Genomic DNA, 1,050,276 nt, shown 5'->3' with positions numbered 1-1,050,276 from the left:
AACCCAACTGTGTGCATCTTGTCCCAACATCACTTTTAGTGACATCACATTGGTATCTTCATATTGGCCATGGTGGGAGTATTTACGCCATGGTGACTGGGAAATACTATATATACCAGAAGACTACCCCATCCCCCCCGGAAAGCCAGTTGTTAAACATTTACCAGGATACCACCAAGTCCACAAAGAAAATAGGAAGTTGTGATGAAATATGCAGCAGTGGAGGAGGCTACTTTAGAATGGTCAGAAAACAAATCACATTGTACATGATAGAAAAAAAGAATTAAAATAACAAATCTACACTGTACTTGATGGAGTACTGACTAGGATACTGGACCTGAGATGGAATTAGAAGAAATAAAGATGTTCATGTTTTTTTTTGAGGAGTATATAAAATATTTGGGAAGGAAATAGAAGCATCAATGAAAAAGCATATAATTAATTATAAAATGTATCAATAAGAATAAGTGATATTATAAATGTGTATGTGTTAAAGGTATACAGGAAAGAAGGAAAGTCTGGATTCTGTGAAGGCTTGCTGGAGGCCCTTTATGTTCACTTTTAGGAGAAACTTGGAGATATTTCTTTCCTGTATGTAGATAATAAAATATTAAACCTTTTAGCAGAAAGCTACTCTTTGCAGTTTTGCATTGAAAGATTGCTAACTGGTGAACCAGAGTCTTCTAAGAGATTTCATGAGAAACTAAAGAAAAAGGAGGGACATTATCATTAAAATTGAGTATCTATTTTGCTATTACCTTGACCTTGAAAAAAATCACATTGTTCATTTGTTTGGGACTTTAGCTTCATTTACAATATGGATTAAGTGGCTTTTTAAAAAAATCACCTCAATTCCTGACTTTATATTTTTAATCCAGCTAAACTTATTTATTTCTAATTCTAGTACTATGAAATTGATTAAGGATATTCAGGAGAAATAGATGAAAAGGGCACCTTCCCAGGTTATGACATAGGACAGGAATTGAGGCTAGTAACAGAATTTAGTTGTGCTGAGGGACATGCATGTCAGTAATTAGCAAGTTTAAGAGCAAAATGCATCATTAGTATGGACAGCACATTCAGAATAGACTTCCAGACTCCTATTTTTGTGTCTTCTGATGCTCTAATTTAAAGCAAAGACTACTACAATTTTAATTAGTTTGCATTTAAGTTTGATATGCTGGGCCCAACCTGAAGCATAAGTTATCTTTTTCTTAAAACTTATCAGTGGGATCAAATTATGCTGTTAAAATAAGTTCATCACTCTCAGATTCTCTGCCTTCCCTGCCTTTCTGGTCCTTAACTCCTTATATAGGTAGATGAGACTTTCTGATGCTTATAATCTTACTATGCCATCCCCCAAATCTACCGTTAGGCAAGGTACACCTGCTTCCTGAGGTGCACTGTCTCTGAGAAGTTTCCTCTTTGAAAGATTTCTTCATTTTACTTCTTGCTCAAAGCATTTACTTACATAATAAATAACATTATGACTTTATTTTGGCCTCTTGAGAATTTTACTGGGATGAGTAAAGATGGCTTTAATTCTGAATCTCTTCAGGTTCCTGTCACCTGGATTTTGCATAGATCAGTAGAAGTTAATCAAGCCAAACACATGTTTTTATTTAACCCCTAAGTCAAAGCAATCTCAAGCAAATGAAGAAAGCAAGCAAATCTCTGCCATTTTTATCTAGGATCGGCAAGTAAAGTATTCTATTTAATATTTGATACAGTTTATATGTTCTCTTTTTAACAGGATTTTTGTTTAGATATTTTGAGTGTAAAATAATGCACATGGAAAACAATTCCCAAAGGGCATTACAAAGGCCCACCCACAGCATGTAACCAATGTTAAGAGGGTTCCTTCTGGCCCTGACCGGTTTGGCTCAGCGGATAGAGTGTCGCCCTGCAGACTCAAGGGTCCCTGGTTTGATTCCAGTCAAGGGCATGTACCTTGGTTGTGGGCACATCCCCAGTAGGGAGTGTGCAGGAGGCAGCTGATCGATGTCTCTCTCTCGATATTTCTAACTCTCTATCCCTCTCCCTTCCTCTCTGTAAAAAAATCAATAAAATATATTTTTAAAAAAATTCAGATTGTTTTCTTTTTAAAAAAGAGGGTTCTTTCTGTGTGTGTATTCTTTCAGAAAATCCATACATACACACACATATCTTTTCAAAAACTCAGATAGCATTACTATACACCATATTTTACACCTGGGTTATTGTATGTAGTGATATCTTCATGTCAACACATATAGATTAAATAGTCCTTCTTAGCTTCATAATATTCCATTCGAATTATTTCATGTAGATGCACTTTCAGGTGTTTTTGGGTTTTCGCCATCTCAAACAGTGCTACAAATGAAACATTTTTCTTGTTTAGATCATATTTAAAAGCATGAATTCCATTCCGTTATGGCCTTGTACTTTTGTATAATATGGCCATTTTCAGTGATATGCTTCCAGGTTATAATGACTGTGGCCATTTTATTTTTGCTTCGTTTATGCATTCTATCACATGACAATTGACAGCTCAACAGTAATGTGATATTTAATTGAGTTTCTAAAACCGAAAATGCCAAAGTGATTGGGAAAACAACAACTAGTTGCCATAGGCCATTTAATTCTGTTTAAAATATGTGGTATGATACATCATCCAGCAATTCAGTAAATCAACAATGATTACCATATTTTTCAACTAGGAAGCTCCCAGCATATATGTCTAAAGCAAGTTAAGAATTTTTTAAAGCAAAAAACTAAAAAAATCTACTTTTAGATATTTGATTGTCTTTTATTTTCACCAATAAAATGAGATAGGAACACAATAAAAACACAAGGAAATGTTTAAGTACTTTTTTCAAACAAAATAGCACATTGATTCTAATTGGTGAAAAATATAACTAAAAATTAAAATGAGAAACATTTTTTTCATTAAATGTTGTTACAACTAGTTAGTACTTGAAAGAATATTTTTAAAGTGCATGCAGTGCTCTCTACTGGTGTTATCTTTATTGCAACTAAATCAATGCCAAATTTGTATATGCAGGGGGGTCCATGAAAATCATCTCTACCACAAAAGACTACCAGTATTTTTATTTCTATTTGGCTTTTACTTTAAATGTGTGTGTGCATGTGTGTGTGCAGGTATGTGCATTTGCACAAAAATATTCATTTCTGAATTTTTATACTGGATTCAGTTTTGAATTCTGCAAATGAATTGTTGCAATGTGCTATGACAAGTAATCTATATATATAAAAGGATAAGTGACTGATTGTACATGCACCTGACCATCTGACCGACCGACTGGCCAGTACATATGACACACACTGGCAATTTAAAAATAAACATTGACTCGTGCATGCACAACACATACAAAGCTCTCCCTGATGCCAATCACACATGATGCCAGAATGTATCTGAAGACCAACTATTGGCACTTTTTTGTTGTTATATCATGTTGTTGTTGTTTATTTATTAATCAATTTATTAATCATTATTTTTATCAATGTTGTTATATCATGTTTTTGTTATTTTTATATCATGTCTGTCATTTTTATATCATGTTGTTATTGTTAATTTATTAATCAATTTATATATTATTTTCATATACATTTTACTAATTTTCTTTCACCTTTGATACTTCTATTATAGAGAGAGGGCAAATAGTGATATAAAAATATTTTGTATTTTAATTTTATACTACACTAGAGGCCAGGTGCACGACATTCGTGCACTGGGGGGTGTGGGGATCCCTCAGCCCGACCTGCACCCTCTTCAATCTGGGAGTTTCTGTCTGTCTTAGCAATCATATGAGTGAATTGTCTGAGACACCAACTCAGTTTGATTTGTTGCTCACAGAATAATAGAGGCATTTTTTTTTTCTTTGCTTCATTGGTGGAGATTTCCTGGAAGCTTTAGGATATCTTCCCTTTAATTTTTCCTTAGAAACTCTGATTTTACTTATGTCTCTCACCTTAGCTTTCCCTCTACCCACCACAGAAATAGTAACTTGCTCCAGGATCACTTTGCTCTAGTGTCTAGGAGATCTGTCTGCCACCAGAACTATGATTACCAGCATTCCTTGTGCTCCTTGCGCTCTGAGCTTCTGCTTCTGCTGGGAGTGACCAAGGGAGCCACATCCCCCCAAGCCTCTGGCTCTCCCGCTCTGCTCTCCACCTGGCGCCTGTGTATGCAAATTAACCCACCATCTTTGTCAGGTTAATTTGCATACTCACTCCTGATTGGCTGGTGAGTGTAGCAGAGGGACAGTCAATTTACATGTTTCTCTTTTATTATATAGGATTATATATACTATTTTGATATGTAATTTTTTGCAGTAACATAATTACTGCACAAATATTTCTTCTAATTAATTTTCTTTTAATGTGCACAAATCCATGCACCAGACCACTAGTTACATAATAAAGTGATAATACAAGATGGATGTAGATCTTTAATGTAAGGCATAATGTTTTTCCATTCAGTTAACAAGCAGTGGAAGCATGTAAGGTTGTTGCTTTCCCTGGGCCCTCTAGATGACAGGTGAAGGCCTACCAGAAGGAGAATGGGTGGCTGTGTATACTCTGCCATGCTTAGGAGACAGTGACTACCATCATGGACCCTCTCTTTTTTCCTCTCTGCCACTCCTTCCTGCACCACTCCCCAAATAATAAAAAATCACCTTACTGCTGCTGCTTCTTTTAAAGCTAAGCAGGAAATTTTGTTACCAATAGTTATGAAAGCCATTTTTTTAGAATAGTCTGTGTGGGAGGGGAAAGGAGGAAAGGAGGGAGGGAGAGAGAGAGAGAAAGAAAGATAGAATATATATTCCTATACATTCATTCATTCATTATATGGTTTCATGTCAAGTGGCTACTATGTACCAAGTACTGTGTTTGCTAAGCACTAAAGATAAAACAGTATTCAAGACCAACAGAACCCTACTGCAGTTATTGGTATTTGTGGAACTATTTCTAAATTAAAATAATTATAAACACTATGAAGGAAAGTACATGATGCATAATTGAGGTATTTAAACTAACTTGGGAATTCCAAAAATACTTCTCCAAAGATGTATTATGGTGTGTTAAGGAGACTTGAGCATGTTTACATACTGGGGAGAAGTAGCTAGCAGAGAGGGAGGGTTGAAGATATAGTAGAAGCTGTAAGAGATAGCATATGGTTACCGGGAAGGCAGGTGAGGGTAAGAGGGATTTGGAGAATAAGTGGCAAGATAGACTTTGGTGAGAGAAGGATACTTCCTTCCTTGGAACCTGAAGAAGAAATGATGGACACCATTTCAGGTAGGTTTGTAGAATCTGTGAAGAGATTGAGGGAGATTCTGTTGGAAGGCTTCCATAATTTTGATAATGTCCTACATGTGCTAGGACCAAAGAACATCTGAAAGGAGTAGAGAGTTTTTGAAATAACTATCAAATAGGGTTGACAAAAGTGGATCAAGGTGTACATTTAGTCAGTCTTTCAGGGATTTTTTCCTCCTGAGGTAATTGATAATGCTTGGGTCATGCAATTCCTGTTCTGGAATCCCTTACATACTGAACTATGGAATCTGTGAGTGGCTTTGTGAATAACTCTCCTTAATATTTTTCAAAGAAAAATGACACTCTATAGTTTAGCCATTATGTACTGTCTTCACTTTCTTCCGAGAGCACTGTACTTATTGCAGGAAAGTACTCTTCTCCATCATGACAGCCTGATGGAGTAAAACATGGGTGGAGAAAGAACTTACAACTCTGGGGAAATCCTGTCCAGGATTTTCCAATACGGTCATCATTTACCCAAAGCAGAGATTGTCCACTGGTGTGCCCCAGCACACTGATGTGCCACAAGAATTTTTAAAACATGCAATACCTGACTATTTAGCAATTGGTTTATGTCTGCCAGAAGATGAAATAAGGTTGGAAATTGCTTATCTAAAGCAATGCATACTATTCATATGTTTTTTATTATTAACTTTTAGTAAATTATACTAGGCCTACTAAAATACTTGTTTAGAGCTTATTTCTATTTCTTTATGACTATTCTATAATTACTTAGTAAATACCTACATGTATGTGTTTGGTTTGTGAAGAAAAAAAAACCCAACAGCATGGATATTGATATTATTGAATAAGTTGCATCCACTCAAATAATGATTTTTCTAGGAGCTCAAACTGAAACCCAGGCCACAATTAGACAGTGCTTTATATATTACACTATATTATAATACTAGATTGTAAATTTCATGAGCAAAGTGACAATGTTGTTTGCCACTATATACTCATTGCGTGGCATGTAATTGATGGTTAGTAAACATTAACAAATTAAAGAATAAGTAAAAGAACCATACACCTAGCATTTTACAAAGGAAAATTAGTTCAACTATATATATATTGATTGCTTGTTTTATATACAAGCATATTTGTATATTCTTTTGAGATCTATATATATATAAAAGCCTAAGCGACCGTTATGACCAGATGACTGGATGGTAGCTAAGACGCACAATGACCACCAGAGGGCAGACACTCAATGCAGAAGCTGCCCCCTGGTTGTCAGTGCACTCCCACAGCCAACCTCCCATGGCCAGCCAACCTCCCACAATCCCTCCCCCCAGCTGGCCAGCCCCAATCGGCCCGATCACCAGCCAGGCTGAGGGACCCCACTTGTGCACAAATTTGTGCACTGGGCCTCTAGTTTATAATAAAAGGATAAATAACATTTAGAACCAGACCTACATGAATTTATCTGCAAATTAGGGTAGGCATGTTAAATTCCACGACATACAGACTTATGAACAAAGTACTACGTGGAATATGGAAGTCATCATGAAAAAGATGGCATATACTGAGTCTTTAAAAACAGGAGGATTTTTTTAGGGGAAGGTTGGGTTGAACTGAATGGGATGTGTAAATGTATGGAGTCAGGAAACAATGATTTTTACTTTATTTTTGAAAGAGTCCACTTGACTAAAAAATGGGAAACATGAGGGAAGTAACAAAATATGAACACGAGAAAGAAGCTGGTAAAGAAGGGGAATGGTGAGCACTGTAGGAGGTTCGGATCCACCTTACAGAGTTTAGGATTTATTCAGAAGACTTTCCAGGCTTTCTGGGCTGGAAGGTGATGTGAGGTTACTTTAGAAATAGCACATTAAAATCTATTCTAGAAGAATGATTGCAAGTTTCAAACATATATTAATAGGTCAAAATTATTCATATCAACTGATGATGTTCTTGTCACATCTGAAAAGAACAATCCATTCTGAGGCCAGAGAGACAGGCCTTCGCAGCAAAGCCTTGGTTCATTGTTTGGAGGCACTGTTTTCTTCAATGTTTATCATGGTAGATAAGAAAACACATATATTTTTTTTTTTTGAGGGCTGATGATTTGGGCTGTAAAAGAATTGTTAGCATACAAAGAAAAAATACACAGTGGCTTAAGTTTGAAATTCTGAGGACTCAAGATTCCTTAACAGCCACATTCTTCTTAACATGTCATGTAGATGCCTTCAAATAGCCCTGCTCATTTCTTAAATAATAATCATAGTAGCTTATTTTATCTCTACATAGGATAAAAAGAGCAACACTCATATAATGGGGAAGAGAAGAGAGATTTTTATGCAGCTAGGATATAAACAAACACTGGTATTACATAAAGGATGATGTGTCCATTAGGGGGAGGCTTTCAGGGATTACTGAGAAAACCTCTTCATTCTAAGATGAGTTTTGAAATAATGATGATTAGATAATTCAGTTGAAATGTTTTAAAGGGCATGAACTAGACAAGGAGAGAGTGGCTACAGACATTTAAAAGGTGCGCTGAGTCATTTCTGTTACAATCACTAGTAAAAGCAATTTTAAAATTAAAGATGAAGCTTTGAAAATGGAAAATGTCGCTGAGCCTATAGTAATTATACAGGGGATTGGCAAAAGTAGGTTTACAGTTGTGAGTGCAAGAAACACGTTTATACAACTGTAAACCTACTTTTGCCCACCCTGTATTATCAGGCAAAAGCATCTTTCTCGTTGTACCGCAGGCCTTACTGTGGACAACATTGCTACCATACATTTTCAGCATCATAATGTGTTTATACATAGTGACTGGTACTTTTATTCAGACTAGTGGGTATGTAAGACAATGATTCAAATGTGTGTAAGACATTTTAATCATAGATATGAGATTTATCTTTCATGTTCATATGGGATGTATATAGATATTATAGCTCTTAAGCCAAAGTATTTGCATTTGATGTCAGTGGAACTTTCACGTTAGTAGATGAGATAAAATATTTAGGGAATAGGAGAGACGGTAAATGAGCAAGTTAACAATTTCGTGTTATGTGCAGCTCATAATTGTAGCTCTGTGAAGAGCTCCCACTGAGCCAATGAAAAGTGTGGGTGGAGGTTAGTGCCAAGTTAATTGTTGCATTCAACATCATTCAGGAGAAAAAGTGGAGCTAAAATTGCAGCATTTATATTTCTGCCCTTCAATTTTCCTTCATCTCTATACTTGTTATACTTTCTTCACTGGCTGTTATTTATATTCCATGTCTGATTTTTTTCCTCCCCTGACTCCTTGGGTTATTGAAAAAATATATTCTATAAAGTTGACTTCCAAGGCATTTTAAAAATAAAGAAACAACCATTCATCTCTTCATTTTCAATATAGAATAAGATATATAGTTCCATGGAAAATATTACCAAGTAACCTCATTGAAATATAGATTTTTGTGAGGAAAGAGGCATTTTACTAGATGTCTCCATTGCATGCAGGGGATTGTGGTACACCACCAATACTAAGCCTGCAGGTAATTTTAATTATCACCTGACAGGTCATTTTTCTTTTTTAGTAGTCTTCTAGTCCTTTGGGAACCACTTCGTCATTGACTATAGAAGTTTTTTTTGTTTTTTTTCTTTTTATGTAAGGAAAGAACTTCTGACTCCAAATATGCAGCTTCAATAATTTGGTTTTTATATTCCCTTGGGTCCTCATTTTTACAATGTGATTTACATGTGAGATACAGTTTAGTAATGTGTCAAGGTTGCTACTACCTAACTATCATCAACTCCTGGTTTAAATTCTCTTTACATTTGAGGCTTCAGAATACTATCAACACTTTCTTAGTAGTTTGTTAATTCAGAAAGTTAATATTTGTACATTAAAGAATGCTTGTATTTTGATTTTCATCTACTAATATATTCTTTTCTTCATGCTCTAATTTGTCAATTTTTCTACTCCTGTATTGGCTTTTACTTTCATCTTTTTTATCAATATAAATATTGCCTTTCCGATTATCTTATTTTTTGATATATTCCTTTGCTAAATTTGGAAAGCAATTACACAAATCACAAGGGAACTGAAGGTAGCAAAGAGAAATATAAAACAACTTTTTGTGGACTGTAAATTATCTTCCTTATTAAATGAAAAATTCCTCTTTTTAAAGGGGAATAAATAAAACTTTTCTCTTTTGTCTTCATCTTTCAAATAGAGTTCTAGAAAACAACCTTCATCAGGTTACACATTTTATTGTATAGTTTAGTGAAACAAATACAAATTAAATTTGTAAGCTTTTGAATCACATATAAGTTTAAAATTGTGGGCAAAAGTGGGGATGGGGACATCTATAATAGTGTAAAAAATAAACTTTAAAAATGTCATTGCCTGGCTTACCTCACAATTAAAATTTTTTTTATTTAAAAAGTCACATAATATTGTCTTTTAATTTTTACAAACCCAAGTGCATCCTATGTTAGAGAGGATTATATAATTATGTTGTTCATAGGCTTATTTATGGTTTTGATTTTTCTTTTATTTATATGGAAACCATGACTCAGACATTTATTTTCCTGGGCATACAAAACACATTTTTTATAAAATCTAAACTGACTGCAACATGTTAAGATGTCTTTCTAAAACTTGGCAACATCCTTATCTCCATCAGATAAACTCTTCACAATGGACATTACTTTAATGCACTGAGGGAATAGAAATGTTTCCTTCAGAATGAGAGGTAGGTTGAGCTTCTTCATCTTCTTGGCCTGGAATCTCTACCTCCTACACTATTCATCGAATAATATCCTGATGTTACTCATGACTTAGACATTTTCATTTAGATAGTGCTTAGGCATCAAACTGTTGTGTAATTCTATTTGTATCATTGGATCATTTAAAAGTTAAAGTCAGGAACTCTTTTAAAGAAAATATTAAATGTGGAAATATAAAAATAGAATATAGACCACTGAAATTTATCCCCCAGCTTTTGCCTAGCAGCAAAAGAAAGTTTCACATCCACCAGAGTGGCTCAGTCTGATGCATTGAAAGATTGCCTGTTCAATCCCTGGCCAGGGCCTGTGCAGATTTGGGTACATATGGAAGGCAAACGATCAGTCAATGTCTCTCTCTCACATGACATCTCTCTATCTCTCTCTCCCCCTTCCTCTCTCTAAGCATGACCTCTGGTGAGGATTAAAAAAAAAAGAAAAAGAAAAAGAAAGTTTCACAATGACAAACAAATGCATTTACCAAATTCAAATGAGATTTTTATAAACCTCATCTTGTGCCAGAATTGTATTCATTAGAATTCTAAAGTGTAAATAGCAAGACATAATTCTATACACCTTAATTTTTTTCTATGGTTTTAGGCAAAAAACCTAGTTCCACTAATTAATGTTTAGCCTGCTGCTGAGAGTTAAACCAATACTGGAAAATATGAAAGTTCCTTACTCATTTAAAGGACAAAAACTAAACATGGACAAGACTATGTTTGGGTTTTGTTTTTATCTTTTGTCCCCACTCTAGCACATAAGAGTGGTTAAATAATGAATAAATGGAAAGAAGAAAGGGAAATAGGAAATAGACAAATAAATGGATTCATGAAAAGTGATTAAGGTTTGTCTGAATAGGCAACTACACTAATAAAATTATGTTCCTAAATACATATTTATTTTATATCTTAAATCGTGTGTACTAACTGCACTACAGCAGGCAGACTAGTCTTATCTAAAGCTTCTGAGTGCTAATGAATAGGTAAGTTATCTGTATTTGGCACATTCAAGCACCCTGCGAGGGAGGGTGGACTTCTGCTTACATTGCCTCTGCTTTAAGGCTGGCTGTAATTTTGCAAATCACAGTGAGACTGCTTCTTCCCAGGGTTAAGTTGTAAAGGCAGCTGGTAAGGCAAAATTGCCCTTGAAATCCTTTATGTCATTCATAAAACTTGACTGAGGGTCTATGCTTGTGTATAGTAATTCGTAAGTGCATTAAAATGTGAAGAGTCCTGTGCTAAACTTAAAACAAAGTCTAAATCCTTGGCAGTGAATGGCCCAGTGCTCAGTGACGGGGTGACTTGGAGGCTACGAGTTCCTTCTGCGAAATCAGTCTGTGAAGGTGGAATCCTAGATCCATTGCTTACTACCTGTGTGGCCTTGGCCAAAGGACCTAATGTCTCTTGCTCTGTTTCCACATCTGTAAAACTGGATTATAATTGTACTGATGGAATAGGTTGTTGCGAAGATCAAATGAGAGAATCTGTGTAAACTGTTTGAAACAGTGTCTGGATCATAGTAGTTGTGTTTGCTATTCCTCCTGGCTTTATGTTGGCTATAAAGTTCCTAGTAGAGAACAAATGATGGATGAGAATTGTAAAATGTTTCTGTTTGCCTGGAGGATTTACTCCATTCTGCTTTAATAAATCAGCTTATGTAACTTAATAAATATAAATAAATTGTTCACTGGGAGGAGGTAATGAGATAAAATGGCACCTGGCACACAGTAGGTAATCCATGCTGGGTTTTCATCTAAATCATGTAGGAGCAGATGGGTGTGCATACTATTCTTGGGAAAAGATATAGAAGTGACCTCGACTTCCTGCATCTATCTTCTTAGTCTGTCAATATATTTTGAGGCCTCACTAAACAGGAATCAGTCTTATGTTCTTAAGCATTAATTGCATATTAAATGGGGGTTAGGTTATAAATCCAGCTGAAAAGTTAAATGTATATATATATATAATATACATCCACTGCACTAAGATCTACCAGTTTACTTCTACTGCATAAAATTTTTCACTACTTGGCCAAAAAGAAACCTCCCTGACCATTATACCTATCCAAGTTTCAATCACATATCCTCACATATCCAACCCAGATAAGCTAGAATTCCAAAAAGAATGGTTTCTCTAAGTACTCTGCCCTAAAACCACTAGTTCTGTTATCTACACACACACACACACACACAACACACCACACCTCTGTAAAGTCCAATTACTTAAACTTGACCCCTTTGTCGCCAGCCCCTCCATTGAGCTTTTGTCTAGTAGAGACATCAGATAAGTGGTTGTCCAACTCTCTGTTGTATAAGGGCAAGTTGTATCCTTTCCTACTGAAAAGTGGTGGCAGATGGGTTCCTCGCATACTCAGTCTAAATATATCAATTATCCAACCAATATTTATTCAGCATAGCTGAGATTATGTGGTGCACTTAGGATACTAATAGGTGAAGATACACTGATTTCATCACATTTCTGAGTTGGCAGAAAATTATACTAATGAAAATTTGCTGTGATATAAGTCACCAGTGCAATTCTGTAGGTAACTTTCCTTTGTAGGATGGCCAGACCAGAATGCTTCCTACATCAGATGAAAAACCAGTGAGCATTCAGGCATATACACTATTTGTATTTGAGTGGCAAGTACAGTTATTTGAAAAACAATCGGGTGTTTGTTTGTTTTCCTGTTCTACTTTTCATCTGTGAAGGAGAAAAGAAGAAAAAGAGTCTGACATTTTTTCATGTTTCTCCTTCTACCACAGTTGTTGTATGATCTCATTTGAGGTTAATCTTTCATTTTTATTATAAATTAGACAATGAGGATAGCACTGTTTCATAGGCACTGCATCTGTGTGCCATATTTAGGTAGAGATTATTATTTTTATCACCTTTTCTCAAAGCTTATTACAATGATTTGTAAATATCTGGACATTGTATAATGTCACAACAATATTTCTTCTGCTGCTGCTTTTCATTGTTATAACATAAAGTAAAATTCTATAATCACAAATAGAATGATAGCTTCCGTAATTGAGGGCCTATTATGTGCCAGGTACACAAAGAGTGTTTACTAACATTTTAAAATTTAATCCTTCCCTCATCTCTATGAAGAAGATATTATTACTCTCTATTACAGATAAATAATTCAATACGCAGAGAAGCTAAGGAATATAACCACTCTCTCTCATAAGCCTGATTTCAAAGCCCACCTTCCTTTTACTCTGCCCTGCTCATACCTCTCAAAAAACTACATTTAAAAACCCACCATGGACCATATCAGCTTTTCATCCACTGCTCAAAAGCTAAGTCATCTATCACTACCCCAGTCTGTTCCTGATTGGTAGTTCTGATATCAGTATTCAAGGTTGGAAATTGTTTAAATGTCATTGGACCAAGATCACTTCTTTGAATAAGACTCTAATGTGGACAAAGCAAGATAGAGAGAATATAATAATATAAAACAAGAGAATCAATGAGGAGATTGATTTCTTTGATGCTACAATGTATTTCTTGTAAAAAACTAACACACCCAAAATTCTTGCTTTAGTTTTTCTTGCAAATGCATTTAATTTGCCCTTAGGATTGAGTAGTGATTTGAATGGATCACACATGTGAAATAAAATGTTTTATTTTTCATTTAAATCTCTTTTTTTTAAATCATACAAACTGTGCACATCTCTAGTTCTTCTTGAAAATCCTTGAAGCATTCTCAAGGCACAGAACCAATGCCTTAAAAACTATTTGCCTTTTGCATTTGGCTATTTCAATGACTATGAAGTGCTCTCTTTAGTTCTTGCTGTCTTAATGCTTTGTCCTGTTATCCAAATGCCTCTGAAAAGTTTAGTAGTTTGGGAAACAACAAAGGACCATATGCTTTAATCTTCTTAGCTGGCAGCTTTTCACTTAATAGTATTTCTTGACTGCTTTAAAAGTAACTTTTGAATATTTATGTTCTCTAACATGAGAACTTTAAGCCAGTGTGAACCAGGGGTATTATGTAATACCTCTAGGATGTTCCCTGCAATCATTTCCTAATGGCATCCTGGACCCCACATCTCTCCTACTTTATTTTTTATATTCACTTTTAAAATTGTATTCTGTAATTTTATTATTGCTATGGATGCATTGTCTCTCCAAAATTCATGTGTTGAAATCCAAACCCTCCAATGTGATGGCATTTGAATGTGGGGCCTTTGGGAAATGATTAAGTTATGAGGATGGAGCCCTCATGAATAAGATTAGTGCCCTTATAAAAGAGAGCCTAGAGAGCCCCCTCACCCCTTCCACCATGTGTGAGAACAGAGCAAGAAGATGGCCATCTAAGAACCAGGAAGCAGACCCGCACCACACAGAGAATCTACTAGTGCCTTGAACTTGGATTTCCCAGACTTCAGAACTGTGAGAAATAAATTTCTGTTGTTTATAAGTCACCCAGTCTATGGTATTCTGTTATAGCAGCCCGAACTAAGACACTTATAAAGCTTTTCTATTTCTCAACATATTTAAAATAGTGACAGAAAACTTTTCTAACTTGTGTCCAAAGTTATTATACTTTCTTTAAACACCAAACATTCAGGATTACCTTTCTATGTTTTTTATTTTTAACAACTTTATTGAGATAATTCACATGCTAAAAATTCATCCACTTAAAGCACACAATTAAGTATATTTACAGCCATCACTGCTATATAATTTTATAATATTATCATCATCCCTAAAGAAAACACCATACCCTGTAGCAGTCATTCCCCATCTCAGCTTCCTCGAATTCCTAGCAACCACTAATCTTCTATTTCTATAAATTACATATTCTGGAAATCTAATATAAATAAGATCATATAATACGTGACCTTTTGTGTCTGCATTATTTTGTTCACTTACCATGATGTTTTAAGGTTCATCCATATTATAGCAAATATCAGTACTCCATTCCTTTTTATGGACAAATAGTCCCTGTATAGATATATTATAATTTTATCCATTCTTCAGCTGTTGTGGGTGTTTCTGCTTTGTTGCTATATGAATAACGCTGCTGCAAATATTCATGTATGAATTTTTGTGTGGACATAGGTTTGCATTTCTCCTAGGCATATACCTAGGAGTGGAATTGCTGGATCTTCTGGTAAATTCATACTTAACAATTTTAGGATCTGCTGAAGTGTTTCTAAAATGGTTGCACTGCTTTAAAATCCCACCAGTGAAGTGACTTTCTTGGACTAATTCAGTGTGTTCTTTGTTGTGCGCAGCCAGTGAAGTCTCTTCTCAGTTAACATATGGATCAGCTAATGATAAGACGGAGATTTTCTCAAAGGCCCTGAACCAATAAGTCTCCCAGTCTTTGCTGAGGGCCCTGCTTGAATGTTAGGGTATGCCTTCAATGCTCCAGCACACAGTGAAAACTGCAACTTAGTCTTCACTTTCTACTTCGGCACAACATCAGTCCAAAGTGAGAAATTAGGGCCTTCTCAAGTCATTCCAGGGTAGCGGTTCTCAACCTGTGCGTTGCGACTCTTTGGCGATCGAACAACCCTTTCTTTTTTTTTTTTTTTTTTTATTGCTAAAAGTATTACAAAGTGTATTGCATATGTGTCCTTTTTTTTTTTCCTCTGCCCTTGACAATCCCCTGGCCTCCCCTACCTCCCAGTGTCTTATGTCCATTGGTTATGCTTATATGCATGCATACAAGTCCTTCAGTTGATCTCTTACCCCCCCTCCCTCCTGCCCCCCAAACCTCCCTGGCCTTCCCACTGCAGTTTGACAATCTGTTTGAGGCAGCTCTGCCTCTGTATCTATTATTATTCAAAAGTTTATAAAGGTCTCTATTATCCATGAATGAGTGAGATCATGTGGTATTTTTCCTTCATTGACTGGCTTATTTCACTTAGTATAATGCTCTCCAGTCGAACAACCCTTTCACAGGGGTCGCCTAAGACCACCCTGCATATCAGATATTTACATTACAATTCATAACAGTAGCAACATTACAGTTATGAAGTAGCAACGAAAATAATTTTATGGTTGGGTCACAACATGAGGAACTAACTGTATTTAAGGGCCAGAAGGTTGAGAACCACTGTTCCAGGGCATATGCACAGCCCTGCATATGTGTATGACCACCTACATTTTCAGGAATAAACTGGATCTTTACAAATCCCCCCATGGATATCTTGTTCTCCCATTTCCCTTTCCAAGATTTTTGATCGACCTCTTGTTAGGTGCAGCTAGCATCCCTGCTTTAGGCAGCAGCAATGTTGGACAATTAGCAATAAGACACACAAGGGAGTTTTGAGTTAGGTCAAATAAAGGCAAATCCTAAAAATGTAGCTTGACTTTTAGCAGCTGCTAAGAAATTCAAATAATAGCACTTCTCTGGAGATGGGGCTTTAGGAAATGCCAAACCCACTCTGTCCCAGCCACTGGCTGCTAGGCTGCTGCTGTTTCAGCTGTATAGTGTGAGCCTGGTGTTTTCAGTGCTGCTATGGAGCTAGGAAGAGGGTGACGTGAGCAAGGCAAGTTGAAATGCCACAGAACTCATTGTTCTTGCTGAGATTTAGCCATTTTTCTTTCATAAAATAGTCTGTCATTGTTGCAAGCTTTGGTTAATTTCCAGGTTAAAAAATGTTGATTTGAACAATTATTGCTAGTATTTTTCAGAGATTCTTATGCTGCCATTCTGATAGTGGGTCATCCCTTCTTGAAGGGCTCAGTTATATCTTTAATCAGCATCCCAAAATTGACTCATTCTCTTCTACATCATCTTTCTCCACATTTTAATCTTATTTTCTACTTTGTTTCAATGAATAGCCCCAAGACCCTTCAGGCTGCACTATTCAGAAATCCAGAGACTAATTTTTATGCCTGTTTCTCTTTCTTTTATTCCCCATCACCAAGTTCAGAGCATATTACTTCCTAAATGGCTCTCAAATGTATCTACCTTTTAGCATCTTTAGAAAAAACAACAACACATCTATTCTCAAAAACTGATTCCTAGATTTTATAATAACCCTTTAACTAATCAACCTGCATCCAGGTCAGACCTATCTGATAATTTATCTATATAATAGACTGCATGACACTCTTTAAATACAAAAGTAGTTATATCACTTTTGCTTAAAACCCTTCAATGCTTCCCTGTGCTCTTAAGTTAAAAGCAAGCATTCTTACTATGATCGTCAAAGTTCATACCATAATCCCTCTACCTGAGAAATTCTCCCTCTTCTCTTGGTCTAGTGAACTTTTCCTTACTCTTTAGATATGATCTCAAGTGTTACTCTCAGAGAAGCTTTTTACAACTCTTGCTAAGTCACATAGCACCAAGCACTTGTCCTTCCCAGCAATTTCTACAAGAGCAGTTCCACATTTGTTTATGTGATTATTGAATATTTCTTCCTTCTATCAGCCTATAAGTTTTTTATAAATAATGTTTTTTCTTTATTGATTAAGGTATTACATATGTGTCCTTATCCTCCCCCCCTCCACCATTAGATCCTTTCTGATTTTGCTCATGGTTGTATCTCCAGAGTTTTAGCACAATGCCAGGTACAAATTTTGTGATCAATAAAATTTGCTAAATATAAATGAACCTTGATAAATGATCTGTGCTAAAGTTATAATGGGAAAAGCAAAATTAACTCCTTACCTTTTAGCCAGGACATTAGACAGCATAACTATCAAGCAGTCAAAGGAATCAGTCTGTCTCTTTCAACTTTACTGTTTTACTCTTCATTGAAATAAATATTAGTTGCTTTGAAAAAATATTCAAACTGTAGACATCAGGCCAAAGCAAACATGTGTAGAATTTATATACTCAACTTGGAGTTAATTGTTATAATCAGATTTTGAAAATTATTTTGACAATGGAATTCCTGATAGCACATTGTATAGATTTTCTATATTTAAGTATTAACATAGAGTACCAATAATCTAATAAAAAATTTTCTATTTAGCCCTGGCCGGCTTGGCTCAGTAGATAGAGCGTCAGCCTGTGACTGAAGGGTCCCAGGTTTGATTCTGGCCAAGGGCACATGCCTGGGTTGTGGGCTCGATCCCCAGTAGCGGGTGTGCAGGAGGCAGCCAATCAATGATTCTCTCTCATCATTGATGTTTCTATCTCTCTCTCTCCTTCTCCATTCCTCTCTGAAATCAATAAAAAAGAAATATATTTAAAAAGAAATTTTCTATTTAACATATATTCTCTGATCTAGCATCATAGGCTAGATTAAATTACTTTACTATCTTTAATTATTTGAGGACTGTCTGTTTAAAAATTATTTTCTGGACAAGGGTAGGGTGATTCTTAATGTTTTTTTCTATTCTATCAGGGTAAGCCATTGAAATAATTGATTTGTGGTTAACTCATTTGCAATAATATGTCTTTGAAGGGAATATCATCAGTCTTCTAAAATATTGCATTGCTTCCTTAAATTTAAATAGATTAAAAAAATATTTCCTGAGGATTGAATCAGGGTTTATTAATTTGCTTCTAGAATCAGAGGCCCAGTGTATCAATGATAACTTATTCCAACATGACCTTACCTAGCCCTTGTGAAATGTCAGTTTCCCTTTCAGAAGGATTGCCAGTATGGCTTAATTTGGCTTAGAATCATCATTTTATAACTAAGCATGTCATCACAAATTTAAAATGTTTCTGATGACAGCTTTGAATTTATTTGCTTAACTTTTTAAAGCATTCAAACTTGAATGATCTCTAGAATAAATGGTGTGTCAATTTTAGTTTCTTTTTGGCATAGACTTGCCCTTGCAGTATAAGCTGCACATTTTTCTACCTAGGGATAGTTTATTTCTTTGGGAAATATGTTTGTGGGTTAGAGTATTTCTTTTTCCTTTGAATGACAGAAAAACTTGTTTTTTTTCTTAGTATGTTGATTTTCCCTTCCAACTATACAATGAACTGCCATTCTATTGTATTACTCACTCTAATTTCCCAAATGTCATGCTAAATCTTACTGTTTTGGGATAGTTTCCAAAATACAATGCCTGAATTAAATATGTCTCCAGTAGATTTTACCGTTTAACTGTACCCTTCTCTCCTTTGTACTGCTATTACATATAACATCTGAATGACTTTATTATATTTCAGAGCATGACTATTATTTCCTGCTATTTTGTCTTTTCTACTTGAAATAGAGTTTCTTATTTCTCTAGTATTTTTAGGATCAAAGCCCATTAGTTACAAATTCAAAAGCTGAATCAATTTTCAAGTAAAAGTACAGCATATTACTGTAAGGGAATAAATACATTTGGAGCTCTTTTGTTCATTTTAGTCGGCTTCGTTAGATCCATATGGTGAAGTAATTTCTACATCTAAATGTGTAAGATATGGCCATCTAAATACAATAACTGTTCAAGTGTTTTCTGCCAAATCTTTTAATAAACATTTTATTTTAGAATACTTTTATGTTTACAGAAAAATTATTAAAATAGAACAGACAGTTCATATATACCTAAACCTAGTTTCCCATATTATTTACAACTTACATTTGCATATTGGTTACAATAAATATAGCAACAATATTGATACTAAAGTCCATAGTTAATTCATATTTCCTCAGTTTTCACCTAAGGTCCTTTTTCTGTTCCAAAATTCCTTCCAGCAAACCACTTTATATATGGTAGTTATGTCTTCTTAGCTTCCTCTTGCCTGTTAAGGTTTCTCAGATTACCCTTCTGTTTTGATGATCTTGACAATTTCAAGGAGTACTGGTCAGATATTTTGTAGACTGCTCCTCAGTTGTGTTTGTTTTTGTTTTTTTACATTTTTCTCATGCTCAGACCTGGTTTACATATTTTGTGGAGGAAGACTACAAAATTAGCTTTCTCACCCCATCATATCAAGAGCACATACTCTCTACCTGACTTATCACTGTTGATGTTGGTCTTGACCACCTGGCACAGGTAGTGTTTGTCAGGTTTCTCCACTATGAAGTTACTCCTTTTCCCTATTTTTCATACTGTACTTTTTAAAGGAAGTCACTATGCACAGCCAAACTTAAGCAGTGCACTGGTATGTTTCACATCCTTGAGGGCAGAATATCCATAAAAAGTATTTGGAATTCTTTACTAGAGATTTTTCTATTCTCTTCTGTTATTTATTTATCCAATCAGTTATTAGTGTGGCCTCATGGAGACTTATTTTGGACTTTGAGTTATAATCCAATACAATTATTTATTTATTCACGTTGTTTCAGCTTTAGCCATCAGGAATACCTTCATTTCTTCTTGTTATTGGTGTTTTTTTTTAAGCACTTCTTTACTTTCTAGCACTATAGATGCTTCAGGCTCATCATGTACATTTTCTTCCCCGGCCATAAAATGAGCCATTTCTCCAAGGAGTCGTGGGTTCCTTTTTGCTGGAAAGGGGTATTAGAAACCAATATCTGGGCACTAGATGTTCTGTCATATTTTTTTCAAGCTAAAGGGATGGAACTAATATTTCTTGAGCTTCTACTATAATCTAAGTCAGAGATTAGCAAATGCTTTCTGTGAAGGACCAGAGAGTAAATATTTTAGGCTTTGAAACTATATGCTTTTTCACTTTGAAGTGAAAAAGCAGCCATAGACAATATGTAAGCAAATGGGTATTGTTGTTTACCTGTAAAACTTTATTTATTAAAATAGGCAACAGGCTAAATATACGCCATATGTGTGGCTCCTGTATATGGGAGGGGGCCTATCAGGAGAGAGGGAGAGAGAGAGAGAGAGAGAGGGGAAGAAAGAGAGAGAGCACGCACTAAGAATTAAATGAATTAATCCTTAGAGCGAAAGAGTCAGGAATTGAGCTCAACTGGTCTGATTATAAAGCCAGTGTTATTTTTATTTCACCTTAGTGTCTTTCAGTTGACTCTGCAAATTATATCCCTGCAATTCTTTGTGTTTTCTTTTTCCAGCTTTCAGAAGGTAGCAGACTGTTTCATGTATAGACTAATCAGATGTCAGAAGCGATATAACTGTAACAAAGAGGTTGGTTCTACATGCTGTACTTGGATGTTAATCTTATTTACTTTTGGTCACATGTTGTACAGTTATAAACTCCAAGTTATTGAGACAGGTCAACCTAGACACAAAGCTGTTTGCTGAAATATTCTGTTGAAAAGAGTCATTCAAAGTAAAGACATTTTCTGGCTAACATGGTTTTTGGCCAGTTAGATATCACTGTAACTGTTTGATGAGGAGCTGCTCATCAATAGTCCTCTCCAGAGACTAGCAGAGGAAACAATGAGGAAAGATGAATATGACAATTTCAAGATGGACTTAAACTGCCAAAGAAAGGTAAGAAAGAGAACCAAAGAAAAATGAAGACACCCTAATGTGAGCCAAATTGATTTCTTAGAACATTGTAAATCCATTGCCGAGGCAGATACTTTCCCTGTATATGTTATGCCATTTCCAGACCATTTTTCAAATTATTCTCCAGTGGTAAGCCCTCACATTCACAAATCCTTCCATGAATTCATAATTCTAGATGCAATGTTCCTCTTACCAAGGAAATCCAGCTACTGGAAATCAACAGCATTTGCTGCAGCTGTGAAACAAAATTACCTTTGTGGTGCATATTTACTCCCTCAAGCTATTATAAGTCATAAGTAATCAATAAAGAACTGGAGAAAGATAATGTATTAAAGGCAAATCACATAATAATTCTAGATGCATTAGCCTTATGCAGGACATAAAAATTCTCCTATTATTGATTATACATTTTTCTAATTGTTCAAAACCTGTTCTCCAAAATACCAATGATTTTTCTTAGACTGCTATCAAATGAAACAAATTTCTCCTCCCACTAGGCCATTAATCAGTGATAGATATAAACCTATAGTGGTGTATTTAAATGAGACACCAGCTCATGTAACTATTGATCATTCATTATATATACCTCTGGGTCAAGGACAAAGTCTGTGGGGAGAAGGACTAGAATAGAGGATTAGAAAAGATGCATAGGAAGGTCACATGGTTAGATTTTTTTTTGTTACTAGATAGTGTTTCAGAGAACTGATATTAATAATATAAATGATATAATAAAATATAATATCATAACATATGAAAAAATAGTAATAGATGCATTCAATAGTCAGAAAAGCATAAACTACTCCAGGCTTTTCAAGTGCAAAGGGATTTGTGCATTGAATTAGTTACAAAGTTGTTGGAATGGAGGAATGAACAAAATACAAAGGTTTACTCATTGATCCAGAGTTGGTGCCACTCTTGGGCCATTACTTTGTTGGAAGCTCTGTCCCTGGAGTTATTACAACTGATTGGGAACCTGGGAGCCACATTCCCACAAAGAGCTTGCATGATACTGCTGCTACCACTTCCGCTGAAGGCATCTCCAAAGGTGCCTCTCTTCCTCTTGTTTTCCAGTCTTCTGAACCCAACTAGCAAGGAAAATACAGTTTGCAGGCTACCACTCCTCCAATTCAAAATGGGTATAGGAAGGCAAATTTAGAGTTATGCCTGCAGAAAATAACCAACATGCATACAATATGATATGCAACAATTTAAGTATTTTAAGATGATAGATACATAGATGATAGTTAGATAAATAGATAGATAGATAGATAGATAGATGATAGATAGATTCATTTAGTTCTTATAACAAATCTGTGTTGTAGTTATGTTTTATACCCTTTTCACCAGTGAAGAAACTGAGGCATAAAGAAGCAAATATATAACAAGTTCACATAACTATTAATAACAAGTTCACATAACTATTAAGAATTGAAATTTAGATTTGAACCCAGGTAATATAATTCTAGAATTCATACTGCAATCATTCTATTACAAACCAACAAGCAAGGTGCTTTGGAGCCTCATTCATTCGCCCAAGGAAAATAATCCCCTTTCTGAGGATTTCTGAAACATACCTGTCCAGGTGTTACGTATGACCCGATCTTCATGTACCACCGTCATCAGCTAAATTTGATCTATATAGCTCCTCCTCTTTGTATAACCAACAATCTCAATGGTAAGCAATTTCATATGGTTCTCTTGCCAGTTCACCTTCCCTTGAGCGCCTGCTGCTACCGCTACATTGGCCTCAGCATGAGGAAAGAAAAATGTTCCTTGCCTTTCTCATATTTAACATGAATAACTCCCCCCAATATGGAGCAGTTCCTCTCTTTAACTTCCCACAACAAAGCTACCAATGAGACTATCACTTGGCAGGATTTTATTGTAAACTGGACATAAAGAAAAGCTATCAAAAAGCAGGATAAATTACAATTACAAGGAAATGAGACTGCTTTTGGAGTGGACTAGTCCAGGCCTATCTTTAAAGAGTCCCAGTCACAGGGCACGCCCTGGCCTGGTTTCTGACCTGCCTCTCAATAGCCAGGGACAAGTAATTCTTACCACACGGTATGCTTCTGAGTCTATCTCTATTCATCAGAGCCCTGGGCCACGGCCTAAGCTCCAGTTAGAGAAGGAGTCCCCCTCTCACCCAAATTTAAGATTGAATTTGCTAGTTTTTATTTCCCTTCCCTTACTAAGAAAAGATATCCAAAACTTGGGATGCAAAGGAATAACTGCATGGCCTTTCTATGTCACAGTCTAACACTGTCCAATGGGTCTGTGCAAAGCTTACCTAATTCTCTAAGATGATTCAATTTGATTTACTATTGATAAGGTTTCATCCTCTGTGCAGTTAGATGTTAACCTTTAGAAGATTGTTAAATTGCAAATGAATTTTGTCCAGTTTAGACACAAATGATTTCTGTCTGATAGAAAAAGATAACCCCAAAGGTTACTAGTATGTTTTATGGTCTTGGAAGATATTAAGTAATTTAGTATTTCATCTAACAATGCCATGTCAGCCTTTTTTCCCTTCCTATTCGTATACATACTTTGACCTTTCCTATACTCCATTGGACCAGTTTAACCTCTGGGTTAATCTTTAAGTTAGGTTTTCAACATGAGCTTACTTGATATGTTTATGAGTTCTGCTTGCTTTGGCAATACATATACTCTTTTTTATGAGCTATATTTTTAACTTTTAGAACATTATATTTCCATACTTTGATTGATTTCTAACATGATTAATAAAAATAGAAGTGTCCACTCCCTTTACCAATTATTAAGACAAATTCTTAATAATTTGGGCTTTCTATAATTAACTTCATTTAATAAGATAATGGTTTGGTGTAATATTTGGATCTGTGAAATACAGAAATTCCACAAAAGGTTCCCAAAACAGAGCAAGGTCTTTCTCAGCACTCCTTGAGCTTAGAGTGTGGTTTCATCATTTACTTCTTATTGGAGAACCTCTTTATCTTAACTCCCCTAATGTGTCTTGTTTTAACAGCATGTGAAATGTGTATCCCTCTCAAGCGCTGCACCCACCATTTAATTCCTGGTTAAAGGTCAGATACTCATAATCATAAGTGACTGAGAATCAACTCTTTTTATTTATGAGTAACTTCCCAAAGAAGAATACACAATCTTTACAAATGCAAATACTTTGCCATTGCATGACATCCTTTGTGACCATATGGAGAGAGAGAGAGAGCAAGAGGGAGAGAGAGAAGACATTTTGAACAAAGGAACAAATATTTAAATAGAGCTCAAAAGATCCAAATAATTTCCTCAGTCTCTGTCAAGAATAAAGAAGAAGAGGCAGAGTACTTGCATTGTTTATGTTTAACTAAATAGCCTGATAAGGTGTTCCGACTTTCTAGCAAAGTGGTCTATGCAAGGACTACCCGAATTCCACCATTTTCTCCCAAGTTCCTTTCTAAGCCCGTTTTTCTAATTTCCTCTGACCTCAGAATACAAGTGACATTTTTCAAAATTGAGATCTAAAATGGTTAACGAGTATTTTTTCAGGTCATTCATTTATTGATGTAAGCTTAATTTACAGTGCATCTGTTTCATCCCAGCCACTATTATAGTTGCTGGGAGCAAAAGTGCACAATTCATGCTTTTGGTCTTTTAAAGGATCCATGCAATTGTCTGGCTCATTTATTTGTCCAAGTGAAAATATTTCTGTAGGCAAGGTGCCTTGGGACAACAGGATAAAGATCTATTGGACAAGCAGGCAGAGTAACCATTCCCAGTGCTATTTCTCTAGAGTAATGAGAATTAAATTCAATTCCCAATATTAATCTACATTCATTTTCTGACTGGTCATGACCTTGAAACCATGAATAGCCACAATTTAACTGGGGGGCTGGAGAACCCAGCTGGGACTCCCCTCCAAAGATACACTAAAGCCATAGAAAAAATAAATTCAACCCAGTTACAGACACATTTTTTTCAATCACCACTACTGTCCCCACCCATTGCACATAGCATAGCTCATTCTGCTGGAGGGATCAATGGATTATCTGTTGTTTCTAATAACTTGCATCATTGCTCCTCTCTATTGTGGATAAAACGGAGGGCTGAAAATAGCACAAGTAAGGCTGAAGAGAACACAATGGCTTTTAGAAATTAATGTGAAGTTAATAATTTGTTAACTCTAGATAGCCATTGACTTAACAGTTTGTAGTTGTAACACAGGGTAGAAAGGTGTGGGTGTGTTTCTGAGTTTAGCAAACAGGCCAGAACATACGCCAGTGAGTGCTGGCCCATGAGGAGTTACCTGAGTGATCAAAAATAGTAAAGGCAAAAGAAAAAAACATCAATAGCTCTTATTCTAAATCACCTGAATCAGAAGATGTGATAAATCACTGATTCTTGTATTGAAAATATATAGAATATGTTTATGAAATTTTATTTAGATTAAAGTTTAAAATATTAAATATTCATTGTACAGTTCCTAAGAAACAATTAATGTAAGCCAAATTTTAATTTATATGTAATATATTTGTATTATTTAAAGTCTCTCTATATATACTCTTTCAGGTAACCCAAAGCATACTCACATATATTATCCCATTTATCGTCATAATAGCCCCTATGAGATCCCAGGAGTTATTGTTATCACCAGCTTGAAAACGGGAAAGTGAGGGGACAATAGGTTAAATGAGTAGAGGCAGGCATCAATTCAGTTATAGCTTCAAAGCCCTGCAAAATAAAGCCATGCTTAGCTTACAATTTATTTATTTATTTAATTATGGTTTCCTAGCTGTTTTAAAGGCAGTATTCATTACCTTAGACTTCATCTGGTAATTGTAAAATGCAGTGGTTTTTCAATTACCCTACAAGCTCATATTTTATTTCTGTAGTTATAGTCCACATAAGAAAAAAATAATAATGCCTGAATGATGTGTATCTAACCATTCATAAGATTTTGGTCAATAATTAATATATGAAGAAAATTCAACAATTTCTACTTATGCACAAATGCTTGCGTAGTTAATTTATGGATAAATGTGAAAATGCAATTCACATTTTCCTGTATGGGCTTTCCTACTCTAAATATGCCTCAGATGATTATTCACTTTCAAATGTGTCACATTGAGAGATTTCATGAGGATGTAAAATGGCTAATAAACAATTCAGATCACTTTTATAACCTTGGTTCATATTAAAATTTGGGGGGAAAGTCCAATATACTTTAGTTACAAAAAGGAACAACAAAAATCCAGACAATAAGAATCTCTAAACCTTGCCTTAACATTCAGTCTGCTATTGTGCACCAACTGTGGGGAATGGCTTAATTTATGTTCTTGCCTAAGGGGGTTTTCCACAGAGGCACTCGACCTGTGTTCCACTATTTGGCTCTTCCCTTCATCTCCTTCCAGTATTTACATTATCTTTTCTTCGCTGATCTTACCATAGAAAAAGCTTTTATAAAAACAGAGGCAAGAGGTTAGAATCCTTTATTTACTTTCGTTTCTTTTTTTTTTTTTAAATGAAAGGGGTTATGTATGTATAGTTCGAATACGATTATAGCATAGCATCAAATATGGTTATACCATTTTCTGAATACAGTTTCTAGAAGGGGATTCAGTAAATGGCACCTTTAGCCATTTATCAACTTGTATTTACTTCTTTTCTGAGGATATGCACACTGCTCTCTTGTACTGATGACTATACTTAGAGCCGTGGGGCCTCCGTCTATATATCCTGGTAAATGCTGCAGAATGACTTGAACAGAACTGAGGAGTGTATGTCAGGGCAGATGTTGTTGCCCTGGTGAAGTATTCCAATTGGAAATGAAGGGCACCTGGAACAAGGAAAAACACACAAAGGAGCCAGCACATTGCCTGAGCAGCCATCAAAGACACTAAATAAACCTGGTTACCCTTCTTCCTTCCTTTTCAGATCATAGGTGGCAGCTAAGCCACTGTCCAGTTTATGGAGTGTCAGCCTCTGCACGTGTGAAAATCTCAGATGGAGAACTTTTAGATTTCTGTGCACTGAGGCTCAATAATGGCCCTTCCAGGTGGCAATGAAAGACTTAAATCCACTGTGCATTTAGTCGTGCTGACCACTTAACCATGCACTAGTAGTTTCTCTAAATGACTGTTTCATTTGCTGTCAACAAAGAACAAAATGTCTTTGGGTCTACAAGGCACTTGAACTTCTCATGGACCCTTTTCGAAATTTGGTGTTGATAAGAATAATTCTCTTTTTTCATCTATGTCAATAAAATCACTGTGGTAAAAATGAGCCTATTTAATGAATACAATAGTAATGATATTTTCAGCGCTGAAATGAATTGGCTCTACATCTCTTCATGCCTGGAGCGTCACTCAGAGCCAAATGCAGAGAGTCAGATGGTGGTGTGATTGACCGCATTCATAAATCCGTCTTACTCTGATGTTTGGGCTGGATTTGGACGAGGCCTGAATAATGGGAGGGGGTTATGGTGTGAGCGGCAAAACAGAGGGAGTGGATCAGGTCCTCTGAAATCAATCTGATCATCTTCCTTCTCAAATTCACTAATACCTTTGAGGGAAATTTTCTATTTTCTGCTACTTTTGTTTTTGTTTTGCACAGTGTCCAAGGCAGTGTGAGCTCACCTGGAAGAGCACATTGTGCTCACACTAATAAAATAAGGAGTCTCCCCTGACCACCTAATCTAAAGTGACCCACGTCGCAGGCACTGCGGAGCCCAGACCCCTATTTAATTTTATTTGTAGCCCTTATCACTATCTGGCATGTAGAAAACTGCCTGAACTACTATCGTCATAAAATAAAATTCTGTTCAATGAATACATAACTGAAGAATAATAAGGTTTTTAAAGTTTTCCTCATCAGGAAAGTAATTGTTGTTGTCAGACTGACCTGTTTAATTTTGTGTAGAACTATAGACACATCCCTGGGAAATAATGAGACAGTTTTGTTCTTATCACCCTTAATTCCCTGAAATGAGAAAAAGCAAACCAGAATGATCCAGCCTCCTACATTTCTTAACATCTGAGTACCATAAAACCAAAGGAATTGGACTGTGTCAGAACTCAGACTGGGACTGAGTCAAATCTGGAACATAATGAACCAAACAAATTACTATTAATAGCAATTATTTTGAAAAGGTAGAACTTATTTTAAGAAGGGTACTAGCCTAGGTAAGGATGGAGTCATTAGAGTCCATCTTTTATCAGTATAAAAGTCAAATAGAAATAATGGGTGTTCTCCTTGTCATAGCTATGACTCAATTCTTTCCTAATCCAGAACCCTTCTTATAAATAAGTTCTACCACCTCAAAATAATTGTTATTAATCATATGTCTACTAAGTTGTCTTTATCTGTGGTCTAGTTGATATAACAGAATCTTTTATTGAACTAAAGGAGTAATGTCTCTTTCCATGTGTATAAACAAAATGTATGTCTATTATCCAGAATATGCAAGGTTATGTTGCAGTAGTAAAAAGCACTAAAATTGTAGTCACTTATAATACCTTTGAACACTTACTTATATGTGAACATGAGTTGGCCTAAGAGCTGAGCATAACATGAGGATCCAAACTGAGAGATGTTCTGCTAGCTTACAAGTCAAGTCGCCCTTACAGCGTTGCTTTGGCAGGAAGAAGAGTGCTAACGTTTGCTCCCCACTTTGAAATGCTTCTATCCAAAAGAGACAAAGACACTCATTACTGTTGCTCACTTTTAATGTATTGAGACAGTCACATGGGCATTCCTAACTTTAAGAGGATATAGTTTCTTCTTGACCATCCATCTATAATAATAAAAGTGTAATATGCAAATCGACCGAACGACCAAACAGCAGAACGACCATTTGGACGACCTGTCGACGACCATGCTATGACACCCACTGTTTCTAGGCCAGCCAAGGTGGATGCGATGCAATTGGTTGGGGGCCCAGCCATCGCCCCAGGATCGCCCTGCAGAGGGAGGCCCAGGCCACTGACTGGTGGGCTGCAGTGGATGGGCAGGGCCTCCCTCTACAGGGATGATACATCATGGAGCCCTGGCTAGATGCTCAGGGCCTGCCTCATTGAGGTGATTGATGGCGGAGCCCTGCAATCAATCACCCCAAAGAGGGAGGCTCAGGCTACCCAGCCAGCAGCACTGCGGTGAGTAGCCTGGGCCTCCCTCTGTGGGGGCAATCCATTGTGGAGCCCCGGCTTGGTGGGCAGGGCCTCCCTCTGTGGGGGCAATCCATCAAGGAACCTCAGATGAATGGGCGGGGCCTACCTCTTTGGGGTGATCGATTGCAGAACTCCTGGACTGTGAAAGAGCACAGGCCGTGCTGAGCAGCAGCCCCATCTCCATTGCACAAATTTCACGTACCAGGCCTCTAGTCTATATCCTATCTAATAATAGACAAACATGGTAATTAACCGTAGCTCTGACACGCTTCCCATTGGCTAATCAGGGAGATATTCAAATTAACTGCCAACCAAGATGGCGGCCGGCAGCCAGGCTTGCTTGTTCCAGTGACGGAGGAAGCCAAGGTTCCCCGCCTGCCACTGCCGGCCTCTGAACTGCAGTCTAAGCAACTATGTTGCAATTATAGCAGTTAAACAAAACCCAGAAACCTGCTTTCAGCCGTCAGAGCTGGAGTGAGCAGGACCAAAACAATGTTGCAGTTATAGAACCCAAACAAACCCTAGATTCCTGCTTTCAGCACCCGAGGCCTCAAGCTGGAGCCAAGCCTCAGAGCTAAAGCTGGCTCTCAGCTCCAGTGACAGCCATAGAAGGTAAATAAATCCCAGAATTTAAAAAAAAAAAAGGAGAGGTTGGGAGCTTCAGTCGGCGGTCAGCCTGAAAAGGGCCCTCGGCCCCTCACCCAGACTGACCAGGCACCCCAGTGGGGACCCTGTCCCTGAAGGGGGTGTGAACAGCTGCAAACAGCCATCATCCCCTCATCCAGACTGGCTAGGCACCCCAGTGGGGACCCCAACCCTGAAGCAACAAGATGGCGGCTAATTTGCATACTGAAGGCGGGCGGCAGTGGGCAAGGCTGTCCGCAGTCCTGGGACCTGGATCTGTGACCCTGCCGGGTGGGCCGCAGTGTTTGAGGCTGTCCGTGGTCTGGGACCCGGACCCATGACCCGGTTGGCAGGGGGCACTGCGGGAGGCTGTCTGCAGTCTGGGACCTGGATCTGTGACCCTGCCAGGCGGAGGACAGTGCTTGAGGCTGTCCGCGGTCTGGGACCCGGATCCGTGACCTGGCGGGTGGGGGGCAGTGCTTGAGGCTGTCCAAAGGACCAAGACATGGATCTGTGACCCTGCCGGGCGGGGGGCAGTGCTTGAGGCTGTCCACGGGACCAAGACACAGATCTGTGACCCTGCCGGGTGGGGGGCAGCGCTTGAGACTGTCTGTGGTCCCGGAACCTGGATCCGTGACCCTTCATGGCAGGGAGGCAGCTCACACAGGGTGGATCGGCCAGGGTAGGGCAGGGCAGGACACCTGGCTTCTGCCCAGCCCCAGTCACTCTGGGCAGGTGAGCAGCTAAGAGAGCCTCTGGACAGGGGAGGCAGGTCAGTGGAGGGCGGCCTGTACTCCCCACATGGCGGTGGTGACAGCTGTGAGCGCGCCATGCAGAGCCTGCAGACTGAGCTGAAGTAGCACCTGCAGGCCATCAGCTCCCAGGAGTGGCTGCGCAAGATCTGCCTCCTGGCCCAGAAGGTGCAGGATCGCAGGGACAGCCACCGTGGTGGGCCAGACTGACGTCCTCCTGGCTGCACCACGGGGGTTTGCGGATCTGCAAAGCCAGAGGCCTCCGGTGTGCACATCCCTCCCTGGCATGCGAACATACCCCAGCACACTGTCACCCTCCCACGCCTGCAACAGTTGCAAACCAAGGCGTGCACAAGTTCCCCCCGCCTCTCCACCGCACTTCCATCAACCCAGCATGCCTAACACCCCCACAGGATGTGCACACATCCCTTCTGATGCGCTCACATCCTTTGGAGAGTGTCTGGGTGTTCTGGGTACTGAGAGTGGGCGCCTGTGAGATGAGAGTGAGAGGGCGGTGTGGTGATGCCCTGTTCCCATGGAGGCCAGTGCAGCTACGAGATCACCTCTGGGGGGTTAATGCAGGTGCTGAGGCAGGAGCAGGTGCAGACAGACACACCTGGTGGGCATGGGCTGCCCTCGCTGAGGTGCCTTCGGTCAGTGTTCAAGATCAAGAACCCAGAGGCGGAGAGAAATTCCGTCCTCTCAGTGAAACAGTGGCATAGTCGGGGCGATTTTAGAGGTGGAATGTGCACTTTGGGTGCCAACACCCATGAGCGAAGGCTGCCCTGACTGAGCCCTGCTTGCTTGGGGCCTAGCGCACTCCTGCCAGGCAGCGGGTGACAGGACGTGCTTTTCCAAATTAATGAGAGAAAACGTTGATTCTCCTGCTGCCCATGAAGTGGAGTGGGGAGACATGTGGGGAGTGAGCAAGGTTCCCTGTGTGGGGGTTCCAAATCTGCTGCTGGTTTCTTTCACCGCTGACTAGAGATATACAGGGTGTCCCCCCAAAATATATACACACTTTTAATACCTACTAATTCCAATGGTTTTAAGCATAAGAAAGAAACAACAATGGAGCTGTTATCTGTTAAAAGTGTGGGCACAAACAGGTAGTTGGACATTCTCTGAGGGGTCCCAGATTGGAGAGGGTGAAGGCCAGACTGAGGGGCCCCTTTCCACCCTCCCTACCCCAGTGCACGAATTTTGTGCACTGGGCTACTAGTATATATATAAAAGGTTAATATGCAAAGTGTCCCCTCAGGAGTTGGACTGGAAGACTGGGAGTTTGATTGCTTGCTATGATGTGCACTGACCACCAGAGGGAGGGGTGGAATGAAGGAAGGCCCCAGCCTATGGCTTGCAGCCAGGGAAGGGAGGTCCCGGCCGCCAGCAGGAAGGTACCAATCAGCCCTGATTGCAGGCTAGGTCTAGGGACCCTACCCATGCAAGAATTTCATGCACCGGGCCTCTGGTGTCTCCCATAATAGCTTTTAGCATAAAAGAATGGTTACAGTAGAAACTGGTTGTAGCAGGGCAATGCAAAAAGATGTGGAGAAAAATAAACCTTCAGCAGGAAACAATTCAGAGAAATAGGCAGCAAGAAAAATGGGTATGTTGCAGTCAGTAAAAATGAGAAATGTTATTTCCAATCCTCCCTTCCTTTTGCTTTCTTCTCCTTTCCTTGTTTCTCTCCTTCCATCTCTCTTCTTCCTCTTTCTCTCTCCATTTCCTTCTGCCTCTCCTCTTCTCTTTCTTTTATCTTTCCCTCAATGTCTGGTATGGGACAAAAAAATTGTTAATAATTTGTAGTTACAAAGATAAAAAGATAGTGCATTACTAACACCTGAGGTCATAGACCTCACTCCATGCCTGTCTTGGGTTCTTTTATGTTTTAGGATGACGATGAGATGACATGATCACATATACTCACTTTTAGCTTAAGAACGTGAGGCCTCTTTAGCATTGGCTCTCACTGAGGTCATACTGCATGACTTCCCTAACAGAAGGACTAAGAATTAGATGTGTGTTTGGACAGTCTGGGAGTCCCTACTGTATTGCCTCCCTCCTGTCAATGAAGAGATGGCATCTTCATCAGCACACCGTGGCAGCCAGCAGAGCAGGTAAAGTGTTGGTGTGGTTCTATCACACTGTCCCCAAATGGAGGCCTAGTACCACAGCCAGTTAAGTAGCTGAGCGACTGAAACGATGGTTCCTCTCTGTCATTACCAGAGATGCTTAGCTGGTTCATTTCAATTCTTTGTAATTAATCACACTAAATACAAACCAACATATATACCATCATAAAATGTATTTTTATTTGGGGGTCTAAAATCTTATAAATTTTTTCACTTCCCAACTAGATAGTTTCAGCAGCAGGTAAATATTAACCTAGAATAGTCCCAGGATTTTTTTTCTGGCATAAGCACACACACTATGTAGAGCATCTACAATATAAAAAGTAAAACACTAAAAAATGGAAAACTATAATAAATATAAAGTTATGAAGTGCTAAGTTCATATATTTGTATAAAGCTTAATAATACAAGTAAAAAAATAATAGCTACCATTTTGATGAGCATTCCCTGTGTGCTAGGCATTCTACCGAGTCTTTTACAAGGACAATCTTGTTTAATCTTCACAACACATCAATGATGGAGGCAGACTTAGAACAATGATGCAAGAAGCAATGAGAGTAGAGGCAAAGTTCTGCCCAAGTCTTCCTGAAGAAATCAAATCAACAAAATCTTCTTCAAATATGATGTGTGGAGGCAAGACTTGAAGAATGATTAGAAGTTTGTCATACATATAAGCATTCCAGGCAGTGGGGAAAACAAATTTGATAAAGATAAAATATGAAGGAAATAGAGATACTAAGACTCAATCGGTTTAAATGATCAAATCACAAATACTTTTTGAGCCATGCTAAAAAGTATAGATTGCATAGTGTAGGAAACCATCGAAGAATCATGAGCAAAGGTGACTGTATTGTTTGTTTATATAAAACATACAGACAACACCCCGTGGTAATAGAGGACAGATTGAAATAATACAGGAACGAATTACAAACTCCTTTAATATGTGCACAAATATAGGTCACAAAATTGATTGCTATATTAAAAAAAAAAGATGGACTTCAGGGCCACACAGAATTGGATTTGACTGCTCTGCTACCTAGCAACTCTGTGATCCTGGGACTATTATTCACCCTTTTCGAGTCTGTTTCTTCATCAGTGAAATGGAAATAACAGTACCTACCTCATATACCTGTTTAATGATTTAATAAGATACTGTATATAAACTCTTTAACTTAATGTCTAAATATAATATGCACTAAGAATAACTCTTATTATCATGTAAAATGCATCATACAGTATCTGACACATAGTTAGTTCTCAGAAAATGGTAGTCTTTGCATGTGCATTTAGAGACATCAATCAATTTGTCTACAATTGATAGATCTCTATCAATCTATTTGTCTACATGCCTCGATTATAGAAACAGAATGTACTATAAAAAATGGGCACCTGGGTGAAACCAAAATGAACAGAAAATAATGCTTTGGCAACTCTTTTTCTAAGTTGAAAAATAGAAACTAGGACTCTATTTTCTACATACACTCTCAGAAAGACTCAGTCCTCCAATAAGAAATCAGAGAAGTCCCACAATTGTCCATGAAGAGATATCTGGTGAAAGCAGAAAGAAATTGGTGGGCTGTGGTTCTGCAAAAGATAGAGAGTAGAGTCCATTATGCCAGAGGCATCGAGACAGTGATTCTCAGCAAGAAGCACAGGTGGGAGACTTCCCGTCTTTTGTAGGTATCCCAGGTAAAGCTACGGCAGCACCAAGGCAAGGAGACGCAGCATGAGAAAGCTGCTCATAATAGTTACTGTTTCAAAAGAAAGTCTCTTAAATGTGTGAATACAATTTTGATCCCACAGTACTTGAAAATATGCGCATGGCATATCCCCCAACATAAATATATCAGTTAAGTTTTTTAAAAAATATGTTTATTCATTTCAGAGAGAAAGGAAGGAGAGAGAGATAGAAACATCAATGATGAGAGAGAATCATCTATCAGCTGCTTCCTGCACCCGCTACACTGGGGACCTAGCCCACAACCGGGACATGTGCCCCGACTGGTATTCGAACTCTGACCTCCTGGTCCATTGGTCGATGCTCAACCACTGAGCCACAACTGCCAGGCTATATCATTTAAGCTTTAATAAGAGAAATTAAAAAAAAACTATTCTAAGTAATCCAGGAAGGAAGAGATTTAATACAAGGAATTAGAAGCTTAGAAAACTTTTGGGTATGTTGGAAGAGTAAAGGTCAGAAAAAACAAACAAACAAACAAAAAAGCACCGTAACTCTCAGGTTCACTGCTAGCTTTCTGAGACTCGGGCAATTTCAGGAAATGAGGGATCCACTTATGTAAGTTTATAGCTACCTGTAGCCCTAAGGCAGATAATCTGCAGGGGAATTCTCAGAGGCTTCACTTCTGAGAATTGCTGGCGCTCACGTCTATCTCACTATTGATTCAGAAGCAATGCTTTTCATTTCTCACATGAGTGCTTTTTATTGGTAAATCTAGGACATAATTCTGTTGGCAAGGGAAACAGACAATGGAATGATTCAGGAATGGTGCTAAGTTACTAACAATCAGAGATAATAATGGAAAATAATTTTTATATTGGTTCAGGTAGGTATAGACTAAATGAGACAAAGATATTCATAATATTTTTGGCTTGGCTTCTTTTTATTTTTTTAAAGAAGGATGGAATTTATTTATTCTGATATAGGTGCTTTTAGTATATTTATTCATACTTATATGTTTTATAGATGAATAACAAGCAAATAAAATACTAGTTATAGACATCAATAACTTGGATAGTTTTATCAACAAACAGTGCTGGGAAACTGGATATTTACCATAAAAAAAATGAAGTTGAACCCCTACCACACACCATATACAAAAATTAACTCAAAATGGAGCCAAGACTTAAATGTAATGATTAAAACTATAAAACTCCTAGAATACAAAAGCATAGATCTTTATGAATTTGGATTAGAAAATGGTCTCTAAAATATGATATCAAAAGCACAAGCAGCAAAAACAAGAATAGATACATTCATTTTTATCAAATTAAAAATGTTTGGTTTCAAAAGACAGAATCAATAAAGTAAAAAACAAACAAACAAAAAACAAGCACACACACACAAAAACAGCAACAACAAAACACCCAAAGAACAAAAGATAATATTTGCAAATCATATATCTGAGAAAGAACTGTATCCAGAATTACAAAGGACACTTAAAATTCAACAATAAAAAAACAAATGATCTTATTTCAAAATGGGCAAAAGATTTGAATAGAGATATTCCCAAAGAAGATAAATGGGAACCTTGCAACTTAACAACACCAGATATTATCTTTTTCCATTACTCTCAGTATGTAAACAGAAAATAGTATCCAATTTTGTCTAATTTTATATTAATTTGAATACTAATAAAATTGAATTTTTATATAAAAAAGAAAGATATGAAAAGAGGCTCAATATCATTATTCACCAGGAATATACAAATCAAAACCACAATTAGATATCACTTCACACACAAATCAGAATGGCTAAAACAAAGCAGACAGACAATACCAAGTGTTGGCTAAGATGTGGAGAAATAGGAACATTCATACATTGCTAATGAGATTGTAAGATTGCACAATCACATTGGAAAACACTTTGGCATTTTCTCAAAATGGTAAACATGGAGATACCCTATGGCACAGCAATTCCACTCCTAGGTATATACCCAAGACATCTGAAAACGTATGTCTCATAAAAACTTATATTTGAATGTTTATAGCAGCATTATTCATAATAGCCAATATGTGGAAGCAACATAAATATCAATCAACTGATGAATAGATAAAATATATGGTATATCCATACAGTCCTATTTGTCCATCTATATATATAAAAGCCTAAGCTAGCAAATGACCAGATTCACCGGAACAACCCGCCGCTGTGATGCGCACTGATGACCAGGGGGCAGACACTCAATGCAGGAGGTGCCCACTGGTGGTTAGTGTGCTCCCACAGCAGGAGCTCTGCTCAGTTGACCGACCTGTCCTGGCAGCCCACCTGCCCAGCGGCAGCCACTCACTCCTTCAGTAGTCCTGCAGGTCCAATCTCTGGAGAATGGGCCAGGCACCGACGGACCATCGCCGGCATGATCCTGACAGTGCTGCTGGGCACCATGGCAGCTTCCCCTCCCTAGACACTTCGCAAGGAAAAAACAATATAAAAGTGGCCAACAGGTGGCTCCTGACAACCAGCGTGAATGTCAGCAGGACAGATCCAGATCCCAGGTGGGTAACGCTGTCCCACTGCCGGCCCAGAGTGCCAATCGCGTCCTGCCCCCCACAACCTCATCTCCCTCGAGACCCCACCCATGCACGAATTTGTGCACCTAGTAAAAGAATAGGCCTCTAGTAAAAGAATAAAGTACTGGCACATGCTACAACATGGATGAATCTTTAGAATATCATGGTAAGTAAATGAAACTAAATAATGTTACATTGGAAGACATTTGGGGGAAACATAAATTTTTATAAATATTATGTTTCAAGCAAAGAAAATTATTTCTAGAACCAGAAATATTGTTCTAATTCATAACAGTAGCATGAAGGTGACTAACTTTACCAGGAAACAATAATGAATTATTCAAGAGAAATACATAATTTTTCACAACAATGGCAACTAAGAAAACAAAAATAATGAATCAGCATTTAGAATTTTAAACATTTACATAAAAGTGAACATTGGACACATTTAAATTACAAATGAAATCTATGATTTTCTTGCAAGATCTCATTTTTCATATACACCAGTCATAAATGCTTTCAACACTTAAGATATTTTCCCTTTCATAGTTGTTAATTAAAAAAAAAATAATTAAGGTAGATAGAATAACTCATGTATAGATTACTCTAGCATTCTATATCATTATCTCCCTAAAATTTACTTAAGTTCTTACTTTTTCTATCCTATGATTCCATCTTGCTATCTTTTGCATGATTACTTGCTCTTTTTACATCATAATTCTCTTCTTAGAAATCACTTTTATTCATCTGCTTTGTTTTATAAATCTGCTTATTAGATATAAAATTATTTTTCTTTTCACCCAATTTTATGTTTTCTTAGACCACTAATTCACACAAATAAAAAACCTATAGCTAGTTTTTGAAGTTAAACCTAGTAAAGAATATACTAGTAGAAGTTTTATTTTACTTACCAGTTATTTTAATATTTCTGCACAGGAATCTTAATAATTTCTCCAACACATAAGATTTGGGGTTTACTACATGAATGACATCCTCTTTGGATCTGGTGGGCAAAAATCAACAAATGTCCTAGATGCCTTGGCATGTCACATAATATGCCAGAAGCTGAAAAGTAATCTTTATAAAAATTCTGGAGCCTGTTACCTCAGTGAAGTTTCTGATGTGCCAGTGACCATGTCATATTAACGTACTCCCTCCAACGCAAAACATGCATTTCCACACCTTTTACTCTGCCACCATTGAGAGAAAGGCCTCTTTAGATTCTGTAGGCAACAAGCATCTCCACCTCTTCCTCCGCCTGTACTTATGACCTCATGGGGAGATTTTTATGACCAATTGTATGAGAAAGGAAAATTTCAAGGTTGGTTTACACATTAAAAAAGATTTGCAACCAGTCAAAACTATACAATTATAGCATAACTACTCCACTCAATTGGGATCCTGAAAGACTGTGGGAAAGAAATCTTCCTGGTGGGCAGAACTTTGAGCAGTGCATACATATAGTGTTTCATTTTGCTGGTAAAGGAGACGACCAGTTATATGGATTGGATACCAATTAGAATATGATTTCGATAGATTTACTGAATATTGATGAACATGGAAGGGATTTGACAAGGAAGTTGGAGGAGGAAGTAAATGGGAGGTGAATAGAAGAAGAAGAAGAGGACCTCTTAGGTCATTCCTGAGTGTGAGGATATTTGTACCCCATATATATACACCCTCAGTAAAGGATATACACTGCAAAAAAGACTCTTCATAATAAGGTAGACAAGATGACCCGATCTGTGGATGTTAGTCAGTCTCTTTCAACAACTACCCCATTGTTTGCTCAGTGATTTCAAAAACAAAGTGGCCAAGTCAATTCAGATGGAAGATATGCAAAGTTAAGCCATATGGTGTAATTCCTCCAAGATGAACACTGTTGGCCAGTGAACACTTGCTGTGTACACATAGTTTATCAGGGCTGACATAAAAGCTGAGTCCCCAGTATGACACATTCCCTAGGACCAACCACTCACCTGGTATCAAATTGATATATTAAATGTTTATATGTTATTAAAGGGAGCAATTTGCACTCTTTGGAACTGTGGATATGTATTTTCCTTCTAATTCCCATAAACTTTTGCCAGCAGCATCAACTGTGGACTTAGGGACAACTGTCATAGGGTACCCAAAATTGTTTCTGACAAGGAACTCAGTTACTGTGCTACAAGTGAGGGAGTAAACTAATATCCATGGGAGTCCCTGCTCTTATCCTGTACCCAAGCATCTAGAAATATAATGAGAACACATGCGTCTAGAACTAACCAGAGAGGCTCATCTCATCACCGATGTGCCAATTCCTGTCCTACAACTTTGGCTTTCTGGTTCCTAGGGAGGAATGCTTCTACCAAAGGAAAAAATGAAATTTCTATGAAACCAGAAGTTGAGCTTTCCAATGAAATAACAGACAAAGAAGCGGTTTACTGGACAGTTTGGAGTGAATGGTCTTGATTATTAAGGAAAAATAAGGTTTCTGCTAACCAGTGGGTATCATGTGAAATAGAAGGGATTCTCTGGGAAACTCTTACTGTGTCCATCTGTGGTGGGAGGCGTTCATGGAGGACCTACAGCAATCAAATTCAGGTGGGACCATTAAGGTTTTGGGCACTCTCCAGGTAAAGAATTACAAGCTAACTGAGGACAAAGATGACATCAAACAATTAGGAGAAAAAAAATAAGTTATTGATATTAATTATTGGTTTCTATCTAAGTTAAGGGCCCAGAAATACTTTCTTGATTAATTTGTTATAAATATACAGGGTTGGGTGGAAGTAGCTTCACAGTTATTTGTATGGAAATAATACAATAATTAATAAATAATAATACAAGAATAAACTGTTTCATGTACTCACAACTCTAAACCTACATTTGCCTCACCCTGTATTTGTATATATTAACTTATATCATTTTTTTTTCTTTCTCATACTATTTTACTAAAAGTATTTTGGTGGTGGGATTATACTTAATCAAGTATAATTGATTAAGTTAAAGTTTATCAAAAACATTGTGATCAAACTAGAAAGATAAGTAATATCCTGATTTGGATAAAGTAACTAATAGAATTTGGGATCTTTTCTCAGGGAGAGAGTGGGTCACACCTGCAATTGAATAAGAAATAGTTGCAATATGTTAGATTTAAGAATGCTGTTATTTTATTGTTTTTAATGTTTTTAACTTTAAATACAGGTAGGCAGTCTACATGGCTGCTGAATGGGCAAAGGAGTGGCTGCATTGCATATTAATTTTTCTAGAGCAACCAGCAAGCGCCTTTACTTCCTTTTCTTGGTGTCCTCATACCACAGTGACTGCAAGTTTAGAAAATACACTTCCAAGAATTTTTTGCCAGCATGCTTCTGGTTTAGAGTCCGCCAAGCAGAGGCCACAGAATTTGAAAGAAGCAGAAACAATTATTCTTAGTCCAGGAAGGATAATGCGTGACTTTCAACAGATGCAACGCTTTGCAGCTCCTTCGTATGCCCTGGCACGTGTCCATCTGTGTATTGTTGGCTGCACTCATTAGTGGAAGTTTCCTGCTATTCCTGGAACATCCTCATCCTATCAGGCTGGTGATAAAACTGAGAAACAGTGAGTAATCGTTGGTGTTTTCCCTAATTGCTCTCCTCTCACCCTAACTATATATGTGTAAGCCACTAGTTCACAGTGTTAAATTTCTTTCTGCTTGAAATCCCAAAGTGGCTGCTTTATTTTTCTGATTCCTAGCTGATACCATGAAATTGTTGAAATCAATCATGAACATTTGAGATTTGCCAACATTGCTTATTTTAGCCTGAGATTTTTCAATTAAATGTGATCAGCTTTCACCACACTAAGCAGTAGTCTTAAATAGGCATTACAGAATAAGAAAGAAGAACCTATTAATTTGGGGGAAAGGACATCATAAATCTCTGATAATGTATAATAATTAATTTGAGCTAATATTTCTTGAATGCTCATCTTGGGCTAGACTCTGTTCGGAGAACTTTCTGTACCTTATTTCACTTAATTCTCACATCTCTATGAGGAGGCGCTATCATTGCCCCTATTTTAAAGATGTAAAAGCAGAAGCTCAGCGAGGTAACTCGCCTGACATTGCCCAGCTCAGAAATGGAAAAGATAGCAGTTGTCTCCAGGCATTCTGACTCCAGTGACTTTATTCTTACACATTACAATGTGCTGCTTTGTAATGCAATAAATAAAGGTCAATCCGAGCACACATCATCAATAAAAGTGGTTAAATGAATAATGTTAAGGGTGTCCCCAAATTCATGCAAGAAGTGATTTTGATAGAAAACACAGGTTTATAATTAAAAATTGTAAATTTTTTATTGATTCATAAAGTATACAGTATAAGGTTATGTATGGAATAGCATATAGCGTAAATGACCTCCACGGCTTTGCTGGCACATACGCACTCTTTTGTTATTGCCTGAGCAGCCACATTTTCTAAGAAGAATGGTTCCGATGATGCCTCTAGCCCAAAATTCTCACCAAACAGTGACACGTTGTGGATGCATTTGTTTCTCAACAATCACTCGTGGATTTTCTAAACCCCAAATGCGACAATTTTGTCGATTAACCAAGCCATCGAGATGAAAATGAGCCTCATCGAAATTCAGCCACATTTATGCAAAATGGTCATGGAAAACTTCAACAAACCTGTGTTTTCTATCAAAATTACTTCTTGCGTGAATTTTGGGACACCCTTTAGATGAGTATAGGTTCTATATAAATTATAATGTTTTCGTAGTCTGCCTGTGTAACACGAATATGCTCCTTTCTTCATCTATCTGTCTGTGCTTCCCAGTGTCCACGCTATTCTGATATTGAGTACTTGTTAGAAATGTAATGACGTGCCCTAGCTGGTTTTGTTCAGTGGATGGAGTGTCAGCCTGGGGACTGAAGGGTTCCAGGTTTGATTCTGGTCAAGGGCACATGCCTGAGTTGTGGGCTTGATCCCCAGTGTGGGGAGGCAGCCAATCAATGATTCTTTCTCATCACTGATGTTTTTCTCTCTCTCTCTCCCTCTCCATTCCCCTCTGAAATCAATAAAAATATATTTTTTAAAAAAAGAAATGTAATGACATATATATTAATAGCTAACATTTATTGAGCAGATATTGGCTAGACACTGTGCCAAAAACTTCACAAATGTATTTCATCCACTCCTCACCAGAATCTTATTATTGCTCACATTTTACAGACTGGAAAGTTGAGGCCTAGATGATTAAGTGATTTTTCTATGTAGTGTTAATACAAACAATAACCTAGCCTACTCACTCCAGAACCTGGCACTTAGCCACCAGGCTGTCATGTCTAGGAAGCTGGTACTATGAAGAAAATGCATTCATGGTCCATAGAGAGAGTCCTGATATCTTGAAGGCATTGGAGAAATTCAAATCTAAACCTCTCTGTCTTTCTTCTTCTTCCTATAAATATCTCTGTGAAAATAAACTCATGCGTAGGACCTAAATTAAACTAAAGTGGCAAAGAAATGAGGCCACTAGTCTAAAAGAAAATCCACTTCTTGTTTTGTAGAAAGTGGATTTGTATGGGCCTCTGCTTCTGAAGGAGAATTCTGAACTGATTTCCTGAATGTTCAAAATTTTATTCTCTTAGTTTAAAAGAAAATGGAACTAACAAGGAGAAGAAAAGGCTGTGCACATGTAAGGCAACACTTTGAAGATATCTTGATGTTTGAAGCAACCAGAAGACATTTAGTTACCTTTTCATCACTCTCTTTCTCAGGAGACATGAAGATCTACTTCGGACTGGTGAGGGGATGAAACCTGGATCCAAGGCCTTTGAGGGTTCAGGCTCCAGAACTCCAAGAAGAAACAAGGATTAATAAGCGTTCTGATGCCAGCAGGCTGGCACACCATGCTTTATCCTGTGCTTCAGTTTGATCTGCATGAAACACATCAGCTATAGACCAGCCCAGTGCGCATCAGCTGCCAGACTTAATGTGATCCAGATCCCATCTCTAACACACCTCTGAAAAATACATTACTTCTCTAGAGGCCATTACCTGCCAGGTGTCTTCTTTTGTATTCTCTTAGCATCCTATTAAACTTTGTGGCACTAAACACAAAGATGATATATTTGTAAAATTATTCCTTTTATACTTGTCTTTATCTCTGGCCTGAGGATTATGTTTTATTATAGACTAACTAGAGGCCCGGTGCACAAATTCATGCACCAGTGGGGTCCCTTGGCCTGGCCTGTGGGATCGGGCCAGAACCGGCTCTCTGACATCCCCTGAGGGGTCCTGGATTGCGAGAAGGCACAGGTCAGGCTGAGAGACCCCACCAGTGTACGATCAGGGCTGGGGAAGGACGCAGGAGGTTGGCCAGCTGGGGAGGGACTGCAGGAGGGCTCCAGGGCATGTTCGGCCCATCTCACTCAGTTCTGATTGGCCGGACCCCAGAAGCAAGCTAACCTACCAGTTGGAGCATCTGTCCCCTGGTGGTCCATGTATGTCATAGCGAGCAGTTAAGTGGCCTTAGCATTCATTAGCATATTACACTTTGATTGGTTGAATGGGCAACTGGACGACCAGACACTTAGCATATTAGGCTTTTATTATATAGGAAGAGGTTGGCTTAGTTGTAATTATTATAAATTAATAATCAAAGGCTATAGCCACATGGTTTAAAGAAAATAGGAAGAAGCACATTTTCAAGAGATAAACTAGTGAATGTAGTTTTATGTTTTAGGATTTGGATGGATATATCACTGAACAGGAAAATAAAATTAAAAAAACAACTCAGGTTTGGAGCAGGCTTTGTCAATAATTCTAATTCTGTTATCGCATGGATATTTGGGCTGGGAACTGTCAAAACACTGGGTTAAAGATAAATTTAGTTTGGAGACACTTATAAACATATTCAGTTATTATATAAATAATCAATCCAAATAACACTCAAACACCCTAATTTTACAAGTGAAGAAGGTGAATGCTCAAAGTCAGACAATTATTTAGTTTCATAGCCTTGATTAAACAGGCATATTCTAATCAAGACCAGCAGTACCCTTTTCAGATAATGGAAGACATTACTAAGTTTCAGAATATATGTCAACCAATGAGTGCCCTCTATTGTGAATAATAGAAATGAACTCTGGTTAACTTCAGCAAAAAATGAGATCTACAGAATAATTTCAGGAACTCTGAAATAAAATCTCTACAAATTAGGCTCCCATTGGGCAGATTTTTGTCAGAACTCCACCAGCTTTTTGACTACAGTGAACTCTCCAGACCGCAGGGGCACTGTGGGATACTGGGAACTAACTGGACTTGCTTTACCAATTCCCTGAAAGGTCTGGAGAAGTTATATAGGTAACTAGTCACAAGTCACTTTAGGAAAGCAAGTAATTAGACACATGTCAGCTGGTTGAGGTAACACACTGAATCGGGATCCATGGGAGGTGTGCTCTTATTGAGACCTGCAGCCCAGTTTCAAATTATATCACTCCCTCTTTTGTTGAGCAACCTTATCATCTATTTCAACTCATGTCCTTACACATTTACAGGCATACATATCAAAGTTCTGAAATTCGTTTAGCCTATAGGAACCATGTTGATACGTGGTTCTAATTGGAAGCCTGGAGACCATGAAGGATGGACCACTGGCTATGAAGGAAATTGGGTTAACTGTTTATGTAACACTCTTATAAAAGAAAGTTATAATGTTTTAGGCAGGTTCTTTATCTGGCAAGAGAAGGTTAGTGAGACTGGAGAATGAGGTATTACAAGTCTTCCCGGATCTCATCAGTATAGCCATTGCTATTTTGTCCTCACTCTTTTACAACAAGTGCCTTAATTTGTAAGCCAGAAATGTTTCTTATGCAATTTAATTTTTTCTAGTATCACATTTTAAAAAGTCAAAAGAACCAGATGAAATTAATTTTTATCCTTTATTTAACCCAATACACCCACATATATTATATTTTAGCATATAAACAGCATACAAATTACTAATCAGATGTTTTACACTCTTTTTAAAAAAGCACTAAGTATTGAATGTTCAGGCTTTATTTAGCTATATGGGGCTAGTGGTACCATAATGAACAGCACATGTCTTACTCTTTTTCTCTTTCTTTAAGCTTACCAGTGTAAATAACTGTAGTCATCCCACCCTACAGTCTTGAATTCCTCATGCCTGACTACATTTGTTGCCAGATTTCTACCTGTGAGTAGAAAGAGGAGATTTTACTCCCATTGAGCAGTCTTTATTTAGGCCATAACCAATCCAAGAATCCTCATTTCTCTAAGCATCTGCTGTCTACAATCCATTTCCAAAAAAACAATTTCTTCACCAGCACTTTTGTCATAAGCAACAACACCAACTCTGGGGAATTTAAGAAGAAAACTTTAAAGATTCCATAAAAAAAACAACTAGAGTTACTAAATGAATTTATCAACCTAGCAGGGTACAAAATTAACATCCAGTAATCTATGGCTTTTTTATACACCACTAATGAACTAAAAAAAAAATAAACTAAACAAACAATCCCATTTACCATTGCAATGCAAAAATTAAGGTACGTAGGAATAAATTTAACCAAGGCGGTAAACAACCTATACTCAGAAAACTACAGGATGTTGAAAAAAGAGATAGAGAAAGCTATAAACAAGTAGAAGAATATACTGTGTTCATGGATTGGTAGAATTAACATCATTTAAAGGTCCCTACTACCCAAAGCAATCTATAGATTCAATGCAATCCTTATTAAAATGCCAATGGCATATTTCAGAGATATAGAACAAACACTCCAAAAATTTATATGGAACCAAAAAAGACCCCAAAAAACTGCAGCAATCTTGAGGAAAAATAACAAAGTTTGGAGGGATCACAATACTAGATATCAAATTATTCTACAAAGTCACCATAAACAAAACATACTGGTACTGGCACAAGAACAGGCATATAGATCAATGGAACAGGATGGAGACTCCAGAAATTGACCCCAGCCATTATGCTCAATTAATATTTGACAAAGGAGGCAAGAGCATACAATGGAGTCAAGACAGTCTCTTCAATAAATAGTGTTGGGAAAATTAGACAGATAAATGCAAAAAAAAGAATGAAACTAGACTACCAAATTACACCATACACAAGAATAAACTCAAAATGGATAAAAGACTTAAATGTAAGTCATAAAACCATAAAAATCTTAGAAGAAACCATAGGCAGCAAAATCTCAGACATCTCTCGTAGCAATATGATTACTGATACATCTCCTAGGGCAGTGATGACGAACCTTTTGAGCTCGGCGTGTCAGCATTTTGAAAAACCCTAACCTAACTCTGGTGTGGTATCACATATAGAAATTTTTTGATATTTGCAACCATAGTAAAACAAAGACTTATATTTTTGATATTTATTTTATATATTTAAATGCCATTTAACAAAGAAAAATCAACCAAAAAAATGAGTTCGCGTGTCATAGGTTCGCCATCACTGTCCTATGGCAAAGGAAACTAAGGAGAAAATAAACACATGGGACTACATCAAAATAAAAAGCTTCTGCATAACAAAAGAAACCATCAACAAAATGAAAAGAGAGCCCACTGCATGGGAGAACATATTTGTCAATGATACATTCAGTAAAGTTTTCATTTTCAAAATATACCGGGAACTCATACAACTTAACAAAGGGAAGACAAACAATCCAATTAAAAATGGGCAAAAGACCTGAATAGGTATTTCTCCAAAGTGGATGTACAAAAGGCCAAGATACATGAAGAAATGCTCAAAGTCACTAATCATCAAAATTAAAACAACAATGAGGTATCTCCTCACACCTGTCAGAATGGCTATCATCAACAAAGGACAAGTGGTGGCAAGGGTGTGGAGAAAAGGGAACCTTAGTACATTGCTGGTGGGAATGCAGACTGTAACAGCCACTGTAAAAAACAGCATGGAGTTTCCTCAAAAATTTAAAAATGAAACTCCCATTTGACCCAGTGATCCCACTTCTAGGAATGCATATATACTAAGAAATAAAAAACACCAGTCAGAAAGAATATATGCATCCCTTTGTTAATAGCAGCATAATTTACAATAGCTAAGATTTGGAAACAGCCCAAATGCCCATCAGAAGATGAGTGGATAAAAAAGCTGTGGTAGGAGAACCAAGATGGCGGCATAGGTAAACAACTGAACTTGCTGCTGCGTACAACCACATTAAAACTACAACTAAAAAACAAAACGAATATCATCCAGAACCACCATGGGAAGGCTGGCTGAGTGAAAATTCTACAACTAGAAGAAAAGAGAAAAGTGCATTGAGTCCAGCAGGAGGTGGAAGTGTGGAGGTACGGAGGTGGGCTCAAAAGGAGCTGGCAGCTGGGTATGCTGTTGTCTTTTTCAATCAGGAGGGAGATACAAGCTCCCTACTGCTCTGAACTCCAGCTGCGGGCAAAAATTTGGAGACCCAGACTCATACGGAGAGAAACTGAGAAACTGTACTGTCTGGCATCTGGCCGGAACGTGAGGGCAGCTTCCTTACAGAAGTGCTTGCAGTGTTCATTGTTCCTGCATGGGGCCGTGGGACACAGACGACAGGACCTCTCTGAGACAAAGCAGACTGGCAGCCTTTGCAGTTTGCTCCACCCTGGTGATTCCCTGAGACCCCACCCAATTTAAATCCCCACCCAAGCTGTGCACAGAGGCTTTTGCATACTAATGTCCTGGCCTTTCTCCACCTAAAAGCCTGTAAAACTGCAGCTGGGTCATAGAAACCCAGAGATTCCAAAAGAAGGCCTAAGGCTCGTCAGCAGCCTGCATTACTTCACAGCTGCACCTCATCTGGGCACCTCTAAACCCCAAACAAAGAGGAGGAATCTGCAGATCTCTCTGTAGCTTCTGCTGGGTAGCCTGAGGCAGTGGTTGACTTTGCACCTCATTGGAGATCCAAGAGCCAGTCTACCCAGTAGTCAGAGGGAGACCATCCAAATTATAACTCTTCACATCCATAAGAGACACACTCAGGGGGCAGACTCAGTGAGTGCCAAAGCCCCACTGAAGCAAGTCTTGCCCCATAAGGGTGTCTTCAGCACAGAAGTTCTCCCATTGTAGACACAACTGGTCCTCACAGCCAATTGACCTGGTCCTCACAGCCAATTCCTCCCAATGATACCAACAGCAATCAAGGCTTAACTACAACAAGACTGTGCACACAGCCCACAAAGGGGTGCACCAAGAGTGTCCACCTCAGGTAATGAGGGAGGCTGAGCCAATGGGCCCAATAGGACACCTAACACACAAAGCCACTCTACCAACACAGGGAAGCAGCCAAGATGCAGAGACAAAGAAACAGGTCACAATGACAGAAATGGAGGAAAGCAAACTACTGGATATAGAGTTCAAAACCACGGTTATAAGGTTACTCTAGAATCTTCTAGAAACCTCTGAGAAATATAGTGATACCCTGAAGGATATGAAAAAGGACCAATTAGAAATTAAGTATACACTGACTGAAATAAAGAATAATATACAGAGATCCAATAGCAGACTAGAGGATCCCAAGAATCAAGTCAAAGATTTGAAATATGAAGAAGCCAAAATCACCCAACTGGGGAAGCAAAAGGAAAAAAGAACACAAAAATGTGAAGATAGTGTAAGGAGCCTCTGGGACAACTTCAAATGTACCAACATTCAAATTATAGGGTTGCCAGAAGAAGAGAAAGAGAAACATATTGAAAACCTATTTGAAGAAATAATGACAGAAAACTTCCCCTACCTGGTGAAAGAAATAGACTTACAAGTCCAGGAAGCACAGAGAACCCCAAACAAAAGAAATCCAAAGAGGACCACACCAAGATATTTCATAATTAAAATGCCAGAGCAAAAGACAAAGAGAGAATCTTAAAAGCAGCAAGAGAAAAACAGTTAGTTACGTACAAGGGAGTACCCATACTACTGTCAGCTGATTTCTCAACAGAAACTATGCAGGCCAGAAGGGAGTGGCAAGAAATATTCAAAGTGATGAATAGCAAGAACCTACAACCAAGATTACTCTACCTAGCAAAGCTATCATTTAGAATTGACGGTCAGATAAAGAGCTTCATGGACAAGAAAAAGCTAAAAGAGTTCATCACCACAAAACCATTATTATATGAAATGCTGAAGGGTATTCTTTAAGAAGATGAAGAAGAAGAAAAAGGTAAAGATAAAAATTATGAACAACAAGTATATATCTATCAACAAGTGAATCTAAAAATCAAGTGAATAAAAAATCTGACGAACAGAATAAACTGGTGAATATAATAGAAACAGGGGCATAGAAAGGAAGTGGACTGATAATTCTCAGCGGGGAAGGAAGTGTGGGGGGTGCAGGAAGAGACTGGACAAAAACCGTACACCTATGGATGAGGACAGTGGGAGGGGTAAGGGCAGGTAGTGGGGTGGGAACTGGGTGGAGGGGAGCTATGGGGGAAAAAGAGGAACAACTGTAATAATCTGAACAATAAAGATTTATTTTTTAAAAAGCTGTGGTACATTTACACAATGGAATACTATGCTGCTGTAAAAAAGAAAGAACTCTTACCATTTACAACAGCATGGATGGACCTGGAGAATATTATGCTAAATGAAATAAGCCAGTCATAGAAAGATAAATATCACATGATCTCTCACTCATATCTGGAACTAATGAACAAAACAAGCTGATGAATAAAATAGAACCAAAGACAAAGAAGCATGGAACAGACTGATAAATTTCAGGGAGAAGATGGGGGTAGGAGGATGGGAGGGAAGTGAATAACTGGGGAACTTATATGCATATATGCATAAACCATGGACACAGACAATAGCCTGGTGAAGGCCTGGGAGAGGGGGGTACAGGGTGGTTGGGGTCAATGGGGAAAAAAACACAAACAAAAGTGACATCTGTAATACTTTCAGTAATAAAGATAAATTTTCAAAAAAGAAGTTATTTTCCTGAACCAATAATAATTAGTTCAAGAATGTATAGAAAAGCTAGAGAATAAGTATCAGGGGAAAATAGGTGCTAGAACGTTAGGAATCAGGGAATACAGTCAATGCTATGGATAGCATTCCTAGCACTTCATCAAGACTCTAAGTGCTGCTTGGTTAAAGTCTTTAACTGTATCTGCATCTTTGCAGATTCAAGATCAAAACTGAAGAATTTCACTGGTGCAGCATCATGAGCTGACACTCCAAGAAAGTCGGGGAGAGGCGATGTTTGAAACCTTCATCTTCTGTGGTAGATTGAACTCTCTCATCAACTGAATCAGGAACATTCTTCACAAATAAGATGGACTGTAGCCTAATAAATGGTAGGATAATAGCAGTAGGGTAAAGATATAAAATGTCCACTGTTACTACCCAAGAATAAATACAGTACGATAAGTGTATTTTCTTGTTTACAGCAAAGATATTTATGACTCATAAATGTGCTCAATAAAAACTAAGGGCTTACTAAATAATTCAAAGTGAGAGTTTATTATTTTGTGATCAAATTTATGTTGCATATTTTAAATTTCAAAAAGTAATATTTCTGGTCTTAACAAGTCAAAAAATTTTTAAAGGTAAAATCTGTTCTAAGATAGTCATTATTAATAGTTTAAAGGATGTTTTCAGTGCCAGAAGTGACATTTTAGAGCCTTCACTGACTAAAGTATTTTGAAATGATAAGAAAAAGCCTCCATCAACAATTTATACTCTTAATTTTGATGTTGTCAATGTATTAACATCTCTAAGAAAGGAAATCACTTAGTTCTGAGAACAGCTTTTAAAAAGCATAAAAATATTTGTTATAGTGTCAAGGCAGTAATATTCAACCTTTATTTTTAATAGAATAGAAAGACGGTCACTGCACTCACTATTTACATTACTTTTAATATTACTATACTAAGATTTAGGAGGAATTTTTGTTGTTATTTGCCATGTCAGCAGTTTCAAAGGTTAGAAAAATGATATATACTATGCCCCACTCCTGCCTGTCTTTCATTTTCTCAATGTAATGAAATGAGAAAATGGCAAAGACAGGGAACTCTTTGGGATCAAGGGACTGTGTAAAACCACATCACAGCCAACCAATAAAGCCTCCTAATAAAGAGGAATGTGTGCAGGGCACAGCACAGATGAATTGTGATCCAAGAGCTGGCAGACACATTAGCAACGGAGAACTACAGAAATTTAAAAATAAGGTACAATCTAATCTTGATTGACTCTTAACGGGAGAATGACACAAGAAAATTCAGTGTTGAATGTTATCAGTTTCAGACCATTTTTCCTAATTTTCTCAGCGAATACCTCAGTATAGATTTTTAGACTAATCAAAAGCATTCATTGATAACTAACAGTTTATAGTTAGTATACTATTATAGGGTTAGAATGTAAAAATACATAATATTACCAAAAAATTTCAGTTGTGATTTTACTTGTTCTATTTTTCCTTCCATATATAATATTTTTATTAAGTGCCTACGATGAGCACATTCAGAATACATAATATTAAGCCATATAACTGGGTAATTAATTCACCTTCTTTATAATGATTTTGAATGCCAATTTGACAAATGTGTCCTGGCCGATTATATTGGAAGCAATTTGATGTAATCAGCCAGCTAAGTGACTTATCTCCACCTGGCATATTGCTACTTTCTTCATCCTACATTAGGCACTAGTGCCAAAATGAGCCATGATTGCAGCTGCTTTGATATTGATATCCATAGCTACTCAGTCATAGAATCCTTTGCTCCATTAGACACTTAGAAGCACCTTAACTGGTAGAGAAACCAACTATATTGGGAGTCTTTATTTCCCAGAGTACTATGTATGCCAGCCAGAAGATTGGGGGGAAAAATCAAGAGACAAAGCTGTCTGTCTAGTGTTTTACATGCAGAGTAGTCTTGGCAGTGAGAAGCAAGTCACCATGAGGGTGGCTTAATGACACAGCATTTGAGGGGAAATGGAGAGGCAACCTACCACCAGCACATCTGGTTCAGTTTTCTAGCTTCACAATATCTCAACCCCTCACAGCAAATGCTTAGCTCATCATTTAATATCTTCATTGTAAACATGATTCCAGAGTACTGAGAACCTCTTTCTTATTTCCTGTCTCAAGATTCTGCTAGATATTATGGCTCTGTACAACTGTGCATTACAAGGGAGTACAGAAACTCCTATATACTGACTTTTGTTGTCAAATATTATTAAAAATATTAAACATCATCTATATATATAAAAAGTCAGCGACCAGAATGCCATAATGACCAGAACGACCAGTTACTATAACACCCACTGTGACCAGCGAATCGGCCAATCAAGGGATGCCTGGCCAGCCCCACCCCCAATGGGCCCCCACCACCCCGATCGGCCCACAGCCCCTCCCCTCAGCTGGCCCCGCTCCTGATCTCCCCCCACCCCAATAGGGGGCGTGGCCAGCCAACCAACCTTCTACAGCCCCTCCCCCCAGCAAGCCCCACTCCCGATTGGCCCCCACCACCCCAATTGGCCCACAGTCCCTCCCCCTGGCTGGCCATGCTCCTGATCCCCCCCACCCCAATAGGGGGTGAGGCCAGCTGGCCAACCTCCTGAAGCCCCTCACCCCACCCAGACCCACCCCAGATCACCCCCCCACCCCAATCAGGGGCAGGGCTGCCAGGCCACCACTTGTGGCCCCTCGCCCCGGCCAGCCCCAACCCAGATGGGCCCCCTCACTCTAATCAGGAGCAGGGCTGGCTGACCAACCACCCATGGCCCCTCCCCCTGGCCATTGGCCCCTGATCAGCCCCCCTCCACCCCATTTGGGGGTGGGGCAGCCAGCCCACTGCCCACAGACCCTCTCCAAGTCCAGCCCCAACCCTGATCAGCCCTCACCACCCTAATCTCCCGCAATCTCTCCCAACAGCCAGTTCCGCCCCCAATTGGCCCCCCACCCCAATTGGGGGCAGGGCCTGCTGGCCAATCTCCCATGGCCTCTCCTGCAAGCCAGCCTGACCCCAATCTGCCAATTGGGACCAGCCAGACCCCACCTGTGCACAAATTCATGCACCGGTTCTCTAGTATTATGTAATACTAGTGGCCCGGTGCACGAAATTTGTGCACGGGGGAGGGGGTGTTCCTCAGCCCAGCCTGCACCCTCTCCAATCTGGGACCCTTCTAAGGATGTCCTACTACCGGTTTACAGGGATCAGGCCTAAACCGGCAGTCAGACATCCCTCTCGCAATCTGGAACTGCTGGCTCCTAACCGCTCACCTGCCTGCCTGCCTGCCTGCCTGATTGCCCCTAACCACTCTGCCTGATGGCCTGCTTGCCCCCAAATGCCCCCCCCCCCCGCCAGCCTGATCACCCCCAACTGCTCCCCTGCTGTCCTGATCACCACCAACTGACCCCCCAATGATGGCCTGCTTACCTCCAATTGGCCCCCCTGCTGGTCGGCTTACCCCCAATGGCCCTGCCCCCCACCAGCCTGATCACCCACAACTGCCCTCCCCTCTTGGCCTCTAACCACCTCTACCTTGGCCCTGCCACCATAGCTTTGGGGCATGGGGTGGCCTGGGCGAGGGGCCTGTGGTGGTTTGCAGGCCGGCCATGACCCCAAGGGGTGAGAGTCACCACTGGGGGGGGCGTGGCCAGCCTGGGTGAGGGGCTGAGGGCTGTTTGCAGGCTGGCCACACCCTCTTCAGGATGGGGGTCCCCGCTGCAGTACCTGGCCAGCCTGGGTGAGGGGCTGAGGGCTGTTTGCAGGCTGGCCACACCCCCTTCAGGGAGGGGGTCCCGCTGGGGTGCCTGGCCAGCCTGGGTGAGGGGCTGATGGCTGTTTGCAGGCTGGGCATGGCCCTGGGCAACCCAGGCTCCCAGACCCTCCTTGAGCGGAGGCCACAGCGACTGGAAGCAGGTATCTGGGATTTATTTATCTTCTATAATTGAAACTTTGTAGCCTTGAGTGGAGCCCACAACCGGCCAGGGCAGGTGGGAAGCTTGGCTTCCTCCATTGCCAGGGGCAACCCAAGCCTCCTGTTTACTCCAGCTCTGTGGCCGCTGCCATCTTGGTTGGGTTTATTTGCATACCCAAATAAAATATTTGTGTGGCTGGTGAGTGTAGTGGAGGTACGGTCAATTTGCATGTTTCTTTTTTATTAGATCAGATAATTAAACAGTTTTATTGAAAAACATCCTCCATTACTTCCTGTAACAACTGCACTTTTTATATGTCTTCACTTACAATGTCCTTATCATTCTGGATTTTGCTTTTTTTTATTCAACAAATATTTATTGAGAACCATTACATTTCAGGAACTATTCTGGTAGCAGTTATTAGAGCATGAACAAGGGCATATAGCATCTCTGACATCATAAAGTTTAAATTTTAGAGAAGGGAGACAGATCATAAACAAATAATAAAATATCAGAGGATAATAAATGCTCCAGCAAATAATCAGGTTGGAGGCAGAGGACATTGGAGGTATAGTTTATACAGGAAGAACAGGGAAGGCCTTGCCAAGAAGATAACATTTTAGTTAGGACCTGAAAGAACAGAATGACCAAACTTTGAAGTAATCACAATTAAGTTATTGATAATAAAATGGTTTGTACAACTGGAGGTGAACTACATAAAATGCAATAATGTAGGGATACTACAATAACCACAGTATTGTTGTCATATTTTGACAGGAGTATTCAGTTTACTCTTCAAAGCAGATTCCATATAGCACCTATAAACTATTAATCAAATAACAATAAAACTTTGAATTAAAACTGTGAAATAAGAGTGTAAAAAACCCCTCAATATGCTGAGTTCAAAATTGTAACCAAAATTAACCAAACAGAAGGTATCAACATTTAAAGGTAATGATGTAGGATAGTTGAAATATATATACAGTATACTATTACTAGACAGGTTAGTCCTAAATATAAATATTTGAGACAGTTTTGTTGGAGGAGAGACTCTGCAGCTGTGACAAATAATAAGTTTAAATATAGAAGGCTGACATGTGGCTTGGATAAGAGTGGATCTTGCATATTGATCATTATTTATAGCTTAAAATAAAAAAAAACATGAAAATTAGAAACCTGATAATACTCTTTTAATTGAGCTATTTTATACCTACAATAATAGATATTAATTTCCTCTCTCATTTAAAAAAAATGAATAGCCTTTCATACACAATTTTGATTTGACCATATTCATAAAACTTAATCAGACCAATCTCATAAAAACATCAAAGAATAGGTCATATGAATAATAAATTCATGATAAAAATAGATCATTTTAGTGATTTACATAGTTTTATAAATATTAAAGATATTCAAGTAGAGAACTCACTGTGTTTTTCTTTGGATTCATTTTACTTTTATCATTAGCCACCAAAGTACCTTATAATCTAGCTACCACTGTTCGTACAATTCCCTAGGTGTAAACTCAATTTAGCTTTTAAAATGTTAATCACACATTCTTTGAATAGACACAGAATGCCTGAACATTAAATAACTTAAAGTTAGATTAGTTGATGAAAAAGTTTAATTTAACATTAACTTTAGTAATGATGAAATGCTATAAAAAAGTGTATTAATATATTTAATAAGCAGAGATTTTAGTGGAGAAAAAAGATTCATTCTGTCATTGCAGATTTATTAAGTCACTATAAATATTTTATAAATTCAGTCTTTGAAAAAAGGAGCAATGGCTTATTACTTATCTTCTCATTGCTCTCCTAGAAACAATATAAAGAATCAAGGGGAGTGAGAAGAGAAAAGGGAAATTCAAACACTCTATGTTCTACAATACTAGAAAGCATGGAAATTCTGGAAACTATCATCCTATATAATAAGAGAGGAATATGCTCATTAGCCATTACACCCTGAGGTGTAATGACCAAGTGTGTCACAACCAGATCACGGATCAGCAGGAGGGTGGGCCAGCAAGGTACAAGCGGGCTGCAGAGAGAGCTACAGGAGGGAACAGGGCAGCAAGCTATGAGGGGGGGAAGGGGAGAAGGGGGCAGGGGGAGCTGCAGGAGGGCTGCAGAGACCTACTGGCTACAAGTAGGTGGTGGAGAGTTACAGGATGGGGCAGGGGACCAAGCAAGCGGGAGGCAGAGAGCTACAGGAGAGGGCAGGGCAACAAGCTATGGGGTGGTGGGGGGAGCTACAGGAGGGCGGGGCAGCAGACAGAGAGCTACAGGAGGGTGGCAGCAACCTACTGGTGCACGGATTCGTGCACAGGGCTACTGGTATATAATAAAAGGCTAATATGCAAATAGACCAAATGGTGGAACAACCAGAACAACTGAACAACCAGTCGCTATAATGTGCGCTGACCACCAGTGGGCATGTACAGAACATGGCAAGCGTTGGCCACGGCGGGATGGTGGAGCAGGTGAGCAGGGGTGCCAGACCAAGGCAGGGCACCAGTTGCTGTCATCGGGGCGAGCATCTGGTTGTTATTGAAAATTCTTTGCTCCTGTGCACCGTGGTCCTGCCCAGTGCTTGCACCCACTGCCAGCGCCAGCCCGTTGGCACCTGCAGCTAGTGCCAGAGCCACTGCTCACACTCGCTGCCAGTGCCCAGCACAGATCCCAATCACTCAGTGCCATCAACGGATGCGATCAGCTGCTGGCCCTGATCGCACCTGATGGCTTCTCCACTTCCTCCTGCTCCTGAAGGATAATTGGGGCAGCAGTCGCTGCTCACACCCACTACTGGCACTGGACTCAATTGCTCTGCGCTGTCAGCGGTGCGAGTGGGACTAGTGCCATCAGTGTGTGGAAGCAGCGGCGGTGGGAACAGGGCTGCAGGCAGACAGGGGACAGGGTCTGCGGTGGGAGGGGCCAGGTGGGGGTGCGGAGGATGGGCTGAGCCCCGCCCCTGTGTCTACCACAGCCTTGTGGCCCACAATTCCTTTCAAGGTGCACGAATTTGTGCTCTGGGCCCCTAGTATGTATATAAAACAAAAGCATATGAGATCCGTGGAACTTGCAGGAGAAACTGTCTTTGCAGGATGTTAGGGAAAACTGGGGCCTTATGATGGGAAAGTACCAGACATTAATGGGAAATAATCTTTCTCAGAAGGAGGACCAAAGGATTTTATTCTATTCATGAGAAGTTTATATTCTTGTTTGGAAAATTAAGGTAATTAAAATACAGAATAGAAAGTTTAGGATTGTAGTAAATTTTTGTCCTTACAAAAAACAAACCAAAACAAAACAAACAAAGAAGCATACAAAAAATCATACAGCAGTTCCAGAATATTTCCAGTAATATTTTCTTGCAGGCCATAGTTTAAACCATATGCCAGAAAAAATGCATGTTAATGCTTTTTAAGTTGTGTTGTGTCTGGAAAACAAAGGTAGCAATATTCAAACAAATTATACCAGGATGATGTTTAAGTCTCTAAACAAAAGGCAATTACTTGGGCGGTTCAGGCAGCACTAAAAGGAAACCATAACCCTGTCAAGGAAAATAGGTGATTATTCAGAATTGCTATTTCGATAAAAGAAGTTCTCATTTGCTCTCTAAATATTGGCCAAATTTTAGTTAAATTTCTAGAGAGTACTGGTAATCTTTTGTCAGAATTTTCAATTGCCAGGAAAAACAGAATATGATTCATTAAAAAATAATTGCAAAAATAAAGTTGGAGAATGAGGTGTTGATAGCTCTGATAACTGGTCCAAAAGCACATTTTAATGTTAATTAATTACTAACATGGATTTTGAAAAGAAATTATTGAGCACTATCTTGTAAAAGGTATTGTGATGTGCAATGAGAGGAATACAGAAAGGAACAAGAACAGTCTGCCCAATTGTCTTCAACATTTCTTGAAATGCAGATCTCTGAGATGAATTCTATGAGTCTGGGCTTATCTGAAAAATGTCTTTTATTGTATCTTTATTGTTAACTAACATTTATGGAGACATAGAATTCTGATTTGTATTAATACATTAAAGGTGTCATTTCATGTTATTCATTATTTTCCTAGTGAGAAATCAGTCCACTTAATTCATATTGTTGTTCCCCTGAATGCAATACATCTTTTTTCCCCCTCTGGCTACTTAAGACACTATTTGCCATTGATATTGATTTGTGGTTTGATTATGTTGTCCCTCAGTGTACTTTCTTAGCATTTATTCTGTGTGGAGTTTAGCTGAATTTCTTGTTATTCACTAAATTTGTAAAAAATTTCTACAAGTATTTTCTGCTCTATTCTCTCTCCTCTTTTTCTAGAACTCTAGTCACAGGTATGCCACACCACTTTTTTTCTTTAACTCACAGTTTACTAAATGTCTGCTCATTCTTTTGTACACGTTTTTCTCTATCTTCAGATTGAATCATTTCAACTGATATATGTTCAAGTTCACTGACACACTTCTATTGTCTCCAGTCTGCTGTTAACCCCACTGAACAAATGTCCTGACAATGAGTCATGTTCCTGCTTCTGTTAAGTCTAGTGCTTTTTATTACATGTTAGACATTGTGAGCAAAATTTGTAGAAACTACACTCTGCTATTTTCCTCTGAAAGTGTTTCTTTTTTGTTCTAACAGTTAAATTACTGGCCATTCTTCTTGACCTTGTGGAGGCTTGGTTTAATACTTTGCTACATCGTTTTAACATCTGAAATTTACTGTTTTAATAACTGATATTCCACTAAATCTAGCTGAGATGTTCTTGGGAGTAAATATAATGACAACAACAACAAAACACTAATTAATTCATACATAGATTTAAACAGTAAGAGAGAAGAAGAAAGCAAGCCAGCTTGCCTTACCATTGCCCATAGGATTAAACGCAATATCCTGGGATTAAAATACATTTCCCCTTCACAGTAAAATCCCAGATGAAATTACCAGTTTTCTCATTTCTGCTATATTCTATTAACATCCAGCAGTAGAATCTGACTCAGTACAAGACTCAGAGCTTTTTTCAAATGCTATTTTCGATACCAGGGATACTTTATAACTAATATCTTTTAAATACTGTATACATGTTACTCAGAAAAGCTGTCCTAATTCTATTAGGCAAGGTTAGGTCCTGCATCCTGAGACCTTCCACAATACTTCTTTTCAAGTCTCAATTACAGATTCTATCTCTGCATATCACTTCTCTAGAGGATTTCTTCCTGAGTAGCCTTTCACTTATTCAACAACAGCTATTCTGCACATAAAAGGGGCCAGGCATTGGTTTGGATACTCAGGATGAAGTAATAAAAACAATACAAATGATTTGGGGCCTCAGAGTTTAGTGGATGTTTTATCTGGATTTTATCCTGAGAAACATTCGAGACAGTGATTAAGGGAAAGGACTTTGGGACTAGATTGTATTGTTTGAAGCCCATCTTTACCATTTATGAGCTATGTGCCCTTGAGTATGTTACTTAACTTCTCTGCATCTCATTTTCACCATTTGCTAACTAATTATCTAATATATCATAAGTTTCTTGTTAGCATAACATTAATTAAAATGTGTAAAATATTTAGAATTGTACTTGGCATATAAGAACTCAATAAATATTTGATATTATTTTTGCCTTTCATACCTAGTGTTATGTCTAAAAATAATAGGTACAAACCACATTCTGTTGAATGAATAAATGAATGAATATCTATGCTTCTGGATTAAAAAATATATCAGATATTAAAGACATTTTATATTGCTTTTCTCTTTTCTAACTATGTTGTACATAAAAAGCTCTGGCTAGGAAATGTTCTAAGTATTAAAGCAATAACTCTATTTGCACCTTCCCTACAGCTACTTCCATTTGCTCATTCATTCCTTCTAATTAATTAAAAACAAATAATGTGACATTCCTTTTCCTTTGGCATTTACAAGCTAGATGGAAAAAAATGATATGTATATAATTACATATAATAAAATGCAATACACAATGAGTACACGAGGGAATTAAATAAATCACACATTTGAAAGCATACACTAACTGGTTGCCAAATGTTAATTTGAGTTATATAAAATTACCAATATTTTGATGGCTTTCATTATCCAAATGGAAATTTTCTATGGCTCAAAATAATAGCAGATAATAAAAATATATATTCCATGCATGCAAATAATATCAGTTCAGAGGAGAGGAAACCTTTTAATCAGGATGACTATATAAAACTTAGAAAAATAGGCAAATATAATTTGAAGAAAAGGTAGAAAAGAGTCAAGTGGTTCAAAGCAGTGATTCTCAAAATTTGGTCCCACAATTTTATGTAAGCATAGAAATTAGTGATCAAAATACAGCTAACCTGAAAGAATAGTTTTTTTAAGTAGTTCTTTCATGTAATTTACTTTATTCTTCATATATATTTCTTTTCTGAAGTTGGAAGGTTGAGAAAAAATTGCTCAAAACAGAATATTGTTCTATCTCTAATAAACATTCTTATAATTACATTTTACATATATAATTTCATAGATCTAATAATTTCAAACATCTGAGTCTATGTACAATATAATAATACTCCCCCAAGTATTTTTTACTCGATATAACTTTTAAAATTCCAAGCGACTAAGCTGTTTTTCAATCCTCTATTGTGTAACACTAACATATTCTCTGTTAAATAAATAAATAAATAAATAAATGGCTCTCCTTAGACATTTACTTAATAAAATGCAGCAACATGCATTTCAAGGAATCAGCTTTTTGTTCAGAATTATTTATTGAATGACTAGAAGGACACCAGAACTGCAGGACACACAATATTAAAAACACTGTGTCAATTTTAAAGAATAATTTTCAGTAAACTTTTGTTTTTAAAACTGTAAGTAATTTAAACTCAAATAAAAGATACACTGTTTATATCTCTCACTTGAAGACTTAAGATTGTGCTTTTATAAGAAGAAATTTTCTGCCCAGCCAGTGTGGCTCAGTGGTTGAGCATCGACCTATGAACCGGGAGGTCAAGGTTTGATTAACCATCAGGGCACAAGCCCACATTGTGGGCTCAATCTCCAGTAGGGGGAATGCAGGAGGCAGCCAATCAATGATTCCCTCTCATCATTGATGTTTTTCTCCCTTTCCCTGCCTTTCTGAAATATATATATATATATATATATATATATATATATATACACACATACACACATATATATATACATTTTTTAAAAGAATAAATTTTCCAATCATGTGTGTGCATTATTTATGATAATGCCAATTATCCAAGGAAGAATTTTGAATAGATTTCATATAAATTTTTATTGTTTTAAATACTGATAATATTATTTCAGTAACTTTAAATGACATAAAAGTAAACAAAATAGCTATTCAGGTTTTGGAACAAAATGTTATACTAAAACAATGTGATTTGTCTAAAGTACTATTCAAAAATTAATATGCTAATTCAAACATTATTCTTTTATAGATCTCAGTTTCATTCCTGAAATAAATAAAAACAAATATGGAAGGAGACAATGGCATTTTACTAGTAATGTTGTGGAATCACCTCTGATTTAGATCTAAGTTGGGATTTAGCTCTTTGTTCATCACCTGGGGAGTGAAAAAAATTAGATTGTCTTTATCAGCTCTAAGGTTCATGATATTAAGATTAGAGTCACAAAGAATTCTGAAACTACTGTAACATTGACTTAATAGAAAATGCAAAAGATTTGCCAGAAGATAAGCTATGTGCCTTATCTGTTTCTTTCACATAGTTTAATCTTAGTCTGTAAACATCTCTTGTGTTTAGAGGAAAAATCTTTTATACACATAGAAGAGATATTAATTTACCAAAAACCCTTCCCAAGACAGCAGAAAAGAAATATAACTCTCCTCAGCATTTAAATAACCTGTGTGAAAGGATTAAAAATGTAGTCTTTAACTTTGATCCAAGTATTTATTTTTCAGTTACTCCCACCTGCAAAATAAATATGATTTTATAGAACCAACCTTAAGCAAATCTGTGAAGAATCTATAGGAGGACATCTTCCTGCATCCCCAACATTTACTCTTCATGCTGGACTCCTCCTTCCATTATTCTGATTATCTTTCCTAACCTTGGCAGTTGTTCTTTTTTCCCACCAGTACTGAGATTAGTTTCCCACTGATTCTTCCCTTTATGGCAGGCAGGCAGCAGTTTAAGGTGTGTCTACATACGAAACATCCAATCACATAAATAATATTTATGAGTTTATTTGAGCCAAACTGATAACAATGGCCAGGAAGCAAAATGTCAATGGATGAAGAAAGTGCTCCGGAGAATGGCAGCTGTACAGTTTATTTTACACATGACAATAAAAGGAGGAGAGGTAGGGAAGATTACATAAAATCCATTGGTGGTAGATTAAAGGGGCTGGAGAAAGCAAAGAGGGGAAATCTCTGAGATTGAATAAAAGTAAAACAGAGAGACACACCTTTTTCACATTGGTGGGTATAGGATAGCTAATGATTAACACTTACAGCACATAGCGAGGGCATGTGGGGAACAAGATGACAATGAGAGGGTCTGTGCTCTGGTCTCATGCTCAGGTGAATGTGCCATGGGGGGTCTGGAAAAGGAGAGCACTCTCACAATAAGGTCTGATGCCAAAAGACAGTAGACAGACTCACGATAAAGATTGACACTTTGTCAAGGAAGCTACAGGTCTAGGACATGGCTACCCATCACTGACCTGCGTTTAGTTAGAAATCTTTATGTTCAAACCATCATGTGTGACTACTTTTGATAAGGAAAATGAAAGGCTCATCATGCTGACCTCCCCTGAGCTAGCCAGGTTTAGTATGTGGCCCCTTTTTTATCCACAGGCATGATGCTACCCAGTGAAAAATACATGGATTTTAACACTGAGGATCCAAAGAAGTGAATATCTAAGTGATGAAATCTCAATATTATTGTGTATGTAAGCAGAGTTCTCTTCCATTAGACCACCAAGAAGATACCTCCAGGGAGAGCTGGTCATATACATGCACTCTGTATTAATTACTTATAGCTCTATTTCCTTGGGTATTAGGCATAAATTAGCACTCACGTTGGATAAGAAAATAAATGCTTTACAGGTTAGAATTATGGGTAATAAGGGAACTGAAGTCTAGAGAGAGGCCACCAGAGGGATATTTGGCAGTAAGAAGAAAGAATTTATTATGCCAATCAAGCATTAACAGGAACCTACCCAGGCAGAGCAGGGGAAAGCATGAAAATACATAAGGGGCAACCTTCTGCTGGGTTTCAGAGTGAACACGTGATATCTGGTGTGTTAAATACTAGTGATGCATATCAAGATGTAACACATATCTCAGAATATTCAACTTATATCTTGTGGAAGATGATTCTTATCTAAACATCTATGTCCTCCATTTGACTCCTCACTAACACCTCCAGTAACATCCTACACCCTTCCAAGATAAAACAAGAGAGCAAAAACACCAATTAACCAACAAACACAAACAGGAAAAGAATTTTTTAAATATATTTTTATTGACTTCAGAGTGGAAGGGAGAGGGAGAGATAGAAATATCAATGATGAAGCTGCCTCCTGCACACCCTACACTGGGAATCCAGCCTGCAACCCAGGCATGTGCTCTTGACCAGAATCGAACCCTGAACCCTTCAATCCGCAGGCAGAAGCTCTATCCACGGAGCCAAACTGTGCCTGATTTTTTCATCACTTTATAGATTGGTATAAAGTGAAATCCTTATTTCTCTATACTTAAAATAAATATCTCTTTGGTTGATTAGACAAAAACATATCGCAGTATTTCTAAGGCTAGTTTCAAATAAGTACATTTTTGGTGCAATTATAAGTGTTGGTAAGAGATAGAAGTTATCTAAGACATAATAAAGAAATAAAAGTCATAATTCCCAAGTGTTTAGTCTAGTACTTCTAGTTCACAAATACAATAATTATTCCCAAGATCTTTCTAAAATGTTTAAACAATATGTGTACTTTATATAAGCATTGTTTAACTCTATTGTAATGAATTTCTCATTTCTCAAAATTGAGGTATATTTGCTATCATTTTAGTACCCACATATTGAAGTGTCTTCAGAACTACTTAAAATTTATATCCATATAAAGAACAAAATAGTAAACAAAAATGTATTTTAGGTGCAAGCTATAAAAATCTAAATGTTTACTTTGATTTTTCACATTATATAGGATATTTTGGCATTAAAGTTAAAAAACTCTTATTTTTATAAAGTTATGAAAACACCCTCTTACTTTTAGTATGAAGTATAGCCACACTGTGCTATGTTAACCGCTATTGAGGAGCTGTTTAGATAACCACTCAGCAGCTACATTGCAGTGGATGGAGGAGCATGCAGCAGAGTCTTCAGCCCTTTCAAGTGTTTTGCTCTCTCACTTCAGTTACTGAGACTTCACTAACAACATTTATAGAAACAAAGAAACCTTTTAGAAAAGACACAAAATACAAACAAAAACTCTTTCACTGTTGTTTATGATTAATTGGTTATGAGAAAGATGAAAAATAATTAAATATATCATTCATCTATAGTTGGTAAACTTACCTAACAGCTTCAAAAAAATTTGTCAATAATTAACGTACTCTCTCATTGGTAGTTGAGTGGGAGTGGGAAGTCTGGAAGCCTGGAAGCCTAGGCTGAAAATACTATACAATAAACAGAAGGAATAAATGACAGAAAGCATTCTTTAAGACAATTTACCAAAAGTGACAATAAAAATAGAGTCTGAACAGTCCAAATCTTTTGAAGAAATTGAATCTGGCCCATCCAGCATGGCTCAGTGGTTGAGCATTGACCTATGAACCAAAAGGTCACAGTTTGATTCCCGGTCAGGGCAAATGCCCAGGTTGTGGGCTCCATTCCTGGTATGGGGCATGCAGGAGGCAGCTGGTCAATGATTCTCTCTCATCATTGATATTTCTCTCTCTCTCTTCCTCTCTGAAACCAATAAAAATATATTGAAAAAAGAAATTGAATCAGTGTTGGGGTCCAACCCCAACGGGTCCAGGGGTCCCCAAAGGTGTGGACGGAGTCGGCGAAGAAGGAATGACATGGAGACAGCGTTCAGTTGATCAGCAGCCTAGCCAGGATCTATAGCCAAGTTCTGTGTCCATGTTCTCTCGCTAGGTTCTGTAGTCAGGTTCTGTTGCAAGGTTCTCTAGCCAGGTTCTCCAGCCAGGTTCAGTCACCAGGTTCTTTAGCCAGGTTCTATCCAGGTTCTTTTGCCATGTTCTATCTAGGTTCTCCAGTGAAGTTCTGTAGCCAGGTTCTGTCCAGGATCTTTTGCCATGTTCTCTGGCTAGGTTCTGGTTAGGAACTGACGATTATTGTCTTGTTACATCCGTATTTATACCAGCCGATTTTAATCCTGTCAATTTCTATTACAAAGGTTAGGGCGTTTCTTATCTCCATTCAAGGGAGTAAAGATTATGTAGCTTAACTACCCGCCTGGCACTTAATTAAGGGGTTGTATCCCCTCCCTAACCTCAGGGAAAAATCCCCACCTGGGGAAACAACCTTTCTCGGAGAGGTGACCTTGCTTAAAACACATGGCGCTAAGGAGAGCAAACATATTAAGAACAATATGCTATATATGCCAGGTCCCTTGAAACATATGCTGTGCAGATGTTTCTTTCCTGCAGCGACTGTGTCAAGCAGCAAGGATGGACCGGCTTCCGGCAAATCAGTAACTTAAAATCTTCACAAAAAAATAAAATATCAGCCTTTACTGGTAAGTTCTTCTAAACGTGTTAGGAAGAAGTAATACCAATTAAAATAAAATTTTATTGGAATATAAAAAGGGACTACTTCCCAATGTGTGAGGACAGAATAAATCTGATATTGTTGCCAGAGAATTGAATGGGTGGGAGTGGGGTTCTTGCAATATCTTGAGAATAATAATTTTCTGACTGATATAGGAGAATGAGTGGTTATTATTTGCATAGAGTTATATTCTTCAGTTTGCAAAGTCCCAGAATATATATATATATATATATATTTCAGAGAGGAAGGGAAAGAGAGAGATAGAAACGTCAATGATGACAGAGAATCATTGATCAGCTGCCTCCTGTATGTCCCCTACTGAAGATCGAGCCCACAACCCTGGCATGTGCCCTTAACCAGAATCGAACCAGGGAGCCTTCAGTCCCTAGGCCTACACTCTATCCACTGAGCCAAACCGCCTAGGGCAGGGGTGGGCAAACTTTTTGACTCGAGGGCCACAATGGGTTCTTAAACTGGACTGGAGGGCCTGAACAAAAGCATGGATGGAGTGTTTGTGTGAACTAATATAAATTCAAAGTAAACATCATTACATAAAAGGGTACGGTCTTTTTTTTTTTTTAGTTTTATTCATTTCAAACGGGCCGGATACGGCCTGTGGGCCGTAGTTTGACCACGGCTGGCCTAAGGCAAGTCTCATGTCTTCTTAAAAAATGTCCTGGAAAAGGTGTCCTGGGGGTCAACGGAGCTAGAAGCAAAGCCAGTGTCCAGCGTTTCTGTTCTATGGTGGAGTTGAGTCAGGCAGAGCATTGGGCTAGATTTAGTCCATTAGTCCATTGTGTGGGTCCCACATGGCCATGAGAGAATATAATGTGGGCAAATGCAGGGGAGTGTAGTCCCTGCCACAAGAGAGCAAGAGGGCCAAGAGCACAACAGAGCAAGAAAGGGCACTCCCTTTGTTTAGGAGTTTAAGTAGCAAATCTTTTTGAGTTTGCAGTGGCCACGCCTATTTTGTCCCATGACTTGTTCCCAGGTGTGACTGACAAATAAGCATCTTTCCATGTCATCCAGACCTTACTGGGCATGGATCCGTTGTCCAGTCCCTTCCCCCAACAGTCTATGGGTAACAAATTTAAAGAGTATTAATCTAGAGCATTCTGGCAAAGCTGTACAAATGGCATGCCTTTCCTTCATTTCTTTTCTGTTCACTAATAACCAGGTTATTACAATTATATCAATATCAACACCTGACAAAGATAATATAAAAAAGAAAAATTGCAGGCCAATATCTCTCATGACATGCAAGCAAAACCCTTAAATAAACATTAGCAAATTAAATAAAGTATGATATAAAATATATTATGTATTATCATGAAGAATAATGCATTTCAGTAAAGTATGGTTGGTTTAATATTAGAAAAGTTATCAATATCATTAACCACATTAAAAGAATAAAGAATAAAAATATAATATTAATATATGCAGAAAAAGAATTTGATAATATGAAATAGTAGGATAAACAAACAAAAACTTCACAAATTGCAATGGAAGGGAAGTAAACCTAGTCAATTGGTAAAGGACAGTTTCCAAAAAACCATAGTTAGCATCATAATTAATGGTGAATTTAACATTTTTCCCCTTAGGTCAGGAATAAAACAAGAATGCCACTATTACCACTTCTATTAAACTTTGTACTGTATGTTCTTTCTCATGAAATAAGCATAAAAAAAAAAATAACAATTGGGGGGAGAGAATTAGCTAACATGATTTTGTATGTATAAAATCTAGTAATATTTACAGATAAACTAGTAAAAGTATCTGTGTACATTTAGCAAGATTGCTGGATTCAAAGTTAATATGCAAAAGTACATTTTATTTCTATATGTTTAAAATAGGAATTAAAAAGTAATACTAACATATAATGGTAAAATACAAAAAAATATATAATTCCTAATAAAAAATCTTCCAGTAGATGTGCTAAACCTCTGAAAATAAAACTACAAAATATGGCTGAGAAAATTTGAAAATGGCATAAATAAATAGAGAGAATATAATGCTCATGGGTTGGGATATTTACTACTTCGTACTGTGCAAAACTTAAAAATGAGCCCTAATGATTCACACTTTTCCATAATCTCCTCCTCATGACTGTGGACAAGATCTTTAACTTGCTTCTCCCTTAGACTATGTCAAAGGTGAAGGAATTTCACAGATATAATTAAAGTCCCTTAATTTGTTAAAGTTAAGAAAAAGGCATATAGCCTAGGTGGGTCCAACTAATCACATGAGCTTTTAAAGAGGATTTACAGTAGAAGCAAAGAAGGAAGAAATAAGAGATCCTCTCTTCTGATCTTAAAGAAGTAAGCTGCCCTCCATTCTACATAGTCAAAAAACAAATACTGATTTCTGACCTCTGACCCAGGCCTTGGTTAATTGGATATAAATCACATAACCAATGAGCTGGTAAGGATATTCATGACACTTGCCATGTTTAATGCAGGTCAAGGTAAAGTTATACCCAGAATGATCCAAGCCACAACGAACTCCAGGATTCACCTTACACCGACAGTCCAGGAGACCCCAGAGCTCCTCAAGAACATCGAGGCTGATGACTACATCCAGTTCCACCTGTTGAGTGCCTCTGACGCCTGTCTGTCAGCCCCTCTGACAATCAGGCCTTGGACTGCCAGCTACTCCATCAGTCATACAGTCTGTCTTCCTGGAAGTCAATATTGTTCCCCAGGTGTTTCTATTGGCAACACAGACAGCAAATCCTATGTACTAGTAAACTTCACCACAGGTGTTGATCGGTCAATTCCATTTACTTCCAGTGTCAAGCCTTCAGCAACATTAAAGGAATCAAGGAGAAATTCTCAGTCCAAGCCTACAAGACACAGGTGAATTACACCTTTGAGTTTATCCAGATGCTGACACAGATGGCGGCCAGTTTCTCACCTGCACAAACTGTGAGGTGGAGCCAGCTGGATTAGGTGTGCCTGACCTTGGGCCAGGACTCACCCCAGGGGAAAGCCAGTGTTGATGAACTTTTGGTCAAAACAGCATTGTAGTACATCCACCACCCACCTTGCTCACTCATACACTCACCTAAGAACAGGGCCAGGTGGTAAGAAAGAGCCAGCAGGAATCTGGTTCTCCCTTCCTCCCAACATCTCCATCTTCTTGTCCCTCCTATCTTAGAGGGTATGTCCTGTACAATTTATTTAAGTATTCCTCCCTGCAGGCCTGACTTACCAAATGCAGATTTAAGAAATCTTCATCAGGTTTTACCGGCCAGAGGTGTTTAATTTAGGGCTGCCTTCCCCGGGACTTATATATTTCTTCTTGCTCTAACTTCCTTTCCTCCTTCTCACCCTCCTCTTCAGCTGTCTCTTCATCTTCCCTTTTCTGTCTTACATCCCTTTTCCTAACACCAACTTATTTTACATCTGGAGCGGGACATAGTCAAATTGCCGTGCTACCATAATTTTCACAACAATTAGTCAAGGTGATTTATGCAGAAAGAAAAAAGGAACAAATACTTGGAAGCAGACCCTGAGCCTCAGATCAGATATAAGACCCCGCCAATAGTTTGACTGCAGCCTCGTGAGCCTTGGCTCTGGGCAGAGAACCCAAAAATACCATGCCCAGACTTGGCACTTTGGAAAATTAGATAATTAATGTGTTGTTTTAATTCCCTACGTTTGTGGTAATGTGTTATGCAGCAATAGAAAACTACAACACTAAAGGTCTTATACCCCATCCAAATTAAGCTATCGATTAAACAAAATCCCAATAAAAAATTGAGCATATTTTAAATGAAAATTAACAAGCTAATTTTAAAATTTATAAGAATATGCAAAAGATTTATATGAGTCAAGGAAATTTTAAAGAAGAATAAAAATGGATTAATTATCCCATATAATAAAAGGCTAATATGCAAATTGTACCTTCGACCAGGAGTTCTACCAGGGGCGGGTCTGCTGGCCAACCACCTGTGGCCCCTCCCCCAGGCCAGCCCTGCCCCTGTCAACCCCCACCACCCCAATCGGCCCTTTCCCCAGGCTGGCTGGCCTGATTGGCCCTGATCAGGGCAAACTAGCCGGACCCCACCCATGCACTAATTCATGCACCAGGCCTCTAGTATTACTATATATTAGACATATAAAGGTACAGTAATTGTGAATTTGTGATATTGTCACAAAGATAAATGTGTAGATTAAGGAAACACAATAGTGGTTAGAGATAGATTCCCACATATTTACTCATCAGTTTTGTGATAAGAACAACATTGAAGTTTGTGATACAAAGATGGTCTTTTCAATGAGTGCTGCTGGATATTTATAATTAATATGAGTAAACATTGATCCCAAAAAAATAATTTGAGATGGATCATAGATATAAATATTAAAGGTAAAATAATAAAGCTTCCAGGAAAAAGTAGAGAATGTCTTTATATGCTTGAGGTATGCAAAGATTCCTGAAACAGTTCACAAAAAGCAAACTATAAAAGAAAAGATTGATAAGTTGATTTTTATGAAATTAAGAATAGCTATTCCACAAAGGACACAGTTATAAACCAGTGATTGTACCAAGATAACTAATTTACATACATCCATCAAAAAAGTTGTCTTCACAGTATTTTTACATAGCCTCAAAGTATCTCCCTTTCCAAATATTTATTAATATTTAAGGGAAAAACAGTAACATTATATTGGAGAAACATGTCAGGCACTACCTTACCCAAGTGACCAAGATTAGCATCCCCAGTAACAGGGGACAGAGCAACATCATGCATATACTGATATGATCCACTGAGTAGGGCACGTAACCTTTGTGGTGGCCTTCCCCAAAACCCATAGCTCAGACCTAATCATGAGAAAATATTAGAAAAACCAAAATTGGGATTCTACAGCATACCTGACAAGTACTTCTCAAAAGCATGGAAGTTCAAAAAAGACAAGGAGTGACTGAGAAACTATCACAGACTAGACATGACTAACTACAGTGTGGTATCCTGGATTAAATGCCAAAAGAACAAGAAAAGGGCATATTAGTAGAAAGTCTGGGTAAATCTAAACAAAATCTGTAGTTTAGTTAATAGTATTGTGCTAAGGTTTACTTTTTATTTTTGATAGTTGTACAGTGGTCAGGTAAAGAAAGCTGGATGAATGGTAGACATGACCAATCTATATCTGTAATACCTTTGTAAGTCTAAATTTTTTTCAAATTGAAATTTTAAAAATAAAGAAAAAATGTAAAAAAGAAAACTTGTCTTTAGAATATGAATCTTATTCATACCTAATTAGTAAATATATTGAGAAAAAGCAATCAATAAGAAAAACATAAATCTCAAGTTTATAAATGAACTTGTCATATAAGGCTTTTATTTGTTGAAGTATGTTCCCTCATGTTCCTACTTTGCTGAGAGTTTTTATCAAGAAAAGGTTTTAGCTTTTGTCGAATGCTTTTTCTGCATCAATTGATATAACCATGCGATTTTTGTCTTTCAATTTGTTTATGTGATGTATCACGTTCATTGATTTGTGGATGTTGCAAAAACATCCTAGTACTGACACATTTTTGCAAAAAAAAATGAAACTAGACCACCAACTTACACTGTACACAAAAATAAACTTAAAATAGATTAAAGACTTAAACTTAAGATGGGAAACAATAAAAATCTTAGAAGAATCCATAGAAGGAAAATATTAGATGTAGCTCATAGCAATAAGTTTACCAGCACATCTCCTAGAACAATGGAAACTAAGGAGAAAAACAAATGGGACTATATCAAAATAAAAAGATTCCACACAGCAAGGGAAACCATAAAAAAATAACAAGAAAGCCCACTGCATGGGACAACATATTTGCCAATGTGACATCTGATAAGGGTTTAATCTCCAAAATATATAAGGAACTCATACAATTTAACAAAAGGAAGAAGCAATCCAATCAAAAAAATGGGCAAAGGACCTAAATAGACACTTCTTGAAAGCGGACATACAGAAGGCCAAGAGGCATATGAAAACATGCTCTAAAGTCACTAATCAAAACAATAAGGAGATACCACCACACACTAGTCAGAATGGCTATCATCAACAAATCAACAAACAACAAGTGCTGGCAAGGATGTGGAGAAAAAGGAACCCTCTTGCATTGCTGTTTGGAATGTAGACTGGGGCAGCCACTGTGGAAAACAGTATGGAGTTTCCTCAAAAAATGGAACTCCCATTTGACCCAGTAATCCCACTCCTAGGAGTATATCCCCAAAAAATCAGAAACACCATTCAGAAAGAAAATATGCACCCCTATGTTCATAGCAGCACAATTTACAATAGCGGAGATTTGGAAACAGCCTAAGTGCCCATCAGCAGATGAGTAGATTAAAAAATAGTGGTACATCTACACAATGGAATACTATGTTGCTGTAAAAAAGAAAGAACTCTTACCATTTACAATAGCTTGGATGGACCTGGAGAGCATTATGCTAAGCAAAATAAGGCAGTCAGAGAAAGATAATTATCACATGATCTCACTCATTTGTGGAATCTAATGAACAACACAAACTGATGAACAAAAATAGATCCAGAGATATAGAAGCATCGAAAAGACCCTCAAACCTAAGGGGGAAGGCAAGGGAAGGTGGTTGGGGTGGGGGGAGACTTCAGGGGTAGAGATCAACCGAACAGCTTGTATGCATGTAGGCATAACCAATGGACACAGACAATGAGGCGGGGGGACGGGATTGGTGGCAGGCTGGGAAACGACAAATGGGAAAAGGGGTACATGTAACACTTGCAATAATAAATAATTTTTAAAAAATGAAAACATGTTCAGGAACATTAGCATCAGGGAAATTCAAATTTAAACTGTAATGCAGTGTCATTGCACAGAAACTTAGATTGTTAAAATTAAAATAATATCAAATGCTGTCTTCTTCCAATTTTCCCTTTAAATGTACCTGTCAATAATGTGCAATTCAGATTCCTGATTTGAGATTAAGTTTGAGTGGATAATGCAGGTTCTATTCTTTCCTTCCTCTCCATGTCAATATTTACAGTGGAAATTACAGATACGAACTGGTTAGCTTCTTGAAATAATGCTGTGGTTCTTCATGGTAATGAATAAAACTGTGGTGCTCTCCAGGACAGTGGAGAGGAAGATCAGACATGCTAAGAAGAGAGAAAGAGCATTGACAGCTGCTGCCTTGAACTCAGAGTGTCAGCTACTCTCTAATGAAAAACACGTGAAGAACTGTCTACAGACATCGTGTCCAGGGAAACGATCACTGCACTACTGAGTATGAGTCCTTAGTTGGTTTTGTTTTGCTTTCTTTCTATATTTGCTTTTACTTCTGTGTTTGTAAAAACATGTTTTGAAAGAATAAGGATAATGCAAGAATACTCCCACACAGCAATATCTTATTACTGCAGTATTCTGTAAGGCTTGCTAATTAATCAGGTCTGCCCTCTCTGAGTATAAGAATCTTAAGTACAATTGCTGATGGAAGTTCTTATTCCCATAATAATGTTAGGAAGATTTCTTGGACTCAAAATACGAAAAACTGAATGAGAATGATTCAGCTCACACTACAGAGAAAACGGAGTGTACCATGAGGTTAAACACAATTAAGTAACTATAAATAATTCACAAATGTTCCATGTTCATCACTAAAGCATTTCCTCAGACCCTTAGACACAAAGCGAAGGAACTGTCTCTGTAGAGTATCTTTTCTTTTTGTTTGTCCAGCCTCTGCTGATTTTTGTACACCCCCAACTCCTCCAATTCCACTAAGCACCAATATAATGCGGCTCCCTTTCATCCGGAGATATTTTTTAAATATATTTTATTGATTTTTTACAGAGAGGAAAGGAGAGGGATAGAGAGTTAGAAACATCAATGAGAGAGAAACATCGATCAGCTGACTCCTGCACACTCCCTACTGGGGATGTGCCCTCAACCAAGGTACATGCCCTTGACCGGAATCGAACCTGGGACCCTTGAGTCCGCAGGCCGACCTTCTATCCACTAAGCCAAACCAGTTAGCGCTGGGAGATTATTACTAACTAGAGGCCTGGTGAACAAATATTTGTGCACTCGGGGAGAGGGGGAGTCTCTCAGCCCGGCCTGTGCCCTCTTGCAGTCTGGTACCCCTCAGGAGATAACGACCTGCTGGCTTAGGCCTGCTCCCGGGTGGCAGAGGCCAGGCCCAATCCCTAGGTGCAGCCCCTGGTCGGGCTCAGAGCAGGGCCGATTGGGGAGTTGGGGCGCTGCCCCCTGTCATGCACAGAGCAGGGCAAATTGGGAGGTTGCGATGCCACCCTCAGTCATGCTCAGGGTAGGGCCGATTGGGGGGTTGGGGTGCCGCTCCCTGTCACACTCAAGGCAGGGTCGATAGGGAGGTTGCGGCGCCACCCCCTGTCACGCACAGAGCAGGGCCAATCAGGGGGTTGGGGTGCTGCCCCATGTCATGCACAGAGCAGGGCCCATCAGGGGGGTTGGGGCTCCATACCCTGTCACACACAGAGCAGGGCCGATCAGGGGGTTGAGGAGCTCCCTGCTGTCACTCACAGAGTAGGGTTGATAGGGGAGTGGGGGCACGGCCCCCTGTCACACACAGAGCAGGGCGGGTCAGGTGGTTGGGGCGCCTCCCTCTATCACCCACAGAGCAGGGCCGATCAGGGGGTTGGGGCACCGCCACTGTCACACTCAGGGCAGGGCAGATGGGGAGTTTATGGCTCTACCCCATCACACACAGAGCAGGGCCCGTGGGGGGGGGTTGGGGTGCCGCACCCTATTACACACAGAGCCGCAGGGCAATCAGGGGGTTGGGGAGCTCCCCCCTATCAGGCACAGAGCAGGGCTGATCAGGGGGTTGGGGCACCTTCCCCTGTCACGAACAGAGCAGGGCGGATAGGGAGGTTGTGGCCCCACCCCCTGTCACACAGAGCCGCAGGGCAATCAGGGGGTTTGGGCGCTGCCCCCTGTCATGCTGATCCCGGTGCTGGGAGGCATATTACCCTTTTATTATATAGGATAGAGGCCTGGTGCACAGGTGGGGGCCGGCTGGTTTGCCCTGAAGGGTGTCCTGGTTCAGGGTGGGGGTCCCCACTGGGGTGCCTGGCCAGTCTGGCTGAGGGGCTGAGGGCCATTTTCAGGCTGGCGGGTGACTGAAGCTCCCAACCTGTCCTTTTTTTCTTTTTTTTTTTAATTCTGGGCCAGCTTTAGCTCTGAGGCTCGGCTCCAGCTCTGAGGCCTCGGCTGCTGAAAGCAGGTTTCTGGCCTTTGTTTACCTTCTGTATTTGAAACAATGTTGTGGTCCTGCTGGCTGAAGCCTGGCTGACTAAAGCAGGTTTCTGGGGTTTGGTTTAGCTTCTATATTTGTTACAATGTTTCTTAGAGTTGCAGCTCAGAGGCCAGCAAGGCAGGCAGAGAAGCTTGGCTTCCTCCTTCACTGAAGCAAGCAAGCCTCCCTGTTCTTGTCAGCTGCCTGGCTGCCTGCCACCATCTTGGTTGGCTGCTAATTTGCATATCTCCCTGATTAGCCAATGGGAAGGGTAGCAGAGGCATGGCTAATTACCATGTTTCTCTTTTATTAGATAGGATAGCAAAAACTGATAGATTTAATCCTTCTCCCTTCCTTCCTCCATTTTCCTCCTTCTCCTCCTTCTTTTAACCTATAGGCTTTAAACTCCTAGATATAGGTGAATGAATCATTTATAGACGTTTAACCCTTGCTGGGCCAATCAGATTTCATCTTTCAGGAGTGTGAAACAATGATTCAGAAACACATGAGCAGCCTTTGTGTGTACATGAATATGAAGCTGTAATCTCAGGAACTGTAAAGTTCCTGTGCATGAAGACCCATGCTAGTTGAAGAGCTCTAGATATATCACATAGTAGTGATGTGTGTGTTTGTGTGTGTTGGGGATGGCAACATACGCATTCTTTCTTGTGGTGATCTATTCAAACTATAAAAATAATTTCTTGAAGCATAGATTTCTGTAAGGGAGACTTATTCAAGGATTCGCCATAACGTGTGCTACTACATGAAGGAACTTAATAATCCTTCACAAGGAATGTCACCATTTTGAGGATGAAAAGAGTTAATGCATATAAAAAGTTTAGAACAGTCTCTGGGAAATAATAATGACTCAATAAATTTTACCTATTATTATAATTATGAAAAGCTGGGTTTGGTGAAGCAACAGAATGTCTTACAATGAAAAGAGGTGTGGGGGAAAGGAAAGTGAGGAAAAGAGGAATGACAGGTTTATCAGAATATGTGAAATCTGTCTTGCAAGTTCAGGAGTGTGGTCAGAATAGAAAATAACTACATAGTGGCTCAGTTCTGAAGAGGAGAGTTGAGTAACTGCAATGAGGAGTTTTAAGCTCTTCAACTTCATGAAATGAGTTTCTGAAAAATCATCCATTTTCTTTCAGTCCTTTAAAGTATCCAGCCAAAATTGTTGCATTTGAAAGTGTATCACAAGTACATGCAACTTGAGAACCAATGAACTAACTAAAAAAAAAATAATGAAGTTTTTGTTGCCAAATCAACCATTGCTGAATGATTAATTTAATTTATAAATACTTTTCATGGAAAAATGGGGTAGGGCAAGAGCAAAAAATGTTTGAATCAAATTTTATGATTTGGCTCTCTGTACAGGCAAATTCATCACATAAAATAACAACAGTCCAATCCAGACCTGTCTTTTAAAAATTATTTCCAAGATACTATATATAATCTTGCATTATATTTCATTTTTCCTGCTAATAAAATCATCACGTGAAATGAAAATGAATTAGTAAAAGTATTAGAATAATATTATCTAATGTTTATGTATCTTTTATTGTGTGTCAGAAGCTCTGGTGGGTGTGTTACAGAGATTATTTCTTTCAATTCTTCTACCACCCTATCAGGCAGGCTGCAGGAGACATTGATTCTGGCATCCCCAGCCACTATTCCTGTTTTTTTTCCTCATTGTGAAATCACTACGTGGTCTGTTTCAGATTGAGCCTACCCTTAAATCAACACATTGGCTTAAGTCAGTAAGAGTACTCCTTCCCATTCTTTGAGTTAAAAGTAATTTTAAAGGGTAGACATGGGCACCCAAGCTAATAAAATCTGGATGAAGCCTGAAGGGCTTGTATCTGATGGTTATGAGAAGAGAAAGGCTCTCTTATTCTGGAGTGAGCAGTGTGAGATGGGAAGCTTACAACTAAAGCAGCCATTTGGTTACCCTGACGTAAGCCAACATTGGCACAAAACTTAGGAAAATGGAGCCAAAGCTGTGAGCAAAGCATTCCTGAAACCTCTGAACTCTTAATTTATGTGAGCCACTACATTTGGGTTTTTAAGTTTGTTTTGAGTAGTTTTTTGAAACTTACAGTCAAGCATCCTAACCGAGTCATGCGCACATTATTATTCCCGTTACATGGGGGAAATTAAATTTAGAAATTAAATAATCACAATAATTGTTCCACTTATCTAACTTTGAACCACTGTTAGACTCTTAAGTGTCCTTTATCCTGATGTACTGAACAGTCTATGTCAGGAGTGGGCAACCCCTGGCATGCGTGCCAAACATGGCATGCCAGTAACTTTTGCTGGCACGCGAAACCCTCCCTTATAATCTTCCATTTACAATTTTTTTCTTAATATTGACTTTTTTATTTTTCAGATAAATTCAGTGTAGGTGCATCTTAGATAAATAAATAATTTTACATAACATGTGTACATTAAAAAATAAATGTATTTTTCATCATCATATACTGTGTTTTTGTCGCTCAAATAAATTTTATTATTTCTTCAAGGTTCTTCACATATGTACACCTTAAGAGATATCAAGTAGGCGTAACATGTTCTCAAAAAATTAGGGTTGGCACGCAGAAGAATTTTGAGTCAGAGATTTTGCTGGTTTTGGCACACATTCACAAAAAGGTTTCCCAACACTGGTCTATGTGGAGTAGTGGGAAGAGTTAAAAATTAAGGAATTAGGAGTTTGGAGAACTTTTATTAAATTTGGGAAGTCCTATAGGACTCTGTATATTAGTCAGTGTTTAAACCTCAGTGTTTTCTATAAAAATTGGCTAATAATACTTTCCTTGCTGGCTTGTTGAATAGATGAAATGTGATAATAGAACCATGACTGGCAGAAAGCAATCCTTCAAAGAATGAAATCTAAATCATATAATATATTTTGCAAATTCTATAGCATTATAGGTCCTGTTAGTAGAAATATCAAATGTTTTTTAATTTTCTAAAAAAATGCATTTCTTAGATAAATGGTGTTGGCAATACATACATTCCTCCCTTACAACATAGAAGAGCATTAAGAGTAAATTCATAATTTTATTGGACACACTTTCACATCTTATTAGCCTTAGTCAAAATTCCCTGTTTATTTCTTGATGGATTGTATGTTAGACAGGGTATTGACTTTATAGTCATAGAAATTATAAAGTTCAAATCCTGACCCTGCCTCTGTAACCATGCAAATTCATGTTAACATCTCTCAGATCATTTGGCAAAAACAAAGAACACTTTTTCAAAAACAATGAAATAGCCCTAACCGGTTTGGCTCAGTGGATAGAACACCGGCCTGTGGACTGAAGGGTCCCAGGTTCGATTCTGGTCAAGGGCATGTACCTTGGTTGTGGGCACATCCCCAGTAGGGACTGTGCAGGAGGCAGCTGATCGATGTTTCTCTCTCGTTGATGTTTCTAACTCTCTATCCCTCTCCCTTCCCCTCTGTAAAATATCAATAAAATATATTAAAAAAAAACAAAAAACAATGAAATAAATGAGTGGATTATGAGAGATAGCATCAATCACAATGATAATATAAATAATATATGTAAAGTGTCCATATAAATTAGTGATTACAGGTTCATTGCCATTTGTCTCTCTTGCCTATACCCTTCCTCATTGTCACCTGAGCACCAGAATGTCAGAGTTGTGTGTGTGTGTGTGTGTGTGTGTGTGTGTGTGTGTGTGTGAAGGAACCAGCACCTTTCTACTTTAATGACTAAAATTTACTCTCTTTGAAAGCTGAGGAAATTAAGAAATTTAGAGAGTACCCATTCGAAAATTCTGAATATAGTTAAAGTGAAATTTAAAAGCAAATCAAACTATATTTTCCCATTGCAGACAAGTTAATGAAATCCTTCTAAATACCATTAGAAAATATTGCTTTATAAACTTCACCTGACTTAAGAAACATAGAGTTCTTCAGAAGTCTTTTTTTAACTTTTACTGTAAAATAAAGACCAAATTTTTCATGAACATTAGAATGTCTTATAATTCCATGTATTTTGCTGTGCACACACACACACACACACACTCACACACAGAATCCATACACACAATAATGTATCTATATTATACAGATTCAAAATCTTTCTTTTTATTTATACACTAGAGGCTCAGCACATGAAATGTGTGCACTCGGAGAGGGTGTTCCTCAGTCCAGCCTGTGCCCTCTCATAGTCTGGGAGCCCCGTGATCAATAGCCCCAAATAGGTAGGCCCTGCCCACCTGGCTGGGGCTCCCTGATGTATCGCCCCCACAGAGGGAGTTCCCCTGCCCCCGCTGCAGCCGGCTGTTTGGTGGCCTGGGCCTCCCTCTTTGGGGCAATTGTGGAGCCCCCTGATTGATTGCCCTGCCAGCCAGTGGCCTGGGCCTCCCTCTGCATGGCGATCATGGGGCCGATGGCCAGGTCCCCAACCAATCGCATTGCACCTGCCTTGGCTAGCCTGGCGCCAGAGGGTGTCATAGCATGGTCGTTGGAAAGTCATCCAGACAGTCATTCTGCTGTTCGGTCGATTTGCATATTACACTTTTATTATAGACTAGAGGCCTGGTGCACAAAAATTTGTGCACTTGGGCGGGAGAGGGGGTCCCTCAGCCTATCTGGTGCCCTCTCGCAGTCTGGGACCCCTTAGGAGATAACGACCTGCTGGCTTAGGCCTGCTCCCGGGTGACAGAGGGCAGGCCCAATCCCTAGGTGCAGCCCCTGGTCGGGATCAGAGCAGGGCTGATTGTGGAGTTGGGGCGCTGCCCCCTGTCATGCACAGAGCAGGGCGGATCGGGAGGTTGTGATGCCACCCCTAGTCACGCTCAAGGTACAGCTGATTGGGGGGTTGGGGCATCGCCCCCAATCACACTCAAGGCAGGGTCGATAGGGAAATTGCAGCGCCACCCCCTGTCACGCACAGAGTAGGGCCGATCAGGGGGCTGGGGCTCCGTACTGTGTCACACACAGAGCAGACCCGATCAGGGGGTTGAGGAGCTCCCCCCTGTCACACACAGAGTAGGGCCGATAGGGGAGTTGGGGCACCGCCCTCTGTCACACACAGAGCAGGGCGGATCAGGGGTTGGGGCGCCGCCACTGTCACACTCAGGGCAGGGCCACTAGGGAGGTTATGGCTCTACCCCATCACACAGAGAGCAGGGCCCGTGGGGAGGGGGGATTGGGGCGCCGTACCCTGTCACACACAGAGCAGGGCCGATCAGGGGGTTAGGGTGCTGCATCCTGTCACACACAGAGCCACAGGGAGATCAGGGAGTTGGGGAGCTCCACCCTATCAGGCACAGAGTAGGGCTGATCAGGGGGTTTGGGCGCTGCCCCCTGTCACGCTGATCCTGGTGCCGGGAGGCCTCGCTGCTCCACTGATCCTGGTGCTGGGAGGCATATTACCCTTTTACTACAGGCGGGGGCTGGCTGGTTTGCCCTGAAGGGTGTCCTGGATCAGGGTGGGGGTCCCCACTGGGGTGCCTGGCCAGTCTGAGTGAGGGGCTGAGGGCCGTTTTCAGGCTGGCTGGTGACTGAAGCTCCCAACCGCTCCTTTTTTTCTTTTTTTTTTATTCTGGGCCAGCTTTAGCTCTGAGGCCTCGGCTGCTGAAAGCAGGTTTCTGGTCTTTGTTTACCTTCTGTATTTGATACAATGTTGCAGTCCGGCTGGCTGAAGCCCGCTGACTAAAGCAGGTTTTTGGGGTTTTGTTTAGCTTCTATATTTGCAACATAGTTGCTTAGAGTTGCAGCTGAGGGGGCGGCAAGTCAGGCAGGGAACGTTGGAGTCCACAGTCACTGGAGCAAGCAAGCCTCCCTGTTCACTTCAGTGCATGGCTGCCGGCCACCATCTCCCTGATTAGCCAATGGGAAGGGTAGCGGCCATACGGCTAATTACCATGTTTCTCTTTTATTAGATAGGATTATTATAGATATATTGGAATTTTTAACCTGAAAAGCATGAATAATTACTTTAGTTCTCTATTTTTCATAGATCATAAAATTTAAATTTCACTTCTTTAAATTAACTTTGCTTGCTGTCCCAATAGACTAGCACTGCAGAGCATAAATTAAACATGTTTTAAAAAGTTGCTTTATAATGCATTATCTTCACAAAAGTAAATTAAGGGTTTCTTTCAAAGAAAAAGAATGTCTATGTAGTATGCTAAGTTAAATGTTTATTTTTATGATGTCCCATTTCTATTATAAATAACAATGGCTCTTTTTAAAAAAGAAAAAAGAAAAGCAGAACAAATTAAAAGTCTAAAATAAAATCTGAGCAACTACAGAATAAGGCAGTATTTGGGATAGAGTAATGGCAATCTCTGCTTTTGGGTATTTGTTGCTTATGTTTAGTATTTGTACAGTGTCTGTAGATTAATTTATACAAAGTAAACCAAATCGGAAGTACAAGCCTCTCTAAAGGAGCTGTATATTGTGTATGAACTATCTATCATCTTGTGCCCCTGAAATTGGTTCTAACAAGGGACCATATTAGTATGCAGGCACTTGTGTTATATTCCTTTTCCAGTTTTTGTTCTTGGAATGAGGTATCCCCATGAAACTCATTAAACCTCCTATTTCTGCAGCTGACACTCCACTCAGGCATGAATAATCTAAGGGATAAACAGAAAGTTGATATAAATATGCAGGCATTTTTGATGAAACATTAAATAATAGGTAACTAAATAATTGAAAGTGACTCATCGACACAAAATTTTTTTTTACTTCTATTATGTTTAGTTATGAGAAACTCTAATCAGGGTTTTAAACACTGAAATGCATGTTAAAATTAAAATTGTCAAGTGTTCATACAGACCTAAGATATTATTAGTATTATGAATATTTAAAGCACGGTGATGAGAAAATTCAAATGGATAATGGTAAGTTTCTTTTCCTTGATTATCTTTAAGATCATATCTTAGATACAAGGCAACAATGGGAGAAAGGGGTCATTATTTAATAAGTTCTTTGTGCATATTTGATTACCAGTCTGAAAGAAATAATCTGGGATTTACAAATCATGCAAACTCAGAAAATAGATCATCCACTTTGAACAAGTAATTATGTAATATATCCCACGTAAACAAACTGAAAGAAAAAAATGTCTTTGTAAAAATGACTACTGATAGAGCAATTAACATTAATCAGATTGGTGCAGATTAATATTTGATGACATTCATAGAAAAGTAGAACTCAGACTTCATTAGTGATAGTGTCAACTTGAAAATTTTCTTAGAAAAATAATTTGGCAATAGCTAATGAATACAATAATGAGCACATGCTTTACTCCAGTACCTGCACTTCTAGGTGAGCACAGGATGCCATTTGCAGTATTGTTCTTATGAGTGAACAACTGGTTTCCATGTGGTTATCGAAATACTAATTAGAACCATACCTCACATCATACCTCATAAAATCGAGTCCACATGGATTAAAGACTCAATTATAAAAGCAAAACTTTATAAAATGTTGAAGAATGTATAGGACATTTATTTTTCTTATTGGGACAGGATAGAAAAAAAAAACACAAAAACATAACACCACAAGGCATATATAAAAATTTGTTGAAATGTATGCTACATAAAAATGGCACTGAAATTGAAAATAAATAAATAAAATAAGATACTTAAACATGCATATAGCAGAGTAGTGTTTTTCAGAAAAGGTAAAAAAACTATTACAATCAAGCCCTGGCCTGTGTGCTCAATGGTCAGAGTGTCAAACCTCACACCAAGAGCACATACCTGGATTTCGGGTTTGATCCCACCCTTTGTCAGGGTGTGTGTAGAAGACAATCAATCCATGTATCTCTCTCACATTGATGTCCCTCTCTCTCTCTTTGTCTCCCTCCCTCTCTCTCTCTTTGTCTCTCTCTCACCCTATCCCCCTCCCTTCCACTCTCTCTAAAAATCAATGGGGAAAAATCCTCAGATGAGAATTAACAAGAAGAAGAAGAAGGAGAAGGAGAAGGAGAAGGAGAAGGAGAAGGAGAAGGAGAAGGAGAAGGAGAAGGAGAAGGAGAAGGAGAAGGAGAAGGAGAAGGAGAGGAGGAGAGGGAAGGGGGATTATTATCAATGAGAAAAAATGCAGAAGAAAATAGGTAAAGGAGGTAAGTAGGTAATTCAGAAAGAAATATGATTTTTTTCTGAAAAAATCGTATTTAAAATGCTAAACCTCATTAGTAATCACAGAGATAAAAATGTAAATGTTTTGATACAATTTCACCCAAAATATACTGGCAAAATTATAACAGTCTGACCATAAATATGTGGGTATTATAAGTAGAAATTGTTGAATCTCCTAACATATTGGTGTGAATGTAAACTAGCATAACCATTTTAGATAACAACTTGGCAATATTTAGTCAATTTAAAGATGTGCACACACTTTGATGAAGCAATTTTATATCTAGGCATATACCTCAGTGAAACTCTAGCACATATGTTCCAAGTTATAGGCACAAAATATTCATAAGAGCATTTAAATAATAAAATATGATTTTTAAAAATTCTGTTATCTCATTTCTGAATTTTTTGAAGTCTGATTTTATGTGGTATTTTTATGCGTTTATTTCTTACATAATTTTCTTGATACTTTTATCTCATTCTGAGATAGTAGGTTCGATTTTAATATATATTTGTTTATTTGTCTACCTATCGATAGGATGTCTTTTCTGAGGTCCTTTCACTGAATGGGTGTGCTTTTGTTCTTTATTCTCTTTTTACTCAATGGGATTCGACCTTAATATTTTTTGCATGCTTATTTTTGTGTGAAATTCGTTTTCCCAACCTTTCAAGGGAAGACTTGACTCAGATACTCTTTCTAATTTCACAGAGCTTTCTCTTCTGTAGCTTTTTGTAGCACCTTGCTTCCTGATAGTCCTGGCTCTGTTCTCTGTTCCGCCTTTTACCTGGAGAGACCCTTACCTTCCTCTCTGCTACCTGTGCCATGCTAAATCTGAATTCCATTGCCAACAGTCACTCCCTGTGATCCTGTCATGAAAATTGGCCTTGGCAGGTCGTGCTTGAGCCTTATTAGAATATTCCTACTCCTTTAAGCTTCCTACGGCAAACCCTGCCATTTACCTACATTTGGAATGGGCCAAAACTCCACCTCCTGTCAGTTCCGGTTTTACTGTCTCACAGTGCTTCTCAGTGAACATCTGTTGGCTGCTCTAGTTTTCTATTTTCACACCGATGCTTGTGCATCTATTATTTTATTTCCTATTCTTTGTAGCTCTCTATGTATTTGGCATTATTTCTCTTGTAGAGTCCTTGCTGTGGAAGAAGCAAGCTGCCATATTGTAAGTTGCCCTATGGAGAGGCCCATCTGGCAAGGAAGGGAGGAAGGCCTCCAGCCAAAAGTTTGTGAAATGAAACATACATAATGCTATACTAAGAAAGAATAAAGGATGCCTTTTATGCACTGATATGAAAAGAAAACCAATTTATTGTAAGCTTTAAAAAGCAATGTACATAACAGTGCATACATAGCATAATACCATTTATTTATACATCTAAGACATTTCAGGAGGGCTACACAAGAAACTAGTAACCATGGGTACCTATTTTTGGTGACTGAGGTGGGTGGATGGAAACTAGGTGGCTAAAGCACAGAGGTAAGAAGACTTTAAACTCTGTAAGTAGTGTTTCATGCTTATTGACTTTGGTTGCATATGAATGGATTACCTATTCTGCAAATTAGTTAATTGTTTAAATGCTTAAAGGAAAAATAAAATACATACCAGAAATGCATGTACTTTATTGAAAACAAAACATAATGTCGAATAAGAAAAGCAAATTCAATTCCATGTGGTGCATATATATGTTTTTTAAACAGGCAAATCAATTATATATAGCTTATTAATACTTGCTTATCTATAATAATAAAAGGGTAATATGCTAATTAGATTGGACATCTTCCGGACGTCCTTTAGGACGTCCTTCCTGACCAAGCCGGACGTGGGGGAAGCCAGCCAGGGTCCTGGGTGCCTGCGGGTGGCTGGAGGAGGGAAGCAGCCCGGGTTCCGGGTGCCTGCTGGCAGCCAGGGGAGGGAAATCGGGGTCTCAGGTGCCAGAGAGAAGCCAGCTCCGGCAGCCAGGGGAAGGATGGCCTACTCTTGCACAAATTTTCATGCATTGGGCCTCAAGTATAGTAATAATTCAAAAACATGCATAGGAATGATACAGTCCCAATTGTAGCTAATGGTTATTTCTGGAAAGAGGAAGAGGTGAATAGAATTGGGGGAGGGGGGTCCTGCTGTGTGGCTCAGTTGATTGGAGAGTCGTCCTGTACACCAAAAGTTTGTGGGTTCAATCCCCAGTAGGAGAGTGTATGGGAGGCAAGGGAGGCAATGGATCAGAAGGCAACCAATCTCTCTCTCTCTCTCTCTTTCTCTCTCTCTCTCTCCCCACTCTTTCCCTTTCCCTTTCTCTCTCTCTAAAATCAATAAAAACCTATCCTCAGGTAAGGATTAAAAAATAATAATAAACTTAAAATTGGGAAAGGGGAAGTCAGGTAACTTCATCTGTATTTTTTCGTTGTCATTTCACAGTAGGTCATATAGATTTAAAAAATATAAAGATGGGCAGAAACATGAAAATACTTGGTGTTTTTAAGTAAAGGAATATTTCAGGAAAGTCACTAAATATATTTTAATGATATTAACATTAACTGAGATTCTGTAAAAAAATGTATATAATTTAATTGAATAGTCATTGGATCTATTAAGAAGATTCATATTAAAAAAGCTCATGCATCTATCTTTAATATTAGAAACTATAAAATAAAAATGCTCTTATTAATTATGCCTATTGATTACTAATTATTTTACCAAGGCAATTTCATTTTGCATTCATAACAATCAATCTGTAACATAGCTGAAGCTTACTTTGAAAGCAAATCATTGGAAGCTCACTGCAATAGTGAAAACCAAACCACAACAAAACAAATATTGTATTTCAAAGAAAGCAGAGCCACTCACATATACGATGAATAATTTTTATAACACCAACTTAATAAAATCCAAGAACTTTTCTGGAATTCAGAGGTCTTTTAGTTCAACCTAGTAACCCAATGTAACTCTTCGAATGATGGAATTTCAGTTTGTATTTTTATCCAATTGGTCCTAATATACCCTCAAGAGCAATGGAGAGCAAACTCAAATTCTCACTGCATCAACCCTTTCAAATATTTGGAAATTGTTTATAATATATTTTAAATCTATCATTTCTAAGCTGTACATTCATTCATAATTCCTTCAGGTGTTTTTAATTACACGTAATCCAGACCTTGGTATATTAATTTTTAAGTGCTTCAGTTTGTCAAATTCCTTTTAAATTTGGTCCTCGAAACTCTCTACATTACTAATCTAGATGCATAATTTGAGTCATAATGTCAACTCCTTACCAGAAGTAGGAAGATAAATCAGGCTTGATGGAGATCATGGTGAACTAGACTGCCTACTACTGTCTAAAGTGGGTGTTTTAGTCAGGTTAGGTTAAATGATGTGACAAACAATCCCCCAATTCCTATGGTTTATTACAACAAGGTTTATTTATTGCTTATGTTATAGTGAAAATTTGCATGGGTACTCAGCTCTAGGTAGTAGTTCCGGGATCTAGGCTTCTTCCAGGCAGTGCCTCCCTCATCTCTTATGGCCTTGAAGTCTTCCAACCATATCCTCTGTATAGTCAGACATACAAGGTAAGAAGTTGAGCATTGAGCATCATATATAGACAACTTTTTCAACAATCATACCTTGAAGTGACATAAATCACTTTTAACTATATTTGATTTTTTGAACTCGATCAAACATGCATACCTAATTTATTGAGAAATATGGCTTGGTTGTATGCTCAGAAAAAGAAAGAAAGATAGAAAGAAAGAAAGAAAGAAAGAAAGAAAGAAAGAAAGAAAGAAAGAAAGAAAGAAAGAAAGAAAGAAAGAAAGAAGAAGAAAGAAAGAGGAAGAAAGAAAGAAAGAAAGGGGGAGGGAGGGAGGAGGGAAGGAAAGGAGAAGGGAAGGAAGGAAAGGAAAGGAAGGAAGATTGACTTAGTGAACACATAGCATTGTCTCTTCCAAACAGATGACAGATACTCAGCTGATGCCTATTAATAACATGTGAGCATGTTGAACCAAGTTGCCAGATCTTTGAATTTTCAGGAGAACCTAGAAATTCAGTTTGTTTTTTAACATGACATCTCCTGATTTTTAAATGTTGACTACTAAATCACTCTTTTAATGACCTTGTATGAACCAAAAACTATATATCTAAAACTAGATCCAGTCTGTAGGCCAACAATCTGCAAACTTTGACTCTATTAAAATATCATATGATTGAGCACTGAGGAGAGGATTAAAATTCAAGATGTCTTCTCCTGTGCATCATGGCTACAGTGTTCCAATACTAACATGTTAGTTGGCACTCTTAAGAAGAGTTGGTTTGTAGTTCTATAGGAGGCAGAAGGTGGGATGAATTTTTGTAAATTAGTGTGTAACAAGGTTACACCCAGTAAACCAGAATGAAGACTCACAGGGCATTCTATCTAGCAAATCACAAACTAGGGACAGCTACAAGCCAGTAGTAAAGTTGCGCTCCCTGGCCTCTTGAAATCTGCAATGCAGGTACAGAAAGACGGCATGCGAACAGAAGTCAGTGTCTGCAATACAGTGTAAGCTGGAATTTGTGGTTTGACTGAATACATCACAATTCAAAGAGCTAACTCATCATTCTGAGGCAGGGTAGTTAGGAAAAGGTTTGTGAGGTAGGGAAGACTTGACATAGAACATGACAGATTTAATAATGAAGATCTTGAGAATATTCACATAATTAGTGGAAATGTGGTCAAGAAGAAATAGACAGGAATTTTAAAGAGCCAAATTAACTTTAAAGTTCTGTCTTAATTAGCTTCCCAAGTGGCAGAAGGTGCTAATTATCTCCTAATCACTCTTCTCACTTTCTTCTCAATTTTTACCTGGGCACACAACTTCCTTGCCTTGAGGTTTGATTATGTGTCTAAATTTTAGCTAATGAATATAAGGAGAGCAGGGTGTGCAACTTCCAGAAAATGCTCTTAACAAACATCCTTTGCATCTGTCCCTCCTTGTCACTGTTTAGAAGAAACACCTGAATGCTAAAACTACATGCCCTAACTGGTTTGGCTCAGTGGATAGAGTGTCGGCCTGCAGACTGAAAGGTCCCAGGTTCGATTCCGGTCAAGGGCATGTGCCTTGGTTTTGGGCACATCCCCAGTTTGGGATGTGCAGGAGGCAGCTGATCGATGTTTCTCTCTCATTGATGTTTCTAACTCTCTATCCCTCTCCCTTCCTCTCTGTAAAAAATCAATAAAATATTTTAAAAAAAATAAAACTACAGTAGCTTTCACAGGACCATGAGGTGGCCTTGGGAATGGAAGCCCTTTAACATGTCAACAAGACAGAAGCCTGGGTTGGAAATCTTTGGGCTCCAAACATGAGAGAGAGAGAGAGAAATTGTCTCATTTCTACCACAGGTATTCTTTTTGTTTATGATTGTTTTATCTTATTTTTTTGCTTCTCCCCCCAATACTCAAACTTGAACATATTATTTTACCTCCTTGAGCTGGAATTTCCTTAAAATGAGGGAGGTAAATTTATGAAATGGCTCTATTAACATCTTCATACTTTAACATACATTGATTCAGCAGGAATTTTTTAACAATCAATTTAAACAATCGTACCATGTCACAATTCTCATCAACACATCTCATATAGAAATGTAACAAATTTAGTCATTTACTTGGGTATTTTTAAATGTATAGGCATTTCTCTTTGAGAAAATGCATAATGATACACATCACATCTAAAATAGACTGTTTTCCAATCGAAATTGGAATAGAAAAATATTCCAAATCTTTGCATTCATTGATATGGCACACAAAGCAAAAACACGCACCATTAATGATAGTATTGAAGTTTTTGTAATTAATTTTTTAAAACAAGTGGTTACCACTAGCTTCTACTAGGCCAACATTCCCAAAGTACATCTGGTTGAATATAAATCTTCACAAGAAATCATCAAAATATGTATGCTGGGGTGAAATAAAGTTCACACTGGTTTTATCCATATTTCCTTTTGAGGCATTTACCAAACATTAGAATAGGAAAAGCTCTGGGCCATCTCAAACAAGCAGATAAACAAAAACATTTATCTTTGTTTAATCAGTTACTGTATTTCTACAACACATTTGACCCCAACAATATTTTTCTTCAGAAGAGGGCAAGGGAAGCAGTTCTAGAAGGTATTCTTTTCCAGAATTCTCTCTTTATATCCCACTGCTTCTCCATTTAGGGAAGTAAACAAAGCCCCAAGGTAACAGATAAGTTAAAATCCATTTGCTATTTCACAGCACATTCTGCAAGAAAGCTCTTTGTAAACCACAGCTTGAGGTTCTCAGAGAAAAACAGGAATGATCAGGGAGCTCAGCTTAGAAATTGTACATATAATTTTGCCTTATGGGCTGTGCCTTTTGTAGCAAAACAGCTTTGATTTTGAAGACTCATTACCATGTTATGAGAATCAGTCAGGCATTTGACATACAACCCTGGACTTTATGTCCTTGGAAAGAGATTTTAAGAAGAGAATTTTAGTGCTTGCTTCTAGGCCTTGCTTGGTCATAAACCCTATAGTTCATATAGGCAATAAATATTTGAGTTTTTAATATAGGTAAAAGTGGAAGCAAGGGACTAACTTCAATGAGAAAAGTACAATACAAAAATAAGCAGCTAGTACTTAGAAATATCTCCATTTTTGGTGCAGATTAATTTTTGGTTGTTCTTTTAAATGTTTTGTCTACCAAGAGAACAGGAATCTTCTACAAGGACTAGGGGATGCCATCTGGTGATTTTATACAATATTACTATTTAAAAAGCTCTATTTTTCCCAATTGGAAAACATCTAAAGACTCATTATTTTGAGGTTTTGTGATTATGCCAAGGTATACAAATTTTTCTTTCATTTCTTTTTAACATTAAAAAAAGCTAAAAGCTATTTTCATTATTTAAAACACCTCAATAAATTTGCAATAGAAAAGTAAGAAATGGAAAGAAAAAATGATACATATCAATAGTAAATCGGTGAAGGTGCTGAGAGTCCAAAATACATATTTTGAGAACTGCTGTCAAAAATTATCTTAATATATTTCTCCTGGAATCATAACTATTAAAAGGCTACTGAGGACCATGTTAAAAACATTTGGATTTTGAATAACAGAACAGATGATAGGTTTTTATTTTACTTAATTGCTTTACGAATGTATGAATCAAACATTCGGTAGAATTTTTATTTTTATTTCGTTTGCACTTATAAATATAATTACATAAAATGGGGTGCTAAGAACAGTTAATAGAATACTTTTTTAGAAATATAACGATAATGTAGGATTAGTGACTTAAAACTGCCATTCGTGGGGAAAGCTCAGAAATCAGTAAAGAACAAGTAAAACATGAAACATTTGCTCAGAAACAATGATCAACTTTACATTTCAAAATATAGAGATGGTCCCGCAGAGCTGTTTTGGGTAGGGATTAGCATTGATGTATGCTGACAGGTTAAAACAAAGGATAGATTGTACAGGGAAGAAAGAACATCTGTAGGAGATCAGACAGCAGACTGCCAATTTTGGTTTTTAGCCAGATTGAATTTCACTGGGTTGTTAATAACTTGATCGGAGGTGACCACTTGTGCTTATTTTTGGAACCTATGCATTTTGTATAATGACAAAATGTGATGGTGCATATGTAACACAGACTGGAAAATACGTTCGGTCATAGACCTGAGGATTTTATTTTCAAGTTTGACTGGAATGTTGACCTGCCCACAGCAGTATTTCATGAAGGCCTTGAACTTATGAACCCATGGCATTCTACATGGCTGGTTTAACATGTGCAATGTTTGATTGTTTTCTCTGACTAACCGCTGATATTAATTTGTGTACATAATTCACGATATTCTATTTTGAAATCCAGCATAATATTTCATTTCAATCTACGGATTTAGTCCTCCAGGGAGGACAGAGACCATTAAATTTTTTAAAACTTCTCAGTGCTATTCCTGTACCTAATAGAAATAGCCAACTGAAAATAACCAATGTGGTTTCTCCCGGGAATCTTACTGTGCCTTATTACACAATGTCCATTTTCTGAGACATAATGTAATTGTAATTAATCTCCAGCTTATTAAATTGCTGTCCTGGCCTTTAGAGATGACTATTTTTTATGAGAATAAATTCTAAATGTTTCTAAAGAAACAGAGAAGCAATGACTATTATTATTGCCATATGCCTGCTGTGATTGTAAAATACATTGCTTCAAAAAAATAAATTACTGATAATTTTTTTTCTTTAAGTATCAAAAGTAATATTTTCAACAATATGTATTTTTATGTTACAATCCTATAAAAAGAAAATAAAAAAAGCTTACTAAAATAAAAACACTTACTTGCTTTCAGAAATAAAAAATATCAAGCATAATTTGGCTCTTCTTTTAACATTTCAGAGTCATTTTCATTAACGCCATTTTAATCCATGGCTTTAGCATGGTTATTTTTCTATGTCTTCCCTTACTATTATTTAGTTATAAATGATTTTAGTTTGCTGAGCACATGGGAAGTTTAAAGAAAATACTTGCATGCATTCTCAAATGAAACTTTCAATTCTACTCTTGCTTATTTTGTTACAGAAAAACTGGAGAAGAAGTTACATTTATTATTATTACGTGGGGGCCCAAAGGAAAATGTCTCTCAAATTCTGGGTGAAATCACACAGGAAGTTTCCCGTATTTATACTATTTTACCTTCTTTGTCTCCCAAATATTGGGTTTTCCCGGCTCCCTTTGCAAGTCCTTAAAGAGCCCCTATGAGCTGGGGCTTTGAGACCTCGACCAAAGGCTTGGCCTGACGCCAGCACTGATAACTTCATCTGGAGAAGGTTTAATGGCCTCTCTGAAATGGGAGTAGTCTTATTTTCCTTATTATTTAAGCCATCAAGCATTTTCAGAAGCCATATGCAGGGTTAAAATTTCAAACAGCAGTTTTTATAAAAGATGGATGCTTCATTGCCCACTGGTTTTATGTACATGAGTCAAATCATTGACTCTTTTTGGTCATTGTTGGGGAGGGAGCTATATTGTCCTCAAGGATTTTATGTGGGCAGAGAAATAAAATAGCAAAGCTTGTTGGAAAAGTGCATTCATTGAATCATGGATCTAGCCAGTGGTCGGCAAACTCATTAGTCAACAGAGCCAAATATCAACAGTACAATGATTGAAATTTCTTTTGAGAGCCAAATTTTTTAAACTATAACAATGTATATAGGTAGGTACATTGATATTAACTTTGCTTCATTCTGTGTGTGGGTGCTAAATGTTGATTTACTTATTAATAGTCTTCAGTTCAACAACTAATATTCAAGACCAAGAAAAAAGGAGGATCAATTCCCTACATTCTAAAGAATGCTAAAAATAAGCCTTAGGTACTCCTAAGGCTTAGGAAGAGCCACAATCAAGGGGCCAAAGAGCCGCATGTGGCTCGCGAGCCGCAGTTTGCCAACCATGGAATTCTAGCCAATAAACAACATTGCTGAATCTTATTTTTTTTTCCTTTTTTTTTTTTTTTAAATCTTTATTGTTCAGATTATTACATTTGTTCCTCTTTTTTCCCCCCATAACTCCCCTCCTTCCAGGTCCCACCCGACCCTCCACCCTCACTCCCCACCCACTGTGTTCATCCATAGGTGCATGATTTTTGTCCAGTCACTTCCCGCATCTCCCACACCCCTTTTCCCCCCAAGAATAGTTAGTCCATTCCCTTTCTATGTCCCTGATTCTATTATAATCACCAGTTCATTCTGTACATCAGGTTATTTATTCACTTGATTCTTAGATTCATTTGTTGATAGATGCATATTTGTTGTTCATAATTTGTATCTTTACCTTTTTCTTCTTCTTCCTCTTCTTAAAGGATACCTTTCAGCATTTCATATAATACTGGTTTGGCGGTGGTGAACTCCTTTAGCTTTTCCTTATCTGTGAAGCTCTTTATCTGACCTTCAATTCTGAATGATAGCTTTGCTGGATAAAGTAATCTTGGTTGTAGGTTCTTGCTATTCAGCACTTTGAATATTTCTTGCCATTCCCTTCTGGCCTGCAAAGTTTCTGTTGAGAAATCAGCTGACAGTTGTATGGGTATTCCCTTGTAGGTAATTGAGTCTCTTTCTCTTGCTGCTTTTAAGATTTTCTCTTTGTCTTTTGCTCTTGGCATTTTAATGATGATGTGTCTTGGTGAGGTCCTCTTTGGATTCCTTTTGTTTGGGGTTCTCTGCGCTTCTTGAACCTGTAAGTCCATTTCTTTCTCCAGGTGGGGGAAGTTTTCTGCCATTATTTCTTGAAATAGGTTTTCAATATCTTGCTGTCTCTCATCTTCTGGCACTCCAATAATTCTGATATTAGACCGCTTAAAGCTGTCCCAGAGGCTCCTTACATATCTTCACACTTTTGGATTCTTTTTTCATTTTGCTTTTCCAATTGGGTGTTTTTTGTCGAATCTTTGGTTTGATTCTTGAGCTCCTCTGGTCTGCTATTGGGTATAATATTCTTTATTTCAGTCCGTGTATGCTTACTTTCTAATTTCTTTATCGTAGCATCGAGGGTCTCATTAGTTTTCGTGAGGCTCTGCACAAATTTATGGCAAGCCCTCAAAATTGCGATTCTTAGCTCCATATCCTCCATTTCTGTCATGTTTTTTTGTCTCCGCATCTTTTATGCTTTCTTGGTGCACCCCCTTGTGGTCTCTGTGCACAGTCTTGTTCTAGCCAAGCCTTAATTGTTGTAGTTAACACTAGAGGGATTTGACCACCAGGCCGACTGGCTGTAGGAATCAGCTGTGCGGAAAACGTCTGTCTTCTGGGACGCGCTAATCCAGCCTTTGCCTGAGGCTATCGGCAAATGGCTGTGCGCAGGGCTTTGGCGGGCGGGATCAACAGGGCGGGGGGAGGGAGCCGCTATGGCCGCTCTCAGTCTGTCCCCAGGGGTTCTGCCTCTCTGTCCCAGCAACCGCTGCAAACCTCGGAGGGGCCGTAGCCAGACAGTCCCGCTTCTCCCGTTTGAGTCTGGGTCCCTAGAGACTCGCCCGGATCTGTAGCCCAGAGTCTGAGACTCACTCCTGATTGAAAACGACAACCGCGCCCTCAGCCGCCAGCCCGCTTTGCGCGCGCACCACCTCACCACCGCACCACCGTACCTTTAAATTTTCCACACTACTCCTCCTCTGAGCGTCGGAATGCTGTTGTTTTTGCTTCTAGTTGAAGAGTCTCTCCTCAGCCAGCCTTCCTGTGGTTCTGGTTGATGTCCGTTCTGACTTTTAGTTGTATTTTTGAAGTGGTTGTTTACGGCGGCAATCTCCGGTGTTTACCTATGCCGCCATCTTCGATCTCCTCTTGCTGAATCTTAGAATACCAAATGTTTCAAAGGATCAGAACTTTATCCACTTATTATCAGGTTCTCAGATTTGTTACAGATGTTGAAGTTGCCAAAAGATTGTCCACTACAAAAAAATCAATGTTATTATCAATGAGCAAATGACAAAGATAATAATGCATTGTGTTCTTGGGCAATACTGTATGTTAATAAATGTAAGCATTATCTTGAGAAGTTTTTATATTTATTTATAATATAGATGAAAAGTCACATATAAACTTCAAAATCTGCTATCTTTCCACATGTAAGGCCACAATCAGTCCTACATAATAGTATTCTCAGAAGATAATAATTGAAAACTGCAAGATTAGTGAGCATTCCCTTAGGAACTCTCCAAGTTACATTATATAATCCCAAACTTTAATCTGTGATTTTATTCTTACCAATCTTACCTGAGTTGACTATATTGATACTTGGTTACATCTACATTATAGAGAACTAAGATTGTCTCTAAAATTCATTTGTTTTCATGTACTAAAAGCCTCTTCCCAGCCCCCAATGATGTTGAATTAATTAGGTCAGTGATAAATTATAGAATGGTGATCAAACAGAAATAAAAAAAGAAGCAATGTTGTTAGATAATCACTTTTAGAGATTATCTGGTTACTGGGGCAATAGTCTTTACATCTAGATTGTTGAAGTCCTTATAAAAATAATATAATTTCATTGGTACAATTATTGTATTTTTTCTTGTGTGTTTTTTTCTTTTCTTCTAGTTTTGATAATTTATTCTGTAATAAAGTTTTAAATAATTGATACTAAAAGACTAAAAATGGTTTTTAATTTTAACCTACAATGTTGATGGTAATAATCTTAATTTTATTTCATTATTTTTCCTGAAATTTCTAAATAAAATGACAGATAATTTAGAAATGGGTATATATATTTTTTTATTTTTAAGTAGATCTCAGTGAAATATGTTTTATGAAGTATAGTATAGACATTCTGTGGTGCTGATATAATCTCCATTTGACAGACTGTCTTGGATTTATATTAGCACCTGTCTAAAAGCTAGAAAGCATACTGTTTATAGAACCTCATTTTGGTGTCCTCGGCCCCCCGAATCTGAGCATGTTTCTACCCCTTGTACAAAATCTGTGCTTGGGGGGAGAGGGGCTAGAGGGGGTCAATGGGGAAAAGAGGGGACATATATAATACTTTCAACAATAAAGGTTAAAAAAATCTTTGCTTCATTCTGTGTGTGGGTGCTAAATGTTGATTTACTTATTAATAGTCTTCAGGCCGAACCGGTTTGGCTCAGTGGATAGAGCGTCGGCCTGCGGACTGAAAGGTCCCGGGTTCGATTCCGGTCAAGGGCATGTACCTGGCTTGCGGGCACATCCCCAGTAGGAGATGTGCAGGAGGCAGCTAATCGATGTTTCTCTCTCATCAATGTTTCTAACTCTCTATCTCTCTCCCTTCCTCTCTGTAAAAAATCAATAAAATATATTAAAAAAAAAATAGTCTTCAGTTCAACAACTAATATTCAAGACCAAGAAAAAAGGAAGATTAATTCCCTACATTCTAAAGAATGCTAAAAATAATTAAGAGGTCATGAACTCCCTGACAGCTTATGACAATGCAAATAACTCAGCCATTCCAGATCATTGCTCTGGTGTCTATCCCAACACCAAGTACTTTTAAGTGGAAACTTGGAGAGTAGGGAGAGCCAGAATTAATCCAAGTTATGCGTTATTAATCCAGGGAAGAAGAAACTGTGAATTTTCACTTCTTTGCTTTAAGAGTAAAGAAATAGTGCTCATCAAATCCAAGAGAGAAGGCCTGAGGAAATGCCACCCCCAGAAATTAAAGAAGTCAACAGGGTATCTTATACAACACTTACTGATTTATTCCTAACTGTTCAGGCACAAGATAATTAGGTGATGGATATAAATTGAATTGATCTATTAAAATTTATTATAATTATATATTTAACTAGTAGCCTGGTGCACAAAATTCATGCACATTAAAAGGGAATTAATTGCCCTAACTGGTTTGGCTCAGTAGATAGAGCATCGGCCTGCGGACTCAAGGGTCCCAGGTTTGATTCCGGTCAAGGGCATGTACCCTGGTTTTGGGCACATCCCCAGTAGGGAGTGTGCAGGAGGCAGCTGATCGATGTTTCTCTCTCATCGATGTTTCTAATTCTTTATGCCTCTCCCTTCCTCTCTGTAAAAAAATCAATAAAATATATTTTTTAAAAGGGAATTAATTAGCAGAGATATTTTAATATTGCTATTTGCCGTTTCTCTATAATAGAAGTGTGAGAGATTAAAGTAAATTAGTAAAATGTATATGAAAATAATATATAAATTTATTAATAAATAAACAGTAACAAAAGGATATAACAACAGAGGCATGATATAAAAACGACAGAAACATGATATGAAAACAACAAAAACATGATATAAAAAAAACAGTGATGCAAACAATGACTGATAAAATGATTCAACTTATTCTAATATCTCCCTGTACTCCACATTAAGAGTGAAAACACTTTCAGAGTGCTTGACTAATTTCCCTTGTGATGAAGTACTTAGAACTTTAACTGTAACATCACATGCTCTTCAAACTCGAGAGAAAGCAACATATAACTGACCATGTGCAAAAACGGGTTCAGGTAGGAACATGCCTACTCTGTCTAGAATTTGTCCTTGTGATTTATTAATAGTCATCACAAATGCTGGCATCACGGGAAACCATCGTCAAATCAATTTAAATGGGAGGCCAGTGTCACATGGGGACAAATTAATTCTTGGAATCAGAACAGCCTCTCCCTCTGCAGATCCTCTTAATACTTCAGCTTTGATAACGTTAGGTCGTAATCTTTTGATAATAAATCTGGTACCATTACAAAGACCCCATTTACTATTGAGATTTCTCAATAGCATGATGGTTGCACACACTTTCAATTTTAATTTATGACACGGCATTCCCAAAGGAGTAATACTATTCAGAAATTCGATGGGGAAATTTTCCTTTGTTTCTTTGTTATGGGGTGGGGTCACAACATTAGTAACAAAGAAACAGAATTAAAACTTTATTGTGGGGAGCCGCTACAGTGTTTTGGACAGGTTCAAGCCTTGGACTGATGAGAGGGCACAGTCCTCTCATTGCCACGTGCAAGTCCCAGCTTGGAGGGCAGGGCCCTCCCAGCACAATTATAGCCAACAGCTGTAGTTGTAAGCTTGAACCTATGGTCGGAACACATGGCCCCACGTGCCTGAGTGATGTGGGCTTGATATAGTTCAGGTGCATGTAGTTGAGTAGGATTGAAACCCAGGAGAATGTAAACATCTTGGTCACGCCCTTACTTTGCCTCATAGCATCTGCTATAAACTAAAGGCATGGCTGTGGGCGTGGTCACTGTCTCTCAGAGAAACAGTGTCCCACCAAGACCCGGCTTTCATTCTCTTGTCTGTCTTTTTTAAGTCTTTCAGCCGCCCCACTCAGGTTCACCCCATGCTGGGGCACACTTTAGAACAGTGATGGCGAACCTTCTGAGCTCGGCGTGTCAGCATTTTGAAAAACCCTAACTTAACTCTGGTGCCGTGTCACATATAGATATTTTTTGATATTTGCAACCATAGTAAAACAAAGATTTATATTTTTGATATTTATTTTATATATTTAAATGCCATTTAACAAAGAAAAATCAACCAAAAAAATGAGTTCGCGTGTCACCTCTGACACGCGTGTCATAGGTTCGCCATCACTGCTTTAGAAAGATCTGCCTCCACGCTCCCAGGGCGGGTTCCTGCCTCAAACTCTGCCCTTACAAAATACAGCTCTGGGAAACAGCTTGGGGGAGGGTGCAGCCATTGCCAAGACAACCCCTGTAGGACTGACTTCCTTCTGCTTGGTCTCTGTTCATCTGTATGTGACGAACACCACCCATGGTTTTCATATAAGTCCATAGGCATTTTTCTGAATTGAGCTATTTCAATATGATATAAAATTCATCATAAACAACATATTCAGTAAATGTTATCCCAAAAAAATAAAGGAAACTTTTATTATAAATTAAAATATTTATTAGAAATGAATCTGCTAATGAGATTAAACTATTTAAAAATATTAATATATGCAAAGATATATATTACTTAATGTTAGACTGCAACAAGTTCAGGATCACCTCTATTTTGATTTTTCATTTTTATAATTGTACAGACCAAAAAATTGGTTTCATTAATATATTGATGGGAATGACAGTATTTTTTAATATAACTCAATTACTTGATTTTTTTCTGTTAGAAGTAAACTCATACTAATCTATCATCAAAAATCATTATTAATAACCTATTTATGCCCAGCTGGCATGGCTCAGTGGTTGAGCATCCGACCTATGAACCAGGAAGTCATGGTTCTATTCCCAGTCGGGGTGCATGCCTGAGTTGTGGGCTGGATCTCCAGTAGGGGTGTGCAGAAGGCAGCCTATCAATGATTCCCTCTCATCATTGATGTTTCTATCTATCTCTCCCTCTCCCTTCCTCTCTGAAGTCAATAAAGATATATTTTTGAAAAAAAAAAATAACCTATTTACTAGTAGGTCATTTAGTTCCTACTTGAATTTTGTCAAAAGCAAAGAATTTGAAAACCATTAACTTCAAAAGAATTTGTTACCTAGTGGTCAAAATCATTTACTTTTCCTATTTTTGGAAAGTACTCTGCAATGGCTTTTCCAAGACTTATGAAGCAACTATTATCTGTAACTGTTACTCTCATTAATGGCACCTAGTTTAACTGAACAAGAGCTAAGAATTCTACAGTATAGTCCTCACAATTTGTTCTAAGAACTTGATTAGTTTGACCATGTGAAACCACTGTCTCTAGAGGTTAAAAATGGTTGAACATGGAAATTTTATTCAGTTTAACCTAACTACTAACCACTCAATCCTCATCACAACTTTAGGTCCTGCTGATATCCCATTTTAAAGATGAAAATCAAAGTATAGACAGGTTAAGTCACTTACCTAAAATCTCTTGGCTAGAAACTAGTGAATTCAGGATTTGAATTCAGGTCTTATTGCTCTGGTTTGCTCTCTTATCTACTAAATTATAGCTGTCTCCCCCCTCCCCCCATATATTCAGAAAGCTTGGGAAAATAAAAACATTCTTAATTTTAACACATATTTTCCAATATAATATTTTTAATAATAGGTTTTTATCTTGCCATGTGCTTTAAATAAAATTTATAAAACTTTGGAGTTGCACATTTATCTAAATTTAATTACCAGGCAATTTAATTGGTAAAGCCAGTTCTCATTGTCAAGCCAAAAAGCCATTAACGAAAATACATTCTGACAAGGAAAATCGAACTTCATTTTTTTATTTAATTAAGAATTCTAATACTCATTTTGAAAAGTATTTAAAAAACCACTGAGAAATATGATACAGAATATGTCTTCTTAATAAGAGGATATAATAAGTCCTCTTAATCAAGACCTCATTTATTCATATAATTTTATAATATAATTTTATAAAACAAAATTATAAATCAATATGATATTTATTATTGCTTACTAGAGGCCCAGATTTGTGCACTGATGGGATCCCTTGGCCTGGCCTGTGAGGATCAGGCCTAAACCAGCTCTCTGACATCCCCCGAGGGGTCCTAGATTACCAGAGGGCATAGGTCAGGCCGAGGGACCCCACCTCGATCAGGGCCAGGGAGGGACCACGGGAGGGCTCCAGGGTGTGTCTGTCCTGTCTCGCCCAGTCCCGATCAGCCAGACCCCAGCAGCAAGCTCACCTACCAGTCAGAACGTCTGCCCCCTGGTGGTCAGTGCGCTTCATAGGTACCGGTCGAATGGTTGAACGATCTAATGGTCAAACGGTTGCTTAGGCTTTTATATGTATAGATTTTTAATAAAGTAATGTAATATGCAACTCAGGTCATAAATTATTTATTTACCCAGAAATAATTTTCTTCCTAAATGAGTGTACATACATGTATCAATAACTCTGATGCTTGGCTACTGAGAGTAATTAAATTAAAATCTATAATAATAAAAGGGTAATATGTTAATTAGAACGGACGTCCTTCTGGACGAAGCCAGGGCTGGAGGGAAGCATAGGTCCCTGGTGCAAGAGGGAAGCTGGTGCCGGCAACTGGGGAAGGAAAGTCTACTCTTGCACTATTTTTGTGCATCGGGCCTCTAGTAATGTATAAAGACGGAAAGAACTCTATTAATTTTATTAGCATGATGATTAAATTTTCTTGTATCTAAATAAAGAGAAACTTCTCTATTACTCAAAACTTAGCAGTCTGGCAGCTAGCACAAGCACACACACACACACACACACACACACATATTTTTTAAGTATATATTTATTGATTTCAGAGTGGAAGGGAGAGGGAGAGAGAGATAGAAACATCAATGATCAGAGAGAATTATTGATCAGCTGCCTCCTGCACCCATGTTTGGCACATGTTTAACTTCTCTACACAGTTGCCAGAATTCATGTGAAAGGGCAACTGGAGTTTATCCCCCTGGGATTGAGCCCACAACCTGGGCATGTGCCCTTGACTAGAATCAAACCTGGGACCCTTTAGTCCACAGGCCAATGCTCTATTCACTGAGCCAAACCAGAGGGCAATATATTTTTACTTTTGTTAATAAAATGTAGAGAATATAGCCATTTTATAAGATAGAATAAAAGGAAGAGTAAATAATTAGAGTATTTCATGATATGACTTGTTACAATTTCTTAACTATTTTGTTGAATAATATATACCAATTCAGAAAGAAATTATAAAAATTTTATCCATAGGTTTTATCTAATGTCTCTTGAAAATTTTTGGTAGTCTCAAAATATTTTCCAATTATAGTAAAAAGGGTATAATCCATTAACCTATACTGCTTCAACTCTTCAAAGTTGTTCTTTTTTTCTCCAGATAATGACAAGTTCCAGGGATACATCTTGAGAATAGCTGAAAGGAACTGCTTATCTATATTCATATATATAAAAGCCTAAGCGACCATTATGCCAGGTTGACTGAACGAATAGTCAACTGGTTGCTCTGATGCTCACTGACCACCAGGAGGCAGATGCTCAATGCAGGAACTGCCCCCTGGTGGTCAGTGCACTCCCACAGCCCAACCTCCTGCAGTCTCACCCCCCAGCCAGCCGGCCCTGATTGGCCCCCATCAGGAGTGGGCAAGAAGGGCCCTATCAGTCCCAATCACTGGCCAGGCCGAGGGACCCCACCCATGCACCAATTCATTCACCAGGCCTCTATTATTTAAATAAAATTTAAATTCATGTACAAATCTGTTTCCAGTAGGAAATATTTCTTAACTATATGTTATTTGTTTTGCTATTGTGGAACTCCCTCAAAATTGATGCATTCTTTGACAATAGTGGGGAGCTGGAAGAGGCGAGATCTTTAAACCACAATTACCAGTCTCTTTTAAATGCCAGTTTTTCACCTTTAACAGAACTATCTATAAGACCGGAAAAGACACAAGTTCTAAGATGATTTATGTTTCCTTGGTTATTTATTGACAGTGATTTGTTTTCTTGCACTGATATTCTAAAGTCACTTTGATGTTCAGAGAGATTTTTGAGGTGAGTCTTTCTTTTGTGAAGCAGGAGAGAAGAAATAGGCAGAGGGAAGGGGATCGGGGAAATCTGCTTTAAAATTTCTTTCACAGATTCACTCTCAGCTGGGTCACTCTTAGAAAAGGACACATATGAAATTGAGTAAATGGATATTGATACTCTTTAAACTGTCCTTGCTCCTTTATTTCATTTAAAGTCTTGGTGTTATAATGGTTTGCATACCTAGGTTTAAAGACTGCTTTAAAGAGTATTGCAAAGGCAGTGTTTAGAGAAAACTAAAGCTCTACATGTACCCAGCCAAGTCCACACCCTTCAATAACTGAATAAATAGTTAAATAGATATGCATGTGTGTATTAACACATTTTAGATAATCTAATAGATTCTTTTATTATCATGCTACATATAAATTAATCATGTCTTATAATTTCTATGTAAACTGTTTATGGTTTTATTACAGCAAAATATGACACGACACAATAAGACAGTGTTCATTAATTGTATATTTCCCAACCTAGGATTCACAGACTTTTAGGGACCCACAGATACAGTTTCAACTGTATATTGAAACTGTATCTGTGGGTCCCTAAGGGTCTGAGAAATTCTGATTAAGGAATTTAGTCATTAAGAGCTTAGGCCATCAGAGACCATCTCATCTGGGTTAATTACAGCTTCCCACTTACTAGCTGTGGATCCTTGGGCAAGTTAACTTCCTTCTCTGAATCCCAATTTTCTTATCTGTAAAATAAAAAATATATAATTTAATGTAAATGCACACTTTCTCTTAGGTTGAATTAATTAAGAAAAACACTTCATTCACCCATAAAATCAGTAAGCAAAAATGTTATCTTATATAATAAAGAGGTAATATGCAAATTAACCCTCACACCCTCACAAGATGGCTGCCTACAACCAGGCCAGCAGGGGGGTTAGTGAGGGATGACCAAATGACTGAACAGCAGGCTGCGTGGGGCAACCAAACTGGCAGGGTGGCCATGAGGGGCAACTAGGCTGGTGGGTGGTTAGTTAGGGGTGACCAGGCTGGCGGGAGGGGCAGTTGGGGGTGACCAGGCTGGTAGAGGGGGCTAGTGGGGGGTGACTAGGCAGGCAAGCAGGTAAGCGATTAGGAGCCAGCAGTCCAGGATTGTGAGAGGGATGTTCGGACATCCCCCAAGGGGTCTGGGTTGGACAGGGTGCAGGGTGGGCTGAGGGAATCCCGCCCCCCTCCCTGTGCATGAATTTCATGCACCGAGCCTCTAGTTTCAAAATAACAGAGACTCCTTGCAATTCTGATGTTTGGATTCTGGGTGTAATTCAATAAAAATAATGTACAATACTTTCGAAATAATTGTAAGTACTTTTGTTGTTCATTATGATTGGACTTTTTCTATGCATTTAAAGAATCAGAAACTTTATATTGCTGAAAACTAATTAGTCTGGTAGCTAGGATATGATTTTGGTTTTTAAAATCGAAAGCAAAAAATACTCTTTATATTATTATATAAGATCAAATACAATGGGGATTAATTCTAATTGGAATGGTATCTCCAACTTTGTTCTTTTTTTTCAAGATTGCTGAGGTTATTTGGGGTCTTTTTTTGTTCCATATAAGTTTTTGGAATATTTGATCTAGAAGTATGTGAAGTATGTCAATGATATTGTAATTGGAATTGCATTGAATCTATAGTTTGCTTGGGATAGTATGGGCATGTTAATGATGTTAATTCTTCCAATCCATGAACATGGCATATGCTTCCACTTATTTGTCTTTTTCAATTTCTTTCTTCGGTATCCTATAATTTCCTGAGTATAGGTCCCTTATCTCCTTGGTTAAATTTATTCCTAGGTACCTTTTATTTTTTTGCTATAGTAGTTGCAAACTCTTTATATCCCCTATGGGTAAAACATCACACAGCGTTTTTATCTTCTTTCTTTCTTTTCTGCATGCTCTTGAGGGTTATTGTTGTTGTGTGTTTTTTTATTTTATTTCTGTGTGTTTTGTCATATGCACTCATTCATTCACTTGCTCATTAAGGCAATTGATACATCAGATACAGTCTCCACCAAATATTTATTTATTTATTTATTTATTTATTTATTTATTTTTAATTTTTAAATTTTTTTTCTATCACCACTTGTTCCCTCTATACCCTCTTTCACCTCCACCAACCCCTGTGCCTTGTAATCACCACACTGTTGCCTGTGTCAGTGAGTTCTTTCTTTTTCTTTTCCATTTTTTGGCTCATCCCTCAAACCAAATATCTATTAAAAACCTACTATATAACAGTACTATGCTAGATATCATGGGTACAAAGGTAAGTCAGATCCTTACACTCACAAGTTGAAGTACAGGGTAAAGTGTGATAAATGTTAAGTGAAAGAACATACACAGAGGCACCTACTAGTACTTACTATATTTAGAAAAAGTTTCCTGGCAATGCAAAGTACCAGTAGCTATCTGAAGGTTGTAGAGGAACTGTCCAAACAAATAAGTAAAAAATGCTGTAGCAAAATGAAAACAATGTATATAAGCAGAGGGGAATGACAACTAGCCATAAAGAGAATGACTAGAGATGAAGAAGAGAAAAGCACATCCATCTGAATCTCTGGAAAAAAAAAAAAAATGAGTGCCATTTTATATGCTGTTTCCTCTGTTTGGGACACTCCTCTACCTTCTTTCTTGCCCAACCCCTGTCTATTCCTGCATTTCTAAGCTTAAAATGTATCTTCTCTAAGAAGCTTTCTCTTGCTTACCTCCCTTCCCCACCCTTTTCACAGTAGTTTCTTATAATTAACTAGTGACTCAGTGCACAGATTTGTGCACATTAAAAGGAAATTACTTAGAAGGTGGCCAGTGGGGTGGACTGGGTGAGATGGGCCAGACATGCCCTGGAGCCAGTCTCCCATGGTCCCCTCCCCGGCTGGCCGCACCTGGGGCAGCACTGTGGTTGAAGGGCATCTGCAGAGTGAGTGGGGTCCCTCTGGCAGGTGGGGTCCCTCGGCCTGGCCTGTGGGGATCGGGCCAAAACCAGCAGTCCAACATCCCCTGAAGGGTCCCAGAGTGTAAGAAGGCACTCTGCAAAGTTGCTATTGCTCGGCAGCTCCTGTATTGAGCGTCTGCTCCCTAGTGGTCATTGCACGTCATAGCTACGGGTCGGACAGTCGTGCAGTCAGACGGTCACTTAGTCTTTTATATATATACTAGAGGCCTGGTGCACAAAATTTGTGCACTCGGGGGGAGGGCGTAGGGGCGTCCCCAGCCCTCTCGTAGTCTAGGAGCCCTTGGGTGATGTCTGACTGATAGATGTCAGTCGGACATCCTTAGTGCTGCTGTGGAGGCAGGAGTGCACTGACCACCAGGGGGCAGCTACTTTGTTAAGTGTCTGCCCCTTGGTGGTCAGTGCACATCATAGCAACTGTTTGTTCCGATGTCTGACCAATTTGCATATTAGCCTTTTATTATATTATATTATATATATATATATATATACATATATATATATATATATATAGTTATTTGTTTATATTCTCTCCTTCTTAATAAACTATAAGTTCTAGGACAAAAGTCTTGTTCTTGTTGTGTTTCTATTAGCCAGCAGAATGCTTGGCTTATACTTGGTGCCTAATGTACATGTTGAATGAATGAATGGAAATGACCACTTGTTTAATGCCAAGTATGCATAAAGCACTGTACCAAGTACTTTATATGCATTATCTCACTTAACTTTCCCAATGGTATTTCCATTTTACACACAAGGAAACTGAGTCTAGTGATGAGAGATTTGCCCCAAATCACACAGCTAATAAGAGACAGAGGACTAAAACCAAGGATTGTCTGACTCATGAGCCTGAACTCCTAACCTCTGTATTATAATAGTTTCTCCCTGGTCCTCCCCATTGTATTACTCTTTTGTTTTTGATATCTGGGATTTGCAATTTGTTTGGCCCACCTGAAATGTTATAATAGTGAGTGGAAAAAAATCATACAACTGTAAATGTTCTTCAGTTTCCTTTATTTCTCACATGTGCTTTGACCAGATGAATTTTCAAAGTGTTGTTGATTTGACCCTATGGTATGGTTAAAAATCCACTTGGCTTGTTTATTTAATAAGAGGTGAGCTTACAGATAGGTTTAAAGTATAGTTGAAATAGTTATGCTCTGTTGTTCTTCATAAATTTGTTTTGATTGCATGACAATGGAATGATTGGGGTTTTTTAAGTCACTTTTTTAAAAAATATATATATTTTATTGGTTTTTCTTTTTACAGAGAGGAAGGGAGAGGGATAGAGAGTTAAAAACATCGATGAGAGAGAAACATCAATCAGCTGCCTCCTGCACACCCCCAACTGGGGATGTGCCTGCAACCAAGGTACATGCCCTTGACCAGAATCGAACCTGGGACCCTTCAGTCCACAGACCAATGCTCTATCCACTGAGTCAAACCGGTTAGGGCAAGTCACTTTTTTTTTTTTAACCTATGTTCTATCTCTAAATAGAAATTTGAAGTGGGTGTGTCCTTTTCTTTGTAAGCTTACTGATTGTTCTCTTTCTAACCTAAGGTGATTAAGTGTATTCTTTGAGAGGTGGAGGAAGAATATTGCCTATAAAACTCAAATCTCTTAAATATAGATCTTGTACAAAATTTTGATTAAATTAACAAAAGTAAAATTGCAGCTATCGGTTAAACATTCACATGCTTTTTTTAAAAAGCAACAACATTATTTTAAATATCTATTACAAGTAGTGAATTATATGTTATTTCCTAATAATATTTGTAGAGAAAGAAGTCAACTTGTGGGTTATCATAGCAATCATGAGTGAAATTTGATTACTATTCAGTTATATACAGCATAACCAAATGTCTAGGTTACATTTAATTTAGTTTTTACTATAATATACAACACAACCAAATCTCTAGTAATTTAGTTTTTACTATAATAGCCTTTGCTTTGGTCTAAATACTTATTTTGGCTTTCATAGACATTTAAGAATTTTGTTACATATCCTAATTACAACTTAATTATAGCAGTTTTGTCTTTTTAATTGACAGAAATGCATTTACAATGGTGAGGCTTAAATTTATCGTCCTTCTATAGAGTCTTATAGAGTGCTAATATGTGTAGCACTGTCAAAATCAATGGGCAATGCACATATGGTAGGCAATAAAGAAGTATATAGGGGCAAAGTTAGTCACTTTTCTATGAGTGTTTATCTAAACCTGACAAGAAAAAATGTTCATGTGTAAGAAAATTTTGGCATTTTAAACTAAATCTTAAATTCAAATATTGATTGTGGGTTAAGTGTCAATATTGAAGTTCCACGCAATGTTAACACTGTAGATAAAAGCCATGGTACACCATCAGCAAATACAAGCCACCCCTACATTTGGATTCTTTCAAGAACTTTTGTCACAGATGTCAGATTCAGGAGCTAATGATTATAGTAGTGATTATCAACCTTTTTCATCTCATGGCACATAAACTAATACCTAAAATTCTGCCACACACCAAAAATATATTTTTTGCTGATCTGACTAAAAATTGATATAATTCTGATTCATTCGCACTGTACAGCTATTATGTTGGCTATTGTAATTTTTTTTTATTATTTTGACAATATAAGGGAAGAGAGATCAGTGTCCCTGACTGAATAGTCAGCTATTGCATGTTTTAAAACTTCTTGTGGCACACCAGTTGAAAATCGCTGGGTTATAGTAAAACCAGAATAGAAGTGTCAACACTTAAAAACTTTATAAGCATAAATCAGATATCACTTTTGTTTTTGAAATTTATTCTATCTCTGTATTTAGAGTAAAATCTAAACTCCTTTCCATAGGCTATAAGGTCCTTCATGATCTAGCTCCTCCCCTCATTCTAAATCTCTCAACCTTTTAAATTTCTTCAACATTACTGGTCAACTTTCTAACTCCCATATATTCCAAGCTTGTCCCAACCACAGAGACCTTGCATTTGTTGACCTCTCTGTTCTTCTATCTAAAGTTCTCTTCTCACAGGTATTCACATGGCAATTTCCCCCCCCTAAATTCAGGTCTTAGTTTTAATATCACCTCTTAAGGGATGTTATTCACTCACCCTTTACTTTGTTTAATTTTAATCATAGGCCACATCTATATTATAAAAACCCAGTGGCCCTAATGCTGTAATGACCAAAGACCCATCACCAGGAGGCTGCGTGCACGGTGAGTGTGTGCAGGTGGATGGGGACTTGACTCTGGGTCCAAGGGTGTGGCGGGACTTGACTCTAGGTCTCATGGTGCAGCAGGACTCAGGTAGGTCCCACGGCAGGGCGTGGCGGGGTCTGGGGTCCCAGGTCTCCATAATTTCGCACGCTGGGTCACTAGTACTTATATAAAGTAATATTTATGTATTGTTATAATGTGTTAGGATATAAACATTTATTTTTAAAAGTTTTTCTGAGGTGGGAGTTATGATATGAAGGCGGATTTGTACCTTAATAAGAAACAATAGAACCAGCAGAATCTGGGTTAAAACAGAGTAAATCAAGCTTTCACATTGTACAATTACCTCTTTAAAAGCACGATCCTGCCCTAGCTGGTTTGGCTCAGTGGATAGAGTGTCGGCCTGTGGATTAAAGGGTTCCAGGTTCGATTCCAGTCAAGGGCACATGCCCAGGTTGTGGGCTCGATCCCCAGTGGGGGGCGTGCAGGAGGCAGCCGATCAATGATTCTCTCTCATCATTGATGTTTCTATCTCTCTCTATCTCTCCCTTCCTCTCTGAAATCAATAAAAATATATTTTAAAAAAGCACAATCCTGTACATACACATTCATAAACAGACAGCATGCCACTAATTTGATTATTCATTCAACTAACTTGTATTAAGACATGTTTACTATGTGCAGGGACTGCGTAAGGTATGAGACACTGAGATTAAACTAAGATTATAAAACATAGTTGTACAAGGGGTTAACAGCCTTCTGCGGCAGAAGGGTTGGTAAGGGAATAATTACCGCAGCATAATAGAGCTATAACAAAGATATGAATAAGGCAGAGGGAAGCAAGGGCTCATCTGCTTAATGTGATCAGGGAATGCATTCAGGAGATGAAGATATTTGTACAAAATCCTGAAGAGAGTGTTTGAAAGATTGCCAAGGCGAAGAAGGCACTGGAGCCAGAAGGAAGATTTGTGGAGATCAAAAAGAATTGCATTTTACAGGGAATTGGGAGAAGCCAGACACAGATAGAGCACAAACGTGTACATGTAAAAAAAGATAGGGTATGCAAAGTGTAGAAGGGCTATTTGGCAACACTGTTGGTAACTTGATGAGGGACTGCAATTCTTTATTGTGCAAGACTTTAATATCCTTGGCCCTTTCTCTTGCTAGTAGCAATCTCCAGTCATTATGACAAACCAAAAGTATCCAAGCGGCTTGCCAATCATACCAGACTCTTGCTATTCACACCCTTGCATAATCTCCTCCTACAGTATACAAGAGTTTGTGTGACCAACAGCATAAAACAGAAATGATAATTTGCCATTTAGAGACTGCGTTATAAAAGATTTTTGGGTTTCCCTTTCTCTCTCTCTCTCTCTCTCTCTCTTTCTCTCTCTCTCTCTCACACACACACACACACACCTCAACCACTCATGTCACTCTAGGCCAGCGGTTCTCAACCTGTGGGTCGCGACCCCTTTGGCGGTCAAACGACCCTTTCACAGGGGTCGCCTAAGACCATCCTGCATATCAGATATTTACATTATGATTCATAACAGTAGCAACATTACAGTTATGAAGTAGCAACGGAAACAATTTTATGGTTGGGTCACAACATGAGGAACTGTATTTAAAGGGCCAGAAGATTGAGAACCACTGCTCTAGGCTTTAGGGAAAGCAAGTGGTCTGGAACTATAGGCTCCTGCCAACAGCCACATGAGTGACCATGAACCAGATTCTCCTGCCCATTCAGATGACAGTAATTCTGACCAACAACCTGACTGTTCTCATTAGAGCCAGAACCACCCAGTTAAACCATTCTGATTCCTGATCCACAGAAGCTCATGTGAGATAACAAACAAACATGTTGTTGTAAGCTGCTAAAGTAGGCTATAATTTATCAGACAGCAATGTATAGAAATACACTACTCACTTCCAAAGGCCCCCTAGTGGAGTAGCATAAATACCAAGTGAAACCAAAGGTCTATGCTCAGGGCTCTGGACTTTTCACTATTGGAGGTGGGGAGTTGTGGATACATTTTAAGCAAGAGATGTTGATTTATGCTTTAGAATGATTCCCTTTGCCTTGAACACAGTGTCTTCCATTCCATTCCTTGGCCCTCCACTACTGCATTTTCATCTACCTCTGAAAAGGCTTTGCAAACCACATGGTAATTGTTTATTTGTTTCACTCCTGCCTAGATCTTGAGCTTCCTGCAAACAGAGTTGGATTCTTAGTTATTTATAAACCATCCTTTGTGTGCCTGGAAACCTGCCTGCTGAGCATGTTGAGAGGCACTCAGTATTTACTTGTGATTAATTGAATGATGGGAGGTAGGTGAACCTGCAGAAAGGGAGCTGGGTTCGCAGGCTATTGTATTAGTTCACTGGAGAAGTGATAAAGAAATGTACCGTAGAGGTGGTAAAGAATAAGAAAGTATAAATTGGTCATTTTACATAAACACACACACACATTTATAGTAAGTTTTTCAGGTGTAATTCTCTATCAAAAAACTTAAACCTTTGTACTGTCTATTTGTGTTGTCATAGCTCTTAAGCAGAGATAAAATAAGGAGATACCAGTAGCTGAAATAGTCTGGAAGAGCTCAGTAATATTACTTGAAGTTTGTTGTTACGAAACAACAATACAAAAAATGATGAAAAAATTAAATTAAATAACCAATACATTTTCTCGCTTTTTCAATTGTGATGAATTGGTTTATACTAGGCTGATACAAGTTTCAGGGGGAATAAGCAATATAATGTTTTACATAAATAGACTCCATATCTACATAGAGTTATAAGTACACTAGAGGCTCGATGAAAGAAATTCGTGCAAGAGTAGGCCTTCCTACCCTAACCAGTTTGGCTCAGTGGATAGAGCATCGGTCTACCTATGGACTGAAGGGTCCCAGGTTTGATTCCGGTCAAGGTCATGTACCTTAGTTGCAGGAACATCCCCAGTAGGGGGTGTGCAGAAGGCAGCTGATTGTTGCTTCTCTGTCATCGATGTTTCTTACTCTCTATTCTTCTCCCTTCCTCTCTGTAAAAAATCAATAAAGTATATTTTTTAAAAAAGAGTAGGCCTTCCTTTCCCCAGCTGCTGGCTCCAACTTCCCTCTGGCACCTGGGACCCGGGCTTCCCTCTCAACCCCGGCATTGTCCGGAAGGTTGTCCAGAAAGACTTCCAGTCTAATTAGCATATTATGCTTTTATTGTTATAGGTAGCTATAAAGAATGAAACCTTATATTCACGTCAAGATATAGGAGTATCTGAATTAAACAAAAAGAAAGTGCAAGCAAATAACAAAGAGATGTCAATTGGAATTGTTTTATACACAAAATTCTGAATACACTCTGGAGCACTCGATAAAATGTACAAAAATCTCTTTTAAAGTAACTATCCTAAGCAAGTGTAAATATGTACTAGTTCAAATCTAAAATCAGTTAGGAAATGGTATCAACAGATAGAACATAAAGATACCACAAGAGTCATCTAAGCATCTCATCATTCAAAATAATGGTTGCAAAAAGGTGTCAAAATAACCAATACATATTCCATGCTTTTTTTTTTTTTTTTTTTATCTTCAGTGCTTGAAATAAATAAACGAGACACCTGGTTTCATGATCTACCTAATGCTTATCTATATATTTCATTCCATTTTATACTAGTACTACAGTTGAAGTCATTGTTTTGTTTTAAAATCCCAAAATTAATGACCACTTCCTTGTTACATACTAGTAACAGTAGCTCTTGTTTTGGCAAACTGGCCTTGAGTTTCATTTTCTTTTTTTTTTTTTTTAATATTTTTATTGATTTTTTACAGAGAGGAAGAGAGAGGGATAGAGAGTTAGAAACATCGGTGAGAGAGTAACATCGACCAGCTGCTTCCTGCACACCTCCCACTGGGGATGTGCCCATAACCGAGGTACATGCCCTTGACCGGAATCGAACCTGGGACCTTTCAGTCCGCAGGCCGACGCTCTATCCACCGAGCCAAACCGGTTTTGGCAAGTTTCATTTTCTTATTTAATTTCATATCCTCCCACCACACACACACACACACACACACACACACACACACACACACAACTGGCAACTTAAGGTGATGTTAACAATCAACTACACTTTATGAAAAATATTATTACAAAGGATATTTTTTTCTTTTCATTGTCCTCTAATAAGATCATTTGCTATATTTAAAGTATTATTACAAATACTTAAATGCCATATAGTGGTTTTAGTTTAGGAATATGAAAGAGAAAAGGGGAAATTTCTTAGGAATTATCTATGCAAAAGAATTAAAGTGATCTCTCAAGGATTTTTCTTATCTGATTAAAATATTAGTAATTTATTGGATTTTTTTTATCACAACTGTAATGATGAGATATTTTTTTCCTCAATTGCTATGCAGATGCATAGAGAAAAAACAAACAAGAATTTGAAAACATGATTAGAAATCTTTGCCTAGGTTGTTCCTTTCCAGTGCCGCCCCCCCCCCCCCCCGCCCCCAAAATATAATCAGCTACATACTTTTTGTTAGCTAGAAATAAATTTTGGTTACTTTTCTTTAAAATCAGAAATAACAATAAAGCTGATGGATGAATCCCATGACTTATTTTATTTGGTTATTAGAATGAACTGGAGTTGTACAGAGTCTTCCCTTTGATTGGAATGTTATTTGTTTTATTAAGACAATTTTTTATACACATGCAATTTAATTTATTTATTTTACAACTTATAATTCCAAAGGCTTAACTTGTTTGTTGGTATAACAGCTTTAAAACATCACATGTTCTAACCCAGGGGTGGGCAAACTTTTATACTCGAGGGCCACAATGGGTTCTTAAACTGGACCGGAGGGCCAGAACAAAAGCATGGATGGAGTGTTTGTGTGAACTAATATAAATTCAAAGTAAACATCATTACATAAAAGAGTACGGCCTTTTTTTTTTTAGTTTTATTCATTTCAAACAGGCCGGATCCAGCCTGCGGACCGTAGTTTGCCCACGGCTGTTAACCCATCATGATGATGCAACATAATCTGGCCCTTCTTTGTAGCTGGAACTCAGTAATTTGTTTCATTCCAGTGATTTCTGGAACTCTTTTGGATTCCAGTGCCTCCTGCTGGGCCATGGTATGTTGTGTTTAGAGCTTGCTATAAATGATTTCACAGTCCTCCTTTCTCTTCAACATACAAACCATGTTGAAAGGGATGTTCTTATATTCAGCATACTTATTATTATTGTTCTTATTTCTGGAGGGCCAGATAACTTAGGGATAAAGAGAGCTCTCCAAACAGCCTAGTTGCCCTGTAGGCCTCATGATAAAACCTTTCTTTAGAAATCAGACTACTAACTTCTTCAAAGGGCCACTCTACCCCATACGCTTCCTCTTCCAACTCACAGTTGCCTGAATCATTGGGAAGAACAATGTTTCAAGACAGCATTTTTCTTCAAAAGCACTGTCTTACGATTTAAAAATATGTTCCAGGCCTGGTCACCTGAGTTTAATGTCACATTCCTGGACTTTTTCCTTGATCTCTTTGTTGTGCAGTGATGACTCTTCATTTACCAAGGGCATTTACTCAGAGGATTTCTCAAGCTCTGCATCTGGCCACCAGCTCATATCACACGGGGCGCCTTCTTCAACTTTGTTAAACTGGGCCAACAGGGAGGCGGAGAGAATGGCCCACTTCCTCTTCATACACTTTCCCAGGGAAGCGGTCTTCACTGTCACCAGGGTTATCAAGTACACCTTTCCTTTCACATGAACTCTGTTGTGAAAGCCCATGGTGCTGCACCTGCTGAAGTTCAGTTTAGTCCCTCGGGTTCTTATCTGTCTCCATAGCCACTACAGTCCCGGCTCATAACATGTAGGGGACATAGGTCTTTAGTGATGTGTAGTGGGCAATGGTGATTGAGGTACCAGGAAGGCCCAGTACTCATTGGGCATCAATAAACATGAAAAATACAGATTTCCATTTCTGAATCTAGGAAATGAGAATGGATTATAGGCAGGATTCTGGTACCATGCAACCAAGGGGCCTGGAGTTACTTTCCTCAGAATGTGTGTTTTTTTCTCAGAGTTCATTTTCTAGGCTGTTCTAGTTCGAAATCTGCAACTGGGAGTGTCTACAGTGGCACAGCGACCTGCTTCTACTGACCTCTGCAACCTGGAGCGTCTACCGGAGTGTCAATAGTTTTAAGACAAATCTTTCATATGCCTCTTCTCCTTGCCTTTATTGCAATCACTATGTGGGCAGAAAGAGAGTTTTGAAATATGAGTTTGTAATTACGTTACTGTGTACCATATCACTTTGGAAGTTTTAAAGATATTTTTTAAGCTATGAACATCAGCATAGTTTCCAGAAACTCTTTGCTAAATCGGAGTCCATGAGCAGTGTTTCTGAAGCCTCAAATTTCAGCTCAGTTTGCTTTTGCTGCAGGGATAAAGTACTTTGTGCAAACGTTTCCATGTTTACTTGACACACTTTCACACTAACCAAGAAATTAGATCTGTAGGAACATTCTTGTTTTTGTCACAAGCAAAATTTCAGTAGCTCTAATATATACCTACTTACCCAAAGTCAGACATTTGACCCTTCACAAATTTGAATTATAAATATGAATTACATGCTAGCACAAACATGAACAGAGTAATCTACCATTCTTTTCAAATTGTGTTCTCTTTAATAACTTTTCTTCTCTCTGGTAAGGTTTGCAAGTACTAGGGATGACCAAATGTAGTAAAAAATTGTCAAGTGGGGTAAATGATTTGTAGAATTTCTGTATCTCTTTTTCCCTTTCAATTCTAACTTCACTCTGCTTTCTTTCTGTTTTATTATTATTATTTTTAGCATCATTGAAAATACACCCTGCGTATCAGATATTTACATTACGATTCATAACAGTAGCAAAATTACAGTTACGAAGTAGCAACGAAAATAATTTTATGGTTGGGGGTCACCACAACATGAGGAACTGTATCAAAGGGTCGCGGCATTAGGAAGGTTGAGAACCACTGGAGGTATTTAAATGTCATCTTAGATAGCATATTAATATATACCACTTATTGACATACAATAAAGTAAATATTGTGTATCAGAAAGCTGGAGTTTTAGAGTGTTTAAACTTTAGAAAGATTGTCATTACCTGTCCCCAAATTATTTAAAAATGTAATTAAAAAATAGTACAGATACATGGTTAAATTAAAATAATTTCTTTAGAAATTATCTGATTGTACAATTTTAAGTATGGTAATAAAGCCAGAGTTTTTTGGGTTTATTTTTTTGGATTGATTGTTTATTCACAGGCTTTGCTGCATTCTTAAATTAGTTTGGTTTGCTACTGCCCTGATGCTAAACAGTTTACACATATCTAAACTTCAGAATATAGATACTAAATTACAGTGTAGGGAATTAATATTTTATTTTAATTTTTGTTAATTCTCAATGAGGATATCTTTTCTATTGCTTTTTAGAGAGAGTGGAAAGGAGGGAGGGAGTGGGGGGTATGGGGGCATTATGAGAGAGAGAGAGAGAGAGAGAGAGAGAGAGAGATTGATGCGAGAGATACATCCATTGGTCACTTCCGGCATGCACCCAGACTGGGGACCAAGGATTTAACCTGCAAGCCAGGTATGTGCCCTTGACCAGGAATGGAAACAGAGACCCTTAAGTGTATTGGGCTGACACTCTAACCACTGAGCAATACGGGCCAGGGCAGTCTAGGGAATTTACATATTTTCCAAGTTTTCCAACTTATTAGGTACTAGGATTCAAATTGAGACTCAATTGAGACTCATATGCTTAGTGACCAGTCAAGAAGCTTTTATTATCTTGTATAATAAATGCTCAGTGACCAAATGGCGGAGCGACCAAAGTGACCGGTCAACCAGTCACTATGATGCGCACTGACTACCAGGAGGCAGATGCTCAATGCAGGAGCTGCCCCCTGGTGGTCAGTGCACTCCCACAGTGGGAGCGCTGCTCAGCTGACCAGGATGAGCAGCGGCTCCTGCAGCAGGCCAATCCCCGCAGGTCACCGCCCCTGCTCCACCAGTGCATGAATCCCGAGCACTGGCCCTTTAGTCTTAATATAAAGGCCAATGGTCTACCCTTAGGCCCTGAACTGCATTTGACATTATTTCACATTTCCCTATCTGGCTCCAGTAACTGTTTCTAGTCTTCCTGCCCACTCCTGCTCCACCCGTACACTACACCCTAGCCTTTGTTGGACTCTGCCTTCACTCATGCTCTTTCCTTGCCCTGTAATGGAACTTACATTAACAGTCTATTTTGTACAATTACTCAAAACAAGACAATGGACAGTTGCCACTCCCCACTCCCCACCCCATCTGTGGTTTCACTTTCTGCAGTCTGTTACCCATGGTCAACTGCAGCCCAAAAAATATTATATGGACAAGTACAGAAAGAACAATTACAAGTTTTTTCATTACGAGCTGTTTTGATGAACTCTCACACCGTCCAGCTCCATCCTGCCTGGGATATGCATCATCTCTTTGTCCAGAGTATCCAAGCTGTACATGTTTCCTGCCCGTTACTCATTCACTTGCCATCTTGGTTATTAGGATTGTCTTGATATCGTGGTGCCTGTGTTCGAGTAACCTTCACTTTATTTAATAAGGGCCCCAAAGTACAAGAGCAGTGATTCTGGCAATTCGAATATGCCAAAGAGAAGCCAGAAAAGTGCTTCCTTTAAGTGAAAAGGTATGTATGTATAGCAAAAATATCGCACATTTAGGTTTCGGTACCATCTAAGGTTTCCGGCATCCCCTGTGGGCTATTGTACTGCTGAGCCTAGAGAAGATGGTTTCATCTGGCAATGTGGGGGTCTAACTTCACCTCGCACAATCTTTTAAGTTAACCCTTTTGTTTTTAACCCCTTAACCTTCAGTTTGAACCTTGACAGAAACCCCGGGCCTCCATATCATGAGAAAATCATTTTCTCCTCTAAAAGCAGTTAAATTCAGCACATGCTTCTCTTTTTAAGTCACAGACGAAAAATCCGCCTTTCTTTTCCATTCTCCCATTTGATTTATTCTCTTCTGCTCTCTGTTTTTGTGGGGTTTTTATTCTTTTTCAGTAGGGCTTCTAGATGAAGAAAAATACATCTGGACATTCAATTTGTCATATTTTATTGGAAGTCTAATTTTTTTTTAAATAAAAAGAAAATCAGCCTGGTGGTAAAATCCTGGACTTTGAAATCAGATTCCCCATCTTATTAAAGTCAGAGACCACAGAGAAAATGGTAATATTTGTACAGTGTGCTGGGGTGAGTGACAGGACTGAAGTAGACCGTCCCTGAGCAAGCCTCCACCTTGAGACAGTGGTGATCCATCTCATGGCACACATGCCTCACTAGGTGGCTGGGTTGCTCTGCGCATCAACAGGTTTGAATCCTGTTTGGCTTGGTAGCTGCATGACCTTGAGCAGGTTAAGCTCCATTTGTAAACGTGGGGGTGAGGATTATAGTTTCCACTTCTTTTTTTTTCTTTAAATAGATTTTATTGATTTTTTTTTACAGAGGAAGGGAGAGGGATAGAGAGCCAGAAACATCGATGAGAGAGAAACATTGATCAGCTGCCTCCTGCACACTCCCCACTGGGTATGTGTTGGCAACCAAGGTACATGCCCTTGACTGGAATCGAACCTGGGACCCTGGAGTCCACAGGCTGACGCTGTATCCACTGAGCCAAACCGGTCAGGGCTAGTTTCCACTTCTTAGTACTCTTTTGAGAATCAGAGGGGCTAGCATATTTGAAAGTGGGAATCCAGTGTATACACACAGTAGGTCAATAATTGTCTACTCCCTTCCTTGACAGCTCCCCCAATCAACCTTACCTTGCTGTGTAGGTGCTCACATATTTGTTAAGCAAATGCTAAGGTGGACATCATTGTAATACAATAGGGAATACTTTGGCGTCAGGGGATCTTGTATACCAGAGAGCAGCATTAAGCAACTGGGCAGAGGAAAGGAGGGAGCCAGGAGGTTACAAAGCTTTGTAACTTTCTCTGGATTCATGTGGTGACAAGTGTCTTTTGTTATTGGAAATCATTTTGATTTGAGGCTATTAGAAGGAATAAAGTACTCTGTAGGAGTCAGGAAAGTCTAGTGCCTGGTTTCTCAGTTGAAAGGAAATAGCCCAGGTGGCTAAAGATTCTTATTTATTTTGCAATAGATTTATCTCTGTTCTGCTTAACCCTTATCTTTTCCTACAGAATAATCTGTTTACCACTTCTCAGGTTTATAATCCTTTCTAGGGCCAGGGGCATTCCACTCTTTCTCACTTCAGATTTGGAAATGCACATCTTTCATTTAAAACAGAAAATAAATGCCACACCAAAATGGAACGTGTTTGGCATACTCCCAAGGCAAATGAGACCGCACATGAATTTCGCTAACATGTAAAAAACAGGGAAGGAGCCTGAAGAATGGTAAACCCAGATACTACTTTATATCGCCTTTCTCTTAATTTTCTTCAGCTCCCTCTTTTTCTCTTTTCATCAGGTCTTCATTTTTTTTTTTTTTCCTTATCAATAAAAGGTCCACAGAAACTCCAAAGAGGCAAATTGGTAGGGAGGAAATGTAACAAGTCCATTCTTCTTTTTGCTTCTGGTCCGGTGGGGAGTGAAGCCCTTATCTCAGTGGGGTTAACTACCCCAGAGGCCTGTCATTCACCCCCAGGAAGCATTTCCCAATTCTGCCCGCAAAACCTCCTACCACTCCTCCTACTCTCTCAGCTGCTAGGAAATCCTGGAGCAGTCTTTGCCCTGGAGCCGCTTGTGTTGTTAATAATCAGCGATTGAGTTGAGTTGAATCAACACATAACTAAAGTGCACACTTCAGGGGCCTCGCCGCATACCCCGGGGTTGCTGGTTTCCGCTGCAGGCCAGCGGCGAGGCCGCCTCCAGCACCAGCTCGCTCTCCAGAGATTTGCCCAGAGACGCTGGGCACAACTTGTTTGCCTGAAAACTGAGAGTGGGATGGGCCCATGGGCCTCATCCCAGGGGCTCTGTGCGAGAGAGAAGGGAGGCCGTGCTGCAGTTTGAGGGCGCTGTTCCTGGGAACCGCGAGGTGGGCAATGCTTGGAGAGGTTGGATTTCTTGCAGGGCCGCCTCCCCTCTCCCCCCATCTCACTCTCCGACCCCCACCCCCACCCCCACTCCAGCCTGTTGCTTCTTCCGCGGCTCCAGGTCGGTTTTTCCCGGCGACTCTAGTGTGACTTCCAAACTCCTAGGCTGCGACTCAACTCGCCATTAGCCCCCGCCTCCCTCCTGCTGCCCTCGGGCCCCAGGGAGCCTCCAGCACCCCGATCGTCGCCTGCGAAGTGCATTCGGGGGCAGCAGATCGCAGGTCCTGCAGGGGGCGGGGCAGCTAGCGGCGATGAAGCCGTCTTGGCTGCAGTGCCGCAAAGTCACCGGCGCCGGAGGGCTCGGGGGACCCCTGCCCGGGTCCTCCCAGGCTCGGGGAGCCGGCCCGGCCCGCAGGGCGTACGTGGCCCCGGGTCCGCGGAGCGCCCTCGGGGGCCGCGGCTGCCGCGCGCTTTCCTCGGGCGGTGGCGGCGAGTACAAGACCCACTTCGCGGCCTCGGTGGCGGACCCCGATGGGTTCTGGGGCAAAGCCGCGGAGCAGATCAGCTGGTACAAGCCCTGGACCAAAACGCTGGAGAACAGACACCCTTCCACCAGCTGGTGAGTGACTCCTTTGCCCACCGGATCTCTGGCCTCGACGTTCCCTGCACGGGGAACCTGGAGTTCTATTAGGGGTGGAAATCGGGACTGGAGATATGTGCTCAGACCCTTCAGTTTGTGTTTAATTTCAGTTTCACAGCTTTCTTGCCTACTCTTGAGGAAGTCGGTTATCTATTGTGAGTCCAGTTTCCTGTAGACAGTTTACCTGTATGGCAGGGCTCTGCGCGGCACTGGGGTGTTAAACTGATTAAATCAAGAGCCTGTCTCCAGGAACAGCGCAGCCTAACATGGGAGAAAGCCATGTAAACAAATGCAAGCACTCTATTAAACTAGGGACATATGGCTAAGTAGCCGTGGGAAGAAGGGGATAGTCATTCAGTAAATTCACACCCAAGTAGGGTTGGGTGGGTATGTCTTCTCAAAGTCCTCAAGTATCTAAGTCTTAAAGACCAGGAGCTGGAAATCAGGTTGAACTTGGACTGCTTCTGACTGTGTTAGCTGAAGAGGTGGGAGAGGGGCTGTCAGTCAGGGCTGGGTCGGGAAGGGTTTTATGTGTCATGGCCAGGAGCTCCATAGCCCTGTTCTGTGTGTGAAGCTGGAGTATGGGAGTGCCCAGAAAGAATGCAGATAGAGGCCAGGTGGTGCTAGAAATCATGGTAGGAGCAAAGGCTTTTCTTCTAGAGCGGCAATTATAAGTAGTTATAAACATTTTTTTATATTACAACAATCAGAGATACTTTATAGAATAAACACGAACTTGCTAGAATAGTAAGGGTGAGACACAGACTGTGAGAACTGAGAGTGGTGGTTAACTTTTGGGATATGCGCCGCACCGGTATGACTGTGGTTGCTCTCCTCTGCCAGCCATGAGGGAGCAATGTTTCCTGAAAAAGTTTTAGAAGCACTGCAAGAAGGTTTCCCATGTCCAAGTTCCCAGCAGTGAGATGGGGAAAAGGACATGGTCAGGTTTGCATCTGACAAATGTCTCCTTGTTGAAGGCAGGGGACCTGGAGTGGGGAAGGGTAAGTGGACCAGGGCAGATCTGTGTTGCCACCCTACCCTGTCCTGTCCTGTTTGAAAATGTTTGCATGGTTTTCCCTTTAGAATCTGAGGGCCTTTCCTCTTCCAGTTCTTATTTTGACGGTAGTGTTTGACTCATCCTCTTTTACATGCCTGGCAATGACCTATACACCAATGAGTAATACGTGGCCCCGCTTTTTGGGAATCATGATGATTGAGAGCTGGAACCAGAATATTGGGTTTGAGTCCTGGCTTTTGCAGTTACTGGCTGTGTGTTCCCAGGCATGTTACTTAATCTCTCTGTGCTTCAATTTTCATATATATAAATGTAGAAATAGTATGAGGATTAACTAAATAAAGAATTAAGACCCTGACTTGAATGAAATAGACCAGGGGTCCTCAAACTACAGCCCGCGGGCCACATGCAAATACAAATATTGTATTTGTTCCCATTTTGTTTTTTTACTTCAAAATAAGATATGTGCAGTGTGCATAGGAATTTGTTCATAGTTTTATTTTAAACTATAGTCCAGCCCTCCAACGGTCTGAGGGACAGTGAACTGGCTCTCCCGTTTAAAAAGTTTGAGGACCCCTGAAATAGACCCTGTAAAAGTTAAAGGAAGAATAGGTATTTTGCACTCATACCACAATTATTTTAGGAATGTTTAAGAAACATTCTAGTGTTTCTTAGATCAAAACACAGATTATTTCCTCTCCTAAGAGTGTGTTCTCAAAGTTCTGTCATAACGCATGGTACTGAAATGATTTATGTGACCATCTCTTCCATAACAGTGCAAAGAACTCAAGAAGTCACTGGGACAGTCCAAACAAAAACAAGGGCCAAACATAAGGCAGTGGCCAAGCATACATGGAGGAGAAAGGACGACAACTGAATGATGTTATTTAGTCAAACAATATTATTCTAACACTACTATTCAGTCAAACACTACTGAAAAAACTGAGTCTTGAGGAAATCTTTAAAAGTGGTTCACAATGAATAATAAGGATTAGATGTGAGAAGAGGGGAGGACCATTCCAGACTATGAAAACAGCATTGGCAAAGCCCTTGAGTTATATAATAGCTCAGTAAATTCTATAAAACTGAAAGCAGGCTAATGTGGCTGAGGCTTAAGGAATGACAGGAAAATTATCAAGAAATGGAAGAAGAGAGCCATATTCCTAGTGGTCTAAGGAGTAGTCTTAAGGATTTGAACATTTTTTTTTTTCCTCCCACGTAACGCATGTCATATAATGTGATTAAAACATGAGTGTCCTACTCTTTTTGCACTAGAACAAGGCAGCTTTTAGTTCAACCCTGTTACCAGACTAAATGGGCCTATTTGAGCACATTAAAGCGCAATCAAACACAAGAGGAGTTTGCAGCCAAGAAAGTAAAGTATTAGTTGAGGAAATGGTGCCAAGCGTGAGTCTCAGGTAAACTAATGTTCAAAGATCTGGCTCCCCAGTGGCTTCCAGGGCATGGGTGATATAGGGGGAAAATCATTAATCATGGTGGTTAAAGGAGTTGGGATCCTGGTTCTACTGATTGGCGGGGACCAGGAAAGGGAGGAGGTGATCATTGTGTCAGGTGCTGATGTTCTGCCTGGTTTCCTGAGGCTGTGGTCCAGTTAGGATAGGGTCTTTCTGCGTTCATGGGCCTGGGACTGAAACTCAATGAAGTCAAGATGCTATCTTTACTTGGAAGGAAACTCTGTTTTGTGGTCAACAGACCTGAGGCTTTGCTCTTAAGACACATTAATACTGAACAGAATGTGATGTCCTAAGGACTTAATGATTAAAGAAGGGAGTGGACTTGGACAGAAAGGAGAAAAGTTTAAAGGAGAAAGGATCGTGGAGTTTCTGTGAAGTTACAACCCCAGCTCTGCCACTTACCTTGGGCCTTCTTCAATGTTTTCATAATGTTAGTATCAATTTCTTAGGATTGTGTGGGGGAAGGGAGCTTATAAAATGTCCAGGGCTGTGCCTGGCACACAGTACTGGGTATTAATGTCTTTAGACTATGGGAGAGATAGTCTCATAAGTTGATGTGGTTCAGGAAGTTTTCAGAGAAATGGTAGCTTTTGAACTGATCATAAAGCGGGACTTAAGGAAAAAAAAAAATTTTTTTTTAATGTGGGGAACAAACATGGCAAAGGCATGGAGATATGAAAGAACCAAGTGTGCTTGGAGTATATATAGTATACCAAAACAGTTAGCTTGTAGTGGTTATTTTGAATTACTGGCAATGGAATTGAGAAGGTAGTTTCAGGATGGTTTAAGAAGACTCAGAAAGCATGCTAAGGCATTTGCATTCACCCTCAGGCTTTAAGTCACAATCTGACAGACTGCAGATAGGTTTTGTTTGATCCAGATGCTGGATATTTTTTGTTTGTTTATAAAAATTAGTTATCAGTATTTAAACATTGGAAGATCTCATCTAAAATTTAAATTTCCTTTAACAAGTCACATTTTGGACTTCTGAAAAGAAAACAAAAAGCGGACCATCTGTCAGCAGTGGGTCAGCATTTTTCTGTGGTAACACTTGGCTGGAACTGAGTAGCTGCTGTTCCAGGGAAAATTAGACATAGTGACTGGCTGGCTGGGGTACAGGGAAGAAAAGAAGTTGTGGTCACTGCAAGAATATGAGTCAAAAGTCAAAGTGGAGGAATTGATTGCGAAATTAAAGATAATCAGTTGAAAATGTAAGAGGGAATTGATGTAGAATTTTGGTTTTGACTATAAATTGCAAAGAGATGAGAGTTAAAGCCTGGTGGATGTTGAGTGTAAGGAGACAAAGAGGAGGAAAAATACTGTGGAATGGGTGGGACTTGTTCAAAGAAGTAGAAGCAAGAGTAGGGTATTTTTGTGTCATGGAGTATGAGAAAGAGGAGAGGTAAAAGTAGGGGAAGTCCATAGAGGTCATGGGCTCTAGAGTTGTTTTGAGGCTATTGAGGATTGAAAGATCAGTTTTGACTCAGAAATCATCAGTGACTTTTAATAATGTGATATCAATGGAGAGATGAAAGCTAAAGCCAGAACAGTACATTTCAGAGTGAACTGATGATAGGTAAACACATGGATGTATTTGACAGTGACCTAAGGGAAATAGAATAAGAGATTGTGAAGGTGCCCAGGTTCCCTAAAAGATAGTTTCCTCACTCTCTTTACTTTTCTCCTCTGCCACATTTAGGAGAAACCCATGTTTAAAGGCAGAAGTGAAAAAAAAATCTGTGAAACAGGAATAAAGGGAATTTTGCTTATTTGAAACTATTCCTCATCAGCAGGGCTCCCTGTTTTTGCAAGTTGAACTTTGTGGCTTATTATTATATTTTTCTTTAGATACTAGAAGTTCATGAAAGAAACAAGATGGACGTTTAAAAGATGGAATAAAGAACAACTCAGCAGATCTATATGCTCCTGTTATAGCTATTCAGCTAGATAGCTAAACATTTGATTGTGAGATTGACAGGGAAGAAGAGACCGTGGGAAAGGGATGAAATAATATTTGTTCAATTATTCTAAGGTTGCCAGGCAACATGTTGGTAAGTTGTTCAGAGGGGAAAACTTCTTTATCTTGTACTTGGAATTTTTCTATGAGTTTGACATTGTTCAAAAGGAAAAAAATAAATAAATAAAACATAATGTGAATTTTATATAACCAGAAGTAATTTAATTCCCCTACTGAATTTTGGTTCTTTGGCAAACAATTACTCAGGCACATTCAACTGTTAGGGAAATTCGGTCTTTTTTAAAGTCTTAGTAAGATTCTGAGAAATTTCCTTTATATGATTCAGATTTTATATAGTTATATTTAATTCTTTTGAAGGTCAGAGTTTTATCTAAGGATGAAGACTTGCCCCTTTTTGACAAACTCTAACAGTGGTTCTCAACTTGTGGGTTGCGACCATCGGAAAACACATATAGCATATCAGATATTTACATTACGATTCATAACAGTAGCAAAATTACAGTTATGAAGTAGCAACGAAAATAATTTTATGGTTGGGGGTCACCACAACATGAGGAACTGTATTAAAGGTTCGTGACATTAGGAAGGTTGAGAACCACTGCAGGAAATGAACTTATTCATAATATTATGTACAGTATAGGTATATCTAAACTTAAACATAACATTATTATATTTTTAGAAGACACATGGTCAGCATGAAAATGGCCTGTTGGAAATACACTACTCATCAAAAAGACCAGTTGTAAAAGACGGGCCTCATTTTGTTTCTGAAGGTCAGCAGCTTTTTGCTCTGCTGTATCTAATTTTCTCAGCCTGTCCTGCATCTGAGCCTTCAGGACAGAACAGAGCGAACTGCAGGAATGCTGCAATTACATAAGCAAGGATGGATTGCCTGACAAAGGCCACAATCAATGGACAATGGAAATTCAAGCAGCTGCCACCAATCCACGACCAGGTGTGGGGGAAAGCCAAGCTCTGAGCACCTCCTGGAAGGTGGCTTACTTTTCCTTTGTTCATGCCATATACTGTCATTGAGAAAGAAATCCAGTGGTTCGAGTCATTTCCTCCCTCTCCTTCTCCTCTTCCTTCTTCTTAAAAAAAAAAATAAAATAAAATTCCACTTTCATAAGCAAAAAGCAGCAACTTCATGAAGGAGAGCATTACTTTTCAGTGTGGTGTTAACATTTGCAAGAGAAACGTGTGGGAAACCAAGGCATCTTTGTGATAATATATATAAATATTGTAATAACTTCTTAAAATTATGGTTTTAGGAAGCATATCTGAACGTGGAACTCAAATTCTTGATCTAAACTATGCGGATAGAGAACTTGTTATAAAAGGTTTAATTATATTTGCTTTCACTGGCATTGTGGCTAACGGATGTAGGAGACAGTGTACTAATGTAGCAAGGAGAGGTACTATTATAATATCTAGGGAAGTTGAAGTTGAAGTTGGAGTTTTGAGTTTGAAATAGTCCAGTTGACAGTCTTAGAATAGCTAAAAAAGAAACTCTTTCAAATCCTAAGTTAGAGTTTCATTTATTACTTTTAAGCATTAAATAGTGAATTTTATTAATTCAAAATACAAATTGCTCTAAGCAGGAGAAGAGCAACTAGTTTGTAGGTGTTTGACTTCAGAGCTAACTCTGGACAATCGGAGCACCTTCTCCTTAGGTTTTGATGTTAGAATAACATTTCCCAAGTATAATCTTTCAAGATTTCTCTCCTAAATGGATACGTCAGTTAAGTAAAATAAGCTTGGGAAGATTAAGAATAAAGAAAGAATGCTAAGTCTCTACTGTGGACATGACCAATATAGGTATTTGCAAAAAAAATTTAGTATGATAGATTGATAAAATTAGGAGCTGGAGGAACATATAATCGGTATTATTGACTTTTAGCTAAATAACTAAGTGAAAGTATTGGAGCTTAGAAAAGTCTACTTTTGCACTAATCTCACTTGCTTTCTCTACACTTTTTCTTATTTTTATAGAGCTTCATTGATTCTCAGTTGAGAGTTAAGTGCTTTTCTAACCACAATGCCCTGGCTTAGCCTTCCTCACAACTCTCCCCTTATCAAGGCTGAATAAAGTTTGCCACTGTTACTTACCAATGGAAATTTGTCAGATAGCCTGTTTTGGTGAGTGAAGAAAAAGGTTGAGGATCATTATTTGTGGAGAAAATCTGATTTGTTGGTTAAAATGTTGGCTCCACTCTTTGAACTGCACCTTGCCTCAAATAATCATAAAATACGATTATAAAATTCGGGTTGTGATGGGTATTATTGTTCAGCAATATCTGTTTTCCTCTACTTCTGAGCACAGGAGAAGATAGAATTTCCCCACATCAGCATGGTTATGTGATTAGCTTAGCTATGGCCCTTAAAGGAATAAGGCATGTCAGTGCTTCAATGCTTAGTGCCCTCCATTCTGTCACAGTCATTATGGAAGCATGTGTAGCAGAGAAGTAGTCTGGATTGCTGAGCAGAAATGCATAGATGACAATGCTTTGGGAGTCCACTTGAACCTGCAGTGAAGCATAAGTGAGAAATGAACATCGTTTTTTCAAGTTACAGAGTTTGTAGTTATTATTGTAGTGAATCTAACTGTCTTTATTGATTGAGAAGAAATAACAACTGTATAGGCTATTTAAAGTGATTAAGTGTGCTAATAATGTACAGAAGTAGCATCTAGCATATAGTTAAAAGAGCTAAGTTTTATTTGTATCCATGCTATGAGCCAGGTACAATGCTAAATGCTTTAATTTATTTAATATTTATAACAACCTTGCCGGTTTTTATTCTAATGTAATAGGGGTAAAAATAGAGATGCAGAGACTTTAGGCTATTTGCCTAAGCTCATAAAACTATTGAATAGCAGATCTAAGATTTCAACCCAGGCAGCCTGAATTTGTATCTAGATTCTATCTAAGTACTACATTATATTGTGCTATAACAATAGCCTCAGTTAATATTAGTTTTTCTTTCTTTTCTTACTCCTTCTAAAACCACTAAAAGCAACTTTAAAAATCCAGATCTACATCTTAGTAACTTTTGGAAAATATCACTATTAAATATAGAATAAGAGGTTTATGTGTATGTTTTTTTGGAGGGAGGGGGGAAATTATATTTTATATACAAAATATTTAAAATATGTACAATAGTCCCAAAGGTAAGGGGAGGAAGGCTTTATACTAATTATTACCTACTTTAGAAATATTTCCTGGACAGTAGAAAACAATATTATTCTCCTTTAGTAAAAATGCTCTGTTGGCCCTAACCAGTTTGGCTCAATGGATAGAGCATCGGCCTGTGGACTGAAGGGTCCCAGGTTCGATTCCAGTCAAGGGCATGCACCTTGGTTGTGGGCACATCCCCAGTAGGGAGTGTGCAGGAGGCAGCTGATCGATGTTTCTCTCTCATCATTGTTTCTAACTCTCTATCCTTCTCCCTTCCTCTCTGTAAAAAAGCAATAAAGTATATTTTAAAAAATGCTCTGTTGGTTTTTTGGCTTAAGGAAAATGTGTAATGACCACATTATTCATTGCTTACAGTATACTGTAATATTATTGTTATGGGAACATGGTGATAAATAACCTAATTAACTCATCTACTTATGAATATTTGAAATTTTTCCTTTCTTCCAATCTGCTAATAAAATAAAATATTAGAACTTGTTGAATTTTATAATTATGGAAGTTAATGAGTTTGTTTATTTTTTAATGCATTCACGTATAATATTCTTTCCTGTTTTTCTTTAATGGCTTTTCATCTTGATTCTAGTGCAGGTGGACAGGCTTATTTATATATGTTCAGTGCAGAGATGAGTTTCTTAGGAATTATATTGCATACAGCTTTCTTAGTTTGAATATGAACAGCTCATTTTTTTGAAATTCAGTGTAAGGACAATGACTTGCGGGCTCTCTCACTTTCCTGTATTGCCATTGAGTGTTTAGGAGGTCAGCCACAAAAGACTTGGTACATTTACAGAATCTGTACTGGATTAGGGAGGATACTTGTATGTGATTATTCTCTAGCTGATGACTGAGCTATTCCTTTCCTTAAAGATGATGCCTTGTCTCTCAATAATGATTATGACAACAACAGTAACAACCATGCCAATGATAACAGCAGTTACTGATTATTGGGCACTTGCTCTGGGTTAGGCCTTATACTAACATTATATATGCATATTTCTTTCAATTCTCCCAACACCTTATCAGATAAAAATGCATTTTTATAGCTGTGTTAACTAAAACACATGTTGAATAGTGGTGGACTTAATTTTTTAACCTAGTTGGGTCACATCATATAGCTTAATTTCTGTATTTAGTTGTAACTACACTTTTAACTTCTGTCTGGTGTCATGACTGTTTAGATGTCAGGACCTAGAGGGTCCAGAAGAATGAGAACAATGTAAGAATTCTAAAAATTTTTTGTCAGAGATGTAACTTCCCTTCTTCTCATTTGTTGCTTATGTTTCTATATGTCTTCCACCCTCCTCTCATTTTAGAGGAATATATCTTCATTGTTTTCCCAGAGTCAACTTGCACATGTCTTCTTGACAAATGCCTCTTTCGTAAAAAGCACATCACCTTGAATCTTATTTCCCTTTAAGCTAGTTTAGCAAAGAATGCTCAATACGCATCTCCATGTTGTCACTATACATCCACTGTAAATGCTCACGTTCCACAGTGCTTTGGTCTCACCAGTAACTTAACAAGTCCCCACGAGTTCATGGAAGGGCAGGGATCAGTCACCTCTGTTATCTCTATAGTGGAATGCACATAACTGTGTATATCAATTGAATTGATTTTAAAACTTTAACATATGCAGATTAACCTTCTTTTAAAAAAATTTTTTTTATTGATTTCAGAGAGGGAGGGAGAGGGGGAGAGAGATAGAAACATCAATGATGAGAAAGAATCATTGATCAGCTACTGCCTGCATGACCCCTACTGGGGATTAAGCCCACAACCCAGGCATGTGCCCTGACCTGGAATCAAAATCTGATCTCCTGGTTTATAGGTCTATGTTCAGATTAACTTTCTTAATCCATTTCCTTAATCTTGATTTATACATATATTGCATTTTATTACTTGAATTATCCATCCCACCAGAACCCAAAATGACCCATGAATAAAAGCATCCTAGGGTTGGAAATTCTCTTTATCTTCATGGCTCTAAGTTTTATTACGAGGCAATTGTATCCCTTTGCTCCTTTTTAGCTAATTTATATTTAAGTTGTAGTAGAGAATATTTTACATTGGCATAGGTTCTTAGTCATCAAGCCAAAGACACTTATATTGCAAGGAGGGAAATACTTTACTTCTGTGGTACAGACCAAGTACCCATATGAGTATTGATTGGAAAAGTTGTCTCTTTGGCACATATTAGACCCTAAGAATTTCAGATTTAAGATCTGGATCAATATTATGTTACTAGATTGTCATTGTGTAGTACATATGTTAACCAAATATATCAAATTTTATTGACCAAGTCAAAATCAGTGGATAAAAGTGATAAAAGAAAGACAAATATCATATGATTTCACTTATATGTTGGATCTAAAAATTAATCAAACCAAAGTAAAACAGAAAAACACACACAAGTTTACAGATACAGAGAACTGATTGGTGATTGCCAGAGGGGAAGAGGGATCTGGGCTGGGTGAATTGGCTGAAGAGATCAAAAGGTTCAAACTTCTAATTATAAAATAAATAAGTCATGGGAATGTAATATATAACATGATGTTCATATTTGAAAGTTGCTAAGAGAGTGAATCTTAAAAGTCCTCATTACAGGAAAGAAAATTGTAAGGAGGTATGATGATGGATAGTAACTAGACTTATTGTGGTGATGATTTAGCAATTATACAAATATTAAATCATTATATTTCACACCTGAAACTAATATAATATTATAAATAAATTATTCTTCAATGAAAAAAGAAAAAAATGGGTTAGCAATCAGATAATAAAAATATTATTTCTTTTAGGACACATTTAGGTACTGCCACAAATGACAACACTCTTAATATTTACGTTATTTGGAATAAAAGCTGATTTTATTCTGATAAAAGCTTGAATTTAAAAAATGTATATATAAAGCTGAATTTATTGTCAGTTTAAAATGTTGGGTCCTAATTGTTCAAGGTCTTGTACATATGTTTACTATAAATATCTCATTATTTAAATAGTTCAAAAGCTGTTTGAAATATGACTGTAATTATAGGCTTAGTGGATATAATTTGATAAAAATTGTATCTTAATTTAATGAAGTTATAAAAGGATTAATGTTCATGTTAAGATAAATTTTATATTAATATATTACTTAATATTTAATATAAAATTTATAATTAATAAAATACCTTTAATCAGGAAGATTTGCTTTTTCTTACTAAGTATCTAGTTAGTTGAAAAACTGTATTTTATGGAAATAATAATACTGCTGCATTAAAATCTCTTAAATCCTCAAGGCTGATCTTACTCTATATGTATATGTTTGGGTGTGTGTGCATATGTGTGTGTTTGTGTGTTAAGGTGTTATAGGAGACAAAATATATTATTATGATAATAATAACTACAATAATATCCCTTACCATAGTTTTTAACTTTTCAAGAATATACTTCCTTTAAAAAATTTTATTTTTTTATTTTTAATCCTTTCCTGAAGATATGTTTTTATTGATTTATAGAGAAAGGAAGGGAGAGGGGCAGAGAGCAAGAGAGAAACATTAATGTGAGAGAGAAACATCAATCAGTTGCCTCCAGTAAGCACCCTGACCAGGAATCAAACCCTTGACCTTTTGGTGTATGGATAATACTCTAACCAACTGATCCACACTGGCCAGGGCAAGAACATCATTTCTTAAAGAAGAATTTAGGGAGGGTTAAGTAACTTGCTTGTGTTCACTTGGCATGCGGGTGGCAGATCTGGCATGAAAAAACAGACCTGTTAGACTTCGGAGTACATAATCTTCCAATTATGTCACATTTCCTCTCTAATCCTGTTTTATCCTCATAATACCGGTGTTACAGATTTAAAGTCAAGTCATGTGCATACATACATACATACATGCATATCTATTTGTTGACCTCTTATATTTATAAAAGTAAAGTTTTTTTGGTTCTAAAATGTATTCATTCATTAACTTATTTGTTCCCTCATTTATTCTTTCCTTCTTTCTCTTGCTTATTCAGCAAATGTTTATTAAATGTCTTCTGTGAGCCAGGCACTAATCCAGGCATTGAATGAGAGTCTCCAGACAGTGTATAACTTTGAAGAACAATGTCATACATCAAAGGAAAAACGTGTTTCTGCTTGTAATAACATAGTTTTCATTTACCTGCTTAATAAAAGAAGAGTACTCATGAGTGGTATGGACCATTTAGTTGGTGAACAGCAGCCGTTCTCTAACTAATGAATCCTTTAACAGATAAAAGACTCCACCAATTTAATTTTATCCCTTTGTGTAGCCTCTCATTTTTCTCTTAGATGAGGAAAAGACAAATAAGAAACAAAAAGAGAATAAAAGAAACAAAAAGAGAATAAAAATAGATAATGAACTTTTGGATATTTGAGCAGGCTTCACTGTATTCAAGTTTCAAATTATTGAATGTTAATGGAAAATTATTTATTTACGAATATGTAGATAGTAGGGGAGTTGGCAAAGAGAACAAAGATGTAGTTTGTGACATTGTTCTCAGATTATTTTGAGGATAAAGCTAGGAAAAATGGCATAATACATTTTTTGTCTACTTTCCTTAACATTTTTAATTTATGCTCAATAATATCTAGTTAGTTATGTTAGGTTTATCTTTGTAGGTATGTCTATGTTATGTTTGTACCTGTGCGTCAGGCTGTTTTGGTGAGAGGTGAAGGTTGGAATTCGGATGAAAGATACAGTATATTTTAGTTAAAAGAGCAGAGATTTTATAAAGATAAGGTTTGAGATCTAGGTTTAACTAATTACTTTTCATTGATATTTCTTTATTCAAAAATAATTCTGATTGAAATTTGGGTTTATGTTTTGTTTCACAAAGTATTATTTTACATTTTATTTAAATGTAGAAAAGCCAAAATAGGTGGAAAAATCAGCTGTAGTTCAATATCTAAATATATCCTCAGTATATATATCGGTATATTTCCCTTCAATCTTTCATTTCTTTCCTTTAAAATTTTTATTTTGGAATAATTACAGACTCACAAGAAGTTGCAAAAGTAGTACAGAGAGGTCTTTTGTACTCATCACTCAGCTTCCCTCAAGGGTAACATCTTATATAACCATAGGACCTTATCAAAACCAAACTTGATATTGGCAATACAATTCACTAGACTACAATGCTTGTTCAGATTTACCATTTTTTGTATGCACTCATATATTTGCTTGTGTACATGTTTGTCTTTCTAAAAAAACTATAATCTATGCATGTTTGTTATTCTGGGCTCTATTTTTCTTCTTACAGAAAAATCCTATATAGTAAAGAGGTAATATGCAAATTAACCATCACACCCTCACAAGATGGCTGCCTATGACCAGGCCGGCAGGAGGTTTAGTGAGGGATGACCAAACAACTGAACAGCAGGCTGCGTGGGGCGACCAGGCCAGCAAGGGGGGCAGTTAGGCGTGATCAAGCAGGCAGCCAGGTGAGCCATTAGGAGCCAGTGTTCCAGGATTGTGAGAGGGATGTCTGACTGCTGGTTTAGGCAAGTTCCCCCTAATCAGGCCTAAACTGGCAGTCGGACATCCCCCAAGAGGTCCCGGATTGGAGAGGGTGCAGGCTGGGCTAAGGGGACCCCCCACCCCTGTGTGCGAATTTTGTGTACTGGGCCTCTAGTATAATTATATTACCCATACTACTTGATATTTCATTTTTTTCAGTTATAGTAAGTTGTGATTTTTCCATTCCTCTATTCTATTTCACCATTTTCAATGTATGCAGAATATTTTAACATATTGTTGGGTAAATGTAAAATTATTTCACAATCCCATTATGTTGGTATTTAAGTGGTTTCTCTGTTTGTGCTATTATGAACAGGCAGATACACTTGTATTTTTGGACAGAATTCCAAAGATTTCGCTCTCTCTGTCAGTTTGCCTCTTCCTATTTCTTTCTTTTCTTCCTTCCTACTGAAGAATTGTTAGATTTCTGAGTCAAAGAGAATTTATATACTTTCTGATGTACTTTGTCAAATTTTTTCTCAGAACAGATTAATATTGTGAATAAGGTCCCACAGCCTTTTCCCTTAGGAAATATGTAGAGAATAAATAAAGGTAATAATTTAGTGGACACTGAATACTAGGCTCTGTAAAATCTCAACATTGTGTCATATTTGCTTCAGACCTTTTTATTTAAGCAATAAAACAAAATTGATGCTCCCTTTGTATTTTCCTCAATTACATAGTCTTTATAGAAACAATGTTTGAAGAATTTTAAAGGCTCAATGGGAAAAACAATTTCTTCTTCGATATTCTTAAATGATTGATTGTGTTCCTCCTCTTTAATAAGAGCTTGTATTAAACACCTGTCTGTGGACATGAGCTGTGTTGTGCAGAATGAGTTAATAAATGTGGTGTTGGCCTTTTGGGACCCTCAGCGGCAGACGAGTTTCATCAGAACAGAAGTGTGCCATAAGGCATGAGTTACAGCCTTAAAGAGAAATAAGTGGACAGCTAAGACAAAGATGTAATATGGAAACAGAAAAATATGCAGTCCTAAAGTCCTAAGGTTTAGAGCACGTTAGTTTCAATCTTGACATATTTCTCCCCTCTCTTCTTTCCTTTTCTCCTTGACCAGAGTGAGGTAACACCATGTCAGAAAATTGGCTCACTCCTCCCTGCATGGTGCTGGGCTGCAATCTCTTCTCCTCTCTCCCCATCGCCCGTTCATTTTTGTTCTTTCTCCACCACTTCATTATTATTATAATCAGTATTAGGTGCTGACTGACATGCATCTTCTCTTCTCTCCAACAAATACCAGTTGATAATGGAAAATGTGTCTCCTCTTCTGCCCCCTCCTGGTTCTCTGGATAGCTTTGCGGTTTGCAGGGTTCCTTCTTGGGCCTCTGTGGGCATCCTGGTCTGTAGGTGTGGTTTTCTGAGAATCTGCCCTGATTTGGAGTTTGTTTCCGTATCATGACTTATTTTTGAATTCATTCCTGAGGACTACTGCCCCTAAGAGTGTGCTAAGTGCTCTCTTGAAAAGGGCTGTCTAATGAAGTTTACTTTTCTTGAAAATGTACTTTTACGTGTATATGTATTTAGGATTATATTTAAATTTTAATAAATTTATGCTTGAAATTTAAAGGTGTTTTGATCTTATTTTTTTACATTGACCTTTAGTAGTAATTTAATTAATTATAATTTTATCTTTTTATTTTCTTATATTAAACCAAGTCTCATGTCCTTTTCCTTCAAATCTCTGTTTCCTGCATTCTCTCTAGAATAAAAATAAAACAAGATAAAAGGGTGTCCTCACCTTCTGCTTTGAATTTAACTGTCAAGCATGACTCACAGCCGGAGGATCTTTAAGATGATTCATTTATGCCTTTTCTCTTCGTTGACAGTGGATCCAGTTCAGATAACAGGTATTGATTTCTTGAAAGCCTTTCTTTCCATTCTTTTTCCTGTTGGCTGCATGTCTCACCATTGGCAGTTGACGCAGTTTTAATCCGAGATGATCTGGCCCCGGTGCAGATGTCTGGACTGTCCTTTCATGTCGAGATGGGGCAACCTGTGGCCAGAGCTGGTGGGATGGGGCCGGGTCCTGAGTGTGTATACTCATGGCTGCAGGATCAGTAGGGCTACAGAAGTCTCTCTCTTTGTGTTAGGTTTCTCTGTTAAAATAATTGTCCTATAGAGATATGTGTGTTCCAAGTACTTTTTCAAAAACAATATCTCTAGTGGCTAAATTACCATAAGGTTATTATGCTGCCCAAGTAAGCAATTACCCAATTTGGAGGGTTTCCTGGAACAGTCAGTTGATACTGCTGAAGGCCAAGTATCTCATTTAGATGGGATGTCACTGTGTGACTAAAGCAATATGATGCCCTCTTAAAAATGCTTAAAGCCTTCTCTGTTTGTGGGCAATAGTAGTCTTTTGAGCTCGTCCTTGTTTCTGCTGAGCGTTTACCTCATGAGACTCTTTTTCTTATTTGTGTTAATGTGTCAGAGGAGTACTGCTTCCATTCGCATTCATTCACACCAGAAGACATTTATTTAAAAACAATTGTTGAGCATTTGTTGTGTGCCGTTAATGAGGTGGCTCATGGTCTCTGGCCACAGGATGTAGTGTCTAGTGAAAGTACAAGAATTACTCAAATAAGACCAGAGTCATATAAAATCAGAGATTCATTACATTTCCCTAGGAGTTAGAAAGCACTAGGTTCCGTCTGCCGTGTGTGAGTTGTATAATTCTGGGAAGTTACTTGACTACGCTGAGCTTCATTTCTTATATGTAAAATGGGAGTAACATTGTTTTCCTCAAGGGATAGTGTGTACATTGAATGATTTGATGTATGTCAATTACCAAATTCAGAATCTGGCACATTATTGGTGATTAAAAAATGTTAGCTGGCTCTCCTACTTCAAAACTTTTTTTTTTCTTATTCGAAATTTACCTTAAAGAGAACATATATTTGGCACTCAGAGATGAAAAAAAGCCTCCATTTTCTTTGATAGCATCCTTCCTCCTACTTCTAGTTCCTTTTGATTTGTTGCTACAATAGTCCTCCCTCCCCACCATTTCTTTACTTATCATGACGTCCTAGGCTTCTCAATAGTTCCTAACTGATTCCATTTCCTCATTTGCCTCTGAGATGCCTCTCAAGGCTGATCTGAAATCCATGTCTGAGCAAGCCATTCCCCTGCTCACAATCCTTTCATGGTCTGCCCTTAATAAGGCATTCAAGGCTTTGAAGACAAGGCTTGAACTGGTCTTTCGTGCCTTAGCTCATATTATGCTCCAAACACATCTCTTATTTCAGCAGCGCTCATGAACCTGGACTTCCAAAACAGAACCTGAACTTTGCCTTACTTTTGTACTTGTCTCAATTGTCCTTGCCATTGAAAAAAACAAACAATATTCTCATTAATTTACCACCCCTCTCCCCTTTGCTACCTACACTTTTTATCTTTTTCTTTTAATAAAACAGTTGAAAGATTTGTACAAGCTAAAGAGAAATCAGAGCATCTTCCTTCTCTTTCATCCTTTTTAAAAATATTGTTTTTATTGATTTTAGAGACAGAGGGAGAGGGAGAAAGAGAAGAAGATTGATGTGAGAGAGAAACATCTACTGGCACGCCCTTTATTGGGGATCAAGCCCATAATCCTGGGCAGAATTGAAGTGGTGACCTTTTGTTGCATGGGGCTATCCCCAACCAACTGAGCCACACTTGCGAGGGCTCCTCCTTCTCTTTCTGTCCTAACTTCTTGGCCATGTTGTCTATACTCCAGGTCCTCCTCTCCCTTATACTTCTGCATCCCTGCAAGGTGGGCCCAGTCCTCATTGCTCCATCCAAATTGCTCTCCCAAAGATCATCGATACCTACTTGTTGCTTAACTCAATGGATTGATTTGAGTCCTTACCTTAATTTATTTCTCTTTAGTATTTGACTCTGTAGACCACCTTTGTGTCTCTGAAGTTCTTAAACTATACTCACTGTCCTGTATGGTAGCCGGTAGCCAATGTGGCTATTGAAATTTAAGTTTAATTTAGTGAGAATTAAATAAAATTGAAAATTCAATTCTGCAGTCACATTAGTCAAATGTGGCTATTGAACACTTGAAAGGTGGCTAGTGTGATTGAGGAGCTAAATTTCAAATTGTATTTACTTTCAATTAATTTAAATTTACATTTAGCCAGCCATCTGTAGCTTGTGGCTACCCTATTAAGCGTGGAAATAGAGAACATTTCCATGATCACAGAAATTTCTATTGGGCAGGCCTTATTTGAGAGTTTTTAAGAGGCCAAATAGTAAATAATTTTGGCTTTGTGGGCTAGATAGGCTCCATTGCAGCTCTCAGTTCTACTGTTATTGAGCAAAAGCAGCCAGAGAGAATATGTAAACATCAGTGTGGCTGTGTTTCCATAGAACTTTTCTTTTTTAAAAAATATATTTTATTGATTTTTTACAGAGAGGAAGGGAGAGGTAGAGGGATAGAGAGTTAGAAACATCAATGAGAGAGAAACATCAATCATGCTGCCGCCTGCACACTCCCTACTGGGGATGTGCCTGCAACCAAGGTACATGTCCTTGACCGAAATCGAACCTGGGACCCTTCAGTCTGCAGGCCAACGCTCTATTCACTGAGCCAAACCGGTTAGGGCCCATAGAGCTTTTCTTACGTACATAGGTGGTGGGCCAGATTTGTCACGTGTCTGTAGTTTGCTGACCCCCTCATAGAGCCCTGGTTGCTTCATATATACCTTTTAAAATTTCTTTCTACTTTTCTCTAAAATGTTCCTTTTTCAGTCCCCCTATTTCTCAAATCCCTCCCTCCTTTTCACCTTTATCACAACTTTATTGTGAAAAAAATCTCTAAACAGTCACCCTCTCTTTGTGTCGTGCTCCTGTCCATTGTATGCATTGCCATACAACTGTGCTTTTATAACTTATCTAAGCCAGTTTCCTCATATGTAAATGTGTCTAAAGTAGTAAATACCTCAAAGGATTATTATATAGATTATACCTACCATGAGTACAATTTTACACACAATGAAATGTGTATACGCAATGAAATGTGCATAAAATTGTGCCTATGTAGGTATAAAGTACTCTCACATTATGAAAACAGAATAGTGGCTGAGACTTGTAGGCTGACTGGTTGACATCCAATCCCAGCTGTGACACATCAGTGTGCATCTCGGGTAGGCCACTAACCTCTTTGTACCTCAGTTTCCTCATTGGTAAAATGAGGATCCTATTAGCAGACACAGATTTGTTATGAGAATTAAATGAATTAATCTGTGTTAAATGCTTATAACATTGTCTTGTTGCAAAGTGCTGTGTTGCTGTTTTTTATTTTATTTTCCTGGTTTTAAAGATGAGGGAGAAAGGCCTGGACATGTTAATTTGCCTGCAATCATGCAGCTAGTAAATGACATGTCTGAAATGTGAATTCTGGTCCTTTGACCTTAAAGCTCAGGCCTTTACACTCTACTATATCCCTTTCAACATCTACTGGCTCCTTACCATATTCCATTAGTTGGAATTAATCCCTTTTTTGCTCTGTGCTTTCATTATACTTAGTTTACATCTGTATAAGGAAAGTTGCCACATTTTACGTTGTATTATAGTTATTACAAATTAGTGTACCTTTTGAGAGTGAAGAACATGCTCCCAGTTATATTTTTCTTCATTTCTTCACAGTCTCAAGTCTAATCAACAATAAGTTATTATTAAATTTGTTGAGTAGAAAAACTTTTAAAGAGAAAATTATTATTGATAGAAAATTTATCACTAGGATAGGTGGTTGAAGTCTTTCAATAGAATAATGAATTGTTTCTTATAAAGGTTATACATTTATCACTAGTATGTGGATTTAATATTTTATTATATAGATAATGAAATGAACTCATCTTTTTCCTTGATTTATTAAACTTTGAAAAAGAATGTGACTTTATTTTTAATGTAATTATGATTAAACGAAGACCCAAATAGTAGGTCATCAATGAAAGAAATTGTAATATGATCCAGAGAAGGAAGATCATATCAGAAGGTTAATTTTGAGTTGGACTTTCCAGTTATTTAACAATGAATATACGCAGACTACGGAAGTCAGTAGCTGAGCATATAGAGAGGGTTGTGACATTATGATTACTAAATGTGGTTGTGCTGGAGGAAGCTTTAACAGTTATTTCATGCAAATTGCAATATGACCCTTTGTGAGTTACATGGGTCACACTGTTTGAAGTACATTACATTTTATTCTTGAAGTGGGTGGCAGCGGTTGAGAGCGGCATTTTAGATTTTATTAATTTAACTTTCCATCGCTGGGTAATCAAATTCACAGAGTAAATGCTACCAATTTTCCCCTCTAAAAGAAGCAATGCTTTTTTGAGTGTCAGGTTTTATTTCCTTTTATAATGTTTAAAAATTGCTTTAATAAATGCATGCTTAAATAACAAAATTTTAGCTCTCAATAAAGGGTAAGTTGGTGGTAATCTCTGGGAATTGATGGGGCCCAGAGATCAAGACTGTGGAACTTGTTAGGCTCCCAGCCTCTTAAAAATCCTTCAGACATCTACCACATTCATTGACCTAGCCCATTGTGTAGGCCAAATACACACTCCAGTAGGTCATTTGATGAGCAAGGCCAAAGTGAAACACAGAATGGGCTGAAGTCTGGTATCAGGTGCTCTGAAGTCTGATTCAGGTTAGGCTGTGGTGAGGAAGAAAAGAAATCAAATTCAAACAAGATTCTCTTCCCTCCAAAGAGCTGAGTCTAAGTTTTTATATTAGATATAAGTAGGGGTTAGTGAGGAAAAGGCAGGGGAAAATAGAAAATTATGTGCAAGAACAAATTCATAAGGAGTTTCAAGATCTTTCTTCTTTCGGAGCTCCTTCTCAAGACCCTCAGCGATGCCTTTGTCAGTTCAGACCCTGATGACAGCATAGCTTGACTCCTTTGCAAGGGCATCTAACGTTACTGTAGTGACTATATAATTATACTAGTTGAGATTCCTTGTATTTTGGTGGCTCTGGAATGTATCCCGCTGCTTCTCAAATTTTGAAATATGACAATTCTAAAGTTTGTTTCAATTTGCTAAAATTGATGGATCTTAAGACTTTTGTATCAGTCAGGCTAGACTAGATTTTGCTGCAGGAATAAACAACTCTCAAATCTCCCTGGATTCAAAAGGCCAGGTATGTGTCACTCATACGAGTTTATCTTAGGTTACCTGGGAGATTTGCTCCATGCCATCCATCCTCACTCAAGGATACCAGCTGAGAGTTACCACTTGGACTGTCACTCGTTCTTGTGACCGAAAGAAAGAAGGAACTGTAGTAAACATACATTGGACCTTAAAAACTTCCTTGATTATTTCTGAGGCCATAGCAGACTTCATGGCCATACCTCATTTTAAGTGGGTGTGAAAGGGCAGTCTTGTAAGTGGCTAGAATGAGGGCAACCAAAATCATAGTGGACAGTAGGAACGACAATGACAGATTTATAGCAAATCAATGTGATTTGAAGGTTCTATGTAGCCATTTATTATGACTGCTCAGCTGCCTGAGGTTGATTTTGATGACAAAAGTAAATAAAAAGAAGGAGCAAAAATTTTTATGACCCAATTTTTAGTTTCTTAAACCCAAGTTTAGATGTTGTCATAAGAAATGATCCTTTTTACTAGATGAAGTTGAAAAGAGATGCTTTTATTTCATTAAAACATTTTTTATTAATGCTCATTTTACTGATTATAAAGTTGATGATTCAGTAAAACCAAAGTCAAGCAATCTTGACTGTTTTAATTTATATTTTTATTGAAATGTATTTAAATAACCCATTCAATATATAAATACATGTTCATAAAAATTAACACAAAAGTATCTATATATATAAAGAGCCAGGGGCTGTCACATCTGAAACAACTGAACGGATGACCAAACAGGCTGAGTGGGGCGACCAGGCCAGCAGGGGGTTAGTGAGGGACAACCAAATGACTGAACACCAGGCTGTGTGGGGCCACCAGGCCGGCAGGGGGGTTAATGAGGGATGACCAAATGACTGAGCAGCAGGCGGCGTGGGGCGACCAGACCAGTAGGGCGGGAAGTGAAGGGCAACCAGGCCAGCAGGGGTGCAGTGAGGGGTGACCAGGCCAGTAGGGGGGATTTGGGGGTGACCAGGCTGGTGGGGAGGCAGTGAGGGGAGACCAGGCCGGTGGGGAGAGGCACTTGGGGCAACCAGGTTGGCAGGTAGAGTCAGTGAGGGTCGACCAGGCTGGCGGGGGGGGGGGGGGCAGTTAGTGTCGACCAGGCTGGCAGAGGGGGGCTGTTGGGGGTGACCAGGTTGGCAGGCAGTAAGTGGCGACCATGCTGGTGGTAGGGGCATTAGAGGCGATCAGGTTGGCAGGCAGAGGCGGTTACGGGTGGTCAGGCTGGCAGGGTGCCAGTTAGGGGTGATCAGGCAGCCAGGCAGGTGAGCAGTTAGGAGCCAGCTGTCCTGGATTGTGAGAGGGATGTCCGACTGCCGGTTAAGGCCCGATCCTGGGGGTCTGGTCTAAACCAGCAGTTGGACAAAATTTGAATATAAAAAAAAGAACATTATAGAGGTTCGTGGAAAAAGAATCTTTGGAAAGGAATTTATGCAAGGCCAAGCTCATTAAGATTGAAATAAATTTATTTAAATATCAAAAGTACACTGATACAAAATTAGAATTGGTCTTCTCTCTGTTGAAAGGTTAAAGTTTTGTTGGACTTTTCGTCTGCTTTTGAAAACAAATGGAATGTTTCATTATCTTTTAAGTTGCTGACCTAAAAAACAAAGGTGTGTTTTATCAGAATAATTTCTGTGCTTCATGGTATCTCTAGCATCAGTCTTTGATTATTTTAGTAAACATAGTCTCCTCAATATTAAAGGACCTAAGTTTTGCTAACAATTGTGTAATCTCCTGTATTTACCTTTGAAATCTTTTGTCACTTTGGTTGAGTAAATGATTAGATACGGGTTCATAATGATCTGTGACCCTACTTAGCCAAGTGTCATACCATTTCATATTTTTGACAAACTTCCCAAATCAAATTTTAGATCAAGTCCTCTTGACTTTTAGCTAACTTTGGGATTTTTAAGAAGCTCCCTAGAACAGTGGCTGGCAAACTGCGGCTCCCGAGCCACATGCGGCTCTTTGGCCCCTTGAGTGTGGCTCTTCCACAAAATACCACGTGCGGGCGCACATGTACAGTGCAATTGAAACTTCATGGCCCATGTGCAGAAGTCGGTATTTTGTGGAAGAGCCACACTCAAGGGGCCAAAGAGCCACATGTGGCTTGAGAGCTGCAGTTTGCCGACCACTGCCCTAGAACATTCCAAAAGGTTTGTTCCTTCTCCTTATAGAAGAAAGATAATAAACTAGTTAGGCTTACTTGATATATTAGATTACATGACATTGTCAAATAAATGATGACTCACCTTACTAGGTTATATTGCATGGCTGAGTATTATTAATATATTAATGTATTCCCAACATTATATAACAAGGGAAAGGAAAATTTTCTCCTTGCCCCTCTTGAGTTAATATGGCTGGATTAATAAAATTGACTTAAAACAGATTAAAAAGAGAAAAGTCAATTTAATTTTGTGCATACAGGAGATGTTAATTAATGCTCAGAGAGTGACCAAAAAGCAGTTAGCTTTTATATCTTTTTACCCAAAGGAACAAAAATTTGTGGGCATTTGAGAGGACAAAAACAAACACACACACACACACACACACACACAAAAGCTACATACAAAAAAAAAGACCCACTTAAGTTTAAGTGCTCATTTGTGAGGAATATAAGCAAAGGTTGGGCTTGAGTAGTAAATTACTAAAAAACAAAAGAAAGAAAGTAGCAAGATATGTTTATACTAGAGGCCCGTTGCAGGAAGATTCCTGCAAGAATAGGGCTTTGCTCCCTTCTCTGCGGCTCCTGCCCCCCCCTTCTCTGCCACTCGTACCCAGCTTTTCTCTGCCGCTCCTACCCCGCCAGTCTCTGCCGCTTCTCTCCCGTCTGTCTCCGCTACCTCAGATCCGTTGCTTGGTTTCCTTCTATGGTGTCTTCAGTCTTCGCTCCCAGCCGATATATGCAAATTAGCAGCCATCTTTGTTGGCGGTTAATTTGCATATCGCTCTGATTAGTCAATGGTGGGTGTAGCGAAGGTACGGTCAATTTGCATCTTTGTCTATTATTAGACTAGAGGCCCGGTGCACGAAATTCGTGCACTGGGGATGGGTAGGGGGTCCCTTAGCCCAGCATGTGCCCTCTTGCAGTCCGGGACCCCTCCCTTGTTACTGCCCACCTGCTTGCTGCTTCCTACGGCTTGGCTTGCTGCTCCTTAGTTCTGCCATGAAGGCCTTGGGTCTGCTGGGTGCCAGGCCTGCGGGTTTGTGTCTCTGATACCCCCAGCAGCCCCAGCACCAAGGTGGCGGACCTTGGGGCTGCTGGGTACAGGCCCCCCATTGCATGTTTGTGTCTTCTATCAGGCCCCCAGCAGCCCCAGCAGCCCCAGCACCACCTAAATAACTTAAGGGAAACTTTATTTAGTCTTCTTTTTAAAGCAGTCTAGTTTAAAAATGAGTTGCAGTTAAGACAGAACAAAGAACATGGTACCTAAGAGTGAGATAGACTGACAGATGAGAGGCTGGGCACTGGTCAGGGGCTTACATGCCAACTGTTCTCCACCTGAGAAATGATGTAAAATCGGTTTCTTTAGTTTTCTGCTTAATGGTCTTCTCCAGCACTGAGGTCAGAGGAGCCGCCTTCCAGCCCGTAGGCTGCTTCTCAGAGTCGAAATTTTCGCCATAGGCCTCTGCCTAGGACAGGACCTCTGCACCCCCAGGGTGCATAAACACACAGGGCTTCCATCAGGCTTCGCTGATCCCAGGGCCGGAGGCCTCTTGGCTCCGCTGATCCCGGGGCCGGGAGGCCTCTCGGCTCCGCTGATCCGGGGTGCGGGAGGCCTCTCGGCTCCGCTGATCCCGGGCGGGAGGCCTCTCGGCTCTGTTGATCCCGGCCGGGAGGCCTCTCGGCTCCACTGATCCGGGGCCGGGAGGCCTCTTGGCTCCAATCCCGGGGCGGGAGGCCTCTCGGCTCCGCTGATCCGGGGTGCGGGAGGCCTCTCGGCTCCACTGATCCCAGGCGGGAGGCCTCTCGGCTCCGCTGATCCCGGGCCGGGAGGCCTCTCGGCTCCGCTGATCCAGGGGCTGGAGGTCTCTCGGTTCCGTTGATTCCGGGGCCGGGAGGCCTCTCGGCTCCGTTGATTCCGGGGCCGGGAGGCCTCTCGGCTCCGTTGATCCAGGGGCCGGAGGCCTCTCGGTTCCGTTGATTCCGGGGCCGGGAGGCCTCTCGGCTCCACTGATCCAGGGGCCGGAGGCCTCTCGGTTCCGTTGATTCCAGGGCCGGGAGGCCTCTCGGCTCCGCTGATCCTGGCCTGGCTGCCGCCACCATCTTGGCTGACAGTTAATTTGCATATACTCACTGATTATCCAATGAAAAGGGTAGCGTTCGTACGCCAATTACCATGTTTCTCTTTTATTAGTGTAGATAGGATAGGCCTCTCAGCCTTCACTTCTCTGACTCTGGTGATATGGATATTTCTTTCAGTCTCCAGGTGAAGGGAAAGCACCTTTTATAGGGGAGATGTATTTCTTGCTTCCAGGAGACAAAGGATGGTTAAGGTGTCCTTATATTTGCTGCTTTTCAATTAACTTTGATTCTAAATAATCATTATGCCAATGTGCTTGCTTTATGCCTCAACTTTCCTAAATTCTGATGTGACTTGATATAATATCAGTCATAATTCCAATTATCTCTCATAATGGGTATATTACAGAAATCACAAAATCTTTTTGCTCAATTTAATTTTGAAAAATATATACTTTTATTGATTTTAAAGAGGAAGGGAGAAGAATAGAAAGATAGAAGCATCAGTGAGAGAGAAACATCAATAGGCTGCCTCCTGCATGCCATCTCCTGGGGATGGAGCCTGAAACATAGGCATGTGCCCTGGTTGGGAATCCAGCTGTGACCTCCTGGTTCATGCCCTGATGGTCAACCACTGAGCCACATAAACCGGTCTACTCTGTCAATTTATTTGTGATAAACACTCATTTATCTTTAAAAATGGGCATTTTTAAGTTTTGTCATTTATAGACAGTTACTATTTTACTTTGATGCTTCATCTTTAGAGAAATTCATTGGAAAGGACTGACAAATACTTTAGAACACAAGTCTCTGATAACGTTCAGGTCATACCACTGAATTGCATTTAAGGAAACTTTTTCTTTTAAGCTATCTGTGACTTAAAAACAGTTTGGTAAAGTATATCTTTGTGAACAAAAGTGAAACAGTAACTTTTCACTCTACCTTATCCCTCTGGATTTCAGAAACTCAATTAGTATTCTTATTTCAATAGCAATGCTGTTATTTGAATGAATTCAGTAAGCATCTGCTCTCTTTGTAGACAGGCTACTGCCTTGTCTTTAGCTGAGATTCTAATACAGAAAAGTATCTCTGTTATAGGGGAACCCCTCTTGAACTTCATAATGACCGGGGAACTCATTTCACCAGTGAGGTGATTCAACAGGTCTATGATGTGTGGCTGGCTCTACAACAGTTGCACTGTGCCTACTCCCTTCAGACCCTTACTTCAGTCAATTTCATTATCATAACTCCATTATCTGTGTCCCATTAGGATTTATTTTCACTTGTACTTGGCAGAAAAATCTATGGTGGAGTTGCTTAAATTCTTACCTACTGGGAAGTTACTGCACAGTTGGGTTACTGGTTACATCTATTTCATTATGTAGTCAATCAGAGACTCAGGATTGGTCATCACATTTAAGTTTACATCACAGAACAAAATGAGAATTGCCAGGTGATGTCTCTGATAATGAAGAAATAAGATTCTTGAGAATTTTATTTCAATGGTGGTGGTATATTGGCATAATTGAATAAACGGACAAAAATTTGCCTAAAACATTAGGACTTTAGGGGATATTGCTGAATCTATCGCCAAAGCCATGGCTGCTCTAGAAATATCTTTAAATTTACTTTCTCAAGTTGTTGCACATAACTGTATTGCTTTTGACTATATTCTAGCAAAATAAGGTGGTGATGTCTGTGTCACTACCTGTGTGCTTGAATAAATTCTTGAGGATAGATTGAAACACAATTGCACAAAATCAGAGAATAAGTCTGGTTATAGGTGCCTCTAGAAAGCTTTTGGGTTTTTGACCTGTTTAAAAAGGATAGCTTCATGGTTTAGAATTATTCTACTATTTAGAATTCGTGTCCTGTTTTTAATTTTAAGAATAATTGCTATTATTAAACTTACTAGAGGCCTGATGCACAAAGATTCATGCAAGAATAGGCCTTCCTTTCCCTGGCTGCTGGCACCGCCTTCACTCAGGCCGGAGCCGCCTTTCTGCCTTCATTCCAGCCTGGAGCCACCTTTCTGCCTTCCCACACTGCCCAGAGGCCCGGAGCAGGCTTTCTGCTTTCGTTCCTCTGCCTTCCCACGCTGCCCAGAGGCCCACAGCAGCTGGGATGGTGTGGAACGCCCCAGGCTGCTTGGCTTCTGCATATGCAATTTAACTTGCCATCTTTGTTGGCTTAATTTGCATACTCACTCCTGACTGGCTGGTGGGTGTTGTGAAGGTATGGTCAATTTGCATCTTTCTATTTTATTAGTGTAGATATCTACTATCTTTCACAATGCTATAAGAACTTCACAAGAATAATGACAACACAAAATTTTGAACTGATTTTTAATCCACATAAAATCTTAGATGGACAATTAAAAGACAAGATTGAAAATGATTTGACTACCTTATGCTGAATTTTGCTAACTTGTATTTCATAGAACTGGATGGCAAGCCTTCCTCAGTTTGGCACTGCTATTGCTCAAATGTGGTCTAAAGGCTCTGAAGAAAACCAGTTTCTCTCCTACATGAATATGACATACCAGATATGAACATTTCTGGTGACAGGAGATCACAATATGAACATATGAGGAAATTGAGAAAATCCACTCCAATGGTTAATCTGTGATCCTTTTGAAAAAAATACCTTGATCAGAAGGGGGAAATGTGAAAGTTGACATAAGTGAAGCCATTTTAAAATGGAGCCGGAGCAGCCATTACAGAGGAACTCTCTTGTATGTCCTGATTTCTGAACCTTTGAATGGGGCCAAACCACCCACATTCCATGTCGGCAAGAGTGAGAATTTTTTGTTGACAGGACTGACAAAGGTGAAATTTTACCTAGTGACAATTTTACTTGACCAATCAATGAAGTACAAATCTAGCTTTGTTAGTACCAATGAACTCCTTTAAAACCAACTTAACCTCATCTTTCTTTCTTTCTTTTTTTCATACAAAAACATGATTCCCTCTTCTGTAATCTGGACACTCTTTGGATTTCTATCTAAATCTGTTTACCCTGAAAATTGCCATTCTTGGATTCCCAAATAAATACTTTTGTGTCTTGAACTGGTTCTTGAATTTTAGGCTGACAGAATGGGTTATGGGCTGGAGGCTGGCTGAAAATGATTATAATTGGACATATTTTTTCAAGTATAAATGTCCAGAAGGCTATAGGTTATAGTGTATGGAACTCAGAAAGGGGATCAGTGTTAAAGATCGAGGTTGAAACCATAGGAGTGTAGATATCCCTTAGAGAATGTATATGGAGTGAGTAAAGGGATGGATATAGAATGTTAAAGCTTACTGCCATTTAAAAATTTGGCAAAGGAAGAATATTCCATGAAATATATTGTTGTTTTGCAAACTGACCCCTACCCCCACATACACACACAAAGGCAGGCCATTCCAGACTGTTAGGTTGTAGGTTTAATAAGCAAGAGAACTTATATACCAGGCTTGTCTTGGATAGCTGCAAGATACGTAGATCTTCACATCCACCCACAAGGATCTTAAATGATTATATTGAGGCCTTAACTGGGTTCAGTCATATATTCAGTCCAGATGGTCTCAACAACACCTTACTTCCTCAGGTTATTTCTTTGAAAAGGCTGCTAGTTTGGGAATGAATGTGGAACCACCAATAGTCTGGGTCGAGCTCAAGGGTCTTATCCTCTTGATGACCTCCTCCAAAATATATTGAGAAGGAACAAGAAAAGAGATAGTAGATAAAGTGAATTTTCCATGAGTATTTGGAATTGAGAGGCCCCTTTTTTTGTGATATGTCATAAACATGACTAAATATTGAGCACAAAAGTTGGTAGAGAAGATGCTGTAGATAAAGGGAAAAAGAATAATGACATCAAGACATGTTCCAGCAAGTCAATCTTCCATGTGCCTAAAGTGTATTTTCAGAAACAAAAGCAAAAATAACAACAAAATACATAAATATCTTGTAGGGAATTTTTATAAAACATCTCTTCTTATTTTTGCCACAGATGTTGAGTAAACTTTACCTTTTGTTTTGGTGTATTCGTGAATTATGGCTGCAATTATGCTGCATATCAAATAACCATAAAAATCTCCAAATCATGAAATGCTCAGCAGTTATTGCTAGTGTCTGTAGGTTGTCATGGGATTAGCTGATCTAGGATGTGTGTAACTGGAAACATTGCTCCAAGACATGTATCTGGCTAGATTGGGCTTCTTACTTCTTTCGGGCTCTGTTCCCACCTGCAAATATTCATTCTGGCTGAGGAAGAGGCAGTGGTAATACCTGGAGGCTTTCAGGCCTCTACTTGTATTGTGTCTGATGATTAACCAAGACAAGTCACATGGATGAGCCCAAAACCAAGGGAGTTGTTCTTCACGTCAGGAAGTGGGGAGAGGGAAAGACAATAAACAATGAAATTATATATATATATATATATATATATATATATATATATATATATACTAGATGCCCAGTGCACAAAATTCATGCGGGGGGGGGGGGGGCCTTCAGCCTGGCCTGTACCCTCTCCAATCCAGGACCTCTTGGGGAATGTCTGACTGGGATCAGGCATAAACCAGCAGTCAGACATTCCTCTCCCAATCCGGGACTGCTGGCTCCTAACCACTCATCTGCCTGCCTGCCTGATGCCCCTAACTGCCCTTCCCTGCCAGCCTGGTCACCCCTAACTGCCCTCCCTGCTGGCCTGGTTGCCCCTAATTGCCCTCCCCTGCCAGCCTGGTCATCCCTAACTGCCCTCCCTGCTGGCTTGGTTGCCCCTAACTGCTCTCCCCTGCCAGCCTGATTGCCCCAATCACCTCTGCCTTGGCCCCCTCCACTGTGGCTTTGTCTGGAAGGCTGTCCAGTCTAATTAGCATATTACCCTTTTATTAGTATATATTAATACAGATATTAATTTTATTATATCTCACCTGAAGGTATTTTTTCCATTGATGCTTAGAGAGAGATAGAAACATCAATGTGAGAGAGACACATTGATTGGTTGCCTCCCACACACTCCCCAACCTGGGCAGGGATCAGCTTGCAACCGAGGTACACACCCTTGGCTGGAATTGAATCTGTAATCCTTCAGTCCAAGGGCCTGAGTTCTAATCACTGAGCAAACTGGCTAGGTCAATATTTTTGAACAAGTATTAAAGCTCTCACACTTGGTAATTCAGAGTGATTATATTAACCACTTCCTGTGCTATGCTGTAAGGTAGTCAAATTCAGTATTATTGAAGTATTTATCATTGTTTGATTGTGATGAAATGATCCCTCCTGCTGCTGCGTTCTGAATCTGCTCCTTCGTAATGCTGCCACTGTATCTATAGCTATTCTTAATTTCTGCTTAATTTCACAAAAGGCACTTTGAGTGAAGACTTGAAGGTGAAACTCAGCTATTTAACAGGACTTTTTCTTGTTGCTTCACTATTCCCGCCCCCCCCCCCCCCCCCCGTTATTTGGCATTGTTATAATGTTTGCTAGTCTGACAAATGGAGCATTTTTTGTGCTTGTATTTTTATTTTCATCCCTTCCTCCTCAAAAAGTGGTAAATGATTAGCCTTTTTTAAAAAAATGAGTTGTATTTTCTTATAAAGTATCTTCATCTATACATGATGCCTGTATTTTCATAGGAAGATCAACTATGAGGTGAAAAGTACTTAATTGCAAAAGTTTTTAAAAATTAAAATTTTATGTGCATGCCCATTTTTTATTCAAACGATGAAGCATTTCCAACATGTGGAAAGAGCTCACCTATTTTTTATGCAATTGGAGATATATTTAACTGAAACTAATGTTCTATCTATCTATCTATCTATCTATCTATGTATCTATCTATCTATCTTTCTATCTATGTATCTATCTAAATATCTTTCAAAGAAGACTTGAGTTTTCCAGTAAGTTTGTTTTTTTACAGCCCGTACCCAGTCTTCAGTCATACATCTACCATTTGTTCCCTCAGCCTATTGTGTCTGTGCTGCACTTATATACAATTCCTTTCAACCACGTAGATTATTTTATTGCTCTATACTCTAGTTTCATTCTAAGCAATACAACCCACAAAGACATCACCTAGAAGTGCGAGGTACTTTTTTAGTGCACATCAAAATAAATACACAATCATTAAAATAAAATAAAAATGCCACTCTGTGTCATCTTGCATATCCAGTTTATAGCTATCATTACCTAGCATAACATGCAGAGGGAAGCAGTGTTTTAAGGGCAGCTCTGCCAAACTAGAAATGTACAAAGCTAACTAAGCAACAATATCTTTTGAAAAGAGTCATTTAATTTTACTTTCTAATTATTTTTCAGGTTTGTGGAAGGCATGCTTAACATTTGTTATAATGCCATTGATCGTCACATTGAAAATGGCAAAGGAGATAAGATTGCTATCATCTATGACAGTCCTGTTACAAACACTAAAGCAGCTATTACCTATAAAGAAGTCCTGGAGCAGGTAATATCATACATTTTCTGTATATGTTATTTAGAAGTCATAGGGAAATTATTCAAATAGCTTACAAGATCATTGTATAACCTTTACTTCTCTTAATCCATTGACGTGTTACCATACTTTTCCTTTGATGCACAGTGGACATAGAGATATGTTAACTCTTTTAAAGTGTTTCTATCCCTTAAAGTTCTATTTTACAGAACTGGAAATCCCTAAGAATAGATTTAAATCCTCTCTGGTCTTTGTTTTCCATCTCCATTGCCATCACCTCCATCCAGCTATTCTAATTTTAGCTTTTGTACTATTGAGGCCGTCTCCTAACTTCCTTATTACCAGGTCTGCTCATGTCAGATCTTCACCTAAACTGACACCAGAGATTTTTTTTTCTAAGAAACAACATATTTCTTTACCCCACTTAAAATTTTTTTCCTTAAAGATTACTGTTATTCAGAAAGGAAAATATGGACTGCTGTGATGTATAAGACACATTGGATTCTGATCACAGCATCCCTCATAGTTTTATTTCCCAATATTCGTGGCCATGAACACAACTGTATTTTCACCCTGGGTGTCCTATCACTCCCTCAGGCACTCCTGGCCTTTTACAGCCCTTTGCCTGGGCTCATTTCTTTCCCCTATTGATTCTTTTTCAGTTTTTCCCCACCTGTGTAGTTCTTAGGTGAATCGTGATATTGACAGATGAGTTTTGAGACTTTCTTTGAACATTAGGATAGAAATGAGGTTTCAGAGGCAATCATAACAGTGTCTGGGTATTGTGGACTGGGGGAGAGTTATTTTAGCTCTGTGGGGCATTTATATCTGATTTAAAGGGAAATAGTAGTGTAGGGCAGGGTATCTCAATCTTGACACTATTGACATTTTAAACCAGAGAATTCTTTGTTGTGGGTGCTGTTTTGTACATTGTAGGATGTTTAGTACCCCATTTTCTACTCATTAGATGTCAGCAGCACCCCTCCCGCCCACTGTGATGGTCATAAAGGACTCCAAATGCTGCTAAATGTCCCCTGGGTGTCAAAATTACCGCTAGCTAACAACCACTGGTTGAATAGTCTGTCGTGCCAGGGTTTTCAAGCAATTTGCTTTTAAATTAAGGCTTTTTGAATAACATTTTCTTCTTTTGCTTTTTTTAAACCTATTTAGGGCTTCCATTCAGTTTTTAGAAAGTTTGCTCAACTTTCTCTGACTCTGAAATTATATCCTTTTGCGTCCACAATGTTCCTGTTTAGCCTTCTAAGAGAATTCAAGAAAGGCAACTGAGACAAAACAATGAACTCCCCATCCTGACTTGTCGCTGTCAAGAGAAAAAACAGAAGCTAGATTTCCTCAGACTGGGTGACAATCCCAGCTTCAGCTGATTTAAACAGTGAGAGATTTATGAAAAGGAAAGAACCAGACTCAGAAAAATGGCACATCGCAAGGTAGAAGAGGCAGCAGTGGAGAGTTAAAGAGGGCCCACAGATTGTCTAAAAATTAGAGTTGCTGACTTGAATCAGTTTCCTTGTAGATTGACAGAGTTGGAATTGGGGCCCTGCCTCCTAGTACTTATACTTGGGGAATTCCAATCTGATAAAAAGTAGATAGCCCATGACAGAACAAACAAAATAGTTCTGTAAATATACTATTGGTTACTTTAGATTGGTCTGTAAGCTGGAACTGTGTATTTTCAGAATAAATTATACAGAGACAGAGCTTCTCTTAGGGCTGAGGAGGATATGCACGCCAAATGAATGACTTTGTTATCCATTTGAGGCTCTGCCTTAATAATTCAGCATCAGTTTCTTGATAACCTATTAATTCCATATTTTATTTTAGGTTTGCATTTTTAACTTATAGAGAAGGTTTATTCTTTGATTCAAAACTTACTCCTCTTTAGGCATATTGTCACACTCCCATTTTATATTATTAGGCCTTATATACTAGTAAATTTTAATTGGTATACAGATTATGAATCTAATTTACATATTAGAAAAATGTTATCTATATCAACATATTATATTTGATACATAGCCAAACATCAGAGTCAAAGAAAAAGCTTCAGAGAAACCTAAAAACAGAAGAGTTAAATAATGATTGTTGCTCTTCTCATTTTGTTTTCTTTTTAACCAATTACATACATATATATGATAAATACATGTCCACATTTGACTTAGAAGCTGTTTTGCTTACTCATCTTGATTTTCCAATATTAAATGTAGCTTCAGTTCCTTTTGAGGTTTGTACTGGTTTATTGGTTTCAGTTCAGCACTTAAAAGGTCTGCTTCTGTCCCCTGCTGACAGCCTGAGTCCCCAGGCTTTGCTTCTCCAAAGAACTGAAGGAGGACCTGCTCGGAAAGAGGGACACATTGTGCTGCACTTTGATTACTAGCTCCTGGTTGCCTGTGGCCTTTATTTTATTAAGTAGAGAAGATGGAGAAGGATTTAATGGGTAATGCCATTGCAAACAAACAAAAAGAAGTGTCTTTGCACTCTACTTGTTTTAATCTCCCCTCTCATTTCTACTGGGAGCTTCTGGCAAGGTAAAACTGCACCTAGTATTTCTTATTTAATTAGTGAACCAACTAGTTGAAGGCTAAATTGGTTCAGAGACATGAAGGAACTGGAGATTTTACAGAATGATTCAGAATTAGAGCTTTTTCCAAAATCGCCATCTTTATGTAGATCTGATAACGTAAATAACTCTTTAAGTTTTCTATAGAGAGATTTGAGCCTGGTTTAAGATCCAGCATTCATTCAACAAATATTTATTTTATATGCCAAACCCTGTTAGGAGCATAAGATACCAGGCAAATGGACCCATCCCTTATTTTCAAGGGGTTACAATAGCCTGTAAACACAGTAAAGAATATGATGGGGGTAATGTTATATTCTGTGGAAACACATGGGAAAACCCTCAGCTCAGCCAGGAGTTCATGATGTTGGCGGTGGCAAGAACAGCACCAGGTGTGAGACCAGAGGGGTAAGACAGGACCTGGGTTCAGCATCCTCAGTACTTAAATTCTGGCTAAGAAAGAATTCAGAGCCAAGACCCAAACTATAAAAGAACATTTATTTAGAATATCACATAGGTGGAAGAAATGAGTGGTAGGAGAAATGGGCTCAGGAAACAAATTACAGAGGTAAAAGAAGGGACCTTGGAGCTTAGGAGAGAGGAAGGTAAAGGTAACGTGCCTGGGGGGAATAGGAGGGGGATAAAGCGGGGGTGGGGGAGCTCCTGGGAGGAAAGAGTGTACTAGGTCCTCTGTCCTAAGGGTTTTAAGGGTGGAGATTTTAGGGGTGATCCCGGGAGAGGATCTCAATAGAATATTCAGCAGCTTTCCAGGTGTGTCCTTCAGGATCTGGGTCTCCGCTGATTGGTCAGCACCCGGGCAGAAGGGGTCATTATTCATTACAGCTGGTCCTGACCTTAGCCATGGAGTCCCTTGTCTGGTTCTGTTGCTTTTCTGGGTCTGTAGCTGAAACACAACTGAGGCCTAGATGTTATTTCTAGGGAAGAAAGGTCAGGGGGTCTAAACCGAATGAACAGTGATATGAAAGATCAGAGGATCCAAACCCCATGACCAGCAATATGCTAGGGGAGAGAAGGTTACCCTGGGAGTGACGTTCTTGTTTTTCCAGTTTTGTCCTGGAAAAACTGGCACCCAGGGCTTTCTGTCCTGTCAACCTTCTGTCCCTGGCCCATCACCCGTGCTCAGCTTATGTGTAACTGCCTACCACAATAGGCCACAAGAAGGCTTTCTGGAAGAGTCAATACCTAACATTAGCACAGGGGACCAAAAGTGGGAAGGGAAAACGGGGGAGAAGTTCTTGCAGCTGAAGGAACAGGACATACAGGGGTACTCAGGGAAGAGAGAGCCTGGTGCCCACAGTGGATTTGGTAAAGTGCAGCACAAGCGATTTTAGGGAGCGAGGAGGCTGGAGTGAGGCAGACTGGAGGACTGAGAGTGCCACACTCTGTCTTTGTACTTTATCCTGAAGGCAGTGGAGAGAAGAGAACAAAATCCAACTCTGTGACCTGTGGTTCATTGTGATCTGGCTCCTGTGAACTACTCCTGTGGCCACCACGCTGTCCTGCACTCCCCAGCTGCCTGCCTCCTACAGCCAGCTCTCCTGGCCTGCTTCATGCCCCCTGAGAGCCTTTGTTCCTCCCTGCCATCTGCTGGAAGTAGTTGAGTGTTGTTTTCTCTTGTAGGATGTAAGTTGCATGAAGGCAGGGATTTTTGTTTTGTTTACAGGAACAGTGCTTGGTACATAGTAAATATTTGTTGAATGAAGAAGGAATGGATGAATGAAATACCATTTGAGATTTCTAAGTGACTCTAATTTCCTTTATTGCAGAAAATTCTTATCTTTAAATTGCATCAGTAATAGAACTTGATCTTTCCAAGTAAATTCTAACTTCTTAATATCTGTAAAAGATTTTAGCTTTTTTTATATTTGGCTTGGCAGTTAAGGATGAATATTTCCTCTTTGAATTTCCCACCTACACAACTCAGATCTGCATTCCAGGAGATGGGTATATGTTTGTTGTGTCCTCTGTTCAAATTAGTAGCTATATCAAATCTCAGTGAAATAAAAGGTGTGCGTATGTGAAAGTTTCTTTGTATGTGTTTGCATATATCATATACAGTGTTTATCATTTTTAGAAATTCCTACGTTGAATTTAATTTGTTCAACTCTGATTTTATTTCAAATTTACCTTTGTCTCTGGTAAATTTGTTTTATTTATAGCAATATAATTATACATTTTTTATACATTTATTCACTAAAGGAGAACACAATCTCCTAAAGGGCATTCGAGAATTTTTTTTAAATATATGTATGCAGGAGAATTTGATGAAGCCCAGTGTGTGCTAAATTTTCCTGATTTAATTTAAACTGAAAGTGTCTGCTATCTCTACTAAAAGTAATTTGGGAAATATAATTACAGCAGTGGTTCAATTATGAAGGTTGAATAATTTAGAGGAGACAACTACTCTGAAATCTAGGGTCATGTCTCATGAGAAGTCCTCCTTCCAATCTCTGCCCTTTGGGATGCTCTCTTCAAAGTGTGGATCCCACTGTCTCAGAAATATGTCAGGGTGAGGTAATATGATATCCTTTTGTCTGTCACATCATCAGTACTTCCTCAAGTAAAAACCTAAAACACAAAATCCAGACAATGCAGAAAATCAGTCCTGCCAGTGGTTGCCTTGTTGAGGGGAAAGGATACAACAGTGCCCATTACCAGTTTCCTTTCCTTAAACTTCCTAAAAAAGCAATAACAGCTTCATTTGTGTAACTGTCAGCTCCACTGAAAACTATCTCTGTAAGGTAAATCACCCTTTGCATTCTTGGTAAATAGGTGGGTGATGCTAGTATAAGACTGAACTCTTAGAGTGTTTAATGTATGATTTTTCCTAGCATGTAATTTGTAAAAACCTTTTATTGAAATGTAACATACATTCAGATTAGTGCATAGATTATAGCGGCAAAGCTTATTAGATTTTCACAAATAAAACATGGGCATGCAAGGAGATCTGTCATATAACCAGAAAGAATATTCCCAGTCCCTTAGAAGCCCTTATCAGGCGTCCCCTTAGTCATTCTCCCCTCCCACCCTCACATGATTATATCCAGACATTAAAAGTCCACCTATGATGAGGTTATCCTGTTTTGAACTTTGAATCTATCTATTATCTATCTATCTATCATCTATCTATCTATCTATCTATCTATCTATCTATCTATCTATCATCTATAAAAGGCTAATATGCAAAGTGTCCCCTTGGGAGTTTGACCAGGGGCCAGGAGTTTGATCACTCACTATGAAGGGCACTAACCACCAGGGGGCGGCATGGAACATGGCTGGCGGACCGCTGAGGGAGTGAGGGAAACAGGAGTGGGGGGGATCCGCACAGTGGTGGTGCACGGGTGGTGAGGGAAGGAGGAGGCCAGGAGGCAGGGAGGCAGTGAACCTGATCAGCTCTGATAGCTGGCCAGGCCTAGGGACCCTACCCGTGCACGAATTTGATCATTTGGGTAGTGACTAGTTTTAGGCTATTATAAATGCTGCTGCTGTATATATATTTGTGCACCGATTTTTGTGGCAAAATGTATGCATTTGTTTGGGACTGTTTTCAAGAGTGAGGTGGCTGGTTGATGGAATGTGTATGTGTTCAGTTTGAGTAAATAATGTCAAACAGTCTTCCAGAGTGGTTGTACCAATGTATATCCCATTTCTGGTATATGAGCATGCTGGTTGTCACACTTAGCATTGAGAATCCCAAGTCTTAATTTTGGCCTTTCTGATGAATGTGTAGTGATATTGCATTATGTTATTATTAGAGGCCTGGTGCACAAATTCATGCACCAATGGGGTTCCTCGGCCTGGCCAGCTCTCCGACATCCCCTGAGGGGTCTCAGATTGCGAGAGGGAGCAGGCCAGGTCAAGGGACCCCATCGGTGCATGATCAGGGCCAGGGAGGGATGCAGGAGGTTGGCCAGCCAGGGAGGGACTGTGGGGAGGGCTCCAGGGCATGTCTGGCCCCTCTCGCTCAGTTCTGATCGCCGGACCCCAGGAGCAAGCTAACCTACTGATCAGAGCGTCTGCCCCTTGTTGGTCAGTGCACGTCATAGCAAGTGATTGAGCGGCCTTAGCATATTATTAGCATATTTTGCTTTGATTGGTTGAATGGACGACCAGACACTTAGTATATTAGGTTTTATTATATAGGATTTGTTAAAGAATATTTTACTGATTTTTAGAGAGAGAGGGAGGAAGGGAGAGGGAGAGGAAGAGAGAAACACCAGTGCGAGAGCTAACATCCATCTGTTGTCTCCTGCATGCCGCCTACATGGGATAGAGCAGTGATGGCGAACCTATGACATGTGTGTCAGAGGTGACACGCGAACTCATTTTTTCGGTTGATTTTTCTTTGTTAAATGGAATTTAAATATATAAAATAAATATCAAAAATATAAATCTTTGTTTTACTATGGTTGCAAATATCAAAACATTTCTATATGTGACACGGCACCAGTGTTAAGTTAGGATTTTTCAAAATGCTGACACGCCGAGCTCAAAAGGTTCACCATCACTGGGATAGAGCCTGCAACCAGGGCCCCTGACTAAGAGTCAAACCAGCAACCCCTGGTGCACTGAACTGTGCTCAGTCAACTGAGCCACACTAGCCAGGGCTGCATTGTGGCTTTAAGTTGCCTTTCCCTAATGTCTAGTGAACTTGAGCTCCTTTCCCTGTGCTTCTTGGCCATTTTTGTTGCACTTTTCTCAAAAGCCCATTCAGATATTTTGACTATTTATTCTTCTATAGAATTATTACCATGTTAGCAAGCCACGGGGAACCAGGAGATGACTAAGGTCCAGGAGAAAAATGAATAGGCACCACTTAGTTTAAATCCCCTTAACAGTAGCAGCATTTGCTGATCTGTGGGCAATTAAAGGAGAGGATGTGGCTTGTGCCACGTGGGAGCTATTTCATATATGTGTCTTGCCTTGGATCTCTGACTGCACCTACTGGGTTTGAAAAAAGTCTGATTCTGCCCAGCACAGTAGTCACTGTAATGCCCTGCTTGCTCCCCATCTTTTGCAGTGTTTCTCAGGTTGCACCCCAAGGAATGCATAGTTTTCACATAGAATCCTGGGAAAAGTGCTTTAGTTCTCTTTCTTTCAGTTATATTACATAAAACATCTACTTGGGTGATTTTCATCATTTAAAATTGCCTAATAACTGACATAATTTTTTTAAAAAAATTCTTAAATGTTAGGTTGAAGGCTAAGCTGCTAAAACAAAAATACTCAATAGTATAGTGGCTAAAATTTTTTTAAAAAGCATTTCTAATGCAAAAATGATGAGGGCCAGTTTGGCATGACCCAGATAAAATCTTATTGTCCCTTCATTCCCAAGTTCATTGCCTTCATCTTCATCTTTGAAGCTGAGACAAAGGTATGGGTCTCCCAACACTTGTGATGGCAGAGGTGGATGCAAAGAGTCTGACGTGCTGTTTTAAGGCCTGTACTCAGAACTGTCATATATGACCTCCTGGCACATCCCATTTGGCCATTGGCTGCAAGAAAGGCTAGGAAATCTAGAGAAGTTGGACAAAATTTGATGGACAACTAGGAGTTTCTGCCACAACTATTTTTACATTTTTTAAGGCAAAATAAATACCAGGTCTTATATATAAATGAGTGTAACCCATTAATGTCAATATATATTGAGCTCAGGAAAACAACAAGAAGGTAAAAATAAAATCTCAATAGGTAGTGTGCTAGAGATAGAGGAGAAGACATCTTCAGTGATATGTACTCCTCAGACACGTATTGAATGTCTATGATGTGTCATTTCCTGTGGTAGGCAGTGGGGTCAGAAAGATGAATAAGATAATTTCTTCATTTAAGGAGTTCATAGTTGGCGTGGTGAGAAAAAGACAAGACCAGTTCTATATAATAAAACGCTAATATGCAAATTATCCCCTCGGGAGTTCGACCACTCACTATGATGTGTGCTGATCACCAGGAGGCGGCACAGAACGAAGGAAGACCCTAGCCAGCAGCCAGCAGCTGGGGAAGGAAGGCCCCGAACAGCCCTGAATGCCAGCCAGACCTACGGACCCTACCTGTGCACAAATTTTGTGTACCGGGCCTCTAGTTGTATGATAAAATAGCAAGAAAGCTTTGTGCATTCGTAGCACAAAAGAAGAAAGGACCAACCTGGCCCTAGCAGGTCAGAGAAGCCACTGCTGAGGAAGTGATGTATTAGCTAAGTCATGATAGAAAGATAGAAATATGAGCTGCAGACATAGGGGGTCTGCCTACAGGTGTCTCTGAAGGACTGCAGGAGGTGTGTTCATTCAAGAGTTGGAGTTGACATCCTTAATGATGAAGCTGTGCACTCTGAAGACAAAACTGATTGTCTTTTCTGGCCCAAGTTCTTGGCCAGCAAGATGAATTAAAGGGGAAACAAAACAAAAAGATTCTCGAAAGGCAAAGGAGGGAGACAGGCAGTTTTTAAATTCAAAAAGGAGCAGAATAGAAAAAGAAAAAAAATTGTTCCTACAAGTGGAAGTGGGAGAAATTAATAACATTTATTTTCTTATGTATTGACTAGCATGTCTGCACCTGTAATATAGTCAGCAACTTTACGACAGCTGAATGCATAAACACTTTTAGTTCCTGACCTTTGATTATGCATGAAACTGTGAAATAATTTGACTTGACATAATTTTTACAGCAAGTAGAGGATAAAGCTAATTAACATAAATTAAAGACATCGAGTGGCTCGAGTGATGCGAATAAAAATATAAGGATAGAATCACATTTTGAGTGTATGAAACAACAATATTTTATTTTAAACTTTGAAATCAATAAATATGTAGATACGAGAAGTGATGGTGTTAACATTATTTTATTTCATTTGGCAGTTTTATGCTCACATATGTGCATTTGTAATAATTAAGTAAAATAAATTTGAATAAATCAATGGAAGGTTACATTCAATAGAATTATTGTCAAGATTAGAGAACTTGGGTAAATTGATTATTTATTTTCTCATGCCATACTTGATTTAAGATAATTTTGTTTCCATTGCAAAACTGAATTACATTAACTTTATCATATATAGTCTTTATGAGAAATTTGATCTATTTTTATATGTATTTATGATAAAATCTTGGCATATGTGATGAACTATGTTTGCTTTGTTTATTAGTTACTAGAGTATGCATTATATTGGGGAATTTTTCACTTTTAAAAGATGTATGGCTCCTTCTGTTGAGTGATGTTAATGCTATTGGGACAGACCCAGCTATTGCAGTGATCGCGCGTCCTTGACCCTCCAGGGTATTTCACAAGTTCCCTCTGAGCCCTTCGTATATATTGATTGACTTTCAGGATGTATTGACCAACAAAACCATAAAGGTTAACAGGAACATAGCTGAATGCTGGGAAGTGTGGTTGATGCAACCCCGGTAGTTGTCATGTTTTATGTACTGTCTGTAAAAATGCCAGAAGTGTTTGCTTAATTAAAGCTTTGATTAAATAATCAGTGCAGGATTGATGCAAATGGTGCAAGGTTCCTGGTCACATCTTCTGCTTTTTCATATGAGGAAAAACTCAAGGAAACCATATTTTTCTCAAAATTGTGACATGTCCAAATACTGTATAAGGAAAAACATTCTCACATAGTTTTTGTATTGGCTTACGTTATTTTTACTTTAAGTTATAACTAGGCCTTGATATTCTTTTTAAACTCTATACATATACAAAGCCATATCTGACTTATGAACAGGATAAAAGCAAATCTAGAAAGTCAATCTTTGTCAATAAAGTAAAAAATTGACAATATTAATTTCATATAGTGAGTGATGTTTTGCTGGAACTAAATGACTTTTTGAAAGGTGCTTATGGTTCTGAGGCTGCAGCCCAAATCCTTTAAGTTTGGCCACATGTTTCCTGTGATGCCTTAATTCTCTTGTCATAGTGCCAGGGTGTTCCTCAGCATCTAGAAGGGTTCAGGAATCTGGAGAAGGACTGTGAGTAAATTAATAAAGAGACTAGACATGAAATGTAAATTTGGGAGGCATTTTTCGGGGAAGCCAGAAGAGACCAAGCTTCAGTAATCACGTGCTCCCTGAATCTCTGGACCCCTCGCTTTTTATTAACACAAACTGCCCTAAAGCAAAGCAAACACACATATTAAAGGTAAAGTTTGGTAAACAGTAAAATTGTCAGGTTGGGGGAACTGCCCTCGGCTGTTGACAGCAGGCAATAATATATGCAGATTTTTAGGTTTGGGGAGATGCTTTCAGCTATTTCAGCAGCAGGTAATATGATTCAGCCCTGCTGAATATAGAAGCCCATCAACCTTCTGAGGACTTCTTGCATTTATGACCTGCTAGAATTAGGCCCTAGCATCACAGTAGTAGTTATAAAGTCTTTTATTACATAACTAGAAGCCCGGTGCACAAAAATTTGTGCACTCGGGGAGGGGGTCACTCAGCCCGGCCTGTGCCCTCTCGCAGTCTGGGACCCCTCAGGGGATAACCTCCTGCTGGCTAAGGCCTGCTCTCCGGGGGATTGGGCCTAAGCTGGCAATCAGACATCCCTCTGGCAGCCTGGGAGCCCTCGGGGGATGTCCACGTGCCAGAGGGGAGCAGACCTAAGCTGCAGTCGGACATCCTTAGTGCTGCTGAGGAGGCGGGAGAGGCTCGCACCACCACCGCTGTACTGGCAGCCGTCAGCCTGGCTTGTGGCTGAGCAGAGCTCCCCCATGTGGGAGCACACTGACCACCAGAGGGCAGCTCCTGCATTGAGTGTCTGCCCCCTGGTGGTCAGTGTGTGTCATAGTGACCAGTCATTCCCAGTCCTTCTGCTGTTAGGGTCAGTTTGCATATTACCCTTTTACTATATAGGATAGAGGCCTGGTGCACAGGTGGGGGCTGTCTGGTTTGCCCTGAAGGGTGTCCCGGAACAGGGTAGGGGTCCCGCTGGGGTGCCTGGCCAGCCTGGGTGAGGGGCTGATGGCTGTTTGCAGCTGATCACACCCCCTTCAGGGTGGGGTTCCCCACTGGGGTGCCTGGCCAGCCTGGATGAGGTTTGATGGTTGTTTTCAGGCTGGCCACACCCCCTTTAGGGTGGGGGTCCCCACTGGGGTGCCTGGCCAGTCTGAGTGAGGGGCTGAGGCCCATTTTCAGGCTGGCTGGCAACTGAAGCTCCCAGCCTCTCCTTTTTTTCTTTCTTTCTTTTTTATTCTGGGATTTATTTACCTTGTATAATTGAAACTTTGTTGCCATCCTGCTTGCTCCAGCTCGGAGGCCACAGCCTGCTGAAAGCTGGTATCTGGGGTTTGTTTAGCTTCTATAATTGAAACTTAGTTGCTTTCAGAGCTCAGAGCCGGGCCACAGCAGGCGGGGAACCTTGGCTTCCTCCATCACTGGAGCAAACAAGTCTCCTGCTCGCTTCAGCTGTGTGGCTGCCGGCCACCCTCTTTGTTGGCGGTTAATTTGCATATCGCCCTGATTAGCCAATGGGCAGCATAGCTAAGGTACGTTCAATTACCCTTTTTATTTTTTATTAGATAGGATGCACTGTGACATCATCTGGCCTTTATAGGTGATTATGAAAACAAATACAAAAATACAGTGAAATTGTATGTGTGCTCAAATAATCCACAATATGCTGTATTAATTTTTTAAATTGTTGTCAAATGAAAACACAAAGTTACACATTCTCATAGAGAACTCATGGACCCTGAAAATATCTCCATACACCCCAGATTCAGACACACTACATTAAACAATTTATTAGATAAAGTGAAAGAAATCTGGCTTTAATTGACAGCGTGAGTTTTGCTACTTTGAAAAGAATATTCTCCATTAGCTATTTAATGTAGTGTTTATAGCAACTGCACTGTAATTTTTAAAAAATAATAACTGTTTTTCATTTTGTGTGTTTATTACTGTATACAAAAGTATGTAGGGAAATATTAATTACCACAGCCTTTATGTTTATTGAAGGAATATAGCCATATTTAGATGACTTACATAAATTTGTACTGAATTGAATGCTCTTTATTAATAATATGTAGAATATCCTGTAACTTTTTAAACATAAATTTGGAAAAATTTGCATGTTAACCATGTTATGCTAATTTTTTTCAGATATCTATATAAACATTTTTGAATGCAAAATTGTGAAAGTGACTTCTCTGGTAGTTGAATTTTATGTTTCATTTTAGTCCAGGTGAGCTATATTTTAAAAAATGTAATAAAATTTGCTTCAGGACTTGGAATATTTTTTAAGAAACTCCCCAGAAATCATCCAGAAAGTAATCAACTTTGAAATGAGCTATATTTTAAAAATTCATTTGAGAACTGTTAAATTAGAATTTGTACTGTATTTCCCCATATATCTATGAATAGTACTTTTTTGCGTGGTGCTTGGGTTCTAATCTAGCCACCAAAGTGCTTAACACATAATATAGCTGAAATAGAGTGCATTCACAGTGAGAAAAGTAATAAAGTTAATATCCTTGCAATGCTCATAAGTAAGGGACAGAAATAAAATGAATACAAATTAAAAATATTGGTGCTAGAGAAAACCAGGTTTAGTTAGAGGTACGTGCATAGTTAAATAGAGACCAACAAGGAAGTTTGGAGAGGTCTTCCTGAGCATTTTAGTTAAAGATATTGATGTTCCTGTGAAGGAGGTGAGTGGAGGTGGTCTATGCCAAAGAGATTGCCTGAAGTGGGCTAAGCTGAGCGATGGGGTGAACAGCGGAGGAGAAGAGGAATATCATAGTACTAGTGGCCCGGTGCACGAAATTCATGCATGGGGCGGGGTGATCCCTCAGCCTTGCCTGCACCCTCTCCAATCTGGGACCCCTCAGGGGATGTCCGACTGCCTGTTTAGGCCCAATCCCACTGGCAGTCAGACATCCCTCCTGCAATCCTGCTGGCTCCTAACCTCTCACCTGCCTGCCTGCTTGATCACCTCTAACCACTCTGCCTGCCGGCCTGCTCGCCCCCAACTGCCCCCCACCGGCCTTCTTGCCCTCAACTGTCCCCCCTTGCTGGCCTGATTGCCCCCAACTGCCCCCCTGCTTGCCTGATCACCCCCAACTGCCCCCCCTGCCGGCCTGCTTGTCCCCAACTGCCCCCCTGCCAGCCTGATTGTCCCCTACTGCCCCCCACTGACAACCTGCTTGCCCCCAACTGCCCTCGCCTGCCAGCCTGCTCTCCCTCAACTGCCCCTTCACCGGTCTGATCACCCCTAACTGCCCTGCCTTCCTGGCCTGATCGCCTGTAACTGCCTCTGCCTTAGCCCGCCACCATGGCTTTGTCCGGAAGGATGTCTGGAAGGTCTCCCGGTCTAATTAGCATATTACCCTTTTATTAGTATAGATAATTTCCCCAGGACAACAGGAGGATATGTGAGGATCAGCTGGACACAGATGCATGAAATAACCCTGGAATTTGGCCTTTTTGGTAGATGGAAGGGGCAGGGGGTGTGGAGTAAAGAACATATGTAAATTGGAGCTTATAACTTTCAGAGTATGTATCTATTTTAAAACTCTGGTATTCTTGCACAATCTAACAAAAACACATTTTCAGATAGTTTGCAATTTTAGACACAATTCCATTTAAATACTATAGTTTTAAATGGTTCTGACTTTGTATAGTCACCCACTAAGGGTCCCTACTTATACTGTTAGATTCTTCAGTTTTACCCACAGTTTTCATCATACCTCCCTGGTAGAGCTCCAGACCTGGATCAGTCCAATTCCTTACTATCTTCATTCCTGTACTGTCCATGTAAGAAACATTCAAATCTATAGAGAATTTTCTGTGAGTTTATTTGAGCCAAACTGACGACAACTGCCAGGAAGCAAAATCTCAACGGATTGAGATAATGCTTCAGAGGACGGCAGTTTTGCACCTAATTTTATACATTACAATCAAAAGAGCAGATGCAAGTGGGTTACGTGAAATCCATTGGGGATTAGATTAATGATATGGGAGAAAGCAAAGCTGGGAAACATCTGGGATTGGGTGAAAAGTAAAATGATAGACACATACATTTTTTAATTAGGTAGGTATAGGACCATTAACAATGAACATGGTAACAATAACAGTGAGAGGATTTATGGTCTTCACCCTGATGTATTGGCTGTCCCCTGAGGGGTCTGGCTAAAAGAGGAGTTGCCCTGGCATTCCAAAGGTATGTTATTTTTACCCTAAGAAACATTCAAACCAGTAAAGAATTTTTGTGAGTTTATTTGAGCCAAACTGTTGACAATTGCCAGGAAACAGAATTGCCAGGAAGTGGAATTTCAATGTATTGAGATAATGCTCCAGAGAATGGCAGTTTTTTACCTATTTGTATGAATTATCATCAAAGGAGGAGACATAAGTGAGTTACAGGAAATCCACTGGTGATAGATTAGGGAGGTGGGAGAAAGCAAAGCAGGGAAACCTCTAGGACTGGGTAAAAAGTAAAATGATAGACACCTGTGTCTTTTACATAGGTGGGTGCAGGATAGTTAACAGTCAACACTTAACAGGATAACAATAGCAATGAGGGAATTGTCTCTGCCCTGGCACTGGTTGTGCCCTGAGGCGTCTGGAAAAAGGGAAGTTACAAGTTACCCTGGCATTCCAAAGGTATGTTAACATAGATGCAAAAAGGCTATAGGCTCAGTTAAGAGCAAAGTTAATCTTTGTCAGAGAAGATACCAGCCTAGGACATGACTACTCACTATAAACTGCTTTTTAATTTAAGAAGTTTTATTTTCAGACTATCCTTTGTGGTTACTTTAGGTCTCTGAGTTTGCAAGGCTGCCATGCAGGCCTTCCCTGAGTTAGTCAGGTTAGCATGTGGGCCGTTCCACACATCCCTTTCTTGGTCATAAATCAATCCAAAGGATGCGCTGATGACCAAACTTTTGGTTGGATAATGGAGTCCCACAGGCTAGGAAGGCTCATTCCTAGGTAGTCTCAGTGTCAGCATTTGTCTTGCTGAACAGGGTCTACCACTAGGGATGGGGCAAGACTATAACCTTAGATGGTATTCAAGGTCAAATTATTATTATTCAAAATAAAAAGACAGGTGAATGGGAGGTAGCCAGATCCTATATGTCCTTGTTAAAAAATATTCTGGATCATTTCTAATTTTTGAGCTACCATGATTCGAGTCTTTTTGCTGCTTGTCTTAAGTTTTGTTTTTTTTCTGCATCTAATATAACATTTACATACTTACCAGGAACAAAAGCAACAATATTAAACCAGTAACACTGATTAGGAACAGAAAATGTCTAATATTACGGAAGGATCTGGGGGGAACAAGCATCACAGCCAAATAAAACCCTTTATATGTATTATTATAATTTTTATTAAGATAATTATATGTTTTCCTCCTTTACCCACTGTCACTTGTATCTTATAAGTTTGGCCAGATGAATTAAGACTTTCTACTATTTTATTATCCAGAAGCTCTAAGTTTTCTTCTGGGCAGTTAGTAGTTTCATCCACTCCTATAGCTAGACAATATTCATCTAAAATACTCATCTAGATTAGATCTATATAAAATTCTACCTGGGGAATTATTAGCGAGGTGTTCTTAGAGGGCTTTGCCCAAGATGGGCCCTTTATGATACATATAGTCAGAAAAAATGTACCAAAGCTTACATTGATAGTAGAAGAAGATCTGTGTGTGGCCAACAAAACATTAACTTCATTATCATAGCTTATAATCAGAATGTTATTGTCTAGTAGGTAGGAAAGATTAGCAGGTACTTACGTTTTTTCATATCTAATAAAGGAGGGGGATCTGGGGAAGCAGATACTGTTTCCACTAGGAAACCATAAGGAAGATAATAACAATATAAAATTGTTTTATATACATTCAATCACTAACAATTAGGTGATATAAAAACAAGGTTGAAGCAGCATCAATTTGTGAGCATATAAACCTTGTTGACGTCTTGGGAAAGCTGCAGTCAGAGCAAAGTTTCTAGGGATGTTGTGTAATGGGTTGAAGTGTGCTGCTTATGGGTGGAGCTCCATGAGACTCTCAGCCCTTGAGTCTCATTCAACCCTTTTATGTGCCTCAGTTTTTCTCCCGGCTGTCTGCAACAACGAGAAGGGCTTGGGGCCCTGGCAGACCAAGCCTTATGGTGACCTTTGGAGGAGCAAGTCAGTTAATTACAGTTGAGTTAGGACTTCCCTATGGGGCTCCTGCACGTCATAAGGAATTACCTCTGACACCTCCACAAAGATTCTTAGTTGCCTAAGAACACTGAGATTTGGGCTCTAGGGAGGTTATGCCCCTTTATCTTTGGAGCTGAGTGAGTTCAGCTCTCATTTATATGAGCAAGGGTTTTTTGTTTTTGTTTTTTTTGCTCAGACTCTCAGAAAGCAATTGCAATTGAAAAGCCAAAATAAAACTCAGCCACCCAATTTTTTTTTCTCCAGTCTCGCCTTAGCCTGGGTTCTGTAAACCCTTAACCTTAGATCCACCTTGAGGATTTTAAAAATAAGCTCAAATAAAGGCAGACCCTCTACCAAAAAGCAAGGGAAGGTCCTGGATCCAAGAGACAACTCACTCAAGTTCACCGAATGGACAGGGAACCAGCATGCTCAATGGGCCCTTTGCTGGATCCTAGCACCAGGTCTGGGTCCATGGGATAGTTCTGAGTGAGATTCTTTGGAATCCTGCTGACAACACCAAGTAATGTTAATGTAAGAAACACTCAAACCTGTAAAGAATTTTTGTGGGTTTATTTGAGCCAAACTGTTGACACTTGACAGGGAGTATTAAGATTCTGCTCAAATAAACTCACAATACTTCTTATAGGTTTGAATATTTCTTACAGTAACACTATTATAGATGCAAAGGACTATAGACAGGCTTAGTTAAGGTAAAGATTGACTTTTATCAGGGAAAATTCTAGCTTAGGACATAACTACCTTCCATAAACTGCTTTTAGTTAGAAAGTTTTAATTTCAGGCCATCCTTTGTGGTTACTTTAGGTCTCTGAGTTTGCAAGGCCTCCACACAGACCTTCCCTAAGCTAGTCAGGTTAACATGTGGCCCTTTTTGTCCACAATCTTAATATGGTAAATCCTCTTAGAGAAAAAAAAATCACATAACTCCAGATATTATGGGTTTACTATAAATTCATGTTTCTCAGTATCCACTGGGATTTCAATGCTGCATTTTCATTTTTTTCTTTAGCATGTCTTTAATATGTTTTGTGTCTACCCTCCAAAGTCTAAACTTCTGACCCTTCCACCTCCTTGCTTCAAGCTTATCAGGGAACATTAATTCAAACCAAGGAACCAACATTATGAATGGCATCACTTTGTAACCAACCAGTTGCTAAAACCAAAAACCTGGACCCATTCTTACTAGTAAACTTCCCTTCAACCTCCTCCTTCCCTGCATCCATCAATCACCAATACATCCTACACTAAGTATTTCTCAAATCGTGTCATTTCTTTTTATCCCTATTGTCACAATCCTATTTCCTTAAATAATCATTGCATTGTAAAAATATGGAAAGTGCCTACTTCTAAAGAGGATTTAACACTTTCAAATTTTTACATAGTGTTCTTAGGCTAAATCTATACTTAACTGGGCTTAATAGAGTTCTGAATGATATGATATTGAATCTCTATATTTCTTCAGCCCATCTCACTACCCACTTCATCCTGAATTCTTGATCTATCCTTTCTGAACATCCTTTATTTTCTCAGGCAAATACCTGATTTAAATGACAAATGCCATGAAATTTAGGAATTTGGCAGAAACTAGCAAATGAGTAAAAGCAGGTGTAAGTCATTATTACTTGACCATTAAGGCCTAGAATAGAAAGATGTAAAATGGTAAAAAAAAAAAAAAAAGGGAAGGCAATCATTAACTATTTCCTATTCCTTTTTATTACATATACTGTACTATTGTCGTGTATTAATAAGCATCAATTACATTTGTCATTTCCAGTCTTTTAGACCTTGGACTTCTCCTTGATGTAGGATTATTTTCTCTGTCAACAATAGCCAAATTGTTAAATAGAAGTACATTTTAAAATTAACAAGATGTCCCTTTCAAGATGTGATAAATTCTGATGACCTATTTATAAATCACAGCATATGAATATTAAAGAAATGGAAGAGCACATTCTTTATCAAGCCTCTGAGCTCATATGCACAGAGAAATGTTGGATCGAACTAATTTTCTATGAAATATAGTCTGAAAATCACATTAGTATTGAAAGCATACAGATTATTGAAATTGTGGTTATTTTGAGCCTGAACTAAATGGATTAAACAGTTCGTTTTCATTTTGCTTGCAAATACATAGTCTTAAAATGACTAAATATTGCTTGAAACCTCCTCGAAGAAAATGGAAATGAGAAAAACGATTATTCTGAGTAAAGATATTTATTTCTTTATTTGGAGAAAATCATTTGAGGAGACGTATGTTAGTAAAATGTCTTCTAACGCAGTGCAGATAACGGTTTTGAACATAAGATTTTACAGTTTTTCTTCCAAAACTTCATAGAATTCCATTTTTAAATATAAAATATATTTTTCTCTGTGTTGTCGATAGTGATAATAAGAATTTTCTGAGACTTGCACGGGAGGATGAGTGATTTTCCTTTGTGTGGAATTATATTGCTGGGTTTCCACAGTCCCATTTCCCTTCATCCAGTCCTGGAAGAAGTGTAACTGGGGCTTCAGCAGAGCGAAAAGCAAAGCCAGTGTCCGGAGTTTGCTTTCCATGTTGGAGCCGGGTCCAGTTCAGCATCCGGCTAGTGCCATCCATTAGTCCACTGTGTGTGGGATCCACATGGCTGTGGACCATGTGGGCGAATGCAGGGGAGCCAAGAGAGCATGCCCCCTTACACAAGAGTCCTACGAGTCCTAAAAACAACCCAGCAAACTTCTTTGTTGAGAGGGTTAAATAATCCAAATCTTCCCATGCTTGCAGTGGCCACGCCTACCCTGGCCAATCACCTGTTTCCACATGTGACTGACAGACAAGTACCTTCCCTATTTCACCCAGACTTGACTGGGCATGCATCTATTCTCCCCCTGTCAATGCCTTCCCCCAGCGATCTGTGGAGAGCAGACCTGGGAGTGTTAAACTGCAGCTTCCTGGCAAAGCTGCACAAATGACATGCCTATCACATGTGGCTTTCCTTTTGCTCCTTTCCTGTTATTAACAACTAGGTAAATTACAATGGTATCAGATTCACTATAAATTTTTATCTTCTGTATGTGTGTCCAAGCAGAAAAACCAAAACATGTGTATGCCGTGTGTGTGTGTGTGTGTACATGATTGACTTAATATATTTAAAAGTAAAATGCAAGCACTTTAGATAATCATCTCTTTCTGTGAGAAATCCTATAATTCTGAAAAGCAGCTCATTTATCCCTAATTTTAGTAAACTGTTTTCTCAGATATTATTATTGGTTTTTAAATTAGTTCAATTTCCAGTGATTAGACCAGGGTTTGCAGTGTGACATCATTGCAGCTTGAAATATGCTTTCTCTTGTCTTCTCTTTGTATAGATTTCTTTGACATGGTTCTGAGGTTGCCCATGATTGTTGCCTGTTTACTATAATTTGGACACCAACACTATCTGTGTCATATAAACAGGATTTTCTTTCAATGGACACATTGGCTGTTTGTGAAGCAAGTGCTAATATACTCTTTAGAACACTGATGGCGAACCTTTTGAGCTCAGCATGTCAGCATTTTAAAAAAACCCTAACTTAACTCTGGTGCTGTGTCACATATAGAAATTTTTTGATATTTACAACCATAGTAAAACAAAGATTTATATTTTTGATATTTATTTTATATATTTAAATGCCATTTAACAAAGAAAAATCAACCAAAAAAATGAGTTTGCGTGTCACCTCTGACATGCGTGTCATAGGTTCGCCATCACTGCTTTGGAACATAGTGTTTGGTTGGTTTCCACTAATGTTTATATTTGTGTTATGGGCATTTGCTCATGAAATTATACTAACCCACAGGCTTCTTTTGAATGAAGATTTTTCAGAGTGAATAAATAAAAACTTTATTGAAATCTTTTTCATTATTTGTACTAGTATTTTTTTTACTTTATAATTCTACTAGAGGCCCAATGCACAAAATTTGTGCAAGAGTAGGCTTTCGCAGCCCTGACTTCGTCTGGAAGGTCATCCAGACGGTCGTTCCGCTGTTCAGCTGTTCAGTCGATTTGCATATTATGCTTTAATTATTATAGAAAATTTAAAGTTTTACTTTGCGGGTAAAACAAATATATGTGTATACTATGTTACATTACATGAATATCTGTTGTTGCATTTTCTTATTTTATCATTACTATTTATGTATGCTATTGCCAACATAAGAAACATCCAAACTTCTATGAATTTTTATGAGTTTATTTGAGGCAAACTGACTACCATTGCTGGGAAGCAAAAAAGAAACATCTAAACCTGTAAGAATTTTTATGAGTTTATTTGAGGCAAACTGACTACAGTTGCCAGGAAGCAAGATGTCGAGGGATTGAGAAAATGCTCCCCAGAATGGCAGTTTCGTTGCTTATTTTACACACCAGAATCAAAGGAGGCTGTCTAAGGAGGGTTACATGAAATTCACTGGGGGTACATTAGGGAGGTGGGAGAAGGCAAAATAGGGAAATACCCACTTTTGATTACCCGCTTGACTCGCTTTTAGGTAGGACATTTTAATTTTAGACCATCCTGTGTGGTTGGGGTCTCTGAGTTTGTAAGGCCACCATGCAGGCCTCTCCTGAGCTTGTCAGGTTGAACACTTGGCCCCTCTTGGGGCCACACTCTTTTCTCCTGGACTCTGAATGTATTTGCTTTAATGACCATGACTTCCTCATTTTTGCATCTGCAGACTTGACTTTGTATAGGACACATACTATATACAAAATGGAATCAGTGACAGGACACTTCACATACTCTTAGTGGAAAGAAGCGAGCATTGTCGTATCTAAATTAATATATCGTGTGTTTTGTGTCTCCAGCCTTCCTTCGCAGCTCCGTTATCCTCACTCTGGCAGAGGAGCACAGCCTGGCCATGATTGCATGGGATATGCACTGTCTTTGATGTCGGCATAGAAACCAAATTGAGTGGTGTATGCCTGACGTAAAACTATTGAGTTGTTGATAAATTAAAACACATATTTAAGAAGGTGCAAAGATGAATACGGATCGGGTGAATTGCAGATGATTTAACTTTTTCCTCAGTTGAAAAACAATAGGTTATACAAGATATGCGTGAACATATTTTACCTTTGGAAAAATAATAAAAATTATCTGTATACTGAGACATCTATGGTACGATAAGAATATAGATGCAATTGAATAAAAATAATATCCATTTTTCTTCTCTTGATAATTTTTTTTAATTTGAAAGTCAATAAGAACAAGGTGAACCCTGAAATAGCAATCATCAAATTGCCCTTTGTGTTAAAATTTCATAGCACTTTATTTGTTGTGAACTCCTAGGTGACTGGGATTTCTAGATTTTCCCTCCTATCGCTCACTGTAGCCTACGCTTATCTTCAAAATGATTTTATTTGCATCTGAGACAAGACTATTAAATATTTTTCTCTGGGGCTCTCATATTAACCAACTCTTGATTTAATATTCATAAGGAATATTTTTAATGAAACATCAAATATTTTTAAATTAAATCAATGTCCATTTATTTTTTTTCTTGCTGTGAGCTACTGTTTTATTTTTCATAAGCCTATTTACTAGAAGTCTCATCAGAAACATATTTTCCCATTCATTTTCTCATATATATACATATATGTTTTAAATTTAGAAGTTACAATAGATAATTTTACTGGAGTGACATTTACCCCTAACAAGCACTACAAAATAAATATACTCTACTAGAGGCCCGGTGCACAAAAATTTGTGCACTCGGGGGCGGGGGGAGGGGGGTCCCCCAGCCAGGCCTGTGCCCTCTCGCAGTCTGGGACCCCTCGGGAGATAACGACCTGCTGGCTTAGGCCTGCTCCCGGGTGGCAGAGGGCAGGCCCAATCCCTAAGTGCAGCCCCTGGTCCGGCTCAGAGCAGGGCTGATTGGGGAGTTGGGGCACCGCCCCCTGTCATGCACAGAGCAGGGTGGATCAGTGGATTGGGGCGCTGCACCCTGTCACACTCAGGGCAGGGCCAATGGGGAGGTTATGGCTCTACCCTGTCACACATAGAGCAAGGCCCGTGGAGGGGGGGTTGGGGCGCCATCCTCTATCACCCACAGAGCAGGGCCAATCAGGGGGATGGGGCGTCACCGCTGTCACACTCGGGACAGGGCCGATGGAGAGGTTATGGCTCTACCCTGTCACACACAGAGCAGGGCCGATCAGGGGATTGGGGAGCTCCCCCCTATCAGGCACAGAGCAGGGCCCGTGGCGGGGGGTGGGTTGGGGCGCCGCACCCTATCAAACACAGAGCCCCAGGGCAATCAGGGGATTGGGGAGCTCCCCCCTATCAGGCACAGAACAGGGATGATCAGGGGGTTTGGGGGCTGCCCCCTGTCACGCTGATCCCGGTGCTGGGAGGCATATTACCCTTTTACTATATAGAATAGAGGCCTGGTGCATGGGTGGGGGCCGGCTGGTTTGCCCTGAAGGGTGTCCTGGATCAGGGTGGGGGTCCCCACTGGGGTGCCTGGCCAGTCTGGCTGACGGGCTGAGGGCTGTTTTCTGGGTGGCGAGTGACTGGAGCTTCCAACCGCTCCTTGTTTTCTTTTTTTTTTTTTTTTTTTATTCTGGGCCAGCTTTAGCTCTGAGGCCTCGCTGCTGAAAACATTGATACAAAGTTTCGGTCCGGCTGGGTTTCAGTCCGGCTGTTTTCTGGTGTTTTGTTTATCTTCTTATTTGCAACATAGTACATAGTTCCTTAGAGTTGCAACTGAGAGGCCGGGAGCGGCAGGCGGGGAACGTTGGAGTCCGCAGCAAGCAAGCTTCCCTGCTCGCTTCAGTGCCTGGCTGCCGGCCGCCATCTTGGCTGACAGTTAATTTGCATATACTCACTGATTAGCCAATGAAAAGGGTAGCGGTTGTACGCTAATTACCATGTTTCTCTTTTATTAGTGTAGATTGATTATATAAAACTTTTGTCTTTAGAGCATCTGTGATGTGATTAGCAAAATATCAAAACACTGAGGATTAGCTGCAAGAAGCAAGGTAAAACTAAGCCAAATGCCCGCCCTCTAGCGGTTATAGAGATCTGGTGCAGCCTAATTTGACAAGGGTTGTCTTCTGGGCAGTGGTTAACAACTCATGCCTACAGGAGCCAAGCAGACAGTATAAATGGAAGAAGTGAGTGGGAGAAAAATCAATTATTGGCATATATCATATTCTGTGGTTACGAAAGTCTGGTGTAAGCACATAACATAAACAGGATGTAGACAATACATTTTAAATTCAGAACGGAAAGAAAAATGCAAGCTCCGTGATAAATAGACCCAGGGAATGGCGAGCTGTATGGCAAACTGAGCAGGTTCAATCGATTGTTGTCATTCAAGAACAGGAACACAGTGTTGTTAGACCTTCCAATTTTTCTAGAGAAACTAGAAAGCTGGGTTTGTATATGAAACTGTCTAATTTTAATATGTTGGCTCACATGTATTTTTGGAATAACATTTGTCCAGTTTTAGATCTTTCTTTCAAAATAGATCTTGAATTTATTTATTTATTTGTTTGTTTGTTTTTTTTGTTTGTCCTCACCTGAGGATATTTTCCCATTGATTTCTAGAGATAGTAGAAGGGAGAGGGAAAGACACAGAGAGAAACATCAATGTGAGAGACACATTGATTGGTTGCTTCCCACCCCTGACCGGACTAGGACCAGGGATCAAGCCTGCAACCTAGGTAGATGCCCTTGACCAGAATCAAACCTGGGACCCTTCAGTCCCAGGGCGGATGCTCTATTTACTGAGCCAAACTGGTGAGGGCAGTCTTGAATTTATTTATTTTACTTCTTTTAGAGAACAGAAAAAAATGTTGGCATCTTTCAACAACATTATGAAGTGGAACTGGAATATAAAGTTGCTGAATTATTGCTAGCTTGAGTCTTGTTGAATATTATATTTTATTCATCAACAGACACTATGGAGATGTTGAGGTTATAGCTGTAAATAGGACAAGCCCTTCTTGTTGGTCTCTCCCGCTGCTGTGCCTTAAATGGGAAGTGCAGTAACATCATCACGGAGCATGGCCACTTTCTGCAGAGATTGCACACAGATGTTTGGATATGACTTTTCAGTGTTTATCTTGGTTCTGAATTCCACATAGAATTTAAGTGCATAATTTATATTATTTTGATGTGTCCTTCTTGTAACTTTCTATGGGGCAGCTTTGAGTTCTTAAAAAGTAGCACTGAATTATAGTTTGCAATGTAGCGGAGAATAAGATGCTTAGATAGTTGTTACTTTCTTTCACCAACATTCTTAACCTTGACTACATCTTTCCCCATCTGAACAGAGGAAGTAAATCAAAAGAAAAAAATAATTAAGAATGATCAGGATTCAGATCCTTTAAACTTGTTCAAAAAGTAGGAGTGCAGAGTGAAGTGAAAGGAACCACAAATAGCTGTGTGTCCTACTTCTTTCTTTCAGGCCTTCTCTGCTCATTATCTTGAACATAACATATTCCTCCCAGTCACCCACCGGATCCCTGCAGGCCCTTTTAGCTGTCTGACCTGATCTACAACCATATTTTTCCTTTTTTTTTTTTTTTTTCTGATCCAGATCCCCTACTCTCCCTGCTGTTCCCTTTTGTCATTACATCTGACCACCCTGACACCTTTGGACTGGTGTTCTCTCTGCCTGAAATTGTAGACTTACAGATACACACTTATTCTCAACCTGCCACATGTCTTGGCTAAAATGTCACTTTCTTAGTGAGGTCTGTTCTGTTTGTCCCATTGAGAATTATACCCCCTGCACTTCCAGTCCCCTCTACTTTGCTCTACTCCCCTCTACTCAATAGCACTGATTACCTCTAACATAATGCATAATTTACTTATGTTTATTATAAATATTTCTTTTGCTAAAACATAAGCACTCTGAGGATAGAGACCTTTATCTAATTTTGTTTACTAATGTTTCAATAAACAGTGTCTGGCATATATAGGTACTCAATATATATTTTTAAAATAAAGAAAGGGTGAATGTCTTATTCTGTTAGGTCTGGGCATACCTCCCAAGGGAGGAAATTGCCCAGGGAAAGGTTTCTTGCAATAAATTATATCATGTATGGACTTATGATCTGTTTTGTTTTTATTACTAGAAATTGCAAAAGCACATGTTAAGAGAATAAAGACATTTGTATATTTGGTCTCAATATAGAGGGCTGTCACTTTGTATAGATAATTAGCATAAAAACTATGAAGAAAAATAATTGGCTTGAGGCAAAGAGCATGAAGTCAAAAGAAATGTGATGCTATCTTGGCTACACCAGTTTCTAGCTCTCTCACCTCTGATTAGCTATTTATTATCTCCGAGCCTCCGTTTCCTTATCTTTAAAATAGAAATAATAATAAGAATGCATTTTGTCCTTTTACCTTATAAGTGTATAAGTGATTTGTTTTCTTTTATAATACATACTTGTTTTCTTCAACAGTTAACCCAACATATATCTAAATCTATAATCATTTTAATTTTCTATTCATGTGACTGATTTACCTTTAGAATAAAAGCTCCACCGGGACAAGTTTGTCTTTGCTTTTTAATGCTGTGTTCCCAACTCTGCATACAACATATGACATGTAATAATGCTCAGAATACATGTTGTTATATGAATAATTAAGCCATTTAGGCCATGAAGTTCATATGGTCTAATAATAGTAAGCTGGTTTGTAGTCAATTGTTATAATACAGATGTCTGTTATTATTGTCACTATCTAAACCATCATCATCATCATCAAAAATGGATCTCAGTTTTCTTTAATTCACTACCAAGAGGGTGATCATCTTCTTGTGTTACCTACTTAACTTTTTAATAAAAGAACAGAGAAAACACTTCGCTGATCTAATTATTTTGTTACAGGTCTCTAAGCTGGCTGGTGTTTTGGTCAAGCATGGTGTCCAGAAAGGTGACACTGTGGTTATCTACATGCCCATGATCCCTCAGGCAATCTATACCATGCTGGCATGCGCCCGGATAGGAGCCATCCACAGTCTCATATTTGGGGGATTTGCATCCAAGGAACTAAGTACCCGCATTGATCATGCAAAGGTAAGTGCTTTATTTGGAGAAATCAAGCAGTAGTGTGTATAGGACAGCCATATCTGCGGATGAATCATCCAAGAGTGATCTGTACTTATAGATCCTCCTTTAATACAGGATACCCTAAAGTTTACTTTTTCTTTGGAATATATCTGTTAATCAAAATTTTATTTTTGCGTCAGTAGTACATGAAAGGCATTTTGCTAGGTGCAGTGAAGAATATAAAATATAAGTTAGGCCAAAACTGGTTTGGCTCAGTGGATAGAGCGTCGGCCTGCGGACCGAAAGGTCCCGGGTTCAATTCCGGTCAAGGGCGTGTACCTGAGTTGCGGGCACATCCCCAGTGGGGGATGTGCAGGAGGCGGCTGATCGATGTTTCTCTCTCATCGATGTTTCTGACTCTCTGACTCTCTCCCTTCCTCTCTGTAAAAAATCAATAAAATATATTTAAAAAATAAATAAATAAAATATAAGTTAGTGTGACATATATTTGAGTGTATAAGACAAGTAAAATAACTAATAACTAATTTATTTATTCAACATATATTTATTAAGCTCCCACTATGTGCTTGGTACTATCCTTGGAACAGGATAATAAATGATACTTATCCAATGGTGGGGACACATAACTAGTTTTATACTCTATGCTTCCAGAAATGGTGGGGTTGCATGGAGGATAAGAGAGGGTGTCAGTGAGGAGTAGAGTGGCAAGTTTAAATTGGATGCTAAATAAACTTGATAAGGGTGTCTGACATAGAGGACTCATAAAATAAACCTAGCTATTATTATTTTATTAATTTAGAGCAGCGGTTCTCAACCTGTGGGTCGCGACACCTTTGGCGGTCCAACGACCCTTTCACAGGGGTCGCCTAAAACCATCCTGCATATCAGGTATTTACATTATGATTCATAACAGTAGCAACATTACAATTATGAAGTAGCAACAAAGATAATTTTATGGTTGGGTCACAACATGAGGAACTGTATTTAAAGGGCCAGAAGGTTGAGATTTAGAGCATTGATCAGAAAATTTTTTTTGTATGTTACAGATAGTAAACATTTTAAGCATGTGGGTCACATGGTTTCTGTTGCAACTACTGAGCATTTCTGTTGTAGCACAAAAGCAGTCTTAGATGCTTCGTAGAAAAACTCATAGCAGTGGGCAAGGTGTGGCTCTCAAACCATAGTTTGCAGACCCCTGATTTCTTTCAGTTGGATGGTCAAAGAAGTGAGATTTCTTTTAGTTGGGTGGTCAAAGGACGTGAGATTGTACTTAGATCTTGGCTAAAATTCAGCTAGTTGAAGAGAATGACCTCATGGGATCCAAAAGGAGAGAAAAACAATATAAGTCTAGCATTAGAGGTAAGAAAGCGTAAAATTCATTTGGAGGCTAGTGAATAGACCAATGTGACTGAAGAGGGACAGAGGTGACCTTGCAAAGGCAGTTTCTGTCTGAACTGGATCCTGTAGACCTTGTCCAGTCAAAGGTTTTGAGCAGACAAGTGTCCTGTTTTAAGCAATGTTAGGAGGCAAGTCTTTCCATATGGTGAGTGGGATAGAGGTGAGAGGCTGGAGGTGGACTGTTTGTGAGGCAATGGGCGATGTACAGGCGAGTAATGGCAGTGGAGAGATGAAGAAAGGAAGGTTGTTTGTTATAAGACTAAGAGATGACTGCCCTGGAGCATGTGGCTCCGTTGCTTGGGCATTGTCCCGTGCACGAGGAGGTTGTCAGTGCCATTCCTGGTCAAAGGTGCATGCCCAGGTTTTGGGCTCCATCTCCAGTGTGGGGTGTGTGGGAGACGGCAGATTGTTGTTTCACTCTCTATAGATGTTTCACTCTCTCCCTCTCCCTTCCTCTCTCTCTAAAAACCAATAAACTCTTTTTTAAAATAAAGAGTAAAAGATGATTTACCTTAGAGCAGCGGTTCTCAACCTGTGGGTCGCGACCCCTTTGGGGGTCGAATGACCCTTTCACAGGGGTCGCCTAAGACCATTGGAAAACACATATATAATTACATATTGTTTTTGTGAGTAATCACTATGCTTTAATTATGTTCAATTTGTAACAATGAAAATACATCCTGCATATCAGATATTTACATTACGATTCATAACAGTAGCAAAATTACAGTTATGAAGTAGCAATGAAAATAATTTTATGGGGGGGATTAAGAGATCAACCGAAGGACTTGTATGCACCCATATAACCATAACTAATGGACATAAGACACTGGGGGGTAAGGGAGGGCAGGGGCTTGTCAAGGGCGGGGGGGAAAAAAGGACACTTATGTAATACCCTTTGTAACACTTTAAGCGAAAAAAAAAAATAATAATAATAAAAAATAAAAATAAAATAATTTTATGGTTGGGGGTCACCACAACATGAGGAACTGTATTAAAGGGTCGCGGCATTAGGAAGGTTGAGAACCACTGCCTTAGAGTTTTATAAGCCCAAGATGAGACATTCTTAACAAGGAAGGAAACTAGTGTATACACACAATGTCTGTAGATTCTATTACATTTTGAAAATGAAATGTCTTTTAATAACTACTGCCTTTATAATTACTCAAAGTATGTATACACTTTGGGGACACCCTGTGTATTGAAGGTCCCCTGAGTGCTAGGCATACAGTGAAGTTTTGCATGTCTGACTTCATTTGGAACAGATCATTTATTAGAACTAGAAGCTGGTTTGTGGATTAACTGGCTGGATTTCTCTTTCTCTCTCTCTTTTTTAAACATGTTGAGTTAGTGCTTATGAAGGGAAATCTAGAGGGAAATATCAGTCAATCACTGACCTGCAAATCAGTGGGCAGTGGGGACCTCTCTGAGGAAGGTATAGACTCCAGTTTTTTACCTGCAGAAGTCTAAACACCATTTGGATAAAGGTATGAGATGTATTCTTTCCTTCTTGTAAAATTTCATATGACGTGGGGAAATTGAGATGTATAAAAAAATAAGTATTTATAAAATGTATGCTGTACCAGTGGAGGAGTTGTTATCACACACACACACACACACACACCACATTTTAAGAATTTTATGCAATAAATGCATTATTTTATGGGCAAGACTTTTAATCATGTCAAATTAAAAGCAAGAAGATGGAGATAGAGATGTATATCTGAGGTATTTTGATACAATTAATAGTTGAAATCAGGGATGATTTTGATGTCATGATTTTCAAATAAATAGGCTGAAGAGAAAGTTATATTTTAAACAGAAGATGGTAAGAATATATTGCAGTAAGTCAGTCAAGACCAAATAAAACTATTAGTGGCTCTCAGTTCTTGAGCTTGGCAAAGAAAGAATTCAGAACCAAGAACTCGAGTGCACGAGGAAGTTCATTTAGCACGCAAAGCAAAAGTATTCTGGAAGAGAAGATTAGAGCGGGTTGCTCAGAGAGATGCGTTGGCCATTTAGAAAGAAAGTCACAGAGGCAGAAGTGTGGCCTCAGGAAACAAATAACAGAGGCAGAAAGAGGGCCCTTGGAGATGGGTTCAGGGGATTAGCCCGGGACAAGCTGCCACTACCCACTGCTTCCCTGCTTGCAAGTCTCATGGGGACCCTTAGCGCTCAGGAGAGAGAAAGCAAAGATACATGCCTGAAGAGAAGGTGCAGCTACTTGTTCAAGAGAGCAAGTGCCCACTGGGTCCCTTGTATTAAAATTTGTTTAATCTACTTTCTAAAGACTAGAATTTTAGGGGAACTCTCCAGTGAGGATCTCAATAGACTATTCATCAGCTTTCCAAATGTGTCCTTTCATATGCTGATTCATCAAAATGAGTGTATCAGGGTCATTCTCTGGTCAGTTCACCTTCAAAGAATGTCACTAAAGAGGGACCGGGACTGAGGGAAGTCTGCCCTTGCAATTTATTATCTGGCTGTAAATTGCTCAGCCAGTTGTTCAGCTATATGTCTCAGTTTCCCCATTCCACTTGCCAAGGAATTTTCTTAGTTTCTTACTATCCTGTCTCAAAACTTCCAATAAAAGACTAATAGAAATGTGAAAAAGGATTATTTTTGTAGAGGGAGAGTCTAATTTTGACTTTATTAAATTATTCAAGTTTTGATATATTCTAGATGTTTTTAATTTGATGTGTAATTTTTATTTATTCAGAATTCTAATCTTAGGGAATGTTATCTAGAGTTATTTTTGTTAGTAGTAAAGATATTAAAATGTGAATTATATTCAAATGTCTGACCTTTAAAAATATAATAAAAGGAAATAAGACTTACTTTTTTTTTCCTTTTAAAGGCAGCTTGATGTAGCAAAAAGAGAATATTTCCGTAATCAGACAGAATGGGCCTCTCTCTCATTTCACCACTTATAACCTGGGGCAAGCTATGTAACTGCACGCAGCCTCAGCTCTGTGAATATTAAATGATATTCAAAAAGCAGAAAGTACTGTATATGCATATATTGGGCATAATATTACCTTCTCTAGATGAAATGTGTTGTAACCAGAAATTAGAATTCAGGAATAGGTTCACTATCTCTGATTGATTATCTATCTCCTGAATCATTTATTATCTGTTTGCTTTGTATTTCTTGGTGAAGAAATAGTGTATGTAAAAGGATAATGACGTGTTTGTTTTTGCAAATTAAGGAGAGTTTTGGTTCAGCTCCACAAATATTTATTCAGAGCTTATGGTATGGCAAGCATTGTGCCAGACATAGCAGACACGGAGGTGAAAGGGACCCACATGTGGCCTGGGGGGGCTTCCTGTCCAGGGGTGGGGATGAAGGAACACTGACATAGTTGGACACCTGAGGCTTGCCCAGAGTGTACTGAGGGAGGGAGAGTCACCTAACTTCCGCCTCTTCCAGGCATGCCTTTTGGCTCCATCTATGTACATCTTCAATAACTAGCACGTTGTCAGGTAAAGAAAAGTGTCGCGTGTGTCTTAATGACAGAGGCAGGATCAGGCTTTGTGGGGTTGAAGCCTAAATCATTTGGGGGCTCTTTTAAGAAAACAATACAATAAAATTACAAATATTTATAGAAAATGAATATGTATTTAGAATGAAAAAAGAATCATAAAGGAATTATCAGAGATTTGGTTTCCTTCCTTCGGTGGTCTCTAGGCATTTAAGCAGAGATGCTTACATAAAAACAAAACAAAACAAAACCAGTTAAAAATACTTCCTGATAGCAACTGGGCTGTCCTCTTACCCCCACCCCCTCCACCTAAGAAAATGCTCCAACTTCAGCCACAGCCAACTGTTATGGGGCCTCTGCAAGTGAGGGGGGCCCTAAGCTTGCATTTTACTGGTTCATGGCCAATCCACTGGCCTGATGACTTCTTTGGAAAGCATTTTTGCAGCTCATACTTAGTAGCTGAAAGCATGTTGATGTGTAATTTTGAACAGGTAAGTGAGATTTATGTGGAAGTGGTTAGGTTTATAACATTTAAAAAGGGCTTATTGGTTTTTAGATCATTTATTTAGTCAATAGAGAACAAAATTATTCAAGCATTTCTTTAGAAATGTTAAACTGCTTGCCTGCACCTGAAATACTGTGATCACCTTAATTAGGGTTGTTAAGCTTTCTCATTTTTTATTTTTATTTTTAATTGTAGCCCAAGGTGGTGGTTACAGCATCCTTTGGCATTGAACCTGGAAGGAAGGTAGAATACATGCCACTTCTAGAAGAAGCGCTGAGAATTGGACAACACAAACCAGATAAAGTTCTCATTTATAATCGTCCAAATATGGTAATCTGAATATTGAATTTGGTTCTTGCTTATAACAAGTGCTAAGGATGATTCTTGTTTCGATCATTTCATACAAACCCTTTAATTTATGAACTATTAAATATACTTCTGAATATACTTTCTATTTTTGGCAAAAAAAAAGATATTAGATATGAGTGATACTTTCTCTCTTTATAAAAAAACTAGCTTAAAATAAAAAGGTGGAAACACAGAAATAGCTATATTATTATTGAGTTCATTGTCTGTATAGTCTACTGGGATATCATTTATTAATATAAATTATAGCCATAATAATAGTGCTAGTAACACTTACTGACTGCCTACCATATGATTTTTAAGACACTCTACTAGTGAATCATTTAAAAAAATCCTCTGGGTAACTGTGACCTAGGACTAGGTGATAGCATTATTCTTATTTTAAAGAAAAAGAATTGGATGAAGAGAGAGAAATGTACTCAGTTAGTGTCAGGGTCATGACCTGAATGCATGCACTCTGACTGCCTGCCTACTCCCTGAGCTATCCTGCCTTGTGGAAAGATATGATCATTGTGTATGTAAATTATTTTTTAAAACTTTAGAGAGGTATTTAGTTCAGAAGTAAAAATTATATTTAGGAAAACAATATTTGAATATTCTAAACAGATACCTTATTCTGTGTTCCATGAAGGAAAAAAACCAGTATAATACATCAATGAATATATATTGCAATTGCTTTTCCTAGTAAATTGGACCTTCTTTTTGCATTCAAGCACATATTTAGGTATTTATAGTAGGACCAACTTGGGTTTCTAGCAGATTAAATTTTTTTGCATAAGAAAAATTACTAGAGTGGAACTCTTGAGAGCTTATCTGCAAAAAATGCTTAAATGATAAGATGTAAGAACAGAGAGCAGTAAAAATTATGTCATTTTGATTACCACCTAGCAATTCTCTTCACCACATTAAATTCCTGTGTAAAGTTTTAGTTGTCTGTGGCTCATGAATTGCTGCACTCAATGATTTTAATATTCTTACTGTGTCAAAGAAGAATTTTAAGTTTCTTTCAGATGACCTCAAGCATATTTTTAAAAAAGGTTTGTTGCTCTAAATCAGGGAATGCAATGTCAGCAATAAAGAAGTCTTTGGGTGAGAGAAGATTAGAGAAGGGAAGGAACACACACACACACACACACACACACACACACACAAGCATTTATGTGGGTATGTGTGTGCTATTCACACATGTACGAATTCATGTAGAATTTATAAAGAACTTATGCCAGGTCTGATGCTGAGTACTTTCAAATACTTCTTATTTAATTCTCACAAACGCATAAAGTAGATGCTATTACTAGCCTCACTTAGCAGATGAAGAAAGCGAGTCATGGAGAAATCATAGCCCAAAGTCATACCTAGTAAGGTGGTAGAGTCAAGATTTGAATTCCAGTTAAATAACTTTTAACCAACATATTTCTTTTACTTTATAACACACCAGATTTTTCTAGTGCAAATCTCTTTCCTCTTAATGAGTAGAGATACATTCTTCCTCTCCCTCTCCCTCTCCCATACATAACTGTCTCCCTTTCTTTTCCTCTCCCTTTTTTTAAAGACCCCTCCTTCTATTTTGACATACCTTTATTTTAGATGAAGGCTTTGGATATCTCTTGTTCTTCATATTAGAACTGCTGTGTAGGCAGTAATTAAGCCCAATGGACTGGCTTTACTTTGACTTTAGGGAGACACAAATTGAAGCTTAGTGGAGTCTTTCATTAACCAGATTTGCTTTTTTGCCAGGGGAGATAAAAACCTGGCTGACCCTCCTAAGCCTCAGGCAAGCGAATCAAAAGAATATACTAGCAGTCAGCTCTACTGTTGTCCCAATTATTGCCTTTTAAGAATGTTAACAACTAAGAAGGCCTTGTGTATAGAGGTAAATGTATATATGTAAAAGCTAGTGTTGAATTTTTTCCTCGCTTCCTTTTATCATATCTGTTTTACACACATGCCTGTGGTTCTTAGCCTGAAAAATAACCACTCATTCAAGTCCTCATTTCACTTGATTTATAATTATTTTTGTGATGACTCAGTTGGCATTTTTAATTGTGCACTGTGATTTTTTTTTTAAAGTTCTGTAATATGATGTCAAAGGCTTGATAATTTGAAATTTGTTATGTTTGTCTGATGCATAAAAACAAATGAAAAAATATACAATTTGGTCACTGTTACTATTTTCACTTATCTAAGTGACATACTAGGGTTTTTCAAAGTGAGGCTGGAGGTGCCTAAAACTTCACCTTCATGAAAGTCAATTTAAATTGTTATTTATCAGTGTGTTTATTCATATAGGCATTGCAGTTGTGATCTTATATTGAAGCGTTAATTCGTAAATGTTTGCATTTAAAGATAATGACCAATTTAACAACCCTGATCAAAACACTAAGGAGCCCCCCAAAACAGAAATGGCCTGGCTCTTCTAAATCTCTCATAGTCTCTGGGTTTAGCTTCACCTTGATGAATGATGATTACCTATAGTCTAGGCAGATCTTACTAACTTTCACCAAGGAATGTGTAGCCTTGCCTTGTGTCTATACTAACAAGTTTACCAACTGTAAGCTTCCTGATCTTGTGTTTAGTTATCATTTCAGAAAATAACTTGACATGTGCTGGATCTTAACTCTACTTAAATAGATGTAACTCTCCATGAAGGTAATTTTTCCATAAGCCACTTCCTTAGTCTTCACCTATCTGGCCTATTTCACTAGCACAAGTTGTAAAGAGATCTGCCTACCTTCTTTTAAGGTATATGTGTCTAACTCATGACTCTGATATCGTAAAGTTTATAACACAGAGCTTGGTTGTAAGAACAAAAAGAAAAACTCAAACATTTCTACCATGTGAATCAATGACATAGATGGAGGGAAACTTGGAGAGCATTTTAGATATATCACATACCCTCATTAATTTTCAAGACTGATTTTTCTTCTTGAAAAAACAAAAGTAGATTTTCCCCCTACCCTTAAAAAGGATTTAATATTCTCTCATTTTGAAAGACAGTCACAATATTATTCCTAAATGACCCTTATATAAAGAGAAATCTTAATGGATTAGTTGACATTTGATTATAAAGATGATAGTTCCAAAGGAAAAGAAATTGGTTACAAAAAAAGAAATTAGTTTATAAAGTTAATAGTGAAAACCCATTTATGGAAACATGAACCTGTGTTAGTTGTTAAGCTTTGTTGATGAAAACATGACTGCATCACATTGAGTTTCTTAAGGTTAGCCCCAGATTCGAAGCCAGTGGCAACTGTTGGACTTTTTATGAACATTTATCTGAGATATTTATAAATCTGATATTTAGAGCTTATGTAGACAGCCCAGATTGTAAGTCAGATGCTCAGACTAACATTGTTCTCTGATTTTAATCTTTGTTCAATGCCTGTTCCCAAATTTTTGCTCCCTAGGAGACAGTTCCTTTGGCTGCAGGTCGTGACCTTGATTGGGATGAAGAGATGGCAAAAGCACAGTCACATGATTGTGTACCTGTTCTTTCGGAACATCCACTATATATTCTTTACACTTCTGGAACAACAGGTTTGCCGAAGGTATTCACTCTCTTAGGGATAAGTATACAGTGGCAGACTTTCGTTGCACAGGAAATATTTGTTTACTAGCTGACAATGCTTGCAGACTATACCTTGAGGTTTAGGCTTAGGTACTTTATAGTTTAAAGAAATGTTGTGTTTAAAAACAGAAAAATATGAATTATATTTAAGGTCAAGGACTTTGCCTCAATTTTTTCCAAACTCTTCACTTATATCAGCAATATACAATTACTTAAGCTATTAACATTAATAGAGGTTTGGCTGAATATCAGTTGGTTTAATAGAATTTTATAAAAAAGATAGTTTAAGTGAACTATTTTTTAAATTTATGTATAACTTTTATACAGTATGGGATTGATTTTTGATCTAGGGGAGTGTAATTCTTTGTTATAAATACAAGTTCAAGAATTGGTCTAGAGAGTTTGAACAACAAGCAATTTATCCTGAGTATTGAACTCTTTGATTTTTAGTACTGAAGACACTCAGGATTTTTAAATCTGCTTACCATGAAAGGTGTCTTCACAGAACAAAGTTAAAAGCATCAATATTTATGAAGATGTCAGATAACAAATTCCACTTCTGCCTGGTATTGCCAAATAATACTGCTTCTTTATATAATTTCATAACAGCTTGCAATATCATCTTCCTATTCATCTTTATTAGAGGGTTCAACGTTCATTGAGTCATAGCATTTTAGTGGGGTAAGGGACGTTCACAATCACTCACATCCGAGAGGACAGTGGCCTTTTGGTTAATATTAGTTCTCTATAGCATCACAGTTATAAAAACATGAATGGCTAATCTTAAAAAGGAAAATTAAGATGTTCCATATAAACTCACTTGCTGTGAATAAGAAAACAGTTGGTAGGGGAATATAATCTTGCTGAGGAGAGAGACCATGTTTTATGACATTTTAGTCTGTCATTGTCTGCTTTGTGTGTAGTTGCTGCTTATAAATGTCTGTTGAGTGCATAAATAAATAAAGGCATACACATAAAGTTATTTGTGTCATTGTAAAATCAAAGCCTTAGCATTCTTTTCGAAAACAACTTTGGTCATTAGAAAAATAAATATTTGTTATACTGAAGACTCTTAAGGCTATACAAAGTCCTCACCCTTCACTTTTTGCAATTTTACATTATGTGCCAGTCACATAGAGTCCAACTGACTGCTTGGCTGTAAAACAAAAGCAAGTTTTAATCTAATATAAAATTTTCAAAATAAAAGGAACCCCTGACCCTGAAAACATAACCAAAAACAAAACAAAAAGAAACAGAAAGTCATTTTAGCTCCTTAAAAGCCATAGGAGGGTATGTGCATGAGGCAGCCAATGGATGATGTTTCTAACTCCTTCTACCTTCTTCTCTGAAACAATAGGAACATATTTAAAAAAATAAAATAAAAGCCTGAAGTAATCTTATAAGAGCATTTGTATCACCTCAATATTTTAAATTATTCTGAAACTCACTGTGGCCTCTTCTGATCCTTTGTGGGAGGATCAGAAGAAGAACTTAGAAACTCAAAACGGACTCAGCCAGTATAGTAGAAAGAAAAGAAAACAATATAGAGAGCATTAAATCTAACAAGTGGTGGTTCCAAATAAGGACATATCCTAGTTATTACAGGGTTTCTCTGGGTCAAGAATTTCTCTTCTAGATTTCTAGATGCTCAAACTGAAGATCATTTGAAGTTCTAATTATTCTCATTTACCCTTACTGAAGATACTGAAGATAATCTGTTTCAGTGATTGGCAAAGGCTTTAATTGTTTGGTGATCTTTAGTGACATTGAATTTAGCTCAATTCAATATACATTCATTGAGTTTTCATTCTGGACTAAACAAGATAAAAACATGAGTAAACCACAGTCCCTTCAGTCTAGTGGGGTTGAAAAAATATATATATATATACGGATAATGAAAGATAGACTGTATTTTTTTAAAGAAATACATTTATTTTTTTAGAGAAAGAGAGAATGAGCAAGAGAGAAACATCAATTTGTTATTCCACTTATTTATAAATTCACTAAAGGCCCAGTGCATGAAATTCTTGCACTGGATGGGGGGTCCCTCAGCCCAGCCTGCACCCTTTTGCAGTCTGGGAACCCTCAGGGGATGTCCAACTAATGGCTTAGCTCTGGGGAGCAGGCCTAAGTTGTCAGCTGGACATCCTTAGTGCTGCCACGGAGGCAGGAGAGGCTCCCACCACTGTTGCTGCACTCACCAGCCATGAGCCCGGCTTCTGGCTGAGCAGCGCTCCCCCTGTGGGAGTGCACTGACCACCAGGGGGCAGCTCCTGCATTGAGCATCTGCCCCTGGTGGTCAGTGTGTGTAATAGCAACTGGTCGTTCCACCGTTCAGTCAATTTGCATATTAGCCTTTTATTATATAGGATTCGTTAATTCTTGTATGTGCCCTGACCAGGGATCAAACTCACCACCTGGGCATATTGGGACAAGACTCTAACCAACTGAGCTACTCAGCCAGGGCTGAATGGTGCTCTTGCTCTGATAGGACAAAGCTGTTTCTTTCCAGTAAAAGATGAAATTCAATGGTACCTGAAAGATCACATTCAATTTATTTATCAAATATTATTGAACACACACATAGGTGTTTGACTCTCTTTTTAGAAGTTTATGTTCTCTAACTGGGACACAGGCACTAAACAAAGAGCTCTGCAATATAAGTGTTATTAAGAAACATAAAGTGGGGTAAGGGGGCAGAGTGATGGGAGAAGTGGGAGTACATTTCTATCAGAGAAAGCTCTTGATGAGGTGACATTGGAAGGATGAATAGAACTTCAGAGAGTGACATCACAGCGAGGAGGGCATCCCAGGCAGAGTGGGGCAGCATAAGCAAAGGCAGGAGTGTGTAAGGGAGCTTTCAGATGGATAGTGCCGGTGGTGCAAGGGAAGAAGAAATGGCTAGATATATAGGTGAGAGCCAGGCACCCTAAGTAAGAAGTTTAGGTTCATATTCTGTATGTAAGGGATGGAGGGCACTAATATTTTTTAAGCAGGAGAAAAAACACGAAGGAAGGTAATCCTTGCAACATTTTATTGGAAATAGAAGCACATATAAACAACAGAGGCAAGGAAATTCCAGGTTGTTTTATTAGTTTAGGTCCTAAACTTTAGGACTTTACTTAGGACAGCTCACTTAATAGGGAAGGATCAAATTTGGTTCAAGGATAGGACTGGTGCAGATGAGGAGTCCAAGACTTTGAACCTGAGAACATGGGATAACTTTTGAACATTTCCTGAGCTAGAAACACAGGAGGATGGATTAGGGCTGGAGAGAGTTTTTGTTGTTGTTGTTGTTTTTTAACATATTGAGTGTGATGTGTCATTTTTAACAAGAAGATGCCTAGTCAATAGTTGGAGGTGAAGATCTGAGTCTAAGAAATACATCTGAGTTTGTAGATAGACCCTTGTGGGTCACCAGTATGAAGCCTGGTGTTTACATCATGGGAGTAGGTAGGTTTTGGAAAGTCGGATGTGTAGGATGGCAAGAGAAAATAATCATCTCTCAAGATCACTCAGAAATACTTCTCTCATCTCTCTAACGAACTTTAGAATTTGAAATGCCTTGAGATTATACATTGCCAAAAATCATTTCTTAAAGATAAATATCACATGATCTCGCTCATTTATGGAATATAATGAACAACATAAACTGATGAACACAAACAGATCTAGAGACAGAGAAGCATTGATCAGACTGTCAAACCTCAGAGGGAAGTAGGGGAGGGTGGGGGTAAGGGGGAGAGATCAACCAAAGGACTTGTATGCATGCATATAAGTCTAACCAATGGACACTGACAACAGGGGGGTGAGGGCATGAGTGAGGATGTGGGGGGCGATGGGGGGATAAGGACACATATGTAATACCTTAATCAATAAAAATAATCATTTCTTTTTTTATAAAGTTTTTTTTTATATTTTATTGATTTTTTACAGAGAGGAAGGGAGAGGGATAGAGAATCAGAAACATCGATGAGAGAGAAACATCGATCAGATGCCTCCTGCACACTCCCACTGGGGATGTGCCCGCAACCAACATACATGCCCTTGACTGGAATCGAATCTGGGACCCTTGAGTCTGCAGGCTGACGCTCTATCCACTGAGCCAAACCGATTAGGGCAAAAAAAAAAAATCATTTCTTAAATGATCTCTTACTCCTGCAGTTAGCTCCTTCTTAAGATTCTCACTTCATTTTTGGTAGGTATAATCAGGATTAATGGGATCTGAAAATTTAATATTTGGGTTCTCAATAGAAGTACAGGAAAGATGAGCCCACATTCATTTATGCAGCATTTAGATATAAATTTTATGTCATCATATAGTTTGATTTTTCAATCTTTAATCTTCATGAAGAAAAATAATGTTAGCCCATACAAACATTCTGCTTAAAAATGCTCATTTCTCCTAGGCACATCTAAGATACACATAAGACAGTCTGTTCTTTGGTTAGAATTTGCAGTTATATTTAGGGCATATTTGCATCTCTGCATCTGCCAGCCCTGGATTTGTCAGGTTGCTCTATGACAGGTTAATCTGTTAGCTGCTGCGAATATTCCAGCAGCCACAGCCAAGCTGCTTTGCATACATCTCAGTCTTGTGGGCCTCTATCCTGTTTGGTTAGGTTGCCAGCATTCAAGATACTTCAAAGAGCTTCATGATAGAAGAATTCCTCATCTGGATGGGGTGCCTTTTGGGAAGTGAGAGATTTAGTGACAGTCATATTTATCTTCTTTTTGCTTGATATCACAGAGGGATAGTGAAACCTATTCTATACACTACCTCCCCCTGCCAAAAAAAAAAAAAAGTAAAAAATAAGTTCAGTGCCAAAGGAGAACAGAGGAAAAGAAACCAAAAGGAGAAGCTTGAAAGGAAGGCATGCCAGGAAGGTGTAGATAAGGGCTTTCGTCCTGATGTGCATTTACACAGCTTATGTCACTTTATTCCTGCACCTTAGGAGACTTATTCATATTCCCTACCCCCCCCAAAAAATTAAAAAGTCAAATATAAAAGCAGTGGAGTTTCTTATCTGTGTTATAGTTCTTGTAGTAAAAATGCTGGACTTGTTACACCGTTCGTTGCCCATTACCTCACAGTTGTTCAGATCAACAAAAATGTCTACTGCTCATAGAGGCAGCATCAGAGATTTTATGTTTGATGGAATATCCTAAATGGAACCATTCCATTTCTACTGATATGCTTCACTAAGTTCTACAAGTTTCAAAGGTTTTCCCTGAACCAAGAAGAGTATTTTTAAGAAGATTTTTCATACATGTGCTCATTCAATTAACGTTCAGTCATTTAATCTGTGGACAAATGTATTGAAGTACTATTCTATGCCTGACACTGTGCTGAAAGACAAAGGCTTCACCTCACAGCACCAGCCTGGTGGAGACCCAGCGCTAGGTCGGGCTGCCAGTGCTCGGAGGAGGTGTGCAGGCCATGGGGCCCTGGAAGCGGATGGGACGCGGTTACTGTGGGATCCTGGACAACATCCAGCAGAGGTGGCAGCACTTTTGCGAGGGCTTTCAGAGCTTGTGTGATGAACTAGGAGCTAACCAAGTTCAGAAGAGGGGTGGGGGTGGGGACTTACTGTAGGAAGAGGAAATATCATCTGCCTAGCCATTATAAGAAAATAATAATGTTGATGTGTTGGATTTTTTTAAGTTATCAGAACCATACCTTTTTTCTTCTCAATTTGCTGACTTCAACCATTGCTTAGTGATTGATTTTCTTTCTTCAGGCAAAATATTTCTTTTTCTTCTTGCTTTATTTTTTTCCTCAACTTGTCAGGCTGAAATTAATATATATGAAATGGATATAAACATGCATAAATAAAACATGTAAACACACAATACGTATAGATACACACATTTACATATATATGTATATATATAATATATTATATATTATGTATATTTGTAATATATTACAAATATACATAATTAATATATCTTAAATATATATATCTCATGTAAACATGTCCATTTTCCTTGTATAAGCCTTTATCACAGAGTTGGGTGACAGAGGGGCTCAATTTAGGAAGCGAAGTTTTGTCACATGTTCCAGAATTCTCTTACCTGAGTATTTTGAGATTTTCCCCTTATTTTTATAGATCAATTTAAAAACATGTCTAGAATGAAGAATTTCAAGCTCTTATTCTTATCAAACACCTCAGTCTTCCTTCCTCTTCTGCAACAACACATATTGTTCTAACTATTTTAACTTGCAACAACCAAAACTGCATAACACTTGATATTTACCTGGTTTCTATGTTACTTTAACGGTCCTATTTATGATGTTTTGTGGCTGTCCTTGTCTTCAAAGACAGCTCATTAAGCTGGGCATTGCACGGAGCCATCTGTGACAATTCTCTGGTCCCATTCCTGGGTAATTAATGGTTAGCCTTTCATTTTATTTGTACAGATTGAATTTTAAAAATGCCCTTCTATTGAAAGTGGGTTTTATGATTTTGTTCTCTTTTCTTTTTTTAAAGAGCACATTCTCATTGTCTCCTTTCCTGTTTCTGAGGTAGAATTCATTTTTATGTCTTTATTTGTGGAATGGAGTGTTATTCTCACCTGGCTGTCTTTCAAGTTCTGCAGAAGACTAAGTATAATGGCCAATTCCACAGAAAACAGAGCAGTACATTGGCAGGTTACAGAGCTTTTCTGAGAATATATTAGGTCATCTACTGTCTTTACTTTTAAGGAATATAGAGTGTAAGTACATAAAAAAGTAATAACAGAGACTCAAAAGGGTAAAATGCAGTGTGCTTATGTTTCAGGGTTAAGCATTGGTATTAAATAAGTATTTTTACCTCATACTCAGGTTTCAAATATATGTTCCGATTCCATTTTTAGTTTTTGATCAATTTGGTGTACTTAGGATATGATGATTTTTTAAAAACATAATTTATGTGTCTTCAAAGGCTTAACAAGATTTCTCTTTTGCATTTTAATTATCATTACCTGGAAAGTAGAATTATAAACAAGAAATAAAAAAATACTTTCTTTTTAGTCACATGTTAATAGCAACATTATAATGAACTCTTTTTTAACATAATCTTTTAATTTTTTTAACTTTCAAACTTCTTGTAAAAGATCTACATAGAGAATATGAAATGATGCAGTTTTTTTTCCTGCACCATATTAAATACTCAGAAAATTGCAAACTATTATCTGAATATTTTGGAGGCAATATCAAATTTCAGATCTAAAGTCTAAATTAATGAATGGCAAAGTGATGCTTGATGAAAATTATTTCACTATTTCATCCTTTAACAAAATAAAAATAAGTGGATATCAAAGACCAATAAAAAACAAATATGGATTTTCTCTCTCCTTTAGCTCCATTTTAATTATTTTTAATGAGAATCTTTGAAGGTAAGCTAATTATTTTGACATTTTTGCCTTTTGGGTGGGATTAGCACAGGGAGAAATAAAAATCAATAATTACCAACTAAGAAAATATTTTTTAATAAGATTTTAAATTTTATGTTTTAAAATTTTTGCTTTTATAATTTTAAATGCTTTACCATGCATGATCTCATTTTTAAGCCTCACTTTTTTGGGGGTCAAATGAATTAAATATCTACCATTTTACAGGCAGAACAGCATTGGTAAATATACTTTAAAAAGTAATCACTTGAGAAGTAAATAGAAATTTTGTAACCTATTCTTTAAGTTATCTTCTAAATTTCCCAAATGAATTGCTATTTATTTGTTACCCCCAAGCCTTTAATTCCTTTTTATCACTTCCAGTTGATTTACCTTACCCTCTGTATTACGTAATCTAAAATTTGACCCATTGTAATATTTATAAATGTTGATAAAAATGAGCTCTGGATGCAGAGACAGGAGGTGTAGAGAAAATTCTAAAACATTTTGAGTGAAATCATTACTGACATTATCACTGTCTACTGTAATGTATGGATAACATATTTTCTATGAAAAAGTTCACTTTTTTCTCCACAAAATGAACACAGTGTTTTAGAAAAGAGCGTTTGCAAGTTGATTACCATCAAATTCATCAAGCTAGTAAACCATAGGAAAAGACCTTCTCAGTAGGACAAAGGAATTAGCAAAATACATGAAAGATAATACAGGATAAATTGGGGAAAGAGCTGCCCGGTTTACATGGGGAGATGCTTGGGATTTCTAATTCTCCCAAGGTGATCAAGAGAGCCAGCTGCATGCTAACTATGGCATACAACCCACAAAGTAGCTGTCAAATGTCAACAAAGTGATATTTGCTAAGAGACCAGGTGTTGCTGCTGGTAGATAAAATGTGTTCCACAGCTTGGTACCTATGTTTTATTAGTGGTACCCCAGGAGAGCAGAAATTTTAGTAACTGACAGAAAGCCATTTTCTTTTGTATTCCACTCATTTATGTATGTGTGTTACAGTCGCAGAACAATGCCAGAGAGGTGCAATTAGGTACACTAGGACCACATGTGCCCTTTGGGTAAAATAATTATTTTCTGCGCAGAGTAATTATTATTGCTCTACTAAAAATGCTTCATAATGCATTTGAGTGAAATATTGAATATTTCTTAGCAAGCATTCAACTTCCTGCTCTAAATATTAACATCAGGTCTTTTTTTTGGAGCCAATGATGATTAATCTGTATAGTGAAGGAATAAACAAAATTAATTATTAAATTTACCATCAGTTCTTATTTATCATGAGACTTTGCTCAGGTTTCAAGTATGACTCTGTATGAAAGTTGCATATGTTCAGTGTTGTGGATAGCTGCTAGAAACTGGTTCAATCCCTCCTGCTGCCCAAATGTAATATAAGGCAAATCTGTCAGCCTTAGATCCAACCCACCAGGGTTGATTCCTCAGAGTTTCAGAATTCATCACTAAAGAATTGCTCAGCTCAGTACTGGGCTAGCATGATCCCCAGTGCAGCATTGTAATGAGGCTCTGGTTAAAATATATCTTTTTTCTTCTAAGCATACTAAAATTTAATAATATTAGGGGCTAGACATCCTACTATAGTCTTTATTCTAGACACACAGCTACCTTTGGTCTTTCTGTGCACTTAATTTTGAGTTTCCATTTTTGTTCTGGAAATATATCTGAAAATGTAATGTTGTTAACTTATGTTACCACCAGAATACTTTTTTATTGCATGTGATTCTGTGAAATCATAAGTTTTTCTTTAGAAGGTCAAGAATGATGTGTGAGAATGGATTCTGCAATTGAACTGATGTGGACAATTTATCCTGTGCTTATTATTGGAGGAGCCAAAGAAGTAATGACTCAGAGACAATTATATAAAAGCCAAAGTGATTTGTAGCTTATGAAAGATGAAATACTTTAAACAGAAACTTTTGTTAGGTAGATCCTAGGAAGACAGACACTCTTTTAACGCACTATTAATTTTTGTTTTATTTTTTTTCTCTCATTTAGGGTGTGGTTAGGCCCACTGGGGGGTACGCTGTAATGCTAAACTGGACAATGTCTTCTATCTATGGACTTCAACCTGGAGAGGTAATCATGGATGTCAATTCACTTTACATGACATTTCTCTGATTAAGATACATGCATTTTATTATGTTTTTGTTTGTTTGTTTTGTTTTGTGTTTAGGTGTGGTGGGCAGCTTCTGACTTAGGCTGGGTTGTTGGACATTCCTATATCTGTTATGGACCTCTTCTTCATGGGAACACAACAGTTTTATATGAGGTAATAAAATGAAATTAATGAAACATATACATAATAATATTTTACTGAAACATTTTGGGATGTAGTTCTACGTAAGAATAGAAAAAATAGAATTGGGACAGGGGGCGTTTTTATATCTTTATTTGTGGAACAATGCCATAAAAAGTTATATTCTGAAAAACATACACTAAAAACCTGATGTCTATCCCTAATAGATTTCTAGAAAATATTATATTAATACTGATTTTAGAATCTTAGTAAAGAAAATAGTTATCATAAAACAAGCAACAAAGATTCACCTTTTTGTTCTTATAGGATCAACGGGTTTCCAAATGTATGATGTCTTGATTTTAGGTAGATGTTTTCACTGGTTTCTGATGATGGATACACAAACATGGAAGAAAATCATAGGCTGACCAGATTTATAGCTAAATAAATTTTTGCTTTAAGATTCTGTTGCATGGATTAATGTCACCCAGGAATAAGATTTCTGTGTGTATACTAGAACATTTTGCTCATATGCTCATTATGTTTGATTTTATCTATGCCTTTTATGAATACTTAAAACACATATTTAGAGTTGTTGGCCAAAATTTAGAGGAATAGCAAAATGGTAGTTTACTATATCAGTGTTGAAAATGAAATTGGACTTTTGGTACAAAAAGCACAAGATAGGAAAATAAGGAAATCTTTATCTTATTTTTATATTAAAAATAACTGCAGTTGGTTGCAGTTTATGTGGTTAAGTCCCTGTGCATTATAATGCAGTTTATGTGGTTAAGTCCCTGTGCATTTCACAATGCCATACTAGCATATAATGTTATGATCTTATTTAATTCTTTCACATTTGGAAATTTGTGTTCAGGTTAATGGGGAGGAGAAAATATAATTATTAGAAAGCATCTGGAGCCCTAGCCAGTGTTGTTCAGTGATTAGAGCATCAGCCCAAGTATGGAAGGGTCATGGGTTCAATTCCTTGTCAAGGGCACATACCTGGTTGCAGGTTTGATCACCTGTGGGGTGTGCGTGGGAGGCAACCAATCAATGTGTCTCTCTCACATGGATCTCTGTCTCTCTCCATTCCCCCTCCCGTCCACTCTCTCTCAAAAAAAAAAAAAAATCAATGGAAAAAATATTCTTGGGTGAGGATTAACAAAACAAACAAACGAACAAAAAGGCATCTAGAAGAAGGGGACTAGGATGAAAATAATGTCATATGAGAAAGAAATGAAGGAATTGTGAAAGGTCGGTTTGAAAAATAATATATTTAGTGGGTATATATGTTCAGTATCTTTTGATATTTAAAGACTTGCTATATATAAAGGAAATAGTGTAGTAATACAGAGTTACAGAGGCCAATATTTTGGGAATAATTAGAGATAAATTTAATTGTCCAGTATTAGAATAGGCAACTTCTTAAATAAAAGGTTCTCTTTTATATAAAGTCTCTCAATATCAGATGAGGAATGTGGAGAAGGGAATTTTCTATGTGGGATGTGGATAATAGTATTAGACCATGTCAAGATTCTTTACAACCTTAAAACCCTGCAATGCAATGATTCTGAAAAAAATTAGAGACTATTCTCTATATTTGTGGTCACAATTTGAAGATATTAGTGTTCCTTCGTTTTTACTTGGCTGGTTTTCTATCTCTAAATGGTTGGGTTATTAAGTCAGATTTTGACCCATTAAACCACTTCTAAAAGAGTCTTGGTTGTTTGTCTTTATCTAGAACTAGAGGCCTGGTGCACGAATTCGTGCATGGGTGGGGTCCCTCTGGGTGGCCTGCAGGGATTGGGCCAAAACCTGCAGTCCAATGCTGCCTGCAGCTCCTACCTGCTGCTCCTGCTCATCCCAGCCCCACTGTGCCTACCATGGGCTCATGCCCAATCAGTCCCAATCGGGTGAGGTCCCGCTGCCTCTCACCAGCCATGAGCCCTGCATCTGGCGCCTTCCCAAGGGGAGTAGCCTGCAGGATCGGGCTGAAACCGGTTCTCTGACATCCCCCCAGGGGTCCTGGATTGAGAGAGGGTGTAGGCCAGGCTGAGGGACCCCAGCTGTACATGATCGGGCTGGGGAGGGACTGTGGGAGGGCTCCAGGGCATGTCCAGCCCATCTCACTCAATCCCGATTGGCCAGACCCCAGCAGCAAGCTAACCTACTGGTCGGAGCATCTGCCCCCTGGTGGTCAGTGCACATTATAGCGAGAGGTTGAGCAGCCTTAGCATATCATTAGCATATTACGCTTTGATTGTTTGTTCGGTTGTTCTGCTGTTCGTTCTAGTTGCATATTACCCTTTTATTATATAGGATGATGTACTCAAGAACAGTGTAGATGCTCTATACATACATGTTTTTGCAGAAGAGTGAATGAAGTAAGCTATATTTTTTAAACTTTTCTTGGCACTCTGGTTTTTTTCCTATGACTTGTAAACATACTCAATTCTCTGTAATCACAAAACTAAGCCTTTTAGACAATTTCCCACTTCTAGCTTGCCTGTCTTTATTTTCTTCTGCACTAAGATCCTTGAAAAAACACTCTACCCACACTTTCTGAACATATTCTTCATTCCATGGGAGTCCAAGTTCTGTCCACATCACTTCATAGAAGCTGCTGTAGCAGAAGACAACAGTGACTTCCTAAGTCAAAGGGCCTCTTTGATCTGATTTTATTTTCCTCTCAGTGGCATCAACCCTGACAGTTCCTTGCAGGTAATTCTCTCTCCACTCTTGTGCTCCATGACCTTTTCTGTTGTTCATGCTGTTTCTTTTGCCTGGCATGACTTTCCCTCTGATTTTTTCATATCTTGTTAATTCCTACTAACCTTGAAGACCCTGCTTATATGTTATCTCTCCAGAGGTTCCTCTCACAGTCTTTGGCTGTGCTCAGTGCCTCGTTCCATGGTTCTGTTGTCCATTGAGCATATGTCTGTCGCTGAGATGACCACATTGTACTGAAGCTATCTGTTTATACCCTGTATAGTCTGAAAACCTCAAAAACTAGTCTCTTGTCACAATGCATAGCATGCATATAAGCACTCAATAAATGCTTATGGAACCAAACTGAACTCTACTCTTTCTAACTTTTGACAGTTTGTCTCCTTTTGCTGTCTTGGTTTCTCTTAAACTGATCGTTAATATGGGGGTTTAGTGGGGTCTTGTTCTTTCTCTAGTTTCTTGAGGTGTAAAATTTTGTTTATTTAATATCTTTTTTAAAAATGTCAGCATTTATCACTATAAACTTTCCTCTTATTATTGCTTTTGTTGCATTCCCTAATTTTGATGTCGTGTTTTCATTTTTATCTGTCTTGAGATACTTTAAATTTTTTTCCTGTGATTTCCTTTTTAACCCAATCATTATTAAAGAGTGTTTTGTTTAGTTTCCATATACATATAAATTTTTCTGTTTTCTTACTATTACTAATTTATAGTTTCATTCCATTATGGACAGAAAAGATACTTGGAATTATTTCTATTTTCTTAAATATAAGACTTGTTTTGTGACCTAACATGTAAGCTGTTCTGGAAAATGTTTCATATGCTCTTGATAAGAATGTGTATTTTTCTGCTGTTGGGTAGAAAGATGTTGGCCAAAAGGTACAAAATTTTAGTTATTTACTGTGAATAGATTCTGGAGATATAATGTACAGTAATGTGGTATAGTTAACGATAATGTAGTATATACTTGAAATTTGCTAAGAGGGTAGATTTAAGTGTTCTCACCATAAAAAAAAAAAGAATGGTAACTATGTGAGATAGTGACAATATTAATTAGCTTGATAGCAGTGATTATTTCACAGTGTACACATGTATCTAAACATCAAGTAGTACAGCTCAAATACAGCCAGTTTTTATTTGTTCATTATACTTCAGTAAAACTTGGGGGAAATGATGTAAAACTGCTCATATATCAAATGACACAAAAATGTATTTTATCTTAAATTTTTTAAAAAGAAATCATTGTACTCTTTTTGGGCTAAGTTATTACTTAGAGTGGAATATTAGTTATTTGTCACCTTAAATCTAGCTTGGCATTACATCATAAACTGGTTGGCATACTTGATCTTGATATGGCAAATGTCATGTTTGTGTGATAACATTCTCTTTAAAAGTTTTCAAGGAATGAAGTTTGCTCTTATTTTACATTTGTTTGCATTTCACAAATTGTTAACTTCAAGTAGCAAACTACTTTGATGACTCTTCAGAGTATGCTCACTAGATTAGCCAGGGCAGATGGTTGTCTGTTAATAATTCAATAATTAACTTTGAAGGTGTGTACTACATCTGCCTACTCGGGCAATAAATTAGTTAGAGGAAGTAGAGGATTTAAGATTCTGAACTGTGGTGTGGGAGCATAGTTCCTTGTCTGGAAATGTGAATATCTGTGTTATTTGTCTTGCTCTGCCTTTATTTGCCTATATAACTTTAGGCGAATTAATTCAACCTCTTCTAGAATCAATTTCTTCATTATTAAAATAGAGGGTGGACAAATGTTCTCCCAGTTCTGTACTTCTGTGAATCTGCTTCAAGTTCATTGTTTTTCTTTTTCTAGAATAAGTATATGATTTGATAGCATGTTTTAATGTTTATGACTCTGGAATTTATTCCAATTTATATTCATAGTGAGTAAAGCTGACTCTTCAAATGCCTTTAGTGAAGAAATGTTTCATTTTAAATTAGTGAAAAATTTTAGTGTTTGAGAAGAAGTATAGCAGTTAAGACTTCCATACAATGATTCCTGAAATGTCTACAAATTGTTTGGCCTCAGACAAGTTACTTAACTGCTCTCAGCCTCAATTTTCTCCTGTATAAATATTGATATTAGTTGTACTTTTCTTATATGGCATTAAATTGGTGAATCTATGAAAAGGCCTTAGAATAGTTGCCAGGACATAATAGTACAACAAATGCTATTATGAGCTACTGTTGTTATTTATAAATAGGAATTTATTCTTTTCCCAGAATAGAATTATACAATATAAACACCAACCTTCATTCCCATGTGAGCCCGTCACTGTAATGTTTGAATTTTCAGGTACTCGACATTTCTTCTTTCAGTCTGGTTGTCCGCACCACTCGAAGCAGTCGTCACAGCACTACAGCAGCTCCCCTTGGAGCCCATTAATTCTCTCTAAGCACCTGCAAAGGAATCAGCACACAGGGGTGTGTTGATCCTGCTACCACCAACTTTGAAGAATGAGAGGCAGATGTGGAAAATAACCCAGTGGTCTCTCCCTTCAAGAGTCTGTTCTTTTAGAGTAGAACTTGTGAGAGAAATAAGAGTGGCCTTGAAGTCTTTCATCTGTGAATAATGCATTTCATGGTTTACCATTACCCATACATTTATAAGCTTTCCTTTTTATTTTTTGATGGGCTTTATCATTACTAATTTTATACTGTCTATATATCTATATCTATATCTATATCTATATCTATATCTATATCTACTTCAGAATATTAAGTTTGATAATCTCTTATTGAATGCTCTTTTCCTGAATTCATAGGAGGAAGGAATAGTTTAGATAATCTTGTCTTTTTTCTCTTTATGAATGATTACTGTGAAAATTAGCTCTACTCTCTCCTTTATTTGTATAGGAATCAAATAAGATAATGTATGTGAAATGAGTTTGAAGTCTTCAAAGAAATATGATATATATGTATATTATATATAGTAAGATATAACAGCATTACTTATACACATATATTTTACACATATTTTCAAAATATTAATAACTATTCCGCTGTATATTCACGGACAGAACTTTAAACCTTCTCCAAGTTTGAACATTTCATATTTCAAATACTGAGGATAAGAACTACTTCCAGATTGCTTTTGTATTGAACAGTCTTGTGGAATTATCCCCAGTGTATCTTTAATGCATGTGTCATCTACTTCTGTCAATGCTGCCCTGGACCCTTAGTCTTCGTGTAGTCATCCTATAGTGTATTTTCCTCACATGGACCCTCCGAATGCTTGGCCCCTTCCAGCCTTCATTTATCAATATAATCTTACCGGTATTTATTGTAGTTATCTTCTTTTTATAAGAACTTTGCCATCTCACTTATATTAATCTGTTTTGTCTAATTTGATTATCCCTATTTCAGGGAGAGAGATTTGCTTCTTTCAGGCAGAGGGACATGTTATTTCATTATAAGACTAGTAGCCACAGTGTTGCTAACTAGTGCACTCAAGTAGGCACACATCATAGTCCTTTGTTTTCCCCGTCATGTAATGGAAAACGATAGTCTTTTGATGTAGTACATCACCAATGTCCTTTTCTGTATCTATGGAATGAGAAAAAACGATGACTCGGTTTTTCCTCTGATTCAGGCCATATTATGTGATTTTCTCAACTGGGAAAGACTGTAAAGCTGATGCCAGCATCTTTTAGATTTCTCTCTCACTCGACCAAGTTGTACAAAGATAGTTATTATTTAGTTTATTTTTCTCTATGTGCGCCTGTGTTTTATGTTGGCGCAAGCAAGTTCAGCTATTGTCATAGCTCCATCAACAATATTTATTGGTGCCTATTGTAGCTCAACATCTTGCTAGGGGCTGATAGGGAGACAGAATAAACATCGGGTGCACTCCTTGCACTGAAAATCCAGACAATATATTTAAAGAGGATAATACAGAGAACAGAAAGCAAACAAATCAAGACTAAAAATTTTTTTTACTTTATGTAAAATATATGAAAAAGATGTTCAGAAACTATAATGAGCCATGGCTTGTGATAAATACTCTATTTAATTCTTATACCTGTTTGGATGCAGTTTTCTGATGCTAGAACTAAAGGAGGATCAAAGAAATTAAATAAGTTGCTTTAGGTCACATAGCTTGTAAATGGCAGAGTTGGGATGCCTCTCTGACTCAAAAATATATCCACCAGTCCCTTAAGGGAAGCTTATGGACTATAATAGACAGAGAAAACTATGGAAAAGACAATACAAATCATAATAGTAGCTACTATTGATTGAATATTGGGTAATAGGAACTCTTCTAAGCACTTATATACAAGGTCTTAATTAATTCTCTCTCTACAAACCTATGGGGCAAATATCTTGAGCCCCTATTTACAGCAGAAACTGAGGATCAAAGACAGTAAATAACCAGATAGAGCTAGGATTTGAAACAAGGTTTTCTGGCTCCAAGGTCAGTGCTCTCTTGCTACATTTTAAAGACAAACGATTGGGAAGCTGTTAAGTGCAAACTGCATGGCCAGAACCAGTGGTATGAACATTAAGAAGGCAGGATGACAGGGATTCGGGTGGATATTACAAGAAAGAAGTAAACAGGACGTTGAGCATAGCTGTGATGTCTTCAGTTAGGACAACGTACATAATGGCAGTTATCAGCTGAAATACTGCAGCAGAGCCACGGCTGTTGTGCTGGGGAAATGGTACTTTCGAGTTTGGTAACGTTGAGTTTAAAGGTGCTACTCAGACATTTTCATGCTGCTGGGGACCAGGTTTGAAGCTCAGAAAAACGTTCAGAATTAGAGATGTAGAAAAGTTATTCATTCAGTCCCTAAGGTGATGGAGATCCTCAGAGAGGTGAAGATTTAGAAAGGGGCATGATGTAAATTGAGAATGAAAAATTGGAGAGGCTGTAGGAGAATCAGGAAAGCAAGGTGTCCTGAAGACCCGTGGAGGGGAGGTTTTTCAGAAGATAAGGCCTCAGCAATGTGAGTGAGAGAGGTCTGGCCAGGCAGCAGCTGAAGAGAGCTTTGGAGATTAGGTGTCATTAACCACCTTTATGAGAGCAAATTTATAAGAAGGTTTATTGTGTTTATTTTGTTTTGCTTTTTAACATGGGGACATATGTGCATGTTTCAGGGCTTTTTTATGTAAAGGATTCAATGGTATGGAGGAGCCAGGCTTTGTACAACCTCAGGTCGAATTGCAGTGTACATACATATGGAATAGCCACCCTTTATTTTCTGGGTAGAAATCTGGAAGTGTAAGAAAGCAAGACTCCATTTAATTTCTCTGCTTACAGCAAAGTCTCACTATTCACCATAAATAAAAAACAAAACAAAACACACCTTAATTGGTCCCTCTAGTGCAGAACAGCAGAGTGATTGTACATCAGCACGGAGGAATTCAGAGATGAAAGCTAGAAGTCACTAGCCACCAGCTCTCCTAGTGATAAATGCTCCCTCTGACTGCTGAGAATGGTAAATATGTCAGAGTCCCTAATTAGCACAGTACTGGTCCTGCAGAATTACCAGTTCCAGCGCTCTGCTTTGTTTACCTGGCATCAATACTTCAGAGTTAAGCATCTTTTTAGTGAGACAGATAGACTCTTATGACCTAGGTGGAAGCAATGGCCTGTTCACTGGCCATACATGGCCAACTCAGAGCTGGGAGAAGGCAGGGGAAGAACCAAACCAAAAGGGATAGATACATTTTTCAAAACATTATCAAGGTATAATTGACAAAATATTGTAGGATATTTAAGGTGTATATTGTGATGATTTTAAACACAGGTAAATTGTGACAGCATTGCTCCTACCTAGTTAATTAAAACATCAATCACCTCATTTATTTATGTTTGTTTATTTTTGGTGAGAATATTTAAGTTCTACTCTTGAAAGTTTTTTTTTTTTAAATATATCTTATTGATTTTTCACAGAGAGGAAGGGATAGAGATAGAGAGTTAGAAACATCGATGAGAGAGAAACATCGATCAGCTGCCTCCTGCACATCTCCCACTGGGGATATGCCCGCAACCAAGGTACATGCCTTTGACTGGAATCGAGCCTGGGACCCTTCAGTCCGCAGGCCGACGCTCTATCCACTGAGCCAAACCGGTTTCAGCGAAAGTTTTAATTATACAATACAAATCTTATAGCTGAAAGTTTGTACAAAAGGATGGTGCTGTCCTCACCTTAGAACAGTGGTTCTCAACCTGTGGGTCACGACCCCTTTGTAGGTCGAACGACCCTTTCACAGGGGTCGCCTAAGACCATCCCGCATATCAGATATTTACATTACGATTCATAACAGTAGCAAAATTACAGTTATGAAGTAGCAATGAAAATAATTTTATGGTTGGGTCACAATATGAGGAACTGTATCTAAAGGGCCAGAAGGTTGAGAACCACTGCCTTAGAACATGCTTTGGTAACATTCTCAGAAGAGTTCTAAAAAAAGATCAGGTGTGTTTTTAATCCTGCTACAAAAGTTTTATGTCAAAATTTGAGAAACCACAAGTAGCTTTGACTGCAAGCTCTAGATTAATGGAAATCATGGGGTTATTAATGAAGTAAGTGATTTTTTGCTCAAAGGTGTAGCTCTAGTGTTTTTTATCTTTGTTTTGCTAAGTTGCTATATTCTACTACTGTCCTATGTTGAAAATGTAACCTCATTGGGAATTATGTGAGAAGTCAAGACATTACCTGGATTTTTAACTCAGGACTTATCATTTCTTGTCCATAATTATTAACACATTGAATCATAAGTAGTAGAAAATTGTAAGTGCACATTAATTTCAAGATATTTGGTAACTGGCTTGTTTTCAATGCTTTGTAACATTCCACTAACCACATTATAAATATGGGCAATTGATTGTCTATGAACCTCTGATGTAAAAATTTCATGATTTATAACAGCTGAAAGCTTATAACCACTGCTTCGCCACTGGAGAGATTGCTTTTTGCCTTTGTTTTCTGGGCAGCCACCAACAGCGTAGACTCTAGGTTAGGGGAAGGAAATAAAAGCAAATGGTAAGGACATAGATTTGAGTTTTGAAGAATTTTTAAATTACTTTAACCTTTTAGGCATATTGCTGCTTTTGGTGTGTATGTTGTTTGTTAAAAATCCCTATAATCTTAGAATTTTCTCATTTTAAATTTGAATAGTATTTGGGCTCCTGCCCCTTACTGAATACAAGTTCTGAAATTAGCGTCATTTTTCCTCTCCGGCAGTTCAGCATAATTAGTGTGTTACTGGTTACTTTAAAAAAGCATTGTAAAGGGATGATGTTGCCTATCTGTGCATGTGTGTGTGTGTGTGTGTGTGTGTGTGTGTGTATGTGCATGTGTACCGGAGCCTGTGTATGTGCAGGAGGGCAGGAGAGAAGATTGTTCAATAAAATCAGTAAGTTATGGAGTCACTTTCATTTAGAGCTCATAATGAAAGTGGCTTACAGGCTTTGCTTCATTTTTCTAAAGCTCTAGTGGTGATAGTTGTTGAGAACGTATGGGTCCTATATTTATTACTTTATTCCTTCCCTTGATTAGACACAAATAGTTTGTACCATCTGCTATGTAATTTTTAATAATGTTACGTCACACAAACACCTATTATTACCAGAATATAAGTCCCATTAGAGCAGAGCCTTACCTAGTTTGTTCATAAAATTATTCCCAGCATTTAGAACAGTGCCTAACCCATAGTAGGTGCTCAATAAATATTTCTTAAGTGAATAAATATATTAGCACTACCTAATTTAGTATGACTTGTTTTTTTATGTGGATGATGGTTCTGATGCAAGATATTGCTCAGTGCTGCATAGTATTACCTGAAGTGTTTACATCATTCAGAACCTAATGTTTGTATTAATCCGCAGCTGTTTTGGGGAACAGTAAGTTCTTTACTATATCATAATATGTTTTACTTAAGATTTGAGATCAAATGGAAATTCATAAGAAAATAAAAGTTTAAAATATATAAATAGTAAAGCAATTCTAAAATAAGGAAACATCATATTCCTTATGATGTTCAAATGATCTTGAATAATCTGGGAATGGACAATAAAATGCAAAATATCTGAACCTATTGAGATCAACTAAAAACATTATAAACTTTTATGTATCCATCCTTCAGTGTCCTAATAGTAATGGTATGTTATCTGATTTTTATACTGGGTAAATATAATATTAATGAAAATTTGGCACAGTGTCAGAATTGCAACAATTGTTATAATTCTATATTATTTATAAAAGTATGGTAATGTTTCTAACTAATATTTTTAATACTTTAATCATTGTTATCTTTAGACATAATTAATTAAAGGCATTGTAAACTACATCAAATTGTGCCCTCTATGTAGGTAGTCATTATGGGATAGCATTTTCATTATGATGCTCATATCATCTTTTAGTAAGTATATTATTGTCGCATGAACTTCGATTGGATATAAAATATCTTTCTTCATTGGAGGTCAAACTACTTTAAAATATTATCTCAGTGCTTTTAGCTTATTGAGGAAATATTAGATCAGTGATTTATTCTGATTTAGCAGGCAAGAAAATGAAAAGTCAATTGCATAAGGTCAGCTGACAAATCATTTCTTATGGGGTTAATATCAAGTTTCTCAAAGTCACAATCTACTGCACAAGGAGCTGAGCAGTGCTTAAGACAGATCAAAGAAGTAAAAGTCAAATGCTTACCTTGTTTGGTTAGAAAGAATAAAGCTGCTGGCTCATTTTTAGATCGCTGTGCTTAAGGCTTCAAAATGTGTTAGTCAAATTATGTACATGAGTTGCCAGATTGTATACTGTGTCAATGTGTTATATGATGTGGTAATGAAATAAAACGCAATCAAGTTTTTTGGGATAGCTGGGATAATAAAAAATAAATTTCTAGTTGCAATAATACTTTCTTTTGTATTAAGAGAGTCCAGCCTGTATGACTCAGTGGTTGAGCGTCGACCTAAGAATTAGGAGGTCATGGTTCGATTCCCGATCAGGGAACATGCCTGGGTTGTGGGCTCAATCCTCAGTAGTGGGCATGCAGGAGGCAGCCGATCAATGATTCTCTCTCATCATTGATGTTTTTATCTTTCTCTCCCTCTCCCTTCCTCTCTAAAATCAATAAAAATATATTTTAAAAAAGGAGCAAGGAAAAAAACAATAGAATATAAGGAACTCCTTAAGAGTTTTTTTTAATTAATGTAATTTTCATTAAAGACTAATAAAAACAACTATAAAAAAATAAAAGTAAAATCGAAATCACGCCCTATCAAAGGTCCGATTAGAAATGGATAGTAAATCTATATTATAGATCAGTTATGGTCTACCTTATATTATTGTCTTTCGTTTATTATTCTCTGTGGGGAGATCTCTAAGTTTACTGCCAGCAAATTCTTCCCTCCTTTATCTTAGTTCAGTGTTTCCCCAGTGAGTTTTCCAGACCATCAGATCCTTGGGGTGCTCAGATGGGACATGTGGTCAAAGAAGTTTAAGAAATGGTTCATAAATAACATATATTAACATTCCAGGCACGTTGATTTAGAAACACAGAAAAAGCAGCACAGATGAGAATGGAATGAAGAATAATGGGTGTGGCAGAGCCAAGATAGATTTTTGTGGGTCATTTGAGCTTTTTACAGAATTATTTATTTGTTTAAATGCCATGCTCATTTTCCACTTTGCAGAAACATCAATTAAAAATGCTTTATGTTCCTTTTAATTGCATAGTTTGTCATAATTGTTAAATTTTTATGCATGCATTTTGATTGAACGTGTATAATGTCATTTTGAGGCTGTGGGAAATATGCGTTTTGGGATGTCTTATTGGATTTTTAAAAAAATTCATAGAATTTGCTATCCTTGGAGTGAGACATTTAATTGAAAAGCTCATTGCTCAGAAATCACTGTGATTCCAGATTTTCCTCTCTTCTCAGATATTTTAAGATTTACTATTGTCGCTTGTAATAGTGATCATGAAAAAAAGATAAGTTAGCAATGTAGTTCTCTTTCAGCCTACCATACAAAACCGTCTAATTAATTTCTTATAAAATAGAAAACTGCTGGGTACTATTAGTTTGAATTATAAAACTTGAGAAAAGAAACATCGGAGTTTGAAAAGCTTTTAGGTTGTTGTAATGGAACAAACGACCTCTCCGATGGCATTTGGTTTGTTTTATTTATGATAGAACACGGGAATGTTTTACAAGTAAGACTTGTTGAGAGTCCCAGCTTATTAACGTGTCTGTGTTAAATGTGTAAGTGTTGACCCGTCAATGAAATATGAGGCATTTTACCCAGTGACATTTTAAACGAATCTCATTGTAGGGGAAGCCTGTGGGAACACCAGATGCTGGCGCTTATTTCCGCGTGCTGGCGGAGCATGGAGTAGCTGCCTTGTTCACAGCGCCCACTGCAATTAGAGCAATCCGTCAACAGGACCCTGGGGCAGCCTTGGGGAAGCAGTACTCGCTAACAAGGTGAATGGGATGCGCAAGGCAAATTACATCAAAAACCGCAATCTGAATGAATAACTGAACGTTTTATTTTTTCTGGCACTGCAGTATCTTCTATGGAGAGAGCCCAAAGATTCCGAATGATAGTAAGAATGACTCTTCTAAACATATCTTTGAAATACGTGGAATTATTTTAATTACACCATGGATATTTTTAAATACCACATCATGCTTATGTCAGTTCAAATATTACCCAAATATTTTTAAAACTACGCTGCTTATATTTTTCTTAAAGTGCTGACTATCAATTAAAATGCATACATATATGCATTTTATATGGATGTATACCTGTATAATCTACATCTATATCTCTGTATATACCTGTCTTTTGAAAATAAAATAATGGTTTTAATAGAAGAAAATATTATTTTATTTTACATATACAGATAAAATATGAGTTTTATAGCTCAAATTACCTTTGTTGAAAGAGTGAAGGAAATTAATTTTATTATTTTATAATAATATGCTGTGAAGAGTTTAGATATTTTTATGCTGGCTTATTGACATCCTCTTTAGCTTAATGATATGTATATCCAAAGATAATTATAGCAATTTGTATCTTTAAGGCAGTTTCCAGCATCGATTCTCATCGAATCTCTTTAAAATAGGTCACTGCTATCATAAACTAAAGGAAGAGATTTTATTGTTTTCTCAAGTCAGAACGTGTGTTTGCATGAAGTTGGTTTGAATTTTTTTAAGTTAAAAGCCAAATGTTACTAATTTTGTGTTGCTATGGCCCAAAGAAGGAGTTAAAAATAGATAACACACACCGATTGCAGATGTAAGCAATCAGTTTGGGCAGGGTCAGTGGTTTTATTTGTTTCTTTTTCCTTTTTTATTTTATGAAAAAGTACATCTGTGTTTACATCCAAATTTACTTATCATCCAAAGAGTACTTTCTTATTAAGATAAAAGGTGTTCATAAAATGAATCTTCTATTATAATATTTATATTAATCCTCTATTTATTCATTCAATTGTGACATTTCAATTAAGTTTCCTGCATTTTAGTCAAAAGGATAGAAATAAAAACTTTGCAAATGCATTTGAGGCTGTGTATAATCTTCACATCTTAAGACAGTTCCAGGGCTTTTGGAGAAGCAGTGATTGTGGTTTCTTGCAGTGTCTCTTTACTGACAAACGCATTCTGATTGCAGGGCATTCAGTTGTGTGACCAGCAAACTAAGGTTGCTCATTTGCTGCATCGTCTTCTTTTTCCGTTTGTATGTGGGCTTTAGATGCCATCTTTTCTGTGAAGGCAGGAGCTGTTTCTAATTCGCCTAATGTTTAAAGCATCAAACAATCCTAATTGGCTATTAAGTCATCGTTGACCAAAGAATACATAAAGATACGGAGTCAGATTTTAGCGTAAAAGAAATTGCAGTAAGTTCCTCCTGATCATGCTCCTTTGTCTTTAGGCAACTAAATTATTTATGATTATGTGCACATATGTTTCTAATAGGTATTTAGGAATGAAGACTCTGCAAACACCTTCAATTATTCAAGTTACTACTACTAATAAGTGCAAATACTCAAAATCTATGTGTTAGCCATAAGTAGCCTACTTTTATCTTGCTTTGTCATCATAATAAATAGGAATTGTGATGATCTTCATTATACAAATGAGTAACACTGGTCCCAGAGCATTTAAGTAACTCTTGAGAAAGAAAATAATCCAGGCAGTTTGACTAGGCCCCATACTCCTAACTAAATACCGCAAACATTCTTTTACTATGAGAGGTAAAGTAAGAACCTCACAAAGCCTAGAGATTTTTATCATTTGTGGGATAAAAGCAACTTTCACTTTTCATATATTTTTAGTCTATTCAGAGATAATATCTTCACTGAACAACTTTAATGGATTCTCATTTGTGGACTAGGAGAATGTTAGAAACAGAAGGGACTGTAGAAATCCAGCTATCTCATTTTAAAAACAAGGAAACTGAGGTTCAAGAAAGGTTAAATTTGGTTTAGAGACAGAATAAATACCAGAATTCAACTCTTCTCATACAACTATACTTTTATATTTATGTTCAAGACCTTTTGTACTTACATAATCAGAACTATATGTTCATTTGATCATAGTCGACTAGAATTTGGAAAAATAGATTAGAAGTCGTCTAATGGAATCATTTCATTTTACAGTTGAGAAAATATTGTCCTTGAGAGGTGAAATAGTATCCCTTGGATTTTGCAACTACTCTGGGGCAAAGCTGGAACTAGGCAGTACAGTATGGTAGTTAAGATTCTGACTCTGCAGTTAGACTAGCTGGGCTCCATGTACCATTCACTGGCTGTGTGAGGCCTTGGATGCGGCACCCCTCCCCCACCTTTATTCACTGTAAAGAGTAATAGAGCAAGAATATAAGGAAAATAAAAGGTACCTAAGTCATGCAAAGCACTTGTAACAGTTCTTAACATGGACTAAGTCTTAGATCTTATTATCTCCTGCTTTCTAACTCATTTCCCTTTTACATCACATCTTAATAGTTTATTTTCCTATGATTTTCGAGTTCAATCTTAAGTTAGTAAATGCAAGAGTGGGCAAAAGTAGGTTTACAATTGTTTTTGAGTATAGCAAGTAGTCTACAAGAATGTGTAAATAACGAAGGCCAGCAGTTGGAGCACATATGAGATTATGTGTAAGTGTACTTTGCCATTGTGACATTCCTTTGAGTTAATAAAGCTATTGTAATATTCATAACCTGAATGTCCTTTTCCATATGAACAACTGTTAACCTACTTTGCCCACTCCTGTCTTCAGTGCTGGGATTTCCATTCAAGATATCACAGTACCTCTTACTTTATGCAGCCTTTCTTTCCAATTACTTAGCAATGAGAGCTAACACAAAAGAGAAAAAGCTTAGCATCAGAGATGAGCTAAAAAACAAAAACATTTCTAAAGACTGGAAATGACTGGAATAGAAAGTGGTAAAGCTGGTTTCATTCAGATGTATCCCAGATGGAAGTGCCGTCCAAGTACTAAGCAGGTTAGATATAAGTAAATTTTCATTGGGCATGCCATTTGGAAGTTGTAAAACATAAGCTGAGGCTATAGATAAAATCCATAAGCTACAAGAGAGAATCAACAGAGCACCAAAGAGGAAAATCAAACTGATGCTAATAGATTTCAGATGACAACTGTGAAGGATCTTCAAAGTGCTGAGGGAGAATTGTCAAACTATTTTTTTTTTTTTATTAAAGACTGAGGGCAAAATAGACAAATGTTCATATGGACAAAGCTAAAAGAACTTATTGTCCAAAGACTTTAGTAAAAGAAAAAATACACATGGGGGAATGGTATGGGTTTAAAAATACGTAGCTGATAAAACCAATAAAATATTTTGTTGAATGTATATATTTGGCATAACAATCATAATAGGATATTGTGGTTAAACAGAAGCCAAAATTAATATGGTAAATAACAATAACAAAATGGTGGAGAGTTTTTTCAAAAAGTACTTTGAGTTTTCTCTTGAAAAAGTAATTTTCTTCTACTGGGGAAGAGTAAGAGAAAATAGAATGAAGGAAAGATGGAGATAACCGCAGGAACACTGATGGCAAAAAATAATGATGTTTGTCATGTGAACGAGGAGTTGATGCGGCATCACTGAAATAATCTATCTTTAACTTCTTTTGGCATAAATAAAGAGTAATTTTCAGTGGTTTGGTAGTTTATGGACCTCAAGTAAGACATCCATTTTCGTTTTCTTCTGTCCCTACTTTATTACCTGGAAATTCTTCACTGGAATTTATCTTTTAGCTCTTTATTCATTTCAGTGCAGCTTCCTGTCCATTTTGGACTACAATTAATTTGATAACACTACCATTTTTCTGTTTCCTTTTTGCTTAATTTTCAACTTTATTTTAATCTCAAATTGTACTGTTTTACATAAAGTTGGGGGAAGGTGTGTAGGTCTCCTTCCCATTAATGCCCCCCCTCCTTTTTCCTACTCTGAATATTGCATATTATCTTTTTTGTTTATATTTTTAGTATTATAAATTTGGAAGTAGATTCATTTTTTGTGTGTGCTACCATCAGAATATCATCCAGATAATTAATCTATATATATAAAAGCCTAAGCAATTGGACGACTGGTTGACCGGTCGCTATGACATGCACTGACCACCAGGGGGCGGACGCTCAATGCAGGAGCTGCCCCCTGGTGGTCAGTGCGCTCCCACAGCAGAAGCCCCGCTCAGCGAGCTTACTGGGTGGCGGCAGGCACAGCAGGGCCAGGTTGAGCAGGAGCAGTGCATTGGTTGGCCTGGGCTCGGGCTCCTCCCCAGCTGCCTGCTGCTTCACGCACTACTACATCCCCCAAGGGGTCCCGGATTGCGAGAGGGCACAGGCCAGGTTGAGGGACCCCACCGGTGCACGAATCCGTGTACCAGGCCTCTAGTTAGTCTATAATTATCTAGGGTAGCACTATCTAATAAACCTGAGCTCTATACTAAGGTAGGTACTAGCCACATGTCGCTACTAAACTCTTGACAAAGGATTAATACTGCTAAAAATATGATAGTTTCAATTTTTTTCAATTTTAATTGATTTAAGTTTTAAATAGCCACAGGTGAATGATAGTTTGTAATGTATCCAGGGAAAGGAAATGTCTGTACTACTTTTACATTTTTCTAAATCACCAATGATTTCAAAATTGTGGGCACCTTGATTTTAATGAAAATGAAAGGATTCTCTAACTTGCAATGAAGCTAGCTGTCACTTTTACCATTTTTTATTGAATATCAAATATTTCTATTTTGCTTTAATGCCAGCATAAAGATTACTACCATAATATTAATGTAATTCATATCTAAGAAAAACAATAGAATTGTAATGGACAATTATAACAATAAATACTCAGTTTTAAGATACGTAATGCTAAAATTTGCCATCAGATAAGAATTCATTGCTAGTGCATGGCTTATTATTGTAATAATTTAGTTATTTCATTGTAATATACTTGGCTGGGAAATAATGCCAAAAATTAATAAAATAAACAATTATGATAAAACTTGTAAAAATGCTGGTAATATCAAGTTATTGTTTCTTCATTAGCCAAAAATTATTTTGTATTTTGTGCTAACATTTTTAATTGACAGTGTTTAGCATCATTTTTATTAATAAATACTTTTGAAGTTCTAGATCTTCAGTTTTATATATAAGCTAAACATACAACTATCTGGAACATCTAGAGCTCTTTGAAGTAATCTGTGGTTTGACAGATGATGGAAATGCTGCCTTTTATAACTATAAGTATCTTCTTTTTTTTTCTTTATATTGTTGGCATCAGCCAAACCTATCATTTTATATATTTTAATACAAATGATCTAGATGCATAATTTTTTAAAAATATGTTTTTATTGATTTCAGTGGGAGGTAGAGAGAGGAGAGAGAGATGTAAACATTAATGATGAGAGAAATATCATCAATTAGCTGCCTCCTGCAAGCCCCCTACTGGGTATTGATTGAGCCTGAAACTTAGGCATGTGACTGACCTCCTGGTTCATGAGTCCATGCTCAACCACTGAACAATACCAGCTGGGTGAATACTGTTTACTTTTTCAAACAGCAAACTATTGAAAATTAAATTCTGTTCTTAAAGAAAAGTTTTAGACTAATACATTTATTACACATATATTATTATAAATATACTAGAGGCCCGGTGCACAAAAATTTGTGCACTGGGGGGGGGGGGGGGGGGGTGGGTCCCTCTGGCCAGCCTGCGCCCATTTGCAGTCCAGGACCCCTTGGGGGATGTCCACCTGTCGATTTAGGCCCACTCCCCGGGGGATCAGGCCTAAGTTTGCAGTCAGACATCCTTTTGATGTCAGGGAGTCCTTGGGGGATGTCTGACTAAAGGCTTAGGCCCCCAAGGGAGCTGTGATGAGGAAGCTGGGGTGACAGAGGAGCCACGCTGTCCCGCCCCGCCACCCTGGGTTGGGTCGCACATGGGACGCCCGGGCGGGCCAGCCTATCACTGTTGCCCCGCCCCGGCACCCCGGGTAGGGTTGCACACGGGATGCCTGGGTGGGCTGGCGGATCGCTGCTGCTCTGCCCAGCCGCCCCAGGTCGGGTTGCACACAGACGCCTGTGCAGGCCAGTGGATTGCTGCTGCCATGCCCGGCCGCCCCAGGTCAGGTCGCATACGAGATGCCTGGGCGGGCCGGCTGATCACTGCTGGCCTGCCCGGCCGCCCCGGGTCAGGTCGCACATGGGATACCCGCTGCCCCAGGTCACAGATAGCAGGCTTGGATGGGAGCAGGGCAGGTGGGTTGGCGCTGACCCTCCCTGCCTGCAGTATGAAAATTAGCCGCCATCTTTGTTGGCGGTTAATTTGCATATCATGCTGATTAGCCAATGGGAGGTATAACGAAGGTACTGTCAATTACCATGTTTGTCTATTATTAGGTAGGATTTTTATTGATTTCAGAGAGGAAGGGAAAGGGAGAGAGAGAAACATCAATGATGAGAGAGAATCATTGATTAGTTGCCTCCCACATGCTCCCCACTGGGGATCCAGCCCAAAACCTGGGCATGTGCCCTGAGCGGGAATCGAACAGCTACCTCCTGGTTCATACGTCTATGCTCAGCTACTGAGCCACACTGGCTAGGCTACACTTGTATTATTGATGAAAAAGGAGGTAAAAAAGATCAAATATGCTCTAGAAAATGATTATATTTTCTTTCCTTTTATTACATCTTCAATTAAGTACAAAGAATAGTTCTTTGATCAATTGGAAAACTATGTTTGAAACTTCCTGCAGTCATAAATGGCAAAATTACAATAAAAATCCTAATATGTACAATAAAATATGTGTATTCTTTTCATTCCTCAAATTTCCTATGATATACAAAAATAATATACTTTTAACTTAATCTAAATTTTAAATCATGTATCAATTGTCAGTCTCAAAAGTGTATGTGATACAACTTGAAGCAGCACAAAAACAATGCAACTACATTTCCATTCAGTCTTTTCTGCTTTCACAATTTGTCATGATTACCTGTGTTTTCCTCCCAATTATGTTTTCTTACATTTTACTTTTATTTAGGATTAAGTATTTGAGAGGGTTTTGTTGTTGTTTTTTTGGTTTTCTTCTTCCAATAACATCCAATGTCTTCTAAAAGGATTTTAAAGGAAATGAGAATGGTCTTGTAGTGATGAGTCTGTTTGCTCAGACCTGAATAATTCCATGTCTGCCTCCTCTCCCAGGTCGGCCTGGGGTTGGGTCCTCACCACTTCTTCACTCGGGGCAACAGCTGCCCACAGCAGACAGCTGGGGCTCCTGCCCTGACCTTCCTTCCACTCCAACACTGCTGATGGAGTGTTCCTAAAGCAAAAATCTCCCTGTGCCATTCTCCTGTTTAAAATTGTTAATTGGCTTTAATTAGCTTCTCACTTCCTTCATGATGAAATCAAAGTTTCTTACATTGCTCTACAAGCCCCTTCATATGAGGCCCAGGTCTGACTAGTGGCTAAGTAGTTGGAAAATATGCCACTAGGCAACTACTGAAACATTAATTTTGAAAAGTATATTTTTATTGATTTCAGATAGGAAGGGAGAGGGAGAGGGAGAAACATCAATGATGAGAGAGAACCATTGATCTGCTGCTTCCTGCATGCTCCCTACTGGGGATCCAACCCAAAACTCAGGCATGTGTCCTGGTCAGGAATGGATTCATGACCTCCTGGTTCATAAGTGGACGCTCAACCACTGAGCCACACCAGCCAGGCTCAAACATTATTTTTGGCAGTGCCTTGCACCATGATATGAAATCCTGTAACTGTGACAAGTTATTGAGTCAAACCAAACCAAACCCAAAATTTTGCAAAGCTGTTGTGATGACGACAGTCTTCTTATAGAAACATTAAGTAACAGATTGTCTTTGTTGCATTTATTGTCACTTGCACACCCACACATGTACATGCACTGATACAAATGAAAAAAATATTGACATAATGGTTTGAGGAGGAATTGTGTATATAGTGTTAACTAAGAAAAATTATCATCCTGGCTAATGTAGGAATTCTGCTGCTGCTTCAGAAAGTCATGATCTGACTGCATTATTCCATTTGGTGGCCACTAGCTAATGTGGCTGTTGAACATCTGAAATGTCTACATTGAGATTCTTGAGGCCAAACTGCATCTTTAGGGTCATGATTATTTATAAAAGTTAAGGAGGATATTAAAGTTGACCTCATGAGAGTTTGATCATTCTGTTCTTTAAATCTTCTATTAAACCTCTTGCAATTTATGTAACCCTCTATTCTCTTCAGATCTCTCTTCAGCAACTTTAGTCAACAAGTCATGGACTTCCTCTCTCCTCTTGACTGTTACCATCCTTGAGTGATTTTAAATATCGTGAGGATAAATTTCTCTTTAATACACTTATTTTATCCAGTGTCTTTCAATGTTAGATTCTCTCTGCTACCATAAACACTGTCCTCTCTCAGAACAGACACATTGTGAAGATCTCAAAGTTTGAAATTCCCCTTTCACAACTATATCCTCTTTTTTTTTCTGATCCTATAGTGCCTTTGCTTTTACTGATTTTTTAAAATTTCTTCTGTGACCCCATTATTTTTCCTGATAATTTTCTCCATCATGGCTATTCCTACCGTGTTTCCCCATTTCCCTTGTCTTGTTTAGATTCCCAAACATTGATTTGCCATCCCTTCTTTTTTGTACTACACTCAACCTGTGCTGTGTCGACTTAGCCTCTTAGGTTACTGATTGAGTTTATGAAAGCCAAGAAGCTGCTCTTTAGTTCTTTCACTTTTATGTAATACATTTAAAATTCCCCAAAATAACCAAGACTTTTCTTTCTTCAAACCATTGTTCCTTTGTCAATTTCCATGCTCTTACAAAATAACATGCCTCTTCTTTTACTCAATAGAATGAGTCAAGCTGACATAAACTTTGCCAACTCCCCACCTCTGTACTTCGTCTTTCTAACCTTCTAGAAATGTTTCAGTATCTGAAATTCCCAGGTATTTTGACTGGTATTGAGGTATAAAGATGACTGATCATAAGGGGCTCACAGTGCACTGTGGGAAATTGATAAGAAACAAATAATTATAGAATGAAATGTGTGTTTATAGCAGAGACAGGAAATGTATGTTATTAGAAAGTAAAGATGAGAATATTTGAATCTCCATGAATCTTCATGATATGATATAAGTTTAGGGGATGACAATAAATCTCCTGTGGCTGTATTACATTGGGTAGGCAGGTTTTCATTTATTTGATTGTTCTTTTACTTTGATGATATAAATTAACTCTTCATGCACACATTCCTTTTCTTGACAGGTCATGGGCATTGAGAATGGAAGAAAAATAGTCATTCTCTCAATGAACCAGCAATAGTGTCAAATCAATTCTATTTTTCTATTTCATCCTTTTTATTTTGTGGCATGGTGCTCCCTGCCAAAGATTCTTCATTTCTCAGTCATCATGTATTCCTTTCCATAAGAGCCTTTTTAAACTTTGAAGGCCATAATGGTATTTACTTTTTACTATCTTTCCTATATATATGTCCTTGGAACAGGGGAAATATGTGCTTGAAATCAGAGTACTCGTTACCAAAGGAACTCATAAGAAGAAGCACATGCATCATATTTATGAGCATAGTTGTTGTCTTAGCTGATACCTGAGAGTGTATTTTGTGTGTAGACCTAAGTAGAACATAACAATCAAAAATGGAGCTAAAATTAACAGGGATAATGTCAAGGGGGAAAGGGGTTTTCATCTTTAAGCATTAGATGAAGATGACAGATACGTGATAGAGATCAGCTTGATTGCTCCTTTCAAAGCTGAGAAGCTGTAGCTGTGAATTGTACTTTTGAAATACCTCTCTCCAATGCCATTACATTTGGGTCAAAGCAAATCATGCCTCTCACCATTTTGCAGTATGATATACTGGTAATATGGCTGCTTTCCTCAGAGAAAATTACTGTGGTTAGATTGTACAATGTTTAAAAGAATGTAGATAAAGTTATTTAGATTTATTTTCAAGGAATAACTTGAATTCACTCTCCCTCTTATATTTAGGTTTAAAACATTATTTGTGGCTGGAGAACGATGTGATGTTGAGACTCTGGAATGGTCCAAAAAGGTCTTCAGAGTACCCGTCTTGGACCATTGGTGGCAAACTGGTGAGAATTTTCTAAATATGTACATAAATATTGCAGAAATGCTCAAAAACACTGCAAGAATTGGAGGAAGTTCTAAATTCCAACCATCAGGCACAAACTCAGCATTCAGATGGTTCTGGTTTCAGCAGAAATAAGCAATTGTTTGATTATTCTATTGCTAAAAATGTCTTCAATAAATTACATTGATGCCACCATTCTCTTGGTCCCTAGGTGTAAAGCACCGAACACCTGTTTTACTTCTCCTCCTCTTTATTTTCTATATCCAGTAAGTCACTAACTCTCAGATTTTTCTTTGAAGTGTCTGTTGCATTCATCCTATCTTCAGTACTCCCATTGTCTTTGAGCTGTGGAAGCCTCATTATCATCTGACTGGATTTAAATTACTCTCATCACTCATCTCTGTTCTCTCTGCTTTCCTATACACCCTGCACACTGCTCTAAGAGGTTTTTTACTGTGTGTGTGTTTTTTTACAAGCACTGTTTCTCTCGTAGGATTTCTTGTGGTTGTCTGGCTCTCTTCTTGTGCTCTATAAAACTGAATATTTCTGCTTAGCATTCAAGGCAGAAAAATGTATTTTTCATTAACACACACACACACATATTATATATAATTATTTATTAACTTATTTGATTTATTCTCGATTTTCCTTCCCCTAAGTGACCCTTGGAAAACAAACTGTCATATTAAATAGATAGAATATAAGCTTTGGTACAAATAAAAAACCCCCACACACCTTTCTGCTGCTTCTTTTGAGGAATAATTGTGTACATTTGTGAAAGTCAGTAGATTATTTGGAATCTGTTCTGCTCCTCACTGAGTGTAGGGATTTTGTTGGGTTTCCCTCTGAGCTACTGAGAGTAACTATGAGCTATGAGAACCTTGTAGCTTTCATATGTACATATTTCAGTTCACTTCTACTTAAACCAGTACAACAGATCAACCCTTTTATACTAGTGTTTTCAGAATCTCCATCTCATGAGCAACTAGGGAAGAGTATCAAATTTGGATTAAACATTAATAAAGTTTCTTTGCAAAAATTACATCTGATTTTAAAAATGTTTATAATCTAAAGATCAAGTGAGTGACTAAAACTTAATTTCAGTGTTTGTCATTTTAGAACTCTGATTCTGATAAACTTTAGCTTTATATTATCTTCTTGGATATTTCTTGTAGGAAAAAAAAGTATGTTTTCTATATCCTTTGTAATATCTAATGTAAGATAAATAATCAGAGCAGAAAAGGTGTCCCTTAAATAAAGCGAAAATCAGAGTTTCTATTCCTTTTTGCTAACTAAAAGAGGAACTTCTTATCTAAATTTAGATTTGTAAAAAAAGATAACATTGAATTTGGAGAAAGAGCAATGCTATGTATAGAAATACATAAAAACAAGTAAAGAGTTATTGCCTCTCTAAGGAAGAGTATTTATCGAATTGATGCATCTCCTACTTACCAGGAGAGTTTAACAGACATTTAAGCTGAAAGAAAAGAATATCCTGTCCCCTTTGAGATGGCTGCCCTTTGGTCTAATGGAAGTGTTGTTCCCAACGCTGAAGTGACTTTACACAAATGCTTACAAAGAGGTTTTTTGTTTTTATTTTCTCCTCCTTAAAGTTGACTACGCCAAAGCTTGCTGAAAGAAAGCAACACATTAATAAATATAATTATAATTATTTTACTTTTTATTGATAGACTTGTGTACAACAGCCTGTGCAGATATAGATAGTTAGGGCATTCAGGCATACAGAAAAGCTCACTGAAGCCTGAGAAACAAGCATATGAGGTCCCTGGTGGGTACTGAGTTTCATGTGAATTCCAAATTTTTCTTTAATGTATTGTTCAGAGAGAATTAATAGCCACATTATGTCAGTGTACTGTCACTTTAATCATATTTGAATGGCTGCTCATTACTGTGAAAAACAGAGTGGATTTCTGCTAATAATGACTGATTCTTTCCATTCCCCTTCCAGTCAACTGCACAGCATTTGATATTGTGTCCAATTAAAGCACACAAATACATACATATGGACAGGTAGTTAGGTAGCTTACTAACTAACTAGGTAATTTTGTACTTTATAAAAGAAATTCCTCTGAGGTGATATAGATGTCAGCTACTAACAAAATGTAGTTAGTATCTTATCTCATTTGTGTTGAAAAAAAATTATTTTCAAAGTTGTATGTTGTGGAAAATAATTGTGGAGTGACACTGAAATTTACCTTTGGTAACCACTCACATTTACTAAGGTGATATCAAATTGATCTTAAGGTGACTTTAATTTAATGTTAAACCACCAAAGGGAAAAGACAAATACTTTGTGGATTACACTTAACTCTTAGGAAAAGGAAAAATAAATTCAATATTTCTAGCATATTCATGAATTTCCTAATGTTTTTAATGTCAAATAGATGGTAGAACACTTCTGTAAGAGGTATGCCAGTAAAAATTGAATAACAGGTGAGGGAATGTTAAGCTTTTCCCAAAGGATTTTTTTTTTCTTTATTTTAAATTCCAAGTTTTTCACAAGGTCTCTATCTTTATAATTGCATACTTTTATGAGCCTTCCATATGATGTATAATTTATGAATTTGCTCTCTGATTACATTAATATGTGTGTACACATGAGCTGTTTAGAAACTTGGATGTGTAATTGGAATTAGTAAAGGATATGTTAAGTAACTAAAATGTATGAATAAAAATTGATTGGTTTCTGTGACTTGGTTTATAAGAAGGCACACACAGTCAATCTACTTTATTACCATGTAGGTTTTGTTACACGTGAAATTTGTATTAGCAACAACACATTTTCAGTGACTAACATCCTCTTTTGGCCCATTAATACCAACTTTGATATCTGATTTGAATAATATCTAAGATTCTAAATTGAGAACTAATCATGGAAAATTCAAGAGCAGATCAATTTTTCATAGGGGCATTTAAATAAAGAATTGTCTCAGTTCAGCACTACTGAAGCATTAAGCCCTTGTTTTGGATTCTAATGATGTAAGCATTCCATGCTCTCATGAAGTAAATTGGTCTTGCTACGTGTAGAAAGGTGAGTTGTATCTATATGATAAATGAATCTGGATAAAAGATGAATTGTTGTCACTCACCTAGATGTTTAATCTTTACAGTAACTTATAGTTAAGGTGATTGAAAGCATCTGGATCATTGAAAAGATTTTTCATTTTTTTTTTTTTTTTTTACATAAAGATAGAGAAACAGGGATGCTATAATCATAATTTAAAAAGGGAAAATTAAGAGAACAGATAATTGTTCCATCAAGATATGGCAGTTCATATGCCAAAAAATAAACGGACAGAATGTCATTATCCTCAGGTGTGCACTGTACTGTTATAGATCATTTTTAGTACTATGAGCAGCTTTTCCACAAATCAGACAGGAAGCACAGGTTTAGAAGAAAAAACTGTCAGTTCAGTGCACAGTGTCCTTCAAAAGGATTTTTTTTCTTATTCAAGATGACTATAAAGGAATTGTTTTTCTTATGAATGAATGACCAAATACAAAAAAGAATTAAATTTCAGAGACTGACTACTAAAACCCAAAACAAATTAGATTTTATTTCTTTCAGAGGTTTAATTTTTCTTCCTTCCCTCCCCTCCCCTCCGCTCTCCCTTCTTTTCTTTCATGATACTGGTTTAGAAATGATTGTAACAAAACAGTTTGACATCCCACTTTTAAAAAATATATATGTTTTTATTGATTTTTAGAAAGAGAGAAGGGAAGAGGGAGAGAGATAGAAATATCAATGAGAGAGAAACATCATCCTGCACAACCCAGCCCATAACCCAGCCATGTGCCCTGACCGGGAATCGAACTGGTGACCTTGTGGTTCATGGGTCAGTGCTCAACCATTGCAGCACACCGTCTGAGATGACTTCCCACTTTTTAATGCTATTTAATCCTAGGTAGAAACACTTTATTCCTTCACTTGCTATCAGTTAATCAAAGGCAACAGCTACAAAGTTAGAATATTCAAGTTCCATAATGGTGTTTATAAGGGACAACTTGGTAAATGGTTTAGATCAAAAGAATCCATGATTCTTTCTACCTGCTGGCAAGACATATCTATGTGTTCCCATGAGAAGATATAGAGCTTATGTTAAAAGTGTTTCAGGTATCCTTAGGCCCAGGAACTTGAGCAGCACTTGGTGATTCTGTGGCTGGTTTATTTGTTTTGTTTCTTTCACTTCAATGGAGTACTAAACTTTTTCACAGAATTTTTAAAACCCCATGGAGGGATTTCAATGGGAAAACACAGTCACCTAATGGATTGAGACATTGGTGACGATTGAAGTTATTGATCTTATTTTATCTGCCTTGAGCCTTCTTTGCTGAGTGCCTACATCTTGCAGTAATCACAGTATTTCTCTCCCTGTTTGATTGACCTGCTGCAGTTTTAATTGCAATTGCTAGTTCTGAAGTAACTATATTCTATATATAGTCTAAATCCTCCTCCTTTGAGGAGGAATCTGATAATTCTGCATTTTATTAAAGTAGACCCAAAGGCACCAGCAAATTCAATCATGCCAGTTTTATATCAAAATCGTTGATCCTCAAAGCACACACATCCTAATACTGTGTTATTAAAATGTGTCAAGGTTACTTGATGTGGTAATCCTTATTTTTGCAGTTTGGTCAGACATATTTCCTGAAAAAGGACAACTGGGACAATAGTTGTGAACTCAAAAATTGGTTAGGCTAGCTCAATTTAGTCCTCATACTTTGGTTTATCTGGAAAGATCCATTAGCTCATGATATTTTAAAAAGACAGTAATACATTTTATTTACAAGAATCAAAATACAAAATGGAATAAGTCACTAGAGTTTAATGGTAATTATCCTGGGTAGAGATTTCTATAGGAGATGGTACAGGCTCAAATATAGCACTGTCTCATTCCTCCTAAGTAGACTAATTGTGAATACAGCCAGGATTTGAACATTTCATAGGTAGGGTATCAAAGTTTAAGCCACTTTTTTTTCCTGAATCATCCTTTTCCTTTGTTACCCTTGCGTTCTCTAACATTCCACTTTTGTGCATCAGACTTGATGAACTTATTGCAGAAAGGTTTCAATCTGTCAGTCTGTAGTTCTAAGTTCAGCTGATAATAGGCAATTTTCTCCATGTCTGGAATTCAACACCGGAAGCTTTATGACACTTGTTATTTCTGCCTTTTAAAAACATTTTACAACTATGTGCCAGCTATGAGCGCCTTTCTTCTAATGAATACATACTTAGCTCGTGCCCCCTGCAAAATCCTGTATATTTTCCTGCAAAATTCCTTCCTAGGGTGAACACATAAGAGGCTCTTTATGACTGACAAGACAATGAGGAAAACATCTTCTTGGTGACTTTACCTTGAAGACTCAATCTTGAACGATTTAAAACCTTTACTCTGTGGTTTGGGAACCAGTAGTCACTAGCTAATGCTCCTCTGGCAGCAGATCTTGGAGTAAAATATTTCTTGTTCAATGAAATGCTGTCTTCCTAGGTTTTACTTTTCAACTCTTTGTCATTCCTTGCTTCTGGGTTTTACTTAATTTCTGAGTCCAACAAATTTGGGCTATGGTGAAAGTTTTCATTAAAGTACATTTTTGGATTTTCAAAGATTTTCAAATGGGTTGAAGCAGACTCTGAAATGCACACTGTGGACATCAAAGGGCTGGGTTGGCCTGAACTGGCAATGCCATTGCCTCACAGACTGGGTTGTTCAGTATATACCTCATGCTGCTTTCTAATAGTACAATGCCGTCTTTGGTAATAGGAATGAATCACTGCTGCATTTTTCCTTTTCTCAATGTAATGGTCAAAAAGAAATGTATATCATTTTCATTCATGGAAAAGAAAATCTATATAATCTAGCATGAGAAGTTGTGATTGAGAGAAAACCAGTTATATCGACACAATGCTATCTCAGCAATGTTCAGCTAGTGATGCTGATGGTATCCATCTGGTGAGAGAAAAAAAAAAAAAGACCTGATGTTATCTTTGTTGCCTGGCAACCACTTTTTTTTTTTTTCATTTAAAGCAGTCTTCTTTACTTCAAAGTAGGTAATTTTTACTGATAATTTGAGAAGCAGGGGCTTAGAGGTAAACTACGTGAATTTGGTTTGTAGAGGGAATAACCTTTTGCCAAATGTAAGGTGGGCTTGATGAGACTTTCTCTTTTGAAGGTGAATCACTGTTTACAAATTGTTAAACCATCTGAAAATAATGCCCCAAGTCAAATAGCGGTCATTGAATCAGACATTTTCATGTTTATAGCATTAAACATAGAAATAGCTTCAAGTCAGGTATTTTTCAAATGTGATTACTATGCATGAAGCAGTTAGGATAGGTAGAATTGCTTTTAAGAAACCCTATTTGTGCTCATTATTATATCGGACACGATACTAAACACTGGGAAATCGATGAATAATACAAAGTTGGTTTGGTCTTTGAAATACCATCTATTCTAAATCTGCCCTTGGCAAGAATCACACTTAATCTGATCTAGAAAGGTGAAATACATCCTGTGTTTGTACATCTAACGCGTTCTTAAACCCTTCCTAGACAAACCTTACTGTCTGCAAATCTGCATATAAATTCCTGCACTGGGGGTCTATCGGCCCCACAATATAGCTACTGATTCTTCTTTTGCTGTTAGTTCTTATTTGGAAAACAGCATATGATTATTCTTGGAAAAGTGAAAAGGTAGTGAAAAGTGATGCGAAATCCTAATAGCACTGTGTTCAAATCCTGTTTCGGTCACTTGGTCTGTAGCTACAGGCAAGTCCGGGGTCTGCTCCGGCTTTTTCACAGGGGCCTGTAGAAAGCTTGACATGAAGTGAAATATATACAAACAGTGCAACAGAGTTGCTGGTACACAGTAACCCTCAATAAATATGTTTTTTTTTCCTTTCCTCTCTATAAATAACCCTTCATGAATGTAAAGGCCGTTTTAGCACCCTGGCCTATCCATAATCCAGACTCAAGAAAACTTGGAACCTAAGAGTTCAATTTATAGATGAGGAAAGTAATCACAGATCAATTTCCCAAAGTCGACCAGCCAGTTCCGATTAGATCCGGAACTCTCATTGTCCTGTGTTGTCCAGACTTCTCTCTCCATATGCCTTACCTTACACCTTCATTAGTTCTGTATTCTTATCTAATTCAACCGCAGGTTATTTATGAGTTTCTCCACAGCCGGAGGCAGCGGGCTGGTAAGAGTGTGGGATAAGACCAATGTCTCACAGTTTGAATTAATGAGCCGCTTCCAGTAGGAAAAGGTAGGCTGCTTTGAATGAAGTATTTTAAACTATAATCCTACCATCTCGTGAACACAAAGATTAAATTGATTTTCTTTCACGGGTACATCTCATTTTTCTGCTTTCTTTCCGATACCACCATCCAAGTTATTTATGGCTCACTGTATAGATTCCGAGGTGGAGAGAATGGTTTCTTTACACACTGCTTCTCTGCCCATCACGATGCTTGTGATTAATATGCCTCCGTGGTACTAGGTTGCTGAATTAATTTATTTCCAGGACGTCAGTTCTCTGCATGGGCCACCAGCTTCTCAACCCATATTGCTTAAACGTAGTGTTTCTAGAACCACAGTGGAGGCAGGATGGCAGGGTTCCGTACGCGCAGGAGCTCTTAGGTGCAGAGCTGGACGTGCAAACCTGCCACCGTGTTCTTCTTAACCCTCACTCACACCTACTCTTCTTTCTGTGCTAACTTTTATTTGTGAACCAAATCCTGGGGCTGTCTTCCCCTACCCCCAACCATCACCGAGAGCTTTCGATCCTGAGTGTGCCTCAACTTTAGTCTCATCTTCCAGGACATCAGAGCAGCAACATGTAACTGATTTCCTGCCCTGGGTTGGGATTGTTGGTGCAGTGCTCCACTTTGCTACTGAAGAGATTTTTGTAAAATGCAATTCTGAGCAAATCGCTTCTGCTAAATTCCCCTGTGTCTCCCAGCGTTCCTGGACTTATATCCAGATTCCTTAACATTGCACAGTGAACACGTCAGGATCTGCCTCTGCTCATCTATCTCACTTGTTTCTTATTATCGCTTGTCCACCCACTACCCCCAAGCTCCTCGCAGGCATTCCCTACATTGTCTAACTTCTCTACCTTTGAACATGCTGCTATTTCTGTTTACCACGTCTTTTCACCCTGGACACTCCCTTTTCCCCCAAAATGCTTTTCACTGAATGGAATGTAGTTAATAAATATGTATTGAAGGACTGACTTCTAATGATCATTCTTGGAATAAGAAAAGATTGCATCAGAAGTATAGCTGTAACATACAATATTTTTCTTTTCCCCTGAGTCCTCTGTTTCTTCTGTTCTCTCATTCATTATGGGATTGCATTCTGTGATTTGCTTTCTTTTTTTTTTTCAAGTATTCTGATCTCAATGATGGGAACTGGAGCCTAAAATCATGTAAAAATGTGTATTTACTTGTCAGCAAACAGTTCCTGAGGATGAAATGTCCAGGACTGGACTGTGTTTGGTCCTGCTGACACAATGATTTTCAGGCACACAGAAAATATCTGATTCCAACTGTAACAGGCTAGCTAGGAGAATGTTTTCATATAATTATGTGCACAATTTTTTTGAGAATTCCACTCATTCTCCTTTGGAAGATTTTGTAGTATTTTTAGTGGTGAGTGTTCTAAGAGTTTATTACTTTGTAAAAAAAGAAAAAATTCAAAACCTAGTGGCTTAAAACAACAACCATATATCATGGTTTTGTGTATCAGGGCTAAGGGCAGAGATCAGCCAGGGAGTTTGTGCTCAGGGTGCTGTTGGTTGAGACAACTTACAGCAGTGATGGTGAACCTATGACACGCGTCAGAGGTGACACGTGAACTCATTTTTTTGGTTGATTTTTCTTTGTTAAATGGCATTTAAATATATAAAATAAATATAAAAAATATAAGTCTTTGTTCTACTATGGTTGCAAATATCAAAAAATTTCTATATGTGACACGGCACCAGAGTTGTTAGGGTTTTTCAAAATGCTGACACGCCAAGCTCAAAAGATTCGCCATCACTGACTTAGAGGTATTTAGTGTTGAATGGGCTGGGCTGGTGCGTCCAAGATCACTTCATTCTTCTGCCCGGGAATGGCTGGAGATTGTTGATAGAAACACTTGCCTGTGGCATTTTTTAAAAAATACATATTTTTATTGATTTCAGAGAGGAAGGGAGAGGGAGAGAGATGGAAACATCAATAATGAGAGCGAATCATTGATTGGCTGCCTCCTGCACGCCTCACACTGGGGATTGAGCCCACAACCCAGGCATGTGCCCTGACCGGGAATAGAACCCCGACCTCCTGGTTCATAGGTTGACACTCAACCACTGAGCCACACCTCTGGGCTGCCAGTGGCATTTTTGTCTTGGAGGATTTAGAGTGGGAGGCCATCTTACATGCTGCTCACAGATTCCAGTAACAGTGTTCTAAAAGTCTGAAGGCCTGTGCCTAGAAACAAGGTATCATTTCCATTTCTTCTCTATCTGTCAGAGCCTTCAAAAGGTGACCCAAATTAAAAAAGAGAGGCCATGGGTCCTGTGTGTTAGAAGGGGTATCAAACAAATTGCAGCCTCTTTTATCCCCACTGTGGACAAATTCCAATGTTACGGATGGAACCTTTTGAACTCTTCAACATAATATCCCTTTTGCGCACCATTCAGAAGTAACTTCTGTTAAAATGTTAATGTGTCTTGCTCAGATGTATATTACAGGTATTTTTTTAAAAAGATTATATTGGGTATTCTGTTTTACAAATTTTCTAAACAACATTTTGTGAGAATTATTTCCCATCAGATATATCTTAGTGTGTTTGAATGGCTTTGCATTACTACTTGATATAGACCTTTCCATATTTTTGGATAATCTTCTAAACTTTAATATAAATAATATGTGATGAATGTCTTTGTTGCTGAATATTTGTTAACTCCTACAAATATTTCCTTGTATATATCCCTTACCTAGAACAACTGGGTTAAAGGGTATGTGCATTTTTAAGTATTGTTTAAATTGACAAATTGCCACTCAGAAATGTTGTATTCATCTGTATACACACTAACACTTATATAACAAAAGTGATCATCTTGCCCTAGCCGGTTGGCCTACGGACTGAAGGGTCCTGGGTTTGATTCCAGTCAAGGGCATGTACCTAGGTTGCAGGACCATCCCTGGCCCTGGTCAGGGCGGGTGCAGGAGGCAACCAACTGATGTGTCTCTCTCGCACTGATGTTCTCTCTCTCCATCTCTTCCCCTCCCTTCGACTCTCTCTAAAAATCAATGGAAACATATCCTCGGGTGAGGATTAACAACAAAAACAAAAGTTATCATCTTTGGTTTGTATGGGCTGTTTCCCATATACCATGCAACTAGGCCTTGGCAGTGAATTCTTCTGTGAATCGGTTCCTGATGTTGAGGAAGCCACAGGAATCTCTACCATTAACCAGCTAGTCTCATATAGCTTATGTCTGTCCATGTACTTCTTCCCATGCATCTCTCCAAAACCCCAAATAAAATAAACTTGTTAATAAAACCTAAATGATGTGCAAATGTGTAGGTAAATCTTATTTGCATTGTTGTGATTCATTAGCATCTTTGTTCAAACGCTCTCATTAGCTTGCAGCATTACCCAGACTTAAAGCTTAAAGCCTTACAAGGACTTTGAAGTAGTTGTTTTTGTTTTGAACATATTTGTGTTGATTTCAGAGAGGAAGGGAGAGGGAGGGAGAAAAACATCAAAGATGAAAGAGAATCATTGATCGGTTGCCTCCTGCACACCCCCTACTGAGGACTGAGCCTGCAAGCCGGGCATGTGCCCTGACTGAGAATTGAACTGTGACCTCCTGGTTCAACGACTGAGCCACGCTGGCCAGGCTGAAGTCGTCTTTATGATCTGTCTCCTCATTACCTCTCTGAGCTTCTTTTCCATTAATACTTTACTCATTTATTCTGCCTCAATCACACTGGCTGCCTTACTGCTTCTCCAACCTTCTAGGAATAAACCTATCTCAGGACCTTGGCACTTCTGGTTTTTTCCACTTGGATTCTTTGACCCTAGATATGTAAATGACACAAGTCCTTATTGTTCTTTTGGTCTTTACTCAAATGTCACCTTCTCAGGGAGATTTTTCCTGGCTGCCCAATCTAAACTTGCAGTATCTCTCCATTACGTCTCATACCCTGCCTATGCTTTCTTCATATTCTGAATGCATATCACTCTTTAACAGGCCTTATGTTTCACTTTTATAGGTGTTTCTTTTTTGTCTTCCCAACTAGAATATAAGTTCCATGAGACTAGGGATTATGACCCCTGCTTTTGTTTATTGATGTATCCCCAGTTCTAAGGACAGAACCTAACCTATAATACTTGCTCAATAAATATTTGCTAATAAGTGATATATACCACCATTGCTTTCATTTGTGAATGTGAGAGACTGGGTTCACTCTCTGTCACGAGGATTTTTGTTTCTCTGACACACAGTGTGGGTGATTTCTCTTCCCTTCTAATTCTCTTCAGAGAACTTCATGAGGTACCTTGTCTACTTCATTCTCCTCCTTCTCCGAAAGAACTATGCAAACCAGGGTAAATTTTCTTGGTAGGCCTCAGTATGTGTTTGCATGTATACACACATATGTAAACACACAAAAATTAGCATGGTACACAGCATAGTTTCTCTTTGAAAATATAATGTATGTTACTTCTCTTTCCTTCCTTTAGAGCAGGGATGGGGAACCTTTTTTCTGCCAAGGGACAATTGCATATTTATAATATCATTTATGAGCCATGTAAAATTATCAATTTAAAAATTAGCCTGCTATATTTGGTCAAATATTTAATTAGCTCAACCCTAAAATGATTTATTGGGCCTTATATGGCCCACTGGCTGGAGGTTCCCCACCCCTGCTTTAGAGTGACACGTGTTAAGGAGAATTCATTTAGGTAACAACTCACTAATGCAGTAGAGCAGAGTGAGGCAGTAAAGACACACACAAAAAGGGAAGTGTCTGTATTAGCTTCTAATGCAGTATGAATATAAATGTGCCAAGGTAACTTATCCTTCACATTCTTCAATTCCCTGCCATCTTCTTCCTGGTTGTCTCTTATCTAAAGAAATTGTGCTGTTGAATTGCTAAGCATCGTGTGTTTCTAAAGTTAGGGGTCTTTGAAAAGATTTCTCCAAATGTAGTACTGTATTTGCTTCTTCAAAGAAAATGATCTGTATTGTTTAATGTAGCTGTTTCTCAGTCACAATGTCACGCCTGGATTTCCTGTCTCCCTGGATAACTGCTCGCCTGTTCATTGTAGCCTGGATGGTGCGAAGCAGAGGTTTTTAGAGCATCTTTAAAATGGGGCTGGAAGAGGCCCTTGGAGTTTGGTTAAGGGCTGCAGCAGCCTGGGGGCTTTCCCTAACCACAGCCTATTCTGCACGTGCACCAGCCTGAGAGCCAGGTGGTTATGAGGTCTGTGCCCACACATGTGCATGCTGGCCCTACAGGCCGTTCAGTTTTGGGGCCTCAGGAAAGTGAGAGATATAAAGTTTCTGTAACAACCATTATGGTCTTTCTCATCCCACTTTTGTCCTAAGAATGACTCCTTATTACGCTTAGAGTCCTAGGAACTGGCACTTTGTCCGATGGCATCCTTTTCATGTAACTACCATCCGTGTTTTTTTTCTTTCTTTCTCATCCCCTAAATGACTATCACAATAAGGTCAATGAGATACTCAAATTGCTAATGTTCAAGGTATAAAGTCATATCGTATAGTTTAAGTAACTGACTGGATAATCCTTTTCACTGCCTTTAAAATTCATTGAAAATAATCATTTAAAGCTATGCTTTTCATAGTCGTCTTACAACTATGAACTATAACAAAACAGCTGAAGGTTAAAAGGTTATAAATATGTGATCACTATACAAAGATGCTGAAGAATCTCAGGAAGTCTGTGTAATGTTAGCTTATTTAGGCAGTCAGTATCGACAGTGCTTCACTAATCCTTTCTTACGTCCTTCCTTAGTAAGACGAGGTTGTATTCTCCCCCCTCCCCCTACACTCCCTGATCTTACAGCAAGAGCAGAGTGCTGGTGTCTTTTAAAAGAACCCACAGTAAGATGAGTTGAAATGGGGTGCAGGTAGAGTTTGAATGTAGTGGTTCTTTTTTTTTTCTTTTAGGTGGCGGGAGCTAGGCAGCCGTGGGCAAACTACGGTCTGTTTGAAATGAATAAAACTAAAACAAAAAAGACCGTACCCTTTTATGTAATGATGTTTACTTTGAATTTATATTAGTTCACACAAACACTCCATCCATGCTTTTGTTCCGGCCCTCCAGTCCAGTTTAAGAACCCATTGTGGCCCTTGAGTCAAAAAGTTTGCCCACCCCTGAGCTAGAGCCATAAGCAGGTACTGTGTAGGGTCGTCAGCCATCTGTTGACGAGTTGCTGAGAAACCTTATGTTGTTAAGAAATGTGGTGAGTTTGAAACTCAGATGATTGGAGTACCCCTGTTGGTAAACTAAACTTGGTAAGATTTCCTTTGTTTTTATTATCTTTTAAAAATATTTTTTTTATTGATTTCAGAGAGGAAGGGAGAAGGAGAGAGATAGAAACATCAATGAATAATGAGAGAGAATCACTATCTGGTGCCTCCTGCACGTCCCACACTGGGGATCGAGCTCGCAACCTGGGCATGTGGCCTGGTCTGGAATCGAACTGTGACCTGGTTCATAGGTGGACACTCAACCACTGAGCCATGCCAGCTGGGCAAGATTTATAATAGCAGATTTACGTTAGCTTCCCACAAGGGTAGAAGGGGGAACAGTAGCATTTGAAGGGGATATCTCCTTTCCTAATGTGCCCCGGCATCTCTCTTCCCTTTGACGCCTGCTCTGTCTGTGCACCTACCTTTAAGAACCTCACTCCAGACCTAACCGGTTTGGCTCAGTGGATAGAGCGTCGGCCTATGGACTGAAGGGCCTCAGGTTCGATTCCGGTCAAGGGCATGTACCTTGGTTGCGGGCACATCCGCAGGAGGGGGCGTGCAGGAGGCAGCTGATCAATGTTTCTCTCTCATCGATGTTTCAAACTCTCTATCCCTCTCCCTTCCTCTCTATAAAAAAACAATAAAATATATTTTAAAAAAAGAGCCTTACTCCACGGGGCTGCTTCCTGTCATCACTGCTGCCATTGTCTCCCCCATCAGTTTTGAGGGACAGCTGAGGTGAGCACTTAGTTGTTAAAAAGCAAAGGGGAAAATGCTGTCGACCCTTCTAAACCTGGGGATCTCCTCCCCTGCTTTGACCGTGCTGGAGGAAGAATGGCCAGGAGACTGCATGGCGGATGAATTCCATTTCATAAGATACATTCCCATTTTCTGTCTTGCTATGAGAAAATATTTGAGAATTCTTTTGTTAAACATCAAAAATGTCTGCTCTGGGTACTTGCTGCTCCTCCCCCGCAGTGGCCATATGGCTTAGCACCGTAAGCACCGGGCTGTGACTTAGGGACTGTGTTCTAATGTTCAAGAGTCCATCTCCCGTTATTGATGCCAGCTGAGCCACCATCCGTAAACTGTGAATAATAAACTGAATGATGCTGGAAAGTAAAGAAGAGTAATAAATTCTTCCCATCACTCTAAAGTGATATAAAACTGTGTGATAAATTATGGTAGGGCCCGTACTGGAAGGAATACATTCTGAGTACTTAGGAAGATGGATATTTTTAATACTTTAGATTACTTTGGATCTGATTGAGTTGGCAACGAGTCCCTTGGGTGTATGTATGTGTGTAATGTTAAGCGAGTAGTTCTGAAAATTTTCACTATCAATACCCTCTTATCCTGCCCCTTCACAGATACAAAACTCATACCTAAAAGGTTCTGTTAAGTTTAAACTTGTATTTACTAATAGTAACAAATGAACTCTTTCATAAAACGAATCACTTTCAGAACTGAGTTATAATGTAATAGCTGCTATTTTTCTGAGTGTTACAATTGGAGACAAAGAAATTTAACATTTTTGCTTGTCAATGCAGGCTAATTGTCTCTGGTCTTGCTGAAATAAGCAGCACAGTGTAAATATCTTTCTTTCTATGTTTTGGGCCTTCTAGAAGCCCGGGAAAAACAGACTCAGAGCACTTTGATAAAGCATTGGTAAATGTAGCTTCCGAGGCCAGTGTCTCCAGGCAAAGGCAGTTCTAAAAAATATTAGAGTATGATCTTGTTCATATAGTTTTAAAAATGGTTGGGTTTCTTATTCCAGAGACTAAGCTATCAATAACAGAAATATTTTTCACATTACCATGATAAAATGAGAAAATGACTCTAGATGAGTTAAGAGCATCTTTTCCAGAGATCTTTTCACTTATTACATGTGTTGTAAACCTCTCCCGGTCACATTCTCCATTCTTGGCGCATGCCATTCACAGCCAAGAACACTAGTGAGAACTTTTTTTTCTCTGAAAAAAGCATGATTATATGTGTTATTCTATGTGTCCTCAAGTTTTTAAAATGTCGATATAGCATACATTACAGGATATTTTTCATTTTTAAATAATGCAGTGGCACTATTGATCCTCTTCTCATGCATTTAAATTCGGTGACAAACTTGGTGGAGAAGGACAGAGAACACACTGAAGAAATCATGATCTCAAGCTGAAACATTAAACGATAAATATTTCTTTTCCCAGAAACTGGATCCCCCATTACAGCGTCCTGCATTGGATTAGGCAATTCTAAAACACCTCCTCCAGGGCAAGCAGGAAAATGTGTTCCGGGATACAATGGTGAGAAATGGCCCTGATTTTAAAAAATATGTGAGGTTAATAAATTTGGTATTTTCTCGTGTATAGTGTGAATCAGATTGCATGAAATATGCTAGGTGCTTAATAAGTATTTGAATGAATACCTGTATTAATAAGGAATGCCTTAATTTTTATTGAACCAATTTGATACAAAGTAAGATTATAGACTTCCACTAACATGTTCTAAATGGCATTTTAACCAAGAAAATAATATCATTTATAAGGCCTGTTGAGGATATGGATGTGATACAAAGAATAGACTGATAATTGCCAGAAGGGAGGAGGGTTGGGCGACTGGGTGAAAAAGGTGAAGGGATTAAAATGTACAACTTGATTGTTATAAAATATTCATGGGGATGTAAAGTACAGCATAGAGAATATAGTCAATAATATTCTGATAACTAGGTATGATGCCAGGTGGGTATTAGGAATATCAGGGGAACACTTTGTAAAGTATATGATTGTCTAACCACTATGCTGTACACCTGAAACTAATAAAAATAATATTGAATATAAACTGTAATTGAAAAATAAGTTTTAAATTAAAAAATATAAGGATGTGAAATTACTGTATATGAAACCTGCTAGGTACCCAGGGCTTTATATACATCATTTTATTTCATGCTGAAGTATATTTAATTCAGAGATATTAGTACCATTTTAGAGATGAACTAACTGATGCCCAGAAAGACTAAAAACTTTCCGAAGGTAACATAGCTGGTTAGCTCCTGAAGACAATGCAAATCATTGTGTTTTACTTATTTTTGTTATAAAAGCTGCAGTTTTTTTTTTTTTCATTATGCTACTTTTTTAAAATTTAGTAATGATGATCAGGCTTTTGAACCGTCTGGCTAATAATGCATTTTTGTTTTTAAAGAATAAGGACTCTAAATATAAAAATCTCTTCATCCACAATATCCTACAGTATTTGTTGTTAAATTGTTGGTAGTGATTATAATAGTTCAGTACATTCCCTTGGGCTCCATTCCCTAGTTGCATAACTAGGGATATCATCTAACTTTTCAGACCTTCCATTTCCTTATTCCACCTGCTGCAGAGGGCTGCTGTGCTGCGATATAACAATGAAGCATTAGCACAGCGACCACCTGTGGAAGGTCTGCACTAAGTCAAAGCTGGGAACGGGACAGATATCTAGGGGCAGCCAGGTGGACTGACTCGATGTCGACTCATCCATTCATTTCACAGACAAGGAAAATGAGGCGCACAAGTTGGTATTTGCATAAGCTCACACGATTTAGCTTAATAGATTTATGAGGAAAACCAAGCTTTGTGGGACCAAGTATGATTCCTGCATATAGTTCCTATTTGCATGTAAATTATAAAATTGAGAGATTTGTCTTTTGCTTCTCCAACCTAAAAACACTGTATTTTCCTCCTAGGACAATGACTAGTTAAGATAATGTGGATCATTTGGTTTAACCCAGCAAGTATATTTATAAAAAGACACTTAAGATTTCTTTTAGAGGGCAGAAATAGTTATTCTCTGAAGTCAGTGATATCTCCAGGCTTGGAAAGGCAAATCCAGTTTTAGTGAAATCCTCCCTTCAAACAGTTCTGTCATCCCTACTCCTTTTGTCAGAAAAATTGCTTCAGTGCTGAGCCATTTTTAGGCACTGAAGATGTGGGAGATGTTGAACACATTTCCCGTCAGTAGTTTCAGTGCCATTTTTATATCCAGTTGTAAGGACGAGTTAAGCTTTGATGCCTCATGGAATTTCAGTACAGACATTTTTTATTGTCTGAAAGCCATTACAGGTTAAACATTAGAACTAAAATATTTATAACCAAGGAAATAGTGACTTTATGACTCATGATCTTTATATGTTTTGCGTTTTTTCAGAGATTCAAAAGAATAATGTAACATTCAATATTAGAATAAAAAGCATTCTCTTGAGAAAGGAAAGAATACCATTTTTTTTTGGTGTGTGTGTGAAAAACATTCAATATAATATACACATTCATTGAATACCTTATACAAGCGTGTCACTTTATTCCCCCCCCCCCCCCCCCCCCCCCGCAAGTAATTCTTATACCGACACTATGAGAAAGGAATTACCCTCACTTTTTAGATAGGGAGATTGAAGGGGTAATAGAATATGCTCAGGGACACACAGTAAACTGGCCACTGTACTGGGATTCCGGGAAACAAAGATGAATTGGGCTTGGCCTCTACCCTTAATGAGCTCACAATCTAGTGAGAGACAGATAGCTACCCTGCTAATAATTGTCAGAATGGAATTTTAAAACAAAGTGCTCCGGGCACACAAAGAAGGGAGTGATTAATTTTTTTCTGGGGATAATGTCCTTCTTTTCTCATAGCTTCTTTCAGTAGAATAACCTGGCTGGATGAAGCTACATAAAGAATCTGTTAAAGCTTAAAACATGATGATATATCCTCATTTCCAGGTTCTACTAAGGTTACTGAAAGTGGATAAAGCTTTGATCTAAAATCAGTCAGGATTTTAACAGTATCACACAGAAAGCACTGGGATAATATTTGGGAAGGTTAAATTGATCTGTAAGGCTTGTAAGTAGATATGACGCCTTACATCAGAAAAATAGGGTTTTCAGGCTTTTAAGTACTTACTGTGAGTGCTTGAAATATTTCTTGGTATATTTTAATATACCAAATATTTTTTGGTATACTTTACTTGTTTCCTTTAATTTTTGAAAAACTGAACATATATTTAATGTTTTTTTATAGAATAGAAGGATATGTTTAAATGGATATGAACATAAATTATGAAATTGCTAGTATGTTTGCAATATAATGTCTTTATGGAAGAATCTAAGAAAAATTCATGATTTTGTCAGCGACATGGTGCTGACTTGTATGGGGAAAAATGTTGTGGGTAGCAGGAGGGCTTGCTAAGGAATTAATCAAAAGCATGTATTCTACATTTTTTGTGAGACATTTTAGCTTACTTATATGTATTAATGATCTCAGGAATTAAAAGATGCCTTTTTTTAAGCTACAGTGTTGAGTGTTGAATATAGAAAATAGGGAAATATTTATGCTTTAAGGTCATGCATTTTTAGTCAAAGTATTTATTTATTTTTTAAAAAACTATATTTCTTTATTGATTTCAGAGAGGGAGGGAGAGGGAGAGAGAGAGAGAAACATCAATGATGAGAGAGAATCATTGATTGGCTGCCTCCTGCACGCCCCCTACTGGGGATCGAACCCACAACCCGGGCATGTGCTCTTGGCCAGAATCGAACCTGGGACCCTTCAGTCCGCAGCCGACGCTCTATCCATTGAGCCAAACTGGCTAGGGCTCAAAGTATTTATTTATTTGTATTTTATTTTGCAGTTATGATTTTGGATGACAACATGCAAAAACTGAAGGCTCGGTGTTTAGGAAATATTGTGGTAAAGTAAGTAAAATGTAATACTACTATTTAAAAGAGCAAGAATTGAAATATAATTTTAATAAAATGAAATGCTTGCAATGAATGATGTTATTAGTGGGGAGGTTACAGAATGAGCTTGAATACTGTTTGAAAATAGACAGGGCCAATACATATAATTTATACATGTAAGTCCCATAAGTTAGAACAAATTTAGATGCAATTTTTAAAAATTGTATCTAAAAATTGTTATATATATATATGACTTTCCTCTTTTTGACAAACATTTTAGGTTGTTGAACCAATTTGGTTTATTCTTGTGTATCGCTGTTTTTCCTTAACCCTGTTTCATGAGCATTTTAACTTTTTCTCTGCTTCTTAAAAATGTTTACCCCCATTCTAAGCCTCTTAGTCATTTTTTAATGCTTATGTTCATAAATAATTCTGAATGAACATCTTTGTGTTGCCTTTTCTCCCTTTCTAATAATTACTTAGTATTGAATAGTTTTCTAAAAGTGTAATTACTGAGTCAAACACTAGCATAATATAAAATTCCTGACTCATCAAGTATAATTTGCTGCTAACATTTTTTGTCATTGTTCATTTGATAGACAAAGTGCTAAAATCTGAAAATATTTAAATGTGCCTTGATTAAATCAATACTTTAAAATTACTATGCTGATGGAAGCTGAAGTAGAAGTTGACTAAGCTGGGAGACACACAATGTGTCGTTATCTGTTCTTTTTTAAAAACAATTTTTTAAATTCCCACCGAGAATATGTGTTTTTTTTTGTTGTTGTTGAGAGAGAGAGAGAGAGAGAGAGAGAGAGATTGGTTGCCTCCCATTCACCCCCTGACCAGGATTGAACCTGCAGCCAATGTATGGGCTCTGAACAAGATTTGAGCCCACCACCTTTTGGTTTACAGGACGATACTCCAACCAACTGAGCAACCTGACTAGGGCAGAATGTGTCATTTTAATAACTGACACTATTCAACATACTTCATAGGTTGCTTTAGTGCCTCTGATTTTGGAATTTTCACTGAATGGTTTAGTAAATTTTAATGATATGGTTTAAGTAGAATGAGCTGCTATAAATAAAGAACATCGCATGTCAAGTCTTCTAACAGGTTTTCCCATTTATTTGGAATAATTTTTTTACTTGGCATTCTCATATTGGTAGCAGATTGTCTCAGGTTAATAAAACATTTCAAATTCAGTGAAAAGTAAATGAAAAAATATTAATTTAAAAAATTTATTGCTTCATATAGAAATACTTTAATTTTACAAAACACTAATAAAGAAGATACACATTCTGATGCAGTTCTTTTCAGATTCTTATGTTATCAGTAAACATGTAAGCACTATATCACTTTTATTAAAAGTTTAAATTTTAAAACATCTTTTTGGTAAATGGAAAAGTTAAATGTTGAATATACTAATTGTTGTCATATTTTTCTGAATCAGAATGCATGTAAACATAGGGCTAGTTGAAATTTGACCTGTATGGGGAAAAATGTTGTGGATAGCAGGAGGGCTTGCTAAAGAATTAATCTGAACAAGATTGTCAGTGGATGTTTAGCTTGCTTAGGGAAGCACATGGTTTTGAGAGCCTTTAAAAGCACTCCAGCAGCATACATCTATATATATAGATATATATATATATCTATATATATATCTATATCAACAGGTAATATGCTAATTGGTCCTAACGGTGTCACAGTCACGACTGCTAAGGAGGAGGCTGCATGCATGGTGGGGTGTTGCTCCCAGAGATGGGGTGGAAGTGGGAAGGCGCCCGAAGGAGACCCGTGCCTGGGAGGGCAGGGGTGAGAGCCCATAGCGCCCCCCTCACCAGTCCTTTGCTACCCACCACTCGAACTCAGAGCGCCCCGCCGCTCACCTGCCTGGGGAAGGAGCACAGTGCAGCAGGCGGGAGGTTTCCACGCTCTCCTCTGGTGCCATGATGGGGCGGAGCCACTGCATTGCTCCAGAGATGGGGTGGAAGTGGAGAGGTGTCCAGAGAAGGTGGGACCAGCCCTAGGCAACTCGAGGGACTGAGGGTGGGGCTTGGGCCAGGCGCACTGGAGCTCTGTGTGGAGAGGTTCGGGTGTCAAGGCAGGGCGGTGGGTGGGTGGGCGGGCTGCGCAGTTTCACACGCTGAGCTCCTAGTTTTTATATAATCTCCCAACTATAAGTGAGTCACCTATTTCATAAAGCAACTTTTGCAAGATCTCAGTGGTGGCATTTGATACCAGCACAATTTTAAATCCCTCATGTGCTCTGCTCTCTAATTATCAGTGGCTTTGCCCCATATCCATTCAAAAATAATATCCGCCCTGACTGGTTTGGCTCAGTGGATAGAGTGTCGGCCTGCGGACCAAAGGGTCCCGGGTTCGATTCCAGTCAAGGACATGTACCTTGGTTGCGGGCACATCTCCAGGAGGGGGTGTGCAGGAGGCAGCTGATCGATGTTTCTCGCTCATCAATGTTTATAACTCTCTATCCCTCTCCCTCCCTCTCTGTAAAAAATCAATAAAATATATTTAATAAAAACAGAAAACAAACAAACAAAAAAATAATATCCTATATAATAAAAGCCTAATATGCAAATTGTCTCGACTGAAAGTTCCACCACTTGCTATGATGTGCACTGACCACCAGGGGTTGGTGCGGAACATGGCAGGTATTGGCAACACGGTGCTGGCAGTGGGTGGCAGTGGAGGCACTGTCGGCCCCGATGGGCCCAGATGAGAGCCGGACCACAGCAGGATGGTGGAGCAGGTGAGCAGGTGGTGCTAGGCCAAGGAAGGTGCAAGCAGGGGCCCAATCACCCTGCCAATCGCCCCACAGACGGTGACCAGCAGCAGCGGTGGGGGTGGGGGAGGCAGGTCTGCTGCTCCGCTCCCAGATGCTGAAGGAGCTGGTTGGGGGGGTCCAGCCCTGATCAATCACCCCGCAGGCAGGATGGTGGAACAGGTGAGGGGGCGAAACTAACACTTCCATTACAGAGAAAGGGCAAATAGTAATATTAAAATATTCTAATTATTTCCCTTTCAATGTGCACGAATCCATGCACCAGGCCACTAGTAGTATAATAATACCCCACAGAAACTACAATTTTTTTTTTCTTGAAGCCATTAGTGTTACTTCAACTAATTGAAATAACATGACTACAGCCAAAAGCATTCTAGGCTTAGATTGCTGCCAATTCAGACTAATTTTCTTATCTCTCTATTCCTAAACAGGGAATTTTATTGTTCAGATCTGGGATTTTTGAGATTTCATTATAAATTATTTGAGAATACAATGTATAATGATATGCAGGAGACTTTGATTCTTTCCTTAATTTAATGGTGAAACAGGTATTTGAAAATATGTCTAATATAAATATATAATTATATTTAAAAGGTAAGGTAAAAATATTCAGAAAAAACTTATTACCAATATCTCCTTTTTAATAGAACAGTTTTAGAAACGTTATTTCAGGAACTCATTTTTGTCTGTGAGAGCAAGGATTTCCTTTTGAAACTCACACATCCAGTATCCCAGTCTAACTGACAATTATCCCTGCATTCCCATGGCTGCTTGCAGTATTCATAAGATGTTCTCATATTTAGCATCTAATCTATCAAGAAGAATTGTTTGTGTCAGTCCATTAGTTGTCTGGTGTGCTTTTTCTAGAATGGATAAAAGTCAATGAATTATTTTTAAAAGTGCATAATAAACAAATGCTTAATTGAATTAAGTGAAAGGAAAAAAGCACATCTTAACGTAATAAAAATTATTATGATTTTTAAAAAACACTATGTAATTTAGAGATAATCATTCTTTCTCTGTGGACCGCACTTTATTTGTTTTTAATTAACTTATTTTTCTTTGTAGAGAACATTTTAAAGAAGATCTGTGATCTGGGAGCAAGGTCCTCTCCAGAGACCAGCTATATGGCCGCTGAACCCCTTGGTGGCCTGTAAATGGTGTTCGATTAGGGATTATATACAGTGTCCAAGGTCCACTAAATATCTGAGATTCTGAACTTTAAGAAATGTATAGATCCCCAAATTTCAGAAATACATAATCAACATGTTTAATTAAATATCTATAAAATTTTACATTATAACAACTTCATTGTCAATTTAGTCTTCATATTTTATTTTATTTGCAAATAATTTTTAGGCTGCACTTTCCCACTTCTCATGATTCCTGAATATGTACAATGGCAGCTGGGAAATAATAACCAATGGTAAACTATGCATCTGACTTCTTGTCAAGGGATTTCAAAAGCAAATTTACAACTTATTATTTTTTAGAAAATGTTCCAGTTTATATGGTACATTGTTATATTTTATTTTATTTTCATGGATGAGGGGCAAGGCGACTAGTAATAAAAAGGATTCTGTCCATGAAGACCTTAAAACTGAGCTGGCATCAAAAGCTACTGCTGGGCATGCTCTGTATAATAATTAAGTGGGATAGCCTTTGAAAGAGCAATATTTCCTAATGCCATTTATGTTCATTAATTATACTTACAGTGATTAGGAAGAATAGAGGGAAAAATTTGCATGGAATATTTGAAAAATATGGGGCTCAAACTATATTAAAATAAGTCAATAAAAATAATGAGATTGTTTTAATCCTAACTTTGTTTGCTTTTTGTAAATATTCTTGTTTTACAATAAAATCTATTGTAAATAGTATAAAAAAGATGGAAACTATTTTTGGCACTTCTTAAAAAAATTGCAGCTATAGTGATATTTCCATACTTTATAAGATACTAAAATGTAATAATTCATTTTATTATATTAAGATGACTCATCCTAAATCACAAAAGTGATATGTAGTAATTTTAAGAAAAATACTTGATCCCCTTTGGTATTTCAAATTCCTTTGTTAAGGCTTTCTAGAAATCTCAGCTTTGCTCTCCTGGGGATTCCTTAACTGGAAGGTAGGCGTTTTAGTGATTTCTAAACCATGCAGACTTTAGAGTGCAATGAACATGAATCCTGCAGTTTTCATAGATTACTTGCATTTACAGGATTAACCTTTCTCGTAGAAAATGACATGTCTGCATAGTTATTAGAAAATTCCTTTGATTTTGAAACTTACTCCAGGCAGTTAATTTTGTGGGAAAGTTAAGATATCTGAATTTCTATGAATATAAAATGTTCATGAATTTTAGAAGGTGCCCCTGCAATTGCATCCAGTACTCTAAATTGAGAAATAAAAATAGGAATCAGTAATTTCCAGTCAACACAAAGCAGAGCATGAGAGAACATTTTAACTGTAATTGCTTTCCTCAGTACCACAGAGCTCACTGTTATTAAAGCCATAGGTCTCTGGCTTTTCCTCTCTCATGGGCAGACATTTTCTCTGACTAGATCCATTGGTTGCTATTGGAAGTGTGGCTTGTTTGCCTCCTGCTGTTTCCATGGCCTGTGCCCTGAAGGTAGTGCTGGGGTGTGAGAGAGCTGTATGGCACCGTCCCAATGCTTCATACTCTGGTGTTTGCCAGTCTCTCAGCCTCCAAATACTGAACTCTGGGCCCTTAATGATGTTAGTTTACATCTTTACAGCTTAGAAGAGTGATTTAGTCATTGTGTTGCTGTCTTGGGGGAGGGTCAGGACAGCTTTCTTCTTATCAGTGTATCCTTTGAGCAAAATCAAGAATGTCATATAATTGTAATGCTGTTCTTTTCTAAATCTCATTGACAGATTTTAGTAAAATTGTTTAAAGCCTTATAACAACACTGTTATGTGGGCAGTGGGACAGGCATTATCTTCATTTTAAACCTAGGAATCTAAACATCATTAGTAGTTATATAGCTAAAACTCACATTTATTACTTTCTCATTTGTCTGCCCAGAGAGAAAGAAATTATGGCCTAGTTAGTTTCTCCTGGGAAGATAAAAAGCAGTTTCATATGAAAACCTTGAGTAAAGCCTATAGAAACCATAGAAAATACTGGCAGTGCAAAATTGCAAGCTAACTTCAGATTCTCTAGGGAACAGGAGTTATATTTTCAGTTTACTTCTGTTACCACATGGGTTCCTGATGGAGCAATGTCTATAGACCAACTTTTATCTGGCATTGATGGCTGCTTCTTGTATTGGGTTAAGAAGAGCCCAGGGGAGGCCCAGCTGTGAAGCAAGGCAGGCTGGTGCTAGTGCCAGGTCTTGGGCCTTTGATTGATAGGTTTGAGGCATGATGACTTCAGCTGCTGCTTGTTTGAGAGATTTTAGCAAAGTCTGAAACCTGAGCCAGGACAGGCCATTCAGATGGAAAAGCAACTGCTAACAGCCTGGGTGGGGCTGCAAATTGGATGGGTGGGATCTCAGAGAATCACCAGGGCAGAGGGAACAGTGTGAGCCAGGCTGATGGAAACTCAGACATGGTAGCCAGTCAGCTCAGGGATAGGGTAGGATCTCAGCATAGGAACAATAACCCATATGAGCAGCCCTGTCTTGGAGAAAGCTGCCACCAAGTTCTTGCTCTGATGCCATACAATCCAGTTCCTCCCGGTATGTCCCTGGCATCTCCCCGAGTTTTTGCCCCAAAGCTGGAACTTAGAGGGAGCATGTCCATGTAAGTTCATCTGCTGGTCCTTTAAGAGGAATTTCCTGGGTCTCTGTCAGGCTCCTTGTCATTCAACCACAATTCCTGCTGGTTTTTACAGCCTGAAGTTACGGGGACTTCTCTTCCCAGCTCTGGCACTCATGGGATGGAGGTCTGGTGTGTGACTGGAACCCCTTGCTCCTCACCGGAGGCCTCCTCAGCCAAGATATCTCTTCAGGTTAAAAAAAAAAAAATCACATGTGGATGTTGCACCAGCCTGTTCTGCACCTCCCACCCTCCTACCAGTCTCAATGTGTTTTTTCTTTACTTACCTAGTTGTAGGACTTCCATTCAGCCAGATTTCAGGTGGTTCTAAATGATGGTTGATCTGTATTTTAGTTGTAATTTTAATGTGGTGTGAAAGCCTGTAAGAACCAACGTTTACCTACACCACCATCTTGGTTCTCTCAAGCTTGATCTCTTTGGAAAGTACAAACTCTATGAGGAACTCCTGATTCACAACTTGAAACATTGTAACAAACCTCTTTTCACTCTGCTTGAAAGATTGGAAGAGTTGGGGAAAGTATCACAGGGTGGTAACTTTTGATTTTGGATTTGAAGGATGAGTATAGGCAACAACCAGCATATTTGTTAGTATTTTCATAAATTTTTCTTCCTTCTGCCAATCTAATGTATTTTTGTTATTATAACTACACACACACACACACACACACACACACACACACACACACAAATGTCCTTTTTCTATCACTTCAGAAAAAGAGTCCCAGTGTACCCTCTATTCCAGAAGGAAGACCTGAATGTAGTATAAAATGATGATTAGGATGGCAATGAGGAAAGGGATAATTTGAAATACTCTAAAGAAGTTCTGTTCTCTCTGCTCTATAGCTCATACACACATCACTTCTGTCTGGAGGTTATTGCTTTTCTCACCTTTTTTTTTTTTACTTCATTGATATATGTTCACAAATTCTGGAACCCTAGCTTTTCTACTTTTCTTAAGGACTACTAAATTGCATCTTCCAAGATTCTTTCTTTAGAGTTCCTTTTTAATATTCAAATAACAATATCCGAATATTTAAAGATAACAGAATTTATTAGTGAAGAACATAGAGCACTTATTTATTTTATACTACTAATTACCACATGCAATTTCTCATCTTGCTTTTTAGCTTGTTCCTCAGTTATACCTGGCAACAATGAAGTAGTTTTCTGGGATAATCTTAAAAATCCTTGTGATAGACACTTAATGCCATTTCCAGCAGGTCTGTACCTTGGCTAGTGTTAAAAATCTTTTCTTGCCCTAACCGGTTTGGCTTAGTGGATAGAGCATCAGCCTGTGGACTCAAGGGTCCCAGGTTTGATTCCGGTCAAGGGCATGTACGTTGGTTGTGGGCACATCCCCAGTGGGAAGTGTGCAGGAGGCAGCTGATCGATGTTTCTCTCTCATCAATGTTTCTGACTCTCTATCTCTTTCCCTTCCTCTCTGTAAAAAAATCAATAAAATATATTTTTTTAAAAATCTTTTCTTCTAAGTAGATCTCCTAGCAGTATACGGTAACCACTTGCTGTGAAAACTTTCCTGAAAAACATCTTAAATGTGTACATATTGTCATTATTTCATTTACTTGATGGATAGACATCATTCATGACAGCCTCACTATTGTATTCTAAAGAATACTCATTTCTTATAGTGCACAATAATGCCAGGATCTTCTTGAGTCTGAAGCCAGAGTTTATATCTTTATATCCTCAGTGTCTAACACAGTGACTGAGGAACACCAAGCACCCAACATTATTGATTGAATCAAGAAAATAAATGCATGGGTTAATGCATGTATGTATGCATGAATGGATAAATTAATAAATGAATGAACACAATTGAATAACTCCTCTTCTGTTTTCTTCTCTAACTTTAATATTTTCACCTTTTTCCCATTGGCCAGTACTATTCATCCTAAATCAGCCTGCCTCTCTACATTAAACCACTGATTCATATCTCTCCTTCCAGTGACCCACACATTGAAAAAGAATAGTCTGACCTCACTGCCTCCACTTACTTCCTGTTTACTCCTTAATCATTCCAGCTATTGCCTCCTTCACTCTATTGAAATGGAAATCCTAAGGATACCCAAAATATCTTAATTACTGATTCCATGACCTCTGTTGAATCCACTTTCAAACATGTGCACTTCATTTAACTATGTTGATCACTCAGGCAATATTAACACTCTGCCCTGGTGACTCCTAAGGTACTATTTCTCTTAGTTCTCATACATCTCTTATTTTTACTTTACTTTGTTCAATGGTCTTCTTTTTTAAAAAAAATATTGATTTTAGAGAAGGAGGAAGGGCGAGGGAGAGAGAAACAATGATCAGCTATCGCTCCTGCCCATATCCTACTGGGGATCTAGTCTGAAACCTAGGCATGTGCCCTAACTAGGAATTGAACCAGTGTCCTCTTAGTGCATGGGATGACATTCAACCAACTGAGCCAGACCTGGGGGTTAATAGTCTTTTTCTTTTGGTCCTTCTTTTTTTTAAAAATATATTTTATTGATTTTTTACAGAGAGGAAGGGAGAGAGATAGTTAGAAACATCAATGGGAGAGAAACAACAATCAGCTGCCTCCTGCACAGGCCCCGGTGGGGATGTGCCCGCAACCAAGGTACATGCCCCTGACTGGAATCAAACCTGGGAACCTTCAGTCCGAAAGCTGACACTCCATCCACTGAGCGAATCCGGCTAGGGCTTGGTCCTTATTTAACACAAGTGTTTGACCTTGAATTTCTCCTTCTTATTCTGCACTCTCTCCCTAGAACTACCTGAGACCCATTATTCTTAATTTTAAAGTTCTATAGATATAATATCCTTATGTAGACCTTTCTCACAGGAATGTGGAGAGATAGTATAAAAATACATACTGTTCCCATTCTTCAGAAAATTTATGCAAATATTTAAAGTTTTGTGAACCAGCTAAGATTATCAAGGATCTTTGAAGAAATAGAGATGGTAAATGTATTCAACTTCTAGGAAGCATAAGATGTTCTCTTTCTTGCCAATTGCATTCGTATTGAAAAATGTGTAATTATTGGTCCCATCTACACTCATTGAATTAGGTACATATTAAACCACCAGGGAATATTCAGTACACTACATATTAACTCATTTGGATAATTATTGTAAACACTTAGGTATCTCCATTTACTGTGAGGCGATAGTGTTTAGATGCTGGTGGACCAAATCTTGAATTTGAGATAGATAAAATTATAGAGATGCTTGTTTAACAGTGTGTCCTTTTATATGCATCGTTCTTAGTATGGGCAATGTTATGTGCTTAAGAATTTGGATCAGAATATCTGTATATCACCAATCAAGTGGGAACTAAAAAACAGCTGCTCTCATTAAACCTGACATGTGCATTCTAATTTACCTCAGACCCCACTACTCTCTATTGTCCCCAATTAAGCCTGAATGTCAGTTGCCACTCTTTATTATAGTTACCTTTTACTTTTCTTATTGTAGGGATATATGTTCTTATACCGATGTATCTGTTTAAAAATGTCATCATGCCCTGGCTGGTTGGGCTCAGTGGAGGGGGTGCTGGCTTGTGAACTGAAGGGTCCCGAGTTCAATTCCGGTAGGGGGCACATGCCCAGGCTGTGGGCTCGGTCCACAGTGGCGGGTATGTGGAAGGCAGCCAATTGATGATTCTCTCTCATCATTCATGTTTCTATCTCTCTCTCCCTCTCCCTTCCTCTCTGAAATCAATAAAAAAAATATATTTTTTAAAAAGTCACCAAAAGAGAAAGAATGGACTATGCATCATATTTAGAATATCCTCCCCCCCCCAAAAAAAATGTATACATACTTAACAGCTGATAGCTCAATTGATGTTTCTTTTCAGATTTAACCCATTGGAATTAATAATTATTCAAAGTGTTTATATATTTTTGGGGACACACTGTATTTCTTTGAAACAACTAAAAATTACTTGTCATTTAATGTGCAAGCAGAATGCCTCTCCATAAGGTTTATTGTTGTTGTTTACATTTAGTTGGCTTCACTCATGAACTATATTTCTTTTGGTCCCTATTGGATTTTGATTCATCACCTCTTCTTATTGTCCTCTTCACTTCTTTATCCTTGAAAATGTTGCTAGTACATTTAGAATGATTTTTAGTGGTTACCATAGTCCTGTTTTGAACATAGTTGAATGTGTAATAATTAATAATTTTACACTGGGTTGTAAAATATTAACATGGAAACTGATGAAGTAAAATTATTTACGTGATGGTTTAGAAGGATTAGCATAACAAAATCAGTTAAAAGGACCTGAGGGGATTACCTGCTTTCTCCTGCTGACTTCACTGGAGTTTCTTGATGAACAATAATAGAAACAAAGGCAACAGCAAGAATATAGCAACATCTCTGTAGTTTTTTTTTAAAACAGATTACAAAATGCTTTCACATACATTTTAAAATATTACAAAAAGTAGATCTAACAAGGGAGGACCTATTGGGAGGCTGGAGTTGGTGGAAATGGGCAGTTGCAGCTGGATCCCACTTGTAACCTGATCTCATTTTTTGCCTGACAGAAAGTGAGATTACAATTCAGCACTTCCCATTTCTAAGGTTGGGGTGAAGGGTGCATGAAGTTGCTTCATGTGGGCAATAGCCATGTCTACTTCATGTTCAGCCCTGTGAAGTAACTGTTTCACTTAGTATTTTTATTGTGTGAATACAGGAGGATAGGTTTTTGAAAATCCTTAAGTTTTACAGTATCTAAACTTCCAAACTATACAACATCTAAAATGTTTTTGTATCCAGAAAACACATTAGGTGATTATTTTTGTTAGGTGGCACTTCCTATAGGGAACTGATATAAGAATCTATTAATTTATTTATAGATAGATGGTACGTAGATGATAGATAGATAGATAGATAGATAGATAGATAGATAGATAGATATTAAGCCCTTGCTATTCGTATAACACCTGTTTGGTCATATGGAGGAAAGAAGGAAATATAAGAGTGTTATTGATGGAAGTGGGGTTCTTAGGATGCTGCTGGACTAAGAATTTCTGGAGGCCTCCATGGGAGGGTGATAGAAAGCTTTATTTCTGTGGAATTACACCCCTGAATTCCCAGGTCCCATTTCCCTCAGTCCCATCATAGAAGAAGTGCAGCTGTGGCTTCAGCAGAGCTAGAATCACAGCCAGGGTCCAGAGTTTCTGCTCCATGTTGGAGCACACATCCAGTCCAGTATCAGGCTAGCTTAGTGTGTGTTCCCCACTGGAGTTCATCAGTCCATTGCATGTGGGGTCTGCAGGGCCATGTGGCCATAGGGGAACACAGGCAGAGCAAAACCACAGTAACCAGACAGCTAACAGAGTGGTGAGCCAGGAGCCAAGAAGCCACAGGAGCCACACAAGAGAACAAATTTCTTTGTCTAGGTCAGTGGTTCTTAGCCTTCCTAATGCCTCGACCCTTTAATACAGTTCCTCATGTTGTGGTGACCCCCAACCATAAAATTATTTTCGTTGCTACTTCATAACTGTAATTTTGCTACTGTTATGAATCGTAATGTAAATATCTGATATGCAGGATGTATTTTCATTGTTACAAATTGAGCATAATTAAAGCATAGTGATTAATCACAAAAAGAATATGTAATTATATATGTGTTTTCCAATAGTCTTAGGAGACCCCTGTGAAAGGGTCGTTCGACACCCAAAGGGGTCGAGACCCACAGGTTGAGAACCGCTGGTCTAGGGATTATATATTCCTAAATTTTCATGGGCTTGTAGTGACCCTGACCCCTCTAGCCAATGATCTCTGTTCCAAGGTTTGACTGACACTCATCTTCCCTATGTCACCTGACTCACTGTGCTTGCACTCACCTGTGGTGAGCCGGCATGGCCATGGCATACTCAGCCCCACGTTGGGTGCCATATGTGCCGAGACATCTCAGCCAGGTTTGGTGAGCCTGAGAGGGGGTGGTGAAGGATTGAGAAAAGACAGGCAAGAGAAATAAGCTGGGTCTGGGTGGGATGCTGTCCTCTCTGATGGAGAGCTAGCTACAGCACCACAGCCTGAAAGCCGTGTCTGTATTTTATAGCCAGATTCCACGAGGCAAAATAAGGGCGTGGTCAAGATGTTGACAACATTCTCCTGGGTTTCGAATCTACTCAATTACATGCACCTGAACTCTATCAAGCCCATATTACTCAGCCACGTGGGACCACAGGTTTGGACCATAGGGTCAAGCTTACCACTATAGCTTTTGGCTATAATTGTGCTGGGAGGGCTTTGCCCTCTAAGCTAGGACTTGCATGTGGTCATGAGAGGACTGTGCCCTCTCATTAGTCCAAGGCTTGAACCTGTCCAAACACTGTAGCCGCTCTCCACACTCACCTCCCCTTTGTGGGACCCTTTCTCCCAGAGATCTGTAGGAATGGGCCTGTGGCTCCCTGGGGAGTGTGAAATTGCAGCTTTTTGGTGAAGCTGCCCTATAATGTTTGGCCTTCCTTTTGCTCCTTTCCTATTTAATAACTAACTAATTACAATGATATCAAGAGGAAACTGATTGGAAGAAAGAGATGTTTACTACCTTCTATTTTATTCTTAGGAGTGAGATATCACATAGGTTTGTATGGTCATGAAAGGAAATAATTGAAGAGGGAGGAGTAAGAGAGAATTCACAGATGGGGGAGGCACATTGCTTGTGAACAAGATTATTCATGGGATGTTTAATTGGAGCATTCAAAATACCTAAAAAAGTGAATTGATTTGACCATGGTAGAAGGATATTTTTCTTAAAAAGTAATTTAGTGATGCATTTTGGCTTTTTAAATAAATGTTATACTTTTTTTTTGAAACAATGGTTGCTGCTAATAATGACTCAAATGCCAAATGTGTGCACCTCGTGTGCCCTTCCCAGAAACCACAGTCATCCCTCAATGACTCTGCTATGTAGAGGTCAACTACTTCAGCTTCAATTAGACATGATCTATCCAGCAGATTTAAGGGTTCCGTCTTACTTATAGGACTTGAATTGTAATTGTCCATCACACTAGAACATTATTAGTTCTAATCAACCCTTTCCTCTTTTACTGCTTTTATAATAATTCTAACTGCTCTGTTTTTATATAAGGTTGCCATTACCACCTGGGGCTTTTTCAGGACTCTGGAAGAATCAGGAAGCGTTCAAGCACTTATACTTTGAAAAATTTCCTGTAAGAACTTTATTATACTTTCCTTTAATCTTCTTATAGACTTCTCTATAGTTCTTGGCAACTTGCTCCTAAGAATGTAGATGACAAAGCAACCTTGAAAAGATGTCTGGACCAGTTTCCAGATTTCAGGGATAATAATGCCCAAACTACATAAGGAAGTCATTTTTATATTTATTTTTATTACTCTCCGGACATAAATTTTCTCAGTTTGTTTTAGAAACTTCTCCTGCAATTTAACAGCCCTCAGTATCAGAAAAGTTTTTGTGAGAGTAAAACTTATTTGGGCTCTCTACTAGTATATTATTTCCTCCATTGGACTCCGTCAGAGATTGAAAGCACCTGATCAGAATTGTACACTATCATTTAAGACCCCTTCTGCTCCTGGTTATTGAGCAAAAAACAATTGACTTGTCAGAAGTTGTATCTTTCCATCTCTTTTCGTATTTTTGACATTCTTTTCTGTGTGTTCCCTGAGTTCTTTATTTTAAAATCACATTTAAAAATACAGATACAGGATAAAGACAGTGTTCTCAACAACCAGCACCCAGTGACCTGGATAACAGAAAGTGTCTTCCTGTTTTCTGTTTTACAATGTACCTGTTCCTCTGTGCCACAGTCATGTGTTTTATGTCTATAACAGAACTTTATTGATAATACACTTCAGGTCCCACAGTCATCTTTTTGCTGTCATCTCATTTCTCTTTCCTTCCTTGAGAGAGATACGTGGTCCTCACGATGCACTAGGTAAAGAGAATATTCACAATTTCATTAAAAGGAAAAGGTGAATCTAGGTATTTAGCATTCTATCTTTTTTGTTTGTGAGTGAAGGACAGCTAACCTAATCAACCAGACAAATGACAGAAATTAAAATAGCTTCCTTTAGAAAGAGACCTCACAGGCAAATGGCCTCAGTAGCCAAGATTAAACATACCCCTGAGGGACTGTGGCGAGGAAGATCTGTGAGTATCAGTCAGTCCAGTAGATCAGTCCAGTCATCAGAATACTGGTATGGTTAATTCCAACCTGCCAAAAGCAAATACTCTGTGCATGTGGTTTTAACATGCTCACCTTTAACACTGAAAGCTTTTTCAATGTCCCAGTTTATGTTTAAACTATGGGTAGTGAGTCTGGACCCTGTCTTGTTATCCTGATCTCAAGTCTCTCATGTAAGGGGTTAATAACAGCACAGAGGACTGAGTAACTTGACCATAGCTTAGAAGTAACAGAGCTTACATTTGAACCCATGTAATCTGGCTCCAGAGTACCTGCTCTTGACCTAATTCTACAGATTCCCTCTCTAATAGTAATTGCAGTCATTTTTGCAATTAGTGCCAATTATTGAGGACTCATGATGCGCCAGGGTCTGTCCTCTTTACACGCACCATCTCCTCTGTGCCTCACAAAAGCCTTATAAGATGAGCATACAGAGTGTGAGAAAGATTAAGAAACACAAATAGTGACTCACTGGGATCAGTTCCAAAGCCCATGCTCACAAACATAGGTATCAAGATAACTCAGAGGCATTAGCGACATAATATTTATTTCTTTATACGTATTCTTCTTGACTCTTCATTCTACATGACTTCTGGACCAGTGAGGATGTACTGCTCCCTTGAGTTGATTAAAAATTTAATTTCCTTCTGACTACTTTACTATGTTTCACTGAAGCGAGATTTCAATCCTAATCCATGTTAATAAACTGTGCTCTGTTTTATAATTATTCATGGAGAGATTTAAAGCTTTTAATTATTAGCACAATTAGAGAATAAATCTGCCAAAGAATTACTTGGCAATACCAAATTGGAAATACTGAGCTATGACTTTTCACTTTAAAAAGAGAAATTTGGTTCATAAGCTTTACAACTCTAAGTTCAAAAGCTTAACTCAAACACATATAAGAACATTTTAATTTATTCCTGGTTATTAGTGGAGCAAAGAGTTTCTATTAAGCTTTCAACAACCAAAAGTAATTTAATTTCATAGGCATTTGAAAAAAGTCAAATGCATACAATAAATTAATTTTGTGACATTTTATATATTATATCAGCCTTAAAAATGATTATTTTACCCAATAGTATATGTTAATTGGAGATTATTTATTCTGATTTTCAGGGATATTATGACACCATGGATGCTGGTTACATGGATGAAGAAGGTTATTTGTATGTTATGTCACGAGTTGATGACGTGATAAATGTTGCAGGTCACAGGATTTCTGCAGGTGCCATTGAAGAGGTATTGATGAATGTTGGTCTTCTTTGCTGGGTAATGTTTAGGAACAGAGCTGAGCCAAAGTCAGTATTGAGTTTAAATTATTCAACCTGGAAAATCACCACACCCTTCATTTGTAGCAGAGGCTAGGTTACTCTATTATCTCACCCTACTTCCTCTCCTGTGGTTTTTCATGTTCTCCATACGCACCCCCACTCCTGTCTGAGTGACAGTACGAATCTTTATTTATATTATTTATGGGGCAGTCTATATACACTTGTTTTTTGATACTTGCTCTTTGATTGCTTCTAGCTTCTTGATGTTTCTCCTGCTTCATAACCAGGTTTGTGCTTAGTCTTAAAGTGGTGCAAATTTCAACATTTTATTATACTCTTAAATCATGAGAATTTTCTGCCAATATAAGTTACACAAAGTACCCAGAAGAGATTTTTTTAAATGTTTTTAATTTTTCACCTTTACATAGAGTAAAATCCACTTTTTGTTGCATAATAATATGAGGTTTTTTTTACTTGTATATATTCTTGTAACCACCACCATAGAAGGGATACAGAAAAATTTCAACACTATCAAAGAATTTCCCTATGTCGTTTTCCTACTCTGACCCTCTCTATTTCTAACCCCTGCCTGGTACCCATTGAATTTTTTGTTTCATTGTTTATGCATTCTCTAGACTGTCCTATAAAGAAATAACACAGTATGTAACCTTTTGAAACTGGGTTATTTAATTTAGGAAAATACATTTGAGGTCCATCCCAGTAATTGTGTATATCAGTAATCTGTCCTTTCATATTGCTGTGCAGTATTCCATCATATGGCTGTGCCAACCAGTTTATGTACTCATTCACCCAGTAAGGGATATTTGGATTGTTTCTAGCTTGAGGCAATTAAAAATAATGCTGGTATATATATTCAAGTATAGGTTTTTTTGTACAAAAATTACTTTTTACTTATCTATACTAATAAAAGGCTAATATGCTAATTAGACCGGATAGACTGGACGTCCTTCTGGACAAAGCCACGGTGGCGGGGGCAGAGACGGTTAGGCAGGCAGGCAGGCAGAGCAGTTAGGGGCAATCAAGCCGGCAGGGGAGAGTCGTTAGGGGCATCAGGCAGGCAGGCAGAGGGGTTAGGGGTAATCAGGCAGGCAGGCAGGTGAGTGGTTAGGAGCCAGCGGTCCTGGGTTGCAAGAGGGATGTCTGACTGCCGGTTTAGGCCTGATGCCTGTGGGATTGGGCCTAAACCGGCAATCAGACATCCCCTGAGGGGTCCCAGATTGGAGAGGGTGCAGGCCGGGCTGAGGGACCTTCCTTGCCATGCATAAATTTTGTGCACTGGGCCTCTAGTATATATATATAAAAGCTTAAGTGACCAAACGACCGAACAACAAAACGACTGGTCGCTATGATGCGCACTGACCACCAGGGACAGACACTCAATGCAGGAGATGCCCCCTGGTGGTCAGTGTGCTCCCATAGTGGGAGTGCCACTCAGTTGACCAACGGGCGGCAGGCAGAGGCAACGGGCCAAGTGGGGCTGGGATGAGTAGGAGTGGCGCGGCACCATGCCCCAGCTCTGGCTCCTCCCCTGCCACTTCGAGCACTACTACATCCCTCGGGGGTTATCAGACTGCTGGTTTCCGATATCCCCCCGAGAGGTCCCAGATTGTGAGAGAGGGCTCAAGTCAGGCTGAGGGACCCTACTGGTACATGAATCTGTGCCCTGGGCCTCTGGTTTATGATAAATACCTATAGTTTACTAGGTTATATGGTAAGTGTATGTTTAGGTTTAAAAAAAATTGCTAAACTGTTTTCTAAAATGGCCATGTCATTTTTTTTTTAAATACATTTTATTGATTTTTTACAGAGAGGAAGGGAGAGAGATAGAGAGTTAGAAACATCAATGAGAGAGAAACATCGATCAGCTGCCTCCTGCACATCTCCTACTGGGGATGTGCCCACAGCCTAGGTACATGCCCTTGATCGGAATCGAACCTGGGACCTTTCAGTCCGCAGGCTGACACTCTATCCACTGAGCCAAACCGGTTTCAGCATGGTCATGTCATTTTACATTCCCACCAGCATTGCCAGGGTTCCTCTTTCTCCCCATCTTCATAAACACTTGTATTTGTCATTATTTTTTATTTTCACCATTTGAATAGACATGTAAGAGTATCTTATTGTGCTTTTAATTTCTTGGTCCATAATGGCTAATACGTTGGACATCTTTTCATATGCTTATTTGCCATCCTTATATCTTTTTTGTTGAAATATTTGTTAAAATCTTCCACCCATTTTTTAAAAATTGGGTTGTTTTATTATTGTTAAGTTCTGAGAGTTCTTTAAATATTCTGGATACAAGTTCCTTGATATGAGATGTGCAAATATTTTCTTCCAGTCTGTGACTGGTCTTTTTATTCTATTGAAAGTGTTCTTAACAGAGCAAATGTGCCTTTTATATTGATACTAGAAGCCTGGTGCATGAAATTCGTGCCCTGGGGAAGTGGGGAGGTCCCTCAGCCGGGCCTGTGCCATCTCGCAGCCCGGGACCCCACGGGGGATGTCCTGGATCCCTCATTCCTTACTGCCTGCCTGCTTGCTCTTTACCACTTGGCTTGCTGCTCCTAAGTGGCAGGCTCCTTACAGCTTGGCTGGCTGCTCCTTAGTGCTGCCACGGAGGCGGGAGAGGCTCCCACCACTGCCGCTGCGCTCGCCAGCTGGGAGCCTGGCTTCTGGCTGAGCAGCCGGTCCCCCTGTGGGAGCGCACTGACCATGAGGGGGCAGCTCCTGCGTTGAGCACCTGCCCCTGGTGGTCAGTGCACATCATAGCAACCAGTCATTCCGGTCATTCCGCCTTAATGGTCACTTAGGCTTTTATTATATAGATGATCTAATTCACCAATTTTTTTCTTTATAGATTTTGATTTTGATGTTGCATCTAAGAATGATTTTCTAACCCAATATCATAAATAGTTTTTCCTTTGTTTTCACCTAAGAGTTGTATAGTTTTACATTTAGTTTTATGGATTTGCATTTTATATTAGTTTACATTTATGTTTTTAGGAATTTTTTTGTGTATGATGCATGACGTACATGGAGGATTATGTTTTTTAAATATGGATGTCAGTTATTCCAAGCATCATGTGTTGCAAAGACTGGCCTTTCTCTGTTGAATTGCCCTTGCATCTTTGTCAAAAATCAGATGACAATATTTGAGTGGGCCTATTTTTAGAGTATCTCTTCTGTTTAATTGATTTATGTGTTTATCTTTATCATCAATACTATTTTGTATTCAGACTGTAGCTTTAAAGAATGTCTTATTAAAGTTGAATAATATCCACATTTGCTTTTTCTTCACAAATGTTTTGGGTGTTCTGGCTTTCTTTTTTTTTTTTTTCTATATATACTTTAGAATGAGCTTTTGGATTGTTACAATAATTCCTGCATGAATTTTGATTAGGATTATGTTAAGTCTATATAGATTGATTTGGGAAAAATTGTTATTTTAACTACACTGAATCTTCCAATTCATAAACTTTGTATGTCTCTCCATTTATTTAGGTATTTTTGATAGGTTTTATCAACATTTTGCACTTTTAATTTACAGAGTCGAATCATAGTATGTTAGATTTATACCTATGTACTTAATATTTTTAGCTATTGTAAATTAAAATTTTGGGGGGTTTTCAAATTTTCATAGCTAGTCCATAAAAACACTATTGATTTTATAAACTGATATATATCCTGTGATCTTATTAAACTCATTACTTTAGGTTGTTTTTGTTTTGTAGATTCCTTTTAATGTCCTGTGTGGACATTAATGTCTGTGAATAGAAATGGTTTTAGTGTTTTCTTTCCAATCTGAATGTCTTTTATTTTTCTTCCTTTCTTGAAAAGGCTAGAACTTCCATATGATAATAAATAAGAGTAGTGAAAGCATACAGCCTTGTTTTATTCATTATCATAGGGTAAAATAATTTAGTGTCTTGACATTAAGAATGTTATAACCTATAGGTTTTTCTATAATAAATGACCTTTATCAAATGAGAAAGTTCCCTTCCATTACTAATTTGCTGAATTTTTAAAAAATCTTAAATGAATGTTGAATTTTGTCAAATGCTTTATGTGCCTGTATAGATATGAGTGTGCAGCTTTTATTTTTAATCCTGTTAACATGGTGAATTATATTAATTAATTTTCAACTGTTCAGCCTTTCATTGCTGGGATAAACCTCACTTAGTTGCAATGCGTTATTGTTTTTGTATATTGATTTAAAAAGGGTAATATTAATTGTTCGGAAGTTAGTTTTGTTTGATAATTATATAGCAACTTTATCTTTTATGGATAATATTTATAGAATATTGTCATATATCTTTTTCCATTCTTTCATTTTTAATCTGTCTGGATAATTAAGCTTCCTATGGATTTCTTGTAGATATGAAATAGTTGGATCTTGTTTTTATCTTTATCCAATCTTGTAGTATTTATCTTTTAATTGGTGTCTTTAGATCATTTACATTTTAATTAATTATTGATATATTTATGTCTACTAGTTATTAGCTGTTTTTGTTTGTTTGTTTTGCCTTTTCTCTTTTCACTTCCCCCATATCAGCTTTTCTCTCTTCTTTTAAGTCATTTGGTTCTTTCTGTAACTTCTGTTTTTTTTCCTAAGAAATTTTGTTTCCATTTATTCTAAAAGTGTTTGCCCATACTTCTTGGGCCATTTGTTACTTTTATCCTGAATGTGCAAAGATATGCTCTGGATAAAAGACAGATTTCTTAATAATAAGTGTATCATTATCTTCTTACCGCAGATCTTAATCCTAGGTGACCCATGAGAGCTGATGGGAAATGTCCCTACATGAGTAGCCAGACACTCCCTAGATGAGAAATAAGGAGAACGATTTTTCTCTGCTTATAAAGAGGAAGGAGGCAGCTACCTTTCACCCTCCTGGAAGCGTCTTCTTGGAAATCTAAGGGCCTGAATCCAAACTTCAACTCTTTGATATGTAAATAAAACCTCTCCTGGAGCAAAATAACCCCTTGTCTTCAACCTTTGCAACCTAGAAATGCTTCTGAGGCTTCATCTTTTTGACATGTAAATATCTAGGAAAAGAGTGAGTCAGTCTCCCTTGCACCTTGGAAGTTTAACCTAGGGATTAAGCCATAATCATTTGGCCCTCTCAGGGAAACTAGAAAAATGGTATTATCCTGTTAGATCAGGGCAATTAACTAGACGAATATCTGCAACTCTAATTCTCATGGTATTTTAAAATTCTCGGGAGACTACAGTTTTTTACAGGAGAAATTCATGCAAGTTTTATTCCCCCACAGTTGTAAAAGCTGCATTAAAATATTTGTCTGGTGATTCTAATATTTGGGTCATCTTGTCTTTTTTCTTAAGCGGTATTTTGTTTTTCCTCGTTTTTTTTTTTCTTTTTCTTTGTTTTTAATTTTTTTCTATATTTTTAATTATTAATTTCTCCTCATTTTTTTAATGTCCAGTAATTTTAGATTTTATCCTGGATATTTTGAATATTACATTATGATATTCTGGATTCTGTTTAAACCATCTGGATTTGTGTTCTTATGATTTTTTATTTTAGCAGGTGGTCAAGATCAGACCCTTCTCCTTACCCACTTTCTGTGGACTGTGCTTTCAACATCAGTTTAGTTTTCAAAGCCTTTGCAGTGCTACTCTAGTTCATCTCATATGTGTCTCTTTCAAAGGTCAATCTGAAAGTTAAGTGTTCAGAATCTTCTCTGTGCTGAATCTGTTACTGAACTGAAGGGGGTTGCTCGCCTGTGCAAATCAAAGCCCGAGCAAGTGTGAACAGGAGTTTGCAGCCAAGAAAGTAAAGTTTTATCTTTAAGGAAATGGTGCCATACCTAGAGTCACAGGTGAGCTCATGCTCAAAGACCTCTTTTGATGGCTTCCATGGGATGGTTATATAGGGGAAAAGCATTAATCATGGTGACTAAGGGAGTTAGGGTCATGGTCAGGGCATGGTCTCTACTGTTTGATTGTTGCTAGGGTAGGGGGTAGCTGATCAGTGCATCTAGTCCTGATCTCAGCCATGGGTAGCTCCATCTGGTTTTGTAGGAATGTGGTCATTCCACATTTCTGGGTCTGGAGCTGAGACACAAGTGAGGCCTAGCTGTTACCTTTAGTTTGATTGAAACTTTCTCTGTGGTCAATAGCCCAAGGCTTTGTTCCTAAGATTGTTTAATGCTGACCAGGGTCTCATTGTCCTGAGGGCTTAATGAGGAAGGGAGTGGTCCTGCAGGAGAAGGAAGAAGCTAAGTCAGGATCCTGGATGAGGCCACTTTGAGTTAAAAGGCAAGATAGGAGAAAAGATCCTATTAAAGAAATGAAGTTTCTGCATGGTTACAATAAAATATCCTTTTCTCTAGCTTCCTGCCTCTACACGATCTATTCCTCAGTCTTTGATTCCCAAGGCTCCTGTTTCTGCTCTTTTGTAAAGAGAGCTGGGGCTTTTGTGCTCAGTCCTGCAAGGTCTCTCTGTACAGTGGCCCTGGGGAGAGAGGGACTCTGCGTCCTTGCTAGCACTCACCTGGTATAGAGCAAGGCAAGTCAGCAGGGATCCGCTCCCAGGGACTGGCTGGCTGCTGGTGGGAGGCAAGTGGCACTGAATCTCCCCAGGCTCTCTAGGTGCAGGGTGTGTGGAGACAATATACTTGCTCCAGTTCTGTAGGGAGAAAGAGGGTGCTGCTTCTTTGCTGGTGTTCATTGGGAGTAGGGAGGATAAAAGTAAAAAGATTATGTGTCCCAGCATCTCTGCTTCTTTTTCCTGGACCCCTGGCTAGACACAGTATGCATTTCTTGGGCTTTTTTGTCTGTATTCATTGGCACATTTGGGGTTACTCTAGCACTCAGGCCACAATATATTGGAGGCAAACCCCACCAACAAACAAACCACAAAAAACACAAAAATGTAAAACCCTCCAAGCCAACCAAGCAACCAGTAAACCACTGAACAAAACAGGAGACTCACTATCAGGCCGTCTCTCATGTTTGGATAGAGTTTTCTGATCTGTAACTTACCCCAGAGTTTTTTTCATTACAATTAGTGGAAGTGATAAGGTGGAACGTCTTTATTCTGTCTTCTCTAGAACCAAACCGAGGGTAGTTTAGACAGAGTGGGGCAAACTGCAGTTTAAATGAAAGCAAATATCTAAAGTAGTGTGATTAAAATGCAGTGGGGTCAGAGTATGCAGATTCCAAGCTTAGTTCCCTTCCTTTGGTTAAAAGATGATCACCTTATTTAAAGGACATACTTATCTTCAGCCTAAATTTAATAGCTTACTTCTTGTCAAGTGATTTTTTAAAAAAGTGACAATGAGAAATTACAGTGAAAGCTCCATATAATGGACTAATTCTGGCAAGGGGGTGTCCATTAAAGCCAAAATCCGTTATATAATAGAGTAGGTTTTCTGAATGCATATGTTAAAAAAATTGATAGATGAGTTAGTTTACCTGTTTTTACTTATGTAGACACATTTGTGTAATTAAAATTAAGTGTGTATGAATAGTTTAATTCCACAGGAAAGTTTCCTATATGCATTATAGTAATTTTATTTTTTTTTTATTTTTATTTTTTTTTTTCGCTTAAAGTATTACAAAGGGTATTACATAAGTGTCCTTTTTTCCCCCCCGCCCTTGACAAACCCCTACCCTCCCTTACCCCCCAGTGTCTTATGTCCATTAGTTATGCTTATATGCATGCATACAAGTCCTTCGGTTGAACGCTTACTCCCCTCCCTCCTGCCCCCCAACTCTCTCTGGCCTTCCCACTGCAGTTTGACAATCAGTTTGAGGCAGCTCTGCCTCTGTATCTATTATTGTTCAAAAGTTTGTAATGGTCTTTATTATCCATGAATGAGTGAGATCATGTGGTATTTTTCCTTCATTGACTGGCTTGTTTCACTTAGCATAATGCTCTCCAGTTCCATCCATGATGTTGCAAATGGTAGGAGTTCCTTCTTTTTAACAGCAGCATAGTATTCCATCGTGTAGATGTACCACAGTTTTCTAATCCATTCATCTACTGATGGGCACTTAGGCTGTTTCCAGATCTTAGCTATGGTGAATTGTGCTGCTATGAACATCTGGTTACATATATCCTTTCTGATTGGTGTTTCTGGTTTCTTGGGATATATTCCTAGAAGTGGGATCACAGGGTCAAATGGGAGTTCCATTTCCAATTTTTTGAGGAACCTCCATACTGCCTTCCATAGTGGCTGCACCAGTCTGCATTCCCACCAGCAGTGCACAAGTGTTCCTTTTTCTCCACATCCTCTCCAGCACTTGTCGGTTGTTGATTTGTTGATGGTGGCCATTCTGACAGGTGTGAGATGGTACCTCATTGTTGTTTTGATTTGCATCTCTCGGATGATTAGTGACTTTGAGCATGTTTTCATATGTCTCTTGGCTTTCTGAATGTCCTCTTTTGAAAGGTGTCTATTTAGATCCTTTGCCCATTTTTTGATTGGATTGTTTATCTTCTTTTTGTTAAGTTGTATGAGTTCCCTATAAATTTTGGAGATTAAGCCCTTATCAGATATGACGTTGGCAAATATGTTTTCCCAAGAGGTGGGTTTTCTTGTTGTTTTGTTGATGGTTTCTTTTGCTGTGCAGAAGCTTTTTATTTTGATGTAGTCCCATTTGTTCAGTTTCTCTTTAGTTTCAACTGCCCTAGGAGCTGTATCAGTGAAGAAATTGTTTTGGCATAAGTCTGAGATTTTGTTGCCTTTGTGTTCTTCTAGAATTTTTATGGTTTCCTGTCGTACATTTAAGTCCTTTATCCATTTTGAGTTTATTCTTGTGTATGGTGTAAGTTGGTGGTCTAGTTTCATTTTCTTGCATATATCTGTCCAATTTTCCCAACACCATTTATTGAAGAGACTATCTTGGCTCCATTGTATGTTCTTGCCTCCTTTGTCAAAAATTAATTGAGCATATTGGTTCGGGCTAATTTCTGGACTCTCTATTCTATTCCACTGGTCTATATGTCTGTTCTTGTGCCAGTACCAGGCAGTTTTGAGAACAGTGGCTTTGTAATACAGTTTGATATCTGGCATTGAGATCCCACCTACTTTGTTCTTTCTCAGGATCGCTGCAGCTATTCAGGGTCTTTTTTTATTCCAGATGAATTTTTGGAAAGTTCGTTCTAGATCTTTGAAGAAGGCCATTGGTATTTTAATGGGAAGTGCGTTGAATTTATAGATTGCTTTGGGTAGTATGGACATTTTAATGATGTTGATTCTACCAATCCAAGAACATGGTATGTTCTTCCATCTGTTTATGTCTTCCTCTATCTCTTTTTTCAACGTCCTGTAGTTTTCTGAGTAGAGGTCTTTAACCTCTTTAGTTAAGTTTATTCCTAGGTATCTTAATTTTTTTGGTGCGATGGTAAATGGGATTGTTTTTCTAATCTCTCTTTCTGAAAGTTCACTATTGGTGTATAGAAATGCCTCAGATTTCTTGGGGTTAATTTTGTATCCTGCTACATTGCCAAATTCATGTATTAAGTCTAGTAGCTTTTTGATGGAGTCTCTAGGGTTTTGTATGTATAATATCATGTCATCTGCAAATAAGGACAGTTTTACTTCCTCTTTTCCAATTTGGATGCCTTTTATTTCTTCTTCTTGCCTAATTGCAATGGCTAATACTTCCAGTACTATGTTGAACAGGAGTGGTGAGAGTGGGCATCCCTGTCTTGTTCCTGTTCTTAGGGGAAATGGTGTTAGTTTTTGTCCATTGAGTATGATGTTGGCTGTGGGCCTGTCATATATGGCTTTTATTATGTTGAGGTATGATCCTTCTATTCCCACCTTTCTGAGAGTTTTTATCAAAAATGGGTGTTGGATTTTGTCGAATGCTTTTTCTGCATCAATTGATATGACCATGTGGTTTTTTTCTTTCAATTTGTTTATGTGATGTATCACATTTATTGATTTACGGATGTTGTACCATCCTTGCATCTCTGGGATAAATCCTACTTGGTCATGGTGTATGATCCTTCTGATGTACTGCTGGATCCGATTTGCTAAGATTTTGTTGAGGATTTTGGCATCTATGTTCATGAGGGATATTGGCCTGTAATTCTCTTTCATTGTGATGTCTTTACCTGGTTTTGGTATTAGGGTGATGCTGGCTTCATAGAATGAGCTTGGAAGTGTTCCTTCCTCTTGAATTTTTTGTAGTAGTCTGAGGAGGGTAGGTTTTAGTTCTTCTTTGAATGTTTGGTAGAACTCCCCTGTGAAGCCGTCTGGCCCTGGGCTTTTGTTTGCTCGAAGCTTTCTGATGACTGCTTCAATTTCTTCCATAGTTATTGGCCTATTGAGGTTTTTAGATTCTTCCTGATTGAGTTTTGGAATGTTGTATTTTTCTAGGAATTTGTCCATTTCCTCCAGGTTGTCTAGTTTGTTGGAGTAGAGTTGCCCGTAGTATTGTTTAACAATCATTTGTATTTCTGTGGGGTCTGTTGTTATTTCGCCTCTATCATTTCTGATTTGGTTTATTTGGGACCTCTCTCTTTGCTTCTTGGTGAGCCTGACGAGGGGTTTGTCAATCTTGTTTATCCTTTCAAAGAACCAGCTCTTGGTTTCATTGATTTTCTGTATTGTTTTTTTGGTCTCTATGTCATTGATTTCTGCTCTAATCTTTATTATCTCCTTCCTTCTGCTCACTCTGGGGTTTTCTTGTTGCTCTCTTTCTAATTCTTTGAGTTGTAGAGTTAGATGATTGACTACCATTTTTTCTTGTTTTTTGAGATAGGCCTGTAGAGCTATAAACTTCCCTCTCAGGACTGCTTTCATTGTGTCCCAGAGGTTTTGGATTGTTGTGTTTTCATTGTCATTAGTGTCCAGGATGTTTTTAATTTCTTCTTTGATGTCATCGGTAAGCCAATCAATATTTAATAACATGCTATTCAGCTTCCAAGTGTTTGAGTATTTTGGGTTGTTTTTATTGTAGTTTATTTCTAACATTATGCCATCGTGGTCTGAGAAGATGCTTTTTATGATCTCAATCTTCTTGAATTTGTGGAGACTTTGCTTGTGACCCAATATGTGGTCTATTTTTGAATATGTCCCATGAGCACCTGAGAGGAATGTATATTCTGCAGCTGTGGGGTGTAGTGTTCTGAAGATGTCAATTAAGTCCATCTGATCTAGTGAGTCATTTAGGATTGCTGTTTCTTTGCTGATTGTTTGTCTAGCGGATTTATCCAGTGATGTCAATGGTGTATTAAAGTCCCCTACTATGATTGTGTTATTGTCGATATCTCCCCTGATATCTTCCAGAAGTTTTCTTATGTATGTGGGTGCTCCTGCATTGGGTGCATATATGTTTACCAGGGTTATATCTTCTTGTTGTATTGATCCCTTTAGTATTATGAAGTGGCCTTCCTTATCTCTGGTTATGGCCTTCACTTTGAGATGTATTTTGTCAGATATAAGTATTGCTACCCCAGCTTTCTTTTCCTTTCCATTTGCGTGAAAGATATTTTTCCATCCCTTCACTTTCAGTCTGTGTGAGTCCTTTCCAATGAGGTGGGTCTCTTGTAGACAGCAGATGTATGGGTCATGTTTTTTTATCCATTCAGCCACTCGATGTCTTTTGGTTGGAGCATTTAGTCCATTTACATTTAAAGTTATTATTGAAAGGTACTTGTTTGTAGCCATTTCTTTTGTGTGTGTGTCTGTGGCTGTTTTCTTTCTGAGCTTGATATTTCTTCTTTTACACCAGTCCCTTTAGCATTTCTTGCATGGCTGGCTTGGTGGTGATAAACTCCCTTAGCCCTTTTTTGTCTGTGAAGCTTCTTATTTCCCCTTCAATTTTGAATGATAGCCTTGCTGGATAGAGTATTCTTGGATTCAGTCCTTTGCTTTGCATCACTTTGTAGATTTCCGTCCATTCTTTTCTGGCCTGATGTGTTTCTGTTGAGAAATCATTTGATAATCTAATGGGAGATCCCTTGTATGTTACTTTCCGCCTCTCTCTTGCAGCCTGTAAGATTCTCTCTTTATCCTGAACATTTGCCATGGTAATTATGATGTGTCTTGGTGTGGGTCTTTTCGGGTTCACCTTGTTTGGGACTCTCTGGGCTTGTGTGACTTTTTTCTTCCCCACCTCAGGGAAGTTTTCTGATATTATTTCTTCGAATAGGTTTTCTAATCCATGTTCATCTTTCTGTTGTTCTGGCACCCCTATTATTCGTATGTTGCTTCGTTTCATGTTGTCCCAAAGTTCCCTTAGGCTCTCCTCCTGTCTTTTAATTTTTTTCTCCATTTGCAGTACAGTTTGAGTGTGTTTTGCTTCCTTGTCTTCTAATTCACTGATTCGGTCCTCCGCTTCTCCCAGTCTACTGTTGATACTTTCAATGGTGTTTTTTATTGCAGCTAAGTCGCTCTTCATTTCTTCTTGGGACTTACTTAAGTTGTTGATTTTTTCATCTGTTTCTTCTAGCTTCTTGCATACGTAGTTGAGTTTTTCATCTGTTTCTTCTTGCTTCTTGAACATCCGGTGCATGTACTCTAGGAACCTTATTCTGAATTCTTTTTCCGTCATGTTGCATATCTCTGTCTCACTTAGCTGCTTTTCTGGCGAGTCCTCCTTTTCTTTCCTTTGGGGGTTTCTTTGTCTACCCATGTTTGATCTCACTGACATTACTAGTTGTTGAATCGTTCAGTGGCTGGACCCTGGGTGGCAGTGGCTGCTCCCTGGGTGGCAGTGGCTCCTCGGTCTGTGGTTGCTCCTTGGGCGGTTGTGGTAGCAGCGGCTCCTCTGTTGATAGCAGGGCCTCTGATGGGTGCTGTTCACAGTTGTGGTGGCTCTTCTGGCTGGTGGAGGGAGGCTTCAGACGCAGCAACTGTTCCCCAGGCAGAGCGTGTGGTGATCAGGAGGCCGCTGTTGCTTGAATCTGTTGCGTTGATTTAGAGGCACAAAATACAACACAACAAGGCACAACGTACCAGGCACTGAACACTATTGTATTTACGATATTACTAACCCCAAATAAAGGTGGCCACCCGAGCTAAGAGAGTTGGGAGATAAGGGGGAAAGAAGAGAAAAAGGTAGAAGAGAAAAAATAAAGAAAGAAAAAAAAAGGAGTGCAAAAATGAGATTGGAAAAGGGAGGGGAAAAAGAGGAGGAAAAAAAGAAAAAAAAAGAAAAAAAAGAAAAAAAAAGAAGAAGAAAAAAAGTAAGAGAGAAAAGAGAGTGAAGTGTAAAAGGGGGAGAGACTATTTATGTGAGGAGAAAACTCCTATAGGTCCGCCACTAATAACAACAAATTGCAGCAACAGATTCCTGGAGATGAATACAAACTACAAACAACCAATAATATCAAGCGACGCAAGGGGACAGAGAAGCGCAGAAATAACCAGGGGGGCGGGGGGGGAGGAGGGGGGCAGGAAAATAAAAAGAATAAGCAGTCTAACCTCACAAACGATCAAAAAAAGAAAAAAAATAAAGAAAAACAATATACTCGTCAATCAGGCAAACAACGATAAAACAATAGAGAGAGAAAAGAAGAAGAAGAGAGAGAAAAAAAAATGGATAGTGAAGGAAGATAAGGGAAAGGTGTATAAGGATTTAGAACAGGGGATTGGACATAGGATATTTAAGCAGGGTTAAATTTTGACAGAGGGTAAAAAGAATAGGGAAGATCTAAAGCTGGAGTAGGGTAAGAGAAACAGGACAGCAAAAGGGAAAAAGTGGGGAAGACTGTTTAGCACAGAGGCAAATTGAGGTAGAGAAAAATGTTGCTAAAGGAACGATGAAAATAGAATGGAGAACATTAGTCCCAAAATAAAATAAAGACAAGATAAGATGACTCTTTAAAAACTGGTAAAATGGTAGCGGTAATAATACTAGTTAAAAATAAAAATGTAGTAGCTGAAAGGGCAAAATCGGGTGATGGAGAAAAAGAAAAAAGAAAAAGAAAAAGAAAAAAAAAAAAAAGAAAAATGTTTTCTTAGTTAAAAGGAGAAAAAGTAATTTAAAAAAATAAAAATAAAAATGTGCATTAATGCAGGTGCTTCAGATCTTCTACTCTTCTTATTGGCATGCCCGGAATTCAGGAGAATGTTGACTTTCCCTCTGATACACTGTTCCTCCTTGATGCAAGCCACAGTCCTTAATGCCTTATCTGTATTTATAGAGGAGTCAGTTCGTGGCTCTGCCTCTGGGTGGCAGTGTGTCTGGGTTGACCTCCGAGGCTATAAGTTCTCTCCGACCAGTTCTCTATTGTACCTGAACCAGCTCCGCCCAGAGGTGGTTCCCCCGGCGCCACTCCCAGCTCTGTTTCCCAGGCTCCCCAAAATCAATCTTCCCCTACAAGCTCTGCTAGTGACCCCAACTGGGCACTCACATGCACTGGGCTCAACAATCAAACTCACAGAAGTAAGAGGAAGTATGTAAACTAGAGCCTGGGAAGCTGTTCGAACTCGCAGGGTTCCACCCTCCAGAACCGCGTGGAGTGTCTGCGCGCACTCAAGCCCCTGGCAACAACAAGTAGCCGGCTATCAGGGAAACTCTGAGGCAGCCCTTTTGTCCAGTCCAACTATGGGCTCATTTATAGTGTTACCTTCTGGCAGCAGCCCTGCGGGAGCCCTCCCCCCTTGCGAGACACGCTGGCCTCTATAGGCACGGATTTTGGAGAGCGCGGATTTTGGCGGACGCAGATTTCCCCCTGCGCCCGCGCGCGCGTTCCTCGCTCCAACCTGAACTGCGAACCGCACCTTTGAGGTAAGTCTAACCTTTCCGTGGAGGGGTGCAGGTCTCCCCTTGGCTCTTGCAGTCGCGCTGTTTGCGAATCGTTGCCTCCGGGTTAGTAGCCGATCTCTGGATGCTGGTAAACGCTGCCTGAGATGGCGCGGTCTCGCCGCTGCGCTGGCGCCCAGAGGGAGGTTTCAGCCTCAATCTCTAACCATCCGCATTTTTTAGGAGTTTTCTGTCTTTCCTGGCTGCAGACTGTCTCTCAGCTGAACCTCCCCAGCTTGATCGGGCTGATTGTTACCCGTTTCAGCTGCTCGCCCCTATCTGGTCCGGGACGAAGCACCAACACGTCCGTCTAAGCCTCCGCCATTTTCTCCTCTAGTAATTTTAAATGTATACTGACTAGGACTAGTATAAGCATGCTTTCACCAGTCACTCTGAGGAAACAAATGCACACATCTGGGGCGTGGCATGGGAATATCAATGAGCAGTGTTAAAACTGCTGCAAAACTCACACCATGTGACAACAGAACCAATTACCGCTCACAGTGCGGTGTGACCATGTGCTGATCATTCGCTGAACATTGTTTACAAGTGGTGACTATTGGGTTTAAATTTGTAGACTATGGTTGTAGATATGTAATATTTATTTACGTTGGAGAAATTACTACAGTGTTTTTTTTTTTCAACATACAGCCTAGTTACTAAAATTTGTTAAAAATAACAGTGAATTAATAACAAAAAAAATAACCTGTTAACTTGATTATTAGCAAATTTTGGTTAACAGTGTTTTAAAATTAACAGGGTCTTAATTTTCACATATGACATATGGAGCAGAAATATTGTCCGTTAAATCCGAAGACCATTAAATAGAGGTCCACAGAATCGAGGATTTACTGTATTTGAGTAAAAGGAAAGCATTTCCGAAAATGGCTTGGAATATGTGACCTTTATGTGCAAACACAATATTATCTTGTTTTTAACTGACTCTGGATTTTGTAATAACCTGAAATTGAAATTTACGCTTCAGGTATTTTAGTGTGCTGGCAAAAGATCGTTCTGGTTCTATGAACTTTTAATTTCTTGCTTGTAGGAGATTACTTCCAGTATTTACTTGCATTTATGGCTGACTCAGCTAATCAAAATATGAGATTACATATGCACAAGATCTTAATATCAATAAAAATTCTTCGTTCTATTTTTAGAATGAAAAGAGAAGTATCAACCTATTTAAATATATATTATACTTTAATATGTCTCTGCTGACATATTTATCACAATATGTAACAGCAGAGTGAGCCAGGCAAAAGATAGCCAGTTAAAATTGAAAAACTGTGCTGGAATCAATGGCATTTAACAGGAATATTGTCACCGAGTCTTGAAGTACTTACAGTACCTAACAGGACAACTCTCAGCCTTCAAGCCTTTATATGAATTAAATGGTTAACATTTTCATTCATATTTATGTCTAATAAGAAATTTAGTATCTCAGTTCCTATCAGGTTTGTTTTTTCTCTATTGGGATCAATTGGAGAGAGTTATGAACTAATGTGCCTTATTGGCCTTTTCTCAGCTCCTAGCACAAATGCTTAATACAGTGACAGTTAAGATGCATGTGAAATGTTTACAACATGGATGCCATAGCCAGCTTTTATGAAAGTGCCCAAACCTTACTGGATATTAAAATGCTTTTCCAGGATTCTCAGTAGTGAATGCTAGAGTTCATTTTGTCTTTGTAAAATAAGACTTGAGCTTTTTAATCTCTTGGAAGTCTCATTTATAGAAATTAAAAGTGGACTGTATGTTGTTTTATATATGGTGAAAATATCTGTGCTTTTCCATCTTCTCAAAATAAAAATAAGACTTAATCTAACAGAAATTCTATTAAAATTGTTATACCCAAAACATTTCAGGAAACCCGATGTTATTTTCTGTCCTCATCATAAGAAAGTAGAGTCCTAAGAGAGCTTTTATACATTTAAGAACACATTATCCTTGAAGATCCCAACACATGTGAGGCCTTCTGTAGCTGTTAAGTAATAATCATATCTATTCGAACAGTCGATTAATCTTTAAAAGCCTAGCATCATGCTGGGCATTTGGGCCACTTTGGTGGAAGTTCAAGGTGTTCTTAAGGAAATTGGATCTGAAATCTGCTAGTTCAGTTCTTCTGAGCCAAAATTACTAGGCGTCAATGTGGTCCTTTGTGCTTGGTTCTCTTTCACAGTCGTGGGCAGACTTTTCATGCAAAATATGGCGATTTTCTAGATGACTCCAATGTCAGAGGAAATGAAGAAACATTCATCTTCTTCAACTCCTCACACCTTACGGGGTGCTTGATTTAAATTATGTTTTCTTAAATGGAAATACTCAACAAAGTGTTGAGAAGCTGATGTAAGGTAGCCGACCAAAGGTGCAACTTTTTAATTCATTAAAAGTCACACAAAAGTGCCAATGAATAACAGTGAATAACAGATATTTATCAGGCCTATTCCCATCACCTATTTATATACTTACTTTTGGTGAGACAATTACCATTTAAGTTACATCTTTAGGGGGGATTTGCCTATTAACCATAGATATGTCATAGAATTTACTTTATTCATTTATTTATTTCACAGTCACTTTCTTTTTTTAAAATTTATCTTTATTGTTGAAAGTATTACAGATGCACCCGCTTTTTCCTGTCAATTCCCTCTACCCCACACCTGCCCCTCCCAGGCCTTCACCACACCATTGTGTGTGTCCATGGGTTATGCATATATGCATGTAAGTTTCCCAGTTACTCTCTCCACCAACCCCCTATCCTTGCCTTCCCTCTGAGATTCCTCAGTCTGTTCCATGTTTCTATGTCTCTGGATCTATTTTGTTCATCAGTTTATTTTGTTCACTCGATTCCACATATGAGTGAAATCATGTGATACTTGTGTTTCTCTGACTGGCTTATTTCACTTAGCATTATACTCTCCAGGTCCCTCCATGCTGTCTCAAAGGGTAAGAGGTTCTTCTTTTTTACACCTGTGTCATAGAATTTATACAAAAGGAATGTACAAATGTGGCTTTTGATTGTTTTTCCTCACAGGACATTTGCCTCGCTTATGTCCCTCAAATGTTGGCAAGGCATATTTTGATGTTTTCTTTTATAATGACTCAGTTGTTGAAATCATTATTTGGCATGTCAGTATTGTTGGTGGGGCCAACATAGGAAGTTGGTTGCCTCCTTTCCCTTATGGTATCTTTTTAACACTGACAAATCAATATAATATTTTATCCACTATAATAATGAACCTCATTTACAGATGACATGCAATTATGGAAAGGGATTGTCTCTCACAGATTTTTAAGAATTTATACACAGTTGGAAAAAACGGGAAACTTTGAAATTATAGAGAACTGTATTATGTATTGCTTCTGATTTTAAATACTCCCTGACCTTATAGAAACCCAGCCAACATTTTCCCATCTACTTCTAAAAACACTAAGATTGAGGAAGGCAACGTGGTGAACTTAAAATAACAATGTGAAAGAATGACAATTTAGAAGTTTTGTCGTTTAATTTAGTTAAAATCACATCATATTGGTTAGGTGACAAAATATCTGAATGACTGATTTTTTTTTAACAGTGATTTGAACTGATATCTTGGCATTTCAAAAACTCAGGTACAGAGGCTCATGGCACCAGTGAACACTGTCATAAATGTGTTTTTGACAATTTTAACGCTGGTTAGTCAAGTAAAATTGTTTTTCTCTACTCATAAAAATAGGAATAGTAACTCAGAATTACAGAATTGACCCCATCCCATCCATATCCCACCTGCCACAGACAAATATTCTCTTCCGTGAACTGGTGACAGACTGTACTGACTACCCAAACAAATCTCTGGCAGTTAAATTCACTCTTCACTCTCAACACACAAACCAAAAAGTAAATAAGACCTTAACAAATGGGAAAGCTGCTGGAAGCATCGGAGAGCTCATATTGAAGCAGTGGGAGAACATGGCGTCGCATGGTCGAGTATGCGCTTTGCAGAAGCTTTTTAGTCAGGCCCAGCTAATGGAAAGAGGGCGTGGATGTATTTACCTTAGCAATGAAGTTAATAAAACATGTAGTATAGAAACTATTTATTTAACAAGTTCTACCCTCCACACTATAGAAGTCAAAACCTGTGTGGATGAGAACCCTTGCAACTCAAAATTTCAAAGTGGATGCTAACGATAGGATAGAGGAGAAAGGTTGATTTGTATGTTTAATTAGGGCCGTGTGAGGTAGCACACCAGGTTTATACCTAACATTCTAGCAGTTCATTGAGTTTTCCAGGAGCTTGGAGGAGAGAACATTCATTTTCTATTTGGCTTACTCAAAAGAGAAAAAGTTTCTTCATGGAAAGTTTGGGAGTTGAAAGTGAAATGTCCTAGAGACTCTGTTGATTTATATCCTCCCTTTCTGCTTATGTCTTTTTAGTCAAGTTTATCTGCTTTGTGTGTGTGTGTGTGTGTGTATGTGTGTGTGTGTAGCCATTAGCTATTGCAGTGCCTTAAGGCTTTCACTTTTTTTCTCTCACTGCTTTCTCTCAAATTTGTCCATGTCCACAGCCTTCATTAGCATCTAATATTAATGCTATTCAAATACGCATCTCCAGGTTGAGACTTTCCTCAGCTCCAACTGCTTTGGCTTGGATATCTCAACACTCCTTCAGTAAGTCTCCAAGACTTATTACACGATCTTTCCTCTCAGGTCTAGTCCTCGGTAGCATTTTCTTGCTTAGAAATTGATGTCACTATCCAACCGGCTGCTCAACGAAATGCACAGAATCATTCTTAACCCTTCCGCTTCTTCGTGCTCCATATCCATTTTAGAACCTGTATCCATTTTACTTCTAAATAAACTCGAATCTTCAGTCCCAACTGCCATATCCTTGGTCTACTCTACGAGCTTCTTAGGTGGTTTCACTGCAAACTGTGATACTCACTCTTAACAATCTTCTATTTATTCTCCACATGAAATAAGTTTGTGTTTTTTCAAAATCTACTCTGAGGTGAAAGAAGCCCAATCTGTAAAGGCTATCTACTGTTTTATTCCAACTACAGGACATTCTGGAAAAGGACTTTGGAGACAGTAAAAAGATCATAGGTTGCCAAGGGTTAGCGGGAAGTGAGGGGTAAACAGGCAGAGCACAGGTTTTTTAGGGCAGTTGAAGCCATTCTGAAAAATATCGTAATGGTGGATACATGTCATAAAACACATGGAATGTACACCACCAAGAGTGAGCTCTAAAGTGAACTATGGACTAGGGTGATCATGATGTGTCAATGGTGGTTCATCACTTGTAACAAATATACCACTGTGGTGAGGGGTTTCGATGGTGGGGAAAGCTGTTTGTATACAGGAGAGCAGGAGGTACTAGTGTATGGGAGCTTTCTGTACTTCTGCTGTTTTCTCTGAACCTAAAACTACTCTAAAATATAAAGTTAATTTTAAGAATCCATCCGACCTTGCATCTCTTCCTCAACTCCTGAAAGTGCTTTATTACCATCCCAGTGCTGCCCAAACTACAGTTGGAAGTCTTTGCACAGCCTCTCTTCACCTCCGCAGCTTCGTCTTCTCAGCTGTGCGCCTCCTTTCCAGCCACACTGGTTTCTTTCAGGTGCACAATCCTTCCAAGGGCTCCCTCCTCTTTGCCTAATCAGTGTCTACTAATCCTTTAGACCTGAACTTATTGTCATTTCCGAAGGGAAGGTTTCTCTGACATCCATATCCTTCGGCCAACTTGATTACTTTTGCTTTATTTCACATATAAAAACAGATTAATGCCCCAAAGCCCTTACACTTTTATATTTAGACATTTATGATAATCAAATATTTATGCTTGATTGTTAATATTGCTGTCCCCTACTAGGCCATAGGCACCGTGAGACCGCGCTCTGCCTATTTTTGCTCACCACTGAATCTAGTGCAATGGCTGGGATACAGGAGGTATTTAAGCAATCTTTGTTGAATGAATGACTGGGAGAAAGAATGAGAACTTCTAAATGAACTGTTGGTATCTTGCTCACTGTTTTGTCTAGTCACTAGAGATTTGCAGTCACTGAAATAGGTATTACTTTTTCAGAAAATAACTTTTTGGATATTTAATTTTTAAAATCCCATCACAGCAGAAATGGCTTTTTATACCCTAAGATTCTGTGTTTCTTGTGGTTACTCAGCTGGTTCCTGTGATTCCAGATAGGTAGCTGCTTTGTTCTTTAAGACACTGAGAGCTTCGGGTGAGCATATGAAAACGGCTCCTGGACAATGTGATTCCTTGATGTCAGGGCTTCACTCCATGTCCAGTCTCTTGTTTTGGAAAGTCTTCTCTGGCTGGGTGGTCACTCAAGAAAAGAAATGCTTTAATCTTTGCTTAGTAACAGATGCAAAAATATAAGCACTACGTCTTTAGTCCTGGGGCTGCCATGGACTCCTGGTAGGTGAGCTTTTGGTTGCCACCACTACAGCCAAATCACCACGAGGCTGTCTGTTTTCAGAGACCTGTTGCAATTGGTTAACCTGTGGTATCCCCGGCATATTTTCCCTGACTTCACTAATAAACAATTGAGATGAAGAAACAAATCCCTTACTTTCCAGGTGAACTAAACAATTTGTCTTAATTACTGTCAGCCTTGAGTGAGTGACTACGGTGGGGATCCTAATCATTCACACCAGTAGTAAGATATGAATTGTGAATTAGTAGTAATTTTCACACGGACAGATACGTGTTTTTGAGTTATCTGACATGTACTTAGTTTCCCAGTTAAAATAATTTACACACACACACGCACTAAATGAATGCTTTTCCTCATTACAGTCAGTCCTTTCCCATGGCACCGTGGCTGACTGCGCTGTTGTTGGCAAGGAAGACCCTTTGAAAGGGCATGTCCCCTTAGCCCTCTGCGTGTTGAGAAAAGGTGAGAGCTTTGTCCACCCTGACTGTTTGGGCCCTGAATGATTAACTAAGGTTAATTCACTGCTTCCCATCTGACCTTCTCCCTAGGTATCAATACAACCGAGGAACAAGTGTTGGAAGAAATTGTGAAGCACGTTAGACAGAGCATTGGCCCTGTGGCTGCTTTTCGAAATGCAGTTTTTGTCAAACAATTACCCAAAACTAGATCTGGCAAAATTCCCCGGTCAGCTCTGTCTGCCCTTGTCAATGGCAAGCCTTATAAGGTAAATTATCAAGGATGTTTAATGCTGAGTTTTGAAATGGTTTATCCCCATTTCTTTGGCATCAGCAAAGTTCTTAAAAGTGGTTCTCAAGTATGAATTGCATCCCTAAAGTACACATAATAGCACTTTTTAAATGTTAAGTGAGAAATTGCATAGTCACTCTGTAGGAATCATGGCTTTGGAGAACCACAGGTTAATTAAAATCATATGTTTTGTGAATATAAGAATCAGTGCGTGGAAATATTACTATTAGTAAATGTTAGTTAAATCCAATCAAACTTGTAGAAATGCAATCTTTATTGCATTACATTTTCCTTCATTGTATTCATTAATGGCTGTTAGTGAGAAAACAAGTAATTAAGGCTGGCAATACCTATTTAACTCTTTGCATTGATACATATGCTAATTGTATTGAGTGAAAATTATTTTAGGAAACTTTAGGCTGATCCAAGCATATGAGTTTTTAAAATTTTTCTGCATATTGTACATACTGAGATATACATATTTTAATAGTAGAGTAGTGCAAGTGCAAAAAAAATTTTATTTTTATAGAGGCACATTGAAAGTCTCAAGAGGAATTCTGTAGAAAGTAGCATTGAGGACCATTAGTTTTGCTAACAGGACAGTTTGTTTTATCATTCTGTAAAGCTGAGGGACATTTTAAAATACTAGGTTCAAAGTTACTTATTTTTGAACATTTCCATATATGAGTATTATAAGATAATGGAGAATCCAACATTGCATGTAATTATTAAATTGTGAAATGTATAAAAAGGTTTTAAGGGAGTGCACTCATACCTCCACTTCTCTTTTCAGGTGACGCCTACGATCGAAGACCCCAGCATTTTCAGGCACATAGAAGAAGTGCTAAAGCAAGCATCATGACTTTTTTTGAGTCAGTTTTCTAATTGGAGTCAAGGTTTTTGAATTATTTCACAGAAATAACTATTTACATCGAAATTACTTGCAAACTGAAATGTGAATTGTGAAGTGTGGTCTTAAAAAAATGAACTGGAAGACTAGTGATTAGACCCAATTAGCATTGTAACATGTTTACAATGTTACGATTACTTGTAACATGACTCATGATAGGTTGTCTAGCACTTTAATTTTAGAAAAACGTATCTAATGAATGATATTTAAAAATTGTACCTCCCCCAAAAGCATTTTGATTGAGAGTGACATTAATAGAGAGCCACTTCCTAAAGATAAGCATCTGCAGCTTTGACCCAAAACCTAAAATTCAAGTTGAAGTAAAAAAAAATGATTTCAATTTTTCTTATGGAAATTTGGAAAGTTTTCTAATGTTATTGAGTTGCCCACATGCATGGTAATCATCTAATCGGTGATTTCCTAGGTAGCTGGATCTGTCTTGTCCTTTCCTGAGGGAAGGCTGGCTTCCTGGATACAGCTCTGGGGTCAGGTCATTTGTTACTCAAGGGAATCCTGTGCCTGGCCAAGAGTCTGGAGGTCATTGAATCCTTTCTCTGTCATGGAGTGGAGGATTTTTGGAGCCCCTCCTCTTGTTTTGGTGCTTAGTGGACTGTACTTACTGATTTCAGCTTCTTATGGAAACAAGGAAATGATATGAAATGGGGTACACTGGCAAAAAGAAAGCTTTTCAGGAAGAAATGTAGAAGTTTTTACATTATGTAAGAGAAACAAAAAATATCAGATTTTTATGCAAAATCTCTGATTTTTAAATAACGCACTAAAAATATTGTGCCATTCAAACACATCTTTGCATTTAAACTTCTATAAAACCATTGATATATTTTTTAAAACATTGAAAATGTATCTTTGTTAATAAGCTTATGATAATGTTCCAATTAATCAGAGTAGACAATATGGATAATTAAATATTTGGTTTACATAGAGTTGGACATGTTATCAGTAATCAAAGAATTCATTTAAACACAAAAATATACCATGCCCATTGAGTCTTTGATGGTACTCAAAATATTCCTTAATCTTTCAGTCCATCAGGAACAGTATTGTGAAGAATAGCTGTCCTAATATGATAGTCTGGGTACATGAAATATATGTCAGAGATATTAGATAAGGAGAATATTTACTTGTCTGTTGTATAAAATTGCTTACAAACTGTATAAAGACATTTTGAAAATGTGTGCTTTTTACCTGGACCATAGGCTATTCAAATAAATGACTTCTTCAAATAAATTTCTATTTGCTTAAATTGGCTTTTTGATCGTTACATCTGGAAAAACTATATTCATTAGTTGTTTTTGTTAATTATTTAAGTAGCCTCAATTAAACCAACTAGACAGACATTCAGTTTATAATTTGAAACTGTTGGGTTTCTTAAAGTGTAGCTTATATTGGGTACATTTAGCCCATTATCACATCTGTAATCTTAACAAATAATCCATTTGTTATGTCTTAGCATTTAATTGTATTACCTTACTTTTTCATGTAAGATTCAGTTAATTTGAGATGGAAAATTCTTTAGCTGAAACTGTATCATTTGCCAGGTATAATAAACTCAAGGCATATTACACAGGGGCAAGAAGTGTGTAAAGGTTACAACTTTGATCTCTTGCACATTTTCCCTGGTAATCACATCGGAAGGGAACGTCAGCAAGCAGGCTGGAGCTGTCTTCTAGTTGAGTGAGAAGAAGACAATGCACAAGACTGGGAAAGCAGCTTTTTCTTGTGTCTGGTTGAGGAAATACATATCTCCTTTGCAGGGTCAGAGGATGTCACGTTTATACGAATAATGATGGGGCCAGAAAGACACTCAAGTCATCAGATTGCTTAAAATTTGGGGGGGAAAAAAGGAAATTTCTACTTTAATACTTATATCATCAAACACTTTTACTACATAGTACCTAAAATATTCTGAATTAAATGTACCTTTAAAAATAACAATATAATGTTACTAAAAATGCAGTCATATTTAAATTTGATGAAATAAATTCTGTATGACCTTCTTTCATATTTTCATAATTTTTTTTACTGTAAGACATTGGAAAAATTAAAATATAAAGATTTTCTTAAAATCTAGAAAAGTGTTTTTCAAGTTATTTTGCCCATGAAAATATATTGGGTATATACAATTAAGACCTGTTTTGCATTTAAAAAGCAGTTTGGTTTATATAAAACTGTATTTGTAAAGGCTTAGATTATTATGTGAAAATGTATAATATTGCTAGATGGTCACTAAATGGATTTTAGAATCTGAAAGATATTATCCTATAAATTAAAGAGTATTTTATGCTTTTATGAGACACATAGATGGATCTTTTTTATCCCTATATATTTGAGTCTGTTATAAATGATTACTATTTCTTGCTTATGATCTCTAAAGGGGAGAACCTTCTGTGATTAAATCCTGTATGAGTAGATACAAATGTAGTTTATATTGTTATAATATCATAGTTTTTATATTATATTTCATTTCTGTGAGTCAGCATCCCCATGTTCAGATGAGCTTAAAAAGCTCTTTTCCATTGTTTCTGCCTAGGCAACATTTTCAGAAAATTGTAAAATCACTCTCATAAGCAAGTTTAGTACTCCCCCTTGTGGCTGACTCACTTTTGAGGAGATTCCACTTAAAATAACGATATTCAGTAAATTGTTCAAATTTACGTGACTAGAAAACAAAGCTTAAACAGAGAATTGGAAGTATTCTTTTTTATTGACAATGGAGAGGGCTTTTGTTACCATTACTTTATGACTGAATCTGTTTAAACAAAAATAGACATCAAAACAAATGTAATGTACGTGCAAACATAGCAAATTAAATACAAAAATGAAATTACTAATGACAGGTCTTGCACTTAATAAGATCAAACAGCAGAAAATCAGCAGATAGATAAATGTATTCTTAAATAGGTTTTACTCTGAAATCTCCCATATAAACAAAGAATAAACAACAGTAACACCACCAAATAAAGCCACAGGGAAGAGATTACTCTTCTATACTTTATACATTATATATGTTAATCATTCTGTCTTTCATTTCTTTCCTCTGATAAGACTGACTTCAGGGAAGTCGAAACAAGGCCATCTCGGCTAAAAGCTTATAACATTAGACATGACTCCGGCTATTGCCCTGGTACACTGACAGAGGGGGAGGGTGGCGGGCTTTTGTTTTCTTCCAGTGGGAACGAGCCTGGGACTTTGCAGTGGTTGACATTCACTGAACAGTTCTTGCTGGCGGTTCAAGATATTTGAATGGACATGTGGTTCTCAGTAAAGAAAAAAAAATTATTGGTCCACAGGTAACAAGAGAAGAGAATGTCTTTTTCTTTATAAATTTTTTTAAATAATCTTTTTGACTCTTGTAAACAGTTTGGTTTTGTCTTGTATTGAAAAGGAGATCGAGCCATCACAGTGCTATTTCTAAAGATAGAGGACATCCCTGATTGCCTTGAAAGGTCTATTTTTGGCTCCAGTTCCAGGTTAAATCATTCTTTTTTACATGATCAGAGGCAGGTTTTCAGCTTTAAGTATTGACAGACTTTGAAGGTGAAACATGTGGAGGCATGAAACATGCTTCCAGGAAACATACCAATTTGACCGTTATAATTCAAAAACTGTAAAAATGGTGGAATGGTAAATACAAACAGTACTTGGTATTGTCAAATGTTTGCACTTGAGACTCCATGAACCATATATTTTATTTTTTAAAAAATCATATTTATATCCATTTACATAAGACTTACACATTTAAAAAGAAATACATACACAGTAATACATAAATGCCTAGTATATTACAATAAAACGTGAAAAAACAGGTGGCTCCATTTCATAAAAGCATCTGTTGTACAGAAGTTATGATGTGGATGATGTTTATTATTCAAATGACTTAAGCATTTTCTTACAACTGTAGTGAACTAATCAAACATGATATCTGACTCCCCCCAAAATCACATTTTCAGTTGAATAAACCATTACTTGTGGTTATTTCCTTAGAATTCAGTTTTCACAAAGGTGTTCACTGCTCGTCTTCTTGGATGGTAGTGCACTTTAGGTAGGGTAGACCGAAAAGACGACATCTAGAATATTCAATGGACAGCGTTAGTTTACTGAAAGGTCCCAGACTGAAAAGTCCCCCTCCCCCGTTACACCTGCTGCCGCCATGCAGCCTGCCTCCTCCTGTCCTAAGAGATAATGAACAGCATATCATCCAGGATGTAACCAACAGCTGTATGTAATGAACATTTGCTCTTCTCCAATTCTGTGCAGGCAAGCTTAACAAATAATATTTGCTCACTTTTGTGGAAAGTATGATGGGAATATTAAAAAAAAAAAAAGGTGTTCAAAGAAAATGTCAGCAGTCCCTTTGAAATATTTACAGCTTGCTTAATAATAAATTGGGCATAGTTGGCCTATTCCTTGGAATAGATTTGTATTCTAGCCCATACACTAGTATTTTAGAGCTCTTTTGGAGATATGTTGGTTTAATTATGACAGTAATATAATGATAATAAATAACATTTTAAAGGATCTGGGTCAGAGATGTAACATTATTGACTTTTTCCTATCATAATATTTTTAGAGAAAGTCCACAATTACTATTCCTGACACAAAATAAATAATAAATAATGTTCTAAATTATTTTAATGACAAAGTTGCTAATGTTATGTCAAAATAAAAATTGGTTGTCCTAGATTAACCTATGGTAAATAAGTTTTTTCCTATTGAATGGTAATAACTAAAAAATATGAACTTGAATGCCATGCACAAAATACAGATCGCAAATAGTTAAAGAGTTATTCTACCCATCAATCAAGAGCTAAAAAGCAAGCGCTACTCAACATATTAAGTAGACATTTGTAACTTAGTGAAGCATTCATTTCTGGCAAAATTATGTTATATATAGAAGCTATTCCAAACAGTATTTTAAAAAGCTTCTCATTTAGCCAAATTAGCCAAATTATTATATACTTTAGATCATGCCCAATTAGATGCCAAATTGCATACTGCAATTAAAATTTTAATGTTAGGGTTTTATATTCTGAAATTAAATCTCTTATCTGAAGGCTTTTTATTTTATCATCAGCAGCTTCAAATAGTGACCTAAATAAGGCAACATATCAGCTCCCAAATTAGGCCCCAAAGACCAACAATAAGTTGTATGGAGCTTTTCGCTCAAGGCAATGAATAAACAGCACAAGATGAGCTGTTCCTCTGCCTATAACTGCTTCCTCTCCCTTCTCTGTGCATACATTTTCTAATTATTGCTCTACAAAGTATTTTTCTAAAATATTAATTCATTGTGAATCGTAAAGTATTTTGGTAAAGTACAATTTTAGGTTAAAAAATGTTTTTTGAGCATTTGACTTTTATAATCTAGGAAGCCAGTTTTTCTAAGACTGCTAATGAAACTCCATTTTGGTATAGATTTGCAAGTCAATTCCACCAACTAGTATTTCTGTAACTAAACATGTGTTACACCTTATGATTACATTTCAAGGTTTTCTGTTAGTCCTGTCTACAATTCTTACAAAGTAATTTAACTCTGTTCCTATGCTTTAAGCCTGAGATACTTAAAATTCATATTTAATTTCAACAAATATAAATCATAGTGGTGAAAAACAGCATACTAAAAGTTTAAAGTTCTGTTATGTTTTCATTTTAAAAATGAAATCATCTCCAAATCATTTTCATGTCTCTGCCACTCTGAAAATCACTCCCTGCGTATTTCAGCTTCCCTTATTAAAATACTCACTTAAAAGTGTATTTTTCTGTAAGCGCCAAACTCTCATCAATAAATATTGCTATGAGCGTCCATATAATATGCCACTAAAAAGTAGAAGACTGTGGCAGCAACCCATTGGTGTGTACTAAGATAGTGACAGGCCTCCAACAAACAAACAGACCTTGAACCACAGCAGACAGATGATGATAGAAAATCCTAGATGAAGAGTTAAAGTATAGATTCCTTTCCACCCTCTAGCAATTCAAAGGGGTTATCTCACCTCTGTTCTGCTAGGCCGTACCAAAGAGTATTGTGTATATTTACTAGTCTATGTAGGTTCCATTTTTGTGGTGGTTTGGTTTTTGTCAGCCAAGGAAAACTACTCACAGCAAGTCAGTGCTGCCTCCTTTGAGTGGCTTGTCAACATGAGTATGTGCGAACAGTGGAGTTGTCTAACCTCTGCAGTCTTGAAGAGGCAACTGCAAATGGAGAAAAGGGCTTTAGAGGGACTTGGACGATTGAGTACAGAATTTCAGATGAGAAAGATTTCTTTTCCCTGCATAAAGGGAGAAAAGGAGCCTGAACTTATCGGTAGACATTCTTTCTCTCAGGTATAAGCCACTCACATTCCTTTTCTCTAGACCAAGTTACTAATGAAAATGTATTCCGATGCGATTCAACAGAGCTTTCAAGCTGTGCCTTCTCCTGAGATGAAATCTGCAACAAGAGCAGCTCCCCAGGGCGCTTCTGTTTTTAAAGCAAAAATGGCTCTTAGAGGATTTAGTAGGGTGGGTATTTTCCCTTCAGAGTATTGAAGGGGTTCTACACTAATTTTAATCATGTTAAATTACTCATAAATTTCGAGAGCATGTTCCATAATATTAACAAGTTAGAAAACATGTGAATCAAAGGTCACAGTTTATGTGGGAATGAATTTTAAAGGCTATGATAACTGTAAACTTGGGAAGAAACAGTTCTAGGTGATTGCCATAATAGGGTGGGGCTATTTGCTTTTTAATGCTTATCAAACAGAAATAACTTTGTGACTGCATGCCTAGTTGTCTCTCCTCCGGAATGGCTATTTTCCTTTGGAAAGTAGGTAACACAATTCTAATGTCCACAGAAGGAAGTGCTCATTGGGAAATGACTGTTGGTTTTGTGTTTGTTTAATTCTCTTCTCATGGTTGTGCTTGTTTATTTACGGCCTTCTACCTCGGTCAAAGGTGAGAGTATCTGATGAGTCTGAGTTCCTAAGGTGACATATAAAACTTGAAATATTCAAACATGTGGATGGCAGTGGAGTTAATTTCCATTTACTACCTCTAATTAAACAAATTATTTAATTTAGGAATATAAAAGAAACACAAATCATGCTGATGCTTATTAATCTTCCTAGATGTCAACATTTTTCTTTTAGGATATTATAAATCATTGTTTAAATGTAAATAAAGTGCTATGAGTTCATGCATTAGCAGTTTGCAAAAGAGTCTGGTCTGATGAAAGCAAAGCAAACTTCAAGCAGAGCAAACCAACTCAAGAAAACAATTCCAAAAAGCTATGCAAGGTCAGAGAATGACACTAGCATTTGCTAAACGAGCTTTTGACTTTATAAGCAGAAATGCAAAACATCTGTACCATCAGTCGCCATTTTCCTTGACTGCCCAGATGTTGTGGTTAACCTGAATCCGGCTGGTAATGTTTCTGAGGACCCAGGCATCATGCTGATTCCATGTACTTCACGGGGAGGAAACTGCCTTCTCCAGGTTGACCCACGCCTGAAATTCTTGTCATCGCTCTGCCAGTACAGAGTTAAAACGTGGAACATTGATTATTTACATTCAGCCCATCAAGTATCCTATATAATAAAAGCCTAATATGCTAAGTGTCTGGTCGTCTGTTCAACCAATCAAAGCATAATATGCTAATGATATGCTAAGCCACTCAATTGCTCGCTATGACATGCATTGACCACCAGGGGGCAGATGCTCAACACAGGAGCTGCCCCCTGGTGGTCAGTGTGCTCCCATAGAGGGAGCACCACTCAGCCAGAAGCCAGGCTCACGCTGGCGAGCTCAGCGCCAGTGGCAGGAGCCTTTCCCATCTCTGTGGCAGCGCTAAGGATGTCCGACTGATGGCTTAGGGCTCCCGGATTGTGAGAGGGCACAGGCCGGGCTGAGGTACCTCCTCTCCTGAGTGCACGAATTTCATGCACCAGGCCTCTAGTACATATATAATGTTATGCTTTATTTTGATTACAAAATGAAAATGCAGGAAGTTTGAAACAAATGTTTTTGTAAAGTTTTCGTATGATTTCAAATCCAAGGTTTGTCATCTATAAAAGGAAACATCTTTGAAAACCTAAAATAAAATCCCAACATTTTTCCAAAAATTATACTTTGTTGAACTTTATGCAAACTGGTTTATGGTACAATATCCTTAGTGGAGTAAGTGTTGGCTCATATACTTGAATATCTATTTTATAAATGTTGTTTCTATATGTACAAGATATATATCTTATAGGAATCTATATTTGATACAGCCTGGCTCATATTGGATACTATAACCCATATTCTATGTAAGAAACTCAATTTGTCACATGTTAGATTTTAGCTGATCCAGAATTAATTTTTTGTTTGTTGAAAAATCTGTGCAGCCTGGGCAACATCATCTTAATAAATGCATGTTCCCTTTAGATGCCATTAAAAGCATAACGTAACTCTGGTTGCTGTTTTATAAATGTAATTCTAGCTGCTGATTCTATTATATATGGATGATACTTTTCCCCCCCTCTCTGTGCATACATAAAGTACCTACACAGACACAATTCTTTTCTCTACATTGATTAGCACCAATATGTAATTTAGCATTTAATTAATATCATTTTTGTATCTAATTCTAAGGAAAATATTAGATCTTATCTTCTCATATTGCTAAGTTTCTCATCTGAGAAGGACTGTCTATTCCTTGAAGTTATAGCTAAGTATGCATGGTTGACCCACTAAGTCACTCAGGTGACTTCATTTTAACATAAGGAATGATTGGCATTCAGCTCAAATTATCATTGTTATAAATAAGTAACACTATAAGGGATTCTTCATCATAGATTGCGAATTTAATTAAGTGACACACAAGGTCACTGTAATGATATATATCCACTGCTCTCTGAATTCTTATTATCAATATCTAAATCTTGTTTAGATTTGGTAGACATTTTACAGTTTGAGAAATGACTGCTACTCCTCCTCTGTTTGGTTTTACATTGACCTAGATCTCCAAATGTTCACTAATGCAGAAAAGAAGCAACGTTTCACAGTTGTGGCCTCTCTGACTTCTTGAGTCTTGGAGAAGTTGTTGCATCAACTCAGATATCCTTCAGTTCTACATAACACTATTTTCCATTGTAGGAATAACAACTCTTATAATGTATTAGAGGCCCATGCAGGAAATTTGTGCAGGGGTAGGGTCCCTAGTGGCTGCCGGCTGCCAGCCAGGGCCTTCCTTCATTCTGCACCGCCCCCTGATGGTCAATGCATATCATAGTGAGCAATGGAACTCCTGGTCAGTGGAACTCCCAAGGGGACACTTTGCATATTAGGCTTTTATATATAAAGACTAGAGGCCCGGTGCACAAAAATTTGTGCACTCGGGGGGAGAGGGGGTCCCTCAGCCCGTCTTGTGCCCTCTCGCAGTCTGGGACCCCTTGGGGGATAATGACCTGCTGACTTATGCCTGCTCCCGGGTGGCAGAGGGCAGGCCCAATCCCTAAGTGCAGCCCCTGGTCAGGCTCAGAGCAGGGCCAATGGGGGAGTTGGGGCGCTGCCCCCTGTCATGCACAGAACAAGGTGGATCGGGAGGTTGCGATGCCACCCCTAGTCACACTCAGGGTACGGCCGATTGGGGGGTTGGGGCACCGCCCCCTGTCACACTCAAGGCAGGGTCGATGGGGAGGTTGTGGCACCACCTCCTGTCATGCACAGAGCAGGGCCGATCAGGGGGTTGGGGCGCTGCCCCCTGTCATGCACAGAGCAGGGCCAACCAGGGGGTTGAGGAGCTCCCCCCTGTCACTCACAGAGTAGGGCCAATAGGGAAGTTGGGGCACCACTCCCTGTCACACACAGAGCAGGGCGGATCAGGGGGTTGGAGCGCTGCCCCCTGTCATGCACAGAGCAGGGCCCATCAGGGGGTTGGGGAGCTCCCCCCTGTCTCACACAGAGCAGGGCCGATCAGGGGGTTGGGGCGCCGCCACTGTCACACTCAGGGCAGGGCTGATGGGGAGGTTATGGCTCTACCCCATCATACACAGAGCAGGGCCCGTGGGGGGGGGGGGGGTGGTTGGGGCGCTGCCCTCTATCATCCACAGAGCAGGGCCGATCAGGGGGTTGGGGCGCTGCACCCTGTCACACACAGAGCAGGGCCGATCAGGGGGTTAGGGCGCTGCACCCTGTCACACACAGAGCCGCAGGGCGATCAGGGGGTTGGGGAGCTTCCCCCTATCAGGCACAGAGCAGGGCTGATCATGGGGTTGGGGCGCCTTCCCCTGTCACGAACAGAGCAGGGCGGATAGGGAGGTGTGGCCCCGCCCCCTGTCACACACAGAGCTGCAGGGCGATCATGGGTTTTGGGCACTGCCCCCTGTCATGCTGATCCAGGTGCTGGGAGGCATATTACCCTTTTACTATATAGAATAGAGGCCTGGTGCACAGGTGGGGACCGGCTGGTTTGCCCTGAAGGGTGTCCTGGATCAGGGTGGGGGTCCCCATTGGGGTGCCTGGCCAGTCTGGCTGAGGGGCTGAGGGCCGTTTTCAGGCTGGTAGGTGACTGAAGCTCCCAACCGCTCCTTTTTTTCTTTTTTCTTTTTATTCTGGGCCAGCTTTAGCTCTGAGGCCTCTACTGCTGAAAGCAGGTTTCTGGCCTTTGTTTACCTTCTGTATTTGATACAATGTTGCGGTCTGGCTGGCTGAAGCCCGGCTGACTAAAGCAGGTTCCTGAGATTTTGTTTAGCTTCTATATTTGCAACATAGTTGCTTAGAGTTGCAGCTGAGATGCCGGCAAGTCAGGTGGGGGAACGTTGGAGTCCGCTGTCACTGGAGCAAGCAAGCCTCCCTGTTCGCTTCAGTGCATGGCTGCCGGCCGCCATCTTGGCTGGCAGTTAATTTGCATATCACCCTGATTAGCCAATGGGAAGGGTAGCGGATGTACGGCTAATTACCATGTTTCTCTTTTATTAGATAGGATGAGCGAAGGGCTCAAAAATAAGCCATACATTTAAGAATTTAAATCATGATATCATGATTCTTGACTTCTGCTCTTTCCACACAGTGTTACTGCAGAAAGTTAATGGGAACAATAAAGCAGCAACATCATGGGAAAAAATTTATGAGATGAGTTTAAAATATATCCTCTCAATTGAAGTCAGAGTCTGTGGAAGCACATGAGTTCTCAAATTATTTGAGTTGAATCTGAAATGTGATCAACCCCAGAAACAAATCCACTCTGGTTGTGGGCAAGCTGTTTAATTCATTTGTTTATACTAAAAAAAACAAAAACAAAAACCCACAAAAAGAAACAAAAAGCAACAAACAAAAAGCTAGGACAAAAAATAATAAAAGGTTTGAATGATAAAATCATTTTCTGTATCTTTAACAATAATAAGAAGAAGCTGTATGATTTAAAGACAGATAATCACATTCTATTCAGAACTCTCCTCTTGTTACTTTCAGGAAGCAGCTCTATCAATCACCCAGGCTATGTCCCTACCAGACAGCTCCCTCAGTTCAGTCTGCATTTTAGAATGCAGCAACGTGACAGGCCCTTAGTACTTTTTATTACAATATTTTTGCAACTTTTAAGCAAGAAGAATGTTGTATTTAAAAGTGTGTACTGGTATATGCACACTGTCTTTGATTCAGCAATTAATAATAAGGGTTTAAAAGATTATCAACCTACTTATCCAACTAACATCAGTTAAATATTAACTGGCTTTAAAAAATATTACTCATTATCCTGATTGGACAGGAGTATGAACTTATAGGGAGTTAGCTGAGGTCAGGGCTGTAGAGTTTACTGGCCTTCAACCTCCTCCACAAAGGCAGTTTGGGTTTTATAATAACAAGATCATCGGCCCTGTCCATTTGGATATGGAATTATTGCATCACTAGAGTTTTCTGCATTCATTCACAAAACTATTTTAATCAGCTTTTCTTTGTAGCCAAGAAAGAGCTGCATTTTGTGACACACAAGTATGCATCTCTTCAAGCTCACGTTTCCTCACTGCTTCCTAAGAGACAGTGTAAAACTCAGGGCTATTAAAGTTCACAGTGACTATCAAGCAGAGTCTGCTAATATCGCTTGTATTTCTTTCTTTTATGTTTATTTAAAAAAAAACCCACTTTCTTTTTAATGTATTGATTTGAGAGAGACAGAAAGAGAGAGAGAGAGACAGAGAGAGAGAGAAACATAAACTTGTTGTCCCACTTATTTATGAATTTATTGGTTTATTGTATGTGCCCTGACCAGGGATCAAACCTGCCACCTTGACATTTCGGGATGACACTCTAACCAACTGAGCTACCGTGCCAGGTCCCTTGTATTTCTTCCATCTCAGGAGGCTACTTAGATGTTTATTATTTTTTAAATCGTTTAAACATGCATATATGATGTATAGGGATTCTTACACTCAAATCCTATAACTGGTAAAATGTTATTATGTTTTTAAGGAAGACTCAATATTGCTACCTAAAATTATGAAAAGTTCCCCACTTATTCAAAGACGTTCTCTTCATTTTAATATCCTAAAATTTCCTGTGAAGATATACTGATATTTAAGAAATAAGCACATTTCTTATTAAAAGCTAAACTTATTAGAACTGGTGTTATCATTACTTACAATTTTTTAAAAACTGTTGCTTAATGTTATTTTGCATTCACAGCTCATGAAAAACAGTCTTGTTTTGAATTACATCTTAGTGTTTCTGACTGTTGATATGATAACATTTATGAATCATGAAGTTCTTTCAAAAATAAAATGAGTAATAAAATGTAATATTTAGGAATAATACTGGGGGAAATTCTAGATCCTATCCATGGAGCAAGCATCTGATTAATTTTGGGGTACTATGCCTTGAAGGCCATTTTGCTTGTACTCACAAGATCCTTTTGAATGAGATAAGGACTTACTTCATCCAGTCGCCGCTCGGTTCCCAGAGCCAGGAGGTTATTGTATTCCCTCTCAAGAATCTGCCTGGCCTGTTGACATCAAATAACAGTCACCAACACTGATGTCACATTGCATTTTTTAAAAAAATAGAGATTATATTTATCTGAGAAAGTATTCCAAGCCCTGTCTCATTTATGGAGTCTTAAGTTTTTATTCCTCCATGTCTACAAGCCATTGTAAATTTAACCTATAAATAAAAGGTAGGGCAACTTGCTTTCATCTATGAACAGTAGAGAAATAGCTTCATATAAATGTCCACACTTTGCTACTCTATTGAAATGGAAACTTTTCTATAAACCTTGAAATACATAAAAACAAAATAAAAAGTGAAGTTAGACTGCGGAATTTTGAACAAGTCTAGGCAGGAAGTTCTCAAACTTGGTCAATGATTACCATTGGGAAAACTTTTAGATAAGTAAAATTCTTGTGACTTATCTCTTGATACCTGATTTATTAGGCCTGTGATACAGGTTGCAGGTTTTATTTTAAAATTTTAAGGAACTCCGGTGATTTAAATAATTATCCAGATTTTGGAATCCATGGCATCCCCAATGCTAAGTGTCTGTATAATTCAGATATGTAAATAGAAATGACTACCTCTAAGAGAGGCAGGGACCAAGGCCATCTGTCAGGGACACTGTTTTGGGGAATCTGGCATTCTGGTGCGAGGTTGGACCACATAACCTCCAAATGACTTCCAGCTTAATTGTATGATTTTGTTTTGGATAGAAATTCAGTAACTTGAAATGGAAGCCCCAGTGACATATTTGAGCTAAATCTCCTTAGGAATGAATCATTAATACCCAGCCAACGTTTCCCCCCTAAAGTTCAGCTTGTTGTGATGTAAATGAGGGCACTGCTGCTACCGCTCAGAGGGCTTGCCTGGGTGTTCTGGGTTGGAATTTGCAGTAACAAAGCTAAGCTGCTGTAGTCAAAGTTCTCGTCCAGGGCTATCAGTGAGCCGTGCACGCCACTCTCAAGGATATTATTTGCATATTCTCGAAGGCCAATTGCTTGGATCCAGCGGATAACTCGATCATTACTCCACACCAACACATCTAGGAAAAGAGGTGCATCATTTTAGGCTGCAATATTTTGCACAATAAACAAAACTACTGGCTGAAATGGGCCACAGGCATCTGGCCAAGTCAGCATTTATGCTGATTTCTTTATCCACTCCCTAATGCACCTGGCTGGACCCCTTAGGTTGCATGTATTTACTGTTCTAACAACTAGCCATTTGTACTTTTAACCTAGAAAAAAAGTTGTCACTTTAAGAGCTTGTTGTCACTGATATGAGAGCCCTTCCATCACATGGAACACAATGTCTGTGTTTCTTGTTTTCACTTAGAAGCTCCAAGGGTCTGTCTGAAGTTCAATATTTTTGCCACCAGATGGGGATATTTCTTGATACACAGCTTCAGTAAAGAGAGCAAAATGAGAACCTAGAAAGGGTCTTCATCGTGTTTTTGAACCACAATGTAAACATTTCAGATAGAGGAGATACTTTTTTTTTCACCTGAAGTAATAAATCAGAGACCAAAGCAGCAAGATAAAACAAGGACTAGCTAATTTGATACTTTCCTGCTATTTTGGCAATTTATTATTTAAAATCACATACCGATGCAAAAATCAATCACTCAGTCAAATCACATGCTGATTTTCCTATTAGCTTAAAAAGCAGTATTTTACTGAGGTATGAAACACATTAAATTTTATTTTCAAAACTAAAATCTTCAGGGAAAAATATCATAAATGCCTTTTTTAGACGAAAACATATAAATGTGTATTTTATTTTTTTTCCATTTCTTCCCATTATGAGTTGGCAGAATGCTATATAACAACGACTAAAATAGAAAGAATAGAATGTTCCATAGGAAAAAAATGTAAGGAACTTAAGTGAACATTACAAAAAGGAATGGAAACATTTTCCTAATCCTATAGAAAGGCAAATGAAACTCATAAATTATTATTACAGTACAAGTAAGTTTTTCTGTTCATTTTTTCTTTCTAAATGAAATGTACACCTTTTTAGAAAAGTATAAAGGAGATTTTGGAAATTAGTTTTCAACTTCTTCAATTTAATTTACCTGCAAAAAGCAAGGTAGTATTTTTTTAAGGGAAGGTGAGAAAGTGTATTTATATACATTTTTCAAAAGCATTACTAGTTTGTCTTAATGCATTCATTTAACCAAGTGAGGTTTTCTTGTGTATAACATTAAAGCCATAAAGTGATGCCTCAGCCCCAAAGAGGTTCCCTCATCTCAATTAGGTTCAAATTTTTTGTGGATCCTCACCTGGGGATATTTTTTCCTATTTATTTTTAGAAAGAATGGAAGGGAGAGGGAAAGACAGAGAGACACATCAATTGGTTGCCTCCCCCATGTGCCCCAGGGGGGTTGAAGCCTGCAACCTGGGAGCCTTCAGTCCAAGGGCCCATGCTATAATCACTGAGCAACCGGCTAGGGCTAGGTTCAAATTTTTAATCATATTTTCCAAATCTCCCATATCTGTACTAACTGATTATATCTATGTGGCTTATGAATTTGTAATTTTTTTAGTTTCTCCCACTATGATTACAAAAATATCTACTTCTATGTTTAGATCTGTCTGATTTTGCTTTTCCTATTTTAAGTCTATATATCACATGCATACAAATTTGCCACATCTTCCCTTTTATTATAAAATACCCATTTTATATTTAGTAATGCTTCCTGCCTTAAATTATCTTCTGATATTACAAAAACCACAGCAACTTTACTTAGCACTTGCTTATCGCCTCTACTTCCGACTTTTCTATGACCTTATATTTATGGTTGGAAAGAGCATATAATTGTTTTAATTTTTCAATGGTCTCTTTAATCAGATTAGTTAATTCCCTTTTACTTCATACTATTTCTCAGATATTTGAGTTTAAAGCTACTATATTTCAAGTTGTCTTACCTGTCTTTTGTTCCTTTTCTCTCCTTCCTTGCCTTTTTACAAACTATGTCATTTAAAAATTATTTTATTCTACCACTCCATTAGCTTTTAAAGCCTGTAATATGCATCTTTGATTTATAATCTACTGAAAATCAGTACTTTCATCACTCTTAGATAATGCAAAGAACTTTAATTTAATTCCATGTAATCTCTTCTTGTCTTTTGCATTATAGTTGCTATAATATATATTATTTCTATGTGAAATTCAAATCCCACAGACATTACTATTTATTGCTTTTATTATCATTATTAAAATTTCCCATACATTTCTTCCACTCTCCTTATACTGCCTGTATTTAAAAATGTTCTGTAGGATTAGTTTCTTTTTGCCTTAATAACTCATTCTAATATTTATTTTTCTCTTTGGATTTTATGGTAATGTAATCTCTCAGATTTTATTTGTCTGAACCTGTATTAATTTTGCCTTTAATATTGATGGGCATACAGTTATAGGCTTTTAGATAAGAGGTTAGCTTTAAGAAAAATTTTAAGGATGTCATTCCATTTTTCTCTGGTGTTATTTTAGTTGTGGAGTCAGATACCTCATGCTGCTCCTTTGAAAGTAATGTGGAGTTTTCTCTGGCAGATTCGAAGGTGTTTTTTTATTATTATTATTATTTTTTTCTTTTTGGGGGGGTCATGATTTTCAGCAGTTTTACTACAATGTGTCTAGATATATTCCCTCCTCACTCCCTTTCCTTTGTTACTTGTTTGACATGCATAGGGTATTGTGAATCTGTGGTTTGTTTTCAGTATTTTTTTCCCAAAATCTCCATCATTATCTTCAAATATTGCTTCTTCCTCATTCTCTCTTATCTCTCTTTCTGGGATTCCAATTATACCTGACTAGATTCCTCACTATGTTCAATTGTCTCTAATGATCTGTTTTATATCATTCATTCTGTTGTTTCTTTTCATGTAGGTATCAGGCCACATGTTTTCAGGTGATGGGTCTTTTTAAGAAAATATATATTTTTATTGATTTCAGAGAGGAAGGGAGAGGAAGAGAGATAGAAACGTCAATGATGAGAGAGAATCACTGACCGGCTGCCTCCTGCACACCCCCTACTAGGGATCGAGCCTGCAACCCTGGCATGTTCCCTTGACCAGAATTGAACCTGGAACCCTTCAGTCCACAGGCCAATGCTCCATCCACTGAGCCAAACTAGCCAGGGCTGATGGATCTTTTTTATTTTCATTCAAATTCTCTTTTACTGTTAAACCACAATCAAATTCTTAATTTCAGTTTTAAACCTTCTGCTTCTTCAAATTTTCATGTGTTTATTTCTTTATTTTTTCATTTAAAATAATTTTAATTACAGTTGACATACAACAGTATATTAGTTTCAGGTGCACAACACAGTGATTAGACATTATATAACACTAAGTTATCATCTGGATAAGTCTCTCACCCATCTGACACCAAACATAGTTATTAGAATATTATTAACTATATTCCCTATACTGTACTTTACATTTCCATTACTATTCTGTAACAACCAATTTGTACTTCCCAATCCTTTCACCTTTTATACCCATCACCCAACCCTCCTCCTATCTGGCAACCATCAAAATGTTCTCTTTTTTTGTTATTAATCTCACCGTAGGATATTTTTCCATTGATTTTTAGAGAGGATGGAAAGGAGAAGAACCAGAGAGAAACACTGATGTGAGAGAGACACATTGATTTGTTGCCTCCTGCATGTGCCCCGACCAGGGCCAGGGATCAAGCTGCAACCAGTATGTGCCCTTCAGTCTGCAGGCTGATGCTCTATCCATTGAGCAAAACCGGCTATGGCAAAATGTTCTCTTTATGAGTCTGTTTCAGTTCTGCTTATTTATTTATTTTGACTTTTAGATTCAATTTTTGATAAATATGTATTGATTGTCATATTTTTTATCTTTTTTTTCTTCTTCTTAAAGAAGAGCCTTTAACATTTCATATAATATTGGTTTGGTAGTGATGGACTCCTTTAGCTTTTCCTTGTGTGGGAAACTCTATTTTTTTTTTAAATGAATCTTTATTGTTCAGATTATTACAGATGTTCTTTTTCCCCCCATAGCTCCCCTCCACCCAGTTCCCACCCCACCCCATGCCCTTACCCCCCGCCACTGTCCTCATCCATAGGTGTAAGATTTTTGTCCAATCTCTTCCCGCACCCCTCACACCCCAATCCCCCAGAGAATTGTCAGTCCACTCCCTTTCTATGCCCCAGCTTTTATTATATTCACCAGTTTATTCTGTTCATCAGATTTTTTAATTGACTTAATTTTTAGATTCACTTGTTGATAGATATGTGTTTGTTGTCACTTTGTTGTTCATAATTTTTATCTTTACCTTTTTCTTCTTCTTCCTCTTCTTAAAGAATACCCTTCAGCATTTCATATAATCCTGGTTTGGTGGTAATGAACTCCTTTAGCTTTTTTTTATCTGTGAAGCTCTTTATCTGACCTTCAATTCTAAATTATAGGTTTGCTGGGTAGAGTAATCTTGGTTGTAGGTTCTTGCTATTCATCACTTTGAATATTTCTTGCCACTCCCTTCTGGCCTGCCTAGTTTCTGTTGAGAAATCAGCTGAGAGTCATATGGGTACTCCCTTGTAGGTAACTAACTGTTTTTCTCTTGCTGCTTTTAATGTTCTCTCTTTGTCTTTTGCCCTGGGCATTTTAATTATGATGTGTCTTGGTGTGGTCCTCTTTGGATTCCTCTTGTTTGGGGTTCTCTGTGCTTCCTGGACTTGTAAGTCTATTTCTTTCACCAGGTAGAGGAAGTTTTCTGTCATTATTTCTTCTAATAGGTTTTCAATATCTTGCTCTCTCTCTTCTTCTGGCACCCCCATAATTCAGATATTGGTATGTTTGAAGTTGTCCCAGAGGCTCCTTACACTATCTTCATATTTTTGGATTCTTTTTTCCTTTCTGGATGGATGTTTTTTGCTTCCTCATATTTCAAATCTTTGATTTGATTCTTAGGATCCTCTAGTCTACTGTTGAATTTCTGTATATTATTCTTTATTTCAGACAGTGTATGCCTAATTTCTGACTGGTCCTTTTTTATTTTTTTGGCATTCTCATTAAGATCCTTGAAGGTCTCACTAAGTTCCTCGGAGGTTTGTAGGAGATTCTTGAGTAACCTTATAACTGTGGTTTTGAACTCTATATCCAGCAGTTTGCTTTCCTTCATTTCTTTCATTCGTGACATTTTTCTTTGTCTCCACCTTTTGGCTACTTCCCTGTGTTGATAGAGTGGCTTTGTGTGGTTAGTGCCCTGTAGGGCCCAGTGGCTCAGTCTCCCCAATTACCTGAGGTGGACAGTCTTGGTGCATCCCTTTGTGGGCTGGGTGCACAGTCTTATTGTAGTTAAGCCTTGATTGCTGTTGGTATCACTGTGAGGAATTGACCTCTAGGCCAATTGGCTGTGAGGATCTGCTGTGTTTATAGTGGAAGAACTGCTGTGCTGGAGACACCCTTATGGGGCAGGACTTGCTTGAGTGAGGCTTTGGTGCTCACTGAGTCTGCCTCTTGAGTGTGTCACTTATGGATGTGAGGAGTTGATATCTGGTATATGACCACTGGGTAGACTGGCTCCTGGATCTCCAAGGAGGTGCAAAGTCAGCCACTGCCTGAGGCCACCCAGCAGGATCTACAGCAAGATCTGCAGATTTCTTCTCTTTGTTTGGGGTTTGGAAGTTTTGCAGCTCTCTGACCCAGCTGCAGTTTGTTAGGTTAAGCTGAGAAAGGACAGGCCATTCATATGCATAAGCTGCTGTGCACAGCTTGGGTGGGGTTGTAAATTGGGTGGGGCAGGGTCTCAGGGAATCACCAGGGCGGAGCAAACAGCGATGGCTGCCAGTCAGCCATCTCCGCGTCTTTGCGTCCCGCACCCCCACACAGTAACAATGATCCCTGCAAGCACCTCTGCGAGAAAGCCACCCTCGCTTTCCTACACGATGCCAGACAGTTCAGTTTCTCCCTGTAGGAGTCTGGGTCCCCAGAGTCTTGCCAGAAACTGGAGTTCAGAGCAGTAGGGAGCTTGTATCTCCCTTCCAATTGAAAAAAATAGTGCACCTATTTGCCAGCCTGTTTCACCCGCCTCCGTACCTCCTCTCTTGGTGCCTCCGCACCTCCTACCCAGTCTCAATGTGCTTTTTTCTTTCCTTCTAGTTGTAGAACTTCCACTCAGCCAGCTTTCCCATGGTTCTGAATGATAGCTGTTTTGTCTTTTAATTGTAGTTTTGGTCTGGTTGTGGGAGGCAGCATGTACAAGTGTATACCTTATGCCACCATTTTGGTTCCTCCTCTGGGAAGCTCTTTATCTGTCCTTCAATTCTAAATGATAGCTCTGTTGGGTAGAGTAATTTTTGGTTGTAGGTCCTTGCTTTTCATCACTGAATATTTTTTTTATATATTTTATTGATTTTTTAGAGAGAGGAAGGGAGTTAGAAACATTGGTGAGAGAGAAACATCGATCAGCTGCCTCCCACACACCTCCTATCATGGATGCGCCTGCAACCAAGGTACATGCCCTTGATCGGAATCAAACCCAGGACCCCCCAGTCCACAGGCCAACACTCTATCCACTGAGCCAAACCAGCCAGGGCCCACTGAATATTTCTTGCCAATCCTTTCTGGCCTGAAAAGTTTCTGTTGAAAAATCAGCCTACAAATCCCTGTTGTAGTTAAGCCTTGATTGCTGTTGACAAGTCAATAGAAGGAATTTATTCCCCAGCCAATCAGCTGCAAGGGCCTGGCTATGACAACTGATCTCTGGCCAGCAAATAGGATGTAAGTTGGTTAGCATTATACTTTGGTTATATTAATCCGCTACTGTTGATAGCAACTGATTAGTTCTAACTCTTGATTACAGCACACTTGCACTTCAAAAGTTGGTCAGGTATGTATAGCTGACAGCAATGGTTATCCAGTTGTTTTCACTAAATGCAACATTTTTAAAAACTCACGGGATAATAGTTTTCTCAAGAAAACAACAAAACTGTCCAGTTTTCTTTCTACTAAATGGATTTATGAATAGAAAGTGTTTGTTCTTTTTTAGAGCTGAGTTTATATTTTGATAGTCTAAGAAATATTAAACGGTCATCATTTTTTTTTTTTCCTGCAAATATATTGAGATAGGGTATGTGGTGAAATGGCTGTAACTCATAAGGGCTACCAGGATTATCTCAGAGATAGTAAGACACGCCCCCCCCACCCCCAACAGATTTATGGCTTAGAACCAGCAAGAAACTAGCTCAATCCAACACAGGTGACTAATTCCACCTTGTGGTAACCCCTAGCCTCATTATTTGCTCATTGTAATACATTAACATATTGAAAGACATACTACAGTGATAGGAAGCAGAGAGCCCATATAAAGACACAGAATGGCCAACCATGCTCTTCCAAGAAGTCTCCACCCTTTCCCAGAAAATTTCTGAATATTCCTCCCCCTCATTAAATGCCCTATCCCTTGATTAAATGAGCCTCAGTGAATGAACTAAATCCCACTGGGGGCAGGGGAAAGGCTGTTCTGTCTGTGGAGTAGCCTTCTGTCTATCTCACTGCTTCACTAATAAGCTCTCTTTCCCTTTGAACTCCACACTGGTTAGCCTTTGAATTCTTTCCTGCGGGAAACCAAGCACTCACAGTGGGTAATGGACCTTTGGGTCCTGGGACCCCTGGAACACCTACGTCAATATGTTTAGTCAAAAATTCCATTGCCACAACTAGTTAAGAGTCATCGAGTACATAAAATAAGCCATTTATTTATAGGGTGAAGACAAATAGGCACTAATCCAAACTTTTCTTCTTCAGAACAGCAATATACCTTTTTTTTTCCATTTTGTAAATCAAATCCCTTTATATAAATCTGTTCCTAAGCAAAATTTATGTCCTGACTTTAAATCTTTTTAGAGATTCCCTGGACCTAAACAATAAATGTCCAGAGATCAGAGCTGACTGTTCCTTAGCAACAAATTAAATGTTAGTATATTCTTGATATTCACATGGTCTCTTCACTTTTGAAAGCTGTTTATTAAGGTCAAGGTTAATTAACACTTCAGATAATAACAGAGGTCTCCTAGTCACAGTCAAGAGTTATTCCTGTAAATGTCATCACATCAGTTACAGGAAATAGGGGCTATTTATAATCTCACTCACAGCTACTTATCATAGGAAGTTGTCTGTGTTTAATCTTAGAGAATTATGGAAGTTTATTTTTTCTCAGAGCTACACTCTAAACAGCAACTGTCATATACTAATACAATATTTGATGTAGGACTAAATGGGTAATTCTTCTTTATATCTATCTATATATGAATATTCCATGTGGTGAGACCAAGCATAATAAAATCTACTAGGAAAATATACTTCAGAAAGAAAACTAGATAGTGGTATCCCTTAAATTCAAATGATAGAAACCAGAGATGCACTACAAGAAATACATCATATACCATATTTCTCTGAATCATAATGAGAATGTTCTATTAAAAGTTTAACAAAAATATCTATATGGAGGCACCTTTAGAAAAACAGAATGTATAATTAATAAGTTCAGAGGAATAAATTTCAATTTAAAAGATCATTTGAGATATTTATCAAATGAGATATTTGCCTTGCAAAGAGATGATATTCTTTTCTGTATTTTAATCAGAAAAGTAATAAAAAAGAAATAATGATGACACAATTCTAGCCAAACACTTAGGTTACTTAATGATCACTGTAAAACACACAGCATTTTAGGTTAATAAAAGGCATCTGATATGAAAGAAAGTATATTACCTTTTATTTCATGTTGGCTTGCTTCTCGTCTTCTTTCCAGCTCTTTTCTGTCGTAATTCAACCTTTTTAAGCACATAATCCCATACTGTAAACTTGTTCTGTTATTTTTTAAAGTAAAAAAGATGTTAAATATACTCAGCAGATGAAGAATGTTCCTTGATTAAGCAGAGTCAACAGTGTGCACTACTTTTAGGGCAACAGGTTAATACATTGCATCTGTAATTAAATTCTTTAGTATTGCAGGAATATAAAATTATAGTTTTCTAAGAAAGCACACAGTGTTTCTAAAGAGAAAAAAATATTTGCAAAATGAGAAAAGTATAGTCTTGAAAATAATTATGGATTATGTCATTTATTCATTTGCTTTTGTCTTCCATTAGGCTATTTTGACAAGTGAACATTTCATTCTTTTGAAAATAATTTAAAGAGTCATTATTATGGAGACAGGAAGGAATATATGTGAAATTTATACTCTCCTTTAAAGGTACTAGTAATGAGGACAGTAATATAAAAATATGAATAAGTGAAGTAATAAGATAACCAAATACTAAGATGATCAGCCACCAACTCTAAGTGATATAAAAATATGTGAAAGGAACAAATTGGCAGACATTGGAACTCTGGAAAGGAAGAGCAGAAACTTGACTGATCCTTAGGATCAGGTGCAAAAAAAAAGGTTATTAAAGAAAATGGAGCATCATGACCATGGGGCTGCTGATCAAAGTTTAAATGCCTGGTGATACTGAGGTACACTATCTGGGATTAAAATCAGTGGTAGGAAGTCAAGAGAAATAATATTATATAGAGACAGGGTAGTTCTATTAAGGAAAGCTTTGCATTCATTGTAAGTGTGGAATACAGAAAGAAAAGCAATGAAAATTTCTGGTTTAAGGAAGAATAATCTGGTAGAAAAATAGAAGATGAGGAAAACCGAGGGGACAAGGAACTCAATTAGGGTGTCAGGGCTGCTAAAATAATGGTCATAATAAGGACAGTTGCCACGGGCATGAACAGTGAGCCCAGAAACCAGAAATGTCTAGAGAGAAGAAAGGAGGAGGTTTGGAAATATCAGATATTAAGGATGTGGAAGAGTGTAGTAAAAAAAGAATCTTCAAGCTTCAAGAGGAAAGAACATTGATCATTAGTGATCTCTTAGGTGTTTAGAAAGACACATAAATTTATACATACACATTGGCCAGGTTACTCCTAAGTGTTAGATGCAGTCCTAAGCCCTGCACTTTAATAAAGACACTGTGGAGCTCAAAATACTTCACAATTAGAGGAAAATGAAAAGGAATCTGCACTGAGTGAGTGTTACAGGCTGAATTATGTTCCCTCAAATTCATGTTTAAGTCCTAACACCCAGTAGTACTTCAGAATGTATTTGGAGATAGAGTCTTAAATGAGGTAATTAAGTTAAAACACAGTCTTTAGAGTAAGCCTTATTCCAGTCTGACTGATGTCTTCATAGGAAGAGAGAATTCGGACACACAGATGGGTGCTATGCAGGTGCACACGCAGAGCAGAGACAGCGTGAGGACACAGGAGAAGGTGGCCATCTGCGATACAAGGGGAAACCAATCCTGCGGGCACCTTGATCCCAGATTTTATGATTCCAGAATTGTGAGAAAATAGATATCTGTTGTTCAAGCCACCCAGCCTGTGGTATTTTGTTATGGCAGCCCTAGCAAAGTAACTCAGCGGGATCCCATAAAATGTTGGTATAATAAACATCATAGGCATTAGGCTGCTTGAGGTTAAATCAATGAATCTTGGCAAGTTTCTGGCAAGTTTTTATATGTAATATAAAGTTGTGCTATAAAGACGATATATCTTATTAAAACAGTGTCTGTCAGGCTTCCATCCATCATGACATGCAGTATGCAGTTAGGTACTACCGGCTGTATGTCAGACCTAAGCACAGAATAAAGATGAAGCTTGTGTATTTCCTGGAACAAACAAGAACCTTGCCATTTAAGTAATTTTATTTTTTTAAAAAGAAAACTTGATTATTATAATAATTATTTCTACTATAATAATAAAGTGATTAAAAGTAGATCTAGTGAAGAATGGGAAGAAATACAAGTGTGTCATCAAAAATTCGAGTATGCAAGGGGCTAATGCAACTATGCAAAATTTGAGGGCCTAAATGCTCAGTGACAGGGAACTCATTATCTCACAATGTGTATGCTATAGGGCAACTGACAGTCATACAAAGTTTCTATTGAACACAAAGCACTCATCTTAGTATCTACACCTGCTTGAACTAGAAAAGTGCATGTTCAACAGAACAAATATTATTCTCCCATCACATAAGTATATTAAAGCATAGAGAACTTATCTGAAGTCTTCCCATATCCAAGTTAAATATCTTTAATTTCTTCAACCTTTCCAACAGACTTTTATCACTTTATCAAGAACAATTTAATGTATATAAATTAATACAATTTGTTATTGTCATCTCACCATATGGTAGGACTACCATTATACCTGCCAGTAAATACAATCTAAATATGCCATGGTGAGTCATTAACACAAACTGAGGTACTTGTGTCAACTACAAGTCACATATCTTTCTCACTTGAACTATTTTTAAATCAAGGATTTTCCAACCATATTTTAATGGTTTTTAATAAACTATGTTATGGCTCTTGTGGGTAGCTCAGTTAGTAAAGCTTCATCCCATATGCCAAGACTGCAGGATTGATCCCTGGTGTGGGCACATACAAGAATCAACCAATGAATGCATAAATAAGTGGAACAATAAATATCTTTCTCTTTCTCTCTCAAATCAATCAATAGAAAAGTGTTATATTTATCTGTACCTCATTTAATCCAACAGAGTTAATAACTCTATTAAGATTCAAAGTATTTGCATACCTTTGATTAACGAGTCCCAATTATGATCTTTTTATACTAACTTGATGTCATAATATATATTAAGATTTTTTTTAAAAAGAGAGAGGAAGGGAGAGAGAGAAATGAGAAACATCCATGTGAGATAGAAACATTTATCAGTTGCACCCTGACTGGGGATTGAACTCCCAACCTAGCTATGTTTCTTGACCAGGAATCAAACCTGAAAACTTTCTGGGCTATGGGATTACACTCCAACCAACTGAGCCACCTGGGTGGGGCTATGAATCTGATTTTATATCATTTTCCTTTTAGTCCCTAGTTTACTGTTGGACAGGATGTGACCAAATAGTTCCCCACGCTGAATTCATCTATATTTATTAATTTACTATCATAACCAACCATACATAAGACAATCACAATCTAACTGACAATTTTTCACATAACCTACAAAGATGTCAAGCTGCAGCATAACATTTATGACATGGTATTATAGCAAGCCTATTTTTACTGCCTCGATGGCAAACAACTTGAAAAAGAAATTGCATTTTATTCATCTGTGTCCTTACAGCTGTCTCACAATCCATTCAGGATATTTTTCCCTGAAAATTAATGTAAAAATAAGTAAAAGCACTAAAAGACTTATACAAAAGCAAAAACACAAAGTGTTCTTTACAGCAGAATTTCTTCTCAAATTTTTTTCTAGTATTTACCTAAGTTATGTAATTTATAACCACATATATTTATAGTTAAAACTAAATTAATTTTATTCTTTATAAAGAATTTTATAATAGAAAAACATACATAGATAAAATCACAAATACGGGATTTCCAAAGATAAAGAAAAAAAAACTATGCTGTATGAAAATTTTACGAATGTATAGTTTTATAAGCTTTGGGCACATAACATGCACACAGTGGGACATTAGATAGGCCCTGTAATTTGCTGCATGAAAATATTTTGTCAACTAGATGTTCACAGAATAGCAAATAATCTCTATTTCCTAAATATCGCTTTTTGATTTAGTTACATCTCTTTTTGATTTAAGCAGTGATGCGCTGCTTAAATATGTACATTATTCATTGTTTTACTTTAATGACTCTGGAAGAAACCTACCGATGAAAACTATCCACCATTTTTAAATGGACACGGAGATCCTTTTTTGTTAGATGATCTAACATTCTTGCATCTACCAAGCACTCCATAAAGTAACTTCTGTATTGAGGTAACCCCAGACTGGGAAGCCATTCATTTCCAATCCACTCGTGGTTCATATCTCCATATGCCAGGGTCTGTAGGAAAACCGGACACTAGAATTGTTTTATAGCAGTCAAGTTTCTTAGCCAATAAAATGAGATGGTAATTGGGGGTATTGTCTACCATTATAACTGATATTTAATTACTATGATATATGGAAACATGGCAGAAATAATATTTAACCTCTAAGATGTGATTTACTTTGGTACAAAGTGGAACTCTGTGTACATGTATCAAGGTACTTGCCTATAGAAAATGATGTTTTTCATTTTGTATTCTCAAAAGGAATTATATTTTATACAAATGTGCATTTTTAATGAAAATTAGAATTAATGATATAATACAGATGCTGAGCTTAAGGATTCTTTATATAAATAGGTTTATTTAATATTTTATTTAACTGTTAGCTAATACTCCACTATTTGCTTCTCTTTGATGATGTGACATTGCTATGATATAATGGCAAATCATCTTGATGTAAAAAAGAAAATAGTAAATGAATAAGAAAAGAGCAACAAGGCTAGAAGACAGAATGTTGAAGTTTTAGGTGGACAATTGTCATTACCTAGTGAAGCATGAGCCATATTTCATAAAGATTATTTGAAAGAATCAGTCTTTTTGATAAATTATATAGATTCTATATTTAAAGAAGTAGGGCATGATCAAAAACTAAAAACGGTAATCCAATTCTTTAATATAACAAGATGAACTGATCTTACCAAACACTGTTTATAACAGCCAAAATGAAAAATAGAATCAAACATCACCTCTAAAACAATTTTTAGTAAAGATTATTACTCTCTATTAATTTTATAGTGTTTGTCCTTATCAAATGACAACTGGAATTGCATATTTCTAACAAAAATCTAGGTGCTTCCTTTTTGGTGTGTTCTTAAAAACGATGACATTTTCACCAAATCAAAACCTAATGCAATGCTAATTTACTGAATGCTTAAATATAATAACTACTGAAGTAGTTCTTAATAATAACTACTGAAATTTTCCTTATTGTCAAAGGTTTGAATTGCATTAACACACAGTACACCTCTTGATAGTGGTGGTATGTTCTGTGAAATATGTCCTTAGGTGATTTCGTCATTTTGGGAACATCCCAGTGTGTACTTACACAAACCTGGATGGTCTAGTCTACTGCACACCCAGGCCATGCTCTAGAAGCAGCCTTTCACTGACCACACTGTTGGTACGTGGCTGTAATTCTTTCAGCTATACAGCATGTGGAAATGCTAGGAAATGCACAACTTCCTTGTGCACATGTTTGCTCAAAGTGAGTATGTGTGTCTTCTATTGCCATCCTAATAAATGGGAGAAACTTGTGACTTGCAGTTGCAATGCTGACAGCATCCCTCCCACCCTAATCTTCATACACTTCCCCCTATACTTGAAAGCAAATGTGGTTCCAAATAAATGTTTAATTTCCCCCACCCTTATATCCAACTTGAATGATTCCTGATTAAATATATTCAGGGGTGATTTCAGAGAAATTTAAGTTACAGTTGATTCTTTTGAAGAATAAATGAGAGTTCCCTTTAAAAAGAGGCCAGGTGTAAAATGATAATCATCCTCTTTGCAAAATAGGGTGAGCTAAAAGGATAAATATAATTAAGCATAATAAATTTAAATGTGCATGTTAGCCTAATTTTAGGCAAAAGGAAGATTTACAATATTGTGATATAAAACAGTTTCTTACTTTATAGCCTCATAGGGTACTAGTGATACTGTTTTAAAGCATTTGAATTTCCTACCTGGGCCCAGCTTCCTTCCTCAGATTCTTTCTGTGTTAGCAGCAGAGAGTGATTAATAAAGCAGATAAGTGTAAATTAATTTCAAATTATTATGGTGAAATTTCTAAAAAGCAAAATTGTTATTGAAAGTGCTAATTATGACATAGGAAGCTAAAGACAGATTCTTATTCAGATCACAGTAATCAATTTAGCAGTTCAAAGGCAACTACTAATTAATAGTTTCTAATTAATTCTTACTAAACACACACATATGACACATGGAATTTTCATGATATATTTGATCTGGTAATTCTAAACCCTTCTTAATTCTTAAAAGTGTGTACTTTTCCAAATGTAATGAATTATAATAAAAATTTCTGATCATATACATAAAAACATAATACACAAATGTGGACATATACACGTATATTATAAAATATACATTATATAGCTATAGCCTGCTATACCCCTATGCAGTTCATTGTTTTACACACACACTCATACAAGCATACACTCACACATATACACATATGATGGAGAAATCTTACATAAAGTAAATTAATGAAGTGGAAAAATAACTGCATTCCTCTAAGAGAGTTTTGTGGTAATCAAATAGATTTCCGCAACAGCCAAAACAAGCAAAACCAAAAAAGACAAAACTAACACAACAAACTAAACCAGAAATGAAATTAGTACTGGGCACTGGCATTTTTATCCACAATAAACAGGATAATACATTTTTCAAATAGGGATAAAACTGAAAGAAGATTTAAATTTTTAAAAAGTTGGTAAGAATAAAATGCATGTCGTGCTCAACTTTGCTACTTTAAATTTAAAAAATGGCCACATGTAATATATTTTTAAAAGTAGACAATTACAATCAGTGTCACCAAGAATTTTTTAAGCCTGTTCTTTGAATAACAAATAACAGAACATTTTTTGGAGCAGGGGATAGGTTAAAGTGCTCTCTCTAAAATGTTAAAATACAAGAAATGAAATGATTGCATTAAAAATGAGTATTCCATCTAAATTTTTCTATTACAAATTTTATTGGGTTTGGTAATATGTATTAAATGTGAATGTGCCCAATACTAAGTGATATTTGTTACCAGTGTTGCAAAGTGGATATATAAGTTGTTACTGAGTAGTGTTTGCATATTACAGATGCTTATGACATTAACCACATTATCACGATCTAGCACTGCTTCACTGAAAAATGCCCAAGTGCAGAAAACTAAAACCATAGCTAAAATGTCAGTTATCATTACCTCACACTATGGAAGCATACCCCTTACTTCAGCCTATCGTGAACAAAACAGCTTTATCATCCAAATAGCAGCAAAGTAACTTTTCCTCATGTTCAACAGAGCCATATGGACTAACCGTTTTCGCTGGAGCTGCAAGAGTTTCCATTTCTTCATGGGTCACCCACACGTTGCCTGAAGGCTGCAAGGAGGCCAGGAGGGAAGCAGTGGGATCCAGGGAGGGAAGCGTGTAAAGAAGAAAGGCAGAGCCACAGTAAGTTGACACCACAGCAACATGGCCTCTGTGCACCAGAGAGAGCATTGCTGACTTGCTCATGGCTCCCCTTTTCTTCTACTTAAAAGGATCAAAAGAAAGAGGCATTCTGTGAAGCTCCTGTAAGACAGATTTAAAATAATACTTCTGTGTTTATTAATTAGGAAAATGGCTTAATCAAAATTTCCCTTTCAAAGATATGTGGCTATTGTATCCACAGAGAATGGATTGAATTTGAACTGTAGAAGAGTGTATTTTTTTATTTTCTTCAGAAAACAAAGGCATATATGTTTTGTTCTGTTATCACCAATATTCCATTCACAGAGTTTTGATTCTTCAATGTCCTTAGAAAGAGAAAATTGGTTGTCAATACAAAGCTAAAAGCACTGTTGTAACCTGTCTGGAAATCAACGTCAAGTTTTTCCAAATGTGTTCTTCCTTTTACAGTTCAGTAAATGTGTTGTTTCCCTCTACTCTTATAGAAGAAAAGGAAGTGAAATGCTATTTTTATTTAATAAAAGATATTTTCCAGCTTTACTATATACTGTTAGAAATTACAAAATCTATTTCCTAATTTTTCAGCAGTCTCCTCTATCACTATAGAGAACATGATGTAAAAGAAAATTTTCCCTCCAGCAGGCACTATTCCACTATGACACATAATTTACTTTCCAAATAAGACAACCCATGATATTGTTCTATACACTGAATAATGTACAATTTCTAAACGTAAGTCCACTAAGTAACACAAAGGATCAGGTATATCGTTGATGTTAATGGCCAATGGGAACCACTTCTAACCAAATTCCACTATTTAACTGGGAAACATCTACAAACATTGTAAGGTCACCCAACTACATCGATCCTCTAGTTACAATGGAATTTACATTTTACCCATTGCTTGTTACTTGCTTAGAATGTGTTTAGTTTTAAAGAATTGGAAATAGCAAAGTTGATATCCTAACATAAGTCACCCACATAATTCTCTCTAGTCTAGCTTTTGCAAGCATTCACATAAGTACCATGTTTGAATTTCCTTCTACTATAAATAATACAATTTAAAACAATTTTAAAAATAACTACATATAAACTAAAATGATGAATATAATTCGATATAAGAGAAATTTCATATATAAGAAAATTACACATAATTGAGCAACAAAGGAGAGCTGAGTAGTAAGTACTCATAATTATAAGTAAATCATATGGGCATAAAAAAAAGCAACCCTGAACAGTCACCATATATATGTACAGAATTCTCATTTCTCTACCATTTGGAAATTGGAGTATATCCGATTATATCCATGGGATATAACTGCACACACCTGTAAAATATGCTTAGAATACAAGAGCCATCCCTGTCATTAAAATCCCCTCCCTTTTGCCCCTCAATTTCTGGGAATGATCTTAATTGTAAACATAATGGACCCCGTGATGAGTATTATGCTAAAAAGAACTTCCCACCCATCTGTCACATGCCCTTTATACCCAGTGGTCACAGAGCTTTGCCCACGTGCCTGTGCTGTCTTCAATCTGAGCTCCGGTGATGATCACCTGATAGGAAATTCATTTAAGCCTGTCTGAATTTACAATGATTTCTGTAGTCTCTACCTTGACTGTGAATTCAAGTAATGAACTCCCTCCGCGTGGAAGAAACTTAACCAGTATTATCTCATCCTAAAATGCATACATGTATAATCTAATAGGTTATCTTAAAGTTTATATTTGCCAACCTGTTACCAAATTCTTGGATGGGCAAAGTGCTGTAAGCTATGGTTTGAATCTGTACCTGTTTATGCAACATGAATATATCCAGTGCAATTTTCTACAGTATGGTTGGCAAACCTTCTGAAATTATATGTTACTCATTCACCTTTGATCCTTAGTTCTACTAGTGAGGAACACTGCCCACTCTAGAATCTTGTAAAGTTACTCATAAAATAGCTTCTACACAGCTCAATCAATTAGCCATTAGTCAAGGTTTTAACAAGTTTATTTTATAAGCAAGTCCAGATGTAGCAAGACATTCAGATTTATTTCTTTTTGCCGCCAATTTAAGGGATGGAACTTACATGTAGGTAATTAATAAAGGGTTGATGTAGAGCATGAGAGTTTCAGCAGAGAACTTATCTTAGTGAGTAGCGAGAGTAAGAGTCTTTGAGCAACCGTAGGCAATGAGGACACTGGTGCCTTGGTCCGAGGACAGAGTACAAAAACTAGGCAGGAAAACCAGAAAGGACAAGCCTCACATCGTTGGTTGTGGTTCTCTGAGAGTCACTAAAATCATCCACTCCCTGCCCTTGGAGCTGGAGAATACAAACCAGTAGTCATTTATTTTTCTATGTGGCTAATACCATCTGAGTCTAACAAGTGATTGATTCGATTTCAATTACAACTTGTGAAATTATCTGGTAATTTAACAAATTATAATCAGGAGGCTTGCGTTCTACCAGTTCCACTTCTCAGAAACTACCATAGGACATTTCCTAAACCTCTCTAAATGTTCGACTCTACTTCTGTTAAGTGGCTAAAACCACATACTTCATACTAGAAAAACACTGAAAAGTTTACATTATAATGTAATATATTCTGATGCATTCTGGGACTATGATGAGGCAGGTGAGATACCAACTAGATTTAAGGAAGCCTCACTTTCAGGGGTTTACAATTACAGGGTTGGCTGCTGATAGTGAGTGCCTCCTTAAATTTTGTGTTTGAGATGACCCCTGCCTCACCTAAGTCCAGATGGAGTTGAATATTTAAACAGTATTATCAAATGAAGAACTGGAAGAAAAATTCCTAAAATATGTGAAGGATTAAAGGACTCACCTAATTAAATCTTTCAGGAGGAAATTATGACATAAAAATGAATGTCAAAGTGAGCTTAAGAAATAAATCATAAAAATTAATTAGGGGAAAATAATGTATTCTCTTGATGTCAGAAAAATAAAATACATAAAGCAGCCAGAACTTCAGAATAATCCTTAACCTTACCTAGTTGGAGGTAACTTCTGTTACTACTTATGTCATTTTGAAGTATTTTTTTAATTTATGATTGTACTAGAGTTCCGCTGCATGAAATTCGTGCACGGGTAGGGTCCCTAGGCCTGGCTGGTGATTAGCGCCAATCTGTGGGGTGACAGAAAGGGAGATCAAGGCCCCTGCTTGCGCCCGCTCGCCTGCCCTGCCCCCCGCTGCTGGTCGCCATCTGTGGGGGGACCAAGGCCCCACTCACACCCACCTTGGCCTAGTGCCACCCGCTCACCTGCTCCACCATCCCGCTGCAGTCCCACTCTCATCTGGGCCCATCAGGACCGGCAATGCCTCCACTGCCGCCCACTGCCAGCACTGCATTGCTGATGACTGCCATGTTCAGTGCTGCCCCCTGGTGGTCAGTGCACATCTAACTTCTGGTTGGTCAAACTCCCACCCATGGGGACAATTTGCATGTTAACCTTTTATTATATAGGACTAGAGGCCTGGTGGACAAAAATTTGTGCACTCGGGGGAGGGGGACCCCTCAGCCTGGCTTGTGCCCTCTCGCAGTCTGGGACCTCTCAGGGGATGTCCACCTGCTGGCTTACACCCGCTCCCCAGGGGATCAGGCCTAAGCTGGCAGTCAGACATCCCTCTGGCAGCCCGGGAGCCCTTGGGGGGTGTCCACTTGCCAGCGGGGAGCAGGCCTAAACTGCAGTCGGAAGTCCTTAGCGCTGCTGAGGAAGCAGGAGAGGCTCCCACCACCACCGCTGTGCTGGAAGCTGTCAGCCTGGCTTGTGTCTGAGAAGAGTTCCCCCTGTGGGAGCACACTGACCACCAGGGGGCAGCTCCTGCATTGAGCATCTGCCCCCTGGTGGTCAGTGTGTGTCATAGTGATCAGTCATTCCCAATCATTCTGCTGTTAGGGTCAATTTGCATATTACCTTTTTATTATATAGGATAGAGGCCTGGTGTACAGTTGGGGGCTGGCTGGTTTGTCAGAAGGGTGTCCCGGATCAGGGTGGGGGTCCCGCTGGCGTGCCTGGCCTGCCTGGGTGAGGGGCTGAGGGCTGTTTTCAGGCTGGCCACACCCCCTTCAGGGTGGGGGTCCCCACGGGGGTGCCTGGACAGCCTGGGTGAGGGGCTGGTGGCTGTTTGCAGGCTGGTCAAGCCCCCCAGTGGGGACCCTCACCCCATGGAGGTGTGGCCAGCCTGGGCGAGGGGCTGAGGGCTGTTTTCAGGCAGCCCACAGCCCCTTCAGGGTAGGGGGTCCCACTGGGGTGCTTTGCCAGCCTGGGTGAGGGGCTGATGGCCATTTTCAGGCTGGCCATGCCCCCTGGTGACCCAAGCTCCCAGCCTCTCCTTTTATTCTATTTTTTTTTTCCCAGGGCAGCCTGGAAGCAGGTATCTGGGATTTATTTATCTTCTATAATTGAAACTTTGTAGCCTTGAGTGGAGCCCAGGGCCAGCCAGGGCAGGCGGGAAGCTTGGCTTCCTCCATTGCTGGGGGCAACCCAAGCCTCCTGCTTGCTCCAGCTCCGTGGCCCCCACCATCTTAGTTGGGTTAATTTGCATAGTAGCTCTGATTGGCTGGTGGGTGTGGCTTGTGGGTGTAGCAGAGTGACAGAGTGATGGTTAATTTACCATCTTTCTCTTTTATTAGTATAGATTCCAAAGTACATTCACTTGAAATTTACTTTCACATTCAAAATGGCCTAGATCCACATTTTTCCCTTTTTTTAATTTATGTCTCTCATTATAAGAAAGTACATATTTTCCATTATAATAATAATACCTCATCTTATTCACATTAAAGATTAAGTTTTATGAGGTTAATAATAATGAAAGGGGGAACCGAAGCAGATTTGATGGATACTGTAAAGGAGAAGGAAAACTAGGAGAGTACAGGAAGCAGGAGACACACTTGTTAGGATCATAGATTCTGGGGGAAAACCACATAGGAGCGTGACCTTGGACAAGTCACTTACCTCTTGGTACATCGGTTTTCCCATCTGCAAAACAGATGTAATAGAAGGACCTATCTTCCTGGTGTTGTTGTGAGGTGTTATTACATTTAAAACACTTAGAACAGGGGTTGACACTTCCTGTTGGCTATTAGTACAATGTCATTAGAAATTTTGTTAAACAATCTGCACCCAGACACATGTTTAGTTTAATAAATGGCCTGTCTTTCCCCTGTACTTTGGGCTGACTGATGCCTATCTTATACCTTACATGTCTGATCAAACTTGCTGGATTATATTTTTACCAAAGATCATTTGTATTTGCTCAAAATCCTATTTCTTTCCATTGCACTTTTTAAAAATTAGGTGACTTAAATATAACATAAAGCCAAAAATAAAGAAATTAGGCTCAGGTATAAGTTGAATTATTTGAAAAGCCTAGATAAAGGCAAATCTTAAAACACATTATCGATGAGATACAACTTGGTCAAAGTTGGGGAAGAAATTGTAAATATCCTGGAGGATTTTGCACTCCAATAGCTTTTTGAGTATCATGAAGTTATTACTTTAAAAAGAAATTCAAACTTGTGAAATTGATGATGCTTTGTGGATGAGGTTATGAAAGAGGAATAATGTGGAACTCCAGGCAATGGAATCATACTCAAAGAAAGTACTAGATGTCTCATCTCAATTTGAAAGTTGTGAACATTTACATATTTTTACTTAAGAAAAAACATTTAAAGAATGCAACTTATTCTTTGTGACATGCTTTTTAACCCAAATATTCATTGAAATTAATTATGGTGATGTCAATGAACTGACATCTGCATCCCTATTCTATTAGGTAAAAGGCCTTCTGCAGTAGCACCAGGTTAGGAAGAAAAAAAACTGGAAGATTAGGACTGGACAAAGGAAATAATCAATGGAAACTTTATATTTTCCTTTTGATGGGTTAGTCCATTTTATCTATACAAAAAGGAGGCAGAATCAGGCAGAAGTTCTGTTTAGTTGGAAAAAAAGAGCCTAAGTACCTTGTCATTTTCTCTTGAGAACTTGAGTGAACAGACAAGATACACCTGGCTGAGGAATCCAAACCCAAACCGAACCCTACAAAAGAACTTGAATGATCTGGACTAATTGCAGTTTTCTGGACGACATTAAAATATTTCTTTAAAAAAGCCCACTTTTGTATGTTTTCATGTTTACTTGATGCAGCAGATTCATTACTAGAAGTTGAGTTTTAGTTTCTTTTTTCTTCTTGAAAAGCAAATCATATTTGAGATATACTATAAATGAGTAACTACTTCCATGTAGATGGGATAGAAGAAAAAAGATCACTCAGTAGATCATTTTTAAAACAAATAGAACTTAACTTTATCTCATGTAACTTGAACCAATATTTGGCAAAGGGCATATATCTTCTGTGAATAAAGAGCTTTTAGACATTAGTAAAAAGATGAAAATTTCTACAATCCTACAGAAAAATGGAAACAATTATAAATAGGAAATTCATTAAATACTAAATCAATAAGCATATAAAAATTTTAACTTCAGGAGTAATTTAAAAATTATAAATTTAACTAATGTGATAATCAATGTTAACAAAAGGGAAAGGAAAGGCCTATACAATACAATTTGGCAACTAAGGGTTAAAAATCCTATCTAATAAAAGACAAAAAGGGTAATTAACTGTACCTCTGCTACGCTTCCCATTGGCTAATCAGGGTGATATGCAAATTAACTGCCAACAAAGATGGCGGCCAGCAGCCATGCAGCTGAAGCAAGCAGGAGGCTTGCTTGCTCCAGTGATGGAGGAAGCCAAGGTTCCCCACTTGCCGTGGCCCGGCTCTGAGCCCGAAAGCAACAATGTTTCAATTATAGAAGGTAAACAAAACCCAGATACCTGCTTTCAGCCGGCCGCAGCCTCAGAGCTGGGAGCACCAGTGACAGCAACAATGTTTCAATTATAGAAGGTAAATAAATCCAAGAATAAAAAGAAAAAGATAAAAAGGAGAGGCTGGGAGCTTCAGTCACCTGCCAGCCTGAAAACGGCCCTCAGCCCTCACCCAGACTGGCCAGGCACCCCAGTAGGGACCCCCACCCTGAAGGGGGTGTGGCCAGCCTGAAAACAGCCATCAGCCTCCTTACCCAAGCTGGCCAGGCACCCAAGCAGGACCCCCACCCTATTCCAGGACACCCTTCAGGGCAAACCAGCTGGCCCCCACCCGTGCATCAGGCCTCTACCCTATATAGTAAAGGGGTAATATGCAAACTGACCCTAACAGCAGAAAGACTGGGAATGACTGGTCACTATGACACTGACCACCAGGGAGCAGATGCTCAATGCAGGAGCTGCCCTCTGGTGGTCAGTGCACTCTCACATGGGGGAGCTCTGCTCAGGCTAATGGCTGCCAGTACAGCAGTGGTGGTGGGAGCCTCTCCTGCCTCCTCAGCAGCACTAAGGATGTCTGATTGAAGCTTAGGTCTGCTCCCCGCTGGCAAATGGACATCCCCCGAGGGCTGCCGGACTGTCAGAGGGATGTCTGATTGACATCTTAGGCTCAATCCCCCAGGGAGCAGGCCTAAGCCAGCAAGTGGTCATCCCCCGAGGGGTCCCAGACTGCGAGAGGGCACAAGCCGGGCTGAGGAAACCCCCCCCCCCCCCCGAGTGCACACATTTTTGTGCACTGGGCCTCTAGTAATAATATAAATTCCCTATACTCAAATATTGCTTTGTCAATAACCACAGCTTATGCAAAAACATAACTACATAGATATCCACTAAGGTATTGTAAACACAATAAAAGTTTTTAAATAAGCAGAATATCCCCTATTAGAGATTTGGTTAAATAAATTATGGTATTTCCATGAAGGAGGTATGTAGCAATTAAAATTCATATTAGAGTTGCATATTTATTAATTGAGGAAAATGTTTATGCTATATTACTAAATTTTAAACAAGAAGTACAAAATAATTCATCTTTATCAAAACGTAAAGAAAACAGACTGGAAAAGTCTTTGTCCAAAAGTTAAGAGTGACAAAAATATTTAAAAATTAATTAACAATATATGCCTAGTCCTTCAAATGCTAATTCCTCTTCAGAGTCTATTCAAGCAGAAGTGCTTTCTCCTTTCATGGAATCCCAGAACATTTTGCTTCAATCTCACATTTAGGAATTAAAATACTAGTATATCATCTCTTACTACACCTACTTGTAACCATAGTTGCCCTCTCTGAAGTCAGGGCCATACACATTTCAGTTCCTCTGTAATGGTGGGTAGGGTGACTTGTGAAGCATCATTTTTAAGAAGGATACTTATTGATTATCCACAACTTGCCAGGCACGGAGTTAAGGCTTGAGGACTATGGATAATATGATAATATTACTGCTTGGCCTAGCGTGGGATGAATCAAGGAGAGAAAATTATAAAATGGTTTTTCTAAGTGCCCAGATGGAAACTCAGGAAGGGAACCAGAGCCAGGCATGGAAGCTAGTGGAAGCTTTGTAGAAAAAGGACATTCAGGAATCATTAGATAAGGGGTGAGTTGGAGAAGGATGGTAATCCTGGAGTGGTAAGATGTTCCAGGCAGAAGAAAGATCAATTACAAAAGCTGATAATCAACCAAAAACATAAAAGCTTAGGAAACTGAAAGAAGTTCTGTGTCTTTGGGACCTGACTTGAGGAAACAAAGCTTTTGGATGAACTGAGGCTAGATTATGAAGTCTCATATGCTCTTTTCACACTTGATTGTTCTTTGAACAACTGAGCACCCACTCACCTTTAATAGTTTTACATTCCTTTAGTTTGCTTAGGTCCTTTTAGAGAAATAGTGCTTAATTATTCTATTTTCCATTAAGAAATGAATCAGGATGCAAAGTATATTCCATTTTCCGTCTTGAAGCTGGAGCTCCAATTTTTAGTAATTTTGTATGCAGTTGCTCTTGGGAGGAGAGGGCTGATATAAACCAGTTGTGATGCTTCTTTCTCAGTTAGAAATTGTTGAGGAAACTCTTAGATTTACTTATAATTCGGTTTACAATAACTTTAATGGCCTGCTCAGTTTTTGTTTTGAATTATTTTGTAACTGGAGTAATACTTCAGCTATAGTATACAACATTTATATATAGTTGAAAATATGTTATACATAAGTTTTTAAAATTATATATTTTCCACATGTAACTTAAGAGGAAGTTAAAATGGAATTATGAAAGAAAGACAGAAAGGTTTTTAAATTTTATGTATTTCCGGCATTAGAATCTAGTACACTGGGAAGGAATATAAAGGCAGATACAGAAAAAATGAAGCAAATTCTCTAAAACCATTTAAGACCAAATATAAAAACTGCATTAATGTAATATCTCTTTACTATCTTTTATCGACCACTGAAATTTACTTCCTTCTTTCATAATATATTATTCTGTATAAGAAATGGGGCCAGAGAAGTCCAGTTAACATCAGAAACCACATCCTTTATCAGCAAAAGATATAATTCAAGACTAGACAAAGGCAGAATGAATATCATTTGGAAGTTTTTCTTAGTATTTAAATTTGTCAGCTGGTGTGCATATTTTTAGACATTTTTTCTTTCTTAATTTTAGGATATGGTAAAATTATGAGAAGAATAGGAATTTATAAATGAGAAGCTAACAGAGTTTGAAGGGAGGTATCCCACTTGGTATTTATAAAACATCAAATAGTTTTGTACTTTCATAAATATTAAAATTGCATCAGAAGCCATGCATTATGCATTGCATCTTCAGAAAGCACTAACGCCAACAAATAATCACCTGAAATGTTGAATTACATTAAAAAAGGGGACATCCTGAAAATGAGTTTGCTTGGGGTCTAGTTGCTTGGGAGTAAAAAAGAAAAAAAAATACACGTTAGTCTAGAGACTAGTTCAAAAGTCTATCTTGGTTGCAGCCTTCAAATCTGATAGCAATCACAGCTCCGCAGTTGAAAAGCTATTGGAAGGAGCAGCAAGATTAATGAAGAGCAAGCTAACTCTCTTCAGAATAATTCATGCTGACATGGAAATGTGTGCTGCCACCATTCTGCTCTGTGGACTCAGAGATGCTGCTATTCATCCAGCCCTGCGGGAGGGGAGGAGCACAAATTGACTCACAGTTCGGGATGTTGGAGGAGCTGAAGGACTCGTTAGGGAAACCATCTCCTGGATTGCTAGTCGGAGCTTTAAGCGATGCAGGGGGTTGCTGATTCCAATTTCTCTCTGGATCTCAGTGTCTGACAAAGCAGACATGATGGCACCGCTCTTCACATTGGCTCGGCAGGCTGCCACATACCAGGCAGGCATTCCCAACCAGAGCTGTTGGATAGAAAAAATACATAACAGATTACAGTAATAATTAATACGTTAGTTGCCGGAAGCCGGTCCATCCTTGCTGCTTGACACAGTCGCTGCAGGAAAGAAACATCTGCACAGCATATGTTTCAATGGACCTGGCATATATAGCATACTGTTCTTAATATGTTTGCTCCCTTTAGCGCCATGTGTTTTAACCAAGGTCACCTCTCCGAGAAAGGTTGTTTCCCCAGGTGGGGATCTTTCCCTGAGGTTAGGGAGGGGACACAACCCCTTAATTAAGTGCCAGGCGGGTAGTTAAGCTACATAATCTTTACTCCCTGGAATGGAGATAAGAAACGCCCTAACCTTTGTAATAGAAATTGACAGGATTAAAATCGGCTGGTATAAATACGGATGTAACAAGACAATAAACATCAGAACCTCATCAGTTCCTAACCAGAGCTCCGACCAGAACTTTGGCTGGAAATCCTGGCTATAGGTCCTGACTAGGCTGCTGATCAACTGAAGGCTGTCTTCGTGTCATTCCTTCTTCGTCGACTCCGTCCACACCTTTGGGGACCCCTGGACCCGCTGGGATTGGACCCCAGCAGTTAGTGTCTCATATGTGCCAGGCACTGTTCTAAGTACTTTACATGCATGAACCCTCTTGTTTCTACCATCCAATGAGATAGATGCTATTATGTTCCCCAGAAGAGACAGATGAACGGGGGCATTAAGTAATTTATTTTAAAAATTCAGGTAGATAGTGATGGAGATAAATATTTGAAATTGACGCCGAAACCGGTTTGGCTCAGTGGATAGAGCGTCGGCCTGCGGACTGAAAGGTCCCAGGTTCGATTCCGGTCAAGGGCATGTACCTTGGTTGCGGGCACATCCCCAGTAGGAGATGTGCAGGAGGCAGCTGATCGATGTTTCTCTCTCATCGATGTTTCTAACTCTCTATCTCTCTCCGTTCCTCTCTGTAAAAAATCAATAAAATATATTTAAAAAAAAAAAAAATATATTTGAAATTGAGTTTCCGGGGTCTGCAATGTAACAACTAATTTTTATTATCTGGGATAAAGTTAATAGTTGTGCAACACAAAATCCCCCCGCCCCCCCTTGAGTTAGAACAAGAACAGCTACAAGCTGCATTTGGTAAAGGCTCAATCAATGTTTGTTGAATGAGTGACTTCAATTTATAATTCACCTTTGGGATTTTGAGTGCTAGAAATTCTGGCACAGAAAGTGCCAGCTACCACCTCCAGCCCCATAATTTGATCAAAGCCTGCAGTGTAGCTAAGCCACATTTATCACACATCAACCTACAGCATGTAACGCTTGTGTGAACTTAATTAGATGTTCTATATGAATATACTTATGGGGAATGAAATGTGCTGATAAAAGACACTAAATTTATAAACATCTGGAAACCTCTAGCTAAAGAGAGTAACAACATGAATAATGAATTAGAAATTAGGGATTTCAATTTTTCAAGTTTGCTGTAATGTTCTTGAGAGACATTTGAGTCAGTAGTGCACTGAGCACAGCACAGTGTCTGACACTCATCTTAAGCACTGGATGGATGCCAATTCACAGGCATGTCGTGGCATCTGAATTATATATACTTAAAAAATGAATGTTCCCTCCACTTTCCCCCATCATGAGTTATGGGTAAGAAGCCATACTTTTACTTAGCTCTGAGTAAGAAGCAGAGCGCATGCAAATGAGCAGTTTAAACCTTGTTTTTTCAATAGCCAAAATACTAAGTTTAGAGGGCTGTTTATTTGTTGATGGGAACAGATAGAGCAAAAGGAGAGTATGAGAGTGAGAGAAGTGAGAAGTAAGAGGAAGATGAAAAATGATAAATCAGCAAAATGCAATGCCAAGAATCAAAAGGCCTGGACTCTAATTCCTTCCCTGTCATCAGTGAGTCATGTGACCCTCTAAACCTCTGCCTTATTTTTCTCATTTGTAAAGTGAAGGGATTCAGCCTCATTACTCTAAGGCATTGTGTTGGGCAGCTTCTAAGATGGATTCCAAAGAGCTCCTCTTTCTAATATTCCTGCCCTTGCATAATCTTGTTCTTTTGAGTTCTTAAGGAACAGACTATGATAAAAGTGAAGGGATGGTGCTTTCCAGATTAGATTACAAAAAGACCAAGGCTTCATTCCTGCTAGCCCTCTCCACCTCTTTCCTCTCAGAGCTCTTGTTCTGCTGGAAGCCAGCTTCCATGTTATGAGAAGCCCCATGAAGATGCCCACATGGCAAAGAACAGATGTTTCTGGACAACGGCTAGCAAGACACTGCATCATGACTGTGAAAACAGGAGTCAGCTTGAAAGTGTATTCTCCCCAAGTCAAGCCTTGAGAACACTGCCATGCTGGCAGTGAGAAACTGAAGAGAGGTTGTAGCTAAGCCATGTCCAGATTCCTGGCCCACAGAAGTCATGAGGAAAAATAAATGCTCACTCTGGAGATAAGTTGTTACGTGGTAATAGGTAACTAATATAGATATCCTTTATTTTAAAAAAGTCTGCCACATTGAAAGGCTACTTGTCTCTATAAGGGAAACAAAAAGCCAAGTCTTTGAGTCAATGTGAATTAGGCTGTAATTGAAATAAAGAAAGGAGAGAGGGGATCTAGTATAGTGCTTGACTGAATCTTTTATATACTCTTAACCAGCAGGTTAGGTCAAGGAATTGACCTTACCTAGACAGATATGATTAGATATGACTGAAGATGGTACTTGGCCTCTTAGTTTATAAACACAGGTTGTTCAAAATAACTAAACATCTCCATATACCTTTGCTGGACCCTAGTTATTTTCCACTTCCTCTCTTTTAAGTAAGATATTTGGATTTCAAAACCCCTGCCAAAACAAAACAAAACAAAACAAAACAAAACAAACAAAGAACAAACAAACCCAAAACAACTTGCGGAAATGTTTGGATTTATCCAAGTGCTTGCCAATACACTGTCATCAATGTCATCCATGATTAGACTTTTGAAAGTTTTGGGGGTGGATAAATGGTGTATGAAGCACTAGGCTTACTTCTCTGCATCATTCTCAGCAGCTGTATGCACAGGAGGTGCTAATGGAGGTGAGAGTTAGGAGCTCTCATTCATTGTTCACCCTGCTCATTTATCTTACTTATTCCATTTTAGAACCGGAGTCACTTTAAGAAGCACATTATGAGCAATTTTTGTATGCTCAGATGTTTAATTAGCACAAACTTTATTGCTTGTCCTTTCCTAACCCTTTAAAGTCAGTAAATCTGTTTATTTTATTTTATTTTATTAAAAGGATTGTTTTCTTCACTTGCCAAAATAGCAGCTAGCTCTCTGTCAAAGTATAGCTTACTTTATTGGAATGAAGCTGATCAAAGAAGGGCTATCAAATTTGAGGGGTGCTTCCTTAAGCATTTTGTTTTATAAATTATTTCTAAAACATAGAAATTTTAAAGACCTGTTTGGATGAAGCAGCTCTGATTACCAAAATGCTAAAAAAACAAAAACAAAAACAAAAACCTGATAGGAGAGAGTAAAAGAAAGCAAGACAGAGCTTCTTTCTTCCAGGCCAAAAAAAAAAAAAAATGTTTTCATATCTATCTATACAAGACCATTTTTAAAACTCATATGGGTTTTAATTTTTTCTCATTGATCAACTCTTCTGCTCTGGGTATGATATGCTAATGAATGTGGGTAACTTTATAATCCCAAACCACTGGAAACAATGAGTTCTAATTGCCTCTGGCAGGCAGGAAAAGACTGTGTTCTTCTTTGCCTTAACATTGGCATATCCCAGAAGCCCAGAAGGGTCAGTGAACACTCCTGATAAGTAGCATGAGGGACCCCTTGTGGTCAAGTATGTATTTCCAGAATTGTCCTACTCGGCTCCTGATGCCCTCCACCCTGCTCGGGTATTACTGAATTTTCCCAGCCCCCTGCGTTGTGCGGGGAATGCTGAATGTAGTTCTTGTTTCATCATAACATTCAATTTAGACACAGAAGGGAAAAAGAGGATACATCTTCCTCTTTATTCCAAGTGGTTAAATCTAGCTGGTCCCTAGATGTTAGAGAACTAGGCTCAGGAATTATAACATAAGCAAAGGAACAGTTCTCTGCAGTTAGGAGGCAGTGGTATCTTTTGGGAGAATGCAAGAAATGGCTCTTCTCTGTATCCTGCTGATGAGAAAGGACCCTAGACTGATGGGCTGGGACTGATGTTTTCTGCAACAACAAAAGTGTGGTTCAAAAACTGATTATTCTCAGACAGGATTAACTGAGAATTCGAAAGTATAGCCTGAGTTCATGAACATACAGCCATGGACATAGTGTGATGATGGGTGTATTACTTAATCTCAGTTTGGACAGTGGCTGTATTACCTCTTCTAGGATTTTCCTACATATCTCTGCCTTGATATGCTGCTTCTCATTATGCCTACTGCGCCAATTTGGAGGGTAGGGGTTGGGTCTGATTGGAGTCTAAGTAAAGAGGCTTCTGTAGTCTTGCTGCTGTTAGACAAATGATAAAAGATGCCTCTGGCTATAGATAATTAGATATAATACTAGATCTAGTATTTGGATAACTCTAGATCTAGAATCTTAACCTCAGAAATAGAAAGTAAAAGTACAAAGGTGTGTGATAAAGGATTACTCATGTTTTCTGGGATTGGGAGGCTTGTTAAAAGCCTCAGCTCAGGTGAATGGTTAAGCTATAATATGCTTCACTGATTTCCTCTGCCCCTTTTGCTGTTTTACAATCTTCAATTTGTTTATTACTCAAGTATTTGTAAAAGATGTTTTTTTTGTATTTTGCTGTCATGACAATAGTACCAGTTTGGCTGGTTGGTTTATAAGTTTACATACAAATAAATAAAACGTCTATTTTACCATTTAAAAAAACCCACACAAAAACTGATTATTCTCTTACTCCAGACATAAAGAGGGTGGGATTTAGAGAAACTCCCTTTTATCCACTGGGTATGTCCTTCAGCCACTAGCACAAGAAAGCAATATAGTTACATTGCAATGTTCACAGGTTCCTAGAAAAAGCAATATTTCCTTTCTGAGATATTACAGTCTATTGGAAAGCTACTTCAAAACCTGCCTTTACCCATCTCTCTAAAACAACAACAACAACAAAAACTACCAAATTAGTAGTGATTGAATCAAGAGCCTTCTGGTTGAATTCTCTTACCTCTAGCCATGCAACCACTGTGGGCCCATCCCACTGGGCAAAAGGTAATCCCTTCCTTCGAGCTTCCTCTAGAAGTTCATGCCTGAAGTATATAACAGAGATTAGTCAGGTAAAATGGCAAAAGATGGCTGTGATTATTTTAAATTACATTATTTTTAAATAAATCAAATAATCCTTTATAAACTTTTTATGAGATAATATAGAATAACAGAATTCCTCCTTCCTTTGAGTAATACATGCAAATCACTCATTGATTTTATTAGAAATTAAACAGTGACATCTAAAAATAATTTTCCCCTAACATTTACTCACTAAAATTCAACCATTAAATGTTAATGGACTAAGAAGCTGAATTATATTATCAGCAAATATTCCCTTAAAAAGAAAATTGCCCACATAAGCATATTCAAGTATGCATTATGGTGTCTAAATGTGGTTTCTTCCATCTGCCTTGCTCACCAATATTACTCCTGCCTTGCAGGAGATAAATTTGGTCATTTTAGCCGCATTCAAAAGATGTGCTTAGTTTTAGAACTCTCTCTCTGGTCCAGGTGGCTATCTTAGCAGTTAGTTCTTTGATTAGACTACAAAGTTAGTTCTCATTTGAAGAGAACGCTAAAGTAAATAGACTTCTATCACAACAAAGAATGTAAGGTCTGAAATTCAATAATACACTCAATTCCATTTATAACCACTTCTGTTTTTAATGAAAGTGAAACACTTCAATAACAACAAATGTTTGTTTCTGACAATAAAAAGTTGTAAAGAGCCTTGACAAGTGCATCTATAATCACTGTCCCTACTACTCAGCCTTTAGAATTGACGTCCATTTACAAAACCAATTTGAGTTTGCTCATTAGTGACATAGCAAGTTTGTTTTCTTGTTAATATACCTGGCCAGGACTATATTAAAAATGTATTCTCTGTTCCTTAGTATGCTTTGATCTTACACATAAATAATCGAAACATATATAATAATTGGTTTTTTGAATGTGTATATTTTGTGCTTAGGAATCCATAATTAATATCACATATCAACTCCAAAATAAAGTATTTAATTATTTTCTGTCAATCAATTAATTGCTTATTACAGTGGACTATAATATGTTAAAATACATAATCAAAAATGACTTCCAACAGGAGAGCTTTTTGTGTTTGCAAAGGATGCTACCAAGAAGTATGCATTGTGAAAAATAAGCAAGAAGACAAAACACATATTGAAGTCATAGCGGCTGAAGAGACACATAAATCAACTGTTGTTTCAATTGACGGGATAGCAAGAAAAGCATGGGTCCGTTCTGCAAGCAAGCTGTTCAGCACCTGGCAAAGGCAACAGCGACACGGACGCCCTGCATCCCCCAAACTACAAAGGGCTTCCTCACCTGGCTTGCTCTGCCATCACCCATTCCCTCAGGCTTCCTCATGCCATCCCTTCATTGAAAACCAGATTCAAATAGCCTAGTCTCACTGTGACTGACATATTGATAGAAATGGGTTGAAGTGGGTCAAACAACCAACCATCAGGTACTTATTGAACATCTGAGGAAATAGACATGGACCCAGTTTTCCAGGAGATCCCTGGTTAGATAAAAAAAGTAAACAAACAAAACTGTCTGAAAACAGAATGAAATATACAAATAGGTGTGAAATATCAGAAATGCATATTCTGAGTGTGAGGATTTCATAAAGGGGGCGAATAGCATGGGAAACAATTGGTGAAGCCTTTGTGGCAACTAAGCTTTGAAAGGCAGGCAGAAAGGAGATGGGGACCGTGTTCCAGGCAGGATAAGCCATAAGGGCGGAGAGGCAGAGGCAGGACTGAGCGTGGAATACGTGCAAGAAAATTTAGAGAAGACCTCCTTCAGAGCAGACCTCTACAGAGGTGAAAAGCATTAGTAAGAGTTATAATTTACATACATTATGGAAAGGAACAGTTTCACTTATGTGACAGGTGAGTGGCATTAAAGTGGAAGTAACAAGCATACATTTACAATAGTCCTTTCTACATTCAATAAAAGGAAAAAAAATCACACCAAAAAATAGGCACTCAACACTTAGGAAGCATATAACATTTTCACATGTGAATTATATGAGTTGTCCAAAAGCCATTTTTAAAAGTTAGAAAACTTTAATTGTGAAAGTTCTGTCTAGTTTCCTAATAAAATTGCACCACACAAGGTAGAGTGAGATCCTGTTAAAACTTAAGTCAGATGATGTAATCTCTGCTCATAAATTTTCAATTACTTCCTGTATCACTGAGAATAAAAGCCATAGAGGCTCATAGAACCTACCCTACTCTCTTCATCTCTTTGGCTCAACTTCCATGTCACCTGATGACACTGGTGTCCTTGCTGTTACCTGAAAACAGCCCAGGCCTCTTTCTGCCTCAGGACCTTTGCACCTGCTATTTCCTCTGTCTGAAATTCTTGTCTTCTCCATCTCCACATGGCTTACTTCCCTACCTATTTTAAATCTTCACTGAAATGTCACCTGCTCTCTGAATGTCTCTTACCCTCCCTCCCATAACACCCACCAGGCACTCCTTATCCCTATTCCTTGCTTTATTATTTTTATTTTCTAAAATAAAGTGTCATTTATTCCTCTCTGTCATCTCCCAATAGAAAATAAGTTGAAAGAGGAGCGAGGTTTTATATATTCTGTTCAGAGGTAAATTTGAAGCATCTAAAACAAGGTCAGGCACAAAAGAGGTGCTCAGTAAATAATTGTGAATGTTGAATATGTAGACCAGACCTTCCATTCAGGTACTTTTGTTTCAGTAAACTGCATCCCATAATGTATTTTTGTAGTCCAATTTTTTGAGCCACTGTCAGAATAGTATCCATTCCAGATGATTCCAAAAGTTTGACTTGGTTTGGGATTCGTGATGAAAATCTGGTTAAGAGTCAATCCAGTGTGCTTAATAATTATTTCTAAACAGATATTTTACCATACTATTTTTTGAAAAATCATTGGACAATATGGCCCTTCAAAATTTTTTTGTTTTGTTTGTTGTGCTTAAATCATATGCTCTCATGACTTTAGTAAGAGGATGCACTTCAGTTTCTCTTTTAACATCTGTATGCTGAAAATGTATATCTCAACATAATTATTCCAAACAGAAATATATTATAAATCTCAATCAGTTGCTTCAGAATATTGATTAGCTAAATATACATATTTAGCTCCATAAAATGAAGAGTTTCAAATTCAACATTAACATGTTTGACTTGATTTGTAAAGCACAGCACATTGATTTTGTGTGTGTACAATTGTGTTTGTATATTGCATTATGGTGCATTTTTACATGCAGTGCATATAAAATTCCATTACATATTTAAGCAGTGCTTGATTTAGAGTCTAAGAACACATTCTAGGTTGTTCAGACTGAAGTGATTTGATTAAATTAAAACCAAAGTTCATTCATATTGAAACCTTTTTTCTTCAAGTTGCTTTGAAATGGAGAGCATAGTCACTGACAAGAAATTGAATTTATGTGTGAATTTGAGTTGGGATTTACATAATTTCTTTCTTTACTTTATTTTAAATTTAATGAAAACCATTAAAAATACACACACACACACACACAGACACACACACACAAATGTGATGGTACAATATAATTACTCATGCTGTTACTGAAAACTAGAGGGGCTTGCATTACCTTCCATTAAACATTTTCACTTTTGCAAGATACTGTGGTCTGTTCTCCCAATTGGGGACTTACTGGAGGAACATTGGTAAATTTTCAGGTTATTTGCATACCATTTAGACTGGATTACTTTAGTACTTCATTTAATTTAAGCCCTCCTTAACTCCAATTTGAAGTTTTCAGTTTCCATACTTCTGTTGTTATTCATATTTTCTTACGCTGTTGTGAGAATTATGAAGTTGAGAGTAATATTGGTGAGTACAGAGCACATGCCTAGGTCACCTTAGTCACTCAGGGGAATGCAGGAAATAAGTGGGAAAGCTGGGGCTTAAGTTCTTGTCTGATGACTCCTAATTCAATGTTCTTTCCACCCCAAAATTTTGCACAACACTGTTCTATCTTCTCCTGACAGTTTAGCCACCTACGCTTCCTTTTAGCAACTGTACTAAGGAAATTATTTTGATATCCAAAATGTTGAAGTTCCAGGAGCATGTGCGAGACAAGAAACTGCATTTTAAAATTAAGGCAATTATATTGGTTCCTTAAAGCCCATAAATGACAACACCTTATACATTCATTATTTTTTAAATTTCATTCAAAAGAGATACAGAAATAAAGTTTTATTTCTTGGGATTATTTTCCTCATGAAACTTAAAAATCATTAAAACATGGAAGACCAATGTTAAGTGATGACATGAAAATAATGCTTTGAAATCCATTGTCAAGGTATTTATTACTTTGAAAATATAAGTTTGTACAACTTGCATTTGGCCAGCATAGCTAAACAGTACTCTAACCATAGCTTGCCTTGTATTTTTAAGAATACCTATTAGAGTTTCCATTAGTATCATGAATTTTCTAACTGGAGTAAATATTGCATTGTTAAATAAGTAGTAGTAATAACTATAACTTGAAATTATAGAAGAAAATAAAACAAATATAAGCCATGCTAGTGAACTAAGTAATATTATAAAGCACATGACCTTATATTGGTATCAAAAATATCCATGTAGCCAATTACTAAAACTCTCCACAGCTTCCTGGATAATTGCATCTCATAGTAGCTATATCATTTACTCCTCCCCCAACTTTTGGCTTTGAATTTAAGAGCAATACATCTCCCCACCTAAAGTGTGATAAATAGTCCTCCAGGTTACCAAAGCAAAGTTTACACTAATGTAAATATTTTATAAAATTATGCATAATTTGTTTTACTTTGAAACTTGATTTGTTTTAAGAATAACTAGCATACTCTAATTTAATTCAAAAGGTAAAATTTGAAACTGTAATCTGGATAGTATAAATGTTTAAAGCCTTAAACATCAACCCATATACAGGAAACAATGGAAAGAACACAAAATGAAAGGGTTCAACCAAAAATAAGATTGATTTTGGAACCTGAGTGTAAAGGTGCTACTAGGGGAGATCTAACATTTTCCCTCTTCATGTAAGTGCAGTGGTAGCAATTGACAACACTTCTCTCCTGACTACAATTCAATGCACATAGAGCACTGGGAAACACACAGGTAGAGTTGGTCATGCAGCACAGTGGAAAATACCCAAACAGCCTGCAACTATTACTTAGGTCTCACTGAATGCCACACTAATCGCAGAGAATGGCTTGAGAACTAGGGGAGATGATGTCTGGATATCTGTTGACAACATGTCTCAAAGAAGCAAAACACAATTGCCTGGAAGGCCAACATAATTAATTCAAATATGAACATTTCTCTGAACCAATGATTCCTTTGATGCTATAGAAATAAATACACTTCCCAATTTTTGTTTTTGGTCAGAGGCAGTGCAGCTTGTGTTACAACTGAAAAGAGAAACACTAAAGATAAAACAAAAAGAGGATGATGCTGAAAATAAACATGTTCACCAGCCATGGTGATTCAACTTACCCAGATGTGCTTTTCATGAGATGGAGAAGGATGGATGGAAAAGAAAAGCACACAAATGTTAATGCATACATTTCAATTCAAAGAAAGCCGTGGAATAAAATAAGAGCATTATTTCAGATGTGTGAAAGCTCAAATATGAGAAAGATATGGTGTCTTATTGTTATTTCACCACGACACACATACTCACTGCGTCCAAAAGCATGACCAGCCTGAAGGGAGTTCTAAGAGTTGACCAGTAAGTCTGTCTCTTGAAAATGAGCCACTCTGAAACATGCGTGACCACATTTCCCCAGCCTCTGGTATACCCCGGGAGGAAATCAGCACCCATCAAAGGACATTCTTTGCCTCAGTGCACTTCTGGGTAATTTTACAAGTAGAAGCAAATAACTCACTGCATGGTTTATACAGCCGTGAAAGCCCACTGTTAGAGCTCAAGAAGCACAGCAGACTTCTGGAGAGGCAGCAACTTGAAGAAAGAACTGGTTTGAACCAGAAGGTCTGTATTCTAGTTCTCACACATGATTAGGTCAAAATTACTAGCAGGTTCTGATCTTGAATTTCCTCAATTTGGGGTAAAAATACATTTGTGCATTCCAGGTCCATAATTTTATTGTTCTAACAATTGCTATAATAATTAGTATTTTTTATTTTTGTATATAGATATGTGCCAGTAATCAGAACATGAGAAAGTATAAAATAATTATATTATTCTCGCTTGCCACCCTACTTCTTCCTTTATCTGAACTGGCAGAATAAGTGTTGAGTTTGTGCCAATTGAATCTCTTTCAATAGAAACATTTATTTGAGTAGATCTTTATAAATATTGCTATGCGGAAAAATAATGAATGAGATTGGCTCACCAATATTATCAGAAATCATCACAAAAACAACATTGATTTAAATGTAATCTTTGAAGGGGCCCACCTGTTCCCTGGATATAGTAGAGGCACTGGGAAAATATGGAATTTAAATAATTCAACAAAAAGCCATGGAAATATTATTTTAAATTTTCTAGACAAGCATACTAGACTAAATCTCAGAAAAATAAAACTTTTACTACAACTCATAAAATATATTCAATGTAACAAAATATGAAGCAGGAGTTCCTATCTCAGAAATAAGGCAAATCAGATTTTCTTGCTTATTGCATAATCATTATAAAGAAAAAACTTGTTGTGGCAATGGAACACCCTGCACGTGCCTCCTCTAAACGCATTCATTCAGAGAAACCATGTATTACTTTATTAAATGGGCATCACAAGAAAGGTATATTCTTTGTCCTTAGTACCAGAATAGCTGGGGCAAGCCCTTTAAATTTTCAAAGAAACAAAAATAATTGTCCAAACAAGTTGGCACCACAATGTCCTAAGCAAGTTAAGTCATACTTTTTACATCGTACATACAACAAAGAAAATTAAAACCAAAAAGAGATATCTTCTAAGTGATTTTCCTGTCAACATGACTGTGAACTTTTTCATGAGCTTTGAAAACAAGGCAATTTCTGAGCTTTACACAAAAATTGGCCCCAAAATTTGGGCCAGTTATTACCAATGGACAAAATTATCTTCCATAGCCTACCAGTTACCTAGAAATTGCTCTCCATTAAAACAAGCAGGTTAAATCTGCACAAAGTAGAATATTAATATTCCTCACATCTTCATTTATCATTTTTGAAAATAGAAAATTTGCACCAATAAAAAATATCTTAAATATAAAACATGATAAATGATGAAAACAAATGATAAACACAAATAAAAAAGTATTGCTTTAAGTTCTACTATATTTCTTATCAATTTGTGTAAGTTATCTGTTTTCTTGTACTTTTTATAAACTTTCATCTCCTCCATAGTCAATTATTTTAAGAGTCACTTTGAACAGGTATCTCACTTTAGAATATTAAGTATTTCAGCTAATGACTTTCTAAAATATATCTTCTGCAAAAAACAGAAAGCTATAGTCATAAGTAACTCAGATATTTTTGTGGTAATAAATTTGTATCAAAGATATATATGCAAAGATAAAGTGTTTAATTTCTACTATAAAAATTAATACATTCTTTTCTACAAGCAGTTATTTGCAGTTACATATAACCTCATTATTTTTTTCCTCTTCACTCTAGATTATGATAAAAGCAAGAGAGATTCTGTCAAGAATAAATGTTCTTTAGTTAAAGACCACTGTAAATAATAGGCAAATAAATTTTAATTGACATAGAAAAGAGACAGTTAAGTTACCATCTAATGAATAAGTTCTAATTCAATTATTGGCATAATGTTTTCCTTGGGAACATCAGCACAACAAGAAGACATTAGCAGCTAACACATGTCTTATATTTCAGAACAGGCACCTTAAACGTCAGTTGTCTTACGTTCTCTTTCTAGATCACCTATTAAATGAATAGGATTTCACCTGTTTATAAACAAGTCAACTGTGGATGTAAAATAATTCATATTTCACATGAAATAATTCACAAAGTGAATTCACAAAGAGCTTTATATGTGGAATATAATTGCCTCTCGCTTTTGAAGGTTCAAGTTGATAACTCAGAAATATTTTTAAATCAGTTATTAGCACCAGGTTGAGGAGTGAATGAGTAATAAGTGGAGTGTAAAAGTAGAATGAAGAAAGGATTTTTTTAATGGCGTAAACTTGAGAATGTTTGAATGGTGATGGCCATACACAGAAGAGAACAGAATTTGAAGATCTAAGAGGAAGTAGTAATAGGCTCAACATAACTGAGAAAATGGGAAGGGATGACCTTAAGTAAGAGGACAGAAGCCTAGTTTCCTGTAATAATAAAACACAACAAAACAGGATTAGGGCAAGTGTTAGTGTGCATTAGACAGTAGTAAGTCAGAGAACTCAGTTGTTTTCTTTATTCTCACTTTCTAAGGTAGAATGCGAGCTCATTTGCACAAGATGCAGGTTTACGCAAAGTGGAGGGCTCTAACAGGAGTTGCAGAGAGTAGAACTGGTGAGAGGAACATATCAAGATTACTGGGCAGTACTGAAATCCTAAATGAAGCTGGTGCAAGTTTCCTTGCTGTAATTTTCTCCAGAAGCACAAAGGTGCCCAAATATAGACATGGAGAATGACAATTCAATGGTGGCTGTGTTTATGACACATGGATATGAGAAAAGGAAAGAGAAGTAAAAATTTTAGGAATATTTGGTTGTGTTGAAATTATGGACATGGAATCTAAGCTGAAAAGGGAAAGAGGAGAGGACAGAAAAGGGCCAGCGCAGCGTGCAGGAACAGAAGTTTATAAAGATGCAGTGGGAAGAAGTCCATAAAGCATGTTGAAAGGAGAAGACTCCAGTCCCAGAGGAATGATATACCTAAATCAGAACTTTGTAACAGAATGACTCGGGATGATGACAAGACTCAGTATATGACCATGGGGAGTTGGAGTAGAGAATAATATTGAAAGTGATGAAGCCCTGAAACTTAAAGGCCAGGCTGTGACGAAGTGAGTTCTGTGGATATAAGAGCACCCCAGGCTAATGGCAGGAGTGGCTTTATATAGAAAGTCAGATGATAGGATACAGATAAAAATAGATAGCCAAGCACATTTCTTCCCATCCTTGTATATGAAAGCAAATGTTTCAGAAGTTTTAAGTATGGTTCATCAGGACACTACTTTAGAAATAACGTTTCTTTCAAGTTAATGCTGACTTCAAATAGCTTTTAGAAATATTTTTAAAAGAGGTTAAGAATCTTTATTCTTCTAAGAATCGTGTTATTCATTTGCCTAGCAAACTTAACCCAAATGAATCATTTTATAATGTACAATTAGAAGGAAGCACATTTAATGGTATGTTTATATGTATGTGTGCATAAAATATACATATATACACATACATATATATTTTTGAAAGAAATGTATTTTGGTAAAGACTTTTTAAATAAAACCCTGGCAATAGGACATGAAGGCTCACTACCCTTCTTAGAAATGTGGAGACAAGGAAAAGAAATTTGCTTCGTGACTGGCTAATTTTAAATAAATATATGAAAAATACAATACAGAGCTAATGCAACATCCTATATTTGTAGAAACAAATATGGAGAATTCTTTCTAGATTAAGATGTCAGCATTTAATTAAATGTACCTTAATTAGTGGCAGTTTTTCTTTTTAGAAATGGAATTAAATCATCCTTGTTATTAGACACTGACTTTGTAAGTTTTACTGGAATAAATAATGTTAGATCGACTCAAGCACACATTTACGTTTGTATATTGCTTATTTATTAGTGATCATTACTATTGTTATATTAAGCTTTGGAATATTATGTGGGGTTAATTATATCAGAAAAAGTCAATTATATACATGGCTAAATCTTGTGTTTTGAAACTACCTATCTTTGTCTTGGTTTGAATATATTTGTTGATCATTTTGAAGAAGGGGATGAGGTTGGGTAAGAAACTATTCTCTAGAGGAAAATATATGTTACTTTTTCAGAGTATAAAGAGAATGAGGGATTTTTTTTTTTTACTCCCTATATAGAACATTTTAAATTATATAGAGTATTCAAGGTTCAGCTGAAAGACTGGACTACATAGTCTTTAAATTCTGGCCTTACCCTGAAATCCTACCTAATTCAGATGTAATCTAGGCTCAGGAGATCTGCACTTTTGGGAACCACTGGAAAGCTACATTTCCTCATGTGTGGAAGGAAATAGCAGTTTCTACCTCAAAGGCATTGTGAAAATTAAGATGTAATACAACCTAAAATGTATAGAATAATAGCTAGCATATTATAACTGCTCCATGTGATTATTAAAAATTTATTACAGCCGAAGCCGGTTTGGCTCAGTGGATAGAGGGTCGGCCTGCAGACTGAAAGGTCCCAGGTTCGATTCCGGTCAAGGGCATGTACCTGGGTTGCGGGCACATCCCCAGGAGGCAGCTGATCAATGTTTCTCTCTCATCGATGTTTCTAACTCTCTATCTCTCTCCCTTCCTCTCTGTAAAAAATCAATAAAATATATTAAAAAAATTTATTACATATGAAATATATTACTATTATTACTATACAAAGGATGAGGAGGAAAATGGAACAGAATACATGCGCACTAGGATATAGGAGTAATCATAACAAGAGCTAGATATAAGCATATTAAGACCATAGCATGTATGATGGAAAATAGAGGAAACAGAGCTGGTGAGATAAATAGGGACTAGATAATGTAGGAATTTATGGGCTACGTAAAGGCATTTGGAATGTATCCTATGCCTGCTAGAATGATTGGGGAATTTCAGGCAGGTTACAAAATATGACTTAGATAGAGCTCGTTAGCAGAAGTGTGAATAATAGATTACAGGAAGGCAAGACTGGAAGTATGAAGATTGTTTTAAATGGTATGAGAAAGAGAAGAAAATCAACATGCTTGAGAGATTTTTAAAGAGTAGTATATGGAGTGACGGTACATGAAGGTGAAGGAACACAGAGGTGAGAGTGATTGATAGTATACAACAGAGGTGGGAGTGATAGTGGTACATGAAGGTGCATAGAGGAAGAAGGAAAAGGGAGAATAGGGATGAAACCCAGGTTTCTGGTTTGGTCTTCTGTGTAGAGGCCACTGCCCTAGTACCTGTCCCATTTTCTTAGGTTTTCTTCTTTACCCTGGAGTTCTTTCCCACCCAGCTCCTAATCACACACTTGGTTATTCAGAAAATACAATTTGAGTGCCTACAATATGCAGCACTGCAAGTGTTTAAAAAAAGCAGAGGTTCTGAGTCCAGTTCTCCGAATCATATAGAACATAGTAAACCCCAGGGCAGGGACAATTTAAAGAGAGTAGAGCCCAATCTCACATATGACATTTGAATTTCCCTTATCATAATCTTACCACATACATATGCTTGGCAGGTCCATATTGGACAGAAACGTGAGAAACAACTCCAGGTGGTCAATTCTTTCTTCTCAGATCTGTGGTTACTATTGGTCCTCACTTAGACTTAGCTCAAATTTGTTGGTAATAACCTCTGCTTTTGGCCCAAGATTTTATCACTAAGCTTTAAAGAATACGTCTGATTTCTTGTCTGCTTAGCAGCATCTGTATCTTTGCTGTCTACACTCCCCATACTCCTAATAATTTATAACACTCCATGGAGAAATGGTTTGGTGTCATTTTGTTATACTGGTCATTTCCTCTGAATATATGCTGCCTCAAATACATCTGCTTCAAACTTATTTCCCAGAAATTAACACAATATCTGGCTATGATCTGGTCAGTGCATAGATTTTTGGCCTTATTAATTGCTTTTATGGATATTGAAAGTCATTAACTTCTTTGTCTGACATTGCTAATTTGTCCTTTTTGCAGAAAAATTTTTCTTAGGAGCTGAAGTTAAATTATACACATCCTCTTACACACAAATAATATGTATAGTAATGAAGTTGGATACAGAATGATGTAATTACCTTTATTAAAATTCGTCATGTTAGATTTGGATCTCTTTATAAAGGTCTTCCTTAACATGTTAAGCTCCAAGCCTGTTTTGTCTTCCTTTCTGTTTAGCCTGTGATATCTGATTTCACCGATATACTGGAGGCACCAGTGACTGACCGGTCCGGACAGAAAGTATAATGTCAGTCTCCAGTGACTGACAAGGCACTTATCATGTTAAACAAAAGTACTGTATTTATGTAAAAACTTGACTATGTCTTCTAGCTTCAAGCTTTCACAAAACTGTTATTCTTATTTAAATTATTTATAAAAGTGCTGAGTTGACCACCTTCTATTTCACTCAGTCATCAATTAATTTCTTCAGCCCCTCTGATTACGACCATCCCATCAGTTATAAGTGCATTTTATTAATCTCATCCCATGTTCAGAAGTATCTTTTTAAAAGTATATAAAATACCTTGCTGAACTCAACACACAGTGTTTCTACAGCATTTTTCCTGATCTGCATGTCCAGCTAAGTTTGAAAAATTTAAGGGCACAGCTTATAGTTAAGGGGGTCCATTTATTCTTGGTGATGATCTGATAAATGTTTTATCTTTAGTTTGAAAACTAACAGTGAGGTGAAACAATCTTTAACTTGCAGAACATATTTTAAATAAGAACATTACATGGCTTTAGGCTTGTGGCACTTTTCTCATTCTGTTAGAGAAGGGACAGTGCCCCCTGAAATACTTAGTGCAATCATGTGTCTTCATGTCTGTCTCTTTAGTATCAATCAAGACAAACAATATAAATTAATTTAGAAAAGGTCTTTCTTCCAGTACATGTAGCTATCTTGAGTTTTAATTTCCTATTACTAATTCTTATTTTATATTTTCTATGGACAGAAAATATGAAGACTTTCTAGGGCTTCTGTTCTATTTCCTCTGTAATCTCTATATATAAAAGCCTAAGTGACTGGCCTATTGTCTGACAATTCAACTCTCCAACCAGTAGCTATGACTCACACTGACCACAAGGGGGCAGATGCTCAATGCAGGAGTGGAAACCACAGGCATGGAAACATGGAACAGACTGATGAATCTCAGAGGGAAGAGGGGAGGGAGGGAAGTGAGAAGAGATTAACCAAAGATCTTATATACATACTAGAGGCCTGGTACACAGATTTGTGCACCAGTGGGATCCCTCGGCTTAGCCTGTGCCCTCTCACAATCTGGGACCCCTCAGAGGATATTGGAGAGCTGGTTTTGGCCTGATCCCTGCAGGCCAGGCCGAGGGACCCCACCAGTGCACGATTCCTTCACCAGATCTCTAGTCTATTAATATTGTACTGTGGGTTCAAAATAGCAACTCCATTCTTTCTATATGTTTTTTTTTTTTCTTTCCTAAATAGGTAAAATATATAGAGAGAGCACTTGGTTCCCTTAGTTTTATTTTTCCTAAGACAATGCATCTGAGCCTTTAGCCTTTGGGTGTTACTATTTTTTAGGTTCCAGGGAATTCTTACAACTGTCCTTGTTTGGAACCAGGCAGGACTATCCATGATCAGATGGCAAGGCCATGATTGATGGCAAGGCCACGATTGTTCTAGGTTTGTGCAGGTACAGAAGATATATTCCTAGAGTTCCAACTAGGAAGTCAGGACACATTTTCTGAGAGAGAAATATTGAGAACCTGGTGTTTAAGTTCTGAAAAATTCTACACTATTAGATCCTTTTGAGTCAGTTGCCCAGGAGTGTTCACCTATAGCCATGTCTGTAACTAAATGAACCCTTGACTATAGCCAACTGAGCCAAGTGCAAATATCTTTTTTTCAATTGGGCCAATCAGAAGCTTCACCTACGAATTTATAAATGTGAAATAGAAGATATGAGTATTGACAACACTCTAGAGAAATATTTCATACTTTGTTATTGTAAAAATTTTGAAGTTGTCCTGACTCTGTTGTTTCTGCAATCTCTGAGATCTCTAACACCCTACCAGAGAATTCCCCTTTTTGCTTAATCTCACAAGATTTAGTTCCTCTACCATGCTTAAAAAATAGATATTTGTGGGGCAAGCGAAGACACTAACCTTCCATATATACAGCATTACTTAGATGGGAAAATGTATTCAAAGCCTCCAAAACATGTCTTACAAATTAACCTCTGAAGCACAACCTGCTTTTAAATTTAACTTGGCATATAGGCCCTTAATAAATATTTATTAAGTGAAAGACTTGTGAAATTTCTGTGATACCTTTATGAATATTTTCAGTGACATTTGTTTTGCTTAGAGATAGCTAAACTCGGAACCTTCCAAATACCAAAGATTAAAAGTGCAGAGTCTTGAAACACATTAATGATTATGCACTGAAGGAGACCCTTAGGATTGCAATGGAAATAAATTAACTAAATCTACAGAGCTTCACTTTTATGTCTTTGAAGCTCTAACATAAAGATTCATTGATAATGATTAACTGTGACTGCCATGCTCCCAGGATAAACTCTTCTCTGAGGATGCTGCTGATAGCTGGGTTGGAATGTTAATTTTGTTTTAATGATGTTGAAAAATTGATTTATAATATAAAACCTATTTTTATTAGCAGTGATATCCATTCAGGAGAACATAACAAATAAAACATATAGAAATATATTATCTATATTATAACTAAAGATTGAAAATGATAAATTAGTCAATATATTAATATTCATTTGATATCTGTATATAAATTCATCTCAAGATACAGATTTCATCATGAATATATGTTTTAGCAAAAAATTGTACAGTGTTAAAATATAAGGGGAAATGATAGCAGATAAAAAATTGATATAAACTGTTCAGAATTTATATTTCTGGAGATAAGTAACCATCCACTGGATATACATGAATTTTAATGTGTTCACTGCCTGTCAAGGACTTTCCTGAGTGCTAGGCAGGTGCAATGCTACTGAATCAGACAACTTCATCTTCAATGCCATAGTATCTGTAAAAATTAGTTTTTTGGAAATAAAGTTGAATCTAGAAATAAAAGTCATTTAGGTCAATATGTGTAAGATAGTCCAGTCTAACAAATCTTCAGATTAAAAGTATAAAGTATAAAATGAAACATAAAAAGCATTTGATTATAAACATACTTATAACATTTCTGAACCCCAAAGATAAAGAGAAAAACCTTAAACTTTCAGAGAGAGAGAGAGAGAGTATGTATAAAGAAACCCTACATGTTAAGTATGAAAGAATGACAAGCAATTGACAGTGGGCAAAACTGGAAGCAGGAAGAGTAATACTTTCAAAGTTTTGAGGGAAAATTATTTTAAATCAATAGTTTTACAGTTTGGGCAATTATCAACTAATTTTAGATGTATAATGTATTTTCAGAACTCTAAGTATTTAGGGAGTTTGCCACACACCCTATCATCACATTCCCAGAGAGGTGATATGGATAATTGGCAGTTAAATATATTCCAGGAGAGAACAGTAAGGTAAGAAATCTGGTGAGACATTAATACAAACACATTTGACATTGGTATTTCAGAAAGTTCTTCTTCAGGCAAAGATGCTAATGACATAACATTTCATCTCCTTCCTTGTGAATTTACGGTCCTTGATTCCAGATTAAGGTATTGATGGAATCGGGATATTGTAGATGCTATTCTGAAGGAGGTGTGGGGCCACACTTGTGCATTTTGGAAGCCTGTGGCTCTTTCTGTGTCAGGTAAGTTTATCAAATTTGGGGATTCAGTTTTAGAAAACCCTCTTTTTCCCCATATACTTAAGTCATGTTCTAACAGCTCTGTCAGCAATAAAGCTGGCATTGTGGTCTCTAATTGTCTGACTCTTTTGTCTAGCATCAAATAGATCCTAAACTTTAGTCAAAGAGCAGAGCTTCCATTTTCTGAGTCCTTAAAATACCACATCTATATTCTAAGTGAAATTCGGGGATTCATGCAGTCAAAGAACATTCAGAAACTGAGGTTTTTGATGTGCCAGACCATGTAAGTTTCTGGCCCTACGGTAGGGCCTATTATGTCATGCAGTTATTTTTTGTAGCTGTGGTTGACCAACTTGAACAAGTAACTTTAGGTGTTAGCCTAAGACATTGCTGGAGAGCTAAGAAAGGGAATACATTCTTGAAGATCGGGTGACATGTACGAAAGGAAAGAGGACAAGTTCTTAAGTCCAGTTGTTTGTAATGTGAGCCTCAGAAATAGAGATGTTTAGTTTGTGTTAAATCAGAAAAGTGCTTGTAGTCCAATTAAATCAAACAGAAGCTGATGGACAAGATCTCAGAGAGTAGTGACCTTCCAGAGGGACTTGACATCAAGAAAATTGTGAGAAATCATATTTTTAATACCAAGATCTATAATAAGAATAATAAGTGACTAAATCTTTAAAGATTAGGAGCTATACCATGTGGGCTACAGAAAAATTGGACAAATTTTAAGGGTGAAGTCCAGAAAAATTAATGTAAAGTAATCAAAGCTGTACTGTCAGTTTGACACAATTATTATTGGTATTAGCAGCACTCCACACAAACCTGCTGGAAAAAATTAAGGAATTTAAGTTTTAAAGGAAAGTATAGCAGAAATAAGGCATACTAAATGTGAACCTTAAGAGTAATAATAGATCGACTTAGGCTAGGTTAGATGTTCTGATGAAAGAATAGCACCTGCCTGATCATACCCAGCTCAGAAAGGTGAAGGTTGATAAGATGTTTTTGAATAGTGGGTGCTTTAGCAGATCCAGTATTGTTGATTTTTTATTTCTCATCATAGGACAACAGCTATAAACATAAAAAAAAACAAATGCCTGTACCAGAAAGAAAAGTTAAACTATAATAAAGTAGGAACACAGACCTAGTAAGCTGATTCTAAATCTTGTGTGCTCAGTTTGCTGGATGGTAAATGTACCTCAAATTAGACTTTTCTTTTGGGACTGGCAACATTACAAATTTCTGAACTTTGCAAAGATTCAGAATGTCTTGAATATTGCTCTATGAACGTATGGTTTTAAAAAATGTGCCATAACTAACATCTTTAAAGAAAATTATTCCCAATTAAATTAAGAATCCATTTTAAATACCTGATGTCCTAGGAAAGTTAAAAATAAAAATTTTCTCCAGGTCTGCCAATTCCTTCAGAGACTAATGAATCTCTGATGTCAACTTTGGGACAGTGAATATTGATCAAAGTACTTTGTTCTGGAAACATTACTTTTTTGGCCAAAGATTAGAATAAAAAAAAATGGTAGGAAACCATGGTCATAGCAACTAAAATGCACAACTCATAGTGTTCAACTTTTTGAAAGAAGTTGTTCCATTTTATGGTTTTGTTTCTCTTTCTAATAAAATGTACTTGACTTATTTTCCATCCTGAAAGAAGATTAATACACATGAAAATTTAACACAGAAAATTGTATTCCTAGAAACACATTTAAAGAGGACAGTGTATCTTTAGAAAAAAGGAAAAATGGAATTGTTTCAATAAAATTTTAAATACTTTAGAAAACTTAAGGATAATTTATCTTGTCTATCTTACATAACTCACCACATGAAAAGATTTCACCTTTTAGTAACCCAGAAACCACAGTATAACGTCATGCAAGTCCTGAATAAGTGTTAGCACTATATATACATCTCACACATCCTTGTTATATATTTATGGTCAGAGGGTTCTTACTATGGGATAAACAATAATAAAAGAAATACTTGCTTCCATTAATTAACTTCATTGGATTCACTTTAATCCAAGTACTATTATCTTATAGAAAATAATTAACTAATAAATGTTACTTTGTATTATATTAAATAATGCTTTCATATTATTCTTATATTAGTGACAAGTATTCTATTTAATATATTTTAAAATCATATTTTGCCTAAACATATTGCAAAATAAACCCAAAAGTCAAGCATAGTAATATTTTCAAACTCAATCCAGAACTAAAATCAGTTTCTGCCTATGAGGTTACGTAGGATTTGAAAAATAATTCGATAACATTAATATCTAATCAATCCAACAGTATGTAAAGTTAATAATAGCTAATAATAAAAAATATTTTTAAGATCATTGTATAATTTGGATATTTAGCTTTAGCAGCCATCAAAAGAGACATTTAACTTTGTCCCATAAAAAAACAACAACAGTGAACTATGTAATACATGCCTCAATATCAGCCTTGTATGCAATGTGAAAGGTGGCCAGGTTGCCATTGTATGTAAATATTTCATTGAGGGAAAAATAAAAAATAATTTAAAAAATATACCTTCATTGATTTCAGAGAGGAAGGGAGAGGAAGAGAGAGATAGAAACATCAATGATGAGAGGGAATCATTGATTGGCTGCCTCCTGCGCGTTGGACCGAGCCCACAACCCAGGTATGTGCCCTTGACTGGAATCAAACATGGGACCCTTAGGTCCACAGGCTGACGCTCTATCCACTGAGCAAAACTGGCTAGGGCAAAAAAATAACTTTTAAAAGAAGTAAACCAAGTCTATTAGACAGACTGGGTTTTGACTCTTCTTATTCCTTTAGATGTAATTTTCAGAGAATAAAATTAAAAATCCTTTAGACTTGAAATAAATTTTAAAGAATCTATCAAAGAAGATTTTTAATTTCTCTCTCTCAATATATAACCATAAAATTGAATATAACAATCCTTGATAGGAATAAATAAAATTAAGAGATTTCAAGCATATTATGGTAATGTTTAAATATACATTTTGAGGTATAATGAACTAAAGAAAATGTTTGCTAGTATGGAATGCTACTGAACATTTCATTGTATTTTAAAAATATGTTTTTAATGTTACTTTTATTTTCTGCACAGTATTTCTACTGAATTTGGATAAATACCTAATTTTCATAAGTAGAAAATTAATAAAACAACTTGGCTAGTGAGTTGTTCTGCAACTTGTAAGCACATATTTCCTCCTTATTAGTAAACATCTGCAATGCAAGTGAGCTGGCAACATATGAAGTAAGCTGATTAGTCTGAATGCTATAACCGTGAGAGCATCTATGTTAGAATCTCTGCTACAATGATGACTAGAGCCATGAACAGTTGTGGAGTAACCAGCCAATAGATTCTGGAATAAAGAGAAATTCTTTAGCTTTTAAAAATATATTCTAAAGGTGCTATTTCCTCACTGAAAATGTTATTATGTATTCAAAAAAATGTTATTTATGGATCCTCTTGCTTTCCAATAGCTAGTGGGACTCAAAATTTGCCAATTCTGCAAGTTACTTAAATGTTCCATATTATATGTGAATGAAAAGATACACTATCAGTTTCCTGACAGATGCAAAACAATCTGCTGTGAGTCTAAAATTAGTTTATATTCAATCACTCAGAGGAATTTCTCCTTTTAAATATTCCATTTTAAGAGGAGATACTTTGTCATGAGAAGAAACACAAAGATGAATGGCATACTCTCTCATTTTGTCATACTAATACAGTACAGTACTGAATGTCTCATCAGACTATTACATTATTTGTAAGGTTGCATTTAAAGATTTTAATATACTTGTGTTTTGAAATAACTATATTTAGAGAAATGTTATTTCAAACTCTAGCCTATTAGAACAAGGAAACTCGAGCACTAAATAGTTTTAGGAAATACCAGAGCAATATCCGCCTCAGTTGGTTGTTTTCTTCCAACTAGTATCTTTCTAAATTCCCTATAAGCAATGACAAAGTGTAAATTAAAGTTTAAAAAAGAAGGGAAAAAATCTCCAAACCTACTTTTTCTTCAGTCTTCTATCCTTCTCGGCTTGAGTTCCAAGTTTGCCTAACCCCAGGGACTCCTGAGCCGCAGCTTCAGTCTCCATGAAGCCTCCTGTGAAGAAGGAACTATTCACATTAGGTTAAACATATTGTGTCAATTCTGCAATTAAGTTCTTAAAAATGTATTTGAGCAACTGTTTACTACCACATTTCCTCCTCAGCCCCCCACACATTTTTTGAATGTGTTTATATTTCCAAACCAACATACATAAACATACACTGAGAGAATGAAAAAAAAAATAGTACCTACTGTTAGACTATTCAATGGTACCTCAGAGCAGCATAAAACATGTGGCCCATACACTGATAAACACATGAATATATAATTTGAAAGTCTTGTCATCTCTTTTTCTACTTTTTTTAAAATAAAAAATAAGAGCAAATATTTGTGGAGTATTGAGTTTTTCAACATTTAAAACTTTTAAAAGACTTCTTATATAATTGGGTTAATTGATAGTCCAGTGAGTAGAAACTCAGGTGTATGCCTTCAATTCCAAGACAAGAGAATGGAGAGGCATTCCCTGTTTTCTAAAAGCTTTTCATTTCTAGCTTCTGGAATCCTTTTTTGCTCACCTGCATGATCCCTATACCCAGTATAAACCTTACTTCCAGAATTTCATATGTTCTGGCAGGTTTTGTTTTGTAAATCTTATAATACCTGGAAAAATTTCTAAGTCTATTTTCAAAAAGACCTTTGAAAGGATTCTTTTTATCCAGTAAATAAAAAAATTATTTGGGTTAGTGGCAATTTTATTGGCTTTGGAGTATATAAAATATATGTAACCTTGGAATGAAAGGAGAAAGGAAAAAAAATATGGAAAGCATCAAGCACAGAATTACACATTTTCCAATATAATTATTTAATTCAGAATCCCTAAACATGTAATTAATTCATACAGAATTTGTTACAATAAAAGATGATAACGTAATCCTGGGCTCTGTTTTCTCTTTGATATTTATTCTGTGTGAAAAATCTAAAAATGCTATGCTAAGCGAAATAAGCCAGTCTGAGAAAGATAAATATCACATGATCTCACTCATATGTGGGATATAATGATCAAGATACTTTGATGAACAAAAATAGACAAATGGCAGGGGAGGAGGGGTGGTTAGAGAGCAACCAAAGGACTTGTATGCATGCATATTAGCATAACCAATGGACACAGACACTAGGGCTGTGGGGGCTTGCCCAGGGTGAGAATGGTTGGGGGCAGTCAATTGGGGAGAAAGGAGACATATGTATGCAAAACTTAAGATAATATATATATACTAGAGGCCTGGTGCACAAAATTCTTGTGCAGGTATGGTTCCTAGGCCTGGCCTGCGATCAGGGCCTGCGATCATCTTCCCCAGCTGCCCGCAGCCGGCCTTGCCCCCCCCCCCCCAGCCCTGGTTCCCCTGACAGTGGGGGGAAGATAGCCAGAGGTTGGCTGTTCCTGCCCTCTTGCCGGCCCCGCCCCTGCAGTGGGTGGCCATCAGGTGATCAAAACCTGCCAGCCGGGAAAAGGGACCAAGAGGTGGTCAGTGCACCTCATAGTGACTGGTCCAGTGGTCATTCTGGTGGTTCTGCTGTTAGGGTCACTTTGCATAGTACCAATTTGTTATATAGGATAGAGGCCTGGTGCATGGGTGGGGGCTGGCTGGCATGCCCTGAAGGGGGCCCCAGATCGGGGTGGTGGGTCCTCACTGGGGGGTGGGGCTGGCCTGGGTGAGGGGCCTGGCCCAGTTTGCAGGCCAGCCATGCCCTCATTTGGGGTGGGGGATCCTGCTGGGGCAGGGCCGGCCTGGGTGAGGGGCCTGGGATGGTTTGCAGGCCACACCCCCAGCTTTGTTAGGAAGGACATCCAGAACACGTCCAGTCTAATTTGCATATTACCCTTTATTAGTATACTAGAGGCCTAATGCACAAAATTTGTGCATGGGGGGGATGGTGGTCCCTCAGCCTGGCCTGCACCCTCTCCAATCTGGGACCCCTTGGGGGATGTCCAACTGCCGGTTTAGGCCCGATCCCCCAACGGCCCTCCCCTGCTGGCCTGGTCGCCTCCAACAGCCCTCCTCTGCAGGCCTGCTCACCCCCAATGGCCCTCCCCTACCAGCCTGTTTGCCCCCAGTGGCCCTCCCCTGCCGGCCTGTTTGCCCCCAACTGCCCTCCCCTGCCAGCCTGATCTCGCCCCCAACTGCTCTCCCCTGCCAGCCTGATCACCCCTAACTGCCTCTGCCTCGGCCCCCACTATCATGTCTTTGTGTGGAAGGAAGTCAGACATTCAGAAGATGGCCAGTCGACCTGGTCTAATTAGCATATTATCCTTTTATTAGTATATATATATATATATATATATATATATTTAATTGGAGTCTAAATCATATATATATATGGGATTTAGACTCCAATTAAGCTCAATATTAGGTACAAAGATTTAAGTTAATATTAACTCTTACAAAGACTACACAAAAATGTTACCAATATGTCAATAAATAAGAACTATTAGAGACAAATTTATTCCCTGTCATTGTAAAGAACATTTCCTTTCTTAACATTTTCAGGTCTTAACCAGAGACAAATTTTGTTGTTGCTGTTTTTATAATTTATAATACTTGATACTATTAATTTTGGAACACTGATATAACAAGTTACTCTCATAGCCTAGTAACTCTGCTACCGAATGTTATAAGAAACTTCTATTTGATTGAAAACACATTTATTGCTATCTAGATCTTATGCAGAGCTTCAGTTTGGTCACCAAAATTTATTTTATTCAAATATGAGCATGTGCAGTTAATACTTAAATACTTTTTTATTATGAGAGATTTTCATTTTTTGGTGTCATTTGTGAAGTTGTCCCAAACCTAACTAAGGCACTCTTGAGGATCATCTTGAATCATGGGATTTTTCCATTACGCACAGTGAATGAATATTTTCATTTTATTTCTCTCATTGGTATACTTGCCTTACTATACATCCATAAATTATTGTTCACAATCTGCAATTAGCAATAAAATTCTACTCTTTAAATGTAAATGATTAATTCATTTTTAAAGTTACAAAATTTTCACAGTACAGATGGGGACAGAGATTGATGAGGTAGACCCATTCCAAACAGTGAGACATTTCCAGCCACCAGGTGGTTGGATCAATTAGGCTTCTGATTCTTCAGAACAAAGAATAACAGTTAAATTATGATGTTAACTTTATCAAAAACCTTAGATTTCAATGATAGAAAAAGAACATTTTTAACAATGAAAACTCTGGAAGAGAAACACAGAAAGCTCTAAAATGATTTTGAGAGTCAAACTAGATCTAGAAACAATAGGTTGTAAATTTTGCTTTTCATAATTAAAATTATAAAAATAAAAAGCATGAGGAGTTTGGAAATACACTGAGTACTTCAAAACCTAAGCTCCTTTGAATAGAGACTTGTGGACACATTTAAAAATGCCTGTAGGAAATGACAATTTAATATAGTAGGTAAATTTATTTTTATGCATCACATGTAGAAAGGTACCTTTAAGCAGGATTAAAAGGGTAAATACATGCATTTTTAGCCCAGTTAAACTATTGCTAGATGAGAAGAACATTCTTTCATAGACTTGACCCAGCTGTCCCATAAATCCCAGGTACATCTTGTTACATACCTGATCAGCTACCTAACTGGTAAAGGTAAGTCAGTCTCATTTTGTCCCAGGCATCAGCAGGCTCCTATGGCAGTGTGAACTTTGGGAATATCTATTCATCTAATACCACTTTTACTCATTAGTCATATGTGGCTATTGAGCACTTGAATTGTGGCTATTCCAAACTAAATACTTCATTATAAATATGCATAAGATTTTGAAAACTTAGTACAAAAGTATATACAATATCTAATTAATAATGTTATCTTGATTACAGTTAAAATAACATTTTCTTACAGTGGTTTAAATAAAATTTATTACTAAGATTCATCTCACCTGTCTCTTTTCACTTTTCTTATTGTTGCTACTAAAAAATTAAAAATCACATATGTGACTCACATTTGCGGTTTGCATTATCTATCTGTTGGCTCTTGGACTGGAGATAAGTGTCAGTTCTCCAGAGAGTGAGTGTAAATATTCACTTATGTTGGTGGAAAGAGGGGGCTACATGTTTAGATGTCACCATGACTGCAAAGTGCAGCTGATATTCATTAAATAGGGGGCAAAGATTCTAAACATCGATGAGTAGAGAATACTTTAGCTTGCCCTTCTGAAAATGACAAGAGTGCCCCTGATGAGAAACACTGGCTTGTGGGTGACTTTTTCCTCTAGAAAATCCATTAGGAATGTGGAGAGAACAACATTAACTCCACCCATCTCATGGCATAGGGTATTTAGTCATAGAAGGCTTGAATCTCGTGATTCAGTAGATGCTCAGTTAACAAAGTGTGTATCACCTTGTCTGTGGTTTAGTAGTTGCTCATACAAAAGCCCAAGTCAAAATCCTTGAAGTTTTCTGGGCTATTTTTCACTCAGGTATACTTTTGCAAGGCCCTTGAGGACTTGGAATTGTTAGAGAATTGTCTTAGAATTGTCCTAGAGTGTGAGGGGCCCAATTCAATTTTTTTCCAGCCCATTTTCTATATAAACACTTTGAGTAACCCGAAATCAATGCAGCAACAATTTAGTGGTTCAATCTTATATAATATCATTCTGGCCAGCAGAAGTGATTGTTTCACTTGTGAGGGCACCCTCCTGGAACCAGGGTAAGTCATTGGTCCAGAACAGCTGCATAGTGCAAAGGTCTCTGGGCTCAGCAGGACATCTTGTCAACCCCAGGCATGGGGTAGAGAAGTAGAGAGCACCCTGATGGGGAGAAACAGGGACCCTGGTCCACATGGTTTAGTTATATTAGATGATACTGGTCCTAAGGTTTGAGACACAATGGAAACTTTCAATGCTTCCAGAAATTGGACCCACTCAGGTCTAGATTTTCACTGAAAGTTCCCTGCCCAGCAAGAAATCCCAGTCCAGCCTCTCCTAGGCACCAGAGGGAAGCTCTTAGAGAATTTCAACAAAGGTGCTGCAAAGTGTGAGGCTATCTAAGACCCAGGCTGAGGAATTCAAGGAAAGACCCTCCTATGCCCAGATCTATGAGTAATACTAGATGGAGATATTTGCTCATTTGGATGGTGAAGGAAAATATCTCTATATTGCCTGGGCCTTAGACTCCCTTCAAAATAATTTATTTCATGATGGCCCTTAAGGTAAAAGTCCAGAGAAATCTCTGACCCAATTCTACAATTTAAAGTTTCTGCCTCTCCATTTTTTCCAGCAGAAGTACCTGTATTAAAAGGGGGGAGCTCTAACTACAGACTTTAAGACTATAAACTACTGATGATCAGTTGCTTCATCTTTCTTTTATTGGACCTCTCTTTCTTAGTTTGTATTTACACTTGAATTGATAAATGGTTACTTAATTGTTGCCATGTCTGTTAGCTCTCTGGAGGAGGCATCTAGGCAGTGCCAGGCTCATAGAGAATGTGTGAAAAATGTTCACAGTTGAAGCTAAATACTGATTTCTTCTTCAAAAAAAAAAGGCCCTTTCACCATGCAGAGAATGAGTCATCTCTAACTGGTACTTTGTGAAGTTTATATTGTATCTGTTGGCTCCATAGCATCTAGGAATAATCTAACTTTTATTTTTTATATTTTGGAAAAGATGAGCACAGCCACTCAAATTTTATGTGTAGAAAGGTGCTTGCTAAATAATGCTGGTGTAATCTTGAGTCTGTTTTTGTCATGATGACATCATTTTCTTTATTATGCTGATTATAGCAGGTCAATGAGTTCAGACAATTCTAATACAATCTGGCAGATGGCTATAAATGAAAGGGATATGCAATTTAGTAGGCCAAATGCCTCTGAAATGTATTACTTTTCATATGCATTTAAAGGATATTTGTAAAAGTAGTTTAAAAAATCAATAATATATCCATTTTATATGTCTTTAATTGGGGATTCTGCCTATTCAAAATTAATATATTTTCCTCTTTTATTTTCAAACTAGAGGCCTGGTGCACAAAATTCATGCACAGGAGGGGAGTCCCTCAGCCCAGCCTGCACCCTCTCTAACCCGGGACCCCACGGGGGATGTCCTGGATCCGGCCTAAATCGGCAGTTGGACATGCCTTTCGAAATCTGGGACTGCTGGCTCCTAACTACTCACCTGCCTGTCTGCCTGATCACCCCTAACCCCTCTACCTGCCTGCCTGATCACCTCTAACCACCTCTGACTGCCTGATCACCCCTAACCACCTCTGCCTTGGCCCCACACCTGGGACCCAGGATTCCCTCCTCCAGCTGGCCACAGGCACCTGGGACCCTGGCCGGCTTCGCCTGGGCCGGCCGCAGCCGCAGGGGACCATGGGTGGGCGCTTCTCCCTCTCCTGGGCCACAGCAGCAGCCACTGGCGCCCCAGAGACTGCTAGGATGGGCATGGATTTGTCAGGAAGGACATCCAGATGGTTGTCCGGAAGACATCTGGTCTAATTAGCATATTACCCTTTTATTAGTATAGATTATAAAAGAAAGTTTATTTAGAAAATTACAGAGATCTTAGAAGTGAGCCAGCAGGCTCAGGAAATAAGTTACAGAAGCCAAAGAAGGCCTCTGGAGCATAGGAGAGACAAAGGCAAAGGCAAGGAGCCTGGGGGAGGAAGAAAGGGAAGGGAAAGTCATGGTCATGCTCCCCTGAGGGACAGAGTTCTTTTTACTCATTTTTCACAGCTTTGCTATATTGGGTTCTACTTATCCAATTCTCCATTCTTGAAGATCTTTTTGTTCTTGATTATGGTTCCTTCTCTTGCAATGTATGTCAATGGCCTCTTGTCTCTATCCTCACTGTTCACTGTTAACATGAGCTAGGCTGGTCATGTGTGTTCGGTTCTTTTTTTCTTTGTAGTCATTATTATTAGTGCTCTCTGCAGACCTGGGAGAACTGTGTTTCCCAGGTAGTAAACCAGTGAATGTTAAGATCCTATGGAGCAGATGATTCCCCCAGAAGCAATAAATGCTTTAACACTATACCTTGTCTTCACACGATATCACCATTTTCATAAGCTTTAGGTTAACTGCCTCTTAGCAAGGCACTTGATTGCTCTAACCCCTAGCCTCTGCTTGGATACTTGACCCTGGAATTTAGATCATTTAATTTGTGTGCGTGGCTCTGCTTCAAGTTGTTGCCTTTTGAGCTCTGCATTTCCAGTCTCTCCACAGTTAGGTAACTTTATCTTTAGCCCAACCATTTCCTTTGCTTGATAATTTGGTTTCCCATTCCTGACCCCAGCCAATAACCCACTTCCTGACTAACCACAGAAAAGACCCAAGTTCTTTTCTAGCACACTCCCCTTAGAGTTTTTTTCTTTCATGTCACTTCAGTACCCTTTCTCAGGCATTAGTTCTATTTGAAACTCTAGCTGTACTCCTTTACAATTCTGTAGAAAAACTTCACTCAGATTTTCCTAGTAGAATCAAATGTATCTAGGGAGAGAAAATTAATAATCTGAACTCCTTTCTTGCATTATGTCTGTATCTTTAATAAAAAAATTTATACTGTATTCTATGATGTCTTTCTTACTGTTACCTTGAATTACTTTTTAATTTTTATGCACTTATGTGCAATATCCTCAAAAAGTTATAAACTTTAATTTAATTAAGTTGCCAAACTTGTTCCACGGGACTAGGAGCTCAATGAGGTATTTTTTATTAAAACATTTCCAAGAGTATATTGTCTGGAGCACTAGACTAGGTAGTGAGAGCTGGGAACTAATACCCTTAACCATTATTAAACTCGTCTGTTTTTACATACTATAGAATGTGGACCACTACATGATCTTAGATATTGTCTAACTCTGAAGTCTACAATTTTAAAAATACACATGCATTTTATAATAAACACACCCATCAATGTGTCTATTTCTCACATGAGTTCAATCCTGTACATGAGCTTAATCCTCCCCTCTAACCTTCCTTTAAGGTTATGCTATGCCTCTAAAAGTGTAGTAAACAGAAATTGATACTATTCCTTGGCTGTGATCTTACCACAGTGGAGTAGAATAGAAAAGTGTTCTTTTGTCCAAATGCTATGTCTATTAATATGGTCTACCTTTATTGACTAATAATATATTGACTTTAGAGTCACATGAAATTTCTGATTTTTTTGAAAAATGTTTAGAATCGAATATTTACAAGCCTCCATATTTTACATTTTAGACAGTATTTAGGAATAAGTCTATTTCTTAAAATTTGTGATTCATAACCATATTAATAATCCATAAATCAGATATCTGTGTTGTTAAAATGTTATGTCCAAGCAATTAGGGTATATGCTGAACAAGAAGAGTAAGAGAGTCATAACTAAGCCATGAGAAACCTTGAGCTAGGCGGCATCACTCTATTGATTGGCACTATTACAGCAGTGTTACTCAACCAATTATAACTGCCACATAATTTTTCCATCATCCACACCCCATTTTGACATCTTGTCCACTGTTCTGTTACAGAACAACTTTGTCAATGAAACAAAAAAGCTTTGTTTGACATGCTATTTTTAACACAGCTTAATTTGTTTTGTTTCAAAATAGGTTAATGCTTTCTGATAATATTAAAAATCAAGCCAGTCAGGATTCTAATTACTCATGCATAACCATGGATCTTGGATTTCAGAACCCCTGTTTGTAGCTGTTTGGATAGGACAAACATAGGACATAGCAGGCAAACATTCCTGGACCAGAAACATGCTGAATAGTTTTGTTTTGTTTTAAACGAAAGGCTGTATATTTTTATGTATGGGGGGTTTCCATGTACATATTGCCTTTGCTAGTAATACATCTGTAAAAATACATTATATGTAGTATACTGAATGTGTCCCTCCATGGTTAGGGGCTATCAGTGTAGTCACATTGACTGATCTACCACATCTGAAGTTTACCTTATTAACCTAGATTTTCAAATTGTTATATAAGGCAAATAGCACCCCTTTACAAATATTCTTCTCTATGAATTACTAAGAATTCCTTCCTTGTCATTTATTATTCCTGATGGAACCAAGTGAACATTAGCATAGTTTTATTTTGACAGTTTTATTCCTCCATACCATCTAGCATAACTACTCTCAGCTTAATTTGTATTTCTCTTCCCGTTTGAGATAAACTCTTCAATTAACAGTTCCAAATCTTAGGACATGATTCAAAATTTTGACTTGGTTCTTGGACATTATCATTCCTCAACCACATTGCTTTCCGTGCCATTCTTTCTTATCTTCCATTTTCATTGGTAGGAAAAAGGAAAAAAAAAAAAGAGAAAACTGAGAAATAAAATGAAATAAAAAAACAGGTGGACACTCAGAAGTGACTGCAGCGAGTAGCAGTGGAAAGTCAGACACGCATACTTACGGAGCTGCCCCAGCCGAGCTTTTTCTTTTTTACCAAACAAACGTCCTATCGAAGACTTGATTCCCTTCTTCTTGGGGGCCTTGTGAAGAGAGTCTTGGCTGCTGTTGGCACTGCCAAGCCCAAAGCTGTCTGGCTCCAGGGAGGCAGCCAAACTACTGCAAACCACAAAGGAGGGCAAGTGCTCATTTTAATGCAACATCCACAAGGTACGCACACAAGACTTGCTTCCTTTATAAAGGTATGAGAGGAGAAACGGGTAGACTTCTGAAGTTTTCTCCCTTTCTGCTCGCCTTTCCTCTTAGTCAAACTGAAGTATGGTTTCACATCCTTGGGGCCCTGAGCCTCCAAATTTTCTCTAAAAAATTTATTTTTGTTCCAAATGATCTTCTCCCTTATTTTTTGTACAATCCCAAGCTAATCAGTAAACATAGGTGGCTTCATTAACTACATGTTAAATGACCTTCTATTATTTAGCACTTGACCCTTTACCTATTTTTTTCTCTGAGTGCTTTTAAAATCTTAAATCTAATAACCTATGATAAGAAATTTAAATATAACTAATAATGAAGTCTAGTGGATGGTTTCATTTGGATTTTCATCTAGCATTCTTTCTCAGTTTTGGAACCCAATTCACTCAATTTAAAATCATCTGGTTGGGATTCAGAAGTAACAAATCATATACCCTAGTGAACGTTGTATACTTTTTCTTGTAATCCTAAGATATTCTTTGATGTACATGATAAGCTGAAATGACTTTGAAGCAGTTGGTCTAGGTTCCATTCCTGGTCAGTGTACTTGACACTGTATTAATAGGAGAGGTTCAATAGATATTGCCCTCATTTTTTTTCTACAGCTATTCAATTGACAATGACATAATAAATTATTTAATATTACTTACTCATTTTAATTAATTTGAGTTCACAATCCCTAAACTCAAAAACTACTGCTTTTCTTATGTGACAATATAATTCATTTTTTTTGGACAGTGAAGGAAGTATCTATTTTGAAGCATTAGAAATTAAAAATAAGCACAACAGAAATAGTGCTTACCAGAACAAAAAGCTCTGTTTTCAAAAATATTTGTTGTAAAACCCATAGTATTTAGAAGACAAATTCTTACTTAAAGTATTAATCATTGTTATGTTCACTTATATCAATTATGTATCTAGATATGCTGCAATTGATGATGACAGGAAAAGGACATACAGTTAAGATTAAATTGCATGTTTAGATTTATGTATGTCATTAATTATTATATAGATCACTTGCAATTTTTTAGGTAGATGGAAAGGACAATATGAGATGTCATTATGACAGCTGGTACATTTCCCGATATAACCCTATCTTTTCCTTTAATATTTTGTAAATGTGTGTGTGTGTGTGTGTGTGTGTGTGTGTTTTCCTTTCTAAGAACTTTCTGCCTGAGTAGCAGCAGCACCCAAAGGGTGGTGTGCCTGGTCTGCTAAAGGGAAATGGGGCACCATCATGGACTTCTCAGACCTTACTTACTCTTACACTCCAAGCCAAATGTATAGTCCTGTCCTTGATGGGAGCAAAATATGCCACCTTGGGATGTACCACTTTGGCCTGGGGATTATTTTAAGCTGAAGACAGCCAGAGTCCAGCACTCCCAAGAGAAGCTTTACACCTCCCCCTTAACTACCCAAAAGAAATTAGGTCAGGGGCCTGGACCAGGAAGAGAGGTATTAAGAGAGAAAACTTTTTATATCAGAGGGACTTATCTGCATAGCATGGCAAACATTTACTTACCAAACATAAGATCTCATTTTTCAATGAATTGTCTTCCTCCCCTTTGAAGCTCCAGACCCTTAACCCCTTCTTCTTAGCTCAGGATAGTATGTAAGCCTCAATATAAGACTGACTGCCAGGGAATCTCCTAATTTTATGGGGCTCCCATCTGAGTGAAATATGTTGTTTTTTCCTGTTAATCTGTCTAATGTCAATTTGATTTAGAGCAGCCAAAAAACCTAAAAGGAAAGAGGTAGGAAGTTTTCTGTCCCTACATCCGAGAATCCCTGTAGTTTTTGTTACTATTCCTAATAAGTTCTTCATCTAGCCTGATTCTATTTCAAAAGAAAATATACACCAAAAATAGAAGAGCTATTCCTTTTTTCTTCTATTAAATTTATTGGGGTGACATTGGTCAACATGATCATGTAAGTTTCAGGTGTGGGTTTCTATATTACAAGATCTGTATATTGCACTGTGTGCCCACAACCCAAAGTCAAATCTTCTCCTGTCACTGTATATTAGGACCCCCTTTCCCCCCATCCCCTTTCCCTCTGGCAACCACCACACTGCTGTTTGTGTTCACTAGTTTCAGTTTTATATCCCACATTTGAGAGAGAAGAGCTATTCTTATAAGTATTGGCTAATAACAGGACCACAAATGTAAAGTCAATTTTAAAACTAAAAATTTGATCTCAGAATGAAAATTTGTTCTTTTCAAAAATATTGTGAAAATTGTGATATTGTTTCTATTTATTTCACAAGTTGAAATAAAATATGTTATATAAAATTCTCAGCAGTCTATTTGACCACACTGAAAGGAAGAGGACTGTTTTCAGGAGGAGCGCGGGCACTGTGTCCTGTGCTGGGAGAGTCCTACCTTCTGGCCTCATTGTGGTAGGAAGAAGGGAGGGTGTGAGTCATCCTGATGGTCCTAGGGGTTGGGGGAGGGGAAGTTTCACATTTAATTGTTGCTTTATCCTCCCGACCATCTTCTTCCACCACTGCAATCTACAAGTAAAAACAATGTATTCAGATGAACTCTTTGTAAATTTCAACTGAAATGAATAAAAATGGAGAATCATCAAAGCAAGGCTACCCGAGGAAATCTAACACAAAAACAATCCAAAAAACTTGGGGCATCTAGGTTTTACATATATAAATTCACATTATTAAAGAGTGTTAATTTAATAACTCTTTAAAAGTGTAGTAGACACTCAAAGTAAATATGGACCTGCTACAAAAATATTTAAGAGTAAATAAATACCAAAGATCAATATGCAGGTGTTATAGTCATAATTAGCTAGTCAATATTAATAATAGGAAAGGAGCAAAGGGGAGGCCAAACATTATAAGCATGATCACCTGGGCAGCTTCACCAGGAAGCTGCAACTTCACACTCCCCAGGGAACCACCTGTCCATTCCCTGCAGTTCACTGGAGGAAGGGACCCAACAAAGGGGGAGATGGGTGCTTATGCAGTGAAGTCAGTGTGACATAGCTTGCCTGCCTATCTAACCTGAGAAAAATAATTGGCTAGGAGGTGGAGGCACTGCAAGCACATGAAATTCTGAAGGGTTAATTGGCTAAGCTCCCAGTTATAATCCTCTCTCTGTTGTCCTCTTGCCAGCTTTTGAGCTCTCTTGCTAGGTGACCCACACTCACCTGTGTGCTAGCCTGCCATGTGTCCTTAAGCAGCACCATGGCCCATGGCCACGTGGACCCCACATGCAATGGAATGCGGCTGGGAACACAAGCTAAGTTAGCCAGATCCCGGACTGGACTGTGCTTTAATATGGAGCAGAAACTCTGGGCTGTGGCTTTAATCCTAGTCCCACTGAGAACAACATTGGACTTTTTCCATGGCAAGAGAGAAAAATGGAACCTTGGAAACCTAGATGCTTTAATTCCACAGAAATAAACGTCACTCATCCTCCGTGCAAGTCTCAGGAAATTCCTTTCCTTTTGACATTGAGAGAATCCCATTTCCACTGGCAACAACAGGTGGGGACACAGAGGGCACCCCGTCGACAACACAGGGGCTATGAAAAAGCTATTTTGGAATCTATTTTAATATACCAGAATATAAATAATTTATTGAAATTAGAGCACATTTACTAAAAATGCATAGTCAGGTTATCATAACATGGACATCTTTCAGTGGGGGATTTTTGAAGTGAGAACACATGTTGTCAAAATATAACTTTATTCCCTACTTCAATATTTATGCTCTTGATTTCATTCTGAACAGGAAAGCAGTATATTAACTATATTTGCATATTTTCTATATTCTTGATGCTCTGGCGCCTGGGGCCATCCTGAGCCAGGAGAGACTGCCTCTCCCAGGGCCAGCTAAATCCTAGAGAAAGCAAACCACTTCCCCGGAGTGGGCCTTCCACATGAAAATCAATCAATCCAGATCTGGATCCCATACCACCTTATCTTTCTGCTCTTACACTCCAGGAAGCAATATTCCTCGGCCGTAATCATCCAGGTCAGGCATTAGGCAACTAGAGACAACCCCCCTCCCTAGAGCCCACCCAAATGATTCAAAACAGCCAATCTTAACCCTACTTGCCTTACCTCGCCTTGTTTTTCCCACAGAAACCAGAATAAAGTCTCCTGCCCATGGTTTTTCCCACTCTCTCTGTCTCCTGACCATACTGGCTTCCCTGTGGCCCTACATCCCCGGGTGAGCCCATCCGCTTGGAAAATTTAACAAGTTATCTTCTCATTGCAGTTGCCTCCTGACCTGTTGGCCTCACTGTACATTAATAATAGTGAGACCTACATTTACTGTTGTTCTAGTAGAGATAGTAAACTAGATAATTTTTGTACCAGCAGTGCTCTAAATCTTCTGTAGAAAATCAGGATACTTAGTCCCTATAATTTAATCATTGACACAAAAAAGCACGAAAGAAAATTTTTTGTTTTAAAACATTTGCTCTTATGGTCATATTTAAAGAATTCAATAATGCTTAAATACTTTTGATATTTCTTTTTTATGTTACTACAGTATTTAAACTACAGGGAATATAATTTTAAAGCTCTCATAGGAAAAAAAACACAATATTTAACTCGTAGTCACATAAAAGGTATTTACAGTACCTTTCTCCGGTGTTTCCTTAGATCACTTGGCTGTGATTGGCAGCAATAAAAGCAACATAAAACACAACTAGTTAATGATTATCACTTAACCATGTTACAAATTTAAATAGTATCTATAATTTGACTTTTTTTTTTATTCCATTTTCCCCTAGATAAGTGTGTTTACATTTACTTGTTACAATCATTCTAAGAGCACTCCTCTTGGGAGTCACTTTAGAGAGGGAACTTCCTGGGTGGATGGTTGGAGCATATCACCTGTGCACAGGCATCAGATAGGAGACATGGGCTCTAGGAAGCATAAAGCACAGATAGAGCGAGCTAACCAGAAATAACATGGAACTAAATCCTTCCCGGAAAATATAAATGGCCATGAAAAGATTGTGCATAAACACATATTCAATGCATATATATATATATAGAGTTTACAAACACTGCCTTTTGCCCCCGCTGTGCAGAGCCTTGGGCCTCCTTTGGGCAGGTGGGCTGTTCCTGGGGGATCTCAATCTTCCTGGACTCTAAGGCATCCCCCATTCCCAAGTGCCACAAGCTCAGCCCTCAGTATAACATGTTTCTGGAGCTGCTATTTTCTTGTCAACACTCTTTTACAGAAAATTTTATAAAGCTAATTCTTTATGATTCCATATGAACCTTAGTTACTTAATATCTTTATTGATTTTTGTTATGAAAATAAAATAATTTTTGTTAAACTATTCCATTATACTTTACATTTTAGTTGTTATTAGAAAATGGGTAGGTTTACCCCATCCAGTGTTCTAATTAGATATTGCTAACATGTCACTTATGCTTATGTATTCGTGGTGAGGTAAAAGTGGATACGCTAATAAAAATAAAAGCAACAAAACAATAAACATGATTGCAAAACATAAACATAGACAACCCAAACAATTACAATGTCTTTGCAATCTATATTTTCTGTCCCTAAAATTTCTAATGTTTCTTTGAATATTCAAATATAAATTATACCCAACAATATTATTTTTCCTTTACTATTTTCTACATGTGAAAGAAAATCTGTTACACTATTGTTATTTGATGACAATGTTTCATTAGGTAATAAAGATTTTCTGGATTTTATTTCTTGTTTATCTAGGTCAGATATTCAACATTTTAAATACTTGTTAACCCTCAGAAAATGTTCTAAGTAATTTTAAGTACTGAAATTATAGTGTGATAATGTTCATTTACCACTGATTTATTTATAAATGACTACTCAAGAAAATTCCTAAGAGCACTGGTACCCTTGTCACACAAATGCCACATCTAAATATTAAAAATATTTTATCTTATTACTATAAAATAATAACACTATCAAGGGTTATAATGCTAGTGTTCATGAAAATACTTAAAAATTCAAAACACTATGTTGTAAAAATGTAAGTAAATAATAGTAGTATAGAAACAACCAGTTTCCTTGCCTTGAATGCTGAATAAATTATTCTCTATGGACCAAGATTCTTACTTAGCTGTAGTTAACAAGTAGGTCATCAATATGTAGCATCTACTAAACAGGCAGAAACTAAGCCAGAGACAATATCATTTTAGTTAATAAAATCAGAGGGATGTCTAGATTTCTAAAATAAGTAAATCATAATGTAGCTCAGTTATGGCCTTAGTATATCTTAGTACATCTGTTAAAAGTTTGCTCTGTATCTGGTTGGAGTTGGTTCTGATTAGTTGGTCTTTTTTTCTGAGTGGCTAATGTCTGTGCTTCTATTTTTAATATTAAGTATGGAAGTCAGCAGAGACTAGAGGACTCACTGGCTTAATGTCTTAAGGAGATAAATGTTTCCTTTTTTTAAAAAAATTCACCATTTCTCTTATATAGATTTTATTGCACGGAAGTCCCATCACTACAAAGTTTGCTGTGGGCAATATTGCCTCACCATATAAATAATTTTCTCTTTAAGTTCTCAATTGCATAATCAAAGAAAGAGATACCTACATTTATATACATAACAGAAATTTCATCAAGGTAAAATAAAAACTTAAAAATCAATTATTTATAAGGTAGTTTTTATCTATATAATTCACTAGCCCCATCACAAATGATTGCAACATATTTATTTTAAAATGTCATTAGAAAGTGAATTAAACATCTTGGCAATATATTACACACACACACACACACACACACACACACAGCCATTGTGAACTTTTATAGATGCTTCACAACCTTCTTACCAGAAACACAATACACATTTCAGATTTTTCTGTAGTATGATTAATTTATCCTCCATTTATTACGTTTGTGCTGGATTTTACGGTGTATCAACTATTATTTTACCTATTTGCCTTTTAATTAACCTCTTCCATTTACTTATTATATAACCTAGGGAAAGTTACACCTATGTAGATTACATATCCTCATCTCATAATGGGATTAATAACTGTACCTACCACATAGGTTGTTGTAAAAAGAAGAAATAATAAAATACACAGAAAGCCCTTAGACTAGAGGAAACACCCAATCAGTATCAACTAATGTATCATGAATCCTAGTGGCAGCAAAGGGTCTCTAGACACATCAGCATACCAGTGTCATGACTCCCATCCGATCCATTTCCCTGGCAGGACTTCGCGGTGTGAGCTTTGGCGTTGAATGTCCACTGGGGGGCGATGAGCTGGCCAGTGAAGAAGCTGTAACGGAGGCAGTGATGGAGGTCCCTGGGTGGACTCGCGCTAAATTCAGGCCTTCTAGGCTCACACTTGCTACTCTATTCTCTATTTCTTCAGCACGTAACTCTGTAGATTCTTTTTCTTCCTGAATTAGCCTGAAAGATACAGTTTAATTTTGATCCATTATATGCTCTGATAATGCTAATAAGTCAATAAAAAATTCTGTGAATATTTTATATCAAATCTAGTAGTTCCATCTTTTTTTCTCTAGGGAATATAACTTTCATTAAATTCAAGAGACTCCCAGGCTGAAATTTAGAAAATCACTTTCTAAGTGATACATAATTCCTCTCCACTTCGATATTATAACCTACAAAACCCCTTGCCTGCATAATTAATGTATGCCATTAATCCTAAACTTACACTTGAACTCCTGCACTGATAAATGAGTTTTAGAAACTCAGATTCCAACAAAGTTATTAAATCTTACCTCCAACCCAATAACAAAGTATAATTGATAAAATCCTAAATAAATGGTCATTCATAATTTTCATTTGGACAAATAAATGACCAAGTCATTTTTTAAACATTAAGGTACTTAGCCAAGTCACCTTTAAATAAACACCATGCAATTTAATAATGTGGAGATGGCCCTAGCTGGTTTGGCTCAGTGGATAGAGCATTGGCCTGCGGACTGAAGGATCCTTGGGTTGCATGCTCGATCCCCAGTAGGGGGCGTGCAGGAGGCAGTCAATCAATGATTTTATCTCATCATTGATGTTTCTATCTCTCTCTTCCTCTCTGAAATCAATAAAAATATATTTTTAAAAAATGTGGAGATGACAGATGATAGATAATTATAAAATTAAACTGTTGCTATAGATCCCTTTGAGATGACAAAGCTTAAATAGAAACAAGCTTCAAGAAGGTGTATAGACTGAGTGGCCAGATTATTATGACCACCTGACATTTGTAGGCAAATTTGCTATAATTTCACACTGAAGTTGCTAGAGGGCCAGACCATTATAAATAGGGAAGTAGGTTGTTTACCATGACAGTAGGAGTGATTTTTTTCTGAAGATATGGGTAAACACTGCAATTTAACAGCTTTTGAAGGTGAAATATATATATAGTATATAATAAAAAAATCACTTCTACTGTTGTGGTAAATAACCTGCTTCCCTATTTATAATGGTCTGGTCCTCTAGCAACTTCATTGAGAAATTATAGCTAATTTGCCTACAAACGTCAGGTGGTCATAATAATCTGGCCACTCAGTGTGTATTAGCTATACAAAGACAAAGAATAAAGAGCTTCTGCTGGGTTGAATAAAGTTCCTATTTAAGTTGAACCTATACATATTTTACATATTGTCATAATGAAACCATGTGCCAGTATAGTTTGTTTGAAAAATATGGGGACAGAAACCTCCTGAGTTTTCAGAAGATAGTTTGACAGTTCCTTATAAAACTGCACATACCCTTACCATATGATCCAGTAATCATGCTCCTTAGTATTTACTCAAAGAAGTTGAAAAATTATGTCCATACAAAAACCTGTACATGGATGTTTAGAGCATCTTTATTTAAAACTAGAGGCCCGGTGCACAAAATTCGTGCGGCGGGGGGGGGGAGGGGGGGGGGAGGGGGGATTCCCCTCAGCCTAGCCTGCACCCTCTCCAATCCTGGACCCCTCAGGGAATGTTTGGGCCTAAACCTGGTATTGGGCCTAAACCGGCAGCTGGACATCCCTCTCACAATCCTGGACTGCTGACTCCTAATCGCTCACCTGCCTGCCTGCCTGCCCAGTTGCCCCTAACTGCCCTCCCCTTCCTGCTGGCCTGATTACCCCTCACTGCCTCTGTGTGCCAGCCTGATCACCCATAACTGCCCCCCCTGCCGGCCCGGTCGCCCCCAACTGCCCCCTCCCTGCTAGCCTGGTCGCTCCTAACTGCCCCCTCCACCAGCCTAGTCACCCCTTACTGCACCCCCCGCCAGCCTGGTTGTCCCCAACTGCCCCCACCACAGCCTACTTGCCCCTCACTGACCCCTGCCAGCCTAATCGCCCCCAACTGCCCCCCTTGCTGGCCTGATCACCCCCAACTGTACCCCCCCCACTGACCTGGTCACCCCTAACTGCCCCCCTGCTGGCCTGGATGCCTCTTACTGTCCCCCCCCCCCCCCCCCCGCCAGCCTGGTTTCCCCTCACGGCCCCCTCGCTGGCCTGATCGCCCCCTGCTGTTCAGTCATTTGGTCGTCCCTCACTAACCCCCCTGCTGGCCTGGTTGTAGGCAGCCATCTTGTGAGGGCACAAGGGTTAATTTGCATGTTACCTCTTTATTATACAGGGTTGCCAAAACTTTGAAGCAACCAAGATGTCCTTCAATAGGTAAATGGATAAATAAACTGGAATATTAGTCAGCACTAAAAAGAAATGAGCTGTCAAGGCATGAAAAGACATAGGAGAACATGAAAGGCATATGACTAAATGAAAGAAGCCAATCTGAAAAGGCTACATATTATATGATTACAACTATATGGCACTCTGGAAAAGGCAAAACTATGGAGGCAGTAAAAAGAGCAGCGGTTGCCAGGTTTTGGGATGGGGAGAAGGATGAATAGGCAGAACACAGCAGATTTTAAGGCAGCGAAAATATTCTTTGATACCATATTGATAGGTAGATGTCATTCTACATTCTTCCAAACACATAGAATGCACAACAGCAAGAATAAACTATAACATAAACTACGGACTTTGGGTGAATATGATGTGTCAATTTAGGTTCATTAGTTGTAATAAACATACTACTGTGAGGGAGGATGTTTATTATGGGGAAGAATATGCAGGTATGGAGTCAGAGGAAATATGGGAAAATCTCTGTGCTTCCACCTCAGTTAAATTTGCTATGAATCCTAAACTGCTCTAAACAAATACAGTCAATAAAAATATTAAAAAGAAAATTTTATCTTAGTTATAATTTTTACTTACATAAAGAATTAACTTCTGTTACTTTGAAGTTTATTTTCATGGGTGCACTTTAACTTGAGTCAAAGATCAGAATCTAAAATAAAGGCTTTATCAAGTATCAGAGTATAGCATCATTAATGCGTTAAACACAAGACAATGGAAAAACTCACCCCTCTTAAAAAATTAATTTTTTTTGTACATTTAAAATGATTGGTGCATAATGACTTCAGAAAAATCTGGTGATGTGGTTCTGTTATACAAAGACCTTGTTGTTATTAACTCTAGTATCCTATTAATTGTAAAGGAGAGTCAAACCTAGAGAAATAAGTTGAGTAAGAGGCAAATCAAAGTTTAGTCAAACAAAAATCGAATGTTGCCTTGTTGTTCAATTTATTTGGAAAAAAATAAATGTCAATTCATTGATCTTTCTAATCTTGATGTAAATGTGGAAAGCAAATGAAATAACAAAATAGATTCCCTTTAAAATGTCCTAGTGTGTTGGGAAGGGATTCTCATAGGAATCATAGACAAGCTGAATGAATAAATAAAATGACAAAAGTAAATTGGACCAATAGTAGCTAACTATAGATGAACAGATTAATGACTATTCCAGTGATAAATGAGTTTAAAGTAATTTGATCTCTCTCGTTAAGAGAATCAGTGAGTCCAGTGAATGAGCCTCAGTGGTTGAGCATTGACCTATGAGCCAGGAGTTTGATTTCTAGTAAGGGCACATGCCCAGTTCGCAGGCTTGATCCTCAGTAGGGGGCATGTAGGAGGCAGCCCATCAATGATTCTCTCTCATCATTGATGTTTCTATCTCTTCTTCTCCCTTCCTCTCTGAAATCAATAAAAAAAAAACATATTTTAAAAATAAATTTTAAAAAAAGAGAATCAGTGAACAGTAAGAAGCCAGAGAAGAGGATTTAAAATAAAAATATTTTGTGAAATAAGAAAAATTCTAACCAGAGATAAATTCCAATTATTGTTAGCATAATACCACAGTTTATATTAAGGTGCCTATTTCTTTTAAATGTCGCTATGTACTCAAATTTTATGTATTTCTTAATGTCTTACAATCAGCAACTATTTTACTCTACATTAAGGGGGGGCAGTGATGAACAAATTAAAAGACAATAGTTTGAATTTACTATTTGGGTATCAACTTAATTAGTCTAGGCCAGATTGTTACTGGGAATTTCTACCCTAATGCAAGAAAGCTGAGTCTCTGGAGGGACATCACATGTTATTGGGAGCATGTGTATGTTTTTTTGTTTTGTTTTGTTTGTGTGTGAAAACAAATATCACAAGGGTGCATACTTTATTTTTAATCTATTTAATAGTGAATTCAACCATTAGCTGCACAGCATCAGGAAGTGTTATTTATTTTGAATTCATGTTTTATATATTTTTCTATTTATAATAAACAAATATTTATGAAGCGCTTTCTATTTATCAAACAAAGTGCTAAGTTTTGGAAATAAAACAGGAGCAAAACCAGATATACCTCCTAGCTCTTATATAACGTATGATCTAGTGGAAAAAAAAAACCTAAAGGACCGAAAAGTGAACTGAAGGACAGAAGTGATGGCGAGATGTTCATGGTGAGTAGTATAAAGTGGGTGAAGAGTTAGGGTAGAACAGTGTGGATTGAGGAGAATATAACAGAAGAAAAGAAGAGCCACAACGAAGGGAATAGATGGAACATTCAAAGAACAGGGAGTCATGTACTGGTATAATGGAACATGGACTAGGACAGGGGAAGGCAAGAGAATGCTGAAGTAGATGGACCATTGCAGATCACCAAATAATTCTGATCTTTATCTTAAGAGAAACTGAAGGGCTTAATTAACAAGGAAAGTACATAAGCACATTTGGGTTTTAAAAAGTCTGCTCTGGCTGCAATGTCAGTTTGAACTAGCTTGGAAATCCAAATACTACAAAGAAACCAGGTAAAACTATTATTGTCATCCAGATGAGAAACTACTATAATGTACAATATGGTGATGATAGTGGTGAACGAGGTAAATTTGAATCAAAGTAGGAGGTCAACAGATTAAAGCTAGAGTCAGAAAGAACAAATAAAGGCATTGTTCAAAATAGTAAAACTTGCTCATCCGTTGAAAAAAACAAATAAAGAATAGTTTCCTAGTTTGAAGGAAAACAAATCCACCTGACACAATAAGGTTCTTCACTGGGATTAATCAAAGGAATAATAGAAACAGACAATGGATATCATCAGAATTCAAGAAAATACATAACTTAAAATTTACATGATCATAGTGATATTTTCAATATTTGAATGTTAAGTTGTACAATTTCTATTCTACTCTTTTAAAATCATCCATTACCTAGATACCTTTTTAAATATCTATTTTGAAATAATTCAGTCATGGTTAATTTCACACCAATGTCTAAATACTTTTAAGGAGCTGGCTGCACATGAATTTGCATGCTATTTAGTAGCTTTACAGCAGTGTTAGCTGTACCTTGATAACGTATCTTATCACTACCAATACCATTGAAATAGTAAATTTAAATTGAAAAAGTGCTTTAAAATCATTGGAGAAGATTTCATCTTTACCTCATTCTTTCATATCCCCCTCATATTATGTCTGTATGTTTCATGTATGTTCCTTACAAAAGCTGCCCTAATTTTATATAGGATATATACAGACATCCAAGGGATGGTGTGAAAATGCCATTCTGAATCAGTAGATGTGGAGTGAGGTATGACATTCTGCAGTTCCAATACCCTCCCAGTTGATGCCAATGCTTTTGATATGATGATCATATTTTTAATGTCCAGGTCTTCTAGTTATCACCACCAGAATAACTGAACTCACCTGATTTCTTTGTTGATAGCATCCAATTGTTCCTGAAGCATCATAGCTAGAGTCTGGGCATCAGAATGACCACTTGGAGAGAGAAGATCCATTGAGCTAAAAATTGTTTCTCTGTCATCATCGTCAATATCAGATATTTCTGTGTCACTTTCAAAAGGGTGGCTGCTGAGCACTCCGATTTGCTGAGTTCTATTCCACTCATGATCTCCAAGAGATTTCACCTGAATGGTGAACAATTATAGTATTGATAACATTATTCACTTTCAAAGCAATATTCTGAAAAACAATACAAAAGCACACATGCTTTTATATATTACTTGGCAAGCTGAGTTGATTATTAACATTCCAATGTATTGGTTCAATAAAATAACTCGTTGGCATTTTATGTTAAACTTCCCCATGATATCTAGCTCAACCCCAAACTGAGGTAAGAATTACTTTAAAGCATTTGTGTTTGTAACATTTCTCCTTTTTTACGAATTAACCCTTTCTACTGACTTGTACTCAAGCATTCTCATTTCTTGTACTAATTCATCTTATCTACATTTTTGTATTACAGACTCAGAATACTAATATTATTACACATAAAATTATACATGAATTCTCTCCCCAACATCATTTACATAAATTGAAATAAATACTATTAAAAATATTGCAAAGTAATTTCATTTCATTTCCACTGCTCTGCTCTACTCAAATGCCTGATTGATTTTTTTAAGCCCAAGGCATACCAATGTCTTAACTGATATAATAAAACCTCATGTGAATGAGAGTCCTGAGTAACCAAGAGACCAGTGTTTTTGAAGCTGTAATCTCAAAGTATGAGAGGATTGGGAGTAAAACTGAGGTTCTAGAGTTTTCTGCTGTTTTAATTTTTTTTCAATCTTTGTGATGATATACTGATATTGCCTTGAGCATTTATTTAAGATTTGAAAACCTGAATTAGCTTTTATTTCACAAACTGTTTTGATACTGAGTAGTATTAATTTATTTTTTCATTAAAATGAGAGAAGAACTAAGATGAACTTAATTTATTCTTCATTTGTTTATTTATCTATCCATTCAACAGATACTGATTGCCTTTTATGAGGGATGAATTTGTACATGACACATAGGTACCAATTAAAAAACCAAGTGTTAAAAAAGGGAAGAAAAGAAAGGGTTTGTACAAATAAAGACAAGTAGGTTATGTAGTGTTTTGGACACATACAAGTGGTTGGGGAGAACAAATATACTTAGGGCACAAAGGAATTATGTTCTCTACCAAATGGAACTACATACTTACTGAACAGGCATAGCTTACAAAGTTGAAGTTATTGAGTGAATGCAAGGCTGGCACTGCAGTTGATCATGGACAATTCTCTCCAAACACCTTCAATACTCTGTGTACATTTTCCTCAAAGTGTTTTTAAAGTAGTAATTACAATTAAAATATTTAATTAATTTTAATCAACAGTATGAATGCCATTGCTTAGGTGCCCAAGCAAACAAAAAATACATTTGTTTGGCAAAATAGCATAATGGAGAGAAGCATGGAATTAAAAACGATGCAAACATAAGCTCATGTTTTGATTCTATTACTTTGCTGGCTCTGTAATTGAACAAAAAATTTCTGAACTTCAATATTTTTATATCTTAAGTTAGCATAAAAATAGTACCCAATTCATAAAATTATGTGGATAAATACAGGGAAATGTTTAGTTGAACTTCTGGCATACAGTAGGGGTTTCAGGTTTGTTATTGTTTTTAAAGCATGGCATATGTCACACTAATAAAAATGTTAGCATTTTAAATCTCCTTATTAAAATTCTGTCCAAAATGGAATAGCATATTTACTCAAAACCATCAGACACTTGAAATAAAAAGTTTAACCTTTGGCTCATCTCTTCTCACGCCCATGCGGCCTCTCCGTGGTCTTCTTATTACTTTAGTGGTTCTGTAGTCAGACTGGCTGTCCACGAGGGATCCAACGGAATAGCGCAACTCAGCTGAGGGGTCCAGATGAGTCCTGGAAGAAATGAAAAATATGAAATATAGTCAATCGCCAAAGTTAAACTTATCAGCAAATCACTATCCACTTCTTAACTGGCAATAAAGCCTCAAGGAAATAAACTTCAAGAAAGAAAAATGATGAATTGTCCTGACCCTCTGAGGTCACTCCAGACGCAGGGGTCCTCAAACTACGGCCCACGGGCCACATGCGGCCCGCCGAAAACATTTATCCGGCCTGCAGGGTGTTTTTGCCACCGCTGCCTGTCCTGCTTAGCAGCCAACTTGTCCCGGCCCGCAGTGCGCATGTGTGGAATGTCTGAGGGACAGTGAACTGGCCCCCTGTTTAAAAAGTTTGAGGACCTCTGCTCCAGAGGCTTATGTCAGAAATTCTGGCCTCAGGTTCCTTCCTGAAGGTCGACTGAATTTTCTCTTTTTAGAATATAAAAAGCCTTTCTGTTTATTAATTATTATTTTCAAATGTGGTGGGACAACAAAACATGTTAAGATCGCCAGCCAAGATCCTGAGGCTTAAATTCTGGCAATTCTATATTTAGTTTGAGCTGTTTAGTAGATATCCCAATATATGCTATTTGTTACTATATTTGTTTTAAGCATTTCTCATTAATATAACAGAAAAAAAAATAAACTTTTGGGGTCCCAGAATTCTCTTTTTTTAACATTCTATTTTTCAACTTAGAAAATCAACAAAAAATGCTTAAAATCAGATTGACCCAAGGTTAAAGTTATTGGTAATAAAATAGGATATACCACCCAAATAATTTTTTTAGCTTTTAATAAGACATTCATTAAAAATAAAGAAAAATATTTTGATGATCACATCTGATTTTGAAATCTACTTACAGATGAAACAGTTGGAACATTCCAATTGGAAAATATTGGCACACTGTTCTTCAAAAAGCATGATAATAAAGTACATTCTAATTAAAGTGCAGTAAAAGTTTCTCCATGAACATTATTTATATGGAGATTTACAGCAAATTCAGTTTATTACTATAATAATAATGATAACAGTGGCAACATGCTGTCCTACAAAATGATTTATTATCAGTAGCAAATATACTTAAAGCTCTGTTTACTCTGGAACTTGGGACTCTTGCTGATCTATGTTTTTTCCCCTAGGTCTCTTTGTGAATGGAGCATTGCCAAATATTTGGCCAGATTAGATAAAAGAGGTTAGGTGAAGTCTGAGTGTTTATAACATTAGAAGATACTGACCAGGCTGATGCAAGCCCTTGTTTTGCCAAATAGGACGTTAAAGCAAATGAATTAAGGAATCATCCCCAAAATAGAGGACAGAGATTGTTTTTTACGGCTGTGAATGGAGACTTAAGCAAATTATATTTTTACTAGAGGCCCGGTGCACAAAAATTTGTGCACTCGGGGGGTGGGGGGGGGGGGTCCCCAAGCCCAGCCTGTGCTCTCTCCCAGTCTGGGACCCCTCGGGAGATAACGACTTGCTGGCTTAGGCCTGCTTCCAGGTGGCAGAGGGCAGGCCCAATCCCTAAGTGCAGCCCCTGGTCAGGCTCAGAGCAGGGCCGATTGGGGAGTTGGGGCGCCGCCCCGTCATGCACAGAGCAGGGCGGATCGGGAGGTTGCGATGCCACCCCCAGTCACACTCAGGGTAGGGCCGATTGGGGGGTTGGGGCACCGCCCCCTGTCACACTCAAGGCAGGGTCGATGGGGAGGTTGCGGCGCCACCCCCTGTCACTCACAGAGCAGGGCCCATCAGGGGGTTTGGGGCTCTGTACTCTGTCACACACAGAGCAGGGTCAATCAGGGGGTTGGGGAGCTCCCTCCTGTCATGCACAGAGCAGGGCCGATCAGGGGGTTGAGGAGCTCCCCCCTGTCACACTCAGGGCAGGGCCAATGGGGAGGTTATGGCTCTACCCTGTCACACACAGAGCAAGGCCCGTGGAGGGGGGTTGGGGTGTCACCTTCTATCACCCACAGAGCAGGGCCGATCAGGGGGTTGGGGCGCCACACCCTGTCAAACACAGAGCAGCAGGGCAATCAGGGGATTGGGGAGCTCCCCTTATCAGGCACAGAGCAGGGCTGATCAGGGGGTTTGGGAGCTGCCCCCTGTCACACTGATCCGGGTGCCGGGAGCCTCGCTGCTCCGCTGATCCCGGTGCCGGGAGGCATATTACCCTTTTACTTTATAGGATAGAGGCCTGGTGCATGGGTAGGAGCTGGCTGGTTTGCCCTGAAGGGTGTCCTGGATCAGAGTGGGGGTCCCCACTGGGGTGCCTGGCCAGTCTGGGTGAGGGGCTGAGGGCTGTTTTTCAGCTGGCAAGTGACTAAAGCTTCCAACCACTCCTTGTTTTCTTTTTTTTTTTTTTTTTTTATTCTGGGCCAGCTTTAGCTCTGAGGCCTCGCTGCTGAAAACATGGATACAATGTTTCGGTCCGCCTGGCTTTCAGTCCAGCTGGTTTCTAGTGTTTTGTTTAGCTTCTTATTTGCAACATAGTACATAGTTTCTTAGAGTTGTAGCTCAGAGGCCGGCAGCGCAGGCGGGGAACATTGGAGTCCTCCTTCACTGAAGCAAGCAAGCGTCATGTTTGCTTCCAGCTGCCTGGCTGCCGGCCGCCATCTTGGTTGACAGTTAATTTGCATATACTCACTGATTAGCCAATGAAAAGGGTAGCGGTCGTATGCTAATTACCATGTTTCTCTCTTATTAGTGTAGATTGTGGATTAATCATATATAAAAACTAACCAAGAAGGCCATGGTTGTAAATGGTAAAAATTTTAGTATTTATCTATTTGACAGACAAATATATTTTCATCACCATTATATGCTCAAGGATTAATTAAATACCTAATAAATGTCTGGAAAGATAATGAATGAAATTGATTATAATATATTCCAAACCAGCTCAGAACATTCTATGTGCCTTTTGCCTGTGGTACTTAGGATAATGCCTCTTTGGGCATCAGAGTGGATTTTCTAAAATTATGATATCATCCTAGGAGTATTTTTTGTTGTTTTACCTCTCAACTCTAGGTCATTTATAAAAACATGAAACAAAATACAGATCTGGTCCCACTGACAACCAGCTTAAAGATCTTCAGTGTCCTTAAAAGGCCCTCTACAATTAATTTCCAGCTTCACTTCTAACTACTGTCTGTATTTCTCCATCTAGCTGTACTGACTTTCAATTCCCTCAACAACTCACACTTTCTTTTGTTTCTGAGCCTTTGAAAACAGTCTCGTCACACATTTACATGGTTAGCATTCTTAAAGTCTCAGTTTAAAAGTCCCATTGTCATATGCTATTTTAACTCTTCATTTTCCTTCCATTAAAATGGTCCTCAAACCATTATTCCTCTATTTCCAATCTGGAATGTGTCCTCTTCACCACCATCATCACTGTATCTGTAATACCACAGTGTCTGGTAAGTAAAAAATGTTTAATTGACCTTGAAATAACCTGAGGCCTGAGACAACAGCAATCATAGAAGAGCCCATTGCTTACACTTGATCTAAGAAGGTTACTGCTTACCTCTTTCCTTTTAATCATTCTGCGAGCTAGTTCTCTAACAAAGGTAATATTTCTATATATTTAAAATTTTAATCATGTGCTGTACATTATTTTGATACATACTAAGAGGTTTAAGTTAAAAGTGCATCTACAGTCACCAATTCATGTAGACAAGGAACCCTCGTGTTTTTTTCACTCCGGAATCTCCTGTGACTCTTGCACATTATCTCACAAAAGAATGTCCATAGATAAATCAAATATGAATTTTCTTAGAGTAAACCAGTAATTCATCTATCTGCTTCTAGAGTGTCCTCTATTGTCCTAATTATCCACATCTTACCCTTTCTTCAGAGTTCAGCCAAATCAGGTTGTCTCCAGACACTCTGCTACTTATATTACTTTCTTCTCAGATGAGATACTAGTAGAGGATATTAGTTACAGACTAGAGGCCCAGTTAATGAATTCATGTACAGGTGGAGTCCCTTGGCCTGGCCGGCGATTGAGACCTATTGGGGGGCTGGCTGGACAGGGGGGAGGGGCCTCAGGAGGCTGGCCAGCCGGGGGGGTGGGGGGAGGCTGTAGGAGATTGGCTGTGGGAGCACACTGACCATCAGGGGGCAGCTCCTGAATTGAGTGTCTATCTCCTGGTGGTCAGTGTGTATCATAGAGACTGGTTGACCAGTGGTTCCAGTCGTTCCGGTCTTTTGGTTGCAAAGGTCGCTTAGGCTTTTATATATATACTAGAGGCCCGGTGCACAAAAATTTGTGCACTTGGGGGGGGGGGTCCCTCAGCCCAGCCTATGCCCTCTTGCAGTGTGGGACCCCTCGGAGGATGTCCACTTGCTGGCTTAGGCCCGCACCACGGGGGATTGGGCATAAGCTGGCAGTCAGACATCCCTCTGGCAGCCTGGCAGCCCTCGGGGGATGTCCACTTACCAGCAGTGAGCAGACCTAAGCTGCAATCGGACATCCTTAGCACTGCTGAGGAGGCAGGAGAGGCTCCCGCCACCACCGCTGTGCTGGCAGCCATCAGCCTGGCTTGTGGCTGAGCAGAGCTCCCCCGTGGGATCGCACTGACCACCAGGGGACAGCTCCTGCATTGAGCATCTGCCCCCTGGTGGTCAATGTGTGTCATAGTGACCAGTCATTCTCAGTCGTTCTGCTGTTAGGGTCAATTTGCATATAACCCTTTTAATGTATAGGATAGAGGCCTGGTGCACGGGTGGGGGCTGGCTGGTTTGCCCGGAAGGGTGTCCTGGATCAGGGTGGGGGTCCCGCTGGGGTGCCTGGCCAGCCTGGGTGAGGGGCTGAGGGCCGTTTTCAGGCTTCCCAAACCCCCTTCAGGGTGGGGGTCCCCACTGGGGTGACTGGCCAGTCTGAGTGAGGGGCTGAGGGCCGTTTTCAGGCTGGCCAAGCCCCCCAGTGACGTAAGCTTCCAGCCTCTCCTTTTTTTTTTTATTCTGGGATTTATTTACCTTCTATAATTGAAAATTTGTAGCCTTGAGTGGAGCTCAGAGCCTGCCTGGGCAGGCGGAAAGCTTGGCTTCCTCCATCATCAGGGGCAACCCAAGCCTCCTGCTCGCTCCAGCTCTGTGGCCACGGCCAGCTGAAAGCAGGTATCTGGAGTTTATTTATCTTCTCTAATTGAAACTTTGTTGCCTTGAGTAGAGCTCAGAGCTGGCCGCGGCAGGCGGGAAGCTTGGCTTCCTCCATCACTGGAGCAACCAAGCCTCCTGCTTGCTCCAGCTCCATTGCTGCCAGCCGCCATCTGGTTGAGTTAATTTGCATATATATAGTCGCTCTGATTGGCTGGTGGGTGTGGCTTAAGGTGTAGCGAAGGTATGGTCAATTTGCATGTTTGTCTTTTATTAGTGTAGATAGATAATCACTAACTTTAGCTCATCTCTTCCTACCTCCTCAACTGGAAGATCAAAGACAAGTTGATGAAGTTATCATGCACCATCTGTTTTCTTCATTATTTCTTTCTTAATTACGTGCACTCAAAAGCATGGCTGTCCAACAAATAATTGCTACTTAATAAATATTTGATTATACTGTAACTTACTATAAATTCCATCAGCTTAGCTTAATAATTCTTATAATACTTTATAATTTTGGTGTGACTTACTGTTCACAAAACCCCTTTGATTACTTCTCATTTTATCTGCAATGTAAGCTTGTGAGATTGTCAGAAAAACAGTATTTTATATATAACTCATGCAAAATATATACAAAATGAGAACCTTTGTAAGGAAATGGGTTTTTCAAAATCAAACAGCTAGTAATTGTATATCTGAAACTAAGAATGCTTGCTGTAGTGTTATTTCTACTACAGTCTGCAGCATAGAGGAAAGTTGTACTGTGTTGTTCTGTAATTGTGAATAAATGTCACATTGTTAGGTGGCCCATGATGATTCACTGTGGCAGTGAACTTTTAGACAATACCGCTAGAACTCTGCATTCCTAAGATTGAAAGTAAAAAAGACAATGAAATGCCCATAGGATTCTATTAAAATACATTTAATTTGTTAATTTAATAATGCTCATTCTCTGTATTTACACCTTTGCTATTTATCAGCTCTTTTTTTTCTTCTCCATCATCATAATCATCATTGCCATATGAACACATGGAACTGAATTAATTTCGATTCAGAGTCAGAATACTTTCTTTAAAATAAGCATGATTTTCTAAATTAAAGACCTACCCATTTAAAAAAATTGGATGTATTTAGATGTATTTATGTCTACAGAAATGTGTTTGAGAAATACTCAAAATACTGAATGTTTTATTAGTACCTATACTGACAAATATAATCTCCTTTAGAATTATTTTTTTTTAAATTTGGATTTGTCATCTGAACATCTGAAAAATCCTTTACCAGATATTCATTCATTCAACAATATTGATTGAAAGCACACTAAATGGCAGTTTTTTTAAGGTGCTGAGATTGTAGTAATTAGAGAGAAAATATTAAGAATATCAGCTTCAGCCCTCATGAAACTAATATTCTTAATATAAACGTATGACCATGAAACATGAACATCTAGAAATCTGTAGTGTCAAAAGTTTCAAATAGCTTATGTCATTGTATTGCTTAATAAATAAATGATTAAATGAGTGAGCCCTTCTAGGGTTTCTTATAGAATTTGAATAAAAGTCTCTAAGCAAAAAAGAAACTTATATGTGAATTATTGAAGTCTATCGAGAGAAACAATTGTCTCATTGCTTCTTTTTTAAAGATTATGTATTGAGTCAAAGTAGATAAATAAAGCTAAATTAACTTGAATTCTTTAGCAAATATAATTTTGCTTTTCCTCTTTATTTGCAATTACTTTACCAAAATAGTTATATGCTCTTTGAATATGAATGACCGTAATCAATGATATTTCTTCAATAACATTAAGCATTGAAAATATTTCTGCATGTAGAGAAAAGAGCTGATACTTCTTCCTGGAATGAGATGTAATCTACCATACAGTTCATTTCTTCATTTAATATTCCTTTTACATCTTATACCTATATAATAAATGCAGAATATGAAAGGTAGTGATTTCAACTTTTATTGCATATCTGCAGAAAGGATTTCTAAATTATACAATTATTTTGGAATGTAGAAACTAAATTGGTGAGGAGTCAAAATAAGGCAATGTCTAGGCAATAGGAGATACATGTATTTGTCTATTTTATTTGAGGAGATATTAACCATAAGGAGATTCATATTGGTTTTTAGTCAACTGCAGATAAGCTTTTAATTTAATGTTACCTTGATATTGTGGGTTCAATTAAAGAGCCAGTTCTCATTTTCAATTGGTCAAGTTCAGATCTCAGCTTTTCAATTTCTTCTGCTAATCTTTCCTAAAAATCAAAGAAGTGTTACTTAAATGATATACAAATACCAATAATACCAAGACTCAATTATGATAAACCAAGCCAGCCACCAAGTTTAGTGGGTTTTTAAAAATGAAAAAACTGATGGATATAATTTTATTAAAAATTATTCATCATGAAACTAAAGCATGCCTGATTTTTCCCCTTGTAATGAAAATGTGAATGGCAGAAATCAACAAAACATTATCTATAGTTACTGGAATTCATTAGTTTCTAATTAAAAGAAAACACCAGGAATACTAGGTTCTGACCAGCTATGTTTATATCACTTAAAGATACAGAGTTGAAACCATAGCTGGTTTAAAAAATAAGAAAAGGTCCTATTTATGCAGTCAGTGAAGGATTTCTATTATTCTATAAGGGTAGAAAGATATATAGGTGAAGGAGAAAGAGGGCTGAATTAAAAGAATGAGGAAAAAAATAATCATCTAATATGAGTTAAATTATCAGTTTGATAATAGTACAATTATTTGTGCAACTGATAATTTTCTCAGATTGGCATTATCAATTTGTCTAAAAATTTATCAAGAGTTGTCTTATAGCATTTAAGTGCTCATGTAAGCACTTAATTTTGTTTTCATAATTATAATTTTTATAATATAAACTAGAGGACCTGTGCGTGAAATTCATGCACTGGAGCGGGGGGGTCCCTCAGCTTGGCCTGCGCCCACTTGCAGTCCAGGACCTCTTGCTCCTTACTGCCTGTCTGTTCACTGCTCCTTAACGTTCAGCTTGCTGCTCCTTAGTGCTGCCATGGAGGCGGGAGAGGCTCCCACCACTGCCGCTGCACTCGCCAGGCATGAGCCTGGCTTCTGGCTGAGCAGTGCTCCCTCTGTGGGAGCACACTGACCATCAGGGGGCAGCTCCTGCATTCAGCGTCTGTCCCCTGGTGGCCAGTGCGATCATAGCAACCAGTCGTTCTGGTTGTTCCACCATAAAGGTCGCTTAGGCTTTTATTATATAGACTAGAGGCCCAGTGCACAAAAATTTGTGCACTTGGGGGGGGGGGGGGTCCCTCAGCCCGACCTGTGCCCTCTCACAGTCTGGGACCCCTCAGGAGATAACGACCTGCTGGCTTAGGCCTGCTCCTGGGTGGCAGAGGGCACGCCCAATCCCTAGGTGCAGCCCCTGGTCGGGCTCAGAGCAGGACTGATTGGGGAGTTGGGGCGCCACCCCCTGTCATGCACAGAGCAGGGCGGATCGGGAGGTTGTGATGCCACCCTCAGTCACACTCAGGGTAGGGCCGATTGGGGGGTTGGGGCACCGCCCCCTGTCACACTCAAGGCAGGGTCGATGGGGAGGTTGCGGCACCACCCCCTGTAACGCACAGAGCAGGGCCAATCAGGGGTTGGGGCGCCGCCCTCTATCACCCACAGAGCAGGACCGATCAGGGGGTTGGGGCGCCGCCACTGTCACGAACAGAGCAGGGCCGATAGGGAGGTTGTGGCCCCGCCCCCCTGTCACACACAGAGCCACAGGGCGATCAGGGTGTTTGGGCGCTGCCCCCTGTCATGCTGATCCCGGTGCTGGGAGGCCTCGCAGCTCCTCTGATCCTGGTGCTGGGAGGCATATTACCCTTTTACTATATAGGATAGAGGCCTGGTGCACAGGTTGGGGCCGGCTGGTTTGTCCTGAAGGGTGTCCTGGATCAGGGTGGGGGTCCCGCTTGGGTGCCTGGCCAGCCTGGGTGAGGGGCTGATGGCTGTTTGCAGCTGGTCACACCCCCTTCAGAGTGGGGATCCCCACTTGGGTGTCTGGCCAGTCTGGGTGAGGGGATGATGGCTGTTTGCAGCTGGTCACACCCCCTCAGGGTGGGAGTCCCCACTGGTGTGCCTGGCCAGTCTGGCTGAGGGGCTGAGGGCTGTTTTCAGGCTGGCGGGTGACTGAAGCTCCCAACTGCTCCTTTTTTTCTTTTTCTTTTTTTATTCTGGGACAGCTTTAGCTCTGAGGCTTGGCTCCAGCTCTGGGGCCTCGGCTGCTGAAAGCAGGTATCTGGTTTGTTTGGGTTCTATAATCGAAACACTGTTTCAACTCCAGCTCTGAGATCCCGGCTGGCTGAAAGCAGGTTTCTGGGGTTTTGTTTAGCTTCTATATTTGTAACAGTGTTTCAAACTGCAAGCTCAGAGGCCGGCAACGGCATGTGGGGAACGTTGGAGTCCTCTGTCACTGAAGCAAGCAAGCCTCATATTCGCTTCAAGCTGCCTGGCTGCCGGCCGCCATCTTGGCTGGCAGTTAATTTACATATCGCCCTAATTAGCCAATGGGAACGGTAGCGGAGGTACAGCTAATTACCATGTTTCTCTTTTATTAGATAGGATGTTTAAATGTGTCCTTCTGGATTTTCTATTGCTGTTTTTTCCCTCTCTAGGTGTCCTGTGTTTGCCATTTTACTTGACTCATACTTCTTTTCTCATTTCACTATTTTCTTGTCAATGTGAACTTTATAAAGTTTCTCATATCTATTATTTTCATTCTTACTACCACCGTTCTACCCTACATCTTTTTTATCTCTTTTATGAATATTTTACCAGCTTCCACAGAGGTGATGCTCCCTTCAATCTTTTCCCCACATATTCTTCTGTTGGATTTATCATTTAAAAAATGATGTATGATTAGATCAATACTTTAAAAAAATTAAATCTTTGCTTTTTATATTTATTAATTAATCTGTTTGTTATTTCCCCTATTATGCATTAAGAACCTCTTGTGTCTAGGCACCTAAGATACAGTAATAAACTAACAAATTTCCTGCTCTCATGTAATTTATAATTTGGCAGAAAACACAATAAACAAATATAGTCTTAAGTATGTTGGTAGGAAGGAGAAAACAGGAGAAAAATGGAAGGGCTCTTCAATAAAGTGATATTTGAGTAAAGAACTAAAGAAAGGGAGGCAGTTATAAAAACTGGAATATCTTTTTTTTTTTTAAATATATTTTATTGATTTTTTACAGAGAGGAAGGGGGAGAGATAGAGAGTTAGAAACATCGATGAGAGAGAGAAACATCGATCAGTTGCCTCCTGCACACTCCCACTGGGGATGTGCCCGCAACCCAGGTACATGCCCTTGACCGGAATCGAACCTGGGACCTTTCAGTCCGCAGGCCGACGCTCTATCCACTGAGCCAAACCGGTTTCGGCAAAACTGGAATATCTTATATGAAAAGATATGGCAGAGAAAAGGACCAACAGGTACAAATGCCCCTTGGTGGGTGTATATGTAGTGAGCAAAGAGGCCAGTGGGGCTGGACTGGGGAGGTTAACAACAAAGGCAGACATGCGATAAATTTAGAAAGTAGGATTACAGGGTTTGAGAAGAGTAGTCCTGAATGGCCTTGTAAACCATTAGAGCCTTTGGCTTTACTCTGAGTGAGATAGGAAATTACTAGAGGATTTTTGAGTAGAGAAGTGGCATGACCATTCTGATGGCTGTAAAATGAACTTGAATTGATTGGGAGGAAAGGAAGAAATGCAATTATTAGTGTTCTTCCAAAAACAGGCAGGAGAATTATGGCTTGGACAACAAGGCGTTATGGAGAGTATGGCTGGAACTTGGTCATATTTTGAAAATAGAACAGAATTTGCTATTAGACTGAATGTGGTTAAGAATACTCCAAGGCTTTTAACCTGAGTAACTAAGAGAAAGATTTACTGAGAAGATTGCTGACAGTGATGGTGAGATTAAGTGGTGATGTAAGGGATTGACCTGTTAAGTTAAAGTTGTTTATGTGTCTAAATAAAGATATTAAGTAGACTCTTTTTTAAAAAAGTAGATTATTGCATATATGAACTCCCTTGGGGTAGGGAACCTAGTAGGAGATCTAAATTTTGAAGTACTCAATTTATAGATAGTATTTAAACCCATGAAATCATATGAGTTCACCAGGGACTAAACATAGAGAAGAAATCCAAGGACAGTCCTATGAACTTCAAATTTAAGAGATCAGAATGATGAAGAGAAACATGGAGAGAAGAGGCTGTGTACACAGGGGATTTTGCTGATAATGAATTATAGAGAATTGAGTAGAAGTTTCAGGAGTTATAGGAAATATGGTTAGATTAGGAAATATGCTTGGCTGTATGAGATGATATTCAGAAATGAAGTATGACATGAATCTGCTTCTTCTGGCAATTGACATGAACAAGGATGTGAAGTATAGAGTGATTAGTACTGCTGGTTGCTTAGGCAGATTGCTGATGCTACAAGGCTTGGGTAGGGTGGTGGTGAGGGAGTAGGTTCTGGATATCTTGCCAGGAACACACAGAGTTTTGAATAACATAATACTGCATAACAGGATCAAGTCCAAAATTTACAATCTGGTCAAAATCTAGTTATTTTTACACACATACCAGTCTCAGCAAACTTCTGATGATACAGCAAATTAACCATCTTTTTTTTCTCTATGCTATTACATAGGCTCTCTTCTAGGTCCTACCCTTCTCTATATAAGGATATATCTGCCTGAAGAAATGTCATCTCTCCCCATGTAGACATTCTCAACTACTTCAAAGAGAATCTGATGTTATATTCTAAGCATCATATTATACTGCTCTAGTAGATCTATCTTTTCGGAGATTGTGTACACAGACTGTGAGACCGAAAAGTTTTTTTTTTAAGTATTACATATAGTATTACATAGATCTCCTTTTTCCCCCATTGACTTCCCCTCGTCCACCCTCTCCTCCTGGAATGTGAAAGGGCACAGGCCGGGCTGAGGAACGCCCCCCCCCCCCCCACCCCTGCCCAGTGCACGAATGTCATGCACTGGGCCTCTAGTATGTACATAAATTCACTGGTTAATCTCTTTGTTCATTATTATCTTTATTCTTTTAAGTTTTCAAATACCTTTCTTATGCCATACTTTTGTCCATCCTTCCTTTTCATTTCCTTCACTTCCTCTTTCTCTCTCACTCTCTCTCTCCCTTCTCTCTTTCTATCCTTCCATCTTTTGTTCAATACACATTTATAGGTCATTTCAAAAGTTAGTAATTTTACACTATTCATTTGCTTCTGCCAAATAATAAAATAAAACTAGGACAAAATTGCTAACAAGAATTTTACAGGCTAATGAAGGAGACCAAAGATATATTAGCAATCACAATTTTTAAAACATTTCATAATGTGGCCCTGATCTTCCTCTTCTGCCACATATCTTACATCTGGAGTAATGATTCCAGCTGAATCATATGCCTATTATTATTTAAGAAATCAAATTCACTTCTCACACCCTCCCCCACCAAGCACCTGCAATCATGCTACATGTTCTGTATTCAAAAGGCTTGCAACAGAGTCCTACCTTTTCTTAAAGTTTTAGTCAAGTCCCACTTCCCTGAAGACTTCTTTATAGCAGGAATGTATGGTGTTCTTTCCTGCCTGTACTTATTATTGTCTATTTCACTAATTTGACACTCAGCATCTGCTAATTTGCAACCCATTGCTTTGTCAAAGGGGTGTTCTCTTTCCTCAATTAAAATTTTCAGCTACTTTGGAACTAGACTCATGATTGAAAATATATAACTTATAATTCATATGCATAATAGGTATTTAATATATTTCTTCTAAAATGATATCCCAAATTAGACACAAATTAATGTATACATTTTTACTCCATTTATATAAAGCACAAATAAGTCAAAAATTAATGTTTTTCTTTAAGAAGTCAAGATAGTGATTACCTTTTAGTATTTGAGTAGTGATTATATGTTAATGAGAGGGGGGCTTCCAGAATGATGATTTTTAGTGTGTTTAGTTTGTAAAAATTCATCAAGCTCTCCCAATATATGTAATCTCTTTGTATGTGTATATAAAATTTAAAATTGTTTTAAAAAGAAGGCATCTTAAAATTATTTCTGTTGAAATTTATTTTATAAAACATTCACCAATGTGAAATAGAAAAATAGGCAAAATGTAAGTTTCCGTAATACCTTATCATGTAGAGATTCTTCTAGATTCTTTCTGAAAGTTTCTGATTCTTGAATTAAAACATTCTACAGAAGAGGAAAGAAAAACAGAAATAATTAACAAACTAAACAGAAAATAATTAAATATATAAACTATTTTTATCACTCAAGAACCTTCTTCATCAATTTTTTCTGCATTTATTTATTGATTTCCTTGAAAACCAAGTTTCAATGGAACCTTTAAACATTACACCTTAACACTTTGAGAAATACAACTTTAAATGGGATACTTTGTAACATTTGAATGGACAAATGGACTGAATATTATCTTTATATTTCTGTGTGCATCCTCTCAGTCACTGTAAAATTTGAAATAATTAGGTTACTGTTCAAATAATAAAAAGGTCAATATTGTCCAGAGGTATTATTGATAAAGAATTCAGATTATTTTTATTATCTGAAAAAAACAAGCAAAGATAAGATCATATTTTTATTTATTTATTTTTAATATATTTTTATTATTGATAGTATTTCAGATATCTCCCATTTTCCCACCTTTCCCATACTCCTCCCAGTCCATTTTTTAAATGTTCAATTTCTGGAATTCTATTTCAAATGCAGAATTATCAATTTCTGTGATAGTTAATTTTTTAGAGAAATAAAGCAAAATTTTAGTGATTTAAAAAACTGATGTTACACATCATAACATGTGAACATAAGTTGCATTATAGATATTTTTAAAAAAATCCTTGCCATAAAAGTATTACTGTTATAAGCTTTATAATGTTCTTATAGTACTACAAAGCGTGATTTAAAACCATGCATGGTTTTCAAATTTATAGAGTTAAATTAAACCAAGAGTGTAGTAATTGGCATAGTCCATGCATTTGGAGTTGAATGGGAAGAAGCCATGCCTTATGACTCCCTAATGGGTAAATTAATCAAAATACTTTAACATTTTATCGAAACCTATTTTTTCTATTTTGGTTTATTGGATGATGCAGGGGAAAATGTCTAGCTTAAGTAGTGCTGGCATTCAATCTAAATTTCCAAAATGATTTGTGCTCCTAGGTTTTATCCTCTACTTTTGTTTATGCCTTGGAATTGGAAACCAGCTCATATAACTCTTGCTGGTTTGGAAGCTGCCTGCTGTCAATGAGACATATGTAAATGTGAATGAAATTGCAGACTGTACAGAAGCACTTTTAAAAAAACAATGTAGCTAGATATATTGCATGCCTAAATTCTGTACTGAGATTGACATTAAGCTCACCCACAGTCTGGCTTTTAGACCAGTGATAGATTCAGTTACTTAAAACATTTGAATAATTCAAAACAAGCTTCCTTGCACACCCCCAACGTATTTATTTTTGTCTTATCACTCTTCTTCCTTGCATACCAAAAGACAAATGAAATATTTTTAACACAAAAGTGCAGCACATTTAACACAATTGTCTCAGATGATCATATTAATATGCAAAATTTACATACTATAAATAATTTTTATTCATTTAAAAAATCGATCTTTTAAAAAAGAAATAAAAAATTAAAATAAATAAAAATTGATTTTATACATTTTTACAGAAACTGTTCATTCTCTTCTAAGAACATTCTTTTTTTTTAATTAAGGAAAGTCAGTGAATCATCTGATCAATGTAATGACTCCAGCTGGTATAAAACAAACGTGAGCACAGAACTCTGTGAAATGTTCACGTGGTTCCACTCTACTGCCATGTTACCTTCTCCTCTAGAGCAGCCATTCTCTCCTTTAAGTGCAGTTGTAAGCGTTCATTGGACTCAGTCAGAAGTCTGTCCACGGTGTCGGATAACCTTTTGTTGTGCTCCTCATTCATTTTCTCTCTTTGCCTAGCCTTACATGCAAGAAAACAATAAATAAATTTGACATAAAATCATTAAATAAGTCTCTGGGTTTATTTTTACATTTTCTGTAGTTTTAAAAATGGATTTAATTTTATATTGATTTTGATCAAATTGTTAGAAACTTAATTTCTTTAAAGTGCACACGGCAAATCGATAACTTTTTAAATACAACCCGTGATCATGAAAAACGTTCATTTTTTTTTGTATGTAGAATATAAATCCATAAACTGATCATTGAGGTAGAGGTGCTTAATAGACATACTCTTTGAAGTTCTTGATTTTTCTCTTCAAGTTGACCTTCCAGATGTCTCATACGTTCTTCAATATTTCCATGTCTCTCTTCAGCCTGTTAAGAAATATGAAGAATGCACCTGACATGTAAGACTTGATGAACACATTTCCTCTAAATAAACTGAAATAAAATGTAAAGCAAGCTACTACCAACCGCAAATGTAGTTTTCAAAAATAAACTTTCGTTAAACAGGCAGCTGAACAGCATTGCTTGAAATGTGTCAGCTACAAAGGCCTGTTACATCCAAGCATCAGCAAAACATTGGAGTTATTTATGAGCAATGAAATCAGCCAAATGTAACATGCAGACTGTGCATGGTTTGAACACAAACCTGCCATTGTCCAATCTTAAGCTCCTGAAGCACTGAACTGCACAGATGGTCGATTATCAATAAATAAAAGTAACATAATTTTAATAAATGAAAAGAAAAACTTAGATGGATTCTATTTAGCAATAGAAAGTAAAGTCCAGTAGGACTACCTTCCTACGTATGGAGATCATTTCTTGTAGTTTAGCTTCCATAACATATTGATAATCATCAGATGAGGTAGAAGAGGTTGGATCAGACTAACAAGTCAAGGAAAAGGAGAGGGACAAAATAGAAAAATCAGAACTAAAGACACTGACACTGAACAGAACACAGCACAGAATGCTTAAAAGAAAAGCGTGACAGCAAATTTACTATTTTAATAGACAGAACTTTATGTGGAAAGATCTACACTGGTATCGGGTGAACATAATGCAGTTGATGGTTATAATTGAAAAACAATGGTATGTTCAAATAAAAAGCTACCAACCTAAGGAATGGAAGGTTAGTGATGGCTGGCGATGGCAGACTACTACAGAATGAATTAAAGCAACTCCGAAAGAGTCATGTAATAATTGGAATTATGAGAAACCAAACACTAGAATATATCTCGATAGATTGTTAAAAGTTTGGTATTTTGGTTTGCTTGTTTGTTTATCGTATTACTTAAAAATGGAAACAATGTGTCTCAATGTTGAGGAATATGCTAAGGCAATGACTCTGATGAAATAAATTTGGAGTAAAATTTGTTATAAGCTCAACTCTGTAGAAATCAGAGAAAAGCTAAGCCATAGGGTTAATTATTAGTAGTAGAGTCAATTCAAGCAGGATTGCGTTTCCTCAGCAACAGCAGCAAAATGACTTGTGTTCTCGAAATACACATTATGTCTGTGTGTCCTCAGGGATAGTCTTAATTTGAACTTTTAAATGAGTATTATGAAGTTCTCAAATTATCGAGGTGACAATAATACTGCGAGGACAAGAGAAATTATTTGTGAACTCTCCTGAATGGCACTAGTGACCACTCCAAAACTGTTTCTGCATTGATTTGTTGCTATGGAAACAAAATAGTGCCCTAATGTATATAGGCAGCATCTTGCCTTTGTGAGCTAAAGTTTCCCCAGTGCCAAGGTTAGTACATGTCTTAGAGGTGATTGCCAGGTTACCACAGACGCAGACTGTTGAACACATGTGACATTGCTGATAGCTGAATTGTATTAGTATGTTATACACAGGTTACATGTAAAGTTACATCAACATGTTCATGATAATTACAACTTCTTAAGTAATTATAACATTAAAAGTAACCTATGTCAGGACAACAAAATTCAACTCTAGACCAAATTCTATTACATTTTATATATTTATTCTAAAACAGTGAAACTTACTGTATGCAAATATAGGACTATATATATTTATATATATATGTGTGTGTTTTCATTCAGTATCTGAAAACAAATAGTCACCTATTAATGTATTGGTTCACATGCATATGTACTATTGTGTATAATAAATTCCAATTTAATCTATCAAATAACATTTAACATTTAACTGGAGTGCTTACACAAGTTATAGTTCAACATTTACAGTTTTTAATTTTCCTTCTGATACTCTTATTTCATAAATATGAGAAATAATGAAGAAATAACAATAACCAAATTTTCTCTTCAAATTCTAAGCAGAAGCAACACAGAAAGCTATCATAGTCTCCAAATGTCATAAATGATTTTACAATAGCATTAAAAACTTAGAATTAAATCAAGAATACAGTTAGTGGGTCAAAATGTTGTTGAAATTATATAATCTAAATTCATAAAGGTATTCATAATTTTTAAAAATATAATTTAACAGACAGTGGTATGAAAATTAATCAGGGGACTGATTCAAGATAGTCAAGACATGAACATTTCAATTTCCAAAACTGTATCTTCAAAAACACAAGTCTGGTAGGTCTTCCAAGGTACTTAAAACTTCTACCTGTTTCTATCTTAAATAATGAAAATACACCAAAACACTGTCAAAATTCACTTCAGAGAATGAATGAGAATTCTGTCATGTTTAAATATCTATGTCATTGCTGATCTTTTTACTTATACTAAAAATGAATAAAATACCTTGTGGAATTAAGATGAATTATGTCCTTGATGAAGGAATATGCATTGTAATTAAAGAAGTAAACATCACAAATAACAAGATTGGGAGCCAAAAATATTTATTAGTTAATTGTGTTTATACTCACAAAAGCCAAATTTTAAGTTTTTTCCATAGTTATACTTCTGATTTTCTAAAAATCTTAAATGAGGTTTACCTCCTACACACACACACACACACACACACACACAGAAAGAAAGATACCCCTACCAACCAAAGAAGAGATTCAGACAACATTTCTGAACAGACACTGGGATCAACTTCAACCACTGTTGATTTATGTTCACCTTAGCCTTGTAAAGACTGCAGCTTAAGCAATTGTAAACACCAGTGTCACACAAGAACAATCTGCTATTTTTTACATCCCTTGATGGGATATAGAATTTATCTCCTGTTCACTCTTTAATGTCGCACAGGACAGTTCCAAATGAGTTAAAGATTCAGGAAAAAAAATCACACAGGCAGAAGCAGTGTTGGGAAGAATGTGGATATATTTGGAAATGGAAAAGAAGCGAAAGTTACAGAGCGGGGAACCAAAGGGAAGGGAAAAAAAATAGGCAGCTAATAATAAAAGTAGAAAAATATATAGGCCAAATAAAATATCTGTGGGATTGTTAAGAATACCATTCAAAATATAGGAGAGAGGAGCCTAGATTTAAAATAGGCAAAAATATTTTATTTTTGTGAATAGTCAAAAATATTAAGAACTAGAAAAAGACTATGATGATCAATAATAGTGAGATAATAAAAACAAATTGAAATTCAAAAAATAAATAAATAAAGCAAATTCTAGAGATGTTCCCTAATGGTCTTGAGAACAGAAGGCAAGAAAAAGTATGATTGTTGTGGCCATAAATCTTGGGGGAACATATGAAAGAATGATCTTCAAATATTATAAAAATGTTACAGAGGGAGTGTTTTGATAAATATCTCCGCACTAGAGGAGCATGTATGATGGATTAAATGCAACAATCATCTGAAAATGGTATATCTGAAATGTTGTTCATATAGAGTTAGCCAGAAGAGAAATCAGTGAGGAGAAGCAGAGTAAATTCTAGCATTTTTAACACTTTTTAAGAAGAAGAAAACTCTACTGTAAAAAGAATAAATCAAAAGGGTCCAGAAGAAATGAAATTTTAGCAATATATTATGAGGTCGGAGTAAACTGAGGAAATAATTTGAGTACACAAGTGAATATATGTATCAAAGTAAGAGCCCAAGAGAATAAAATGAAAGGCAAAAAAGGCGAGACACATATTTCAAGTTAAAAACTATTTTAAATTAAGAATTCTCATGCATATTTAATGTAAAGTTTAATATGTAAAGTATTGCTTTTAAATTATGTTTTATTTTCAGTCTATCATAGGTAAATTTGGGGCAATTTTATGTTGAATTTTTAATTGTGTTTGATTGGAAGAGATTCCAAACTTTCTTGTATTTTATGCAGGATAATATTGATGATTATTTTACACTAAAATTTGACAAAAGTTATTTTTTATTATTTAGCCAACAAATTGCCACTAACATAATTCAATTCAATAAAATAACTCTTTATAAAAGTTTTTTGGGTTCCTCAGATAAGAAGACTAATTGTACATATCTCAATCCATAATATAGTAATTGAAAATATCTTCACAAGAAAAAATAGAATGCTATTAATATATTTGCACATTTTGATATAATTTAGAAAAGACATTTAAATTAAATGTTAAACTTATCTTTATATTAGAAATCACACATTTCTGGAATTGCCACAGGAATTTATGGCATAGTACGTGACTATGGAAGGATCCAGATTGTTACATAACACTAATCACCTAATGTTTAGGTCAGTTAGTTACTCCAATACTCTATAGATAACCAACTATTCCAATATTTTCTAACCCTACAATTCATTGCCAAACGTTTGCCTTTTTTCTACCCGATTGACTTCCCTATTTTAATTAATAGGTGTCAGCTTACTGTTCCTCTTTAATTATTTACTTTTGCAGGAAATCAAATATGTGTGCCTACTCTTATATTGCCACATCAATTGCTTTGAATAATCCCTAATGACAGAATTTGTAACTTGTAGTTTACCCACTTACTTGCAGTGGAGGAGACAACTTAGCACACAGTAATGATTGTGTGAACCACTAAAATATGTGTATATTTTCAATTGATATTAAAAGTCAAACATGCCGAAACCAGTTTGGCTCAATGGATAGAGCGTCGGCCTGCAGACTCAAGGGTCCCGGGTTTGATTCCGGTCAAGGGCATGTACCTGGGTTGTTGGCATATCCCCAGTGGGAGATGTGCAGGAGGCAGCTGATCAATGTTTCTCTCTCATCGATGTTTCTAACTCTCTATCTCTCTCCCTTCCTCTCTGTAAAAAATCAATGAAATATATTTTTAAAAAAAAGTCAAACATGATTTTAGTAAAAAATATGGACTTTTATTTTAGTGATATGTATATATATTTTGAAGCAATGTCATCTCCGTTTGATAGTGAAAGGTAAGGATAGTTTTTTTAAACATTATAATGGTTGCAGAATTCTAAAATATGCAGATAATTACAGAATCTAATGGCTATAACTTGGTAGATAATATTGAACATTCTTCAGAATACTACAGATTTTATTTTATTTAACTTTTTAATATTTATCTTTTATTTATATTTTTTAAATTAAATTTATTGGGGTGACATTGGTTGACATGATCATATAGGTCCCAGGTATGAGTTTCTATTTTACAAGATCTAGATATTGCACCCTGTGCCCACCACCCAAAGTCAAATCTCTTGTCACCATAACTCCCTTCTTCCCCCATCACCCTCCCTCTGACAAATCACAACTACAATGAGATACTACCTCACACCTGTTAGAGTGGCCATTATCAATAAGACAAGCAAGAGAAGTTGTGGAAAGAAGAGAACCCTCATTCACTGCTGGTGGGAATGTAGAGTGGTACAATTACTATGGAAAGTAGTATGGCAATTCCTTAAAAAATTAAGAATAGAGCTACCACACAACCCAGCAATCCCTTTCCTGGAGATATATCTGAAAAACTCAAAAATATCTATTTGCAAAGATATATGCACCCCTATGTTCATTGAAGCATTATTCACTGGATAAAGAAGATGTGTTACATATACACAATGGAATACTATTCAGCCATAAGAAAGGATAAAATACTGCCATTTGCAATAACATGAATAGAACTTGAGAATATTATGCTAAGTGAAATAAGTCAGTCAGAAAAAGTAAAGAACCATATGATTTCACTCAAATGTGGGATATAATACTATGGATTTTAATTGGTTCGGAAGAAATTGTATCCACTAAAACCACTTTCTGACTACTTCATGGCTGGAGACCTTAGACTGCTATAAATCTAACTTCCAAATTCTAAAAATTCTTTTCTACTATAGTCAGAAATGAATCAACTGCTATGATATTTCCTATATTTATTGTACCAATTTATGTTTAGCATATTAAATTATGTCTCATGTATATACATATTAAATATCATTATGTGTTTATATTGCGATTATTCTGATGTGCAAATATTGCCATGGAAAATTAATATAAGGACATAAAATTTTATTTTTGTTAATGTTTAAGTAGGCAAGGGAATCGTCACAGTCATATGTTAATCATTCATGTCAGCATAAATAAGATATACATAGTTTGAAAAGTTCACCTAAATATGAAACCAATGTAATAAATATTAGATGAACTTAATTTCCATAAAGACTAAAGAAAATCTTTACAGGTTCATTTTGATTACCAGTCATTTCTGTGAGCACATCTAAGCTGACCAAGTGTTATATTGCAGTACCTTTGTCAGGGCTGCAATTCTCTGAGCCAGCTCAGCCTCTACTTCAGGTAAGGTCTCAGCTTTTCTCATTGTCTGCTGCAACTTCTGCTCTGCAAGCTCAAGTCGTTCCTGTAACTGTCTGTTCTTCTCTTCCATCTGAAACAGGGGTGGGAAAGAGACACTTAAAGGATCACAGTTAGTATAGCAGACCCCATTCACTAGGGGGCTTGGACTTCAGCCATTATCATAGATTTAAAATTAGCTGCCACACTTACCGTGTAAAAAGATCATTGCCCTCCTGTTTTTTATATATTACTTATCCACATTCCTTAATAAAATTTAGCATATTAAAAAATTTTAGAAAAGCTCTTACCAATGGCAGCAAAAAGAAAAGAAGTTAACAGTGAATATATACTTGGACAAATGGAATACAAGTCAGTACTTACACTTCTGATGTACCATATTAGCATAATATTGAAAGTCAGAGTATTATCTGGAGAGGGAGAGGTAATGTACTATAATGGTTAGGCTCAAAAGATGGGATTGGCAAACATTTTTCTGTGAAGGGCCAGGTAGTAAATATTTCAGACTTTGTGTCCCATATAGTTTCTGTTCTAACATTTTGATTCTACTGTTGTAGCACAAAGGCAGTCATAGACAATGATTAAATAATGGATATGACTATGTTTCAATAAAACTTTATTTACGAAGCAGAGCCATAGTTTTGTCTCAGAGGCTATAGTTTGCCCACTCCTGCTCTGGAGTGGAGTAGACTTTAGTTTCCATTACAGACTCTGGCAACTACCAGATGTGTGACCTTGAGAAAATATTCATGTCGCTGAACCTTACTGTGAGCGGTATAATAACTGTGCTTACTTCACAGGTGGTGGTTAGATTTAAGTGAGGTAATACATGTAAACTACTTAGCACAGTTTCTGGTTCATGTTTAGATCCAAAGTAAATTTTAGTCATTATTTTTATTGTTATTAAGAACAATTTCTAAATTACCTACTGAAAACCACATGTTTAGTTCACACCATTCTAAATTTTAGAGAATGATTGATTGTGAAGAAATAACGTATTTAATTTACTCAACATTTTGTGAGAATGGTGAGAACACACACATGGACCAGAACAAAAACAACACAGAGATACCGAACCTGCCGGAGGATGGCCTCTTTATTTGCTAACTCATTTTCTAGTTTATCATTCATATCATGTATGGAGGTAGATTCTCTCTGAGCACTGAGGTAACGCTTCTCAAGGGTTGTGATCCTTTCTTCCATATCTTCCTTCTGTGCCATGGCCTACAATTAAAATAATAAAAAAATTCAAATCAGATTCTCAGACAGTGTAACTTACTGTCTTGTTATTTAAATAAAAGACTAAGCCATGAAAACCATTGCTTTATTAAAGTAAATATTAATTTATTTCATTTCACGAGAGGAATGTAAGATTTCATGTGAGTTTTCCCAAATTACCGGTCTGAATTCTTCTTATATCTTGGGTTAACCGAAAGCTGTCTTTCTCTGAGAATGCAATGGCGTACATACATATCTACCATGAGACTCATGTTGTCCTTAGTCACCCTGCCTACACACAAATCAGCTCTTCTTGTATTACTTGGCTATGGAATGACACCAATCTCCCTAGGATTTTAGGATCATTCTTGAAAATTTCTCCACCCTAACTCTCACTTTAATTAATTAGTTGGTTCATTAATTAATTGAATGTGTCTTTGTTGAAAGTATTACAGATGTCTCCTGTTTTGCTCCCCGTTGACCCCCTCTACCCCACTCCTGCCCAGCCCACTCCCCAAACCTTCACTGCACTATTGTCTGACCATGGGTTACGCATATATGCGTATAAATTTTTTGGTTAATCTCGTTCCGCCATCCTCCCCCCACCCTTTCCCTCTGAGATTTGTCAGTGTGTTACATGCTCCAATGTCTCTGGATCTATTCTGTTCATCAGTTTTTTTGTCCCTTAGATTCCACATATAAGTGAGATCATATGATATTTATCTTTCTCTGATTGGCTTATTTTACTGAGCAAAATATTCTCACTTTAATAGCCTAACCTGTCATCTTGCTATTGGTCTTTTTTTCCTGCTTACTGATTCTCCACCCTACTGACCAAGAGACATTTCTAAATGCCAATGTGAGCATATTGTACCCCATCTTTTATGTAAAATCTGAGCTACAAAGTCTAGAAAAGAAGTAGCTTTATGACCTGACACATCTCTAGCTCTATGTACTGGAATGAATCATGTTCCCCTCATTAGCCCCCCGAAATTCATGTCCACCAAGGACCTGTGAATTTGACGTTATTTTTAAAAAAGGTTTTGCAGAAATAATCAAGTTAAGATGAAGCCATACAGCATTAGTGTGGGCCTTAAATCCAATGACTTGTGTTGTAATAAGAAGAGGGAGATCTGGGGACACAGAGACATACAGAGAAAAGGGCAGTCTTCAGAAGGAGGCAGAGATTGTAGTTTCACTATTACCAGCTAAGAACACCAAGGAATCTCAGCAACCATCAGGCTAGAAGTGGCAAATAAAGATTCTTCTCTAGATAGAGCCTTCAGAGGTAATATGACCCTACTGATATTGAACTTATAGTCTCCAAAACTGTGAGAGAATGAATTACTGTTGCTTTAAGCCACCCAGTTTATGGTAATTGTTACCACAGCCTCAGAAAACTAATAAACTCTGTGGTTTCATTTCCACCTGAAATTCATTTTTGTTGACTTCTTTGCCTACCTCAGCTCTGCTGACCTTCAAGGCCCAATTAAAGACTGCTTGTTTAATTATGTGAATATTAAGTTCAAATGTATAAAATCCAAGTAGTCCATCAATTTGGCAAAAAAAATCCAGATTATATTTTTTGACATTAGGTACACAACCCTAGATTTTAGCCATCCCAAACAACAGTTACTATTTACAAAACTTTTATTTTAAATTTTGACTATTTTTATATAATTTTAGTCCAATGATGGCAGGGTATCTCTTCAGAGCACATACAATATTGAATCCTGTTAATTCCATTTTCATCCAGAACTCTGGAATATCTTGCTAATGTTTTAGCTCAAAGAGAAAATTCTGAAACTAGAGTGAACCTATAAAATTTGCACTAAATTTAATGGCAATAAATTCAGTAAAAGGCATAGATATGTTTCTTCAGAACACGGATCCTAGAGTAGTACATACTTGCTGCAAATCCTAGTTTTTGATGCATTTTACCTTTGTTACCAGGTAAATATTGCAACATTGCTTAACCTCCCTTTTTTGGGGGGTGGGGGTGGGATATTGGCACTTACCATATAACGTTGATGTAGTATGTTTGCTGTGATGTTGAAATACTTTGCATGGTGTCTCATGAAGAAAACACACTTAATAAATAATACCTAACTTTTATTATTAATTGGTATTATGCCTACGATTAATTTATATGGCTGTGCCACACATTAAATGCAGGAATCATTGTATGTGACTTTGGTTTTACATTTTGGGTCAATGATTCATGTGGGAGATTCAATTTTTAGCTGTAGGCTGTGTTGACAAAAATAAGTTTTGAATTTACAAGTTCAAGAAATATCTTTCCCCTGTGTGTCACTTGGAATTTCTATAAAAGAAAGCTTTTCTTCATCCCTGAAAACGCTATCTAAAAAAGGAGAAAAACAGATGAAAGATTCAATTATCCCTTGACCTGAAGTTTATTTATAAACTGAATTTTATTATATCCAATAAATATAACTCCATAAATCTAGTAAAGTGAAGAATACAATTCCATATTTCAGATAATAGAAAATACAAAATTTATTTAATCACTTAGCAACCTTTTGAAGAGCTTTTATAAGAAGTTGGAAAGGTAAGCTGATTTTATTTGTAAAATAAAATATAATTTAAAGACTTCACAAAAAATTCTAACTTTTTGCATATCAACATATTTAATGTGATATTATATTCAATGCCTGACTAGTAGCCCTCTGATTAAAAAGTGGAGAGCTAAACTTCTGTTAGGTTTACTTTTTTTTTTTTTTCCTGTTTTTTACTTTCGAAAATTAAGGCTTTAACAGATAACTTCCCTACTCTTTCGCATATTAGTAGATTTCTTGATTTGTTCTGACCATTGTATTTTCAAACATTGCAGGAAAAATAGGTTTTAGCTGAACTTTCAGACTGTGCTTTTGGATCAAACACCTGAAGATATCCAATAATAGCTGCTCTTAAAAACACTTTCCCAACACTAAGGACAATGCAGTCTGTGCTTTCCGAATGTGTGCTATGCCTTGATCCAGTCCCCCTACTCTAGTAGGTCACAATCAATTTGTTAAGCAACTAAAACTAAACTTCAAATCAAAATAAATTTAGATAGACTTATTTCTTGACAAAGAAGAATTACAAAACTATATTTGAAAGCATTAATGAAGCATACTAAAATAATTCATTTCAGATATATTTGATTGTTCTCACATGCAAAGCAAAATACACTTCAGTTTTAATTATATGGTTAGTTTTTCTTATTATAGAATTTTTTCTTAATTCAATAACCATTTATTGTTTATTCAATATGTAAATCATACTGTGCTAGCAGAGGTAGCAAGATAAATCACCTTAATATTTTTCTACTAAAATATTTGCAATCTAGTAGATTTTGTGTGAACATAGTCCAAGAATGCATTATTATTTAGGAAAATAAAAGCTAAGTCTGGGGCTATGAGTGTGAGTAAATGATACCTTTTTAAGTATGTGCTTTGTGTATCTTCATGCTTATTGGGATTGATCATTTAGGGGGCCGTTATATTGTAGCTGCATTTTTAGGACAGTTTCTGCATCTCACTGATTTTGAAAGCTCATCAAAGTGTCAGAACCACAGGTTTTGAAGTCAGGCTTGTCCTATGTCTTCCTGGTACTGGGGCCTGAGGGAGTGGGGAGGTCAGTGCATAGACCTTGGACAAGTCACTTCATCTCACTAAAACCTTAGATTATTCACCTGAGAAAAGTGGGCTAATGACAAGTACCTTCTCTATTGTATAGATATAATGCACCTAAAATAGTTTTCCTGGTTGGTCCTCAAGAAATTCAGAGCAGCAAACCAGGAGCCTGTGGCCTGTGACATGAATCTTTCTGATAATATTTTACTTGACCTTCACAGTATCTTTCACACAATAACACACATACACACACACACACACACACACACACACACACACGTGATGCATGCAGGAAGTTGGGCAGAGTGTAGGCTCCTTGTCCAGGTTTCATTAACTCTATCACTTTCTACTATCCTGCACCTGGCACTTCATACATTTACACTGCCTGTCTGGCTCTGAAAGCATTAGTGTTTGCAACTTCCCTTCCAAGGTGAATAATGACAGACATTCCTTTCTTATGAAACTCTTCTAAAGTACAACTACATAGAAATGATAGAGCTGATAAGAATAGTTATATTTTAAAATAATTCATCTAAAGGCAGAACAGCTTATACAAGAGAAGGGTTTCCCAATAAAAGAACACCTGGCACCAGGTGATTGAAATTTTTTTGTCACCTACATTCAAAGACTATTAGAATCAAGGAACTATTTTTACATCAGCAGTAAGAAAGGGGGAGATGGTGATGCTGGGCTCCACCTGTGACACTGGGTTAAATAAGTGTGAATAAAATAGATGAGCATTAAATGAAAGGGAAACAGCTAAATATCCAGGACTAAGAAAATCAACAAATACAGAATGAGCAAAAGCTCAAGAAATTGCCTTGGTCGTTTATTGGCCAGAAATCTCAGTATTCCTTATCAGTGATATAGAGGAGAGGTTAAATTTATTTACTTTATAAATTCTCCGAGTTTGGGTTGTGAGAAGGAGTTAAGATAAGAGACATATCTATAGACTGTTAATTCATATAAGGGTATAGAGAACACAGTATCTTTATTGGTGCAGGGGTAGAGCAATCTACCACTTTCTGGATCATGCATCTTCTGAGAGAATAGACATTGTTTTAGGACTTATTCTAATCTCATCCATGCCTTTTGATGTTGACATAAAAAATCTATAAATATTCATTGTCCCAATAAAGATGTTTGAGTGTCTATTCTATGCTCAGTAGTTATGCAAGTGACTCAAATGGAGCAGTAAACAAAACAAGACAAAACAAAAAATTACATCCCTTATAAATTTTTATGTCTAGTTGAAAGGAATATGATAAACAAGTAAATCAGTAAAATATGAATTGTTTCAGGTGCAGTAATGCTGTGTGACTAAAAATGAGAGAAGAGGGAGAGAGTGTATGTGTAAATAGCATGGATAGGGAACACTTCACTGAGAAAACATTCGAGCAAAAAGCAGAGGGAAAAGAAGACGTAAAAGAATAGGCCTGGCTTGTTTAAGAGGCCCCCTTAACTGAACAGATAGCGATAAAATGAAAGATTAAAAGATGAGTTCTAAAAAATCAGACAGTACCTATAGCTTGTAGGTACTGCAAGGACTTTGCAATATAAATAGGAGAGGTACCAAGGACAGCTCCAAGGATTTTAGCCTGAGCAACAATAATAGGGTTGCCATCGGTTCAGGTGTGTAGGACTTCGAGTAAGCCTGGCTTCCTAAGGGAATACCAGGAAAACAATATTGAAAAAGCTAATTTTGAGAGACCCATTGGACATTTAGACACAGGAATCAGAAAATCAGGAGAGAAGGGTAAGCTGGAGATATAAATTGGGAGTCATAAGTCACTAGGTGGTTTTCGGAGCCATGAGAATGCATGAACTTACTCGGGGAGTAAAAGTAGATTGAGAAAGGATGACACTCCATGACTGGGCAGGAAGCTGAGCCAGTAAAGGCGGCTGAAATGGGAGTAGTAAATAGGCCGGGGGAAAATCAGGCGAGTGCAGTGTGTTATTAGCCAAGTGAAAAAGTGCCCCAGGGAGTGAGAACTGGATCAAGTGCTTCAGAGAACTGAGAAGTGGTCCCTAGATTCAGCAACAGGGAGGTCAAGAACAATGTGGGTAAGAACAGTTTGGGTAGGACAGTGAAGGCAAAAGTATGAGTAAAATAAACTGAAGATAAAATGGGAAGAAAAGAACTGGCTACACAGAGGAGGTTAAACTTCAATAAAAATAGTTAAGTATATACAAAAGATATAAAATGTCTAAAATAGATTATTTAAATGAATATGTAAGAGTGAAAACAGTAAGTCACAAAATAAAATTTCCATAAATATCATCTTTTTAATTGAATAAAGTGAGAAAGTGAAAAACTTCTAAACTTTTCACCTTAGCTAGTAAGATGATTTGGCAATGTTACAAATAAACCATATCATCGTGTCTTTTGTAGTAACTTTCCAGTACTCTCTTTAAAGAGTAGATAACATGATGTTAAGTCTAGCAAGAACTGAATGTATAGAAAAAGGAAAGTTAGTACATACAAGCATACACATTCACATTCATAGACACAAATCCAAAAATGAGAGGGGACATTTTAAAATGTCTTTGAGTAGTTCCATAGCTAAGAGCATAACAATTCACTATACATATTCATTTCAAGGGTTGTTTAAAATGAGCAGCTCCACAATTTTTAAAAAGTCTTTAAAAACTGTAAATTTTTTTATTATATTTGAGACTTGATATCAAAATTCCTTTCTACACATATTTAAAGGGATGATGAAGTAAACAATATTTGCCTTATTGAACAAGTTTCATAACTAACACAGTACATCCCAGATTATGGTCTTTTGAGATGAAAAGAGTATTACCACAGGGGATATTATGGGAAAAAAGCATCTCAGAGATAGCATTCAGGAAGTAAAGACTGAAAGCGTTATTAATCACTCACCTCCCTGATGTCCCTTTGATATTTAGTATTCATTTCTTCCGTTTTAATGAGATCCTTTCTTGCTGTCTCTGCTTCTTGTTCCACCTCTCCCACTCGCGAAGAAAGTGCTGCTAAACGTTCTTTCATTTGGGCCATTTCATAGTTTTGCTTTTCAAGCAATTCTTGTAGTTCGACTATTTGACTAGTTTCATCAGTTGAATCTATAGAACCATTGGACAAACGCTGCAGGAAAAGAAAAGACACAGTGCTTAGGATTTTCTCATCTTCAATTTACAATTCACAAACTTAAAGAAATGAAAGGGATACGGCTTTCACACTGAGAAATAAGAACTCTAAAAGAGTTAACTTAAGAGGAAAACTAAGTTTCTGACAAGAACTCTTAATTGACACATATAGATGTAAAAGCTTAAGTGACTGGATGACCGGATGACTAGACTACCAGCTGGTAGCTATGATGCACACTGACCACCAGGGGGCAACGCTCAATGCAGGAGCTGCCCCCTGGTGGTCAGTGCACTCCCACAGCAGGAGTGCTGCTCAGCTGACATATGGGCGCCAGATGCCAGGCTCACGGGAGGCAAGCGCAGCTGCAACAGCCTCTCCTGTGGACACGCCCCCTGCGTGCCTAAGCAGGTGCTGGCAGGTGTAGTGGGGTCAAGATAAGCAGGAGCGGCACGGTGCCCAGCCTGGGCTCAGGCTCCTCCTTGGCTGCCTGCCACTTCGCACACTACTACATCTCCCAAGCGGTCCCAGATTGCAAAAGGGTGCAGGCCAGGCCGAGGGACCCCACTGGTGCACGAATCCGTGCACCGGGCCCCTAGTTAGAATATAAAGGTAAATCAGTGATTTTTCAAACAGGTTAACAGAGGCATTGGAACTGAAAGGTATTATATATTTACTAGAGGCCCTGGCCTGTGGGGATCAGCCGAAACTGGCAGTCCTACATCCCCCAGAGCTGTGGTCAGCAAACTGCGGCTCGTGAGCCACATGCTGCTCTTTGGCCCCTTGAGTATGGCTCTTCCTAAGCCTTAGGAGAACCCTAATTAAGTTAATAACAGTGTACCTACCTATATAGTTTAAGTTTAAAAAATTTGGCTCTCAAAAGAAATTTCAATTGTTGTACTGTTGATATTTGGCTCTATTGACTAATGAGTTTGCCGACCACTGCCCCAGAGGGATGTAGTAGCTCAATAGTGCTGCTGCAGAGGTGGGAGAGGCTTGCACTACTGCAGCTGCACTCGCCAGCTGTGAGCCCAGCGTCTGGCACCTATCAGTCAGCTGAGTGGCGCTCCCGCTGTGGGAGTGCACTGACCACCAGAGGGCAGCTCCTGCATTGAGCATCTTCCCCCTGGTGGTCAGTGTGTGTCATAGCAACTGGTCAATCGGTCGACCGGTCGATTGGTTGACCGGTCACTTAGGGTTTTATATATATAGATTATACATGGCTTCACACAAAACACTGGCATATGCTAAACATTTAATAAGTGGCAGCTATTATGGTATAAATCTATATAATAAAAGCCTAAGCAACCATTAGAGCAAACAACCAGAACAACTGGTCACTATGATGCGCACTGGCCACCAGGAGGCAGACACTCAATGCAGGAACTGCCCCCTGGTGGTCAGTGCGCTTCCACAGGAGGAGCGCTGCTCAGCCAGAAGCCAGGCTCATGGCTGGCGAGCACAGCAGCGGTGGTGGGAGTCTCTCCTGCCTCCATGGAAGTGGAAGCGCTAAGGTGCAGTAAGCCGAGTGGTAAGGAGCAGCGAGCAGGCAGGCAGTAAGGAGCAAGGGGTCCTGGACTCTGAGGGGGATGTCTGCCTGCCTGATCTCCACGGAGCAGGCCTAAGCTGGCAGGCAGACATCCCCTAAGGGGTTCCCCTCCCCAGTGCATGAATTTCATGCACCAGGCCTCTAGTTATATATAAGATCCTATATAATAAAAGGCTAATATGCAAATCGACCTAACGGTGGAACGACCGGAAGACCTGAGCAAGAAGACCTGAGCCAGGCTCATGGCTGGTGAGCACAGCAGCAGCACTAAGGATGTCTGACTGCTGGCTTAGACCTTCTCCCCAGACAGGCCTAAGCTATCAGTTGGACATCCCCCAAGGGCTCCCAGACTGTGAGAGGGCAGAGGCTGGGCTGAGGGACCCCCCCAAGTGCACAAATTTCATTCACTGGGCCTCTAGTATATTAGAAGTAATATTACATTTATGTAACAGTATATTATCTATCTATATAAAAGCCTAATATGCTAAGTGTCTGACCGATTGGTCGACCACTCAGTCGACCACTAGACCAGTCACTATGATGTGCACTGACCACCAGGGGGCAGGTGCTCCAACCAGTAGGTTAGCTTGCTGCTAGGGTCCAGCTGATTGGGATTGGGCAAGATGGGCTGGACACGACTGGAGCCCTCCTGTGGTCTCTCCCCAGCCTCTAAAATATTTCTTGTAATTAATTTCCTTTCAATGTGCATGAATTCATGCACTGGGCCTCTAGATATTAAATAATAAGTAAGGGGATAGAAAACATGTAATATTTTTACTCAAGATCCTGTGTGCATCTGCAAGTTTTATTTTCAATGATACTCAGATGAAGAACTGATGCAACATTTTCTTTTAAAGAAGGTTGTCCCCACTGTGAATGTGACTTAGCTAGAACAAAAGTATAGAAAACTCTTGATCTCTATATTGCTATCAAAATAAAAGTCATGAGTGCACACAACCTATGGAAAGAATACTGAAAAGAATTAAATAAAGGGAAATTGACTTTTCCCTTTCTGAAGGGGCTGCTAGTGTGACCCATGTCTTCAAAAGCATGCCTACAGCCTACCCACATTGAAGAAGTTCTGTGGCAAAAACAGTGCAACAATTAGACAGAAATGGTGCTAAGAGAAAAAGAGCCCAACCAAGTTGAACTAACAAAATAAGAAACAACAAAAAAGTACAATCAATTCCACTATAATGCTTGTTTGGAAAATATAAATTTGTTCCAACACAATAGATATATTAAGAAATAATTTGAACATATGTAAATTATGTGTCCTCTTATACATTGTTTCATCTATGAGAATCACTGGATAAATACAGAAAACTGCATCTACCTGAACCAATCAATGTAGAAATACACAGAATACACACATGCACCTTCCCCAAACATCTAGCACTGACCTCAGTTCACTGTGTGGTTAGAGACCAACACTCTGCATCTGTGTTATAAATTTCTGTCTGATTTCGGATACCCCTCCTTCCACCATCACACAATAACTCACAGCTATAACCTTTTCGTCACCCATTCCATCAGCAAACTTCAGGTCTTTTTCAAGGTAAAGAGGTCTATTTATCATAGTATTTATGCTATTCTTGACCATGTAACATATGTAAAACTGCTATCATTTTTATTAGTTTTATATCTCTTTTTTATGTCACTGGTAAAGTTTTTAATGTGTGCTGCAAATCACTTTTACTCCATAGCCCTGTGATTTTTATTGTGCAATTTGTACAGTTCATGAAATCATTTAGGAATGAGCAAAGGGTGTACTGAATGTCTATACATTATTTCTTTGAACCACGTGTGAACCTACATGACCTCAAAATAAAAAGTTTAATTAAAAAAAATGTTATGTCCCTGGCTGGGTAGCTCAGTTGGTTAGAGTGTCATACTGATATGCCAAGATTGTGGGTTCTATCCTTGGTCAGGGCACAAACATGAAACAATCAACAAATGCATAAATAAGTAGAACAACAAATCTGTAATTCGATTCTCTCTTTCTCTCTCTCACTCTCTCTCTCAATTAAAAAAAAAAAGAGCAACTGACTACAGGAGAAAAGGGGGAGAGCAGAAAACAATGTAAAAACAGTGAGAAAGCCCTATCCAGTTTTGTTCAGTGGCTAGAGCATCAGCCTGCAGACTGAAGGGTCCTGGGTTTGATTTGGTCACAGGCACATACCCAGGTTGTGGACTCAATCCTCATTAGGGGGCATGCAGGAGGCAGCCAATCAACGATTCTCTCTCATCATGGATGTTTCTATCTCCCCCTGTCCCTCTCCCTTCCTCTCTGAAATGAATAAATATGTATTTTTAAAAAACAGTGAGAAAAACAGGCAAAAAAAGACGGAGTCAGATTTAAGATACTATTTTAAGATGTCAGTCAGATCTACAGCCCTAATACTTTGACGGTATTACTGAACTTTACTATTGCAGATACTGAACCTCTAATTATCTAATGAAATGATAAGAGACATTACAACTACATAAGAACGTTGGTTGGATACTGCAGTAGGTTGACAGATCCTTCTTCAACATCTTTATTCTCCTCTCTGGTGAGATTGTTACTAGCTGAGGGATCACAGCTGAGAATGTCCCCAGGAATTGCTCTCAGGGGAAGGGAACTGCCTTTCCTAAATTATGCCCCTCTCCCTAGGCGTGCAATACTACATACATGTAGCACTGTATTATTAGGAAACCAATGAAAAACAAACTTTTAGACAGCTTTTATGGACACAACTCTCGAAAACACTGATAGTGACCTTTATGCAGCTCACAACTAACTACACATTGAACTGGAAAAGCCAGTTTCTAATCACTCAGCAGCAATTGAGAACTGGTTTAGGGAAGAAGGTGAGAGCCAATTTCCAGTCAGTTATGTCCAAATTTGTGATAACTAAGGGATAATATTAAGGGTTCTTGTCATAATAACAGATAGCTCCTAACTCTGGACACTACTTACAAGCAACTAGGCAAATGTTGCCTACCTCCTCACATTGAGAACTTTCTGCCATCAACTAAATACAGTGATTTTTAGAAACTATAAAACTTTTTAAAAACAAATTTTTACTTTGAAAAATGTTTTACATAATTAAAAAATTATATTTAGGATTTTATTGCCCTAATTTTTATTTTTTGGAGAAACTGAGAATCATACAGCTGATCTAAATTAAAATGCAGAACTTTGAATTCCAAGTTTAGGTCATCTACTCTTTACCATATTGCCTGTATTCAGAACATATAAATCAGCATCATGAAGTCATACAAGCATGTGGTATGGACAAGTACCAAGAATGTAGTGTGTATGTGTGTTTATATGAATATATATATATATATATATATATATATATATATATTCTATAATAGTAAAAGCATGATATGCTAATTAGACCAGATGTCCTTCTGACCTTCCAGACAAAGCCGGGGCTGCCAAGTGTAGGGAGTGGCTCTAGGGTCAAGCCTCGGGCTGACCTGTGACAGGGCCACAAACAAGTCCCAGCCTGGAGGGCAGAGCTCTCCTAGCATAATTAAGCCTGACCTTGTAGCCCTCCCTAATTCCTTCCAAATGGGCTGTGGGAGGTGCAGCAAGTGTTGCCAAAACAAGAACATTTGTATTCATGTTAATCTACCCTTGTTTTAATCAGACTTTTATAAAATAAAGTGTCGGCTTGCAGGCTGGGTCTTTTGTCTCTTCATCCAGGCACAGGAGATCCACTGAGCCCTAGCTGTATTCTCTTGTCTGTCTTTTCTTCACTCCTTTACCTCCCCTCCTCAGGTTCACAGCAAGGGAAGCCTGGGTCCTGGGTGCCTGCCGGTGGCCAGAGGGAAGGCCGGGTCCCAGATGCCAGAGGGAAGCCAGTGCCAGCAGCCAGGGGAAGGAAGGCCTACTCTTGCATGAATTTCATGCATTGGGCCTCTAGTATATAATAAAAGGCCAATATGCAAATTGACTGAACAGTGGAATGACTGGTCTCTATGAAATGCACTGCCCACCAGGGGGCAGATGCTCAATGCAGGAGCTTCCCTCTGGTGGTCAGTGCACTCCCACAGGAGGAGTGCTGCTCAGCCAGAATCTGGACTCATGGCTGGCGAGCACAGTGGTGGTGGTGGGAGCCTCTCTTGTCTCTGCGGCAGTGCTAAGGATGTCCAACTGCTGGCTTAGGCCCACTCCCCGTGGACTGCGGGAGGGTGCAGGCCAGGCTGAGGGAACCCCCTGAGTGCACAAATTTCATGCACTGGGCCTCTAGCATATATATATTCACATATATTCACATATATTCATATTCAACAAATATTTGTTCAGTGCAACTGAATGATGTTCATTTTCTAATTAGGAGAATGGTTATTCCAATTCTGTGCACCTGAGATCCATTAAAATCTTCTTTAAAAACTGCATATTTTTTGATGGGCTCAAGGTAAGAACAATTTTAACCAAATATAAACAGCAATCAGGCAACTAAAATAAAACACTTTTAAAATGCTAACCTTCTTAATTGCTTTAAAGAACAGTTGTGTACTGCATATTTTTTACACCATTTTGAAATTTGGTACTTCTCCGTGGGAAAATTTTAAAATTCAAAATTTTTTCTGAACTGTTTATGAATCTTTTGTTTAAAAATGTGTAATATTTCATCTGTTCAAATCACCTTAAATATATTTTACAGTAAGCTGAATATGTTTTCATAATCTCCAAGTAAGAAGGCCATATAAAAACTAATTTTTATCTTAGAGAAAGAATATACACCTTTACTATTTATTATTATCACTATTATTATTCCTCATCCAAGGATATGTTCTTACTGATTTTACAGAGAGCTAAAAGAAGCGGGGAGGGGTGGAGAGAGAGAGAGAAACATCAATGTATGAGAGAAACATGTATCAGAGAAAGGTGGGGCCAAAGAGTAGAACTTAGTAATTCTTCTTATTTGATGCCAACATTTCTGTTGAAGTTTGTTGTCTCACAAAATTGAAGAGTTCACAGGCATAGATGGTAAGTGGAAGCAAAGTTTATTGAGAGATAGAATGACTCTCTGTAGCAGGCAGGGAGCAGGCCCAAAGTGGGTTGCCTGTTAAGCTTCTTTGTCTAGGTGTAGATAAATAGTTTGCTAGCTTCTGATTGGTTATTTCAAATAATTCTGCCTTAGCAACATCCTTAGGATTGGTTATATGCCTCACTGCCTTGTGACTGGTTATCTGCAAGCTGCCTGCCTTATTAACATCCATACATTTTTTTAAAATATATTTTATTGATTTTTCACAGAGAAGAAGGGAGAGGGATAGAGAGTTAGAAACATCGATGAGAGCGAAACACCCATCAGCTGCCTCCTGCACACTCCCTACTGGTATGTGCCCACAACCAAGGTATGTGCCCTTGACCAGAATCAAACGTGGGACCCTTGAGTCCGCAGGCCGACTCTCTATCCACTGAGCCAAACGGGTTAGGGCCATCCATACATTTTAAAGCTCAAGTCTCCAGCCACCTTTCTTTCCCTGCCCAGCTGGGTTGCCTTAGTAACTCCCTCCTAGCTGGCTCTGGTTCTCCCTGCCCAGCGGTGTTCAGTTCTAGGTCATTTTGTCAGTGATTTTTCTCATCAAGCTACTTTCTGCCCATGTCTGCAGCACTCCACTTCCACTTCCCCATCTCTAACTGCCTAGCCCTCTTCTATCTCCTCATTACTATTAATTAAATTCAGATATTAAAGGAACAGATATACTGAAAACTTACCAGCATTTAGGGATAAACACTGAGTGCCATTCCATTTCCAAAAATAGTTCTATAAAATGTTATGGTTAGAGATGAATTATTGTTTGGTCAAAGAACTTACACTAAAATTTGCAATCATTGACATAAAGAATCTAGCACTAAAAATTATTTGTAGGATTTGAATGAATCTATAAAATGGGAAAGTTTTGTAAAGTACATTTTATTCTGTGAGGAGAAGAGAAATGTAGTACTAAATAAATGTAGAACTAAAACAAAACAAAACAAAACAAAACACCACAAACTGAAACAAGAAAAGTATTTATAGGCATAAAAATGAAAAACTAGAACTGATAGTTCATTATAAATTTTATAAGCATAAGCAATGTATCAGGTGAAAGAAATGTATATATAGAATTAAGGGCCAAATCAAGTAGGGATTGTATAGGCCAATAATAAAGTCTAATTGTGAATATGTGAAAAGTCCTAGACCAGGAATTGACCTAGGGAAGGACTTTGGAACACTCCTGTCAATATGATGCTCTAACAAGTATTTCCTTTCATTCTAAGAGATTGTTATGTCCCTTATTTTACTTCAAATCCTTAAGTTTGAATTTACCTCCAAATCCCTAAGTAAAGACTATATCGTTCATTAGAATAATGACAAGTAACAATACTAGCTAACATTTATTGAGTACTTGCTTATCCAAGAATATATTGCTGGTAATTTTTGGCTATCACTATGCATGGGTTTTCACATTACTCCATTTTGTTAACATTTATTAAGTTCTGACCTAAACCGGCAGTTGGACATCCCCCAAAGGGTCCCAGATTGGAAAGGGTGCAGGCTGGGCTGAGGGGGACCACCCCCTGCCATGCATGAATTTTGTGCACCGGGCCTCTAGTCAATGTATAATTTCCTTTGTTCCCATGAACTTCTTATCTTGAAGAAAGGAGCACACAGGGCTAAAGCAAGACTCCATAAGGTGTGGGCCTAGAGCAGTGATGGCGAACCTATGACACGCGTGTCAGAGGTGACACGTGAATTCATTTTTTGGTTGATTTTTCTTTGTTAAATGGCATTTAAATATATAAAATAAATATCAAAATGTAAGTCTTTGTTTTACTATGGTTGCAGATATCAAAAAATTTCTATATGTGACATGGCACCAGAGTTAAGTTAGGGTTTTTCAAAATGCTGACACTCTGAGCTCAAAAGGTTCGCCATCACTGGCCTAGAGCATGGGCCTCGTGCCCAGGTGTAAGAGCTATATTCATAGTGGTCAAAAATCTTGAATGCCACTGACTTGGAGAATTGGTTCAAAGTAAAATTAATGAGAGAAGTTGTGGGAAATATTAATGAATTTTCTTAAAAAGCATACTCTTGTATGTAATAAAATAAACAACTTTATGAAACAAGTAAATATGTATAATTATGAAATAATAAATGACTGGAAATAATCAGATTGGGTTAGAGAGACATTTTTTTAAAATCATCAAAAACCTAGAGAAATCAACCTGGCATGAGGGAATGTGAGAGCACACTATTGTCTGGAAGTGAGAAGACAAGGGTCCTATAAAATTAATATCTAGAAAATTAATAAAATAAAAATCTCTACCTACTTTGGAAACCTGATATGTGAAAAAAATGACAAATCCACATAAAATTGTAATGCCACTGATTGCTCAAAAAGTATTTAATCAGGATGCTTCCATGTTTAAAATACCATGTGTTTCCATTGCTTTGAGAATAAAATCAGGCTCCTTGCTCGACCCATGTCGCTCAATGGTTGAGCATCAACCTATGAACCAGTGTGGGGTGTGCAGGAGGCAGACAATGAATGATTCTCTCTCATCATTGATGTTTCTCTCTCTCTCCCTCTCCCTTCTTCTCTGAAATCAATAAAAATATAATTTTAAAAATTGGGATCCTTACCACAGCCTACAAGAACTTAAAGGATCTGGCCCTTCTCACTGCTGTCCTGTCCCCTGCTGCTCTCTCCCCTGACCACTCGGCTTCAGTTACCTTGTCACCTTTCCTTCCAGAGAATGTGCCAAAGAAGCTCTTTCCTATCCTTGGTGTACCTTGTCCACTGTGCTTCCCTTGCCTCAGAAACTCTAAGCTTAAAGTCCCAGATGAAACCCCAAACGTGGTTCTAAAGAAAGTTCTTCCTTGCCATGACTATTTAACATCCTCTCCCACTCACCTTGGTTCACATTCACTGCTTTTTAAAAAACATTTTTTCTTTTTACCTTTTGACCCCCTTTAACCATTTACATGTATTCAATTGTTGCCAGTGTCCTCATCTGTCTTGTTCATTACTCTGGCCTACCTAGAACAGGACCTACTTCCTAGCACCTTTAATAAGATCGTCACAAAATACTTATTAAAAAATGAGTGCACATGAAAGCCCATATTATGAAATACTAGAACTACACTACTTAATGCTTGCAATCAATGTGCCAAGATTTTTTGTCATTCATTGTTAGTGTTTCTATTCCTTGCAGCAAAGCTGTCAGTTAGGCGTGTGTATTTCCCTGCAACTGATGCTCAGGGAGGAAGCCTACGGTCACATGCACACTGCTAGTAATTGGCAGAAATGGAATTTGCATCCAGGTCCAAACAAATCAGTGTTCCACACTGTCTCTCTGACACCCACAATCAGAAATAATTGATCCCTTCTTTAAGCTGTAGTGTCATTTTGACTCCATCTACCATCTTCTGTAATATCTTTTTTTTTTGGGGGGGGGGCATATTTATGTCTCATTCCAGTTTCCTAGTGAATTTATTACAAGGACTATGTCTCCTGAGTCGCCATCACTGACTAACATTCTGCTTATCCATGTCACTTAGTAAACATTTACAGCAGGAAAAAATAGTTGGAAGTGCAGACTATACGATCATGGAGGGTTATCTCTATGAGAGTAGCATGTTTCTTGAAAAAAAAAAAACCCACCAAAAACTGACAAATTAACCGACCTCTAGAAAGCAACAGAAAGAAAGCTCTTGAGCTCAGTCTGAACTCCTAATGAGGTAAAATTTTGTGTTCTGAAAATTTTGATTACCCTAGGAATATTTATGCTCTTCTAGAACAACTGATTAAAAACATTTGAGCTTGTTTCAGTTCAGCTTGTATTTTCTTTTCATTTTTTGTTTTGAAAATGTTAATGATCACACAACTTTTCTACGAGTAATAGGCCTGTTTCAGAGTGTGCTCTTATAAGACTATTTTTATCAACTACTTTGTCAGCAGGGTTCTCAAGCCATACACATAAAATATCTCCTGTGGCTAATAACCCACACAGACTAGTAACTTAATTACTAGTAACTTAATTAAATTGTAACTTAGTTACAATTTAAGTAACTTTACTGCCCTAAACAAAGGGTAATCCATGTGACTAGGATTTACAAGTCACTTTCTGACTGTTCCATAGTACCTTACCATAGTTTGTCATTTTCCCCTCAATAACCATTTTGTAATTTACACACTAATGCAACAATCATCCTACAGTGATAAATTTCATTGCATAGACACTCCCCCAAAATAATATGCTCTTTTTTTTTTGTTGTTTGAATATACCTCTAGAGCAGTTCTCAGTTAAAAACTGTTAGGATTTAAATGACAATGCTATGGTATTTGTTATTCAATGATATCGATATAGTTTAAATAATCATGTTATAGGGAATAATTTTGAAAATAAAAGATGCTTTACAATGTTATATGCGTGCAATTGAGGAGTATTTACTTAAGGATGATAAAGTAATAATTAGGATATTATTTCATATTTTATTAAGAAATGTCAGCAGTTAGGAAATGAATAAGTTCTGAGGATCTAATATACAACATGGCTCTTATAGTTAACAATAATGTATTTTATGCTTGAAAATTGCTAAAAGAATAGATCTTAAATATCCTCATCCCCCTCCCTACACAAAAGATAACTATGTGAGGTAGTGAATGTGTTAACTAACCTTATTGTGATCATTTTACAGTTCATCCATTTACCAAATCATTACATTGTACATCTTAAGTGTACACAATGTTATACATCAATTATATCACAATAAAGTTGAGAAAAGGTCAGGCAAGGAATTGTGATATAAATAAATCTTTTGGAGAGCTTTCTTGAATCATCTCAGGTGTCATATAAACTAAAACACAGTTTACTTTTAAATTTAAAAAGTATGTACACATGACATATTTTAGCTTCACTTGTAGGATAGGGGTATAATATATTAAATAATATTAGTTTATCATTATTCCAAATCATTTAAAAATCATCCATCTGCCCAGCCGTCATGGCTCAGTTGTTGAGCGTCAACCAATGAACCAGGAAGTCATGATTTGATTCCCGGTCAAGGCACATGCCCGGGTTGTGGGCTTGTACAGGAGATAGCCAGTCAATGATTCTCTCTCATCATTGAAGTTTTTATATCTTTCTCCTTCTCCTTTCCTCTCTGAAATCAATAAAAATATTAAAAACTAAAATAATTTTTAACAAGATTGAGTGACTTTATTTCTGGGTTCTCTACAGCCCAAGTGTCCATCAGTAGGAGAAGGGATAAAACAGCTATGGTATATGTAAACAATGAAATACTACTTGGCCATAAAAAGGAAGAAAATGTTACCCTTTGCAACAGCATGGATGGACTTGTAAAACATTATACTAAGTGAAATAAGCCAGTCAAAGAAAGACAAGTACCATATGGTTTCACTCATATGTGGAATTTAATGAACAAACTGGTCTGCCTGGCAAAATTGAGACAAACTCACAGATAGAGAGCAGGCAGACAGCTCTGGTGGGGGGATTGTTGGGGAGGGTGGAGGAATTGAGCAAAAAAGAAAAAAAAAGAGAGAGGACTCATGGAAATAGGCAACACTATGGTGATTGTGGGGGGGGAGTAGGATATGAAAGAGGGCATAGAAGTGATAAATGGTATTGGGGAAAATGAAATAAGAACTAATGGACAGGGATAACTAATGGACAGGGACTATGGTATGGTGAGTGCAGGGGGCTTGGAGGTGGATGGGAGTATAGGTGGGATAAATAGTGATGGAAACAAAAAATAAAGAGGGGAAAAAAAAGAGTGGGTGAGATAGCCATGTCATAGAATTTCTCTATACTGGTTGAAACGCCTTCACAAAAAACTGGAAGGCAAAGAAAGTTAAAGACAAGTATTCAGAATCTTACATACATACTCCTCTACCTATGGAGTCCACAAACAAAACATCAGTTACACATAGGTCCTCGTCCTATTTCTGTAATGAATTTCTAAAACTTAATCTGACATGAATTCTTACATTCCATAATGCTTGGATATTTAGGATTTATATCTTAAACAATATTTGAAAAAACAATACTTGTATGAGTAACCCTCCTCTTCAGAAGTACTAGAAGAATTCTTCAGCATCAAATAGTTTTATTTTAGTAGACAAGATGTCAAGGTTTTATGCCTTTGAAATGCATCTTTCTTTTATTCTAATCTGGATGATTATAAATATAACATTTTTACAGAAGACAATATTTTATAGGCTTCTAAAAAAAAAGACTAGATGACTATATAAAGTCCATTTTCATATCTAAATGAGTGGGATTCTATTATTCTCTGAGGAAAGGGATAGCACTGTATTACTGATGACATGATTAAAATAAAACAGCAATAAAATAAAATTAAATAAATAAAATACATACAAAATAAATATAGTATTCATAAAATAAAATTAAACAGTAATAGAAAATTATAATGTTAGTTCCCTAAATTTAGTTTCATGTGCAAATGCCTTATTCTAAAGATCTTGGTGGTTTATTTACTGAATTAGTGTCAATTCATTTATCTGATGGAAAGAGAGGTAATAGGTATTCAGATTTGAGATACATCTTATAAAATCTAGCTGTCAGATTATAGTTTATTTTAATATTTATTTTAAGATCTATAAAATACATGGATAAAGCTTAAAATAATGAAACCTTAAATAAAGGGCTGTTTGCTTCTAGCCACAAGACTTGATGGTGGTCTCAGAAATCAGTCTGGTTTATTGGGCTTCCTTTGCTTTTTTACCTGAATTTGGAAACATAAGAAGTCCTTCCATTTATTTCAACTGGGTGAGTGAGGAAGTGCTCAATTTATCTTCTTGTAAAAAGTCTAGTGCTATTTGTTTTGTGGCTTTGTAATCTCTATGTTTTAAAACCTCTTGACATTTGCAATGGCACCAATTTATCTACCTGATTCATGTGATCTTGATGATTAAAGAGTTCCACCCAAAGATAAAACTTATTGAAGACAAATATCAGGAGACTGCCTGAGCCCCAAGCACAGGATGTGCACATTCACCTGATTCCAGACCTACCAGCAACGAACCTTCTTCCTCTTGCGCTGGATACAAGTGGTTCAGCACAGAAAAGGGCCAAACAGACTGCTTGTTTCCGTGGCCTGAGCTTAAGCCCCACCCAAATGGAGAATCACTCCCTTCCAAAAAAGCAGTAAAAATCTTATGACTTTAGATGTTCTTTTATGCAATTTATCATTAATAGGAGTACTGCCAAGGCCTTCCCAAACAAACAGAAAATACTAAGTAAAATAAGAAATTACCAAAAAGTTTTTGTAGTGATAAATCATGGATTTTTGACAACTGTACAAATATCAGTTATAAATCAAAATTATTGTTCTTGTATTTTAAAAAGTCCTGGGTATATAATTATAGACGACTGAATTATTTTTAAGAGAATCAAGTTAATAGTAAGTAATGAGACATTCATATATGTATAAGCATAAACACACATATTTTTTAAAAATTCTCATTCAAGGATATGTTTATTGACTTTTAGAGAGAGGAAGGAGAGAGAGGAAGAAACATTGATGTGAGAGAGAAACACCAATCCATTGATCAGTTGCCTCCTGTACACACCCCGATAAGGGACTGAAGCCAAAACCTGGGTATGTGCCTTGACCAGGAATTGAACCAACTACCTTTTGGTATCCTGGATGATGCTGCAACCAAGTGAGCTGCACTGGCCAGGGCATAAACACACACATTTTTAAAAATATATTTTATTGAATTTTTACAGAGAAGAGGGGAGAGGGATAGTTAGAAACATCGACCAGCTGCCTACTGCACACTCCCTACTGGGGATGTGCCCGCAACCAAGGTACATGCCCTTGAATGGAATCGAACCTGGGACCCTTGAGTCCGCAGGCCGACTCTCTATCCACTGAGCCAAACCGGTTAGGGCAACACACACATATTTTTAAGAGAATTAAATTGAGAGCAATAAATGAAAAGGAATCATCATGAACTTTTGACAAACAAATCAAAATATAATAATTATTACATGAATTTTACATTTTATATTCCTGTCAAATGATGTATAGCAAGTAAGCATTTCCATGTAAGAGCATGTTATATGGGTCATACCTTTTCATGAACTTTCTGGCCAGGTTCCATCCCTTCAAGATGTTCTGACTCTGTGGATCCCTCACTTGATGCCATTTTCCTTTGTATATGAACATTTTGTTCACGCAAGGCAACGATCTGTAATATAAAAAGACAGGCTTTTAAAATCTAAAGTAGAACATAAAGTATAAAAAAATTGAGTTTACTTGAATGTGGTTAAGAACTAATGAGCACAATCAGAAAATAATCATTGTTTTACTCATTATTATTTCAAACATATTTTAAAAAATTGACTAGCATTTTGAATAACATTTATAATATTTATAGGAATGCAAAAATTTTCTTTAAAAATTTTCTACTTGGAAAATGTATCTATCAGGTTGGAAATGTACCTAAATAAAAAGTATGATCCATGTATTGTTCAATCAGAAATTACCTTTAAAATTAATTTATGAAATGTGATAAAATTTGCATTGGTCTGTATTTTTAAAGCATAAAAGAAACACAAATGAAAAGATTGAAAGCTGAAGACTAATTATTAGCACAATCATTTACCCTAAGAAATAATGTACCTGCAATTTAAAAACTAACAAACACATAAGCTGGACTTAAATAGTTGTAGCATTATCATAAGTACTTAGAATTAAATTGGTCTCACTGTCTTATTTTAATGACCATTGTCTTAGCTCAGCTAGTCCAAATATAGTAGTTAATTAAAGAAAATCACCAACCAATAATCATCAAATAAACAAAAGACATAAATTAGTTGGGTGTTCGCACTGCTACCTGCCACTGCTTCAGTGCCCAGGTGGACCGTGATGTGTTCACAAGCTCAAGTGAACTTGCACATATGCTCCAGCACTTGAACATATGGCATGTCATTTTCTAGGGGCATGTCACCACACCATGAAGAACAACGATGTAAATGCCACTTCTTGAAGTACTGCAATCACTAAATGATTAGCCCCCTTGCTCCCATTCTTGCTCATCTACAATCTTTCTCAAAGCAGCCAGTTTCTTCTTTTAACTGTACATTAATATTGTGTCATTTCTCAGCTTTCTAAAGAACCTCAATGTCTTCCCAACTTATTGAGTCTGCATTGAAATTTCTTAACAAGGTCTCTAACTTCCTACATGATCCCTTTGGCCACAATTGACTCTTCCTTACTCAGAACTGAGAAACACGATCTTCCTGCCTGAACATCCTTCCCCAGCTCAGACCAGCCCGCACAATCCCAGCCTTCACCACTCAGCTGACACACCATCCGTCAGAGAAAGCATGCCTTGCTGTCAAACACTTATTACAATATCCCTGTTTATTTTTGTGGGTGTTTCACTCATTAAAATATAATATTTTATTCCCTATTTACTCACTTTGCTTGTTTATTTAGCTAGCAGAAGAACTAATAATATCTCATGGGAAAATAATTTTCAAAGGAATGTCTTATTGGAAACATTTTCATATGAAGCAGCATCATATTATTATGTGCATAGTATTCAGTAAAAATGTGTTCAGTTACATAATGAATGAATATGGAAAAACAATGAGTGTGTAAAACTAACTCATCTGGAAATAACAAAAGATAAAGATTTAAAGTGTTTGAGACATCCTTTCATGTTAGTGTAAATGGAGTAAATCAAAGGAAAACCAAAATGAAATAGCCCTACATGTATCATTCTTATATAGGCAAGTTGTGCATACATTTTCAATCCACTGAAGGCCCATGGAAATGTAGTCAGGAAACATTTCCACAATCAATTTAGCTGATCAACCATGACTTGTCAAGTGTTTGTTGACATTTGTTTCTAAATGCCCACCATCCCTTCATATTCCTTTTGGTAACAACATCTCACATTTTCATTGGAGAGTTTCCGAATTTCCCTTTCAACTCTAATCCTAGAGGGACTGTCAATCAAGGGGTCAGAGCTGATGGCAAATAGCTGGGCACATGGTCCAAGTCAGGGCAATTAGCATGTTCTTTGAGATGCTTCTGGCAGAGCTATGGGGGGAAATTCTCCCTGCTATGGAAGATAAGCTGGTAGGAGATGATCAGGGTGCTGTTTTCCATGATTGTAGTTCTGCCTTGTGAAGAAAGCCAGGGGCTGAGATGGAGTCCTGATGAATGTTGCTGTTCCTGATTCTAGCTTTTTTTTTTTAACTTCTTTTGCCATTCTTTTTAAAAACATCTGTGGTTTCTCCTGACTTCTTTTTAAATTTTATTTTTCAATTACAGTTTACATTAAATACTATTTTGTATTAGTTTCAGGCATATACACAGTACAGTGGTTAGATGATCATATACTTTATAAAGTTTTCCCCCTGATATTTCCAGTACCCACCTGGCACCATACATTGTTATCATAATAGTATTGACTATATCTATCTCTACCTCTGGCATTTCAGCAATAAAGGCCAAAAATTTCCCATTTGTGTTCAAACTAGTTTGGATAGTTTTCTGTCACCTGCAACTAAAAGTGTCCTTGCCATGTACCTTGGTTGCAGGCTCGGTCCCCTACCCCAGACCAGGTGAGTTCTGGAGGCAACCAATTGATGTGTCTCTCTCACATCCATGTTTCTCTCCCTCTCTCTCTCTCTCTCTCTCTCTCTCTCTCTCTCTCCCCCTCCACATCCACCGCCCTCCCCTCCACTCTCTCTAAAAATATCAATGGAAAAATTATCCTTGGATGAGGACTAAAATAACAATAATAATAATAATAATAATAAAAGTATCCTTGCAAATATAGCAGGGAACATGGAAGGCAACACAGCATATGGAATTGCTAAGAGGAGGTTTTGTAAAATTACTAATAATTTACCAGGCACAATGGGAGAAATTTTTTTTTATATAAGAGCTCTGTGTGTTCCTAGTACTACAGCTTCACTATTTCTGTGCAAAAAGTATCTGGAGGAAAATGGAATTAGGACAGGAGACTAAAAAAAATAAAGCAGTTCAACTAAAGCTCTGGCACCTGAGTGCTTCTATCTTTCTGGCATTCTGCTTGAAAAGCTCTGATCCCATACAGTGGACTTCTGCTGGTCTTTCAAGTCTGGGAAATTCCCCAGCTCTCATTCCTTGTTTCTACCAAACTCTCTCTGGGATTCTACCATGTCTTCTAACAGATGCTCTCCTATCACCTGGTGTTTGAACAACTGTTTTCTCTGCCAACCTGGAGAGATTCATTCACTTCACAAATTTTCATTGAGCACAGGCATTGGGGAAAAACAAATCAAGGGGAAAGAAGAAATTCTTGCCTTAACAAAACTTTAATTCTTGTTGGAGGAGAGAAACTATTAACAAAAATAAGTAGCATACATTTTTTAAAATATATTTTATTGATTTTAGTAGCATAATTTTTAAATGGTGATAATTGCAAACTGTAAAATGAAAGCAGGGGAGAGGTGCTGTGAGGTGTAGTTTCATTAGGAATTAGGTGCTTTCTGAGTGTAGACCTGAAGACACGGGACAAAGACAGCGATGTGGAGATCGGAGAGAAGAGCTCTCCAGGCAGAGGGTGGGGAAGATGTAAATTCTTATTGAAAACAGAGTTGAGATTCATGCAAATGTTTCAGTGAGTTCTTCAAATGATGTAAAATGTCCTTTTCAAAAGGAAACTAAACACCAGTGAAAATCGATGCCTTAGATTACAGTGGTTCTCAACTTTCCTAATGCCGCGACCCTTTAATACAGTTCCTCATGTTGTGGTGACCCCCAATCATAAAATTATTTTCATTGCTACTTTCAAACTGTAATTTTGTTACTGTTATGAATCGTACTGTAAATATCTGATATGCAGGATGTACTTAGGCGACCCCTGTGAAAGGGTCGTTTGGCCCCCAAAGAGGTCGCGACCCACAGGTTGAGAACCGCTACCTTAGAACTTGAGGTGTGAGGAAATATACAGAAACATGTGATTCTTTAAAAAAAAAAGTGATTTTGGAGAAAATACGATTTATATTCCCGAATTCTGAAATTTCTGGAGAGTTTAAGATGTATTAATCCATTTATTCAACAAATACTCATTAATCACTGTTCTAAGAATCAGACACCACCAGGAAAAAGGCAGATCAAGCAATGAGATTGCATTCTAGCAAAAAAGAAAAAAAAAGAAAGAAAAAGAAGAAAATGCAGTAAGATAACAAAATAGCAATGAATTGTTAAATTCTTAAAATATGCTTAAGATTGTGCTAAACACATTGTAGAAATTTGCATTTTTAAAACAACTGTTTACCTGTACTATGCTTTCTAACTAAGTTTGAGATTTCTTCAAAGCAGACTTTGAAACATGTAATAATGTGCACATAGTTTATTTATCCTTAAATAATCTTGAAAGGCCTTGATTGAGTCCTGGCCTCTTTAGGTGTAACTGACGATATGACCTTGTACACATTACTTAAACTGAAGTTCATGCTCCTCTGTTATAAAATAAGGGATAATAATACCTTTTAGTGTTTGTACTATAAAGTACTTAGTCAACTTTGGTGTACAGTAAAACTTTGTTACATAATAACAAAGACCTCCATTCACCTCTTCAACTTTATCTTCCTATCCACACAATGTGTTCTGGCTTATTGAAGGTATTGCATTCACACACATAGGAAATGCCATCTTGACTGAGTTTTTATTCACTTGGATTACCCTTTGTGGGGTGATAGGAAAAAATATATATATATATATATATACACACATACACATACATATATATATATGTTGGTCTCTGCCTCCAATATCTGGCATAACATTCCTAAAACCCTTGTAAATTCCTACGTGATAAGAGCAGTGGGAGCATCTTTTGTTCCATTGAGGTGACTCTGGGTGTGTTCCTGGATGGAGGCTGGTCACCAAAAGACCTAAGCTATGATTGGAAGCTTGGCATTTTCAGTCCCATCTCCCATTCTCCAGAGAGGGGAGAGAAGTGGAAATGGAGTTGTTTGATCATGCCTATGTAATGCCGCCTCCATAAAAATCCCCAAAGGACAGGTGTCAGGGAACTTTTCGTTTGGTGATTAATCCATGTACTGGAAGGGTGATGCACACCAATTTCACAGGGACAGAAGCTCTTGCACTCTGGATGCTTCCGGATATTGCCATATGTATTTCTTCATCTGGTTGTTCATCTGTATCCTTTAACATATCCTTTAATAACATGTAAACATAAGTTGAAGCTGTTTTCTTGAGTCCTGTGAGCTGCTCTAACATATTCATCAAACCTAAGGAGGTTGAAAGAACCTCTGATTTAAAGCCAATTAGTCAGAGGCACAGGTGATAATTTGCACTTGCCATTGGCATCTAAAATGTGATGGGAGTAATCTTATGGGACTGAGCCCTGTGAGATCTGACACTGACTGCAAGTGGATAGTGTGAGAATTGAGTTCAATTGTAGGACACCCAGTAGCTGTCTCAGTGAATTGCTTGGTGGAGGACAAACTCCCACATACCTGGTATCAGAAGTGTTGTGGATGTGGGAGTAGTGCGAGATAAAGGAGAAACATAGGAGGTAGACTGGGGGTTTTCTCTACATACCCTTCCTCCTTTTAACTGCCTCTTAGTCATCTTTTAACTCTTAGCTTATATGTCACTCACTTTGGGATGGGTTCTGAGACCATCCTACCTTCCAGGAATTTAAGTTATGTAATCCCTTAGTATTCTCCAATGACTCATGTCATCCAAACATCACTCTTTATCACAATTGGCTGTTAGTTTTCTGACTGCCCATTTTGGCACTGAGTGCCTTGAGACCAGAAGCTATATCTGATTATTCACTCCCAGTTCTTAGGATAAAAATGGCTGACAAATGGGAGGCACTCTAGAAATGTTATGAAGTGGTGAATGACAGCAAACCGTGCGAGTGAAAAAGAGCTGTAGGAAGTTGGATAAATTGGATGGAAAAGTAATCAAGTGTTTATGCATGGAGAAGAAAATTAGTCATCCGCATAGAAGACTATATAAACTTAAAGTATTTCCCGAAGTTTATATTACACGATCCAAGGTTAAAAAGGAGTCCTCACCATAGAAGAATTGATTAGGGAAATTAAGAAAGAAAAGAACATAGCCTTGTAGGATCATGGCCAAGCAGCTTAATGAAAGTCAGAAAGAGATAGGATGTAAATATAAAGCAGTAGGCAATTTCATCATGTCTTAAAATCCTTACAAGTATATTGTAGTCTAGTTAATGTGTTTCAGGTACATTGAACTGCATGCTGTGTTTATACACATTAGATTTAGACTCGATTGACAACCGATGGAAAAATGGAATTCCAAGGGTGTCTAGGGATTTATGTCTGTTACCATAATTCTTAAAGTAGGAAAAGAAATTTAAATTAATTTAGTTTTTACTTCCCCTCCCTTCTTCATTTTTGAAAATATTAATGTTCAGGACATTTTATGAAGTTAAGGAAAAAAGAAAAATAAGAGAGAGGAGTTTTGAAAATAAATTTGTTATTAAGAACTTATAGCAATAATAATAGCTGCTATTTCTTGAACATCTACGATATGCCACATACATGCAAAGCAGTTTGCATATAATATCTCATTTAATCCTCCCAATAACCTTATAAATTGGATATTGTTTTTAATTTTACAAGGGAAAAAATTAGCATAGAGGAAATAAGTAATATACTTGAGGTCATAAGAAAAAGAAACGATGTAGGCAGATCTCCAAAACAGGCCTGATACCTTCAAAATTTATAAGCATTACTCTATAATGCTATTTAAAAAAATAATAAAACAATTCACAGGATACACAATCCAAATATTTATCTAGTCCTGCTACTGTTCTGTGGGCTGATAGCAGGGGAATTTACTTGCCCTGATTTGGCAAAATAATTTGGATTCAGTTGGAAGATGTCTCCCATGATACCTAGGAATTAAAATCATGCTGTTTACATTACTTATCATTTTAAATTATAAATCTATGTGTCACAGGCATTTCAATTTACCTTGAAAATTTCCCAACTACTTTTAAAAATAAATCATATCTAGGCCTCATGTTAATTCTCCAGGGATCTGCATTCTGAGGTCTTCAGGTTCATATTTGCCTTTCCCTACTTAACAATGACTTTGAGACAGTGCCCGAATTTAATTAACAAAGATTATTTTCATCTATTTTCACCCCAAGCTCAATTAACAATTCCAAGAGTGAGACTCACAGAAGTCTCACCACACCAACACATAATTTGCTTCTGCACACATACTTATTTTAATTAAGCTGAATTCATGCTTAGATTACACTGAGGTTGCAATATAAAAACAAAAACAAAAAAAGCAACTAGAAGAACAGAAGGGATTTACAATTTCCACTTAAGTAACTCTCCAGCCACAATAGTTTGGATTTGTATACTTATCCATTAATTGGGAATCTGTAAAAATTGAGAAATAAGGTGCACTTTGGAAAGCAGGGAAACTCTTTGCTTTATGCCATCAAGGCTTAGGAATGCTTTCCTAGGAATGCTCTACTTTGGGATGGTGGGGAAACCTCTAAAAGTCTTTTCCGGCTCTGATCATGGAGTGGTGGTGAGGACCACTTCTGGTTTGACTCTGCTGGCTATGAATCCATTTTTGTTCAAATAAACTCTTAAATTTTTTAATATGCTTCTGTTTATCTTGTAACATGTCTCACAGTGGAAAAAATGGGACTTATTAAAGGTATGGGTTATTATAAATGGCATCTTGGCATAGAATAGAGGCTTCCTTCATGATGTTCCCCACTATCACTCCCCCAGGCCCCTAACCCTCTAATTTGACTTGGTCTTCACCTAAGGGCAGAACAACTGACTGTAGTATTTATCTCACCCCCTCAAAATAAAAAAAAAAAAAAGCAAGAATAAGGAGTCCAAGTTATTCTGAGAATCACAGCAAACTTAATAGACCAATGGGTCCAGAAATAATCAGTTCAGAGTAGCTCTATGAATGAGTCCCTTTCTTCAAAGTTTCAATAAATGTTTATTTTTTATGAAATATCTTAAGACAAGAATATGTTTCTACTTTCATTGCTTTATATATAGGAAGTATTAAAATGCTTTGAGAAAATGCTGATTATGAAATTAATAAAGGTAAATCTTTGTAATACTAATCATGTCTCTGTCATCTGCTTATTCAAGTGAGATTTATCCACTGTCAGGAATTTTTGGGTGTTTTAGAATGAAAGTTCTGCTCTCAAAATTTAAACATGTTACATTTCTACCAATAAATATCGTACTGTTTTAAAAGTCACATTTGATTTCACCTCTCTTATCTGAGTATTAGCCATACCCTACCCTGCTTAGCCTCTGAGATCAGACAAGAGATTTGGTGCATTCGGGGGGTTGAGGTGATGGGGAAATCAAGAGTTGTTGCTCAATTTATATAAAGTTTCAGTTATATGAGATGAATGAGTTCGAGGGATCTAGTATACAACATACTGGTAGTGTCTAAGGTTAACAAAAATTAATAAGAACAAATCAACAAAAGAACACAACATTTTTGGAGGTGAAGGATAAGTTTAGTACTTTGATTGTGGTGATGTTATAATGAGTGTATGCACATGTCCAAACTAAAAAAAAAGTGCATATTACATATGTGCAAAGTTGTTTATCAATTATATCTCAATATCACTTATAAAAAGAGATGGCCAAGCATATATTATAATAAATAAAATTAATCTCTTTGAAGATGGACTATATCCCCCTGTTAGTACCATGAGATTTAACCTCCTCAGCCAGGCATGGCTAACACTATAAGTACATACTTTAGTTTTTGTGTGTGTGTTTTTTTTCCCAGTCAGAGCTGAAGTGACAAAATTATAGGCTGTGTCTTAGAACAATTCTCTTTAGCTTTGCATGCTAAAGGAAAGAGTCTTAAGAGGGGGGAAAGGATTTCAAAGTACTTGAATTGTACTTTAGAAAATACAGGAGGCGGAAACAATATCCATTAGTCATTCTTGCATACACAACAGCAAGCCAAGGCAATAAAAAGAATTTACCCATTTAGTGCATTCCTTAGAAATAACAAAAGAAGCACAGTAAACCCATTATTCTGAACAATTCCTTTAAAAGTAATCCATTTGCTTGGGCTTTAATGGAATTAATCATATGTTGAATTCTTTTGGGTGCATGTCAATTTTATTTTTATGTGATTTTTAAATGTGAACATATGAAAAAAATGTCAGCTTGTAAAGGGAACAGAACTTATGTGGTCTTTGTACTTTATTTTTATGGGTAAAGAAAATGAAGCTTACACAAAATGAATGAATGATAAAACAAATTTCTACATCATCAGTCCCAATGTAGGGCACACATTCTACCTTTTACAGTCCAGTTCAATCATCTTTAAAATGAGTTGGACAGTAACATGGCTAAAAAGATCAGCATCAACTTCAATAACAGAAACATTTACTCTCTGCTAAGCGCAGTTTTAAATATTTGGCATGTAAAAACTCATTTATATATCACAACAACCTCACAAGATAAGTTCTATTATTAGAATGGAGCTAATTGAGGCAGAGAGGGTGTCAGGAAATTGCCTATAGTTACAGAGCTAGCAAATGGCAGAACCACTCGAGAGAAATAAAATCCCTGCTGGAGATCACAGCTCTGGTCCGCTGTGTGATAGCTCCTTTCCCTTCTTGCCCTCAGCCTTCTTTTCTCAGCCAGGGCAGAATATATTCACAGCACTCAATAAGTATTCTGTATAGAATGAAGGTTTTATACTTGGAACTTTCACCCACTTGTCCACACTAACTCCTAACTACTCCTTACTGTTCATAGAAAATGATGTATTCTTTTGCTCCTTCTTATTTCTATTATGATCCTTATGTCACTGCTTTGTAATCTCCTGTTTATGGGTTATATGCTCTCTGTTTATGTCTTATTTAGATCAAGGTTCTTATTAGCAGTTCAAAGTCGCTTTCATCAAAATCACCCATGGTACTTGTTAAAAGTATGAAATCCATTTAATGAATCTAAATTTTAATATGCTTCCAGGGGCCCCTTATACACCGTTTAGTTTGAGGATTAACACATGAATTCTTCAAGCGCAGTTTTTCTCATGTCCCTTTACTGAAGGCAGAGGCAGCAGCCCCGTGAAAGGCTGCTGACGGCCTGTGACAGATTGGGCCTCTAGGACATGACCTGTGTGATCATTGAGTGCAGGGGTGGTCTGCTCCTATTTTTGTCAGGCCTGCAAGCTAAAAATGGTTGTGCATTTCTGAATGGTTAAAAATAATCAAAAGAAGGAGAATACTCTGTGACACATAAAAATTATAAGAAGTTTCATTTCCAGTGTCCACAAATTAATTTTTATTGGAACATGGCCAGGCTCACTTTTTACATAATTGTCTATGATTGCTTTCACTCTACAATGGCAGAGTAGTCTTGATAGAGACCATATGGCCATTGAGCCTGAAATATTTATTAGCCCTTCAGAGAAAAGTTTTCAGATCCCTCGTGTAGTAGGTCATGTGCATCCTTAAAAAAAAAACTGTTCAAATGAACCCAGTGAAAGTCAGAACTATAACACTTACTCCTGATTTTTAGATTGATGCTCTCTATTCACTTGAACACATTATTTCTAATTTCATTTAAATCAGTAAAAACATTGGATAACTTATCTATGGAACTGTAATACTTAACTGAGTGAATGTATTTTTCATATATGATTTGGTATACTTGTGTCTAAAAAAGGAATATTTTGGATGACATGATGAAATTAGTTAATCATATTATAAAAATAAGAACTAAGAGAACACAAAATATTTATATCTATATATCTATATCATCTATATCTATATCTATATCTATATCTATATCTATATCTATCTATATCTATATCTATATCGAATCTATCTATATAAAAGCTTAAGCAACCATTATGACTGAACAACTGGAACAATTGGTTGGCCAGTCTCTATGACGCACACTGACCACCAGAGGGCAGATGCTCAATGCAGGAGCTGCCCCCTGATAGTGTGCTCCCACAGCCAACCTCACATGGCCCCTCCCAACCCTGGCTGGCCAACCTTCTGCGGCCCCTCACCCCCAGCCAGCCAGCACCCTCCCACGGCCCCTCTCACTGGCCAGCCAACCTCCCGTGGGAGGGGCCAGCCCGGCCCCAATGGGCCCCGATCGGGGGCAGGGCTGACTGGCCAATCTCCTGTGGGCCCTCCCCCTGGTGGGGCTGGCTCCGATCAGCCCTGATTGCTGGCCAGGCTGAGGGACCCCACCCATGCACAAATTCATGCACCGGGCCTCTAGTTTTAAAAATAAGTGTGGGTAACATTTTCAATACTCTACCCATAGTTTTGTAAATTTTTTCACAGACTATCACTATTTAAAATTATTTTTAAATTTATGCTTCTAATATAAGTTTTCTTTGAGAGCTGGGGTTCTTTCTTTTTCTTTTTTAATCTTTACTGTTGAAAGTATTACGTATGTCCCCCATTTTCCCCATTGACCTTTTCTAGCCTGCTCTGGTCCCCTGCCTCAGGCCCTCACCATCCTATTGTCTTTGTCCATGGGTTATACATATATGCATACAAGGTCTTTGGTTGTTTCTGACTTGGTTACCTATATGTACTCAAGGCTCCAAACAGTGCTTAGTACTGTCCAGCAGATAATATAGAGCACTGATTAACAGCATGAACTATGAAGTAGAATTCTGGTTCCACTACATTTTGACAGTGTGGACTTAAGTTATTTTTCCTCTATATGCCTCAGGTTCCTTCCCCACCCCCTCTCTCTCCCTCTATCAATGCTGACATTTGTAACACCAACCTCAAAGGTTACTAATGTGAAGATAAAATTAAGTAAAAAGTATAAAACACTTAGAAGAGAGGCTCTTATGCTTTTGGTAACTTATAAGTGCTCGTGATTAATGTTGTTTTACTAAATGTTTACTGAATGATTATTGTTTCTGCTAAATATAAATATGATAATATTACCTTTATATACATTTTTATAAATTTTTTCATTGTCTTCAGTCTTTTTGTTTTTATTTTTTTTAAATAAATCTTTATTGTTCATATTATTACAGATGTTCCTCTTTTACCCCCCATAGCTCCCCTCCACCTGGTTCCCACCCCACTCCATGCCCTTACCCCCACCACTGTCCTCATCCATAGATGTAAGATTTTTGTCCAATCTCTTCCCACACCCCTCACACCTCCTTGTCCCCAAGAATTGTAAGTCCACTCCTTTTCTATGCCCCCACTTCTATTATATTCACCAGGTTATAATGTTCATCAGATTTTTTTATTGACTTAATTTTTAGATTCACTCGTTGATAGGTATATATTTGTTGTCACTTTGTTGTTCATAATTTTTATCTTTACCATTTTCTTCTTCTTCCTCTTCTTAAAGAATACCCTTTAGCATTGCATATAATCCTGGTTTGGTGGTGATGAACTCCTTTAGCTTTTTCTTGTCTGTGAAGTTTTTTATCTGACCTTCAATTCTAAATTATAGCTTTGCTTGGTAGGGTAATCTTGGTTGTAGGTTCTTGCTATTCATCACTTTGAATATTTCTTGCCACTCCCTTCTGGCCTGCATAGTTTCTGTTGAGAAATCAGCTGACAGTCGTATGGGTACTCCATTGTAGGTAACTGACTGCTTTTCTCTTGTTGCTTTTAATGTTCTCTCTTTGTCTTTTGCTCTTGGCATTTTAGTTATGATGTGTCTTGGTGTGGTCCTCTTTGGATTTCTCTTGTTTGAGGTTCTCTGCGCTTCCTGGACTTGTAAGTCTATTTCTTTCACCAGTTAGGGGAAGTTTTCTGTCATTATTTCTTTTAATAGGTTTTCAATATCTGGCTCTCTCTCTTCCTCTGGCACCCCCATAATTCGGATGTTGGTACACTTGAAGTTATCTTAGAGGCTCCTTACACTATCTTCATATTTTTGGATTCTTTTTGCTTTTCCGAATGGGTGTTTTTTGCTTCCTCATATTTCAAATCTTTGATTTGATTCTTGGGATCCTCAGTCTACTGTTGAATTTCTGTATATTATTCTTTATTTCAGTCAGTGTATGCCTAATTTCTGACTGGTCCTTTTCCATTTTTTTGGCATTCTCATTAAGATCCTTGAAGGTCTCACTAAGTTCCTCGGAGGTCTCACTAAGTTCCTTGGAGGTTTGTAGAAGATTCTTGAATAACCTTATAACTGTGGTTTTGAACTCTATATCCAGTAGTTTGCTTTCTTCCATTTCTTTCATTCATGACATGTTTCTTTGTCTCCGAATTTTGGCTGCTTCCCTGTGTTGATAGACTGGCTTTGTGTGCTAGGTGTCCTATAGGGTGCAGTGGCTCAGCCTCCCCTGTCATCTGAAGTGGACACTCTTGGTGCACCCCTTTGTGGGCTGTGTGCACAGTCTTGTTGTAGTTAAGCCTTGATTGTTGTTGGTATCACTGGGAGGAATTGACTTCCAGGCCAATTGGCTGTGAGAATCAGCTGTGTCTATAGTGGAAGAACTGCTGTGCTAGAGGCCTCTGTCCTCAGCTTTTGGGAAGTAATCTATGTTACACCTGCTAGAAATAGCTTTGTTTAGGGTGGGGTCTGGATTGTAGGATTGGGCACACCACACCTCATAGTCTTACCTTAGGTGTAGATTATGCCAAAATGACCTACCATGTGATTTAGGAGGCTTTGCATCTTGAACTGGAGGCTGAGGTCAATGACATAGACAAACAATTCATGATTCTCCTATAATGAAACCTCAGTAAAAACTCTGGACACTAAGAGATTTGGTGAGCTTCCTGGGTTGGCAGTGCTCTGTGTGTGTTATCACATATCAGTTTTAGGAGAGAAATGCATCCTAAGGGCAATGGAAATTTGAAACCCTCCCAGACTCTGCCCTATGTGCTTCTTTCTTTGGCTAACTTGGTCTGTAACATTTCCCTATAATAAACCATGACCGGGTCCATGGACACAGATAATGGGGTGGTGAGAGCCTGGGGTGGAGGGCAGGGGTTGACTGGAGAGGGGTCAATGGGGGGGAAAAGGGGGGCATATGTAATACTTTCAACAATAAAGAATTATTTAAAAGATAAAATTAAAACAACAATATAAAAAAAATAAGCCATGACTGTGAGTATATTAGCTTTCAATGAGTTTTGTTAGTCTTCCTAGTGAACTACTGAACCTGAGAGTACATTTGTGAACCCTTTGTATGCAGCTGGTGTCAGAAGTGAGGCCAGTCTTGTGAAGGATTTTGCCCTCAGACTTGGCAGGTTGGCTCATCATGGTAATGGTGTTATGGATTGAACGTGTCTGTCCCTTCAATATTCATATGTTGGATCCTAACACCCAATGTGATGGTGGTAGGAGATGGGGCCTTTGGAGTGTGATTAGGTAATGAGGGTGGAGCTCACATGAAGTGGATTTAGTGTCCTTACAAAGGAGACCCTAGAGATCTCTCTCGCTCATTATGCAATGAGAAGACACAAAGAGAGGCACCATCTATGAACCAGAAAGCAGGCTCTCACCAGACACTGACTGCCAGCACCTTGATATTTGACTTTCCAGCTTCCAGAACTGTGAGAAATAAGTGTTTGTTGTTTAAGCCACCCAGACTATGCTAGTTTGTTGAAGCAACCCTCCCCCAAAAGGCTAAGACAAATAAATTACATATGGTATGTACCAGATGATGAAATTTGTGATGTTTTCTGCTACAAAGTTTTTAAAAATTAAATTCATGAACAATCAAATTACTATTCACAAAAATAATAAAACAACAGCAAACAGATTAAAGCAATCCATGCATCCTTTTGACAATCATTTCCTTTTAGTGTCTCAAATGTTCGCTTATTTGAACTTTCAAATTTCTCAAAATTTGAGCTTCATTCTTCTTCTCCTTTAAAAATGAAATGGAAATAAAAAATGCTGCAGAAATCCTCTCATCTTGTTTAATGTAACTTCAAGTCTCACATTTTCTACACTGAAAATAATGACCAATACAATGCTCTTATGCCAAGAACTTCAGAAAACTAGCCAGAGCATGGATACTGTTATCTATACCAAGGAAAAGCATTTAGATGCAAGGTTTAAAATCCAGTAATCCAATTCATCTAAATTACTTCACATACTAGATATTTTAATGTGTGTGTGTGTGTGTGTGTGTGTGTGTGTGTTTACAGAGTTGAGTGTTTAATTTCAACCCAATATTTGGCAATTTAAAGTCATGTTAATTTCACTAATTTATTTAAGACATTTTATTAACTTAGTTAACATCTGTGTGTCTTTTTTTCCTCTGTCAATATAATAAAGCTATGAATCCACGGAAATATAACAACATAAAGATGTCATGATGAATTTAAATAACTGGCAGAAGATAGACTGTGAATTTAGAAACACGGTTTTCATATATAAAGATTTTATTTTATTTTATTTTTATTAAGAGAAAGGCCAGGCATTCCAGTGGCAACTGTTAAACATGCAAATTCAGAGTCAGACATTCTGGCTTTTGATTCTTGCTAACTAGGGCTAACGTACATAATGTTTCAATTAGTTCCTCTAAGCCTCAGTTTCCTCATTTGCAAAGTGCTGGTAGTGATTATACTTTTCTCATAGGGTAATTGTGATGATTAAGTGAAAAATGTATGCATGTGTGTGCCCATTTGCATGTTTGGGGGAAGTGTTCTATAGTGCTTAGCACAGTGCCAGGCATAGAATAATCTCCCCCTCGAAATTGTAGATGCTTTCATTATTACCAATTTCATAAATAAGTGAATTGCAAGTGATTTATAAAATTCAGGTAGTGGTACAGGATCTTCCTATAAACAAATAAGGTACAGTATTTATTTACCCAATAAAAGGAGATTTAGGCCTGGGTATAAAATAAAATACTATTATTTTGTTTATCCCCAAGTTCAAATTGTCAACTGAAAAGAAATTTTATCTACTTGGCTACTAACTAGCTGATATTGAACTTTGAGCATAATACTAGCAATACAACTTTAGTACATAAAGTTTACAACATACTTTCTTATATATTATTTCATCCAAATGTCATGAAGTTTGAAGATAGACCATTCCAAAATTCGTTAATATTCCATTTCACAGATGAGAAAACTGAGGTACATAAAAGTTAAATAAATTACCAGGTGTTACATAATAAATAAGTGATAGATAAAGGACTCAAACTAGACTCTTTTGACTTCAATTTAAGCATTCTCTTTTATTTTTTACTTTGAAACTTGTTTCTTGCTGAACTTCCTTAAAATGTATTCCATTTAATTTTTTAAAAATAATCCATCTGTATCATAAGAATACTCTAGTAAACACATGGGTAAAATAAATGGGCCAATTTATGAGGTTTATGATCAAAGCATTAATATCAAACATGATCTTGTTATTAATATGAAGAGAAAAAAGCAGTTCAAATCTCCATGTGCAAAATAAAACAACCATGTCTGCTATCACAAGAAGAGCAAATCCTATGCTTTTATCAAAAAAGATATCTATTCAAAACAGAAAAGAGAGTCTGAGAAGACTGCAAACAGACGGCAAATTTCTTACATACAACAGGAGACATTTTTAACCTATATTTTAAACAGTTGCTTGGCAATAGTAAAAATAGTGGAAGTGGCAAACAGTAATTTCTTTAGCTCTCTTTTCATTGTTGGGTTTTAACATAGTTATCATAAGACATCTTGATTTCCTTTTATTTTGAAAAAGAATCTTTGTACTGGAGCAGTAAAATTATCAATGGCAAAGAAGACATTTTCTATTGATGATAATAATGTGGGTAATTTCGTTTCTACACCTATCTTTACAATGCAGTATTATTATAAAGGATAATCTAGAGATATAATAAGGAATAGTAGGCATTTGTGAATAACTGCCAGTTTGACAGTGCTGAAAGCAATATAAAGCAAGAAAAAAAGGACATCATTCAACTATCATTAAACTCTTCCATGAAATATAAACAATTAAGAACTATATAATTTTCTACCCACAAATAATACAATTCCAACAGGGAAAATTGGTTCCACTAAGTGGATCCTTTGGAAACTCCTAACAGTTTGCAGGCAAGCTAAAAACATCACATCAGAGAATTTTACATTGTCTTCTAGGGATTTATGCTTAGAGCTGCAAGGACATCAGTACCTTATGCAAATACTGTTGTCATTAAAAAAATGTTATTTCCTGGTAAGTTTAGCCATGGTGATTTGCTTCAAATGCTAATCAAACAAAAAACTTGATTTTGACTAATGGGATTTACTAATAATGAAAATAGTTTCATAAACTTACTAATGATGAAAATAAACAACTCAGATGAATTAGGACATGTAGTATACATTAGAAAATTGTAAGGTTAGTTGTTATTATAAAGGCAGTGATAAACAAAAATTATGTCTGCTTTTAATTCAGAGATAAGAAAAGAAATAGAATTAAAAGCAGAAAGAAAGAAAGAAAGAAAGAAAGAAAGAAAGAAAGAAAGAAAGAAAGAAAGAAAGAAAGAAAGAAAGAAAGAAAGAAAAGAAGAAGGAAGGAAGGAAGGAAGGAAGGAAGGAAGGAAGGAAGGAAGGAAGGAAGGAAGGAAGGAAGGAAGGAGGAAGGAAGGAAGGAAGGAAGGAAGGAAGGAAGGAAGGAAGGAAGGAAGGAAGGAAATGAGCAATTGGCACAGGGTCTATCAAGATAAATAACCTCAATTTTGGGATTCTGAAATAATTTAATAACTTCAGAATAATACTGTTATCAGTCACCCCAGTCCTTTAATAAGCACTGCTCAACAACTTCCCCACATTCCACATGATTTTCTGGGATTATTTTAGCCATTAAATTTCTTTCTGTCTAAATATAGCTGAGTTGCTTATGGATTTCTGAAGCATCCTGTGTTTTACCCCTGTTAAGTTCCAGGGAAACATTTCACCTCTGGATTTATTCCAAGTGACTAAAATCATCTGAGACAACTTTAACTTCACATTTGTATCTCTTTCTTTCAAATTATTATGAATAACACAACTTCATAGATTTAGACAAGGAAATGCTGTGATAGAATTCTAATAGATTGAGTAAGTGTTGTGGAAACTTAATGAGTTTCCATTACACATCCCCTTCTCTTTCCCCCATTTCTCAGAGGAAGTAGTTCTGCTACTTGTTACTGGTTTTGAAATCATGCTTATCCTCTATCATGTTGTCCATTAATAATCCCTTCCCTTTGTATCTTCCATCTTTCTTTCTATTGGCTATAAGCATTTTCAATAGGCTATCTCTTATTATTGCTTTCATATTCAGGTTTTACTTTCCACTTTTCTGTATTGCAAACTTCTCAAAAGAGTATTAGCATCTCACATTTTAAAATTTCTGACTCAATTTCCTTTTATCAGAGCTATTCTTGCATTACAGTTATTAAAACTTTCTTTGCAAGCATTTCTAGTGACCTTCTAATGGTACGTTTAATCACCTCATATTAGACGTAATCTTATATGACTTCATGAAACTTTTGACACTGTTGATCACCTCCAATCCCTACACATAAAACTCTCTCTTTTGTTTCTCTCTCTCTCCCTTCTTCTTCCATCCCTCCATCCCTCTATCTCTGTACCTCTATCACTATGTTTATTTGCTTCAAAGACTCTGAATCACTTGAGTTTCCAGCTTTCATCTCTCCTTCCCAGCTTCTTATTGGCTTTTTAAGGTAAGTTCCACTTTTTCTCATATTTATTCACCTTTTCTATTCCTTTCCATAAATTCAACAGAATACTTGTTTTTAAACCAACTCAAAGGACTGCTGCGATCATTAAATGGTGAGATGTATTTAAAGCAATAGCCATGCCCCATCCATGGCTTTATTAACCTCTCAAACATGCTTGTTGCCTCAATCTCCTCCCACTATCCTGATCCAATATTCTTCTGAATGTAAATAGTATTTTATTTGCCCTTGAAAGTTCTTTATTTTTTAAATAAATTTTTATTGATGAAAGTATTACATATGTCCCTTTTTCAACCATTGTCCTCTCCCTCTCTGCCCCCTCAAGCCTTCACCACCCTATTGTCTGTCTATGGGTTATGCATATATGCCTATGAGTTCATTGGTTGATCTTTCCCCCACGCCCCACTCCCCATATTCTACCCTGCCTTCCCTCTGAGGTTTGACAGTCTGTTCAATGTTTTTATGTCTCTAGATCTATTTTTGTTCATCAGTTTATGTTATCCATTAGATTCCATATATGAGCGAGATCATGTGATACAGACTTCTAAAGGAGAATACATATTCTTAGAATGTAATCTATTTATTTCTCTTTTCACTTGCTTTGATTGTACTTTGTTGTAGTTTCCAATTTTAAACGTAACAAAATACAATCAGCCTGTGTGGGCTATTCAAACAGGCAAAAAATAAAAGCAAATTTTGATTATATATATATATATATGTATATATACTTATATATATTCATTTCAATATTGCTTTCTTTCATCTATAGCTATATTTTCCAGCACTAAAAAGACATAAGAAATGACAGACAGGTGTAATACTTCTGTTCTACACAGTTCAGTATTTTCTCACACTAGCCCTTCATTTCTTTCAAGATTTTTTTTCTTTCAAAAAATCTGAACTATAAACACAGTACATTTACTATCATATATATTTTTTACCTTTAATTTTTGTAGGTACAATTGGTCTGAAAATTAAAAATATAATCATATATTTTCCCTCCTTACAAACTCTTTGTTGGCTCACCATTTTCTACAGGAGGAAGCCCGGTCCAGCCATCCCTAACTCAGATCTGCCAGTCACTGCAGCTTCTTCCCCTTCCCTCCCCCTGCCAGCTTTCTCTTCCTCCAAGTCCATTTGGTGAGTGCTTTATAGTCACCCTTCAAATTGAAGGTAATTTTTTTTCTGTAGGAATATTTTTTTAAAATATTTTTCCAGCTCTATTGAGATGTAATTAACAAATACCATTGTGTAAGCTTAAGGTGCAAAATGTGATGATTTTATATATGTATGTATTTAGAAATGATTATCACAAAAAGGTTAAATAACACAGCTATTATCTCACGTAGTCACCTTTTTTTTGGTGACGAGAACATTGAAGCTCTACTCTCAGCAAATTTTAAGTATGCAATATAGTATTGGTGACTATAGTCACCATACTATACATTAGATATCCTAATCTTATTCATCTTGTAAGAGAAAGCTTGTATCCTTAAGCCAATGGCTCCCCATTTCCCTCAACCCCTCAGTCCCTGGAAACTACTAATCTACTCTGTTAATATGGGTTTGACATTCTACATGAAAGTAAAGTCAGACAGTATTTGTCTTTGTCTGTCTGACTTATTTCACTCAATATAAGGTCCTCAAGATTCATTCATGCTCTTGCAAATGGCATGATTTCTCTAGGAAGACTTTTTTTTTTAACACCTTCTGCTTTTCTTCATCCATGCCCATACAATTAACTTCTCTCTTTTGTAATACTAAAAAAAGGAAGTAAACTTTGTACTTATTAAACCTTGCACTTACTTTAATTTTCACATTAGTCATACTGTATTATAATTACATTTTTTTGTGGTAAAGTTTACATAACATAAAATTTAATATTTTAACCATTTTAAGTGTACAGTTCAGTGGTGTTATGGACATTCACATTGTTATGCAACCGTCACCACCATCCATCTTCATAACTTTTCACATCTTCCCAACCTGAAACTCTGCTCATTAAATAACTCACCATTATAATTACTTTTTATCATGTCTATCTCCCATACTAAAAAGAAGAATGATTGCTTTATTAATATTTGATTTTTATTATTACATATTTTGACCCCAAGTAGTGAACATACTGCCTGATTAACAGAATATGCCCAACAAATGTTTGCTGAATTGAAATGTTATGATCAAAATCACATATCAGATCATTACATCAACAAGTTATATCAGATTATGTCAACTCGTCAACTCTTCAGTTCTAACCTAACTCTTAAACACACACACACACACACACACACACACACACACACACACACACCACATCCTTTTAATGATATTCCTTTTAAAAAACAAAAACAAATCAAATCAAAACTATGCCTTGAGTACTTTCTCATTTTATAAAGTATGAATTTCAAATTTTGATCATGTCATTCAGGGTTCTCTAAAATCTGAGTCCTATCAGTCTCTCCACTCTCCACTTCTACATATTTTCACAACTTGATTCTTACTAACACATTATACATTATTATAGAAGCAACCAATTTCAGGTTCTCTTTATTATACTGGCTGCTCAGCCTGAAATGTTTTCTATCAGTTTTGAAGCTAAATCTTAGTCTTTCTTCATAGATGAGACTTCTATAATCAGAATAAATACCCTTCTCTTCTCTGCTCTTCTGGACTTCTAATTTTGCACCAAATTACATTTTACCAATATGTTTATATGTGCATCTCCATCACTTGAGGGCAAATTACATGCAAATTTCCATAATTTTTTACTTATTTTATTTTTTCCTATTCCTGTCTGTCAGAGACTCATCGGATTTTCTGCATATGGTAGTTGCTCAATAATTATATTTTGAAAGAAGAAACATCTTACTAATTTGATGTATAAGACCAATGCATTGGTGTTTATTGAGCATGCTTAAAGTTATTCAAACTCTCTATTAAGGAAATAGTTAAGAAATAATGTGAAAAGACTGGTTACCACAAACTCTATATAATAAAATTTGACAAATATATATTGATCACGAGATTCATATCATTGTACTGAGTGAAACAAATAAAAATGAGAAAGATGCAGTCCATTTTCTCAGGGAACTAACAACCTGGATTATGCAGGCGTATAATTAACCCTAATGCTTGGTGAGCGGTCATAATAAGTGCTGAAGCAATAAGCTTTAGCAATTTAAACTAAAGAGCAATGGCTGTTGGCAAGAATCCATAAAATATTTCATCAAAATTGTGGTGATGTCTGAACTGGAGTTTCAATGGGGAACTATAATTTCAGTGGGTGAAGTGGAGTTGTGGAGGCATTCCAAGGGAGACATTAGCATACGATTTAGAGGCAGGAAAAATGTGGGCTGCTTTCAGAAACAATGAAGACAATGATTGAATAAGACCTTAGTAGAGGCAGTAGGGGTAGTGGAAGTTAGAGCTGGATTTAAAGGTTAGGGCCATTGAAGAGGTTCTTGATGGTATATTAAAGGTCTATGTAATATATGCCATTATATATTAATATAGTATACTATATCATTATGTTATTAATATATTAATATGGCACACATTATGTATAAGTATATATTACATATTGGAATATGTTATGAAACATAATCATTATGATTGGATATTGCTTAATAGGTTTAACTGTGAAGAATTATATAGCAGAAAGGGATAGGGGATGAGCAGACAGAAATCCTATATAATAAAAGGCTAATATGCAATTCGACCAAATGGCGGAACAACCAGTCGTTATGATGCGCACTGACATAGAAGCATGGAACAGAATGTGGAATCTCAGAGGAAATGTGGGGGAGGTGGGTGGGTGAGAATTGACCAACCAAAGAATTTGTATGCATAACTCATGGACATAGACAATAGGGTGGTAAAGATCTGTTGCTAGGAGCAGGGAAAGCTAGAAAAGGTCAATGGGGGAAAAAGGGGGGCATATGTGATACTTTCAACAGTAAAACTTAAAAAAAAAAGGTAGAATGTGAACAGATTCATGCTAGGTAAAAAAAAAAAAAAAAGGAATTATAAGGGACACTAACTACATCATAATTTTAATTTAAAATCTAAAGCATCAAATGAAATGTTCCCCAACCACCAGCTCATTTAGTCATTTGCAGAAATTTTGTTCTAATAACTGATTGCTTCTCTTCTATCTTACATATTTTTATTTGACTCTTAAGAATGTGCTCTTAGCCGAAACTGGTTTGGCTCAGTGGATAGAGTGTCGGCCTGCGGACTGAAAAGTCCCAGGTTCGATTCCGGTCAAGGGCATGTGCCTGGGTTGCGGGCACATCCCCAGTGGGGGATGTGCAGGAGGCAGCTGATCGATGTTTCTCTCTCATCGATGTTTCTAACTCTCATCTCCCTTCCTCTCTGTGAAGAATCAATAAAATATATTTTTTTTAAAAAAGAATGTGCTCTTAAGTAAGTTTTCCTTTTTTGAAATAAAATTTTTCTCTTTATTTTCTAAAGTACCTTCTTCAATTACTTTCTCTAATACCCAAACTATCTAGTTCCCCTTTCTAAAGCTGCCATTAGCATGAATTTTTCTAAACTGATTTTTGTCAGTTTTCTAAATGTATCATCATCAATAAACAATGACTACTTATAAAAATTTCTTGTACTAGTTGCTGTTACTATAGAGAAACAAGTCAAGCTGTGTTTTCTGATTTTTTTTTAGTATTTCAATGTGAAATATAAATAGCATTGTAAAGAAAAGTTGACTTGTTCTTATGTTCTTTCTTTAAAAATCACTAATCTATACTAATAAAAGCCTAGGTGGCCCTCACGTGCAACTTCGTCATAAGATGGCCACCACAAAGATGGCCACATGCACAGTGGAGGTGGGGCCCAGCGGCCACTCCACATGGTGAGGCCTGTGGGTCCCGCAGCTCCGCATGGTACGGAGGAGGCGGGTCGCGGCAGGGGAGGGCACTTGTGGGCAATCGGGCTGGCAGGGGAGCAGTAAGGGGTCAATCAGGCAGGCAGGCAGAAGCGGTTAGGGGCAATCAGGCAGGCAGGCGAGCAGTTAGGAGCCAGCAGTCCCGGATTGTGACACCGCAGGGATTGGGCCTAAACCAGCAGTCAGACATCTCCCAAGGGGTCCCAGATTGGAGAGGGTGCAGGTTGGGCTGAGGGACAGCCCCCTCCCCCTCGTGCACAAATTTCGTGCACCAGGCCACTAGTTATTTATTAACTATTTATTGTGAGAACTAAGATACCTTTATTTTTTACCTTTTTTAATGGATCTTTGCATTCCTTAATTCAGATTAAGCCTTATGAAAATTAATTACAATCAACAACAAAATATATTAAAGTTTATAATGAGTACACAATTACTTTCCTCTTATTTATATAAATAATTTAAAACAAAACAAAAGCATTCAGAAAAACTACAGTATTTTGAGAGTAATTCTAATGATTTAAAATTAATGAATCTATGTCCTAGTATAAGCAATCTAATATACCGTCCAGCCTACAAGAGACAATAAGAATATTTGAGGGCTAAAACTGTGTTAAAGACAACAAACTCTTCTCTCCACTACTGCTGTTTCGCTATGTAACTGGACTCTTCAGTTGCCATTTCTGGAGCAAAGTTTCAGAGCCTCACTTGAATGTATAGAACATTTTTATTTCAGCATAAATACGTCAGCCAAGTGGTCCTACTACCCCTTTTTTTATGACAAATAGAAACTTTACCACTGTCATATTAAGCAAGACTTTCAAATCAGTACTCACCAAACCTTTTGTTTGTTTACCCTTAATAATAAAATATTTTGATTCACCCAAGATAAACATAAACAAAAATCAAAATTAACAATGACAAAATAGACACAGTTAACATTTTCTTACTGCACACTCTAGGAATTAGCACACTCACTTTGCAGATAATTTACATATTCTCTCTCCTGAAAGGACTGAGTTCTTGTCATTACCCATTATCTTAGGAGTTCTTTTCTCCATCCAGTTTGCTAAGCTATCTGGTTGCCAAAAAGCTTTTGTTCTATATATTTTAAACTGTTTTTCCACCATTTATGCTTTTTAACACTGCTAGCCTTTAATTCCCATGGAACTCATTCTTCCTGTAATTAAAAGTCCATTACTTCTGATATTTAAATTGTTAAACCTGGAACAAACAAAAGCATATGTAAACTTGCTCATTTGCCTCAGCTTATTTTAAAGAGCAGGGAGTTTGTATTGGTTAAGATTTTTAGTCTGATTTGGAAATGTGTGAATTTGTGTGTGTAGTGTAAATGTGAATATTATTTTCTTATAAATTCTTTGATAATACATAATTAATTACATTAACCTCCCACTTCTTTACTGATTTATTAAATAATTCAATAATTATTGAATTATTTTATTATGTCCACTACTAGTAACAACAATATTTACATTATAAGAATAAAGTTCTGGGGAAAAATATCCTCATTAATAAAGTGTGTGTGTGTGTGTGTGTGTGTGTGTGAATGAGAAAGAGAGAGGGAAGAAGAGAGAGAGAGATAGGGCTATTTTAGTGGTATACACAGCTTAAATTTGTTATATAGTCTAATGACTCCAAGTTCATTTGTGCACTAATAACCAAAAGAGGTAAAATCTTCTAAAGAAAAAAGCTCTGTAATACTTTCAACAATAAAGATAAATTTTAAATAAATAAATAAATAAATAAATATCTCTAAAGTTAAAAAAAGGAAAAGAAAAAACAGCTATTTAAATCTGAGATTATTATAAAACACTTTCTTAAAGTCATGAATTAGATAAAATGAAATGGATTCAATGATGCCACTAAACATGGGCACAATGTTTTTTTAGAAGATAAGAATAATAAGGTCCCGAGGGGAAATACATTTCTATCTCCAAGGAATTAACTTCATTTGCAACATTATCTAAGTTTAACAGAAAATTTCCATGTTTTTCAATTTTGGAGCCAAGTTTTGCTTCTCAGAAGGACTGGCATTCTGACTGCAGCCTTTCTCAATCCCCATCTCAGTAGTTCGCATGTCACTAGCTCTTCCTAAGTCTCCTTTCATCTCTTAGTGACAGATCTGAATCACCGGAAATGAGAAAACATGACTGGCAACCAGTTTCAACAGGCCTTGTTCAGTGGCAGATACAGAATGTAATTTATTCTGTGTGACAGTTTTCATAAATGTGACATGAAACACAAGGGATATAATGTTAGCGATATTGCACCTCAGAAGAGGAGAAAGTTTGGTATGTTACCTCCTGATTAGCAGCAGCTAGTTCTTCTTCCAGTGCAGAGACTCTTTCTAAAGAAACCCTCAGTCGCTCCCTTACCTGAAAGAAAAACCAAAAATGTGCCGTAATGTACATCCCATACAAGTTAAACTGCTAATCCGTCATTAACATTATCAAAGACAGTCACAGTTGGCTATTTTCCCACTATTTATAGTCCTAATTTTGGGGGAATATGATGAATGCATTGTCACCTCACAGTGCCACTGTATCAAAAGAGACTTCCTTGTAACTAAGTCCTTTTTGTGTTTTGAGGATAGATTTTCCTGTGGGTTTGGAGATTGACCCATCTTGTTCTAAATTCTGATTCATAGTAAGTGAAGGCCAAATTTAAACGTTTAGTAAGATTTAATGAAGAATATAGGTTAGATAACATATGAAATAGATAAAAACATACAAAACAATTTTATTTTAAAATGTTTTTTAGAGAGAGAGGAAGGGAGAGGGAGAAAGAGACACATCAATGAAAGAGAAATATCCATCAGCTGCCTCCTGCATACCTCCCACTGAGGATTAAGCAGCAACCCAGGCTAATGCCCTGACCGGGAACGGAACCACCAACCTCTCAGGGCATGGGACAATGCTCAACCAACTGAGCCACACTGGTCAGGGCCATAAACAACAATTTTTAAGTTGCATCCTTTTCCAATTAGCAAATAAACAAAAAGCACTAGTGTCCTATAAATCTAAAATCTAATTTGAAATTTTTAAAAATCTCAATATACTTTTATACTGTACTAGAGGCCCGGTGCATGAAAATCATGCACTGGAGGGGGGGCCCTCAGCCTGGCCTGCCCCCTCTCACAGTCCAGGAGCCCTCAGGGGTGGGAGATGACCTGGCGATCAGGGGAAGGCGACGCCCCATCACACCTCTGCTGCTGCCACTGCCGGCAGTGCAAGCCTCAGCCAGTCCTGGTTACCTGAGCCTTGGGTGGCCCTGGGCAGTGGGGCAGCCACCATCTGAGGCTTGCCTGTGCCTTGGGCTGGCCCTGGGTGGATGGGTAGCCACCATCCGAGGCTTGCCTGTGCTTCGATCTGGCCCTGGATGCTGGGGGCTGAGGGGATTGGGGGACTGCAGAAGCAGGCACGCAGAGCAGCCGGGCCCACCCCCAGCCATGCCTGCCACCCCGGTGGGGCTGATGGGACTAGGTGCTGCCATCTTGTGGCTGTGGGTGCTGCCATCTTTGAGGGCGTAGCAGTCAATTAACATATTTCCTCCTTATTGGCTGTGGGCACCACCATCTTTTGCGACAGCGTGGGGGTCAATTAGCAAATTCCCTCTTTATTAGATAGGATAATGTTATCTGATATATATTCAGGTGACTGACTGTACTTAAATCCTGAAATAATCTTGAGTAATAAAAAATAAGTATATGAGTGCATAGTAACATAAATTATTTTCATTATGCTCAAATTCTCTGCAAATCGCTAATCTACACTAATAAAAGACAAAGATGCTAATTGACCATACCTTTGCTATACCCAAGCCATGCCCACCAGCCAATCAGAGCGACTATATGCAAATTAACCCAACCAAGATGGCGGCCGTCAGCCACGGAGCTGGAGCAAGCAGGAGGCTTGGTTGCCCCAGTAATGGAAGAAGCCAAGCTTCCCGCCTGCCTTGGCAGTCTGTGGCCTCCGCAAAAGTCAACAAAGTTTCAATTATAGAAGATAAATAAATACCAGATACCTGCTTCCAGCCAGCCTCTACTGGGAGCTTGGGTAGCTGGGTGCTGTGGCCAGCCTGCAAACAGCCATCAGCCCCTCACCCAGGCTGGCCACATCCTCATGGGGTAAGGGTCCCTGCTGGGGGGCCTTGGCCAGCCTGAAAGCCAGGCTGACGGCTGCCAGTACAGCGGTGGTGGGAGCCTCTCTCGCCTCCTCAGCAGTGCTAAGGATGTCCGACTGCAGCTAGGCCTGCTCCCCGCTGGGAATTGGACATCCCCCGAGGGCTCCCAGGCTGCCAGAGGGATGTCTGACTGCCAGCTTAGGCCCAATCCCCCAGGGAGTGGGCCTAAGCCAGCAGGTGGTCATCCCCCAAGGGGTCCCAGACTGTGAGAGGGCACAGGCCGGGCTGAAGGACCCTCCCGAGTGCACAAATTTTTGTGCACCAGGCCTCTAGTACATAAACATAATGGATATTTGATAACAAAGATGATTATGCAGATACTTCATGATATCAGGGCATGCTAGATGGACTGCCAGGTATCAGTGCTATTAGACGAATATCCAATTGTTCATAACAATACTTATGCTGGTTTGACTCAATGGATAGAGCATCAGCCTGTGGACTGAAGGGTCCTAGGTTCGATTCTGGTCAAGGGCACATGCTGGGGTTGCAGGCTCAACTCCTAGTAGGGAGTGTGCAGAAGGCAGCCAATTAATTATTTTCTCTCATCATTGATGTTTCTATCTCTCCCTCCCCCTTCCTCTCTGAAATCAGTACAAATATATTTTTAAAAAATGCATAAAACTTATTCTGATTAATAACTGAACAAGAGCTACTTGGAAGAAACTCCTTGATTATCTGACTTAGGGAATACTTTTGTATGAACATCTTGGAAAGATGCCAAAGAAGCAAATACCCCCAAGGCATGAAAATAGGAGGACTGCTGATATCTGGAATGCAGATATGAACAAAGAATTTTAGTAGCTGTGCTTGATGTTTAACAAGGATGGTTGTAAAGTTTTATGCCCACTTTCTAAAATACCAACTATAAGTATGGGTATTCTGATAAAGGTTTAGGAATCCCAGTTGATGAGAACAGCAATGGTTAAATATAAGTAAATGATTTCACTATATGTAACATTGATTGGATCTCATTTAGACTGCTGTGAAGAGGTTAAGGTACCATATTTTAAAAGATATATTAATACATTGGAATGATTCTAAAAGAGTCATCTGAGTCATATAAGAGTGGCTGAAACCATGCTATCTTGTAAGTTAAACATTTATATTCCCATTATACTGAGCCTTTAAAGAAACAGCATCACTCCTCAATAAATTTAGAAGAGCATTAAAAACTTGATATTACATTAGCCACAAAGTAATAAATCTGAAGCTGTCTTTACAAGAAAATAAAAATAATTTCTGAATATATTTTGAATTAATGTTCTAAATGTAAACACTGTTGATATAAATATCAATGCATTAGGTTATTTGTTATTCACATTTATATTAAGATGAAATTGTTCTCTGTATATAATTTACCATGTTAAACTTAGTAAAGAAACAATAGGTAGGACAAAAGGGTAACTTTTCCAGGATTTACTAATAAAGAACACTAACATTTTACCTTGTGTACATAGGTGAAACTCCATTGATAGGAAAATAAATAGTACATCTGACAAGCCTTTCACCTTTTTGCTCTGCTCTGAGCATAGCATCAGCAGGATGCCATAATTACCTTAATTCTTCTTATTGGATTTGGTGTTTTTTTCCCCCCTAAATATAAGTACACAATTTATAGCCTTGGCTCTAAGCTTAACATAATTAATTTTTTTTATTTGACTATATTCAATTCATCAATTCCTGCATAGTCTTTATGTTAACATATATTGCTTGCTTGTTTAGAGAGCTATAGTATAACCCCCAAAATATATATTTTATGTATGTATAGCATATTTGATATATAATTTCATTTGTGACATCTATATTCCTCATAATGCTATAAAAATAATTATGTGGGATTTTTTTCTTCCCAAAAGATGTTTCAAAGCCACAGAAATTGATCCCTGGGAATTAAAATAAAATAAATCCCTAAATACAACAAATGTGCTTCAGAATGAAAAGAAATTTTGGTGTAATAAGCATACATTTTAAATAAGTATGAAGTCGTGGCAGGATTTCATTTTGGAATTATCCATCTTGTAACAACACCACTGTGAGGAAATCTTCAAATAGCAAAAGTTCAAACCCAGTTTTGGTACTGTTATATTAGATCACAGAAATTAATGGGAGTGCATATATATTTTATATTTTTGCTATAGTTGCCATATATCTCCTATATATATATTTTAAAATAGTTAATACAAAACACATATACATTTCTCACTTTCTCCAGCCTATAGAATTAGTGAGTATATTAGAGAGTGATGTCAAAATTACTGTTGGTCTTAGCTAATTGTAATAATCCTACCTTACAGCTTAGTGGATGCATGAATAAGGACATCAGTAATAAAGACTGCCAGTCATTTAATTGTCCATAGCATGCTCAAGCTTTTATACTGCATTTAGCTCTTCAGGTGTTCTAAACCCTGTATGATAAAGTTGGCAGTTTCTTGCTCTCAAGATATGGTTAATTGAATATTCATTTGATCTTCTATCTATATTTTAATATAATGTCCATAAATTAAATTAGAATATTGTAATTACTTGTTTTATGTCTGTTTCCTCACACATTCCTATCATCATGAGAAGCTGTGAGCTATTCTTAGTTAGATAAATTGTCTATGAAGGTGCTTAGGCACATATTAATTCCTCAATAACTAAATGAAATATTTATTTATTTTTAAAATATATTTTACTGATTTTAGAGAAAGGAAGGGAGAGGGATAGAGAGATAGAAGCATCAATAAGAGAGAAACATCAGCCACCTTCCTGCACGCCCCCTATTGGGGATCTAGCCTGCAACCAAGGTACATGCCCTTGACCAGAATCAAACCCAGGACCCTTCAGTCCATGGGCCAGCACTCTATCCACTGAGCCAAACCGGTTAGGGCTGAAATACTATTTAAAACAAGCATGAAAGTCAACAGTGATAATATCTTTACATAGTTCTACAGTTTTGTCAAATGCTGAAACTTGGTACTCATGTTAATAGTAATATTCATTTAATATTCACTGAGCATTTGACACATGCTGAGCATGAGCTAAGAGCTTTGCATGTCAGATCATTCCTAATCCTCATGACAACTCCATGAGGTAGGTGCTATTATTCTCTCCTCAAAATAAGAAGATGCTTAGAGATAACACTTATGCATGTCTGTCCAATTTCAGAGCCCAAAGTCATGACAGTTTTCCTTTAAGCTGTTGAGCATTACTTAGTTGATAATTAGTTCAGTTGTCCCTAAACTTACTAATATGCAAGACACACCTGGTGAGTTATTACATCATATTACAGCTTCCGGGGCCATGACTTAAAATACTTCATTTAATTATGCTGAGTTCAATGAACTGATAGTAAATTATTTCTATATTCTAAGTTGTACAGCAATCATTTTCTTCTTAAATGTATGTACATCTATCAGGTTATTTGTCTTAAATGCTGTTTTTTGCTTTCTATTCATTCCTGCATAAAAGTATTCCTCACTTAAATGATGTGGGGTGCTTCTAGGGAGCATCCCAAACCACACATTCTCAAGTCCTTCATTCAAGTTATGTTAAATTTTCTCGCCCTAACCAGTTTGGCTCAGTGGATAGAGCGTCGGCCTGCGGACCAAGGGGTCCCAGGTTTGATTACGGTCAAGGGCATGTACCTTGGTTGCGGGCACAACCCCAGTGGGGAGTGTGCAGGAGGCAGCTGATTGATGTTTCTCTCTCATCAATGTTTCTAACTCTCTATCCCTCTCCCTTCCTCTCTGTGAAAAAAATCAATAAAATATATATTTTAAAAAAAATTTCTCTGAACAGGCCATGTTCTTCATATACCTCTGGGTTATATTATATATTGGCTGCAGTGTTTAAAGTATCTTTATTTCTCCACTTAAAAAACCCTGACACATTTTTAATACCCAGATCAAATGTTACCCCCTCTATGAATACATTCATGACTTCCTTGTCACTTTCTCAAGCAGAATAAGTCACAATTCTTTCTGTGACTCTGTATCGCGTTATACATGTCTTCTTAGTAGTGCCTGTTATTGTCATGTGAATCTGCAGTATTAATTATAAACTCCTCAGTTGTAAGAAGAATATATTATTTATCTTTTTGTGCCAAATAGCTGCCAAGGAGTCTGACACATAACAGATATTCTATAAAGTCTTGCAGATTCTTAACAATATACTTTTGTAATAAGAAAGGGGATATAATATGAAACAACATTAAATATATTAAATGATGATTTGATAACCAATATTTGTTGATATTATGTTTATCAGGAATCATTATGTAATTTTCATTTTGATTTATTTAATATTCATAAATAAGTCACCTCTCAGAGCTAAAATAAAAAATAAAATAATTTATTCCTAATTATCTGGAAAACAGAACTATAGTTATCATTATGTATATATTCCACATAATCCCCAGCTCAAAGAACATCTGAAAGACCAATGATAAAAATACATATGTATATAAATATTAAATAGAGCAAGTGTGCCTTCATGTCAAAACCTAGATATAACTGGGTAAGAATCCCTAGTTTGGATTTTAATGCTCAGAACTTTTCTGATAGTTTACAATGAAGTGACCCAATTTCCACTTTACAAAATCCTAAAGCTTTATTCACTTTTAAATGTTCATTCTTTAAAATTTACAAAATGGAAATTATGTCATAAACCTTACTAACCTGCAAAGAATATTATCATCATATTGGCTTATGTCAGTAGAATCTATCTGAGGACCAGCTGAAAGAAATTTATGGCTACTTTAAAAAAAACCTAAAGTAGGTTTTTCTACTAATACCTTATGCTATTATCTTCAGAGGCTTAAAAAATGTATATTCAAAACTATGATATTAGAGACCTATAAATACTGTATGGTTATAATACCTCAAGATATGCTTACTTGCCAATTAGTTGTCTCTAATGTTGGCATCTATATACATGCATTTCAGAGAGAGGTGGGGCAAGAGAAAATGAAAGAGAGAGAGAGAGAGAGAAAAGCTGAATGATAATATTAAATTTCAACTGGCAATAGGGAGTTGGACCATAATGTACCATAACAGAAGTCTAACTTCAGAAGCCATATATCCAGTGACATTAAAAACATTCACATAGTGATGAATATTACCAATATACACACAGTAATCCTGTTGCATGTATAACAAATAATTTTCTTATAACTCAAAGGTGTTCCTCTGAACTGAGTGTTCAGGAGTCAGGAGTGTCATGGATGAAGACAAGGAGCACAGTTGCTGCAATCCTCAGCAAAAGCACAGTGAGGCTGAAATGTTTTGCCATTACTATAGTTTTTATTTTTAGTAAAGTTTTTTTTTTAAAATATAGCTTTTTTGAAGTAAAGTTGACATGTAAGATTGTAGGAATCCTTCTACAATACTGTACCTTTTCATCCAAGGCCTTGTGGTGCTCAAACAAAGATTTCAGTGCCTTGAGAACCTCAACTTCACTGGAAACTCCCGAGGGGGACTGGGCTTGCCGTTTTACCACCGTCATTCTTAGTGACCTTTCGTGTCGTGACACAAGGCACTCCAAATGCTCCAGTAACAGCTGTTGAGTTTAACAGAAAAGAGAATTATCTTACAGATTTGAATCATTAATTCTAAAAATGACTTCCTTAAAAGATTGTAGGTTTACATAATATCTAATGATAACCTCAGATTATAATACAGGTAAGTGGCAAAAAGTGCAAACCTGTGTCCAAACCAGGCTTCATAAAATATATTAAAACTAAATAGCATTGCAAGAGGGCATAGAGGGGATAAAGGTGATGGGGGAAATCAACTAAATTGCAGTTCTATTATATGAAAAATTACTGAATTTAAAAATATAATGTAAATTGCATACATTCTTTCAGAAAATTTAACCATTTGAGTATGGATTCAGTAGAACACAATGTAATATGTGTGACCCAATATGAAAATTATTAAAGAACATTGCACAATGCATGATGGTTTTGTTAATAATGTTTAAAGTCAAAATTAATTACATTTATATTTGGTTATTTAATTTTTTTTATTTGAAGGAAATGTACATAATAATCACATGGCTTTAAATGTGATTGTAATGATAATCACATGTTGTATAGTGATTACTTTAATAATCACAATTACCAGTTGCTATAGTAATTATTAGTGATAATTGCTAATAATTTTATGTACAATTAATTCTTAAATTATATCATAAAAATGTATGCAGTCAAATGGAATAGAGTAACTGAAATTAGCAATAGTCATTTTGGAAAAAAGGTTAAAGGACGTAATTTTATTTTAAATCATTTTTTATTTTTTAATTACAATTGACATGTTATATATATATTAATTTCAGGTATAAATACTTTTTAAATTGAGTAGTCTAGAACCTTCATTTACCCAGAGTGGCCACTGGAGCCATGATAGAAGCCCAGTATAGATAGAAGTCCAGTGGTTTCAGTATGTTACAGACTCTATGCTTTGACTTTTTCCAGACAAAGTTTTTTTTTAAATGTTTCGTGACTTAGAATATCACCTTTATTTTATTTTATGAGGGAGTTCTGCCACTAAAAGCAAAGATACATGAGAAGAAAAATTTTTAAAAAAGCTACTGGGTTATCAGTTATTAAAATGCTGCTATTGAAGAATAACACATGACCAGTTGGTTTTATAGGAGAGCTTTTCAGGAGGATGGTGGAAGCGTAGGCTAACAAATGGTGTCTGTACAATATAAAGCAGAAGTTACTCAAACAAGAGAAAAAACCAAATAGAAGATACTGGGGTGGAAATAAAAAAAAACACAATTTAGTTTTTTCCCCAAGATTTTTTCCTAAAGCTTACACAGAAAGAAACATAAAAACCTGAGATTCTAAACATATACAAATCAGTAGGTAGAGGTTATGTTTGAGGGTCAAAATAATTGTAATAGAAATTCTGTATGAAGATGACACAAATATTGATATTTCAAGGAGTTTTCCTTTTATTTATCAACTTCTGATTATATTCATGATATTCTACTCTTGAATTCTATAGATACATGCCAGATTTCATTAAATCTAATCAGTTTCAGGTAGGCTATATAGCATTTTATGCACGTAACCCTGCCTATTTCTCCAACATCATCTGGTGTTAGTCTTTCCCTGGCAAAGCATGCTCTAACCACATATGCCTACTTTTGGACCCTCAATATGCCGAGCCTTTGCATATGTTGAAATTTCTGCCTGGAATACTCTTCCTTTGGCTCTTCATGTGACCAGCTCTTTCTCATTCTTTAGTCTTAGTTTAAACATCGCCCTCTCAAAGAAACACTTGCTTGATACTCTATGTAAGGTAGGTCTCTCCTCTTCCCAGCCTCCATAATCCTCTATTTGAATCTCTTGCTTATTTTCTTCACAACATATCATGCTGTGTTATTTCTTAAGAACAGTTTCACTAAATTTTATTCTGTTTCCTCATTAAAATATAGACTCCACAAGAGTAGGTACTATGTTTATCTTGATTTAAATGATCTGGGTATTTGAATATTGGCTTAGTTCCTGACATCTATAGATACACAATAAGTATTTGTTGAGTGGATACATGTCGGTAATACTGTTGTCTAGAATTTTAATATGGAAAAGGAGCTGATAAAAGTGAAATTGTACTGTAGATTTGACAGTCGTGGTTGCCCCAAATCTTATGAACAAACCCTCCATATTTAATAGTTCCCCACATTCTGAATGCTATTGTCTCAGTAACATATGATTCAAGAAACATTTCTCAGTCATGGCTACCACTAGGTGGCAGATATGTGACTTAAGAGTTAGCTAATCAGAGCCACAAGCACAGGACGGATTCTGAGGGGTGAGGTGAGGAAACGTGATGGGCGGGGCATCTGTTTTGCTGGCACAGGTAGCAGCAGAGGGTGCATGTTACTGGGACTGGGGGTGTGAGGAAAATTTACAAGACTAAGAAATGTGGTCCTAGAAATTGTGCCTGGAAGCTCAGTTGAGAGATTTTTATATACCTTAATTAATGTTTTCTTGATTAAAACAGCTAAGCTGTACTCTTATGTGCAACTGGGAACTCTCATCTATATAATAATAAAACCAAATGTATTTTTATTAATATAAAACAGACTCCTTAAGAGCTTAAATTAACTTATCTGAATACTCTTCAATACCTAGGAAAATATTCTACATAACATATGCTTAGTACTTGATGATTTAAATTAATGATAAATATAAATTATCTAGCCTGGATAATGTGCCTACAGATATTCTAATATAGGGTGTATCTATGGCTTTTAAGCTTACAAATGAAAATAAATTAAAAATAAAAAGAACTAATCTAAGATACCACTAAATATCTGCTAATTGTACCTTTTCTGGAAGCCACACTTTAGTATAATATTTAATAAAGCTTGCAGAAGTATACTAAAAAAAAAAAATTGAGGGACTATATGAATGGCCATTAATCCTATGTTTGAATTCACTTTAAATGACCACAGCATATATAGATATACAAAGAAACATGTCATATATGCATGCACACATATGGCACCATTGGATATTTTTAAACTAAATTTCTAAAACTATACATCTTTATATTAGTATCTGAATTTGACATAACATTGTGCACAATTATTTACAATCACAAGTGGCATTGAAGTAGAAAGCACCCATATATGCATACACATGTGTCTTCACCTGCTCTTCACTGCTAGGGTCTTCTTTTTCCTCAATTGGATTGTATTTTATAATCATTGAGGAAATGTCTTTGGAGGAAGTTTATTAACTTGTGTAGAAAGGTTTGTCAGGAATGGGAAGCTTTTCTTTGGTAGTGGCAGGTTTCTGTATTTGAACATTTATATAATTCCTTTAGATAAAAATAAGAGGGCATAGTAAGAATTGATTTAAATTGGGTCTTTAATTTGAATTAAGGACAATTAGGTCTTAGTTTTAGTTTATGACCCATGAGATGAGATTTCAGCTTTGTTATTTCTGACTTTTGAAATCAAAGCTTTCTTTTCAAAGTTATGCAATCGTTACAACCATCCTTTGAGATCTTCAGCCACAAAAACAGTTGAAAAAATTCCAAAACCACAACAAAAATTATGTACTCTGAGCCCAGCCGGTGTTGCTTAGTGGTTGAGCGTCGACCTATGAACCAGGAGGTCAAGGCTCGATTCTCGATTAGGGCACATGCCCAGGCTGCAGGCTGGATCCCCAGTGTGGGGTGTGCAGGAGGCAGCCGATCAATGATTCTCTCTCATCATTGATGTTTCTATATCTCTCTCTCCCTCTCCCTTCCTCTCTGAAATCAATAAAAACATATTAAAAAATTCTCAACTCTAATATTAAGAGATAGTAACTATATCAACATTTTTGGTTTTCCTTTATCTCTTCATTAATTCAGATAATTCTGAAGAAAAAGCCATGTCAATTTTAGTAATCAAATTGAATAAGTTGAAATAACATCAGGAATAAGTTATTTTCTCTAAGTATAACTTTGTCTAAGTGTGATCAGAGTTTTAAGAATGACAAGTTTTGTTTAATCACCTTTTTCTATATTTTATTAGTGTAGAAATATTAAACAATAAAGCTTGTTTAATAGTTTCTATAAATACTTGCTATAATATTTGTACAATCAAGTATAACATTAGGATGCTTTTATTTGGATGTCCTCAATTTAATTACTTGAGGCAGTTGGATTTTCATTCACTCATATTTCGGGGCAGGGGACCAGTTGTTTCTGTAGTGACAACGTGATACATAGCCACAACTTTCAGCTTGGACATCACAATAAATACCTAGTACATTATTTTCCACACAATTGAGGCAAAAATAAATTATTGAACAGATTAGAAATGAATTACAAAATAAGAACTCTGCTCTTCCTTAAACACAATTTTGTCATAGCACATGTGATTTGTGAGTTACATAGGAATATGATTTCTTAGACACATCACCTGTGGTTAAGCTGAGCAATGGATTCCCTGGGTGTGTCACTTATCAGTCATGTGACCTGATGAAAGTTACTTATTATGTTAGTTTTCCCATCAGTCAAGTGGGGAAAGTGGGAGTGCTACAAGGATAAAGTGGGTTAAACATGTGAAACCCTTAGAAAAACATTTTGTACTTAATTAATGTAGTTATTATATTATCATTTTTATTACTTGATATATTAAATAAACTTTATTCATTCAACTCCATTGAAAACTTCCATTTTCTGCTTCAAAGGAGGTATAATTCATCCAAATATCAAACAGGAGGGCCCTTCTGATCTATTTTTTTGTGATACTCAAAATTAACACACATACCTGTATCCATTTATGAGTTCTCTTTGTGATTGTCTTTTTTGTGTGTTATTTCAACCCATATGTTAACTACTCAAGATAAAAGGGCAAGTTTATGAGAACCGTGGAAATTAAAACATGCAATTCTACTTTAAACTTTCTCACAATCTAACACCAATCAAAAATTTTTGCAGGTGTGAGAAGAAAATACTAGCTTGTTACTTTCTCTAAATGACCAATAAGTAGGTGTTTATAGCAAGGGGAAAACACAATATGTAGAAGAAAAATGACTATATAAAATCTATGAAACTGTTATATTTAGCAACATTTAATAGGGCATTATGGAGGAAGAGACCGGTATGGCTAGTTTTCAGCCCTTTATATTTTTTGTGTGGTGGAGAAGGTCAGAGGAGATTATGTAACTTAGGTAGTTGTCATATAATCAATACTTTGCACAAGGAAGACTTCATAAATTTATTTTCCTTTGACATAATCGACAAAAAAATCCTCCATATAACTGATTTTAAGGAAAGTAGAGAAATGTTTTCTAGGTGGAGGACAGGTGAAAAAAGTAAAGGGGATTAAGAAGTACAAATCACCAATTATAAAAATAGTCACAGGGCCGTAGAGAATCTATATTAACAAAAGAGCAATATGCTAATTAGACCGGACAGCCAAATGACCTTCTGGATATCCTTCTGGACAAAGCTGCAGTGGCAGAGGCCAAGGCAGAGGCGGTTAGGGGTGATGAGGCAGGCAGTGGAGCAGTTAGGGAGCGATCATGGCAGTAGGGGAGCAGTTAGGGTGCAATCAGGCTGGCAGGGGAGCAGTTAGGGTGCAATCAGGCCAGCAGGAGAACAGTTAGGGGCATCAGATAGGTAGGCAGAAGTGATTAGGGTTGATCAGACAGGCAGGCAGGCAGGCAGAGAGGTTAGGGGTGATCAGGCAGGCAGGCAGGTGAGCAGTTAGGAGCCAGCGGTTCCAGATTTCGAGAAGGATGTCCGACTGCCAGTTAGGATCGGGCCTAAACTGGCAGTCAGACATCCCTGAGGGGTCCTGGATTGGAGAGGGTGCAGGCCAGGCTGAGGGACCTCCCCCTCTCCTGTGCACGAATTTCATGCACCAGGCTTCTAGTATAGTCAATAATCTACACTAATAAAAGAGAAACATGGTAATTGGCATACGACTGCTACCCTTTTCATTGGCTAATCAGTGAGTATATGCAAATTAACTGTCAGCCAAGATGGTGGCCGGCAGCCAGGCAGCTGGAAGTGAACATGAGGCTTGCTTGCTTCAGTGACTGCAGACTCCAACGTTCCCTGCCTGACTTGCCGGCCTCTGAGCCGGCAGTTTGAAACTTTGTAACAAATATAGAAGATAAACAAAACCCCAGAAACCAGCTTTTAGATCTCAGAGCTGGAGTTATACATTGTTTCGATTATAGAACGCTCATCAGCGGAAGCCTCAGAGCTAGAGCCAGAGCTAAAGCTGGCCCAGAATAAAATTTAAAAAAGAGAAAAAAAAGGAGCGGTTGGAAGCTTCAGTCAACAACCACCAGCCTGAAAGCAGCCCTCAGCCCCTCACCCAGGCTGGCCAGGCACCACAGTGGGTACCCCCACCCTGATCCAGGACACCCTTCAGGGCAAATCAGCTGGCCCCCAGGCCTCTATCCTATATAGTAAAAGGGTAATATGCCTCCCAGCACCAGGATCAGCGGAGCCGCGAGGCCTCCTGGCACCGGATCGGCGTGACAGGGGGCAGAGCCCAAACCCCCTGATCGCCCTGCGGCTTTGTGTGTGACAGGGTGCGGCTTTCCAACCCCCTGATCGCCCTGCAGCTCTGTGTGTGACAGGGGGCAGGGCCACAACCTCCCTATTCGCCCTGCTCTGTTCGTGACAGGGGAAGGCACTCCAACCCCCTGATTGCCCTGCGGCTCTGTGTTTGACAGGGTGCAGCACACCAACCCCCTGATCGGCCATGCTCTGTGTGTGACAGGGTGCGGCGCTCCAACCCCCCCCCCCCTCCCACGGGCCTTGCTCTGTGTGTGACAGGGTAGAGCCATAACCTCCCCATTGGCCCTGCCCTGAGTGTGACAGGGTGCAGCGCCCCAACCCCCTGATCCGCCCTGCTCTGTGTGTGACAGGGGGCGGTGCCCCAACTCCCCTATCAGCCCTACTCTGTGAGTGACAGGGGGGAGCTCCTCAACCCCCTGATCGGCCCTGCTCTGTGTGTGACAGGGTACGGAGCCCCAACCCCCCTGATGGGCCCTGCTCTGTGAGTAACAGGGGGCAGCGCCCCAACCCCCTGATCGGCCCTGCTCTGTGTGTGACGGGGGTGGCGCCACAACCTCCCCATCGACCCTTCCTTGAGTGTGACAGGGGGCAGTGCCCCAACCCCCCAATCGGCCCTACCCTGAGCGTGACTGAGGGTGGCATCACAACCTTACGATCCGCCCTGCTCTGTGCATGACAGGGGGCGGCGCCCCAACTCCCCAATCGGCCCTGCTCTGAGCCTGACCAGGGGCTGTACTTAGGGATTGGGCCTGCCCTCTGCCACCCGGGAGCAGGCCTAAGCCAGCAAGTCATTATCTCCTGAGGGGTCCCAGACTGCGAGAGGGCACAGGCCAGGCTGGGGGACCCCCCTCCCCCCCCCCCCCCCCGAGTGCACAAATTTTTGTGCACCGGGCCTCTAGTACTGTAATAACTATGAATGGTGGCAGATGAGTACTAGACCGATTTCGGTGATGACTTCATAAGGTACATATATGTCTAATCACCAATTTGTACACCTGAAAGTAATATAGTATTGTATGTCAAAAATAATTTTAAATGAATTTTAAAAGAAAGGAAAGAAAAACATTCTCCAGGTTTATCCATGTTTTCAAAGTTACTATTATTCATGTTTAAAATCAATGGCTTCAATTTCTACGGTCCTAATGAAACTTAATACTTGTATTTTGCTCACATTGACTCCTGAAGAGGTATTGCAAATATAGCTTGCCTTAGTTCTTTTATTACCCAAGCTCCTTTGCAGGTACAATAGTCAAAGGTACTTTGGACCTCTTGGGGTATAATATGGTGAAAACCATGTGGATGATGTCCCCAAATCTCCCAGTTCTCTGAAATTAGTCACAATTAAGGAGAACGGACATACTCTATATGGTAGCTATTTTTTCTTAGGCAATGTCTCATATAAGCTGTAGTAAATCTAGGCATTTTTTCATGGATTTAAATTGAATAATTGTGCTGAAGGCCTTATGGCTAAGGGTACAGGCTCTGGAGTTATTCTGCCTTATTTTTTAAATCCCTTATGTGCTATTTATCACTGCATGACTTCTGGCAAGTTATCTGCCCTTTTCTGAGCTCAGCTGACTCATCTGCAAAATGGAGATAATTATAACATCTCCCACATAGCGCTGTGGAAAGGGGTAACAGGGATGTGGAAAGGAAGGCTACATAAAGCAGAAATAGATACACAACCAATAAGAGAGTTTCTGTGCATTTTAAATATGAGAAATAGTCGAAAGCTACCTGGTGGTTTGCATCTCCCTCTATTTTCAGTTTCTGGCTCCTACTTTTACATTTGGCATATTGTGCTACATCAGGAAATGTAGCCAAAAGTGTTAAAATAGAGAGCAGTGAAACTGGGCAGAATAAGGCTCATGGCAGAAATAAACTTTAAATTTGGGTGGGAAAAAATACAGTGCAACTCAAAAGTCAAGGGTGGGGCAATATATAGAGGCAGAAAAAAAAATTAACCTGACCCCTAAATAACATGATCTAAACTTCTCATTTTGTCCTATTTGTAGCACCATGAGACTGGCTCATCAAAGTCACAATAAAAACCAGTTCCTGCGTGCACACGCATAAAACAAGCCCCTGATGAATAAGGAGATAAACTGAATCCAATGATATAACCATTGTTCATGTAGCGGTATCTCTCATTAGCGCACTAGCTCAGTGTTTATGAAGCTATAATTTTTATATTACTCTCTAAGACCAAGCATAAAATGAACAAGTACATTAACTATAACTTGTTTTCTCAGCATTAATCTGTTAGAACTCTAACATTTAAAATATTTTTCACCTACTTTATATAAAGTTGAACTACACACAAAAGTACTTTTTCTCTATGTTCATTAGTAGAATAGCTGCTCTCATTTCTGGGCATTATGATAATTTATATGTTTTATTAAATTTAGTGACTTCATAGCTAGAAAAGACGACATCTTCAATCACATTTTGAACTTGAATGTTAAATGTCATGAGATTGAAACAATATGTGGGTTTTCAAGAGGAGAATATAGTATATTCCATCAGTTTCCTAAACTCAGAAATCAGGAATGAAAGTCTCCATGACAATCTTCTAAAACAGAAAAAGTAGGTCTCTTTTAACTTGGAGATTTCTGTTCCAGTGGTTTTGCATTTTAAAACTTTTAAAAATTTTTTTATAAATAAATATTTTGCTGGGTGAGGTAAGGCCAATGACACAACACTCCCTCATATTACCTCATAATCGAAACTCACGCTCCCCCCTCAAACCTCTCCCCTGTGCCTATCTTCGGCCTCTGAGGTATTGGTCGCCCACTCCAGTATACCACTTTGAAAGTTTGAAATTCTGTATTGAAACCCAGCCTTTCTTTTTAAAATGGAAAAAAGCAAAAAGGACAGGGGAAAAGGACATTTTCTAAGGCAACATAGTAATTTAGTACCCGAAACTCTAATTTAGGTTTCCTGTCTTCCTGTTTTGAGTTTTGTAGTATATTGTCCTTTACTTTAAGTAACTGACTGTAAGTGATGTCTGCTTAAAGTCTTCCTGAAGTTTTTAAATATTTATTTTTTATGCCCATATAAGAGATAAGGCACTGAATTAAATATGGAATCAATTTCAAGCAGAAGCAGTTTTATACTTACTCTTGTGTTATTTCTTTCAGCTTTAAGTTCAGAAATTTCTTCTTCCTTTTCTAGAAGTTGTTCCCTACATGCATTTAATTCTTTTGTCAGTGCAGCAAATTCCTGAAAAGGGAATAAAACATATTTGAAGACACATTTCAGATTAAGGAAAAACAACATTCCAACATAAATTTAAAAAATCAAAATCTAATCTTTTGAATGTAAAGAATGAAAAAAATGAAGCAAATGACTGGCTGTATACATATATTGCTGTTATTAAATTAACTTGATTCCAACATTCAAAAAATTTGAATTCATTATATTTAACATATACATTTTATTATAGTATGCTGCTTAGATGAGTGGATAAAATATATTTCAAAATGTATCAGATATATTGTACTGAACTTAACATTAGTATGATAATATATATATATATATATATATATATATATATATATATGTAAAAAACAGAGAAATATCCTAATTAACCAGTACACCGTAATGGGTTGACTGGATAGGAGGAGGTTGCACGCGCAGTGTCTGGGCGGAGCAGCAGGGGCCTCCCTGCGCCTGTGCTGGGAGAGGGCATGATCAACAGTGGCTGTGGCTGCTTCAAGGGCCAGAGAGGGAGTGGGTGGCACCACACAATTTCGAACCACATGCTGGGCTCTTAGTGTATTAATAATATAGAAATTTAAATTTGGCTAATTTTGTTAACCCCTCAAAAAATCTTACACTTTTATTCCTATAGAGAGCAATGTTGTGACTGTACATACCAGATCATCAAAGAACACACAACAAAAATACTACCACCAACACCACCCAAAAAATTCCTACTAAATGTGCTATTTAGAGATTAAAAAGTTCATTTACCCATTAACAAGATGAAGAAAGAGAATGTACCTCTTACAAAATAATAAGTGGACATAAGACTTGATAACATTATCAAAGAGTCTCTTACTAATTTATGCATAGCCTTCCTTCTTAATTGTAAACTCTGTATGAAATGGGACTTTGTCTGACTTCACTACTACACTCCCAACATCTACGACATAGTGGGTGCTCAATTGATATTTATTTTCAGTAAATAAAAGTGGGTCACGTTATGAAATATTGAAAGTTTTGGAGTATTGCTCTGTGCAACAAATGACACTTCAGTGGTTTCCTCCCCCCAAATGCGATCAGACAGTATAGGGTGGGACAAAAGTAGGTTTAGATTTAGAGTCCTGAGTACAGTAGAGGAAACATAGAGTTCATTCTTGTACTATTATTGATCATTGTATTATTTTTCATACAAACAACTGTATATAATATGAACAATTTTACTACTAAGCAGAGTTTAGACACTGTAAAAATTACTTTAAAAGAAGATCAAGAAATCGAATTTGCCTATTCTGCTACTCTTATAAGCAGACATTATTTTAAAACATTTTTGAAAAATAATAAACAGATCTATATATATTTAATAATTTAGAGTGAGTCTTAGTAACAAAATTGGTGCTTGTCAAATATTTAAGTATTTGGGGAAACTTAGCTGCAGACTGAGAAGGCACTGTCAGAAGATTTTAAAAAATGGGGGAAATATGTTTGGTTAATGTAACCTCCACAAAGGCAAATTTAGTATAAAGTAAACGAATGTGATGATTATGCAAAGCTGGGAAAGGTTGAGGGTTTATATTTTTGCTTGCGTCAAACCACTTATTTTGCTGAATTTTTCTGAGTGGCTTCATCCAAAGTGAGCACTTCAAAGCCATCAGAATAGAAGGAGAGCTTAAAATCAAGATGAAAGGGTCCCTTGCTCCATTTGGGCTGGCATTACATATAAGGGTTTTCTCCCCTAATTGCTGCCTGCTTAAATGCTATTGATATTCTCTGATATGTTATTTAACTGGAGAATGGAAATAAACAAGTAGAAAACAATAAAAATTTGCATAAAAATGAAGCCTTTGTATAAACTGCATACTTTGATGGAGAAAAGAAGAAAGAGACAAAGGTTTTGTATTGTGTATTATTAACATACTAGAGGCCTGTTGCATGAAGAGATTCGTGCAATGGGCCTTCCTTTCCCCTCGCTGCTGGAACTGGTTTGCCTCCGGCACCCGGGTCCCAGGCCTTCGCTCTGGCCGAGTTCTGGCCAGAGCCGGCCCTGGAAACGTGAGGCCTCGCTGCTCCACTGGGCCATCAGGCTTTGCTCCACTGCTTGGAGCCTATGTATGCAAATTAACCGCCATCTTTGTTGGCAGTTAATTTGCATATCATGCTGATTAGCCAATGGAAGGCATAGTGAAGGTATGGTCAATTACCATGTTTGTCTATTATTAGATAGGATAGTCATTTAGCCATTCCATGGTTTGGCTCAGTGGATAAAGTGTCAGCCCCAGGACTGAAGGGTCCTGGGTTTGATTCCAGTCAAGGGCATGTACCTCAGTTGCAAGCTTGATCCCTGGCAACTGATCAAAGTGTCTCTTTCACATCGATATTTCTCTGTCTCTCCCCCTCCCTTCCACTCTCTCTAAAAATCAATGAAAAAATATCCCCAGGAGAGGATTAACAACAACAAAAAAGATACAAACATATAGTCACTTAAATGTAACCCTATGCTCATGAATATTATGATAAAACAGAAATCAAATATGTGTACTTAACATAGACATTTTAAGAAACATATATTTGGGTCAATCTTTCTGGAGATTTAGCTTGTTACATACAGAAAAATAAAAAACAAAAGGAATTGAATATTTCCAGGTAGTGAATAATACATGAGTTTTTTTGCTTCTTCCCATGTATTTCTATTATCAAACCCTCTGCAATGTAGAAATATGTTTTTATGTGTATAGAATAAGAGAAAAATATAACTCTGCAAGTGCATTCTGGTATTCAAAATTGAGTGATGATGTGTCAATGTAGATTCATCAATTGTAAGAAATATACCATGACATGACATTTACTCAAGATGCTATTGGTGACAGATGACTTTGCATTTTTTATTTATTATCATGGCACTGATTATGAGCAAGCTATTTAGTGACTCCATGTATTAAAATTAGACTTACACTTATTGACTTCTTGAATATTTCAGGCACTACTTTCACATTCATTATCTCATCTTGCTCTCTAATAACCAGTGAGGGAGTCTCATTCCTATTTTATGGTGGAGGAAACTCGATTACTAAGAATTAAATCCAAGTTCACAAAGCAAGCCATAGAGAGTGAGTTAGGCCATGAACTTGGTTTCCCAGACTGTGTGTCTAGTGCTTTTCCACTATACCATTTTAACATTAGTTGTTCATCAGGTTTATATGATTCAGATTTAGGGTGTATTTAGCAATACTCTTTTTTCTTATCCGAAGAATTGGATAACCATTACTTACAATTACCTTGCATAATCCTCCTTAATTAGTTCAGAGGGAGGGTGGGGAACTAGGAGACTCAAGGCAAGGTATTCCTTCCAGGCAGAGGAACAAGTATTAGACAACATATTCTGCATATCTAGGACTGCTGTAGATGCAAATACTTCACATGGAGTTAATTATCAAATGATTTTACACTTTTCTTCTGATTTTTTTTTCTCTACCTACTTTTCCATCCATACTGTCAATAATTGAGTTTTATATAATCTTTTATGAAATAATATCAGAAAATATAATTATGCCCTAACCAGTTTGGTTCAGTAGATAGAGCGTCGGCCTGCAGACTCAAGGGTCCCAGGTTCGATTCTGGTCAAGGGCATGTACCTTGGTTGCGGGCACATACCCAGTAGGGAGTGTGCAGGAGGCAGCTGATCGATGTTTCTCTCTCATCTATGTTTCTAACTCTCTATCCCTCTCCTTCTCCCTTCCTCTCTGTAAAAAAATCAATAAAATATATTTTTTTTTAAAAAGAAAATATAATTAACATGGATTGATATGCCAGGTACTCTGCCAAGCAATTTATATTGATTATCTGATTCATCCTATTAAAACCCTGAAAAATACAATATCTCACTAAACAAAACTATATATTCTTATCATATAATTCAGCAATCTCATACCTTGGTATTTAACCCAAAGAGTTGAGAATTATCTACACAAAAACCTGCACATGGGTGTTTATAGCAGCTTTATTCATAATTGCTAAAACTTGTTAGTAACCAAGTTGCCCTTCAGTAGGTGAATAGATAAATAAATGGTGCTATGTCCAAACAATGGAATATTATAAAGTGCTAAAAATGAAATGAGCTATTAAGCCAGGAAAGAAACATGGAGGAACATTAAATGCATATTACTAAGTGAAAACAACAACAACAATCTGATAAAGGCTACATTCTGTACGATTCCAACTGTATACCATTCTGAAAAAAAATCAAAACTATAGATATAGTAAAAAGATTAATTGTTGCCAGGTGCTGTGAGGGTGGGTGGATAAATAGACCAAGTACAGATAACTTTAAGGACAGTAGAATACTCTGTATGATAGCATGACAGATATATATCATTATACATTTTTCAAACATGTAGAATGTACCATAATGTAGAGTGAACCATAATGTAAACTATGGACTTTGGGTGATGCTGTGTCAGTGTAAGTTCATCAATTACATACAAGAAATGTACCACTCTGATGGGGGATATTTTTAATGAGGGAGGCTATGCATGTGTGGTTACAGGAGGTATATGAGAAAGCTCTGTACCTGTCCCTCAATTTTGTTGTGAACCTAAAACTGCTCTAAGAGTATAAATTTTCTTTTTCTAAATCTCATTGAGGCATAGAGAAGTTAAGACATTTCCCCAAAGTTAGACACTTAGTCAGTGGTATAGCTGGACTTTGAACCCAAACAATCTATTTCATTCTGAATGATGACAATAAGTTGTCTTTTTCTTCCTGATAATGAGCTTTCTCCTTCTACAGAGAGGAAGGGAGAGGGATAGAGAGTTAGAAACATCGATGAGAGAGAAACATCGATTAGCCGCCTCCTGCACACCCCCTACTGGGGATGTGCCTGAAACCAAGGTACATGCCCTTGACCGGAATCGAACCCGGGACCCTTCAGTCTGCAGGCTGATGCTCTATCCACTGAGCCAAACCGGTTTTGGCAGAGCTTTCTCCTTCTAATTTGTCCTTCTTTCAGTCTTTGTAAAAATTATATTTTTTTCAAGATCACAGAACTTTTCAGAGCTTCCTAGTTTCAAATACATTAAATTTAAACAGGCTTTAACTTTTAAATCATCTAAAACATGGCCCCTTTATAATTAATTAGCTTTATTTCTCACTGAACAATAACAATTATCATTTTTGAGTAGGGGTCACTTTATATACATGCAAATAAAACATAACAGAAATGATGTCATTGTGGAGAATATGGTATAATATTTCAGATATAGACAAAAACAATTTAGCATTTTGAATGAATTACATCATCTCTTCCCTATTTTGAATGTAAGGATATTGAAGCTTAGCACAGGTGGATAAATCACTCACAGTCACATAGTTCAAAAGAATCCACGGATTTCAAAATTTTTTAATTTCTGCAACACTGCCTCCTTCTGGCTGAAAATGAAAAATCATCAAATTCCTCAACTGTACAAATTATACAAATTTATCATCCCGCTAACTATCCATCCATACAATATTTAATGAGCACCTGCTACCTACCAGAGCCTTGTTAAGTGCTGAAGATATAGAGTTAACCGATACATAGTTGTCACACTTGACCCCAAAGATCTTTCATAATTCACATTTGAGGCACATCAGGGATTTCCATCACTAACAAGCACTCAAAACTCATCACCAAAGTACCACACACAAGGATCATTATATGCTTACAAATTCCGTTGATGTACAGGTGACACTGACCCTTTCAAACCTCTTTCTTAAAAGGTGAATCTTCTACATCTATCAGAGGTTTTTCTTTCCTGTTTGTATTTCCACCTTTCGAACTTATCTCTCTTGTTTTCATACTACTTCCTATACCTGGAATACTCTCACCCATCCTGTCTGCCTAATTTATTCTTAAAGCATCAGCTTTCCTTATTAACGCTCTATAATCCCTTGTTCAAAATCTATCAGTGCACTTACTGTATTGTTTTTATATTAATTGAATTATGTGTCCATCTCCTCCAAGTCAGTACATTCCTTTAAGGCAAGGTTGTTATGTTGTTTATTTTCATATCCTCAAGACTTCATATAGTTCCTGACAAACTGCATACACTTAATGTAGCTTTGTTGTAAAAATAAATGAATGATTCATTTTCCCGAAACTTTAATACCAAAACAATTTTAAAAGGTATAATTAAGAAGCTATTTATCTTTTGAGTGAGATTTTTAAATTTGCTCAATACATAACGTAGCTTTTGTTTTTGTCTATATCTGAAATATTATACCATTTTCTACACAATGACATTATTGTCTGCTATATTTTATTTGCATGTATATAAAGTGACATTATGGCTCCCAATACTTTGTGCATTCAGACTTAGCATTTGTTTATTGATATATTATATTGGTCTTATTCATTTTCAAAGTGAAAATACATAGTTAACCCATATGTTATTGCTCTAGCCTTTTTTTCTCAAAATATAATGTATAGAACAATATTTCCACAAGAGTCCCAGAAAAAAAATCCATAATCAAATGGATTTGGAAAATAATGTATGCTAACTTTTGCTCTTATAATTGTACCATTGGATTTGGAAAATAATGTATGCTAACTTTTGCTCTTGTAATTGTACCATAAGTACCAGAATATAAGAGATTCTAAGGAAAGTTGGTTTTATGTTCAAGAACTGGGAATATCCGGGAGAGGAGAGCCAAGATGGCAATGTAGGTAAATGCAGTACTCGCCTCCTCCCACAACCACATCAAAATTACAACAAAACCACAGAACTACCATCATTCAGAACCACCTGAAATCTAACTGAATGGAAGCCTTACAACTAAATAATTAAAGAAGCCACATTGAGACTGGTAGGAGGGGTAGAGGTGATGAACAGGCTGGTCTGACACCCATGTGTGGCATGTTTTTAATTGGGAAAGATATCTTGGCAGTGGAGGTCCCTATGGGGAGCAAGGGGTCCCAGCTCCACACCAGACCACTTAGCCCAGTGCCAGGAAGAGAAGTTCCCATAACTTTGGGCTATAAAAAATAGCAGAGTTGCCTGGCTGATTTGACTCAGGGATTAAGTGTTGACCTATGAACCAGGGTTGATTCTTGGTCAGGGCACATGCCCAGGTTGTGGGCTCGATCCCAGTGGGGGTCGTGTAGGAGGCAGCCTACATGTCTCATCATTGATGCTTATATCTCTATCCCCCTCCACCTTCCTCTCTGAAATCAGTAAAAATATATTAAAAAAATAGCAGACTTGGTGGCTGAGTGCCACTGATGGTTGTTGGAATCCCAGATAGTTACTCTTATAGCCCACAAACACAGACTTATTCAGACTCATTCCCTCTGAGCTCCAACACTGGGGCAGCAGCTTGAAAGGATCGAGGGACATACAGGGAGGGACTAAATTATCTGGCATCAGAGCATAACCTGGGGGGCGGCTTTCTCTTGGACAGGGGTGCACCCATATGACTGTCAGCTGATTTCTCAACAGAAACTTTGTAGGCTAGAGGCTAGCTGCAAGAAATAATCAAAGTGATGAAAAGCAAGGACCTACAACAAAGATGACTGTACCCAGCAAAGCTATCATTTAGAATTGAAGGTCAGATAAAGAACTTCACAGACAAGAAAAAGCTAAAGGAGTTCATCACCACCAAACCATGAAATGTTGAAGGGTCTTCTTGAAGAAGAAGGAGAAGAAGAAGAAGAAGAAGAAGAAGAAGAAGAAGAAGAAGAAGAAGAAGAAGAAATATATATATATATATATGAACAACAAAATGGCAATAAATACATATCTATCAACAATTGAGCCTAAAATAAAAATAAATAAGGAATATAATGAGCAAAATAAACTGATGAATAAAATAGAACCAGAGGCATGTAAACATGGAACAGACTGAGGAATCTCAGAGGGAAGGGGGGAGGGGGGTGGGAAGAGATTAATCAAAAAACTTATATGCATACCTGCATTACCCATGGACATAGACGATAAATAGAGTGGTGAAGGCCTGGGCAGGGTGGGATCTGAGTGGTGGGTGCAAGGGGTGAGGGAGATGGAGGAACATCTGTAATGCTCTCAACAATAAAGGGTTAAAAAAATAAAAGAATTGGGAATATCCCAATTTCTATCTACAATAAAATGGATGAATTAAATAAACTAAATATACATAATGGAATATTGTACAAAGAGCAAAATAAGTAGGCTAGATCTTTATATAGCAACATGGAAAGATTCATGCTATATGAATGTACACTTTATGGTTAAAAAAAAAAGAAAGAAAGAGAACACAGGTATAACAGAGAGTATTGTTAGAAGCCGAAAACAGTGAAGGATAATGTAAGAAGAAAACTTCATTTTTACTTCACCATTTCTGATTTCAAAGGCGCTGAGTTTGCTTTGAATCACTGAGATGGGAGTCATAGATCCGTTACCAACCACAAATTATACTCAACAACTTTTCAGACTAATCATTGTGTTCCCAACCACAGTCTGCCAAAATTCTTACTTGCCCAAGAACCAAAATTACTTTCCCTACTCTGTATTTTTTCCTGAAATTTTAAAAAGCAGTGAGGACACACAGTACTATATTAGTACCCACAGACCAAAGGGAATGTCCTGTTCTTTCTCAGCACGTACTCATGCACATCTCACACACACACACACACACACACACACACACACACACACACGACACTCCCTATGTATTGGGCACTATTCTAAGTGCAAGGGAGATGGTAGTAAAAGAAGCAAGTTAAAGCCCTTGCTCACAGTAAGTTTCCAGGCGCTCAGGCATTCACCCGTCAAACTTTTTACTCAGGAGTGCATCATTTTTAGCTACATCAATCCCCCTCGATTCTAGTTCAACTCATGAGGTCATTTGAAGGTGTCACTTCTTATTTACCAACACAGTCATCTAATTTTCTTGTGCTCCTAATTATAAATTACAAGTTTCTTAAATTACATAAAATCTAAAGTTGCTCATTTTCAGCTAAATTCCTAGTGTTACTGCCTTTCCTTATCCTCTTCTTAAAGTGTTACTTCTTGAGCATGTATCATAGGCCAGGGCTTTGTTAGGAACTTTACATCTGTTACATGATTAATTATCATGGAAGCCTTTTTAGCCTATAACACAGATAACACAATTTGTATAAAAAGGTTTAACTCCTGCAAGGATCATGAAAGTACTAATATTTGGCAATGTCCGTGCTGGTATCAACATCCCTCACACTCTTCAAACCCTGGAGCACAGGTAACCTTCCTTTTTTATCTTAATGGTGGTTTCACTTGTGCATGCTGGCATCCAGCTAAGGGTGAACTTGAGTAATTTAAGTGGCTGAGCTGTTAATGTTTCATATAATAGCCCTTAGGTCAGTGGGTTATTCTCAACCAGTTTCACGCAAACAATCTTCTCTTGTTTTGGTTCCGCATGTGTAATTCTCAAAGGGAGAAATAAAAGGGCAAAATACAGATTCACTCAGTTCCTGCGCCTACTTAGATTCCACAGAAGTAACCTGGTCAGAAAGGTGTATAGATTCAGAGCTTCCCTGGCATCCTCCTTCATCGGTTCTCCTCATGCTCTTTCCACCCTGAAAATCACCACAGCCTACCAGGCTGCTCATCATTGGACAGGTGCAGAACATTCAATTATTTTTTATTTTTTTTATTGATTTCAGAGAAGAAGGGAGAGGGAGGGAGAAATAGAAACATCAACACTAAGAAAGAATCATTGATTGGCTGCCTGATGCCCCTCCCCGCCCCCAAGGATTGAGCCCACAATCCGGCATGTACACTGACCAGGATTCGAACCATGACCTCCTGGTTCATAGGTTGACACTCAACCACTGAACCACACCAGCCAGGCAAACATTCAATTTTTACACATGTGCACCTTTAAGTCCATTTTTTTGATATTTAATATTAAAAATAGGTGTACTGAAAAGAGACTGTTAACTTCCCTGACTCATTACAGAATGGTGTGCTAAACCCAGGAGGTTTAGTTGCAGGGAAGGAGGTATATTTTCTCATTATTGAAATGTTTGCAAGGGCCTTAGTTTAATAGGTGAGTCCTCACCTCAGAAAAGCAGGTCAGGAAACACTGCATGGCAACAGGGAAAATCAACCTTTTAATTTCAAGTCATTGACAGAAGTCTCCAGAGCAATCTATGACAGTGCATTCATCATAATTACAGTTTTAACATTCTTTACCTAGCAGTCAAGTCTGCATTCTCTAACCTTGTGGTTACTAAAAGAATGAACTGATAATGGCCTTATTTCTGCAGCCGTATATCTGAGTGCAAACCAGTGTGAGAGAGAAGAGTAAAATAAAGGCTGAGTTAGAATTCAGCTTCACTGAGCACCACCAACACCCTCACCAACCACAAAAAAGCATCTTTTAAGTTTATTCTCCAACCATCTAACATTTATGCAAATCAAAACTAGCTCCGAGGGAAGCATATGGCATGAGAGTATGCTGATTTGACCATCTAGCACTTAAATTAGACAAAACTAACTGCTTCAAAATGTTTTTATAAAGACTTCCTTAGGCTATGCCCCCAATTTACTATATTTGAGTGTCTCCTCTTTTGGAAATTGAAAATTCTTCTAACAAATTCTATTTGTAATACTCGGTAGGAAGCTTTGGATTTTAAATATGTATATTTTCGGACAAAACTGCACATAAATTTACATATATAAAATACATCCTTCCCCACATCGTAGGACATACTTTTTAGAACAATTTAATATCAGAAATACTTCATTGGAGAAATGAAAACAAAAACAATAAAAGACAATATATTCCTTACATTTTATATGTACACATATGTCTGAATATTGGTTATAAATTCACAAGAGACTTTAGAAATTTACTTTAGAAATCATTTGGTTTGGAAAACACACACACACATTTGTTTCATAGAAATCAATACCCCACCAATGTGTGCGTTTGTGTGTGTGTAATTTTTTTCTATACTATGTTACATAATCAAACACAGCGTTAATGACCTCCGGTATTCTAATTGCCTCCTAGACTTGCATGAGCTCAGGGTAAGCTGTCATCCAAAATTACTGTGGGACACAGCCTTGTCTCACGGTCAGCCACAGCCTTGTCTCATGGTCAGCCCTGGGCTAGGCAGCTTGAAGGCAGAACATCCTACACAGCTAATACAATTTGACAGGCACAACTGGACTCCTAGAGTTTCACAGAAATTGTTGAGTAAGGATGCTCAATTTAAAAAGAAAATGAGATTTAAACACCATTCAAATAATATTTTGTGCTCCCTTGATTTTTTGTGCCCATACTCCAATAAGAGAACTATTTTGTTTTTTCCCTAAAACTGCACAGTAGATTATTTTAATGAATTAATAGTGACCTGAGACATATAAGTCTATTTAAAATCAAACATGCTATGACAGCTATCTTATGGTATGTGGACATAGGTATTAGGTAACTTTTGTTTAAAAAAAATCTTCTAGTCAAGGTAACTGGCATCAAAAAGTCCAAAAAGTGGATGTTGGTTGAAATCAAACATAGGTGCTGTCAGAGCCTCGGGCTGCCTACCACGCTTCACTTACTACACTCACACTGAAATGTGCCATCTTACATCTTATCTCCGCTTTGCTTCCCGGACTTGAATTTGTCAATGTGTGCATAGAGCTGCCCCAGATACCAGGTGTTTTTTTAACAGCAATTGGTAGAGAAGGCTCCTCTTGGTTGTTGAGTCCTGGAGGGCAGGCAGTGTTATCCCAGGTTGGCTGGGAACATATTTAGAAGCAAGCTAGTTTTTTCAGTCCCCCAAATTGGCATTATAACTTCGGTGGGTCCTAAGTACTTCTGCATTTGTGGGCCCATTTGTTCATAAAAATTATCAAAAACTGTACTTCATTACCCAGCAGATATAGAAATAAATATAATCCAGTCTGGTTTATATTCATTTTTTTCTTTTAGTTTTAAAGGAAATTGAATCATTTTCATGAAAAGTAAAAAGTATTATAAACCTTAAGCAGTGCTTTCACTGTACCTAAGGGGTAAACTGGCTTTATACTCTGCCTGCTCCAGGAAGTCACTGTGCCATGGTCTACACCAGTGATGGCGAACCTATGACATGCGTGTCAGAGGTGACATGCGAACTCATTTTTTGGGTTGATTTTTCTTTGTTAAATGGCATTTAAATATATAAAATAAATATCAAAAATATAAGTCTTTGTTTTACTATGGTTGCAAATATCAAAAAATTTCTATATATGACACGGCACCAGAGTTAAGTTAGGGTTTTTCAAAATGCTGACACGCCGAGCTCAAAAGGTTCACCATCACTGGGCAACACAGTACAAATTTCAAGGTGAAACAGAGCTAGGCTCATATCTGGGAAAAGTTGTCTTTCTGGGAAATGTAGGCAGCTTGCTTTCTTATTAGATGCATGCAGGTAAAAAAATTAGATTATTAGTCCATATGATTCAGCAGCCATGCTTCTTGATATTTATCCAAAGGAACTGAAAACATATCTACAACAAGCCCTGCACATGGATGTTATAGCAGCTTATTCATAGTTGCCAAAACCTGGAAGCAACCAAGATGTCCTTCAATAGGCGAGTGGATAAATAAACTGTGGTACAATTATACAATGAATTATTAATCAGTGCTAAAAAGAAATGAGCAATCAAGCCATGAGAAGACATGGAAGAACCCCAAATGAATATTATTAAGTGAAAGAAGCCAATCGTACATACTGTATGATTCCAACTATGTGACATTGTGGAAAAGTTATAACTATGGAGATAGTGGTTGTCAGCAGTTGAGTCATAGGGAGTTGGGGTGAATAGGTGGAGCACACAAGGTTTTTAGGACAGTGAAAACACTCTGTATAGTACTATAATGACAGATACATGTCATTATTCCTTTTTCAGACCCATAGAATATATAACACCAAGAGAGAACCATAATGTCAACTATGGACTTTGGATAATAATGACGTGTCACTGTAGGCTCATAAATTGTAGGAAATGTGCCATCTGGTGTGGGATGTTGATAATGAAGGAGGCTACACGTGGTGGTGGGGGCACAGTTGGTATATAGAAAAATCTATGTACCTTCCTCTTAATTTTGTTGTGAATCTAAAAATAAAGTGTTAACATACCAAAAAAATGAGAGCCTTATTATAAATATGACTAGTATAGTTTCTGACTATAATAGATGTCCAATAAATGATATACACTCAGTGATTTTTGACCTACTTGTAGTTATTTTGTATACAATTTTGTTTTCTTCCAACACCAAATTTTCCATATCTAGATAGTATATTTCATTAGATGCTTCAGGAAATGCAAACATCATGCAGCGTTTTTTCATTAATGGTAACTGAAATGTAACTCGAGTCATGTAACTGACTAAACTAAATCACTTAGATACATCGCAAAGTATCCCTAACTTTGGCGGGGGGGGGGGGGGGGGAGATCCTAATATTACTCCTAATAATCAGAGACAGTATGATTGCTTTTAAGAGTATCAATAAAGAAAGGAGGGTCTCACTGTATCATTAGTAGACGAGCATATTAAAAACGATTGACATGAATATGGTAAAGTAAAAATACCCAGCACATTATTATAAGAGAAAATGGCTTGTTGTACCCTTTGTTCCTTTGCACTTAGTAAATTCTTGCCCATCAATTAGGTTTTTATTATCTGGAGCACATCAAATAACAGTCTATATTCTCTTTTTAAAAGAGGACATCATGTTAAAGTCTATAAAGATGAAAACTATGAGAAAATTCTCTAGGCATCATAAAACTGTTTTTAAAGTCCCCTAGAACACGTCTCTGACCTTGTCTGCTATTATTCTCTCCACATGTCTCTGATTGCATCTATTACTACCCTGGGGCTCACACAACCCTCAAGACGTTGTCTGAAGAATGAAATACAATGACAGGATAAAATGTATTTGAGGAGGTTTCAGTGAACTCTTGTGTTGCTTGTTATGAGGTGCTGTTTGAGAGGAGCCCAGCTGCCTACAAGTCTGGCCAGAGTCCAGGGTACAGCCTAAAGCCTGCCACACAGGGGAGTAGGATGGACAATGAAGACTCTGCTCCTTTGAGCGCTGGCTCTTTGAGTAGCTTCCCAAATCCTAAATTTGAGCAGCTTCTCTAATTTCCAAATCCTGTTCCTGTGTATGTTATTACTGGAAGGAGAGACACAGACTCAATGGCCTAGTACCAACACCAAAGTTACCCGCATCAAGTATCCTTCCCCTTTAACCTATTTCCCCCAAATAGAAAAAGCCCTTCGACCTCATCTTATAGTATCAGACATATGAAATAAGAGAGAGAAGGATCATCAGACACAAATCCTAACAGAGGAACTATGCCTTCTGGTTCTGTAACCCCATTCAGGTTCTCATCTTTAATCTTGACTCATCTTTATAAAAAGAGTGGAAAAATATATTTTATCTCTACTGATTACCAAAAGATATTTTTGTTTATTTGATGCTTGAAGCATTTGAAAATTTATTAAAACTCAGCATTCTAATACATTCGTAAAATCACCGGGCCCAGTAAGCATTGTAGCTAAAGCATGTCAGGGCTGAGTCATTGCCAACCGAAAACTCTGTTGCCAGATGAAGCCAATTTTCAACAGCTTTGACAGTGTAAAGCAGGAGGCATGTTTGACAAGATGCTACAGATTAATTTCAAAGGCTTTAGCATCTGGTTAGGTAACACCTGCTGTGGCGAACACTCTCAGGCACACAAAATAGCATCCAAACTGAATGTTTAACTCTCCCAATATAGCCCAACAAAGCTCAAACTCTAAACATGTCTTTCTAGCATTAACAGTTATAATTATATAACAAAAATATTTGGGCTATGACATTGTTGCTATTCACTGAGTTAAAATGATGTAGTGGGCCCCTGTGCCTGCAGTGTGGCTCAGCTGGTTGGAGCATTGTCCTGTACACCAAAAGGATGTGGGTTCAATCCCCAGTTAGGGAGCATGTGGGAGGCAGCAGAACAACGTTTCTCTCTCACATCAATGTCTCTCTCTCTCTCTCTCTCTCTCTCTCTCTCTCTCTCTCTTTGAAAAAAGAAAAAAAGGGTGGCAGGTGCTATAGAAGTTATAAAGTGTATGAAAACATATTGTCCTGACGTAGAGAATTGTATCCTGTGTAGCATTTATAAGAGTAGAACATGGCTCAGAAAATAACATTTGTGTCCCATTATATTATTTGTCAATGAGAAGGGGAGGGGATGGCACCAAATAATGGAAAAGAAAGACCTAAACATCTAAACAATCTCAGTCTGAAAGGGAGTCCAGGCACAAGGATTATAGTAATCTGGGAATGCGGGTAGAAACAATTGTCAGAACACACTAACATGACATTCTGTCATTGAATGTTGAGCTAATGTCACAAGTTCTGAGTCCATGAATACCAAGAAATGCTCTTAGAATAACTGAATGTTGTGTGTGTAGTTTTCTTCAGAGAAGAGATTTGCCCTTGTCAGCCCAGTTTGGATACCAGGTCTGCCTGACAATTCTATTTCTTTTTTAAAAAAATTTTTTTATTGATTTCAGAGAGGAAGGGAGAGGGAGAGAGAGAAAATCTCTCTATATAAAAGCCTAAGCGACCGGTCAACCAAACAACTGGTCAACTGGTTGCTATGATGATGCACTGACCATCAGGGGGAAGATGCTCAACACAGGAGCTGCCCCCTGGTGGTCAGTGGGCTCCCACAGCCAACCTTCCATGGCTGGCCAACCTCCACGATTGCCGGTCAGGCCAGGGACCCCACCTGTAAACGAATTTGTGCACCGGGTTTCTGGTCAATGATTAAGAGAGAATCATTGATCAGCTGCCTCTTGCATGCCCCACACTGGGGATAGAGCCTTCAACCCAGGCATGTGACCCCACCTGGAATTGAACTGTGACCTTCTGGTTCATAGGCCGATGCTTAACCACTGAGCCATGTCAGCCTGGCCTTATTATAAATTAATAAACTGACATTTTGATCATTTGCTTCCTGACTCCACAAAATATTGAATGCTAATATGAAGGAGATCCTGTAATGTTTTCAGACATTATAATGTGTATAATGGTGAAATGACATGGTAAATGAAGGTAACTAAAGCAATTACAATACAATATGATAAATGTGTTAATTGGGCTATATCTAGGGTGCTCAGAAAGCACAAGCACAGTTCAAGTAATCCATGTAGAAGGTATGTGTAGGCAGAGAGCATCTAAGACAACATGTGAAAAATGAGTAAGAGTAAGCAGGGCAAAATACATGTTAAATACAATTTTTTCCAGATCAAGAGGACAAGAGCATGAATGATTTCTAAGTCCAAAAAAAAAATCTAAGTACACTTAAATGATAATACTCTTACAAATAACCATAGAGGTAAATCATAATCTTGAATTAGGCAATGGTTTCTTAAATATGGTACTAAAAGCCCAAGCAACACAAGAAAAAATAGATAAATTGGTCACCATCTGCTGTGACCTGATTTGTGTTCTCTCAAATTCAAATGTTTAAGTAATGATATTTGGAGATGGAGCCTTTGGGAGATAATACAGTTTAGATAGTGGTGGGGGCCTCATGATGTGATTATTGCCTTTGTAAGTAGAGAAAGAGGCACCAGCTCCCCCCCTTCTTCCTTTCTCTCTCTCTCTCTCTCTCTCTCTCTCTCTCTCTCTCTCTCAGACACAGCCAGAAAGTAGCTGTGTATAAGCCAAGAAAGAGGAGTTGGCCATGGTGGCACCCTGAACTCAGATTTTTCAGCCACCGGAACTGTGAGAAAACAAATCTGTTTAAGTCACCCAGTCTCTAGTATTTTGGCATGGCAGCCTGAGATAACTAATACGACATAAAAATTAATAACTTCTGCACTTCAATCATCTATATATTTATCTATTATAAGACATTAATAAAAAGACAAATAACACAATTAAAATTGTGCAAAGGACCTGAATAGACAGTTCTCCAAAGATATACAAATGGCCAATAAGCAAATGAAAAGATTTTCAACATCACTAACCATCAGGGAAATACAAATTAAAATCACAATGAAATATGACTTCATACCCACCAGAAAGGCTATAATCAAAAGATAAATAATAAGTGCTGGCAGGGACGTGGAGAAGCCTCCTACACTGCTGGTGGGAATGTAAAGTGATACAACTGTTTTGAAAAAACGTCCAGCAGTGTCTCAAACAGTAAAAACAGTTTTTATACGATCCAGCAATTTCACTATTAGGAATAAATCCAATAAAGTAGAAAACATGCCCACACAGAAACTTGTGTGGATATTCATGTCAGCATTAAAGGTAAAACATGGCAACAACCCAAGTGTCCAACAATTAAAGAATGGATTTAAAAATGTAGAAATAAGCTAGTCAGAGAAAGACAAGTATCACATGATCTCACTCATATGTGAAATCTAATGACCAAAATAAAGTGTTGAACAAAATAGATCCAGAGACATAGAAACATGGAACAGACTGTCAAATCTCAGAGGAAAGGTGAGGGAGGGTGGGTGGGTAAGAAGAGATCAACCGAAGAACTTGTATGCATATATGCATTAACCCACGGACATAGACAATAGGGTGGTGAAGGCCTGGGGCAAAGGGTAGGGGTTGGGAATGGGCTAAAATGGGTCAATGGGGGAAAAAGGGAGCATATATAATACTTTCAACAATAAATATTTTTAATATAGAATATATATATGAATATTATGCAAAAATAAAAACTAAAGTCCTGATACATACTATAACCTAGATCAGTGATGGCGAACCTTTTGAGCTAGGCGTGTCAGCATTTTGAAAAACCCCAACTTAACTCTGGTGCTGTGTCACATATAGAAATTTTTTGATATTTGCGACCATAGTAAAACAAAGACTTATATTTTTGATATTTATTTTATATATTTAAATGCCATTTAACAAAGAAAAATCAACCAAAAAAATGAGTTCGCGTGTCACCTCTGACACGCGTGTCATAGGTTTGCCATCACTGACCTAGATGAACCTTTCAAATATCCTAAGTTAAAGAAGCCAGTCACAAAGGACCATGTATTATATAATTCCATTAATATGAAATAGTCCAGAACAGGTAAATATGTAGAACCAGGAAGTAGATTTGTGGTTGCTAAGGCTAGTATGGAAGATAGGGAGATTGGAGGAGGTGACAGCTTAGAGGTACAGTATTTCTTTTGGGGGGAATGAGAATGTTCTAAAATTGATTGCATTGATAGGTGCACAAGACAATAAATTGCATGTTCAGTGGGTGAATAAAATAGTATGAGATGTCAATAAAGCTATTTTAAAAGGGCAGTTCAGTACAGATGTGTCAAGTATAAGCTATCTTAGTTATTGTGGTCTTTGGTAAAGGACAACGGGGGCAATGGAAGGGATTTAAGCAGGTGAGTGACATCATTATCTTTATCTCCTTTAGCAACCATTCAAAGACATTGAAAACACCAAATTTCTGGACTTGCCAAGCTAAGAGTAGAATTCTGGATCTTGCTAAATTTATCAAGATAGTAGCATCCTTGCCTATTCCTTGTAATAGCCATTCAGTCTGCTTGTGGACACCCCATTCTTTCAACTTCAACAGCATTTGTTTACTGTCAGCATTGGAAAATTTTTCATTCCTATTCTGTTCATTTTGATGTCCCTCACCCAGCAACAAAATATATTAAAAAAACAATTTACATAAGAAATATACCATATTCCCTCCTTGCCATTTTCCATTCTTCTCCCAGGGGACTTTTTCTCAATTCTAAGTAGTTTTTCTCAATTCTAAGTCAGTAGAAGGAGAAAGAAATTCAAAAGACTCTTATTTCTTGATGAGCATGATACATTTTTTTCAAGAAAAATATATGTAAAATCACTACATCCATTCTTAACCTTTGCAACTGTTCATAAGAATTCTGCAGCTTTAGTCAAATTTAGGAAAAATTCTTGACTTCTGCCTGTCTTTTAGATATCTACACTAATAAAAGAGAAACATGGTAATTAGAGTACGACCGCTACACTTTTCATTGGCTAATCAGTGAGTATATGCAAATTAAGTGTCAGCCAAGATGGCAGCCGGCAGCCAGGCAGCTGGAAGCGAACATGAGGCTTGCTTGCTGCAGTGAAGGAGGACTCCAACGTTCCCCGCCTGCTTTGCTGGCCTCTGAGCTGGCAGTTTGAAACTTTGTAACAAATATAGAAGCTAAACAAAACCACGGGATCTCAGAGCTGGAGTTATACATTGTTTCGATCATAGAACGCAAACAAACCAGCGGAAGCCTCAGAGCTAGAGCCAGAGTTAAAGATGGCCCAGAATAAAATAAAAAAAAGAGAAAAAAAAAGGAGCGGTTGGGAGCTTCAGTCAACAACCGCCAGCCTGAAAGCAGCCCTCAGCTCCTCACCCAGACTGGCCAGGCACCCCAGTGTGGACCCCCACCCTGATCCAGGACACCCTTCAGGGCAAACCAGCCGGCCCCCAGGCCTCTATCCTATATAGTAAAAGGGTAATATGCCTCCCAGCACCAGGATCAGCGGAGCCGCGAGGCCTCCTGGCACTGGATCAGCGTGACAGGGGGCAGCGCCCAAACCCCCTGATCGGCCCTGCTCTGTGTGTGACAGGGTAGAGCCATAACCTCCCCATCGGCCCTGCCCTGAGTGTGACAGTGGCGGTGCCCCAACCCCCTGATTGGCCCTGCTCTGTGGGTGATAGAGGGCAGTGCCCCAAACCCCCCACCATGGGCCCTGCTCTGTGTGTGATGGGGTAGAGCCATAACCTCCTCATTGGCCCTGTCCTGAGTGTGACAGTGGCGGCGCCCCAACCCCCTGATTGGCCCTGCTCTGTGTGTGACAGGGGGTGGTGCCTTAACTCCCCTATCGGCCCTACTCTATGAATGACAGGGCGGAGCTCCCCAACCCCCTGATGGGCCCTGCTCTGTGCATGACAGGGTACGGAGCCCCAACCCCCCTGATGGGCCCTGCTCTGTGCGTGACAGGGGGTGGCGCTGCAACCTCCCATCGACCCTGCCTTGAGTGTGACAGGGGGCAGTGCCCCAACCCCCCAATTGGCCCTACCCTGAGCGTGACTGAGGGTGGCATCGCAACCTCCCAATCCGCCCTGCTCAGTGCATGACAGGGGGCGGCACCCCAACTCCCCAATCGGCCCTGCTCTGAGCCTGACCAGGGGCTGCACCTAGGGATTGGGCCTGCCTTCTGCCACCCGGGAGCAGGCCTAAGCCAGCAAGTTGTTATCTCCCGAGGGGTCCCAGACTGCGAGAGGGCACAGGCCGGGCTGAGGGGACCCCCCCCTCCCCCCCGAGTGCACAAATTTTTGTGCACCGGGCCTCTAGTCCCATATAATAAAGAGGTAATATGCAAATTGACTCTCATTCCATCATGCCGTCACAAGATGGCTGTGCCCACAGCAGAGGCAGGGTTCCCGTAACACAAGATGGTTGCACCCACAGCTGAGGTGGGGTTCCCATAAAGAGCTGTAATGAGTGATCAGCAGCAACCTGAGGCTGTGTGGTGCCTGGCCGGGGCAGGGACCTGAGGCTGTGCCCCCCACCACCACCTGGTGGGGCTTGATGGGGGACTTCAGGTCGCATCCCCTGCCCAGTGGGGCTTGATGGGGGACCTGAGGCCATGCCCCCGACCCTGGTGCCAGGCCAGGGAACCTGAGGCTGTGTCCCCAGCCTAGCGGGGCTTGACGGGGGACCTGAGGCTGCACCCCTCACCCAGAGGGGCTTGATGGGGGCACTGTGGCTGTGCCCCCCACCCAGCAAGGCTTGATGGGGAACCTGAGGTTATGCCCCATGCCTGGTACCAGGCTTGGGGACCTGAGGCTGCACCGCCGACCCGGTAGGGCTTGATGGGGATGGGATCGGATGGGTCTGGATCTGGCCCAATGGGGGTGGGGCTGGCCGGGTCTGGGTCTCAGGCGATTTCAAGGCGCACACGGGTGGACGGGGACTTGACTCTGGGTCCTGTGGCGTGCCCCAGACTCTGACAGGAGGGAGATTTTTATATACATTTTACTAATTTTCTTTCATCTCTGACACTTCTATTATAGAGAAAGGGCAAATAGCAATATTAAAATATTTCCTCTAATTAATTCTTTTTTAATGTGCATGAATTTTGTGCACTGGGCCACTAGTTTACTCATATGAAACAAATCCTGTCAATAATGAATTTGTATCTAAACACATACATGCATAAAATTGCATGTAAAGAGTGAAATGTATAATCAGGTACATAATATATTGATTTTTACTATTTTTTACTGTTTTGCTACAACTTTATCCAATAAATTACATGTGTGTTCACACTCTATCTTCCTTGCCTGAGACAACATGAACTCACTTTTTTTCTTGAATCAGTCTCATAACATTTTTTGATGCTGGACTTTAAGCAGCAACCACTTAATAGCCTAACTGGCTCCTGAGATAAATCCTATTTGCCATCTTATTCTAGAATTGTACTTTTTTTACATCTCCTTTAAAAAATAAATATTGCAAATAGTCCAAGTTAAAAAATTCTATTGTAGAGAATTCTTCAACTGAAAACCATGACTTCATTACCATTATTTGTTTGCATTATCATTATTTGTTTACATGCATAAAATGATTTACTGTTGTACACATTATGCAGAGGAATCAACAAGAAAACCACTTTATTTATCTGAGGGTCCATAGCACTCTTTGCTCCTTTTTTATTAACTTAAGCTAATATTACTTGGGAAAATGAAATGTTTATATAAGTCAATGTATATAATCAGATGGTAAACTCTGTGAGGGCCTATTTTATCTTTGGTTTTAAAATGGTTCATTTAATGATATACATCAAGAGAAAGAACATACTACATGAGTAAGAACATTTTATACAGGAAAAGGAAAAGCAGGTTATAACTCAGAGAAGAAAACATTTTCAACATTTCCTTAATGTTGAATTTTTACATTCTATTTTAAACAACTTCACATTTATAAATATACACTAATACCCAGTCCATTTTCCAGTAACTTAGTTGCTCTTATTTTTGGCTTTTATTTTATTATTTTTAATATATTTTTTTTTATTTCAGAGAGGAAGAGAGAGGGAGAGATAGAAACGTTAATGATGAAAGAATCATTGACCAGCTACCTCCTGATGCCCCACACTGGGGGTCCAGCCCACAAACCAGGCATATGCCCTGACTGGGAATCAAACAATGGCCTCCTGGTTCGTAGGTTGACTCTCAACCACTGAGCATCACCGGCTGAGCTGGCTTTTATTTATTTATTTTTAAATTGTACTTTTTGGGATAATATTGGTTCACAAAACCACACAGGTTTCAAGTGTATAATTCAAGAAAACATCATTTGCACCCATCACCCCAAGCAGTCTCTTTACTAGTAAATCCCCATCCCGCACTTTGCTCACCTCCACCTAACCGCACCCCTTTTTCCTCATATATGTGTGTGTGTGTGTGTTGCTTAATCCCTTCATCTTCTTTATCCGGTCCCCCAAGCTCCTCCTGTGACAGATGTCAGTCTGTTCCCTCTGGCCATGCCTTTGTTTATATTTTGTTACTTTATTTTATTCATTAGATTCCACATATAAGTAAGATCATCAAAATTTGTTTTTTTTTCTCTGCCAGTTACCTAGTTTGTGTGACACATGATTAAATGTAACATAAAAAAAAATTAATGAGTTCATAAAAGGAAAACAAGACATCTGGTTAATATCACATAAGATATGATATTTAAAATAATTCAATCAACTAAAACATTCACACTTCAACAGTGCAGTGCTTTCTGTTAGTTTCTTCTGAAGAAAATAAGTGTAAATCTCAGGACTGAGAGGAGGGGGAGATGGGAGCTAGCTTCAATTATTTGAAGGGCTTTCACTTGAAAGAGTTGCTTCACAGGCAAAGAATGACTTTAAGGAAGTCAGAAAGGTATTTTTATTAAATGATAAATTCACATCACCATTTATTTATTCAACATTCTATAGGTGACTGCCAGTTGCCCAAATTGTGCAGGCATTACAAAGATGGATAAAACAGGATGCAACTCTAACAGTCTGCTTACACTCTAAGGATGTTCCAGCTATACTGTGATATATACTATATTGTGTTAAAAGGAAAATGTATGCTATAGAAGTGGTGGTAGAATTCTTCTGCAACTCAGCTATGTATCATAAAAATTACATAGAACCTTCCTTCATTGTTTTAGTGGTATTTAAAAACAGCACTGTCACTTTGGAAAACAGTTTGGCACTTTCTCAAAATTTAACCGAGTTACAATATAACCCAGAAATTCCATACATATGCCAGCCAAGTCCATGTCCTTCTTATAGTCAGATAATGAGTCATGTAAAACCCTGGAGCCATATTATTTCTTTAATGAAATCTTTATTGTTAAAAGTATTACATATGTCCCCTTTTCCCCCATTAACCCCTTTTAGCCTTCCCCTATCCCCCACCCCTCCATGCCAGGCCCTCACCACCCTATTGTCTGTGTCATGGGTTATGCGTATATGCATACAAGTTCTTTGGTTGATCACTTCCCACAACCACCCTATCCAGACATTTTTTAATGTATATATTAATGAATTTCTTTATTTATTCAATGGATATTCATATTTGGCAAAACATAATGTGATCCCTGCCTTTAGGAAGCTTCCTTAGGAATGAAAACCATGTGGACATGCACAGCACCCAATGTTAAGCTTGAAGAATGGGGAACCTCGACTGGCCATGACTGGGCTGATCTAGAATGTCCGTTGGGGTGAGTGTGACATTGGTCTATTTATAGGAGGGAGAAAGTGACCCTTGGGAAGGTAAAGCAGCACAGTGGTTAACACCTCCAGCTCCATGTGGTGAGGGGAGGAGGGGAAGCCAGGGAAGATGGGAAAAAATTGGAGGAAATGAGGGGCATCTGTAATAGTGTCAACAATAAAAGCAAAACAAAAACCCCTCCAGCTCAAGAGGCAGATGTGTTTGAATTCCAGCTCCATCTTTTAGAAGCCGTGCATCCTTGGGAAATTTTCTTTTTTTGCTTCACTTTATTCACCTTTAGAAAAAGGATAAATCGCAGAACCAAACAGTCTCATTAGGCTGCTATGAGACTTAAGCTATTCATGTAACATGTTTAGACAAGTGTAACTATTCGATAAGTATTAACTATTTATTATTATTATTTTTTATTACTGGAACAAACTCACAGCTCACATCTTTGAGGGAGGCTCATGTCACAAGTGATTCCGGAGTAAGTTGTATGTCTCCGAACCCCACCAGTCCATAGGTACTGACATTGTTACATTCACCATGGGCTGCCATGGCTGGTATTTGACATCCATGCCCTCGAGTCTACTAACAGTATTCTATCATAGTCCACTTCAGTGATTTCTGTTATAGCAAGAAAAACAACACAGTGACATTCAGACCTGATATCATGATGATGACAGCTGCTTGATAGCCTGGCTGATGTTTTTAAAGAATCTGGACAGGACTGGACAGAAAGACTCATTTATATAAATGATCATAAAAAACAAAAGATAAAAAAATCATATGCACAAATAATTTAGAATGTGTGAGATAAAAAGTATATCATACTCACAAATAATTTAAAATGTATGAGAGGGTAATAAGTTCCATAATCTGATTTTATGGTTAACATTTGCATTTCCGTTTTTATTCATTTTCACATATAAATTGGTGATTTAAAATAAATGTAATGGAGTTAACTACTTTGTGAATACACTAATCATTGCTGAGAATTCCAGCACTTATCCAAAGAAAAGTTCTCATGCAACAATACTATACGGAATAAATCAGAGAGCTTCAACGGTCTATCTTTCATTGTCTTTTCCTCTTGTTTTATTATTATAGGTTTTTAAAAATATTTGCATTTGGAGAACAGGATCAGACAAATATAAAACATGCAGAGGGTATAACCATATGAAGTCAGAATCCACTTCAACTTTACTAGTAAAATACACTATTTTGTCACCTGTTTCCTCCCATTACCACTATTTACAATTCTCATCACTTGCCAGTTGCCATTTCAGAGCTGGGTGTTAAATATCTTGTGCCATACCTGCATACTCCATTATAACTGGGGATATCACTGAAGTTACCACCAACACACACATATCAATGCAAATAAAATGAGGCAGAGACAGTAACACAAAGATTTATCCTTGTCTTTCTGTCAAAATAGCCAATTATATTATGTTTTGTCATTCAACATTTTTGCTCTCTTTTGTAACTATTGACACTCTCCTTCACTACTGCTATCTTAGTTAAGATCAGGCTTATTTTTTGCCCAGACTCTTATCAACTCTTCCAGCACCCAGGGCCTTTTCCCTCCACATGGCAACAAAAGTGATCTCTCAAGAACTCAGTATCACCCTAACTCCTCTCTTAAAATCTCTGTGATCTGGCTCCTGATAGCATTTGAGTAAGTGCTGCCACTCAAAAGCCCACTGCCTTGCAGTGTCTACCTAAGGCACTGTGATCTCTATGTTGTACAACCTTTCCCTCTGCTCAGGTAGCTCTTGCTCACTGTGATCATCCTTATTCTCTAAGACTTGGATGGCATATCTTCTGTTCTAAGAAGCCTATCTTCTGCAGGAAGGACTTGGAAACCTGTCCTGAAGTTTCCCATAGCCTAGAGTTATCTATTCATGATGCTGTCATTATTTGTGCAGTTGTCCAAAGACCCATAGGTGACCACATTTTTAAATATATTTTATTGATTTTTTACAGAGAGGAAAGGAGAGGGATAGAGAGTTAGAAACATTGATGAGAGAGAAACATCAATCAGCTGCCTCCTGCACACCTCCTACTGGGGATGTGCCCGCAACCAAGGTACATGCCCTTGACTGGAATCGAACCTGTGACCCTTCAGTCCGCAGGCCGACGCTCTATCCACTGAGCCAAACTGGTTAGGGCAGATTGTGATATTTTTATTTTAGTATCCTTCTCACAACAAGGTAATTGAGCAGAGCAGGACCTCAATGTGTTTTAATGAAGAAATTACCTAATGAGATAGAGGTATACAGTGAGCACAGCACAATGGTTCTAAGATTGCAGAGTTCAGCCACGTAAACAAGTATGTGTGCTATTTTCACAAATTGGCCACACCAGATCACCAATGCCCAACTTTTCTTGGATCACATATACTGTTTACCATATTCTCAATATATTTTAATTTGGTAACACTGGCAGTTACAAAAATGATAAACTGTTGTAGTCACGGGCATTGCTAATTAACCATGTAGTTCATGAGTTTGGGGGTATTTAAAGTGTTAAAGTATTAGAGAAACTTTTAAAAATGGTTCCCTAGTAGTTCAGTATGCAAATAGTGTATAGAGAAATTATTAATACATTAACATATTTATATTATTATTTTTAAAGTATTTTACCAAATATTCTGTTTATTTGGATGTTTATATCTGTAAATGTTTTCAATTGCCAGTTTAAAGCAATAAAAATAACACAAAGAAAAAATACCCTGCATTTCTTGAAATTTGCCAATGCATCATATTTAACAATTCAAAACATTGCATAAGTGGAGGTTGACAGAAATGTCTTTCTAACTCTTGCTGCATAACTTCCTATCTTTTAAGATTCATTTTGTATTTTACCACTGTAAATAGAGAAGGGTACTCAGATATTCCTCCAGTTAGAAATAGATGACCTCTCTTCCTTTCTCTTTCTTTTATCTATCTATCTATCTATCTATCTATCTATCTATCTATCATCTATCTATTTATATAACATTGATCACATGTCTCATATCACTAGTTCTTACTATGATAGTCTTTCTTTTGTACATATGTCCAGGTTCCCCATGATAAGATCTTCCCCATTATAATATTCATCTTGGTATCATGAATAAACACCTTAGCAGTGTTGAGCACATGCTTTAAAAATTCATGTTGAATTAAAGTAATTAAGTAGTTTGGAAATATGCAGTTCAAACTTACAATGTCCACCAATTCACAAATGGTTCCACCCAGGGAATTTTAGCAGCTCTAAGGTCACCTTTTAGAAAATTCTTTTTGTTGTTGTTGTTTGTTAATTCTTTCCTGGGCATATTGCTTTGTAGGGTGTTTCTAGAAATGCAATCCACTGAAAATTGGAAATGCAAACTCGGCATAAACATAAACACCTGCCTCAATGGAAGCTCATAATTGCCAAATAGAGAGAAATGCATCTAGGCTATCAGCATCTTTCGTTCCCATGGATGTCTCTCCCACCATTTACCATCACTAATGCTTCGAAATGAGCAACATCCTATTTCTTCTAAATTGGATGCTTATATCTAAGAAAATGCAAAAGTAAGAGCACTACATGCAATTAGAGGTTTGCTGAAGTTTGAATATTTAGTTTCTACAGGAGTTTCAGGTGTCAGGTTCACATTCATCAAATGTAAATGTTGTTAAGTAGATTTGACTGTGCAGAGGAAAAAGCAGCAACAAATTTTTTTTTTAGCCTTCTAAGGCTTCCACACCATCAGATTCTCTATTTCGGTGCCCAGCTCTACCTTTCCAATGTGTCATTTTCCCTCCGTCTCATCAGCCTCTTCCTGCTTTGTTCTCATTGTACACTGCTGCTCATGGCATCGAGGCATTTGCTGGTACATGTTCCACTGATTTCCCTCATGTTTAACATTCCCAGTCAATCATGCAACTTGCTTTGAAGCATAAAGCCTCTACTGAGTATCCTTCAATTAAAGAAAATGACCATAATTTGTGGACCATAAGTCATTATCTGACTCCATTTCTTCAAGGTCTCTGACTTTATTTCTGGCCTCATCTCCTGGCATTTCCCACTTGAGCATAATGCCATTTCTACGTGTTTCTCTATAACACCAACTCTCACCTACAGATGGACTTTGTGTTTGCTTTTCATTGACAGGAATGCTCTCCCCTCTTCAAAACCATCTTCTGAGAGAGGGCTTCCCTTTGTTCCTGTTGTAAGTTAGGTTTCTGCAACCCTTTCTTACCAGGGACCGTCTCTCTCCAGTCTATCAGGCTTTAGGAAAATTACCTTCTGATATTGTCCCTGAATTAGGCATTACCTTTTTAATCCCCACTCTACTGAAATTAACATCTACTGAAATGTTCATGTGGGTTTGCTAACTTTAGTTTTATGTTTAATTCATTTTACAGCTAGAATGCCCCTTATCCCTAAGCCTTGTCTGGCCATTTTATTCCCCCATCCCACCCCCAACATATGTTACCACATTTGAAAATATCCACACCTAGAGGATAAAATAAAAAGTCCTTAGCCCTTTGTTCAAGGTCACCATGTGCTAGTCTCTACCTAGAGCCCCAAACTATAGCTTCTACTCCTTGGAAAGGCATGCTCTGCCTCAGGGGAACCGCATGTTTACATAAAGTCCTGCCTGTTCAGTTTAGTTTCACATCACTTCTCTTGCCTGGAATACTCACTTGCTCACCTTTCTACGCTTCTAAATCCTATTTTTTTTCTTTTTTTAAGGCTTAAGTCAAGTTTCAGTACTTCAGTGAACACTTCTCCAGCTGTCCCAGGATTTGAGAATCCATGTTTCTTCAGATCTAAGCAGAAAGAGTTTTGTGTTCCTAATTATGAAGACTATTTAAAATTGTCTTACAAATTGTTTTATTGAAAAGAAGTATCATGTCACATGCTTGTTATGTTTGACATCATAAAATCAGCAAAAAATGGCCAGAAAATATATCAATGATCTCTTTTTAAAAAGTCATCTTTTTCATTCTTGCATTTCTTTAGTCATAAACATTGATAGACTTTCTAAAAGAGGATCAGGGGCTCTGCCAGAAGATGGAAATGTAATAGACCCTATTCAGTCAAAATTGCCCAAATTCCTTGCTATTACAGAACTTGATTCTTTGTATGGTGAGGGGGGCTGGAAAGACATACAAATTAGCAAATACAGATGGTATTAGGTGGTGGTAAGTGCTAAGGAATAAAAGAAAATGGGAGAGGGATCTGAGTTTAGGTAGGGTAGGCAGAGAACACTGGGGGAGTATGTGATGTTTGACTAAAGGTGTGAGTGAGTGACAAAGTAAGACTCGGATATCTGAGGGGTGGGTAGAGTGCTTCTGATATAATGGAAGATTGGGTATAAATGTCAGAGTATCTGAGCAGATTGAGCAAGGAAAAGGAGACCAGGTTCCAGGAGTGACTTCAGACTCAAGTATGCGGTACTCTCTCTAGGCTATTGCAAGGACTTGGCTTTTTGGAAGCAATTGGAACATTGTGAGTAGGAAAATCACTTGGTCTGATTTCTGTGTTGATATCATCCTTTTGGTAGCTGCTTGAGAAGTGGGACAAAAGGAGGAGTAGGGAGATCAAGGAGAGGGCTATTGCAAAAACCTGGAGAGAGTAATAGTGACTTGAACCAGTGTTAGCCCTGGAAGACAACAGGGTATGTTGAAACATGTATATGTGGGTGTGAGATAAAGAGGAAATTTAAGGATGATGGCCATGATTTAGAGAATTTTGTTTAAAGCAACTAGACAAAAATGATAGAGATTAAGAAAATTATAAGAGCAGGTTTGGGTCAGGGCCTGGAAGTCAAGAGGTCAGTTTTTGATCTGTTAAATGAATTGAGATGTTTATCAGAAAATTAAGATGTATTTTTGAAGTCTGGAATTTAAGGGAGGGGTCTAGGTTAAAGACATTAATTTGGGAGTCATTACTTATCAAATGGTACTTAAATTTATGATCCAGCCAAGATTACCAAAGATATGAGGTAGAATGAATATAAAGAAGAGTATTCATAATAATTCTGGTGCACTCCTCAAAGTTTGGATATTTGGGAGATAAGGAGGGAGTCGATGAAATAAACTGAGAGAGAGTGGGCAGAGAGGATGAAGAGAAAGCAGAGGAATATATTACTAGAAGGCGGAAACATGTTTAAGGAGAGAGTAATCAAATCTGCTAAATACCCTAAAGACTACAAATGAATCACTGGACTTGGCAACACAAAGATCACTGATGTTCTTGATATTATGTTTTATTGGCAAGTTGGGGGCAGAACATGAAAGAATTAGAAGACAGAAATTGGAGAAAATTAGGAAGCACAATTTTTTGAGTCCTTTTGCTGTAAAGGAAATGAGAGAAATTGAAGTGACAGGTGTAACTAGAAGCACAAGTGAAACTGGGCGGGGGGAGGGTTATTACGTATTATTATTAACATCAGAAAAATAACAGAATTTTGAACATTAATGGAAAAGACCCAGTACAAGAGGGGGATCCATCAAGGAGAAAGAGGGAGGAATTACTGAAACTCTGTCTTTGAGGAGGAGAAAGGGGAGCATGGGCAGGGCCTTTGCTGGGGTAGGGCCTATTTTTCCACAGAGGAGACAGCACATACATGCATAACATGCAAGTATGTGGGGAGGTGGAATGTTGGAAAATTCTGTGTTCTAGTTAGTGTAGGAAGCAGAGTCAACAACTGAAAATGAGAAAGGCAGTTTGGAAATTTGAGAGAAATTGAAGATGTGAAAGTGTTGTTTAGGTCTTCAAACATGTTTGCTCAATGATTTCTTAAAGACATTTAAGGGATGTAACTCCTCAGGCATCTTACATAAAATTTGTTATGTTACGTTTAATTGGAAGCAAGTATATAATTTTCAATATGTTATTAATTTTGACATATTAAAATATAACTGTTACATGACTCTTTTAAATGCATCAAATTGAATCACAATAGCTTTGCAATTTTATACTCACCATTATCCACTAAAACATAAGTAAACACACATTCTTCTTTAAGACATATATTTTGCATTTTTGTTCTGCCTAAATTGTGTTTGCATTTTATTTCTCAATCACATGAAATGTATTTTTAAGTATGAAGTCACTTATTGATCACCTAATATGTTTACCTGCAATAAACATATTTAAGTAAATTAAATTGTGTAATATAATAAGGCTTCAGTGGTTTTTTAAAATATATTTTATTGATTTTTTACAAAGAGGAAGGGAGAGGGATAGAGAGTTAGAAACATTGATGAGAGAGACATCGATCAGCTGCCTCCAGCACACCCCCTACTGAGGATGTGCCTGCAACCAAGGTACATGCCCTTGACCAGAATCAAACCTGGGACCCTTCAGTCCGCAGGCCGAGGCTCTATCCACTGAGTCAAACCGGTTAGGGCTAAGGTTTCAGTTTTTGAATTTTTCTTTTGGTTTTAATTATCCTCAATTATTATTATCAAAATATTATTAGTCAAAATTAGTGACTAATTATTTTCAGTCAAATTATTGGTGAAAATAAAAATGATATACAGATATTACAAAGTTTGATGCATAATTATAAAATATAGAAAGTAAATCTTATTGACACTGCCTAAAAGGGAAAATACATCACATCTTGACTAAGAAATACTTCACAGATGCCAATTTTGTATTTTGTACCATTGCTTGGTGCCCCTGGAGTTTTTATAACAGAGCAATGTACCAGAAAGAAATTTGAGATTGATGAGAGTGATGCATCTTCTCTGTCCCTCCCTTTCTTCCTATTTTTCCTCCTTTCTTTTCCTCTTTTGTATTTCTTTTTATATATAAATAGAGAGACATGTATTTGTAGAGTTATATGTGCTAAAGGAAAATCAATTGAATTCTTCAATAGACGAATCAGTTTTAGAAAAGGGAGTTCATGGAAAATTCAATCACAGGTCAATATATGGTCCTTGATTAAGTTCTAGGATGAATAAAAAGCTATGAAGAATAAGAATGCTTGGGGGATAATTGGAGGAGACTGAACATGGACTATTTGTTAGATAATATTATTTTATCCTGTGAAGTTTATTGGGTGTGATAACATTACTGTTGTTATAATAGAAGAAAGTCTTTGTTGTTGCAAGAGACACACTCAATCTTTGGGAGTGAAGTGCCATGTTACCTGCCACTAACTTTCAAATGTTTCAGATAAGAAGTTGGAAAAAGAAATGGATAAAGCAAATGTGGCAAAATACTCATAAATAGAGATGAAGGGAAAATTTGATAAAATAAACTTTTACTCTGCCCACTTTGTCAGCTTTAATACACATGGTCAGAGTTCAATGTTTCTAGCCCACAACCCTCTGGGATAGGAGGAGATAATTCAGCATTTAGGAATAAAACAGAAAGGAGATTATATATATATATATATATATATATATATATATATATTACTAGAAGGATGGCTTAGTACCATAGACAGGGGAGCCAGCCTTTGAGGCATAAAAATAAACCCGAGAAGGTGGATATCTTATGCCATGTACCACAGCTTGCTCTTTTTCTTGACTATGATGTGTCTCAGAACAAATAGAATTTAAAATGGCTTTACCCCTACTGGGGCTCCAGCGCCCTGCAGAGTGGGAATACAGATGATTTATTTTTAAAATCCAACAATTGGTTACCAAATGTGTCCTAATTAATAGCCCTGAATCATAAAGGTCACAATAAATGTCCTCACCCATGCTTAGCTCCTCATGCATGTGAGTGGCTTGGCAGCAGCCCCACTTCCCTGGAGACAACCAAATGCTTTAGTCACCAATGACAGTTTTGACTACAGAAGTAATCCTCTTAGAGCCTGTTCTCTGTGATTAATAAAAACGAGAAGAAGCAATTGCACCAAGGCCACATTTTCAGGTCATTTCATGATTATTTTTTGGCTCAACAATATTGAAAACTAAAGCTTAAAAAATGAGATGCCTTTGAATTTCTAGATGGGACTAGTAATTTAGTATCTGTTCTTTGCAAGATTATTTGTAAATTAAGCTTTGTATTATTCTTTTCTTTATTAGATCACAGGTTTCCTTATATGCTTTTGGAATGAGTTACATAACAAAACATAATGGAGATGAGCTATTAGAAGGGTCTTCTCCTTTCCCACATGTTGATCTTGTACCTAAATAAGTTCCTATATTTCGTTGCTAGGTCCCTTTTTGGTGCTCTTAAAAACGACCTATAGTTCTAGTTCTAAACAGTTTCCTCACCTTCAATAAGGGGAAAGTGACAGATGGGGCATGGGGGGGGGGCGAGGTGGGGGGGTAAGAGGGGCGCTGTATCCCAAATGCTGGTAAAACTAACAAAAATTCTAATGGCTGCTGTTCTCGCAAAGTTATGAAAAGGTGACCTGACTTGCAGACACATTGTGGTATGCACCATATAGCACTTTAAAATTTAGTTTGAGATAGTTTTAGATTTACAGAAGAGTTCCAGAGATAGTACAAAGACTTCCCATATACCCTTCACTAGCTTCACCTACGGTTAGCACCTGACATAACCACAGAACATTTATTAAAGCTAAGACATTAACATTGGTGCAAAACTATTAACTAAGCCACTCATATTTTCAAAGTTTTCCCACTAACATTCTTATTCTGTCACAAAATCATGTTGGATTTAGTCATCACATCTTCTTAGTCTTCTCTAATCTGTGAGTTTCTCAGTTTTCCATGATCTTGACATGTTTTATCAGTACTGGCCACAAATTTTGTAGAATGATCCTCAATTTGGGTTAATTTGATATTTCCCCAAGATTACACAGATGTTGTAAGTTTTGGTTTAAAATACCACAGAGGTAATGCGCCCTTCTTATTGCGCCCTCTTGGGGTGCAGGTCATAGGTATTTAAAAATGCACATTTCTCTTGGGAAAAATGAGGTAAAGAAAAGTATTGGGCATCAAGCAATGGAGAAAAAAAATGATGAGATTCTGCTGGCATTTTTGGCCTGTTGGCCATAAGCCAATGCTATAAGCTAGCAGGTAGGGGCTACAAGAATGCCAGTACTTCTGCCATGTCAACCATTGCCACCTCTGACATCCCAGCAGTGAACTCATGGAACATTCTTCCTGCCAGGACATACATCTGTCTCTGTACCATGTCTGTGTACTGCCTCTTCCAAGAGTGCACCACTCCACATCTACTCTTCTGCTATCAACTATGACAAGTACCAGGAGGGCCTGCCTGTTATTCTTTCCTTTGGTTCCAACTAAGAAAATTTCTGATAATCTCAAAAAAGGGCCATCGCTCTCCTTCTCTCTTTCATATTATCTCTCCTCTCTTTTATTCTACACCTGAGCAGAGAGGCTCAGCCTAAAGCTTCTTCTAGGGGAGTCCACCCTCATTCCTTGGTTAATTCTCACTTTGGAGTTAGAGGTTCAGTTAATAATAATAATATTTTTGAGTAACAGGGAAATAGGGAGAAGGGAAGACAAACCACCAGTTTGTAACAGGCATTCCATCATAGCCCTTAATTCTGAGAAGCCTGTGAGGTAACTGTGATCACCCCTATTCTACAGCAAGTAGAGTGGGGTTTAATAGGATTAAAATATTCTTCAAAGTCAGCCAGGTAGTAAGGGGTAAAGACCGGGGGTTATAACATGCCCCCTTTCTGTCTCACCTGGACACAGAGATCACACAGGCTTTCTGAGTCTGTGGTTGAAAGGCACACATCTGCCTGATATCACCAATGAAATCCCAATTCTGATCCCATTCTTTAGGGTAGTTTCCCCGGTAATTTCCCTGAGATAATTGGTAATGATATTTCTGTGCCTCTGATCCCTTTTGAAAATTAGAAATGATGTGAACAATAAGATCCACAGCACACCAGGTTTTGTAAAATTCTTATTCAGTGCTACTCAGCTGTATACAGTTTGGATCCTGCTAGAGGCAAAGGTTTTTGTCTCCCTCAAACGGCTTTCACATGGCTAGTCCTTCTCTACTGCAAATAAGTAGTTATAGATCATGTAATCCTAAAGTACAAACAAAGCATGTTTCTCTGTTTCTGATGGCTCCTTGATCCACACTCAACAGAAACTAAGAATTCCTTGCAGGAATATAGCAAAATTAGAAACTAAACACAAAGACTCTGACCTTTACTCTTGGCTTTGACATTATATGTGCAAAGATCTTGAACTTGCAGAACAAATTTCTTCATGCGCAAGGCTTTAGGGCTCCCTATTAAAAATGAAAAGCCCACCTGGTAACATAACTCAGATGGAGGCCTGGGCAGCCCAGTGCTTCCCAGGCACTTTTCATTTCATGTGAGGCTCCATGCCTAAGTGCCTACCTGATAATCTCTCCAGATACCACTCTTCCAATACCCTGCATTGCAGTTTCCAGCTCTTACCAGGACATAATCCTTCTACGCTGATGGACTTCAGCCAACTCAGCTGTGAGCAGTCCCTCAAAGCAGGTTGTCAATTAGAGCTGCTCACAAATATTCCAGGTCTCCTTTCCTTTTTGCAGAGAGCAACATGAATCTCCTTTCTCACAGTGAAGTTAGCTGTGGCCATGCTTACATCCCAATTCTCCCCTCTGCTACTTATGTGACTTGAACTAAGTTTCCTCACCTGTCAAATGAGGAAGCACTTAATTCAGAGGGTGGTCATGAGGATGAAGTGAGCATGTAAAGCACCTAGAACAGACACTGCTAGAATTTTCTTTTCATTTTCCTTCTCTCATCACTGTAAACAGAAGCAACCTTTACCTCCTTTTCACTCTCAGAGCATATACCTACAGGCAGCTTTAGAGAACAAATACTCACATAGTGTAACATTTGATTCTAACAAGTGGCTATTTGCCATCAGAGTGGGAAAGAGTGGGCAACGATTATTTCTTATAAAGGTTTGTGTTTTCAGTTCCTGGATATAGTAAACAACAAAATGTGTATTAATTAAGTGACTGACAACGAATGAATGAATGGAAACAAACTAATTCTTCAATATCCAGTCTATCTGCTCCCTCACCTGTCTAGGTGACTTTTTTGTTTTTATTCCCTCAGATATCTTTAGTGTTATTTCTTCTTGAAATTACATTTATCTATCTATCTATCTATCTATCTATCTATCTATAATCTATTGGTCTGTCTATATATCAATCTATTTTAAAATACACTGCAAAACTTAGAGTTTGCTATCCTAACCTAAAAATAATTAAATTCAGACAAAAAGCAGCCACAAAGAAACTACTATCATTAACTGAGTCCTTATTATGTGTTTGGCTCTCTGCTAAACACTTGATATAATTATTTCATTTGATCTTCCATCAGCCCTAAGAAGCAGATACTGTGATCACCATTTACACCTGAGGAAACGGAAGTTTAGAGAGATGAACTTACCCAATGTCACAAAGCTAGCAAGGAATGACTACAATTCTCTTCTCTCTGGCCCAAAGCCTGACCTCACAATCACTGCAGTGACACCCTTTCTGAACTATGTACCTCTGTACCACCCACCTCTGCCCAGCCTCTCCTTGTAGTAAAGTGCTTGGAACACAATGAGCATTCCATCCATTTTGTTAAATATGAATTAAATGATATTCATGAGCTTTTAGTCATTTTTATTTCATTTGCACATTTTACCCAAATTCCTAAGCACTTAAGATTAGAAAGCTTCGAGCTCAAAGATTGCAATTCACACATGATGCTACTTTTGGCACAAAGCATCCAACATCTTGTCAACCTAACAACATGCCTCCATTGATACACAATAGATGCTGCTCAATTTCTATTTTTTAAAAATATATAATTTAAATTAATATAATCAGATTTTATCTTACTTGGGTATTATGTAATATTAAATAACATTTAGGGTGTCAAATGCTCATTAATTCATTTGTGCTAATGATTGTTCATATCTCAACCTGCTGTATGACCCATATCTTCAAACTGTGGACTTTTTTGAATTCTATCTGTTAATTTGACCCTGATTTCTCAACGGTTATTTCCATTTGTCTGTGGATTTAACTCTTGTACTCCTGACCTCTACTCCTCATAATCAGATTAACGCAGATAAAGCTGCTTCAGGGAAGAGGTCCAAGCCATTGCTAATAATAGTAGTTGCCCTACTTCAGTCTATTTTCAACACAGTAGCCAAGAGATCCTGTTCACACCAAAATCAGACCATCACCACCACCCCCTCTTAATCTTCCAGTTGCTTCTTCCTTACTCACAGTGAAAGCCAGTCTTTGCTATTGCCTACAACATGCCCCACTATCTGTACTCATCTATTCTGATTGCATTTATGATTAGTTTTATTCTAATACATTCTCTTACAGCATATTGTCTTCTTTGCTCAAACATGACAGGATACTTCCACCTCAGGGCTTTTTGCACTTGCTATTTCCTTGTCTTTTCTCAGATATTTTTCCCCCCTCATCTTAGTTAAAACTTTATACAAATGTCTCATTTTCATCAAGGCATTTTCTGACCTCCTTAATTAAATTTTCATTACCCCTTCTTTGCTGTGTTTTCAACCAGCACATTTATCATTGTCTAACATACTCTATATTTGCTTGTTTTATTTATTATCTACTAGTGACTAGTTCATGGATCTGTGTACATTGAAAGGAAATTAATTAAAAGGTGGCCGGTGGGGCAGGACTCGGCTAGATGGGCCAGATACACACCCTGGAGCCAACCTCCCACAGTCCCTCCCTGGTGGCTGCAGAGTGAGTGGGTTCGCTCTGGCAGGGGGCTCCCTCAGCCTGGCCTGTGGGGATCGGGCCAAAACCGGCTCTCTGATATCCCCTGAGGAGTCCAGTAGTGCGAGAGAACACTCTGCAAAGTTGCTGTCATACAGGGTGTGGAACACAAATGCAAGTGTACAGTAAACCAGATTTGGGGCCGACAGTGCCCCAGCAACAACATAACCCACGGCTGAAGGTGGAATCCTGCTGCCCCATGAGGAATCGGGCACCCTCCTCTCTGGTTTCAGGGTGCGTCACCTGAGAACCGCCGCTGCCAAGTCACTGCAGCTCATCAGTTCCTGTGTTGAGCATCTGCCCCTGGTGGTCAGTGCGCATCATAGCAACTGGTCAGACAGTAGGAGACTTAGCATATTACCCTTTTATATATATAGATTCCCTCTGAACACTGTATGCTCCATGACAGAGGCACATTATTTTATTTTGAGTCTTGTTATATTATGAGGCCTAGAGAAGTGCCTGCTGCCTAATTGTTTCCCAAAACATATTTACAAAATGACAGGATAAATAAATAAATATACTTTCCACTATTGGCTTCCACAAATGTTTGAGGCATGGATTATTATTACTAAATAATACTAGCCAGTTTATAAAAGCTAATATCATCCTATCTAATAATAGAGAAACATGGTAATTAACCGTAACTTCGCTACCCTTCCCATTGGCTAATCAGGGCGATATGCAAATTAACTGCCAACCAAGATGGCGGCTAATTTGCATACTCCAGGCAGGGAGGGCCAGCTCAAGCTGCCATCTGGCCCTGTGTGGCGCCTAAGCCCCAACGTGGGACCCCTGTGTGCGGCCCTGGGCGGGCGGGGCCTCCGCAGCTGCAGTGTTCGGACCCAGGCCCCCAGCCTGCCCTGGGCTCCGCTCAAGGAGGGGCTGGGGGCCTGGGGTTTACTAAACTTTACTGGAGCTGCTCCTCACACCCCCAGCCCCTGTCTCAGAACCACACTGCCCTCAGCAAGATGCCTGGCAGCTTCCTGACAGGTGGATGGTGGGAGAGCTGAGTAGAGCGGGGGCTGCAGGGAGCCACAGAAGGGCTGGGCCACGGGAGCCAAGCTCCCGGGGGTCTGAGGAGAGAGCCTGAAGATAGAGTTACCTTTGGCAAAGCCCCTGCCAGGAGCCGTGGCCATGGGGTCTGCAGGCGCAAGCATAGGCCTCTGCCTGATGGGCGGATCCTGGGCAAGGGCCACGGCTTCAGGGAAGCAGCTGGCCAGGAGGCGGGTGGCCCAAGGGGCACAGAACGGCGCCAAGGTGGGGTGCACTGGAGAGGGCTCAGGCCTGGGCAGGGTGCTGGCGGGCGGATATGTGCCTCGACGGGGGAGAGCGAGGTTCTGCATTGGCCCCAATAGGCGGGAAACAAGAGGTGATGACTGCAGGCTTGGAAGGACTCCCGGGTGGAGGGGCGCAGACTCGCAGCCCTGAGGCGGGGGTGGGGGGCAGTGCCACCTCAGTGGAGGAGAGCCGCACTGCTGGGTACCCCACTGCAGTGGTTTGGTGAAGCTCCCCGCACTGACCGGGCCTCCCCGAGGCCTGCACACTTGAGAGGCCAGGACTCCTGCTCCCACCTTGGCCCAAAAACAAGCCTGCACCCACCAGCCCCCAGTTCTCACCCCGCCCCATGGGGGTGCACACCTGCACAGTGAGTGCAAGCCTACCACCTGCTCCCCAGAAGGGGGGGGTAGTAAAGAATAGGGTGGGGGCGGGGGAGAGGAAAGAATGTGGAGGATCCATGATGAAGAGGTGCTTGAGAATGAGGCTTGGAAGCCTCATGGGGAGGTTTGTTTTGTTTGCCCTGCGGCTGTCCCTTAGGAAAGGCGGAGAGCCAGCTGTGAGGGCTCCCTGCGCGAAGAGTCCAGTTCCATAGCCAACTGGAATTGGCCTCAGTTTCCTGGTCTGTAAAATGGATTAAGCGTGTCCCAGTGCCTTCACTGAGCTTTGAGGGCCAATTGAGATACTATATAAAGAAAATGAGGGAAGACATGAGAAAGAAAAGGAAGGGTGGGCAAGACAAAAGAAAGATTGGAAGGAACCTGCAAACCTATTGTCATTTAAATAGGGAATAGTGTCAATAGTGTTGTAATGATGGTATGAAGCCAGGTGGGTACTGGAATATCAGGGAACACTTTGTAAAGTATATGATTGTCTACCCACTATTCTGTAACTAATATAAAACCTGAAACTAATACAAAATAATATTGAATGTAAATAAATGAAAATAGGAATGAAATTTTTCTAAATTTCAAAGTTTAAATAAAGGCTGTAAAGGAAGGAAGGGGGAGAATAAAAATAGTGTTTTTCATTTTACCACTTTATTGTCTTTTTATTGTATGAAAAAGACAGTTGTCTTTATATGGTGCTTTTATGCTTTTCTAAGTCATTATCTCATTTGATGTTCAGGGCAATTTAAAGACAAGATAATTATTCCCTCCACTATTCAAAGAAAGGAAATCTTGGTGCCTGGCCCCAATGATTCAATCGTCAATCCCTTATTGTAAAACAGGGTTATTGAAATTTTCTGTGAAGGGTCATATCTATACTAATAAAAGCCTTGTGGGTGATCTTGCTAGCAGGGGAGGGCAGTTGGGGATGATCAGGCCAGCAAGGGAGCTGTTAAGGGGCGATCAGGCTGGCAGGCTGAAGCAGTTAGGGGCAATCAGGCAGGCATGCAGGTGAGTGGTTAGGAGACAGCGGTCCAGGATTGTGAAAGGGATGTCCAACTGCCAGTTTAGGCCCGATCCTGGCAGTTGGGCATCCTGGGATCAGGCCTAAACCAGCAGTCAACATCCCCCAAAGGTTCCGAGATTGGAGAGGGTGCAGGCTGGGCTGAGGGACACCCTCCTCCCGTGCACGAATTTTGTGCACCGGGCCACTAGTCCTAATATATAAAAACCCAGGGTTCGTAACATCCAAAACAACCGAAGGCTCAACCAACCAGAAGTCAGTGCTGGGTGGCCTCGGCTGACTGCCCAGGGGGCTACGGATCAGGCCTGAAGAGAGGCTTGGAGAGAAAAGCAGGGTCTGATCCATAGCCTCCGTGGCAGCTGTTGATCAGCACTTGCCTCTCTCTTTCACTCCAAGCCAGGCCAGCAGCCGTGTCTCTCTTTCTCTGGGCCTCCACTGGGGCTGCTGATCAGCCTGACTCTCTAATCAGACTCATTGATAGGCCCAGAGATGCTGACTGGCATAGAAACTGACCAATCAGAACCAAATCTGGGTGAAGTGTGAGGAGCCAATGGCTGCCTAGGAGGTGGAGCTTTTGATGCTGACTGGCATAGAAACTGACCAATCAGAACCTAATATGCCCCTAACTGGTTTGGCTCAGTGGATAGAGCATCCGCCTGCGAACTGAAGGGTCCCAGGTTCAATTCCGGTCAAGGGCATGTACCTTGGTTGTGGACACATCCCCAGTAGGGAGTGTGCAGGAGGCAGCTGATCGATGTTTCTCTCTCATCGATGTTTCTGACTCTCTATTCCTCTTCCTTCCTCTCTGTAAAAAATCAATAATATATATATATATATTTTTTTTAAAAAAGAACCTAATCTGGGTGAACTGTGAAGGCAGAACCTAAGGTGGGGGCTGAGGAGGGGTTTTAAGGGCAACAGCTGTTTGGTTTAAGGTGTTGGAAAGTGGTTCAATTTTTTAATGACTGGTTTGGCATTATAGTACATATGGCTGACTATCAGTCCAGATATTGGGATTATGTAATTTTGTCTGCCAAGAGCATCTCCTCCTGATAAAAAAGGCTTCCCCACCCCTCATTTAAGCAATCCTATCCTTTATAATCTATCTATTCTACTAAAAGGGAAATATGCTAATTAGACCAGGTCAACCGGCCATCTTTTGGATGTCCAACTTCCTTCCAGACAAAGCCAGGGTGGCTAGGGCCAAGGCAGTGGCTGTTAGGGGCAATCAGGCCAGCAGGGGAGGGCAGTTAGGGGCGATCAGGCAGGCAGAGGAGAGCAGTTGGGGGTGAGATCAGGCCAGCAGGGGAAGGCCATTGGGGGTGATATCAGGCCAGCAGGGAAGGCAGTTGGGGGCAAGATCAGGCCATCAGGGGAGGGCAGTTAGGAGTGATCAGGCAGGCAGGAAGAGGCAGTTAGGGGCGATCAGGCAGGCAGGCAGGTGGGCGGTTAGGAGCCAGTGGTCCCAGATTGTGGTTGGACATCCCTCAAGGGTCCCCGATTGGAGAGGGTGCAGGCTGGGCTGAGGGACACCCCAATGCACAAATTTTGTGCACCAGGCCACTAGTGGGGATATATTTTGCTATCTCTTTATATATATTGTTAGAAGTGTATCATCCATATTTTAATTTTTAAATGAAAATTTTAAAAGAATACACTAAAGGCAGTGTTATTTCCAAGGTGAAGATCAGCTCTTAAGTATATGTAGTGTTCTTATTTTCATTTTCTGCTACCATAGATCAAAGAACAAGAAAATGAAAAGCAAGTATGCACATGACTAGAGCCACTACTGTGGTTTTGAAGAGGAGCAGATCTGAGCCCTGGCATGGACAGGGAATTACATAATAAGCAACATTTCCTCCAAGGAAAAGGGATGAGCATTTTGGAGCCCTCCTCTCTTTTCCAGTGGAATACCATATTTCCATGAAAGTCATGTTCTGACCTGATTTGTAATTTTAAGAAAATAGATCAAATTACCTTTTCTCATGATGAACCAACCTTTCAATCTTTCTTAGCCTCACTCTTAGAGAATCTGAACTCAAATGAATCTAAATCTATTTTTATTATTTATCTAAATTACATCTAAGAGTTAGTAAAATTGGGCAAATAATTATCTACACTAATAAAAAACAAACATGCAAATTGACTGTACCTTCACTATGCCTTAAGCCATGCCCACATGCCAATCAGAGTGACTATATGCAAATTAACCCAACCAAGATGGCGGCTGGCAGCCACGGAGCTGGAGCAAGCAGGAGGCTTGGTTGCCCCAATGATGGAGGAAGCCAAGCTTCCCGCTTGTTGCGGTAGCTCTGAGCTCCACTCAAAACAACAAAATTTCAATTATAGAAGGTAAATAAATCCCAGAATAAAAAAAAAAAAGGAGAAGCTGGGAGAGTCCATCACCGGGGGGCTTGGCTAGCCTGAAAACAGCCCTCAGCCCCTCACCCAAACTGGCCTGACACCCCAGTGGGGACCCCCCACCCTAAAAGGGGGTGGCCAGCCTGAAAACAGCCATCAGCCCTTCACCCAGGCTGGCTAAACCTCCATGGGATGAGGGTCCCCACTGGGAGGGGGGCTTTACTGGCCTGCAAACAGCCATAAGCCCCTCACCCAGGCTGGCCAGGCACCCCAGTGGGGACTCCCACCCTGAAGGGGGTGTGACCAGCTGCAAACAGCCATCAGCCCCTCACCCAGGCAGGCCAGGCATCCCAGCGGGACCCTCACCTTGATCTGGGACACCATTCAGGGCAAACCAGCCGGCCCCCACCCGTGCACCAGGCCTCTATCCTATATAATAAAAGGGTAATATGCAAACTGGCCTTAACAGCAGAATGACTGGGAATGACTGGTCACTAGGACACACACTGACCACCAGGGGGCAGACACTCAATGCAGGAGCTGCCCTCTGGTGGTCAGTGCACTCCCACAGGGAGAGCTCTGCTCAGCCACAAGCCAGGCTGATGGCTGCCAGTACAGTGGTGGTGGTGGGAGCCTCTCCTGCCTCCTCAGCAGCACTAAGGATGTCTGACTGCAGCTTAGGTCTGCTTCCCGCTGGCAAGTGGACATCCCCCAAGGGCTCCCGGGCTGCCAGAGGAATGTCTGACTGCCAGTTTAGGCCCAATTCCCCATGGAGCAGGCCTAAACCAGCAGGTGGTCATCCCCCAAGGGGTCCCAGACTGGGAGAGGGCACAGGCCAGGCTGAGGGACCCCCTGAGTGCACAAATTTTTGTGCACCGGGCCTCTAGTTAGATAATAATTAATTTATTATCTAATACAACTTACACTGCTCCCCTTGCTTGGAATTTCTCCTCTAGGAGAAAGTGCAGCCTTCATCGGAAGGCATTGGCCTACAGAAACTTTAAGAGAGAAGTAAATAAAGGTGCAGGGGAGTAGAGAAAGGTAAAGAGAGAGAGAGACAGAGAGACAGAGACAAAGGCAGAGAGGGAGGAAGAATTTAATTCGAAACCAAAGATGAACTCTTCAGTTATTTTGAAACCTTATGTGTGCATGTGTGTTTTTTATCTGCAGGCTAAACATTCCCACCTACCGTAGCCAACACCTCTCTGATTAGTCCTCTTCTCTCATTATTTCCCTTCCATTGCCACTGCCCTGGTCCATATCAATTCCTCTGGTAAGGACTGTGGTAGCAGCCATTTAATTTCCTGCCATTTAGAATCTTCACTATTCAGATAGCCTTTCAGAGTTCCAAAATATATCCCTAAAACTCAGATCTGTCCATCAGATTGTAAGAGAGAAAGAGAGAGAGAGAGAGAGAGAGAGAGAGAGAGAGAGAGAGAGAGAGAGAAATTTCCAGTATTTACATGGGAAAGAACAAATAGTTTAACATGGCAATACCCAGTTTTCCACAACCTGACTCTGATCAAATTTTCTGGTTGCAACTCCAGCCAGGCAAGTCTAGATACACATGTGACTACTCTGTTGTTTCATAAAAAGAATAAGCTTTAATAAATAAAGAAGAAAAAAAAGATGCAAACTTTTTTGTCATTTATGCAGTTTTTGACAACCTTATTGGCAAAATATGAGCCAAAATCTATAGTCTTTCCTCAGAAATTAATTGTCCTGGGTACCTAAGTGGAGTGGATTGTGCATTTTTCTCTATTTATAAATCCTACATTTTAAAAATTGACTTCAAATCTTAAATAGTCAGTGGCTATGCATAAACACTAAAAAGTTATTTTAAGCAGAATCTACAATATATAGAAAACTGGGGCAAACTGCGAAGTAATGCTTGGTTTAAAACTCATTCAGGAGAAAATCCTTTGGATTTTATAATTTATTAAACAGCCTCCATTTACCCTAAGAGCAGACTACTTTAAGTGATATGCAACAGTTAGAATGAAGGCCTTGATTTTTATATCCAATAATAGTAACTCACATCTGGGTTGCTAAATAATGACAAATGCCTGTAACTTCCCTTTAGCAGTCATCTGAGGAAATGAATTAATTGTTAGTTAAGATATTTTATTTTAATCCTTTAATGAGTATTTTTATGAACATTTTATCCATATAAAGTTAGGATCCTTCGGAGCTCTGTACTCTCTTATAATTTATTCCCATATAAGTAAACTCTTTATTAAGACCATGCAATTAGGAGAAAAACTTTAGAGAGGTACCATGGTATTCCTTTTTTTATTGAATTTATTGGGGTTAAACTGGTTAATAAAGTTGCATAGGTTTCAAGTATACAATTCTATAATACACCATCTGTATATTGTATTGTATGTTCACCATTCAAAGTCAAGTCTCTTTTTATCACCATTTATCTATCCTTTACCCTCTTCTACCTTCCTCCACCCTCCCATAGCATGGTATGCTGATTCAACTAAATAATATATTTTGACACAGTTGAAAATTCAAAATAATTACTTTTATACAATAAAAAATTTGGCTCTATTTCTTAAAGTAAATATACTAAGCTATTCTGTTTGATTTAGCCTTTTTACTTTCTGTAATCCACTATCCTTTCCTTGATAATAGAGTGTAGAAAAAAATGAGCTCATTTGCTATTTTATGAAATTTTACCATGTAAGCTGTCACTCTTTTATTATAAAGAAAAACCCTGTGTAGTCTTAGTGCCTGTCTTTAGATACATTTATTGTGCATTTCTTCAGTGTTCTTTCCTATTATTAATTTTAATCACACATGTGAAAACTAAAAGGAATTTAATAAGAAAATATAACATGCTCCTATTACTGACATCTCCATGAATCTTATGTCACTTATTTGCTTTTAAAACAGTATAAATATGACCTGACTATTAAAATTATGCTTTATTTGTAATAAATAATATTTGACACCTGAAAAATAAAAGATAATGCTAACTCAACAGTAACGAAATCTACTATAAGGCTATACTCCTCCTTCCTACCAGCTTGATGTACTAAATGGTTGACATAGGATAAACCAAAAGGAAACTTATTGTAGAACAAATCCTGTTGTTTCTCAGAAATCTTGACAATTATCCAACACTTTTATAAACATACTCTGATAATACAAAAATTTAAATGCATATTATTTACATTGATCAACATACTGTGCTTACATAATTAAGTTAATAAAATGTAAATAGCAAATAATTCTAAACAAGGTGCCACAGTTATTTCAGCTTCATCATCCATTTGTCTGATTTCTGACTCCTGTTTGGATCTGGCTGCACTTCATCATTTACTCTGATGTGCAGTCCAGGCTTCTCCCATCAGCTCAGATTCTCATATTGGAACTTTATAGTAAGTGCGCATGATCTGGATGTTGTAAAATCACCTTAAACTCAGTGTCCTAAAAACTTACTTTCCGTATATCTTCTTTTTTTTGAATATTTTCCATAGTCATGTGAGTAGTTTTTTATGACTGAAATCAGAAATATAGGAGTTATTCTAAACTCCTTTTTTTCCTCATTAATAACATTCAATGAATCAACAAGACATACATTCTACTTCAGCTATATTTCTGGGATCTCATGCTTTCTCTCCTTGCCCGCTGCTCTCATCATCTCTTACCAAAACTCTTACCAAGTTCACATTATATGTACCTAGAAAGGTCTTAAATTCCGAGCATACCAAATTTTCTGTTCTTCATGATTGAAATAGTTATTATAATATTGTTCTTAGAAAATAGTCCTTACAATATAACTATTTTCTTGGCAGTGAAAAATCAAGAAAAATTACTTCCTAGATTTATAATTCTTATGTAGTTTTTCTTTTGGGGGAAAACAGTGTAGAAGAGTGGAAAAGTACATTGGATTCATTTCAAATAGATTTGTTTTAGAATTCCAGAGATCAAATACTGTCTTTATGCTTGTTTATATTCAGTCAAATTATGCAACTACCCACAGATAGTCTGCTCACTGCTAAAATGAGGATATTTCCTGGTAGAGTTGTTGTTGAGATTAAATAAGTAACTGAGATGCAATGTAAAATCTTCTGGTCTCTATTTGTCAACTCTACTAAACACTTAACTTTCAGTTATCAGATATTTATATATTTATTTGGTTGTCCAGGGTTGAATTCTGTTTCCCCACAGCTGATGAAGTCCTAACCCCCAGTACCTGTGTATGGCCTTATTTGGAAATAAGAGCTTTACAGATGATCACATTCAGATGAGGTTATTTAGTTTGGGTCTTAACTCAATATGATTGTGTCCTTATAAATAGGGGAAATATGGACAGACAGACAGACATATCCCTGAAAAACAATGTCAAGACACAGGAGAACACTATCTACAAGGAATCCCCAAGGCAACCAGAGGGAGGCAAGAGGCATGGGGCAAATTCTCCCTCATGGCTCTCTAAAGGAATCTATCCCGTCAACACCTAGATTTCAGACTGAGCATCCATAACTGTGAGACAATCAATTTCTGTTAAGGAAACCGCTCAGTTTGCAATACTTTATTATAGCAGCCGCAGGAAATGAATGCAGTTGTTTTATGTAAATTTGTCTATTCATGTGTTAACTGTTTTAGAAGGTTAATTAAGAAAAGACATGCAGCTGCAATATGTAGATCACTTGTCTGATCACTTAGTAAAGTACCATGAGTAACTAGATAGTTAATAAAAGATATCGATAATGCCAGACATGAAATTCTATTGAACCCAGAGGAAAACACGTTAAATAAATCATCCTTATTTGGAAGGCTTCATGGGCAAAAGAGAAGCTAAATTAAATCATTTATGTGACATTTGTCTATAACTTCTCTCGTCTCTCTGTCTGTCTACCAAATGGAATTCCATGTAGCTCTGAGTAACTGTTTGGTATTGTTCAGATTCTGTAGAGAAATGGAATTTCACTCTAGCTGGTGGGGGATTTGTCAGAGCATATTTAATGGCTGAATGAGATCACATAGTTAATAATGAATTCCACAGAACACGGATCCAGGGAACTGCTCTCCTCCCCAGTCAGAAAGTCTCCAGCCTCCAGCACCACTGCCATGGCCAGGAAAATAAGCCACGGCAGCACCAGAACCACAGCTTCCTGCTCCAGCCGCTCCAGTGAGATCTGTGCCACATGCTGCCTCTCAGAGAGGCTGGCAGGATGCTGAGACCTCTGGAAGGCTGCCACAGAGGCCCCACTCACTTCTCTGGTGTGCCGTCATCCAGTAGAGAAGAAGCCACAGAAAGAGAGCTTTCTAAGAGAACGTGAAACGGACAGCCTAAATCATATCGGCAGTTGTGGCTGCAAGAGAATCTTGAGAATGTAGCTTATAGCTTTCCTCATTCTGTTATCAAGGCCCACTAGAAAGAGGGAGGGCTGTTTTGAACATCCACCCTACCCACCAGATAGACCAGGAAGGCTGGTTTGTTATGGAAGTGCCTTGGGTACCCAATGAAATTTTCAGTATAGCAGCCTACTCTTCATTGTCATTTCCAAACTATTTCCTTCCTGAAACTTCCACTTTTGAAGTCCTGTCAGAGACAGCTCGAGCACTGCACAGCACTGCTGCTCTGAGTTGCTTTGAGTTCCTATATTCTTCTAAGTTCTCCCCGACTACTTCAGGGCAGGTTCCTTCTCGAACCCTGCCCACTGCACTAACAGTTGGGAACTTAGTCCTAGTTACAGGTGTCGGGTCTGAGCCCCTCTGCCTGGGGCTGGGCCTCCTAGGACGCTGTGTCTTAGACGGAGAAGCCATGAGAAGTTGTGGGTGTATAAGAATGTTTATTGCAGAAGCCAGTGGCCATAAGTCATTAGACAAAACAGTTCTTTACAGCAAAGTTCCATATATGCAGCCACACACAGACTGGTAAATACATATCTTTCCTACAAAAGCAGCATTAATCTCTGTGCCCACAGCCATTATCTGAGCAGCCACACACTACCTCTAAACTCACCGCCTCACATCATTACGGTATCTGAGCTCTCTGGCTCAGCAGATTCTCCTGTCTCCCCTGCCCAGCACACTAGCTGGTTAACATGGTAGCTATATCTGAGCTCTCTATGAGCTCTTAGCCTTACAATGTAGCAGTACCAGCTCTCAGGAAAGCTGTCTATCCCCCCAGCTTTGTCTGAGCTCCCTAGCCTTAGTGACATACTTTAATACTACTAACACAAAAGAGGCTAGTTGCCAACAGTGACATCAATTATTTTGGCTACAGATGGGCACATTGTACAGTGAGATCGCTGTGGCCTTGCACCTGCTTATGGTATCTTAGCCTAGGCACAGAGTGGCCTTAGACATTTGGTGTATTAACAACATGGCCTCTGTGCTCTAACTGGCCTTGACTACCAGGCATCTCTGGCGTGGTTCCCACAAGTCCAAACTCTCAGACTACACTGCCTGCCACCTTTCTTTATTGCAGTCATTTAAAGACATAATTCAGTTTGTTTCCTTCATTCCTTAAAGATTTTAACACCTGGCTTACCACAGCTTTAGTTTTTCCAGTTAGAATTTTTTGATGATTCAATATTCATGCAAAACAATCTTAACCTTTTCACTTTCAAGGTCATATAATGTCCTGCTAATAACAATAGCTATCCCCCGATTCCCATAATCTCAATTTTAAACATATTTTGTATGTACTGTCTTCTAATTTCTAACTACTCCCTCAAATACCCAAAATTCAGCACTACTTCAAAGCTAGGACTCACATCTACTGCATATCATCTCTTCATTTTTTCTCATGTCCTCACATCCCTAGCTATGTTAGATACTATAAACCATCATTATAATCATCATTATAATTTGGCATATTTCTTCACCCTTCCAAGTATCTCTCTCTTTCTGGACACTCTCGAAACTACTTTTCTTGCCTTGTAACTTTCCATAACGTCTATCTATTCTATTTTCTATCTATCTATCTATCTATCTATCTATCTATCTATCTATCTATCATCTATCTATCATCTATCTATCTATCTATCTATCTATCATCACCTATCATCTAACTAGCTAGCTAGCTGCCTCTTTCCCTACTTGACTATAATTTCCATGATGTCATAGGCACTTTTGTTCACTACTGTTGTCCCAGAATGTACAATAGTGTCTGGTATATAGTAAGAGCTCAATAAATATTTACTGAGTAAATTAATGACATAATTATCTTGTAATAATTCCTTTGTTTAACTAGAACACTGACTGCCATGTTATAGGTGCTCAAATATTGTGTTGAATAAATGAATTATACCGCATTCCAATTCTAAGATGAAGCAAATCTTAAAATTCTACTTGGACTATCCAATAAATTTAAATGGAAAAGTTCATTTTGTAAATGATATATAAGAAATACAAAAGCATTCTATTCTTTTTGCTATATATCATGAAAATTGAATATATATCTTTGAAATTTTTCCTTTTCTATTTTTCCTTATAAAATCTCCCACATTTTTAATGATAATTAATTCAGCTAAAGTCATAATATAATTTTTGAACATTAAAAATATGTGTGATAACTAATTGAATACATTCTTAAAATGGCCAATTAATTTCATTAAGGTTGTATTAAAACTATTATTCTCTTCAAATTGATTCTACTCTCTTCAATCTGTCTTTCAGGAAGAAAATTAAATGGCTTGAATATTTAAAGATTCATTTTAGTGATGCTTTTCAGCAGTCATAATGTAGTTCCCAAGTTATTAATTATATCAGTTAAATCAACCATGAAAATCTATTAATAAGAAATGGAGAAGAAAATGAAATTAGTAAAAACTATTTAAACTGATTAGCTAATTATAGAGATCTACACTGCACAAGCATGAAATAGGGAGCCTTCTCAGTATACTAACAGGCATCTATCTTTGTGTACAGCAATGTTGTTTTCGTTGCTATAATGCACCATTCAGAGATCTATAGTGCGTCAAATTGCATGAAATAGTACACTTAAAGAAATGTTTCAAATCCTGTGTAATTATCATGTCCTAAGACCTGCAGTCTTTGACTGTAGAAGTTTATATCACCCAAAATGCTATTTAGAGCTTATCATAATAATATGATGGGTTAGTTTTAAAATGAAATGATCTGGGTTTATGTATTTGTAACTCCACATAGTGTGCAATAAAAAGTGCAAAAGACAATTACAATTTTCTTCCCCTTTTCCTTTCCTCCTTTCTTTCCTTTCTTCAACAAATTTTTTTTGGTCACCTCCTATGTGCCTGCACTTTGACAGGTTTGGAAGGATAACAAATAGCAAGACAGACAGGTGACAGATCTGAAAGAGAGGAAGCAGTCCATCAAGAGAAGAGCTGTGAGGGAGGAGGTCAGGAGTTGGTGCTTACCCTTCTGGAGAGCATCCACAACTTTCCTCTGTTGGGAAAAGCACTGCCTGTTCTAAGATCCTGTGTGCTGGGAACAGCATGCCTGACAGTGAGTGTGTTAGAGAAGAGAGAGCATAGAGAGGTAGGCAGGATTGATATCATGCAGTGCCTGGTAGCCTGGGGAGGGAGTTTGGCTTATCATGCTTTTTAGGGAGGGAGGGGAGGTGGGAAAGAATCAAATTATTGACATTTTGTAAAAGATAATAGTAGAAACCATTTTTTATAAAATATATGCTACTCTAGTTTATATGTAATGCTAGAAAATAATGTAATACAAGTACTTTTTTTAAAAATATTTTTTATTGATTTTTTACAGAGAGGGAGGGAGAGGGATAGAGAGTTAGAAACATCAATGAGAGAGAAACATTGATCAGCTGCCTTCTGCACACCTACTGGGGATGTGCCCGCAACCAAGGTACATGCCCTTGATCAGAATCGAACCTGGGACCTTTCAGTCCTCAGGCCAACGCTCTAGCCACTGAGCCAAACTGGGTAGGGCACAGGTATTTTTTTTTTAAAAAAAGAGTGGTGCTAAATACCCATATAAGAATTATCAGACTATAACTAAATGAATAGCACTAATGGAAAAAAAATATTTTTGACACCTAGAAATGTAAGGCATCACAAGAAAGAAAGTGTGCTCTAATGATTACTAACAAAAGATCAAAGTGTGTTTAGAGTCTCCTGCATACCCGAGATAAGAGCCCTTAATAAGTGCTGCTTAATACAGTAACTCTGTGATTGGCAATTTGACATATTAATCATCTAATTGAGTGGATGGAGGTATATTCTTTACTAATCACTAATTCGTTGGAAAAGAGCCCACATATTGCAAGCACGTTTAATGTATGATCCACAATAGTAAGTACAGTCTATATGTGGTCAGTGCTTATCCTATTTTCTTAATTGGAGTAGGATTTTGAATAGTAATAGGTTATCTAAATGGAGAGGTTTTGAAATGCTAATGGACTTTTATTCAAATCATTGCACACTTTTATGTACAAGTCAATTTTATTGTATTATGAAGAAGTTAAATTGCATCCAGCACTGCCTAATTTTGTACAAGGTTTACATTGTTGGCTGTTATATAAAGACTAGAAGCCCGGTGCATGGATTGGGCCAAAACTGGCTCTCCGACATCCCCCGAGGGATCCCGGATTGTGCAAGGGCACAGGCCAGGCCATGGGACCCACCGGTGCCAGGGAAGGACCGAGAGAGGGTCCAGGGTGTGTCCGGCCTGTCTTGCCCAGTCCCTATCGGCCAGACCCCAGCAGCAAGCTAACCTACTGGTCAGAGCATCTGCCCCCTGTTGGTTAGTGTGTGTCATAGGGACTGGTTGAACGGTCAAACAGTCAGGCACTTAGCATATTAGGCTTTTATATATATAGATAAGAGCAAGGATTAGTTTTTGCAATTGTTCTTCTTTCAACCAAATATCATCAGATAAATTATCTAGGGGAAGAAATTGAGATAATAAAGGAAAATAGTAAAATATGGCTTTTCATTATACTAGTATGTTTGTTCTATAATAGATTCTTGAAAATATTAAATCCATAAATTTGAAAAATGAAAAAAAAATTGTAAAAAATGTGAACTGGACCACAGACATTCTTTAATGGCTTCAAAATAACTTGTTGCAGCTGTACTTTTCTCTTGATTCTACTTCCTACACCTTCCCAAGGAGTAAGTACTGTTAGAAGTTCGTAAATACCTTATTTTTAGAAACATGCATCGACCATCTTCTGTGGATTCTATACATAGAATACAGTATAAGACTATTCAATGTAACGCTATCTGACTTACATGTTCAGAAACATGATACATTGAAATAGAGTATTAGACCTATTTGAAGGTTAGCTCTCTGGAAAAGTGTTTTAGAAGTTCTTATGCAACATTCTTTAGATATAAAACCTGAATCAATCAGCACCACATCTCTTTAAGTATACAATAGACATGCTTCTGAGTAGGAAATCACACAAGCTTCTGCCTTCAGGCCTTTACTAGTTCAGTACTACAATCCTTTCTACAAGTGATGCATGACTTATCTTTATAAAAGTTACATCATTTCATCATTTTACTCTACTTTGTTTTTCTTCCATAGTTTTTTTCCTCAAAAGTCATTTTCCATGATAAATAACTCTCTTATATACTTAAATTCTTCACAAAAGCCATTCCATCTGCCTGCTTTGACTGAAACCAAGTTTGATTTAGAAGTCATCACTCTCCCTTACTCATGAAGACAATATTTTCTATTAGTTAAGATAGTGGTAGCTTCTATTAACAGAGAAACCCTTAAATCTCAATAGAAGCTCTTCTAAGTAGTAATCTGGAGAAATTTGTTTCACATACTCACTCAAGGATCCAGGCTGATGGAGGTTCTATGGTCTTTACCATACTGCTTCTAATTTGTGTGGGGAATCAACACCCATCTATGGAGAATTACATGAGATTTTATAGGCCAGACTAGAAACTCGTGTGTGCTCTTGTGGCCACTATTTCATTGGCCATAAATCTGTCACAAGGCTGCTCTAAAGAGCAAAGGGAAATGGGAAATATACTGTAACCAAGTGCCCTACAGGAAAGAGAAACAGCTTTGCAACGAAGCGAACCAGTCTCTCACAGTCTCCATTTTTCTGGTTAGTAAATAGTTCTTTATTCCTTGAAAAACATATAGAAATCACACCTTCTTAGAACTGACCGCCTTCTATATTCTTATCAATGTGAGAAGCTTTAGTTGTCATATGGTTGACCCATTCCTTCGCCTAGTTTTATTTTGTATTTTAAATTTATTTCAATATAAATATTTTGACCTCCCACCTGTTCTGCTTCTCATATCCATGGACACTTAACCCTCATTGCTTTACACATTTTTGTCACTCAAACATTTGAATTTTTTGGTAAATCACTATTTACAAGAAAGTCTTTTCTGGCCTTCCGTCCCCTAACCTGGGAGTAATATCTATACTCTGTGTTAGCAAAGAACTAGAGTTTAACTTTATATTATGAAGGACACTAAAAAAATAAAAATTCCCACTAACTTAAGCAAGACCTTAGTTAGTTCGATCTTTCTACCCACACCTCGCTAAACCCATATTTACCCATCAAGAACTGTTAAACCATGGCCTAGTTCTGCTCTCTCTCTATCCAGTTCCATGACTAAAGCAACAGCCATTTCCACATACCCTCCAAAAATATGGAAAATGAATAATTCTCAAAACAAAACTGAACTTTGATATTTATCTTCAAAGTCCTTTATCAATTTATCTTCTAAAATGTTAAGCATCTTAGTTCCCACAGAACTCTCATCTTCAGCTGTTCTTACATTGCAATGCTTTCTATATATATATATTTTTTTTTTCAGAGAGAAAGGGAAAGAGAGATAGAAACATCACTGATGAGAGAGATCAGCTGCCTCCTGCATACCCCCCAATCAGAGATTGAGCCAGCATAACTTGGGCATGTGCCCTGACCAGGAATCGAACCATGACCTCCTGGTTCATAGGTCGACACTCAACCACTGATCCACACAGGTCGGGCTGCAATACTTTTAGTAAAGTCTTACACAGTTAATATTTGGTTTGTTTTTCTCCTGTATTAAAATATTTACTCTTTATTACTCTTTGACAAAATTAAATGTATTTTAATATGACTATTCCCTCATGCTTCACACCCTCTTATTGCATAAGGAGATTTTTCTTGTGTCTAACCAGTTTTGTTTTGTTTTTTTCTTTACCTTTTTCCATAAGGAGGTTTTCCAACTTCTTAGAACTGGTTCATTTATATTTGTATATAAATAGAAAAGGACATGATATGTGGAGATATGGAGAATGTGAATTAAGCTGTTGAGTTTTTCCAGGTAATTTACAAAGATAAGGATGAAAGTAGCTGCAGTATATGAGGAAGATGGATGGGGAAAAAGAACCGGGGGAGTTTAGGAAATACTGGTGAAAACTTCATGTTCTTTTTCCAATTTCAACAAACATAAATAAAGAAATTAATTATTTTAAAATAATTTTATTTGCTAAACTGTGTTCTTTTGATGTCAAAGTATCTCTTGGACTGAACCAGGTAAATCACAGATTTATAATTGTGTCATAGTCATGTTTATACAAGTTGCTAAACAAACTGGACTCATTACTCACTAGACTGCAGTCACTGATGGCAGAGAAAGGGTATCATTCACCTTCATGCCCTTGACATTTAGGAGGTGCCTTACACTAGGTGCCATGTTATATATATTGATGAATGAATGAATGAATGAATGAATGAAAGAACACATGAGCAAAAGCGAAAATGCCTGTGATCATTTTCTATCGCATATACAAAAAAAGCCTAATCCTTTTATTACATATTATGACATGGCCATATATGGCCAAAGCTAAAGCAATGTTTTGTTATCGACATTTTGATTTAACCAGGTTGAACCTATTTATCTGTAACACATGTTATTCCCTTTTAGAACTCCATACTTTTGCTCATTTTAGTTCAGTACCTCCATGCCCTTTCCTCTCTTATTCTTCCTAAAAATAATTGTACTTATTTCCCATTACCAAACTCACATTTTGTCCATTATTTGAAGCCTTCCTTCATAATCCTTTGCTCCTTTAGAAAGAGTCCATTTGGCTCCTGCAGCGGGGGATGAAACCAAGGGACAGGATCATGACCCTCACCTTTTTTTCTCTATTGTTCACTTTCTGTATATCCCTTCCCTTCAGTGTGGACAGGAACTGTAATTTGCTCCTAGTCAATAAAATATGGCAAAGGTTTAGGGATTTTGCATATGTAATTAAAGTTCCACATTAGTTGATTTTGAGTATTAATATCTTGGGTGAGGTTGGCTTATTCATGTGAAAAGCCTTCAAAGGAGGATGGGCCCACCTTGAAAAGAGAGGGACTCTCCTGCTGATCTTGAAAGAAATTGCAGGTGGTCGCTGGGAGCTGAGGGCCTTGGTACTACAAACACAAGAGCCTGAATTCTGCCAACAACCCTGTGTGTTTGAAAGGAGGCCCCGAGCTTGAGATGAGTACTCAGGCCTGACGTCTTAATTATGGGCTTTTAACACTGAACTGAAAACAGCTAGGTTGTGCCCAGATTCTGAACCAAATCAACTGTGAGAAAATAAATGTGTGTTGTTTTCGGTTGCTATATTTGTGGTAATTTATTATTCAGCACTAGAAAACTAATACGGATCTTTTTATATGTTCTCCTAGTAGAGTGACTCAGTTACATGCTGTAACTAACTCATTCGCATTTTTCTTCATGGTGAGACTTGCGTTCCATGAAGGCAGAGTCCACATCTCATCTAAAAAACTACATACATCAGTAAATCTTTTATTGTTGACTTGAATAATATATTTACACAATAATTCCTATAAATTTCTCCACTACTCTTTTTTTTTGTTTTTGTTTTTAAATATATTTTATTGATTTTTTACAGAGAGGAAGGGAGAGGGATAGAGAGTTAGAAACATCGATGAAAAAGAAACATCAATCAGCTGCCTCCTGCACACACCCACTGGGGATATGCTCGCAACCAAGGTACATGCCCTTGACCGGAATCGAACCTGGGACCCTTTAGTCCCTAGGCTGACACTCTATACACTGAGCCAAACCAGTCAGGGCTCCATTACTCTTATCTAAGAAATATAGTCATTGATAAAATATAAAAGTTAAGAAATTCTAATAAAAATCGAGGTCACACTAACGGAAATTGCTGTCTCCTTTTCTCCTTTCTATGTATCTAGATTTTAGAACAGTTATTTATCCCTCCTACATGCATCCCAGGCAGTCTGAGAAAAGCTGATTAATCTCCTAACTTCAGAGAACCATTTGACTTGAAATAATTAGCATTTTTTTATTTCCTTGGTCTCAGTCCCTGTCCTAGGAAATCATCCTCAGTGAATCTCTTCTTGGAATTCTGGAAACAGGAACTGGCCTGTCTCCTGCTAGGTGTGAACAAGGGAGTATGTGGCCCTGGTTGTAATGAAAGCCAATCTGTGGCTCTGAGTTTTTCCTGTTTGGGGGTGGAGATGTGTGTAGTGCAGAGCAGAGAAACAGAGCAAACTGTGTTATTGATGACATAATGGAAGTATTATACCACCTAGTGCTGAATCCTGCCTTATTTTTGGGTTTTGAGTTACCAGTCAATTTCTTCACAGTTTAAAACAAGTTTCAATTGGGATTCTATTGCTTTAACATAAAGTTGACTTGTTGCAGTTTCTAAAACTATGTTTTCAGGGCATTGCTAAAACTTGTTATAAAATGAACTTGGAGTCATTAAATTAATTATTTACAGAATGTCAAATAACTGAATTGTTTTGACATTCTGTTAATATAATCATCGTATAGTAATGTAAGCAGAAAATAATGCATCTCAGCTTAATGTTGAGTTGCAAATAGAGAAGTAACAAATATCAGATGTTTTAAGATATTTAACATATTAGATTTCTTGATGATGTTTATCTCTAGCTCCTAATACCTGGTGATTCTGATTAGGTTTAGTGTACATGTGATTTGTTTCTGTTTTAATTGACAGATATAGTTACTCATATTTTGAAATTCCCATAACAGAATTTTACCTATGCTTCTAGATGAGAGTATTATCTAATGGTTAAAATAATATATATCTCTCCATAAAAATTTAAAGTAGCCCTTGATTAGAACCAAGGTTATGTATAACAAAACTGGTGGGAAATTAAGTGAAATCTGTAAAACGTTGATGGCAAAGAGGATTAATTTTGGAAAATCCATGCCAATTATATAATCAAAATATGTGTGTATATATTTTTGAACCATAAGTGGGTTTTTTTTTTTTTGCCTGTAAGAATTGAGATGATCAATATCTTACTTTAATAGGTATGAAAACAGACCAAGAAACCAGAGTTGGGTATCTGATGCATCATTACTTTTCTCTTCCCATTGGACCAGTACTATCAATATACAATCATGCTATAATTTTAACTATCCTAAAAAAACACATTATTAATCCTCTCATTTCCTATTACCATCCCATTTTTCTGCTTCTCTTTAGAATAAAATTATTTTAAAATGCTGTATCTACTTATGGTATTTACTTTCACTTCTTCTATTCTCTCTGAAACCTCTTAGAGTAAAACTCATCTTGATAAGGTCCACCGTGACCCCCCTCACACACACACACATACACACAAATATCTGCATAGTTCCTTCCTCACCTACTTTGAGTTCTTATCTAAATGTAACCTTTTCAGAGAAGCCTTTCCTAATACCTCCAGTGTCCCCTGCTTTACTTCTCCTTAGTGTTTAATGATCGCCTGAAATACTATATATTTTATTTATCATCATCACCAGGAGCTTCCACTGGAATACAAGCTCCACAGGGAGGGCCTTTTATTTATTTTATTCATTTCAGTATCCCAGTTCCTAGACTAGTGCCCGCTCCTGAGTAGACATTCAATAATTTCTGTTGAATAAATGAGAGAGAAACATTGATCAAATGAGCAAACATCAGACCAGCCACCATCAGTAGACATGGAATGTCAGGGTAAATCTTAAAGCACACAGGTTATTGAAAGGATCAAGAATCCAGACTCTGATATACATAAGAGGAATTTAAAGCTTCAACAAAAAGACTAGGTAAGATGCACAGGACTCCACCTTCCAGAACAAAACTAGATAAAGCATCTGCATTCTGCCAAAGAAGGATACCCACACACCCTTCATATATTCTAGAGCAGTGGTTCTCAACTATAATTTTGCTACTGTTATGAATCGTAATGTAAATATCTGATATGCAGGATGTATTAAGGCGACCCCTGTGAAAGGGTCGTTCGACCCCTGAAGGGGTCGCGACCCATAGGTTGAGAACCGCTCTTCTAGAGACATAACTTGTTTTGAGCACAGCTGGTTTACAAGTGGAAGCAGGCACACATAACTTCTAGGTATGAGATGCAATAAAAGGAGTTCCTGCCCTAGTCAGTTTGGTTCAGTGGATAGAGCATCAGCCCGCGGACTGAAGGGCCCCCAGATCGATTCTAATCAATGGCATGAACCTAGATTGCAAGCTCAATCCCCAGACCCATGTGGGAGGCAACCAATTGATATTTCTCTCTCACATAGATGTTTCTCTCTGTGTGTCTCTACTCCTCCCTTCCACTCTCTCTAAAAATTAATGGAAAAATATCATCAGGTGAGGACTAACAAAAAACAAATAAATAAATACAAGGAGTTCCTGACAATGGGAGGGAATCTACATTCCACTCAAACTACTGAGCACTTATGTGTTCAGCCCTATGCAGTCTTGCTTTATACTTAACTAGAGGCCTGATGCATGAAAATTCGTGCAAAAGTAGGCCTTCCTTCCCCTGGCTGCCTGCACCAGCTTCCCTCCAGCACCTGGAACTCCGCTTCATCAGGAAGGATGTCCAGAATGACATCTGTTTTGTTGTTGTTGTTGTTGTTTTAAATATATTTTTATTGACGTCCGGAAGACAGCCAGTCTAATTAGCATATTACCCTTTTATTATTATAGATTGTCTATGCCCAGACTTAAGTTCACCAATAAATAAGTAAATAAAATGAAATATTACACTAGCAACACAAGCTACAAAAACTCTCATTAAACATATGTCCTCAGCAACTTTAGGATAATTATCTCAATAATCAGCAACAGAAGAAATGTGCTAAAGCCAAATTTATTTTTCTCAGAGTCATGGGACTACAGTTCTCACCCACACAACAGAATCAGCAGCATGAACAATAAAAAATTACATTTCACATATAAAACAGTCACTGTGCACTCTAAGATTATATGTAAATCATTGGATACAAAAACATATTTTAAACTAATTATGAAAAGAGATAATTGTGATATTTTATTACCAGTAAAATGTGTCATAACAACAAAATTGGTAAGATATAATGAGAATCTGAAAATTAGAAAGAAACTTAGAGATCAACTGTCAGGTTTATGAAATCACTTCTGGAAATAACTGAGAATTAATTAAATACATATTAATTAAATAAATGTAATGGACACATACTGAGTTACTCAGTTTCTTAAAAGGTTAGCATTATCTTTAGTGCAATCTTGTCTTCCCAATCACAACCTTTGGCCACAGTTAATTAGATTGAGATAGTCTTCTGAAATAAAAGCAGCCATGACATTTACCAGAGGAAATTTATGACTTGGGTGGTCTGGCTTTAACAAATGAGTTAACCCAATCAAACAAGAGATTTAGAGGTTGTTATTAGTGAGTTTTACAGCTGGAAGATTGTGTACCCTTAGGTTCTGGGGTGGGTATTTTCAGGTTTGCGCAAATTGATGACTAAGCCAATTTGTAGAGAAAGAAGAGTAGAGAAGACATCAAAAACAACAGTGAGATAAGAATCATGCAATACCAGAGTGCTCAGCTCCCAAAGGCCTGCCAGTTCTCATGAAGTCAGGTAGTCCTTTCACTCCATTTTTGGATTTTGTGAGGCCCTTCAAACATTATAATTAATAGCCCCTGTTCTTGATCTGATTCACATGTGTCTGTTGCTTGCAACTGAAGGAGGAGTGGGTGGGAAATGCAATAAATCAACAATAAAAGAAAACACAAATAAGAAACTATGTAGTTAGGAATTTTATTCTATGTACAAAAAAAAAAAAAAAGAAAGAAATAAAGAAAGAGCTATTTAGCTTCTCTGTAAATATCTAGTTACCAGAAGCCATCTCTTTTAGATAAAGTCTATTCCATTTTTAGAATTTTAGGTATTAATTATTAGCAAGCTCTTAATATTATGGTGAAATCTATCTTAATCTTTATTTATTAGCAAATCAAGAATTGTGCCTACTCTTTGGTTCTCCTCAAACCATGACTTCATTCTTTTTAGCAGATTGCCTAGAAATGTTTTTAAATTTGTTGTTTGCATCTCACTCCTTCTCACCATATTAACTGAAATAGTTTCTCACTCCAAAGCAAAAACTCCTTTATCTCAACCAATAACTTGTCTCCATTTGTCAAATATCACTTAAGAGTTTTCTATTAATAGTGTGTTCCTCATGTATCTGTCTTTCTTCTCCTTCTCTTTCTCCTTCTTCTTCTCCTTCTCCTTCTCCTTCTCCTTCTCCTTCTCCTTCTCCTTCTCCTTCTCCTTCTCCTTCTCCTTCTCCTTCTCCTTCTCCTTCTCCTTCTCCTTCTTCTGCTAAAATTCAGCTGACATTCCAACTTTGTGTTATAACATTGATATGAATGCTATGAAGGGGCACTTAGCCTTCTGAGCAAAGTAGGGTTCAGTTTCATATCCAATATCACCAATACCTGGCTGAAGAAAGGGATTTATATATTTAAGTGTTGTAAAAGTGATGAAAAGGAAACTGGTTAAAATGTTCAAAATGTTATAGGTATTCAAGTAGGTACTGTTATAAATAATGCTGTAACATTTTAATAGAAAAAAACACTCTAAAAATGTACTAATTTTCTCCAAAGATCATTTATGATTCTAGGGTCTACCAAATTTATACATATATTCTTTATATTGTGTATGTCTCCAGTACCCTTTTTATCCTACTTCTTATGCCTAAGTTATTTTATTTTAAGTGCTACTGAGAAGACCTCAAAATTTGTAAGAAATAATTGCTGATAGGTTATACTCAGTTGTGGACTTCCCACGGTGATTTTCCATTGCTTATGAGCTTTTAAAACTTGTAAAGTTTTTGGGTGGGAATGAAATTGTTTGCAAAATTACTCTGAATTAGAAATAGTCTTAGTGATAAATGTGAAAAACATTTAATAGAACTTACCAATGTTATGGCAAGATCCTCTTTAATTATAATGGTTCTTATATTTGTATTTTTTTTTGCTTCAGGTAGTTGCCCTAATCTAGCAACATTGTTAAATGACATCATATTTACCTTTAGATCATTACTACCTTGCTGGACTTTTTACCAAGTAAAAGAAGGAATACAATGAAGGAGGCCAATGTTTTGAAATATTGCCAATGCATTTTTTTTTCTTCTTGGAAATTAAGTTGTTGTCTTATTACTTTTTATTCTTTTAGAATTCTTTTAGAGAAAGTCATGATTGGATGCCAACAACCAAGAATTCATGATTGAACTGTGAGTTTCAAAACCAATAATTCATAGAAAGGCAGACTTTCAAAATAGAGAATAAAAGCTTTTCTAGAAACAATCAAAGCAGACTTTACATCTCTCAAGCACCAAAGTTAAGATGACAGACCATGAAGACAGAAGTAAGAGCAGATAAAGTAACTGACATACAAATAGTTTTAGAGGGACTGAACTAATTCAGGTAGATTGGAGAACTGATCATCTTGGGGATATCCCCTGCTTCCCCCTGTGTAGCCCTAGAAAGCCCCAATATTCTCGGAGAAGCCCCTATGTTAGCAGGTGCTATGGCCAACAGGTACTGACTGAAGAAGCCGTCTAAGTGAAAGTGGCCTCAGAAGATCTGAAACACTCCAGCCTGGAATATGAAACACGTAGTTGAGATCTTCAGGGCCATGGGCACCACAGGCTACTAGATATATGGAAGTTCTGAGAGTGCTGTGGCTTTCAAAAGGCCTGGTTTCAGGATAAGAGAGTATCAGAGCTTGGGAACTCTTGACCACAGGCAAAGGCTAGGTCTACAGTCATCAGCACTGGGTTCCAGAACAACACTTGCAAGATCAGATGGCTCCAACCACACTTCAGGGGACACCAGATCATGATGCCCAGATTCCTAGAAGGTAACATTTCACTGCAGATGACGCCTGCCATGAGATCATGGTGAGACAATTAAACGGAAGAAATTCTAACTCAATACCACAAAAATACCTGTTTTCCTCTCCACCCTGATACTATCTAGGCAAGGAGGGAAGGAGGAAAGTTCATGAGCATGGATAGAAACACTTCTCCCCCTCTCCTCCCCAAAAATGGACTAATTATGTAAAATTAGACTATTTTAAGCTAAAAGAAATTGAAGTCTCATTTATGATAGTCTCACACATTTCTTCATATAAAACAATGAAAGTTCAAGAATAAAAAATATATCCATTGTAGGAAATAAGAATATGTGAAGGACTTTTTCTTATATTTAGGAATTTTATGAAAATTTCAGTTCCATTATAAGACTGATAACTTGAAATACTTCTTCATTCATATTGCCCTTGTAGCTGAATACAAATCCACTATTTATATGTGAAACCAGAATAACACAATGTAAAAATTAGGAAAAAAACATTAGCAAATTGTGCTATTAGTTACTTCACTAAATCAGTCAAGTCATAAAATACAAGCAAAACCAGATTTTCACATTTGTTCCCTAAATTCATTTTCACACATCATCAAAGCAAACTCTTCAGTGAAATTATGAGTGCTATAAATATAGTCAGCTTCTCAGCATGCATAGAATACACTAGAAGAATTAATTGTCATAGCACTTAAAATTCATCAATCCCAACAAAGCTGACAACTATTATTTACTTCCCCATCAGATTAGCTGAAGAAAAACTCGTAACAAGATAAATGTATCATCTGTTCTGAACTATCAACACAGCTATCCTCACTGGCTCAGCAGAATTTCCAAATTTTACTCTAACGTACTCATGAATATTGAACATTGCATATAAACTGTGTAATATTTTTGTTGTTAATTCTCACCTAAGGATATTTTTTCCATTGATTTTTAGAGAGTAGAAGGGAGCGGGAAAGACAGAGAAACATCCATGTGAGAGAGACACATCAATTGGTTGACTCCTGCTTGTGCAGGGACCAGAGCGGGGGAGAGGGGATGGCGCCTGCAACAGAGGTACGTGCCCTTTTATGGGAATTGAACCCAGAACCTTTCAGTCCATGGGCCGATGCTTTATCCACTGAGCCAAACCAGAGAGGGCACAAACTGTAATTTTTATTTAAGAATCTTATTATGCTTAACAAATAAAGCTTTTAGTTATAATTTCTAAACTATTTAAGTACCATACAAAAAAATATCAAAAACCTTATTTTAGATACCAGCTAAAGATGTCTTTCTTCATGAGTTTATCACAGAAAACCAACAGTAGAAACAATCTCTTAACATTCCCAAGTTTTATACTGAAAAGAATAAAAGTATTCAATTTCCCTAAGGAGTAATAAAAATATGCTAATGACATATCAGCTACTGCAGATCACCCAATTAATAATATATGTTATGCAATACATATTAAATGTGAAAGTTAAACATCTTTTAAAAGCCATGAATGGCTGCCTGCCAGTGCCTGACAAATTCATGGTTTTCATCAGTAAATATTAAGTTATCCAGTATACACTGTCTGTACAATACAGCCCTAAACCCTCAGTGGGAAGCAGAAGGGTAAAGAATGAAAAATATGTATCTTCTATAAAACACTTAAATACATATGCATTTTATAGATACAGTCACAGAGAAACCAGGCAATAGAGGATTTATTTGATGTGATATAAAATTTAAAAAAAATCTGTGCTGGGACAATTACTTAGTAAGTAAAATTCAACATTAAAACATTTGACTTACTTGTTCCATTTTTTCAAAAATCCTCCCCATTGGCAATCCAGACACTGTACCCAAACTCCTCTCTCCCTAACTTATAAGGAAAAATAAATAAATAAAAGAAGTAAAAGAGATACGGGCAGGAGAGAGAAAAATACAGTGTGACCTGAACTAGAACCGAAGGCATCCAAGGATACATCAGCTCTTTCTCACTTCTGTGCCTTTGCCCACGCGATGTCCTGTTTTTGGATTCCCTCTCCCCCTCTCCACCACGTTTTGGGGATAATTTACGCATCTAACCCAGATCCCTGAGATGCTTCCCTAAACATCCTGGGAAACTCAGGTGCTCTTGATAGGCCATTTATTCTGTCAACACACCTCTACTAGAGTGCAGATCACAAATTATTTTAAGAACCCCTTCTTCCCATTAGACTGCGAATGTGTTGTTTCACCAATGCTATCCAGGGCCTGGCACAGTGCCTGGCCATTACAGAAATGTAATCAGAAGAGCCGAGAGCTCTGAGGGAGAAGAGAGCTGACAGGCTATCAGGGATCTCAAGATGTGACATCTCCTTACTGAATTTTCCCTAGATCAGCCTCCTCCCCACAATCTTCCAGGGTTACATTTTTGATGTTGGACACACACTAAGAGTGAGTCATGTCTTAAACAGAGACTCACAGCAACCATGTTCATAATCTGATGATAAGCACAAGTCAGTGAGTGAAGAGCAGGCATCACAGTACAGTGGTTCAGGTCCAAATCTTAGATCAGATTTTATTGAATCAATGTTGTCATCTCTACTAAATGGTAGTGTTAGAAAGTTACTATATCCCGATTAGCCTGTTTCCTCATTTGTAACATAAGCATAATAATGTCCATCTCAAAAGTTGGTTTTGTATATTAAAAAGACAAAGTATAGTAAATGCATAGCACAATCACTGCATGTTCACATCAAGCAGTAAATGTTGATATTATCATGACAATAATTGAGGCAAACAAGGAAGATGAAGTTGTGGGTCTTGATGACTAATAAATTCCTTCATTAAATATTCTTACTGAGTGCCAGACACTATTCTAGATGTTTAGATATATGCATATACAGAACAGTACTATGGAGTTAATATTCTGGTGGGGCTGAACATACATTTTAAAATCCAATAAATATGTATTTTATATAATAAGAGAGAAGATGATAAGTATTTTGGAGTAAATAATAGAGAAGGTACAGGGAGTTTGGAAATACTGAGAATAAAGGATGAAAAGAGGGGTTTCAATTTTAAATTGTGAAATCCCAGTAGGTCTAATTAAAATGCTATTTGAACAAAGACTTGAAGGAGGTGAGCATATGGGTTTCAGGCGTAAAAGCATTATAATATTAACTGCAAGTGCAAAGGTATAGTCCTGCTGTGTGTGTGTGTGTGTGTGTGTGTGTTAGAACGGAAGTCAGTATAGCCAGAGTGGAATAAACTAGAAAATAGATAGTGTGGGGTGAAGTTAGAGTATAAATTTTGATTTGTAGTTCATTTAATATTTTGAGATTTTATTTGGAGTGAGATGGGGAGCTTTTGGAGAGTTTTGATCACAAAGAATAATAAGAATTGACAGTTGTGAGACTAGACTGTAAAGGTTTGATACCAGCCTAACAACTAATTTTGAGGAAAGTGATTTAATCTCTCAGAACCTCAGCATGTTCAACAATAAGTATATATACAACCAGGACACCCCCTCCTGTAAACTCACCATGAGGGCTGAGATTAACCTCTCATGTTATGTGACAATGCTTTGTCAATCCAAAAACTCAGCAAAGATTAAGTTACTACTAAAATAGATGGAAGACATTATCTCTCATTAAAAGAAGAAATTTTGGGACTAGGGGAATTTATCTACTGTTTAATTTTAAATAAATATAGCTCTTTAACTATGGCTTTAAAAATATTTTAAGGTCAGATTGTATGCATCTATCCACTCTTTTCTGTTATTATGGGTAAAACAGGGTGTATTCAAAACAAAAATTTACATACTCAAATAATTATCCTTATTCACATGTTATCACCGTTTAGAATACCAAGGTATTTCGGTGCATTTCAATAAAATAACATATAGAAAAGTACAGAAATAATATGACATACAATTCTTGCATATTATACATATATATGCATTCATACAAAACATACAGTATCATTCTGTTTAAGAATTTGCATAAATAACTTGTTTTTTAACTTAACGCTAAATTTTTAAAATTTATATGTATGTTTACATCTAGTTATAGTTCATTTGTTTTAATTGCTAGTCTTCTATGATAAAGAAAAAATAGTTTGTTTATTCTCTTACAGAGAACTTTGTCATTTCCAATTTTTTCTTGCATTAAGACTTAATTGGCAGGCTTTTTCTTTTTAATAACTGCTATTCAAATGAATGCAGCTGTAGGAAATTGTCCCTGGCATAGTCAAATCTGAGAATCCTTTTCAATAGCTGTCCATACTAATACAAGATAATTTTATGTAAAAATTAATGTTATACAAGAAGTTCCCATGAAAGAAGTTGCCTTTTGTGGTAGAAAATCAAGTACCAAAAGAAAATCACAACACCAAGAAGAAATAAAGCAAAGTAAATTCCTTTTGGAAGCTCCCTATATGATCTTTATAGTATCTATGACATCTTGGAAAAGGGCTTATGTTCTTTTGTGAAAACTATAACAAACTTGTGAAAACAATTGTTATTGCTCAACAACTGCTCCCTTTCTTTATGTTAATGAGATAGATTATATATTTAAAGTGATCAGTAAACAAGGAACTAATAGCCTCTTGAGTAGGATATCTGAGATCAGGTTTCTGGGATGAAAATACACTTTTTTTAAAATATATTTTTTTTGATTTCAGAAAGGAAGGGAGAGAGATGGAAACATCAATGATGAGAGAGAATCATTTATTGTCTGCCTCCTGCACACCCCCTGACCAGGGACTGAGGTCACAACTGGGGCATGTGGCCTGAATTGGAATTGAACCTTGACCTCCTTTGTTCATAGGTCAATGCTCAAGCACTGAGCCACTACAACTGGGCAAAAGATACTTTTTCTTCAGTTGACTTGCTCAGGAGTTGACTTGCTCCAAGCTACAAGCTACCAATTTTGAAATGACTATAGATCAGTGATTTTCAACCAGTGTATAGTGGCACACTGATGTGCTATAAGAATGTTTAAAACATGCAATACCTGAGTATTTAGTCTGAGACACTGACCTCTTCTGTTTTAGATTGGCAAATAAAAACGTGACAACAGTCAAAAACAATAGCCTTCTGGTGTGAATGAATCAGAATTATAGTCATTTTTTTGTTCGATTAGCAAACAATATATTTTTGGGTGTGCCACAGAATTTTAGTAATTAGTTTATGTGTACCATGAGATGAAAAAGACTGAAAATTGCTCTATCCTATATAATAAAAGGCTAATTTGCAAATCATCCCCTCAACCAGGAGTTCAACTGGGAGTTCAACCAGGAGTTTGACCAGGGGGTAGCCCCTCCCCCTGCCAGCCCAGCCCAATTGGCTCCAATGGGGGCAGGCCAACTGGACTCCACCTATGCACAAATTTGTGCACTAGGCCTCTAGTAGATATATAATGGAATTGAAAAATTAAGTAAATGGAAGGCTACTGATGGTTAGAGAGAGCAGAATGAATTCATGCTTAGCTTGATGTAAATATAGAGAAATACTGTATTGAGCTGATTAATGATCCCTAACAAGATGTGTTTGTCCTAATCCTTGGAACCTATGACTATTACCTTTCACGGCAAAAGAGTGAATAAATCACCTTATTTGGCAAAATATGTGATTAAATTAAAGAACTTGAAAGAAGCTAATCTACTTTATCCTGATGATCTCTAAATGCAATTGCATGTATCATTATAAAAGAAAGGCAGAAAAAATTTTGAGACAGAAGAGGAGAAGGCAATGAAACCTCAGAAGCAGAGATTGGAGTGATGTGACCAGAAACCAAGGGATGCTGAGAATCACTTAAATTTGGAAAAGGCAAGGAATGGATTCTCCTCTAGAGCCTTGGGAAGGAGTGTGGCTCTGCCTACAACTCAATTTTGGAAACCTTGCCTCCAGATTATGAAAGAATATATTTGTATGTGTTTTATTGCACCCAGTTTGTGATAATTTGTTAGAGCATCCACAGGAAACTAATACACATCTGTCCATCTATTTATCCATCCATTATCTATCTATCTATCTATCTATCTATCTAATCTATTATCTATATATCTATCATCTATCTATATTAATATACACATATATTTGTCTGTCAGCTAAGAGGGTCTAGAAGTATTGAGACTCCAGTAGCAAAGGAATATTGACCAGACTCTATTTTATTTGAGGATTTTTTGGAAAGCCCCATTACTAATGACTCAAGTTGCCAATATGTGATATGTTAATATCTCATCTGCCACATTCACAGAGATCATGTACATAAGTAATAGCATCTCATTGGTTGCTGGGGTCCAATCCTAGCAGGTCCAGGGGTCCCCAAAGGTGTGGACGGAGTTGACGAAGAAGGAATGACACGAAGACAGCCTTCAGTTGATCAGCAGCCTAGTCAGGACCTCTAGCCAGGATCTCCAGCCAAAGTTCTGGTCGGAGTTCTGGTTAGGGACTGATGAGGATCTGATGAGGATCTGATGAGGATCTCATGATTATTGTCTTGTTACATCCATATTTATACCAGCCGATTTTAATCTTGTCAATTTCTATTACAAAGGTTAGGGCATTTCTTATCTCCATTCCAGGGAGTAAAGATTATATAGCTTAACTACCCACCTGGCAATTAAGGGGTTGTATCCCCTCCCTAACCTCAGGGAAAAATCCCCACCTGGGGAAACAACCTTTCTCAGAGAGGTGACCTTGGTTAAAACACATGGCACTAAGGAGAGCAAACATATTAAGAACAATATGCTATATATGCCAGGTCCCTTGAAACATATGCTGTGCAGATGTTTCTTTCCTGCAGCGACTGTGTCAAGCAGCAAGGCTGGACCGGCTTCCGGCAATTGGTTATGTCAGGACATGCTTGGATATTTATATATCAAAATAAATGCCATTTATTATGCATTAACTTTCTTTGACAACTCTTTTGCACTCAGAATATTATATGTTTTATTATATATTTTTAAATTATGTATTTAGATGAATTACATGTTGTATGAATTCACTTTAGGAAATATAAAAGAGCATTGCCTTGGGAAGCACTGGATTTATTATAAGTCAGGGCTAGGGTCAGGGAAGTTTGAACACCTTTAGTCCCTGAAGCTTCCCACCCTGTGATTGTTTTCCTCTCCACTGTGAAGAGTTAGCAGGTTGTGACTTCTCAGTTCCCAATCATGCCCTAAGGCTGGCAGAGAGACCTGTGGCAGATGCTGGGGTGAGTGTGTTGACAGGGAAAAGGAAATAATACTTTCCAGCACCTAGAATTTGGGGTTGGCAGCAAAATTATTTGTCCATGAAAAACTGTGCTTATCTTTTATGGAAATTGTGCTCATTTTATGGAATTATGCTCACTCTAAATTAACTACAAACCTAAGTTATATTATACAAGTTGCATTTGAATTCCTATTTTATTACCAAAAATTCTAATTGATCAATTACATATTTTGAACAATATTAAATCCAGACATCAAAAGTCTACCTTTGAGCCTCATTCTAAAATAAAATTCTATATACCTCACTTTATGGTAACTGGTAACTGGTTGACTAACTTGTAAATGGATCCATAATATATTTAATTGAAAAGCCAACAGAGAATTAGAGAAAGAACAAAAATAATTACAGTTTTGAGCTTAATTCCACCATGATTTTCTGCAGTTCTTTTGCAATCTATGTAAAGCCCAGGTGTCTAATATTTTAATCAGAAAAATAGAAATAATAACTGATCTCTAATTATAGCAATAATAAAATATACCTAGGAAACATGTAATAAGGAAAGGAACCAGAACTCTACTGAGATTTTTCTGGCAAAGGACTATTCTTACTTTTAAAAAGTGAGAAGAGAATTAGGATATTTACACACTTTTAGACAATGACAACATTAATTCATGACTCCTGTACCTGCAGTTAAGAATTCTGAGGGCAGTCATTAAACTAATAGATACTATGATTTTACACAGGTGTTTATTATGGAACTATAATACTAAATTTGCAAAGAAAATACTTACATTATTCCAAAGCTTTAGTTGGTAACTTTTAATTAGCAAAAATACAAGAGAGCTTAGTTAATTAGAAGAGAAGTAATAGAAATCAATGTCTTTAAGCCATAGCTTCCTTCTACACCAGTAGTGAATCATACTCATCTATCTGTCCCAACCCAACTGTATCTTTTAGTAACACATGCGTCTCTGAAAAGAGCATTGGTACATGCATTTATTATTGCTTTCGTTTATATATAGTTCAAGCTATGCCTCTATTTTCCTAGAACCTTCTATCCTTTAATGATGTCAAGAAAGATTTACATACTTTATTGGAAAGATACCAGTCACTACCATTCATAATTGGAAATAGTATTTTCAATTAACAAGTGGAGACTTAATATATATTCTAAGAAAAAAAAATCTACTTTTAAGATATCTAATGATGGACATTAAAGACCCTATAGGAATTGACAGAAAATTTAGCTTCTATAAAAATATGATCTAGATGCTAACAGAGGTCTTTTTCATTTTGATATTTAAATAATATTGACTGCTACTGTTACTGTTACAGGGAGTACTGGGGAGTCTCCCCAATTGGCCAAGATGGTGCAGGGGAAAGTTCTTACACTGAGTGTGGCAAAAGCTAAAACAATGAATGGATAGGGCCCCAGCACACCAAAAGCTAGCAAGATAATTGGATAGAGAAAACAAGCCCTGTTTTCCCTAACCCTATATGAACCATAGCTTGAGTAGGAAGAGTAGATGGTCTTTGAGATGGGAGTCCACCATTCTCCCAGGTCCCGGCACCTGAATAAACCTCTTTCCATTTGCACCAGCACCTGACTTACGAGTTCGGTTTTTGTTGTGGCAGGCAGCCAAACACACTTGTTTTGTTTTATTGGCCCCATATCAGGTTCTATGGGAAGCCTAATCCATTCCTCTTTGATGTTTCTAATAATACAGGAGTGTTCATTCTCATAACATCCTCTTAACGCCAAAGTTCTTGACTCAGTGAATTTTTAAATATAGCCTTTCCCCCTAAATATTCTCAAAACATCATTCACATAAGGCATTTGTATATTTAACAGATAATAAAAGTAATCTCAGAATTAATAATAGTAATGCATAATAACAGCAGAATTAAAACAATAATCTGAATATAAAGCATTCTTATTTTAAATAGTGGCGTTTTTTTTGTTTTGTTTTTGTCACCATTTCTTCACATTACTGTTAATGTTACTGTCCAGCTGAATCACTTTCCTGCTGGGGTCCCACACCCACACATCCCAATTAATTTATTGTATAAAGCAATTTAATTGTCTCTGTCTCTCAAAAAGCAACTCCAGAGCATTTATCTTAATAAAAACAGCCAAGCTCATTAAGATACATTCCAATGCAAAAACAATTTTCTTCCTGAGAAGAGTTTGTGAACTTCTTAGATAAAAAATTTTTGTAGTCTAAATTTTATTTTTAATCTCAAGTAGATAGACTAATTAGCACTAGAAAAAGGAGATACAAACAACAAAATTGTTGTTCTTTCAAAATTCACAGTCTAAGCAGAAAGATACACAAGTGAAAAAAGTTACATGCAATCCACTAACTGTTATAATAGAGCTGTGTGAGGTGTTTAAGCAGCAGGAAAAATCCAGGGCATATAGAGCTCATGGCTAGGGAGAGGATTCACATATAAGGCAACAGCTGATCTGAGCTAAGTCTTCAAGGATGGGTAAGAATTTGCCAGCCACTTAGGAAGCTAAGGCATTTTAGACCAAGGGAGAGCATTTGTACATAGAAGTAATTTATTTGAAAAAACAATAATGAGATATCTTTGACAGGGCATATACAGGATAATGTGATACAATTACACAGGAGGGAGGGTAATAAAGTGATATATTTTGAAAGTTGTTGGAGCAGCTGGGTGAAAAAGGTAAAGAGATTGAGAAGTACAAACTGGTAGTTACAAAATAGTCATGGGGATGTAGAGTACAGCATAGGGAATAGAGTAAATAATATTATAATACTGTGCCAGGTGGGTACGTGAAATATTGAGAGGGCCACTTTGTAAAGTATATGATTGTCTAATAACTATGCTGTACACCTAAAACTAATCTATATATATAAAAGGCTAATATGCAAAGTGTCCCCACAGGAGTTTGACTGGGAGACCGGGAGTTCTAGTGCTCGCTATGATGTGCGCTGACTACCAGGGGGCAGTGTAGAATGAAGGAAGGCCCTGATCAACCCTGGTCGCTGGCCAGGCCTAGGGACCCTACCTGTGCACGAATTTCATGCACTGGGCCTCTAGTGTAAAATAATTGAATGTAAACTGTAATAGAAAATATAAAAAGCAATAGTTTACCTAAGAAGCCATCTTTAACACATAGTCCAGTTTAGACTTCACATGACTCCAATCTCAACTGCTTTCCAACTGCAATGCAATGTCATGAGAGATTCCAAGTGAGAATCATCCAGTCAACTCTCAGATAATAAGAAATAGTAATAAATTATTGTTTAAGCCACCATGTTTTGGAGTTTTTGTTCAGCAACAGTGGATAACTGAATTATAGAATGTGTGAAGTGATAAGAGATGGAGCTGGAACCTGATTAAGTATGGTCTTTATGGCATTTTAAGATCTTGGTTTGGGCAAAATCTTAAATGAGCAGTGGAAAGACAGAAAATTTTTAATTGATTTGAAACATTTTTTTTTGTTATTGACCTGATACAATTTACATGTTAGTTATTGCAACTTAATTTTTAAAAGGCTATCAGGGGACCCAGTAGAATGGTGCTTTAATAACTGAAATAAAATAATGAGCCTGAACTAAAATAGCAGCAGTGAGGAAGGTAGGATATAAGTGGTGTTGAGATATACATAGGAGAAAAAAATGTATCAGTTGAACTGAATCAGTTGGATGGGAGATACAATTTTCAGTACTCAAATAGTAAAAAATGACAGCAACCCAAATTAAATTTTCTTAAGCCAGCATGGGACATATTCCTGGGATAGAAGGGGTACCCTTGGAACTCAAAGATTGGCATGTGTCTGAGTCTTAGGGGCAACTGGAACTAGAAATCTTTCTTTTCTACTCCTTCCTAAACCTTTCATATTTTCTTTCTCTGTACAATGGCTTCTTCACATTTTCTCATCTTAGTGGAGGAAAACATGGCCTCCAAATTAGCTAATGTTTGCATTTAATATTCCAAAATTTAATAGAAAGCCTACTTTCTCTTCCTCAAATACAGAAAAAAAAATGTTTAAGAAATCTGGGCAGATATTTGAGAAAGATTTCACTCCATAGTACACATATTCTCCTAAGTGGGAGTTTTTGTTTTCTGGTGTGGTGAACAGTCTTACAAAAGCAAATGATTATGTTCAAGTGAAAGGCCAATAGATCAAGTAGAAGTTTGTAGTTCTTTTATTTAAAATAGAAATGTTGTCCCAATTGGCTTGGCTCAGTGGATAGAGCATTGGCCTGTGGACTGAAAGGTCCCAGGTTCGATTCAGGTCAAGGGCACATGCCTGGGTTGTGGGCTTGATCCCCAGTGTGGGGCATGCAGGAGGCAGCCAATCAATGATTCTCTCTCATCATTGGTGTTTCCATCTCTTTCTCTCTCTCTCCCTTCCTCCTTGAAATCAATAAAAATATATTTAGAAAATAAAGTAGAAATGTTTTCTGAACCAAGATGCGATACAATTTTTCAGCACAATAACTGAAGATTGTTTAAAATGAATGTCAGTGTTTTTCTTGTTCAATACCATGTAAGTTCATTTCAGACTCAGTGATAGGATTAGGTAGATAGTCTGATAACTAAGGTTCTTCACTCTCTTTTTTTTTTTTAAGGTAGAAGTTTTTTCAAGAATAAAATCATGTGGTATGGTTTGTGAGAAAATCTTAAGGAAGTTTATTGGACTTAGTTTAACAATTCTCAGAGTGCTCCTCTAAATACTTTGAAAACAAAGGGTTTTATGGTCATATAAATTTTGGAAGTGTTATAATCTATGTCTGCCTATTAGGCATTCACTACATAGACTAGAAGATTAAAAACTCTGAAAAAAGTATCTCTATATCTATATCTATACATATATACATAAAGTATTTAATAATGTATTTGACAATTATTTTCAAATAACCTTTCTAATATTCTGTACTACATGTTGTGGGAAATGCATATAAGATAATGGTGATTTAAAAATATATTTCTGTGATTTTAAAATGGAAAGCATTTAAATTGCAATTCCAATTTAAACTATATGATGATTGATATAGTATTTTATAACATAATCTACACTAATAAAAGGGTAATATGCAAATTAACCATCACTCCATGACAAAGATGGTGGCACCCATAGCCACAAAGATGGAGGCAACCAAGTCCACAAAGATGGAGGCACCCATAGCCACAAAGATGGAGGCACCGGCTGGAGCCACGGTGCCAGCCGGAGCGGGCGGCACGCATGGCTTCTTTCGGGTGGGACGCTTGGCTTCCTTCGTCGCCCCAGCGACAAAGGAAGCCAAGCCTCCCACAAGGCCCGGCCAGCCACCAAGGGCCGGCCTCTGGGCGGCAGCCATGGAGCTGGCTGGAGCAGGCAGGAGACAGCTCTGGCCTGGAGTGAAGGCCCAGGTTCTGGGTGCTGGAGGGAAGCTGGTGCCAGCAGCCAAGGGAAGGAAAGCCTATTCTTGCACGAGTCTTCATGCATTGGGCCTCTAGTATTATGTATAAAATCATTATCATGTATATTATTAGCTAAATAAAATCTCATTAAATATGATAGCTATAAATAAGGGATAATGTTGGCATTCACTCTTATCATATTTTTCCAAATGTGTTTATGCCTTATTCATCTGAGATTCTTTGATTTAATAATCTGTAAATTTTAATAGGCATAATTTTCAAATGGTGACAGACATTCATTAGGAGAAAATAAATACTTCTTTAGACATGAGTTTCTGTTATTTAATTTTTTACTGACATTTTGGATGGCAAAGCACAAAACATTTTAATTAATTACATAAAGGACATGAATAAGATTAGAGCATAAGTTAGTAAATCAGTAAATTGATGAAGTTGAGGTATTTTTCAAAACTAAATTTTAATTGCAACTGAGGAGGAGGACATATCCAGAATCCCAAATCATGTATCCAGAACAAAAACCTTAAGGCTCAGAAATATACATACTAGTTACACTTTCTCTGGATGTTTGAGTAGATCCCTTACAAAATATAATAGAACATAGTCAAATTCAGTGGCTCCTGCATCTTGTTGCCCATCAGGATAATTATAATAGTTTTTAGAAATAAATACCCCTGGGGTATAACTTGAAATATACTGAATACAAATGAATGAGAAGCTTTTGGCATGGGACCAAGAAACGTTTATGTTTAAAAACACCCCTGGTGATTCTGAGACCACTACTCTGTGACTCGCCATGACACGTGAGAATCACTGGACTGGGTACTCCTAAATCACCAGCTAACTATTTCGAAATACTCTGATAATGTACATTACATTTTCATACTTTCTCGTTATCATTACTTATTCATCATAATAAAAACTTGCTAATTTGATCAAATACTTGAGGTGCTGCCAGTCCAATAATTATTCATTGATAAGTGTGTGGTAATTATTTTACCAAAATTAACCCAATGCATAAACAAGAGTCCATGGCTACTATAGTGGAGGAACAAACTTTTCTCTAACCTCAATGTTCTTCTGGCTGTTCTAATAATCAAATAGACATGAGACAGATTTAATTCATACATATGTATGGGAACCCTGTGTACATGAGCTAACCAGAAAACCCACATGCACAAGAGGTTCAGAGATCAAAAGTGGGGTTGAGGTATGTAAACCATCCTGAACTAGAGATGAAGTAATATACCTTTGGGCTTCAAAGAGTTATTGCAGGATGAAAGCAAGAGCAGATGCTTACTAAATGGAAGTTTGCTCTGCACTACAGATAGGTCAGAAGAAGTTATCTCTGATAATCTCATTTTGGACAAGGCCCTTAATTCAAGTTCTTCTATCTAGTTAGTTAAACAAGTGGACAGAAGTTTCTTTTGAATCTGAAACTAAAATTGCCTTTAGCTCAAAGTAATCTGCATGCCACTGAGGCATGTCTCCGGGTGACTCATTCTTAACACTCCACACTATCAAATGAATAATGTGTCTTATGCATAATAAAGTGAGATTATTGAGATTCTAACATTTTAAAATGTCTCCTTGATAAACTGTTTTTTTTATTGTCTAAAGTTTTACATATGTCTCTCCCCCCCATGAACCCCCCGTCCCACCTAGCCAAGCCCCTACCGCCCCAGTGTCTGTGTCCATTGGTTATGCTAATATGCATGCATACAAGTCCTTTGGTTGCTCTCCAACCCCACCCCCCACCCCACCTCCCCTGCCATTTGTCTCTGGATCTATTTTTGTTCATCAAATTCTGTTGATCATTATATCCCACATATGAGTGAGATCATGTGTTATTATAAACTGGTTTGGTGATCAGCTAGAGAAAATTTCTTATAATTTTTATGAATGTTAAAGGATACAAAACATTTCATAACTAAATGTAAAATCTGTTGATTGGATTTAGGGGATCCTATCAGCAAAAACTTGTTGCTGAAGGTGAGATTAGGTAGGCAATGGAGTTTCTCATCAAACAGAAATGGGGAAATTTGATCGAGCTTTTTGATACATGCTTTGTCAGATTGTTTTGGTTCAATCTATCTGCCCATTACATTAAGTTATGCAGCTGGTAAGACATCAAGCAAAAACCTTATCAATGACAATAAACTAATTTAAGAGAGAAATTCCACATATAGCATGAATCCTGAGAATTATCTCTTATTGTGGTCCTTATTACTGAAATTTATGATAAAACTAAAAGAAGCTTAAAATTTAAGGTCTATATCAGGTCAGTAAATCTTGCATTCATTAGTGTTTTTCATTTTTAGCAAAAATGTGGCAGATTGTCTAATTTTTGGATTCACTATAAATATTAACTAGCATCTCTTTATTTAACTACTGAAAAAAACCATATTTATATAAGTGACCTAAATTATCTTGATAGCTCCTACTTTTATTTTTTTTCTCCATGAGATTTTTGATTTGAAAACTTACACACACACACAGTAGTCTTTTTCACAAAATGAAGTTGAAATCATCTAATTAATTCAATATAAGTTCTACCAAGCATTCTTGAAGTCTTGGTTATTCTGATTGATAAAATCCCCATCCCTATTCACATTTAGATTTGAATAATTGGTAATATAAACTCATTTTACCACAAAATTGTAATTACAGAGACTGCTAGAGAATTGAGGTAGTAGATCTGAGATAAAGAAAACAAAATAGAAACAGACTCATGATACTGAGAACAGACTGACAGCTGTTGGGAGTGAAGTAGAATGGTATATTGGTGGCCTGGGTGAAATAGGTGAAGGGATTAAGAAAAAACTAAACAAAAAAGAACTCACAGACACAACATCAGTCTGGTGACACCAGAGAGAAAAGGGAGATGGGGAGCAGGTAAAGACGGTAAAGGGAGCATAAATTATAAATGGTGATGGAAGGAGACTAGACTTTGAGTGGTGAACACATACTATATATAGATGATGAATTATAGAATTGTACACCTGAAATTTATATAATTTTATTAACCAATATAACTTCAATAAATTCAATGAAAATAAATGTAAAGGCATCTATACTAATAAAAGGGTAATATGCTAATTAGACCGGATAGACCGGACATCTTCAGGACATCCTTCCTGACAAAGCCAAGGGCGTGGCTGGCCTGCAAACCACCCATGGCCCCTCACCCAGGCCACCTCACCTCCAGTGGGGACCCCCACCCTGATTGAAGGCGGGGCCGGCCTGCAAACCCCATGGCCCCTCACCCAGGCCAGCACCCTCCCCCAGCAAGGACCCCCCCACCCCAATCCAGGGCCCCCTTCAGGGCATCCACCCATGCACCAGGCCTCTATCCTATACAATAAAAGGGTAATATGAAAATTGACCCTAACGGCAGAATGGCCAGAACCACCACTGGACCAGTCACTATGAGGCGCACTAACCACCTCTTGGTTCCTTTCCCCGCTGGCAGGCTCCAAACGCCTGATGGCCACCCGTGGTGGGATGGGGCTGGCGAGCAGGTGGGAACAGCCTACCTCTTGGTCCCTTCCATGGCCATCAGGCACCTATCACATGATGGCGAACAGGGAACCAGGGGTGGGTGGTGGCAGGGGGTGGGGCCGGCTGCAGGCAGCTGAGGAAGATGGCCCTGATCGCAGGCCAGGCCTAGGGACCGTACCCACACAGGAATTTCGTGCACCGGGCCTCTAGTGTAATTATATTTACCTATGGGAAGCATTTCTGTCCCTCCCCAAGCTGAAGGGGATCATTCTTACATGCTTTCATAGAACTATGTATCTTTCCTTGATCTATAGCTGTACATTACTTAGAGTGATTACTTGGTTCATATTTGTCTGTCAACTGGACTGAAAGCTCCATGAGTGGAGGGATCAGGTGTGCTTTCATTTATCATGATATTCTCAGATGAGCAGTTTCTTACACAGGATAGATTTGCACAGTTCCCAATCCCCCAAACCCTAAAGAACATTTAAAATCACTTCAGCTAGAGTAACACATCAAACTCACTCTTTTTAGAATTCCTGCACTTTTTATTTCTGCTTAGCAGAGTACAGAAGAATCTTTAAGATTGATCAACCCTTAAGATTTAAATAATTGTTAGAGTTAATGCTTTCTTATTCAAAGATCTTATCATAAAGGCTATAAATTGTTCTGGAAATAAGCATTATTTCAGCGATTTCCACTAGCTATCCTTAAAGTTACTCCTTGCATAGGTGAATAGCTATAGTAATTTCCTTTCTCTATTATTTAAGTTCATTGCTGAAAACACAGTAAGTCTAGGCCATTACTCAGAGTAAGTAATTTCAGATCATAACTGAACCATTTCAAATTAAATAGCATTTAGCTTGCTAAATGGGAAATTTACTTAGAGTATTAATGGTCTGAGAGAATTAATGCTTAAGCTAAATGTGCTTACAAACTCCCTGGCCATATATTATATCTCTATCAGCTGAGACTCAGGAAAGGTTTCTATAGGAAAGCCATGGCCTAATTTATATAAATGTTTATAGGAACAATTTATAAATTCACTAAACCTTAGCCATTGAAATTTGATTAGCATATTATGTTTCTCAATTGCCAAATGAATTATCATAGGAAAAGGGAGCAACAGGGTCCTTGAAGAATGGTGGGTTTCTAGTTACAGGTCATGTGCTTGGGAATCAATGGCCCTGGATGATAACTTTAAAATTATGTCTAATTTCATTAATTAGGTCTATATAATATGGTTGGGTGTACAATATTTTCTTTTACTTCATGAGAGATAAAATGTTTTAATTATATTATTTAAAAATATGTTCAGCCCTGGCCGGTGTGGCTCAGTTGGTTGGAGTATTCTCCCATACACCAAAAGGTTTTTGGGTTTGATCCCTGGTCAGGGCGAGTGCGGGAGGCAATCAATCAATGTTTCTCTCTTACATAGCTGTTTCTTTCTCTCCTTTCCTCTCTCTAATATAAATTTAAATATATGTTCAAATGTTTCATCTGTGCTTTTAAGAATTCTACATAGCTAATAGAAACAAAATATAATGTACATCTTGTTTTTCTATCTTTTTAGCCCAAAGATGGCAAAGAAAATTTCTTTTTCCATTCTTTAAAATCTGAGAGGTAAGAATATGGAATTGTTCCTGATTCAAATTTCATGGCAGCCATTACATAGCTCTTTCTTAATTGAACAATTTGTTATATTAATCATCATAATTCATCATAATCATCATTTAACTATATGTTAAAGCATTAATATGTAGTAATATAATACCACAACATTTTTATTTACTTTGAATAATAAATGGTCTTCGCTGGATTAAAATATATATCTTTAGTTATCTGACACATCTAAATTTATCTAGATTTAAAAATTACCGGTATTATAATAAAAATTGGCAGAAGATGAAGCAAAGCAAAAAAGGAAAAAAAACAACAAAAACATACCTCATAGACAACAGTGTGGTGATTACTAGAGGGAAAGGGAGCTAGGGGGAGGTAGAAGAAAGAGGGTATAAGGGGAGGGTAAATGGTGAAGGAAGGAGACTTGACTTGGGGTGGTGATGTATCATAGAATTGTATACTTGAAACCTTTATAATTTTATTAATCAATGTCACCCCAAAATTTTACGTAAAAAATTGTTGCATATTTTATTGATGCTATCTGACATAACATACAAATAAGCTATTAGGTTTTATGCCACCGCAAGGAAAAACCGTGAGTCCAAACAGAGACCAGATTAAACAGGCTTTATTGGGAGCACACGGGCGGGTTCACCAGCTCGGAGAGGGGAGCTGGAGAAGCCTCGCCAAACTGGAGCAGGGGCAAGTTTTTATGCTGGCAGAAACTGGTGGCAGTGGGGGTTTTCCGGGGTCAGGTGAAACCTGCGGTCTGTCCTGCGGTTTTGGCCATTTCCAGGAGCCATTTGTCCGGCAGGGACTTTCCACTGGGGTGGGGCAGTTTCTGGACGTCAGTGTGGTGAGGTCAGTTTCTCACCAGCCCAAGAGAGGGAGGGGGTCTTTTCGCCCCCAGGGCAGGGTGCCAGCGAATACCAGACATAAGCAATATTTTAATATAAAATCCACACTGTATTCTTGAAATAGTAAGAAGGAATTTTATGTTTCAAAAGTATATATCTTAGATATACATTGTAGAATTTTTAAAAAAGTTGTAGAAACTAACTCACACTTATTCACAAGAAATGTATATATTTTGGCAAACTAAAAAACTTCTTAAATCAGAGCCACAGGATGGCACAATAGGGTTCTCCCTAGGACTGATACCTTTGTAATATCCTGGTTATTATTTAACCAAAAAGGAGTGAAAGAGGAGACCAAAAAAATATAGGCATGCCATTTCTACAGTTTTGCCCCAAAGCTACATATAACATTCTCCAAGTTTGTTCCCCACGGATTGATGGGGGAGGGGACTAGACAAAGGCAGTTTCCACACATGCCCACTAAGGTCTGAGTGACATGAGAAAATGCTTGCCCGTCAATCACACCTGGAAACAGGTAATTGGCCAGGATGGGCGTGGCCACTGGAAGCACATGAAATCTATATAAACTTTAAAACAAAGGAAGTCTAGCTGGTCTTCTCTCTCTTGGCTCCAGGGCACCAGGCCCTCTTGGGACTTCTGCTGTAGGGGCAGCACTCTCCTGCCCCGCCTGGAGAATGACCATGTTAGACTCCATACATGGACTAGTGGACTTCAATCTGAAATGAATGCTGAACCACACCGGCTGCAACATGGCACAGAAACTCTGGATACTGGCCTTGTTTCTGACTTGACTGAACTCCCAGTTGCACCTTTTCCAGGACTGGCCTAAGGGGCAGGGGACTCTGGAATCTGAGAAATGTAACTGCATGCCAATAAAGCCTTCTCCACATTCCATCCTCCCATGCAAGCCTTAGAAAATTCATTTTCTGAAGATATCAAAAGAACCGCACTCCCACTCATGTCTGGGAAGTCTGGCCCATTAATTTCACTGGCATTAGATCTAGGCAGTCTTGTTTGAAAGTTGCCATTCTAATAGGAATAGTAATGTTTAAAAAGTTTTTGACTCATGATCTTGCTATTCCAAATATATCCTATTTATACACAAATCACCATAAAAAGATGAGATTTTACTGGGTTTATCAAATGTAGCTTCTAGGATACACAGATTGTGGCTCATTTCTCAAAGGAGATATTTGATTCACTCCACCTTGTATGTAATAAATATTTTTGTATCATGCCTGATTGTCCTCATGACTAAGTTGAAATATATAGAGAAACATATTCACAGTTTTCCAAATGTTCTCTGCACTTCTCAGCTAGTGGAGCTTGGACCTTAAACAAGTATTTATAAGAAATGGAAGCTTGATCTATAGTTACTACAATGGATATTTCCTTACCCTAATACAAATAGATTTTCATATATAGTTTGATATAAGCTCACTGAGAAAAATTAGGAAATAACATACAGATAAGCAAAATACAAGTAAATCACCAATAATTGCACCACCCAGAAAGAGTATTCCCCCATTTTGGCATGGAATGTAGCATGGCCCTGGCATACAGTGGCAGTGAAGAGAAGCCTAGCCTGTATGATTACAGAGCTGTAGAACAATGCACATCAAAGAGGCCACCAGCATAGTCAATTAAAGTAACAGCAGCTCAAAGGCTTTGTTTATAAAGACCCCTGAGACATCTCTGGAGACTTGTAAGATACTTAAAGGTACAGCCAGCTTTTTGCTAAGTATTTAAAGTTCTGCAATGCCAAGTGTAGTCTAATTAGTGAAAATTGGGTTACTCCAGGTTACTACTACACTTGCCCACTTACACTCTGGTTAGAGTGCACTGGGGAAGCATGCACTGTAATATAGGTTATAAATATACACGTGTTTCTATTTTATGTCAATGGAGTTAGTGCCGTTTCTAGATGAATATGTTGTGTATATAAAAAGCCAAAATATAGGCCTTTCTGCACTAGGCAACACAGGTGACTTATTTTTCTAAATTCTTAAGTTACAATGTAGGGCTATTTGGCTTGCTTAATCTCATTTTTAACTTCATCCAAGAATTAATAGTCATGAAAATTAAAAAAAATATATTGAAGCTTTTGAAAATGATATAGTTTATGTCACAGTTGAAAATATAAAAGATATTTGCCATCACAGAGGAAATGCCATCCTTTGTCTAAAGAAGTCAAGAATTGCTTCAGGATACTCTAACTTGTACAAAACTCGGGTAATAAGAGATAACTACATTTCAAAAGTAAGAGTTAAAGAACTCTGCTCCTCTTTTTTAAAAAAAGGAATGTGGGTATGGTGTGTGTGTACGCACATATTTTAGGTGGTAAGGAAATTAGAGGGCAAGAAAAGATGATACAGGATTAGAATTCCATGGAGTTGTGTGTTATGGGTTCTCCAATGTTTGATTGGAAAATTTATTTTTCTCCAAAAGTTAAATTAGTATTTTCCTGTGGCAACCTAAGAGAATTTTACGTATATATAAATATATGTGAAAAAATTATACCCAAGATGACATTAAACTTTTTTTCTAGGGCAAAGTAATTCCAGAGTTAAGAATGTGAACTATGTGCTACTGTATCAGATAGTTCACAAGAACATCACAAAAATCTTCATATTTAGGTAGGATGTTTTGAATATCTTTAAATTGCAATGTAAATATAATTATTAAATAACTTTACATTTCATTTATCTCTCTTATTCAGTGCCTTCCATGATGCTGATTTCCTTTGCAGTCGTCTGGTTCATGTTTTTCCACAGATTGATGTTGATATACATCTGCTCAAATTATTTAACATCCTATCTCAGTAGACTCATTTAGCCTGAATAAAAAGTTCAAATGCTAATTTATGGACTGACCTATGTGAGCTCCTTCATAAAAAATTAAACACGTGGCATTATTATACTTCACATTAACAGAAGCAGAAGAGCTGTGAACCTTGTTTCCTGTTCTCATCTTTTTAACTGCCATTTATTGGGCTATACCTGAGATCCTGAGGAACACAAGAGACCACTATGCAAGAAGGCAAAATATGGTTAAAGTGGTACAGAAACTAGAGGTAGTGTGGTTAAAGATGTTTGAAGTAGTTTCAAAAATTGGCATTTCTTTATTAAAAAACAAAATGTGTATGTGTCTATGTGTGTGTGTGTGTGTGTGTGTGTGTGAGAGAGAGAGAGAGAGAGAGAAGGGGGAGAGAGAGACAGAGACAGAGAGACAGAAAGACAGAGAGAGATAATCCTTTGGTATTAGATATTGAATTATATGTAAAAAGCAATATGTAATCAATAGGTAATAAGCAGTATTAACTGACATTACCTCACTATTTGAGTGTTCTTATAAAATATTAACAGATAATCATATGTATTCTGAAAAAGATCTAGAAGATTTATCAGAAGTCTTAGTTCATTCCTAAATAAAAACTGGGTTGATTTACTTGAAAGCCTTCTATTTGCCAGTCAGAAAACTGTGCTCTCTCTCATAGAAAACTTCTTCAGATCCTGAATTTATAGTTCTAAATACCAATTTAGCTTAATCATGTAAATGTTTGCTTTAACTATGTTTTGACATCATGAAACCTTATATCATCAAGAGAAAGCATAGGATAGGAGAAAGAAGTCATATTTGCAATCACAAAGACCTAAATTTAAATTTCAGCTCCAGTACAGGTGCCTCAGGTTTTATTAGTATGGGAATGATTTCTTGGTGAACATAGAAGCTTAAATTGAGAAAATTTAACAAAATATTGGGTGATCAGAATAAAGTTAGTACGTTTAATCTACTGAGACTTCCAATCTGGGGAGAATAGGTATCAATAAACCTTTTATGAAAATAAATGCTGCACAAATTATGATAAATGAGCTTTGATTCTGAATGAAAAGCTAATTGCATATATATATATGTGTATATATATACATATATATATATTAGTTATTTTACAGCACTGATTTACTGAATTCAATAATACATTTAAAAGTGTAATAACATGCCAAAATTATTCCTATGATTCATTTAAGGTGAGGATATATTTCTATTGTGACTTACACAGGAAGAAAGACATACACAGACTGTAATATCACATAAGATGGCAAAGAGCAAAATGCATGAGCATAATATGTTGTCTTTATGTCCAACTTTCCTCTTATGATATTGGAACGAATTTAATCTCACTACTTTGAGACATAACATGTCAATTAGGCTACAATACTGGTAATTCCTAAAATAGTTTTGGGTGCCAACTATGTGACAGGCAACTACAATAGAAAAAGCAAACAAATTAGGCACAGTTCATGCTTCAAAAATTTTACAATCTCTCTGACAGAGCAAGTAGAAGTAATACATTAATGAGATAAGTTCTGAGACTGAGATGTGTAGATAGTCATATAGGAGAGGAGTGCCAAGAAAAATGCTTAATTGAATCTATTGTCCAGGGGCTTATTCAGCCACCAACCCACTCCTTGCCCTCCTTTGAGTAGCTAAAGCCAACTTTTCTTTTAGTTCTTGACTTCCTCGAGGAAAGTTTCTTGGAACCTCATCCCTTTATAGATATTGACTAATTTTTTATATTTAAGTATTTCATAAACATGTGCTTTTTATTAGACAAGAGGCTGTAAGACAGCTATATTGTGTCTATCTTATCATACATAGCTTCTCAATAGAAAACACTTGGTGTATTAATGAAGAAAGAGGAGAAATCTGAAGAATTGTGAAAAGTTAAGTAGAGTATTCCTGGTGAAGGTGCAATAAAGTCAGCAAACACAGGAATAAGAAACAGATTGTAAAGTGTAGTGGAACTAAATAAACATAAATTGCAATAAAATAGCAAGAAATGATGCCAAAAACATCCCAGCCTCTAGGGTCTTTTAAACTAACAAAAGGATAGTCTTCTTTTAGCAAAATTAGGAGCCACTGAGGGGTTTTAATCTGACAAGTATGAAAAAAGCAAGTTTCCCTTTGCAAATAGTCACCTCTGGCAACTTCTACAAGATCAATTATATAGGCAGGCTAGGTTTCATGTAGAAATGACCAAAGCGAAAGATGGAAATGATAGCTCTTAATAAAAAAAAAGTCATCCTAAATGCTGCAATACAAAGATAATTACTGTTAATGTTTTGGTGTTGATACCTTATAATTATGAGATATTCATTTTAGCATTCTTAGAATTGCCAAATTATTCAATTTCTAGTTCACACAAACTGGCACAGAAAAGCAGTTAATTTTATATGAAAATGGCATCTTTGGATGACTGACAATTTTACAAATATACTACTAAACTTATAGTATGATTGATGATGCACACAGGAGAGATATGGCTTACTGAAATGCGGTGCAGGAGAAAACTACTAGTGCAGAAACATTGCTGAAGGTACTCCGGGGGCTGCTACCCCTATGTAGACAAGCCTGGCTGGTGTCGTTCAGTGGTTGAGCATTGACCCATGAACCAAAAGGTCACTGGTTCAGTTCCTGATCAGGGCACAAGACTGGGTTGTGGGTTCAATCCCCAGTAAGGGCAGTATAGGAGGCAGCAAATCAATGTGTTTTTTTTTCTCTCATTCATGTTTCTATCTCACTATCCCTTTCCCTTCCTCTCTCTCTCTCTCAAAAAAGAATCACCAATTTAAAAAAATGTAAACTTATATAGACCAAAGGTTTGTCTTCTGTTGAATATTTTTTATCTTCTCTGGAGCACTAAGATAGTTTAATGAATCACTTTGTCTCAATTGTCACACAGAGTTTTAATGAAATTAGTAACAGATGAAAGCCACCAACTTCTGTTTTCTAAGTGAAAGCCATCACCTTCCAAAGCTTCTCCACTTTCTTTTCAAACAATATTTATTATAAAACATCACGAAACACCACCCATTTAGTGCATGGTTTGGTTAACGTAAAGTAAACATTTCTGTCTTAAGATAATTATGTACTTCATCAAAAGAAGATTTTGTGTTTATTGAGCACCTAAAATAAGTCAGTTATTGTACAGATTCTATCTAATTTCATGTTTGCATTAACACTTTTGAGGTCGATATTAGAAGATTACACATGGAGTTCAAGGAAAGGAGACTGCAGTATGAGGAGTAACCAGAGATGACTCAGAGAGGAGGTGAGAAGATGTAGAATTCACATAAGTGGGTGAAGTGAGAGGCAACGAGGAGTTTGATAGTATAGAGAAGTTTTCCACCAAGGTTGGAAAAGGTGCTCTCTATGTTAAGTGTGAAGTCAGCAGTCTGATCAAAATAAAGTTCCATATGGGGATTTTTCAACAATTAAAATTTAATAAATATGGTCACACGTTATAGTTTAAAGAAGAACTTAAATATATATACTCTTCTGATCACATATGTAAATAAAAAGCAATAACTTTGATAAAATAATTATTATGCTAATGATTCAGGAATTATGATTATAATTCAGAATTACAATTCAGGACCTGTTGCATCTTTTATAAATACTAGCTATTATACATCTAGAATGAAGAAGATATAGAAAACATACATGGATTTTAAAAACAGAAATTATCTAATTAAAACCTCTGCTATCAGTATTACTCTTAAGTACAGTGTATTAATTTGGGACAGCTGTTTTGAAAAGCTCTTAAAGAAGAAGGCAACTAAAATCTAGAAAATGTTCTGTGTGAAAGTTAATTTAAAATGTTAATATGCTCCACAGGAATATTCTCTACTTGAACACAGAGAGAAGTTTTAATTCTTTGTTCTGTGAATGTAGACATAATAACCTAAAGTATTTTCAGAAAAAAACAAAAAACAAAGCGTAAGCAATTTTTTCCATTTGTTGAAATGGAAATAACCTATTATTGGTAAGTTAAATCGTCAAAGACTAATTCTGTCTCTAAGCAAAACATGTAGGCTTTTTCAGAGATATAATTCCTTTGTTTTCTCCAATTTTTAAAAAATTTGTATATGAATGTAACCTATATGGCATTATTTGTGGTAGTTATTCCATAATTTAAAAGTTTCTTAATAACATTATATAAATACTGCAACACAAAGATAATTACTGTTAATGATTTGGTCTTGATACCTTATAATTATGAGATATGCATTTTAGCATTATTAGAATTACCAAATTATTAAATTCCCTGGTTCACACAAACTGGCACCGAAAACCAGTTAATTTTATATGAAAATGGCATCTTTGGATGACTGACAATTTTACAAATATATTACCAAACTTGTGGTATGGTTGATGATGCACACAGGAGGAAACCACTAGTGTAGAAACATTGCTGAAGGTACTCAGCCCGGCCTGCACCCTCTCCAATCTGGGACCCCTCGGGGCATGTTCGACTGCCGGTAGTCAGACATCCCTCCCACAATCAGACATCCCTCCCACAATCCAGGACCACTGGCTCCTAATGGCTCACCTGCCTGCTGGCCTGATCACCCCTAACTGCCCTCCCCTACCAGCCTGATCACCCCTAACCACCTCTGCCTCGGCCCCGCCACCCTGGCTTTGTCCGGAAGAAAGGCAGGATGACCAGATGTCCGATAGACCCGGTCTAATTAGTATATTTCCCTTTTTTTTTAGTATAGATTTGACAATTTCATCCACATCAAATATCATCATATTTTATCTTATTTCAATTGGCCTACAAATAGGGAACATCTTTACAGCAATCATAGCAAACAGATAAACAGCTGGAATTAAGTAAGAAGCATAAATCATAATAAAGATAAGTGGTACCTCATAAAAGTCAGGGATAGGAATAGAACTGTGTCTCAGGAATGAAGAAAAGAAAGAATACTTGAATATGAGCAGGCTCACTCTTTTTAACTGTATTCCTCTCTTTTAATCTTCTTGGTCTTTTCTATTTTAGCCCTAAGAAATTTTTTATCAGGGGACCTACCTGTTAAGTCCCTTGATTTAAAAAAAAATGGGACTTCATACTGCTCCCAAATTTTCTGTGTACAAGTACAAAGCATCTTCTTTTTCTATGTCTCCTAAAAATCTGATCCTTAGCACCTACACATTCAGCCATATGAATGCTTCTACCTGAGGTTTTTCATCTGAAACATGATAAGCAGCAACATGGACAAGGCCGATACATCCCAACAAAGTGGAGGCAGTAATATTCAGCATTCAGTGACAGCCTTTTATGTCCAGTGAATTACAGCTAGACTTTTTTTAACTGTAACAAATACTCTGTGTCCACATTTTTTTTCACTAGTGACAGAAAACCAGAATATTATCAAAGATAAAAATCATTTAATAAGTTAATATTGACAGGACTTTTTTAATTCTAAAGTCTTCTTATCTCTTAAGAAAAGAATGGAGCCTGCATGTTTTTCAGACCTAATTTTATAGCAGTTGCCTGTTGCCTAGCATTGCAGAAAGATAAATGTAAGTTATGGGACACAAAGAAAAAATAATGAAAACCCAGTGAAAGAAACATAAACATTGAATGAATCTAAAAGTGATAAATTACTAAGAATAATGTATGCTAACCTAAACCAAGTATTATTCACATAGATGTTTTCTGATCATAAACTCATAACATAAGTAAAAAGTAATTAATCCAGCATGTAAAATAAAAATGATTCAGAGAATGTTATTGCATTGTTTTTATTGCCCATCAAGAATTTGTTTTCCTTATACAGATAGTTTTCCTTATACAGGGAAATACTATTAGGAAAAGCAGTGAAAATTCTTAGAACCAAAGGTGATAGCTGAGGAATATTTCTAGAGTATATAGGCCCTGGCTGGATAGCTCAGTTGGTTAGAGTGTTACCCTGATACATCAAGGTTGCAGGTTCAATTCCTGATCAGGGCACATACAAGAATCACCAAGGAATGCATAAATAAGTGAAACAACAAGTTGATGTGTGTACTTTCTCACTCTCTCTCTAAAAAAGCAATTAAATTTTTTTTTTTTCAAAAAGAATGTGCAGTCATTGAATTTGCATTGACTCTATAATAACTACTTCCTTTGGAGAATTCCAATATGGGAAAATAAATATTACTGTAGGGCAGCGATGGTGAACCTATGTCACCTCTGACACTCGAACTCATTTTTTTGGTTGATTTTTCTTTGTTAAATGGCATTTAAATATATAAAATAAATATAAAAAATATAAGTCTTTGTTTTACTATGGTTGCAAATATCAAAAATTTCTATATGTGACAAGGCACCAGAGTTAAGTTAGGGTTTTTCAAAATGCTGAGACGCCGAGCTCAAAAGGTTCGCCATCACTGCTGTAGGGTATTAGGCATGAAGAGATATTCTTCATTGTATAATGACTTAATTGTAAGTCATTATATTTGGCAATACACAATGAATATTGTCTACACAGAGAGGTTGTAGCTTCCATATTCTGTCTTTCTTATTCAGGAGTGAATTTTTTCATATTGTCCTCTTTTAAAAAATGCATTCATTTTATTTTTAAATGATTTTTTCCAAAGATCTCAGCCATTTATTTATTTCCAAATATACGTTTGCCTCTGCCATTACTTTTGTCTTGTATTTCTCGGCTGTGTCTCTCCACTACTCTCCTGGGCATCTTTCTCCCCCAGTATCTCCCCTAGATCCTTCAGCATGACTTTCAAACATTATATACCACTGACATATTTAAGGATTTACAACACTGCCTTTAATGTATTTACAACCTCTATACTACTGCCTTAGATTTCTCCTTATTACAACTCTGCTTAAGGGGTTTCACTTCACTGCTTCCATTGGTTTTAATTTGTACATTGCAGTCTGGCTTCATTTCTAATGAAATGAATCCAATGGTCCCTTCAGTCTACATCCAATCTCTCTAATATTTGACACAATTTATGACTCCTTTCTTTAAAGCTGTCTCTATTCTTGGCTTCTATAATGACACACTATTCAGTCACTATTCATCAATTTGGTCACTTAACAGATATCAAACTATTATTATGTAGCAGGAATCAATCATTATAAATGCCAAATGCCAAAGTATAAAACTCAGTAAAATAAGATATCTGAACTTTTGAGGGGAAACAAGTACACAAATAATTATTATAAAATGTGATAAATGCTATAATAGAAATATTTATATTATAGTATGACATCATGGAAGAGGGATTATTTAAAAACTTTAATACAAATCACTCTTTCCATTCAAATACATAAAATCGATAAAATTAATCTATATAAATCTCATCCTTTTTTTTTATATTTTATTGATTTCTTACAGAGAGGAAGGGAGAGGGATAGAGAGTTAGAAACATCGATGAGAGAGAAACATCGATCAGCTGCCTCCTGCACATCTCCCACTGGGGATGTGTCCGCAACCCAGGTACATGCCCTTAACCGGAATCGAACCTGGGACCCTTCAGTCCGCAGGCCTATGCTCTATCCACCGAGCCAAACCGGTTTCGGCATAAATCTCATCCTTTATGTAAAAATAAACAAGCACAAATGGCTTCTAAAGAATTCTGTGTGGCCTGGCCATCAGGGTTCAGTGGTTGAGCATCAATCTAGGAACCAGGAGGAGGAGGTTTGATTCGATTCCCCGTCAGGGCACATGCCTGGGTTGCTGGCTCGATCCTTAGTGTGGGGCCTGCAGGACGCAGCCAATCAATGGTTCTCTCTCATAATTAAAGTTTCTATCTCTCTCACTCTCCCTTCCTCTCTGAAATCAACTTAAAAAATTTAAAAAAAGAATACTGTGTGAATGACATAAAAATCACTCATTTGTAAAACAGGCATAAATATGAAAAGTAATTATTTTGAATATTATTAATTTGTATTAACATTGCAAATAGAAAATATTCATCTTCATTGACTATGTATGAAATTAATCGTTATTCAAATGGTACTTCAAAGACAGATTATTTGAAATGAGAAAACTCATAGAACTGTAGACTATTAAAGGTGAAGGGAACTTAGAGATCATCTGGTCCAAACTCATTATTTTACAAAGAAGGAACTAACTCTCTGGAAGACAGAATGCAATGGGGCAACACTGAATTAGAAGCCAGGATGCTCTGTACCAAATGATCTTTCTACAAAAAGGCAAATTGAGCACCATGGTCACTCTATACGGTGAAGCACACACACCCTTTTCTGAACTATTTCTAATAGTCTAAAGAAAAAATATTTTAATAAGTATTACTCCGTAATGTGTTTTCTCACCCCCTCATTTACTCCAATTATAAAATGACAGACCAACTCCTGAATATAGGGTTGAACTCTCTGTAACCCTCAAATGGATATGACTTAACATAACTAATAGGGTGTTGCCCTAAAAAACAAGAATGAGGAAATCATATTCCTAGAAATGTCTTTTATACTATAAAATATTACAATCTGAGCCTCAAAAATGTCATAAAAATGCAACAGACATCCCTTTTATTTGTCATGTAATCATGTCATTTTAGGGTAAATCTACAACTATCTTGAAAAATTAGTTGCTAAAGGCAGACCTGTATCTGAAACCTGCCTCAAATCTCTCACATATAAATGTTTACAGGGAAATCACATTTTCTCTCTGGAGAGTTAACTTTTAAAGTCAGTTCATAAGGCAAAAATCAATTTATTCAAAACTGCTCTAGAGAATCCCTCAGGGAGGCACAGCACTGCCCATCAGCGTGCTATGTCCAACTAAGTACACTCCAGGCAATTTCCTCCCCGAAGTGAGAGCATATCCCTCCTACTGGGGAAGAGTATCAAAAGGATGACCTACCCTGACATAAGGACTTTCCTGTATGAAAAATGCCGTGTGTACTTTCAAATGTATGAGAAGTAGCCTTAAAAACTGGAATTGCATTCAGCGTCATGAGGTGATCACACCATGAAAAGCAACAGGAACAACTTCACAAATTGTTCGGGTTTCCCGTCTCACACTCACTTGGTGGGGATACGCTCACTGCCTGGAGTGTTCTGTAATATTTAAATGGTGTTTGTTTCTCTTTTATTGGTGTTGTAGTATATGCGCAGTTGAATTTACATAAGTTACCTGTGCAAATGAAGTGCCACTCCACTTCAATATATGCTTTCTCATTTATATGACATATCTGTATACACACTTATATGCATAAAATATAGATTTATATAAGTACTCAACTATACACATATACACAGTATAAGAAACGTTTTGATGGTATGAAAGTTTGTCTCAGGAAACTATTGAATTCTGTTAAAATAAAACTCTAACAATTACAACTCAAATATGCAAACTATTGTATAATAAAGAATTTGGTCTTTATCCTGGTTTTAGGAAGGAGCTTCTAAACCCTTGGACTGTCCCCAGTGCTAAAGTGTCTCTATTATTGGGGGGGGGGGGGGGGGTCCTTTAGACCACACCTGAGTCTATGCTAATGAGGTGACTCATGGTAGGTACTCTGAAAGTTTCAGGATAGGGTCTGAGCAAGCCAGAAAGACCAACCATGTGGTTAGAAGGTAGGGGCTTTGAGTCATGTGATATCAGCCTGACCTCTTGACCTCTAAAGAGTGGAGAGGACTAAAGGTGGCGTTCAATCATTTGGCCAATGATCCCGTTAACCATACCGGTATAATAAAACCCCAACAAGAACTTTGGACATCTGAAGCTTGATACATTTCCTGGGTGGTAACACACATCAATGTGCCAGAAGGGTGAGGCATCCTGATAACAGGGAAGCTTTACATTTGAGACCCTCCCAGATCTCACCCTATGTGTCTCTACATTTGTCTTGTCCCGATGTGTATCTATTATAGTGAAACTTAAGTCTAGCCTCTCTATGAGTTCTTTGAAATTTTAGTAAATTATCAAACCTAAGCAGGTAGTGGGGAGCCTCAAATTTATAACCAGTTGTTTAGAAGTTTGGGTGACTAGGGAGCCCCAAAGCTTGCATCTGGTGTGTGCAGCATAGGGTGTCTTGTGGAGGACTCTGCCCTCAGTCTGTGAAAGCTGTGCTAACTCTGGGTAGTCAGTGTCAGCATTGGATTGCAATACCATGTCATAAGTGTGATTAACACTAACTATGTTTGAAGGTACAGAGTGAGTTGTTTGTCTAATCTGGAATTCATCTAATCTGGGTAAAAGATAAAAAATTACCTTAATCCATGTCTGATCATTTAAACAGTTCCTTTAGGTAAATCTTTGATCAAGACATCTATATCTGGTGCCCTGGTTTCTCTCTGAGATGACAGCTCAGAGTGGTGGGGCTTATAGAAACTTCAATAAAAATAAAAGTCAGGGACCTCAAAGGACACAGTCCTTTACCTCCTTAAGTCCCTTATCTGACTGGTAATGGGTCTTATTTTTTATATTCAAAAACTATCTGTGGTTAATGTAACTTGAAATCTCTGTGAAAGCCTTATTGTCAGGCAGCTTATCCTTACCTAACCTCCAGGTTCCACTGAGTTTTCTCAAATGTGTGGTTCACCCCTCTGCCTTTACTGCTGGATCAAAATGTTGTTTTTTTGCAAGCCCAATTACAAGCTCACAGGTCCTCAAATCAGTTGCCTCTAGCATGTCCTCTCAGGAAGATTTACCTGAGAAAGCACAGGTCTGTACATCCTACAGGGGAAACAGGGAGCCTGGGAAACCAAACTCCCTTATGGCCTTGGGTGAGGGAGGCTCACCTCAGAGTACCAAACAGTAACCCATTATGGTCAAGTCTTCATTTTACCTTACATATCTCTACTTATCTAATACTAGAGGCCTGGTGCACGGATTTGTGCACCAGTGGGGTACCTCAGTATGGCCTGTGGAGATCAGGCGGAAACTGACAGTCCAAGGCCGCCTGCTGCTCCTCCTTGCCACTCTCGCTCATCCCGGTCCCGCTGTGCCTGCCGTGGGCTCATGTCCAGTCAGTCTTGATCGGGAGAGGCTCGTGCCCCTGGTGGTCAGTGCACGTCATAGCGACTGGTCAACTGGTTGTTTAGTCATTCGGTCACTTAGGCTTTTATATATATAGATATTTAACCTGCTCAATTCCTGTCCTTGCTTCCTTTCATTAGCCCTCTTGCTGGAGAGAGTCAGGCTTTACCACATTCGCTACATAATTACTCAGTGTCTGAGGTTTGAAGCTACAAATGAAACCATGGTTTAATGGGGAAATTAAAACAAATCAGTTTATTTATTTTTCAAAACATTATCCTTTGTTAAATAAGAATATAGATTTATCATCATTTATTTAAAGTAAAATATGTGTATGTGGCCAAAATAGAAAGCCACTGTTTAGGTAAAACTTTTATTTTTTACTTTTCTTCATAATAATATTTAAATATAATTGCTGAAGACAAAACAAAATTCAAATATTTAATTTGGTCATCAATATGCTTTCATCTTGAATCATGCATTTTTTAATGATATTGTTGAAAATTTACCTACATGATAACATGATTTGTATAAATCATGTCATCTTTCTATGCTTCAGTTTTTAGATTTATTCAGGTCAGAGCCAAATGATAAACAAGCTCAAAATAATTTTATTTAGACCAAAGGAATGCACTGGAGACAATAGAAAAAATTATATTCTTTTATCTTTAACAAACAAAAGATCTGGTAAACAACTAGCATTAGACTTCCAATGATTTGAAAGGACTTAGTAGCAGATTTATTAGCTTTGTTGAAAATATAAAAGATGAAAATGATGCCTTGAGAATTGTATATAACTATTATCTTCCCTAGCAAAAAAAAATTAATGTTCACTTACTATAGAACAATTTGAATGCCAAAATAAATAAATTTTTTAAATTACCTAAAATCTCACATCCCTGACAAAAAAAATCTTTAATATTTACAATATATAAAATCACTTTAAGTCCTACTGTTCAGGGAAAAGATCATCTTTAAAAGTATACTTTTGGAATTTTACAAATGCATTCACTCAAAAACACTTATACTAATAGAATCATACTGTACATGGAACATTATCTTATATTTTTATTTAACATAAAATGACAAACTTAAAATTAGAATAGTGAACAAGTTTAGAACATTTTTTATTGTGAAAATAAGGATAAATTAAATAATAAGATCAATCTTCCACTCACTGTCCTTTAATGAATATAAGAATTGTGCAAAAAAAGTTTTATATATACTATTTTATTTAATATGCAAAATCTATAAATAGGACACTATCGTTATTTCTTTTATATGTTTGAAGAGGGTAAATCAATCACCCAAGGTTAGATAGCTTGTAAGAAGTAGTAAAGGTGTTAAAGTCAAGTCTATCTGAAATACAAACTCCATGTTTAAATTTGGAGTTTAAATTGCATCCCCTAGGAATAGAGATCTCTATATAGTTATCCAAAATTGTTTCACACCTCAGCAAAGCAACTGTTCACCCTTTTTCCTTCTTCTTTGTTTTCAACCTATTACTGCTTCCTATTTGTCAAATATACGATGACTTCCTATATGGTTAAGATCAGGAGCCAAAACTAACCTGTCATAGGACAAGACTGTTTTGACTATATCCAGTAACAATACGATAAGAGATGCTATTTCTTAACTCCTCAACTGCATTAAATATTGGTTTGTATGTTATTCCAAAATGGTAAAGTTTTAGAGGAGAATTTTCTCCTAGGTCCCACTGATTTCTTGCAAAGTCCATATGAAGTTTTGTGTGTTATTTTTCTTCACTTCTTGCCAACTTAAATTTAGAGAAAGACAACTGCTGTTGCCAAATCGTGAAATGTGCTTAGGCAGGGTGATGGGAGTTGGATTATGAGCAATAAGAGATGCTGCTATTTTTGACAAGACAAATATAGTATTCATGACTCATTAAAAATAATTTATTGTGCATTTTTATGCTATCTTGTTTTGTTTTTGAAAATTTATTCATTCTCTAACATTCATGAATAATATAGACACTTTTGTTTAAAAGAAGGAGAGACTTTTGACCCATTCAGTTAAAAAGATTATAATATAAAGCCCTGACCAGTATGGCTCAGTTGGTTGTGGGTCATCCCATGTATCAAAAGGTGGCAGATTTGCTTCCCAGTCAGGACATATGCCAAGGTTGAGAACACCATCCCTTATAGGGGGCCTGCAGGAAGCAGCCTATCAATGTTTCTTCTTCACTCTTACATCAATGTTTCTCTCTCCCTCTCCCTTCCTCAATCCTTAAAAATCCTATATAATAAAAGCCCAGTGACCAAATGGCAGAACGACCAGAACGGCTGGTCGACCAGTCACTATGATGTGCACTGACCACCAGTGGACAGATGCTCAACACAAGAGCTGCCCCCTGGTGGTCAGTGCACTCCCACAGTGGGAGTGCCGCTCAGCTGACCAGGATGAGCAGCGCTCTCAAGGCTGGAGCAGCTGCTCAGAGGGCAGGTCCACAGCGACTTGGCTGACTGGGATGAGCAGCTGCTCCGACAGCGGGCTGATCCCCATAGGCCACGCCCCCCGCCAGTGCACGAATCCTGTGCACCGGGTCTCTAGTTAATAATAAAACAAAGCTTATATAGGATGTCCCAAAAAATGTACACACAATTTGATAGCTAAAAACTAACTTAATTTTCACTCTTTTTCAGTTTTAACTGATGTGAAATAATGGGTGAAGCCAAACTAAGCTTTGAAGAAAGAAAATTTACCCTAAAGTGCCACTAGACGTTTTTTTTTTTAATGGGGATACAAACAAGCTAAAGTTTACAGTACAAAACGGTCAACAGTCAACAAATTGAGGGTACAAAGACTGAAGGAAAGGATTCTCAATGTCTGCGATTTCATTGCTCCACTTTATCAGCAGTGCCTGGATCAGAACAGTCATCACTTTGAAAACAGGCATTGGCAAAAAATAATTCATTTCTGTAGATTCTTTCAAATTTTGAAAATGAACTGTATGTTAGTAAGCACTGACTTTATAATCATTAAGAGCGTGTACACATCTTTTGAGGACACCCTTATATAATAATGTAATTTAAAGACAGAAAGTCATTTATTAATTACACCATAGTAAACTGCAATGCAGATTATAAAAATAAGTCCACAATGCCTAGCAGGAGATATCATTTCATCATAGAAAGATAGTTTTAAAATCACTAAAAATAAGTTTCCCTTATGTTTTTTTATTATTCTAAAATGTTTACTGCTCTACAAATATAGATTCTCAACATATCACATACATAGCCAAGTTTAAGTTGCCTCCTGCAGTAAAAAAATTCTTCTAGAGCATTTATTGTATCCATTACAAAAAAACATTTCTTTGTGTGTTTTTTACATTGAGAATTTATTTTTCCACTAGGCTATGCTGTGCTTACACAAACTACCTATGATACCAGCATTCACAGAACCTAATTAGAGCATGTCTTTATTGAGGATGACTCCAAGATTGAAAATTCTTTGGATAAAAAATATAACATATAAGGTACAAAAATGTTAAATCACTATATTGTACACCTGAAACTAGTATAACCAACATAGGATTGTATACCAACTATATTTAAACAAAAAAATATTTAATTAAAAACAATTTTTAAGCAACACTGTTCAATAAAACTGGGGGGGGGAGGGGAAGATATAACATATTCTTTCATACAACCCCAGATTTAGAGTCCCATGTGGTGATCAACTACTGCAATTAACAACTCTGAACTATATTCTGAGCATTGAGCAGGGCATTGGGGTAGAGAAAGATAAAGGAAAATATGTAATAACATAGTAAACACATAAAGGAAAAATATTAGAAGAAAAAGTATATATATTTTAGTAACCTTATTTATTTATTTTTTAATCTTTATTGTTGAAAGTATTACACATGTCACCCCTTTTCCCCCATTACCCTTCTATCTTTCAACCCACCCCAGGCCTTCACCACCCTATTGTCTATGTCCATAGGTTATGCATATATGCATACAAGTTCTTTGGTTGATCTCTTCCCAACATCCAGCCTCCATTGCCTTCCCTCTGAAATTCTATAGTCTGTCCCATGCTCTATGTCCCTGGATCTATTTTGTTTATCAGTTTATTTTGTTCATTAGCTTTCATATATGAGTTAGATAATGTGATATGTGTCTTTCTCTAACTAGCTTATTTCGCTTAGTATAATACTCTCCAGGTTCCTCCATGTTGCCTCAAAGGGTAAAAGATCCTTATTTTTAATGCTGCATACTATTCCATAGTGTAAATGTATCACAGCTTTTTTATTCACTCATCTACTGATGGACACTTGTTCTGTTTCTAAATCTTAGCTATTGTAAGTTGTGCTGCTATGAACATAGGGGTGCATACATTCTTTCTGATTGGTGTTTTAGGTCTCTTAGGATATACTAGTATTCTTAGAAGTGGGATCACTGGGTCAAGTGACAGTTTCATATTTAACTTTTTTAGGAAATTCCATACTGTTTTCCATAATGGTTACACCAGTCTGCAGTCCTATCAGCAGTATACTAGGGTTCCCTTTTCTCTACATCCTTGCCATAACTTGTGATTTTTTTTATTTGTTGATGGTAGTCTTTCTGACAAGTGTGAGGTGATGCCTCATTGTCCTTTTAATTTGCCTTTCTTTGATGATCAGTGACTCTGAGTATTTTTTCATATTTCTCTTGGCCATCTGTATGTCCACTTTGAAGAAGTACCTATTAAGGTCACACAAATAGTGAATTCTCAAAAAAAGAAACTAAAGAAATAATCCCATTTACCATTGCAACAAAAAATTAAGATACTTAGGAATAAACTTAACCAAGGACGTAAAAGACTTGTACTCAGAAAACTACAGGATGTTGAAAAAAGAGAGAGAGGGAGAGTATTCTGTGATCATGGGTTGGTAAAATGAACATCATTAAAATGTACATACTACCCAATGCAATCTATAGATTCAGTGCAATCCCAATTAAAATACCAATGTCATATTTCACAGATCTAAAACAAATACTCCAAAAATTTATATGGAACCAAAAACCCCGAATAGTCACAGCAATCTTGAGAAAGAAGAACAAAGTTGGAGGCATCACAATACCAGATATTAAGTTATACTGCAAAGCCACTGTAATCAAAACAGTCTGGTACTGGCATAAGAATAGGCATATCAAACAATGGAACAGAACACAGACACCAGAAATTAACTCAAGCAATTCCGCTCAATTAATATTTTACAAAGGAGGCAAGAGCATACAATGAAGTAAAGTCAGTCTCTTCAATAAATGGTGTTGGAAAATTGGATAGACACATGCAACTTATACCACACATAAACTAAAAATGGATAAAAGACTTAAATGTAAGCTGAGAAACCACAAAAATCCAAGAAGAAACAATAGGCAGCAAGATCTCAGATATCTCTCATAGCAATACATCTCCTAGGGCAAGGGAAACTAATCAGAAAATAAACAAATGGAACTACATCAAAATAAAAAGCATCTGCACAGCAAAATAAACTATCAACAAAACAAAAAGGGAGCCCATTATATGGGAGAACATATTTGGCAATGATACATCTGATAAAGAGTTAACATCCAAAATATAAGGAACTCATACAAGTTAACAAAAGGAAGACAAACAATCCAGTTTAAAAATGGGGAGAAAAATATTTACACATGCTGTCAACTCTCTCTTTCTCTCTCTCTCTCAATCTCTCTCTCTCTCTCTCTGCTTTACCTGGCAACTAGCAACATAACAGCCCAGCTTACTTAGAGGAAGTCTAGCATATTGGTTCAAGGGCTCAGAAGCAGGCAGTTTGGGTTAAAATCACAGCTCTTCCACTTACTAGCTGTATGGCCTTGAGCAAGTTCTCATGTGACAATAGAATAATAACACTACCTACCACACTGGATTATTATAAAGGTCAACTAGTTAGCATGTGAGTGAACAACTTTAGACGGATCACAGATTGTGCACTCTTTATGTGTTTGTAAAACAAAATTACCTGGTTCCCTGTGCTTTATAACTCATGATAATTATATAAATTTAATAACTTAGTCATTCACTTATTCTAAAAATATTTAGAGAATACTATATTTCCTAGGCCTAGAACATTTTGCTCAAGATGATATGAAACAATAGGTATTAAGACATTAACAAAAGGGAAATACAATGTGGTCTATCTACTTCTTCCACATATGAAAGTGGCATTTCAACAAAAAATTATATAATTATTTTATCTCAGCCAATGTGGATTCTGATTCTTGATAGGGAAGCTAAAGAGTGAACCAGATTTAGGGTATCCCTCAGAACATGCCAGATATGCAGTTCTGTGACCCTGTGAGCACTCTGGCTCCAGCCACACTGGACTCTGCTTCCTTAGGATTCACCAAACAATCTTCCACTTCAGATTTACATTTGCTTCTTTTTCTATGTAGAGCACTCTCCATCCCAACCCTGCCTCTACCCATAACACACAACCTTTAATTAAAAGTACTTATACAATATATAATAGCAACTAATATAGCTTGGTTGGTATCACAAGAAGGTGAAAATACGTTTGATAAATAAACTAACAATAAGTTTAATTAAATATTGTGCTCCAAATGTCAATATAACTATCTTGAGATTTTTTTAACTGTGTTGGGGATTGGTGGAAAGGAAAAGCACAAGTATACTTGATCCAAAGTTCCCAATTTATATGGTGATGGTTACAGAACTTAAGAAAAGAAGGGGACCACACAAACAGTAGAATATTCTGGCCTTCCGTGTCCTTATCCATTCGTACCCTAAAGGACCAGTACAACTGCCATCACATTCTCTGCTAATAACAACACATAAGTGTTTTAAGCGTAGGCCTTATGTCACCATTTTGGAATGTTAACAGTCTCTGCATGCTTATTTAGAAAACATTGACCAACATCTATCCTTCTAATTCTTGAACCACATATGGCATTATCAAGACTGCATCTTCATAGGGGGAACAGCAGAATAATAAGCTCTTCTTGGGTAAACTTGAACCTTCACATTCCACTCTCTGCCTCTGATTTCACCAGCTGGTTCTGAGCTTGCCTTGGGTCTGACAACCACAGTCACAGGTCTTTCTTTACCTCCCCATCTATGGATTTGTAACTTCCCTTGAGGAATACAGAAAAAGAGCAGCATGGGTTCAATCCCTGATGCCAGGAGCTTCAAAACTGTTATTTAAAATGTTCTTTGGGAACAGCAATTAACTATTGTCCTTAACTATGTTAAATTATTTTTGAATATCTATTGCTGTTAAGGAAGTATTGGTTGACCATAAGGTCATAGAAAGGTTAATATTTCTTTCTAACTTAAAAACACTCTAATAGCTGAAAAAAACCACACACAGCAATCCAATCTGTTCTAGGCTGAAAACATTCTCAAACAGAATTGTACCTCTTACTTTCTTCCTCTCATTAGAGCTTTACTTAATTAATATGTCAGATCTGTGATCATGATTTTGACTTGCAGCTAGACAGATGGTATTCAACTGCACGTTTAATGTTACATTTTCTAATATCACAGAACAGAAATAGTTGTCATGGGCTACATAACCATTTTCTGTAGACACCCAGGAAAAATAACTTTCGCATTTCCTCTTTTATTGTCTACTTCTGTGCAGCCAGAAGCTTGCAGGCCACGCCTTACTATCTGTTGATGTATTGCTTCTTAATATATTTTTGTTTTAATCATGGAATTAATGGAAAATTCTGAATAATATATAGAATATATTTTTGTTAATAGCAATGATCAGTTTTTAAAGAATTAGAATATATCTAAAGCCAAAACTACAGTGACCATTACTGTTTTCTCAATATTTCAAAAGGCCCATCAGAATTTTGAAATTCCTTATATTAAAAAAACTTATATAAACCCCTTTAAATAGAAAATGGTCAGAATTAGAGCAGGTGATTCTTACTACTATATCACAATATTCAGCTTCCCAGGGATAAAATTTTTCATTAAGACTTATTGACTGCAATGATAAGTTGCACAACCCACCAATTCCCTTTTAGCCACATAATCCCTAAAATACCCTTTGACTTTCCAGTTTCCATGAACAAATATGTACAAATATATTTCTACCTTTAGTTACCATGGTATTCCTATAGGTCTTTTGTTTTCTTGGAAAAAACCTCCATTGTCCCAAGAGGGCTTGCATTCAGTGAATCACATGCCCATTTATAGAAACAAAGTCCTAACTTAATTGGTTCTTTTGTGGTTTACACTGCTCTTACATTTGCCAAGTTAACTGTTTGCTGTAGTAAGGCTTTGTGTTATCTGAGGTTACATGACATGCAACCAAAAGATTTTGGTATTTTCATGAAATTAATTAAGACTAATCTGAATGCTAAATAAATGGTTTTCTTGATTCTGAAAACTGGCAGAATACTCTATTATGAAGCAAAAAAGATTCATATACATGTATTTAATTTTTTTCAACTTGTATAGGAGGTTTAAAGAATAGTCATTTCAAAGAGATGTCCTTTAAATTTAAAATTGCAATATTTGTGGGATCATGGATTTTAAAAATCACCCTAAGACTATTAAAATTCTAACTAGCTATAGATTCATCAACATACACTTACGTAATAATTACTTTTCAATACTTCCATATCCATAATGGAAATAGTTTCTGAAATTAAAGAGAAATATAAGAAAATATCTAAAACTGTGGATTTCATCACAGAGTAAGGAGAACAGTGAATTTCATCATCCACCCAAAATAGAGAGTATTTCTCACATTACTCCTCTTACTAATTAAGTCTCATAACCAAGTAAATAGTTATAAATCCATTACTACTGCTGAACAGACAACCAGAAAATGATCATTATTCACAGTATTTCATGAAGAATTTTAAGTCCTACTCAAGTTTATTAATCTCAGCTCTTACATATTGATCTTGTAATCATTCCTTATAAAACAAATATTATGAAATATTGACTTTGTGGGCAGCACAACAATAGATTTCAGTGAGCAACAGTGAGTGAAAACATACATGGGCCTGCTGTATAGAGTTTCTAATTTTTAAAAAAGCCAATATATATATAAACATATAATTCTGTACTGAGATAACTAGTGAGAAACAAAAGAATTTGGTGTCATAAACCTATAAAATAGAGGAACTTGACCTTGTCTAGTAGGTCAGCAAAGACTTTTGTATTAGGATAAGGTTCAGTTGGATATAAAATTTATTGAGTAAAAGTGGCAGAAACAGAAGTGACTGCTCTCTGATCTAAAAAACTACTGAATATAAGTGGTCCAGGGCTATGTGTAGACGAAGCTCCAAGTTGACAGAGGCCCATATTCTTTCTCCTTTGTTTCTGCCAATTTAAGCATGTGCTTTGCCTCATTATCAAAGATGGCTGTTTGATATTCAGTGATCAGCTTTGCATTCCAACTAGCAGGAAGGAATGTCTGCTTCAATCTCTTTTAAAGAGCTTCCTAGAATTTCACAAACCTGTCACCTTACACTATATGGAGAACTGATCCATATAGCCATGCTTAGCTGTAAGAAAGTATGAAATAATATAGTGCTATAAAATATGACTAATTAAGAATTTGGAATCTTTTAATAGAGAAGAACAAATGGATATTTAGAGGCAAGTATCAATGCCTCCCATTGCTTGCCTGAGAAAATGACTTTAGATCTGAGGTTTGCAAGGTGAATGGATATTAACCAGATGGTGGGGGGAGGGGAGGAGTAAAGAGCATTCCAGGCAGAAGCACAATCCACATGGCTACACCAGCCTCCCTTGCAGTTGGACATGGACCACTTGTATCCAGTAGTATTTTATGTGAGAAAGAAAATAACTTCTCTGTTATTTTAGTCAATGTTGTTTTAAGATTTTTTAAAATATATTTTATTGATTTTTTACAGAGCGGAAGATAGAGGGATAGAGAGCTAGAAACATTAATGAGAGAGAAACATTGATCAGCTGCCTCCTGCACACCCCTCACCAGGGATGTGCCCGCAACCAATGTTTTAAGATTTTTTAAATATACAATTTAACCTTATCCTAACTAATATTATCTACACTAATAAAAGAGAAACATGGTAATTAGCGTACGACTGCTACCCTTCCCGTTGGCTAATCAGCATATCCTTATGCAAATTAACTGTCAGCCAAGATGGCAGCTGGCAGCCAGGCAGCTGGAAGCAAACATGAGGCTTGCTTGCTCCAGTGACTGCGGACTCCAGCGTTCCCCACCTGAGTTGCCGGCCTCTGAGCTGGCAGTTCGAAACATTCTAACAAATATAGAAGGCCGGGATCTCAGAGCTGGAGTTATACATTGTTTTGATTATAGAACGCTCAGCAGCGGAAGCCTCAGAGCTAGAGCCAGAGCTAAAGCTGGCCCAGAATAAAATAAAAAAAAGAGAAAAAAAAGGAGCGGTTGGGAGCTTCAGTCAACAACTGCCAGCCTGAAAGCAGCCCTCAGCCCCTCACCCAGACTGGCCAGGCACCCCAGTGGGGACCCCCACCCTGAAGGGTGTGTGACCAGCTGCAAACAGCCATCATCCCCTCATGCAGGCTGGCCAGGCACCCCAGTGGAGACCCCCACCCTGACCCAGGACACCCTTCAGGGCAAACCAGCTGGCCCCCAGGCCTCTATCCTATATAGTAAAAGGGTAATATGCCTCCCAGCTCCGGGATCAGTGGAGCCGCAAGGCCTCCTGGCACTGGATCAGCATGACAGGGGGCAGCGCCCAAACCCCCTGATCTCCCTGCGGCTCTGTGTGTGACAGGGGGCGGGGCCACAACCTCCCTATCCGCCCTGCTCTGTTCGTGACAGGGGAAGGTGCCCCAACACCCTGATCAGCCCTGCTCTGTGCCTGATACGGGGGAGCTCCCAAATCCCCTGATCGCCCTGCGGCTCTGTGTGACAGGGGAAGGCGCCCCAACCCCCTGATTGGCCCTGCTCTGTGTGTGACAGGGGAAGGCGCCCCAATGCCCCCCTCCCCCCCAGGCCCTGCTCTGTGACAGGGTAGAGCCATAACCTCCCCATCGGCCTTGCCCTGAGTGTGACAGTGGCGGCGCCCCAACCCCCTGATCGGCCCTGCTCTGTGGGTGATAGACGGTGGCGCCCCAACCCCCTGATCTGCCCTGCTGTGTGTGACAGGGGGCGGTGCCCTAACTCCCTTATTGGCCCTACTCTGTGCGTGACAGGGGGGAGCTCTTCAACCCCCTGATCGGCCCTGCTCTGTGCATGACAGGGGGCAGCACCCCAACCCCCTGATTGGCCCTGCTCTGTGCGTGACAGGGGGCAGCACCCCAACCCCCTGATTGGCCCTGCTCTGTGCGTGACAGGGGGCAGCACCCAACCCCCTGATTGGCCCTGCTCTGTGCGTGACAGGGGGTGGCGCCGCAACCTCCCCATCGACCCTGCCTTGAGTGTGACAGGGGGCAGTGCCCCAACCCCCCAATCGGCCCCACCCTGAGCGTGACTGAGGGTGGCATCGTAACCTCCCAATCCGCCCTGCTCTGTGCATGACAGGGGGCGGCGCCCCAACTCCCCAATCAGCCCTGCTCTGAGCCCGACCAGGGGCTGCACCTAGGGATTGGGCCTGCCCTCTGTCACCCAGGAGCAGGCCTAAGCCAGCAGGTCGTTATCTCCTGAGGGGTCCCAGACTGCGAGAGGGCACAGGCCGGGCTGAGGGACCCCCCCTCCCCGCCCCCCCGCCAAGTGCACAAATTTTTGTGCACCGGGCCTCTAGTTTAATATAATGGCCTTTGTTAACTCCTTAGATAACATTTAATTTCTCTATTTTACTATTTTTCTTGAGCCTGGTGCATGATTACTTCTTTCTTCTTGTTTATTAGTAATATAGATTTACATTTCCAATGAGTTTATGTAAGTTTCCAATAGTATCACCTATAGACATGTAAATATATATCTCCTGTCAAGATCATATGTCATTAGAATATATAAATAATATATATATAAATATTTTACAAAAGTTGAAGTATTATTTTGCAAAGCCAATGAAAAGATTTTAAAAACATTTATATAATTAAATCTTATATTTAAAAAAAAGTATTTGTCTGAAAAAATATTTTAAAATAAGCCAATTTAACTGCTATACTTTCATGTGATATATAGTCTCTGAAAATATCTCCTATCCATTTTTCTTTTGAGGAGGAGGTGTTGGCAATTTATGTAAAACCATTTCAAATACTTTTAGACCTGTCCTTTGTTTTTTGACAAACCAAGACTTGTCAGGAACAGTTTTAAAATACAGCTGAGGATACTAGAATTTCACATAAACATTATATGTCAAATATGAGATTTAATATTACATTGAATTTTGTTAGTCAGAATAATAAAAAGCATTATTAACCCAGCTATTCTGATTTGTATATTTACTTAACAAGAGTTCTTTCAGTACAAAATGATATTTTATCCAAAGAAGATAAACATTACTATATCTTATCTTTCATAAAGTAATTATTTTAGAAGTGACTGGTGTTGCTCAGTGGTTGGAGTGCTGGCCGGCACACCAAAGGGTTGCAGGTTCAATTTCTGGTGAAAGGAACATACTTGGGTTGCAGGTTTGATCCCCAGGCCTCTGTTGCCCCAGTCAGGGCACCTACGAGAGGCAACCAATCAATGGGTCTCTCTTACATCTATGTTTCTCTTTCTCTCCTCCCACTCCTTCTCTCCTCCTCACTCCCTCCATTCCATTCTCTTGAAAAATCAATGGAAAAAATATCCATGGGTGAGGATTAACAAAATTTTTTTTAAAATAATTATTTTAACTATCCAGCTTACTAAAATTAACATTCTTCTCCTAAGAAGGGAACTTCAAATTATAGTAAAGTATTTCAGTTTTTATAAAAAATCTCTACACATTTATCTAACCTCCATAAAATGAGATTAGACCAGGGGTGGGCAAACTTTTTTACTTGAGGGCCACAATGGGTTCTTAAACTGGACCGGAGGGCAGGAACAAAAGCATGGATGTAGTGTTTGTGTGAACTAATATAAATTCAAAGTAAACATCATTACATAAAAGGGTAAGGTCTTTTTTTTTTTTAGTTTTATTCATTTCAAACGGGCCGGATCTGGCCCGCGGGCCGTAGTTTGCCCACGGCTGGATTAGACCATATCAGCTATCAAAAGATTCCAAGACAGTAATATACCCACTGACCAGCAACTTATAAATGTATTGTGTACACACCTAAGAAAACACTTACAGGAAGAAAGACCAATAAAATAGGTTTAATGTGTAGGATATTGATGTTCTGAGATTGATGTTCTCATGAAGTAAAAGTATTGAGGTTAAGTGGGAGCAAATATAAATTAGATGGACCACAAGCAAGTCAGTTTGGCTAAGGCAATGATAGATACATGGACAGACTATATTATCATGAACTTGTTTAGAGATGACAAAGTTGTATTTCAACATAGGCAATTTATAGTGCATAAAAATCCCAAAATTTTTTGGCTGAAAACAATTATTTATTATCTCTCATTGTTTTTGTGAGTCAGTTTGGTAGTTGCCTTGGGACCTGTCATGTGGTTGCAATCAGAGGTTGGATGGGGCAGCAGTCATCTGAAGGCATGACTACTAGGATCCACTTCCAAAGTGTTTCACTCTCATGAGTGGCAATTTAGTGCTGGCTGTTGGCTGGGGCATTAGTTCCTCTTTGTGTGAGCATGTGCCCAGGGCTGCAGCATCCTCACAGCATGGCAGCTGGATTTTGAACAGTTCCAAGAAAGCGGAAGCTGCAGTGCCTTTATGGTCTCATTTTAGAAGGCACTTTCTTTGACTTGCACCATATGTTGGGGGTCTAATTTAATAAAGGACAAGTTTACACAAAGGCCTGCATTTTAGGAAGTGAGGATCATTGGCAGTTGCTTTGGAGGTTAGAAATGAAATTAGGTCTTTTAAAAAATATTTTTATTGATTTCAGAGAGAAAGGGAGAGGGAGAGAGAGAGAAACATCAATGATGAGAGAGAATCATTGACCGGCTGCCTCCTGCACGCCACCTACTGGGGATTGAGCCTGCAACCCAGGCATATTCCCTGACCAGGAATTGAACTGTGACCTCCCAGTTCATAAATTGATGCTCAAGAACTGAGCCACATCAGCCAGGCTAAATCAAGTATTATTAATATTCTTATTTTATTATCATTTCTAATCTTTATAAAATTCTTTTACTTCATTTCTAATATTCACAAAATTCTTATGAGGCAGGTTTTATTATTTTCAATTTATAGTGAGAGAACTAAAATTCAAAGTAATTAAATAACTGGCCAAAAAGTCACCTAAGTAGTAAGTGGCATGATATATGTTGATTTGGTTCCAAATATTACACTTTCAGCTATAACATGATACCTTTCCAAAAATATTGTCTGTTCTGAGCTGATCCTCCTAGATATTAACATTGCACCTCTTTAATATAGTACAAAGTGCAGGAAATGGAAACATTAATCCACATTAATAATACCATTATTTAAATAATTTTTCTAGATAAAGTAGATTTAATATCAAAGCTTATTTTTGCTCTATTAAATTAATATTTCTAATTTTCTTATCAGTGAAGATAAATTCAGAAAAACCTTAAGATAATTAATTAGTGAATTAATAACCAATCACAGAGTAGCTAGGGCCCTCTCATGAATTTTTAACATTACTGTTTTCTTAAGAACCTGTAGTTTTGAACTTGCAAATACATCTTGGCATACAGGCAGATATTTTATGAAAGCAAAGCCACAATTTCTAGGCCTTAATACTGAGTTCAGCTGGAGGCTTAAAAATAATGACCAAACACACAGGATGGATTATTCTTGGTATTTAAATATTGTGTAGTACAGGAAGAGCAACCACATAACACCTGTCTTCTAATGAACATGAATTATTTTGATCAAGATCTAATTTAAAATCAGAATTTTAAAGCTGGTTATTTACTATTGTGGACAACTTAAAGATTTTGTTTTATTTGACACAGTCTCCAGGTGACAGGTAAATCATTAACAATAGATGAATATTATTCTTGACATGGCAATATAGTAAGTCTGAATTTGGAAATTTTATGACAAACAAGTGCCCTAAAGGAAGGATAAGCTAAAGGTCATCATTACTGAGGGCTGGTCTACCATTTAATCAGCTTATTTTAGTTGTAGTTTGAAATCCTAACAGTTAATTCATCAATTGGATTTTAAAACCAGCCCATGAAAGAAATAATGCCTTCATTACAACAAATCAAAGCATGTTTTTCTAGCATAGAATAATTATTTAAAACTAGAGGAAACCCTGGCCTGTGTGTCTCAGTTGGTTGGGCATTGTCCCTTGCACATGCCTGGGTTGTAGGCTTGATCTTGGGGGGGGTGGGGGGAGGTGCAGGAGGCAGGTCATCGATGCTTCAGTCTTACGTTGATATTTCTCTCATTCCCTCCCTCATGCTTCCTCTCCCTATAAAAGTCAATAAAACATCTTTAAAAAGAACAAAAAAAATAAAACACAAAACACAAAAGGATGTCACTGTGGATATTTAACCTCTGCTCATCAGGTACTTTTCAAATAGAAAGTACCTTTCATAGTGCTACAATTTCTCCATCTCTTGCTTCCTGTTTCCCAATTTGTGACATTTCTGCATAGACATTACCTGGAATTCTGTTTTAAATGAAGATTCATTGGTTCTTACCAGATTTTTGGAATCATCTCTGGGGATGGCAAACCTGCATTTTGGATAATTATGTATTCTGAAATTTAAGAATCTTCTATATAATAAAAGCCTAAGCGACCATTACCATGGAACAACCAGAACAACCGGTCGCTATGATGTGCACTGACCAACAGGAGGCAGACACTCAGCACAGGAGCTTCCCCCTGGTGGTCAGTGCGCTCCCACAGGGGGAGCACCACTCAGCCAGAAGCCGGACACATGGCTGGCGAGCACAGCGGTGATGGTGGGATCCTCTTCTGCCTCTGTGGCAGCACTAAGGAGCAGCGAGCCAAGTGGTAAGGAGAGAGTAGGTGGGTGATAAGGAGTGAGGGATCCTGGATTGCAAGAGGGATGTCTGTCTGCCGGTCCGGGGATCAGGCAGGCCTAAGCCAGCAGGTGGACATCCCCTGAGGAGTCCCAGACTGCAAGAGGGTGCACGCTGGGCTGAGGGACCCCCTCCCCAAGTGCACAAATTTTGTGCAATGGGCCTCTAGTATATATAAAATGCCAAGGATCTATTATTCCAATTTACAAGAAAGAAGGGGTAAAATAAACTGTAGTCAATAACATAAAATCTGAAAGTCCAATTTCAAATCCCAGAGGGAATTTGCATTAAGAGTAAAAAGTAAATATAGTCTTGAGAAACAAAGTATTTCATTCAAATATTTGATACTATAATTATAATAATATTAATAAAGAGACTCTTGTAGATACACCTGTTTTGTATTTGTTCATGTTGATTCCTATGGTAAGCACCTCAATTGGCCTTCATTCTTTGAGATTTGTAATTATATTTACCTCATTTCACAGATGAAAAAAAAGTGAAGTTAGAGAGATTATGTCACCTGTCCAGTAAGCAGAGGATGACTAACATTCCAGTCTATTTGACTTCAAATTGCTTACTATATCATTATAGAGTAAAAAGATTTACTAGTTAACAGTGATAACTTTAGAAAAAATGTTAGATGAGGAGAAAAAATTGAAATTGATTTGTGTAGCCTGGTAACGTAGAACATCAAACAAATTGAAATGGAGCATCTAAGTTTATATAAAGGTTATATGAAGTACACATATCATAACATAATTTGGTGGCCATAATATTGATTGAGTATATTTATCTAAAATTTAGGAATATTTTTTAAATTCTTACAAAAATAAATTATGACCATAATTATAAATTCTCCACCAAGTAAAGAAAACAATATCAACAATCATACACACACACACATCCTATATAATAAAGAGCTAATAGGCAAATGGTCATCACACCCTCATGCTGTCATGCTGTCACACAGTAATGGCTCAGTCACTCAACACTGGGGAGAGAGGAATAGGAATGGGGACCAACCAGGCACAAATGAGCTCACGAGAGAAGAATGGAGACCAGCCAGGCTGTGGCCCAGGAAAGGGACAAGCTGCCCACCCTGCAGTCCTGGGCGCCAGCAGCTGGGGCTACGGCCTGGGAAAGGGACAAGCCACAAACCTCATAGTCCCAGGCACCAGTGGCTGCACCTGTGCCTGCAGTCCAGGAGAGGGACAAGCCGCCTGTCCCATGTTCCTGTGTGCCAGTATCTGGGGCTGTGGCCTGGGAGAGGGACAAGCCTATGGCTGCAGCCCAGGCAAAGCCGCCACCCACGGTCCCCTGTGGCCGTGGCTGACCCGGGCGAAGCCAGCCCCGGTACTGGGTGCCTGATGCCAGCCAGAAGGAGGAAAACCTGGGTCCCGGGTGCCTGTGACCAACAGGAGGAAGGAATCCTGGGTCCCAGGTGCGGGGAAAGGCAGAGGCGGTTAGGGCAATCATGCCAGCAGGGGAGCAGTTATGGGCGATCAGGCCAGTAGGGGAGCAGTTAAGGGCAATCAGGCAGGCAAGCAGAGATGGTTAAGAGCAATCAGGAAGGCAGAGGTGGTTAGGGGTAATCAGGCAGGCAGGCAGAGAGGTTAGGGGCAATCAGGGAGGCAGGCAGGAGAGAAGTTAGGAGCCAGCAGAGCCGGATTGGGAGAGGCAATCAGACATCCCCCAAGGGTTCCTGGATTGGAGAGGGTGCAGGCCAGGCTGAGGGACCCCGAATTTCATGCACTGGGCCTCTAGTACAATATAATGAGGCTAATCAACTACCTCTCTCAGATAATTATATTTTATAGTCACAATATCAAGTTTAATCAACATAAAGATTGGTACAAAATACAGTTTGTGATCTTTGGTATAATTTTCAACATCTTTTATATATTTAGACATTTATTGGGCACTTACAGTTTGTTCATATAATAAGTATATACTGTGACCTTAAGGAAAATCCTATATAATAAAAGAGAAACATGCAAATTAACTGTCCCTCTGCTATGTTCAAGCCATGTCCACAAGCCACACCCACAAGCCAATTAGGAGCAAGTATGCAAATTAACCCAACTAAGATTGCAGTGGCCAGGGAGCTGGAGCAAGCAGGAGGCTTGGGTTACCCCCGGCAAAGGAGGAAGCCAGGCTTCCTGCCTGGCCTGGCGGGACCTGGGCTCTGCTCAAGGCAACAAAGTTTCAATTATAGAAGATAAATAAACTCCAGAAAAAAAAAAATAAAAAAAGGAGAGGCTGGGAGCTTGGGTCTCCAGGGGGGGTGGTCAGCCTGAAAACGGCCCTCAGCCCCTCACCCAGGCTGACCACACCCCCATGGGGTGAGGGTCCCCGCTGGGGGATTGGCCAGCCTGAAAACAGCCATCAGCCCCTCACCCAGGCAGGCCAGGCACCCCAACAAGGATCCCCACCCTAAAGGGGGTGTTGCCAGCCTGCAAATAGCCATCAGCCCCTCACCCAGGCTGGCCAGGCACCCCAGCGGGACCCCCACCTGCTCTGGGACACCCTTCAGGGCAAACCAGCTGGCCCCCACCTGTGCACCAAGCCTCTATCCTATATAATAAAAGGGTAATATGCAAATTAACCCTAACAGCAGAAAGACTGAGAATGACTGGTCACTATGACACAAACTGACCACCAGGGGGGCAGATGCGCAATGCAGGAGCTGCCCTCTGGTGGTCAGTGCGCTCCCACATGGGGGAGTTCTGCTCAGCCATAAGCCAGGCTGATGGCTGCCAGCACAGCGGTGGTGGCGGGAGCCTCTCCCGCCTCCTCAGCAGTGCTAAGGATGTCCGACTGCAGCTTAGGCCTGCTCCCCGCTGGCAAGTGGACATCCCCCAAGGGCTCCGGAGCTGCCAGAGGGATGTCTGATTGCCAGCTTAGGCCCAATCCCGCAGGGAGCGGGCCTAAGCCAGCAGGTGGACATCTCCTGAGGGGTCCCAGACTTCAAGATGGCACAGGCCGGGCTGAGGGACCCCCCCGAATGCACAAATTTTTGTGCCCCAGGCCTCTAGTATACTATAATGAGGAAACAAATATGATGCTTAAATTAGATTTGTGTTAATTATAATGATTGAGGTAAAAAAAAACTTTTTATAGGATCTTAGCACACTGGTAGATGAACCTAACTAGACACTATGAAGCATTCATAGAAGACATATATTTCATTGAACTCTAAAGAATTAGTGATATTTGGGGCAAAAAGAAATTGAAGAGAGGCTGGGGTATGAAGGAAGTTCTTGTAGCAGTGAGGAATACAGAGATGTAATGAACACTTTCTTATGTCTTAAAGGAAGTCTAGAATCTGTTGAACACCACAGTCTGTTTACAATAAACCTCATTCAATTAAAGTAGTAAAGCTTTGGGACAGAAGTTAGGCAAACCAGTTAGACCGCAAGCAGATGACAGCACATTTATGATTAAGGCAAGTCCAGGTTGGGCCAACCATATTTTCTTTCCCTTGAATGTAAATCTTGAGTAGTTGGATGCAGGTATTTAACCTATCTGGTGATGGCATATGAAGAAACTACCCTTCAGTTCATTCTAGTACAAAGATGTAAAAAGCTGCTCTGATAACTTCAGGTCTTTATTCAGATGGTCTCTTCTTCAGGACAGCTTCCCTGCCCACATGGTTCAAACTGCATATTCCAATATTCCCCCACTTTCTATGGTCTATATTCCTCCTTAGCATTCAATACCATTTAACAAACTATATAGTGTCCTATCTACTTTATCTTCTACCCTGCTAGATTGTAAGCTTCATAGTTCACTTGTTCACTATATATCCAGTGCATAGATCAGAACCTGGCACATAATAGGCTGCATAAGTCCATAAATTCCTGAATCTGTTTTCCTTTGAAGTTTCCTATATTATGCTAATATATTTTTCTTTTGAAAATCCAAGAAAATTCTAAAAATATAGGGAAAGAGTGGAACTCTGTCTAGGATGGTTGCATAGGTATTATCCTCTTGGCCATTTATAGAATACTAGAGGCCTGTTGCATGAAGAGATTGGTGCAATAGACCTTCCTTTCCCCTGGCTGATGTCACCAGTTTGCCTCCGGCACCCGAGGCCCAGGCCTTCGCTCTGACCGAGTTCTGGCCGGAGCTGGCCCCGGAAACGTCAGACCTTGCTGCTCCACTGGCCTTAGGGCCATGAGGCCTCGCTGTTCCGCCAGCCCCGGAAACGTCAGACCTCGCTGCTCCACCGGCCCCAGGCCATCAGGCTTCGCTCCAGCACTTGGAGCCATCTTTGTTGGCAGTTAATTTGCATATCGTGCTGATTAGCCAATGGGAGGTGTAGCGAAGGTATGGTCAATTACCATGTTTGTCTATTATTAAATAGGATGGCTAGTATATATGGGTTGAAAATTAATTTTTTTCAACTGTCTTGTGATAGAGTTATTTTGAAGGTCCTTACTATTTTTTTCAAGTAATGTTCTTTCTTGAAGATACATTTGAAATTACCTGACTCTTTTAGGTAATTCACTGAATTTTGAATGATACTTTACTATAATATTTATTTTGACCTATTACATATTAAAATACTTGTTCCTTAAAAATATAGACCATATGTAAAGTAAGTTATTAATAAGTGTTTCCTAAATGAAAAAAAGTGTATGCAAATATTTGAATTGTATTATCTCATTGTTAAAACATTTGATTCTTTATGCAAATATTTTAACATCCTAAACAAAATGGTATTAAAACAAAAACAGTTAAATAATAATAAAGTATAATTCTTCAAATACAGTGAATTTTCATGTTTTATTTATGATAGCTTATATCTTTTAGAATTTCAAAGAAGCCTTTTTTTGTAAACATGAATCAAAATACTTTTGTGGCTCCCCATAGGCCTACTGTAACTTCAAAGATAGATCATCTTAGAAAAAGCAGATTGATGATGTACTAAATAAGAAAAACAAAAAGGAGCAGCATGCTATAGAACAGCTTAACATGATTTTGTAGCTTAGAACTGTGGCTTTTTATTGACTTTATTGGTAGAAAACAAATATTTTCTATGACTTTGGTATTTTTCCCTTACATAATTAAAATTGTGAATATTTAAGCTACAAGAACTAGGTTATGCTCATTTTTTAAACTATATTGCTGTTTTTCATTTAACTTTGCCAACTTCTGCTTTGTGATAAACTCAAAATATCATTTTGTGATATTCTTTAAAAACATTATATACTTTTAACACTGTTAAAATGCCTAATAATTTTTGAGATGCTCATCAATTAACATACAGTTCTCCTGCAAATAGCACTAAATCTTGTTGACTCTCAGTAATGTACACTACTTTAAATCTTTACATGCTATACAGAGCACCCTGGACACAAAGTGAACTAGCCTCTTTTAATTTGTAGATATTTTGCATTGTACACTAAATTTCCAATTTCATAAAAAGGTGATTTTAAATTTGCATTTGTATGTATGTAAAGCTTGAGATGATAATAGAAGTAATTATGAATATACAAAGTAAACTCAAAAATAAATTTTAAAAATACATTTGAAAATACAAAATATGCCGAAGCCGGTTTGGCTCAGTGGATAGAGCGTCGGCCTGCGGACTGAAGGGTCCCGGGTTCGATTCTGGTCAAGGGCATGTACCTGGGTTGCGGACACATCCCCAGTGGGAGATGTGCAGGAGGCAGCTGATGGATGTTTCTCTCTCATCGGTGTTTCTAACTCTCTATCTCTCTCCCTTCCTCTCTGTAAAAAATCAATAAAATATATTTAAAAAAAAAACAAAATAAGTATTTATCAAAGAAATCCAAGTATACATCCAAAAGGATATTTAACACCAATATCAATAAACTCTGAAAGTTTATATTCTATAAGTACAAAAATATTTTATATAAAATTAAGATACTTAAAAGTCAATTACAAATATTTTAATAAACTTTCTTATGTTTAAAGTATTTCAAATGAAGTATTTAAAGTGGTGAATATGCTTAGAGTTTTTTTTCTAAATTAAGAATAAACAAAAACATCATTTGTGGAATAAATTATGCTATTATTTAGAAAGCAAATTAATCATTAAAACACTACTCATCTCATTTAAAATATATTTTTTTTATTGATTTCAGAGAGAGGAAGGGAGAGGGAGAGATAGAAAATCAATGAGAGGGAAACATTGATCTGCTGCTTTTTGCATGTCCCCCTACTAGGGATCAAGCCTGCAACCCAGGCATGTGCCCTGACTGGGAATTGAACTGGCGACCTCCCGGTGGATGAGAGGACACTCAGCCAACTGAGCCACACCAGCTGGCCAACATTAGCTAATCTTGCTTGAGTGGCATTTTTATTGGAAGAAAACACTTTATACATGATTTCACAAATAATCCTTTTAGGGTTCATAATGATCTCATGGACTACTCTTATTCCTTTGCATTAGTCAAGGAAAGTGAAAATTCAGAAATAATTCCACTTGTTCATAGCCACACTCTCATTTTGAACCATGTGTTTTAACTCAAAAAGAGATGCTCTTAAATATGCAATCTTATTGTTACCACTAGGAACAGCAAAAAAGTTAACTGTTAACTAGGATGAAAAGTGGATTTGAAAATGAAATTATTTAATTAAAGTTACCACGTAATAATAATAATAATAATAATAATAATAGTATCTATGTGTACCTTTAGAGTCAACCCAAATAATGTGCTATTGTAGCTTTTAAGTAATTTTCCTTGAGTTGACTCAAAGATTTTTGAGTGCGGAAACTAGGTGTTTTGTTCACTATTGCTAAAGTCCGGCTCAACAAGATTTGTTGAATGACTTAACAAATTAATAGAAGATAATTCATTTTAGGCAATCTTCAACTAAACATGAATTCATTCACTCAACCTAAAAGCACAGGCTTCTATTTGATAGGCATTGGGCTAGATGTCAATAAACAGATATAAAAGTTCACAAATTAGTGGTAGAGAGAGATACGTGAAAAACCAAGTGGAGTATAATAAATAGTACAATGGACACACTTATTACTTTATTGAAATATAAGAACTGGAGGATTTCACTTGAATTAAGGTCCAGAGATGACATTCATGGAAGGAGTTGAAAGGAAACTAGCTTTCAAAACACACTTACAAAATAAAGCATGTCCACACTTCAAGAGGCAGAAGCATCTAACTTGAATTAGGTTCAGGGTAAATATTCAAAGGAGGGGAGATAAGGAAAAAGCTCCCAAAATGTGTTTGCAAAAGGGACCAAGAACACATGCTCAAAATGATAATTCTGGGTACGTCAATGTGTCCAAGGATTTCATGTCCCACCCCACCTGCCCCATCCTCCTCCTTCTATGCCAAGGTCATTTTATCCGTTTCTATAGCATCCCCTCCCCTGTAAGCAGATGCCTCACACATTTACGTTTACTACTCACGGGCCTCTCTCCAGAGAGCCAAACCTGTGTTTCCAACTGTCTACTCAATCTGTCCAAAACTGAACTCAGTATATTGCTTTCCAAAGCTCCTCCTCCACATCCCTCTCTCCCTCACTAGACACTTCAGAGGTTATCCAGCCTTTTTCTCTTTTGTGTCCTTTATTCAGGAAGTTAACACATCTTTTGAACATATGTCTTAACGACTTCTCTCTCGTTCTTAACTGTTCTTGCTCACATTCTTGCCACCTCTATTATGGCCTACAGACCCCAACTCTGGCTGCTTCCAGTGTTGCAGCAGCTGCTTACTGAGCTCTTACTCACCACCAGGCACTATGCTCAGTGCAGAAAATGCTTTATCTTAAGAGTCTTTTAAATCATTTCCCAATATGCACTTTCCCTCCCTTTGAGGCATGACCTGAAATTTAGCGCTATTTTAGCTTGGTATAGGTGAGTTGTATGTGTGGACCTCAGCCTGGGAATCTTACAACCATTTGTGTGTTCCTAGGGGAAGGTCATTTTAAATCAGGATATCATCAATGTCTAGCAAGGCATTCTTATTTTTAATTTGTAATCCAATGCAATACATATTTCGTAATCATGGCTATGTGCCAGGCACTCTGCTTGATGCTACTGATTTAATAGTAAAAAGGACACAGTATCTGTCTTCACTGAACGTATAGCCTAGTAGGTTTCTATTAAGCAGAAACCTCTGCAGGTGGAACAGTTATCCTTTCCTACATGGAGCCCCAGGGCCTACTCAGCGACTTCTAGTGTTAACCTCACTTACGTAAAGAGTATTATTAAATTAACAAAGGTGTGTATTTAGGAAAGGCTTTCCTCCTCAATTTCCATTTTGTCTTTCAGTGCAAATACAGGATATAAATTTATTGACAATTCAGTTACTATATAAATGTATTTCCAACGAGGAGAACAGTGTGTCAGTAAAGACAGAATGGAGAGGTGTAACTAAATGAAAGCATGAAGTTTAAAAACCTATTGAGTCTTTATAATTCAATGCTTTAAAGTGGTGGAGCCAAATTTCTATAAATTTCAGAATGAATCGATAACCGAGATTAGAAAGTATATAGCTGGGAATATTTTTTGCTGCTGTATTCTATCATAAACACGTTAGCCAGCTGAATATAGAAGAAAGAGCATGGACTTTTGGGTTCTATCATCCTGGGTTCAGAAAGGAGCTACTTTATTGGTAGTTACTCTCTGCATTATAAACAACTACCTGGGTACCTTTTGTGAGCATCAGGTGTGTTTTTGTTGTTGTTGTTTCGTCAGTAAAGCAGGGAAATCATGACAATTCATCTGGATAGAGTAGAAAGCTAGGAATTTGTTCTTTCTGCTCTCGTCCTACCACCCAACAGAGGCGCAATCCAGTATTCTAACTACATAGAAATACTAGCCTGTCAGTCCTCACTGACAATCCTTAAGTCTCAAGTCCAATATCCTGCAGATGACATTTAAATTTATCTCTATATTCTGGAGTTTGAGTTTTTTATTTTTAGTCATTTACTATCTCCAACTTATGCTCCAGTTATATTAAATGCTGCCTTTCCCACACACCAGTAAGTAACTTTGAACAAGATGGTCCACCTGCTGCAAACACCTTTGGTGTTATCTGTTAATCATAATCATGACTTCATGCAACTGGGAGACAGAGAAAGACCCTGGGACTCTCATTTACCTAGGGACCGCGGCCTACATTACTATGCAACCCTGGAGCCAAGGGCTCTGCCTTTCTCAGCATCTGTGACTTCATTCTTCTAAAAAAATATAAGTAAAAACATGTTCCAACCATCCTGCTAGACATTTCCAATGCATTTAAAAGTGATTAACAATAAGAAATCATAATGTGCCCCAAATAATATAAAAGTAATGGTGGATTTCTAGTAGTGCCCAAATGACAGAATCTAAAAAAGTCTGGTTCTTTGCTGAACAGACAGAATTACCTCAATCTCATTTGCTCACAAAGTTATGGTTTCACACTAATTACCAGTCATATCTTTTGAGTGAAATTCTTCATGCAATTGAGATTTCCAGCTTGCCTATTAGTCGTCTATATATTTCAAGTGCTAATTCTATCTTTAAATCGCAAAGTATAAACTAATCAAATTTTAAATATCTCTTGAATAAAATGTGAAAATACCAATTAATAAAAAACAGTAAAGGGATATAAAGGAAAAATTCTCAAAAAGGTTTTTGTCTAGCTATCACAGAAATATACATTTAAAAAACTTTTTAATTTATTTTTATTAGTTTTTCTATTAGTTTACATTCCATATTATTTTGTATTAGTGTCATGTGTACAGCATTGTGATTAGACAATTATATGTTTTACAAAGTGTTCCCCCTGATATTTCCAGTACCCATCTGGCACCAGACATAGTGATTACAATATTATTGACTTTATTTCCTGTACTGTACTCACATCCCCATGACTATTTTGTAACTACCAATCTGTACTTTTCAAGCTAGAAATATATTTTTAAAATAATAAAATTAAAGCATTTCATTGATTACTCAGGGAACAGTTACCTATTTTGGTATAATCATGGTACACAAAAGCTGAGTATTAAATTTACCTTGCTATATCTTTAGGTATTTTCTATAATAATATGTAGTTATCCCTCACAACCTGCCCATATAGTTAAAAGAAAAAGAATGTGTTGCCTATTGTGTTAAGTATTCATATTAATCACTTAACTTTTAAATAAATGCCCCCACCTTATTAAACAGAGATACTGGAGGTATCCATGTGATAGAGACAGATTAATAAAATGTTCTCAGAGATTAAATCAAAACATAAGTGCTTTGATAGTGGCAGGAACAGGCAAAGGATCAAAGAAAAGGCATTTACTAAGGCATGCAGAAATGAGGTGAATGAGTGAAGGTTCAGAGGGAGGTGGCATTTAAGATGAGTCTTTAAGTAAAAACAATGATCCATTGGGCAGGCAGTGATGAGGCAAAGACATCAGAAGCACACGGGCAACTTTCTGGGGAAGCACAGTAAAGCAGTGTGTTGCATGTGACCCAGACCACAGAGGGCTTTTCATGCCAAGTTAGGGAAATGAACTTTATTCCTTAAGGGCCAGGGATAATAGATAAAAGTGCTCCTGTCAGAAATGAATTCCTTTGGATTAGAAAGTGGTGCAAATGTGTTTTTGATATAGCACACTACTTATTATTGTTGTTGCTTATAGAAGCTTGCATAGAGCAGGTAAATGTAGAATAAGGAAACATTAAGGGCTTCAAAAGAATGTATTCCTCTTCCCTATTGTGTCTAGCAAAAACTGACAAACTCTCATGAAACCTCAGGGCTGTGCAGACAGTTTGAAAATAACTAGGTTGAGATATTTAATCTCTGGGAAATGGGAGATGGGGGGTGTTATTTACCAATACCTCTGGGAAGATTAAGACATTATGTGATAATTAACCAATCTAGAGGTTTAGTAAAGCATGTAAATGTTTTTATTTGCAAAAATAGAGCTAAATGTAAAAGCATGTGGGGACATCATTATTTGGGACATAAAATTAAGGAGAAATTACTGCATTCATATATACTATATTATACACATATATCCATTTAATTTTATTTTAAAGTGGGTTTCCCAAGTATTTGAGCCCTATAAATTGATAATTCTCATGCATACATATATCATAATTAATATTTTATTATAGTAGAATTCAATCCTAATTGTTGTCAATCAAGGGCATTCTAGACAACTATACTCCAGAACTTACTAGTAATTTTGGTGATAAGTAAATTACTAAACATACAGTGTAAACTGGGCATTGGCATCATCATGGTTCAGACACCTCTGAAGAGAAAAAAAAATGCTGACAAAAGTATATTCCTCGTAATATAGCAGTGAGATCTCACACATAAGGAAATTAATTTAAATTATGTGCTAGATGAACTATAAAAAGATGATTTGCATGTGTCCCTTTGAAAATAAGAGCAGAGTCAACTTTTATAAACCTTTACCTTCATGCTTGTTAAAACTACCATTAACTAAATTAAAATGCAATGAAAAAGAAAATCTTGTAATTCAAATATCCCTCAACTTCTTATTTGTTTTCCTTTTACCTTTAAACTACTTTGGTGAAATGCATTCTAAATATTACTCTTAAAATTTGATAATGTACAATTTCAGCAAAAATGACAGGGTAGTTTGAATATTTAATGAGAAGATGAAACTAAAACTCAGTTTTATTCATGCTAAACTATCTTCAATGTTTTTTGCATATGTTAACTCTTGTGTTAGAATAATTTTAAGAAAGTAAGCATTAAAATCTCAACTTCTTGATGCAGAATCACTTCAGACATGCAATTATGCCATTCCATAATGAGAACCACTTTTGAAAATTTAATCATTTTCGCAGGATACATTCTTGAGACTGATTTATTATTTTTATAGCATCTCATCTCTTGTAACAGTATTTCAAACAAAGAAAATACATTGCCTTAAAATAGGTTAACATATATAAATAACAAAAATGATCATGTTTCATTCTGTCCCTTTGAAAATAAAAGCAGGGTCAACTTTTATAAACCTTTACCTTCATGCTTATTAAAACCATCTTTCTTTCTTCCTTTTCTTCCACCAAAAACTAATAATAGCAACTAAAAGTTAAGCACATTTCTTATTATCATAAATGTCAAGATCAAATACTATTTTATAAAGTAAAAATGTCGGATAGATTTCACATTTGCCAACATTTTTTATTTATCTGAAATCGTAGAGTTTTTACACAAATTGTTATAATATCAACAAAATAACAGGGTGCTTAAAAATCATTCCAGGGTCTTTTCAAGAAAATCACCTGCTAAGAAAGGTGTCAGCAAGATCTTTACTGAAGGAATTGTAGAAAGCCTGTGTCATGACTGAGCATATGGAATTCACTGACCCTTACACTTTAAGAGGCTGAAGTTGAAAATCTAACGTCAAAAGCTGCCCCAAAGAGCCAGCTACGGGGATATTGTAAAATGTTATGTCTCCGTCTATGAAGAAGAAAAACAAAAAAGTAATAATTTTGTAGAACAGCCCCAGGGCACTTGCATTTTGAGTCGCTGCCACAATAAGGATATCGCCACTGGGAAGCGAATACATTCTGTAACAGCACAGACGTGCACTATCAGTAGACATCAGTGTAAAGCAGGAGAGGCGACAGGATTAAAAATAGAAGTATAAAACGGGAGAGAGAGAGAGAGAGAAAGAGAGAGAGAGAGCAATTATATCTACTGCGTATAGTTTGTGAAGGTAAGAGACTTTAATAAATAAGATACGCATTTATTCAGAGCCACCTTTTAAAGAACTCAGACTACCTCTACTATATTAATTCTCTAGGTCTTTATAGTTTGATTCAGAACATTATAATTATGTTGCTAAGATAATTAAATGCCAGGATGTTTATATTCCCATAATGGAAATTATACAGAGAAACGAGGTTCATGATTCCTTTTCATGTAACGATGACATGACTGAATAACAAAGTAAGCCTCACGACTGAAAGATGCAATTTGAGGATAAAAAAATGAGGTAGAATCTGACTCAGTTTAGACTTAACCATTTTCTGGATGGATGACTGATTTATTCTCTGGCAGTTGAAATACATTTTGTAGGTAACAGCTTTGTAACTCACTATTACATATATATTATAAATCATTTTGACTTTTTGATAACACCCAAAATCTTCCATCTTAATGAGTTTCTACTTTACCTCAAATTGAAAAGCATATTAAATGTGATACTTACACTTTCTATGTTGCTAATTGCTCATATATTGCACACATAAGAAATTTAAAAAATAGGAATTATATTATTATGTATATGAAATGCCAAATGTTTTTCTAAGCCCAGAGGACATAGTTTGCAAAGTTCCATAAAATATAATTTAATTCTACTCTCTGTGATATATAAGGGAAGTAAATCTATAATGTTCACCATATCATAGCCATAAATAACAATTTCAGGAGACACATCGAGGATAATACTGTAGAAATTTAAAAATCCCTGTGAAAATGAATTATTCACTACTATTTTTCTTGAATTCACAAAAAATCCTAATACCATCTTATTTCCATATTCAAAGCATAAACTGGCATGCATGTTATTCATTCTTATATCCTCTTTAGTACTTTCACACTTTGCAGTTTTTCTTTCCTTATTTTCCCTTTATTATAAGTTTGACTACATATTAACTTCTTAAGTAGTGAAGTTATTTAAAGCACACTTACTTGAAAAGTGTAAAACCGGGTCCCATTAGGAGGATGCACTTTAGGGGAGCCAGAAACGGTGTTCATATCCGAGAAAATCATTTCTGATCACAGAGACAATATAATCCACAAGGAGCTACAGATGCAGAGCAGAGCTTAGCGTACAGATAAATCCATGCATGCATTGAGGGAGGCTAGAGGGCAAAATGAAATCTGCCCCATCCTTCATAGATACAGAGTGATAGCATTTTGAATCTTTCTCCTACGTTTGAAATCTAAGCTGAAAGGTCATCAGCCACTGACCTTTTGTGTGGCTAGTTCTTTAGAACATAGAATGTTTTTAAAAATCTTTTAAACACAGAAGGAAAAAAGCAAGAAGCAACAGTAAGTGGAGCTTGTGCAGAATCTGGCAGTGCTCTGGACCTGCCCATCTGTTCTCAGTGATAATCACCTCCCTCCACCACAGTCTAGCGGAGTGATTATGCTAAATATCCTGGTTAACCAATAACATACAGTTTCAGGGAAGCGTGCACAGTGCAATTCAGAGGACCTCTTCTGACTAACCTGAGGCATGTTTCAAGCTGTATGTAGTAACAAATTATTGTTCCATCGCTCTTATTTCTGTATGTCTCCAAATCTCTTTGTCACTCCCAGTATTTTCAACAAGGTTTTCAATTTTTCTACAAAGCCCTTTATGTTAAAATAAAGGATTCTTTTTAAATTTATAGATCAAAGCATATTATAGCTGGCTAGGACGGCGAGGCCCCAGACATATAACTCAGTAAGTCTATATAATACTAGGATTATTATAAAATAAAATGCACTAAATATTTCTACTTTTCTGAATTCTTAAAGAACATCATAATATGAACACAATCATTACTCTATTTTCCCATCTTAACTAAAAATTATTCAATTTCACAGTCAATGCCTAAAAAGAACATTTTAAAAAGTCAAACTTTATCTCTTATACATAAAAAAACAATATATCTTTTAGATGCGTATATTTTTGACACAAGATCCAAAAATATTAATTTGAAACATTTAGGCTACATTGCAAAGCATGCTCATTCTTCTGTCTTTTAATACAAATTACTGTCTGTATAAAAGATCATATTCAGATGACTTTACACTTTTTAGAGGTAAAAATAAATGTTCCATTTACACATGGTTCCAAGGTGGAGACTTTAGGAGGACAGAGACAGAATGAGCCAAAAGTAGTGTCTTCAAACTTAACTTATTATTCATTTGTACTTAGATTCTCCAATTATGATTCAAATTTATAATATCAATGAGGAGGAAGCAGAAAAAAAATGATTCTCAGTTCTTCAGATGAGATTCTTAAAATCTGGTAAATTATGAGAGTAGGTAATCATTTACCTAGAAAACTGCTCAATAAACCAGAAGATAATTTTTAAATAAATGTTTAATTTGGATTTAATTTTAGATTTATAGTAAGGTTGAAAAGATAGTACAGAGAGTTCCTATAAATCTTTCACCCAGTTTCCCCAATTAACATCTTACATTACTGTGGTACATTTATCAAAATAAGAAACTGATGTTGGTACATTATTATTAACTAAACTCTAGATTTTATTTGTATTTCACTAATCTTTCTGGTGATGTCCCCTTTCTGTTCCAGGTTGCAACCCAGGGCACCACATTTATTTATTTTCCACATATCCCAGTTTCATTTGGTCTGTGAAAGCTTCTCAGCTTTTGTTTGTTTTTATCTTTTGCTTAAAATATCTTTATTAGACTATCAAGAAGTACTGCCCATGCCCTAGCTGGTTTGGCTCAGTGGATAGAGCATCCACCTGCGGACTGAATGAAATAGGATTCGATTCCGGCCAAGGGCACATGCCCAGGTTGCAGGTTCAATCCCCAGTAGGAGGTGTACAGGACGCAGCTGATCAATGATTCCCTCTTATCATTGATGTTTCTCTCTCTCTCTCCTTCTCCTTTCCTCTCTGAAAACAATAAAAAAAAGGAGTACTGCCCAAGTATCCTGTAGGTCCCCTGCTCTGATGCATATATTAATTTTGCTTAATGATTTCCTCATGCTGGACAAGAGTCATGAATTTGGGAGAAGAATACTACAGAGGCAAAGTGTCCTTCTCATCACATCATATCAGTGAAGTAACCCCATCATATCATATTGGGGGTACATGACGTCCACATATCACTACTGATATTAACCTTCACTTGCTTAAGGTAGTGTTTGCCAGGTTTCCCTACTGCAAAGTTATTGTTTTTCTCTAGCCATACTCTATTTTTTGGAAGTTAGTCACTAATCTAATGCACCCTCAATGAGGTGATAGGGAGGGGTGAAATTAAGATTTACCTCCTGGAGGGGTTAGTATCTACATATATTAAATAGAATATTTTTTTGTATAGAAAATTTGCCTCTTCTCCTCTAATTACTTTTTAATCGGTTATTTATATCAGTATATACTATGGTATATTTATTGTATATTTTGAGTGATAACACAATTAAATATAATATATTTTGATACTCAAATTGTTGCTCCTGTTTCCCTTTGACATGCTTCCACTCTTCTGTGTTATTGAGCACACAGATGATTATTTTTTAGATGTTTATTTTGTCCTTTCTGGACTGGAAATCTGTGCCCATGTGGCGAGGTATGGTGACATTGGGTAATCAGCCATTTGGTTGGGATGGAGCCTGGGCAGAACCCACCCAGTGGGGGCCTGCCCCCTGGAAGATTGTAGTGCCAAGCGGGGCTAAGGGAGTTCCAGTGAGCCAGGCAGAGCTGAGGCCTTTGAAGGAGGGGAGTGCCCAGTCCCCCTCCTACAAAGCTACAGGCACCACTCCCAACTCAAGTCTGCTTAAACTATCCTGGCCAGAACCCAGATACACTCGCAGAGCCCAGTTTCATGTGGGAAAAGAGAGCAAATCAAAACAGGGACATTCAAGGAGTGAGACCTGAGGCAGACCCAGCCCTTGGGATACAGATGCTTCACCTGCCAGACTACTTGGGGCTCTGCCCCTGCTCTGCTTCAGTAAAGTTGCACAGGGCCAGGCAGAGATGCTGACTCACATTGTTTTGCACCAGAGAACCTCCCAGGATACCCAGGATGGATACAACAAGGTGCCAGATTCAACAACATCGGAGCAAATTCAGCGAGCTTCACAAACAGCAGATGCAAAGGTTGTTTTTATTTTCTTCTTTTATTTTCTTTCATATCTCTTATTCTCTCTTTCCTTTTATTATTTTATTTTTCTCTTTCTGTTTTCTTTATTTTTAATTTTATTTTTTTCTTTTATCTTTTCCTATTTTATATTTTATTTACTATTACTACTTTTTAAAGAATTGTTGTCATGTTATTTCTTCTTTTTAAACTCTTATTCTGTTTTATTTATATTCAATTTTTTTCTTTCATATTCTCCTTTTTTGGGGTTCTTCTTTTTTCTCCTCTAATTCTCTTGGTCTTATGTTTTTCTTTTTTTCTCTCTTTTAGTATTCTTTGTGTGTGTGTGTGTGTGTGTGTATGTGTGTGTGTGTGTGTGTGTGTTGTTTTTGGTGTGGTCTTATGTCTGTTCTGTTCTGTCAGCACCTGTATAACAGTATTCATGATGTGGTCAGAGTTGAGCCTCACAGTCAGTCAGCCTGAGTGCTGAGCCAACCCATGAATGGGACAATAGCAGTCAAGAGCCAAATTTAACAGGAGGGCCCACATAACCCACACAAGGGATATGCCTACAGCACCAAGCTCAGAATATCAAGAAGACTACACCACTGTGTCCCACAAGAAATCCACCTCACCAAGACTGGGAGGCATAGCAGTGTTATCCAATACACATAGATAAACATAAAGAAACAGAAAAAAAAATGGGGAAAACAAAGAGACAGTCCTGAAAGGAATCTCTAAAAAATAGTTAAATGAAATGGAGGCAAGCAATTTATCGGAAACACAGTATAAAGTTATAGTTTTTAGCATGCTCAACAGCATGAAAAGGGATATAGAATCCACATAAAACAACCAGTTAAAAATAAAGTATGACCTAGCTGAAATAAAGAAAACACTGGAAGGAATTAACAGTAGGTTAGAAGAATCAGAGGATCAAATCAGTAAATTAGAAGGAAAGGTAGAAAAAAATCACTCAATCAGAGCAGCAGAGTGAAAAATACTTAAGAGGTATGAGGACAGTTTAAGGGAACTTTGGGACAACATGAAACAGAACAACATCCACATCATATGAGTACTAGAGGGAGTATAAAGTAAGTGAGTGATAGAGAATCTGTTTGAAAAAATGACAGAAAACTTCTCTAATCTAGTGAAGGAAAAAGTCACACAAGTTTAGGAAGCAAAGAGAGTCCCAATCAAAATGAACCCAAAGGGAACCACTCTAAGACATATCATAATTAAAATGGCAAACATTAAAGACAAAGAGAGAATCTTGAAGGCAGTAATAGAGAGATAGTCAGTTACCTACAAGGGAGTTCCCATAAGGCTATCACCTGATTTATCTATAGAAACTCTATAAGTTAGAAGAGAATGGCATGAAGTATTCAAAGTAATGAAAAGCAAGGACCTGAAACCAAGAATACTCTATCCAGCAAGGCTTGCATACAAAATTAAAGGTGAAGCCAGGCCAGTATGGCTCAATGGTTGAATGTTGACCTATGAACTAGGAGGCCACAGTTCGATTCCCAGGTGGGGCACATGCCCAGGTTGCGAGCTCAATCCCCATTATGGGGCATGCAGGTGGCAGCCAATCAATGATTCTCTTTCATCATTGATGTTTCTATCTCTCACTCCCTCTCCCTTCCTCTCTGAAATCAATAAAAATATACCAAAATTGAAGCTGAAATAAAGAGCTTCCAAGACCACAAAAAGGCTAAAGGAGTATTTAACCAGCAAACCACCATTGCAAGAAATGTTAAAGGAACTCTGTGAGAAGAGGAAGTAGAGAGAAAGAGAAAGGAACATAGGCATAAATTATAAAAATGGCAATAAACAAGTACCTGTCAATAATAACCTTAAATGTAAATGAATTAAATGCTCCAATCAAACAACATAAGGTAGATAATAGATAAGAAATCATGACCCAGACATATGCTATCTATCAGAGACCCACCTCAGAATAAAACACTCACAAAATATTAGCAAATTGGATCCAGAAACATATTAAAAAGATCATACACCATGACCGAGTGAGATTTATTTCTAGAATGCAAGACTGGTACAGTATTTGCAAATCAATAAATGTGATACATCATATAAACAAATTGGAAAATAAAAATCACATGATCATATCAATGGACCCCGAAAAATTATCCAAAATAATCCAGGACCCACAAAGTGGGACTAGAGGGATGATAGCTCAACTTAATAAATTATATATATGACACAAGTACAGCTCATATCTTACTCAATGGACGAAAACAAAAAGCTTTTTCCTTAACATTAGGGATGTCCACTTTCACCACTCTTTTTCAACATAGTGATGAAAACAGACAAGAAGAAAAAATAAAAGGCATCCGAATTGGAAAGGAGGAAGTAAAACTCATTATTCACAGATGATATGATGTTGTACAGAGAAAATCCTAAAGACTCCACCAAAACACTGCTAGACGTAATAAATGAATTTGTCAAAGTAGCAGAATACAAAATTAACATCCAGAAATCGATGGCATTTTTTTTAAAAATATTTTATTCATTTTTTACAGAGAGGAAGGGAGAGGGATAGAGAGTTAGAAACATCAATGAGAGAGAAACATCGATCAGCTGCCTCCTGCACACTCCCTACTGGGGATGTGCCCACAACCACGGTACATGCCCTTGACCAGAATCAAACCTGGGACCCTTCAGTCCGCAGGCTGATGCTCTATCCACTGAGCCAAACTGGTCAGGGCTCGATGGCATTTTTATACAACACAAGAAACTATTTAAAAAATCGCATTTACCAATGCAATAATATATACTAGGAATAAACCAAAGAGGTAAAGACCCATATTATAGGACTTTGAAAAAAGAAATAGAGGAAGATATAAACCAGTGGAAGCATGTACTGTTTTCATGGATTAGAAGAAATAACATCATTAAAATGTCCATACTACCCAAGGCAATGTATAGACTTAATGCAATCCCTGTTAATATACCAATGGCATATTTCACAGATCTAAACAACTATTCCAAAAATTTATATGGAACCCCAAAATACCCCAAATAGCTTCAACAATCTTGAGAAAGAACAAATTTAGAGGGATCACAAAACAGAATATCAACTATACTACAAAGCTATTATAATTAAAACATCCTGGTACTGGCAAAAGAACAGGCATATAGATCAATGGAACAGAACAGAGAACCCAGAAATCAACCCACACCATTATGGTCAATTAATATTTGACAGAAGATACAAAAGCATAAAATGGAGAAAAGACAGTCTCTCTTCAATAAATGGTGTTGGGAAAAATGGACAGATACATGCAAGAAAAGTGAAACTAGATCACCAACTTACACCATACACAAGAATAAACTCAAAATGGTTAAAAGACTTAAATGTAAGTCATGAAATCATAAAAATCCTAGAAGAAACCATAGGCAGCAAAATCTCAGATATCTCTCGTTTGCGGATACATCTCCTAGGGCAAGAGAAACTAACGAGAAAATAAAAAAGTGGGACTGCATAAAACTAAAAGCTGCTGTGCAGCAAAAGAAACCTTCAACAAAATGAAAATGGAACCCACTATATGGGAAAACATATTTGCCAACCATACATCTGATAAGGGATTAATTTCCAAAGTATATAAAGAACTCATACAACTCAACAAAAAGAAGGTAAACAATACAATTAAAAAGTGGGCAAAGGGCCTGAATAGACACATCTCCAAAGGGGACATACAGATGGCTAATGGACATATGAAAAAATGTTCAATGTCACTAATCATCAGAGAGATGCCAATTAAAATGAAAATGAGGTATCACTTCACACCTGCCAGAATGGCTACCATCAAAAATCAACAAACTCTAAGGCTGGTGAGAATGTAGAGAATAGGGAACACTAGTGCCCTGCTGGTGGCAATGTGGACTGGTGCAGCCACTGTGGAAAACAGCATGGAGCTTTCTCAAAAAATTAAAAATGGAACTGCCACTTTACACAGCAATCCAGTTCTGGAAATATATCCTAAGAATCTGGATATAGCAATCAGAAAGAATGTATACACTCCTATGTTCATAGCAACACAATTTACAATAGTAAGATCTGGAAATAGCCCAGTGCCCATCAGTAGATGAATAAATAAAATAGCTGTGTTAAAGTACACAATGGAATATTACCTACACTAATAAAAGAGAAAATTAACCATCAGTCTGTCACTCTGCCACTCTGCTACACCCACCAGCCAATCAGAGCGACTATGCAAATTAATCCAACAAAGATGGTGGTTAATTTGCATATGCAAGCATGGAACAAAGACTGAAGACAACTGAAGATGGTGATGGCCAGGAGCTGGAGCGAGCAGGAGGCTTGGGTTGCTCCTGGCAATGGAGGAAGCCAAGCTTCCTGCCAGCTGTGGGCTCCGCTCAATGAGTGGCTGGGGGCCTGGGTCACCAGGGGGCAACCCAGGCTTCCAGCCAGCCCTGGCCTCCACTTGAGAAGCTGGAAAAAAAAATAAAAAAGGAGGGGCTGGAAGCAGCCGGAGTGGAGAAGCCAAGCCTCGCTGCTTCGGCCAGACCAAAGGCCTGGGTTCCGGGTGCTGGAGGAAAACTGGTGCTGGCAGCCAGGGGAAGGAAGGCCCATTGCGCGAATCTTTGTGCAATGGGCCACTAGTGCAATATAATAAAGGATCTCCGGGGGGGTGGGTGGGGAGAAGGAGACATATGTAATACTCTTTGTAATACTTTAAGCAATAAATAAATAAAGAAAGAAAGAAAGAAAGAACCAAATATAAATTATAGAAGTAAAATAAGTTCATTAAAAATGAAAAAGAAAGGATCTCCTCTCCCTTCTAAGAGCTGGAGATTCTTATGCTAAGCAAAATAAGCCAGACAGAGAAAGACAAACATCACATGATCTCACTTATACATGGAATCTAATGAACAAATAAACTGACACATAAAATGGGTCCAAGACATGGATGCATGGAATAGACTGACATATCTAATAGGGGAGGAGGGCAAGAGATTAGCCATAGAACTTATATGCATGTAATCATAGCCCATGGACAGACAATAGTGTGGTTAAGGCCTGGGTGGGACGGGGGATAGAAGGAGGGGTTGACAATAAAAAATGTTTTTTTCTCCTATATAAATCACCTACTTGCTAAAACTATTATTTCCCTTAACTATAATTTTAATTAGCACTGCATGTGAACTTGAAAAAATGTTTTATATTTTTCAGAATTATTTAAATAGCCATATTAGGTTATTTTTCAAAATAATCATGTTTTTATCCATTTTGACTTATTAGCCCAGATAGAATTTATTCCAATGATTCTCAAATTAAATAAACTGTATAAGCTTATCAGTTACAGTAACCAGTGATGTATGTAAGATATTTTCATTCTTCTCACTTGAAGATACATGTTGTGGTCAAGCTTAAGTGTTCCTAGCTAGTGGGGCCCCATAAATTATGCTAAGTAAAAAGTTGAGAGTGAAAATAATGTCTCCAAAACAAAAGTGAATCTTCTTGGAAAGCAGGTTTTAAAAGAAAAATTTTATTTGATTATCTTGAAGCAGAATATATCTACAATTATTTTATTTAAAGAATTATGTTGAGCCCTAACCGGTTTGGCTCAGTGGATAGAGCATCGGCCTGTGGACTCAAGGGTCCCAGGTTCAATTCCGATCAAGGGCATGTACCTTGGTTGTGGGCACATCCTCAGTGGGGAGTGTGCAGGAGGCAGCTGATCGATGTTTCTCTCTCATTGGTGTTTCTAACTCTCTATCCCTCTCCCTTCCTCTCTGTAAAAAACAATAAAATATTTTAAAAAATTATGTTGAAGTGACAGGGGAAAAAAAATGTGCAAGTATAACCTACATGTACTTTTATGCTTACCTGTAAATTGGTCTGATGTAATTTTTACCAGACAATTCACTAGCTTTCTCATTTTTATTGTAGGGGAGCCAATAAACAAATATTTCTGGTATAATATAATCTCATATATTTGCTGAATTTGCATCAACCAGCAAATTATCTTAATTTGGAATTCTGAAGCTTTGGGGCCAATAAGAATACGTTTTTCTTTTCCACATTTCTTGTGTGGGAAGGAAAAATAGCAGTAGGAACTAATGTTAAAAGAAGCAAGACAAAACAGTATAAATATATAATTAATGTGTATATATAGTGTTTTATTCTAAGTGTTGCTAAAAATTGCCAAAACATAAAATCTTTCCAAAATGTTTCTTCTATGTAAGCTATTTATGATAATGACATTATTTCATTCTTCTGATGGCCTATTTGGAGAAAATGCAACTTTCTCTTTCGGCCAGATAGGTATAGGAAAAGTGGTGCCCAGGTCTGAAAATTGCTAAGGATATAGAATCCTGCCTTGTCCCTCATGGTTGTACAGAACTATCTATAAATATAAAAGCCTAATATGCAAAGTGTCCCCTCGGGAGTTCAACCGGGAGACCAGGAGTTCAATCACAAGACCAGGAGTTTGATTGCTTGCTATGATGTATGCTGACCACCAGAGGGCGGTGCAGAATGCAGGCAGCTGGCAGCTGTGGAAGGGACCCTACCTGTGCACGAAGTTACACCAGGCCTCTAGTATGATTATAAAATATATGGTCTATGCCTTCAAGAAACTTTAAATTTGGTGGGAAAGATATCAACTTATAAGAGGTAGACAGCAAGTATGACAATTCAAATGCAGTCTAATACATGCTTAAGACTGATTTAAGCTACAGCACACTAAATGAGTTTATCTGGAAAGTACCTAACTCAAGAGATATCAAAGAGACCCTGGCAAAAGCGCTGCAGGAAGTTAAAGGCTTTCCAAAGAGAAGAATCAATGTGTGAAAAGATATAAGATGGCATTCACTCACTCATGTGTTCAAGAAATCCTGAGAAGAAATGTTGTGCCAGACACCTGTTACAGTTAGAACAGAAATGAAGAGCAGATGAACTTAGTAATAAACACTTTGCATTTTGTAGGAAGCTCCATCCCACAGGTGTAATCCATCTTATCAGTGAGCTTTTTTTCTTGGGACACCCAAACAAACAAGCAAATAAACAGGAAAAAAAAAAAAAAGAACTCCATTGGCATTTTCTTCCAAGTTCAAGTGATTTCTTTGTTAGAAAACTATTCATTAAAATGTTCCATATAGAGGAAGAAAAAATGGCGACCAGCAGGAAGGTAGGGAGGGAGAGAGTGTGAGAGTGCAAGGAAGTGATAGAGGAGTGTGTGGACGTGGGTGGTGAGTGTGTATGAGCTAGGGACAGTTAGACTCTGCAGGTCTTCTAAGGGGCTGCTAAACCTGGCAGTCTTAGGCGGTGGAGTCCCGCTCCTGGCGCGGACACTCCTGGGCGGCCAGCAAAGGCACAGCGACCACGCCATCTTGGGGAAACAGAGCTGCTTGAGACTAGGATCCTGGCCTCAGCACCACCCAGTCTGATCTCAGACACATACCAGGACCCTGCAGCTACTGGGGACAGAGACCTGCGACCACAGCTACAGACCTTCGGACACCAAAAGTTCAGAAATCCCTGCGACAGATCTGTGAGTAACAGAGCCCATTCCCCCTCCCCCCAGGCTCGAGGCAGCGCCAGAGTAACTAACTGATAGACCTACGCCTTGGGGGCCTCAGCGCTGCAGGAACTTTGGCCTGGAAGTGCGCGAGCACCTTGGAACTGATCCTACGCGCACTGCGGGCTGTGGAGCCGAGGGCTGGGAGCAAAAGTGCACACAGCACCAGGAACTAATCCTGCGCACACTGCTGGCATCAGAGCCCTGGGCTGGGACCAATCACGCAAACGGGAATTTGTCCGCCTAGCACAGGCCCAGGGACCCTGTTTCTCAGGGCAGGAGGCAGCACCAAGCACCAGTGACTTGACTGTGTTTCTTATCACCTGCGCCTGAGATCCTGATTTCCTGTGCATTCATACTAAGAGCCAGTGAATCCAATTCCTGGTGCAAGGGCACACAGGGACCCTGTTTCTCAAGGCGAGGTCGCGCAAAGCAACAGAGGCTCTGATACTGGACTCTTGGGGAACTCTGACTCCTGGCGCAAGCTAGGGAGCTCTGGTTGTCAACACGCTCCAGGGGGGCCTCTATTTCAGCACAGTGCAGGCAGGGTCCCTAATTCTAAGGGCACGTGCGAGGCCACATTGAGTGCTGGCAACACTGACACAGAGTGAGCCTGGTTCCCACCAACCAACAACAACCACACATCTTAGTGTCAGAGCTCTTCAGTGACACTAGGGTGGTGGGAGCCTCCCACTGCACATAGCCCAGGCCCACACAACTCGACCTTTGAACCATCAGGAGATAACCAGAATGAAGAGACGACACAACACCCAGAGGAAAGACAATGAGGAATCACCAAGAAAGGAAATTAATGAAGTTGAAGCATGCAACATGACAGAAAAAGAATTCAGAATAATGGTTGTACAATTCATTCACCGGATGGATGAAAAAATCAACAACCTATTCAAGAATCAAGAAGAAATGAAAAGTGATGAAGCCACAACCAAAAACACCATGGAAAGTTTCAACAGCAGACTAGAAGAAGCAGAGGACCGAATTAGTGAGTTAGAAGATAAGGCAGAGAAACAAGCTCAATCTGAACAGCAACTGGAGAAAAAAATTAAAAAACAGGAGGAGAGCCTAAGGGAGCTTCGGAACAACATGAAACGAAGTAACATACGCATAATAGGGCTGCAAGAAGGACAAGAAGAGCAGCAAGGATTAGAAAATCTATTTGAAGAAATAATGACAGAAAACTTCCCAGATATGGGGAAGAAAAAAGTTACACAAGTACAGAGAGTCACAGGCAAGATGAACCTCAAAAGACCGACACCAAGACACGTCATAATAACGATGGCAAATGTACACGACAAAGAGAGAATCTTAAAGGCTGCAAGAGAGAAACAGAGAGTTACCTACAAAGGGTCCCCCATCAGATTATCAAACGATTTCTCAACAGAAACACATCAGGCCAGAAAAGAATGGACGGAAATCTACAAAGTGATGCAAAGCAAAGGACTGAATCCAAGAATACTCTATCCAGCAAGGCTATCATTCAAAATTGAAGGGGAAATAAGAAGCTTCACAGACAAAAAAAGGCTAAGGGAGTTCATCACCACCAAGCCAGCAATGCAAGAAATGCTAAAGGGACTGGTGTAAAAAGAAGAAATAAAAAGCCCAGAAAGAAAGCAGCCACAAAAAAATAGAAATGGCTACAAACAAGTACCTTTCAATAATAACTTTAAATGTAAATGGACTAAATGGTCCAATCAAAAGATATCGAGTGGCTGAATGGATAAAAAAACATGACCCATACATTTGCTGTCTACAAGAGACCCACCTCATTAGAAGGAACTCACACAGACTGAAAGTGAAGGGATGGAAAAATATCTTTCAGGCAAATGGAAATGAAAAAAAAGCTGGGGTAGCAATACTTATATCCGACAAAATAGACCTCAAAGTGAAGGCCATAACCAGAGATAAGGAAGGCCACTTCATAATACTAAAGGGATCAATACAACAAGAGGATATAACCCTGATAAACATATATGCACCCAATGCAGGAGCACCCTCATACATAAGAAAACTCCTGGAAGATATCAGGGGAGAGATCGACAACAATACAATCATAGTAGGGGACTTTAATACACCACTGACATCACCGGATAAATCCGCTAGACAAAAACTCAGCAAAGAAACAGCAATCCTAAATGACTCACTAGATCAGATGGACTTAATTGACATCTTCAGAACACTGCACCCCAAAGCCACAAAATATACGTTCTTCTCAAGTGCTCATGGGACATCTTCAAAAATAGACCACATATTGTGTCACAAGCAAAGTCTCCACAAATTCAAGAAGATTGAAATCATAAAAAACTTCTTCTCAGACCAGGATGGCATAATGTTAGAAATAAACTACAATAAAAACAACCCCAAATACTCAAACACTTGGAAGCTGAATAGCATGTTATTAAATATTGATTGGGTTACCAATGACATCAAAGAAGAAATTAAAAACATCCTGGACACTAATGACAATGAAAACACAACAATCCAAAACTCATGGGACACAATGAAAGCAGTCCTGAGAGGGAAGTTTATAGCTCTACAGGCCTACCTCAACAAACAAGAAAAAATGGTAGTAAATCATCTAACTCTACAGCTCAAAGAATTAGAAAGAGAGCAACAAGAAAAGCCCAGAGTGAGCAGAAGGAAGGAGATAATAAAGATTAGAACAGAAATAAATGACATAGAAACCAAAAAAACAATACAGAAAATCAATGAAACCAAGAGCTGGTTCTTTGAAAGGATAAACAAGATTGACAAACCTCTAGCCAGGCTCACCAAGAAGCAAAGAGAGAGGACCCAAATAAACAAAATCAGAAACAATAGAGGCGAAATAACAACAGACCCCACAGAAATACAAATGATTGTTAAAAAATACTATGAACAACTCTACTCCAACAAACTAGACAAGCTGGAGGAAATGGACATATTTCTAGAAAAATACAACATTCCAAAACTTAATGAGGAATAATCTAAAAATCTAAACAGGCCAATAACTATGGAAGAAATTGAAGCAGTCATCAAAAAGCTTCCAGCAAACAAAAGCCCAGGACCAGACGGCTTCACAGGGGAGTTTTACCAAACATTCAAGGAAGAACAAAAACCTATCCTCCTCAGACTACTACAAAAAATCCAAGAGGAAGGAACACTTCCAAGCTCATTCTATGAAGCCAGCATCACCCTAATACCAAAACCAGGTAAAGACAACACAAGGAAAGAGAATTACAGGCCAATATCCCTCATGAACATAGATGCCAAAATCCTCAACAAAATCTTAGCAAATCGGATCCAGCAGTACATTAGAAAGATCATACACCATGACCAAGTAGGATTTATCTCAGGGATGCAAGGATGGTACAATATACGCAAATCAATAAACTTGATACATCATATAAACAAATTGAAGGAAAAAAACCACATAGTCATATCAATTGATGCAGAAAAAGCGTTTGACAAAATTCAACACCCATTTTTGATAAAAACTCTCAGCAAGGTGGGAATAGAAGGATCATACCTCAACATAATAAAAGCCATATATGACAAACCCACAGCCAACATCATAATGGACATAAACTAACACCATTTCCCCTAAGAACAGGAACAAGACAGGGATGCCCACTCTCACCACTCCTGTTTGACATAGTACTAGAAGTATTAGCCATTGCAATTAGAGAAGAAGAAGAAATAAAAGGTATCCAAATTGGAAAAGAAGAAGTAAAACTGTCCTTATTTGCAGATGACATGATATTATACTTAAAAAACCCTAAAGACTCCATCAAAAAACTATTAGACTTAATAAAAGAATTCGGCAATGTAACAGGATACAGCATTAACGCCAAGAAATCTATGGCATTTCTATACACCAATAGTGAACCTGCAGAAAGAGAGACTAAAAAAGCAATCCCATTTACCATCGCACCAAAAAAATTAAGCTACCTAGGAATAAACTTAACTAAAGAGGTAAAAGACCTCTACTCAGAAAACTACAGGATGTTGAAAAAAGAGATAGAGGAAGACATAAAGAGATGGAAGAACATACCATGTACTTGGATTGGTAGAATCAACATCATTAAAATGTCCATACTGCCCAAAGCAATCTATAAATTCAACGCACTTCCCATTAAAATACCAACGGCCTACTTCAAAGATCTAGAACGAACTCTCCAAAAATTCATCTGGAATAAAAAACGACCCCGAATAGCTGCAGTGATCCTGAGAAAGAACAAAGTAGGTGGGATCCCAATGCCAGATATCAAGCTGTATTACAAAGCCACTGTTCTCAAAACTGCCTGGTACTGGCACAAGAACAGACATATAGATCAATGGAATAGAATAGAGAGCCCAGAAATCAGCCCAACCAATACGCTCAATTAATATTTGACAAAGGAGGCAAGAACATACAATGGAGTCAAGACAGTCTCTTCATTAAATGGTGTTGGGAAAATTGGACAGATACATGCAAGAAAATGAAACTAGACCACCAACTTACACCATACACAAAAATAAACTCAAAATGGATAAAGGACTTAAATATACAACGAGAAACCATAAAAATACTAGAAGAATCCAAAGGCAACAAAATCTCAGACATATGCCGAAGCAATTTCTTCACCGATACAGATCCTAGGGCATTGGTAACTAAAGAGAAAATAAACAAATGGGACTACATCAAAATAAAAAGTTTCTGCACAGAAAAAGAAACCATCAACAAAACAACAAGAAAGCCCACTACATGGGAGAACATATTTGCCAACATTATATCTGATAAGGGCCTAATCTCCAACATTTATAGGGAACTCATACAACCTAACAAAAGGAAGATAAACAATCCAATCAAAAAATGGGCAAAGGACCTAAATAGACACCTTTTAAAAGAGGACATTCAGAAAGCCAAGAGACATATGAAAACATGCTCAAAGTCACTAATCATCCGAGAGATGCAAATCAAAACAACAATGAGGTACCATCTCACACCTGTCAGACTGGCTATCATCAACAAATCAACAAACGACAAGTGCTGGAGAGGATGTGGAGAAAAAGGAACACTTGTGCACTGCTGGTGGGAATGCCGACTGGTGCAGCCACTATGGAAGACAGTATGGAGTTTCCTCAAAAACTGGAAATGGAACTCCCATTTGACCCTGTGATCCCACTTCTAGGAATATATCCCAAGAAACCAAAAACACCAATCAGAAAGGATATATGCACCCCTATGTTCATAGCAGCACAATTCACCATAGCTAAGATTTGGAAACAGCCTAAGTGCCCATCAGTAGATGAATGGATTAGAAAATTTTGGTACATCTACACGATGGAATACTATGCTGCTGTAAAAAAAGAAGGAACTCTTACCATTTGCAACAGCATGGATGGAACTGGAGAGCATTATGCTAAGTGAAATAAGCCAGTCAATGAAGGAAAAATACCACATGATCTCACTCATTCATGGATAATAGAGACCATTATAAACTTTTGAACAATAATAGATACAGAGGCAGAGTTGCCTCAAACACACTGTCAAACTACAGCAGGAAGGCCGGGGAGGGTGAGGGGGCAGTGGGGGTGGTAAGAGATCAACCAAAGGACTTGTATGCATGCATATAAGCATAACCAATGGACATAAGACACTGGGGGGTAGGGGAGGCCAGGGGATTGTCAAGGGCGGGGGAAAAAAAGGAGAAATATGTAATACTCTTTGTAATAATTTAAGCAATAAAAAAATATATTAAAAAAAAATGTCCCAAATAAATGAAGACAGTATTTAGAATTCATTGGGAACCCTCAAGATTGTAGTCATGTAGACAAAAAAAATTTTTTGAGCATATTTAAATTTATAAACTTTCATTTATAACAAGAAAAATATTAAATTTGGCTTTAATCCACATCTTGACAAGATCATGTTTTTTAACATAATCTATATGTGTGTATATTTAGGCATGTGTGTAGGTGTATTCATGTATTTGTGTATGCACTATACACATATATACAAACATGTATGTGTATGTATGTGTTTGCACATGTACATGCATATATACACACATACATACTTACATATATACTGTCTTCAAACCTGAAATTAGAAAATTTTAAAATAGTATCTTATTTCCACATTCCTTCTTTTCATTTACTTTAGTTTCTCTTTGCTTAAAACACATTTTCCACAAATATTTACATGTTTTAGGATAGCCCAGGAACACCTTTACGTAAATGAAAAATATTCAATTGTATGAAATTCAGGATTGAGTTTTATTTTGTTCCTTTAAAAATATTAGTTGATTATGACTCTGTAATTTTACAACTGAATAATTTTATTATATTTTGTTAAGTTTATTTCATGTTTTGAAATATGTAATCAGCCTGGTTTTACCAAATTTACATTAAAATGATATAAAAGAATGTTATTTGCTCCTCTACCACTCTGAATACCAGATGTTCATATTAGATGAGAAATATTGGATCCATTCTATGGCATGAAAACTTCATATACAGCATTATATGTTGAACTCAAACTTGGATATGCCCTACATGCTCTATTCTATAGTATGGGTTTGAAGTTAAGTTTCACTTTTCCTCAGAAATTGGTAAAATTTCTAGCCACTTGTGACCAAAGGAAATATTTCCACTATGGGTAAGTCTATATTCTCTACTTTATTTTCTGTCCAGTTTCCATATATGTTATCTGATACTTTGCACTAGAATTATTGTATCAGGATACAAAGAATTCTCGGTCACTTATAAAGAATTTGGATTTTATTTTTCTATAAGGAAGCAAAATTTCTAGCTAATGTTTGACCTGAAATATGCTTTCTTAGGGCAAAAGTTGTGCCTTATATGAAACTCCTTGTCTATCACCAACAAGGACCAGCACAATGCATATAGAATAGCAATCACTAAATATTTCAGAAATGCTTGGAACATCTTTCTCTGGCTGTGTTGCTTCTTTCTTTTCTTGGATTACATTGTAATATTCATTATTTAATTTTGACTTGCTGACTAGTCTGGATTTAAAAATTCATATTCCCAGGTCCTTAAAGTTAATATGTGGTATTTACAGGGTGTCCCAAAAAATGTATACAGCTAATTGCTCAATTTTGAAAATTAAATGTATTTGAATAAACACTGCCTTTATAATTATTCAGTGTTTGTGTACACATTTTTGGGACACCCTATATTTAACATTCAAATTTTGGGCTGGGTGTATTGCTTGACACATGATAAGAAAGAACTGATGAATGAATGAAGAAAAAATGAATAAACAAATCCTGATGCTCAAAATATTAACCATTTTGTTTTATTATATAATGCTGCCTAAGTGATTTAGAAAATAGATTTTTAAAAATATTGAGACACATAACCTTCCAAACTTATATGCATTCATCCACCCAGATGCACACACAGCTAAATTCATCTCCATGCACACATTCACACAGCACTGAAAGAAATGTCACATTAAATAGGGGAAAAGCTATGTCCCAAGCAACAAAGCAGGTGTTCTAATGTTTTTATCTAATTCAATTTATTCTAAACACTTTGTTTATATCATTCCCGAGAAAATAGATTTAACTGATAGGATGAGAGAAAAAGAATCATGATGGTAACTAATTCTATGCGAGGGCTTTTAGGGTAACACGACCATGGTTAATTTGAAATAATTGAAGAAAAAATTAATTTATAAATATGGACACTCCATAATAGTACCAAGTTTAAGAATTAAAAAAATATTGCAGGATTATAGGAACAAGGGCAATATTAGGCAAAACTGTGGAGTAGTACTTTTCAAAAACTGCCACAGTTGCCATGGTAGCAAGTACATTATTTTCTCCTTAATTTTACTTTTTCCAAGAATGTTCTTTGGTAGAAAAAGCCAATCACTATTCTATCTTATTTTTATTAAGAGCAAGAACAGTGGCTCAATCATTACCATTTATTGAATAATATTTTATGGCAGCCATAGTGCTGCCTTTAAGCCCTCTAAAGAAGATATCATTCCTTAGTTATAAAAAAACTGAGTCTTAGGTAAGTTATAACTTATCTAAGATTACATAACTAAGTGGAAAAGTCTCATCATTTGAAATCAGGTCTATCTGATTTCAAAGCCACACTGTAAATCAAAATTACATTTTGGCACTGCTTTATTTGCCAATGACTTTAATTCAATACAGAATACAAAAAAAAATACAGAATACAAAGAAGGGATTAATAAATACCTGATTGATTAATTTCATACATCAAAACAATTTTAGGTGACTATTTAATGAAATATGTATTTTTATTTTCTGGACATATTCTGACTTTTCTGATAGATCAGACATGAGCTGTGAAAAACAGAAAGGAACACAGACCAACTGAAAGGTCATTGGTCTGAGCAGTTGTTGAAGTTTTAGAGCTGAACAGGGTAAGGATGAAACTGCCACCAAATGAGATGGAGAAGACTGCAAGAGAAGCAGGCTTGGGAAAAATTCAGTTGCTCAGTTATGTACATGTTTAGTTCAAGGTCTCTATTACTCAGTCAAAAAGATATGTTACATTGGCAGTTGAGTTTACAAATCTGGAGACTGTATTAGCATACAGACTAAAAATAAAAATAAAAAACCTTAAATGAAGTTATCAGGAAGTGAAAGCAAATAGAGAAGATAAGAGGTTCAAGTTCAAGCCCTCGTTCACAATAAGAGTTCTGGGAGACGAGCGAAAGACATTAATTAGGAACAATCCATGAGGTAGGGGAAGACCAAGAGAGGGATGTGCCCTTAAAATTTAGTGATTAACATGCACTAAGTAGGCAAGAGTGATCATCGTTATCAAACATTGCTGAGAGATTAGAGGTGAGGACTGAGAACAGGCCACTGGATTTAGCGATGTAAAGGCTGGCTTCAGTGGATGTTTGGGAGAAAGCTGGACTGAAGTCAGTTTATGATGAAATGGGAGGAGAAAATTTGGGAAAAGGTGTTCTTCTACAAAAACAAAGCATATTGTTGGAAAGGGAACCAAAGAAATGAGACGGTGGCTGGCAAGGAAAAGAGAGAAATAAGAACAAGTTGTCCTGAGGAAAGGCTCTATGAGAAGGTGAAGAATTGATGAGGCAGATGGATAGAGGCAAATTTCTGGAGGAATGTCCTTCTTTGGGTGAAAGGAGATAGAATCTACAAGAGAAGGGATTGGCTTTAGAGAGGAAGAGGACACCATTGTTGATAACAGGTGGGAAGGCAGAGCATGTGGGTTCCCATGCTGGTCATTGTGATGGTGGGACTTTGTGCCAGTTATCAGGAACCTAAGATGTATGGAAACCAACTGAGAGTAATGTTGGGGGAGAGTGCTGTGAATGAGTAGTGAGGGAGTGGTACGGAACAGGTATGTAAGAGAAAGGGAGAATATAAAAATATGCCATATTAAAGAACATACCTTAGCTATGCAAGCAAATCAGTTGACTTTACCTCCTTAAATTAAAAGCTTTGGCTGTCGATGAGTGGGTTGCAAAAAACCACAAAGTTTTTCCAGGATGGCAGAAAGCAGATTAGAATGCATGCTCTCTGGAGGCAGGCAGTTCCATAGAGTGATAACAAGGTAGGGAAGGGATGAGCCACACATATCCAGTTTATTCTCTCAAACTCTCTTATTAAGGAAACCATTTTTTCCTGGGGGAGGGGGGCGTGTAAATTGTGTATGTCCATAATTCATCACAACATAATAAACTCTTAATTGCGTGTCTTTATACCTAACTAAAAATCATGGTCTATTATTTCTTCCATTCTCTTGCAAATACTCTCATCCTAATTTCCTAATGTACTTTTTGACTCATTCAGTAATAAATTGCATTGATCCAATTGTCCAGATTCTCTGCTACAACCTGAGTTCCTCTGTGCTGTTGGCTTACATCAGACAACCAGTGCACTCACAGGCTTACCATCCTCAACCCCAACATGCCTTCTACACTGCCTGGCCCTCATTCACTCCCACTTTCTTTTCACAGACGCTCAATAAACCTTTTTCCAGTTATACTGAAATTCCTTTTCTTACAAACTTACATGTATTTGCTCCTCTTCTTATTTTTTTTCTTTCGTCTCAAAGTCTAAGACTGATATTTCCACTTGAGTTTTGTCACAAGGAGAGAGAGAAGCTTCCCAGCAAGTTTAAGTTCACATGGTATCTTATGCTTCCTTAGCAATGGTTACATTCCTTTTCTGGAACAGTCTCTTTTATGACTTTTCCTTGATTGCCCCTTTAAAACAGTCACATATTCAGTCTCCAAATTTAGGTTGCTATAGACTATCCCTTCCCATTAATATAAGCCCCAGATGATTAGAGATATAGAAGACCCTAGAGATCATCTAGCACAGTAGAACCTTGGAAACCACTGGGGTTCTCTTTAAAACACCAGTGTTTAGGCTTCACCTTTAGTGATTTTGTTTTAATTAGTTTAAGTATGCCAAATGGGTACTTTTCTAAGCCTCCCCAGGTGTTTTTCAATGTGCCCACAGAATGGAGGGGTCACTAATGTAGTGCAATCTTTTATTTTATAGTGAAACTGAACATAAGGGAGATGAAATGTCCTGCTCTTCTTGGTCATACAATGAATCATTCTGAGCTAACTGGGGCAGAGCTTTCCAACCAGGGTTGCAAGTAGGTTACAGGCGTGCTGAAACATCAGTCTCTCCGCTGCAGTGACTCCTTAAATCCTGGGACTTCCTGAGCTCCTGCGGGAGTCAATTCTAGGTTTGAGCATTCTCCTCTCTCTTCATTGCTGTGAAGCAGAAATATAATGATTTTCTATTTGTGACAAAATGTGGAAACGTTTCAGAAACATTGATCTGGCGTACTTTTATCCTCAAAATATCTCTGGTTAATATTTCTTCTTTGAGAAGTTTATCTTTTCATGTTTTTCTCCATTAAATTCCATTTCTAAATGTTGACCCTCTCTTCTAAGTCCAGGTCATGTGACCATTAGTAGTTCTGTGTCATGAGTATATTCTTCAGTCCACTAGCTAAATAAGGAATAAAAAGGTTAAATACCATTTAGGGAATGACCACAGAAAAACTTCATTTTGAACATATTGATAGTGAGCTATTAAAAACATCCTGGGTCACAGCCTCTCAGGTGGAAATGTAGATACTAAACAACTATGGTCGAGCCAGTTTTGCAGCTTGTTGATTAGGAGGCCATGCAGAGACACATGAGGTCATTATGGCAGGATAAATTATGGACATACACTAGTTTCTTCAATGTATCTGCCTTGCACTTGACATTCACTACACATAAATAAATAAAAGGAACATAAATATTAACATGTCATAACAAAGGCAGAAATTCTTATTATAATTACTTTCCTTTAATATCAAAAGACACATAATCAGTAATATGATTACAGTGCCTAGGACAGCATTATTACACTGACATCTCCAGTCACACAAAATAAATATTAATTAGATCCAACTGATTAGATGCATAAGATTAAATCTTGATTTAAATTCTGGTTGTCTTATTATTAAATCATCAACTCGGTGCATGGGCTCTGGTGTCAGACAGATCCAACCCCCATGCTTCTACTTTCTTGATGAAAAAAGCTTTGATTTAGCTTCTCCAAGCCTCGGTTTTCTTCTCTGAGAAGTGAGGATTCAAATAAGTTTTAACTTATTGTGGTGTTGTGAAAACTAAGTCAGATAATATAGTAAAACACTTATAGTCATTGTCACCTCCTCAATAACTCAGAATAAAATTTAGTTTCTAAATTTATTTTCTTTTCACCAATAGATTATGTTGCATTTATCCCTTTCTCAATTGATTTCTGTTGCCCATAATTCTCTTTTTACTCACACTCAAGATCCCGTTCTAGTGACCTCTCTTCTATAGGTTCTCGCCAGTCCACAATCTTTTTATGCTCACACAGCTCATCTGTACTTCAGCTGTAGCCCTTATTGAGGTCTGCAGTAGGTGAGTTATCAGCAACTTGGTGCACCTGTCCACTCAACTGGGCGCTCCTGGAGAATGTGGATTGTGTTCTCTACACAACAGCCTATAAGATCTATAAATGTGTAAACCAGACCATTTCACTCTCTTACTCTCAACCTTCCAATAGCTTCCTATCACACTTTGGAGAAAATCCAAAGTCTTTCCCATGTCCTAAAAAACCATACAATTTTTTCCCAGATCTCTCTGTCATCACTTTATATCAGTATGTTCCTACACATTGTCCACTGACCACACAATCTCCTTTAAGTTTCTAGAATATAATGTCAGTCAATACAGTGGAGATTTACTGCGCATCAACTATAAGGTAGCTGCTATTCTAGGCATTTAGGATATATTGGTGAACACAATAGACAAATATGCTTCCTTGTAAAGCTTTCACTCCAGAGGGAAAAGTGCAGAAACCATCAATGCTATAGTAAGTAAGAGCAAGGAAGAGAAGCTAAGCCAGGAAGTGGGACAGGAACTTGGGCAAAGGAAAAGGGATCAGTGGGTTGTGATTTCAAATCGCATATTAAACATATTCTTCCCTTGGTATACGTAATTGCTGTTCCTTTTGCCTGGCTTTCTCCCAGCCAAGCCAATAGTCATATGGTTCCCTCCATCAGTTATTTAGGTGTCTGCCCAAATGTCAACACTTCTTAAAGTCCTTAACTGAAGAGAGTGCAAAATGTTTGCCTCCACTCTCACAGTGCAACTCTCTATTCTCTTGATAAGCTTTATTTTCCTCATTGTGTTTTCTTTTCTTTTTTTTAAAATATATTTTATTGATTTTTTACAGAGAGGAAGGGAGAGAGATAGAGAGTTAGAAACATCGATGAGAGAGAAACATCAATCAGCTGCCTCCTGCACATCTCCCACTGGGGATGTGCCTACAACCCAGGTACATGCCCCTGACCGGAATCGAACCCGGGACCCTTCAGTCCGCAGGCGGACGCTCTATCCACTGAGCCAAACCGGTTTCGGCTCCTCATTGTATTTTCACTTTATAAAATATTTAATCATTTTATGAAGAAAGGGATTTTTTTTATATTTTATTAATTTGCATTCCCAGGGTTTAGGACAATGTTTGGCATAAAGCTGTGAATAAGTATTTATTGAATAAAAAAAATGCAGGTAATAATTAACTTCAGCTGATGGCTATCAAACACAAGTAGAGCCAAGAAAACTGAAATTTTTTAAATGTATTTTTATTGATTTCAGAGAGGAACGGAAAGGGAGAGAGAGACAGAAACATCAATGATAAGAGAGAATTATTGATTGGTTGCCTCCTGCATGCCCCCAGCCCCAGCCATGTGCCCTTGACGGAATCAAACCTGGGACCCTTCAGTCCGCAGGCCGACACTCTATCCACTGAGCAAAACCAGCTAGGCTGAAATTTAACAAACAATATATTATTTCTCAGTAATTGGGAAAATTTTTCATATTTAAAAATTATGCTTTTGATGCCCATGGCACTTCTATAGATAACAATGATTTGCCAAATCTCTCTAAATGAGACCACCATTCATTAACTCGACAGTTATGGATTGAGTGCTTATAATGTCCTAAATTTTATATTATGCATTGGGGGATACACTCAAAACATGAATGTAATGAATGTAATTATTTTTTAAATGGCATATCTAATTATTAAAAACCTCAACTATATATTCTTATAAAAATTAAAACACAAAGATTGTGAAGTTCATTACACTGACTTTTTGAGTTAAATCATAATTCAATAATAGTTATAGAAGCCTGATTTTTTTCTGATATGCTACTTACTATAGTCTTATATTTGTCCTTAGAGTAAAGCAAACTCTCTCCCTAGTAAAGGACTAGGAGCATCTGAATTGGTTAATGCTCCTTCTATTCTTAGGAGCTTTGGTCCTGATGGCAATGACACTTAAGGGGTTAGTGAAATAGGCGTGTAAGCCTAGTTAATCATGGATGCTGGATACATAACCGTATAATCCCAGGTGGTCACAGATGTCAGCAAAGCAGTCCACCGAAAGGCCACAGGATGTAGTCACCAGTTGTTTTTTTCTCACCCTTGAAATTTCTACCTGGATATGACCTGGTTTAAGAAGAAAAGTATACATGCCTTTGAAAGGTGAATGGCCTAGTTAATATCCTGACGATATAAATTTACTGTAAGATATTAAGGAAATGTTACTTACTTCTTAGAATGAGCAAAAAAAATATTTTTCTGCAACAAGAAATTTGAGTAAGATCTTTATTATTTTTGCAACTCAAACATTGAACTGCTTTTCTGGCAGTTTTAGAGTTTCTCCCATAGGGATCAAAGGCAAACACATTATAAAAATCCATGTTTTAGTTAGTGAGTTGTTCACAATATGAAATATAGGGTGTCCCAAAATCCATGCAAGATTTGCAATTAATTCAATTGCGAATCTTGCGTGAATTTTGGTACACCCTATATAATTTCCCTTATGGCCACTAGCAAAATAAAGATAACTATTTAAAAAAAAACTGCTCAATGATAAAAATAAATATTGATTAGATCAATTCAAATTCTTTATTAACAGAGGATAAAACAGAAACACATCAAAAGTAAAATATATTATAACTAAATGTATAATTAATATTTTAAAGGAAAAATATTTATTCATGAAAACTCCAAACAGAAAAGGTTCACATGGTTCCATTTTGTCCTCTGGATCCAAAATAGATATAGAAACAATCAAAACTACCCAAATTAGTTTCATCATCGATAAGGTTAATGTACCACCTTTTGTAGTTTGACAGACTATAACTAAAACCTAGAACTATAAAGGTATAAACAAATATCCAAAGCTTCAGGTAAGAGATAGCAAGAAAAACATAATCCGAGGCAGAGGATGGCCAATAAATTTTATGAACCGTTACATCTAGTGTTGATTTTTAACTGTTTTCTGTTTGGCAATGTAATCTTTCGTTATGTTAAAATCATCCCTTAAAACCTTCACTAATGACAACTTGGGGAAGAAAGGTGCTGAGGCTGCGTCCATGCATGAGCCAAAGAAGTGTAGGCAGGGACAGAATCTGTTAGGAGGTCCTTGCGAGTAGCTGAGGTCCTTGGAATAGGACAGGCAGCAAGAATCAGCAGTCAGAAGTCTGAGGCGAATGGCAAGCAAATTTAAAATCCCCTTTGACATCTTCAGAAATATTAAAGGCGCTGAAACACCCATAGTAAAGTACATATATTATTTAGATATTGAAGGAAAGAACTTAAGATCATTTATTCACTTAACAAATCTTTTTTAAGCTCCCAAATCTGTTTGAACAGCTAAAGATTCTACTGTGAACAACACAGAAAAAAGTTTCCTTTCTCCATGGAGCTTATCTTCCAGTGGAATAAATAAGAAATGTATACAGCACATTGGGAGGTGATAAGTACTATAGAGGAGAAAAAGAAAAGTCGGGAGGAGTAGGAAAATCTAAGATAGGTAGAGAAGGCCTCAATGAGAAAATAATATTTGAGCAGAAATGGGACTTGAGGTGAGGGAGTGAGCCACACGGATAACAGAGAGGGTACCAGGCAGAGCAAAGAAGATACACAAAGGTGCTAAGGGGTAGCAGGCTTAGAGTGTGACTGAAAGATGGGAGGGTGGTGTATCCAAGCTGGGGTATGAGTAAAAGAGTAGTAGATGATTATGATGAGTCTTGGTGTGGGCCTCTTTTCATTCCTCCTGTGCTTCCTGGACTTGTAAGTCTATTTCCTTCACCAAGTAGGGGAAGTTTTCTGTCATTATCTCTTCAAATAGGTCAATAATTAAAATACCAAAGGTTAAAGACAAAAAGAGAATCTTAAAAGCAGCCAGAGAAAAACAGTTAGAAATAAGAAGAAAAAATATATGAAAAATAAAATGGCAATAAGTACACATCTATCAACAATTGAATCTAAAAATCAAAATAAACAAACAAGGAATCTAATGAACAAAGTAAACTGATGAATAAAATAGAACCAGAGGCATGGAAACATGGAACAAAGTGACAAATCTCAGAGGGAAGGGTGGGGGAGAAAGATTAACCAAAGACTGTAATATGCATATATGCATTACCTATGGACTGAAACAATAGGGTAGTGAAGGCCTGGGAGGGACAGGTGCCAGGAAGGAGACTATGGGGGGGGGGGGGGAAGAAGGGGGAGCATCTGTAATACTCTCAACAATAAAGAGCGACATAATTAAATGATTGAATAACATTTTAAAAATATTCTGGCCTCTGGATTGAGGATAAAGCATGGGGAGGAGTGGTTAGATGGGAAAAAGGTAAACAAGCTAAATTTTATGCAGGTGAAAGCTAGAGATGGCTCAGACCAAAGCAGTAGTGGTGAAGGTGACATAGCTGGACTCTAAAAATATTTTGAAGGTAGATTTGAATATGAGAAAATTATTAAACAAGCACAACTCTAAGAATGTTACCTACATAGAGGAAGGATGAACTTGTGATAAACTGTGGTGGGGGAGACTATAATTGCATCAGGTTTGGAAGAAATATCTAGAGCTCAGTTTTCATCATGTTGAGTTTTGGATACATATTAGACATTCACATGGAGATCTCAAATAAGTAGTGGACATAGGAAGTACAAGATATAAGCCATATAGAGTGGTGTTTCTTTGCTTGAGGCAGGAGTCACAGAATCACAGACCTGCCTATTCAAGAGTCCTTGCTGAAGCTCTCCTTGATGCATCTTGACCCTGGTTAGCACTTAGAAAACACTGGCAAAAACATAAAAGAAAGCAGTATAGAGATTAAAGTAAGTGGTATTTGAAGCAGTCACGTGAGGTCTGGGAAAATGGACTCGATAGAATTCAATGTGCCTAGGTTATCAATGCTTTATTCTCCCCCTGCCCCAGATTATGACATCTCAGTTGCAAAACCTCCAAAACTGCAGATAGCTTATCGGGGATAACCAGGGCCATCTAGCAATAATCCTATTTAATAAAGAGGGAATATGCTAATTGACCCTCACACCATTGCAAAGATGGCAGCACCCCCAGCCAATAAGGAGGGAATATGCTAATTGACTGCCCCACCCTCAAAGATGGTGGCGCCCACAGCCACAAGATGGCCGTGCCCAGTCCCCTCAGCCCCACCGAGGCAGCAGGCGCATGGCAAAGCCGAGCCTGCCCCCAGGTGGGCCCAGCGTCTCTGCATGCCTGCCTTCAGAGTCCCCCAGTCCCTTCAGCCCTCCAGCTGCCCAGGGCCAGCCCAAGGTGTAGGTAACCGGGGCTGGCCAAGACTTGCGCTGCCTACAGTGGCAGCAAAAGAGGTGTAATGGGGCATCGCCTTCCCCTGATCACCAGGTCACCTCCCACCCCTGAGGGCTCCTCGACTGTGAGAGGGGGAAGGCCAGGCTGAGGAACCCCCCCACAGTGCATGAATTTTCGTGCACCAAGCCTCTAGTCTACATATATAAAAGGCTAAGTGACTGGACTGTCTGACTGACCGACCGGCTGGTACATATGACGCACACTAGCAATTTAAAAATAAACGTTGACTCGCACATGCATGATACATATAAAGTTTTTGCTGGCGCCAATCGCACTCATGTGTTTCGATCTGTCATTGTGGATCATGAATATGGTTGTTTTTCTTGACATTCAACATGAACCACATTGCGATTTATTCATCAACCATTCGACCAACCAACCGGCTGGTACATATAACATGCACTGGCAATTTAAAAATAATCGTTGACTCATGCATGCACAATACATATAAAGCTTTTGATGGCACCAATAGCATGCATGTTTTCATTTTATAATACTATATTATATATACTATTTTGACATGTATTTTTTTGCAGTAATATAATTACCACACAAATCTTTCTTCTAATTAATTTCCTTTTAATGTGCATGAATCCATGCACTGGGCCACTAGTTTTACTAGTAAATAACATCTACACTAATAAAAGAGAAACATGGTAATTAGCGTACGACCGCTACCCTTTTCATTGGCTAATCAGTGAGTATATGCAAATTAACTGTCAGCCAAGATGGCGGCTGGCAGCCAGGCAGCTGGAAGCGAACATGAGGCTTGCCTGCTCCAGTGACTGCAGACTCCAACGTTCCCCGCCTCACTTTCCGGCCTCTGAGCTACAACTCTAAGCAACTATGTACTATGTTGCAAATAAGAAAATAAACAAAACCCCAGAAACTGGCTTTCATTCAGCCGGGCTTTAGCAACATTGTATCGATGTTTTCAGCTGCGAGGCCTCAGAGCTAAAGCTGGCCCAGAATAAAAAATAAAAAGAAAACAAGGAGCGGTGGGAAGCTTCAGTCACTCGCTTCGGGAAAACAGCCCTCAGCCCCTCACCCAGGCTGGCCAGGCACCCCAGCAGGACCCCCACCCTGATCCAGGACACCCTTCAGGGCAAACCACCCGCCCCCACCCATGCACCAGGTCTCTATCCTATATAATAAAAGGGTAATATGCAAATTGACCCTAACAGCAGTACCACTGGGAATGACTGGTCACTATGATACACACTGACCACCAGGGGGCAGATGCTCAATGCAAGAGCTGCCCCCTGGTGGTCAGTGCATTCCCACAGGGGGAACTCTGCTCAGCCACAAGCCAGGCTGATGGCTGCACAGTACAGCACAGCACAGCGCTAAGGATGTCCAACTGCAGCTTAGGCCTGCTCCCCGCTGGCAAGTGGACATCCCCTGAGGGGTCCCAGACTGCGAGAGGGCACAGGCCAGGCTGAGGGACACCCCCCCCCCCCCAGTGCACAAATTTTTGTGCACTGGGCCTCTAGTAATAATAATAATAATAATAATAATAATAATAATAATGGAGCCTGAAAGAAAGTCTGAATGAGCTTTAGAAATTCGGCCAAAGTTGTCCAGCATAGTTGTAGCATCTGAGAAAAAGACTGACTACATTTGGTGACTGGGTGGATGCCAATGGACAGACCACAGGACATGTGCAGAGCAGGCTTAGGGCAGAATGCAGGCGAGTGAGAGCACATGTGCAGAGAAGTGGCCTCTACCTCTTAATTACGCTCTGGTGCCTCTCGGATACAGAACCCAAATTTGCCCACCTTAAATCCTGGCAAATTACTTCCCTCTTTCTTGCTCTTACTCTGTTTTTCCTCCTTTTACATCCTTCCTCTCTCTGCCTCTTCTTTCTATGAGGCATTATGAATACCCAGAACATTTGTTGATCAGTGTTCTGCTTGTTTAGTGATTTCCCCGGGAAAAAATGGTATAAGTTGAATACTGGCTTTGCTACTTTATATAGTGTCTATCAGTAGGAGACATACTTAACTTTTAAAGTCTTGGTTTCCAAGGCTGTAAACTAGCTATAATAACACATACCTGTGCTCTTGTGAAGATTATATTTAGACATACTATTTGAAAATAATGGGTAGTTAAATAAAATATTTGCCAATTTCATTTATATGTCATTTCTATTATTCTTTAGCATTTTGCTAAACATTATTGCTATTTCCTGATTTTTCTCCTGTCTTCTTTTACCCCCCATAATTATTTTATGTATATTACTTAATATGCCTGTGATAAAAAGAAAAAGTCACAGAAAGAGGGACAGATCATTCTCAATAGCAATCATAATTAGATTTTATTTTAAAGCCCAACCACAGAGCCATACTTATTTAATAGACAGGTTCAGTTTCCAGAGTAGAATATGTAAAGCTAGTTTTTGTTACTCATTTCCTGAGCATCATCCCGTGTTGATAGCATTTATAGCAAGATTATCAATGTAATTTACACATCCTACTCTACTTACAGGAACATCAAAGGTCAAAAAGGACTTTAAAACTAACTGGGAGAAATTTTCTCCATGAGTTGAAAAGAAGCTATTCTGGAGCTTCTTCCAATGCACATCAAAGGGATATTTCCTACTAATGAAGCTATTTTGACTCATAAAATCTCAAATTAAAGCTAATTACATGATCTGAGGCACCACCTAAAATGTAATTCTATAAATATTTAACCCAGTATTATATTTACATCCCTATTAAATTTAAAATGGTATAGTGCTAACAATTAAAGCCTGTGACAAATACACACAATGTCAGATATAAATAGAAATGATCTCTTGCGCTGTTTGAGTCACCCTGCAGTGTGTCTGGTAGAATGGTCAGAGTACTGCAAACAATAATGAAATTAATAAAACTGGAATCGTGTGCTGAACACTCTGTTCTTGGCAGGAATTAAGGTGATGCTATCAAAAAGGACACCTGCTTCCAGAAATTCAATTGGAAGACTCTATTGCATTATTTCCTTACGAAGAAAAGCATTTTAAAATACATGCATTATTTTGGGAATTGTTGGGGTGGGAGTTTAGGGTGGGCAGAGATTTTGAAGTGATCGATATGTCAAAACATTCTTTATCATCTAAACACTTTTTCCTCTTTGATTCAGTAAAATGTAATCATTTTAGGCTACATTACTTTGAGTCATAGGGTTGGAGACAAATTAGTAATCAATCTAGTTTTATCTATTAGAAGAGATCTTAATTTATGAGGGTTCCTTTTTCCCCTCAGTCTTATGTCATGTGCTTGAAAGCAGGTAATTGGCATTATCAGTGATTAGGCAAGGGTCATTAAGCTTCATGATAGTCTTTAAAAATGGGTCATTTTGATCATTGAAAGATGGTCACTTCCTAGGACAGTATTAACATTATGATTATTTTTCAAAATATTGTTACTACAAACAAGTAATCGTATTCCTGTGTCACACATGGGATATACCTAATAGCTGTCAACATCACAACCTACAGGAAAATTTAGAGCTTAATTTGTCTAAGTTTAGAAAAATATTAAATACTATGTAGTGAAAATGGACCCCTTTTATCTATTCTAACAATAATGCTAAATTAATGATCAAAGACACCATATAACATCCACATATTAAATCCTTTATGTGGATTAAATAATTAAATGCTTTCCTTGGAATTTCAATTATTTTCATATATTGCCCTCTTGTGGCCATATCTAATGTTACTAACGACAAAATGACTATGTTTCTTTTTATTTTTCTATTAGTAAATCCTTTCAGGGTTTATTAATATTTTAACATTTACTTTTTAATGTTTCAAAATGAAATCCCCATGACTAGTGTTCATTGTGAATTGTAAGCAAAATCTTGATTTCTGAAAATTCAATATTGATTCCAATATAATGATTAAAGAAATACTATAAAAAGAGAATGTAGGCTCACTATGATTATTTATTAGTTTTAGGCCATGGACATTTATTGACCCATAAAACCAACATAACGATTTAATTTTTTAAAAACTGAAGTTCTAGAGCTCCCTTTAATATAATTATTAGCATAAAGAGAAATTTTTAGGATATAATATTGATATTGAGTATTAGAAAATAACTAGTATTAGCATTAGAAGTGGCTTTCTTTTTACCTAACATACTTAATAAACTAAGCTCTTTTATTTTCAAAGATTGTTTAAGAAATAAAACAATTCAATGATACAACTAAGCTGTTAAAAAGTTATTGACCCTGCGCTATCTATTTAAGTTTGGTAGGCCTCACTTTCCTCATTTCTAAAATGAGAAGTTTGAGCCAGGTGATCTTAATATCCATTTTAGATGTGTCCTATTAGCAAGAACTAACTAACAATTAGTTGCTCCATTCTTGTTTTTTACTTTCTGCACCTGATTTCTAGAATGTAAAATTTTCAGGGGTCCTCAAACTACGGCCTGCGGGCCACATGCAAATACAAATATTGTATTTGTTCCCGTTTTGTTTTTTTACTTCAAAATAAGATATGTGCAGTGTGCATAGGAATTTGTTCATAGTTTTTTTTAAAACTATAGTCCGGCCCTCCAACGGTCTGAGGGACAGTGAACTGGTTTGGTCCCCTGTTTAAAAAGTTTGAGGACCCCTGAAAATATCTACTTAAGTCCTCTGTTTTTGAAGTTCTGCCTCCTAGTCACATTTGCAAGTTTCTGAAGTAGTTCTTTTTAGAGCAAAGGGACACAGTGACACATGATGTTCATAGTCTTCTGTTGTTTTCAGTGTAAGAATAGCAAGGGGTGGGGGTGACCCAGAGCCAATAGAATGGAAGAAAAGGACCACAAGCAGAGAGCTGCTGAGTAAGCTCCCCTGGGTAAACTAAATTAGTTGACCTTTCTACCTCTTCCAGAGGGATATATGCCAAGAAGAAAGGTAAAGCAAGCTCTGTAGTCACCACCACAATAATAAATTAGATCATGCAAGCTTTGTAAATGTTTATGTATCATAGATCTGAGGATAAAGATATTTTTTATTTTATACTGTAGCGATTACATTAATAAATTTTATATTGAATTGGGTGAGCTTTGACAGTATGATTTAACTAGATAGCTACTTAAAATATAGAAGTCATATAAAATACAGGGTTGTGCAAAAGTAGGTTTACAGTTTTTGAAATGGAAAATAATACAATAATTAACAAATAATACAAAAATAAACTTTGCATACTCACAACTGTAAACTTACTTCTGCCCCACCCTGTATGTTATAGATGAAAAGTTTTTAACATTAAAAATAACTAGTTAGTCACTACATTTATTCAATAAGTCAATGATTTTTTTTTTTTTTTATAGCTGGAAACTGTCTTTGTTTTGGATTTATTTTTGTTTGTTTTGTTTTGTTTTTTGGTGTGTTTTTGTTGTTATTTTTGCCTGGACCTCGCATCATGTATCTCATCTATTCCCTCTGTATGGTCTGCATTCACCCCTTTCTTCCATATAATCAGGATTCTCATTAACTTAAGCAACAAAAAAGAATTTATACAGTGGCTCTCAACCTTCTGGCCCTTTAAATACAGTTCCTCATGTTGTGACCCAACCATAAAATCTGAGGCACCTCCCACCTGAAAAATACAAAGGGAAGGTTTGGGAGTAACTGGGATCACACCAAACAATTAAACTTCCATTCCCGGAACCATCAGATGAAGACACCGCTGTCACAGAACATGGAATGCCACTAAATGGACAGTTTCCACTGGTTCCAGAGGTCCTCTCTAGGGTCTAGGTGACTGTAGCTCCTACAGAATAAATATTGCTGCTTCTGGTGAGCCACCCAAAAGGATTCTTGTGATAGGTTGGATAATGGCTGCCCCAGAATGTCCACATCTCAATGACTGAAATGGGTGAATATGTTGTCTCACGTGACAAAAGGGCTGTACTGATAAGATTAATTTAAGAATCTTAAAATGGAAAGATTATTCTGGGTCATTCAGTAGCCCAAAATGTCATCACATACGTCCTTAAAAGAGGGAGTCAAAATGCAAGGGTGTGAGCGTGAATTGAACACTGTTGGCTTGGAGATGAAGAAAGGGGCCATGAGCCAAGGAATGCAGGTGGATTCTAAACACTAGAAAATGCAAAAAAAAAAAAAAAGATTCTTCCTTAGAACTTCCAGAAAGGAATACAGACTGGCTGACATCTTGACTTTAGCTCAGTGAGACCAATTTCAGACTTCTGACTTCTAGAAGAGTAAGATAATAATTTTTTTTAATGTTTTAACTTAGCAAATTTGTAGTAATTTGTTACAGTAGTAGAAAACATATAATTATATGTTTAAATCCCCAATTGCAGATAGTAATTTGATCACCTTTTAATTCCAACCCTGGTTGGGTACAGCAGACTTGCCAGGTCCAGGAAATACATCCACTGCACAGTCACACGAGAGCCTAAAAATCAGCATTATTGTGGCTTCTACAGGACACACGGGCTCCACTTCCCCTGGGATAGATAGTGAGGGATAATTACAACTCAATAGTAAAAAAAAGTAATAATAATAATCCAATTTAAAAATGGATGAAGGACCTGAATAGACATTTTTTTCCAAAGAAGATATATACATGGCCAACATAAAAAAAGTATTTAACATGACTAACCATCACGAAAATGATGATTAACTATTAGGAAAATGCAAATTAAAACCACAATGATATACAACTCATACCTTTTAGAATGGCTATTATAAAAAAAAAAAAAATACAAGAGATGTGTTGACATGGAGGTGGAAAAAAGGGAACCCTTGTGCACTGCTGGTGGGAATGTAAATTGGTCCAGACACTAGTGAAAATAGTATGGAGATTCCTCAAAAAATTAAATATAGATCTATCATAAAATTCAGCAATTCCACTTCTGGGCATATTTTTGACAGAAATGAAATCACTATTTCAAAGAGATATTTTTAACCCAAGTTCATTGCAGCATTATTTACAACAGCCAAGACATAGAAACAACCTAAGTGTCTATTGATGGATGGGTAAAGAAAGTGAGATACACACAGAGAATGGAATATTATTCTGCCATAAAAAGAAAGACACCCTGCTATTTTTAACAATGTGAATGAAAATTGAGGGCATTATGTTAACTGATATAAGACTGTGAGAAAAGAGACAAATACTATATGATCTCATGCATAGTATTAAAAAGAAAGAATTCAGAGATACAGAGAACAGATTGTTGGTTGCCAAGGCAAGGTTGGGAGAGGAAGAAATGGGTGAAGGTGACCAAAGGAAATAAATTTCCAATTATAAGATAAATAAATTCTGGGGATGTAATGTACAGCATGGTGACTATAGTTAATAATAGTTTATTGTATATTTGAAAGTTACTTAGAGAAATCTTTAAAATTCTCATTATGAAGGGGGAAAATTGCAACCATGAGATATGATAGATGTTAACTAAACTTACTGTGGTAACCATTTCATATTATATACATGAATCATTATGTTGTGCACCTTAAACTTATACAATGCTACACAAAAATTATAAATCAACAAAACTGGCATTGGGGGAAAAGTATATAATGAAGGATTCCCCCAAACATAGGGAAGAATTCTAGGTTCTGGGAAACTCAAAGAACAGACAAATATCTCCAATTATCATGGTTTACTACTTTTATTATCTTTAGACCATGTTATCATCAAATTGCTTTTGGAAGACTTTTTTAATGTTCTAGTCCTGATGACTTTATGATTTAGTATATCCTTTCTTTTCTAAACCACTGCCTTCAAAAAATCAAAGCGAAATCATAAAACTAAAAAATTTTGTTTTTACTTTATCAGAAATAAAACACATTGCTATAATAGCTCAACCTATAGCTATTTCAGACATATCATGAAGAGAAAATATTTTATATATAATTGCACAATGTTTTCTTTTTGAAAATTATGCTGCTAGACTTTATCAGTCTGTAGAATTTTTTAAACCTGATTCATATGATTATATATTAATTTCAATGCTATTATCAATATTTACTCTAAAATACACATTTCTAGTTATGTATATAAATACATTTAGAATATAAAGTTTGGATTATATAATTAAACTTGTCAATGTTGTATGGTAAAAAATCATGTTGGCTTAAAAGTGAGACTAAATTCTGAATCCTAGGTTTAAAATAAAAGTCTTATTTAATGAATAACTGGCCTTCTGAAAATGATTCTTTCTGTATCCAGTTCCTTTGGCTAATGCTCTCCCCAACATAACCAAAAATCTGATGGTATGTTAACATGAAGAGAAAATTATTGACAATCTATCTACACTAATAAAAGAGAAACATGGTAATTGGCGTACGACCGCTACCCTTCCCATTGGCTAATCAGCGTATCCTTATGCAAATCAACTGTCAGCCAAGATGGCGGCCGGCAGCCAGGCAGCTGGAAGCGAACATGAGGCTTGCTTGCTCCAGTGACTGCAGACTCCAACGTTCCCTGCCTGACTTGCCGGCCTCTGAGCTGGCAGTTTGAAACATTCTAACAAATATAACAGGCTGGGATCTCAGAGCTGAAGTTATACATTGTTTCGATTATAGAACGGCAAACAAACCAGCAGCGGAAGCCTCAGAGCTAGAGCCAGAGTTAAGCTGGCCCAGAAAAAAAAAAAAAGAAAGAAAAAAAGGAACGGTTGGGAGCTTCAGTCAAAACCGCCAGCCTGAAAGCAGCCCTCAGCCCCTCACCCAGACTGGCCAGGCACCCCAGTGGGGACCCCCACCCTGAAGGGTGTGTGATCAGCTGCAAACAGCCATCATCCCCTCATCCAGGCTGGCCAGGCACCCCAGTGGGGACCCCCACCCTGATCCAGGACACCTTTCAGGGCAAACCAGCCGGCCCCCAGGCCTCTATCCTATATAGTAAAAGGGTAATATGCCTCCCAGCACCGGGATCAGTGGAGCCGCGAGGCCTCCTGGCACCAGATCAGCATGACAGGGGGGAGCTCCCCAACCCCCTGATCGCCCTGCAGCTCTGTGTGTGACAGGATGTGGCGTCCCAACGCCCTCATCGGCCCTGCTCTGTGTGTGACAGGGGGTGGCGCCCCAATCCCCTACCCCCCCTCCACGGGCCCTGCTCTGTGTGTGACGGGGTAGAGCCATAACCTCCCCATCGGCCCTGCCCTGAGTGTGACAGTGGTGGCGCCCCAACCCCCTGATCGGCCCTGCTCTGTGGGTGATAGAGGGCGGCACCCCAACCCCCTGATCCGCCCTGCTCTGTGTGTGACAGGGGGCGGTGCCCTAACTCCCCTATCGGCCCTACTCTGTGTGTGACAGGGGGGAGCTCCCCAACCCCTTGATGGGCCCTGCTCTGTGCATGAGAAGGGGGAGCTCCCCAACCCCCTGATTGGCCCTGCTCTGTGAGTGACAGGGGGCAGCGCCCCAACCCCCTGATTGGCCCTGCTCTGTGCATCACAGGGGGTGGCGCCGCAACCTCCCCATCAACCCTGCTCTGTGCATGACAGGGGGCGGCGCCCCAACTCCCCAATCAGCCCTGCTCTGAGCCCGACCAGGGGCTGCACCTAGGGATTGGGCCTGCCCTCTGCCACCCGGGAGCAGGCCTAAGCCAGCAAGTCGTTATCTCCTGAGGGGTCCCAGACTGTGAGAGGGCACAGGCCGGGCTGAGGGACCTCCCCCCCGCCCCCAGTGCACAAATTTTTGTGCACCGGGCCTCTAGTATATATATAAAAGCCCAAGAGACCATCCGACCATTCGACCGTCCGACCGGTAGCTATGATGCGCAATGACCACCAGGGGCAGATGCTCCGAACAGTACCTATGATGCACACTGACCACAAGGGGCCAGATTCTCAATGCAGGAGCTGCCGAGCTGCAGTGACTTGGCAGCTGAGATTCTCAGGTGATGCACCTGGAACCAGAGAGGAGGGAGTCCAATTCTGGGGTGCGTCACCTGAAAACTGCCCTCTTGCAATCTGGGACCCCTCAGAGGATGTCAGAGCGCAGGTTTCGGCCTGATCCCCACAGGCCAGGCCAAAGGACCCCACTGGTGCATGAATCCATGCACTGGGCCTCTAGTAAAATTATAAAAAGTTTTTGTAAAAATACAGATGCAAAAGGCACATTTTAAAATTAAGTTTTTCATTCTTTATCAACATTTCTGGTAATAAATACAGATATAGCTCATGAATTGCTTAACTTTAAATTTGGAAGATACCATCCAACCAAGTTAAACAAAATTACCACACGTGTACTATTCAGTGTTTATGCTTCTGTGAACATTTTCATCCCAATACTGCTTTACAGTGACTCCTAATCATGTAAGCCATGCAGAATTGTGTTAAAGAGCAAAGCTTTAATTCCCAACAGACCTAACTTCCAGTTTTGGCTCTGATCTGTTGTAGGTACAATCTCCAAACAAGTCTCTTCATGTGCAAAATAGTGATCATAGAACGTATCTCATATGTTAGTAATGTGATTTAGAGGCATGATATAATGCCTCAGTGACTTGGCACATTATCTGGCACAAAATAACTACTCAGTACATGTTAGTTGTCAACATCAGCAATGATAAGTCAAGGGCTAGTCAAATGTTTACTGAGTGAATATTATTTGTGTCCATTCTTAAGGACACATACTATACCCACTTAGTTCACAGGTTTCTACTATTGTAAACCATTAAAATGTACAAATAGTAGGTGTTTATAATAAATTGCTCTACATGTGTGTGTAACTCTCTATAACTAGAGGCCCGATGCACAAAATTCATGCAAGGCCCTTGACCCTGGCCCCTGCCAGCCACGGCTGCGGCTAGGGGCCTCTGCCGCCTCTGCCTCGGCCCCCGCCTGCTGCGGCTTTGTCCGGAAGGAAGGATGTTTGAAAGGACGTCCTTTTTAAAAAAAAAATAAAAGTGTAATATGCTAATTAGACTGACGTCCTTCTGGACGACCTTCCAGATAAAGCTGGGGCTGCGAAGGAAGCCCAGGTCCCAAGTGCCTGCCGGCAGCTGGAGGGAAACCCGAGTCCCGGGTGCCAGAGAAAAGCCAGTGCCAGCAGCCAGGGGAAGGAAGGCCTAGTCTTGCACAAATTTCATGCATTAGGCCTCTAATATATATATATACCAAATATTATCATATATCTGGAAGTGTTCAAGTGTATATGGCAATAAGATAGTGAAAAATGCAGAAATAGCAAACAGACCAAGGCAATGCAAAAATACAATTGGTAGATGAAAAAGAAAACACTACATTAGTCTGAAATTCTTTGCTATTTTCATTCTTGCTCTTTTCTTTGCCTGTTTCATTCTCTTGCTTTTTCATTAGCTTGCTTTAACTGATCATAGGAATTACATAGTAAGTTTAAATTCTCACCTGCCACAGAAATTAGAAAGGAAATATTCAAGCTACAAATGCAGTTCCTTTTAGTCCCTGAGGCAAAGAGAAGCAAGCTAGGATGTAATCAGTGGGTCCCATTTTTACAGACACACCCATCTCTGTGCCCTGTGGGCCTCTATGGCTCGTGGGTGTTCTGAACTACTGCATTCTTCCTTTCCGGTCCCAGCCACATGGGCCCTGGACAATCAATAGGTCTCTATCCAAGTTCTTGGCACTCTGATCTTTGGTGGTTCTGGAGACCTAACTGGAATCTCGTTTTTTCCTGATGAGGAAGTGTAATGATTCCTTATGCTGCGTGAAGAACTCTAAATATATTTAAGTGGTTTATCGCAGTTTATATGGATGACAACTCTTTTGAGGTAGTTAATGTATTAATGAGAAAAACTAAGTCTTGCAGAGGTTAGAAAAATTTATTCTCATTACATATCTATTAAGTAATGAATGTGGTGTTTGTCTGATTTCAAAATTTGGGGTGTTTCTATTTTTAACATATCACCCTTCTGTCTTAACAGAATTATAGGAAAAGAGAACACTTTCCAACTTCATACATTTGGAGCACATCTGGGATATCTCATTCTCTCTCTCTCTCTCTCTCTCTCTCTCTCTCTCTCTCCCTCTCTCTCTCTCTCATGTTTTTTGTTTATTTGTTTGTTTGTTTTTAATGCAAGAGATTAAAAAAATACCTCTAGAATGGCTTAGATGATTAGATGGGAAAAAGCTTATTTCCCCTTAGGAAATATTTAATAAACCAATCACTGCAGTGATGTGCTATGAACTGGGTTAGGTACAGCAGATTTGATGATACATTTCTCATTGTCCCCACCTTTCAGTTTCTGACAACCTTATGGAGATGGATATGTGAAAACTCTAATCAATGTGATACAGGATATTCTGGAGCTTACCTGGGAACTCAGGTTAGAGAAACAGTGCTGTAATCCTGTAGTCATGATTAGTTAGTTAGTTAGTTAGCTAGCTAGCTAGCTAGTTTGTGTGTTTTTTCCAGGACAGAAAAAAATGCCTGCAGGGATTTCCCAGAGGTAGGGACTTTTAAATTCATTCTTGAAAGCTAAAAAGGAGCTTGCCAGGAAAGAAGCATATGGTAAATACAGGAGTAGAGCATTTCAGGGCAGAATAATTTTATGAGTGAAAAAAAGAAATCACACATTTATTCAAATAAAAATTATATAATTGAATGTAAGAAGATAATGAGAAATGGAAACATTAAACGAGATAGGAGAGTATAAAATTAGCCATAATCCCTCATCAGGATGATATCTAAGGTAATTTTATTTTTCCTTTGTGTAGGGGAAAGCTAATAGAGAGGTTGTTTATATTTTTATTAGGAACTCAGGAAAATACAAGGCAACAATGAGAGAACCAGGTACTTAAAATGCTGGACTCTGGTAAAGTTTGAAAGTAAAAAAAAAAATCTATTTAATGGTACTGTCTGTTAAGCTGCTGTTCACTTCAAAATATAAGCAAAATGTTATTTTATTTCAGTAAAGCTGAAATATGTCCTGTCACACCGAATATGGATGCAAAATAAAAGTTGGAGATTCTTTTATTTCTAGAAATTCCTGTAACCTTTGCAATAGCAAGTTTTGTTCTCAAGCTGCTCTATATGAACTGTTGGTTTGAAGGTTGGCACTTTTTTATAACTTACAATACAAATTTATAGCAAAGGTTTAAAGGTGTGGATAAGGCAAGAACCCGTTATTCTTTCTTTGAATGTTCCTGCTACAACTGAATAGTCCCATTTTTCATAAACCAGGATTAATTCTGTAAGCTTACTCTGTGGGATGAAAAAAAATGGTTAAGCTCTGTATTCTTTAGAGCAGGGGGCACATTTCTGGCCTTCCGGTGAATTAATGAAGTGGCCCAGTCCAATTGTAATTGTGCTGTTGCCCAGAGCTGGCAAGGCTGTTAATAACTTTATGAAATTGAGTCATTCTCATGGCTTACACATTAATTCTCATGGTTCCTTCCCCCGGAGGATTTTTCATTACCCTCTTGTGAAGAAAAGTGGATTATTTTTCCTTGAAGGAACATGCTGCGCATTATAGTACAATTTTCATAGACAATGCCTGTCATCATAATTAGTTTTGAGAACCACATTAGACAGTGTAATAACTTTTGTTTCAACCACTAAACATAATTTTGAAAACCCAAGAGGAGAAGGAAAGCCTATTTTTTTAATCTTTCTGTTTTTTTCTTTCTTCCTGATATTCTAAGTTTCCTTCTTTTATCATTTCCTTTCCATTTAGAGAATTTTCTCTTAACATTCTTTTGGAATAGGTCTCTGGGTGCCAAATTCTCTTGTTTTGCCCTCAAATGAGAATGTCGTAATTATCCCTTGCATTTTAAAGGATATTTTCACTGGATATAAGAGTCTGTGTTGATAGTTCTTTTCTTTCTGCACTTTCAAAGTTTTTAATAAAATCTACTGTCATTTGGATTGGTTTTCTCCTATAGATAATGTGTCATTTCTCTCTGGTTGCTTTTAAGATTTTTTTTTCTTTGTCTTTGTCTTTAGAAATTTGACTATGATGTGTCTTGGTGAGGATTTGCTTAAATTTATCCCATTTGGAATTTGCTCAAAAATGGAAAAATGTCAGCCACTATTTTTAATAATACTTTTTCAGCTCATCCTCTTTTGCCTTTTCTTATTGGACTCGACATAAATAAAAGAGATTTTGTTTCAGTTCCATATGTGTATGAGACTCTGTTTACTTTGTTTTACAGTTTATTTACTCTTTGTCTTTCAGATTAGGTAACCTCTATTATTTTTTTAGGTTTTTAAAATAACATTTATTTTTTAAAGTTAACATGTGCAATAATAGGAAACCGAAAAACACATAAAGCAAAGAACAAAATCATCCACAATTACAAGCATTTTATAGATTGACGTGTCCTTCTAAGTCCCCTATTTGTATCTTCACAACTAAGCTTCCATTTTTATGTAATTAAGATCATACATGTATGCATCATGCTTTTTTCACACAAGATGAATATTTACTATTTTAAGTCCCAAAGCTATTTTTGTCTCCAACTTCAATAATTCTTTCCTCTGCCTTCTCCATTCTGGTATTGAGCTCAGCCATCGAGTTTTTATTTTTGTTTATAGCATTTTGGTTCCAAAATTTCCATGCGGTTCCCTTTATAGCTTTGATCACTTTATTGAAACTCTCATTTTCTCCTGTATATATTTTTTTACTTATTCATCTTTTTATTATTCTATTTTATTGCATTTACTTAGATGAAACTGATTAACAAAATTACAGATTTCAGTTTCACAATTCTATAACACATTATCTGTATATTGTATTGTGTGTTCACTACCCCAAGTTGAGTCTCAGTCCATCCATTTACCTGCCCCCGTACTCTATTCCACCTCTCTCTACCCAGCAATCACCACAGTGTTGTCCATATCCTTGAGTTCTTTCTCTTTTTTTTCTTTTTGCTCAATCTTTCCACCCACCTCAGGCCCTGACCCCAGTAACTGTCAGCCTACTCTCTATGACCCTTGTCTCTATTTTGCTTGTTAATTCATTTTGTTCATGAGATTCTACATATGAGTAAATCATATGGTGCTTGTCTTTCTCTGACTGGCTTATTTCACTTAACGTCATGCTCTCCAGGTCTATTCAGGCTGTGGCAAAGGTGTAGTTTAAAGATTAAATTGATGGAGATTGGAGATTAAATTGATGAAAGTTGGCTATGGAAGTGTGTTTCAGGAAAAGGAAGATTTAAGAATGATATTCAAGTTCTGAACTGGAGCACCTATCTTGGTAGTTGACCAAGTGTCACCCTAACAAATTCAATAAAAAATAAAACAATGAAAAATAAATAAATCCTATATAATAAAGAGCTAATATGCAAATTAGACCGAACAGCAGAAAGACCGTCCAGAGGACCTTCTTGATGAAGCCAGGGCTGCAAGGGCCAACCGGGGCTGTGAGGGCCAGCTGGGGCAGCTGGGGCTGCAAGGGCCAAGTCCCTTGCACGAATTTCATGCATCGGGCCTCTAGTAAAATATAATATAATATACAGGAGAAAAATGAGGGTAACACTGAATTTGTACTTCAAGTGTTTATATGACACCCAAGTTATAAGTTATAAAGTGGATCTAGAATTTAGGAAAACATAAGAAGTAGAAGTTTCTGTATGTTAAGAGATAAATTTACCTTTATAGTGACAGATCATTTTTATAGCTATATTTGCAGTTGCAAGTTTAGATGATTTTACGTAGAGAGATAAGTAGTAAACTATGGATGAATCTTGGAACAATTGTTTGATTAGTTGATTTTATACACATAAGATCTATGTTGCATCATAGTCATTTTATAAATTTGAGTCTCTATACAAGGATTTCTTTTTTTTTAAATATATTTTATTGATTTTTTACAGAGAGGAAAGGAGAGAGATAGAGAGTTAGAAACATCGATGAGAGAGAAACATCGATCAGCTGCCTCCTGCACATCTCCTACTGGGGATGTGCCCGAAGCCCAGGTACATGCCCTTGACCAGAATCGAACCTGGGACCTTTCAGTCCGCAGGCTGACGCTCTATCCACTGAGCCAAACCGGTTTCGGCTATACAAGGGTTTCTTAAAGTTCCATTTTAATGTAGTAAAATGGAGACAGCAATTCCAGTATTCTCTTTTATGACTTAAATTTTCTTTCCCACTTTAATGTTTTTTGGAGACTCCTTTCCATATTTCTTCTTTAGTTTCCTGTTGCTGGTCTCTTATCTCCTTTCAGGGAAATACTTGTTACTAAGGGAATTGTCAAAGCCCGTATGTTTCAAATATGAAATCCAATAATCTTGTTCATCACTCAATATCTGCCTCATGAAGAAACAAAATGCAACTACAAAAGCAATAACAACTACCAGATGAGTAGTGTAGGAGTATGTTTGACTGGTACAAATTTCCCGAACTTTTTTTCCTATTAAAACATGTTTCTCTGGATCCAATTTCCAAATACCACCTGCAACAAAAACAAGATTCGGAGCATCTCTGACAAAAAGAAAACAGAAGCTACAATAGAGCATTCACTCTCAGGACTTGAAATATCCCCACTATATCAATATATGGCCTGCAGCTGGAAAAATAAAATATAATCACCCACATCCCCTGCCACCTTCAGCATGACTGAACCACACACGTTCCCCTTAGCCACACTTACAAAGACTGTCTACTCAGTTGAAAAATTTAGTTTTCCTAAGTCAGCAATAAGATATAATATGCAGTCAAAGATGTTCTACTGAAATGTTTTTTTAACTTAAACTAAGAGTTAAAATAGATGTGTTTCACACATTGATTGTAAAAAATTTTCTTAATTGATGAACAAGAACATCCTTCACATAATATATGGTAAGGAAATGTCTACTAAATAGAACTGAAAAATTACATAATTCATGAAGAATTCACACTAAAATCATAATATTCAATCATAAAACTGAGGCCCACATTGCTGATAATCTGGGCAATGCTCTGTCCTGTGGTAAACCATTAAAAAGAAATGAATGTCAGGTTGCTTTTGAAGGAACCAGAAAATGCTATGGTGTCCCATCTCAATAGTAATTAATTATAATCAATGTTAGTTACCTGGTAGTGCTAAGTTTATACCACACTATCAGGAACTAATAGTTTTTGTCATGTGTTTTTTTAAATAGTTGAGTTTAGAGGAAGCTTAGCTATGATTAATGGTCTTTGAATGTGAACATGATTATATATAAATATACTAGTATCTATAATAAAAGCGTATTATGCAAACCGACCGAACGGCTGAACAGCAGAACGACCATCTGGACAACCTTCTGGACAGCCTTCTGGACGACCTTCTGGACGACCACACTATGACACGCACTGGTGCCAGGCCAGCCAAGGCAGGTGTGATGTGATTGGTCAGGGGGCTCCAAGATTGATCACCCAGCAGAGGAAGGCCCAGGCCACCGGCCAGTAGGGGTGATAGACTGAGGGGTAGGGGTGGGCTCAATGATTGCCACAAAGAGGAAGGTCCAGGCCACCCTCTGCGTGGCAATTGATCGCGGAGCCTTGGCCGGGTAGGCAGTGTCTCCCTCTGCTGAGCAATCGAATGCGGAAGCCCATGATCGATTGCCCCAAAGAGGGAGGCCCAGGCCACCTGGCTGGTGGTGCTATGGCTGGTGGCCAGGGCCTCCCTCTGTGGGGCGATCAATCTGGGGGCCACATGATCAATCACCCCACAGAGAGAGGCCCAGACCACTGGCCAGCGATCCTGTGGCAGGTATGTGGGGCCAGCCAGCAATCACTCTGCAGAGGGAAGCACAGGCCAGCCAAGTGATCGCACCCCATGTCTGTTGCCCACAGAAGGAGGCAACCGATGGCGGGGGAAGGGGGCAGTGCTGCACAGATGGCAAGCAGTGGCAGCAGCGGGGGCAAGGCCAGCTGCCGGCAGCCAGGGGAAGGAAAGCCCCGATGGGCCCTGATCGCTGGCCAGGCCTAGGGACCCTACCTGAGGGGTTCTGGGTTGTGAGAGGGCGTCGGCTGGGCTGAGGGACACCCCACCCCATGCATGAATTTCATGCATCAGGCCTCTAGTATGGTTATATAAATTTAAATTTAATGTTTATATAATATTAGGTTTATAATAAAATTTTGGAATTGTATTTATATTATGGATCTTGTATCCACTTTTTATTCAATTAAAATATTCCTTGTACTGTTATTTTTTGCCTACACCATACTTCAGGCTGAGATCATTAAGAACAGAAAGCAGGGGATGTATGAAACAAGCCTTTGCAAAGGAATAGAATTCTAACAGTTGGTGATTGTGATGATTGGAAACAGAATGAGCAAAAATTTAGTGCCAGAAAAGCAAATAATAACAAAAATGTCATATCCTATATAATAAAAGGCTAATATGCAAATCAACCGAATGGTGGAACGACCGTTTACTATGATGCACACTGACCACCAAGGGGCAGATGTTTAATGCAGGAGCTGCCCCCTCGTGGTCAGTGTGCTCCCTCAGGGGGTGTGCTGCTCAGCCAGAAGCCCTGAGCCAGAGTCACGGCTGGTGAGCGCAGCGGCGGTAGCAGGAGCTTCTCCTGTCTCTGCGGCAGTGCTAAGGATGTCTGACTGATGGCTTAGGCCTGCCACCAAGTGCACAAATTTTGTGCACTGGGCCTCTAGTTATCTTATATATTTGATTAAACATGCCAAATTAATCAGTTTTGGCTGCCTGCTCTTTTTCTTGCACAGATTTTTGCTCTATATTTCATTCATTCCTGTGGTTTTCACTATCATCTCTATATGGATATCTCTCCCTGTGATATTCACCTAACAGTCCAGTTTTAAATTTTCAATGCCCCAACAAATATTTACATTGACTGTGTAATCAAACCTTGTCCAAAACAGAATTACTTTCAAATGAGTTTTTCTTCTGAGATATATTTTTGTTGTAAGTAGAATATTATTCATACTACTACTAAGAAAAATGTGAATTCTATAAATAATAAACTATTGATAGTTTTGAGCCCTTACCATATCACACATACAGTTATGCACTTTATTTGCAGGACTTTATTTAATTCTCTCAATAACCTAATAGGTAGTTGTTATAATTTTCAAGGTTTTTTTTATTTGCTTGTGTTGTTGTTGTTGTTTTGTCAAAGAAGAAACAAATGGGAACTCACAGAAAAAAAAATGGCATACCTAAGGCCAGTTTTTGGAGACAGGAATTGGTGGTAAAATTAAATGGACTTTTAATCCATATCAACATTACTGCAAATCATGTGTGAGTGTGTGTGTGTGTGTGTGTGTGTGACCTGAGAATATTTTTTCCATTGAGTTTTACAGAGAGTGGAAGGGAGGAAGTGGGAGAGACACATCAATTGGTTGCCTTCCTCACACACCCCAGCCAAGGATATAACCTACAACCCTCCTGTGTGCAGATCGATGCTCTAACCACTGAACAATGCTAGCCAAGCATCATTACTGCAAATCTTAACGCATAAATTATGTTGCTTCTCATAAACTAAGTCACCTAGTTCACACAATTTAAGTTTATTCTTCTCCCTTCTTCATTTATTTCTGTGATTCCAAGTTCTATTGTTAATAATATCACAGAGTATACCATTTCCATTCCATGGCTAAATTCTGGTTGTGATAGATTACAAAAGTGACTACAGTTCTTTGCAGATCCACCCATGAACAAATGGAGTACAGCTACCCACTCCTTGAATCTGGGCAGGCTTGTGATTTATTGTGAACCACAGCAACTTCCAGAAATTAAGTTGTATGACTTCTGACTTAAAGCTATAGGAGACAGTTTATACTTCTGCACTCTCTTGTGAGACCTCTGCCAACTGGCCAAGCCTCCTGCAGGATGACAGGTCACACAAGATGCACCATTCCCGCTGAACCACTTAAACCAGCCAGCACCCTGGATCTGGCCACTGACCAAAGTCATATGAACAAACCCAGCCAAGCTCACCTGAACATAGCACAATCAGCAGAGCTGCCTGGTAGAGCCCTTCCCAAATTGCCACCCCACAGAATTCAAGGCTAGCTAAATGTTTACTGTTTTAAAATACTAAATGTCAGGGGTGTTGTTATGCATCAAAGTGTAGTCTATTCACTTATGAAAACTCTGCTCTAGTCAAACTGGTCTGCTTACTATTCACCCAATCTTATACTTGCATAATGTATTTCAAACTTTTGTAGTATTTTCTTGTAATAATGTCATATGGACTAAACTCATTGACATATTTTACCTTCTGATAAGACATTATGGCAGTTACCCTAAGCTTGCTATTTCAAATACGTATTTACACTAATAAAAGACAAACATGCAAATTGACTGTACCTTCGCTACACCTTAAGCCATGCCCACCAGCCAATTAGAGCGACTATATGCAAATTAACCCAACCAAGATGGTGGCCGGCAGCCACGGAGCTGGAGCAAGAGGAGGATTGGTTGCCCCAATGATGGAGGAAGCCAAGCTCCCCACCTGCCACGGCCAGCTCTGAGCTCCAATCAAAGCAACAAAGTTTCAATTATAGAAGGTAAATAAACCCCAGATACCAGCTTTCAGCTGGCCGTGGCCACGGAGCTGGCGCCTTGGGTTGCCCCTGGCGATGGAGGAAGCCAAGCTTCCCTTCCACCTGCCTTGGCCGGTTCTGAGCTCCACTCCAGGCTACAAAGTTTCAATTATAGAAGGTAAATAAATCCCAGAGTAAAAAAAAAAAAGAAGAAAAAAAGGAGAGGCTGGGAGCTTCCATCACCGGGGAGGCTTGGCCAGCCTGAAAACAGCCATCAGCCCCTCACCCAGGCTGGCCAGGCACCCCAGCAGGACCCCCACCCTGATCTGGGACACCCTTCAGGGCAAACAAGCCAGCCCCCACCCATGCACCCAGCCTCTATCCTATATAATAAAAGGGTAATATGCAAATTGACCCTAAAAATTTCTGCACTTGGGGGGGGGGTCCCTCAGCCCGGCCTGTGCCTTTTCGCAATCTGGGACCCCTCAGGGGATGTCCACCTGCTGGCTTAGGCCCATTCCTCTGGGGATTGGGCCTAAGCTGGCAGTCAGACATCCCTCTGGCAGCCCAGGAGCCCTCTGGGGATGTCCACTTGCCAGCGGGGACAAGGCCTAAGCTGCAGTCGGACATCCTTAGCGCTGCTGAGGAGGCAGGAGAGGCTCCCGCCATCACTGCTGTGCTGGCAGCCATGAGCCTGGCTTGTGGCTGAGCAGAGCTCCCCCTGTGGGAGAGCACTGACCACCACCGGGGGGCAGCTTCTGCATTGAGCATCTGCCCCCTGGTGGTCAGTGTGTGTCATAATGACCAGTCATTCCCAGTCGTTCTGCTGTTAGGGTCAATATGCATATTACCCTTTTATTATATGCCTGGTGCATGGGTGGGGGCTGGGTGATTTGCCCTGAAGGGTGCCCCGTATCAGGGTGGGGGTCCCGCTGGGGTGCCTGGCCAGCCTGAGTGAGGGGCTGAGGGCCATTTTCAGGTTGGCCACACCCCCTTCAGGGTGGGGGTACCCTGGGCTAATGACTGTTTGCAGGCTGGCCACAGCCCCTTCTGGGTGGGGGTCCCCTGGGGTGCCTGGCCAGCCTGGGTGAGGGGCTGATGGCTGTTTGCAGGCTGGCCATGGCCCCCCAGCCACCCAAGTTCCCAGTGGAGGCTGGCTGGAAGCAGGTATCTGGGATTTATTTATCTTCTATAATTGAAACTTTGTTGCCTTTAGTGGAGGCCACAGCCATCCAGGGCAGGTGGGAAGCTTGGCTTCCTCCATCATTGGGGCAACTAAGCCTCCTGCTTGCTCCAGCTCCGTGGCTGCCCGCTACCATCTTGGTTAGGTTAATTTGCATATTGTCGCTCTGATTGGCTGGTGGGTGTGGCTTGGGGCATAGCAAAGGTAAAGTCAATTTGCATGTTTCTCTTTTATTCGATTAGATTTATATAGGTTTCCCTACCCAGCTAGTGTAACTCAGTTGGTTAGAGCATCATTCCATGCAGCAAAGGGTCATGGGTTCGATCTCTGGTCAAGGCATATACCCAGGTCATGGTTTCGATCCTTGGTTGGGGCATGTGCAGGAGGCAACAGATCAATATTTCTTACATCAATGTTTCTCTAGCTCACCATCTTTCTCTCCCTTCCTCTTTCTCTAAAATCAATGAAAGAAAACATATCCCCTTGTGAGGATTAAAAAAAAAAAGAAACCTCTTAGTTATAGCCTTCTGATCCTTCTATTTTCTACAAGACTTTCCTGGGAATCTGGCAATGATGATGTTAATAATAACTGCAAACATATTAGCTCCTAATATGTGCCAGACACTGTACTAAGACTTTATATACATTTGTTCACTTATTCTTGAAACACACATACCCCAATTATTTAAAATGTCACTATAAAAAAACAGCATGCTATCATTCAGCACTCTATTCAGATTGGCTAAAAAAGCAAAGAAATATTGATTTTAAAGTCCAATAATTCTGGCATCTCTAGTTCTTTGGAGTCATACTTTATTAGATGCAATAAGTTATTCATGAACACAGCCATAAGTACAAGATTCATTTGGATTTTATTTAGTTATAAGAATAAAGAGATAAATATTACTAAATCCCAATAATCCTGGTGGGTATAATTACCTGAGCTGAGGCTCCTGGAGGAAAGATAAGGATATGAAGGCTGCGTAGTGTCTTGTGAGATGGTTTCTATAAGGAATAACTGGTTGGGAGTCACCTGAGTGTAGGATTACCAGAAGCAAAATTCCAAATTTGTTACTTACCTTTTATAATTCACCGTTGTATATGAAGACACAAAGTTACATTCATAAATTATATTTATCACTTAAACTTAGAGAAACAAGAAACAAAGAACAGAATCTGGATACATAAAGATTCCAACAAACTGGAAGAATCAAAGCCACATTGCTTAACCTCATTGGAAATAATTGCCCAACTCTAACATGTTAGAAGAATCTGGCGGAAACCTGGCTTAAGAAAATTCCATCTTTAAACAACCATCTTTAAAAAATTACAAAAGCAAACAACATAACATATTTTTCTTTAATTTCAATATAGAACCATTATATAATTTGTTATTGAAAAGTAGTATGGTAATTTAGCATTCCAAAACATAACCACAGTGTTTAATTTTGCAAGATGAAGAAACCTACATTCTTTTCATATTTGGGAGGAGGACTACTTTCTTGCTCTGGGCTCCCCAGTGTAAGAATATCAACAAACTTTAGTCCAACCTTTAAAAGTTAGTTGGGATGAAACAATGTAAAATATGGAACTTTAAAAAGAAATAACAACAATTTAACCACAAAAATGTTAAGAATTTTTTCACATTAAATTCCATGAAACACTAGATGCATTTATCTGCTGTTTAAAACATAAGACTCTAGAAAAAGTGAATATTTTCATTAAGCAGACAATAGTATATGTTGTGCACTGTTCAATTATGATAACAAAATTTACTTTTGATAAATAATTTATTCCCCAATATAAGACAATGAAGCATTGCTATATTCTAATGTCTGATAATTGATCAAAAACTAGTCAGATAAACAGGAATGATGTTTCTATGAATATATTTAGCCTACCATTGCTCATACCTAAGTAGGTGGACACACTAAATACACCCTCAATTTTGTTTTCCTTCTTTTTAAAGTAAGGCTTTTTCTTATTAGGTAATGGTAATAGTTTATTAAAATGCTAATTATTCTATACCAAAAATTATTTTTAACAGAATGTTTGTATAAAAGTAATTATTAAAAATTACAATTTTTCAGGGGATTTTTATTGTTTCATGAAATATGAAAAAAACTAACGTATGATTAGACAATAAAAATTATAATTCTATATTCCTGTTTTGTATTTTTCTTAGGAAAAGATATGATGTTTTCCATCTACACTAATAATTTGATATAGTATAAATTAAAAGTATTTTAAAATGAATTATTATTCCTTTAAGATTTCTGTCTTCAATTTCATACAAGCATGTATTCCCACAAGGTGGTGCTCTTTATTTAAAAATCATAGCAGAAAGCAGTTTTGTTCTATATTTGATGACATAATAGCATCAGCATATCATCAATGATCAAATGATCACTGAGAGTGCTATGTCACTTAAATTTTATCTTTATTGATCATGCCATTCCACTTATTGGATTATAGTTAGGATTTACCTCTAAAATTCCAAATGTACAAATAAGTTTTGGTAGCAATACAGTCACTGAAAATGTAGAGGTTTTCAAAATGCAGTGTTAAAATCTAAATAGGAAAATGTACCCTATTTTTAGTAAAAACATGGAATAAAAGATAGTAGGAAGATAAGCTTGTCTGGGACAGTTGTTCTTTGGGAACAGGGAAACTAGAATAGCATAGAAAGAAGGAAATAAAATTAAAGAAGAAATAATGATAGTGATTTTTATCCACCATTTTTTTCAAGGATATAATTTCCTGAGTATGAAGAGGGAAGATTGAATCTGAAATTTCTGTAACATCCCAAGTTCCCTCAACTCTCAGAATTTGCATCTCACCTACCTGAAGCCCATTCTAATATTCAAAATTTTACATTATTTGGTTCATATCACCTCTCAGGACAAGCCAAAGATTTTATTTAGTAACCAACCAAAAGAAGAAAAATATGTTCTTCTTTTATGTAATACTGGAAAAATAAATTAGATGAGCAGCGCTATTTCCACTGAGGATATAGAAAATGTTAAGAAACCCATGCTAACAATGAAATAGACCAGGTGATATAAAAAACATAAATTTTTATTTAAAGTCAGAGAACTAAAGATGCAAGGTATCCAGAAGACCCAAGCTTCCAAGGTGACAAGCCCATCTGAGGAAAAACAGGATACACAATCTGTTTAATTATTGACAAGATATGGGATGCAACTGAAAGCAGCCATAAAAGTAGATAAGAAATAAGCTCACATTTTAAAAAATTCTTTAAAGCTTCGTGTGGGTTTTTACGAGATCAGACTTCCTGGGAGCTCCTTGACCAAAGGAAGTCTACCCCTGCTTGACTAACAGCTCTTTTGAAAGTTGGGCTCAACTACTGCGTGGGGACAGGCATGAAAAGAGAAAAGATTATCTGCCACTGGGGTAAGGGCAAGAATTCTTCTAGCATCAAACACCTGGTCCTGCTTTGATAAGAAATGTCATCTGTCTATAAGAGAGGAAGGAACCCTTCCACAAATCACAGGCAAAGGTTGGCTGCCACTAGGGAGGGCACAGAGAATCCTCTCAGCCCTTCGTCCCAAGCAAAGGCCAGCTTGGGACGAAGGGGTGAGAGGATTCTCTGTGGAAGTGGAATAGAAATCCACCTCCTCTAACTAGAGCTCACAATAGGTTAAAAAAAAAAAAAAAAAAAGTCTGCCATTAGGAGAGGAGCAAAAAACCAGGGCCTCTGCAATGATATTAATAAGAGGTCTATTGTGGGAGAAGGGCAGGCGACTAGCTTGTGGAAACACCCACTGATTCAAGACAGAGAGCTGCTACTTTGGGGGAAAGGTAGAAAACACTAAATCCACTGGTAAAGGCCAGGAAAATGGAGAAAGGCCGAGTCCTGAGGCTTATTGCACAGAGCCAGCTTAAGACTGAAGCTGAAGAAGTAGAATTATGAAGGCCTAGGCTCCTCTTTGCCGGACTCCTACCATGAGCCCTGCACTGAGTAACAGGTGACAGTAGTCTGTAGCTAGAGGAAGCACAAGAAAGCACAGACTTCTTTCTCCCCGCCCCTTTTGTAACACAGGCATGCCGTCTTCTGAAAGTTGAGGGTGGAACAGCAACACTTAGACAAATCCTCCAGTATTTTAAAACTCATACAAAATACAACATAGGTGCAGTTCAAAAATAGAGGAATTTTAAGCTTGTGTTGCACTAAAAGTGTCATTAAAGCCAAAATCACACTCAACGACTACCTACCAACTCAACCCCCTAAATTAATGGCCAGATAAAGACAGGTGACCATTTATGAAATAATTTACCTTAGTTTTTTCCCCACACAATGTTTGGTATTTAATCATAACTGCAAGATATATAAAAAGAAAAAAAAAAGGAAGAATCAGACACAGAGAAATGCAAATTGTTCAAATGATGGAACTTTCAGAAAGAAATTAACTAACTCATAGCTCTGGAGGCCAGAAGTCTAAAACCAAGTTGTTGGGCAGGTTTGGTTCTTTCTGGAAACTCTGAAGGAGGACGTGTTCCATGTGTCTCTCCCAGCTTCCGGTGGTCCTTAGCAATCTTTGGTGCTGTTTGGCATGTAAGTGAGTGATTCCAATATATCTCCATTTTCACATTGCGTTCTCCTCTGAACATCTCTCATGTCCTATGCTGTTCTCACGAAGACATTTGATCATTAGATTTAAAGCCTACCCAAATCCAGGATGATTTGATCTCAAGATATTAAATGAATTTTTTCTATAGAGACTGTATTTTCAAATAAGATCACATTCCAAGGTTCTGGGTAAACATGAATTTGGGGTGCACACCACTTAACTCATTACACTCCTTGTGTTATGACATTTGCCCAAATTATTTGTCATCTCCTCTCCAAATAGTTTATCTTTTTGAAGTCACTACCTCAGGGAGAGTTTCTTTGACCTTGTCTTCCACTCTTAATAATAGTTCCTCATTGTTTCTTCACACCAAATGTGTATAACTTCAATGGCTTATTTTATTACTTTCATTTTTTCCAGTAGCATTTGATAATAGATATAGATATCTACAGAATAAATATCCTATCTAATAAAAGACAAAAAGGGTAATTAACCATACCTCCACTATGCTTCCCATTGGCTAATCAGCAAGATATGCAAATTAACTGCCAACAAAGATGATGGCTGGAAGCCATGCAGCTGAAGTGAGAAGGAGGTTTGCTTGCTCCAGTGATGGAGGAAGCCAAGGTTCCCCGCCTGCCACAGCCCAGCTCTGAGCTCTGAAAGCAACAGCTCCAAAAGCAACAAAGTTTCAATTAAAGAAGCCAAACAAACCCCAGATACCTGCTTTCAGCAAGCCTCGGCCTCAGAGCTGGGAGCGCCAGTGATGGCAACAGAGTTTCAATTATAGAAGGTAAATAAATCCCAGAATAAAATTTTTAAAAAAAGCAAAAAAGGAGAGGCTGGGAGCTTCAGTTGCAGGCCAGCCTGAAAACAGCCATCAGCCCCTCATCCAGGCTGGCCAGGCACCCCAGTGGGGACCCCCACCCTGAAGGGTGTGTGGCCAGCTGCAAACAGCCATCAGACCCTCACCCAGGCTGGCCAGGCACCCAAGCGAGACCTTCACCCTGATCCAGGACACCCTTCAGGGCAAACCACTGGCCCCCACCCATGCACCAGGCCTCTATCCTATATAGCAAAAGGGTAATATGCAAACTGACCCTTACAGCAGAAAGACTGGGAATGACTGGTCACTATAACACACACTGACCACCAGGGGGCAGATGCTCAATGCAGGAGCTGCCCTCTGGTGGTCAGTGCACTCCCACATGGGGGAGCTCTGCTCTGCCACAAGCGAGGCTGATGGCTGCCAGCACAGCGGTGGTGGTGGGAGCCTCTCCTGCCTCCTCAGCAGCACTAAGGATGTCTGACTGCAGCTTAGGTCTGCTCCCCACTGGCAAGTGGACATCCTCTAAGGGCTGCCAGGCTGCCAGAGGGATGTCTGATTGCCATCTTAGGCCCAATCCCCTGGGTGGCAGGCCTAAGCCAGCAGGTTGTCATCCCCCGAGGGGTCCCAGTATGAGAGAGGGCACAGGCCGGGCTGAGTAACCCCCCGACCCCCTGAGTGCACAAATTTTTGTGCACCGGGCCTCTAGACTAAACATAAAAGAAAACATATAGTAACATATGTGTGCGTATACACACCACACACTCTGTGTGATCACTTAAGAACATAGTGATTTAACTATGTCATGGCATGTACTCGAAGGAAGTTAGCAAGTACTCAAGCGAAATATTTAAGGAATGGAGAAAAATAATAAAATCACCTGAAGAATGAAGAGTACAAGTGAGGAAGAAAAGAAAATGAACAGAAACATCCGTAAATATAAATATGTATCAATGATAAAATATGAGAAAGCAATGGAAAGGGAAAAGGAAGGCACAAGGCAATGGCACTTTGTATTATATGAGCTGTTGAGAAAAAAATCCAATGTTCTAAAAAATTAAATATAAAACTGTCAGTCTTTTATTGGGAGTGTAAGGATTATAGAGTTCTCTGATAGGTAGGGCAAAAAAGGAACTATTTTTTTTTGCTTAAAAAAAAAAGTAACCTAACTTGCCAGAGGCAAAAGCATCTTATCAAGTGAAAAGGAAGGAAAGCAGTCTTGTCAGCCATTCCTATAAAATCCTACCTTGACAGCAAAGAGGAGAGTTAAATGTCTAGCTGTGGAGACCCTGCTTGATATGATATCTAAATAAAAACCTTCATACTTAGCAAAACCTGTATTTTTTAGTTACACTTTAGAAATACAGTGCATTTTGAATCCTTAGAAAATCTTCAACATTAATATAAGTGAAACTTCTTTTCGAGTATCTGCTGCAATCTTTATTATTATATCTTGAAACTGGAAATCCTTTATGTCCAAATACCTATTTAAAATTTTTTAAGTAGCATTAAAATATGTGCACTTAATGCCTTGACAAATTTAGAATTGCATTTCATAAGGGCTAGAACATGGCATTTTCCCTGTGTTTCTTATGACATCCAACATCATCTAGTTTCTATAAGCAATCAAGATGGCTGCACTAGTATAATCCAAAGAGTTGATTAGTGCTTCAAAAAAAAAATGATCCATAAGAATTTTAAAGGGAAAAGGAAGGAGAAAGGGAGGAAGGGAGAGTGAAAGGAAGGAAGGGAGGAAAGAAGTACAGAAGAAAGGAAGGAAGGAAGAGAGTCTTAGCATATTATCCAGGATATCAACTGTACTGTAGCTTACCAAGTAAAGTCTATTTTATACATAAAAAAAATTTTTTTAGGATGAGAGATATTAAGTCCTAATATTAAAAAAGCATGAGATATGCAGAACAAAATTACAAGAAACAAGTTCCAGACATTTATCAATATTTTAAAACTATACTAACATAAATTCTTGACTAATTATTAGTAGTAATGTATGCATTTTGGTGATTTGTTTTTAGAATTAAAGTTTTGCACAGAGTTGCAAAATAAAAAGTATATTAGTTTTTAATTAAATCTCAATTCTAGAGCTGGTTATTTTTCTATATAATGAGAATAACACTTTTTTATAAATTTTCTATAATAATTTAAAAAGTATATAATATATAAATACATTAATTTCTTCAAAAATTTCTATACTCCTAATGTCTGGGAAGTATACTATATAGTTTACTTATATAATCTAATTCTTTTCACTTTTAAAAAATTCAAACTAGGATGAAAGTCACATTTCCTTAAAGATTTTTCATTTTGTTGATTTAGTATAGTTGGCCAAAAAATAAGTGTATATAGTTTAGCTATTATAAGGGAGTAATTAGATAAATTTTGAAAATTAGATGCAACTCTAGGTGTTAAATATGGAAATATCTGAAAGAGCTATTATGTTTGGTTAAATAAAAAGGAAAGAAAGAAGAGTGAGAGAAAAAATATTTATTATTAAATATAAATAAATATAGATATACATTTTGATAAGTGTAGAGTACATTTTGAGTACTTTTGATGTATAAGTACTTTGATGTATAAATAACTTAATAAGTATAGAGTAGTCTTCTCTGTATAATGAACGCACATGGAGAGCTGCCAATATTTTAAAAGAAGAGATCCTCATGAGTGCACATGAATGGGGAAAACAACTGAGTTCCTGGCAAATGTTACTTAATAAATGTTTGGATAAAATAATGACATCGCTTAATTAATTAATAAGGAACTTCACTTCTATTTCTAGAATGTGGAAATATTATCATTAAAAATAATTATCATGCCAATAGCTAATGATACTAAATCACTACATAATTTTAACCATTATATGACCAATATATAATATAAAAGTATGTCATTATAAATGTCAAATTTTTATCTATATTTTGTCTGGATATATGTGATGATCATATGATTTTTCACTCTTAATTAAGCTGTTGAATTACATTAATTGAATTATAAATATTAAACTAATACTTTTAAAATTTTAATTTTACATTTTTTAAAAATTTAAATTTAACTTAAAATTATTCTGGCCTCACCCTGACTGGTGGTTTCTTAGTGTTTAGAGCTTCAGCCAGAGCACACAAAAGGGTTGCAGGTTTGATTCCTGGTCAAAGGCACATACCTGGGCTCCAGGCCCCCATAAGGGTGCATGAGGGAGGCAATCAATTGATGTGTCTCACATCAATGTTTCTCTCTTTCCTACTCTTTCCCTTCCACACTCTCTAAAAAAAAAAAATTAATGGAAAAAATGTCCTCGGGTGAGGATTAATCAAAAATAATTTTTTTCTGGCCTCATGTGTCAAACAGAGGTGTTCCCCATGTTCATGCAATTTGCTTTTAACTAAAAAGATTATGGTAAAGGCAACTGGATGTCATTTCCACATTACATATATATATATGTGTGTATATAATATTTGTGTACACTTATACATACACATAGCCTAGCCTACACCTTGATTGCAGTCAGTTAAACCCTGAGTAGAGGTCCCACCTAAGCTATTCCCAGATTCCTGGTCCACAGATACTCAGATAATAAGTGTATTGCTTTAAGCCTGAAAGTTTGTGGTAATTTGTTACACAGCAATAGAAAACTACTACAACTTACAAAATAACTTGGAAAGTCCTTCTTTTTTTTAACTGACTTTTAGAAATTTTAATAGTTGGTATAATTCCTTTAATAATTATAGTGTTCACTAGAGTTTTCTTTGTGAGGATATTTTTAATTGAAGATTCCATTTCTATAATGTGAAATTACAGTATTTGCATTTTTTATTTCTCGTGCCAACTTGGTTAAAGTGTGTTTTCCTAGGAATTTCTCTATTTCATCTACAGTTTAAATTAATCAGCATAAATTGTATTCAAATTATCTTATTTTTTAATGTATTTACAGTGTCTCACTTGTTTATCAACCCACCAGAGAATTATCAATATTTTTACATGAACTTTCAGATTTGTTTATACTCTATATTAAGTATTTCTACTTTATTAATTTTTGCTATTAGTTTCATTATTTCCTCCTTTCTATATATCCCAGGTTTTATTTGCTCTTCTATTTCCTAGCTTTTTGAAATAAGTTCTCAGATAATCAATTTTTTGAGTATTTTTTCAACTATATAGATTAATGCCATAAATTTTCTCTAAGAGGACTGTAACTAGGGAGTTACAATGTTTAGTATATAAATATCATTGAATTCAACTTTTTAAAATTTTTTATTTTGAATTCTCTGACCAATGAGTTAATTAGACATATATGCTACACTTTGCAAAAAAAATCAGTATTTTATATTTTAAATTTCGTTTTTTGCTTTGATTTCTAGCTGGATTCTGCTATTGTAAGAAAACACATTCTAGATCATTTCAATTCTTTGAAATTTGTTGAGTCTTCTAATACGACGCACATTTGTCGATTATGGGAAATAAGTGCAGGATTCTCTATATATCACTGAGGACAAGTTTATCACATTGGTCAAATTATCATCATCTTTACAAATTTATTTTTTTGTTCCTGAGAGAAATGTACTGAGAGAACTATTAACATTCTTCACCATGTTTTTATTCTCCTTTTACTTCTGTTAATTTTTGTTTTCTACATTTTAAAGTGTTTATCAGGTGCATAAGCATTTAACATTTCTATCTTCCTGGTATACCAATTTTTATACTTAAGTATCTTTCTTATATTTAGTTTTTTATTGTTGTTATTTGATTAAAAATCATATTATATGGTATATATTTTCTATCATTTTAGTATAAACCTTTCTTTATTCTCATATTTTAGACTTCTTTTATAAGCTATGTATTTTAGAAATTCATTTGGACAATCATTACCTCACATTGACTATTTCTTCCCAGTTATATTTAATGCAATGACTTATACACTTTTATTTCAAAGTTAGAATAATATTATTGGTTGTAATGTCAAGTTTTAGTTAGTTTCTTTGTCTTTCAGAAAATGGTGATGTAAATTAAATGAAACCCAGTGTTTTTTGGATAGGCCTACTAACAGGACTTTTTTTTTTATTGCAGAAAGAGTTGTTTGCAGAAGAAAAACAGTCATTCATGTGGACTACACATTTTAATCTGTGATAAAGAAAAGTAAAAATAGAGAAAAAAACTAGCATCACCATAAAATTCATCATACTCCCATAAAAATATAAATGGTTCTCATGAGTAAAATGTAAGAATATATGGAGAATTTATGTAGCCAGGAGATTATTTAGGTCAGGGACCTTGGTGAACTTTTATGGCCAAATATTAAATTTTTAATATTATAACTCTTCTACTTTTCCTATAATATTTATAACTTTAAAAACACTTCAATTGTTTCAAATATCTTTTTGAAAAATAATTTAATAGCCTATCATAAAATCATATCCTTATGTGGTGTTTTTAAATCAACATAGATTTTAATTGAAAGTACGAGTTCTGCAGAATCTCAACTTTAATTTATTATGAATAGATAATCAGATTCCTTTTTAAAGTATCTACAGTGCAAGCATGTCAAACTCAAAGGCTAACACGGGACAAATAAACAAGGTTTAAGTTTATGTGGGCCACAAAAAAACAAAAGCTTCAATTGTAATAGAAATGTAAGTTTATTTCGATAGAGACATGCTGAATACAAAGGGCTGAAGTAAATGAGTAATCGTTGACATACAATAATAGAACATTTTAATAAACATTAATATTTTTTCTTGAACATTAACTTACCAGACACTGAATAACTGCACAAATTAATAAGCGTAACACAAATAAACCTATTTTTCTTGTTCTCTGAAAGCGAAATATTTCCTGTTGCGTACACCAAACAAGTCAGTCCAAGACTAGTGACATGGCCATAGGCTGCTAAAATATTCGCTGCCAGTATTAGTGGAGAGAAATGGTGCGCCTGGGTGTAAGGCGCATAAGAGAAATGAATGCAACACGATTATAGTAATCAGTCATTAGCGAACATTGTAGTTCGTTATTAATAATTATGTATAACAGGATATTATAAAAATTAAGTTACGAAATTTTTATTAAAACATTTCTTAATACCGTTATGTTGGCTGGGCTGCAAAAATATTCATTGTGGGCTCATGCGGCCCGCGGGGCCATGAGTTTGACATGCTTGCTGTAGTGGTTATGAGTAATGTAAAGTGGGAGAGTGGGGGAAGAGAGAGAGAGACTCTGCATGCAATTTCAGGCATGTCCATGTTGTTGTTTCATGTTTCCCAGACAGTAAGCATTTGAAACAATCTAGTTACTCAGAGGTAACTAGAGCAAGTTGTTTCCTCCCAGATAAGTGTTCCTTCCCAGAGACATAAGTTCCTGGGTAGAGTTAGAGGGCAAGGAAGCCCTAATGCTGCCTCCTTTGGAAGCCTAATGAGGGAAAAAGGGGAGGATCCCAAGCCAAAGAAGTTTGTAGTTTCTTACCCACCCAACCTATGATTAATAAATAACTAACGGCAAAAAGAAGGAAAATTCTCAGAAAATTTTCTCATCTTGCCAAAGGAGATGGAGCATCAATCCTCTCATTGGGATCCCTGAAAAGGCAATAGCAGCAGCCCTGGATCTGTGGATGTTCTACTGCCTCAGGCTATGCTGGAATGGTCCATTAGAGGGCCAGCTGGGTGCAAGCATCCCCAGCAGCCTAAACTCATTGAGGCTTAGGAACAGGTGTTTAGCTGTTAAGCAGCCCAAATAGAAGGTTGCTGGAGCTTCTCAAGGAAAAAAAAAAATACACACACACACACACACACACACACACAGGCCAGATTATTATGACGGGCCAGATTATTATGACCACCCCATCAGTACTTCATTGACACTTGCAAAAATACTGAATATTAAAAACTTCCTAAGCAAATACTCTCAAGGTTTTATTATTAGTATTATTTGCATAACTAATTCACTTCATTGTACTTCATTGCCAGATTATTATGACCACCCCATCAGTACAATGAAGTGAATTAGTTATGCAAATAATACTAATAATAAAACCTTGAGAGTATTTGCTTAGGAAGTTTTTAATATTCAGTATTTTTGCAAGTGTCAATGAAGTACTGATGGGGTGGTCATAATAATCTGGCCACTCATAATAATCTGGCCTGTGTGTGTGTGTGCGCGCGTGTGTGTATATATATACTTTTTAAAATATATCTAAAAACCAGTTTTAATTTTATAGTATAAATAACTTTGGCAATTAAATTTAAACAAACATAAATAAGTGGCAGCAGCCAGCTTTACTAGTTGCCAAAGCCTACAGAATTGTACTATTGGATAGCAGGGGAAGAAAGACTTTTGATTTCCTTTTATTCAAAATAAAGATTTCAATTAGATGCAGATTAATTCAAGGCCTGGTTCAACATTCACCTTTTAAAATAAGTCTTCCCAGAAAATAAAATAAAATCTCCCCCAATATAATTTTTTATCATCATTACTTTCCTATAACACAAAAGTAATTATTTCCCTACATACCTTTTTTTACACTTATGAATCAGGTTTTTAAGATAAACAATTGTTACCCAGTTAGAGTGCAAATATTTATAGCACTGAGTTATATCTTAGTTTTTCTAAAGTAACCAGAATATTGTGCTGAGTACACAATAGGCAAATAAACGTTTAATTTTACTTTATATTTTTCATGTTAATGAGCAATTCTATGTATAAAGCTGTGTTCATCTATCTTTTCTCTCATCAACATCCTATATTATATGCTTCTTTGATCAAGAATAAAAATAGTCCCACTTTATTGTGTTAGATAAGAACAGTCTAATTAGAAAATGCCCTTTTGTTTAGTCAAGGACTCAAGAAACTAAAATATCCTTTTTTAAAAAAAGAAATACATGCCCTAACCGGTTTGGCTCAGTGGATAGAACGTCGGCCTGCGGACTCAAGGGTCCCAGGCCCGATTCTGGTCAAGGGCCTGTACCTTGGTTGCGGGCACATACCCAGTAGGGAGTGTGTAGGAGGCAGCTGATCGATGTTTCTCTCTCATCGATATTTCTAACTCTCTATCCCTCTCCCTTCCTCTCTGTAAAAAATCAATAAAATATATTTATTAAAAAAATAAATTAAAAAGAAATAAAAAAGAAATACATGCAAATATATATGTGCTTATGAACATTATATGTTTTATATAGATTTATGTGTTTATATATGCTATGTTAAGTATATGTGCATATATATAAATGATCTTTATATAATAAAATTAAACAGAAATAGAAAAGAAGGTAGAAAAAAAGAACAAAATATAAGTATGAACAATATCTGTAGTTCAAAGTGTATTATTATTTTGGCCTGAATTATGGTAGATATTTGGGGGAGCAAAGAGAGGCAAATTAAAATAATTCACATTAAACTTTAAATTATATGACCAGGAAACTAAGTATATCTTAATATATATTTCTATGTTTTAGTATTAACAAAAATAATATATCTTTGCAATAATACAAGTTTCTGAATTATTTTATTTGTCTTTTTTCATTAACATACTAGGGGCCCGATGCACAAAATTCATGTACGGGGGCTGGGTCCCTCAGCCTGACCTGCACCTTCTCCAATCCGGGAGCCCTCAGGGGATGTCCTACTGACGATGTAGGCCTGCTCCCTGTGGTTCTCCGCTCTCTGCAGACCTGCCTGCTTGATGCCACCACAGGCCCTGGTGTCTGCTCTCTGTGGGGGCCCTGTGAGGGACTGCTTGCCCCTCACTGCCATGTCCAGGGACAAGCAGGGACCTGCTGTCTGCTCGCTCACTGTGTTGGACTGCTTTCCCCTTGCTGCCACAACCAGGGGCAAGCAGGGCCCTGCTGTCTGCTCGTTCGCTGTCGGGGATGTTCCTACCCTGCTCCCAGTTGCTTGCGTGCGCACTGGCTCAGAGGGCCTGAGTCCCAGGGATGTTCCTGCCCCACCCCCAGCTGCTCAGCACCCGCACATGTAGGCCCGGAGAGGCCAGGGGTCGTTCCGGGACCCTGGCCACCCTGGGCCTACATGCGGGCCTACAGGCTCAGAGCGGCTTGGGTCCCGAGGACACCCGTAACCGGGACCTAGGCCACTTGGAGCTGGCATGCACACAAGCGGCCACCCTGCCCCCAACAGCTTGATGCCTGTGTATGCAAATTAACCTGCCATCTTTGTCGGGTTGATTTGCATACTCACTCCTGATTGGCTGGTGGGTGTCACAAAGTGACGGTCAATTTTCATCTTTCTCTTTTATTAGTGTAGATTATTTTTCCTTCAAAAAAATTTCAAGTGCCTTTGATATTAACTGTAAGTATCATGTAAATCTATTCCCAGTAAGGAGTTGTTTTATTACTCTGAGCTTCCCAAATAACTTCACCAATACTGAAAACATTTCTAAAATGTTTCCTATCATGTTAATCACCAGTGAACAAATATGCTGGAAGATATAAAAACGCTTCCCATATTCAGTGTTAGTCTAAACCCAATTTTCAAGTGTGAGCCTGTAAATTCATATATTTTGCCAGTGTTGCTTAGTGGTTGAGCCTCGGCCCATGAACCAGGAGGTCACCAGTGTGATTCCTGGTCAGGGCACATGCCCCAGAGTTATAGGCTAGATCCCCAAAGGGTGATGGGCATGCAGCAGGGCAGGTGAAGGGTGTTTCTCTCTCATCAATGTTTCTATCTCTCCATCTCTCTCCCTTCCTCTCTCTAAAATCAATAAAAACATATTTAAAAAAATAAATATCTTGCTCACTTTCATACTTAGCATAATTTAGTTTTTAATATAGAAACCCACATTCTAATGCGCCCTCCGATTAAGTAGTTCAATTGTGTTGAAATATAGATGTTTAAATAGTTCTAATCAGTAATGCACTAATGAGTAGGAAATTACCAATCATGGAGATCTTTTTGGTGCCACATATACTAAGCATCACATGTCTCTCATGATAAAATTCCTGCATATGAACAATCTTTCATTATTCTGACTAGGTATTCATGCCACCAACATTTTAAATACCTATTCTGATAAACTGAAATATTAATTAATAGACTAATTAAAATGTTTTTGATTTCTTTCTTTCCTCTCCCCTAGCTACACTAGCATATAGGAATATCTGATTCAATTTTATTCATGTCCTCAAACTCCAAGGGGTGCACATTAATTTCTTTCTGCCCTCACATCTATTCCATGGAATCACATGTTGACTCAGCTGCCAAATAAATATCCAAATTCAGAGACCATCTATGAGTCCTTGCTTTGGCTCTGCCCTCATTTGGCTTTGGAGAAGCACAACATTGTCTCTCACAAGTAAAAACCCTGCAAGACTTCCTTACAAGCTGAAATTCTGCTACTGAGTCCTTTTTGGTCTTGTTTTAGAGCAGTGGTTCTCAACCTTCCTAATGCCATGACCCTTTAATACAGCTCCTCATGTTGTGGTGACCCCCAATTTCATTGTTACAAATTGAACATAATTCAAGCATAGTGATTAATTACAAAAACAATATGTAATTATATATGTGTTTTCCGATGGTCTTAGGCAACCCCTGTGAAAGGGTCGTTCGACCCCCAAAGGAGTCGCGACCCACAGGTTGAGAACCGCTGTTTTAGAGAGACTAAAGGTGGTGATTTACACTTGTAGGACTGTTACTACTGAAGTTAAGTCTGTGTGAGTATGTCTGGCACTTCTCCATAGAACATGGCGATACTTATTACCAATGGTACAATGCTTTGTGTCTTTAAATAAAATTCTGAATCAACAATGGAAGTTCCATTTCACAACTATTACTCTCTTACTTATTGAAGTTTGCAATAGCTCATCTACATTTTTTTCTGTCTGAAGACTTACTAGTATTATCAAGCTTGGTTCATTTATTTGCTCGTTAAACATTTATTTAAGGCCTACTATATGCCAGACATGTTCAGAACATTGGGGATGCAGCTATAAGCCAGACAGAAATTCCTGTTTTCAAGAGGCCGATACCTAGTTATATTGAACATGATGAATAAATGACATACAATATTCAAACACTTTCCACTAGTTCATCTATGGTTTACCTAGTTTCCTCACAATCCATCATGCTAGGTAAATTTTCTCCATATTCCTTAAACACCTGATCCCATCATCTCCCCTGTCACTGTCAGCTAATTCACTTTTTAAAAAACTAGTGGGGAAAATAGAAGCCATTAAATGGAAACTCTCAATTTTGTAAAATCCCTACCTGCAAATATGTTTGCATCAGCTTTCATCCTTTTTTCTACTCTCATTTCAAATTTGAAGAGACATTGCTCTTTCTATATGACATGGCCTGGAGTCCATTCTTTTCAGCCCTAATTCTTCTCCCTCTTTATGTGCTTTCCACATATTTCAACACACTTAAATTTTCTCCTTTTAAAATAATTGTCTCACAACCTCATGTCCTATATTGGCTGTTATTCCCTTTCATAATTAAGCACTTTGAAATTGTTTTGTATGGAGACCGAATCCAATTATTATCTTCCATTTAATCTTCAGGCCACTGGAAATTTGATTGCACCTGAATTACTCCACTAAAATTACTCTCACCAAATCACCCTCTATCTTCTTGCTGCTAAATTTCAATGAGTAATTTGGCCTTGAACTCTCAACATCATGAAACTGCTAATAAATCATTTTTGCCACCCTCTTTTGACCTTGGCATTCATGATTCCACATCTTCCTGGTGTTCCTTCCTTGTATCCATCTCTGTATTATCTTTTTTTTGAGGTATACACTAGTTCCAATCTTTCCCTTTCCTCTGATTTTTATTCAATGCTTTTCTTTCTCAGAGAAGAACTCTCTTATCTTCTCATGCAGAGTACATTTTTGGGGGGTGGTGATTTCATCAACTCCAATAGCTCCCATTCACTACTGAATATGTCCAAATAAAAGGTTATAAATGAGGTATCACCTGTAAATTCCAAAATCATTTATGTATTGCCAAATCAGTCAGCTCAGTTTAAAGTGTCCAAAACTGAACTCATCATCACCCTTCCAAAAATTCTGTAGCTCATGGGATTCTTATTCCTATGTCTGATGCCTTCATCCACTCAGTTGTCAAACCAGAAAGTTCAAATTCAGCCTTGACTTCGCAATAAGCCTCATTCTTCTCCCTCCAAACAACCTCCAATCTTGTATAATCATTATGTCCTTAACATCTCAAGAATCAGTCTATTCCTCTTCATTCTCACTGTCACTCTAGCAGCGGTCCTCAACCTGTGGGTCGTGACTCCTGAAAATACATCCTGCATTCAGATATTTACATTACGATTCATAACAGTAGCAAAATTACAGTTATGAAGTAGCAACAACAATAATTTTATGGTCGGGGGTCACCACAACTTGAGGAACTGTATTAAAGGGTCGCGGCATTAGGAAGGTTGAGAACCACTGCGAGGTTTATATTAATAACTTAGTGGTTTACTCAAAATAAAATGGTGACTTTCTCCTGAGATATTACCCTCAGTTCATTTTGTAATATAGTGGGACAGACACTCTAAAAAGTTACCATAATCATTTTCATCATCTCTGCTTTGCATGACTGTAAGAGTGTTTTCACTGGTCTCCCTGCTTTAGTCTTTTCTCTAACTCACTCTCTAACCAGAGCCAAGAAAATATTTCTAAAGGAGAGAGCTGATTAAATGATTCGCCTGTTTAAAAATTTTAATGGGTCCTCATGATCCTTAATATAGAGTTCAAATTCCTTCCATGAAATGTCTTATTTCTTGCCCTGACAACATCCTACTTCCTATTCTCTTCCTTATTTCTTAATCTATCCACACGAAGTTATTTTCTCACTTTTTGGCCCTTGCAGACACTATTTCCTCTGCTTAAAATACCAGGCACCACCTTCCTCAGCTGGCAAACTTCAACTCATCCTGCAATTATCAAGTTATTTCTTTTTCTTTACCTTCCTTGATTTTCCAGCCAATTTTCATTCCCACCAATTGGATTACATAACCCTCTTACTTTCATCTCATTTTTTGCTTACAGTATATTGTAATTGGTTTTTACTAACCTTCCTACTTCACTATATTGCAAGATTCTGAAATATAAAACTGTATTTTGCTTTTGTATTTCCAAAACCTAATCAAATATCTAGTATATAATATACACTGAAATATACACAGAATTCAGACTAAAATAGGAGAATGAAAGTAAGTAATATAGCAACATAACATTCAGGTTAAAATATATTAAATTAGATCATGATTTAGATTAACCTCCTTTATTCCTTTATTCTTTGAAGCAGATGAGCAGAACATTTGCATTTTTTGAGTAATCAAATTAAAATCAGTTTCGGAGACTTTTAAATTTTAAGATCACCTACAACTTGAAAAATATATAACCTGGTCTAAACAGCACCCTCAGGAAATTCAATTTGTTTTCAATTCTGTGGAGTGTTTATTCACATTGTTAAGAACCAACAGGAAGACCATTAAATTGAGAACAAAAAGTATGAAAATATGGAATGTACAATTCTGGTTCCTCAGTGGGGAAAAAAAATTAATGGAGCTGTAAAATGTTCAAGACATTGTGCATATCAAGCCCAAGGATGGGAATTAGATAGAGAATCGCTTTTTAAACACACTTTAGAAATAAAGAGAACCATTAGCATTTGGATAAAGGAAACTTAGAACAATTAAAAAGTACCAAGTTTTGAAGGAAGCAAATTTATAGATCTTATTACTCCAAAGGTAAAAAATAGAAAGGAAAACAAGAGAACTGCATACCCCAAGTGGCAATCTTGCTGTAAATTTCAGATGAAGTAAGGAGGTGAAATTAACTCAAACACCTCATAAAAGCACTCTGAAATATCACACTCCCACCTTGGACCAATGTGTTCAGGAATGTTTCATGTTGTCTAAGATTTGGCCCACATTCCTCTTTATTAAATTTTGTCTCTATTAACCTTTAAAACAAAACAGAAATGATAACAAAACAAATAGCTATTTAATAATCAGAATGTTTCTTAAACCAAATGAAACTCAGGTCCTCTGCCCATTTTTAATTGGATTTTTTGTTTTTAGTTGTTATATGAGTTCTTTACATATTTTGGACATCAGCCTCTCATTAGAGGTATTATTTGCAAATATTTTCTCCCATTCAAGTAGTTGCTTTTTTTATCTTATAAATTGTTTGTTGAAACATTTCTTCCAAGAAGACATAGAAAGACCAACAATACATGAAATATACTCAATTCCATTAGCTATAAGGGAAATGCAAATGAAAGCCACAGTGAGATTCTACTTCAGACCTGTTAAAATGGCTACAATCTGTTGTCTAGTGTTAGAAGTAACAAGTGTTGGAGAGGCTATGGACAAAATGGAACCCTCACACTTTGCTGGTGGGAATGAAAATTGTACAGCCACTATGGAAACCAGTATGGAATTTCCTCAAAAAATCAAAAATAGAGTGACCATATAACGTAGCAATTCCTTTTCTGGGTATCTGTCTTAAAAACTGAAGACACCTATGAGTAAAAATATATGTACCCCCTATGTTCACTGAAGCATTATTCATGGTGGCCAAGACATTGAATATTCTTTGGTGGATGATTGGATAAAGATGTGGTACATATATACTATGGAATTCTGCTTAGCTATAAGAAAAGATGAAACACTGCCATTTGGGACAACGTGAATGGATCTTGAGAATATCATGCTAAGTGAAATAAGACAGACAGAAAAAGACAAAAACCTTATGATTTCACTCATGTAGAATATAAAACAGAAAACAACAAACAAACAACTCATAGACACAGACAACAGTATGATGGTTACCAGAGTATGGGGTTGAGGGGAAGGCAGAAGAGGGTAAAGGGGGTCAAATATATTGTGATGAAAAGAGACTTGAATTTAGGTCGTGAACACACACTGCAATATATAAATGATGTATTACAGAACTGCAGTTGAAACATATAATCTTATTTATCAATGTCACCCCAATACATTTAATAAAATTAAATAAAAGGGAAAATCCTTTCATTGTGTATGTTAGTCTGTTTGGGTCTACATGAATAAACGTAATACTGTATTGGTGAAAAGCTGAGCTGCTAAATCCCACCTTAAATCTTGCCCACAGTCTTGGAAAAGTCCTGGCTTCTGTCCAGGGTCTGGCTAACACCTCTATGTCACTGGCTCACTGGCCCCAGACAGGAAAACAATCTGTCACAGTACTGGTTCCACATGGAACTGCATAGCCACAGCTGTCCAGATGCCAGGTACAGTGGGTACAGTTGAATGATGTTCAGACCTTGTACTCAGTGCTTCAGTATCCAGAATCCTCTTGGCCATATGAAGTTAAGTGGCTTAGACCTTACCCTGGCTTCCTAAAGGCTGGATGACACCCCTGATAACTTATAGTTCACAAGTTTTTCACATTTTAATATTGTTAATATTTAAAATTTAAAACACTATGGGAATTTCTTTAAAAGTTCTATTTAATAATATTTTACTCTTTAGATTTTAATTATCTATTTTCTTTCCCTTAATTTTTATATATAAATGTATGCTGCTTTTATGCTGAAGGTTAATCTGTAATCCAATTTTTGTAAATGAAAAACATGTCAAATGTAGAATATCTAATATAATATTTCAAATAAAATTCTAAGTTAACATTTAACAGTAAATATTTTTCCTACTGATAGAATTTTTTCTATAATTACTACGTGATTTAGAAAAATCTGCAAGTTCTTTTTGCTGCAGCAACTAATTTCCAGGGTCTGAATTTAAAAACATGCTTTTTAAAATCCTTTTCAAAAGAAAACCATTAGAAAACTTGAATTGCCCCCCTGAAAATCATGAATGACTGGTTCTTTCATTATTAGCATTAAAACTGAGACTAATTCAAGTTTTAAAATACCTACATAGCCTTAATTAATGCAAACTATATTTCTGGAGTTCCTCAAATTTATTCTTATTATTACACAAATTTATTTATAACATCTGCAAAATTTGACACAATTTTTATACACGCTTGGTATTTTAAAAAGTGAAAAATTCACTTTTTTCTTATGCTTCGAAAGTAATATTTATTTCTATCCACAGAAAAATTTGCAATTTTTAAATATAACATTTAAATATGTATCTGGGATTTCATTATACTGGTAAAGAAATAAGTCCACAGCTATGCATTCTTTCAGCACTTTATATATTCTGTTCAAGGAGTGAAAAATCAGAGAACCTTCATTTTTTTTACCAATGAAAATTTCATCATAGAAAGGATTTAGAAATTCACTGTAAATATTTATACAAAAGACACAATTTTAGAAATGGATAAGAGATTTAAATGACTATTGCAAAGGCATTTTTAAAGAAAAAAATATAAAACTTCAAATAGATTTAGGTTATGTATAATTTAACCTAACTTCAGTTTTGTAACTTGGGGGCAAAAATAATAGCTTAATTAAAAGCCTTATTTTAAAATGATTGAAGTAACTCCTAGAATACTATCATCATTTCAACTTCTTACTTAAGACTACTTTCCATAAGCTTTAGGGAGAACTACAAATTATTTCATTACATAGCTCCTAGTAATACACCCAGCTTGTTCTTTAACCATGGGAGACACTAAAGTTATGTGTACTTTTACTACCCCACCCCCAGATTGCCTAAACTCTTATGTACTCTGAAATATGCATTATGTTCTCCACTCTACAAACGTTATAAAGTAAGCACAGTCGTTGAATTTCAGTCATTGTAGGCAGCAGTATAAAATACCCATTATCATAGCAGGACATAGCAAAGAGAGAACCTCTATCTTCACAATATTATAAATTATGTCTAAAGAAAAAAACATACATATGTGTAAATATACATACACATATGCACTTTACATTTAGTGAATGGGAATGAAGTTGGTTAAGTGTGAGTTCAGAACACCATCTTGCCTGTCTGTGACCTTTTCCCCTGCAAGGGGCTTCCAATAATTAGGCTTTATGCTCACTCAATCACTTATGCTTGGTGAGATGTTTTTTGGTTTTGGGTTTTTTGTTGTTGTTTTTTTTTGTTAATATGTTTTTATGGATTTCAGAGAGGAAGAGAGAGGGAGAAAGAGAAACATCAATGATGAGAGAGAATCATTGACTGGCTGACTCCTACGTGCCCTCGAGTTGGGATCAAGCCCGCAACACGAGCATGTACCCTGACCAGGAATCAAACCGTGACTCCTGGTTCCTAGTTCGACGCTCAACCACTGAACCACACCGGCCAGGCAGAAAGATGTTTTCTTGACAGGACATGATAAAGCAAATTATTTTAACATGTAAATAATGGATAAGAGTTCTATCACTATTTGCAGAAGATAGGTGTTTAGTTTTGTTTTGAGCAAGAGACAAATCGTTTTAAAACTGATTGATCTTAATTGTATACTTCTTCCAGAATCAATGAACAGGTGAGAAAGATACATTGAAGGAAATGGATTTATTTTTCTTTTCTTTTTTTTTTTAACTTTTTTAATTTATTTATCTCTATTGTTGAAAGTATTACAGATGTCCCCTTCATTTGTGAAATGAGAGCCCAGTGCATGGTAGAACATATTTGGCAATGATACATCTGATAAAAGGTTAATATCCAAAATATATAAGGAATTCATACAACTTAACAAAAGGAAGACAAACAATCCAATTTAAAAATGGGCAAAGGACATAAATAGACACTCCTCCAAAGTGGACATAAAGAAGGCCAAGAGACATGAAAAAATGCTCAGTCAGTAATCATCAGAGAGATGCAAATTAAAAGGACAATGAGGTATCACCTCACATCTGTCAGAATGGCTATCATCAACAAATGACATGTGCTGGTGAGGATGTGGAGAAAATGAAACCCTAATACACTGCTGATGGGAAAGCATACTGGTACAGCCACTGTGGAAAACAATATGGAGTTTCCTCAAAAAATTAAAAATGGAACTCCCATTTGACCCTGTGATCTCACTTTTTAAAATCTTTATTGTTGAAAGTATTACATATGTCCCCTTTCTCCCCCCCTTTTGCCCCTCCTAGCCCACCCCATTCTCCCACCCCAGGCTTTCACCACCCTTTTGTCTGTGTCCATGGGTTATGCATAGATGCATACAAGTTCTTTGGTTGATCTCTTCCCACCCACCCATCCACCCCCACCTTCCTTTTGAGATTCTACAGTCTGTTCCATGCTTCTATGTCTGTGGATCGATTTTGTTCATCAGTTTATTTTGTTCATTAGATTATGTATAAACACTATGCAAGACAGCAGGGTGAAATTATATCACATAAGCAGTGGCCTATACTACGTACACATAAGGATGGCCATAAATCCTGTCACAATATACTTCCTGGGCTGACTTACATTTCACCTTGTCTTATACTGAAATCTAATTGGTTCAGGAACTAAATATAAGCTACTATCTGAAGACAATACATTTTTTAAAATTCCTGCAATTTGATGAAGATTAGATAACATGAGACACATGAGAGGGAGACAGAAGAGAAGCTACAACTATAAGTGATCTTTTTAACAGCTCACTGGTGTTTCAATGTAATAACGTTCTTCACCTGGATGCCTACATGCAGTCCAGCTAAAAACTGATAACTTTGGTTTCTGTTTGTTCCACATTAAATCTTACAATGCTGAGTAAAAAAGCAAATGGTGATTACTGCATTGACTGCTGAAATAAATTGAATCTTATTACTTCAGACATACAGCATGAGTTCATGTTTATACTTCAAACATGAAATCACAGGAATGTTATATTAATTAATGTTTTCTGAAATCAGACATCACAGAAAGAACCAAAATTTTCCAAAAATAGACTATTGAGCAAAAATGATAATTCTCTCGCCCTGGCTCATTTCGCTCAGTGGTTACAAGTCCAGCCTGCACAGCAAAGGATCAAAGGTTCAATTCCCATTCCTCTCACATCCTTTCACCTCGCTCTCTCCCTCCCTCCCTCTCTCCATTCCTCCCTCCCTGCCACTCTCTTTCTCAATGGAAAAAACAACAACAACAAAAAAAAACAACAAAATGATTTCTTTAAAACTTTTGAACACTTTTTCTAAATTTCTAGAGGCTTCCTAGGTAAAGTAGAAAAGAAACAGCAATATCACGAATCAATACTGTTGATCAAATAGGCTGAAAAAATAATTAGAAAATATATTGCAACCCAAATCATACACTCATATTTGGAAAGGTAAACTCTCAAGTTCCAAAAGATTTCAACTTTTGGTATAATCCATTAGCAGGACATAAAAGCATTTACATATTCTAATGAAGCCTTTATTCTTATTTTTAGAGTCAATACATGGAGAAGAATTTTATGTGTTATTAAAACTTTTAAAACACCAAATGACACCACAAGGCAAGTTCACACTTTTGTATTAGTTTCTGCAATAACTATATATTTCAAAAAGTTACCTCTATGACCACTGTATGCAAGATACCATCTGATGATCTGGTGTGTACATAATTCAATTCGTTAATAGTTAAATTTAATGAAGAAGCTAACTTACCGGTGGATCAGCCCCCTTAGAACCAGTCAGACCTCCTGTTAGGGATTCGATATCCTGAAAAGGGGAGAGGCGTTGATTGTAAAATGCTACTCAACAGCATGGAGAACTTCCCAGTCCCACAGTGTAATATTTTCTTTAAGCTACAAACTTAGGTAACTAAGCTACATTTGTTCTGTTTTTAGACCATCTTGCTATACAAATACTACACAAATAGCCTGTATCTAAAAATTCAGATTTGTTTCCAACTCTGTACAATCTATAAAAACAAAAAGTATAAATAGACGAAGTGTTCCTGACTATACAAAAAAAGGCTGTAGGTGGGAGAGCAGATGTTTTGTTCTCTGAGGAGCTGAAGTAAGTGCAGAAAGGAAATGAAAAAAAAATTAATGAAACTTCAATATAATACAGTATATCATTTGCAAGAATACTAATCCCATGGAAAATGCTGAACCTATAGAAATGATTCAATCACCCGTAGTCCATCTGTTCTATGATAGGAGTACAAGGCTAGAAGAATATAGGATTGCTTTTTTTCCCCCTCCTCTTCCTTTCTCTTTCATTTCCCTCCCCTTTACTAACAGGATGTGTAAGTAATTGATTCATCAATGGTATGTGTTTAACCTTATGTTCTGGCTAAGATTTTGTTGCCGTTCTCAGTTGGCCAGACAAGAACAGAGACTTTTAATCCAGCCCCGGACTTACATGCCTGGCCACCAGGAATGCGGAGGCTGATGGATTAGGTCTCAGAAACACTGGGATGATGCACACCCAATCTCCACTTGACCGGTTTCAGGACACTGGCCATTCTGTTCTGAGGACCAGTAATGAAGACATTCATCAAGACCCAGGACCCCCACAGGGACTCAAATTTCAGAACCCCCTCCAGACTCTCTCCCCCTGATTCCCCTATAAAAGCTTATTCTTAACAAGCTTAAAGGGAAGGCGGATGTTAGGGTTTTCACCTGTTACCTTCCCAAATTTCCAGTATCTGATATCAAGCACATTTATAACCTAACCCAGTGGTTCTCAACCTTGGCTGCACATTAGAATCACCTGGGAATCTTTTTAAAATCCTGATTTCTGGGCCTCATCCTCCAGAAATTCTGTGTCTTTGTTACTAATGTTGTGGCCCCACCCCATAACAGAGAAACAGAATTTCCGGAGGATGAGGCCCAGAAATCAGGATTTTAAAAAGATTCCCAGGTGATTCTAATGTGCAGCCAAGGCTGAGAACCACTGGTCTAACCCCTGTCTCTGCGTTTTGGCTGGATAGTGACGGGTAGTAGCACGAGCACTGGACTCGGTTGACCCCCGGTTTCATACATAGATGAAACTATAAACAGATAGGGATAGATTAGCTACTCTTTTACAAGGATCATTTCTAATCTTGAGTCAGTAACCAGAGGATCATGCCTGAGTAGATTGATTGCCAAAGGTATTGCCAATGGAGAAATGAGTGATGCTGTGACACACTGGAGAGCATGCATATTGCAGGGACAAGTAGAGCTCAGCCTGGCCATTGCAGGGCTTTGGTTCTAGGGTTTCTAATCATACCACTTTGCCAAAAGAAGCTAACCGTCCATGGTTTTAAGTAAAATCTCTCAGGATGTTAACGTTTGCAAGTGTTTTGATTTTAAAATCATGGGCCCACACCTCCAAAATGAAAAAGCAAACAAACAAGAAACTGTCTGCTCAAAGGCTGCCATGGGCAAACTACGGCCCGCTGGCCGGATCCGGCCCATTTGAAATGAATAAAACTAAAAAAAAAAAAAAGACCGTACCCTTTTATGTAATGATGTTTACTTTGAATTTATATTAGTTCACACAAACACTCCATCCATGCTTTTGTTCCGGCCCTCCGGTCCAGTTTAAGAACCCATTGTGGCCCTCAAGTCAAAAAGTTTGCCCACCCCTGGGGGTTACCTTGAAGAGTTACACTATTTGCTAAAAAGTTTCTTTTGTGTGATCCTGGTCACTTCTTATATGTTTGCATCTCATACATATAGTGTGGAGGAACCTGGGGAAATATTGTTGTATTAAAAAAATCAAATGAAAGAGAAATAAAGATAGAAAGAAGAAAATAGATACCTATGATCAGAGAAACAGCCAACACCTTGATATCATGAAGATTTATGTTACTAGTTCATTGGGACTTAATCACATCATTTCCCTGGTTATCTCAAAAAATGGGGACTCTTAACAACAAATGTGGGGCTCAAATGAGCATGTGAAGGAAACACTGAAGACAGGGGAGAAGGAAGGGATGGTGCAATGCAAGTTTCCATTTGGAGAAGCTGATTCTAAATGGGAACTCAGTGGGTGATGAATTTCTACATGCATATTTTATTAGGGCCATAAATGACAAGAAAATCACAAGGGATGCTAGCCAAAAAAATTAAGTTGTCTTCTCTGTAATGGATATCTTGTATATAATATGTTTTCCTATCCAGCATTCCTTTGGGGAACCCTCCTACTCCCTGACTCTAGCTCCATAAAAAAGCTTATAAAAATTGCTTCAAATGTTGTAAGAGCCTGCCAGAGAATTAAGGCAATTTAGGTTCTGGAAAGTATAATAGTATAGTCGAAGTCCGTAATTTTATTTTATGAACAATGTTTGATACTAAATGTTCTCCCTACCTTCAAACTTTAGATCATTTCTGGCTCTCAAAAACGAAAAGGTCCTAATTAATACTCCTGCATTGTTCTGTCTATTTTTAAAATGTTCCCCCTCTCCATCCTGTTAAAATTCTTTATTCCAATACCATACTACACACTATAAACAACCAAATCACCTACATTATTAGAACCTGCATGTTCTTTAGCATTTCTATTAAGTCATCTGTAAATTATGTCCTTAAAAGCAAAGTATAAAACATATACATAAGTTGCCCAACAAAATTAATATTCCTTATAAATCCAAAGATAATATAATTTTTTAAAATGTTTCAGAGTTTTAAGGGATGAACTGAGAAGATTTGGTAGTAAAATGGCTAAACTATTAGATGAACAGAAAAAACACACAACCCTTTTTCCTGTTATGACCATGACAAAAAAAAAGTTCCAAATTCTATTCCTATGAAAGGTTTATTGTGAGTACATTTAAAATGAAAGAAAATAATTATGTTAAGTGCATTTTGAGTTAATACCTTCTGTTCTTCATAGAAAGGCATATAACTTAAATTAACAGTAGCATTGCTGATGGTATTACCAGAGATAATAGAGAAATTGATTCAGTTTTAAAAAGTACTTTAGCAATTTGATGCATTTTGTCATAGTGTTAAAAGTTCCATCACAAATTTCTTGCTATCATAGATAAACTGGGAAAATTTTCAGGTTTCTAAAATCTTAAGCTTTTCATGATAGTCATGGTCCTGAGAAAAATAAAGCAAATGAGAATTTGGAAAATAAATAGAAATGCATTGATATTTATGGTTTTTAACATGTTGAATTAAAGCAAACGCTGAACTCATGGCTGTAAACAGAGTATAGATGTACATTTTTAGTCCATTCACTTGTTTAATTGAAAAACTTTTTTGAGCTTGTGTTCTACTTTGAGCATAAGGTGAAAAAGAGTACCCTACTAGAACACACAGCCTGTTAAGCATGTTTCATCTCTCAATAAAAAAAAAAATAATTCAGGTATGAATGAGCATAAGTGTGGATAAATGCTTTTTTGTGGTAAAAATAATAGGTTAAATAAATAATTATTTTGAGATGCTCTGAACATAATTAAAAGTGAGTAAATTTTTTTATGGTTATTAAATATTTTACCTCTAAAATATAACCTAAACACGTGACAAATGTATCTATCTTGTTTAGATAGATTTTTTTTTAAGTTTTTTAAATCTATTTTTATATAGATAGCAACGAAAGGGGACATCAAAAAGTAAATACATTGATATCCTAGAAAACTTCTAAACTAGCTACTGTAGTAATATTTATTTGATTAAAAAAATTTAAAACAAACTTTGATTTTTTTACTGTTATAGAATTTATTAACTCTATTATACTTCATGCTTTAGATTTAATAGCTAGTAAACTAGCAACCACTTATTGAACATTTACATTCCAGGCACTCTCTTTAAATGCTTTATACACATTATAAACAGCCTTATAAGGTGGTTATAGCAGCCTTATAAGTGTGGACGAAAAGGGCCCACATGCTAACCTGACAAGCTCAGGGGGGCCTATGGAGTGGCCTTGCAAACTCAGAGACATAAAGTAACCACAAAGGATGGTCTGAAATGAATACTTTCTTAATTAAAATGCAGTCTATGGTAGGTAGTCATATTCTAGGCTGGTACCTTCCCTGTCAAAGATCAACCTTGACCTCAACTGAGCCTATTGTCCTTTTTGCATCTACTATAACAGTGATGGCGAACCTTTTGAGCTCGGCGTATCAGCATTTTGAAAAACCCTAACTTAACTCTGGTGCCGTGTCACATATAGAAATTTTTTTGATATTTGCAAGCATAGTAAGACAAAGACTTATATTTTTGAGATTTATTTTATATATTTAAATGCTATTTAACAAAGAAAAATCAACCAAAAAAATGAGTTCGCGTGTCACCTCTGACACGCGTGACATAGGTTCGCCATCACTGTACTATAACATACCTTTGGAGTGTCAGGGTAACTTCCCTTTTTCTGGACCCTTCAAGGCACAACCAATGCACTGGGGTGGAAACCATAAATTCCCTCATTGTTATTGTTATCGTGTTAAGTGTTGACTGTTAACTATCCTTACCCACCTATGTAAAAGAAGTATGTGTCTATCATTTTACTTTTTATCCAGTCCCAGAAGTTTCCACCCCCTTTGCTTTTTTCCACCTCCCTAATCTATCACCAATAGATTTCAGGTAACCCGCTTACATCTCTTCTTTTGATTGTAATGTATAAAACAGCGGTTCTCAACCTGTGGGTCGCAACCCTTTCACAGGGGTCGCCTAAGACCATCGGAAAACACATATATAATTACATATTGTTTTTGTGATTAATCACTATGCTTTAATTATGTTCAATTTGTAACAATGAAAATACATCCTGCATATCAGATATTTACATTACGATTCATAACAGTAGCAAAATTACAGTTATGAAGTAGCAATGAAAATAATTTTATGGTTGGGGGTCACCACAACATGAGGAACTGTATTAAAGGGTCATGGCATTAGGAAGGTTGAGAACCACTGGTATAAAACAAGGTGCAAAACTGCCATTCCCAGGAGCCTTATCTCAATTCCTTGAGATTCTGTTTCCCAGCAACTGTCAACAGTTTGGATCAAATAAACTCACACAAATTCTTCAAAGGTTCGAATGTTTCTTATGTTAACACTAGAGGCCCGGTGCATGAAATTCAGCCAGGCCTGCACCCTCTTCAATCCAGGACTCCTCAGGGGATGTCCAACTGCCAGTTTAGGCCCGATTCCTGTGGGATCAGGCCTAAACTGGCAGTCAGACATCCCTCTCACAAGCTGGGACCATTGGCTCCTAACTACTCGCCTGCCTACCTGCCTAATTGCTCCCTAACTGCTCCCCTGCTGGCCTGATCTCTCCTTAACTGCTCCCCTGCTGGCCTGATTGCTCCTAACTGCCCTTCCCTGCCAGCCTGATTGCCCCTAACTGCCCTCCCCTGCCAGCCTGATCGCCCCCTAATTTCCCTTCTCTGCTGGCCTGATCGCCCCTAACTGTTCCCCTCTGCTGGCCTGATCACCCCCTAACTGCCCTTCCTGTCAGTCTGATCGCCCCTAACTGCTCCCCACTGATGGCCTAATCACCCCTAACCACCTCGCCTAGGCCCCTGCCACTGTGGCTTTGTCCAGAAGGACATCCAGAAGATGTCCAGTCTAATTAGCATATTACCTTTTTATTGGTATAGATAAGTTAGTTATTTCTTTTCTCACTTAAAGGTTAAGAGTTTATATAATTTAACTAGTATCACACAGCTATTTGCATGACACCCAACCTGTGTTTTTAACACTAGTTGTAAAGGAACAGCTTCACCCTGGCATCCTGGTGACTTTGCACATATCTACAAAGCAAGGCTATACCATAGGCTGGTGGAACCCCCTGTGAGCCACCCAAGAACATGATAATGTAGATGGATTCATGAAGAGCCTCCATGTGGCTGTCTATCATTCTCCTCCCTGGCACCAATGAGGCATGGTACTTTCCACCTCACTTTTCTCCAAACCAGATCCATCTGCAGTCTAAAAAACTGCCTGGGTGCAATATGGAATTAGCTCTTGCCAACAGAGCAACTCCCCTGCTCATCTTGTTCACTATCTGACCCATCCAATTCAGAGTAGTACTGTGGAACTAGGGACCAGGGCCAGAATTAGAGTGAGGCAAGTGATGTGCTGAAGGTGTAATATTTAAGGAGGCACTCATTCTGAGTGTCACACAAGTGCTGACCCTGCACTGGCAGGGCCCTGAGATTTAGTATCTCCTGCAATGTTGTGCCCTAGCAACCTCATTATTAGAGTCCTGCGAGGGCAGGTTTGGCAGTTACACAATTCTGGAAGTGAGGGACTCCTTAAACTTTGTGTCCTAAGTCCTTTACTTGGCTCACCCTAGTCCTAGCTCGTCTAAGGACATGGAGAGCTGATGCCAACATGCCTTTGTTTATGCTGTATATGCAATAAAATCTTTACAAATCTATTTGGATTCATTGTCTCCTTTATAGAAGTCAAATTTATAGAAGTGTGACAAGACAACCTGGCACTTGCCTGCATGCTCACAGACTGCTTGCTGCTTAATACTAATAATACATAGCCTCTGCTATATGACTTGTTATCAGCTGCCCAGAAAAAACAAACTAGGACCTATTAATTATATAATCAACTTTATTTCTTGAAAATACATTTCCGGTAATGAAAGTTTCACTTCTCTCTCCAAGGTGTCAAATACCTAAGTGAGATTGTTACCAGCTCTTGACACTGTGTAGAGTCTGCCTCTTTTATTATTGGGCAGCTCTGTTCCTGGGATGGAAACCTGGTAATCCAAGGCTGACCTGTGAATCAGAAGTCTTAAAGCTTTGGAAGGTAGACCTGCTGATGGAGTGAGGCAATCAGTGTCAGAGCTACAAGTAGAGAGAGATTTGAGGGTATCCTGGGGACTGGGTAACAGCTCAGCACAGGTTTAAAATAAACTCCACATTATGCTGAACTGATACTGTTGGTTTTCCATCCGTACCCCCTCCCTATGATCCGTGTGCCGATAGTTAACATATTTTCCCCTTGACAGACGATTTGAATGATGGAGCTATGGGGATTAATCATGTGGTTTTCAGTGCAAGTCATTAAGTTTAGATGTAAGTCCTGCTTCCTCTGTGTAGAGGTGGGAAGAGGATATTGGAATTTGAGGTCTCTTTCAAGGCTGTTGCTGGATCCTTATTTTTATTTCTGAAGAGTTATGGTCAAGAAAAAAATGTTCAAATAGTTTGGATGTCAAATACATTAAAAATTATAAAAATAAAATTATAAATAGTCAATTGAATCTGACATTGCACATGCCACAAGACTCAGATCATCTTTAAACCTGATAGTCAATTTAAACTTTATATCATGTTTTCAAGCATTACTCTTCCAAAAAAATAACTTTATATAATATGAAGATACTTAAAGCATAACAATATTGTTACCAGCTAGGAGTATTTTAAAATTTGATTTATGCATATTTATAATTTGGGACTATTTTAGAAATTCTTTGGAGGAAAGTGATTATATTTCAATATAGAGTACATTTTAGTGCATTAGACATTCTATGAAAGTGTATCAGTACATTGTATAAAATAGTAAAATATCAATCATTTTTATTGAATGCTTGTTTTCAAAATTTGTTTCAAAGCCTTTTACAGCGGTTCTCAACCTGTGGGTCGCGACCATCGGAAAACACATATAGTATATCATATATTTACATTACAATTCATAACAGTAGCAAAATTACAGTTATGAAGTAGCAATGAAAATAATTTTATGGTTGGGGGTCACCACAACATGAGGAACTGTATTAAAGGGTCGTGGCATTAGGAAGGTTGAGAACCACTGCAAAATTATTTGATGAGGTATTTTATGTTTGTAGAGAAGTTTTCACAATTCATATACTCAAAATATCAAAATTAAGTATTTCTCTCCTCCCTTTTTGTCGAAAAATTCCTGAAACTACTCCTCATCTCCCATTTCTCTTGAAGGTTGCTGTCCCCACTACATCATTGCAACCTTTTTTATCACAGTTGCCAATGATACCAAGTTGACTGAATCAATTTTCACTGCTCCATTATCATTTTTCTTGATCTCTAAGCCACACTTGACACAGTGGACCACTCCATCCTCCTTGATATACTATTTTTCTCTTGTTTTCAATTTAGTTTCACCCTCTATATCAATTGATTTAAATCCATGGCTTTAAATACCATGTATGTTGATGAATTGTGAATTCATTTCAGCCTTAACTTCTCCTGTGAGATCCACAATGCCTACTCCAATCTTCACTTGCAAAATCAAACTTGATTTCCACCTGAACATCTCATCCAAATTAGGTTCTTGTCCATTGCTGTCCATCTTGACATTATCACTCACCTAGTTTCTCAGCTCCAAATTCATCAGCAAATCCTGACAATTTTATCTCTAAATATGCCTTGAATTTGACTATTTCTTACCACCTATATCCACACCATCCTAATCCCTTGTGATTTCAGAGAGGAATCAGGGAGAGAGGGAGGGATATGGAAACATCAATGATGAGAGAGAAACATTGATTGGTTGCCTCCTGCACATCTCCCACTGGGGATCGAGCCCACAACCCAGGCATATGCCCCAACCAGGACTTGAACCTCGAACTCTTGGTTCATAGGTCCACATTTAACTACTGAGCCATACCAGCCATGCCCCATTATTCTTAAAATAAAAGACAAACTTATTACTATGTCTAGCAATGCCCTTTGGTGATCTGGCATTGGCCATAACATTGATTTCTTTTTTACCATTAACCCCCCTCACTTCATGCCACCAGCATCATTGGCCACATTGCTGTTTCACAAACAGTCCAAATATGTCTCCTATCTCAGGGCCTTTGCACATGCTTTTCCTGCTGTTTAGGATGCTTATTCCTTAGAGAGCCTCCTACTTAACTCACTAACATCATTCAGATCTCTAAGTTTAAGTATCAAAATCTCAGACAAATTTTCCCGAATGAGCTGTCTAAATCAGTGAAGATTTCACCCAGAAATAAATGGCAAACTCAAAAAACACTATAAAAGAAGGTTTAATAAAAGGATATTTTATAGAAGTATGTATGACTTAGTGAATTGAGAAGAAAGTTGAGTCACATGGGCTAGCAACAGCCGGAGATCACAACCACCCTTAAGCCCAAAGAAGTAATAAAGCAAAAGAACGATGTTGTGAAGAGTCCAGCAAAGGGGAACAACAGCCTCTAGAACAGCCTGCCACATAGTGGAAGCTCAGTAAATACTTTTTAAATGAATGAATGACTGAATAAATGAATGAAGCACGTAATACCATGTTTATACATAAAAAAGCTGAGGCTCAGATTATGTAAATGATGAAGTATTTCTCACTTTTGTATAAATGTATCATTTTGAAAGCAGGGCTCATGGCTATAGTGTCTGCACAACAAATCTTTATAGAATGCCTGAATGAACAAACTAATGAATGACTTGCCGGGGATCACATAGCTGGGGAATGCAGGAAAGAGACTTTAAAATCCCAAGTGCCCTAACTTCAAGCCCAGTGTACTTTCTATTTCATTATGCTTCACTAATGAGATATCCTCCTAAAGGAAAATGCACTCAACTCTGTATTGTCTCCTCTTGAGGAAATACATTTTATATATCCCAGGATTTCCAGTTCATAAGAAGGAAAATGCACAAAATAATTCAATAGGCAATAAACAATACATTAAATTTATTTTCTGGCAAAATGCGGTTATTACTACAGATTAAAGACCTGATACCTTAATCATTATACAATGAATAAACCAATGCTTAAAATGCTTAGTATTGATAAAGAGTTCAAATATATTAAACTAAAGTCACTATTTTTATGTATCATCTCATGGTAAGTAGTTTCACAGCACTGGGAATGAGTAACAGTCAGAAGACAATATTTTTTTTAAATCATTCAGTTTTTTCACACAATGCTTAACAGAAACTGTCTCTCATCACAGCTCTTTGAGGCAAGCATCCAAATAATAAAACTGAGTTTGTTGATAAGGCATCTTTCTACTCTACCAGATTTAAGCTGTTAGTGTTGCCTTGGCTACTTTACAGGGAGGCAGAGAAAAAGGAGGAAGCACACACAACCAATTTTAGAAATCATCTTTCCTATGGAAGCCAGAAGGAGCCCTATATAGTCATTAGTTGGTGTTTTTTTTAAATGACTAGACTTTTACTTTGAACATATTCCAGCCCAAGTCTGAATTTTCCTTGAACCACATAATTAATGCCTTCAAAAAAAGAATGATTGAGCCTCTGTTGTGACAGAGGCGCTGCTGGACAGCGAGAGCATGATGATGAATAAGTCAAGGTCACAGCTTTCAAAGGGTTCAGAGTTTAGTACAGACTCAGAATGGCACAGACAATTTAGTCAACAAGCATACAGTGAATACATAATAAGTGCAAGTTGCCACACCCAATCTGGGGCATGGAATGCAGACTTTATGACATGCTCTCTGACTTCAGGGATCTTTTATCCAAGAGTATGTCAATCTGCAGAATGATATGAGGAAGAATTTTGAGAAATAAGTGATAAAATTATAACAGGGATTGCGGGGATACATTTTATAGAGTGAAACCAAGTTTGAGTATTTCATGTTGCCAGAATTTTACTTCATTTTTGAACGCATATTGGGTAAGTTTGTCCTATGAACTTGGCTGGGTAACATAATAACTAACATTTATTGAGGATTTACTGTACTAGTCATCACACTGAGCTCTATTGCTTCATGAAATAGCATCCTAGCTCTTTGACCTGGTATTATTCTCACCATTTTCAAGATGATGAAACTGAATCTTTAAGAGTTTAATAATTTGACAAAGATCATACAGTTAGTAGGTATTCAAATGTAGACAGGCCGACTCCACAGGCAATCATTGTTAACAATGTGCTCTCTTGCATAAGTTGAGGTATATAAAGGGGGGGGGGGGGGTTCTTGGCATGCCACATAGCGACTTGAGAGAAAATTTACTCATTTGATATTTGTATATGAATGAAATTGCAATGGTATTTCCAAGACACAGATTTTTTTCTGGTAGAAAAGAGAATATCCTTGTTTGATCTATCGATATGAGAGTTAGTGCTATTGGATTTAGCAAAAAAAGTAAAATTCCAAAGATTTTTGCTATATATTTCTAATTTCTAAATATTCACCTCAAATCCAAACCTAAACAGGCAATCTAATATCTGTCAAAGACACAATTGTGTCAGTGAACCATGTAGTAGGGTTTTCTGAAGAAAGTGCCAGATTTAAGGCTCATTTTTTTTTTCCCATGGAGTGCTCTCTTTGAAGCACTTTCCTTTATGAAATTTTTGAACTGCTTTTATCTTGTCTATTTTCTTCCATGACTGTTTGTCCCATATGGGAGATAAAGGCAGCTTTTTGCTAAATCCTGACTTAGTCTCATTCAGTTCCTCCTTGCCAGCTTTCACACATCAAGGTTTCCTTGTTATCTCACACTCCATATATCCAGATCAGACATCATCTCCTCTCCTCTGCCATTCTATGGCCAACTGTTTCCATCCAATTTCATCCTCCAACACTTTTTCCTGTTGGTATTTCCAAGACACAGTAACCATGCTAGATTTTCTGGAGGTCAATAGTCTTCTCTCAGTCTGGTATCCATCCTCCACACCAAGCCAGTCAATTTTACCTTAGAAATATCTGCTCAGCCTATCTATTCCCTTTTTTCAATAGCCACTGCATTTACTACCTTAGTTCAAAGCATCTTTTTATTTTTTCCCCATCCCTGGTTTTCTCCAAAATAATGTCTTTTGTGAGTTATTTTTTCCACTCTCAACCCTAAACTGGGGGAGACAGTAGCATTAGTGTCACTGGAAACATAGAAAAGTATATGTATATCAGTTATTATATATATATATATAATCATTGGTTTTGGATGTATTGCTTAGTAGTTAGACAATAATATACTTTGCAGTGTTTCCCCCGATATTTGCTTACTCCAGAAACTGTTTAACAAATCCTTCAAGTGAGTCTGATGTAGGTTAAAGTTTGAGAACCACTGTTCCAGAATGTTGTATTTCAAATGCAAATATGTATAGGTTACTTCTTAATAAGGTCCTCATTCTTCTTAGAAAGAAAAAATAGCAAGGTCTTTCATTATAAATTTCTGAACTATTTTTCTCATTTCACCCTTCAACACTTCCTAAAAGAGATATTATACTCCTATCAGAATACACTCTATACCTCCTCTTTGTGTTTTTTGTTTGTTTTTGTTTTAGTATTTATGCTTTTGCACCATAGCTTCCTCTGCCTAGAAAGTCACCTCTCTCCTCTGGATAAATCAGGGGTCCTCAAACTTTTTAAACAGGGGGCCAGTTCACTGTCCCTCAGACCGTTGGAGAGCCGGACTATAGTTTAAAAAAAAACTATGAACAAATTCATATGCACACTGCACATATCTTATTTTGAAGTAAAAAAACAAAACGGGAACAAATACAATATTTGTATTTGCATGTGGCCTGCGGGCCGTAGTTTGAGGACCCCTGGGATAAATCTTAGTCACCCTTTGGGACTTACCCCAGGCTTTACCACCTTTCAGGAGACTTTCTTGAGTCCCTCAGGTGAGGGTAATTGTTCTACTTACTGTTACTTTCACTGCATCTTGAACTTAACTCTGTCATGACCCTTAGTCCACCATTTTATAATTTTCATTTTACTCATTCATCTTTCCCAAGTACTTAAGGGTCAAACAACTCAGTGGTGCACTTATCATCTCTGTATCCTCAGAAGTTATCACAAAGAATGACCAAATATAGTTAAAGGAATTAAATAAATCACTGTTGAATTTTGCTTCCCGTGAACTCCTTTTACAGGGAAAGAATGAACTGATTTGGCTGACATTGGTACTTGGGACCACTCTGACATGTGCATTATTCTATGTGAACAGATTTGAATTATGTTTATATATTGGTTTTGTTATTGTAAACCAGCCATTGAGAAGCTGATTATCTTTGAGTTTACTGTAGAAATTGAAATTCTGAATGGCAAGACAACTGGTCACATATTTTTTTCAAAATAACATAAGCACTGTCCCAAGAGACCCTGCCAGAGGGGTAGCTAGCAGCACTTCAATTCTGCTCAAACCTGCAAGATGCAACACATGCAAGAAAAAATATCATAGAGACCAAGAGAACAGGACCAAGCCTGGCTTCACTAGTGATTAACTTTGTGACCTTGGGCAATTATGTTCCTCATAGAAAATAAGTTAATCTATGTCCTAGTAGGTACTAGGAGGATCTTAGAACATTATGAAAGTTCATGGAAAGTTACTATTGATAACTTATAGTAAATTTTAAATTAATATTAGCTATTATTATCCATGGAATCATGCACTGGCACAAATTGGATTACACATGAATAAAATTAAGATAGGTTATAGGCACATATTATAGGATAATGTGTTTAAACATACATGCATTAGAATGCATGTACATAAGACCCAGATATAGATTAAGTTTGGCTATAATTCCCATTAGATTTCTGTGTTTTCCCTCAAAGGCAAGAGATCCTGTTTTGTGTTTTACCTCCTCAATTAGCCCTATAATTTTCATATATTTCTATGACATTATTATAAGTTTTACACTGTCATTTAAAAATGCATCATTTTTAATATTTCTTCTAAAAATTGAGCAATTGTTTTGCTCTAGAATAAGAGTTATTCATTGGATAAAATCCATACCAGGAACCTACACACATTTTATTCCCCTTTTATTGTGTATCCGGCATCACCTGGTTATGGACCGTGGTGGACAGCTTTGAACCTGTTTGAAATGTGCACTAGCAACTGAGAGGAAGCATCTAATGCTTAAAAGAGAATATCAATGGTATAACCCTAGGTACACATAATTTATGGGAGATATATCTATCAGCCTTTGTTGGTTGAGAGTCAGAGAGGTTTAATTACTGTGATTTTAGTTTACAATAAAATCTCCAATTAATTAATAATGCTTGATCATTCCCTTTCTAACACAAAATACAACTAAATAACAAGGAAAATATAATACTTTACCCTTCTTTTAGAAATCAGGTTTTATTGACTCATTAAATAATAACTTAAAATATTCACTCAGTTAAAAAAATAATAAATGAGATTAACAAGGCTGGCTTATCAGTGGTTAGAGCTTCTGCCTGCTCACTGAAGCATTCAATTCCCAGTCAAGGGCACTTACCTAGTGAAAGGAATTTTAGAGACAGGAAAGGCAGTCCATGGGGGAGGAAGACATATATAACAGGTGGAGATGGCTCCAAGCCAGATTGCTTATCTTACATTCACAGAGGACAGAGGAATGTTACAAGATAAGGGGAAAAGAAGAGGGGGCACCAGGTGAGCTCTGAAACTTTGGAACTGATACCCTATAAGGACAGAGGGGGCAAGTAGGCAATTAGGAGAGCACAGGGGACATAAAGTAAGGAAGAGTCCAATTAGAAAGTGAGATGTTCAGACAAAGAAGCTACCAGCATACTAGTAGATAAAGCCTGAGACAAAGGGACTTGGAGGACTGCTTTTTTCCCATTTTAAAGAAAGATAGAGGTTTTCTCCATTTGGAGTCCCCTCCTCAGGGGGTTCCCCTTTGGGGACCTCTTCCCAGGAGGAGTTAGTATACAATTACAATAATCTTCCACATTTTTACTAAAATGTCTTTTAGTTTGCGAATTTTATTCTTCAAACTTCGCAGGACAAGAACCCATAAGGAGAGTTGGCTCACCAAATTCCCATCTCACTAGGTTGTAGGTTTGATCCAGGGCCCGGTTTGGTGCATACAGGCGGCAACCAATTGATGTGTCGCTCTCACATCATGTTTCTTTCTCTCTCTCTGTCCCTCCCTCTTCCACTCTCTCTAAAAATCAGTGGGAAAAAATATCTTCATGTAAGGATTAACAAAAAAATAAAATACAAATAAAGGAGATTTTCCTAATGTGATATTTTAATAGAAGAATAAAATATGTCTGTCTTTTCCAACTGTTATTATCTGCAGTTCCATTGAATATTATACCTTAAGGCCATTTATCATTTTGCTTTATAAATAAATGCAAGGAAGAATTACTTGTTAACTGAAAACAAAAACAGAGCAAATAACATATATTTATATATGATATTTCTAATAAATGTTATCTATCTCTTACTAAATTTTAGGTATTAGGCCAATTCACATAAATAAATATATATATATATATATATATATATATATATATATATATAAATTTATCTTTATTGTTGAAAGTATTACAGATGTCTCCTTTTTTCCTCCCATTGACCCCCTCACATTGCACCTGCCTGCCCCCCTCTTCCCCCGGGCCGTTACCACACTATTTTCTGTGTCCATGGGTTATGCATATATGCATACAAGTTCTGCAACTAATCTCTTATTTTCTAATGTGGTCGTGAGAAGGTGGTAAAAAACAAACAAAAAGATAAAATATTTTCAAATTCATTAACTTTATACTTTCAGAGAAATTTGGTATGAGATTTTTCTTCTACATGTTAAGTACTTCATGTCCAAACCTTCATTTTAGAAATACTAGCCCTGCAGGAATCAGATGGAGCTGGGAGAAGAGGTAGGAACTAGAAAACAACAGTAATTAGTAGCACTATCTAAAAACAGATTTGCAAAAACTTCAGAAAGAAGTCTAACTGGAATGTAAGTGATGTGCAGACTAATTCTCTTTGCATTGCTTTTTTCTTTGGGGAAAAATTTACCACATTTAAAACCATAGAAAGTATGTTTAAAATTCATTTCCTAGTTCTTCTGTTATTTAAATGATTAATGATTATTATAATGGTAACCAGAAATAGCAATAAGACATAATTTCTCTATTTTTCTTCTGGGCAGTTCCATTTGAATTTATACTACCAGGATTCTGATATGAATCAATGCAATATCAACATCACATTCTCAAAATATTGCTAAATGAAAGGAAATGAAACTGACTAAAATCATATACTAACATGCACTGATATTATGCTACTAAACTAATTGAGACTATAGCATAATTTGAGAATCTTCCAAACTGAAAATTTAGTCAATGGCAGAATGTCCAGTAGTCAATATAAGTTGTATAGACAGTCTTGCTTTCTTTTATTCATCTGATTAAGTTTCCAAGAAACCAACCAAATCTCTATTTATGTATTCATTGTTTGACTCTTGCATGTTCCCTGACCAGGGATAGAACCCACAACCTTGGCATATCAGGATGGCGCTCTAACAAACTGAGTTACAGTTACTTTTTAATAGTAGGGCAGCAGTTACTTTTTAATAGTAGACTAGTTTTATTCCTTTGCCTCTAGCATCCCCAAAACTAAATTGTGAATTCTGAATGAATAATACAGTAGCTATATATAACCCAATATTGATACTTGAAACTTTCTCTAATTTAGCTTGGCCCAAAGGTCAAAAACTAAGCTATCGTGACAAGTATCCGCACATTCTCAAGCAAGGAGCTACACAAGACCATGCTAAAATACTATATAATAAAGAGGTAATGTGCAAATTGACTGTCACACCCTTGAACAAGATGGCCGCCCCCATCTGATCACAAGAAGGCTGGCAAGGGAGGGCAGTTGGGGGCCGGGCCGGCAGGGGACTGGGCTGGCAGGGGAGGGCAGTTGGGGGCAATCGGGCTGGCAGGGGAATGGTTAGGGGGCAATCAGGAAGGCAGGCTGGCGAGCAGTTGGGAGTCAGCAGTCCTGGATTGGGCCTAAACCAGCAGTTGGACATCATTTTATACAAACAGATTCCATTTCTTCATTTTTTAAAAATAATTTTTTATTTTTCAATTACAGTTCACATACATTTTTATATTAGTTTCAGGTGTACACCCCAGTGATTTGACATTACATAACTTACTAAGTGCTCATTCTGAGAAATCTCACATCCTTTTGACACTATACGTAGTTATTAAAATATTAGTGGCCCGGTGCACGAAATTCGTGCACAGGGCAGGTAGTGTCCCTTAGCCCAACCTGCACCCTCTCCTGCTGGCCTTGTCACCCACAACATTTTTGATGGATCCTTACTCAGCCAACCGCAGGGGGATAATAAAAATGTAAGCCAGAGTAGTCTTGGCCTGAATCACAGGAACTGTACAAATAGCTCAGATTCAGAACAGCACTCTCTTGATCAGACTGTGACCTCTGTCCACTAAATTTCTAATTATTTATGTTAATGTATATATTGCCTTATATTATCATCCTTTGTGTTTTTTCCATATAAATTCTAATACCCTTAGCTAACATTTATCTACAACTCACGGTTTTCTGTAGGCTCCAAATAAATACGTTGATTCAAAAAACCCCAAACCATGGAAGTATGCATGAAGTAGGCAGTTGAAGTTTCCTGTCTGGTGGAAGCAAGGCCTTCGTAAGGCCTATGCCAGAAAGCATTCCCTTTCAAGTCCTAGAATCTGAAATTTTCCCAATATACATTATTCTTCTTTTCTAAGTCATTGAAACCATAGGCATTATTAAAACAGTTATTGTAATTAGTCACTAACACTAACTAAATCATTTCAACAGATTCTACCCAATTTTAAGCACCTTCAGTATAAATTCATTGGGAGGAAGTACATTAAGTTACTCATTCTTTTATTGTCTGCTTTGAATTTGCCAAATGTTTTGCACATAAAATAAGGTAACTTCAGTAAATGCCTATCCTATCTAATAAAGAGGGAATATGCTAATTGACCCTCACACCATCGCAAAGATGGCGGTGCCCACAGCCAATAAGGAGGGAATATGCTAATTGACTTCTCTGCCCTCAAATATGGCAGCACAGAGGTGCAGGCAAACCTCAAATGGCTGCCCAGCCACCCAGGGCCGTCTGAGGCTCAGGTAACCAGGGCCGGCCGAGGCTTGTGCTGCCGGCAGTGGCAGCAGCAGAGGTGTGATGGGGCATTGCCTTCCCCTGATCGCTGGGTCACCTCCCACCCCTGAGGGCTCCTGGACTGTGAAAGGGGGCAGGCTGGGCTGAGGGACCCCGCCTCCAGTGCATGAATTTTCATGTACCGGGCCTCTAGTCATAATAATAAAAGGCCAAGAGGCGTCACGACCAAAATGATCAAACGACTGGTCGCCATAAGGTGGCATTGACCACCTCAGCCCGGGTCCGGTGGGTGGCGGTGGTGGCTGGAGCGAAGCAGCCCGGGTCCCGGGTGCCAGCAGCAGCCAGAGCAAAGTAGCCCAGGTCCTGGGTGCCGGAGGGAAGTCAGTGCCAGCAGCTGGGGGAAGGAAGGCCTATTCTTGCACAAATCTTCGTGTATTGGGCCTCTAGTTGATAGATAATAGCTCAAAACAAACTTTAATGAATCATGGAAAAAAAATTATAATTTCATACCAGAGATAACATCCAGTGAGACATTCTATAAGAATGAAAATTATCAAAAAAAAAAAAGAAAAAAGAAAAAGATACATCTCATTTATTTTACAATATTATTTAAGATGCCTTTGGAAACTGTGGTTGGAAGACTCTCAATGATTTTATCTCCTGGAATTTATGCCCTTGTGTAATGTTCTCCCCTTGTGTGTGGGCTGGACCTAGTTAAAATATGGCAAAAATGTTGAGATGTCATTTCTGAGATTAGATAACAAAAACCCGTGACATCTCTATATATCTTTCTCTGTCAGAACTCTCTGGATAAGCTGACACATTGTGAATATCCCTACGGGAAGGTCCATGTGGCAGGATATGAATGTCTCATGCCCACAACCAGCCAGGAACTGCAGCTTGCTGAGCTCATGTATGTGAAGTTAGAGGCCCTTCCTCCCATATTTGAGCCTGAGATGACCACAGCCTGAGCTAATACTTACTAGTAGATTGAAGCTTTGTGAGAGATCTTGAGTCTGAGAACCCAGATAAATTGCACCAAATCCCAATCCACATATGTTCTAAGGTAATAAATGCTGTTGTTTTAAGCCAGTAAGTTTTGAGATTTACAAAACTATATAATTGTTTACAATTGAAAGAATAATTAAAACAAACAACTACACTCAAATTTCATATATTTCTAATGTATCATTCAATTTTGTATATTCACCATACAAGAGCTCTATATCAAATTAAAATATTTCACAGTATTAAACTTTTTTACCAGTATAATCCATAAAAATATACATTTTTCTTGTTCATATTTTTATGCATTTGTACAACTCTAATTATATTTCTAAAAGAGAAGCAATGTTGAGGCAAAATATGAAGTGATCAATTGTCTACATTTTTGATAATTATCAGTATGAATTATTTAAAAAATACATATAACTCACAATATAGTTTCTTACACACACACACACACACACACACACACACACATTTCTATTGTCTTGGCCATTTCTGAATATTTAAAGATCTTTACATTTCTAAGAAGACATTTTTTGTGATGATTACTATGAGGTTGAGTTTTGATACCTCAAAGTCATATAATTATCAGTTATTATGTGAAATCCTATAAAAAGCAATTTCTTTTCAATTATGTATGAATAACTTGGTAAAATTGACACAGAAGAATGTTTTAAAAGCACTGTGATTTTTAGCTGCTCAATATACCATCATAGCAGATGACTCATACTTTATTTTTAACCTGAGATATTTTACAACATAGATTAAAATACCCTTATTCAATGTGGACCACATAATAAAAATATGAACATATCTATCCAATTCATTTCTACCTAGTGCTTTAGTAATAAATAAGGTAATTTAAAAGTATCTTTTTAAGGAGCTACTATAAGGTATACAAGATATTATTATAATTCCATATAAAGAATTCCCCATTTATTTGAATGTTCATGAATGATCCGGCCTCACTCTGTGTGTGCACACATATGCACATACATACTCCACACACCAATGATCACCACTACATTATCAATAGATTTCTGCTTCTTCTAAATGGTTTTGCATTTTATATTACCCAACTCTGATTTCCTTAGGCAACTCTCTGACCTCATTCCTAATTCCCAGTGCTGTTATACAATTGTCTGAACAAGCAAGGTTTCCAACAATGAGAGAAAGGAATTTATCCAGAATTTGGGAATCAGAAAATCAATGAAGAAGCTAATTTAATTTCAACATATAGTGATTGTGTCCTGTAGTTTAATGTTAGTATTAATACCTGGGCTGTATAGCTTAATTACAATTGGAGCTTTAGAGGCAGGGTATCTAGGTTTGAATCCTGACTTTGCCACTGATTAGATATGTAAACTTAGGCTAGTTACTTAACATTTCTATGCTTATTGTATCATGTGTAAAACTTGTATAATAATAGTACTGAAACAGGAATTTTAGTGGTAAAATAGGACAGGTTTAGGAAATTTTAGAAATTAAGGGGACCATGGAGGAAGCACAGGGCTGCTGAGCAGCAGAAGGTAAATTTCCATAGAATAGGGGAAGCTGAAAAGCTGCAACAGGTACATTTCCATAGAATGAGGGAGCTGGGAACAGCAAAAGGTCTATATTTACAAAATAAAGAGAAGGAAGCCCTTCATCCAGAATGAGAAGAAGAAAGCCCAGGGGGAATAGAAAAACAATAAGAAGGAGGGGGGGTGGACCTCACATGTCCCATGTGAGGTTCAGCCTTTGAGCCAAGGGAATAGTGACCAATCAGAGGGGATATCAAGGCACCAGGATCTGCAGCCTTTATAAGCCATAGGGAAAAGGAACTCAGTGGGACCCCCTCCCTACTTGGGAGTCCATTCTGTGGGACTCTTTCCCTCTCCCCATGTGGGAGTCTGTACTTATTCTTCAATAAATCTCCACCTTTGCTATACCACCTTCTGTTCATGGATTCATTCTTCGACTCCGACGGACAAAGAATCCGGGTTCCAGTCCAAAAATTTTGTTTCAGTACATATCTCACATGGTTGTTGGGAGAGTAATTGACTAGACATAGTAAATGCAAACAAGGGTTAGCTGATAACAACTAAGTAGCAAGTAATTATTTCAATTTTCTTTTGATTTGTTTTGCTTTAAATTTTAAATTAATACTAGTATGGGGGGAAATCTGGCTTTTCAGTTTTTCTACCAGGTGTATGGCCTACAGGCTCTTCACCCTCATAATCCAATCACAAAGGATGCTGTAGCCCAGTTTCATCAGCAGACATTGTGAATTAGTGAACAGTAAGGTAAAAGTCTGACATCTTGCACATTTGTCTATTTAAACCTTGCATATTTGACTTACAAAACCATGAAGCAAACATGCTTCTCTTCTAAAGGAAAGACATAAACCAAAGTTAACAGATCTCATAATATTTTTACAGGTTTAACAGGAGCCTATTAATAAGCAGGACCTCTTTTAAGTATGCATGTATATAATGGTTTCAGCAAAAATTTTCATTTATAATACATGTTACTGTACTTCCATTTCTTAAGAGATTATTTTTGATCAAGATCAAGCAATTTTTCAATCCATATCATGTGCTCTTCTTTCAGGAAAGGAATTAAAGATTTTATGGACATTTTTTTTAAATAGGCAATAAAATAGGATCCAATTAGTCCTGTTTTATTTGATCTCCTGCTATGTTTTTCTCCACTAGATGAAAAGATACTCTTTTATCCTTAAAGCTCATACACTTAAAAGGAAATAAAGTTCTACCTTTGACCTTGGTTTTTGTCTCTTGAGAAGTAAAACAATTTTTGCCTGTTACAGTAAAAGATTTCAATTTTATATCTGGGTTTATTATGAACCTAGTATCATTTTATTGTTATTGAAATGAATCATAGATAGACATTACCTAATGAGAAAAGTGGAAGGCTTACATAGGAAATGCAAATTTTCCTCAAATTTATAAATTTAATATTGAATATGTTTTAATTATACAGTAAATTAAATATAAAAAGAAAGATATCTTTCTCTGTCTTTCTCAGTGTACACTCCAAATGAAGTAATTTCTCAGTAATTATTTTTAAAACTTTAGGCTATTCTAATTCACTAAATTTTATACTATACAATGTTATGAAAAATTATACTAAATTATTTAAAAACATTTACAAAACATAATTATTTAGTCTAGTTACAGTTCTTTTCCCTTGCAACAACCTCTTAACTCAGACTAGAGACATATATCCAATTATCTGGAGAAGGAAGGAAGGAAAGGGAAGGGAAGGGGAGGGGAGAGGATGAGAGAGAAATTAAATAATTCATATTTATAATTATGAAGAGTTTTACAGAACACTTCAGCTAAAAAAAAAAAATCTGTCCTTAAGTATATAACATTATTGACTTACAGTCTTAGATTATCCAGAGGAGGAAAATTTGTACTACTTTTTATCAAAAACATTAATTTGGAAACTGCAAGACAACATGGGTTCTCTTTAGTGAAATGAAAATCAATCAATAGAGAAACTTCTAAAATGTTACAAATACACTTATGTTGTTTCTTTTCCTTATAATCCAGCATATTTCCTCAAGGCCAAGACTTTGCTTTGTTCACCACTCAATTTCCAAGCACCTGGATCAATGTCTACATATGATGGGCACTCAACAAACACAATTGAGTGACTGGGTGAATATGCTCTTTCAATTCAAATCAGGCTAGAATGAACAATTCAAGGAAGTAGTTGACATTATAATTTTTTAAATTTATATATGGTGTTTGGAATCTGAAATATAGAATACTATAACCAAGGTGATAAAAATAAGTCTATTCAAATAAATTTGTTGGACAACATTGTTAAAGCCATGTAAAATATATCTACATGAATGTTACCAGAAAAAAAAAAAAAATGAAGATGACAAACATGCAGATTCCAGGCCTTATTCTGAGAGTTTCTGATTTAGTAAGCCAAGAATTGAAAATATTTATTTTTAAGAAAGGAGGCTTCCTAATGTAGAATGGCTGTGGATAAAGCACCAAAAAAGGAATATAAAGATGTAGGAACTGAGGGGGAAACATTTTGTTTATAATTAGAGACAAATCCTTTTTAAATTTAATTAATTAATTAATTAATTGAAATTAATTTATATAACTTTTACCATTCCCTGTGCTTGTGGAGGATGTATGTAATGTGCATTTTAGACGTGTTATTAATTTCAACTTACCTAGTCCTTTTCATATATATGTATTAAACACAGATGTATATATATATAAATACAATACATACAAATACTTATACAGACACATACACACAGAGAGTTAGTGGAAATATTCATTAATTTTCACCTTTAAAGTAGTGGCTTTGAATATACTGAATATAAGTAACCTGTTGCATGTTCCATGACAAACCTATCTAATAAAAGAGAAACATGGTAATTAGCCGTACATCCGCTACCCTTCCCATTGGCTAATCAGGGCAATATGCAAATAAACTGCCAGCCAAGTAGGTGGCCGGCAGCCATGCACTGAAGCAAACAGGGAAGCTTGCTTGCTCCAGTGACTGCGGACTCCAACGTTCCCCACCTGACTTGCTGGCCTCTCAGCTGCAACTCTAAGCAACTATGTTGCAAATATAGAAGCTAAACAAAACCCCAGAAACCTGCTTTATTCAGCCAGGCTTCAGCCAGCCAGACCACAACATTGTATCAAATACAGAAGGTAAACAAAGGCCAGAAACCTGCTTTTAGCAGCCGAGGCCTCAGAGCTAAAGCTGGCCCAGAATAAAAAAAAAAAAGAAAAAAAGGAGCGGTTGGGTGCTTCAGTCACTCGCCAGCCTGAAAACGGCCCTCAGCCCCTCAGCCAGACTGGCCAGGCACCCCAGTGGGGACCCCCACCCTGAATCAGGACACCCTTCAGGGCAAACCAGCCAGCCTCCACCCGTGCACAAGACCTCTATTCTATATAGTAAAAGGGTAATATGCCTCCCGGCACTGGGATCAGCGTGACAGGGGGTAGTGCCCAAACTCCCTGTTCGCCCTGTGGCTCTGTGTGTGACAGGGGGTGGGGCCACAACCTCCCTATTCGCCCTGCTCTGTTCCTGACAGGGGAAGGCACCCCAACCCCCTGATCAGCCCTGCTCTGTGCCTGACAGGAGGGAGCTCCCCAACCCCCTGATTGCCCTGCGGCTCTGTGTGTGACAGGGGGCCGGGCCACAACCTCCCTATCCGCCCTGCTCTGTTCCTGACAGGGGAAGGCATCCCAATCCCCTGATCAGCCCTGCTCTGTGCCTGATAGGGGTAGCTCCCCAACATCCTGATCGTCCTGCGGCTCTGTGTGTGACAGGGTGCAGTGCCCTAACCCCCTGATCTGCCCTGCTCTGTGTGTGACAGGGTGCAGCGCCCCAACCCCCTGATCGGCCCTGCTCTGTGGGTGATAGAAGGCGGCACCCCAACCCCCCCCCCCCCAACAGGCCCTGCTCTGTGTATGATGGGGTAGAGCCATAAACTCCCCATTGGCCCTGCCCTGAGTGTGACAGTGGCGGCGCCCCAACTCCCTGATTGGCCTTGCTCTGTGTGTGACAGGGTGCGGCGCCCCAACAATTCCTCCCCCCCATGGGCTGTGCTCTGTGTGTGACGGGGTAGAGCCATAACCTCCCCATCGTCCCTGCCCTGAGTGTGACAGTGGCTGCGCCCCAACACCCTGATCAGCCCTGCTCTGTGTGTGACAGGGGGCGGTGCCCCAACTCCCCCATCAGCCCTGCTCTGTGAGTGACAGGGAGGAGCTCCTCAACCCCCTGATCCGCCCTGCTCTGTTTGTGACAGGGTACGGAGCCCCAACCCCCTGATGGGCCCTGCTCTGTGTATGACAGGGTGCAGCACTCCAACCTCCTGATCTGCCCTGCTCTGTGTTTGACGGCGCAGTGCCCCACCTCCCCTATTGGCCCTACTCTGTGAGTGACAGGGGGGAGCTCCTCAACCCCCTGATCGGCCCTGCTCTGTGTGTGACAGGGGGGAGCTCCTCAACCCCCTGATCGCCCTGCAGCTCTGTGTATGACAGGGTATGGAGCCCCAACCCCCCTGATGGGCCCTCCTCTGTGCATGACAGGGGGCAACGCCCCCACACCCTGATGGGCCCTGCTCTGTGCGTGACAGGGGGTGGTGCTGCAACTTCCCTATCGATCCTGGCTTGAGTGTGACAGGGGGTGGTGCCCCAACCCCCCAATTGGCTGTACCCTGAGCATGACTAAGGGTGGCATCGCAACCTCCTGACCCGCACTGCTCTGTGCATGACAGGGGGCAGCGCCCCAACTCCCCAATTGGCCCTGCTCTGACCCTGACCAGGGGCTGCACCTAGGGATTGGGCCTGCCCTCTACCACCTTGGAGCAGGCCTAAGCCAGCAGGTCATTATCTCCTGAGGGGTGCCAGACTGCAAGTGGGCACAGGATAGGCTGAGGGACCCCCTCTCACCCCCAAGTGCACAAATTTTTGTGCACCAGGCCTCTAGTGATCATATATTATAATAAAGTACATTTGAGCACAAGGGACTTTATTATAAACTAGAGGCCCAGTGCACAAAATTGTGCACAGTTAGGGTCCCTGATTGCCTAGCCTGCAATCAGGGCCAGGTTCTTCCCATTCGCCAGTCCCCAGTTCTGCCCTGCCGCCACCAAGGATCGATTGGAGCCTGAGGGCCGAGTGGAAGGACCAAGAGATCTTCCTTCCACCCACTCACCAGTCCCTGCCACACCACTCACCCCTGTTTCCCCATTAGCCATCCCCTGATCAATTGGAGCCTGAGGGCCGGAGGAGGGACCTAAAGGTCTGCCTTCCACCCGCTCACCAGTCCCTGCCATGTCACTCACACCTATTCCCTCGTTAGCCATCCCCAGATCAATTGGAGCCTGTGGGCCGGGGGGAGGGACCAAGAGTTCTGTCTTCTGCCCACTCACCAGTCACTACTGCCACTTATTGATCGGAGCCTGGCCACCCTGATTGGGGTGTTGCGGGCAATCCTGCCCAGATCAGGCTGATTCACTGGCCACAGTGGGTGTCATAGCAACCAGTCATTAGGATGTTATGGTTGTGACAGAGTTACAGCCTCTGGCTTTTTATATATATATACTAGAGGCCCGGTGCACAAAAATTTGTGCACTCGGGGGGGAAGGGGGGGTCCCTCAGCCCGGCCTGTGCCCTCTCGCAGTCTGGGACCCCTCGGGAGATAACGAACTGCTGGCTTAGGCCTGCTCCTGGGTAGCAGAGGGCAGGCCCAATCCCTAGGTGCAGCCCCTGGTCTGGCTCAGAGCAGGGCTGATTGGGGAGTTGGGGTGCCACCCCCTGTCACTCACAGAGCAGGGCCAATCAGGGGGTTGGGGCACTGCCCCCTGTCACTCACAGAGCAGGGCCCATCAGGGGGTTGGGGAGCTCCCCCCTGTCACGCACAGAGCAGGGCCGATCAGGGGGTTGAGGAGCTCCCCCCTGTCACTCACAGAGTAGGGCCGATAGGGGAGTTGGGGCACCGCCCCCTGTCACACACAGAGCAGGCGGATCAGGGGGTTGAGGCGCCACAACTGTCACACTCAGGGCAGGGCCAATGGGGAGGTTATGGCTCTAACCTGTCACACACAGAGCAGGGCCCGTGGGGGGCGGGGGGGGGGTTGGGGCGCCACACCCTGTCAAACACAGAGCCCCAGGGCAATCAGGGGATTGGGGTGCTGCCCCCTGTCACTCACAGAGCAGGGCCCTTCAGGGGGGTTGGGGCTCCGTACCCTGTCACACATAGAGCAGGGCCCATCAGGGGGTTGGGGAGCTCCCCCCTGTCACGCACAAAGCAGGGCCAATCAGGAGGTTGAGGAGCTCCCCCCTGTCACTACAGAGTAGGGCCGATAGGGGAGCTGGGGCACCACCCCCTGTCACACACAGAGCAGGGAGGATCAGGGGGTTGGGGCGCTGCACCCTGTCATACTCAGGGTAGGGCCAATGGGGAGGTTATGGCTCTACTCTGTCACACACAGAGCAAGGCCCGTGGAGGGGGGTTGGGGCGCCATCCTCTATCACCCACAGAGCAGGGCCGATCAGGGGGATGGGGCACCACCACTGTCACACTTGGGGCAGGGCCTATGGAGAGGTTATGGCTCTACCCTGTCACACACAGATGAGAGCCCATGGGGGCGGGGGGGGGGGTGTTGGGGCGCCGCACTCTATCACACACAGAGCAGGGCCGATCAGGGGAGTGGGGAGCTCCCTCCTATCAAGCACAGAGCAGGGCCCGTGGGGGAGGGGGCACCGCACCCTGTCAAACACAGAGCCCCAGGGCAATCAGGGGATTGGGGAGCTCCCCCCTATCAGGCACAGAGCAGGGCTGATCAGGGGGTTGGAGTGCCTTCCCCTGTCATGAACAGAGCAGGGCGGATAGGGAGGTTGTGGCCCCGCCCCCTGTCACTCACAGAGCCGCAGGGTGATCAGGGGGTTTGGGCGCTGCCCCCTGTCACGCTGATCCCAGTGCCGGGAGCCTTGCTGCTCCACTGATCCCAGTGCCAGGAGGCATATTACCCTTTTACTATATAGAATAGAGGCCTGGTGCATGGGTGGGGGCCAGCTGGTTTGCCCTGAAGGGTGTCCTGGATCATGGTGGGGGTCCCCACTGGGGTGCCTGGCCAGTCTGGGTGAGGGGCTGAGGGCCGTTTTCCAGCTGGCGGGTGACTAAAGCTCCCAACAGCTCCTTTTTTTCTTTTTCTTTTTTTATTCTGGGCCAGCTTTAGCTCTGAGGCCTGGGCTGCTGAAAGCCGGTTTCTGGCCTTTGTTTTTCCTTCTGTATTTGATACAATGTTGCGGTCCAGCTGGCTGAACCTGGCTGACTGAAAGTCGGTTTCTGGGGTTTTGTTTAGCTTCTATATTTGCAACATAGTACATAGTTGCTTCAAGTTGCAGCTGAGAGGCCGGCAACTCAGGCGGGGAACATTAGAGTCAGCTGTCACTGGAGCAAGCAAGCCTCCCTGTTCGCTTCAGTGCATGGCTGCCGGCCGCCATCTTGGCTGACAGTTAATTTGCATAAGGATATTCTGATTAGCCAATGGGAAGGGTAGCAGTCGTATGCTAATTACCATGTTTCTCTTTTATTAGTGTAGATTATAAGCACCTGTCAAGAATATATTACCTTAAAAATATGAAATATACTCTTAAACAAAAGTTAGCATTTTCTTTGAATATTAGAATTGATGTAGGTTAAAGGTAAACAAAAGAAAAAGAAAAACACACATTATTGAAATAAATGATGATTCCATATGTAAAAGTTTTATTTTAGTGGATTTTATCACCATATTTTTTATCTCTTATAACTTTAAACAATATTAATTATTGCTTGTGAATGAATATGCATTTCTTAGCCCTGATTCATCCTCCAGATATGTCCCTGTCTCTCCTCTTTTTAATCTACCTTTTAGAAGAAATAACATATATTTCCCTCTCTCCACATTTTTACTTATCATACAATTCCAGACCTGTTTCTGCTTCCACAATTCTATTGAATTCTATTTTGCCAAAGACACAATGATCTCAATTTGTTGTTAAATTAAATTCCTATTAGCTGTCAATACTACCAAAGCAGGATTGAATCCCCACTTCTTGAAATTTTAATCCATAAAATTGTCTTCCATAAAATATTGGACTTTCTCTTAGTTCTACTCCTATTCCTCTTTGACCACTCTTCAGATTTCCTTTTTTTAAAATTTTATTATATTTATTGGGTTGACATTGGTTAACAAGACTATACAAGTTTCAAGGGTATGATTCTATAGTACATCATCGGTACATTGTGTTGTGTGTTATGGACGCCTCTCTATCTGAACTCTTCTGACACTGGTATTCCTTAGGGTTCAACGCTTGACCCATCTGTCTTCTTATTCTGTGATTCCTTTAGATGATCTCATCCATTCTTAGCTTTACAACCACCACCAATAACCTACAGGTGTGGCAAATATAGATTTACGGTTATGAGTACACAAAACAGAGTTTATTCTTGTATTATTATTTATTAAGTATTGTATTATTTTCCATGGGAACAACTGTAAACCTACTTTTGCCCATCCCTGTATACTGATGATTCCTAAATCTTTATCTCTCCTGTTGCTTATTGTCACTGAAAAATCTCTAATATAATGTACCCCAAGTCCTCACTTTTCTTCTCAACTGTACCTCATACCTCAATTAACGACACCATTCATCATACAGGTCAGACTTTGAGAAACCCTGGATGATTCTTTTCTCCATCACATCTATTCAATCTCCTGCTAATTTTATATCTTAAGTAAATGTCAAATTTCTGTGCACATACATAACTTGTAAAGCTGATAAAAATGCAGATCCCATACCTCATGCAAAGTTTCTGATTCAGTGTGTCTGGGAATAAATATCTGCATTTCTTTCAAAGGAGGTTTGTTTTTGTAGGATGAGCAAGGTCTGAGTATGTTTATAAACTGCATGTAGACTATGGATAAGGAGTCACCAAAGAAGAAAATAGGGAACTAATACAGTTGTTAGGCATGTAGACATTTCTTTGTTGTAAAATTATTTCTGTAACATTTGGTAATACACTGTGAAATGGTTGTTGGGGGATGGAGAATGTGCAAAGCTTAAAGATCCCATCATTTTCACTCTATCTAGTCTTCTTAGTTGTATGAATCAGAAAGAAAATATCTTTATTTGCTTCTTTTTTAAAGTTCATTATTATATTTTATATTGCATTAGAAAAATATGATATCCTTTGTTGAAATGATACTGCAGTACTTGAAAGAATTTAGTGACAGGAGAGGCAGTTAGGGAGGGGTCTATGGGACAGGATTGCATACATGACAGGCTGTGATGGGAGCCACCAGATTGTTTACCTTATATACACAGAGGACAGAAAATGTTACAAAATAAGGGGAAGAAGAAGAGGAGGGCATTGGGTGAGCTTTGAAACTGATACTACTCAGGGAAAAGAGGAAAGTGGCCAATTAGGAAAAGCACAGGGGACATAAAATGGGGAAGGGTCCAATTAGAAAGTAGCATGTATAGACAAAAAAGCTGTCCACATTTATAAACCCTTAGACAAAGAGACTTCACTGGTTACCCATTTGGGAATCCCTGCCAATGCAGGAGTTTGTATATGTGCCTACAATGAATTTCCACACTTTTGCTTAAAATCCTTTGTCTGCAAAATTTATTCTTCAAACTTTGTGGGACAAGAACCCAATCCAGCTTGCTGTTCGGGGTATCAGTATTAAACCAATTTATCAGGAATTACCTAATCAGCACTATTGCGGTAATCTGCCCATAAACCCCTAACCAGCCCTTAAATAACCTACCAGACTTTTTGCCTAGTTTATTTTCTTTGTTCCCAGCCCTTGTGCCTATAAAAGTCTTATTTTGAACAGCTTCCCAGAGCCCTTTTTTATTTTACAATTTTTAAATGTTTTTATTTATTTTTAGAGAGAGGGATAGAGAGATAGAAACGTCAATGAGAGAGAAACATCATTGATCAGCTTCCTCCTGCACGCCCCACACTGGGGATCAAGCCTGCAACCCAGGCATGTGGCCTGACTGGGGATCAAATTGGCAACCTTTTGGTGCATGGGATGATGCCCAACCAACTGAGTCACACCAGGCAGGGCATGGAGCTCCTTTCTATCTGCTACAGTGAATTCTGACCAATTCAAATCAATTTTTACTTAAATAATCTCTAAAAATGTTTAATATGCCTTAGTTTATCCATTAACAGGTCTGGTGTAAGAAGTTGGAAAGTAAGGGAACTTTCTCCCAGGAGCAACGAGCAATCAGATGTAGGGACCTGTTGAGCCCCCGGAGCTCACTCCTTTCTCGTCGCCTCAGGAGGTGGTAAGTCCCTCTCAGCTCCCCAGCTTTTGCCTTCAGACTTTACTTGAGCATTTATTTTCCGGACTGGGTCTGGAAAATGCTGGAGTTAGATTGGTCCCACTTAAAAATCGGACAGATCAAAGTTCGGACTGAGTCAGACTCAGAAATTGGACTGGTTCCTGGTCACACCAGGTCTAACTTAAACTGGGCTGGAGCCATAAAATTTTAATCCTGAACAAGCAAGTTAACTTTACCATGATAATTGTGAATTACAGTTGCCACAGTTGAGAACTGTTAACCTAGATAAGCTTACCCATTAATGAGGTGTCCCAGAGAAAAAAGGAGCGTTAACCAAGCGCTCACTATAAAAGGTGGAGGAGGGGAAATCTTTTCCTCTTCTGCACTTTCTCATTACCAGGCTGAGACCCACTGGGACACCCCACTGGCTCCAGAGGCTACAGACTGGCCCTGGGAAAACTGTCAGAAGACCACGAAGGGTAAGAATCTTACCAAAGTCAGCTCTCAGATCTCTAGGTGTGGTGCCTAGTCAAGAGAGGTAGGTAAGATTTCACAGTGTCCCTTCCTACCCGAATTTGGGTTGGCAACAACAACAAAAAGTTAGATCTTTGAATCAGGACCCGTGAATTTGTTTTTGGGTACCCATTGGTTGTCAGTCATTTCTTCCCCAGGAACAACTAGTGCCTTTTTGTTTGTCTCATTTTGTGTCCTTTGAGAACTTGGCTTGGCATCTGTCTGGTTGGGGCCCTCAAAACATGGCCAGACAGAAATGTGGGTTGCATCCCATCTGAGGCCGAATATGGCTGAACAAAAATGGGAGTTGCACTCCATTTGTGACTAGGGTCCCCCTGACTGTTGCAGCTCTCAGGGAAATTGTCTGAATCTTTGTTTTGGTTATCTTAGAAAATGGCTCTGGACGTTGGGAGGGTAATATCTCTTGCACTATCTTTGGGTATGCCTCTTGCATCCAAGGGGTTGTTCCATACTGTCAATGAAGTCCCTCAGTAAGGCCCAAAATAGGGGGCAGGGGGAGGATGTTTTTCCCTGTCATCTATGCTAATTATGACCTTGTTATATAAAATTATTTGGCTAGCCTCTGAGGACAGTTGCCTCATTTGGAAAGCAAAGATAAACCTATCTAACTGTAGAAGTAACAACAAAGATCACACTTAACATATAAATACAAGTATTTTGAAAAATTCCAGTTGTTAGTCACACACAAAGTTCTACCAACACTATATCTATTGCTTTCAAAATTAAAAAATCTATAAAACTCCTGTTTTTATGCTTTTAAAGATACTTTCTTCTGACAATATAAAATTTGTTATATCTTCTGAAACAATAAATGATTAGCTTAAAAGAATAAAACAAGAAACATGAAAACCTTTCTCTGCCCGGAGGTTGGTTTGTGTGTTTGCACATTCCAAAGCATATGTTTTTGGGATATGTGTTTCAAAACAATTTTATATCACTATATAAAAGATTACTAGTTCTACTTCGAGCATTGTGCATTGTGTTTGAATTTACATTTCAACTGCATACAGTGTTGAAAATGATATAAAAGGTAAAGCAATGCTAACAATTACTACAGAAATATTTCATATGACAATTACCAATAAAGGCAACAGAGAAGGAAAAAAATACATGAAATCCAAATAGATTAGTTGAATATAAAAATTGATTAAAAACAAAAATTTTGAATGGAAATAAACTTCACTGAGAATGCTGAAAGTTTGGGTTTCCTACATTTCATAGACATTAGATATCAATAAAATGTCACCTACCAAATTGGGATAAAAATATTGGGGCCCTAACAGGTTTGGCTCAGTGGATGGAGTGTTGGCCTGGGGACTAAAGGGTTCCCGGGTTGATTTAGGTCAAGGGCACCTATCTGGGTTGCAGGCTCCTCCCAACCTGGGGCCCTGGTTGGGGCTCGGGCAGGAGGCAACCAATCAATGTGTTTCTCTCACATCAATATTTCTCTCTGTCTTGCATTCTCTCTAAAAATCAATGGAAAAAATATCCTCGGGTGAGGATTAAAAAAAAGAAAAAAGATTTGGAAGATAAAGCAGATGTGAAATATGAAAAAGGGGCTAAACTGCACAACAAATTTTTAAACTAGTAAAAGTGTTCAAGATTTTGAGATTGACAGCCTGGACTCTGGAGTAGTGTTGCCTCCTCCTGCACTCACGGGCTAAGTGGCAAATTACCCAGCCACTGTGAAGCGCATTTTCCTCATTTGTGAGATGAGGATCCTCATGCACAGGGTTGTTGGGAAGATTAAATAAAATCTTACAAGTCAATTAGTTGGCACAGTGCCTGGTGTTTAGTCACCAACCAAGAGCACAGGTTGTCTAAGCGAGGCTGCTGTAGCTGCTGCTGTTACTATTGATTATATGTTAGTTAAAGGCATAGTGCCCTCCTTTAGGACCTTGGGTCAAACTGAGCAATGTGTTTAGAGGGAGTTAGAAGGACACCAACTCAAAGGAACCATGTGGTGCTGTAACTCTATTAGGACATTATCCACACCATTTATTTGGTGTCCCTGGCGGTAGAATTTAGGGTTTAGAGCTTAGGCTCTGTTGTCAGACTACTTGGGTTCAAATACTATTTCCAGGACTTTCAAAATGCCTGATCTTAATTGAGTTACTTAACTTCTCTACCTATAAGGTGAGGGACAAATGATAATAGCCGACTATATGGGTTGTGTGAAATTTACATTTCACATAAAGTACTTATAGTTTGTGAATTATGATCAGTGCTCGGTAAATAAATATCAATGACTGTCTAATATTCTACCATTCTCTCATTCAGTATGTTGTAAAAATGGTAATGTGGTTCTCCACTAAAAATAAACAGAGGCTTATTACATATGCTTCATTTTATTGGTCACATGACTGTTCTGATAAACCCCAAACTAAACTTTTATTTTATTTCAGTTAACATCATAAGCTGAACATTATATGGGAAAGTAAAAAGAGTAAAAAGAAAGAAACTGGAAGCTGAGATTTGCAAGAGTTGGGTCAGTAAGGAAAGGGAAAGAACAGCAGACGGGTAGCTGGAGAAAGTGAGAGAAAATGTGGAATGCAAGCTGGAAGTCCCTATCACTTGCTCCTAACACAGTGGTTCTCAACCTTCTGGCCCTTTAAATACAGTTCCTCATGTTGTAACCCAACCATAAAATTATTTTTGTTGCTACTTCATAACTGTAATGTTGCTACTGTTATGAATCGTAATGTAAATATCTGATATTCAGGATGTCTTAGGCGACGCCTGTGAAAGGGTCCTTCGACCGCCAAAAGGGTCGCGACCCACAGCTGGTTGCTAGATAAGAATAGGAAGAAGAGGGTGAATGGCAAACACTTGGGGTGTAGCTTCTTTTTCGGAGACCCACACCCAACACAAACGGCTACTCTTGTCCATTGCCACACTCTAGCACAGATTTTGCAAGCTGATGTAGTTCTGCATGCAATAGGATTTGTGAAGTTTGACTTTAATTCTTAATGTACTTCTTAATAAGATGTAAAGCAAATGCGGCAAAACAAATAAACAAACAACAACAACAAAAATACCCCACAAATGGTTAAAATTAAAAACAGGTGTTGGGCGCACAGGCAGATAATTTTTTTTTTCTCTCTTGCCACTGACTGCAAACTTTTAACATTGTGTCTACTAGTTTCCTCCACTGTACTTCCTCCACTCCAATCTGGCTTCAAATACCACCACTCCAGGACAGCAAATCATGTTGGCATCACCCAATTATTTAAATCCATTTTAATACATGTCAGTAGCATTTCCTGGATTTGTTGATAACTTTTTCAAAACCCTGGGATATTTAAATCACAGTGTTGTTTTTTTACCCAAAGGGCCATAGAAAGCTACAAATGGTTTTTAGGGGAGGGAAGGACCCCAGGACATTACAAATCCTGGGATGTACTCCTAATTCTTTGGTATGTCCTCCAAAAATGAAACTCTAAATGGTTGTCGTTTTGGATAAGATGTTTGTATCTCCTGAAAATTCATACCCACAGCATTTCTTAATCTTCCCATCTTAAAAAAAAACAAAAGTTCTAACATCCATAAGTTACAAAGGAGAAAAACTGCTAGTCATTATTCACTCTTCACCCTTCCTCAATCCTCACATCCTATCCCTCAATAAGTATTCCTCAAATTCAACATAGTCACCTTCTCTTCATCGCCACGGCTACAACACTGGCTCAAGCCACTATCTTCTCTCATAGACTCTCCTACAATGTCTCCCTTATTTTTATTCCATATGCCCTCTGGCTCTCCTCCATCTACTTCTGTGGATTCCTCTGCTAAGTATAAATCATGCCCTTCATTATTCAAAATATCTTAAGTAACCAAAATTCCTTATTGTGGCCTACAAATCTCAGCTCAATCCCACACCTTGCCTACTCCTCCACCTTTATTTTCTGCCACTCCCACTGGCTCACCAGTTCTAGCTGTAATGGCTAAATTTTAAATCCAGCATTATATAGCATAGTTGTATTTTCATATACATACATATAAGAAAGCATTAAAAATGGGGTTTCATCTACATACACAATATTTTATAATTTTAATTAAACAAGAAAAGATTCTACAATATTGTGCTACTCTAGTGGAAAGTTTCATAACCACCTTTATTTTTTAAACTAGAGGCCCGGTGCACAAAAATTCGTGCACTGCGGGGGGGGGGGGGGTCCCCCCAGCCTGGCCTGTGCCCTCTCACAGTCTGGGACCCCTCGGGAGATAACGACCTGCTGGCTTAGGCCTGCTCCCGGGTGGCAGAGGGCAGGCCCAATCCCTAAGTGCAGCCCCTGGTCAGGCTCAGAGCAGGGCCAATTGGGGAGTTGGGGCGCTGCCCTGTCATGCACAGAGCAGGGTGGATAGGGAGGTTGTAATGCCACCCTCAGTCACGCTCAGGGTAGACTGATTGGGGGGTTGGGGCACCGCCCCCTGTTACACTCAAGGCAGGGTCGATGGGGAGGTTGCGGTGCCACCCCCGTCACGCACAGAGCAGGGCCGATCAGGGGATTGGGGCGCTGCCCCCTGTCATTCACAGAGCAGGGCCAATCAGGGGGTTGGGGCGCTGCCCCCTGTCACTCACAGAGCAGGGCCGATCGGGGGGTTGGGGCACTGCCCCCTGTCACTCACAGAGCAGGGCCGATCAGGGGGTTGAGGAGCTCCCCCCTGTCACTCACAGAGTAGGGCCGATAGGGGAGTTGGGGCACCGCCCCCTGTCACACACAGAGCAGGGCGGATCAGGGGGTTGGGGCGCTGCACCCTGTCACACTCAGGGCAGGGCCAATGGGGAGGTTATGGCTCTACCCTGCCACACACAGAGCAAGGCCCGTGGAGGGGGGTTGGGGTGCCACCCTCTATCACCCACAGAGCAGGGCCGATCAGGGGGTTGGGGCACCACCACTGTCACACTCAGGGCAGGGCCGATGGAGAGGTTATGGTTCTACCCTGTCACACACAGAGCAGGGCCGATCAGGGGGTTGGTGCACTGCACCCTGTCACACACAGAGCCGCAGGGCAATCGGGGGATTGGGGAGCTCCCCCCCTATCAGGCACAGAGCAGGGCTGATCAGGGGGTTTGGGCGCTGCCCCCTGTCATGCTGATCCCAGTGCCGGGAGGCATATTACCCTTTTACTATATAGGATAGAGGCCTGGTGCATGGGTAGGGGCCGGCTGGTTTGCCCTGAAGGGTGTCCTGGATCAGGGTGGGGGTCCCCACTGGGGTGCCTGGCCAGGCTGGCTGAGGGGCTGAGGGCTGTTTTCCCGCTGGCAGTTGACTAAAAGCTCCCAACCGCTCCTTGTTTTCTTTTTTTTTTTTTTTTATTCTGGGCCAGCTTTAGCTCTGAGGCCTTGCTGCTGAAAACATGGATACAATGTTGCGGTCTGGGGCTGACTGAAAGCCGGTTTTGTTTATCTTCTTATTTGCAACATAGTAATAGTTGCTTAGAGTTGCAGTTGAGAGGCCGGCTAGTGAGGCGGGGAACGTTGGAGTCTGCAGTCCCTGAAGGAAGCAAGCCTCCCTGCTCGCTTCAGTGCATGGCTGCCTGCCGCCATCTTGGCTGACAGTTAATTTGCATAAGGATACGCTGATTAGCCAATGGGAAGGGTAGCGGTTGTACGCCAATTACCATGTTTCTCTTTTATTAGTGTAGATGAGCTATTTATTGTTACTTCTGTTATTTCTACAACCCTAGAAAATTAACTTACAAAAATTCTTTATTTTTCTGATTCATGTATAATATCCTTCAATTGAATCTTCTGATTTCCAATAGAATTTTGTATATGTTAAAATTAAAGATAAAATCAAACTGTGAACATCAAGTAGAAATGTACACAGCATCATATTCATTGATTATCCTTATTTTTTTTAATTTTAAGAAATATAAAAGCACAGAAGATGACAACATAATCTGGAATCAAATTGAAAATGGATTTAAATGGTCAATACCTATTTGTTAAAACTAAAGATTTGGGGATTCATTGACAATTTGCTGTAAAATTAAGAAAAATACATTTAGAAATTTCTCATAAGTCAATGAACCTCATATAACATGTTTTTTGAAGTAATTTTGATAAAATTATTTCTGTATAAAATTACATCTAATATTTATTTAGCTGAGTTAACATGAAGCAATAGTGCTATTTAATAACATTAAACTAATCACATAGTTCCACTAACTTCTGTGAAGTGTCTTAAAACAAAATGGATTGTTACTCTACTGTGTTTATATAAGAGACTCAGTTTATAGCGTAATTTAAATGACTGGGAATAACACAGCAGTTAAAATGCATGAGATTACACAGTAAAAGCATTTTGTCCCTAATAACAAATCAGGCCACAAATAATCACTGGGCCCTTAATGAAAGATTTCTGCTAATTTTGAAAGTTTTACAATTAACTGTGATTCAATGAACCAGATTACCTGTTAAACTGTTAGAGAAGGCAGGCAGTGTTGTTTTAGGAAGTCAATACTAAAGATTCTATATGAATTTTTACCTTTCAAGGCAAGGTAATTTAAAAAATAAAATTGTTTTAAGCCTGGCCAGTGTGTCTCATTGGTTAGAGCATCAATGCACACACCAAAGTGTTGTAGGTTTGATTCTCCGTCAAGGGCGCATACCTGGGTTGCAGGTTCCATCCCCTGCCCTAGTCTGGGTGTGTACAGGAGGCCAATGGATATGTTTCTCTCACATTAATGTTTCTTTCTCTCTATCTCTCTCATCCCTCCCTCCCTTCCTTCCACTCTCTAAAAAGAAAAAAAAAAGAAAAAACAACACAATGGAATAAATATCCTCAGGAGAGGATTAACAAAAAATTTTTAAAATTTAATTGCTTTATTATTTTTATAACTATAAGTCCTGCTTAATTAATACATTGCACTAAGATTACTTTGTTTGTTTGTTTATTTATTTATTTATTTATTTATTCTAATGAACCACCAGGGCCCTCAGACTACTAGCATCTCAGACTTCTTTTTTTTACCCCCTTCCTCACTGCTTAGGTCCCTGCATCACATAGGTCTTCATCCTGCTCTAGTCCTGCAACTCTCTTCTGGCCTGATAATCTTTGTTTATACTGTTCCCTCTCCCTAGAAGACTATGTTCCTCAGGCCTCACAACTAGGTTTTTATTTTCATTTAGGTCTCAGTTCAAACATCTTTCCAAAGTTCCCTTTCTAAGTGCTCATCATTTCCCCTAATGAAAAAATTATTCCCTCCTTTCCCTCAGAACAACCAACACATTTGAAGGTGTCTTGTTAATTTATGTGCATAGTTATTTATTGTTGGACTTTCCTCTGTGGAGCATATACCCAGGAGAGCAGAAACCTATTTGCCATTAACAAACTACCATTAGCAGACTGATGGTATGCATATTCAGTTTCAAAGTCCATAAGCATATCTCTGCAGCGTATATTTTAATGGTTACAGGGTAGTCCACCATTTGAATATACCAGACTTGGTTGTCAAATCCCCTATTGTTGGATACGTAGATTAGGACCATTTTATACCATTATAAACAATATTTTGATTCACATCCTTGTACTTAGATATTTGATCACTTGCCTGGTTGTTTCTTCCAGATATTCCCCTAAGTTAAATTGCTATGAATTGATTTCTAAGATCTATTAATATTTTTAAAATACTTAATATAAGTAGTCAAATAATTCAGTTGCAAATGTTTTTCTAATTTTTCATATGCATGTTATCTTTTATATGTTTATCTTTAGCTGTTTTATAGACAATCAGTTTTTAACTCAGAATTTTTATTTTTAGTATCAAATTTTAAAAGGTCCCACTTTGCCTGGCCTGTGTGACTCAGTGGTTGAGCATCGACCCATGAACTAAGAGGTCACCAGTTCGATTCCCTGTCAAGACACAGGCCCAGGCTGCAGGCTTGATACACTGTGGGGGTGTGTAGGAGGCAGCCTATCAATGTTTCTACCTCTCTGTCCTTCTCCCTTCTTCTCTCTTTAAAATCAATAAAAACATATTTTTTTAAAAAAAGGTCCCACTTTATCCCAAGTGAAAATTAGATGCATGTGTATACAAAATGTGCATACCTTATAATACATATCACACATTTACATGTTATTATATTGGTCTCACTTTCATCTTTAATATTTAAAAAATTGATAAATGATATCAGAGAAATTACTTTGCAAGTTTGAATGTGTTGAGGCTTATATAAAGGTGCAATTATAATAGTTTGCTACAAAGGGCTTAATATTTTCTATTGATAGATCTCAAAGAGAACTTCCCAAATAATATTGTTTCTGTGGAATAAAAAAAATGTTGAAACTCCATAATTGCTCATGTGTCTTTCCCAACTGACTTTAATTTGGGTTTATAAGAACGTTCCTTAGAAGCAGGATGACTAAACTTCTAAGTGTATTTAGAAGCTTAGAGTAGGGGTGTAATAATAAGTTAGTATCAGTTATAGAAATTTCGTGTTTCTAGGTTGCATTTCAGTACCACACAATGTTTTCAGTTCTGGCTAATGAACAACCCACTCTCAAATATATTCTGAAAGTAGATACAGTTTGTTGAAACACGATTTAACAGGTGGCTTACTGGGTGACTCAGCCCCTTCACTCTGGCTCTCACAATAAAACAGAGAATTTTAATGGGGGTCACTGTTTTTATACTTCCTATTGAGCCTTTAACTTGCATCATGGAGGTGCTATCCTGTCAGTAGCCTAAGACTTCCTTTAATGTTTTGATTTTTCAACCACATTGCCAAGAGAGATGATGAAGTGATGGTGTGACTAAAGTCCCACTGAGTTAGTCAAGTTTGAGTTTATCAAAAGGTCATTATTCTCAAGGCAAGAACTGGAGCCCATTTCTGGAAGTCTAAAATACTCTGATTAACTTTGTTCATTTTCTTGCTCTTTTCGGTGCATAATGGAATTTAATAAGTCAAACTTCACCAGTGTGTAACATAACCATGATTAGTATTTCTATGGTTCCCTCCAATATTACAGTACAAATTTATTAGAAACTATTATAAACAATAAATGTTTTGAGGACTGACTATATACTAAAAGCTTTAAGGGTATTAATTAATTCAATCTTCATAGCAATATTATGACATTCACATTATGTGTATTCCTATTCAACAGGCAAGAAAATGGACACATCAAAAAATTAAGAAATTTGCTCAAGGTCACACAGCTGGGAGCAGCAGAACTAAGACACAAAACCAGGCCGACTGCATCTACAGAATATTGTCTACTGCTTCATATATCTTACACTTTTCCCCAGGTTCCAAAGTCTGAAGTTATGACAGGGTCATAATGAAAGTGTGTAATAGAGAAAATATTTCCTTGATTCAGCAAGGCCAACTTCTGCAGTTCTACATCATTCCAATTTCATTTACTCCTAGCAAGTTCTGGAAATCCTACTGTGTTAGCTATGTGTCATGGGCTTGCCAGTGTATTTATTCTACAGCATATTTCCTATGTCACTATCATGAAGTTTCCTGCTGTCTAATTTAACTCTCAGGTCAGCCTTATTAATTTATTGATCAAATTTTATTGAGTGCTTACTATGTGTCTCGTACTGTTCTAGCCTCTGGGAAAATATCAAAGAATAAAACCAAATCTCTGCTCTTATGAAGCTTACATTCTATAGAAGAGTGACGAATGATAGTTTGTCAGCTAGCCATAGGATGTGGATGAAAAAGTTAAAGATAAGGGAAGATATTTTATATAGGATGGTGGGCACAGACCTCAACAACAGAATGACATTTGGGTGAAGTCTTAAATGAAGAGGAGTAATCCATGTAAATCCCTAGGAGGAAACCATGCCAGGAGGAGTTCTGAGGAATATCCAAGGTACCGATGAGATTAGAGAAAAGAAAACAGAAAGGAGAGTAGGCTGGGTCAAAGAGATAGAGGGGTCAGATGAAATTGGAAATATGTATATAAATATGTGTGTGTGTGTTTTCATATATACATGCACACATACATTTCTATGTATTGAAAGCAGGACCAAGAACATTAAGTGCTGGTTTGAATGTGTGTGAGAAAGAAAATTAAATATAAGGTGATTTCAAATTTTGGCCTAAGCAAGTGAAAAAATTGAATATGTTACAAAGATTTGGTAGGCAGTTACATGAGCAATTTTGGGGTGTCTAGGGGTAGAAATCAGGGTTTGGAGTTATAGGTATGTTATATTTCATATTCCTATTTAATGTCAGATGGGAACTATTGAGTAAATAGTTAAAGATGCGAGCCTTCCTTGAGGAAAATTTTCTAGCTGGAAATGCAATTTGGGGTTATCCCACCACAAATTGTATTTAATGCCATGAGGCTGGATGAGCTCACCCTGAGTCCATGTAGAAAGAGAAGACAGAGGACCAACCTTGGTGCATGTTGACATTTAGAGAAATGAGAAAAAAATATATTGTTCAAATTTTTTAAAAGTTAGAATATAGGATCTGAAGAAACAGAGGTTCTGAATACCCTTCAGACAATATTCTATGACCATATTATGTTTTGCAAGTACATTCATAAAAGATACAGACTAGATGTCATAGAGATATTGTACCTGGATAGGGGAAGACTCTTTGATTTTAACAATGAAACAAGGAAAATATAAATTTATATTGTTTTATGAAAAAGGCAATGACCAGGAAAACATACATTAATTCATGGCATGGAATGCCAAGAGCACATGTCAATACTTACCATTTACAAGAGGTAATTGATAAAAGATTTGTTATAAATATCTATAAATGATCAATAGATGTTAATGAAGAGAAAAGTCTATTTATCAATTTCCCTCAGCCATTATTCTTATTATTAATCTGGAAGGCAATAGGAGGTCAAATCGCTGAAGAAATAAAAGCATTCTTTGGCCCTAATCTTACAAGATGCCTGCCACAAGACCTCTGGTACTTAAATGCACATAATTTCCTAATATATGCAGCAGACCATATAACACAATTTTTACATAGAGCTGTACTACTGGAAACACTTTACGGTATATACATTTGATAAGAATATGAACTCTTTATCTTCATTCATGTATTCCTCCCTTTACTAATATTAAGAGAATTTAACTATATTAATTACATTATTATAATAAGTATAATAATTTAATTGTAGTAATTATATTAATAGCAACATAGTAATAGCTGAATCTGGTAAATGTTCTTAAATGCATACTTGTCCCCTAAATTTCATATAGAGAGCATTTTAAATTCTTTTAAAATAGGGGATAATAAATAAAACAATTTCTCAGATGATTTCATGTTCAAGCCTCATGTGAAGAAAATCTACTAGGTATAGGCCGATTAGGAGATAATCAAATATTGTGTGCTTTGTCTCAGCATTAAAAAAAAATGACATTAAGGTGAAGGCAGTAATATTACTGAGAAGAATGCAAAATTGTCTCAAAGACTTTATGAGCATAAACTTTAATGCTAGAATCAATAATAAAAACACACATTTTATGTATAATGCTTTGCAAGTTGGATGTATAAAACATCGACAAGAAAATACAACTTATATAAAACAAATGAACAATTACTGACAAAGTAATATAATTCACAGGGATTTAAGCAAAGTTAATGGCCTGTAGACCCTTTATTCATTTTACCTTGTTTTTTTTTTTTATCTTTTATTATTTTTACTGAGGTATAATTCACATGCCATAAAATTCACTCTCTTAATGTATAAAAGTCAGTAGTTGTCAGTATATCCACAAAGCTGTATAACTATCACCACTATTTTCAGAAGAATTTTATCATCCCAAAAATAAACCCCATTATGCATTAGTCTTCAATTCCTATTTTATTTCATTTTTATTTATTTATTTTTAGAAAATTCTTATTGAATTATTGGGATGATATTGGTTAATAATATTAGATAGATTTCAAGTGTACACAATTTTATTTATAGCTTGTATTTTTATTAATTAAAAAATGATCCTATATAATAAAAGTGTAGTATGCAAATTGTCCCCTCAACTGTAGTTCTTCCGGGAGTTGGACCAGGGGGTGGGGGTGAGCTGGCCAGGGGAATGGAGGAAGTACCTGGGCAGCAGCCAGCAGCCACTAGAGACCCTACCAATGCAAGAATTTCATGCACTGGGCCTCTAGTTTAAAATAAAATATATATTACCAAGTTACAAATAGCTCATTACATATGACTAATCTTGATATATAAACCAATATTAATTTTTTCCAGCTTTTTAAATATATAGCTGGCCAATAACATTGTATAAAAGTTGAAGATGTAGGATGTGATTATTTGAAACACATACTACTATATATTGGGAACTAATTACCACAATAAGGTTAGTTAACACATCCATCACATCACATGGTTACCTTTTTCTTTTCTTCTTTTTTTTTTGGTGAGAACATTTAAGATCTATTTTCTCAGCAAATTTTAGTGTACAATACAGTATTGGTAACTATTCTCACCATGCTATATATTATTAGATCTCCAGAATTTATTTTATTAATAAAATTTGTATCCTTTACTAACACCTCTTATTTCCCCACATTCCTAGCCCCTGGTAATCACCAGTCTACTCTCAGTTTCTATTAATACAATTTTTTAGATTCTACATACTCAATAGTTCCCCTTGGACATTAAATAGGAATATGAAATATAACATACCTATCACAAATGCATCTCTCTCTCCTTGATACCTCTCTCTCTCTCTCTCTCTCTCTCTCCTTCCCTCCCTCCCTCCCTCCCTCCCTTCCTCTCCATCTCTGTCAACGAACAATTAGGTTGTGTCAATGCCTTGGCTATTGTGAATAATTCTATAATAAGCATGGAGATGCAGATATTTCTTTGAGATATGCATTTTATTTACTTCAGGTCTATACACAGAAGAGAGATTGCTGGATTATATTGTAATTCTATTTTTAATTTTATTGAGGAACCTCCATACAGTTATCTATAAAGCCTATGTCAATTTATATTTGCACCAACAGTACATAAGATTCCCTTTTCTCCACATTTTTGCCAACAGTTGTTATCACTTGTATTTTTTGATAATAGGTGTAATGTGACTTCTCAGTCTGGTTTTGATTTGCCTTTCCCTCATGCTTATTAAGGTGGGCACATTTTCATGTATCTGTTCAACATTTATCTATCTTGTTTTGAAAAGTTTATATTCAGGTCTTTTGCCCATTTTTAAATCAGACTGTTTTTCTACAATTGAGTTTATGAGTTCCTTATGTATTTGAACATCATTTACCCCTTATCAGTTACATGGTTTAAAAATATTTTCTCATATTCCATAGGTTGTCTTTTCATTTCTTGACTGTTTCCTTTGTTGTGCAGAAGCTTTGCAGTTTACTGTAGCCCTGCTTGTTTATTTTTGCTTTTGCTGTTTGTGCTTTAGTGTCATAGCCAAAAAATCATAGCCAAGACCAAAGTCAAGGTTTCCCGATCCAAGATGGCAGCCAACAGACCTGCAGGCTGCAAGATAGTGTGTGAGTGAGAGTGAAAGGAGAGTGCATGGATATGTGGGGAGTGTCTGTATTTATGAGTGAGGGACAGCTATATTCCACAGGACTTTTGGGGACTAATGGACCAGCCTCCCCTGGCCAGGCAGTCTCTACTACTGCTGAAATCTCTCCCAGAGTGTCTGGCTCTACTGCAGAGACCAGACCATCTTAAAGGGGAGAGTGGCTGTTATCGAAAGCCCAGTCTTACCTTCAACCAAGGAGACCCCAGATACCTCCCTGGACCCTACAACCACATCACCCAGGGACCAGCGGCCTCAGCTGCAAACCCATGAACACTGAGACTCCAGCCTCGCCGGCTGTGGGCACCTAAAAAGTTTGTCCAGTGAGAGACAAAGTGGCGCCAAATATGCAGATGGGACCTGCGCCTTCTCACAGAGCAGATAGAAGGAACAGCTGAATCAAACAACATCTACCTGGAATTGGCAAATTAAATACAGCTGGTGAGGCAATCCATGGACAGAAAGGTCAGAGATCACCTGGAGAGAGCTCTGCCTCCTCAGATTCATCTGGCCATTGGTTGTTTGGCTGTGTATTGTTTGAATTTTTTGGATTAGTTGTTTTTTTGGTGTTTTCTCCTCATATACATATATTTTTCCCCTTCCTTTTTCTACTCTTTCTTTTCCTCTTACATTTTTTCCTTTTCTCTATATCATTATTGCACTCTTTTCTCTCCTCTAATTCTCTTTTCTCTGGTGGTCACCTTTGTTTGGGGTTATTGGTATTGTGAATACATTTGTGTTTGGTGCCCTGTGTGTTGTGTCCTGTCGTGTTGTATTTTGTGCCTTTAAGTCAATGCAGGAGAGACAGAGCTTCATAACCAGACACCCTGAGAGGAGTGAACAGGGGGAGACAAAGAAATAGCCCCTATAAAAAAGAAAAGGAGGACACACCAGAAAAGGAAGTAAATAAAATTGAGGCAAGCAATATGTCAGAGAAATAATTGAGAGCAATGGTTATAAGGACACTGAAAAGGTTAGACGACAAATTTAACAATATATGTAAGAACCAAGAGGAAATAAAGAAGAACCAAGAAGAAATGAAAAATGACATTGCTACAATAAAAAAAACACAATAGAAAGCATCAACAAGAGATTAGAACAGGAGTGGGCAACCCCTGGCATGTGTGCCAAACATGGCACGCCAGTAACTTTTGCTGGCACACGAAACCCTCTCTTATAATCTTTCATTTACAATTTTTTTCTTAATATTGACTTTTTTATTTTTCAGATAAATTCAGTGTAGGTGCATCTTAGATAAATAAATCATTTTACATAACAAGTTCTTAAAGGCCATAGACATGGATTGACAAGAGAGCGGGAGAGCAATTTCTATGCCTCTGCCTTAACTCTCCCTGCCTTCCTAGATCCAACCAGTGTTTTGGTTTCATCCACATATGCTTGTGAATCTTTGTTCTCAGTAATGAATTTTGTTAAGTCTTGTAATAGTAGTAGCCTGACGGATGAAAGTAGTGGCTCGTGCATATCTCTGAAGGTCACGAAATATAAACCTGATGTAAAATCTCTGTCATCAGTGATGCAGCAGAAAAAGTCCCACTGAAAATATCAAACGGAGTCATAAAGTTTTCTGTCGGACTATCAGTGTACATGTATACATTAAAAAAATAAATGTATTTTTCATCATCATATACTGTGTTTTTGTGGCTCGAATGAATTTTATTATCTCTTCAAGGTTCTTCACATATGTACACCTTAAGAGATATCAAGTAGGCGTAACATGTTCTCAAAAAATTAGGGTTGGCATGCAGAAGAATTTTGAGTCAGAGATTTTGCTGGTTTGGGCACGCACTCAGAAAAAGGTTGCCTACCCCTGGACTAGAAGAAGTGGAGGATCACATCAGTGAGCTAGAAGACAAGGTAGGAAAAATACCCAAACAGAGCAGCAACTGAAAAAAAAAAACCAACTTAAAGAACAGGAGGAGAGCCTGAGGGAACTTTGGGACAACACGAAATGAAACAACATCTGCATGATAAGGGTTCCAGAAGGAGAGGAAACTGAGCAAGGAATAGAAAACCTGTTTGAAGAAATAAAAACAGATAACTTCCCTGATATTGGGAAGAAAAAATTCACACAAGTCCAAGAAGCTCACAGAGTCTCAAACAAGATGAACCCCAAAAGACCAACACCAAGACACATTATAATTAAATTGGCCAACACCAACGACAAAGTAAGAATCTTAAAGGCTGCCAGAGAGAGACAAAAAGTTACCTACAAGGGAACTCTCATCAGACTATTGGCTGATTTCTCAACAGAAATACATCAGGACAGAAGGGAATGGAATAAAATATACAAAGTCATGCAAAGAAAGGGTCTGAATCCAAGAATACTGTACCCAACAAGGCTATCAATCAAAATTGAGGGTGAAACCAGGAGTTTCACAGAAAAAAAGAACTAAGGAAGTTTATTACCACCAAACCTGCAATCCAAGGAATGCTAAAAGGACTGCTGTAAAAAGAAATAGGAAGGGAAGAAGGAACACAGGCATAAAGAATAGAAATGGTGACAAACAAGTACCTATCAATGATAACTTTAAATGAAAATGGATTAAATGTCCCAATCAAAAGACATAGGGTAGCTGAGTGGATAAGAAAATATGACCCATATATCTGCTGTCTACAAGAGAACCACGTCAGAACAAAGGACTCACACAGACTGATGGTGAAGGGATGGAAAAAGGTTTTTCAGGTGGATGAAAATGAAAAAAAAGCTGCGCTAGCAGTGGGGCCTTGACTTACGAGTGTCCCGACTAACGAGTTTTTCGAGATACGAGCTGTCTCTCGGCAGATTTTTTGCTTTGAGTTGCGAGCTAAAATTCTGGTTACGAGCCAGCTTCAGATACCCCACCGCTAGTTGGCGCAGCAAACATCACAGTGAATGCCAAAACATCAGCCCAGCATCATGTGTCTCACTCGTTCACTTTATGATTTGACATATGAGTAATTTGAGTTACGAGCTCTGTTACGGAATGAATTAAACTCATAAGTCAAGGCCCCACTGTATCTGACAAATTAGACCTCAAAGTGAAGGCAATAACAAGAGATAAGGAAGGACACTTAATAATACTAAAGAAAGCAATTCAACAAGAAGATATAACTCTGGTAAACATATACGCAACCAATATAGGAGCACCCAAATACATAAAAAAAAAAATTTCTGGAGGGTATCAAGGGAGTGATTGACACCATATAGTTATAGGGGACTTTAATACCCCACTAACACCACTGGATAAATCCTCTAAACAAAAATTCAGCAAAGAAACATCAATCCTAAATGACTCACTAGAGCAGATGTAATTAATTGATATCTTCAGAAAATTTCACCCCAAAGCCCCAGAATATGCATTCTTCTCAAGTGCAATTGGATTATTTTCAAAGATAGACCACATATTGGGACACAGGCAAAGTCTCTTCAGATCAAGAAGATAGAAATCATATGAAGCATCTTCTCAGATCACAATGGAAAAAAACTGAAATCAACTACAATAAAAACAATGAAAAAATAAAAAACCTGGAGACTAAATAGCGTGCTATTAAACAATGATTTGGTTACTAAAGAGATCAAAGAACAAATAAAAAGCATCATGGCAACAAACAACAATGAAAACAAAACAATTCAAAATCTATGGGACACAGTAAAGCAGTCTTGAAAGGGAGGTTCATAGTTCTACAGGGCTACCTCAAAAAACAAGAAAAAATGTTAATAAATTATCTATTCCTACAACTCAAAGAGTTATAAAGAGAGCAACAAAAAAATCCCAGTGTAAGCAGAAGGAAGGAAATAATAAAGATCAGAGCAGAAATAAATGACATAGAGAAAAAAAATACAAAAGATTTACAAAACCAAGAGCTGGTTCTTTGCAAGGATAAACAAGATTGATGAACCTCTAGCCAGGCTCACCAAGAAGCAAAGAGAGAGAACCCAAATAAACAAAATCAGAAATGAAAGAGGTGAAGTAACAACAAATCCCACAGAAACACAAAGGATTATAAAAAAATACTATGAACAACTCCTTTCCAACACACTGGACAACCTAGACAAAATGGACATATTCTTAAAAAAAAATACAAGCTCCCCAAACTCAACCAAGAAGAATCATAAAACATGAATAGGCCAATAACTACCTAAGAAATTGAAGCAGTGATCAAAAATTTTCCAGCATCAAAATCCCTGGTCCAGATGGCTTTACAGGGGAGTTCTAGCAAGCATTCAAAGAAGAACTAAAACCTATCCTCCTCAGACTATTCCAAAAAATTCAAGAGGAAGGCACACTTCCAAGCTCTTCCTATGAAGCCAGCATTACCCTAATTCCAAAACCAGATAAAGACACCACAAAAAAGACAAATACAGGCCAATATCCCTGATGGACATAAATGCCAAAATCCTGAAAAAAAATCTAGCAAGTTGGATTCAGCATTACATTAAAAAGATCATACACCATGACCAAGTAGGATTTATTCTGGGAATGCAAGGATGGTACAATATCCACAAATCAATAAATGTGACACATCACATAAACAAATTGAGAGACAAAAATCACATAATCATATCAATCAAAGCAGAAAAAGCATTTGACAAAATCTAACACCCTTTCTTGATTAAAAACTCTCAGCAAAGTGGGACTAGAGGGATTATAGCTCAACATAATAAAAGCCGTATATGACAAACCCACAGCCAACATCATACTCAATGGGCAAAAACTAAACTCATTTCCCTTGAGAATGGGAACAAGACAGGAATGCCCACGCTTACCACTCCTGTTCGATATAGTACTGGAAGTGCTAGCCATAGCAATCAGACAAGAGGAAGAAATAAAAGGCACACAATTGGAAAAGAAGAAGTAAAACTGTCCTTATTTGCAGATTACATGATACTGTACATAGAAAACCCTAAAGACTCCATCAAAAAACTAATAGCCCTAATAAATGAGTTTGGCAATGTAAAGAGGATACAAAATTAACACCCAGAAATCTATGGCCTTTTTATACACCAATAATGAGCTCACAGAAAGAGAAATGAAAAAAAATCCCATTTACCATTGCACCAAAAAAATTAAGATACCTAGGAATAAAATTAACTAAAGAGGTAAAAGACCTGTACTCAGGAAACTACAGGACATTGAAAAAAGAGATAGAGGAAGACATAAACAAATGGAAGAACATAACCATGTTCATGGATTGGTAGAATCAATATCATTAAAATGTCCATTTTACCCAAAGCAATTTATAGATTCAATGCAATCCCCATTAAAATACCAATGGCATACTTCCAAGATCTAGAACAAACTCTCCAAAAATTCATCTAGAATTAAAAAAAAAACCCGAATAGCCACAGCAATCCTGAGAAAGAAGAACAAAGTTGGAGTGATCACAATACCAGATATCAGTATATTACCAAGCCACGACTCTCAAAACTGCCTGGTACTGGCACAAGAACAAACATATAGACCAATGGAACAGAACAGAGAACCGAGAAGTCAACCCAAGCCCTTATGCTCAATTAATATCTGACAAAGGAAGCAAGAGCATACAATGGAGTCAAAACAGTCCCTTCAATAAATGATGGCTGGAAAATTTCGTCAAATACATGCAAAAAAATGAAACTAGATCACCAACTTACACCATACACAAAAACCAACTCAAAATGGCTAAAGAACTTAAATGTAAGATAGGAAACCATAAAAATCCTACAAAACTCCATAGGCAGCAAAATAGCATATATTGTAGCAATATCTTTACAGATACAGCTCCTAGGGCAAGAGAGACTAAGAAGAAAATAAACAAATGGGACTGCATAAAATAAAAGCTTCTGCACAGCAAAAGAACCCATCAGCAAAACAAGAAGAAAGCCCCCTGCATGACAGAACATATTTGCCAATGCTATTTCAGATAAGAGTTTAATCTCCAAAATTTACAGAGAACTCATACAAGTTAACAAAAGGAAGATGAAGGATCCAATCAAAAAATGGGCAAAGGACCTAAATAGACACTTTTTCAAAGAGGACATACAGAAGGCCCAGAAACATATGAAAACATGCTCAAAGTCACTAATCATCCAAGAGATGCAAATCAAAACAATGAGATACCATCTCACACCTGTCAGAATGGCTATCATCAACAAATCAATAAACGACAAGTGCTGGAGAGGATGTAGAGAAAAAGGAACCCTCCTTCAGTGCTGATGGGAATGCAGACTGGTAAAGCCATTGTGGAATACAGTATGGCGTTTCCTCAAAGAGTTAAAAATGGAACTCCCATTTGACCGAGTGATGCCATTTCTAGGACTATATCCCAGGAAGCCAGAAACACCTATCAGAAAGGATATATGCACCCCTATGTTCATAGCAGCACAATTTACAATACTGTAGCTAAGATTTGGAAACAGCCTAAGTGCCCATCAGCAGATGAGTGGATTAAAAACCTGTGGTACATCTACACAATGGAATACTATGCCGCTATAAAAAAAGAAGGAACTTTTACCATTTGCAACAGCATGGATGGAACTGGAGAGCATTATGCTAAGCAAAATAAGCCAGTGGCAGAAAGATAAATATCATATGATCTCACTCATATGTGGCATATAATGATCAACATAATTTGATGAACAAGAATAGATCCAGAGACAAATGGCAAGGGAGGGGGTGGTTAGAGAGCAACAAAAGGACTTATATGCATTCATATTAGCATAACCACTGGGGCGGTGGGGGCTTGCCCAGAGTGGGAAAGGCTGGTGGTGGAGGGGAGTCAAGCAGGGAAAAAGGACACATATGTAAAACTTTAGACAAAAAACAACAACAAAAAAACAAAAAACAAAAAAAAACAAAAAACAAAAAACAAAAAAAAAGCAATGTCAGGAAGTATTTCCCTAAGTTTTCTTTTAGGAGTAATACAGTTTCAGATTGTACTTAAGTTTTTACTTCATTTTGAGTTAATTTTTGTGGTACAAGATAAGGGTACATTTCATTCTTCTCTATTTGAATATCTAGTTTTATTAACAATACTAGAGGCCCGGTGCACAAAAATTTGTGCACTCGGGGGGAGAGGGGGTCCCTCAGCCCTGCCTGTGCCCTCCCACAGTCTGGGACCCCTCGGGAGATAACGACCTGCTGGCTTAGGCCTGCACTCAGCTGGCAGAAGGCAGGACCAATCCCTAGGTGCAGCCCCTCGTCGGGCTCAGAGCATGGCCGATTGGGGAGTTGGGGCGCCGCCCCCGTCATGCACAGAGCAGGGCGGATGGGGAGGTTGCAATGCCACCCCTAGTCACGCTCAGGGTAGGGCCGATTGGGGGGTTGGGGCACCGCCCTCTGTCACACTCAGGGTAGGGTCGATAGGGAAGTTGCGGTGCCACCCCCTGCCACGCACAGAGCAGGACCCATCAGGGGGTTGGGGCTCTGTACCCTGTCACACACAGAGCAGGGCCCATCAGAGGTGTGGGGAGCTCTCCCTTGTCATGCACAGAGCAGGGTCAATCAGGGGTTTTGGGAGCTCCCCCCTGTCATGCACAGAGTAGGGCCAATAGGGGAGCTGGGGCACCGCCCCCTGTCACATACAGAGCAGGGCCCGTGGCGGGGGGGGGGGGGGGGGTAGTTGAGGCGCCACACCCTGTCACACTCAGGGCAGGGCCGATGGGGAGGTATGGCTCTACCCAGTCTCACATAGAGCAGGGCCCGTGGGGGGGTTGGGGCGCCGCCACTGTCACACACAGAGCCGCAGGGCAATCAGGGGGTTGGGGCGCCGCCCTCTATCACCCACAGAGCAGGGCCGATCAGGGGTTGGGGCGCTGCCCCCTGTCACACACAGAGCCGCAGGGCAATCAGGGGGTTTGGGCGCTGCCCCTTGTCACGCTGATCCCGGTGCCGGGAGGCCTCGCGGCTCCGCTGATCCCGCCCGGCAGGGTCACAGATCTGGGTCCCAGACCGCAGACAGCCTTGCCTGCTGCCTCCTGCCTTCAGTATGCAAATTAGCCGCCATCTTGTTGCTTCAGGTTGGGGGTCCCCACTGGGGTGCCTGGCCAGTCTGGGTGAGGGGCTGAGGGCTATTTTCAGGCTGGCGGGCGACTGAAGCTCCAAACCTCTCCTTTTTTTCTTTTTTTTTTATTCTGGCATTTATTTACCTTCTATGGCTGTCACTGGAGCTGAGAGCCGGCTTTCTCTCTGAGGCTCTGCTGAAAGCAGGTTTCTGGCCTTTGTTTTCTGTATTCGAAACAATGTTGCGACTCCAGCTCTGAGATCCCGGCTGACTGACAGGAGATTTCTGGAGTTTTGTTTATCTTCTATAAATGTTACAATGTTTCCAACTGAAGCTCAGAGGCCAGCTAGTGAGGCGGGGAACGTTGGAGTCTGCAGTTCCTGGAGGAAGCAAGCCTCCTGTTAGCTTCCAGCTGCCTGGCTGCCGGCCGCCATCTTGGCTGACAGTTAATTTGCATAAGGATACGCTGATTAGCCAATGGGAAGGGTAGCGGTCATACGCCAATTACCATGTTTCTCTTTTATTAGTGTAGATTTATTGAAGAGAGTATTCTTTCACCCATTGTTTATCCTTAGCTTCCTTGTCAAATATTATTGACAGTACATGTGCGGGTCTACTTTTGGGGTTTCAATTCTGTTGCATTTGTCTCTGTGTCTTTTTTTATGCCAGTATCATACTGTTTTGATCACCATAGCTTTGCAATATAGGTTGAAATTAGGAGTGTGATTCTCCCATTTTGTTATCATTCTCAAGAGTACTTAGGCTATTTGGACTCTGGATTCATCTGTGAATTCTACCAAACATTTAAAAAATAATTAATGCCAATCCTTTTCAAACTCATCTTAAAAACTGAACCCGAGGGAATGCTCTCAGACTCATTTTATGAGTCCATAATTACCCTTATATGAGGGCCAGATGAGGACACTATAAGAAAAGAAAACTACAGGCCAATATCGCTGATGTATAAAAATGCAAAATTCTCAAAAAAAATTCTAGTGAACCAAATTCTACAGCACATCGAAAAGATCATACACATTGATAAAGTGGGATTTATCCTTGGGATGAAAGAATGGTTCACCTTACACAATAAATGTGATACTAATCTGGCCAGCATGGCTCAGTTGGTTGAAGCATTGTCTGGTACACCAAAAGGGCTCAGGTTGATTATGGATCAGGCCAAATACCCAGGTTGCGAGTTCCATCCTGGGTCTGGATGTGTATGGGAGGCAACCGATTGATGTTTCTCTCTTTCTTCAATATCTCTCTCTCTCTCTCTCTCTCTCTCTCTCTTTCTCTCTCTCTCTCCCTCTCCTTTGCTCTCTCTTAAAAAAAACCCAAAAACATATCCTCAGTGAGGATCAAAAATAAATAAATGAATAAGTAAACATAAATAAATAAATACATTTTAAAAATAAATAAATGTGCCCTGGCTGGTTTGGCTCAGTGGATGGAACGTCGGCCTGGGGACTGAATGGTCCCAGATTCGATTCCGGTCAAGGGCATGTACCTTGGTTGCGGGCACATCCCCAGTGGGAGGCGTGCAGGAGGCAGCTGATCGATGTTTCTCTCTCATCGATGTTTCTGACTCTCTATCCCTCTCCCTTACTCTCTGTGAAAAATCAATAAAATATATTTAATAAATAAATAAATAAATAAATAAATAAATAAATGTGATATACCATCTTAATAAAATAAGAGGTAAAAATCAAGAGATAAAGCTCAAAAAAAAAAATAAGGATATTCACTTTCACCACTCCTACTCAATATAACACTGGAAGTCCTAGCCAGAGCAATTAGTCAAAAACCAAAATAAAGTCATGAAAATTGGAAAGGAAAAGGTAAAGTTGTCTCTGTTTATGAAAGACATGGTATTGTACATGAAAACCCTCAAGACTTTATCACGAAACAATTAGAACTAACAAATGAACTCAATGAAGTTGTAGGATACAAAATCATCATATGGAAATCAATTGCATTTTTATATAGTAACAATAAACTATCTGAATATAAAGAAAATAATCACATTTATAATAGCATCAGAAACAATAAAATACTAATAAATAAATTTAACCAGGGAGGTGTAAGATCTTCTCACTAACAACTATAAGATACAGATGAAAGAAATTGAACACATAAATAAATGGGAAGATATACAGTGCCCAGGGATCAACATAATATTGTTAGAAAAGAGGGTTTAAAGTAATATACAGATTCAACAGAGCCTCTATCAAAATTCCAAAGTATTTTTCACAGAGATAAAACACACAATTTTAAAATTTCTATGGAAGTAATAAATTTTAACTGACAATTCAGTTAAAAACTTTAGGAAAAACCAGAAATTTCTTTCTTTAATAAATCTAATAGATTTATTGAGTAAATAAAGTAATAATATTTAACATTTATGTAGTTTCCAAATATTTGGTTTTAGTATTGATTATCATGACTGTAATTGATTGCCATGACCTTAATTTTACCATTGAGTTTCTGTACATATAATCAAGTTTCATAAAATGTAATATGAATTTCTAGCATAAAATATGTTTTCTTCTAAAATGTGAATAAAAGTTATTTACTTAAATTATATTGGTTTTATCTTCTCTATTGCTTTATTCTCTATGCAAACCAAGAGCTGGACCAACAAAATATGTCACTAAATTAAAGTTGTGTGTCCAGAGAAATGCATAGAGTTAATTTCCCATGCAGAAAATAAGCTTATTCTTTTTTTTTTATTGATTTTTTACAGAGAGGAAGGGAGAGATAGAGAGTTAGAAACATCGATCAGCTGCCTCCTGCACATCTCCTACTGGGGATGTGCCCGCAACCCAGGTACATGCCCTTGACTGGAATTGAACCTGGGACCTTTCAGTCCGCAAGCCGACGCTCTATCCACTGAGCCAAACCAGTTTCAGCACTTGTTCTTTTCAACTCATTAGAACTATGGTCTAACTGCTAACCGAGTTAGCTAAATCATAATGCAATTGATACAACTGCCAAGATATTCATTTTTAATATGTTTTTATTGATTTTGGGGGGAGAGATAGAAACATCGATGAGAGAGAGAGAGACATTGACAGGCCGCCTCCTGCATTCTCCTTACTGGGAATTGAGCCCATAACCAGCATGTGCCTGACCAGGAATCAAACTGGGGACCTCTTGGTTTATGCGTCAATGTTCAACCACTGAGTCACACCGGCCAGGCAAAATTCATTTTTTATATCAAGTGTAATCCATGATTATTGTTTTAAATTTTATTTTTTACCTAACAGATCTTCAACAAGATAATAAACTACCTCTTAGTTGGAAAGCACCAACACACACACACACACACACACACACACACACAAGCATTCTGTCCTCTGTACACTGTTTGTAGGGAGGAGGGGGGAGACCTGTTCTCTAAGCAATGCATGTTAGAAGGAATGCTGCTAAAAGTAGTTTCTTCTGGAATAAAGGATGTTAAGGCTTGCACCTGCTAAATTATAAAGAACTCTTAGAAGAAAATTGCCATAAGTGGGATTATTTTGTTACATTTTAATATATTTTATTCATTTTTCTTGTTTCTTGCCGGAAGCCGGTCCATCCTTGCTGCTTGACACAGTTGCTGCAGGAAAGAAACATCTGCACAGCATATGTTTCAAGGGACCTGGCATATATAGCATATTGTTCTTAATATGTTTGCTCTCCTTAGTGCCATGTGTTTTAACCAAGGTCACCTCTCTGAGAAAGGTTGTTTCCCCAGGTGGGGATTTTCCCCTGAGGTTAGGAAGGGGATACAACCCCTTAATTAAGTGCCAGGCGGGTAGTTAAGCTACATAATCTTTACTCCCTGGAATGGAGATGAGAAACGCCCTAACCTTTGTAATAGAAATTGACAGGAATAAAATCAGCTGGTATAAATACGGATGTAACAAGACAATAAACATCAGATCCTAACCAGAACCTAGCCAGAGAACATGGCAAAAGATCCTGGACAGAACCTGGCTACAGAACTTCACTGGAGAACCTAGACAGAACATGGCAAAAGAACCTGGATAGAACCTGGCTAAAGAACCTGGTGACTGAACCTGGCTGGAGAACCTGGAGAACCTGGCTGGAGAACCTAGCGAGAAAACATGGCACCAGAACTTGGTTGGAGATCCTGACCAGAACTTGGTTGGAGTTCCTAACCAGAACTTCGCTGGAGATCCTGGAGGGAGAACCTCGCTATGCTGATGAACTGAAACCAGTTTCCATGTCATTCATTCTTCGCCTACTCCGTCCACACCTTTGGGGATCCCTGGACCCGTTGGGGTTGGACCCCAACAGTTTCTGTTAGCAAGACCTATGCTGGGAATGTTTTTCTGGGTAAGACAGCAAATGTACTCAGAATTGTGAATCTTGGATAACTAAGAAAGATTACTAACTGGACAAGTAGGAGCTGGCAACCAGGCACAGATTAACTTCCCACCAGGAAACAGTAAAGTTTGTCCTAAATTGAAGAGGTCAGAAAGTGATGACATGGCAAGGCATGGCATGATAGGCCTTGATGTACTAAAGACATTTCATGATCTGAAGTGATGCTTCTAAGAATCCAAAGATAGTGGGACAAATTGGGAATTTAAATCTGGGGTCAGCAAACTTCTTTTGCAGTGGATCAGATAGAAAAAATTTAGGCTTTGAAGGTTATACACAAGTTTACAGTTGTGAGTACACAAAATAGAGTTTATTCTTGTATTATTATTTATTTATTTATTATTATATTATTTATTATTGTTGTTAACCTACTTTTGCTCTCCCGGATATGCAGTCTCTGTTGCAGCTACTAAGAAATTCTGCCTTTGTAGCATGGAAGCAAACAGACAGTACATAAATCACTGATCATGGCTGTGTTTCAATATAACTTTAGTCATAAACACTGGAATTTAAATACAGTTCCCATGTACCATGACTTAAGAGTTTCCTTTTTTTCTTTTTCAATGATTTAAAAATGTAAAAGCCTTCTGATTTTGTGAGCTACACAAAGAGGGCTGGATTTGGCCCACAGGACATAGTTAGCCTCTAGCCTAAATCATTCTAGAATTGCAGAAAATCCAATGTTGGTTAACAAAATATTTAGGTTAATGATCCTCTGTTTGACTGAATTTTAAGATGCTTGCAAGTGAGAAGGGTGAAACTGGTAGATGGAATTGTTATTTTTTTGTTTGTCTTTATTCAGTGCAGAATGAGTGCTCAAATAACCTAGAATGTTGCTCTACCTAAAATAATTAGAGCCCCAAGACTAACACAGCCATTCAAAATAATTTAAGCACCTACATATGTCAGGCTCTGTCCTGGTGCTGGAAATATAGTGGTGAATAAAGGAGACTCATTGTCTAACCTTGGGGAGCTTGTATCCCAGAGTGTTGTCTCGGGTCAAGTTCCATAGACACAGAGCCTGAGGTGTGAATTCTTGAGCAAGCAATCCAACAGTAAAGTGCTCTCAAAAGAAAATAAATTGAGGGAGCAGAATTTGGCAGGAGAGATAAGATCTAAGCAATAATTCAGACTTCACTGAAGACAGGCTTCAAATTGATCCCATTGAGAAAATGTGAAGTAGCAACTGCAGCACAGTTGGCTGCCCCACGAGGGAAGGGGCTAGACCTGTGTACTCCTGGCGTGGGGTAGCATGGCCTCATTGAAAGACAGCTCCTGTTTGGCCTGAGACAATATCCCCAAGCGAGGGAGACAGAAGCACTGGGGAGTGGTCAGTAGGGGAATCCAGACAAGGAACAGACATTATCCATTACCAGAGGGAGATAAAATTAAACCCATAAACATTTAATATTTCAGATGGTGACATGGCTATGTGGGTGGAGAATGACATTGGTAGAGAAATTTGCTCTGTTAGATAAGGTGGACAAGGAAGGCATCTCTGACATGTGAAGGTGGAGAAGAGGCCTGAGGAAATTAAGAGTCCTGGTTCTGCAGTTATCTGAGAGAAGAGAGAGTTTAAATCAATACAGACCTAGCAATTGGATGTTCTAGGAAGTTTGAAAAGGTAGGTGTGGCTGAAGTGTGGGTAACAAGGGACAAAGAAGTAGGAGCTGAGGCTGGAGATGAAAGGGGTAGTGTGAGAACCTTGAGGATCATTGTGTGGTGTTGAACTCTTAAACTAAACAACAACAACAACAAAAACTGGCCAGACCAATGTTACACAGTGGATGAGCATCAACCCATGAACCAGGAGGTCATCGTTCGATTCCTAGTCATAGCACATGCCTGGGTTGCAGGCTTGATCATCAATAGGGGGCATGTAGGAGGCAGCCAATCAACGATCCTCTCTTATCATTGATGTTTTTATCCTTTCTTCTTCCTCCTTCCTCTCTTTAAAATAGATACAAACATATTTTATTTAAAAAGTACCAAGTTCCACAAGACATCTTCATCATAGTTTTAGAACCACAAGATTTTCAAATGCCATCTGGTCTAACTCCTCAATTTTAAAGCATTTCTACAATGGAAAAATTTACATTGAAGCTGAAGGACAAAGATAGAACTCTAAAATGTATCGAAAGCGACGTCCCATTTAATACACTTGGAAGAAATTCTGCTAGAAATTTTTGAACAGTTTCTGCATATTAGGCTCCTTTTGTTTAAGTCCCAAATCTTAATGTCATCCAATCAATGGCAAAACTGTGAGAGAATAAGAGCTAGCTGGCTGATGTGCAGAGAATGTGTGCTCACAGTCTGTCATTGGCTTGGCATTTATGCTAGCTGTAATTTCACCACCTTGGGGAAAGAGAAATAGTGATAACTGTTTTTCAACAAGTGAGCCATATTTCCCTTACATGCAACTGCCAGGATGACTATTCTCCACAAATTGTGAATTCCACTAGGGCCAATGCAAAGTATTTTATGTTCAAGTCAATGAATGGAGAACAGCAGACTGTCCTTGAAGGATAATCAGTAAGTAGTCATAAAGTAATTTGAAAATAACTGCACATGAATACCCAATAACTCTAATGATATCCTATTATCTCTATTAGTTTAAAAGAAATATTCCATTTCAAGAAATATTTACTAATGGCTGCAACCCTCTGTTGTTGCTGATGTTTTGATTTAGTGAAAAGTAACTGTACCCAATGCCTCTATTAAATAAAAATATTTTTATATTCTTCAACACAAAGCCATACTTGTTTGTTTTTTTTTAAAATAATTTCTTAAGTTTCTGGTTTTACCTTAAAGACTCCATATCCTACTATGATGGCAATTCTTCTTTATAAAATTTTCTAACCCCAATACTGCTTCCTAATTATTTGGCATTCAAATAAATTACCATTTCCTGAGGAGATAAACTTGAAATAGAAGTCTAATTTTCATCTCTGTGTCACACTTCTTCCATTTTTAAAATGTGCTGAGATACCAATGATATAAAAAAGAAACCAAAGTCCCCATTGACATCAATGGATAGATCTTCCAGAAGAAAACAGTGGCCTTAAGAGACAGATCAGATGTATTTAATTGATATCTTCTGAACATTTCACACCAAAGCACCAGAGTATACATTCTTTTCAAGTGCATATGGAAACTTGTCTAGGATAGACCACATACTAGACCACAAAACAAGTCTCAATAAATTTATGAAGATTGAAATCACATTAAGCATCTTCTCTGATTACAATGGTCTGAAACTAGAAATCAATCACAAGAAAAATATTGAAAAACACACAAAGACATGGAGGTTAAATGACATGTTACTACACAATGTTTTCTTCCTTTTGATCAAAGAAGAAATCAAAAGATACATTTAAACAAATGAAAATGAAAACATAACAACACAAAATCTACAAGACACAGCAAAAGCAGTCCTAAGAGGGTAATTCATAGCAATATACATTAAGAAGGAAGAAAAATCTCAAATAGACAACACAACTTTATAGTTAAAGGAACTGAAAAAAAACATCAAACAAAACCCAAAGTGAGTAGAAGGAAGAAAATGAAATAGAGTCTAAAAAAAATACAAAGTATCAATGAAAACAAGAGCTGGTTCTTGAAAAGATAGGCAAGATTGACAAACCTTTAACCAGACTCAGCAAGAAAAAAAATGACCCAAATAAATAAAACCAGAAATGAAGAGGAGAACAACTGACACCAATGAAATAAAAGATTGTAAGGATTACAAACAACTATATGCCAACAAATCAGACAATTTGGACAAAATGAATAAATTCCCAGAAACGTATACTCTTCCAAAACTGAATCAGGAAGAATCAGAAAATCTAAATAGACAAATTACAATGAATGAAATTGAGGTTGTAATTTAAAAAAAACTCACAGGAAATAAAAGTCCTGGACCAGACAGCTTTCACAGGTGGATTTTACCAAACACTCAAAGAGAAACTAACATCTGTCTTCCTCAAATTATTCCAACAATTCAAAAGGAGGAAAGACTATCAAGCTCATTTTATAAGGCCAGCATTATCCTAATTCCAAAATCAGGTAAAAACACTACAAAAATATGTCATAGGCCAATATCCCTAATGAACATAGGTACTAAAATCCGCATCAAAAATATAAGCAAACCAAATATAGCAATACATTAAAAGATCATATGCCATGATCAAGTGGGATTTATTTTGAGGATGCAAGGTTAGATGCCAATTAGTAAATGTGATACACCACTAAACAAAATGAATGATAAAAATCACATGATCATATTAATAAATGCAAAAAAGCATTTGATAAAACCCAGAACCCATTTATGATAAAACTCTCAACAAAGTGTGAATAAATGGAACATAATTCAACATAATAAAAATAATATATGACAAACCCAAAGACAACATCATACTCAATGGGCAAAAACTAAAAGTGTTTCCCTAAAGATCAGGAACAAGACAGTGGAAAAGGCATCCAAATTGAAAAGGAAGAAGTAAACCTGTCATTATTTGCAGATGACATGATGCTGTATATAGAGAACTCAAAATATCCCACAAAAAACTACAAGAACTGATAAATGAATTTAGTAAAGCAGCAGGATACAAAATAAATGTCCAGAAATCAGTTGCATTTTTAAAATATTTTAATTGATTTTTTTAGAAAGAGAGGGAAAAAGAAAGAGAGAAAAACACTGATTTGCTCGTCCACTTATTTGTGAATTTATTAGTTGATTCCTGTAATTTCCCTGTCCAGGGATCTGACCTGCAACTGTGGAGTATCGGGACAACATTCTAACCATCTGAGCTACCCAGCCACGGCTCAGAAATCAGTTGCATTTTTATACACTAATAATGAACTATCACAAAGGAAAACTAAGAAAACAATCCCATTTACAATTATATTAAAAAATTAAATACCTAGGAATAAATTTAACCAAGGGTGTAAAATACCTTGTACTTGGGAAAATTGTAAGGCACCAAAGAAAGAAATTGAAGAAGATACAAAGAAGTGGGTGCATATACCATGTTCATGGGTAGGAAGAATTAACATTATTAAAATGTCGATACTACCCAAAGCAATCTATAGATTCAACATAATTCCTATCAATATACCAATGACATATTTGACAGAACTATAACAAATATCCCAAAAATGTATATGGAGCCACAAAAGACCCCAATAGCAACAGCAATCTTGAGAACTAAGAAGAAAACTGGAGGAATCATGCTACCTGATGTCAAACTATACTACAAGGCCATAGTAATCAAAACATCATGGTACTGGCATAAAAACAGACATATAGATCAATGAAACAAAATAGAGAACACAGAAATAAACCTTTATGATTAATTAATACTTGAAAAAGGAAGCAAAAACATACAATTGAATAAAAATAGTCCATGTTGGAAAAATTGGACTGATACATGCCAAAAAATGAAACTATACCATCTTCTTACACCACACACAATAATAAACTAAAAGTGGATTAAAAACTTAATGTTAGATTCAAAACCATAAAAATCCTAGAAGCAAACATAGGCAGTAAAATCTCAGACATTTCTCTTAGCAATATTTTTTCTGATATATCTCCTTGGGCAAGGAAAAAAAAAGAAAAAGTAAACAGGTAAGATTACATCAAACTAAAAAGTTTTGCACAGCAAAAGAAACCTTTAAGAAATGAAAAAAAAAAAAAAACCCACTGAATGGGAGAACATACTTGCCAATGATACATAAGATCAGGAGTTAATATCCAAAATTTATTAAAAAAAACTCATATAACTCAGCACCAAAAAAACCAAAAATGAACAAAGAATCCAATTAAGAAATGGGCAGAAGGTCTAAATAGACACTTCTCCAAAGTGGACATACATATGGCCAATATACATATAAAATGATGCTAAAAGTCACTAATCATCAGAGAAATGCAAATTAAAAACACAATGAAATATTACCTCACACCTATCACAAAGGCCACCATGAATAAATTAAAAACAAAACAAAACAAAAAACACAACATGTTGTCAAGGATGTGGAGGAAAAGGAACCCTTGTGCACCATTGGTGTTAGTGCAGACTGGTGCAGCCACTGTGGAAAGCAGTATGGAGTTACCACAAAAAATTAAAAATGGAACTGCTTTTTGACCTAGTGATTCCACTTCTGGTAGTATATCCTAAGAAACCCAAAACACCATTGAAAAGAACATATACATTCCTATGTTCATTGCAACATCCTATCTAATAAAAGAGAAACATGGTAATTAGCCGTGCATCCGCTACCCTTCCCATTGGCTAATCAGGGTGATATGCAAATTAACTGCCAGCCAAGATGGCGGCCAGCAGCCATGCACTGAAGTGAACAGGGAGGCTTGCTTGCTCCAGTGACTGCGGACTCCAAGGTTCCCCACCTGACTTGCTGGCCTCTCAGCTGCAACTCTAAGCAACTATGTTGCAAATATAGAAGCTAAACAAAACCCCAGAAACCTGCATTAGTCAGCCGGGCTTCAGCCAGCCAGACCACAACATTGTATCAAATACAGAAGGTAAACAAAGGCCAGAAACGTGCTTTCAGCAGCCCAGGAACTCAGAGCAAAGCTGGCCCAGAATAAAAAAAAGAAAAAGAAAAAAAGGAGCAGTTAGGAGCTTCAGTCACCCTCCAGCCTGAAAACAGCCCTCAGCCCCTCAGCCAGACTGGCCAGGCACCCCAGTGGGGACCCCCACCCTGATCCAGGACACCCTTCAGGGCAAACCAGCCAGCCCCCACCTGTGCACCAGGCCGGGTTGAGAGACCCCCCCGAGTGCACAAATTTTTGTGCACCGGGCCTCTAGTAATATAATAAACAGATGATGTATTATAGAATTGAACACCGGAAACATATATATAATTTTATTAAGCAATGTCACCCCAATAAATTCAATAAAATTTATAAAATATACATAAATAGCAAAAAAAGGAAATCTAAGTCAAAGTGATACATTTAGAGGAGAAGAGCTTTTAGCTGAACATCTTTATATATCTTAGTTTAATAAAATTTATATTTAAAACAACATTAAAACACAGATCTTAAAAGGGTCACTGAGTAAAACTTTATTTCTTTTCTACAATTATATATTTTACTAGTAGCCCTGCACACGAATCCATGCGCCAGTAGGTCGCTGCCACCTCCTATAGTTCTCCGCCCACTGCCCTGCCCTCCTATAGCTCCCCCCCCCCCCCCCCCCCCGCTTAGAGCTTGTTGCCCTGCCCTCTCCTGTAGCTCTCTGCCACTCGTTTGTAGCCAGTAGGTCACTGCTGCCCTCCTGTAGCTCCCCCCACCACCCTAAACCCTCCCCCACCTCATAGCTTGCTGCCCTGCTCCCTTCTGAAGCTCTCTCTGCAGGCCACTTGTGCCTCGCTGGCCCACCCTCCTGCTGATCAATGATCTGGTCATGACGTGCTTGGTCATTACGCCTCAGGGTGTAATGGCTAATTAGCATATTCCACTCTTATTATATAGGTTAATATACATTTATATTTATTTATTTTCATGCCTTAGTGGGACAAAGTCATTTCTAAATACTGTGTACCACTACTGACTTTTACAAGGAGATATTTCTGAAAAATAACATCATGTCATACTTAGCCTAATATACTTTAAAACTCGTTTTAAATATTTAGACTATTTGAGTCTAAAAGATCACTTATTTCATTCGCTTATGGTTAAATGGTGATGTTTTATTGACAATTTTTATCCATTCTAAATGTATTTAGAGTTAGTAAGTCTCAAGAAAACTCAATGTGGTTTAAAAATAGTTTGGCATTTCTCCACTTTAAGAGGTCAAGTATGATTTGTGAAATAACCTATGATATAACTGGTGAGGAAGCATGGCCTACATATGCCCACATATTAAATTTCAAATAAAATCAAATCCCTAATTGTTCTTTCTTCTATACAGACAGAATTTGCTCTTACCAGAATTCTTTAATTAGGAAGAGAAATGTTTTTTTAAAACACTTCACTGATTATAGAATTTGGGGAAGGTATTGATTGAAATTACTGGTACTAAATGCATTTGGGTCTTCATTTCAAATATATATATATACATTGTCATTCTAGTATGGCCAAGAGCTACACACATAGCAGAGAACCTAAAATGGGTAGAATTTGAGATTTGTCATTGTGTTGGTTTTCCTGCACAGCATTTATCCCTCCTTGTGCTAATGAGACCTCATCTTCTTTGGAACAATATTTCTCCCCATTACATTAGAATTGTCCATTAAAGTACTGCTCTCCTCTGGCGAAGTATGGGCTTTGACTAAACTGAGGCTGCTTCAAATCTCTTACCTCAGAATATGAATTCTGAACAGAATGTCAGGAAGGCTGAAAAAATTTAAAGGTGATTCAGCTCATATGCAAACAGCCTATTGATGTCCCTTAGTTCCTGCTCACATCCCTGTAATTTCCTTGGTTACTATTCTTTCTGAGACCTAACTTTTTCTTCCTGAGACTCTGAGCTGCCTTATATACTTATAATAAATTTGTGTTTGGCTTTAGTTAGCAAGAATCAACTTATGTTACTTTGAAAGATTCCTGACCAATGAAACCTCATAAAAATAAAATATTATATGTTCAGAGAAAATGAAATGTTTCTGTGTGAGAGTAATACCAAATAAATTAGAACTGACACATAAAATGTACCTTAAGTCTCAAGTTGGAAAAGGCAACAGATAGGCAAGTGATTATGTAATGGATAAAATGTAACATTCTAACAAGACAAAAAAATGACAGTTTTTATTACCTAGCTACAGCTATTAGAAGTTACATTAGTACTACAAAAAAGGGGGAAAGTGTAGGGCCTCTAATGAAATGGAGAAGCAGGTGTAAATGGGGCCAAGATTGCAGATTCTTTCATGTTGACTCCAGGATTTTCCTGGAAAAATTCCCCTGCTTAACTATGTTCTGGTCTCAAGGACTGTATATTTTGCTCTGCATGTGTTCTAATATGTATTGAATTGCTCAATGTATTTATAAGCTCCAATTGGACAGGACTTATGGTTACGATGTTTTCCATATCGAGTAAAGCGAATTGTGCAGAATATTTATTTTATTAATACACTAGTGGCCCGGTGCACAAAATTCATGCGGGGGGGGGGGGGGGGGTGTCCCTCAGCCCGGCCTGCACCCTCTCCAATCTGGGACCCCTCGGGGGATGTCCAACTGCTGGTTTAGGCCCAATCCCTGTGGGACAGGGAGTCGACTGGCAGTCAGACATCCCTCTCTCAATCCGGGAATGCTGGCTTCTAACAGCTCACCTGCCTACCTGCCTGATTGTCCCTAACCACTCTGCCTGCCAGCCTGCTTGCCCCCACCTGCCCTCCCCTGCCAGCCTGCTCACCCTCAACTGCACCCCCCCCCCCCCACCGGCCTGATCACTCACAACTGCCCTCCCCTCTTGGCCCCTAAACGCCTCTACCTTGGCCCTGCCACCATGGCTTTGTCCAGAAGAATGTCCAGAAGGTCTCCTGGAAGGACTCCCAGTCTAATTAGCATATTACCCTTTTATTAGTATAGAGGCCTGGTGCATGGGTGGGGGCCACTGGTTTGCCCTGAAGGGTGTCCTGGATCAGGGTGGGGGTTCCCTTGGGGGGCAGGAGGGCTTGGGTAAGGGGCTGGGGCAGTTTGCAGGCCAGCCACGCCCCCATGGGGTGAGGGACTCCACTGGGTGGGTGTGGCCAGCCTGGGTGAAGGGCTGAGGGCTGTTTTCAGGCTGGCCACACCCACTTCAGGGTGGGGGTCCCTGCTGGGGTGCCTGGCAAGCCTGGGTGAGGGGCTGATGGCTGTTTGCAAGCTGGCCACGACCCCAGCAGGGACCCTCATCCCATGGGGGCGTGACCAGCCTGGGTAAGGGGTTGAGGGCCATTTTCAGGCTCCTCCCTCAGCAGCCGGCCCAGGGGACCCAAACCTCCCGCTAGCTCCAGCTTGCTCCGTGGCCACCGCCCACAGGCCCCTCCTTTGGTGGCCAGCCCAGGAAGGCGGGAAGCTTGGCTTCCTCTGTCACCAGGGCAACCCAAGCCTCCTGTCAGCTCCAGCTGGCTCCATGGTTGCTGCCATCTTCGTCCTGCTAATTTGTATATTTCCTCCTGATCGGCTGTGGGAGGTCATGGTGGTACGGTCAATTTACACATTTGTCTATTATTAGTGTAGATGTTGACTTCATTCCAGTTAACAAGTGAATGGACACACACACACATACATACATACACACACACACACACACACACACATGCACACGCACATATAGCAATTTGGTCTCTAAGGCTACCGCCAATAATTAGGTAGCTGCTACTGGAACATGACTTCAAATGAACTGGGGTGTCTCAGAAAACATATTCCCCCAAATTTTACCACTAGAAAAAATACTACTTTTCTCTAAGTCTTTTTGAAAAGTAACTCTTCCTCTTTATTTTTAATACCATACTATCATCCACATATTTTTAGTTCCATAAACTTCATATACTTAAAGAAAATGCAGATGAACTGTAGATGCTCTAATATACTTCCATAGACATCTATTTAAATCCTTTACAACAAAATATGTGCCTATTTAAAAACCTAGATCTTTACACAACCACAGAAGAGATTTTAACATAATAGTCGAGTAAAATACCCTACGAAGACTTTGAGATGCCTATAAAGAAATGCATACAATAAAATAGTGAACTATGAAGATTAAAATTCAATACCAAAAGGAAAAATATTTTACTACTTAGTCTCAAAAATAATTCTGAATATCCTGGTGATCAAAACCAAGAGGAGGACATAATGACTTATAATCAGGGTCACAACTGCCATGAGCACAAACAACTGGAACAGCCCTACTGAAATGTGTCAAAAGAGCAACTGCTGTTCAGCTGAAATTCATTGCTTCTGTGCAGAAATGCAAACTCTCTAGTCACCAGATTACCCAATTTTTAAGAGAAACTGGAATTACAGATTTTAGGTAAAATGTACCAAATTTGAAATTAAATCATAGTTGGGAGATTAAAAAATAATTATGTCTCCAATCAGACTGACTGAGTTGATATCTTGGCTTCATCACTTTCTGTTGTTTGACCTTGGATATAATAATCACTCTCTCTATGCCTCACCTGAAAACAAAATAATAATAGTATCTATCTCATAAGGGTTTTGTGAAGATTTCAATGGGACTACAGAATGTCTGATATAAGTACTTAGTAAATATTAGCTATCATTTCTATTTAAAACAATGAGTTGTAAAACCAAAATATATCTGTAGTGACGTGTGTAGGTCAATAGTTTAGACCTGTGATTTATAATTGTTCCTATTGTCTAGAAAGAAAAACCCATCTATTTTTCAGAGAAAACTTTTTCTATAGCACTTATCTCTAAAATAACATTTTCATGCAAAACTTTTATAGATTATGCAATTTATGGAGCAGTATAACCCAGACAGAATTCTTCAGTATAACATACTCTTCAGTCTCCCTCACCTTCCACTTCCCAGCCAAGTTTAATCTTAACAAAAAATCAAGTGGTCTTGAGCCATGCAATAATAGAAGACTGTATATAACAACCAACAATAAGAACTTGATGATGTGCCTATCAACCTGACTCTGATATAAATTTTTTTCTAAACAAGATACACTGTCCATAAAATCATGTTTTATGAGAATTCTATTGATGGGCATATCACACATAACTTATTCTCAAATTTAAATTGACTGGAAATAGATCTAATAGATCTGAGATTGCCCTCTGTAATATATTTTTACAGGTAACAATGTCTATGTCATTTCCTTCAAATATTTTTAAAAATAATTCCTCCTTTATCAAGGTATTGCCTAACATCGCAGAATGCCATGAGAGCGCACCCATCTCACTTCCTACATTAAGCTTCAGCTGCCCACAGTAACACCCCTTGAGGAAGAGTTTATATATTTCCTTTCCCTTGCCCTCTTGCTTGCAAATCAAAATACCCTCTCAGGCAGGCTTCAGCTTCCACATGGGAAGTTTTTTTTATTATTCAGAATTCAGGTCTTAATATTAATTTTCCAGATCACTTCATTCTAACCCTCCTAATGAAGATCTCTATTTTGAAAAAACGTGTCCAATTGATGCCTATCTAAACTGGTCTTGCTGTCTTGCCATGACATGATTTATTTTCAAATTTCCCTTCTGAGATTTCGTGAAGGTGCATGTGTCAAGCATAAAATATATTAATTACCTCTGCAACGTTTCAGGTCTCTGAAATACATAAACCACACACCAATTGGCAATAAATAACAGCAAACAACCTGCCTGAGATATAACCTCTGTCATCTGTGCCTAGCCTCAAGTTTAGTTGCACATGTGTACAGGTTTAAGCATATAGGCAAACATGTTCAGGAACGTAAAGGTTATCAATATACTGAGTCTTTATTTCACGGCCTCAATTTCACTGCTCTGCTAACTCCATGCAACTCCTTTGAAACCTATAATTAACATCTCAAAATACTGACTAGCTCACTATACCTCTTCTGTTTGCAATTGAATACGAAACATAAAGAGGACATGCTTTGTCAGTCTACAGAGATTGCACAGCCAAGACTGTACAAGCTGCCTTATAGTGTATGGAGACAATTAATTGAAATAACATAGGATATACCTATAATTGTCTTAAATATATAACGTTAAAAAAGTAAATAAATAGAAAGTGAATTTTTTTTTTTAGTTTCTTGAAAACAGTGAACAAAGAAAGATTATCATTCTGTAGAAAACTGTCTATATTGAGGTAATTGGGGAATCAATTGGACATAATCTTACATATCATAATAATCATCTATTCTGTCCTAGGTATTCTAATTCTAACATATACCCCAGGTGTCCAAGAAAATAATTACTCTTCTACATAAAGAAAAAAGTCATGACATCACTTCACAGAATACAATTCCCTGTACACACTGAAAAGCTTTCAGTTGAGTACATTAAGTTCTTGCAAATAACATCTATTGTAATGCAAATTATGAAATATGAAGATACTCTATAATTTCTGTCTATAAAGCAAGCTCATTGAGAAAGTTCTGCATATTACAATGGGATAATTTCCCTACTTAAGGTGCTTTATTTCTGAAAGCACAAATTAGAGGGTAAAATTAATAGACATTTCTCCTTCAAGACTGTAAATGAGATAAATTATGTGACATTTTCTGCTAATTTTATCTAAATTGTCAACTAAAATGTTTGAAACTGAAGCACATTTTAAAGAATTTCGAGCTATTATTACTTTGCTTATCTTAAATAATGGAGTTATCTGCAAACATAAGGGGAAAAACAGAAAATGTCACTGTTTCATGTGAGAGTACTTCCAGTCACTTTTTGGCTTGACTGCAATTGTTTATTTCTAAATTTGAATGTTAAAAATAATATTAAAAGATTTGTAGAATATCTTCTTTAAATAGGTTGATTTGACATTGTTAATAGTAATTGTTAATTGTTCCATTTATTATAAGTTTCAAAATGTCATTATTTTATGCCTGGCTGATAACTTGAAAGCTCTATAATTATAAGGGATGACAAAATGTTATTAAATTGCCTTTATAATTAATTCAGATTTTTTTTCAGTTCATGTGAGATCAAGTGAACAAAAATTAAATAACAATTTTGAAGAACTTAATAACATAATAATATATGTCTACCTGAAATGTGCCTTAAATTCTATAAATTGAAATACAAAAAATAAAGTTTTTTTCCCAAATTATTTTAGAAAGTTCAAAAATTTTATCATATTAAAACATAAGAAAATCAATAATTTGGAAGTAGAGACCACAATTTATCATCACAATTTATAAAAATAGAAATACTAATGAAATTAGAAAATAAACCCCCAAAATCCTTTCATCATCTAAAAATCAAAGCTATTTAAACATTTTTTTAAAATTGCAGACTATTTTAAACACAGCATATCAGAACCTATTGGAAAGAAACCAAAACAGCTGTGGGGATGGGGGGGGGAGATGTCTTTAATAACCATATTAATAAAAATAGAGGTTAAACATCCAAGTCACAAGTTAGAAAAATAAGATAAACCTATAGAATGTAGGATAAAATATTTTTAAATGGTAAATAAATTGATAAATATGTAAACAAGTATTAAAAAGTTATAAACCAAATAAAAGTCCATAAGTTCAAAACAAAACAAAACAAAATAGACCACCTTTTGAGTATTCTAATCAAGAAAAAAGGGGAAGGGACAAGCATGGGTACACAAAATGAAAAAAACAACAACAGCTAAAGTAATAGCTACTTTAACAAACCTAACAGAATCCTTCATGCTTTCCAGCAATCATATTCCACATCTAATTCATTTTCTTTCACTCTCTTAGAAAACTATTTCACATCTCTTCTATCCTCCCACTTCTCCCCCATATTCAATTTCAACTGATGCCCATGCTCCCTACTGCACTGAAAATTAAAGCAACAGGCTCCCTAATCACATCAGTCCACTCACCAGCACCTCTGATGACATCCTTGAACATCTCAGATACTACATAGAAAAAACTGTGTATTCTCTTACTGTAGCTATTGTCAGTACTTTCCCTGTCAACCTCCTCAACAACGTAATTCCAGGAAATCTCCCCTCTTCATACACCACAAATTTATGAATTATTCCTATCATTATCTGTAAGTATAAGAACATCCTGTTATTCTACCTAAAAGAAAGAAAAAAAAGTATCTTTATTTACTTCACCTATCAGCTACCATCTATTTATATCTTCCTGTTTATAGCAAAATTCCTTGAAACATCTCTTACTTAAAATCTCTAATTCTACTCAACTCAATTTCTCTTAAATTTCCTGAAACTGGCTTTGCCTACCCTGCTTCACCAAAAATGTGCAAAGAAAAAAAGTTACAATATGCTAGATAGTGTAGTGTTGGGCATACTCAAAATTTAATTAGATACAGGCTACGCTTCTGAGAAGTTTCTAATGTAAAATAGTCATACTTTCCAGAGGATTACAAATAATTAAGATAAGAAATACTAGTAGATACCATCAATTACAAAAAGATTAAAAAGAAAAGTGAAAATTTTAAGCATTCAAATAGTACTCTTTAATGATAGCAAAATAGAGTCAATGATGTTTGCTTAGCCATTACATTTCTGTGACTCCTAACATCCTGATATTGCTACTCTGATTACAACTACCACCAACCACTTCCACACGTTGACAGCACTGCTACAAAGTTCAGTTGAAATTCAACTTTTGCCATAGCTGGACAATGAGTCTTTTTTTGTTTTGTTGTTTGGAAACAGTTCCTTTATTTGGGGACAGTGCCCAGGCCAGGTCAGTGGAAAGAGGCAGGCACAGACCCAGTGCCAAGCAGAGGGTCTGGAGGGAGCCCACAGGGATGACATATGAGACAAGAGGTGGTTGAAGTCAGCTCTCAGCTGCAGGTATTGACACTGAGACTGCTTGGTGCCTTCAGGGACCAAAAATTGGTGGCCAAAGTTTTTGCCAACCCCGGTGCCCCCAAGGGGGCCCAGAGAGCAGCCTTTGTCCTCCTTCCCCTCAGTGTGCAACCCAGGCCTGAGGGGGTCAGGTAGTATCTGGTAAGTGCTGTCCTTGGCCTTGAGGAAGTGCTTTGTCCCCCTCCACACAATGCTCACAGAGCCTCAGCTGCTTTCAGGTCCCTCAGACAGCTGGCCAGATGTTCATTAGGAGCAGGGCTCCCTGCCCAAGGCCTTGAGCTCCTTTACCAGCCACAATGAGCTGGTCACATGGGAGGAGGCAGCAACAGCCATCACAGAGTGCAGCCTGTGAGGCTTGGTGTCCCAGCAAGGCATGGAAGCAGGGTGCGGGAGTCGGCGGAGAGCTGGTGCCGCACGTCCCTTCTGGACTCCACCAGGGTGTGGATGCTGCTTTGACACCCCACCCAGTGCTGGCTGCTCAAAAAATGTTTTCTCGTCCCACCGGTTCAGTGGTTGAGTGTTGACCCACGCACCAAGAGGTCACCGGTTTTCCCAGTCAGGGCACACGTATGGGTTGCCAGCTGGATCCCCAGAGGAGGGTGTGCAAGAGGTAGCTGATTGATATTGATGTTTCTCCCTCATTGATGTTTCTATCTCTCTCTCCTTCTCCCTTCCTTTCTCTCTAAAAATCAACAAAAACATATTTTTTAAAAAATGTTTTCTCCTCTTTCATACTCTTTTCTTCTTTTCGTATCTGTCTAGGAGGATTGAGATTGGAACTGAAACTTTCCAGTGTATCTTTCCACTTCCCTCCCTAACAATGTGAAATACTTGAATCTGCGGGTTAGGGCTTTTTTGCTGATTCAAATATGAAGACCCTTTGGCATGGAGAGGCTCAAGGCTGATGTAACTTGAAATCTAAACATCAAATTTCACAGGCAGTGCTTTTTCTTTGTACTTCAAGACAATATGTCTTGGATAAAAAAACTTGTATAAAAGTTTCTAAAAATAAATATTAATTCATGTTAACACAGAGGGGTAAGTTCAATATGAGAAAATAGTAAAAAGAGAGAAGTGTTAAATTCTTCCTCTTTATAGTCTATACAAAAGTGATGCAATTACTTTCCTAATTTTGGTATAAAATAATATGGATAATTTTAAAAAAGAAAACAGGATGCAATAATTTGTATTTCTTACATATATTGCAGGAAGAAAAGCAAACAAAGCCAATTAACAGCCAAAGAAAAAAAGCAAAGGCAATATCAAAGAAGAAGAAAGAACAATTAGTGACATGATAAATGAGAAAATCAATATATAAAATTAGATACAGTATGATTTTAGTTTTGAGAAAAGTACCTCTCCCTTAGTATAGCCAGTGATAAAAATCTATTTAAATTGACCTTCAAGTAATTGTAGATATAGCTACCTGAACATGTACTGCAAAGCACAAAAAAGCAAATTAAGACAACTTCCAAGAACAGGCAAAAATTGAACAAGGTCAATATGTGACACAAAGTGGAAAATCAGCAAAATAGATGTTGTAAACTGTGTTGAAAATCAGCTCATAGCATCAGAAAAAAATTATCTTAGTTATGTCTGGTCTTATGTTTTTGACAAATCTTTTAGTGAGGAGATTCCTTAAAACAGTAATCCCTTTGTGGTCTCTATATAGAGAGACTACATATATAAATATACATTATATTTAAGTTTATGATGATGAAATACATGTAATTCCAGTTCTAACATGTGAGTTATCATTTTTAAGAATCTTTTTTTTTTTAAGTTTCAGGTTAAATACTTCCTCCAGAAATGTAAAACAACTAGGAAGTATCACATGTTTAATACTGTTCTTGACTATCTTTGACTGCCTTTGACGCTAACATGTTAAGTGCTTTAAGAGAAGCTGTATTTCAAAGGTGTAATGGTATAAAGTTTCAGTATATAAGATGAATAAGTTCTGGAGATCTGCTGTACAACAAACTTTGTGCCTATAGTTAACAATACTGTGTATTGTGCACTTAAGATATTTAAGAGGATAAATTTCATGTTAAGTATTCTTACCACAAGAACGCTAATTTAAAAGAAATAAGATAAATCAGGGAAATTTGTATTTAAATCCTGCTCCTGGCACCAATAATGTGAGAGTAGAAAACAAACTTTTCTGAGACTTTATCTTACTATATACAAAATAGAATTAAAGGGATTGCATTCTGGACCCCAATGAGAGTAAACTATGTGTCGGAGTCATCTAATGTAGTATACATCTTGGGAGTATAATACATGATGAACAGATGTTTCTCCTCTTCTACCATTACACTACTGTGCACTCTTTACCTTTATTCATTATTCGCATACTTCTATCATTGTCATGCTTCTATCTCATAACATCATAAATATAGGTTTATTCATCAGTCACCTCAAATAAGCTAAGCATTTCTAGATGGAGAGGCATTTTTTAATTTTTCTTTTCCATTTCTGTAAGCCCAGTACAATGAACCCCCAGGCTAACTTAACTGTCCATTCTCTGTGTTCCCATGCTAGTAGTCACATGCCTGTCTATTACATAACCATTATATAGAGTGGGGCAAAATTAGATCTACAGCTGTGAGTACACAAAATGCAGTTTATTCTTGTATTATTATTTCTTAATTTTTGCATTATTTTCCATATAAACAACTATAAGCCTACTTTGGCCCCACCCTGTATTATAATTTTCTGATTAGGATCTGCGTCTTCTGAAAATATGTAAAATCATTGAGGGTAGAAATGCAGGTTAAAGATAATCAATTCATGTCCTAGATAAAACCATGCTCTCATGTCACCACCATTTCCTATTTGAGGGGTACATATAGGGCCCAAAACTGAGAACGCTGGTGAAAATGATGAGTGCTCTTCCTGGGACTGTGGAGCTCATTTGAATTTCTCTTAATTCAGGTGAACCCTTCAAACATCTAACAATTGTTAATTGCAAATAAAGTCAGGCTCAGGACTGCATTAGTAGTTTGGGGAGATATAAGATAAAATATCTATATTCTCAGAGAGTATTTTATTTGGAGAAAAAAAATGCATGAAATGACATTGAGCAGGACAGCATTAATAAGGAAGTTTAGACTGTATTTTAAGTTATGAGGCAGAGAGTGAAAGAATATGAGGTGGGAGAGGCAGATTAGAGGTCAGACTTTAGAGATATAGTAAGAGCTTAATCATTTATATTCCAGGTTAGTGTTTTCCAAATCTATGTGAATTATCCAAGGTAATTGTTAAAAATATGATATCAAAACCTCTAGAGATGATGTCATTATCAAGAAGCACTGTGAGTGATTTCTATCTTCAGTCAAGTTTGGGAAAACTATTTTAGATGACTGGGAGCCATGAAAAAATGTGTTTTTTTTTTAAGACCTTAATTGATCAATAATTTAAATACTATAAAATTCATCTGCTTTAAATGTACAATGGCCTGATTTTAATAAATTTATAGTGTTATGTAATCATCACCACAATACCATTTTAGAATGTTTCCATAACCCCAAAGAGATCCCTAGTCCTCAATTGCAGTCACTTCTTATTCCCACCTCTATCCCTCAAAACCATTAATATACTTTCCATCACTATATCTGCCTTTTCTAGATATTTCATATGAATGAAATCATACCATTTGTGACTGCCTTCTTTCACTTAGAATAATGCTTTTGAGTTTCATTTAAGCTGTAGTGTCAGTTTATTATTGATATTGCTGAATAGCATTTCATAGCATGAATATACACTATTTTGTTTATTAATTTGGCAGTTGAGGAATGTTTATGCTGCTGCCATTTTGGCTATCATGGATAATGCTGCTATAAACATTTGTAAACAGGTTGTATGTAGACATATGTTTTCATTTCTCTTGGGTAGATTTCTAAGAATGGCATTTACGCTTAACTATTTGGAAAACTGCCACTAAGTTTTCATGGCGATTGTACCATATTACATGTCAATTAGTAATTTATGGAAGTTCTAGGATCTCTACAATGCCGTTAACAGTTGGCATTGGATGTCTTTTTATTTATAAATGTGAAGTGTGCCTTTAATTTGAACTCATAATGACTAAATGTGTTGAGTGCTTACATGTGCTTACTGACATCCATTTATCATTAGTGATGAAATGTCAATTCAAATCGTTTGCCCATTTTTTAATGTTCCAATATTTTAATTTTTTCCCAATTTTATTGTGACATAATTGACATATAACATTGTGTAGGTTTAAGATGTACCACAGGATGATTTGATACACTCAGACATTGCAAAATGATTACCACAGTAGGGTTAGTTACAACTCCATTATCACAAATAATTATTGTTCCTTTGTTGTGATGAGAACATTTAATCTACTCTCTTAGCAACTTTCAAGTAAATGATATGGTATTATTAACTATAGGCATCATGCTGTACATTAGATCCCCAGAAATTATTTCTTATATCTCAAAGTTTGTACCTTTGAAACAATATCTCTCCAATGTCCCCCACATATCCCCTACTCTCCAGGCCCTAGCAACAACCATTCTACAATCTATTTCTATGATTTTGACTTTTTTAGATTCCACATAAGTAATCTCATGCAGTGTTTGTCTTTCTATGTCTGGCTTATTTCACTTAGCATAATGCTCTCAAGGTCTATCCATGTTTTTGCAAGTGTCAGGATTTCCTTCTTATCATGACTGAATAATAATATTCCATTGTACATTAAGCTTTCATCCATTGGCATACACTTAGGTATTTTCCATATCTTGGCTATTGTAATTCTGCATTTGCAGATATCTCTTCTAGGTCCTGATTTTATTTTCTTTCTAAATAGCCGAGAAGTGATTGCTGGGTCATATGATAATTCTATTTTTACTTTTTTGAGGACCCTCCATACTCCTCCATAGTGACTGTACCGATTTTGTTGGTGCTGCAACTTCACTGGAAACCTGAACTTCCAGAAAAACTTTCTCGACCGTGGGTATTTGTCTGACATTATTCTCTTATGAGTTCCTGGACTGTAGTTACCAGGGACTGGAGCCATTGCAGAGTTCAAGCTCAAACCCAGGTCAATATGTCTATTACCTGACACTCAGTTGGGTGAGACTCCTCCTGGGTCCCTTTGCATATGGTGCTGGATCCCACAGCTCCCACAAAGGCACTTTGCATGAATAGATGCCAAATTGTTGAATGGAGAACAGGAAAGGGGGACTATTATTCAGCTCTGTTCCTGACATCACGTCCTATTTACCAATACTTCAACTGAGTTGTTTTCGTATTCAGTCGTGAGAGTTTTTTATATATTCTGAATACAAGTGTTTTATTAGATTAGCGATTTGGAAATATTTTCTCTAGGTATCTTTGTCTTTTTCTTTTCTTGACAGTGCCTTTTGAAATATAAAAGTTTTTAACTTTGATGAAGTTCAACTTATTAATCTTCTCATGAATTATGTGTCATGTGCCTAGTCCAAGGTCTCAAAGATCTTATTCTATTTTTTTTCCTACGATGTATATAGTTTTGCTCTTGCATTTAGATCTCTGGGCCATTTGGGGTTGATTTTTATGTATAGTGCATAGTAAAGACCTAAATTAATCTTTTTGCATATGTGAATATCCATTCATCCCAGCATCATTTATTGGAAAGACTATCTTTTCTACATTGAACACTTTTGGTACATTTGTTAAAATCAATTGACCATAAATCTTAGAGTTTAGTTTTGTTCTCTATTGTTTTCCATTGTTCTAGCCTTATGTCTATTCTTAAGCTATGTTAAGAATATGCTATCTTTAACCATCTTGATCACTGCACTTTTAAATAAGTAGTAAAACCAGTAATTTCAGTTTTTCAACTTTGTTATTAATTTTCAACATTGTTTTGGCTATTTGGTTCTTTTTTTGCCTTTATAAATTTTAGAATCACCTTCTCCCTTGTTAAAAAAAAGAGCCACCTGACATTTTGATAGGAATTGTGCTCAATCTATAGATCAATTTGTGCATATTGGCTATCTTAATAATTTTGAGTCTTCCAAAACATGAGTATGGAATATCTTTCCATCTGTTCAGAATCTTTAATTTTTCTTCATAACATTTTGTTATTTCCAGTACATAAGACTTGCATGCATTTTGTTAAATTTAGTCTTAATTATTTTACTGTTTTTGGTGCTATTTTGGATGAAATTATTTTCTTAATTTCATTGTTGATCACTTTTAGATACTATATAGAAACAATCAATATTTTTTATATGCACCTTTTATCCTATGACCTTGCTGAATTAGTTTATTGGTTCTAATAGTTTTGGGTGATTTTTTTTCCTTCTTGTGAGCATGGAAGCATTTTAAGAAAGGGAATAGCATAGTGAAATTTGCATTTTAAAAAGATAATTTTGCAGCTGCAAGAAGGATGTATTTGAAGGAGGAAGTGCTGGAGAAAGAAGATTATTTTTTAACACAGTTGAAACAGTTACTGACATCAGAATCCTAGCAGGAATATTTAATAAGACTAGGAGTCAACCAGAAAATAAATTAAGAAATATAATTGCTATTTTTTTTTCACAGAAATTGACCTGTTTATCTTAAGAAAATTGCTTTAAGCTGTCTTTTGAATTAATTAAATTTATTGTACTCATTAAAGCTTATAAACTTCTGCTTCTAGTAATGGCAGACTGTGCATGATGGACCAGCTCTGTTTATTTAGAAAACTACAAATGTTAACTTTTTATTCACTTATGACCTAATATAAAAAGAAAGATAGTGAAGAATTAAGAGTTTGGAATAGGGGGAAAGTTTGGTCTCAGAAATTAATATCTGCTTTTTCCCTAGTTTTAGAGGGGCTGGGTCAGCATATTTGGCAACTTCATTGGACTAGAGCAGCAATTTTCAACCAGTGTGCCAAACTTTTTAAAACATGCACTACCTGACTATTTAGTCAGGGCACTGACCTCTTTTCCCTTAGGCTGTCAAATAAAAAGTGACAACAGCCAACACAATAGCCATCTGGTGTGAATTAATCAAAATTGTACCTATTTTTTTTTTAGTCAGATCTGCAAAAAAATACATTTTTGATTCCTTATCATCTCGTTTATATGGTTATATTTGTATGTGTGTCAGTCATTTTATTTGTAAAATTGTTAGTAGAAGTCATTTTGACTCTAGGATTACATTATCTTCTTCCAGAGGGAATATCTATTTGTCCTGGCCATGTGTCTGAGAAAATAGCAATCCTCAATCACTTCTGTCCAAACAATTCCTGGGAAGATCTATCATCCAGGGATTATTTCTTCTATACTACAACCCTTCAGAGTCTCAGCTCCAAATGAGGAGGATTTGCCCAAGACACACCATTTTTCTACAAGAAAAGATCCTAATAGATATGTTTCTCCTAATTCTATCAATGTCAACTCCCAGGGATTATTTTATGTAGATGAAATATAGTTAATGGTACCATATTTTAATCCTATATAATAATAGCCCAACGACCAAACGGAAGAACAACTGGCCGACCAATCGCTATGACGTGCACTGACCACCAGGGGGAAGATGCTCAACGCAGGAGCTGTCCCCTGGAGGTCAGTGTGCTCCCACAGCAGGAGCAGCCGCTCAGCGGGCGGGTCCACAGCTGACTGGGAGAGCAGCGCTCTCAGAGCAGGCCTATCCCTGCAGGCCACGCCCCCACACCAGTGCATAAATCCCATGCCCTGGGCCTCTAGTGACAGTATATGAGGCAACTGGCTATTAGACTTTTTAAATGACATTTTATGCATATTGTTAAATAATAGTTCTCATATACAAAATTAACAAAGATAAAATAATCTTGCTAATATTTGAAAGTGATTTATCTCCTTTATCTTAGAAATAGATCACTAGGTAAGACCTTCATCGTGAAAAACTTTCAAATAACAAGTATTATTTTTTAAGCTTGGTCCATTAAAAATATATTATAAATCACCAAAACATGTAACTTCTAAACTCTCACAAGTATTGATAAAATTTTGAGCCAATATATTACATATCCTAATTGAAGCAGATTACCCAGCAAGTGGGCATTAAAAAAAAAGAATCATAGGTCAGAATAATCAAGAAAATTAGTTTACTGTAGAATAATGTAGTATCAAATTCTAATCACATCCATTCTTGAACAATTTTGTCTAATTAGCATCAAAATTAACATGGGTTTTTAGGAATGCTTCAAAAATAAATGAATCATATATATGCTAATATTAAGTATAAGAAATTAATCTATGAAATTCTGTGGAAAACAGGTTAGACACTAGTGGCTGTTTTCCTGATGATATCATTCCTTCTGAGAAAAAGAGAAAGAGAGCAAGTTAAAAAATCAATAATTACAACAAACTGATTCAAAAATTAAAAAACAACCAAAACATTATTTTACTTTTGTCTTTCTATAAAATGAAAGTCAGACATAGCTATCAAATAGTGGTAGTAGTATTAAAACATCACAAAACGATCCATATAATTTATTTTGTAAAAACACTCATTAGTAAAAAAAAAAAAAGGAAAAAAATGGAATTTGAATTTGAAAAGACTTGGATCAATATCCTTTATGCATATCTTCAAAGCAAGTAATTTACATCCTGATCTTCTTTGATCTGATTTATAAAATATTCAAAATGCCACCACCTCTTGATATAAAACCCACTTCATTCTAGCAGGGGCTTTGAGGTGCAATATTAACACCATCCTTTTTATACTATGACTTTAGTATAGTATAAAGCTCTATAAGTTGTATTTGTTTCTTGTTTTATCCAGATATTTAATATATACTGTGTAATTATTCAGACTATATGACTTGCCAATTAAGCACAGAGGAAATATCATGGAAATATGTTCAACATGCAAAATAATTATTTTTATTTTCATTTTATTACTTAGTATTTTGAACAACAATCAAATGCCAGATACTATTGTAGGTAGAAAATACAGCTGTGAACCATTGGAAAAGAATCCCCAAGCTTCACAGAAAAGAATCTAGTAGAGGGAGAAAAAGTTAATAAACAGGACAAAGAAATTAATATAATATAATATAACATAACATAATATAATATAATGTAATATAATATAATATAATATAATATAATATAATATAATATACACTGTGTTGGATGGTTATGTGCTATGGAGTGAAAGCTGAGAAAAGGGATTGGGAGTATTAAATGGGGGCTATTACAGTTTTAAATAGGGTGATCAGGCCTAGCCTCACTGAGGAGATAATGGCTGAGTAAAGCCTTGAATGAGTTGAGAAAGCAAGTCAAATGGTAGGAGGACAACTTTCCTAGGCATAGGAAATGGGAGTGCAAAATCCCTAAGGCAGCTGCCTGAAATGTTGAACAGCAAGAACACCTGGGTGGTGGGAATAGAGTGAGTGAGCTAGAAAATTGCAGATGAGATCAGACAGGTAAAAAGAAGGGGACAGATGTTAGACCTTGGCCAGTTTAAAACTTGGGCTCGTACTTTGAGATGGGTAGGCATTTCAGAGATTTGAGCAGATGAAAAACAAACATGACTTACTTTTTATCAAAATCAGAATATCACTTGCTATTCCTGCTGAGGTACAAGGACCCAAGCAAGGAGACTATTTAGAAAAATCCTGTCTAATCCCCAGGTCTGAGATGAAGACTAATTAGGATCAAGTTGTAGAAGTGATTATAGTGATTCAGTTCTACATATACTTTGAAGATAAAATGGAGAGACTTAACTCTTAGACTAAATATAGAATGTGAACAGAATAAGACACTACGGTTCTGGCCTAGGCCAATGGAAAATTGGCATTGCCATTAATTGACATGCAGAAGACTAAAAGAAGATTATGAACTCAGTTTGGACATGTTAAATTTCTGCATATGGCAATATGAGTTTGAACATCAAGGAACATGTCTAGGTGAGAAATGTACATTTGCATCATCAACACTTAGCTGATATGTAAGGCCAGGAGAGGAAAGAGATCGTTAATGGTGTCAGTCGAGACTTGAGAAAAGGTACAGGAACTAAACCCTGCAGGATGAGGCATAACCAATAATAAAGACTGAGGAATGAGCAATGAAGTAGGAGAAAAACCAGACAGGTGAGATGCCCTACCTAGAGCCTAATAAAAATGTTTCCAGAAGGGAGAAATCTACTATGCATATTGATAAACAGGAATAAAGGCAGAGAACTGATCATTACATTTAGCAATATAGAGGTTATAGATAATGTTCACAAGAGCAGTTAAATAACGTTGATAGAGTGAATACCTAACTGAAATGGATTCAAGAGAAATTACAAAAAAATAAGGGTACATAATTAAAAAAAAAATACTTTTGCTGTACTGGAAAAGAAAAATACAGTTGCTGTACTGGTGGTAGCTTGGTAGGACAGGGTCATTAATAGATTTCTTAAATGGGATAAATATAAGACTATTTAATGCACTTGACTATAATCCATTAGAGATAAAAATATTGATGATGTAGAAAACAGAGAGGAATGTTTTGTCCTGGAATAGCAAGAGAGGATGAGATCTAGAACACAGGAAAGGTAGCCTGCCTTTTCTAGGAACATGGACAGTTCATAACAGTATTTAATCGGGATACTTCCATGTTTAAAACACTACTATGTGTTCCCATTGCTCTGAGGATAAAATTGGCTGACCGGTGTGGCTCAGTGGTTGAGGATCAATCTATGAACCAGAAGGTCACAGTTCGATCCCTGGTCAGGACACATGCTGGGGTTTCAGGCTCGATTCCCGATGGGGAGTGTTCAGGAGGCAGCTGATCAATGATTCTTTCTCATCATTGATGTTACTATCTCTCTCTCCCTCTCTCTTCCTCTCTGAAATCAATAAAAATATATTAAATATATATATGATTAATGACCCTCCTTCTGGAGTATATTTGTGGCTTTCCCAAGTAGAAATGGTTCTTCCCAGTTTTACTTGACTTGCTCTCAGGCTCTTCTCTGGTACCAATCACCCAATCCTCACTTATTGTTCACTATTTAGGTACCTGGGTTTCTAACAAGGTACTTACTCTGTAGGTTTACACAAAAATAATCCTAAGCAAGCTCATCCCCTTTTTTAAATCTGTTTTTATTGATTTCAGAGATTTCAGAGAGAGGAAGAGAGAGGGTGAGAGAGATAGAAGCATTAATGAGATAGAATATCAATTGGCTGCCTCCTGCATGCCTCCTGCATGCCTCCTGCATGCCTCCTACTGGGGATTGAGCCCACAACTGGGCATGTGCTCTGACCAGGAATGGAATAGGCAATCTCTTGCTGCATGGGATGATGCTCAACCAACTAAGCTGGGCCAAGCTCCCCTTTTGAGGGTCTCATTGACTCTTCAAAAAACCACCAACTTTTGTCTTGACCTTGGAGTTCTTACAACTTGCCTGATACTATGACTCTTTAATCTACCATAGAGGCAGGATATCTCAAGCTACATTTGACTTCAGATGCTATGTCCCTCATCATCTTCATCTTGGAGGAAACAAACATCAGACCCTATATCCTTCATCTTCATCTCGAAGGAAACAAACATCAAACTCTGAATGTTTTCCCTGAAGACCTTCTCACTTAGTTAAGCTGAACAGGAACCACTCAGCCCTCATACATGGAATGGTAGATTATACACAGCAAAGCAACAGTTCTCCAAGAAACCCCATCCCTTTGAGCTTTATCACCTCAAACTTTAGAATCTTAAAATGGAGGTTGAGCTAATGCTGGACTTATAGTAGGACTATATCTTATCATGCCCTGCAAGTAAAGTCTTACACCTCACTTATTTAGCCTCCTCTCAACAGAAAGAAAGACTCCCATTTTAATATGTGGATACTTAAATGAAACATTTCTGGCATTGTGGGAGAGTTCAGAAATGTTCGCTATTGCTATTATTCATCTTATTTAACATCTAAATAGTGGCTAGATGAGGAGTTGCACATATGAAAAAATTAGAGAAAAAATCAAAATGATTTAAAAACCAAGACAGTTTGGTGTCATAAAAATCAAAAGAGTAGGTGTTTGTTTTGTTTTGTTTTGTTTTGTTGAGAAGGGAGTAATCACAGTGTCAAATTTTATGGTAAATTTTAATAAAACAAAACAACCGCATTCATTAATTGGTTAATGGAGATGTAATTTTGAGCAGTGAGTTAGAGGGAAAGCCAATAGAAGGTGAGGACAGACAAGTTGGGAAAGAAGTTTATAGGAAAAGAAAAGTTAGATTGGGGAGACAGTGCTTTGTTTTTGTTTTTATTATTGGTACTAGAGGCCCAGTGCACGAAATTAGTGCACAGGAGGGGGGTCCCTCAGCCCAGCCTGTACCCTCTCCAATCCAGGGCCCCTCAAGGGATGTCCGACTGCCCATTTAGGCCCAGTCCCTGTATAACCCGGCAGTCAGACATCCCTCTCACAATCCAGGACCACTGGCTCCTAACCGCTCACCTACCTGCCTGCCTGATCATCCCTAACCACTCTGCCTGCCTGCCTGATGCCCCTAACTGCTCTCCTGCCTGCCTGATCACCCCTAACCACTCTGCATGCCTGCCTGATTCCCCCATCCTCTCTGCCTGCCTGCCTGATGCCCCTAACTGCTCTCCTGCCTGCCTGATCACCCCTAACCACTCTGCATGCCTGCCTGATTCCCCCATCCTCTCTGCCTGCCTGCCTGATGCCCCTAACTGCTCTCCTGCCTACCTGATCACCCCTAACTGCTTGCTGGGGGGGCAGGGCCAGACGTGTGAGGGGCCGTCTGCCTAGCTGATTGCCCCTAACTGCTCTGTCTGCCTGCCTGATCACCCCTAACAGCCTCTGCCTCTGCCTCGCCCCTCCCCCCCTGGCTTTGTCCAGAAGGATGTCCGGATGGTCATCTGGAAGACGTACGGTCTAATTAGCATATTATTCTTTTATTAGTATAGATTGTACTTATCATCATTTTACTTTTAAGGAATAGATTTTAATGTTACCCCAAAAGCCAGTGTGTGTGTGTGTGTGTGTGAGAGAGAGAGAGAGAGAGAGAGAGAGAGAGAGAGAGAGAAAGAGAGAGGGGGGGAAGCTGAAGATACCAGAGACAGAAAAAAAAATAATTGGAGGAGATGGGAAGGAGGGATCAAGGATTTAGAGTGAAGTATTAGTCCTAAGCAGGAAAAGCAATGCTTACGATTAGAGAACATAGTAAATAAAGACAATTACGGGTGTAAATAAGTGTATAATGGTATGTGAAAAAAGAATGCATATTGAAGGACAACATACCTAGTAGCCTAGAAAGGAATGGTTATAGAGAATTAAGGACATTAGAATTTCAAGATAAAAATAATTAATAGCATTGCTTGGCACAAGATACAAGGAACATGGAGAAAGAAAGGATAGATAGATTCAAAAAACTGTATCCATTGATTGCATACAGAAATGCAGTTTTAGAAGAACGATGATGATAGAAGTCTGAATGTAAAGGTTAAAAAAAGAGATAGAAATAATGAAAAATAAAAGCTTAAAGTGAATACCATTTCAGTTGCCTGGGCGGGAAAATCGCCAACTGGTAGAAATAGCCATCAAAAAAATAGAATGACTACAATAAGAGATAGTAAAAAATGCAGCATTTTTTTGACAGGAGCAAGGGATAAAATGCTTAGTGTGGTGGCATTAGGTTTCCCTGAAAAGCTAGAAGCTCAATCCAGATTTTATCTTCTCAGCACAATAGGAAAAGATGTTGTTTGACTTAAATCAAGAAACACATGAGAGTGGACTTTGAAGAAATAGAGAATGTGGGAAAACTATTTAGAAGAGTGTAGTTAAGATTTTTAAAAAAAACCCCACAAATAAATAATAAAAGGACTTGCAAAATTTGATAAAGATTTTTGGACACTAAGGATTTTAGTGCTTTCACTGTGTGCCAGTGTTCATTATTACCCAGTAAAATTGTGCAGTTAAGGTTGGCTAATAATGATGATAACATCTATGGTAATAATAACAGCATCAATAGTGGCTTTTAACATTTATTGAGCATGTACTATCTATGGGGCATTGAATTGATCATTTGACATGTTCCAGCTCATTTATTTCTCATAATGATCCTATAAGGCAGGTTCTATCATTATTTGAATTAACTACTTTGACCAGGGTTATTGAGCTAGTAACTAGCAAGCCAAAAAGATACCTAGGTAGTGTGCCTCCGGAATAAAAGTAATTTCTGTCACTCTCGTCAAATTTACTTAAATATTTTGCATTTTAAAATGTCAAAATATAAACCTGGAGATTATGCTAAGTGAAATAAGCCAGTCAGAGAAAGACAAATACCATATGACCTCACTTATATGTGGGAGCCAAGGAACAAAATAAACTGTTGAACAAAATAGAACCAGAGGCTTGGATGCATAGAACAGTCTGACAGCTATCAGAAGGGAGGGGGCTGAGGGGAGTGGATGAAGGAAGGTGAAAGAATTAGCCAAAGAACATATATGCATAAACCATAGACACAGACAACAGTGCAGTGATGGCCAGAGGGAAGGGGGAGTGGAGGTTGGGTAGAGGTGGGCAAAGGGGGAAATGGGGACATCTGTAATAGTGTCAACATTAAATATAAAGTTAAAAAAAGAAAAAAATAAATAAAATGTCAAAACAAAAACATATCCCTCTTCTCCACAAGTAGCCTCTTTTAATTTAATTCCTCTTTGGAGAGTATATGAGCACATCCCAGTTAATGAAAAATACCTCCTGACATTTTATAATGTTCAGGGTTTCTAAAGCACATACTAGTACACACAGCTCTTTTCAACCACTCCTGAGAGAAGATATCATCCCTTCTTCCAATTAAGGCAGTGGTTCTCAACCTTCTGGCCCTTTAAATACAGTTCCTCATGTTGTGACCCAACCATAAAATTATTTTTGTTGCTACTTCATAACTGTAATGTTGCTACTGTTATGAATCATAATGTAAATATCTGATATGCAGGATGGTCTTAGGCGACCCCTGTGAAAGGGTCATTCAACCACCAAAGGGGTCGCGACCCACAGTTGAGAACCGCTGAATTAAGGAAACAGAGTTTCAGAAAAGTCAAGTTATGGACCAGTGGTTCCTCACCTAGTAAGGGAAAGGACTCCAGTTCAAATTCAAATCTTCCATCTGGCCCGCATGGCTCAGTGGTTTATCATTGATCTATGAACCAGGAGGTCATGGTTCAATTCCCAGTCAGGGCACATGCCTGGATTGCAGGCTTGATCCCCAGTGTGGGGCATGCAGGAGGCAGCCGATCAATGATTCTCTCTCATCACTGATGTTCCTATCTCTCTCTCCCTCTCCCTTCCTTTCTGAAATCAATAAAAATATATTTTAAATAAATAAATAACCAAATCTTCCAACTCAAGTCCAAAGCCTTGGCCATTCAGTTCATTACTAGTTCTTGTTTCTTTTTTCTCCTCAATATTCTTTCCATTTGTATTGTTTCTATTATATTCAAGCTTCACAATCCTATTTTAAATTCCCACATTTCACCAAAACTGATACATTACCATGATAATGTTTCCCTAACATAATGATTACCTAAGTAACTCTTTTAGCATAGATTACACAGCATTATTTTAGCAATAGATGAATTGCACTTATGGTCCCTGCTTCGTCCCTCCCTGTAGTTTTTCCATGTAATTTTGTATTGCTTTCCACTTGGTCTTTGGTCTAAGCCAAGTGATATTACCAAAAATACCCAAAAAGAAGCTTACGGAGCACTTGCTTATTTCTGCTTTGCACATACCCCTTTGCCATGACCATAAATAATCTGGCCTATTGCAGGATTAAACACATGCATAGAGCTGAGTGACCCCAGTTGGTCTAGCTAAGGCCATCTATATCAGACAATGGCCAGTATAACTAACCATGTCAACCTTTAGCTAACCAGTGGCATAAGTGAGCACAGCCAAGATCAACCAATCCAAATCAAGATCACCTGAATTTCATAAACCAATATTTTTGCATGACACTAAGCTTTTGTGTTGTTTGTCACACCACATTATTTTAGCAAGATAGCTAATACATGAATAGTATGCAATCTATCCTAAATCAAACATCAGAATAATATTTCTTCATTATTACCTTATCATATCACCAGTTCATTCATAATTCTACTAAATATCCTGTAGAGAAACCCCTGTTCTTAGCTGTCACCACACATATGAACAGGCCACACTCCTCCATTGCCACTATAAAAAATTTCATTCCTACCCTACAATCTTTCAATAAACAAATCTGTTGTTATTCTCCTTACTTAATTCCTCATCTTCTTTAAGGAAAAAAAAAGGGGGGGTGGGGGATACTGTGAATATTAGGAAACCCAAAGCCTAACCCTGAAAGCAAAGTATAGGCTGAATTTCTATCCCCCAAATGTTCTTAACAGAAGCTTATGCAAAACTTTACTCCTTCACATGGAATACCCAAGTTATTTCCAACCTTTTCCTAAAAATAACTCTCTAAAGTTGCTTTCCACATGAAACTTTCTGCAGTTAATCACAATCAATATTATATCTCAAATATTTTCAGTACTTCTATAATCTTTTACCATATTAATTTTGATCCACTTATATATTTTTGCTAAGCAACTCTATTCCCTAAATTCTCTGGGAGCCAAATTATATTCCTTTTTTTCTATCCCTTTACAAATATATGTAACCATTTAATAATATACAGAAGGCCCTCAATAAATGCTAAATAAAATGATAAAAATGAATTTTAAACTTTTATATATGACTAGAGGCCCGATGCACAAAGATTCATGCAAGAATGGACCTTCCTTCCCCTGGCTGCCGCACCGCCTTCATTCCAGCCTGGAGCCACCTTTCCGCCTTCCCACTGCCCAGAGGCCCGGAGTAACTGGGGCAGGGCGGGGCGGAACGCCTGCGTCGTCACCATGACGTCCCAACCTGCCCCTGGCCGCTTGGTGACTGTGTATGCAAATTAACCTGCCATCTTTGTTGGGTTAATTTGCATGCTCACTCCTGATTGGCTGGTGGGCATTGCGAAGGTACAGTCAATTTGTATCTTTCTCTTTTATTAGTGTAGATTTTTTGCAATAGAAATCTCACTGTCACCTTAACTGGTTTGGCTCAGTGGATAGAGCATCAGCCTGTGGACTGAAGTGTCCCAGGTTTGATTCCAGTCAAGGGCATGTACCTTGGTTGTGGGCACATCCCCAGTAGGGAGTGTGCAGGAAGCAGCTGATAGATGTTTCTCTCTCATCGATGTTTCTAACTATCCCTCTCCCTTCCTCTCTGTAAAAAAAATCAATAAAATATATTTTTTTAAAAATCTCACTGTCTTTAATTTTTCTTTAAATATTCTTTTTTTTTTAAATATATTTTATTGATTTTTTACAGAGAGGAAGGGAGAGAGATAGAGAGTTAGAAACATCGATGAGAGAGAAACATCGATCAGCTGCCTCCTGCACATCCCCCACTGGGGATGTGCCCGCAACCCAGGTACATGGCCTTGACCGGAATCGAACCTGGGACCCCTCAGTCCGCAGGCCGACGCTCTATCCACTGAGCCAAACCGGTTTCGGCTTTAAATATTCTTAATAAGCATATTAGTAATTAACAAATATTTATTCTGATTTCAAAAATGTTAGACTGCTTATTTTATCAATATTCCTAGTAAGTTGTTCTAATGCTCATTGGCATACATATGTAGAAATTAGTTTATCTTTAGGCATTCTGGATAAAACAAATACAACCATTTTTTTATATAATGCTTTACAAATTAATTAATTTTTACTTACATTATTACTTACATTCTTTTCTTTAATCATCATAAACTATCATGTGAGGTATTTGTATTAACCACTTTTTGTAGTATGGAAATCTGAAGTCCTGACTCAAATTTATGATGTATGGTAGAGTCACAAAACAAACCAAATCCTCCCATTTCAAATGTATTGCTCTCTCTATATTAAACCATGTACATTTAGTTCTAGTTTTACCTTGAAAGTCCTTACTTCTGTTACTCTACTGGTTGAGAGGGTTGTAGATGATTGACATGTGTGCCTGTTCTCAAGGAGCCTACAATCTAGCCACCTAATCAGATATCTTAATGATAATACGCTAAATGATAAGGGTAAGGAACACAGAGGAAATATACTTGGGCATTCAGAGAAGGCTTCTGGCAAGATATAAGGGCTAGGCTAGGATAAGAAGTGAGTCAGCTGCAGAAAACCAGAAAATACAGAGAGATTTGAGAATTACTTAAGAGATTAAAAACATTATGTCCCAAAGAGGTCTAAATTCAGAGATGAGGGAGAAGACTTCATCTATGAGGATTCTCAGGTGTCTGGGTGAGGAATTCAAGCAGATTAGGTTGAGGAGTGGGAGACAGATGATGACTGAGTTTGAGGCACATAGAATCTGAGGTTCTGTGGAACATGTACATGGATCTGTGTGAGGTAAAAAATTGAGTGAGTAGTTAAGAAACATCAGGCCTGGAGATGTGGAATAATTTAAAATTATGAGTACTATTTTTTTTTAAATATATTTTATTGATTTTTTACAGAGAGGAAGGGAGAGAGATAGAGAGTTAGAAACATCGATGAGAGAGAAACATCGATTAGCTGCCTCCTGCACATCTCCCACTGGGGATGTGCCCGCAACCCAGGTACATGCCCTTGACCGGAATCGAACCCGGGACCTTTCAGTCCGCAGGCCGACGCTCTATCCACTGAGCCAAACCGGTTTCGGCTATGAGTACTATTTAAACATATTTATACCCACTCATATAGTGAAGAACTAATCACTGATGCATTGTTCATAAAAGAATGATAAGAGAGAAAGTAACTAAAGCAAAACACCAAGTCGTCAATATCTAAAAGTATTAGATAGGCAATTTTTATGATGATGTGTCATAAAGTTTGACTCTGCTTTGAATTCTCTCCCATATTTGCTAAAATAATTTTCATTTGATGTATCTATAGTAATTTTCAATTTTACATGCTTTATTTCTGCCTTAAAACTCACATTTATGGTAATCATTTTCTCCATCAAGATAAATGTCAAGTGCAGTGCCACCAAACAGTGCAAGTACATTGCTTACAAAATATTGAAAAAGATTCAAAGATAACAATTAAAGAAGAATACTCTTCTATTAGTTACAGAAAACTATAGCCCTTAAGGTACAGAGTAGGTTACTAAAATGACAGGACTATCACTTAAGAACCTGTGGATTACTAAGAGTATTTGATATTTATAATTGTAAACTACAAAACAATATTGAAGAAATGTGTCAAAGTATTTGTAGAACAGATTGAAACCATGTGCATCTAAATGTATAGGTTCATAATGCCCAGTATATAATTCCCAAACCTATACACTCTATAAACTGATATTTTGTTGTGTGTTGCAACCTTGATTGGTGGTAAAATCAGGCCTGTACTAACATGAGACATTTATAGTTTTTATTTTTTCCATACAATAGAAATATTCATAGAATTATCTTCAGATATGTAAATGTATATTTATGGGATTCTATCCAGAATCCATCTGCAGAAGTATTTCATAATATTTTATTACATATATACAAAACACTAAGGAAAATTCTGAATTCTAAAACACCTGGCCCCAAAGTGTTTGGATAAGAGATTAACTAAAATTCAAAACTTGAAATTTTAGGTCATGTTATAAACCAGATATTCAACACAAGTGAATTTCTAGAATTAAAATTTTTCATTCTTATACCTTTAAGAATAGATTTATCTATACAATATTATTATGATGAAAACATTTCCAGTTTTTTTTCTTTTCCCCCCAAAAATATCTTGTTCTAGTACTTTCTATCTTCATCATCCTTATGAAATAATCACTCATTTTTGTAAAGATAGAGAAAAATATTCAAAAACCCAAATTATTCTTAGAATCACTTTGATAGGGTCAGGATCCAAATCAACATCATCAGGCTTGAATAAAATATGAAAAGACAAATGTAGGAGGGATACATGCATATTCTTACACTTAGGCCCAAAGAGTTAACTTCCAAGAAGAGTAGGGAAAATGGGAACACAGGTAACACTTATGCAACTCGGTTATAAGTTGACTACTGTCCCAGGACATACTGAAAGTATGTTGAAGCTGCTCCCAAATATAATACAGTCCTATGCTTCTGATAATGAAACACTCTACCCAGAAAGAGAAATGATTGTCCCATTCTATGCTTGTCACAGAAGGTAATGAATAATATGTTTGGTTCAGGGACCACCCTTTAATAGCAGCATTGACCAACTCAAATAATCCTAGTGAGGAGTAAACATGATGTGATCACTCTAGAAATTACCTTATGAAGAACAATTGCAAAGCCTGAAATGTCTAGCTTTAAGAATAAAATTATTGATGAAGTTTTTGAAATGAATCAACTCATTCTGTGTAATTAGACACACCAGTGTACCTACAGGTGAGAGTTACTGGAAATATTATTATATCTCAAAACAAGACAAGCTGGTTGAAATGAAAAGAACTAGGACACGAGTTATCCATATAGAGTTATGGGATTACCTAATGGGGGTGTGAAAAAAGTTTCTAGGTGGTCCTTTCATTCTGATAGTCATCAGTACCTCAACACCACAGTGTAAGTTAATAATACAGCTGAATTTAGAATTTCATCAACTTTCATTATATACATTTTAATATTTATGAAAGCATAATATTTACAAGATACAATTTCACAAATAGAAGTAAACTTTTCAACATTTGCTATATTGTATGTAAAGAAGAGGACCAATATTTTGTATATATATATTTTTTTTTTAAATATACTTTATTGATTTTTTACAGAGAGGAAGGGAGAGGGATCTCTAGAAACATCAATCAGCTGCCTCCTGCACACTCCCCACTGGGGATGTGCCCACAACCAAGGTACATGTCCTTGACCAGAATTGAACCTGGGACCCTTGAGTCTGCAGGCTGATGCTCTATCAACTAAACTAGACCGGTTAGGGTTTTTTGTATATTTTACAAAACAATAGAATATATATTGGAAGTTATTATTAAAAATCTTGTTCATTTTCTTAGCTTTTTTTCCATACCTCAAATAAAAAAAGTATGCTACTCTTAAATAAGAAAATTAACTTTCATTACTAACTTTGTATATAAATAATCTGGAAATCCTTAAAATTTTATATTATTTTTTTATGAAATGATATTCTTCACAAAAATATTCTAAAAAAATAACTCATCTAACAATTTTAAGTTTGTGAGAATGGTGCTGAACTTTTGCTCTTTTTCTAATTTCCAAAATAGTTTATTAAAAGAAACTGGTTGGAATGTTTTTGAGTTGAGAAGGCAATACATCAGTAATTCCCAGAATTTTTAAGCAGGTGTTAGGCATTTTTAAAGAAATATTCCTAACACTGTCTACATAAAAATAATTAGACAGTAGTTTTCCAGACTATTATCACTTCCAAAGATAGAACACACAACTAAAAACAGAAAGTACATACTTCCAAATGTCATGATTGTGTTTAAAAAGCAAGAAAGAGAAATCAACTGTTCCTATATTCTGGTGATCAACAGGTGATTTTTCCGCCCCCACCAAAACATACAGATTAAATTTAAAAAGAAAAAAGAAAAGACCAAATAGAAACTCATGCTTCACACTTCCCATTACCAACATACCACAGTTTTCTTTGAGGCAAGGTTTTATGTGAACTATTATCGATTCTTAATTTGTTTCTCACCAAAACATGCATACCATATATTATAAAGGGAAATGTAATTATAAGAATGGAAATAAAACAAAGCTTACTTAAGTTTTATCATTTTCAATTGCAGTTGGAAGGACAAATGCTACCAGGAAGCATACCTGTGGCAGGGCTGAGTTAAGCTGTCTCTGGAGCGAATCTCTATCATAGATGACATCCTGCAGTCTTTGCTGGGCAAGTGAAAGACTTTCTTGGGTCTCCCGTAGGGTGTCTAGAAGACGGTCCCTTTCATCAAGCATATTCACCATCAGCTGCTCAAAATGGGAGTCTGAGTCCGAGCCACTGCTTTGGGACCCCCTTTGGCTCATTGGGGTGTCCTCATTAATCGTGGGCATCACTTCACACATCATTGCTTAAAGAAAGTAAAGGGGAGGAAAGTTCAGTAAAGAAATGTTTTCCAATAATGCTGCCCAGGCCTCAACCCAGCAAATGCTTTGCAGCTCCTTAGCCTAATTGTCTCTTTTCCCCTTATTCCAAGCAAACTAAATATTTTGATCTCAAGGAAAAGTGATTATTTTTTCATGATTTATTCCACCTAATTCAATTTACAGTAACATGTTACTACATTTATTAATTGGTCACCTTTCTTCCCCTATAAATTTACAAATCCCTTATTGCTAATACCTTCATGTTATCTTTATTTGTTATATTGTTAACAACAAGCAGGGTCTGCCCTTTAATGGGTGGGCAGTCAATTATTTTTAAATGACTTAAGTAATTCAATGAATTAATGTTCACTCTTTTATTCAGGAAAATTTACAAATAAGAGAGTATTCTGTTTATGCAATTAACAGTTTTTACTTTTTTATTTTATCAACTTTTTTTCATACCAATTTAAAGCTTTTTTACTTCAAAACTCCCATTTTATTATTTTCACATGCTCTCTCCCTAAATTCCTGCAGTAGACTACATGGTAAAGTGACTGAATTAAATATAAGCTTTATGAAATAGACTGAGGCACATACATTTGTTTAGGTTAATATACTATTAATTCCACTAAAGATTCCTTTGTTTCCTGTGAGCTGCATTGTCTGGTTTTCATCCAAACAATACAAACTAACACTTTCGAATAATCCACAAAACAGATACCATGAATTACATTAGCCAATGCAGTAACTTCACATCTCAGCTGCTAATTAGAGGCTACCAGTCATGAAATAAATTAACTGCACAGGATATTTTTTTAAAAGTTATTTATTTATTTTAAAATAGACAACACAGACATTAGGATGCAACATTGATCTATTGTGTGGCATTTTAATAATCAGAAATGATCTTGTTTTCTCAATTATGCTCTGTCTTATATGTTTAAAAGAATCAAACACATCTCAGCTTCAGCTGTTGTCCTGAGGCCAGGAGCTATTAATTAGAGGGCTTGGTTTTGTAGAAGGCTGATGTGGAAAGGCTGGTTTGGCCGTTGATCCTGAAGCATTCTTTGGTTTTATAATGCAAGGTCAATTTATTTTTCTGCTTACATATTCCTGTCCTTGGGGAAAATGTTTATGATGATATTTTCAAATAAAATGTCAAGACTTAACAGTTCAATAGTTAATTATTTTTTATGTAATTCTATAAATTGAGTTATTGAGGAGAGAAATTCAGTTATCTGTAAATGATTTGGTCAGGGCTCACTGAAAACTAGGAGAAACTTTCAGAAAGATAAAAGTACTTTTGCCACTGCTACCCTATGTAAAAATTTTAAGGAGGGTGATTTTTAGAATAATTCAAGATAATGCTTGGGATTATTGCGTATCATTCAAAACACTGGGCTACCTGTAGGTAAGAATTTGACTTGTTCAATTTCTTATTCACCCTAAAATAAATAATAGGGTAGATACACAGGATGTATTAATGCACACATGTGTGCACAGAGGCACACACACACACACACACACATACATTGTTACTATTGTTAAATACTCAATGATGAAAATAAAATATTATTTGTATTTTTTTATTTTGCATTTTATTCAAACACTATCACAAAGATGGAATAAAAAGAGACTCCTAAATTTACAAATTTTCTTTACATTGATTGAAAGGAAATTGCAAAAACAAAAAAAGTGTTCCAAAACATTTGAATATTTAAAACGATTAGTTTACTTGCCATGCATGACATACACACAGCTGTGTCATTCTGGGAAATCATTACCAGCAGCCAATGTAGAATTTTTTGTGTGTTTTTTGTTTGTTTGTTTGTTTGTTTGTCATGTACGGTTACAACAAAATACTGGAAGAGAAAATGGTAGCATTGTGACAATTTGTGTCAAAACACTTGCAAGGTTTAAATTTTAGGATTACTTAAACATTATTAAATCTGTATTTTAAATTATATCTTTCTTGAAAGAAAGCCACTAGCCCATCTTCACTCAGAATTACTTATAACAACTTTAAATTCCAAGGAAAAATATTACTTCATTGATTAACTTCGTTGTAATTTTCTCCTGATCATACTATCCTAATTCTAACAAAGGCTTGTCACCAGGTTCTTAGATAGTTATAAAAGCTGATCTTTGATTAAGTCCAAAGATGCTAGGATGAGAAGAAGCACCTTGGGGACTTTGGAAAGTCTATTAAAGCTTCACTCAAGAGAACTGGATTCAATTTCACTCCTGTAGCATGTGAACCAGGGAAAGTCACTTCACCTGTCAAAACTTCTGTAAAGTAGGGTTAATAATCTATGCTTTTAAAAAGGTGTTCTAAAGCTCTGATAGTATACCTAACTGAGATTACACAGTAAGATAATAAAGGCTTTTATAAATTCAAGTATTTCTTTTTATTGTAAAGTGACCAACATTCATCTTTTCAGAAAGAATATTTGGGGTTTTGATTCATTATATTTCCATGCCTAAAGATTTCATTTCATTGGGTACTCTGAACTCTCCACATTCAATTTAAAAAATCAAACTATGCAAAATTTACTTAGGAAATAAGATAAATACATGCTGCTTTTCTTAACCAGCAGTCAACCCAAATAAGTACATCTGAACTCTTCTCAACAAAACTGGGGGGGGAGAGGGCGTGGTGATGTTTCTATAAAAAATAAGGCACTTTCCTGAACTACTTTAGCTTCTTGCACTAGAACTCAGATTCTAACATAAGTTACAAAATAATTGTATAATCCTTAAAATATAATATAACCTATTTCTTAAATACACATTTTAGGTATTAAAAGCAATTAAAAATAGATATTCAGTGTAAGAGTTAAACACCCTCTCATAGAATAGATGACATCTGAAGCAACTTGGCAGTCCAGAAGTCTACGGTCATTCAACCTCTAGTACATTTCATCTTCATATACCACTTCTAACTTTTCTGATAATTTTCAAAATTACAACTTCCTTGCATAGCATAATTCCAGAAAAACCAGGAAGGGATTACTAACACTTTGCTTTGATATTTGCCTTTCATCTCCTCCTCTCCAAAGTCAATTGATACATGAATTATGTTATCCTCTTCTAGATGTCTATGCCTTGTTCATTAAATTACTGAAGGTCTCAAGACCTAGTAGAGATTATTTTATTTTAAAAAGAAAAAACAATAATAAAGCTGGTTGATTTAATTATCCCAGTGCATAAGTTTAGCTTGAATAATTTTATACAAGGAAAACCAACTCCCTTATTCTTAGCACATAACCTTGACTGTCTCCTAAATCTCCCAGGTTTCAAAATAAAAGTTTGAATGCCCACTGGAGTCAGTACCCAAAAGCTTCAAGATCCAATGTGTTTCTTAGCAATATATACCGTTTAAGCAATACCTATACAGTTGTAATAGTACTACAAAAGGTGTTTGGTTTTTTTTCCTGTCAGTGAATCACTTTATTCAGGCAGATCACTAGGATTTAAATCTTAATAGAGGCAAAGATGAAATTATCTTTGGTAGTCAGTTTCTTTTGCAAAGATTGAGTTTTAAGAACTAACCCAGCTCCATCTCAGTTAGCACACACACACAAAAGTAATTCCTTGAGAGAAATCCTAGCTATTGTCTGATTACGTTACATGAATATTCCTCCTCCTATTTAACCCTTTGAAATCCCCTGTCCTCGGGAAATAATACCATCACCGCTAAGGGAAGCATTTTGCACTTTCTTTACCCCAGTGCCTCTACAGCTGGCCAAAGAGCCAGATCATCTCACAGAGCTGGACAGTTATCTCTCGGCCACACCCCCACCCCCTGAAGAAGTTGACTTCATCGTTTCCACACTTAACATTCTTCATTCTGCCCAACAGGAGGGAACCAAGTCGGGAGGCAGTAGGGAAAGAGGAGGAGGGATGGGAGTCCGGTGGAAAGCAAAAGGTACGGAGCAGTAATTGGCAAGGAGGAATTTGCATCGCATCTTCCCTGGGGGCGGGGTGGGGCCGGGGTGGGGAGGGAGTTAAAAAAATAAATAAATAAAGCGGTAGGGGAGCCATGTCACTCAAATACAGTTATGGTACCTAATGCCAGTAGTTTCGGGTCCTGCTCCTTCAATGGATCAATGACAACCGCAGTCTCCGGCTGGACCGGCGGGGAGGCTCACGCCCGGCGCTCCTGGACCATTCCCCTGGCAATGGGAGGAGAAAGGCGGCTCAGACCCGCGCGCGCCCCCGCGCCCTCCGGAACCGGCCCCGGCTGCGTGGCGAGGCAGCGGCCCCGCATCTTCCCGCGGCTCCGTCAGCAGCCCGAAGGAGAAGCGTCCATCGGAAAAATGGCATATTACAAATTTTGCTTTGGGAAGCAGAGCTCGGTTCAGACCATTGTCAAAGGGAGGAGAGGGGGAGGCGGCTCTTAAAGCAGCAGCGGCCCCTTTGCCAGAGCCGCCCCAGCTCCACGCGTGCAGCCGGACACCCGGCGCGGGGAGCCGGGCACTGGGGGCTGGGTTGGACCTGTAGAAACTTAATCTAGTGGCGCTGCTCCCCGCCCAGGTCCAAGCCACCCGCAGGGCATCTTCCCCAACGTGAGCTTCGAGGGGGAAAAGGATGCTGAGTGACTGGCAGGGAAGTTCTCCGCCACATCCCCCTCCGGAGTTGACCGCTGACGCCCCAAGTAGGAACGCTACAGGGAAGCGAGTCCCCAGGGATGCGAGAGGCAGGACAGGTCCCCTCCTGGCCCCCAGCCTATTTCCGCGCTACGGGTGTCTCGTTTCACAAAAAAAAAAAAAAAAAAAAAAAAAAAGGCAGTCCTTCTCCGGAAAGGCAAGCAGTCAACCCCACACACACCCCGTTTCTCCCCCCAGCCTCTTTGCAAGCCTCCTTGCCGGCATCCGTGGGCCGGGAGGACCAACCTGCGGGGAGCCTCTGTGGATGCTACAGCATCTCTCCTCACTTGCCTCTGGCTGTTGCTGCTGCCGCCGCTCCTCCTCCGTCTCTCCCCCTCCTCCTCCCTGGCAGCAGCCACCTCGTCTTCCTCTGGAACAAGGGCTTCCCCTGGAAGCTGCTGCAGTGGTTTCCACCGGCCCTTAAATAAATTCTGAAGTAATCACGTCTTCGCTCTCCCCTCCCCACGCACACGCGCTCGCGGATACACACGACTGCCCCGAAGCCGCTGCCAGGCTGCTGGGCTCGCGCGGGTCCCCGTGCCCCCGGCGAAGGCGGGAGCTAGGGATGGGCAGGTGTGGGGCGGGGGCAGGCTCTTCCTCACCGAGCCTCCCCCCGCACAATGGTCCTCGCTGGAAACCGTGTGTCTGCCCGCGCTGCTGGGGAGGGGAAGGGGCTGAGGCACCTTCTGGCTCTCCCGTCTCCCGTGCTCATTTCTTGAAGCAGCTTCCTTCTCCCAGGACGAGGCGTGACAGTCACGGTTGTAAAGACTTGAGTCAATCCAGGGTGTGGCGGCATCTGTCACTTCTCATTAGCTCTCCAGTTCCTCTCCATTCATTGCTTTGGCGATGAGGATTGTGTGTTAAGTACTCCCTGCCCTAGTACATTTCAGATTTGGGCAAAGTCTGGTCTCCATAGAGTTCTAGTTTCTCTATACCTACATGTCTTTTTACCCATTCTCCTTTTCTTCTTCATTCATACAAACCCATCTCAGGGGCAGGGAGGAAGCAGAAGACAAAACCAGTACCTACTCTCAGCAAAAGAGAAAACCTTTCAGTGTGGGAAATTTACATATCCCAGTTTCCATGAAAAGAAAGAGGGTGTGCAGAAGGGAATTGGGAAAGGGGTTTTAAACATTAGGAATAATTTTGGGGTTAGTGCAAGTACCTTCAGGACATAGTGCAGTAAATCTAAAAGGTATGTTTTACTTTTGTTTAAAGCCAAGAGTCACAAGCTAACTAATGGAAATAATATTCAAATACCAGCTCCCTTAAGTACAATATTCAAGATACAGATCTTTCATTTTGAGGGTAGCATTTCATTCATCTAGTGACTCCACCATGACATGTGAAGTCAAGTACCCCCTTCCCAGTCTCTTCTAGATTGTTACTCAAATTCTGAATCACAAAATAATTCTGTAAGAATTAAATATAGAATAATATGAAGATTTATTATATGTCAACTGGAACACTTTCCCAAATTTAATGTACATGTAGACCATTCATGGATCTTATTAAATTTCAGATTATGATTCACTTGGATTTGGGGTGGACCCTGAGTTTCTGCATTTCTAACAACTCCCAGATGGGACCACACTGTGAGCAGCAAAGTTCCAAACCATCCTATCATGTCATCCTTTGCTGTGACTTAAATACTCTTAACCATAAGAAACCCATTAGCACACAAAGCAGTCCAGTCCATTTTCAAATACATCTGATTAGATGATAGCTTTATCATATTAATCAGATATCAGCGCTCATAACTCTCACTCTCTAGAATTCCCCAGAAGACATAAAATGTCCTTATACGTGATAGACCTTCACATTTTAAGAGACAGTTAATATGTCTCTTTGTCCGAGAATTTCTTCCTTCTTTAACCTTGGCTCTAATTTCTTTGGTAGTAAACATTTTTCAAATACAGGGTCATTTCCAGCAAAAGTCTTGATTTGCCTGACTCCCATTCTCATATCAAATAAAAGCTTTAATTCTAAGTATAAACCCTGCACATTCAGTTGATATAACAGAGTTGAAAGTCTACTCCATAGTTGGTATCACAGAAAAGAAGAATTTGATAATGGAAGGCAGAGAATAGTTGTGAAGTAAAAGATATTTAATTAAGAAGATGTAGTCTTTATGGATACTCTCAGCTTAGAAACTATACATTCTAATGTTATCACTCCCAACATTATGACCGAGAGTGTAAATAACATTTTCTATCAAACTGAGAGGCATTACTAAGAAGCAATTTTGCAGAAAACATCAGGTAAAACAATTCACATGAAAAAAGTCACTCCCTGCACCAGTTATTCAAGTTTAGTGACCCTCTAACTTAGCATGCAAGAGAATGTCCAAAGGGCTTGTTACAATACATATTTCCAGGCCAGGCCCAACAATTTCATACTCAGTAGGTCTGTGGTGTGGCCAGAGATTTTGCATTCCTAATCAATTCCTAAGTAATGCTAATAATAGTGATAGGTCAGAAATCCAACTTTCAGAACCACTGATTAAATTAATCTGAAGAAATTAACCTGAACAAAAAATATTTCTTGTTCTGTACACTAAGTATTTATTCTACAGAACAAGAAAAACAACTGATAAATATCTTCACTCAGGACAAAAATCTCTCATACAAATATAAAACCAATTATTATGCTGACTTTATCATCTACTCCTACTAGTTTTTGATAGGTAAGAATCAATGTTTAAGATGAAATTGCTTACCTCTTAAATAGTCAACTATTTGCTACCTCTTTCATTAGTCTAAGTACCTAACGTCAATGAAATGAGTTACTCCATAGAGGTATACAATATTGTCAGCCATACTCACTAATTCTTCTACTGCATTTTATTTCAAATATGAGTATTCTTGTCTATATACTCTTTAAGTACAACCACTCTTATTTTTACTATAATGGCTATTTTTTCCATCTCTTTAGATATTCTACATATTGCGTGTTCCGTTAGTAGTAAAAATGATCCTATATAATAAAAACCTAATATGCTAAGTGTCCGGTCATCCATTCAACCAATCAAAGCTTAATATGCTAATGATAAACTAAGGCCACTCAACTGCTCGCTATGATGTGCAATGACCACCAGGGGGCAGATAGTCCACCAGTCACTATGACGTGCATTGACCACCAGGGGGCAGATGCTCCAACCGGTAGGTTAGCTTGCTGCTGGGGTCTGGCTGATCGGGACTGAGCGAGACCGGCTGAACATGTCCTGAAACTTCCCCACCTTCCGCAGTCCCTCTCGGGCTGGCCAACCTCCCGCATCCCTCTCCGGCCCTGATCGTGCACCAGTGGGGTCCCTGGGCCTGGCCTGCGCCCTCTTGCAATCCAGTACCCCTTGGGGGATGTCGGAGAGCTGGTTTCGGCCCAATCCTGCAGGCCAGACTGAGGGACCCCACTGATGCATGAATTTGTGCACCAGGCTTCTAGTAGTAATAATAATAATAAGAAGCACTTGTTTTATTTAAATCAAATATAGTTTTGTTTGTAAAGATAAAGTTTACTTAAATCAAGCACCAAAGAAAATGGGTAATTAAGCATGGGCCATGACAATAATAGCGATTTAGTAAGTGGCAGTAATTTTCTTTTAAGTACAAGAATAATTTTCATGCAAAATGAAAATAAGTAATATTAGTTGTAACAGACATGTTGATATTAATATCACCTCATTTCAACTATATAGCTACCCATTTATGAAAATACTTCACCTATATTCACAATAGTTTATAGTAACATTATTAAAACAATTAAATGACATTTTTTTATTTTTTATGCTACACATTACTCTTCTTATTTGTCTAAAGAAGCAAACTACAGAATATGAAAGCGATACTAAGCACACACTTGCTGACTCTTGTGCCTCCACTAAATGTATAAGTATTAATTCTCACAAAATAAATTGTTGTGAAAGGCTACATTAATCAACCTTTATCTATGCATTTATATGGAATTACTGTAAAATGTAGCAATTTGACAAATAGTCACCAAGATTTCAACTCATAACTAAGAATGTCTTAGTGTTACAGAAGAGCAAAAACTGTCAGTTATTTTTTGAAGTCAAGGTGTGATAAAAGAAAACACGTTTTAGAGTTGTTGTTGTTTTTTTTTGCATTCTTTAATGCTATCAGACATCAATGTAGGAGCAATATAAGGGCTCTAAAATAAGTTAAATAGTGTTGGCTTTTGGAATATTTTTTATTCTTTTTAAAGGACAAAATAACATTGTAGAAAATATATTTTCTTTTTAATCCCTGAGATCAAATATTAAAAGGGAAAAAACATTCTACTTATATTCTCTAATTGTTTTTACTTAGAGAGAAGATTTATTCTAACATAAACCCTCATAATAAAGGTTTTCATTTCTGCCTTTATTCCAATTCAGGCAACCTCACTTTGTTATTAAAGAATCATGGGATATTATGCTGGGAGTTTTAATCTAATTCCAGTTTTACAGATGAATAAAATAAAAGTCAGTAGAATTAATTCCTGGTTTTCAAATGAAGTATCTAAAGAAGCTAGGCAGGTACTTTTTAACTTATATTAAACATAAATCTTCCAGAATTTGATTCAAAATGAGTAATGATTACCTAATTACTTTGTTCATTGACATCACTGATACCAATCCAATATTTCTTTGTTTCAATTGCCAACACAAATAAAGTGGCTGAAGTTGAGATAAGTGAGTATTGCTGTTCTTCAGATTAGAAATCATTGGGGAAAGAAAAGTCACCAACATAAACATAAGCTTTTCCTTAGTGTTCACCATTCAAAGACATGTAAGCAGTCATGGATAGTAAATTAAACACTAAAAATAAAATGATAATGCGTGGCTGGTATTGCTCAGTGGTTGAGTGTCGACCCATGAACCAGAAGGTCATAGGTAGATTCCAGGTCAAGGCACATGCCTGGGTTGCAGGTTCGATCCCCAGTAAGGGGCATGCAGGAGACAGCTGATCAATGATTCCCTCTCATCACTGATGTTTCTATCTCTCTCTCTCTCCCTTCTGCTTTGAAATCAATAAGAGTATATTTTTAAAATATAACTTATATGGATAATCTTTATTGAATGCAGTTTAAAGATTCATAGAGCAATGAGGAATACAAATGTATGCTTTATAAAGACTGTGAATAGAACACAGCATCTTCAATAAAAAAATATTAAGAATAATTCCTAGACAGTTGATGTTGTGTAGAAAACTTTCTTCAAAATGATTGTTATATATGTCTTTAGTAAGTGGCTCTTGTCTGATGTTCAGTCTTAAATGAGGTGGACTCAAATTTATATCTAATGAGTACAGAGGAGTGAGATGTGGAAGGGCGGTCAAGACCAAGTGGGAAAATGGCAAGTGTCCTGCCATATATTAAAAAATTCATTTCCAAATTTAGTAGTTTAAAATGTCAATCTTTTGGTTATTTATCATAGCATTAGTGGGCCAGGAATTTTATCATAGCTTGCCTCGGTAGTTCTGGCTTGGAATCTCTCATGGGGTGCAGTGTAACAGTGGCTAGATGCTGAAAGAGTGAAAGTGGGGACAGCTAAAGCAGCTAGGGCTGACTCAGAGGAATGGGGCGCCCTCTCTCTCTCTCTCTCTCTCTCCTTTTGACTTCTCCATGTGGTATTGCTAAATGGGATAGTTTGGGCTTCATTACAGCAAAGCAGCTTAAGGGCAGTCAGACATGTCAGCAGAAGTCAAAAGTGTACAAGGCAGACGCTGCTTCACATTTCATGACCGAGCTTTGAAAGTCACAGTGTCACTTCCACCATATTCTGTCTTTAGATCGTAGTAACGAGCTCTCTGGATTCCAAAGGGAAAAAAAAAACAACCCCCCACACACACTTCTCTTGGTGTGAAGAGCATCAAAATCACATGATAATAAGAATATTATTGAAGCCAATATAGCAAATACAATCAGCCACAGCAGCCTACCTTTATGAAATGCATATTTATTATTAAAAATTCAGTTATATTACATTAATAGGTTTTTAAAATGTAGGCAAAGTCTTTTAAGAATAAGAATATATAAGTAGCGCCCTAACCAGTTAGGCTCAGTGGATAGAGCATTAGCCTGTGGACTCAAGGGTCCCACGTTCAATTCCAGTCAAGGGCATTTACCTTGGTTGTGGGCACATCCCCAGTAGGGAGTGTGCAGGAGGCAGCTGATCGATGTTTCTCTCTCATCGATGTTTCTAACTCTCTATCCCTCTCCCTTCCTCTCTGTAAAAAATCAATAAAATATATTTTTTTAAAAAGAATATATAAGTAGCTGATAAGCTGTTTGTTAGAGATGGGCAGAATTCATAGGAATTAAGTATGAGAAAGCAGATCACCTGTGTGTCAAACATAGACAGAAAGAGACAGAAAGATAAGAGATACCAAATATTCAGGAGTCACCTAGGTACTATATATTTATAATATGTATATATGTCTAAGAATAAATATACAAGAGCCTGTAGGTGTTCAGATAAAACTAGATATGCAAAAAAAGATCATTCTCAAATCTTTTTTGGCCGTCCATTGGTGACCTCAATTACAACCCTATATGTTTTTTGCTAAGTAATACAAATAAAGCTCATGACTTTTCATTCAGCTAATTGGAGAGCTACAGCTATCGGCCAGGTGTAATTGTTCCTGCGTCTCTCTAGTAGAACAGGGATGTGTTGTTGTCCCAGAGTGTCTTCTGCCTGTTGACTCCTCCTGGATCAAACTTGAACTCTGGCCCTTGAAACCATACCATCAGTGTGGAAGGTTGGTGCAGCAGAGAGAAGAACAGGACATTTGAACATTACATACCCCAGGATTCAGATGATGGTGTCCTTCTACACTGTACCTTATCATAGGTATGTTAATTTATCCTAGCTCTTTTCTCTGCTTCCGTGTGTTTTCAATAGATTTGATAAAATGTATGATTTCAGTAATTTGTTCTGTGAGCTTTTCTATGTCATGACCACTGGTGTAGTTTGCTGATAATATATTTGGAGGTCATTAGTGTATCAAGGTGATGTCCGTGTATGACCATTTATCTTGACAAGTGAAGAGGCAACTGGGTTTTTCATAACCCCAAATATTTTCCCAGTGTTAGCTCCATGGATTGAGCCCAAAATAAAACAAATAAACAAACAACAAAACCCTTATACCAACCAACCAGATGTCTGTCAGCCAACTGGATGTCCTCTGGAATCAATGAATTCCCATTCAGCCACAGAACCTGAAATAATCTCATAGATATGTAAGTTATCATCAAGTGGTGCCAAACGGCCACCAGCAGTTGAGTAGGGGCAAATGGAATGCTGGGAAGCATGTGAGGTTTACTCAGATACAGACATGAGCAGAGCTCCAGCCCATGAGACCTTGCAAGAGCAAGCGAGGACACTGGCCCTAAGTAAGGGGGTAAAATGTATTCTTGAAAGTATTAATTAAGCAGACTGCCCCGTTTCAAATCCTATCATATGCTAGCCAACCTTAAGCAGATTATTTAGACTTTCTGTATTTCCCATTTCATTATGTATAAAATAGAGATAAAATAGTATCTGCATCATAGAATTAAAAGAGATCATTTATATACAGAGCTAAATAAATGCCAGCTATTATTAGCTTCAGTATTTCCAGACCTGAGAAACCAGGCAAAACCTAGTATTTGCAGTGAGATAAAAATTAGAGGTCACCGTAGATCAAATTTATATAAGCAGATGGAAGTCAGGGATGTCCCTAATAGATACCTTGCTTTATTCTTTGAATTCTGAGGTTTCATCTAAAGAATATATAACTCAATTATATAAAATTTATGTTAATATTAGAGGCCCAGTGCACGAATTCATGCACAGGTGGGGTCCCTCAGCCTGGCCTGCACCCTCTCGCAATCCAGGACCCTTTGGGGGGATGTAAGACTGCCAGTTTCAGCCTGATCCCTGCAGGCCAAGCCAAAATCACCAGTCCAACGTCCCCCAAGGGACATAGCAGTGCCAAAGCGGCAGGCGGCTGGGAGGAACTCGAGCTGGGGCCAGGTCGGGCCGACGCTCATCCCTGCCCTGCAGCACCTGCCACCGCAGCTGCTGGGTAGTGCTGCCGTGGAGGCAGGAGAGGCTCCAGCCACCGCAGCTGGCTCGCTTCTGGCTGAATAACGTTCTCAACTGTGGGAGCACAATGACCACCAGGGGGCAGCTCCTGCATTGAGTGTCTGCCCCCTGGTGGTCAGTGCACAACATAGCGACTGGTTGACGGGTCGTTCGGGTCATAATAGTCGCTTAAGCTTTTATATATAGATTTATGACATCAACATACCATTTAGTTTATTAATCTCAGATAATATTATTCTTTGACAAGGCTATGTGAGAGCTCTTTTAAAAAAATAAGAACACATGGTAAAACATTAATAATATAACTATCTTAGGATTACATGTGTTTTAGATCTATAGAAAATATCCCTGTGTTTAAAACAGTAAATTATTAATTCATCCAACAAATATTTATTGTGCCAGACACAGTTGATAGGATAAATCCGACATACTCTCTTTGAGCAGTTACCATAATGATTGTTAAATACAGATGAGCAACCTGTCAAAACAAGCAATAAATATCTACTTAAACTGTTCTAAGGCAGCAATTTCCAACCTTTTTACCTCGTGGCACACAGGCACTCATAACTAACATTCTGAGGCACCCCAAAAAAACATTTTTTTTGCCAATCTGAAGAAAAAATAAGTAAAACTTTCACTCATTCACAATTGGCCTGCTATTGTTGTGTTGGCTGTTCTCAGTTTTTAATTTGAAAATCTAAGGGAAAAGAAGTCAATGCCCTGACTAAATAGTCAGGTATTGCATGTTTTTAACAATTCTTGCGACACACCAGTGTGCCTGCTATGGCACAAGGTTGAAACTTGCTGTTCTAAGGTATTGTTTTTACTTTAAAAAGGTAAAGAGTTGTATGTACTTCAATGCACTTGAATTAATAGCTGACACACTGGACTTACTCAAGAAAAGAAAACAATTATTCTTTTTAATATTAAACTAAAATATGCAAAGACATCTTTCACTCGAATAACTCTTCCTACATCAAATACAATTTTACTTTTGTATTTATTGATCCCTCCTACCTCACTAATATGTCGTCAGGCTAACTTCTGATATCATCATGTATAGTAGTTATGAGAAGACATTTTATTCTGTCTTCCTTTGAAGGAACACTATTATTCAATCATTTTATGACATTTAATGAACACCATAGTGGCTCTAAGCTTACTTTAAAATTTTTCCTAAGTTTTGCCTTGGGAAGAAATTGAGGTAGTAGGCTGGCAAGTGAGGGTATAGCAGGAAAGACTCAGGACACAGAAAATGTGAGGATCTCTAAATAGGAATTCTTTGTTGATTTGCAACAACTGGGAAAGCTTATCCAGAGTTCTGATAAGGCTGCAGGAAGCAGGATGAATTCTGCCAAACCAAGAAACCAGTTTCAAAATCTTAAAAAAAAATACGGGGTTCTAAAAATAATTACCTCCCAGATATTATTTTTATGGTAAAATGAGACAAAATTTCCAAATAGAAGGCATATTACAGGAAAATATTTTAAGTACTATAAAGCAATTTGAATATTTGGGTGCATATTATAATAAACTGAATATTAAAATTGGATTTTGATTAAAACAGTTTTTTATAATATGGGAAAATGTTATTTAAATTTCTTTATTTTACTTTAAGTATAAACTTGATACTCCTGTCAGACAGTGTTTAAGAATATAAAGGCCTAATATGCAAATTGTCCTCGCGGGAGTTTGACTGGGAGACCAATCGCTTGCTCTGACATGCGCTGGCCACCAGGGGGCGGCGCAGAACAAAGGAAAGCCTTGGCCAGCAGCCAGAAGGCCCTGATCAGCCCTGATCACTGGCCAGGCTTAGGACCTACCCATGCACAAAATTTGTGTACTGGGCCTCTAGTATTATTATATCCTGTTATGTTTACTGCCATAAACATTACATTTTATGAATTTAAATGTATAATTTATGCTTTGGTTCATTTTAGAAGACATTACTTTATACTTATATCAGAAGCTCTAATTTTAACAAATAACTCATAATATTCCATATAAATTCAAGTTGTACAGAAGGATTATGGACATTTAAAATTGGCTAAATACTTGAAGATATAACTAATGAAATAGGTACTGTCAAAACATTGTAAAATGAGCATACAACTAAGAATATTTGTCATTTATGAGTACCATCTGCATGAAATATTTGATGCCCAGGCATTCCATAAACAATTACTGTTTTAACAGTCTTCCTCCCTTCCTTCCTTCCTTCCTTCCTTCCTTCCTTCCTTCCTTCCTTCCTTATCTCTATTATTTATATTTACTAGTATATGAATAAGAAATGTTATTTCTTTCATGAACTTGTACATTAGGTATTTATATTTTAATCTTACATTATATTATGTTACAAACCTACATTAGTTGAAAAAAATCCCAAATTATATTTGTACTTATTTATTTTCTTGTCTTTTACTGGAATAATGTACATGTCATGTAAATTAAAGGCAACATCTTTACCTAAAAGTCCTTTGAATGGTTTGATTAATTACTTTTCTGTGACCTGAAGATATGTTTAACTTATTCAAGTGGGAAGACTATTCAAGGCTTAAGGGTTATCTATTTTAAAAACTTTAGGAAAACCTATACTTGGTGAAGGAATGGCACATTTTAAGGACTAACCACATTGGCCAATTGGAGAAGATTAATAAAACACCACTAGCTTAGTAAGCGTATATGTTATGGATCAGGCACCATGTGAATATCAGCAAAAGTAATCTAATTTTTCCTTCTTTGTCATTTGCTTATCATGTGACAAAAGCACTCCACAGATACACAAGGTGATTTAGTGTAGACTAATTTATAGTTATTTTGTGATCAGGTGTTAAAAGAAGTGGTTTGTTCTTTAGAAATTAGATCAAGATATTCAGGATAACCTTCAGATGGTGACCCTTGTTCTTTGTCAACTTTAGCTAATTATAGGTCTTGGTTTCAAGGTTAATGATGTGATATCCATTATGCTGTCAGTTTTCTGAAATAAATCTTTTCTTAAATAATATCCCTATAGTAAAAGTTTTTCACATCAGGAACTATTCTAGCCAAGCAGTTCACAATTTAATGATTGTGAAAGGAAAGTATATTAAAATCTTAAATGACACCTTTATATTAAGTGCTACCACTGTCCTTTGATTCAGATCTTTGAAAGTAAAGTCACTTTAAAAGCTAATGTAAAAAGGCAAAAAGAAACAGTGTAAAACAAATCGTTTGCTTATCTTTGTGTGATACACAGAAAAAAATTGTTTTATATATATATATATATATATATACTGTATATATATACTGTAAGATTAAAATATAAATACCTAATGTACAAGTTCATGAAAGAAATAACATTCTTATTCATATACTAGTAAATATAAGGAAGATGAAGGAAGGAAGGAAGGAAGGAAGGGAGGAAGGAAGACTGTTAAAACAGTAATTGTTTATGGAATGCCTGGGCATCAAATATTTCATGCAGATGGTACTCATAAATGACAAATATTCTTAGTTGCATGCTCATTGTAAATGTTTTGACAGTACCTATTTCATTAGTTATATCTTCCAGTGTTTATGTAATATAATATAAAGAAATATATATATTTGTAGAAGATAATAAAATTAATTATATTACATTTCTCCAAAGAATTTAAAATATGGTCAAATCAAGTGGTAAGTAGAAGGTATGCTGAGTGGGGTTTAAAATACATTTCTAATGTTCTAACTCCACTTTGTATTGGTAATGAATTCACATTTAAGAAACCTGAGAATCATATATGATTTCTATAGGAAGACCAATTCTTGTCTATCATTACATATGACACCATTCTGTGAACTAAAAAGAAATCAATTTTTAATAATAATATTAATACTACTACTAATAAAACCATTTTTATAAGAAAATCAGGTCATAAGTATTGTTTCTTTTTCTGTTTAATACAGTGTTTTAGAATCAAAGCTAAAATTAAATTAAATAATTATTCCTGTCACCTGCATCTCTGACTAGTTAGAAAATGTTTTCTAATACTAGACAATAAAAAATGAATATGGAAAGTTCATAGTATCTCAACACAAGTCATGAAAATTGGGGGGGGGGGGAAACTGCCATTCTAAGATCTATTTCAAGAAGTAATTTATCTTAGAGGGTCATTAATCACCATTATGATTTATCAGTTTAAAGAATATTTACAAGTGTTGTTTTTTTTTTTTTAAATCTGCCAAATCCCAAATAGAAACTCGGATGTAGCATTCTAAAAAGTGAAATAGGAGTTTTTGTTTATTTGAACATAATTTGATGCAGCTCAGGGCAAAATTCTAAAAACAAACAAACAAAAATTATCTTGTATGCCCGTCAATGTTTGGCTAACAGGTCAAAGGAACGTTAATTTATTATCTTTGAAGGTTTTGCTCTGGGAGCTTTTAAACTTAAACTTTACATTATAACAATTAATTTAATAAATTATGTCACAGACCTATTGATCAATGTAAATTTATAATGTAACTTCACTAACACATAAAATTGTTCAATATTATTTACCAAAGGAGCTAATGTCTCTTGTCACTTTACACCTTCTTAAGAACATTTATTTACTCTCTTCTAATTACCAAAAAAAGTAAAAACATATGAAGCTGGTGTGTACCTTAAAATTTCCCTGCCACTGAGTGAATTGAAAACATATTCTGTAATTTGCATCTTCAACATATTTCCCGCTGGTATGCCCTCTTTCTTTTCTTTGTACATAGCAACCTGACAATGAAAATATCTACAACAGATGCATAAATCATAAGTCTATTGATTGTAGCCATCCATTTTAGACCACATTTTAGGGACCATATTATTTGAACAATAAATTTACTGGCAAGGAATTCAGCAAAATGATCACTGCTCTCAAGTAGCAACTGTAATCACAACATTTCAGCATTGGTATTGACAGTTTGCCTTAATGTTTCATCATGCACTTCATTCTTCACAATAAATTGAAGTTTAAATTAGCGGCAGAGCTTTGGCATAAGAATTCATATTGCCTTTGTGAAATTAAGATACACATATATATTTAATTCAATACTCACATAAAAACTCAGCTATCTTCCTTTTGTATTATATTCTATCATTTTACATTCAAATTATCCTGATATCAAAAAGTCCTGCTGTTTTGCCTTTCTCCACTAGAATAGGGAACTAACAATAGAAATGTTCAATGATGAAACCATGGTTACACTAGAGGTTCTGCATTAGTCAGAGCTTCTATTAATTTGTGTTATGTCCATCATTTGAGGCATATTTTAGTATTTTAAAACAGCCTCTATTCTTGAGGGAGGTACAGTAAGACACAGGATTTTAAAATATCAGCTACTTACATTAAACAATATCAAAAGCTTCTAAGTGAAACAGAACTAACGTATATACTCTTTCATTGAGCATATGTAAAATAGCATTCTGCAGATAAAAATCATCATTATATAAGTTTATAATAGTCAAAACTGAAAGAAAAAAAAACTAATGATCATTCCTAAGGGACTACTTAAACAAATTAAGGTTTTGAAATACAATTGATATTCTGTAATGTTTTGAAAAGGATATAATACAAGGAGAGTGTTTTGGACACTGTCATTTTGGGTCTCCAGATTCACTCCTGACCTCTCTCCACTAAGCTTGGGCTACCAGACATGGATTTATTTTTAATGATTAAACTGAAGTCACACGTTAAAATTTCTTTTAGTTCACTTAATAATCATATTCTCCATATGCATGCAGATATGGTGTATTTCATGGGTTTTCTTTCACTACATGATAAAAATACTAGTTTCTAAGCCATATTGTAAGCTTTTCACCACTACAAATAAAAATCTGTTAAATTACTTTGACTTACTCAGATAGCAAGTGAGCTATTTAATTATAAATATTTGAAAATATAGGATGAAATAAGTGGTAACATTAAATAGAATATATCATTAATAATCATAGTATTAAAGCTAAAATGCTATGGAAGGAAAGATAGCAGTGTCCATGAAATTTGTTCTATTATAAATATATAGAAAGTTATCTCATTCTCTTGCAGAAATTAAATATAAAAAGAGATAGACTGATTTTATATAGTTAGACAATGAGAAAGTCATATTCCTATAATAGAATATAGGTTTTCTCATTTTAAGTTTTTACTAGCCACTCCATCATGTACCTTAATAATAAAGAAACTTTATTTTTATCAGCTATAGCTTATAAACAGATATTGATTTCTTTCCAGTAGTGGTATAAATAATGAAAAGATAATATGATACAGCCAAATGTAGACAATAAATTAAACCTTAACAAGTTACATTGTTATGTGAGAAGTGATATAATGACTGAATTGAACCAAAGTTTTTAAACAGGGGAATTATTTAAGTATATTTATACATAGCAGTTTCACTGGTTTTCAACTGTTCAAAAAATTGTTTTTCAACGTTAGAGGAGTTTCAGATATTCTCTGGAAACTGGAAAAATTATTATATAGAATTTTAGTTTCCATAAAAAATTTGGAGCTAAATTTTATTGACATTCTGGAAGATAAATGAAAGCTTATTATTTTGAACCGAATTACACTTATCTGAAACTTTAATAACATCCTTGTTATAGGTTCCATGTGTATTTTGCATCTCTAAGGATGATCACTCAATCTTCACTTGAAAAATCTGACCTAATTATTCAGCATTTAAAAAAAAACACCTTAAAACTCATTATTGCCATGATACCTTCTTAATATTTTCTCATTTATTTTAATGTAGTTTAAAGTGAAATTCATTTCAAACTACTGAAGACTTTGTCTTCATAACTTATTATTTTATCCTCTCTTAATAAGTGTACTTTTTTCTGTTCTTTCTGTTGGATCTAATTCACTTTAGGTTTGCTTCACAAAATTACAAGCAAATTTTTTATAGCATGTTCAAAGTTCATTTAAATTGGCTTTAAATATATGCCTGTGCTCTGGAGCTCTCTCCATGTTTTATTCTATTGATCTACCTCTCGTTTGTATCATCAATCCCTCCCTTTCTTTTGGCTCTAATTATTACAAACATACAAACCTACTCAAGCCTCATCTATCTTTTAAATCCCTCCTAGGGCCTATCTACTCTACTGTCCATTAATAATCTAGATTTCTTCCCATTTATAGCTGAAACAGGAATTTTAGGGGGATATAGGCAGGTTTAGGGAATTTTTAGAATTGGGGTCCATGGGAAAAAAATAGGGCTACAGATTGGGAGAAGGTACATTTCCATACACAAGGAAGCCAGGTGCAGCTATATTTCCGTAAGACAAGGGAACTGGAAGTAGCCAAAAAAGGTCTATGCGTACAAAATAAAGAAGGAGGAAGAAAGCCCAGAAGGAATGGAAGGACTATAAGGGAGGAGGGCTTCAGGAATCACTATAGTAACCAATTTGAAAGGGAATATTGACGATCAGAGGGGATATCAGGACACAGGAACTGCAGCTTTTATAAACCATGGAAACAGGAACTCAGTGGGACCTTTTCCCCTCCCTGTTACAGAATTTACCAGGTGACCAAAAAATACACAGGAGTACTTGGAGGTCCAGGATAAACCCATTTATTTTCAGATGTTTCACATGTTCTAGTGCAGTGACTCAGGGGTCAGTTCTCCAAATCCTGAGTCAGTCAATATGGAGGAAGCTTTCTCTTTATACCCTTCAGTTTCTTTGTTTTCTATCTGTTTCCTAACTACCAGGCTTTTGCGGTGGGCTTGCACAGCCCCTCCTGAGTCAGTTAGAATGGGGGAGTTAGATTGTATCTAGTGCCTGGTCTGGGTGGTGCCGGTGACCTCCCCGCTAGCTAAGCCAGTGATGGCGAACCTTTTGAGCTCGGCGTGTCAGCATTTTGAAAAACCCTAACTTTGCCGAAACCGGTTTGGCTCAGTGGATAGAGCGTCGGCCTGCGGACTGAAAGGTCCCAGGTTTGATTCCGGTCGGGGGCATGTACCTGGGTTGCGGGCACATCCCCAGTAGGAGATGTGCAGGAGGCAGCTGGTCGATGTTTCTCTCTCATCGATGTTTCTAACTCTCTATCTCTCTCCCTTCCTCTCTGTAAAAAATCAATAAAATATATTTAAAAAAAAAAAAAAAAAAAAAAAAAAGAAAAACCCTAACTTAACTCTGGTGTTGTGTCACATATAGAAATTTTTGATCTTTGCAACCATAGTAAAACAAAGACTTATGTTTTTGATATTTATTTTATATATTTCAATGCCATTTAACAAAGAAAAATCAACCCAAAAAATGAATTCGCGTGTCACCTCTGACATGCGTGTCATAGGTTCGCCATCACTGACTGCTAAGCTGTTGCATTCTTTGTTTACGGCCCCTTTGTAAATTGGGAGCAATCAGGAAAACAGGTCCCACCATACCAGACTGTGGAGAAAGGGGCAGTGACTTAATTATAGGCTCTCAAGAATGTACATCAAGTTACTGGCACAGATTCAGATTGCCAGCCCCCCAAAATGTCCCATTTTCCCCATCATCCCCACGTGGGAGTCCATTCTGTGGGACTCTTTCCCTCTCCCCACGTGGGAGTCTGTAGTTGTTCTTCAATAAATCTCCACCTTTGTTGTACTACCCTCTGTCCGTGGATTCATTCTTCGACTCCAGCGGAAAAAGAATCCGGGTTCCAGTCCAAAAATTTCGTATCATAGCCAACCTTCTTGACATATTCACCCATAATCTCTCCATTTCATGAGCTCCCTCTCATTCTACAACACACAACAATATTCTCTAACAAAGGTCAACTTTGAGCTTCATGTCACTACACCAAATGGGCACTTTCCGGGCTTCATCTAACCTGAGCTCACAGAAACAGTAGGCAATGCTGACAGCCCTGTTTCTCAGAACTCTGTCTTTAGCTTTCCTAAAACCATATTTCCTAGTTTTACTCCTAACCATAATGACAATATTTCTTGGTTTGCTCAAGAGAACCTTGGATCATGCTTGCTGTTATGGTGTCACATTCATTTTTATATTTGTCCAAGATTTTTCATTTTTATATGAAATTTTACTATTAACTTTTGCATTAAGTATGGCAAAATGCACTTGGTAAACTGCTATTTCAAAATGTCCAGCTTCTGCTATAATGTTGCCTAGCATGTGAAAAATGTGGGCAATACACAGAATCCTCATTTTATTTATTTATTTATTTATTTTATTTTTTTTAAATTTATCTTTATTGTTGAAAATATTACAGATGCTCCCTTCTTTCCCCCAGTGACCCCTGCCAGAGCCCCCCCACCCCCCGCCCCACCTTTGCCACACTATTGTCAGTATCCATGGGTTATGCCTATATGCATATTTTTTAATTAAATCTTTATTGTTCAGATTATTACAGTTGTTCCTCTTTTCCCCCCTATAGCTCCCCTCCACCCGATTCCCACCCCACCCTCTGCCCTTACCCCTGCCACCCACTGTTCTCATCCATAGGTGTACAATTTTTGTCTGGTATCTTCCCACACCCCCCACAACCTCCCCCCCCCCCCCAAATAGTCAGTCCATTCCCTTTCTATGCCCCTGATTCTATTATATTCATCGGTTTATTCTGTTTATCAGATTATTTATTCACTTGATTTTTAGATTCACTTGTTGATGGATGTGTATTTGTTGTTCATAATTTGTATCTTTACCTTTTTCTTCTTCTTCCTCTTCTTAAAGGATACCTTTCAGCATTTCATATAATACTGGTTTGGTGGTGATGAACTCCTTTAGCTTTTTCTTATCTGTGAAGCTCTTTATCTGACCTTCAATTCTGAATGATAGCTTTGCTGGGTAAAGTGATCTAGGTTGTAGGTTCTTGCTATTCATCACTTTGAATATTTCTTGCCACTCCCGTCTGGCCTGCAAAGTTTCTGTTTACAAATCAGCTGACAATCATATGGGTACTCCCTTGTAGGTAACTGACTTTTTTTCTCTTGCTGCTTTTAAGATTCTTTCTTTGTCTTTTGCTCTTGGCATTTTAATTATGATGTGTCTTGGTGTGGTCCTCTTTGGATTCCTTTTGTTTGGGGTTCTATGCACTTCCTGGACTTGTAAGTCTATTTCTTTCACCAGGTAGGGGAAGTTTTCTGTCATTATTTCTTCAAATAGGTTTTCAATATCTTGCTCTCCCTCTTCTTCTGGCACCCCTATATTTCGGATGTTGGTTTGCTTGAAGTTGTCCTAGAGGCTCCTTACACTATCTTCATATTTTTGGATTCTTTTTTTGTTTGTTTGTTTTTCCGGTTGGGTGATTTTTGCTTCTTTGTATTTCAAATCTTTGACTTGATTCTTGTGATCCTTTAGTCTGCTGTTGGAACTCTGCATAATATCCTTTATTTCAGTCAGTGTATGCTTGATTTCTAGTTGGTCCTTTTTCATAACCTCGAGGGTCTCACTAGATTTCTTGAAGGTCTCACTAAATTTATCGGCAGTTTCACTAGACTTACTGAGGGTCTTACTAAATTTATCGACAGTTTCTAGAAAATTCTTGAAAAACCTTATAAGTGTGGTTTTGAACTCTATATCCAGTAGTTTGCTTTCCTCCATTTTTGTCTTTTGTGAGTTGTTTTGTTGTCTCTGTATTTTTTATGCTTCCCTGTGTTGATAGAGTGGCTTTCTGTGTTAGGTGTCCTATAAGGCCCAGTGGCTCAGCCTACCCAATTACCTGAGTTAGACACTCTTGGTGCACCACTTTGTGGGCTTTGTGCACAGTCTTGTTGTAGTTAAGTCTTGATTGTTGTAGGTATCACTGGGAGGAATTGAACTCCAGGCCAATTGGCTGAGAGAATCAGCTATGTCTGCAGTGGGAGAACTTCTGAGCTGGAGACACCCTTCTGGGGCAAGACTTGCTTCAGTGGGGCTTTGGTGCTCACTGAGTCTGCCTCCTGAGTGTGTCCCTTATGGATCTGAGGAGTCGTAATCTGGATGGTCCCACTCTGACCACTGGGTACACTGGCCCTTGGATCTCTAAGGAGGTGCTAATTTGGCCTCTGCCTGAGGCTACCCAGCAGGAGCTATAGAGAGATTCCTCTTCTTTGTTTGGAGTTTGGAGGTGCCCAGATGAGGCCCAACTGTGAAGCAATGCAAGCTGCTGTGGGGCCTTGGACCTTCTTTTGGAAGTTCTGGGTCTCTCTGATTCAGCTGCAGTTTGTTAGGTAATTTTCAGGTTGCAAAGGGCTAGGCCTTTCATATGCAAACGCCCCTGTGCACAGCTTGGGTGGGGCAGGGTCTCAGGGGATCAACAGGGCGGAGCAAGCAGCTATGGCTGCTCCCCAGTCCTACCCTAAGAGGCCCCGAGTCTCAGTGTCCCGGTTATCTCTGCAAGCACCTCTGAGAGAAAGCTGCCCTCGAGTTCTGCCCAATGCCAGACAGTCCAGTTTCTCCCAGTATGAGTCTGGGTCCCCAGAGATTCACCAGGAACTGGAGTTCAGAGCAGTCAGGAGCTTGTGACTCCCACCCGATTGAGAAAGACAACCTCGTCCTCAGCTGCCAGCCCTCTCCACATGCGCAGCATCCTCAGCCGCCAGCCCTTTCCATGTGCGCCACATCCTCAGTTGCCAGCCCTTTCAGTGTGTGCCTCCGTACCTCTGCACTTTACTTCTGCACCTCCTCTGAGTCTCAGTGCTTTTCTCTTTCCTTCTAGTTGTAGAATTTCCACTCAGCCAGCCTTCCTGTGGTCCTGGATGATGTCCGTTTTGTCTTTTAGTTGTATTTTTGAAGTGGTTGTGCGAGGCAGCAATTTCCGGTGTTTACCTATGCCGCCATCTTGGTTTCTCTCCAGAATCCTCATTTTAATAATAGTTTAAATATTAATATTATGATATTTTCATTGAAATATCCTTGGATGTGATCTCATATAGACTGTAGAATTTACACTCACAGTATATTTGAACAGAGCAAAAGTTGGAGATAGCATGCTTAGTTTCATTATTATTTCTGGCCTTTCCCAAATAGGATGCTTAAACTTTTAGGAAATATAATATTAAGTGAATACTCAGAATCATTGCTTTGAAATACACAATCTTTTACAGCACTTAAAAATTTTATTTTCAATGTTTATCTATCTGAACTTTCTATCTACACTAGGTGCTTTTTTTCCCTCTTACACACACACACACACACACACTCACAGTAAAGCTCTCCTACTATTTCACTTCTTTTGAGCTTATTATGCTTTACCAGTAGATTCCTATAGCTGAAAAGTGGACTCATACACTCAGGGCACAGGCTTTAAAAACTATACATTTCCTTGTCAGGAACACTGGTAGATGGATTGCAATGTGCAACACTCACATCCATTACTATTGATAATGAGCAATACATGTTTTTCAACTTGGGCATTTGTCCTTGAGCACACTACGTTTAAGTGGCACTTTTAATGCTCATAGATTACTTGCTGTTCTCAATGTTGGAGTTTAGAGTTCTGAAGACTCCAATCTCTATCTCTGAAAGACTTATATAATCATACTGAAACAGGAATTTTAGGGTCATATAGACAGGCTTAGGGAATTTTTAGAATTGGGGTCCATGGAAAAACACAGGGCTACAGATTGGGAGAAGGTACATCTCCATAACACAAGGAAGCCAGGTGCAGTTACATTTCCATAAGACAAGGGAGCAGAAACAGTTACATTTCCATAAGACAAGGGAGCTGGGAGTAGCCCAAAAGGTCTATATTTACAAAATAAAGAAGGAAGAAAGCCAGAAAGAAAAGAACAATGAGGGAGGAAGGCATCACCTGTCCCAAGTGGTGTTTGACCTTTGATTTCAGGAGTTACTATAGTAACCAGTCTAAGGGAATAGTGACGAATCAGAGAGGATATCAAGACACCAGGATCTGCAGCCTTTATAAGCCATAGGGAAAAATAACTCAGTGGGACCCTTTCCTCTTCCCTATATGCGAGTCCATTCTGTGGGACTCTTTCCCTCTCCCCACGTGGGAGTCTGTACTTGTTCTTCAATAAATCTCCACCTTTGCTATACCACTTTCTGTCCATAGATTCATTCTTTGATTCCGGCGAACAAAGAAAATGGTTCCAGTCCAAAAATTCCGATTCAATATTAATGCTAAACTGATACATTCAAGAAGCTGGGTGAGGTATAGGGGAGCATGTTACTCTTTTTCTATTGCTCATCATCTTCAATGTCCTATTTCAAACAATTCATTTTGGTTTCTTAAATAAAAGCCATGTTCTTCACACTTCCATTTCCTTTCCTACCAAGAGACATAATTATTCTGACCAAACTTCTCATGTTTCTATTCATCAATGTTTAAAGTGATTTTAACATAGGGGACATTTTAAATTTAATTCACAGACTGTCTTCCAATAATGTGAATGTCTGCAATTTTTGAGACAATAAAATATATTTTAAGGTATTTAGAAATTTAGTAGTAGAGAAGATAGCCAATAAAAACGGCTTAAGATATATGTGATTTCACTATGACAACTCCAAAGTACTAAGCCAATATAGGATAAGACAGTTGTTATTATTATTATTCTATTGGGCAGTAGACTTTTTTAAATCTTTCCTATATGTAGGAGGCCAAGAGTGAAGAAAAGATGAGGAATTTATAAGAAAGCAAACACTGAGGTGCTTTCTGTGGATATTATATCTTTGTGAAATGGTCTGGATAAAGCCCTGTGTGCCCTCCCTCAGTTCTGCAGTTAAGCTACATGCTTCCATTTCCACAGCTTCTTTGGCCCTGTTTTATTAAATTCAACACTAGCACCAGGCTGTGGACTTGCTAGGGACATAATTTGGAAAGATACTTACACATAGCTGCAATTGGTTTTCTCTGGACTAATAAGTAGCGCAATGCAATTGAATTCATTTCAAGTCAATGATGCTACCAATCTATCTGTGGGAAAAAATTATGCTTACTATATCTCCGGTTAACGTTTCGGGAGAGAACTACCTATTTGTGCTACTTGCTCCCCTCAGTCTTTAAATGCTGTTAATCCCAATGTAAACAGAGTTATCTGCCTGTACAATTCCATCCTCTAACACACTGTTAAATTTTTGCAATAGGTTTGTAGTCTCCCATAGCCACTTCCAGTGTCTTGCAGCAACTGCTGTCAAGAGGACGTGCCCAAGAGAGAGATGTCACAGCGGTGCTCTTGACTCAGAAAAGGTCACTAGCTTATGAATGTCATGGAATCTTTCACATGGGCTTCTAAAATCCTCTAGCAATGATAATCCTGATCAACAATTTGGCAAAATCACATACTGTATTGTAATACTGAGTGTGTGTGTGTGTGTGTGTGTGTGTGTGTGTGTAAAATGTATCTCCAGACCTAGCTGGTTTGGCTCAGTGGATAGAGCATGAGCCCACAGATTGAAGAGCCATAGGTTCGATTCTGGTCAAGGGCACATACCTCATGGTCAAGGATACATATTTTGCTTGCAGGCTCCACCATGGTTGGGACTGAGCAGGAGCCAACCATTCCATATGTCTCTCTCACATTGATGTTGCTCTCTATCTCTCCCCCTCCCTTCCACTCTCTCTAAAAATCAATGGAAAAATATCCTTGGGTGAGGATTAACCAAAAAAAGTATCTCCGATTATATTCTAAGCTACTGGGGACAGACACCTTGGATTTTACTTTTGACATCTAGCTATTACTTAAGTCACACCTCTTTGTTTTAATAATGTTATATGTCTCATATCTTTAATTACACCACACATCCTGCTAGGTATTGTTATCACCATCTTTTAATAGGAAAACCAAGTGACAGAGAAGTATGTGACTTGTGTTTAAGTCCATGCTGCTGAGTAAGTGACAAAACCATGATTCAAACTGAAGACCCTGGGCTCCAAAGCCCTCTCTCTACATACCACAACATGCTGCCTTCTAATAAATTATGTTTGTTCTTGATGATATCTGACCTCAAGGAAACAAGTAATCAACAAGAGGATGGGTGCCGGATGAAAGAAAAACTACCGTGATTGCTGCTACCTTCTGTTTGCTGGATTGTTAGAGAAGGGCAGGAGAAGCAAAGTGAAGAATCATGAAGCAGATGACAGGAAACACATCCAGCAGGACTGCACACAGTCCTGCTGATCCCATATGACATATTTTCCGCGACTCAGTCAAATATACATAAATGGTCATAGTAACAAGCCTGGCTTTTTAATATTTATTATTTATTTATGTATTTATTTATTTAAAATATGTTTTTATTGGTTTTTAGAGAAAGATAGAAAGGGAGAGGGATAGAGCGATAGATACACCGATGAGAGAGAAACTATCGATTGGCTGCCTCCTGCACGCCTCCTTCTGGAGATTGAGTCCACAACCCGGACTTGTGCCCTGACTGGAATCAAATTGCCATCTCTTGGTTCCTGGGTTGATGCTCTACTACTGAACAACACTGGCCGGGCACAAACTTTCCTTTTTTAAACACCAATTTGTAAGGCAATTGAGGAGAAAAAACAACACACACACAAAGAGAATTGATACCTGATCATTAACATTCTCTCCAGGTAAATGAGAGAAGTGAAATAATCTTCAGGCCATTTCATCCAGTGTCCATACTACACAAAGAAGGCACTCAACAAATATTCCATACATGTGCATTAAATGTCTTGCTTTATTTCATGTGTAATCCTTTTTTTTAAATCCCTTTATCCTACTGGCAACAGAATATCAATCTTTTTTTTTTGTTCTAGAAGGTTGTAGACATTAATTTTTTAATTTTTTTTTTAAAAAAGAGTCTTTTAGTATTCAGCTTCTGTGTTACCTAATCAGCCTTTGGCAGTCAATGACAAAAAGTAAATTCTTTTGATAGAAGATACCACACAAAATGAGTTCTATGTCATTTTACAAAATGTAGGAATTACCAACATCTAAAGTTTATGACTGAAAATCTCTGTTGAAAGTCTCAACAAAGAATCCCATCAGGACTCTGGCATCGGCACTCAGGTTCCCTGCAGAAATCATCTTACCCCTCCCCACCCCAGGGCACTGGCATTCCTCCCCACTAGATCAGTTCTCACCAATACTAATGGTAGCAGCATGAAGGGCTTTTGTGCATGTACATGGGACATGAATTTTACATGCATACAACATTGTATGAGTCTTAAAGTTATTTTGATGGGAATTTTATGTGAAAGTTTCTTTTGTAGAAAGGAAGGTGGGAATTATCTGTAGGGGGTAGTAATTCAGTGAATTTTATTAATTTATAATACTATAAGAAATTACATAATCTAGCAGAAAAGGAATTTTAGCGGGATATTTTTTTCTTGGACACACTAAAACCACAGTTCTCTAAAATAATATAATTGAGATAAAAAAAATAAAGACATGGCTAAAGTTTGTCAAATATGACAAAACCTACTTTGTAACTACAACATGGCAAATGGCTGTCTGTTACCAATGCAAATCTGATTAAAAATATGAATATGATGAAGCAAACAAAAAATGGTAATTTTCAGATATAATTCTCACATGTCCACAAATTAGAGAACTATGGTTGGAAATATAATATCATTTTATTTGTTATAAATGTATTGCTTATAAAAGATTATATACATCATTTTCCTATTGTTAACTGAAAATACAACTTAAAAAGAAGCATAAATTATACCATGAAGATGTAAGTTGGAACTCTGGGTAATGCAAGTGTGATAGGGTCCTCTTGATCAGCATCTCACTTATTTGTGCCCATTCTGAATAAGAACCCCATACACACCCTCCAGCAAAGTGAATGCAATTCTAGAAAGCAGCAGCTTTACATGTATATTTTACTGAAAAAGGAGATTTGTTGCAATCACATAACATAATTTAAGAAAAATTTTCAAAGTTCCTCCATTCCATTCCCTTCCTCTAGCTCTCTCCAGCCTCCACCACTGCTTTCAACCTCTGGAATCTGCCCTCAGGGTCTCTCCATTTCACAGAATTCAATTATCCCTTCAACTTCTAAGGCTTGCAAATGTCCTCATTCCTATCACCTCATTCAGTAAGCAAAGCATCCTATATAATAAAAGCCTAATATGCAAATTGTCCCCTCTGGCAGTCATTCAACTGGGAGTTTGACCAGGAGACCGGGAGTTCAACTGCTTGCTGTGACATCCGTTGACCACCAGGGGGCGGCAAGGAACATGGCAGGCATCAGCGACATTGCGCTGGCAGCGGGAGGCAGTAGAGGTGCTGCTGGCCCCGATGGGTCCAGATGAGAGTGGGACCACAGCAGGATGGTGGAGCAGGTAAGCAGGCAGCTCCAGGCCAAGGCAGATGCGAGTGGGGACCTGATTGCCCTGCTGATCACCCCGCAAATGGCGACCAGCAGCAGCGACCAGGGGCGGGGCCGCCGCTGGGCTCCCAGGCACTAAGGGAGCCGGGTGGGGGGCCCGGCCCTGATCCATTGTCCCACAAGCGGGATGGTGGAGCAGGTGAGGGGACAGCACCAGGCCAAGGCAGAGTGCCAGGCTGCAGGGCTGCAAGACTGGGTCATGATCTGGGGCTGCAAGGCTGGGGTGCGAGCTGGGGCCTGATCTCTGCAGGCCACCCTGATGGACCCCATCCATGCTCAAATTTGTGCACCAGGTCTCTAGTGTTCCTTATAAAGTTCTGGGGGCTTAAAATATTAAATCTTTTTTTCTGTCACAAATAATGTGTTTTTTTCTTTATTGATTAAGGTATTACATATGTGTCCTTATCCCCCCATTCGCCCGCCCCCCCCCCAACCCCCCGCTCATGCCCTTACCCCCTGGTGTCTGTGTCCATTGCCCCCTGGTGTCTGTGTCCATTGGTTATGCTTATATGCATGCATATAAGTCCTTTGGTTGAACTCTTCCCCTTACCCCCACCCTCTCCTACCTTCCCTCTGAGGATTGATGGTCTGATCGATGCTTCTCTGTCTCTGGATCTGTTTTTGTTCATCAGTTTATGTCAGCTGTGGGCAAACTACAGCCTGCGGGCTGGATCCGGCCCGTTTGAAATAAATAAAACTAAAAAAAAAAAAGACCGTACCCTTTTATGTAATGATGTTTACTTTGAATTTATATTAGTTCACACAAACACTCCATCCATGCTTTTGTTCCGGCCCTCCGGTCCAGTTTAAGAACCCATTGTGGCCCTCGAGTCAAAAAGTTTGCCCACCCCTGGTTTATGTTGTTCATTACAATCCACAAATGAGTGAGATCATGTGATATTTATCTTTCTCTGACTGACTTATTTTGCTTAGCATAATGCTCTCCAGCTCCATCCATGCTGTTGCAATTGGTAGGAGCTCCTTCAGGGGTGGGCAAACTTTTTGACTCGAGGGCCACAATGGGTTCTTAAACTGGGCTGGAGGGCCGGAACAAAAGCATGGATGGAGTGTTTGTGTGAACTAATATAAATTCAAAGTAAACATCATTACATAAACGGGTATGATCTTTTTTTTTTTTTAGTTTTATTCATTTCAAACTGGCCGGATCCAGCCCGAGGGCCGTAGTTTGCCCACGGGTGAGCTCCTTCCTTTTTACAGCAGCATAGTATTCCATTGTGTAGATGTACCACAGTTTTTTAACCCACTCATCTGCTGATGACAAATAATGTTTTTATTCAAAAGTAAAATAGATATCTGAAAATAAACGATATTTAAGGATTGGAACAAGAGAGTAAAATAAATTTATAGGAATTTATGGCACAAATTGGTTAAATAGGCCACCGAAGGGGGTGGGGGGATACTAATGAAAACACACCAACAGGCTTATAGAAATTTTGTTAGGTTGTGTTGCATGGCGATGATGTCTCTCTATTTGCAATATAATTTTATTAAAATATTTATCAAAAGACACTAAAGAGTAAAAAGTCAAGCTTCAGAGAGATAAGACTTGTAACACTTATATCTAAAGAGAACTTTCGTTCAGGATATTTTAAATTCAAAGAGTCCCAAAATACAAAGACAGATGACCCTTTTTTTTTTTTTATTTTAATAATTTTTATTTCTTAAAGTATTACAAAGAGTATTACATATGTCTCCTTTTTTCCCCCCCTTGACATTCCCCCCAACCCTACCCCCCGCCCCCCCCCCCGCCCCGTGTCTTGTGTCCATTGGTTAATCTTATATGCATGCATATAAGTCCTTCAGTTGGTCTCTTAATCGCCCCCCCAACCCTCCCCAGGCTTCCCACTGTAGTTTAACATTCAAGACAGATGACCCTTAAGAAAAAATAATCATTTAACTTGACCAAGCAATCCAAGGGTAAGAAACCCTTCTTTTTCACAGCTGCATAGTATTTCATAGTGTAAATGTACCACAGCTTTTTTTATCCACTCATCTAACTATTTCAAATCATTACTTTGGAGATAAAAAGCATATACCTACAGAGACAAAGTGAAGGGCTATTTCTATCTTCAATATTTGTGATTAATATGCAACTTTCAGGATAGCGGCATCAAGGAGGGAAGATGTATCAAATCCCATTTTATTTTATTGAAAATATTGAAATGCAATGAGGAGTCATGAAAATGATGAAAAATTGATCTACTTATTGTACAAAATCATAGCTCTTCTCCACTAAGACCCTCCTTGGTTAGGCTACCCAGGTAGTATATTAAGCCTCTGTCCATGCCCAGGAAGGAAACATCATTAAAACTCTGTGAAGAAGCCTGGCCGGTGTGTCCCAGTGGTTGAGCATCAACCTATGAAACAGGAGATAATGGTTTGATTCCCAGTCAGGGCACATGCCCAGGTTGTGGGCTCGATCCCCAGTGCGGGGTGCAGGAGGCAGCTGATCAATGATTCTCTCTCATCATTTATATTTCTATCTCCCTCTCCTTTTCTCTCTGAAATCAACAAAACTATCTTTTTAAAAACTCTGAGAAGAAACACATAGTGTTTGCTGAGGATGTATGAGTTCTCAGATTTGTCCAAAGTAGAGACTTAGGACAGACATAGAAGGGCCTATGACCAAGAGATAGATTGGACTCAGGTCCTGAAAGACCTAAGTAAAATGGTCATTAAGGATACTGTACAGTACTGTTTTTGTTTTTTCTTTTTTTTTAAGTGAGGGAGCTATTTAATGACCATGGAAGAGAAAATCTTAGACCTGTACTTTACGATAATAATGGTGTTATTAAAAGATAACTTGGTTGGAAAAAAAGAAAGACTAAATAAACTTTCTGCAAAGAGAGAAAAATGTATAATCCCCCCCCCCCCAAAAAAAAAAAATAATGATACCTTACAAAAAATACCACAACTCTTTCAAAGCAAATTCACTTTAAAATAGATATCCTTATACTTCATATACTGAGACTAATTATTTAATGACAGAATATTTAGGTTGATACTTTCTAACACTATAGCATGTGGCAATTAAAAACATAATTTCTAATTTTAAGATCTTATCAGGAGTTTAAAGAGCCTGTTCATGGAGTTGGAGCATTGATATCACTAGTGTACATGATTGTTATAAGGTTTATTTCAAAGACTGAAGAAAGTTTTGTCCCCACACAACCCCAAACAAGCAAAATCTTTTCAACTCTCACTTACCATGGTGGATATCTCCTTATTTCTTGACACACTGAAGACAGTTCTTTACAGAAATCTATGAAAATGAAGATTTTATTACTACTAAAGGATATTTGATTATATATGAAATTGATGCCATATATATTTTAATAACACAAATATATATTAAACCAAAATCATCCTCATGGCAGAGGAGGAAGAATAAGTACTCCGAATGGATGTGATAAAGTGATCCTGCCGAAGGATAAAATTCCTTTGTATTATCATGCTTTATCTAAAATTTTATGATATTTTTTTATATTCTACTGCACAGTACAACATTTCTTTTAATATGCACTTTAATAGTCTATACTACTTAAATTTGTTTACCAAAGTTTAAAGTAAATGTTTTAAATTTCTTAAAATTGATGCCACAAAAGACTCAGGTGTTGCCCCCACAATTGTGATTCGTCCCTTCTGTCTTACAGCACTACTCTGATGTTGGTAGTAGTGATTTCCCAATTATAAATATTCACTATGCCAGACCTTCTCCCAGTCAGGGAAGGCCGTGTGCCCCATTTCAGTTCAATGTGCTATAAGTTGTCAAGTACTTGGGGATTCTGGAAAAGCCATTGTTTTTCTGAAAAACAAAAAGTGGGAGAACATCAGCTGTAGTAAACTTGGCAGTTCTTGCTTTTCCCCTTTCTCCTTCCTGGAGCATTAATCGAGGCCTGGAGGTGGAGTAGTCCCTTTGAGCGGTGGACTCATGGATAAGTACATATAATGAATAACCGAGTAAGAACCTAGAAGGAGCCTGAGAGTCGCTAGCCCTGTGACTGCCCAGCTCTCCGGTGCTGTCTGACAGAACTTCCTACTGTGTGTGTGCTGCCCACTAGTCACATGTAGTTACAGAGCATTTGAAATACAGCTATGAGATTGAGGAACATATTTTTAATTTAGTGCGTTTTTAATTTAAATAGCCACATGTAACTAGTAGCCGTTATATCAGACAGTACAACTAGACCTAATCTTTGTTTAGGCAGGTTTCTTTAAGGTGCGATGGACTGCACTCTTAAATAAATATCCTGGGGCTTTGTGCACACACCCACACACCTACTCTGAAAACCTTTCCCTTAAATCACTATCTGATCATACTGGGATGGGATTTACTTACAGATAACTGAGAATTTCTTTGCAGTGGAGCACAGGATGAAGTAAAATAATGGAAACATGGAATACTGAAGAGAGATTGATTTAACACAGGCAAGCTCCAATCAAAACTTCTCCGTCTTCATTTCTTAGTGCAGGCAATAAACTGGGCAGAAGGATGTGTGTTTCTGGTGAGTTCAGCCTTTCCTTCTTCATGAAAACTGAGTTGTTTCCTGCAAAAGGTATGTCGCATCCTGCATGTTCTGTTGCTCTGATTTCTTTCATTTCATACCCTGACATGGTACCTCTTTTGATGTGGGTTTGTTTTGTATTGGGGCAGAAGAGGATGATGAATCAGCAGAAAGCTCTGACTGATGGTAACAATACATATATGTTAATTTCTTGTTTCCAGACCACACACATCAGAGGATGGACAGGGATCAATGTGAATGCCGCCCCCCCTCCTGTCCCCGCCCCTGAAGGAATAGAAGGCTAACTTTGGACAGCTGAAAAGATTAGCTACTGCTGCCATCCTGTAAGCAAGAAACAATGTAAAAAAAAAAAGTATTTCTTGGAGAACAGTGAAAGGAGAAGGATCTGAGTGAAAGGAGTTTTAGGGGTAAAATGGGCAGGTTTAGGAAGTTTTAGGAGTTAGGGGGTCCACGGAGGAGGGAGGCATAGTTGGTTGGGGACTTGGAGCTGGCAAAAGGCACCACAGGATAAGGGGAGAGGAAGACACACATTCACAGAAGGTAGGGGAAAGCCACAGGGAATACAGAAATGAAAGGGAGAAGGAGGAAAACGGATTTGCACAAGGGATAGAGAATTCTACCACTGAAGGGGGAGAAAAAGAGGGAGACCCCATGTTGGGTATAAGCTTTGAAGCTGCTATAGTGACCAATCAGTAGGGAATATCAGGACACAAAGAACTGCAGCCTTTATAAACCTTAGGAAAGAGGAGCTTAGAGGGCTACCTCCTCTGGGACCCCTCCCTACGTGGGAGTGTACTTGTTTCCAGTAAATTTCCACCTTTGCATATACCGCCTTTTGTCCGTGGCTTCATTCTTCGAATCCATCTGGACAAGAACCCGGGAAAGAAATCACCTTTGCATCCTACTTAGAAGAAACCACTCATTTCAGTTTGGTTTCCACATTTCACTGGCATCCCAATCACAGCCATAAAGAAAACTCCATGAACACGAAGTATTAAGGATTAAGCTGTGGTGGTGATTTTCACCCAACATTGCTTATGGTGGTACATCCCAATAGTGTTTCAAACAGAGAAATTGTTGGGCATCCTTTGGGGGAAAAAAAAACTTTAGTGTATTTATGAAATGAATTATTACTGTCTTTTGTTTCATTTTCCAGCTATGGCCTTAAAGTCTATTTGATATTAACTGAAGCCATGGTATTAAATTGGAATTGCTTATTTTCAATCAGCAGGCTTTCATTTTATATACTCATTGTATAAGAAAAATCAGAGCATAAAAACATTTTAAAGGTTTTTAAATTTTTTTTCAGGTAGAAATTATGGTAAACAGTTGAAAGCAGACTTATAAGAGCATATTTCTTTCCAGAAAATGCAGTTCTGGATGTGACCAATTCACTGCAGCATTCCCTAAAGGAACTTAAATAGATGAAGAAAAACACACTGCTCTCTGATATGCCAATTCTAATTATACTGAGATATAAATTATACTAGAAATAACAGTGAATAGATATAATAAACCCACAGAAAATATCAAAGCCTAAAAAAAAAACCAGATAAATAATTTGATTTAAAGTCTTCCTTGGCTATAAAGTAAATACCAGCTCATTTGGAATCTATAAATCACTTAATAAATAATGATAGGAAAGACTTGTTGAGCACCTACTATGTGCCAGACACTCTGCTAACCACTTTATTGTCCCATTTACTGTCCGAATGAATGGTTATAAAATTGAATGTGATCTAGGCAACATTTATTAGCTTTATAAAGAATTTACATTATGTCATAGTTCAGCAATAATACATTTTATATCAGTTTGTCATTATTACCTATAAAATGAATAATAGCCTTCATTGAGGTCATGAGTATATTAGAATGATTTTTAAAGTGTAAACCGGTAAGATTAACACCCTTACACTCACATAGGGCTCTACCACTGATTCATCAGGTATGTGGCTATGGGCAAGCTACTGAAATGACCCCTAACAATAGGCCTTGTGAGTTTTGAGAAACTGTTTCAAGTAAATACAAAATAATAACTGAGTGAGGAGGAAGAAACAAATAGAAGGTACTCCTGAACCAAAAGGTTTTGAGTCAAGAAAACAGGAACAGGGCTTTGTGATGTGTGTTTCCTAAAGATGATGAAGTAACAGCAGGAATGGGAAATGGTTCAGAAGATTTCCAGAGTGAATATAGCTTTTACCTGGGATTCACGTGTGAAAATACAGCAGCTAAATCAGGGTGGATGAAAACGACGAAACAAAATGTTAAGAGAAGAAAACCTAGTCAGCATCAACTTGTAACCACTTACGTGACTCACAATTGCCTCACTGCACTGGGCTCTATGAAGAGAAACAGGAAAAAGTATAAAGCGTCAGTGAGAAATAGGCAGGACTCTCCCATAGCTTGCCTGGAATCACGTACGTCCAACTCAGGGAGGTGGGTTGAAATAAGGTGTTACAAGTTTGTAAATCATCGTGGTTTGTGTGGTATTAGAATTCTTAAACCAGCTCATGGCCTTTGTCTTACCTTGGTGACTAACACTTCTCAGTGTTTGACTCATCCACCTGCTGCTCTGCTTTCTCCTCAAATTACCCCTGAAATCACAAGTGTCGATGTTTCCATGGCTCTCTAGCAGCAATTTTCAACCAGGGTTCCTCAAAAAATTTTAAAGCATGCAATACCTGACTATTTAGTCAGGGGTACTGATCTCTTTTCCCTTAAAGTGCCAAATAAAAAAAATGACAACAGTCAATGTAACAATAGCTGTCCAATGTGAACAAAGCAAAATTAAACCTATTTTTGACCGGTTGGTAAAGAATATATTTCTTGGTGTGTGGCAGAATTTTAATAATTATTGTATGTGTGCCATGAGATGAAAGAGGTTGAAAATCACTGCCCTAGAGAGAGTACTAACTCTGATTGCCACATTCAGCAAGGAATTCCCCCTGCTACACAGCAGATGTGTCAGGTTCTGCAAATGCTCAGAGCTGCTCTAGGTTTTGACTAGTGAAACAAACATAGCCACCTAGGAAAGTCATGAGTATGAGGTTCAGGGACCGTCACATGGTGCAGTGAGAGCCTTTGGAAAGACAGGATCTGCATTAAAACTCTGAATCTTTCTTCACTTTTAGGTGCTCCCTTTGTACTTTTAGCATTTGCCCTGGAGACTAAGAAGCCAGTAATGTAGCTTGGCCAGGTGAGAACATTTCCAAACAGGGAAACCAGCCGCCAGGGATGTAAACACTACTGTACCTTGAGGCAGTCATTCTGAGGCTGGCAAAAGAACTGCTATTTCTTTCAAAATTTCTAGGCGGGAAAAAAATCCTATCTTTTAGACTTGGAAGCACAGGCAAAATGAGAGGCACATAATTTCTTAGATTTGCAGAACCATACTGGCTAAAAGTTGTCAGTGGAAATTTGGCTAAGATTTTGCAGCTTAAAATCGGAGAGTGTTCTGGTAGCAGGCAGATGGAATTGGGGTATTTCAAGAGAAAAATGTGCATCTTGTCTGCTGAACTACAAATTACTGGGATAGAGCAGTCATTATTCAAGAATAAGAAAACTGGAAGAGGGTATAGAGGGAAATAAATGGTGATAGAAGAAATAATAAAAGTAGAATAAAAGAATAAGGAAACTGGAGAAAGTTTAAAACAGAGGAAATGGCCTTAGGCTAATGAAAAGACTAGGCAAGACATAATGGGAACATTGCCTTAAAAATATAGCATAAAGTTGATTCCTCAAATGTAATACAAGAAAAGTAAGAAAATGTTAAAAATACTTTAATATATGCAGTCACTAAAATGTAAGAAACACATATGCTATCTCAAGTAAGAGAAAAAAGACAAGAAATAAAATGGAGACAGACCAGCGTGATGACAACCATACATCATTTAGAGCTTGATTGCTTGCATTCAGACATGGCTTCATCGCATCACTTATCAACTCTGATTTTAGTGTGTTATTTAGCCTTATAGAGTCATAAAGTTCCTTGCAAATAATAAGTAAGAACTAAAATAATGCTAACATTTATAAAGATAGTTCAAAATAAAAAAAGAAAAGTGTAGGATAATATCTACTGAAGGGACCAAAGTTTTGCTACCCTGAAGCTGCCTTTCTGGGGTATGGATTTTGAGCTGCATATTAGAGAAACAAAAGACTCAGAAAGAACCTTTGACTCTCCCCCATTTCTTGTCCAAGAGATTCAGACAGAGAAACTTGCTTCAGGAAGGAGATCTAGGGGTATTTGCTATAGCCTCGTTTGAATTAAGTATGGAACATAGAGGGCTTCCGGCAGAAAGACCCCAAGCCTGTTAGCTAGCTATCCCATTGTTTCTGAGTTGTGTAGCAAGAATTTTCCTGCCATTTATGCTGTGGCTGTTCCTCAACTTTCTGTAAATCTAATACCCCATTCTCCCTCTTTCTCCTTTGTCCAAAATGTCTTACGTATCCAGTGTTGCCTCACTGTCTTTGGAATTTTCATGCCTATGTGAATTCCCCATGTGCATATATTGAAACTTTTCTTTTTCTCCTGTTAATCTGTCTCTGTTAATTTCTTTATTCATCTAGCCAGAAGAACTTAGAAGCCAGAAGAAAAATAAATAAATGTTTTAGCCTCCATACTAGGTTTAAGAGCTCTAATAAAAACTACAAGAATAGCCCTGGTTGGTGTAGCTCAGTTGGTTCAGCATTATCCCATGCACTGAAAGGTCACCCGTTCAATTCCCTGTTAGAGCACATGCCCAGGTTGCATGTTTGGTCCTCAGTTGGGGTGTGTAGGGGACAGGAGGAAACCCATCAATATTTTTCTCTCTCTCCCTCTCCCTTGCTCTCTCTCTCAAATCAATAAAAATGTATTTTAAAAATACTACCAAGAATAAATAAATATATGACACAGCTAGATATTTCTTTCTATTTGAGAAAAAATAGTTATTTTCTAACCTTACACTATAGACTATAATATGCCAACCAGTTTGAAGAATTATATGTGAAGCATACACCTGCAAATAGATAAGATGGAGATGATCATGGGTGTGTGATCTAGGGGAAGGAGATAATAAAGGTTTTCTATCACAAAATTATAAGTAAATCATAAAGATAAAATTAATTTGCAGTATAATTATTAGGCATGTTAACACATTGTGGACCAGTAGTTTTATTGCTAGCTTTACTCAATAAGTTTCTATTGAACAAGTACAAAAAATGTTTTACATAAATGTTAAAGGCACACTTTAAAATTAAATACCCATTGCATTTTGAAATTATTTACCACATGTTCTTACAAGCTAATATCTTTTTAAAGTATGATACTTTGTAAAACACTGTGTAATATGAAATGGAACTAAACAAAGCTGGCAAATGTAATGCATTTCTCTTCTCTTACCATTACTTCTGCAATTGAAACACTATTGTAATAGTTATCTTGGTATATGTGATGCCCCAATTCCAGATATAGTCAAAGTAGTGACAGAATAAAGTCAATTTGTTTCCTTCACCTGTGTAAATTTCCATATTGCAAATATACCCAGGCTTGCTCTCACATACCATTCTTACAAGTAAACCATATTTAATAATTTTAGCTGAGTTGTAAGTTTGAAACAGAAGACATCCCCTCCAGGGAATCATGCCTTCATCTAATGATAATTCTCGCATAGATTTGTATATTGTTTGAAATTTACTAATAAAGTGGCCGAGTACAGATTGAATTTTAAATAGCCTGGATGAAGATTTAGTCATGTTTGCATTGTCATTGAAATGCCAATAGTCCAGATTTGTTCAAAATGATTTTGACTCATCGTCTGAGGAAATATTGGAACAGCTACAACTGGATTTTTAGACCGATATTCTTTCCAAGTATCCTTTCGAGTATTCCCCATTAGCATTATAAGTCCTAAAAAATTTTTATATCTGTTGGAGTAACAGGAGACCACTTTATTGCTTTTGAAATTTTGTGCTTTCCCAAATTTTGGTTATAATTTATGTTTGATTGATGACAAAATAGTTCAAACAGATTGGCATCAAAAATCAAGTTGGTGACTTCAATGATGTCTTAGAATTAGATGGTATAACTGTAACCCCAAAATCACCTTCAAATTTTACCAAATTAGGTTGAAAGTCTTCTTTTGACCAATCATTATCTCAGCAACCAAGACACAAATTACACTCAAAATCATGTGTGGAATTGTTCAAATTTTTAGGTTTGGAATCACTTGAAATTACTATTTTTCACCTTTTTGAAGGAATAACTATATCACTGCCACTGTCAAAGCTTTCATCACTTTCACTTGGAATATCTGATAAATTTTCAGCAAATATATCCCAAATTTTATCATGTTCTTCATCACTATCCATGGTTACTGAGCACTTTAAAAATATCAAATTGATATAAAAAACAGTTATTTTTATTACTAATGACAAGAGACTAATCACTTTTAATTCCTTTTGTAATTTTTAACTTCAATGAATGCATTGTCCGTTACACTGTTTCTTTCTAAATGACAATGAAAAGCTGAGAATTATCGTGATTGCCCACAAGCCTTAGAATAGGAAACACGAGAATTCTCTAGATCTGTCTGCAATGTGTTAAAAAGGAGATAACAGGCCCCAAATGGAGTTACTTGTGCTAAGTCCCATGTCACCAAAGTGAGACATAATACTTAATTACATTTTCAGCCTCTTCCAGGAGTAGAATTGCTAAAGGATGGGGGAACGTCTTACCTCCCTCGGTTGCTGCTGGGGATGAAGTTCTTGTGATATGACAAGAAAATGAATTCTCTGAGACTCACATGGGAGAACGAATGATTTTTATTTGTGCAGAATTAAATCCCTGAGCTTCCAAAGTTCCATTTTCCTTAGTCCAGTCATAGAAGAAGTGTAGCTGGGGTTTCTGTAGAGCTAAAATCAGAGCCAGTGTCCAGAGTTTCCTTTCCATGCCGGAGCCAGGTCCAGTCCAGCATCAGCTTAGCTTAGCTTGTGTTCACCAGTGCAGTCTATCAGTTAAGTTGCATGTGGGGGTCCACATGGCCATGATTACATGGGTAAAAGCAAAAACAAACAAACAAACAAACAAAAAACCAAAAAAACCACCACCAACAAAACACACACACACACACACACACACACACACACACATACACACACGAGCGACAAGAGCCAAGAGCAACAGGAGCCAAGAGCAACAAGAACCAAGAGCAACAAGAGTCTCAAGAGAGCAAATTCCATTGTTTAGGGATATGTATTCCCACATTTTGGCACATTTGCAATGGCCACACCTATTCTGGCCAACCATCTCTGTCCCCAGGTTCGAATGACAGACAAGTACCTTCCCTGCTCCACCCAGCTTTACTGGGCATGTGTGTCTGTCTTCCTTTGTTGGATTCCTTCCCCCAACATTTTGTAGGAAATAGACAGGTGTCCCCTGGGGAGTGCAAAATTGCAGCTTCCTAGTGAAGCTGCCCAAATGACATGCCTATAATATTTGGCCTTTCCTTTGCTCCTTTTCTATTATTAATAACTAACTAGCTAATTATAATGGTATCAGAATATTAAACCGTCAATCTGAAATTACCTGGTTAGCACTAGTAAGGTACTTTGCCCCTTAATAAAGGTGACCTTGACACAAACAAGCTGCTCTTTGCTAGCATAGCTACCTTTTCCCACACCTGTCTATTTTGCATGGCTCTTTGGATGGAATGCTTCCCAGTTCATAAATTGTTGAATAAATCCAATAAGGTATTTCAAATTTACCACAGAATTTTGTCTTTTTAATACATAATTACCTATTACAGACATCAAAACCATCATAAACAAAATAATAAGCAAAATTTAACCAGAGGAAATATAACATGTGAGAACCCAAAAGATATTTCCCATAAATCAATTTCTAAAATTCCACTAATAGCTCCAGTTGTTACTTTAAAAATATATACATAGACAATTAATAGAAGAAATATGAATAGCTAATAAACATACAATAATTTTCAACCTCATTGTTAACTAGGTAAGTTAATATTCTACATTACCTATTAAATTCACAAAGAATGACAATGTGGGGAAAAGTGCACAAAGTGGGCACTCTTCTTTTGGGTGAAAATGCACATATTGGGCACTCTTGCTTCTGCTGGAAGTAAGGCCCAGGACAACCTGTTTTGGGAAGAAGCAATCTGATGTATTAAAAAAAGAAAAACCTTTAAAAAACATTACGTACCATTCAACCTAATGTGCTACTTTCTACTATTTTATCTAGAGGTAATAGAATTTCTGACTAAGATTAATGTATAGTTATATTCATTGTGGCATTACTATAAATAGCAACGTATTGGGGGAGGGGGACTTACATGTTCAACATTTGGAAAATGATTAAAATATTGGTATATGCATCTGCTATTGGGTTACTAGGTAGGCATAGATTCAAGTCCTGATTCTCTCTATTCTCTGCATCTGCCTGTTTCTGTTAGTTATCTTACACTTTGTTTCCTCAAGTGTAAAATGGGGTTAATAATACCTGTTCCAGGGTATTCGTGTCAAGAGTAAATATTATGATACATTAAACATGTCTGCAATATGGAACAGTGAGATGTTGTGCTTGAGAAGAGCTATTAAAATAATGTTTGTGCAAATCAAAGTGTATGCATTGTTGAGTCCTTTTGGAGAAAATTCATACATAAAATTCAGGATATATTTTTGTTTGCTTCTGGCCTTGATTCTGGCATGCTTGTGCGGGCTGATTTGTTCCTTTCTCATACCTGACCTGAATTTGAGCTGGACTGGACTCTAAGCCAGGGGTGGGCAAACTTTTTGACTCGAGGGCCACAATGGGTTCTTAAACTGGACCGGAGGGCCGGAACAAAAGCATGGATGGTGTGTTTGTGTGAACTAATATAAATTCAAAGTAAACATCATTACATAAAAGGGTATGGTCTTTTTTTTTTTTAGTTTTATTCATTTCAAATGGGCAGGATCCGGCCAGCAGGCCGTAGTTTGCCCATGGCTGCTCTAAGCTGAGAGCCAATAGGTATTTGCATGGGAGCTATCAGGGCAAACAAAGCTCCTTTCCTAAAAGTGGAAACAATTTTGTACACAAGTGCACACCGGGGAAGGTTGCCCTCAGGGAAGCTTTCAGAGTTAGAAGCCTCTTTGGTGATCAAGCACTGTGACAGGGGTTGAGTAAATGGGCCACTTAATAGAGGATTTTCCCCACTGGTTTAGGGATCCAGGCAACATTGCTTGGTGTGAATTGTGTGACAAGTAGGGTGTGACAGACTGGAAGACAATTATAGAAACACAACACCACACTATTCAAGATTCCTCTACCCACATGTAAACAAATACCACTCCACATCTGAAAAAGTGAGACCTTCAATGTGGTAATTAAGGAGATTGGAAGCAATTCTCCCATAAATAATATTAAAATTTACTGAGCTTCTAGGTAGTTACAACATCCCTGTGACTTGGTTCTGTTATTAAAACCCTTTTATAAAGGAATAAACTGAGACACAGAGATGATAAATGACTTATCTGGGATCATACACCTAATATTTGTCTGAGTTCTAGGGACTCTGACTTCAGAATCTGAGCTCTTCATCAATATGCAACTGTCACTCATTAATAACTTTGTTATTAATAATAAAACAAAGAAATGCCACATTTGAATGTATACTATGCACTAGGCTCTGTATGTAGTATTTTATAAATCCTTTAATCCTTGCATAACAAACTCTGATATGCATGCATTATATTTCTAGCCCAACTTGTGACATTCTAAGAACAAGTTGGCGGCCGGGATGACTGAACTGCTAGTCTATCCCTCAGATTACCTTTTGAATTAAAAAACTTTAACTGGTTACCTTGTGCAAAATTTGAAACCTCATACACTGCATGTAGAATGTAAAATGTTAACAGCTTTGAAAACAATCTGGCAGTTCTTCAAAAGATTAAACATATAGTTACTACATGACTTAGTAATTCTAGTCCTAGGTATGTGGCCAGAAAAAGCTAAAATATGTCCACACAAAAACATGTATATGAATGCTCATAGCTGCATCTGATTTATAATAGGCAAGAATGAAAACAAGTCAAATAGCAATAAATAGATGTATATACATTTGATGGAATATGATGTGGCAATAAATGAAGTACTGATGAATTTTCCAACATGGATGAACCTGGAAAGCATTAGGTTAAGTGAAAGAAGCAAAGCACAAAGAATCACATTTTATGATTCCATTTCTATTAAATGCTTGGTAGAGGCACATCCACGGAGAAAGTTGATTGGTGGTTGGCTAGGACTGGAAGTGAAGGGATTTGGGGGAAAGTGAAGAAAGATTGCTAATGGGTATAGGGCTTCTTTGGGGGATGATGAAAATGTTCTAAAATTGATTGTGGCAATTGTTGTGAGTTGGCTGGTTTTCTCATGATCAGGATGCAAGGGTGGTTTCTTTCCTGGGTTCTTGTCCAGGTGGATTCGAAGAATGAAGCCACAGGCAAAAGGGTGGTAGATGAAAAGGTGGAAATGTATTGGAAGCAAATCCAGACTCCCATGTAGGGAGGGGGTACCAAGGGGGATAACCCACTAAGCTCACATTTTCTAAGGTTTATAAAGGCTGCAGTTTTTTGTTTCCTCATACTGCCCTCTAATTGGTAGAATGTCAGCTTCAAAGCTCAAAACCCACGTGGTGCGCCCCTCTTTTTCTCCCCCTTCAGTGGTAGAATTCTCTGTCTCCTGTGAAAATCTGTTTCCTTCCTCTTTCTCCCATTTGTCAGCATTTCTCTATCCTCTGTGAAAGTTTGTTTCCTATTTCTCCCCATAGCCGGTGGCTTTTCCCTAACTTCTGTGAATGAATGTCCTCCTCTCCCCTTATCCTGTGGCACCTCTTTTTTCTTCTCTGTGGATGCATGCCTTTTGGCAGCTCCAAGCCCCCATCTATGCAGTCCTCCCCCATGGACCCTCTTTATTTCTAAAACTCCCTAAACCTGCCTATTTTACCCCTAAAACTCCTTTCAGTTGCATGACTGTAAATATAGAAATTATCGTTCACTGTAAATGGGTAAATTGTAAGTTATGTGAATTATATGTTAACAAAGTGCTTATAAAAATGTTTGTCTTCAGGAGGGGAGGGGTAAGAGATCAACCGAAGGACTTGTATGCATGCATATAAGCATAACCAATGGACATAAGACACTGGGGGGGTAGGGGAGGCCGGGGGATTGTCAAGGGTGGGGAAAAAAAGGGAGACATATGTAATACCCTTTGTAATACTTTAAGCAATAAAACAATAAAAAAAATTAAAAAAAATGTTTGTCTTGACTTTCATTTGTATCAAAGCCTAGGAGGTCAGCATTTTCTAGAATATTTAGAATAATAATCACTTAAATTTTAGAACTGAAAGAAACATGAGATACTTTATATTCCAACCTCAGTTTATATATCATAAAGGACAAAATAGTCGCTGTCTTTTTCCAGGTCACACAACTAGATGATAAAACTTTCCCTAGAATTCAGGACTATTCCCTCCTGCCTGGTATTCATTTTGCATGGTTGGCAGACTGTAGTTCCAACAACCCTGGTTTAGGTACAAGAGCTCCCAGATCCTGATGATACCTGACAAGACTCCATGCTGATGTAATTTTTTAAACCTGCTTCAATCCGTTTCATTCAGGTCTTAGTTCAATCATCATCTACTAAGGGGCATTCTGTGAGTACCCAGTAACATAGTATAACAGTAACGTATGGTATGTACATTTGTGTGTTATTCATCTCTCTTACCAGGATGTAAACTCCACAGATTAGAGAAGTTTTTGTTGTAATCTGACCTAATTTGATTTTGAGAGGATGTAGAGATAAGAGAGTCGGTTAGGGTAGGGTCCATGGGAAGGGAATGAGTATGTGATGGGCGGAGCCAGCTCCAAACCTCCAGAATGTTTATCTGACCAGCACAGAGAGCAGCAGAATATTACAAGAGAAGGGGGAGCAGAGGGGGAGCGCTGAGTTGGCTTTGAAACTTTGAAACTGATACCAGGCAGGGAAGGGGGAAATCTGCCAATTGGGAAAAAACACAAGGGGATATAAAATGGGGAAGGGTCCAATTAGTAAGTAGCATGAATAGAAAAAGAAGCTGCCAGCATTTATAAACCCTTAGACAAAGAGACCTCACTAGTTACCCATTCTGGGACCTCTCCCCAGGGGGGAGTTTGTATAAACTTGCAACAAATTTCCACGCTTCTGCTTCAAACCTTTTAGTCCACAATTTTTAGTCTTCAAACTTTGTGGGACAAGAACCCGGAATAAGAACTCTGGCTTGCTGTTTGGGGTAACAATTTGGTCATGCAGAAGTTTTAAACTTTTATTATTTTAGCTTTATATTACAGCAGTTTCCAAAGAACTGCGCAGTAGCATGACCCTCCTCCATCTCCTTCTTTCTCTTCCACGGTTGTACTACCAGATCAGGATGAAAGTTACCTCAGACCAATTCTATGCCAGACATTAATAATACAAGCATTAGCAAGCTGGCACAAAACATTCACACAAACTATTCTGTAAATCAAAACATTTCAGCTCTGTTCTTTGAGGAGCTCCAACCACATTTTGCCCAGAGGGCAGATAAAACAATCTGTTCTATTCCATTTGTGGTCATCTTCAGGCACTGACCATAACCCTGCCTGAGGCTGACTGAAGGTTACAAGAGAAAGGATTTGCTAGAGTCTTATGGTTTGTTGTGCAGCGGCAGAAATATTTCTAAAACACAATGGATATTTTTTGAATGTTCTCCACCGAGAATCCAAATGTAGTATGCTGCAGTCTTTCCACAGCTAGAATTCAGGAATCTGGAGAAGGGGCTGCAGCATAAATGAATAGAGACTAGATAAGAAATATTAATTTGGGAAACATGGAGGCTCCACTTTCTAGTGGAGTGGGCTCTCTGAATGTGTGAACCCAGGGCATTTTATCCCCACATTTTGCCCTTTAGCAAAGCAGATATACATATCAAAGGAAAGGCCTGGTAAACAATAAAGGACCATCAGGTTAGGAGAGTGGTCCGCAAACCGGGAGCCACATGTGGCTCTTTGGCCCCTTGAGTGTGGCTCTTCCACAAAATACCACATGCGGGCGCGCACGTACAGTGCGAAGTTGACTTAAAACTTTAAGTAAAGTTTATTAAGTTAATTTTAGGGAACGTTGTGGAGTGAAAGATGTAGTGTCGAGGATTGAGAAAGGTATGTTGAGATGGTTTGGACATATAGAGAGGATGAATGAAAGGACATAGACGAAACAAGTATACAAGACGAGCGTGGATGGGAGAGTTGGAAGGGGTCAACCTCAGCGAACGTACCTCAATCAGATTGAGGACGTTTTTAGCAAAGGCCAGCTTAGGAGTACCCTAATTAAGTTAATAACAATGTACCTACCTATATAGTTTAAGTTTAAAAAAATTGGCTCTCAAAAGAAATTTCAATCGTTGTACTGTTGATATTTGGCTCTGTTGACTAATGAGTTTGCCGACCACTGGGTTAGGAGACTTGCTCTCAGCTGTTTGACAGCAGGTAATAATGTGCAGATCTTCAGGCCTGCTGAAGCCCCAAGATCCATCAGCCTTCTGATGAACTTCTAGCATAATTATGACCTGCTAGAATTGGCCTCCAGCATAGTATTCATCATAATACTCAAGAGCCACTACTTTTACTAATATAAACCCATTTCTGAGGTCCAGTATGCTAATTAGAAAACCATTACTTGTTCAATACACAGATATCCAAAGCCCTTATTGAAGCTATCACTAGAACATAGATCTTCTGGAATGATGGGACTGACCACCCAGATTGAATGCTTTTCTCTTTTTAATTGTTTAAAATATATTTTTATTGCTTTCAGAGAGGAAGGGAGAGGGAGAGAGATAGAAACATCAATGATGAGAGAGAATCACTGATTGGCTGCCTCCTGCACGCCCCACAGTGGGAATCGAGACTGCAACCCGGGCATGTGTCCTGACTGGGAATTGAACCATGACCTCCTGGTTCACAGGTTGATGCTCAACCACTGGGCCATGCCAGCAGGGCTGAATTCTTGATTACAGAAGCTAACGGCTCATAGTTATTAAACTATTGTACATAGAAATCTCATCCTCTCTAGGCTGAACTATTTAAATATGGTTCAAATATCTTAACATCTATCTTGTTTATGGCTGTATTCTTATCACCTAGAATCATTTCTTAATATAATTTAGATTAAGCATGTCAAACTCAAAGGCTAACACAGGCCAAATAAATGAGGCATGTGGCCTGCGGGCCGCGAGTTTGACATGCTTGATGTAGATACTCCATAAATATTTCCCGAATGGGTAATTTCTGTGTATTTAGGTAAAAGTTCTCAAACTGCCCATCAAGTCTTATTTGGGGATACTTATTTTCTTATGAAAACTTAGTTGTATTGGTTTCAAAACTTGATTTTAGGATTTTTTCTCATGATAGTAATTACATGAAATACATATATTTCCCTATTAATTATCTCATTTGAAAACATATACTAGGTATCTGTTATTATAAAATAAATGAACAAAAGCTCAAATAATGTCATCTGACCCTTATCCTCAAATTTCTTATCCTGCAATAGTTATAGTACATAATCAAAAATAGTATAACTTGAACTGTAGCTATGATAAAGAACTTTACCTAAAGAAAATAAAAGAACTAAATATAATGTTCTCTTGAATCAAGTTCATTTTCATTCATGAGTTTTGCCTTTTTCTTTTTCTTTTTGTATTCTTTTGGATGTGCTGACCAAACAAATTTTTCACTGAAGTTCAAGTGGAATTTCAATTGAAATTCAATTGCCTTTGTTTCCTGGGAGAAAATTAATATTGCACACAATGGCATTTTATTATACGTGAAAATATTGTTAGCTTACTCTGGTTTGACCAAGAATGATCATCCCAATTATGAAGAAACTTTTGTCATAATAGATCAGAATTAGTATTTAATTATACTAGATGCTACATAGTATGTAAGTGGTACTGCACTAGTTATACTTATTATCCCAAATCACAAACATTTACAATAAATAATTATCATTACAACATAATTTATAATTTTGAATGTAGATAGGTAAGGGTATTTTCAAAATTCCTTTAAGTTTGAATTTGTGCCAAAAGATAGCTGCATGTCAGTGTGGCAGATGCTGGCAGATGGCTCACTCACAACTCACTGAAATACTCTCTACTTTTCTCTCTCTAGAGACTGGGAAGCAAAATAAGAAAATACTCATTACTCCAGTCTCCTTACAGAGTTGGTCAGGATGTAATGTTCTGGCCAGTAGAATGTAAAAGGACATCTCAAGCTTTACATCCTGAATGAAAAGTCAAAATCTCTTTTAATAAAAGACTTTTACATTTGACCTTCCCCTCTCTCCTTCCTCCTCTTTAGAATGTGAACATGGTGATCAGAAGTGCAGCAGCTTTCTTAAGACCAGGAAGGATCAACGGTGTATGCCAAGGATGGAAGGAAAAGAAGAGAGAAGAAGACATCCTTGTATAAGCCTGGACCATGTAACCTCCAGATCCTTGATCATAAAGAAAATCAACTGCCTCATGACCCGAATAGAGCAAATATGTAACAGAATTTAAAAAGTTAGAAATTGTTGCAGTGATTGAAAATCCTTTTAAAGATAAGATGGAACCCTTCCCTTTCTTCCTATCATAGAAAATGTGACAAACTGAAGAATGTTATTAATATTTTACTTTTAGGCAAAAATTAGAATGACAGTATGTTTTTGTAAGACAAATTTAAATTCTGCTGTCATTTGGTAGTATAAGCCACATAATTTTATTTTTGTTAAATATATTAAAAATAAAATAAATCACAGGTATAATTTGAGAGTTAAGCTGTAAGTTATACAAAGGACAGATAAAAATTTGATTTCTCATTGTTTTTATTCATCTGCATAAACATGTCAATACTTTTATATAGATATGGCTTCCTAACTTTGGTTATAAATTCTTTTATCCAAGGAAATTAAAATTCATAGTTTCAAGGATATTAACAATAAATGGAATAGAACTTTTTATTTTTTAAATTAGGGAAATATCAATTTTCTATACTTTTAAGATGTTTCAGGGTTTGTTTCCATCACTTTTATGTGTTCCATTTTGAAAACAAGGGTTGTGAATAAGGTTATGAAAAAATGAAAAACTGCTGAAAGACACAAACTTGTGTATCATGATTAATATTTTGCAAATGGTGACCCAAATGCATTTTAATTTCCCCTTTAAATCATGTCTTATTTTTCCTTCTTCTACCTCCAGAGCTAAGCCAGGAGGTTTATTGCTCCTGGGAAGGAAAGGTTAGGACCTTTCTCTCTTTAGCAAGACATTGGACTTGATGAACAAACTATGGAGAGAGAAAAAAAATCCAGACTGTTTCAATGCCCATTTAACATAGTGAAGGGCAATAATAAAGGGCACAAGCATAGCACAGAGAAGACACCTCTTCTTCCTTCACTGGCTGGGCCTTAAAGCTTTTTGTTCTTCATAGAAAGAAATTAGGACAAAGAGGAGGGGGATGAGCCAGCTCTTCTCTGACCCATGGGATTGTCGGAGCAGGGAAGAGAGAAAAGAGTGAAACTGGTGAATCTTGTGTTCTGATCTTTCCTTCTAGGCCTTGACATGGAAGGAAGAGTCAGACAAGAGAGAGTTTGGATGTCCTACCTGTTTCCTTTTGGATTATGGGATAAAAAGGCTTCTCAGGTGTTATCTTCTCCCTCATCAATCCTGGGTTGTCCACATCAGAGTAAGTGGTCATATGACATATTAGGCAATTCAGTTTGACTCCTGGAGTTTTTGCATGCGTTAGTGTGGGGCCCAGAAGGTACAGAGGATCCTGGCTGCTGAGCTTTCCAAGAGTGGTTGGGCTTTCACACAGGCTGGCGAGCCACCCAAGTGGGGCGGGACAAAAAGACCTGAAAACAAGACCGATTCTCTCAGGGAGAACCATCATGCTTTGACCAAACTAGAAGGAAACAGAGTATGAGTTTCACTGCTCCCTAATTTTAGACCTAACTTGGTAATATTGCTACTGATTTGTGCCATACAAAACAAATACAGATCAATTCTATTTGAGCAATTCCATGATACATATTGAGAGAGACAGAGACAGAGAAAGACACAGACAGAGAGAGGCAAAGTGAAAGATAGAGATGAAGGGAGGCAAAAAGAGTAAAAGAGAGAGAGAGACAGATAGACAGAAAGACAGAGACACAGAGAGAGTCCCCTGCAATTTTACATATTTAATAATTGGGAGAATGCTCGCTTTGGTAGCACATATACTAAAGTAATTGGAAGAATGTTTTCATAGATTAGCTTCTGGCTCTGTATCTGTATCATTTGTACATTTTAGACCTTTTTTTTCTCCATTGCTGTCCACATACATCTGGTCTCTGATGCCATAAAACATGTTTATATTATATTATATCCTCTTGCCCTGTATCCCTTGTCATAAAGTAGGGTGAGTTGTCATAGAGGACAGCAGTGGTGGATCTGGGAAGCCATTCCTACTGGTACACTAGGATGGGTAGTACTAACAGAATTCTACAGGGGAATAAATGTGGTCCCAACTCAAATTCCCCTGCCTTTGGCGGAACCCCAAAATACCAGCAGCTAATCTTCTTTCACTAAAGACGAGGAAAAGTGCAATGGAAGTATTGCTGGAATGGAAAAATACAATGACCTTAATGAATCAGAATCAAATATATTACTCTGCAAACTTTTATAAAAAAATAGACGATGTTAAAACATTGTAAATACTTTGCAGTAAATACTCATCTTACTGGAAGACTAAAAATATGAGATGGAGCATTTTTTTCATAGTGTATCAGTATCTTGATTAAATTATTGAAATTGGAGAAAGCTAACCTTGGAAGGAACTAAAAAACATTATATAAATATATAATATTTATATAGAACTGCCTTTCATCTTTACTGAAATATTTCTCTTTTTTTTAAAGATCTGCTACCTCTGCTTTTTTTAAGATCTGCTATCTCTGCCAATTCCCTGATCATCAGAGAGAATTGAACTCACATGATGTGAATTTCAATGGTACTTGCTTTGTATTTATTGCCTAATACTAATTACTTGCCACATTATATTTTAGTTACTGGTTTATGCGCATTATCTCTAGGGTTAGCATATAATTCATTGCCCTAACAATGAATGAAAGGGGGCACCTTAGTAATTAAGCCAGGAACACAGGTATAAACTGATATTGTTGTGGCAGAATGCACGGGAGAACGATCAGCCAGCACTCTGAGGGAGGAAAGTTTAACCTTTACTTCACAGATCTGCTAGTCCAGGGAAATTCTGGACCCAAAGCCTGAACTGAACTCGTGGGGAGGCTCTGACCTATATAGTCCTCCTGTGGCGGGCCCCTGAGGGTCCCCACAGCTCCGCCCAAGTCAGTCTTGGGGGGGCCTTGGGGGCATGCTCAGCAGCACCACCCAAGTCAGTCAGAGTGGGGGAAATGAGACTACAGTTTTAACCAGATACTGAACTAGGTTGCAAGCCCCCTCTCCCCAACACCCCCCATTTTCCTTTTCAAGATTACCCTGAGGAAACTGGAAAGAATGGTAACTTTTATCTCTTTTATTTGAATGAAAGCTTTCGAAGCTCATGGATTGTGATATGAATTCTTGAATTCATTATGTGATTTTTAAATAGGTTTTTTAAAACTAGGTTTCATTCATTCAATAAATATTTTCAGTTTATTTTAATTCATGAAAAGTAGGTCATTCACTGTGCCATAACCGGAGGACAAAATAGTGAAGATGAAATATTTAATCAGAAAGGAACATCATTTTAAAAATATTTGCTTTGGGATCTAGTTTCATATTTGGAGATGTAACATTGATTAATGGAAGTGTTAGTTTTTAAAAATAATATACTAAGCTAACTACCATTAAGGCACATTAGGTATATACATGATTTTTATCTCCATATGATCAAAGAATGCAAATATAGATAATTCATTTATCATTCTTGTTCATCAATAGAATAGTATGTAAGTTAATATAAAGGCTTCTTAAAAAAAACCTTGGTTTTCCTGGAAGAATGTTATACTCTATTATAATTGACTTTACCAGGTCATATTATATTCAGTTTTTCCAAGGTAGCAGTTAATTTCAAAGCTTTCAAGATTTGGAATATTTTCTGTGGCCAAAATATTTCTTCACTTAGCTTCATATTTAATACAATGCTATAGGTCATATGACTAACATAGATATATAATTAAGCCCCATATAAACAAAAATATGTCATAGTTAATGTATAAATCAAGATGCCAGCAAGAAACAGATGGTATGTTCAATTAGTATAAATTGAGGATAGTTTATTAAAGAGATTATTTAAAAAGTTAGTAGTGTGACAATCTTTGCTTGAGGAACTCCATTGTGAAAGGACTCATGCACTAAATACCCAATGTGTCTGTCTGCCTTCCTTCTGAACATCATTCAGAAATTTTCATTGGCTAATTTCAATTGGAAGTGAGAGGACAAGACAGCCTGCTGAGATAACCTCTACAGATACACATTCCAGGAAGGTGAGCAGGGGGTAGAGTGAATCTAAAAGGACAAAAGAAAATATATGGCACCATTCATCCTTCTGTTTCTCAACATACACTGCTGTCTTGACCTAGGTGACAGGTGTGTCCCAAACACAGGAGACACATAAAAGTCCCACAGAACGTTCATTCAATCATATTCCTATCTAAAACCAAAAATATTAACCACAACCAGTGTTCATATAAGAAAATGGGTAAAAAAAAGAGTGAGAAAAAAAGAATTAAATAATGTGAAATACAGCTATGTTCCCACTTCTTTGACCTGGGTTGGTGATCATAATTGCCTTAATTCACAATACAGCCACAAGTCAGGCTGATGGCTGCCAGTACAGTGGTGGTGGTGGGAGCCTCTCCCGCCTCCTCAGCAGCGCTAAGGATGTCTGACTGCAGCTTAGGCCTGCTCCCTCCTGGCAAGTGGACATCCCCCGAGGGCTCCTGGGCTGCCAGAGGGATATCTGACTGCCAGCTTAGGCCCAACCCCCCAGGGAGTGGGCCTAAGCCAGCAGGTGGTCATCCCCTGAGGGGTCCCAGACTGTGAGAGGGCACAGGCCAGGCTGAGGGACCCCCCCAAGTGCACAAATTTTTGTGCACCAGGCCACTAGTCTATATATATAAAAGCCTAAGTGACCATTACGACCAAACCACTGAAATGACCAAATGACTGGTTGACCAGTCGTTATGATGTGTACTGACCATCAGGGGGCAGACACTCAATGCAGGAGCTGTCCCCTAGTGGTCAGTGCACTCCCACAGTCAACCTCTTGCAGCCCCTCCCCCCCCTCCTGGCTGGCCAACCTCCTGTGGTTCCTGCCCCTGGCTGTCCGGCCCCCCAATAGTCCTTGATCACCAACCAGGCTGAGGGACCCTACCCATGCACTAATTTGTGCACCAGGGCTCTAATATTTACATAATTGCTCATTTCTATCTTGATAGATTTTATTCCCTTGGTTTCCGGGATACCATACATTTGGTTTCTTCCTTTCATAGTGGCTATCTCAGTCTCTTTGCTGACTCTCAGGATTTGGCTCAGTTGCCTATCTGCCTAGTCTTTCCTTGGAGGTCTCATTCATAAATAATATATATAAACAGTGATGACTCCCAAGTGTAAATCTCATACTGATTCCTTTTCCTTGAACTGCATTCTCAGAGATTCAATTGCATTCTCAATCTCTCTAATAGTCATTTCACAATTAGCATGGCTCTAACCATCTCTGTCTTTTACCTCCCAAAACACTCATCCTATGTCAGTTAAAGAAAACTCATCCTTCTAGTTATTGCATAATAAAATAGTTGAAGTTATCCTGACACCTCTCTTTCTCTCATACTCCACATCCAATCCATTCACATCTACTTTTGATATATATCCAGACACTGGCCACTTCTCAATGCTTTCCATCAACCATTGCCATCTCTTGCCCTACATTTTTGCAATGACCTCCCACCAAGTCTCCCTGCTTTCACTCTTGCCCTCTTAAAATTGATTCTCAACATAAAAGCAAGAGTGCTCCTTTGAAAAATGTAACAGGTCAAACCACCGCTCTGCACAAAATCCTCTAATAAATATCTATGTGCATATTTATGAAAATTAAAAGGTAAAGTTTTAAAATTGCCTACATAACTCCATGAAAAAAAACTTTAAAAAGACTTCTAATAAATAATGAATTAAATTCATAGCTAAAGAAATTTAGTCTTATTTGGTCTCTGTCTAAGTGAGGGTAAATGATGACCACTTCTCCTTATTACATACATATTATCATTAGTTTGTAAAAGTGAACTGAATATCCATAAAGTACACATAGTGAAGAAATGTATATAAAGAAAGAAGAGCCCTAGCCGGTTTGGCTCAGTGGATAGAACATCGGCCTGGGGACTAAAGGTCCCAGGTTCGATTCTGGTTAAGGACACATGCCCGGGTTGCTGGCTCGATCCCCAGTAGGGGGCATGCAGGAAGCAGCTGATCGATGGTTCTTTCTCATCATTGATGTTTCTATCTCTTTCTCCCTCACCCTTCCTCTTTGAAATCAATGAAAAAAATTTTTTAAAAAAAGAAAGAAGAACATGGTATGAGCACAGAATCTGTGTAGAAGTCTGAAAAAAAAAAAAAAGATTCAGCAGAGAGGTGAAATAGTTCGTGGAGTAGATGAAAAATAAGAAAAATTTGCTTTTATGTAAATATGCTAAAAAAAGGGAATTTCTAAGAGGTCAAATGTGTCAAATGATGCTAAATTGTCAAATATAACCTTTTTCTCAGGCAAAGGAAAAACAATCCTCGTTATTCAGGTCTGACCTTTAATCAAATCTGTGCTAAAAAGGTATTGGAATTTTTAAGGTCCGCATATGTACATGTTGAATGAATTAGAGTTGGAGGTCATGTAAGGATTTTGGACCCAAGTCTTGGTTACAGGATATATCATTTGTCTGAGTGCATATGTCACATGGGATATGGGTCCTAATTTGTTCTGCAAATCCAATAAGATGATCATGAAGCAACAATGTTGACAGGCAGACTGTTCCGGTTGGCACTAGCAGTATAAAGGAAGACCAAAAGATGCTCAACAAACACGGAACTGCGTCTGGAGTCAAGTAGTGAGAACCCTGTAAAATTTCTTAAGAAGCAAAGACAGATATGTTATAGACAAAAATTATAATCAACTGCAAGTACATGCCCTTTTGTTCTTTCTCATAGTAATTTTGTAAAGAAACACTAGTAATAAGTAGGACTATACACCCGAATAATTATACACGCTCCTATTTTTAAAATAGTTTTATTGAGATATAATTAACACAATTTACTCAGTTAATGTGTACCGTTCAATGGTTTCTAATATATTCACAGAGGTGGGCAACAGTTATCGCAATCAGTTCCAGACCATTTCCTCACTCCAAAACAAAGCTTCATTCTTACCCATTAGCAGTGACTCTTGTTCTCACTCAAACCCTCTCCCAGGTCCGAGGTGATCAATATGACTGACTTTACCCCCTCAGCTTGACTAAACTATAGATGGGTTTCTTCCTGACTATAGACCAGGGGTGGGCAACCTTTTTGTGAGTGCGTGCCAAAACCAGCAAAATCTGTGACTCAAAATTCTTCCACGTGCCAACCCTAATTTTTTGAGAACATGTTATGCCTACTTGATATCTCTTAAGGTGTATGTATGTGAAGAACCTTGAAGAAATAATAAAATTCGTTTGAGCGACAAAAACACAGTATATGATGATGAAAAATACATTTATTTTTTAATGTATACATGTACACTGACAGTCAGAAAACTTTATGACTCAGTTTGATATTATCAGTGGGACTTTTGCTGCTGCATCACTGATGACAGAGATTTTACATCAGGTTTATATTTCGTGACCTTCAGAGATATGCACGAGCTACTACTTTCATCCGTCAGGCTACTCCTATTACGAGACTTAACAAAATTCATCACTGAGAACAAAGATTCACAAGCGTATGTGGATGAAACCAAAACACTGGTCGGATCTAGGAAGGCAGGGAGAGTTAAGGCAGAGGCATAGAAATTGCTCTTCTCCTCTCTCATCAATCCATGTCTGTGGTCTTTAAGATAACTTGTTATGTAAAATTATTTATTTATCTAAGATGCACCTACACTGAATTTATCTGAAAAAGTCAATATTAAGAAAAAAATTGTAAATGGAAGATTATAAGAGAGGGTTTCGCGTGCCAGCAAAAGTTACTGGCATGCCATGTTTGGCACGCTTGCCAGGGATTGCCCACCCCTGCTATAGACCCTTGAACCCCCTTTTCATAGAATATCTACTTTAGAAAACTTATCATTGCAAATTAAAAACTTATCATTGCAAATTATTTCTCTATCCTTTTGAAATATTGATAAATCTCTTCCCAGTCTCTTATTAGTTTTACAACCAAGAAATCTCTCAAGAACCTGGGAGTCATCACCTTGAAATATAAACATCAAAGGAGATAATGCCACTATCTCCCTATCTCTGTGGGAGGGTAGGAGCTTAACTGTATTAGCAAACATAGATAGCCTGATCACACTAAGGGACTTCCCCCTAATGTCCTCCAGTACATCCCTTGCTCACCCCAGCATTTAACAATCCTTTCACTTTTTATTTCAGTCTCTCTCCTCTATTGCAATAGTTTTAAATAAAATCTTCCTTGCCGCCGAAGCCAGTTTGGCTCAGTGGATAGAGCGTCGGCCTGCGGACTGAAAGGTCCCAGGTTCGATTCCGGTCAAGGGCACGTGCCTGGGTTGCAGGCACATCCCCAGTGGGGGATTTGCAGGAGGCAGCTGATTGATGTTTCTCTCTCATCGATGTTTCTAGCTCTCTATCCCTCTCCCTTCCTCTCTGTAAAAAATCAATAAAATATATTTTTAAAAATATCTTCCTTGCCTATTTAGCTTGCCTGGTGCAATTTTCCTTTGATATAGGCAACAGTAATCTGTTTTTTATCCTATCTATTAATAGACAAACATGGTAATTGACCATACCTTTGCTACACCTCCCATTGGCTAATCAGCATGATATGTAAATTAACTGCCAACAAAAGATGGCGGTTAATTTGCATACTGCAGGCAGATTCCGCTGCACCGCCCCACCTGGGGCTGGCGGCAGTGTGAGCACGATCTGAGCGGCTGCCCATCCTAGCGCGGGATCTGGGTCTGCCATCTGGGACCGGAAGAGTGAGCCTAAGCCAGCAGGTGGTTATCTCCCGAGGGGTCCCAGACTGTGAGAGGGCACAGGTTGGGCTGAGGGACGCCCCCCCCTGCCAGTGCACAAATTTTTGTGCACCGGGCTTCTAGTTTTCATATATTTGCTTTTTTTTATTTTATAAATTAATGTCATCATATAATACATGGTATTTTATTTAGCATAATGCTTTCAATTCCATGCATGTTGTAGTATGTGTCAGGATTTCATCCATTTTTATTGCTGAATAATATTTTATTGTATTGCCGAAACCGGTTTGGCTCAGTGGATAGAGCGTTGTCCTGCGGACTGAAGGGTCCCAGGTTTGATTCCGGTCAGGGGCATGTACCTGGGTTGCGGGCACATCCTCAGTAGATGCGCAAGAGGCAGCTGATCGATGTTTCTCTCTCATCGATGTTTCTAACTCTCTATCTCTCTCCCTTCCTCTCTGTAAAAAATCAATAAAATATATTTAAAAAAAAATATTTTATTGTTTGGATGTACCATTTTGTTTATTCATTCAGTAGTTGATAAACATTTGGATTACATCTACTTTTTGGCTATGAAAAATAATTCTGCTATGAGCATTCACCTACAAGACTTTGTGTGGACATGTTTTCATTTCCCTTGGATATATTTTGAGGAGTGAAATTGCTGGGTTAGTTCCATGCGTACTATTTTGAGAAACTGCTCAACTCTTTCCCAAAGTGACTGCACAGGTTTACATTCCCACCAACAACATATAAGAGTTCAAATGATACCATATCCTTCCAGCATTTACCATTATCTATTTTATCACTGCAATTCTACTGGGCATATTACAGAAACTCATTGTGGTTTTGATTTGTATTTCCTAATGAAATTGAGTATCTTTTCATGTGCTTGTCATCTGCAGAAATATCTGCTCAAATCTTTTATATAGATTTAAATTTAAAATTCTCTTGTTTTGATTTTTCAGATTTAAGGAGGTTTTTAAAGCAATATTTTAACTCTCATGTAAGTGATGTAATACTCTAACAAAAACAAAAACATTTCATGTAGGTCATGAGAAAATATAAACAATCTGTCTTTATTAGTGCTGGTATTTATTTTTGAATCTCAGCCAGTGTTAATTTACATAAAACATTAAACCATAAATCATATCTTCAAATTTTGAAATTGTTTCCTAAAATATAGATGGAGTTGAAATGTAGATGTTCAATGTCTTGGTTATTTAACATTATATGTTAAATGTTCCTTCTTACAATTTTAGGTATGCCACACTCTAGGAAAAAAATGAAACTGAAATAACAGAATCTACATTTACAAAACTAATAACCTAGGGTAAAATCACATACACGTCATATAGTATTCTTTCTTTTTCCAAAAAATGTAAGAAAAAGAATGATTACAAGATTAAAAAACAATACTTGTCCACTGCATTTAATCATCTGACTAATTAATAAGTTTATACAAAATATTTATGAAACATAAAAGAAAAAAAATACCGTATCTTCATGTTCAAATGAAAACATACGCATCAATAAACACAATTCAAATTTTCCAGTATAATTAAATCAGTCTGATGAAAAGTGTATTATTATCCCCCCTGGGTATTGAGGAAATAGCACTAGATTGGAATCAAAAGAATTGAGTTTATGTTCTAGTTATATAGCATAAAAGTTGTATGAATTTAGGCAAGACAGGAAAAAATACTTGGTAAGTCTTCAAATTTTTGTAAATGTAAATTATTATTATTCTAAACTTGACAATTAAAGGAATATAAAGAAATATACAGTAGGAAAACTCACCTAAGGATTGTATAATAAGGAATATGTATATACATAAAAATTTTGGCCCAGCCTGTGTAGCTCAGTGGTTTAGCATCGATCCATGAAACTGGAGGTAATGGTTCAATTCTGGAAGGCAGCTATGCTCACCACTATACCACCAACGCCAACATAACAGTTCAATTCTGAATCAGAGCACATGCCTGTGTTACAGGCTCAGTCCCCAGGAGGCGCGTGCAGCAGGCAGCTGATGAATGATTCTCTCTCATCATTGATGTTTCTATCTTTCCCTCTCTCTCCCTTCCTCTTTGAAATCAATAAAAACATATTTAAAAAAATTTGGTAAGAAAAACCTGAATTAACTTTATAATTTAAGCAGCTGATGATTAATCATATAAATAATAATAGTTATTTTTCTTCTTCACCACAGATAAAATAAGAGTTTTTGTAATCTAGAGAAATTAAAGACTTTTCTTAAGATTTCTAAGCATAATAATATTCTGTATCAAAGGATATTTTCATATTAAGTTATAATATCCAGACATAATGAAATATGTGTCTGTGAGAAAACTTATTTTGAAAATATTTTTTTAAAAGAATATGGGAGCTTTTAGCTATACCTACAAGACAATAATTTGCAGTTACTTCTAGAGAGATTTCTACAATAAGCAAATTTATGATAACAAGGTAACATTAACCTTGAACCCCTCCCAATAGCTGTCCTGCTAAGTTTCTCTGGTCAAATTGCTTTCTTATTCTATAAATTATTTAAAATCTTTTCCACTCTCTACATCCAATCTTCTGTCTCCCTCCCTGTCAGCAAACGATCGCCCTTGCTATTTCACAGAAGAAAAGTAAGAGGAAGTCTTTCAGCTTCCTCCCACCTATCTTGCAAACCACATATCTATGCACATTCTCTTCTCTATCTTTCTCCTTTCAGAAGAGGTACCCCTCATCATATCCAAGCCCAATTCTTCTATCTGTGCTTGTATCCTAAGCCTTCCTGACTTTCCAGGCACACACAAAAATTAACTAAAAATTGTTAATTGTACATTAAATTAGCAATATCTTATCATTAAGAGTGAATAAGACATACTAGAAAAAATATTCACAATAAATATACCTGACAAAGGACTCATATCCAGAATATATTGAAAACTCACTAAACAAACAATAATAAAAAAAATAAATGACTTAATTTAAAAAACAGCCAAGACTGACCAATGACTTCATAAAAGTGCTTGTTCACATAGGCAATAGACATTATTATCCAAGAATTGAAATTAAAACCACAAAACACCTACCACAGTGGCAAAAATTAAAACGAGAGACCATTCCAAGTGTTAGAACAGAGATATAGTAAGAAAAACCCTCATACATTGCTGGTGATAGTATAAATTTGTCCAACCACTTAGGCAAACTTTTAGGTAGCATTTATGAAATTACACCTGCATTTACCCTAGACCAGTGATTTTCAACTTTTTTCATCTCATGGCATACATAAACGAATTACTAAAATTCTGCACACCAAAAATATATATAATATTTTTTGCGGATCTAATTTAAAAATAGGTATAATTTTGATTCATTCATATTTGCCAACTATTGATGTGTTGGCTGTTGTAATTAAAAAAAAAATATATTGATTTCAGAGAGGCAGGGAGAGGGAGAGAGATAGAAACATCAATGATGAGAGAGAATCATTGATTGGCTGCCTCTAATGGGGGTTGAGCCCACAACCCAGGCATGTGCCCTGACCAGGAATCAAACCTGACCTCCTTGTTCATAGTTTGATGCTCAACTGCTGAGCCACACCAGTCAGACTCATTTTTTTTTATTTGACAATTTAAGTGCCCCTGACTAAATAGTCAGGAATGGCATGTTTTAAAAATTCCTGTAGTATACCAGTTGAAAATTGCTGCCCTAGACCCATCACTTCTACTTTTAAATTCCCAAGAGTACATATGTGTACCAAATGATTTGTTTATGCAACTTTATTTATAACTAGAGGCCCAGTGCATGAAATTCATGCATGGGTAGGGTCCCTAGGCCTGACCAGTAATCAGAGCCAATCTGTGGAGTGACCAGAGGGAAGATGGGGGGCTCCCACTGACACTCGCCTTGGCCAGCCTGGTGCCGCCCGGTCACCAGCCCCTCCCCACCCCGCTGCCGCTGGTCACCTCCCTCTGTGGGGTGACCAGCAGGGCCTTGGTTGGCCTAGGGTCTGCGGGCTGGGGTCAGCTCCTGTATTGAGCATCTGCCCCCTGGTGGTCAGTGCGCATCATAGTGACCAGTTGTTTCACTGTCCAATTTGCATAATAGGCTTTTATTATATAGGATACTCAAGTACTTGAAAAAATTTAAATGACCATAAACAATAGAATGAATATATAGATTAGGTATATGCACACCTAGTAATAAAAAGAACAAATTTGTAATAACTGCCATGGCATAAATGAATCTCATAGACAACATTTTAATTGAAAGAAGTTATACATACTGTATAATTAAATTTATATTAGCTTCAAGAATAGGTGAAACAAATCTGTTATAATATATATCCGAATACTGGTTACCTCTGGAGGAAGGTACTCTTGGATGGGGCACAATAAAAATGGAATCACATGGAGTTAAACATATTGATCTCTGTAGTGGTTAGATAAGTCTATTAATATATAAAACTCATGTCAAAATTTATCCAGTCATACACTTAAAATTAGTGCAATTAACTTTATAAATGTGTGCTTTAATTTTAAAATAAACACACCCAGACGAATACACATACAAGAATCGGTATGATCAAATGCTTTGAAAATGTAGAGGAGACAACCATTACTTTTATCTGTGGAAACATAAGTAAGTTCAGGTGAAGTGGTGCCCAGCTAAATACCCCATCCTCTCTCATGCATTCCCATCCTTTCACATGCTTCATGCCTAAGACTGAGCATAAGCAAATCTAAAAAACACCCTGGTTAATTTTTTATGTGAATACAAAATGACTCCCTTCTATTTTCTTCATGCTTTGTGAGGTTTTGCTGACAAGATCATGAATCTTTTTAGATTAATATCCTGAAATGATGAATAACTTTTGAAAATGGAAATATTTTAAATGAAAATGTATCTTTCTTCAAAATAATCAATAATTTTATCCCATAATACTAGTATTTTTAAGATGTTATTTTCTTTTTTCTTCAAATAATGAGACACATAATTGTTAACCTGGATGTGGTTTTCAAATAGGAATTTAATGCAAAGCTTGTCTCTTTAGTAACCTATACTTTTCAGTATGCCTACCATTCTCCCATTTACTCCCATATTATTGACATCAGTTGAAAAATTCTTATATTAGCTTATTTAGTTACTACTTAATTTTGTAGTACTAATAGGCTCTTAATTAAATGATATAGATGAGTTAACTACATATATTTCACATAATACTTGAGATCCAAATTAGAGAGAATTAATGTACCAAAGTGGAAATGAAAAAATGAAGGATAATTTATTAACCTGATTAATTTAACACTTACTTTTCTAAGTACAATTGTGTAAAAAAAAACTTTTAGTACCGTGAATGTCAATTATCAAGTTAAATGAATTAAATTTATTAAAAAATGTAAAATCTATATCTTCTATTTCATATAAGTTGTATGGTTTAATCTCTTTTCCTCTGAGACAATCAAAGTAAAGATTTTGCATAATAAAACAATTTTAAGAAAATAATTTAAAACCATAAGTATAATTTAAAATATTACTTTAAAGAAAACATTAGTCCTATTTGACCATAATATATATGAGATAAATAGAAGAGTTAGCAATAAATTTGTAATTTGCAAGTTTCTTCAAAAGTGATAAAATCTATTTGAATACCAAAAATAATATAGTTAAGTTGAGCAAAAAATAATCAACTAGAATATAATTTATCTTCAGCTTTGAGAGACAACATAAAACTCCACACATCCAAAATATTTTTCAGGATTAATTATTACCATTTTAAAATAATTTTTCTTACTATTTATCATATTTGTCTCTTTAACATTTCAAACTGTTTCCTCTTCCAGTCAAAAATTTAAAATATGATATTAATATAGTATTCATTTCTAACATTTATCATACTTATCTATACTAAGCCAAAGATCTTGCCAAGAAACATAAATTAATTTAAATTAATGTGAACAGTGATTTTTGAAATCCAGGCTTTGAAATATTCACTGTCTACCACTCCTGTTCTAGTTCCTGCTCCCTTTGGCTATGTCCCGACCTGTCAGTAAGTAACTCCTGTTCCCCATACTGAGAGCCTGCTTCTTGTTTTTCCTAGGATGTTCTTCCTTATCTTGGAATTGATGAGTGTAGTTTTCATAAGTGGAGAAGTAATTCAGGATTCTCTGTTTGAAAGGGAGATCAGACAAGGAAGGAGATCTATAATCAATATAAGGAAAAAATAGTAGGCTGAATCTTGATACTGATTCTCAGCTCACTATTTTTTCCTTAATCCAATCTATTTCCCACAGGTCATTTTAAATGCAAAGACATCACCATATATATATATGATTCCCTTTATACTTTGTAATATTATTTACCAACTAGAGGCCCTGTGCATGTGCACTCATAGGGTCCCTTGGCCTGGCCAGCACTCTCTCGCAATCTAGGACCCCTTGGGTGATGTCAGACTGCCGGTTTTGGCAAGATCTCCACAGGCCAGGCCAGGCCGAGGGACCCCACCGGTACACCAGGCCTCTAGTATGCATATAAGATTTTTGTTTAATCCCTTCCCACCCTCCCCCTGTCCCCTTCCCTCTGAGATTCATCAGTCTGTTCCATGTTTCAATGCCTGTGCATTGAGCGTCTGCCCCTTGGTGGTCAGTGTGCGTAATAGCTACTGGTTGAATGGTCAAAAGGTTGAACGGTCGAACAGTTGCTTAGGCTTTTAAATATAGACTAGAGGCCGGGTGCACAAAAATTTGTGCACTTGGCGAGGAGGAGCGGGGTCCCCCAGCTCGGCCTGTGCCCTCTTGCAGTCTGGGATCCCTCGGGAGATAATGACCTGCTGGCTTAGGCCTGCTCCCGGGTGGCAGAGGGCATGCCCAATCCCTAGGTGCAGCCCCTGGTCAGGCTCAGAGCAGGGCCGATTGGGGAGTTGGGGCGCCACCCCATTATGCACAGAGCAGGGCGGATCGGGAGGTTGCAATGCCACCCTCAGTCACGCTCAGGGTAGGGCCGATTGGGGGGTTGGGGCACCGCCCCCTGTCACACTCAAGGCAGGGTCGATGGGGAGGTTGCGGCGCCACCCCCGTCACGCACAGAGCAGGGCTGATCAGGGGTTGGGGCGCTGCCCCCTGTCACTCACAGAGCAGGGCCAATCAGGGGGTTGGGACGCTCCCCCCTGTCATGCACAGAGCAGGGCCGATCAGGGGGTTGAGGAGCTCCCCCCTGTCACTCACAGAGTAGGGCCGATAGGGGAGCTGGGGCACCGCCCCCGGTCATACACAGAGCAGGGCAGATCAGGGGGTTGGGGCGCTGCACCCTGTCACACTCAGGGCAGGGCCAATGGGGAGGTTATGGCTCTACCCTCTCACACACAGAGCAAGGCCCGTGGAGGGGGGTTGGGGCACCACCCTCTATCACCCACAGAGCAGGGCCGATCAGGGGGTTGGGGCGCTGCCACTGTCACCCTCAGGGCAGGGCCGATGGAGAGGTTATGGCTCTACACCGTCACACACAGAGCAGGGTCCGTGGCGGGGGGGGGGATTGGGGCGCCACACCCTGTCACACACAGAGCAGGGCCGATCAGGGGGTTGGTGCGCCGCACCCTGTCAAACACAGAGCTGCAGGACAATCAGGGGATTGGGGAGCTCCCCCATATCAGGCACAGAGCAGGGCTGATCAGGGGGTTGGGGCGCCTTCCGCTGTCATGAACAGAGCAGGGCAGATAGGGAGGTTGTGGCCCCGCCCCCTGTCACTCACAGAGCTGCAGGGCGATCAGGGGGTTTGGGCGCTGCCCCCTGTCACGCTGATCCTGGTGCCGGGAGGCATATTACCCTCTTACTATATAGGATAGAGGCCTGGTGCATGGGTAAGGGCTGGCTGGTTTGCCCTGAAGCGTGTCCTGGATCAGGGTGGGGGTCCTCACTGGGGTGCCTGGCCAGTCTGGGTGAGGGGCTGAGGGCTGTTTTCTGGCTGGCGAGTAACTAAAGCTCCCAACCGCTCCTTGTTTTCTTTTTCTTTTTTTTTTATTCTGGGCCAGCTTTAGCTCTGAGGCCTCACTGCTGAAAACATCGATACAATGTTGCGGTCCGGCTGGGTGAACCTGGTTGAATGAAAGCCGGTTTCTGGGGTTTTGTTTAGCTTCTATATTTGCAACATAGTACATAGTTGCTTAGAGTTGCAGCTGAGAGGCCGGCAAGTGAGGCTGGGAACGTTGGAGTCCGCAGTCACTGAAGCAAGCAAGTCTCCCTGCTCGCTTCAGTGCATGGCTGCCGGCCGCCATCTTGGCTGACAGTTAATTTGCATAAGGATATGCTGATTAGCCAATGGGAAGGGTAGCGGTTGTACGCTAATTACCATGTTTCTCTTTTATTAGTGTAGACTAGTGGCTCGGTGCACGAAATTCATGTAGGGGAGTGTGTCCCTCAGCCCGGCCTGTACCCTCTCCAATCTGGGAACTCTGTGAGATCAGGCCTAAACCGGCAGGCGGACATCCCTTTTGCAATCTGGGACTGCTGGTTCCTAACCACTCACCTGCCTGCCTGCTTGATCGCCCCTAACCACGCTGCCTGCCAGCCTGCTCACCCCCAACTGCCCCCCCCACTGGCCTTCTTGCTCCCAATTGACTCCCCTTGCTGGCCTGATCACCCCCAACCAACTGCCCCCCTGCCAGCCTGATCACCCCAACTGTTCCCCCTGCCAGCCTGCTTGCCCACAACTGCCCCCCCCTTGCCAGCCTGCTTGCCCCCAACATCCCCCCCTGCTGGCCTGATCACCCCTAACTGCTTCTGCCTTGGCCCCACCACCATGGCTTTGTCCAGAAGGACGTCTAGAAGGTCTCCCGGTCTAATTAGCATATTATCCTTTTATTAGTATAGATGTCACCCCAATAAATTTAATTTAAAAAAATAAATGTAGCCTGACCAATGTGCCCCAGTGGTTGAACATTGACCTATGAACCAGGAAGTCACAGTTCCATTCCAGGTCAAGAGACATGCCTTGGTTGCAGGCTCGATATCCAGTAGGGGGCATGCAGGAGGCAGCCGATCAATGATTCTCTCTCTTCATTGATGTTTCTATATATGTTTTTATGTATGTTTCTATATATGTTTAGATATTATGTTGTTTTATCTAAAAATCTTCAATATTTTTCCTTTGATCTGAAGATCAAGTTCAAAATCCTCAACATACCCTACATCATCTGGTCCATGTTTAACAAAACTCAAGTTCTATAGACTGAGTAGTTTTTCAGAAATGAGGATTTAACAGATTGATTTAAAGTGAAGTAAATCAATTGGAATAAAATACCTGTAGCCTTATGCATTCCAAACAATACCAACCAAATAAAATGCTTTGGAATAGATAGAATGTTGGCCTAACTTTCTCTTTTTCCTTTAACTATGCCTAATCCTGCTGGGCTTCTGAAATTAAAATGTATTTAGCATAGTAAGAGTATTATGACTTTGCAAACCTCTTAATAAATAAATGATAAACATGAAAATTCTTTAAACCAATTTTAAAACAAACTATACTTAAAAGAATTAATCAGACCTTGATGTTCTTTGTTATGAGATATTCCATTTTCAAATAATAATGTATTTACATGTAAATATATAAAACATATGTGCATGAATTTATTTATTTTATGTATATGTATTTAATATACAAATAATTGTAACTCAGGCCACCTTTCCTTGCTAGTGGTCATAGAAGTATCCACGACTTAAGAGCTAAAAATAGAACCAGATGATGACATCGCAGTTATATTTGTTCATGTCACCTATCAGTAAGTATCAATGACTTAAATCCAGTTCCTTTCAAATTCATTCAAGATTAAGCAATTGTTTTTTCCAGATATATTCTAAAATGTACCGTCAGATATTCTACTGTGACTAAAATGGTTAAATCTTTCCAGTGTTTGGTGATATAGACATATTTTTCCAACATGTTTCAAAATGTATTTCATAGATTTACAAGTTTTCTATGGGTTTTAATGTGTTTCATAAAAAGAAAAAAAGTTCAATATCAAATACTCTTGGAAAATTCTGGGTAATTCTATCATTCAGCTTCCTCATCAGTAAAATGTGGAGCACATTAACACATATTAGGCAGGTAGGTTAGCTGTTTAACTCTCTACACTTCTTCATTGGGTTTCACTAAGAAATGTTTGCCCATCTATCTACTTCATTTCTCAGCTCTCACTGCAGCCGGTATGGCCATATTACTAGCACTTACTGATGGAATCTGAACAGAAGTGATGTTTGCCTGCTCTGGACCAAGATTATTAAGAAGAGAGAGATTTTCCTCCATGCCTTTTTTCTCACTGAACTAGCTCATTGCAGATGAATCACTCCATGGAGAACAGCGGCCCACCTACCAGGACTAATCACTTTTGATTATTTAACTGATAAATAGGTTTGAGCCATTTCAAAGTAATTTACTCTATTCTTTTATTTTATTAATTTATTTTAGAGAGATAGAGGAAGGAAGAGGGAGAAAGAGAAACATGAATTAGCTGCCTCCTGCATAAGCTCTACATGGAACCCAGCCCACAACCTGGGCATATGCCCTGACTGGGAATTGAACCAGCAACCTCTTGGTGCATGTGTCCATGCTCAACCATTGGAGCCACGCCAGCCAGAGTAATTTACCCTATTCTAACTAATACAACTGACCAAGGATTGCTGTGAGGAATGATTTAACACATAGCCTCACCCTTAATAAAAGCTTAGTAAATGTTATTGGGAATGCTCTTACTGTGAAATATTCCTTGATATTTGCACAGTTGCCTTATCAGTCAGTTATTTCTATAAGATAACTGAAAAATGTCAATAAACAATAATCTAAGAGGATTTAAACAATAAACTGAACTTTTTAAGGTCACATTATTAGTAGGCCATTTGATCCATAAAGTATTTCATATTATCGAAAGAGACAAAGTATTCTCTGTCAATACTGAATCTCCAAGGTTTTGCACAATGAATACCTGCTTATTTTATATTTATTACTTGGGGGGGCGGGGGGGAGGGTCCCTCAGCCCGACCTGCGCCCTCTTGTAGTCCAGGAGCCCTGAGGGGATGTCTGACTAATGGCTTAGGCCTGCTCCCCCATTAGTCCCGCTCCCCTGAGCAGGCCTAAGCCACAGTCTGGTCTCCCTCTGTGGGAGGCGACCTGAAGGCAGATCTGGGGACTGTGCCAGTGGTGAGGGGCCAGCCCCACCCCCTATCACCCCACTGGTGGCCTCCCTATCAGGGGATGGCACAGGCCAGCAAGCAGCCAGCCTCGTCCCCCCATAGCCCCTCCGCCACAGCTGGTTGCTATGCCCTTCCCCCATCGCTGTCCCCTCCCTCTGCCCACTGGTATGCACCTTGGCTAGCCTGGCACAGCCTGCTCGCAGCTCCTCCCCCCCTCCCCCCCCCCCAACTGGTCGTTCAGCTGTTTGGTTGATTTGCATATTATGTTTTTATTATATAGGATTGTAATTATTTGATAAATGAATGAATAAATAATGCAAATTGAGAATCATCCCTAAAAACAGCCTGTAGCAACTCTGCATATTGGCTCCAGATAATGCACTCAAAATGGCTAGATATAGGTATGGCAATTTTTTGCCAGCCTTCATTCATGTTGAAAAGAGTCAATATCTAAAATAACTCAATGGTTAATTTGGTAAAGTGGCAATACTACATTTTTTTAGTTGTCTTTTCAATGGATTCTAACCAAATCTTCAGTAATTCATTCAATAATGAACAATTATCAGTTTTGCTATATGTTTAAATTCAATCTCAGGTAGAAGTTACTGTTTGACAGCCATTATCTGACATATTATTTCTTAGGAGTTCTCTTTACTTTGGCTGTCATTTTCTTAGTCACTTTCAGAATATCTGTCATCAGTTTCTTGTTTTCCACAGTAGTACCCTGTTATGACAAACCATCATCCTCCTGCTCTTTACACTCATATAGAATTTCTGTCACCCACAAATCTGATATCTTTCCACTGTTCAGAGTATTGCACAACCAATTAAGTGGCAAGTGATCTCTACTTCCTGTTTTATTCTATAGGAAGTATTATAAATCCAAGCCAGTAAAACTGATTGTGAATTCAATTTAAGGATCTATTTTTGCACAATTTAAATGCAAAACTTTTGCTACTTTGACACTTGTTATGATAAAAAATAAACATTTCCCACAAATACACTCATGGAAGACCATAGTCTGAGGAAATGCAGACTAAAGATAAGCATTGGCATTTTTTTGTCCTGTGACAAAATTTGGCAATAGAGGAGCCTACTGTGTTCTCTAGCAATTGTCACTCAAGATGGATCTGTAGATTTCCCAAAAAGATCTATTTTAAAGAGAATATATTTAGAACTGGATAACAATGTAAGCTAAGGACCAATGAATATAAAAAGACAAGTATACGCCAGCAATGCTTTTCAAAATCTTTTTGTAATTAATTTATAAAGAAGCCAAGGTCATAAATACCTTGGTAATTTAGCATTCTGAAATAAATAGTGACCTTTCATACAGACATATTCAAGAGTGAAGAGCGCCTGACCAACTGTGTTTCTGTTACTAGGGATGTTTGCTGCAAAATTTAAGGAAATTGCCTCAATTTTAATATGAATGTGATCTCCATACATAAATTAAAAGACAAAATTTTGTTTAGTTTAAAGAAAAATAAGAGTTGTAGTTCTGAAATATTAATTAATATCCTGAAGATCACCAAGAAATTCTCAAATCCTTTTTTTTTAATCAAAAAATCAAGAAAATGCTTCTTAACACAAGAATAATAAAGTCTTTGGTGTTAGTTGGATATATGGTACATATACTTTCATTTCAGTTGTGAGTCTATTACATCTAAAACTGTTTTACCTAATTAAGTTCTATTCTAAAACTGGAGGACTAAGAGAATATGTTAGCTAAAGCACAATAACTTTAATCAAACAGATTTTCTGTCTTCCAGTTCTCACACTCTCCAAAATCTAATTCTCTCCCCACACGAAAAGAAATTTGTATTCCTATACTATTTATAACCTAATAATGTCAGTATGTTATTTTTTTTTTCAGTCTTTTGTTCAGCATAACCTGTTTCTAGTGAAATCAAATGCTAGAAAAATGCCTACAAAAGGAGGCAATTCTTTTAAAGGACTGTGGTGGTCTGTGTGGTTATTTGATTTCATTTACATAGAAAAATCAGGGAACTTGAAAATATCATGTAAAAATCAAATACAGCTCTGGCTGGTGTGCTCAATGGTTAGAGTGTCGGCCCATGCACTGAAGGGTTTCAGGTTCGATTCCCAGTCAGGAGCATATACCTGGGTTGCAGGTTCAATCCCCACGCCACTCAGGGCATGTGTGGGAGGCAACCTATTAATGTGTCTCTCACATGAATGTTTCTCTCTCTCTCTCTCTCTCTCTCTCACTCTCTCTCTTTTTCTCTCTCTCCCTCCCTCCCACTCTAAAAAAAAGTCAGTGGAAAAAAATATCCTCAGGTGAGGATTAACAACAACAACAAAATCAAATATAACCAAACAGGAAAAGGTACCTATGATGGGATAGTGCTTCTAGAGTCCCTCTAAAATCTAAATGCTTTCATTCTACCAAAATGAATAGTTTTTGCTGGTCTATCCTTTCCGAAGGAACTAGATAATGAGAGCAAATATTTATTTCACATGCATCATATGGCAGACACCTTTTAAGTACTTACATATGCTAAAGTATTTAATCCTGACAGCAATTTATAAAAGTAAATGCTATTATTATTTTTCTCACAATGCTACCAAAATTAATATAGCCCCTACTTATAGTTAGCATATAAGTTGCTGTCCATTTTGGGATACTTTGAGAGTGAAAGTATGAATAATTAGGATAAGAAACCAAACATAAACTAGGACTATCTCAGGCAAACAAAACCATTTGTCATCTCACTTATATTTCATGATGGATTTAAGAAAATAGAAGTTACACAACATTTAATCTTCCTTTTTCTCACACTTAAAAAAAATCAGTACAATGCTAAATTTTTATTTCATTCGTTCCAAATCCTTGGGACTGACTGTGTAGTTTCTAAGTAGCAATGCCAAAACAATTTTAGGTAATGTTTGCTTTATACTTCAAATAAAGCAGGAAAACAACTTGGCAGAGGAGCTAGGCTGGAAAAATACAGAGAATTTTATGTTCCCTTTAGATATACAAATATTTCAAACTTTAAATTGCTCAAGTCAGTTATTTAGAAGGCGTAGTTGTAAAACAAATCAGAATACTGTACATAAACTCAAATCCATTTGCTAAGGTTAATTGTTCATCTCAGGAATGTCAACATGACACAACTACTGAAAGATAGTGTCCATTTTAACACATTTGTTCAGGACACACATGGAAGCTATATTTTAGACTTAGTCTAAATACTTCGTGACACATTCTCAATTATTTGGAGAAATTGATTTAAATGACATTTATTGAGTACCTACTATGTGCTAGGCAGGTAGAGATGTTGAGAAAAAAACAGTCAAACTCTACTTAGAGGTTTGTGGAGGGAAAGAAAGAAACCTAATATAAATAATCATAAATAATCACAATGTAGCAAACAATAATTGTTATAAAATATATTATTGAGATAGTCACTGTAGGGTACCAGGGTACTATTGATTGAGTTGTTAAGGAATTTCTTGCTCAATAATATTACTCTCAGGAGTAATATTTGGGCTGAGATTTTAATTATAGGAAGAAATCAACCATGAGGCTGTTGGGGAAGGATATGATGCAGAGGAAAGAGCAGATTCAAAGGCCTCAGATGGGAACAAGCTTGGTAGGTGGAGAGAAGAAACCAGTGGCCTGGAGCACAGGCACTCAGAAAAGCAGGTATCAGGTGAGGGTGGGGAAGTCAGCCAGGGCCCGAGCACCAGTCTTGTGGGCTCTGGTACTTGTTCTGGTTTTGGGTTAAGCTAAGCACGATACAATGCCTTTAGAGTCAGTCACTGAGTAGCATGAATTGGTATACCTTTTAGACATATCACTCTGGCTTTAGAGCAGAGAACAGCTTATCAGAAAGCAGAATGGAAACACTGGGACTAAGTAAGAAGTCTACTAGGTAGCCAAATAGTGGCTTTGGTTCAGGATGGGGAAAGATTGAAATGGGGAAAGGTTTAGAAATGGGGAAAGGTTGATTTTTTTGGAATTTTTTTTAATTTTGAATAAGCAAGGGTTACTGATAGATATCTGATTTAAAAAAAATCACAGCTCCCTTTTTACTGTCATCATTTTGGCTTAATTAATGAGATCAATTTTGTTGTTTTGGGTTTTTTTGTTGTTATTCACCTGTCATGAGATTCCAAAGTCAATTAATAGATTTCAGGTGCTCAGTGAAATCATGAAAATTGTGTGCAAATAATTGAATATATATATGCACAATTTGAGGAGAAGTGAGTTAATTACCTGCATCAGATAATTAGAGGCCCATAACTTAAAGCAACAGAGGAAACTATTTATTGAGCTTATTTTCTAAATATTGCATATCTGCTTTCGCATGAATTGGCTGTCTCTCGGACATCATCTCTTGCTACTCCTATCTGTCAGTTTACATTATATTAATAATGAACTGCCTCTTATCTATTTAAATTCACTTTGATATTTCTTTCTTTAATACCTTTTATACTGTATCCTCTGCCTCCGCATTTTTGGTTTAGCAAACTTTTCACGTCTTTCACAATTTAACTAAGATCTCAAATCACCCAGAATGTATTATCCAAACTCCTAAACTGAGCTTGCTTTTCTCTCTTGCCCCAAAACTTATTGAAGGGACATTTAATCTTTTAAATTTTTAAAATTTGTATCCCCATATGAAGCATAATGCCTGGTTTGTGATAAACACTAAAGGGAGGGAGCTATCATTTTTTTTTACAAAGTTTCCAAAGAGTAAAAGCTTATTTATAACTTTCCCATGTAGACAATGTACATAATTGTGAATTTATTTAATATTATTTATATTGTATGATATATATTTTTTAAACATTTTTTAGAATTATAAAGTATTGTAACCATATTACAGAATACGGAAAAAAAAAAGTCACTAAAAATGCTATGAATATAATACAATTACTGTGATGTGATATTATACTTTCATCTAGGATTTATTTCATCTTTTTTAAAAACATATTTATAATTTTTGCCCCCTTTTTACTTAAAAAGAACAAGGATTTTTCTTTTTTGTATAAACTATAGTGTTTAACATTATGCAATATTTTTATGTAAATAAATTATTATTTATGTAAGAATGTCCTTATTAAATTATTTTTGTTTTTTATATCAAGGTTATTTTATTAGATAAGGTCCACATGACTAATATTACTATATCAAAGATTATTAAAATAAGGACACTTCTTGATACATATTGCAAAACATATTTTCAATATAATTGTATAATTGTAGTACCATCAATGAATAATAAAACTACTTTAAATCACATTCTCTGTTATAAATATTTATTCTACTTTCTTTACTGAGTGCATAGAAAAATTTTCATCACTTTTATTTTGCTTAACTTGCATTAGTTTCATTATGGCTGAAGTTTAATTCTTTAAAATATACATGTAGGTATTAATTATATTTCCTCCTTGCATGTTCCTTTTATAGTCATAACTTATTTTATTTTTTCTCATTAATTTGCAAGATTATTTATAAACCAATTATTTCTACCACATTTGCAATTTTCTTTTATACTTATTGAACATTAATTGAACTATTCTATGTCACAAGCACTGGGCCATGGGGTTGCTGTACACTAGCTCATTATATTCTCAAAACTAATTACAAGATAGGTGCTATTGTTACCCTCAGTTTATAAACAAGAAACTGATGTATAAAGTATCAAATAACTTCTAGTAAGGAAAGCCAAATGCCAAATTCCAGCAGATTGACTCCAGAACTCCTACTACTTTCCTAGAAATATCTAATGCCTTACAACAGGCATATTGCTTTTGGTCTATTTTGAACATAGATATTTAAGGCTCTGATTACATAGAATTACATAATGCTTAATTTGTATTTCTGTCTCTTCATTAAAGAAGAAAAAATACTAATTCCTGGTAATTTACTGCTTAGCAAAATACATACAAAAAAAATGTATTCCAGTGTTAGCTCTTTGAAATCAAAGCTCTACAAAGTATTGGAAACACACAGAGTTGGATATATATCATTTAATAGTGTATCTCAGTTACACAGTCAGCAACATGAATAGTGCCCAGTAGAGTTGGGAGTGCACACCACCACAATTGTGCATTGTAGCTCTGAGTTGCTAAATTCTGGGATCCAACTACTAACTTCTAAGGTCTAATAAAATAAATATTTTAACTTATTTGCAATGTGTTTTTAGTCCTGTCTTCGGGAATATTGGGATCTTAAATATTTATGGTACTAGATTGGTTGTGACTCCTGTGCTATATGTAGCTATAAAGAGTTTATTTGCCCGGCTGGCATGGCTCAGTAGTTGAGTATTGACCTATGAACCAGGAGGTCATGGTTGGATTCCTAGTTAGGGCACATGCTGAGGTTACAGGCTTGATCCCCACTGTGGGGCAGGCAGGAGGTAGTAGATCAATGATTCTCTCTCATCATTGATATTTCTATCTCTGTCCCTCTCCCTTCCTCTCTGAAATCAATAAAAATATTTTTTAGTTTCTTTGTTTCTCTTGAAAATGTTTCTTAAACCAAAGATGCAATCTATATATTAATTCCTCAATGGAAATAGTGGATTTAATAATGAGCCCATAGGAAGTTACTATCACATGGGGGCTGGGAGGAGAAGGAATCTCAGGCTTTGAATTAGAAATACTGTAGAAATCCAAGATCTTTTGCTTACTGTGTGACTTTGGGCAAGTTAATACTTTTCAGTTTCTTTACATGCTTGTTATTAATAAATGCTTGTTATTAATAAAAAAAAATGACGTCAGAAATAAGTAGTAATCTCAAAACAGTGCCTTTGATAGCTTGACTGTGATATACAGTTTGTGATTTTAATTCTTGGGCCTCTGCATTAAGGCCCTCTGAGGCTTTCTTCACTTTAGGGGGTATGCATACCAATAAATTAGGCCACTGCAAAAAATACACACTTGACCTGCTTGTTAGTGAACTACAGCCATTTCTTTTTCTTTTTTTTTTTTTTTAGTTGGGAGAATATTTGCTCCCTTCCTATGAACTATTTTCCAGTTAAATCAAAATTGAAAACATAATTACTTCAGTTTATTTTCCAGATTGCTGAAAGCGATGACTTCATTATTATTAAGAACAGCAGCTGGTAACATCTCAGAGCATGCAAATCAGTTAACCCACTATGATTTGTTTTTCTACTCTGTTTTGGAGTAAGCTACAGTTTTCTTATTGATCCAAAGTGGAATTATGTTTAGTAGAAGAAAACTATCAGCTGGTTACATCATTATTAGAAATTTTACTAAGACTTTAGTGATGGTATTTATATTGTTATCACCAAAGATAATTGTTTCATTCATACTTTATCTAGTCTGTTTACAGGGTAAAGAACCAGGAAAGTGGTACACTTTCCCATTATGGAAAGAGTAAATATATTCTAGTCAAAAACTTGATTTAACATGTATCATCTACCTCTTGATTTTAAAATAATTATAATTGATATTATATAATTTTCAACATAACATTATTCATGTACTGCTAAGCATGTTTGGAAAGCAAAATTTTTACTATTCTCCTGGATGAATATTATGATGTATATTTCATAAGACTCTTCCAGTAAGAAAAAATATGATGAATAATAAAAATTTAAACTCTAGTCTCTTTTCTAGACAATGTCAATTATTTGATCTGGATTTTACTTTTTATTGGTATTCTAGTGCTAATATTCATAATAATATTATTTTTAAAACTCCTTATTTTCAGAAAGTGTCATAGCTAATGTGTATACTATCTTCACCATCATATTTACTTTATTATGTGTGTAAGGTAAAATAAGATTCAGAAACCAAGATACTGCTGAATTTTTAAAGGCATATAAATATTTTAAAAGCAAGAAAATGAGCATTTCTATTTGGGGAGCTAAATGAAATTTGACAATATTTCAAAGAAATTGATTTTAAGTATCATTCCACCATGTTGCTGGCTATTTTCATTTTAATTCATGTATGTAGTTGATTATTTATATTTCTCTCTTTTCTAAATTACTTCAAAAAACAGAGAATCTCCTGTTATTAAACTACTTGAGCATTTGACTACTTTTGAGTGTTAATTGCTACACCAGAATCTCCCACTGTGATATCTACATGCTAAGAATAAATTTCCACTTTTTGAAACTACATGAAAAGAGGTGGTGTTTTGACCTTTTAATATCCTGCATCACACTTGAAGATTTCTTAATTTCATACCAGAACATAACTTGACTCATGTTGCTTACTGAGCACTCTTCTGTAAGACCCAAGACACCCAGCTCAGGGGAATGGAAGATGATTGCTCTGAACATTCCTAGGCCTTTAAATAAAAAAGAAAGGAAGTTGATGCACAACCAAGGAGAATCCAAAGTTTCTTCCCAAATTCCAAATATTCTTCTTCTTCCTTTTTTGGAAGTTATATATAGAGAATTAGATGAATGACAAAATAGCATATAGTTCATGGTACACTGTTAGCATTGATTCATACAAGCTCTTTTTTCTGTCATGTTTTTCTTCTTTATAAAACAAAAAAATTTATAAACCCAGTACCCACTAACAATTAAAACACTAACCCTATTTATATTTACTATGGATTTTTCCTCATCAAATCTTCAACCTGAATATTTCATTTATATTACTATCTGCATTTTCACTCAACATTATTAAGATTTATAGCATATTTTCCTGTACTTGACTATTAGCAGTACTATTCATATTATTTGACTATTTTAGGTACCTCATCTAAGTAGATAGAATTATGCTGTATTTGTCTTTGTGTGATTGGCTTATTTTACTTAGCATAATGCCCTCTAACATATTCATCCACATTGTTGTAAATGGCAATATTTCATTCTTATTTAAGGCTAAATAATATTTTATTGTATGTGTATACCATGTTTTTTTTTTTTAACTTATCCATATATTGAGGAACATTTGTGTTGTTTCTATATCTTGATATTGTGAATAAATCTGCTATAAACACAGGAGTGCATATATATCTTCAAGATCTTGATTGCAATTATTTTAAATATTATGCCCATAAGTAATATTGTGAGATTATATGGCAGTTCTGTATTTAATTATTTACTGTTTTCCACAGCACCTGCACCATTTTACAGACCCACCAACAGCACATTGTTTCCAATTTCTCCACAAGCTCGACAGCACTTGTTATCTTTCATTTTTTATAATAGCCATTCTAATAGGTGTGAGGTAATATCTCATTGTGGTTTTGTTTTCATGTCCATTATAATTAATGATGCTGAGCAACTTTTCCTATACCAATTGGCCATTTGGATATCTTCCTTGGAAAAATGTCTATTCAAGTCCTTTGTCCATTTTTAGAGCTAATTATTTTGATTTGTGCTATTAAGTTGTAGGAGTTCTTTCTGTATTTTGGATTGTATATATCTCCTAGTACAGTGTGCTAAAGTTTCTTTTGGGTATATGTACCTTGAAGTGAACTTACTGGAGAGTACGCTAATGTCTAATGCCACGCTACATTGTCAAATTGAGAAATAGTTTATTCATTCAGCAAGTATTTATTGAAAAAAATATATTGTGTTAATCATCATTTTGTATCCATGGAATACAAAACAAAATAAATGAAAACAAAATAATGCTGCCTTCCTGGAGCTTACATTTAAATAGAGAATACAGACAATACATATACTAACTAAATTACATAGTATGTTAGAAGGTGATAAGCACAATGAGAAAAATAAAAAAAAGTATAATATGCTTAGGAGAATTGGGAGAACTGTTGAGCAGGGGTGCCCTGCAATTTAATTCCATTGACAAAACATTTGAACAAGAATTGAAGGAGATGAGGGAGTTAACCATACAGATATTTAGTGGAAGAATATTCAAGTAGAGGGAACATGGGTTCAAAATACATTGTGCAAGAATGCCCTTGCAGCTGAAGAGGTAAGTAAACAGGACATAAAATCAGAAAGATAATAGAGTCTGTCGTGACACAGATTATGAAGGAAATTGTTGGTCATCCTAAGGACTTTGGGTTTTACTTTTAATGAAATGGATTTTAGAGCATATGAAAGACATGGTCTAACTAATGTTTTCAAGGGAGCACTCCCCATGCTGTGTTGATAAGATACTGTATAGTGGCAAGGATAAAGGAAAGAAGGTCCACAAGGAGGCTATTGCAATATTTCAGCTAAGAGTTAATGGTGTTTTGGATCAATTGCAGCATTGACTTTTGTAAGAAATGATTGGACTTTAGGAACATTTGAACAACACAAAAATATTTCCATGAGAATGTATGTGATGTGTAAAGATAAATAGAAGTCAAATATAATTCCAAAATTTTGGGTTCAATCATCCAGAAGTCTAAATTTCCATTACCTGAAATAACAAATCTAGAAAGAAAACAGTTTGCTGAAATAACATAAATAGCATTGTTATTGATGTTTTTATCCAAGTTTAAAATATCTATATGGAATTTAAATAAAGATATCAAGTGTACAGTATTATACTCATATCTGGAATTTGAGAGAGATCTTTTATCTGAAGATGTAAATTTGGGAAAAGTTGAAGTATCTTAGATAAGATATAAGGAAGTGATTATTGATAAAGATAAAATGGAACCTAGGGCTGAGTCTTGTGACATTCAAGCATTAAAAGGTCAATGAGCCCTAACCAGTTTGGCTCAGTGGATAGAGCATCAGCCTGCGGACTCAAGGGTCCCAGGTTCGATTCCGGTCAAGGGCATGTACCTTGGTTGTGGGCACATCCCCAGTAGCGAGGGTGCAGGAGGCAGCTGATTGATGTTTCTAACTCTCTATCCCTCTCCCTTCCTCTCTGTAAAAAATCAATAAAATATATTAAAAAAAATAAAAAATAAATAAAAGGTCAATTAAAAGAGGAATAACTAGCAAAAATAAAGAGTGACTTGAAAAGAAAGAAAAAAATAAAGAAAACCAATGACAACAGTATATAAAAGAATACATGATGATTACTTTAGTCAAATGCTGATGAAAGGTCACTAACATAAGAACAGAATTGACCATTAGGGTTTAGCAACATACAAGTCATAGGTGACCTTGAAAAGAGCTTGTTTACTGGAGTGGTGAAAGTGAAGGCCTAACTGAAATGATATGAGAGAATGGGAAGAAAGAAATACCAGTTTATAATCCCACCAACAATATTTAAGATCCTGAATGGAATGATAGAAATAGTCATGTCATTTGCCAACCCTCACTCAAGTTATAAACATCCTCAACTTCTATTAATATCTTCTACATTTAGTCAGCAAGTTCTCCTTAGTGACTAACTTTTAAATTTCTTCCCTACACTCTATCCTCAATTAACTTCTCTTGTTTATGCTATCGAAATAGCATCCTCAATGGTCTTCCTGTCTCCCCTGGCTATCCAACCACTGCACAATCACTATGCTATTTCTAAAACAAATCTAACTTTTTATAGATTCTTTGGCCCTACATACCACAAGCATATAATTTTAACTGGAGCTCTTTGCTTCTTCTCATTCAACTTGATTAAGATTGAACAACTTAAATTATGTGTAAAGTTGCTATTGAAAACTCATAGGAGAAACTTAACAAAGGATGTGAAGGGCCCATATACTGAAAATCACAAAGCATTCTTAAAAGAGGTTGAAAAAGACACAATAAAATGGAAAGATATTCTGTGTCCATGGATTGGAAGGATCAACATAGTTAAAATGCCCATATTACCCAAAGCAATATACAGATTTAATGCAATCCCCATAAAAATCCCAAAGACACTTTTTAAAGAAGTACAAAAAAAAAAAATTCATCAGATTTGTAGAATCACAAAATATCCCGAATAGCCAAAGCAATCCTGAAGAAGGAAAGAAGGAAGCTGGAGGTATCACACTACCTAACTTCAAATTACTAGTATACTATAGAGCAGTGACGGCAAACCTTTTGAGCTCGGTGTGTCAGCATTTTGAAAAACCCTAACTTAACTCTGGTGCCATGTCACATATAGAAATTTTTTGATATTTGCAACCATAGTAAAACAAAGACATATTTTTGATATTTATTTTATATATTTAAATGCCATTTAACAAAGAAAAATCAACCAAAAAAATGAGTTCGCGTGTCACCTCTGACACACGTGTCTTAGGTTCGCCATCACTGCTATACAGTATCAACAATCCAAACAGCTTGGTATTAGCAGAGAAACAGACATACAGACCAAAGGATCAATATTGAAAGCCCAGATATAGTAAAACCACATGTATATGGGCAAATAATTTTTGACAAAGGAATAAAAAATATAGAATAGAGAAAAGATAGCCTCTTCAATAAATGGTGCTGGGAAAATAAAAAAGCCACATTCAAAAGAATGAAACTAATTTTCTCCCCATGTACAAAAATTAATTCAAAATAGATCCAAGGTCTAAATATAAGATCTGAAACAATAAATTACATAGAAGAAAACATAGGTACTTAACTTATGGACCTTGGTGTTAGAGAAGATTTTATGAATTTGACCCCAAAGACAAGGGAAGCAAAGGCAAAAGTGAATGCATGAATGAATGAATGTAAATAAATAAATGAATAAAACTACAAAGTTTCCGTACAGCAAAAGAAATCATCAAAAAAACAAAAAGGCAAACAATTGAATGGGAGAAGGTATTTTCAAACAACAGCTCCAGCAAGAGGTTAATATTCAAAATATATATAAAGAAGTCATACATCTCAACAGCAAACAAACAGTCCAATTTTAAAATGGCAGAGTACCTGAACAGACATTTATCACAAGAAGACATACAAATGGTGTATATATATATAAAGATCCTCAATTAGAGAAATGCCAATCAATACTACAACAAGATAACATCACACACCTGTTTGAATAGATATTATCAATAAAACAAGTAATAACAAGTGTTGGAGAGGTTGTGGACAAAAAGGAACCCTCATTTACTGATGTTGGGAATGTAAAGCTGGTATAGCCACTTATAGAAAACTTAAGAATAAAGTTACCATATGACCCAGCAAACCCTCTTCTAGGTATATAATAAAAAATTTTGAAAACATTTATTTAGAAAGATATATGCACCCCTATATTTATTGCAGCATTATTCATGATGGCCAAGATGGAAACTACCAAATTGTCCTTCAACAGATGCTTGGATAAAGACAATGTGGTACATATATACAAAGGAATACTACTCAGCCATAAAAAAGGTGAAATACTGTCATTTGTGACATAATGGATAGACCTTGAGAATATCATGCTAAGCAAAATAAGGTCAGAAGAAGCTAAGAACCATGTGATTTCACTCATATGTGGGATATAAAAGTGAAACTCATAGACACAGACAACAGTATGATGGTTACCAGAGGAAAGGGGGTAGGGGAGGGGGAGTAAAGGGTAAAGGGGATAAATATATGGAGACTGAAGATAATTTGACTTTGGGTGTTGCGCACACAATGCAATATACCGATCATGTATATTGAAAATTATATAGTTTTATTAACTAATGTCACACCAATAAATTTAATTTTAAAAAAGAAAAAGTCATTTGAACAAGTATTATAGAAGGTGGTGACTTAACCATACAGATATCTAGTAGAAGAACTTTGAAACAAGTAGATAACAAAAACATTTCCAGGAGTAAGTTGTAGAAGTTTCTGACTTTGACTAAAGGGGAAAAAAAAATTGCATAACAAGGAATATAGGGTAGAATATTTTCTGAGTCTTCTCATAAGTGAGAATAAGATACAAGTCCAGTCAAGATTAAATGTCAAAGGAATGTCTGTTAGTACTTTTGAGATAGCAAGACAAGGAAAGGATAATACTAATGGTCTATATGATGAAGTGGTCTAAGAATGGAGGTTCATGAATGTTTGAGGAGTCGGAGGTGTTTTTCAGGGAAGACTACTACTGATAAATCCTCTTTTTTGGATCTTGCCTCATCTAGATTAAATATCTCAGTCAATAAACTGATGTAGACAAGCTATTTGCTCATGTTTTATTTATTAAATCACTGGATCTGAATGTGCTTAATTCTCAAATTTCAGAATATCTTCATGTATTGAATTGCCATGATCTTGGGTTATTACTACTAGGATAAGCATTAAAATTTGAAAATGCTACTTTTCTATTTAAAAATCTTCAGTGCCCCCCCCTCCCGGATTATAAGATAAAGTTATACTTTTTTGGTGAAATGCAAGTCCTTCACATTCAGTAGCTACCTTTCCTTTTTACAATAATACTTAACACTCTGTTTCAGCCATGCCCATCAGGAAACAGATAGTACACTCACACTGGGTGATTATGGAGAGTTTAATAAAACTGTTAAACACATTTTAGATATCATAGTAAAAATAATTCAAAAAAATTACGGCTATAACAACATCATAAAAACACTATAATTGGTTTATGATGTTTCTTATATGTATTTTTTTTTTATAAAACTGCCTAGTCAAGACACAAATACAACTTAGGGAAAGGCATACATCTCCAATTGAAATGCAAGCAATCAGAATTGATAAAGTACAAGACATATTAAAGATTAATAATAGAATTGACAAAATTGTCCAGATCTATGAATTATGCTAAAAAATTAATGGACATAGACACATTTTTGTCCTTGGTGACCTTTTATAAATTTGTGCTATAGAAAAGAATATCAGCTAATATTTGTGGACATAAATTTATTGTGTTTTTGTTGAAAAAAAGAACTGAGAACAGGACTATTTGCCACTAAAGGTTGGTCTGATAAAATCTGTCCCTTATAGTTTATATGAGTTGTTAAAGGAGATCTCCTGGCTTAGGTGGACAATGTGTGATTAGAAAGGAAGCAATGGATTTAGAGTAAACAACACATTTTTATTCATGTTATTGCACTAAATAGAACTTTGAGGTCAGCAGGGCAGAACATGTTATGATCTGTATGTGACAGCTGAGAAGTCAGAGATTTAGAGTGCCTGCAACTATCTTAGTGTCTCACAGAATATTAATAATAGAGCTAGTATATGAATCTAAGGCTCCCAAAAGCAGACAGAAGTCTTTCATGAAATTCAATTTTAGTCAATCAAATACCAGGTACTGATTGATGTCCATTCAAAGTTAGATGAAAAGGAGTTCCATTATTTAGGAACTTACAATATGTCTTGGAAAGAGAAACATACAAATTTGATGACATAATTCAGAAACTCATTATGAGACATAAAAATTTTGAAAATGTAAATCACTATATATAGAAACAATGGAAAACAACTGTGATTTAATATGTGTTGATAGGAATCACATGCAGCTAATGTGTCATAAACCCTTCCTAAAGAATTTTTTTCTGATTTCTTATCAAGTTTTTTTTTTCTCAAATACTTTATAAAACACTGATTAAAACATTCTGGACTTTATAAGCACTCCCTCTGACATGTTAAAGTAATATAAATAAATAAATGAAAGTGGTTACTATAGAAATCTAGAGAAGGAACATATAATTATTCCTGTTACTTGGGTTCAGAATTTAATTACAAATTACATGGAATTTAGAAATATCTCTATAGTGTGGTAAAATTACCTTTGCTATTTTAAGCATTAAATATTAGTTGTTATGCTCTTCAGTGTATTTATGGCACAAGTTGACAATACTATGCCTTAAATATATATGCACTCAAATGTGCAAATATTTTAATGACTAAGGTCTCAATTAAGAAAATCATAGTAATATGTTCCTTCCTCTACCACAAAAATATTATTAAATATTGTATTAAAGCAAAGCTGATTATTAGTATATTATAGTATTCCTTGGAAAAGCATGAATGTATACTTTTATCCTTTTTAATGGTTATTGAAATTTTAGTGACATTTTTCATAGAACTAGAACAAATAACCCTAAAATTATATGGAACTACAGTGGGGCCTTGACTTACGAGCTTAATTCGTTCCAAGACCGAGCTCATTAAGGAGCTCGTTAACTCAAATTACTATGTCAACTCAATGCAAAAAATCGGCCGAGAGACAGCTGGTATCTCAAAAAACTCGTTAGTCGGGACACTCGTAAATCAAGGCCCCACTGTGTAAAAGACCTCAAATAGCCAAAGTAATCTTGAAAAAGAACAAAGTTGGAGGTATCCTGTAACCTGGTATTAAAATATACTACACTGCCCTAGCCGGTTTGGCTCAGTGGATAGAGCGTCGGCCTGCGGACTGAAAGGTCCCAGGTTCGATTCCGGTCAAGGGCATGTACCTTGGTTGCAAGCATATCCCCAGTAGGGGTGTGTGCAGGAGGCAGCTGATCGATGTTTCTCTCTCATTGATGTTTCTAACTCTCTATCCCTCTCCCTTTCTCTCTGTAAAAAATCAATAAAATATATTAAAAAAATATATACTACACAAATATAGTAATCAAAATGGCATTCTATGGGCATGAAAACAGACACATAGATCAATAGACACATAGAAATATGGAACAAGGATAGAGAACCTAGAAATAAACCCATGCCTATATAGTCAATTTATCCATGACAAAGGAGGCAAGAACATACAGTAGGGTAGACAGTTTATTCAATAAAAGGTGTTGGGAAAACTGAATAGTTCATGCAAAAGAATGAAACTGGATTACTTTCTTATACCATAATTGCATGGATTCATGCACTGGTGTGGTCCCTCGGCCTGGCCTGCAGGGATTGGGCTGAAACCAGCTCTCCAACATTCCCTGAGGGGTCCTGGATTGTGAGAGAGAGCAGGCCAGGCCGAGGGACCCAACCGGTCCACGATCAGGGCCAGGGAGGGACTGCGGGAGGGCTTCAGGGCGTGTCCAGCCCATCTCACCCAGTCCCGATTGGCCGTACCCCAGCAGCAAGCTAATCTATCAGTCAGAGCATCTGCCCCCTGGTGGTCAGTGTGCGTCATAGCGACTGGTTGAATGGTCAAACGAACATTCGGACACTTAGCATATTAGTCTTTTATTATATAGGATATTAGAATAAACTCAAAATGGATTAAAGACTTAAATTAAGACCCCAAACCATAAAACTGCTAAAAGAAAACATAGGCAGAAGCTCTTTGCGGTCACTCTTAGTAATACTTTTTGGATATGTCTCCTCGGGCAAAGAAAACAACAACACCATTAAAATAAACGACTGGGACTATATTAAACTAAAACGCTTTTGCATAGGGAATGAAATTGTCAACAAAACAAAAGAAAGGACCTACTAAAAGGAAGAATATATTCACCAATGATAAATCTGGTAGGGAGAATATCCAAAATATATAAGAAACACATACAACAACACACGGAAAAAAAAAAAAAACACCCAATAATCTGAATTTAAAATGTGCAGAACACATAAATAGACATTTCTTCAAAGAGGACATGCAAATAGCCAATAGACATATGAAAAGATTCCCAACATCACTAATCATCAGGGAAATACAAATTAAAACCACAATGGGATATCACATCACATCTGCCAGAATAACTATCATCAATAAATCAACAAACAACAAGTGTTGGGAGGATGTGAGGAAAAGGGAAACCTCGTGAACAGTTGGTGAGATTGTAAACTGGTGCAGCCACCAAGAAAAACAGTATAAAGGGTCCACAAAAAAATTAAAAAGAACTACAATATGGCCTAGAAATTCCACTTTGGGTTATTTATATGAAGAAATCTAAAACACAAAGTCAAACACATGTATGCACCCCTATGCTCATTGCAGCATTATTTACAATAGCCAAGATATGGAAGTAATTCAAATGTCCATGGATAGATAAATGAATAAAGAGGAGGTGGTACATATATACAATCAAATATTATTCAGCCATAAAGTGAATGAAATCTTGCCATTTGTGACAACATAGATGGATTAGAGTGTATCATGCTAGTGAAATAAGTCAGTGAAAGACAAATGCCATTGATTTCACTTATATGTGGAATCTAAAGAACAAAATAAACAAACAAAACAAAAACAAACTCATGCAGAGAACAAACTGATGGTTCCCAGATAGGAGTGTTGGAAAGAGGAGTGAAAAAGTTGGAGGGATTAAGAACTACAAGAATTATCAGGGCGATCACATTCTACGTTATGTAAATGTTTAATCACTATGTTATACACCTGAAACTAATACAATATTGTAAGTTTCAAAAGATGTCAGGAAATCTCTGAGATTCTATAATGCATTCATTATAGTGTGCAAAAACATTTTTTCAAAATATTAAACTGTTTTCAATCAGCCTTTTGTTTCCAATGTCATAAAGTCTGCAATGGAGAGACAAGTATTCCTGCAGAGATTTGACTGCAAGAGGCCCATACTTCCAGGATGAATTACTCCGTATGTCACTCACTCTTTCCCTCACTTTGCTACCCTTATGCTTCAGTGGCTTGCATACTTTTATGGGAACAAAAAAAATATTTTTTTGGATGATTTGAAATTAACAGATGATCTGATCCGTGAAGAAAAAACAGTCTTCTCTTTTGTAGAAGGTATATTAGATATTTGTTTCCAATTAGTTCATAAGCTTTTTAAAGATAGCTCTATTTTCTTCATTTTCTATATAGTTTCTACAGTTTCTCACATGTGAAACATTCAACTAATTGTTAATACAATTCAATTTAATATCAGTAACTAATAGGATATTTTAAAAAAATGATTTATCCTCTTTAAAGATGCTTTAATGTTATTTAGAATAAATAGTGACAGTTTTACTAGTTACTATAGCAACCTACAATTCTATTTTAAAACATGACATTCCATTTTCTCAGAAGGCATTTTAATTAAAACATACTGAAGTGTTTACTGAAATGAATATCTAATCTCACCATCATAGCAGGAGGTCATACAAAATAACTGTCTTATAAAATAAGGAGTACATATCACAGAAAATTAATTAATTTTGGAAAAATTGTCTTTTTTGGCTTAATTTTTTTCAGTAATTGGGCTTACTACTTCTACCACCAGTACCTATAGTTTGTTACTCTTACACTCTTGACATAGCGAATCTATTGAAGTTGCTATTACTTCAATATCGGATATGATTTCAGATTTCTTTTCCCTCTCTCTGAGTCTTAAAATTTCACAATGTACCTAGTAAACAGACATCCTTTTATTATTAAGATTCAATACAGATATTCTATTTTAAGATTTTTTAAAAACCATTTCATCCCTAGGAAGAATGCTCACTCCTCTAAGTACTGCTGATGTTTTCTATGTAGGTCTCTAATACGTATTATACATGTTTAATTCTTTTTACTCTTCACTAAGCTGATATGTCTCAAGGGCAGGGCTGCATTTGCTTCCCAGCAGCTAACTCTAGCACTCAAAATAATGGGCTCTCCATAGTAGAATTAATGCCTAATGTATACATGCATGCAGAATTGCATGAGAATGAAACAAGTCACAGAAGGTAATAATTTATGAGGCAGTTATTTGAAAGACCTCATGAAAAGATAAAAATGAATGTTACATATTTAAGCTTTCCCTGCTGGGTCTCAAGTAAACAATTCTCTTGAGTTTTATCTTTATTGTAATTTTTCTTAAAAGTTGTTCCTGTTCAGTTTAGAATATGCTGTTAAGGGAAAAGGGTACTTATGGAACAGCATGATTAACATGATATCAGAATACGCTGTGTGTGTGTGTGTGTGTGCGCGCGCGCAAGTGTGCACACACTTAGAGATCTTGAAAGGGTTCATTAAATTAGTATTAGAATGCTTACATCACAATGCTAACATTTTAACTTATTTTTCTTAATTTTAAATTTTATTTGAACTTTAAATTTTATCATATAAATTTCCTTAAAATGTTTTTAAATGAAAATATATTAGCAAGTACTCCTATTAATGAAAATATAGTAGTAAAATGCATATAAATACTGGGATTGAAGAATTCAAAATAATAGTATTTTTTAGGTGAAGGGATTACTGTTCTTTTTATTTCTCTTTTTAAAATATTTTTTCCAAATAATTATTCAAGAATAACATTTTTTACAATGAGAAAAATATGTTTTAAAATTAACAACAACCCTAAAACCCCTTTAAAAAACACACAAACACAGATAAAAATGCCTTGCCACTTTTTAAAAAGGGCAAAGAGCAAAAGAGAAGGTATAGCACACCAATAATCCAGATGATTTTGTAGATTCTAACAATAAAGTCTTAAGTAGATAATGACTACCAACATCTATCTATAGTTAGTGACTTCTATCTTGCACATTATAAGTGATTAAATGTATTGGTACACTATTTGCACTACAATTCAACTATATTCAAAATAATCTTTCCATGGGCATAATTGGCTTCATAAGAGGTAAATAGGTCTTTAAATATTCTTCTCATAATGAAAAAAAATTAATATAAGGGTTAGAAAAATAAATATGAGCATAAATAAAAGAGATTGTAAGTGGTACATCAGAAATGTACAGATAATATAGTCCTAGCATTTCCGCTATAATTATTAAAATATAAATATTGGAAATCTACATAAATATTTTTGTGTCATTAGATACAAAATTAACTTTTAAAAGAATAATTGAAAATGTTATCATCTCCTTTACCCAACTCCAAAAAGTAGCAGTAAGAAATTTTATTAAATTACTAGATTATGGGATTCGTGCAGTGATGGGGGGCGTGGCCTGTGGGGATCGGACCGCTGTGGGAGCACCGCTCATCTCTCATCTCATCAGACAAGTGGCTGTGGACCTGACCTCTGAGCGGCTGTTCCCTGGTCCAGCATTGTCCGTGGAGCTGGAGCACTCGCCTCTCCAGGGGACCCGGTTGGGGCCTGGCACAGGGATAATAGCACTGAGAGGCGGTGAAGTAGGCCTCAATCCCGCAGAGCCACGACCCCACCTCCCAGCCTCCGTAGTCAGCTCTGCATGCTGGTGGCAGATTGGGCGGACTGTGGGCGTCTGGAGGAGATGGCAGGGAGTGAGGAGGAGGAGCCTGGGGCAAGGAGGAGATAATTGCAGCCCAGGTTCCTGCCCATCGTCCTGGGGTTCGAAGTGGGAGCAGCTGCTCATTACAGTCAGCCAAGCAGCGCTCTTACTATGGTAGTGCACTGACCACCAGGGGGCAACTCCTGCATTGAGTGTCTGCCCCTTGGTGATCAGTGCGCATCATAGTGACTGGTTGACCAGTTGTTCTGGTCATTCTTCCGTTTGGTCACTGGGCTTTTATTATATAGGACTATAGGCCTGGTGCATGAGATTTGTGCATTCAGGGGGGTCCCTCAGCCCAGCCTGCACCAGTCTGGGAGCCATCAGACATCCTTAGCACTGCCTCGAAGGCAGAAGAGGCTCCCGTCACCGCCACTCTGCTCACCAGCCTGTGAACCCAGCTTCTGGGCTACGGGGCTTCTGGCTGAGCAGTGCTTCCCCTTCGGGAGCACACTGACCACCAGGGGGCACCTCCTGCAATGATCATCTGCCCCCTGGTGGTCAGTAAGCATCATAGCAACTGATTGTTCTGCTGTTCAGTCAATTTGCATATTACCCTTTTATTATATAGGACTAGAGGCCCGGTGCACAAAAACTTATGCACTTGGAGCGGGGGGGCTCAGCCCGGCCTGTGCCCTCTTGCAGTCTGGGACCCCTTGGGGGATGACCACCTGCTGGCTTAGGCCTGCTCCCCGGGGGATTGGGCCTAAGCTGGCAATCAGACATCCCTCTGGCAGCCCGGCAGCCCTTGGGGGATGTCCACTTGCCAGCGGGGAGCAGACCTAAGCTGCAGTCAGACATCCTTAGTGCTGCTGAGGAGGCAGGAGAGGCTCCCACCACCACTGCTGTACTGGCAGCCATCAGCCTGGCTTGCGGCTAAGCAGAGCTCCCCCATGTGGGAGCGCATTGACCACCAGAGGGCAGCTCCTGCATTGAGCATCTGCCCCCTGGTGGTCAGTGTGTGTCATAGTGACCAGTCATTCCCAGTCTTTCTGCTGTTAGGGTCAGTTTGCATATTACCCTTTTACTATATAGGATAGAGGCCTGGTGCATGGGTGGGGGCCAGCTGGTTTGCCCTGAAGGGTGTCCTGGATCAGGGTGGGGGTCCCCACTGGGGTGCCTGGCCAGTCTGGGTGAGGGGCTGAGGGCTGTTTTCAGGCTGGCCTGTGACTGAAACTCCCAGCCTCTTCTTTTTTTCTTTTTTTTTATTCTGGGATTTATTTACCTTCTATAATTGAAACTCTGTTTCCGTCACTGGAGCTCCCAGCTCTGAGGCAGAGGCTGGCTGAAAGCAGGTATCTGGGTTTTATTTAGCTTCTATAATGGAAACATTGTTGCTTTCGGAGCTTAGAGCAGGCCGCGGCAGGCGGGGAACCTTGGCTTCCTCCATCATTGGAGCAAGCAAATCTCCTGCTCACTTCAGCTGCGTGGCTGCCGGCCGCCATCTTTGTTGGCAGTTAATTTGCATATCTCGCTGATTAGCGAATGGGAAGCGAAGTGGAGGTACGGTTAATTACCCTTTTTGTCTTTTATTAGATAGGATATTTTTCTGCAAAATTCTGTTCATGTTGATTATTATATGCCAAACTCAAAACATGTTACCTAATATACAGAGATGGGGCTTCCTATATGCCAGGGGTCCTCAAACTACGGCCCGCGGGCCACATGTAAATACAAATATTGGTTTTGTTCCCGTTTTGTTTTTTTACTTCAAAATAAGATATGTGCAGTGTGCATAGGAATTTGTTCATAGTTTTTTTTAAAACTATAGTCCGGCCCTCCAACGGTCTGAGGGACAGTGAACTGGCCCCCTGTTTAAAAAGTTTGAGGACCCCTGCTGTAAGCCATCAGTAGATCATGCACACTGAATTCTTTTTTCATAAGTGGAGGTAAATTTGAATTGACCAATCACAGCATTCTACATGGCTTTTGGACATAACATTCTCTATAGCATTTAAGAATTAGCAAGTGCATTAATACATATCTAAATTCTTGCATTCTCAGTAGAAGTATCTTTGCTCTGTTTATCCAATTAAGGAATTGGAGATGCAAGAGAGTTGGCAAATCACATATAGATAATGAGAACTAAAATTCAAATTCTCTAATCAAGTTTTCTCTCTGATCAACATTATCTTATCATTACAAGGTAGTTTTCAGCCATGAAGATAAAGTGATTAACAAGGTCATGTAAGCATTAAAACTCATTACTACTAAGTGAGAAACTATAGAAAAAAAAATCAGACTGAACTTAGAAGCATAATTATTTTCCTCAAAAAGGTACATTCTGCGCATTCCCCCAAAATGAGGTGAACTAAATGCAGACAGTGTAATAAAATACATATATTGGTCATTATTAATTTACTAGAGGCCTGGTGCACGAAATTCATGCGGGGCAGGGGAGCGAGTTTCCTCAGCCCGGCCTGCACCCTCTCGCAATCCAGGATCCTCTCGCAATCCAGGACCACTGGCTGCTAACTGCTCTCCTGCCTGCCTGCCTGATCGTCCCTAACCACTCTGCCTGCCTGCCTGATCACCCCTAACTCCTCTGCCTGCCTGCCTGATCACCCCTAAACACTCACCTGCCTGCCTGATCAACCCTAACTGCCTCTGCCTACCTGCCTGATCACCTCTAACCATTTGCCTGCTTGCCTGATTAAATATCATGCAAAAAATATAAAGAACTTCCACCAATCAGTTTTTAAAAGTCTAATATTCCAGTAGTAAAATGGGCAAAAGCACAGAAAACACAAATGGCTTATGAACATAAAGAGCAAAAACAAACTAACAAAATGTGCATATTTCCAGTAATTAAGGAATTGCATGTTAAAGCCATATGGAAAGATTATTTCATATCCATTAGGCTGGTAAAATTTGTTTGTATTGGTGCGGATATAGATCAGGTAGCATGCTAATATTCTGCTACAAATTCTATGGTGAAAATGTTGAAACTATCTGTTGATGTTAAATAAATGAATAATCAATCCCCCCAGCAATGTTACCACTGTAAGTTTACAATGGATTTGTACAAAAACATAAGCTTCAGGAAAATGAGGGCTTCATTTTCCTCTTATTCTAAATGATTGATAAATATTTGTTAAATGAATAAAATCAAATCAATTACCAATTAAATGTGCACCAATAGGACAATGAATTCATTTGGCACAGTCATACATAAAAATCCATACAAAAGAGAAAATAAACTAACCAGAGCTACATTAACATGATGAGTACCAAAGGCATCATACTGAGTAAAACAGTTACAGAAGAAAGAATACATACAAGATAAATATAAAATACTACATGTTAAAATAATACTGTACATTATTTAGAGATGAAAACATAATGCAAGTATAAAGACATTCATGGAGCTGATTTTCTCTGATGTTTAAGAAGAGAGATTAGATTGGGGAGGAACGCATACTGAATTGCCAAGATATTTTTTAATGCTCTATATTTCTGGGTAATGAGCAGATAAATATTCATCATATTATTTTAAAAACTTTTTCATAAATACAATATAGTTAATAAAAATAACAAAGTGAATTGCTCTGGAAAAAAAAGGAGAAAGACTATTTATAGGAAAATTGAACGATAGTATTTGTTTGGCACGAGGTGAAATGCAAAAGCAGAAGGCTTTCTTTTGCTATGTTCTCTGCCCCAGAGAATAACTGCTAAATGTAAATGAGAGTAAAATATCAATTAAATGGTCAATTATTCATGAGGACTCTTAAATGCTAAATTGAAGAGTTTAAGTCAGTTTCTGAAAACTGTATGTTTTCTAGCAAGGGGATGATGGGCTCAAAAGAGCATTTCAGGATGGTATGTTGAGTATCAGTGTATAAAATGTACAGGAAAGACAATATGGAAACTATTAAGATCATCTAAATGTGCCCAGCTGGTATAGCTTAGTTGGTTGAGTGTCATCCTGTGCACAAAGAGATGGTGATTCCATTTCTGATCAGGGCACATGCCTGCATTGTGGGCTTGATCCCCAGTAGGGAGCATGCAGGAGGCAGCCAATTGATGTTTCTCTCTCATCAATCTTTCTATCTCTCTCTCCTTCTCCCTGTCTCTAAAAAATAAATAAAAACTTATTTCAAAAGATCACCTAAATGTTATGAAAATCTGAACAAAACAAAACAAAATAAGATTGTTGTGACCAATCATGAAGGATATAAAAAATCTAAGTTGAGTTAAAGTTTTTACATCAAAGGTTATAAAAAAAAGATGGCAGCATTTCCTGGAACAGGGGGCAGTCTAGAGGAAAGGCTAGAATATTTTTTAAAAATTAAATGGAATTTTTTAAAAAGAAACTTTGAGACAGCATGGAGGGACCTGGAGAGCATTATGCTAAGTGAAATAAGCCAGTCAGAGGAAGACAAGTATCATATGCTCTCACTTATATGTGGCATCTATTGAACAAATAAGCTGACAAAAAATATATATCCAGAGATATGGAACAGACAGGAATCTCAGAGGAAAGGGGGTAGAAGGGGCTGGCAGAGATTAACGAAAGAACTTATTTGCATATATGCATAACCTATAGACAAAGACAATAGTAAGGTAAAGGCCTGGGAGGGGGAAGCAAGGGAGAAGGGGGTTAACGGGGAGAAAAGGGGGGAACATCTGCAATACTTTCAACAATAAAGATTTCATAGGTTTGGTTCCTCTGATGGCTGGGAGGGGGAGGCTGTCCCATGCCTCTTTCCTAGTTTCTGTTGGAAATCTTTGGAATTCTTTGCTTTGTAGATCTCTGTCTTCATTTTCACATAATGTTCTTCCTATAAGTCTGTCCAAATTTCCCCTTTTTAGAAGAACACTAGTCTTATTGGATTAGGTCTTTATTTAATTATATCTGCAATGGCTTTATTTCCAAATAAGGTAATAATCTGATGTACTGGGACTTAGGACTTCAACAATTGAGTACTTGAGAGACAAAATTCAAGCCATAATAGGTAGGTAGTATTTTTAATCCAAATTTTTACAGATGAGTAAACTGAGGGCAAGAAGGCCAAAGTAAATTGCCAAAGGTCATCTAGTGAAATTCAAATCTGCATTCTAGCAATCTGGCTTCATATGCCATTCTTTAACTTAGTGGTTAGCGTGAATTTAAAAGCTACCTGTGATAGGAGGTTGACTTAGTGTATACTGAACACATTACAAATGTTTCACTTTAAGGAAAAGTGATACATTTCGCTTTAAGAAGTATAAATAAAGCATATAAACAAAGGGTACTGCGAAATGAGAGTGAAGCAATAGATACAAATGCAGAAGACTCGCTTTGCCAACCAGTTGCTTTCCCCAGTCATTCCCTGAATCTACTAGTTTCTTCATAAATCATTAAAATCGGTGGAAAGATTGTAAATGGGATATAAGGAATAGTGCTTCTGGAGAGAATTAGAGATGTTGGTAGTTCGTCCTGTCTAACTCAGTTTGCTTTAACTATAAAATCTTATCCTTACAGACCAAAATGTAGATAATTCTGAAGGTCTATTCTAAAGGTCTGGGCCTGATTTAGGCCTCTAATGTTATTCACTGCAGATGTCTCTAAATTTTTGTCTTTTATATAATGCTGTGAGGAACATCCTTGTCTATTCTGCATTATTTTCTTAGAATAAACTCCCAGACATGAAATTGCTCAAAGTACATATATAACTTCCAAGATTCTTGGTATATATTTCCCAATTGTCTCAATTTTTCTTGGACAATGCCTCAATGTAAAACACTTTGCCATCTGGTCCCAATATCCTGTAGCCACCTTATCACTCATCAAATTTATTTTCATGTGAGTTTACTTATGGCTCTCTGAGCCTGCCATGTGCTTTCATAGATCCCTTCGCTTTGAGATAAAATCATAGTCTGCTTTTAAGTTCAATTCACTGTTATTGCTTTTTTGGAAAACACTGCTTCTCATGGCAATATTAATCTATCCTCCGCATGTGCTCCCTTTGTAGTCATCTCTGATCATTACTACAGCTATCACAAGTTACTAGATAGCTGTCTTTCCTCCTGGCTATGTGCCAGCTCCTGATAAACAGGAACCATGTCTTCTCCTCTGTATAGTCTCAGCAAGGACTAGTGAAAGTATTATCAAGCATGTCAACCTCAAAGGCTAACATGGGCCAAATAAACGAGGCATGCAGCCCGAGGGCCATGAGTTTGACATGCTTGTATTACATAGCCAGATTTTTTCCAATGTTTTTGAATGAGTAAAAGGAACATATATTCCATTTTCCCAAATGGGACCTAAATTCTCTGACCCAATTTTTATCATCCGATAGGGCATCAAACCATTCCAACAACTGCTGACTGTGGTAAATCTCAATTCCAAATTGCCTGAGACAAAATAGAAAAGTTGAAAGTTGAATAGATTTACAGAAAGAACCATGTGAGTTTTTAAATATGGATTTTATTCACATTTTATTAATGGCTGTATGAGTGGTTTCATTACAATTTTAATGATGTTTACTCTTAGAGCAATGCCAATGTAGACTAATTGCATGTGTCTTGAAGAGAAAACAACAGATTTCAGTTGTTTTTCATGAAAATATAGAACAGTATGAGATTTAAAAAGTGCTTCTGAGTTCAAACTACCATAGAATATTAAACATATTATACACTTAATAAGGATGTATATTTAAGCCACTATTTCAAAATTCTGCAACTAACTCAGAATTGTTCAAAAGCTAATGTGAGCAGCTTTTTAAGCTGCTATGTTTATAACAAGTCAGGAATTTTACACACTAATTTCAAAAGTAAATTAATTTTGTTGATTTCTATGGACTATTTGTTTTATCTCTCATCCCTGCAACCTTATCACTCAGAGTTTCATAGACCATTTGGTATCAATAGATTCCAAGTTCAACCCATGAACAGTTATATACCCTATATATCACCTTCACTGAGAACTCTACTTCCTATTCAGGCATTAATAAACCAATCTTCATTAACATGAGAATGAAATTATTAATTTCTCCCATAGTACACCATCTGCCCTCTGCCTGGTAATTTTGTAGAGTTTGTAAATCAAAAACAAGGTCTCTATTTATGGAATTTGGTGGCATAGCAGACATTTTGGGAAATAATTTTCTGTTACGCAAGAGTTTAGACATAACCTAATGAAATGATCATAAATTCAAATTCTATAAAGGAGTTGGGCAAGTGATATATATGAGCAATGCAGATCTTGGGTGACCAGCCTGAGTGCAAAGGCTCCACCAAGGGGGCCCTGCAGGTGCTCATTCCATAAAAGTTTTGCTATGTAGGATAGCCAAAACGGAGCCCAGAAGCACATAGTTCAGTTTGCTATGAAATCAAGCATTTCAAAATTGTAAAATAATTCAATACTTTTAAACCAAGTCTGGGGGGAAAAATGCCTTCAGGGAGGATGTGACAAGTGTACATCCAGTGTGCAACCTCTACAGCACAAATGTATCAAACATATTCTGCCCCTGGAATTACTGGCTCTAATTCCCAATCCAAACTGTTTTTGGGGTTCAGAAAAGTTCCTACTGAAGCTTTCAAGTTAAACTTCTTAACATGTTTGACATACACCTTCAGAACCTAGTCCTTACCCACCCCTCACAGCCTAGCTCTCTCCCTTTATGTACCACATTCCCAAATATGAAGCACATTGCTCTTCCTCTAATGTTCCCTGTTATCGTTCATGTCTTGGCCTTTATTATAGGTTGAGTTGTAAGAATCAAGAAGTCCTAATGGAATGATTAAAGGTTAGATTTTGTCCAAGTTTTGGTTTTCAATTTCAAACAGCTTTTATTAATGGAAAAGAGAATCAAGCAGTCTTTAGAAATCCAACTCATGCTTCAATTATCTTTTAAGATAGGAATAATATATTTGTTCATCTACACTAATAAAAGACAAAGATGCTAATTGACCGTACCTTTGCTACCCTCATCAGCCAATCAGAAGAGTATGCAAATTAACCCAACAAAGATGGCCGTTAAATTTGCATACTGCAGACAGATCCCACTGTGCCCCCCTGTGCGGGCGGCAGCGCGATCCTGAGCCGCCGCCTGCCCCAGCGTGGGATCTGGGCCTGCCGTGTGCTGGGTGGGGCGGGTGGGGCGGGTGGCAGCGTGATCCCGAGCTGCTGCCCACCCCAGCGCCAGATCCAGGCCTGCTGTATGTGACTGGGGGAGACGGGGCAGGCACCACGGGATCGGGTGTGCCATCTGCCACCAGGGGAGCTAGCCTAAGCCAGCAGGTGGTTATCTCCCGAGGGGTCCCAGACTGTGAGAGGGCACAGGTTGGGCTGAGAGACACCCCCCCCCCCCTGCTGCCAGTGCACAAATTTTTGTGCACTGGGCTTCTAGTCATTAATAATTCTATATGTTTGCCCAGGGCAGAACATTCCATGATGATATGAATATTCTATATCTGCTCTGTGCAGTGGAGTAAGAACATGTGGCCACTGCATATTTGAAAGAAGGAACTAGTGTGACTATGGAACTGAATTTACAATTGTATTTTATTTTAATTAATTTAAATTTTAAAAGCCACATGTAGCTAATGGCTCCCACATTGTATAGCACAGGTCTAGAAAAGTGAAAACAATTTTAAAAAATAATAGAACCCTGAAGACAGGCAGAACACTCATATTTTTTAATTTATAGTTTATTTTTTCCCCCCTGCTTCTATTATAGTTACTGAAAGCTCATGTTCTCTTTTTATTTGAACTTTTGTATCCCCTGGTAAAAACAAGCCATAGTAAGCTTATAGCAGCCCATTATAACAAAGTCAATTACTATTTTAAACACATAAGGATATACAAAGGAGACCATTTTTTTCTCATAATTTTCTTAAAATGTGCATATTGGGGGAAATTCTGGTTAAGTAGAATGTCATTTTAAATATAGTGCTTGTAGTTAAGAAAACTATGGATGTGAAGGTTAATTTTATGTATCAACTTGGAGAGTAATTTTTGGCAGAGATTAACATTTAAATCAGTAAACTGTGAATAACCAGATTGCTCTCCATGGTGTGAGTGGGCTTCATTCCGTGAGTTGAAAACCTGAATAGAATAAAAAGATTGGCCTGTCTGATCTGGAGGGAGTTCTCCAGCAGACTACCTTTGGACTAATTCTGCATCAGCAGCTTTCTTGGGTCTGCCTGCTGGCCTTTGGACTGGAACTGCACCACCAACTCTCTTGAGTGTTGAGTTTGCTGGCCCACATGGCAGACGGCCAGGCCCCATAGTTGTGTGAGCCAATTCCTTATTTCATATATAAATAAAATACACATAGATCAATTATATATAAGTAAAATATATATCCTATATAATAAAGAGCTAATATGCTAATTAGACCGGACGGCAGAACGACCTTCCAGAATGACCAGTGGGCAGGGCCACGGGGCCAAGAGGCAGCAGGGGCTGCAAGGGCCGAGCCCCTTGCACAAATTTTGTGTATCGGGCCTCTAGTATGTATGTGTGTGTGTGTGTGTGTGTGTATATATATATATATATATATATATATATATAAATTTGACTCTGATTCTCTAAAGAACTGTAATACATTGACATGACTTTTAGTTTTTAAATTTCCCTTTGTGTGTCTTTAACATTATTCTTCCATATTTTTCTATCATTTTTGATTTTCACCAGAAAAGTCAACAACAGATTTATGGGGAAAAAAAGTAAAAACCATTAAAAGGTATTCAATAAAGGAAATATAAATCACAGTACACTCAACAATAACATTTACACAACCATGATATTCTAAACACTGATTTCTCATTTAACTAAAAATTATAATTTTCATATTGAGTGGAAGAAAAGGAATAGCAAGAACACAGGGAAACTAAATCTTTATCTGCCATAAAAGGAAGTCAATATATATGTACAAAGATACAAATTAAGAAATGATGGCATCAACTTGTTTCCTAGAAAACTATAGGTAAGTATCAGAAGAGACAACTGAAACAGAGAGGTCATAGCACTGGGGATTAGCAGTGGGAAGTGTGATTTTTCAATGCTCTGTATTTTTAAACTGCTTTATATTTTATACTAGAGGCCCGGTGCACAAAAATTTGTGCACTCGGCGAGGGGGGGGGGGGGGTCCCCCAGCCCGGCCTGTGCCCTCTCACAGTCTGGGACCCCTCGGGAGATAACGACCTGCTGGCTTAGGCCTGCTCCCGGGTGGCAGAGGGCAGGCCCAATCCCTAAGTGCAGCCCCTGGTCAGGCTCAGAGCAGGGCCGATTGGGGAGTTGGGGCGCTGCCCCATCATGCACAGAGCAGGGCGGATTGGGAGGTTGCAATGCTACCCTCAGTCACGCTCAGGGTAGACTGATTGGGGGGTTGGGGCACCTCCCCCTGTTATACTCAAGGCAGGGTCAATGGGGAGGTTTCGGCGCCACCCCCTGTCATGCACAGAGCAGGGCCGATCAGGGGGTTGGGGCGCTGCCCCCTGTCACGCACAGAGCAGGGCCGATCAGGGGGTTGGGGCGCTGCCCCCTGTCACTCACAGAGTAGGGCCGATAGGGGAGCTGGGGCACCGCCCCCTGTCACACACACAGCAGGGTGGATCAAGGGTTGGAGCGCTGCACCCTGTCACACTCAGGGTAGAGCCAAAGGGGAGGTTATGGCTCTACCCTGTCACACACAGAGCAAGGCCCGTGGAGGAGGGTTGGGGCGCCACCCTCTATCACCCACAGAGCAGGGCCGATCAGGGGGTTGGGGCGCCACCACTGTCACACTCAGGGCAGGGCCAATGGAGAGGTTATGGTTCTACCCTGTCACACACAGAGCAGGGCCCGTAGGGGCGGGGGGTTGGGGTGCCACACCCTGTCACACACAGAGCCGCAGGGCAATCGGGGGATTGGGGAGCTCCCCCCCATCAGGCACAGAGCAGGGCTGATCAGGGGGTTTGGGCGCTGCCCCCTGTCACGCTGATCCCAGTGCCGGGAGCCTCATTGCTCCACTGATCCCGGTGCCGGGAGGCATATTACCCTTTTACTATATAGAATAGAGGCCTGGTGCACGGGTAGGGGCCGGCTGGTTTTCCTTGAAGGGTGTCCTGGATCAGGGTGGGGGTCCCCACTGGGGTGCCTGGCCAGGCTGGCTGAGGGGCTGAGGGCTGTTTTCCCGCTGGCAGTTGACTAAAAGCTCCCAACCGCTCCTTGTTTTCTTTTTCTTTTTTTTTTTTTTTTATTCTGGGCCAGCTTTAGCTCTGAGGCCTGGCTGCTGAAAACATGGATACAATGTTGCGGTCCGGGGCTGACTGAAAGCCGTTTTGTTTAGCTTCTTATTTGCAACATAGTAATAGTTGCTTAGAGTTGCAGTTGAGAGTCCGGCAAGTGAGGCGGGGAACGTTGGAGTCTGCAGTTCCTGGAGGAAGCGAGCAGCTTCAGTGCATGGCTGCCGGCCGCCATCTTGGCTGACAGTTAATTTGCATAAGGATATGCTGATTAGCCAATGGGAAGGGTAGCGGTCGTACGCCAATTACCATGTTTCTCTTTTATTAGTGTAGATTGCTTTGATAAATATTTTTATATGAAATAAAAATTTGGGGAGGGGAGGTAGTCAATGGAGAGAAAAATTCAGTAAAAATCCCTAGAAAGAAAGGTTACAATATGCCTGACGCAGCATTATTCCTAAACTTATTTTTTATGATTGCTGAATATATATACACTGAGTATATATGTAAAGAGTACCATCTGGGCAGAAATGGAGTTAAATGAGTCATTTAGATTATCTTGGGCTCCAGAGTCCATGAGCCAGAAGGCACCATTAGAGATCATCTGTGCATTTCTCATTGCTCTTTCCGGTCCGTCTACCATCCCCTTTATATCACAAAGAGACATGGGCATGAAGACATACAGCATCGTGAAGGGATGTGTTGTAGCTGCTGCCTTGCTGAGCTGCCTGCAATTTGTCAGGTGGGACTAACAAAAGTAGGCAATCTTAATTCTATGAGGAACAACCAAATGACCTGATTAATAAAAAGTGTTAGTGAATAAAAAACAAAGGTCAATCATATTGACTACATTTTTAGGTTCAATTTTTAAAATATTAAATATTGTTAAAATTTTTCCATAGATTTTTATGGAACATGAACTTTTTAGATCTTTAAAAATGTAGGTATTCTAGAGAAGTTACGATGAACAATCCCAACAGCTGGCATAGCAGTGTTTCTTTTCTTTCTAAGTGGGAAGTGTTCAGCATTGACTCTCTGTAGCATGAAGAGTCGTGTCCTATCCTAGGTGATCTGTAAACAAATTGTACTTTTGGCCATTTTTATCATTACAGTGGGCAACTATAACAGTCTTTCATTTCCCAGAAGCATTTTTCTGTGGTCTGAGACTATGGATACTCATTTCGCTCTCTATGTAGTCAAGACACCAATGAATCTTTTGAGGTGAGATGTTGTCACTGACCCAAAAGGCTTGGTAGGGATAAAGATTAAAAACAGCTGGTTGTGTTCTATGTGCCAGGAGTAAAGAAATGTCTGACAAATGGCTTAACTGCAAATCTGGAAGACAAATGTCATAGGTGGTTGACACAGAAAAATTTGAATTAAAGAAATTTTGGAAAACGGGGATATAAAGCTTTACTGACTTTCATAGTCATAGTGGATATGTATGACAAAAATACAGATTCCACATGGATTTATCTGATATATCTCAAAGGATATTTGGCTTTTAACAAAATCAGATTTATTTGATTTTTTACTGTCAATAAAATAAATTGCTAAAACTAAAATTACTAATTATGTAGTTTAAAATTATAATTACAGTATAAAGTAAGTTATACAATATTGCTATAGTTATTTTTTTTTTTTTGAGCTTATATATTGACCAAAGGCTGTGGTGGTCCCTTTCCAATTTTATCTTTTTGGCAATGAAGAAGCTTGCAGGACTCCCTGTGGACATTCAAGTACTTCTAACCCCAGTCAATTTGCCCAGCTCATTAAAGATCTGGAACTCCATGCTGTGTTGTAGTGACTACATTATGCTCAGGTATGAGCTTAAGAGCAATTCCAAAGGGGAGGCTGGGATGTTGATTTCCTTACCAGCAAAAAATTTTAAAAAGTCGTTAATAGCATCATGTAGATTTACCTTCTCAAAAAATTACTCAGAAACATTAATTAGAAGAACACAGAATTTAAAACCTAAGTTTAAATTAATTATTGAGTTCCCCATAGCTTTATATTTGGCCAATTGAATGTTGTGCCTATTGTCTGAATGAAGTAGAAGTGAGCTGCTTTATTATAGCTTCTGAAACTCAGGAAGCAGACAGGTAATAACTATTTTTAGAACCTTGTTCTATGATTTACCTTCGTGCCTGCATCATAAATTGAACTGTATTTGAACTACACTATTATATACAGAGGACTCTCCCAGTTGACATAAAACAAAGTAAATGTACTTCTGCTACTGCAGCAGTTTTGGAGGATGAACTTGCATTTTTATAAAATGACAATAAATTAATCATGAAGACCCACATCTTAACAAAGTTATTATTCTATCACTTTCTAGTTATTGGTAAGATATTTTAACTTGGTGAAGGGCAGATGGATTTAGTAAAATGCTATAGTATATGCTAAAAAGCAATCCTATCTAATAAAAGAGAAACATGGTAATTAGCTGTACCTCTGCTACCCTTCCCATTGGCTAATCAGGGAGATATGCAAATTAACTTCCAACCAAGATGGCGGCAGGCAGCCAGGCAGCTGAGGCGAACAGGGAGGCTTGCTTGCTTCAGTGATGGAGGAAGCCAAGCTTCCCCGCCTGCCTTGCCGGCCTCTCAGCTGCTCTCTAAGAAACATTGTAACAAATATAGAAGCTAAACAAAACCCTAGAAACCTGCTTTAGTCAGCCAGGCTTCAACCAGCAGGACCACAACATTGTTTCAAATACAGAAGGTAAACAAAGGCCAGAAACCTTCTTTCAGCAGCCGAGGCCTGAGAGCTGGAGTCGAGCCTCAGAGCTAAAGCTGGCCCAGAATTAAAAAAAAAAAAAGAAAAAAAGGAGTGGTTGGGAGCTTTAGTCACCCGCCAGCCTGAAAACGGCCCTCAGCCCCTCAGCCAGACTGGCCAGGCACCCCAGTGGGGACCCCCACCCTGATCCAGGACACCCTTCAGGGCAAACCAGCCAGCCCCCACCTGTGCACCAGGCCTCTATCCTATATAGTAAAAGGGTAATATGCCTCCCGGCACCAGGATCAGCGTGACAGGGGGCAGCGCCCAAACCCCCTGATCGCCCTGCAGCTCTGTGTGTGACAGGGGGCAGGGCAACAACCTCCCTATCCGTCTTGCTCTAATCGTGACAGGGGAAGGCGCCCCAACCCCCTGATCAGCCCTGCTCTGTGCCTGATAGGCGGGAGCTCTCCAACCCCCTGATCGGCCCTGCTCTGTGTGTGACAGGGTACGGCGCCCCAACCCCCCCACAGGCCCTGCTCTGTGCGTGACGGGGTAGAGCCATAACCTCCCCATCAGCCCTGCCCTGAGTGTGACAGTGGTGGCGCCCCAACCCCCTGATTGGCCCTGCTTTGTGGGTGATAGAGGGCGGCGCCCCAAACCCCTGATCCGCCTGCTCTGTGTGTGACAGGGGCAGTGCCCCAACTTCCCTATCGGTCCTACTCTGTGAGTGACATGGGGGAGCTCCCCAACCCCCTGATCAGCCCTGCTCTGTGCCTGATAGGGGGGAGCTCCCCAACCCCCTGATCGACCCTGCTCTGTGTGTGACAGGGTACGGAGCCCCAACCCCCCAATTGGCCCTACCCTGAGCGTGACTAGGGGTGGCATCACAACCTCCTGATCCACCCTGCTCTGAGCTTGACAGGGGGCAGCGCCCCAACTCACCAATTGGCCCTGCTCTGAGCCTGACCAGGGGCTGCACCTAGGGATTGGGCCTGCCCTATGCCACCCGGGAGCAGGCCTAAGCCAGCAGGTCATTATCTCCAGAGGGGTCCCAGGCTGCGCGAAGGCACAGGACGGGCTGAGGGACCCCCCTCCCCCCCGAGTGCACAAATTTTTGTGCACCGGGCCTCTAGTGCCATATATAAAATGCCATACAGAATTCTACTAAGATGCCAATATTGAGAATAAATATTGGCTAATAATAATAATACCATTTATTGAACACTTACGATGTACTTAGAAATATAATGCCATTTACACACCTAAAATACTTTTATTAACAGTATTTTTTGGTCTTACTATTGGCCAATTTTATCATTCAAGTATGTGCAGAAATAGATGACACATTCAAAACTACAAATAATGTATGCTTACTACGTATATAGACTGTTTCTAACTGATGTTCAGTTTTTAGTTTATCTTCATGAGACATAGACTGGACTTCAGTATTTTCAGAAAATGACCTCCTTTCTCTAATTCTATAAATTGTCATCATAATCCTTTGTTGACTTTCTTTTTTCCTTAGAGATTTGTGGATATTCTTTCTGTACCTAAATAGTCTTTCTTTCTTTCTTTTTTTAAGCATATTTATTTCAAATGTTTTAAATTCCAGCATTCTGGAAACATCTATGAAAAGATATCTTCAGATTTGTCCCTTTTTTTTTGAAGAAAAAAAAAATCACTCGTTTTTCTCTGCTTGCCTTTTTCAAGGGATTTCAGACATATTCTTCTGTAAATATTTTACCAACATACTCCTCTGTGTACTTCCACCCAGATTAAAAAAACAAAATAAACAAACAAAAAACAAGACAGTTCAAGAAGCAGCAGGTATACACTTTTAAGACAAGAGAGGCTAGACTTTTAGGAGTGTAAATTACATATTAATCAGAGAAAGGGAAGAGAAAATATGATGGTGGATTTTCTTTACTAGAGGAACTTTTGCTCATGCAATGGTTTTTTTATGCTTTAATTTACAATTCATGTTTATGCCAACCCTCCCACAAGGGAGCCCTGATTTATAGAGTTCCTTTCTAGTTAATAGAAAGGATTTATTCTTTCAACTGTTGGGCTACTCATTGGCCCTCATTATCTATGACAACAGGTAGATACACCCTGGAATAAAGAACCCTCAGAGTCTTTTGCCTATTATATGGAAGCCTTAGTTATGGAAATATAATATTTTGAAGTAAAACTAAAGGTATAATGAACCAAATTTTCTAGAATTTAAACATAAGATTGCTTTCAAATAGTATTACATTACTTGTCCCTAAATGCCTTTAGAGCATCAAGTACAAAATACATAATTGTTTCATGAAATTTTTATAATTAGAATATTAATATAGTTGACAAAGATGGCCTTTCCTTAATGTTCCCCTCAACTTGACTAAACTTTAAACAAGTTTCTTTCTGACTACAGGCCCCTGAACTCCCTTCTCAGAACATTTACTTTATTTTCATTTTTTAAAATTTATCTTTATTGTTTAAAGTATTACAGGGTCCCCTTTCTTCTCCTATGGACCCTCCCTCTCCTCACTCCTGTCCCCTCCTCAGGCCTTCACAGCACTGTTGTCTGTGTCCATAGGTTATACATATATGTATACAAGTTCTTTGGTTAAACTCTTCCCTCCCCACCTCCCTTCCCGCTGAGGATCCTCAGTCTGTTGCATGCTTCCATGTCGCTGGATCTATTTTGTTTGTCAGTTTCTTTTGTTCATTAGATTCCACATATAAGTGAGATCATGTGATATTTGTCTTTCTCTTTAGAAAACTTGAATTGTAAATTCTCAGCCTCTTTGAAGTGTAAAAATTCTACAATCCAAAGATCTGGAGTCATCTTTGTGAAATGTAATCCTAGAAAGACAGTATTTCTGTATCCCAGTTTCTGTGGGCGGCAGGAACCTAACTTCTGTAAATGCCAATTAGCAAACACAGACGGCCTAATCACATTGACCAAACACACCTTTCACCAATGTCCTTCAATCCTTTTGCATTCTTCCACCTTTTGCTTAGTGGAGTCGAGTTCAAACTTTTTCTCCTCTTATAATAGTTTCTCTCCTCTATTGCAATAGTCTTGAATGAAGTCTTTCTTGCCTGTTTAATTGGTCTGGTACAATTTCTTTTTAAATAAAAACTATAAGAATATTTGGGGTAAAGGAACAGTGATTTAATCCTGACTTGTAATGTTTTCATTCACTCAGCTAAGCAGTGCAGATACAAAAATGAATGAGACTGTGTGATGCACCAAATTTCTTAACCAAATTTATTTTCTTTCACCTTTTCAGTATACTTTGGAAATTAAAAGAAATAGCATGATCTTGGTTCATACAGTTTTACCAAATATAGTTTTCAACCCATGTCTTTAAATTCTTGTGTTTAAGTACTTGCCACATCCATAATACAGTTTTAAAAATTACATTTAGATGGCTTTTTTCATGGATACCTTGTTTATAGAATTCTATAAATTATAACTTGAGTTAAAAATTAATAGTATTTTTAACTTCAGGTAGTTTGCCTTTCAAGTTACTATAACTATTAAAAACAGAGGCAAAAATGTTATTTAAAAGTTTGGCAAATAAAAAAGAAAGTGCATGTTGGGGAAAAGGACACATTTTTTGTATGATTTTAAATATAAACATAGTGATCAAATATTATTAAAATGTAATATGTTAGTATTCCACTTAAAGTAATGGACATTTTTTTTGACTCATTGGGCTATAATTCACAAAGTTGTAAAATATTTAAGGTATATTGTGATGATCTGATATACACGTACATTGTGAAAGGAATCCTCCCTCTAGTTAATTAATACATTCATCGTTTCACATACTTATCCTTTTTCTGTGAGAGCATTTAAGTTCTACTCTAATAGCAAAGTTCAATTATATAATTATATAATACATATTATAAACTTTTATTTATTTACTTTTTATTTATTTAATAAATATGTTATTGTTAACTTGAGAGAGTGAGTAAGGGAGAGGGAGAGAGAGGGATACATTGATGGCCTGCCTCCTGCATGCCCCCTACTGGGGATCAAGCCCACAACCCAGGCATGTGCCCTGACTGGGAATCGAACCAGCAACCTTTTGGTGCATGAAATGATGTTCAACGAACTGAGCCACACTGGCCTGGGCTTGACATTTTATTTAGGTTCTACATATATGTAATATCATGCAGTATCCATCTGTCTGGCTCATTTAACCAGCATAATGCCTTCAAGTTCCACCCATGTTGTCACATTATTCACAATAGCTAAGATTTGGAAGGAATGGACAATGTATGAATTATAAAACAGAAATTTGACAGCTATTATACATACTATAAAACTTTTGAGGACCTAACAAAACTTCATTTTACATTACCTGAACTTATTCTAAATCAAAACCATATTTTTGGTGAATATTTAGATTAATAATTTTCCCCACTGTACTCCTCTTCACCAACCCTGACCACCATCCATGTTCTACTCACCTCTGTGCTTCCTCAATCTGACATCTGTGGACTGCAGACTCTTGCTTCTGACTTTCAGTTGGACTATGGCTATGGAAGACACCAACAGAGGATTAGAAGATAATGCTTTTCCTGATTGTGTCTTGTCTCCACAGCTCTAACTTCTCTTCCAGCACCATTCCTTAAGCTCCAACTCTCACAGGTTACAGTGACACTGTTCCACTCCCTATTCTTGTCTCTATAGACCCAGGGTAATACTGGTTCCACAAGTCCCTTAGGCTTCATCATGCCTTGGTTTCCTTCACCTTGAATTCACTTCTATAAATAGTTCAGTTATTAGACTTTCATTAGTTAACCTCTTTGAGGGTACCATCTGCTCCCTATCTGATGTAGTATGTATCATATCGACACTACATATGAACTGAGCTCAAGTTCCTGTCCTGGATAATTAAGGAAATTAACATTACATCTACACTAATAAAAGAGAAACATGGTAATTGGCGTACGACCGCTACCCTTCCCATTGGCTAATCAGCGTATCCTTATGCAAATTAACTGTCAGCCAAGATGGCTGCCGGCAGCCAGGCAGCTGGAAGCGAACATGAGGCTTGCTTGCTCCAGTGACTGCAGACTCCAACGGCCTCTGAGCTGGCAGTTTGAAACATTCTAACAAATATAGAAGGCCGGGATCTCAGAGCTGAAGTTATACATTGTTTCGATTATAGAACCGAAACAAACCAGATACCTGCTCTCAGAGCTAGAGCCAGAGCTAAAGCTGGCCCAGAATAAAATAAAAAAAAAGGAGCGGTTGGAGCTTCAATCAACAACCACCAGACTGAAAGCAGCCCTCAGCCCCTCACCCAGACTGGCCAGGCACCCCAGTGGGGACCCCCACCCTGAAGGGTGTGTGACCAGCTGCAAACAGCCATCATCCCCTCACCCAGACTGGCCAGGCACCCCAGTGGGGACCCCCACCCTGATCCAGGACACCCTTCAGGGCAAACCAGCCGGCCCCCAGGCCTCTGTCCTATATAGTAAAAGGGTAATATGCCTCCCAGCACCGGGATCAGCGTGATGGGGGACAGCGCCCAAACCCCCTGATCGGCCCTGCTCTGTGTGTGACAGGGTGCGGCGCCCCAACTCCCCCCCCCACCCCCACCCCACGGGCCCTGCTCTGTGTGTGACAGGGTAGAACCATAACCTCCCCATTGGCCCTGCCCTGAGTGTGACAGTGGCGGCGCCCCAACCCCCTGATCGGCCCTGCTCTGTGGGTGATAGAGGGCAGCGTCCCAACCCCCTGATCCGCCCTGCTCTGTGTGTGACAGGGGGCGGTGCCCCAACTCCCCTATCGGCCCTACTCTGTGAGTGACAGAGGGGAGCTCCTCAACCCCTTGATGGTCCCTGCTCTGTGTGTGACAGGGGAGAGCTCCCCAACCCCCTGATGGGCCCTGCTCTGTGGGTGATAGGGTATGGAGCCCCAACCCCCCTGATGGGCCCTGCTCTGTGCATGACAGGGGGCAGCGCCCCAACCCTCTGATCCGCCCTGCTCTGTGTATGACAGGGGGCGGTGCCCCAACTCCCCTATTGGCCCTACTCTGTGAGAGAGAGGGGGGAGCTCCTCAACCCCCTGTTGGGCCCTGCTCTGTGTGTGACAGGGTATGGAGCCCCAACCCCCCTGATGGGCCCTGCTCTGTGCGTGTCGGGGGGCGGCGCCCCAACTCCCCAATCGGCCCTGCTCTGAGCCCAACCAGGGGCTGCATCCAGGGATTGGGCCTGCCCTCTGCCACCCGGGAGCAGGCCTAAGCCAGCAGGTCATTATCTCCCGAGGGGTCCCAGACTGGGAGAGGGCACAGGATGGGCTGAGGAACCCCCTTTCCCCCCGAGTGCACAAATTTTTGTGCACCGGGCCTCTAGTCTATAATAATAAAAGGGTAATATGGTAATTAGACCTGACAGCCAGACAACCTTATGGATGTCCTTCCAGACAAGCTGCGGTGGCAGGAGCCAAAGCAGAGTCGGCTGCAGCGGTGGTAGGGGCCATGGCAGAGGCAGTTATGGGCGATCAGGCAGGCAGGTAAGCAGTTAGGGGCAATCAGGAAGGCAGAGTGGTTAGGGGTGATTAAGCAGGCAGGAGAGTGGTTAGGGGCGATTAGGCAGGCAGACAGAGGGGTTAGGGGTGATCAGGCAGGCAGGCAAGCAGTTAGGGGTGATCAGGCAGGCAGGCAGGTGAGCGGTTAGGAGCCAGAGGTCCCAGATTGCAAGAGGGATGTTCGACAGTCGGACATCCCCTGAGGGGTCCTGGATTAGGAGAGGGGGCAGGCTGGGATGAGGGACCCCTTCCCCGAATGCATAAATTTCATGCACTGGGCCTCTAGTTTTTAAATAAAGCCTGTTTTAATCCTTTTTCTTTAAACATAATAAAATATAATTTACAGGCATCATCATTTCTTTATAAATTGGCATTTTAAAAATTTCCAAAGATACACAATAGTAAAATGAAAAAAAATAAAATTCCATAACTTCCATCACCTAGTTTAGAAAATCATGAACATTTTGCTGTATTTGTTTCAATCTATTTTTCTTGCCTTTTGGGGGTTGGGGGAGGGTGGTAGGGGTGAGAACAGGCCTGAAGTATTTTAAAGTTAGTCTTAGCATATCATTTCACCATATTTCAGTATATATCAAAGGCAAAGAAAGTGATTTTCCTACAAAATAATGTAATTTATTACTGTGAATAATTAACAAAATTAACAATAATTTCTTATCAGCTAATGTGCCTTTAATGGTCTCAAAAAATTTACTTTTTTTTTTACATTTGCTTAGTTTGAATTTGAATCCAATCCAGATATTCCTCCTCTCTCTCTCTATTTTTTTAAAATATAGACCAGTTTCTCCTCCTCCCATTGTATATTTCATGTCATTGCCTTTTTGAAGAAATTAGATCATTTATCATATAGATGATCCACAGTCTAGATTAGCTGATTCTTTCTTGTGGTGTCTCACCATATATTTTGTTAGTCTGGGTATAAGTTAAGATTTGAGTCAATTCAGGTACTTTATTTTCTTTTTCACAAAATCATTCTATATGCTTTGTACTTCATAAGGCATCACTTTGGAGGTACACATTGTCTAATTGTCTTACTTTAGTGACACTGATGGATATGTTGATTTAGATGATGACATCGCAATTCCTTTACTTCAAAATTCTCCATTAAAGTTCACCTGATGATTTTAGCATCCATTACTGGGAATTGTGCAAATCAGTCCTTTTGTTGATGATAGCAAAACAGTGATTTTCCTAATTATGGTCTTCCTTATAGATTCATTACCTGGAATTCTTCTCTGAAAAAGGACTTTTATTCATCCATTAGAGTCTTTTGTTACCATGATTTACAATTTATGTTGGAAAGGTAGAAAAATGCTTAATTCTTTTGATATTATAAATTATTGATCAGTATACTATTTATTTCTTTTTTTTTTAATATATTTTATTGATTTTTTTTACAGAGAGGAAGGGAGAGAGATAGAGAGTTAGAAACATCGATGAGAGAGAAACATCGATCAGCTGCCTCCTGCACATCTCGCACTGGGGATGCGCCCGCAACCCAGGTACATGCCCTTGACCGGAATCGAACCTGGGACCCTTCAGTCCACAGGCCGACGCTCTATCCACTGAGCCAAACCAGTTTCGGCTACTATTTATTTCTAGTGTTGTACAATGAATTTTGTTCCTCAGTCCACCCTTTTTATTTTAAGTACTATGATGAACTCATGGCTTTTAATACTCACATGTTTTAATCAAATTCTGTCTTTTTTTTTTTCCCTTTGAGAGTCACACTGTCCCATCATTAGTCAGTGACAACTCCTGTGAAATTTTGATATAACACCATTAGTTCTTTTAGCTTACTTTCCAGCACAGCATGACGTCCCAGCCGCCTCATATACATCCTCTGACCCAGACTTGAAGCCAGTCATGTTTTCAAGGAGGATTCCTTCCTTTAAGTGGAAATGATATTTAGAGAAATTAAGAGGTCATTACTACTATGTTGTCATTGCTTCTAGGTCTTTTTAACTGATAACTTGAGGAATATGTAAATTTTTAAAAAGGAAAAATTAAAGTGGCCATACTGCTATTCCCATGAATTGCACAATTACAGAGTTTTACCTTTAGCTGTTTTGCTTTAATTCCTGCATTGTTTTGCTGCATGCTGGAAATCTTGTTTACCAACACGTAGCGCAAGTTACAAAAGGTAATATGTATTTACTTTCTCCTACAACGCACATGTAATGTTTATCATTTTAAGGATTGCTTTAGCATATATCCTTCAGGGAAGAAAAGAGTTCTTAGGAGAAAAAAAAAACATGATTATATTTTGGTTAATAATTTATCTATAGAGCTTTCACTTCCAGAAATAATGAGTAATTGGTACTAGATCTGTCCTCTACCATAATAATTATAAAACTAAACAAAATACATAGTTTCCCTGAAGTAAGGATCAAGGATTAGAATTAGGGCTGCTGAAATGCTGCTAATTTCAAAGCTGATGATGTGGATCCAGAAGTCCATGTGAGGGTTTCCAATGAGTCTTTGATCAATGCCTGGATTGTAAATGCAAAGTGCAAGGGCTAGTGCTGCATGGTTGAATCATGACACCAGAACTCATGCCATGATATTGCTGCTTGACCAGAGTGAAGAAAACTCTTGGAAGGTCACTAGGTGAGACCCGTAGTCACCCAAAACTCAAGAGTAGGTACCATGCATAGAGTAAGACCACAGCCTATAGGTAAAAATAAAACTGAAATAAAATGCTCAAAGAAAAAGAGCCTGATGGCATCAAAAAGTTCCACTAAATCTCTAGCCAGCATAAAGCTCAATACTCTCTTTTTAAGAAAGCCAACATGATGCAGACTGCCTTTAATGTATTATTGTAATCTACACTAATAAAAGAGAAACATGGTAATTAGTGTACGACCACTACCCTTCCCATTGGCTAATCAGCATATCCTTATGCAAATTAACTGTCAGCCAAGATGGCGGCCGGCAGCCATGCACTGAAGTGAACAGGGAGGCTTGCTTGCTACAGTGATGGCAGACTCCAACGTTCCCCGCCTAACTTGCCGGCCTCTCAGCTGCAACTCTCAGAAACTATGTTGCAAATATAGAAGCTAAACAAAACCCCAGAAACCGGCTTTCAGTCAGCCGGGCTTCAGCCAGCTGGACCGCAACATTGTATCAATGTTTTCAGCAGCGAGGCCTCAGAGCTAAAGCTGGTCCAGAATAAAAAAAAAAAAAAAAGAAAAGAAAAAAAGGAGCAGTTGGGAGCTTCAGTCACCTGCCAGCCTGAAAACGGCCCTCAGCCCCTCACCCAGACTGGCCAGACACCCCAGTGGGGACCCCCACCCTGATCCAGGACACCCTTCAGGGCAAACCAGCCAGCCCCCACCCGTGCACCAGGCCTCTATTCTATATAGTAAAAGGGTAATATGCCTCCCGGCACCAGGATCAGCGTGACAGGGGGCGGCACCCAAACCCCCTGATCGCCCTGCAGCTCTGTGTGTGACAGGGGGCGGGGCCACAACCTCCCTATCCGCCCTGCTCTGTTCGTGACAGGGGGCGGTGCCCCAACCCCATGATCAGCCCTGCTCTGTGCCTGATAGGGGGGAGCTCCCCACTCCCCTTATCACCCTGCAGCTCTGTGTGTGACAGGGTGCGGCGCCCCAACCCTCTGATCGGCCCTGCTCTGTGTGTGATAGAGGGTGGCGCCCCAACCCCCCTCCATGGGCCTTGCTCTGTGTGTGACAGGGGAGAGCCATAACCTCCTCATTGGCCCTGCCCTGAGTGTGACAGGGTGCAGCACCCCAACCTCCTGATCTGCCCTGCTCTGTGTGTGACAGGGGGTGGTGCCCCAACTCCCCTATCATCCCTGCTCTGTGAGTGACAGGGGGGAGCTCCTCAACCCCCTGATCGGCCCTGCTCTGTGCATGACAGGGGGGAGCTCCTCAACCCCCTGATCGACCCTGCTCTGTGTATGACAGGGTACGAGCCCCAACCCCCCTGATGGGCCCTGCTCTGTGAGTGACAGGGGGCAGCGCCCCAACCCCCTGATCAGCCCTGCTCTGTGAGTGACAGGGGGTGGCGCTGCAACCTCCCCATCGACCCTGCCTTGAGTGTGACGGGGGCAGTGCCCCAACCCCCCAATCGGCCCTACCCTGAGCGTGACTGAGGGTGGCATCGCAACCTCCCGATCCGCCCTGCTCTGTGCATGACAGGGGGCGGCACCCCAACTCTCCAATTGGCCCTGCTCTGAGCCCAACCAGGGGCTGCACCTAGGGATTTGGCATGCCCTCTGCCACCTGGGAGCAGGCCTAAGCCAGCAGGTCATTATCTCCTGAGGGGTCCAAGACTGTGAGAGGGCACAGGCCGAGCTGGAGGACCCCCCCCTCCCCCCCCCCGCACAAGTGCACAAATTTTTGTGCACTGGGCCTCCAGTGTTCAGTATAAAAGAATTTATCTAAATATTTCTCGTTGTTGTGACTTGTGTTTTTTAAAAAAACAAAGCCTAACCTTGTCTTATAAATCCCTATATATTCTATAACACTTTTTTTCTGAAAAATTTCTCTTTGACTAACCTTAACATTTTAAATATTTTCAAAGGTCTTATCCATCTTGGGTTACTTGTTTCCATCATTAGAAAGAACAGGAGGGGTGAAGTTATATATAATTACAGTATGTTTCTTTGTGTTTTTGTTTTTACTTCCAATGAAATTATTCTGCATTCAGCTCACTTTATGTATAACAGTCTCTTTTGATAATGTACTTATTTCTAATTTTTTACTGAGATTTATTAATATTAATAATAATTAGGCCAAATAGAATAGAGGTTTGTTTTCTCCAATTTATAAAGAACTTTCAAGCACTCAAGAATCTCTTATTTATGAATAGCATCAAATATTTGCTAACACTACAGAAGATAGGGCAGAGAAGCTTAACATGGTATGCACTTAGGAGGGAAAAATCAATCATTCACAGTCCATAAGTTTTGTTAAAGTCAAGAAAGATGTTGATTTATAAATAAATGACCATGTATACTAATAGAATGGAAGAACACACAACTTATTTTCCTACTGTAGACAAATTAAAAGGAATTACTAATATTCAGAACCTTCTGAGTATTACTTTATGAACTTGTACTGCTTTTTTCTTCTTTTTTTAGGTATTCAGAAAAATAGCAAATAAATTTTTATTAAGTATTTTTAAAATACAGCAGATATTGTGGCAACTTATAAATAAATTGATACTTTGAACCTAGAAAACAATATAACCAAAAATTAATTTCCAAATGCAAAGCAGTCACCCTTTGTTTAGGGGTGGTTCAGATGAAAGTATGATTTGGTTTTTTTAAAAAAGATGATTGCCTGGCGGGTATGCTCAGTGGTTAGGCATTGACCCATGAACCAGGAGGTCACGGTTCAATTTTCAGTTAGGGCACATGCCTGCGTTGCTCAATCCCTGGTAGGGGGCATGCAGGAGGCAGCCGATCAATTATTCTCTCTCGTCATTGATGTTTCTCTCTCTCTTCCTCTCCCTTCCTCTCTGAAATCAATAAAAATATATTTTTTAAAAAAAGAAGAAAAATATGACTGTTACAAGTCGGCATATAACCACTTAGTTACACCTAAGTTCTATCTATTAAACAAGTTGTTTCAAAGAATTCAATTTAAACATCTTATGCTTTTGTTCAGTGACTTTCTCCATGCAGTAGAAGTACTCCTTGATGGACAGAGCTCAGGAAACGATTTGACATATTGATATCCACAATATAGGTCTCTCCGAGGGAGCCCGGTTCCAACTTGTGAGAAGGCCCAATTGAGAATGTAACGATGAGGTGGTAACATATGAGAGTACTGATCATTGTCAAAAATTAACAACTTTAGGTATCTTTGTTTTTGGTGTCAGTGGTTTAGGCACATCCAAAATTTATTGGTAATTGGCACTCATTCTCTTGGCCCAGGAACCAACTGTAACTATCTGATTTGAACTCTGACTGTGAGGGAGATCTTTCTTAAAATTTCCCACAGAGCCTCAAAGTCTGCAGCAACCACCATCAGCATAGGCTCCTTTGGGCTTATCAGGGCATGATCTGGACAGATGCCCATTTCCTCACAAGCAAAACATTTGACAAACGGAAATTCACCAAGAGCTGGGTCTCTTTAGCCTTGCACTTGGTTATTTCGTGCTCTGTAGGTCCACAGCGATAACATATTCCAGCAGCCCTCTCCTGATTCTCAAGGGTGGTTGGACAATCTGCAATCCCATGGCCAGGTTTTCTGGGCATAGTTTCATCAGAGGTAGATATCAATCATGTATGAATCCTCCAGAAGCCGTTCCCTGCAGCTGCCTGCGCTCTCAGGGACCGCACTGTTTTTCAAAGCGAGATATTTTACTTGGAAGTCCAAAACTTTGTGAAGATAGTGCTGAGTTCATTACATATGGTGTGTTGTCAATTTCAAAAATATGTATAAATAATTATTGGGCATCAGAATTACACAATAAAGAGGAGTTATTGTATAATGGAAGAGTTAGAAAATTGAGATAAATTTTGAACTGTAAAAATATACATATTAGCTTCTAAGTGCATTGTCTTAGGAATTGTCTAAGTACTACCAGAGTGCCAATGTGCTCTAAAGTCTTTAAAAACTGAAAATAAAGGGCGCTTATCATAATTGCTTCAACCATTATCGTAAAATTCACATGCTAGGAAAGATTTTAAAAACACACTAGTATTAATTTTTCATTAAAATGAAATTCAATGGGGTTTCTTGAATGTGGTTTTCAATTACTTAGGCAATGATGAGTGACGGGAGAGACATGGAGTCTAAATTTTCCAGACCTTTGCTCTAAGTCCTGACTTTGTCACCTCTAGCAGTGTGTCATTCACACAAATAGCTTCGTCTTTCTGATTCTTAGTTTACTTACCAATAAGAGAATTACACCAATTTCTTTAATTCAGGAGTTTTATGAGAATAAAATGTGATAATATAAGTAAACTTTCTTAAGAGTGCCTGGGAATGTTGTAAATATTATGTACATGTTGGTATCCTTTATCTACTTTTTTACTCTTCTCACATAAAACAAAAAAGTTCAAAAATCAGATTTTTATTTTTAGAATTTTCATGGAAGAGGAAATTAAGAGATATAGTGAAACGTTATTAGAATCCTTTCATTCTCTCACCATGATATATCTCAATCCACTGCATTATACTCATGTTTCTGCCTCACCTCACATTCCCAGAATGAACAACTTGCATTCTTATCAAAGATGAATCTGCCACTTGTCCACTGCATCCCACCTGCTTTTTCACAGCGTAGAGTTTTGCTTCCATAATTTTCCTAATGTTTCTTCTCTATGCCCCCTTTTTCTCCTGGATTAACTTTATTAACATATAACCATGCTGTCTTTTCTTCTAGTTTAAGAAACAAAGCCAAATTTCTCTTTTCCCATTATCTCTTCCTGTGCCACTTCTTTTCTCCTTTAAGCAAAACTAAAAAAAATTTGCTTTACTTGTTATATGTAGTTGCTATACCCTAATTTCAGATCTCATATAACTCAGAAATCATTTTTATATTAGACCTTCTGATATCCAGCATGACATAAATTATTCATTTTTATTCCAATGTGGGATGATGGCTGGCTACTAAAAACATTTTCTACAAAGTAACTTAAAATTGTTTTAATCATAATCCACACTAATTTCTCTTTCAGAAGGAAACTCTGTTTGAAAATCTTTGATGATACTTATTAGGTCTAGTTTTATTAACTCTATCATATAGGAAATTTTATTATTGCATGCAAGAGATAAGCTAACGGATACTTAAATAATTTTTAAAACTTGCTGTGTAAGGTTTCTTCAGAGAAATAGAACCAATAAGAGATATCCATACATATCTATATAATAAAGAGCCAGGGTCATAAGGATAGAAGGCTCCAGACCAGAAGTCAGTGCTGGGTTGCCATGGCAACTCAGCACTGATGGGGTGTTGTGGGCACCCCACCCAGCACTCCAGCACTCCAGCAGTGACTGCATAGGGGGCTGCAGATCAGGCCCAGAGAGAGGCCTGCAGAGAGAGGCAGTGTCTGATCCGTAGCCTCTGTGGCAGCCTTTGAACAGAACTTGCCTCTCTTTCTCTCCGGGCCTGGCCAAGAGTCCAGACCTCCCTTTCTCTCCAGGCCTCCCCCAGGGCTGCTGATCAGCCCCACCTTTCTGATCAGGCCTCGTTGATAGGCCCAGAGACGCTGAATGGCATAGAAACTGACCAATCAGAACCAAATCTGGGTGAATGTAAGGAGCCAATGGCTGCCTAGGAGGCAGAGCTTTTGACACTGACTGGCATAGAAACTGACCAATCAGAACCAAATTGGCTGGCAGAGGAGAGCAGTTGGGGGTGAGATCAGGCCTGCAGGGGAGGGCCTTTGGGGGTGATCAGGCAGGCAGAGGCAGTTGGGGGTGAGATCAGGCCGGCAGGGGAGGGCAGTAAGGGCTGATCAGGCAGGCAGGCAGAGGCATTAGGGGCAATCAGGCAGGCAGGCAGAGAGGTTAGAGGTGATCAGGCAGGCAGGCAGTTGAGTGGTTAGGAATTTTCTTCTAAGCATTTTGAAGGAAAGAATTATATATTTAAAATGCATTTACTTTAGTATGTACTAAAGTAATGGTTCAGTAAATATTTAATAATTAAGACGTAATATAAAGAAAAGTTTACTCATTTGTATAAAAGAATCTACATGGAGTTGGACCAAGATCTATATGGTGCCCTGACCAAAGAAATGTCTCATATTACTTTCTCAATATGGCCCACTATTTATTCAAGCAATTTCAATGGGTTTTAAATGCCAGCAGAATAAAACTAGCTAGCATTTATTGAATTTCTATCATGAGCCAATCCCTTTGCATGTATCACCTCATTTAATTTTAAGAGCCATAAATCACTAATCCCACTTGCAAATAAGTAAATAAACACCCAGAGAGATTAGGAAAACTAAAACCTGAATTAAACCCAAAACTTCTTAATCTCAAAGCCCAGGTTCTTTCCACCATACTACAGTGTCCGCCAATGCTTTGATAATCCAAACCTGTTTTGCTTTCAGTTCTCTCACCAGTGTCTTCGCACAGACTTCTTATTTTTACACATGAACACACATACACACCACTCTATTTCTCTCTCACAAACTGACAAGCTCACACACAAACACTCCAGAAGATAACCATTTGTTCTCAAAAACAATAGAGTAATAAGAAGGAAAATATTTACTTAAAGATCCCCAAAAGTTTACATGAAGTTACTACTCATAGTTATAAAAATAATTTGTACAACACTCTTAGATTCTCATTTTTATTTATTTCAAATATTATTTCCTTGGTCTTGTTGAGAATAAGAAACAAGCCAACTGCTGAACCTCAAGCTTCTTCAAGGCTATTCAAATATCAACAGAAAATTCCAGTCAAAGCTGAGATTATCGTTTGTATTGGCTTAAAAATCTTAACATATGACATACTTCCAGGTGTATATTTGTGGGAGAGGGGGCTCACTAAACCCCTGGCAACCACTATTTTTTTTCACTGTCTCCATAGTTTTGCCTTTTCTAGAATGTCATATAATTGGAATCAGACAGAAAATATGTAGACTTTTTAGCCTGACTTCTTTCACTTAGCAAAATACATCTAAGGTTTGTCCAAGTCTTTTTCTGGCTTGATAGCTCATTTCTTTTTATCATTGGATGGATGTACCACCATTTGTTCGTATGTTTACCGATGGACATTTTGGTTGCTTCCAATTTGAGATAATTATTATAAAACTGCCATTAGCATTTATGTGCAGGTTTTTGTATGGACATGTTTTCAATAACTTTGTGTATATACATAGGAGCAGGGTTGCTGAAGCATATGGTTAGCTTCGTGAGAAACTGTCAACTGTCTTTCAAAGTGGCTGTTTCATTTTGCATTTTCACCAACAATGAATGAGAGTTCCTGTTGCTCCACATCCTCACCAGCATTTGGTGTTAGCCAGTGCTTTGGAGTTTAGGATTCTGATAGTTGGGTGGTGGAAAGATAAAGTCTTTGTTGCTCAAATCAGTCTTTGTTGCATAAAGTGTTTCTTAATGTTATTTTTATTGTTTATGTTCTAACATTAGTTGCCTCTAATACCATTTTAAGACCCTGATTTCTGGGTTATGCAGTCCTGTTGTTTCTTGCTTGCAAACCCACCAATTTTATTTTTGAGCTCATCCCTTTCTCTAATTCCTCAACAAATGCAAACAACAACAACCACCTACATACATATTGGCATTCTATTTTCCGACATCTCCTAAAGTCGAGTTCATTGTGTGCATAATTGCCCTCCATGTGACCTCAGCAGACATACTGCCTAATATTTTGCCATAGCATAATATGGATTGCCTTCTACCCAGGCACCGCTGTTAAACTAACATCATACACAAGGTATCCCCCCAAAAAATGTATACACGCTTTAACAGCTGATAGCTCAATTTTGAAAATGAAATCTATTTTAATAAACACTGTCTTTATAACTATTCAAATGTGCATACATTTTTGGGAGACCCTATATTTTTGCTTGTTTATATAAGAAAGGTTCAAGGTAATTTTATAAAAGTTTACTGGAGTCAAAAAGAATACGGCTGGAATCAAGATCTCAACAGACAGGAAAATTGCTTTGGAGAATAAGTTTGCAGTTTCTTCTAGGCATTTACGATTAGGAGGGAAGGGACAGAAGGTCACAGGAAGGTGAGGGAAAGCAGTAAGAGGATCATATTACCTCTTGCATGCTTTGAAAGGAGGGGTATGATAGGGTGGCCTAGATATTCGAAGGAGGGGTGTAAAAGGAGGCATTTCAGTGGTGTGTTAGTGCACAGAAACAATGCACAAAGCTTGCTAAGGCAAAGATAATTCTTTTAGTAAAGACTTATATACCTAGGTATGACTACCCACCATGACTTGCCCAGCTTAGAATTTATAAACAGATCACCCTATGAGGTTATTTTCCATAGAACCTCTTTTTACATTCACATATTTTTACAGGGGACACCTACTATTAATGATAATTTCCTGTATTAGCAATAATAGCTAGCTTCTTTGATGAATCCCCTACTTCACTGAATACTAAAGTATCTCAAAAGAGATTTCAAAGTGATTTGTCCATTTTTCATTCATCAGAGAGGATTTATCAAACAAATCAGTGTTCCAGGGTGATTTAGAAATAACAGGAGATAAACCTAGGCAGTATGAAAAAAATTCTGGACTAGAGTAACTTATTAGATATATACTAAAAATAAAGCTCATTCTAGATAGCTGTTTCTTTGTGGCTTAGATTAATATTCCAAGAGAATTAGGTTTCCATGTCAATTTTGGAGAAGAAAAGTGCAAAAAAACAAAACTAACATTTAAAAAGCATGTCTATACATATTTTTACTTTTTAAAAATATATTTGTATTGATTTCAGAGAGCAAGGGAGAGGGAGATAGAGATAAAAACATCAATAATGAGGGTGAATCATTGCTTGGCTGCCTCCTGCACGCCCCCTACTGGAGATGGAGCCCCCAACTCTGGCATCTGCCCTGATAGGGAATTGAACTGTGACCTCCTGATTCATAGGTCGACACTCAACCATTGAACCACACCAGCTGGGCTATACATATTTTTTTCTTTAAAAAAAATTCCAAAGGTGTTGACCAAATAGAACCACATTATAAGTATAGCAATATAAATAAAGCACTTTGTTTTCAAACTCAAGAAACATAGTTTAATAGTTATCCTTAGTTTAACACCCACAGCTGTTAAATCTATGATAAGTTACTTTAATAAGGCTGGTTGTTCCAAAATAAGAAAATTGTATCAAACTACTTAAATTAACTCATTTGGAAATGAAAGTTAGAAGTAAACATTTAAACATATTTCCAAATATTATAATCCTTTATTCACACAGAACACCATTCTGAGAATTAAAAATAACATCAAACACCTATTATCTGATTTTCTTTTTTTCTTTGTACTGTATGAGACAAAAATCTATATTGTTATCTTCCCAGCAGAACAGAGAGGTTTTAAAAGGAAAAGGAGTTCCTCTTCCTTAAAATTCTTCCTTCCCTAACTTTCTTCCTTCCTAGCCACTCAACTTGCACAAATAATCTATATTTTCATTCATTTATTCATTCATTCACATAGCCTTCAAAATTGTATTGTGATTCTAGTATGTACTGAGAATTATGATAGTGACTGAGGAGACTACAATCTTAGAGAAAATGTTTGAGAAGACAAAGAAAATTAACATTTAGTAAAACTGCCAATCAGCTTCTGTCATCCATCCAGATCCCACTCCCAAACTGGAGCAGATCGAAGCTTTTGTTTCCTGGAAGGAAGAGAATATATCAAAGGGGATTGAATTCAGGCAGGAAAACTGCACAAGATTTTTGTTATCAGTATTTTTCAGCCTCAACCTCTCTAACAATAACTAGGAATATTCCTGGAGTTACAAGTGCTAGAAGTCACAACCAGCTTTAGGTCTTAGAATCATCTTCAATTTTAATCATATTTAAACCACAGTGGAAAACAGTTATCATATGGTTCCAAACATCAGCCAGAACAAATTGGATGTGACTTGCAGACAGACCCCTGGAACTCAGGATGGGTAGCTGTGCAGGATCAGAATTTATTAATTCTGCAATAAATGTAACCCCTACATATTAAGTTACTTAATTTTTGGATCCTACTATATAATATTATGTGAGGGAATTTACCAGAGAGCCACTTTTGTCCACTTTGGCATCGTACAAAGAAGGACAAAGGACTGAACAGTGATGTAAACAGTTGACAGCTGTGGGGGCAAGGAATTGAGAAATTTTCTACCTACTTACTCCTATTTTGTCTGTGATTAAGGAAGCAAGTTCATCTGGTGAGAATGGTGAAGTAAATGCATCAAAACAAACTCATCTTTAAAAACTTAAAAAATACACAGCAAAAATGTTCCCCGTTCCTATGCAAACCCTTCTCAGTCTTCCCAACAAATACTTTCCTTTTGCTGCTGAGTCTCTTTAAACACCTCTACTTCTCGATGTGTCTGTGTTTATTTATTTTTTGTTTGCTTCACCTAAGCCTGCCTTATGTGGTTTCTGTGACTCTTGGTTCTAAATTCCAGCTTCTTAGAAACAAGAATCTGATGGGCCAGCTAGGTTCTATTGGACTCACCTGAAACATGCAACTGTGGCCAGGAGTCAATCATATGATCCTGGTGGCCATTCCTGAGTATTTCTGGAGAAGGAGAAGTTGTTATACGTCAATAGCCAGACAACATGTTTCCATGACACTCGAGCTTTCCCAGGGCCTCTGTGTTCCTGGTGTTCTTCACTTTCAGGTGGTTCCTTCTCAGTATCCTTGTTGGGCTCTGTCTTCCTTGACCTTAAATGCTGGTGATTGTCAGGATTCTCTTCAGGCTCCTCTTCTCCTCTCACTCTGGCACTCTCCCCTGGGTGATTTCATCCTTTCCCAAGGATACAATGAACAGTTTTCCGGTATTGACACCTAAATCTATACCTCTTTTAGAGACCTCACTCCTAAGTGGCAGGCAGGGGAAACACCACTGAGAACAGAGCTGAGAGATGAAGAGAGAGAAACATCTTTATGGCACCTGAAGAGTCAGCACACTAGACTTAGCTTGCCTGAAACTAGACCTGAATTCTTCTTGCTTAAGCCAGACTGAGCTGGGTCTCTGTTACTAACAACCAAAATCGTATTTGACTAATTCAGAAATGTTCCTCAGTGCTTTAAATTGTCACTGGTCCAGAGTTCCTTTCTTGGTCATGTTTCCTGTTTTCTCAAGGTCAGGATAATAGTAGCCCTACACAACACACTCCTGCTCCTGCAGAAACATTCTCACCCTCCCCATTATCATCCTCCTCCTTTCGCGCGCACACACACACACACACACACACACACACACACACAAACACACACACAAACACACACACGCGCGCGTGGGCAGAAACAGACAAAAAATGCTAGTTATCATTTGCTCATAATAGTTACTTTGAAAATGTATAGCTTTTCACAAAACAAACAGTTTTCTGCACTAGAAAAATAGATATAGTTTCAGCATGACCCCTAATAGAACAAAACTCAAGTAAACTGAGCTCTAGTTCCACTTATTTTGACAACATTGCCGGGAGAACATGTTTTTAGAAAATATTTCTCTAATAAAAAACTATAATATCTAAACCTCACAATATTGTTTCAAAAGTCTAATTAGTAAGAGTTGTGAAATGCTTCTAAAAATGAGAAACTGCTCTTTGGCAATGAGGTCTTAAAGAGGTAGATACACATCATAATGTGAAGAAATATTAGGTGACAGTAAATGAATAAGGTCTGAAAAATATACATATTAATAGTCACATATATACCATTTAATCTTGACATGTAGAGGAATACTTATATTCTTGTTCACCTAGACCAGTGGTCGGCAAACTGCGGCTCGCGAGCCACATGCGGTTCTTTGGCCCCTTGAGTGTGGCTCTTCCTAAGCCTTAGGAGTACCCTAATTAAGTTAATAACAATGTACCTACCTATATAGTTTAAGTTTAAAAAATTTGGCTCTCAAAAGAAATTTCAATTGTTGTACTGTTGATATTTGGCTCTGTTGACTAATGAGTTTGCCGACCACTGAGTCCTAGACCACAATTATGTAAATAAAAGTTTGCATGTTTTTTTATATATTTACACATATAAAAAACAAATGAAATCTATATGTGTTACAGTACTTTGAGATGTGTACAAAGGATTTAATTTAAAGGAAAAATAACTCAACCAGTATTTAATACTATACAGATATATTTATATCTTGATTGACCTAGACAGAATGCTAAATTGGACAGATCATAAATACATCTGTATTTCTATATGTAGATTTATATTAAATATAAGTGCAATATAATAAGATGGGGTAATGATATCTAAAACAGTGCTTCTTGGAATACTTCCAAGAAATTCCTGGCATCCAGTAAAAATTAATTTAAATACAAATTAAATATAGATGATACATTTTACTTCTAGCATATCTTGCCTATAGCATGTATCCCCAAATGACCTGAATAAGTTATAGTTTCTATAGCAATACTAATTAATTAAATAGTAATTTCTTTTTGATTTATGTAAAATACCATAAAAAAGTAGCTTAATAAATTAAAGCTGGATAATAATTGCATTGTGTCTTTAAATAAATCCTTAGGACCAATTCTATTAAGCTAAAAATCTTATTCCCTTTAAAATGTATAACCACCATTAAAACAATTTGTTATAAATAAACATTCAGAAGGATAACACCAAAAAGAACAAGGAGAATAAAATTTGTAGTGATGTAGTAAAAAGAACAGAACAGAAACTGAAGATGTGTTACCTGGTTTAATTCTTGCATCAGATAGCTGTATGACCTTGTCCTAGTCACCTCTTTTTTTGGGCCTCAGTTTTGTCACCTGGATAAAGAGAATGTCAGTTTTAATCAATCAAACAAAGTCCTATTCATCATAAGTGCATTTAAGTATGTCAATTGTTATTATTAGTGAAGTAAGGGGAATTGATAATGAAAGTTCATGCTCAATCTTAGACAATATCACAAAGAAAAATAAAGAATAATATTTTTTTCAAAAAGAAGCCCATCCATCTTCTAAAATTACCCAGTGTGTTTATGAAATGACTAGCTCCAGTTGGCTGTTAAGAAATAGGAAAAGGTGGTTTTTCCCATATTGTGGATGTTGTATTTTTCTTTACTAAATTATGTTCCTTTTGGATACTCTTCCTTTAAGTAGTTAAGAATTTTAAGAATTAGGCTATAGCTGGGAAACAGTGAGAAGCACTCGGTGACCTAAAATTGTGTAGAATGCCTTTATATTTCATTTTGAGAAAAAAAAAAACAAAAACAGTAAATCAAAGAAGAGTAAGTAAAAAGTTGCTTGGGGCTACTTTCACTTATGCACAAATGGCACACACAGGAACTATCATTTTTCTCTTTCTATTGAAAAGCAAATGCAGCAGAATTCACTAAACATTAGTCTTGTCAAATTGAGGCTGGATTTCCTCTCCTTTCCCGGAGGCACTTATACTAACACAATATCATTATTATTACGGAAAAGCTGAGACGGGTTCTGTGCTCAAGATGCCAAAATAATTTAGCCACTACCAAGTGAATAGTCTAGCAATGTGCAAATATAGCTTTACTCGGACCAGTCTGTCTTTTGAGATTGTTCAGAAATAAAGCACAAGCCACCTGCTCAATCAACAAAAGCAATCAAAGAGAAATGATGTCAAGCTTCAGTGCAAAGAAAGGTTAGAACAATAGTCAGCTGGGAATAGAGTTACACCAAGCTCACTACTGAGAATTGTTTTAAGCACAAAGAAAGGCAATTTAGTCCATTTAGTAGAAGAAAACTCTAGTGAGACTTTAATATACCCAGGCTTAAATGGGGCATCCATCAAACTGGCAATGAATTTTAAAGCTACGCTTCTTCCACACCTGCCATCTTGTCTTTATTCATTCACATAATAATTATAAAGCATCTACTGTACGCCAGATACTTGCTGGCCATACGTAGAGGAAAGATACAGCATCTGCTCTCTAGCTTGATAATCGTTGTTATGCGTACGGTTATGCGTCGTATGCTAGGAGTGATATTGGCCAAGGCTGGAATGTCAAGGAGGACATTCCAGAGTAGGAAATTGTTGACCTAAGTCTTGAAGACATGTAGGAGGTAGGCCAGGTGAAAACGAGAGCTCAGAGTATTCCGGGAAAAAGAACATCTTTCATTAAAACACAATGGGATTAAAAAAACTGCTCAAAGACAGGTTACATGTACAGAAAGAGTCACAGATGAAGTTATAGAGGCAGGGGTTAGATCATGGACAGCTTATAGGTTAAGCTAAAAAACTTACATTTTATTATGAAACACTATGGGGAGCCACTGGAGAAATATAAAAAAATGCAGAGTAACACGATTTGATTTTCTAAAACTTTCTCTGTATACAGAGTTTAATATTCTATTCATACATTCAACAAATATTTGTGAATGTGTGAAGTATAAGGAAATAAATATGTAACTATAAATACAAATGTCAGAGTCCCTGCCTTCATGGAGTTTATAGTTCTCCGATAGAGACAGCCAATTGTGTACTACTCAAGAGGTTATTTCAATAATCATGGTGAGAAGTGAAAGATGTACAATACAGGCAATAGCAACAGAGATAGAGAAGAAGGAATACAAGACAGGAGTAAAGTAATAGGATGTAGTTATGCAGGTGATCTAAACATAGGTAACATTTCTAAGAATAATATACAGCTGATCTATCAAGTGGCTACTTTATGCCAGGAAAGTGCTGTATTTTATTCAATGCTCATCACAATTGTTAACCATAATAACTGTAAACCAAGAATCATTTCACAAAGCCATCATAAAAGAATATACCAGAACTAGTAGGGAAATTGAAGAAAATATATTTTAACCCCCTCCTTTCACAGATGAGAAAACTAAGGTTCAGAAATTTCACCAGCCCAGGGTCATACAGATCATTAGTTACAGAAATGGAATCAAATACACCTCTTCCAAAACTCTGGCCAATGCCATTTCAACTTGAAACGTACTACTTCCAATCAATGATTGGTAAGTGGAAGGGAAAGCCAAAATACATCCTTTTGTATCCCAGGAAATTTTTGTCCTACAACATTAAAATACAATTAAATGGAAGGACTCTAAACTAAAACACAAGAGAATATAAGGAATTAACAAAAAAGGACACAGTCTTTCCTTATACTACATTTTCACCACTTTTCTGGGAAAACAAAAATCAATTTTTATGTAGTTCACTAGAGAGGTAAAATTCAGCAGAGACCATTTTAAAACAAGATTAAAAATTCAAGAGTGCAGTTAAAGCACACTTTAAAGAATTTTAAAAAAAAATGTTGTAGAGCAATAATTAGTGCCTAAAAAAGAATCATTATAAAAATAAAATGATTGTAATTGTTATCTTTCCCAAGATAGTACAACCTCCAGTATTCATTGGATGTTTTAAAAATTAGTAACACCTTTTGAAGTTTAAACTACTATTCCTATTTCACCTGAATTTCAATATATAAAATTAAATTAGTTAAAAATGATATATTAAGGTTTTTTAAATTCTCAATATGGTGCATATAATTATCTTCTTTATTCTCACTATGAGAATTTTGATAATTTAGCAATTATAGGAAAAAAGGTTCAGATGGCTTCCTGAAATTTACATAGCAGACCTGCCATAAATATAAACACAAAAGAAAGCTGTTAATTCTGTAGATACACTGTGGGATGCTTTTCCTGGAGAAGTAACCTCAAATCCAGACTCAGAGGAAGGCCAGGCTGCCTTCTAATACACCTGTGACTTCCCTGCAAGCACAGTTGATGGGAACAAAAGTGGGCATATATTCCAACAAAACCTTTCTTGGAAATGTGTGTTTTCCGATTCAGGGACTTAGTTTGTTTGTATTAGTCCTTGGCATTATAAGGTACTAGAGGCCCAGTGCACGAATTCATGCACGGGTGGGGTCTGGCCGGCCTGGCCCCAGTCAGGACCCAATCAGGGCTAGGCTGGCCAGGGGGCAAGGGGCCGAAGGTGATTGGCCCGCGGGCCCCACCCCTGATTGGGGTGGGGAGGCCAATTTGGGGCGAGGCCAGCTGCGGGGAGAGGCCACAGGTGGTAGCCACTGGCCTGGCCCCTGATTAAAGTGGGGGGAGCTGATCGGGGGGCAGAGCTGCTTAGGGGAAGGGGCTGTGGGCCAATCGAGGTGGTGGGGGCTGATTGGGGCTGGGCCAGCCTGGAGGAGGGGCTGTGGGCGGTTGGCCACCCTGTCCCTGATCAGATTAGGGGGGCCCATTGGGGGTGGGGCCAACCAGAGGGAGGGGCCACAGGTGGTTGGTCAGCCAGCCCCGCCCCCTATTGGGGTAAGGAGGGTGATCAGGGATGGGGCCTGCCAGGGGAAGGGGCTGCAGGAGGTTGGCCAGCCAGCCCCTCCCCCTATTGGGGTAGGGGGGCAACCGGAGCAGGGCTGGCAGGGGAAGGGGCCACAGGAGGTTGGCAGGCCAGTCCCACCCCAGATCAGGCTGGTTCCCTGGCCGCAGTGGGCATCATAGCGACTGGTTGTTTCGATAGTTACAGCGTTCCAGTCTCGCTGGCTTTTTATATATATAGATTGTTCAGTTGGTGTTTGAACCAGTATCATAGAAACCTAGACTAACCATGAGTTGTAAAGAGACTCAGAGGCAAGCCTGTCTGAAGAAAAAGAGAATGAAGCTGGTGTGTACATACCATACAGACCCAGGGAAACAACTAGAGTAAGAGAGAACTAGGGTATAAAAATGAAAGAGGACAGAGGTTGTTTATTAACCTTCTAAAACAGGGGTCCTCAAACTTTTTAAACAGGGGGCCAGTTCACTGTCCCTCAGACCATTGGAGGGCCGGACTATAGTTTAAAAAAAACTATGAACAAATTCCTATGCACACTGCACATATCTTATTTTGAAGTAAAAAACAAAACAGGAACAAATACAATATTTGTATTTGCATGTGGCCTGCGGGCCGTAGTTTGAGGACCCCTGTTCTAAAACATGTGAAATTATTTTCTACAACTTGGTTCCTTAGGGTTACCCTGATTCCTGAGTGCTTCATAGATGCCATATCTATTAGGATTGTAAGAGCTAATAAATTGAGAGACAAATTGGGAAATGTAATAGAAATCAAATTGCCAGCTTTAATTAGAGATAAAAGCTAAGGGGTGAAGGACAATCTTCTAATAAGTCACCCTTAATTTGTCAGATTTACCTATCCAGCCCAAAATCTAGAACAAATACTATATTTCTTACCCACAAGGTATCTGGGTAAGAAGTATAGTATTCCTGTATCTGAAAAAAAAACACAAACTGCAGCACAGAGGCACAGATAATGCATCTCTATGCACTCAAATTTCAAAATGAAAGCAGAAAGGAACAGGTGATCTATATATATTCAGCATATATACATTCAGCGTGTTAGTCCAATTTACCCAACCAATAAGTCATGTTACTTATCTGTGATGTTAGTCTCATCTCAGATATTCTTATGTAATTAAGCTGAGTATTACCAGGGCATCAAGATTTTGTCTAAGCTCCCCAGGTAACTCTACTGTGCACCCCCTCTTGAGAACCTCCGCTCTGGGGAAGACTTGGTAGAGAAAGGGGTGGCCTTGATCAACCTTCCAAGCCTTTGCAGTCTTCACTATTGGAATTGATCTAACTGGGCCTGGACTTTGGGGAAGTTTTAAAATTAGTAATTTAATCATTTTAATTGTCATAGGACCATTCCAAATTTTTATCTCTTCTTAAGTCAGATTCGGTCTTGTATCTTTCTAAAAGTTAGTTCATTTTATTTTTGTTATCTAACATATTGGTTATAGTCATAGGTAATATTTATATATTTTGTATTTCAGTGAGGCTGATGGTCTAACTTTGATTCTTAATTTTAATACTTTAGGTTTTCTATATTTTATTCTTAGTTATTCTAGCTAAAAATTTGTTAACATTGTTGATATTTTCAAAGAACCAAATTTTGGCTTCATTTATTTTTTCTATTGTTTTTTATTCTTTACTCATTTATTTCTACTTTAATACTTCCTTCTTCAGGCTTTAATTTTCTCTACTTTTTTTCTAGTGGCTAAAGTGGCAGGTTAGGTTATTTAATTTGAGGTCTTTTATTATATGGGCCTTCATAGCATTATTTAAAGTTTTATTGCTTATATAGTTCCATTTCCTCCCAATATTTTTGTGTTGTTACTCTTATGCATACTTTACACATTTTACAAACCAAATAATACAATGTTATAATTACATTATTACTTTATGTAATCATATCTTTTAGATACTAAAAATGTCTATTTGTACAGTTTTTTATTTATTATATTTATTTATTTAAATATATTTTTATTGATTTCAGAAAGGAAAGGAGAAGGAGAGAGAGACAGAAACATAAATAATGAGAGAAAATCATTGATCAACTGCCTTCTGCATGCCCCACACAGGGGATTAAGCCCACAACCCGGGCATGTGCCCCAACCAGGAATCAAACTATGACCTCCTGGTTTATAGGTTGACACTGAACCACTGAGCACACCAGCTGGGCCTGTACATTTTTTTACAAAATTTCTTATTATACCTTTCTAGTTCTATTTCTACTTTTTGGTATCATTTTTATATTCCAGCATAACTTTGCTCCCATCCACCTGTTCCATGCAGTTATTGTCAAATATATTATATTTCTGTATGTTATATACCCAATAATATAATCACCATGCCTACATTTTGTGTTATGTAATTGCTTTAGAAATCAGTCCATTAAAAAAAAAGGGGGGGGGGGGGGGAAGAACTATGCATGCCCTGACCAGTTTAGCTCAGTGATTAGGGTGACAGTGAGATTTCTAATTGGCCCGATTGGGGTGGGCCAGCCAGACCCCACCTGTGCACAAATTCATGCACCAGGCCTCTAGTTGAATATATGTTTATGGTTTGGAGATTGCTATCACAATTCATAGATTTTATATATTTTTTGCCATGTTCAGCCAGGAAAAGTAGTTTAGAGGTTCTCTCTCTAACCACGCCTGAGAGATCTTTGAGGCTGCCAAGGATGACTGTGATATTATTTGAAAACAACTGGTCAGAATGGCTTATTTTTCTATCATTGTTCAGTCAGATGTTGTGTTTAAGCCCCTTTGCTGTAAATTTTCAGACATGTTTGCTCTGTGTGAGGTTTGGATAATGCTTTCAAGTCTAGCCCACATCTTGCTTTGACTGTTCCTGAGTGGGCTCAGCCTAGTAATATACGTGGGAAGCCTTTGAAAACTTGAGAGTTGTCTATGATGGGCAAAAGATTTTAACAGACATTTTCAGGGGTATACAGATCTCTGGCATATACACACACTGACATCCTCATCATCATTAATAATTAAAGAAATGAAAGTTAACCAAAATGATATACCACCATATCTATTAGAATGACTAAAATTCAAATGATGGAGCATAATACTGATGAATATATGGAGGTCCTGAAACTCTTATAAACACTGATAGTAGAAATGTAAAATAGTACAACTAATTTGGAAAATAATTTAGCACTTTTTTCCAAAGTTAAACATATACCTGCCACATGACCCAATCATTTATTCCACTTTTAGGTATTTACCCCTGATAAATGAAAGCATAGGTCCATACCAAATACACATGTTTATAGTGGCTTTATTTTGTAATTGCCAAATACTCGAAATAAACAAATTTCCACCAGCAACGTAATAGATTAACAAATTGTGGGATATTCATAAAATAAAATATGACCCCACAATAAAAATTAATGACCTTATTAACCTGTAATATAAAAATGAATATAAAATATGAATATAAATATAATTATGCAATACAAAAAGCCAGACCCCCCCCGCTCACCCCAAAATAGTTTAGAAAAGTCAAATTAATCTCTAGTTTTAGAAAGCAGGTCAGTAGTAGCCTGAAGACTAAAAAAATATGGTGGGAAGTAGACGGGTGGAATTACAAACAAACTTGAGGAAATTGTTGTAATTGGAGATACCTTCATTATACTGTGATAATGTTACATATTAAATATTACATGTTAAATATGTGCAGGTTACATATATCAATTATACCTGAATGAAGATGTTTAAATGAACAAGGGGAGATTGACTAATATAACTGGATTTTAGCGTGTCAGAAAGGATGAAAGTTACAATTTAGACATGGAATAGCTCAGGATCCTATGTGCTCCTTTGAGTATATGTTACAAGTGTGACTGTCATCTGTCTTTTGTGTCTCTGTGGAGAAAAACTGGAACCTCTGTTTCAGGTTATGCTTAGACTGGGTAACAAAGAGAGAATGTGATGTTGTCCCTGTGCTACAAAACACTTACAGAAATTGCAGGCAATTACACTTTTCTCATTCCACATCTCAATTAAATTGTGAATTCCTCAAGGAATATACTATTCTAGACCGAGAAAATAATAGACATGAAAGCAATTTAAGTTCATGTAGTCAAGCCTACCTATTTAGAGGAGATGGAAGTTAACTTATACATTAGCACCCAAAAGCATGTTGGCATGGTTGGTACTGATACCCATGTCTTATGGCTCCCTGCCCAGGGCTTCCACCATCACGTCATTACCTCATTTCCCTTTTACTGAAACTATACCTGAGCATAGTCAGTGATCAATGGATTTGCTTACCAAAAGATGATCCCATTTGACAAAATGTACAGAAATCCCCAGTAACATTTTATTCAAAGGGTTGAGAGACAAAGAGTTCACAAGAATAAGAAATAGTGGAAATTTTTAAATCTTCCTGTTTATTCCTTTTTTCCTCTTTCTTTAAGATTATATATGTTTACATGTAAGTGCTCTAAAACAGACAATTAAGAGCCGATTCTCTAAAAACAATAAGAAAAATTAATTGGTGCTATGGTGAAAAAATTCCAGAAAGGCCTACTAAAATGTCAATTTATGAATTAAGACCACTAGATATTAAATCACTCGGGTGTACAATCAGTAGGAGACCTTTGAGAAACTCCATGCTATTTATAGTGAATGCTCCGAAGCTGTGCTATTTATTTATATCAGGTAACAAAATAACTACTGCATCAGAAGCACTTTGTAGAATCTATGGCACTTGGCAGGAAAAGTGAATTGATTCCAAGCCAGGGAAATGACAGCACCGTATAGCTGCAGCTGACTTTAAGGAATAGAGAAAATAAAAAGGATAATAATAATAGCTGCATATGGACAGTGAGAAGTACAATCAGCTCAGATTAATTATAAGCCCGATACATGTGCAGGAGACGAATTTTGAAGGAGACCAAGATAAAAGGGGAGAGGCTTTGAATGTGGCTATAGGGAACTGATACATTCAGAAAAAAGAAGGCTCTATATTCACATCAGCAAGGACAAAAGACCTGTGACAGAAGGGATGTCATGAATGACTTTTAAGCAGAAAGAAGTAATCACACAGCCTGGAACATGGAGGCACATTTAATCTGCCCAGGGAGTTACTCTTATTTCTTCTTGTCAACATGTGATGTTCATTTTCCTTAGGCCTTTTTGGGAATTCTATCATGGTGAATAGGAATGCTGATAACTTATGAAGACAACAAATGCCAAAAAATATTGGTAAAAATGTAAACTAATTCTCATTGAGTCACACTATCACATCCCAAGGTTACACATTCAACAAATCACCCATATATATCACATATACAGTATGAATATGAAGAAAACAAAACAAACAAAAACTTCTTTTTCAGATATAAAAACATCCACAACTTTGATCACCTGAGATACCCTCATTTACAGTATGATTCTTCATTTTAGATTTAATTTTAATAAGATTGTGTTCTCCAACAGCAGATATTCAGCAAGTTTTATAGGGAAGGAGCTGCTATAAATATGTTAACAGTAGAAAAATATATGTAAAACCATATAAGCTAGGGGAGGGGACCATAAATATTATAGGAATAGACAAAATAAATAAATCTTAATCAGCAGTCAATAAATATAGAAACATATATTTCTGCACCTATACCTATCATGATACCAACACATTCTATAAGATGCTTTATGTTCTAAATGATGACTCAAAATCATTAAAATAAAAAATCATGCCTGGTTGGTTGGGCATCGTCCCATGCACAGAAAGGTTGCAGGTTTGACTCCTAGTAGGGGGTGTGCAGGAGGCAGCCTATTGATGGTTTGCTCTCACACTGATATTTCTTTCTCTCTCTCTCTCTCTCTCTCTCTCTCTCTCTCTCCCATCCTCTCTCTCTAAAAATAAATAAAAATATATAAACATTTAAAGAAAAGAATGAAAAATCGCCTTCCATACACTTCACAACAAACACATAAAAGTGAAAAATACATTATGTAAATGTCTCCATGCAAAATTATTAAAATAAAAACAAAAAAAGTATTGCCTTGAGTATAGAAGTTATCTGAAAAATTTCCTTATGTGTAACACTGCATCAGTCATGAGGCATTTTCTAGACTAGGCACAGTAAACTAACTGGCAAAGAAAAGAAATATATATTTGCCATATCTTTTTGCTTGAAGTGAGAAAAACCCAACTTAAATGATTAAATAATTTTTTGACTCACATACTTCAAAAGCCTAGTGTTTGGCCTGGGTTTGAATATAGCTGGATAGAGTTTATAAAGTTGCCAGGAATCGGTTGTTATTAATCTCTTGACTCAATTTCTTTCTTTCTTTTTTATTTACTTTTAGTTTTGAAATAGTTTCAGACTTACTAAATTTTAGGATGACATTACAAAAAATTTACATATATTCTTACGCAGTTTCTCCTAATGTTAAAAATTTTGATAGCCGAACTATAATTTTCAAAATCAGAAAATTAACATTGCTACCATATTATTAATTAAACTACAGTTCTCATTTGAATTTCACCACCCAAGGCCTTTTTTTTTCTTTTCCAAGATACAATCCAGGCATCTACATTGCATTTAGTTGTTCTGTCTCTTCAGTCTCTTCCCATCTGTGATAATTTCACTGTCTTTCCTTGTCTTTCATTATCTTGATACTTTTGATGAGTACTGGTCACTAATTTTGTAGATGTGTCTCAATTTGAGTTTGATGTTTTTTTCTTCTTGTATGCTAATTAGATTTAGGTTATGTACTTTTGGCAAGAATACCACAGAAGTAATGATTTTGTATCTTATTTCTGGGGATGTTAACCTTGTTCACTTTCTTAAGATTTCTTTCCCAGGTCTCTTTATTGTAAAGTTAGTATTTCTCCCTTTGTAATTGATAACTAGGGGGAGACACTCTGAGACTATACCAATACCCTGTTTCTCCTCGAACTTTCACCCAGTGATTTTGGCATCCGTTGCTGGATATTGTCGGCAACAATTATTCTGTGATGTTTGCTTTGGCCCTGTATTTTCTTCATTAGTTTCAGTCTCAAAGGGACGCTGGTAAAGAAAGAGTGACTACAAGTAGCTCTAGACTTAAATTCAACCAGCTCAGCAATCCCAGTGAAAACAGCCCACTTCTTTCCCCAGTTGCAACAAAACAGTGCCTTCAATTGTTTCCTTTCTTTGGGTCACAAATTCATTGCTGAATTGATTCCCAAATGAATAGCCAAAGGGAAGATGACTGCCACAGACTAGGCCTGGTTCATATCCCCACTCCTGGGGTTGGCAAATGGGGTAGTCTCACTGCAACCACGTGAACTGCAAATGGAGGAGAGAAGATTCCCCAAGGAAAAGCAGGATGTTGCTACCATGAGAGACAATAGATGATGCACAGCCTAGATCAGTGATGGCGAACCTTTTGAGCTCGGCGTGTCAGCATTTTGAAAAACCCTAACTTCACTCTGGTGCCATGTCACATATAGAAATTTTTTGATATTTGCAATCATAGTAAAACAAAGACTTATATTTTTGATATTTATTTTATATATTTAATTGCCATTTAACAAAGAAAAATCAACCAAAAAAATGAGTCACGTGTTACCTCTAACATGCATGTCATAGGTTCGCCATCACTGGCCTAGATCAACAGATCTCCACTACATCAAGATAGAACCAATTATTCCTGGTGTGTCTTGAGGTCTAAGTTTGTCAGTAACAATTGTTAAACCTATCGATAATTAAAAATATGAGCATTTAAATTTACCTATTTAACACAATATGAAAGACTGCAAATTCTTTGTCATCTATTTCAGTTTTTCCCAACCCTTACAATTGCTATAATTTAAACTTTTCTTCTCTGTCCTTGATATAAACAGAAAAAGAACCAATTTTTTTCCACAATCAAAGTAGAGTACTTGGTATACTACACGATACATAACTAACTGTTCAAAAATGTCATTGTTGTTATTATTATTAAATATTCAACTTGACACATATTTATGGAGTGCTAGTTATGTACAATATACTACTAGATAATAGAAACTCACAGATGTATAAGGATTTTGATTTTAAGCACAGAGACTAACATGGAATATAAAATATGTACAAAACTCTAATACCAGGCAGAATGTAATAAGTCTCTAAATGCATCTTTCAATAGATACATAAGTGCTATAAGTACAATACATGTTTGTGTGTTTTAAATAATAAGTCCCTACTTAATCTCTTCTTTAAGCAACACAAAAACAGAAAGCAGAGGAGCACATTTCTTCCAGATTTTTCTTGAAAGATTAGGCTTTTCATATGCACTTAACATTTTTAAATGTAAATTGGATGTCACTTTAACTAGCAACTGAACAGAGTGAAGAACAATTACTTTTATTATTATCAGTGTATTATATAAACAGACTAAAGTAAAAATTGTGACAAATAATTTAGTCAAAAAGTTATTTTTCAGCACTTAATACTATGGTCGCTTTATGCATAACCTTCTCTGCATTTTTTCAATACATAAAAATACAAATTATTTTATTAGTTTCTCAAAAAAGACTTTTTCATTTAGATATTGCTTTGGAATTAAATGACCAGACTGTTGCTAAGTAACAATGTAAAACAATTCTTAAATATAAAGACATGAGCATATAAAGTCTATGATAATATCTGTCTAATAATAGGGTAATTTGCAAATTGGTTGGGACACCGTCACAGTAACGACCGATCAGCAGGCTGTGTGCACAGCAGATGGGCGGGGACTTGCAGCGTTGGGGAAGTGATGGTGGCTGCCCCTTGCCCAGGGCCGACCTGGGGCTCCAGCAAGCTGCTGATGGCCGCTGCCACTTGCCCTGGGCCAGCCCTGGGCAAGCAGCAGCGGGGACAGGGCGGGGAAGGTGGGGCCCAGTGGAGGGTGGCCTGTACTCCCCACATGATGGCGGCAGCTGTGAGTGCTTCCAATGGCCACTGCCTCTTGCCCAGGGCCAACCCGGGGATCCAGCAAGCCACCGATGACCACTGCCGCTTTCCCAGGGCCAGCCCAGGGCTCCAGCAAGCTGCCGATGGCCACTGCTGCTTGCCCAGGGCTGGCCCGGGGTTCTGGCAGGCCGCCAATGGCTGCTGCCACTTCGAGGGCCCGAGGCTCAGGCAATGAGGGCCAGGAGAGGCTCAGGCAATCACAGTGGCTGCAATGACTGAGGCTCAGGCAGCCTCATGGCCGGCAGTGGCAGCAGAAGAGGCATGATGGGGGTGTTGCCTTCCCCTGATCACAAGGTCACCTCCCAGAGGGAGGCCAGAGGCAGCAGCAGTGAGGGGGTGGTGCTGGTGGTGCCTTCCCCTGGTCGGCCGGTCAACTCCCACAGAGGGAGGCCAGACTGCAGCTTAGGCCTGCTCCCCCCGCTGCAAGAATTTCATGCACTGGGCCTCTAGTTTCTCTAATATTTATGTATAGTCAATTCATATTATTTTTAAAATAAATATTTTCAATATTTTTTTTTTATAAATGTGCATGTGATTTCAGAGAAAGTGGATAAATTAACTGTGAAAAAGAAAGCAAAATCTAAACCAAATTGGGTTAATTTTAAATAATAATTCTTTAGTTCTGCATTGGCCCTGTTAGCCTGCAAAAGCATGAAATGTTTCTAAATATTTTTGGTTTCTTTGTACTTCTAAACAGTCAACCATTTAGATGTTCTAGATCAATGACTTTTCTCTGGAAATAGGGCATATTACAGATATTATTTCTGGAAAAACCCAAGACAAGAAGGTATTACCTGACTTGAAAATATACATTCTAATTTAAAACACATTATGTAATTAACATAATTTTATTATGAGGACACAACACTAAAAATCCAGCAATAAATTACTTAATAACTGTAGGTTTTTGCTAATATTAAAAAGGACAGGGATATACTTGTCACTTCTTAAACAAAAAGAGAAGACTCATTTTCCATATAAAGTCATGCAGCCAGAGGACGAGGCCTGTGAATTATTTTCCTATAAAAATACTGCTTTGCTTTTATAGAGATAGCTCCACCATAGGGGGAACTTGGTAGCTGAAGAAGCCATCACTCTGTGAGGAGTTAAGTTGACCATGGACCTCAAGACACCCACTACATGCTTAACTAGGGAATGTCAAACCCTCAGCTACCAACAAGTGAGTCATTTCTGCTGCATTCACATAACATCTCATTTACAAAAGTCAGGTGGAATAAGGCTAAAATAAAAACGTAAAAGAAATGTTGTTGGGTAATCATCCTGATAAGCTTCTTTCTATAGAGGTTTAGTTCTATGGACCTTATTATCAGAAAAATAATAAAATGAATTGTGACTAAACTTTTCTATAAAAGATGAAGAAAGAAATTATTCTTGCTCTGAGGATAGAAGTATATGAAGACAAAGAAAGAATAACGAGAGAGTCAGAAGAACCAAAGTGATGGTGTATGGCAGACATACCTATAGGAAGTATCTAGTAGAAATGATCTACTTTCTACTTATTTCTGTTCCTTCAATGTAAAGCCTCTCCTCCCCCAACTCCAGCACCCCTGAATAATATGCTTCCCCACCAGCATTTGATGGAGGAAGCTCAGTTACAAATGATTTTTTGTAGGATATTTTCCCTGAAACATGCTGTATGGAGTACAACAGCATGTGCAAAAGCATTAGCCCAACAGAAGAGGATTCAAAATCTCAGAAGCTCCAGTTGGTTCCCACAATGTCAGAGACAGGGTGTAGGTTTCTGAAGATCATGCTTGGAAGTTTGTTTAAGCCTCTTAAATGATTTCAAAGGAGCAGGAGACTCTAGCCAGAAGATATCTGGCTTATTGATATAAGATAAATGAATTCGGTGCTTAGGGTTATTTTATCTGTTGAATTTGTTTAACTGTCATTTTAGAATTTATATAAAACAAATATTACTTGTCACATATCATCTTAAACATAAAAGTCAGGCAGTATTATGTTTGCCATAGGAATGCTTGATGCTTCCTGCATCTTTGAGATGTGGATCACTGCTTGACCAAATGAAATAAAACCAACCAGATCTCTAATTATACAGTTAAATATCTCTCTAGTTAAATAAGAACACTAATTATATAACAAAACAATTCTCTAATGATGTTAATGTCACATACAGACTACTTTTTATACCAGCAATCTCGGTACTAGTTAATAGGGTACTTTATACAAAATATAAACCAATTGTAGAGTTTAGGGGCTAATAATAAAATAATATGATTAGACCCGTGGCAAAAAAAAAAAATCAATAAGTAAGAAAGAATAGGATTTTTGTATTATTCAAAAAGACAAAAACAATGCACTTTTGAATAGCATAGCTTACTCTAGTCATGCACTCCCTAACACAACATATTTATTTTCTTTTACTCTTTTCAGACTCAAATATTTCCTCACCCAAAAGCAAAATGATATAGTAATGATTATTTTTTATTCATAAACCTTTTGCCACTAGAATCACATTCACAATTGAAGATAAATTATGAGGAGAAATAATAAACTGAATTGTCTTGTCATATTACTAAGGGAGTACTCACACCTCCATAGATTACACATTATTAATTATGTAATCTAGCAACCAAATCATGTGAGATAAGATGTGGCATTTTTAGTATTTTAGCAAATATGACTAATTAGGAGGTATATTTTTTTCTATTGAACTCAGAAGCAAATATACTAACACATCTTGGTATGTTTTTAAAAGTAGTTTACACTGTATTCATAAAGAAAATCTTCTACTGGCTCAACTCAACATCTATAAATTTGCTGTGGGAAGCATTATAAAATACAATGTGTTCCTAGGTAACTGCAGTGAAAGAATTATATGCATTTAATTTTATAGAGCACTGTAAAGTTGCCCCAGTGATATTGTCCTTGAGTTTGATGATATGAAAAATAATGCATGTTCTTACTCGGACATATTTATTGGATATTGCTAAAGGTCTTGGGAATAAACCTTTGTATGACTATATTAAATCTATTTGGGGAAAGAAAAGACATTTCCTCATGAGACTTAGCAACTTAATACAGAATAGCAGTTTACCAGAAATCCTAGAAAAGGTATAATGTAGAACAAAGAGCCAGATGATATAGGGAAAAGTATATGGGTTTTATTCAACAATGCATGCACACACACACACACACACACACACACACACACACAGCGGCTTTCAACAAAAGGATTTCAGTAAATACAAAAATAATAATGGTAGGTTAAAACATTAAAGTACTTTGGTAAATGATAAACAAAAGAATTTCATCATTGGGAATTATTTTATAAATATCTTCCCACATTAAAACACTTTATAGAAATGCTCTAGAACATATAACTTAGGAGACTAACAATTAGAAAATTTACCCAGGTTCCATTTCTGTAGGCCATGAATTCAGGTTAAATTGAATTTGTTGCATGAGTTAGGCTTCCTTTCTTTGTTTTTATGTTGTACTTTCAACTAGCTATACACATTATGACAATGCTCATTCTTGCTTAGTCTATTAGCAAGATTTATATTCACTATGTGTATCAACTGAACAAAGTGACAGATATCCTGGTTAGTGTTTCCTCTCATTATGCTATTCTTCTTGACTTTCTTAACTGTGCAGATGATAATGGAGTTAAAGTAGATACACAGGCTTCAAAAGCTGCCTCAAAAGATGTAACGAATATCTTACCTTGACACCTTAAGTGAAACTCTGACAAGAAAGCCATTAATATGTTATCTCTTTAAAAGTGTAACTAATACCTGTCTTTTTCATTCTTTTGTCCCCACCACCTACTAGAGTAAATGCAAAATAAAATTTGCAGAATTATTTAGGATTGTATCTACTGGTTCAGGGACATCAACTCTAAATAAGTAGAAACATTTTTAATGTATTTATTTTAAGATGTTAAAAAGATTTCAGATTCACTTTTATTCATACTAAATGTTTGGTAAGTGAACCATAAAAAGATATTCAAAACAATTCTACTTTCCAGCTTTGGCAAGCTCAACAAAATGCCTTTTGGAACTGAAGGCAAAAGATACCTTCTTGCAGAAATATCATATCAATTGAGTTTTCCACTGCTTACTAGAAGCTCCAATGGCTGAAATATTGTATTAATCATATCTCCCTTAGCACTATTAACTTAAATATCCAGGTGCTTAAGAAGAATTGAGGGGAGAATGTTTAATATTATAATTTTATAGTACTTCATTTAAAACAATTCCAATTCTAAAACAGTCTCCTGCCTAATGAACAATAAAATAAAAGTGTGGAAGCCTTGAAAATGTTTCCTCTCTCAGATCTGCTGTGAAGAGTGTAATGGACACCTGCATCCAAGATGCTACGTCTCTGAATTTCCATCCTGTCAGCAACTGTATTAGTCTGCTTCGGCTTCCATAGCTCAATACTACCTATTGGTGGCTTTAACAACAGAAATTTATTTTCTTACAGTTCTTATGGCTGGAAGTCCAAGATCAAGGTGCCAGGTAGAAGTGGTTTCTGGTGAGGCCTCTCTCCTGGGCTTCAGATGTCACTTTCCCTCTGTGTTCTCACATGGCCTTTTTCTCTGCACATGGAGAGGAAGAAAGATCTGGTGTTGCTTCCTTTGTTTATAAAGACACTGGTCCCATTGGATTAGGACCTCACCATAATTACCTCGTTTCGCCTTAATTAACCTCCTGAAAGGCTTTGCTTCTAAATACAGTAACAATGAGGGTTAAGACTTCAACATATACATTTTGGATACAATTCAGACCATTAAGAGTAGACACCCCACCCCCCCAATGTGGTAATATTCCTCAAAGACCAATTGATCAGTTAGAAAATCAACTATGTTTGACTTACCATGCTGAGATGGGCTGTGGTTCATCCTCAGAGAGACAGATGCTTACACAGGGCCTGGGATTGCCTTTCCTGCCTCCCAGGACTCAGTTACCACCACTGTCCTGAGGCTGACAGAGTGCCTGCTCTGTAGGCATTGAACCCCTACAACACAGCTTCCAATCAGCAGACACACTTTAGGGCAAGTGGGTATGGGAGTGCAACCATGACTACGGGATCCGCTGGTCATACGTATCATTCAGAAATAGCCAGCCTAGAGAACAATGGAACAGCGTGTTAAAGAACAGCCGAAGTTCTAGTTTGGAGGCAATATTCAGAGAAGGTGGGGTGAAATCCTTCATGATTTTTTTGAATGCATGTAATCTGAGATCTGTATTATGATGCTGTGTCCCCAATAGAAAGATTATATGGGTCTAGGATCCAAAGAGTGAAAACATGATGTAACCCATCTTTTATTTTTTTAAATTGATCTTTATTGTTGAAAATATTAAAGATGTACCCTTTGAGTAGCCGATATTACCATTACTCTAAAATAATTTAAAATTATTTTTATTGATTTTTAAAGAGAGAAGGGAGAAGGAAAGATAGAAACATGATGTGAGAGCAATACATCAATTGGTTGCCTCTTGCACAACCCCTACCGTGCATCAAGCCTGCAACATAGGCATGTGCCCGGATCAGAATGCAAACTGACCACCTACCATCACTCTTACTGTCACTCTCAAAGATTGAAGAATTTGTCTTCCTGTCTAATGGGATCTCCAGTGCTGGATGTTCTGGTCCACAAAGGGGCCATATTCTGCCAGTGGACACAAGGGTCTCATTGACCAACATGCCTGTTACCAGGGAATTTTGGATTTATTGTGTTTAGGACCCAGTAGGTAAAAAGAGGTGTCACTACTGTGGCAGAGGTAATTGACTGAGATCATCAGAAGGAAGCAGTGATGCTTTTACACAGTGGAGACGAAACCCAGTGGTTCACTTGGTGCCTCTGGTAATCTGTGGCCCAATGTCACTGAACAAACAAATACAGCAACTCTGGCCTAAGGAAGGTATAGTTACCAAGGGCTGAGAATCTTCAGGTTTGAGTCACACAGGTAAGCCAATATGATTTGGTAAGGTGATAGTTGAAGGTAAGAGATGTTTGAATGAATGGTGGCGGAGGAAGAAGATCAGATATGGCCTTTAGATCAACAAGAAGGTCACTGACTAATGTTCATGCTACTAACATCAACTTTTATATTTCTCCTCAGGTTGAGAGACCCACATGTACCATGAGGAGCTCCTGGAATGTGCATGGAGAAACAGATGTGTACAGCACAATGGGTAGATCTTGATGACTTTGATAATGAGCCATGCAGAGCACAATTGACAGATAGCCCCAGCTACTATGTCTCTAATCTGCCACCACAGTGAAACTTTGAGAACTGCCCTACAGTTTGAAACTCTTCCTTTTTCATTCCCTCTCAACTTTCCTGGGATCAAACCTGCATCATAATCTGAAGATTCTCCTGACCCTCCTTAGCTCTCTCACCTTTGACCCAGCACAGGTATTTCCCTGAATAAGTCTCTTATCATGCTTAGTCCTATCTTGGCATCTGCTTCCAAGAAGACCTGAAACAACACATAAGGATATGTAAGCACAAAGTATAAGTATAAAGGGAAGACATGAGGAAGAAAATAAATAATTATTAATGGTTTTAAAATTATAGAGTTTTTTACATTTATAAACAAAGTCTTACTCTTTACAAAATTGTCTAGAGTGATAAAATATTTTGTAATAAATAAAAACACAATAGAAGTTTCAGAGAAGGATTGAATGGCACCTGCAAAGCTAGTGTGGGTAAAATAATTCTTGGTAGAAGGGAAGGAAGATCCTAGGGGTCACCTCAAGAGCAAAAGACTTCATAGCCTACCTAACAGCAAGTAGAATGATGTCTACCCACTGAGAGGGGATAAAATGTTCTTTCTTCTCCCTTCTGAAATCCACAAAGGCCATTTATCAGATAACCTGCATTCACAGTCTAGGTCCACACTAAAGAGCTCATTGCCTCGGTCTCCTCACTTTTAAAATAGAACCAATAATAGTGCTGCCAGAGAAGGTTGTTTCAGAATTAAACTAAGTGCTTAGAAAAATGCTTGGGACATGACATGGACTCAATTAAATTATTTTGTATGAGTTTTCATAACTATCACTCATGTACTTTGAATAAAATATGAGATTGAGTCATTAACTAGTTTTATTAGATATGTGGTAAAACAGGAATAAAGACTGAATAATATGGATTTTGAAAGACATTTTATTCTAATAATTTATTGACTTATATAATCATATTGTGTAACTCTAGGTTTCAGGATTTTAAAACTAACTTTAAAATAATGTAGACAAGCAATACAGTTTCAATTATGAGCTTCAAGTAGAAAGTACACAGTGTTTTCAAGTATAACCATTGAAATTTGCCAAATTGAAAAGTAAGTCTTACAGAATAGTCTAACAGCCATATATTTGGGCCTTCAAAACTAACCGAGCTATTTCACAGGTACATATTTTTTCAGCAAAAAAAATAATAACTGAGTGAAGGAAACAGCATTCCCAGTCCTCAACCCAGCTGCTGGAGAGATGACATTTCAGAATGTTTATTCACCAGCTGTGCTCTATCAAGTTAACACGGCATAGTTTGCTAATACCTGGCATTGTTTTTATTTTATTAATTAAAATAGCAAAAGTGTTGATTGAAAGCCTACTGTACCAAGTTCTATGACAGAAACAGGAGGTAAACCAATTAAGATGATCAGCTGGCTTACTTTCTCAAGGGGTTTACAATCAACCAATGACAACCAAGAGTCAATAAGAAAACCAGTAAGTTAACAAACCAATTAGTGTAACCTAATACAGTAAAGAAAAGAATGATGTGATGGGGGGATTGGGTGGGGACACAGGAAAGTAGTCTAATATAGATATTACTAGAGGCCCGATGCATGAAAATTCATGCAAGAGTAGGCCTTCCTTCCCCTGGCTGCCAGCACCGGCTTCCCTCCAGCGCCCAGTACCCGGGCTTCCCTCCTCTGGGCTGTCCACCGGCACCCAGGACCCAGACTCTTGGTTGTCAGGAAGGATGTCCAGAAGATTACAGGTCTAATTAGCATATTACCCTTTTATTATTATAGATAGGCTATTGTTTAAAAATGCCTCTCTCTTAAGAGGTTAACTTAAACCAAATTTGAATAAATAAAGGAGCCAGACATTTGAAGATTCCTGGAGAAATTTCCAAGAAAAGGAAGAAGTAAGTGCAAATGCTTGAGAGAGGAAACAATATTATTAGAAGAATAAAAAGATAACCCATATTATTGGATCCTGAAAATGAAAGGGAGAGAGGTAGGTGGTGAGGACAGAAGAGTTAGTCAGACATCAGACGAGGGAAGGATTACTAGTCATAATACAATTGAGATTCATTCTAAATTCTAAATTCAGTGGGGAGCTCTTGGTGGGTTCTAGGCAATGAAGATGTGATATCCACCATTTTGAAAAAGTGAATTTCACCATGACAATTTAACCATTTAGCAGTTTCACTAAAAGTATATTACATAAATGATATTTTTAATTATAGTACATAAAATAACAAGAATAAACCTTCAATGAAATGATGTACAGTTTGCATAGAAAAATAGGAGAAATCAACAATCATTATAATGCATGTAAAAAAATTAGAGATAATATCAATTAAGGTATATATTTGAGTTTTCTTAGGAGAAGTTATTAATCTAAAAAAGAGTTTAAGCTTTAGAAGTTTAATAAAACTAAGGTCTGCTCATGGTGTTCGTCTCTTTACCTCTGTATCTGGATGGATGAGCAGCAAATTATTCTCTAAAAATGTCTACGTTTGGAAGGTCAGATTATTCCTTCAGCAAAGTCACATTTCACAGGACTAGCCTGACTCTGGTGAGAAACAGAGATTGAAGAATGTCAGTCTGTGCAGACAAACTTCACACGTTTTCTGCTGGTAGACACACAACCTAATTTCACTCCACGCATTTGTTCTGAAATGCACTTTAAATAAACGTCACCATATACTTAGGAAACAAGTCTAAAATCAATCACATGTCTGGTAATATGTCTTTGAATTGGACAGGCTAAAGGCTCCCATGAAACCATACACGGTATTTAAGAATTCAAATTAGAAACTTGTTAGTTGGAGGAGTGTTGACTTGATGTGTAATTTATTAATATTTTTGACTTTGGTCCCAAAGGAATTTTAAGGAGGTATACAATAAAATGCATATGTTATGTATCAAGGTCAGATTAAATTCTAAAAAGAAAAGGAAAAACAAGGCAAAGAAAAAAGAAGGATGGGTAAATAAAATGGGGCCAGCATGAGCTTAACACAAAATAAATACCATTAACCTTTTTGGAAGGTTCACAGATTGGCTCCAAGCTTTCCAGAAGAATGGCATTTATTCGGTTACATTCTTAGTGCCTTAAGATAAAAACAACTAGTTTCCCAAGGAAAGCATTAACTACTACTGTTTCTGAGATCAGAGCAAAGTTTTCCCCAAGGAACCTCAAAAAAGAGTATCTTTAACACTAAATGACTTCCTCAATAACATTCTTATAGTAAATGTAAACTCCATGGCATTTATAGGGAAATGGATGAATGATTCTTCCATATATACATATCTACAAATGCTACAATAACATTTTTATTTCATATTTTAAACTGCTTTTAGCATTGAAATAAACAATTGGGGCTGCAAGAGGTTGAAAATAATGTCAAAGATCAGTCTTTAATCTCTCTAAAGGCTCTTTACTTGAATAAACACTTAAACAAAGGAAAGTAGAACAATGAAATCACATATTTTTTGAATGGGACTAATTCTAAGGGAGGAATGATGGATGGTGTGGTATGCAGGGGTGTGCAGTAGAGAAAATTTACTCTCTAAATCCTCTTATTGGTGGCTGAGACAATCATGGCTCTGGAACAGAGAGCATAAAAAAAAAATAGCCAAATGATGCTTGGGCCAACTACATTTCCCTCATACCAACAGCAAAGAATACAGATTTTCATATATATTTTTGGGACAAAGACTCCTTTAAGATTCTCCCAGGGCAAGAGAAACTAAGGAGAAAATAAACAAATGGGACTACATCAAAATAAAAAGCTTCTACATAGCAAAAAAAATCAACAAAATGAAAAGGGAGCCACTGTATAGGATAACATATTTGCCCATGACACATCTGATAAGGGGTTAATATCCAAAATATATAAGGAATTCATAAAACTTAACAAAAGGAGGACAAACAATCCAATTAAAAAATGGGCAAAGGACCTAAATAGATACTTCTTCAAAATGGACATACAAAAGGCTGAGACACATGAAAAAATTCTTAAAGTCACTAATTCTCAGAGAGATGCAAATTAAAATGACAATGAGGTATCACCTCACACCTGTAAGAATGGCTACCATCAATAAATCAACAAACAACAAGTTCTGGTGAGAATGCAGACTGGTGCAACCACTACAGAAAACAGTATGGAGATTCCTTAAAATATTCAAAATGGAACTGCCATTAGACCCAATGATCCCACTTTTAGGAATATATCCAATATATTTTTTAATATATATTTTTATTGATTTCACAGAGGAAGGGAGAGGGAGATATTATATATATATATATATATATATATATATATATATATAATCAATGATGAGAGAGAATCACTGATCGGCTGCCTCCTGCATGCCCCTACTGGGGATTGAACCTGCAACCCAGGCATCTGCCCTGACCTGGAATGGAACCCGTGATCTCCTGGTTTATAGGTCAACCACTGAGCAATACCAGATGGGCTTCAATAGGTTTTTAAAAATACTTTTCAGTATGCAAAATTCATGTCATATAAATATCTACATTTCTGGATTCTCAAAAAAATAAATCAGAAGATATGGAAATGCTAGACTCCAATTTTTCTACCCAACAATCATTCCCTCACAGTTAGCACCAAACCCTACTGTTTTTCTAACACTGAGGCCAAGTTACCTTCAAGTTTGAGCAGTCTTTCTTTCCAGTAGCCAGGCTGCCTACTTCGTTCATTTATGTTACCTGCCTCATCCCTATAATTATTTGAGTTTGTAACTCTTCCAACCCCTGAACTAACGTTTTATATTTTATTAACTTAATGTGGCAGCCATGAGGATGCACCTCACAGACCCCCAGCTCTAGGGAACTTAATTGCCAAAGCCATCATGCTGTACTTTGAACCCGCTACCACATTTTCACTAAGCCCGTCCTTGACTGCTCCCAGCCAATGACTGAGCATACAGGGATTCTAAAATACACTCCAGATTCTCTGATGATTCTGCTAAATCCTCTAAGATGGTAGGAAACAATAGGATGCTTCCATCCGACCTTTCTTTACTAGGGGTAAGACTTACCTCCTGCAGGTTTCTTTAGCTGCCTCCCTGTGGAGAGCAGCCACAGCGTTTGGACAGGTTCAAGCCTCGGACTAATGAGAGGGCATGGTCCTCTCGTGGCAAAGCCACGTGCAAGTCCTAGCTTGGAGGCCAAAGCCCTCTCAGCACAATTATAGCCAAAGGCTATACTTGTAAGCTTGACCTTATAATTCGAACCTGTGGTCCCACATGGCTGAGTGATATAGGCTGCGGGAGGTACAGCAAGTAAACAAAGCTTGACCAGGTGAATGTAATTGAGTAGATTTGAAACTCATGAGAACGTTGTAACCACACCCTTACTTTGCCTCGTGAAAACTGGCTATAAAATAAAGACTCGGGTTGTAGTCTGTGGCGCTGTCACTAGCTCTCCATCAGAGAGGACAGCGTCCCACCCAGACCCAGCTTTCTTCTCTTGTCTGTCTTTTCTCAATCCTTCACCGCCCCCTCTCAGGCTCACTGAACCTGGCTGAGCTGGCTCGGCACACCTTCCATTTTCTGTCATGGAGGCATTTCTTCTAATAAAATGGTGGCCTAATTAAGCCCATTTTAATGTCTACTTCTTGTTAGACCTCGACAAATAGAACTGGTATTGGAAGTAGAATGATCTGAGAAAGCAGGCAATAAAATGTGGATTTGGGACTGGCTCGCCGCTACCCCAAAGATGAAGAGAATGTCATCTGGTTGATAAATAAGACATGGATAGTCCCTGCCACAAAGTGACACTGTCATTACTAACAGTGTTTCCTATAGTGACTTGAAAAAAACATAAAAGAAAATAAAGAAATCAGCCCCAATGGAGGAGAGTACCTTGGCAGGTGAAGTGATGCAGCCATTTGAAAACTTGGCAGGGACAGAGTTACCTATAAAGACAGTGGAGTTGACTAGGTTCTGCTATAATTTACTGATACCCAGGGAAAAAAATGAGAAATTAAGGGCTATTAGCAAGCAGTTAATGGCTAAGTATTAGAGCTACAGGGTGTCTGAGATGGTGATCCTTATTGCTTACAGGTAAAGGAAAAACACAGTCAAGCATAAGTCTGAAGATTGTTGAGATATTTTAATGCTCAGTCAAGGTGAGTTTGTTATACAAAGGTCAGGGCATGGTAGAGAAAATTGAAATGCTAACATAAAGTCAGGAATAACTAGATGGAGACTTCTGACCTGTTCAGACCCTCTGGGCTAGCAGAAATGTGGCCTATACTTTCTCCATTAGAGCTGGCACTTTACTGTGCTTGAATAGGCTTTAGGAGCCTCTCTCTCATGAAGCATCTTTCTGGCTCCTCTCCTAGCCACCAAGCTGATAACATATTAAATCCCAATATAATCCAGGTGGGGATGTGCTGAGTATGATAAGGGAGGATAGAGACATCCAAAATAAGCAATTGCAAGAATTAGTTGGTATTTACTGGCAGGAGCCAGGAGAGTCCTCCTGGGATTGGGTTTTAAATTTGCTTAATCAAGAGTGCCAGGATGTAAGATTGAATAAGCAAGAATTCTTGTACTTGAGGAGGCAGGGAATTTTACTGGGACATGGGATTTAATACTCTACCAAGGACACTATTAAATGGAGCGAAGTTGTTGCTGGAGTGGTTCTTATAAGCTGGAAATAAAGTGATAGTTAACTTTAAGTGAAGTAGAAATGTCTGAGTTACCCTGGTAGATGATTGAGAAAGAATTGAGGACTCTGGGAGAAGTGTGCATACTGGAATAGTATATTATGAAAGGGCAAAAGGCCCACCAGAGAATTATGATTCATAAGGAGGTTCAGAGAACACACCATTCACCACGTCCTTCAGGAATGTGTGGGGACAGGGGTACCATCATTAAGAAGTTCTTTGTTGGATCACCTCTATAATCCAGGAAAGATAGTAGAAGAGGAAATCAGTTGGATGCTGTCATTAACATTCATGGCATGATGGTGGCCTCCAAATAATAGATGCTAAAGGTAGTTCTTAATTGGCAGAAGCCAAGAGGTTGCAATTACTATAACTATTGTAAGGTCAGGGAATAGACAAGGGGCCTTGACCTACAGAAAGTTGTGAAGATGATTAATAAACCATGATGTGCCTAGGAGGGGAAAAAAAAGCAAACAGAAAAAGAATAGAAAAGCAGAAGGCCAGACACAATAAAATTATAACCCCTTGCTCAGTTCCCAGGCCTGAGCCCATTTTCAGACCTGTAGCCCATTAATTGAATGTGTTTGAATCTCTAGGAAGAGTGACCTGGCAACACCATAGCAAGTATACACATCGGAACTGTCCAAAAGGACCCACATATGACCATTTACTCAAGTAACTGTAGCCTAGTTAAAGGAATAACTAGTTAAGGGAATAACTCAACTTTATTTATTTAATTACCCACTTTATTATTATTTTTAATAACCAAAGTTTTTAATGACTATTAGATGAAAGTTCTGAAATGACTTTGATACCTGAAGATTCCTGCTTTTACCACAGTCCTTTTGTTAGAATGGCAGTCTATAGGAAACAGGTAATGAGTGGTGTCCTGGTTAACTTTCAGCATAGAGTGTGCTCAGTGGGCACAGAAAACCAACCCAGTGGTCATTTTATCATTCCTTGAGGGAATAATTTGTGTACTTGTTTGTGGGAATCCTTAGTCTGTAGAATAAGAGCTATCATATCGGGAAAGGCCAGAAGGAAACTTCTGAAACCATCTACCCTCCAATCATCCAATCCCTGTCAAGATAGTAAATTAAAACCAATATCATGTTCCATGGGTTCTAGAATAGTACTATCGATAAAGACTGAAGATGCAAGATTGGGGCTCCATATTACATCTTCATTTAATTCACAGTCTACCCCCTGAAGAAATGGGATGAATACTTAGAATGGTTACAGACTGTCTCAGATTTAACAAAGCAGTATCACTGATAGCAGCAGCTGTCTGTTCATGGTTTTATAGCTAAGCAGATTGTTAAAGCCACAAATATGTGCCTGGTGTTTGTTAACTTGGTGAAGGTATTTTTACCATCCCAATCAGACAAAAAGGGTAGAAAACACTGCTCTTTCCCAGCAGGAGTGGCTCAGTTGGTTGAGCATATTCCTGTGCACCAAAGGATTTGCAGTTCGATTCCTGATAGGGGCACATGCCTGGGTTGCAGGTTTGATTCCTGGTCAGGGCACATATAGAAGGCAACCAATAGATGTTTCTCTCTCACATTAATATCTCTCTCTCTCTCTCTCTCTCTCTTTCTCTCTCTTAACATGTCTTTGGGTGAGAATTAAAAATAAAATAAACTATAAAAAATCACTGCTCTTCTTATGGAATAGATGACAATTTTCATTTGTATATTTGTCTCAGGTATTTTAACACTCCTATCCTCTGTCATAATACAGTCATGATATAGAGGAGATCTGTTTTAGACATCCCAAAAAACATCTCACTTATCCATGACATTGATGGATGTCATGCTGATTGGACAGGATGAACAAAAGATGATTAGTATTCTAGAAGCTATGGTAAAACACATGTGTTCCATAATATAGGAAATGAACCCTAGGAAGTTTCAGAAACCATACATACAGTGCAATGAAATTTTCAGGGATCCAGTAGACAAAGAATGCTATGATTCCCCACAAATTAAAATACAAATTGATGCATTTAAAGCTGAAATAGAGTGGTCACTATGGCAGACATGAAAAGTACATATGGATACCAAAATTATGAAGTCTACTTGTCAAGGCAAATCTATCTACTAATTAATGTCTCTGATGAGCTAACTTGTAAAAACAGACATCAGCACTGAACTCCAATATTATTCTCTAAGAAGACTAACTACCCTGTTACTGGCAAATTGGCTGCATGAGTCCCTTCCCATCCTAGAAGGGCAAGTGTTTTTTCCCCATAGGGAGACTTATTTCAGGTTGGGTTTGCTTTTCTTCTCTGCAGAACCACTACTATCAAGGGGTTATGGAATGTTTAGTTCATAAACATGGAATCCCACAAGCCGGAAGCCAGTCCATCCTTGCTACTTGACACTTCGCTGCAGGGAATAAACATCTGCACAGCATATGTTTCAAGGGACCTGGCATATATGGCATACTGTTCTTAATATGTTTGCTCCCCTCTTAGCGCTATGTGTTTTAACCAGGGCCACCTCCCCAATAAAGGTTGTTTCCCCAGGTGGGGATGTTTCCCTGGAGTTGGGGATTGATGGGACTGGGGAGGGAAATGAATCAGTAAAACCCCCTAGTGTTACAGAAATACCATGTACTACTTATGAAGAACTTGGACTAAGACTGTTGGCAATAAATTTGGGACTTGTTGGGCCCACATCCCCAGGGGTCTGCCTACCAGGGAAAGCACCAAAGCCTATACCCCTGGAGACCCACTGACACAGGGCAGTCCCAGGGAAGGCAAACTGTGGGTCTGGGAGGACATAACCTTTACTGGGTAGGATAATCTCCTTCAGTCACTTCCTTTGTAGCTTATCAGTAGAGCAGTAGAATAGTGACCTTGGAATAACCCTTATAATGGAACACAGAGATTAACCTAGATAAGATTAAAATCAACAGAACTAGATAGAGACAGGATTTTTGGCAAAGGTCATAAGAAACTATGGACATGAAACCAGGAACTGTAGAAGGCCAAGGGAGGACCCAAAACATACCATTGCTTATAAATATAGTTGTAACAGGACAATAAAGGAGAGAAAAAGAGAGAACCTGGCTATGCTGATCAACTGAACATTGTCTCCGTGTCATTCCTTCTTCACTGACTCTGCCCACACCTTTGAGAACCCCTGGACCTGCTGGGGCTGGACCCCAACACCCACATAGCATAGCATCAGACCAGAATAGTCATTTTACAGTAAAGGTGGTGTGAGAGTGACCTCAGGGCCATGTAATCACTGGTCAAATCTTATACCACACCATTCAGAAGCAGCTAGTCTCATAAGATGCTGCAGGAGCCATCAAAAGATGTGCCTAAAGGAAGCATTCTAAAAAGACAATGCATTATTGTTCAGAATATATTGTATTAATTAATCAGAGACCACAGTATAGTTCTGTATCCTCAACAGGAAAGATATAGGATCCTTTCAGGAAACAGGAGTTATCCTACTTACCATCCCTTCCAATTACACACTAGAGGACCTTATGCTTCCTGGCCTCATCCCTCTGGGCTTATCAGTACTGGAGATCTCAGTACCCCAAGGAGTCACTCTTTTGTCAGGAGACACCACAAGGGGCATATATTGAATTATAAATTACAGCTGCTGTCAGAGCTTTAGACTTCTTGTGTCAAGGGACCAGCTGGCAATGAGTTCGCCATCCTCCCTGAGTACTGACTGTGTTCAACAGGAAATAGATTTGCTTCTACACAATGAGGGCAGGAAAGAATCTGTGTGGAAATCAAATGATTCACTTGAGTGCCTTTTAGTGCTCCCTGGTCCCATTGTTACTAAGAACAGACACATAGAGCAATCTTAAATGGAAAAGGTTATGATCAGCAAGGGCTCAAAACCTTAACCGGCCTGAAGTAAAAAGCAAAGTATGGTAATGACACCAGAGTGGCAATTCTCTATTGGGGACTTGAGCCTAGTTCTTCACTTCAAGCAAAAAAAACAACTCAAGAGGGAATATTGGAATGAAGTGGAAAAGCAGATTTTATTGATTAGAGGAACAAGCAAGAGAAGCCACTTCACAGACAGAGTAGTGGTCTTTCCTCACAAGAGAAGGAAAAGAGATTCCAACTCTCCTTAGAAGTTGAGCTTATATCTGTTAGTAGTTTCTATGGAAAATTACTTGTATAGGGAAATACTTGTAAAGAGTGAAAAACAACAACAACAGGATTGACTTTAACCCTTACATCTGCATTCTGTGTTGTCTGCCTTTATGGAATGAGTAAACGTTTGTGATTGGAGAAGTAATCTTATCTCATGACTGATTAACCAAGTTTTTATATTTGATGGCATGTAGCATGCTCTGAGCCTAAAAAGGCTTCACTTGGGTCTATTTGTTTAGTTCTCTTAATCTTTCCCTATATTAGTAATGACCTATATCATAATGGCATTAATCTCTAGCCACATCCTGATCCTTATAATCCTCTAACCTTATTCTGATCTCACAGTTAGTATTTGCTCAGTTCCTGAAATGTTTTTTCCCAGGAATTTGACACAAGTGTTTTGTCATCTTTTTTTTTTTTGGTCTTCATTTAGATACTAGAGGCCTGGTGCACAAAAATTTGTGTACTCGGAGGGGGGGGAGGTCCCTCAGCCCGGCCTGTCTCCTCTCACAGTCTGGGAACCCTCGGGGGATGTCCACCTGCTGGCTTAGGCCCGTTCCCCAGGGGATCAGGCCTAAGCTGGCAGTCAGACATCCCTCTGGCAGCCCAGGAGCCCTTGGGGGATGTCCACTTGCTAGTGGGAAGCAGGCCTAAGCTGCAGTCGGATATCCTTAGAGCTGCTGAGGAGGTGGGAGAAGTTCCCGCCACCACCGCTGTGCTGGCAGCGATCAGCCTGGCTTGTGGCTGAGCAGAGCTTCCCCTGTGGGAGCACACTGACCACCAGGGGGCAGCTCCTGCGTTGAGCATCTGCCCCCTGGTGGTCAGTGTGTGTCATGGTGACCAGTCATTCCCAGTTGTTCTGCTGTTAGGGTCAGTTTGCATATTACCCTTTTATTATATAGGATAGAGGCCTGGTGCATGGGTAGGGGCCAGCTGGTTTGCCCTGAAGGGTGTCCTGGATCAGGGTGGGGGTCCTGCTGGGGTGCCTGGCCAGACTGGGTGAAGGGCTGATGGCTGTTTTCAGGCTGGCCAAGCCCCCAAGCGGGGACCCTCACCCCATGGGGGTGTGGCCAGCCTGGTTGAGGGGCTGAGGGCTGTTTTCAGGCTGGCCACAGCCACTTCAGGTTTGGGGGGTCCTGCTGGGGTGCCTGGCCAGCCTGGGTGAGGGGCTGATGGCTGTTTTCAGGCTGGCCATATCCCCCGGCAACCCAAGCTCCCAGCCTCTCTTTCTTTTTGCAGGTATCTGGGATTTATTTATCTTCTATAATTAAAACTTTGTAGCCTTGAGCAGAGCCCAAGTCTGGCTAGAAACCTGGGTTGTCCCTGGAAACCCAGGTTCCCAGCCCCTCCTTGAGCGGAGGCCAGGGCAGGCGGGAAGCTTGGCTTCCTCCATCACCGGGGGCAACCCAAGCCTCCTGCTCACTCCAGCTCCGTGGGCACCACCATCTTAGTTGGGTTAATTTGCATAGTTGCTCTGATTGGCTGGTGGGCATGGCTTGTGGCTGTAGCGGAGTTACAGAGTGATGGTTAATTTGAATCTTTCTCTTTTATTAGTGTAGATCACATTCTTAGAAAGAGCTTCATGACTGCCCTATTTAAATGTCATTGCTTCCCAGTTGTCTGTATTCCATTCCTGCTTTATTTTTCTCCATAGCACTTATGAGCACCTGAAATACAATATAATTCATTTTTATTTCTGTGTTATCTATTGCCCCTCCACTCAAATAAACTTCAAAAAGACTGAGATTTTTTATCCTGTGCTACTGCATCTCCATCCACTAGAGCAGGGCCTGGTCCACTGTAGATCTTATTGAATGATGTGATGAGTGGTTATCATTAAAAGTAGTGTGAAAGAGAAAACCTCAGGCCCCAAATGGTGTCACTTGTGCTAAATAAAGCCCACACACCAAACCTAAACTTAACAAATGATCTAATTGCATCAACCTTCAGAAATGTCATTTTGATCAGTCAGTCTGGAATTTTCCGCTTCATACCAATGAGGTAGCCTATTAAGTGCCCTCTCCCTGCCCCTCCTCTCACAAAGAAGCTGAGGTGAGGTGATCCATCTGATAAGACCCCTCTTCCCCCCCTTCCCCACAGTAACCTTGCCTGAAACAGTCTTTTCTTTTGTTTTGCTAATAAGTTTCTGGTCCCACCTGGTTTCTGCCTATAAAAGCCTTCCAAATTGTACAGCTTCTCAGACTATCTCTATATTTACTAGATGGTATGCTGCTTGATTCATGAGTCATTCCATAAAGCCAATCACATTTTCAAATTTGCACAATTGAATTTTTGTTCTTTAACAGCAGTGATGGTTAGAGTGTGAACTGACATAGGTGGAAGCTGGATTACAAAGGTGTTAACAGTGTAAATGGACACAGAGAATAGCATCGTCATTGAAGGGAACCAAAGTGTTTTCACCCTGAAGTTGCCTTTTGGGAATATTGATTTTAAGCTGTTTATTAAGAAACAAGACTCAGAAAGACCTTCCCTCCTTTCCTGCCCGAGAGATTCAGACAGAAAACCCTGCTTCAGAAAAGGAGCTTTGGCTGAAGCACCTTAAGAATCTGCACCCTAGCATTAGTCAGGAAGACTCCCAGCCTGTCAGCTCTTTACACCGTGTCCCATTGTTTGAGTTGCCTAACAAGAATTTTCTTGCCATGTGTGCTGCTCTTCCTTGACTACTTGAAATCACCTATTCTCACTTCTGAAGTCTAATACCCTGTCCTCCCCCTTTCTCCTTTGTTCAAAAATGTCATTTATACCCAATGTTGCTTTACTGTCTTTGGAATTTTCATGCTTATGTGAATTCCTGCTGTGCATGTATTAAAATTTTATTTTCTCCTGTTAATCTGTCTCTTAATTTATTAGCCAGCTAGAAGAATTTGGAAGGTGGGAGGAAAATTTTAAAAATTAATTTTTTTTAGCCTCCACATTATCACCACTAACATCATCATTATTATCCCAACAACTGGCATTTATTGAATGCTTATTATGTGCCAGATACTTTGCAATCTGCTTTGCATGCATTATCTTTTTTAATCTTCCCAGCTCTATGACATGGGCTCTAGTATTAGTCCCATTTTTTTCTACAGCTTAGTTTAAGCACCTTAATTAAGATAGAGATAATTGGCAGAGCTGTTATTTCAAACTGGACTTGATACTATAGCTTCAGTTCATAACCTAAACTCTCTGGTGAGCACAGGAATCACAGAGAATAGTTCTAGAACTTTGCAGCACACCAAAGAAATAGAAAAAGACAGAAAGATATTAAAGTAGTTCAGCAGTAAGAAATATAAACATTTCTTATGTAAAATGTGTGCTTTAATAAAAATGTCAGTTTTTAAAGAGATCTGAAAAATATTAAAATATAAAAAAAGAGCTTTATGCCATATCCTAGACTTGCATCATTGCTTTTATTGATAAAAGTAGACAATGACTATGCTCTTTCATCAGTCTGTAAAATCAATTCTAGTGGGAAATTAATTTTAAAATATTATAATAATAGAGCAGAATCATTTATAAAAACAAATAATAATAATATTCTAATTCAAGAAATATAGAGATTTTATGGAGGCATAGGTAATAACATATGTTCTAGAACACCACACTGAATTTCAAATCACTAGCTTTAGCCCATCCTATTTAAACACACACACACACACACACACACACACACACACGCAATCATGCACCAAATGAAAGTTTATTGTGCCTTTCTATTTTCTCTTTTGAGGCATAATTGAGACCCAGGTGCAGGATATCATATAAAAGTCTGTTATCTCAGAAGCAGATAGCTAAAATGTCGTTACTTTAAAAACATTCAAATCTCAAGGACAGTGCTATTGCTAGAATAAAAAGCGAGTGAAATCTCTACAGAAATGTAGCAAATCATAAAAGAATCCCAGATATGGAAGGCACTTAAGTCAAGGTGAAGAAACAATGGTCAATACATAGATTGAGTAGAGAATATTCTCAGTTAATATGAAAACTAGAAGACACATGTCCTTTGAAAATTCTGACTGCATTTGTTGTTTGTTTCTATATCTTCACATTTGTTGAAAGCAATCATCACTAAGTGAAAATTATAGGAAACATTCTCAATGCTTTGATGTGTACATATTGAAATTTAATATTATCATATTGCTAGTTTTTTACTCATTCATTTATTCACACAAACACACACACATATGCACAAATATTAATTAAAAACCTCTTGAGTGCTATATATTGTTAGGTTTGGCTGCAAGCATAAACAAAAATGTTTCTATGACTTGAGAGTCAAGTACCAGAAACATATACATACACTGAAAATTGCAATGCAATGTGAGAAATGGTATGGGTATAGGTAGAACCTGTTGAAATACAGCTGATTGTAAAGGAAAGATTTGTAAACAAAGTCAATTTTTGGAAATGAAGGAAATTAAAGGATAGATGTTGGTGATGAAAAATCTAGAGGGACTGACAGGGCTCAATGAAACCTTCAGTGTGGATGGAACATGCGCTGTTGCCATGAGGACAGAGGGGGAAGATGGTATTGGAAAGTAAAGTGTTTGCATTAAGTAACAAAGGAATGCAGTAGAAATTTCAAATAGGAAAATGATGCAATCAGTTTGGATGTTTAGGAGACCAGTGTAGTGTATATGGGGTGTACTTGGGTTATTGGAGATAGAAAGCAGAGACTACACGCTAAGTCAGCCGGTGGGCAAACTACGGCCCGCGGGCCGGATCCGGCCCGTTTGAAATGAATAAAACTAAAAAAAAAAGACTGTACCCTTTTATGTAATGATGTTTACTTTGAATTTATATTAGTTCACACAAACACTCCATCCATGCTTTTGTTCCGGCCCCTCCGGTCCAGTTTAAGAACCCATTGTGGCCCTCGAGTCAAAAAGTTTGCCCACCCCTGCAAGTGGTCAAACCAAGTTGTAAAAATTATTTTAAACAAAGGTGTGACCTGTGTAGGCTGTTAGTGATAAGCAGCAGTGAAATTAGGCAGATGTTATGCATGGAATTCATAAGCAGATTTGTTGTCTGGTATTCTTTTTTCTTTACCTTTATGAAAGAAATGTTAACAGCGCAATTTCCTCAGGCATTTAAGTTTGTGAGTTCTGTTCTAAATTTAGCAGTACCAGGAGAGTTGGAGAGGAGGAATCAGAAGTCTTTCCTTTGTTGTCTCAGGTAAAGCTAATTTTTCCACATCATATTTGTGATACTCTCTTTTATCATAATAAACACATCACTGCTTTCCATAGTTTGAATAGTATTTCTGAGTAATGTTAGAATTATGAATGTCTGTGACTCTAAGGCCATTTTAAAAAATGTATTGTTGACACTACTTATAAGGATTTCAATGGAAATTGCTAGTTACAGTGTTATATGTCTTGAAGATTATCAATATTTAATTATATACCATGAATTTTATTCTTAGGTTCCTTATTGATGTCTCCTGATCCTACACAAACTATTTTGCATTTAACATGTAAGTCACATTCTTTGGCAAAAAAAAAAAAAAAATTACTGAGAAATGTATCACAATCAATAAGCCAATTTCAGGTCAGGTAGTGAAATCCAAATATGAGAAATCAGTCCACAGTTTGAAGGAAACAATGCAAAGCCTGATGCAAGTTCCTTTTATGATAACTACTTTGTACTTTATAGTGACAAATAGTTGGGAACTGTGCAGGCCATCATTAATAGCACAAAATTTCATTCATCATGGACACATTTTTAGAGATATTGATTTTGATGAAAAAAGTCCACAGTATATTTTGAAACCAAAATCTTCCCTCAAATTGTGTATCCTATCAATTCAAGACATGGAGTGAAATGAAGCAAGTACTATAATTTTGCTTGTGATCTCTAACTGACAAAACAATTACCCAGTCATTTTCTGCTGTGAGACCCTCTGTAATTGAAAATGCCAAAAAAGTTTTTTTTGTTTTTGTTTTTCTTTGGTGTTTTCTACTCTTGTATTGGATGGAAAATGAACCCATTTTTCCACTAATATTTCTATCTTAAAAAATATTTACTTTGATAGTATTAGTAAGAAAAAATTAAGATTGTAGAAAAAATTGAGTCTTTTCACCAAACACAAGATAAAAACATTATTTAAACCTAAATTAAGTTGCTAATTATATACATTATGTGTCCTAATTGCAAAGTCTTTAATATGAGGATGACGTGATAAATGTAATTTGAAAGAAAAGGATGAGGTAGCTGGGAACTAAGGCAATTTAGGATACAATATATCTGTGGTATAAGTGAATGCTTCTGAAAGGGGGTTTAATGAGATTGACTTGTTAAAGTTAGCAAAAATAGCAATTATTCAGTGAATCATTGATATACAAATGGTCCTTACAATTAGTTCTTAAACCTTGATTATATATTGGTTATTTTCTCTGTTCACTGAATAGCTGATTGAATCACCACTTCAATTTCCATAGATATGACCTAAAGTACCAGTAATCTACAATTTTAAGGCTATAAATAACTTCTTTTTATATAATTTAAATTCTTTATTGTTTAAAGTATTACATAAATCTCCTTTTCCCCCCATTGACCTCTCCTCAGCAGCCCCCATCCCCCAGCACATGCCCTCACCCTCCTTCCCCCCCCCCCCCCAGGGCCTGTCTGTATCTATTGATTATGCTCATATGCATGCATTCAAGTCCTTTGGTTGATCTCTTACCCCCTCATCCCCCACCTTTACCCATAGATTGGACAGTCTGTTCCATGCTTCTATGACTCTGGTTCTATTTTTGTTTATCAGTTTATGTTGTTCATTATATTCCACCAATGAGTGAGATCATGTGATATTAATTTTTCTCTGACTGGCTTATTTTGCTTAGCATAATGCTCTCCAGTTCTATCCATGCTGTTGCAAAAGGTAAGAATTCCTTCTTTTTTATAGCGGCATAGTATTCCATTGTGTAGATGTATCACTGTTTTCTAATCCACTCATCTGCTGATGGGAACTTAGGCTGTTTCCAAATCTTAGCTATTGTAAATTATGCTGCTATGAACATAGGGGTGCATATATCCTTTCTGTTGGGTGTTTCTGGTTTCTTGGGATATATTCCTAGAAGTGGGATTACTGGGTCAAATGGAAGTTCCATTTTTAATTTTTTTTTTGGAAACTCCATTCTCTTTTCCACAGTGGCTGCACCAGTCTGCATTATCACCAGCAGTGCAAGAGGGTTCCTTTTTCTTTGCGTCCTCTCCAGCACTTGTTGTTTGTTGATTTGTTGATAGCCATTCTGACAGGAGTGAGATGGTACCTCATTGCTGTTTTGCTTCTCTCAGATGATTAGTGACTTTGAGCATGTTTTCATATGTCTCTTGGCCTTCTGTATTTCTTCTTTCAGAAAGTGTCTAGGTCCTTTGCCCATTTTTTTTATTGGATCCTTTATCTTCCTTTTGTTAAGTTGTGTGAGTTTTGTATAAATTTTAGAGATCAAACCCTTATGGGAGATAACATTGGCAAATGGGCTTCTATGACTATGGTTCTATTTTTGTTTATCAGTTTATGTTGTTCATTATATTCCACCAATGAGTGAGGTCATATGATATTTATCTTTCTCTAACTGACTTATTTTGCTTAGCATAATGCTCTCCAGTTCCATCCATGCTGTTGCAAATGGTAAGAATTCCTTCTTTTTTACAGCAGCATAGAATTTCATTGTGTAGATATACCACTGTTCTCCCATGCAGTGGGCTTTCTTGTTGTGTTGTTGATGGTTTCTTTTGCTGTGCAGAAGCTTTTTATTTTGATGTAGTCCCATTTGTTTATTTTCTTCTTAGTTTTCATTGCCCTAGGAGCTGTATTGGTAAAGATATTGCTACGACAAATGTCTGCTATTTTGCTGCCTCTGGCTTCTTCTAAGATTTTTATGTTTTCCCATCTTATGTTTAAATCCCTTATCCATTTTGAGTTTGTTTTTGTATATGTGGTGTAAGTTGGTGGTCTAATTTTATTTTTTTACATGTATCTGTCCAATTTTTCCAACACCATTTATTGAAGAGACTGTCTTGACTCCATTGCATGCTCTTGTCTCCTTTGTCAAATATTAATTGAGCATAATGGCTTGGGTCAATTTCTGGGTTCTCTGTTCCATTCCATTGGTCTATATGTCTGTTCTTGTGCCAGTACCAGGCAGTTTTGAGAACAATGGCTTTGTACTATAGCTTTATGTCTGGTATTGTGATCCCTCCAACTTTTTTTTTTTTCTCTCTCAAGATTGCTGCAGCTATTCGGGGTCTTTTTTTATTCCAGATGAATTTTTGAAGAGTTTGTCCTAGGTCTTTGAAGTATGCTGTTGGTATTTTAACAGGGATTGCTTTGAATTTATAGATTACTTTGGGTAGTATGGACTTTTTATTGATGTTGATTCTACCAATCCATGAACTTGGTATATTCTTCCATTTGTTTATATCTTCCTCTATCTCTTATTCAGTGTCCTGTAAGTCCTGTAATTTTCTGAGTACAGGTCCTTTACCTCCTTAATTAAGTTTATTCCTAGGTATTTAATGTTTTTGTTGCAATGATAAATGGGATTGTTTTGTTTTTAGTTTCTCTTTCTGTGAGTTTATTATTGGTGTATAAAAAAGTCATAGATTTCTGGGTGTTGTAAATAACTTATTTTACAGTTGAAGCTGACATGCAGTCTCCTGATCATTAATACTTAATATTTATTGCAGTCTTTCTCTGTGGCCAGTACTTTACATGTTCTATCTCATTTAAACCTCACATCAACTCTAATCCAGTATGATTTTTATCCCCACTTTATGTGGGGTAAAATTGAGGTTCAGAGAATTTAAATAACCTACTAAAGGCCACAAGAATTGGAAGTGGTAGACTTAACATTTGAATAGATATGGTTTAACTAAAAAGCCTAAATTCTTACCAATTATATCATTCTACCTCCCAGCTCACAATGAAAATTATGAAAAAAAGGGAGAATTCAATAGCGTGATAAAAGTATAAAACATGTCAGTAATATTTGAAATTTCTGTCTCACATAATTTTCAACCCATTATCAACATGTACTGCTGAAAACACTTGTGAATGACTGACAAAACTTTTACTTAAGATCAATTAATATTTAACCATTTGGTTAGTGACCCTATGAGCTAATTAACTAATTGGAAGCTATCAGTTTTTTTCATGGATCTGTCTCTTATGATCCATGTCGAGCTTAGTCTTAGTAAAAAGCAAAGGAAATCCATTTTTTGTTTTATTCTTTTTCTTCTACACTTGCCCAACATTGGTGTTGTTTGTCTTTAAAAAATAAATAAATTAACTTACAAATGTGAGATACAAAACTTTATAAATGAGGCAATATTTCCCATGGATATTCAATTTTTCTTGAATCTTCCTAATCATAAGGCCCAAGGTGCAGGATAGTGGGCATAACATACACTTTCTGCAGAGCACTCACCTTCTGGGTACCACTCAAAGCTTATGGGGTTTCTCAGAGAGGGGAAAACTGAAATGTGGCTTTTCTTTTCACCAGAATCCACACAGGTTCTGCAGGTGGTGTGCCTCTTTGCTCATGAGTGAGTCATGTAAGGTATAGATGTTTCTCTTTTTCTTTAAAATAAGTGCCCTGACATGCTACAGACTCCTTGGCCACCAAGCAACACAGATATGGCAGGCTTCTAAGTGTTATGAAGTCTATCTCTCATTCTCTGGCGTCCATGTTTTACTAATCATTTGAATACTCCCTACTTCCTGCTTACAAATCCAGTGAGTCTAGGGGTGAAGAGCAAATAGAGAAAAGTCAGTCCATTCTACTAGACTACTCTCATGGAGACAAAATAAAAAGATGAGAAAAAAATAAAAGAGAGAATGTCATGGTATTGACTTTACCACAACAGAAAGGGATCAGCAATAGATTTGATATCTTACTTTAATTGGTTTTCTAAACAAACCAGGATGAATATTGTCCAGTTGTCAGAAAAAATAATATCAACGTTGGTGCACTGGCTTCATTGAAATATTTTACTTTCTTCCTAGATAATGGAAATCAATAGATAATGCTTGTAGCTAATACATCTCTTTTAGAGCAAAGGTAGTTTAAGAAGAAATGGTATAATTGATGAGTGGATGCTTATCTGAGTTATATTTATATTATACTGTCAGGCAATTTTTACATGTGTGACACTGTTCCCTAATAAGTTTTCCTCATTATTCCCCTAAGGCAACGTAGAGCATAGATTAGTAGAATTTGATGGAAACTTTAATTTAATTTATGAAATGATACATTTTGTGTGTGTTTAAAGTTGTCTTCATTTAAACTGATATGAGCCCGATGTTACCAGACTAACATTTCATACTGCTGTTTGGACTCTAAAAATATGGGTATGATTTCATACTACATTTTCATTATACATGAAGTCTAATAATAAGCTAATTATTTTATCACTGATAAATTTGACTCAAAAATAATTTCATAAAAGTGCTCTAAAATATTTTAAATCTCATAAATACACAGCCATCAGTGGTGGTTATTTTTAATAGGAAGCTCACCTACTGTAACTATTTTATTTCATTTTTAAAAGTCTTATGACTTCACCTTCTCACCTTTTCTAATTCTCTAGGGAAAAAAATCAAGATCACAAATAAAACTGTATGTGATTGTTGAAGTCTGATGATGCTTACTATGAGTTGAGTCATAAGAATTTTCCAGAAGACTGATTACACACACACACACACACACACACACACACACACACACACACATATATATATATATATATATATATGTATTATATATCTGGTTTTCAAACTACATATAAAAATGTAAAAACCAATGAAATGGAGTAAATCATAGTCAATTTCATCAGGCTAGTTCTTTTATAAAGATCTAGCTTATAAACTTTACTCAAAACAGTGCTCAAAATATTTTAAACATACTATTATTTACATAAATATATAGAAATTAATTTACAACTTTATAAATTATAACCTCTTAAAACTTAAGAATTTTAGAGCATTTTCTAGGTGAAAATATATACTCCTAGTAACTGGAAGCAAGAATTACTATAATTGTAGTATCATTTTTATAAATTAAATGTTGTAAAAAACACAGCCAAAATATGAAGAATAACCTATAAAAGATAGGCAAAAAAGTCAAATAAACATTGCAATAATCTACCCTTAATATTATGCAACAAGAATTGCCCAGTCTGTTATTTTCTTACAATTTCCACTTTTAGTTTGCACGCTAGCAGGAGTCTATGTTGAGCTAATCATATATTTGAATTATATATAGACTAAGTAGGCATATGACTTAAATGAGATATTTCCTCCTGATAGAATAATGTGTACCATTTATAGTACTTCTTCAGATCAACTTCCTTTTAATATTTAACAAAGTTCTTAAATAAAAATACAGATCAATCTGGAACACTTTATAGCATTATGTCCTTTTTCTATAAAGGGCATGTGAGAACAGAAATAACAATTTGAATAAAATCTTTTTATAGTATCTTGAAAATTTTTTTTGAAGAATAGTTTTTAATCGGGTAATTAGCAACATTAAGTTCATCAATTATTTTGTGACATAGAAATTGATTTTTTAATTTTTTAATAGGAAATCAGGTATAAAAATGGATTTTTAAAATAAAACTGCTTAAAACTTAAAAAATAATTAGAAGCTAAAATATGTAAATGTGTGGCTGAATCTGGGACACATACATTACTATAAAAGAAATTAATTTGAAATAGTGAATTTTTCTAGCTTTATTAAAGTATAATTTAAAAATAAAATTGTATATATTTAAAGTGAACAAATGATGATTTAATATACATTGTGAAATAATTACCATAATCAAGTTCATTAACACATTCATTGCTTCACATAGTTACTTTATGTGTGTGTGTGTGTTGAGAACTGTTCAAATCTAAAATCAGTAAATTTCAAGTACAATATACAGTGTTATTAGCTAGAATCACCATGCAGTATATTAGATCCTCAGAACTTACTCAACTTATACCTAAAGGTATATAACCTTTGGCCAACATCTTTATCCACTAGTAGCTACCATTCTATTCTCTGTTTCTGTAAGTTTTAGGGTTTGTGGGGTGTTTTTTGTTTTGTTTTGTCTAGATTCTACTTTTAAATGATACCATGCAGTAATTCATTATTTATATTTTTGTGACTGACTTATTTTACTTAACATAACAACCACCAGGTTCATATCCATGTTATCAGAGATGGCAGGATTTCCTTGTTCTTTAAGGTTGAATAATATTGCATTACATATATACTAGAGGCCCAGTGTATGAAATTCGTGCACAGCTAGGGTCCCTAGGTCTGGCCAGTGATCAGGGCCGATAGGGGCCTTCCGGCTGCCAGCCAGGGCCTTCCCTCTGGCTGCCAGCTGGGGCCTTCCTTCATTCCATGCCGCCCCCTGGTGGTCAGTGCATGTCATAGTGAGCGATCAAACTCCTGGTATCCAGGTTGAACTCTTGAGGGGACACTTTGCATATTAGCCTTTTATATATAGATCACATTTTCATTATCCACTATTCCAGCCATGGGCAAACTACGGCCCGCGGACCGGATCCAGCCCATTTGAAATGAATAAAACTAAAAAAAAAAAAAAAAAAGACCATACCCTTTTATGTAATGATTTTACTTTGAATTTATATTAGTTCACACAAACACTCCATCCATGCTTTTGTTCCGGCCCTCCGGTCCAGTTTAAGAACCCATTGTGGCCCTCGAGTCAAAAAGTTTGCCCACCCCTGCACTATTCTATTGACAGACATTTAAGTTGTTTTAATATCTTGGCTATTGGGAATAATGCTGCAATGAATATGGGAATATAAATATCTCTTTAAGATAGGGATTTTGTTTCTTTGGTATATATACACAGAAGTGGGATTGCTGGATGATATGGTATTTCTGTTTTTAATTTTTTGAAGAACCTCTGTATTGTTTTCCACAATGGCTGCATCAAATTACAATCACACCAACAGTGTACAAGAATTCTCTCTCTTTTTTTTTTTTTCAACATCCTTGCCAACATTTACTATCTCTCTCTTTTTTTAAATAATAACTATCTTAACAGCTATTAGGTGATATGTCATTGTGATTTGAATTGTATTTTCTTGAAGATTAGTGATATTGAGTCCCTTTTCATGTACCTATTGATATTTGTATATCTTCCTTGGAAAAACAGCATTGGAGGTAATGAGGAAAGAACTATTTTTAACCAGAAGAAATAACAATATATTTGTATAGTGATCAAGTACTAAGTGAATAAAAAATCGTATTTCAGAGGGAAGGACTCCTGGAAAAATGACATTGAGTAGGTTACAGGAAATGGAATCTAGTGCATGAATAGAGGGGTTGTCTCTAAATAGAAACACTGAGTTCATATATGGAAACAAACAGGTAATTAGAATATGAATGTGCAAATATTGGTTGGTAATTAGATATAGTAGTGGCTTTCTGTCAAAGTTCAGTGGTGATTGCTATAATTTCTCACTGAAGTAAGAAGTGAGGCTGAATAAATATTGAGAGCTTAAGGAGAAAATAAAATAAACAGTCATCTTAAAATATGAAACAATTAGGGACACAGAATATGATCGCTGGGAAAAATGAAGAATCCATCTGTGATTCAAACTCGTGAATTTAATGTGAGACAAGTTAACATAGTTGTGCTTTTTTCCCCAGCCTTATGTTGCAGGGTGGAAGCTTGGTATAGGAGAATAGTTTAATTAAATAAGATTTGTGTTTTGCTAAGGAAGTAAAATAAAGCCAAGAGTAACATAATGAAAAGAGAGTAGAGAGTATATACAAGGCATGAAAATCAGTGACCATGATTTTAAGCTGAGTAGAAGAAAAAGACATGAGCAGGTGAAGAACAGTACAAGAATGTCCATCTGAAGTGAGTGGAGGTATTAGTTAGATTAAAGGAGACTTGATGTCTAGGTTCTTGTGGTCAATTTTTTTTTAAAAAGGAGAAAGATATGGTTATAGAGTGAGGTGCATGAAATTGAAATTTGGAATGTTGTAATTATAGTAAGGACAGGGTCTTTAGGGTATCCACATAGACAAGTGTAGCTGAGGTAAGATTGAGGGCAAGGTCAATGGAGGTGAGGGGGTCAAAGCCAGAGAGAGTATGATGATGGAAAAATTACCTACATGCATAGTTTGAATATTTTTAAATACTCAAAATTAAGTCACAAGAGAGTGACTGCACAAAAAGGAAATAAAATTCTTTTTAAAAAAATATATATTTGATTGATTTTTTACAGAGAGGAAGGGAGAGGGATAGAGAGTTAGAAACATCGATGAGAGAGAAACATTGATCAGCTGCTTCCTGCACACCCTCTACTGGGGATGTGCCCACAACCAAGGTACATGTCCCTGACTGGAATCGAACCTGGGACCCTTCAGTCCTCAGGCTGACGCTCTATCCACTGAGCCAAACCAGCCAGGGCAGAAATAAAATTCTTGATAGGTGAATATCATTTATAATATATAATCTAATGAAGAAAATCATTGATGTAAAGTGCATTGTCCTCAGTATTCATCTTAATTTAAAGCTTTGTTTTCATGCAAGGCCAACTTAGTTACAGTTAAAGAGCATTAAATAACATATATGACTTTGTGGAATTGGTCTCCAAAAGAATAAATTTATAGAGTTACCGTTACCAATTGAAATGAGACAGAAAGTCTTCCTCCACGCTATAAGTAGAGGAAGGGAAAAGCATCTCTTATAGTACACTAGAGGCCCAGTGCACGAAATTCATGCACAGGGGGAGGGTTCCCTCAGCCCAGCCTGCACCATCTCCAGTTGGGGACCCTTGGGGCGACATCCCTCTCACAATCTGGGACTGCTGGCTCCTAACTGCTCACCTGCCTGCCTGCCTGATTGCCCCTAACCACTCTGCCTGCCAGCCTGATCACCCCTAACCTTTCTGTCTGCCTGCTGGATCACCCCTAACTGCCTCTGCCTGCTAGCCTGATCACCCCTAACTGCTTTCCCCTGCCAGCCTGATCGCCCCTAACTGCCCTCCCCTGCCAGCCTGGTTGTCCCCAACTGCTCTCCCCTGCCAGCCTCGTCACCCCCAACAGCCCTCCCCTGCCAGCCTGATCTCGCCCCCAACTGTCCTCCCCTGCCAGCCTGATTGCCCCTAAACCTCTTCCAGCCTGATCTCACCCTTAACTGCCTCTGCCTTGGCCCCCACCACCATGGCTTTGTCCGGAAGGAAGTCATACATCTGGAAGATGGCTGGTCGACTCAGTCTAATTAGTATATTACCCTTTTATTAGTATAGATAAGATTAGACCATTTTCTCAGAGACTATTATATCCTTGTTATTACAGAAAGTGACATGAGTAGGTATCTGGTGCACCAGTATATGCAAAATACTCATTAATTTTAAGAGTCAAACCTATGATATGTGGAGACTTCCCTTAATGTTAATTGCTAAGGTTGTATCCTATATAATAAAAGGCTAATATGCAAATCGACCAAACAGCGCAATGACTGGTTGCTATGATATGCACTGACTACCAGGGGGCAGACACTCAACACAGGAGCTGCCCCTGGTGATCAGTGTTCTCCCACAGGGGAAGCACCGCTCAGCCAGAAGCCAGGCTCACAGCTGGCAGCTGGCAAGTGTAGCAGCGGTGGCAGGAGCCTCTCCCACCTCCTTGGCAGTAGGACATCCCCTGAGGGCTCCCAAACTGCGAACTGCGAGAGGGCGCAGGCCAGGCTGAGGGACACCGCCCCCCCCTCAAGTTCACAGATGTCATGCACCAAGCCTCTAGTGAAAGTATAATAACTAAGACAATAAAATCAGAGAGGATATGAATGTGATATGAAAAACAAAAGTGGTAGATGGAGAACTAGGTATAATTTCTCCTAAGAGTAGACATAGGATGGAAATTATGAAGAATATATATTTAATAATATAAAAAATATATGATGGTTGGAATAACAAAACTAATATACCCCAATAAGATATCTTGATAGAAATTTTAACAAAATATGTATTATAAAGGATTCATACAGATATATTTGGAAGAGAGAAATTATGTGTATTATGATAGGCAAGACTGACTAGATTTTGCTACAGTAACAAATCATTTCCAAATCTCAGTGGATTATGATAGCAATGATTTATTTCTCCCTCACACTACATATCCAATACAGATTAGCAGAGAAGCTGTTCATGGAGGTCACTCATGGACCCAGCTGACAGAGCCCTTCTCCAACACTGGCATGGTAACATGTGGAAGTTATATATACTACCTCTGTTCATAATTTGTCAGCCGAAGCAATGAAGGCAGAGAAATGAATTATTTGTGAATAGCCCTAATGACCACAACAAAATTATAAGAAAATAAAACAAATAAATAACAACAAAATTTTTCAAAAGCAAATATGTATATATAATTTTTTTAAAGTAAAGGCTTAATTTAACTAAGCAGTTAATTTTAGTTCTTAACAAATTTTTAATGCTATCTCACCCTTTGAGAGATTAACACCTAAGAGTCCTACCCCTGTAGCTCATCATTCTCAAGGGATGAAAATTGCCTCTTATATACAATTGAAAGTGAAATGCAATATATAGGGTTTTTATCAGTCAGGTGACAAGTACTAAATCAGGCTTCTAGGCAAATATTCTTAGAATAAATTTGGAAAAATCTTCCTTACTCTGCACCCCTATTTTTTTTCTTTTTCTCTCAGATGAGTCTGAATTTTTTATTAGATGTAATCTGATGGTTTCATATTTGAGAAATAGGACTTAAAAATACATATCTACTTATAGTGATAAGAACTGAATGTAATTTCATAAAAAAGCTGAGGTCTTCTAAAAAAAACAACCTTAAAAATCCTAGTTATTTTTATTTTCAAGAACACGGTTTAGCTTCTGCTCTATAATGACAAAGGGAAACTGTATGGAAGTATTTTGGTCATGCACAGCTGCTCTCAGACACAGTCGGCAGAATGTTGCTATTGAGGAAGATAATGTGGGTCCACACTTTCACATTGATGAGGACCTTTTTGTAAAATCACAATTACCCCAGTAAGAGGTGATTTGATTCCAGAAGAGTTAACATATCACAAAGGATATTTTTGATTTGCTGGGAGTGACAGAGAAGATAAGAGAGAAGCCGGAAGAAGAGCCCAATAGCTATCCAAGTGTCACAGAGCTAAGGCACACAATGACACAGAGAGACAGGAAGTCAATGTCCAGATGGATCTACATGAAGCCGAAAGCTTGAGGCCATAATGTCAGATACACAAGATGAATCCAGCACTCTATGCTGTCAAGACAGTCCCATACAAACTGTATTTCTGGGAGTTCTGTCAGAAAGAGTAGGAATGATAGCAATATAGATTGTGGGAAGTAATTTCTAGGGACTATATGATGATGAAAAAAGAAAGACCTCTTGGCCATTTGTATCAGGAAACCACAGAAAAAATTAAAGAAAATGTTGTAGCATAAATTTTCTTTAAAGCTATATACTATAGTTACAATATTTTCAGATTAATAACAGGAAATTAGTTCTTATTAAATATTAATAGCTAATACAGCAAAATACATAAGAACATGAGTCAGACTATCTGGATTCTAACTCAGCCTTTGCTATTAATATTTTATGTGTGCTTTCACAGATTACTTATCTTTCTGGGATTCAGCTCCTTCATCTATAAAACAGAATAAAATTAGTAGGCTTTTGTTGCAATGATTAAATAAGTTAATACATGTAAATCACTTAAAAGAGAGTCTAGTACACAATGAGCACTCAACTTTATTCATTATTATTATTATTAGTCAAGTTAATATCTTACTTGAATAATATTTTTCCTTTAGTAATCTGGTAATGCATTAAAATGACTTAGAGGCAATGTTGAATTATTCTCAATAAACTGAGTCCAGGGAGAAATTAGCTACTGAAAGTAAAATATTTTAAACATATCTTTTTGAAATACCTCCACTGGTACTACTTATATTAATACCTACTATATAGTAAAAAATATTTCTGAAGGTATGCCCATAATTTGCTTTAAAAACATATATATATATTTGTATATGTAAGTACATATGTGTATATATACATATAAAAATCATATTTATGAATTTATATATAAATATAGACATGTATTTATATTATATATTAGAGGCCCAGTGCACAAAATTCATGCACTGGGCGGGGGGGTCCCTCAGCCCGGCCTGCACCATCTCACAGTCCTGGACCCCTCACTCCTTACCGCCTGGCTTGCTACTCCTTAGTGCTGCTGTGGAGGTAGGAGAAGCTTCTGCCACAGCCTCTGTGCTCACCAACCGTGAGCTCAGCTCTGGCTGAGCGGCGCTCCCCCTGTGGGAGTGCACTGATCATGAGGGGGCAGTTCCTGTGTTGAGCGTCTGCCCCCTAGTGGTCAGTGCGCATCATAGCGACCAATCGTTCTGGTTGTTCCTCCATAATGGTCACTTAGGCTTTTATTATATAGATAAGTATGTGTGTATTTATACTATAAAAATATATGCATAAATTTATAATTTGTATATGTGTAAATACATATTTATTTATGTTTATAAACACAGAATATTATATCAGGAAGGATACAAATATCTGTTCAGGTAATTACCTCTAAGGTAGAGGTGTTATCTTATATAATAAAAGGCAATTTGTCTCCTTGGGAGTTTGACTGACCAGGAGTTCAACCGACCAGGAGTTCGACCACTTTTTATGACATGCACTGACCACCAGAGGGCGGTGTGAAATGAAGGAAGGCCCTGGCTGGCAGCTGGCATCCAGGGAACGAAGGGCCTTGCTAGCAGCCAGCACTCAGGGGAAGGAAGGCCCCAGCCAGCAGCCGGCAGCTGGGGGAAGGAAGGACCAAATTGGCCCTGATCACTGGCCAAGCCTAGGGACCCTACCCATACACAATTTTGTGCACTGGGCCTCTAATAGATATATAATGGAGAGAGAATATTTTAATTGTATATTCTTTTGTGTTAGGGTTGTTGGGGTTTTTTAAAATATATTTTTATTGATTTCAGAGAGGACAGGAGAGGGAGAAAGAGAGAAACATCAAATGATGAGAGAAAACCATTGATCAGCTGCCTCCTGCATGTCCCTTACTGGGGATCAAGCCCTCAACCTGGGCTTGTGCCCTGATATGAAATTCAACCATGACCTTCTGGTTCATAGTTCCATGCTCAACCTGGGAGCCACATAGGCCAGGCAGGGTTGTTGGTATTTTTGTTTTTGTTTTTTGTTTTGTATATGCTTCTCATAGCATTTTAATTAAAAATACATAAAAATGTTTCTCTCTATACAGAGCAATTTATTTTGCCTCATCAGATGTATTTTCTGTTTCAATGATCTTTTTCTCTTTTGCTCCAATAGGCACAGCCCATAGAAATCAGAAGTCATGTGTTGAACTATGCATGAACATTAAGGGAGCTTTTTAACTCTGGCATGAATAGTACTTCCTGCTGGGGTAGGGCAGTAAAGCACCCTATTTATTGAGGATCTGTCAGAGCAAGATTAACACCATGCACCTTGGCAACAGGAGTACTCTCTGTTCCAGATTATTTTAAAATATATGGTCTTCCCAACCAGAAATATATTTGGAACCAAGTATCATTTTATCTCTGACATCACTGAGCCAAAGAAGGTTTGGTACAAATGCAAGTAACACATCATATGGTGATAATGGAAGATTGTGGCTCAGGGAGGCAGGGGATCTTTCAGAGAAGAGTAGAGTTTTATTCCAAGGAGAAAGAAAACAAAAAATAGCAGTTTTTTTCAGTGCAGTTTCTAGGAAAGTTGTGAAATTGTCTTCTTTTTATAAAGTGTTGAAACTGTTGACTATGTATATTAAAGGAACACGCTTTTTTCTATCTTTTATTTTTAATGTCTTTGTGTCAGTCACTATCTAATTTTAACCTTGTCATGCAAAGTCTCTCCAAGAATAGCTATTTTATGTCATTAGAATTAGCCCTAATATTTGGGGATATTTTCACTTTTATCTATGGGCCTATAAAAAGCAAGAAATATAAAATGAGATTTTGATTAATTTACTAGTCAGAACATTTTGCGGAAACAGTGTGTAGAATTAATTACCTTGCCTCTCTCAGAACAATGAAGCTATGTTTATTCATGAAAAATTTAATAAATTTCTTGCAGTAATTTTGTAATTATGCCAATGCCAGAAAAACATATTGTTTTCTGATTGTATAGAACATTTAATGGTCTTATTCACATTTTTCCATACATGGAAGGAAATGAAATTTAGTTTAAAATAAACTATTTTTTAATAAGTACACTATAATGATTGATCTGTAATAAATTTTACCTGTTTTTAAAGACTGATTTTTAGAGCAATTTTAGGTTTATAGCAAAAGCAAGAGGAAGGTACAAAGATTTCCCATATACCCTCACCCCATGCATACCTGGGCTCCAGCATTATCAACATTCCCCACCAGAGCTGTACATTTGCTGCAATTGATGAACCTACAGTGACACATCATAATTACTCCAACTCCGTAGTTTACTTTAGAATTTTCTCTCAGTAATTTACATCCTCTGGATCCGGAAAGATGTATAATAAAATGTATCTGCCTACCATTGTAGCATCATACAGAGTATATTCATTGCCCTAGTGTAATGCTATTTTACATACTCTGAATAGTTGGATCATGAACAACTTACATATAACAATACTATTTGAAACACAAGTTCCAAGCTACTATTTATTTAATCAGTACCTTTCTCTAGCATGGAAACAATAAAATTCTATATAATAAAAGGCTAATACGCAAATTGTCCCTTCGACCGGGAGTTTGACTGGGAGTTCGACCAGGGGGCGGGGCTGGCCAGCCAACCACCCTCAATCAGCTCCCCGACCCTGATCGGGGGTGGAGCCAGCCCACCAACCACCTGCGGCCCCTCTTCCTGGCTGGCCTCGCCCCGCCCCCCCTGGCCAGCCCTACCCCCAATTGGCCCCCCCAACCCAATTGGGCCTGGGGTCAGCCAGCCAACCTCCTGCATCCCCTCCCCCAGGCCGACTGGACCCCACCTGTGCACCAATTCATGCACCAGGCCTCTAGTAATAAATAATATCAGATGAAATGATTAAATGCTAAAGTCTCTGAAAGATTACTCTGGACAAAAATTATTGATGTTACACAAGAAACTTCATGGCACTATATAATCAAAGTCCATATTCAACTCCGACTTCAAAAAAAATTATTCTTCCTTCCAAAAGAGTTTTAAGTAACCCTTTAATCACCAGAGTCTACATAATGCTAATCACTGGGGAAAAAACGATTAGGTCAGAGAAATGAAATTGTTCCTAAGTGTACTTAATGTGAAGGATGCTAATATATTTATTGTGCAGCCATTTGGGATAACAAGTAAAACAGGCTATTACTATTTTTGCACAGACTATTGGAGGCATGTCACACTTCTATAAAGTCTGTGAACTTTGAGCACTCGCCACACCAAAAACAGATAAGGTGTTACCTCTAGGGAATAACTCCTCCATGGTGCCCTGCTTACCTTGAACATATCCATATAGGCCGGGGTCTGAAGCAGGATGCCTTATGATTCTCCTGGAATAGGAGAGGATGGAAAGGCTAAGAGAAGTTGCTATGAGGTCATTTCCCACTAACCTATTTCCCTTCCACCATCCCCTACCTCTGATGCTTTCACAAAACAGTTTCTCATGGTCTCTGGGTTCTAATGAGGTTGTGTGCTTTCGACCTAACCCCTGCCGCCCCCCTCAGATTAATGTCACAATATAAACCCACTTAGCTACAGTCTATATTTAGTTCCTCAGCAATGGCATGTCCAACAGTTCTGATTGCAATTATCCAGCCCCTTTTGCTTCAGTACCATCCTTTTTGGTGTGTGGAACAAGAATCTCAGACAGCTGACACCTTTAACTTAATCTTATCCTCATTATCTATTAAATAATAGACTGTCTAAATCTGTAAGCAGTTCATTGTATCTTTAGAGCTGAATCAGTCAGGCCTTGAACTTGGCCTTGCCTGTCTTGTGTATTTGCCTGATACCAACAGGATCTCCATACTGAAGATAATATGAGGCATATGGAAGTCCACGACAACTGAAATAATAAAGCGAGAAAGGTATTTGAGATAGTCATGGAATACAATACATTCTAATTGGATACAACTATCACTTTTAATAATGAAATAGAAACAAAAGAGAGAAAAAATGAAAAAAATAAGTATAATTATTTTTAAAATTAAAGGGTATAACATTTAATAAACTTAAGCTAGCATACAAAAAACTGTTGTTTTGTGAAATTTATATTTTTTATTTGTACAGGTATTCCTCTGTATCAGTTAATTGTATGACCATAATAATTCTGTATTTCAAAGAAAAACAAACCCCTAAATTTCAGTAGCATACAACTGAGATATGGGTCCTTGGGCAGAATTGAATCCAGGACACTTTAGTCCACAGATGATGCTATATCCATTGAACCAAACCAGCTAGGGCAGAACACTATTTCTTATGGATCAAAAGAGTAATCAATATAAATAATATATTTTTATCTGCTATAGATGTTACAATAATATATATTAATTTATTTTTCAGATACAATAATAAGCAGTAGAACTTCCTATTATTTGTAACAAAATGCAAAGATAACAGAAAGCTATTTTCTTTTATATATACACTAGAGGCCCAGTGCACAAAAATTTGTGCACTGGTGGCAGGGGGGGGGGGGGCCTCAGCCTGGCCTGTGCCCTCTCACAGTCTGGGACCCCTCAGGGGATGACCATCTGCTAGCTGAGGCCTGCTCCCCAGGGGATTGGGCCTGAGCTGGCAATCAGACATTCCTCTGGCAGCCCGGCAGCTCTCGGGGGATGTCCACTTGCCAGTGGAAAGCAGGCCTAAGCTGCAGTCGGACATCCTTAGCGCTGCTGAGGAGGCAGGAGAGGCTCCCACCACCACCGCTGTACTGGCAGCCATCAGCCTGGCTTGTGGCTGAGCAGAGCTCCTCCATGTGGAAGCTCACTGACCACCAGAGGGCAGCTCCTGCATTGAGCGTCTGCTCCTTGGTGGTCAGTGTGTGTCATAGTGACCAGTCATTCCCAGTCTTTCTGCTGTTAGGGTCAGTTTGCATATTACCCTTTTACTATATAGGATAGAGGCCTGGTGCATGGGTGGGGGCCGGCTGGTTTGCCCTGAATGGTGTCCCGGATCAGGGTGGGGGTCCCGCTTGGGTGCCTGGCCAGCCTGGATGAGGGGCTGAGGGCTGTTTTCAGGCGGGCCAAGCCTGCAACTGAAGCTCCCAGTCTCTCCTTTTTTTCTTTTTTTTTATTCTGGGATTTATTTACCTTCTGTAATTGAAACTTTGTTGCGGCTCCAGCTCCGAGCTGGGGCAACCAAGAAGCCTCATGTTCGCTTCAGCTGTGTGGCTGCCGGCCGCCATCTTGATTGGCAGTTAATTTGCATATCACCCTGATTAGCCAATGGGAATCGTAGCGGAGGTATGGTTAATTACCACGTTTGTCTATTATTAGATAGGACTAGAGGCCCGTTGCACGAAGAAATTCATGCAATAGGCTTTCCTTCCCCTGGCTGCCAGCACAGGTTTTCCTCTGGCACCCGGGACCCAGGCCTTTGGTCTGGCCGCAGTGGAGAAGCCAAGCCTCTTCAGTCTTCAGTCTTTACTCCAGCCAGAGCTTTCAGTCTTTGCTCTGCACCTGTGTATGCAAATTAACCACCTTCTTTGTTGGGTTAATTTGCATAGTTGCTGATTGGCTGGTGGGCATAGCAGAGTGACACCAATGTGCATGTTTCTCTTTTATTAGTGTTGATATTTTTATGTTCTCCTTTTAAATTTTTTTTAGTATTTGATTATTTATTTATTTATTTTTATTTTTTCCCCATCACCATTTATCCCCATCCTCTCTTCCACCTCCAACTACACTCTCTGCCCCCTGCAATCACCACACTGTTGTCCTTGTCCATGAGTTCTTTCTCTCTTTTTTTCTTTTTTTGCTTAATCTCAACACTTCTCTCCACCAGAGCCACCTGCCTGCTCTCTATCTAAGCGTCTGTTTTTCATCAGAGTCAAGGAACTTAAGTCTACTTAAGTTTAAACCATATTTCTATTAAAATTTTGTTAGTCTTCATAAAACTTCAGTTTCCCTCGCATTTACTTAGGCACTAGGTGACTCATAAATGTGACAGAAAAGACTTTTGGGCCATTTTCTGAAGTACCTCTATGAAGCTAGGGGTCTTTGAAACCTCTAACTTCTGTATGTTTACACAACTGTACAATATTCATAACAAAATGCACTATTAACTTTGGATCAATAGCCTATTTTGTGATTTTTACAAAAGTAATAAGAATTATTAAGATTAGTCTATTCATAGTCCCTCAAAACACAGCCCCACCCCCACCTCAGTGACCAAACTCAGGCCACCATGAGCAGCACAAGATCATGTTTTTCCCACTTGCTATTGCTTCCAAATCTTCTATCAGCCTCTGACAGGCCATTCCTGGTACTGAAAGGACTCGGGTCCTTAAAAATTCCTCATTATGTACAGAGGACCTACTAGGTTATAAAATAGGAGATTCCTGCCTTAGTTCAATAACTTGGAATTTATATGGCAGTGTCTTGCAGGTTCTTTATGCTTCAGAGACCTCATGCTCATACAGAAAGTCAGGTCTTTAGTATCCTTTAAGTTCTAGCAGAATCTGAGTAGCAAGTAACAATAAGACCCAACATCCCAAAGATCAGCAAGCACTTTTTTTTTTCTCTCTCTAGCTATGAACAGAAGTAACCAGGAAAAATATGCTATGAATAAAAAATTCAAGCATATTAAAAAGTCTACATTCCCCAAGGTAATTTTATTCACAGCATTATAATTTGTATTTGACCATTTACTGCTGAGAATTTCTACTTATAGTTTATTAAGTAATGATCAACGTGCCACAAGCTGAGATCCTTATTTGTTCTACCGGCTATCATTTTATCTCAATAAATCCTTAATAAATCATTTTTTTTTAATAATTGAAAACATTATCTAAACTCACCAAAAACTTAAGCTTGTATAATGGGGAAAAATTAATGTAACAAATTTAGACTTAGCATTGAACTCCAATAAAAAAAAAGTAATTCTAAGATCATTATTTTTTTTAAGACTACTTTTGGAGGTAGTCTTACTTCAAAAATAAACCACTCCTCAAACTATAAAGATACCAGTTAAAATGTATATTTGTTTCTTCTTATTTGTATAAAGCTACTTAAAATTCATTTCTCAAACCACTAAAAAAGAGATGTTCTCTTCATTTAAAGAGACATAACTTTAAATGTAGTACTTGGAATTTGATATATGGCAATGAGGTGTGCTATGTTGTTTGTCTTATTGGACCCACTGTATTCTTCTCTTTAGTATAAAAGCAAAAAAAAAAAAAAATCCTTTTCTCACAAAACAGTTACCAGTATATATTGTCATCTCCTATCCTAGTACAGGTATCTAAGAACAATCTGGATTAGAATGTGAGTCTTTGCACTTTTCACAGTGGATAACATTTCTTGTGATTTTATAAATTTAACTAGAGGCCTGTTGCAGGAAGATTCCTGCAAAAATAGGGCTTCCTGAGGCCGGAGCAAAGCATAGAAGGGAGTGGAGCCTGCCTTGGCGGGCTCCGCTCCCTTCTCCACTGCCTCGCTCCCTCCCTTCTCCGCCACTTCACTCCCTCCCTTCTCCGCCACTTCTCTCCCTCCCCTCTCTGCTTCCTCACTCCCTCCCATGTCTGCTGCCTCAGCTCTGCTCCCGTCTCAGCTGCCTCAGTTCCGTTCCCTTCTCCACTGCTTTGCCCCCTCCTGCAGTGCTTGGCTTCCTTCTACACTGTCTTCAGTCTTCGCTCCACGCCTGTGTATGCAAATTAACCACCATCTTTGTTGGGTTAATTTGCATATCACTCTGATTGGCTAGTGGGCATAGTGGAGGGACGGTCAATTTGCATGTTTCTCTTTTATTAGTGTAGATAAGAGAAAAACTATACTAAAGAATATACTAACTCAATGAAAGCGTAATTTCAATAGCATACCCCCTCATGAATTGAAGTTATCTGCATGTAAGAAAAGATCCTGATGTCAGCTTCAGCACTCTGAGCACTGCTACCCATAGTTAGATGAATCACTTAATCTGCATACAATAAATGTTAATGGAACTGAAAATGAGCCACTGCAACTCATCATATTGGGTTGTTGTTTTTTGTTAGCATAATCATAATACAGGAAAAAGTATAGAATTTAGAGTCAGACATCTAAGTTTGAGTGCCAGCTCTGATATTTATCAGTTTGGTGTTATCAGAAGTTATTCAACCTCACTATGTCTCAATTAGCTGTCATATAAACTAAGGATTATCTGACTTTTTAACAGAATTATTGATGGGATCATAAAAAATAGGAAATATGAAAGTGTTCTGTAAGATGAAACATCCAAATACTCTTGAATTTAGAATACACATCAAAACCAAATTTATTCCATGAATATGATGCAAAAATTCTAATTAGTGTTACTGTACCTCTGGTGTTGCCTTCTTTTATTCCCTGGAATAATCATTATTTCAAATAACAGTAACTTGGATTAAATAACTGTAATATTGGTATCAGTGCAATTAAACAATATAGAAATATTCATAGAGTAATCATTTCTCCTCTCATTGTGATTAATTCATTTCCCTTTTCTTATTGGCAATTTTTCTGTGTAATTTACTTTCACTCTCAGGACATTAGTGTATAACAAGACAAAAGATTTCTATTCATTAGAGAATATGTACTGAGTTATGATAAAATCATGTTTTGATTATGTTTAATTTTAGTTTGATTTTCATCTTGTACTTTTGACTTACAGAGATAACAGAAGAATATGAAGGAAAAACAGAAATATTAATGCAATAATTTGAAAAGATTCAAGGTTAGGTAGAAAGAGAAAATGAATAAAAAATGAATAATAATGTCTTATAGCAGAAAGAATATATAATAGCAATGCGATATGTATATTTAAAATACCACATCACATTGTACATTGTCAGGTAAATCTTACTATAACCAGTAAACTAGGTTTGAACTAGTCAACACCACAGTGTATTAATAAAATGGAGGATCACTGTTTTCCTGAGAATTTTTGGCTAAGTAAATACTGTCTGTAAATTTGCTTCTGGAAATGGAACAAATTGTTGCACTTCCAAAATCTCAAATAGCCTTTGTGTTGATCATATCTGAAAGCCACTTTAACATTTATGTTGCCTAGAAATTATTTTTAAACTGTTTATAAAATATTTCATGCCCACTATGTAACTTATCAGGAAATAATACCTATAATTATCTTTGTATTTCTTACGCTTTAATATTTTCTTCAAAAAATTATAGCTTCAGATTGCACATGGCTGGTTCACTGGTTTTAGTCTGATGCTTTCCTGAATCTCTGCATCCACCAATCACAAAGTCCTGCCATGTCCACCTCTGGTATCTATTTGTCCACTCAACCTAACTCTCTGGTTCTAATCTCATCACCATCCCCAACCCAAAGCATTCTCCAACATGCAGCTAGACAAAAATAATCTTTCTGCAATTCAATTCTGAGCATCAAACTTCACTTGGAAGTCTCCTAGAGGTTACCCACCCATCTCAAGACAGAGCCTGAACTTTTTAAAAGTTGTATAACCATTCCTATACATACAACTCAGACCTTTTTTCTCTCCATTTCCTAACATGCGTTCCCCAGTCCCACCCCATGTATGCTATGCTTCTGCATGCTCTTGTAAACCCCTGAGCTTCTACACATTCTTATTTCACTGTTTAAAATACTCCTCCCCTATATTGTCTAATTAATTCTCATCCATCAGATCTCAGTTTAGGTGTCACATTCTCCAGGAATACTGAAAACTATAATGGGTTTCCTGCCTGGGTCCCTTCATCTCTCCCCTACTCATTAACCACCATATCCCCAGTCTGGCAGAGAGACAGGAAAATAGGCACTTCACAAATAGACAGTAAGTAAACAAGGAAGAAAATGAGTATTTTAGGCAAGATTAAGTGTCACGGATAGCCAGTCAAATTATGATTCTCATTACTTTTTAAACTAGAACATTTATGTATTACTTCCCAAACTTACTACCTTAGAGGATCTCCTCATGATAAAATAAGGTAATTACCAACAGATTCCCAAGGTAATAAGGGAGATTTTCTTTAGAGGGAAGATAGACCATAACATTTGGTAAATATGTACTAGTAAAGGAATTGTTTAAGATGCTGAATAAATGCAGCCAACAATTTGACAGAATTTTGGTGTCAAACAGGCATTGAGGAAATAAAATAATATAATGCTCAATGAGAAGCTTAAATATACAGAATGTAAATTAGTCTTGATCTGAATGAAGAGGAAACATGTTGAAAAAGTTTGAAGCCTGAAGTCAAACAAATCTAAGATCAAATTTTAATTCCACCAGTTATTAATTACATAACTTAGGAGAAAGGAAATTCTTTGAGCCTCTCTATCCTCATCAATAAAGTGAGAATGATAGTAATATATCTCCTTGTGTAAAATTTGGGAATAGACTTTTTTAAAGCACATACTACAATAGTTAGCACAACAGGAAATTCATTCAATATTAGTAATATAGTTAATATTATAGAATAGTGGAATCGATGAGATCATTAAGAATCATATCCACGAGAGAAGATATCATGTAGAAAATGATTTTGATCTGGGCTTTGAAAATGAGTAAACACTGGGGAAGCGATAGAGACAGGATTGGAAGGCTGGATTTAAATTCCATTCACACCTTTATTATGGAGCATCTATTTACAGACTAGCTTGTGCCATTTTCACTTTTGTGTGCATAACAAATTTTCTCCACTACATTACAAATTTCTAGTAAAAAATAAAGCATATTTGGCAACTAGCACAGTAAGTTTGCAATATTTTATTATTCACTAATAACAATTAATGTTATTCATTTAAATAGCTGTGTGGGTGAGTCTAATAAAAAGAGTCTGACTGATCATTGAGACAAAGTTAAATTGCTTGAGTGAGGTCCTATTATGTTGGACCCTCAAAACCAGGCCAAATATATACTCAATTTTATTAAAAGTATTAAAATAAGCCTTGAGTAACTGATGAGTTACACAATAAAACTACCCAGTTTTCCTAAATTAATGTAAAATATCACATAGAAGAAGAAATATGCAAGGATTGGCAGTACTATTTTTAAAGAAAAATGTTGAGAGGATGTATATACTATTATTAAAATTTGCCATAAAGTAAATAATTAAAACCATAAAACATAGACAAATAGATAGATGAAATAGTCTAAAGCCCAGACACAGATCTAAAAGTGGACTATTTTAACCAAATTCTGAAAGACTCTGAAGGTCTGGAACTAAAGGCGATCCTTTCAACGGACAGAATATTAGCCTTATAGCTCATTGTCCACTCTGCCTGCAAAGATAGATGACCTGAAGTAAGGAGCTGTACCAATTATTGGGCTGTGGCTAATGAATATTGGCTAATAATCAGGAACTTGTAAGAAACAAGATTAAAGACTTATGACTAAGAACATTAGGGAAGAAATACTTAACAAAACACTTCCACAGTGAGGTAGACCATTAAATCTGATGAATATGTTCACCTGCTCTGGAGGTAGGTTAGCCTTCTTCTCAGGAACCCGCTATTTACTCATAAATGAGGTAAGCAGAGATGGTGGCATGGACATAGAATATGCATTGGGATAACACCATGGAATTGTCTTTATAAAGACTGGTCAATCACACTGTAACTCAGTTTGCAGAAGTGGTCCCTTAGTATGCTATCATGCTTCAGTGAAATCAGCCAATTAGATGATGGCAGATAAACTACATTGGATTTCTTCTATTATGAAGAAGGCAGTAAAACATCTTCATGGAAATAGAAACATTCTGCTTTTGAATTTGATTTTTTTACTCACCATACTTCTATCAGAACCACCATTTGTGGGTTTGCTAAATGCCTAATGCAGGGGTCCTCAAACTTTTTAAACAGGGGGCCAGTTCACTGTCCCTCAGACCGCTGGAGGGCCGGACTATAGTTTAAAAAAAAACTATGAACAAATTCCTATGCACACTGCCCATATCTTATTTTGAAGTAAAAAAACAAAACTTCAAAAATAAAGGCTCTCCTAACTTCAAAAATAAAGGCCCTACTAACTGCAAAAAAAAAAAAAAATAGACCTCCTAACTTGAAAAAAAATAAATACTAACTTGTTCTTACCTCGGTCCTCAGGCAGCAGCAGGCTCTGCACAAGCAAGCCTGTGACTCCTCCGATCACACCTGAGACTGACAGGAGGAGTCGAGAGACAGAGAGAAGGAGGGGAGTCTGAGAGTGCGGTGCACATTCCACACATGCGCACTGCGGGCCTGGGACAAGTCGCCTGCTAAGCAACAGGCAGAGGGGGCAAAAACACCCGGTGGGCCGCATGTGGCCCGTGGGCAGTAGTTTGAGGACCCCTGGCCTAATGGATCAACATTTTGTCCCATACAACACTACTTCTAATCATCAGACAAATGGCAAAAGACATAGACAAAGGGCTAATGCTCATGGATTTAATGATTTTATCACTGTAAAAATGAAGGAAAGGACTAGTGAAGACTCACTTGTGTTCCCAGCTAGAGGACAAAATATCAAGATCCTGCTATCTTACCAGCTCATAGTAACTACTCACTTAAACTTCTAACAGAATTAGATTCTGAACAGATTCCTTAAATAGAAGATTTATCCAGGCTTATCTTAGATCAAATCTATATTTCCCATGTAGATCTAACCCTAAGAATGATGGAAATAAAGGAGAATAGCATTTATTGAGTGCCTAATATATACTAGGCATAGAGTTAGGTCTATTTTAAAGTTGAATAAATATGATATATGCTTGAATGAAAAATGGAGTCTAGGTGAGCTTCATTCCAAAGCCCATAATTTCCTAATGTGCAATGTTAGAATAAGGCTAAATTCCCTCAGTAAAAAAAAAAATTATAAACTTTTAAAAAATGCTGAAGTATAACAGATTTTCCATCTACTTCAAAGAATGTGTGGGATCTGTCAGTTGGAAAAATTTATTGTAGCAAGGTGTTGAGAATGAACATTTACAAGTACATACATTTCCTCTTTATTCCTTTGTTTGCTTAATCCCTACGTAGTTGTCTTCTCTGAATGTAAGTGCCATGACAAGAATTTTATCTGTGTTATACAATATTATAGCCCCAGCTCCTCAAACAGTACATGGTGCAACAGAGTGAAATGCTCAGTCTCTCTTTGACTCCATCTTGTTCAAACTTGCTTAGTTCCCATGGCCTTCAGGCTAATAGTTTCTGCCTAGTTTTGCATATAGAGATATGAAACATTAGAGGCATTCTGCTTGTGGCTTACAAAAACAGTCCTTCCCAATTCCTTTCCCCTTGACATAAAATAAGCCTGAACTCTGCATTTTCTTAAGAGAGATATGAGGATTAGGTCTCCCATCTTCTCAGTTGGTGCAGTCTTGATCAATAAATATTTCCTTATTCCAAACTCTGATGTTTTGAGTTGAGGTCTTTCCAAGTGTTGGGCACATGGACTTTGGAGTGGTAATAAATACTTGACAAATATTCCCTATATATCTATTATATGAGTGAATGAATGAACCAAAACTCGAATAATTTCCAGTCAACTGTCTCCCAACCTCCCACAGATTCCATCTTTTTACAAATTGAGGTTCAAAGAGCAACTACTTAAGAGGCTCTTTAGTGCATAATAAAGCAATCTCATCTATCTGGCGTTACATTATGCTACAGTTGAAGGACTTCCAGGTTTGGATAATGACTATATCTGGATATTTAGGGAAATAAATTTAGGCTCATTACACTGACTATTAGGATCCTGTGACCCTAGCTCGTACTGATTTCCCTGGTAAGTTGTGAGATCTTGAGCAGGTAACTCAGTGACCTGGGCTTTGTATTTCCTTATCTGCAAATTTAGTATTTTTAAGAAGTTAATATCTGAAACCACCTTTATAATCTAAATTTCAATGACCCTAAAAATTATATTTTTGATTGTTTTTTTTATTTTTCAGATGAGTGGGATATTTTCATTTAGCCTATAATTTAATGTAAAAGTACATTATGAAATAGGACATATCTATTCATATTTTAGTTTTTATTTATAGTACATACAGTAAAAATATATATGTAAATATAAAATATGAAAATATAATAGTAGAAAATGACATAAATTGAACTCTATCAGCTAGTTTTTCTTTTTTCTGATTATATATCTTAGGTGCATATTTTGTAGTTTCCATCCAAGAAATTACTCCATAACAAAACTGCTTAAGACATCCAATTTTCCTTTAAAGGTAAATTAAGTAATGTTTATTGCATAGTAGCTGGAAGCCAGGTGTTTTCTATGCATCTTAGGAAGTAGCATAATACCTCCCCTTCAATAGACAAAGAACTTGATTACTGTAATTCAATTGCTAAATTGATAACATTTAAAGGTACATGGTATTCAATTTTCTTAAATGAATTAAAAATACATAAAAGCTCCCTTGTTTTCACTGACTTTCCAAAAATCGTTGATTAACATGCCAGATGCTGCATATCTTCAAGCTTGATGAAGGCTCCCTGAAGTTAATGTCCTTTCTGGCAGTTGTTGCCAAAAAACCTGAAGCAGATTATACAAGTCTGCATGATCATATAACTGTACTCCTTTTGAGAAACTACGGCCACAAGAAAAATCAACTGCCTCAATAAAAAAGGGTAAAATAATGAAATATCTGGATAATGAAAAATTTTAAATGCAGATCAATGTTATGGTATCCTTTCACCTACTAGTTCTGAAACCTGAATTTCAATGTCTTCTCATTGAAATGAAAATTAAAATATTATCACCATGGAACAAAAAAGCTCTATAGCAGCCTGGCTAAAGAGATAGATTCTTTGGTTGGTACGGGTTGTCTATGTGAACGTTATAAATAAAAAAAGAAGATAAGCAAAATTATACTGTATGAAAAGCTTTCTTTTTAATTGAGTTTTCACACCCCTTAGGTTATATATTCACTAACTAAAGCCACCACAAATAATCATGGACACGAATCCACCAATGAAGCAGCACATTCACACCTAAGTAGAGTTGCAGCAACCTATTTCATCATGTCACCTGGGTGAAAATAGATAGTGTGGAAGACATTGTTAGTTCTCTTGTGGCATCCATTTTCCCCATCTCCATTGCTAACAGAATCGTAATTTTATTTAATCAAACATGACAAAATTTTCCCTGATTTCCCTTCCTCCCCTGAAGCCAGGGGGCTGAGGTATTTGGCTCTATCCAAATAGACTTAAAAATCTGCTGAAGGATTTTCTGGGGAAGCTTTTCATGATAAAAACAGACATTTGTACCTAGCCACTTCCTTTTCCTTTGTCATTGGCCTGTATTATTTTGTGTTTAAGAAGGAATAGCCTGCTATTTCCCAAAGAACTACAAAGACACTGGATCCTATATCACTGAGTTCCTGAACCAACTTCAGCAACAATATGCTTCCAGGAGTCCATTTGTGAAAAACATAAACTAGGCTTTTACCACTGGAAATGGAGTGTTCTACTACTTGCAGCCAAATGCCTTCCTATTTAACATGCCAAGTATTCAGAATTGCATCCCACTCTCCCAGTCTAACCATTCTTATTAGCAAACCAGCATCTATTGCCTGGATCAGCTATTTGATCGGTCTTACAGCCTCCAGTTTAATCCATTTGCCATCAGATAATTTTTTTGTAGTGCAAAATTCATCGCACTCTTTTTAAGACTCTTTAGTAGTTCCCCATTTCTGTGAGGCTAAAATTCAAAGGCCTTATCATAACCTGGATGACTGGCATATAAATGCCTCTCCAGCTTCCTTAATTCATGTGTTAAAAGTTATTAATAAGCACATACTTATTAAGGATATAACAAATATTGGACAAACACAATCCAATCTCTATGTAGTTTCCCTTTTATCACAATTTTTTATTCTCCAAATGCTCACAAGAATGAAATTTGCCATCAGATAATTTTTCTGTAATTATCTGAATCCCATGTTAGAAGACATAACCAACCAATTGCTCAGGATCTAGTCCTAACTCATATGTGTAGAAAATAATGCAAAATGAATTCCTGGTCTTCTATGTTATGGAACTCAAAATAATTTTGAAAAGAGTTTTTAAAACATCCTATATAATAAGGAGCTAATATGCAAATGGTCGTCATGCCCTCACGCCCTCATGCTGTCATGCTGTAATGGCTCAGACACTCAACACTGGGGAGAGAGGAATGGAGACCAGCCAGGCACAAGTGAGCTCGAGAGAGAGGAATGGAGACCACCAGGCTGTGGCCTGGGAGAGGGACAAGCCACATGCCCCGCAGTCCCATGAGCCAATGGCTGCACCTGTGCCTGTGGCCCATGAGAGGGACAAGCCGTCTGCCCCGCAATCCTGGGAACCTGCGGCTGTGGCCCCAGCGAAGCAGCCTGCCTACAGTCTCCTGTGGCTGCGGCCAGCCTGGGCGAAGCTGGCCTGGGTCCTGGTTGCCTGTGGCCAGCCAGAGGGAGGGAACTCTGGGTCTTGGGTGCCTGAGACCAGCCAGAGGAGGGAATCCTGGGTCCCAGGTGTGAGGCAAGGCAGAGGCAATTAGGGGCGATCAGGCCAGCAGAGGAGCAGTTAGGGGTGATCAGACCAGTAGGGGAGCAGTTAGGGGTGATCAGGCAGGCAGAGGTGGTTAGAGGTGATCAGGCAGGCACGCAGAAGGGTTAGGGGTGGTCAGGTAGGCAGGCAGGTGAGTGGTAAGGAGCCTGTGGTCCCAGATTGCAAGAGACAGTCGGACATCCCCTGAGGAGTCCTGGATTGGAGAGGGTGCAGACTGGGCTGAGGGATTCCCCCCCTCCCATGCACAAATTTTGTCCACTGGGCCTCTAGCATTTTTATAACATATAAGCATACTAAGATCTAATCAAGATTACATGTGAGTCAATGAAGCCTTCATTCTCAGTGGTTTATGTTTTTTACTTGAGTCTTCATTTCCCTATAACAAACCAATAGCTTGCATGTAGAATTATTCAATTGTTCACTTATTTAAATAGCTATAAACATAAATTACTAAACTTTGTCAGTAAATATAGCTTCTTTTAGAATTGACATTAGTAAAGCAGCAGGACAAAAATTCAAACATGCCTCCAACACATTCAGTTGAATGGAACCAATCACAAATTCATTTTGGTATTAATTGAAGTAAAACACATATAAATGCACATTGGTAATGCCTCAGCTAGCATCAACAAGTCACAAAATGATATACACAGCTAAAACCAACCAGCCTGTAAGATAAAACAAAGTAACCAAAGCTGACATTAGCATGTGTTTTCAGCAATTTAAGACTTTATCTATGTTCTTGTACTTCAGATAATGTGCAGTAATAACATTCTACATCTTATAAATTGAAGATTATTTTTCTCTCATAAATTTTATATCTATAGAAATCTTTCTAAAATAGATTCTCAATGCAAGAAATAAGTGCATGTCAGATTTACAAATAGAAAAAAAAATTTAAATCCATGCTGTCTTATAAAAACATGCAGTTATTAAGCTAATGTGTACTAAAACTCATTTTGCACACAAAAGGATAGAATCCACTTTTGTTCAGCGATGTTATTCATGAACAAATATGCACTGAGCATCCACCACAGGACCTATAAAAATCATACCAGGTCTTAGATTGCATGATGCTTTGCAGCTGTGAAAGCTTTGTTTGCACTTGCTTTTTAATTTTATCCTGGCAACCAATCTGTCAATAGAGATATATTTCTCCTTTTAGAGAAAATGCTCCCCAAACATTTTAACAGAAGCTCCACTTGAACTGGAAAAAACTAGCATCCCCACATTATGGACTTAGGTCTTTGATGTTATTATTCAGCAGTATAATGTAAAACCAGCCATTGGAGTCAGGCAGACCCATGTTTGAATTCTGCAGGATGTCATCTAATTTGCCTAAGGAAAAAGGGCTTTGCCAAGGTTTGTAGACATGGTTGACAAGATTAAATGGGTTATCCATCACAAGGCCAGAAATATAGCAAGCACTCAATATGTTTCCCACCATCCCTGTCATTTTCTCTCTCCTTTTTCTCCCTTAAAGACATGTCCATTGGTTTAAGAGAAAGGAAGGCTGAAAAAATAAGATGACAAATATGTTCTACTTTGTGGGAAAAATCAGCAGATCTCTCTAAATTTTCCTGAGTTCACTCTAAGAATAAATCTCAGTTATTGAAAATCCATTGTGCCGCACTCCTATCCTAGTTTATAAAACCAGAAAACAAAATTGAATAATTTACATATGTCTTAGTTATTTATTACTATGTAACAAAATGCACGCGAAATTAGCAGCTTATGTTAACAAACATGTACTATTTCAACACAGTTTATGATGGTCAGGAGTTCAGGTGGTTCTGGCTCAGAATCTTCATGAGGAAGCCAGGGCTGCAATTCTCCGAAGGAGCCGAAAGTCCATGTCCAGGTTCACCCATGTGACTACTGATGGGGGCTTTAATTCTTTACCTCCTGGGACCCCCACCGAGTTGTGCAAACAGGATGCCTTTGCCTATACCAACTGACACAAGGGAAAGAGGTCCCAAGACAGAAACTGCAGCCTTGTACACCTAATACTGGAAATAGCATACCATCACTTCTGCTATTTGCTACTGATCACACAGCCAACCTGGCACAGTATGGCAGGGGACTGCCCAGAGGTGTGACAACAAAGACGAGGAATCGTTAGGTATCATCGTGGAGGTTGGCTGTCAAAGAATCACTGCTATTATCCACCTTGGGGAGTTGAGCCCTACTTGTCCCAGTGGCCCAGACAAGGTGTGCAGAGAAAGCAGGAAAGTTTAGAGATACAAGTTTTATTCTAACCTAAGACTATAATGCAAAACTGGCAGAGACATCAGAAAGCTTACTGCTGCAAAGTTGAAAGAGCAGAACAGCACAAAATGTCAGTTTAGCACCATGCCTCTCACATGTTACTAAGTAAACATTTGAGCAGACTTTTTACACTGCCTCATGTCCACTTAAGTCTAGATACGCTTGAGGGTTCTTCAGTGTAGTCATATTTATCCTCAAGAAGAAGCATCCTTTTCCTCCCTGACCTTCCAGTTTCTAAACTACAGAATTCATCTCAGTTGTACAGAAAGTTTTCCAAACAACCCATGTAATTTTCATTTCAATTATATAAAGCTGATGGGACTCAGGGCAATATTTCAATAATTTTATTATTCTGGTTCACATAATTGAGAGTAATGATCACACAGTGGTTGGCACATAAAAGGCATTCTAAATATTTATTGGTTAAGTACACTTTATTTCTACTCCATTTTGTGTAAAATGACAAAAGAAAATATGGTAATATTTGTTTTAATAATGCAAAGGAAAATGGACCTTCTAAAGAAGACTAAAAACATCCATAATTATGTAAGTACATTTTAAAAGATTCACACACACAAGAAGCAAAACGTTTCTGCGAGGCTAGAAACTCATATCTCCAAATAACTATGATTTGAAAAAGAAATAATAGGTGTTTTATCTTTTTAAAAGGTCAGTTAGTATTTATAAAAATGACAATAAAAACCTCTTTTCTTTCTTATAGTAGTATCTGTATCTAGTTTCAGTGAAAATTATATCAGGACTCAAAAGCTGAAATTAGGGTAATTTAAAACCAATTCAAAGACTATGAACCACCTCTTTTTCAGTCTTGTCTCATAGGTACTTCTATACTATAATTTATAATTCATGATTCTGGAAAGGAAATGAAAGAGTGACTTTGAGAAATCATTTTAAAGGCAATTTTAAACTGACAACTTGTTCAAAGATATGATTGAAGAATTTAAATATTCATAAATTTTTTTCTAGGCTTTATTATTTTAAGTTATAATAACCTATACTTTAATAATCTGCACCATTCAAATGCAATGAATAAAAGGCTAAGAAGGTGGCTAACAGATTCTTAGAAATATTACTTTATTCATATTATTGCATTAAAAAAAAGGAGTGGAAGGAGGTTTAAGATAAATGTTGCCAGGTAATTGTTAAACAATGCTCTTCTAACTTTTGGACATTGGTTTCAAAAGTAAAGCATTTTCTTCAGAAAATAATTGTTAGGAACAATTTAAATGACCAGAACAATTAAATTTCTCAAATCTTATAACATCTATATGTATAAAAGGCTAAGCGACCATCCGACCGGCCAACCAGCCGGTAGGTATGACGTGCACTGACCACCAGGGGGCAAATGCTTAATGCAGGAGTTGCCAAGCTGCAGTGACTTGGTAGCAGCAGTTCTCAGGTGGTAGACCCAGAACCAGAGAATAGGGAGCCGATTCCAGGGTGCGTCACTCAAGAACCACCCTCTCATAATCCGGGACCCCTCAGGGGATGTCAGAGAGCCAGTTAGGCTGAGGGACCCCACCCTGCTGGAGGGACCCCGCTCACTTCGCAGATGACTGCGCCAATCCAGGTGTGGCCAGCTGGGAGGGATTGCGGGAGGTTGGCTCCAGGGCATGTCTGGCCCATCTCACCCAGTCCTGCCCTGCTGGCCACCTTCTAATTAATTTCCTTTCAATGTACATGAATCCATGCATTGGGGCATTAGTTATAAACATAAAACAAAAATTCAACTTCTTGAAGCTTATTCATTCATTTCCTCTGTTCTCCTCCTGAATTATTCATCTTCATAACTGTTATCAACACCTGACTCTTACATGTTTATTGGTGTATTGTCCATATCACCCACTAGACTATGAACTCTATGAGAGGAGGCCTGTCTTTGTAGTTTACACAATTTAATACCCAGATGTTAGACAAGTCCCAGGTTCATATTAGGTGCTTTATAAATATTTACTGAGTAAATGAATGAATGGTTATTGTACCATGCACTTAACTAAGTGCCAAAGACACGGTAATAAGCAATATAGACATGGTCCCTATCATGAAAGAGCTTATATTTTACAGAATAGGTAGAAAATTATAAGAACCAATATCACAGATACTATAAGAGAGGAACACAAAGCGTAGGTACCAACTCTGCAATTAGAAGAAGGCTTTCTGAAATCAAAACTCAAACCTAGCCTGGCTGGGTATGGCTCAGTGGATGAGTGTCTACCTATGAACCAGGAGGTCACAGTTCAATTTCCAGTCAGGGCACATGCTGGGATTGCAGGCTTGGTCCCCAGTAGGGGCATGCAGGAGGAAGCTGATTAATGATTCTCCCTCATCATTAAGGTTTCCATCTCTCCTCCCTTTCTCTCTGAAACCAATAGAAATATAGTTTAAACAAACACAAACAAACAAAAAACTAAAATCTAAAAATGTTTGGAAATTAGCCAAGTTTTTGAGAGGTGGGCAGAAAAGAGAGAAAACTGTTCAAAATGGGGGAAAATAGGTGCAATGACCCAGAGAGGAGAGAATGACCTTAGAGAAATTCCTTACAATTCTACTACAGAGTTTAAATTGAGGAGGGAAGAGTGGTTATCAGTTAAGTATTTTTCAGCGGATGCTTTCAGCACTGAGAAGTAGAAAAATCACCTCAAAATCCTGAGCTGCTATGCGTACAATTAGAATAGGACCCAATTTATTCTTTCCTTTTCTCAGTTCCAATTCCTCACCACTCATTTCATTCTTGGCACCCCAATACCTGCATTGATAGTTTCAGAACTACTGAACTACTTGCGGTTCCCAGAACTACTTGCCTCCCGCTTCACAACCAGCATAGGAAAACAAGGAAAGTTCTGAGATTCACTTTGGTTGGGTCAAATTAGGTCACATGGAGGGATGAACCAAGATGGTGGCATAGAAAAACACCAGAAATTGCTGCCTCCGACAACAACTTCAAAAATACAACTAAAAGACAGAACGGTCATCATCCAGAACCACAGGAAGGCTGGCTGAGTGGAAATTCTACAACTAGAAGGAAAGAGAAGAGCACACAGACTCAGAGGAACTACGAAAGTGAAGTGCAGAGGTACAGAGGCTCCGGCGCGCGAGGAAAGGGGCGGGCACCTGAGGACGCTGCTGTCTTTTTGAATCTGGAGGGAGTCACAAGCTCCCTACTGCTCTGAACTCCGGTTCCAGGAAATCTCTGGGGTCCCAGGGCTCATACGGGGAGAAACTGGACTGTCTGGCAGCAGGCAGAACTCGGAACTTGAGGACGGCTTTCCCTCAGAGGTGCTTGCAGCAATTACCGGGACACTGAGACACGTGGCCCCTTAGGGCAGGGCTGAGAATCAGCCATAGATGCTTGCTCCGCCCTGTTGATTCCGATACCCTGCCCCATCCAGGCTGCTGCAAAGCCTTTTGCATGTGAATGCCCTGGTCCTCTGCAAACTGACAATTACCTAACAAATTGCAGCTGGGCCAGACAGACCCAGAACTTCCAAGAGAAGGCCCAAGGCCCCACAGCAGCTTGCATTGCTTCTCAGCTGGGCCTCATCTGGGCACCCCCAAACCCCCCAAAAAAGGAAGGGGAATCTGCATATCTCTTCGTAGCTCCTGCTGGGTAACCTCAGGAAGAGGCTTAATTAACACCTCCTTAGATCCAAGAGCCAGTGTACCCAGTGGTCAGAGTGGGACCACCCAGATTATAACTCCTCAGATTCATAAGGAACACACTCAGGGGGCAGACTCAGTGAGCACCAAAGCCCCACTGAAGCAAGTCTTGCCCCAGAAGGGTGTCTTCAGCACAGAAGTTCTCCCACTGTAGACACAGCTGATTCTCACTGCCAATTGGCCTGGAGGTCAATTCCTCCCAGTGACGCCTAAAACAACCAAGGCATAACTACAACAAGACTGTGCACAAAGCCCACAAGGGGGTGCACCAAGAGTGTCCACCTCAGGTAACTGGGGAGGCTGAGCCACTGGGCCCTGTAGGACACCTAGCACACAAAACCACTCTACCAACACAGGGAAGCAGACAAAATGCGAAGACAAAGAAACAGGTCACAAATGACAGAAATGGAGGACAGCAAATGACTGGATATAGAGTTAAAAACCACAGTTCTAAGATTTTTCAAGAATTTTATGGAAACCGCCGATAAATGTAGTGAGATCCTCAAGAAATCTAATGAGACCCTCGATGTTGTGATAAAGGACCAACTAGAAATTAAGCATACACTGACTGAAATAAAGAATATTATACAGACTCCCAACAGCAGACCAGAGGATTGCAAGAATCAAGTCAAAGATTTGAAATACAAAGAAGCAAAAAACACCCAACCGGAAAAGCAAAATGAAAAAAGAATCCAAAAATACCAAGATAGTGTAAGGAGCCTCTGGGACAACTTCAAGCGTACCAACATCAGAATTATAGGGGTACCAGAAGAAGAGAGAGGGCAAGATATTGAAAACCTATTTGAAGAAATAATGACAGAAAACTTCCCCTACCTGGTGAAAGAAATAGACTTCCAAGTCCAGGAAGCTCAGAGAACCCCAAACAAAAGGAACCCAAAGAGGACCACACCAAGACACATCATAATTAAAATGCCAAGAGCAAAAGACAAAGAGAGAATCTTAAAAGCAGCAAGAGAAAAAAAGTCAGTTACCTACAAGGGAGTACCCATACGACTATCAGCTGATTTCTCAACAGAAACCATGCAGGCCAGAAGAGAGTGGCAAGAAATATTCAAAGTGATGAATAGCAAGAACCTACAACCAAGATTACTTTATCCAGCAAAGCTATCATTCAGAATTGAAGGTCAGATAAAGAGCTTCACAGATAAGAAAAAGCTAAAGGAGTTCATCACCACCAAACCAGCATTATATGAAATGCTGAAAGGTATTCTTTAAGAAGAGGAAGAAGAAAAAGGAACTCTTGCCATTTGCCACACCATGGATGGAACTAGAGAGCATTATGCTAAGTGAAATAAGCCAGTCAGAGAAGGATAAATACCACATGATCTCACTCATTTGTGGAATATAATGAACATCATAAACTGATGAACAAGGACTGATCCAGAGACAGAGAGGCATTGATTGGACTGTTGGGCCTTGGAGGGAAGGTAGGGGAGAGTAGGGGTAAGGGGGAAAGATCAACCAAAGGACTTACATGCAAGCATGTAGGTCTAGCCAATGGACACTGACAGCGGGGGGGGGGGGGGGGTGGGGGCATGAGTGGAGGGGGGAGGGGGGTAACGTGGGTATAAGGACACGTATGTAATATCTTAATCAATAAAAAATATATTAAAATAAAAAAAAATTAGGTCACATGAAGGTGAGATATTGGAATGGACTGACTGGTATTACCCAGGTCTCCTGCTCAATCCCTGGAGCCTAGATGAAATCAATAACCCTGAAACCATACAGAACCAGTAGAAACCCGGTTCTTGGTAATGGGAAAAATAAAATTGAATGCATGGGCAGCTGGCCTGTTGTATTTGGCATGTAACTTCAATTGTATCATGAAAGCAACTAAGAGCCATCAAATTGAGCAAAGGAAGAAACCACTCAGATTTCCATGCTAAAAGTATCATTCTGCAAGGTGGAGAGTAGTGGACAGAATCAAGAAGAGAAACAGAAACTAGGTAGCAGGTTGTTACAAAGTGCTATCAGTAGAGAGAAACTGACAGAAGATGCAAGAGATATTCAACAGAATAGACAGATATTGGAGATTATTTGGATTTAAGAAATGAAGGAGAGAACAAAGTTAAGGATGCATCCCATGTGTTATGATTGGTCAAAAGGACATGTATGGTGGTGGTGCCATAGCAGCCAAAGGAAATAGAATTTGTGATGAGAAATGATGAACTGGTTTCTGGGTATACGTCTGACATGTCTATATGTTGTAACTTTGAAATTGTTTCAGTTCTCAGTGTCTTGTCATTTCAGATGTTTAAGTTATAAATGTAACTCTATAATAGAAGCAAAAATGGAAAATTAGATATAATAATTACTAATTATTAGCAAAGGACCCAGTTCTTTTTTTGTGAATTAAGTTTTTTTTCCATAATTGTTAAATCATGATGCTTTTTTGCCAAATCCAATGATTAGAAGAAAAAATGAAGACACCAGAAGCATATAATAAATAATTTGTGGTTTCCTCTTAGGAAAAAAATCACACATAAGTGCATATTAAATACCACTTACTATGATGCAATGGGATAAAATAGTAAAAGAATTAGAAATACCTTGTTCAGTAAACAGGAGCCAGCACTGGATTGGATAACAACAATGTCAACTATAAATGCAAAGAGAATCTAGAGCAAGATTTTTTTAACTATGTAGATGAAAAATGATTATTATTGCAACATGGACATCCTAAATGCTTGTAAAAAGGGATGCAGTTTTGTGAGGGACAATATCTACCTGAAACATCACCTGGACAAAGAGGTCTAGGATAAGATTAGCAGTTGAAGTATGGAACTGATTCAGCAGCAGATGTGAGGCAAAACTCCTTGCTTCCAAATTTGCTGGAGGGAGAAATGTAACCTTATTAGGGAGGGAGCTGAATATAGGTTATACAATAGTGAAGTAGACAAACAGCATAGCTAAACTGTACTGCATAATAAATCAATGAGAATTTCAGGGTGGAAGAGGTCAAAGAAGAAAGGAGAAGGGATGAAGAGGGAGAGAACAAGGAGTAGAATGAGGAGGAGGAAGAGAAAGCGAAGGAAAAGGAGGGGTGGGATGGGTATGAGTGGAGTGCTGCAGAATGGGGAGGGATGGGGAATGAGAGAGATAGGAAGAGAGAGAGAAAAAGAGAACAATAATGTAACCAGAGAGAACTTTCTCATGGCTAAAGGGAATGTTTTAGAACAGAGGATACTAAATATTCGATTCTAAGTTATTTTCACTCATATAATATTAAACCCCATATTTTCAGGAAAGTCTGATACACTGACATGTCCTCATGTGGTTGTATTAAGAATAAGAAAAAACTCTAGCCGGTTTGGTTCAGTGATTAGAGTGTTGTCCCACTGCGGAGAACTTAAGGGTCATGGGTTCGATTCTGGTCAAGGGAAAGTATCTTGGTTGCAGGCTCCATCCCTGACCTTGGCCAGAACATGTGTAGGAGACAGCTAATTGATGTATCTCTCTCATATCGATGTTTCTTTCTTTCTGTTTCTCCTCTTCCCTTCCACTCTCTCTAAAATCAATGGGGAAAATATCCTTGGGTAAGAATTAACAACAACAAAAAAAGGAAAGAAAGAAAGGAAGGAAGGAATGAAGGGAGGGAGGAAGGAAGGAAGGAAAGAAGGAAGGAAGGAAGGAAGGAAGGAAGGAAGGAAGGAAGGAAGGAAGGAAGGAAGGAAGGAAGGAAGGAAAGGAGAAACAAATGTGGTCATCACTGCAATTACCCCTTCTACCAATGCCTGGGTAGATTACCGCCATCTTCTCAAGAGGACAGATAGACAGGATCCAGATTCCAGGTGTCATGGCAGGTTCCCTTGGAATTAGATTTTATTTTAAATGAATCCAAGGTGATATTACGTTCATACTACATTATTTATTCATGTATTCAATGGATACAACCAGAGCAAACCCAGTAGCTGTGAGTGGCATAAAGGAGAGTGTTTCAATGAAGCAGCTATATTGTGGAACTGACCTAAGAGTAACACAGATACACAAATAGTAGATGAGCTTAATTATACTGATGGCAAGTGCATTTAAATGAGGCACGCTTGACATTTTTCTTACACTAGAATAAGTCTATATAAAATACACAAATTTTAAGGGCCATTTTCCTCAACATTCATTAATACTATATATTTTAAGGACATGGGTTCAAGGAATCTAATCCTAGCTCTGATGCTCTAGGTATGTTTTTGAGTAAAGCACACAATGTAGTTAGATTTCAGCCCCTCACCCTTTATCCGAGGTCTTTGATTGCTTGGTTGTTCCAGTGCTTTCTCAGCCCAAATAGTCTCTGGATCTGATGCCAATTATAGTCTTGCCTTTCCTAACGAGTGGCATGCATTCCTACCATAGTTATTTTCTTAAAGGATTTCTACTGCCTTTTAAAAAATAAGAGAGAATTGACTATAGGATGTGCTAACACATTAATGACCTTTTTTTTTAAAAAAAAAAAAAAGATCTAAACCTTTTTTCCCCAGAAATGTTCAAAATAAGCTCTATTGAAAATGATTTTCGCAGTCAGTTTTTTGCTATCATCCTTTTTATTCATGGGATTTCTATTCCTTTCTAAATATGACTTTTCAGTTAGGAAAGTGAAAAAATACATTTTAAAAACTATTCTGTAGAATACATTTCTTTCTAATTGCCATGACAGGTTCCATTGTAATAAAGTTTCATTATAAAATTCCTTTCAGGAAATATATTAATTTATTAATGAAGAGCTGACTTTAGCATAGTAAAAACATAAAACACTTCCCCTATCTAAGAAGCTTATAAATAAGATCTGAATATCCAAAGATATTTCACACAAAAAATAGCAGGACAGTATAGTAAAAATGTCAGGGTCTACTCTGGTTTAATAATAATATCTCCTTAAAATGAGTAGAATAATATCTAAAATAAAGAGTTTCTACAGAGTCAAATAATTGGCAAATGTGACTGTTTAATACATTATGTTGCTACACCCTCCCCACTGTTGCATATAACCCAATTTGACAGATAAAGAAGCTGAGGCCAAATCATCAGGCTAATAAATGGTAAGGATGATATTCAGGCTCATCAATATTTCATCAGAAGTGATAGACTTAACTTGTCTATGATAACACCTTCCAAATATACTACTACTGATACCTTGTAATTAACCCAGTTATTAGCTAATTAATAGGAAAGGAGCAAAGGGAAGGCCAAATAATACAGGCATGTCATTTGTCCAGCTTTGCCAGGAAGCTGGAATTTAACACTCTCTGGTCTGTTCCCTGCAGGTCCTGGGGGGAAGGACTGGACAAAGAAAGAATAGGCACATGCCCAGGAAGGTTGGAATGATGTCGGTCATGCCCGGGAGCAGGTCATTGGCCGGAATAGGCATGCCTACCACAAGGCCATGAACTCTAGATACATAAGCTCCTAAACAAAGAAGCTTCCGTCCCTTCTCTCTTGCTGTTCTAGCCTGACTCCTGGCTGTGGGGCTCTTACACTCTGCCCTTGCCCCATGGCACACAGCCATGTGGACCCCACACAATGGACTAGTGGACTTTAACTAGCCTGATGCCGCATCGGACCCAGTCCCACCACAGAACAGAAACTCTGGACACTGGCTTTGCTTTTAGCTCTGCTGGCTGCCCAGCTGCACATTTTCCAGGACTGGTTTATGGGAAATGGGACTTTGGAAACCAAAGGACGTAATTCCATGTAAATAAAGCTTTCTACCACATCTCATCCTCCCATGGGGGCCTCAGGAAATTCTTATTCCAGTGGTGCCCCCAAAACCCCACTTCCACTAGCAACAGAGAAGTTCCACGCATACAATTCTCCAATAAGAATACCATGCCCACAATGTCTTGCACATGGCAAGAGTTTTATTGACAGCTAACTGTTGGATGAGACAGTGACAGACAGACAGTACAACCTCCGTAAACATACATTGCTAAGTCGCTGAAGTAAACTAATTTTATCACTCCAATGAACATAGTCCACTGGTTATTTGGACTTATACATAGATACCAACAAATTTTGCAGCCGATGATGAATTTCAAGGACTCCTGCCTTGTTGCAGGTATGGGAAGTAGGCACTGAGATGCCCAAATCAGGTGAGGAATCAAACTTATCTGATGGAGCAGAGCAAACCTATTACAAGCTGCAGTCAGAAACACAGTCAGGCCGGCATAGTATTCTAATGATAGGTTAGGTGACAATTCAGGCAGATGTCACAAAAGCAAGTATAGAAACAGAAGCAGGAATCCCATTGGCAGGAACAATAAAATAGTAACAAGTTAAAATATAGCAAGCACCGTGAAACTCCAGCATAATACCAAATGTGAGATCCAAAAAACATAACCTGTACCATATGAAGTTACAATATATGAAGGTGATGAAATGACTGGGGTAAGAATGCTGTAAAGGATGATTGCTAATCACATTCTATCCAAAACTGCACTATTGCAGGGTAAATGATCTCAGTGTTCTACTGGCCACGCACATAACTAGCAAAACTCAAAATGCTTTACTTATAGTAACTCACTTACATTAACAACAATATTGTAGCTAGTATTTGCCGTAGAACAATTCCAGTATGTCATAATTTTAAGAGTTTCATCAAAAGGTTGATGAAACTTGGGGACTCAACAGGGTTGAGTCACACATGTAGTCACCTGTTGGGAATGGCTAAAGGCATTTCCTCAAACCTGAATAGGAAACTGATTGTGGCTGCCAGACAGTTAAAGGGCATCTGAATCTACATGTTATTGCCTCCTACTGGCCAAACACCTGAACAGCCGTAGGCTATTCCCAAACTGACAATGCTTCTGTACCCTTTGAAACCTTACCCCTTTAAGTGTATTATCTCCACCTTGCCTTAGGACAAATTGTGTTAATAAAAGCAAGGGTCCTAGACAAGGAGGGAGTCTTCAGTTCCTTTAGCTGAAGGTCCTCTGACACCCAATGCCTTTCAAAATTATATCTCTCCTATTGATTTCTATGTCATCTGCGCACAGCCTTTTCCAGATTCCTGAACCCTTCTCGATGCTGGGACATGAATCCCGGCAAGTATTATTTCCCCCTTTGCACAGATGAGTAAACTGAAGTACAATGAGGTTAGTAACTTGCCCAACATCAAACAGCCAATAAAAGGCAGAGCTAGAATAAAAGCTCATGCTGCCCAACTCTAGAGCACACACTCATTACCACTTGGCCACCCTGCCTCTACAGTCAGGTGTCAACCAGCTAACATCATAGATGCTGGCAGTAGGTAGCAAGGCTTACATCACCGGGTTAGAGATCTGATGTGTGGGCACAGTAGATGTGAAGCAGCTAGAATAGTGTCTGGCATATAATATGCACTCAATGAATGTTAGCTATAAAAATAATAATTGGTGTTGCTGTTGTAACAGGAAGAAGAAAAATGGTGACATTTTTAGGCTGACTTTGTCCCCCACCCCAAATTCATATGTTGAAATATTAATCCCCAGTACTTCACAATGTGATTATATTGGGAGATGGGGGGTCTTTACGTAAAGAGGTAATTAAATTAAAATGCGTCCATTAGGATGGGCCCTGACCCAGTATGACTGGTATCCTTATAAGATGAGAAGGTTAGAACACAGACATGAATAGAGGAAAGACCCCGGGAAAACACAAGAAGATAGCCATCTGCTAGTACAAGCCAAGAAGCGAGGACTCAGAAGAAATCAACCCTGCTTACACTTTGATCTTAGACTTCCAACCTCCAGAATGCAAGAAAACAAATTCCTGTTGCTTTAGCCATCCAGTCTGTGGTGCTTTGCTATAGCAGCCCGAGCAAACTACAAAAGGTAGGAAACCTAACATGACCGGAAAATATAGTCAAGATGTGTGTAAAATTCAATAAGGAAGAGATTCTGGCAAAAAGTGCCACAGGGACCCCCATAATAGAAACGGACTCCAGGCAAGAGCTCAGATACGGGGTCTGGGCCAAAGATTAGGACATGACTAATAGCAAAATTAGCTAGATGCTGAGCTGCTGCTCTAAAGCTCCTCAAATATCCTCTGCTAAGAAAGGGACTGGAGCATGATGGAGCCAGGCATGTCTTCAGAGGACCAGTAAACTCATGCATGGATAACTGAAGGGTCATGAAGGTAGGAAGTCGCCTAATGTACCAATATCAGATGCATAAAAGCAACATTAACTTAAAATGTTTCCAAATTAAACCTCAATATATGTTAAGCCATACCTAGGTCACTATGGCTTCATTTTGTCTATAATCTTGCTTATTTCAACGATGAATGACTCATAATAATGGTGAAATGTTCCTAAAAATAATATGATCCTAAAATCTGTACATCATGTAGGATTCCAGTACCTACTTAGAACTTCCTTGTCATCTACTAATCTACTTGAAATAGACACTAAATTTTCTGTCATTCACATAGAATTTATTACCTTTTTAGTAAATATCTATTGTCTTTAATGTCAAGTATGTCTATATCTGGGTAATACGCATCAGGTTAAATTGATAGAATCCACAGTAGTTTTCTATTCGATCCCACATACACCTACTGCATTTAATATCAATGGAACTCAAAAACAAAGATTACTTAATGAGATCATTGCTTTGCAGTCTTTATTAACAACACATATTGCACATACCACCAAAATAGCTCAAATGAGCACAAGTTAACTAAAAGTTAATTAGTGACATTATAAGCAGCTATGATTTCAAAAAATAATAAAAAGCATATAATGTGGAGCAATTGGCAGTTGAAAACATTTTGAATGTGGAGGCTTTCAGTTATCTGAACTCAACTGCAATAAGGACAGCAGGCAGGAAAGCTAAAGCACACCCTCCCTCACTCTCAGAGCATATTTCATCGTTACAGATGATTCACTGCATGTAAAATTGCTATTTGTCACAGGTCTGATGGTGAGACTCAATAGAAAAAAATCCCATTTGCCAAAAAGTGCTCTCCATTCCAGATTAATGAAATCCAAAAGTGATGATCATTATAACAATCAAACGCATGGAGGACCTTGCCACTGTTTCAGGATTTCTAAGTTAGGAAAGAATAAGGGATTTTTTTTTTTGGGAAGTTTTATGGTTCAAATGATGGTTTTAAGTTAGTCGGTAGGAAATTATCTATTAGTCCTTAGCAATCAAGGAAACTATAGCTGTTGTCCAGCTATGTATTCTTCATGGTGCAACTGATCTCCATATTTTCCTTTTATCTTTAGAGAAGGGAACAAAGTAGCTTTTCTAATATCAATCATGCTATGCCAATCAGCATTATGTTAATGTTCAGGTTGAAACTTTGTGATACATTAAAGAAAATCATGACATCATCTGGTGAGGGCAGTTTTGCACTTGCTATTAAAGTTGACACCATTTCATGGGGAACTGGGACTACAGTGGGAATGATCAGGCCCCTGGATTTATGTCAGAAGATCAAACCGGTAGCTTTCATCCTAATGCAGGTATAAGTAAGGTGAGAAACATGAATAGAGGTTTTAAGATAATGGTAGAGTGCTTTCATATGCTAATGACATTTTAAATACCAAAGAAAGAAAAAATTTGAAGAGCACACATTTTTATTATTGTAACCCCTAGTCCAAATAAGATTATTTAGACTTTCTTTTATTGTCCTCCAGAATATGCCAAACCTCTGCAGAAATATTACTAGCTTGTAGCTACCAAGGAATTATACATTTTTCTCAAGTAGTCATTGTTATTTAAAGAGAAAACATGCCAGAGAGTGAGGGTTTTATGTATGCATAAAAGAGTAATTTTAGCCCTTAAAGATTTTCCAAGGAAAGCTACAATATGAATGTCTCAGCACATTTTTTATTAATATGAATTAGAGAGTCCTATGGATGAATTAAATATTCAACATTTTTCTGCTTGCTATACAATATGTACAACTTAAAAATAAAAGAAAAACTAGCATTTTCCTACTTGCTTCAAAATATTTAAATGCTTTCTATAATCTTTTGGCCTTTCAGAGTGTTATTTTTAGGTAGGTAAAAAAATAGAATGACCACAAGGAAATTAACCCCTCTAAAATCACTTCTTAGCTCTTCTAGCTAGAAGTCTCTAAAACAAAACCTAAACCCAGATTTCTTTTCAGAATTTTTAAGGTTTCTACACACTTAGATCAAATAAAAATTTAAAACAACAACAAAACAGGAATTTTTATAGTCCCTGGCAAGCTCTAAGGACAGAGTACCATCAATAAAATCAACTAGAGGCCCGGTGCATGAAATTCATGCATGGGTAGTGTCCCTAGGCCTGGCCAGCAATCAGGGCCAATCTGAGGAGCTACTGGTAGGGCAATGGTGGGGCCCCTCTGGCACCCTTGGCTGGCCAGGTGCTGCCCGCTTGCAGATTCCATTCCCTGCCACCACTGCTGCTGGTGTCCTCCCTCTTCGGGGCGACCGGTGGACGATCAGGGGGGCCCCTGCTGGCACCTGCCTTGGCTGCCCTAGGGCCTGCAGGCTGGGGGCAGCTGCTGCATTGATCATCTGCCCCCTGGTGGTCAGTGCACATCATAGCAACCAGTCATTCCACCAGTCATTCCGCTGTTTGGTCTATTTGCACACTAGGCTTTTATTACCTGGTATATAGGATTAGTTTTATTTCCATAGAATCAACCAAGTTCTACAAAAACTAAGCGCCTATTGTGTGTAGAAACTAACGTAAATACTGGTACCAGAAACCCCAGAAGTTTCATTCTTTGAAAAATAAAAATGCAGGAGACAAAATCTACATATTCTATTGCCTACCAGCCAGGGTAAATCAAGGCAACACATACCATTTCTGAAATTAATTTTTAAGTCATAATAGAGTTAGAAACTATGAATTAAATAATGAATTAAAGCTCTATAAACAGAAAAACTAAAAATCTTACTTTTATTTATAGTTTTATTAATTTACTAGAGGCCCGGTGCATGAAATTCATGCACGGGAGGGGGGGTCCCCTCAGCCTGGCCTGCATTCTCTCCAATCCAGGACCCTTTGGGGGATGTCTGCCTGCCTCTCACAATCCGGGACCACTGGCTCCTAACCGCTCACCTGCCTGCCTGCCTGATCACCCCTAATCACCTCTGCCTACCTGCCTGATTGCCCCTAACAGCTCCCCTGATGGCCTGATCACCCATAACTACCTCTGCCTCGCCCCACACTTGGGACCCAGGATTCCCTCCTCTGGCCAGTCGCAGGCACCCAGGACATGGGCTTCTCTCCCTCTGGCTGGCTGCAGGAACCCAGGACCTGGGCTGGCTTTGCCCAGGCCGGTAGCAGCTGTAGGGGACTGTGGGTAGGTGGCTTCACCTGGGCCACAGCCACAGGTGCCTGGGACGGTGGGGCAGGCGGTTTGTCCCTCTCCCAGGCCGAAGCCTGGCTGATCCCCATTCCTCTCTCATGAGCTCATTTGTGCCTGGCTGGTACCCATTTCTCTCTCATTAGCTCATTTGTGCCTGGCTGGTACCCATTCCTCTCTCCCCAGTGTTGAGTGTCTGAGACATTACAGTGTGATGGCATGAGGGTGAGACAACCATTTGCATATTAGCTCTTTATTATATAGGCTGCATCCATTGTTCACCTAATATGTATTAAGTATACCTCCGTGCCAGATACTCTGCTAAGCACTTTATATAACTTATTACAACAATGTTCAAAAAAATCTTATGATAAAGGTATTATGATATATATTGTACAGTTAAGAAACTAGGACTCCCAAGTTAAAAATGTTGTCATGATTAACTCAATCTTTTGTGTGTGTATATGTGTGTGTGTGTGTGTAGCTATTAAATTCCAATCCATTCATTCTTCAAAAATTTACATAGTGTTTGTTCATGCCCTCTTGAATCTCATAAGGGAGACCAATAACTCCCTTGGGCCTCAAACAGAGGCCCCCAGAAAGCTCCAAGACATATGCCCGTGAGATCACCTCAGAGCCCCAGGCTGGGCTATATTTCCTGAAGGGTAACTTGGAGAGAAAAGTGCACCCTATAGGCCAATGTGCTGTTTCTTTCACAGGATTACATAAAATTGGGCTTCCAGAATGGCCCTGACAAGCTAATTGTGTACCAGTATGATGTTAAAAGACATCAAACACAGGGTGAGTTAAGGGACCTGACAACAGTAAACTATTGACCCTTTGATGTAAGCTCATGTGTTGGATCAATATTCAGATTCATGTGTCAGATCTCATACACCCATTTTCTTACCACCATGCTGCCTCTGGTCTGCAACATCTGAGGATGCTAACAAGCCTATTTTCCTCTGTGTGCCCCTCACTAACCCTCCACCGGCTCTATGCCATGTGTAGGGGAGTCCTCTGGGGCAGTTGCACCTAATTTATTAAAAAGATTTTGAGACTGTTGTCTTACAAAGCCAAAGGGCCCTTCTGATTAATGTGCTATTTTGCCTCTCATGCATGTGGTGACATGTTGTATAATACTTTCCCAGGTCAGTCTTAACCATGTTAGGCAAAGAACAACCATCCTTTGCTCAAATGGGACCACTCTTCTCATTTCACCCATTTGGTAAACATGACTCATTGCAATCTGCTGAATTTGGAGAGGCCAGCTTAGTAAATTATCCTATATAACAAAGAGGTGATATGCACATTAACCCTCACGCCCTCACAAGATGGCTGCCTATGACCAGGCCAGCAGTGGGGTTAGTGAGGGACGACCAAACAACTGAACAAGCAGGCTGCGTGGGGTGACCAGGCCAGCAGGGGGGGCAGTTGGGGTGATTAGGCTGGCAGGGGGGGTAGTGAAGGGTGACTAGGCCGGTGGGGGGCAGTTGGGGATGACCAGGCTGGCAGGGGGGAAAGTTAGGGGAAACTAGGACAGCAGGGGGGTCAGTTGGGGTGACCAGGCCGGCGGGGGGCGGGGCAGTTAAGAGCGACCAGGCTGGCACACAGAGGCAGTGAGGGGCGATCAGGCTGGCGGGGGGGGGGGGGGGGCAGTTAGGTGCTACCAGGCAGGCAGGCAGGTGAGGGATTAGGAGCCAGTGGTCCAGGATTGTGAGAGGGATGTCCGACTGCCGGTTTAGGCCTAATCCCCAGGATTGGAGAGGATGCAGGCTGGGCTGAGGAGATCCCTCCCCACCTCCCCCGGGCACAAATTTCATGCACTGGGCCTCTAGTAGATATATAATGAGAATCACTAGTCTTGGGTTGTATTCTATCACTAAACTTCACTTTCCTGCATAAGCTAGCTTAGGTTCTTAAAAATGTTACTAAATACCTGTCCCTATGGCCCCCGTGCTGGAACCTGGCAAGCAAGGAAAGGGTAGCCCTTTAAGCTCCGAGGAATTGTAGCTGTTGAAAATATTCTCATTTTATAGGCGTTGGACATCATACTTCCAGAAAACTCTGCTTGGTATGAGAGGTATGAATTTGAGATCCCTGTCTTTCATTCGAATGGCAAATTTCTGATGATGTATCAAGTAAACATCTCAAAACTTGAAAATAGCTCTAGAAACTTGAACAGGCTGATGAAAGCTCTCATCATTTTCCACCCTCGCTGTCAAAAGGCATCTTCCTGAGGAAGTGACCACAGCCTTGGACTCCTTTTGTCAACTGTCACATAGCCTTACGGAGGTTCGGAACTTAGTGGTGCCAAATAAATGTTAACAATACTCTTCTGATTGATGGAACTACTAATGTGAGAACTGTTTACCTTTTGGCATTTTATAAAATAAGAGGAGCATATTGGCAGAGACGGGATGATGGATGATGGCAGAAATCATTAGCTTTATTTCTTTTTCTCTTTTGTATTAATATGGAAACATTTCACATTCATTGGATAGTGCCATATAGAGGAAGAAGGCTCTACATACCTGCTGCTGCCCTAAGAGCTTAACTTTTTAATGAAAGAATAAATGCTCTTCCTCTCAGGAGATAGTGAAATGTGAACTGTGAACAACTGTACACAGTCAATAAATTTATGTTTTACTTTAAAAAATTTTAAAGAACAAAGGTAAGAAAAATAAATATTCCCTGTGCACAAGACTTGGTATTATATCATTCATTAGGTGCAGTTGTGGCGGGCCTTGGACTTTTTCTGTTAACTAGTAGAATTAGAAAATCATGTGATGTTGGGATAAGAGGATTTTATCTTGTGATTTAGGATGCTGGTTCTATTGTGGGTATAATTATACAAAGCTAAGAATCCAGGAATTAATTGTCAGAGGAGTTGGAAATAAGATTTAAATGAAAGTGCCCACCTTGGTCCTGAAAAAACACACACACAAAGGCAACAGAGTCTGGAGCATAGAAACCCAAACACAACTCACTGAAATCATTGAGGACAAAGTTGATATCAACTATGTAAAACATTGTATGAACCATAAGAAGGCTTTCAATCAAGTAAATGAGGTATGTGTAAGTTATAAAATATATACATACATATATATTACTAAATTTCTGACAAATAAAAGTTGTCTAGTCTAGAATCTTGATAGAAACAAAAACAAAAGTCTTCCACTAAGAATTCCCAAAGCCTTATCATCAAAATGTTTAAGGTATAAATTTTTATTTTTTTGTATGCATTATCCTATAGGTGCCTGACAAAGCAAGTATATTCAATTGAGGCTTCATACTAGAATTCCCAGATAAATTATAAGCATAATATACAAATATATTTTTAATGAAAATATAAATGTAATGGTCCTTTTAGTATTTTTTAAACATTTTATGATATCTCATCTCATTTAGGGTATTAGTCTTCCTGACACTATTATTAAAATTATAGATATATAGATGATATTCATGAAAAATTTGACCTCAAGGGAAATTTAATCTGTACTTTTCATGCCTTATTTGGACCCTTTGTACAGTTCAAATCTTATCAAGAAAGTTCTAATGTAATGTACAGAATGATCCCCAAATTTTCAACCCCTCCCTTTTTACAGGAAAAGGAGACTTTGTAGACATAATTAGTTACAGATCTTAAGAAAGGGCAATTACCCATGATGGTCCATGTTTGGCCAATGTAATCATATGAGCCCTTAAATGCAGAAAATTGTATTCATATGGAGTCTGAGAGATGCTGCAGAAAGAGAACTCAGAGAGATTCAAAATGTGAGAAGGACACTTCTGCTGTTACTTAAAGGAGCCACATGGAAAGAATGAGAAGTAACCCGGGGAGCTGCTAGGAGCAAAAACTAGCCCCTTCCTGATACCCAGCAAGGAGATAGGGGCTTGAGTACTATAACCTCAAGGAAATAAATTTGGTCAACAACTTGGATGAGCTTAGAAGTGGAATTTTCCTCAGAACGTCCAGATAAGACCCAGCCAAGACAACACAGTAATGTTGGCCTTGTGATGCCTTGAGCAGAGTCCAGCTTAGCCACACTGAGCCCAGAGTCCTGACCCTTAATCCTCTGAGGTCATGTGCATGGTTTTAAGCAGCAATTGAAAGCCCACACATTCACAACTCTCTTCCATTGGAAAGCCCTGTTTGCTGTAAGGGAGCCTATCTTTGCCCTTACCTTTCTGAAATTGGCTTTCACAATAGATTATAGGTCATTATAAACCCAGCCTTCACTTCATGGCTACACTAACTTCCAAAATGGCATTTTTTCCTTTCCTTCCTGTTCCACCAATTCTTTTGAGGAGAAGGTCAACATTAGAATAGCAGTTTCTGTTCTTGTCTTTTGGGACATGAAGTAATCAGTAATACAAGTCAAGAACCTGTTTTACTCTGATTCTAGCCAACTGAGGCTGCCAGCAGATGTCCAGCAAGTCCCTCATTTTGCCTCTGTGCCAGTTCCGTAATTTGTGTCAGGAACACATCATCCTTTCCCTCCCCATCTGTTAGTCTGTCACCTTCAAATGTAAGATTTATAAAGAAGCAGCATTTGTATTTGACTCGGACATGAAAATGATGTTACTACAGCACTTTTTCCCTTTTACGTTTTCAAAAATGGTTCCTACTTTGAACTCATTTTAACACTGAGTCATAGAGACTTAGATTTCATTAGCTTGTTAATCCCACAAACCTGGTTGTAGGACCTCAGTCTTTCTTATATCAAGTTATATTTACTGCTCTCTTCCAAAAGGCTCTAGTCTCGAGCAGACTTACAAAGAACAAATCTTATCCAGCACCAAGCTGGAGCCACACTCAATGGTAAATCAAATCTGGACGCCCTAACCCTATCAGAACCACCTTCCTAAAATTGCTTCCTCTCTACAGTTTATTGGGAGTGACCAGCCCTAGCAATGACTGTTACAAACTTTACAGGGAAGCTACTTAGTTTGTGGTCCTTTAGACTTTTATCCCTTACTAGCTAGATAGCTACAAAGATTATATGAGCGCTTCTCTTCTTCAGTACAGCTGTGTCTCATAAATCTATAAATTGTAGGTTTATTTATAATAACCAGTTTTAACAAGCCAGAAATTATCTGCTAAAAAGATAACCTGGTCAGTATATAGCAGCTCCTTGGAGACCTTCATTTATCTTCCAGCTGGTAAATTCCACCAGAATATTCACAAAATTTCTTGCCTTGAGGGAAATGAAGAAACAGAGCTACAGTCTTACTTTTCTTCCAGCTCCCAATTATAGTCAAAACCGCTGTTCTCCTTTGAGGTTCAGAATCTGTCTTTCCTTTGAAAGAATCCTTTCTCAAGGGCCAAAGGTTCCACTCCCTCTCTCACTTCATTACAATTTGACCTCTGATGCCTCCTGCTTCCCCAATTCATCACCCCTAACTATCTAACCTAGATCTTATACTCTCAGTATGGAAAAAGTCAAGGCTTATTTTATATTGTTTCATTTTTGTTTTGTTGGTGTTGTTTTATCCGAGAGGCTCCTAACACCATGAAGATGAGTGGATATTTAAAAAGTATACTGGCATTAGGAGAGTATATGTACATCTCCATTATCAGTTATAGCCCCAATGCATTCAGGGATCCAGCATATATTAGAGTATGTCTTCCTGATGTTGGTTCCTGCTCTCATGATTTGTGTGTCTATTTTAACTGGTTCCAATTGCTTATTTCCTTTGTGAATGCATTCCAACAACTCCTTAGGACCTTAGTGAGATTAAACATTACCAACTTATGCAATCACCTCACATTTATTACCCATATGCTGAAAATTGGTATGTGATAGACCTCTGAGATCAGAGATTTTATTCCTTAGCCTCTCCTAAGTAGTTTATGATTACTACTAAACAGTATTCAAGCGATATCATTTTCAGGCAAAAAGAAAATACTAATATATTCTTCTTGGTTCTTGGGAAGTAAGCTAATTTCATAGTTAAGGGTTCAGGCTTTTGATGTTATGACTCAGACTCCCTTTTGCAGGACGACTTGTAATATTTGAATTCACTTGAAAATATACCCTATCAGTACTTCATTTTTCTGTTCAAAACCACTTTGCCAAGTTCTCTAAGAATCTGGGAAACCCTCTTCCAAAAATATCATTTACCTCCTTATAAATTAGTAGCAACAACTAGCATCCAGCAGATTAGGCTAGGTAAGGGCAGGTGTCTGTTACATCCTGTACTCAATGAGCACACCTCTCAGTGGATCACAGATCTACAGGCCTCAGTAGGGAGTCCACAACCAACCATCACTACTTTCTAAGAACACTGTTGGATTCCTGGAATCAATGGAACTCAGGGAACGTTATTACACTGGTACATTGTTTTTCCCAGAAATCTATATTTCCTGTAACAGAACATTCTTGATTTTAGAGCTCCAGTAGAGCTGTTTATTCCGCTACTCTCCTTACATCACTTCTCTAAACTATCTATCTGTGTGACTTTCTTTTGATTTCCAAATGTTCTTTCATCCTTATTTCACAGAGCATGAATTTTCCCCAGTGTCAACCTTGATGTAACAAGTCCCATGTGTATTAGTTAGGAAGTTATAGAGCTGTTATCTTCATTCCTGAGTCATGAGTCTCCATTCTCTGAATAGATTTTTATAAATTCAATTCCCTTAGACTCTTGTACTATTTCTTCTTTCTCTAGCGGTTACTCCATTATACGAGATGAGTTGTGTTTGGCAAAATGAATACTTACCCTAGTATCAAAACTACATGCACTTGATATTTTCTATAAATGTGACCCTGGGCATCTATTTCTCCTCTAAAAATAGGAATATTTATTTGTTTATCTTAGAGTAGTTGTAAGCTAAAATAAGACAATAGGTATGATTTTAAAACTATAACACACTATAAAAATGCTTGACAGTCATAATTTAGTAACCTCTCATTCATTCATTCATTCATTCATTCATGCATACATTTATGTATTAAAAAATATATTAAACTCTATATAATTCCCTTTCACTCCAGTCCAAGCAGGTATCGAGGAACTTGAAACTTCCTTGTCTTATAGATTTTGTGCACCAATCCCAAAACTATTGGAAGATAGTGCTTTATCCTATTTTAGTTAGCCCATCTTACTAAAAATATTATGTTTTCAAAGAGCATGAAAATAAGATTATTCTCACAGATTAAAATAAATTTGAAACACAGGATGAATTCCATTCTTATGTACTTTAGGGCAGTAGATAGACTTGTTGGTAAAACTCTGAAGAAATGCTTCTGCTAAGCTTCTAAAGAATCAGCACCCAGCCCAGCTGGTGTGGCTCAGTGGTTGAGTGTTGACCTATGAATCAGAAAGTCACAGTTGGATTCTGGCCAGAGCACATGCCCAGATTGCAGTCTTTATCCCCAGTGGAGGGCATGCAGGAGGCAGCCAATTGATGATGTTGCTTTCTCATCCATGTTTCTTTCTCTCTCTCCCTCTCCCTTCTTCTCTCTCTAAAAATCAATAAAAACATATTTTTAAAAAAGAATCAGCACCCAAAGAGTATACAATGCACTCACCAAGGAGTACTGAGATGGTTAATTTTATGTGTCAACTTGATTGGTCTAAGAGATGCCCAGATATCTGGTAAAACATTATTTCCATAGGTGTTTCCAGAAGAGATTAACAATTGATTCAGTAATAAACTGAGTAAAACATATCCAACCTCACCAATGTACATGGCATTATCCAATCCATTGGAGGCCCAAATGAGAAAGAAGGAAAAGGAAAGGTGAATTCTCTCTCTTTTGGGCTTTGACATTTATCTCTCCTGCCCTTGTACATGGGAGCTCCTGGTTGTTGGGGCTTCGTACTAAGCCTGAATTATACCTCTCACTTTCCCAGTTCTCTAGCTTGCAAATGGCAGATGGTGGGACTTCTCAGCTTCTATAACCACTTGGGCCAATTCCTATAACAAATCTCCTTTTATATATATTTCTCGATAGGTCTTATTTGTTCTGCTTTGGTAGAGAACCCTGAGTAACAACAAGTACCAATCATTTTTAAGCATCAGAAGAGCCTCTGTCAGGTGAATCAGTGAGCATTATACCTTAATTAGCACTTAAAGGTAGAAAATATATAGGTTTTTGATTATTAATATATATGTAACCAAAACATAGCATATATCCTATGACACTAGATTTGTTTCTTTGGCTGCCTAGGCCCTCATCAGGCTATGGTCATCAAATAAAATTATATTATCTGGCTGCTTTTGAGAATCACCCTTCCTGGGTTCTACAATGAACTTCAGAATTAATTTCCTGTTTGATGGACTTTTTGGCTCCCAGTTATTTTATTTATTTATTTATCTTTATGACTCCTAGTTAATTGTTAAACCAATATACTCCACAACCATCTGATAGAATATTGTGGTGCCATGAGAAAATTATCCTTCTGAGAACTAGAGATGAGAAATGATGAAGATAGATTTCTAAATAGAAAAGTGGAACTCAGAGCTGGGAAAACAGAAGTGATGCCAAATTTTCTTAGTAGAAGTGGTGGTGGTGGTGGTGGTGATGTGGTGTACATGTACATATCAGTATATGTAAGTATACATAGATGACATACAAAACAATTATTTACTAAAATTATGCAAATTTAGTTTCTCTGAATAGAAAGGTTATATTTAAATTCTTCTATTTTCTTTATATTTTCCATATTTTTAACTTTGAACTATAAGCCTGTATCTTATATAATAAAAGCCTAATATGCTAAGAGTTCATTTGTCTGTTTGTCCATTCAACCAATCAAAGCATAATATGCTAATGATATGCTAAGGCCTCTCAACCACTTGCTATGACATGCACTGACCACCAGGGGCCAGACAGTCTACCAGTCAACCAGTTGCTATGACGTGCACTGACCACCAGGGGGCAGACGCTCTGACCAGTAGGTAAGCTTGCTGCTGGGGCCTGGCTAATCAGGACTGAGCAAGACAGGCCAGACACACCCTGAAGCCCTCCTACATTCAACTACTCCGGCTCCAATCGTGCACCAGTGGGGTCCCTCAGTCAGGCCTTCACCCTCTCACAATCTGGGACCCCTCAAGGGATGTTGGAGAGCCAGTTTCAGCCCGGTACCGCAGGCCAGGCTGAGGGACCCCACTGGTGCACGAATCTGTGCACTGGGGCTCTAGTCATTTTATAGTCAACTAGAACAATAAATGTGATTTTTAGTAATTCCCTTCCGACATTTTCTTATATTATCTCCCACTAATTATCAGGGAACAGTTAGTTGCCAAATACCAGGAAATTAACAGCAATTATCACCAGCTGGCTAGCTGCTAGGAGTAGTCACTAGACTGTAATTCACCCAGCATGAGATAGAAAACCTTGAAGGAATAACATTGATGATTCATCAAACTTGAAAAATTAACTTCCTGGAATAGCATATATCAAGATGGCTTAGTCACTGGGTCATGGCATCATTTCCAAAAGTCCCATTCTAATGATTTCAGCAGCATCAGACCTTTAAAAGAGATTGCCGGTAGTCCTCTCTATAGATCAGGTTCTTCACATGTTTGAGAAAATGTCTAAAATTCTAACTAACCATGAAATATAGGAGCTGACAATACTTATATATAAAGTCTTTTTTATTTAATCTCCATTGGATTCAAGTGAACTAAGGGCAGCCCTGGATTGCATACTGACTTTACAAAGAGAACATATGCTTCTTCTTTTCAAATTACTACAATCCAAGTAGGCAGACTAACATACATGTTAATTGACTTCAGGAGACCATATATATTCATTTTGAGATTTTGAGAAATACAATAATAGCACCCTGCTTCCCAACTCAAATTCTGATCAAGTTAAAACAGACAAGAGGTTCAGGCAGATAAAAGACCAAATCAGGGAGCTATCTGCGGTAAAGGAGGCTTACTTATATCGACCCAGAATTGAACAGATTTACAGATGTACTAACTTTGTTAGAAGTGACCCCAGTGCTGGACTCACCATGGGGGCAGAAGCTGCCACTACTTAATTGTTAGATGGAGAAGCAGAGCTGAATGTGCTCTCTTTGGGCAGAGTTATATTACGGTGGTGGTTCTCAAAGTGAGGTTCCTAGACCAGCAGCATCAGCATTTTCTCTTTTCAAGGTCTCATATAATAACTCACTCCACATTTGTGGGGAGAATTGAGAGAAGGGGAGTATCAAAAAGGCTAAGATGTTTCACTACTAGAACCCCTCCACGTACAAGGAATGACCAAGAATAGGCAAGAAGCATCTCCCTATAATCTTCTTTAGCTATTGGTTCTCTTAATCCATTCATTTTAAACATTAAGATTATGTTCCCGTTGATGGTGATTAAAAGAGAAACATGACAATTTGTTTCTTTTTTTCATGAGGTCACTTCTTCCCTTACCAACTTTTACCTCTTTTAGTACCTTCCTGGGATCATTGGTGAATAGTGCAGGTTCTGTTTCTTAAAGTTTTTAAAAAGGTTTAAAATACTAATTAATGAAATTGGTTGAGAAAATTTTGGAACTATGACTGACCCCTCCAAAATGAAAAGTTTAGAGCTAATACTAATAAATATGAAATACACAGGGCTATCTGAAGACTACCTTTTATGACAAGGAAGAGAAAAATATTCATTTGTAGCTCCAGAAATTTTTAAAACTTAACTCAGAAAATTTATCTAAAGTCCCACAATCAAACTTGCAAATCAAACTTGAAAAATCTACTTGTAAAATTTCATATCATGATCTACTAGCCTGACAATGACTTTTTTTTATTTAATCAGAGAAATGATCTGTGGTCCAAAATATTTTTAACAGTCCAGTAATTCATGTGAATAGTAAAATTGTAAAACTTGGAATTATTATAGAACTGTATAAAACTGCACACTGTCTAAACAGAAGGCACAGGGCCACCTCAAGTTGAATCAGATAATTTTCTCCTTGTGTATGAACCAGACAATTACCATGAAGAATTGGTCATTTCGAATTCCATTAAGAATTAACTCCAAGGTCATTTTATACCTAAAGGCAACAGTGCGCTCTAACTTCTATTTCCCATCTCAAATTATATCCACTCACATTGTGCATAAATTCTCTAAGAGTCTACAAAAAGGATCAAATGTCAAATTGGGATAGTCTAATAATAATAGCGGAGATTCCAAAATCTGAAAGAAATTTCCTCTTATTTTTATATTCCATGGAAGAAATTAAAATACAAAGATTAAAACCTATTATAAATTAAAGGCATCAAAATCCAAATGAATGAAGCCTCAAATTGAACTATGTTCTTCTTTTTAAATAAGAAGCCTAAAGAAATAAAATTTTCCCAAATGTCTTATTCTGCTGGGTCTTAGTCGGAGAGGGTTACTGATGCTCCTATAGAATTGGGGCTCTTTCACAGCCACAGATTAGAGGTCTTCCAAGGGAGTGGTGTAGACCCTTTAGGACCTTAAAACATAAATTTGTCTCTCAATGGATCATTTTTAAGTTACCAATGAAATAACAGAAGGAAATCATGCAATATGGCTGGTAGATAGCTGAGAGGCTCTCTAGTAAAAACCAAACACTTTTAGATAAAGCATACTTTTTAATACATTTTTAAATTTATAGGAATTGAGAGAAATCTCCAATTTACAACCCCTTTGTACAAACAAAACAAAATAAAACTCATGAGCTGAAACCTGAAGAGAAAGTGGTTATTGGTAAGTGAAGGTGAAAGGTAGGGTTGCCCATATTATTCTCCAAACACAGTACTAAACTTTGGATCTATGGTTAGATGAGGGAGCTAAAATTGAGAAACCTGCATTAAATCTGGGACCTACTTCCAGTAAAACAAATGCAATTCCCTTTTCCTTACAGAGAATAGTTTCAATTCTGGTGCTTAGGATTCTCACCTGTTAAAAGCAATCACATATGAGTTCATTACGGAATATGAGCAAAACCAGAAAAAAATCAGTAGAATTACAAATTTAGACCTACAAAGACATCAGGATTTTGTTTGTTTTCAAATACAGATTTATTTTAACCATCAATTTTATTGCATAACAACAACCCCAAATGTTTTTGGCTTAATATAAACCATTTTATTTTATTTTTTTGTAACAATTTTTGTGCATCAGGAATTTAGAGTCTTAGTGGGCTAGCTCATCTCTGCTCTGCTTGGGATCAGCTGGAATTGTTGGGGCAGGAGGAACTACTTCCAAGATGTCTTCTTCCCTTATATGATTGGTGTCTCAATGCTCCTTGGTGTTTTTTTCCTTTCACCTGGTGTCTCATCCTCCAATGCCTTCTCACTTAGTTTGGGCTTCCCAAGCACGGTAGTTTCAAGTGAATCACACTCCTGTTACATCTGTTGGCTTCCAAGTAGGGTGGCCATATTCAGCAAATACAAATACAGGACACCCACTTAAATTTCAAGAAAACAAATAATTTTTCTTTGCTATAAAATATCCAAAACATTGGCTGGGAAACACTTACACTTAAAATTGCTAACAAATTTAATTCCAAGAAGTAGTAAGTGGAACTCTTCCAGAACATTCAAGGGCCTTGCTCAGAATTGAAAGAGTGTCATTTCCACTGTAAAATATTGGTCTAAAGCAATCATAATATCCATCCAGATTTATGAGGTGGAGAGACAGACTCATTTCTTGATGAGGTAGTGCCAAGGTCACATTGCATAAGGACATGAGGGATGGGATATACTGCGGTGGCCATCTTTGGAAAATATGGTCTACCAAAAGAACAAAAATAAACATGTGAGAAAAGATTAAGGAAATAGAATGTGGTAATGCTGGCCTTGTAAAATGAGTCTGGAAACTTTTCCTCTTCTTCAAATTTTTTGGAAAAGTTTGAAAGGAATTGGCATTAATTCTTTAAACATTTGGTTTACCAGTGAAGCCTTCAGGTCCTGGAATTTTGTTTGTTGGGAGGTTTTTGATTACTGATTCAGTCTGCTTACTCATTATTGGTCTGTTCAGATTTTCAATTTCTTAATGGTTTAGTTTTGATAGGTTGTATATTTCTAAGAATTTACCCATTTCTTTGAATTATCCACTTTGTTGGTTTATAATTATTTACGTTACTCTATAATCTCTGTATTTCTGTGGTATCAGTTGTAATGTTTCAACTTTCACTTCTGATTTTATCTACTTGACTCTTCTCTTTTTTTCAATTTTCTTGTTCCTAAAAATCAAATCTTTCATTTTTTTTTAATTTTTTTTCTATTCTCTATTTCATTTACTTCCATTCTGATCTTAGTTACTTCCTTCCTTCTGCTGACCTTAGGCTTAGTTTGTTCTTTTTCTCATTCTTGAGGTGTAAATTAAGGTTGTTTACTTGAGAATTTTATTTTTCTGTAACTTATCACAATAAAATTCCCTTTTAGAACTACTTGTGTTGCATCCCATAAGTTTTAGTATTTGTGTTTTCATTTTTGTTTGTTTCAGGATATCTTTAAATTTCTCTTTTTATTTTTTCTTTGACCAATTAGTTATTTAGGGAAATGTTGTTTAATTTTAAAATTAGATAAAAATATCATTTGTTAAATTATATTACATAAGGAAATATATATATATACATATATACATATGGAAATATATATACATAGCCTATATAATAAAAGGGTAATATGCAAATTAACCCTAAGAGCGGAACGACTGGAAATGACCAGTCACTATGACGTGCACTGATCACCATGGGGCAGATGCTCAATGCAGGAGCTACCCCCTGGTGGTCAGTGCGCTCCCACAGGGGGAGCTCTGCTCAGCCACAAGCCCGGCTGATGGCTGTGAGTGCAGCGGCAGTGGTGGGAGAGGTGGGGTGGCAGCGCTAAGGATGTCCGACTGATGGCTTAGGCCCATTGCCTGGGGAGTGGGCCTAAGCCATCAGTCAGACATCCCTTGAGGGCTCCTGGGCTGCCAGAGGGATGTCTGACTGCCAGCTTAGGCCTGATCCCCCGGGGAGTGGACCTAAGCTGGCAGGTGGACATCCCCCAAGGGTCCAGGACTGTGAGAGGGCACAGGCCAGGCTGAGGGACCCCCCTGAGTGCACGAATTTTTGTGCACTGGGTCTCTAGTGTATATATATATATTTAGAAAAGACTATCAATGAAACAAAGAAGTGCAAAAATGTGGTAAAATAGAAAACAAAAAGGAAAATTGTGAAAACAAGTAAAAATTATCAATAATCACAATAAAATTAAATGGACTGAACTTGCCAGATATTCTCAGATTGGAGGAGAAAAAAAGCTACCTATATTCTCTGTATAAGATAGACACCTATAATATAATAAAATGCAAAGTTTGGTATCAGAGGCTAATAGAATATTATACCAGGAAAATACTAATGAAAAGAAAGCTGAGGTGATTGTCTTACTATCAGACCAGGTTGACTTTAAGCCAATGAACTTGGTTTATGTACAGCTTGAGCTGCAGGAACAAGTGAAATGACAAACAAAACTGCTCTGTCACATGACAATCCAAACGTAAGAGTGAAATAAGTCTGTCTGAGAAAGATAAGTATCACATGATCTCACTCATATGTGGAATCTAATGAACAACATAAACTGATGAACAAAAATAGACCCAGAGACATAGAAGCATCCAACAGACTGTCAAACCTCAGAGGGAAGGCAGGGGAGGGTTTGGGGATGAGGGAAGAGATCAACCAATGAACTCTTATGCGTACATACATAACCCATGGACACAGACAATAGAATGGTGAAGGCCTGGGGTGGGGGACAGGGGCAGGGTGGGAGAGGTCAATGGGGGGAAAGGGACATATGTAATACTTTCAACAATAAAGATTTTTAAAAAATAAGGCAAGAGATACAGCAGTCCCAGGAAGGTAGCAGCAATGGACCACAAAGTAATTAAGAGTTCATAGTTCCTCAACCTTGTTGATCGGCCACCTCCTGGAAGGTTATTCATTTTTTATGGATAAATCTGAGTCACCAATATGTTCATGTCTCACTTGAAGAAACAGGGAGGAAAATAAGGCAATTGTCTTCATTCTAATGTAGGTGATGAGAAGTTATTTCACTTTTGCTCCCATCCCATTAGTTGAGCTTGGGTACACGTATACAACTGCTTGCAATGGAGGCCAGGAAAGGGAGTCTCTAGCTAAGAGACTTTGTGCCTCTTAGCAAACAGGAAGATACAACAATTATAAAATTAAAAACCCTTAATAAAATAGTTACAACACATATAAGGTAAGTATAGTGTTATAGGGTGATGTAATGAATTGACTATTATAATGAAATATTTCAATATGCTTTTCTTAATAATTGATGGGACATCCAAAAAAATTAATGAAGATATAGTAAGTTTTAAAAGTAAAACTGACAATCTGTATTTAATGGACAAAAATAGAGCTCTGCATCCACAAATTAGAGGTATACAATCTTTTCCAGCATGCATGCTTTATCTACACAATCCACTATACAACAAGTTATGAAAACACTCAACAAATTTCGAAAATCACTCCCTTGTTCTGCCGGCGTGGCTCAGTGGTTGAGCATCCACCTAGGAACTAGGAGGTCATGGTTCGATTCCCGATCAGGGCACATGCCTGGGTTGCAGGTTGGATCCCCAGTTGGGGGCAATGATTTTCTCATCATCATTGATGTTTCTATCTCTCTCTCCCTCCCCCTTCCTCTCTGAAATCAATAAAAAAAGGTATTTTAAAAAATCACTCCTTAATTATATATTTTGTGATTATAATGTTATTAAATTAGACATTAATATAAAAAGATGCATTTACAGTATAAAAACATACTTTTCAAAACTTTATGAATGAAAATTATAACAAAAATTTATAGGTTAATTCATTTAGAGCCTAAGCAACCCATACACAAAGGTTTAAGAATGTGTGAAACTATCTTCTCAGAAGAGATTTTGGATACTATTACACTAGACACATCTCACATTTTATTGAATATAGAGGACCTTGAAGAAATTGAATTTCCAAAGAAGAAATGAAGATATATTTAGTATATAATGGATTAGGAAGACCAGGCAATTGGATGACCTCTTTTATAAACCTAAACTTTGTAAGAAGTTGGTAATAGCTTGCATTGTTCCCAAATATGTATTCCCACTTCCTGTAAGCAAATTATGAATACCATCATTTGTCATAAGACATGCAGTGCCTCCCGTTGAGGACTATACATATGTCACATTGATAATGGGATGTAACACGCCACTTGCTCTGACCAATGGCATATGAGCAGAAGTGATATTGACCATGTCTCCACAAGAGCTTTAATAGCCACTGCTTTTCTTGGTCATCTCTCTTACTCTTTTTCCCCTGCTATGAGAAAAGCATGTTACAAATAAGCAAAGATCCTTCGGCCTGAATCCTGGAAACAAAAACAAATGTTGAACAGACCCACAGGTGACCTAAAGCAACTAGCATGTTAAAAATATGTTTCTAAACCATTGAGATTGTGGGATGGTTTGTTATAGCAGCAGACTCAGTCTGACATGAATAAACAGGAAGCCTGAGCATATCCCCTCTAGGTATGATGCCAAAAATCCACATTCTAATGTAGTAACTCCCCTTGTTGTATTAAATTCACTCATGAATTCTGGACCTCTCGTATGAACTAACTAAAATCTAATGAGACTAAACTTTGAAAGAAGAATCTTTTCCGAGTCTACTCTCCTCCACTCAAATAACCAAGTTTTTCTAATGGCTTTTGGCAATATAATTTTGCCTGGAATAACTTTTATTGAATGAGGAATGGTTAGTTTTCTAAATTCAATAAGCTTGGGACCAAAGCTATATCTGTGTGTTCTATAAAGCATTTAAAAAGTAAGTCACTTAGACTCTTGGCATTCAATTAATTAACTTCTGAATTCCACTGTTGAAGTCCTGAATCACCCCAAACACAGGAAACCCCCTAGCTGAGATACAAAAGAAAAAGAGAGAAGGATAAACTTTAGATTTTCATTTATTTAAAATTTAACAACCAGGGATAAAAGCACTTGATAGTAAACTTCAATTTCTTTATGTTTTATGTTTGCTAATTTAACCTGCAAAAGAATTTAATTTCCTTGAATATCAACTTCTCTCCAATGCCTGATAATGTGAGGGGTTCATGTTGAAATCTGGTCTATTTCTATGTTGATAGTTCATTACTTTTATATCTTAACTAGAGGCCCAGCACACGAAATTGTGTGTGATAGCCCGTTCCTGCTTGCAGTCCCGCCCACCCGCCCATCGCTGCTCTGCGTTTGCTGCCCCGCCCACCTGCCCTCATAGTGATGGGTCATTTGGTCATCATGGTTGTCATGGACACTGACTTTTTATATGTGTAGATGCTGTCTTTGGTCTTGTCATAAACTCCTGATAGGCTATGTTGAAACAATATGGCTGAAGAAAATATGAAAAGAGAAATAAACTTGGAAATGAATTTTCAGTGTTTATGTAAGTGTGATCTAAATTTTAATTAATATTGAATTTTTGTGTGCAATTCCATAGATTTGTGGCAGCAAAATCATATTGTCCATCAGAAGTCCAGAAAAATACCCAAAGGTGCCTGGTGTGTACAGAAGTGGCTTTATGAAAGTAGAAGCAAGACTGTCTTAGTAAGCTGATAACATTTTTCTCAAGGGAACAGTCACAATACTGGTAATACACATCCTTATGAACCCAGTGAACTTGAAGAACAAGAACAGCTAGAATGTTAGGGGAGTTGAACTCTTCTTCACACTCGTGATATTTATTTATATGGGGCAGGAGCTCCACTCTCATTTTACCTCTTCACTTACCCCACCCTCACAGAAGATCTATGAACTGGCAAAAACACACATTGGCATGTTTAGACCAACCATTTGCTGGTGAACACTATGAGTAAACTCATTTGCCCATAAGATATAAGCCACATTTACCTACATCAAATTTATCAGTAATGAAGCTTTTTTAAAATCTCCTACTTGCCCCCATTTGTCTTATTTTTTAATTGCTTCAGAATTTGAGTAAAAGTGTGATTTTTATTGCCACCCCTACTAGTATCAACAATGAGTGCTAAATGATTAACAGAAATACAAGATTGCAGAACAAAGACAAATTATTGTAAATCAGATAAAGATTTGGAGAGTAGGAAAGATGTAATTTCAGATTTAAAGGTAAATGAGATTCAGAGTTTTAAAAGTAGAGTTATAAACATTTTTGGTATATCTCTATTCCCTTATGTATAATCAGCAAAAATTTTCTACTACTATCTCTTCCTAATGCAATAAAGACAAAAGAGATATGGAAAAGTCAATGAACTAATTCCAGGGGGTGTGACAGTCTTGAAATGTAGGTCCTAAAAAGAAAGGTTCCTGGCTTCCTTGTAATACAAAACCATTATATTTCTTAATAGCTTAACAAGGATGTGTTGAATATGTGCCAGATCCATGCAAATACAGACATACCCCATTGAACAATGTGACAGTGAAGAGGTATTGAATGAGATCCAATAAGCCATTACTTGCTAACAACATTTCGAGACACTCAATCTGATTTATTGTAAGTCTTCTTCCTCTAAGTAATTTTTCTTGCAATTTCACAAAGAAAACTTAACTTTGTCAGCTACTGTGAATGTCATGTTCTTCATATTCTGCCATAATAGTCAGAATCCTAGGAGATATTTCAAGAAATGGGAAATGTCAAGATTTTCCAACTTATCTGTATCAGATAATAATCTCATACCATTTGGCTTGTATGCGTACATAAGTATGCCAAGTATGTTTTAATCACAAGTTTGAGCCTATGATATTCCAAACTTGGTATTTTTTCTTATAAACATTAATCTGAAATTTACAATGACTTTTTTCTTCGGTGATTGATTTTTGTTTATACAAGAAGCTATGCTTTACTAAAATTTAATTAATGATATTAAACTTCAATATGTTTATTACACAAAAGAGTTAATTCGTTTAGTAAATGTTTATCATATAATTTTATTTATAATAAGCAGAAATAAGTTCAAGATGCAAGATAAATTTAGTTGTATAATCAGGCAATGCTTAGGATAATTTTTGTCCTACAAATAATTTGTATTAAGGTTAACTATATACAATGTGTTACTGTTTCATAGGACTAACTCAATATTACATTTAAAAAATTATCACCATGGAATACTATGCAGCTATAAAAAAGAAGGATCTCTTACCCTTTTAGATAGCAGAGAGGGACCTGAAGAATATTATGCTAAGTGAAATAAGCCAATCAGAGAAAGACAATCACTTATATGTGGAATCTAATGAACATAATAAACTAACGAACAAAATAGATCCAGAAAAATGGAAGCATGGAACAAAATGACAAATCTCAGAGGGCAGGGGCCAAGGAGATCCCCTTATCCCCCTGATTTTTTTCTCGTTCATTTCTATTCCTATCTAGCTACTTAGTTATCTGTGTAGCTCTCCTTAGAAGATTGATAACACCATAAAGTGGTGGTGCAATACCTACTTTATCTTTAAAGCTTGAATATCAGTTTAAAAAATAATTTTTAGAAATAAAATAAATCCACAGAAGACTCAGATTTATTTATTTTAGATCAACCATATTTATAAAAGCCTAAGCAACCATCACAACCGAACGGACGACTGAACAGGCTGCGTGGGGCGACCAGGCAGGCAGGGAGGTTAGTGAGGGATGACTAAACGACTGAGCAGCAGGCTGCAAAGATGGCAGAGCCCACAGCCAATAAGGAGGGAGTATGCTAATTGACTGTCACGCCCTCAAATATGGTGGTGCCCACAGCCAATAAGGAGGGAATATGCTAATTGGCTTCCATGCCCTCAAAGATGGCAGCACCCATAGCCAAAAGATGGTGGTGCCAAGTCCCCTCAGCCCTGCCGGGGGTCCGCGCACCTGCCTCCTGAGTCCCCCAGTCCCCTCAGCCCCCCAGCCAACCAGGGCTGGCCCGAGGCACAGGCAAGCCTCAGATGGCAGCTGCCCAGCCACCCAAGGCCAGCCCAAGGCTCAGGTAACGAGGGCCGGCCGAGGCTTGCGCTGCCGGCAGTGGCAGCAGTAGAGGTGTGATGGGACATCGTCTTCCCCTGATCGCCGGGTCACCTCCCACCCCGAGGGCTCCGGGACTGTAAGAGGTGGCAGGCTGGGCTGAGGGACGCCCCCTCTAGTGCATGAATTTTTATCCACCGGGCCTCTAGTCCTATATAATAAAAGGGTAATATGCAAATTGTCCCCTCAACCAGGAGTTCGACTGGAGTTCGACCAGGGGGCAGGGCTGGCCCACCAACCTCCTGTGGCCTCTCCCCCTGGCCAGCTCCACCACTGATCGGGCCCCCCGACCCCAATCAGGGGCAAGGCTGGCCAGCCAACATCCCGCGTCCCCTCCCCACAGCTGGCTGACCTGATGGGCCTAATCGGGGCGGGCCGGCCAGACCCCATCCATGCACAAATTTATGCACCCGGCCTCTAGTATTTCAAATAAACTTATTACTTCAATAAGACAGATGGAGGACTCTGGGTCAGCATCACAGATTACCAGATTCAGCAGAGAAGTGAAAGTAAAGAATACATAACTAATAAGCCAATTGATAGTCATTATAAATATGTTGCTCTGAACTGAATTGTGCAGCTCTAACCCTCAATGTGATGAATCTGGAGGAAAGGTCTTTAGGAGGTAAAGTTAAATGATGTCATAAGGGTGAGGCCCTGATCAGATAGGACTGTGGGTTTAAAAGAAGAGAGAGAAGCCCTGACCAGTGTGGCTCACTTGGTTGAACAATGTCCCCTCTATGGAAAGGCCTCTTGTTCCATTCCCAGTCAGGGCATATGCCCTGGTCATGGGTAAGGGAGGCAACTGATCAATGTTTCTTTATCACTTCTATTTTTCTTCCTCTTCTTCTCTCTCCTGTCTTCTCTGTCTCAAATCAATAAAAACATTTTTTTTTTTCCTAAAAAGAGGGAGAGCAAAAGCTCTTTCTTTCTCTACTATGTGAGGGCATAGTGAGGAGACAGCCATCTGCGAGAGGAAGAGAGCTTTCGACAGAAACCAAATAGCTGGCATCTTGATCTGGGACTTCCCAGTCTCTGGAACTGTAAAGAGTAAATTTCTATGTTTTAAACCACCCAGTCTATAGTATTTTGTTATGGCAGTTCAAGCAGACTAAGATATATATATGGATGCATAAACCATATTAGTAAAAATGGTCAATATTTATTTAATGCTTACCAAATGCCCAAATGCTATTTAAAGCTAGATACAAGTATAATTTTATATACTTTTCACAACAATTATGTAATTGTTTATATGCACAAACATGATACACAGGAAAGCCAGGATTTGAACTCATGCAAGACAGGCAGATAAGCTCAAGTTAACTAACAATACTGGGGAGCAGAAAAAATGGGTATAAATAAACTATTCATCATAGAATACTTTTTAAAACTCTGAAAGAAATTCATTTCAGAAATTGAGACATACAGGAAATATATTTTATGTATATATTTTAAATCATCCATAGATGTCACCTTGCAATTAAAATCTGGTGGTTAGATAAATTTTTAAAGGACAGGATTCTAAAGGTTTCATTTTGAAATCTATTTCACTTGCTTCTTACCAGCCTTCTCCAGTGCTTAACTTAGAGATATCTTACTGCCTCTATAAGTGCCTCCCACTTCAGCACAAGTGTGTTGAATATTAAATCAATGGGGAAAATTATCCTGCTAAATATCATGGCTTCTATTTTTAGCATACAAACAGATTTCTTATGCATAATATTTAACTGAGCACAACTTTCTTATCATTTGCTTTTCTTATTTAAAGAACATAATTTTAGATTACCTGAGTTGTTTTTTCATTGTATAAAAATACTATATTCATTATTTGAATAGTTCCTCTTCAGTGGATTTTTTCATTTCACATACACACACTTCAAATGCAAAGACACACACACACACACACACACACACACACACTTACCATTATCAGAGAGTTTATACTGGCAACCTACTTAGCATTTATATTATAGAAAAAGAATAATAATGCAATATAGTAGATCACACATAAAAATTTCCAAAATATTGACTATATAGTCAGCCCTCAAATATTTACACTAATAGTGGAATGCATGGTTAAGTTAATTAAATATGCTGAACAAATTTCATAACGTTTAAAACTCTTTTTTTTAATGAGACATGCCTAAAACTTGAATTCACATCTACTAGCTATCAAATGAGATGTAAAGAGGTTAAGAAAAATCAAAGAAATTCACATATAAGGAACAGATATATTAATTTAAAACTGAAAATTAAAGTATTTTGTTACTATGGAAAAAAGCATATCAGCTAGGATTACTTTTAGCTACTCATGAAGTAGACTCAAAGAAAAGTGACTTTTGAAAAAACACAAAAGTAAGAATCATTAAAAAATTGATAAACTGAACACCCAACAAGATTTTAAAACTTCTGCTCATTAAAGTTCATCATTAAAATAAACAGGTAAATCACAGATTGGAAGAAAACATTCATAATACATGTATCTGCCCAATGAATATACAGAGAGAAAGCCCATTTTTAAAATAGGCAAAAGATTTGAGCAAACATTTTATACAAGAACACACAAATTGACAATAAGCCAATGAAAAACTGTTCAACATTATTAAACATCATGGATATATACAAATCAAACCACAAGATATCAGTATACTTACACTAGTGTAGTTAAAATAAGTATATATATATATATATATATATAGAGAGAGAGAGAGAGAGAGAGAGAGAGAGAGATTAGATATAGATAGATGATTAGAGATAGGGATAGAGAGATATATAGAGATAGAGATAGAGATAGAGATAGAGATAGAGATAGAGATAGAGGCCTGGTGCACTGATTCATGCACCAGTGGAGTCCCTCAGCCTGGCCTTCAGGGATCAGGCTGAAACTGACTCTCTGACATCCCATCAGGGGTTCTGGATTACGAGAGGGCGCAGGCCAGGTGGAGGGACCCCATTGGTGCGCAATCAGGGCCGGGGAGGGACAGCAGGAGGGCTCCAGGGCATGTTCGGCCTGCCTCACTCAGTCCCAATTGGCCGGACCCCGGCATCAAGCTAACCTACCAGTTGGAGCATCTGCCCCCTGGTGGTCAGTGCGTGTCATAGCTGCTAGTCAAATTATTCAAACGGTTGTACACTTAGCATATTAGGCTTTTATTCAATAGGATATATACAGGACCAAATGTTGGAGAGGATGTACAAACACCAGACCTCCAACACTGCTGATAGAAATACAAAATAGTGCAACCACCTTGGAAAACTAGCCATTTCTTTTAAAGTAAAATATATATTTACCCTACGTATCAGTACTTTCCACTCTTACATATTTGCCCAATGGAATGAAAATACATGCCCACATAAATCTTGAGATAAACGTACCCATAATAATTTTAAAAAGGAGAGCCCAAAACTGGAAACAATGCCCATTAATAGAAACATGGTTAACTGGCTGTGGATCAATGGAATGATAATTCAGCAATAATAAGAAGCCAAATGTTTATATGGGTGGATCTCAAAAGTATTGATATGAGTGAAAGAATCCAGATACAAAAGAATGCATAGTGCAGAGTTCTTTTTATATTAAGTTCTACAATCAGGAAAGCTGATATATAGTGATAGAAATCAATTCAGTGGTTGCTTCTGGTGGAGGTGGGGGAAATGACTGGGAAGGGCAAAAGGAAACTTTTCCTGGTTGATGGAAAAGTTGGTGGAAGGGTGGGTTATGTGAGTATATGAACTAATCAAAACTTAAACTGTACACCTATAACATCCACATATAAATTACATCTCAATAAAAATTACTTAGGGAAGGACATATTTTTTTTTCCCCCTTTTATATAAGGAGTCCAGAAGAAACAAAATGTAGCAGTTTGCTTCCTCCAGAAAGCAAACTCTGAGACAGAGTTTAATGTGTACAGGATATTTATTTGGGAGTACCTTTGGGATCTACACTTGTGAAAAGGAAAAGGAGGAAGCGGGCTTGAGCAGTGGGAGAATTTAAACACACTACAGGCCCAACAACATCAGCTGACCCCACAAGGAGCTCTCAAGTTGTCCCTGTTGGGTATAAGTGGCCAGACTTTTATATATCTGCTCCAATCAGTCATGGAATGTGGGATGTCCCCAGAGGGGTGTGTCCTCAGACAAGCTGATGCTCTGAAGCCCAGGCAACCCCAGAAAAGGCCCACAGCTGAAGGTATCTGCTGACAGCATTCCAGCACCTGGGACAAGTACTTCTTTGAAGAGATCAGGGAGGCACATCAAGGGATCCCTCATGTCCACCACAGGCAAGTTACCATTTTCAGCAAATAAAAAACAGCATACCTAATAATTTATGGTATAATTACTGCATAGAACATGCTTGTATATAATTGTCCTTTTTAAAGCTTGTTGTTTATCTGAACAGTGTGGTGATTGCAGGGGCGTGGGCATGGGTGAAGGTGGAAGAAGGCATAGAGGGGATACGTGGTGATGGAAAAAATAAAATTCAAATTTAACTGAGTGTTCTATATTTTATGTGGCAACCCTCATCACAGCCAGCTCATGTACTTCTCATATCAACTAATATCTTCTTGGGAGCAGCTCCTCCAGGATTCCAGGTGGGCTCTCTTCCTGAGGGGATCATAGAGGAGGAGGACAATGGGAAGAACTACTGCTTATACTGCAGCAGATATCACGGCAACTGATACTGATCTCCCATCATCATCCATTCTAGATTCCTTTCATCCTCATCTACTACCTTTGCTGGTCTTATTGGTTTACCTGGTGGCAGACCTGATCCCACATTGTATGCGGGAAACGTAGTTTTACGTTGACTGGTAGTAAGTAGAGCGCGGGACACGTAGTAATACGTTTTTTATAGACTAGCGGTAGAATGCGGGTAACGTATAAATACGTAAACTAAAGTTATCGTAATTTTACTGAACATTGCCATTTGCGCAAAAAAAATAGCAAAAATGGCCCGCGCCACGCGCCACCTGTTAGCGCGTGATAAAAACTACCCGCAAACAATGTAATCCTCATTCTGAGAGCTTAGTCGACTACCAAGCTCTTCTCAGATTATGGATGTTGATCTTGGCCATTTCCCATCACAACAGACAAGAGAATAACAAGAAGCACCTAACAAGATCACCTGAGTGCCAAACATGCTCTCCCTACCCCTACTGAATAACAGCATCCCCAACTCTTTGGATAACCAGGGACAATAACCCCTGCATAATGGTAACTCCTCTTCTTGCCTACCGGTACCTGGACATAACTTAGGAGTTCAATGCTTCTCTTGACATGATACCTGGTGGAAGTGTTCCCTATGAAGACTAGGACCCAGAACCATGCGGAGCTCATAGTTGTTGGTACAGGCATAAAAATATTAAATATTTTTCTTTAGTACAGTTCTATCAAGTATTGAGGCTACTGCTATAAAATGTTTTCATAGTCTGCTCATTAAGATAGTTTGAAAATCATATAAAGTATCACATATTTCATTTAAATTCCGTATGGTTAAGAATTACATGCGGTTATTTAAGGAGGCCACATCACAGAATATTGTACAAAACATTAGCCGCCCCTGTCTGCCAAACATATATGCTGAAACTAATGGAGTCCTTCATTTCTCAGTGCCTCAATTTCCCCCCCTTTACATGTGGATATGTAGACTAATGGTTCCCAAGGGCATATATACAGATCTGTTACTGACTAGCTAAAATTTTTATTAAAAATTCAGATTCAAAGACTTATCCTAGACATGGTGAATCAGGAGCTCAAAGACTGTGGTTTAGGAAGTTCTCTGTTTGATTCCTGTTGTGCAGTCAAGTCTGAAAATCAATGGACTGCATGAGCTTCAAGGACTCTGTCACAACTCTAAAAATCAGTGATTCCGCACGTTGTCTTAGCTAGAGAATATTATGTCAAAATCAGTTTTCATGTTTTCTGCAACATAGTATGAGCAAGCTCAGTTATGCTAGAAAGATTGAATTCACACAAGCAATGAGGTTAGGGTTTCAAGGAAGGCAGTTTTTATTATTGCTCTTCTGTCTCTCTCCACCCTTCCCTTATTGACTTCACATCAGCACAGTAATCTAATAAGTTAATCAAAGCTGCTCAGTAAATATTTGCTTGCTAGATATAATTAACCTCCAGGTAAATTCTATACAGAGTGCAAACACAGCTTTACATATGCATAATGCAAATACCTCATAATTTACAGAAAATCTATAAAAATACAAGTTGGTAGCACAGTCTTCCTCGTGTATTCATAGCCTCTTCTATACATCCTTATTCTACCAATCTGCTTTGGCATATTTACTTTTACAGACATAAAATAAAATGGAAAGACTAGAAGGAAGGACTCAGAGTTCTAATCCCAGATCTGCCACCTATTAGTCATGTGGCCTACCATGAGCTATTTTTTCTCTCTGAGACCCATTTTCTTCATCTATAAAATTAGAAAAAATAGTATTTCCTCACAGAATTTCTATTATCAATAAATTAGAAAATATATTTAAAATGTTCAGGATAATGCCTGGCACATATAAAATACTCAAAACTAGCTGATTTTAATGAGAATCAAATAAGGCTGTACATTGAAATTATTTTAAACTATGGAGCAATACTATTAGCTTGACATGAAAACTACCTTTTTTAGGTTTTTCTAATGAGAAAATATTTAAAAATAGATAATATAATGTCAAGCTACCATTTTTATTTGTTCTATTAAAATATAAGATGTTGTATGGGCATTAGTCACTTTAGGCTGCCAAACATTAAGATATTCCTATTTTAGAGAATGCTAAAGTAAAAGGAAGATGGCATGATTTCCCATAATCAGAATGGCCAGTAGTGGCAACTGGGAACATGTTCCTATTGTTGGGCCATGGCTGTGCTTTTGGTTCTGGTCATAAGTGTCAGTATATCCTAGAGGTAAGACTCTGGATCCAGACTTGTTGAGTTGAAATCCAGGTTTTGCCACTTACTAGCTATACTAACTTAAGCAAGCTACATAAATTGTTAGAGACTAAGCAAGAGAATACAAAAATCTATGCCAAGGGTGATATTTATAGTTTGAATTCTATCATTTCTTGACAAGTCAAGCTTATTCTGTATTCTATGTGTAGTTGGAAGAAATTTCACTCTCCCTAACACACTTATGTAGTTTCCACATGAGCTACAAAGCATCATTGCTTGTAGTTAGAGTACCATTAATTATCTTAAGAAATCAGTTAACTAAGTTTTCCCTCCATAGAATCTCAAAACCAATTTATTAGTCAATAAGAAGGAACCTAGTATGATACATGCTACAAAATGGATAAACTTCAAAACCATTATGTTTTTTGAAAGAAATAAGATACAAAAGACCATATAACATATTATTCCATTTACATGAAATGTCCAGAAAAGGCAAATTAGTGGTTACCTAAGCCTAGGAGTTGGAATGAGGACTATAAATGGGCATAAAGTGATGGATATGTTCTAAAATTATATTGTAGTCATGATTGCACAAATTTAAAAATCTAATAATATCATTGAACTATATACTTAAAATGATTGATGTTACTGTAAGCAATACCTCACTAAAGCTGTTAAAAACAATAGAAAAAATGCAAGTTTATTTTGTCAAGAACTCATGGAAAAATACAACAGTGGCAATAGTAAGTAACCTTCAATTATCTATACAAGTAGAGGTCAAAGATAATGAACAGTCTGAGTTGCAGTGGAAGAAAGCACATGGGATGCCCAGAAATAATTTTAGGAGCACACTGATGGAGCTGTATGTCCTGAGCATAAATATGGATGCAAGAACAGGAAATTTCAGTAACTCTTTCTAATTGTAAAATTCATTGATATTTTCAGTCTATCTTCTCTAATATATACATTTAAGGCTGTAAAATTCCCTCTAGGAAGTGCTTAACAATATCCCATAAGTACTGATATGTTTAACCTTCATTATCATTTAGTTCTAGATTTTTTATAATTGCCATGTTATTTTCTAACATCCCATTGGCCAAAGCAAGTCACATGACCAGAGCTATATCTTCTTGTTTTCTCTTTGATTTTTATCAAATTATATTGTTGGAACCTGGAAAATTCTCATTGTAACACAAAATCAACCAAGTATGAGTACCAACAAGCAAACTTGTTTAAAATACTATTTATTTTGGAACTCACAGATAAAAGGACACTTGAATAAATCAGAAAGTCACAAATGTGATTTTATTTTCTAAAATAGTACAAAATCATAAAAGTAAGACATATATACTCCTTCCAAAAAATTGAGTTATTTTATTAGTTCAGATAAAAAAATTCTGTTTTCAAATGAAAAAAAATGTGATTATTATGTGAGCAATGACATTGGTTAGAAATATGCATAAGAAACTGCATTTTAGCATACAGTTTAATACATAAATTTTTGGTGTAGCAAAGATTAATTTACAATGAGCTTTTAAAAATAAAAATATTTAAGGTATGTTCAGAGAATGAATAAAAATCATATAACTCTCTAATGAAAGATTAATGATTTGTGAGCATTTAAATAAATTAATTATATTCACATAAATTGTCATATGCCACTTTACTCATGTAGATTATGGCTATAATTCATCTTTTTATCCTGGTTACAAGGAATTCTGTACAATAAATCATTGAACCAAGTTCAAAATTTGTATATAAGTAAAACCACCGTAACACTTTAATTTTGCATTAATTACATTATAGACAGGAGGAAAGAGACACAATAAAAGTGCTTATATTACTTGTGTCTGCTGTCAATAAATAATTGCACTTGAACATAATTTATCTAACTTAAAAATCTCAACTAAGAAAACGCTCAGAGCCCTAGCTGGTTTGGCTCAGTGGATAGAGCATTGGCCTGAGGACTCAAGGGTCCCGGGTTCAATTCTGGGCACATTCCCGGATTGTGCGCTCCATCCTGAGGGGATGTGCAGAAGGCTGCCAATCAATTATTCTCTGTCATCACTGACATTTCTATCTCTCTCTCACCCTCTCCCTTCCTCTCTGAAATCAATAAAAACATTTTTTTAAAAAAAGAAAACACTCAGAAACTCCATCAAACAAAACACCAAAAAAAATACTTAATATAAGAACTTTTCTGCCAGCAGTGGAGAAATGTTGAGATTTAGAGAAAGAGAAATATGAAAATCAAGTTTATTTATTTATTCATAAAAGAATTTAATGGTTCCCATTTGAAAGAAGAGAAGGACTGAAAACTTTTTTATCGTGGCCCACTTGTGACCCTAGGTTCCAACTGTTCCTCTTCTCTTTTGTTAAACGAGTTTCTCAACTCACTGCTGCTAAACCACAAGAATAATTTCTCACTTCTCCAAAAACTATTTTTTTGTTAATCCTCACCTGAGGATATTTTTTCCCATTGACTTTTTAGAGAGGGTAGAAGGGAGCGGGTGGTGCAGACAGAGAGAGAGAGAGACAGACAGACAGACATTGAGTGGTTGCCTCCCACACGCACTTTTGATGGGGTAGGGAATCAAACCTGCAACCTAGATACATACCCTTCAGTGCAGGGCAGATGTTCTAACCACTAAGAGCACTAGTCAGAGCCAAAAACCTTTTTTGATTCATATGACAGGAATTACCAGAACTTTGGCTGACCTCTTTTGGTAAAGTTCTACAAAAACTCTGCCTTTATTCTCCCAAATAGATTACTTCTCTGGAATAGTTTTCATGTTCTAGCTTTCTTAGGAAAGGGTTATTCTTAATGATGTTCTGGATGGCTTTCTTCCACATTGTTGTAGCCCTGCGCTATATTGGATGTAAAATAATAAGTAAGAGGGAGATAGTCACTGCTCTCAGGAAGTTTACTGTCCATTGGAGGACACAGACAAGACTATTTACTACAATAATTCCTTCAATCAGGTTATGATAAGTTGTTACAGAATCATCAATGAATGAACAATTAATTTCCCTGGAGCTCTCTGTTAAATATTGAGAAAATTAGTCCTGGAGAATTAAGGGTCTATCACAGAGAAGAAACTACATTTATAACAGCAGTTTATAGCCACCAAAAATGAAAATGTCTCAGAGGCAACTCAAAATTAGCGGGCCAAAAACAGACTCATCACTATCCAAGCTCCATTTTAGTACATAGCACCCAGAACTGTATCAGCCAGAAATCAAGCAGTCATCTGTAACCATTCACAAAGTCCTGGATCTCTGATTAATGATCAGTTTTCTCCACCACTTCTGGAGGTGGCTGCCCATGGTTCAATGAGGGACATTTTTAAAGGTTATTTATCTGCATTTCTCACCCAGATAAATAATATCTGATGGTAGAGTTTGAACCAGATAACAATACTGAGAGCTTTCATTTGGAAGAAGAAGCATAGAAAATAACATTCACTGACCCACATTAGTTATCCTATCAATTCCTACTCTTTAAAAATCACAGACTCCACACCTAGCTATGGAGTAATTCCTTGGAGAGTTTATTTGCACCCCCTGGTTCCACTCGCTGAGAGTAATTTCCTTGTTACTGTCTTCCATGGTCAATGGCTTTGCATTCAGGAAGTTCTTCCTTGTTTATTATCTTCCATGGTAACATTTTTTTTAAAATTTTCTTTATTGATTAAGGTATTACATGTGTGCTTATCCTCCCATTGTCCCCCCACCCCACCACCGCTCATGCCCTCACCCCCCAGGTGTCTGTCCATTGGTTATGCTTATATGCATGCATATAAGTCCTTTGTTTGATCTTTCCCCCTCATGCCCACCTTCCCCTACCTTCCCTTTGAGGTTGACGGTCTGATTGATGCTTCTCTGTCTCTGGATCTCTTTTGTTATTCAGTTTATGTTGTTCATTATATTCCATAAATAAGTGAGATCATTTGAAATTTATCTTTCTCTGACTGACTTATTCTGCTTAGCATAATGCTCTCTAGGACCATCCATGCTGTTGCAAATGGTAGGAGTTCCTTCCTTTTTACAGCAGCATAGTATTCCATTGTGTAGATATACCACAGTTTTTTAATCCACTCATCTGCTATGGGCACTTAGGCTATTTCCAAATCTTAGCTATTGTAAATTGTATTCCTATGAACATAAGGGTGCATATATCCTCTCCGATTGGTGTTTCTAGTTTCTTGGGATATATTCCTAGAAGTGGGATCACTGGGTCAAATGGGAGTTCCAGTTTTAGTTTTTTGAGGAAACTCCATACTGTTTTCCACAATGGCTGCACCAGTCTGCATTCCCACCATTCTTTAATGGGCTCAGGGGAGTGTACTGTAATGTTATTCAGAATAAAATGTGTAGACTTCAATGAATTAATTACTAAAACTAAAGTCTACAGTAGGGACACTTAATAGTTATCCTATCTAATAATAGAGAAACATGGTAATTAACCGTAACTTCGCTACCCTTCCCATTGGCTAATCAGCGAGATATGCAAATTAACTGCCAACCAAAATGGCAGCCGGCAGCCAGGCAGCTGAAGCAAACAGGAGGCTTGCTTGCTCCAGTGAAGGAGGAAGCCAAGGTTCCCTGCCTGCCGCTGCCAGCCTCTGAGCTGCACTCTAAGAAACAATGTTGCAATTATAGAAGCTAAACAAACCCCAGAAACCTGCTTTCAGCCAGCCGGGCCTCGGAGCTGGAGCTGCAACAGTGTTTCAATTATAGAAGCCAAACAAATCCAGATACCTGCTTTCAGCAGGTATGGTCTCAGAGCTGGAGCCAAGCCTCAGAGCTAAAGCCAGCTCTCAACTCCAGTGACAGCCATAGAAGGTAAATAAATCCCAGAATAAAAAAAAAAGAAAAAAAGGAGAGGTTGGGAGCTTCAGTCACCCACCAGCCTGAAAATGGCCCTCAGCCCCTTACCCAGACTGGCCAGGCACCCCAGTGGGGACCCCCACCCTGAAGGGGGTGTGACCAGTTGCAAACAGCCATCATCCCCTCATCCAGGCTGACCAGGCACCCACGCGGGACCCCCACCCTGATCTGGGACACCCTTCAGGGTAAACCAGCTGGCCCCCACCTATGCACCAGGCCTCTATCCTATATAGTAAAAGTGTAGTATGCAAACTGACCCTAACAGCAGAACGCCTGGAAATGACTGGTCACTATGACACACACTGACCACCAGGGGACAGATGCTCAATGCAGGAGCTGCCCTCTGGTGGTCAGGGCGTTCTCACATGGGAGGAGCTCTGCTCAGCCACAAGCTAGGCTGATGGCTGCTAGTACAGCAGTGGTGGTGGGAGCCTCACGTGCCTCCTTCAGCAACGCTAAGGATGTCCGACTTCAGTTTAGGCCTGCTCCCCGCTGGCAAGTGGACAATCCCCCGAGGGCTGCCGGGCTGCCAGAGGGATGTCTGACAGCCATCTTAGGCCCAATCCATCGAGGAGCGGGCCTAAGCCAGCAGGTTGTCATCCCCTGAGGGGTCCCAGACTACGAGAGGGCACAGGCTGGGCTGAGGAACCCCCCTCCCCCTTAAGTGCACAAATTTTTGTGCACTGGGCCTCTAGTCTAAATATATAAAAGGCTAATATGCTAAGTGTCTGACAGTCCAACTGGTTGCTATGATGCACACTGACTACCAGGCAGGGGGCAGATGCTCAGTGCAGGAGCTGCCGTGATGTGCACAGAGAAACGGCACTGCGAACCTGGTGCCCACAAAGCAACACTCGGCTTCCCCCAAGTGGGACACAGGCCTTGCCACCACCCTGGAGTGACAGCCCACCAAATCACAGTGGATGCTGCCAAGACCCCATGGCACAAAATGCAGCCGACAGCCCAGCCTAGCCTAGCCCAGAAACAGTGGCTGTAGGCACCAGGTAATGATGTCATGTAGCAATGCCCAGCTTCCTCTCCCTAGCAACAACTAACCTCCTTACAGCTTCTTCAGCCCAGGTACACGGTTTTCTTTATAGCCAGGTGCAAATATTTCACACTTTAACCAAATGTCTGTGAAGTGTTTTCCCATGCCTCACCTCATTTGATCCTCACAGAAGTCCTGGAGTAGAAAGATAGTAGACTTGGTGGAATCCTATTTTATTTTCATTAGCCAGAAAATGGAGATTTAGAGAGCTTAGAAACTTGACCCGACTGAAAAGAAGTAAGAAATGGTGGACCTTGAAAATGACTTCAGGTTTTTTCACTGTGCAGAATACAGTCAAACACTACTACAGTTAAATATTTTACCCTTTGTTCTCCCTGCATGATCTACAATAATAATCTGCTTCCTGTTGATATTTACTGCTATGTTGCTGACAATTATCTGAAAGACAAGTTGGGGTGCTTCTCTGGGCTGGAAAAAGTTTAGCTAAATCATAAAGCAGGTCTAATTAAGCAAGTTTATTCTATCATAATAATAAAAGGCTAATATGCAAATGGTTGTCACACCGATGCCATAATGACCAATCAGCAGGGACCTGAGGCTGTGTGGTGCCTGGCCAGGGCGGGGGACCTCAGGCTGCACCTCCCCCCACCTGATGGAGCTTTATGGAGGACCTCAGGCCATGTCCAGAGCCTGGCGGGGCTTGATGGGGGTGGGGCCGGCCGAGTCTGGATCTCGCCAAATGAGGGTGGGGCCAGCCAGGTCTGGGTCTCATTCGATTTTGAGGCATGTGCGGGTGGGCAGGGACTTGACACTGGGTCCCGCAACGCACCCCAGATTCTGACAGGAGGGAGCTTTTAATATACATTTTATTAATTTTCTTTCATCTCTGACACTTCTATTATAGAGAAAGGGCAAATAGCAATATTAAAATATTTCCTCTAATTAATTCCCTTTTAATGTGCATGAATTTCATGCACCAGGCCACTAGTATCTACACTAATAAAAGACAAAGATGCTAATTACCGTACCTTCGCCAAACTCCAAGCCACGCCCAACAGCCAATCAGAGTGACTATATGCAAATTAACCCAAACAAGATGGCGGTAGGCAGTCACAGAGTTGGAGCAAGCAGGAGGCTTGGTTGCCCCGGTGATGGAGGAAGCCAAGCTTCCCGCCTGCCCTGAGCCAGCTGTGGCCTCCGCTCATGGCAACAAAGTTTCAATTATAGAAGACAAATAAATCCCAGATACCTGCTTCCAGCCAGCCTCCACTGGGAGCTCGGGTGGCTGGGAGCCATGGCCAGCCTGCAAACAACCATCAGCCCCTCACCCAGGATTGCCACACCCTCATGGGGTGAGGGTCCCCGTTGGGGTCTTGGACAGCCTGCAAACAGCCATCAGCCTCTCACCTAGGCTGGCCAGGTACCCTAGCAGGACCCCCACCCAGAAGGGGCTATGGCCATCCTGCAACAGCCATCAGCCACTCACCCAGACTGGCCACACCCTCATGGGGTGAGGGTCTCTGCTGGGGGGCTTGGCCAGCCTGAAAACTGCCATCAGCTCCTCACCCAGACTGACCAGGCACCCCAGCAGGACACCCTCACCCTGAAGGGGGTGTGGCCAGCTTGAAAATGGCCCTCAGCCCCTCACCCAGGTTGGCCAGGCACCCCAGTGGGGACCCCCACACTGAAGGTGCTGTGGCCAGCCTGAAAACAGCCATAAGCCCCTCACCCAGGCTGGCCAGACACCCCTGGGGGAACCCCACCCAAAGGGGCTGTGGCCAGCCTGCAAACAGCCATCAGACCCTCACCCAGGCTGGCCAGGCACTCCTATATAATAAAAGGGTAATATGCAAATTGACCCTAACAGCAGAATGGCTGGGAATGACTGGTCACTATGACACAAACTGAACACCAGGGGCCAGACCCTCAATGTAGGAGCTGCCCCTGTTGGTCAGTGTGCTCCAACAGGGGGAGCTCTGCTCAGCCACAAGCCAGGCTGATGGCTGCCAGTACAGTGGTGGTGGTGGGAGCTTCTCCTGCCTCCTCAGCAGCGCTAAGGATGTCCGACTGCAGCTTAGGCTTGCTCCCTGCTGGCAAGTGGACATCCCCCAAGGGCTTCTGGGCTGCCAGAGGGATGTCTGACTCCCAGCTTAGGCCCAATCCCCCAGGGAGTGGGCCTAAGCCAGCAGGTGGTCATCCTCCGAGGAGTCCCAGACTGCGAGAGGGCACAGGCCGGGCTGAGGGACCCCCCTAAGTGCACAAATTTTTGTGCACCGGGCCTCTAGAGTGTGTGTGTGTGTGTGTGTGTGTGTGTGTATATATATACATATCAGGCTAAGTTGACTCACACATGCAAGATACATATAAAGCTCTTGCTGGAGCCAATCTCATGCATGTGTTTCAATCTGTCATTGTCAATCATGAATTTGGTTGACATTTCTATTATAGAGAAAGGGCAATTAGTAATATTAAAATATTTCTTCTAATTAATTTTCTTTCAATGTGCACAAATTTGTGCACCAGGTCTCTAGTTTCTTTATAATACAAATGTTTTGTATTTTCTTTTTATTGAATTAATTAGGGTGACATTGGTCAATAAAATTATATAGTTTCAGATGTACAATTCAGTAATACATCATCTGTATATTTTATTGTGTGTTTACCACCCCAAGTCAAGTTTTAAAAAAAGTATACAGAGATAATAAGACTATAGGCTGAAATTAAGGAAATAAAAACAAAAAGTGTAAATGGATAAATTCAAATTAAGGAGTTTTTGTTTTTGAAAAGACCAATGAAATAGACAAATCAAGTGTTAAAAATTGTGAGAGCAAAAATATACAAGTATAAGAATAAGAAAGAGAACACACACTCACTGATAAAAAAGAGATAAAATTGTAAGTAAATACTATATAAAATATATGACAACAAATTTCAAGTTCAAATAGATCATTTTCTTGTGAAAAATTATATATACATACATATAACTATATATGTGTATATATCCATATGTGTATGGATGCATGTATAAACAGGCTGCTACCCAAGAGGACAGTGTTCTGTCTAAAATACTACTGAACTCTATGCTCTTTCCCTGCTTTATTTTCCTTCATTATACTTGTCATTCCCAGATATTATATTATACATATATGTATTAGTTTATCTGTTTATCTATTTATTGTCTTCCCATACACACACTTTTAAACTTCCTGAAGGCTGTCTTGCTCAGCAGTCCATTTGTCTTGCCCATTTCATCTGTCTGCTCACCAGCTTTTCTAGTGATGAGACCAGTGTCTAACATGATGTAGTCATACAAAGAAGTACTTATTAAATCAATAAAAGCATATACTTTATGTTTTCTCATGCATTTTTTTAAAATTTATGTTCTTTCCTACCAAATGACACACTCTAGGAAATACTGCATGCATAATTTAAAAGCATTGGTTTTCCAAAGACAACCTCCAAAGAGACATGAAAAAAACTTAGGAATAGATTTATTCAGTTTCCAAAGAGATTAAAATCATATTTTACTTGAATTTTTCTTCCCATACAATTTTTTGTTAAGACAGGCTAATGCAAACTGCTACTCACTCCAGATTAGAAAACTTGGCTTATTTAAGAAAGAATCCATTAAATGAGAAAATAAGTATTGTAAGGTTCATTTCTTTCCAGATAAAAATAGAACTATTAAAGTCTCACAGAAAGCATATCCACAATAAGAATTCTACAAACATTACATTCCAAAATAATCCAAGGAATTTACTAGACGCGGTCTTCACTATGAAATATAATCATTAATGTCAACCATTCAGCATTTAAATGAATTGTTTCTATCTTCTTTCAAAGAATTGTAGCATATAACTTTCTGAAAAGGACATTACTTGAAAATAGGAGTTTTTTTCCTGTTCTATGTGTAAAATTTTCTTTCTTCAGAACATCTGAAAATAGGATAAAGTAAGACAACTTAGTAGAGAATATTCACTATTTATAGACACACACACACACAAACTGAAAACAGTCACCATTCTTTCTAACTGAAAGAAAGGGAATACGGCTGTTTCAGGCTTCATTCATCAACTATAATATCTCTACCTCTCTCAAACCAAGCATGTTCTAGTTCCTAGGAAAGGGGAAAAGGGCCTTTGGCACTTGGGATTCTGAAGGAGAGAGATGGTATAAACAAGAGTAAAAGTAAGATCCGCATGGAATTGAACTAAGAATCAAAACCAACCCTTGATTCCAAAGAGAACTTGGCTTACACATAGTCTTGGTAATGTTTCCCCCAAGAACTGAGGAGAAGCCAGATGCACAAGTTGAGCTCCCAAAGTTATTGTCTCTGACAGAATATTAGCTTTTTAGAAGATGAGGGAATGGATAGTGGGATTTATTCTAGGGATGCAAGGCTGGTGCAATATTCTCAAATCAATAAACGTGATACATCACATAAACAAATTGAGAGACAAAAACCACATAATCATATCAGATGCAGAAAAAGCATTAGACAAAATCCAACACCCATTTTTGATTAAAAACTCTTAGCAAAGTTCGAATAGAGGGAGCATATCTCAATATGTTAAAGGCCATATATGACAAACCTACAGCCAACATCATATTCAATGGGCAAAAACTAAAACCATTTCGCCTAAGAACAGGATCAAGACAGGGATGCCCACTTTCACCACTCCTGTTTGACATAGTACTGGAATTGCTAGTCATTGCAATTAGACAAGAAAAAGAAATAAGAGGCATCCAAATTGGAAAAGAAGAAAACTGTCATTATTCGCAGATGACATGATATTGTACATAGAAAACCCCAAAGACTCCATCAAAAACTACTAGACTTAATAAATAAATATGGCAATGTAGCAGGACACAAAATTAACACCCAGACATCTATGGATTTTTAAGCACCAATAATGAAATCACAGAAAGAGAAACTAAAAAATAATCCCATTTACCATTGCCAACAACAACAAAAATAATTAAGATACCTAGGAATAAATTTAACCGAAGAGGTAAAGGATCTGTACTCAGAAAATTATAGGACACTGAAAAAAGAGATAAAGGAAGACATAAACAAATGGAAGAATATACCATGTTCATTGATTTGTAGTATAAATATCATTAAAATGTCCATACTACCCAAAGAACTCTATAGATTCAATGCAATCCCCAAGGGCATACTTCCAAGACCTAGAACAAACTCTCCAAAAATTCATCTGGAACAAAAAAAAACCCCAAATAGCTCCAGCAATCTTGAGAAAGAAAAACAAAGTTGGAGGCATCACAATACCAGATATGAAGCTATACTACAAAGCCAGTGTTCTCAAAACTGCCTGGTACTGGCACAAGAATAGATATATAAACCAATGGAACAGAACAGAGAACCCAGAGATGACACAAGCCATTATGCTCAATTAATATTTGACAAAGGAGGCAAGAGTATACAATGGAGTCAAGATAGTCTCTTCAATAAATGGTGTTGGGAAAATTGGACAGATAAATGCAAAAAAATGAAACTAGACCACCAACTTACACCATACACAAAAATAAACTCAAAACAGATAAAGGACTTAAACATAAGACGGGAAACTATAAAAATCTTGGAAGAAATCATAGGCAGTAAAATAGCAGACATTTGTTGTAGCAATATCTTTACCGATACAGCTCCTAGGGCAATGGAAACTAGGGGAAAATAAACAAATGGGACTACATCTAAATAAAAAAGCTTCTGCACAGAAAAAGAAATCATAAACAAAACAACAAGAAGCCCACTGTTTGGGAGAATATATTTGCCAATGTAATCTTCGATAAGCGTTTAATGTCCAAAATTTATAAGGGACTCATATAACTTAACAAAAGGAAGATAAACAATCCAGTAAAAAAAAAAAATGGGCAAAGGGCCTAAATAGACACTTTTCGAAAGAAGACAGAAGGAAGGCCAAGAAACATATGAAAACATGCTGAAAGTCACTAATCATCTGAGAGATGCAAATCAAAACAACAATGAGGTACCATCTCACACCTTTCAAAATGGCTATCATCAATAAATCAACAAAGGACAAGTGCTGGCAAGGATGCAGAAAAAAAATGAACCCTTGTGCACTGCTGGTGGGAATGCAGACTGGTGCAGCCACTGTGGAAAACAGTATGGATTTTCTTCAAAAAGTTAAAAATGGAACTCTCATTTGACCCAGTAATCCCACTTCTAGGAATATATCCCAAGAAACCAGAAACACCAATCAGAAAGGATATATGCACCCCTCTGTTCATAGCAGCACAATTTACAATAGCTAAGATTTGGAAACAGCCTAAGTGCCCATCAACAGATGAGTGGATTAGAAAACTGTGGTACACCTACACAATGGAATACTATGCTGCTGTAAAAAAGAAGGAATTCTTACCATCTGCAACATCATGAATGGAACTGGAGATCATTATGCTAAGAGAAATAAGCCAGTCAGAGAAAGATAAATATCACATGATCTCACTCATTTGTGGAATATAATGGACAACATAAACTGATGAACAAAAATAGAACCAGAGTCATAGAAGCTTCGAACAGACTGTCCAACCTATGAGGGAAGGAGAGGGGTGAGGGGGTAAGAGATCAACCAAAGGACTTGTATGCATGCATATGAGCATAGCCAATGGACACAGACAGTAGGGGGGTGAGGGTATGTGCAGAGGGGTGGGGGCAGCCAGGGAGAGGTCAATGGGGGAAAAGGAGACTTATGTAATACTTTAAACAATAAAGAATTTAAAAATAAAAATAAATAAATAAAAAAGGCTAAATAACTTTACCACAAACACATACTTAATAAGTAGAGAGATTGTGATTTCAGCCTAGTTCTATCTCATTCAAATGTATAAACCATTTTATTAAATTAAATCTCAGGGCAGAAAGCCAGATTCTGTGTACACACCCTGGCAGGATGGAGCAAGAACCAACAAAAAGTTGGTTTAAGGACAGATCCTGAAATCTTCAAGAGCCATTCACTGCAGTGAATGTTCTCAGAATAATTTCCTAGCATCTGTTCCTTTACTCCACCTAACCAAAAGCCACTAATTTTGAGGGGAAGTATATTAGTTTCCAACAGTTGCATAAAAAACTGACTACAGGAGAAGCTCTTCCTGAATGTCAGAGAAAGAATCTTCCAAAATCCACTACTCCATAAAGTCAAAGAGAATAGTGTCAGAAATTGTCAGAATCTGGTTTTTCAACCTCAGGAAATTAAAGAAAGCGTTGCAATAAGTGTAGATTTTAAAGGTATAAGTCTTAAAATGTATAAAGAATATGTATGTCAATAATAGCACAAAGAAGTGAGTAAGATGTCATCTACACTAATAAAAGACAAACATGCAAATTGACCATACCTTTGCTATGCCTTAAGCCACTCCCACCAGCCAATCAGAGTGACTATATGCAAATTCACCCAACCAAGATGGCGGCCAGCAGCCACGGAGCTGGAGCAAGCAGGAGGCTTGGTTGCCCCAGCGATGGAGGAAGCCAAGCTTCCCTCCTGCCTGCCCTGGCCAGCTCTGAGCTGCACTCAAGGCTACAAAGTTTCAATTATAGAAGGTAAATAAATACCAGAATAAAAATGAAAAAAGGAAAAAGGAGAGGCTGAGAGCTTCCGTTGCCAGAGGGGGCTTGGCCAGCCTGAAAACGGCCCTCAGCCCTCACCCAGGCTGGTCAAACCTCCATGAGGTGAGGGTCCCCACGGGGGGGCAGGGGGGCTTGACCAGCCTGCAAACAGCCATCAGCCCCTCACCCAGGCTGGCCAGGCATCCCAGTGGGGACCCCCACCCTGAAGGGGATGTGACCAGTTGCAAACAGCCATCAGCCCCTTACCCAGGCTGGCCAGGCACCCCAGTGGGTACCTCCACCCTGATCCAGGACACCCTTCAGGGCAAACCAGCCAGTCACCACCCATGCACCAGGCCTCTATCCTATATAATAAAAGGTTAATATGCAAATTGACCCTAACAGCAGAACGACTGGGAATGACTAGTCACTATGACCCACACTGACCACCAGGGGGCAGACGCTCAATGCAGGAGCTGCCCCCTGGTGGTCAGTGAGCTCCCACAGGGGGAGCTCTGCTCAGCCACAAGACAGGCTGATGGTTGCCAGTACAGTGCTGGTGGTGGGAGCCTCTCCCGCCTTCTCAGCAGTGCTAAGGATGTCCGACTGCAGCTTAGGCCTGCTCTCCACTGGCAAGCGGACATACCCCGAGGGCTCCCGGGCTGCCAGAGGGATGTCTGACAGCCAGCTTAGGCCCAATCCCCAGGGGAGTGGGCCTAAGCCAGCAAGTGGTCATTCCCTGAGGGGTCCCAGACTGTGAGAGGGCACAGGCCGGGCTGAGGGACCCCCCGAGTGCACAAATTTTTGTGCACTGGGCCTCTAGTTTTGGAATAAAGTTTTAGTATACTATTAAAATTAAGTTGACATTAATATGAAATAGATTGTTGTAAATTAAGATGCTAATTGCAAATCCTGGGCAACCCCTAAGAAATATAACACAGAACACTAAATATAATCTACTTAACAGGATAGAATGCAATGATTTCTTAGATATGTTCTCTTCTATAAATTTTCATAGTTTTACATTTATTTTCTATTTTTTAATATATATTTATTAATTTCTGAGAGGAAGGGAGAGGCAGAGAGAGATAGAAACATCAATGATGAGAGAGAAACATTGATCAGCTGACTCCTGCACCCTTCCCCACCTCTCCCACTGGGGATATAGCCTGAAACCCCAGGATGTGCCCTGACTGGGACTTGAGCTGTGACCTTCTGGTTCATAGGAAGATGCTCAACCACTGAGCCACGCTGACTGGGCCACAGTTTTACATTTAAATTTATGATTCATTTTGAGTTAATTTTTGTACAAAGTGTGAGGTCTAGGTCAAGATTAATTTTTTTATTTTTTTATTTTTTGCCTATTGTTGTCTAATTGTTCCAGCATCATTAGTTGGGGGAAAAAAAGAACAAAACAAAACAAAACAAAACGAACTATTCTTCTTTGAATGCATTGACTCCTTTGCCAAAAAGAAAGTGGGCACACTGGTAGTTGCCAGGTGGAAGGGGTATTGGGTAGCTGGGTGAAAAAGGTGAAGGGAATAAGAAATACAAATTGGTAGTTACAAAATAGTCAAAAGATGTAAAGTACAGCATAGTAAATAACATTGTAACAACTATGTATGGTGCCAGCTAGGTACTGGAAATAGTGGGTAGAACACTTCATAAAGTATATGATTGTCTAACTGTTATGCTGTATACCTGAAACTAATACAAAATAATGGTGATTATAAATTCTAATCAAAAAAATAAAAATAGAAAGAATATAAAAAGAATAAATGCATAAAAAAGAAAAAAGATTAGGAAAACCAGTTAAAGACACCAATTCTGACTCACTGGGTTAGAACATACTACAGTGAGATATTTTGGATTTGTTGTTGGAAAATGAACTCCATTTGCATGAGGCACTGTCTCAGCATGGCCATTGCAGGAGAAATAACAGAAGCTTTACATTCTAGATGTACAATGTACTACATAAAATGAAGCTCAAATAAGAGACCCAAAATCTGTTCATTCCACTCTCATATGATATTTATAAATTCAAGAGTCTGTCATTTGGAGTCAGCTATTGTAGAATATTTTGCCAGTCACTTAATACTGATAAAATTCTCCAAAGAAGATTAATTGCTACCCAGAAGTTTACAATTTATCCTGTATGATGGATCCAACTCTTCACCAAATTATTTATTTTGATTAACCTTATATCCTCTGACTATGATTAGTTTTAAGAAAAAGAAACCATTTAGCTTTATATCCACATAAAAGCAGCATCTATCTCATTGTGGTACAGTGCTAACTAACCACCCCCAATGTGTCACATTTTCCAATCACCATAAACTTGTGGTACTCTCCCACAAGGATTGGCCATATGACTTGCTTTGGGCAATAGGATATCAGCAACGGTGACACAAGCAGTGCACATAAGCACAAGTACTTCCATGTGTAGCTTCCCCTCTTGAAATGCTGTCTCTACTGTGTAGGAGAGAGGACAAGCCCCCAGTCAGTCCTCAAGATGCATACATCTACAAGAGTGGATCCACAGAAACCAGTAGAACCAGCCAAACTACAAAATCATGAAAAATAGTAAAGAGTTATCTTAAGCCACCAAATTATGGAATTATTTGTTTGCAACAATAGATTACTGATACAGAATTTATAACTGGAAGTGGGGTACAAAAGTTGAAACATGTGACATTAGTTTTAAAACTGGTCAGTGATAGAGGCTACAAAGGCAACAGGAAACTGTGGTAGTTGAAGGAGCAATAAAGAAACCAATGCTAGAGACTGACAGCATGATGATCTGTATTTTGCAGTGGCCAAACACTGGGCAACTTTTGTTGCCACAGTAACTAAAATATAAAATGTTCCTAATGAACTTGAGGATTAAGGCTGACAGATTTCCAAACAGAATGTTAGAATTGTCTATTGGCTTATTTTAGCTGCATATGATAAGGTAAGAGAGAGAGAAGAACCTAAGAAAAAAACGTTTGGAACAGATGGAAGAACACACCATCTTCATGGATTGGTAGCATCAACATCATTAAAATGTCCATACTACCCAAAGCAATCTATAGATTCAATGCACTTCCCATTAAAATACCAACAGCATATTACACAGACCTAGAAAGAACTCTCCAAAAATTCATCTGGAATAAGAAAAGACCCCAAATAGCTCCAGCAATCCTGAGAAAGAAGAACAAAGTAGGTGGGATCTCAATACCAGATATCAAGCTGTATTACAAAGCCACTGTTCTCAAAATGCCTGGTACTGGCACAAGAACAGACATATAGATCAATGGAATAGTATAGAGAACCCAGAAATTGACCCAAACCACTATGCTCAATTAATATTCGACAAATGAGGCAAGAACATACAATAGAGTCAAGACAGTCTCTTCAATAAATAGTGTTGGGAAAATTGGACAGATAATGCAAAAAAATGAAACTAGACCACCAACTTACACCATTCACAAAAATAAACTCAAAATAGATAAATGACTTAAACATAAGACAGGAAACCATAAAAATACTAGAGGAATCCATAGGCAGCGAAATCTCAGACATATGCCAAAGCAATTTCTTCACTGATGCCGCTCCTAGGGCAATGGAAACTAAAGAAAAAATAAACAAATGGAACTACATCAAAATAAAAAGCTTTTGCACAGGAAAGAAAACCATCAACAAAACAACAAGAAAGCCCACTGTATGGGAGAACATATTTGCAAATGTTATCACTGATAAAGGTTTAATCTCCAACATTTACAGGGAACTCATACAACTTAATAAAAGGAAGATAAATGATCCAATAAAAAAGTGGGAAGGTCAAGAGACATATGAAAACATGCTCAAAGTCACTAATCATCCGAGTGATGCAAATCAAAATGACAATGAGGTACCATCTCACACCTGTCAGACTGGCTATCATCAACAAATCAACAAACGACAAGTGCTGGCAAGGATGTGGAGAAAAAGGAACTCTTCTGCACTGCTGGTGGGAATGCAGACTGGTGCAGCCACTGTGGAGAACAGTATGGGGTTTCCTCAAAAAAGTAAAAATGGGACTCCCATTTGACCCAGTAATCCCACTTCTAGGAATATATCCCAAGAAACTAGAAACACCAATAAGAAAGGATATATGCACCCATATGTTCATAGCAGCACAATTCACCATAGCTAAGATTTGGAAACAGCCTAAGTGCCCATCAACAGATGAGTGGATTAGAAAACTGTGGTACATCTACACAATGGAATACTACACTGCTGTAAAAAAGAAGGAATTCTTACCATTCGCAGCAGCATGGATGGAACTGGAGAGCATTATGCTAAGTGAAATAAGCCAGTCAGAGAAAGATAAATATCACACCATCTCACTCATTTATGGATAATAAAGAACATTATAACCTGATGAACAAAAAGATAGATACAGAGGTAGTAAAGCATTGAACAGACTGTCAAATTACAGCGGGAAGGCTGGGGAGTGTTGGGGAGGGGGGACGGAAAGAGATCAACCAAAGTACTTGTATGCATGCATAATAGCACAACCAATGGACACAGACACTGCGGGGGGGGGGGAGGGAGGGATGAGGGCATGTGACAGGGGGTAGGGGAGGCTGGGAAAGGCCAATGGGGGGAAAAAGGAGATATATGGACTACTATGTGTAATACTTTAAACAATAAAATAAAATTTTTAAAAAAGAAAAAAAACGTTTGGTACACAAGCAGAATTTGGTATACCACTATAACTAAATTTTAAGCATGGGATTAAATGAATGAATTCAATTCTGGGCCCAGATTCTCCTGAAGTCAGACTTATGGCTATGGATTCTTATGGGGTACTTTGTACACTCCACCAGAAAAAATCCAAAAGAGGCAACTATCATAGTGAACTTTTATGTGGCATGGTTTTGTTTGTTTCTTCATGTGTTTGTTTTTCTGGTTTGACTAATGAAGGGATCATCTGTAGGGAACTTGGCAATATGAAGGGCTTTTCCTGTCTAACTCCCACCCAAGGAATACCTGAATCTGTCTCCCCACTAAGGCCACAGAGAATGGATAGATGTTTTCCAGGATGAATTCTGTTTTAGAGATACTTTACCTTTCTGGATTCATAGCTTTTCCTTGTATATTATCTCTGAGACTTTCCTCTACCTTTCTCATTCACTCATCTCTGAATTAATATAGGGAAGGATCACTTTCATGGGACCAAAACATTATATAATTTGGGGGAGACACATTAAGAAAAAGAATACAAAAATAATTAAAAATTTATTAGGGACTTGAGTAGGGCTCTGAATATTATATTTTAATAAACTTCATGGTAATAAACTTCCAGTTATAAAAAAAAGCATGGTAATATAATTTACAACATAGGGAATATAGTCAATAATATTGTAATAAATTTGTATGGTGGAAGATAGGGACTAGACTTGTGGTGATCACTTCATAAGGTATATAAATGTCAAATCACTACCTTGTACACTTGAAACAAATTTGTCAACTATAATTTTAGCAATTAATTAATTAATTACAATAAAGAAATAAACTTCATGGTAACTCTTCCTCTAGTTTACATTTTTAAGATATTTTATTCATTAATAGGTTATTGTGAATATTATTTCTCTAGGCATATGCAGTATCATATTGCTGGAAATGAAAGTATAGTTACTGTTAAGTGTGTGTTTTTCCTCTTTGATTATAGATACATGAACATAGAAATTAGGGTGTCTGGTTCACTGTTATGTCCTCAGCACTGGATATTTAGCAAATGTCTGATTAATGAATGCTTGAATTGACAATGAGTTGAATTATTTCATTGATAAGATATCAATAAACCAGTTAGGATTATATGGCAAAGATAAAAATCAATCCATTCAGAAAAGTAAAGATAAATTATAAAAGCTATGCCCTAACCGGTTTGGCTCAGTGGATAGAGCATCAGCCTGCGGACTCAAGGGTCCCGGGTTCGATTCCAGTCAAGGGCATGTACCTTGGTTGAGGGCACATCCCCAGTGGGGAGTGTGCAGGAGGCAGCTGATTGATGTTTCTCTCTCACTGATGTTTCTAACTCTCTATCCCACTCCCTTCCTCCCTGTAAATAAACAAATAAATAAATAAAAGCTAGAAAGTTGGAAGATTTGAGTCCAGAGGCAATTCTTTTAAAAATTAAATTGTTCTAAAGGGACCACCCTGAAGTTCTTGGAACTATGAAGTCAGTCAATAGTACATACCCTCAATGTTGCCAATCCAAGTGCTTTCTTTCATGTCATGAGATTTGAGCTCTTGAGAGTCAATGAGAATATGCAAAGTTCTTTAGTAGAGGAAAACAAGGGCTCTGTGGACATGTCTCCTACCCACATTCATGACAAAGTGAGTTGGCCCTTTGTTCAGGTAGGAATATAAGTTCAGGTTTTAAAATTGTAGAAGAAAAACAACTTTGTTCCCTTACATCTGATGGCTGAAGTTGTCAAGAGCACTTGTTAAGGTCTACCTTAAAATATGGCTATACAAGAATGACAGTTTCATAAGAGGGTAAGAATCCATTTATCTGGATTTGGTCAATTCTATCCCTGTAATAAATTAGACAGGGATCACATGAAATGCCTGAACCATAATAGCTCCTGGTTGCACAGAAATGCCTTGACTGACTTATTTGTTATAACTTCCTCTGATTTAATGATCTGCCATCAACCTTTATAAGACGTTAAAGAAAAACTCTTTATTTGACAGTTTCTATTTCTTTGGTATAAATAAAAATGAAGATATTATCAAATGTAAAGACTGCCTCTTATCCCTAGCTCTCCATGATATAGACCTCACTAAAATTATTTTCAAGAAATAATTCCCTTCTGAAGAGGAATAGTTATATCAGACATAAATACTTAGCTCATTATATTTCTTTCTTTTTTTTTTTTTCCTTAGCTGCCAGGAAACTAAGCCAAATTTTGTACCCAGCAGTAGTAATGAGGTCATCTGAGAAATCTGGTGACATAAACTCCTTATGCTTCCCTAAGCTTGTCTTTCTTCTGTTTTTTTTTTTTTTTTTTATTGCTTAAAGCATTACAAAGGGTATTACATATGTGTCCTTTTTTTTTTTCCCCCGCCCTTGACAATACCCCGGCTTCTCCTACCCCCCAGTGTCTTATGTCCATTGGTTATGCCCATATGCATGCATACAAGCCCTTCAGTTGATCTCTTAACCCCCTCCCTCCTGCCCCCCAACCCTCCCCGGCCTTCCCGCTGCAGTTTGACAATCTGTGTGAGGCAGCTCTGCCTCTGTATCTATTATTGTTCAAAAGTTTATAATGGTCTCTATTATCCATGAATGAGTGAAATCATGTGGTATTTTTCCTTCATTGACTGGCTTATTTCACTTAGCATAATGCTCTCCAGCTCCATCCATGCCGTTGCAAATGATAAGAGTACCTTCTTTCTTACAGCAGCATAGTATTCCATCGTGTAGATGTACCACAGTTTTCTAATCCATTCATCTACTGATGGGCATTTAGGCTGTTTCCAGATCTTAGCTATGGTGAATTGTGCTGCTATGAACATATAGGTGCATATATCCTTTCTGATTGGTGTTTCTGGTTTGTTGGGATAAATTCCTAGAAGTGGGATCACAGGGTCAAATGGGAGTTCCATTTCCAGTTTTTTGAGGAAACTCCATACTGTCTTCCATAGTGGCTGCACCATCTACATTCCCACCAGCAGTGCACAAGTGTTCCTTTTTCTCCACATCCTCTCCAGCACTTGTTTGTTGATTTGTTGATGATAGCCATTCTGACAGGTGTGAGATGGTACCTCATTGTTGTTTTGATTTGCATTTCTCGGATGATTAGTGACTTTGAGCATGTTTTCATATGTCTCTTGGCTTTCTGAATGTCCTCTTTTGAAAGGTGTCTATTTAGATCCTTTGCCCATTTTTTGATTGGATTGTTTATCTTCTTTTTGTTAAGTTGTATGAGTTCCCTATAAATTTTGGAGATTAGGCCCTTATCAGATATGACCTTGGCAAATATGTTTTCCCACGCAGTGGGTTTTCTTGTTGTTTTGTTGATGGTTTCTTTTGTTGTGCAGAAGCTTTTTATTTTGACGTAGTCCCATTTGTTCATTTTCTCTTTAGTTTCAACTGCTTTAGGAGCTGTATCAGTGAAGAAATTGCTTTGGCATATGTCTGAGATTTTGTTGCCCTTGGATTCTTCTAGAATTTTTATGGTTTCCTGTCGTACATTTAAGTCCTTTATCCATTTTGAGTTTATTTTTGTGTATGGTGTAAGTTGGTGGTCTAGTTTCATTTTCTTGCATATATCTGTCCAATTTTCCCAACACCATTTGTTGAAGAGACTTTCTTCTGTTTTTATTCTGTTATTATATTTAGCATAATTTATAACTGTCTAAATCATCTGAAAGTAGGTGAGGTTGAAATAAAATAAATAATATATGTATTAAAGAACTATATTAGACACAATGTCTTTCTATAGCTCCAGCTACAGATGGAATGTGATCTATCAGTTAAATATTACCTAATGTAATTCAATTACACATTTCATATTTTATATAAATATAATTTATCTATCTATTCTTTCAAAAAATCTAATGAGTACCTACCTACAATAGGACTATTTAAAGAAGACAGTGCTAGATACTGTGATAGGAAAATAAAGCTTCTATTCAATTTATTAAACTAAAAATCTAGATGGGGAGATGGTAATCTAAACTATCAGCCAAAGGTCCAAGGTATTCCAGGAAATGAGAGTGTTAATGCTCACCTCTATACAAGGTCATCATAGCCTAGTCCCCATTGAGATATATACCTGACACTGGAATTTATCCTCTGATCAAAAACCATGGTTTACAGGCTTGTGGCTTTATTTTTCCAGTACATTTAAAAATTATTCTAATGGTAGAGCCCATTAGGCCTAGATCACTAGCCTTATTAACCTAAATTGAATTAAAAGTTTGCTTGAAAGAAAATAAGTTATTAGTTGTAAAAAGCAAGACCAGGAGAAGCAAGATGGTGGCGATATAGGCAGACGCGTCCCAGGTCTTGTCCCGGAGCAAACAGACAGATCCAAGCAACAGCAGCCCCCTGATCACCGCAGCCTCCTGATCACCACAGCCTCCTGATCACCACACCCTCTGTCTGTGGAACAGCAGCTGTACGTGAAGCCTCCCCCCACCAACCAGAAGAGCCAACACAGCTGTGAACAACACCCACCAGAGGAGCTGCTGCCAACTGGAAAGCAGCTGCTACCGCAACCGTCTGAGCAGCAACCACAACCCAAGGAGCCCCTGCCACCCAGGGAGCAGCCACTGAACATCTCAACATCTACATATGTCAGCGAGATCAAACATGGGTAGGCAAAGAAACCCCCAAAGGAAAGAAAAGGAGGACTCGCCAGAAAAGCAGCTAAGTGAGACAGAGATATGCAACATGACGGAAAAAGAATTCAGAATAAGGTTCCTAGAGTACATGCACCAGATGTTCAAGAAGCAAGAAGAAACAGATGAAAAACTCAACTACTTATGCAAGAAGCTAGAAGAAACAGATGAAAAAATCAACAACTTAAGTAAGTCCCAAGAAGAAATGAAGAGTGACATAGCTTCAATAAAAAACTCCATTGAAACTATCAACAGTAGACTGGGAGACGCGGAGGACCGAATTAGTGAATTAGAAGACAAGGAAGCAAAACACACTCAAACTGTACGGCAAACGGAGAAAAAAATTAAAAGACAGGAGGAGAGCCTAAGGGAGCTTTGGGACAACATGAAACGAAACAACATACGAATAATAGGGGTGCCAGAACAACAGAAAGATGAACATGGATTAGAAAACCTATTCGAAGAAATAATATCAGAAAACTTCCCTGAGGTGGGGAAGAAAAAAGTCACACAAGCCCAGAGAGTCCCAAACAAGGTGAACCCGAAAAGACCCACACCAAGACACATCATAATTACCATGGCAAATGTTCAGGATAAAGAGAGAATCTTACAGGCTGCAAGAGAGAGGCGGAAAGTAACATACAAGGGATCTCCCATTAGATTATCAAATGATTTCTCAACAGAAACACATCAGGCCAGAAAAGAATGGACGGAAATCTACAAAGTGATGCAAAGCAAAGGACTGAATCCAAGAATACTCTATCCAGCAAGGCTATCATTCAAAATTGAAGGGGAAATAAGAAGCTTCACAGACAAAAAAGGGCTAAGGGAGTTTATCACCACCAAGCCAGCCATGCAAGAAATGCTAAAGGGACTGGTGTAAAAAGAAGAAATATCAAGCTCAGAAAGAAAACAGCCACACACACACACATAAAAAGAAATGGCTACAAACAAGTACCTTTCAATAATAACTTTAAATGTAAATGGACTAAATGCTCCAACCAAAAGACATCGAGTGGCTGAATGGATAAAAAAACATGACCCATACATCTGCTGTCTACAAGAGACCCACCTCATTAGAAGGGACTCACACAGACTGAAAGTGAAGGGATGGAAAAATATCTTTCACGCAAATGGAAAGGAAAAGAAAGCTGGGGTAGCAATACTTATATCTGACAAAATACATCTCAAAGTGAAGGCCATAACCAGAGATAAGGAAGGCCACTTCATAATACTAAAGGGATCAATACAACAAGAAGATATAACCCTGGTAAACATATATGCACCCAATGCAGGAGCACCCACATACATAAGAAAACTTCTGGAAGATATCAGGGGAGAGATCGACAACAATACAATCATAGTAGGGGACTTTAATACACCACTGACATCACTGGATAAATCCGCTAGACAAAAACTCAGCAAAGAAACAGCAATCCTAAATGACTCACTAGATCAGATGGACTTAATTGACATCTTCAGAACACTTCACCCCACAGCTGCGGAATATACATTCCTCTCAGGTGCTCATGGGACATATTCAAAAATAGACCACATATTGGGTCACAAGCAAAGTCTCCACAAATTCAAGAAGATTGAAATCATAAAAAGCTTCTTCGCAGACCACGATGGCATAATGTTAGAAATAAACTACAATAAAAACAACCCAAAATACTCAAACACTTGGAAGCTGAATAGCATGTTATTAAATATTGATTGGGTTACCGATGACATCAAAGAAGAAATTAAAAACATCCTGGACACTAATGACAATGAAAACACAACAATCCAAAACCTCTGGGACACAATGAAAGCAGTCCTGAGAGGAAAGTTTATAGCTCTACAGGCCTATCTCAAAAAACAAGAAAAAATGGTAGTCAATCATCTAACTCTACAACTCAAAGAATTAGAAAGAGAGCAACAAGAAAACCCCAGAGTGAGCAGAAGGAAGGAGATAATAAAGATTAGAGCAGAAATCAATGAAATAGAGACCAAAAAAACAATACAGAAAATCAATGAAACCAAGAGCTGGTTCTTTGAAAGGATAAACAAGATTGACAAACCCCTCGCCAGGCTCACCAAGAAGCAAAGAGAGAGGTCCCAAATAAACCAAATCAGAAATGATAGAGGCGAAATAACAACAGACCCCACAGAAATACAAATGATTGTTAAACAATACTACGGGCAACTCTACTCCAACAAACTAGACAACCTGGAGGAAATGGACAAATTCCTAGAAAAATACAACATTCCAAAACTCAATCAGGAAGAATCTAAAAACCTCAATAGGCCAATAACTATGGAAGAAATTGAAGCAGTCATCAGAAAGCTTCCAGCAAACAAAAGTCCAGGGCCAGACGGCTTCACAGGGGAGTTCTACCAAACATTCAAGGAAGAACTAAAACCTACCCTCCTCAGACTACTACAAAAAATTCAAGAGGAAGGAACGCTTCCAAGCTCATTCTATGAAGCCAGCATCACCCTAATACCAAAACCAGGTAAAGACATCACAATGAAAGAGAATTACAGGCCAATATCCCTCATGAACATAGATGCCAAAATCCTCAACAAAATCTTAGCAAATCGGATCCAGCAGTACATCAGAAGGATCATACACCATGACCAAGTAGGTTTTATCCCAGAGATGCAAGGATGGTACAACATCCGTAAATCAATAAATGTGATACATCACATAAACAAATTGAAAGAAAAAAACCACATGGTCATATCAATTGATGCAGAAAAAGCATTCGACAAAATCCAACACCCATTTTTGATAAAAACTCTCAGAAAGGTGGGAATAGAAGGATCATACCTCAACATAATAAAAGCCATATATGACAGGCCCACAGCCAACATCATACTCAATGGACAAAAACTAACACCATTTCCCCTAAGAACAGGAACAAGACAGGGATGCCCACTCTCACCACTCCTGTTCAACATAGTACTGGAAGTATTAGCCATTGCAATTAGGCAAGAAGAAGAAATAAAAGGCATCCAAATTGGAAAAGAGGAAGTAAAACTGTCCTTATTTGCAGATGACATGATATTATACATACAAAACCCTAGAGACTCCATCCAAAAGCTACTAGACTTAATACATGAATTTGGCAATGTAGCAGGATACAAAATTAACCCCAAGAAATCTGAGGCATTTCTATACACCAATAGTGAACTTTCAGAAAGGGAGATCAGAAAAACAATCCCATTTACCATCGCACCAAAAAAATTAAGATACCTAGGAATAAACTTAACTAAAGAGGTTAAAGACCTCTACTCAGAAAACTACAGGACGTTGAAAAAAGAGATAGAGGAAGACATAAACAGATGGAGAACATACCATGTTCTTGGATTGGTAGAATCAACATCATTAAAATGTCCATACTACCCAAAGCAATCTATACATTCAACGCACTTCCCATTAAAATACCAATGGCCTTCTTCAAAGATCTAGAACGAACTCTCCAAAAATTCATCTGGAATAAAAAAAGACCCCGAATAGCTGCAACGATCCTGAGAAAGAACAAAGTAGGTGGGATCTCAATGCCAGATATCAAGCTGTATTACAAAGCCACTGTTCTCAAAACTGCCTGGTACTGGCACAAGAACAGACATATAGATCAGTGGAATAGAATAGAGAGTCCAGAAATTAGCCCCAACCAATATGCTCAATTAATTTTTGACAAAGGAGGCATGAACATACAATGGAGCCAAGATAGTCTCTTCAATAAATGGTGTTGGGAAAATTGGACAGACATATGCAAGAAAATGAAACTAGAGCACCAACTTACACCATACACAAGAATAAACTCAAAATGGATAAAGGACTTAAATGTACGACAGGAAACCATAAAAATTCTAGAAGAATACAAAGGCAACAAAATCTCAGACATATGCCAAAACAATTTCTTCACTGATACAGCTCCTAGGGCAGTTGAAACTAAAGAGAAAATGAACAAATGGGACTACATCAAAATAAAAAGCTTCTGCACAACAAAAGAAACCATCAACAAAACAACAAGAAAACCCACCTCGTGGGAAAACATATTTGCCAACGTCATATCTGATAAGGGCTTAATCTCCAAAATTTATAGGGAACTCATACAACTTAACAAAAAGAAGATAAACAATCCAATCAAAAAATGGGCCAAGGATCTAAATAGACACCTTTCAAAAGAGGACATTCAGAAAGCCAAGAGACATATGAAAACATGCTCAAAGTCACTAATCATCCGAGAGATGCAAATCAAAACAACAATGAGGTACCATCTCACACCTGTCAGAATGGCCATCATCAACAAATCAACAAACGACAAGTGCTGGAGAGGATGTGGAGAAAAAGGAACACTTGTGCACTGCTGGTGGGAATGCAGACTGGTGCAGCCACTATGGAAGGCAGTATGGAGGTTCCTCAAAAAATTGGAAATGGAACTCCCATTTGACCCTGTGATCCCACTTCTAGGAATATATCCCAAGAAACCAGAAACACCAATCAGAAAGGATATATGCACCCAGATGTTCATAGCAGCACAATTCACCATAGCTAAGATCTGGAAACAGCCTAAGTGCCCATCAGTAGATGAATGGATTAGAAAACTGTGGTACATCTACACGATGGAATACTATGCTGCTGTTAAAAAGAAGGAACTCCTACCATTTGCAACATCATGGATGGAACTGGAGAGCATTATGCTAAGTGAAACAAGCCAGTCAATGAAGGAAAAATACCACATGATCTCACTCATTCATGGATAATAAAGACCATTACAAACTTTTGAACAATAATAGATACAGAGGCAGAGCTGCCTCAAACTGATTGTCAAACTGCAGTGGGAAGGCCAGAGAGAGTTGGGGGGCAGGAGGGAGGGGAGTAAGAGATCAACCGAAGGACTTGTATGCATGCATATAAGCATAACTAATGGACATAAGACACTGGGGGGTAAGGGAGGGTAGGGGTTTGTCAAGGGTGGGGGGGGGGAAAAAGGACACTTATGTAATACCCTTTGTAATACTTTAAGCGAAAAATTAAAAAAAAAAAAAAAGATAAGAAAAAAAAAAAAAGCAAGACCATAGCAAATAAATTTACCAAATGGGGGAGACCTTAGCAAAATAAATAAAACTCAATGAGGGAGAGTACAGATAGGAGGGTGCTTACTCAACTATACAGCACTTGGAACAGGGTTATAACAAATCAGCTCAATAACAAACAGCATATAATGCAATATGCTCTACGTATAATGGCATATGATGATATTTTATTATAATTTATTAGCTTGCATTCCTGTCTCCCACCACTAGAAAACATAAAGAGGGTAGAAGTTTTCCCAGTCTTGCTCATCTTAGTATCCCTAAAACCTAGATAAGTGAAAGACACATAGTTGATAAATGTTGTTCATGGAAATAAATAAATACTAAATTATTGGTACAGAGTAAATGATGTAGTATTCTGGAACAAAAGAGGTTCCTACTGTGCTGAAGTGCTGACTTATGTTAGATTCCTCCAATATCGACAAGGATTGGAAAGCATGTAGTTCCTTTAAGAGATGATCACAAGAAGCATCGATAAGGAGGTAGGGAAGTAATATGGGAAAGAGAGGGAAGCTAATACAGTTATGTTATCTAGCAGGTTCCCATAGCAGTTTGGCACTGTGAGCAACTAGGAAACTCTGAGAGAGACTAGACTGTAACTCAAAACTATTCCTCCTGAAGATGAGAAAAATGGAGTGTTGATCCTCCAAATGCCATCCACCACTGGCTAAGGGTTACTGCTGGGAATATTAGCTACCACCTCTTTAGGACTTCCTTCCTGCCTTATTTGACTAAGAAAGAGGCATCTGGCAGATAGTTAAAGGTTGTTGAACTAGGATGTATGTAGTAGGCATATATTAAAATAATGGATGCAAAGGAGATGTGGATAGGGCATTGGGAGTGTCCACTAAAAATGTTAATAAAATAGAGTCTTTGGAAATTGGAACTTAAATTAACTATCTAATGAGTTTAATTGAAAAATGAGTGTGATTCAAATAAAGAAAAAAGCAAGATACACAATACAAGTAAGACATATTTAGAAAACCAGAGAGAAAACCACACCTAACGGAGTATAGAGTTGGTGAGAAATGAGATTTAAAGATCCTTCAGTTCCAAATAATGGGGGTTTTAAAGATCACTAAAGTCCTTGGACTTTAGCCTGTAAACAATGGAAACTCTGGAAGATGTTTTAGTATGAGAATAATAGGAAAAAATAGTATAACAAAGACTAATTTGTCAGAGATAAGTAGGAAGAAATGGAATATCTGATCTTAGCGTGCTGATCAAATGACATTAAAATTCAGACTTGAGGAACCTGGACTGTAGTGGTGGAATTAAGGCAGGAAGCAACAAAAAGGTCAATAGGAATGAGTGGATTATATAAACAAAGAACTGGAAAGAAGGAGCAGCCCGAGATTGTCAGAATTCAAATCAGTAGGTCCTGATAATTGTGCTTTCTTAAATTATTCTTTTCTTTTTAAAACATATTTTATTGATTTCAGAAAGGAAGGTAGAAGGAGAAAGAGATAGAAACATCAATGATGAGAGAGAATCATTGACCAGCTGCCTTCTGCACATTCCACACTGGGGAGCAAGCCCACAACCCGGGGATGTGCCCTGACTGGGAATCAACCCCATGACCTCCTGGTTCATAGGTCCATGCTCAATCACTGAGCCACGCCAGCCGGGCCTTAACTTATTCTTAAACTCTAGGACTAACTGAAACCTAACTTTACTTTCACATTGTATATTTTTAGAAATTTAACTTAACTGCACAAATTACCTGGTCCTGACACTATCTCAAAAAGTTAACATGTAATTTTCATAAATCTAACTATATAACCATGATAATTCATAATAATGACATAATGAATAAGAAAGTTAGTTTTGAAATATTTTTATATTTATTGATTTTTATTTGCTTTTCATCTATATAGACCTACTAGGTATTCTTGAAATGTATCTTATATTTTCAGTCAGATTATCTTGGAATTACTAAATAAGATTGTAAAACTCATTATATTTACTTTTTTTTAATTGAGGAAAGATTATCTCTCTTTGTTATTATACCAAGAAACATTAATTAACTGCCAACCCTGTGACAAGCTCTTGCTAAGCTATAGGGTCACAAATATTAATACAAAGTGGCCCCATAATGACCATTTAGACTGGGAGGATATAGCACATGTTTTGATTATCTATTGTAACATACAAACCTACCCCCAAACTTACTGGCTCAAAACAACATGTATTTGACTTATGAATCTGCAATTTAGGCAGGATTTTTCAAAGTCTGGCTGCATCTGATGCAGCTCAAAAATTAGAAGCTAGAACATCAAAAGGTTCATTACTCAAATGACAGTGGTGAACATTCAGTGATATCACATTGGTGGTTTGAAAATTAGCCATGATGGGTGTTTGGAAATCAGAAAACCCTACAAATTAGGGTTAGCTATCAATTACTTGATGGGTTCAATGATTGATTGGAAGGCTTATTGTTAAATATTTTAAAACATCACTGAATAATTGGAACCAACTCTTTAGAAATTGCAATTAAAAATTCTCAGATGCAAAACTATGAATGGCAAATCCAATGGTATGTTTGCATATTTTATATGAAAATATATGTACATGAGATATTTGTACACACATGTTTATACAAAGTACGTTATCCTTTTCCCACTTTTATCTAGGTATGCCAAGAAGTGAAACTAATAGTTTTTGTACACTTATTTCATCTACCTCAGGATATCTAGAGATTGCCCATGGTTTTATTTTTAGTATTACTATAAATTTTTATTTCTGTCTTTTAAGTTTCTATCAAGAAGTGGAGAGAGCCCTAACCAGTTTGGCTCAGTGGATAGAGTGTCGGCCTGCAGACTGAAAGATCCCAGGTTTGAATCCAGTCAAGGGCATGTACCTTGGTTGCGGGCACATCCCCAGTAGGAGGTGTGCGGTAGGCAGCTGATCAATGTTTCTCTCTCATCGATGTTTCTAACTCTCTATCCCTCTTCCTTCCTCTCTGTAAAAAATCAATAAAATATATTAATAAAAAAAAGAAGTGGAGAGAAGTTGCATTGGGTGCTTCTAGCCAGATGCCATTTCTTTTTATACATATATTTTTTTTATTGATTTCAGAGAGGAAGAGAAAGAGAAAGAGAGATAGAAACATCAATTATCAGAATCACTGATCAGCCGTCTTCAGCATGCCCCACACTGGGGATCAAGCCAGTAACCCAGGCATATGGCCTGACCAGGAATTGAACCATGACCTCCTGGTTCATACTACTAGATTGACACTCAACCACTGAGGCACACCAGCCAGGTGCCAGATGCCATTTCAAATGTCATATAACTAGCAAGTTCTTTCACATCTCTTCTAAATTTAAGAAAAGTATTTGAATAAGGCAAGGATATTAGATTTTAATTCAGGTTCATATTTGGCATTACTGAGTTTATCTTGTGTGTAAAAGGCTAATTTGGTGCCAATCTACTGTATCATAAAAATGAACATTATAGGGCAAGTAAAGGATTATGCTGTTAAACTCCTTTACATGATGCAGGCAAGTGATTAAATTATCCTACTGTGCTATATTAATATGTCATGGACTGTTAGCTAGCAGCCCAAACTATAGCATGTAGGCAAGGAAATATTTGTCTGCATGCAGGGTCCAAGCTGACATACAATACCAGGGTCCAAGCTAACACACAATACCTATCCCTTGACTCTCCCTTGACTCTACTAGCTAGTATCAGATAACATGTCTTCCATATGTTAAACATATCAACACATTTAATCCTCAAAATAACCCTATCTGGAAGGTGCTATTATTTTATAGATAAGAAAATTGAGACAAAGAAATGATAATAGGCTTGCCTAGAGTCACACAATAGAAAATGGCAGAAATCAAAGTAAATCACAGGCAGTCTCTATTCAGAGCCACATTCGCAACTCTTCGTCCTCTCTGTCTGAGCAAATGAGGTCTAACCCAGGGAATAATAACTGACGAATGTCCAAATATGGCTGACTCCTCCATTTATAATGGGAAGTATGATGAGATTTGTGGATTCCATAAGACTATTATTGAGAAAGAAGCAAACTTTAAACATTACAATTTAAATCCCTCTTTCTTTTCTTTCTTTTTCTTTCTTCCTTCCTTCCTTCCTTCCTTCCTTCCTTCCTTCCTTCCTTCCTTCCTTCCTTTCTTTCTTTCTTTCTTCCTTCCTTCCTTCCTTCCTTCCTTCCTTCCTTCCTTCCTTCCTTCCTTCCTTTCTTCTTTCTTTCTTTTTTTTGCAAATAAATTTGAGCTTTGTAAGGTTTATATTGTTTAACATTTTCAAGAGTTTGCTTCTTTTTCATCTTTCCTTTTTGAGTCATCTAATATTTGACAAATTCAAGACTCAATTAGTCTAAAGGCTGGAGTCACCACTGTCATTTCCTCCAGCTCATACATTTTGAAATCTCTATATAAACAAACTGAAATCTTTTTCCATTCCCTGCGATCTACAGGGGTAAGTAAGATTGTTGAGCCTGGCAGAGTGACAAAGGAGAAGATCCTTAAAGGCCATAGCAAGTTACTTTTAAATATGAAATCTATTTTATTAATCACTTTTTCTCCCCTGTAAAGGTTAGGAAATTGCTTTTGTTGGATTACCTATTTAGTACTTATAATCAGCTAAGCATATATTGATTTTCTTTCTAAAATGATATATTATGGAATACTTCCCAGAGTTTGTATCATTTAAATTACATTCATCTATTTTATAAATCTAAACTTTAAAAAGATAATGAAAGTGAAACTAGAATAAAGTCACACTTATTACAAGATTACATACTAGTATATCTATCCTCCTTGGCAAATCTATGCTGTCTTTTACTTATTTACATCTTTTGTATTTCCTTGCAAAATAAAACTTCATGTTACTTAACAAACCATTCACTGGCAAATACTGTGTATCAGGTACTGTGCTTGGGGCAGAGATGAAAAGATGAGTTGGACCCACACTCTACCTTATATTCTCACAGACGATATAGACAATAAATATGATTGCAATATCCAATCATCACAGGCAGAAAAATGACTTCCCAAGATATCCATGTTCTAATCCCCAGAAATTTAAATGCATTAGGTTACATGTAAAAAGGAATAATGGTTGCAAATGAATTAAGGTTACTAGTAAACTAGCCTCAAAATAGAGAGATTATCCTGGATTATCCAGATGGGCCCAATGAAGTCACAAGGGCCTGTGAAAGCGGGAGAGGAGAGTAAGTCAGAAGAAGTGACTACTGGTCTCAAAGCGGTATGAACTGTATTGAACCGCCACTCATTCCTTAGAATAAACTGATCTGGTCCCTTTTCCTACAATGTGATGAATATGTGGACAAAGAACATAGCAGCCCAGAATATGTCCTGCTTGACTCTGTTGGGTCTTAATACCACTAGTCTACAAAAAAAAAAGGATAAAAAAGAAATATGGAAAATGTTCTAGAGCGAAACCATTACAACTTCCCTCTCACACTAATGATTCCCTTTCACATTATGTCCTTTTATTTTCTTCTCAGTGATTATAACTCCGAGTTGATATTAATTGTCTTCTTGCTGGCAGTTGTGTGTTTTTTTACCTGCTTATGTCTACAACATAAGATATTGTTTTTTAAATATGAGTTTTTAAAATATATTTTATTGATTTTTAGAGAGAGAGGGAGAGGGAAAGAGAGAAACAGTAATGCAACAGAGAAACATTGATTGGCTGCCTCCTCCTGTTCACACCCTGACCAGGGATCCAACCTGAAACCTGAGTATGTGCCCTGACAGGGAGTGGAACCAGCAACACTTCAGGCATGGGGGCACTCAACCAACTGAGCCACACCAAGCAGGGTGGTAAGGTGCTTTCAGTTTGTTTATTGTCTGTCTATACTGCAGCTTCATGAGAGCAGAAACGTAGTCTATCTTTTTTATTACATAGTAGGTGCTCTGTAAACTTTGCATAAAATTGAATGAGGTTAACAAAATCAATCTGGAGAGATTTCATAATTGCCCAATTAAGAGATTAAATAACTAAATAATTAACAGAAGTTTAATTACCTATGAGGAGAATTTAAAACAGGAATTTTAAACATTTAGGCATAGAAACATGTTTAAGAGAATTGAAAATAATTGTTATTAAATTACATAAAATATGGTTCTGCTGTGTGTGTATGTTTGTGTGTGTGTGTGTTTGTGTGTGTGTATGTGAATATATATATATATACACAAAACATGAAATTTGGGGAATATATAATACAAATTATTACATATCACACAATGGAGAGTTAATAAACTTTTTTCTTTGCTTCTCTGCTTATTCTAATTTTCTAAATTAAACATAACTTGTATAATAGACATAATAAAATATTTTAAAATATTTATTTAAAATTATCACATTCTATAAGATGCTTAGCCCACTTGAGAACCAACTGTGACACCATGGCCTCATAGCACCATTAAATCAGCATCTAAAATAACATATACTCAACCAAATCAATGGATGAAACTCTTTTTAGTAATTCTTCTTAAGACATGCTGAGTGCCCAATACTGAATTTAACTCTTTTTTATGATCAAAATCACCTGCAATACAAAATACCACATGTATTGTTTGGGCTTAAAGTTAACAAATGACCATAGATAATATTTCTCCCTAACATACTTGGAAATACCCAAAAGTATTCCCTGTTCATATTCCATTTTCTCTTTCAAGATTAAATTTATTTGCTCTAAGCTTTCTTTATGCTTTCATTTTCAGGCATTTTAGTAGTTTGGGTATTTTTTTACTCGTTTGTTTTTCCTTCTTCTTTCCACATATTTTCTCATAAATGAAACTGCCATCTCTAGAGACCTAACAGAACTGGTTAGTGTTGCCATGAAAATTCCCTTGTATTCTATATGTATTCCCTTGTATTCCTATATGAATCCATCTGTTTCTTTCTAACACTATTGTTAATGGTCAGGATTCAGTTTAGCATGCACTAAGAGAGAGATTGTTTACCTAATGGACTGAAACATAATAAAAATTTTTCTCTTCGCCTCATTTGATCTACAAGTAAGCTTTCATATTCAAATTTCACTTACATATATTGGTTTTTTTTTAAAAAACTTGTTTGTTTGTAGTAATACAAACCCAGTTATGACTAGCTGGTGTGTCAAATCCTGTTTAAATAAACTATGGCAGCTCATAACATATGCTTTTAGATAATTCACCAGTAGGAAACATTTACCAAATGTTATGTATTATTGCTCAATAAAATTAAGAGTATGAATGATCAAAATTATATAACCCAGTTAGAGGTGGGGAACACTACTAAAAACTCTGTTCAATTAAGAACCAAGTGTCATATAAAAATATAACAGATGTATTTTCACAATTCACTGAAGCATGTTTTCTGATAGATACGTACAACATCATATAAAAAGCTAATATTCCTGAAAAAGCCGAGTGAGATGGTATAAAATGAATGCAGCCGCCTCTATTGTTATCCGTGCAGAGCAGCTGTGCGAGCAAAGCCCCAACTGCCTTTTGGGAATAAAGCCAACTCTGGGACCAGGCACCCCACGTGATAATCTAACAGATGCGGCACTATTTCCATGTACTCACTGCAACACAGACAGCTTCACCTAAACCCAAATGTAATAGCAGCCTATGTGAGGAGAAAAGCATTGAACAAGCAAAATAGAAGTGGTTGTTGGGTACCTTTCAGGAAGACAGGCTTCCGGTGACCTACGGAGTAAAGAGAAATATCAAGCTCAACATTTTTCTCTTTTTGTTTTCATTGAAGTAACTGCTTCTTCTCTTCTATTATTCTATTAGTAACTCAATCAAATGTGTATTATGCAACTGATGTACATAATGCCACAAGTAGATAAGGTTTGCTTTCCTGTGTTAAATTTTATTTGAGAGGACATTAAGGGGTTTCAGGAGAGGGGAATACAAATAACATAAATAGTGAAATAAATCTAAGATAGACTACTAAAAGCCCCAAGTAGACAAAGTCCATGACTACCTCATTATCAGGAACCCGAATCAGAAGTTACTATTTTTTTCCTGCTCAGACATTGATTCTCAGAATGGCCTATGGCATGTAATAACCTTTCTACTTTAGTATCCGTACGCAGAAAATTGAGATCATGCATTTTATTACTTTGAGTTCCTCACTAAAGTGGTGAGTGGATTAACTAATTTATTCATTCATATTAAAGACATTTTGTAAAAGTCTTTTTGAAATTCTGCCAAGAACCAGCCTTCTTATCTTTCATAATCAGTTGTTCTTTTTCAAATGGTTGTAAAATATTTTTAAATTTCTTTTATTTTTTCACTGGTAAACAAAATTACTGTAGGAGGATCTTGAATGCTACTTGATGAAGCCAATGCTAATTTCTACATACAACAAATTTACTTAGATGCCTTTTTTTTTTATTTTTGTTACAATATTATGTAAATGTTAGCAACTACAAATCAAACATTCTGGAAATTAGGTCTGATAGATTCAGAACATTAACAGGTTTAATGCATTGTTCAGCATATTTCAGCAGAAGGCTAATCTTTTCCTGGTCTCTCACACAGTCACACAGCTAATGCTAAAATAAATGTGCAATTTTCTCAGGCTTTCCCAATGGGGCAATGTGTATCCCATAGCAACATCTGCCAAGGAGAAAGCTACACAGCTTGCCTCAGTTTTTCCTTCTTGTAAAGATGATTTCATTCAATTGCAGGAAACGTATGCAATATCAATACCATTTAAACACACTGTACTATGCAAGTCTATGGCTATTTTATTGGCTTCAATAACTATTATCACACCTTAAAGTTTGCATTTCCAAAGAATTTTCACATCCACTAAAGAACCTGATAGAACAGGTATGATTATCCCCATTTTACATATGTAGAAGCTGATATTTAAAGGAGATGGATGTCTTGATCAAGGTCATCAGGCTGGCGTTAGACAGAACCAGGATTAGAATCACTATTCAGTTCTTTTTTATTATGCCTTCCCATAGCTCAAATGCATGTGAACAAAAATAAAGAATAATGCAGTACACCATTGTGCACTAACACGCTGATTATTTTATAATCTACGGGGTCATATGTATTGTGGAGGGAAGCACTATGCCTATTGATTGCTCTAATTTCTATGTAATCATAGTGTAGTGTTGTTTTGTCTTATAAATGATGGTGGTTTGGAACTGCTACAAATTGCTAATATTCCTGGATTCATTTGGCAGCAGCCCGAGGCAAGAAAACCCACAACAAGCAAATTAAATCATTACAGTAGTTTATCTCTAAGAGCTTACAGTATGAATAACAAAGGAATTATGGACCTCAAACAATTTAAATAGAAATAAAAAATATCATATATATATATATATATATATATATATATATATATATTAGATAGATAGATAGATAGACAGATAGATAGAAAGATAGATAGATTTATATTCAGGAGCCAAGCAGTTTAGAGCATATAATACAAATGACAATAATCAGGAGAGCACACCTCTTGCTATAGCTAAAACACATGAACTTTGAAGTAAAATACAACAGCAACAACAAAAAACTACCTAAATGTGAACATTTTTAAATGCTCTTTGATATCAAGGCCAAAAAGCTTGATAATCTGGCCAGAAGGGCATTCCAGACAGAGAGTATGGTGTGGGAGACCAAATAGAGGCAGATGTAGAATTAATGGATCAAAAAATTTAGTTTATTCTTTTGCTAAAAGAAACATTCATAATGGCAAATAGAAGATGCCATTATTCTCTCGTGGACAGTCCTCAAATCCAGTTAGCTAGTTTGTATTTCACTTTTTCCCTCATTCATAGTGGTCTATACCATGCCTATCCCCTACTCAAAGCCAACTTTACCCACATATTTGGCACTTTCTAACTCATAGATTTAAGCTGCTGGTGATGAGCTGTGTTTAAGGTAAATAACTGGGGAAATAGCACAAAAAGAAATATATAAACTATTAAAGAAAAATTACTCATGACACTTGTCAAAGACAATAAGGCAGACTTTATGCAGGGAGGGACTTATGAGACGGAGTTATGTGGTAGAAAAAAGATATTGGGCTCAACACTGTATAGAACAAAAAAATATATTTTATTTTTTATAAAAGGGAATTTATAGCCAAAAAGTGCAGGGGACAGTGTCACTGGATAGAAAATTATTAAGAGGAAACATCAAAAATTGTGGGTAATTCTGGCTAGACCAACCTAACAGGACTCTTGCTGAAGGCAAACCAGGTGATCAGACATTACCTGGGGCATGGTGGAGGACAATGAACCCAATTAGATATCCAGGTTGGAAGATCCTGGCTAAACTGACAGCTCAATTCTTGTTAAAACTGGATAATGCAGAGATGAATACAGAAGCCCAAAAGTTAGGGCTGAGTTGAGAAGAGAGTTCAGAGGAACCTAACTAGACTTTGGTCAGGAAAAGAATCTTTGTCAACACACACACACACACACACACACACACACACACACACACACACCAGGCCTCCATTCAGTGCACAGAAACCTTTCAATGTGATCAAGTGCCAATACCTCGATCTTGTCATATTCACTCTCCCCATCCCACCCCTATTCCTATATGCACTTTTGCCTGCTTTGACATTGTTCAGTGGAGATTTCTCTGAGCCCCTAGAGTAGATAACAAAGCCCTGATAAGTGCTTTTGTCATCCTCATATTTGTCTTTCACAGCATTCTATAATTGTGCAAGTGTAGACAGTAATTATATGCCAGTGTGATTCCTTAATAAATATCTGCCAGTAGGTTAATAAAATTCCTGAGTTTTCATAGACTGTAAGCTCCATGAGGGACAATGAAAGGTAGTTTATGATCAACATTGGATTCCTTGCACAGAATGAATCATTAAATAGTTGTTGAATAATTGAGCCCTTTCCAATAATGATTCTCAAATTGAGATAGGAATGGAGGTATGGAGAAGAAGATAAATTAAAACAAAATGAACAGGTAAACCAGATTCATTCACCCATTTATATATGTAAAACTCTCAATACAATGTCTAGTATACTGGTTTTAAACCTAGAAAATTTTAATGATGTACCCCTTTACCTCTTTTGCCATATATTTAAGTTTATTTGCATGGCTTGGAGCATAACTTCCCTACTTGCTTGATTATAAACATATACAGTTGCTGTATGTTAATGAGTTTACTGTTGTATATGTTGCTTAGCCCTTGATCAGACATGAAATCCACAATATGACCTTGCTTCTCTGGAAAATGTGGCCCGAGATCTTCATAACAGTAATCCATATGAAAATGTGGTCCCTATGTATTCTCCTTGAAGAATAGCAAGAACTCAACTATAGGTGAGAATGAAGTTTATCAACCATAAAGTATTGCAAAGCCCATAAAGTATTAAGAAACCTAAACAAAAGGACAACAGGGAAAAGACAGGTAGAGAAGATAATTTTGGAAATCAAGGGAGAGGTAACTTGGGTAACATAGCAAAATTGTGGGTTAAGAAAGTTGTACAAATGAGTTTAAGCTTGAAAACATTAGAATAATAAGAGTATAAGTAAGAACTAACCCAAAGTATCAGTTTCTTTTACATGCATGCTAAAGTGCAATCTTCTTTACCTACAATGTTAGTGTATATTTGTTCAATACATGTAAGGTTTTTCCACTGAAGAGGATCTGAATATGCTTCCTCAAAATATGCCACTTTGGCATAATGATTATTTTGAGCCAAAGGCGATTAAGAAACAGCAGAAATAAGAGGAACTCTCTGCCCTCTCATCACCATGAAGCTGATTGCCTTCCCCTTTCCATACCAAGAAGAGGAACCTGACTCTTAACACTGAAGACTACTCAGCTCTTATCACTAAAGATGGCGCCCACTTGAGTGCATAACAAACCTTACTAAACAACCTTTCTCTTCCATGAATTTCCCTCAGATTTTTACCTTTCCACAATTTATTGTCCCTATAGGCCAAAACTCCTTTTCCTTTATCTTGACACCTATCCACAATTTGTTGCCCTTTTTTAAAACAGTATATAAGCTCTTAATGATCCTAACACAGGGGTGGGCAAACTTTTTGACTCAAGGGCCACAATGGGTTCTTAAACTGGACCAGAGGGCCGGAACAAAAGCATGGATGGAGTCATTGTGTGAACTAACATAAATTCAAAGTAAACATCCTATCTAATAAAAGAGAAACATGGTAATCAGCATACGACCGCTACCCTTCCCATTGGCTAATCAGGGTGATATGCAAATTAACTGCCAGCCAAGATGGCGGTTAACCGCCAACAAAGATGGCGGCTAATTTGCATATGTAGGCACAATGCTGGGAGGTGAAAGGGAAAGGACAGAAGAAGCCCCCTGCCACTGACGGTGAAAGGAAACCCAGGGGGGAGCTAAGAGCTGGGGGCAGGGCAAAGGCAGCCCTGGGGACCGCCTTTGCCCTGCCCCCCAGCTGTGATCAGAGAACCAGGCACCTTTTCCGCCCCGGCCAGTGATAGCAGGAAGCAGGGGTGGAGCCAGCAATGGGAGCTGGGCAGGGACGGAGCCGGCAGTCCGGGGAGCTAGGGATCCCTTGCCCAGGCCTAAAGCCTTGGCCAAAGATGTTAGGCCTGGGCAGGGGTGGAGCCTGCAATCATGGGGAGCTGGGGGTCCCCTACACAGACCTAACACCTTGGCCAGAGGCGTTAGGTCCAGGCAGGAGCAGAGTGGAAGATCACAGGGAGCTGGGGGTCTCCTGCCCAGGACTAATGCCTCCACCAGAGGCCTTAGGTCTTGGCAGGGGCGGTGCCAGAGATCGTGGGTAGCAGGGGCAGAGCCGGGAATGGTGGGAGCTGGGGGTCCCCTGCCCAGGCCTGAGGCCTCTGCCGAGGCCTCAGGCCTGGGCAAGGGGCCGATCCGGTGATCGGCGATCAGAGGGTGATGAGGGTCAACTCCTCTAGCCAAGGCATCAGGCCTGGGTGGGGGGCGGAGCCAGTGATTGGGGGGATATGAGGGTCCCCTTGCCCAGGTCTGAAGCCTGGGTCAGAGGCGTCAGGCTTGGGCGGGGGGTGGAGCAAGCAATCAGAGGGAGATGGGGGTCCCCTGCCCAGGCATGATTCCTGGGCCAGAGGCATCAGGCCTGGGCGGGGGTCAGAGCCAGTGATCAGGGGGAGATGGGGGTCCCCTGTCCAAGCCTGACACCTCTGGCGGAGGCGTCAGGCCTGGGCAAGGGGCCGATCAGGCAATCAGAGGGTGATGGGGGTTGACGCCTCTGGCCAAGGCATCAGGCCTGGGCGAGGGCGGAGCCGGTGATGGGGGGGGGGGGGAAAGGGGGGTCCCCTGCTCAAGCCTGAATCCTGGGCCAGAGGCATTAGGCCTGGGCCAGGGGCGGAGCCAGCAATCAGAGGGGTCTGGGGGTCCCCTGCCCAGGCCTGACGCCTGGGCCAGAGGCATCAGGCCTGGGCAAGGGGCTGATCCTGCGATTGGAGGGTGATGGGGGTCAACGCCTGAGGGCTCCCAGTATGTGAGAGGGGCCAGGCTGGGCTGAGGGACACTCCCCCTCACCCCACCCAGTGCACGAATTTCGTGCACCAGGCCCCTAGTCATTACATAAAAGGATACGGTCTTTTTTTTTTTTTTTAGTTTTATTCATTTCAAAGGGGCCGGATCCGGCCCGCGGGCCGTAGTTTGCCCATGGCTGTCCTAACCTCTTCTATGGATTAGCCCTTCTTTTCTGTGAGATCCCATGTGCATGCATCATAAACCATTCTCCTGTTAATCTATCTTTTCTCATTTTAATTATCACATCCCAGCTATTGACCCTATGAGAGCAGAGGAAAACATTTTTTTTCCCAATATTATATCTTCCATCTCTAGTTTTTCACCAAAAGAAATAGGAACCTTGTAAATTGCCATCAAGCAGGGCATTCCTTACATTTTAGATGATGTTATTTAGAAAGCATTCTGATAAGTGTACATCATTCAATGTATAATTTATTCATACTCAATGTTTATATATAAAGGTTTGACTAAGATAGACACAGTAATTGTCTTTACAGATCTTATATTCTAGCAGGGAGAGGCAGGAGTTAGCAAAAATTACACACTTAATCATTTCATAATGTTAGTTTTAATGCTACGAAAGGTAAGTAGAGGTTATTATGAAAATGTATTACTAAAAGGCCTGACCTGGACGAGCAAGAGGGAGTGATCCATAGAGACACCTTTGGAGTTACAATTTAGCTGAGTGCCTGGGGAATGAGTAGAAATTAACTAATATTATTATTTGGCCAGACAGCAGCCAAATCCCTTTTCTTTATTTGATAATTTCACCACTGAATGAGTTTTGGTAGAGACAGAGTCCATACCAGTGTAAAGAAGTTAAAAATAGCACCTACTCATTTGCCCAACGTTCTTTGCAGTTAAAATAAGGCCACATTTGTGTAGGCTGTACCTTAAAGACATAAATACAAAAGACTGAATTAGGAACAAGTGATTCAGAATGAGCAGGGAATGGAGATGTTTGCTGTAGGTGTCAGCTGATGCAGCAATAATGGGTTGCTTGGGCAACAGGCTTGGCAGGATAAATAGCCACATATGGGGCTTGGCATTGAAGACCATGATGTCTGCATTGCAATGGGTCTGGAGTGATTTGGGAAGTGGTTCCTGGCTTTATGGCCACATGTTTTGCTCTCTAGGGCACTCCCAATAATTCTGCGCATATCCTAACATCTTTTAATATTTTTTCTCCTTCAATTAGTTCAAGTTGTGTTTTGTCCCTTCAATCAAGCAAAGGAATGCGAGAGAGTGAACAAGAGATCACTAGTGGAGGTGGGAGTGAATATGAGCAGCCTGAGTTGCTGAGAGTGAGAATGTGACAGATAAGACTAGTGAGGTGAACAGGGACCACAAAAACAGGGCATGGAAGCCACAAAAAGGATTATTTACTTCACCCTAAGAGCAATGAGAAGTCAGTAAAGAGCTTTAAGTAGGCAGAAGACATGATAAAATTTGCATTTTTAAAGGTCACTCAGTGATTGGAAACTTTATGCCAGAAATTACTGTAGCCAGATAACAAATAGGGATACAGAAATGCAGAGGAAAAGCTGTTCTTTTGTTGTTGCTGTTGTTGTTGTTGTTGTTTTGAAATGCTGTGAAATAAAATAAATAGGCTTTGGCAAGAGGTCAGATATGTAAAAGTAGAACATTTTACGAACATAAGTTGTTACTTGGTCAACAAAAGTGGATGACAGATGGAGTAATTTTAATATCCATGCATTGTTGGCAGGTCTGATCTGCCTGTGGTTTATTACACCAATACAGTGAGTAGAAGCGCATGATGAGCACACAAGGCTGATATTTCCCCTGTCCTCTTAACCTACATGATTAAGTTCATATGCATTTCACATAGTTGTTCTTCAGTAGTGTGTAGCATCATCTTACCTATTCAATATCAGCTTATATCTTTTTTTTCATACATTTTGAAAAGAAATGAAAGCATAAATTTGTTCTAGAAAATGTATAAAAGAAATTAGTTTGAAAATTAGCTAGGTTGATACTTGATGTGTGTCTAAACAATGAAATCCAACTATTATTGATAAAAAAGAGAAACTACTTATTTGTACTATTAAGTAAAACTAGCAAAATATTCTAATAGTTGAAAATTCTTTCATTGTCTTCTATTTATGAAGCTATAGAACTCATTCTTTCTTGGTTCTTTTGGTATTTGTGACCATCAATGGAATCCAATGCTTCATTATGCTCTGTCATTGAGGTGTGTTTTTTTTTTAATTTGACTATGTACCTCCTCTTTATTTCCACAGAACCCCAAGCACAACTCTAACTATACTTGCATAAAGCATGACATTGTTGGTTTAATTCTTTGAGAGCAGGAATCAGGAATCCTTTAAAATGACATGTAGCTCCTCTCACACTTATGGGTTCCAACAGCCTTAATGATTGCACTGAATGATTCAGGACTGTACAATTGGCCCACATACACTTTTGGTGCGAATGTAAATTGGTACAGCCACGATGGAAAACTGTGGAGACTCCTCAAAAAGTTAAGAATAGGGCTACCACATGACTGGATATCTACCTGAAACATTTGAAAACATTTGTTGGGAAAGACATATGTACCTCTATGATCATTGTAGGATTATTATTATTATTACTAGAAACCCGATGCACGAAATTTGTGCAAGGGGCTCGGCCCTCACAGCCATGGCAGTTGCCTTGGTCTTCGCAGCCTCAGCTTTGTCCAGAAGGTAGTTCGGCTGATCAGTCTAATTAGGATATTATGCTTTTATTATTATAGATTACTATAGGCCCAGTGCACGAAATTCATGCACAGGTGGGGTCCCTAGGCCTGGCTGGCGATCAGGGTTGATCAGGGCCTTCCTTCCCCCAGCTGCAGCTGCCGGCCAGGGCCTTCCTTCATTCTGCACCGCCCCCTGGTGGTCAGTACATATCATAGCGAGAGATCAAACTCCTGGTCAGTTGAACTCCCGAGGGGACAATTTGCATATTAGGCTTTTATTATATAGGATTATTATTATGCATTCAACAAATATTTATTTAGGAATTGCTATATGCATGGCACACAGAGATTATAAACATGACTAGACCAACCAAATGCATCAATCTTGTGAATGAATAAGTTACTTTTCCCAGAAAGAGATGGAGGACTATAGGATAAAAGTTGTTGAAAAATCTGAAATACTAGTAAGGTAGATATTATACAGTAAAGCATTTCAGCAATGTTTACAAGAAACTAGAAAGCAACTTGTTTTTTAACATGGAAACAAGTCAAAGTTATTGCTCTTTTGTGGAGACTAAACCTGCACATGTATTTTCTCAAGCAGCTCAAGTGGCAGTTTCTCACCCAATATGTCATATCTGTTCATTACAATACTGATGTCCATGCCTTTACTGGTATGGTTCAGTGATTAGAGCATCAGCCCAAGCACCAAAGGGTCCTAGGTTCAATTCCTGGTCAAGAGCATGTGCCTGGGTTGTGGGTTCACTCCCCACCTCCTGGCCAGGGCATGTGTGGAACACAACTGGTAGATGTATCTCCTCTCTCTGTCTCTCTCTGTGTCCCTCCCTCCCTCCCTCCCACTCTCTCTGAAAAGCAATGGAAAAAATATCCTCTGGTGAAGATTAACACACACACACACACACACAAACCCGATGTCCACGCTTTTTATCTCACTCATTTTATCACGGCATTTTTCTTTAAGGACCCACTCATGTATGGCAGCTCCGTGACGGGTAATTGTAATTCAACTACATCATTGCAGCATTATTTACAGTAGTCAAGACATGGAAACAACTGAAGTGTTCTTTGATAAACAATTGTATAAAGAAGATGTGTTACATATATACATATATATAATGGAATACTACTCAGCCATAAGAAAAGATGAAATACCATCATTTGTGACAGCATGGATGGGTCTTGAAAATATCATGCTAAGTGAAATAAATCAGAAAGTAAAGAACCATATTATTTCACTATGTGGGATATAAAACTGAAAGAAACAAATGCACAAACAAACCAGACAAACAAAAATTCATAGACAGAGACAACAGTATGGTCATTACTGGAAAAGGAATCTGAAAAGGAGTTATCAAAGGGTAAAGGGGTTAAATATATGATGACAGAAGGAGATTTGACTTTGGGTGGTACACACTAAGCAATATACAGATGATGTGTTATGGAATCATACATTTGAAACCTATATAATTTTATTATCCAATGTCACCCCAATAAATTTAATTATAAAAATACTTTAATTTAAAAAGAAATATTTCAATGATTGCAGAATGTCTGTGTTTTAAACTACTTATCATAAGCACCAGTGAATAAACATAACATAGATCTCAAATTTAATGAAAATAGCACTTTTGACATTTTCTAAATTTATATTAAATATAAGTTAATGGGGGAGGATCTATGAAATACTTTCAATAATGAAGTTTTATATATCTATCTATCTATCTATCTATATAGATAGATAGATATATATAACCCAATGCACGAAATACAAAATTCGCCGCAGCTTGCCTCAGCCCTCACAGCCTCAGCTTCATCCAGAAGGTCATTCATCTGCCCGGTCTAATTAGCATATTATATATATATATATATATATATATATATATATATATATATTTGCTCAATACATACAAATAAAAGATAAAAGAATAAAGTCTAAATATAACTGGAAGGTGTTTATCATTGAAGTTAATTGCCAGGCTTGGTATAGTTATAGAGTTGAAAGCCAAAATAAAAATGACTTCCATTTACTGTGGCAGGCAGTATCATATGGCATTTATGTATATTATGTACTTATATAAAAACCCTGGGTGTAACATCACGTCCCGAAGCTCGATCAACTGGAAGAAAGTCAGTCCTGCAGGGGTCGTCTTGGAAACGGCTGCGCCCTCCCCCAGCTGTTTCCTGGAGGGCGAGGTTTCAGGCAGGAACCTGCCCTCAGGGTGAGGTTTCAGGCAGGAACCCACCCTCAGAGTGGAGCTTGGAAGTACTGAGTCCCGGGTCTGCGCCTTCCCTGAGCTGTTTCTCGTGAGGCCTGAGGGAAGAACCCACCCTCGGAGTGCCAGGAGTGCCCAGCAGCAGTCAGTCCTGGGTTGCTGAGGCAGAGGCCACAGCATGGTAGAACTCTGGGTCTGACCCAACAGGGGGTGTGGCCGGCCTTCAAATCAGACCCTGACAGTAGGGAGGAGGCAGCTCCATTCCTCACGGAATCCACAGGTGGCCAGCTTGTTGTCAGGGGCCTGCAGCTAGGAATCCTATTCACCTGCATATCTGTATAAAGTTTTAATACATTATATTAGAGGTCGGGGTGGTACCGTTTTACCCACAGCGTCTATAGGAATTGCTGCAAATTTACTTCTCGGTGAAAGCACCTTTCATTCCCAATATAAATTACCGATTCCATTAAATGAAACTTCAATTTCTAGACTCGATATAAACAGTGAAGTTGCTAAAACTATTAAAAAGGCCCAACTTCTCATTATTGATGAATGCACCATGGCATCCAGTCATGCTATAAACTCCATAGACAGATTACTAAGAGAAATTATGAGTCCGAATGTTGTATTTGGTGGGAAAGTTCTCCTTCTTGGAGGGGATTTTCAACAATGTCTCAGTATTGTACCGCATGCTATGGGATTGGCCATAGTACAAACGAGTTTAAAGTACTGCAATGTTTGGGGATGTTTCAGAAAGTTGTCTCTTACAACAAATATGAGATCAGAGGATTCTGCTTATAGTGGATGGTTAGTAAAACTTGGAGATGGCAAACTTGATAGCAGTTTTCCTTTAGGAATGGATATTATTGAAATCCCCTGTGAAATGATTTGTAATGGATCTATTATTGAAACTACCTTTGGAAATACTATATCTATAGATAATATTAAAAATATATCTAAATGTGCAATTCTTTGTCCAAAAAAATGAGCACATTCAAAAATTAAATGAAGACATTTTGGATATACTCGATGGAGATTTTCACACATATTTGAGTGATGATTCCATTGATTCCACAGATGATGCTGAAAAGGAAAATTTTCCCATCAAATTTCTTAATAGTATTACTCCTTTGGGAATGCCATGTCATAAATTAAAATTGAAAGTGAGTTCAATCATCATGCTATTGAGAAATCTCAATAGTATATGGGGTCTTTGTTATGGTACCAGATTTATTATCAAAAGGTTATGACCTAACATTATCGAAGCTGAAGTATTAACAGGATCTGCAGAGGGAGAGGTTGTTCTGATTCCAAGAATTGATTTGTCCCCATCTGACACTGGCCTCCATTTAAATTGATTCGATGACGGTTTCCTATGAAGCCAGCATTTGTGATGACTATTAATAAATCACAAGGACAAACTCTAGACAGAGTAGGCATATTCCTACCTGAATCTGTTTTCACACATGGTCAGTTATATGTTGCTTTCTCTCGAGTTTGAAGAGCATGTGATGTTACAGTGAAAGTTCTAAATACTTCATCACAAGGGAAGTTAGTCAAGCACTCTGAAAGTGTTTTCACTCTTAATGTGATGTACAGGGAGATATTAGAATAAGTTTAATCACTTTACCAGTCATTGTTTGAATCACTGTTGTTTTTATATCATGTTTTTGTTGTTTTCATATCATGCTTTTGTTGTTTTTATATCATGCCTTTGTTGTTGTTATATCCTTTTGTTACTGTTTATTTATTAATAAATTTATATATTATTTTCATATACATTTTACTAATTTCCTTTCATCTCTCACACTTCTATTATAGAGAAAGGTCAAATAGCAATATTAAAATATCTCCACTAATTAATTCCCTTTTTTAAAAAAATATATTTTATTGATTTTTTACAGAGAGGAAGGGAGAGGGATAGAGAGTTAAAAACATCAATGAGAGAGAAACATTGATCAGCTGCCTCCTGCACACTCCCCACTGGGGATGTGCCCGCAACCAAGGTACATGCCCTTGACCAGAATCGAACCTGGGACCCTTGAGTCCACAGGCCGATGCTCTATCCACTGAGCCAAACCGGTTAGGGCAATTAATTTCCTTTTAATGTGCAGGAGTTTCTAATATTTGTGATAGCTCATAAAGGTAGGCATTATTATCTCCATTTTAGAGATGAGGATAGTGGTGCTCATGGAGGTAAAGAGATCTGCCTAAGAACACAGCCACTAAACCAGGCTTCAGACAAAAATGATTTGTCTGATACCACAATACTGTGCTATTCACAGTGTCCTGAGACCATTTTTTTAATACTCCAAATACCTAAATATTCATAAAAATGTTTGCTAAGTTGAGAGAGGACAGATCCTCAATTCTATGAGATAAATCAGCAAAAACAGCCACTTTACTTCATTTCCAACCTTTCCCTGATGGCAGGGGTAAAATTCTTTCCCCTAAAGTTATCAAGCTGTGACCAATTTTGTTTTGATTTTGTGTTGAATTTGTCTTTGTTTTTATAAGAAATATAGAAACTTACTAAATCTTCAGCATCCACACTATAATGGTAACTGCTTTGGCCAACTTCTTAACCCAGATGTTCTGCCTAATATGTATAGTTCTGCAACCCAGCATGGAATTAAGATTTTTCCAGGGGCAATCCCTTTAGACAATTAGAAGCAAGTTCTTCATGATTTTTTCTCATATTACATGCTGCCATATGGCAACAAGAGTCTACCCAGCAGAGCATATGGAAAACTTGCCATGCATGGGAAAACATTAAAGAAAAAATATGGAAACAAGAGATGCTGCCATTGCTCATACCACTGCATAAGAAAGTTACTTGCCACTGGTGCCAAAGCTTAAGTAGTTGAACATATCTCTAATGTGTGATTTCAATTTTACATTTAAGTCTGGCTTACCAAGCAGTACTCTGCCAGTGTTAGTCCCTGTTTGAATGCCAATTGGATAATTTTTTTTTTAATCTAAGCAGTGGTCTGGCATGGCTAATTCAGAATGTTATCTGCCTCCCACCTTAAAAAGCCTCTTCTATTCTTAATCTTCATTTATATCACCATTGAATTAGCTCTCAGAGTAAATACTTTCTAACCATTCTCAATTACCCCTTCACCCTTTCCTTCCATATCTATACACAAATTCCATGGATTTTACTAAGGGAATACTTTTGAATCTGGTTTCTCTTTTCCATTCTCACTGCCCTTATGTACAAGAACTTATCTCTTGGTTGTAAAACTTTAATAACTGTCTCTGTTTTCTCCCCTAAACCTATTCTTTCCTCCTACCAATCTACCTTCCACCTGCTGCTGGAGTTAACATTCTAGAATGCAGTTCAGATTAAGACACTTCCATAGTTCCAACATCTGTTGGATTGACAGATGGGAAAGAATGAGACCTAAACTTCCTAGCTTAACATCTCAGGGGCTTCAGAATCTGATGCCAATGCATCTCATCTTCCTGGATGCTATGCTGCAGCCACAACTTTTTTTCTCACCGTTTTCTCAAATATCAATGCTTTTTTATCTCCCTGTCTCTTTAAATTAATCACGTTTCCCCCAACATCTTTACTTCTGCAAACTCCAACTCAAATGTTAAGTGTCTCTTCCAGGGAGGATTTAGTTGTGTCCCTGCTTCCAGAGCTTTCCGGGTGTACTGTTATCTGTTCCTAAATTTGAATTTCCCTTCGTGAACAAGTCGAGGGAACAAGCAAGTTTTATAATGGCTGACATTTAAAAGATACTTAATAAATAATTACTGAATAAATAAATGACTGAATGGCTCTGTACTAGTATATGCAATTTAATATGTATGCTATTTTGTTGTATTGACAGCAAGCTTCAAAACTTCATATGTCAAATTTGCTGAAGGTGTTAACATCATAGATAGTTTTATGCTTAAAAATGTCAAATTTAATGCAAAAAAGAAGAGCATTTGTGGGAAGTTTTAATTCATTACTTTATTTTGAAGAAAAAGTTATCATATACTTCGGGAAGCTTATGGTGAACATGCTCCATCTCAAGTACTTGTGAACGCTGGTTTAAACGCTTTAAAAGTGATGGTTTCGATGTGAAAGACTAAGAACGTCCAGGGCAACCAAAAAAGTTTGAAGACCAACAATTACAAGCATTATTGAATGAAGATGCATGTCAAACTCAAAAACAACTTGCAGAAAGATTAAACATTGCTCAGCAAACAATTTTTGATCATTTACAAGCAATGGGAAAGATTTTAATGGAAGGAAAATGGGTGCCACATCAACTGAATGAAAGACAAATGGAAAGCTGAAAACTCATCGTAAAATGTCGCTTCAACATCATGAAAGAAAGTGTTTTTTGCATCGAATTGTGACTGGGCGATAAAAAGTGGATTTATTTTGAGAATCCCACATGCACAAAATAATGGGTTGATCCAGGTCAACTATCAACATCGACTGCAAGGCCAAATTGCTTCAGAAAGAAAACAATGCTCTGCGTTTGGAGGGATCAGGAAGGTGAGGTATGTTGTGTTATGAGCTTCTAAAACCCGGTGAAACCGTTAATACTGATCGTAGGCTACCGACAACAAATAATCCATTTGAACCAGGCTGTGATTGTGAAACGACCAGAATGTGCCACGAGACACGGCAAAGTAATTTTGCTTCATAATAATGCACCATCACATACTTCAAAACCAGTTAAAGGCACGTTAAAAGCTCTTGCCTGGGAAGTATTAACCCACCCGCTGTATTCACCAGACCTTCCTCCTTCAGATTACAACTTGTTCCAATCAATGGCACACGCACTTTCTGAGCAGCACTTCAAAACATATGAAGAAGTGGAAAATTAGGTCTCTGAATGGTTTGCCTCAAAACAAGAAAAGTTCTATTGGGAGAGTATTCACAAATTACCTGAAAGATGGGGGAAATGTGTAGCTAGCGATGGACATTACTTTGAATAAAGCACTTTTGATGTTTCTCTTGAAATTATCGTGTTTTCTTTGATTACAAAATCCGCCATTATTAACCGGTACATCTAGTATACTATTTTAGGATTATCCAATTTTCAACACATATAGAGTTCTTTAAAGAGGACTTTGGAAACTGTAAGAAAATTTATTTTGGGAAAAAAAATAGAAATATGGGGAAAGGTTTATATATGCAATACTGCATAATAATTTGTCACAAATGAAATTAATTTATTAAAAGGATTCCCAAAATTGTTTAATATCAAAACATTCTCAGAAGACCTAGGTCTAGGTAGTTGTGACTGGAAACAAATTCTTTCTTGATCCTCTAATATTATCACATATTTTCTCATTGTCCTTTTATTTAATACAACAGTAATCCTTGCAAGTTGTCTGCTACAGATTGCTAGAATCCTTTTGAAGTTCAGATTCAACTTCAAATTATGTGTTGAAAGTTTACTGTGTATCCTACTCTATGCTTATTACATTTATATATCCATCGATCTTTAAGGGGCTAATTTTTTCATTACTAGTCTTTATTAGTAAAAAATTTTTTCCATTCCAGCTCTTATTTTGTTGTTTCTACTGCATTGCTCTTGCAATACTGCCTCCTGTGTGACACTACCTTATACTGAAAATAGTTTCCCTCAGACTCCCACCTTTTTGTTTTTGTCCACAAGAGCTTTCAGGGCTAAATCATTTTGCTTTGGGCCATCTTCCGCCCACCCCCATATTAATTTTAACCTTAATCTTCCAGAAACTCAGTCATGGCCACATCCCCACATGGTTCATGATGTTACAGTAGTGATCATTTCATCATTTCTTGTCTGGCTACGCTGGCTCACCTTATTCCTCACCAGTAGTCTAGCTCACATTACTTATATCCTATCCTACAGCCTGCTCTGATAGCAGCCCCATCTCAAACATAAAGGCGCCTATAATTATTAGATAAGCCCTGAAGCCCTTTTCAAATCCTTTAAATTCCTCCTTAATTTATACTAATCTCTTTTAATACATAAATTGCATATGTATCTACCAAGTTTCTAATTTTCTTAGCCCATTTTCAGATAATCAACATTATTATCAGTTTTTAATAATTGATGAAAGTAATTGTCCTAAAGGAAGAAATTATAAACACATTTTACATGTATTATTCATCCTTTATAGTTCTGTGTGAGTCTCAAGAAAGAAATATATTGAGTCACACATAGAGGAAAGGGGGGGAAAACACACCAGTGCTACATCAACCTTGAGGCTGCTAAAACAGCTATCACAATAAATAAATATCTTTGTCTTCTTTATCTACTCAGCACAAGTCTCCGGCAGAGCTGAAAAGAGATGCTCATGGTTTATATGTAGACATTCCACAACTGTTCAGGGTACTATCTTTATTCTGAGCAAAATATCATACAAGTAAGCTTTATCAAAACCCAATATTTTTTGACAAATATATGAAGCCCACCATTTGTGAATATAAGTATTTTCTTAAAGTTTGCTTATAGCATGATTATTTGAACCTTCACTTCCCAGGAGAATTCATGTTATAACTTTGTCTCCACCTGACAAAAGTCAATTTCACTACAATGGGCCTAAAACTAAAACTAATAGCATTGGTTTGACTCCAGAAAGCCCCCACACATTTCTTTTCCATGGAAGCACATATTTCAGGTTAAGATTCAGGTGACAGAAATGTATATCCCCCTGCCAAAGTACTGGCAGCAGTTAATGTCAGGGGAGACAGGCAGCAAGTAGATGATCCTGGGCTCCACAACATTTGATCTCTCAGCATATGCAGAGTAGAAGGGAACCCTATAGATTAAGCATCCCCAAGAGTTATAAATTAAGCAACAAATGCTTGGGGGCAAAGGCTTTCTTGATATTGCCATCACTCTAACAAAGATGGATCACACATCCACATGTGTAAGGAGAGATGAGACAAGAGAAGCTTTTCTATTTGTCATTTCAAGCCAGTATATATTTTTTAAAATATTTGTAAAATTAAACTGAAGTTCCTAATCCATGCAATGCAACTTTAGAAATGATAGATAATAGATAGATAGATAGATGATATAGATAATAGATGATAGATAGATAGATAGATAGATAGATAGATAGATAGATAAAAGAGAACCACAGGTCAAGTAACTGTCTTTTCTTCTATCTTTATGCTTCTAGGTTTTAATTTTATTTTCAAAGCTCAACTCAACTGCTATCTCTCATAAAATTGTAAGAGAAATAATTGAATCTATGTGATATTAGTTATTTATGTGCATGACCTACGGCCCTCATGTATAAATTTTTGTGTGTGTGTGGACAATGTGATGTATAATTAACTTTCACACACCAATAAATCAATCAATATTTCTGAAAAGAATGAGCATCTGAAAAATATGAGCAAATCAAGTATTGTTTTGTTTTTAAATATTGGTCCATAACAGAAACATGGTAATAAGGATTTTCTACCCGTGTAGTACTCTTTTCAGAGTACAAACAAATCACTGTTACAGTTGAAGTTTTAAAAATAAGATTCTACTTTCTAAAAAGTTCTAATGTAGCAATTTCAATCTCCAGAGATGCTTTGATCAACAAGGTTGTGAAGAGTTCTCTAAGAAATATAGAGTTTATATGTTTGCATTTACTTGCAATTATAAAAAAGACAACTTTGGGGATGATAATACATCTCTAACAGTTTTAAAGAGAATTGGAAACAGAGTTAAATACAATTTTTTTCTCAACCGGTATGTGTAGAAACTGAGTGTATTACTTATTTTCTATTTATAGCATTAAATGTAAAATTAGAAAGAGACAGGAGGCAATAACTCAATGTTAGGCCCCCAACTCATAGAGAAACCAGGCTGTAACTATTGGAACCATAACAGAACATGAGACATGAATTCAGTAACAAAATGCAATATAAAGTCACAGCTCTATTTGTTTTTTGATAAACTAAAAACATCAGGAATATTTCATCCGCATAAAAATATGAGCAAAGAAATGCTATAAGCATTAGGTCATTACAAGTTGTAGCCTTACCAAATCATACACTAACCATTGTCAATTCCTCACTTAGACACACACACACACCCACACACACACACACCCCAAATTGATTGACACAAAATGTGTAATACAAAGAATAGAGTTCATGATGAGAAAATGTATTAATAAAATAAAATACACATATATTTTGGTGTAGAAAATTTATTTGACTTTTTCTCAATCTAGGCCATTCAGAAATTGATGATCTAATTTGGGAATTATCCAGAAAACTCCTTCCTTATTTACTTTGGCACTTCTATCACAAACTGAAAAAAGGAAAGTGGGAAAGGGATGTAATTCCACTTAGTTTCTTTGCAGCAATTTTGTTACGTACTGTTGGGAGGGGAAATTGAAACTTATAATTAAATTAGTGTTTCTGATTAGCAGTGGATTTCATTTTTTTCTGACTCTGAACTCAATTATCGTAGATAATTGAGATCCATCTTTATGGCATTAAGAAAAATGCTTCTCATCAGAGTCAATTTGGAGGAGGGAAGAAAAGTGAGGAAATTGAAAGCCAGACAATCTATCTCTAGTCCTCCCACGCCCACTCTGGCCCAGCCCCATCATCTTTACTCTTCGGAGGCTGCGTGAGCTTCCTCCTGTACACCAAGTGAGAAATGAGCACGATAAATATCATCTGGACACTTCAGGACTGTGGGTTACCATAGAAGCAAAGCACGTCAGGTGTACTGATGTGATGTGTTTGGAATTGGAATTAACCTAAAGAACCTCATGCTGTTTCTTTCAGATTTAAAAAAAAAAAAAAAGAGCTTGCGAGCTTGCCAGTAAATATATAGCTGCAGGGCTTAGATTAAAATGAAAGTTTTTAGATTGTCTGCCATGGAAACAATTGACAGAAAAACCTTGCACTTATAACACCCCTACTAAAAGACCTGTGAGCATTAAGTTAGTTGAAGAAAACCTAAAACTGTCAAGAAAGCAGCTTTATGACCATAAGCCCTGTCTTGCAGAGAAATCCTGCAATGCTTTCATCAAGGACACCGTTTTCTCAGATGTTCTGTGAGCCATCCCACTCTGACAATTATCTGCTGCTGAGTAAGTTATTTGCATTTTATTCAAGGATATCCCCCATAAAGCCCAACCATGATGACTAAAGCAGATTACTTCTCATCAGTATTTTTTGAAAGTAATACATAACAAATTCCACTTACCCCCTACATTTTATTTCTAGGAAGGTTATATCTAAATCTAGAAGTTCCTGTGGCATCTCCAAGGTCAAATGACACTTTGTAGAACAAGAAATTAATTTTCCAAAAAGGGCTACAGTAGGTTTTGGTTTATCTGGTGTTTATTTTTTAAGGTTTATCTAGCTGGTAACATTACCCTGAAAGATATTTATTATAATAATATGACTCACTTCAAGAATTTCAGAGTTTTCTTTATTGTAAAACAATTTAAATTATTTTAAAGGTCATTTATTCTTAAAATGGAAAGAATTATACAGTTTATAACATAACCAGAATAACTGACTAGCAGCCCAAAGCATTTAATTTCCAACCATGCTAGATAATACAATTTACTGAAATTTATTGTAATTATGCCTCTGGAGTAGTCATTGGTGAGGTGATTAATAGCTAAATTTGTAACCATTATGATTGCAAATCTCTTTGAAATTTATTAAATGCCTTTAATATGTTTGCTTTAATATAGTAGGCAGCTAAGTTTTATGTGCTGGACACTATGCTAGGACATCTACTTGATAAGTCCTCTAATTGTTAAGGATATATTCTTTTCTTCTATTCTTCTTTCTTTCCCTCTCTCTTTTACTACCATCCTGTCTTTCTTTATTCTGCCTTTCATGCACATCTTTAAATTTTAAAATTACAGCTTCTCATCAACCATAGTTTACTTATTAAGACTTCACTGCATGACCTGTGTTTCTCTATGTCCGCCAATCCTAAACTATTATATTATTAACGTGGCTTACAGCTAATTAGCTCCCCATCTTTAATGACCCACCCTAAACAACTTCCGCAGCTAAGAGCTATAACTAGTTCATTTCTGACCTTTCCTTTCTATAATATTGACAGTACTCTATCAAGGTGGCATACTTTTTCACTGGAGAAAGTTCTAGTGAACTCACCCTTTCTCTATTAACACCTTAGTTGTCTGGTGATATTTTGCAGAATTCAACAGCTCCTACTTTATTTCCTTGGCTATCAATCTCTCATTCCCCAGTGTCATTGCTCTCCTCAGCCCTAAAAGTGCCAATACTCCCTCCCTCTCCATTTTCCCCCTAAAGATTACCTGCTTATTTTACTTTTAAAAAACTATAATCAAAATATAACTTTCACAGTCTCCTTCCACCAAATCTATCAGCTTGCCGGCACCCACCTGAAGCCAATTTTTTTGGTCTTTTTCAGCTTTCTACTTATTAGAGCAGGTGATCTCCACACTCTCCCCAGGCCTCTATCACCCGTTTTGATTTAGGGAGCTGAGTTGGGGGCGAGGGGGCTCTTACAATAAGTTCAACATTGATCTGAACTTAACTCCCTGGAACAATGGGTGGTAGGGTTTTGAAGAGCTGGGGTGAAGGGATTTATGGCCATCTGGGTATGCTAATTGGCCTCATCCAAAGGAAAAGTAAACTTTCTCTTATCTTCCCAACAGGAGGTAATTTTACAACTGGGAACAAGTAGCCCATTGAAGTTAGGTTCCCACTCTCCCACAGAAATAGGAAGGTAGGGCACTATCTTTCTTGGTTACATTTCAAAGGGATACATCCCAAGGCCTTGAGAAAGACATCCCTGAATTGTAAAAATGTCTAAAGACTTTTATTAAGATTTGCATCTCAAAGGGGCAGAGAAAGAGTTTACAGTCATAAGTTTTCTAAAGTAAATACTCTATGAAAAGTGAGGTTAGGGGCTTAGACTCAGGAAGAAGCCGGGGGGGGGGGGGGGGGGGGGCGGGGGGGAAACACCATGACCATCTTGGTCATAAGCCAAGAAACTTCACATTATTAAAAACTCCTTCTAAAATCTTTATTATCCTCCTGTGTCTCCGGCTACTTTAGAGAAAAATCCCTCCTGCCTATATTCAGTGCCTCCACATTTTCTTTTCTCATTTACTCTTTAATAACTTTCCTCTGAAATTTTTCAAACATGCAGAAGAAGCATAATGTATATATAAAAAGCAATAAAACCCCATATACACACCACAAATTTTAAGAAATAGAAAATTTGCAATAAAATGTTATGTAAGCTCCCTTTGAAGTGTCCTACCGAACCATGCCTCACTTTCTACCCTAATCAGACTAGGCATTATAATGAATCAGGTTTTTCATAACTTATTTGCTTTTACCATAAATGTGTACACCACTAAATACATTGTATATTTTTAGAGTTTTTAACTTGATTAACATATCAGCCATATATATTTTTCTATGTCTTGCCTATTTGTATTCATTATTATGATTTTCAGATTCACTCATGAAGATGTATGTGTCATGGTACACTAACACTAATTTTCACTATCTACTTATACACATATCCACCTGTGAGCATTGGAGTTGTTTAGGGTTTTTATTGTTGTTATTGGAGTAAACATTCCTACACTTTGGCACTTGCACAAGATTTTCTCTAAGCTGGAATTGTTGGTTCCCAGAGAATTGCCATCCTATATAATAAAAGGCTAATATGCAAATCGACCAAATGGTAGAACGACCGGTTGCTATGATGCACACTGACCACCAGGGGGCAAACGCTCAAAACAGGAGCTGCCCCCTGGTGGTGAGTGCACTCCCACAGGGGGAGCATCACTCAGCTCACAGCTGGCAAGTGCAGCAGCGGTGTTGGGAGCCTCTCCCGCCTCCGTGGCAGCACTAAGAATGTCCGGCTGACAGGCGGAAGGGGTCTAAGCTGCCAGTCAGACATCCTCCGAGGACTCCCAGACTGTGAGAGGGCACAGGCCGGGCTGAGGGACCCCCCCCCCCCCCAAGTGCATGACACCGGGCCTCTAGTTTTTAATAATATTAAATAGTGCCAAATTATTTTGAAAAAATGTCCTCAGTTTCACAGATTATTATTCTCACAGATAAGATGATTCTACATCCTTGCTATCACTTAACATTAAAATTTTTGCAGATCTATGAGTAAAAATGCAATTAGATCCTACATTTAATTTGTATCCATGGTTATTAATGAAGTTAAGGATCTCTTCTTGTGCATTTTGGATGTTTGTTTCCTCAGAAATGCTTGTTCATGCCATTTGGCCATTCCTCTACCGAAGCCTCTTTTTTCTCATCTTCATTTTTAGCTAATATTCATATAGTTTGGAATCTAATTTTTGACAGATTTGTGCATTATAAAAATCTCACCCTTTGTGACTGATCTCACTATTTTAGGGTGTCTCTGATGAATTTTCTTAGGGCCACTTAGCTGGTAAGTGGTAGAACCAAGATTTTAACTCAGGGGGGTGTATTCAAAGTCCAGAAGCTTTCCATAATGTCATGCTCTACTATTCTTTGACCACACTTCTTACCACTCTCTCACTCAGTGCCCTAGCTCCTCCTCAAACACACCAAGCAAGCTTCTGCCTTAGAGTTTTACACTGCCTGTTGCCTCAGCCTATAACCTTCTTCCTCATAATGCAGCAGAACTTGTTTGCTCACATTTTTTTAACCTGTCTGCTCAAATCTTTCTCATAAAGATCCTTTCTCATCATTCTTTTAAAAAAAATGGCACATCTGCCCTAGCTGGATGGTGTAGTTAGTTGAAGAATCATCCTGTTCACCTAAAGGTTGTGGGTTTGATTCCCAGTCAGGGCACATATATAGGTTGTGGGTTTGATCCCCATCTGAGCACATTGGAGGCAACAGATGGATGTTTCTCTCTCACATTGATATTTTTCTCTCACAAGGATATTTCTCTCTCTCCCCCTCCCTTCCTCTGTCTAAAAATCAATAGAAACATGTTCTCAGGTGGGAATAAAAAAATGGCACTTCCCTATTGTCATTCTCTATATCCTGAACACGTTTTATTTTTATTCATAGCATTAATCACTAATTAATGCTCTGAAAACATTGTATAATTATCTGTCTTCTTATTTGTTATCTTTCTCCTTTCAGGAAAATATGGCTTCATAAGAGCAAGGATTTTGTGTATTAGTTGCTTCTGTAATCCTTGTGTCTAGAACTGTGCTTGGCACATAAAAGGTGAACAATAAACATAAATAGATGAATAATGCCTTTTAGCCATGTTTACCATGATAATTCTCACTTCTGTTGTGTATTTTTATGGGCAATATGTCTGATAATTCATTTTAAAAGTATTAGAGCAGGAAAAAATTGTTACAATTGCAATAATAATTGTTCCCATTTATTTCATAATAGCTCCCATAACTTTTTCCAAAAACACTCCATTCTGTGAAAAAAATGCATTCTAACAAAGAATATTGTGGGGGCCTCGTCCAGAGTATGCTAGATGGTCAAGGCCAAGATGCCAAGGCCAAGTTGCCGTATGCAGGTGCAAAAGCAAGGACACAGCGATTGTACTGTATGCACCGCACAGGTGTACCTTTCAATAACCCAAATACTGATGTCATTATTTGGCAAGAAGCTTCTTTTGTCTAAGTTGGTATAAAAGTGTTTTACTGACTAGGCACTGCGAGGCTGCTTGGCTAGGCTGCTTTTATGTAGGCCTGGACTGCTTTATGTGATGGTTTTGCGCTGCTGCTGTGTTTGCAATGGCTTCTGTGTTCGCTACTGTATTAGCAAGGGCTGCCTTGTACAGCTACTTTGTGAGGCTACTTTGAAGAACTGTTTTGTCTGATAGCTCTTTATTAGCAATGGCTACTTGGCCTACGATAAAGCCTCTCCTATATACCTATTACTTCTCATGTCTTCTTCATCCACTACCTGGCATCTATGGAGGTTCAGTTCCTGGCAGAGAAGGACCCCACAGTTGGCATAGTGGAGCAGGATTCAGGAGTAAGTACTCCAACAAATATATTTATTAAACTTTGAATAAACAGTTTTCATCTGACTAGTAGTATTTTTTTATCTAAATAAAATTATGTTCTAGCCACAATAATCTATATATACAAAAGCCTAAGCAACTGTTACGACCAGTCAACCAAATGACCGGTTGCTACGATGCACACTGACCACCGGGGGCAGACGCTCAATGCAGGAGCTGCCCCCTGGTGGTCAGTGTGCTCCCACAGCCAACTTCTCGTGGCTGGCTAACCTCCCATGTCCCTCCCCCTGGCCAACCTTCAATAGTCGCTCCCCCAGGTGGCCAGCCCCAATCGGTACTGGAGGAGATGGCCTTGATTGGCCCATATCACTGGCCAGGCTGCGGGACCCCACCCATGCATGAATTTGTGCACCGGGCCTCTAGTCATTATATAATCAATTACCAACCATTCACTTACTAACAAAGTTACATAATTATTTTCTTTTATCTATCTATCTCTGAAGAGGGAATAGAAAGAAATTTTTAAAATTATTTTATAAAGATATTTTAACTGTTACTGGCCTGAGATTTATCCTGCTTGTAAGCTAACAAGTTTGACTGCCAGTTTCATAAATACTGACATAAGACAAAAGACTTCTAATCAGAGAAAAAGAACTTCATTATTCACAGAAATGGCAATAGTGAGAGTAACAGCATTTGAGCTAGTTCTCTGAGCTAGGTTTCCCAAAGGAGTATTCGAAGATGGCCACATGATGCCTACCCATCTAGTGGAATGCAGTAAACAGAACTGAAACCCTGACTTTTGCCCAGAATGAGATATTACTATAATGAACACTAAACATCCCTGTCCTTTTCTCCAGACGAAGCCACTATCTCCATCTTGCAAAGCGGTTCACTATAAATACATCTTTGAAAAGAGAGTCTGGAAAAAATAGCAGTCAATGGTCTGCTCACAAGGTGTACAGACAGAATTGTGAGGGACCCATCGTGACTTATCTCTCCATGGGCATAATTCCAAATCAGGTGGAAATAAAATGTTTAATGCACCTTGAGAGCTCTTTGCTGAAGTCCTTTCCTTTGCCAAAACTCTTCCACCAATACCATTTGCCTTCTCTTAGTTAGAAATTGTCACCTCTAGGAAACCTCCCATGATCCATTGAGGTTGAAATTGGTACCCCTGGATTCCACAGAATTCTGAACATCCCATAACTACCATATCATACATAAGTCTGTATGTTAATAGCCCAATGAATTGTCAAATTCCCCTTTAACTCATAAGCATATTGAGATCAGGCCCTGTGATTAATTAATCAATGGTATTCTGAAAATATAAAACAGGAGTTGACTCATTGTTAATTCTTAGCAAATATTGGATCTTGAAAGTTTGGAATACATATTTAAAGATTTTTATAAGTTACAAAATTTTTGGATTCTTCACTGATATTACATATTATGCTGAATATTTTCTGAGACACTCTTTATACATAGACATTTTAGGTAATTCAAGAAGAAAATGTAAAATTTCTAGCTGAAAAGATAAAAACTTGATGCCACTAAAATTAATTCTTCAGGTTAGTTTAAGAAAATAATTTTTAATAGTCTGTCACATGTTCCATTTGTTATCCAGAAATCATAGACAAATAGATGCAGGTATTGAAAAAACCCTACTTTCAACATTGAAAAAAATTTGGTGACTATTATTGAATTAAAGAATGACCTGTTCTGGAATCAATAGTTGAGAACAGTCTTGCATTTTCTGAGAAATATGAGAGAAAAGTTGTCTCATATGCTCTGCTATTTTTAGTTAAATCTAGACAATTTTTTTTCAGGTTTCTTGTCTACAAATAGTAATTTCATGGAAATGTTCTTTAGAAATATGCAATTAAGTCCATTTTATTAAAGTCAGGTACATTGCATCCTAAGCATGGTGGGAATTAAAATTTTCATAATGAAGGTAAACTTAAAACTTATAACACATTCTATTGTCTCTATTTTTAAAACCTAAGTTACCACGACAACAAATCCAATAGTTTATTCAATTAGTTTTATTTTTTTCCAAGAAAGCAAAAAATTGTCCTTCATCAAGAATTTATAATGTACTGGTCAAAATCTGTCATAAGATAATTAAAATGAATATCTTTAAGTAAAACATGCATCTTTAAGAATAACATTTGTCAGAAATTTTAGAATCCTACTGAGCCTTGAAATTATTCATCCCTCTATTTAATCCCCATGCAACTTGAATTTCAATACTTTTAAATAATTTCTCTGACAATGCCAAATAGAACTAAGGGAGAAATGGCAACAATTAGCTATGAATTGGCATTTTGTATGACAATGCAAAAGCTCAACATTAGATGGGATTCAGCCAAAAGATCATAGGATAGAGAAGTGACTTTTTTCTTATTAATTGGGCAGTTCTAATAACACAGTATTTTAAGTACGGAAATAATTATTTTTATTACAAATGTTGCAGATACTGGTTTCCAAAGAGTTTTCCCAACAATATTGTTTTAATGCCGAGTTCGTTCTAAAATACCACAGTCCTAAATATTATATAAAAGTAGTTTAAAATATAATGTATTTTAGTCCACTCATTTGTATTCTCACCACCAAAAAGTATGTGAAGGTCATTTAATAATGACAACTAAGAGAATTTTAAGGAAAACAATATTTTAGACATTTATATAACTTTCATTTATCTGGTTAAATATACTACACTAGAGGCCCGGTGCACAAAAATTTGTGCACTCGGGGGGGAAGAGGGGGTCCCTCAGCCCGGCCTGTGCCCTCTCGCAGTCTGGGACCCCTCGGGAGATAATGACCTGCTGGCTTAGGCCTGCTCCTGAGTGGCAGAGGGCAAGCCCAATCCCTAGGTGCAGCCCCTGGTCGGGCTCAGAGCAGGGCTGATTGGGGAGTTGGGGCACTGCCCCCTGTCATGCACAGAGCAGGGCAGATTGGGAGGTTGCGATGCCACCCTCAGTCACACTCAGGGCAGGGCCGATGGGGAGGTTATGGCTCTACCCCGTCACACACAGAGCAGGGCCCGTGGGGGGGGGGGGGGGGGGGGGTTGGGGCACCACCCCCTGTCACACACAGAGCCGCAGGGCGATCAGGGGGTTTGGGCGCTGCCCCCTGTCATGCTGATCTGGTGCCAGGAGGCCTCGTGGCTCCGCTGATCCCTGTGCTGGGAGGCATATTACCCTTTTACTATATAGGATAGAGGCCTGGGGGCCGGCTGGTTTGCCCTGAAGGGTGTCCTGGATCAGGGTGGGGGTCCCCACTGGGGTGCCTGGCCAGCCTGGATGAGGGGATGATGGCTGTTTGCAGCTGGTCACACACCCTTCAGGGTGGGGGTCCCCACTGGGGTGCCTGGGCAGTCTGGGTGAGGGGCTGAGGACTGCTTTCAGGCTAGGGGTTTTGACTGAAGCTCCCAACCACTCCTTTTTTTCTTTTTTTTTTTTCTTCTGGGCCAGCTTTAGCTCTGGCTCTAGCTCTGAGGCTTCTGCTGCTGGTTTGTTTGCCGTTCTATAATCGAAACAATGTATAACTTCAGCTCTGAGATCCCAGCCGGCTATATTTGTTAGAATGTTTCAAACTGCCAGCTCAGAGTCCGGCAAGTCAGGCGGGGAACGTTGGAATCTGCAGTCACTGGAGCAAGCAAACCTCACGTTCGCTTCCAGCTGCCTGGCTGCCGGCCGCCATCTTGGCTGACAGTTAATTTGCATAAGGATACGCTGATTAGCCAATCGGAAGGGTAGCGGTCGTACGCCAATTACCATTTTTCTCTTTTATTAGTGTAGATAATTTTAGCTGAATAAACTTGGTCTATGCCCAGGGATTTTCTAATTGACTCCTTTTATAATCTATATTGAAATTATATATATATATATATATATATATATATATATATATATATACTAATGGCCTGGTGTATGAAATTCATGCACGGGGGGATGGGGTCCCTCAGCCCAGCCTGCACCCCTTGAGGGATGTCCAACTGCTGGTTTAGGCATTCCCTTGTAGGTGACTAACTGTTTTTCTCTTCCTGCTTTAAGTTGTTCTTTTTGTCTTTTGCCCTTTGCATTTTAATTATGATGTGTCTTGGTGTGGTCCTGTTTGGATTCCTCTTGTGTGGGGGTTCTCTGTGCTTCCTGAACTTGTAAGTCTATTTCTTTCACCACGTAGGGTCATTATTTCTTCTAATAGGTTTTCAATATCTTTCTGTCATTATTTCTTCTAATAGGTTTTCAATATCTTTCTCTCTCTCTTCTTCTGGCACCTCCATAATTCGGATATTGGTATGCTTGAAGTTGTCCCAGAGGCTCCTTACACTATCTTCATATTTTTTGTTTTTTGTGTGTGTTTTTTTGCTTTTTGCTTTTCCAGTTGGGTGTTTTTTTTTTCCTTCCTCATATTTCAAATCATTGATTTGATTCTCGGGATCCTCTAATCTACTATTGAATCCCTGTATATTAGTTTTTATTTCAGTCAGTGTATGCCTAATTTCTGACTGGTCCTTTTCCATTTTTTTGGCATTCTCGCTAAGATCCTTGAAAGTCTCACTAAGTTCCTCAGAGGTTTCTAGAAGACTCTTAAGTAACCTTATAATTATGGTCTTGAACTGTATATCTAGTAGTTTGCTTTCTTCCATTTCTTTCATTTGTGACATGTTTCTTTGTCTCTGCATTTTGGCTGCTTCCCTGTGTTTGTTTCTATGTACTAGGTAGCTGCTAAGTCTCCCTGAGTTGATAGAGTGGCTTTGTGTGCTAGGTGTCCTATAGGGCCCAGTGGCTCAGCCTCCCCAATCACTTGAGGTGGACACTCTAGGTGCACCCCTTTGTGGGCTGTATGCACAATTTTGTTCTAGTAAGCCTTGATTGCTGTTGGTGTCACTGGGAGCAATTGACCTCCAGGACAATTGGCTGTGGGGACCACCTGTGACTACAGTGGGAGAGCTGCTGTGCAGGAGACACCCTTATGGAGCAGGACTTGCTTCAGTGAGGCTTTGGTGCTCATTGAGTCTGCCCCTTGAGTGTGTCGCTTATGGATGTGAAGAGTTGTAATCTGGTATGGTCTCACACTGACCACTGGGTACACTGGTTCTTGGGTT

The 1,050,276-nt window shown here is 37.9% G+C and overlaps 2 protein-coding genes across 16 annotated transcripts; one reads left to right on the top strand and one right to left on the bottom strand.

Annotated features, from left to right (window-relative positions):
• Window positions 1–119,687: 119,687 nt before the first annotated feature.
• On the top strand, window positions 119,688–279,746 carry ACSS3 (acyl-CoA synthetase short chain family member 3). Of its 2 annotated transcripts, none has more exons than XM_070409656.1 (16): window positions 119,688–120,156; window positions 151,080–151,224; window positions 177,828–178,016; window positions 183,591–183,725; window positions 187,169–187,309; window positions 196,747–196,827; window positions 196,925–197,020; window positions 210,022–210,173; window positions 220,265–220,368; window positions 236,090–236,185; window positions 239,539–239,602; window positions 253,306–253,387; window positions 255,500–255,622; window positions 277,204–277,303; window positions 277,390–277,565; window positions 278,382–279,746. In XM_070409656.1, exons 1-16 carry the CDS (start codon window positions 119,849–119,851, stop codon window positions 278,448–278,450), a joined length of 2,061 nt encoding a protein of 686 aa, XP_070265757.1. In that variant the 5' UTR covers window positions 119,688–119,848; the 3' UTR covers window positions 278,451–279,746. The 2 variants fall into 2 exon arrangements, with proteins under 2 accessions (XP_070265757.1, XP_070265758.1); XM_070409657.1 differs by lacking the exon at window positions 119,688–120,156 and adding an exon at window positions 135,213–135,232.
• Window positions 279,747–281,215: 1,469 nt separating this feature from the next.
• On the bottom strand, window positions 281,216–754,004 carry PPFIA2 (PTPRF interacting protein alpha 2). 14 transcript variants are annotated; one of them, XM_070409641.1, is made up of 33 exons: window positions 753,815–754,004; window positions 749,480–749,730; window positions 654,903–654,956; window positions 455,762–455,863; window positions 445,986–446,150; window positions 438,728–438,802; window positions 412,905–413,021; window positions 398,018–398,239; window positions 391,352–391,498; window positions 390,213–390,347; window positions 384,416–384,502; window positions 383,906–383,989; window positions 383,502–383,633; window positions 381,787–381,849; window positions 375,738–375,829; window positions 368,351–368,486; window positions 366,479–366,699; window positions 360,583–360,820; window positions 358,029–358,058; window positions 355,802–355,932; window positions 353,173–353,327; window positions 343,724–343,817; window positions 324,032–324,113; window positions 318,650–318,850; window positions 308,447–308,509; window positions 307,085–307,114; window positions 305,181–305,374; window positions 301,208–301,305; window positions 292,331–292,506; window positions 291,409–291,477; window positions 285,868–286,027; window positions 284,620–284,711; window positions 281,216–282,586 (listed from the first exon to the last, which is right to left on the bottom strand). In XM_070409641.1, exons 2-32 carry the CDS (start codon window positions 749,726–749,728, stop codon window positions 284,653–284,655), a joined length of 3,861 nt encoding a protein of 1,286 aa, XP_070265742.1. In that variant the 5' UTR covers window positions 749,729–749,730; window positions 753,815–754,004; the 3' UTR covers window positions 281,216–282,586; window positions 284,620–284,652. The 14 variants fall into 14 exon arrangements, with proteins under 14 accessions (XP_070265742.1, XP_070265743.1, XP_070265747.1 ...); XM_070409642.1 differs by having other exon boundaries at window positions 305,181–305,356; XM_070409646.1 differs by lacking the exon at window positions 438,728–438,802.
• Window positions 754,005–1,050,276: the final 296,272 nt, after the last annotated feature.

This window comes from Myotis yumanensis, unplaced genomic scaffold (genome assembly GCF_028538775.1).
Source record: "Myotis yumanensis isolate MYYU_CA2020_CCGP unplaced genomic scaffold, mMyoYum1.0.hap1 SCAF_3, whole genome shotgun sequence".
Lineage (NCBI taxonomy): Eukaryota > Metazoa > Chordata > Mammalia > Chiroptera > Vespertilionidae > Myotis > Myotis yumanensis.
Note: the sequence above shows the minus strand (reverse complement) of the source record. Positions and strands in the feature narration are given on the sequence as shown.

What these genes read in the sequence shown, in the direction of transcription:
- ACSS3 (XM_070409656.1), top strand. Translation starts at nt 119,849, where the DNA reads ATGAAGCCGTCTTGGCTGCAGTGCCGCAAAGTCACCGGCGCCGGAGGG. An exon ending in GAACAACAGGTTTGCCGAAG is followed by an intron (nt 187,310 to 196,746) that starts GTATTCACTCTC and finishes TCTCTCATTTAG; the next exon opens with GGTGTGGTTAGGCCCACTGG. An exon ending in GGACCATTGGTGGCAAACTG is followed by an intron (nt 220,369 to 236,089) that starts GTGAGAATTTTC and finishes TTCTTTTCCCAG; the next exon opens with AAACTGGATCCCCCATTACA.
- PPFIA2 (XM_070409641.1), bottom strand. Translation starts at nt 749,728, where the DNA reads ATGATGTGTGAAGTGATGCCCACGATTAATGAGGACACCCCAATGAGC. An exon ending in ATCAAAGGGACATCAGGGAG is followed by an intron (nt 391,499 to 398,017) that starts GTGAGTGATTAA and finishes TTTTAATTGTAG; the next exon opens with GCCATGGCACAGAAGGAAGA. An exon ending in TGAGAAGAGATGAGCCAAAG is followed by an intron (nt 366,700 to 368,350) that starts GTTAAACTTTTT and finishes TTCACCATTCAG; the next exon opens with GTGAAATCTCTTGGAGATCA.